Here is a 906,175-nt window from a genome sequence, read left to right as displayed (position 1 = left end):
CCACACACCGATACACAGGGGTTTTAGGCCAAAGGGTACAAAGAGAGCAATAGCAAAGAGGGAAAGCAGGGGAGGAGAAAAGGAGAAAGGACAAAAATGGAATCTTCATCCCTATCACAACACCTGGAAACATTGTCCTGGGAGCAATTGATAGGGGGGGCTGAGGATCCTGGAATGTGTTGACCCCCCCCTCTTAGTTGTGCAGATAAATAGCCTTAGCCTTTTACATGGAGCATGATCTTGATGAGGGCTTTCTTATTAAGACAATGGAATGTTCCGAGTTTTGTTGCTCTTTTTTGCCACTTTGGTAGCTGCTGGACCTTGGACCACAAGGACTCTTCTTTGCTCAGTCCCCTTGAAGTCGTCGAGCGAATGGAGATCTAAAAGAGCAGGAGGTGATGTTATGTGGGATTCGGCTTCTCCCGTATTCAGGGCCTAGGTTGCAGAAAATATTATGAGTTTGACTCGGGACTTTCAATTCTTTGTGTGATTGGGAGCCAGAAGATGATACATGGTCAAATATCTTTAGACTCTCACCCGAGTCTGATGAATCCAATTCCCTGCGAGGTGTCTTGTGGGATGCCTTCTTAATCTTTGCCTTGTCGCAGAGTTTGTCCTTGAAGAGATAGGGCCGGTACCGAACCCGCCGCCACTACGAGCCTCTGTATACCTTAAAAAAAGGGCAAAACGGCAGACAAGCAGGACTGTCAGGAATAAAGAGGTCAAAAGTCTATAGGCATAAAAACCCTCAATGCTGATGATTACTTGTTAATGCTGTGATATACTCCGTTATAGAGGAGAAATTCCAGTGATGAATTGTAGGAAATAAGGGATACCAAGACGCAAAGACTGATACCAGCTAGGCAATGCAGAAAAGGCAGTAGCGTTCAGCAAGGAAGTCCAGAGGAATGAAGGCCCAAGAAAGTATAGAGCTACTTCCAGAAGCGGAAGTGCACTCAGAACGAAAGCATCAGAGTAGCAACTTGAAAGAAAGCAGAGGTAGTCCTGAAGAACAGGGGAGCGTGGTACCAGGAGGTACAAAGAAAACTTCTCACCCAAAGATCCCAGCGATGAGGGTTGCAAAGAAGTGCGCGTTGGAGGCTCTCCAGTAAATGAAAGCCATGCAGAGGATCACCATCTTGTAAATAGTCTAGACCGCTACTTTCGGTTGCGGAAAGACATAATGGAACACTCAAGTTCCTTTCTTCCATCTGTGCCACAGTGACCAGGGGGTCGCTGTGACATAGACCAAAGATAGGTGTGGCTGCCCGGTTCAATATTAGGTAAATTACTTTGGTCTGTTCAGAGGATATGGTTTTAGGCAATGATAAAAATCTATTTGACAAGTTTGCAATCGCAAACACTTTTCAGGATCACCATAAAAGATTCAGGTAGTGGTATAGCATGACCTTAGGTTCCCATCCTTTCTAGTAATGACTTAAACGTATATCAGGGATATTATCATTTCTTTTGTCAAAGCTGTAACCAGTCTATTTGAAGATTCCTATACAAAACAAAAGTATAATCTCCTGTAGTTATTTTCATTTAAGTGACTAAAATGTGAATTGCTTTTTATACTTCTTCCCTGAAAAAAGGTTAAATCTGTACTCCAATCATTCATAGATTTCTCAGTCTGAATGACTTTCAAAAGGTTCCACCAGCTCAGGTTTCCGACTGTTTTGATCATGCAGTACGGAGTGTTGATGCTTAGGCACACAAAAGCAGATGAGACATCCTACAAAATGAACCACAGCATTCCACCAGAATAAAAACACTTCTGTCATGTAGTGACTTGTTGCTGGCTAGTAGAAAGGTACCTTTACATCTCTACAAAAAAAGCGGCCACTGTTTGGTACAACCACAGCCAACAACTACATCACTGCATGAACCCATTTTCAGGCCACCAACGCCAATCTCGCCCCCTACTCAATCTCTGTGTGAGGGCGTATCAGTCCACTGATGGTTTTCATCATGGCAGAATTAAAAACAATTCCAATTGTAAAATGCAAACTATTCATTGTTTGAAAAACGCTCTCAACATTGTTAATTTATGGAGAACTGAGGACAAATAAAGATTAACATCAGTCAATGCAAGATAGGTAAAGGTGTGGTGCGCATTTTTCATTTATTTGATTAGAAATTAGTCAAGGACATTGATAGATATATGCAGATAGATTTAATAGGTTTAAAAATAGACATCTTGGAAGATCCAACGATACCTTGAGGATTTTACAAAAGTTAGAGACAAGGACATGTATCGGGAGGGTTCTATGTTCTAGCATTCTGGGAAAAATATCATGGATGAAAATAAAGTGGTACAAATAAGGTAATTTATTCTGAAAGTAATCTAAAAAGTAAAAAAAGGAATTTCAAATAGAGAAAGCAAAAATAACTCAATTTATGGTTACTCGTATAAAAAAAAGTTGTGTACAAATTACTTTTCTTAGCATTTTGTTTTCATGCCGCCCTCCATTCTGCAGCAATTATTTTTGCACTTGCCTATTTCCACCTGTGAAGGTACAGCAAGAAATGGTGGCAAGCACCGGGCCCTTTACTCCCAAGCACCTTTGCACTCACTTCGGCTCCCGACCAGGAATTCTTTACTTTTTCTTTGGACATACTTTAATATTTCATTTATTAAGTATTCACATTTCAGTACTTTGCGTTTTCTCTTAATTATTTTCAGCGAGGGTGATTTTTACCCGTTTATTTTCAGTGTTCTTAATTTTTCCACTTTGAGCCTTCCGCAGGGCGTTGGGGGGCGTAGGATGTCAGACAAATGGTTCTTGTGTAACTATCAATCCGGCAGGGTCCAAGACAAGGCATCGGACAGCACAGGTCATTGGAATAGAAGATGTGCTCTTAATAAGCACATCTATAGAGCAGCGATCACCATAGTGGCAATTTGGCCTTAAGGTACATTTTTCGTTTATACAGCGGCCATCTCTAGATGGGGGTGGATAGTTTTGTAACAGCAACAAAGCCTCAGCTCTCAGACCTGCACCCCACAATGCTGGACTTATTATGCACAGAAGGAGGACACATTTTGCTAAGAGAGGCAGTTACATTCTGCGTCCAGCTTTCTTTATACTATTGCAGAACATGACCCTAGAAACAAATCTGATCAACAGATGTTCTATTCTTATGAAACAGTGTCAAACAAAAGTACAGCTACGAACGAGCACTTCATGATCAATATTACCATTCTCATCTAAAAATATATATTATTAATAATGGTCAGTAAAAAGTCTCAATAAGCATGTACAAAATACAATGTTATAGTCGCCATCGGCAGTTTTCGGTACTAGGTATCCCCATTTCTTTTTTCGATTGCATCAAAATTTGCAGTAAACATCATATTTCAACTTGTTTCCCAGGGCGGTTCCTGCTAGATACTGCTCAAATTTGGCATCAATTTCCTTGCTCTGAGCCTCGCTGAACAAATTCTTCCAGTCTCCAACTTCACCTAAGGAGAAAGAAATACAGTTATTCACCAATTAAAAGTCCCTGGCTTCAGATAGCGGCATAGTTACGTAGAACACCCCGTCAGGCTTGCAGCTTCATAGCTCTGTATATACCAGACGTTTTCATTAACCCTAAATCGGCTGTACCCCTTTTAAAAAACTCAGAACTGGTGAATAGCTAGCTGGACTAGCCAGGTGACATGCAATAGTTCTTTCTGATGGAAATTCAAGACGAGCAGACTCTCCCTTAGCACTTAAAGGGCTAGCAGAGATGTCAGTAGCAAGAATCTAGACGTAAATAACAAAACGCAGAAAGGTTCATTCCAACCCCTTAACGCGTAATAATGAATGCATCATACGCCAAACTTACTTTAGAGAATTTGTTACAGTTTGACTTATTGCATTTGTACACCGACGTATTTCTATAGCAACACTAGAGCTGGGGAACAGATGTGGGTCCCTGGGGAATGGGGGCCCTGATGGTCTCAACCCACACAGGGGCAATATTACAGAGATGTTCTGAACCAAGGCAGCATTGGCAGAGTTTGAAAAAGGACTTCTATTCCGAATTTCTAATGCTCATATCATAACGGACCTGCAATATTTGGACTGGTTTTCTTCAACCTAGGGAAATTCAGGAGGCAACGGGCCCAAGGAGTGCAGTCATTTCTCATACTGATGAGGTATTAGGGCCTCTAGGTCCAGGGGGTAGAAAATTGTGTGCACACTTAGGGTAACCGCCCAGTCTAGCAGTCTACGCTGACAGAAATCGGGCGCAAATGATGAGCGCGTCTGGCATCCAACTGTTTCATTGGTAGCTGGTTCTTGGGCAGGACACCATATGAGGCAAAGCAACCAACTGGAAATAATGGTTCCATGTCTTTATAACGAAACCCTAAACAATGGCATAACTTTGAAACGACACCTGAATAACGATAAAAGTTGAATTTAGGATAATTTTTTAAATTTGGATGTCCCCCCTCAAGCCCTCCATTTCTACAGCCTTTTTACCCTCTCCCAACTATCCCCACCCCTTTTAATCCTTACCCCACCCCCCATATATACTTTTGCTAAAAGAAATAAAAAAAAATGTCGTTATTCAGGTGTTGTTTAAAATGTTTGTCGTTATTTTATTTTTTTTGTTCGTTATTAACACTGCATACCGAAACAAACTGCAGTATCCACAGTCATGTCTCTATGTTCTGGTGCCAAAAGGGCAGCAAGGTTATTCAAAATTCCACAATAAAAGAGGGACTTTTTACAGACTGCTTAAACCTGGGGCTCCAGAGACATGTCTGCATCCATAATAATCTCCATATTGTTCTACCTATGGGGGGCGTTGTGGGAGGGGAGGGGGGTACTACCACATTGCAGGATGATCAAGGGATTGATTGAAAAATCGAAGCAGGATTTACACTCAAGCAGTATCACCTCTCTTTCCCTCAATAAAGTGTGAGCACACTCCCCAAAATCATTTCTTAAATGAATTATCCACACGGAGATTACAAATCTTTCGGGTGTTAGGGAAGGGGAAATGTGAAAAGAAAACTGTGCATTGTTGGTTTAAAGGGGCGCCAAGACAGTCATTCACAGTAAAAAAAAAAAAAAAGATTGGGGCATATAGATCTTGTGTATAACTGGGGTGAGCAGCAGTGGATATCCACAAGGACGCCTCCACCCTCACTATTAGGTCCTCTGGCTGGGAAGGGGCGCCAGATTTACTGTGATCAGACGCTAAAATAGGGGGACAAAGTCCAACAAGTCTCAGGCTCTCTGAATAGGTTTGAGATCTATTCTAACAGAATTGCCTCTTGCAGAAATCATTATTGCAGCATGTTGTAATTCTTTGGTTCTGCCCGATTAAAAGAAATTGGCCGAGTTGATGGAAAAAGGCAGTTTCAGAAATACTGCGTTTATTTATCTTTTAAACTGTTTGTACCTTGATTTTGGGGTTGCCAATAGACTATTTTTATTTATTTTAATGTTAATTTGTAATGCGCCTATACACGTATGTGTCTCAAGGTGCAACAAGGCAAGGGGTGGGGCGGGGACGATCCTACTAGGCCTTTGCACATTCGGATCGTGCAAGTGCAGGTAGTTATAACGTGCACTTGCATCGAGGTCGATTTTCTTTTTAAGTGCGGATCCGGGATTCGACTCAGTGTTGCTCAGCATGGTCTTTCTTGGGAATCCTACAAAAATGTCACCTGGGAATTGCATCGGCTGAAAATGCAGACTTTCTTTTTTTTTTAACCCCCCCCTTACACCACATATATATGTGGGGGTTTTAGAGTATAATATTAATATGGGGGCCACAGGGGTCTCCCCCCGCAAATATATGTGACATAAAGGGTTAAAAAAAAAAGTTGGCATTTTCGGCCATCGCAATAATCACATAGATCATCTTGCTTCCAAGACCCGTGCGTTGCCATTACTGTACAGTTTTCGAAGACTACTGAGAAGGGTTATTTTTTACTATTCCTTGCAGTACATTGGAAAGGGGGAGTGAAATTGGGTATCACAGATCCCCTCATGCGTTTGTCCCTATTGTGACTGGGTCAGGCTAGGGTCATGGCCCTATCAAAGGAGGTGGTGGCCCAGTCCCTGAAAAGCCCTCATGTGTCGCAAATGTCAATAATGGTACCACCCGTTATCACCCAATGCCTCCCAGTACCTCTGCTGGACATCATTCTCGATTTCTGTTGCTGAACCCCAACTCCCATAGTGCAACTCGGAGCAGCAAAGAAACCCCAAGCCAGAACCAATCAAGCACAGCCCAGGAATGGGCTGTTAATTACAGTGACAAACAGAAATGAGACACCCAACACCAGACGGGTCACAAGCGAATGCCATCGCAACAGAAAACAAGCTGGGAGTGAGGTGAGACTACAGGGGGACATGAGAGGCACAGAACCATACCCCCCCAGCCCAAAGGTTTTTTGCAACAAACCTCACCAGCACCTGAGGAAAGCCATTAGGAGAAAGAGCAGCCCGACCTCCTGGCTGCTACCACACCATCGGAGACTTTCCAAAACCGTATTGGGAAAGGGGGAGGGGCTTAGAAGGTTTCTTTAAGCCGCTTGCCTGTGTAACCCAGCCCTTGGTGAGAATACAGGTATAGTTTAGATCCTAGAGTCAGGTGAGCAGCTGTCAATGGAAGGGGGGGGAGACAGATACAGTATAAAAGGAGGCAGAAGGAGAGGCAGGATGTGGGTAGAAGAGGTGAGGTAAGGAGATGTGAAGGTGTACCAATAGACTAGACAGAGGAGTGGAATGCTAGGGAGTTGGTGGCAGAATTGGAGCAGAGTGCAGGTGAGGTATTTGTAAGAAAGAGTGGTACCAGATGTGTGTATAGTGTAGTGGGAGGACAGGCTCGGTGTATAATGTGAGTGAGAAACAGATAGTGAGGGAGCAGTGTCGGGGCATTAGAGAGAGAGACAAAGTAGAGAGTGAAGGTGGATGGTGTGGGTGAAGACCGTGCAAGATGGTAGTGGGAGTAGTGGTGAGGGAGGGGTGTAGCGATTGGTGAGAGGCATATAGTGCTCAGTGAGAGGGTTATACCGAGAGATGTGAGGGGTACAGGGAGAGGTGAGGACAGTGGTGTAGTCAGTGGCGAGTGGGAGGAGAAAGGTCAGAGAAGGAGGATAGAATGTATAGGAAGACCAAAAGGAGTATGAAGGGAGAGGAGACGGTAGGAGAAAAAAAAAAGGAAGGAGGTAGTAAGATTATGGCGAGGAGTGAAAGGGAGCTCTTGAGAGAGACTGAAACAGAACATCTGAGAGCACATTTTCCCCATCAAGCCACATTGACAGTCCTGGGGAGTGTTCGAATAGATCGTCTCTAGAAAATACCTGGAAGGAGCCAGATAAATAAGGCTATTGCCTTTAAGCCCTCATTACCAACTAAACATACAGTTGTGCATCAAGTTATTTACCAAACACTATTGATATTATGGTAGGTTTAAAAAATGTGAGGAAAAAAATCCCTTCTTCCACATAACGGCAACATTAATCATTTCAGTTACCAAGCCACATGTCACAGCACCACCTCATAGCCATCTCTGGAGGTTCAGCTCTTGTTCAGAGCTGCAGCGAAAAAGCACTATGAGTGTGCAGCCATTAAATGAAAAGCTACCTCTAAAATAGCACTACCCCAGAAGGTAGGCCTCATTACAGGTTTGGTGGTAATTCAGAGGTAAATCTGCCAAATCACTGTCAAACGCAATTACAGTTACCGCAACTTGGGGGTTTACCACGGAATTACAAGTTGTGGTAACTCCCCATTTTTGGAGTTCAGGACTCCACGGGGAGGATTTGTGGATGATTTACCACCGCAACAATTACCACTGAGTAAATCCTCAGATTTTTTAAGGTAAAGTGGAGGATTTACAGCAAGCTAGTTGCTATGTGCAAATCCTGTATTTTATCTGTAAAGTTATAATTCCACAGTGCAGGAAAAAAGCGGCAATTCCGTTATCGCCATAAAAAGTGGAAGTAATGGAATTACTTTTGCCCGTAGGGCTGAACTTGTAATGAGGCCTTCATATTGATCGGAAATGAAACACAACACTTCGGAGGTGTTAGAATTCACTAGAACAGGATGAATGAGATCAACACCCATCAGGCCTAGAGGAATCAATCAAGAAAAGAGATCAGGCGCATTACGTTCTGCAGTGTTGAAATAAATTACGGTAAAATAGAGGAAACCGATTCAACGCTAGTTTATCACCAAGAATCACCAAATTCTGACTTTAGAGGTACAGGGTAGAATTTACCTTCAGCGCATTGCTGGAGGTTAATTATCCACTTTGCCTCCAAAAAGGGGTCGATTTACTGCAGGTTGAATTACCAATATGTACTCCAAAAATGTAGATTAACACCAACATATCCTCACTGGCAGTAATTCAGTCAAACCAAGTGAAAGTAACGATAACAAGTATGGCACCCTCTCTGCAGCAAACAAAACAGAGGAATGCCACCAAACTTGAAAGGAGGCCCAATACATGACACTAGTAGTAATGTTTTCAGGCTGGGTTAAATGAGTGAATCAAGGTCCTATCTTTAGAAATAGGAGTCTTGCTTTATAATCAAAGTGTTTGGTAAACATACCCCAAAACCCCAAGCATGCTGATGATCCCTAGCAGGGGTTTGGTGTATTCCCACGAAGCAGTCACTTTGATCAAATCTTTGAGAGGTTCTGTTATGTCACCAATATTTAGGATAAAATACCAACAATACTATCCCATGCCCAGGAAGCTGCATAGTTAGGGTACTGGGTGGGAACTGGGGCTACCTTAATGCCATTTATCTTCTCAGGTCTGGAGGTATGCCCTATTGAATGAAAGTGTAGCCAAAGAATACCAGCATAGTACTTTTTTTCTATGTAGTGTGAGTCCTGTTTCCTGAAGACGCTGGAACACGGCTTGGAGATGTTGAAGGTAATCTTCTTCACAGACTGAGTACATAAATATATCATCAACGATGTTGAGGATCTGCAAGTCTGCTTCATATGGCATTTTGGAAGACCGCTGAGGCCGATGAGATACTGAAACTCAGACTCTTGTATCTCCCGAGACCCACATGCTTAAAGAATGTGGTGATTGGTTTTCACTGTTTTTCCAATTTCAACTGGTGAAACCCAGAATTGAGATAGGATTTCGAGAAAAATCTGGCACCACTCAGGTGTGTGAAAACCTCATAATTCTGCATGCATCACTATCAGCAAATTGCATTGTTCGGTAGGTGCCTATCCATGCATGATTTACTGTGATATGACTGAGAAAAAAAAAACGAATCCCAAAAGACCGATTTCTTTTCTCCCCCTTTCACTGCATATATAGGTGGGGAGACCCCCAACAGATTCCACTTACCCCTCCACATTTTTATTAACTTGACCCCCCTGCCCCACTATATATATATATATATAGTCAAGTTGTGCATCCCAAATTTAGTCTTTTAGGATTCAGTCTTTTCTTCCTCGTTCTTTTTGTGCATTATCTCCACAGATATCTTGGCCAATCCCTTTTTTTGAGCCTATGGGCGATGATGATTGGGTAAAACCAAGCTTTGGGTCCCGAGACCTTCTTGAGGATTTTGGCTCTCTCTATCTATCTTGGCTAGCTCTTCTTTGACCATTGGCCTCATGTGAAAAGAGATGCCGAGGCTTTTCTGGCAGACTGGTTCATTCGTGATATCCACGTGTAGATTTAGGGGTTTACCCTTCAGGTATCCTATCCTAGAGAATAAAGATGTATACTTTGTAAGCATACCTTCCAAGCTGGATTTTTGCAACTGGAACATGAATTGGATTAGGTCTAGTGATTCTGCCTCTTTGCAGCTGTGGTGTGAATTACAATTCATGAGTTACCCCTGAGATACACTCTGTACCAGGGACAACACATATTCTGCACCAAATAGCTAGATGAAACGATGTTATCTTAATTTCTGGCCCTGCATGCACTCTTATGGAATTAAAAAAAAGAATCCATCTGGGTCATCAAACTGGGAGTCCTACAGTAAATGATGCAGGACTGAATGTATTGACCTTTCTGACAAACTGTGATTCAACAAAGTACTTGGGCTACTTTAATCACAGCTTTTCTAAAAACTGCTACAAACATATTCAAAGAGGAAAATGCAACACATCATAATACATGTCACAACACTAACATTTCAATAATTATAATACAAACATATACAACATCAGTACGGGTGTCTGCTTATTTTACCTCACATTGTGGCCTCATGCATTTGCCCATTATGCCAGTTGAGTCTTCGTAATTTTGCCTTGTATTCCTGCCTCCTATTTTTGCACTCATATGTTGCCTCATCTTCTTGCCAACTAGTGATTACAGCGAGTACTCTCACAGCTATTAACCAAGAGGCCTCGTCTTCATTGGAGCGATACACAAACTGGCCAAACAGACCACAAATCCATTAATCTCTCTCATGAATCGTAAAATTGCCCTAGTGCAAAAAATACGATTTCAATACATGTTGCCACCAGGGCAAAGGACCATGACGAGAGCAAAGTGCCGATGGCACTTGCACGGGTGCACATTTTCTGTCACAACACCTCAAATGCCTCCATTACCATTTTACAAACACCTTCTCTTCTTGGAGTGTGGCACTATTAAAGCTTTATTCCAGGCAGCCTGGTTAGGCAAGAAACTTACCCTAATAATATGCAAATCAGGAGTTTAGAGGACTGGAGGATTAGAGGTTATCCCCAATTTTACAGCACGTGGTAACCTTTCCCTGGCTTGTATGCTTGAATCCCATAAGGCACAGGAAACGTGACTTCTAGATTGTACAATGGATGCTTAACTTCACTTTAAGTACCTGCCATTAGGGATCACCTGGATGCTTAACTTCACTTTAACTACCTGCCATTAGGGATCACCTATCTGGGAATGTTGTCCGTCTTTCCAAAGTGGCCGACCTACCCCTCCCATCCTGCCCATTGGTCCTACCATTGTTTTGCACTTACACATACTTAAATACATTCAGTAGAACATATTGGCCCTCATTACGACCCTGGCGGAAAGTAACTGACATGACCGCCATAGCGTAAATAGCGTTTCCGCCATTGCACGATGGAGCAAAGTGCGGCCAATTCCGACCCATCGGGCACGAGCACTACGCCATGGCGGAAGTGTAAAGTCCGCGATGGCGGAAATGACCCCAAAACGGCCCATACCGCCGTCGTACGGCGCCCTAGGTGCAATTCCGCCACCCATCTTAGCGGTCACCGTAATGAGCGGTCAGCGCAAATTACGGTCACCGTAAATATACGGAACGGAAGTAAAAACATGGGGCCGGAACGGGAAACAGGACGCCGTACACCTATAAAATCAGAATCCCAACACAACCATTAAAAACCGACCCTGAGACACATCCCAACCCGTTAGCCACCCCATAATAAAAAAGAAAAATGGGAAAAGTTGCTAAAAAAGCGTGCGATCGCAAGCGGCAGATCCACTTCTCCCATGAGGAACTCACCGTTCTCACAGAGACCCTCCAGGAGAACGCTGCCGTCGTCTTCTCCACGCAAATGACCAGGACGGCACTTGCGAACAAGAAGGCCATATGGGCCCTGGTGGCACAGCGGGTAAGTGCGGTGGGGACCGCACCCCGCAAAACACAGAAATGCAGGAAGCGATGGGACGACTTGCGGATACGCGTCCGGAGCATACTTTCAGCCAACCGCAACATTGCCACAGCTACCGGGGGAGGATCTGATTCACCCATCAAGTTGACCCCCTGGGAAGAAATCTGTGCCTCCACCATTGGAATGGAGAGCATAGAGGGAGTCGGAGGGTTGGAGAAAGGAGTGCAGACATCCGAAGAATCAGGTAGGTGGGCCAAATTAAACAATGCTAAATCCACAAAGTCCAATCATGTGAAGCACCATGTGTCCCCATAGTGCAATAGAAACACATGTCCAGGAGAACGTCCACATACATTGCCATGATAGCGCCCTGTAAATGTCAGATTAAATACATAAATAAGTAAAAATCCTAAAAACACCCTCTGCATGTGCAGCATGCACACCCTAACTGCAGGCTGCAAAATAACTGCACCCTCAATCCACACGAAAATGAGACCTCCACCAAGGCCCTGACCCAAATCACCCTCAGGTACCACCCCAATGCATGTGATACATTGCCATTCCAATTACAACAGACCCATAAATAACGCTTGCCCTCCTTTACTCCACCACAGGGTCCGAATCAAACGACGAGCTTCAGGACACCCCTACCAGCACACCTGCAAAGAGGGCCAAGACCAACGGCCAAAGACCCTCCACCTCAGCTGCACGGATCAAGACACGTCAGCAGCACGAATCGAGTGGCAGCACACTGGAGGGGACATCAACAGGCACCCCAGCAGCCAGCATGTCCACAACAGCAGCACCACAGGTCCCCCCAATGGATGCCACAGAAGGCACTGCTTCTGGTGGCAGCAGCACCATAGGTGACACTGCTTTCATGCCAGCATGCTCCGACACAGAAAACGGTGCTGTAGATGTAGGATCCATCCATGACCTGTCCCAATCCCCCTGTATGTTTCATCCCGTACACCATGAGGAAACCACGCAGGGGCACCCACAAGACGACGACTGGCCAACCCCCACAAGGCCTGTGGCAAGGCAACATGAGGTGATCAGCCCCTCTGTGACACCACCGCAAATGGGCATGGCCCAGCAGAGGCAACAGTCCCTCGAGCAGATGATAGTGCAACAGCAGCAACTGGCCACGCTCCTCAAGGAGCATGCTGATGAATGTGGGGGTTCTAAGGCAGCCATTGAAACATCTACTGAGACACTTAGGGCAGAAATGGAGCGAAGTACAGAGACACTAAGGGCACAAATTGAGGGAAGCACCGAGATCCTGAGGGGACAAATGAAGAGAAGCACCGAGAGCCTGAGGGGGGAACTGCATGCGACGTCCAAAGATGTATGTGGTGAACTTGCCGCTGTGCGCCGTTTGCTCACTGAGCTCTCACAAACCCTTAGGGACATGCATGGACGTGAGCAGGCAGAGACATCATCCGTTGCAAGTTCCGTCCAGGGCAGCCCCCAACGCAGATCTGGGAGGAACCTGCGCTCCACAGGCAGGGGTGCCCCTGATACCCGGAGAGGGGGCTTGCAATAGCGTCTGACCAATGACAATGAGCATCTCTGGACACTGGTGTTCTGGGGGGAGGTAGGAGGGTGGAGGGGGTGTGTAGGGTTCTTCCGGGTGGCGGGTCGATTGGGTGTGTAATACCATTTCACATTTGCAATACATATATACACATTAATCCAATGAGATGTGTGGACATTGATCTTTGTGTACGAGGCCTTTCTTGGCGTACAGGCCACATTGAGCATGTTCCCGACACACACAGTGCCACAAGTCCCGTGTCCATGTAACAGCCACCAGGCGTGAGTGCTAGAAGCATGCATCTATGATATTCTGACGAATCTCACGGGCCTCCTGTGCCTCGCGGACTCCTTGAGGTGCTGCCACATCCCCACCCTCATCATGACCATCTTCAGGTGCTTGCAGTTCAGCGTCAGGGGGCATGGCCACATTTCTACGTACGCACATGTTGTGTAGCATGACACATGCCATGACCATCTTTGCAACCTTCTCATGGCGGTACAGGAGTGCCCCGCCAGACCTGCTGAGGCAGCGGAAACGAGCCTTCAGTAGGCCGAATGCCTGTTCTATGACTACACGGGTACGTGAGTGGGCATGGTTGTAGTCCTCCTCATGCTGGTTCTGTGGGTTCCGGACTGGTGTGAGGAGCCATCTCTTCAGTGGATACCCGGCATCACCTGTATGTGGACAAAGAAGGATGTTTGTGGAATAACATTGCTACGTACGCATCCCCCCCCTTCCTGCCACGTCATTGACGCATCACCTACCCCACATTCACGTGCATGAAATGAGACTCACCGAGTAGCCAGGATCGGTGCCCTGCGTGTCGCTCCATGTAGCGGGGTACTGTAGAGTTCCTCAAGACCATAGAGTCATGGGTTGATCCTGGAAATCGGGCACAACAATGTGTAAAGATCCTGTTGGAGTCACACACCATTTGTACATTGATAGAATGATATTGTTTCCGGTTGCGGTACTGGACCTCCATGGCATGTGGGACAACCAATTCCACATGGGTGCAGTCGATGGCACCAATGCAACCCGGTATGCCGCCAAGTGCATGGAATCCCACTTTTGCGTTTGTGAGCTCCTGCTCCGAGCGTGGTAAACAGATGTAGTCGTCTGCGTGCTTCAGGAGGGCATCAAGCACTTGGAAAAGTGTCCGTGACAATAGTGGCTGTGAAATGCCATGCAACTGTCCGACTGTGTGCTGGTAGGTGCCTGTGGCCAGGAAGTGGAGTACAGACACCACCTTCAGTAGGGGTGGGATGGCGGTTGGGCTATCTATCATGCTGACAAGGTCAGCGTGTGTCATGTCGACAATGGCGGTTATGGTGTCCTGGTCCAAACGGTAGAGGGTGTGGATCTGCTCAGCAGTGAGGTTGAACGGATTGGCACGGAGGCGTGGGATTGCGGGCTGCCTGCGTGGTGGTAGTGGCTGTGCTGGTGGGCCTTGCTGCCCCTGCCTTGCCCTCCTCCTCCTCCTCCTCCTGCGTCTCCTCTGTGCGGCCGGTTGTTGCAGTCGTTGGTGTTCATCTTCTTCTTGAAGTTGGAGTACTTGCAGTGCTATCAGGTCCCCCAGGCCCAACATCGCTAGTCCTGTCGGTAGCATTTGGGAGTGGGTGTGGTTGTGGGAGGGGTTTGGGTGTGCAATTTATGTGTTTTCAGGCTGTATAGCCTCCACCTGTGGTGATTCATTTCACCTGTGCCAGCTGCAATTACTTTTGGGCGAGCACGTCCCGCACACAACGCTGCTATTTGACGCATGGCATCTTGCAATTACAATCATGTATATGATCCCGATGGCAGTGAAATATTGGTTAATATGTTGATTCTGCTATGGTCCCATTGTTTCACATACTATTTCTGCAGTCGCGGACAAACTTGTGAAGGGTCAGTGGAATGTAGTACTCGATCAACGGTGGACCATCATGCAGCACTGTACCGACGTTCACCGACGGGCGGGGAGTCCCATTAGTGATTGAAGCCAGTTACCATTTTCACACACAGCCGCACTACATAGATGTATTTGTGAATCCAAGCGTTCACAGATGCCTTTTCGATGTGATTTTGCAAATGAGGAATTCGAAGGACAGCGCTTTTGCTTTTCAACTAGCGGCGAGGAGACGCCCACAGGTCTGACTGGAAATGTAACGTTCTATTGTTGAATGTCCTTGGGACAGGGCCCATGACGAGAATGCAATGATCGATGTGAATTGAATGGGATGCGCAATAGCGTAGTGGACGATGAGGCAGGACGTCCCCAAATACATGTTACTTCACTACACTAGTGAACCGGGCAGGAGCACAGTGGATTTTGCAGACTGCATTACGCACAGACTCAATGGAATTTTCAAATGTGATGTGAGTAAATATTCAGGCGTTTCTATTCCGGGATGAGGGAATGATGAATGGATGCATGGACAGATGATTTAATTGAGAGTTTGTCATGTGCATGGCTTTTTGATATCTATCCCCTTCCCCTGCGCTATGTGATGCAAAGCTGCCATAGTGGGTCCATCATCTGTCTGCCCTTGTTGAACCCTCCCTGTCTCAACGCGCCTTCAAACACTTGTGTCTGTGCACGTTACTAATCACATCTAATGGATTCTGTTTTGACAGACGCATGCACACATACACTCGTTAGTAATAGTGTATTGAGCTCGATTTATGTCGTTATGATTCGCAAGTGATTTTTTGGTGACATTAATCCTTTTGAGTGGGCTAGCATGCATATGGTTGTATATTCAGTGTGTTGAATGAAGTGAGTAATTCATATGAAGTTCGGATGCCCATGCTATTATTTTTTTCTTTTGGGTGACAGGTATCTCCTCCCCTTTTGCCGCTGCCATCTGTACGCCACTCCTGCAGATGGCTTTTTCACTCGACACCTGCAGCTTCGAGTTGATCAGTGGAGCACCATTACGATCTTATGGGACGATCGCCAATGGGCCACATGCCCTTACGCAGTACTAGTGGCTAGGAGCAACATATGTACCTTTCAGCTGGACTAGTGCCTACTTCATGGGACTGCCCTGCGGTTCTAGGCGCTTCCGTGTTGCCTTTTTGGTCGTAAATGTAGGCCCTGTGTACCATGAAGGAACAGGGCGTCACACGAGTAGAAGCTGGTCATTCATTGCGGATGCAGCCCACAGTGATGGAAATCATTTGGGAGTTAGTTTGCGAATAGCTGTATGGGCTTGGTGATTTGGATGTGCATTAAAAATATGTTCAGATATTGACCGTGTAGCCTTATTCTTTACTAGTGATGTAGCATATTCCGATTTGTGGCGCGATGTATTGTGAGATGATCTGCATTGGGTTCCGGCTTCTGAGTGTAGTTGTGTGGTACTGTACTGGCCGCGTTTGCCTACGAGGAGTTGTGCAATGTGGGCAGGGAGTGGAGTACAAGCACTCAGTAGGGCCATGTACGGTTGGTTCGCGATGCCGTAATTCTCACCATGGCGGAAAGGTACTTTCCGCCATGCTTGATGGCGTTGAGTACATGTCCGCTAGGGTCAGAATTCGCGTACCGTTGCGCCATGGCGGAAATTACGGTTTTGCAAGGCGCGCGTGCGCGTGCTTGGTGCAGTTAGCGTTGGCGTTCACTACGGTGTCGCTAATGGCATCGTACTTTACGGTGACGGGTCATGATCGCAACGAGCGGTATTCGATGGCGGTATTTCATTTCCGCCTTCGTTTTTGGAATTCCGCCAGGGTCGTAATGAGGGCCATTGACTTTATTGTTGAACATAATTCGGATTGTATTCAAGTTAAATGCACGACAACGTCTACCAAGTTAAGCTAAGCATAATGTTTGTATCGCTATGCAAACATTCTAAACAGAGTTGAAAATGTTGGCCCAAAAAAAAAAAAAAAACAAGCATTGGCAAATCCAACAGATCTTAGTGCAGATATGTAAAGTGCATCATTAAAAACACCAATAATGGCATACGATTCTTGGCACGGTCCCTATGAGGTAAGGCAAAATCACACATTCAGCAGCTGCCTTCATATGCCAGGTGCATCCTCAAATGCCCCAATAATGTTTTACATAAAATAAACAAATAGATAACTAAATACATATAGGGTGCAGTCATGCATGGAATCCTTGACTAAGTCACAAGTGCTCTTTTCTCTGAAATGTATCGTTACATTTTTGCCCGACTGATTTTTTGTATATAAAAAATATATATTATGCTTCATGACAGATTCCTCCCCCCTTTTAAGCGCAGTCATAATAGCTATAAGGTACTTCATTAAATGGTGTTCCATGAATTGACAATGGTAGGATGACTGCATAAGTAGGCCTTGCTGTGTTTCGAACTTGTGACATGCAGGCTTGCTATATGCCAGAGGCAAAAACATGTAAGCTATTCATCCAGTCCCCAGTAATAAGCTATTCGGTGGGAGTGTGGTGAGAGGGTTTCAGCGTCCAACATTGTATTCAGTGGCAGTCCTCAGTCCGGATCAGTCTTTCTACCATCTTTATTATTGGAGAAAGAACCTCGCTCTTAAATACATCCTGTGAATGTGAAAATGCATTTATTCAGGTTAGCCTTAAGCTCCTTCATTTTTTGTTTCATGCACTGCACTCACTCCATTTTGTGATCTCCTATTTGGAGCTGGAAGGACTATGTTCGCCGCTCAGAAATGCTGAGCCACACAGAAATGTTTTTTGCAAAGAATAATTAGGTCATTGCTTATACAGCCTTGAGTCTTGAACAGCCAGGACTCAGCACAATAAGATATACAGGGTGCCTTCTTGAACTGCAGCTGTTAATTGCGTGGGTCTCACAAATGCACACACTAGTAATTTATGTTCGATGTACCAGGAAAGGGTTACCCTAAATAAACTGTAAGACATCGATCCACAGTAACCCTCGGTCATGAAAAAAATAAATAATAGTGGTAGGAATTTCTTCTTTCAGTGGGAACAGTCTGTTGTCTTGTAAGGTCCGAAAGTTAGAATGTACAAGCATGAAATCACTGACGAATGTATGTTTTCATAGAAAACCCTATACGTAGCAGTAAGCTGTAAACTATCTGTGACATTGCACTCACAGCAGAACTCATGGGGTGCATAAAAGACGTGATTTCCTTTCTGTAAATTGCGCACTTCTCCATGACTATTGTTGTGTGGAACCTGGGCCCGCATGAAGTGAATAAACTCTGTTGTTTATACTTGCCTCTGTGTCTGATGGTCTTCTCTTAGTTGCAGTACCAGGTTTTGGTGTTACATGAAAGCGGAGTGTGGTGACAGTGTTTCAGCGTGCAACATTGTATTCAGTGGCATTCCTCAGTTCCGGATCAGTCTTTCTACCAACTTTATTATTGGTGGAAAAACCTTGCTCTTAAATGCATCCAGAGAAAGCAGAGCGTAGCGGGAGTGTGGCGAGAGTGTTTCAGCGTGCAACATTGTATTCAGTGGCAGTCCTCGGTCCAGATCAGTCTTTCTACCATCTTTATTATTGGAGGAAGAACTTCGCTCTTAAAAACATCCTGCAAAAGCATAGCAGGAGTGTGGCGAGAGTGTTTCAGCGGAACTGGGGAGTGTGCAGAGGACTGCTTATCTGGATATTAAGGTATCGTTCAGCATGTAATTTTGTGTAAGATGAACTGACTTTTCACTTAATAGCTCAACTCAAATTCCCGATCCGTGAATCAAAATAAGAAGCACGTGGTGGCAATAGACATCGGGTTGAGATCGGAACTGCATTTAGTGCTTGTTTCAAGAACAGTGGCTCAAAATCGGCAATAACTTGAGTGAGTGTGGTAGTTATCCCCGGCAGTTTGTCCACCAACTAGTCCACTGTAAATAACGGTGCTCCGTCCCTTACACCATTGCTATTTTTGCTGGTAATTGAGCGCTGAGGTCTGCGTGTTGAATCATGTGACCGTAAAGGAGAGACTACAAGCAGTCCATTCTTGGGCTCAGCTGAAAATACACCATCGTATGGTACTGTGCCATTGTGTGGAACTGGGTGCCAATTATGGCTTAACGCATCCCAACTTCATTCCAGAGTGGCTGCGGCTATCAGCCTTGGAGCTCTGTTGGGAATTAATTACTGCAAACAACCATCAGCTTTATCATAGAACGTACCACAATATTCTCACAGAGCGACTGCAGGCTTTTAGCCATTGAGCTCTGTAGGGAAATACATTATTGCAAATAACCGTCGGCTGACTATTGAAGAACGAATCACAATATTCTTACAAAGTGGCTGAAGGCTTTTAGCCTTTGAGCTCTGTATGGAACTATACTATCTGTTGCAATTCTGAACAAACCACTGTATAATAAAAAGACTTCTTACTACTGTATAATGTAAGACTTCATTCCCCCTAATTTGTCCGGGTTGTGAAGTGTGCCATTTGTGTTTTACCGGTCAAGTTGGAAAGAGGCAAAGAAGACATTCGAACCATGCGTAGTAAGAAACGCTACAATGTGAGGTCTGCAGATAAGACTCCGCTTGATATACGAAGTGGTGCAGAATATACACAGGAAAATATGAAGCAACAGCTTGATTGCAGGAAAATAACATCCTTTTATCCACGGGTGCTTGGCAAAACCTTTATTCAGGCTCTTACCGCTGGGCAATTTATCTCTGAGTCTGTGATGTTAGCTAATGGTAATGAGTGTGGCGATACTTGTGACTGCTCCGGCCGGCTTCTGAATGATGTAGAAAGACGTGCCAGTACTTCTTTTATGGACATATGTGTTTGTTTAGATTATGAAATTCACGCACTAGAAGTACCTCCCACTCAACTCAGTGTGTCACCCAGATAATAAGATTCTCCAGTAAATCAAGATATTGCTGAAATAAATGGTGCTGATTTAGCAAACTCCCCTTACCAGAGTGACGTTACCTATTCTCAGGGAAACATCACTCCTTTGAATCAGTTCAGTGTTGGGAGGACGTCTTGTCCCTCAGCTACAGGCAATGAGTTTTCCTTTAACAATGCATTGAAAGTGGGGAGCAGTCTCTCTGATTGCCTTGAATTTGGTCCTACAGCCGTTTATTAGACTGTACGACACTGTGGTCTTGGAGGTGAGATCAAACACAAAAACCCTAAATGAAATAAAAACACTTGTATTGACAAGAAACTCTTCCATCATTAGGAACAAGCCAGAGGTAGAATCTGACGAAGTCAAGACCCCCACGGTACCAGTCAGCATAATAGAGGAGATTGATGCTTAACTTTCCATGGTGGCAAAGAAACCATCTTCAGAAAATGAAAGGACAAACATAAAAATAGAGGATCGATAAAATTCCTGAGAAAATTACTGAATTCCTCTAGGCTCCGAGACACCCTCAACCACTCACACAACATGCACCTAATGCCTGGGGTAATTGTCATTAATGATGCTCCTAACCAGAAAGGTTTTCAGAGTAGTAATGAGGCAGGAAATTATAGTTTATGTGGACAAGATGAGAGGTCAAAACTTGTGAAGTATGAGGGCGTTAAAAAGACAATGTATAACCCACATAAGAAACAGTCCTACAGAAAAGAAGGGCTAAAAAGATGGTTCTGTAGAACTATCAGGGATGATGATAAAGATAGAGTAATTTAAGTAGTTGTTGAATTTGGGAGAAGGAGGAGAGGTGGCATCAGTAGCCCTGAACCAAGTTAATGATAAAAACGAGAAGACTGAAGTATGTGATACTGTTGTGAAACGTGTGTAGCCAAAGGGCAAAAATGAAGATCAGATTGAGAATGTGAGTCTTCCTTGTGTGAATACAAAGAAAAATAAAACAAGTGATAATGAAGTAAGGGAGACACGAACAATTATGCATAGTGAAACAAGCTTAAGCGGTGATCAGTTTATGGAGTCTTTATCCATTGTTTTTGAATCATTACTGACAAGTGAAAAGAAAATCCTGTTAAATAGGTCAAAATGTGTGTCCCTATTATCACTGCTACCAGAACTGTCAATTATCTTGTACAAAGATTTAAGATTTGTGCACCTGTTTGATCGAAAATTATTAGGTAAATGTAAAGAGCACTTTCACTCATAAGTGAAACAAATGGTTATCAGTTGTCATGCTGAGTTACGCTATGATTGTTATGAGAAAAAAAGTCAGTGATTAACGAGGAGGAATTGGAGACAAATAAGTATGATGTCATCACCGACAAATTGAATATAAAATGTTTAGAAAGTAAAGGAGGGGGTGAGGCAAGTCACCATTGATTTGGAACCGGCAGGTTGAGCCATGCTTACTTCACTGCTCAAAATCTTTCCATTCTAAAGTCCAGCATGAAAACACAAGTAGGTGCAAAATTATATCTTGGAACACAAGAGGCCATAACGCCTTGTAGCTTACCGGCAAAGTTGTTTCCGGACCGGCAAACTTGTAATGAGTCCCATTGTATTAGATGACTTTTCTAGTGTCCCTGAGAAGCGTTTAATAATCATTGAAGGTTACTTTAATAGCATTTGCCCTCATATAGATCTGGATGAAGTAAATCTAGACAAGTGGATCGATTTGTCGGCTGACCTTTGTCAGCAATTATATGAGGCAAAAAGCAGTAATGGACCTATCTGGTCTACCTTTCAGGCAAGGTGGGGATTCAGGCAACTAAATGCATTGTTTATGAAATCAGCTAAACTGTGACCAACCTGGTTTGGAATGGGCAGAGAATCCACAATTGATTATATTTTCATAGCAAATATTTAAGTTCCTCAAATAAGATCGTTCAAGGTAACAAAAGCTGATAGAAGTGTCCATGCCATTTTAACTGCTTCAGTTTTTATATCCAACAATGAGTTGGTTACTGCCAAATCTCAGTGCATCAATCCAGTCGCTAACGATGCCGGGAATAGGGTGTCGCAGTTTGCCAGAAATTGCACTCAAGTTAATAATTCTATATCTGCTTGGTGGGACTCTATCAATGTATTGGAGAAACATTTGAGGTGTACATCTTTTGAATTCTCCAATACATTGTCAATGCTTAAACAAATAACTCAACCTCCATCATGCTGGAAGAAATTTAATTTTGCTGAAAGAAAATATCTAGTGGTGGATCAAGAGATAAGCACCAAGAAATGCTTAATCAGATACAATCTGAGCAAGCAAATAAACCAAAAGTTACTTGGCAACTGAAAAAGGTGGATATTCGATCTCTAAATAAATATGTCCTGGTTTAGAAATCACAAGCTGATGAGCTACATCCCGACCAACCAAGAACTGCTCGTGGATATAATCAGGTGCAATTCTCGGCCGATCTGGTGCAAATTAAACTCTAAACAAAACAATCAGGTCTGTAAACAATCTTCAACTATATTGGAAAACAACTGGGTGGAGTACTTAAGACTATATTGTGGCAATAAGCCCTGAGCCGGCTGCCATTACCGCCTAAGGTAATGCCCCGGGGCCCATAGTTATAGGCCTGAGCATAGCGAGGGCCTTAACAGAGGCCCCGGGGGCATTACCATTAGGCGGTAATGGCCTGCCGGCGATGGTCTTCTTGCCATTAGTATTTTCTTTTTTTTTAGCCCTGGGATACTAATGGCGTTATTTTTTTCAAATCAGCTTTTGTTTTGACGTTTGAAAAAAAAGCAGCGCAGCAGTACGCGTTCGTTCTAGAAAGACTAGAACGCCTGTACTGCTTCATTACTATGGATCAAAAAGGCACCAGTTTGGGCCAAGTTGATCTGTTGTAATGAATGGAGAGGTGAGTATGTATGTATTTATATATTTATTACATTTGTATAGCGCACAAACAGCCCATGGGCATCGTGGCGCTGTTACTTGATGGGAACTTAGTTACAGGGAGGTACAAAATACAAATTATACATTTTACATATTTTACATTAGTAGCACATTAATGCAGTAAGCTGGTTGCAGGTACATTTGCAGGTTTATCAGGAGATGTGGCGAGAAGTCCTATAGGGACTGTGGTGTTGATCAGGCGAACAGTGTGGTTTTCATGACCTTGTGGAAGGCAATGAGTGAGGCTTCGGCACGAAGCGTCATAGGAAGGGCGTTCCAGTGTCGGGAGGCAAGGTAGGGGAAGCTAGCACCTCCTGCCATGGCTCTTTTTACTCTGAGCACAGTGAGCATATTTGCGTAAGGTGATCTGGTTGGCCTCGTACCTGTGGCGGGGTGGATTCTTTGTGAGAGGTAAGCTGGTGCAGAGAGGTGGATGCATTTATGGGTAAGAGTCAGGGTTTTGAATATAACCCTCTTCTTTATTGGGAGCCAGTGGGCTCTCTCGCGGCCGAGATGTGTTCTCTTTTAGAGATACCTTGGGCTGCACGCAGAGCACTGTTCTGGATTACTTGCAGTTTTTTCTAGATTTTTAGTGGAGGTCCCTAGGAAGAGTACGTTGCAGTGAGGAAGTATTCTGACCCAGCGCGTGTTGCACGCAAATGCGTACACGGGATTACACTGTGGTATGGCTCGGAAGGAACAAGTTACTTACCTGTAACTGTTGTTCTCCAGCATGGGTCTGGCATGGATTCACATGCTCATGAATATTCCCCGTCGTCAGGCTGGGAATCCTCGGTAAAGAAAAACCAGTATCAGTTTCATTTCTGATCTGTCTTTCGTAGTAGTAACCAATCACTGATCCCTGTGTCATACTGACCACAGCCAATGACTGCCCTCTCCCTAAGCCCCGCCCCTGGCAGCCATCCTCAGATTTGGTAGCACGTAAAGTGGCAGTATGACCAAGTGAAGAGCCGCAGAGGAGTAGGAGGGAGGGTTCCCATGTGAATCCATGCCAGACCCATGCTGGAGAACAACAGTTACAAGTAAGTAACTTGTTCCTTCTCCAGCATGGGGTCTGGCATGGATTCACATTCTCATGAATATAAGAATACATAGCAGTACACACATGCACAACCACGGGAGGTGGCAACAGGCTCAACATTAAGCAACGCAACAACTCAACATTAAGCATCTCTTACCTCCTCACCAGGCTCACCTTAAGCGAACAGGTTGCGCAGCACTGCTTGGCCGACCCTGGACTCCTCCCAGGAATCCCGGTCGACGCAGTAGAATTTCGTGAAGGTGTGCGTCGACCTCCACGTAGCCGCCCTGCAGATGTCCAGCAGGGGCACACCAGACAGGAACGCTGTGGTAGCTGTGATCGCTCTGGTGGAATGGGCTCTCGGACGGCCGGGCAGCGGTCGGTTTGCCAACCGGTGACAGTGCATGATGCAGCCGGAGAGCCATCTGGATATGGAAGCCTTCGAGAGGGCCTTCCCCCGATTTACAGGTCCAAAATTTACAAAAAGCTGTGATGTCTTCCGGAAGCCTTTCGTGCGGTCCACGTAGAACTTCAGCGCTCTAGCCACATCCAGCGAGTGCAAAGTCCTCTCTGCCGGCGACGAAGGAGACGGGAAGAACACTGGTAGCACCAAGGGCTCGTTAAGGTGAAAATCCGACGGTACCTTGGGCATGAAGGAGGGGTGCGTCCTAAGCACCACCCTCGTGGCCTGGAAAGTCAAATACGGGCTTTTGCAGGATAGGGCCTAGATCTCTCACACTCGTCGTGCGGAGGTGATGGCCACCAAAAATGCAGTTTTCCACGACACAAACTTCATCGGTGCGGAGTGCATCGGCTCGAATGGGGCCCCCATGAGCCTGGTCAGCACCACGTTAAGTTCCCACGCCGGGGCTGGGGCCTTCACCGGCGGGAACGACCAGAACAGTCCGTTCATAAATTCTTTCACCAGTCGATGGGACCATAGGGACATCCGTCCAGTGGTCCTGGTATATCTTGAAATCGCCGCTAGATGAATCTTAATAGATGCGTGGGCCAGCCCAGCCTTCGCCAGTGACAGTAGGTACGGCAGCACCTGAGGGGCCGTAATCCATAGAGGGTTAATCCGCTGCGTCCGACACCAGACAGAGAACCTCTTCCACTTGTGTCCGTAGCATTTGAGAGTCGAGGACGCCCTGGCCTTTGCAAGAACCTCTCTGCAGTCAGCCGGGGTATCATATCCACCAAACTCTAGAGCTGCAGGAGCCAGGCCTGCAAGTTCAGCGACTTCGGGTCGTGGTGAAGAATGGCGCCTCCTTCCCTGGAGAGAAGATCTGCCTCCGCCGGTAGCTTGACTGGTGGGGACGCTGATAAGTCCAGAAGGTCCGGGAACCAGATCTGCCTCGGCCACGACGGCGCGACGAGGATCATCCTGCACCGGGTCCTCTTGAGTTGGTTGATGAGTCGAAGCAGCAACGGCAGCGGAGGGAACGCATACAGGTATAGGCCGTCCCAGGGGAACGAGAACGCATCGCCCATGCTTCTCGGCTGGGGGAACCTGCTGGCGAACCTCTGACACTTTGAATTCGTCGCTGTCGCAAACAGGTCGATTTGGGGTCTGCCCCATCGTCGGAAGAGTCGATCCACCTGATCCTGGCGTAGTTCCCACTCGTGACACGCGCGCAGCTCCCTGCTGAGCGAGTCGGCAATGGCGTTTCTTTCCCCTGCCAGGTGGAAAGGAACCAAGAACATCCCCTGAGCGACCGCCCAGTGCCATAGATCCTGTGCCTCCTTGGAAAGGGCTGGGGATCTGGTGCCTCCCTGCTTCCGTATGTAAAACATCGTCGTGGTGTTGTCCATGAAGATCCTTACCACCTTGCCCTTGAGGGACGGGAGGAACGATTTGAGGGCCCAGAACACGGCTCGGAGCTCCAGGATGTTGATGTGCAGGAGCCTCTCCTCCGGGAGCCAGAGGCCTCTTGCGTGGAGATCTCCGGTGTGGGCGCCCCAGCTTTCCAGGGAGGCATCCGTCGTCACCGTCTCCTGGTACGCCGGCGTCTGGAAAACCGTGCCCGCCGAGAGGTGTGCTCGAGTGCCCCACCACTGAATCGCACGCCAGAACTCCTCATTGAGGGGGATCCTGTCTTCGAAGGAGCCCGTCACTTGCATCGAACGGGCGTCGAGGAATTCCTGAAGAGGGCGCATCCGCAGCCTGCATAGGTGCACCAGGTAGATGCAGGAGGACATCATCCCTAGGAGGGACTTGATGGACCTCACCCTGGCCACGTCCGTGGTTAACAGGCGCTGCACCTTCCCTAGAATGGCCTTCGTCCGTTCTTCCGATGGTGCCGCTAGGCACCTCACTGTATCGAGCTTTGCTCGCAGAAACAAGGCCACCTGCGATGGAACCAGGTGGGACTTCGGGTAATTTATGGCGAAACCCAGGTCTGTGAGCAGCCGGACGGTCCTTGCAGTGTGTTCGACGGCCAGTTCTCTTGTCCTTGCGTGGATGAGCCAGTCGTCCAGGTAGGGGTAGACGTGAATCCCCTGTAGGCGCAGCCTCGCCGCCACCGGTGCCAGACACTTGATAAAGACCCTGGGTGCCGACTTCAATCCGAATGGTAGAGCTTTGAATTGGTAGTGGCGCCCTCCTGTAGTATCTCCAGGGCCTCGGACCTCTTGTCGTCCGGTAGGAAGTCCACGACGGGGGCCAGTTTAAACCAAAGCTCCCTGTCGTAACGAGCCACTATAGCAAGGGCGTTGGCCGCTTTGATCGTCGTCGCCGCCGACGATATGACCCGTCGCCCCATGGTGTCCAATTTCTTTCCCTCGCCGTCCGGTGGGGAATTGGATGTTGAGGCTCCTGAGCCTGATGCCGTCTTCTTAGCCGCCGCCGAGACGACCGAGTCCGGTGTTGGCTGGGCCCTGAGGCACAGGGGGGCTGTGTCGGGGACCCGGTACTTTTTCTCGTACCTGTCCCGTTTGGCCGGTGCTGTGGAAGGGTTCTTCAGTACTGACAGACCCTCGTCCCAGATGTCATCGATCAGGGGGACCGTGATGACTGTCTTCCTCTTGGCCTCCCGGCATTGATATAGGAAACCTTCCTTCTTCCGTTCTTCTGGGCAGAGCTGGAATAACTCAGATGCCCTGGCGATCATAGCATGGAAGGAGCCAATCTCGTAGGGCGTGGAGGCCCGTGCGACGGGAGATCTGTTACATCGTCTGCGCCGTCGTCATCCGACCCCGTTGTTGTGCCCACAGCCTCGTCGTCTGCCGGCTCGGGGGAGGAGGAGGCGGGAACCGTTGGTCTTGCAGGGGCGTAGGGAGGAGAGGGGTGGATCTTCTGTCATTTGTTCGGCAGGCTTCCCGACTGGCCCGGTTCCGGGTCCTCTGGCCTGGGTCGTGGTAACCTACTCCTTATCTCCGAGCATAAGGACTGGATCGCAGACAAGATGGCCACCAAGCTATCCTTGGGGGCCGGGCACCGGTTGAGCTGGGAGAGAATGCCGCTCTTCCTCGCTCTCGTTGTCCTCCTCGACCAAATCTCGGGAATCCTCCTCGCGGGATCGAATCTTCTCGGGGCGTACCCCAAGGTTTCCCACGACCTCAGACAGTTCTTCCTCCGAAGCTGAGTCCGAGCTCGAGATGGCAACTGTGCCCCCCCCCCTTTTTCCGTGGGGGTCTTGACGATGGGCTGGAAAGATGATTCCCTTCTGGGTGGTAGGGAAACTCTAGTCCCAGAGGGAGCCTCCTTCAGCGGGGTCTCTGCCGGCTTGGCCAGAGTCGCTGCGATCGCCTCGATAGAGGCCTTAGCCTGATGGGAAGTGGTCGTCACTACCTTAGGCGTGTCCTGGGCCTTCTCCTCGTGGGGAGGGTCAAAGCCTCGTCCCCCTGCATCCGAGATCTGACTGGGCTTCTCCCGAAGCTTACCCGGGTTTTCGGCCTTCCTCTTACCCGCACCAGAGCGTTGGCTCGTGGTTGATGGTGTCAGGGAGGTTGCGCCCTGCCTGGCAGCCGAAGAGCCCAACCTTTCGGCGCTCCCGGAGCCCGCGGACTCGCGGTGCTTGGCCTGCTTTTGGGCCCCCGTCGCCGGGGCGCCCGCACAGGGCTTAGAAGCCCGCTCGGACCCTTTCTTATTCTCTCCAGCTGAGCCCTTCTCCAACCAGCTGGCGAGGCGGGATCGACGGTCCCTCATGGTCCGCTCCGACAGGTTCTTACAGAACTCACAGTCCTTCTCTACATGCGACTTATCCCGTGGAGGCAGTAGAGGCATCTCGAATGTTCGTCTTCCTTAAAAACATTCTGTAATCCGCATCGTGGACAGTTTCGAAAAAGCTTGGATCCGGGCAACAAACTCTTTTCCTGGGCCATGTCGAAGTAGGCTGCAAGTCTTCTGGAATCCTCCAAGAAGTTGCTCGATGAAATCTTCACCCTTGAGGGGCGTAGGAAAAAATTCTGCAACGGATCCCCGTTAACGGAATTAGGAACGGTGGAGCTTGAGGCTCGAAACCGAAAAAATTAGAAATATCCGAGGATGGCTGCCAGGCGCGGGGCTTAGGGAGAGGGCAGTCATTGGCTGTGGTCAGTATGACACAGGGATCAGTGATTGGTTACTACTACGAAAGACAGATCAGAAACAAAACTGATACTGGTTTTTCTTTACCGAGGATTCCCAGCCTGACGACGGGGAATATTCATGAGCATGTGAATCCATGCCAGACCCCATGCTGGAGAATTGAGCCAATCCATGTTCAGTGTATCCCGTGGCATTAGCGTGCTGGGTACTAATTTGGGATAATAGCTGCTAGGCTAGTAGCTATTGTAAAAAAGATGCAAATTAATCCATCTGGAATTTTGACTTTGACATAGAACAAATCACATTTGTAATTAATACGTTGAAAAATTCTAGGGCGTGTGGGCCAGATGGTGTGATGAACAATCTTCTGAAATTGAACCTATCACTATGATCTGAAATTGTTCACCAACTGTTTTCCCATATAGTAAAGACCAGTAGTATCCCTCTTTCATGGCGGACGCCCATTGTAGTTCCTATTTTTAAAAAGAGGGGTAAGGAATGACCCACTGAATTATACACCAATTTCCTTAATGGATGTATCTTCAAAGATCTTTTCCAATCTGCTTTTAAGGGAACTCACTAAATGGGCTGACACAGAGGGAATTCTAAGTCCCTTACAGATGAGCTATAGAAAATAACTGAGCACCGTCTTAAGTTGGCTCACACTATCATCCTGTATAGCTCAGGCGGCGAGAAAGACTGGGAGGACTCTATGTGTTGCAGTACTGATCTCTGCTCTGCATTTGACAATATAGATTGTGGTATTCTATGGAGTAAACTGGAGACACTTGGAATACATCATGACTTGTTGAACATGCTTCAGTTACTCCATTCTAATAATAGTGTAAAAATCTGATTAAATACAGAGGGTGATTTATCCAGAGATATACCAACGAATAAAGGAGTACAACAAAGCTGCATGTTAGCCCCGACTCTCTTCAATGTATATATGTGTGATTTATGGCACTGTAGTAATGATTGAATTATGTACCCCTCACCCCCTAGATGTGGTGGTCTAAGAATGAACTGTATAACATATCCAGACAATCTGCTTCAATTTTACTTTACATCTGCAGGTTTACAGCAGGATTTTAAAGTGCTTAGCAGTGAATAATCTGACACTCAATCCGCGTAAATCTAAGATCATGGTCATATTAAATAAAATGGTTAAAAAAAGTTGTGCGGAGAGTGAAAAACATAACAGTTCAGGACAGAGATGATTTTTGCTCCCTAGGTTTTCTGTTCACCACTAAGAGTCAATTTACACAGTGCAAAAAGAGACTAGAGGAAAAAACAAGAACGTGCACCTCTATGATTAGGATCATTTATAGGCAGTTCTGCGCTTATTCATTAGTACCCTTCTTCAAATTCTTTAAGTTAAAGGTGACCCCAATAGTTATTTATGGTATACAATTAATGCCCTTTAACAATAGAAAGTCTCTGGACATATTGGAGGGTCGACTCTTAAAGGAAGCCTTATGTATACCAGAATATGTTCCAATAAGCACAATTAGATTGGAGTTGGGACTCCCATCTCAGTGGTCCATATCTATTTATAAAAGAGTCGGTCTCTATATTTAAAAAAAAATGTGAAGCTGATGACTCTGGTATAACTTGCCTCCTAAAACAAATGATGGGTGCTGATAAAAATGATTTTAGTACATTTTTTAGAAAGAGGTGTCTACATTTTATGTTATCAATGGACTTAAACATGACAGTATCCCAGGTTGTCTTGAAAAATATTATTAAGAAATGGGATCAAAACGGGGACTCTGCAGATTTACAAAGACTGAAAAGATATAAAACCCAAAGTCTGATGTATGTCCCAAGTAGACATTTGAGATTATACTAGGAAAAATGTCCTTCTGCAGTTGTTCATCAATGGTACCTGAAATGTAGTCTGAACTGTCTCCCAACGTGTGAAATAGTAGGACCCCAGTTGAATATTCCTATGAACTCAGATCTTGCAGACTTTGCACAGAACAATGCACAGTCACTTTTTCACTTAGTAGTTGAGTGCACTAGATTCATCAAGTGTAGAATCATATATTTTAAATCGCATGGTATATCGATCATGAGTGTAAATGGAATTTATTTCTGGAACAGATTTATGACAACTACACAAATGCCCCGGCTTTTAGACCTTGCAAACATTTAAAACAAAATATCTGAAGAACCATCACAAGTGACAATTCAGGGAGAAACCCTTTTAAGTGGTGTTTTATGGAATTGTCTTTTCCTTTCCTTTTATAGTGAAATAGTGTCATACGTATTGCAACCTGTTGTGTGATATTCTAACTGTATTTATGAAATGTTAATTTGGTTGAAACTGTTGTGCAAGGTATTTTTTTTTTACCAGAAAAGCAACAATAAAAACAAAAAAACAAGGTACTTTACCCCAGTTAACCAGTGAAGGAAACATCGTCCACCATCATGCCAACTAAAGTGTGCATGTGTGTTTCATGATCTTGCTTTTATTGTTTTAAATGTCTATTCGTTCACAAAGTTCTACGGTGTTGTACCAGCCCCAGAGCAGAGTGTTACTGTTATATAAAATGATGAGCGAGGCAAACAAGGGTAGTGGGAAGTGAATAAAAGATGGAAAAGCAGTTAGGGAAAGAGTGGCTCTCGCAGGAAGCTGCCTGCAAACGTACAGACAGGGGAAAGAGGTGGTTGCAGCAGACCGGAGGGAGGGTGGGAGGTCATAAAACATTACTACCACTTTCTTCCTACCAGTTGAGGAGATTTCCAAAGACCTATATGTCAGCACGATGCAGTAGAAATCATCTTAAAATGCTTTGTATGGGATCCCGTTGTTGGCATACCTTTTTCTTTGACAATCCTGTAACCTATACAAAGGCCAGATTACTTCATTTACTTGTAGAATATAGCTATGGCATTTCAATGGTCAAAGCACTTCACAAACAACATGGAACCTGCCATATCAAAATGCCTGCGACCATAAAATCTACTAGGGTACCTCCCCTCTATGGGTCATGAGACCTAACCACGTATGTGGGTCCGTGGTCATCACCCTTGAGGCAGTCTAAAAAAACAGCAAAATAAACGTTACCCCTGCTGCACCCATGCACAGTAATCTCAAATTGTGCATATGTAACAAAGACACTGGCCCCAGTGAAAAACACTGATTAAGAGATGCACCACTGTACGGGTCCACACTTGGATACCTCCACCTGACAATGTCGATCCCAAATCCTGACCTTCAAGCACACTGCACTTGACTACTGACCATGGTCCACTTCATCCTCGTAAGACTCAACCCCTTACAGTGTACAAAAGAACTTGCGCGTCCTGTGGGCTTCGAAACCAGAACGTTTTGGACTCCCGCATCACTCTACATTTAACAAGAAAAATGAGGCTTCTCCTTCAGTACACACTCCTTGCATGCCTTATAAATAGGTTCAGAATGCCTTCTGTGATTAGAGGCTTCACTCAGAAAAGAGGAATAATCATTGATCCCACCATCTAAGTGTTGGAATCGTAACCATTACAATATTGTATTCCGTTCCACCCCATTCCAGAAATGAACTGGGAAAGCATCTCCATCTTGCTCTTCCTGATCTCTCCCCCCATTCATCATTCTATGATAAAGTGACCATAGTCTGTTGTAAAGACTACATCCAGATGGTCATGATCTCATAACCAATGCTGATTCAAAGCTCCACAGCCAATGAGGGAACTCCTCCAATGCACTGTGTAAACACCACTAGTGGGAGTCACCCATACCCCACGGTGTTGACAAGGGTGCTCATCTATAATGCCGCTCGGAACACACAAATCGCTAGAGGAAAGGCCAACTTCCAGCCCAATAGGTGCATCATGCCTCCAGCAGCCATTTCCACTTAATGCAGCAGGCCTCCAGTCAGCAGGTAATTAATATCCCAAGGCCGTCTGAAACTGTCATGGCTGTCACCACTGTGTACAACTGAGCCTCTTACCACCAGTCGGAACAATCTGCTTTGCACCAGTGATCGTAGGCACAGGGAGGGAAAGGGACCCTTCAAAGTGGACAAAAGACCTGCCACTGCTCTCAGAGGGGGCTGGAGGAGTGTGGGGCCCAGTCACCTTTGTTATGGGAGTTGGGTGAAAGGGAGCAGGGATGTCCAAGGCACCACTTTCACTCAACATCAACCCCCAACAAGGATCCAGGGTGCCGATCAAACTGCAGCTGTGGGAACACACCCCCGTCTTCCAAGAAAAAGAGAGCGGTATCCCAGGGCCAGGCTTCTGTGGCTGATCCCATCACCACTTGCTATCATAGCCTGCTTGAAGTGCGGCAATCTTCCACAACAGCAGGCCAAGCCCACGGATTACTTTTGAATTACTTTATATTACTTAACAATAAATACTTCATACTACTTTGGATTGCTATAGATCAGTAAGGAGTCCACTGGATTTCTTCAGACTACTGAAATATTTATTTTAGATAAGTTATTGTATTGAAACAGTACTCATGGGATAACTTGGGATATCTTGGGTCGACAAGGGATATCATGGGATAACATGACTGTTCTGCGGTTAAAAGGAAAATATTTCCCTGCCCATTTTCAAACCTAGCCCCATCCTAAAATAAAACATACCATACAGATGAAACAGGCATGCAATTGCCTCATTACGTGTTTGGCAGTGAATTGGTGGTAAATCCGGTGGTTTACAGCCAAACTCAGTTACCGTTATTGCCACTGGGTCCCATGTAATTACCATGGGATTAAGAGTGGTGGTATGGTCATTTAAATCCCTACTTCGAGTCCAGACATTTGCATGGTGAATATCAACTAATTTACTACAAGTGGTAATCGTGCATGATAAATCTGTTGAGTTTTTGGATAGAGAGGAAGCTTCACCTCCGGCAAAATGCTGGAGTTGACTCCTCAACTTTACCTCCAAACCTATAGTATAATGGTGCAGTAATGCATCAGTAAAGTGGTGATAACAGAATTACTGCCACTGTACTACCGTTTTTACTGCACAGCCGTACTTGGACAAGGCCCAATGTATGCAAATAGTTTCACCTAGGCCTGGGTGTGATGGCATTCTTTATTTCTTGGAAAGCAAGTCACTAAATGGCACATGTGATGAAAGTTTGTATTCATTTTACTATCCAGACATCTGGCTTTTTTCTAAATCACTACATGACACCGATTAAGATAAGGAGATGATTAAAGATTTGGAATAAACCCATCATCTATGGGACAGCTGATTTTGCAAGCTGAAATGGGGGTTATAAATCACCAACTTGACTGGAATGTTGATAACACCAAGGCTCAGCTACTGGTTGGGTTGTTGGACTGGTGTAGATGTATACCTTGCCAAATCCAACCAACCCCCCTGGATATAATAGGTTTTGGCTACATAAATGTTGCTGATGCGACATCTCAAAATATAGAAAGAGAAAATGATTAGTGAAATAGAAAGAAGAAATGCTAACAGTTTAAGAAAACATGTTTTTAACAAGAGAAGAATGCAAAGGGATAGTGTAGGAGAGGGAATGTTCTATTTGTCGGGGGAATCCCCCTTCTACATTGTATATAAGTACTTTAACATAAAACAAATATATATAGAGAATTATTTTCAAAAGGATCCGCTTTTGAAAGTCGGCCATTGCACTCATTCAATTGAAAAAAATAATATTTTGACCACCGTTAGATTAGCTTTAAACAGTCACATATTGGGGTGACTTGCAAATGGGTGTCAACCTTTATGCCTGGAACGAGCACATAGAATGAACTCCATTTTTCTAAGAGAAATAAGAAAATTGACACGGAACCAAAGAGTGTGGCCTGGCAAGTCCGAGATTAACTTTTTTTCTATTCTTAAAATAGAATCTTTCCACTGAAAAGAGTATCTTATTTCGTTCTTCTAAGCCAAGATTTCAACAGTAGTCTGCTAATGAGCAATCATTCAAGATACCATTTTGAGACCATCTATCCATATTTCAGAAGTAATTATTTTTTCTTCCATGATGAATATGTTGAAATTAAAAAGCATTTTGTGGAGTCCATGGCCACAAAGACGACGCCAATGCAAGGTAGGTTCATCCGTGGGACCCCACAGTTTATTAACAAGCAACTAACACAAATGCAAACACTCTAGAACACGCAGCCCATGCGCACTGTAACAAGATCACCAGACACTGTCCCCTCTTACCCCCCAACATATCCAAACAGAAAAGAAGGAAAGGGGCAAAGGGAAAGAGAGGAAGAGAAACGGAAAGGAAAACAAAAGATTCCTAGTGGGAACAAGACCATCCAGAATAGTGTCGCTCACAAATAATCCTGCAACCTTACTGGGTGGCTTGTGGGCCCTGGTGGAGACACGCGGCCCACAACACCCGGAACCATCACCAACCTCACGCCCACTACTCACACCCTCAAGGTAGGCCGGAATTCCTACACCAACTGGAACCACAGATGTTGATACGTCCCCGGCACCACCATGGCAGGATCCCGGTGGGTGGCATGCTGAGGACCCCTCCACACAGCCCCCACCAGGCCCCACTGGGCCATCGTCCATCCACCACACCCCAGAAACATCCTGCACAGCAATTCTGTTTTTAATCCACACAGTGTCGTCGCACAATTTCACATGACCCCTGCCCATGCTTATGACCTCCATGGGGGGGGGCAGGAATCCCTTCCTCACACACCATGGGTTCTTCACACTCACCATGCCCTCCCACCCCCACCTTGACAGCACATTCCTTGTGTTGTGCATTCACCCTTTCCGCTGCAATGCTCTGCCTCTCCCTCGCCCCTGCCACAACAGCCTGCAAATCCACTAAAGATTGCGCACCACCGCCCAACCACTCAGGTCTGTGCCTCCTACACACTTTTCTGCCCCTCATAAGCTCCAATGGCACACAGCCTGTTATCCTATTCAGTGTTTCCCTATGCGCAGCAATGGCATCCATCAACACAACACGCCAATACAGCCAATTGGCCAAAAACAACTGGATCACTTCCTTCACAAACCTGTTTGCACGCTCAACCAACCCATTGGCACTAGGGTTGTACAGTGCCATCCTGTGCTGCTGAATCCCACTCTACCTCAAGAACTTGGTCATCTCTCTCGAAACAATCTGCATGCCGTTAATGGGGATGATACTCTCTGGCGTGCCCTCCCTGCCAAAAACTTCCCTGAGGAACTTCAAAACCAACTCCGTCTTGACAAACCGCACAGTGGCAAACTCAATCCACCTAGATTTGTAGTCAACCAAGACACAAATGAACCTGTCATCCTCACCCAGCACATTGAACGCAACCTTGCTCCACACTTTGCCAGGAACAACACCCAGAAACACCAGCTGTGCCCTGACCCCCCTGGCTCTTATCACTGATGGCACATGGAATACAACCCTGAACGCCCTTTTCACCTCGCCATCCATACCGGGCCACCAGTGACAGTCTCTTAACCTCTTCTTCGTCAAAGTGCACCCAGGAGGCCCCTCATGGGCCAGAGCCACCAACCTGGCACGTACCTTGACCGGGGGCAACAATCCGTCACCTCTTTTGACGAGCTAAGGACTGTTCACAAACTCATCAGCTTCCAATGCATATTTCCTGCCAACCTCCATGTCCTTTACAACAGTCCAACATTCTCTCAGGTCCCTCCCAATCTCCTCCAGTTCAGGATCAATGGTACCCTCTACCCTCCACTCCTCCTCATGTATCCCTGGTATGACACACGCCATCTGCACACATTCTCATCCTTTAGACACTCTTCCCCTTCGTTACACCCTGGCAACAGGTACAGGCAATCAGCGAACGTGTTCCTCAGGCCCGGAACATATTGCACAAGAAAATGGTAGCCCTGCAGGCATACCATCCAAGGCGCAATCCTCAGTGGGACCGAACCCAACCCCTTAATGGTGAGCTCATGCACCAACAGCTTGTGATCGGTGCGTACAATGTACAGCAAACCCCAGAGAAGCATGCAAAAATGTTTAGATGCCCAGAGCACAGCTAGTGCCGCCTCCTTAATCACAGAGTATCCGTCTCAGGATCCCGCAAAACCTTGGATGCAAATGCCACGGGTCTGTACTCACCGCCCTTCAATTGTGTTAACAGAGCACCCAACCCCACCTCACTGGAGTCAACAATGTCTTATCCTGCACATCTAATGTTGACAAAAAAAAGGGCTTCATCAATACACCTTCTCACCATCTCAAACTCCTCCTGACAATCCTTGGTCCACTCAAATGTCACATTCTTTTTAAGCAGCTCCCTCATGCAAATAGTCTTCTCAGCATAACATGGGATACATCGAACATAGAACTCAGCCATCCCTAGGAACGACTTCAATTGTTCCTTGGAACAAAGGCACTCTTAAGCACATCCAGTAGACCCTTCTTTGACCTGAATCCATCCCCATCAATGGTGTGCCCTAAATAAGTGATAGACCACACTTTTATATGGCAGTTTGCAAGCTTCACAGTCAAATCCTACTCCTGTAACACTCTCATCACCTGGTGAACCCTCCGATCATGCTCATCCTCAGTCTCACCCCACACCAGGATATCGTCCTGGAAATAATTTATACCAGCCAAACCACCAAACAGTCCCTGCATCAGCCATTGGAACACTGCTGCCACGGAAACTAGTCCAAATGGCATCTGTCAGAACATATAGGCCCCAAATGGTGTTACAAGCTAGGTCAGATGGCACGACAATTTGTGCAGCTCGATCCGATGGTAGGCTGAAGACAAATCCAAAGTGGAAAACCACAAAGCCTGCCGAATCGTGGTCAACAGATTTTTAATGTTTGGGAGAGGGTGTCTATCCACCCAGATATTAGAGTTCAGGCCCCGCAAATACACACATTTGTAGGCCCCCATCCTGTTTCCTCGCCAGCACCACAGGCGACAACCATTCAGAGGATTCGATGGTCACGATAATCCTTTCTTCTGTCAATTTGTGCAGATCAAACTTCAGTCCTTCCTGAACCACCACTGCCACATTCCTCAACCTGTGTGGAACATGGGTCACTCTTCTCTTTAATTTGTGTGCAAAACCCTTCAACTTCTCCAACGTATCAGCAAAAACAGAAGGATACATGACCTTGAGGCCTTCCTTAGACATCTGCCCCTCAGCCTCCACACCAAAGACAGGCACAGCTCTTCCTGGGCATATCTGTATGTCCAAGGCTGCCTGTTCGTCCCTACCAAGGACATTAGCCCTCCTAAACGCTGTGTACAGCTTTGCTATTGTGCGTCTCCTGTTGAAGTGGATGTCAGCCCACTCGTACCCTAGAACGGAGATGGGAACTTGTTCACAGGCACTGGGATTATGTCGGATGGTGCCACAGACTCCACTGACATTTTGAAGGTGTCCTCATACAATTCTTGGAACACCATGGTGTAGGGGGAACACAAATCCACCATAATTTAAATGTCAGCAGCGTTCACCTTCACAACATCCTAAGGCCTGTACTTCTTTTCTCCTTGCACATGTAGCAAAACTCTCACCTCCACCACCATCGTGGTACAGTATTCCTGTTGCTCCTCGACTAGATTGACACTCCCTTTGGATGTACCAGGGTTGTCCCTGCCGGATCTGCACTGCATGGCATAGGGTTTCTCTCGTGCTGCAACACCTGCACTCCACAGCCTAGGCAAGGCACTCCATGGCCCCGTGGCCTGCCTATTCCACCTACACCTGCTGCAGTGGGGCCAAGACCTGATGTTGGGCTGCCCTTCCGTCTTGCGCTTGCTGGGCTTACCCGCATCCACTGTCTTTGTGGGGTACACTGCCTGCCCCCTGGGGGTCAGCATCCCCTCCTTCAGTGTCAATGCCCAGATTCTCTTGTCTTGGCCGACTCCTCGATGGCTCCAGCCAACTCAATAGCCTTCTCCAGGGATGGGTCTCTCTCGATCCACAATCTTTTTCTTATTTTGGCATTACTCGTGCCGATCATTAGGTGATCTCTTATGCATTCGTCTAGCACCAGAGTGAACTTGCAAGTCGCCAAAAGTGTCCTGAGGGCAGCTACATAACTGTCCATTGTTTCAATCCCACCCTGGATCCTAGAGAATAAATTGTACCTTTCCAGTACTACGGTGACAGTTTTCCCAAAACATTTCACGAGTTTCTGTAGGGCAGTTTCATAGGCACACATCACCCCATCTCCTCCTTCGGCCACCGCCATGACATCCTACCCTGGCAGGGGCCGAAGAATGCGCAGCACCTCAATGCCCATGCAGTTCAGCAAAACTGCTTCCTTCTGCTAGTCTGTATAACTGGCGCCGCTGGCTGCCCTGAGGTAGCCTTTGAAGGGGTCTAGCCATAACTTCCAAGGTATAGCTGGCTCCCCTGGGTTGGGCAGATAAGAGGGGGGGGGGCTTTGCATGGGTGCTCTGCATTCCTGGGACGAGTAAGATAAGGCTGAAGCTTCCACAACAGCCGACTTGAACTCCAAACCCAACATGAGCACTGGGACGAGGAGGTTGCGGATAATGCAAGAAGAACAGCCGAATTGTTTACTGGTTTCCTAGGCAACTCAAGGAGATGGCCACCACGCTGGGCCATGTTGATGGGTCCTTTACTTGAACCCTCTGACACAGTCCAAGTCTCACAGGGATGCCCGTGCAAGTGCCACGCCAGGCTCTTGAGCCAGTGCCCCCAACAGAGAGAGAGAGGCGGGTCAATACAGACTACAACCCTGGCGGTCCAGGTTCCTGCCAGTGCCACAGAGGCACGGCGCAACTGCAATCTGCAGGGTGTAACACTGCTCATCCCTCCAGCGCATGGATGAATGGCACGCAGCCCAACACCCCTGCCTCAAAGGAAGCAGGAAAGCCAACACGCTACCATTGGGGTGCCAAGCTGGTCAAACTAGACGGCAGAAATGTGGTGTCCACAGGCCACAAAGAAGGTGACAACAGCAAGGTAGGTTCATCTGTGAAACCCCACGGTCTATTAACGAGCAACTGACATGAATGTAAAACCCTCTAGAACACACTGAAGGTTCACGCAGCCCACGCGCACCGTAACAAGATCCACACATTTCTTCTCTCTTTTAAGGTCTTTTATTTGGGTGAATATAGCTTGCATGCATAGCTTACCGGATGCTTACCAGTGTTTGCTAAAAGCTTTTGCTTAAAAACCTCTACATTGCTTACAAAGATGTCCATCATCTTTCTGTTAAGAAAATTGCCATACTTTGTAGATGTAATACAGGATGGCAATGTGTCTTTACATTTTATGTGGAAATGATCCGAGACGTGGGTGTTTTCCTCTCATCTCTTCAGTAATCACATGGTTTCACATGATTGATCACACTGTCAGAAAGAGCCTTTTTAACGCTGGATTGTGAATTATTCTATTAATGGAGGTAGGTTCGGTGAACTATTTCAGTTGCCAGCATGGCGTTCATTTTTAAATGTTTTTATCAAATTCTACCTTATGAGAGTTTCTGTGATTCATAATAGCCCATTGCTACTCCACCGCAGTACATGCCACATATGGTTGAAGGTCTTCCCATCGCTGCATTTACCTCTACATGTCTTTATAACAGTGTAATTGCACATGTAAACTAGTTGCATGTTTTCCCTAAATGGAGAGAAAGCCCCATATCGCTCTCTCCCTTTTTTCAAATCTCTACCCTCTACAACAACTAAAACAACTAAGTCTTTCCTTCAGTGCACTTACATCTGTGCAATTGCCTTATTTTTTCATTAGAAAATGTCCAGCTCCCCTTTTTTTTTTTTATCTACCCTCGACCCTTTATTATCGCTATATCACTTGATCCCGGAAAACAGATCCAAACCAAATCAAGTAAGTGCACCACTGGAAAGACATGTACAAATAAATGCAGCAATGCAAAGACGTGAATCAAACAATTTCACAATTTTTATATAAAATCTCAAAATAGTCATTTAATCTGAATGTGTTAGAATAAGTGGATATAAAACCCTGCTCTGTATGAACGGTTCACAAGCTTATGAGAATTGAGATTTCCCAAGAGGAACCTGCAGGAATTTAACATATCTTGTAGTGACATAAATTAAACATGCTAGTGTTAAAAAACAATGACAACATGGCAGACCCGTTCTGCTGACACCGAGGAAGTCTGATGCCACAATACTATAGGTGTCAAAAGAAAGAAGACATTAAAGCAATGTACACCTTCTTATGCAAGACAAACTGTGGGCACACGCGGGATATACAGGGTAATTCATGGAAATTCGCACAAAAGTGGCGCAGACGGCTGGCGCACAGTGTTCCCGTGCGATAGACTGCGCCAGCCGCGTGCGATAAAATCCATTTCAGCGCACAGCGTATTCATGGATTTTAGCCTCCAAAACCAGCCATGGCGCAGAGTGTCGCAGCGACCCTGCAGCAGCGCCAGTTACGCCCCCAAGAACACCCTCGCGCAAGGAAAAGGCATCCAAATCCCCAATCCAGCGCAAAGGTCTGCGCCAACCCAAAACCAGTTTACCGGACTGCCAAACAGCAAACGCCAAGCGGGGAACGTGTATTACGGGTTTCGCGGTAACTTCCACACGGGAAAGGGCCTGTGCGAGCGGGGTACGTGTATAACTGGGGTTCGCGGGAAGTTTCACACGCGATTGGCCTGGGTACGTGTATTTCAGGGGTGCGCGGGTGGTTTCACACGCGATCGGGCCTGGGGAGGGGGGTACGTGTATTTCAGGGGCTCGCGGGTGGTTTCACATGCGATCGGGCCTGGGGGAGCGGGATACGTGTATTTCAGGGGTGCGCGGGAAGTTTTACACGCGATCGGGACTGGGGGAGCGGGGTACGTGTATTACAGGGGCGCGCGGGTGGTTTCACACGCGATCGGGCCTGGGGAGGGGGGTACGTGTATTTCAGGGTCTCGCGGGTGGTTTCACATGCGATCGGGCCTGGGGGAGCGGGATACGTGTATTTCAGGGGTGCGCGGAAAGTTTTACACGCGATCGGGACTGGGGGAGCGGGGTATGTGTATTACAGGGGCGCGCGGGTGGTTTCACACGCGATCGGCCTGGGGGAGGGGGGGTACGTGTATTTCATGGGCTCGCGGGTGGTTTCACACGCGATCGGGCCTGGGGGAGCGGGGTACGTGTATTTCAGGGGTGCGCGGGAAGTTTTACACGCGATCGGGCCTGGGGGAGGGAGGTACGTGTATTTCAGGGGCTCGCGGGTGGTTTCACAGGCGATCGGGCCTGGGGGAGGGGGGTACGTGTATTTCAGGGGTGCGCGGGTGGTTTCACACGCGATCGGGCCTGGGGGAGCGGGGTACGTGTATTTCAGGGGCGCGCGGGTGGTTTCACACGCGATCGGGCCTGGGGGAGCGGGGTACGTGTATTTCAGGAGTGCGCGGGGACTCCTACACGTGAATGGTCAGTGTGGGTCCTCCCAGGTGTCCCCTCTACCCCCTCGACGGCCCCTGCAGGCAGCCCACACCACAGGGGACTACCCTGCACCCCTGGTCATGCCCCGCAGGCAGCCCATCCACCATGTGCATGCCCCCCAGCCAAGCCACATGTCACCTTGCAATATGAACACCAACTCATGTCTCCCAGCACCCCCAGCATTGCGGGGCACCTGCCAGCAGGCCCCCACTCATGACCCACACATGTCCCCCAGCACCCCCACCCCCAGCAGTGCAGGGCACCCTCCACCAGGCCCCCACTCATGTCTCCCAGCACCCCACCCCCCAGCATCCAGGGGCACCCTCCACCAGGCCCCCACTCATGTCTACCACCACCCCACCCCCCAGCATCCAGGGGCACCCTCCACCAGGCCCCCACTCATGTCTCCCAGCACCCCCACCCCCCAGCAGTGCAGGGCACCCTCCACAAGGGCCCCACTCATGTCTCCCAGCACCCCCACCCCCCAACATCCAGGGGCACCCTCCACCAGGCCCCCACTCATGTCCAACTCATGTCTCCCATCACCCCCACCCCCCAGCAGTGCAGGGCACCCTCCACCAGGCCCCCACTCATGTCTCCCAGCACCCCCACCCCCCAGCAGTGCAGGGCACCCTCCACCAGGCCCCCACTCATGTCTCCCAGCACCCCCACCCCCCAGCAGTGCAGGGCACCCTCCACCAGGCCCCCACTCATGTCCAACTCATGTCTCCCAGCACCCCCACCCCCCGCATCCAGGGACAGCCTCCACCAGGCCCCCACACATGTCTCCCACCACCCCCACCCCCCAGCATCCAGGGGCACCCTCCACCAGGCCCCCACTCATGTCTCCCACCGCCCCCACCCCCCAGCAGTGCAGGGGCAGCCTCCACCAGGCTCCCACTCATGTCTCCCATCACCCCACCCCCAGCAGTGCAGGGCACCCTCCACCAGGCCCCCACTCATGTCCAACTCATGTCTCCCAGCACCCCCACCCCCCAGCATCCAGGGGCACCCTCCACCAGGCCTCACTCATGTCCAACTCATGTCTCCCTGCACCCCCACCCCCCAGCATCCAGGGGCAGCCTCCACCAGGTCCCCACTCATGTCTACCACCACCCCCACCCCCCAGCAGTGCAGGGCACCCTCCACCAGGCCCCCACTCATGTCTCCCACCACCCCCACCCCCCAGCAGTGCAGGGCACCCTCCACCAGGCCCCCACTCATGTCCAACTCATGTCTCCCAGCACCCCCACCCCCCAGCATCCAGGGGCACCCTCCACCAGGCCCCCACTCATGTCTCCCAGCACCCCAGAATCCAGGGGCACCCTCCACCAGGCCCCCACTCATGTCCAACTCATGTCTCCCAGCACCCCCACCCCTCCAGCATCCAGGGGCACCCTCTACCAGGCCCCCACTCATGTCTCCCAGCACCCCCACCCCCCAGCATCCAGGGACACCCTCCACCAGGCCCCCCACTCATGTCTCCCTGCACCCCCATCCCCCAGCATCCAGGGGCAGCCTCCACCAGGCCCCCACTCATGTCTACCACCACCCCAGCAGTGCAGGCACCCTCCACCAGGCCCCCACTCATGTCTCCCAGCACGCCCACCCCCCAGCATCCAGGGGCACCCTCCACCAGGCCCCCCACTCATGTCTCCCTGCACCCCCACCCCCCAGCATCCAGGGGCAGCCTCCACCAGGCCCCCACTCATGTCTACCTCTACCACCACCCCCACCCCCCAGCAGTGCAGGGCACCCTCCACCAGGCCCCCACTCCTGTCCCCCAGCCAACATGTCACCACAATCTAGATCCCTGGCCCTTATGGTCAGCCTCCAAATGCCAAACACCCACCTGAGTATTGCATCCACCCACTTAGAAATGGCAAAAACATGATAGAACCCCAATTGCAAGTTTGGAAATGAACACATGTCCCTCACATACACCCAATGGGTGTCAGTGAATGTCAAAACCCATATCATGATATGCATGAAACCAATGAGATGATACTACACATTGAAGTTAGAAGGAAAAATATGTATTAAAAGCAACATAAATTGAATCAAAAATAAACAAACAATAATGGAAATTAAAAAAAAAAAAAAACATTAGGTCCGTGAAATAATGCAAAACCACAAATCATAATGCAAAGGAAAGGTGTCCAAAGTCACAGTCCACAAAAGTAAATCCAATGGGAAAATAAAATCGAAAACCATTGCTCCATGGGGAAATCATAAAAAAAAATTGAAAATCCAAAAGTCAACTATATACAGATAAACAATCCAGGGTCCATGATCCCAATCGAAGAAATGAAACCTGGGTCCATGATCCCAACCGAAGAAATGAAACCTATCTAATAACACTACCTAAAAAAAAAAAAAGAACTATATACAAAAATGTGGCCCATTGTCCAAAAGGTCCAAAAAAAATGCAAAACCAAAGGAAACCTAACACTAACTACCGAACAATTTACAAGGGCAGCGGGCTAGTCCGACGGCTCACTTCGGGATGTTCCGGCCCAGGGCATCATCGAACTCCTGCTCAATGTCCCGGAGGCGGTCCTCCTCCATGACCCCGAGGGTCCGCAGGGCCGTCCACATGTTCACCCCAAACTCCCTGCGGATTGCCTCGAGGCACTCGGCCCGCCTCAGGGCCCTCCGCATGGAGTTCTCCGCCCTGACCATCGTGAGCCGTGCCTCTTCCGCCCGCTGCCGCTCCGCATCTATGGCGTGGCCCAACCGCTGCCACACGGAAGACACTTCCCGTCCTGGGTCCTCCTGCCCTCCGGCCGATGCCTGCCCCACCGATGTGGAAGGCCCCGAGCCATCATGGCTCCCACCACGTTGCTGCTGCTGCTGCTGCTGTGCCTCTGCCCGTGCACTGCCTCCTGCTCCCTGCACATCTTCCGCTGGCTGGGGTGCACTCGTTGATGTGGCCACCCCTGCTGGACGTCCGACTGCCGACTGTGGCAGGGATGCCTCCTCCACCAGCCTGGCCGCACCGTCAGAGGCAGCTCCACAGGGCACCCAGGTGACTGATGGGTGGGAAGATGGCACAGACGACGACTGGCGCATAGGGGGTTCAGTTGAGGAGGGGGTCGTAGCAAGCCCCATCAAACGGAGGAATCCGGCCTGGGTGACCTGTCCCAGTAGGCCGACGCGGTCAACGAGCCATTCGAGGTGACTTGCAGTCTCCTCATGAAAAGACCGCAGGTCACCTCGCATGGCCCGTTGACGCAACGCCACACCAGTCAGGACAGGCTCAACCCGGACCCGGATAGCCACGTCCGCAGGCAGAGGAAGGCCAGTTGTCGTGAGCTCATCCCCTGCCTGAAAACGGGTCTGGACGTAGGCATCCCTGCTGGTGCAAGATGATGCAGTGACAGGATCAAGGACAGGATTGCACACAGGCACCTCCGCGGCAACCTGTGCTGCCTCCTGTCCCTGGTCCTGCACTGCACCACTAGCACCAGTGGAATCCCCACCTCCAGACCCCGTCTGTTGCTTGCACGGCCTCCTCCTGCACCAAACCCCCCACCAACCTGGATGACTCTGTGCTATCTTCCCCCGTTGGGCCCTGTGGGGTCCCAGCTGCCCCTTCTGCTGCCGAGGAGTCCAACTCCGACCTCCGCCTCTTGGACCTCCCCCCGGCAGCTGCGGCCTGGGACGCGGCACCGGACTCCTCACTCCCCGACGAGATCACAACCTGGGAGGGGAGCCGGGCCTTGCGTCTCCGGCTGGCGTTGCCATCCCCGCCGCTGTGCTCCACAGCACCTTCTCCGCCCTCTTCATCAGTTGACGCTGCAGACAGGGAGAAATAAAACACAAGCATCAGGGCACTGTACAATGGACACATACACACATGACAGTTGCACATGAGTGGCATTGGCAAACCTCAGACATGGCATCACAATTGGCAACACACATGTCATTTCAACTTGCACACATGAGCCATACCACAGCCACATCACAACTGCCAGCACCATCCATACACATACAACAGCATGAGCAGGCAAATGTGAGCCAGACATCACATGCAACACAGGGAGTGCACTACACATGCACGCACACCACCACACTTGCATGCATGTGTACACCTCAGCCAACTGTCGCAGTGTTCAGATGGGCATCCATGTCACATCTGCCAATCAGGCTTCCACATCCGGCTGTCACATGCATCCATGTTGCATCACTGTTGCACCCTTGTCAAATACACACACATGCACAAGTACACAGTGCTGATACATGCAGCTGAAAACAACTTACATGCGTGACATCACGAACATGCCTACTTACATACACATTCATCCAAACATGTGTGCCCACACAACTGCATTTGGCATGCAAGCCTACACACACAAGCACCATCCATGTCTCACACATGACAGCCCTCGCATGTGTTAGCCTCACGGCCCTGTACACCCCCACCCATACTCGGCCCCATACAAACAGATGTGCAACCGGCACACTCCTGGCACATCACCACACGCACAGCTTACAATCATGATGCATGTACACTTACCGCTCGACTCCAGACGGGCCTGCCTCTCAAGGACCTGGACGTGGAGCGCTGGGGATATGCGTTCCAGGACCCTCATCCGATCTTCCGACAAGTGGCCCCGGCGCCCCTTACCATCCGCTGCCTTCAAGAGGCGCCGGGCCTTGTTCAGGGTCCTGAACCTGAAGTCATCCCAGCGCTTCTTGACATGTTGGAAGTCGCGGACTGCCACCCCCTCTGCGTTGATGGCAGTCACAATGTCCATCCAGATCCGAGTCCGTCCAGATCCGAGTCGGCGCGCACACTTCCGAAGAGGGCATCATACTGCCCCAGGACTTGCTCCACCAGGACACCAACTTCGGTGGCAGTGAAGCTGGTGCCCCTCTGCCTCTCTGGCCGGGGGTTGTCAGTGGTGCCAGATGTTGCAGTGCCCGACATGACAACCCCAGAGGCAGGAGTGGGTGGGCAACTGGGTCCTGGGGCTGGGCTGTGGAGCGATGGAATCCCAGTCGGGAGTCTTCGGTTCCATCAGGGGTGGTCACAGCAACAGCACCCCTGGCTGATGTGCAGGCAGCAAATGGCAGGGCACGTGGGCAGCAGGCAGTCAGGCAGCAGCAGATGGCAGGTGGGAGCGTGCTCGGGGCTCTGGGGGGCAGTAAATCGGCTTTCTGGGCAGGAGCGTGGTCTTCCGTGTGCTTACGCGTGGCCAGCTTGATACGGAGTGATTTGGCACGTGAAAATCCTGCACATCTGCGTGTAATTCGAGGAAAGGCCCTTAGCGCGTAAGCGCGTCTGCACGCATACGCGATTTCATTGGCCCAAAGGCCCCCATGCGCAGCTATGACGTCACGCGCATGGCCGTAGAGAATGGTGCGTGTAAAAAAAAAGATACACGTCCGAGTGTCAAAGCGTGTAATTGGTGGAAATGGCCTCATCGCGTATGCGCGTCTGTGACGTGTGTATAAAAGGTACGTGTAGAACGCCATTTCCTTGTACGTGCTTTTCGTGGAGAGCGAGTGGGTGAAATCTGTACTTCTTGTCGGTTCACACGCAATTTACTTCACAGCATTTCAAGTTCATACTCCCTGTTACCTCTGACAGCTTTTTCTCTTGTCCTCTTTTTCCTGGGCCTGTTTCCTCAAACAGCATTCCCTTCTACTGTTGACCTGTCTCCTCAGACAGCGTACAATTCTTCTTTTGGCGGGGGTGTTGCCAACGCGCACACGCGCATCTTTTTCACGCTTTACTTTCTGGCAGACGGTGAGTCGCGCACGTATTCAACATCTGTGCTTGCCCCGTGTGTCGCATACCCCTTCAGAGGTCATTCTAGGCTGCGTGTGACACGCATACGTTCATTCTTGTGTTTCTGGGTGCCACAGCATAGTGCAGGTTTATTTTTCCACACACGTGGTCTAGGAGGGGTTGCGTGCACCTTACTTCCCTTTTTTGGGGTGCCTGTGCGTTGCGTGACCCGTCATCTTTCCCCAGGGGTGACATACAGCCTTGCTAGAGCACTAGGGTACGATTACCATCTGGTACCCAACCCCTTTGACCCCCAATTGCCCAGGACAATAGTTCACATCGACTCCCATACGCACAATTACATCAGTGCCATGGCTGGGAGGCGAATAAGCCGTAAGGGTGGCAAAGGTGGCCGAGCCCCAAGTGGTGGCTGTGGTGGATCCGGTAGGGGACGTGGCCGTGACTTGCAGGGTGCCCCTAGCCCCCCATGTGAGGAGGAGCAGTCAGGGACACCCATGCCCCCCCCCCCTGGTTGAGGGTAACATGGCTGACACCATGCATGCTCAGCCCTTGTTGGACCAGCCCACTGTGGAACCAGACCTGGCACAGGGTGACTCCATGGCTGACTTCCAGGTCAGCAGGTCTAGGCCACGTGCGCCGGTGCACATTGGTGTCATCAGGCCACGTGGATCAGGGGCAGCTAGGTCAGCTGCTGCCCCGCGTAGGCAGGCTGTGGAGGCTGCAGGGGCAGCTGCGGCTCCATCCACCCCACCTCTCACACACCCAGCCAGGACAGTGTCGGTCCAAGTCCATCATGCTGACATTCACCCTGACACCATCACACTTGAGCTAATGCCTGCACCAACTCCCATGCTGAGTGTGCAATCCCACACTCCTAGTACAGAGTCCACCGGGGCTCCTGCCCCTAGTGTCCAGAGCGGCGTAGGACACTCAGGATCCCCACCACCTTCCAAGCGGAAGAGGAAGAGTGCTCGTCCAGTACAGGTTGATGCCCCAGACACAGCTACACAGTCCGGCCCGTCAAGGAAGCCCAGCTTCATTGAGGCCGAACTGAATGCACTTGTAGAGTATGTGTCCGCACATGACCGCGAAATGGTGATTGTTGCAGGATCCAAGACCACACCTGCACAACGTCAGGCACAGTGGCAGACCATCGCGGACATCATAAGTGCCCTTGGATTCGTGAGGCGCACAGCTACTGAATGCTACAAGCGCTGGAATGACCTGAAGGGCAGGGCAAAGAATAAGCTGGCCTCAAGTCATGCCGCAACTCTAGTGACTGGAGGTGGGTCTCCAGCAGAGGACATAGAACTCACTCCACATGAGCAGGTTGCTGGGACCTACGTCACGGAGGAACAGATCCAAGGCATGGGAGAACTGGCAGATTACGAGGCATTGTCCGGTGAGTGCACATGCATGTGTGTGTCATCCATGTGCATGTTGTGTGTGGGAGGGCTTCTGTTTGGGTGCCAGGTGAGGGTGTGTGTGCCTGAGTGGTTTGGGTCACCCATGTGCCTCATCCAATACATTCTGCGCACCAGCATTTGGGTATATCAGTATCCCTTCTGCCAACATTAGACATCCAGCCCAACACCACCCCAGTTGCCCTTGAAGTGTCATCTTGCCACAACATTGTTGCTTATTTTTCTCTGTTCATTCAGGCAGATTGTTTGCATACCACCACTTTTACTCGGCATTTCTCAGTCCTATTGTCACATGTCTCACATGGCTATGGTACAGTGGACTGGCTTTGTTTCCTGGACATGATTTGTGTAGACATGTCCCTGTGCTATAGGACCATTTTGGACTGCCAGCTCCAGGTTATACATTTGAACCATTTCAATGAAAAAATCAATTTCATGAGCAAACTGGACTGAATGAACAATTGGTGCCCTCCTCTCCCTCTTCACTTTATGGCTAGGGTACATGCCATCTGTGTGATGGCATGTGTATTTGACCTGCCAATCACTGGCCAATGTGTGATGCCACTGCTAGGCAGCATGCAGCAAATGTGTTCATCTTCCATCTTGGTGTCATCTATGTGTGCCATCTGCCTACCCTTCACACGCAGTGACGGTGCATGCATAGGAGGGTTTTAGTCATGTGGGACATGTGTCAATCAAGTACTGTTTCTGTAGCCTCTCAGCCCTAATTGTGTGCCATAGTGCTAATGCCTGTTTCCATTTGTTTTCTTTTATGCCTTTGCAGGGGATGACGCACTTGATACTGCTGGGGTTGTGGAGATGGTGCAGACCCAGGAGGGGTCTGAGGGCCGACCGACCCCCAGTGAGGGACGTGGTGTGGTGGTGGGTGAGAACCCACAACTGCTGCAGGTCGTGCTCTCAAGGGGTGTCTCTGGCTGCACCTCCCCAGAGCTGTATTCAGGTGTCGATTCGGATGATGAGACCTATGTGCCGTCGCAGGTGAGTGTTCCTGGGAGGGATTCTGTTCTGTCCGACCCACCTGCACCAGGGTTAGAACCCTCAATGGGGATGTCAGTGTTGGCAGGTACGCCTTTGGTGGTTACGGATGCAGGGTCACACTCCGCAACATCTGATCCTGTTCCTGGGCCAGCAGATCAGAGGGGGGGATGCAGTCCTGCAGCCTCAGGCAGTGCCGGCACAGCAAGGTGCAGTTCACCTTGCCCCAGACAGGTGTGGTGCCCGCCGACGTGGTGGCCGTCCGCCACCTGGCAATACCGCATGGGAGCAATCCATATATGGTATGGCAACCCAACAGGCAGCATCATCAGAGATGATGGCTCAGGCCATGGATAGGGTGGCCACTTCCATTATCCCTCCCGAAAGGCTGATGGAGCGACTACAGCAGGCAACAGACTCCATCTGCCAGTCACACAGGGAGGACATGTTGGCATCCGACAGGGACAGACGGGCGGCACTGGCGACTCTGCGGGAAGCCACTTCCGTAGAGTCCGCGGGCCACAGGGAAGCCCTGAGGGTGGAACTCCTTCACCTCAGGACGACTCTTGTTGAGCTTGAGGCTTCAACAAACAGAAGGACAGAACAGCAGCTGGAGCGTCTCACACGTACGCTCTCAGCTGAGATGCAGGCAACTAGGGCGGAGGTCCGGGCATCCCGTGAGTTGTTGCATGGGGACCTACGCACAATTATCCTCCAGAACGAGACCTACCACACCCGCATGCTTGCTGCCATGGAGGAACAGACTAGGGCTTTGCGTGGGCTGCCTCCCATAGTGCCACCACCTCCTGATGCAGCTGCAGAGGGTGAGGAGAGCGACAGCAGTGATTCTCTCACAATAGGGTAGCCGTGTAGGCCATGAGCCCATGAAGGTGTTTTTTTTTCGCAAGATCCACACAGGTGGGTTTTGGTGTGCACCCTGTCCTCGGACCTCCTGGGTGGCCTCCCCACCCCCCGGGCCCATCAATGGCCATTTTTGATTTTTTTTTTTTTCTATTTTTTTTTTGGACAGTGTGTTGCCTTGTGTGGCTCCCGTGGGCATACGCTGTATTGTGGCTGGGCACATGCAGGCTTGTCATGAATTTGGTTCAGATGCTTGGGTTTGTGTGACACACACCCCTCCTGCTTCCCGTTTCCATGGGCTTGCAAAGGGTGTGCCCAAGTGACATTGACGTACATTGTGACGTTGGACTCCCATTCGATGTGTGGGCAGTCTGTAGTCAATACTGTGTATACATTCATAGTGCATATTGTTGTTGTATTGTACACTGCATGGTGTATTGATATGTGCCTCTGCATCCATCTCATCCTCCTATTTTGCAGGTCCATTTCTCCATGTTGTTAGCAGTGTGTTGCGTGGCGCTAGAAGTGTTAGAAGTGCTGGCATCATCAGGTAGTGAGGCTACCGATTTTTTAAGTCTGTAATGTCATGTTTAAGGTAGGTTGGAGGTTGTGTAGGTGATTGGTATTCTTGGTAAGTATTTGGTAATGTGTGTTGTAGGTCCTGCATTACTGTGAGCATTTCATGTGTGGCCATGTTTCCATTAGGGACACTGTAGTTGGTGACACTTGGGGCATGTTGTGGGGATTAATTTGTTTGCTCTCACATTGCATGACATGCCATGGTGTGTTGTGTGGCCGTGCCGGGGAGGGGTTGGGTGACATGGCACTGTTCTCATGTAGTATTTTGCAAGTGGGTATTCATTTCTGCAGCATGGAAGTGTGTCTTTTGATGACAGTGCATTGGTGGTGTTTGTGTAGGTAGGGATGCACACATTGTGACACTTCCACATGAACAATCTCAGGCTGCTATGGTTCTGACAGTTGACTGTCCCTTTGTTCGTCATAATTGTCAGGTCGAGTCATCATTGCTTATCAGATGGTATGTGCCAGGGCTGTGTGCACTCAACAGGGGTGTGATTTCTATGTGAAGTAATTAGCCACCAGCTGCGTACGGGCTGCCTCACCCCGTGCCCTTTCCCCTCCCATGCGCAGCGGGCGTGCATGTGGTTGGGGATGTGGGGGCACCACCATGTCCACAGCCAGGCCCCGGCGTGTTGCAACATTGTGCAGGACACATGCTGCCACTATGATCCTGCACACTACTGGGGGCGCATATAACAGCTGCCCGCCAGAACGGTCAAGGGAGCGAAAGCGTGACTTGAGCACTCCGAATGTGCGCTCCACTATGCCCCGGGTTGCAATATGGGCTGTGTTGTATCTTACCTCGGGAGGCGTGATGGGGTTCCGAATTGGCGTCATCATGTGGGTGCTCAGAGGGTAGGCACTGTCCCCTGGTGAGGAGGTGATGGGTATCATTAGTGGGATAGTGACATAACTCTGCATCTGTGCATGCATGCATGTGCAGTGGCATTCATACTCACCAAGCAGCCATGTATCGCCATGCCGCCCAGCTTCTAGGTCCCGGCTTAGGGTAGACATTCGGTAAATGAAGCTGTCGTGGGTGGACCCTGGATAGTTGGCATATACTGAGGTGATGATTCCCTTGCCATTACATACTACCTGCACGTTGATGGAATGCCAGTGCTTGCGGTTCCTATAGACGTGCTCAGATGCCCTGGGGGGACGTAGTGCCACATGGGTGCAGTCAATGGCACCTAGCACTTTGGGGAATTGTGCCACACCGTAGAAATCGAGGGCGGCAGCCTGCCTTTCTGCAGGTGTCCTGGGCAGGTATATGTGCCTACGGACTGATGGGCGTGCAGTGATGATGTTCAAGACCTGGTGTAGGCAGCGTGACTGCGTGGCCTGTGACACCCCACCCACTATGGCACTTGTCTGCTGAAATTATCCTGTGGCCAAGAAGTGCAGTACATTCAGGACCTTCTCCAGGGGGCTGAGTGCTTGGGAGCACAGAGTGGGTGATGTGAGGTCATCCTCCCACTCACTGACCAGGTCCAGTATTATGTGTGGTGGAAACCTGTACCTCCCATACACCTGGTCATCAGGCATCCCAAAAAGGCTGGTTCTGGGAGTGAAAACTTGGGCCCTCACTATCCTCCTCCTCCGCCTTTGGTAACCCACGGCCACTGCTGCTAGGAACGGTATATTCATCCTGGCGTCTGAGCTTGTTTGTTGGTTGCGCGCACTTTTATGCTGCGCGGGTCGACGTACGCCTGCTTCATGCTGGTGTACGTGTTTCAGGATTGGACCATTTATTTTTCGGCGCGTTGTAGGCGAACATGAATCTTCCCGCCCACCCCACGAATACACGTACCCCACTCTCACAGGCCCAGTCGCGTGTGGAAGTTCACGCGCACCCCGAAATACACGTACCCAGGGGAATCGCGTGTGGAACTTCCCACGAACCCCGTATTACACGTAGCCTGCTGGTATCGTGTGTGGAAGTTCACGCGGACCCATAATACATGTACCCTGATGGTATTGCATGGGAGACTACCCGCGCACCCCAGGAATACACGTACCCAGGCAAATCGCATGGCCCAACACCACCCCAGTTGCCCTTGAAGTGTCATCTTGCCACAACATTGTTGCTTATTTTTCTCTGTTCATTCAGGCAGATTGTTTGCATACCACCACTTTTACTCGGCATTTCTCAGTCCTATTGTCACATGTCTCACATGGCTATGGTACAGTGGACTGGCTTTGTTTCCTGGACATGATTTGTGTAGACATGTCCCTGTGCTATAGGACCATTTTGGACTGCCAGCTCCAGGTTATACATTTGAACCATTTCAATGAAAAAATCAATTTCATGAGCAAACTGGACTGAATGAACAATTGGTGCCCTCCTCTCCCTCTTCACTTTATGGCTAGGGTACATGCCATCTGTGTGATGGCATGTGTATTTGACCTGCCAATCACTGGCCAATGTGTGATGCCACTGCTAGGCAGCATGCAGCAAATGTGTTCATCTTCCATCTTGGTGTCATCTATGTGTGCCATCTGCCTACCCTTCACACGCAGTGACGGTGCATGCATAGGAGGGTTTTAGTCATGTGGGACATGTGTCAATCAAGTACTGTTTCTGTAGCCTCTCAGCCCTAATTGTGTGCCATAGTGCTAATGCCTGTTTCCATTTGTTTTCTTTTATGCCTTTGCAGGGGATGACGCACTTGATACTGCTGGGGTTGTGGAGATGGTGCAGACCCAGGAGGGGTCTGAGGGCCGACCGACCCCCAGTGAGGGACGTGGTGTGGTGGTGGGTGAGAACCCACAACTGCTGCAGGTCGTGCTCTCAAGGGGTGTCTCTGGCTGCACCTCCCCAGAGCTGTATTCAGGTGTCGATTCGGATGATGAGACCTATGTGCCGTCGCAGGTGAGTGTTCCTGGGAGGGATTCTGTTCTGTCCGACCCACCTGCACCAGGGTTAGAACCCTCAATGGGGATGTCAGTGTTGGCAGGTACGCCTTTGGTGGTTACGGATGCAGGGTCACACTCCGCAACATCTGATCCTGTTCCTGGGCCAGCAGATCAGAGGGGGGGATGCAGTCCTGCAGCCTCAGGCAGTGCCGGCACAGCAAGGTGCAGTTCACCTTGCCCCAGACAGGTGTGGTGCCCGCCGACGTGGTGGCCGTCCGCCACCTGGCAATACCGCATGGGAGCAATCCATATATGGTATGGCAACCCAACAGGCAGCATCATCAGAGATGATGGCTCAGGCCATGGATAGGGTGGCCACTTCCATTATCCCTCCCGAAAGGCTGATGGAGCGACTACAGCAGGCAACAGACTCCATCTGCCAGTCACACAGGGAGGACATGTTGGCGTCCGACAGGGACAGACGGGCGGCACTGGCGACTCTGCGGGAAGCCACTTCCGTAGAGTCCGCGGGCCACAGGGAAGCCCTGAGGGTGGAACTCCTTCACCTCAGGACGACTCTTGTTGAGCTTGAGGCTTCAACAAACAGAAGGACAGAACAGCAGCTGGAGCGTCTCACACGTACGCTCTCAGCTGAGATGCAGGCAACTAGGGCGGAGGTCCGGGCATCCCGTGAGTTGTTGCATGGGGACCTACGCACAATTATCCTCCAGAACGAGACCTACCACACCCGCATGCTTGCTGCCATGGAGGAACAGACTAGGGCTTTGCGTGGGCTGCCTCCCATAGTGCCACCACCTCCTGATGCAGCTGCAGAGGGTGAGGAGAGCGACAGCAGTGATTCTCTCACAATAGGGTAGCCGTGTAGGCCATGAGCCCATGAAGGTGTTTTTTTTTCGCAAGATCCACACAGGTGGGTTTTGGTGTGCACCCTGTCCTCGGACCTCCTGGGTGGCCTCCCCACCCCCCGGGCCCATCAATGGCCATTTTTGATTTTTTTTTTTTTCTATTTTTTTTTTGGACAGTGTGTTGCCTTGTGTGGCTCCCGTGGGCATACGCTGTATTGTGGCTGGGCACATGCAGGCTTGTCATGAATTTGGTTCAGATGCTTGGGTTTGTGTGACACACACCCCTCCTGCTTCCCGTTTCCATGGGCTTGCAAAGGGTGTGCCCAAGTGACATTGACGTACATTGTGACGTTGGACTCCCATTCGATGTGTGGGCAGTCTGTAGTCAATACTGTGTATACATTCATAGTGCATATTGTTGTTGTATTGTACACTGCATGGTGTATTGATATGTGCCTCTGCATCCATCTCATCCTCCTATTTTGCAGGTCCATTTCTCCATGTTGTTAGCAGTGTGTTGCGTGGCGCTAGAAGTGTTAGAAGTGCTGGCATCATCAGGTAGTGAGGCTACCGATTTTTTAAGTCTGTAATGTCATGTTTAAGGTAGGTTGGAGGTTGTGTAGGTGATTGGTATTCTTGGTAAGTATTTGGTAATGTGTGTTGTAGGTCCTGCATTACTGTGAGCATTTCATGTGTGGCCATGTTTCCATTAGGGACACTGTAGTTGGTGACACTTGGGGCATGTTGTGGGGATTAATTTGTTTGCTCTCACATTGCATGACATGCCATGGTGTGTTGTGTGGCCGTGCCGGGGAGGGGTTGGGTGACATGGCACTGTTCTCATGTAGTATTTTGCAAGTGGGTATTCATTTCTGCAGCATGGAAGTGTGTCTTTTGATGACAGTGCATTGGTGGTGTTTGTGTAGGTAGGGATGCACACATTGTGACACTTCCACATGAACAATCTCAGGCTGCTATGGTTCTGACAGTTGACTGTCCCTTTGTTCGTCATAATTGTCAGGTCGAGTCATCATTGCTTATCAGATGGTATGTGCCAGGGCTGTGTGCACTCAACAGGGGTGTGATTTCTATGTGAAGTAATTAGTCACCAGCTGCGTACGGGCTGCCTCACCCCGTGCCCTTTCCCCTCCCATGCGCAGCGGGCGTGCATGTGGTTGGGGATGTGGGGGCACCACCATGTCCACAGCCAGGCCCCGGCGTGTTGCAACATTGTGCAGGACACATGCTGCCACTATGATCCTGCACACTACTGGGGGCGCATATAACAGCTGCCCGCCAGAACGGTCAAGGGAGCGAAAGCGTGACTTGAGCACTCCGAATGTGCGCTCCACTATGCCCCGGGTTGCAATATGGGCTGTGTTGTATCTTACCTCGGGAGGCGTGATGGGGTTCCGAATTGGCGTCATCATGTGGGTGCTCAGAGGGTAGGCACTGTCCCCTGGTGAGGAGGTGATGGGTATCATTAGTGGGATAGTGACATAACTCTGCATCTGTGCATGCATGCATGTGCAGTGGCATTCATACTCACCAAGCAGCCATGTATCGCCATGCCGCCCAGCTTCTAGGTCCCGGCTTAGGGTAGACATTCGGTAAATGAAGCTGTCGTGGGTGGACCCTGGATAGTTGGCATATACTGAGGTGATGATTCCCTTGCCATTACATACTACCTGCACGTTGATGGAATGCCAGTGCTTGCGGTTCCTATAGACGTGCTCAGATGCCCTGGGGGGACGTAGTGCCACATGGGTGCAGTCAATGGCACCTAGCACTTTGGGGAATTGTGCCACACCGTAGAAATCGAGGGCGGCAGCCTGCCTTTCTGCAGGTGTCCTGGGCAGGTATATGTGCCTACGGACTGATGGGCGTGCAGTGATGATGTTCAAGACCTGGTGTAGGCAGCGTGACTGCGTGGCCTGTGACACCCCACCCACTATGGCACTTGTCCGCTGAAATTATCCTGTGGCCAAGAAGTGCAGTACATTGAGGACCTTCTCCAGGGGGCTGAGTGCTTGGGAGCACAGAGTGGGTGATGTGAGGTCATCCTCCCACTCACTGACCAGGTTCAGTATTATGTGTGGTGGAAACCTGTACCTCCCATACACCTGGTCATCAGGCATCCCAAAAAGGCTGGTTCTGGGAGTGAAAACTTGGGCCCTCACTATCCTCCTCCTCCGCCTTTGGTAACCCACGGCCACTGCTGCTAGGAACGGTATATTCATCCTGGCGTCTGAGCTTGTTTGTTGGTTGCGCGCACTTTTATGCTGCGCGGGTCGACGTACGCCTGCTTCATGCTGGTGTACGTGTTTCAGGATTGGACCATTTATTTTTCGGCGCGTTGTAGGCGAACATGAATCTTCCCGCCCACCCCACGAATACACGTACCCCACTCTCACAGGCCCAGTCGCGTGTGGAAGTTCACGCGCACCCCGAAATACACGTACCCAGGGGAATCGCGTGTGGAACTTCCCACGAACCCCGTATTACACGTAGCCTGCTGGTATCGTGTGTGGAAGTTCACGCGGACCCATAATACATGTACCCTGATGGTATTGCATGGGAGACTACCCGCGCACCCCAGGAATACACGTACCCAGGCAAATCGCATGGCTGGGGGGTGGGGGGGTGGGAGACATGTGTGGGGGCCTGGTGGAGGGTGCTCCTGGATGCTGGGGGGTGGGGGTGGTGGGAGACATGTGTGGGGGCCTGGTGGAGGGTGCCCTGCACTGCTGGGGGGTGGGGGTGGTGGGAGACATGAGTTGGACATGAGTGGGGGCCTGTTGGAGGGTGCCCCTGGATGCTGTGGGGTGGGGTGCAGGGGGACATGTGTGGCGGCCTGGTGGAGGCTGCCCCTGGATGCTGTGGGGTGGGGGTGCAGGAGGGCATGAGTGGGGGCCTGGTGGAGGGTGCCCCTGGATGCTGGGGGGTGGGGGTGGTGGGAGACATGTGTGGGGGCCTGGTGGAGGGTGCCCTGCACTGCTGGGGGGTGGTGGGAGACGTGTGGGGGCCTGGTGGAGGGTGCCCTGCACTGCTGGGGGGTGGGGGCGGTGGGAGACATGAGTGGGGGCCTGGTGGAGGCTGCCCCTGGATGCTGGAGAGTGGGGGTGCAGGGAGACATGAGTTGGACATGAGTGGGGGCCTGGTGGAGGGTGCCCCTGGATGCTGGGGGGTGGGGGTGCTGGGAGACATGAGTGGGGGCCTGGTGGAGGGTGCCCTGCACTGCTGGGGGGTGGGGGTGATGGGAGACATGAGTGGGGGCCTGGTGGAGGCTGCCCCTGCACTGCTGGGGGGTGGGGGTGGTGGGAGACATGAGTGGGGGCCTGGTGGAGGGTGCCCCTGGATGCTGGGGGGTGAGGGTGCAGGGGGACATGTGTGGGGGCCTGGTGGAGGGTGCCCTGCACTGCTGGGGGGTGGGGGTGATGGGAGACATGTGTGGGGGCCTGGTGGAGGGTGCCCTGCACTGCTGGGGGGTGGGGGTGGTGGGAGACATGAGTTGGACATGAGTGGGGGCCTGGTGGAGGCTGCCCCTGGATGCTGGGGGGTGGGGGTAATGGGAGACATGAGTGGGGGCCTGGTGGAGGCTGCCCCTGGATGCTGGGGGGTGGGGGTGGTGGGAGACATGAGTTGGACATGAGTGGGGGCCTGGTGGAGGCTGCCCCTGGATGCTGTGGGGTGGGGGTGCAGGGGGACATGTGTGGGGGCCTGGTGGAGGCTGCCCCTGGATGCTGTGGGGTGGGGGTGCAGGGGGACATGAGTGGGGGCCTGGTGGAGGGTGCCTCTGGATGCTGGGGGGTGGGGGTGGTGGGAGACATGTGTGGGGGCCTGGTGGAGGGTGCCCTGCACTGCTGGGGGGTGAGGGAGGGTGGGAGACATGTGTGGGGGCCTGGTGGAGGGTGCCCTGCACTGCTGGGGGGTGGTGGGAGACATGGGTGGGGGCCTGGTGGAGGCTGCCCCTAGATGCTGGGGGGTGGGGGTGCAGGGGGATATGTGTGGGGGCCTGGTGGAGGGTGCCCTGCACTGCTGGGGGGTGGGGGTGATGGGAGACATGTGTGGGGGCCTGGTGGAGGGTGCCCCTGGATGCTGGGGGGTGGGGGTCCAGGGGGACATGAGTGGGGGCCTGGTGGAGGCTGCCCCTGGATGCTGGGGGGTGGGGGTGCTGGGAGACATGTGTTGGTGATCAGTAGTGCAAGTTGACATGTGGGTTGGCTGGGGGGCATGGCCATGGTGGATGGGTTGCCTGTGGGACATGAGCAGGGGTGCAGGGTAGTCTCCTGTGGTGTGGGCTGCCTGCAGGGGCCGTGGAGGGTGTAGAGGGAACACCTGGGAGGACCCACATGGCCAAATCACGTGTAGCATTCCCCGGCACCACCGAAATACACGTCCCCTGCTGGAATCGCGTGTGAATCTTCCCGCGCACCTCGGAATACACGTACCCAGGCCAATCGCGTGTGGAACTTCCCGCCTACACCGAAACACACGTACCCAGGCTAATCGCGTGTGGAACTTCCCGCGCACCCAGGAAAACACGCACACGCTATTTTTCACACAGCGGGTGTCCGTGTTTGTCGGTACCCCTTTGCACCTCATTTGTACTAGGGGGCCACTGTATGGACCATTCATCATGGCTGTATATGGGTGCTTTTTGTTAGCGCACATTTTGGCGCACATTTTTTTCAGGCGCAGGGACGCTACCGCCTGCTTTCTTGTGGCGTACTTGTTTGGCCCTGTGCGCGTCTTTCACCGTGCGCTGGTTTGCCCTATTCGATTCCATGAATACGGGTTGTAGGCGAGCTTGTGGGCGTTCCGCGCACTTGCCTCCTGTACTTCCCCCGTGACGCCCATGTTTTCACACGTTGTTCCCCATTCCGAGTGTTACGCCCCATGTTCCGCCTACTTTTGTGATGTGCGCCGCGCTATGTGCGATTTCGCAGTGGCCGTGGCGCACGCTGTTGGATGACCTGTGCGCCGGCGTGCGCGGCGCACTTTTTCAGCGCACATCCAATGTTTTTCTCGCGCACGGACTTCCACGAATCGATGTGCGCTGGTTTCCGTGCGATTTTCGCACTTGCACTGCGAATCGCACATTTTGGCACCTCTGCGCTGGAATTTTCGGCGCTAATTAATTCCATGAATCGGCCTCATAATGTTTTTGCTATGGTGTTTTTGCTGCTAATGACTTGCGACTCCCGAGTATCCACATGTTTTAGTCCCGTTAGTGCTACAAAATCTTCAATCTAATAACAGAGCTCTATTAGTTTAAGACAATCAGGGACAGGGCTAGCAAAGTATGTCCCTGCAGCAGAGGCAGATATTAACCCACTCACTCGCTGCAACTCGCGATTTTCTGGTTAGAAGAAGCCTTATATTATTTCTCAGCAATTTAATCTTGCATTAAACATTCACAAGGAAAGCAGATGGTATACCTTTTCTGAGCAGGATCTTGCCAAAATCAGGGTTTGCCGTTTTGTATTTTTCCTGCATTGCACTAAAGGTCCCCCCTTCTGCAACACATTGAATTTGTTCTTCTGTCAACGAATACTCAAGGAACTCGGAAATCTTCTTGATTCCAGCAGCCATGTCCTAAAAATACAAAATAAAAATAAGTCATAGATTGGCAAACCAGGAGTGAAAATCTATGATGGGTTTTACTTACTGAAAAAACCTTGATCACAGTAGATGTGAAAGCAAAAGGGGGAAACAGTCAGCCACTGAAACATGCCTTATAAATAAGGTGCATTCATAAGGTGATTGAGTCTTGCCAGTGCGACGTAGTTCATTCGCTTTGGGAGTAATGAATTTGGAGCGGTAGCGCATACCGTTGCTAAGCGATACTGTCAGCCACATAAAATCTCACTGAGAAACCAACGAAACATAGACCGACATTGACTCCCAGATACAATTCCCCCTACCACCTCCAATTGAGCCTATAAGGCTTGCTCTATGCGTTGCCTTCAAGAGGGGGAAATCATAAAATGAGTTGAAACGCTAATACCCCTTCAACGCATAGCTCCTCTACCATTGCCCATTATTCCTTATGGAAGACGATAATCTGTCTCTATACCTATTTAAGCTGTAGAACACATCCCTCAAACGTGGAGTTGCCCCTATGTCACTGAAAGAAGTAGCGATTACTCCCTTCCTAAAGAATCCAAACATAGACATCAGCAAATTACAAACCCTTTCTGGAGAAAGTCTTGAGAAGAGCAGACACTATGCAACGCCAAAATCACAGCAAGAGCTCTGATATACTGCATGTCAGACATTCACATTTGTCATTGGTTAGAAAAAAAAAATGGTTCTATGTTGTTTTACTGAAAAAAATCCATTGAATAAAATCAAATTGATTTTTATTTTTTTTATTTGGGGGGGTTGTGCCCCAACTGCCCCTATTTCCCTATGTTTTTAATCGCAAATACCCAACACCCTCCTCACCCTTTTAACCCTTACCACCATATGTACCCAAAAAAACAAAAGCCCTCTGATGTTTTATTACTGAGATATGGTTTACTGCCGACTGTAAAGCCATCATCTTTCACAGGACACTGGTAACTGTTTCATCAAGTTGCTCAATAGAGTAAAGCACAGAGGAGGAAGCATGCCTTTTATTTATAATAAATGCTTGTTGATAAAGGATCAGATTCCTTTATTTGGGGCAGTGCGTTATTAATTTGATAATCGTGCATATTTCCTTTCTGCGGGTGGTGTGAGAAACCTGAGGGTATTATCACTCCTACTCCCTCTGAATCCTCTTCTCAGGTGGCCAAAGAAAGGCCATCGCTCTTGCCTCCCAACCCTGGCGGTGGAGAAGTGAGGGAGGATCACCTGGGTGGATGGTCCTCGGGTATTGGGAGTGGGGTGCCCGCAAGGCATGGTATCCCCCTTTTCCTATTGAAGACTGACCTAACCCTCTCCCGGCTTTTATGGGCTATTGTAGGCCCTTTCCCCTCATTTCACCTCTTCGTACCTTTGATAGTACTGAGACAAGGAAGAGGGGACTAAGAGTAATGAACACTAAAACCTAATTTCACCACTTTTGTACTGGGACAAGGAAGATGCCTGCAGAGTACTTGCAAGGACAGGCATGTCCCTTTAATGACAGTCAGGCAAACCCAATTGAAAATCCACACTTGCAACCTGTCAAAGGGTTGCAGATGTATAAAGGGAGACCAAAAATGCAGCAAAGGGAGGCCTTTGTGGCAGAGACCGCCCCCAGCAGGGGACCCGTGTCGTGAGGAAGCAGCCGTGGTGGGACCTGAGAGGAAGCCAGGATGTTGGCTGGTATCCCAGAGATGTGTGGAAGCAAGGGCAAGGCGGGCTGTGGAGCCATCACAGGTGGCAGCCTCCGCGTTGGAGAAAGAGCAGCTGAAGCTGCAACCAACAATGGAAGAAGAAAGGACGCTGTCTGTGTCTGTGCCGGAGCAGCAGAGCCGCCATTGTGTCGAGAACCACCTCCAGAATGTGAGCGGGGCTCGCCGAGGCTGGTCCACCATCCAAAGAGGCAGAAGAGGAGAAGCATAGCCCTGGAGAGGAGCGCCAGGACTGGTGACTGTCGAGGAAAGTTGCTCAGCACTGGGGCGCTCCTAGCAGGCATAGGCAATTAAGTGCTGCATCCGTTTATTGAATACCAATCTGAATGAAACTTTGAAAGCAAAGCTAAATTATATATATTGACGTTTATTAAATGCTGAATTGAGTGAAACTTTGAAACAAAGATGAATCATGTGTATTGAATATCGAACTGAACGAAAACCTTGAAACTGAGCTAAAGTAAGCTTAATACATACGGATCTGAATAAAATATTATGGGCAAAGCTAACAACTGACAATCAACAGGGAAAGTGCCCATTTGTAAGCAACTTACTGAAAAGAGCGCAAGTGTGAAAGAAATGCTATAGAAAGGTGGAGCGTGAGAATGACCACCACAGAGTGAATCTTATGGATGAAAACAGTGCATCAAGGTCAAAGACGGACACATGGTGTGTAACACGTTGTGGCAAAGCCAAGAAGCTGACCTGGAGAAACCAAGTGGGTGTGAAAGTGCACACAGAACCAAGAGGCCGACAAAGGGCAACACATGGGGGTTCCTGGTTGCTCGACCTGTGATGGGTGGACCATGTTGTTCGACAACTGAGCCTAGACCAGTGAGCCCTAAATGGTGAAAGTAAAAGCAACTCTGAAATAAGGCAAGAAGGAGCACTGTGAATGAACTGAGAAAGCAAACCAGAAGGAGGGTCAAGTGGACCTAGTTTTGTGTACGATTTCTGAGATTCAATCTGAATTATGTCACAAAAGGTTGGTTTCCTCCCTATTATTATGCCTATTCTTGTTTCCATTTTAAGTTTCACGCCTGAGGAAGTGATCCATTTCATAGCTTCTTTAAAACCTACTCGTCAACCAGAAGTCTGTACCTGCCTTGGTTGCCCCTTCCTATGCTGCTGAATTAGGCCCATTTGTTGCAAACGTTGTAAAACATTTTTTTAGAACAGGTGTTAGCACAAAACAGCATTGAATGAAGCTATAATTAAACCCCTAACTTGATCCTTTAACTTCAGAATTACCACACTATAGCTGGCCTGTCTTTCTTGCTAAAATTTGAAAATATTTCAGCAGCTACAACACATGTAGAGTATTACTGAATGGTTTCCTCATTATGGAAATCAAACTGCTTAAGTCAGGGTTTGGGATGACATCCTGTCACACGCTGAAGATGGGGGCCACTGACGTTTGGTGATGCTGGACCTCTCCATGGCGTTTGATCACCAGATTGTTTTCTTCCTTTCTTAAGTGGGAGGGGTGTCTGAGCCTGCCCTCAAGTGGTTTTGTTCCTTTTTGACCGATAGGTATTCGAGAGTATGTTTAGGTACTTCAGGCTTTGAATAGATGTGTTGTACTCTTCATTATAATACATTTGGGTTGAGTTTTCATTCCTATGCTTACAACACCCAATTTTATCTTCAGATAACCTCCAACTCAGCCGATTTCCCTCAACTGATTAATGGCCTTGGTACAGTTAACACTTGGATGGTACAGAATGCACCCATCCAAAACCAAAGTTATGCTTATAGGTGGAAAACATTCTATCTGGCCCTATGACTCTCCCGGCCTCCTCCCAAACTTTGGGGGAGAGGGACAACGGTATTTGAAAAAACAGTAAAAAAAGAACTAAGGTAAATTGTTAACTGTGTTCAAGATATTGTCCTGGTGGTAAACAATTACAATGAATTTCTCTGAAATAGTGTTGCTTGTAGCTCCACAGATGGTCAAGTAAAGGCTACATACAGAATAAGGCTCATGTTGTGGAATTCCTATGACACAGAATGTGGCATTAATCCCCTGTTCCAGAGGCTGGAATGGGGGATGAAGGCCATTAGCACCCTGGGTTACCAACGTGGTAACCCGGGCTGATAAAAAAAAAAAAAAGAAATGTAAAAATGTTTTCCTTCCTACAACGGGACGCGTGCGGCATCCCGCTGTAGGAAGGAAAATCCTGCAGGAGGTGAAGGGAAGGAGCAGATGCGGCTCTGGCAATGGCCGCCGCTGAAATAGGGCAAGTAGGGGGGTGGGGAGATAGAAACAAATAATAATGTGATGGAGGGTGTGGGAAGATTGCAGCAGGGGAGCCGGCCGTCAGCAGCTTGGAACGCAGGCTTGTACCGGTAGTTCAAGCCTGCGTTCCTAGCCACCTGATTGGCTGGCTCCCCTGCCGAGGGTGCTACAGTTTATTGTTCATCTCGAACAAAGCTTACACAATAGTGTATTGAAGAGCTGAGACATGTTGCTGTATAATATCTTGTTTCTCTAGACACTGTGATTAAGTCAATGGGACCCAACCAGCAAAGAATTACTGGGGCACTCTTGGGGCTTAAGAGAGCCACTAGCTCTGTACTTTGACCCCTTGCAGACTGTAAATGGGTGATCTCACAGAACTCCCCCAAGCAAGCGATGAGTAAGGCGCACAGGCCCAGGGCCAAAGAAAATCCAGGAAGAAACACGACAGCCAATCATGATCATTATGTCCCAGTCACTGGATTATCTACACTATAAAAAGGTAGCCAGTCCACACTATTTTGGAGGGGTAAAGGATGCTGTGCCTGGGCGTTGATGTTAGCAAGAGTTGATTTTGAGAGAGTTTGAGGGAGCATTAAGAGGAGAGAGAAGGGGAGTTGGAGGAGGTGAAAGAAGAGCAGGAGGAAGTGGAGCAGGGGTGTGAGCAGTTGAAGGTGGAGGAGCAGGAGCGTGTGCAGGAGGAGGAGCAGAATATGAGCAGTGGGTGGAAAGCAATTGCAGGAGTGTAAAACCCAGGAGGGTCACCCGAGAGCCAAGGACAAGAATGAGATCAGATTCGTGAGATCATAGCGGTTCAGTACACAAGTTGGAAGTCCAGGATAAGGCAGGAGGCCAGTAGTGGACCTAGAGGCAGCATCTAGCAGCGACCAGTCAGAGAATATCAGGATGCCAGTCAGGACTGCAATATCCCCTTAAGCTTGCTGAGTGAGTCAAGGGAACTATATCCCCTAAAACTGGAGAACAGGCAAGGGCGCCATTTCGCAAAAGCTAGTAATAGCAGAAAATACAGGTTGTGGGCTTGATTAGGGTGGTAAGGAGGGGAACTGTGCACCTGCCCATTCCAGATCCCTGAGGACACAAGGGGTTCAACGACCCTGGAAGGCCACTGAACCATCCCAGGATGCAACACAGCCAAGACACAAACACTGATGACGAACCAGGGTCCCAAAAGACTGGACCCCAGCCAAGGCAACAAGTGCCTGGGACACTAAGACTCCTCAAGACTGTAAAAGACTTTGCTGAATCTTGTTCTGAGAGTGACCCTCAGGAGCCCTCTTCTCTATAAGAGGGTGTGGGCATTTGGACCTAAGGCAATAGGTTCTGCTAGAGGAGGGAACACACTTTAATGGTCCATTCTAAACACTTGGACTGTAGAAAGCACCCATATGTTCTTGTATAAAGAACAACTCGGTATCTTAGGCAGTCAACCGACCAATTTGATATCCGAGAAAGGGGAGCAGTGCTAGTACTCCGGTACCATGAGAGCGACAATCGCCATTGGAGGCAGGAGGCACAAAATGCAGGGAGGGGGCTTCCTTAATCGCTAGGTATCCGGACTTGCAGGCTGGTTACAGGTCGAACACAAATGGAAGACCGTGGGGGGAACGGAGTATATATTTGGTGTTTGTACCACCTCTTTACCTAGAGTTGTCTCTATTTTGTATTTCCTTCGGTTGGCAACCTTATACTTGTGAAAATAAGCCTGTGTGAAAACCAGAATTCTGGCCTCAAGTTTATATCTTTATCTCATCTTTGTGACAACACACAGCAAAGATAAATCAGCGAACTAACAGACACGTAAATTATATGCATGTTGGTACTGGCCATAGTGTGCTGGCTTCTCGTTTATATGTGTGTGTCACAGAATTGTTTGTATAATCATAAATTCAAGCATTCTCTTTAGCAATCATATTAATGTATCCACTGTCGACATATACATTTACGTGAAAGCATTAAACTAGCCGCAAAATTTCTGTAATCTAGCCCAGGGCGAACACAGGAGTGAGTCCCGACACTGTTGCTAGCACCTTGACGGAACATGTCCGGCAATGGATCAAACATGCTGTGCATGTGGCAAGGACAACCATTTTCAAAACATGTGTTGGTTGTCTAGGGACTAAGGATTCTCAAAGACTGCCAGTACAGAGATTACATTTAATCATCACCGACTACCACAAAGTATACTTCTCCAAGAGAAAATGTCAAACAGCTTCATGGAGATGGCTGCTTGAAAGTTGACTCCTGTTCACCCTCCCGTGATTGCCAGTCAAGCAGAAACATTTGTGCTGGGTGGTAAATCATAACCAGAAAGCAGTAACATCATGTTTGTATAGGTGAATGGGCACACAAACAAATTTCTCATTGATGCAGAAGCCACTGTAAATGTGATGTGTGTAGATGCAAGTCAAAATGCTGTCAAAAGCTGGGTGACCACTCGAAAGCCGAGCTAATCATGACCAGTCACATAAACGCATTAGCGTCGTCCACAGCTTACACATCTAGGCACATCTCGCTAAGGAGGCAATTTCTAACCAACAGCACTGCCTCACACTTGCAAGAGCATTCCTCAGAAAATTGGACTATTGTAATGTCCTGCTCATGGGCACCTCAGCCTCCAACCTGGACACACTTTTTGCGAGGCCTACACCGATCAGAGCTTACACTGACTTTAAAACTCTGTCTCTGGCCTACCGCTGCATCCACAAAGAGGCCCCCTGCTACCTCAACAACAGCGTCACCCAGAATTCCCTGGTACATTCCCTAAGATCCAGCACAAGCATCATCCTCTTCACCCCTCGTTTCAAAAACAAGAGCCGGAGGAGTCCGTATTTGTGTCACTGCACCCACTCTTTGGAACTCTCTGTCGGCTACATTGGAATTATCCATCATAAGCCTCCTTCAAAAAGTCTGTAAAAACCTGGCTCTACGACAAATGTTCTTACCTAATGTCTTTACCTGCTGTACATGCTTATCTGCAACCCTGTAACAAACGCTGTGATGCCCCAGGGTTTATATGTTGAGCCCAAACTGGAGTCACTCCTCAATGAAGACGACATTTAACTCATCTGTAGTCGCAACCCTTGGGTATAGTATCAGGGCCAAAAAGGGGCTCGAGTGGTCAAGGCGCACACTTGCATAGACAGGCACATGGTAAACCATGCCATATACATGGAACTATATTGAACTACCCAGATCACTGTCACAATAGATCACCTGAAAAGTGTTGTTTTTTCAGGACTTGATTTAAATAAAGCTTACCATCAACTTGAGCTTAATGTTGTTTCCCTCTACATTACTACATTTGTAACTCAAAGATCTCTACAGATGCAAGTGACTAAGCTTTGGAGTATAATCCACTGCAGAAGTCTTCCACGAAGAAATAAGACTAATCACTTAAACACACTTCTGACTACATAAGCAAGTTATTAAATTCAAAATGTTTGGTACCTTTAAGTCCCAGGACAACACACTCACAAGAGTGCCACTAGAAGGTGAGTGGGAAATAGGCAAGTTGGTAAGCTCTAGAGGCGCACCTTCTTGAAGGATAGCGCGTGATCCCATTCTACTAAGGTGGAAGCCCTCACTAGGAAAAGCTCTCACTAGGACACATGCTCCAGATCATCTTAGACATCTGTTCTCGGTCATGGAAGCTACTGCGCTGGCTATGTTCAAGATTTTGCATCCATCAATGCACCTCAACGACTTCACCAGTCTGGGGCGTGAGATGCACAATAACAAGGGCCTCATTCTACGTTTCACAGTGTGGGGGGGAAAAGTGGTGGTAATAGCGTTACCACCACTTTTTTGGGCAGTGACATAATTACCTCAATTTTTGTAAATCCTCCACTTTTCCACCCCAAAGAAATACTGCCAAAATCGGTTACCGTTTACGTGACAAAGTAGACCAAGAATCTCCAATGGAGTCCTATCTATAAATGGGGACTAACGCTGACTTAACAAAACCCATTGGATCAAGTGTCGGTAACAGTAACCGATTTTGGTGGTATTTCATCAGATTTACTGCCGAAATACCACCAAACTCGGAATGAGGCCCCAAGTATCATTTGAGACCGTCAAATATAAAAATAGAATGTGCTTTGCGGAGTGTACTTCAATACTGATCTGTACAAAGAACCAATAGTTAACACCTGTCAATTTGGTTTGAGTGTGATCCTGGCGCAACATAGGTCAGCAACTTAAATATGGAGGAAGCCCGGTATACAGTTGACTGACATAAGTTAGCAACGTATACTCTGTCTGTGTCCGGGGGGACAAAGATCTGTAGTTATGATGAAGACAGAGCTAAGGTGTAGATGCCACACATTTACAGGACTCCCAGAATCGGGAGACCACACAAGGACCAGTCGTTATTAAAAAGAGATAAACATCAAATTTAATAGGTTCAGAGTCTAAAAAGTGATTAAATAATGTGGTCCACAATACATACAATTCATAAACAGAGTAACAGAAAAACAAACAGGCGTTACGTGACAGGCTAAAATTTAGCTGATTTACAATGTATCAAACTGTAGACACATTCAATGTCTGTAGGTACATTTTAACAAATAGTGTACCATACCCTACACTGGTTAGGTTTAGTTAAGACAAACAATTAGTAACTCTGGTGGGAAATACAGAGTATTAGCTCGACATGTTTCAGTTCCTACAATTATTATGGAACATTCATCAGGAGGTATATGATTAACCACGTAACCAGGACAACAGTCAGTAGACAACTAATAACATTCGCGGAATTCGTAGCATCTATAAGATAAAAGACAAAACGCAAAACATAAACTTACAATTAGCAATTCATGTTGCAGGTTCAAAATTCATGAACTACGGAATCAAAAAAAGGAGGGGAATAAATACCTCCATTGATGCCGAGTGGGTGCTCTCTACTCGAGAAGTAGTAGGCGGTATGGGACCGAAAATCGTTCCTACCTAGAGTAAAAATACATACAAATGAGCGCTAAAAAGTAGCTCATTAACAAAAGCAGGAAACGTGCTAAAGCTTAGCAGCTAATGACATAAGTGTAGAGTGTGAACCATCTAGAGATGGAAGTATAGACAGAGAGAGTCTAATGTGGTAAAATAAACAAACATGTCCACAGGGTACCTCCTACGTAGCTCCGAGCTGTAGTGCATAGGGTAGCTCTAATCAAAGAAGATTCATCAAAGCGTGACACGGTGTCTCGTGCTACACCGTTAAAAGGCCCTGAAGTAAGGGAATAGGGCGACTAGAGTGGCAGAAAATTAGTAAATGCCGCCATTAGAAACCAAGCAAGTCATATATCAACGGCGGTCCCCACACAGGGAATTAGTGTGCATCTAGCCTTACCTATGAAATGTAAATAGCAGTGCCGGGCGAGAATGGATCTGGCAAACGGCTCCAGGAATAGACGCTGCAACCAGCGATAAGTGCTGCAAGGTTAGTACAGCGAGCACCGTGTTCTAGGGAGATAACAGGGTCATTAGGCTGGATGACCGGTGCTTGAACGGTAGTCATGGAGACGCAGTGGTCCTACAACTATGTCTAGCCAGGACGAGAGCAAGCAGACCAACGTGGTTCTGAACGGCCGCCATCTAGGAGTGGCAAAAGCCGGTCGCAGAGCGAAAACAGAACTCCTGAGTGCTAAAAAGATAGACATACGGGGAAGCTGTAGGGGAAAGTACCACAACTATAACAGTTCTTAAGGAGCTACTCCAAGAGCAAGAGGACCGTATAGAGATAATAGAATAAATTATCTGTAAATATACTCATTAGGGAGAATACAGCTAGTATGAAGAGAGATAAGGGTAAACAATTATCCTTATAGGTGTACAGTGCATGGTAAACAGTGTAACAAATAATACAGCTACCAATATTAGTCCTGAGAACTCTGAGGTACCTCGTACACACAATACAGAGATGGCAGAAAAAAGGATCAAAGAAATGGTCAAAAACACAGGCAATTAGATATTGTACCATTCGACAGAGTCATTGAGACCCCTGATATCACTCTGCAAAGTATAAATCATCTTTTGTTCCATAGTAAACAGTTTTTTCTCACGGGTGGCATAATTAGAACCTTTGAGTGATAACAGTATTGTCCATTTAAAGTCTTCATAGTGATGTTTCAGAAGATTGAAATGCTTCACCATTGGGGCATTTTCAGTCCTGTTTTTAAGACAGCTCCGGTGTTCCATGATCCGAACTTTGGCCTTGCGAGTTGTTTTCCCCACATAATGCAGTCCGCATTTACAAGTGATCAGATATACCACAAATTCTGTGTTACAGTTAGTTAAATTTTTTTGTGTCCAGAGCTTTGAGAGTCCAACATCAATATTTTTAGTTACAGAGGTCAATTTGCAGACCCCGCATGAACCACAAGGGTAATGACCGGTGGGTTCAGGTAGACCCCATAAAGTGGTCAATCTGGGTTCCTGGATAGGGATGGATTTAAGTTTGCTATTACTAACTCTGTTACCTATCGTTGTGCTTTTTTTATAAGCAAAAATTGGCATGTTCATAGTTGGAGAGGAGGATTGAAAGATTTTCCAATTCTTCTTAATGATGTTGGTAATCTCAAAGCTTTGGTTAGAAAAGGTACTCACACAAACAATCCGGTCATCTTTAGGTTTGACTGGTTTAGGTTCTAATAATGCCTCTCGATTGTTATTGAAAGCCCTTTTGGCTGCTTTTTGCACCAGTTTCTTAGGGTACCCTCTCTGTCTCAGTTTTTTTGCAAGGGTGTCGGCCTCCGCCTCATAAGTTTCTTTAGTAGAGCTATTCCTTTTCAGGCGTAGAAACTGCCCAAAGGGGAGGTTGTCACGAAGATGTTTAATGTGGTGACTGGAGTACTCTAGAAGGGAGTTTTTATCGGTAGGTTTATGATAGGGCTTAATTTTCAGGACTCCATTCGAAGCAAAAATGGTTAGATCCAGAAAGTTAGTGAGCTCGTTGCTAGACGTCATAGTAAACTGGAGGTGAGGGTTACGGTTATTAAGCCAGTTGAAAAAGTTGTTGGCTTCAGTCAGGGTGCCTCTCCATATGACCAGGATATCATCAATGTACCGACTCCATTTCACAATGTTATTATTGTAGGGATTAAGATTACTATAGATGTTACTTTTCTCGAAAGTCTCTACATATAAGTTCGCAACACTCGGGGCCATGGTAGCACCCATGGCAGTCCCTTCCGTTTGTTGAAAAATCCTACCGTTGAACTCAAAATAGTTGCGTTTCAACGCCAGTTCGACACACCACAAGATAAAGGACGTGGGAACCGGATCCTTGTCAGTACGGCCCAGAAGTATTTCTTCAATCGCCTCTAAAGATGCTTGCTGAGGAATATTGGTGTAAAGAGATATGATGTCAAAGCCAAGTAGCAACTGGGTATTGGGGTCGAAGGCCAGGTTTTCGTGACTGTTGATAACATCTCGAGAGTCTTTAAGGTAAGATGACATTTTTTGCACAAATCCCTTCAGATAGTGGTCTGCAAAAGTGGAAAGGGGTTTGAGAACCGAGTTAATCCCTGCCACAATGGGTCGTCCTGGAGGATTGACCAACGTTTTGTGTACCTTAGGTAAGATGTAAAACGTAGGGATGCTTGGTTTTTTGTTAATGAGGAAATCCGCCTCTTGCTTCGAGATCCATTCTCGGTCTTTAGCTTTGGACACTTTGTCAGAAACAAGTCCTATGAGTTCTGGGGTAGGGTCCATAGTAAGGGGACGATAATAATGAATATCACTCAGTTGTCTTTCGCATTCCGTGATATAATCAGTGCGATTAAGGACCACGATGCCTCCACCTTTATCCGCCTTCTTGATGACAATTTGAGAATTTTTAGACAAGGAGTCAAGTGCTTGGAGTTCTAAATTAGAAAGATTATGGAACAGTTTCGAAGGTTTGCTTTCCAAGGCTTTTATTTCCGCAATCACTCTCTTTTCAAAAACCAGTGATTCAGGCGAGAAACTCTGTGAAGGAGGATAGAAGGTAGAGGGTTTGCGGAGTCCCGTACAATTCGTGGGTCCTTCAGGACAGGACATACCACGAAAGATTGTATCATATGCAAACACCACGATCTCACACTCTCACACAGAGAAACAGCCTGGCAAGTGTCTGGGTGAGTGACTAAACAATACCTCTTCTTTTCTGGTAAAGCGTCAGGTCTATGTCTTAGGCCGGGAGGAGGCAGCAAAGGGACAGGGAGGGGGCGGGAATGGGGTGTGAGTTTAAGGGGCACACAGGAGGGGGCGGATGAGTTGCAGACAGGGTCAGAGACCAGGGGGGGGGGAGGAGGGCAGCAAAGAGGCAGCAGCAGGAAGTGAGTTGTGTGTGAAAGATGGACTGAATGGCAAAGGGGGAAACCCCATTCCATGACACAATGGCGGACAGAGGCAGGGGGTGAAGTGGTGAAGCTCCCTTTTTAAAAGCTGAAGCGTGGCACAAGAGCGGCACTTGTGAGATAGAAAAACGGTATCTGGTCAATCCAGTGAATACTAATGCATCTAACACCATACAATCGAATTATAAGCAACAAAATGCCAGGGTTGGGGCTAGGGTTAGATTAAGGTTTACATTGGGGTTAGGGTTGGGGCTAGGGTTAGATTAAGGTTTACATTAGGGTTAGGGTTTGGGTTAGTGTTAGGGTTAGATTGGAGTTTGGGTTAGGGTAAGGGGGGTTGGGCGTGGTGGTTAGGGGGTGTGGGGGGGAACCACCCCCCAATATACAAAAAAAATTAAAATGATACACGGAGCTGGCCAGTGCCGAAATTTCAGCACTGGACAGCTCCATGTAATGTTTTTACGTAACAAAAAAATGCTATCTTTTACATGTAAAAAGTGCATTTCCATTGAAACCAGTCCATTTATATTTTCGATAGGCTGGTTTAGATGGAAAGGCACTTTTACTTGTAAAAGATGGCCTGTTGACGCTTTTATAGTCGATGCATCTTTTTTGATGCGTTGGTATGTCGATGCATCGATTTCGATGCATTGACTATAAACCAGAAAAACAGGATGGGAAAGACATGGAGGCTTTTTGATGACTGGGCATCCCACGGGTGGTAGATATATGTGGAATTCAGTGTCACCTATGGTGCAGAAAACACCTAAGTCTCAAGGATGTTTAATGGGTTTGTATTCAAGTATTTGTAGGACCCATGGCCGTCCCCCTCTCTTACCTTCCATTGAACCTCCTCCCTAACTCAGGCGTCTGTAGACCCTGGTTAATGCTAGAGATTGTTGACCCCTCTTGTCCAATATCGGACTTAATCTACCTCCCTCAGGGACGACCAAACTTTCCCTACTCTCACCAGATGTTAATGTTCTGATGGGAAAGTAGGAGTGTGGTCTACAGCTGCTCTGTAAGCTTCACCCGATTCCAGTCACATCCACGCTTGCCTATTCTTTTTACTCTACCTACTCTTACCGGTCTCCTCCCTGCCAACTTAATGTCCCTCTGATGTTTCACTCCGCCTATCTTCTGCCTCCACCCTTCAATGTTGACTCATTCCTCGCCCCTGTTACTCTACCACTGCTACTACAACTCCCTTCTCACACTATCACTACTCCCCTACTACTACTGCTCTACCTCCCTTTAGTACCCTTCCTTCTCTCACTACTACTTTTACTCCTGTCCCTCTACTACCACTCTTCCTCCCACCACTACAACCACCACTCCTCCTCTCACTACTACTATTCAGTCCCCCTCCTTTCACTAGTACCAGTTTTCTCACATTCATACCTTACACTGTCCTTTCTACCCACACACACACTCACACTACAGAACCAGCAACACCCCTAAGCCAATACCTCACCTGCTCCACTCTTCTCAACAATCCGCTGCTCCGTCCTGATGGTCTCTTGGTTGGCGTCCACCTTCTCCTCTGACCTCACTAGATCACCAGAACTTCCTGTTTTCCTGTCTCCTACTTATATATCCCACCCTTGCTGAGGGTTGGTCAACTGTCTGCTTCCTTCCCCTCCCTGGACACGTATGTGTGAGTAGATTTTTAAAAGCATGTTTTAGCTCTGCCCACATTTTCTGTGTGAACTTGCCACCAGCCGGAAGATGAGTTCAAAGTTCGCTTTCAGGGTCGTACTCTCTGTGACCCCAAGAGTTAAGTCTGGGGACCTTTCCCCTTTTAAATCCCTTGTGATCTAGTGGAGTGGGACTAGCAGCAAGCACAGCCACTCATGTGTTTTCCAGCCGCTTGCCAATGGGCTATCCAGGATTGCGAGAGTGGGGGGGGGAGGCGAAAAATGTCCTGCTACCCCTACAACCCAATGCAGTGCACGCGATTCCATATGGTATTATTCGCCCCTGCCCAATAAACATTTTTGGTAACATTAGTGGCAGATGGCATTTTAACACATACACAAAATAAAACTGCAGGACCATTGCAGATGCAGGAAACTCATTTATTAGAGCTATGTGGGGCAAAACACATGCAAACCTCCTAATTTGCATATGGACTGCACCAACAGAAGTGGCTTCACAGAAAAGGGCATTGCAAGGAGCATCATCAGTCTTTGATACTGGGAGGCACCATGAAAGTGACTTTAGAATAAGTTGCCATAAGTAATCCAAGTGGCAAATAACTTTGTGCTGAAAAATACCTAAATTGAACTATTATTACATATGGCGCAACTCTATAGTCATTAGGCTTTTTTTATGTTAGCATGATATATTAACATAAGCTATGAAGTGAATCACTTACGGAGCTGCAGTTAAGACACAGTATTATTAAATGATTTACCCAGGATCACAAACTTTGGTTAACTGGTGCAATCAGGGTGTGGATTATTTAAGAAACTGAGCACATCTTACCAGGTTTAGTTGCTATAGATATTTATCAAGCCTTTGCTTTGTATTTCATGTGCTTAAATAATAATTTATTCATTGTAATGCCTTGGAAGCAAACCACATTACATTATAAACTAGCCTTTTATAATAAACTAACTTTACACTATGTACATCGTCATAGAAATATGTTGAGTAATACGAGTTTAGCTTTCGTTTTATTCTCCCCATCCTGCATGCAAAGTCACAATAGCACCATGCAGGTTAATGTAGCCTAACAAATCCCCCTTGGGTTTTAAAGCCATAGTATTGGTTGATTTGTGTTCAGCCTTTTTCTCGATACCCAGCTACTACCTGTTTGCATTTACCAATAAATCCAGTCAGTGCACGTTCACTCGCCTTCTAAAGGGGTATGTCGAGAGCCCCACTCAATTTTCTAAGATCCTAAAGAACAAATGAGAGGGTTCCCCGGGACGGTTAGTTACTGCAGGCTGTGTATCCCAGGGTATGTCACCATAGTTAAATCCCTCCAGACCATCACACATGATTCGACCCCTGAGTGCCTGTCTGGCCCCAGGAAGTGGAGGATGAATTTGGAACTATAAAGCAAGCACTCCCAACAGCACCGGCTTTAGGTTTGCCCGATGAATGTGGTGGATTTGCCCTTGGGGTATTGACACTTAAATGGTGATAAGCACCAGCCCGTATCATAGCTCAGTGTAGCCCTAGACCCAGTAGCAGCCAGACTCCCAGCCTGTCTGTGAGCCATCGTTGCTGCTGCCCTGCTGATAGAAAAAGACTGACTCCCTGTTGCAAGGCCACCCGGTCACAATCGCAGTTCCCCACACGTGCTGTCCCTGCTGCTCAGTTGGAAGACCCAGCATGTATCCAACTCTAGACTTACCCGGTATGACAAATTGCTTATTTCAACAGCCAATGTAACTTTGAACTGATGCCCTGTCTTGAACCCAGCCTCTCTGTTGCCTACCCCACAGAATGGGAAACTGCACAATTGCCTCACTGTTGATAAAACGCTTACATCTCCCTGCACGGATCGGTTGACATCCCTTGACAGAACCAAGATCTGATTCCGTTTGTTGACGGGCTGGGTCTCCGGGTACCAGAAACTGGATCACTGGTCTCAGGGTATTCTCAGGGTATTCTGTATGCGCCCCCCACAATGCCCTTGAAGCATACTGACTGCCTATGGGGGGGGGGAATCTGTCCGAGTTGCCGAACTCGTTGCCCTCACCGGGGCAAGTACCTTGGCTTGGGGTAGATCAACCACAATCTAAACCAACTTCCAGTATGCTCATGGTGCCGTACACGATTTTCAGAATCCTCTGGGTGCAAGAGGGATACCCGACATCCACAGGCACCCCTATATTGAATGGAAGATGTGTCTGCCCTACTACATGCATTATTGCTCCCTGATGCTCTAGCTATTGTCAAATGCAAAGGAGACGTTCCCTCTCAGTCTTTCACCACCCAAGGGAATGTCCTAGTGGATTGTGCAGCTCGTTCGGCAGTCTTAGAAGGGCCCCTGGCTCCTAATTAAATTCTTTGTTTGCGTTGCAGTCCCACAATCACTGATTGCCTCCCTTACCAGTCTGGCAGTACTCCAAGACCAAGCCCCTGAAGCAGAAAAGGTGACATGAGCTCTGCTAGGGTGTAAATTGCAAGTCGACTCCCTTTGGCTCTCCGCAGACGGCCTCATGGTGGCTCCCAAAGTACTCTTTCCCTACCTGGTCTGTGAGGGTCACAGCACTGCACACTCAGGTAAAAATGCGATCATTGTCACTGTCAACCAAGACTGGATTGCCCCGTCCCACCACCGTTGCTCAAAGTTACTGCGAAAGGTGCACTGTACGTTTGACTCACAATGTTGGGAGAGCGGTGCCCACATAGCTCTTCGCACGTCCAGTACCGGAGGGTCCCTTCTTAAACATCCCGAAAGCTTTTATGCAGCTCCCCACTTGCATGCAGTTCTCTTACTGCCTCGTCATAGTCTATCTGTTCTCTGGGTAGGTGGAAGCCTACCCATGTAGGAGGGCAGACGCAGTCACTGTGGCCAAAAGGCTAGTGGCAGAGTTCATACCCCAGTTCTGGCTGGTCATAGAAAGAGACTGAGGCACCCACCGTACTGGTCAGCTCATTAAGGAAGAGTGCAAAGCCCTGCCAAGCAGTTTCATTGTGCTTACCATCCCCAGTCAAGCGCTCACTTAGAACGCCACAATGGTGACCTAAAACTCCACCGGTGTGTCAAGGAACTGGGCTGAAATGGCCCCTGGCATTGTCTCTAGCCCTGTTTGCCTTGCATAATAATCCCCTACGCAAGCACAAACTATCCGCTCAAGAGATACTCACGGGTCGCCCCATGAGAGTGGAAACTACTCCCATGTGGCTTCACATCTCCTGAATTTACATTGAGTAGATGACACAGTGCTATAGTACTGTCGCATATAAAACTGTTCACTTTCTCTATACTCCGGTCTACTGAGCCCTGCCATCCTCTACAGCCAGGGGACTGGATACTGGTAAAGGTTCATCAGCAGAAGTGGGCACTCCAGCCTAGGTGGCGCACACCCTATCAGATCCTACTGACCACCCACACTGCCCGAAAGTGTGCTGAACTGATGGCATGGGTGCATGCAGCACACTGCCCAAGATCACTCCACCCCACCGCCCTTCCGAGGGCACCACCTCCATTGCGCCCGATCTTCCGCGGCCTGACACTGACCCCAGTGCGACCTCGGACACCTCCACCAGTGGCTCCGCCTCTAGCCCACCATCGTTGCAGACCCTGCAAGAGTGTTACCGGAACCACAGACCGCTACTCACAATCCCCCAGTACACTCAAGTGCTGGACCATGGCTCTGCCACTTGTTTCAGGTGGTGCGGTCCCTGTGGGAAATACTGATTAAACTCTTCCATCAAAGGCCCCGGAGGGAACAACCCTGATTCATATCCCACTCCTGGCACACCACCTACAGTGTCTGATCCCCTTGGATCCCACAATGCAGGCCCTGGAAGGTACGCCCTGCAGTCCTACAGGAGACCACCACTGTGCCAGTGACCCATGTCAGAGTGAAAACTGGTCAGCCCACATGCCCCTAAATCTTCCCCCCTCGTCCCGACGATGATGAATCCACTGGATGTGGTGGCACACCTGCAAAGATTGGAAGCTGCTACCACTGATATTTCAGTGTCTGCTGGTTTTGGTCCATGTTACTATGACCTCTTGATCATCCTCTTTGTCCCGATGACCACCATCAGCCTGTGGCTTTGGTATTAAGGATATTTGTAACAACGAGAGCACCACCATGAACAGTGAACGTTTGAACTTTGTGCAGTACCAGACCCCTCTGAGAACTTTGACTTTTGTCCACCGACAGAATTGCGGCCCTACACACCTCTGGACTACCGGGCTCTTAGTTGTGGGCATGCCACACCCCATTGATGCCCTGTGAACTGACCTGTATTCATCAACCCCAACGTAGAGGAGGGGGCGTGGCATTGGACCGGCTCTGTGAAACTCCACAGTTGAGCAGGAACTCCGGGTGTCTCTTATGTCGGGTTATGTGACTACTGTTGTTAAAATCAGTTCATTGGTTTGTTTCCATTTCGCTGCGACTGCTGCTTCCCAAACCACCTGTCCTGAGAACGATGGTCCCTCTGCTCATCCCTGGGTTTACAGTGAGAAAACCTACCTGCACCTCACCTGGCAGTATGCCTGCATCTTCAAGATTACCGTGGGTATGGGCCCACCTACTTCATGGCTTGCCCTCTAGGATTGCCATAGCCCACATTCCCCACCAATGGGTCGATGTTTGCCTAAACCTCAAGCTGGTTATCCGATCCCCTGGCCCCAGACCCTGCAGTGCTGCATTAGGATATACAGGTCCTCCTAATTTCACCACTCCAAACCAAGTGATCAAGAAGGCAGCCACCCTCCATCTCTCAGCTCAGGCAACTGACCTTGTGTGCTATGTCAACTGGGGTCTGCTGTTCATGGGGAATAGCAAGTGCCAATACTACCTGCCCACCAACACTAGTGTGATCATCAATAATGTTACCTTTGCTTTCGACGCAGATTTCTCCTTTGCGGTATGCCACTTATTCCAGAACCTACTTTATATGTGGGGACAAGGCTTACCCATGGCTGCCCATCAACTGGGGCAGGAGTTGTCACATGGGCTATGTCCTGCCTGCTGTACACCATACACGCTCCTTCCCAACTCAGCCACGCCCTAAGAAACATTTCACCTGGGAAGGATTTATCGCCAGGATTAGCTACCTCATACTGGCCCTTGGGATCAAGGTAAACCGAGAATGCCTGACTCGATTGGGCAAATATATCGCAAATGTCACTGCAGCCTCGCTCACACTGTTGTCCTGGGAACATATATCTATCTGCACCATGGTACTCCAAAACCGAACAGCACCGGACACCCTCCTAGCATCACAAGGGGGCGTATGCGTAATCGTGAAGAGCAAATGCTGCACTTTCACACCCAGCTACCCCAGCAACATCTCAATGTCCAGAGGCAAGATGGTCATTTGGGTCCTGGTTCCTAGACATCCTAAGGGCATCCATAGTTCAGATTCTGCTCATAATTGTGGTTTCTGATTCTAAGTCGGTCATTTCTAATAATGAGCTGTAAATGTCTCTACTATCAAGTTTGCGACCACTGCTCGGAGGTTCCCCAGACCACAACCGTGTTTTACTGCCACACAAGTGAAGAGGTTCAATGTTATGACATGCCTAAATATGAAGTTTGTTACCCCAAAAATGTAATAGGTGAAACTGGAGTGAAGGCCTCATAGGAGCGAATTGTGCGGAAAAGCCGGGGATTAGAACATTTTAATTAAATGACTCTGACTGCATTATAATTCTGTGCTGCTAATGCATACGTTATCCAGAGACTATCTCGGCAAGGAAAATGCTGATGGGTGTGACATTTCCCCAAATATGCACCCTCAGTAAAATCAAACACTTTCTCCAAATATTCTAGGATTGGATTTTATAATCATAAATGACACCCCACCTAGAAAATTTGGGAAAGTATTTTAGTGATCAAGAAAAGAAATTTGCCTCCCTGACAACATTATTCAGGCAGCATTCACATAGAACCATGCATACTGCCATGTCCCTATGTTCAATTGTGCATGTCTTAACCCAGATAGCCTCATTGCCTAGTGTGTAGCAGTGCTCACCCTCACAGCGTTCGCCTCGGACGCGTTTCCCTTTTGGCATTAGTAATCGTGTTTTGGGCTGCTGCTTTCCTAGGCAAGGTGGCTTTAGTGCACAGAAGTTACCATATAGTAAGCCAGCTTGCCCACCCAAACTGTGTGAGAACTGTAAAGGTAGCTTACCTTGCATGAATTACTGTATCATTATTATACGTCTTCCAGATTGTATTGTGAAAAACGTGAGAACACAGCCTTTGCCTTCGACTGGGCTACTGTCCTTCTGCTTGACACATTGTTTCTGCAAGAGAATTTGTCATGCCTACGCCTCCCTGAAAGGCATGTGTGCTCTGTTGAATAAAAGTCCACGCCTGGAGGAGTTCAAGGTTGTTGCGTCAAGTTTCATACTGCCGTTGGTTTGTTGCTGTCCAGTGGATTTGCTAATGCTAATAAAATCGTTCACCAATCCATCGGAATAATCTGTGGGTATTTTGCTACGACACATTATTTAGGATTAGACATTTTAGACACATTATTAATTGTGCTATTGTGTAACTGGATGCATGGATTATATTTAGCGAGATTGTCACAGGTAGGCCGGGTTTAATTATGCGAATAAACCCTTTTAATGTATCTGATGTTGGGTGGTGAGGACCACTTATGAAATAATTAAAATTCGAGTTTTGATCCCAAACAGCCTATTTCTTGTCCCAGAATTGTAGGGTGGAACGACATATTGGGCAACGTCAGATCTGGGAGGTCCGCTTAGTGAAAAGAATGACAGATCAAAATGTATCTCTACACATCCATACAAGTTTGAGGTTTCAATCAGCTCCCTGTTTAGGTTTTGCCCACAGAAATAAATATATTTCTTAGAACAGCTAGAAGTAACTGTACCCTGTTTTTTCCTCGACGTACCTTTTCAAACTTCATTTCAGAGACCAAGTATATTAACTTACCAGAGTCAACACTAGGCCCTCACTGGTCGCTTTCCAACTGTGCAATGAGATCAACGTTTGACATATGGGATGACAAGTTTCCAGTGAGATGTTCCCCAGAACCAATAGCTTCGAAGCAGAACTTTGCATTGCTAGACACACTCTGCTGAAATCACAGCTCTACAGTGGTTTTTTTTCCATTAAAACACATGTGCAACTCAAAATTATTTCGGCCAGACCACAAACTATTATTCGATGCAAACTATGTTTCCAGTTGACATAACCCAAACACCATTCAAGGGAGATTTTATTCAATCTCTCCTTGTGCAGTATTTAAAACACTGAATTAATGTTGGCATAACACACAGTAGATCGTATAAATGTTGTGCTTCTCACCTCCTTTAGCTCTTCAAAGGTCATCAGCAGAACAGTGGGGTCATCTATATGCTTGTTCCAAAGGACCGCATGGTCAAAATAAGAACCCCAAAGTACTGAAAAAGCAGAAAAACAAGAGTAATTTGATAATTTCCTTTAAATTATGCATAGCGATGGGTTCCATGTAATAATGTCGCTGTGAAAAAGTAGTCCGGTTCTGGCGACTTTTTCCTGGCTACCAAAATCCTTTCCCCAAATATTCTAGGAGGGATATAATTATATATTATCACCTCTAGTCCTAGAATCTTTGAGGAAAGTGATTCGAGGGTGCATCGACCTTTTTCATGGGGACATTATCAACTGATACCGTAGCTATGTCCATCATACTTAACATGGTTCACATGGACACAAGCAGTGATTAGAGACATTTCTGACATGAATGCATTGGGCTACTTTCTGTTCAGTGGAATTGTATGTGAGAAAGGCAACACACATGATATCTGTGCTGACAGACACTTTATTCATCCAACATATTTTTTCTAGTAGTCAAGCTTATGCTTCACAACTGAAAAGACTGACGGGGTCTGCTAAGTCTATTACGCTTTATACAGTTCCATAGATTTCTCACATAATTGACTGTTAACCACTCCAAGCATAAAATGAAAAACTTAAAAAGTCAAATCTAAAACCTAAAGAACATCTTGAATTTCAGAATGCAGAATGAACAAAGATTCATTTTAAAATAAACAGAAAGAGGCTGCATGAAGGAGAGAGTGGCGAGGAACAATAATACTGGAAAAGGAATTCGAGGTGGTAAGGAATGGTACGGGTCAAAGGGAACACTGGGGTCCAGGTTAAAACTCTGGTTACAAAAGAAGCTCAGGAACAGAAGCCCTCACTGGTCACTTTCCAACTCTGCAATGAGATCAAAGTTTGACATATGGGATGACGATTTCAGTGAGACGTTCCCCAGAATCAATAGCTTCGAAGCAGAATATTGCACTGCTAGGCACACTCTGCTGAAATCACAGCTCGTCAGTGGATTTTTTTCCATTAAAAAACATGTGCAACTCCAAATTATTTCGGCCAGACCACAAACTCTATTAGTCGATGCAAACTAGGTTTCAAGTTGACATAACCCAAACACCATTCAAGGGAGAGTTTATTCAATCTCTCCTTGTGCTGTATTTAAAACACTGAATTGAGGAGGCCACCAGGGGGCGCAGGCAAAATGGCCGCCTGAGCCGATAGCTCCGTACCCAGCCCCGGGAAATCAGCGGAGTCGGAACGGAAGAAGGGGCCCAACCCATACAAAGTTCCCAAATAAGGCTGTGCGAACCCGTGGCCCCCTGAAGGGTCCAAACCAGGAGTTTCTCTGACGCTCCTGTGCCGAGTTCGGCCGCCTGGAGCCCTTGCGGCAACTCACCCGTGGTCCCGAGCAACACGTTGGTGGAGTCCGCCGAGGCCGCAACCCGTGCGGGAACAAGGAGACACCAAAGAAGGAGGAAGTGTGGGCTGAGGAGCGCGGAGGTGCGGCACGCCGAGCTGGGGGCTTTGGAGCTGTGCCGAGGAGCGCCCCGCGACCCGGAATACCGCCCCAGATTTTCGAGAGCACATCGGAGTGGCCCCGCAAGCTGGGGGTGCAGCTCCTCCCCCCCGACTCGTGGCCCCACGAGCCACGCAGTGGAGGGCCGCCACAGAGCGGGACGATTATACCATCACTCCCAGGCATAGCAGAGCAGCATTGGGCCAACGTGGGAGCGCGCCCCCGCTGCGACCGGTGTTGAGTGGGGGCGCTTGGAGCGCCAGATACAGGCCCCCACCACACCAGGAAGACTCGAGGCACCCCAGCATACCATCCACCCACAAGTGGAGTCGGACAGGGCCCCCATTGCCTTGAAGACACCCCAGCACAAAATAGGAGCAGGAAGTCGTGGGGGCCCCACCTGATTCCACACCAGGGCTCCCCCAGTCTGGGCCGTCGCGGGAGCGTGCCCTCAACACAACTGACTGGGGGGGCACACGAGAATCCACGCTTCAGGTGAGGGGCCCCCAGGGCCAAGATCTTTCCAAACAGCCCCCACGAGCTGTGTCATGGGGGGGGAATGCCACCCAGATAGAGGACCTCCCTTGCGCCCCTCCGCAGAGGGCACTTTTTCTCCAATTCTCACAGACAGCTGTCTAACGGACTCCCCAACCCCGGGGGGGGCAAATCCATCCGGCCACTGACACCACAGTTCTAGAGTAACTCCGCTTGCGCACCCAAAGACTGCCACCCCGAGGGTGCCTGTCTGCCTCAAACAAACCCAGCTCACCCCTAGAGTCAGCACCCACGGATACCTCACCCCCCCCACACACAAGCTCCACCGCGGCTTCAGGTCATACAGTGGACAGTTGACACACCCAGCTGTAACAAGAACCCCATGAGCTGGAAGGAGGCCCTCTCCAAGTACCAATTTGTGGCCGGTGAGGATAAAATGGCTACCAGGGGTCCATCCACACCGCCCCCCGACCTGGGTGCCATCCAAAACAACATCCAGATGATCCTGGAGGAGATTCGGGGGATTCAGACCGACGTGGGCGCCAAGCTGGCTGACCTCACAACCAAAGTCACCACCCTGGAGGACCGTGTGGAGGGAGTCGAAAACAACCAGCTCTCCACGGTGCTCCTGAAAACTCAAATGGAAGCTAGGTTCCAAGAGGTGCAACGTCGCGAGGAGGAATTACGGTTCAAGGTGGATGACATGGAAAACAGGGAGAGGAGAAACAACCTGCGCATTTTTGGCCTAGTAGAATCGGAAGGGGAAAGCCCAGAGGGCCTGGAGGGCAAGGTACACAACATCATAAGAATCGTCATGGTGGCGGAGGCCGACAACGAGATCAAACTCCACAGGGTGCACCGCGCTGGAGGCAGGGCTCAAGTCGAGGGTACACATGGGTGGACGGCATCCACCCACTATTTTCAGAGGGTGGACGCCGTCCCCCCTTGGTATTTTTTAAGAGGCCATGAATGGATTTAAAACAATAAGAAACATCCATTATTCTTTTTTTATCTTCCGTTGCCCGGATTCGAACCACGCTCCCCAGGTTAGCAGGCCGCCATCTTCAGCACTGTACCATCTGCATCTGTTGAAATAGGCGCCGACAACCACAATCTTAAAGCAGACAGGCCAGGCCTGGATCCGCAGAGTAATGAAAGCTTACTTAATTTCATTGGCTGTTTATCAGCCAATGAAATTTGTTAACACTATTGAGTGGGTGCAGGGCACGAGAGCCGGCCGTGGAGTTCATTTGGCGCGCCTGCTCTGATTACTGTTTAGCAGTTTTATTTCCCTTTTTTCCGCACGCAGCAATATACAGACGGCAGGAAATGCAGTCTACTGTGGCCACATGTGTGCAGCAGCCCCTAGCAAGCACACAGTGCAACTGATGTCACTTCCGGCGAGGTCAGTTCCCGTTGCCTATGCTAATGAGTCCCCCCACTTCTAGTTTTAGGACTTGACCCCTTGCTGGAGGTGGGGGCAGGGGTCCACGTTTGGTGCTGGCCCGGCAGCACTACTACAAGGACAAAGCCAAGATCCTGGAGAAAGCGAGGAACCTTGGCAGTATACAATATGGAGTCACGGATGACTTGTTGGGCGACCGAGCCGGTTACTCCTGCGGGCAAGGAGGAGAGGCCAGGAACCCCCCGCGGGGCCTCGATAGACTGGGAAAGCTCAGTGGTAAGGCAAAGGTAAAGGGAGCTCGCAAGTACCAAAGAACCAGGCACCCATCATCGACTTCTGAGGACCAACCAAAGTGACAACACCACATGAGTATGAGACTCTCTGGTGATTAACGACACTAAGGGGGGACGACGGCGAAACAGGAGGGCCGGAGCCTGGAGGCAACACGGATGTGCGCCACGTTGGCGTCAAGTTGGGCCCGCAAGGTTCAGGGCTGGTTGTTGTTTTTCAAAATGTTAATTGATTTGTTCAAAGGTCCCACACAGGGGGTCCGAGTCTGAGGACACAGGCGGAGGTGGATGGTCTCGGATGTAAGGCCACTCCTCACACATTTGTTCCAAGGTTTAATACACCTACAATGAAAGAAAGAAATGGGTTACCCGAACATTTATACTACCCGGGGCTGGGGTAGAGTCCTTGGTGGTTTGTTGATCATCCCCGAAGGAAATCGGGCGACGTGGACGAACGCCTTAAAATGGAGGGGAGGGGGGGAGAACGGGGGAGGGGGAGGGAAAGGGACAGGGGGGAGGAGGGGAATGACCAACATAAATGACAAAACGGAGTCACCAAGAAGGGTCTATGGGGGGAGGGGAGATTAGCCAGATCGAACCAGAGTCTTTTATTCCACAGCGAGCCGCACATCAGCGCTACACCAAGGTGCAGAAAGAGAAAGACTCCCTAGACGACAATGGTTGAAGGCAAGATAGGCACATTTAATGTCCAGGGCCTAAACTCCCAAAACAAAAGATCATTGACTAGTAACATGTTCTGCAAACAACAACTAATGGTGCTCTTCCTCCAAGAAACCCACTATAGACAGGGCAAAGAATCACCCATCAGTGGGAAGGAAATCAGGTCCGACTTCTGGGCCTCCGACAGAAGCTCAAAGAAGGAGGGGGTGGGGATCCTCTTGAGTAAAACATTCCATCTCTCAAACAGTGAAACCAAAAGAGGCTTCGGGGGGAGGTTCCTGGGATCAAGGGTACCTATGAAGGTGAACGCATCACTCTGGCCACCCTTTATGCACCCAACTCAGGTCAGGTAAGGTTTCTCACCCAAATCCTGGGGGTAATGGATGAATGGGCAGAGAGAGCCATGATACTGGGGGGTGATTAAAACCTCATAATGGATCCCAAACTAGATTGGTGGACAGCAAGAGGGGTTGAGCTGAAGGGGATTGCTAAAGACAACCTAACGTTGCAGACCCTCCTAAGAGAACACTATTGGGAGGACGTCTGGCGAGCGGCACGTCCAGAGCCGGGGGGATGCACATTCTTCTCCCACCCACACCACACCACACCTACACCAGAATCAACTTGCTTCTATCCTCAAAGGAGGGGGTGGGGTGGCTACAACCCCAAATGTCGAGGCAATAACATGGTCCGACCACAAGCTCCTTGTGGCAAGTTGGTTGCTGCCCCTGTCCCCCAGATCATCCCGCTGGCGGTGCAACGACACACTCCTGAGGCATCCAGTCTTTAGAGACTTCCTGAGAAGCGAAATGGTGGCGTACTTTGAGACAAATGACAACGGGGAAACTATACATGGTGACAGTGTGGGAGGCGGCAAAGGCCACCTTTCGTGGTCTTCTCATAGCCGAGGGTGCCAGGCGCAAAATGGAAAGAGGGCTCATTGAGGCCAAGATACGAACGGAACTCAAGATCCTGCGGGTAGGCTCACCCAGGAGGGAGTTGACAGGGAGTCCCTCTTGTCGGAAATACGAGAGAAGCGACAAGCCCTACACGCAGTCCTCATAGGAGAGGTGGTCAAGAAATTGAGATATACACGACAGAGGTACTATGAAAGGGGAGACAGGGTGGGGACATTACTGGCGCGTAGAGCCAGGGGATGTAGACTGGAGAGGAGGGTCGGGACTATTAGGGGCAAGGAGGGCAACGTGCTCAATAAAAAGGTAGAGATAGTGGGCTCCTTTGCAGATTTCTACAGGGACCTGTATGCGAAACAGGGGTAGGTGGGGGGGAATAAAATTTTTTTTAAAAAACGCTGGAGGAGATCCGGGCATACCTGGAGGAACACCCGCTACCCCGCTTAACGGAGGCTGAATTGCAGGATCTTGAGGGGGACATAGTGGTGGAAGAGGTTGAGACAGCTATCAAGAGACTGAAAGTGGGGAAGGCCCCGGGGGGAGATGGGTATACGGCTGACTTCTACAAACAATTCCAGCCCACACTAATGGAGCCCCTAGCCAAACTGTTTAATCAAATCCGAAATAAAGATACAATCCCCCCCACCTTCCTGCAGACCCTCATTACGGTAATCCCCAAGCCAGGTAAAGATCTGACGGAGTGCGGCTCATACGGACCCATTTCCCTCCTGAACCTTGATGCCAAGATCTTTGCCAGGATCCTAGCAACACGCCTGGAGAAATGCCTGCCCCGCCTGGTTCACCCAGACCGGGCTTCATACTTAACAGGCAAGCCTCAGACAGCATGCGCAAAACCCTCCACGTGCTAAACTCAAGGGAAACCCGGGACGAAGGGGCTCTATTGCTATCCCTTGACGCAGAGAAGACCTTCGATAGGGTGAGCTGGGCATTCATGGGGGAGGTCCTATCGGCAGTAGGGATGGGCCAGAGGTGGTTGGGATGGATGGCTGCACTATATTCCGCCCCTATGGGCGGGGTTGCTGCCAATGGGATGGAATCGGAGGCCTTCCCCCTGGGGAGAGGAACAAGACAGGGTTGCCCACTATCCCCCTTGATATACGCCCTAGTCATGGAACCCTGGGCGATCTCGGTGCGCAACAATGAAGCTATCACCGGAGTTCGGATTGGCGACTCCCATTGCAAGATTAGCTTGTTTGCCGATGACACTCCTTTATGTCACCAAACCGTCACAACGGATCCCATGTGTTACGGGGCTTGGCGTGCTACGGGGACCTCTCAGGGTACAAGGTTAACCTAGGCAAGTCGGTGGCTTTCATAGGGGGTCAACTGCCGGAAACCGAGATAAAATATGTGGAGGATCTCCCCTTTCAGTTGCAGAGAGACAGGTTCCGACACCTGGGAATCCAAATCACATCCAACTCGGCTGACCTCTTTTTGAGTAACTTCACCCCACTATGGACAGTGGTCAAGAGAGATAGAGAGGTGGGCGGCCTCGGGGTTCTCATGGATGGCACGACTCAATCTGATCAAAATGGTAGTACTCCCCCAAATTCCTGTTTCTCTTCCAGATGCTCCCCACCCAGGTGCCCAAAACCACCTTACATTCAATGAAGCGCACCCTGTTCAGGTTTCTCTGGGCGGGAAAGAAACACAGGATCTCCTACGATGTCCTAATAAGATCCAAGGAAGATGGAGGGGTGGGGTTCCCGGACCTTGACACATACTACAAGCATCCCAGTTGAGGATCCTTGTTGAACACTTTAACCCTAGGACAGAAAAGCAGTGGGTGGCCCTGGACAATAGGTTACTCGCCCCAGTCACGCTCGACGAGTGGCTATGGGTTCCAAGAGCATGCATCCCCAGGCTGGTTCTGGATCACCCGGTACTGGGAGTCCTGTGGTCCATCTGGAAGGAAGGGAGTTACTATAGATGGCTCACAACCTGGCCCTCCCCGCTGAGCTGTATTTGGGCTCCGCCGTTCCTAGCTAAAGTGGCGGAACCAGCCGCCTACCAGAAGTGTTACGAGGTGGGCCTCGTCAGGGCTTGCCACCTGTGTGTGGGGGGGTCCTTCATGTCCCTTCTAGATCTTGAGGAGGCCCTCGGGTTGGGCAAAATATCATCATTCCACTACCTCCAACTCAAGGGAGTTCTCTCGGAACCCTCATGGGGCGACACCCTCAGGAGGGACCTAACGGACTTTGAGAAAATGATCATCTCCACCCGAGGTTCCAGGGGGTCATATCCCGTTTATATAAGCTCCTCTTGTTCTCGATACCAAGGGACCCCCCACCGTCACAGACACAATGGGAGAAAGACCTGGGAATGGCGATAGATGACAAAAGGTGGACAAAGATGTGCATCCGAGCCCACCGCTCAACGACCTCCCCTCAGTATAGACACCAAGTTCTAAAGGTCCTACACAGGTGGCACTACCCTCCACAGAGGATATACAGAATGAGCCCGGGCTACGACCCTCACTGCTGGAAATGCCGAAAAGCAAAAGGTGACTACATGCATATGTGGTGGTTGTGTCCTAGGGTGCAGTCATATTGGGGAGAGGTCCTGTCCTGGATCAGGGGGGTGGACGGAATCAGCAGACCCCTGTGCCCCTGGTTGCTTCTCTTTGGGATCGAGGTAGGAGATGATCAGGAGGACACCCAGGGTCACATGCCACAGGCCCAAAGATGGAAGAACCCACACATGCCCGAGGAGAAGGAAAGTTCCTAACGCATGTCCTAGACGAATCTAGATCCAACATTGAGGAACTCTGGCTCCCCTTCTTTGAAAAGTACGAGCGCCTGGCCTGAAGGATGAAACCTAAGCCCCCGGACCTGCCCACGCATTAGGGCACGACGAGGCTGGGACATCACAGGTACTAACCAAGCAAGGCACAATCCCCCTCATGGGGTACCATCAAGTTGAGCCCAATACACTGTGTGCACAAGACCACTCGATGGTCTGAGTCTGAAAATGCTCTTTGTGGGCCTGCAAGACAAATCTGAAATCGATGTTCGATCAGCGGCTATGGAGGTGCAGGGGGTGGGGGAAAAGGGTTATTGTTAAAATGTTCTTTAAGGAAATGCATTTGATTTGAAATGGCATGTTTGATGTAATAACCTAAAAATGACAATAAAATTATATTTTAAAAATAAAACCACTGAATTAATGTTGGCATAACACACGGTAGATCGTATAAATGTTGTGCTTCTCCAGGGTAGCCAGTATTATTTTTATTTGTGTTCTTATATAGCACTTCTTACCAGATTCCCCCAACATCTAAGTGATGCTGGGGGACTGAACTTGCACAATGCAGGCTGCACTCATCTCAGAGACCAGCGCTTTATGTTTGAGCTATCTGTCCCGTTAGACATTATGTTTTAAAAAAAACAATTGGATGACAAATCTTTTTCCAGTTTTATAAGCCATCCAATTTTAAAATTACGATTTTACTGCACTAAATGTACCATTATAGCAATGACAGCACCCCTTTTCATTTAAAATGTTCACTATTTTATCTATCAACATTTGTTACATAGAACTATTGCCCCACTACTGTACTCCCCATTTCTAGACTAGAGGTTAATATTGACTTGCAGACCCATCTCATAGCAACAGGAACATTTCCCAGCTCAATGTAACCACAGGACCTTCCAACTCATTAATGAAAGCATGAAACCACGTAATGCAAAAATAGTCTATAAAATCATCTTTCCTAAAAATGGCACAGACTATATGTGCTGTTAAAGCAAGCGATGAAAGTAGACTCTTGCGTTGTCTGGAAACTACCAACAGTAAACACGTTGTGGGGCTTGATGAAGTCCCGGGTGTTAGGCTGGGTGATGGGACTGGGGTAACCTTGAGGGCTTTGTGCTGCCACCTGCTCTGTAGGAGTGTCAGGTTTTCCCTTGCGTACCAGCAAGTATGGGGCATATCCAGCATTGGAGGGTGCTTTGGGGCATACGAGTATGGAGGGACTACACCTCCCAACAAGCCCTGCAGCAGCATGCGCCACAGTGCACGTCACGGCCATCACCTGACCACATAACCGACACTGCAACAAATCCACCGACCGATGAGGAAAGACAGGTCGGAACAAATGCTACGGCATATAAGAAGCCTCTAGAGCAGATTTTCGAGGTTATGCAATTAATCAAGTGAGCTTTTTTCCCAGTGTTCTTGATCTTGGAGTTCCTTGTTGTCGCCTATGCTCCTGTTTTCCTCTTGTTTCCCCGTTCCTGCTATTCCCTCTCTCACTCCGCCTCTCCCAAGGTTTTGTTGCTTTGTATGTCCTTCTCCCTCCTTCCCTTCCACTGTGTTCCTTCCAGTTTTTGTTGGTTCTCTGAAATAGTTGTCTTCAACTCCTACTCGGTATTGCCTCATTTTTTTGTTCGTGGTTGTCAATTTTTTTGGTTCTTACCTGTCCCTGTGGATTTTTACTGTTGGCCTATTTTGGCCTATTGCCCCCATTTGTATTACGCTGCCAGCGTGTCATCGGGTCAGGTCCACCGCTACAGTTTTCTTTTTGCATTTTTGTTTTGTCGTGCGGGTGCCTGGTCAATGAACTTAGAGCTCAAGGGAGACATCCTCTCATCAACAGGTTTATTGCTGACATTTGCAAAGACCCAAGGTAGGTCTTGCTCTGTTATTTTGATTATTGATGTGTTCACTCGCCTCTTCTCTCTAATCAATTTCTCATCTTGTCTCCATCTGCAGCCTGGGTTGGGGCTACCTGTGCCTGGAGAGTTTTTCCTCCCACCTTTTTGGTTCTCCTTGCGGCTCTCTGTTCTCTCATAGAGCACTAGGGGATAATAGAAAGGTGGGTAGGGCAATCCCTGCGGATGTTCGACACAAACGCCTGCCTGTTCAACCATCAAATCCGACAGGGAGGTACACAGATGATTACAAATGCTCCGCGCTCCATCATCAGCCTTAAGTCTTGTACCCCCCTGCCTAGACTGCAACAACTCCTGGTCATGTGTCTGAGAAGGTGAAGATACCCACACAGTGAGATAGTTTAATTACCCAAGCATGGATTAATACTTGCCATACTACTCTATGGGGTAAACTGGAGTTACTGGCCGGATCAGCAGGGGACCGCTAACCAAAATCACTTCTTCACAGTTTTCAAATAACTCCATGCAGTATAGGAAAGTTGGCTCCTCTATGAATCATGGACCATCAAAGATTTCCTTTAAGTTAGAGGGCCACAGGGAATGAAGGAAAAGACATTTGACAAATTATACTCCAAATGAATGTGACAAACACAGCCTGAGTAATCCCCAACAGGGATGGATGTTGTAGCTTTACCGGGCGCCTTACCTGTACCCCTGATCATCTGCAGTGCTCAGAAGCCAACAGTAGAGTCATTGTTTGACAGACGTCAGAAATTCACAAGCAACACTTCACTTGTGTGTCCACTCGTGAGCCTGCCTTCATAGGCCTCGCAGACCTGTGTGCAGATCGGGGACTCCCATTCTTAGGGGGAACAAATGCCAATCAGATTAATGCTGGGTGATGCCAAATGCAGCACCAACTGTCTGAATTACAGATGGCACCTGGGCTTGATAAACCCTTGGCAAGTGAACCCATGCAAGTTTCCACGCATGCATCAAACACAGGGGGCAAAGTGTAGTCTATCACAGCAAGCTCCAATCTAGCGCTCTCTCACATACCACACTCAGCGGTTAATCACTAATCACCTAAGCAACCGGCTAGCTTCTATGTGGCTGTATAAAAGGCAGCATGCACAACACTGGAGTGTGGGAGTCAGGAGTTCTGAGAAGATTGGCAGTGTGCAGCAGAGCAAAAAGGAGGAAAGTGATAGAAGGATGGGGTGGAAGAGTAGAGCAATTTGGAGGGGAGACGATTGAGTGAAGGAGGAGGAGAGCAGTTTCGGGGAGGTGGGAAGATCACTAGTACAGAGAAGAAGGGAGGGGGTAATTCAAGGGTGAAGAGCATTTTGGAGGGGTGGTGGAGATCATCAACCGAGGGAGGAGAAGAAGAGGGGACATAACGTAGAGAGGGAAGGACGGAGTGCCATGGTCCTATAAAGAAGCTTACTTTATTTCGGTTTTGTTCAATTCTTATTTGCCAACTTCAGCTATGCCGGAATACATCCAGTCTCTTTTGATACAATTAAGATCCTTTACCCTTGCATTCTGGCTCTGAGGAGTAGCCTGTTGATCCCCCGCTCGTGGCAGGGCGGTGGCTTCGAATCTGTCTATGAAGGAGTGCTTTTCCTGCTTCAGACATTTTATCATGGGATTTCTGACATAACGCTTTTATCATTGTCTCCTTATGTATCCTCAGCAGTCTCCTGTGCTGAATGTAGAATTCTCTCCACTGCAGTGCGATATCCATTAATGATATGTGCCCTGTTCTATGTTGTTCTCTGTTTAGACTTCACCTCTGTTGCAGCATTATAGCCAGTGGGTTACAGGACATTATTGTTACAGGCCTCTCTACGTGTACCATAATGTCATTATATTATGGTAAAATCGTAAAAAGATAAAAATGAAATATAAAAACCTTGAGAGTAACGCCATCTGGTAAAGGTGCTTGGCACCTTGAAGTGAGCATTCTGAATGTGGAATGTTGGCTGCGGGCGACCCACTCATTGAGAATGTTGGAAGGAAACTAGCAGGATTCCTTGTAACAGTGATTAAGGACCTCTTCCGACCTGTTGCTGATCATTTCCAGCCAACATTGCAATGTAAGCAATGCTGGCTGTTATGGGCCCAGAAATCCCAACTTAGCGGGATAAGCAAAGTGAGGGAAGATGATCAGGGATAAAGGACAAGGTGCTGTTTTTGTCCCCCAGATTAGGCGTAATCACTTTTGGCATCCAAGCCATGGGTGGCAGAGTCATGTTTGCACACCAGTGTGACATTCATGATTCGAACACAAAGCATTGAGTGTGCAAACATCAAAACAGATGTCCAAGAATGAGGACAAAAACACATTGCAGTATGGTTGCCATCAAACAGATGTGCAGCAGCAGAGTAGAGGCAGCAGTTCCCTTTCCAAGGAACATAGCCAAAGCTGGAGGAGGACCCGAGACCTACTGAGGAAGGACGCGGAGGCAAGACGTCATGAACAAAGTATATGTGGGTTTGTGGCAGGATAGACATGCCACAGGACTTCATATTGCCTACAGACTATTTGGACTTTTCAACAATACTGGGGATGATTGCTTGAAAGCAGAGACTGCTGATGGGCTACTTGAATCCCAACATAGCACGTCCTATTTTTATGGCTCTGGTTTCCTTCTTTAGCCTCTTAGGCTACTGATATGCTCAAAGTAGCTGCAAGGATTTTTGCTACCCTATTTGAAAGGACATTTTACCACACTACGCATTACCCACTTATCTCCGTAGTATTTCTCAAGCATGTCCATTTGACACGAGCCCATTAACAAGCTCTGTCGTTGCTACCATGTTTAAAAAAAAAAATTGTTCTATAACATGGAGTCTCATCATTCTCACTCAGACGAACATTGACCAGATCAGGCAAGATTAGAAAAGACAATTAACGGGCAGAATTAGGAAAAACCTTGTCAGATCAGGTAGCATTAGAAATAATGACCATCGGACACCCCAAAGCACAAACCCCTACACTCACTCTTTTGATGCTTCCAGTTAATCTGGCAGATCAGACTGCATCTGCATCCACAGTGCCGGGTTTTTATCTCATGCCGGCAGAGACTCTGCCGATTTCCCTGCATGCAGCGGGGAAACGAGTGGATAGGAGCCCCCTCATCATGCCCCATTCTGTTAATGAAAACCATTCCAAAATGGCTGAGGGGAGATTCTCTCTGCCGTTGGACTGCTGCCAGGCTTTTGGGACTCCAACTGAAAGGAGATCTTTAATATATAGGTAGCAGCCGCACAAGCTACTTAATACGCTGGCACGCACAGCTACATCACAGGAAGATTCCTTACATGGGAACAGGCAGGGTACGGCTAGTGTAAATGCCAATCAGTTTGTTTATTTGTATCGCGCACCAGACCAGAGGGTATCAGGGCGCAGAGGTTACAAAGAAGTTCACAGCTTAGTTACAGGAATAAATTATACATGGTAAATATGGCAGAAAGTCAGACGACAGGTGGCAATTACATATTACAAAACAGTGAGGGTAGTAGCAGTTACAAAAATTTCATAGCATGAGGGTGGCAGACCTAATGGTCAGTTGTCTTAAGCTAGTTAATGCAGTTATATCTAAAGTTCTGGTATGATTGCTCTGCACGGAGTGAGAGCAGTAGGGAATTCCAAAGCTGGGCCGCTTTGACAGGAAAGCTGCTGCCCCAACCTTGAAGGGTTTAAACCTTGGAATAGTGAGGCAGTTTGTTATTGATTAGTCTCGAGGGTCTAGTAGACCTGTGAATTCTCTCGGAGAGATAGCTAGGCGCAGCGTTATTCAAGAATTTGAGAATAAGCGATGCAGTTTTCAGTTGGATTTTGTCATAGGTGGAGAGTCAATTGTTTTGTCGACTAATCTCAGATTTGTGAACTCTCCTGGCTATGCTGAGGTTAGCTCCGAGGGCAATATTTTGGAGGGTTTGGATTCTCCTAATTATATATTTGTTAGAGCCGATGTAGAGGGGTTTACAGTAATCCAACCTGGACAGGATGAGTACTCTGGCATGGGTGATGCAGCTATTGTTGGAGAGAAAAGGTTTGCCGGTTCTGATAAGTTTACAAGTGTAAGCGGTGGAAGCCAATGCGTTAACTTGTTTGGTGAAGGTAAGAGTGGAGTCGAGGTAGAAACCTAGGGTTTTTACCTCATTGGCAACTTTGATGAGATTGCCATCGATGATAAAGGAGGTATATTCGTGGCCTAGTTTTTTAGGTGGTGGGGGTACCCAGGATGATGAGCTGTGTTTTGTCATCATTCAGGCATAGACCATGAGTTGCCATCCATGCCTGGATGATGAGGTAAACTCTATTGACCAAGGCCCAATCTTTACCATAATCCCCAGAAAGTGGGAGGAGAATCTGAGTATCATCTGCATAATTAGTGTAGGTGATACCAAGAAGGTCCAGATCGTTGGAAAGGAGCTTAGTGAATATGTTGTATAAGGTGGGAGAGAGGCAAGAGCCCTGGGGGACTACGCAGGTAATGGGGACAGGGTATGCCGCTGCTGACGGGGAGAAGACCCTCATGGTCCCATCACTTAGGAATGACTCAATCCATACTATGGCCTCCTTGAAGTGTGCGGCTGAGTCTAGATGGCTACATAGGACCTTGTGATCCACAAGGTCAAATGCAGCCGAGAGGCCAAGGGGGAGAAGGAGGGCTGATTTCCCCTTGTCCCTTAACTCATCAACTTGGGCTTTCAGGTCAATGAGGGTGGTTTCTGTTCCATGTTGGGGGCGGAAACCTGATCGGCAAGCTCCTAAAAGGTGGTGTAATTCCAGGAATTTCTGAATTTGTAAACAAGCAACCTTATCCAAAATTTTAAAAGAAAAAGAAAAGGTACTGTCGTGATAGGCCGGTAATTAGTTGGTATTGATGGGTCTAGAGTTTGTTTTTTAGTAAAGGGAGCACCCATGATTCTTTGAGGTTACTGGGAATAGTGCCAGAAACAAATGAGGCATTGTAAGCTTGGTTATGAAGGGAATTAAGTCCCTTGCTGCATCCTTGATAAGCTGGGCTGGGCAAAGGTCACCCTGACAATTGGAGGGTTTGAGTGAATGTATTACTTTTTTCACCTCAAGAATAGAGGTTTCGGAGAAGTTGAAGCAAATAGGTGGGATGTCAGAGGTGCTTGTTTGGGGGAGTCAACATGGTTAAAGATGCTTTTTTTGGGGCTATTTTGTTTTGGAGGGTGGTCACTTTATTGGTTAGCGCATGCTGCATGTCAGAGCACCAGGTTTTGTCTTTGATGCCAGAGTCTGGCATGTGGATAAGGGTCTCAAGTTCTTTTAGAATTGTGAATAATTCCTTTGTGCTGGAGTTAGCTTGTGAGATGCAGATATTATACGATTCTCGTTTGGCCAGGAAGATTTCTTTTTTGTAGTGGGATGAGATCTTTAGGAGTTTCATTCTATTTTCTTCAGAAGGAAGTAGTTTCCAAGAAGCCTCACTGCTTCACTTACAATCAGTAACTGCTTTAGGAAAGGCAAGGTCAGTGCAAGTTACCCTCACAAACTATTAAATTTGGACAGCATCAATAAAAAGCTTTCCTCGCAAGAAGAACTGGAATAGCTTGGATAGGGCCACTGAAAGATCCCCTTTGCGCAGAACAGTCCCAGCATAGATGCTGGCTCACGTGCAAATGTCATCTTCACATTTGCCCGGCATGCCACTTCCACATGCCTATGCTACCCCAACAGCTCCTGTCTGTAACCATGTGAGTCGTGATGTTGGGTGGAGTGCAGGAGATGCACTTCCCAGCCTGTTGTGGCCTCTTCCTGGATGTGGCCACTTCTATATGGTTTGAAGTTCCATGGACAGCCTGCCTCCGACTGTGGTGGACGAAGTTCCATGGTCATCCTGACTCTGACTGTGGTGATCCATTCCTGTGGTCATGGGGCACAATAGGGTCAATGGAGTTGTGCATTCGGGGGAGCCCTGTCTATGTGAAAACGGACAGGACTAATGGCAGAAGTGGAACTGACAATATTTTGACATTTGGGAGTGACATGTAGGACTCTGGAACCCTACAGTGTGTGAGGACATGGATTTAGGTAAGGGGAACCAAATATGTCCCAGGAATAAGATGTTGTTCTTTGCAAAACTCAGATGGCTTATTCCAAGTAGGGATTGGAGCCCCCAAAATACAAAATAGACTTCCAGCGGAATAGCTTGGCTTTTAGCTTTTCTGATTTGGCTAAAGAGATAAAAAATTGCAGTCGGACCGCAAAGCCTGCGCGTGATTTGGAGGACAAATAGTGGCAGTCGGCAGAAGCCACAGCACCTGGCAATAGCGGTTACTGCTTTATAAGCATCTGCCTTGTTTCCTTGGTGACACCGACCCTTTTTGCTCAAGAGGTACAAAATTGACGCATGCGCACAAATTGGTAGACAAGTAATGGCAGTCTCCGCTGTGGTGCCATGGTGTGACGTGCCGTCACCTGAAACAAGAATCCAGATAGGTGGGCTAAATGAAAGAGTACAGAAAATATCTAAGGCCAGAATTGGACAGGTCTCATGAAAGGGTGAGTGTCAGTTGTATATGGCAAATGAAAGAGTCATGGGCGACCTATCTTGTAACTACTCCTGGTCTTCCGGCAATAATTGCACTTCTTTTGATTTTTTAAAAAGAAAATTGTATCATTGGGCACTGATCATGGATTTAGCAATGACCCCACCTTGCCAAAACTTACTTCAAATGTAGGTAATCTCCATGTAGAACAGTAACACTGATGGGGTCCCTACTAATATGGGGACTAACAATAAAAAACAGACTTCACGTAATCTTGTGACAGACAGCCTCATCACAACCTTGACGGTATGCCGGCAGTAAATACGCCAGGGTACCGCCAAACCAAATTGCATTACTCCAACCGCTATTAGCACTGGATCCCGAGTTATGATAAGGCTGTTACTCCTCATTTTATGAAGAGTCCCTTGTACTTTATGTGGCAGTAAAAGCACTATTCCCGCCAGCGGTATTAAAGCTGTGGTAATAGCGTTGCAAATGGGTGGAAAGCAGCGAGTTTTAAACCTCCAACTTTGTGCCAAAACTCAGGATTGGGCGGAGCGGTAATGCAGCGGTAATAGCGTTACCGCTGCATTTTTGCCGCTCCGCCCAACCCCTTATGCGGCCCAATGACTAATTTGTTTTGCAATGAGGCTATGTCACCCAATGCCATTGTAGCCTGGATAATAAAGCATACAACCACTCGAATTTTCCAGAGCACTGGAAAACAAAAAGGAAATGTGTGGAGGAGAGTGCATACAATTACAAAGAAAGAACAAAATTCACTATTGCAATTGGCTGTTGAACGACACAAGGTTAATGTGCTTTTCTTACAGGACACTCATGCATTAGTCAGGAGGTGTGAAATGTTTGCCAGGTCATGGGGCTCCCAGCACTATCATACCACCTACTCCACCCAAAGCCATGGAGTTATGAGCCTTATCCATAAGTCCCTCAAATTCACCCACAAGGTCGCACCCAGATCCCCTTAGTTGGTATGTTTTACTGTTTGGCTCACTTCTTGGTCGGGAGATGGTTTTACTCAATGTATATGGTCCTAACATTGATGATTCTGATTTCTTCTCCCATCTCTCTTCCCTATTGTCTGGGTTCCCCCTCATTCCCATTATACTGTGGGGCAGTAATTTCAGCACCATACTGGACACCAATTTAGATAGGTCTGGCACGAAACCTTGCCAACTCTCCATAGCTGCTAAAACCATTATAGAGGTGCAGGCCTTGTTGGGGATAGTTGATGCATGGAGACTGATACACCCCAATTCCTGTGCCTTCTCTTTCTGTTCATCGGTACACAACACTCACTCTTGCATCAGGGTGATTTGTAAATCCATCAGGGAGAGCAAACTCCTACTGGCTAGACTACAATCCCAGCATGCCTCATCCCCAACACTGCTATACTCGGGGATATAGGGGTGACGCTGGATTCCTTCCGAGCCCAGGTGGACTGGGAATGCAAATTTGTGGACGTTCCCCCTGGTCGCCAGGAAGTACGGCAAGGCTGAACGTCCCAGACACCTATTAGTTAGACTGGTGCGGCACGAAAGAGGCCCCCCCCATATACCAGCCATTGAAAGATCCAGTGGTAGTCTTGCCCTTTCGGCTCAAGAAATTAATGACTAGTTTTGCTCCTTCTATGAAACACTCTATACCAGAGGTCTTCAAACTGTGCGGCGCATCTCCCTCCCCCCAACAGGGGGGCACGAGAGCTCAGCATGAAATGTGTCATTTAAAAAGAAAAAAAAACTTTTTGATTCGAGGAAATGGGCAGGGGCGGCTCACATGGTCGGACTGGACCAAAAAACTGTCTCAGGCACCAATGAAAAAATGGCCCGCAGTTGCAAATGGATATTAATTCCTTTAGTCACAGACTGTTTGAATAGTACCCAAGGGGGTGTTTTTTTGTTAAAATGTAAGCAAATTGTGATATTTAAAAAATATGTATTCAGCAACAATGCTCAAAACTACTAGCTGTATAGTGAAATAACTCATCAAACTTGCCCACATTGGCCAGAAAAGTGGCCCATTTTGACTGGCCTACACTAGCATTTTGAATTTATAGGGCAATACCCATAGCAAAGACAGTCTGAGCCGGGCGGCTCATCCATAATGGGAGAGGGGGCTTCCACCCAGTGGCCCCTTAGCTGCTTTTTCCAGCTGAGGGAATGCTCCTGGGCTGGCTGAACTGTCAAAGAGAAACACATTCTCACTTAACCATGCAGGTTGGCAGCGTTTTGCTTCACCAGCCTTGCATAGCATATTGGAAATGCTTGCTGGGGGACTGCATGTCTGTATGTGCGAGGGGGAGCGCCTCGCCTCCTCGCAGATACGAACAGAGCAACCTGGAGCATTTCAGAACCTATGCGTATGCCCCTGCAGAAGATATATGTTCATTTATTTTTTCATTTAAATATGTGTATGGATGCGTGTATGCTTGTGTGATGAGTGAGTGTATGGTGATGGGTGCTTGTATGAATGATAGAGGGGGGGGGGGTGGGGTTTACTGGATATCTATCATAGATGTCCATTCAAAAATACCATGCTTTCCCACTTGGCCCCGCAGTTCCAGTTGTAAACTGTTTGTTTTTTTTACCCATTTTCTTTTAAAGTATGCTCTAAAATGAAACATTTTAATGCATTATTTAAAAATAATTCACAGGGGAACACCCCCACCCGAACTCCACTTGATTGGTTCAGACTCCCTCACTGCGCTCGGTCGCCATGGCATTTTTGTGGAAAATATTTCTGCCCCTCCACTTAAAAAATTCACCAGCCCCCACTGGCCCTCAGACTGTGTAAAGGATGCGGGGACCCATTATACCATTTAATGGGAGTGGGGGACACCCCCACAGCCCCCACTCCCCTTAAATGGTATAATGGGGTATACCTTTACCGGCTCAAACCACAGCATTTTTGCCGTGATTTTATTTACCAGCGACATTTTTGCCACAATTTTATTACCCGATACCACTGGAAGTAGGTTGCGGTGACGGCGCGCAATAGTTCATAGCCATTTGTACATACTGTCCATTTGGCATTTTTGGCGGGGCCCGGCCTGCCTAAATTTTGCTCAGGGGGGGCCCAGGCCAAACATGTTTGTCCCCTGGCGCTCTGAAAGAGGAGGGGAGGTTGAGTTAGTGGGAAGAAGCAGGAAAAGTGCAAGAGAGCAGTGATGTGCTGTTGGCCGCCTCAGCCCGGTGGGTCTGTTGGCTCGGCCTGGGGTGTTTGCGGCCGGTAGTCGTCGTGTACTGCTGAGCAAGACTATGTGTGTTTTTGTTTTGTTGTTGCAATGTAGTGAAGTTTGTGCGGTTTTATCATGATGCCTACACCCGGGGACCAAGACCAGGTCCAGCAACCCCGGAAGCAGGCATCAAGTTATTTTGAGCAAGCCCAAAAACCCCTGCTAGGGGCTGTTTGGGTGCGGTCCTGGCGCCTATGGCGCCAGGCTCATATGGAGAGACAGTCCTGGCGCCATAGGCGCCAGGCTCAAAGTAGAACTTACCTGATGCAGACCATGCTGCAAACTTACCTGATGCAGCCCATGCTGAAAGAGCTCCAAGCCAAATGAGGCTTGGAAGGGACTATTTTACCTTGGGACTATTTTTTTTACTCGGGTGGGGCTGGGGAGGAATACTTACCTGGGACTACTTTGGAGGCTATTTAAACCACGCCCGAAGAGCAGCACATGCTTCGCGTTATTCTGCATCCAGCAGCGTAACGCTCACCGTGTCTGCAAGCCTGCATCCAGTCTTCTGCCACGCCCGCCTCGAGTCTGCAGCTCCTAGAAAAAGGGGGATAACAGAAGGAGAAAAGGTTAGAACAAGAGCAATACCTTCGATCCTTACCTGAATTCCGGATCCACCGCGCCTTCGAGCTGGAAGAAAGAAGTATTTCACGTGCGCCGCCTCGCCTGCTGCAGCGCCGCGCTGAACTCGCCGGCCTTCGCAGCATTCTCACGATCCACCGCATCCTTCTGCACGTTCCCGCCGCACTCCGGCACCTAAGGGGAACACAAGAACAGCAAAGGTGAGCCAAGGGAATAAACAGAGGCAATAGTAACTACCCCCATAGACTTACCTGATTTACCGCCAGGGGTACTATTCCTCTTCACGGGTCGGCGCAGTCTCCATAGCATCCTCGCCGTACCCCGGCCCCTAAGGGGAACAAAAGGACAACAAGGTGAGAAAAAGGGACAAACAAGGAGAATCCTTCTCACCACAATAGACTTACCTAATTTTACCGCCGGAGGCATTATTCCCCGAACTTCATATTTTCTCTCCGCACCTGAATAAGGGAGAAAGCAACAGGTTACATTCTGGCCTTATTTTATTGAACTGTGTTGGATAAGACAAATCCTTACCCGAACTTCGTCAGCTACCACGAGGAACTCTTCGCTGGGGTCAAGCTTCAAACTGCAAGGAATCGGACAAGAGTGAAAGTCAGACATTTGAACTCTTATGAACTACAATGTTCTGAAACTCACCAATTCCTTCTAACCAGTGAAGTAACTGGTTATCTACGCGCCCCTGTGCTCGATGCAGGATGGAGAGCTCATCCTTCCAAACCATCAGGTGAGACTTTAAAAAGAGACATTAGAGGCGATCAGTGGGGAGAACAGCAGGGGGAGGTGGGGGTTAACTCAACTCCACGGGTGGTTAATGCCCGTTCTCCATTTACAGAAGAATACTCCTACGGGTCAAGCAAACCAAGCTGGGTGGGCCAGTCCAGTCTGTCGTCTCGGCACTACACGTCACATTGGTGGAGACCGCAGCTGTCCAGTTCGGATCGACGCCCCTGTGGGAGCCAGGTGAGCGTAACAGGTTTGTTGTGCTGTAGGTTTTGGTTGGGTTTGGTTTGGAGTTTTTTTAGAGGTGTATGCAGAAAGGGAAATTGTTAGTAGGGTTGGTTAGTTTGCGTCTCTATCCTGAATTGAGGCGCTCGGCTTGCATAGTCTCCCCTGATGGTGCTCTGTCCTGATCTGGGTCCGACTGGTATACAAGGTTCCTTACTCCTCTGGCCCCCACCTCTAACAAGCTCTCTCATAGCTCCCCTTATCCTCCCTTCATACTCCTGTGGCCAGTGCACCTGCCTATGTCAACCTCTCAGGTAGTGGGGTGATTGCCAATATCTCGACAATTCCACACCACTGTGGTACCTGGCGGTAACTAAGGGGCGGGCGAAAGTGTTGGTGGGATTGTCTGGGGTAGTTGACTCAGTCTCCGTGCGTGGCGCCTGTGTTCCGGTCTATCCGGTTTCACCCGTCCAGGTGCCGTGGGGGTTACCCTCTCGGGTCGGGGGTGTCAGTGTCCTTTCCGGTTTAGTCATCCTTTTTCCGGTTTTGGTTTCAAGATTTAGTCTCTGGTGTTGAAGAGCCAGGTTTTTTGTGATTTCCTGAATTTTAGGTGATCTTCAGTGCTTCTTATTTCTTTTGGGATGTTGTTCCAGGTTTTTGCGGCTAAGTGGTAGAAGGAGGTGCCTCCAAGTTTTTTCTTAAGGTATCGTTTGAGTTCCAGGCGGATTTCGTTGCTTGATCGGAGGGGTCTCGTTGGTTGGTAATGTTGATAACACCCCTCGAATTCTTCCTCTTTCAGTGTTATCCGCGGAGACCAGAGAGGTCATGTTTATTTTTAGCATGCATTGATTAAATACTCATTGTATGCTTTTACTGTGTTTTGTTTATTTGTATATATGATTGGGAGGCCAACGGAAGACAAGCCGTTTTTCACACATTTCTGCCATCCCGTTTCTTTGAAAGTGTTCAAATTAATGGTGTCTTGTAAAAATAATTGGGCCAGTTTGGCTTGGGTAGTAGCCCAGACCAACACCCACAACAAAGCAGGTGCCACTTCTAAGATGACATCAATCGATATGGTATTCAATTCTAGATTCGCGGCCGGTGCGAAGGAACTGATGAAATAAACAGGTCATTGGGGACAGAATAATAAAGCAGTCAATTACAAAAGATACAGCCTTACAAACCTCTTCCCAGAATGGCGTGATCACTGGATGGGATCAAAGCATGTGTATATAATCAGCATTGTGTGTTTTGCATCTCCGGCATTCAGCAGGTCAATCCCCTGCCATGTGGTGTAACCAAGCCGGGGTATAGTGGTATCTGTGTAATACTTTCAATTGAATCAGTTTGAACCTGGAATTAAAGTAGACTTCCTGGGTACGGGAGCACATGGATTCCCATAGCTGGTTGGTTATGTCCATACTGAGATCCCTACTTCAAGCCCCACAGAGTTTATCTAATGGGCGACCCGCCCTTCCCTGAATAAGACCATACAACCTGACCACCCCCCCTCGTTGCAGAGCTGCTCATGATCACAGAAATTAACGTATCATCCGGAGGGATCGAGGGGGAATTCATGCCATCTGCCCTTGAGTGCCCAGCACAGACCAGCATATTGTAACCATCAGGATGGGCGACCTCTCGGGGACTCCGGCAGGTCACGCTATTCTGAGAAGGATCCCATAGTAAAACATCTTGGATAGCATCAAAGCTGGCTCTCGACCAGAGGCGAACCCTTGCACCATCTACAGAAGGAGAACCAGAGGAGATTTCACAGGGGGAAATCACTGTGAAATGGGCAAGGGGTATCTACCAGTTTCCAAAGTCTACTTCATGCAATTATTGTGATGCTGGTGGGGTCGGTGGATCCCAGTTTCAAACTAAAAGGGGGGAGAATCAGGGAGCGAACATCGAGATTCCCAGCTGCTAGATGTTCAAGTTTAATTTGAGGAGGGGACCCGTCGGGGTCAAACCAGACTGCTGCGAAGTGGGCCTTGGCAGCAATCCAGTATAGTTCAAAATTAGGGGCAGAAAATCCTCCATGCGCAAAAGGGATGGATAACGTGTCCAGTTTTAAGCAGATAGCACCGGAGTGCCATAAGAATGAGTTGATCATCCAGGTTAGTGTTTTGAAGAAGTGACTTCTGGGCCAAAGCGGGATGTTCAGAAATCTGTATTGGAGCTGTGGGAGCATCACCGTTTTGAGAACTGCCACCCGCACGGCTATTGCAATCGGCAGAGTGGCCCAGCCTTTGACTTTTTGCCTAGGAGGGTGAGGTCATTTCTATAATTGTGATCATATAATGAAGTCTGATGACGCGTGACCACCAGCCAAGGTATTTCATCTCTGATTGGGACCAAGTAAAACCACAAACGTCCCGGGGGCCGTGGTGGCGTCAGTTTGCGGGAACAGTGTGGATTTAGTGCAATTGACTTTTAACCTGGATAAAGTACCAAAGAGAATAACGTCCTCTGGTATTGGTGCCAGACTTTGCTCAGTGGAGCAGATGTAAAGCAGACTGTCATCTGCATAGAGTGAGATGATCTTTTGGTCACTGGAGAGTCTTATACCACTCTGGCCATGTCGCTGGTGAATCGCGTCTACCAGAGGTTCAATGACTAATGTAAATATTAGCAGTGAGAAGGGACAACCCTGTGTGGTACCTCCTGGCTATTTCAAATTGGGCAGAGCATCTGTCCTCCGTGCAGACCCCAGGAATTAATTGTAATTTCACCCAGGACATGGACCAGGCACCAAAATTGCTTCTTTCTAATTCCAACCAAAGAAATTTCCAGGAAACCGATCGAATGCCTTTTGCATGTCTAATGTGGCTGCTACGGCCTGCGCATTAGGGTAAATTCGACCAGGATGTCAAATAAGCGACGCAGGTTAAGAGGTGGAGAGCGCCCCGGATGAAACCTGACTGGTAGGGGTGTACGATAAGACATATATGGTGCTAACCGGAGGGCCAACACCATGGCAAATATTTTGACATCGCAACTGATGAGGCAAAGGGGCCGGTAGAAACCGCATTGCGTAGCTGGCTTGTCAGGATTCAGAAGCACTGAAATAACTGCCTCGCAGAGCGACGGAGGGGAGTTTACTGAGTAAGCATGCCTCCTCCCATACGGCCACCAGTGGGGGCACCAGACGCCCCTTGTAACATTTATAAAACTCTGTGGTAAGCCCATCGGCCCCGGGAGCCCTCCTGGTCGATAGTGAGTCTATTGCCACAAAGATCTCTTCTGCCGCCATTGGGCGGTCTACCTACAAGTAGATCTACTGTTGATTGCTATTGTACAAATGTTGTTCATATACCGCGTTAAGATACATATTTAAAATCTAGTGAGAAATGTAAGGGCAAGGAAGTTAATTGCAAGGGCTTGTTTCAACCAAATGCCATCTTATTTAGTCACAACTAGTCGGACCTATGAGCACAGTTCCAATAGTGATTGCCACGGAATAACAATTAGGTCTAGTCTGCACATTCTATTTTTCTGCTCGCCATATAAAAGGTCTAGGCAGAGGTTCATTGTCCCTGTTTTGAGGAACATAAACTAAACAAATTACAGATTGGGCTACAGTTTAATTATGGGAACTGAAGACCACCATATCATATTTAGCTTTGAGCAATTCCTTAACTGCGCTTTTAGATTAAATTAATATCATACGAATTACATTGACTAACATGCAACATGTTTTACCTTTATTTGTATTTGTTGCTTGATTTAATGCTATTATTTCTACATGTTATGTAGTTATACTGGTTTTGAGTGAAGGGTATGCCGAAGGTGAAATTTAGTACATCACCAAAGTCTATCACCTCCCTACGATGATGTTCCAATTTAGTGAAAACTTCTGCTTCTCCCTAATGTACTCTAAACCAGGAATGAATGCGATTTCATGCACTTTACATTTTAGATATCATAAGGGTAGTCAACTGAGTATTTAAAGCCCTATGAAGATTCTCCCCTGTGGTATTGTATCAAAATGTCGCCCTCATTTCTGCGCCCCCGCAGTCACTGCGACTTTGGAGGCGCACAAAATGAGGGCGACATTTACTGCGCCCAAGCAGAGTAGGGGTTGAGGAGGTGTCCCCCACTCTACTTGGGTGCAGTAACAGGGGTCGGGATTGCGTGGGTGTCCCCCGCTTACCATTTCAGAAGGCGGGAGACACGTAAGAAAAAAAAAGAAAGAAAAGCACCCTGCGGCGTCAGCTCCAACCCACGTTAGTGGGAGGAGATGACACAGCAGGGATCGCAGAGTGCGGGTAGCACACGCACAAGTGTGCCGCCCTAAGGGTGAGTGGAGTGGGGGCATTGGGAAAGGTAATGCAGGCAGGGGGAAGCGGGCACAGTGATCGATATGATCACTGCGCCACAACTGCTGTCGGCATATTCGGCCTTCGCAGTTCCGGGCGGCACAGTGATCACATAGATCCCTCCACTGTCAGTGTTTGGTATATGTAGTTTAGTTGATTTGTTATGTATTGTACAATGTTGCCTTTTTGTTTTAGAGTGTATGCAATGCCTACTATGTTGTTTTATGGAAATATCCAAAACAAACATAATGATGATGATGACTGAAAAAGATTGGACTGTACTTAGGAATTCGGTACGGTTGTGATCCATTTGTTACCCGATGACGATATGTATGAATTTAGTAATGTATAAATAATGATTTAATGTTTATTACAAACGTTTTTAACAGTGTCTAAAGCCAAAACGTAACTATCACACTCATAAAAATAAATAAATTTAAAGATACAGCTTTCACGACGGAGACAACTTGGGGTTAAGCCCACGTTTCTACTGACAAAGTTCTGGCACCAGTGAGTAAACAGTACGGGCATACAGTGACTTCAGCTGTGATTGTAAATTGAAAGAAAGCATGCATTAGAGGTCAAGAATTTTAAATCCATGATGGCCAAAGAGGCAGTGCACACTACTTAGTAAGTTTATAAAGGGTTTGTATTGGTCAGAACCCCAAAGCATCCATTATATTCTTACACTGTAATTCAGGGTAATGTGTAGCCGCTCTGTAAAATATCTATTTATTCCGTTGACTGGGTTTAGAATCAGGAATAATCTGGGGTATATGTAGAGTCAATGCCCCCTTCTTTCTATAAACTGGTATTGTTGGTATCCCACAGGATGCGGTTCATCAGTCATTCAGCATATGCTTACTTGCATGCAGGTGAATCAATGGTGGATGGTAATATTGTAAAGGTCCAGGTTCAACGCTGCCAAGGTTGTCGCATATACCAGTTTCGCAAGTAATTTTGTGACGTCAAGAGTGACGTGGTGGCCGACATCGGGGTGGGGACGTCATTGAACGCAGTGCTGCTTGCATTATGGGACACAGTAACAGGGACAGTGCAAGATGTCACATGGTGAAGGTTGGGGCTTGGAGTCTGATAAGGGGTAGCTGTATAGAGTGGGCACAGGATGGGTGTGCAAGGAGCTTTATGGGTTAATGTGGTAGGGGGGCTTTTGAGCAAAATGTAAACAGTAGAGAAGCCATTGTCTTGTAGGCCCATGAGAGGAAAGCATTTCTAGCAGACAGGTCATAATAAAACAGCTGCAGACCTTTGTGACTAGCACCATCAATGTCTTGAATATACAGCAGAAACAGTGTGCAAAAATGTTGCATGGCTGACGTTTCCCAGGAGAACCTAGCTCCAGCAAAGTCACTCAGAGATAATCGAGGGTAATGAGCTAGGCACCTGGGTGCATGAAGAGAATTGGCAGAAAATAGAAATTGAACACAGTTCATTTTAACTCCAGCCATGGTCTGGTATCGTTTTTTCAGACTACACTTGGCATTAAGGCATTAGATAGGAGCTGCGGCGCCAGAGCGTTGGGGTAGGGGTTATGGTGCGCTTGACAGGAAGCTAATCAGCGGAGAGAGGTTTTGGTGTCCCTAGGGTGCAACATTTTACGGTTGATGTCCGCGGGGCACATCATTGGTCGGACTCTGTGTGAATGTCTTGCACCTTGCCATCTCAAGCCATTATTGTATATTGGACATTGCCAAACAATGGCAAACACATGTTTTTGACTGATCAGCACAATCACGGAATTGAGGGGCGTTGTGGGAAGGTCTGGGACATCAAGGGGTGTTAATGTGACTTTTGCCAAAGAAACATTGAAATGCAAACCTTTTTCCTCCAGTAAATTGTCTTTGTCTAAGAGGGCAGTGCTACTTTATACATAGCTTAATCAACCCAAGCCAGACATTTGCAAGGCTGCCAGGACAACTACAAACCTGGTTTTGCCCTTATTATGGATCATCAGTGCAGTATAGTCCTCACATCCTTGTGGTTGGAGCATTTGGCCATGTTTTCATAACACCAAGAAAGTTATGGTGAGTTTAAAAAGGTTTGAGAAAACCATTTCACCTGAAATGTGAAAATAGGAAAGTCGCACAGCTATACCACACATTCCACAACGTCACCTAGTTGCACTGCCCTCTTAGACAAAGACAGTTTCCTGGAGAAAAAGGTTTGTATTTGAGCTAAATTGCATACCAACAATGCCTTGCTGTTGTGGCTCAGAACTGGAGGTGAACTTCCAGCGATGGTTACTAGGTGGCATTGTGGAATGTGTGGTATAGCTGTGTAGAGGAGGTCCCAAATACAGCCTGCACTCCAACCGTCCATTTTAAATTACCAGGAACATTCACGCCGAAATATGTGACGTATGAGGAGCAAATAAACCAGCAGAGAGCCGCAGTAGGGCTCTGCCCAGTACCTATCAAAAGAATAGCACCTGTTGAAGTACCGACACCTAAGAAAATCTGGACAGTAAGGTGCCCATTGAGAAAGGCATATCGACAAATGAAACAAAATGAAGAATGTCAGAGCACAGTCCCTGAGGAAGCTAAAAAGATACTGAAAGAAGACGAATGGTGACGTCACAAGAACCCAGACTGACTAACATATAGAAGATATGACGACCTACATATGACGACCTACGAATGACGAAAAGAGACGCAACATCATGAACCTAAAAGTGAACTAACGATGTCAAAATGTTAGAAGTTTATGCCATAAGCACAATGAAGATATTCAGTTAGTTTACGCGTGTATATATGCATGGAACCGCAAGAAGCAGAGGAATTGTGAGGCTTACTTATGCTTAGTAGTAAGATAGATTGCGGCAAGCACCACCTATACATATCTACCTCAATAGGAGCACTTTATAAGTATACTTCCACTATGCACAAGAGCAGAATCAACCAAAGGTTACTAAAGATCTCAACAGGAGAGCTTCATAGCTAACAAATCAAGAACAAAAAGGCAGAAGCGAAACTCAGACAGAGGCAAATTATGCAAGGAAACCAAGGTCGCATCGGCTGAAATAGACCAACAGTGGATAGAATTAATGAAGCAAAGAACAGAATATCCTGTTCACAAAGGTCAAAATAAGCCACAAGAGGCAGGTGGCTGACACAAATCAAATACGCAAATTGCATGAAGAATAAGACGATTTCACAGTGTCTGAATCATGTGACCAGACACACAGGAGGGATGAGGCTTTCACACCCGCAAATGGACCTTTGCCACAGACTGTACTCCTTAACTTTCCCAGACCGAGAAGCCGATTTGAGGCCAACTACAAAGAAATAATTAAGACATGGATACTGAGGTGATGATTAATTGCAGCAATAATAGACTGGGGTGCGGGCGAACTCCCTGCACCTGGCCGGCTGATCTGCATGCTGCTAGGCAAAGTGGAAAAGTATAAGTGGGGTTCATGCCAACCCAATCATAGTGGACCAAGTAAACCAGGGTCCTATAATTAGTAGAACCAATGAGACGTCGTACTTTTAGTGATGTCTACAGTAGCCATTTTTGAAGGTAGAGTTTAGATGCCCCACCTGACAATGTTTGTCCAATCCCCTCACCTCGTTACCTGTTACAGATATAGTACCTATATTAAAGTTACTTTCCTAGAACCAACAGAACTGCATGCAACATTTTAAGCATTACACGTCAGTGATGATGAGTTTTTAGTATAAAAGATGTGTTTTTTATGAAGTTCGTTGGAGTGTTGAAGCGAGAAGGAAGAACAAGCAACTGCTGATAATCATGAAACTCCCCATTTTTTTGTACTTGTCATTAAACAGACTCCCTTTGCCGAACCATTGAGTTGTCATTATTGATTTGATGCTAGAGTATTAATCTTCATCCCCATCCATCTCACGGGTGCTGCTACTCATCTTAAAGTGCTATTGGGCAACCCCCAACTTTATGGGCCGGTTGGGGTCCTAGTGCACACTTGGTAGCAGAGAGAGGATGGTTTATCGACTATCGATCAATTAAGACACCCATTGACCCTCAACATAAAGTAACTATAGGTTCTCGGCAATATCACAAGTCCTTTGCCATCCGGCTAAGTAGACCTAGAAGCTCCCCGTAGATAGTGGCTAGATTAAATTGTAAAACCTGCAGGTTGAGGTCTGAGGGAACCTTTTGTACTCCGGAGACCTCCGGCCGGCCCATAGAGCTGAGGTTTGATCCGAAGTACTTTAAGATGAGAGAGCTGCAACCTTGAGATGGATAGGGGTGCAGATTTATTACTCCAACACCAATCAATAAGGACAACTCAATGGATTGGCAAAGGGAGTCGGTTTAATGACAAGTACAAAAAACAGGGAGTCATGGAAATCAGCAGTGATGCGATCCTCCTTCTCGCTTCAACTCCAATGAACTTCATACAAGTTGCAACATTTATATTCAAAACGCGTCATAATTGACGTGTAACACTCAAAACTTAACATGCAATTCTATTGGTTAGAAAAAGGTAACTTTAATATAGGTGCTATATCTGTATATGGTAACGGAGTGAGGGGATAGGGTAAAACACTGTCAGTAGGGCAGCTAAACCCTTCCTTCACAATGACTATTGCAGACGTCACTAAAAGTACGACGTCCCATTGGTTCTATTAACTATAGTACCCTAAATTATTTGGTCCGTTGTGACTGGGCTGGCACCAACCCCATGCATAATTTTCCACTTTGCTTAGCAGCACGCAGAATGGTCAGTCAGGTGCGGGGTGCCCCCTAGTTACCTGGCCTTCCTCCTATTAAGGTTACAATCAATCATCACTTCAGCAACTATGCGTCAATTATTTTAATGTGGTTGGCCTTGAAACTGCATCTTCTGTCTGGAAATGTTCTGGTATCTCTGCCTGGGCGGATGCCAAGCGTAGGTGTGAACCCACACTTCTCCTCGCTTGGCTGGTCACGTGCTGCCTGCACCGTGAATTTGTCTGGGTTCTCTCAATTTGTGTATTTGATTCTTATTCAGCTTGCCACCTGCCTACGCCTCCTTATCCTGGCCTTTCAGAGACAGGATATTCTGTTCTTAAGTTTCAATTATGTGTAGCTACTGTTCGTTCCTTCTATTGGTATGACCTTGGCTCTCCTGGCACGAGTTGCATCTTCCGAGTTTCGATTCAGCCTTCTCTTCTCATTTTGCTAGAATACGAACCTCTGCTCATTCGGTCTTTAGTAACCGGAGATTATTCTGCTTTTCGTGCAAAGTGGAATCACACTTATAATACTGTGCTTCGTTTTGAGGTAGATTATCTATGGCGTTTGTCGCACTATTCATCTACTTAGCATAGCAAGCTGCACTGTTTTTTTAGATTTCTTGCGGTTCCAAGCATATTTACAGGTGTTAGCTGGTTGAATACCTTCATCCTGTTTACAGCTTCTTTCTCTTATATTTGGACATCATTTCTTATCTTAGGTTCACGATATCCTTACTCGTGGCATTTCATCTTTGTGTGTCATTCTCGGGTTGTCATTTCTTCCATCTGTGCCCGGATCCTCGTGACATCACCATTAGTCTTCCATTAAGGCCTTTTTGGTTTCTTCCGGGACAGTACTGAGGCAATCTTCATTTTGGCTCATTTGCTGGTAGGGTTTTCTTAATGGATACCTTACTGTCCATGGTTTTCTGGGTATTGGGACTTCAATAGATGTTGCTTTTCTGATAAGTACTTGGCAGAGCCCTACTGCGGCTCTCTGATGGTTTATTTGCTCATCATACGTCACATATCTCGGTGTGAACGTTCCTGGTACTTCAAAATGGATGACTGGAGTGCAGGCTTTATTTGAGACCTCCTCTACACTCCCACCTCTGGGTGATTCATCGACCGCTTTCACCTCCGTCTTTGGAATTATCTTACTCGATTCCTCTGTATTTATATTCACTCCATTGCCTGGGTTCATTCCTTCTTCCTCTTCTGCGTCTATACATGATGGTTTGAAGAAGTGTCTTTTCGGAGTTCATATTTTAATTACTCCTTTCAAGCTTCCTGCTGTTCTTACATGTCCGTCTTTATTCCATGTCATTAGTTGACGTTGTCTATTTGGGCTGCAGTAAACCCATCTTCCCACACAATTTCTGCGCTTCCGGGGATAGAGAAACTTTGTTCCTTCTGGTGCGTGAACGTTGGCCTTCACAAAGTCTCTTATTTCTTCATCAGTCAGGTTTTGGGCTTCCATCCTGCTTTGACATCAATCATGATCTTCATCCCTATGGCTTTTTTTCGCAGTTTTCTGGCACTGAGAGATTATTATCTTGATAACACAAAATCCTAGCAATATCATCACTAACAGGGCTCCCAAGAACTTGAATGCATCAGCCATCCATTGTGGGACCCATGAAAATAGTGATCCAAACCAGCTGTCATCATCAACTTCATCAGTTTCATTGATCACCAGGTTCTGCAAGTTTGTTAGCATACCTATGGATTCAGTTAAGGTTCCATTCTCCTCATCGTGAGAAGGTATGAATGTGCAACATGATTCTCCAATTTTTGCACAAACTCCTCCATCCATGGCTGTGATCATGTCAAGGACATATCTGTTCCGGAGAGTCATCAGTCGGATGGCTCTTAAGTCTTCCTTAATCGCACTGAATCCTTTTATGGTCGTGTTGATGGTCTGCAGTAACTCCCATCTGGTTATCTGCAACCATTTAGTATTTGCTCCAACTTGGAATCTTGGCATGAAGATTGTCGTGAACACTGATGAGGTGAGGCTGAACAGCCTACGTTCATATGGGATTGCATGAAAGGCTTCCTCTGTTTTAGCAGAGAAGTAATTCTCTCTCTTCATTCGAGTTATCAGTTCCACAGATCTCTTGTTCCTCAGGTGAGCGTCTGCTATCGGGAAACGGTCTATATTCAGGTCACTTTTCGGGATCACTATTGCTGGAATGTGGACGTTCACTATTGTGCATATATCTCCCCAGTCTTTTGGCAATCTGATGTATGCCTTGGATCCGCATGCCCAATAATGATCCATAATTACTGCAGTTCCATGAACCATTCCTGGAGCATCAAAAATTAGTCCACAATTCTGATTCTCTCCCAACTTTCTCGTGCCATTGTTCCTGAAGCATCGTTTCGGACTTTGCAATGGTACTATCTGCAAAGGTCCTCCTCTGTCTTCGACCCATGTCAGTAGTTTTGTGAGCTTTGGCCACAATGGCTTGCATAGCCTTTGTGAATTTTCAATTGCTGCTTTGCAGGCTCCCAGGACCATACAGGCTCTACAGATCACTACTCCTTTCTCCCATCTGTCTGGTGAAGGCACTGTTCCCCAAATCTACATTTGGCCTCTGTTTTTCCAACTTTGAGCCTCTTCTGGAGTTTTCCCTTGGACATTTAGTTTCGGGTTCACTTCTCATCTTATTTCTGCTCCTTTCACTCCAGGCTTCTCGAACCTGATCACATGATTCCTAGTATGAGCTCTGTTTCTTGTCTTAATGTCTTTAACATAATCATCTTCATGGGGATAGGCTGTTTCAGTTGCCCATATTAGGGAAGCGTCACTTCCCATGAACTGGCAACTGGTTTTGCACATGGCTAGGTATGAAAGACAGTGTGCTGTCTGGACATCAATTTCTACAGCTACGGAGATCTTGGATTTCCCCATGCTGTATGGTAGGAGTGCACAAACAAATCATTCCACTTCTGGACTTCGTTTTCCAACTTCCTTCATGTGCTGGTACCAAATGTTATTTCCCAGATGTGCTGTGCTATCTAGGTGGTCGTTTAGTTTGTTGTCATCTTCGTGTGTGCTTCTCTTGATTGTTAAGGTTTTCATGTAGTTTGCTATCACTACATCTCTGAATGCATCTGTATGGCCCTTTCTTGCTGGAGAATTCTCAGGTATCCCGGTCCATGGTGCAGGGCTCGTCATCTGCGCCATTTGAGTGGACAGAATTCTAGCAGTTCTCTCTTGTTCCTCATGTAGTTCCTTCTTTCTGGCTAGGAATGTTCGTATCCATACAGGCACTGGTCTAGTAAATGGTTGTACTGTGAAACTGGTACTTGTCCCTTGTGTTGGAATATATATGCTTGGCAGTACAGTCTGTGCGGTTTTGTTCTTCAGTTCCTCTTGTATTTTTCTTGCTTTGGCTATGAATGGCCATAATGAGTCTACTATCAGTTGTGTTCGTGCAGAGAGCTCCTCTGAGTTGGTTCTTGATTTCTTAAGGGTCTCTGATATGACTGCTTCTGTTGGGTTTCTCCCCATCTCTCCTTGTTTTTTCACAACATCTGCTGTGGAGTTTCTTATAGCAGGCAGTCTCTTCTTCTCTACTGTTTTGGCTTGTGGTTCTGCAGTCATTGACACTAGGCCTGTTTCATGTGCATTCAGTGTTTGCATGCATGTGGTTGTTGAAAATCTTTCTTCATTCACTCCTTGGCGACCCAGTCTCCGGCTTTTCCTTTTGTTTGTTACCACAAGTGTGTGTGTGTGTACCATTGCTAATCACTTCCATTTCAAGTTCATTCACTCCACCATCAGATCTTCTAGGGACTGGAATGACTATGTAAGGTCTGGGTGCTTTTGAGGGTTTCTTACGTACATCATTAGGTGGGTTTACTGAAATTGGAACGCTTTGTGCACCAATAAAAAATGCAGTTCTGATCATTAATGACAGTAAAACAATAATGAATATGATACATAGATACATTATGCCCCTGTATGTCAGGCGGCAGCATTTACTTGGAGAGAAATGTGGCCGTCTCTTCCTGCGGGAGGACCAGATTGCTGCTCTGGACCCCCATCTCGATCATTCGCCAAATGTCAATTTTATTGTATTCCCTTAACCAATATCGTCTTTCGAGTTCTGTGTTTAAGAGTGTCAGGTGCTTCACAAGTGTCCCCCCTCTTGTGGATGAGTTGTCTCTTATCTCAGGATACTGTTCCTTTGCTAGACTATGGTAAAAATCAAATCAACTGACACCTCAATAAGTCTTTTTACTGTGCATGTTCAAAGTAAGTAAGCTCCCAGTCCACTCCTCGGATTTGCTTCAGTCCTGAGGACATATTGTATGCTGTCAATATGAAGGGCAAGGACAGAAAAATAACAAATGAAATATGTGAAGTTCTTGACACTGTTTTCTCGATCTGTCCCTCAGCGGAAAGCTTTTTAGAATCTCCTCAGATAGTTCTATTGAGGGTTCGAGAGCTCTATTTGTAACACGATTCCATGCAAGAGCATGTCCATCTGTGCAACATTAGCTGGATCTCTGATGAATGTGAGGACGTCAACATCGATTGGTCTACCCACTAGCTCTGGAAAGTCGGCAACTAGATGAAAGAGGATATTGTGAGCCAACCTGCTGTCTTCTAGTGACAGGGATATCCGTCCCGTCTTGCTGAGGTTCAGGATTGTATACTCTCTTCAATGCAAACAATGTCTGCACTGTCCATTCGCGTGGAGTGCAACTAGAATTACGATTTTATTTAGGAGATGGCTTAGGTGTTCTGTATTTGCTGGATCTCGAAGTAACGTGAGTGTTTCTGTTGTTCTTCTGACAAGAATTGGACAGTCTTCGATTATACGAAAGAACAAGGTGTTGATAAGCTCATTTTTTTCCGTCTGTGTTTGAGACATTTGGTTCCTTCTCACTGTACTCGGGAAGTAAGAGAAATTGTTCGGCTATAACAGCAAGCAATCTCTTTATTGTCTTTTCGTTTTCAGGATCTTGAGGAAAGTCAGAGACATTGGTGAGCCTCCCTACCAATGACGGGTATGATCTTAGCACTAGATCAAAATAGGTGACCACATCCTTGGCGATGTCGCTATTGCGGGACAACATAAGTGATTCCAAATAGGGGCTCAGTATGGAACGAGTCGGGATACTGTATTTGCTTCCAATGCAAGTGTCCTCGGTCAAAATTTGGCATTTTCTTTTCTCGTCAAGGCTGAAGTGTGCCTCAGTCCAAAGTTCAAAGTTCAAAGGCTATGTGGTGGCTTATGCGTGCAATTTTTCTTCTTCACCCCGCAACTAAGATGCACAGAGTGTTCGTTTTTTCTTTTTATGTTCTTTTCCACTTTTTTGCTTAGAGGAAGTATCCAATTTTAAGCCACACTTTGTAAAAGTTCTTTGTCTGGCTGGTCATGCATCCTTCTTCCTCGCCATGGATCTCGTCTGCACGTGCTGTAGTTCTTCCCTCGTCGACTCCTCTCGTTGGGGTACAGGCAGGGGGCCTTCTCTGATGTATAGTTTGATATCGCTGAGAAAAATCCAAGCTCTCCTGCCTTGTAGTTTCACTGCGGATGGAGTGCAGTCCTCCACTGTGAAGGGACTTAAATCTTGGCTCAACCCACTTTTTCTTCGTATGATTCCTTACATGGACGGTGTCTCCAGGGAAAACGGATGGTACACAAAGTTCTTGAGCTGTGCCTGTAGTAGTATCTCCTGTGTTCCGTGCTGCCCTGCACCCCCTTCGTCATCGCTGCAGCTGGTCTGAAATTACAGTAAGGCAAGATGTCATGCAGTTCACATAGTTTTGCATTTCAGACCCTAAAATTTCTCCTGTTGACTGGGCATCACATCTAGCTCTCCGGGTGTCAAGGGAGTTCTCATTCTTCTTCCTGGGGCTATCTCATGTGGCGTAAGATGATGGTCAGAACCGGGTTGGTTCCGAAGTGCATACAGTGCCAAAGGAAGGCAGTGCAGCCGTCCCTTTCTTAGAGTCAGCTTCAGCTTGGCTATCCTTTTCTTTAACAAGCCGTTGAGCTTCTCACAGATTCTGTTACCTTGTGGATGATACGCCAACGAGAACTTGTGCTTTATACCAAGCAGCAAGCTAATCTGTTCGAATATTGCATTAACAAATTGAGGGCCATTATCTGATCTCATGACTTCGCACACCCCCCACCTGAAGAACACCTCTCTCACTAAAAATGTGGCCACACAGGTAGAGTCTGGGTGTGTACATGGACCTGCCTGAATCCATCTAGAGAATGGACACACCACAACAATTAAGTATTTGTACCCGTTACATACTTGAATCATGTCGACGTAATCGACATGCAAGTGCTAAAAAGACCCATTTGGCCTGGGGATGACTCCTCATTACTTTTAATGTATGCCCAGCTGTGAATTGTTGGCAAATTATACAGTTTACTATAAAAAATGCAATGTGCTTGGTCAAATTCGGTATGAACCAGTCTTCAGCGAGCGTTGCTGCTAGATTCTCTTTTGTCATATGTGCTGGATAATGTAACTGATCCAGTGCTATCTTTAATAGGGCTACAGGCATTACTGGTTTACCAGTGCGGTCTTGTCACCACAAGCTGTCATAGGGGTTTAAAGAACACCCTCAACATCTCCAAATATTCTTCTCTTCTTGCAGTGCCTCCCATTGGAGTTCCATCAGCTGTGTTTGCCCCAAATTACTGTAACTTTCAGGTGCAGTTAGTGTAATCATCATTCGCTCGTTGGCATGGATAACTTCCACTTCCATGATCGTTTCACTTTTGGATGCCATATGCTTGGCCTCCGAATGTGCTGCTTGAATTCCGCTTGAGATAAAATCTGTCCCTTTTCTGTGGGCAGCAAATTTCACTACCGCTATGCCAACTGGGAGCTGTAGTGCCTTGATCAGCCTGTCCAATAAGGCTGCGTGCAGCACTGGCGTGCCGTCCGCTCGGAGGTAGCCCCTCCTTTTCCAGCGTGCTAGGCCTGCATGCACTGTTGACGTCACATAGGCGGAGTCGCTTTACACCGTTACTTCCTGGTCTGCGTGATTCTCAATGACGAGTATCAACGCCAATAATTCTGCAGCCTGTGCTGAATAATGAGATGGTATTCGTGCACTAATAAGTACTCTAAAGTCTCCGTTTGCTGTGTGCTTCATCACAGCAACGCCTGTATAACTTTGTCTGTCACTTTGATCGATCTTTTGATCCCTCCTCCTGCCAAGGCATTTTCTTTCACCCTGGGGATTTCATCATAGAATTCTTCATAATTTGCACAGTCATGTATTGGCTTTCCCTCAGTGACTGGCTCTGCTATAAACATAGCTGGGTTCATTATCTTACATCGGACTACCTTAATCAATGGATTTGATATGATCACTTCATAAGCAGAAGCTCTCTGAGATGTCAATGTGCTTTTTGGTTTCTCTAGAATGGCAAATAGTGAGTGCTCGACGTACACCGTCATGGAGCATCCCATCACAATGGTTGTAGCCTTCTCTATGGTGAACGCTGCTGCAGCTCAACTTTGTTTGTATGGGAAATGGCCTCTCATTACTGGGTCCAAATTTCCACTATAGTATGCCAGGGGCTTGTACCCCATTGTGGTTCTTTGTGCGAGTACAGCCGTCATAACGCTTCCATTCGTGTGTGTAAACAGGTAAAATTCCTCTACATAATTGGGGACCCCTAGAACTGGTGCTGTGCAAATAGCTCTTTTGAGTTCAGCAAATCCTTTCTCCATGGTCTCAGACCATTCAGTCTTTTCTTTCGTCACTTGGGCCTCCTTTAGGGCCTGAAGTAAAGGCTTAGTGTAAGTGCTATAGTCGAAGACCCATGTCCTAACATAGTTGCACAGGCCTAAAAAGCTTTGCATTTGTTTTATCGTGTGCGGTTTAGCCGTGTTCAGTATGGCTTCAGCTCTTTCTGGGGTCACTCTCTTTCCCTCATGTGAGATTAGCTGGCCTATGTACAGCTCTTCTTGTTTACAAAATTGTAGCTTTTCCTTGTCAACCCTATATCCTTTCTCAGCAAGTATAGTCAATAGCTGGACAGAATCGTGCCTGCATTTCTCTTCTGTCGTGCTGCAAATTATGATGTCATCCACATATTGCAAGACAGCACTTTTCAAAGCATATTGCTTAGGTCCATCTGCAGGACTCCATTAAAAATAGAAGGAGACTCACAGTACCCCTGGGGTAGCCTCGTGCTTTTCAGAAGCATCTGCCTGAATGTGATGTCAGATCTTGTGAGTCACGATGCAACAGGATCTAAAAAAATGCATTTTTCAAGTCAATCACCGTGAAATATTTTGCCTCAATGGGTATATTATATAGAATAGCAGACGGGTTAGGGACTAGAGGGAACTCGACCTCAACAATATCATTTATTGGCCTTAGATCTTGAATTAGCCTCCAAGACCCTCCCTTTCATTTTTTTATCAGATAAGCCGAAGTATTGCATGACGATTCTGACGTCACTAAGATGCCCTGCTCCATCATAGCCGAAATGGTCTTAAAAATCCCTTTGTCTGCCTCTCTGGATGGGATTATTGTCATGCTCTTGGGAGAATTGCTCCTGGTTTCAGTTTAATCTTTACTTCTCCCACCCCTTTCATAGGGGCCTGTGGTCCATACTGAGACAGGCACCTGGGCTATGTCGCCATCAAAATATTCAGGACGGTTTCGTGCCAACATCATTCTCTGAGGTACTTCTCTTTTCATCATTTTTACCCAAAAGGTGAGACTTACCGCCACCATTGTCTCTCCCATATCTGCTTGTTCTTCAAACAGATAGTCATCAGTGACGTCAGTCAATCGATATCCTTCAATGGCAATTACTGAGCACCATTGTCGGCTTTCGTCGTCATAACCGCCAATCAAGACCACTCTCCCTCGTACTGCAGCTGTGAGCATTATCAAGGGAAATACTTGTCCCTTCTCCTCGTGCATGGGTATTCTTGGTCTAAATAGGAACTCATCAGGGGTACTCATGATTCTGTCTGCAAGGCCTGGCAATCCTGCCATAAGCACACGCATGCCATATGCGAATATTTCTGGCTCTAATGGTATATCCCTCATCACTGTGTGTCCTGCGTATGCTCGGATTATATCGCATACATTTGAATAGTGCATTCCTGGAGTTGAACATACTATGCCCTGCTCTGTGAACGAGATTGTCATGTTTAATTTCGTCATTAAATCTCTACCCAAAATGTTTACCGGTGTCTGACGTGAATATAGTAAAGGCACATTCATTTCACATTCTCCTATAGAGACTGGAAGTGCATTTGTGAAGGGAACATGACTCGTAACTCCTGTAAAATGCTGTATTTATGGCCTCGCCGGATAAGGAAAACTTGCCTTCACGTATGCAGGAGCATGTTGCACCCGTGTCAACTAAGAAGGAATATTCTTTATCCCCTATAACGACAAACACCCTAGGTTCCCTATGAGGGTCTGGTGTCACTGATAGGATAGAACACATCAGGGTTCCCAGTGAGCTGTCCTAGTCTATATACAATTTTGGCCCACTGTGTGCTGGTGGATTTCCCCCATTCCCATTGTTACTTCCCATTCCAGGGTTTGTGGTCTGCCCTGTGCTCATCGTCTGCGATAGTTGCAACGGTGCCTGTTGGGATTGTCCTTGTGGAAATGTCCCCATATTCTGAGACTGCACTCCTTGTTGTGCTCCTGGCGCTTGTTGTTGCACCGTGTGATTTTGTGGAATACCTTGCTGTAAAACTGCAGGTGGATTTGCCATGCCTGTTCTTGTCCCTTGGCCGTTCTGCATCATGCCTTGGTTTCTGCATGTGCATGCTAAGTGCCCTGTCATTCCACACAACCAACATTCTGGCGGTGGTCGGATCATTTGCCCATTTGACATATCTTGATTGCCATTTTGCATATTCTGGAAACCTCCTTGGTTATTCTGAAAACCTCCCCGATTACTCTGCCATCCTCTTCCCCTAAATCCTCTTCCCCTGGGGTAAAACCCTGTATTGCCCTGACTATTCTGCTGTTGATTAGTCACCTGTTGCATGCTTGACTCAGCTGTGCTAGTTATCATGGCTCCCTCACCCTTTCGAGCAGCTTCCTTTTTGCGATTCTTTTCTTGCAGTAGTCTCCAATAGTGTGCGATGGTCAGCTGTATTTCTGCCCAAGGTTTAGCCTCAATTCCTACCAATTTCTTGAGCTGTTTCTGTACCGGCTCTGGCAGCCCTTGGCACAATATATGGTAGAACACAGGTATAGATTTCATCCAATATTCATGAGTCTCGAGCACCCATGTGTCTTGAAAATTCTGTATATAAATTAACGGATCCTCAGACTTCATTTTTCATGTCATTTTAGCTCCCATATCAGAAGTGTCCAGATAAAGCACTCGTAGCGCTTTCCATACTGCGGCTCTGCAATTGTTAAATGGAGCGCCGTCATGTGCAGTGTTAATTGTGGTTACACCAGGGAAGCCTGCCCATGTCCACACATTGTCAGCTCTCTCACCAAGTATGGTGATTAGGAGACCTTTGATGTCCCCTATAGCTAACGTGTTCCCACGTGTCATTTTTTACTAACTCGTGTATGCACTTTCCGGCTCCCAATGTCAACATTGGAAGCTTGTTTCAAATTTTCTCAGTCCATGTGTGGCCATGGAATATATTGTGGTCTTACTCCCCCCTTCTCGTGTGGTGGAAATTGGGATGCATAGCCCGCTCTCTCTTCTCTCATTGTTCTCCTGTCTATTGCAGAGGTAATATTCCCACACCACCGTCTGCTTGGCAATGTCCTGAGCCTGTCTACATAGGGCGGTGAAGACACCCCCCTCTGACCGTGAGATACTTCTTCATGTCGGTCAGACTGCTTGGCTGACTCTGATGCCTTCGGTACAGATTCACTAGTCTCTAACCATCTTATTCCTTTTTCCCTTGGTAGTCATTTTTCACTCCGTCTCTCTTCCTCATTTTCCTCACACTCCTCCCTTTCTGAGTCGGACATTGAGCCCAACTAGTGCCACTTCTCGTGTCTTCTTTGTTCCTACTTATTTCTAGTCTATCCAGGGATAGCTCTCTATTCCCACTACTTCGGAGACATCCTCAGTGTCGTACAGTTGAGTGCTCGCCAGGCGCTCATCTTCCCTGTCCCCTTGTTCTAGCCCCATTTCATCATATATTCTATCGATCGTTTCTCCGATGCTTCTGGTATCGAAGTCATCTTCTATATTTGCCCTAGACGTGCCTGGTACTGAATCGTACGCAGGAAAGAATTCTTCGATGTCTTCCCAGTCTACTACTGGATCTGGTTTTTTAACCTCTCGCCCCAGATATTCAAGATCGCATGCTCTCTGTCTTCGCTTACTTGCTACATCGTCAAATTCTTTGCGTTTCCTCGCCTCTTCTCTGACTATCGTCTTCCTTTTTCCTTTTTATTTCTACGTTCATCTGCCCTTTGAATTTCCTCGTCTCTTCGTCTCTTTATTCTTCGTCTCACATATCCTTTGCTCTTCCTCTGATCTTTGCTGCTCCTGTCTTTCTTGATCATTGGCTGCTCTAGGTTTGCGATCGAGCTGTCTTTCTTGCTCTTCGCGATATAGCTGTTCTCACCTTTGTTCGTCTTTCTTTCTTATTCTTAAGTCTCTTAACTCCTTCTCTTTCCCTTTTCTCTGTACATCATCTAACCTCTCCTTTTGTTTCGCGTCATCAATGCCTTTGCCATCAAGTTTCAGTAAAATTTGCCCTCCCATCCATTACTTTTTTGAGAATGCCATCTCATCAGTTCTGTCTACGCTTCCTTTCCATCGCTTCCCTTCTCTCTGTCGAGAGATGCGCTGGTCTGTGCTTGATCCCTTCTTTCGTCATCGTGTCTCCCCTTGTCCCTTGGGACCGTGGAGGTAATATCCGTATTCTGATCTTTCCCTTGATTTTCGTCACTACTTTGCATAGGTGACTCATATGCAGGGTTGCTATGCCCCGTGGCTGCTTTAAGCTCTCTCAGCGGTTATAATCCCTCGTCTTTACTTTCTTCAACTTTCATTTCGGATGGGGCGGGTGGCGGGGTAGGCGTCTCACCCCCCATCTGTGCATATGTTAAGTATCCAATCTATCGGCGGCTCCTCTCCCTTCTCTTGTTCATACATCTTCCAAAGTTCTAAAATAGCAAGGCATTTGCCTAACTTTTTGCCCGTGTAGGTGGCATGCAAATATGTCGTCATATGTTGCAAGACAGCTTTAGATAAGGACGCACCTTGTGGCCATGGCATAAACATCCTGCGGGCAGTTCCTTTAACCCACTCTGTACTCCATTTCTTTAGCTTGGGTGCGTGTTTTGGCAACTGCTTGCGTAAGTGTGTCAATGGAGTTATATCCTCCATGCTCAAATCTGGTCCTTTTCCTCTTATATAACACTTGTCAACACTTTTGCGTGATTTAAACAGTTCCAACAATAAGAGAGTACCAAGCAAGCCCCAATCCAAATTTTTCACAACATTTTATACCTTCTAATTTATTCAAAAAACATCAATTCATATGTGATTTTATCTCAGCTATTCAATCGCGTAAAATTGAAATCAGTTTTCTCCAAGAACATTTTTTGATGTATGACGTCACAACAAAAAACATGTAAAACAGACGCTTAACAGACTAGACGAACACCAGCTGGTCACAGCTATTTCTGCCTCTAGATATTACCCCGACAGGGAGTCTAAACGTACCCCTTTCACGGCGTCTTTAATCGCTGTGGTAGTCTTTTTGTTCCCCATTATGTGGGATTCTGGGTAGACGTTTCTTCTAGCGCTTGTATTAAAAGCGTAGGAATAAGCTGAATCCTCTAACTTCTCGGGTGTCTTCCCAGGTAACCTCTCTTCTTGAGTGTCCTCCCCGGTAACCTTTATTTACTTTCTCGAGTCATTATCCCTATATATATATATATATATATATATATATATATATATATATATATATATATATATATATATATATATATACACACACATTCTTCTCTACTTCTAACTATATATTTTCCCCCCCGCCTCCCTCCGTAACCTTTTCCCTTTACTTGTTCTAAGGCATGCACTTTTGCCAAAAATCTTTTTTACTCACCGTTCTCATATTTCCTCTCCGGACCCTCGGGATCACCGCCTTCGTTACCGCCTTCTTCGGCTTTTCACCTGCTCAGCTGCCCGTAGGAATGGGAAGGAATAATGTGGGGAACACGGGTCTCTTCAGGCCCTGGTCTGCAGTATTTTCTTACACTACCACTGTCAACGGGGAGCTTCACGGTCTACTCGGCCGAATGGCAAAGGACTTGTGATATTGCTGAAGACCTAGAGTTACTTTTTTTCGGTCAATGGGTGTTTTATTCTAATCAATAATCAATCGATAAACCATCAATCTCTGCTACCAAGTGTACGCCGGAGACCCCTGGCCGGCCCATAGAGCCGAGGTTTGCTCTGAAGTACTTTAAGACAAGATAGCTGCACCCTTGAGATGGATGGGCGTGCAGATGTATTACTCCAACACCAATCAATAAGGACAACTCAATGGTTTGACAAAGGAAGTCCGTTTAATGACAAGTACAAAAAACAGGGAGTCATGGAAATCAGCAGTGATGTGATCCTCCTTCTCGCTTCAACTCCAATGAACTTCATACAAGTTGCAACATTTATACTCAAAACGCGTCATAATTGACGTGTAACACTCAAAAGTTAACATGGAATTCTATTGGTTAGGAAAAGGTAACTTTAACAAAGGTGCTATTTCTGTATATGGTAACGGAGTGAGGGGATTGGGTAAAACACTGTTAGGTGGGAATCTAAGCCTTTCCATCAAAATGACTATTGCAGACGTCACTAAAAGTACGACGTAACATTGGTTCTACTAACTAGGACCCCAGATTATTTGGTCCATTGTGATTGGGGTGGCACCAACCCCATGCATAATTTTCCACTTTGCTTAGCAGCACGCAGAATAGTCAGACAGGTGCGGGGTGCCCCCTAGTTACCCGGCCTTCCTCCAATTAAGGTTACAATCAATCATCACTTCAGCAACTATGAGTCAATTATTTTACTGTGGTTGGCCTTGAAACTGCATCTTCTGTCTGGAAAAGTTCTGATATCTCTGCCTGGGCAGATGCCAAGCGTAGGAGCGAACCCGCGCTTCTCCTCAGTCGGCTGGTCACGTGCAGCCCGCACTGTGAATTTGTCTGGTTTCTCTCAATTTGTGGATTTGATTCTTATTCAGCTTGCCACCTGGCTACCCCTCCTTATCCTGGCCTTTCAGTGACAGGATATTCTGTTCTTAAGTTTCAATTATGTGTAGCTATTGTTCGTTCCTCCTATTGGTATGACCTTGGCTCTCCTGGCACGAGTTGCATCTTCCGAGTTTTGATTAAGCCTTCTCTTCTCGTTTTGCTAGAATATGAACCTCTGCTCATTTGGCCTGTAGTAACCTGAGCTGATTCTGCTTTTCGTGCAAAGTGGAATCCCACTTATAATACTGTGCTTCGTTTTGAGGTAGATTATGTATAATGGTGCTTGTCACACTATTCATCTACTTAGCATAGCAAGCTGCAATGTTTTCTTAGTTTCTTGCTGTTCCAAGCAGATTTACAGGTGTTAGCTGGTTGAATATCTTCATCCTGTTTACAGCTTCATTCTCTTACATTTGGACATAATTTTTTATCTTAGGTTCACGATATCCTTACTCGTGGCGTTTCGTCTTTGTGTGTCATTCTCGGGTTGTCATTTCTTCTATCTGTGAGTCTGTCCGGGTCCTCTTGACGTCACCATTCGTCTTCCATTAAGGCCTTTTTTGGTACTGAGGCAATCTTCATTTCGTCTCATTTGCTGGTAGGGTTTTCTTAATGGATACCTTACTGTCCATAGTTTTCTGGCTATTGGGACTTCAATAGGTGTTGCTTTTCTGATAGGTACTGGGTAGAGCCCTACTGTGGCGCTATGCTGGTTTATTTGCTCATCATACGTCACATCTCGGTGTGAACGTTCCTGGTACTTCAAAATGGGAGACTGGAGTGCAGGTTTTATTTGAGACCTCCTCTATACTCTGTTTTCAACCACGAACCTCTTCCCACACTATGAGCAGCCGATCAAGCGAAAAGCAGGAGAGGCGGTGACGAAGGCGGTGATCCCGAGGATCCAGAGAGGAAAACATGCGAACGGTGAGTGAAAAAGACTGAACACTTCAGCAAAAAGTTGCATGCCTTAGAACAAGTAAGGGAAGGTAACAGAGGGAGGCGGGACAAAAATAAAATTAGAGGTAGAGTAGAATGAATATATATAAGGGGAAGGAAATAGTGACTCGAGGGAGACCGATCAATAGATAAGGATACCGGCGAGGACACACGAGCAGAGAGATACCGGGGAGGACACCCGAGAGATACGCCCAAATACCTACGCTTTAATATAGCGATTCGAAGAAGCCTGCATTCAAAGTCCTGAAAAAAAAAAGGGCGCAGTAGAAAAATCAGAATCGATTAAAGAAGCGATCTGAAAGGGATGGGCTTACATTCCATGTTGGAATATTAATAGGGGCAGGAGATTTGTGTAGCCGGCCGGAGTCCATCTAGTCAGTCTCGTCTGTCTTATGTTTTTTTCCCCCCTTTTCTCTGACGTCATAGAATAAGAAACATTTTTGGAAGGAATTAGCACAAAAATTACGCGATTGTTTACCTAAGATATTGTATAATATGAATTAATGGTTGTTGTTTGTAAAAGAAAAAAATAATTTTTTTGTGGAAAAATGGAGTTGGAGCTTGCGACGATTGGTGCTCGCTCATATTGTTGGTTTTGTTTAAGAAACGTAAAAGCATAACACAGTGTTGTGTGAAGAGAAGGTGAAAAGCATGGAAGACATTACACCATTAATACACTTGTGCAAACAGTTGCCAAAACATGCACCTAAGCTGAAAAAGTACAGTGCAGAATGGGTTAAAGAAACCGCAAACAAAATGTTTATGCCATAACCCCAGTGCGGATCACTATCTAAAATGGTCCTGCAACACATGACGACATATTTGCACGGCACATACATGGGTAAAAAGTTGGACAAACGCCTAGCGAGTTTAGAACTTTGGAAGATGTACCAAGCGGATAAGGAGGAGGAGCTGCCATTAGATTGGATACTTAACGTATACACAGATGGATTCTTTCTTGTTATTAATTTTCACTTGTAGGCCTGCCACTTTATTGGAGAGGGCATTTTGGATACTAGTACACCATTTTTTATTTTTCACACATGTGTCTGGGACTGAGATGGGCGTTTCCAGCTCTTTGAGGATAGTAAATAATTATTTTATACTGGAGGTAGCTTGCGATATTCTTAAGTTGTAGGTCTCTTGCTTGGCTAGTATGATTTCTTTTTTGTAGAGGGTGGTTATTTTGTTGAGGTTCATCTTATTATTGTCCGAGAGAGATTGTCTCCATTCCTGTTCGCTTTTGCATTTTTCGAGTCAGATATTTCAGGTAAGGGGAGAACCATGTGTTCAGATGTCTTTTAGACTTGCTTTTTCGAAGTTTCAGCAGAGCGATGGAATCCAGGGCTGATGTCATGATTTTGTTGTATTCATCTACAAGGATGTGGGGATTGGAGGTTTCAGTGAGTGAATTCAGTGGCGGGATAATAAGGGGGATGAGTTTTTCAGCTGTAATGTTTTTCTTATTTCTCGTGGGGATAGCTGGGACTAGTGAGTTATTGATGATGTTAGGGGTTGAGGCCTTCAGGGAGAAGGAGAGGAGATAGTGGTCAGACCAAGGCTGGGGGAGATGGCGGTAATGGAGGCAAAACAATTATAGTCCACCACCCAGTCAAGGGTCCTCCCTTTGTTGTGGGTGGGAAGGGTCACTCTTTGACAAATTCAGATAAGGTGTTGTCAATAAATGTAGCCGGGGGTCTTTAAAGCCTAGGTTAAAATCGCCTAGAAGCAGGCTCTGGGTTGCGTTTTTTAGGTTATTGGTGAGGATAGTTGTTAGGTCCTCTTCAAATGAGCCTAGGGGGCCCGGGGTCTGTAGAGAAGGTGGATGGTGAGGGTTTGGGAGTTGAAAATGGGCAGTTTAGCTATTATTGATTCGCAGGAAATGGAGTTGTCTGAGGGGGCAAGTCTCATGTTTAGGTGAGTCTTGGCAATAAAGGCAAGGCCTCCGCCTCTAGATTCAGTTCTGTCAACTCTGAGGATAGTGTAATCTTCCGGGATGGCTAACGTGAGGGCTGGGCCTGCGACTGCATGGAGCCAGGACTCAGTGATGGCTAAGAAGTCCAGTTTTTCAAGTAGTATGAGGTCTGCTATGTCTGTACCGTGGGCTAACTCTTGTCGGCGTATCATCCGCAAGGTAATGGAATATGTGAGAAGCTCAACGGCTTGTTAAAGGAAAAGATAGCCAAGTTGAAACTTACTCTAAAGAAGGGACTGCATGCTCTCATAACCTAGCCTGGTTCTGACAATCATCTTACGCCGCATGAAATAGCAACAGGCAGAAGGATGCACACTCCACTGACATCCCGAGATAGAGCTAGATGTGATGCCCAGCCAACAGGGGAAGTTTTAGGATCAGAAATGCAAAAGTACTTGAATTGCATGACATCTTGTCTTACTGTAATTTCAGGACAGCTGCAGCGACGACAGAAAGGGTGCAGGGCAGCACAGAACACAGAAGGACATACTGCTGCAAACTCAATTCAGAGTTTAGGTGTACCACCAATCTTCCCTGGAGACATGGTCCTGGTGAAAAATCACATGAGAAAAAAGTGGGACGAGCCAAGATTCAACGGACCATTTACTGTGGAAGACGTCACTCCCTCTGCAGTCAATTTACAAGGAAGAAGAGCTTGGATCTTTCTGGGTGACATCAAGCCATACATCAGAGAAGGCCCCCCAGCCCGCTCCCCAACACGTAGAGACTACAGACAGGGAAGAACAGCAACACGTGCAGACGAGATCCATGACGAGGAAGAAGGACGCATGACCAGCAAAGCAGAGGCAAAGAACTTTTGTGCAAGGTTGTGGCTTAATTTTGGACATATTGTCAGGATTAGTCCTGCGAATACTAAGGCAGCGAATATGGCAAGGGTAATGTGCACATAGGAACAACGACTCATGTATGCTAGAAGCCCGGAGTGCAAACAGAGTGTGATATTAAACCCAATATGTGAAAAGGGATGTGGGGTAAGCACCTGACCGCGAGGAAAGTCGGCAAGCGCCTTACCCCCAATTGCTGTTACAGGTACTGACAGCGCTAAACCCACGTAGAGGGCAAGCAATGACAGGATCTGTGAACTAACACTCTGATGGTATCAAATAAGGGAACTAAAGAACTGTACTCACAAGGACGAGAATAAACCTCTTGAACGTCAGCTAGCCCATGAATCCTGTTGATGAACTGGGACCCCGTGAGGCTAGAACAGCAATGGGAGAAGTAGGAAGGTCCAGAGGGCACGGGTTGTAGGTTGCCAGGGAGAGGTAAACTGTAGAACAGGGGGCCCAAGAGGACAAGGGTTGAAGGCAGCCGGAGCGAGGCAGGCTGCAGGGCAGGGAGCCCAGAGGACAAGGGCGGAGGCTGGAATGCAGCAGAGCGTGATCCGCTGTTATGTGGGGAGCCCGACAGGGCAAGGGTGAAGGCTGGAAGGCAGCCGAGAGTGATCCGCTGCAGAAAACTAAATACCTAAGTTGAAATAGTGATAACAAATAGTGAGGAAAACATAAGCATTCACACAGGAGCTAGCTAACAACCGCACACCACACCTAAAATCAAATGGGAATATAAATGCAGAAGTGCTAAGGAAAACCTGGAATGGATCCCAAAAGAAGTAAGGATCAGGAGCAGGGAAAAAGCTAAATAACCAATGCAAACTTCTCCCTATCCTTCCAAGGAAAAGACAGGAAGCTAAAGAGGAAGGCTAAGGCATACGGGTAAACAGCAGCAAAGGACAGAGTCAAAGAAATACCAACTGGTCTGCATTAGAAAAGGGAAAGCACTGAGAAATGCTGCCTGTAAACAGAGGAAGGAAAAAAGGGAAACAAAGGTGCAGAAATCAATTAGAGCATGAATCAGAGATTCAGGGCGGAGGGAACAAGAAAACAGGAACCAGGACCTAGGTAAAAGGGCAAGGAACAGTGAACAAGGGACTAGTCAAAAACAGGAACACTGCAAACGATGACCAGCGCTGGACTGAAGTGAGACTGTGGCTTTTAAAGCTGCTAAACGAGCACACGCCTCAGGTGTGCTAACTGCTGCACCTGCAGCCACAGGTGTTGCTTATCCTCCACCCAACCTAGTCCTGCAAGGGTGGAGGTGGAGCAGGGGGCCAGGCATTCTGGGAAACACAGTCATTTGGTTAAAGAAGCATGCTGGCTGCCAAAGACCTGGAATGGATCCGGAAGGGAAGTAGTTTGGAAAATAGGGATTTTGCGCTCCCAATTCATTACAGCACTGTGGCATTAGGTTCGGAGGAAATGTCCAGCAAGGAATAAGCCCCAAAACATGCCCCCAAGTGGCGGGAACGGGAGCGAAGGGAGCGAGTCGTGACAGTATACCCCCTCCTACGGCCCTCTTCGGGTGCCCGCCACCCGCACGAGACTTCTTCTTTCCATGATGGGAGTGCTTTTTCTTTGGAGGTGGCACTGATGGAAATGGTGGCTTGTGGGCAAAGGCAGATGGGCTTCCATGATAGGAGTGCTTTGTCTTTGGAAGTGATACTGCTGGAATCGATGGCTTCTGGTGAGGAAGAGACTCATGGTTTGAAGAAAGGCATGAAGGACTTGCAAGACCTGAAGCAAAGTTGAAAGGTCCAGGAAGCTCAGTCACTGGGAGTGGACCCTTGTAAGTCTTTGAGGAGGGAGGCAGGCTGGTGCAACTTGCCTTAGACAATGGTAGAAGTTCTGTTAGCCTTTCTTCCGAGAGCGCACATGCGGGAGGTAAGGAAGTTGCTGGCTTCAGGAAATGTTCATGTTCAGCCATTAGAGAAGGTGGCGGCTGAGGTAGAGGTTCAGATCTTTTTCTGTCATCCATCTGGGAAAAGGCTTGTGGTTGAAAATGATTAAGGTTTGATTGCACGTTGGATACAACAGCAGGGACGCTTGGCATACTGATAGGAGTGATAGACACAGTACTTGGTATTTCAGGCACACTTGCAGAAGGAGCAATAACAGACACATCTTGAACTGCAGCAGTCATTCCCTTCCTTTGGCTACTAGCACCCAACTGGTGCTTCTTGGCGGAATTCTGTTGCACAAGTTCTGTAGGTAATACGCCGGTCTGCACTACCCCCTGTGCACACCCAGGTGAGAGGTTCTGACTCACCACTTGGTCCAGCTTGATGACTCTGAAGCGGGAGCTGGCAAAAGTCTCAAAATCTGATGCTGCATCTTTTGGAGGCTCTGATGCTAAAGTGAAGCAGTTGGGAGAATAGTCTTGTGGAAAAGGCTGGCATTCTGATGCTCCTCCTGAAGCAAAAGAAAGGCATTCTAAACGTTCATCGACAGTAAATGTTTGGGATTCAGGAGGACTGTCTGGAGCAGTAGAAAATACAGCAGGATCTGATGGTGTAGACAGGTATACCTCTGATGTTGGAAGCGAAGCTAAGCAGGATACCGGTGTATCATGAACTGAAGGTAAACAAGCAATAGACTCTGGAACTGAAGACATGCACATATGATGGACTACCGGAGGCTCTCTGGCTGAAGGATGATCTTCTGGATGAGTCACTGTAGACAGGCAGGCCAGAGGAAGCTTTGAAGCGGAAGGCATGCAAGTTGGAGCCATCTCGGTAGCTGAATCCAAACATGTCAGGGTCTTTGGGACTAACCCCGTGCATGGTGGAGGCTCTTGATGAAATGTCAGACATGGCAGTGGTTCATTGGTTGAAGACACGTGTACCAAAGATGACTGCAGGGCTGTGGATTGGATCATCGAAGAGTCAATGGTTGTAGGAGGACACACAGAAGTCTCAGAAGTTGATAGACACATTGGTGTCTCAGGAATGGAGGGCACCTTTAGGGCATTAGACTCCTTGGCTCCAGTAACCAAGGACTGAACTGTACCCTTGCGGTCCTTTTCTTTAGTGGGTGACACAGAGTCTCTTTCTTTGTGGAAGTCAAAATCAACCAGTGGAATCACCATAGTAAAGTCTCTGTTAATCAGGATTTCGTCAATTGTCCATTCCTCTGTCTTAGCTTCTGAAAGAGGCAGATTAACAATCAACAGTTCAGGATTCGCCTGCTGGTCTTTTGGTTCTGTATACTGTGGAATGAGTTCATCAGAACATGCAATCCGTACAGTCTCTGACTGTTTGTATTGATCAGAATTGGCAGACGGAAGAGTGAACCCAGAGGTAAGATTGTCTTCCACATCAGCTTTAAACTCTACTTCAGTCTCAGCAGCTGTATCAAGAGCAGGACCTAAGCCTAGTGTAGTGACTGAATCTGTGTATGCCACCTTTGTGTATTGTGTTTGGAGATCAGAAGCTTGTATGTGTGCTAGCTCAGAATTATGACAGACTGCTACACAGGAAACTTTAGGTAAAGGAGTGGCTTGTAAATCTTCAGCTAACTGCAATCCCTGATAATCAGCAGAACAATTGTTAGAAACTGTGCCCAGGTTGAGCGCTGTACTAGAAGAAAGACTTTCACTTCCAATAGATCTAACATATTGGCAATTATCATGATTTACCAAAGTCTCTGCACTCAGGGGCTGAACTGTGTTCACTTCATCAACATCAATGGATAAAGTCTGAGGTGTATTCAGGAATGTGTGCAAGATCTTATTCTCCTCTTGTAAAGAAATGAATTCTTGTGTTAACTCCTCAAGCTTGGCTCTTAGTATGCCCTGCATTAACTGTACATCACTATCAGTAGGCACAGGGGGAGGCATAGTAGCATCAGGGCTGGATCCTGCACTAGCAATCTGGATGTGCACCGATTGTGCACTGTCCTCTACTGCTTTCAGGTTCTGAGATTTATACTTTCTCATACTAACTTGGTCTGTGTTACCCTTAAGCAAACTATTGACCTTAGACCTCTTGACATTAGGGACTACCGTATGTACTTGTGCAAAGAAGTATTTGGACTGAGGGTAGAAAACAGAAGTCATGCAAGGAACCCCTCCATTCTTTATGTTTGTACCATGAAACTGTTCTATCTGAGGTGAAGCACAACTGGAATCATGGGTTTCAACAACCGAGGTACTCTTGTCTAATAAGTCTGACAGTGTGTTGTTTTCTACGGTTAAGGCTTGCGCTGACATAGAATCGGGATCAGAACAAAAGATCGAACTAGGATCAGGCAATGTAGGATGAGCCATCCTATGGGAAAAGTACTCTGCTCGTAAATGCCCATTCGTGACAAGGAGTTCATTTAAACCAAGACTAGTGATTTGATTGTCACAGGTAAATGTAGGGGAAGCTTTCTGTACAAACTTGTTAGAGGCCTTGCTGCCTTTCTTTCTTAAACTTGCCATATTCAATGGGAATTTTTGGCTGGTCATTCTGTCAGGATTAGTCCTGCGAATACTAAGGCAGCGAATATGGCAAGGGTAATGTGCACATAGGAACAACGACTCATGTATGCTAGAAGCCCGGAGTGCAAACAGAGTGTGATATTAAACCCAATATGTGAAAAGGGATGTGGGGTAAGCACCTGACCGCGAGGAAAGTCGGCAAGCGCCTTACCCCCAATTGCTGTTACAGGTACTGACAGCGCTAAACCCACGTAGAGGGCAAGCAATGACAGGATCTGTGAACTAACACTCTGATGGTATCAAATAAGGGAACTAAAGAACTGTACTCACAAGGACGAGAATAAACCTCTTGAACGTCAGCTAGCCCATGAATCCTGTTGATGAACTGGGACCCCGTGAGGCTAGAACAGCAATGGGAGAAGTAGGAAGGTCCAGAGGGCACGGGTTGTAGGTTGCCAGGGAGAGGTAAACTGTAGAACAGGGGGCCCAAGAGGACAAGGGTTGAAGGCAGCCGGAGCGAGGCAGGCTGCAGGGCAGGGAGCCCAGAGGACAAGGGCGGAGGCTGGAATGCAGCAGAGCGTGATCCGCTGTTATGTGGGGAGCCCGACAGGGCAAGGGTGAAGGCTGGAAGGCAGCCGAGAGTGATCCGCTGCAGAAAACTAAATACCTAAGTTGAAATAGTGATAACAAATAGTGAGGAAAACATAAGCATTCACACAGGAGCTAGCTAACAACCGCACACCACACCTAAAATCAAATGGGAATATAAATGCAGAAGTGCTAAGGAAAACCTGGAATGGATCCCAAAAGAAGTAAGGATCAGGAGCAGGGAAAAAGCTAAATAACCAATGCAAACTTCTCCCTATCCTTCCAAGGAAAAGACAGGAAGCTAAAGAGGAAGGCTAAGGCATACGGGTAAACAGCAGCAAAGGACAGAGTCAAAGAAATACCAACTGGTCTGCATTAGAAAAGGGAAAGCACTGAGAAATGCTGCCTGTAAACAGAGGAAGGAAAAAAGGGAAACAAAGGTGCAGAAATCAATTAGAGCATGAATCAGAGATTCAGGGCGGAGGGAACAAGAAAACAGGAACCAGGACCTAGGTAAAAGGGCAAGGAACAGTGAACAAGGGACTAGTCAAAAACAGGAACACTGCAAACGATGACCAGCGCTGGACTGAAGTGAGACTGTGGCTTTTAAAGCTGCTAAACGAGCACACGCCTCAGGTGTGCTAACTGCTGCACCTGCAGCCACAGGTGTTGCTTATCCTCCACCCAACCTAGTCCTGCAAGGGTGGAGGTGGAGCAGGGGGCCAGGCATTCTGGGAAACACAGTCATTTGGTTAAAGAAGCATGCTGGCTGCCAAAGACCTGGAATGGATCCGGAAGGGAAGTAGTTTGGAAAATAGGGATTTTGCGCTCCCAATTCATTACAGCACTGTGGCATTAGGTTCGGAGGAAATGTCCAGCAAGGAATAAGCCCCAAAACATGCCCCCAAGTGGCGGGAACGGGAGCGAAGGGAGCGAGTCGTGACACATATCCTCTATACAAAAAAGGGGATAAGGAAATAAAAAACTGACACTCTGTGCATCCTAGTTGCAGGGTGAAGAAGAGAATTGCATGTATAAGCCACGACACAGGTTATTAACTTTGGACTGAGGCACACTGAAGCCTTGATAAGAAAAGGATATGCCACACTTTGATTGAGGACACACAAATTGGAAGAAAATACAGTATCCAGACTCATTTCAAGCAGGAGCATTGTTTGGACTCACTTATGGTGTCCCACAGCAGTGACATTACTAAGGATGTTCTAATCTACTTTGAATTAGTATGGAGATCATATCCGTCGTTAGTGGGAAGGCTCAATAACATCACTGAATTTCTTCAAGACACTGAAAACGAAAAGACAATAAGGAGGCTGGTCACCGTGATCGCCTGCTTCCGGAATACAGAGAGGAAAAAACTAATGTGCCAACCAGAAGAAGAAGCAAATAGGCTTGTCAGCGTGCTATTCTTTCGTTTAATTGAAGACTGCCCAGATCTTGTCGGGAGACACACTGACGTCTTGACATTTCTTCGAGATCCAGCAAACGCAGTACGTTTGAGTATAATCCTGAATGGAATCATAATCAGGTAGCTCTTCACACTCATCGAGATCACAGAAGCTGCTCACAGGGAGTGCTGAGCAGTTCCAAAATTCAGCAAGGACAGGACAAATGTCCCCGTCACCAGAAAACAGCAGATTGGCGAGCAATGTCTTCTTTCGCCTGATCGAGGACTTTCCAGAACTTGTGGGGAGACCTGCCTGTGTTGACGTCCTCACTTTCATCAGATATCCGGCTAATTCTACACAGATGAGCATGCTCCTGCATGGCATTGTGATGCAGGTGGGACTTTCTAACCATCAGCAGAATTATCGGAGAAGATTCTAAACTTTCCGCCGAGGGACAGATCAAGAAAGGGTTGCCAGAGACTTCACTCTTGTTTATACTGACAAGGATACGACATGTCGTCTGGAGTGAAACAGATAAGAGGCACCGATTGGGAGCTTGTGTATTTTGAACACGCACAGTAAAAAGACTTGCTGAACTTATTGTCTTATTTGATATTTTTATATTCAGACTAAGAGAAGTGTATCCAGAGACAATAGACACTCCATTGTCCAAGCCAAGAAGGACAAGTGTTTCAGTACTTGCAACCAACGAGCAAGGACGGCAGACATCCAGAGATATTTTTGCATAGAATGTATTAAAAGTTAGTCTTCTCTCCTTAGATGATAGAGATGGGAAACAAAGCAGCAGTATTGTCATCCCTCAGGAGGAGAGACAATCTTATTGTTCCAAAACTAAGTGCTGCCGCCTAACCTACTGAGGCATAATGTATCTATGCATTGTATCTTTTACTGTCACTGATGATTCTGACTGCATTTTTTATTGGTGCACAACGTGCCCAGATACCAGTGCACCCACCTAATGATGTACGCATACGACCCACAAAGGCGCCCAGACCCGTTATAGTCATTCCAGCCCCTAGAAGGTCTGACAGAAGAGTGAGTGAAATTGAAATGGTTGCGATTAGCAATGACACACATTTCGTAACAAGCGAGTTGAAAAGCAGGAGACAGGGTCGGCAAAGTAAGAATGAGAAAAGGTTACTGATAACCACACACAGGCAAACGATGAGTGCACATACACCAGGTCTAGTGTCAATAACTGCAGAACCACAATCCAAAGAATGGGAGAGGTTGGACAACCAACGATGAGAAGCTCTACTATAAGTGAAGTGAAAAGACAAATGGAAAAGGCTGAACATTTAAGGAAACAAAATGAGTTGGTGAAAAAACCATCAGAGACAGCATTGATAAGCACCCTTGATCCAGCACTGAAAGAGGCAAGTGCAAGCCCAGAGAAAATCTCACATGCACAACTGATAGCAGAATCATTATGACCGTTCATAGCTAGAGCGGAAAAGACAAGAAGACAAGGAAAGGATTGCCAGACTGTCCTCTACCCAATTGGTATATATGAAGAGGCCTGAACCATAGATGGAGATACCTGAGATCCTACAGAAAGAAGAAGCTACACGGACGTATTCAAAGATGTGGTTATAGCAAACTACATGAAAACTTTAAGAATCAAGAGAAGCATACAAGGAGATGGTAATGAACTAAATTACTACCTGGACAGCACAGCACACTTGGGGAATACAGCATGGGGAAATCAAAGATCTTTGTAGCTGTTGAAATAGTTGTGCATACGGCAATGTGCAAGACCAGAGGCCAGTTCATAGGAAGTGATGCCTCACTGGAATGGGCAACTGAAGCAACCGATCCAAATGAAGACGATTATGTCCAGCACATAAAGACAAGAAACAATGAAAAGACAAAACATATTGTGATCAGATATGAGAAGCCTGGAGTTAAAAGAGCAGAGATCAGAAGAGAGGCAAATCAAAAACTGAACGTTCAAGGAAAAATTCCAGAAGAAGCTCAGAGTTGGAAGAACAGAGGCCAAATGCAAATTTGGGGAACAATACTTTCACCAGACGAATGGGAAAAAGGAGTAGTGATTTGCAGAGCTTGGATGGTCATTGGAGCCTGCAAAGAAGCAACTGAAAATGCTCAAAAGATATGCAAGCCATTATAGCCGAAGCTTGCAAAACTAATGACATGGGTCGAGGATAGAGGAGGACCCTTACAGATAGTGTAATTGGAGAGTTCCAAATTGTGCTTTAGGAATAATGGCACAAGGAAAATGGGGGGAGAATCAAAATTGTGGACACATTTTTGATGCCCCAGGAATGGTACATGGTACTGCAGTAATCATGGGTCATTATTGGGCATGTGGATCCAAAGCATATATCAGACTGCCGAGAAACTGGGGAAGTATATGCACAATAGTGAATGCCCGTGTTCCAGCATTGGTGATTCCGAAAAGTGACCTGAATATGGACAGCTTCCCGAAGGCAGATGCTCACCTGAGGAAGAAGAGATCTGTGTAACTGATGAGCCGAATGAAGAGAGAGAATGACTTTTCTGCTAAAATCGGAAGAAGCTTTTCATGCAATCCCGTATGAACACAGACTGTTTAGCCTAACCTCATCAGTGTTCACGACCATTTTTATGCCCAGAGTACAGGTTGGAGCAAATACTAAATGGTTGCAGATAACCAGATGTGAGTTACTGCAGACCATCAACACGACCATAAAAGGATTCAACACAATCAAAGAAGAGTTGAGGGCAATCCAACTAATGACTCTCCAGAACAGATATGTCCTTGACATGATTACAGCTATGGATGGAGGGCTTTGTGCAAAAATCAGAGAATCATGTTGCACATTTATACCATCTCATGACGAAGAAAATGGAACCTTAACAGAGGCCGTAGGTATGCTGATACAACTACAGAATCAAATAATTTATGAAACTGACGAAGTGGACAACGACAGTGGGTTTGCATCACTATTCTCATGAGTTCCGCAATGGATGGCAGATGCATTCAAATTCCTAGGAGCCCTGCTAGTGATGATATTGCTCGGATTCTGTGTTATAAAGATAATAATCTCTCAGTGCCAGAAAACTGTGAAAAAAGCCATAGGGATGAAGATCATGATTGATGTCGAACCAGGATGGAAGCCCAAAGACCTGACTGATGAAGAAATAAGGGACTTTGTGAAAGCCAGCATTTATGCTCCAGAAGGAACAAAGTTTCGATATCCCAGGAAACAAAGAAATTATGTTGGAAAATGATTCTATTGTAGCCCAAATGGACAATGTCAACTAATGACTTGGAACAAAGATGAGCATGTGAGAACAGCAGGCAGCTTGAAGGGAGTAAGAAAGATATGGACCCCACAGATGTACTTCTTCAAACCTCTATATATGGATCCAGAGGAGAAAGTAAAAGTGGATTCAGAGAATGAAGTAAAGGTGGAATACCAAAGAAGAAGTGAAAGTGGTCGATGAATTGCCCAGAGGGGGCGGGGGAGTGTAGAGGAGGTCCCAAATACAGTCCACTCCAACCGTCCATTTTGAAGTACCAGGAACATTCACGCCGAAATATGTGATGTATGATGAGCAAATAAACCAGCAGAGAGCCGCAGTGGGGCTCTGCCCAGTACCTATCAAAAGAACAGCACCTGTTGAAGTACTGACACTTAAGAAAATCTGGACAGTAAGGTGCCCATTGAGAAAGTCATGTCGACAAATGAAACAAAATGAAGAATGTCAGAGCACAGTCCCTGAGGAAGCTAAAAAGATACTGAAAGAATACGAATGGTGATGTCACAAGAACCCGGACTGACTGAAGATAGGACGACCTACGAATGATGAAAAGAGACAAAACATCAGTGATAAATGACATCATGAACCAAAAGTGAAATAACGATGTCAAAATGTTAGAAGCTTTTGCCATAAGCACGATGAAGATATTCAGTTAGTTTACACATGTATATATGCCTGGAACCGCAAGAAACAAAGCAATCGTGAGGCTTGCTTATGCTTAGTAGTAAGATAGATTGCAGCAAGTGCCACCTATACATATCTACCTCAATAGGAGCACTTTATATAAGTATACTTCCACTATGCACAAGAGCAGAATCAACCAGAGGGTTACTAAAGGTCTCAAGAGGAGAGCTTCATAGCTAACAAAACGAGAAAAAGGGCAGAAGCAAAACTCAGACAGAGGCAAATCGTGCCAAGAAACCAAGGTCGTATCGGCTGAAATAGACCAACAGTGGATACAATTAATGAAGCAAAGAATAGAATATCCTATTCAGAAAGGTCAGGATTAAGCCACAGGAGGCAGGTGGCTGACACAATTAAATCAAATACTTAAATTTAACAGTGTCTGAATCACGTGACCAGGCACACAGGAGGGATGAGGCTTTCACACCCGCGCATCGACCTTTGCCATAGACTGTACTCCTTAACTTTCCCAGACTTTCCCAGACCGAGAAGCTGATTCGAGGCCAACTACAAAGAAATAATTTACACATGGTTACTGAGGTGATGGTTGATTGTAGCAATAATTGGAGGGAGACTGGGGGTGCGGGCGAACTCCCTGCAACTGGCCGGCTGATTTGCATGCTGCTAGGAAAAGTGGAAAAGATGATGTCAACCCAATCATAGTGGACCAAGTAATCTAGGGTCCTATAGTTAGTAGAACCAATGAGACGTCATACTTTTAGAGACGTCTACTGTAGCCATTTTTGAAGGTAGGGTTTAGATGCCCCACCTGACACTGTTTGTCCAATCCCCTCACCCAGTTACCATATACAGAAATAGTACCTATATTAAAGTTACTTTCCTAGAACCAATAGAATTGCATGCAACATTTTAAGCGTTGCACGTCAGTGATGAGTTTTTTGTATAAAAGATGTGTTTTTATGAAGTTCGTTGGAGTGTTGAAGCGAGAAGGAAGATCAAGCAACTGCTGATATTCATGAACTCCCCGTTTTTTGTACAAACCATTGAGTTGTCATTATTGATTTGATGCTAGAGTATTAATCTGCATCCCCATCCATCGCACGGGTGCTGCTACTCATCTTAAAGTGCTATTGGGCAACCCCCAGCTTTATGGGCCGGTTGGGGTCCTAGTGCACAGCTGTGTGTCATCTGCGTATTGGTGGATGTGGATGTTGTGTGTCGCTAGGAGGGCTCCCAGCGGCTCCATGCATGGATTGAAGATCACTGAGGAGAGGATGAATCCCTGAAGAACTCCACAAGTGACAGGTAGCAATGGTGATCTAGAAGAGTCCATCTGAAACTGCGGGCGGTTGGCGAGGAAGGACTTCAACCACCATCGAACAAGGTTGCTTATTACCATACGCTGATCTAGAGTGTCCGTAATCCTATTCGGGTCTGTGTCAAAAGCGGCCGAGAGGACAAGTAGCACAAGGAGGCAGTGGTGGCCATCGTCAAGGATGTTGGGGGTGTCGTCGACCACCTGTGTGGTTGCAGTCTCCTTGCTGCACCTGGGTCTGAACCTGAATTGGTAGTTTTGAAGGACATTTTTGGTGTCTATGTGTTGCTGCAGTTGTGCGGCTACCGCTTTCCCGATGATCTTATGTAAGAAGGGAAGATGGGAGATGGGTACGTAGGTTGTCAGGATCCAGAGTGGGTTTCTTTAGTTGAGGGAGGATTTGTCCCATTGTCAGGGTCGATAGGAAGGTGCCTCGAGTTAGGGAGCTGTTGATGATCTCCAGGTAGGGAAGGAGAGCTTCTTCAGGGCGGGTTTTGAGGATGGATTCTGGCAAGATGTGTGTATACGAGGTGGCCAGGGTTTCTACCTGGTCCTCTGTCAAGAGGGTCTTGAATATTGTCCAGGGTGAGAAGATTTTGCGAGGGGTGATGTGAGGCGAGTCTGTGGATGCAGAGCTTGTGCCTATGTGATGCAAATCTTGCTGATTTTGTTGAAGGTGTTGGTATGGCTGGGCCGGGTAGCGGATGGATGCAGTGCTTGACCGCTTTGAAGGTGCAGGGCCATGAGGTCTTGTGGATGACTGTGAGGGATCTGCCTGTCTTGTTCGGCCAGTCTCTGTGTTGGATGCTGTAGCCATCGGGGACAAGGACGTCTAGAATGTGGGTGGAGGCAGGTGTCAGCCATGTCTCGTGATGAAGATGGCGTCAAGGCTGTGTGTAGTGATGAGGTTGGCAATGTCTGCTGCATGGGCGATAGCTGAGCGGGCGTTGGTGAGCATCAACTTCCGTGCTGTGGATGGTGAGGGGGTGCTGATGGGCTTGGGGATGATGTGGGTGAGGTTGCTGCATTGCGGAGTTCATGCCTTAGTGGAGGGGCGATGTCATAGACATTGGCGTTGCCTGGTGATGGTGGGGATGGCCTGTGGGGACAGAGGGAGAAAACACATGTCAGCACGTGTTGTCCGAGTAGGGGTTCAGGCTGTCCTCCCAGTCTGAACAGGTCCAAACAGGAATAGACCTTTTCTTCATCTGTATTTCACTTCGGACGCATGGGCAAAAGACGCCCTTGATCTAAGATTTAAGAGCAGAAAGGCAGAGCTAAGAAGGTGGACGAGGCTTAGGCTACGTGGTTGTGTATGAATTGACCAAATGACAATTGACCTTCTGCACAATTGACCACATTTTAAAGGTCAATTAGTCCATATATGCAGGGCTGGGGGGCGGGGGGAGACTCCCTGCAACCCCCCCCACCCAACCCAAAACCCCCTGCAACGCCCCACCCAAACCCCTTGTATTATTTATAATACAAACCCAACCCATTATTACATGGCCTGCGGTAGCGGCCATGTAGTTATGGTTAAGTTGCTCGTCTCATAAGAAGAGCACTTTTTGGGTGGCTTATAACTTTGCTCCCCCTGGACGAATCCTCACCAAACTTCGCAAAAAAAGTATATGGCCCACTCTGAATTTTTTGCAAAGTTTGGTGAGGTTTGATCAAGGGGGGGGGGGGGGGGGAGTTATAGGGGTCCCAAAATTAATTTTTTTCTCATAGACAGCCCAAACCGCTGGATGGATTTTCAACAAATGTGGGGCAGGAGCGGCAGCTTGGTCCCGAAAGTGTGCTTTTGGTAATTATGTGCAAATCTGTCCAGTAGTTTCTTTTTAAATGTCCAAAACGTAAGGCAAAACAATTAGTGATATCCATGTCCGGTCCGTGGACTCACTTCCCTGTTTGGTCCGCGGACTGGCCTCTGATTGACCAGAAAAATTAGTTGACTTTTGCGTGGTCCGTGGACATCGGGACGCGGCCGCTGATTGGGTGGTGGGAGAATGTGAAATGCATTGGTTTTCCTAAAGTGCCCGCCATCTTGGATTTGCAGACTTTTTGGGGGTCCACGAACAGCGCGGTGAAAATATTAAAAAAAAACAGCATTTCACTTGTCAAACTCAACAAACAATCTCTGAGGATGTGGGGGTGGGATGAGGATTGGATTGGATATGGCCATAAGAAGCCAAAACACGTGTTATTTCACCCCCCAAAAGTCAGCGAACACTCCAGATGTCCTGGTGCAGTCCTGTGGTGTTCGCGGACACATCAGATGTCCTAGGACATCTGTTAGGACATCTGTACCTATTTCTGCATTACAGGGTTGGGGAAAAGCAGTTTTTGGATGGCTTATAACTTTTGCACCACTCAATGAAACTGCATGTACTTTTGCAATTTTATTCTAGAACTAATTCTGAATGGGTTTGCAAAGTTTTGTGGAATTCTGTCAAGAGGGGGCAAAATTAGAGGGGGGGTCCCAAAATAGTGTAAAGGTATAAATGTGGTGTCATTTGACAAATCTGCACAACATTTGGCAAAACGATTTTGGATCTAGATATAAATGGTTTTGTAAAGTTTGTTTGGGATTTCCTCAGGAGGGGGTGAAATTAGAGGGGGAGGTCTCAACATTTTTGATGGCTGGACAAAAGTTGGACAAAAGTTTTAAAAATGATTATAGACCCAACCTTCAATGTTTGTGTAAAGACTGAATGGATTTTGTCAAGTGGGGGGCTAAGTTATATGACTATTGTATGTACATACATTTTGACAATTTTTAAAAAATAAAAAATGGGCGGATTTTGAGCAAACTCGTGAGGAGCATTGGCAAGGACTTTAAAGCATGGTTTTGCAAATGTGCCCGCGTTTTATTTTTTGACAAGTGTAACAATGTAGGTACAAAAAATAGTCATATACCTTTGGTGACCGAGGTATAGCCTGTGGCCATGGGCAGTAGCCAGATTGTCTGGGTCATGGCATAAGGTCATGACTCGGACAATCTGGCTACTGGCCATTACCGCTAGGGACGGAAAATGGTGTTAAAGTGGCTATGTCTACCTGGGACCGGCTATTTGGTAAAGTTATTCGAAGGTAGGATAGGTTTGAAAGGGAAAAAAAGTGCTTGTGGTAATATGTTCATAGGGTTTTGCAGGCTGCCATGGCAAGGGAAAAGGGGCTGTGTATGGAGCCCCGCCTTCTCTTTCCATGTTGGCTGTCTTGGAAAAGGATTTTCCTTCCTTCTTACAGGATGTCATCAATGATATTTGTGATGTCATCTTTGATGTCCTGGGTGTTAGTCTTAGCAGTGCACAGTGGTGGCGCGAGTTATGGTTGCTTAGCTTACCATAACTGGCGAATTTTAGGGGGTTTTTGATTTTACTTGAAACCATAACGTCCTTTTAACAACGTTTTTTTACCGAATTTCATAAGTTTTTATTAGTGCAACTTAACCATGACATCCCTTTAACAAAGTTTTTTCATTGAATATATATATAAAAAATAAAAAGGTAAATTGTGCAAAAGGTCAATTAGGACCATTAAAATTCAACCAATTAGGTCATTCGGTCAATTGTCCCCGGTCAATTTGGGTAATACCACGTGACTTAGATCCACTTGCACCTGCTCACCAACTGCAAAGGAAAAGAGGCTGGAGGGCTGATTAATTAGGGAAAAAGAGCAGCAAAACAGGAAGGCACCAACAGTTTAAAGTGGTTAGCGGTATAATTGTGTAGGACATCATGATATAGCTGACAGGTAGTTGTTTGTCACTTCAGGTACCTATTAGGCAGTGTTTCAAACCAGTTTAAGGGCAACATTTCATGGAAAAGGAAATCTCGGCACCTGGTTGCCCCTGGAAAAATAACAGGAGCAAAGGGAGGCAGGAGGGGGTAGGAGATGGTTTGCGAGGAAGGGGATCCGGGAACTTGGGAAGACCAACACCACTTGGCCTGGGGTGCATCCAGGGGTAGAGGGAAATCTCAGCACAGCGCGAATCCTCCAGCCTCCTATGATAAGGAATGTATTGCTCGCAGTCTGGGAAGCTCAGTTGCTAACACTGGATTTTAAGAATACAATTTATCATTGAGCAATCTGTTTAATGAAATCAAGGTATTCGGAAAGTGGTAACAATACAATGGCGAAATTATTGCAAATAAGGATTTAATCTCAGTGTTTTGTGGAGTCAATGTTTCCCAAGCCTGTACTTCAACATAAAACTGCTTAATCTTACCTTCTCCTGACAAAAACTTTGGAAAAAAGTCGTCCCATGATTTAAAAGGTGCCAACAGAGGGTTCTTGTTGTAAAAATGGAAGTATGACACTGCTGTATCCTTTGGGTTTCTGAAGACGACGAGCATCTGTGAGGAATAATTGCAGACATTTCTTAAAGTCACGTCCATTGATGACTCCTAACAAAAGGGACTTGGGGGCAGGGTTTGAGAAGAGGCAGCCCGGTGAAATACAAAGTGTTAGCCGCCAACCCATTGCTTGGACATGCCTGGCTGAAAAGATATGCGGATCTTGATGTCACTAGTACTAGGCGTGCATGCACTGGACACACTACTTGCACACCGCTGATGGCAATGCGAAATACAGTTCACATCAAGCTCACTTCATCTCAGTGATGTCCTGGTCCTCATTCATTTGGGCATGTGCACAGAGAATAAACAAAAAACCCTTTCAGTTTGAGAAAATGCTTTAAGAGAACAGATGCCCTGAGGCTTGGAGTAAAATGTTCATGAATACTGCAATGCTGCCAGTGGGAAATGTAAGGGCGGGCAGTGCTCTTAAACAGTGCCTGCACATGTTTAATTTATTTTATTGTGCATTTGTAAGGCGCTTATACATCAAGTAAATTGTGTTTCAAGGCACCCACAGGGCAACAGGGAGGGAACATGGGAATGAAGAACAAATACAACGACGAAAGATAGAGGCGGACCTACTGGGCCTTGTGAGCATTCAGAAAGTTTAAGCGCAGAGAGAGCGAAGGGATGAGGGATTGGGGCATAAGTGCTAGGTGTATCAAGAGGGCAGTGCTTGGGCGTGAGCAGCTGTAGTGCCTAGGTGGAGTGGTCAGCCACCAATAAATAAGTAAGTGCAGGCCTGTGGTGACATAGGCCAGTGGGTGCTAAGGCAAAGTGCTGGGAGGGGTGGAGGTTGTAGGCAATTGGGTGTGGGAGGACAGGACCTGGGAGGACACATAAGGGCCCCCGTCACCAATCTCAGCAACCGTGAGATTTAACAGAGGAGGGAGGAAGGGAAGGAGGAGGTGAAAAGAAAAGTCTTGAGGAGCTTCCGGAATTTGAGGAGATATGGCTCAAGATAAAGAGGAAGGAGAAGGAGCATGCTACTCCATAAGCAGGAGCCTGCTGAGAAAAGAGATTGGCCACCAGCTTGCTGTTTTGTGAAGGGCTTGACACACAGAGAGTTGGTGCTGGAGGAATGTAAAGATCTGGAGGGAGTGTATTTAGTGAGAGCTAGTTGTAGATAGTGTGGTCCCTGGACCCAGACAGCCTTGTGGATGATGCAGAGGGGTTTGAATTTGTTTCTTGCAGCAACAGGGAGCCAGTGGAGAGATTAGGGGATGAAGAGATGCGGTCCCTGGGCTTGAGGCCAAGGATAAGTCTCCCAGCCCTATTCTGGATTAGCTTGAGGGGTCATAGAGAAGAGGAGGGTAGATTAAAGAAAAGGCTATTGCAGTAGTCTAGTCTAGAGAGAACCAGAGCTCTAGAAACATTGAGCTTCTGTGGGTAAGTGAGGAAAGGAAGAATTCCTTTGAGGAGGTGGAGTTGAAAGTGGGACTTCTTGGCAAAGTCCTGAATGTGAGGGATGAAGGAAAGAGAGGAGTCAAAGATGACTCCAAGGATTCTAGCTTCAGATGAAGAAGAAGGGGGGGGGGGGGAGCCCATGCAAGATGGCCAGAGTGAAGGACAGAAAGAGGGAGCAGGAGTCCCAATAGGAAGGATCTCAGTCTTGCTGGCGCTGAAGCAGAGATTATCAAGTACACCAGGACTGGATAGGCAGTCAGGAATGATGGCGGAAGAAAGAAAAAGATCAAAGGGAGGTTTGAAGAAGAGTTGTGTGTCATCTGCATAACACAGGGTGTTTGGGGAGAAGGTGGACATGAGGTGTGCAAGCAGAGCAAGGTTAAAGATCCAAGGAGAAAGACTGGAGCCGTGAGGGACGCCACAGGTGGAGATAAAGGTGTGGGAGAAGTAAGATCCCAGAATAACCTGGTATAGACGGTCACTGAGGAAGGAGGTCAGCCAGTCTAGTGCCCGCTCCACGATACCTAGGGTATCGATTAGCGATCAAGTAGAATGAGAACAGCTGGAGAGTTGGAATCAAGAGATGCAAGAAGTTCCTCACAGGTGTTCAGAAGAGCAGTTTCTGTGCCTCTGGATGCTCAGAATCCAGATTGATGGTTGTGGCGGCAGCCAACAAGTTCAGTGTGCTGGGTCAGTTGGATGAAGACCAGCTTCCCGAGGAGTTTTCCCAAAGGAAGGGGGTGATAGATATGGGTCGGTAGTTGGCTGGGCAATACTGGTCTGCAAATGTTTTTTCAGGAGGGGGCGCACAAGGGAGTGCTTGAGGGAGGAAGGGAAACATCCAGTAGCAAAAGAGTGGTTGCAGAAATCAGTGAGTGCAGAGTCAAGGGAGCCAATATTGTCCTTAATGGTTCTGGAGGAGCAGGGGGAAACCTGTTTGGAGGTGACCTTCATGGAGCGGACAATTCTGGTGCCCTCATCAGGTGTGATAGGAGAGGAGAAGAGAAAGGCAGAGGGAGGCCACAGGAGGAAAAGGGATGGGTGAAGGGGAAGGGGAGAGGGAAGTGAGGGTGTTCAGGATGTTCTGAGTTTTTGCAGTGAAGTGCGTGGCCATTGCATTGCAGAGGGCCTGGTGGGGTTGAGGAGAGGAGACTGCAGAGGGTTTGGCAAGTTCCCTGCAGATGTTAAAGAGTTCAGCTGTGTTGTTGGATGCACAAGAGACATGGGCCTGGATGTGGGCTCTTTTCTTGGTGTGGATGGAAAGTCTGTATTGCCTTTGGAGCAGGTGACAGGCCAGTTTATCAGAGGGTGAATCAGAGGTCTGCCACTTCCGTTCCACAGCTCTGCACTTGCGTTTCAGGGCTGCAAGTTCAGAGACGTACCTGGTGTTACACTTAGAGGCATGTTTCAGGTGGATTCTCATGACTGGGGAAGAATGTCAAGGGTATTAGTAATGGCAAGATGGAGGTTGCGGAGAACGGAGTCAGAGGTAAAGTCTGTAGTGGGGAGGGTGAGGTGGATGACTGTAGATGTGAAGGCAGCAACTGACACTCGTTTCATAGGACGGATGTGCGTAAACAAGTTTGGCATTGCTGGGGAGGTGTGGTCAAAGGGGCGAGAGGAGCCAGTGGAGATGAGAGAGTGGTCTGACCAGGAGTTTGGGGTGGTCAGTGGGGAGGAGAGTGAAACATTGGTGTGGATGAAGGCATCAAGAGTGTGTCCAACCGAGTGGGTAGGACCAGAAGGGAGAAGGGAGAGTGAGGTGCAGAGGTCATGGAAGAGAGTGCAAGCCGTGATTGAGGAGTCAAGGTGGAAGTTAAAATCGGCCATGAGAAGGAGTTTAGTGGTGGTAGTGAGGAGAGAGGAGAAGTCAGCCCATTCAGAGAGGAACAGGGTGGTAGAGCCAGGTGGCCTGTAGATGGTGGCAATGGTCAGTGAAGAGGTGAGAGATCACCAACTTGCAAACCAGGCTCTTGAAGGAAGGTTAATGCTGGGTGGATATGAGGGAAGAAGGTACCCACTCAGGGAAGATAAGAACAACCCCACTGCCTGCACGGTTAGGGCGAGGCTTGGAGATGATCTTCTAGCCATCAGGGATAAGGAAGTCAAAAGCAGTGACTGAGATGGCCTTGAACCACGTCTTGGTAAGAGCAAGGATATCGAGGTCAGGTTCTTTAAGAAGTAGGCAGAGTGTTTGATGGCAGAACAAGCATTAAGTGCGGCTAGATGCAAGAGATCTCCACCTTTGACGATTTTCCGAGGAGATGTATAGGGGTGTTGTACACCAGTTGGAGGGGGGGGGGCAGATAGGGAGGAAGAAGGAGTAGCAGGAGTGGGGAGGAAGTTAATGAGGAACGGCAGGTGCTGATCAAAGAGGAGGACGTTGGGTTGAGGACCCCAGACCAAGACAGGGCCAGTGTGATAGACATTAATGATACACCTGTATGATGCAAAGCCCGTCAAAAGGACTTCCCTTTTAGTGCCATCATTAATGGGTTTGGATGTAAGAGGAGAGAGAGTAGAGATGAGATCAGAAGTCCATAGATCTGGAGAGGGGACAGAGAAGAGGATATCAGTAAATATCTGTCTGGAAGTTCAGCTGACATAGGTGTCTGTGATAGGTAGGCCAGGGTTAGTGGTCAGAAAATCTTTTTAACTTTTTTCATCCAGACTTTGTGAGAGAGGGAGGATAGATGATAGTATAGCAGTTAGAAAAGATAGGGGAGATGTTTAGTGCCATAGTGGTGGAGGGAGGAGTAAGGAAGAGGAGCAGCTGGACAGCACAGTATGAGCACAAATTCACCGGACTGCCTAGTAGCCAAGGGAAGCAAGAAGCAGATGCACTGCAATAGCAATCAAGCACACAAAACATATGTCGGGCATAGGGCACCTAAATTCGGTTTTTGGTGCAAGGCACTATACACAAAAAATGTAATTGCCAGCACAGGTGGAGGGTGTATTTGAAGAAACGTGTTGGCTAGGCACGCATTCAGAGGCATGTGATACAAGGTGTTGATAACTTGTGCAATATGGGAGTAGGAGAGAGAAAGTTCATGAAGGAACACGCCAAAATGTCAGCAATGCAGCAGAGATGTTATAAACACACACCAGGCTTCGAATTTCCAAAGGACAAAATGTGATGTGGGAAGGAATGAGTGAGATTAAGTAAGGCAAGGAAATCAGAGTGGCGTAGGCAGACCTTTGTTCAATAGATGTAAGGGAATAACTCACTGGTAATTTGTAGGCTGTGTTGAGTTGCAGGGGTCCAAGTTCGTGTGGTGGGCTGTCCTCCTGGGGGCTGCTCCCTGCTTTCTGGGGCCGGTGGAGCGCTCCTAGCCCAGGCAAGCACGGACATGGGCCTTACTTGAGGGGCCTTGGGTGAAGGGGCCGACTTCTGTCTGCCGGCAACAGGATTGGATATTCAAGCAAAGGTCTGCCCAATCACAGAGGGGCAGCTGGCAGGCCTGATGCTGGCTCCTCTACAGGAGAATGTGTTGGCCATTTTTAAGTGGGGAGTCCCAATACATTTTGAAATAGCTAAGTGGCTTCAAATTCGGCTGTTCACCTTCATACACAAAAGCTAATCATATGCGCATCGAGTTATGGTGTTGAAAGGTTCCTCCGCACAAAAGGCGTGTGGGGAGCACTCGCCATGCTATTTTCGGTTTTTCTGTATTTTCCCCCCAGTTTACCTTCTGTCTTGTCCCTGGAATTCTGCCTTGGTGCTCCTGCAGCATATGACGGTGGAAACCAATGGCAACCAACATGGCACAACACAGGATGCAAAAGGTAAAATAACTATTACCTAAAACCCCATTCATAGCAAGTACAGGTAGAGAAGGACCAGGCCTGGAATGCTAATCTTAGCTCACACAAAGGCAAATTATACTTCATAAAACAAGCTAAAACCTGCAAAAAGAGCAGCGCTGATCGTGTCACTATGCCAAAATATTGCTTTACACTGCTGCTGCAAGGCAGTGGGGTCAGGCAGCCCGAACTTTGGGAAACTAGGGGCCCCTAATATGAGCCCTATTTAACAATGTCTTAAAATGTCCCCGCATCGGCCTACAGTCTTGTGCTATGTACTCGCAGTGACCTTGCTCAGGGTCAACAGACTAAGAGTATGGCGCAGGTAGTGGTATTTGCAAAGGGACAGGGGAGGCGAGTGTGAGCTGTCCCAATGTCAGAAGAAAGTGGCAGCCGAGAGAAAGCAGTGTTCGCCAGCCTATTGCTCTAGCAGACGGAGGAGTCTTAAGGATTACTAGCGTGAGGATAGAGTGAGGGAGCAAATAGGTGAGTGAACAGACAAGTGTGAGTAAAGGAATGCCTTGTTGGATTTGCAGAATGAACCGAATTGGGCAATTCCACAGGCTGAGGCAGTTTCCGTTTAGTCTAGTGCTCTGTGGAAGGTGGTGCGCTGCAGAGGTTTCCGGAAGGAATGTGCCAGCCCATTGCTCTCAGCATCAGTTGGGAGCACTTCCAAAGCTGATGTGACACAGCTGTCCTATAGCCTTCCAAATGAAGAGTGGGATTGTAGGAGTTAAAGGAGTCCCGAAATCTCATAAGTCTGGAAGGACTCTACACCCTGAAGAGACTAGAGTCGGTACATAAAATGCTGACAGGGCGGAAAAGAAATGGCTAAGCCACGTCTCCTTTCAGGTCTAACTAAGTTGCATGGTAGGTGGGGGGAAGCAATTGGAACCCTTGGTCATCAAATTAGGAAAGGAACGTTATACTCCTCTCCTTGTGCAGAAATGATGCTACCTGGAACTCCAAAAACTAAAATTAGAACCTATATATCAGATTCAAATAGAAGGCATTTCATTCTCCATCGAGGCGCTTTATTATGAGCCTTTGTTTTAATGCGATTTCCACACTTTCTCATACTGGCGCTTGGTATAACATGAAGCATTAATTTAGAATCTGCCGCTTTGTCAGATGGAATTAGAAACACCTCAGCATGTTTCATCTCTTTGCATTAAATTGGCAAAATATGACATGGGATATATGAAAATTGTCTGTAAACCATCTCAGATACAAACTGGCCAATTCTGGGTGTACAGGCTCTCGGCTAAGGCTTTGGTGGTATGATCACATATGCATACAAGTGGAGAGAGGACTTCTGGCGTCTCGCTTATCTACTCTCAGTTGGTTTAGGAGAACATAAATGTTGTAGTCAGTATGAATCAAATGCATATGACAGCTGCTTTTAGACATTCTGATAGAGGTAATATCTGATAACGTACTTCAATGAAATGATACTTTTTTGGGCTGATGGTTTATGTAACTTATTGTGATTTGACATGTAAAAGGTTTTTTTTTTAAACTATACACACTTTTCTTTATAACAAAAAAAATAAACAAACTCAAAATTCACATTATTAGCTTAATTGTATTTTTCTGCTTTTGCAGCAAGAATACTCGCATAACAAAATCTAACGACAAATCAAATGGTTTATTAACTGAATTAACCATGCTGTCCCTTTGGGGTAAACGATTCATCCAAAAATTAGAATTGTGTTTTTAACTGTTTGAACTTGGTAATTCATGTGTTGTGCAACCAGAAGGTAATAAACCCGTTTCTTTGTTGCTTTCATCAATGTGGTTTGTGTCATAAGGATGGTTGCTTTGAGAAAGCTCCAGAAAGTTAGGAAATACATGCTAGCAAATAATCATAAATTATACAAGACATTTGACTGAATAATAAGATGAAATAATGTATTCACCTTGTTAACTGGATGTCATAACAGACGGCATTCAATCAGAATCCAGAATTTAGTTTCCAACATTATTTTTGGGGTGTCCACAAATAAAATAATGTGTACACAAGAGAACTAAGGTGAATGGCAGTTTCTGATATTAGAGTAGGTATTTTAGGGCAAACCTACGTGTAGAGGCCAGAATCTTGCACTAAACCCAGGACTAGGAACTTTCCAATATGGCGGGCATGCTCTCTTCAACAGAATTTGGAGGGGAGATGAAGAGCGGAAACTTAAAGGCATGACGGTCCCTAATAAGCCCACACACCCCTCTCTCACACAGCCCCTTCTGAAAACTATCATAGTGAAGAACACACACAGAATATTGCGTCAAGAGAGGACCCATTTCTGCTGCATAACTGTGTATATGTCCAGGGACCATTGCATGAATTCTAAAAACAGAAATTATAGGTTGTTAAAATGCGGACGAACACGTGCTCCTGTGCAAAAAAGATTCATCTTTCACGCCAGCCCCGGAGGTCTATGCCAAGGAGTCAACACAGGCAGGGGTGTTGCTTGGTCTGGAAAAGATCAGGGGTAATCTAATGTCGGGACTGGTGGGACTCAGTGCTAGCTAGTATTTTAGCTGTAGCACCTGAGCTTCTATCCGGGGCTACAACCAAAAGACCTGGGGCTATAGCCCTCTCAGCTCCCACCCTAGCAACGCCTCTGAACATAGGACACACCTTTGCCATACGTTAGTGACATCAAAAATGGGGGAGACGCATCACAGGTCCCCAGAATTATGAGACTTGGGGCCCGATTCATAGAAGCATTTTATAATGGTGCAATCCCACAAAGAGGCCTAGACTGTTTAGGATAAGACTATCCCTAAAAAGCGTGCATTTTGAGCTGTGACGTCCCTGTCTAAACAAGTGAATGCATTGTGATTACCTGCTTTGGGGGCGAGGGGGGCAGGTCTGACTAAGCCCTTCGGGCGTATAGCTTAAGCTTGCCCCGAAAGCGAGGCCTAAAGGGTGTCTCGATTGGAGTGCTTGGTGTTGTGTAGTGGTTGGGCGGGGCCAACCCCAGTAGCTGCTATAGGTTCCCTAAAGAAAAGACAACATGGACCCCCAAGCATCACTTAAGGTTTCATACCCATCTTTTACTAGAGTAAAGAACCAGATTTTTTTGTATCCCCTTTTTTTATTCACGTTTTATACTGCAGATATGATGTAATGGCATTACCTTTGTTTTATTGACGAAGAAGCTCTGGGGGATGTCGTCATAAATTAAGTGGGTCCCATACACTCTTGGACCCGGCGATTCCTCCATGATCTGCGTTAAACAAAGCAGCAGGTTATTAAATGCGTGTAATATAAACTAAGCACAATACTGTCTTCATCAGCACCCAATAGAGTAGGGTCCTGGTAGGAATATATATATATATCGGAAACAGCTGATGAAACAAGATGACTGCAAGTGGTTTAGGGCGTGAGTGGCATGGGAAAATAACAAAACAAGCATTGGCAAAGCCAACAATTTTCGCTTTGTGTAGGCACTGGATAGGCATTTGACAGGCACTGCCACTGGGGTACTAAATTGTCATAAGATGGCACAGCTGGGACAGGATAGCAGGGCCTGGCCAATGCTTACCTAACGCCGATACCAAGGCACCACCGTGGGCTTTGTCAAAGGGTATTTTTAATGAGTCTTCAGTGCAAGGAACAGGGTTGAATCAACTGACTGAAGGCCCACTTGGTTAAAACATTTTTGTACACCAGTAGCGTATTTACTGCTGCAATTAAACAATTAACTCTCAGACTGCTGAGAAATAACACTCGAACATCAACATTTGATGTTACTGCTTAACAGAGCTAGCTCAAAGAGATCCCAGAAGAATGTGTTTTAGGCAGGGTCAGAGGGTGCAGGTAGTGAGTGGGAGTGGCCTAAGGATTAGCATGGCCACGGACCGTCAGTAGGTGAGTAAATAACCAAATACTCACAAGCTCTCCTGCTAGCAAGGGGATTGTGTGAATGTCCACCTGTATGACCAATGAGTTGCCAAATAGCACATGCTTTCATGGCCCTCTTCGTGATATTGTTTGCGGATGCAGTTCCACTGTGTAGGATCCACTCCACCCATCCCCATCACATTATTAGCCGGTCTCTCCATCACCTTCTAGCCCTGTGTGCTGGCCTCTGAGTGTGTCCACAAGGAAAGTCAATGCTCCTTTTGAAATTCCTTCAAAACCTAGACCTGCCTCAGTGTTTTGGATTCAAGTTAAGATAGGATCAACGTGTCTGTGCATTAGGGGGATGCTTCATGTATTCTCTGGCCAAACATCTTAAAAGTGTCCTTTGTGTTGGTTCGCAAGTGAAGTCAGCAAACATTTCATACAGCACGAATATGCGGTATCTTCTTCTGGAACCATGACTCTTCAGGGCAAGTTCATGGAGTACTTCAGTAGTTCAGGGCAAAGATTCGATAGCATGATTGTTGTGGTCGGTTTGGCCTCTCTTTCCTGGAACCCCAACCCTCTGGGCCCCGCACACCAATCCCATAAATACAGGGAGACAGGGAGAGAGCTAACCTCTCTTTATTTCGCTCTACAGGTTTTTCCCCGGGCTCTACTAGCCCCTCATCCTCCCCTCCTCCCCTTGTCCTGGACTTCCCTTCTCTGTCCTTGAGGTGGTTCTCTCCTTAAGGTGGGCTGGCCATGTGTCCTGTCAAAAGAATGATAAAACTTGCAAAGTACAATTTTAACTTTTTGATCCTAGCCCCCTCCCCCGGGTACAAGACTGGTATAGCCACAAATGGGTTGGTCATGGACAGTCGTATTTGGAAGAGGAAAGGAACACAGATCCATTCCACCCGCCTCGTGCACCCCATGTGGATCCCATATATACATTGCAGATGGATATTTACTTCCCAAGCGAAGTCGAAGGGCTAAAGGGAAGAATGGATGTGCAGGAAGTGTGAGAGAGTGGTGGAAAGAGACAGGTGAGAAAGAAGAGGAGAAAGGTGGGTTAGGAAAAGGAAGTACTGTGCTATGCATCGGTGAAACACTATAGTAAAATATCGCAGTATGTTAATGGTTCTGCGGCGAAAACCTGTGTGCTACTTTCAGTTCACAGATTCAAATCTGTGTAGTAACAGCCCAGCTTCATCCTCCCGAAGGCAAACAAATGAGGCCATTTTAAGTAGTTAATTTGGGGATCTAGTGTCGCACCTGCTTCTCTTTCAGCCTGCATAACACTTAATCTTGCGGCAGACATAGCAGTGTCTGATTTTCACCTATGGCATGTTGGTGAAAGTAGTGCCATTGACCTTGTGTAACACTGCAATAGGGATAGTCCATGGTAGGTATATCTGACAATGCCTGGCAGTCAGTCAAGCATGGTTGACCCATCTCAGGTTTCCTAAATTAGTATCATCGAGGAAGATATTACAAGGGAGACTTCAAGGATTGAGAACAATTACCTGATCTGGATAGCCACCCCTCTGAGTTCACTTTAATGAGTACGACTATAACAATTGTAGGAGTTCATCACAAGCATGCACCTATTTTAAGACTAATGCATCACTGAAGTGAATGATTTTTCTGATCGTTTTTTTCAGCATTCTGACAGCTAAGAGCTAGTTCATTTTTGCTTTTCTTTGGAGACAAAGTGCCACACCAGATGCAATCAAATGGCCATCAAAGAAACACGGTTTCAATTGAAGTTCTGCAACAGAAAATGGCCTGATCGGTTCACCTACCCCACCCCCACTTAATGAGATTGTCATGAATCTAGTCCAAATCTCACACCCAAACTTGAAATTCGTTTGCCAAATTTTCAATAGCCTGAAAATGCAGGTGATTCACAGTCCAGCCAAAACAAAATGGGTTATTTGGTATCACTGGCCACAACGTCATGATTAGGGCTGTGTGATTATTGTTCCATAATCCATAAACAGCCACAACTGGAATCATGGAGGTTGGAAAATACAGATATATAACTGAATCTTTTCTCAAACTTTTTTAGAAAACATTTCATTTTTAAGATATTTGTCACATTCATTCGCTTTCACAATTTTAGCAGAGACATTTTTGGGGTGAACTGACCCATTATTGATATTCGCAAATTTTAGCCAAAAATCACTGTATTTGATTTGTATCAAATAAAATTAACCCAGGTCTGCTCATGGTCTTGTTCCAATGGGTTTACTTTTTGCAGTGACATTGCTTTTCTAGTTGAAGTTCAACCTTCTCCTTCATTATAAATTATTAGATAAAATGGGCTGCATCTTAAGTTCCTTTTCACCAAACTGTATTAATTTTTCAAATTACATTGGCTAACTTCGAGTGCACCTGCTTAGTTTGGTTAACAGCATGGGTGTGGTGCAACTCACTGCACAGCACTTTAGAATTCACGGATTAAAACAAGGGGCAAGGGGTGTGTGTTGAGTGATACAGATTAAAACAAGGGGCAAGGGGTGTGTGTTGAGTGATACGGATTAAAACAAGGGGCAAGGGGTGTGTGTTGAGTGATATTGGGGATCTGATTGAAGATCTGTTATAGGAGATTTTTTTTTTCCCAAAATATATTTATTGGTTTTTGTACAAACAATGCATCAAGTGGTAGCGAATATATAAAGAGCGCTGCGAGCAGCGACGTTGAGCTTCGAGATGCAAGTAGTAAAACAACAAGGACTATGTCCTTTATAACAAAACAACAGTAATAACAGGTCAGGGGACAGTTCAAGGGGAGGGGCAAGCGGTTAATTTAGCCCTAGTGGGCTGAGATAGGTTACTAATGGGCGAGTGGGGATCCTTGAAAGTGCTTTAGGCGCTGGGTCATGAGTGGGTGGTAGCGAGCGTCAGTTTGTCCGGGCCTTGATGTGTTATTCCTGGATTTAATCGCCAACGGGGTCTTGGGCCAATCCGTACCTCTGCTACTGCGTTGTCCCTTCTGTATTTATTAGGTTTTGTCCATCCAACGTAGGGAGGAGGGTTGTCGTGCCAACCCTGGGAAATTCTGAGTGTAGTCCAAAAAGGGAGCCCATGTTTGGGAGAATTTGTCTCGGTTTCCGAACCGGAGGGCCGTTATCTTTTCAGCTGCAATTATGTCCCAGCATTTTGTCCACCACATTTGTATTGCTGGGCCCTCTGGGTTTTTCCACAGCCTAGCTATGGAGATTTTCGCGGCCGTCAACAGGTGGGAGCATAACTCTGCTCTGTGCCCGGAGAGGGGGAATTGGCCCTCCCCACTTGATCCCAATAAAGCGATGTCCGGGTCCCATGGGATGGAGAGACCTGTGATTTTCCCGATGTGATCCAGCACTGATTTCCAGAATTGAATAGCCTTGGGACATGACCAAAACAGATGGAAGAGAGTGCCTTTGTCTGGGCATCCTCTCCAGCAAGCCGGGGGAATCGTGGGGTTGCATTTGTTGAGTGTCTCTGGGGTCCGATACCACCTGAAGCATACCTTGAATGCTCCTTCCTTGTTGGAAACGCACTTCGAGCTTCTGTTTGCTCTTGTCCAGATGTGATTCCACTCCTCCAAATCGATTGGCCTCCCGATGTCATTTTCCCACTTCAGCATATATGGTTCTTTGCGGGGTGGGTCTGTTCTGTCCAAGAGCTTGTAGAGGGTGGAGATTCTGCCCTTTGGCGGGGAGCCTGTGAGGGTGAGTTCCAGGGCTGTGAGGGACCTGGTTCCGTGACGCTCTGCTCGAGAGCCAGTGGCGGAGCTGGGTGTATCTGAATCTTTCGCTCTCCGGCACGTCGAACTTTGCCTTGCAGGCCTCGAAGTCTAGGGGGATTCCTTCCTCGTAAAAATCTTGTATCCTCTCCAGTCCTCCAACTTTCCATCTCCTGAAGTTACTGGGGTTGCAGCCTGGGGTGAATTCTGGGTTTCCCCAGACCGGGGTGAGTGGGCCCGTCGCGCCGCGGATATTCCATAGACGCGCCGCTTTCCTCCAGCTCTTTACTGTGTTTTCAGTTGCCGATAGAGGACCCATTCCCTTGTTTGCGTTGGGGTCCTTCAGGTGTGGCAGTGAGGTTATAGGGCCTGGACTCCAGGCCTCCTCCAGCTCCAGCCAGCAGGGCTTGGAGGCGGCGGGGAGCCAAGCGAACGCCGATGAAAGCTGAGCGGCCAGAGCATATCTTGCAACATCGGGTGCTCCCAGTCCTCCCGTCTCCCGACCCCGGAGCATGATCTTTCGCGGGATGCGCGGCTGTTTCCCCTCCCAGATAAAGCTCATGATGTTCTTTTGCAACTTCTGGATCTCTTGCTTCGGGATTGTAGTGGGTATGGCCGCACACTGATACAGGAGTCTAGGTATGAGGTTCATCTTTAAGGCTGTGATTCTTCCCAACCAGGAGATCTCCTGTTTTTGCCAGCGTGAGAGATCGGCTTTGAGCTCTTTCAGGAGTGCCGGGAAGTTGGCTTTGTATAGTCTGCTTAGAGCAGCGGGGAGCTGGACCCCTAGATACGTGAGGTTCTTTCTGGCCCAGGGGATCTGATATTCTCTCTCCAGGTCCGTTAGTAGCTGGCTGGGAAGGTTGATGCTTAATGCTGAGGACTTGGTAAGGTAAGGTTAACCTTAAACCCCGAGGCTTCCCCGAAATCTAGCAGTTCCTTCCATAGGGCTTTCATGGAATCCTCTGGCTTGGTTAAGGTGAGGAGGACATCGTCGGCGTACAGGGCGGCTTTATATGTTTGGGACTTGATTGCCAGACCCTGGATCCCTGCATTGTGGCAAACCCTGATCGCGAATGGCTCCATGGAAAGGGCGAAAACCAGGGGGGACAGGGGGCACCCCTGCCTAGTGCCTCTTGAGATTTTGATCGGGTCAGACTTAGTTCCATTCATTCTGAGGCTGGTGGATGGATGTTGGTAATTTGCTAGTGTCCATTTTATGAAGTGTGGGCCGAAGCCAAAGTGTGTTAGTGTGTTTCGGATATAGCCCCAGTCAAGCATATCGAAGGCTTTGTGTGCATCCAGTGATAATACCATCAATGCCTGCCCCCTCCTATTGGCAGATTCGATGACATTGATGGTTCTTCTTATATTATCGTGGGTGCAGCGGCCGGGTATGAATCCCGTCTGATCCGGGTGGATAATTGACGGAAGCAGGGGGGCCAACCTGTTCGCTAGGGTTTTGGTGAAGATTTTTGCATCATAGTTCAGAAGGGTGATAGGTCTATAGGAGGCGCACTGGCTCCGATCCTTTCCAGGCTTCAGCAAGAGCACGGTTATGATTCTTCCATTGAGGGGGTGGTCGTGCCTGAGAGGAGGAATGAGTTAAATAAGGTAGCCAGGTGAGGAGATAGGATGTATGAAAATTTTTTGTAGAATTGAGCTGTAAGCCCATCTGGGCCAGGGGTTGAGTTTTTCAATTTAGCTATGGTTTCACTGACTTCTTCTGCCGAGAAGGGGTCTCCAGGGCTTTATGTTGTGGGGATGGGGCGGCAGTATATGCTTCTGCCAGATATTTGGCATGCGCTGTTTCGGCCGTGGGAGCACCCGACATGATCGTTCTGTGATGGGAAGCCATGATTTCCATTTTCTCTTTGGTGGAGTAGCGGAGGGTCCCTTGCGCATCTGCGAGGCTATGGATGAGGTTTCTCGTTCGTAGCTTTTTTAATTTGTGGACCAGGAGCCGGTTTGCCTTGTTACTGTGAACATAGTAAAACTGTTTAGTGTATATTAGCGCCCTGGCCGCTTTGTCGGCCAGGTGCATTTCTAAGGAGCGTTTCGCCCTTTGTAGCATGCGGCTCGCTTTCCTGTTCGGGCCTCGTTTAAGGATATTTTCCGCTTCTGCCACCTCCGCTTCGAGTGCGTCTTGTTGCAGCTTGCCAAATCGTCTGAGTCGAGCTGTGCAGTCGTTCGCCGTGCCCCTGATGACAGGTTTCATAGCGTCCCAAATCATTGCGAGCGAGGAGTCTTTGGTGGTGTTTTCCCTGAAATAATTTTTGAGGGCTTCTGCCATTTCTGTTCTGATTGCGATGTCAGATAGGATGTGGTCTTGTAGTTTCCATTGTCTCTGGGGAGGTTCCGGGAGGCCTGATACCCTCAGGTTCAGCAAGACTGGAGCATGATCTGAGAGGGCTCTGAGCCCGATTTGGATGGATTCGACGCAGGGTATGAGGATGCTTGAGATTAGAAGCAGATCGATCCGTGAGTGACCCAGGTGAACGTGGGAGAAGAAAGTGTAGTCCCTCTCTCCTTCGTTGGCCAGTCTCCATACATCTATAGTGTCAGTCTCCCTTAGGAATTCCGCCATGGCAATAGCTTTGCTGAAATCCTCTTTCGATGGAGGGAGCGATTTGTCCAGGTTTGGGTCGGGAGCCAGGTTGAAATCACCCCCTATAAACAAGCGACCCTCTATGAAGGCGGTAAGTGTTGGTAGGAGGTTCCGGAGGAAAGTGCTTTGCCCTGTATTCGGGCAGTATATAGCGGCTATCGTGATGGGAAGTTCCAACAGGAGGCCTTTTAACAGGAGATAACGACCCTCGGGGTCTCGCTTGGTGGTGATATTGGATAAGGGTAAGTCCCGGCTTAGCAGAATGGCCACCCCTCTCTTCTTGAGGTCCGCGGAGGCGAAGAATCTTTTGGTGTAGCGCTGAAAGGTTATGCGGCGTTCGTCGCTCCTGAGAAGATGAGTCTCTTGCAAGCAAATGATGTCGGGTGCCAGTCGGGAGAGCCAATGCTCCACAGCCTTCCTTTTCCTGGGGGAATTCAGACCCTGAACGTTCCAGGTCAGGAGCGAAAGTTCCCTATCCGGTTGAGACATTATTGGGTTGGATTGATAGAGGCTTTTACCCTGGGTATTTTGAATTGCGGAGCTGGGGACCCCTCAGATCCGGCTGGCCTCTTCGCTGCTGCCCTGGAGACGCCAGGCAGAGAGGAGCGCGCAACGTCAGCTTGCATTTTGACTGTCCTTTCCCTCTCGCCATCTGCTCGAGCTCCAGCCCATTTCCCCCTGACCAAGGAGAACCAAAACATAAACTAGAACAGAACCTAAAACAACAAACAGATAAAGGTATCCAGACCAGCCTTCTACCAACAGGGCTGTCGGCTGGGCCACAGATGCCATCCGTGTCGGAGACCAGGAGGTCTCATGCTATATTGGTGAAGATCTTGCAGATTGAGTGATCTTGCCGCCGGCTGCCCAGGCCCATCGGCTTGTGAAGTTGAAGGGTAATTTGGTAGCGACTCTGCTGGGCTAGGAGGTTGTAAGGCTCTAGGTTTGAAAACTAGGCTCCCAGGGGGGCGGTCAGGCGGTTGCTGTATGACTTTGATGAGGAACAGATAGGAACTGGGCCATTCGGGTTCTCAGTGAGGATCAGTGTTTTTCCCCCTTGCCAGAGGGCCGCGTATCCTGCGTCGACCGACCACCCGGGACCAGGGGCGGGGAGATCCCCCCCACAGCCCCCTCGGGGGAGCGGGCCGGACCCTTTGGGACCCCCTCCTCCATGTCCGGGTCCATAAATGCTGCCGCTTCACGTGGAGATGGGATTTGCTGAGGTTTTCCCTCCCAAGTGAAGGAGAGGCCCGAAGGGAAGCTCCAGCGGTAGGTGATCTTGCGTTCCCGTAGCCAGTCAGCCATGGGTTTCAGAGCTCTTCGCTTGGCTAGGGTAGATGCGGCTAAGTCTTGAAATAGGGATATCTCTGAGTCGCGGAAGTGGATTTGACCCATGGCCCTGGCCTCCTGCATAATCTCCTCCTTGAGTTTATAGAAATGGACCCTGACCAGGACATCGGATGCCCCGTTGGATCTCTGCCTGGGTCTAGCCCTGTGTACTCTGTCCAGCTCCAGGGGGGAGTCATCTGGGAGGGTGATGATGTGGCGGAGGAGATCGGAAACATAGGATGGGAGATCATTCTCCGAGACTGCCGACGGGATTCCCCGGATTCTGATGTTGTTCCGCCTCGAGCGATTTTTCGGCGTCCTCCTGTCTAGCTTCCAGCGCCTCACACCTACACTCCAGGGCCCTAATCCTGTCCGACCCCTCTCCGATCTCAAAGTTCTGCTCGCATAGTGTAGTCTCAATCTCCTCGGTCCTCGCCTCCACCTCCCCCACTCTCTTGTCCAGCTGGGCGATTTAGGTCTTGACTTCTTCAGTGCCCTTATGGAATTCCCTGGTGAGGGCCGATAGAAGGTTCTGGAGATCTGCCTTCGTGACCGCTTGTGATGCTTGGTCCTCAGGGTGGCCGCTCCCCGCCCCAGCCTCGTTACGCTCACCCTTCTTGCTTTTTTCCCCCCCAGCGGGCATGGCCAAAAGTGTGGAAATGTCAGACTGCTTGGCGGCTTTGCCCGATTTGGACATTTTGCCCTGGAGCTGCCCCTGCAGCTAGGACAGAGGCGAGAGGGGGCAACAAGCCAGGCCTGGGGGGCAGCGGAGCGTCCAGGTGGAATTGGATGCGGCAGGTGCCGCCTTACCTTGTGGCGGTAGTTTAGAAAGTCTGCCTCCCCCCTCCGGGAGTGGGCCAGAAGCGTATTTTTGCGAAAGAAAGTCCAGGAGCCCTGGGGTGCAGGGCAGGCGGTGATGGGTGCCCCGACGCGTGGAGAGTCCTTCGAGCGGTGGGACCCCAGGGCCTCGGGCCGAGTCTCCTGACTACGGTTTCAGTGCATTGAGGGGGGGAGCGACGAGGTCGTTGAGGGGCTCAAGGGCCACCGCATGGGCCGCACCGGGTGACAAAGGAGGGAGAGCCTTGGATGTGCTGCTGATACAGAAGGGGGGACGTCTCGTGAGAGGATCACCTTAGTTCCGGAGATGGGCCCCCTCCCTGGGAGCTATGTTGGAAGATGCGGACTCCGAGGGCCCCTGAGGCGGGTCGGCTCCGTCCACACCAGAGCGGGCGGCTCCAGGCGCCCCCAGCCAGCTGAAGGGTGTCGGGGAGAGGGTGGGGGTCGATGAGGGGGAGGATCAGGCCTCGGGCCCTCTCCCTCCGTTGAGGGGGGGTGCAGCTGAGGGGGGAGGGCTCGACGGGGAGCGTCCACGATGCAGCCCCTGGGCGGATGTTAAGTTAGGGCCCCCATCCGGGTACGGAACTGGAGGCTTCTCGGAGCGTCCCGCAGGGTTGCCGGCCTGGGGGCCGGGTCCACACTGACCCTCCGCGGCCGGCCCGACTCGCCGGTGGACGCGGGTGCCGCCCCCGCCGAGGACAGGGGGCAGACGGGAGACGCCGCTGAGCTTGTCAGGAGGGAGGGTGGCGAGGAGGCCCACGGCCGCGCAGCGGCCAAGCTCAGCGGGGAGGTGACAGCTCTGTCCGGGGCCGCTCCCGGCTCAGTCCGCGGCCGGCCCTGCTGAGGCAGCTCAGGGTTGAGGAGTCGGTGAAGGGATCAGCCCCAAGACCCCCGCAGGCGAGGCTCCGAGTGGGCAGGGCGAGGACCCCCCACAGGCTGGCAGCGGCGGAGCCGAAGTCAGATGAGGCTATCCCCTTTCTCCCGGCGCCGTCCCCGGGTCGGAGGCAGTGAAGGACAGCCGAGAGCAGGCAGGAGAAGGCACCGCAGCAGGACCCCAGACAGCTGCTATCCTCTGTTCGGAGCCTAGAGGCGCTCCATGCTGATCTGTGGGCGCGCGCTCGGCGGGTGGGCTCTGCTCCCCAGCCAGGCCCCGCGTCGGAGCCCCGGAAGAAACGCGGTGCTCGCGCCGATCAAGGCGTCCCACGCCCGGCGGAGCCCAGGAAAGCGGACGCCCCGCTCGCGGGCGGGCGGACGGGCCCCAGTCTGAGTCCGAGACCCGGGTTAGCCGCGGGCCGAGCCCGGGTCTCCCTCATCGACGGCGAGCCTCGGCTACAGTAGGGTCCGCCATTTTGAATCTGCTCCGTAGCGGGCTCCCCGTCGCCTCGAACCCAGGAAATCAATCGGATGCAGCGCCATAGTTGGACCAGAGCGCACCTAGAGCATGCCCCTGCTTCCGAGCATCGCAGCAATGATTTTTTAAGTTAGAGGACTCAGGATTCACCGGGCATTGTGGATGGCAGCGTGGCACCAGCCGGGAGCTCCTACAGAGCCGTTCCGACCGCCATGGCTCCAAGCCACGCCCCTGTTATAGGAGATTTACAGATCCACCTCTGTATCCACCAATCTCATTGTGAACAAAGAGTGAGAATCAATGAAATGTAGAAAACTGCTTTGAATCAGGGATTGGCAAATACAAGTGAATTTCGCGGATCCAAAAGCATGAAAAATGCAAAATAGCAGCAGCTCCACTGACAATCAAAATGAGAAAGTAAATATTCCAATGGGTCCACAAAAATACTTTTCTGGTATTTACATCTAAGCAAACTGGGTTATGCCAATTTACAAATCAATTTCAGACTACTCTTAGGAGTGAAACAATACAGTCCCATGGGATCCCCAGGAGGGGTGTGTGAGGGAGTTGTGGTTCACTGTCTTTGGGCCTCATTACGACCCAGGCGGTAAATTACCGCCTGGGTCGTACCTTTACCACCATGGCGTAAACTACGTTTACGCCATGGTGGTTGGCGGACTTACCGCCCCATTCCGAGGTCGGCGGGGCGGTAAGTCCCCAATCCCCATTTACCCTTCCCCATTCCCATTTTTGCCCCATAGGGCATAATGGGAGTGGGGAAGGCGTTAATTACGCCACCGTAAATTACGGTGGCGTAATTAACAACATGGTCCCTTAGCGCCATGGATTTTAACACCTGCTAAAAGCAGGTGTTAAATCCGCCATGGCGCTAAGGGACCTCGGAATCAGGCGGTAAGGGTCGGCGCTGTTTACGCTGCCGTAAACCCCTTACCGCCTGAGTCGTAATGAGGCCCTTTCTGTTGATCGGTCTTTCAGGGTGATCGGGATCAGACGTACCAAGCAAACTTGACAATCCACAAATCCTGATGTCGGGGAAAGAGGATGTAGACTATGACCAATGAAAGGATTATGTATGTACACCTGCATAGCATGAGATAGAATTCCAGAAGTGTGACATAAACCATGTTAAAACCTGTCATCACAGAAGCGGGAAACAGAGAATATTATATAAGCTTTGTATACCTGTTGTGACAAGGCCAAAGGCAAAACGCAAGCGGATGGGAATGGCATTTGCCAGGCAGGCAGGGATTGCCACTCAATCTGAGATGTGGGCCCCAAACTCATCCCTAGCCATGCATGGTGGCGTGTGGTGAGTCGCCTTGACAAAGTCATCATAACTAGCCATGAAATCCATGGTTACACTATTGATGTCTCCCATGACCCCAAGTGGAATGTAGCTGCTTGCAGACAAACTGAGGTGGGAGCCACAATATGCTCACATTACGGGAAACTCAAGAGGAGAGAGGGTTGTGAAAGCTGTCGGCCGAGTATGCCTCATCCCCTGCTCTTTGATCATCCGAACGAAGTCTAGAGTTGTGTTTTACAAAGACTATCAGGACAGGAGGGTGACCTTCACTTCGGCAAGGGTTGCAGAAGTCAGAATCACGGTCTTGATTTTAAAATGGCTACCAGACCATTTATAACATTGGGAAGGGAGCCAGTGGCAGTCCACTTCCCAATTTAAACACATAGAAAATTGATAGTTTGTGTAGGTGGGTACCATTCCTTGGGCACGCTTGTATCACCTGCAGACAATCATACAGCCCTATCCCACTCCCCATAACCCTGTGTAAGTGCATGCATGCAGAGACCTAGAGTGGGTGCTAGGAATCTGAGAATGGAGTGGAGTGTGTGGTGGACACTGAAGCAGAATGGAGTGTGGCAGAGAAGGGAGAGAGATAAGAAGAGAAAATGAAGGAGATAATGAGAGTGTGGCAGGGCGGCAAAGAAGTGGAAAAGAGAGAAAGAGAAGCAGAATGGGTGATTCAGGGGAGAAGAATATCAGGACAGAGCATGAGGAGGCAGAGATGAAGAGTGGTGGAACAAAAAGGCTGAAAGGGGGGAAAAGGGAGGACAGTACAAGGAAGGAGAAGGAGACACCGAAAGGAGAAGGTAGAAATAATGGAGAGGTCAGAAGTGGGAAATTAGGGGAAAACTAAAACTCCAGAGTCTGGTGGAGGGGAATGAGGTCATGACTAACGTCCTTGAAAGGCAACAGGCCCACTGACAAACTCCACCGGCAGTGGGGGAGGCCCGATAGACCCCAGGGTCCAATGTTTACAAACAGTCTGATGACCGGCCCTCATCCACACAAGCCTAAGCACCATAGGTGGTGGCACCAGATAATTAACAAGTATAGGAATAACACAAACACAATAAAAGCCAATAATTACTCTACAGAAAGTCGAGGAAGACTTGCAGACACTGAGTGACTATTTTGCTCTCACAAAGGTGGGTCTCAAAGAAAGTCCGACTGCTTTGGTAATCCTTAAACCCATCCGGTGGACCTGATAAAAACCCATTCCCTGTTATGTTGTATGTATGTATGTATGTAAATAACTATTCAAAATGTATTCATCAAAGACTAAAAACAGTTACGATCACAAATACAGCTAAATAATAAATATAAAACAAATTCTCATGTAGCTGACAGTAAAATTCATATCATAGCCTTCAATAGATATGAACCTGGTCAACAAAATGCTTTTATATAATTACTCAGCGCAATGAACACCCTGAATACCCAACAATAATTACAAGATAACAAAAACTTAAAAGCATAGAGGCACTTTCTTATGTTGGCCAATTTCAATATTCTGGTCAAATATTGGGCATGCATATTTGCATTTCTTTGTCAGATAAGAGTGTAATGTAAGCCTGATTCGATCTTATTGGTGCAGAAAGGACAGTCTCTGTTCAATACCATTTCCTAGTTTTTCCAACAGGAAGAACAAGAATTTATCGGAATCAAATTGAAACGTATCCTTATCACTGCCCAACATTCATGCTTATGAACTGTAAAATTTAGATATGGCTGAATACTTTCAATGGCAATTGAATAAAACTCTGAGGCTTACCTCAGTGTCCATACCATTCCCTGTGTGCTCTCTGGTAACAAAACCAAGTTTCTAAGTTATCTGTTTTATTTCCAACTTTCTGAGCAAAAGGCTAGTGCCCCACAAATTAGTGGCATGAACAGCGGACAAGGATTTCATAAGATGGGCACACCAGGGAATCTTTCACTCTAGGGTGACACATATTCGGATATAAAATAATGTTGTTTAGAATGGCTTTATTATTTGATCAAGAGGATAACCACATTTTAAGCGCCCCTCTGTCCCAAAGCTCAGAAAATGGACATATGCCAGGTTCAGAGTATAATTTAAGGCTAGGACCACAGTTGGGTACTCGCCAACTTCTCCTGCAGAATTGATGGTCTCTAACCTGTAATTTAAGTTATGATGCATGGCCCCGTACTGCTGCACTATTAGTAAATAATCATTATGGTTGATGCTGGTTGCAGTTTCAATGCAAGACCAAACTTATTAACAACCCCCATATATATAACAACCCCAGGGAGAGGGGTCTAACCTCTCTCCCTGGCTGTTCAGCCAATACCTGGCACTTCTTGCCCACTGCATTGCCACTCTGCCCCAACTTTCAGTGCTATGCGGATGACACTCGGCTCATTTTCGGGCTCCCTTCTGCCACCTCTTCTTCTCTCATCTCTGACTGTCTGTCCGCCATCCAGGAATGGTGTGCCGCCAATGATCTCTGCCTTCATGCCAGTAAGAAGGAGATTTTCCTCATTTGCACACCACCTCCCTTCTTTCCTGTTGCTCTCAAGCCGGCCCCTCTTGGCCCTCCTTCTGCTCCCACCTGTGAGGTTAAAGACCTCGGGTTCATCTTAAACTCCACACTCTCCTTCTCTCCTCACATCTCTGATGTATCTAAGTCACACTACCAGCTGCACCTCCTCAGAGGTATTCTGCCTTTCCTCTCCTTCCCCCAGAAGCTCACTGTCTCCAGAGCTCTGGTTCTCTCTAGGCTGGACTACTGCAACAGCCTCTTTCTAAATCTGCCTACTTCTACTCTCCGCCCTCTGCAACTCATCCAGAACAGGACTGCAAGACTTGTCCTTGGCCTCAAGCCCAGGGATCGTATCTCTCCAGGACTGAAATCTCTGCACTAGCTCCCAGTGGCAGTGAGGATTAAGTTCAAAATACTCTGCATTGTCCACAATGCCTTCTGGTGCCTGGGGCCTCAATACCTTCAACTCTCTCTTCCTAAATATCTTCCTTCTAGAGCTCTTCGCTCATCCCCCTCCAACTCCCTCAGGGTCAGTCGCTTCTCCAAGCAACGAGTTGGTGGTAGATCTCGATCTTCGGCTCCCTGTGGAACAGCCTCCCTGCCTCCCTGAAATGCACTGTCTCCCGGGCAACTGCTGCACTTGGGGGGTGGGGGGGCTGTTTCTGTATCCCTACAGTCCCCTGCCAGCTCTTGACACTTGATGTCTGCACTTACCCCTGCACTTACCACTAGCTGGCCACACTTTTTATCTATTGTTTATATTTACTTTTTTTTTTACTGTTGATCCTATGTATTGCACTGCTCCCTCCCCCCTCTCCCCTGCACTTTTTCCTTCCCCCCCTCCCCTGCACTTGTGCGATCTCAATGTCACCTGGCCTAGTAAGATCATTATCTTTGTCTTCCCTCTGTTCCCCCTCCCTTGCCTCGTCGCGCCTTGAAACACTTGTGTATAGGCGCGTTATAAATGCCATATCATATATATATTTAGCTTCAGTTCGCTGGATGCAATATTTAAATGCTCAAAGCCCATAAGTGGTTTTCCAAAAGTCACTCTCAGATAGGTAAAGCTGGTTTCTAAGGGATCCCGATGCTCTGCCCAGTATAACGCCCCTATACAACCAGCAACTTGGCTGCATTTACTTTTAGGTCCAGAGAGGCCTTGAAGCCCATATATCGATTGGCAAGGCTTGAATTGAACGTGGAGTTCTGGTGATCGGTCGTCTGCGTAGGCCAAAACTGGTATTTTTCTTGGGCCAAAGCAGGTAACATACACTTGACTTGCAAGCAAAATGGTTTACAAGTTGTTCGCCAAGAGGCACTCCTGCCAGTATCCCCATTTCATATTACACCATAGGGTATGAACCTGATAACACCCAAATAAGATGGTGGCCCTGACACCACTATGAAGTTCCATAAGAACCCTAATCAAGTAATCTGGTCTATCCTGCTGTAATAGGACCCAGAACAGCCTTGCTCCGTTAACGGAGTCAAAGGCAGAGGAAGGGCCATAAATGCAACATAGTATAAAGTGCAGGGATCCTGGCAATTCCCTGATCTGTCCAGGTAGATGAAATATAGATATGTGCAGTTGATCAGGGTGCCCCAAATGGACAAAGAACGCTCATGACTCGGGTGTTTTAATAAAATGCTTTACTCATACCAAGTTTTTTAATGATGGCATGTTATGTTGCCTATCATAAAAGAATGAACCTATTCACACAGGACAAAAACAAAACATTTTGTACATATGTTTTGATGGGGCAGGCGCAGACATCAATGTGCATACAAGGAAAAAACAGCATGGAACAACATTTTTACAATATATTTTCTATAGAAAAGAAGGGTCCCATTTTCTGTGCTGGGAGCCCAAAATCTCATGATATTTGCTGATTTCAACAGCTTTGAAATGACAGTGTTGGCATTTGACACTGCAGGGGGAATTGTCAACACTGGTGTGTACCGGCCACATTTAGCAGTATATGGTGATTAAAGTTCAGCGGCCTTCATCAGGACAGAGAAGGGGACTGAATGATGGCTCCTGTGTGTATCTTATTTTGCACGGTGTGTAGGTCCATCTCGTGTTAGTTGAAGAGGATCCTGGAAAGGTTGGGGATGAAACTCTCAGGCCTCAATGAAAAAACATACTTCATGGTAGCGTGCTGATGAATTGTAAAGTGATCAACTTGGATTCTGAATACATGTGGTCTCAGCCCTGTGTTTGAAGCCTTACACATCCGTTGGTCACGGCTGTCCCCACACATATACAGAATCCAAGTTGATCGCTTCATGAAGTATGCTTTTTCATTGAGGCCAGAGCGTTTCATCAGGAAAGACAACAGCCTAAAACCAGGGCCATTTACCTGACATGTCCCAACACGAGGGTCAGGCAGAGTCAGGCAATTGACAATAACTACACACACACGACGGTCATTTCCCTTCCCCACTGGGATAAAAGGTGGAGCATGAGAGCACACTGGCAGCAAGGCAAGACACACGAGGAGGTGGCCATTCCAGGATGGCAATTCAAAAGGAGGAGAAAAGCGGCAGAACCTGAAAGGACAACAAGGAGGGAAGTGCCCTTGCCCCTTTTGATCCAGACCCACAAAACCTCCGTAAAAGGAATCCTAAGACTGGGAACGACAGCAAGCGTGTGGTGCAACAGATGTCAATGGTGCACAGCGGCCTCCCACCCTGATAACCAAGACGGAGAAAGGCGCTTACTTCCGTGGTACTGTTCTTGACTCCAGAGACACGAAACGGCCGGGAGTTGAGCTCAGTCGGTGAGTCGGAGGGAGAGCCAATAGCAGACAGGGCTCCGTTGGGCGAAGATTGCAAATGGCAACATGATATGAAATGAAAGTGCTTGTGAACAAAGAACTTGTGTGTGTTTATGAACTTTTGAACCAGCGGAAGACCAGCTGGAGATCAGTCCAGGGGCACTATTATTCCCCTTTCATTGAACTACAGATACCAGGAGGCCCTGGGAGAGCCCGACGTAAGAGGTCAAAGTGGTCATACAAGGGTTGAGTAAAAATCCCTTGTACAATCGAAAGTCTTTGACCCGTAACCACCCGTGAACTTTGTGAGGACAAGCATGAACCCGACTGAGGGATGTCTGCAGTGAGTTGATGGTCTGAGCCCGATCGAGGGGGACTATCGCAAAGTAACGAGTGAAAGAGACCCAGAATAAATATAAAGCAACAAGTCCCAAGAGGCATTGGGGCGAAGGTGAAAACCTGTACCGCTTGAGCCCGATTGAAGGAAGCGTACAAAAGGAATAAAGAGAGCGAAAATACTGGTCAGAGTGGTCAGTCTGGGTTTCCCATAAAAGTCCTTGCCCACTCGAAAGTTTCTGACCCCCGCAAACAGTGAAAGGCCAAGCAGCTTGAGCCCAACAAAGGGAAGCCAAGGCGCAAGAGCCACTGAAGAAGGTTTGAACCCGACAGAGGGGAACTTAATGTGATAATCCAACTGTGTGAAGCCTGATTGGAGGCTTAAGAAAAAGCCTGACCGGGGGCTTTAGAGAAAGCCCGAATGGGAGCTTAAGAAAAAGCCTGACTGGGGTTTAAAGAACTGTAGCCTCGTGTTGAAGAAGCCCAAGAGTCTGCTGTGCTCAAGAGTCCCTCCTTGTCCCATGCTAATAACGTGGGGAAGGGAGAACCCGACCATAGTATCCTGAATTATCACTTTTGTGAACACTTCTTTCCTTTCTTATGAACACTATCCCACACTATTTTTGTAAACTTAGTGGTAAGGATTGGCAATTTCTTTTTTTGTATAGACCCTTTAATTGACAAGACACCACAAGGACTGCCTTATTTGATGGTCGTAGTTTGCTGCCATCTTAGATTTAGGTTTAGATTAGGCATTTTTCTCACCCCTTTATACAGTTTAATAAACACCTTTGAACTGTGATCACTTGTGTCTGTCTTTACTGTTGCCACCATGAGTTCCTTTCACAGCGCATTGAGACTATAATAATGGTAAAATGGCACTATACAAAAATGACAAGTACAATACAATACAACTATACAATGAATGAAAGCTTATGTACCTTGCGGTCGAAGAGGACAGACATATTACGGTCAAGTCGTGGCATAGGCAAAAGGCTGTGTAATAGTGCCACTTTGATTTGTATTCAAGTGGCCCAGATAATTATTTAACTTAAATCGTGATATTCCTCTATTAGCTGGGAGATACATAGCAAGTTTAGTTCATGCGGAGGACGTCGTCCTGATGGCTAGAACCTGCATAGTGCTTCAAAACAGCAAGTGGGATAGGAAACATTCATGACCACACGAAAAATGGCTGTCCACCCAAAGGATTCCATAGAAATGTGCATACAATGAGCTCCAAAGGTGTTACATTTCTATACAGGTCAAAAAAAACATCCAAGTGAGTTTGATTATTTGGGATTTAGGTTTTCAAACTCGAATAAATGGAAGAAGCATACTGACAGTCTTGCCACCAGAATGGAGCAATCAAAGGTTGGTATCATATCATTTGCTGGGATGTATGTCTGGCTTTACTTCTTTTGCATTCACTTGGCCACACAGCCACTTTGTCACATTTACCCCTTCATACCTTTACTTCTTCTGTCTTTCATTTCTTCGAGCAATCACACTTCCATTTCACCCCTGTTGATCCCAACCCTAACCTTACAGCTAACCTTACAATATCCATTACCCCCTTGACAATGTGTAGATGAAGATGAAGTAAAGGTAAGAAGAAGTAAGTGCATGAAGAAGTAAAAGGATGAAGAAGTAAACGTCTGAGGAAGTAAATGGAGAAGATGATTTTTAGTTGAAGTAACGGGGGAATGCCGATTTGCTGTTCACTATGGTGGAGGGTATATGCCGACTATAAAAAAAAAAGGTATATGAATCGAAGTCTAGAGGCATGACCAGGTAAGCTCAGGTGGTTGGGGCACTTCTGATCTGGAGGCCATTGCAAGAGTTGAGCGTAGGCTCCTGGAGTTGAGAGAATCTACTAGAAATTGCTTCTGTACCTAGAATTAGGCCTAAGACCCCTGGCCGCTACACTGGCCATTGCCTCTGATGTTGTATGGGTCTTTTTATGCTCGTCGACCGAGAAGGTGCTCTTAAATAGCTTGATACTTACAGAGTGTATGCCCCTTGATAATGCATTATTATCCAAGTGCTTTGCCCGAGTGAAAGAAATGTTTCCAACCTTTGGTTTGTCTGTAACCTTTTATCAGCCACTGATTTATTACTTTCATCACCACTTTTTGTTTTCTTTATTTTATTTTCTCCTTGCTCAGCACTTTCATCCTCCCCCCTTCCATGCACTTTCCCCATCTTCCTCTCCCATGCACTTGCGCATTCTCAATGTCACTGGGCCTAGTAAGATCATTGTTTTTGTTCTCCCTTGTTCCCCTTCCGTGACTTGTCGCGCTCTGAAACACTTGTGTACGAGTGCGATACAAATAAAATATCAATATCGATGAAGACATCCACTAAGAAAGGTATTTCTCAGCCCCCTTTCAGAAACAAGATAGCATTTCGGTTCAAGATACACTGATTCAATGTTATGTACCTCATGTAATACTGTATGGTGGTACCAGAGGGGAAATAATGGCATATGAGAAGGGACCCAGTGGTAGGGGTGCTTCGCTTATGGACGCAGCCATTAAACAGTGAAAACCACCACCCACACTAAACCCATCATGTATTTTTTTTGTGGAGGCACATCTATAAACAGTGTCTGTCACATACAACATTGGTCCGACACATACAACATTGTACTGAGTGACAGGACAGATGAAGGAAATCACAGTCTCTTTGAGCTCCACTGCACCTGCTAGCCTAAAATCGAGGACCAACACTTGGAAGAATCAGGGGCTGCTGCAAACAGAGAGGGAAGTGGAGGGGTGCGCCTCCTGATCACCCCTCAGACAAGCCCAGATGAAGAGAGAAGAGAACCCAAAAGAAAAAAACAGATCAGCATGCCGGTGGGAGCCCAGAGGCAAGGCAATCCATGCTTTAAGCTGGGAACATGTTCATAAGAGTGAAACGCATATTAAGTGTGAACACTAAGAAATGGGATGGTTTCACACACGTCCCCCCCAGGTCTGAACTGGATCTAGTAGAACCATGATATTGTGGATCTGCTTTTATCGAGTAAGGTTAGTGAAAATGTCATCTTTTTGCACATATGCACGTTATTATTCAGGTTAATCAAGAATGTGTCTCTTGGGGGGGGAGGGGGTAACGCAAGCCTCGTTATGCGCACTCTTGTGCGCACATCGTTTATTAGCCCATCCCCTTCATTGTTTATTGTCACAGATGGACTCAAGAATACACCAACTCCCAGATAGAGTTCAAGGGTCTTTATTTTGAAATCAGGAAAATGGCCTTGTGGCCATCCCTTTCCATCTAATTTAAGGATGGCCAGTGCCACCCTAACGCAGGTGTCTCTAAACCCAAGGCTGGTACTAGAGATCGGCAACCCCTACTATCGCCCTTCTCGTGATGACTGAAAGGCAAATGCCTTATCTATCTGGGAACAATCTAGGTCTATTGAGAGACGAAAGAGATTTTTGAAGGTATTACATCCGCAAATGCCCACCATCTGATTGGTTCATTCACAAAGTACCTTAGGTTTTATATTGACAATTATTTCCACTCCATTGTACTTAAATGACCCTCATTTATTCGAGACAGTCTTGATAAAACAGTTAAAACATTTGTTTGGGCTCACATTACTTTGTATTGTAAGCTTCCATTCAAGGGGGTTGGGGGGAATAAAACTAGAATCGTGCTCCTTTTTATTAACCTGTTCAACTATGCAGGGGCCAGAATTTCAAGTTGCAAGCTAGTAGTCAAACATAAAAATGTCACTCGCCACCTTAATTCTGCACATTCCCAGAGCACAGCATTTCTAACTCAGCAAGAGTTAAATGTCACTAGCCAATGGCGAGTGCACATTTTGCACCCCAACTATGTATTGCCATGTTAGTTTATTATTTTATTTCTGTACGTTCGAAAGCGGGTCAAAAACAGCATTATTTTAGCTCTTGAAACACAAACCATTAACAAACATTTGTAAAACGCACCAAGCTCGAGCCAAGCCAAGCCAAGCCAAGCCAAGCATACAAGTCATTCCTTATCAAAGACATCTCCATCCCAGTGGTGGGGAAAGTAAAAACTCTGGGGCTATTCCTAGAAGCATCTATGGGCGCAGAAGCCCGAGTAATGTATCTTAACAAAAACTGTAAATAGTACCTACGTCTCCTTAACTCCATCAGACCCTACTTGAGTGAGGGAAATAGTGCAACCATTGCAAGGGCCACTATACTGGTAATGCACTTTTGCTGGGCACAAGCAAGGGGTGCTTAATAAGGTGCCAGACTATTCAAAACAAAGCCGTCAGAATAGTAAAAAGAAAAACAAGGAGAGAGCACATCACAGCTGACAGAAAGGCCCCACTGTTTGGCCGTAGAGGACAGAATACACTTCAAGACCATGACTCTAGTCCACAGATGTTTATTCGGGCAGGCCCCGGCATACCTAAAGGAAATGATCACACAGTATGTACCAAGGCATCCGTTAAGATCAGACACACTGGGACAGATTACATGTCCTGCCTCTAAACGGTCAAACGGTCTGGGCCGGGCATTTCCAGTGAAAACGGCCCAGGAATGGAATAGTCTTCCGACGCAGCTAAGACTAGGAAAAAACTACAAAACATTCAGAAAAACCCTGAAAACAAACCTATTTAAGTGAAGGTATCCTGACCCAGAAGACCGGTCCCCACATTAGGCAGGCTATATTGTCCCGTTTATGTATGTAAGTCTGTGTCTTTATGTGTGTGTGCTCCGATGCCTGAGGGCTAAATAAACACATAAAAAAAGAAAAAAATTGAGAATTAGACTTCACATTTTTACTCACCAAAAAATCATTTTACTCAAACTTTAAAAAATAGGCAGTAAAATATTCCTCGTTCAACATATTATCTGGGGCACTGGTGTTGCCCATTATGCAATAATAGCGGCCATTATTATATTGCACATCGCAATGCTATTTGTTCCGCCCTTGGCTTGCTCAGGTCAACTTCTTGTAATATCACTTTCGATGATGCCCTTCGGTATCAAACACTAACGCTCCTTGTAATTTATTTTCTGTGAAATCACTTCTGATGAGGTCGGTGCATATGCAAGTTAGGGGGCCCGCTTGTCTTTTGGCCCACAGGGCTTCCGAAATCCTAGGTCTGGCCCTGCAGAAAAATCGAACCCATCAGGAGGACATTAGTAAATGAGAGTAGCTGATGTGTGTGGGTGCTCCTCAGAGGCATTCTGAGATCATCTGGAACAACCTTACACAATTTCCTCCAAGAAACACAAATAACTGGATGCTGGATCCACCCCGCTCCACCACCCTCTCACAATTTAAACTGTGTGTATGTTTTTCAACAGACTATTCTATTCAATATTTACACAGCCATTCTTTTGCCAGCTCGCCTCACCTTTGGATTACTGGCTTGGAACTGGCTTTGCTCTACCCATAAATTCAATGGCTCCTCCACCACTTCTTCCTTGACAAATGCTGGTGTGTGCAAGGCACGAAAAGGTAAAGCAGCCTGGCAGTACATTATCCCCGATTGATTTCAGCACAGCCCTGGCAGGAAGTAGAGCACCGTCACGCATGTTACTATGGTTACCCAATATCTGTGTTCGAGAAGGAATTCAGGTCACATTTTCCAAAGGACATTTCAGACACTAGGTTATGAAGGGCTCTGGTGCCAGCAACAGACGGTGTGTTTCTAGAACTATCCACCCCCTGTGCCGAAAACGTTGTGCGTGAGAAGTCCAAATAGACAAATCACAGAGCAATAAAAGCTTAACGCGACAGCGACTGCTCAGCCTTACGCAATCGCCCTACAACCCAGCCCATGTTCCCATGCTGTAGTGGGCCAGAGGGCACGACTGAGGAAGCGAGTTCAACATTAATTTCTCGGTTGGTGACTGCCCTTGTAACTGCTGCTGTTCTGCTTCATCAGCCTTCTTGTAATTAAGCAAGGTTATCCTGCGAAGGTAACACACCTAGGTGGGAATGATGTAGGCTCCTTGACTCTCTTCTTTGCCTCCCCAACCCCAGGGAGCATTGTAATTTCTCTCGTAAATCAGCTTCTATAATAGGAAAACGTCAGTTTATGTACTTCAGACATGGTCCAGGGATGTGGTGGATGTGGTCTAGGGATGTGGGTTCAGTAGGAGCTTCCCATCTGCACGATATAGACGACCAATTTGGGATCGAAATCGTGTGGCAGGTCTTTTCAATGGTTCTGATAAAAGTCAATATTTGTTTTTATTTTTATTAGTACTTGGTTTTAAAGAAAAACCTTTTACCAGTTACAAAAGTAATCAAATCATCAAAATATTTTGTTTTCCGTTTCTTACGATTTCCTAACAAAGGAAAAGAAGACGTTAGGCACCCATTATTAGTCTTTACAGTTTGTGCGCTTTCAATTGAACATTTCTTTTAAAAAGTTTATCAAAGCCAGACAGAGTTAGCGACAGTCTATCCCCCTCAATCTTTTGGATCCACCGCTGGTCGGCCGAGAACGATGGTCTGTCGTTAATGTATTTGCCCAACCCTTTAGTCCTCAATTCTGTCATTGCTAAGTGCTGGAGAGTTTCCTTGGCATCTTTGCAGGAGCACAATCTGCAACTGAAGTCAACTTCATTCCCTGCCACCCGGGCACCCAAGATCTCTCTGGTAGGAAAGAGTTTTAGTCGAAACCACATAAACTGTGCACAATGGCAACTGCGTGAACATTTTAGTAGGCACTTTGGAAGAGAGTTGAGCGAGCGTGCTTCAAAGAGGGCTTTCCCATAGCACTTGAAACACAGTCTGTCCTGCTGTGTTTTGATCCAATCATGAGCCCATAATTTGTGTTGTCACCCCAGTGGGATTAGTTAACATTTCCACAGAAGAATCGATGCCCCCTAGAATCGCGGTGCAAATGTTCTTCCATTCTCGTAAAGTGCCTTCTGACCTTTCCAAAAGAGTTTGAAATCCACTGGCAGCGTTGGTAGTATGCATTTACGGAGCAAGACCAAGGACTTCCAAACCACCATCGCGTACATGGAGGTTAGGTCAAGCTCCATTCTTATAGCCGGGATAGGGGTCATTTTCGGGAGATTGAGGACCTTTCTCCAAAATAGGCCCTCCCAGTCAATATACAATGGGCTCCATGGAGAAAATGTGAGTGGATTTCCTCATTGCAGCAGTGGGTCATGTAACAGTGGACCAGTTTGGCTACTTTGACGAAAAGACTACTGCTCTGCAAGGAATACCTGGATCAGTGGACAAAACTCCTACTCTGCCGCAACTTAGTACTAAACCAGCAGTGATCCTAATCATAAAAATGAAACAGGCTCAGCCCCAAAGGTATATCGCCTTCACCTCTTTAATGTAACCTGGGCTAAGGGCAGGCTTGTCTACTCAGGAAGGATGTGAGGTACCACAGAAGCAGTACAAGCACGAATAGTACTCTGGTAGCAACATAAAACGTGTCCAACCAAGGTTCTATGAAAATGGGATACTTTAATTACCGAACTAATAAAAACAATAATGACTTACCCCTTTAAGGGGAAACGAGAGAACACATATTTTGGAATAAAGGGGCACACATGGTTTGAAGACAGGCGTAGCAAGGCAAACGGTTTCTGCAGAAAATGTTCTAAAAGTCAATAGGGCCTACTAAAGCCAGCCGATGGCACAGAACCTCGATCAGTTCCCTTACTCTTGTTTTGCAGGCTTGTCGGCGGCAAGTCAAGTCTGTACGCTTTTAGTGCCAAGTCGGTGTTGAGTCATATAGCGGCTACGGGATCCAATTACACAGTGCAGATCGGCAGTGGTTACTGCTTGCAGGTCGAAGGCATTAGGAAATGGGGTGCAGTGCCAGGTCGGCAGCACTGAACGGTATGACGGACTTGGATGAAGGGAAGCAAAGACTTGGCTTCACCGGTCAGCGATGTGATGCCATCTGGTGAGGGTGGGAAAGGCTGCTTTTTTGGTTTTGATCAAATACAATTATGCATGTAATTCTGTTTCTGAAAGGGTAGTATGCTAATCAGACCCACCTTTCACGAAGCTCCATGCCAAAAGTATAGTGCATACATGTGTCCTTGCTGCACCAGTCACCTGACAACTGCGGCCCCTGCTCTTCAGGGGTACAGGGAAGGTTCAAAGGTCACATGTGCATTTCTGGCAGAAGCTTCCTTTACACATCTGACTCAACATGTAATAACTGCTGCTTTATCGGTCTGGTGGTAGGCTCATTTCTAAGACTAAGCCATACCTGGTTACTGTATGGTGACTGATTAGAGCATATAATTATTAAAATTGTGTCAACATGATATGATATAAGTGTCCGCTCTGTGAACCCAGACCAGATATGTGAGGGCAATGTCTATTAATGGTAGCCCAGTTGTATATACTGCTCAGTGAGACCATTGCCAGAATGCGGACTTCCTTTGATTCCCCAGGAGGAAGGGTACAACACCCCTCAAGCCACAGGAGCTCTCACTAGTAGATCTCCTGGGAACCCTGCTTCAAAGGGGTGCTCACATAACAAAGGCCAGACTCACACCAGTGTGTTGCACAACAAAGGGTCTTTGAAGCCTACAGGCTTGGGAAGAGGGCAGAGTTAGAATAGCCAAAGAGAGAAATTGTATCTGAGATGGTTTCCACCATTTTGCTTTTCTGTGGGCCTCTCATTACTTCCTGCCGCCTGCATTTCTTGCAGAACAAGACCCTCAGAGTATGATGCAAGAAAGCAAGGGTCACTTTACAGTGACAGGTATTGGGCCGATTACTGCAGGATTACTCTTGTCCAATCCCCAGTGACAACTTGCCTTAATTAGGAAGGGTTATTCAACTCCTTCCTGGATTCATTTTGATTTTCAAGAAGAATTACTGTAAACTCTCTTGGCGGTGCAGTCAATTCAAAGTCCTTCAACAGTGAAGTGAAGATAAAAGGCTTCCAAAGCTCAGGAGAGGTCTGTCTCCTAGACATTCCGAGCAGGGTCGGACTGGGGCATAAAATGATCTCGGGTACCAGCGAAAAAGTGTCCCACAGCTGCAAATGGGAATTCATTCCTTTTATGACACTGTTTAAATAGTACCCAACAGGGAGTTTTTTGATCAAATGTGATGCAAATTGTGCATTTTAAAGAATATTTATTCAGCAAGATTGGTCAAAACTATTAGCTGCATATTGATGTAATTCATCAAACTGGCCCACATTGGCCCAAAAAAGTGGCCCACTTTGACCCAAAAAACTGACCCACACAGGCTTTTTGCGTTTTTGGTTTGGCCATGAGCCTATTGCCCTATAGGCCAGTCCGAGCCCGATTCCCAGGGAATGGGAAAAGGGGGTGACTGCTGTTTGTAACAAGGTCAGTCCTTTTTCCAGCTGCACTGGAACCAGGCTCTTTACTGGAAGTGAAGGATCCTATGTAGGTGCCACCAACCTCCCTGGATTGGAAGTGCCGAATTAAAGGACTTTCCCTTACCTGGAGGCCATAGATGGGGACTTCCAGTAACCACAAAGCCCAAGAGTAGCTCGAATCACGTTAGCACAGCTTTGAACTGCCTCTGGCCCGTGTTTGTCACCCTTCAAACTGACAGGACGTGTGATGTTGCTTTTGGCACTCAACGACTGTAAACTGTTCATCTGCATCTTCAAATCAGCTTGCCGACAATCACACGGGCAGTGTTTATAATTGCCTTGGTTCGAACTCCTATTCACCAGTGCAGAAGCCTTCGACTCGCCACTTCAAGCACTGCATCGGAACAACAGATTGTAAAGCGATCTTTCTTCCTGCACTCCATACCCCAATAATAATAATAATAAACTCAAACTGCTGGAAGCCATTATGTCACGCATCGATTCGATACAGCGATAACATCATCTCAAATTGAGTTGACCACCGAACTGAACCTGTTGGACCCCTTGAACCACACTGCATCAAACTTCAACTTAAACCACACAGAGCCCTGTCTTGATGCCAACCAGCTGCCTGGATCATCGTGACTTGATGCATCTCTAACCCGGTTTGACCACAAGGAAAGCATCGAGAAGCCCAGTTCAACAGGGTCAAACCATCTAAGACCAAGAACAAGATATTGTCCAAATTTGGGACCATAGTGACATATTGGCATCATTGCAATTCCTTGCCAGAATGTTTTACTGGCGTGAAAGGCAAAGGCAACATGAAGAGTATTGTTACAAGCATTTGTGCCGCAGCAATGACATGTTTTCTTCCTGTGGCAGGAGATTTTTACTGATATTAAGGGCAAATCCAACAAAAGAACATTCATACATGGGGATACTGCCATACCCTGACAGAGCCAACATGAACATGTTTTCTTATGGTATCATTGCTGTGCTTAAACATACTGACCATGCACAGAGTTGGCATATTTGGGTGCCAGGACTCAGGAGCCAGACACAGCCCTCTTATTTCTATGCTAGGTGAACTATTTAAGGTTTGATTTAAAATGCATAATTACATCTTTCAGTGTGGCATGCCCCTATAGCAGCATGAACAGCTTGGGCGTGCAGGGGGTGTCCTCAGCATGGCTTACAGAGGTTCCCCACATTTTGTGTTAGGCCACTGGTAAGGTTGTGGGAGTAGAGTAGTACTAAAGAGGATAGTTTTAGTGGTGTGGGAGGAGAGTAGTATTGGTTTGGGAGAAGGAAAGTAGTAGTGGTAAGAGGGGAGTAGTAGGAGGGGTAGAGTAGCAATGGGAGGAGGAGAGGAGTGGTGAGAAGGAGTAGAGTAGAAGCGGAGAAGAGTAGTAGTAAAGAGTAGTGGGAGAAGTAACATCAAAGGGTGGAGGTGAGGACTAGGCAGAGTGAAACATCTAAGAAAATGAAGTAAGAGTTGAAAAGAAGAGGTAAGGATGGGTATGATTGAACTAGCCCGAATACAAAAGTGCAATGCACTATCCCAATTCCCATTAGAAGAGTAACCTTTGGATAGAGTAGGGGCAGTTAGGAAGTCCCTGATTTTAGGAAGACGCCACTAAACAAAAACAGAGTTTAGACAGTAGGGGTCAACATTTGCTAGTACTAATCAGGTGTACAGGCACCTAGGTTAGCTAGGAAGGTCATAACAAGATAAGAGGGACGGACGGCCCTAGGGCCCACAAAGAGAACAATAAAAACCCTTGGACCACCTCACAGACAGTGTGATTTTTTTGCCATGTGATTTCTGTGCCAGCTGTGACATAGTAATATCCCAATCCTGGACCACTTGTACTTTTGCCTGAAGTGGCTCCTTCTTACCACAACCCACTTGGTGTGGTAGGGAAGTAACATCCCCTGTGCTATTGGGTCTCTGAAGCATAGTCTTGTCAGTCAAGCCAGCATTCTGCATTGCTTGTAGTATCTGCTTCATATCGGATAGATGGCCTACCAATGCGTGGCAGAACACTGCAAAATCAACTAAATGGGCAATGCTGAATTCTTGTAATGCAGATAGAACCTGGTTTACCAACTTATGAAAGGTTGCAGAGGCAGTTCTTACCCAAAAGGGCATAACAGTGATCTGGTAGGGCCCATCTGGAGTGGAACATGAAGACCTCACCTTTGCCTTTTTATTTTATGTTATTTCTTTGTTAAGCGCCAACAGCCTGCTGTCTGTCAGGCCAACCTGCCAGTACCCAGTCATGAGGTCAAAGATGCTCATGAACTTGGCATCGCATAACAGGTCAATATGTTCATCTAGACGCAGTATGGGGTGTGCATCTGTTTTAGTCACAGAGTTGAGCCCTCTGCAGTCCACACAAAAGCAAACTTTAGTTTTCACATTACTGGACTTTTTAGGAACCAGCACCCCACGGCTAACCCATGGACTATGGTTGGCTCATTGACCCCGAGGGCCAACATCTTAGATAGTTCATCCTTGATGGCGTCCCTTAACTTGCCAGACATCCACTGAATTCTGTTATTCACTGGCTTAGTGTCTCCTGGGTCAAAGCCATGGACACACCAGTCGGTGCATCCCCAAGTCAATGAGTATAGACCGGCAAACTGGCACACCATCCAGGCACACCATCCGCTGGCAGTCTCACAATTGCTGTTCTGTCAGGTTAACAGGAGATTTCCACCACTTCTATTTACCCATCTTGGGTGTCTTTGTGCAGCAAGTCCTCGAGCAGTCTTCTCTTCAGACTTACCACCAATCATCAGATACAACACCAAGTCATCCTTGTTGTAATGAGGTTTCAGCCAGTTGACATTGTAGGCTCTGTGCTTCTGTCCAAATTTCATGATGTGAACTCAGTTGCTGTGGCCATCTGGTCATGGCAGTGACTTTAATCAACTTCTGGCTAGCGTTACGATTCTTGGTATACCATCTATGTGCGGAGACATTCTGCATCTTAACCCAAGAAGATAAAGGGTTACCGTCCCGTGCTTCTTGCACCAGACATAAGAGGATGGCCAAACAGAAGCTCAAAGAGACTAAGCCCGACTCCATTCTGTGGCACCTATAGCTGAACAGAAGGCATGGCAGGAGAACATCCTATTTTCCCCTAAGGTGCTCTTCAAGCCACCTATCATGCATTTCAGAGTCTTGTTGAATGTCTCCACAAGCCCATTGGTTTGGCAATGGAAAGCTATTATGAACATAGAAGTAATGTCAAACTATCATAGCCATCACCACCAACACAACTACAGGGGGCTCGATACTCTTCAAGGGGCCTGGTTCAAGGTCCCTGTGACATGGTCTACCACTACCAAAATTGACCAGTTCCTTGAATCGGTTTGGGGATCCAAGGACCCAAAATGTCCATTCCTATCTTATTGAAAGACCACCCAGCCATTGGTAGCGGCATTAAGGGGCCTTTGTTGCCCCGCCTGACTTACCAGAGGTTTGGCAGCTCTGACCGGAGCGCAAAAATTCCTTGATTTTTACACCCATAGGAGGTCAGTAAAAAATGGGCAGACAACTTGTCAGCTGCCTTGGTCACTCCTAAGTGACCTGCCAAGGGAATGTCATAAGTCTGGTCCAGTTTGAAACACCTCTGGCACTGGAGAACAACCTATCTCTGGCTTCCCTCAGCCTCGGAATTCTTGGGCTCACTGTCAGGGATCACAGGCTGCAATGGCCTGTGTGGCGCTGCTGGAAGCGGATTTGTGCTACATTTACCCCCAAGATGGCGGTTCCTAACAGCAGTAGCGTTCCAGTTGCTGGCTACATTATCAAGAGGCTGACCCGGCACCCCTGTGGCTGACAGAGGATTTCAGGAAGCACGTACAGAGTCACTATGCGTTGCTACTCTTCTTAGCAAAACGCTCCAAGCTTTGTTTCCAGCCCGTGTCCCTCTCGTGTCAAGTCTCTCCTTCCCGGTGGCTCCGCCCACCTCAATCCCGACACGCAAGCGACTTCCAGTCCTTAGCCACGGCGATCTCTGAATCGGCAGACACTCGCTATTCTACTTACTGGGAACTGCAGGTGTACGCAGGCAGTGTACAGACCTGCCCCCCCACCATTGCATACTCAATGCTGACAAACACAGCCTCGGCTTATATAGACTTGCAAGCTTCTACTCCTGTCAGCCGATCTACATCTATTCTGCTGAACAAAACACTACAGTCCTATAACCTGGGTGGAATCTAAAAGGCACAGTCTGACTTCCATCTTGGGTGCACTATACAACTCCAGCCCATCTCGTCAAGAATGAACAAGTACGAGAGAAGACACAGGGTGTTCTTCCCCAGAGGGTTTCCCTGGAAACTCTACTCTCTCAGTTTCACTAAGAGAGAGTAGGGTGACCAGGAGGACTCCTTGTCCTCACTCTGCCACCTCGGATCCAAGTTAGCTAAACTTCATGTTCATCCTGGTAAAATTCTTGGTGAGCATCACACTCACTGTACAGGTAACAGTTCTCACAGTACACCTTGAACAACACAGGGGCATCACTCAGACTGTTCATCTGACTGCTTTCACAGACCTGCCAGAGTGGTGTAGTCTCTCTGCACCTTGCGAAAGTTAGCCTGACTTGGGCCTCCAACTGAGGCCGACTCACTTGGTTCTGGCAGGCTCCTGAGGTTTGAAGCCATCATGTCCTCCATCTCGGGTTCCTTTTCTATGTTAGTAGACAACCCTGAGATCACTGAATCCCTCGCTACCTGTGACAAGAGGGCATGGGGACCCCGATCAGCCTGCAGCGTGAGGCCTACCAGGGTTTTCACTAGAGCCAGTCCTGCCCCACAGGTGGGCCTGGGAGTTCTGAGGGCAGCAGTCCCTGTTCCTACTTCATGTGCCTGCATGCTTGAAATGAGTACCACTACTTCTTGCCCCATACCTGTTGAGTCCACTGCTTGCCATATTGTTTCTGTTTACGCAAGTAAACTACATTTCCCAGAAGATCCGTTGATGGAAGATCAAGAGAGAAACCTGCCTGGGAGAGAGACCGGGGAGAGCTTCCGGACCTCGGAGCAATCCACACTGAACCTGCATCTCAGACCAGAAAAACGGAGGCACTATGCGATGGGGATTAATGTGATGGCTCCAGCATCAGTGATTACGTAGTTGTAGAGCGATTTCGTTAGTACATCAGCAATCGCAGTGCACTCAAAAGGGCAATGCTCTTACCTGCAATCTTGCTGTGTAGCAGTCCCCTGTGAAACCTGTATCCCCCACACGCCAGAAAGCCCTCACACTGGGACATTGAATCGATTCTCACTGATGCGTGCTGCCATTGACTAAAGTCGATAGACCCAGGCATGATAAAGCGATGCGGATTAAGATCCATTTTGTGCGTTCTCATTTGTAACACTTCCCCAGGGGAAAGGAAAGCCAGTGGTTAGCACTGGGAACTCTTACCTGCAATCTTGCTGTGTAGCAGTCCCCTGTGAAACCTGTATCCCCCACACGCCAGAAAGCCCTCACACTGGGACATTGAATCGATTCTCACTGATGCGTGCTGCCATTGACTAAAGTCGATAGACCCAGGCATGATAAAGCGATGCGGATTAAGATCCATTTTGTGCGTTCTCATTTGTAACACTTCCCCAGGGGAAAGGAAAGCCAGTGGTTAGCACTGGGAACCAGGTGAGGGAGAGAGCCAACGGGGCCTGATGGGGGAAGATAGAGAAAGGGACAGGAAACAGAAAGGGACAGGAAATTATTCAGGTGATGTCAAGGAAGAAGGAGGACCAACAGATCAAGTGGAAGGACAGTGTAGAAGTGCATGGAGGAGGATGGCTGATTAAGTCTGCAAGGTGAGGTATTGGTTATTTGGAGAAGTGATACTTGGGATTGAGTGGGTGTGCAAGGTGACTGGGGAAATGAAGAGTAAATGTGAGGGAAGGTGTGGGTTAAGAGTAGTACTAGTGTGGGGAGGAGTGAGTAGTACAGTGAAGAGGAATGAGTAGTATTAGTGGAAAGAGGGGAGAGTAGAATTGGTGTGTGTGGAGGACTGAGGAAATCAGAGAGTAAGATTAGAGGGTGGAGGTAGGAAATAGAAAGAGGAACATAGGAGGGATAGAGGAGGAAGAGTGAGGGGAAGAGTGGAGACTGTGAGCGAAGCAGGAGAAAGGAGAGGAGGAGGAAAGGGACAGACATAAAGGAGAGGAACAGCCATTAGTCAGGCCTTTTCAATTCTAAAAACATCCCCTTAACTGGCTAAGAGAGTTTGTGTGTTCTTGAGCCCATCTGCGACCTCCCGTAGTAGGCACTAGGCGTTCTCCCGCAGGAGCGGATGCCTCAGTGGACATAGGATCTGGACTAAGCGCTACCAGCGTCTCTGGTCTCTCGCACTCTCTAGCTGCAATAACCTTGGAGCCCATGGCCTCAAGTGCTTCTTCTCTGGCTGCATCCTTAGTCCTAGTGAGAATGTGCATATCCACTCCCCTTTGTTCCTCATGACAACAAGTACAAGAGTGGTACTTTCATGATACACGGCACTCATGAAAATCTCCTTGCATTTGGCTACTTGCTTCCAGCGCTCACTTCCTCCCTTACCTCTCATCCCTATGATACTACCTCTTCTTCCACCCATCTTGAAATTACCAACACCCCATACCCACTGTGCCTGCTTCCAACAACCCCAACATGTGCCTGCCTCAGAATCTTGGTCTGTGAACCATTCTCCTTTTCTTATTAACCACCCACCTCCTTCCTGTCAGAAAAGGGTTCTAGACCCATCCTTTCCATCAGCCCAGTCTGCACTTGAACACGGCCCCAGTATTCACAACTTCATTGAAGATCTTTAGAAGGACTTATGTTTAACAGAAACCTTTCTGAAATGTGTACCTCTGTAATTGACACTCCTCCCACCCAATCATAAAATCTCGACAAACCTCTGACAAAACAAACATGGGGGTAGGGCTGATCGGATTTATCCAGTTCACGTCCCCACTACCTTGATGCCAATTCCCAACACCTCTTCCGTTGAAGTGCATCATCAGCCCTAACAATTGCCTGATGATAGCCACCATCTAGAGATCTTGGGCATGCTACTAGGTTTTCAAATAGTCAGATTACGTCTCAGAATCTGGAACTATTAGCTCGTTTTACCATCACACCAGCCAATCCCAATCTTTGGTTGGTTTGTCCAACCAACAAGAGTCTTAAAGCATTCCCTTCCCTTGAGACTCCTTAGCCAGGGGTGTTGCTAGGTTTGTAAAAGATCTGGGGCTACGTGACTGTCAGGACTCAAGGCTAGCTAGCCTTTTGGTTGTAACCCCTGAGCTTCTATCCGGGGCTACGCCAAATGACCCGGGCCTATAGCCATCCAAGCCCTTCCCTAGCGGCACCTCTTTCCTTACTCCGATAGTCTGGTAAACCACCTCTACACATGTAGAAGGTCACAAAATGAACATCAACAAATCCCCTACAAACATCTAGCATTGAAGAAAGCCACCAAGCATGGGGTGATAACTCCCCGCTAATCACAAACCTTCCTAAACCTAGAAAAGCCTGCAACTAATCCTCCCAACATACCTTTGGCACCATCCTAGTATTACCCATAAAAAGGGCACTTCTGATCACGTTTCTGACACTTTCAGTGACCCTATAATCCCAGACAGTCACCAGGAGGTCCCACCATCTGCAAAAAATGCAAACCTGCATCCCAAACCATTTTTTTGGTCTGATCCACAACTGGCCCATCTAAAAAAAAAAAATAAGGCTTGAGCAACACAATTGAAAAACCATGGACCCCAAATGATAAGAAATAAAGTCTCAGTCAGTGGAAAGACTACAATGCAGTAATCATCCTTAAAAAAGGCCTTTATACAGGACCACATCTCTTAGGACAAAAATCCTGTCTCTGAACTTTTCAGGATAGATAATGAACTTTGATCCTCTGAACAGTGTGCTTAATTACCTGCAGTTCTAGAGCTTTCGCCAATCGTCTGACAGTTTTCTTTAATAAAAAATTGAAGGCCTCCAACACTAGCTGTAGTTCAAACAGATAGGCCGCCCAACTTAGTGAGGAAAATGTATGTGCTGTTTCCTTTGCAATAAGACATCGATCAACAAGTCTGATGTCAAAGGAAATTAAATCACCCTCTGAACACAGTCCATTCATGCCCTGCAAAAAGCATGAACAAGAACATGTGCATGATCGTTCCGGCACTATCCTCTGATTTACAGCTTCATCTCAGCGGGTGCTTTCTCTGCCTTGTGACAACTCAAGTAACTTAACCTCTGCCCAATTGCAATATCTTAGAAAAAGCAACCCCATTCAATTGCTGACAGAGTACGGAGAATCAAACATCTAGGTACATGAGTGTAAGCAAACATTGGCCGCAACTGCATAAAGCCTACAGAGGGTTGCTGGTTTGGTACAGATGAAAATAATGAAATGAAGTCCATACAGGCAAAGTCCATAATCAAAGGTGATAGGTGCACGCACATACCGAACATTAATATTTGGAACCTGATATCCCTAATCATAAAACTAAAACACTGGCTTTGATAATATGATCTTTCTGCTAAGAGGTAACATTACTGTTAATAGACAATAGATCAACCACAAACAGGATTAGTGTTCTTCATCCTAAAATGGTGGGATCCTAAGACTAGAAGGAACTCAAGCCATCTTCTCTTTTTACAGCACTAAGATACAAATAGAAATAAAATGGTCAATGCATCAAGACAGAACACATGGTCAATCGGGCCAACAGGGCTCTCTCCACACAAAGAGCCCAGGCATCTAACTAATGATAGAAGACTGTACATGAACGGGTGACTCAACATAGTGAAAGCCAACATTACAAAATACAAGTCAAGATTGAAGCAGATTCATATATGGTTGCTGTTTTACCTATCCGCAGAGAGTCCATTCAGTCCAAAATAACAAATATACAGTACAGCCAACACTAAGTGGGATAAGCAGACTACAACACACCAATACAGGGCCCGAGTAAGAGTGCAGTTGCATTTCCTATGCAAAGCATGTCAGCATACAGTAACTTTTTTGGGTCCACAGGATTACAAATCATGCAGACCCAAACAGGACTACTAATTTTGGAGACCCATTGGACTCCAGGGGGATTTTTTTTTATTATCGTGCAAGGACGGTAAATGCTACCGGGTAAAAACCGGGCGTAAAAGAGGAGTTTCATGTTTGGAACAGTGGGTGTTTTATCACTACTGCCAAACTTGTAATGAGGCCCTCAGAGTCTTATGATGAATGCACTTTTAACTGATATTCAACTACGGTAAGGGGCCGGCACAAGCGGATGCTGAATTTTGCCAGTAGTTATGTAAAAGAGAAGCACTGAACTACTACACCATTGATCGTAAAGGTAATTCTGCTGGTACGTCACTGCCAATAATGATCTGGATTGGAAATCCTACACTGCCTTCCGCAAACTGCTGAAAACCACTCTGTTCAACTAAGTCTTCTTTCCACCCTTCCGATATATGCTGCCTAAATGTAACTTAGTGAACCTACATAGCATGTCCAACACTGGCGTTCCATGTACTATTCCACCTTTTCTCAATGTATTCCTGTACCAAGTGAGCATACTGTAACAGCGCCACGATGCACCTGGGCCAATGTGCGCTATACAAATTCAAATAAATAAATCTAAGAGAGCAGGTCAGTTTCAGGCGGGCAGAGGATAGGCTGTGTAACCAGTGCACATATTATAGTGACAAGTAACATGTGGGGCAACCAGTAACTAAAAGTAAAATGCAGCAATGATTTAGGTGCCCAGTGTGACAACAAATACAGCCTAATAAAATAAATTAATACAAACAGAATCCACAAAAGCACTGACCCGCAAAATTGGTGTGCCAGAACAGTTTTGAGAATTTCAGCCAATAATAAAGAGTGTGATGCTCACCAAGAATTTTACCAGGTTGAACAAGATTGAGTTTGATCATAAATTTTGTAGATTATTTAGCAACTTGATGGAAGAAACCCTAAGTCATCTGATAATTGTATGTGAAAGCCTAAATGAATTGCGTATCCAATATTTTAAATTGTATAGTAATGTTGTGAATATGTGTGATATGCTTGACCTATGGTCAAAATTTTTACAAGGTGATGATATTAATGTGATTTATTACACTGTTAAATTTTATCTTCATATAGTTGAGATTTTTAATTGTTTTCGTGAGTAAGTTGTAATAACTGAATGAAATTAATTTAATCTGTATCAATCAATGTTATATAAAGCCTTGTGCTATATGTATAATACAAATAAAATAAAATAAATAAAGCAAAAACGCACCTTTGAACAAAATTATCTTAAATTGGGAATGATAAAGTTAGCAGCACATAGCATGAAAGTGCTGCACAAGTGTTAGCCGTGGGCTAGACAAGGGAACATGTGACAAATGCCATCAATCTCCTTATTTTATGATTTGCACTGACTCTTGTGCGTTTAATATGGAGTTACATTTTCATTAGGGTGCTCACTTCTTGTTTATTCTTTATTTTGTTTGTAGTGATGTGCCACCTTCCATTACTTATTTTATTTTTTATTATTTTTATTTTTTACATGCACATAGGTGAACTTCTACATTAAGATTGGTTTACAATTGAAAGACTGGAATGTTGTTTATGAAATGTTGATCATTATAATACATTTTTGAACTGTATGAACAGTATGCTAGTGACTAATTGCCCATTATATATCCCTGAAGAAGCGCTGTATGCAAAACAGATGGAATTTTAGGCACAATAAGCAGGCATTACACACACACACACACATCATTTGTGTAAATAAAGACCTATAGGTGAAATGTAGCTATATAACTGGGACATAACAGTGGTTTAAAAATAAACTGCAGAACAAAGGCTAGAAATGTTCTTGAGCAAATGGAGTATTTGTTTAGAAGGCAAAATAATTAGGCTCACAGAGTCAGCAAGTAAGAGCTTCCGCAAAACCAGGTTAAAAGGGGTGCAGAGAATTAGGGATCGATCACATGCATCCATGATCATCAGTCGGGGTCCCGACCCTTGGAATCAGCCCTCCCATTCATGAGGGACGAGTCCTTGGCCGCTCTGGACGAGAATGCCCCTGCTGTAGCCATCCTACTGGATGGGCCCGCTGCCTTCTGCAGCTTCAACCATGCCACCCCCCAATCACCTAAAATACACTTTCAGCATCAACGGTGCAAACCTCTGCTGAACTGCCCGTTCCCTAACTGACAGAATCATGTGCTCCTGTAAGCCCCTTCCTCTCTGATCAAGCAACCCTGAAGTTGCAGCGTCATCCTTTTACCCCAAGTTATTCAATGTCTACCTCAACCCCCCCGGCACATCACTTCTAGTTTCTTTGATAGCTTCCAAACATGCATGGACAATTAGCAGATTGTGTTCAAACTCACAAAGTCATCCATGGACTCGTGGGCCATTGCCCCTTGCCCCCTAAAGATCCAGGACTGTACGACTGACCGCAACTTCTTATACCAAAATTCTACACTTAATATCTCTCCATCCAACCTCCTTCCCTTTCTCATGGCCCGCCTCCATAGAAGACCACTCTCCTTTCCAGTTCGGCCAAACATCTGTGAATTGTCTTGGATGGGCTGCTATCATTCACACAAAAAAGCCTTGCGAGCACAAAGAAATCTGATCACCAAATGCATGCTTGAAGCTGCATCTGGCCTCGCCTGAGCATGCCCCGGAGAGAACAGTCACCTCGGTATTAACATTTCTCAATGATACTATTGTAGGAGCCTGTACTTGTGTCTACCCAAAGTATACATCCAGCATCTCCATCTGATGCAACATAAGCTGCCAGACTGCCCCTTGGCCTAAAACCGTGTGACCACATCGCCCAAGCTCTCATTGCCTTACTCTGGCCCCCAGTAGTGGAGTGCATCACATGTCCAACTCTTTATCGTGCGCAGAGCCTTTTGGACCTCTTGTCCAACATAACACATATAGAAGACCAAACAATACCAACCATCACTTCTAAGATCATCCAGCTCCAAGTGCCCATTGGTGGCCTTAGTAAAGAAAAGTAGCAGAAAAATGTGTGTGCATGTGTCACCACATGCAATGCCCTTCCACAGGACCTGACAACAAATAAAATGACCTGCACTACAAGAAAAGCTTTTTCCTCCTCTCCTCATGAGGTCACGGTCCCCCAAACTCACTCCCACCCATTTCCAGCCTGGACTTACCTGTGTCCCTTCCTGCTCTGCCCGCCCCGTTTTGTATTATCATAATGCGATGCACTGTGTCCAGTGCGATACCTGCTAAGCAGTCCTATGTACGAATGCCTGCACTGCATTGTAGTTCTACTGCACTTGCCTGATCTGAATATTCTCATAAACATGTGAATGATCAGCTGTCCCTGTACCCTTCTGCCCACTGCCCAGGGGGCCCCAGGAAATGACTCGCTCGCAGTCGATGCCTTAGAAACCTCCAATGAATAAATAAATGCAGCATGTGGGACCGGTACTAAAGGACAAGTACTTCTGTTAAATATAAACATTGATCTTAACTTCATAATGCAAAGTTAAAGGCAGCCATGGATTGCATTCCAGGCAGTCCCTGGCACAGCTCGAGACACTGGGCTGGATTCTTTCAAATAGCACTGGGCCTCATTACGACTTCGGCTGTGCAGTAAAAAAAAAAAGTGTCAGCAATTGCATGACCGTTCCTTTTTTTGTGGAAGTAATGAAGTACTGCTGTTTTTACCACACTGCAGAATTTCAAGTTTGGAGGATTAACCTCCAGTAAAAACTGGTGGTGGGGGTCAATTGGGACTACATGTTCCAATCTCTTCGGTGGCATGGATGTGGAGAGCATTTTATCTCCCTGGTCAAGCTTCTATATGCATCCATATCAATCAACGGCCAATCTTCACCCTTCTTACCCTTAAGCAGAGGTACTAGAAAAGGTTGCCCCTTATCCCCCATTCTCTATATTCCTTCTCTGGAACCCTTAATTGAACTCATCAGATCTGACAAACTTATCCCAGGTATCCCCAGTGGGAATTCCAATTTTAAAACTGCTGCTTATGCCGCTGATATTCCTATCCTAATCAAAAATCCTAAAATCCACCTTCCACACGTGCTCTATAGGCTGCTTACATTTTCTTAAGTATCAGATTATAAACTTAATAAAGAAAAATCTGAGATCTTACCACTAAATTCCTTTTGTATCAAACATGACCTAGACGCCTTCAGTTTCAAATGGTGCAACAAATCACTCAAATATTTAGGCATTCACCTTGCATGTTCTACAAGCGACACTATCAAACGAAATAAGCAAATATTGTTAGATAGACTCAGTGAACTCACCTCATCATGCTCTCCCCTTTACCTTTCCTGGTGGGGTCGACTTGATACCATTAAAATGATGCTTTCCCCCATAGTTTTAGATAATTTACAACTCCTGCCAATTCCTCTATCTACGCCATTTTTTAAATCCACCTGCTCTATTCTTCTTAATTTCTTATGGGGCCCCGGTAAAAGTAAACGGATCACTATAGCCAAACTAAAACCCTGTATGAGATGGGAGGAGTCAGATTGCCGGATCTCAAAGCATATCATTCTGTGTTCTTACTTAAGCAATCCCGTGGTTGGTTTGCCCCCAATAATTCCCTCGACATTCCCTCCTGGTGCGTCTTAGAAAAACCCCTATGAGGTAGCAGATCTCATCTATGCCTTTGGTCATCTTTCTTCAGCCCAGTCTGACCCTGTGAAAGCCACCATCTCTGCTCTCATGTTATTTCTCTTTCCACACACATGTGCCCCTGCCAAAAATCTCTCCTTTGATATGGCACAATAAAAATATCACTATTAACAATACAATTGTTTGTCACAAATCCTTGTTAAAATCTGGGATCAGATTAATTCAGCAAATTGTTCATGGTCCCTCCATCCCCCCATTCCAACAATTAAGCAATCTCTTTTCCATCCCTGTGTGGGACTTTAATTTTTATAATAATTTGGTTAATGCCTGCCTGGATGCACTTCATCATTTCTCAAACACCGTCCTTACACCAGATGCCTCAAGACTTTTGTTTTTAACCAAGATATTATCCTCCAATCATGTTGCATGGCCCGCTCGCTCAAAGTGGGAGGAGTACCGGAGCTGTTCTTTAAATGACGAAACATGGTCCCTTTTGTACTCTAGGATCAGGAGCATATCTGCATAAGCCAACATCACGCAACATCAGCTCTTATCAGTATCCTTCTTGGATTTGGATAGTTTGACAGGAGTTATACAAGCTTGATGATAAGTGTTGGCCCTGTGGTTGTGCTCCTGCTTCCTATAAACATATGTTCTTTGACTGATCTTATGTATTTATGTTTTGGCAAAAAGTCTGGAAATTCCTTACACGCATCTTTTTTGTGGACATCCCACTATCCTTTTTAAATATAGGTCTTGGTAGCCAAGTGGTCATTAACACGGAGTTGCATCCCTCTGCCAAACTATGCATTCATAGCCCTTGCTCTGAAGCTTATCACCTCCAACTGGAAAGATTTCCATAATCTTTCTATCAAAGGGTGGTGGAACAATATTTGTCACATACAAAGAATTGAGTCATGTATGGCCTCTTGTTTAGATAACATTCCCAAATTCAATGCCAAATGGATTCTTTTTTACTCGTTATTGAGAGTGCTTTAAATCATCTTCACATGGTTCGTGAACATCAGCTCTGGATCTTTCCTCCTGCTGGATATTGCTGGATCATTAATGCCTGTTCATATGTCTGTTTTAATACTTTATTGCATAAATAATCTGAATATTACATCATTACATTGTGATTGACACCTCCCTTCTCCGTCCCTCCCTCTTATTTCCCTCACAATCTCGTGTTTGTTTGTTGTCGACTCTCTTGTATGTCTCCCCCGTATGTTTTAGGCTTATTAACTAATAGTCGAATGCAGATTTCATTATTGTTGAACCTCCCTTCTTAATGATCACTTCTAGATCATGTTTATATTTCTGCTAGTTGTTTAACCATATCTTCAAATTTCTAGTGTTTAACATGTTGTCTAGGTTATCCTTCATATATTTCTGTAATTGTTTCATTATGTACTGTTCTTATATGCTAAAACCTAATAAAGATTATTAAACTTAAAAAAAAAAAAAAAGATGGTGGCAAATCCTCCACTTTTCCTCAAAAACCATGGCAGAATTATTGCTCGCAGCAATTCTGCCAAAATGCCCCAAGGAGTCCCATGCCCCCCCCCCCCCAAAAAGGGGGATTTACACTGCCGTAATGCCGCTGTAAACCACAAGACCGAGTGGCAGCAACGTAAACTTGTTAGGCGATAATCTGGCAAATTTACTGCCGTATTACCACCAAATTGGTAAGGAGGAGCAGTGTGTTTAATAAACAGATCATGCATGATTTGAGTCACTCTGCAGAACAGAAATACACGGAAAGCAGGCCACGAAACCTGCGCATGTGCTTGTAAACGGCACATTCGGAGGCTCTGGCTACAGTGGATGCCATTTTGTGTCACGGTCATCCAAACACACTGTACATGCTAATTGCATTTTAAACTAAACAGCACTTTCGAATCCGGACTTATATGTATATTTGCAAACAGCCATAGTGTGTACAACATATGTAAAACCCAACACTATCAAGGGTTTTAGCTTAGTGTGAAGCAGATCTCATGCAGTGTTCAAATCATATCCTTTACAATATAGAACACAAGCACACCGCTGTACAACTCATTATAGACGATTAAAGCATGCAACTACCTGCATTTGCGTGAATCCTTTCCTATTAACAGCACAATCTCGCCTGTTGCATGCCGATTATCCTGTTTACAATGCTTGGTTAGCATTTCTCCATGCTAGGGATTTTTATAGCACACACCTAGGTCAGAAGCAGTGGAAGGCTGTGCAGTGGGGGCACTTGCAGGGTAACCGGGGGGAGTGGGCAATCACAGGACTGGGTCGTACAGGCACGCATGGTAATCTGCAGCATATGTTGGAAGAGCAGGGTCTTGTGCAATAACCCAATCACCACCTCAGGAAACAACATTAACATCACAACATAAACCTCCTCATGGTACCTGCACAGTGAACATGAGGGAAATCATCCCCCAAGAATGATTTGGATGGTTTGCATCATTTATGCTAATGTGCGCACCCATGGCTATACACACGATATCTGAACGATTATCATTGAGGCCAAAAAGTAATGCTTCCATTATCCGATTAACTCCTATACCTCAAAACTCCAACAACCATAGTGGAACTAAACTAACACCTGGGTCCACACACCCTCCACTCCCCGACTAACCTCAGACTGGGTGATCTGTGCCCCCCAGTTTCCTGCCCTAGTTGCTAGTAGATCGCTTGCTGCCAAATTGCCTGGCCTCCCCCGCTGTTACCTCCCCTCTCAGGGGTGGACTGGCATGCAGATAGGCCTCGTGCACCCTGGGCCTCTTGTGTGGTAACCTATTTTATTTCGACAATTACTCATAGGAAAGGGGTTGGGCTGGCTGGAAATGCAATATGGGGCCACTTGTAAAATTATTGCCAAGGTCTCTTTTGGTTCCCAGTCCACCACTGCTTCCCTCACTGTGGCCGTCTCCTATGACTTGTAAAGTGCTCTGTTGCTTACCAAAGCTATGTCCACGCTCAATAAATACCCTAATAATAAAAATAATATGTATTAACTAGAAAGGACACACGCAGGACAAATGTCACACTAGCAGCTGTGGTGAGTAGGAACAGGTTGGAAGAATGTGGTTTAAAGCATGGGTGCAGGGATGTTTTGCCCTACAGCTCCTATGGTACTTCACCACAGACTATCATGGCGAGGGCAGATGGGAGTTGTAGTCCAAAACGTCTGCAGAACCAAAGGGTGCAGAGCCCTTGTATAGGGGTAATACCGAAGAGCGTAAAAGAAAGGAACCCCTCAACTCACTGTAGTGACTTCGAAGTGTGATTGGAGGGCATTGCTGATGTCATTTCTGTGAATTATTGCACAATAGTCACTGCTGTTTCACATGCAAAGGAATCGGAGTTGATCATATTACTGTAGGACTACTCAACGATTCACTTACCGCCTGTAACAAACGCAGTGATACCCCAGGGTTAGCTCGTTACACAATTACCATAGATTAGTACATAAAAATAAAACAGTGTATGCAAAGGGACACTCGGACATGCAGAGGGCTTCCTTTCCATGTAGGTACAATGGCCAGGTGGTGTGTGGTCATGTAATTCACCAGTGACCATACGAGTCGGTCAGTACAAACCTTGAATTTATCGGGCTTCCCAAATTCCAGGATGGGTATCACTTTGTCTTGGTGCGCTTTCACGTCGTTGTTGATCAGGGCAGCCATGCTGTTGAGGAGCTGCATGGCCCAGTTGAAACCTAGAGTAAGAGAAGCAACAGAACCAGTCAAACGCATGTAACCCAAAATGGTTGTATCTTGAAGCCAAGGGACAGTCATCGGGGCCCATGGAATTCATTGGGGGGGGGGTGTGAGGGAGCTGCCTCTATGTTGCCGTTTGCTCCCTCTGATTTAATCAGATCTGACAACTGATCTATTAAAAAGCACGAATGGCTTCAGTTCGTGCTGATTTTAGGGAAGTTCTAAGTGCCTACTATTAATCTCCATTTAACATGCTTTTAGCCACATTTCTTCAATAAAGATGATTTGGAAATACGACGGCTCCATCATGATCCGGTTCAAAGACCATGTGATGCTGCTTTCTATGATGTCATAGAAATCAAACGTTGTGCGATCACTCTTCTGTTACCCCTATGAACCAATGCCATTGCAAGGATGCTAAACAGGAAAGAAGACTGGATGTTTATCCGGAATTTACTTTGCAGGAGGGCTGACTGAATAGCTTTTCACATTGAATGGCTTCTTGTAGCTCACAAGCTTGAAGTCCTTACCAGCTTAGAGGAATGATCACACATCCTGAAGAACTCACTCTCTCAAGCATTCTTCCCCACATAGTTCTGATAGTACCACATGTGCACACCGTACTTTAGCTCCACCAAGCAGCTCCCACTGCCCCCCCCCCTCTTCTCTTTTCCACTCCTCCCCACATATGGTGTCCTCTCAGTGACATAACAGCCGCCTTGCAAATTACACATCTCATTAGCCCAGGAACAGCAACAATTCAAACTAGAACAAGCACTATTTGGACTACAACCTACTGACGTTCATGGAAAAGACTATGGGCCTCATTACGACCCTGGCGGAGTGGGTTTACGCCAGCGGTATTCGCGGCGGACCCGTCCGCCCTACTACGAGTTCCCGTAGCGCCATGGAGCGTTTTCCGCCTGGTTTTTCCGGGCGGAGAAATCCATGGCGCTACGGGACCTTGTTGTTAATTACGCCACCGTATCTTACGGTGGCGTAATTAACGCCTTCCCCACTCCCATTATGCCCTATGGGGCAAAAATGGGAATGGGGAAGGGTAAAATGGGGAATGGGGATTTACCGCCCCGCCAAGGTCGGAATGGGGCGGTAAATCCGCCAACCCCCATGGCGGTATCGGCAGCTTTCCGCCGTGCTCCATGGTGCATATTGCACCACGATTTCCGCCAGGGTCGTAATGAGGCCCTATGAAAGGACGGGTGAGTGGGAAACAATTTATTCCAACAAAACTCACACAGTGCAGCTGCCTCATATACAGCTGAACGTGCACTTCCATGGTGAAAATACTCATGTGCACACTGCTGCTCACAAGTCTAGCCCAGGTTTTATTTGACCTGGCCTGGTGGGTTGTGCACACTCCTACCCCCAAGGCCAGGGAGGGACCACGCACCCCTACTTCCCACAGATCAGCTGCAACGATAAAAGGCACTAGGCAACCTTCAAGCTAGAAAAGAGGTTACTCACTATCCTATACAACAGGAGTTGGGCTACCTCCTCTTCTCGTCTGCCCTGCTATTACCCTTGCCTAATGACACCAGACACCTGGGTAAAGTTTTATAATAGGATTTTTTTTTTTTTTTAAACAACAACCCTGATAAACTGTAAACATTCTTAATTCCTAAATACTCCTCAACAGTTCTCCCTCCTAACCCAGCTCTGGTGTCTATCCTTAGGATCTCTCTGACCCATAGTCACAGAAGCCTCAAAGGGAATCTGAGTAAGTACTTCCAAAAACGTTATCAGGCATGGCGCCTGTACCCAAAATGGTGCTTTGCTCGTTGAAGGACAGGCAGCCAACATTGACGCAAACCCGGAAGTAGAGAATTACTACTTTCAGGCTCACAGATTAAAGAACACCACGAATTGCCGGTGCAGCATCTTTGCCATGCTAAATGCCACATAAAGAACTATGCAGCCGAACCAGCTAATCCACCCTCCGCCCCCACACAAGGGAGTATGCTTCCCCCCCACTTGTTGTACAAACCACTCTCCTACTAACTATTCCCCATTTTAACAATAACCCATCTCCAACAGTATCACATACCCCTATATACACACAAATAAATACATACATATGTACACACATTAAATACAGGGTTGTAGCTGCTGCAGACCCAATGACCCTCCAGTTTTTCTGGGGTTCATAAAACAGTACCTCGAGTTGATGCGGTGTGTGGGTGAAGACCAGCCCCTCCCCCCCACTGCTGTCTGAAGTGTTGGCCCACCTGAGACACTGTTCTTTATTGATGCAGCACTGCATTCCTTTTGAGGCACTGCCATCACCGCCGTGGGCATTATTATATTGTTTTGCCATGCAATGCCCCATACCTTGGTGGGGCAACACACTGTTCCTGCTACAACTCAGTCACCATAATTCACTCCAGATTGGTGTTGATGGGCGGCGCCCTAGACCTTCCTTCTTTTCAGTGCACCAGGCAGGTGTCTTCACCCAGGCCGCAACGAGGCCATGGCCATGAAATGCTCTCTTCACTGCCCCACCCACTTAGCTGCGGGAGGTTGGCAGCAGCAGCGATGCTCAGCCCAGGGCTTCTTTTCTTCGCCGTCCTGCTTGCCGGCCTCCAGGTGGGCCAGCAACAGCAGCTGCATTTTTGGCCTCCCAAGCCGCTCCAGACATGTGCGGCCCAGCAATATTTTCTGGGCCCACCCAGTCTATTCCCAAAGCGGGCAGTGCTCACATCGTGCTGCCTGGTCCTGGCCACCTCACTCAGATTGGGCGGCCCCGATCTTCACCTTGGCCGCACTCCACAAACAGCCCGAAGCTTCCAGCTTCTGGGTCTGCCCAGCATAGCCCCCAGGTGGGCCTTGGGTTCCCATCCAGCTTTGAGGTTATAATATCCCAGGGGGGGCTGTTTGTGGCTGCATCACCCCAAGGAGTTCTGTCCACCACTCCCTGCTCTCTCTGACACTGTTTTTTCTCTTTCATATATCCTCTCCCCTTCCCAGTCCACACATAGGACAACAGAGGTCTGTCCGTTATCCTTTTTCCTCAATGTGCCATCCAGCCCCAGTGCGATACAGGATGGTGCAGTCTAGATCCATGGAGAAACCAGGTAAATTCTATCCTACAGTGAAACACATGTACACATATCTAATAAACTACTTTCATCACCCTGGTGTCTGAGTCCTTTATTTATCTACATCCTTTCCTTATATTCCTTCAGGGGGAGAGCAGAAAAGCGACAAAATAATGTTAGGTATTAAATCAATGGCAATAATTCTTTTATGCAGGACTGTGGTGGTCCATGTATCTTAGTATAACAAAGCAAAACAAAAGAGGTGATGGCTGGGAGGTTTAGAATTAATCCTAACCTCTGGTGCTGCTCTGGGCAACCCTCCAAACCATCGCTCTTGGGCCTTCCAAGCCATTGCAGAAAGGGGAAAGTTCATATGCAAATCAGGCTTCGTGACACCTCAAAAGAGGCAGTGCAGCCCAAAAGTAGGTATGCATGAGACCACAAGCAACCTGACTCCCCTAAAATCCATCTACCACTCCTCCATCCGCACTCTGTCTTCTTGGCCCTCCAGGCTCTATTACTACCTCACTTTCTCAACTCGGCTGGCTCCCCTTCCTCTCACAATTGAAATTCCAATTCCTCTGCCTTGTCTACAAATCTCTCCACGACCTCGCCCTCCCCTATCTTGCCTCCCTCCTCTCATTTTACTCTCCCTCCCGCTCTCTCCGCTCAGCTGATCTCCACCTTCTCGCTGTACCCCCAGCCCCTTGTGCCTCCTCGCGATTCCGCTCCTTCCAACTCTTGGCCTGTCATGATCTCTGCTTCCAAAGGGTCAGGACTTACCCAACTCCCTTGGAAGCAGACCCATAACCCCGGTTCTGGGTGCCGGCCAGTCCCAATTGGGACCTTTTGGACCCTGTCCTGGCGCCAGTGGCACCAGGCTCATAAATATGCCCAGTCCCAGCGCTGGAAGCGCCGGGCTCATAATGCTTGGGTGGACTTACCTGCAGCAGACCATGCTGCTTACTTACCTGCCAGTTGAGCCCCTGATCCTCTTCTGTTTGGGACTACTTTTCCTGTTGGGTGGGGCAGGAGCCACTCCCTAGGTTCAGAACACTGGAACTCTTCTGGAAAGCAGGAACTCTTTTCTTACCTAGGCGAGGCCGTGGAAGGAGACACCTAAGCACTACAGGAGGCTATTTAAACCACACCCGATGGATGAATCTTGCTTTGCGTTATTCTGCATTCTCTGCAGCAGAACGCTCACCGTGTCTTCTGATCCTGTGCCTAAGGGAACAAAGGCTTACCATCCTGGAATCCAGTCTTCAGCAGCACCTATAAAGACAAAGAAAGAACAGGTTAGCACTACGGTCTTCAGTGGCAGCGCATCTCTTACCTGGTCCAGCGGCTGTCACCAACGCCTCGCGCTGCATACCTGCATCTAAAAAAGACAAAGGCTTACCGACTCTTCGCACGCTCCGGAGGTCTTCGCGCTGCATTCCGGCATCTGAAAGACAAAAGCTTACCGGCTCTTCGCACGCTCCGGAGGCCTTCAAAGCTGCATCCGGCATCTGAAAGGCAAAAGAAGGTGCGTTTAGAGACATTGGGCAACTTTACTACTCACGCCGAAATCAGCGGGTATCCCATCACCCTTCAGCTTCTCTAAAGCTCCGAACTTGTACCTGCAAGGTAAAAGAGACAGTTAGTGCGCATCGTGAAGCAGGCAACAAGCGCTCACTTACGTGCTTCCAAGCGCTTCTATTCCTCATGCGGGTTCGATCCTCAACTCTCTTCAGCCCCCCATCCGCCATCGCCGGAACCCTGCAAAACAAGAGGTATCATTACAAAAGAACTTTACATAAGTCAAAAGCCATACTCACGTGCTCCTCGCCAACGCTCCACAGCAGCTACGCCTTACGCACTTAAAGACTTTTAAGACATTTGAAGTGCCCAGAACTTACCGTTCGTGCAGTAAACGACGGACAGCAGTCCTCTGAGGTCAAGAGGCCTGCACCCTTATCCAGTGAAGAAACTGGTTACGGCACCCTGCCCCCGAGGCAGATGGAGAGCTTGGCGTTCACCTACCTAAGGTGAGATTGTTAACCTTTGGGGTCCTACAGGAGAAGAGGAAGGGAAGAGGAGAGAGGCACCCAATACCCCCAGTTCATTAATCCCATATTTTCTATCTGCAGACATCTTACTCTCCGAGTCAGACACACAGTGCACAGAGGTCCAGCCCGAGGAACCAACCGTGTGTTACACATCACCTTTGAAGACACGGCATTCACCCAGTCAAGACCGGCGCCTCTGCGGGAATCAGGTGAGCGTTACATGGCCCCCCTCCATTGGAACTTCCTACCTCTCTCTATCCGCTCCTCCCCTACCTACCCATCTTTCCGCTCCTCCCTCAAAGCCCTTCTTCTTCACTCCCCCCTGACTCTCCTTCCCTACCTCTCTCCCCCCTCCCACGCCTGCCCCTCTTCCCCACCCCTTCCCCCCTCTCCCCCGTTAACCCTAATTTGGATATTGCAACCACTTTAGTGCGTTGGAGGTCACCCCGGCCCCCCCTTTCTCCCCTCCTTCCCCCTCCCTCCTCTGTGTAAATTGTTCTAAATACTGAATCACTGGTTTGTTTCGTGTTTTGTAAATTATGCTTCATTCATTACTGTACCTGTTATTCTGGAAAGGGCTTTGGTGTAAAGCGCTATATAAACTCAATAAACAAACAAACATAATTTGGCCTGATTGGCATTATCAGTGAGGTTTAGCTTGGGTCTTTAAGCCTTTACTGTGGTCATTCTGAGTGGGGCGGTATGCCCAGACATAGGCAAAGCCTGCTGAGCATAGAGAATCAAGCTACACCTCACTGATAACGCCCACTGAGGCCATACTTGTCTGGGGTTGCTTGTGGTCTCATGCAGAAGGGGTGTGACCAAGCAAATAGTTCCTTTGCGCTGGAACTGGCTAACTCGATCCTTTCATCATAGGTTTCTTGTTTGGTCCCGATGATCTCAGCTTTGTAGTAGGTGGTTATTTCAGTCACCTTATCTTTGTTCTCTTTTGAGGGTAAATGTTTCCAAATGGCTTCAATTTTACTTTTTTCAAGCCTGAGGGCTTTTAGCTGGGGGGTAAACCAAGTTTTGAGGTGTGCTTTGGGTTTACTATTTCGAAGTTTGAGTGGGGCAATAGCGTCTAAGGCTGGAGTCATAGTATTATTGTAAAGGTCTACAAGTTCTGCTGGGTCTTGCGAGTTGGATAAGTTTAAGGTCAGGAGCAGGAGGGGCAGCACCTTGACAGTAGTAATGTTTCATTTATTTCTAGTCGGAAGATGTGGGGGCCATTGTTTTAGGTTTGTTAGTTGGTCTATTGGCGCAGATGGTGAAGGAGATTAAGAAATGATCTGTCCATGGCTGGGGTTCGATAGTTGTGATAGAGGTTTTGCAATTGAAGTCAGCCACCTAGTCAAGTGTTCTCCCTTTCTCATGGGAAGGTTGGGCGACTCTTTGTGTGAAGTCTATTTGAACTAAAGAATCAGCAAGAAGTTTAGTTGAGTGGTCGTTGGGATCCTGGAATCCTATATTGAAGTCACGTTACAATAATATTTGAGATGTAGGTTTAGTTTTGTCTCAGAGTAAGGCGATGATGTCCTCCTCGAAGGACCCAGTGGGGCCGGGAGGTCTGCATTTTAGATGGATGGTTAAGGAGCTAGTTTTATTTATTTGTATTTCTAGAGCACACTAACAGCCCAAAGGCATTCAAGCGCTGTTACAGGAAATTGTACGTAAGCTTGATTCAAGCGTTACACAGGAAAACAGTAGGGTCTCTTGGTTGCAGATACATTGGTAATAACAGAAGTGAGAAGACAGGTTTCATTGTTAGCACATGATACATTAATGGGAAAGATCGTTCTTGAATGGTGCTAGCATCCGGCCACAATACGGCGAGATGTGCAGATAAGAGCCGGTACAGAGTCAAACAATCTGACAAATAGCTTTACGGAAGGCTAAATGAGAGTCAATCATCCTAAGGTGTGTGGGAAGAGCATTCCAGTGTGAGGCAGCAATAGTAGGGAAGCTGGTGCCGCCTGCACGGACTCTCCGTGTCTTGGGAGTGGCGATCATGTTAGTGTAGACCTTTCTTACAGACCTGCAGGTGGTATGCTTGGCACCAAGTAGGGGGGGTGCCAGATCATGGAGGCATTTATGCATGAGGGAGAGGGTTTTAAAAACAATCCTCTCTTTAACGGGAAACCAATGAACCTGCCTCCTCACCTCAGGGATGTGGTCCTTCCTCAAGATCCCTGTGGCGGCCCTAAGGGCGTTGTTCTGAATAAGTTGGAGTTTAGCCAGGAGGGCATTGCAGTAGTCCAGTCTTGATCCAATTATTGCCCTAGCAATGGTGAGGCAGTTCTGTCGAGATAAGATGGGTCTAGCTGCATTGAGTAATTTGGAGTAGTAGGCTGAGGTGGAGGCAATGGTATTAACCTGTCTATTCATAGTCAGATTGGAGTCAAGGAAGATGCCCACAGTCTTGACTGTTTGGGATACAGCGATAGGTATATTATCAATGGTGAAAGAACTGTATTGTTTGTCCAAATTACCCAAAGTGGTGGGTGATCCAATTAACAGAAGTTTGGTTTTCTCTCTGTTAAGGCATAATCAATTTTCTGCCATCCAGGATTGGAACGTGGAGTAGATGAAGTTGAGGGTGTTCAAGTCGGCCTCGTAATCACCCGTAAGGGGGATAAGCACCTGTGTGTCAACAGCATAGTTAGTGTATGAGATGCACTGGGCATCCATAATTTTGAACAGGGGCCTCGTGAACAGGTTATAGAGAGTGGGCGCAATGCAGGAGCCCTGCGAGACTCCGCATTTGATGTGACTTGGAGTGGCACAGGCTGAGTCGGAAAAGACTTTCATGGCCCTTTCCTGTAGAAAGGAGGAGATCCAAGCACATGCCTTCGGGGAGAAATGAGCCGCAATGGAGAGATGGTGGCAAAGTGTGTTGTGATCCACCAGGTCAAATGCAGCAGCTAAATCAAGGAGCATAAGGAGCACTGGTTTTCCTGCGTCTCTAAGGTCATCCATTTGATTTTTCAGGTATAGGAGTGCCGCCTCGGTGCCGTGTCGTGGACGGAAACCAGACTGCCGAAGGCTGAGAAGACAGTTGTCTTCAAGGAATTTTTGGACTTGCTGCTAAGCTGCTTTGTCCAGAATTTTTTGTAAAACAGGAACAGTGGTAATGGGCCTGTAATTCCCCGGTACCGTTGGGTCAAGGGAAAGTTTTTCAAGGAGCGGGCGTTCCCAGGATTCCTCGAGTCCAGTTGGGACATGACCAGACTGCAAGGATGCATTAATGAATACCGTTAGAAAGGGGGCAAAGATAGGGCAGAATTTAATAAGCTGGGCCGGACAGACATCCCCCTTGCAATTGGATGGTTTAATAGATGGAGCAGGGCAATGACTTCTGGTTCACTCATACCTTTAAAGTCGTAAGATGTGGAGGAATTAGAATTGGTAGCCGCAGGCGAGTTGCTGTGCATGTTGGCTATTAAGTGCGTCAGCACCTTCTGATGGGCTAGGATTTTAGTTTGCAGGGTATTCAGCTTATCGAGCATGGCAGATTGAATGTTGTTGCACCACTTTTCATCCTTCAATAGAGTAGAAGGTGGAGTGGACGGATTTTCCAACTCTCTAAAGATGGTGAAGATTTTATCGACCCTGATTTAGCATGGTGTATCCTAGAATTGCATGAGGCGGCTTTAGCCTCGATTATGCTTGATTTGTAGTCTTTGGAGATAAGGCCCTCCTAGTGGCGTCATTGGGGTTCATTTTTCAGGCTGAGATTGCAAGCCTCTTCTTGGAACATAGTTCCAGCAGCTCCTGAGAGAACCAGGCATTGGAGTGTTTAGCTTTCTTGGCTTTCCTTAGGGTAAGAGGAGCAATGGCATCCACAGCTTGGGTGATGTCAAGCTTAAAAGCACTAGCGAGAGTGTCCGGGTCGTTGGAAACGGGGGCTGGAGAGCAGGCACCATAAGGAAGGGTGCAATCTTCTCAGAGGTAAGTTGGCGTGAACTTCTAGCGAGTGCCACAGGAAGCGGCATCAGAGGCTTAAGAGGCACTTTATTAGTATTAAAGTCAAATTGAATATAGTGGTGGTCAGACCATGGAATAGGAGTATTTCCAGTGATTCAAACAGAACAGTTGTGGTGGCTGACCCAATCCAATGTGTGACCTTTAATATGTGTAGGCTCAGAAAGGACGAGAGAACCCTAAAGTGGATAGGGCTTTATTCAAGGCGATAGCATGGGCATCCTTAGGTCATTGAGGCCAAGATTTAAATCACCCAGGAGCAAGACTTGCGAGGTCTTTTTCAAGTTGTCAGACCGAGAAGGGATGAGGGCCTCATGGAGTTCTGAGATGGGACCCAGGGGTCGATAGACAATATGGACTGCAATGGCGCAGTTATGGGAGGAATTCATTTTGAGTAGAAGGTATTCACAATTATGGCCGTGCTCCCCATCAATCTCCCTATTAGCAAAGGTTTCTTTGGCGATGAGGGCTACTCCACCACCTCGCTGGTGGGTACGGTCTTGCCTGAAGATCGTGTACCCATCTGGGATGGCGAGGGTGAGGGCTGGGCCAGAGGCTTCATTCAACCATGTTTCCGTAATTATAAGGATGTCAATGTTATCCTTAATAATGAGGTCATGGACTTTTAGAGGTGGCTATTTTGACTGTTAAAAGTTTGCATGATTTAGGTGTAGGTGTGGTTATTACTCTAAGCGCTAGGCTTGCCTTGGCGATGAAGGCAATTCCTCCACCTTTTGTTGATTCTCCGTCTGCTCTTATAATGGTGTAGGAGTCAGCTAATGGCCAAGAGGAGTGATGGTCCTGCAGAAGCATGCAACCAAGTCTCAGAGATGGCTAAGAAGTCTAGATCTCCCTTGTTAATGATATCCGCTATATCTGTAGCATGCGCGATGATGGATCTCGCATTGATTAAAGCACCCTTAATGTGCTGGTTGATATCTTGGGGTAGGGTCGAGAGGACTTCATCTAAGCACTCAATAGATTTTTTTGATCGGAGGAGTGTTGGAAGTGGGAGGAGGAGATAGCATTGACAAGGTGTGTTTTGGTGCAGCTTTCTTGGAACGAGGTAATGTGCGAGCTTTCTCTTGGGGTGAGACAGCTGGCACTGCATGTTTGGTAGGTTTATAGCCAAGTCTTGGTGAAAAGGATTGTCTGGATAGTCTAGAGATCCTAGTCTATTGTTTCTAAGTTCACCACGGCAGGGTTGATTCACAGTTGGTTTAATCCAATGGGTAGGAGCAGGAGTGTCTGTTATGATAGTTTGTCTGGATTGGTAGCTAAATGGCTACTAAGGTGTGGTTCAAGACTTGGGAGGAATGCAGTTGGTTTAATCTGTGGTTCAGGATGGTTAAATTTTAAAGGAGGGAGAAATTTGGTTGGTTTAATCTCTGCAGACAGGCAGGGATTCATGTTCAGAGAGGGCTGTATCGCCTCTGGCTGGCGGCAGCTAGTCTCTGTTGTGTAGAAGAGGCTTAGAATAAATAGAGACCAAAGGCCAACAGTAATGAACTTCATAGTATGCATGCTATGTTATAAGGTGTGACTGGTGAACCTCTGGTAGTTTACTGTTGGGAGAGTAGTGCACTAGATGGATTCTAAGTGCCTGGTATCTAATTGAGCAATTTGTGAATATTACGATAGGTCATTATTGGCGCTGACTAATTACAGGGAGTACATAATAAGGGTAAGTGAAAAAAATAGAGGATGAAGTCACAATACGAGCCAGGTAACGTCAACAAATATGTGGTAGCAGTAGCTATGATAATTATTGCAACAGTCATGGTAAATCTGAACATGTAAGGCATAGATGAACCTCAATCGATGTAGCAAGGTGTGGAATAATCAGAGCATCATCTGTCTTACACATTTGAAAACAGAGTATCGACATTTAGGCTTAATCATTAACTGGCGGGCCTAAAGGGCTGAACGGTATAACAGACTATATAGTGATAACGTAGTTAAGCATATAGAGCATGAGAAATCTAACACAATGTAGCAAGGCATACAGTAATCAAGGCAGCATCTAATTTAAAGCGGTTAGGAGCATTGAATATCAGCAAAGAGACTAGCTGTTTGAATGGCACCTTAAGAGTTAGAGCAATGCAATCAACGATGAGTGGTAATTGCGTCATTTAACAGGACTAGTGACTTAGTAGTGCAGAGCTAGCGAAGGTTCATCAAAGCATAGGGGCCAGGATGATGGCAGTAGGCCACAATCAATATAGTGCCTGTTTAAAGGTTTATGACGCGTAGAATGGCGAAAGTGTCAGCATAAGGTATAGATCCTGTGTTGAGAGCATTAATAACGATATTACAGTCTGGGTCGTTATAACAGGGTCTAGCGAGGCTAGATGGGGTGGTCAGGAGCTAATACATATGCCGAAAAGGTAAGTAAACATATATAAGTGTACACAAGCGATGGAGAGATTGTCGAACAGCTGTAGGAGAAGCGCGGACATTAGAGTTCGGCTCAGCTTACGTAGAATCAGTGAGTCCCAAAAGCATCAGGTCTCGATGTCGACAGGGGTAAGTAAGATAGACGAGATGAAAGGCTTACCAGGTTATATGGACACACATCATGGTAGGATGTAGGCAAAGAGCAGGGACTCTACATGCCGTTACGGGTCAGACAGGGTCAGACAGGATAAAAGCCTTCGTTGCAGGCCTTAGTTGCGACGGCCGGCTTTGCCTACCGGCAATTTGTGATTGGCTCTAGTAGATGGATTAACCAATCGGCGTTGGCTGGCCAGTAGCATGTAGCTGTCGAGCTACAGAGCACACAGAGCAGCCATTTTAAAGGGATATCAACCTTTGTGGGTAGCTAGAGGCGCCAAATTTGAAGACAGATTTCAAAGTCGGAATAGCGCAACTAAGCGCTGATCGAGTATGTCGTGGCGTTGTATACCAAAACATCGGCCCAGATGTGGTTAGGAGATCAAGGCCTGCTATCAGAGCAGATGAGAATTAGCAGGGGGGTGAGGCAGGGTTGTATGCTGACTCCCCTGCTCTTCAATATTTACATTGCTGACCTGTTGGGTCGTCCGACGGGTCGCACTGGTTGCTTTCCCAAAATTAGCAACTACCCGGTTCCGGGGCTGTTGTATGCAGACTTCGCCATATTCGATCACATGTTGTCTGAACTGAAGGCTGTGCTAAATGAACTAGGATTGTATGCAAATGAAAACCAGCTATTGATAAATCTGACTAGATCAAGGGTCTCTGCAAATAAAAACGGATGATGTAAAATTATAGTTAATGTCGGTACAATTGAATATACTGACTCAAATATCTTGGTATTGAGATGTAGGTTTTACCAGGGTATGGGTATACAATTGAAGCCAAGGTCAGAAGGGCAAGACAAATCTTTTGTCAGGTATACGTAATCATGAGAACTCCTTTTTGTAAAAATCTAATATAGATTATATACAAAATAAAAAATAAAAAAAAAATTTAAAAAAAAATCACTTACATGACAAGAAAACCTTCTATTTAACACTGGTTTTTCATTAAATGGAGTATTGACTTTGTATAAACAGTGGTTTTCCCTGTGATTCTCGATGGGTTAGAGGCCCCGGAGTTGAGAGATTTAAAGTGGTTAGATGTTGGAGGATCGCTTTTGGAGATCCGTATTGGGGTTTATAGAGGTCTGCCTCAATTGAATATCTGCGACTCGAGTTTGGATTTCTTTCGATGAAAGCACAGTTAATGTCCCGAGCGGCGTCCTGATGCTAAAGGCAAAGACGGCACCAAGCTGTCCTTTGCGTAGTAATTTGGGGGAGAGCTAGGACCTCAACCATGCTAGGGATGACCTTGCCCCTTATGCTAAAGCTTTTAGGGAGCTGTGCAATAAAATTGATTGGTTCCCTAATTTTAGTCGATGTTCAGTCTTTGCGATGTTAAAAGGTGCGTTTGGTCGTCGTCTAGCAAAATGAGATTGGCAGTGCAACTATGACCATCTTTCTAAATTAAAGGAATATAGGGCTGTAGCACTAGTAGTACATTGATTTATGAAACCAGAACTATTTCTGTCGTGCTGCTCTGATCCCGAGGTACGTAGATTTTGCTTAGAATTTGCCAGTACAGGCTGTATGTGGAGCCAAACGGAACCTAGATTTTGTAGAGTCAGTAAGGTAAAAGTAAACCTGGAGACTACCAAACATGTGCTTATGGAGTGCACATGTATGGGATGGGACCCCTATATGTGGTCAACTTGGGAACCTTTCTCCATGATTATAATTCGATCAAATCTCACGAGTTCTCAATGTTCTGCTTAAATACAGATTCAAATAGAGTTCATCTAGCACATTATATGGTCTGTAGAGGGGTTATCTCTGTGTGTGACTGCAAGGGGTTAACCAGTTATATATTCGATTGAAATTGTTGGGTAAGTTATGCATATAAGATGAAATGGGCTTTTTAGTAAAATGAAATTGTAAGATGAAATTGTTTTAGTATGATGAAATTGTTATGTGTTTTTTGATTGAGTATATGAATAAGTGTATGACTAACACTGTGCAAATTGGAATCGCATTATGTATTTATTGCAAGTAAGTTCATTGGTTTGAGTTGTAAATTATTTTTCTTATGTAAGTAATGTTGATTGTAAAAGTTCTTGTTAGAACTATGTACAATTGAACAAATAAATACATTATAGCTCACAGGAATCGGCCTCACTAACGTCAGTCAGTTCAATTACACCTTCTTGTGTACATCAAACTTTAAGAGAACTGGAAGGGAAGGAAAAGCTACCAACCCCGTCCATCTCAGCGCTTAACATAGTTTTAAGATCTTTTGAGAGTCTTTATAACAACATCAGTATGAAAATGAAGTCACATTTTTTGGCTTTAAGCAAAATAAAGCTCAAACTGGAACTACTTTAAACTAATATTGGATCCATTGATTCGAAATTGGGCCCAAAACAGTTAATAACGGCTTGTGAACCACAAATGCCACACGCTTTGGAGGTAGGTGGTGGTGCCGATGACGAGAAAAACACTGATAATGTTTACCTACTGAATCTCTTCTAAAAATGGGAACAAGCTAAGTAGAGCTCAAGCAAATTTCTTAGAAATCTACATCTTACCAAAGAGGCAGCAATTAAGGTGTCAACTGACAAGGAGGTTATTAAGACTGACGGTCTTCTAGGTGAATTGGCCCCTAGTAAGAAGCAATACAGTAATATAGGAACATCCAAATGTAGTAAACTAAAGGACAGGAACATGCTAGATGAGGTGCATTGGAATATACCTGCACAGAATGCTATAGGTGCAGAGTCACTTCTCCAGCATTGGAACTTTCATATAGATTCCCATGCTGTGAATATTCCCCGTCGTACGCCCCGGAATTTTTGATAACAGAGCAGTTTAACCTTAAACTGAAACTTTCAGTCACTTTTGTGCTCTAGCACAGTCATTTTTGGGTCATACTGCCCACAGCTAATAGGAACAGCTCTCTTAGCTCCTCCCCTGTTGGCAATCTTCAGATTATTTACTGCACATTCGTGTTGGGAGTCCTCAAAATTTCGCTCTACATATTATCTACTAAAAATAGACTTCTATATCATTTGAAAAAAAAAAGAAAATCACCCTTTTTCAATGACCTATCGACAACCGTCACAGACGGTGAGGGCGTGGAGTTCATGCACCGTTTCCAGACGCCAGTAATTTTCGTTGTCTGCCAGTTGGGCCTACCTCATGGCTGAATCTTTGCGGAGGAAAAGCCCGTTTAAGGCATGTGCCCGTTGTGGGCTGAAGAATGTCTACATTGAAGACCACCACAACGACTGTCTCTACTGTTTGCACCCACATGATGTCATACAGGACTGCGAGATCTGTCAGTACTTTTCCAACAAGACGCTGCATGATCATCACCGGCGGCTTGTCGCGTGGCTGGAGGATGTTGGTGGGGCCTCTGACTGCTTCTGTACGGAGCCATACCTTTCTACGGCAGGGCAGGACGGCCCAGTGAACCCCCTACAGTAAGAGGTCTAGGTCGAATGAAGACCACACCAGCAGCAGAAGGAGACCACAGAGAGGCGTCCAACAACGAGCTGAGGTTGTCTCACAAGGGCCAGGCCTCACCACATAAGGTCAGTGCCCAAGGGGTTTCGAAGGACAAGAGCAGCCAAGGCCTTTTTTCCCACCCAGCGGAGGCAACCCCATCCAGCAAATCCACTTCTAAATCTGGTCACCACTCTTCCTCGTCAACAGTTATATCTACCCAGTCGACGTCATTGTCAAATTCAGCACTGACTGAGTCTTGGTCGACGGCCAAGTCTTCCTCCAGCCCAAGGCCATCGACCCGGTCCACAAGTTCCCTGAGTCGATGAGCATGCAAGCTACCCAGTCGATGAAAACCTTGACGACGACAACTATGTCAACAACATTGGTTCCTCCGTCGACGACACTATAGATGAGCCCGTTGATGACAAAAACTGTCTTCTCGCATAGTCACAACCAATGCACCATTAACTGTCATGACCACTTGAGCCCCTTTCCCCCCCCACCCCCACCAACACAAGGTTGGTGCTGGCAGCGCACACACGACCATCATACCCCAATCTCAAAGTGGGGTTACTCCCAGAGGGAACCATTATCGTGGAGCCAAGTCGCTCTTCTTCTGATGACATAGAAGAGAGGGATGTGGAGGCTGTCAGGTCTCCTCCCTCTTCCCCTCAGCGCAGGTCACCACCTTCCAAAGGTCAACCTATGTCACCACATGGGAAAGCTAGCCTGATAAGGCTACCAGTATTGCCACCCTTGCATCCAACCCCTTCAGGGGCGAATGACCTCCAGTGCAGCCAGCTCCACAGCTGCCTCCACAAAAGAACATATCGATGGACATATTACCGGCCTTCACTAAACTGGTAGCTACGTTGCAGCAGAGGCTTCTGGGACTGGCACCGACACTGGTACCACCACATCAGCCTCCTGCAGTTGCCCCTGGTCCTTCCAGGGATGGAGATGTTCCACCACCACCTAGGGTTGAACGCCAGGTAAGACCCCAACAACTGTCTGAGACAGGAACAGGCACAGACCCAGACCACCTGGAGGATGTGGCATCAACGCACATGTCCCACACGGACGAGTTGGAGGATTTCATCCCAGTCAATGGGGAACCAGATGAAGCACCAATTAGAGACTCTCCACACCCCGGAGGAGAAACGCAAGGAAAGTCTCTTGTACCAACAAAGGGAGCAGCGGAGGAAATCCATCATGTCCATCCCACTTTTGGAGGATGTCTGGGAGGATGGCCTTGTCACAATGGCACACCCCGCAATGGCTCTGGCAAGAAAGGACCAGTTTGATAAAAATTAAAGGACCCCAGACAGTGCCGCCTCCGGTCTCCTCACACAGCCTACGCCAGACTCGGTATACAGACTTTCCATCGATGGTATTTCCAACAAAATTATTTCCCTCGAATTTTTTCCAAAGAAAGAATATGCATCGAATGCACATTTTTGGGGGGTAAAGGGTTAATTTTGTTTTGGGGGCTGGGAGGGGACCCCCAAAAAATAAAAACCATGCATTCGATGCATATTTTTTTAGTTGGAAAGGATTCGATGGCATTTACCTTTGATGGAAATAATTTGATGGAAAGACCATAAACCGCCAGACTCTGATGTCTCTGCTGAGGCCAGAAAAAGAAAAAAAAAAAAAAAAAAAAAAGAAAAAAGAATCAGACAACCCATCTTCCTGCTCCGTTCCCCCAGACAAGGAGGGAAAACGCCTGGATGCTTTTGGCAAGGAAATTATAACCACTGCAGCCACTACCATCAGTGTTGCTAATGCGATCATATCTGGCGAGAATGGCCATTGCGAGTTGAGGTACAAACTGGGCGCCATCCTAGAGTTTCTGCCTGGTGAAAAAAAAAGTAGGAGCCAATGGATATTTTTCATCAAGGCGAGATGGCATCAGACCATGCCATTACAGTATCGTTAGATATTGCCAGCTTAGTTAAGGAGCAGTCCTTCGCCGACAAGGTTGGGCCAAGGCTACAGATTTTCGTCCGGATGTGCAATCAAGGGTAGTCCACATGCCATTCGACGGCATAGAATTCTTCGGAAAGAAGGTCGACAAAGCCTTGCTCTCCATAAAATCTGACACTAACACTGCTCGCTCCCTGAGCACTCCAAAACAAAGTCTCTCGGGAAAAGGATGCTTCAATAGAACTTCACGGGACAGCCGTTCCTCGTACCATTCCTCTTCCTTGTACAAGATGCCATACTCCTGCAGGGAGCAACACAGGAAGAAGTCGGTCCTACAAAGGCACGCAGCACCACCGTGGCTACTCCCAATCAAGGGGCCAGTCCGGCAAGCAACCATGTCCAGTCCAGAGCCCAGCCTTCCCGCTTCAGCACCCCGGTCGGAGGAAGGCTGACACGATTCGCCAGGGAATGTAGAACCATCATATCTGATGAATGGGTGCTTTCCCTTCTCCAGCAGGGCCCCTCACTGGAGTTAATCACCGGACACTTCACCCACACGCAAACCAGAGACGTTACGCCACCTCCTGCTACAAGAAATGCATACGTTTGCTGAAAAAAAGGGCAGTGGAGGTGCTAAAAGCAGGAAAGGTCTACTCCTGCCACATCCTGGTAAGAAAAAAAGCACTACACAACAAGTCAGGGGGTTGGAGACAAATAGTAGATCTAAGGGCGCTCAACAAATTCCTAGAAGTACAAACGTTCCACATGGTGATGCTGCAGCAGGTCCTGTCCCATCTGCAACAAGGAGACTTCCTGGCATCCCTCGATCTTAGGGATGCTTATTTTCACATCCCTATTCGCCGCTCAAACCGGCATGACCCGTGTTTTGTGGTGGCAGGAATACACTACCAGTTCAAGGCCCTACACCCTTCGGCCTTTGATCAGCTCCACGGGTGTTTACCAAGTGCCTCACACTGGTGGGGGCACACCTGCATCAGAGGGGAATCCATATATACCCGTACTTGACTGGCTGGTAAGGGCCCCCTCCTACTCACTGGCAGAAGACAGCACAGCACCCGCCATTCAGTGTCTGCAAAATCTTCAATTCTCCATCGATTTTGAAAAGTCACGCATAGTGCCATCAAGACAGGCACTCTTGGATTCAAGCATCAGGGTCTTGGGAGGATCGCATTTCTGACACAGGACGTCAGGCAAAGCCTTCACTGGTCAGTAAGGACACATCTAGTGAAGGGTGCCCCATTCAGGCTGCCACGACACCAGGCCACTGTCACAGCAGAGGCCTCGTTGGAGAGCACATTGTCAGGACCAACACAGGACAGGTCTCTGGTCAACAGAAGAGAAGGGCCTGCACATCAATCTGCTGGAGTTGTGGGTGATTTTCTGGGCCCTAAAGTTCTTCTCCCCTTCTTTCCCCTACTAGCGGAGAAGGTGGTGCGAGCCTACATCGACAATACAACATCAATGTTTAATGTCCGCAAACCAGGGGGGGGGGCAGTTCCCCAAAGCTGTCCAAGGAGGCCCAGGCCCTCTGGCACTGGGCATTGCAGCATCACATGTTCCCCGATTCCTCTCCACCTACAAGGGATTCAGAATAGCCTCAGCAGGGAGTTGCACTCTTGCCACAAGTGGGAACTGCACAAGCACCAACTTCACCTGTTGTTCCAGACTTGGGGCACACAAGAGATTGACCTTTTCGCCATCTACGAGAACAGTCGGCCCACGAGTAGCCCCATCCAGAGAGTTGGGGGGACGCCTTTGTGTTGCCATGGGAGGGGAAGTTCCTTTATGCATTCCCTCCGATCCTGCTGGTGGCGCGGGTCATCAGCACGTTAAGACTATATCAGTGCAAACTGATGTTAGTGGCCCCTGTGTGGCCGAGATAATTCTGGTTCTCGGACCTCCTCACTCTCTTGTCGGCTTCTCCCCTCAAGTTCAATCCGCACCAGGCTCTGCTGTTCAGGAACCAAGGGGCGGTGCTGCACCATGGCCCAGCCTCACTCAATCTTACAGCCTGGCTCCTGTGTCTTAGAGTTCGGGTCATTGTCTCTTCCACAAGAATGGCAACAGGTTCTGGCCCGGGATAGAGCACCGTCCACTTGTGTGTTACAAGAGTAAATGGAGACGCTTTCCAGCGTGGTGCAGAAGTCACCAGTTGCGGCCTCATGCCGTCTGGCCACAACACATTTAGCCTCATCTGTTATCCTCGTCTCTGGCTGGGTTGGCACACTCTTCAATCAAGGTGCACTTAGCTGCCATTTCCAGGTACAACCGGCAGGCGTGCCATCCCTGTGGTCCCACTGACTGGTGGAGGAGTTACTGTGTGGTCCGTTTAGGTCTTTCCCGGCCATCCGACATCCAGCTCCTCAATGGGAATTGAATGTGCTGCTGTTAAGGCTCACGAAACCTCCAATTGAACCCCTGCACAGGGCATTCATCAAGCATATGTCCTGGAAGACCGCTTTCATGGTGGCCATAACATCGGCATGGTGAGTTGGTGAAATTCAGGCATTTTCAACTACCTTATGTGACATTTCACAAGGAGAAGGTCATTTACTATGTTGCACGTACTAAGTCACTCCGTCTCACGGACCAATTGTTTGTGTCATTTGGCCCAAATGGACCAGGGAAAGCTTTGTCGAAGTCTTCCATATCAAGGTGGATTGCGGCCTGCATTTCCGTCTGCTATCAACAGGCTGGCAGGCCCCTTCTGGGCAGGTCATGGGCTCACTCCACCAGAGCAGTGGCTGCTACCACTGCCTTCCTCTTCCGGATCACCTGCTGCCTGACATCTGCCATGCAGCTAACTGATGATTGGTGCACACATTCAGCAAGTTCTACTGTGTCGACAGGGATTCAGCAGAAGAAGCTAGAGTTGGCCACTCGGTTCTGAGGAACCTTTTTGCGCGAGGTTAGTAGCTCCCCAGTGGTAAGTAATGCTGGGAGCTTGCCTCTGCCCAAATATATTGTTTTATTAAAGGAATAGTGTGCTCTAAAATATTATTGCTTCAAAAGATTGGCAATAGTCTAAAACATACTTTAAACATATTTTTAATGAAAGTTCCTATGTAAACGCTTTGAGCAAACGAGGCTTAAAGCGTTTACATGGGAGCATCCATTTTGACATTTCAGGCAGCCTCCTCAGCTCTGCCCCTACTGGGAGCTTTTTCTTACTGCAGTCAGAGCAGAGCTGAGGAGGCTGCCTTCAATTTCATTGTACGTTTCCGGTGCTACCCAACCCCCGGGAAGTACAGAAAATGTAAAATGAAGGCAAAAAGCAAACGGGCGCCAATTACAAATACAACATTGTTGTATTTGTGATTGCCGTGGTTGGAAAAGCACAGAAATCATAAATACAAGAACATTGTATTTCTTATTTCCATTTGCGGCGGCTTCCGCATGGAGTCTCCTGCACTCTCCCAACACAGGGGAGCGCAGGAGACTCCAAGTGTAGGCCGCCGCAGTCAGAATAACAACGTTATTGTATTTGTAAATGCTGCGGTATTTACAAATACAACAACGTATTTCTCACTGCGGGGCGGCTTTCGCTTGGAGTCTCCTGGGCTCCCTCAGGGTTGGGGGAGCCCAGGAGACTCCATGCGAAAGCCGCCGTAGAGAGAAACACTGCGGCATTTCAAAACACACCCATGTTGTGTTTTTGCCTGAAGCGGCTTTCACTTTCCAGCCTCCTGGACTCCCCAGTGGGGAGCCGAGGAGACTCAAAATGAAAGCCACGGCAGGCAGAAACACAACGCGGTTGTCTTAAAAAATGCTGCGGTTTTTCTTTCTAAGTTTCTCAGGCTCCCCCAGCTCGGAGGAGCGTGAGAAACTTAGAAAGAAAACCACAGGGTTTTTAAATACAACAACGTTGTATTTATGCTTGTGGTGGCTTCAGCTTGGAGCCCTAGGGGCTGCAAGCTGAAGCCACAGCAAACATGAATACAACGTTTTAAAAGCTGCGGTTTTCTTTCCAAGTTTTCCGGGCTCCTCCAACCTGCAGCTAGTGCTTAAGAAATTAAGAAATAAGCACTTACCCAGATGCAGCTTTCCTGCCTGCAGTCTCTGGTCTCCGGCCTCCGGCACCAATGAAGTAAAAGCCACCCAGTGGTAGCTTTTGTTTATTATAGATGGCTGGCTTTTGCTTCATTAGTGCCACAAGGGCAAGCACAGGAGGCATCCATTTCACAAAATGGATGCAATGGATGCCTCCTAGTGCTTCACATTTTTCAGTTTGAGGTACATTTGCTCAATACTTTACATAGGGACTTTGTTTAAAAATATTTTTTAGATATATTTTTGATTATGGGCCATCTTTTTAGCCAATAATATTTTAGAGCGCACTATTCCTTTAATACTGCTTTGTAATCTAGTCACATCATGTGAACTCCAGTTCTCCAGCATTGGTATCTTTCATAGGTTCACATGCAACCCTCCCTCCTACCCCGCATGGCTCATCTTTTGGCTCTTACTGCCACTCACGCGCGCTTGCCAAATCTGAAGATGGCTGACAGGGGAGGGGCTAAGGGAGATGTTTCTATTGGCTCTAGGCAGTATAACCCAAAAATTGCTAGTGGAGCACAAAAGTGACTGAAAGTTTCAGTTTAATTTTAAACTTTTCTCTGTTACTGAGGATTTCCAGCCGGACAATGGGGAATATTCACAGCATGTGAATCTATGAAAGATACCAATGCTGGAGAGCTGGAGTTACAGGTAACATATTCCTTAAAGTGGTTCCCTTAGAGAGATGTTCCTATTGACACCTAAAAGACACCAGAAAAGATATGCTGTTCGGTGGAATGTCAAACTGGTCAACATGCTGATAAACAGTAATTGAAAGCTCCATTCACCTACGAAAATCTAAGTATTAGCAACTTCCCTGTGCATATAACAGCAGCAGCAGGGATTTTACTACGAGTATTCCTGCGAGTACCGCTGTAACGCACCAATCATATCAACTGCTCTTAGAATTCGTTTTGCAATCTAGTAATACCATGGTACTAAAACGCTCAAATGGACTCAAACTGTTTCACAAAGTCCCATGTCTTTGTCATTCAACATCCAAAGATATTGAACTAGTCTATTTTATTGATTTCATTCAGACAGATCTGGTTATATTACACATCCCATCCAAAGTAGGATTTAGATGCTCTTAGATAAAATACAACCGTTTAGACAAATGGGCTATGATCTAACATGATCTGTACAACGTTACAAAATGAATCAGAAACACTCGACAAGTATCATACATGACTGTACCAGCTAGCCCTGTCATGTGATTTCGAAGACACCTATAAGGAGAGCAGGTGCCAAATCATCAATGGCATGCAGTTAGAGAAGCTACGAAGAATAATACTGAGCGAAAAAAGGCACCTCACTGCTGCGCATACTTGAATATGGTCGGCAAAGAGCTCTCCCACGCCAGGGCAGCCCACATGAGTACAACCCTGCAGAAACTCCAACTCACACCAGCACCCATGATTGTGATCACCAACCGCCCACAACCCAGAGGGGACGACAGAGACAAACCATACCGCACTGTGGCATCCAAGGCTACCAGGCCCGAGTGACTGCAGTTGGTGCGGAGGGGCAACACCATGGCAAATGGAACTGCCCAGCACAACGCATGTGGCCACCTCGATCATTATGTCAAGGTATGCCGATCATCAGGAACACAGGTGACTCAACGCCCACGAGCCCCGAGGCCAGCATCAAGGAAAAAGAAACAGGCCAAAGCACAGCAAATCGAGGCCGCGAATAACTCATCATCAGATGAAACTGAAGACGAGGATGACAGAACGGCGGTGGCCATCGTAGCTCAGCGACCAGAGAGAAGGAAAGGTATGGTCCACCCGATATCTGTGGTAGATCAAGGAGGGAGAAAAAAGAAAATAGAAGACCCAGATGCCCCGTACAGGTTAATGAGCAAGGCATAACAATGACCATCGACACCGGAGCCTCGGTAAACGTCATGCCACTCAAGACACTACAACGGATGAACCTCCAACCGACACTGAAAAATGCCACATTAGTTGTTACATTCGTTTTTCCCCGTTATGGAGACACAGCCTTGCGAGATCACATCGGTCGGCACGACCTTGCGAGACTGCAGTGCGCATGTTCCTGGCGCGCAGAACCGGAGAGTGGACCGAAGGAGCTGTGAAGCAGATGCTCCATGTCGCTCCTCCTAAATGAAATAACATATTGACTTTGAGTGCATACAGGCAAAAGGGACTGCTGGTCCTGAGCCATTGATAGATTACTATAACAATGAAGTAACTGCTGATGGTGTGTGTGCCTAGAAAGACATCGATAGCAAGGAAGTAATTGCTACACTGTATCCAGGGCTTAAATCCACTACATCAATCATCGTGCTGAGTCTTGTGTAAGCTACTCTGCCCGTATTGGGAATAACGCGCCTCAAACATGTTGGATGCCTGATTTTCTTGGTTTCCCTATCCATGCCTGTTACGTATCTCCATAGCGCCAACCGCCCTGATACAGCGTCCTTAGTTACCACGTTGTACGTCACGTCATTACGTCCCCTTATCCTTTATTTGGTCCTCTATGTACCTCCTTGTTTGATCATTTTTTCGGGCACATATGCATGGGGAAGTCTGCTTCCTATTCACTGTCTACCCTAGCTGGTTGCTTAATATGCTTTTATCCAGGGTCGGACTGCGACATAAAAATGGTCTCGTCGCCAATGAAAATGTGGCCCACCGTTTCAAATGGCAATTCCTTCTTTTTGTGACAGACTGTTTGAGTAGTACCGAAGGGGGAGTTTTTTGATGAAATGTGATCAAAATTGTGCATTTTGAAGAGTATTTATTCAGTAACATTGGTCAAATCTACTAGCCGCATGGTGAAGTGACTTATCAAACTGGCCAACGGGGGCCAAAAAAGTGGGCCCACACTAGCATTTTGTCTTTTTGGTCCGGGCATTGCCCTGTTGCCCTATAGGCCAGTCCGAGAACCTGCTCTTATCTTGGATTCCTTCTCTTCTTGTCTTTCAGCATTTCAGTTTGCTTCCCTATTTCCGGGGTATTTTGGTAATCTTGTTACGCTCCAGGTGGGCTTCCGTCCTTTGGTTTTTTGAGACATGTTGTCCCTCACAGTTTTTTGTCTGGCCTACTTGCCCCATTGTCCTTTTTTTCTCCTGTACCAGCTTTACCGTATGTAAGCATGTGAGGCCAGCGTATGTAAGCATGCGAGGCCAGCTTTATCGTATGTAAGCATGTGAGGCCAGCGTATGTAAGCATGTGAGGCCAGGAGTGTGTGTTTTCCATTTTTGAGGAACAGCTGTTAGTGTTCACCCTGCTTAGTTCATTTCTCGTGTATTAGGTTTTTTCTATGGGTGATGACCCAGCATGCATTATGTTAACCTCCCTTTTATTGTTGTTCTTCCTTTCCTGTGTTATTTGTTTATCGCGGGCACCTGTTGCTATTCTGTGATTGCATCTTTTTAATTGCTATATCAGGTTTGATTTTCATGCAGATTTATATATTTGTGGCGTTTCCGACAGTTTGGGGATAATGCATCTCAAATGTATATTTTATTTTTGCCGTTAGAGACTCCCTGACGAAGGACACATTTACCCAAAATGCACTGGCCATGTACTCCGTTAGTCCTCTGAATGCACGTTTTTATGATTTGTAAGCACTAACTCGATGCTTGATTTGTGATTAGTTGTCACAAGACATCTTATGTTGTGAACTCTCTTGAATTACAGTATTTATGGTGCATGATGGTACCTTTCCTGTGGGTACGTGGCATTACGCCTGATTTGCCTTACTCCTTTGCTGCGTCCTACTTCGCCTAGTCAGTGTGGGCAGGGTTGCCACAGTGCTCCTCTTGACTTGTGTGTACTTCGTTTCTCACATGTATAACCTTATCAGCAGCGCCCACTCACCCCGCTCTTGTTTGCCATCACAATCACAGCAACAGTCAGAATCTCTTGCCCTGGCACACGCTGACCCCTGCCCTCTGCAGACACGACTGCAGGTCTGTGGAGTGCAGACAAGGACACCGCTTACTCGGTTTCCAGTTTGTTTGCCGTTGCGTGTAGTGTTGCGTGCACAGGTCGCACCCACTGCTGTTATCTGCCGCAAAACAATATCGTTGCTGATTAGCTGCGACCCTTCGTCCACTGGGAACAGAATGTGCAGTGCAGAAAAGAACGCGCCCACACAAAACGTTTTTGCCAAAGTGACCCGCCGAAGGTAATCCACATATGATGCCAATTTTGTTTCAACAAACGATTAACACTTTCAGGACCGGTGGGTGAAGATACGGAGGGTCTAATTTGAAATGTATGCGTGGGCACTGGGCCTCTACTTTCCTGCAGCTGGGAAACGCCACTTCCATAGGTTAGGGAAAAGAAATCACCGATGTGTGCGGTTTTCAACACTACGTTACATACGTTTTGTGGAGCAAACGCAGTTTCAATTGGTGCAATTCTGTATCCACAGTGCACTAGATTGATCACGCAATTAATGTACTAACAGAATCTAGCGAATTCTTGGAAAACGTTCTGTCTTGTTTCCGATACTTCACAGCATGTGTATCGCCTTGCTGACCGCAATACAGGTTTCTATGATCAAGGGAAGGTTAAGAATGTGGCTTCCTTAGTGGTTGTGTGCATGCCCAGTCTCAGCCAGTGCCTTGATTCTGTGGAGCAATCCTAAATAACGCACTGTGAGGCTTAGTGAATATAAGGGGAGAATTAACCGTTCTTAGAGCCAAAGAGGGCCCTACAAGGTATGGTAGATCATTTCAATTGAAAATCTTGAAAGGCCCCGACGCCCGCTCAGGCAACCAGCTTGTATTTGTAGTCTGCAGATCCAACATCCTAGGTCACACACTTCCTTTCAGGTCATCCTTTCGATAGTAGGGCTAGCAGTTTGCAGGCAACATCTTGCCCACTGACAAACACAGTAAGCCTCTGACATCGGGGACAGTTTCCAATAAACTGAAAGCAGAGGCACCAACTTTGTAATGGTTTATTGAGAAGCCACCCTCAACACGGGGAGTTCCTTCCCTCCCCACTTAAGGGGTTATGCAACAAATAGTTTTTTTTTAGCGCTATCTCAGACACATATCATGCCCCTGGGATCCCTCTCCCCTGAGCTATCAATGAGCCAAGAACCAGGCGGTGTACGGGAAATATATTGGTATTTATTTAAATTAAAAGTAATAGAAATTAGCAGGAAAAGGTCAAACCACCGCTTTATGCATGGCACAACACAATCAACTTCTATCACCATAAACAAATCACAAAAGTGAGTTTAAAAAACACAATCACAATTGTACACATTCGGGCAATTTCACTTCACGAAATATTACACAGATCAGTAATATCATTTTGCCCAAACCTTTGGTTTAAAACAAGCACAAAGTGATGTATTGCTTTGTTTTTCAGACCCCCCGCCCCCCACACCCCTTGCTTTGATCTATGTTGGGAAGTCAGACAGAAAAATTAGAATGCTTTGGGGTATTTTGGATTTCAGACTCCCCTTACTGAAAGGCCTGTGTTGGGGAAGTGGGATAAAAAGATTGGACTGATTTAAGAGACACCCTCTTCCTCAAAGAAGTCAAGGTCAGTTGGACAACAAGGATTACCCAATTAAATTGTAGGCTATAGTTTTCAGCGCACACTGGGAAGTGAGTGTTAATTTCGAACTTTAACAAAATTCACTCCGTAGTGTTCTGCTAAATGGGTAATTAAATTAATATATTTGCTTATATAGGCTAAGGATCTACACAGTTTTGCCCCACCCACCCACTATAAAGGAAAAGGATTCAAGGGAAGCAGACTCCCCCCACCTTTTGGTTTTCCAGGGCTTAGTTCTACTTACATAGCAAGCCTCTGTTTAAGGTTCAGGAAAGCCAGCTGCATCTCAGGACACTCTGGAAAGATAGGGCAGGGGTCTGGTCACTCCACTCTCAAAGAGGGCCTCTCGCTCTCCACCAAAGGACCCAGTCAGCTTTGAGGCCTTACTAGAAATAGACAGCTACACCCAGATGCACTCTCAGACATCTCCTTTGATGTCTCCTTACAGCTGTCAGATGGTAAGTTTCAGCAGCCTTCCTGATGGTCTGTCTCTTCTCTGTCCTCCTGTCTTTCTCCTTTTTCTGTCTCCCCAATTTCTGTGTGTCCCTGTAGTAGTGCAGCCCCCCTTATATAGCAGCAATGACATCCTCAAGTTGGGAAGTACCATGCAATAATTCCTGCCACTATGATTGGACAGTTACCCCTGTCCTCCCAACGCAGCTTCCAAGGCAGGATTGGTTTGGGGGTCTGGAGTACCATATGGCAATTCCAATTTCTAATTGCCCCCTTCTTCTCCTTTCAACCTTTTGGCAAAAGCTAGTTATGTATCACAACTTCCTAATTTTACTAGAAACTGCCATACTTTTCTGATTTAGCTAATCATGGATAATTAGATAAGTCTACCACCAAATCCGTACGATGTAGCATGGTCATGTGGCACATTTCTGCCGTTTCCATAAAAAGCACAACAGTTATGAAGATGTAAGTTATTAAGCATATCCCTAATTTCATTTTCCACCCGGTCACCAACTCTCACAGTTGGAACATGTTCAGATCAGCCAAAAACCTAGTCCAACTGACCATTATAGTTGCCAGAGTCACAGGTGGATGCATTTTACACCCCCAAAATCGGCCGGAAATTACATTAAAAAAAATGGTACAAAAAATGAAATCAATCCACATTAGGATTGGCAAGAAAAAGGCCGAAATGATAATAGTCCTTTTTAAATTAATTGTGAGTGTTCATGTGGGACAAATGGCAGTTTCTGCTTTCCAGCCATTTGTTTTCACTGGGTCAGCCTGTCCCTTAATCAGTCTCCGTTGTGTTGGAAGCTTGCTCTTTGAAGAGGTTGTCCCCATTTTCACACATATTAGTCGTGCTCCAGCCAAGGACGACTTTCCTTGAAGTCCCTGTTTTCAGAGCCAGCAGGTCTGGAGACCACTGAATTTCGACATCTTTGGAAGCACATTTTTTATTGCGGGTGGTCATTAGATGAAAGCTGTGACATCCAATCTGGAGTGGGAGTTTTCCTTTGTGAAGTTTTGCCCACAGCCAGAAACAGGGTCTGCCATGGGCTGACATTGTCCATGAAGACAAACAAGCTCTTCAAATGTCAATGGAGTTTTGTAGGTGAAACATACAATGCTTTTGTCAACCCACACATGATGATTTTTTTTCCTGTGAGCAGTGATATGTTGTTCAGTCTTATTTATTTTTCAAACTGTTTTTATTTGCACACACACATGCAGGCCATTTTTGTTTTCAATGTTTAAAAATCCTGTTTTCCATGTGACAGGGATCTTTAATTCCTGCTTCTTTTGTAAATTAAAATGCTGCTCGTCGATTGGTAAGGACCCTTTCCACATGGCTCTTTAAATTTACTTGAAAAACAAAAACGAATGCCAGGCCGTTTTTGGTTCGGTGTTAACATCTTGCTATTCATGTGAAAGGGACTTCTGTTTGGGGCCTTTAAAATGCACCCCACAGATTACAACACACAGAACGTTCACCTTCAGCAAATCACAAAGTCAGACAAACACAAAAGGAGGGTATAATGGCACTATGATCTGGATGTTTTCCCGCTTTCTCTCCCTCAACACTGACAAGACTGAAGTCGTATCTTTCCCCTCCAACTCTCTTCCCCCTCCCTCTCCTCCTCCTTTCATTCACTTCCCTCCCACTAATCTTCCTATCTCTCTACATGCTCGTAACTTAGGCATTCACTTTGACTCCTCTCTTTCTTTCTCCCACCATATCGACCTCACTGCTCGCGCCTGTCGCTAACACCTCTTCAATATTCGCAAAGTCTGCCACTCTCTCACCTTTCATGCCACTAAACTTTTAATCTCCTCCCTTATCTTCCCTCCCCTCTTCTACTGCTCCTCCTAACTCTTTATACTACCTACTTCTCATCTCATCCCCCTCAAATCTATCTACCATTCTTCTGTTCGTACCCTCTGTCTCCTTACCTCCCGTGACTCCATCTCGTCTTCCCTCTTCTCCCTTGGCTTGCTTCCATTTCACTCTCAACTTAAATTTCACTTTCTCTGCCTTGTCTTCAAATCTCTCCATGATCTTGCTCCTCCTTACCTCTCCCCCCTCCTCTCTTTCTACACTCTTTCCCGCTCCCTTCGTTCAGCTGACCACTTCCTTCTCACTGTACCTCTGTCCCCTTGTGCCCCCTCCCGTTTCTGCTCCTTCCAGCTCCTAGCGCCCCTGCACTGGAACTCCCTACCTCTCTCAATCCATTCTATTCCTACCTTCTCCTCATTCCGCACCTCCCTTAAATCTCTCCTTCTCCAGCCCCCGCCTTGAAACCTCTCCCCTTTCTTACTCCCCTTCCTTCCTTTATCTCCTCCCCTCGATCATCTCCCTCCACTCCCAGCCCTCCCCACTCTCATCCTTCCCCTTCTGTCCTTCTCCTCCCCACCTCTCCCTCTTCCTCCCAGTCCCACTGTGCTACACCCCCGATTCCCTTCAGTTCAATTGCTCTTTTTACTGTTTTGTTGACTGATTCATAACTGTAATTTGCTTCTACCGTTACATTGTTTTATGTTTTATGTATCAAGTTGTTCAATTGTACAGCGTTTTGGTGTAAAGCGCTAAATAAAGAAATAAATACAAATACACATTTGCCGGCCATCACCATCCATTACAACTGTTTTTGCTGTCCTGAACTGTGTCTTGTTCTTTGGCAAAGTCATAGGCACCTTGGCAAACAAACTAGGTGACATTGTGGCGGTTGCTGTAAAGAAATGTCCGCATTACGAGTTGGGTGGTATTCCGGTGGTAAAACTGCCGGAATACCGCCCAACAGGATTACTGTTACTGCCACTTGGTCCAGCAGATTTTCCGCAGGATTACAAGTGGGGGTGGCGGTGTTCGTCCCCATTGATTTGTAGTCCATAGGGGAATCCGGCAGAATTATCGCTGCAGTAATTCCGCCGATTTTACCACGGAAAGTGAGTCAAGTTACCTCCAGCAAGATGCTGGAGGTAAATCCCCCACTCCAGTGCCATACTCATAGTATGGTGGAGCGGGAAAAGTGGCGGTTATTCCGTTACTGCCACTTTTTTCACGCAACCCCATACTCGTAATGAGCCCCATAGCAATGTAATCTAAGTGCTGGATTAAGCAGGCTTCGTGATAAACTTAAGAAAATGGACACGCTGAAGTGGTGTGCCAAGCATGCGAGAAGAACACAAACCTACTTTTCTTAAAAGCAGGCTGAGCGGTACTCCAGCCCCCCTTCAGAATTCAAGGGGCTCTGAACGCCACAAGAAAGTTCAGCACAGATGACTGCGCTAGAGGCACACCATTAGCGTGAAACTTGGCCATAGGTCTCCATCGAAATGCATGTGTCACAAATACCGTAACTGATGCTACACACACCAAGCACGCACATAGGTGTGAGCAGCGTCGGACTGGGCCATAAAATTGTCTCGTGCACCCATGAAAAAGTGGCTCACAGTTACAAATGGCTATTTTTATGACACTGTTTGAATAGTAACCAATGGGGAGTTTTTTGATAAAGTGTCATGCAAATTTTGCATTTTAAAGAAAATGTAGTCACCAACATTAGTCAGAACAATTCGCAGCATAGTTAAGCAGCTCATAAAACTGGCCCACTTTGGCCAAAAAAAACTGGTCCACACAAGCATTTTGCGTTTTTGGTTCGTCCATGGGCCTATTGCCCTATAGGCCAGTCCCAGCCTGGGTATGAGATTCTCACAGCATTAGAGGATATTGACTGGCAAGCAGGCCGCCACACCAAAACTGGTGAGAATTTCGTTACAACCGCAAATTCACTGCACCACCGAGCTCGCAGTGATGCCGGTCAACCTGTAATTTTTGGAATCAACTTGCTACCCTGCTGCAACTCGGCTGAGGTTGTAAATAACGGGCAACTCGGCTGAGGCTGTAAATAACGGGCATAAACTAAAGGTAGGCACATTTAAATCAACTTTCAGCATGGAGCAAAATTAACTCAAGGCCAAAGCATTACACAGAAGGGTTTGCCCATGGACACTTCGGACCTAGATGGTCTGGAGGCATTTCAGAGCGTGACATAGTAAGCGCCACTCCTTTTGCAAGGCAGTAACAGGAAGGGCCCTCGGAGATTGTTTGATGGTAACTGTAAGCAAGTCAATGTGGCAAGACCAGTAATCGGACCTTGTCGAGGTGGGGCAAGAACCCCTCTCAGCCGGGGGTGAGAGGCCTACCAGGAAGAGATCGAGAGCCAGTCTGACTGCCGGAAGTAGACGGCAGCAGCAGAGAGAGTCCCAATTCCTGTCCACCCCTTGTGCCGAAGTGTTTCTTTGCAGACCACTCAGCACTCCCGTATCTCGACAAATGACTCGCCAGTCTTCTCTTGTCTTTTACAGGAACATCACGTCTGAACGAGAAGACGCGGGGGCCGAACAAACCGAAGGATGAGCATGCATGAGAGAAATCTCCAGAGGTGAAGCTACTCCTCGGCAGACACGCTACAGCCAACCCGGCGAAGAGTAAGAGAATGCTTCCCAATACTGGAAAGATTGGGAGGGACAGCTCCCGAATCGCACAAACCAGCTTGCAAAACCCCCAAAAGACCTCCTAGAACAACGAGACCAGAAAGGGAGAAAGGCCCATCCTACCTCCAAAGACTTACCGGAAGACCCCATAAAACGGGGCACTGAAACACACATGGGCCATCCCAATCCGCCAGCCTCGATACACGCCAAGCCTGTGAGGAGAAAGTGGGTGGGGCTTAGCCCCCTAGTTACTACTTTTTGTCAGACATATACGCCCTGGGTGGGGAAAGAGAGGGCAAGAATAGCCAGGTGGAGTTACCCACTCTCAGCAGAGGAGGGGGGGGGGTTTAAGCAGGGGAGTGGAAGCAGTAGGTGACGCTCTTTTAGGTAAGGTGAAAGGTGGGGTTGTAATAGTTTGGAGGGTGGATGAGGGGGCAGAAATGTGGAAGAGGGAGCAGTGGTATAAAAGTAAGGAGTAGTGATGTGGAGGAGTGTGTAGTAGTGATGTGGAGGAGGGAGCAGTGGTATAAAAGGAGTAGTGATGTGGAGGAGTGTGTAGTAGTGATGTGGAGGAGGGAGCAGTGGTATAAAATGAAGGAGTAGTGATGTGGAGGAGTGTGTAGTAGTGATGTGGAAGAGGGAGCAGTGGTATAAAATGAAGGAGTAGTGATTTGGAGGAGGGAGCAGTGGTATAAAAAGGAAGGAGTAGTGATGTGGAGGAGTGTGTAGTGGTATAAAAGGAAGGAGTAGTGATGTGGAGGAGTGTGTAGTAGTGATGTGGAGGAGGGAGCAGTGGTATAAAAGGAGTAGTGATGTGGAGGAGTGTGTAGTTGTGATGTGGAGGAGTGTGTAGTAGTGATGTGGAGGAGTGTGTAGTGGTATAAAAGGAAGGAGTAGTGATGTGGAGGAGTGTGTAGTAGTGATGTGGAGGAGTGTGTAGTAGTGATGTGGAGGAGTGTGTAGTAGTGATGTGGAGGAGTGTGTAGTAGTGATGTGGAGGAGGGAGCAGTGGTATAAAATGAAGGAGTAGTGATGTGGAGGAGGGAGCAGTGGTATAAAAGGAAGGAGTAGTGATGTGGAGGAGTGTGTAGTAGTGATGTGGAGGAGTGTGTAGTAGTGTTGCCGAGGGGGCAGCAGAGCAGTGGAAGGAGGAGGAACATCAAAGGGTGGAGTCAGGATATGGGAGGATTGGAAACAGTGGAGGGACAGAAGAGAGGTGAGAGGAGTGGGGCACAGTGGAAAAGAAGAAAGAGTAGAGGCGCCAGTGGGCATATGAGATGAAGCCTGAATTTAACCAGCTCTCGGCCCATAACACCTTAAAGGAGATGTACTATTCATGCTGTCCCCGGTTCACCTCCATGATTGAGATCACTGCTGCTTTAATAGTAGTGTAGGGCGGGGTAGGAGTTTCATGTCACTACTCCTCCTCATGCGCCTGTACGGGGTCATCATTTTGGATTGGGGTTGGAAGCCTGTGGCTGAAATGTTCGAGGGAGAAAAGACAGAAAATTACTTTTTCCGAAAACTTTTGGTCTTTTCTCCCCTGAACATTGTAGCCACAGGCTAGACAAGGGTCCAAACTGTTGGCTAGGCCAATGCTTGTTATATGTAAAAACCTTTTTTTTTTTAAATAAAAACGTCCACTGAGATATGCATGTACACATATGCACACACTTAAAATACATTTGCCTTTGAACGCAATATATAATGAGGTTCACTTTTGTGTTAGATGACCAAAGAGCTTTTCATGTATATTACTCATTTGTGCGGTACAATCCATATCACAAATGGCTTGTTGGTGCTATAATTTGACTATAGTGTACCTAAATCATGTATGAGTGCAAGTGTTTCTCCGTGCACACTCGTGATCCACATGTTGCCAGTAAAGGAACATATGGCACATTGCCAAGGAGCATATCGTGGTCATGCATACACACCAGGATTTTAGTCTAGATTTGCTGAGTTTCTCAGTCTACAATTCACTCTCTAAAGGGTCAGTAGCACCACAGACAATGTCCCTTTACACAATCATTTGAAGTCACTGTGTGAATGAATAAATGAAACTGTGATGTTGTGCAAAGCACAATGTGCAATGCATGGAAGGGAGGCTAGGGTGTATGTTAAAATCAGTGAATCCAATCATATACTAATATAACGGTTTGCAAAGTTAACCAACTTGTTCAAATAGTTCCTGGTCCAAAATATTAGTAGAAAGTTAAATGTTATACTAACAAAACAATGAGCCTACTCTAGAGTTGCACATTGAAGATCTGGGAAGTTTAGCTGTGGGTGGACGCTCTTGGCAAGTTTCACATTAAAGCACTGCGTGTGACCCCATTGTGACCTGGACGCCCCATTTTGTGCATGATGCAGTCTTACCACTCAGAAGAGGGAATAGCTTTCAATGACTCCTGGATGGCTTATTCACGTTGACCTCAATGCATGAACTCCCCCTGAATATAGGTGCCTCTTGGGTCAGTGTTTTAAGCTAAAATCATGCCAGGAATAAGTCATTTGTGTATTGTGGCACTGGAGCCACTGGCAGCCTATCTAAGAGTCGAAGTTACCGTTACAGGGGTAGCTGGGCGGTGTCATTTGATATCACTGTATGCAGACGATACATTGCTATATCTACATGAACCTACCCATAATTGGCAGCTCGTGATGGAAGTCGTGGATAACTTCAACTACAATCTCGGGAATCACGCTGAACAGAGACAAGTCCTGTATTTTCCCATTGGCCTCGCTCTCCGCTAGAAATGCAGGAGAATTGCAAGGGCTGGGTAGTAAATGGGTTCAGGAGATTCTTGTGGGGAAATGGGAGACCCTTTGTAGGAGCTGGGACGGTGGTCGGGTGCAACTCCATTGGTTTGAGTTATATTATCTGGCTGCCCAGCTGCAATACTTGACGCGGTGGCTGTCTGATGAGATGACTCTGGATGTACCATGCTGACTGTGCTGAAGGAGGCGCTATGGATCCCCAAGAATTGCCTGCCTTGTACCTCAACTCTGAGACTGGGTAGAGAGACGTGGGACAGGGTGCTAAAGACGCTGGGGATTCGAGACCCCTATTGCACACATGTCCCGCTGACGGCGGTCATGAATAAAAACAGAGGATGTCCGTGGCATTAAAGCCTGGGAGACTATGGATTGACCACCTGTGGGGATGTCTTCAAGGACGGCATGGTGATGGAGTTTCCTGTGGTAATGGAGGTCTGGGGGCTGCATAGAGGGCAGTTTCTGTTATACATGAGACTGACAGTGGTTTTTAGATGGAAATGGCAAAGTGTACCAGAGGAGACGAAAAGAGACAAGGTATTGACGCTGATGTAGGAGTTAGAAGATGGTTGGAAATGAGCGTGGAGATGTATGATGATTGATTGATTTTTATATAGCGTCTACCCACAATGTGTTTCAAAGCGCTTCAAGGAAGGGAGAAGGCATGGGAGAATCCAGTGACATTCTTAAGTCCTTGATACATTTAGAATGTGAAAAATAACTATTATAATCAGCCTGATGACATTTCAGATACTGCAAGTGGTGCAGAAAATAATGAGGAGAAGAGGGGGTCAGAGGAAGAATGAGACAGACAAGCAGCTACATTACTATGCCGGACCACAATTGAGGTAGTGCCGGAATTTAACAAGAGGAGGGAGGGGGGGTGTTGGAGTAAGGGGGAAGAAGAACAACAAAACAAGCGACTAACATATACGGCCATACAGCGGACAGGGAGCAGACAGGGGCCTTATTGGAGAAGGGCTGGCTAAGCCTGCCGCCTTACCCATTGGCTACAATGAAAGGGGCCAAAGCCAATCGGTGTAAAGCACCTGTCACTCCAGTACTCGGAGTTGCAGGCCGCCATCTTTGAATGGCAGCTCGCTGGTCAGGGAAAAAGAGGAAGAGACAGAAGTAGCAGGCGCAACGCTGATGGTAACAGTGGAAGTCATTCAATCCATAGCAAGATGTTTTCCGACAGTCAGCCAGGGAGTGTGCAGATGAAATGAAAAGAATGAGCCGCCATGTGCATCACTGCAGAGGCCGGGGGTGGGCTTACCTGCAATCCCATAATGATGCGAGGAGCACCAAAAGCACCGGATGTGCAGGTTAGGGGCACAGGATCATCCCGCTGCTGCTGCCGCCTTGCAGAGGCGTGGTGGGAGGAAAAGGACTGTTGGTGTGTATGAGTGGCATACCACTGCGGGTAATATCACTATGGGAGACTGACTTACATAGAACCATTGAAGATCAAGAATGGGAACATGCAATGGTATATGTAAAGAGGGGCTCTAGGAATGCCAGGCACACATGGTTGCAATGTCCTGCACACGACATGCATGACTCCATATAGACTGATGACATTTGCCAAACAGGAGCCATGTACTTGCCCGTGCAGTGGATCCGATGTGGTGACCTTATGAATAGGTCATGGCAATGCAACGTCATTTCAAGTTTTTGAGGATTAATCAACCAATCGCTATAGATGGATGGGGTCACTAGATTTAAATAGACACCTGACGGATGCCTGCTTGGCATGTACCCTAGACTACGGAAAGCAGCGCATGTGGATAAGTTAACGGACTGGTTTGTATATTGGCTTAAACGCAGGATAGTTATGTCCTGGAAGTCGAAGGTTGGCCCCCTGTTTTGGGTGTGGCGGGAGCACCTGCGGCGATGGTCTGAAGCTGAAACTGCAGTATGGTAGAGAGCTTTGCAGAGGGGACCTCGAGAGACCACAGACAATATAGATGCCAGGAATGCTCTTATAGTTGCTATGGTTGGCGCGTCGGACGACAAGCCCCCCTGAATACACTGCTACTCTAGACTATCCGACGCGCCCCCCTGAATACACTGCTACTCTAGTCTATCTTTCATGCTGGAACCAGTTACATTCCCCCGACAGAGACATTGGCAATGTAAAATGTGCTATACCCCTATTGGTGCTAATGTTGGACCATATGAGGTCTGTGAAACCCTGAAATGTCAAGTGAACACCACCACACAATCAAATATGTAAGGAAAGTACAAGACATGCTACCTTTGTTTTTTGTTATGTTTGTGTTTGTGTATACGACTTTCTTGGCTCAATATGCACCTATACTGATTTAGATTGTATACAAGATGTTGCCTGTTTTTAAATAAAAAATATATATTTTTAAAGGAATAAGCAATTTGTGGTCATAGTGAGTGGTGGTGGGCGGCTTCTCTCCGTGTGGTCACGGTGAATGGAGGTGGGCGGATTCTCTCTGTGTGGTCACGGTGAGTGGAGGTGGGCGGATTCTCTCTGCAGAACATGAGTGTTACTTTAGGCTTAGCCCAAGGGTAAGAATCAAGGTCGCCATTCTGGCAATGCGCAGGTGCCCATAATCACCACTTTTTCCATTGAGACGCCAGAAGTATAATGTCTATCATGAAACTATACAGTGTTTGATCTTTTGTTTCTGCTGGGAAAGCACACTAAGTGGCGTTGATTGCCACAAAAGCCTAGTCGCAGAAAGGGTGGGGAGATGGAGTGCTCCATAGGTTGGGCTGAGATCATCGACCAACGAAATAGCCAAATTCTGTCGGCCGTAACTATGACCATTAAACTATGTAAATATTCTCCAACGGTAATAAATACATGTAAATTGCTAGCATAGCTAACCACTGCGGATATCCAAGGAACTGAACTGGATTTAAAGGCCAGCACAACTTCTAGGCAAGGTCCGAAAGAGCTACTCACAGGATTTAAACTCTGGCATATTACGGCTTCCTGAAGGTGGACGGATCTGAAACAGGCACGTTCACATAACTCCAGCCGATATTAGGAGTTCTCAATATCTAGGCAGATCGGAAAACTTCCCATCTCAATATCTACGGAAATCAGAAATCTTCCTTTCTATGTTGCAAACACAAAAAAAATACTCATAGGTCGAGTAAGCGGCCGCATAGTGTATGCCTGCAGGGTTTGCCGAAAATATTGAATTAGCATATCTGCAACAGCTTATTGATTTGTTCAATGTTACAAAAAAAAATCATGCCATAATTACAGCTCTGGCTCGCAGTGAATCACCTATGATCTAACACCTTGCACTGATGTTCTGCAGTCTGTCTACTCTTTCCATTAGCATGGGACCGCAACTGCGGTGCTGCACACTAAAAGAATAACAGCAGGAAGGAGTCAGTGGCCCAGATTCTCCAAACTTTTTGGGATGCAAGCGATGAGCTTTCGCACCTGTGCACAGGTGCTCATTCAGATACCTTTGTCACCCCCTTTTGCATTTGCGCAAACGCAGCATTCCTGCGCATTTCAATGCACACGCCGACTTCACAAAAGGGATGCGTATTGAAATTAGACATTCTCCTGTGCCTGTTGCCCGTGATGCATTTTTCTTTAAGTGTGACAGTGCAAGTTTGAACTGCTGCAATCACACTTGCATTTCTATCCCCAGAAAATGGGTTCTGCAAAAGAAAAAAACATTAATTGCGCTTTTTTTAAACTTGCTCCTACTTTGAGACTTTGGAACAATGTGTTAAAGGTTGAAATTAGACGTTTGGTGGAAAGAAAGAGGACACCCTACAACCGGTGGACCACTATTCTGGGAAATACAGAGTCCCGGCAGCAACCCCCGAGGATAGAATCTTGGGACCAAGACAGAGAGGAAAGTTAAGCTGAAGAGAGAAGGCAACTAAGTGGAGTTTGAGCATGGCTGTACTGCCGCAGAATCAGGCAAGGAAAGGACTGCCGCAGGGGAAACCGCTAGGTCCTGGACAAGAAAATATTCAAGGTGACTTATTTGTTGCATTCTGAGACTTGAAGTCTCATACCCAGATCAAATCTAGCAAAGACTGAGAGAATGACTTCTCCCAACTTGCCCTTAGCAAACTTGAAACCTTCTACCCAGCTCCTCATTCTTGGTGACCACAACCTCGTCTACAATGACCCTCCAGACTCAGACACCACCACAGTGGAAAATTCTATGTCAGCCTTAAACTACACTTAACTAATCTCTGAACCCACCCATGCCCAGGGCCGCACGCTAGACTGGTTCCTGGACCACAAAAGCAATGCCAGCATCCGATCCAAATGCCCCTGCCCATGGTCCGACCACAATCCTATCTTCTTCTCCATCCCAAAACTATCCAGCACCCCCACCCCCCATCCAACCCAAACCAGCCACCATCCTGGCCTACAGCACCTGCAACTTTACTAGCAACCGCATCACCTCTCTCCTCATGCAGCCCCTCCTTAATTTCAAGGACACCACCACCCTGGCGCAACACTACAACAACCTGCTTTGCAACACCCCTCGACCATCTGCCCCCCTCAAAACTAGGAAGCAAAAGAACGTCCAACACCTCAACTCCTGGTTTACACCAGAGCTTAATGCCCTGCGAGCAGCAGAAACGACTTGGCACAAAGAACCTAGCACAGCTTCTCTTTGTAAACATCTCCTACAGACAATCCATTCACAAGGCCAAGACATCCACCTACAATGAAAGAATCTCCAAAGCGTCCTGCAGTTCTCGTGAACTCTTTGCCATCCTCCATGAGCTCGAGACCCCCTCTCTGCCCTCCACCACCATCCACAAAGATAAAGCATGGTGCAATATCATCAAAGACACGCGCACCAACAAAATCGCCCGTCTACAACAAAAGATTGCAGCCAAACAACTCAACACCACGTCACCCTCCACCACACCATTTGCAGAAAGAACCTAGGAACTTTCCTCCCTTCGAGTTCCAGCTCATTAGCGAATACACCCTTGGAAACATCATCAAAGTCCTCAAACCCTCCCTCATCTCCGCCATCATCAACTCCTCCTTCGCCTCCTGCTCTGTCCCACTGACTCCCAAAGAATCTTCGGTATCCCCTCTCCTCAAGAAACCATGCCTCGATCCCACCATCTCCACCAACTACTGTCTCATCACCACAGTCCCTTTCTTGCTAAAGTTCGTTGACAGAGTGGCTTACCTGCAAATCCAGGACTTCCTAGAGTCTCATCACATTCTAGGCTCCCGACAGTCCGGGTTACGGCCCAAACATGGAACGGAGACAGCACTACTAGACCTCAAAATTCAGCTTGAGGACACCAATGACCAAGGCAACATATCTCTACACCTACTCCTGGACCTATCTGCCGCATTTGACCTGGTCAACCAGAGCAGACTATGCCACCACCTCACGTCCTCAGCACACTTCTCGCCTGATGCAGCCAAATGGGTCACCTTGTCCCCGCTGACAGGATCGCCAGAGTGTAACATACCACAAGGCTCCAGTGTATCCACAACATTATATAACATACATACCAAAATCTCTCTTCGACCACTGCAACTCGCTAGGTGTCTCATACACCATCTATGCGGACGACACCCAGATCCTCATCATCCCCCTCTCAGGCACAGGACTCACTCAAGGTCAACCACCTCTGAGACAATCCAAGCCTGGATGGACACACAGATTCATCAGGATTATAAATCTTTCTCCACCAGTGGCCACATCATCCCTGTCGCCGCTGCTGTAAAAACCCTCTGCGTCTACCTGGATTCTGCACTCAATGTGACACTTCCAACCAACCACATTGCCTCAACATCAGGTTACGCAACCAGGCTCATCACCGCCAGTAGACCTCATCTATGCACAAACATACGGCTCGAAGATGCTCGTGCCCTCATTTGCTCAAAACGTGACTATTGTAACTCTCAGTTTTGTGGCACCTCCACCAAAAACCTATGAAAACTTTCATCAATCCAAAACAATGTGTTGAACGCAGCACTTGACATCGGAAAGCACGACCACATATGGGAAGCTAGGAGATCTGCTCACTGGCTCCCGGTTAAAGGTAGAATCAACTTCAAGATCTTATCCATCACAGACCGCTGCCTCTCAAACAACGTCCCCTCATACCTGGTAACACAAATCTGAAGACACTCACCAGCAAGGTCGCAACGGCGGCCTACAAACACTGCCTCACCACCCCCAGATTCAACCGCAAACGGGCAGCTTCCCAGTCCATGCGCCCACACTCTGGAATGAGCTCCCCGACCACCTCTGTGACGAACCATCCCGTGGCAGCTTCCGAAAGTAACTCAAAACATACCTCGTCAACTCAGACTCTTGCCCCTACCCCAATGTGCCCACTCCCCATCTTTGTTCTCCTGTCTGACTGTAACCAGCGCCTAGATGCCCTCGGGCTTGGTGCGCTCATACAAATGTCTAAATAAATAAAAGTCAAAAAAGAAGGATCATTCGTTGTTGCTGGGAAATGTAGTCTTGTACCCAACCCAAGTGTATGCTGGCAAACAGCGTTTTGGAAAATAAAGTCTTAACCCCCGATGCAAGCCTATGAGGAGCTGAAAGAGAAGCGGAATCGTCTGCTCTGGGTTAGAAAATGAAGTCGTGCGCCAGTCCAGGGCGATTGAGAAAGACCCGAGTCATTGGTTGCAACTTAGATCGAAAATGAAGTTCCACGTCACCAAGGCAGAAAGTGGAGTGGAAGTATGTGTTACTGGCTGCAAAGTGTCTTTTTCGGCTTAGCCCAAGCGTGTATGGAAAAAAGAATAAAAAAGAGAAAAGAGGTTTGGGGTAGAGACACAGGGAAAGAGAGAAAGACTGAACTATTTAATGCATGCTGGGAGAAGATACCCTGCACCATGCCCAAATCTAAGATCGACTGTTTGACACAGGCAGAATGCATCACATGCCCCAATGGACTACGCAGAGAGAGGCATGTCTTCCAATGTCAAGACATGGGACTGCACGGTGCACTTCCAGGGTCAGGATTCGGGGAATCCGAACCTAAACCTTAACCAGGCACTCATTAACTCCCGTCCCCGTACAGGGGCGTAACAAAGCCCGACTCAGCAGTGCGAAGTTCACTCTACAAAGAAAGCCGAATCACGGCAGCCCTGCAGCGCAATTGCAAACAATACTCCGCACTGGAATGGGGCGTGTCCAGCCACCTGCCAATACGGCGCTCCCTTTTGTCGAGCTGCAAGGCCATCAGCGTTTCATGCAGATTAAAATATTCCAGTGGCTTTATAAGTGCACACCTGTGTTTGGTGTAAGGTCAAATGTGTATGTTTTCATGGCGAACCCAGCCAGTTCTGATATGTGTCGATCTTGAAACGTAGAACTGGGCACAAGCTTGTGTCACTTTTGCCAAAGCGCTGTACATAGACCATGTGTACATACAATTACTATTACCCAACCTAAGTTGCTACTCATGTGTCAACCACGGAAGGATGAAAGGCTGAGTTGGCCTTGCCACCAGGATTTGAACCTGCACATCACGCACACATATCCCCGCAGCGAGCACTTAACCCACTGTGCTATTTTACCAGCAAACAACCTTGAGCTTAATCCTCGCCCGATTATTCTAAATGACCTCAATCGACAAAACGCTTAACATATTGGCTATAAAAACGCATAATTAGAGCCAGGACTGTGGCCAAACAACTAATTGCAAATAGGGGTCAAGTCCTAAAAGAAAGGTGGGGGGGACTCATTAACATACCAACATGAATGTGGCATCACCAGAAATTAGCATATCAAGTTGACCTCTGAAAAAATGGGGGGACTCCTGAAATAAATGGGGGGGGGGGACTCCGCCCACCTGCGTGTACCCTCGGCTTGATTGCAAAGCACTGGACCAGCATTGAAGTAAGGATGGAGGAAATGACTCAACGCGCATCTGTACAGGGGGCGTTCCCTAGCTAGCCCCCAAGAGCCAATCCGACAGCGTGTCAGAGGCTGACCGGCCCCCGCAGGGGGCGCTAGAGGGACAGCCTACATAGCGGGCTGTCCCTTCCGGCCACCCCCTTCCGGTCGTGGTCAAGCCTCTCTCCTCTTCCTCTCCTCCCTGAGGGGGAAGGGGCGTCCCCAGGTGGACCTGGCTTCCGGTCAGATCCCCCTGCGGACGCTTATAAGGGCGGGAGCTGCTGGCCATCAGTCTATTTGCCCAGCAGCTCCCGCCCAGTGAGAAGTAATCAAGTGCTGCCTTTTTTCGCCTATTGCCTGTAAATCCAGCCAGTTTCCATTTGTTGGGGTTCCATTGGAAGGAGGGTTTCTTTGTGGATAAGTGCATGCCCATGGGGTGCTCAGTGTCTTGTGCCTTTTTCGAAACATTCAGCACATTCCTTGAATGGGCGGCGCGCAGAAGAGAGCAGCGGGGGGCAATGGTCCATTACCTGGACGATTTTCTATTTACTGGCAAGGTGGGGTCCGATGACTGTTCAAGTGCAATGTCTGCCTTTCAGCAATTGATGGGAGAGATGGGGGTTCCTTTGGCACCTGGGAAAATAGAGGGTCCATGTAAGGTTTTAACATTTCTTGGCATTGAGATTGACACTGTTAAAGGGACCTGCAGGTTACCAGAGGACAAGGTCGTGGGCCTACATGCTGAGATTAGGAATAATTTGTCAAAGGACAGGACCACCCTGGAGAAGATGCAGCAACTCCTGGGGAAGCTGAATTTTGCAGCAAAAGTCATCCCAGCAGGGAGGGTTTTTGCACGGAGGCTAGCCAGGGCAACAGCTGGTGTGGCTCAGAAGCAGCACCACATTAGATTAAGCGCTGCCCTCAAAGAGGACTTGAAGATGTGGTGCAGATTCTTAGATAACTTCAATGGGGTTCAGTTATGGCGGACCCCGTGGGAAACCAGCGCTGAGCTACAGATGTTTTCGGATGCTGCGGGAAGCGAAGGTTTCGGTGTGATTCTAGGGCCCGAGTGGTGTGCTCAGAAGTGGCCGCAGCAGTGGCACAAGAAAGGCAGAACAAAAAACATAATGGTCCTAGAGATGTTCCCCATTGTAGTCGCATTGTTGTTGTGGCCTATGACTCTGGCCAACAAGAGGGTTCGTTTTTGGTCCGACAACAATGCGGTAGTCCAAGCCATTAACTTACAGTCTGCTTCTTGCCCAGCAATGTTGAGCTTGCTCAGAAAACTAGTGGATGTATGTTTACATCATAACATTGAATTTAGGGCTCGTCATGTGCCCGGCACTGCAAATGTTGCTGCTGACGCTCTTTCTTGCTTTCAGTGGTCCAAGTTCCGGAAGGCCCACCCGGAGGGCAAGCTGGAGGGAGCACAGTTCAAAAAGGAATGGTGGCAGTTGGTAGTGTGGACTGGGCACTCGCAGAGTTGAGTGAGCGCTCACTCACGCCCGGAGTAAGATCCAGATACCAGCAAGGTTATGGTAAGTTCAAGAGCGTGATTTCTTATCTACAGTGTGATAAACAGACCGCGGAGGAACAGGTACGTTCTTTTGTGGTTTGGGCGCACTCAGAAGGATTGTCAAAAAGTTGGGCGGCGTCGCACCTGGCGGCGGTTGCCTTCCACTCCAAGTTGGAGGGGAGGTGTGATCCCACAAAGGGTTTTTTGGTGCGCTCAGCATTGAAAGGCTGGGCCTGTACAGAGCCTAGGTCTTGTGACGTGCGCAAACCAATTGACTTTGGGTTATTGGTAAAGTTGTTGGCCATATTACCTAGCATATGCTTCGGGGAATACGAGACGGCACTATTCAGGTTGGCGTTCGCATGGGCCTTTTTTGGGGCCTTCAGGATTAGTGAGCTAGTTTCTGCATCCAAGAAAGACACATCGGGGAGGGCCATTGCTTTGGGTGATGTATCCCTGTTCCACAAAGACTCAGGTGAAGGGGTCAGTATATGGTTGAGGAAAAGCAAGACAGATCAGCAGGGAAAAGGTTTTCGCATATGCCTACATGGGTCCCCCCGGGCGGAGTGCTGCCCAGTGCACCTTTTTAAGCGGTTTTTACAAATAAGAGCAACATGCGCTGGCCCCCTGCTAATCCACGCCGACACTTCTCCCCTCTCTGTATTTCAATTTCGCAAAGTGCTGACAATGGCCTTGAAGGGCTTGGGAATGCAGGGTGAGGGTTGGTCTACCCATAGTTTCAGGATAGGCGCAGCTACCACTGCCTTTCAGCAGGGCATGTCTCCACGGGCAATCATGAAGGTGGGGAGGTGGGAGTCTGGCCGTTATCGACTGTATGTCCGCCCCCAGCTTACTGCATCGCCCGAAGAATACTAGATACAGAGGGCAAACACGGTCGGGGTGGGGTAGTGTTTGTAGGTCCCGGGCTGATCAGAGGATTGATGGTATGGTATGTTTTTTCCCATTAGATGATGCAGTATGGCTGATCGGCCACTCATTTGTGACACGCGCTGAAAAAAGGGCCAGGCAATGGACGATCGGCCACAACCTGGGTTTCAAGGCTACCGAATGTGTGTGGCTGGGCACTCCGGGCATGAGGTGGCATTCCTTGCTGCCGGCAATTCACTGGCGACTCCAGTGGCGGCGGGCACCAAGGTGGTTAGTTATTCATTTGGGGGGCAACGATCTGGCCAAGCTGGGTCGCGGACGCTTGCTCGCACAAATTCAGGTTACGTTGCGGATAATGGCACACGAGTTGCCAGCCACAGAAATATTCTGGTCAGAAGTTGTGCAAAGGCAAGTATGGAGAGACGCCATTTCTGTGGCCGGCATGGAGAAGTCTAGAAAGCGCCTCAACAGAAGTGTTGCAAAATTCACCAAGGCAGAGGGCCTGGGGTATGTGGGGCACTGCTGTTTGAGCTCCTTGCCTTCCCATTTTGAAGCAGACGGGGTCCACCTATCTGATAAAGGCAACAATGTTTTCCTAACGGCTTTATTGTGCGAGCTAAAGAGGGCAGGTTGCAGATGAATTCAGTGGTGAGTAAAGCAGGTTGTAATTGTCTACTAAACTTGAAAGAGAAGCAAGGGCCTAAAGTTTGGGGGCATTGATGGCAGCGTCAGCCACCATCAAAGCGTGGCGGAGTATCGGGGCGGTCCTAGCCAATGAGGTACTCCACGCTGCAGCTGCAGTGGCTCGGGATTGGCCGGGCTCGAGCCGATCCCTCGACGGGCACTGACTCCCTTCCTTAGGGCTTTGGCCAACAATCATCCTGGTTAGTGCCCCTGGTTCCTGCTGGCTGTGCCAGTGTAGCTGGAAGTACCAGCAGTTTGTCAGTTTGGCCAGTGGCTAAAGTGGTGACATGGTTCACCCGTATCTGACTGTTTGTAATGTGGCTGGGACCGTCCCAAGTTGTCTTGCTCCAAAATAAACTGTGACCTTGTGTTTTTCCAAAGAACTTAATACAGTTGTCTGTGTATTCATTTATTCATATTCATCGTGTTATGATGAGGGCCTAAGGAGGTGGGGGTGTCCAGCGGGGATCTCCCCGCTAAGAGGCTGACCGGCCCCCGCAGGGGGTGCTAGAGGGACAGCCTACATAGCGGGCTGCCCCTTCCGGCCACCCCCTTCCGGTCGTGGTCAAGCCTCTCTCCTCTTCCTCTCCTCCCTGAGGGGGAAGGGGCGTCCCCAGGTTGACCTGGCTTCCGGTCAGGTCCCCCTGCGGACGCTTATAAGGGCGGGAGCTGCTGGCCATCAGTCTATTTGCCCAGCAGCTCCCGCCCAGTGAGAAGTAATAAACACCCACCCACCCACCGCAGTGAGCATAATGCCAAGGTTAAAAAGGTTGAAGATTGGTAAGTTGTTAAACTGGAGTGATAGGTGCAGGCTAGTGAGAGGAGTGTGGTGACGCTTTCGCATCATCAGTAGAATTAGTAGAGTGCCAGAGTAGAATTAGCGACAAAATAAGTAGTGTGTTGTTTGAATTGTTCCTAATATTTTCGTTTCTTGTTACAGGCGGAGTATCGGGGCGGTCCTAGCCAATGAGGTACTCCACGCTGCAGCTGCAGCGGCTCGGGATTGGCCGGGCTCGAGCCGATCCCTCGACGGGCACTGACTCCCTTCCTTAGGGCTTTGGCCAACAATCATCCTGGTCAGTGCCCCTGGTTCCTGCTGGCTGTGCTAGTGTAGCTGGAAGTACCAGCAGTTTGTCAGTTTGGCCAGTGGCTAAAGTGGTGACATGGTTCACCCGTATCTGACTGTTTGTAATGTGGCTGGGACCGTCCCAAGTTGTCTTGCTCCAAAATAAACTGTGACCTTGTGTTTTTCCAAAGAACTTAATACAGTTGTCTGTGTATTCATTTATTCATATTCATCGTGTTATGATGAGGGCCTAAGGAGGTGGGGGTGTCCAGTGGGGATCTCCCCGCTAAGTGACTGTTGACTTCTTACCTGAAACTCTATCATGACTCGGCAATATCAATATAGGAAGGGATGCCAGTGATGTGGTTGCATAGGTTATCTGCCTTGAACTGGATGGAGTGCAGGGTAATCCTCTAACGCCACTCAGACATAGGTGGGGGGGGGGGATATCGTCAGAGACAAATAAGAGTGGTACACAAACACGAGGAAAGGTGTATAGAGGGAGACAATCGGGAACACACATTGAGGATGAGGGTGTGTGATCCTGACAGTGTAAGGGAGAAGGGACAGATGCAGGAGGGGGCGTGTGAGAGTATGCAAGAGTACACAGAGGTGGCGGGACAGACCAAGAGAGAAAAAAAAAAAGAGTCTCCATGAATGGAGTGGGAGTACGAGGGACCTACAAAGGAGGGGAATGGGGAGGAAGCGGAAATGAGAGAGGAAACGAGCGATCTGGAGCGAGAGGGCGTGGAGTATCGAAGCCACAGAGAGAAAGACAATGAGGGGAGGTGGGTGAGGCAGGCAATACAAAGCAGAAAATAAAAGCCAAAAAGACATGTCAAAGCTCAACGTTTTGGCTTTTGTGTAGACATGGGACGGGCATTTGGCAGGGGCACTAACGTGATATCAGCACCAAGCCATAAGATGGCAACAGCTGGCAAAGTGCGCGAGTGCCTGCCTGGGCATATGACAGCAGTGCCTGGCAAAGCCTATTTGATACACATGAAAAAGCCAAACTGTTGGCTTTGGCAATGCCTGTTTTTGGCAGGACTTCAGTCCCACTGTGGATCAAGTGGGCAAAGGCACACTGGCTTAAGATAGTTTTATTACACCAGATGCGCATTTTCGCCACGCTTAGAAAGAACGCTGACTGGGCAAAGTTTGATGTCACTGCTTGATATAGCTAGCTCAAAGAGGTCAAAGCAGAATGTGTTTTGGAAGGAGAGGGGGCAGGCTTGGCCATATGGATCATCATGGCCAAAAACAGTCAACGGGTGGGTAAAAACACAAACAACACCCAGTATACCCCTTTAAAAAAAATTCTGAAGTAACTTAAAAATAGACCGCCGGGAAGAGCGGTAACTACATCTGATGAAATCAGAGCATTTGTCAAGCAGAGATATTGCATGAGTGGGTACTGTACAGCCTCTAGGACAGCGCAGCGAGTTGTGGGCTCCCTTTCGGCAACTGCGTACAAAGTTCCATCAAGTGGCGGAATCAGGGTAGGGTCTACTCGGCCGTTGATCCTTACTGGATCGATATATTAAATTCCGCATAGGCATAGCGCACGATGCAGCGCGTAATATTATTAAGGCCATCTACAAGACCTGAAACTACTTACCGCATTTGGGGTAGGCGACGAGCATGGCATCGTCCGGGCGGGGCCGAAAGGTGTCCTCCAGGGCCTGGAAGGTCTGCAGGCTGCACAGCAGGGTCGGGTACAGGAGCCCCTTGTGTTTAAACACCAGCTCTTCGGGGGTCATGGAGGCCGCCTTCTTAGCGAAGCTGTCGAACATCGGCCTCTTATCGTCAGCCATTAGAATGACTCGATGCGCCCCGATTAGTATTACTAGGGACGTGTCTCCGCAGACTGCGCAGCGCCGCTGAGAGCCCCTGTGCCTCGAGTAACTAGAACCGGGCCGGTCCACCTCCTCCTCCACACTTCTGCTCACTCTCTGCCAAGAGGACCACCCACTCAAGGCGTATCGTGCAATCCCTAACCCCGCCTCCCATTCAGTAAGGGATTCGCAGCCCAGCCTCAAAGTCGTCACGCACTCTCCAATCCCGCCCCAATCCAGATCTGGCTCGGTGTGCGAACTTGTCGTGCAGAACGTTTGTTGAAATATTGTAGTTCAGTGGGTTAGTGCGCGAGCTGCAGAGCTCTTTGTAGGAATGTTGGGATGACATTACTGCTGCAGCACAAGGACGAGTAGTGGTTTCCAGCCTATATCCTACTTACCAGTCACAACATGAATGTTGCAACTCCAGTACTTTAAATGGGGAGGTACTCGTAGGCAATTGTTTTTTTGTCTTTTAATTGTGCATTTAGTTTAATTTACAAAACACGTTAAGCACATACAAATACAATTATTACTTGTTTTATTTGATAGATATAGCATAGATATAGCAATACGTTAAGTAAAGCAGCACCAGCACTCCTCAGCAATGAACAGGCACTCTGGAACAGGAAGTGCCTACACTTCTGTGTTTTCATTTCAAGCGCTGCACACCTGCTGCTCCTCTTTAAATTAGCCTGGCTTTACATTTCAAGGGGTGTGAGCCAGCAAAGAAGCAATCCAAAGCAGCCATAATATGGTATGTACCAAAAGAAATGTCCAATCAACGTTCTATGAAAATGCTATTTTAATTAAAATAAAGGCAATGTCAATCTAGTCAAAACACTTTTCATAAAAGGTAGCAGGCGCCCCTCTCCAGAAAGAACATGGCATGATAACCTGTTCTGTGGTTTTTACCCCACTTTGGGAGTCCTTGCAGCCATCGCTTTTTGCTCACTGTACCTTTCACAGATGGGAAATATCCATTTGCATATCAGTCTTTGTCCCGCCCACATGGGCAGTCCAGCACCGAAATGCTATGGCAATTCCCTTCTGAACAAGAGTACCAACAGAAACTACATACACGTGTTTCGGCCTGGTTGGGCCTCGCCAGTGAGGTGGAGCTGTGCCTCTGAGCACAGTGAGCATGAAGGTGACGAGGGGGAGAGCAGCGAGTGGAGGAGGCACCCCGATAACCGGGGCAGGGGCCTTACTCCTTTTCGCGCTCTTACCCCTCCCCCCCCGGGAGGAGGGCGAAAGAGCGAAGGAAAAGGGCGCCAAGAGCCCCCGAAAGCCCGCGAAGGGGAACAATGAAAGAGGGCGTGGCTTGGCGCTTAAGTACGACGGGCGCCCGGCTGGGGAGCACTTGCAGCTCATCCAGCAGCCGGGCGTCCGCCAAGAGAGGAGGATTTCGTTTCGTTGTGTTGGTGGGGAGAGAACTTCGTTGGAGCGACCATCGTTGAGCGGGAGCCTTCTTATCTGCAGGCGCGCGGTGCTTGGAGGCGGCTTCGACGGAGAGCGGAGGTCCCCGAGGCGTGCTTCCTCCGAGACGGCAGCGCCTGGGAAAAAGCGGCGGCAGAAGCAGCGGCACCGACGAAGGTGGGCCGACATCCTGAGGCAGCGGAGAAGGTCCGGAAGCAGGCGGGGCCATCCATCGGGCCGAAAGTCAGCGGAGAGCGACGGAGAGCACCCGGCTGGAGAAGAGGGACGTTGCCTTCGGCGGCAGAAGGTGCGGAAGCAGGCGGGGCCATCCATCGGGCCGAAAGCCAGCGGAGAGCGACGGAGAGCACCCGGCTGGAGAAGAGGGACGTTGCCTTCGGCGGCAGAAGGTGCGGAAGCAGGCGGGGCCATCCATCGGGCCGAAAGCCAGCGGAGAGCGACGGAGAGCACCCGGCTGGAGAAGAGGGACGTTGCCTTCGGCGGCAGAAGGTGCGGAAGCAGGCGGGGCCATCCATCGGGCCGAAAGCCAGCGGAGAGCTGCACGCTCGCAGCCGGCGGGAGGCAGCGCGTCAGTCTCATAATCTGAAGGTCACGAGTTCGAGCCTCAAGGAGGGCACAAGTTTGCCAAGGCAGGCAACAGGAGCGCTAAACCCCACAGCAGGGGGACATTCAAGTATTACGGCTCCCGGCGGCAGGGCATTTCAGGGGCAATATTAAGCAGTCACGTGCCCAATATTAAGCAATCCGTGGCCCAAACGAAAAGTACTTGGCCTGGCAAGGCAGGTGACTCGAGTTCTAATCCCACAGTAGGTGGGTCATTCATTTTTGGCAAGGTCGGTGCTTAAAGGGAAAAGATGCAGATGCAAGGAAAAAGTCAAGAGGACCAGCAGAAAGAAGAGCTGGAGGCTTTTTTAATGATGGCAAGAAGAGCAGGGGACAAGTATGGCACCAACTGGATGCAGTTAATGGCAACACAGATGGGAGCTGAGGTGGCGGGGCGCAGCCAGAGGGCAGGGTCACCACTCTTGTTCCCACCTACACCCATTGATGAGGCATGGGTGGAAGTGCATTCGCAGGAAGAGAAAGAGCCGGACATCGAGGAGCTCGAGGACGAGGCTGAGCCGGTCACCAAAAGAAAACGAGTGATGACCAAGAAAGCGAGGGACAGCCAGCAGCAAGCGGCGGCAACACAGAAAAGAAAAACCAACCCCAAGGGAAAGGGGAGGGCGCAGGAGGTTGAGGCCATCCCGGCACCTGTCCCTGCTGAGGCTCCAAGACCAGTGGGAGGTCCACGCAGCACACCTGTAGCCACACCGGCGGTAGCAGCGGAGGAGCCAACCACCTTGGAGATGGTGAAAGGTATGTTCAAAGAATGCATGGAAGCTTGGGTGACGGGTGCAAATTGTCAGTTGCCTGTTAATAAGAATGCTTTGAACATAGGGGGTAAAGGAATACAAAGGGAGAATGGGAACACGGAGCAACTTGGCTCGGGGACGAGTCAGCCAATGACAGGTGCAGGACAGCCAGTAGCGGGGGGGAACCCGGTGCAGATGGCGACACAGGGGGCAAACACCATTTACACGCCACAAATTGGGGGGACACCTTGGTGGGGGGCACAGGCCTCCGCACAGGTACAGGGGCAGGAACTGGCCAGTAGCAACACAATATACGGGAGGCCCATGCCAGGGTTTGCACCAGCCAGAGTGGCGATCAATGCATTGGCATGGCATATCCCGTTGGCATACAAAGAGAGAGTTTGGAGGAAGGAATTTATGGACATTATGGAATTATTGGGGATGGCCCCCTCGGGACAAGGCTTCAGCGAACCCACAGAGAGGGAAAGGGAGAAGAAGGAGAGGGAGAGGCCAAAGATAGAACTCAACATACATACTTGGTTGAGGGCGTTCAGGGTTTATGCCACGATCATGTTAGAAAAATTCCCACAAGATGGCGTGGCAATGATGGCTTATGAGCAGTATATTCACGAGCAATACTTGAAGCATGGGGGGGATACATGGAGCAACTACGACAAAGGTTTTAGACTTAAGATGCAGGTATGGCCGGGAATGACATGGGATGAAGTAGACGTGGGGGGCCGCATAGATACGAAATCAGTCCCAGACAGGCCAGTGGAGGAGAGCGTTGCAAGGGAAAAAACTGCGCATAGCAGGGGCAGGGGGTCATATGTGAAAGGGAGGGGGTCCTTTCGTGGGAACTCCTCTTGGACCAACCGGCCCAGTTACCAAGGGGAGTTGCCAGAATGTTGGTTGTTTGCCGAAGGGAGGTGCACGTATGGTAATGCGTGTAGGTTCAAACACACAAAGTCAGCAAGCACAGGGAGACACAGCCCCTACAGCCGAGAGGGCAAGGCAAGGGGCAGCGCGAAGGGCAAAGAGAAAAGCAAACATGAGTGAGACAGAGCTGCCCACACCCATACGCTTACAGGCCATGATTCCTTTTTTGAATGCATACAGCGAGAGGGGTGACGCAAAACTGTTATGGGAGGGTTTCAGGTGGGGATTTAAGATTCCCTTCCAGGGGCAGTTAGGAACTAAGGAGGCTTGCAATTTAAAATCAGCGCTAGCCATGCCTGAAATATTGGCGCAAAAAGTGGGGAAAGAGGTACAATTGGGGAGGGTGGCGGGCCCCTTCCGCACCCCCCCACTGGGAAACCTGGTGGTTTCACCATTGGGCTTGGTACCTAAAAAGGATAAGGGGCAGTACAGACTGATCCAACATTTGTCCTTCCCTGAAGGGGAGTCGGTGAACGATGGCATTTCAGGGGAAGACTGCAGGGTGCATTATGCAACATTTGAAGACGCAGTGGACTTGGTAAAGGCAGCGGGGGTGGGGGCCCTCATGGGGAAGGCGGATATTGAATCAGCCTTCCGGTTGCTACCAATCCACAAAGACAGCCATCATTTGCTGGGGTTCAAGGTGTTGCAGGATTACTTCTACGACAAATGTTTACCGATGGGGTGTGCAATTTCATGTGCGTATTTTGAAAGGTTTAGCAGATTCCTGGAATTTGCAGTCAGGCGTAGAAGCAAGGTTGGGGGGATGGTGCATTACCTTGATGATTTCATGTTTGTGGGGGGCCGAGGGACCCAGGATTGCAAGAACCTCATGGCGGTATTTCAGGGGTTAATGAAAGAATTTGGAGTACCTCTGGCAGAGGAAAAAACGATGGGTCCGGTGACATCACTTGTGTTTTTGGGGATTGAAATTGATTCTGTAGCGGGGGTGTGCAGGCTCCCGGTTGACAAGGTACGGAGGTTGAAGGAAGTGATTGCGGGATTGTTGGGCAAGGAGAAAGCCACTTTGAAAGAACTCCAGTCCTTAGCAGGCAGTTTGAATTTTGCAGGCAAAGTGATCCCTCCTGGTAAAGCATTCGCTAGAAGCATAGAGTTGAAGACAGTGGGCTTGAAGCACGCAGGCCAACACGTGCGCCTAGGGAGAGAAGTGAAGAAAGATCTAGAAATGTGGGGCACCTTCCTGGAGCATTTTAACGGGGTATTGTTGTGGAAGGAACCCCTGGGGAGGGGAGAGGGACCGAACCTGATTACCGATTCATCAGGGGCCCTAGGTTTTGGTGCAATCTTGGGCTCTAGGTGGTGCGGGCAGGCTTGGCCGGCTGAATGGCGGTCCAGGGAGATCACTAGGGACATTACGGTACTGGAGCTGTTCCCGATAGTGGTAGCATTCAAGCTCTGGCCAGGACAGATGCAAGACAAGAAGGTGCTAGTTTGGTCAGACAATCTGGCAGTGGTCCAGATTATTAACCAGGGAACAAGCAAGAACGAGAGAGCACTGGGGCTGCTCAGGGAATTGACTAGGTGCTTGCTGCAACTGAATGCGGAAGTCAGGGTACGTCATATACCTGGGGTTAAGAATGTGGCCGCTGATTCTCTTTCTCGTTTGCAGTGGGGAAAATTCCGGGAACACCATCCGGAGGCGAGCGCGAGGATGACACCCTTCCAGTCACAGTGGTGGGGACTGGTTGGGGAGATCTGAGCGCACTGATCAACACGGCTCTCGCACCAGGCACCATGCGGAGATACAAGGCTTGCTGGGAACGGTTCAGGGCCTTTCAGAGTAATATTCTGCCCGAGAGCGAAAAGGGCCGGCCGGTGCGCGCCTTTGTGGGCTGGTGCTGGAGCCAAGGACGGTCCAGGACGTGGGTGGCATATCACTTGGCGGCGATTGCTCAATTCTACAAATTAAGGGGCATGCCGGACCCCACGAGGGAGCATTATATTGTCATGGCAATGAAAGGTTGGGCTAAACAGGTATTGCCAAAGCCCGACGAGAGACGGCCCATAGATGTGGGGAAATTGCACAAACTGATCAGGAGCTTGTGGGCGGTGTACATGGACGAGTACGAGACAAGATTGTTCACAGCAGCCTTCTCTCTTGCATTTTTTGGGGCGTTGAGGGTAAGTGAGCTGGTGCCTGCCAACAAAAAAGGGAAAGGTTCGAGTTTCTTGAGGAGCTGTGATGTAAGGGTACAGGGGGAGCAGTTATGCTTATATCTGAGGAGGTCCAAGACCGATCAGACGGGAAAAGGCAGAATGATCACATTGGGGAGGGTGCAAGACAGCCCGGTCTGCCCAGTAGGATGCACGAACAGGTACCTGACCCACAGGTGCCTCACGGGGGAAGAGGCCCCCTTCCTGATGCACAACGATGGAACAGCGCTAAGCCTGTTTCAGTTCAAAAGGGTGTTGGACAGATCCTTGGGGGAGGCAGGGTTCCCCAGTGGGAGTTTCGGGACACACTCCTTTAGGATTGGGGCCGCCACAACCGCGGCAGGGATGGGCCTGGGTGCGGAAACAATCAAACAGATTGGGGGCTGGAGGTCAGACTGTTTTAAGCGGTATGTCAGGCCTGAAAAAATGCAAGACTAACAGTTCCTCCCTCCTGTCTCCCCGCAGTAGCACCAAGGCTGGGAAGGCGGCGGTCCGCCTGGGTGGTGGGCCATTCATTTGTGGCAAGGGCCAAAAGAAGCTGGTCAGCCAAACAGGAGGTGCTGACCGCCGGGGAGTACCGAGTGCAGTGGCATGGAGTGCCGGGCATGAAATGGGCACAGCTGCAAGGGCACATACGCAGTCTCCTGAGGCGCCATCAGAGGCCTGACGTATTGGTGGTACACCTCGGCGGCAATGATTTGGCTGAGTTGGGAAGAGGGATCTTGCTCAGAGAAATGATGTCATCATTGCAGGAACTGGCGGCGCAATTGGGGGACACGGAAATCATATGGTCTGAAATCATCTCGAGGCGCGAATGGAGGGGCGCCGAGAGTCAGGCAGCCGTGGAAAACTCAAGGAGGAAGTTGAACTGGGCCATGGCTAAGTTCTGCAAAGGGAGAGGCATGCAACACATCAGGCACGGTCTGATCAATCTGAAAAACACGGAGTACTATCTAAAGGACGGTGTGCATTTGTCGGAGCAGGGAATGGAGTTGTTTTTCTGGAACATCTGCACAAAGCTACTGGAGTTATAAGCTAGGAAAGGGGGGAGCCACGGTGGGCGATAACCCACCTTTGGCGTGGCGGGTTGTGGCAACCCAGGATAAGACTAAGACTCCGAATGAGCCATTGCTAAACCAGAAGGGGCTTCGCCCATTCTAGACAGCGCCTCCTGGGAGCCTAAACGGCGGGGGTGTCTGGCGGTAGCAATTGGGGCTCAACTTCCCCCCAACAAACGGCGCTCTCCCAGTCCGCAAAGACCTGCAGGGGCAGGCGGTTTCTCAGACTCGAAGGCCTTGGGGGAGTTATGCCTGCAATCGGTATGGAGAAAAAGGGGGAAGCAGGACAAGGAGCAGGCGCCACACCTATTGGATCAAAAGTTTAATATCTGTTTGCAGTGGTTTTTGTATATGTTAAAAATAAATCTGCGGCCTTGTTATGCCAAACAAAGGAAAACGTCTCATGCAGCACCTTACTAGAGGGGAAACGGAAGGGGCTGATATAATGAGTAAGGTTGGAGACAAATGGCATAACTATTGGACAAATGCCCAGGTTATGAAGGTGACGAGGGGGAGAGCAGCGAGTGGAGGAGGCACCCCGATAACCGGGGCAGGGGCCTTACTCCTTTTCGCGCTCTTACCCCTCCCCCCCCGGGAGGAGGGCGAAAGAGCGAAGGAAAAGGGCGCCAAGAGCCCCCGAAAGCCCGCGAAGGGGAACAATGAAAGAGGGCGTGGCTTGGCGCTTAAGTACGACGGGCGCCCGGCTGGGGAGCACTTGCAGCTCATCCAGCAGCCGGGCGTCCGCCAAGAGAGGAGGATTTCGTTTCCCACCCACCCACCCCTACAGCTATGGAGGAGCCTGGACGTCGTTGTCGCAGGATGGACAGGCGGGTTGTGGCAACCCAGGATAAGACTAAGACTCCGAATGAGCCATTGCTAAACCAGAAGGGGCTTCGCCCATTCTAGACAGCGCCTCCTGGGAGCCTAAACGGCGGGGGTGTCTGGCGGTAGCAATTGGGGCTCAACTTCCCCCCAACAAACGGCGCTCTCCCAGTCCGCAAAGACCTGCAGGGGCAGGCGGTTTCTCAGACTCGAAGGCCTTGGGGGAGTTATGCCTGCAATCGGTATGGAGAAAAAGGGGGAAGCAGGACAAGGAGCAGGCGCCACACCTATTGGATCAAAAGTTTAATATCTGTTTGCAGTGGTTTTTGTATATGTTAAAAATAAATCTGCGGCCTTGTTATGCCAAACAAAGGAAAACGTCTCATGCAGCACCTTACTAGAGGGGAAACGGAAGGGGCTGATATAATGAGTAAGGTTGGAGACAAATGGCATAACTATTGGACAAATGCCCAGGTTATGGAGGCCACGTCTGGGTTCCCGCAGGCAACTCAGGGTGACCAACTCCAATTTCCTTGCAAACATTTTTCAAAAAATGTAGCAGGCCCCCTCTCCAGAAAGAACACTATCAACCCACCTCAGTAATGTGATGCACAGGGAATACAGACTCTGGGAAGAAAGAGCACTCTACGTATTGACGAACAAGGGTCTGGAGGGTAATAGTCTTGTGCGAATCTCAAAGAAGTTCAAGAATACAGTTGTCATGGCGATGTTTAATTTCGGTTGATATTTCGCTCCCACCGTGACCCTGGATGAGTGAAGTGGCCCCTGGCTGAATTATTTCTATTTTCCTATCACCGCTGCACCTGTGGAGGAAATAAATGCATGCGCTTGCCCTCTCTGTCGTGTGCAAGGGGCTGCTTTCCTTGACTTGCAAGCCAATGAATACTTAATGCCTCTCTTTACCATCAGCGAAATTGATGTGTGAGATGAGTTACTCCGACAGTAACTCCGACCTGTCGCACAATGTGGGTGCACTGCCAAGCTTGCAGGTGGCCTCCTCCAGACCACCCCAGTTCACAATAGAGATGAGAGGTACGGATCCCGATTAAAAACTCGGAAGAGCTGTTAGGAGAAGGTTCTCTGTAAGCCAGCATGGGCTGCTCAGGGGAGCGGAGGGTTTGCAAGATGGTTGACAAGATGCAGACTTGTTTCAGGGTTATCTTAACATGGGTTGGAAGTTCTAGGGAGGGTCCTTAGTTTGACATTTTGTCTTTGATTGGGTAATCATGATTCTGGGAATAATATATGTCCTGTGTCGTGGTATAAATCTGGCAAAATACTGGCAACTCTAGCGTTAGGTAACTCTGGTCTGGTTAGAGCCAATGACGCTCTCTGGTAAAGCCTAGTTTCCAGTGTGATCAAAGTTTGTGGCTCCCAAACGTTTACTGGTGTTCTGATTCAGTGTTGAATAAGCTGGCAAAAGCCAAAATGGCGCACGATGCACGGGGTACAGGGCAAATAGCCTGGCCCAAATGAATAGATGCTGTGCGTGTCCTCTTGTAGACCTTTCAGGACCATTTAACAAAGTCTCAGGAAAAACCTTTCCCTTCTCAGGACCTTATATAAGTGGGACAGTCATGGGCAAAGGACTGTCAAAACGGGTAGAAGGGCCACCAAAAGGCATGCCTGCTCACTTTATGTATACTAATTACAATAGCGCTACATGTGAGTCTCTCAATATCTGGCATCTGGCAAAGCAGGATAATCGACATGCTCAGTTTCGGTAGCTTAGAGGGTACTTTTAGCTGAGAAACAATTGTGGTTTTAAGAACCGGTCGACGAAGTGGCTCAATACCGTTCTGTGGGAAAATTGGTGGACCCCAGGCAATATTCTCCAGATCTGACAATGTCACCTGCAGAGAGGAATTGATAGCCTGTGTCCTTTTCCCACCGAACATTTGGTTTTTCCAAATTTCGGTTTTTAAAAAAACTAAATTTCAGGTGTTTTGCCCCCTTAAATTTCTTTTTTTTCCCCGCAATGTCATTTGGTGTGTGTTTTGGGCACCAGAAAAAAACATTTTTGGGGGAAATGAAATTTCTGCAACAAAAAAAGTCAAAAGATGTGAAATACGTGGAAGAATGCCCAGCTGGCGGAATGGAAGTGTTAATGGATTTCACCAATTCTGTTTTGACCACCGCTAGTTTTAAGACCATCCCTGGAGGGGCAAAATGGCAAAGTGAAACACAGGAATGGGGGGCTTATGCCACATGGCTAGAGGAGGCCACAACTAGGCAGAATGCATCAAAGATCAGGGGACTGAAGGATTCCAATGAATGACTAAAAGGGCAGATTACATTTCAAAGGAGCAAAGGGGGAATTGATATGGCTACATTGCCCACTGCCATATGTCCCCAAATGACAGATGAGAAACAGCACTATAGACAGGAAGAGCAGACAGCGAAAACATCACTGATTTCTTTACTAATGTGTCTTCGACTGCACGGGCGACAGCACTTGCACGGGCATCTACTCCGCAGGTCCTGATACCAACTGAAGTGAGGCAGCTGGGAATGAGAATTCAAGGCCCTTTTCCTAGGGTAAGAGCTGGGCTGACAGGTCCTAGGTTTGTGCCGATATCTATCTTACCTACCGCCCAACACCCAGTCTGTGACGAGGGGTGGTACTTCATATGGGTTAGATACTAAATCCCCACTGTAAATCAGTGATCCTAACCTGACTAGGGGGATGTGAATCGGCTCATAAAAAGGATTATTACTAATACTAATACAGAGCCAAGATGCTTTGGCAAGCGTGCCTTTATAAAATAAATTAACTTAATATAACATAACAGCATGCTTGTTCCTCGGCCGCAGACAGAAACACGGAGATGCCCAATAACAGGCGAGGTATAGGTTGATCAATGCCATCCCCGAAGTGTGCCCCCGAAAAACCAATGGGGGCAAGATATGGAATTGGAAGAAAAATAAAGGAGAATCTTTGGCAGATTAGTTAGACCGCTTAAAGATATTCAGCCCTCAACATTCAGGAGGCGATAGCAAACTGCCTGCAACTGAAGATGCAAGCAGCACTGAAAACAATTTGTATGGGATGGCAAAAAAAAAACACTGTTGGAACTGGTGGCAGTAGCAAATGATTGTTTGGCATGCCATGAACAAAAGAAATAGAATATTTTAAAAAGCGTATGGTCCTGCAACTGCAAAACTTGCAAGGGCAAAGGCAGGCACCATCTGAGGTTTTGGAGTTCAGGCTAGGGGAAGGGGCAGAGGAGAGCCAAATCCAAACCAACTGGGATTACAGGGTCGGCAGGGACAGTATGTTTAGCCTAAGACACATCATTATTGCCTTAGGATGGAGCACTGGGAGAATGAGTGTCCTTACCAACCACAAAGGTGTATTTTCACTCAAATGCAGAAGCAGAGTACCTTCCAGAGCCTCAATGCTAATGTGCCAGATTCCTTCCGGAACCGTAGCAGTAGTTCACCAGGTCCCTGCCCAAACTCTAGTCCACGAAGATTCCTTCCAAGCAAATCTTTGCAGCCCAAAAATGAACAAGATTCCTTCTGACTCAGCCTGGGAGATAGACAAGGGAACAAGAGAGAGTCAAAAACTACCCCTGTTTCAGAGATGCATTGAAGCTAGGTGTGGGGCGCAGCACAAGCTAGGTTTAGCAAATACTAGCTAAGGAAGGTCACGATATCGGGATAGTGAATCCAAAACAAGAGCTTTAATTAATAATGGACACACATCTAGAAAATGTAGGTCTATAACACAACATATGGCCTTAAAAACATAAACAAAAACTGTACATGACACAATTAGCTCCACATTTTTTTTTTTGTGAGGGTTAGTAGAAAGATTATTTGTGCAATTTCAAGTACTACTCGTTAGTAGTTGTACGCAGTTGTTGTCGACACAATAAACAGTTAGTGTTTCTGGTTCGGAATGTAGATAACCAACAGGAGAATCTATGGTGGGGCCGGTTGACTGAAGGAACCGAACTGTCATTAGGACAAACTTGGTGGAAAGCAGGTAGTTTAAGGTACCTGTAGAAGAAAAGATGACATAGTGTGTGTCAGAGAGGGGTGACCTAGGGTGCATAAATGTATTAGAAAGGCTGCAGGTCCAGGACCCACCTTAGTAATGTTGTCTCGTGAATCTAAATGAATAGGCAGGCACTGTCTATTGTACTGGTGGAGACTTAAGTATCCTGCTGTGGCTAGGATCTACATGAAAAAGAATTCATGGTTACCTAATGGTGTAGTATGGGTGAATCGTAGTAGGATAAGTCAAGAGCAAACATACCTGGGCAAGAAGATGGGACCCAGGTTGGTATGTACTGGCAGCTAATGCTTCTGTGGTTTGAGTCGCTTGGCTATGCAGTTTAATTTGATAGTAGGGCGATGCTGGTTGCACCTAAGATTGCATTAAAGATAATATGGTTATTCACTTTGCTGGGGCGTGGCTTGGAAGCCATGTGAAAAGACGTGCCTGTACGGGGGCTCCCGCTGATCCGTGCATTATCCGACTGATACCGCGCAAGGACCGCTGCGATTTGGCGAAGATTGGGATGACTGTGTACATAAAGTTCGGCTGCACGCGAGGATACATTTTTACACGGGCTCGCATTGCGTACGTGTACTTAGGAGCCGAGTGAAGCGCTGGTGGCGAGACCTCGACGGACGACAAAATGGCCGCCGCCGCTTGACGAGGGGACAAAGAAGCGGTGGGCCGGGACCACAGCATACGTGCGCCCTCTCGGCGTTACGAAGGGGGCAGCGCGACCCGGCCCATCTGGGGGGAGCGCCGGACAACAGCGGTGCCTGAGATTGTTGGGCGAGCTGTGACCTTCAAACTGAGTTGTGGTGTATGGGCATAGTGCCTCCCTGCCTTGGACCTGAGCGCGGCCAGAAGGACGCTCCTGACTGGAGATATGTCGAACAAGCCTTTGAGAGCGAAGAATAAACAGCCCACGCTCGACGAATACGCCAAGACACCGCCCGGCCCGGAAGGAGCCAAGAGCAAGGATAAGGCTCAGACCAAGGAGATGGCCGCTGGTGGCGCGAACCAGGAGGTCCTCGCGGCGATCGCGGACCTGAAGGCGACGTGGGAGACCAAGCTCCAACTTGCTGTGGCCGAATTGAAAACTGCGATGGAACTACAGGTTGGGGCGGTGCAGGAGGACGTGAACCTCCTGAGGCAGGATGTGCGAGCCCTGGCTGAGCGCACGGAATCTCTGGAAAAGGAGATGGGCCCTACTGTGGCGGACTGCACTGCACATAAGCGCGATATCCATGCCCTGGTGCAGCGGGTGGGCAACTTGGAAAGTAGGGCTGAAGAGGCGGAAGGACGTGCCCGGAGAAACAACGTTCGCATCGTGGGCCTGCCGGAGGGGGCTGAAGGCCAGAATCCCACAGAGTTTATTGAGAACTTGCTGCTGCAGGAGATCACTGGGGGAGCCCTGTCGCAGGGGTTTGCGGTGGAGAGGGCGCACAGGGCCTTGATCAGGAGACCACCGCCGGGGAACCCGCCTAGGCCTGTGATTGCCAAGATCCTCAATTATCAGGATCGGGAAAGGATCCTTGAACACTTTCGTAAGGGGGGCACCATACGGCGAGGAGAGGCGACCATTACTGCTTACCCCGATTACACCTTGCAAGTGCAGCGCAGTCGCATGAACTTTGGGGCGGTTAAGCGGCAATTGCGGGCAGCTGGGTACAAGTATATGTTGCTCTACCCGGCCAGACTGAAGGTTTTCGTCAAGACTAAGATGCTGTTCTTTGACACTCCGGAGGAGGCCATGGAGTGGCTCGATGCACAAAACTGTCCTCAGGAGCCAGATGAGCGGACGGCGGACGGAATGGGAAGAGATAAGTGACGCTGCGGGCCCGGTTGGGCTATGAACATTGGGACTGGAATATAGTCTTTGTGACTTTGTTGTGGAAGTGTATGCGTTGGGAGTTTGGAACACGGTCCGTGTGCGCGGATACGGATACGAGGGAGAGGAGCCTCCAGGGGCTGTTCTTTGTACCGCAGTTTGAATTTAGGTTAGTCACTGTGTGTGGGGTGACACCCTGTCGGGTTCTCTACTTGGGCTCCAGAGAGAACCGAACACGGGGATGCCTGAGATCCAGGGATGGAGCTGGGCAGTTGGTTGGGTTAGGGGGGTGGGGTGTGTTAGTTTTTGTATGAGCCTAGGAGAGAAACTGGAAATAGGGGTCTTTGAGGTGGGGGGGAGGCGAGCAGACCTGGGAGGGAGGAGGGAGCTACTGATACATCATGGGGGACCTTAGGATACTAACGTGGAACGTTAGAGGGCTTAACAGCTACCTTAAGCGTAACAAGGTCATGTTGTACCTAAAAAGGCAAAAGATAGATGTCGCCTTGTTACAGGAGACGCATCTGACAAGGGATAAACTGGAACTGGTGGGGAGGAAGTGGAGAGGGACAGTAGTGGGATCTACATTTTCGGCCTATGCTAGAGGTGTGCTGGTTTGGATTGCACCACATGTCCCGTTTAAGCTACTTGGGGAGGTTGTGGAGTCTGATGGGAGGCTGGTCATGGTAAGGGGGCTTGTGGAAAATAAAGTAGTGTGTATTATAAATACTTATGCTCCCAACCAGGACACGGCGACGTACTTTAGGACGCTGATCACTAGACTTGGTGAAGGGATGGGGGGTCCGGTGATTTGGGGTGGGGACTTTAATTGTGTACTAAACCCCAGGGAGGACAGGTCGGATGACAGGGTGGTCAGGCCCAGCCCGGCGGCTAGGGTACTGCAGACGCTGCTGGTAGACCTTGGCCTGGCAGACGTGTGGAGGACGAGACACCCTGGCGTGAGGCAATATTCGCATTATTCGGCCCCGCACCAGCTACACACAAGGCTGGATTACTTTTTCACCACTCCGGACGTTGTCGCGGAGTGCGACCAGATAGACTACAGGGCGAGAGTCCTTTCGGACCACTCGCCCCTGGTCATGCGATGGCAGCTTTGTCCCCCACGTGCGCGAATTCCAACATGGCGCCTTAGGGCGGAAGCGCTCAAGGATCCAGCCTTCAGGGAGGACATGAGGGAGGAGATAGTTGCGTACTTTGAGGCGAATACAGGTAGTGTCAAGTCGGCTGGTACTTTGTGGGAGGCCTTTAAGGTTGTAATGAGGGGAGTTGCCATTGCGAAGTCCAAGGGATTAATGGGTGGAGTCCTGGCTGATCTGCGTAAGGCCGAGATTGAGTTGGAGAAAGAGCTGGGGGAGGGTGGGATTGATACGGAAGCGGTCACTAATCTGCAGCAGAGGTGCGCAGAACACTGGGACAGGCTCTGTAACCTGAATTACAGGAAGTACATTGAGAGGTTGCATGCGGGTGGGGACAAGACGGGCAGGCTTCTTGCTTGGCTGTATAAGAGCGAGACCCCGAGATCCCCGATCCGATCAGTTATCACTGAAAAGGGCGTGGAGGAGGACACCCAGGAAGGGGTGAACGGGGCATTCGCGGATTATAATCAAGCATTATATGAGGATCGAGAAGGGGGAAGCCGGGAGGAGATAGAGGTAGTACTTGAAGACATAGGCCTGCCCAGGATAAGTGACGAAGAGCGAGAGGAGATGGATGCTCCGATCACTCTGGAGGAGCTGCAGGAGATTGTGCGGCAGCTGCCCACTTGCAAGGCCCCAGGAGCGGATGGGTTCCCCAGTGAATTTTATAAAGCGTATGGAGAGGAGGTGCTCCCGCCCATGCTGGAGATGCTTAATGAAGCGTTCGAGGTGGGGCGGCTGCCGGAATCGCTCAGGGAGGCGATTATAGTACCGCTCCCCAAACCCAATAAACCGGGACATGATTGTGGCTCCTACCGGCCCCTATCGATGCTGAACCAGGATAGCAAGATCCTAACAGCTGTCCTGGCGGCCAGAATGCGGAGGGTGATAGGCAAACTGATCCATCCTGACCAGACGGGCTATGTCCCGAATCGGAATATTACTCAGAATCATAGACGCCTTCACAGGGTAGTTGAATGGGGGTGCAATGAGGACAGCGAAATGGCGATAGTGGCGTTGGATTCGGTTAAAGCGTTCAACTCTGTTCGATGGCCGTGGCTGCTGGCGACTTTGGGGCGGTTTGGACTGGGACCAGGCTACATGAGGTGGGCCGAGCTAGTATATAGTGCGCCCCTGGCTAGGGTCCGTACGGGCGCAGTGGTGTCAGACAGATGGCAGTTAGGCAGAGGCACTAGGCAGGGGTGTCCTTGGTCCCCAATGTTGTACATACTGGCCCTCGAACCCTTGGCAATTTACCTCCGGCAGCAGTATGATCCGGTGGGCATAGAGGTGGGAGGGGAGTGCCATCTTATATCCCTGTATGCAGACGACATGCTGTTATACCTGAAACATCCGGAAGAGAATTTGCAGTATATCTTGGAGATATTGGAGAGGTACGCCTGGCTGTCCGGCATAGCGGTCAACCCTCAGAAATCCGCACTATTCCCGCTAGGCAGTTATGTGGGGATACCGGTGGAGAGGCTGCCAGTGCTGCGGATCCCGTGGGCGACGAGCTCCTTCCGGTACCTGGGCATTGACGTGTATCACACTACCGAGGAAGAACACAGGCATAATACCGAACTAGCTGTGGGAAAGATTGAGAAGTGTATGAGGTTCTGGGAAAGATTGCCTTTAGCGATGATGGGTCGGGGAGCTATGCTTAAAATGGTGGTGCTGCCCAGGCTCCTGCATTACTTTAATAACATCCCGTATATGATACCTAGGAAGTTTTTTGCTAGGTTACATAGTGTATGTAGGAATTTCCTATGGCACGGCACGCGCAACAGGGTCGCATTGTGGAAATTGCAGAACTCTTATGAGAAAGGTGGCGTGAAGCTGCCAAACTTTGAGGCCTATTATATGGCGGCGCAACTGCAATATGTGGCCAGGTGGCTCTCGGATGAAGAGACCTCCGAACACAGGCTGCTAGGGAAAGACTGTTCCCCCTTCTATCTGCGGGAGGTGATCTGGGTGACCGGTTCATGGATGAGGGAGCGTCCTGAGATGCTAGCCCTTGGCAGGAACATATGGCGGCGTGCCTGTCGGATGATGGGTGACCCCTGGCCGTGTATGCCGCAGTTACCTCTGGTTGCCCTAGCGAAAGAAGACGGGCAGCTGAGAGCTATTCTCCGGACATACTGGGAGTCAGTGGGGTTGATCACTATGGGCGACATCTGGCAGGATGGGACCCTGATGGAGTTCGATGAACTGGAGGCAGGGTCGGGGCTACACAGGGTTCAATATGTGACATATCATAGGGTGGTCCGGGAGGTCCGGAGCACGTGGCCCGAAACTACCTTGGCCGGTGAACCGGATGCCACGCTGGAAATAATGTATGACGCATCAGAGGGTGGGCATGAGGTCTCTAGGTTGTACGAGATGTTGATGACAAAGGTTGGGAAGGATTTGGGGCACCTGAGACTGGAATGGGAAGCGGAGATGGGGGCCCCGATGGCGGATGGGATGTGGGAGCGCGCCCTGGGGTACCACAAAAAGGTATTGAGGAACGCCAGGTTTAAGCAGATACAGCTCTATATTACGCACAGGGCATATATGACCCCCCTCAGAATTTCCAAATTTCTGGATAATGGGCGCCAGGCGTGCCCCAAGTGTAACGAAGAGAATGCGGACATGATACACATGTTCTGGGCGTGCCCAGTGATTGCAACCTACTGGGGTGAAGTGGCGCGGAGGCTGGCAGGGAGGGGTGTCACACTTGAGGTGGATTCGGCTTGGGCCTGTCTGCTGGGAGGGTATCCCAGGGCGCGTAAGCTTCGACATGTTGAGAAACTTAAAGATCTGGCCTATGTGCTTGCCAAACGTAGGATAGCCATGGGGTGGAAAAAATGTCATAAGCCACGAGTGGAGGTCTGGTGGCGAGATCTCCAGAAATGGGCTGATGCCGAAACGGCAGCGTGGCAGGATGGCAGTATGACAGGGGAGGAGGAAGAAACAGGCTCTCTCACGGCATGGAAGTTATTGTTAGCTGAGCTGTTATGTATGGGGTCGGCCTCGGCTGGACTTGAGAGCGATGAGGCCCCACTGCATGGAACGGACACTGATGGCGGACACTCTACAGGCTCATAGGGGGGAGGGATGGGGATTGCAGTGCCTTATTTTTTGTTTGTTTGGTTTTATTTGTTTGAGGTGTTTTATTTATGTTTCGTTGTAATGTTGTTTGGTTGAGATAAAATAAAAATATATTTAAAAAAAAAAAAATGGTTATTCACTTTGCTCGGTAGTGATTAACTAGTCAGGAGTACTATTGCCATAAACAGGTATGCGAGTGGTTGCAGTGCTCCTTTGTGGCTGTATGATAAAAGGATGTCGTAACAGTGACTGAGAACAGGCATGCAGGTTCTATGTGTGGGACCAATTAGCAGTGTACGGTTCCCTGGTGGGGAATGATGTCAAGTGATGCCACCAAAAATGAGAGTGCTTCGTTGTTGCTGAATTTAATAATGGCGAGTGAAATTAATGCCACATTAAATGATTACAAAATTGTGGTGGCTCGAAGGAATGGTTAACAGGAGCCACCCAAATGTGCAGATTCTAGCAAAAAATGCAGATTCAAGCAGAAAAATAAATAATAAAATTGTGCATGGAGGGAGCCCGGCTACAGTAATGCAGAATGATGATTGCGATCGCCATGCTTAATGGCGGAGGCACGCGAGAGGCGAAAAACTGTGTGCAATTCCGCGCTGAAGCACCAGTAACCTGTGTTGGGGGGACTGCCCGAGTGTGGAACAGAAGGTGCGCGGGGAGAGACCTTGCGCTGCTTACCTCGTAAAGAGGGGCTTCGGAGCTGTGGCTGTGTCAGCGCGCAGGTAGTGTAATACTTCCGCGCATGCGTATTGCGAGGATGCTTCTTCTTCTTCTTCTTCTAAATTACTGAATGTGTGGGCGGACCCACGCAGGCACTTCCCCATCCAATGGGATGATGTGCACCTACCCCCACCGTTCATACACATTGCCCTCACAATCTCATAACTCCTCCCACCGCCCCGTCTGCCTCACAAAATCCAACAACACACTGCTCCTCCTCCTGCCTCTCACCCCGTCACCTCCCAGCAAAGCCTTCCCACTCAGCTCAGCCACACCCAGCGCAGACATCCGAACTCTCATCAATTCTCTCTCCTCAACATGTCTCTCACACCTAAGCAGAAAATGTCCCACAGTCTCAGGCACCCCACATACTGCACAATCCCTCTCGCTTCCCCACTCGATATAGACAGTCATTCAACCCCACATGTCCTATTCTCAACCGATTCAGCATCACCTCCTCCCCCCTCCTCCATTCCAGACTCCCCGCATCCACTTTCACCGACACTTTCCTACAGACACCAAACATCCACCTGCCCTTCACCCCACTCCCCCACCTCTCCTGCCACTCATCCATGACCCGTCTCACCACCTTCACCTCATCCACACTCAAAGGCAACCTCACATCAACCGCTCCCCTCCTCATACCTTCACCGGCCGCCAGATCCACCAACTCATTACCCAAAATGCCACTGTGACTGGGGACCCACGCCAACTCCAAATCCATTCCCCCACGCACACACCGATCAATCTTCCTCCTGATGTCCAAAATCACATCCTTCCTATCACCATCCCCTGCCACAATCGCCTGCAACCCACTCAATGAATCTGAGAACACCACCACTTTCACATACCCCAACTCGCACACCCTATCAATCGCCAATGCAATCGCCACCAACTCAGCCGTACAAATAGACACATCATTCGTCAGTCGCCCCACTTTATACTCCCCAGTGCTTTCCAGATAATATGCCATACCCACTCTCCCAGACACAGGATCTTTTGAACCATCCGTGAACACCTTACATCCTTCCTTCCCTGCCACATACGCCTGACCCAAAACCTTGATCTCACCCCGCAAACCACGCTTCTTCGATACCACATTCGCCAACTCCAAACACACCTTTGGAGACCCCATCATCCACTTCGGCCATCTCATCAAATCCGTGCCCACACCCCACTGCACCCCCTTCTCCCACATGTGAAACCCCAAAGTGCCCCCCTTCCTCGTCCACCGGTCCCTGTAGTAGTCAAACCTCCAATTATACTTCAAACATTCACGCACCGGATGAGCCACACTCTTCGCACTGCACTTCACCCACCACCTCATATTCAACGCATCCCTCCTCAACCCCAACGGCATCTCCCCCACAAGCACCTGTACCGCATTCACTGGAGAGGACCTCATCACACCCGAACACACCCTCAATGCCCTCGCCTGCACCCTATCCAACCGCAACTTCTGACTCGATGTGAAACCCACTGCCACCTGACATCCAAAATCCATCACACTCAAAATCAACCCCTTATACAACATTCGTAAACACTTCTGCTCGCACCCCATTCTTTCCCAGACACCGCCCGCAACAAATTCAACCTACATTTACACTTATCCACCACACCATCCACCTGCAAATTCCAGTTCAACTTCCTATCCAAAATCACCCCCAAGTACCGAAACCCTTCTACGCTCTTCATCCTCACACCTTTCCAAACCAATTCCAACTCCTGCTGCACCCTTTTCCTCGAGAAAACCATACTCACACTTTTATCCACAGACACCGAAAAGCCCCATTTCCCACACCACTCCTCCATACGCCCAATTGCAGCTTGCAGCCGACTCTGCACCAACAACAAACTCCGCCCTCTTACCCATACCACACCATCATGTGCGAAGAAATCCACCTGACATCCGATTCCTGCCAAAGCCCGAATCAACCCATCCACCATCACATTAAACAGCATTGCACTAATCACACTCCCCTGCGGCGTCCCATTCTCCATCTTCCAAACCTCAGACAGCACCCTCCTCACTCTCACCTGAAAGGTCCTATCAGCCAAAAACGCCCTAATCCACCGAAACATCCTCCCTTTCACACCCATCTCCAACAGTCTCACCAACAACCCATTCTTCCACACCATATCATATGCCTTCTCCAAATCCAAAAATAATGCTCCCACCAACTCCCCATCACACAATGCCTCCTCCACACCAGTCACCAACCTCACTAGCGGGTCAGCCACTGACCGATTCCTCCTGAACCCACTCTGAAAATCACTCAAACACCCATTCGACTCCAAATAAAACCCCAATCTCTCAACCACCATCCGTTCCATAACCTTACACAGCACAACAGTCAACGCAATCGGCCTATACGACTTACACTCCATAGGAACCTTGCCACCCTTCAAAATTGCCACCACAATCGCTCTCTTCCACAACTTCGGCAAAACTCCACTCTTCCAGATCTCATTAAACAGTGCCAATACCTCCAACTTACATTCCACTGGCATCTTCTCCAAAAATACATACATGACCCCATCCACCCCTGGGCTAGACCACTTCCCCTTTCGAATCGCCCCATCCAACTCTACCATAGAAAACGGAACCTCATACCGCTCCTCCCAAGGCCCAACATCCGCCAACAACTCTCGCATCTCCTCCTCAACCACACCCATACCTAGCCTCACCGCTTCTGGGAAGTTCCCTGAACTGTGCACTCCCGCAAAATACTCCCCCAACAAATTTGCCTTCTCCCCATCCTCACTGACCACCTCTTCCCCTTTCAACAACACGGACATACTACCCTGTGGCCTCATCAATCCGGACATCCGCTTGAACTGTTTCCAAACCTCACCCACACCAGAATCACTCCCCAGGGACCCACAGTAGCCCCTCCAATACCCACGCTTCCTTTCCCTAATCACCCTCTGCACCACCGCCTTAGCCTTCTTATATGCCACCAAATCCACCAACATTCACAATCTCACCGCCCTGGCCCTAGCCTTCTTACGCGCCGCCACAGCCCTCGAACATTCCACTGACCACCAAGGAACCTCGACCTTCCCACTCTTCCACTTCTCAATCTCCGGAACAGCTGCCACAGACGCTGCTCTCATTCCCTGCACCAGATGCTCATTCCATTCATCCACCCCCCATCCCTACCCCGAGGAACAATCGATTCCCGACACACTCCCTTATACACCTCCCAATCAGCCTTCCTAAAATTCAACCGACTCCCAGACATCCGTGGCCTGATCCCTGTCTCTCCCCTCACAGTCACCAAAATACCAGAGTGGTCGCTCCCCATATCCCCATCCTCACGCACCCCCCAATCACATTCACCCGCAATCGCAGCAGACACCCAGGTTAAATCCAAACACGACAACTTCCCAGTCCTCACATCCAACCGTGTACCTGAACCATCATTCATCAAAAACAGACTCAATTCATCCGCCATGTCCTCCAACAGTTCACCATTCGCATCTGTCCGGTCACTACCCCACAACGTATTGGCACTATTAAAATTGCCACACAAAACACAAGGTCCCACATGTCCCCCAATCACTCCAGACAACACACCCACCTCCACCACCTCACACAGATTCTAATAATTCAATACCAATACTTCCGACCCTCCTACCCGAATCCCCGCCCCGGTTGCTTCTACTTCTCCATCCGCCACAATCTCCCTCACAATCAACCCCTTCCGAACTGCCAAAGCCACACCCCCCCCTCCCCACTAGCCTATCCTTACGAAACAACTCAAAACCCGGAATCACAAACCTCAGATCATCTCTCAGCCATGTCTCCTGTATACAAACCACATCAACACTCAATTGTCCACACAACACCGCTTTCAACTCCTGACCATTCCTCAACAAACTCCTCGCATTCCACTGCAAAATCCTCATGCCGGTACCCCACTCTGCTTCTGCACTTTAGCAACCATCCTAAACACATCCTGTTCCGCCACATCCACAACACTCAAAAACCTCCTCCCCGCTTCCACCACTCCTTTCGTAAGATCCGACACACTGATAGACACATTCCCCTGGACCAGCTCCAGCACACTCACTATGAAGCAGATAAACTCAGTTTTCGGGACAATCACCATTTCTACGCCTTTCACCTCACCCACCACTTTCTTCCTTCCCACAGCCTCATCCACCACCGGCTCTTTCGCACTCACCTCACTCACTACCCGTGCCGGTTTCACCCTTGCTACAGCCTCCACATAAGACAAACCTTCCGCCGCCCTCATCTGCACTACCTCTCTCTCCACCCTGTGACTCTCACACCCCCTATACGCGGTAGAATGCCCCCCCCCACAATTCACACACTTCTCCGGGGTCTCCACCTTGCATTCCTTAATATCATGATCTCCACCACACCTCCCACAGTGTCTCTCATTCCTGCATACTCTCGCCACATGTCCATACTGTTGACAGTTATAACATCTCAAGGGCAATGCTACATAAACTTTCACACGGAACCTCTGATATCCCAACTCCACCACTTCTGGACACTCCGTCCTCGCAAACCTCACTGCCACAGTTGTAGATACCACATCCCCAAGTGCATCTCTCCTCCCCAACCTCCATGCTTCCACCACCCCCACATCCGCCAATTCCTTTTCCTCCTCAGACATATTCACAGACACTGGCACTCCATACAGCACCCCCTTACACGACACACCACTTTGATCAATCACTCGCACCGCTTGCCTACCCAGACAACGAACCTCCAGAATCTTAGCCTTGCTACCAGCATCCGTCCCCTCCACCAACAACCGGCCCCCAGCCACCACTAACATCCGAGTAACATTCCCCACAGCCGCCTCCACCCATCTAGCAATTTCCAACTGATTCACCCCCAGAAACGTCTTCTCTCGACTCTCAGGCTTCAACACCACCTTCCACACACTGTCACCCTGCATCTTCTCCTCCCCAGTCCCACCGCTCTCTGAGGCTTCCAGCCCTTTCAAAACGTGCTTTTCCTGGATTACCAACCCAGTGTTGTTCCGGGCCAGCCCCCCTTCATCATCCCTCGGGGATCTGCTGCAATCCTGTCCCCCTCGCTCCTCCATCCCTCTTTCCACAGATGTAGATTTTATAGTCACCGTCCTCCCCCTCTTCACCCCCTCCTCCACCTCCTTTTTCTTTCCTTTCTCCTTACCCATCCTTACCTCCTCCTTAGAGCTCATTCACCCCCAGCCCCAGCCTTGAGAGTCCGCTCCACCTCCTCGAGCCCAGCACCCTCCACCCAGTCACCGCTCCGCCCTGCCTGAGTCCACCCACTGTTCTCATCTGCAGCCTGACTCTGTTCGCATGTTGATGACGTGGATGCCGGAAGTGAGTCCACCCACACTGCTCCTCCTCGGCCCTACACACTGAACCGCCTCCTCCGTGATTCTCTTCCTAAGCACGTATTGCGAGGAAGCTACAGCACTCCTGTAGTTAGCAGAGGCTGGTTGAATCGGGAAAGCTTTATTGAGCCCCGAAGTGGAGCGGTTGTTCAAGGTCCAGTGTCACGTAGGAAGGATTTGAGGGGCCTGTAGAGTAATGCACTGTAATGATTGCAGCAAGTATCAGAGCGTAGTTGGATACACGCAGAGCATGTTAGAGAGTGTTATGAAATGTAGAAAAAGAGCGTGAAAAATCACTGATTGTTGTATTTGGCCTGAGGTAAAAAATGCTTAGTAATCAAGTAACGTAAAGATGGAACATATTTGGCTGTACATCAGTTGGTGTAACACTCAGCACAAAAAACCTTGTGCTGGACATTGTTTATCATAATGATTCAACGATGGGCGCGTGGTGAAACGCTTTTTTGTGGTGGTGTAGCGCTTATGCAGTAGTTTTCAATATCTTAATTAACACAGAGCTTACTATGTTTGACATTTTTACAGTTTGACAAAATATATACAGAGGAGATTGCTTAGGTGTACCAACGCATAATAGACAAGGCTTGTAGTTAAATGATTTAAGCAGAAAGTAGTACCAGACATGTATTACCACAAGTGATTTTGTTAAAGCTGGCAAGAGTTACCTGGCGCATGGTGATAACTAAAACAGTGATGGAAGTATCGCTTAGTGTTGTAATCACTTGAAGAAAAGATTCCACTCTATTGACACATTAAGGCCTTGTCGTGCAGACCAAGAGAACAAGGACAAGCCCAATAAGAAAACGACAATGGACGCCACCAGTGAAACAAACTTGGTAATACCTATTTAAGCAACCATAACCTTTCCATCGATGAGACCAACGTCCTGAGCAAAGGCCTGAGCTTCATTCCAACAACTCCAGCAGACAGATTCAACACAGAAGTTGAACTTCGAAAATTCCTCCGTACCATCAGACTAAAGTATTTCTTCAGAGATAGTCCAGAAAAAGACCCCCCCCAACATCCACTGGTCTAAAACCACCTTCACTGTCACTCCCTGGTATGCCCCGAAATCTTGGCATACGAAAATCGCATCCTCCTTTTTGACAAAAATAAATCAGATACCCTGACAATCTGAGCAAAAACTAATACCTAGCCCAGAAGTCACTAGAAAGTAATCATGAATTCCTCATAAAACCAGCCAACAAAGGCGGGGGCATAGTGCTATGGAGTAAGACCCTCTACGACGCCGAAATTCATAGACAACTATCTGACACCAAATTTTCCATCTTTACGTTACTTGATTACTAAGCATTTTTTACCTCAGGCCAAATACAACAGTCAGTGATTTTTCAAGCTCTGTTTCTACATTTCATAACACTCTCTAACTGTTACGCTCACCTGGTCTCCATTGGGGCACCGAACCGACTGGCAGGTCTGCTGTTAGATGGCTCACGAGTCTTCTCTGTATCTGTGCCCCCACGATGGTGCGCCTAAAGGGTTAAATGAAGCGTTACCCAACTGTGAGGCAGAAGACCCACACCCGCCTCCCGTGGTCTTCTGAAAGCCCCTCTGCTATGTCTCACCTTTGCTTTAAGGATGGCAGGCCCTCCGTCCTGCAGCTGTATGCAGGGGCGCGTAGAGTTCTAGCATCCAATTACTTCACTGATCCTGTCGAGTCTCAGACAACGTTGACTCAATGAGTAAGTCTTTACCATTAAAATGGTTAGCTCAAGAGTTCAAATTGTTCAGGTTTTCCCTTTGTTGTCTTTCCCTTGTAGGTTTCTTACTGATGCGAAGGTTCGTAGAACGTAAAGTTGTTTTTCCAAGAAAAGGTAAGTTCGCACCAGCGTTCTGTGATAAGTCTGTATATGCGCTATGACTCTTCTGTGCGACTGACCTACTGCTCTCTTATTTTGCAGGTGCTGTATGACCGCGTGACGAAAATCAGCGAATCGCTAGTAGGAGCAGCCTTCAGGTGAGTATGTCGCTGAGTTAACTGTTTGTTCGAATGGTGTTTTTCCCAATTTGCGCTAACCTGATGTTTCTTCTTTTTGTCCGACAGGTGCGGCGACTCCGGTGTGATGGGCGAACGATGGAGCGGTCGCGGGATAGAGGTTTGTTGGTTCGCCGGGAAGAGCACCTCTCAGGTAGGTACCAACGAGGCGCTGGGTAGGGAGGTGGACCCTTGGTCAGCACGGCTAACCTGATGCCTTTTCTTCCTTTGCAGGTTGCTCGAGGAGGAACTGGACTGGAGTTGTAGCTGAAGGTAACAGACACGGTGAGCGTTACGCTGCAGGAGTGCAGAATAACGCGAAGCTGTTCTGTACTAAAGGCGTGGTTTATATAGCTTCAGAAAAGTAGTCCCCAGGTAAAGTAGTCCCAGCAACCACACCCAGTAAATAGTTCCCTAGGCAAGTAGTCCCTTCAGCCTGCCTCAGATTGGCCCACACGTGCTTTACCTTGTTTGAAACTTGCCATGTTGGTAATGGCAGCATGAGCCTGGCGCCAACGGTGCCAGGACCAAGTCCAGGACGCCCCTGAGAGAGTCTTTGGGGCCTTCAAGGCCCTCATGGAAGTCGAAGTCCAGGGCAGGTTGGTCTGCATCTGATGTATGGGGAAATGGACCGTGACAGCACTCCCCCTCAAGGCTCCTCCCAAGGTGGTTTGTTTTGCTGGTCCGGGTTTGGTCGGGTAATTGCGATGGAACCGGTTTACTAGTCGAGGTGCATGAACGTGGTCACTGGGCTCCCATGACCTTTCTTGGGGACCATAGCCTCTCCAGTCAATTAGATAGAAAAGTTTTGATTTGACCCACTTTGAGTCCAGAATGTCTTTTACCTCGAATTCCGGTTCACCCTCTACCAAAATAGGTCTTGGTGGTTTTGTTATCCGAGTTCCTGGTTGTACAGGTTTCAACAGGGAAACGTGGAATACTGGGTTGTCATGATGCCTACCCCCGGGCATCCGGATCAAGCCCATCAGCCCCGGGAGCAGGCATCCAGACATTTACAAAAACCCTAGCAGCCCCAGCTAGGGGCTGTCTGGGTTCAGTCCTGGCGCCGTAGGCACCAGGCTCATAATAAAAATCAGTCCTGGAGCCATAGGCGCCAGGCTCATAGACATTACTTACGTCATGCAGACCATGCTGCAAATAAATCCAAGCCAACGTGAGGCCTGGATGGGACTATTTTAGTACAGGGACTATTTTTTACTCGGGTGTGGTCCTGGGGAACTTCTTTCCTGGGACTACGTTGGAGGCTATTTAAACCACGCCCGAACAGTAGCACATGCTTCGTGTTATTCTGCATCCAGCAGCGTGACTCTCACCGTGCCTGCAGCCAGCATCCAGTCTTCTGCCACGCCCGCGTGCCTACAGCCAGCATCCAGTCTTCTGCCACGCCCGCCTCGAATCCGGAGCTCCTAGAATAAAGAGGAAGAAAAGGACAAGGTTAGAAAATGAACTTATTTCAAATTCCTCTCCTGATTCCGGATCCATTTCATCTCCCAACCTGGAAAGTACATCAGTCCTGCACGCGTCGCTTCACCAGCTCCAGCAGGGCGCCATACTCACCAGTTCTCACAGCATCTTTCGATCCGGCACTGTCTCCATCATTTCTTCGCCGTACTCCGGCACCAGGGGCACAAGAATAACAAGGTGAGCCAAGGGAATCAACTAATACCTCTTACCACCATAGACTTACCTGATTTACCACCGGCAGTATTATTCTCCATATCTTCATATGTCGCATCTGAAAAGAGGGAGAAAAACAACACGTTAACGCATGCAATAGTTACCAGACAGCATTGGGTAACACAGACTCTTACCTGAACCCCAGCAGCAGCTACGAGACCTTCTTCTCACGAATTCAGTTGCAACTTAAGGAAGGAAGGGGACAAGAGTGAACATCGGGCGCATTGAACTCTTTGAACTTGATACTTACCAATCCCGCCTGGGACTTCAGAGTCAATGCTTACTGGAACTCTCCCAACGCCTTCAAACCAGTGAAGTAACTGGTATCTACGCGTCCCTGCAAGACACGCAGGATGGAGAGCTCATCTTTTACAAACATAAGGTGAGGTTACTAAGGGGATATCGGAGGTGATTAGTGGGGGAGAGCGAGAACAGTTGGGAGGCCATCACTAAAACCCACAGGTGGCTAATCCCTGTCTCCACTTGCAGGAAAATACTTCTTCGGGTCCAGCAGACAAGACTAGACGGGCCAGTCCAGACAGTCATCTCTGCACTACGCATCACGTTGACGGAGACCGCAGCTGTCCGGGTTCCGATCGACACCCCTGTGGGGTCCAGGTGAGCGTAACACGGGTGGACTCTCATGTTTGGAGGTAACTCCAGTTTAACTGCTACTGGGTTGATGATGGCCTTGATGGTGTACGATCCCAAATACCTGAGGTTGAATGTGTGGGTTCCTTTTAGTGTTATATGTCGGGAGGCTAACCAAACCTTGTCTCCAATCTGGTATTTAGGAGCTTCACTCCTAAATCAGTCACTTGCACTATCTGAAATGTCACTAGGCCGAGTACGATAGTTAATTTCACATTCTTGTTGTCCATGGCCTGCATGAATGTTATTGTATTTTCCCTTGTTCCCTCCCTTGCCTTGAAGTGCTTTGAAACACGTTGGGGGTCATTACAAGTTTGCCGGTCTGGGAACTACGGTACCGGTAAGCTTGCCGGTACCATGGTTCCCAGACCGGCAAACTCTGAGTTCTGCTTGCGGGTGCCATTACTGCTGCCAGGTGTGACCTGGCAGCCGTACCGGCACCCACGAGCAGAGCACGTCAGATGCACCGGCATCATAATGAATGGTGCCGGTGCATCCGATTTCCCCATTCCCATTGAGCCCTATGGGGCACAAATGGGAATGAGGAGCATTCCATTCAGGGGCGTAGGGGACCCATAAAATCTGAGGGGTGGCAGAGGACACCTTGGGACTTTGCTTTTTAAATGTATTTATTTATTGTGTTTTAGTCAAAGAACTCGACTTTTCACAAAATGAAAATAGCAGTACGTATATTGGGGATCATACCGAAATACCTCAGCCCATCACTGGGAAGCCCAAAATAGCGAATTTCGAGAGCCCCATTTCCCCATATATATGTGGGGGGTGGGTTAAGTTAATAAAAAAGGTGGAGGGGTATGTTGCGGGAGTTGCGGGGGGGTCCCCCAGCCCCACCGCAGATATATGTGGTGAAATGGGGTAAAATTATTTTTAAAATTCGGTATTTTGGGCTTCAAATTTGTTTTTCAACATGTTCCCATAGATCTCTCTAATGGTATGAATTTAAAAGGCATGGAACGGTGCTTAGTTGGTTTAAATGTGCTAATCACTAGCAATCAAAAATCATCAGCACATAATTTCATTGGACAAAATCTCATCCCTGTTGACATTTAAAATTATACTTTGTCAAGTAAAGTAATGCTGTACACCAGTGACGTAATGCAGGACACCTAGCCCATTTTTAAACCTACAACAAAATAAGTGAAACACCCTCAACCCATGCATCTGCAAATCTCAGATAGTTCCCCCACTTCCCCTGTGTTCTCTGTGACTCAAGGAAGGAAGTAAGTAGTCTCCTTCTCCAAATGAGATGGCATAGAGCCAGGTCACATACCACATATGCAACTATTTTTTGCTGTGCTGGAAGACCATAGAAAAAGGGATCCTATTAGATGGGACTCTGTGTGATCTTGCGCAAGCAGCTGTAGATGGCAACTGCTTGTCGGGTAGGTTTTTCTGTAAGGGCCCCTCTCTGTGATATGTGATCCCAGGAACCATGCGGTTGCTGGGAGCTTGTCATCCACTAATGTTTGCGCCTCTATCAAGCCCCTCCTGAAACGTGCAGGTCACCTTTGAGAATAAAGTGACCTGCTCATTTCAGCAATGAGCACAAATGAAAAGAATGCATCCACTGCCTTTAATTAATTTGGCCTCATTTTTGGGAATCTGGCCCTTTAAGCAGATCAGGCCTCTAAGATGCATTCATTCAGATGCCTTTTGTGAATTGGGCATCTCCTTACTTGCACCAAAAACGCTTTGGAATCTGGCCCAGTGTGTCCACACACGAAAGGACAGTATATAAATGATGTGCCAGAAATGGCCCCTTTTGAACATCTTCACCTTTTATGAAATGTATCATTCATTTTTAAATATGAGGGTTTAACTCCCTCTTCCCTATCGCTTTTCAATAGCTGTTCCCTTTTTTTTAAATTCCTCTGTCCTCTTTGCTTGTTTTCCTATTTGGTAACTGTTTCTACTTACCTATCTGACTATGTTCATCCCGCCATTCCGCCTAAAAAACGCTCATTAAAGGATTCTGCATGTTTCCATCAAACTGATTGAGCAGGGATAGACGCCATGCTACTCAAGATCCGGAAGGGACTAAAGGCATAGCAAAAAGGAGTCATTCGCCTCTTCCAACACAGATCTTGTCCGGCATAGGTGACCCCCGTGAGGGTGGACGATACCTTGGCATGATTGAGTCATTGAAATGCCCATGCCAGCCAGCCAATTTGCAACACGGCTTGTGTAGAGTATAGGGGTGTGGATAACTTGACACATGGGTGTCTGAACCAAAGATCTGAATCCCGGTCCGACATGCTTTCCCACAAAGAATTAAACATTAACAAGCAAAACAATTAAAATGGCCTTCAACATTTCTCTTGTCACTGTCACATTGCTCTCTCCAGTTCCTTCAGGCTTTCCCATGGTGCGCATGCTATAATGATGTGTGGAGAATAGAAACCCTCTGGCATTCTTTTATGTGGGAATGCTCTAGTCACCTCTGTACTGCAAAATGACCTGACTCCTACTCTTCTTGAAGACACCTGTGATGATTCTTCTTACACCCATGGTCTTGCCTCTCTGTGAGGTTAAGGGTTCACCGAGCAGTGAGCCAATATTGGGGTACTGAGTAAAGACCACTTATGGGGCAATCTCTAGGGTTATACACCCCCAGAAAGATACTCTTACAATTTGAGCTTTACTGTAACCCACCCACTCGTAAGGACGTAACCCTCTTGGGCCCCGCAAACACATGACGGGTGGAAGGTGCTCTTTATTGGATGTCCTGCACAGTTCCTCAGGCTGTTCAGTGTTGCTGTAGCTCACTATGGAGACCAGTAGCCTCAACACCCTTGGTCTGAGTCCCTCTGCACTGGAAACACAAAACCCACTGATGGTTAATTGGGTCAGCAGCCTTCCACATACCTAGCGCTTGTGTTGCCTGGCCATCATGGCATGTTACCAGGGCTAGCTCCTTTGAAACTCACCATCACATCATAGCGCCCAGGGCTGGCCTCCCTGCAATAGCTAAATCCCCCTTGGTCTCCTAGGAGCTGGCCACTCAGGATAAAGTGACACAGACTTCAACATTTGGCAGCAGGAACCAAATATTGGGGTATTTCTATTTAATTACAACAGAGATAGGTAGTTCTAAACTTACAGAATGCCACTGCTGATGTCACTATTGAGCGCTTCAGATTAAAAACAAGCTCTACTGAGAAAGTGCATTTATTTAAATCCTGTCTACTTTTTAAGGGCACTGGCATTTTGGGTATCAAATATCTGAATCTACTACATGGTGATTAGGCGACCTCAGCTGTTAAATGGTGTGATTAACTAGGCATATGATGGCAGCGTTGGATAAATGCCTACCCAATTCCTTTACAAAAGGCAAAGTGTTGGCTTGCCAATGCTTATGTTGAAGAAGAATTCAGTACAAGAAACAGATGGGAAGGCACATATACTATAGCCCCCTAAAGTAGAGTGGTAAAGCACAAATAAGGCTACCTACACACATTGTTTTCCCCAGAAATTAGGGGTTTCAGGTGGCCCAACTGTGTGTGATTAACTGTTATTCAAGTCACTATTATTCAAGCAAAGAAAGTGCATTCTATCCACCACTTGCATGTACCACAAGATGCACAAGATCTTTGGGAGCACACAGATCTCCACTCTGTGTGCATTAACTCACTGTAGGTGCATACAACTGCTAACGAGGACAACAACACTGCAACTCCCAGAACGGGAAGAGCTTTTGGCTCAAAGGTAGCAGCCACGTGTATTATTTACATAAGATGCCCACCCTGTGACTCCCTTCCACGTATTCCACCACCAGGGTGTGCAGGCACAATTGCAAGACCCTCAGAATGCCGAAGGGACTGGCCTGCACAAAGGAGAGCGTCACTGCCACGCGGTAACAGCATGTGGCGTGATGCTCTCAGGCAAAAACAAAATGCATGCTTTCCACCGGAGATAACAAGGGCGGTAATGAGGGTATTTATGGGGCATCGCCAGTGACTGCGTGATCGATGGTGAAAGGAAAAACTGCAGCATGAGTGGCGTTCATGCTAACTGCATGGGCCTGGGTGACCCTGACATTTAAACAACAGGAATATGACTAGACGTTGCAACTTAATAACAAGTATGCATCAGTGATATTAAACAATGTCTGGCTTAATTTAGTTTAGTTTATTAACAAGGTCATTAATAAAGGAGTTAACAGGAGAATTACCTTACCTACAGTACTAACGAGAGATTCACACTGTAAAACAATGCTATTGGAAGGGACTGTGTCTCCCTCGATAAGTTAACACACAGTGTCAGACAGTGACTCACTCACTGGAGCATGCGTCGCTGCCTGGCTTGCCTTCTCCTTCGTACTGAAAGAAGGCTGAGGCTGCGCAGCAATGCACTGCGCAGGCAGGGCACGTGCAGTTGTTTGTTCCCGGGCCTGGGCTGCACACGTTTATTATGCGCATGCGTGGGCAGTGGCGTAACACAAAATGTGGGGGCCCCCCTGTGAGCCATGCTGTGGGGGACCCCCCCAACTCAGCAACAAATCACAGGTCCCGCCACACTCTGCGCCGGCCTAGATGATCACGCTTGTGCAATACGCACGAATGTGCTGTTGAAGGGATATGACACACACTGCACTAGGAGAAAGATATAAATATGTGTTTTAATGCAACATACAGCACACTTTCTGAGAAAAATTGGCTTAAAAGCCAGAGTGTTTGCAATGGTTTTGTAGGGTAACACCAATCCAATACATGCAAGCCACCAACAGTGCACAGGAACATGAATGCTTTGCTATTAAAAATGCCATGCCACAATGAAAACATGTCCAACGGGCTGCACAATGTAGACCAGTGTAATAACATTACAGTAAAGCGTGCCAGGCCACATTTGGACATACCTAGACTTGTTGCACCAAAATGCCAGTTGAAGCAATAACACTCATCAAGAAGTGTCACCCGCAGGCGTTCCGCTTGGCGGCTTCTCCCGCGTTGGAACTTAGGACACAGGTATGCAGGGCACTAGTCTCTCCTTTGTGTCCATCACGCTTCCTCCTCACGACGCGGGGCCGCTGGGAGTATAATTACCTTCCCGGCCCAGCGGTCCCTGCGTTGCAACTGTCCAGTGGAAGCCCTCGTTGCTTCCTGGTTCTTCGCTCCTACCCCGTTTCAGCTTCCGTCTACTCTGCTCTGCTCTGCTCTGCTCTCGCGCCCCTTCACGGCGTACGTTTTTTCTCTTTTCTCTCTCTCCTCCAGTTTTCCCTGTAGTCACCGTGCCTCGGCGACTTTTGTTTCAGTTCTCTGCGGTTCCGTCCTCGCGGATAGGCTCCGCCCCTTTTTTCCTTCGTTCCTCTGCTTTCTCTCTGGACTGCCTTGCCGGTGCCTTGCCGGTGTTTTTTTTCCTGACCTCCTCCCATTCCTGGTCCTCGCCCCGCTAGTTGCTTGGCTGGCAGGGGTTTCGGGGATTCTTCCACTCAGTAGGACCCTCCTGCTGCTTTGCTGTTCCTGCAACCAACACGGATCCTGCTTATTACTTTCTCCTGCTCACCGGCACGGCCACGTACAATACTACCTTGCTGACAACCCGAGGAGTCCCAGGGTTTTTTCCCCATCAGGGGTTTTTTCCCCTATTTTCGGCTTAGTCCCGGAAGGGAGGTCCCCGGCCAGCTGTTCCCAGCAGCAGTCAAGGTGGCCTCCCTCCGTGACAAGCAGGCACTTCGAAAAAAGGAGAAGGACTATCTTACTCGACGGCGGCTACAGGATCCCAGCAGTAATTCCGGCAGTTCAGGTGAGGAGAGCTGGACAGAAGGGGGAGAAAAGGGAAATCAGGCACCTAAACCATCACAGATTGCAACGCCAAGTAAAGACACGATGTCCGCTGAGGGACAAGTGCAAGAGCTTTGGAAGGCGATCCAAGCTATGTCTCAAGAACTCCAGGGAGTCAAGGCGGAGAACGCCCTCCTTAGACAAATGGTTTCCGCCAGGGAACCCCCTCCTCCAGAACTACCACCTACGATACTATCCTCGGGAAAGTTTGACGGTGCCCCCAAGAAGGTGAAGGAATTCCTAGAGGCATGTACTGTCTACTTTACTTTCCGACCCCGCACTTTCTCTACGGATCAAGCTAAAGTCGGCTTCCTAATCTCGAATATGACCGGCAATGCTTTGACTTGGGCTACTCCCCTAGTCATAAGCAACAATGCCATACTTCAAGACTACTCAGCATTTCAGAATTCTCTGAGACAGACATTCGAACGCCCAGAATTATCATTCACTGCTTCTGAAGAATTGTTGGACGTCAAGCAGGGTTCCTTGGATGTCCTGTCATACATTTCGGCCTTTAAGACAGTAGCTTCTGGCGCTGGCTGGCCAGAACCTGCACAGTATGCCATTTTCAGGAGGGGTCTCAAAGAGGAAATTAAGGACGAGTTAGCCAGGTCTACTCGCTCGCCTACTTTTTCGGACCTACTAACGGCTGCACTGCATATCGAGTATCGTCTACAAGAAAGGAAGACAGAAAGACGCAGACAACGTGGCTCAGGATTCCCCCTGGATGTTCGGGCATGCTCTCCCCCTCGTCGCTCTTCCACTGCCGCGTCAGAAGAACCCATGCAGATAGGTGCCACAAGAGCACCTTTGACTGCTGCCGAAAGACGGCGAAGAAGGGAAAAGGGACTTTGTGCCTATTGTGGGTCAGACCAACACCTTCTTAAGGATTGTTCTGAATTGCCTAGCAAGAGGCAGGGAAACGAGCACCCTCGGCATCAATAGGGACTAGTGTCCGGGGGTTTCCAGTTCTCTCTACTCGTCCCTATGTTTCGCTTACAGTTTCTTCTTCTGAACCCAAGGAAGATACCAGACTCATGGTAGTTACTGCCACTCTTACGGTAAAAGGCGAGAAGGTGGAGACTCTCGCGTTACTGGACTGCGGAGCAGCCGGCAACTTTGTTGATACCCTGTGGGCAGACCAGGTCGGTCTACGCAGGATACCCCGGAAGGAAGGACAGAAGATAGAAGGAGTCGACGGCTCTCCCTTATCATCCGGACTCATCACCCATACCACTGAAGATCTGTCCTTAACAGTTTTTCATCATTCAGAAGTGGTAAGATTCGACATTATCCGGGCTGCACACTTCCCGATCATACTGGGAATCACATGGCTTCGCAAACACAATCCCCAGATCGATTGGACTAAGAACCAGCTGAGCTTTGGTTCTTCATACTGCACCGAACATTGTCTTTCTCCGAAGAGCCAGAAGGGCCCTGAATCCGTTACGGCCTATACCTCGGACTGTGTGAGAGTGTTTGCATTGCCCAACTATTGTTCAGAATACTCTGAGGTGTTCCGGGAGAACCTTCACTCCATACTGCCACCTCACCGGCCCGAAGACTGTACTATAGATCTGGTACCCAATGCCCTAGTTCCCTTTGGCAGAATGTTCTCCCTTACTCTGGCCGAGAAACTTGTGTTACGACACTATCTGGACACTAATATGAAGAACGGGTTGATTCAGCCTTCAAAATCCCCAGCAGGGGCTCCTCTGTTTTTCATAAAAAAAAGAGACTCTACTGATCTGAGACCCTGTATCGATTACAGAGGTCTCAACAAGGTGACGATCCGTGATCGTTATCCTATGCCACTTATCTCCGACATCATCGAGGCGGTACAAGGGGCCAGAATATTTACAAAACTTGACCTCAGAAACGCTTATCATCTGCTCAGAATCTCCCAGGGTGACGAATGGAAGACGGCATTCCGCACTCCATTCGGTCTATATGAGTATAAGGTGATGCCATTCGGGCTAGTTAACGCCCCGGCTGTGTTCCAAAGATTTATGGACAGAATGTTTTCTGACATGCTCTCTACTTCCGTCATCATCTATTTGGATGATATCCTTATCTACTCCTCCAACCTACAAGAACATATCGGGCATGTCACTCAAGTCCTGGAACGTCTACAAAAGAACGAGCTGTTAGTGAAGGCTGAGAAGTGTAAATTCGCGGTCCCTTCCGTGCAGTATCTGGGCTATCAGCTGTCCGAAGAGGGTATAGATATGGATCAGAGGAAGGTTCAGGCCATCCTCGAATGGCCCGCACCCACATCTGTCCGGGAGGTGCAAAGGTTTCTGGGACTTTCCAATTATTACAGAAGATTCATCCCCAACTTCTCTGAAGTAGTATATCCCATCACTCGCCTACTCAAGAAAGAGGCCTCTCCGTTCTACTGGTCGCCCGATACCGAAAACAGTTTCAGACTACTCAAACATCTTTTCTGCTCGGCTCCGATCCTCCACCACCCAGATCAGACTTTGCCCTTCATCCTGGAGACTGACGCTTCTGCAATCGCGATTGGAGCGGTTCTACTTCAGACTGTCAACGGTGTGGAGCATCCAGTAGCCTACTTATCCAAGACTCTCTCACCTAGCCAATTGAATTATTCGGTCCTAGAAAAGGAGTTGTTGGCTATGAAATTGGCTTGTGACGAATGGCGCCATTTACTCATGGGGGCCAGGCATCCATTCCTCATCAGGACTGACCACAAAAACCTGAAAGCCCTCCAAGAAATGGAGTGCTCAAATTCCAGGCAAGCTCGTTGGGCCTATCTTTTCTCACAATATGATTTTCAGATCTCTTACATTCCCGGTTCGCTTAACCGTCTGGCAGACGCTCTATCTCGCAAGGACTCCAGCAAGGAAAGGGCTTCACTAGACACTGAACCCATGTTTCATCACAATCGGATATTGGCCCAGGTCAGTACTTTCCTACAAGGGGTTAAGACCGCCGTGAGTCAAGAGCTTCCTCGAATTGCGTTGCACCCCACTTCTCCTTATCAAGAGAAAGACGGCTGGCTGTTCTTCAAGAAACGTCTATACATTCCGGAAGGCCCGCTGCGGAAGAAGATTCTGGATTGGTGTCACACATCCCGCCTTGCGGGTCATCGCGGGGGAATCAACACTCTGGAGCTCATCTCGAGAACCTTTTCCTGGCCCACCGTGAGGAGAGACACCCTAGACTTTGTGAAGACCTGTCCTATTTGTGCCCGATCAAAATATCCGACGGGGAAACCGTTGGGATTACTTACCCAAGTTGAAATGCCTACTCGCCCTTGGGGGTTGGTTTCTACGGATTTCATTGTAGACCTCCCGGAATCTGGATCATGTACCTGCATCATGGTCACGGTAGATGCTTTCTCCAAGATGGCACACTTCTCCCCTCTTTCTGGGGTTCCCACAGCCACCAAAATGGCTGAAGTGTTTGCACGAGACATTTTCAGGCTACACGGTCTACCCGACAAGATCATCTCGGACCGGGGAAGCCAATACACTTCGAGATTCTGGACAGCCCTGTGTACCCGTTTAGGAATTGAGAGAGCACTCTCTTCGGGTTTTCATCCCCAGTCCAACGGGATGACGGAACGACTTAATGCCACTCTCGAACTATATCTGAGATGTTACGTCACTCAACACCAGGAGAATTGGGTTTCCCTACTCCCTACTGCAGAATTCTCGTATAACAATGCCAAACACTCTGCCATAGGTCTTTCACCTTTCTTTTGTACCTATGGGGTTCACCCTAAGTCCTTTCTCCCTGAAATTCCCAGTTTCACCAATTCCCCGACGGCCGAAGAGGTGTTAGATCAGATCAAGGATGCCCATGACACAGCATTACAGAGTTTGGAGAACAGCAGGAGACGATCTAAGATGGGAGTGGATAAACATCGCAAAGAATGTCCGGACTGGAAGCCAGGCGACAAGGTGTGGCTGTCCACCCGGTTTCTACCCAAATGGACAAGACCCTCTAAACTGTCCCCTCGTTATCTGGGTCCTTTTCCCATTCTTCTCAAAATCAATCCTGTGGCTTACCGTCTTCGGCTGCCGCCTTCTCTAAGTCGCATTCACCCAGTCTTTCATTCCTCTCTCCTTAAAGACTTCTATTTCGATTCCCATCACAGACCAGTGCCCAGACTTGCTCCATCACAGACCCCCACTCAAGCAGAATATGAAGTCTCCAACATTAGGGACTCTAGGTTCTATCGAGGCAGGTTGGAATACCTTTTGTCCTGGAAGGGTTATCCGGAGTCGGAGGACTCTTGGGAACCGGCTTCTCAGGTGCATGCGCCTCGTTTGCTTGCTAGATTTCACCGCCTGCACCCAGGGAAGCCGGGGGTGATACGGTCTGGAAGGGGGCATACTGTCACCCGCAGGCGTTCCGCTTGGCGGCTTCTCCCGCGTTGGAACTTAGGACACAGGTATGCAGGGCACTAGTCTCTCCTTTGTGTCCATCACGCTTCCTCCTCACGACGCGGGGCCGCTGGGAGTATAATTACCTTCCCGGCCCAGCGGTCCCTGCGTTGCAACTGTCCAGTGGAAGCCCTCGTTGCTTCCTGGTTCTTCGCTCCTACCCCGTTTCAGCTTCCGTCTACTCTGCTCTGCTCTGCTCTGCTCTCGCGCCCCTTCACGGCGTACGTTTTTTCTCTTTTCTCTCTCTCCTCCAGTTTTCCCTGTAGTCACCGTGCCTCGGCGACTTTTGTTTCAGTTCTCTGCGGTTCCGTCCTCGCGGATAGGCTCCGCCCCTTTTTTCCTTCGTTCCTCTGCTTTCTCTCTGGACTGCCTTGCCGGTGCCTTGCCGGTGTTTTTTTTCCTGACCTCCTCCCATTCCTGGTCCTCGCCCCGCTAGTTGCTTGGCTGGCAGGGGTTTCGGGGATTCTTCCACTCAGTAGGACCCTCCTGCTGCTTTGCTGTTCCTGCAACCAACACGGATCCTGCTTATTACTTTCTCCTGCTCACCGGCACGGCCACGTACAATACTACCTTGCTGACAACCCGAGGAGTCCCAGGGTTTTTTCCCCATCAGGGGTTTTTTCCCCTATTTTCGGCTTAGTCCCGGAAGGGAGGTCCCCGGCCAGCTGTTCCCAGCAGCAGTCAAGGTGGCCTCCCTCCGTGACAAGCAGGCACTTCGAAAAAAGGAGAAGGACTATCTTACTCGACGGCGGCTACAGGATCCCAGCAGTAATTCCGGCAGTTCAGGTGAGGAGAGCTGGACAGAAGGGGGAGAAAAGGGAAATCAGGCACCTAAACCATCACAAGAAGAGAACACACATTCAAGCCTGCGTCTCTGTGGTCTCTAACAACATGGCCAAACTCTTTAAAATCTGTAAGTAACTGGTCCATCCTGTTGCGGTCTTTACCTCTCCTATTCCCTCCCAGGCCCTCTCTATGGCTCTGTTCTCTCATTTCTCTGCTAAAACTCAGGACATCCAGTCCCCCATCTCCTCTTCCTCTCCCGCTTCCTCTCTTGGGCCCCCATTGGCCAGCTCTACTTCTCTTCCTCCTTTCTCCTCTTTCTCTCTGACAATACCTGATGAGGTTTCTGGACAAGTCCGAGCTATTAAGTTTTGTCCAAACAGGTGCTACCCTGCTCCTCTAGAACCAGGAAGAACCATATTGACACCCTTGCTCTAGCCTTGGCCGATTTCTGTAATCCCTCTTTCACCACTGGAATGTTCCCCTCTCCCCTTAAGCACTCCCTTGTGCACCCACTCCTCAAGAAGCCGCCTGCCTTTTCTGCCTGCCTGGCAAACTATCGCCCAATATCCAGCACTCCTTTCCTGGGAAAACTGTTGGAAAAAAAGCCATCTTCCAGCTTACTCTCCACACTGAATCTGTTGGTTGACTCCATGACCATCAGTCTGGCTTCAGAGCTGCCAGAGGCATGGAAACTGTACTCCTGAACACCTTTGAAGATCTGCTCTCTAACCTTGATTACAGCATTCCTTCTGTCCTCATCCTCCTTGATATTTCCTCTGCTTTCGACACGGTCAACCACGCCATTCTGATTGATCGATTCCATGAGAACTTGGGCATCACGGATCAGGCCCTTGAGTGGCTGACCTCCTTCCTCTTGGACTGCCCCTCCCAGGTGCAACTTGGTCCCTTTCTCTCCACCACATCTCTCTATACCTGTAGCATTCCCAAAGGCTCCATCCTCTCGCCCTGGTTTTTCAACCTCTTCTTGGCCCCTTTGGCCCACCTGATCTCTACCTTCTCCTCTTATGCAGATGACACTCAGCTTTCCTTCAGGCTCCCCTCAGACTCCTCTCCTCTCTCTCTCTCATTCCTGACTATCCACGATTCAGGATGGATGCGCATCCACCGATCTCTCCCTTAATGCCAGTAAGATGGAGATTCTTCTCATTGGGGCCACTGCCCCTGCTTTCCCTCTCGCACTCTCTCCACCCACCTTGGGCCCTCTTCCTTCGCCTTCCTGAGAGGCAAAAAACTTGGTTGACATCTTTGACTCCACTCTCTCTTTCTCTCCTCACATCTCAGACATCGCCAAGACGTCCCACTACCAGCTGCTCTTCCTCAAAGGGACTCTTCCCTTTCTCACTTTCCCCCAGAAACTCACTTTCTCCAGAGCCCTGGTTCTCTCTAGGCTGGACTACTGCAACAGCCTCTTTCTCAACCTTCCTTCCTCTACTCTCTGCCCTCTGCAACTAATCCACAACAGGAATGTGAGACTTATCCTTGGCCTCAAGCCCAGGGATCATATATCACCAGCACTGAAATCTCCCCACTGGCTCCCGTTTGCTGCAAGGATCAAGTTCAAGACCCTTTGCATTGTCCACAAAGCTTTCTGGGCCCGGACCCACCCTACATCTATCACTCTCTTCCAAAATACCTTCCTTCTGAAGCCCTTCGCTCAGCTACCTCCAACTCTCTAAGGGTTAGACACTTCCCCAGGCAGAGAGTTGGGGGGGGGGGTGGATCTCTCGCCTATGCAGGTGCCTCCCTCTAGAAAGGCCTCCCTGCCCCTCTCAAACTTGAGCCGGACCACCTGAAGATCCGGAAACAGCTCAAAACTTTCCTCTTCTCCTCTGCTTTCTCTCTCCCTCCCCTCCTGGCCTACCTGACCTACCTGTCTGCTGTACTGACTGGTTGCTGGGCTACCCTCAGAGTCTCACTATGTTCAGACTCTTTCTTGATCAGTCACCCCTGCACTGCCTCTGGGCCTACCACGCACTTAGGAGCTGTAACTGTAATGCTACAGTCCCTTGTTCTACTTGCACTACCCAGAGCTGCACTGCCCTGGCTGCACTTAAGAAGAGAATTGCTGCCCTGTTTTTCCCTCCCCTCTCCCTTGCACTTTCCGCCTCCCTTTCCCCTTGCACTTCTCGTTCTCACAGCTGCACAATGTGAATGACACAAGGCCTAGTAAGATCATTTGTCTTGTCCTCCCTCTATCTTCCCTTGCGTGTCTTGTCGCGCCTAGAAACACTTGTGTAGAGGCGTGTTATAAATGACTTATATCATATCATTTTATCACAGATGCCCAGAAAAATATACAATGCCCCAGTAAGAAATGACTAGTCTGGCAGCACCCAAATGTCAGTCTAGCCAGGTAATTACACATAGCAGGACTGCTTTATCAGAAATGCCCAGTTATTAAAAAAAGTCATACCAAACTGAGGAATGACTAGACTGGCTGCACCAAAATGCCTCTCTAGCCACTAATACCACATATCATGCCTGCTTAGACTGGACATGGACGACCATTATGATTTGTCAGACAATCCCGCCCACCCACAAACACCCCATCTCCCTCCCACCCCCACCTCCAAAATCAGCTCCTTGGCCCAGAATTACCTCCATGTCCCTCTTCCTTGTCCCAGAGCTTACATATGAGGCTCCTTCACTCATAGGTAAGTCCTGGGATGAGGAAGAGTGGGACTAGGAGTAATGAAGATTACAGGTAGCTAAGTGAGGCATTACCTCCATGTACATTTACCTCATCCCAGTATTTGTGTATGAAGCAAAGTGCCTCATACACATGTAGTGGGACGAGGAAGAATTTGGCTAGGAGTACTGAAGATTACCAATAAGTAATCAAAGCATTAAACACAAGTAGTGGTGCAACACCATTGAGTTGACTGGGCTCAGCACTCCTCCCCCCAGAAATGTTGGGCTATGTTGACTCGACCTTCAGAGCAGTTGCCGGACAGAACAGGACAAAGATGTTAAACGGCACCTGGGTTTTGCTGTTAACAAGAGCCCAGCAATTACTAACATAAAGCATTTCTCTGTTAGTACCTGCATTCAAATGCCAAATGTTTTAGCCAATTGAAATCCTGATGTGGGTTTAGTACTTGCATGCCAGGGGAGTGATTGGAAGGGTAGAGAGGGAACAGGAGACCACTCAATTCTCGCAGCAGTCCATAAATGGGAACTTTAAACCTTAAAGGAGAGAGTTAACTGTTTGTAACATTGGAGCTGCACTAGAATAGTCTCATTAAAATGCATAAAGAAATTGGATGCCCCCACACAAATAAGTTTGTCCCTCCCCCACCACCCGTGAAGCTAGCGCCTCTCCCAACATTTGAAGGGTTAGCCCCCGAAATGTAGATTTTGTTGCACCCCTGAACACAGGCACACACACCATTCACCATATACAAACATGCACACTCAGCCATCCATACATTTAAGTGTGCTCTCTTTCACCATACAGGCACACCCAGGCAGCCACCCGTAGATTTAAGTGTGCACCCTTTCACCATACAGGCACACACACCCAGGCACCCACCCATACATTTAAGTGTACACCCTTTCACCATACACTCACACAGGCAACCACCTATACATTTAAGTGTGCACCCTTTCACCATGCAGGCACACCCAGGCAGTCACCCGTACATTTAAGTGTGAACCCTTTCACCATACACTCACACACGCACCCGTCATGGGGTTAAGGGGAGCCCTATTACTTCAAAAAGAAATTGTTTCTTTTTGAAGTCACGTTGACTTCATAAAGAAATGATTTCCTTTAAGGACTGAACCGTAACGGAAATAATTTCTTTATGAATGCAGAGTGACTTACAAAAGATACTGGGGGTCATTATGACCCTAGCGGTAGCCGTGCCGGTAATGGGCAATTACCGGTGCATTACAGCCCCGGCGGACCCGGTAATGGCCCATTCCCAGGCGCCGGAAAATATTACTACCCATTCTCATTTGAGTCCCTTTGGACTCAATGGGAATGGGGAGGCCGGATGCACTTGCACCATTCAGGAATGATGCTGGTACATCCGTTGAGTTCTACACGCCGGTGCTGTTCCGCCCGCCAGGTCAGACCTGGTGGGCTGAAAGGCACCCGCTTGCAGAACTCGTAGTTGGCCGGTCCGGAAATAACGGTACCGGCAAGCTTACTGGTACCGTTGTTTCCGGACCGGCAAACTCATAATGAGGCCCACTGTTTCTTTTTGAAGTCATAGGTCTTCCCCACGCCATGACATGGAGGCCTCGAGCCTAGACTCTTCCATTGCATGGGGTGGGAGGATCCCTCAGTTTTCAAAAATAAAGTTTCTTTTTGTAGTCACTCTGCCTTCATAAAGACATTATTTCTGTTATAGAAATAATTTCTTTATGAATGCAAAGCGAAATCAACATTTTTTTTTTTGTTGAAAAAAATTATTTTATCCCCTCCCAGGATATGTGCTGGTGCCCCCCACACCACAGGGGCTGCGGGGGCCCCTGTTACTCCCGTGGCGCGGGGCAGCATTAACTTTTGCAAGCAAGCTTACAGTTACATGACAACTGCAGCCTGCAGTGCAGACTGCAGTCATATTTAACACGCTGCGAGCAGCATAATCTGGAGGGGATAAAAGCTATTACATCCCCCCACTTAAAATTGTGGGGGGATTTGTCCCCGCCGCCCCCCCCATGTCCTACACCCATGATTCCATTCCGGCGCCCGCGAATGGGAAATTACCGGGTCCGGCAGGGCCGTAATGACCCGATAATTGACCATTCGCAGGTGCCGGAAAAAATTGCAAGTTTGGCGGCGGCCTGATGGTTTTACCAGCAAACCGCCAAACTTGTAATGAGGCCCATTGTGTATAGGCCCAATATAAATAAACTATCACATCATATCATATCACCTCCTCTCAAAACCAGGCGTCCCTGAATGGGTTACCATTCGACTATAGTGAATGGTAATCACTATCGACTAATCTATGGCTTGCCCTAAATGTGAAGACTTAAAGGTAGGGTACCTTTTCTAACTAGACTCCCGTAGAGACTTCCTAAGGCTGTCCCTACTCTAGCTAGTGGTTAGTGTTCTACAGGAGTAGGGTGTGCCTTGCAGACACCCTGCTTAATGTGATATTTCTTCTACCATGTTCCCATTCTCCTTTCCCTCTCTTTAGCTCTAACTACTCTTCTCCAACTGTTTCCACCTCTAGTCTCGTCCCCTCTCTTCTCTGTCCCACTGCTATTTCTCACTCCTTCTAGGCTTAGCCTCCACCCTTTGAAGTTTACTCTTCTCTCATTTCACCACTACTCCCTCCTCCACAAGCCTACTACCTCCTTCACACTACTACCCCATCTACCACACTACTACTTACTCTGCCACGCTACTACTCCCTCCTTCCCACCACTACTCCCTCCTCTACTTTCCTACTCCCTCCTCCACTCCACCACTCCCTCCTCGACTCTACTGCTCCATCCTCCATACTGCTAATCCCTCCTCTACACTACTAATTTCTCCTATACTCTTCTACTCCCTTCTGTACACTACTAATCCCTACACTACACTACTTCCTCCTCACCACTACTACTCCAACTTTGTCCACCTACTCAGCCACCCTGCTTTCACTCTGTGGCATACACCTCAGTCACTCCTTAAACTATCTCAGCTATCCACACTTGCCACACTATCACGCACACTCACACCACAGTACCACATGCACTCACAGCCCAATACCTCACCTTCCCCATACTCCACTGCTCCTTTCTTCCTACTGCTGGTCTCTTGGTCTGCCACCTTCCCCTCCTTTGAACTCACCCGAACAGCCCGCACCTCTATGCTTCTGGTCCTTGCTTTTATGTTCCCCCATTCCTGCCACTGGTTTACTTTCCCTGTCCAATCAATTTAAACCTGCATGGGATGTGAAAAACCAGCAGAGTAAATAGTGGGTTAAGGCCTGCCTCTTTTCTCTGCACAAGCCCATCGCAGAACCATGATGGTGGCCCCAAGTTTTCAATGTCCATGTTTGTATCTAGGGGCTTGGTTGTGGGGCTGTGAGGAACCTGAGGGCGTCCTCACTACTTTCTCCAATATATCCTCGCCCCAGGTGGCCAGGGAAAGGTGGTCACTTTCGGATACTGACCCTGAAGGAGGATATGCGAGGGAGGATCACCTGGGTGGAGGAGACTTGTGTAGTGGGGATGAGGCACCCTTAGGTGAGACATGGTATCTCACATTTCCCTTTTCCAATGAGCCTTACATTCCCAAGGTCTTTGTAGGGTATTATCAATCCCTTCCCTGTTTTCCTAGACAACCTTCTCCCAACTCACACCACTTAGGTACTGATATGAGGAAGCCTCCATTGAAACAGAGGAAAGACTGGACGAAGAAATATGAGCGGTCTAGTTGTTGGGCTCATTACCTGGGACCCGGGAACTTTTAAGGGTATACACTCATTTTGCCGCAGGATTTTTCATCGCAGGACTTTTCATCGCCTATTTTTCATCGAAAAAAGTCATAATTTTTTTTTGTTTTTTTGGGGGGGGGTTAAGTTAAATAAATATTTCTATAGGGGTAAGGGTATAATTATTAAATAAAGGGGGGGCTTGGGTGGGGGAACCCCCCCCAAAAAAAAGAGTTTTTCGATGAAAAAAACGGCGATGAAAAGTCCCGCAAAGAAAAATCCTGGGGCAAAATAACGTAGAACCCTTTTAAGACAGGTTCGCCTGAAAGGTATGAGGGGAAGCACGGCAAGTGCAAAGGAGAGTTCCAGGGCAGAAGCTGGGGTGGCAAGCAGGCTTCTTCCCGAGATGCTGAGAGTTTTATGGAGCGTGATACGGTGCAACAAGCGAAAGGGGCTCGTTGGCAGTCTGAGGCAGAGCACAGAAAGCAGTGCAGTACAGTGCGAATATACATATATATATATAGTGTTGGAGAAACACCTGAGCGCTCGCTGCTGCAAAACGGCTGTGTGCAGCTTACCGGAGCTCTGCAGTAAGCAATTGGGAAGCGAGGAAGCTGTGGAGAATTCCGAACACCAGAAGGAACCAGTGCAAGCAGACCATGAATGGAGATGAGACTCCGGAAACCGCCGAAAGGGGAAATCTAAACGTAAGAAAGCCGTTGAGTCTGCCTGGGTTAGAAAGGGGACCCTGGACACGGTGGATGGGTGGTTGTGAAGCCAGGGACATTTGGTTTTGAATATAAGGAAAAGTGAATGGAAATAAAGAGACAGTAGATTTTGGATATCTGAATTGAATTTATGGAAAAAGTGATTAGAAATCAAGAGATAGTTCTGAATTGAAGATGAAGAAAAACATGAATGAAAAACAAGCATTGCCAAAAGTCAAATAATCCAGCATTACTAAAAGTCAAGTAATCTAACATTGTTAAGAGTTCAATGATCAAGCATTGCTAAGAGCCAAGAATAATTAAGCAAGAGAACTAAAATAGTAGCAAAACCGGTATGCAAGAGAATACGTTTCCTAGCAGGCAAGTGTACTGGGAGGCCTATGCTGGATTGTGCAACCTGAACATATAACTGCAGCCGTGTTTCCTAGCAGGAGACTGTACTGGCAAACCTATGTTGGTGTTTGTTGCAAGTACAAGCTAGTGAAAAAGTGAATGTTAACAAAATCTGTGATTATAAAGCTTCAAAGCCAGGTGCAAGGATACTGGGTCAAGCCTCACTGTGAAGCTGAAACTATGGCAAGAAACAGAAATATAACAGCAACCGTGTTTCCAGCCCTACAGATAAGGGATATATCGGCCACTTTTACTCACTATAGATAGGCAAATACTCCCAAAAAATATTCATAAGGAGTAAAAATACTCCCCAAAGTAAAATAGGAAAGAGATACGTAGGACCAATTTCCCCTGCTTTCACCCAAACCGCTCCATGGATATTTTTGGACCATTTCTGCATGTAGTACAAGAGGCAACAATTACTATTACTTCCTGATCAGGTGAAGTAAACATGTATCTTCAAATGTACATGAATAACTAAGGGCAAAGAAATAATTATTACAAAAACATTTCAGCTTTCCTGTTAAAACATTTTTACTCGCTTAAAAAATACTCCCATTGAGAAATGGATTTACATTTTTCCTCACCAAAAAATCATTTTACTCACAATTTTACAAAATAGGGAGTAAAATACCGCCACTTCAAAATCTTATCTGGAGCACTGTGTGTTTCCTAGCAGGAGAATGTACTGGGAAGCCTATGTTGGTTTTGCAAGCGAAAGCTACTCGAAAAGTGAATGTTAATGAAATCTGTGAGAATAAAGCTTCAAAGGCAGTTGAAAGGACATCAAGTCCAGCCTTATCGCGGAGCTACAACTATGGCAAGAAACCTATGAAACAGAACCAAGCAAGGTGTGTCGGTTGCATGACCTGTAATGGGTGGACCGTGTGGTCTGATAACTGCACCTAGACCGAATACACCCACCTAAGGAAAAGCCACATTGTGATTAAATAAATTAAGCCTATGTGAAATGAGACTGATTGAATAAAGGAAGCCTAGGTGAACTGGGATCGATGAGCTGAACTTTATAAATTGGTGACAATTAAGCAAACTCGAAGATCTGGGGAAATATCCCAAGGAACTATGCTATGTTGGAACCTTGAATATCACAAGGAATTGTTTTGCTTTGAAACATTGGAAGACATGAAAGCCTGGGGAAGGGAACCCCTTTGTTGTAAAGTGAACTATTTGAATTATGGGGAATGGAAAACCCTTTTCCACTTAAGAGCTGGAAGAAGCTCTGAACTATTATTTGGAATACTTATCTTTTGATGCTGACATCCCTACACATTGTATTCAGTTATAAGTGAGGGCAAGTATAGGTTTTGGACACAGACATACATTTGATTTGGACTTACTGACACAGACTATCATTAGTTTCATTTAGGTAGGGGAATCCCACCTTAGCTTAGGGTAAGTTAGGCATTTTCTCAACCCCCCTTTTTAGTTAATTAAGGTTTATATGTTAAACGTCTATATCGTTATCTGTGTCTATTCATGATGCCTTCACAGAGCCCCGATGGTAAGTACAGTCGATTTGGGAGTTAAGATCCCATTGGCCCCTATTGGTCTAGGGAAGGAACCGCCGACTGCAGTGAGTCACAGATGGGACTGGAGAGTGTTGTGTGGCTTCTCCCACAGCTGCAGTATTGCTGCTGCCTCTCTGCTTGTGGTGGGGTGGGCGCCGGCAGCGCTGAATGGTGGAGGGTTTCATTCACATATTTCGATTTAGGCCTCAGATGATGGGTCACAGACAGCATGGATCCAGTGGTCTTAAGAGACTTTGGGTCTAGCAGCACAGTAGTGTGCGAGACTCCAGCATGCAGACTATCTACCCATGGAGATTCCGCTCTTCAGACTAGCTGGTGTGCCTCACAGAAAATTCCCTTTTGTCCAAGTACCTGCAGAGCTGGGTGGATTATCTGCTTCTAATCCGGTGAGTGTCCAGGAACATGCCCCTAAAACGGTGCTGTTGGGGAATTACCCCGAAGAACCTGGCATAAAGTAATCCAAAAGGAAAAAGGAGAAGGAGTTCACAAAATCGTCTAACAGAAGAGGCTTACTCCCGGTGAGAAATCTGCCATGGCCTGCAAGAGTATTGACCAGTAAATGATAACTCTTGCTCAGCAAGCAGTTAGGACTCACTGCTGCAGTACCTTATGCCTGTATGGAGTGTTTCCTTCCTTGCTTCTCTCGACCTGCTACCCTTGTGGTAACTATAACTGCCCTACTCACTGCCATATACCTGTACTTATCTCCGCCCACCCGGTTAAATGTATAAACACCTCAAACCTTGTATATATTGCTTCTGTAAGATATCTTTATCATTTGTATGTACCTTGCTTGTATCCTACGCCTGCAAATAGGTACCATCTGTATATACCTTCTTGTAATTAATGACTTGTATGTAGATTCTATACCTTTTCTGTTGTAATCAAGCCTTGCATATACTTGTAACTGCTGCGCCCTGTTACCCCCCAGGTATGATGCGCATTATAAATAATAAACAAACAAACAAACAAACAAACAAGAATCTCCTACTTTGGAATGTTTTAAAACAGGCTGATTTCCATTCCAAAGAGGCAGCCCCAAAGAAACACCAAATCCTCTGGCAGAATGGGTTCCTTTACAGTGAGCCTGTTAGGCATGAGCCTGGTGCCCACAAGTGTTTGTTCGTGCCAAGGCCTACAAGCCCTACAAGCCCTTCCTACTTCAGTTAGCCCACAAGGTGCCTCTGGCTGAGCATCTTCGATTGAAGCAAACCAAAGAAAGATTGACTCTTTCATTCTATTGGCCCAAGATGAGAGATGAAATAGAGAGCTACTGGAGATCTTGTCACACATGCCACACTTCAGGCAAGGTGGGTGTCAAGTGCCAAGAGCCCCTTCACCCACTTCCAATAACTGGGGATACTTTTGAGAGGGTGGGAATCATCGTACGTGGCAAATTCATTTTGTGATGGCCAATGAGAAGTGTCACTGCCAAAATAGGCCAGGAGGTCTAGCACAGAATTTCCCCAGAGGTGGGGTGTGGGAGTTGGGAGGGTCTCTGTCTCTGTCCCCTATACATATGCCTATCTAAGTGCCTATCTAAGTATACATGCACATTAGACATTATGCGTCGCTAGTGCTCGACCAACACAAATGGTCCAAGGAAGTAGCCATCCCCCTGGAGGCACTGTAAGAAACTTTAAGGTGTCTCATCTGCTGGTCCCCCGGGGACACCGGACGGCGAGACGCAGTATCCCCTTCCCTGTAACACCTTTCCCGATCCTAACAGGTAGGAAACTTAGGAACTCAGCCCCCCACCCTTTCCCGACACTAACACGTTCTCATGGACAGCTCAATGTGAAAGAAAATGGACTAACACCCAAGCCATATACCTGACATGTCCCAACACAATGGCAGGCAGAGTCCGGCAATTACTGATCATTACACACACATGACTTCCACCACACTTCCCCACACAGATAAAAGGCGCAGCATGAAAGCACACTCTGAGCAAGGCAAGGCGCATAAGGAATCAGCAGTTCCAACATGTCAGTTTAACATGAGGAGAAAGACGGCAAGACCGGAAAGGGTCACAAGAAGAGAAATGCCCTTGACCTTTTCAGAGAAAGACCATTACTTTCATGAGCCTTTGAGAATAAAAAACATAAGACTTGAAATTAAAGATGAAGAAACCTTCATTGTGTGTCGGAGTTACCCGGGGCTCCTCCGCATCGATAGCCAAGGCGGGGAGGAGCATTTGCCGCTGTGGTACTGTCCTTGGCCTCTACAATTAAGCAGCACCAGTAAAGTTAGCACAGCCAATGAGTCGGGGAGACTGATACCAGACCAGTCTGTGTTTTAGAGCTAAGGTTGCAAGCAGCAACATTGTATGGAGACATCTGAAGAGAACAGTGTGTGAAGCGTATATAACGAGCGACGCAAATATAATTGAACAGCAGATGAGTGACTGAACTTTTGAAGCCAATACAGATACCGTGGTCAGGTGCCACGTGGGTGCTCATTCGAAGATCTCTATTAGGTATCCAAATGAGAGGAGGCAAATGTAAAAAGGAATTGTGAAATCGAATTGGTCCTGCAACAGGTCAAGCTAAACCCTCTGCACATTCGTAAGTCTTCCTATAGTTAATATTAACTGAAATTGGCCCGAACCCAGCTAAGGGAGACTAATTGTGTAAAAGAAGGATCTGAGCCTGGATGAGGGGGATCCGGGGTGAACCATGAGTCACCCAAGAAAGAATATTCTCTGAACATTGTAAAAGAGGATCTGACCCCAGAAGAGGGGGATCCAAAGTAACGATTGTTGTATAAAAAGGATCTGAGCCCGGCTGAGGAGGATCCAGGGTGAAGAGTGAATCACCTGAATTGAGTACTTGTAAGAGGAAAATAACTTTTTGTTTGTTTTGGTACATCAGGCCATCAGGCCCTCTGAATCAAGAGACTTTGATAAGTAAAGAGACTTGGGCACAGAAGGCCCTGATGCTAGTAATCAAACTGTATCTGCAAACTGAAGAAGCCAGAGATTGTGCTACGCTCAAGTAAACTGCCTTGTCCCTTGCTGAAAACGTGGAGAAGGGAGGCCAACGGGCTGAACAACCTGACATATCATTTTTGTGAACACTTCTTTCTTTTTCATAAACACTACCCGACAATATTTGTATTTAGAGGTAAGGATTAGCAATCGTTTTTCTTAGTATAGGCCCTTTTCTTTTGACGAGACGCCATTAGGACTGCATTATCATAATTTCATAGTCATATCTTGCTCCCATCTGCAGATTTGGTATTAGATAGGTGTTTATCATACCCTTGTTGAAGTTCAATAAACACCCTTGAGCTGTGGTCACTTGACTGTCTTACTGTTGATACCAGGCCTTCCTAGCACCCTGTACAGTGTCTTGAACTTGAATTGCCTGGGAGCGGCCCAGTGGTTCTTGGAAAATGTGTTCCATCCGTTCCAGCTGTGCCAAACTGTGTGGATGAGGGTGTGGAGAGGGGAGGAGATTGGGGATAAGGATGTGGGGAGGATAGGGTGTTGGGGATGGGGTGTGGGGAGGAAAGGGTTTTGGGAATGAGGTTGAGGTTGTGGGAGGAAAGGTTGTTGGGGATGAAGGTATGGGGATGGTGTTGGAGAGGAAGATGTGGGGAGCATAGGGTGTTGGGGATCAAGGTGTGGGGGTGTTGGGGATGAAGGGGTGGTGAGGATAGGGGTGTGTACATGTTAAATAAATCACCTATGTAGACAATGAATCTGTGATTGTTTACTTTAAGTGATACATTTACATTTAGTGCAAGGTAACAGTACAGTGATAGGTGAATATGTGTGCAATCAAAATTGTCACCTGCACCTTCTCCATCCTCAGAGGAGGTGCATTGTCCTCATCTGGAGGCATTTGAATATTCTGCCGTATACACATGTTGCGCAGCATTGCACATGATGAACATTTTTCTTACATTTACTCGGCTGTACAGGAGTACCCCACCTGTCTGGTGGAAGCACCTGAATCTTCCATTTTGCAATCCAGATGTACACCCAATGCATGTTCTGGTCCTCTTGTGGGCCTAATTATAGGCCACCACCTGCGCTGTACAAGTGTTTGTCACAGGTGTCATCAACCAGGGTAACTGCAGATAGCCTGAGTCACCTAAAACAGGTAGAAAGGACAATGCTGTGCATGCCTCTGCTTGTCAAGGGGCACATTACTATTACTATTGTGCCAATGGCCTTTGTGTGGTGATGTGTGCATGTGGATGACACTCCTTACTTCACTTGGGGGTTGTGAGGAGCCAGGAATGAGACGCAGACACAGAGAACTCTTAGTTTTGGCTATAATCCTTTATTCAAAATCAAAAGGTTTGGGGAAATGCCTTACTATCCCTATCCTAGGAGGAATTTCCACACCTCACCCAAAAACTAAGGGGTCTGTCCATTGTCAACATGTTCAAATTAAAAATACGTCCTGTGTCCGAAATTCTATTCTGGCCCTCACACGCTAAAAATTAACCCTAAGGTGCAAAGGATATTCTCTATGGATCTCAAGGCGCACAAATGTTCCAATTCAACAAAAAAATATAACGCCAACCAAACAATTCTCCAGGTTCCTGTTACCAATACACAAGCTTCTTGTAGCCCAAATAGTTCAAGATCCTAGGGTATGTGATTGCCTAAGGGTTCTCTTGTAATTTAATACACACTTGATTCAGCCTGGTATAATCCCCTGCCAGGGCTTCCTTACAGTCTTTTACACATTTGACCTTCACCTGGTATTCTCTACTACCAGGACTTCCATCCAATAATTCTCTTCACCTGGTGTACTCCCTTGCCAGGACTTTCATGCCATAACTTTTATTACAATTCTCTTCACTCGGTGTACTTTCCTGCTAGGACTTTCATATCATATCTTTATTGCAATTCTCTTTTACCCATGAAACAATACCAGCCCAATGTTGGCGTGTCATTTCTTGAATGATGCTCTCTTTCATATTTTGGGCTGTTGCCTCTCTCTCAAGTTTGTTCACCTTTGCTCGGTTTTCTCTCTCTGTCCCTTTAAGATGCGGGCTAAATGACCCATTTGTGGAATAGCGTATGGGTCTTTTAGCTTCTTCATATACTTCACTTTGCTCACTCATGGTATAGCTTTTAGATTTATTAGCTTCTTCACATACTTCACTTTGCTCATGGATAGCTACTTCGAAGCAGCGCACACTTTTCATGCAACCCCATAACCCTTTCTCCTTCCCTGGGCTTAATGGGGGCTCCAAATGTCCCTTACATCTCTATGTTTCTGTTCTCTTCAGATTGTGGGCTCAGTGTGCGACTTGTCATCGCTGCAACTTTTCATGTCAGTCTTCAGTTTCTGCTGCATTTTATCTCTCGGGCAGTGCATCCGGTTCCTCCTCCCGCTGGGCGGATTAGTTTCGGTAGCGTTTCCCACTGTGTCTTTACCCCCAACGTTCCGGCTGGTGCTCCTGCAGGTAATCGCATAGCTCAGTGTCTGCAGCGCTCTCTCATTGCTGTCAGCTGTGTGTGTTTTAAACTTCCCGATCTGATTAAAGAGTTTCCAAAGACTAGACCGCAACGTAGGTTTCCCGGCCTTAATGATCTTTACTGTTCTTTGTCTCTTTCTCATCTCCGTAGTTGATGGATGATTCTTGCAGGAGTAATCATTACTGCTACCTGCCTCTTCCTCATCTCAGCAATTAATGTATAACTCTGGTTATAATGTTGGTTAATATTAATACTGGATTCAGTACATTGATGAGGGTGAGTGGTGCAATAGGCCCTTAAGGATTGAGCAATGGGGGAAACATCACCAAGAGGTAATGTGGGGTATGGGACTTTTCCCAATGGTGTCCTCCCTTCTCCCCGAAGGTCGCCTCCCCACAGGTGGTCCTCCCTCATATAGCCACCCCCATGGTCAGAATCAGGTAGCGGCTGCTGTCCCCTGGCCATATAGGGAGAGATTACCTCAGGGAAAGGAGTGAGGACATCATTAGATTCATCACAGGGCCCTGTGGAATGCGTCCATGCAGAAGCGTGCAGTGTATCCTACAACATTGTTCATGGTTTATGTCTGTTTGGGTATCACCGTTAAAGGTGATGCTATGGTCATGGGGCTGTGCCTTTTCCAGGCCTATTCCCATGCTTTGGTTGGGAATGGATTGTAGGATTTGACAGAGACCTTAATTGATGAATGGATAGAAGTGTGTGCCTGCTTTCATGCATACCAGGATAGCCTGCTATATATTTTGCTCAGGTCACACTGTTCCCAGAGGAAGGTGGGTTATAGGCCATGGCCTATTTCATACTCCTGAAGTAGGAATGATGGGACGTCTAGTTTGATCACATTTGTTCTCGTACTTGTCGCCATGTGGGCCTCTGTGTTGATTCCTTATCAGTTTGACTACTTACCCAAAAGCTAGGTCCACTGTTCCCTTTGTGTGTTCATGTAAGGTGGGAGGGTGCTGTTCCTCAAGACCATGGCATCGTGGGTGGAACATGGAAACCGGGCACCATAGTGGCTGATGGTGAGATCTGCATCACATGTCATCTGAATGTTCATGGAATTACTCAATTTTTAGTTCTGATATACTGGCTCCAATGCCTGTGGGGTGGGGGTCACTAATGCCACATGTGTAAAGTGCAGGGCTGATCCAACATTGAAGAACTTGGTGATGGCCTAGAACCGTGCCTTTGCAGCATGTGCCTAGGCCTAGGTGGTTAGAAATGTGCTGATGGGCATACCTCATGAGCATCTCCAACACTTGCTCCAGCCCCTTGGAGAATGTTGGCTGGGACATGCAATACAGCATCCCAACAGTTATATGGCTTGCGCCCGTGGCAAAGAACTGTAGGTGATGGCGCTCTGAAGGTTTATCTCAATCAGGGTCAGCAGGTCTGCAATGGTGTGCCTGATCAGGTAATACAGTGTAACTCTTTTTTTGTCAATCCGTGACCGGAAGAAGGATGAACACAAGGTATGAGTGGCCTCCACAACGCACATCTCCACCGTCTTTGTAGTACCTGTATACTTCCTTGCTGTGACCTTGCATGCTGCTGGAGTTCAATTAACAGTAGCAGATTGTGGATACCTTAGCTCATGCCTGCTTGTAGCTACTGTGAGGGTTCAGAAATGTGAGACAGACACAAAGGTATAGTTTTCTTAATGTTTGCCATTTTATTAAAATAAAAGGGGTGAGAGAAATGCCTATCTTTCCCTATCCTAATGACAATAGCCCTACCTAGCAAACTAGACTAAACAAAGTTGACCTAATGTCCAATAGTTTCTGGCCCTCACACTGATACAAATAACACACATGTATAAGGAATATTTGGCTGATTTCAGTTCAACAAAATCTGACAAGAATCCAAACTGATCATTTTTAGAAAGTACTCCTTGTGACTTGTTGAACTCCCTTCCCCTGGATCAACTCAGGAATGCCCTTGAGCAAGTTTTGATTCAACAAAGATCTGTACAGTTCAACACAAAATGCCTTTACTCACTACTCGCAGGGATACAAAAGCAGTCCCAAGGGCACCAGTTCCAGAGAGAATACAAGCAGCAGCAAAGAAGATCCACCAGCTCCCAAAGGGGCAGGGCAAAGGCTCAAGCCTGACTGCGCAACCAAACCAACACCAGTGGGGGGAAAACTGTCACATCACTTACATCAGTGACACAAGGTAAAAAGTGACAAATGGGTATTGCAGGTGCTCCAGTACAGCCATCTTATCTTATCTTAATAAAACTTGTAGAGCACTACATAAGCCCTAACTCTTCTAGAGTTCAACAATCAACCACCAAATATCCTCTGCTAAAAGGCTCCATCCCACACCGAAACATGCTAAAACAAGAAATACAGCAAACGTTGGCAAGGAATGGCATACAACAAGTACCAAAGTAACGAAGGGGTAAGGGGGCTTACTCCTGATATTTTGTAGTACAGAAACCCAACCGAAGCTGGCGCCCCATTATCGATCTGTGCAAGCTAAACAAGGTTATCAAAAAGCAACAGTTCAAAATGGTGACCTTGCAACATGTTATACGAGTGGCGCAACCGCTCGATTTCCTAGCATCCTTAGATCTAAAAGATGAGTACTTCTACGTACCAATACACCAGAAACATTGAAAATCCCTGGCCTTTGTAGTAGGAAGACTTCACTTTCAGTGGAAGGGGCTCCCATTCGGGCTAAAATCAGCACTACGGATGTTCACCAAGTGACTGGCACAAGTTGCAGCAGCCCTCCAAAAGAAGGGCCACCATGTCTACCCATATGTAGATGATTGGCTGGTACGGGCACCAAACATCGCAGCAGCACACACATACATCTCAGAAACAAAGTGGTTGCTGCAGCAGCTCGGATTCAAGATAAATTTCGACAAGTCTTCTCTGCGTCCATCCAAAAGCCTTGTTTTCCTGGTGGCTCATTTCTCAACGACCGAAGCTTAAGTTCGCCCCTCCCAGGACAGAGCACACACGCTCTAATTGCTGATGCCTCTGTTCAGGCCAAGAGTGTGGTTATCAGTCAGGAAATCTATAGGGCTGCTGGGGACAATGTCCTCCTACATTCCACTCATACCTCATTGCAGGCTCAACATGCGCCCTCTGCAGGTGTTCCTCGCCAGCAATTGTTCACTGGTCACAGTATCATGGGAGGGCAGATTAAAGATCACGCAAACAGTGCAAGCTGCTTGCAGTGGTTGTCGAAACGGCAAAACATTACCCATCCTGCACAACACTCTGATAACGGATGCCTCCCTGTCCGGCTGGTGAGCACACGTGGGCAATGGGAAAATGGACAGCCGTAGAGGCCAGACTCCACATAAATATCCTGGAGCTCAGAGCAGTGTGCTGGGCCCTGAAGTCTTTCCTGCCAGTGCTGAAGCACTCCACCATCCGGATCCTCTCTGGCAATACCATGACCATGTACTACCTCAGGGGGAAACAAAGTTGCTATCCCTTTCCCAGGAGACACAAAGAATTTGGCACTGGGCCATCGCCAACAGGATAATGCTGCAAGCATTTCACCTTCCAGGAGTAAACAACGAGATTGCGGACAGCTCAGTAGGACAGCTAATCCAACGAGTGGGAGCTGTGCAACAGCCAACTGAAGAACATATTTGCCTGGTGGGGTCATCCAAAAATCTGCGACAAAACACAACGCAAAATGCGCACAGTTTGCCAGCAGGATGCACCAGTGGGGATCAATGGAAAATGTGTTCTCGTTCCCTTTGCCTATGCCTTCCCACCTTTCACCATCATCCGCAAAGTAATACAGATGATAGCGATGTACCCATGTACTGTGATACTGATACTCAAACCTTTTGCAAATGTCCAAGTTCAATCAAATCCGTCGGCCCAACATCATCTCTCAAAACCACTGGAAAGTGCTGCACCACAACCCGCAGTCACTCAGATTAACCACGTGGCTCCTGACTTCAGAGAATTTGGTCACTTAAATTTATCTCCGGAGTGCGCAGACATTTTAACGGCGGCACAGGCTCTGTCCACTAATTGCTCCTATCAGAGCAAGTGGAAAAGGTTCTGTAGCTGGTTGCGCAGCAAACGGATATTCAGCCCCTCTCAGCGAGTCCAGAGGCTATCCTCCCATATCTGCTATCTTTGGCATGGGGAGGGCTCTCCCATGCATCAATAAAGTGTCCCTTGCAGCCATCTCCAAGTGAACCAGGGAAAGAAGGAAAAACAAACTTTTTAAGTGAACTAAAAGTAAAACTGTTATAAAGTGACTTCCAGGCTTCTTGGGATTACTTATATGTGTATTACAAGTACTTAAGTCTCAGTTACATGAAGTTATATACATAAGTGGACAGGACATAACACTGGCTCCCATCACCCAGGCTGGGGAGCTCTAACTGGCTGGGTGTGGAATGCTTGGGTAAACATTCCGACATTCACAAGGCAACACTCCACATGACATCACCAGCTTTCACATGCAGAGACAAGCACATCACAACACATCTCCTTCCTTTACTGATAAACACTACAAACACACTCAGGCACGATATAACACATCTCCTTCCTTTACTGATTCACACTGCACTGACAAAGATACATCAAATAGACACAATATATCTCCCTTCTTCTCAAACGTCAACACACACGGACAAACACACAACAGCATATTCCCCTCCTTTCCACATCCATCACCAGCATGGGGAATATCAATTCTGAGGGACACTCTCCCTACTTCTGTAGGCCACTAACCCTACACACCCACCTACACCCTCATGCATCTGGGGTGATATCTCCAATCGCACTGGTGGATACGCTACCTCCAAATACTCTAGCGGAGGCGCTACACGCTACCTCCAATCACACTGGCAGAGGCGCTACCTCCAATCATACTAGCAGAGGCGCTACCTCCAATTACTCAGGTGGAGGCACTGCCTCCAAGTATTCTGGCAGAGGCGCTACCTCCAAATACTCTGGCAGGGCGCTACCAAATTACACAAGCGGAAGCGCTACCTACACATACTTTGGCGGGGCCCTACCCCCAAGTACACAGGCGGAGGCGCTACCTCCAATTATTCAGGCAGAGGTGCTACCTCCAACTACACTGGGACCCTGGCGGGGTGCTACCCAATTACACTGGTGGAGGTCCTACCTCTAAATACTCTGGAGGGGCGCTAGCTCCAATTACACTGGCGGAGGCGCTACCTCCAAATACTTTGGCGGAGGCGCTACTTCCAATTACACTGGTGGAGGGGCTACCTCCAAATACACTGGTGGAGGTGCTACCTCCAAATACTCAGGTGGAGGTGCCACCTCCAATTACACTGGCGGAGGCGCTACCTCCAAATACTTTGGCGGAGACCCTACCTCCAACTACTCTGGTGGAGGCGCTACCTCCACCTACTCTGGCGGAGGTGCTACCTCCTATTAGACTGGCAGAGGCGCTACCTCCAAATACACTGGCGCAAGCGCCACCTCCAATTACACTGGCGGAAGCACTATCTCCTCACTTCATTGTGGCACATCCACAGGCTAGACACACTGTGGGCGCTACCCCATTTCACATCTTCTCTGCCTAACTTTCACAGCTTCTTTGACTCACTCTCGCTCACACCTTACTTCACCCATTACACTATTTCATAAAATCCCAAACCTCGCATCTCTCAAAAACCTCCCTTTTAATGGAGAATGATACTCCGAAGGAATCTCCTAATCTACACACATAAAGCCACACTGGAACAAGGAGAGAACATGAATGCATCTTATTATGGAGAAATGAAAACTTACATAAATCCTCACTGTTATGTTTGGAAACGCAACCTCCCAACTCACATACATTCTCACTGCTATGCTTGAGAGGGAAGTAGAGTATGCTTGGAGGCACACCCTGCCAGCAGCAACTGTGGTATTCCTAACCACACACACCTCTAACATACCCAAATGGTCACGCAGGCTCTCCACCTTTACCCTGCACAACTGGATGCACTACCGTCCAGACCGCTGTGGCACACTCACCACATTTTTCTAGTTTAATGGCGGTGCTACCACCCATACAGCTGTGGCTTCTTTCAACCACACTCATACTTACATATATACTGGAGTCGCTACCGCCAAACCCGTGTGGCACTTTCACCCACATACATATTCTGGGCGCTAACAATCGACCTCTTTGACTCTTATCAAAACACATGTTTTACCATTCTGGGCGCTACCCAACACTCGACCTCTTTGACTCTTAGCAAAACACATGTTTTACCCATGTGCACCCATTTCATCATGAGTCACATAAAACAACATTTTGCATTACCATTTTGCAGAAATTACCATCCTAATAATCCATGTTGCACAATATATATTCTTCTTTTATCACCATTAAAGCAATAGCAAACTATATAATTACATTTCCTAAAATCCATGGCCAGTTTATGTACCACTCTTCATCTTTGTGGCACTCACCCACAATCACTCTGATACACTACGTCCCTGCACCTCTGTGGCATTCACCCACAAACACTCGTGTCTACACTGCCTAAGAACTCAACTTCATAGTGACATTTGCGTACACAGCCCTTATGGCGTAACAAAGAAATATACACATTAATTCCTACATGTCCATGCTGCGCTGCAGCCTACCCTGCAATCCCTCAAAGCTTACTCTAACCTCTCTCACACCCTGCTACTGACTCTCACACATCTACGCATAGTGTGCATGTTCAGAATGTCCAAATGAGTCCTTTTGAACCTAAAATTCCTCAAATGTGTTAAATCTAATACATTTTAGCTTTTAACCTCACTTCCTGCACACATATATCCACACACAAACTTCTCGTGCACCTCCCATGCTTGTCAATCCTTAATCTGTTACAAAACTCGGTTGGTAACACAAACTTAATGCATACGCATATTGTGCATGTTCAGAATGTCCAAATGAGTCCGTTTGAACCTAAAATTCGTCAAATGCGTTAAATCCAATACATTTTAGATTTTAACCTCAATTCCTGCACGCAAATATCCACACACAAACTTCTCGTGCACCTCCCATGCTTAACAATCCTTAATCTGTTACAAAACCCAGTTGGTAACAAAAACATTTGCTGAGAGGAATGTTCAGATCGTTTCCCCCCACAAGGAAGTTTCTACCACAACAGAGTCTCAATGTGGTTCTCACCAGACTCATGAAAGCGCCATTTGAGCCATTGGCAACTGCTCAAAATTCTAACCCAAAACGTCCCAATGAGAAAGTTATTTGCGTCTGAAAATGAATCACTGTTATTTTAATAAAAGGCCTGGTGGTATTGGGCTTCTTTTCTATTTGATGCCTATCTGACAAGACCCAGTAAGCTATAAATGCCACTGTCTGATTTAAAGATTTGTGAACCTTTTAATTTTTTTTTACCAATCGCAAATTTTATTATTCATTTGATTAGGTGTATATTTTAATTATATTTATCCAAGAAAAAACATACAAGTGTTTCAAAAGTTCTATTATTAAGAAATAGATACATTAAAACGTTTGAAAACTCATAAAAATGTGCAACAACAAGAGGAGCAAACAAGGCTTAAATACATTTTAATTAGCTGTCAAAGTGCCTCTCTATCTAGCTAATAGGTAATAAGACGAAACAAATCCTGGCCATTAAACAATTTCTGGGCTCACAGGTCTACGTAGATCTCGGATTTTGAATGCTAGAAACGAGTAGCCTATAAATGTTTGTGTCAGCTGTCCACGTTAGGCTAAAAACGTTTCGGCGGTAGTGACCAGAATGACCAGAATGGTTCTGCCTTCCTCAGGACCAAAAAATACATTTGGTGCGACCCCTGAGGAACAAAATGAAGAGAATTACTTTTGAGTGAGCTCTTCTAAGTCACATCCAATTTCACTATTGTAAGTTTATGTGATGCCCACTGAGAGATAAAATGTTTTTTTTTTTTAAAAATGGATTTAAGGCTTCCAGACTATGGGCCTCATTATAAGTTTGCCAGTCCGGGAACTATGGTACCGGTAAGCATGCCTGTAGTGTAGTTCCCGGACCAGCAAACTAGGAGTTCTGCTCGCGGGTGCCATTGCAGTCACCAGGTCTGACCTGGCACCCGCGAGCAGAGCATGTCGGATGCACCGGCACCGCTGATAACTGTGTAGGTGCATCTGACTTCCCCATTCTCAATGGGAATGTGGAAGAATCTTTTCTGGCACTCAGGGATGGCCAAATACCGGATCCGGCAAGGCCATAATGACCCGGTAATTGCCCATTTCTGGGCACCAGAAAAAGAAATACAGGCGGCAGCCATGCCTGTATTACAGGCACGGCTACCGCCAGCCTCGTAATGAGGCCCTATGTCTACCTACAATACATACCACACCTAAAGTGCCCTACAAGTAAAAAGAAAGTGAGGGAGGGATAGGAAAGCTCACCCAGAATTGGCGTTGTGTAGTTGCAGGAAAGGGAACATTTCTCTGCGAAGGATGGTAAAGTCAGAGTACACTGAATCTCACTTACCCACTGTGTTTGAACATTGTGTGGGCAGGCTCAGCGTAGTAGCAAGATTGAACGTTGGCTTATCAACTTATCAACTAACAAAAATGGGAGACAGTCAGGAAGAAATGAGTCCTATGTCACTCTTGTGGCAAGGGTATAAGCAGTGCACGTGAAAGAATGGAAAGATACGAATGTATGCGTCATAGCAAGCATAGTTTGGTCTAACCTGAATGCCGTGTGGAGAATTGAACCAAATGGATCACTTCTAGGTGCATTGAGACGCTCTACTATCGGGCTTCTTGAATCACGGGTACACGCTCCATGTAAACATGTGGTGTAACCTGCTGTGTGGTAAATAAAAGTATAGGTATGGCTTTGGGCCAGCTTGAGAGAAACAACTGAGGAGGGTAGGCACTGAATACTTGCTGTGGATAGACCTATGACTTATATCTGTCCACTTGATAATCCTAATTCCAAGGTTGGAGGGCACTGTTAATGTATCTCTCCATCGTTCCTGCTGTCAAGTGCAGTCCGTAGTAGTCCGTAGCTACCCAAAATATGGAGTTGTCTGGGGAGAGAAAGAATCCCGATTTATCAGCGATAAAGCGGTCAGTGATATTACTGATGGCAAACTCAGCTTTTCCGTGCTCACTTGTCCTCGCACTGTGCCTACCTTGCTGTTTGGTATCTAGACAGTCAGCGTGTTACTCTCTGTCTCACTTTGAAGAGTGAGCCGTGTACGGGGCTCACATTGTCACATGGTCATCTGACACTCAGCGGCTGGTTCGTGTTTCTCTTGTGTATAAGGTCGGAAATTTGTAGCAGCCATCTTGAGCGCGTATTCCACTCACTAGTCACACTGGCGGGCTCCCAGAAGCAGGGCACCTGCAGGCACACCTGATAGATGAGAGAACTGGGAGTGCTCCTCTCATCATACTAAAAAATATCATGGTAATATACAGGCCCCCCAATATGTCCGAGGTTTTTCTTACCGGCCTCTCTAGCTTTCTACTCCCATTGGTAAAACCCAACTCGAGCTTCCTTATAATGGGGGATATCAATTTGTGGTTGGGACATAAGGATGATGCTGCAGCCCTAGAATTACAATCTGCCTTGACAGATCTTGGCTTTGAGCACTTGATACATGTTCCCACTCATCATCTAGGGCATACACTAGACAGGGTCACCTGTCACACGGTCAAGACCACGGATGTATCTGTATCTCTGTGTCCCTGGTCAGACCATTTTTTTGTGGAATTTACAGTGCTAACAAACTTTCCTAGGAAAGTGGAAGATAAGCACAGGACGGGAGTTCTGATTAGAAACCTTAAACATATCTCGATAGATAGAGTTGAATCCATATTAGCCTCTCAAAACCTATCCATGGATATAGCCTCCCCGGAGGGCATGGCTGATTCCATCCTCTCTTGCCTTAAGGTGGTTGCGGACCTTCTAGCACCCCTAAAGAGAAAGATGCATAAGTAGGATATAAAACATAATCCATGGTTTACTACTGAGCTTAAGTCACTTAATAGTGTAATACTTAACCTCTTCTATAAATGGAAATCCAGCATGACTGCCTCATCACTGTGTGCTTATAAAGCTTCGGCCAAAACCTATAAAGCAGCAATTATTGAAGCAACACATAGTTATTTAAAATCCTGGGAGAACAAGAATCAGCAAACCGCACGTATGAGACCTGGTGTACAGGGATCTAGCAGGTCATGCAACTTAAGCTTGATAACATCCAAACGGCTATTGCTAAGAAAGAAGCAAACTTAGAAAGATCAAACTTTCAGAATCCAGATTGGGTTTTCAAGAGAAGAGATGTCCATCCATTCCTCTTTTTAATTTTACTCCTATATCAAGGGTAGAATTAGAAGTAATTATTAACCAGATAAAGGCCACTAATGCAAAAATCGGCTACTATGATCATTAAAACCTGCTCTCCGGCAATATTAGTGTCAATTTGCAAGTTTATTAATGCATCTTTGGAAACAGGGGTGTCCCTCAGGACCTAAAAAAAGCGTGGGTCAATCCCATACTAAAAAAGCCTGGATTGCCCATTGAGATTCCTAATAATTGTAGGCCAATTACAAACACACCATTTCTGTTGAAAATGTTGTATCAGGTAGCCTACAGAAAAATAGCGACACATTTGTATGATCACCCTATTTTGAATGATTTTCAGCCTGGCTTTAGGGTCAGTTTTAGCACTGAGACAGCGTTATTAGAACTCAAATCCAAGCTTGGATAACAACAAAGCCTCACTACTAATGTTGCTGGATTTATCGTCCGCCTTCAACCTGGTGGACCATCATATTCTGGCCACCAGGTTGGGAGAGGTTGCTAACTTTTCATCCAGAGCAACACAATAGATTTCCTCCTTTCTCAACAACCGAGAAAGTAAGGTTTTTTTCTCAGGAAGCTGAATCTGCTCCTACAATGGTTAACTTTGGGGTGCCTCAGGATTCTTGTACTTCGCCCTGCTTGTGCAATCTTTTCACAGTGCCATTTTCTGCCATGCTAGCACATGAGGGGGTGATCTTTATGAATTATGCGGATGATACGCAGTGTCCTCACAGGCAACCATGACATGGACCAAGCCTTGATTAATAAAATACATCTACTAATTGTGACCTGGATGGTACGAAGTAAATTAGCACCAAATAAAGAAAAAAACGATCTTTTGGTGGTTGGATCGCCTAATATGATACGCAAACTGGGTGAAGCCTACGAATGCTTTCATATAGGATCTGTTAAAATAAGCCCGCTCGGGAAAGTCAAAACGTTGGGCGTCCTACTGGACAAACACCTCAGTATGAAATCTCATGTGGGGATTGTAGTTTCATCCTGAGCTTATTAAATTAAACTCCTGGCTCATCTAAGACCCCTTATATCCCAGACTAACGCAGAGATGATAGCAAGGGCAATAGTAGGAGCTAAGATCGACTACTGCTCGAGCCTCTTGGTTGGCATCAACAAAACTATTTGCAGGAGACTGCAGGTTATTCAAAATGGAGGGTGGTATTGCGTCGCTCTCGTAGAGATCATGTATCTACAGCAACGCATACTCTGAACTGGCTACCGGTAGAATCTAGAATTCTGTTTCGAGTCCTAGTTATTACACAAAAGTGTAGACAGGGTAAGATGCCTATGTATCTACAATCCCTGCTCTCAAACAATTGTCTTGGAAGGACACTGAGGTCTAACACACAGGATCGCTTCATGATCCCAAGTTGTAGAACCAAAAAGGCCTTGAAGGGAGCCTTTTATGCCATCACCCCTAGGGCCTGGAATGACTTGCCGTTGGACCTTAGAGGCACTGAGTCAACGGATGTCTTTAAGAAGAAGATGAAGACATTGCTGTTTGCCTAGGCTATGGATCTCTTAACCGCCTGACTCTTGCCATTCTTCATATTCATGATAGATGGTCTATTCTCCCTATTTATTTTCTCTATTGTATGTCTGTCTGAGCAATAAAGCATAAGGGTCCATGCGCGCGCATTATACATTTATTAAAGTAAAGTAAAAGTAATGTAATGGTTAGTGCGCAAGGCTAGATTTAGCAATCCTGGTAAGTTCCAGTGAAGATCCACATAATTACAGAAGTGTAGTGGGCTGTAGCCAACATGGGTTCCCTCTGCTTTGCATGGCCTGTAGTATGAAGCGGTCAAGTTTAAAATGTCATATAAATGACTAGCTTATCTCATTGAACAGAGTGTGTAAGCTGAATTGGAGGGGGTTGAGAATCTTCGTAATAACGCTTCCTTGGAGGAGGGACTGAGGTTGTGGTCCTGAGTCCCAAGCGCTCGCTTTCATATTTGTCGTATCACTAGAGTATGGACATTGCTTGCTTATGTCTCAAATGTAGGATACTTATGTCAGCAGTGCATGTGAAGTCTAAACAGATGCACAGATGGTGCAGCTGGGTTACTACATCCCATCATTATGAGTAAGTTAGCGTGTGGGTCTGTATTAAGCATATCTGGATTGATGGAGTGATCTAAACCTGTCCTGTTCTCACTATGCTCCTTTCCAATTAGTATCTCACTGGAATATAGGCATCTCTTTATTTAGGCCATGAGCTGTTCAAATGATGAATCCAGCGTGCCTCTTTGTTTAGTAGTTCCCTTTGTGTGTTAGATGTATGTTTCACTATATCCAACACCCACCCACCAAATGACATCATCTGCTTTGTGTTGTTTTTCCAGAAAGAAATGATACTAGAGGTTTAGACGTGTTCTTGCAGCAAATTCTTGATCTATGTTCATTTATACTCAGATGGATCGCCCTTGAGGTTTGTCCAATGTATTTTAAGCCACCCGGGCATTGTATGCAGTACACAACATTAGGTGTTTTGCAGTTGGAAAAGAATCTTAGCTCCCATTCTTTACCATTAACCAAAAAATATGTTGTTTTGGTGGTATATTTGCATGCTTGGCATGTCCCACATGGAAAATGGCCTTTTAACGGATGTAAGTTCCATGTGGAAGAGGTTGCCCTGGATTCTTTTGTTTTTGAATGGACTAATTTGTCCCTCAGGTTCTTTGATTGCTTAAATGCAAAGGCATGCATGTCTTGACCATTGCCCAGTATTTACGAATCATCTTTTTAATTTGGATCGAGTTGGTGTTGTATGTCATAACACGTGTAAGTCTCTCTTCCTGATCTCCCTTATTTTTGGGCTCCAAGAGTGTTTCCCTTGGTACAAATCTGGCTCTTTTAAGGGCGTGGGATACTAGTTTCTTTGTGTAACCTCTGTCTTTTAGGTTAGCCCCCAGATTTTCTGCGTGTTCATAGTAATCCTCAATAGAAGAACAATTTCATCTAAGTCGTGAAAAATGACTAAAGGGTAAATTGTCCTTTAGTGACCTTGGGTGGAAACTGTCATGATGCCTACCCCCGGGCATCAGGACCAAGCCCATCAGCTCCAGGAGCAGGCATCCAGATACTTTTTAAAACCTCAACAGCCTCGGCTGGGGGCTGTTTGGGTTCAGTCCTGGTGCCTTAGGCGCCATGGTCATCATAGGAATCAGTCCTGGCGCCAAAGGCGCCAGGCTCATAGACTTTACTTACCTGATGCAGACCATGCTGCCAGTGAGTCCAAGCCAACGTGAGGCCTGGATGGGACTATTTTTTTACAGGGACTATTTTTTACTCGGGCGTGGTTCTGGGGAACTTCTTACCTGGAACTACTTTGGAGGCTATTTAAACCACGCCCGAACAGCAGCACATGCTTCGTGTTATTCTGCATCCAGCAGCGTAACGCTCACCGTGCCTGCAGTCAGCATCCAGTCTTCTGCCACGCCCGCCTCGAATCCGGAGCTCCTAAAACAAAGAGGAAAGAAAAGGACAAGGTTAGAAAACAAACTTATTTCGAATTCCTCACCTGATTCCGGATCCATCTCGCCTTCGGACCTGGAAAGAACATCATTTCTGTACGCGTCGCATCTCCAGCTGCAGTGCCGCGCCATACTCACTGGTCCTCACAGCATCTTTCGATTCGGCGCTGCCTCCATCATTTCTTCGCCGAACTCCGGCACTTGGGGGACAAAAGAAAACAACAAGGTGAGCCGAGAAAACCAACAAATATAACTCTTACCAGCATAGACTTACCTGACTTACCACCGGAGGCATTATTCTATAACTCTCCACATCTTCATGTGCCGCACCTGCAAGATTGAGAAAACAACACGTTAAACATGTACAACATTTACCGGACAGCACTGGGTAATACAGACTCTTACCTGAGCGCCACCAGCTGCCACAAGAGCATCTTCTTACGAATTCAGCTGCAAGACAAGGAAGGAAGGGGGGGCAAGAGTGAACATCGGACATATTGAACTCTATGAACTTGGTACTTACTGGTCCTCGCCAGGAACCTCAGAGTCAATACTCTCCGGAACTCTCCCATGCCTTCAAACCAGTGAAGTAACTGGCATCAACGCGCCCCTGCAATCCACGCAGGATGGGGAGCTCATCTTTCAAGAATATAAGGTGAGATTGCGGAGAGGGCACTTCGGTGGTGATTAGTGGGGAGGACAGTGGAGGTGTCATCACTTGAGTCCACGGGTGGCTAAATCCATCTCTCCACTTGCAGGAGAATACTTCTACGGGTCAATCAGACAAGATTAGGAGAGCCAGTCCAGTCAGTCATCTCTGCACTACGCATCACGTTGGTGGAGACCGCAGCCCTCCGGGTCCGACCGACACCCCTGTGGGAGCCAGGTGAGCGTAACAGAAACTGTCATAATGGAGCGTGGTGTTTCTATCTGTAGTTATTTTGATTAGAGAGCATTTCAGTTGGCCATTTACCCCTTTAATGATTAAATCCAAGAAATGTATCTGTTCCTTATCTGCCTCCATGGTGTATTTGATGGTTGGGTGGCATCCACTCAGCCAGGCGAGATAGTCGTTCAGCAAGTTCCATGGGCCTTTTCAGATGAAGATGATGTCCGCTATATACCTGTACCAGTGAGTGATATATAGGTTATGGGGATTCCTTTCACTGAGTAAATACTCGTCCTCAAATGCTGTCATGTGCAGGATCCCGAAACTCGGGCGAATGTTGCCCCCATCACTGTCCCTTGTGTCTGTAGATAGTTCTTCTTCAAGGCGATACTCATTAAACCTATAATGAATTCTGCTGGAAATCTTTGTTGGGTAGCTCCATGTGTAAGTGCTATTCTGATCTTTTCTACTGCTTCTTCCTGTGGAATATTTGTATACAGCGATTGTATATCCATTGTTACTAGGAGGTTCTCATTAGGATCATATGGTAAATCCTCAAAAAGCTTGATGGTGGTCATGGTGTCTCTCGAATATGTTGTATTATTCAGCTGATTGGTTGTAGAAAAATGTTCACAAACTCACACAGTGGTTCAAGTATAGAACCACATCCTGACACTATAGGTCTCCCAGGTGGTTTCTCAGAATTCTTTGGTAATGCATAAACAGAGGGGAACCTTTTTTCCGAGTTGTTAAGATATTGAAACTCTTTTTTTGATATCCAAACTCTATCTTCTCCAAATTGGGTGGTTTCCAAGATTTCTTGTTGTATTTCCCCAGAGGGATCCTTACAAAGTGGCCTATAGCTTTGTAGATCCTGTAGTAGATTCATTACCATAGGGTTGTATTGTTCTTTCTTGAAGACTGCTATTCCTCCTCCTGTATCAGCAGGTTTTATTAATAACTTCTGGTCCATCATTAGTGTTTAAAGTGCCTCCCGTTCTCCATTAGATAAATTATATCTAATTTTTTGTTTCTGGTTACTCAATCTCTTCAAGTCACCTGAGATGCATGCCTCAAATAATAGTAGTTCCTAAGGTACTTGGTGATCCTTTGGTGTAAATGTGGAAATGATCCAAACTCCTGTGTCCTCCCTCTCATGTCTGGTATCATCATCCATGAAGAAGCACTGTTGTCTTACTTTCCTACAGACATTTATTAGTCCCGTTTCCGAAGTGAACCAATCCATTGGATTTGTAGGTACAAAGGATAATCCTTTGGATAACACTTTCAAATGGTATGGAGTTAGTTCAATTCCTGAGAGGATAAACACTGGGGGTAGCTTTTTTAGTCCAGTGTGCTCCAGTCTTGGATGGTTGCCCCTTGTAGGTTGTATCTCCTACTGTTTGACCTCTTCCATGTTCTGCCTCCCCCATGTTTGGAATTCCTGATTGTAACTGTCTTCTGGGTGGCCTCGAAAGTTACCTCTGCCTAAAGCGCCAAGGAGAGTCTCAGAGCTGCAAGCAATCACAGTAACCGAACCATACCTACCTTTACAGGCACAAAGTGCTCTTTACAGCCAATCCACATTTTCTACCTAAGGTACCACCCAAATTCCATAAACATGTGTCTTATTACGTTGCCAATGTTCTTCCAAGAGTCAAAAACACATGCAGAAATTGTGCTACACTCTTTGGACATTAAAGGAACGCTGAAATACTACCTCCACAGAACAAAGTGCTCAAGGAACTCTGCTCAGTTGTTTCTTGCTTACGGACCTCCAAACAAAGGAAAAGCAATCTCTAAACAGGGAATCGCAAGGTGGATATCCTCCATCATCTCTATTTGTCATGCAAAAGCAAACAAACTGTTGTCGGGAACTGCTCAGGACCACTCAGCAAGAGCTTCGGCAGCATCTGCAGCAATGTGGTCGGGGGTGCAACTAAAAGACATTTGTCAGGCAGTCACCTAGATCGCTTCGCACACGTTTACTAGGCATTACTGCCACCCGAAGCAGCATGCTGATGATGCAAGGACGCGAAGAGCAGTCCTGCAGCACCTGGTTAAGTAAGATAGGTTTTTTTCCTGTTATCTACCACCATTCAAGGATTGCACTTCTTTGAAATCTGTTCATAGCATGTGAATCTATGAAAGATCCAATGCTGGAGAAGGGGTAGTTTCTTACGTGTAACTCAATTTCTCCAGCATTCGTATCTTTTATAGATTCACATGCAACCTCTGGCCATCCCCTATAGTAAAAAGTCTCCCTCGGATATGTCAAAATCCAGCATGTACTGGGTAGAATCTGAAGGGGAGGGTCTACATACCTGATGTCTTATTGGTGGGGACCGAAAGCACCCAAAGGGTGGCCAATGGGCTAGAAAATAGAGAAATGGAGTTACACGAAAGGCACTTACCCCTTCCATGCTACTCCTTTTTCCTTCCTAATTTTTCCAGCTCTTCAATCCAGCAGCAAGCATGGAATGGATGCTCTATACACCTATAAAGATTGTATTCCATGCTTCTCTTTGTAATGTGTACAGACCACTGTGTTCTAATGAAGATCTAGAGGGCCAACATTCCACAAGAAACAATATCAGCCCTGGACGCCATCCTGGTGGGAAAAACACACAATTTTCCAAGCAGCCTAATGCTCCTTATCCATCATCATGGTGTTCATGGCTGCCAACTGGCTGACAAACAGCAGCCTCACCTTCTACTGTCCTTAAGTTTGAATGTTAGCCCTCTAGTTCATTATCAGAATATGTAGTACAGCAAGGAGAAATAGGCAAGGTCTGTCACAGGAGGCTTCCATTTTGTCCCACTCCATAAGCGCGTGTTGCTTTGGAGCTCTTGCAATTGGTTTGATTGAGTGTTAGGTGACATGTGCCCTTGGCTGAGGACCACTAACTTGATAGTGGCTGTCACTTACCATATAATAGAGCCATCAGGTGCACACTCTACTGCTTCAGTAGAAGCAATTATTCATCCAAATGGATAGAACTACAATTTGAGCAAGAAATTTCTACAACCACTACCACACATACACAGTGGTGTATTTCCAAGTAAGCCAAGGCCTAGAGCAGCAGATTGCCAATGTAGCAGCAAATTACCATTTTTCATTTTTTTAAATGATAGAAAATGTAGTTTTTCTAAGTCGGGCAACGCATCATGTCACTCGCACTTAACCCCACTCACTCACCATACACATCCTTTGAGGCCCTCTGTTTCAATTGCTCTAGTCAATCACACCCACACCCTACATTCATCCACCATGTTTACCGCCCCCAACACGCAATCCCAACTTCCACGCTGAATGGTCTGACTTCACCAGTAACAGCCACAGCTCCCCCTGCTCCAACATCAACATTGGTGATTTGAACGTTGGTAGTTCCCATCCAGACAGCATCCCCATACTGAAAAGTACCCTCACTCCACTCACCCCTACGACCTTACCAAATACATTCCCTACCCTACACTCATTACTGGCAACACCCTGGCCCTTGTGATTACAATCCAATGTCTTCACAAAATCGAATCTGGCATCATAATATGACCACTTTGAGATCCCCTCACACATACTCTGCCACACAAGATCCCCCCACATTCCACACCTCCCACAAACCTCAACCAGACAAGTCAAACACATTACAGAGACCAACCTAGAGCCTCTCATATCACACCTCCCTCACCTTACACACACCCCTCCAGACTCCTCAACAATTACAACATCCCCATCACCCAGGCGCTCGACAAAATAGCCAGCTTCAAAATGCAAAAACCTCACAAAAACCAGAAAGCATGTTCGAACAACGTCTTCCTCGCCATCAAACAGAAATCCAGACGCCTTGAAAGATCCTGGCAACGTAACACATTTCTCTAGAGCATTGCCTTTCCAAATACAAAAAGGCCATACGCAACACCAAAGCTGCCCAAAACTCTAAGAACTCCAATCCACCAACAATCACACACAGAAATGTTTCAACATCATCAAGTCACTCTCCAATTGACCATGCACCACTGCAATGTCCCCGCTAACCTCAGTGCGCAACTCCCTCATGAACTACTTCAACTGTAAAATCAAACATCAGAAAAGCCTTCCCCTTTTCAGTCCCAATTCCAACCCCCTACTACAAAACCTTCCAACACATGAGACCATTCCACCTCATGTACCGAGACACCTTCTTCACGCTCACACCCATAACAAAACCAGCACAATTCCTGGATGATGCATGCCCACCTCACACTGCATCAAACTGCATCACCACCCTGGCTGCACAGTGGCTCAACATCATCAACTCCTGTCTCTCACATGTTACAATCCCCCCTGCATTCAAAACAAGACACATCTCTCTGCTATGCTTCATCACAAGCCAACTCCATCAGCAAATTACCACAAACAACCTCCTCAAATCCTTCCAATCAGGCTTTCAATAAGGCCACAGCACGAAGACTGCAACACTTCACATCCTGGATGACATCCACAACTTCACTGGCAAAGGACACAGAGCACTTCTTGTACTCCTTGACCACTCTGTAGCCTTCAATACCATTTACCAGACCATTCTTCTAAACATCCTATTCCACTGGATGAACCTCTCTGGCACTGTTATCTACAGGTTCACCTCTTACCTCACCTGCAGGACGCACTTTGTCTCCATGTCCCCCTACCGATCCAATCCCACTTCTTCAACCTGCGTGTTGAGTTCCTTGGACAGACCCGTAGTAACCACAACGTAAATTTGAACCAATACATAGATGACACACAAATATTCTTCTAAATCTCCTCACCTTCAGAACTCCACACCCTCAAAAGCTGTCTGTTCTCCACCACCACCTGTGTGGCCTCCCACTTGCTCAAACTCAATCCATCCAAAACAGATTACCTCCTCATCTGCTCCCTCAGGCACAAACTCAACCTCAACACTTGGATCGAAGAACTTCCTGCAGACAACCAACACATATCCCTCTTTACACCTGTCAAATTCAAATCCTCATCTTAGCTTCATTCACCACATAGCTGTCATCATCAACACATGCAACCTACAACTGCACAACCTACACAAGACAAAATATCCTTACCCCTCACAACTTCTGCACTGACGTAAAATCACTACTTCTGTCCAAGCTGGACTACGGGAATGCTCTCCGGTATCTAATCTAAATATAAGTGATTAGCAGTTGTACACTCCCACATCCGATTCCTTTGCTGTCCGAATGTGTTTGTATGGTTCATATTTACAAAAGCTTTATTGCTAAGGTAACTTTTGTAAAAAGGGAAACGAGCACAAAACCCATTGTGCATATGCATTTAGTCAGTCATACAAGCCTTTTATCGCGGATATATTTGTCAGATTTAAATATCTGTGGTAATTCTTATGTTCCCAAAAGGCTCCTTGTTATGTTATGATATGATATATGATGTGGCATTTATAACGCTCCTGTACAAAAGTGTTTCTAGGCGCGACAAGACAACGAGGGGGAAACAAAGGGAGGACAAAATAATGATTTTACTAGTCCTTGTGTCATTCACATTGCGCAAGTGCCGGTAAGGGGGAAGGGGAGAAGTGCCATGGGGTAGTCCGGCAGCCATTGTCAATGTCAACTAAACCTGGCAGCACCATTTAGGGACTGTCTCCCCTTTTCTGGTGACGCGTTGCTAGAACGGTGTCTTTGAACTAGGAAACATAGGCAGCCGAGAGCGGGGATTCGCATTAAAAATCATGAGCCCTTTGCTACACTGTGAAGAGCTGGTAACAGAACACTGGAGTTAGTCTAATCCCGGCTCCCCCACTTCACCCTGTGCGCCGTGTGAGTCTCTGTAACTCTCCCTAGGTCCCTGTGCCCGAGGACATGTATCTGCCGCCCATGCGGTCCTTCGAAGTGGGCTGGACATCGTGTTGTCCTTTGATGAAATCATGACATTTGTCAAGCAGATACCCTGCAGGAGAGACACAGCCCTGCCGCTCCTCTTACCCCAGTTTGTTTCTTGGCCCACGGGGTCACAGAGATTGCAGGCAGCGGGCCCGATTCATGGATTGATTTGCGCTGCCAACACACACCATGATTCATGGAACTGTGCAAAGTGTATTTGCTCAGGGCAAAGTCAGTGCAAAGTTCAGTTTGTACTGCAAAAATGACTTTGCACTGTCTTTGAACTGAAAAAAAACACTTTGCACAGTTCCATGAATCAGGGTTTGTGTCGGTAGTTGAACAGTGCAAATCACGTTGAACAGTGCAAATATTCCATGAATATCCCAGCGTATTTAAGCTATCCCACGCAACGTTTCTCTAGTCCAGATACCTATTATTTCCCATTCTTTTCCGGCACTTCTTGCAATCCGGCTTTTATGTTGACAAAAGAAGCACTGTGCAACTTTTAGGATAGCTCAGCGAGTAAAGAGCTAACAACGGTGTACACATTTTCGAAAAGGTATCGAATCAGCCCTTCATTCTTCAAAAATCGATACAGTATACCAGTCAGTTAGGTAATATTGACGCCCACTTCGTCAGCGCTTAGAAGCAGGGAGAAGCTTGCATGAAGCGCTATATACAACATGTAACATTATTATTATAAAAAAGGGGACTCTGCAAGATGGCCTCCAGGTCATTGAATGCCACTTACCACATTTGGGATACGTGACGAGCATGGCATCGTCCGGGCGGGGTCGGAAGGTGTCCTCCAGTGCCTGGAAGGTCAGCTGGTTGCACAGCAAGGACGGGTACAGCACCCCCTTGTAGGAAAATGCCAGCTCTTCGGGGGTCATGGAGGCCGCCAGTTTATACATTTCCTCAAACAACTTCTTTCTACCCTCATCCATGGCTAGGCGACTAGTACGTGTAGGAGACTGCACCGGAATGGACCAGTCTACCCTTTAGGGGCTTCTCTCTTTCCCTCTCTCTGCATAATCAAACACTTCTGCTCATTGGCCACCTGTTCCACCCCCTCAAACCGTATCGTACACCAATAACCACCTCCAGGTCAGTTACGCAAGGCATAGCCCTGCCCCAAGTGCTTTACGCAATGTGTATTCCGTCTCCCATCCACCTGGGCTCACTGTCAGGGCCGTTTCTAGCCAATTCCGTGCGCAGGACGAAGCACTAGAATGCGCCCCAGACCGCCACGCACCGCCGGAACACGCCTCTATGTGGAGTGACACAACCGCCATACCCAGCAAATGTGACATCAGCAACATGTTTTCTGCTTCACAATACTGCAAGAACTGCCAAATGCAGGCATACACTTACAGCATTGGACTCTAAGCCTTTCTGACTAGTCATTCTACTGCCCAGGTCTGCAATGCAATTAGCCAACACTACCTACGCATGCACATCTGTCAGCACTCTGGTTATCCCAAATGTGCATGTGCACGTTTTTCTATTTGTTTCGTTTTAAACAAGCATTGGCAATGCCAAGAGTTTGAGATTTTTTGTAGACATGGGAAAATCACTTGCCAGGCACTGCCGTAGTGGTATTAACTCACCATTGAGCCTAGCAGTGGCTGGCATATGCCTAATACTTATACCAAGGCAAATCTGTTGCCTTTGCCAATGCTTGTTTAAAACGAAACAAATAGAAACACGTGCTTTTTTTTGGCAATGCCAACAGTTTGAGATTTTGTGTAGACATGGGAAAGTCACTTGCCAGGCACTGCCGTAGTGGTATTAACTCACCATTGAGCATAGCAGTGCCTGGCATATGCCTAATACTTATACCAAGGCAAATCTGTTGCCTTTGCCAATGCTTGTTTCTAACAGGACTTCAGTGCAAAGGATACTGGTAAAACTTTATTGAAGCAAGCTCAAAGAATTCCCATGAGGAGGTGTTTTGGGCGGGGAGGGGCAGGAACTGGGTGGGAATGGCCATTGGGATCTCATTGACATTATACAATCTATCTCCAACTATATTTTTGTTCTGGACCTTAATATCTGGCCGGACACATCATCGAACAAAACCACTGCACCCTTCCTTGACTCCTGCTAGGTGTGGTATCATGTGAACCGTGTGATGACATGTGACATCAGCATGCAGAGAAGGAACTAAAGAGACCGACTTTGCGCCTTTTCAAGCAGTCCAAAGTGGGGCCCGTGAAGTAACAGAACTGCGCCTGTCATACTTTCTGCGCGGCTCTGCACCACAGAGGCCCGTACTCCGAGCCCCATAACATTGGCGATGAGGGAAGTCCAGGACGTGCAACTGCTGGTCAGGCAGATCAGAGGCATCAGGGCTATGGATCCACACGGCATGCTGTCCCTCAGCCCGCCACAGGATTGCCACGTGCTCCGTGCATGCAGGTAAGGAATCCTGTGCAATAACAATCCTCACACCAGTAATAACTGGCGGTTGCCAGAATTTTTGGACGCCCCAGGCGTCATATAGCCATCCACCCCGCAGGAGCGCGGGTCACACATATTCAGGAGTTGGTGCGGCTCTCTCCGGAGGGTGCTCGTGCACTGCCCCTCTCCCGACACGCCAAGCAGGGTGTGGCTCCATATACAAGGAGTGCCTGTGCACCTGCTGTGCTGTTGTGGGCAATCCCAGTGTGTAAAGGGGCAGAAGCTCCTCCTGGAGTGCCTGTGCACCCCCAGCTAGTGTCTATGTAGACCGACAAGCCTAAGGGGAGATGTCAGCAGAGGACGCTGCCGCACCTGTTCCACCACGTCACCAAGGGGGGGGGGGGGTCATCCCAACAACGTGGATCGCTTGCACCCCTGTGTGAGTTTGATATCAACGGGGCACCAACCTCCCTAGGCCCAAGGTGGGCACTATGGTGGGAACACCTGGATATGTACTTTAATGCCAAGGCGGAGAAAGATGACATGACAAAAAAATGCACGCTAATCTATTCAGCAGGGCCTGCAGTCCACAAGCTGTTCAAGATCCTGCGCCTCAAGGATGATTCATACAATGCCGCTGTCAAGGCGCTGACAGATCACTTTGCTCCAATGTTGAACACGGACTACGAGAAATTCGTCATGCGCACCGCCATGCAACAAAGTGAGGAAATCCTGGACAAGTACCACAGTCCCTTCAGACAATTAGCTACAAGTTGTGGGTGGGAGAACAAAGAGGAAGAGGTGAGACTCCAAATCATTCTTGGCTGCCACTCAGTAAAACTACGAAAGCAAATCTTGCGTGAACCAGGAATTACACTACCCAGGATCCATGAGCTGGGACACTCCCACGAACTGGCAGAAGTCAGAGCCTCCAAGATGGAGTTGGCCCGGCACTGAAGCCGGTCAAACGTGAAGAAGTGTGCTCAGTGGGGAGACATATCCGGAAAACCCAAGGAACAAGGAGCACCTGGCAACAGAAGAAGCAGCGGAACCCCTCGACCCCAGCTCCCTGCCCACAGTGCGGGTATGATCTCCCCCATGAGAAAGACTGCCCTGCAAAAGGGTACACCTGCACAGGGTGTTGAATTCCAAATCACTTCGCCAGGGTATGCAGAGCCTCTACGACTGCCAGTGTACCAAAAGGAAAGAAACGTCCCATAGGGTTCCCACAAGACAAGACGGCCCAGTCTGCCAACACTACGTCCACTGAGTCGCAGATGAACCCTCCAGGTGCCAGCATAGGGGATGAAGAGGAAGATGTTTTCAGCATATCAGCTGTACTCACAGTCGGTGGCCAGGGAAACACCAATCCCGATGCACAGTAACCATTCTGAAAACCAGGGCCATCTTAAGCACTTTTGGGGCCTGGGGCATGGACACCTTTGGGGCCCCCCTCCACCAGACCAAAGGATTTAAGGGATATAGAATATCTAGTGCACCCACCCCCACGTCACAATCACAACCCAGAGCTTGATATGCTGCCTTGCAGTGATCAAAATAGGCATGGATACTCCTTTTCAGTCTCCTTACCCTCTTCATTCTTGTAATCAAAATAATAAACAAGTAGCATTTAAAGGGCAACATTAGCAGCCTACGACGAGAGTACTTGGGCGCTAGCATAGACAGGGCACTTTTCATCAATAGCAGCCACAAGGAAGGTACACCGGCCATAGTATATATGCAGGATACAGATCGTAGGAAAAAAAGTGCACTCAGATTAGCTGCCTCGCAGAATGCAAAAAGTGCTCAAGCGTGGATACCGAGGACCAATCGGAAGCAAGGAGAAAGCTACACATAGAATACATAGTGGATGAAGATTAGACACTACCAGGAATGTGTCCGTATTCAGAAAGACTGAGATTAGTAGAGGGACATGGTTTTCAAGCAGTATTGCCATTGGAGAGCAAATAAAGAAGTGGTTGTGGTGTGCAATATATCAATGCTCACTATTATAGAGTAAGCAACACTATAGCAAGTGAAACTATGAGCACGTCTTTTTTAACGAAATCACTTTGAAGGGCTGACAATTTTGAAAGATTTAGGGACTTGCAATTTTGACAGGTGGGGGAATGCAAGATTAAATTAGAGACCCAGAATCACACATTGGTTAGGAGGTGAAGCTGGGATTCGCACCCACTCTGCAATTTCTGCACTTTACGACTTTCTTTTCTAGTTCTTACCCCAAACTAAAATAATCCCATTTTCCAGAAATGACTTGGCAAATATACAAATCACATAACCCAAAATAAACATTTTTAAAAGCAAAATGTTATAGAAGCATATTATACAAAATGGGAATGATTCTAGCTTCAATGCCTTCATCATCAAGGGAAGTATACAAGTACCAGCATACTAACTGATGTGACGTTAAAAGATTTCATATAGGTTCTCTTTTGTATTTTAAAGGTTTAAATACACATCAAACACAGGATTGTGCAATGGAATTTAAAAACGTGCAGAAAAACCTTGTGCAATGGTATTTAAAAATATGCAGAACAACCTTGAAATTGTACAAAAAAGCAAACCGTTTTGTTATCACATAAGCAGACCTTAAAATATGCTTGCTAGAAGCCTGCCATATCAAGTCTGCTCTCTTCTGTCTAGAACTCCTTCCACTCAAATGGCCTACATAATAGGAAAGATCAGGTATTTGGTAAACAATGCCACCAGTATGTGAGAAGGAAAACCTTTCCATAGAAGGCAGCACAGTAATGTCAGTGATATAAGATTTGTTTCGGATCACTGTATCGTCTGCTGGCAAAGCCAGGATCCAAGCATGAATGCTTTGGTTCCACAGTCTGGAATTTGGATAGATAAACACCTTTCTGGAACAACACTTTATTGTCATCATTGGAGGTGCCTGTGTAGGTTTTACAACTCCCCATCTGAACAAACTAATTTCTAGACTTTCACCATATTGACGCTATGTTCGTTTCTATAGCACCCGCTATCTGCTGCAGGTACATTGGTGATGAGAAAACCTGGAGTGCTAAAAAACAAAGTACATATACAAGCAGGAATAACAACTTCATACATTGGAAATCCTGAGTCGTCCTTGTTGGAATTTGGTATTGTAATCTTGCATATGAACGCAGATCTCTGCAGTGAGTGCTTAACACACTGAGCTATCCTCTGAACCATGGGGGCACTCATATTTAACAATATCCATTCCAAATATGGCTATTGCACATGATCAATATAATCCCCACAGAAAATTGAGAATGCTACAGGTGTTGTACCACACAAACTTTGTATATACCACAGTGAGCATTAGAGAATGAAAAGATCAGCGCAGAATGTACTTTTTAACAGAAGATTGGCAATAGGTTTAGAGCATCTCAGCAGCACACCATAAAAATCCTGAGGTGTGATAGTTAAATGTGGTGACTAATGGGAACTGACTTTTATTTAATAAGCCAGCCTCCTGGGGGCCCCGTCCAAGCTAGGGGCCCGGGGCAAGTGCCCCTCTTGCCCTCCCATAAAGACGTTTCTGCTGAAAACTCCCTTCCATGTGCTCCTCGTCACGGGTGCCTCGGCCGACGAGCAGTACCGGACGCTACTTGGGCCTCCATCACTTCAAGAAACGACACTATGCATATTCACTTTCGAGGGCAACACCCCATTACCACTAGAAATCACCTTCATTACCGCTGTTCAACACCATGGGGTCTCCATACGAGCCAGATTCTACGTGACCAAGGTAGCAACCCAAGCACTACTTGGTTGTGCAGCAGCAGAAGCCCTGGGACTCGTTCATTTTGTCCATGGAGTGTTTGTCGAAGACATACAGATGCTGCTACAGAAAATCCAAAATATATTCACAGGAATAGGGCAAATGGAAGGCAAACCAATCTGGCTCCACATTGACGACACAGTTCAGCCAGTGGCATTGAAACACCGAAGAGTGCCCTTCCACCTTCACGATAAAGTCAAGAAGGTGATAAAAAACCTAGTCGACCTCAATATCATTGAGCAAGTTGAGGGGCCCACACACTGGGTGCCATTGCCCACAAACCTAAACAATCGGACAAAGTCTGTATTTGCGTGGACATGGGACTGCCCAACAAGGCAAGTAGAAGAGGAAGACACTTGACCCCCACATTGGACGACATTCTCGCAGAACTAAAAGGCTCAACTGTCTTTTCCCCCCGCTCAGGTTACCACCAGCTTCTCCTCCACCAGGACAGTTGATACATCATGACATTCACAACCCACATCGGCCTCTACAGGTATAAAAGGCTGAACTTTGGCATCTTGTCAGCTGCGGAAGTGTTTCAGAACGCCATACGCGGAGCACCGGTGGAGCTGCCGGGAACCTTGAATGTGAGCGACGACATCCTGGAACACGTCAAATCAGAAAGTGAACACCTGGAGCAGCTAGAGAGAGTCCTGTCGAGGATCCAGTCCTTAGGCCTAACTCTTCATCGGGAAAAATGCGAGTTTCTCAAGAACAAAATTGAGTTTTTCGGGGTTCATTTTCCAGGAAGGAGGACTATCCGCCGACCCAGCAAAGGTCAGAGATATCCAGGAAGCAAAGGCCCCAGAATCCGTCTCAGAGGTCAGGGGTTTCCTGGGGATGGTCACCTACTGTGGCCGTTTTATCGAAAACCTGGCCACCCTGAGAAACCTCACAAAGCAATCCACAGCATGGAGGTGGACAGCCCTGGAACAAACCTCGTTCGAGAACATCAAGAATGCACTGTCAGATGAATGCATCCTAGCATTTATTGACCCCCAAAAAGACACAAAGATCATTGTTGATGCAAGCCCTTTTGGACCTGGTGCCATCCTCACACAGACTAATAGCAATGGCTAACCATGCACTGTGGCATATGCCAGCCGAGCACTCTCTCCAACCAAGCAGAGGTATGCCCAGATTGAGCGCGAAGCTCTGGCCGTGCTGTGGGCATGCCGCCATTTCCATGTATATACCTATGGGAAACCTGTGAAAGGGGTCACGGACACAAACCCCTTTTACCCATTATGATGGGTGGGTCAGCCAACTCCCCGCCACATATTGAAAAATGGTTGCTCGCACTCCAAGAGTACAATGTCGACCTCAAACACAGACCTGGACAGAACAACGCTGCAGATTACCTATTCCGCCACCCCAAAGCAACAAACACAGCCCCCCCCGAAGAGGTCGCTGAGGTACAACAACTACGGCACATCAGTAAACTCAATCCCCAACTGAATGTATATCACCGAACTCAAGGCATCATCGTGGCACAATAGGTGTTTCCAAATCCTGTGCGACGCCATGGAGTCGGGACAGTGGAAATCTGCTCTTGAGGACATGGGTTCCAGTACATAGGAAGCAAAACATACTCTAGAACAACTATGGAAAGTACAAAGTGAACAAACATTTACAGATGATGACCTCCTCCTGAGAGGGGGCCACATAGTCATCCCTACAGAACTAACTGACAGAGTGATTGCCCTCGCCCATCACGGTCACCAAGACGCTGTCAAAACGAAAAACCACCTCAGGCTCAAAGTCTGGTTCCCGGCACTTGAATCGAAAGTAGAGGAATTCATCCGTGCATGCAAGTGGTGTGTCGGGGTGATTTCCTGGGGGCCGACACAGCCGTCCGCGAACCTCCGGGGCTGGGGAGGCCCCAACTCCTCCCGCGTCCCAAAAGGAGTATAAGGCACACACAAGAGCAAAGTAATTACTGCTGTTTATTATAGTAACGGCAGGGATTGTTCTCGGCCCGTATGCATCTGGGGAGATGCTCTCACTGTTAGTGGGCTTGCAGGCCCTTTTTACCGTAGTATGACGCGCTACTCGCGTCACCTGGGGAAAAATCATCACAAAACCTATCGCCACTTCGGGTTGGCTCCCGAGTGGTAGGGTTAGTATAGTTACCTATATGAAGGAATATTAGTGGATAAGGATGGGTCAGGTGGCACGCTTGGGCTGTCCCTAACAATTGCTACAACAAATTGGTTACAAGAGGACACTTGGTGATTGGCTAGCTGAGATGGCGTCAGTGAGGTGTCCCTCATACTCTTATTGGTTCCCTCGCGAGCCCCCAAGCCTGGGACCATCGCCGTTCCCAGCTTGCAATGTACCTGGTGCTGGCAACAATGTATAACTATGTGTTAATGGTGGACAATGGACAGGCCTTGCTAGTGGCTGATGATCACGCCTTTCTCATCGGTGTAGGTGTCCAACTTGTCGCTTCGTTGCTGCAACCTGTGTCCCAGACGTGGGACCCCGGCGACTTTCTGTCTCATGAGCTTGGCATTTTGTCAGTTTGGCTTGATCACGTGTGGAGAGACCATAGCTGCAGCAGAATTATGAGCATTTGATTTGTATTTCGGCTGTGAGGGGTGCTTGGCGGTGGCAAGTGTAACTTTGGCTTTGAGAACACGGCATGTGGGTTGCAACATTGCAGCCTTGGCTGTGGGCTCACGTTGGGGCTTGTTCTGTGAGTCAGCGCTTTGCTTTTTTGTCTTAGGAGGATTTTCGTCTGAGAGGCTCCTGCCTGGGGACTCTTGCGTGCGGCCTACTCGGGCCCTGTTCTGGGTGGTGGTGTGTAATCCATAATATGAAGTCACGAGGCGACAGAGTGCCACAAGCAGTAGTAGATATATGAGATGGAGTCTCTATGGGAATACGTAGCAAAAAAGCATCTGCAGGCATGTATACACGAGCTCTTCAGGCATCTTGCGTTTCTGCGGTGCTGTAGGAGGCCTATGTGAAAAATAACAAAGGTGCATGTCCGTGGGTGTGTCAGTCCGCCACGTCATAGCACTGAGTATGTTCTTCGTGTAGGTTGGTGCGTGAGTAACCAGTGTGCATGGTGGCACGTATGTTCTTGTCTTTTGGCTATGTCGTCATGGCATCTCTAACGATTTTGATGTTTTGTGGTTGTTATTTTAGCCAAGCTGGTCCATGCCGCAGGCGTCGGCTTGACCAGGACGTGGTATTGGGCATGCTCCTCGTGTATGTTGGCCATAAACACATGGTACCTTGTCGTCTGGTAAGGAAGTGAATGGGTCTAACTCCTCTCGCGGGGGGTGTTTGGGCCGTGATCCTCTAGGCCAGGCTCTGGATGCAAATGGGGGGAGGGTATTTTCCCATTTTCCCACTTGAGGTGCCAAGCAGCTGCTCCAAAGAACAGAGAACCAACCATCCAGTGCATGCCTCGAAGCAAAGAGCAGTGGGAAACCATTCACATGGATTTTAGCTCCACACAAAGAGACTCACACTTCTTGGTAATGATAGACCAATGGTCCCAGTACCCTGAAGTAGAGAGTGTCCCATCCCAGGCTCTACAAGAAGTAATACCAGTGATGGAGAAAATGTTTGCTACCCACGGATTCCCCAAAACAATATGCTCGGACAACTGCTCCCCATTCCAAAGTGCGGGCCTAGAAGAATTCCTAGCAAAGAGAATAATTGTACACCGAAAAATCACACCCGTATGGACACACGCGAATGGTGAGGCAGAACGCTTCATTCGCAAACTCAACAAATGTTTTTGTGTAGCACATGGACAAGGGACATGTGAGAGATGAGCCATGGTTCAATGTTTACTTGAGTAAAGAACCACTTCACAGGAGTTGCCCGGCAGCAGCCCTATTTCTGAGGTGCCCCCGCACATTTCAACCCAAACTGGAGGGGAGAACTCCAGGAACAAAAGACAATTAATGCATGCATGCCTGGAGGGGAAATCGTGATCCAAAAGGAGAACATCATGCGAGGACTACGAGAACATGATAAAGCAGTAGGCGACACAGTCCTGGTGAGAGCTCGCCACCCAGAAGGAAAATTGTCTCTCCTACATGAGCCCTCACCTCTCAAGGTAGTGCGAGTGCAAGGATCGCAAATAACGGTGGCAGATGATTATGGACTAGTGACACAGAACTCCAGTTTCTTTAGAAAGCTCTCAGGCCCTCCCCGGCTGCAAACAGACTGACATGGACAGAGAGTGGACAACACATTCCAACCCTCTGAATAAGGGACACAGAAGACAACAACCTAAGGGATCCTTATCCAGAAAGAGTGACGGAGCCAACAACACATGGAGAAGGACATCGCCCAGAACCCGCCCCAACCAGTGAGGCTGAAAGACGATACGCCGCCTGAGAACTGTGAGGGCCCCTGGTGCGACTGAAGGACTATGATCTGAGCACTTGAGTGGTGGACACAAAGCCTGGGGTAACCGTGACTTATAATATAATAATAACAATAAAGTTCCTTAACATGTTGTGTTTTTCTGTTATGTATTCTTTAAACATGTGCCTTACTGTTGTTCATGACATGTTCTGCAAGTCAAAGTTTTGTTATAAAAATGGGGAGGAGTGTGGTATCACGTGAACCACGTACGTCATCACGCGGAGAAGGAAATAAAGAGGCTGGCTTCACGCCTTTTCAGGCAGACTGAAGCGGGCCCGTGAAGTAACGGAACTGTGTATGTCATACTTTATGCGTGGCACTGCGCCACAGAGGCCCGTGCTCTGAGCCCCATAAGATTTTGTGTTCAGAGTCTGGCTGTTCTGCCATGCTTAGGCAGGCATAGCGTGGACGCCTTCCTTTCTACTCAGTTACAGCTCACATACATCTCCACCATAGCTCTGCATTGGATGGACCCCTCTCTATTGACCGTGCACATGACCAGACCAGCAAGGGTGCTGCTTCCTGCATCTCCTGCAGAGGTGGAGTTCCTTTCACTTGGACCAATGAAGAGGGTACACGCTGCTGCGTTTGCTACCACTTCTATTCCTCCTACCCTGCTATCGGACACGCTTACTGCTGCCCCAGACATCCAGCTCGCCAGCTTCTACAGTGCTCTTTCCAACACACTGCATATCCTTACACCCATCGACGGTGGGGGAAAAGAACCCCCCAGAAATGTAACATCTGGTTTATTGGTGACCATGCCATCATCCAAAGGAAGACTAGTGTCCTTGACTATTTCTGGAGCAAATACAAATCCAGGGAGAACATGCTGGCTCGCTTATGCAACATAAAAAGCTCCTGCACCCTCACACCATAAAGCACAAGAAAAGGGAGCATTGACCTGGCCACCAACAAATCTAGTGTGGTTGAGGCCTGGGTGCTGCCCCCCTCACAATGCGCAGGCGCAGCCACAGACGACACGGGTAGATGCAGGCAGCCACGTTCGTGTGTTCGTTCCCATTTAATGTATTGATTACATTAAATGGGATCTAATCTTGTTCACGAACGTTGCTGCCTGCAACGAATCTACCCGTTACGGTGTCCCTGCAGTGCGCAGTGGGCAAGTGAGCGAGTCCAGGCATGTTCGGGGGTAGCCTTTGGTTGTAGCCCCCTGATTTCCATCCAGGGCTACAACCAAAGGATCCGGAACTATACCCCCCACCCCACACCCAGTACCCCCTAGCAACGCCTCTGGGCCCTGTGCCCCATGCTAGCGACGCGACTGCGCCAAACTCATCCAGTCTGTGTGTTTCCTTGCCTGCTGCACCGTAGTCTCCAACAGCTTTGCTCCCACGTTGTGAAGGCCGCTATTCTGTTTGTAACCCGTATCCCAAGTAAGGTCTTTGAATGGTAGAGCAGATCGCCTACCAAGTGGTATTATCAGACTTTTAATATGCCTCATGGATATGCTCAGTTAATGGGCTAAGTCTTGCATCCACAGTCTAGCTCCAGGAAGGCTGGGGTGTGATGAGCCAGACTTTTCAGGCTAGCCTGGTTGCGGTAGGCAATAATTAAAGGCCCTCTAAAACCAAGGGTTTCGTAAGGAAAATATTCAGCACTTACCCAAGGGCAAATCATTGAATTCTCTTGCTTGTACATTTAGGCATGCTCTTCCCTGTTGCTTTAATGGAATCAGAACATGTCATGTCTGTATGTCAGAGGTTGTAACAGTTTCTGTATGGTTTTCTTATAGATCATAGAAGATAGGGCACAGTGTAGCTTTATATATCGCACTTGTTCCCATGGGCTTCTAATCAGGCTGGGAGCAAACAGAATATCTCCCCCCAAGAGGAAGGCATAAGTCTGAAGGGAGAGTGATAAAGGTATGGTGAGAACAGCAAGAGGCGACAGGCAGGTATTAAAGAACTGGACCTTTGGGGAACCCCCATTTGGAGATAGTGGGCTGAGAGAGGAAAGGGGCTGGCCCTACCTGGACCCGTCTCTCCAGGGGGAAGGAAGAGATCCACGTGAGGATCACAGTCTTTAATGCTGAAGGGATTTTCCAGACAAATTTGTTCTGGGTAGTTGAGGGGCAGGGTGCTAGGTATGGGGCTTCCAATCATGGTGATGGGGGAATGAATCCAGGTAAAGAGCTTGTTTTCTGGGCGGTAGGCAAGCTGGATGCAGGGTATGGGTCTTGTGCTTTCGGTTGTAGGTGGCAGGATGCCAGGTATGGGCCTTGCAGTCTTGGTGGTAGAGGACAGGATGCCAGGTATGGGGCTTGAGGTCTTGGTGGTAGAGGACAGGATGTCAGGTATGGGGCTTGGAGTCTTGGTGGTAGAGGACAGGATGCCAGGTATGGGGCTTGCAGTCTTGGTGGTAGAGGACAGGATGCCAGGTATGAGGCTTGCAGTCTTGGTGGTAGAGGACAGGATGCCAGGTATGGGGCTTGCAGTCTTGGTGGTAGAGGACAGGATGCCAGGTATGGGGCTTGCAGTCTTGGTGGTAGAGGACAGGATGCCAGGTATGTGGCTTGCAGTCTTGGTGGTAGAGGACAGGATGCCAGGTATGTGGCTTGCAGTCTTGGTGGTAGAGGACAGGATGCCAGGTATGGGGCTTGCAGTCTTGGTGGTAGAGGACAGGATGTCAGGTATGGGACTTGCAGTCTTGGTGGTAGAGGACAGGATGCCAGGTATGGGGCTTGCAGTCTTGGTGGTAGAGGACAGGATGTCAGGTATGGGGCTTGCAGTCTTGGTGGTAGAGGACAGGATGCCAGGTATGGGGCTTGCAGTCTTGGTGGTAGAGGACAGGATGCCAGGTATGGGGCTTGCAGTCTTGGTGGTAGAGGACAGGATGCCAGGTATGGGGCTTGCAGTCTTGGTGGTAGAGGACAGGATGCCAGGTATGGGGCTTGCAGTCTTGGTGGTAGAGGACAGGATGCCAGGTATGGGGCTTGCAGTCTTGGTGGTAGAGGACAGGATGCCAGGTATGGGGCTTGCAGTCTTGGTGGTAGAGGACAGGATGCCAGGTATGGGGCTTGCAGTCTTGGTGGTAGAGGACAGGATGCCAGGTATGGGGCTTGCAGTCTTGGTGGTAGAGGACAGGATGCCAGGTATATGGGGCTTGCAGTCTTGGTTGTGGTTGAGCATGATGCCAGGCATAGGGCTTGTGCTCTGGCTGATGGAAGGTCAGAATATCAGGTATAAGACTTGTGCTCTGGGTGGTGGAGGGCAGGATACCAGGCATGGGGCTTGCAATCGCTGTGATGGGAGACAGGATGCCAGGTATGGGGCTAGCAATTCTGCTGGTGGTGGGCATGGTGCCGGAGAATGGGGCTTTGACTCTGCAAAGTGAAGGGTAGGATGACAGATATAGGGCTTGTACTCTGGGTGGTGAGGGGAGAATACCAGGTATGGGTCTTGTTCTCTGCCCGGTAGGGGGCAGAATACCAGGTGTGGGTCTTGTAGTGTTGGTGGTAGGGGGTTGTCGGGGGCATAATGCCAGGTATGGGGTGTGTGGTCTCAGTTGTGGTGGAGAATGATGAATGATGCCAGGTATCAGACTTGTGTTTGGGTGGTGGATGGTCAGGATGCCAGGCATGGGTCTTGTGCTCTGGTTGGTAGCAGGGGTGGTGGGGTAGGATGGCAGGTATGGAGCTTGTGGTCTCGGTTGTGGTGGAGAACGATGCCAGGTAGGGGGCTTTTGCTCTGGGTGGTGGGGGCAGGATGCCATCCAGGTATGGGGCTTGTTTTCCTGGTGGAGGGAGCAGGATGGCAGGTATTGGGCTTGTGCTCTGGTGGTGGCAGCGTTGGGTAATTGTAGTTTGCTGCACTTTACTGTAAATTATTGCAGCATTTGAAGCTGCACTTGGCATATTATTGCAGCCCCTGAAAGGCTACACATTACATATAGTGGCTAACCAGGCATATGGTGGAATTATTTGTGAATTTGAGGCTTTTCTTACATCAGAACATGTAATACTTGGGCAAGGTTGGGCCAGGATGGCATGGCACTGTTGGAACTGGCATTATGTGGACTGCGATGAAGTCGAGTTGTTTGAAACTGGCAAGGCCATGCTTAACTGGCAGGCTGGCCCATGGCACTGAACAGTGTAAGTTTTAAGAGAACCATGGTGTATTTATGCATTACCCCAGGCAGGTTGCCACTGTTATTAGCAACTCTCTGTAATAGAGCAACACAGGTCACCCTGAATTAACAGCACCCTGCAGCATTTGAGGAACACTAAGGTATACTTTGAAGTAACCTGGCATTTTGGTGGTAACACCTTGCAACTAGTTCTGCTATATGTTGGCACTTCCGATCCCAATGCTGGGCACTGCATGATCTCTTGGCACAATATGAAAAATGGTGTCATTTATACTGACCTATGATGCCTAATTGGCATTGTGCTTACAGTTGAAGCCCTCGCATCAAAAGTATTAGAATTTCAAAATGTTCCTACCAAATTGCTTGGAAATGTCTTTTTATCCAACTTTCCCCCAACATTGTGCTGTAGAAATGCACCATATTTACCTCCCCAGGTTCACTTTGGGCTGCTCTGCCCAGGGGTGTTGCTAGATCTGGAAAAGACCCGGGGCTCCGCTGATGTCCGAACTGTTGGGACTGGGGGCTAGCTAACCTTTTGGTTGTAGCTCCTGAGATTCTATCCAGGGCTACAACCAAAAGACCAGGGGCTATAACCCCCTGACCCCCCCCCCCCACCCCACAGCAACGCTCCCAATTTGGGAAAAACATTCACATTGTCAATTTTGAGGTGGCCCGCCTACTTTGCCTATGAATCTCTCTGTGCCCCCCTCCCCCACGCCCCCAAAATGTGATTCCCGGAGACGGCACTGCCCACTGTTCTGCCGATCTTTGCTACCACTAACTGTGCAGAACTGTTTTTGCGAATCGCTTACTTATTTTAGTGGCTAGGAGCCCCCAAAAAAGACTATGTATGAACCTTAACGGATTTGGGGAAACGTGTTTGCTTGCGATTGACCTGTCTGGGTTGTGTTCTTTGCATACATCTTCTGGCTGTGCTGCTTTTGTACTTTTCGGTACCCTAGGCTTTTACTTTTGGTTCCGCTTGTGTTTATATAGGGATGCCGTGGGTATTGTTCGTATATGGCGTCCTTACGTATGCATTTTCAAGGGAGACATGCGCAGGCTTGAATGAAGAAATGAAATGGTATTCGTGTCTATACCGAGGACTGGTGATATATTCATCAGTGCCAGGCGCATGCGCATGCAGAATAGAAAGTGCCGTTCCAAGAAAGAACAGCCGGTTCCAGATCTCCTAGCAACGAGGCCTGCGGAATGAGGCACTGAGTGTAGTGTTCTAGAAGAGGCGGCGGAACTGAATGGTTTCAGCTGGGTGTTCTTGCCCCCTAGGAGCACATGAGGTGTCTCAGTGGATTCCGGCGTATCCCACGAATTAGAAAATGGCCGTTTCCTGCTGTCTTTGATGTCTCTGAGAAACAAACACTTGCTACCAACCGAACATGGAAGCCCAGTGCGTTATCATCTTCTGCTGGGATCTGTCTATACCTGAAGTTACACGTTCACACGCCTGCTCGACTTTTGCCCTCCACAGGCAGAAGAGAAGCAGTGAGTTAGCATAATAATATGGCCTATTGTTTATAGCGCCTCCAAACTGCACCATGTCTGCTACCTCCGTTGGAAACTGCATCACCGTGTACTCTTGATGTGCCTCAGTGGCATTCAGAGAGTGTAGGCCTTGGTAGGTAGAGGCCGTGATGGGAGTTCATTTCCTGGGTGAACTGCGAGCATGTGCTAATGTGTGTAATATATGCGTGCGTGTTGGTTGGCGGGTGGTCTCCCAATACTATCTGGGCGCTGGGGACCTGTTTCTAATTGTGCACTTCTTTTTGTTCCTATGGAGCTGTTTTATGCCAATTCACTGGAAATTCTCAGCTTGTGTTCTATTCCAGTGGAGGGCTGCTAGCTGTTAACTGCTATGGGTTTGGGGCGCCCTGTGCGCCCCTGACAGTTGGGCTAGATATCAAAGTCTGACTTTAGCATTGTGTCTGTCACCTCCTCACATAACAATGCTGCTGTACTTGGGGTGCAGGAGGGGGCCCTCAGCACATGTGCACTGGCCCCTCACTTGGCTGACACTATGTCCAGGACTATTGACTGGAGCAACTTCCCTAGCAAGGCTAACCAGAGGCTGCGGAAGAGGGAGAAGGGGTTCATCCTGGATGCCATCGCGGTGGACACCATTGGCAGTGGCTATGAAAAGATGCTGCCCAAAGTCTGGTCTGTCATCCCACCCTACAACAGTCAGCGGGATCCCTTCCTTGGGGATTACTTCAGGAAACCATTTGTGAGGGATCTGCTCAAAAAGACAGAGCAGGTAATGTGGCGAGTGCACTAATGTTGGGGGAAATGGGATAAAAGGAAAAGCAAGGGAATGGGGCCAGGGACATCTACAGGTGTCTGGAGTGCTTACCAGTCTTTAGGGTAGAGTAAGGTTGGGTCGAGTGCCAGTCAGGTTCTGATGTAGGCAAACAAGGATCTGTATGTTATGTTATGCTTATTTATACCGTGCACCGCTGCCATGGTCTCCATCACTCACGTGGCTCTGTAAGAAAATGGGTGGGGTTGGTTAGTGAGGGAAGTTGTGCTCTTCTGTTGATGCTCACAGAACCAGGAGAAACTGGCATCTGTGCGTGTCAGCTTTCTGCGTGTGCTTTGTTGTGTGCCCTGGGCTTTTTGTGTCTGGAGGGGTAGCGTCCAGTGTCTAGGGTGTTTGTTGTTTGCAACTGTTTGGTCTTGTTGTGCGATTAGAGGTGGGTGGGTGGTTTGTGTGTAGATTTGCTGGCCCTTTTTGGCATGTCTGGTACATGAGAGGTATGCGGGTGTGGAAAAGAGAAGGGTGGTGGTTAGTTGGTTTCTGTTTGCTCTGTGTGTGTGGTTCTTTTATTGTTGGTTCTTCAGTCCGTATTGTCCCATGTTTGCTTCAGTCCCAGAGTATGGTTTGTGCGGCTGCACGTCTTTATGCTTGTCTCTGTGAGTTGAATAGCCAAGTTTTCAGTACATTTCTGAAAGTTAGGTGGTCTTCCGTCGTTCTTATTTACTTCGGTAGCAAGTTCCACAGTTTGGCTATCAAATAGGAGAATGATGTTCCTCCGCTCTGTAAACAGTGCTTTGCTCACCCATTGGTAGCTAAAACATATCCAACCTCCCAGCATTGCAGTGGGGTGGGCGAGATACTGGGCAGCAGAAATGTGGTTCTCTTTATGTTTCATACAGAAGATTCAGGGAGATTTGTTATATACAGTAAAAAGGAGTGTACGTTGGTGGAACCCCTAAGTCTCAACTTGAAAGGGCCAAAAACATATTAACTGCTAACGGCCTGCCTTCTAAGTTGCAGATGGTACCTCATGTCCAATATTCGAAGCCGGGCTCTTGCACCCACTGTTAAAAGGTCAATCTCTTTGGCCGATCCCATCCAGGACTTGTGAAATACATAGCTCTATTAGGGCCAGGGACTGTTGCCTCGTGTTCTACGGGACCCTGGGGTGCTTGTGGCATCAACACTGGATGCAGACAGTGTCCTCAGGTGTTTAGGCATCAGACGGGTCACTGGTTGTGTTACGGTGTAGACCTTCAAATAAGGTTAGGACACAGTTCGGGTGATCATAGAAATAGACAAGTTGCACGTGTACCCCAGTAATGGAAAACAGGTCCTGAAGCACTCCTGGAATAATGCAGGCATCCCAGGAAAGGTGGCCCGGGATTAGGTGGTTCATTGTGGCTTTGCAGCTGCAGATGTCGGACTCTCTCAGCTATGGGTTGTGTCAGTTCTCATCGGACCTCTAAGCTGCAGGATTCCTTCCTTGACCAGTGTTGTGAGTTGTGAGGTGCAAAGTGCACACTGGTTGAGGCTTTGTTGTCACGGGTCCAGCCTTACTCTCACTCTGAAGCGGAAGTCCAGCGCTCCAAGGCACAGGGCAAGGTTTGGCCATCATGATATCTTGGAATGCCTTGCATGTTAGCGCTACTGTCCCAAACTCCAATCACAAGGTAGCATCCATGCAAACATTGCAGGGGCCAGCCAATCAGTGGTAGCTGCTACATTTAAATTTTCAGTGCTTCCTTCCTGGTAAACCCTCAGGATCTGAGTTCACTGTTGACTCCAGACATCCCAGTAACACTGGTCATATCTGGGCTTGGCCTCTTGGCCCCTGTTGCCTCGTCATGAAGAGTGCTGCAGAGCCTCAGCTTGGAACTTTTGATTCACAGAGAAAATCCAACTTTTTGGTAAATGAGCCGACAAACCTTCACAGAACAGTAGCTGGTGCGTCATGTGAGGCCAGGGATCAATTTATTTGGGATACTTTGGGCATTGCCTCTAATGGAAACAAGCCGCAATGGGCCCAGTTCCTACATTGGGGGTGTAACTACAATGAGGGGGACCTTGATTAGAAGAAGAATAAAGGGTCCAGAGTACTCGGCCCGGGTGGCACATGCAATGCCCCTATGAAACTCAGTCCTGAAATGTGGGGATTCTGGGATTGATTTAATGTCTGTTTTTAATGTTAGTAGGACCAACACGTTACCAGATTCTTGGCAGAAGTGTATTTTGGTTCCAGTTTACAAACGTGGAATGGTACATAACCCCACAGCGAGCGCACCCTTGCTATGCTGGATACCCCGGCCAAACGGTTTGCAAGGCTGCTATTAGCTAATTTGACTACTTGGGTTAAACAAAACCAAATCCTGCTGTTTAACCAGACAGGTTTTCGCAAGATCTTTTCGACTATTGATAATGTTGCTGCATTAATTACGATCATTTGAAGGATCATGGACCATGGAGCAGGATATCTATGTTACCTTTATCGATTTTAGCGCAGCATTTGACACAGTAGATCGGAATATGTTATGGAATAAATTGGGTGGTTGTTAAACATGATCATGTTACAGTATCAAAACACGTGTAAGGGTCAGGATAGATAAACGGGGGGCATTGACGGTAGCAATTTCAACTTCTACTGGTCTGAAACCTGAAATTGAATGGGATCTTAATATGAAATTGGGTTACTAGTAAAAATAGGTTAACGCTTCTGATTCTTAATGATGTTAAGGATTTTAGCTTTTAATATGAAATTGGGTAACCTATGAAAATAGGGTTACTTTGTTCAATTTCTTTTATTTTTTAACTGTGCTCTTTTTTGACATTTCATTATGTTGCTTACAACAAACCACAAATCTTCATAAACTCAAAAACCATGTTTAAATCCCCCCAACCAATCACACCCATCCACCATTAAACAACGTCTCATAGCGCTGGTTACAATAAACACTATCATATTTAGGTTGAACTGACAAGAGATCTTCATCCATTTCGTACCCTGTGGACAATTGAGGACTCAAAGAAACCCACTGCCAACACCTCTAGTGTGTCCCTCGCGGGCATTACCCCCGACTGCATCTAAGTCGTCCCGTGTTACTTTTCACACATCTCCCTCCCATCTTCCACCTCCCATCTGGCCATCCATTCTCCCCAATCCTCCTGAAATACCCCCAACCGATCATTTACAATGGCTCTCAGCTTTTCCATGTTTACCATGTCCTGAAGTTTCTTTTCCCAGTCTGGTCTTGTTGGAGTGGACTCCCCCTTCCATCTCTGAGCCACCGTAACTCGAGCCGCTCTCAGCATTGTCAATAGAGGCCTGGTCAAGCTGAATTCTGACCTGACAGCGGTTGTGAGCCCCTGAAGTTTCTAAAGGGGGTCCAACTCTAAACATTCCCCAGAAACCTCTTTGATCCAGCTCAGGACCACTGCCCAAAACACTTTTTCTCTCGGACATCCCCGTCACATGTGTGAGAAAGACCCCACCTGGCCACACCTTCTAGGACATTTGGGAGAAGTCGGGGAACATCTTTGACAATTTAAGGGGATCTCTATACCACCCATGGAGAAGCTTGAAGTTACGTTCCATCGTGACTCGTGAACAGGTTCCTGTGAAAGCTATCTTGTATATCCAATCCCATGCCCCCCCCTATTTCCCTTTCCGCAAGTTCTTCTCAACATCTTTTAAATTTCTCTCCCCTCCAGATCCGCTGTGATTAGCACCTTATAGAACCGTGATACTTGTGGCTGATTTCATTGCGCTCTAAAAAGACGTAAGATCCCTAGAAAGTAGTTCCATCCACTTGGGATCCGTAAGTATCTCCTTAAGTCTCAGGTAATCAAAGATCGGGATACTTACCCCCGGCATGTCATCTTGCAGTTCACCTATGAAAGAGACTCTCATGCAAAAGCTGTCCCACACGCTCCAAACCCCCCATCCGACCATTGATGTGAGAATTAAAGATTCTGCCCGTCATGGCCTATTTGTGGGCCCTAGACCGAAGTCAGCGGCGAGGGCAATGTAGTCGGGGCTTCCGTTACATTCCCCTTCCGCCATGTTGTCCAAAGGGCTCCCAGGGTCGGGTGGTTTCACAGACTAAGTGGGATTTCTTTTGGTGGCACCCAGAGATAATCTCTCACCTTCCTAGGGTGCACCTCTAGGTCTTCCGGGAATGTCCAGTAAGTCCTTTGATCCTCCCTCATGTGTTCAAACATAACCCTCAGCTAAGAAACCCAGTAATATCCCTGGAGGTCAGGGAGCTCAAATCTGCACGCGTTCCTTGGAAGAGTCAATAGTTTAATTCTCACTTTTTTGTTTCCCCAAATGAACCTACCTGGACACTGCTGCATTGAGCTCACTAAAGAATCCCTCTGGGAGGACGACCAAGAGAGACATAAAGATGTGAAGAAGGCTGGGTAAGACATTCATTTTTATCGAGGTCATTCGACCATACCACGACAGGACTGAAGGCTCCCACCATTTCAAATATGCCTTGATTACTTCCAGCATGGGGGTGAAGTTGAATTTGAATAAGCTCGACAGATCTTTAGTCAAGTGTACCCCCAAATACTTAATGCTTCTTCCTTCCACTTTCATCCCACACATCCTCACCTCCAAATCTAGACTTGACCGCCTCTTGCAAACCGGCATCACCTTGGATTTATCTGTGTTGATTTTAAGCCCCAAAAATACTCTAAAGTGGGAGATCTCAGAGACTTGTTCAGGTAGGGAGGTATGTATGTCCAAGAGGTAGGCAAAAATATAATCTGTGAAGAGTGATAATTTGAATTCCGTTCCCCCTCGAATGATCCCTTTAATCTTCAAGTTAGACCTAATAGAGATGGCCAATGGTTTCATGGCAAAGCATAAATCAATGGGCAGAGGGGGCAGCCCTGGCAAGTACCCCTAAACAATTGGAATGATTCCGTCAGCATCCCTTTAACTGGTATGAAAGCCGAGGGGGCCTTATATAGGGCAGCCTCCCAATTTCTAATGTTCGCTACAAGTCCCATTTTTCTTAACACCTCCATCATATACCAACACTCAACCAGGTCAAAGGCTTTCTCAGAGTCAATGGTAACGAGGCCCAGCTCACCACTGGCCTGACCCACATAATGCATTAGATCTATGGTTTTCCTGATGTTATTCGTGCCTTGTCTACCTTTAATAAAGCCCACTTGATCCCCGTGAACTAAGGTCGAAACACCCCTTCTAATCTGTTCCCCAGTAGTTTGGATAAGACTTTTACATCCACATTTAAAAGGAATAGTGGCCTGTACCAGGCGCCTAGTCCTGGATTCCTGCCTTCCTTAGGGAGAACAAATATAATTCCCCCCGTTATTGTCTCCGAAAGGGAGCCACCTGCCACGACCATGTTAAATACTCTCGCCAGGTACGGGGCCAGAACTGATCTATATTGTTTATGGAATCGGACTGAGAATCCGTTGCTTCCTGGGGTTGTAACCCCCTTCATTCCCTTGATCATTTTCACCACCTCTTCTTCATCTACCAGGTCCTCTAAAGTTATTGCTGTCTCCCCTGGGAGGCTTGGGATGGGTAGTTGGCTCAGGAACTCCGTTATACAACAGCCATCTCCTTGGTATCTCGAGGCATATATGGATTAAAAAAAGAGTTTAACTGTTCCCCAATCACTTCTGCGTCGTACAACCTCCGCTCCCCATTGGTCTCAATATTGGTCACCAGTCTACTCTTCTGTTCCTCACGTACTTTCCAGGTTAAGATTTTATCGTCTTTATCCCCTTTCTCATAATATTTCTGTTTGAGAACCAGTAATTTCCTTTCAGTATCTTGGACCAGTAGTGTTTTCAATAGGGCTTCATACCTTCTAAGCTACTTCACCTCCCCCCGGTGTAGGCTGGTGCCCTCCCCTGAGACTACATGAATTCCTGCTATCTTCTCCCTTAGTTCCTGTTCTTGTCAGGAGTGTTCCTTCTTCTTACCAGAGCCCATTTTTATTAGTTCCCCACATATAGTGGATTTGAATCTGTCCCATTTGTTTGTTTATTTATTTATAATGTGCGCCAGACTCAGTGGTATCAGGGCGCAACAGTTAAAGCAAATGCACAGCTTAGGTTACAGTGTTACAGAAAATAAGCATAAATAGAAAAAATAAAGATATACTAATACAGGTATATATATAAATATACAACAATCATGTGAAGAGGTACTAGGGAGAAGGTATAGATACAATACTGAGGTGTGACACAAAGCATAACAGACAGGCCTACAAGTCAGATGATTTGAGCAAGTTAATGTAGTTCCGTCTGAAGGTCAGGTAAGGTAGGTCCTCTCTGAGCTGGTGTGGGAGAGAGTTCCAGAGTTGAGCAGCTTTCACAGGAAAACTGCTGCCGCCTGCCTTAGCGAGCTTGAATCTAGGGATGGTAAGGCAATTGGCATTACCAAGTCTCGTAGGTCTGGTGGAAGTTCTCCTATGGAATCTATCCATGAGATAGCTCGGGGCAGCATTGTTGAGTGCTTTGTGGGTGAGGGATGCGGTTTTTAAAAGGATTTTACTGTGGGTAGAGAGCCAGTTGTGTTGGCGCCTAGTCACAGAGATATGTGATCTTTTGGTAACACCGAGTGCACCTCTTATGGCATTGTTTTGGAGGATTTGTATCCTCTGAGTAATAGATTTGTTTGCGCCCAAGTAGAGGGCGTTACAATAATCTAACCTGGAGAGAATTAGAGCTCTGGCCAGAATCATGCAGTTGTCATTGGACAGAAAGGGTTTGCCAGTCCTAATAAGCCTACAGGTGTAGGCAGTAGCGACAGTAGCCATTATCGTTGTATTCAAAATAGTTCTTGACTTCGGAGAGCAGGGCTTGCAGTATTTCTGTATCTTTATGGAGTACGCCTTTGCACATACACTTGCCGCTTGGTTTCCCAGCCGCCCAGTCCCAATCACCACTTTCACTAGCTTGTGGTCCGACCATGGAACCGTTTCAACATGCGAGCTTGAGACCTGACCTTTAAGAGTAACATCAATCAACACTAAATCAATTCATGAATAGGAATTATAAATTGGGGAGTAGTATGTGAACGGACTTAGCCCCCCTCCATTTCCATTAGAGAGTTGGACAACCGAAGCTGCTGATTCACTCTCTGGAATCTTTCCGAGACACTCTCACCCGTCCGGATCCCCTCCACCATCCGTGACCTGAAGCGGTCCCTAATTGGGTCAAAGTCCACATTGAAGTCCCCACCGCCCACCAAGGAACCCTCCACAAAGTTCTTCAGTTTATCTCTGAGTCCCTTCCAGAGCTGTATTTGTCACACATTTGGGCAGTATTCCGAACCCACCGTCAGCGGGATATCAGCAAGAGTGCCCTTAAAAAATACATATCTCCATTCCACATCAATCACCTGTGGCACTACCTCGAAGTTAAGGCGGCTGGAAAAAATAATCGCTACCACCTTTTTTTTAACAGTGGTCGATACTCTGTAGACCTTACCCACAACTTTTGCTTTCAAAGCCGGTTCCTCCCCCAATACCCAGTGCATCTCCTGAATCATCATGTCATCTAACTGGGACCTACGAAATTCCCTCAACAAGAGGGATCTCTTTGTCAGGGAATTGCCCCCCCTACATTAAGGGAGCCGATTGTTATGTTAGTACCCATAACTCCTCCCTTGTATGTCCTCATGTGGTAATCGGTAACTCCCCTCATCATGCCTCATTAACAGTGCCTTGTAATCAAACTTCGCAGTTATATGACCCCACGGACTCCTCTTCAGTGTTTGAGACTTTCAAGAATAACATCCCTGAACTTTTAACACTCCACACTCCCCCCTTCCTCCTCCCACCCACTCTAAGCGTCCAGGCTAGGTCAACCAACAAAATGACCTCTGACTCGACCACCAGCAATGCTCCTGGCGTCCACCCTTTTACAACGACACCTCTCAACTTCTGTGCCCCCTACCTATAACTAAGATCCACACATTTCTATTACCAAAACAATTATAAACCAATCCCTGTGTTAACAACATAACCCTTCCCCCTCTCAAACTCAAAGTGTCCCCCCTTCCAAACCTTCCCTTGTTTATTAGGGTACCACATCACCACCCCCTGGCTCCCACCCTCTTTTCCCCCACCCCTTATTGATATTGGTAATCGCCCTCAGTGGAACAACATCGTCTTTACTGAAGCCCCCATCCACCAGGGCCAGGCAACATTGACTCTCGCCCCATGGTGGGATGGACCCTGTTGTGGGGTCACTGCCCTCCCCTCACAAAGGATCGAGGTCACTGTAGGCTATGTACAAGAAAACAGATACAACAAATCCCCTCAGTAATCAGGAAGTTCCTTTCAGAGGGGCGATGAGCTTCCTGAACTTGCATGAGCCTGGCATGTGACACTTGTTGGATTGTTTTATGTGCCACTGCTCTTCCTTGGTTTGATATTCCCTCTCACTGGGCCTCTTATCTTGGACCCCCACCAATTCCTCTGTGACTCTTTGTATGTCATCTTCAGTGATCAACTGGTACTTATACCCATCGTTCTCAAATGAAATCGAAAAAAAAGGAAAGCCCCATCTATAGAGAATACCCTTCTCGTTTAGCCATTTAGTCAGTGGGCTGCACAGCCTGCGGCTTGCCAGAGTATAAGATGATAAGTCCTGGAAGACTGTGATCCTCGCCTCTCCCTGAGTCACCACCTCTTTCTGTCGTGCCTTGTCCAGGATTTTCATTTTCTCAGAGTAATGGCAAAAGCGCACCTGCACTGACCTTGGGCCCCTGAGCTCTATGGGCTCTGTCTATTCTGGGTTTGTCTATTGAGTCATCCTCAAACAGGGTTTTTGCCACTTCATGTCTCTCTCTGTCTCACCCTCCTTTTCCGGCATCCTGAAGAAGCATGGATTGTTTCTCCTTTCTGTTTTCAAAATCGGCCATCTTCAAAGTTATTTCTGACTCTCCTTTCCAATTCCACTATTCCCATGTCCATCTGTGTCTCTAGAGTGTCCAAGAACGATTGATTGTTCTCCACTTATTGTAACCTCTCGTCCATATTGTCCACCCTTTGGTTCAATTTGTCCAACTTCCCCCTATGTCCACTCTCATTCCCCTTATTTCCTCCATCAAGGAATTTATGTCTCTTTTGCAGGACATTTGGTGGCTGGCGTCCGTCGCTATGGTTCTATCGTAGATGTGCGGCATTGAGGGTGGAGTCTGCAAGTAGTGAAACTGCTGTACGGAGGACCTCCAGTCCATGTGTGGCCATGTGCTCCCCGTTCCACCCGGGGGAGCTGGGCTGATCAGAAGGCACAGAGTCCAGTCCGGCTTCAACATGCCCCAAGTACCAAAAGTAGTATGTGCCCTGACGCTGTGCTGTCACCCCATGCGCAGAATATTATGTGAAGTCCTTGTTCCCTATCGCGTCCCCCAGTGGGACACCAGTCTTTCCTTTGTGTCCTTGTTTCCCACTTAACGCCCTCCAGGGCAATGTACCATTACCAGGCCCCTGGCCGATGGAGGGCCACAGAAAGCGCCAGATGCTGGTGCGTAGCGGCCTCCATGAGAGTTCTTTATGCTTGGGGCAGGAGTGATGCACTCACCAGGGGGTTATTTGGGGGTCTGTCAGGGGCTCTCTCTGTTACTCCTCCAGTCCCTGAGCGGCTTATTCACTCGGGCCGGATCTCCTCGCATGGTAAGTCAGGGCCCAGGTGGTGGCCTCCGGTGCGCCAGCAATCAGGAGCTGATGGAGCTCCACTTCGGGGCACACCACAAATTCTTTTCCGCTCTGTGTCTCTCACCTTTTTGTGACCATTTGCCATGGCCAATTTACACAAAAGTGGCCACCAGGTGCCTCACCCGGGGACAGTGAGCCCTGGAGTCAATTTGCGTCGGGGGAGTGCAAAAGGGGGCCCCAAGACCCTTTTACTCGAGGGTGGACCAGAGCTTAATTTCAAGGTGCACTCATCCACGCCCCCTGTGGTGGCTCCTCTGTTGTTCAATTTTAATGCTGTATTGGATGAATTGTATATGCAGGTATTGTAATGATTTCGTTTCATTAAAAGCCAATTTATAATAAATGAAAAGAAAGAAAAGAAAATGCATGCAAAATATTCCTTTTGCTTACTATTTACTGTCACAGATGGCTCAAAGAACGTACCAAGTCTAGGGGACAGTTCAAGAGTGTTTTCTAAAATACTGCAGACGTTAGATATGTCCCTCTCTCTCAAGTTACCCACAACCCTCCTCCCTAACCCAGGCATCCATAACAAATAAGAAAATAACCCCTTGTTAGTCCTACAAAAGGTTGACCCCTACTGTCTAAAGCGCTGTGGTCTGCTAATGATGGTTCCGTAAATACAGGCAATCTATACTCCCTCATGGACATCCTAATCTGTTGGATTCAGCTAAATTCACACATGCTTTCCACTTCCGTTCTACAATTTCTTCCTACCCCTCTGCTTACTCCTCCAACCTCTCGCATCCACCCTTTGATGTTACCACCCCCACTCCACTTCACTACCCTTGTCTCACAAATATTCTCCCATTACTATTCACCTTCTCCCACTACTCCTCTCCTCCTCCCACTATTACTCTTCCACTCCTGCTCTACCACACTACTGTTACTCTCCACTCCACACTACTACAGCTGCCCTCTCCACACTTCTATAACTCCCCAAATGACTTATCAAACACCCTCCTTTCCTCAGTACCATTCGCTTCACAAACACTCTTTGCAATGACCCTCTCACCACACAAACACGCAAACACGCACACTCACACTGCAGCACCTGTGCACTCAATTTGCCAATACTTTGCATTTTTCCAATAAACGCCTCTGCACTGTGCTGCTCCTTCCATCCTCCTGCTGGTCTCCCTGTCCACCTTCACTGCTGACCTCGCCCGAAAAACCCACACTTCCTGTTTCCTCTGAACCTCTTTTACTTTTATGTTCCGCCTCTGCTGGGGATTGGTTCTCTGCTCCTGTCCAACCCTGACCTTTCTTTCATCCCAGAGAAGTGTATCGATTACGAAAAGTCATAAATAGAGGGCTAAGCCCCTCCCACTTACTCCACACAAAGCCACTGTACAATTGCAGTACCACTGCAGAAAGTTCGATACTCAAGTTCCTACTGGGTGGCATGATGTCAGTCTTCCTCAAGGCAAGTGTTTCAAACAGGGTGGCTATGTGTCCCTTGTGTGAGTCTCGGGTGGCCTTCCGCGTTTCCTTTCACCCAAGGCTGCTGTTGGCTACTGCCCGAGAGCAGAGTGCGTTCTTTCTTGTGGCTGTGAAGCGGTGGTCTCCCAATTTCTTCCCCTGCCGGATTCCTCTCAGCTTGTGTATGTCTGCCAATTGTTGTGCCGCTTGTGGGACAGTTGTCCTCTGATGAAGGTGTGCAGATCTCCTGATGCACTGTTGTAGTTCTCAGGGGCGCTGCATGATCTTTCTTGCTCTGAATGTTTACATGTTGGGAGATTCTAGAAAAGACAGAGAAACTCTGGAGAGGATGCTGGTTTTGAGGCAAGGCTGGAGAGAATGGTCTGCAAAGACACATACCTGCACATGACAGCGGTGGGGGGGGGGTGATGGGGAATGGGGTCTTCTCAGCAGATTCAGTCCTCAGAGTTGAGGATAGCTCTGGCTTTCTCAATGAACCATCCCGCTCTGATTCACCTCTTGACAAGACAAGGGCAATGTACTGCCATGTCACATTTCACAATGTATTATCTTATAAATATACTCAATTACAAATGAAGTTACACAATTTATTTTAAATGTGATACTTCATATCATGATGTCTCTAATATGACGTAGGTTTTCTAACTCTGCAGCTATGCTGTTGGTCACGAACCTCTACTTAAATATATACTTTTTTATAAATGTTGGGCCTGGTTCACGAAGATTTGCATTGGACCAAATCTGTTGTCTTGATTTGCACCTGCTGCCTTACGCCTGATTCTAGTCCAAAATTGCAAATGGAATTTAGACACCTTGCACTCCTAGTGTTTGGAAAGAGTTTTTGTAAAAAAGGATAATTTTTTGTCGGTTAAATAGAATATTTTTGTAATTAAAGGTGCAGGGGAGAAAAGGAACAGCCCTGGCATATGGGTTGTGAATACAATAGAAACAAAATAAGTTCCCTGTACTCATTTAACATCCTTATGGGACAGAATTTAACTGACACATATGTCTAAATGTCTTTTTGCATTAATAGATTTTGAAGGTTGAATGAATTAACAGCCCCTGATGAAGAGAATCTATCTTGAAACGCGTTGGGCATACCTGTATGGAATAATAAATCATTTTGAGAAAAATTGAAAACCTTTTGTGAAGTTTAACTAATGTCTTTTCTTAATGTCATTTCCACTTAAAAGTGTATTCGCTTATATAGAATGTCATGGGACCACTATATTACCATTGAGACTCTATTGAGATCCTTAAACTACTGGGCTTGTCTAGCCATAGATAGTGTGCAGGGGACGGGAGTTCCCAAATAGGGAACTTATTTTGTTTCTATTCTAGTCCAAAATTGAGCAAGTCTGCAGATAACTGGAGCACCGTTGAGATGCTCATGCACAGACATGGTTCACAAAGATTTGCTCTCAACATATCAAACATGCTCTATACAGTCACATATTTGCTCCAGTTTTAAGGTGTGGGAACCATGTCTCAGATAGCAGGTTGAAACCAGAGCTGCTCATATGCATCTCTGATTTGCTCCAGTGCATATATTTTTTAATCAGGCCCTTTTGGTCACTCATACTTTCACTGACATGACACCATTTTAATTTAATAACCCAAGCACTCCAATTGTATAATGAACCCCAATACCTGAATCCAACTTATTACTAAATTGGTTGTGCATTATTGGTTGATTGGTGCCAACTGGTGACTCCATCACATCCTTCTGCTGACATCTTCCTCCCATGTTCCCCAACCCCCATCTGGATCAAAAGACAACAAACAGAGACCCCAGAAATGCTATAAGGACTTGACTGGGCTGCAGTTGTAAATATCTGTCCTTTTCAACACGCAGCACAACGGTTTGGGGTGACTGTCCCAGTGTCTGTCGTGTGTGAGATACTCTATCCTGAGGACTACAGATGATACTAAGAAAATCTCCTTTTTAATTTTGACTTGATAGAGCGCTTAAGCGCCACCTATATACCTAAAGTATTTTAGGAAAAACACACAGTGTTTAGGTAATTTATCCACCTATTAACTTCCCATGGCAATGAATCCATGTGGACATTTAAACCCACTGCCTGGCCCTTCCCACACATAGCACATCCTCCTGGGATCTCTTTGGCTAGCTTTTCTATTACACCAGTAGCAATTTACAGCTTCAATTAAGCCATTAGACTGCTTAAAAATAACACTGGCAGGCCAACGTTTCATGGTACTGCCTGATAGAGCTATCTATCGTACCATGAACCGTTGGCCTGCCAGTGTCATCAGGAAGAATTCATTTGGACCTCTTTTGGGAAGGCAGACTTTTCCAAAATCCTCCACCATTGAGGTTAAGATAGGGTGTTCCACGGAAGAGACAAGCTCTGCTCTCGACCCACCCCTAGCGCACATAAAAGGTGGACTACTGTTGGAGCAAAACTTGCATCTCTGCAAGCTATATTGGTACCCAGGACTCACGGGTGTGAAGGTTTCCTGCAGGTGTTCGCCAGCCTTCCCTGGGTTTGAGAATGAGAACAAGGACCCATCTTGTCCCTGAGCCCCTGTATTGGGACTCCAGGTGCTAGATGAAGCAAAGCAGTGGGTCTCCTACATTCTACTTGATCTAACCTCTGTGGAATCATTGTCAACTGCGTTCAAACACATGCGAACCAACAAGACCCACAGTGCTCCCTTTGGTACTTTTTCGAATTGCTTTTGCTGCTGCTTGAACCAGTTTGCTTGACCTCTGCCAAGTTGAACGCATCGATTGCCCCTCAAGAAGCTTGCCAATGCAGAAGCCTTTGAGCCGCCACATCTTCAACTGTATCTCGAACCACCAGCATCTTGGTCATCGACCCCAGCTGAACGCAGAACTGAACCTCATTGATTCGTATCTTTCCAATGCTGTATCGAACCACAGCAAGCTCATCACAAACCTCACTCAATGCCTGCTCCTTGTCTGAATCACTGTGACTTGCCACATCTGAACCTGCTGCAACCCACTTGCAGGATGTTAAGACGCCTGGTTTGACGCTTTCGAACAGCCAACAACGGACACAGCTACTTTGGGAAGGCCCTGGTCCATTTGTTGGGACCTTATAGAGATATCCTTCTTGACAACATTTTAGTGACATATTGCCTTTTCCTCCCTGCTAAGGTGCCAGAATGATTGTATTATTACATTCTGTATCTCTCGGTCTTCCTTTACAGGGGTGGGTTTTTGACATCGTTTTCTAGTACAGTTTTAATTTGACATTGGTGTGTTTAATTGAAGTATAAATATATTTTCAGACCTTTAATTGAACATTTCTGTACTATTTCGGTAGGTACTGTAACCCCATTAACACACCTCACAGGCCCACAATACCACAAAAGGCAAAGCAGGTATATCGCTTATCTCTGCCGGTTTCACCTTTATGATTGTGATCACTGTTGTTTTGTAGAAGAGTGAGTGCGGGCTGAGTAGGTGGTATGGCCACTACTCATCCTTATACTCCTGCTGGGTAGAAGTGATTTCATCATACTGGTGGGCATCGGTTGTGATTTGCTACAGTCTGTGCCTATAGCCTAGCCATCCAAAATAACATAAGGGTGCAATTAATGTTAGACGCACTGACAGGCATTTTTTAATTGCTACAATGTAATTTGGCATGAGCTCTGCACCTGGATTGAAAGAAAGCAAACTGCAAGAGCTGTGTCAGGAAAGGGGAGTCCCCTGTGCCAGTAAGGTTAGAAAGCCGGAGCTGCTCAAGAGCCTCCAAGTTGTTGAGGGAGCTAGGGATAATGCAAGATTCCCAGGGACCAGTAGTGATCTGGAGCCCCCAACCCATGAATGCATTTCTCTGCTGGGCGTGAAAGTGGATGGGGAGAATGACAGCAATATATCGCTTCCCACAATTCCTCTCAGATAGAGGAGAGTGTGATTTCCTAGAGGTCCCACTGGTCTCAGGCTTTAGTTATGTCCCACGCTTCTGTAAGGTCTTGTGATATGTCTAGAATGACAAAGACAGGTACATAAGTTACTTTTAAGGCCTTTTACTAGCACACATTTCATTTCTGGTATGGAAGACAATTTACAACATTGCCCCTTTCACTTTTTTCCATCAAGCTTTTCCCAGGACCTTTTTTTTCCTCAGGCCTAGGTCTTTATCCCAGCAGTCTTTCCCAGGATCTTATTTACTCAGGTATGGGTCTGTGTTGAATGTGTGGTGCCTTTGTGCTTCACTCCTAACTGTAGGCTCTGTAAGACAGAATAAACACACCTGACTACTGGCAGTTTGTTCCTTATAGCCCCCTTCCTCATGATTGGCTCTGGCGATTCTCTGGGTTTCCTGACTACTCCCCTTCCCTGCTTCCATCCTCATTCAACTATGTCCACTCAGAGAGGTTGGTGGCGCCATTTCTTTTTGCCACACCCCCTCCCTCAAGACTGAACATGGCTTTCCATTTCCTGGTGCTGTCACCTCAGGTCTACCCCTTCCCCTTGTGAGGATTGTGAGAAACCAGAAGGTATCTCAACCGCTAGTCCCCAGGGATCTGTCATCCAGGTGGCCAGGACACGGCCATCACTTTTGGATCCAGCTCCTGGGGTTGGACCAGTGTGGGAGGATCACCTGTATGAGGGGTCTTCGGGGAGTGGGCCACCGAATGGTGAGATGCGGTATCCCCTTCCCTGTAACACCTTTTCCCCATCCTACCAGGTAGGATACTTAGGAACTCAACCCCCCAACCCTTCCCGACACAAATACTTTTCATGGACAGCGCACTTTGAGCAAAAACGGACTAACACCTGAGCTGTTTACCTGACATGTCCCAATACAATGTTCAGGCAAGGTCAGGCAATTACTGATCGTTACACAGACATGTCTTCCATCACACTTCCCCACACGAATAAAAGGCGAAGTAGGAATGCACACTGTGAGCAAGACAAAGCACACGAGGAAGCAGCGCTTCCAAGAAAGCAATTTAATACGAAGAGAAAGACGCCGACACCAGAAAGGGTTACAAAGATGGAAGTGCCCTTGACCTTTTCAGACCGTTGCTTTCGTGAAACTTGGAAAATAAGATACCTCAGACCTGTGACTAAAGCTGAAGAAACCGGCATTTTGTATCAGAGGTACCCCGGGCTGTCCTGCACCGATAACCAAGGCAGGAGGAGCATTTGCCGCTGTGGTACTGTCCTAGGCTCCTACAACAAAATAGCACCAGTAAAGAGAGCGCAGCCGGTGAGTTGGAGAGACTGATACCAGACCAGCCTGTGTTAAGATAAAGGTTGCAAGCAGCAACAATGTATGAAGAAATCTAAAGCGAACAGTGTGTGAAACGTATGTGATAAGCAACGCTATGTTTCTGTGTTTCTCTCTTGCTGGTCTCACTCTCATTCTGGGCTCCTGCCCTGTGGCTTTCTCGTACTGGGGTTGTGCTGTGGCTTCAGTGTCCCAGTCTCTCACATTGGGATCCTGCCCTGTGGCTTTCCCTATTGCTCTCTCGTGCTTGGGCTATGCAGTGACTTAGGCGTTCCAGCCTGCAATACCGGGCGAGTACCAGACTTGCAGGTTTAATCAGTTGTGCATTCTCCACCCCCTCTCGACCTTATGCTGGGCCCTCTCTAGCCTGTGTATGCATTCCTCTCCCTCTCTCTCTCTCTCTCTCTCTCTCTCTCTCTCTTTCTCTCTCTCTCCCGGATACGTTATTTAACGTACTCATCTCAGTGCATTGCATATTTGGATTTAAAGAAACATGTTAATTTCCAATAAGATAATGGCATCTCTGAGGAGTTTCTTCATCACGGTCCTGATATAGAAAGTCCTTGGGTACTTGTGAGGAGTAAGAGATGCGAGACAGACACGAAGGTAGAGTTTTCTCACAAGCCAAAAGGGGTGAGATAAATGGCTATCTTTCTCTAACCTAACAAGGATATCCCTGCCTAACAAACTAAGACTAAAGAAAAATGACTTAGTGTCCAAAAAGTATCTGACCCTCACACTTAAATACACATCAAAATGATATATGCAAACATATGTGAAGAAGAGCTCATTATGCATCCCCAACATGCCAAAAAGAAGCTAGCCGCGTGGGATTGGATTTTAACATACAATAACAGGCTAGCCCTCAAATCCACCCTGCCCTCTTCTAAAAGTTTGGTAAAACTGCATCACCAACCAAAATACCTTATGAACTGTCATCACGCCATCACAGGAAGCAGTTCTTGAGATTTCGTCTGAATGCCTTAAACACAAATGAAAAATGACACTTGTCGGTTCTGCAAATCATCGGAAGTTGAGTCCTCAAAACATCTAGTAACTGCGTGTCCAATGTTGACTGACCAACGCGAACTGCATCTGAATGAATTTAAACCTCAAATGTATGACCCTGATGAATAGTGGGATCGTGTTGCAGCAGGCCAAAACATCAAGCTTTCCTGCAGCCTGATTGATTTTCTCGATCCAATTTTGCAACATGCCTCAACTTGAGCTACAAATTTTGTCCAAAGGAAATTGACGATTTGGTTTCTTATGAGCTTATCGAACTTTGACTGTTTTTTGGGAATTGTGAGGTGGATTGGATTTAATTTAATTTAATGTTACAAAAGTTTGATATTGTATATTGAACTGAAGCTTTACAATAAAATAAAAATACATTTTAAAAAAATGATATATGTTGTGTTTGGCTGTCTTAGATTCCACTAGATAACATATCAATTCAAACTCAAAAGCTTTAGAAAATACTCATTGTGAGCAAGGTTGAACTCCCTTCCCCTGGTTCAAGTCAGAAATACTTTGAGCAAAGTTCAAGTTCAAGGAAGTTCTGTAAAATAACAAAGTTACATTCAACGTAGAACCAAAGGTCTTTTCCATGCAATAGATCCCTCTACTTGGCAGAATGAATATCTTTTTTCCAAATGCTTATTCACAACTCACAACCACTATGAATCTTCTACAGTTTCTTGCTTGGCAATGCAAAAGTATTTTCCTCAAAACACAAGTTCACAACATAGGATAAATGTTCTTTTCTACAATGGTCAAGCCATTATTAGCACATCATCTCTCCTCTTCAAAAGAAACACTTCAGTCAGGATAGCGTAATCATCATACTTCTTCTTTAAAGAAAACACTTTTCTGAAATGCAACATTTCAACAAGACAAGGTGATGGATTTAACACTTTTTGTCCAACACACCTATTTACTACAACCACAGTACTTTAAATCATCTTCTTCATTCCTACCAGGACTTACTACTAATGGTCCATTTCCTGGTTTACTCGCCTACCAGGATAAAACTCCTACGACTACAATTGTGCTCTGTGGTAATGCTTGTTTCACAATTCTCCACATCAGGATTGGAGAGGTTTGAACAACAACTGCTTCTCTTTTGACTCTTAACAAAATGGGATGCAGCTCTTTCCAAATTGGTATTGTTTCCGTATTATTCTTTCATCACCTCTTGGCTTTAGGAAAAAGGTTACAGGTCTCTCCCCCGTAGTCTCTCATACAAGAAGGGATTTTCTCCTGCAGGCTTTGTTTTATTTTTGTGCACCATCTTGGCTGCTGGCAGTGCGTGTTGCAATCACCCCCCAAGTGGTATCCCTGCTCAGGAGAGTTGCTCCCCTATCACTCTTCTGTGGCTTTGGCAATGCTGATTACAACCACTCCCCAAGTGGTATCCCTCATCAGGAGGGTTGCGTGCAGTTTTCCTTAATGTCACTATTCTGCGACTTTGGCAAGGCAGGTTTCAATTGTCCCCTAATTGAAATCCCTGGTTAGGAGAGTTGCGCCCAATTTGCCTCACTACATTTGTTCGGTATTCAAAATGATCAATGTCACCCAGCGGTCTCCTTTGGAGCGCCCCAGGTCACCTGCTTCAGGCCAACTAACCTGTTTCATCGGCGTCTCCTTCTAACTCACTGGTGTTGCTGCAGGTCTCTACGGGTACTTCTGCACCTCTGCCAGCTCTGCTTCCACTTCTACAGTCCGTGCAGTCATTCCAAGGAGCTTGGACAGCTCTGTGTGTCCTCCGGTGCGCCTTCCGTACTGGAGCAGTCTACGGCGTGTCTACAGTGTGTTGGGAGCTCATTTCCCACACAGCATAGCTTCTTTCAAAGCTGCTTTCCGCTGCCCATTGCCTGCAGAGCCATGCTTCCTCTTCATCTACAACGTCTCCCGCAGAGCATCCTGGCAGTAGCCACTACTACCCCATCAGCTTCTCCCCTCTCCTGCACCTGGTACCCATTTATATATTTAAAGGTCCTGCTATGGTGCTTTCTATCACAACCACTATACCACTCATGATACTTCCTCAACTCCGAGCCCCTCTTCCTCATCCCAGTACTGCAAGCATAATGGGACTTGAAGTCCATAATGTTTTTGTTCTTTTTATGATCAGTTAACTTAAGCTGATTTGTTAACTGAGAGTGGCCAGATGTATGTGAGGTTGTTAAAGTAGTGAGTGGTTTATTCTTGGGTTTTAAACCTCTACATAAAGGCAGAATCATATTGAACCCCCAATATACCACTTCTATGCTGGTTAAAAGTGTTTTCATGTTCTGCACTTTGGGTAGTTCTAGGAGAGGGAACCATAAATTGACAGCATGCCATTAGATATTTCGGCATTAGGGTAATCACATCCTCAGAAGAGGATAAATACCACGTCCCCCTGACAGCCGACTCCTCCCATGTGATCCTCCCTCATGTTACCATCCCCGGGGTTAGGATCAGGTAGCAGCTGCCTTCCTCTGGCCACATGCAAGGAGACTTTAGGCTGGCGTGTAGTAATGACTCCGCAGGATTCATCACCTAGAGTAGAGTCTGTCATTTAGGCCATCGTGTGCACAACTGTAGGGAGTTCCTCAGGGGAATGGGAGTCCTTGCCCTCTAAGGGGAGTCTCTCCCAGCGAGGTCCCACTTGCCTCAACCCCTAGGGTGGGTCTTGCGAAGTGGGCTCACCTCCCTAGCCTCACAGGAACGGGCTTCCCTTAGGGGAGAAGGGATGAATTCCATCAATTCGTCACATAGCCTTCCCCTTATCTCTGTGGCTTTCCCTTCTTAACTGATGGGGAAACAACTCAAAAAAATCAAAATGTCCCTGTTCTTGTCCTTTTCAATATTCCACTGTTAAACTGGAAGGTTGTGAGTCCGGGAACCATCTCATTACTCTGGCGTTGGTATCTTTTTGCAAACTCATCCAGGTCAGGGGCGAGTGATCAATAATTAACCCAACTCTTCTGCCAGTTAAGTAATATCTTAAGTGGGTGACAGCCCATTTTATGGCTAAGGCTCCCAGTTCCACAGTGACATAGGACTGTTGCCTGGGGAAAAGCTTCCGGCCTGTGTACAATATGGGATGTTCACTTCCCTCGTATTCTTGTGAAAGTACAGCTCCTAGCCCAACTTTCGAGGCATCTGTCTTTAGTAAGAACTACTTGTTAAAGTCTGCCATCTTGAGGACGGGTTCACAACAGAGGATGTTCTCTAGCCCATTGAACGTTTCCTGATCTTTTTTAATCCAGACCAATTTCTGTGGTTGGACATTTGTCTGTGAAGTTGGCGGCAAGGATTGGATAGTTAGGAATTATTCTCCTGTCATAACCGATCATCTCCAAAATGGCACAAAGTTACCTCTTGTTCTTGGGAATAAGTGTTTGGAGGACTGCCTTTACCTTCTCAGCTTGGGGTAGAATTAGGCTATTCCCAACAAAGGACCCTAGATATTTGACTGCAAATTGTCCAGGAGGACATTTTCGGGGGTTGGCTGTGAAGCAAGCTTTTCTCAGGGCCCTGGTGATCTCATACAGATGGTGCATGTGTTCAGGCCAACTATGACTATGAACCATAATATCATCTAGGTAAGCTCCACAGAAGGTCGAATAGGGTTTTAGTGCTTTGTCCATCAACCATTGGAATGTGGCTGGGGCCCCATGAAGGCCGGAAGGAAAGACCTTGCAATGAAACAGGCGCTGTGGTGTTGAAAAGGCAGTTTTTTCTCGGTCCACTGAATTCCGAGGCACCTGCCAATATCGCTTTGTGAGATCTAAATCTGGTCTCACTACCACCTTCTTCTGGGTTTCTCTCTTGCTAGCCTCTCTCGTTTTGGACTCCTGCCCTACGGCTTTCTTGTACTGGGGTTGTGCTCTGGCTCTGGCGTCCCAGTCTCTTGTATTGGGCTGTGGCCCTGTGGCTTTTGCTGTTGCTTACTCATGCTATGACTAAGCTGTGACTTTGGCATTCAAGCCTCTCGTGTTGGACTTTTTCCCTGTTACTCTCTTGTGACCTTGGTTTTCCAGTCTCCCATACCTGGCTTCTTCCCTGTCGCTCTCTCGTGCTGGGGCTATGCAGTGACTTTGGAGGTCAGGGCAAGTACCAAACTCGCAGGTTTCCTCAGTCATGCGTACTCTGCCTCCTCTCGACCATACACTGCACGGGGTCCTCTCTAGCCCACATATGAATTCCTCCCTCTCTCTCTCTCTTTCTCTTTCTCTCTCACACTCTCTCTCTCTCCAGGATACATTATTTAACATACTCGTCTGTGTGTCTAAAACATTTATACGAGGGGTAGATCTCTTTCCCTGGCAGGAGCCTCCCTCTGCAATGGCCTCCCTTCCCTTCTCAGACTTGAGCCAGACTTCCTTAAATTCTGGAAACTTCTCAAGACCATCCTCTTCTCCACCTTCTCTCTCCCCTCCCCTGCTAATTCCCCCTTCTGCTATGACTGGCTGCCTGGTCCTACTATGTCCTACAGGGGTCAGGCCCTCCTCTTACCACTCTCTGGAATACCCCATTACCAGCACTTGGCTTGGGCATCCCTTCCCTGACTAACCTACCGAGTCTGGTCCATACCCGTTCCTCACACTCTACCCTTACCCCTTCTCCATGAGCCCTTGCCCTTCAAGGGCTCCCTTAGCACTTACCATGCCTCAGCCCTGACCCCCTTGCACTTGTTTACTGCACTTGCACGATCTGAATGTCACAAGGCCTAGTAGGACCGTTTCTTGTTGTTTATCCTCCCTTGTCGCCCCCCTCTTTTTTTGTCTTATGGCGCCTCGAAGCACTTTCTGCTGTATAGGCACCATACACATGTCCAATAAATACAATTAAATAAATATTGGGATTTAAAGGAACATGTTAATTTCCAATACGATAATGGGTGTTGCAGAGCTGGCTCACCTCCCTAGCTTCACATGAAGGGGCTCCCCCTTGGGGAGAAGGAACACATTCCCTCAATTCATCATAAGGCTCAATGTGTGGGTGACCATTTCAACTGTAAAAGGTGTAGAGCATAAAAGATCTCTGTTTACGTTACCTGCCTGTGCTGCCAGACACCTAGCTCAGAATATGGCCCCTTTTATGACCACTTTTGTCAGCAAATCGTTGGCCCAGTGCACGGTTCAAAGCGAGCAAAGAAATGCCATCATTACACCCCTACTAAAGAAAACTAATTTAGATCTGGACAGCTTGAAGAACTATCAGCCGTTTGCAGGCATATCGTGGCCCAGAAAAATACTGGAGAAAGTGGTTACCTCCCAACTCCAAATATTTGTCGAGAAAGAGGCACTGCTGGACAGTCTTCAATCAGGATTTCGGCTTAGGCATGGGACTTGCTATCTGTGTGTGATGAGTTGTTGGAGATCGCAGACAAAGGGGACAAAGGGGGGCTTGAACTTTTTGTGATGCTGGACTTGTTTGTGGCCTTTGATACAGTCGATCATGATATCATACTCGATTGCCTGAGAATGCCGGGGAACGTCTTTGAACAGGCCATTAAATGGCTTGGGTCATTTTTGGCAAATAGATATCAGCGGGTGAATTTAGGGGTTTTACCTCGGATCCTATTGCAATGAGCTGTGGAGTCCCGCAAGGATCTTCGCTGTCTCACCTGCTATTCAACTTGTATATGCGACCAGTGTTGAATATTGTGAAAAATCATGGTCTGAGTTATCACTCGTGCACTGACGATACACACATTTATATGAAATTTCACAACGTTGAGGATGCTTTCGTTAAAGCTAACCACTGCATGGAAGAGATAAACAACTGGATGGCACAAAATCAGCTTGAGCTGAATGCGGCCAAAACTGAGTTTATCCTATTTGAGCCCGGGCAGCTGGTTATCCCCAGCGAGGAGCTTCAATTTGCCGCTAGAATTAAGAATTTAGGCTGCCTTTGGCAGGAGGACGTGGACAGCGAAGCACAGGTTGGGGCCAAGGTAAGGCAGTCTATTATTCTTTGTGCATGCTCCATCGGGTGCTACCATTTATCCCTGAGGAGGATCACACAGCAGTGGTAGGAGCCCTGACAAACACCCACTTAGACTATTGCAACAGTCTTTTGGTGGGCATCCCTGCCAAACAAATGCACAGGCTTCAGAAAGCCCAAAATGCAGCGGTCAGACTGGTTGGCCGACTTGGTAGATTGGCTCATGTCTCTCATCTTCGCAGAACACTGCACTGGCTGTCAGTGGAGGATTGCATTAAATTCAAGGTGGCATGCCTGATTTTTAAGTGTGGAAATGGGTTGGCCCCAGAGTATTTAAGCACTCAAATCTACTGCTACATTCCCCTAAGGTTGCTTCGTTCAAGCAACCAGACCAACTGCTACTGAGTGTCCCCCGCTCGGCATGTGTTTCCAGAGGAGACAGAAGATTTGCTGTCTATTGCCCTAGAACCTGGAATAATTTACCCTTGGAGATTAGGGGTTGTGAAACACTTGCTCAGTTTCAGAAGGCTCTCAAAACCTTCCTGTTTGAATAGTGCCAGGGTGGCTTTTCTGGTGGTTTGTTTATCCTTCATTACAACATTGCTATTGGTTTTCTTTTAGGGTCCAACTGCGCCTTTATACGGTTAAGTCCGTCCTGAGAACGCTATAAATACTCAAAATCAAAATCAAAGATCTTTTTTCTGTGTTTTTTGCATGATGTCTGCTTTCCCAGTAATTATCTGAAATGGATGACATTATTTCAGAAGTGGTGTTTTTTTCAGCCATGTAATAGCTCATGGAACAGTCCTGTTTTGGGTCATACTTGGGTCTTTCCTCTCTTCTATCTCTCTTTCTACTTGTGGTGTTCCCCAGGGGTCTAACCTCTCTCCCAGGCTTTTCAGCCACCATCTGTCACTTCTTGCCCTCTTCATCTCTATCTTCTGCTCTAACTTTCAGTGTTATGCTGATGACACCCAGCTCTGCTTCAGGCTCCTCTCAGGCACTTCTGCTCCTTCTCTCATACCAGACTGCCTTTCTGCAATTCTGGAATGGTGTGCCTCCAACGATCTCTGCCTTAATGCCAGTAATACTGAGATCCCCCTCGTTGGAACACAAGCTCCCTCCTTTTCTCTCTCACTCTGGCTGCCCACCCTGGGCCTCCTACCTGTTCCTTCCAGTGAGGCTAAGAACCTTGGTGTCATCTTCGGCTCCACCATCTCCTTCTCTCCACATCTCTGACGCCTCTGTGAAGTCACACTACCAGCTGCACCTCCTCAGAGGTATTCTTCCTTTTTCCACTTTCCCCAAGAAGCTCACTGTCTCCGGAGCCCTGATCCTCTCTAGGCTGGACTACTGTAACAGCCTCTTTCTAGATCTACCTGCCTCTACTCTTCGACCTTTACAACTTATCCAGAACAAGGCTGTGAGACATGTCCTTGGCCTCAAGCCAAGGCATCGTATCTCTCCAGCACTGAAATCTCTCCACTGGCTCCCTGTGGCTGCAAGGATAAAGTTCAAGACCCTTTGCATCGTCCATAGAGCTTTCAGGGGCCAGGGACCGCACTACCTCCAACATTCTCTTCCTAAGCATCTTCCTTCTCGAGCCCTCTGCTCATCCACCTCCAACTCTCTGAAGGTCATACACTTCTCCAGACAGAGAGTGGGGGGTAGATCTCTTTCCTCTACTGGGGCCTCCCTTTGAAACTGCCTCCCTGCCTCTCTCTAACTTGAGCAGGACCGCCTCTGGTTCCGGAAGCAACTCAAGACATTGCTTTTCTCTTCCGCTTTCTCTCTCCCTCTCCCTTGCAGATGTCCTTGACTGCTCCGCACACTGGTCTCCTGGCCACCCACTGAACTCGGGTCCAGAGACTCCTGCATGTCCAGTTGCCCTTGCACTACCTCTGGGCCTCTCTTGCACTTACGGGTCTGCATCTGCAACCCTACAGTCCCCTGATTCTCTGCACTTATGAGCCACTTGCCGGCAGCACTTATGAGCTACCTGCACTCCCTTCCACCCCCCTGGAACTTCTCCCCTTCCGTCTCCACCGCACTTGTGCGTTCTGAATGGCACAAGGCCTAGTAAGATCGTTGTTTTGTCCTCCCTCTGACCTCCATTCCTTGTCTTGTCGCGCCTAGAAACACTTGTGTACAGGCACGTTATGAATGACTTATCATATTATATATTGCGAACTATGGTCATGCATGACCATTTATGGTTTAAACCACACATTGCTGACAACCACAGGCAAAATGAACTAGGTAAATGTCATTGGTGCTAGGCATACATGGTAGGCCATGTAAATGTACATGTTTATTCAATTCGTTTTTTGGTTTACAAAAAAGCATATACTTGTATAAAAAGAAAAATAAATAATTAGGTGAACACAACCTATAAAACACAACTAATACATTTCAACTAATTATAGACTTGACCAAATATGCTCATTATTTCTGATACTAGAAAATACAACATGGTCTCTGGAGGTACAAAGGACAGGGAAACTAACAAGGAAATATACATAGGGGACATTGTATTGTGGTTCAATGTATACATCAAAAACATAATTTTAACCTAATCGAATAAGTGGCACCACAAGTACCTACAAAATAAGCAATTTCCTGGAGATGAGTGTCCAAACTACATTCTTCATTATTACAAACATTAAAACTCACAAAGAAACATGAACAAATATACAGAAACAATAAAATCAAGAAATGATTCAAAAAGTGAAATAAATACACATAATGTCTATACTAGTTGTACATAATTCAACAATGCCAGTCATATACATCTAGGCTGTGTCTGCTACCGGACAAAGTTGGATTGCATTACTGTGCACAGCTCTAGAGCAACTATCACCAGAAAAATGTTGTATCTGTCTAGGGGAAGGTCCTAGTTTCGACATAGAAATCCTGATTGTGGCACTGTCTTCATCTGGGCGGTAATTCAGACAAACTGAAAAATGACAAAAACACAAATATATCAGTGTTAAAGGGAAGAGCACTCAATCTCAACTGAAAAAAATGGTAATCCATTTCATTCAATATAGTACCTGGGCAGCGCCCACTCAATTACACTGGAACTGTTCATCAACTATTTTTTCAGGCAGCTATTGCCTCACTGAGAAATAAGCAACAATTATTTTACCGTTTAATAATCGCTATCAATGTTCTGAGGGTAGAGTAAAACAACAGAAGGTGGAGAAGATAGACATTGCTGCAAAATTGTGTACGATCTGCAAAACATGGAACAGTCACAGAATAGATGACCCAGTGTAGACAAGTATTCAGCGCTACAACAAAAAATATACAAAGGTGGGGTTGAAGGCTTATGTTGCTGATGCTGGGGTCAACAGGGTGTATGTACATAGCTAAGGTTACTAGTCTACATATATTCAAGTACCTGAAGTTGTCATGCTATGTCGTGAGCAGTTGTTTCAATCTGTGTAAGAAAAAAGGCAGAGAACAGAGAAGAAACGTACAGTGTTCTCTTAAGTCTCATCGCGCCCCCTTGTGCATGGCTGAATGTCATGGAGATTAAAGAAAGACTTTCAGAAAAAGGAAAGAAGGCTACGTGACATAAGTGCGGCCATCTTAGCACAATAGTAACTGCCTACACCTTATATGGCTCTAGTTAGATGTAGATCAACTATAATATTTAAACATAATGACAGTCAATGTTAGCAGACTAGTGACTTGAGTATTGGTGTAGCACTATAACCTGCATAACTTTAGCTGTTAGTAGAGAGAAGACAAAAGTAAAACAAAAGGGACTCACAGCATTCTATTGAGCCTCATCGCATCCCCCTGTATGAGGCTGAATCATCATGAAAATAGTAAAAAGGCCTGCCAAAGAGGCAAGAGAAGGATACACAACATGGGTACAGCCATCTTGGCACCATCAAGAATACCTGCACCTAATGTAGCTGTGATTAGGTATTTGTCTGCTGTAATGTGAAGCAACGATGGCAGCAGATCTTAACACAGAGTGTGCATAAATAGCCCATGGTGATCCAAGACAATATACAAACACTTCCCATTCAAACAATGCTATATCATGTTGTCATTCAAATTGATGTTTATCATAAAAAAGTGACTAGGCTGTGCTTTCAGGCCTCAAAAGCTATCAAGTGGAACTGAAATACCATAGAATAAAGTGAATAGCTTTAAAAAGAGATTATAATGCCCAATGTGGTACTCACAGATCCAAATGCTGCATAATTCAACATAAAAAGGATTAAAAAAATAAACCTCATAACAATGCATTCCAATCTAATTGGTCATTAAGCCCAAGGGTATGCGTTTGTAATGTATAAATCAATATTGCTCCTGTCTGGGTGATTCACACAGTCAGATAGAATTTCCTGATAGGCCAAAGGAAGATTATTTTTTTAAATCAATATTCTACCATTTCAGCCTTCTCCTGTTATTAATGGTGCGAACCGCATATGTAGTTTGTGTAGTAATTGAATAACTGGCAATACCCTTTATAGATTGTTAGGATTGCTGACCCCACTGATAATCAGCCATCAGCATGTTTTGTTTTACTGAATTTTTAAATGCACAAAGATTCGAGAAGGTGCCTAAATTAAGCTTCACATTGCACAACGTCTACCAGGATACATTTAATTCACATTCAGAATAAGCAAAGGACCCTTTACCCATGTAAAACTAGTAAAATGATGACCTTTGCAGAACATCGTTAACATGGGAAAAAGCCAACCACTATTTCTCTATTATTTTAATGAGTACGATGAAAGTATGTTAGATGACATTTGTATATATATGAAACATAGATTCATTTCACATGTTAGTTGTTCTTTATAAGTTCATAGCGGACATTTTAATGTATTTTAAAATACTGTTGTTTATATTCATTTATACATCCACATGGGTGAATAAGTATGACCTATATTGCTGCTTAATACATAAATAATGGAGTAATATTATTTGCATGGCAACAGTGTTCTGCATATATTACTTTGCAAAAACTCATTGAAAATATCCTGTCGAAGGATGGCAAGGGTAGGCTTAGCTGCTGATACATAGGCTCAGGTACAGCCACGTATGGCCATGTTACCATTAGGCTATGGTTATCCACGGTCTACCCCTGTGCAATTTACCATCCATTCCTTGTCAGTGGTTAACTGTGGTCGAAATCATTTGCAAACTATGGTTATCATGGAATTCTTCTGTGCTTTTGCATGGTAAAATCAGGGACATACATGGTTTGCCCTGATTGTAAAAATTGGGTTGAGTTCTATCCGTTTTCTAACCGTTTTCTAACCATTTTAAATTGTTTTGTTTTGACTGTTGCCCGAAGCCCAAGTCGACGGTTGATCCCCCGGTTTCTCGCAGTAGCCACTTAGTGAAAGTTTGAACAGAAAAAACATGCAGGGCATCTCTTCTACATTAAAAATAATCTTTGGTGTAGGAAATACACCAATGCCTGGAGAGTATGCATGGAATGTGAGACGGCCACCTCATCACCAGAGCATGTTAGCTTATAGACACGTAATGGTACTGACTTACACCAGTGTGCAGTTGTAGCTTTGTTGGTGGTGGCATGTTAAAAAAGACCATGTTTCTCACAGATGTCACTACTGCATCGATTATTGCTGGTTTCAAGTTCCCCGTAAATTGGCCAGATGGCACGGCATGCGCATGTATTTCCGTCAGGGTTGTTGCTAGGTCTGGAACATGTCTGGGGCTACGCTAATGTTGAGACTGTTGGGACTCGGGGCTAGCTAGCCTTTTGCTTGTAGCTCCTGGGCTTCTATCCGGGGCTACAACCAAAAGACCCGGGGCTGTAGCCCCCTCAGCCCCCCCCCCACAGCAACGCCTCTGATTTCCGTGCATGCAGCCCACCCTTGTCAAGTATGAGCTGTTTTTGTTTAGGGCTACCATTAAATCTGGGCTGATGCATGTTTCTGTGTTGCACTTACTCAAATATCAAAATGTATTGTAAATGTCTACCACTGTGTACATGAATTGAGGGAGTAATTTATATGGTTTGCGTAGTAATTTCCGGCAGCATCGGAATCGAGGGCGGCAGAATCAAAAATTACAATCGTTACCCACACTCTGCCATAGGAATAATTGAAAATCTGATGGTTGGAAATGACCCCCATTATGTTCCCCAACATCCCCATTATGTTCCCCAACATAAAGAAATTCAAAAGTGGGGAGCACGTTCAAAAAAGCTTGATATACATAGGGGGCTCACTCGGGCAGGGGGCTGGGCTGGCCCCATGTTTGTTCAACTTGTACAACTCAGACATGGGCGCGGTCTTGGAGAGTGCCTGTATGGCATCTCCCAGGCTTGGTAATACTCAACTCCACTGGCTTTCTTATGCAGACGATATTCTCATATTAGATGAATAGGCCTTTTGAGAATGTTTAACGCATTGCACGGATATACAGAGCTAAATACTTTAAAAGTGAACAGAGTTAAAACTCAAGAGATTTTCACATGATCTAAAGAGAGAGGGATTCAAATGGTTTCTAGATAATAAGCCCCTGATGGTTGCAAAACATTTTGTACCCATTTTGAGGAGGAGACTAAGGGAGCAATTATGAGTAGTCTGCGGGCATAAGGGGACAGTTTTGTACCTAAAATGAGGAAGATTGGCAGCAAATATGGTAGTTCAGTCATTAAATTATACAAATCCCAGGTTGTCTCCAAGCTAATTCATGGAATGGAAACTAAATTGGAAACCGGGATATGTTTGATGTCATTGAGACTAGTCTATGACGGAAAGTGTTGCGTTTGCCTCAATGTCCTCCGGCTGTAGCTATACGTTTTGAGTTGGGATTATTATCACTCAAGAGCATATTGCTATTGAGGAAAGTAAGATTTCTGCCACTGGATTACTTATTTTGTGATCTAAAGACATTATTGTCTAGAAATGGTTATGAATATCTTAGGAGTTAGGCCGGCAAGTGTGACTTGATTTTAGGAGAATTCGACTATAGAATCATTGGAGCTGAATATGCATGTGATTACTTTGACAGTGGCAATCCAACTGGGTTGGCAGTTGTTCTGCGTTAAATAAATACAAACTGATTGCAGAACTGGTGCAAGAACATAGAAAATGGGGCACATTACTGAAATATTTAGTGAAATCCCTTAACTCTAAACTAAGAGGTCAGTTAATGAGATTTAGGTTGAATTTGCTGGAAACAAGAGAAATCTTGAATAATAGGAACAAGAAGGATTTCCCCTCTGCTGGATGCCACTACTGTAATAATAAAGAGATAAAAGAAACTCGTAAGCATGTGATGGTTGAATGCCCTGCTTTGTATGATACCCATGTCAATTTTCTGGGGGATATCATGTATAGGAACAAATGGCTGGGTGCTGTTGGGTATTTTGTGTAGATTTGGGGCTTAGCAGTATTTATAAAATCTGCATTTCTGACACAACCTCATCTTTATCTTGTCTAATGTGGTCCACCCATGGTTTTAAGTATACCAATTCTTATTCACTGTCCTCAAACTGTTTCTTGCTTTTGGACAATTGAACATCAAAATCTCTGCATTTTAACTGCATGTCTTTTTGGCATACATCCAATTTTGCTCTTAACATTTCCTCTTTCTTACTTGCCCCATCTAAGTCAGTCTTTAACCTGTTAATTAGCTGGGTGTCATTTTCTTGCATTCGCAGGGACCTATTCAAAATAAACAATATTTTGGCGCATAGCCGTATCAAACCATCTTTCTATGCATTTTTATCGGCTGCATTTAATAACCTTAGAAGGCAGACCTGATTTATGCTGCTTCTGCAAAAATATTGTCTAGTTTTTCTTTCTGCACCTCACCATGAATGCGGTCATGCCATTCTGAGATACTATTCGATGACCACGTCCCATGTGCAAATAACTTTGCCTCCAAATATTGCACTAGGCCTGAGAATGTGGTTTCCCTTTGAGACATTCGGAAATTCGTTTTTAGTGACACACTGCTATTATGAAATGGGTTCCCTTTAATGTACTGATGGCAGTGTGAGACACACTTCCCACGCCCAGTAGGTGCTCCATGATCACTTTCCCGGCCTCAAACACACCATAAATATGTTGGGTATTTTGTGTAGATTTGGGGCTTGGCGGTATTTTCTTACCACCAAAAACAAAAATAGTTTAGTAATAACCACTCCTTGGATTTAGATTGGGTTTGGTATTATAGTGGTATGGTAGCTATGCATTATATCAGTAAACAGATACATTCAGTTGGTATACATTTCGTTGTGGTATAGTGATGAGCATAATTTCTTTGTTTTATTTGTGGCCCCAAAATACAAAACCTCTTTCTTTTGTTTAGACTGTTCTTGTGATCTCTAGAGGCCTCAGGCTTCTACATTATTCAATAACACCACATTTTCATATGGAGTGCCACTTATGGCTGTTATCACTGATTTATCTACACCAGTGAGCTATGCTTCCATAAAGTAGTCACAATAACATGTGGTATTATCACTAATTTATTTACATTAGTGAGATTATGTTTCCATGTAGTATTCACAATAACATGTGGTATTATCACTAATTTATTTACATTAGTCAAACTATTTCCAGAGGCCTTTCTCTCTGCTGATTCATGTACGCCCAGCAGACTATCAGATTTTGTTCCACTCAGAAGCCACACACACATATACACTGAGAGGAACCACGCACACCGCTACTTATAATTACTCATAACATAAATTTTTCCACATGGATGCTTGGCATATATTACCTAATAACCTTCCCTTTTATCATGTGATATGGGCTAACTGCACCAGAGAAAAACAGAAGCAAAAAGTAGCCTTTACACAGGTTGTGATTTACATCAGTTTCATTTCAAAAATCATACATTACCAGCTTTGCGAGGCAGTCTTTTCTAAAATAAACATAAGAGAAACAATTGCAACATATACATGGCATTTCATTAGATTCTTTGCAACAATAAAGAAAACAATGCATCAGTGGACTTGCATTTAGATGGCAACATTAGAGTGTAGCATTTAAATACAGTGATTCTTCAATAGAAGCTATCGCTATGCTACCTGCCTGAAATAGATTTCATTCACACCGCACTCTCACTTTGTATAAGATAATTACCAGCAATTTGTAGCTGTTCAGCATGCAAAATCTCTGGGCTGGTCACTTTCTTTAAATGGCTCAGGGCTTTCTTTTATAGCACCCCAGCGAGAACATGCAGTTCTGATCTGCAATCTTCTAGTCTCAAGCCGGTGCTAATCGACTAGAATCCCCAGCCTGTGAAGGTCAACAGTGCACTGGAACGACGCCTCTCAGCCAGGCACCCCACAGCCACTTCAGCTAAGTCCTCACCGAAGCTATGAAAAATGGACACTGCATTTCTCCCTCCCCAAGGTGCACCAAGAAACCTCTGCTACAGCCCCTAACGTGACGCCTGTCCAATAAAAATCCATGATGTCATACCCTCCTTCTTCAAACAATAGCTCACTTGTACAGTAAGCAACTGTAACAAAATTGATTTCCTGCTTATTCGAGTTTTGTTTCCTGAGCAAGGACCGTGAAAAGCACAGAGAAAAAGAGAGAAAAAAATCTGAATGCACGTTTAAAGTGAGCCTCAGCCTGCCTCATTTTGCACTGGAGAACACATTATAGTGTTAATAAGTTGAAATCATGTTAGTACTTCTTAATTATATTAGTTCATTAATTATCTAATGTGTCTCCTGCAATAGAGGCATTTCAGGTGAGAAGAAAAAAAAATGGTGTGCTTTTAAATGAGAAAATGGTTTGTTTTTGACCTGTGCGCTTGTCTTCATTTACATGTCCATATGTCACACCATTAAAAATGATGTGCTTTTACAATGTGTAACCTGTCTTCATTTGCATGTCCATATGTTACACTGGCAACACATGGCTTGCTGTGTTATTGATACATTGATGGGAGGAATACATTGATCCCATGCAGTGGCGCTGCACTCCAAAAACAAGCTATACATTGAACTTGTGCAGTGGCGCTGCACTCCAAAAACACACTAAATAATCCTACATATCCCCTCCTTTTTCTGAGAATTTGGCCATGGTCCAAGAAACAATTGGAAGAAATCCAACGTGCCCCCTTTCTTCTTTTAAAATGTGGTAATCCAACAAAATGAATATTCACATGTGAAAAATGAAAATTGAAAAATCACTGTTCAATCATCATAATATCAAAATTCATCTCTGAGTCCATCAGTTTTTATCAAATATTTTACATATTTCTTCCCAATGGAAGTGTCCATAGTCCAGTGTTTTAATTTTATACTTGGTTAATCACAAAACAATAAAATAAAACAAATAGTTAAAATGAATAATTAACATAACAGATTAAAATAATTAATTAAAATAATAAATACGTGGAACTCCATACTCCAGGACACTTGTCTGCCTCTGATATGTCTCGACTGGCGACATCACATCATTTGGTTCATTCGGGTGCTCTTTCATCTTCGCACTCTTGGATCCTTTTTCCATAGAAGTCATCTCTTCTTTGGCATTCAGGTTATTTTGTCTTCACCTCCACCCGGAGGCAGTCATCATTTGATCTTCATCCAGGGGACTCCAGGACTCCATCGTCTCCCGTGGCCTCCGGTCCCGGAACCTCCGACTAAATGTATGTTAATATTCTAAATCAAATAGAAAATAAACAAATTAAGTACATAGCACAATACTAACTTCACCCTTTTGCCAAAAATAAAACATGCTTTTTAAAACATTTCACCCTTTTTCTCTCGCCTTCTGAAATTAAGCACAGGTTAAAGAGAAAACAAACATACATAAAACAACATTCAATATTTAATACATTTTCATTTTGCAAACCAATTCCATTAATTTCAGCTTCCATTTTTTTGAAAAAAATGTTTTATATATATATATACATATATCACAGAGTTTATGTTCCATTATAATCAACCATCTTTATTTAACTTCTCTGTCGCTGCTTTCTGACTAGACCCATTTACCTTACCTTTTTATGTTCAAGGGACTTTATCTGTTTCTACACGCTCAAGTTGTTTAAGCTCATGTCTGGGTTGGCATGGTTTAGTTTGATTCACATGAACAAACTGTTCTATTGCTGTTTCACCTTCAGTCTTCAAAATTTTATAAACCACATGAGAGACCTTATCTATAATTCGAAATGGCACCTGCCAGGCTGCTAGAAATTTAGAATTTTTCTGTTTACCTTTTCCAAAATTAAATGTATACACCTGATCGCCCACACAATATTCCTTTACTGATGTCTTTTTTATCATAATATGACTTTGCACTGTCAGCAGCTCTTTCTAGATTTCTCTGTACAAAAGCAAATGCATGTTGTAAATGCTTCCTCAGTTCATCAATGTATTCATGAACTGTGGATGCACTCACAAGTGTCTGTTCATGTGTTCTGTATAGCAGGTGTTGTGGTAACACCATTTTCCTACCTGGTAAAACCTCATGGAGACTAATACCTGTTGCTTTGGCAGGAGTTGATCTGATTGCCATCAAATACAAAGGTAAACGTAAATCCCAGCTGGAACCTGCTTCTGCCACAAATTTCTTTAATATGTCCACAACAGACCTATTACTGCGTTCAACTCCACCCAAAGAAGCCGCCCGATATGCAATATGTGGTTTTCTTTTCACACCCAGTATTTCCCATACCTTACTCATTAGAGCACTTGTGAAATGACTCCCTCTGTCTGATACTATTCTTTGTGGCAACCCAAACCTTGAAAACACATGATTCACCAGTAATGTGGCTGCCGTTTGTGCACTACAATCTGGTGCAGGAATACACTCAATCCATTTCGACATCAAACACACCACACTTAAAATATAACGGTTCCCCCTGCTCGACCTCTTTACAGGCCCTACATAGTCTATTTGCAAATCTGACCATGGAAGAGATAGGCCTCTTTTCATTAATGGAGCTCTATGCATTGGTGAAGCAGGTTTAAATTGGGCGCATACTAGACATCCTCTAGTATATAATTCCACATCTTGGGACATATGTGGTCAGTAAGCATAATCCTTTAGTATTTCCAATGTTTTTTGTGAACCTCTGTGGCCTGCAGTTATTGCATCATGTGCATGGTGTAGCATTAGCCCTCTGAATGAAAGGGGTATCACCCACTGTATCTGTCCTGTTATGGACTCTCTAGTCATGAGTCCATCCTGTAGTCTAATTCGTTTTTTATTCTTTAATAGCACCTCAACTTTTCTTTTCCTATACAATCACTTTCTGTTAAAGGTTTTGGTCAGGATCTATCAAATGATTATAATATATTCCCAAAATTAGATCATCCTTTTGTGCCTCGATCAGATCTTGGTCTGGTGGTGTATCATAACTCCATTGTGTTACTGGTTGATCTACCTCCTTTGGTGCTTTAGAACGTGTTACTGCATCAATTTGTATTTCACCAAGTAAATGTTCAATAGGTAGCAATTCTCCCATCACAGCCCCAATTTTAGCCAGGTAATCTGCCTTATCATTCCCCTCCTTATCCTCTCCTGGTGTTTTTAGATGCCCACGAATTTTTCTCCTGACACCAATTTCTCTATGGCTTGTATCATTTTTCCATGTTTAAGTGGCTTTTTGTTGTATGTAATCATGCCTCTCGCTTTCCAGCCAGGTAAATATTCCACAAACCTATTTCGTGCATAGTCAGAATCAGTCACCAGGACAATTTCACTGAATTTATTATGAACCGCAGTAGCAATTGCTTTATAAATGGCTCCAATTCCGCTACTTGACTGCTACTAGCTCCAATTCTCATCCCTATACTAGGGACGCCTTCACATTTCAACCAGGCATTTCCTACTCCTGACACTTAGGGGGTAATTCATAGAATTCAGCGCACAAGTGGCGCACGCGGCTGGCGCACAGTGTGCGCGTGCGAATCCCTGCGCCAGCCGCGTGCGCCAAAACCCATTTCAGCGTACAGCGTATTCATGGATACCAGCCACCAAAACCAGCCGTGGCGCAGCGACCCTGCAGCAGCGCCAGTTACGCCCCCAAGAACGCCTCTCGCGCAGGGAAAAGCCATCAAAATCCCCAATCCAGTGCAAAGGGCTGCGCTAACCCTGTACCAGCACGGCAAGCGGGCTACGTGTATCACTGGGGTGCGCGGGAAGTACCTCACGTCATTTCAGCTGGGTACGTGCATTTCAGGGGTGCGCGGGAAGTTCCACACGCGAATGTCCTGGCTACGTGCATTTCGGGGTGCGCGGGAAGTTTCACACGCGATATCAGCAGGGTACGTGTATTACAGGGGTGCGCGGGTAGTTCCACACGCGAATGTCCTGGCTACGTGTATTTCAGGGTGCGGGGGAAGTTTCACACGCGATATCAGCAGGGTATGTGTATTCTAGGGGTGCGCGGGAAGTTTAACACGCGATATCAGCAGGGTACGTGTATTCCAGGGGTGTGCGGGAAGTTCCACACGCGAATGTCCTGGCTACGTGTTTTTCGGAGTGCGGGGGAAGTTTTACACGCGATATCAGCAGGGTACGTGTATTCCAGGGGTGCGCGGGAAGTTCCACACACGATATCAGCAGGGTACGTGTATTTCGGAGTGCGGGGGAAGTTTTACACGCAATATCAGCAGGGTACGTGTATTCCAGGGGTGCGCGGGAAGTTCCACACACGATATCAGCAGGGTACGTGTATTCCAGGGGTGCGCGGGAAGTTTCACACGCGATATCAGCAGGGTACGTGTATTCCAGGGGTGCGCGGGAAGTTCCACACGCGAATGTCCTGGCTACGTGTATTTCAGGGTGCGGGGGAAGTTTCACACGCGACTCCATTAGGGTACATGTACATCAGGGGTGCGCGGGAATTTTCACATGTGAATTCAGCAGGGTACGTGTATCTCAGGGGTGCGCGGGAAGTTCCACACGCGATATCAGCAGGGTACGTGTATTCCAGGGGTGCGCGGGAAGTTCCACACGCGAATGTCCATGCCACTTGTATTTCGGGGTGCGCGGGAAGTTTCACGCGCGATATCAGCAGGGTACGTGTATTCCAGGGGTGCGCGGGAAGTTCCACACGCGATTTCAGCAGGGTACGTATATTACAGGGGTGCGCTTGAAGTTCCACACGCAATTCCATCAGGGTACGTGTACATCAGGGGTGCGCGGGAATTTTCACACGTGAATTCAGCAGGGTACATGTATCTCGGGAGTGCGCGGGAAGTTCCACACGCGAATGTCCTGGCTACGTGTATTTTGGGGTGTGGGGGAAGTTTCACACGCGATATTAGCAGGGTACGTGTATTCCAGGGGTGCGTGGGAAATCACTGACGCGAAGTCAGCAGGGTACGTGTATTCCAGGGGTGCGCGGGAAGTTCCACACGCGATTTCAGCAGGGTACGTGTATCACAGGGGTGCGCTTGAAGTTCCACATGCGATTCAATCAGGGTACGTGTATTACAGGGGTGCGCGGGGAGCACCACACGTGAATTGCACGTGTGGGTCCTCCCAGGTGTTCCCTCTACACCCTCCACGGCCCCTGCAGGTGGCTCACACCACAGGGGCCTACCCTGCACATGTCCTGCAGGCACCCCATCCACCATGGCCATGCCCCCCAGCCAACCCACATGTCAACTTGCACTACTGCCCACAAATGCATGTCCCCCTGTACCCCCAGCCACCAGGGGCACCCTCCACCAGGCCCCCACCCTTGTCTCCCACCACCCCCACCCCCCAGCACTGTGGGGCACCTGCCACTAGGCCCTCACCCATGTCTCCCACCACCCCCACCCCCCAGCACTGTGGGGCACCTGCCACCAGGCCCCCACCCATGTCCAACTCATGTTCCCAACCACCCCCACCCCCCAGCAGTGCAGGGGCAGCCTCCACCAGGCCCCCACCCATGTCTCCCACCACCCCCACCCCCCAGCAGTGCAGGGGCAGCCTCCACCAGGCCCCCACCCATGTCTCCCACACCCCCCACCCCCCAGCAGTGCAGGGTCACCCTCCACCAGGCCCTCACCCATGTCTCCCACCACCCCCACCCCCCAGCAGTGCAGGGTCACCCTCCACCAGGCACCCACCCATGTCTCCCACCACCCCCACCCCCCAGCAGTGCAGGGGCAGCCTCCACCAGGCCCCCACCCATGTCCAACTCATGTTCCCCACCACCCCCACCCCCCAGCACTGTGGGGCACCTGCCACCAGGCCCCCACCCATGTCCAACTCATGTTCCCCACCACCCCCACCCCCCAGCACTTTGGGGCACCTGCCAGCAGGCCCCCACCCATGTCCAACTCATGTTCCCCACCACCCCCACCCCCCAGCAGTGCAGGGGCAGCCTCCACCAGGCCCCCACCCATGTCTCCCACCACCCCCACCCCCCAGCACTGTGTGGCACCTGCCACCAGGCCCACACCCATGTCTCCCACCACCGCCACCCCCGAGCACTGTGGGGCACCTGCCACCAGGCCCCCACCCATGTCCAACTCATGTTCCCCACCACCCCCACCCCCCAGCAGTGCAGGGGCAGCCTCCACCAGGCCCCCACCCATGTCTCCCACCACCCCCACCCCCAGCAGTGCAGGGGCAGCCTCCACCAGGCCCCCACCCATGTCTCCCACCACCCCCACCCCCCAGCAGTGCAGGGTCACCCTCCACCAGGCCCCCACCCATGTCTCCCACCACCCCCACCCCCCAGCAGTGCAGGGTCACCCTCGACCAGGCCCCCACCCATGTCTCCCACCACCCCCACCCCCCAGAAGTGCAGGGTCACCCTCCACCAGGCCCCCACCCATGTCTCCCACCACCCCTACCCCCCAGCACTGTGGGGCACCTGCCAGCAGGCCCCCACCCATGTCCAACTCATGTTCCCCAGCCAACATGTCATCACAATCTAGAACCCTGGTCCCTATGGTCAGCCTCCAAATGCAAAACACCCACCCGAGTATTGCATCCAGCCACTCATAATTGGCAATTACATGACAGAACACCAATTGCAAGTTCCGAAACTAACACATTTCCCTCACATACACCCAATGGGTGTCAGTGAATCTCAAAACCCATATCATGATATGCATGAAACCAATGAGATACTACACATTGAAGTTCAATAAAAAATATGTATTAAAGGAAACATAAATAGAATCCAAAATAAAGAAACAGAAATGGGAATGTACAAAAATGAAAAGAAGCATGTCCGTGAAAAAAAGCAAAACCAAAAATCATAATCCAAAGTAATGGTGTCCAAAGTCACTGTCCACAAAAGAAAATCCAATGGGAAATAATAATTGAAAGCCATTGCTCCATGGTCAAATTGTGAAAGAAAAATACAATCCAACAGTGAACTATGTACATACGAACAAGCCAGGGTCCATTATCCCAACAAAAGAAATGAAACCTATCTAACTACACTAACTAATAAAATAAACTATATACAAAAATGTGGCCAATGTCCAAAAGGTCCAAAATAAATCCAAAAAAAAGGAAACCTAACACTACCTACATAACTATGTACAAGGGCAGCGGGCTAGTTTGACGGCTCACTTTTGGATGTCCCGGGCCAGGGCATCATCGAACTCCTGCTCAATGTCCCGGAGGCGATCCTCCTCCATGGCCCCGAGGGTCCGCAGGGCAGTCGACGTGTCCACCTCCAAACCCCTGCGGATTGCCTCGAGGCACTCGGCCCGCCTCAGGGCCCTCCGCATGGAGTTCTCCGCCCTGACCATTGTGAGCCGTGCCTCTTCCGCCCGCTGCCGCTCCGCATCTATGGCGTGGCCCAACCGCTGTCACACGGAAGACACTCTCTGTCCTGGGTCCTCCTGCCCTCCGGCCGATGCCTGCCCCTCCGATGTTGAAGGCCCCGAGCCTTCATGGCTCCCACCATGTTGCTGCTGCTGCTGTGCCTCTGTCCGTGCACTTCCTCCTGCTGCCTGCACATCCTCCGCCGGCTGTGGTGCAGTCGTTGATGTGGCCACCCCTGCTGGACGTCCGACTCCCGACTGTGGCAGGGATGCCTCCTCCACCAGCCTGGCCGCACCGTCAGAGGCAGCTCCACAGGGCACCCAGGTGACTGATGGGTGGGAAGATGGCACGGAGGACGACTGGCGCGTAGGCGGTTCAGTTGAGGAGGGGGTCGTAGCAATCCCAGCAAACGGAGGAATCCGGACTGGGTGACCTGTCCCAGGAGGCTGACGTGGTCAACGAGCCATTCGAGATGACGTGCAGTCTCCTCATGAAAAGACTGCAGGTCACCTCGCATGGCCCGTTGACGCAACGCCACACCAATCAGGACAGGCTCAACCCGGACCCGGATAGCCACGTCTGCAGGCAGAGGAAGGCCAGTTGTCGTTTGCTCATCCCCTGCCTGAAAACGGGTCTGGACGTAGGCATCCCTGCTGGTGCAAGATGATGCAGGGACAGGATCAGGGACAGGATTGCACACAGGCACCTCCGCGGCGGCCTGTGCTGCCTCCTGTCCCTGGTCCTGCACTGCACCACTAGCACCAGTGGGATCCCCACCTCCAGACCCCGTCTCTGTTGCTTGCACGGCCTCCTCCTCCACCAAACCCCCCGCCAACCTGGATGACTCCGTGCCATCTTCCCCCGTTGGGCCCTGTGGGGTCCCAGCTGCCCCTTCTGCTGCCGAGGAGTCCAACTCCAACCTCCGCCTCTTGGACCTCCACCCGGCAGCTGCGGCCTGGGACGCGGCACCGGACTCCTCACTCCTCGACGAGATGACAACATGGGAGGGGAGCCGGGTCTTGCGTCTCCGGCTGGCGGTGGGATCCCCGCCGCTGTGCTCCACAGCACCTTCTCCGCCCTCTTCATCAGTTGACGCTGCAGACAGGGAGAAATAAAACACAGGCATCAGGGCACTGTACAGTGGACACACACACATGACAGTTGTACATGAGTGGCATTGGCAAACCTCAGACATGCCATCACAATCCCCAACACACATGTCATTTCAACTCGCACACATGAGCCATACCACAGCCATATCGCAACTGCCAGCACCATCCATACCCATACAACAGCATGAGCAGGCAAAGCTGAGCCAGACATCACATGCAACACAGGAACTGCACCACACATGTACACACACCACCACACTTGCATGCATGTGTACACCTCTGCCAAGTGTCGCAGTGTTCAGATGGGCATCCATGTCACATCTGCCTATCAGGCTTCCATATCCCGCTGTCACATGCATCCATGTTGCATCACTGTTGCACCCTTGTCAAATACACACAAATGCACATGTACACAGTGCTGATACATGCAGCTGAAAACAACATACATGCGTGACATCACGGACATGTCTACATACACATTCATCCAAACGTGTGCCCACACAACTGCATTTGGCATGCAAGCCTACACACACACAAGCACCATCCATGTCTCACACATTCCAGCCCTCGCATGTGTTAGCCCCACGGCCCTGTACACCCCCACCCATACTCGACCCCATACAAACAGATGTGCAACCTGCACACTACTGAAACATCACCACACGCATAGCTCACAATCAGGATGCATGTACACTTACCGCTCGACTCGAGACGGGTCTGCCTCTCAAGGACCTGGACGTGGAGCGCTGGGGATATGCGTTCCAGGACCCTCATCTGATCTTCTGACAAGTGGCCCCGGTGCTCCTTGGCATCCGCTGCCTTCAAGAGGCGCCGGGCCTTGTTCAGGGTCCTGGACCTGAAGTCCTCCCAGCGCTTCTTGACATGTTGGAAGTCGCGGACTGCCACCCCCTCCGCGTTGATGGCAGTCACGATGTCAGTCCAGATCCGAGTCCGGCCTTCCTTGTCGGCGCGGGAACTTCCGAAGAGGGCAACATACTGCCCCAGGACTTGCTCCACCAGGACACCAACTTCGGTGGCACTGAAGCTGGTACCCCTCTGCCTCTCTGGCCGGGGGTTGTCAGTGGTCTCAGATGGTGTTTGCCCCGACATGACAATCCCAGAGGCAGGAGTGGGTGGGCAACTGGGTCCTGGGGCTGGGCTGTGGAGCGATGGAATCCCAGTCGGGAGTCTTCGGTTCCAGCAGGGGCGGTCACAGCAACAGCACCCCTGGCTGATGTGCAGGCAGCAAATGGCAGGGCACGTGGGCAGCAGGCAGCAGCAGATGGCAGGTGGGAGCGTGCTCGTGGCTCTGGGGGGCAGTAGTTCGGCCTTCTGGGCAGGAGCGTGGTCTTCCGTGTGCTTACGCGTGGCCAGCTTGATACGGAGTGATTTGGCACGTGAAAATTCGGCACATCAGCGTGTAATTCGAGGAAAGGCCCTTAGCGCGTAAGCGCGTCTGCACGCATACGCAATTTCATTGGACAGAAGGCCCCTGAAGCGCAAGCGCCCCTGTGATGTGACGCGCACAGGTGTGCATGGGCATTTCAGCACGCGTGAAAAACTGCACATCCGCGTGTAATACGAGGAAAGGGCCCATGCACGTAAGTGAAGTGACGCGCGCGTGCGTTTCCCTCAGCACGGGTTAATGGTGAGCGGGCCCAGCAGTTCGCTGTACGTGCCTTTCGTGGAGACCGACATGTGTTGCTGCTTCCTGTTGTTTCGCGCGCCATCACAACTTCACAGCTATGAAGGACGTATCTCTTCTTTTGGCGGGGGTATTGGCTATGCGTGTTTTTCTGCATCGCGCTAGTCAGACGGTGAGTTGCACACACTCTTTTTCCCACTGCGGGTGCCCCTGTGTATCGCACCCATTTTTGATGTCATAGTAGCCTGCGTGTCCCACGCGTACGCGTTATTCGTGTTACTGGGTGCCACCGCGTACTGCGGGAGGTTGAATCCAGCACGTAGGCTGCAGGGTTGCGTGCACGGTTTTACTGCAGTTTTGGGGTGCCTGAGCGTTGCGTGACCCATCACTACATCACCGGGGTCACATACAGCCTTGCAGGTGCAGGGGGGCTGTTCACATCTTGCTTCCCACCCCCTTCACCCCAATTGCCCAGGTCAATTGTGGTGTACACCTCCCATTGGCACCACTCCATCTGTGCCAGCACTACTACATCTGTGCCATGGTTGGGAGGGCACCAAAGGTGAGGGGTGCCTCAGCTGGGCATCCTCCTCGTGGCGGGCGTGGTCGGGGACGTGGCCGTGGTGACCAGGGAGTAGGGCGACTCCAGGGTGTCCAGGGCGGCCACAGAGGGGGAAGAGGCAGGGGTGCGCCACTTGAGCACAATGTTGTGCCATGTGTCGGTGCAGTCATGCCACCACCCCCTGTGTTTCCGGGGGATGCAGCTTCTGCATCTGGCACTGGCGCCTGTGTGACCCGGCAGTCCGTTCCATCGACTGCCACAGGCCCAAGGGTAGTGGTAGCTGCAGGTGCAGCTGTGGACACCGCCACCCAGGCTCGGGGTCTGCCAGCGCAGGCTGCGTTGGCACTTGAAGAGCCCTTGGTACATCTCCAACAGGCCAGGGGGGAAACCATAGGGGCAGGCCGGGCTGCTCAGACCAAGACACGTGTCCCTGGGGCAGTCATGTCATCTGCTGCCCCGAACAGCCAGGTGTTGGCAAGTGCAGGCGCAGATGCACCCAACAGCACCCCGGTTGTGAGTCTGCCAACCAGGACCGTTGCGGTCAATGACCCTGCCACAGCTGATGTTGCTGCGCAGGGTCCATTAGTGGGCACCCAGCTGCCACTGACACAAGTCAGGCCTTTGGTCATCCCTCCACCTGCCACTCCCTTGGCTCAATCCACCGAACCCACTGGCCATACTGGTCAGGGCGGCATTAGCCAGCCAGGGTCTGCGCCACAGTCCAAGAGGAGGAAGGTTGCACCTGCAGCACAGGCTGGGACCCCACACACAGCCACGACCTCCTGCACGTCGAGGAAGAAGCCTTTCTGTAAGCAGGAACTGGACTTCCTCGTGGACTACGTGCAGGGCCACAGCCGTGACATGCTAGTGGGTGCCAATAGTCAGACTACGGCTGCCCAACGTGACACCCACTGGAAGCATGTTGCGGAACATGTCAGTTCATTCGCCCATGAGGTGCGCACGGCGCAAGAGTGCAAAAAGCATTGGAATGACATCAAACGCAGCACTAAGGCTAAGCGTGCCTCTAATTACAACTTGACTCTGGTGACTGGCGGTGGGCCTGCACCAGAGGAGGAAGAGCTCACTCCGCATGAGGCACTCGTTGCGGAGTTCATACCACCTGAATTGGTCGAAGGAGTGGGAGAGATGCTGGACTTTGATGCCCAGTCCAGTGAGTGTTGATGCGTGTTTGTTGAGGACGTGTGTGTTTCACTTGTGGGATGTGTTGTGCATGATTGCCGCTACATGTGACGTGTACATGGTTCTGATGTGTAAGTAATGCAATGCTTCCGTCATGCATGTCTCCTCTGCCTGCATGCGGGGACTCCATGTAGGCATGCTCCCTTGCCCCTCCTCCGCCACTCTGCACCCCAGTTCCACCTTTGCACTGGTGTTCTTCAATCTTGCCAATGTGTACTTTCTTGTTCATGCGTCCTGTGTAGATGCTAACTTCCAGCGTAGAATCTGCCAAACATATGCCGTGTGGTACAGCCTTAGTACTTGATGCAGGGTATCTCACTTGTACTGTGCATAGGTCAGATCTCCCGCAGGGACATGAGTGCCCATTCATGCTCCATGTGCATTGCACGCAAGCCCCTATGTGTCCTTGACTGGATGATCACTGTAATACAAGTCCTTGGTTACATACATTGCCTTCCATCTCATCAGCCCCTTCCCATGTCAACTATGGCTCAGTCCTGCGTTGCACACATGTTTAGGGTCTGACAATCTGTGTGGCTCACAGGCCTCAGCCTGTTCAATGGCCAATGACTCTGTCCAACTGTTGTTGTGTCTTCTTCACACATGGGCGGAATCCAGAGTTTTCATCATGTGTCCTGCTTACTGTCCCTGCATCATTTGCAGTGTTGTCACTTGAATCACATTCAGCTGTTGATGCCAGTCAACACTGCCTGTCAATACACAGGTGTATGGTCAGCCTTTTGATACCATGCTAGGCATCCCTGCTTTGGTACTGGGGTGGAGGGGTGCTTGGCTTCTAGATATGGTACACATTGAATGCACAATGCACGTGATGTCTGAATTTGACATTGCACTGCCTTCACATTTCCTGGCACACACCATGGAGTCCTTGTACATGTAGGTAGTGAGTGGCGTACACATTTTCTGCACTGCATAGACCCACTTCCATGGAAACTGCCACCTTTCAACAGGTCTGATATCAGAAGCAATTCATAGTTGACCCAGCATGCATGGCAGGTCATATGTTGTGTGTCACATGTCTGCCTGATGCGTTTGCTGTCGGTGTGTGTGTGTTGTGTGCTTCTGACATGTGTAGTGACCTTTGTTCTCTCTATTTTTCAGGTGATGACGCAATGGAGGCGGAGGACGGTGTTGTCATGCCAGACACAGGGTTGGTACCGCTATATCAACCCGGCCCTAGTGGGGGTCGTGGGGTGGTAGGCCACGAAACCCCCAAGTGCTACAGTCCATCTTGTCTCTGGCTGCCTATGAGTCCAGCCTTGATGACGACTCTGACGTCCATGTTGAGTTGGATGAGCATCAAGTCCATGTGTCAGGGGTGAGTGATTCTGATGTGGACACTCCTCTGTCTGCGACACCTGCACTGAGGGATCAGACAGTCTTGGTTCCTCCGCCCGTGGCGGATCGGGACGCAGGGTCACCCTCCACACCAGTCACTGATGTGCCTGGGACATCACGTCGACGGGGGCATGTAGTCGTGCAGCCGCGGGCGGTGCCAACACAGCGAGGACCCCCGGTCCTTGGGTCCCGCAGGGGTCAAGCCCGGCAACGCAGTCGCCGCACGCAACCGCAGTATACTGAGTGGGAGCAAGACATGACTGCCAATTCAGAACGGCAGGGGGCAGCAATGGAGAACATCGCTGAGAGCATGGAGAGTGTGGCCCGATCTGTGCTCCCCCCTGCTAGGCAGGTGCTTCTCCAGCAGCAGGCGGCACGGTCCACGGCCCGCTCGCTCAGGCTGGGCATGGCGGCCTCAGACAGGGCACGCCAGGCTGAAATGTCGTCTCTGCGTCAAGCAATTGCTGCTCACGCAGAGGCGCACATGGATGCCCTGAGGGAGGAGTATGCTTCCCTCAGATCCACTCTGGGTGTCCTTATGATGTCCCAGAGGCAGCAGGCAGAGGAGAGGTTTGCACAGCTTGAGCGTACCAAATCTCGGCTGCGCTACAGGCTTGCCGGGAGTTGCAGCGGTTGTCCAGCCAGGTCTTGCAGGAGGAACTCCGTGTTACACGTGCTACCTTACAAGAGGAAGCACGTGTATCACGTGAGGTTCTGCATGCAGACCTAAATCACATCGCCACACAGAACCAGGCTCACCCGTCCGGCAGACTTGCTGCCGACGAGGGGCAAGCTGCGGCTAGGCATGGCCAGGCTACTGTGCCACATCCTCCTTTCCAGGATGAGCCAGACTCGGACGACCATCTATCTCCCACATAGGTCGGGCTGTGCAGGCTTTGAGCCCATGGAGGTTTTTTTTTTGGCTCAGCATCATCGCATGTGGATGTTGAGCAGCACCCTGTACCTCCCCCCTCCTGGGTGCCTCCCCTCCCCCCCAGGTCGTATGTGGCCATTTTTGATTTTTCTTTTAGTTTAGTTAGTTAAGTTTCTGTTTGATAGTTAGTTTAATTAGGTAATGTAGGTTTTCCATAGTTAGTGTAATTAGTTAATAGTTACTATAGTTTAAAATTGCCCGCCTATTGTGCTTTCATGTGACGGTGCAGTGCTTTGTGGCTTTTGAAGGCATCCACTGTCTGTTCCAGCTGGGCCCTTCAGGCTTGTCTTGTGTATGTGTTTGCTGCTTGGGGTCCTTGACTCACATATGCCACTCCTGCCTCCCTTATCCATGGGCTCGCAAGGATGGTTCGGTGTTACAAAGTTTTACACAAGGGCCTTGGACTGTCATATCTGTGGCATGTCTGGTGCTGTGTGACTTGTGTTTACACCCCTAGTGGGGATGATTTTGGTGTTATTGTCCACTGTTCAGCTTTTGCTAGATGGGGTGTTTCATGATTAATGTGTACATTCATTGCTATGCATTGTGTAGTATGTTTCTTATCTTTACTGTACACGTGCTTGTTGCAATTCATGCTGTAGATAGTGTTACACCCTTTGGATGTGAAAGAATGACTGATGGTGTGATTTATGCTGTGACTCTCTGACATGGTCAAGTAATGAGATGCCTGAAGAGACACACACAGATGACTTTGAAGCATTAATCATGTGTTTCATGCCCTTTCTGCAGGGGGATGAGCCTCCAGAGCACCTTAGGCAGCAGACATGGCCCATTGGACGACGGAATTCTGGACACGTTTGTTGGTGCCCACATGCACATGTGTGCACAAGCAGAGGCACAGGGATTGCAGACCTACATCCTAGAACTGCTGACGTGTTCCAAGGAACTCCAGGCAAGGTGAGCAGCACAGGGGGGCCACTACACAGCAAAGCTTGCACCAGGCGAGTTGCACATGCAGGCTTAGTCACAGCACTGAGGGTGAGCTTGGACGAATATTGGTGTTGAAGCACACAATGCAGCTCAGATGTGTTGGTGGACTGATGGCTGTTGATTGTAGGGTTGTCTGGGACACCTGCAGGGGCAGTGGCACATGCCCTCCGGTACACCAAGGTCCATTGAGGCACTTGTATCAACCATGTAGCCTTCTGAGACATGGAAAGGGGCAGCTCACAGGGACATACAGCAAGGGACATACTTGGGTGCAGTGCATTTCATTTCCATGTACTTTATGATAAATGCACTGCCAACTTTGTTTCGATCATGGTGGTACGCAACTTGCTCTGAAGTCAGGCTTGCTATATGGGTCTGTCTGCTTACCCAGGGAACATTGCATGTTGTGTGAATTGTGACACATTGGTGTTCCATTTGCCACGCACCCACCAGCGGCTGACTTACTGCATTGACTGTGTATGACCCGTCACAGGGGTACTGTTATATATGGGTACGAAGCATCTACACCAGATTGTCTGTTTGTAGAGTAGTTTGTTGCTATGGGGCATGTTTGGTGGTGTGTTTTTGTGTAATTGGCACATACAGGTTGTTGACTGTGGCTCTCTTTGCAGCATTGCAGTGCTCCTGTAACCGGACCTGAGAGTGCGCAGGCAGGAGGCCAGCACTCAAAACCAGAGCTAAGTGTCTTGTTGTTTTTCTTTCAAACTGCTCTGCATAGGCTTGCTGGGGGGTGCACTAATGCATGGATGTATGTGTGATTCAATTTGGTATGTTTTTTTCCCCCCTAATCACCCGGAATCCTATGCAATTTTGAACCCTGTACCCTCTACCCGGTGTTCCTGCTTCCCGTACCTGTCCAAGCAACGTTCCCTAACCCTCTTTCCCCGCTGGGGTTGCGGATGCCTGTGTAAGCCCCGAACTTGCAGGCGCCAAAACCCTAGAGGTGGTGGTTGGTTCGTACCACTCCTAAGCCTGGACTACAGAAGGCCATGACAATGATGTCCAAGTTTGTTTGGATTGTGTATGTGTTCATGCAGGTAGTACATTTTCGTGCATTCCCTACTTTCATGTGTCATTCCTCCTCCCCTCTCCTGCCACTCATTCCAGTTATCCAGTGTGCCAACACCTGTCCCGACTGCATATCCCTGAACCTCCTTCCCCACCAGGGTCTCAGGGGCCTGTGTGAGTTTGACCTTGCAGGCACCCGGGACACGGTGGGGGTGGTTGTTTCGTGACACTCCCGCGCCTGTACACGGAACCTGTGACAATACACATCCGTTCATGATGCATCATCCTATGTTATGTACCACACATGGTTCACATCCTTTTGTGACATTGTTTTACTGTGCTACCTTGGTTGTTGCATCATTGTGGTAGTACTTGGCCTTTGTGAGGTACTGCTACGTCAAGTCATCTACTGGAGGGTGTTTGGGTTCGTTTTTATGCCTTGGATTTTGTGATTTTGGAAATGAGTGTGGATTCTGAGGGTGCAGGCATCTTTTTACACACAAGGTGGGAGATGGTGACGAAGGGTAAAGGTGATCCTGTGGCCAGGTGGAATTGAGGGTTGAAGGCTCCATGACCCAGGTGCAGTTGTTCAGTGGGTCATGGTCATTTGTGAGGGAGGGGGGGGTTGTTGTTGATAGTTGCCTTGCCCTGCAGTGTGATGGGAACTCTGACATTGTAATGGTGGTATCCTATGTACATGTTGTGTTCTGCTGATCAATGCCTGTTCATGTGTTGTGTTTAGCTTTCAGGTGCGAGGGGATAGTTGTGGTTTGACTCATGTGACACATCACATGGTGAATGTTCACATGTGATGTGTAGAGTACACTGATGGTCACTTGAGTGCACATGCATATGTTGAGTGCATGTCCCTGCAGACCCACACACTTGCAGTCTGATGCACTACATGTATTCCCACCCTTGCATATCCACGTGTACACTGTTTGCCTTCTGGTGGCCACTGTGTCCCTGCAGCACATGTTCTGTGACCAATTATGGATCCTGTACATGCCTAATTTGCTTTTTGATGTGGTCTGTCGCTTAGATGTGATGCTCAGGGTGTGCATCACACACAATGGCTGTTCACTGTGCTGTGCGCTGAGCAGTGTGTTGCAGGAGTAGGACACAGCACACAGAAGATGCAGTGTTGATTTTGCAATGCACAATGTGCATGTAGACGGGCATTAATTGTTAAGTTACGTGTACAACTCTTGTAATGCATTTGGAAATTACTTATTTTGGGTGGGAGGTTGTTGGTCTGTCATTTCATCTGATTCCTGGTCAGGCATCATTGTCTGATGCCACTGTACATTTTGGACATCGCAATGTGTACCTTATTGTTGCTGTGTTGGTGTATGGGTATTGCTTGCCATGTCATGTTGTGGTTTGGGAGGGTTTGAGTGACATAACAGTGATGGCCATGGCCTGTTGTGCAGGTGTGTGTGATGCACACCTTGCATGTCAGGGTCATCCGCTTCTCAGAGCAACTAGCTGGGGGTAGATCTCTCTCCGTGGCAGGGCCCTCCCTCTGGAACAGCCTTCCTGCCTCACTTGAACTTGAGGGGAACCATCTCCGGTTCGGGAAGCACCTCAAGACCTTCCTCTTTGCTTCTGCTTTCTCTCTGCCTCTCCCTTGCGGAATTCTTCACTGGAACTGCACTGGATCTGAAACTGGGCCACTCTCACCGACCTCGGTCCCTGGCCCAGCCACTCTCCACTTGCACTGGCTCCCTGGCAACCCCTGCACTGCGGTACTGTCTCTCTATCCCTACAGCCCCCCCTTTCCAGCACTTGTCTGCAGTTACCTTTGCAGTTGCCACCAGCTGACCTGTGCATTTGTTTTTTGGTCTACTTCCCCTGTACTGCACTCCCCCCCTCCCCTTCCCCTTGCACTTTTCCCTGCCCCCTACCCCTGCACTTGCACAATCTGAATGACACCTGGCCTAGTTGTACCGTTGTCTGTCTTCCATTGTTCCCCCCTCCCTGCCTCATCGCACCTTGAAATACTTGTGTATAGGCCATATCATGTCATATGTCATATGTGTGCCTTTTGGTCACACAGGATAGCTTGTGTTTAAGTAGCTAGGGATGCAGACGATGTGGCACTTCCATGGCAACATTCTCAGGGTGGTAGGGTTGTGACAGTTGGTTGTCTCTTTGTCATCATCGATTGTCACCTGGTATGTGCCAGGCCTGTGTGCACTCCGCAGGGGTGGGAGTTTAGGTGAAAAATGTGGCCACAAGCTGGGTCCGGGCTTCCTCGCCACGTGCCCTGTCCCCTCCCATGGGCAGCGCCTGTGCCTGTGGTTGGGGATGTGGGGGCACCACCATGTCCACCGGTACGCCCTGCCGTGTTGCAACATTGTGCAGGACACATGCTGCCACAATGATCCTGCACACTACTGGTGGTGCATAGAGTAGTTGCCCGCCAGAGCGGTCAAGGGAGCGGAAACGTGACTTGAGCACTCCGAATGTGCGCTCCACTATGGCCCTGGTTGCAATATGGGCGGCGTTGTATCTTACCTGGGGTGGTGTGGTGGGGTTCCGGATTGGCGTCATCATGTGGTTGCTCAGAGGGTAGGCACTGTCCCCTGGGGAGGTGATAATAGTTGAGATTGTTAGGGTTTGGGTATTTGTCTGTGTGTGACTTGCATGCATGTGCAAGGGCATTTGTACTCACCTAGGAGCCATGTGTCGCCATGCTGCCCAGCTTCCAGGGCCCGGCTCAAGGCAGACATTCTGTATATGAAACTGTCATGGGTGGAGCCAGGGTAGTTTGCATAGACAGAGGTGATGATTCCCTTTGCATCGCATACCACCTGTACATTGATGGAATGCCAGTGCTTGCGGTTTCGGTAGATGTGCTCAGTGGCCCTAGGTGGACGTAGGGCCACATGGGTGCAATCTATGGCACCGAGCACTTTGGGGAAGTGTGCCACCCTGAAAAAATCCAGGATAACGGCCTGCCTTTCTGCGGGTGTTCTGGGCATGTATATGTGCCTGCGGACTGAGGGGCGCGCTGTCATGATTGCCAGTACCTAGTGTAGGCAGCGTGACTGCGTGGCCTGTGAGAACCCCCCCACTATGGCAGTAGTCCGCTGAAATGACCCAGTGGCCAAAAAATGCAGGACATTGAGCACCTTCTCCAAGGGGCTCAATGCTTGGGAGCAAAGGGTGGGGGATGTAAGGTCATCTTCCCACTCCCTGACCAGGTCTAGGATGATGTGGGGTGGAAACCTATACCTGCCATAGACCTGGTCGTCAGGCATCCCAAAAAGGCTTGTCCGTGGTGCGAAAATGTGTGCCCTGGCTATTCTCCTCCTCCTGCGGCGTCCCAGGATCAGTGCTGCGACAAATGGGGCATTCATCGTAGCTGTATATACGTGTTTGTTGTTTGCGCGCACTTTTGTACTGTGCGCGGGGACGCTTCTGCCTGCCTTCGTGTGGCGGACGCGTTGACGCCTGTGTGCGTCTTTTGCCGTGCGCGGGTTTCCCGTATTCAGATCCATGAATACGGGTTGTTCACGTGCGTGTGGGCGTTCCGTGACGTTCCCTGCAGTACGTCCCCCAGTTACGCCTTCATTTTCACGCGTTGTTCCCCATTCCGCGTGTTACGCCCACTGTTCCGCCCACTTTGGTTGTGTGCGCCGCGCTATGTGCGCTTTTGCTGTGCGCGTAGCGCACGCCGTGTATGCCTGCGTGCGCCATGGCTGGATTGGGCGCACAGACAGCGGGAAACACGCGCAGCGTCTTCCTTGAATCGCACGCGTGCCCGTGCGCTGCGTTTCTCACGCTTGCGCTCCCTTGCGCCTGCTTGCGCATGGATTTTCTGCACACGTTTGTTCCATGAATCGGCCCCTAATTGTTTATTACTGTCATTTTCAATGTGAAAAGCACAACCATCAACATATACAGTTGGCAAGTCCTTGCATGTTTTTTCATCAAAAGCTTTGTGTGGTGATTGTTCAAATTCCTGCAGATTAGGTTCCACTTCCATTTCGTTTGATACTTGTTCAGCTGCACAGTCATGTAAATCTGCTAAACCTTGAGCAATTGGGCTTCTTTTATTTTGGCCATATCTCACTTCTACAGGAAAGCCTTGTAATGCCAGCGTCCATGAAGTGATTCTGGATTGTGCTAGATTACCTGACCTAATTCTTTTGCTCTCTAAAAACTGCAAAGGTTGATGATTTGTCTCAATAATCACCTTTTCTCCCTGAACAATGGGGCGGAAATGTTGTAGCGCCCACACAGTGGTTAATAGGGCCTTTTCACATTCATTGAATTTCATTTCAACTTGGGAAAACGCCTTACTTGCATAGGCAATGGTTTTGTGATTCAAATCATGTTTTTGTGATAACACTGCTGACATACAATGTTCAGAGAAACCTATTTATAAAGAAATCCCTGTCCTTTATGGGATATGCTAAACATGGGGCCTCATTACGAATCAGGCGTTAAGGGGTTAACGGCGCCGACCCTTAACGCCTGATTACAAGGTCCGTTAGCGCCATGGTGATATTAACGCCTGCTTTTTGCAAGCGTTAAAATCCATGGAGCTAAGGGACCATGGTGCTAATTACGCCACCGTAATTTACGGTGGCGTAATTAGCGCCTTCCCCACTCCCATTATGCCCTATGGGGCAAAAATGGGAATGGGGAAGGGTAAAATGGGAAATGGGGATTTACCGCCCCACTCACCTTGGGATGGGGCGGTAAATCCGCCATCCACCATGGTGTAAACATAGTTTACACCATGGTGGTAAGGGTACGACCCAGGCGGTAACTTACCGCCTGGGTCGTAATGAGGCCCATGGTGCCTTTACAAGACATTTCTTTAATTTAGCCACTGCCTCAGACTGCTCTTTTTCCCATTTCCAGGGTGTATTCAGTTTAAGCAGTTTAGTCAATGGTTGAGTGATTTCAGCATAATTTTCAATGAACTTTCTGTTATAGCCTGTCATTCCTAATAAACTTTTTACCCCTTTCAAATTTTTAGGGTCTTTTAGTTTTTGTATAGCCTCTATTTTTTTCTTTTGTGGATTCAGTCCATGTTCAGTCACTTCATGGCCTAGAAAGTTCACTTTTTTCTTGCACCATTGTGCTTTTTGTAAAGACACTTTGGCGCCTGCTTTCTGCAATTGGCCAAGCACATGTCTTATTTCATCAAAATGGCTTTTCAAGCTTTCATTTTTTATCAGCACATCATCCACATAAACTATGGTTCCTCTTTCTGCTGCATCAGGCATAGCTTTTCTCAAAAATATGCCAAATTCACTCCCACTATTGACGTTCCTGAATGGAGTTCTAACCCATGCGTATTGAGTCTTATCAAATGAAATGGAAATTAAATTCTGTATCTCCTCTGCCAATGGCACGCACCAAAAGCCAGAGGTGAGATCTAATGTGGTAAATACTTTTGAACCATGTATCTGAGCTAATCCCTGATCAATGAATGGCATTGGCCATCTGGATACTGGCACTCTTTTATTTAGCTCCCTCAAATCTGCAAACAGTCGCCATTGACCATTTGGCTTGAACACACCTTAAATAGGTGTATTAGATGTGCCATGAATGGGCCTGATGATTCCCCGTGACTCCACAGTTTTAATAATCTCTGCCAATGACTCTAAACACGCCAATGGTAGTCTATCCTGGCACGCAAATATTGGACTTCTGTTACACCCTTCCAGTAGCGTGGCCACATGTAAATCAGTTAGACCGCAATCATAAGCATCTTTTGCAAATACATCTTTAAACTCCATAAATATCTTCCTCAGTTCATTTTTATCCTCATCGTTGTCACATGCATCCGCTGATAAAATCTGCTCCTCTACCATTTTGGAGAATTCTGGAGAATGTTCTGGCATGGGAATCTCAGCGCTTTCCTCTAATTGTGTGGCTGTGTCTCTTTGTAAAGCTGCCACTTTTAAATGTTTTGGCATATCAGCTTCCACTTCAATGGGCTGATTTTCTATTTCATTTCCATTTAAGTTAAATGTTATGCAATCCTCTTGATGACAGCACACTGTCTCGCTTGAATCATAAGGGTACACAGAATGAATTTTAAATATCCCTTTGGGCTGAGAGTCCAGGTATTCTGGCAATTCACCCTTAGCATCTACATAGTTTTCAGGGATATTTCCAATCACCATGTTATTTAGATCTGCTGTGTAATGTGATTTTTGTATGGCTATTCCTACTGGGGAGTTTTCCTCTAAATGAATATCCTGTCAACCTTTATTATTCACCATAGTTTTTACAGACCCTTCACCCACATCTACCAATGGAATGTATTCATAATCCAGGCCTTGCCGTTTTATGGATTCATTCAGACACACAAATGCATCAGAATCTTTCATCTGCTGGCCATTTTTGCATTTCAGTGTTATTACAAACTGCTTTGTAAATGCAGGGATAATAGCATCTTTCCTCATTTGTAATTCAATTGCATAAGGGACCAGCTGTGCGCAATTATAAGCCATTCTTTTGTCTTCAAATTCAGGTGCCGGCCCACCTATGCATGACCATATCTTTTGATTAAGGAAATCTAAAACCATGCACATTCTGTGCATGATGTCATTGCCCATGTAAAAGTAATTTTGTGTTCCACTCACTAACCAAACATTATGGTAAATTGTTTTTTGTCCAATGCTAATTTTCAGCATGCATCTACCTGCAATTCGGTTTTCAAAGTATGGATCGTCCAAACCAGAGACATACTGGTTTTTAATCCTAAATTTCGGGATCTCCTCCCTTTGCATTATTTTTTGCAACAATTTCTCATTAATGAAGCTCCTTTCCTGTTCAAGCGCTAAAGTGGCTTTTATTGTTTTAGAATAGTCATTTATCCCAACATGAACCCCTGGTTGTTCATCTTCCATGTGTATTTCAGCAAGAGTGGTAATGTGTTTTTCTGAACCTGCTCTAGGAGAAGTATTCTGTTTGCATGTCTTCTCTTTTAAATAAAAACGTAAGGTGTGCTCATCCATGGCAGTTTGCCATTCTTTCCTTGGGTCTAAGTATATTTGTACAGGTAATTTTTCATTTTCACTCTGCATTTTGTCTTGACACATTAATATAACAGTGACGCTAGGTATGCAACTATTCTGGAGATACTCCTCCACTGCATCATTTGTTTTTGCAACAGTGTGACATTCATTTATATTGCTGTTTTGTGATTTTAGTTTCTTAGGTCTCAATGGTTTTTTAGTTAAGGACCACAGTACTCCATTCACCCCATCTATTAGAGGAGACAATCTTTTTAGGCAATCTGTTCCCATCAGAAATGGTATTTCACAAATGGATGTGACCAATACCTCCTGTTTCATTCTGTGTTTACCTATCTTTATGTCAACCTCGGTGACGCCTATAATAGGCACCTCCTCCCCGTTAAAATTATGCACTGGACCTTGATTTTCCTTCATTGTGATCTGATTCTGCGGGGATCTCTCTTCATTGATACTCTTTACTAATTCTTTAGACATAATTGTGGCCTGTGCGCCAGTGTCAATCATTGCAAATGTATGGCATTTTTCTTCCACAATGATGGGAGCATAATACCTGTCTTCAACTTCCTGTAACACACATAAGAAATGCGAATTCTTACTGATTTCAGGGCTCACCTTTCTCAGGCCTTTTTCACTTTTGGCTAAGCACATTGGTAAATGGAAAGACATTTTTCCCTCCTTTTTGCTCATTCCTGTGTGAGAGACTTTATTCATTTCCCCATGTTCAGAGGTTTTTTGGTGTGGCCACCATTGGCCCATCCATCCAGGTATCATCAGAGGTCACACTACAACCCTCCAACTGAACATGTGTAACAACATCACTTGGCAATTTGTCATTGTCTAATTCTGTGCATTTGTGATTATTCAGTATGGTACCAGCACTTTTAACCTCTTCAAAAATATGTGGTTCAAAGAATTCTTCAGATGATTGACCTGTACCCTCCTTTTCAGCATTTCTTTTTCCTGCCTGCGTTTGGTCATTGTTTTGATTGCCCAGGGAAGGAGTTATAGCATCGCCACTTACTCCCGGTTCACCGGTATTCCCCATGCATGAGTCATTTTTCTTAAACCTGTCTCTTTGTTCTTTTGGATTTTCAGGTTTTCCTATTTCATTCGTACAGATCACCAATGTTTGATTTAGCTCTAGGTTAAACCGTACCTCTCTTTTAGAAGTATTTGCATTTTCTGTTACATGTTCATGTACTGGTATTTTCACTTTTAAATCATTAGGTATCTCAGAGTCATTATGCAAAATTACATCAGAGCAAACTGTCTTTTTGGCGCTGCAGGTATCATAAGTATTTAGTCACTTTTCAGAAGCCCCCCGGTCATTGCTATGGCCTTCTGCCCCCTCCTTTGATGACTGTTTTTGTGCTGTACAGAGCTTTCCCATTTGCTCAGCTAACATTTTCACTTGGGCCTCGAGGCACTGGAATCTTTCCATCTCTCTAGAATCCTCTCTCTGTGGCCTAGATCGATATTGGTTGTTTTCTTCCTGATTGGATCTATTCTGATACCTCTCAGGAGAATGATTTCTATTGGGATGGTTCCTGAACTCTTGATTAATTTGCGGAGGGGAGCGGGGTGCACCCATCCTTCGGTTGTAGTCCCCTGGTGGGGAATCATTGTACTCACGTGAAGTGTAGTTCATGTTCTGCCTCATGTCCTGTCTCTCAGGTTGTGGGTACGGGCCCCTATGTTGATTCCCATTATCAGCAAATCGATCCACATATCGGGGTCTATCCTGATTACCATATATCATGGTATTGGGATCAAATCTGCTTTGTGTCCCCAATGTCTGATAAGGACCATCATTTCTTTGATCCTGATTTTGTCTCTGGTTATTGTTCATACCTGACATATCAGGTCGATAGCCTGCCCGGGGCCTATCTCCTAAGTACCTGGGGCTGATGTAGCTCTCCCTATTACTAGGATCATTTGATTGGAATATTGGTGCAGGGTGTGATGACCTTTGTTGATTACCCCTCTGTTCAGGTGCCACATTATTTTTACTTGGACTTTGAGCAGACTCAAGGGACATTTTGGCTGACCTGATTTCCATCACTGTTGCTGAGGGTTCTTTAGATTTAGGTCTAATATCTTTCATTTTATCACTTTCTCTACCCTGACAATAGAGTACCTCATATAGTTTTGTGCTTTGGTGTACAATCCATTCCAGGGACTTGTCACGGTTATTATTATTATTATTATTATTATTATTATTATTATTATTATTAAATTCACAGACCAATTGGGATATGATGTCTTTCTGTAGCCCATAGAAGTAGGCAGTTTTAAACTCATTGGAATTGGGGTCAAAAGATACATCAAAGCGAGAAAATGCTCTTTTTAAGTCCTGTAAAAACTGGTGAGGGGATGTATTAGGCACAACAGTGATTGTGTAAGCGACTTTCTTTGCCTCCTGCATTGACTGGAAAGGAGAAAAATGATGCCTAATCTCTTTATCGAACTCCGCCCATGTCATATTCTGCTGCTTATTCAATCCTCTTATAATACTGGGCGTCGGGGCATCTAAAGTTAAATGAAAATACTGCCTGTACTGTTCCTTAGGTATCTGGAGTGCTTTAAAAATGTCATGAACCGCTTCTAAGTGATCCTCAATGCAGCATTCCCCTCCTTTTTTAAATGGTTTGATCAGGGCTTTAATAGACTTCATTATCTTTATGGGGCTACGTGTTGCTATGCATGGAATTGCACTACTTGGTGACTCAACCCTGGTTCCAGGTGTATGGGATTGGTGGCGGCCCCCAATGGTAGTATCAAAACCCCCAAGGGCGCTGCAACCAAGTTCAGTCACCGGCCCAGTCACTGGTGCACTAGTCCTTTGGGTAGAAATAGAATTCACCTCAACTCCATTGAATGTGGTACCTTGCCTCCTCTCCTGGGACCTGGGTTTCCACATTTGCTGTTCTAAGTCCTTACATTTTTTAAGGAGCCTGTCTGCTTCGTTTTGCAAATAGTTGTTGTTAGGCAGAAACCTGTGCAGTTCCCTCTGGGACCACTGCAAAAGATTTAAGACTACAGGTGTTTGGCAGTAAACCCACTTGGTAGCAGTCTGTACCACACAGATTCACTTGGTAGCTGTGGCTGAGCAGTCAGACTTCCCTCAAGAAGAGTTAGGCAGTATACAGAGTATTCGCAATAGGTCAAGAGAACACAATAGAACAAGTAAACACTGACAGGGCTTGGTGTAAAAGAGATATAATTATCTATTTAAAACCACATCTAGAAAAACACACAGGCACCAATAGTAAGCAATTCAAAAACACGGTCACTAAAAGATATACACTCCCTTAAAAGAATATTAGACAAGTCTTAAGTAAAGCCCCACTTATTTTCAGGCAGCGGTGAGTGCTTAATGTAGATGGCACTCTAATAGTTCGTTTTTAAAAGGGAGAGAAAAGCAGAGAACAAGTTGAAACAGATCCCAACACATTTACAAGAACATAACAAGGGAGGAAGGCAAAGTAAAACCGTGAAGTTTCAGGGGATCAAACGAAATGTGTCCAAGGTCACACGGTTGCAGTGCACAAAAGTCTTGTAATGGTTCAAACAGGAGTTGGACCAAAGAAAGGGACCAGTTAGAGGGTCAAGGCGGCCAGCCCAGTCCAGAAGGTTAAGGAGTTATTATTACCTTGTGGCAATCTTTAGAAAGGGAGGCCTGGCGGACACGGTACCTTAAAGTGGTGAGAACATTTCAGCGGGGGCAGTTGCTCCTGGCAGCGGATGCAAGTCGGTGCTCTGTCCGGGGGAAGAGAGGATCTCGTCGGGGAGGAAGACAGGAGTCCGTTGCACTGCCAGGGAAGTAACCAGCCGCGAAGTTTCTCAGGTACAAGGAGCGGTTTGTTGATTCGCGGTTCAGTGGTGAGTGGCTATCTGGCCCCGGGGTGCTTGGCACGGGCAGTTCGACCACAAACCGATCTGGGGTGCGAAGAAGGAAGGTAAAACTGGTTGTGCCCACCAGTCAGGGGAAGAAGCCTCTCCAGCCGGGAGATCTTCTCTGTCATCGGTAAGTGGTGAGTCGGTTCCGCAGGGCTCCACCGGTGGTGTCGTCGTGGTAGGTGGGCTCAGCTTCTCCCTCGTCGGATTCCCAGGTCCTGTGGCGACTTCTGACTTTCCAGTCCCCAAAGCCCTGCTTTTATGCAGCATACCCCCATTCACTCAGCCTAGCTGCCAATCAAACATGCTAAGTGGTGACCAAGGTAACTCAGTCCAGGGTGCCTAAACCCTCTCCCACACCCCCTGTGGTACCCAGACAGAGTGGCACCACTTTTGGAGGCTTCTGTGAAGAAGCCCGCCAAAAAGTGGAACAAAGGGCTCGACTTGGGTTGGAGTCACAAAAGAGAACACAGACGCCATTTTAGAATCAAGTCCTAGCAAAAAATACGAACCGGCGAATTAATATTAAATAAATAAACCGGCGGTATGTTCGAGGCTATGATAATTAAATAATTAAAGTTGGTAGCCTCGAACAATGGGAAAATCCCATAGGAAAATATTCGCGGTCGAATATAAAAAGTAGTTTCCATTGCCACCAGCCAAAACACGATCAGGGGGGACGGAGACGTGCCTCCTCGACTAACAGACCCTGGGGCAATCGAATTGCCCCGACCAGTACGTCCACAATATGATGGTTTGTTCTGGTTTCTGTGAATAATTTGGGACTAGTGAAGCCAATGGTGACTTTACATGCCCTGGGAGATAGTAGTCAGTCCCAGGGTATGGAGTCTATGGTGGGGGGTCACTATGACACCCCTGTGTTATTGCACGGAGGGTGCTGTGTAACACACATAATAAAAACACATGAGACCCTGTGGAGTAAAGGACCCCATAGCCCATAAAATACATTAACAGTCAAAGGAACACCAAAACATGTCCAAGAGTGGGAGAAAAAGAGTCTCACTCTTGGCAGGAGGAAAAAACAAACTCCAGAAATCCAGCAAAGCTGCAGGGGGACTCACTAGGTTAGGAAATTCAGCCAAAAGAGAGAATTCTCCCTAACACTCGTCCCCCCCAGACTAAGGGACAAGAGGATTTAATCCACTCCTGGATGAATCTCATACCTCTAGTCGATGACATACATCCTAGAGAGACCATCAGCATTTTGGTGATGACACCCTGACCTGTGCTCAATGGTGAAATCAAACACTTGCAGGCAGATTGACCATCTCAATAGTTTTGGGTTTTCCCCTTTCATTTGCATTAACCATCTCAAGGGTTGGTGGTCAGTCTGAATGACAAAAGTAGAACCATACAAGTATGGCCTAAACTTCTTCAGAGCCCACACAATAGCAAAACACTCTCGTTCAATGGTTGCCCGCCTTGTTTCAGGATCCTTCAGTTTTCTACTGATGAAGCAAATGGGGGTGCTCCCTACCTTTCCCATCCAGTTGACTGAGGACTGCACCTATTCCTACATTTGAAGCATCTGTTTGCACAATGAAAGTTTGGTGATAGTCAGGAGCTCTGAGTACTGGGGCTTGGCAAAGAGCCTTTTTTCAGGGTTTCAAAGGCCTGATTGCATTCCTCATTCCACCTAACCTTTTTAGGGAATTTAGGAGAGGAGATGACATTCAGTGGAGAAGCTATGGACCCATAGTTCTCAATGAAATTCCTGTAATACCCAGTGAGATCTGCTAAGGCTCTCACCTGGGTCTGAGTAGTAGGTGTTGTCCAATTTTGCACAGCTTCAATCTTACTGGGCAAAGGCCTTATTTCTCCACCTCCTACCTCATGTCCAAGGTATACCACTTTACTCTGTCCAATCTGGCATTTACTTGCCTTTATGGCCAGATTGGCCTTTCCAAGAGCCCGCAAAACATATCTCAGGTGGTCCACATGTTCTTCCCAGGAATTGCTGAACACTGCTATGTCATCCAAGTATGCCATGCAGAAGTCCTCCATCCCATTCAGAACCTGGTTTACCATCCTTTGAAACTTAGCAGGTGCATTTTTCAATTCAAAAGGCATAACCTTAAACTGGTATAAGCCAACTGGGGTAGAAAATGCAGCTTTCTCCTTGGCATGGTCTGTCAGGGCTATTTGCCAATAGCCTGGCATCAAGTCAAATGTGCTGAGGAACTTGGCTGCACCAAGTCTATCCACCAACTCATCTGTCCTTTGCAAAGGGTGGGCATCAGTCTTAGTGACTGCATTAAGAGCTCTGTAATCCACACAGAATCTAAGTTCTTTAGATCCTGCCTTTGGTACTAACACAACTGGGCTAGACCATGGACTAGTGGAGGGCTCTATTATCCCGAGATCAAGCATCTTGTTGACCTCACCTTTGATGTGGGTTCTTACATTCTCTGACATTCGATATCCTCTGCTTTTGACTGGCAGACAGTCACCAGTGAGTATGTCATGCTGTCCCCAAGAGGTCAAGCCTGGTGAAAGTGAGAATAGAGAGGCAAACTGATTTAACATAGATTTGCACTCTTCCTGTTGCTCAGGTGTCAGATTTGAAGAGAGATTGACTCGTTCAATCTTTTCGTCTAAAGGTAAGCCTCTGAGGAGATCAGGAAGAGCTTCACTCTCTTCTTCTTCCTCTGATGATGCTAGAAGCAAAGCTCCTACATAAGGTCTGGAGACATACGCTTTTAGTCTGTTGGTGTGTAAGACTGTTGGAGCCTCCTTGGGATTACCCAAGTCCACCAGATAGTTGAACTCTCCAAGTTTACCCACAACTTTGAAGGGTCCCATCCATTTGTCTTGCAAGGCCCTCTGCCTTGTTGGAATCGTAACGAAAACTAGCTGGTCCTGAGTAAACTCAACCATGTTAGCCTTTTGGTCATGCCAGTGCTTGACCAATGTTTGTCCAGCTTTCAAGTTATCACTTGCTTCTGCCATCATTTGTGACATTATCCTTCGGAGACCTATCACGTAGTCAGTCACTCTGACTCGCTTGGGGGAAGGAGCACTCTCCAACCCCTCCTTGATCAGGGCCAATGGACCTCTGACCGGATGACCATAGAGAAGTTCAAAGGGAGAATAACCTACTCCCTCCTGAGGGACTTCTCTATAAGCAAAGAGAAGGCATGGCAGTAGAAGGTCCCACTTTCTTTTAAAGGGGTCCTCTAAAGCACCTATCATGCTTTTCATGGTTCTGTTGAACCATGAAAAGCCCATTTGTCTGAGGGTGGTATGCGGTTGAGAACTTGTAAGTAACTCCGCAGGTTTTCCACATGGCTTTCATGTAGTGGGACATCAAATTTGACCCACTGTCAGAGATTACTTCCTTAGAAAACCCAAGCCTGGTAAAAATACCAAGGAGGGCCTTAGCCACAGCCGGAGCTGTAACAGTCCTCATAGGAATTGCCTCAAGGTACCTAGTAGCATGGTCTACTACAACAAGTATAAACCTGTTGCCTGAGGAAGTTGGAGAATCAAGGGGACCAACAATGTCACTCCCTACTCTCTCAAATGGGACTCCCACTACAGGGAGAGGCACTAAAGGTGCCACATTCTTGGAGCCAACCTTACCAGAAGTATGGCAGGTGTGGCAGCTCCTGCAGTATTTATCCACTTCAGCCCCCATCTTTGGCCAATAAAAGTAGAGTGAGAGCCTTTCCTTAGTCTTCTTGAAACTCAAGTGACCAGCCAAAGGAATCTCATGGGCTAACTGCAAGAACTGTGGTCTGTTCTCTTGGGGTACTACAAGTCGTTTGTTGTCCTCAGGTGCAGACTCTGTTGGTTCACTGTAGAAGAGGCCATCTTCCCAGTGTAACCTATATTTCCCAGGCTCTTGCCCTTCAGCCTGAGCATCTGCCTGGTGGCGAAGACCTTCCAGAGTTGGACATTCTCTCTGTCCCTTACTGAAGTCTGCCCTGTTGGGTCCACCTTCCGCCAGTAAAGACTGCAGTTCGGGATGGTCAACAGGATCCAGATCTCCAATGAGTTCCTGGCCTTCAACTAGCTCTTCTTCAGAGTCTAGTTCAACCATACAGGGTTGTACCTCCCTCTCAGCCTCAGCTGGAGGGGGAGTTACTGGTGTAACTTTGGATGACCTAGGGGAAGTCCTTGTTGGCTGCACTGGAGTGCTGGCTGTGAGGTTCTTTTTAGAAGTTTTAGGTTTCCCTTTTTCTTCTAGTTTCTTAGAGACAGCAGCTGACATCTCCAGTGGAGCAGGAGTGATCTCTTTCTTCATCATCTCCTTGGGAGTACCTCTCATGGTTCTCTCCCTTGCAGGTCTGGTGAGCTCCTGTAACTTTTTACTAGGAGGTCTGGGGGTGTGTGACACTACCCCAAGAGTTTTCAAGTCATTACCCAGCAGAACCTTTCCTGGCACCTCACTTTGTATGCTGACAGGTATCTTCACATTGGGGAAGCATCTGCACAGGCCCTCCAGCTAACTTGGTGAGGCGTTTGGGTGCCTTAGCAACATACTCAGCCTGAAAAGATGATTTGTCCACCACAGTTATGCTGGCCCCAGTGTCCCTAATGGCAGGAGTCTCCTGACCATTCACCTGGACACTGTCCTTATAATACTCTTTAGTATTATCCGGGATAGAATTATAGACATCTAAGTTCTGTTGCTCGCACAGATCCAGAGACACTAGAGAGACACTAGAGAAACACTGGCTGAGACTCCAATGGGTTCGTCAGCCAGTAATAGAAAGTTTCGACTTGCCATTTGGACTTCCTCCTCTGGAGCGAAGGCTAAGGAGACAAGTTGGACCCCTGAAGGTTTACCCTTACATCTGGGATCTACTTTCACATGGTCAGTAGAGCCACAATCAAAGCATTTACCAAATGCTTTCTGGAATGGTGGCTTGTTCTGACCTCCTTCTGGTTTGGCACCAGGAGGTACACTAGCCTGATTTGGTTTCCCTGGTGGCTTACCCTTTTGGTTTTGTTTGGGGCCCTCTTTGGAATTGGAATTATTAGAATTCTCTTTGGAGTCCTTTTTTGGCTGTTTTCCCTCATCCTTTTTCTGAGTAGCCCCAGAATCCTTGTGAGTGGCCCTGTTGGCAACCCACAAGTCAGCAGCCTTAGCTAACTTCCTGGAATCTAATTCCTTTGAATCAGCCAAGTGCTGTCTGAGCTCAGGAGAGCAGGCATCATAAATTGACTCCAACATTACAAGATTCTTCATTGCTTCATAAGTGTTAACTCTGTAACCCTTAATCCATCCCTCTAAGTTTTACAAACTTTCACTCAACCAGGTGGCCCAAGGGGTACCATCATGCTTTTTGAGGGTTCTAAACCTCTTAAGGTACTGGGAAGGGGGTCTTCCCAAATCTAGCTATCAAAGCTAGTTTCACACATTCATAATCCTTCTTATCCACCTCCCCCAACTCCATTATCACATCAGTTGCAACAGGAGGAAGCCTAGAGAATAACCAGGGAAGTAACTCATTCCCTGTGATGTCCTGGAGCCCATGATTATACTCAAACATTTTCAACCAATCCAACACATCCAATCTAGGTTCATACATACCCACTAATTCCTTAAGCATCCGGGGTCTTTTGGGACTGGAACTCCTAGAAGAACCAGAGGAGAGAGAAGCATTTTCCACAGACAACTTTTTCATTTCTAGTTCATGATTAAGCTCTATTTCTCTGAATCTTAATTCAGCTTGCTTCTGCTCAGCCTGGGAATTCATTCTTCTGAACTCTAGCTCTTGGTTTCTTTCAGATTGAGCAATAAAACGTTTGTACTCTAATTCAAGCTTCATTTTTTCAAGTTCAAAATAAGCAGCGTTACATGTAGGACCTGGTATATAGGCCCAGTAGGTACAGTAGGTAAGGCAGACAGAGGTTCAGAGTGGCTAACTTCATTAGGTTCACTTTCCTCTTCTGACTCATTATCAAGACTTTGATTCAGATCAATACCATCACTGTTTTCTCCATTTGCTGGGGGGGGGGGTAGATTCCTCTGTACCACCCAGACTTTGGTTTTCTAACAATCTTTCTATAAGTTCCATTTTCTTGCCCTTCTCAGAGAGATTCTTATGTCTACACAATACTTTTAACAAATCAGCAGTTTTGGCAGACAATGATTCTAGGGTATAACTCTCCATAGCAGACATAGTTAGAAAGTCAGCTCCTTAGTGCTAAACTCTGTGGTTAGTTGTCCTAAAGTGTTCAACAAGCACTCTAAAGTGTATACTCAATACAAATCCCACCGCTGTACACCAGTGTTAGGCAGAAACCTCTGCAGTTCCCTCTGGGACCACTGCAAAAGATTTAAGACTACAGGTGTTTGGCAGTAAACCCACTTGGTAGCAGTCTGTACCACACAGATTCACTTGGTAGCTGTGGCTGAGCAGTCAGACTTCCCACAAGAAGAGTTAGGCAGTATACAGAGTATTCGCAATAGGTCAAGAGAACACAATAGAACAAGTAAACACTGACCAGGGCTTGGTGTTAAACAGATATAATTATTTATTTAAAACCACATCTAGAAAAACACACAGGCACCAATAGTAAGCAATTCAAAAACACGGTCACTAAAAGATATACACTCCCTTAAAAAGAATATTAGACAAGTCTTAAGTAAAGCCCCACTTATTTTCAGACAGCGGTGAGCGCTTAACGTAGATGGCACTCTAATAGTTCGTTTTTAAAAGGGAGAGAAAAGCAGAGAACAAGTTGAAACAGATCCCAACACTTTTACAAGAACATAACAAGGGAGGAAGGCAAAGTAAAACCGTGAAGTTAGAGTTCAATAGGCCGGATCCACTTTCAGGGGATCAAACGAAATGTGCCCAAGGTCACACGGTTGCAGTGCACAAAAGTCTTGTAATGGTTCAAAAAGGAGTTGGACCAAAGAAAGGGACCAGTTGGAGGGTCAAGGCGGCCAGCCCAGCCAAGAAGGCTAAGGACTTATTATTACCTTGTAGCAATCTTTAGAAAGGGAGGCCTGGCGGACAAGGTTCCTTAAAGTGGTGAGAACACTCCAGCGGGAGCAGCTGTTCCTGGCAGCGGATGCAAGTCGGTGCTTCGTCCGGGGGAAGAGAGGATCTCGTCGGGGAGGAAGACAGGAGTCCGTTGCACTGCCAGGGTAGAAACCAGCCGCGGAATTTCTCAGGTACAAGGAGCGGTCCGTTGATTCGCGGTTCAGTGGTGAGAGGCTATCCGGCCGCCGGGGTGCTTGGCATTGGCAGTTCAACCACAAACCGGTCTGGGGTGCGAAGAAGGAAGGTAAAACTGGTTGTGCCCACCAGTTAGGGGAAGAAGCCTCTCCAGCCGGGAGATCTTCTCTGTCGTCGGGAAGTGGTGAGTCGGTTACGCAGGGCTCCACCGGTGGTGTCGTCATGGTAGGTCTCCCTCGTCGCATTCTCAGGTCCTGTGGCGACTTCTGAAGTTCCAGTCCCCAAAGCCCTGCTTTTATGCAGCATACCCCCATTCACTCAGTCTAGCTGTCAATCAAACATGCTAAGTGGTGAGCCGGCCGGCTCACCAATTGGGCCAATCACACAAGAGTGCGACTTGAGTTACCAAGGTAACTCAGTCCAGGGTGCCTAAACCTCCTCCCACACCCCCTGTGGTACCCAGACAGAGTGGCACCACTTTTGGAGGCTTCTGTGGAGTAGCCCGCCAAAAAAGTGGAACAAAGGGCTCGACTTGGGTTGGAGTCACAGAAGAGAACACAGACGCCATTTTAGAATCGAGTCCTGTCAAAAAATACCAACCGGCAAATTAATATTAAATAAATAAACCGGCGGTATGTTCGTGGATATGAGAATTAAATAATTAAAGTTGGTAGCCTCGAACAATGGGAAAATCCCATAGGAAAATATTTGCGGGCGAATATAAAAAGTAGATTCCACTGCCACCAGCCAAAACTCGATCAGGGGGGACGGAGACGTGCCCCCTCGACTAACAGACCCCGGGGCAATCGAATTGCCCCGACCAGTACGTCCACAATATGATGGTTTGTACTGGTTTCTGTGAATAATTTGGGACTAGTAAAGCCAATGGTGACTTTACATGCCCTGGGAGACAGTAGTCAGTCCCAGGGTATGGAGTCTATGGTGGGGGGTCACTATGACACCCCTGTGTTACTGCACGGAGGGTGCTGTGTAACACACATAATAAAAACACATGAGACCCTATGGAGTAAAGGACCCCATAGACCATAAAACACATTAACAGTCAAAGGAACACCATAAACATGTTCAAGAGTGGGAGAAAGAGTCTCACTCTTGGCAGGAGGAAAAAAAAACTCCAGAAATCCAGCAAAGCTGCTGGGGGGCTCACTAGGTTAGGAAATTCAGCCTAAAGAGAGAATTCTCCCTAACAGTTGTTTTCATCACTCATTTTATTAATTACCTCCTGCATGTCACACATTTGCATTTGCCATTCATTAAATTCTTTATTTCTCTTGTCTCTTTCGTGAGGCATTTTAACAATTTCTTGTTCCACATTTTGGAGGTCACTTTCTTTTTCATAGTGTTCTTTTTGTAAAATCTGCATTTCTGACACAACCTCATCTTTATCTTGTCTAATGTGGTCCACCAATGCTTTTAAGTGTACCAATTCTTGTTCACTGTCCTCAAACTGTTTCTTGCTTTTGGACAATTGAACATCAAAATCTCTGCATTTTAACTGCATGTCTTTTTGGCATACATCCAATTTTGCTCTTAACATTTCCTCTTTCTTACTTGCCCCATCTAAGTCAGTCTTTAACCTGTTAATTAGCTGGGTGTCATTTTCTTGCATTCGCAGGGACCTATTCAAAATAAACAATATTTTGGCGCATAGCCGTATCAAACCATCTTTCTCTGCATTTTTATCGGCTGCATTTAATAGGCTGCACCTTAGAAGGCAGACCTGAATTATGTTGCCTTCTGCAAAAATATTGTCTAGTTTTTCTTTCTGCACCTCACCATGAATGCGGTCATGCCATTCTGAGGTACTATTCGATGACCACGTCCCATGTGCAAATAACTTTGCCTCTAAATATTGCACTAGGCCTGAGAATGTGGTTTCCCTTTGAGACATTCTGAAATTCGTTTTTAGTGACACACTGCTATTATGAAATGGGTTCCCTTTAATGTACTGATGGCAGTGTGAGACACACTTGCCACGCCCAGTAGGTGCTCTGTGATCACTTTCCCGGCCTCAAACGCACCATAAATATTTTGGGTATTTTGTGTAGATTTGGGGCTTAGCGGTATTTTCTTACCACCAAAAACAAAAATAGTTTAGTAATAACCACTCCTTGTATTTAGATAGGGTTTGGTATTATAGTGGTATGGTATATATGCATTATATCAGTACACAGATACATTCAGTTGGTATATGTTTCGTTGTGGTATAGTGATGAGCATAATTTCTTTGTTTTTTTTGTGGCCCCAACATACAAAACCTCTTTCTTTTGTTTAAACTGTTCTTGTGATCTCTAGAGGCCTCAGGCTTCTACATTATTCAATAACACCACATTTTCATATGGAGTGCCACTTATGGCTGTTATCACTGATTTATCTACACCAGTGAGCTATGCTTCCATAAAGTATTCACAATAACATGTGGTAATTTCACTAATTTATTTACATTAGTGAGATTATGTTTCCATGTAGTATTCACAATAAAATGTGGTATTATCACTAATTTATTTACATTAGTGAAACTATTTCCTGAGGCCTCTCTCTCTGCTGATTCATGTACGCCCAGCAGACTATCGGATTGTGTTCCACTCAGAAGCCACACACACATATACACTGAGTGGAACCACGCACACAGCTATTTATAATTACTCATAACATAACTTTTTCCACATAGGATGCTTGGCATATATTACCTAATAACCTCCCCTTTTATCATGTGATATGGGCTAACTGAACCAGAGAAAAACAGAAGCAAAAAGAAGCCTTTACACAGGTTGTGATTTACATCAGTTAAATTTAAGAAATCATACATTACCAGCTTTGCAAGGCAGTCTTTTCTAAAATAAACATAAGAGAAACAATTGCAACATACATGGCATTTCATTAGATTATTTGCAACAATAAAGAAGACAATGCATCAGTGGACTTGCATTTAGATGGCAACATTAGAGTGTAGCATTTAAATACAGTGATTCTTCAATAGAAGCTATCGCTACGCTGCCTGCCTGAAATAGATTTCATTCAGACCGCACTCTCACTTTGTATAAGATAATTACCAGCAATTTGAAGCTGTTCAGCATGCAAAATCTCTGGGCTGGTCGCTTTCTTTAAATGGCTCAGGGCTTTCTTTTATAGCACCCCAGCGAGAACTTGCAGTTCCGATCTGCAATCTTATATTCTCAAGCCGGTGCTAATCGACTAGAATCCCGAGCCTGTGAAGGTCAACAGTGCACTGGAACGACGCCTCTCAGCCAGGCACCCCACAGCCACTTCAGCCAAGTTCTCACCGAAGCTATGCAAAATGGACACTGCATTTCTCCCTCCCCAAGGTGCACCAAGAAACCTCTGCTACAGCCCCTAACGTGACGCCTGTCCAATAAAAATCCATCATGTCATACCCTCCTTCTTCAAACAATAGCTCACTTTTACAGTAAGCAACTGTAACAAAATTGATTTCCTGCTTATTCGAGTTTTGTTTCCTGAGCAAGGACCTTGAAAAGCACAGAGAAAAAGAGAGAAAAAAATCTGAATGCATGTTTAAAGTGAGCCTCAGCCTGCCTCATTTTGCACTGAAGAACACATTATAGTGTTAATAAGTTAAAATCGTGTTAGTACTTGTTAATTGTATTAGTTCATTAATTATCTAATGTGTCTCCTGCAATAAAGGCATTTCAGGTGAGAAAAGAAAAAAAAATGGTGTGCTTTTAAATGAGAAAGTGGTTTGTTTTTGACCTGTGTAGCCTGTCTTCATTTACATGTCCATATGTTACACCATTAAAAATGATGTGCTCTTACAATGTGTAACCTGTCTTCATTTGCATGTCCATATGTTACACTGGCAACACATGGCTTGTTGTACTGCATTATAGCAATACATTGATCCCATGCAGTGGCGCTGCACTCCAAAAACACGCTATACATTGATCCCGTGCAGTGGCGCTACACTCCAAAAACACACTAAATAATGCTACAGTGCCTAGCATTTGTGGCAAATACGTTTTTTTTAAAAAGTATTTTTATTGGCATTTGCAACAATGTATAACATTTCCCACTCCTACCCTCCCCATGAACAGAAAGGACAGCTGATTTCGCCCTCAAAGCACCACCACTCCCAACTTCAAGCCAGTTCCACCACCAAAAGTCTTTGTGGGCAGAGGATTCCTCTCAAGTCATTGGGAAGAAAGGATAGGACAACATCCCAATCTGCCCCACATTTTTGCAGGTCTCCTTGCACAGAATATGTCACTTGCTCTAGGGCAACAACGTTCCAGATCTTGGATATCCTATCTTGTTCAGTGGGCACAGCCCTTCTGTTCAATTATCTTTGCCACAATTAATAATGCTGCTATATTAAGGACCATGTAGGCCTTCTTCTGAGCTTTAGTGGGTAAAGTCTCCAAAATGTCCCCCATCCCAATCATGGCCTCCCTAATACCTTTGTGAGCCTGTATACCAAATATTGCTGACATCGCAGTTCGTGCATAGTCCCAGAAAGTTAGCAGCCTCCCACATGGCCACGATATGTGGTCCCAGGTCCCTTGTGTGTCACACCCTCTCCAACATCTATCAGAAACCGCTGAATAGCATGTATGGAGTCTTACAGGGTCGAAGTGCCAGTGCACCATGGCCTTAATCCACATTTCCCTAACTTGTACCGCTCTGGTTAACTTGTGAATGTCCCCCCACAGGCGATCCCCTTGTTTCCCCTCTGTTTCATGTCCCAGGGTGTGCTCCCAGTATTTCCTGTAGGGCTACCTCACTGTCTCCCAAAGGGGTGGAAAATATCTTGTAGAGATCTGCTACCATTTGAGACTCTCCAGTGCTACTGGCTACATATTTTTCAAAGAGGGTGAGATCTCTGGTTGCAGCCCTCAAGACCTGGGGATTTTTTATCCACTGCTGAAGTTGAGAGTATCTAAACCTCTCTCCCTCCTCCAGATTAAAATGTTGTTTACACTGTTCATATGTTTTATCATCCTGTCTCTCAACCATGTCCCGCAGCATACGGCACCCTGCTGTCTCCCACTTTACAAAAGCTCCCGCCTCCCAGCCTGGGGTAAATTGTGGATTCCAAATTATTGGCAACAATGGAGATGGGAAGGTTGTCAGGCCCACCAGTCAAACCACTGAGACCCACACCTACCCCACCAGAGCTGTAATCTTACTCATATACATGTTCTTGCGTCTGTCCACCTTGGGGCACCAGAGTACTTTGTCTAGGGTCCTGCCCACCACCGCCCTGTTCATATTCCTCCATATCTTACCCAAGTCACCGTTAAACCATTCCCGAAACACTCTAATCTGTGCTGCCAAATAATAAAGGTAGCATTTCAGAACCCCCAGACCTCCTTTGTAAGGGTTATTAGTAACCTCATGTACAGTTGTGGTTGTTTGTTGTTCCAAATGAATCTACCCATGTTTCTGGAGATCTGTAAAAAAATAAAATGCGGGAAGAGTCTGAAAATAGTAGAGGACCATGGGTCAGATCATCATCTTCAGGGTGTTTATTCTGCCCAGCCATGATATTGATAGGTCCCCCATTTCCTCAAGAGTTGCTTGACCCTCTCCGGAGAGGCAGATAATTGGCCCTGTACAGCTCCCCCCTGTACAGCTCCCCCATGGACCCTGTGAGTTGTACTCTTAGGTAATGAACACTGCCTACAGCCCACACATGAGAGCATTTCTCTTTCATGCTGCTCACCCTTTCCCCTGGCACGGTCAGGTTGAGCAATTCCAACTTGTGGCCATTGATCTTCAGGCCAGCCACCCGGCCAAACTCCTCCAACTCCCTGCCAATCGCTGGCCATGTTAAATCAGGAGTCGTGATTGCTAGGAACATGTTGTCCGCGAAAGTGATCACCTTATGTTCCTCTCCTCCAAAACTAATACTCTTGACATCTAGTGCATCTGATATGGACGAGTAAGGGTTCCAGGTGAATTGCATAAAGAAGTAGAGAGAGCGGGCATCCCTGTTTCGTGCCCCGGGACACCTGCATCCCCTGAGATAGCTGGCCCTTGATAGCAAGATAGTGGGTTGGGTCCCGGTAATTTGCTCTTACCATCTGCATACATTTCTCCCCATTCCCATGGCCTCCATGGTGCGAATAAGAAAAGACCACTCCACACGGTCAAAGGCCTTTTATCCGTGTCCAAGGCCAGAATCACTTAAATTGGCTTTCTCAATGAGATGGCATACCCTGTGCATGTTATTGAGTCTGTCTATGTCTGATAAACCCGGACTGGTCCGGTCCAATCAGCTTGGGGAGCAACCTGTTGGGGCAGGACGCCAGGATCTTGGTGTATAGTTTTGTGTCTGCTAATTAAGACTATTGTCATGATTCCTGCCCCTCATGTCCCCAGCCCTCCAAGATGTCAGGCTAGAGCCAGGCCACAATCACCTACATGGCCCTCAAGGGCCTCTCCATCCCTTCAAAGACCCACTTGGAGTCAGACTTGGCGCTTGTGGCACCAAACTCACTCACTCCCATAGGATAACATTGGGGACTGGACTTGTAGTGCATTGATGGGGACAAGATGAATGCCCCCACATATTTCGGTTCCCAGAACTGCATGTACAGTCTAGTCTTTTGGGTGTGGTTCAGCCCAGAGACACCTGGGATACCCAGAGACTATTTAAGCCACGCCCAGGCTGAGAAACATGGTTGTGTGTTCTGCACCTGCAGACCTACTATGGATAGCTGAATATGCTTATAATTCCCTACACACCAGCACTGGGCAGACACCCTTTTATACCATGTATGGCAGGCACCCACGTACTTTGAGTTGGACGTTCCTACAACCCTAGAAATGCCAGCAGTCAAAACCTTGCACACGACCATTTCTCAAACCTTTAAAAGGGTAGCTGAACACCTACTTCAAGCTAAGAATCGCCAAAAGAAGTTTGCTGATCAACACTGAGCAAAGGCCCCCAACTACCAAGTTGGAGACAAAGACTGGCTGGCGTCTAAACACGTGTCCATTAAAGGAACCCGAACTTTCCGTCCAAGATACCTGGGTCCATTCACCGTCACCTCTGTGATAAATCTTGTGGCGGTCAGACTAGCTTTGCCGTCAAACATGCAGATTCATCCTGTGTTCCACGTGTCTCTCCTTAAACCTGTTCAACCTGGGACCCGGGTAGCAACGCCACCGCAGCCAGTAGTAATCGCCGGGGAGCCAGAATTCGAAGTCAAGGACATCCTGGATTCAAAGTAGGTCAGATCCAAATTATACTACTTGGTGGACTGGAAGGGGTATGGTCCACAAGACTGGACATGGGACCCTTGTGAGTACATCCATGCACCTCGCTTGCTTAGACGATTTCATCAAAACCATCCAAACAAACCAGGACCAGACAGAAGAGCAACCTTGCGAGGGGCCTTGGGGGGGAGTGCTGTCATGATTCCTGCCCCTCATGTCCCCAGCCCTCCAAGATGTCAGGCTGGAGCCAGGCCACACTAGCCTACATGGCCCTCAAGGGCCTCTCCATCCCTCCAAAGACCCACTTGGAGTCAGACTTGGCACTTGTGGCACCAAACTCACTCACTCACTCCCATAGGATAATATTGGGGATTGGACTTGTAGTGCATTGATGGGGACAAGATGGATGCCCCCACATATTTCGGTTCCCAGAACTGCATGTGCAGTCTAGTCTTCTGGGTGTGGTTCAGCCCAGAGACACCTGGGATACCCAGGGACTATTTAAGCCACGCCCAGGCTGAGAAACATGCTTTGTGTTTTCTGCACCTGCAGCGTGACACTCACTGTGTTCGGATCGGTCTCCAGTAGGCCCGGATCTTTCATCTGCGCTCAGCACCTTCTAGAACAAGAACACTGTTAGTAACAGCCTTACCTTGCGGTGCTTCAGCCCATCATTCATCGCTTCTTCTGTTCTGCGGGCATCTTCGGCGGTGTCATTCCCATCCCGGCACGCCGCTTCCTAAGGAAAAGGGAAAAGAACAGAAAAAGGCATTAGTAAGCATTCAGCAAATCTTCACTTATTTTTAAAGACTGTACGAGCTTCAAACGCTTACCTGAATCCCAGCCGCTCTGGGGGAACTCTGTCTCCAGAACTTCTCATCCATCTGCAAGATGGAAAAGACACTCCAGGTTAGCGTGGAAACATCTAGAGGCGCCGCATACCACGCTTACTCACCGCATTTCTTCTTCCTAACCGCCATCCACGCTGAAAACATTGCGGCACCTAAAAGGCACAGAAAAAAGAACTCAGTTCAATACAAATACGAAAGTGTCGCATCGCGCATCGCGCTCTCACTCCCCTTCAGCGCTACTCATCTCAGCAGCACGTCGCCATCCCCGGACGCCGGCCATCATCTAAGGAAGGAAAGGAACGAAGTTAGAGAACTGTTCAAAAGACTCATTATACTTACCTGTCAGACTGTTGCCAGAGAAGTAACTAGGCAGCAACAAGCCCGCATCAATCAACGCGCCCCTCCGCTGAAAGCAGGACGGAGAGCACACTTTCCAAGAAAACAAGGCCCAGTCTCCAGTCGAGTAGACTCCAGGGAAGGGTTCGAGGTCGTAAGAGGTCAGAACAGGCTGAGTGGTGTCCCCGTGGATACTAGGTGAGCGTTACACTATAGGCCGATCAGACCCACACAGCGTAGCATCTTTGTTGTGCTAAGGGAGCAGGACCACTTTAGACTCCTCCGTGGATGGGCCGATTCATCCATTGCTCCCGAAGGAGTTGAACAGAGTCACCAGAATCGGGATCAGGGCTTCCCTGAAGATTTTATAAAAGCTTCACAAATAGCCATCAGGCGCTGGGGCCGTTCTAGTCAGCAATGATAAGATCATGGCCCTCACTTCTTCTGGGGTGATATCCCCATCCAGTTCTTCCCTTTCCCTTGGTGTAATCTTCTGCAGGGGACATCTCACCAGATATTCCCCCCGGCAAAGAAGTTTTATGGGGAAGTCGATCACGCACATAATCTAGTTTTAAACATGTTTGAAATATATTGGTCTAATTGAATGATATGATATGATAGGTTATTTATAATGTGCTCAATACCCAGAGGTTTCTAAGCGCGGACCCGGGGATCAAACCCATGTTGCTCCATGTCGTCTTGCTTCCAGGGCGAGCACGTTGCACCTCAGCTATCCTCCCAAGACATGAGTATGTGTACAATGTTTATATTCTATGGAAAAAATGTAATTATGCGTGGAGGGTGTCTTGAAAAGGGGACAATCTTCCTCGGGACCAGCCCTTATTAGCATAAATCACCCAATTCAGCCCAAAATACAGGTCCTATCGTGCCACGCAGTGAACTCATGCTAGTGAAATGACACTATCAGTATAAATGTAGCATTTATTAGGCAAAAAGCATAACAGTAAATTTAGCAAGAAACTTGGGAAAACAATAATAATAATTAGAGTAACCAGAAAAACCACAAAGATAGAGAAACACAAAACTTAGAGAAACACAGTCTTGCGCCCCTTGAGATAGTATCATTAATCAGCACTGGAGACCCTGGTCATCTTAAGCTAACTGCTGCCAGCCCCGCTCAGATGACAGCGCTGCAGGGGGCCGCAGAAGCCTGTTCCGGGCACTCGCTCTTGCTTGAACCAAGTCCACGAATCGATCTCCCCCCAGTTCTGGGTGCGTGCACCTTTTGTGCTCTCGTGCCGTCAATCAACATGACTCACAGTTCCAGAACTTTCCCTGTGCAAAATATAGGTTTGCCCATGGAAAATCCCAGCTCTCTCTGAGATGCTCCGTGCTCGTACCCCTCCCTTGGAGTCCTGTCTGCGAAAGCACTGGAATGTGTTTTATCAGCGTGTGGGCAAGCCGTACCAGGCCTTCTCAGGGAAAAAGGATTTGTTTACGAAGCCATGCAGAGCTACAGTTGCAAGAAATAGAATATTCTAAGAGAAGCCGAAATTAATTAACCCCATGTGTGCAAGCTCTACCAGGCCTGCACTCATAGCTTAGTGTCCATAGCGCTTCAGAGATTGACTATCTAAGTGCTATGTAGGTGCTATAATGCTCCAAACGCTCCAATAATGTCTCTATTAGTTACTAAACTGGGGCCTTCGCCCTGCCTGTCTATGCACAAGGCATAATGTAACCTTCCACCCCTACTAGGCCTGCAAATTCCTTGTAGTTCACTAATGCGTAATGAAGGCGCTACCACATATTACTTTCAGCATTTAGCACATACTTTGAATAAACTATTGGCTTTCAGCTGCTAATGCTGTCATCTGAAGCCCTAATTGGTAAATTTGGCACTTTGTATTCCATGACAGAGCGTTCGACGGATGCTAGTTTTAAAAGTCATGAATTAATTAAGTGGATGTAGTACTTTCTCTTTTTGAATGAGTAAGATATATAAAGGTGATCGATGCCCTTAAAATCCTCGATGATGGCAGTCCTTGACCTATCAGCAGCATGTGACACAGTAGACCACCAGACAATGTCCTAATTCCACGTTAATCAGGGGATGCTGGATTGTGGCATTGGGAGGTGTTACAAGGGGATCCGGAGTTATCAACCCCTCAGTAATCTCTGTTTGGTAGTCCTCACAGTGCTATTCTAACAACAGCCGGATCACAAGGATCATGATCACCACTCTGCAGAACAAAAGGTCAAAAAACCAGGCATCCTTAGCGGGTCCCGCGAGGAGACCTTGTAATGAGGCAGTAGGGGGTTAACGGGGCCGGCAGCTCTACCGGCCCCGTTAATCCCCTACCGCCAGGGTCGTAATGACCCCCTAAGTCTTTGTTTGCTGCTTTCCTTCTTCCTCCTCCCTCACTCCCTTCCCTCACCTATTGTCTTATCCTTTTCACTATCAGAAATGTTGTCAGGCCTAGTACAATAAGTCTTTGTTTGCTCCTTTCCCCCCGCTCACCTATTGTTTTAGCCCTTGCACTATCAGAAATGTCGTCAGGCCTAGTACGATAAGTCTTTGTTTGCTCCTTTCCTCCCCCATCCCTCCCTTCCCTCTCCTATTGTCAATGCTCTTGCACTATCAGAAATGTTGTCAGGCCTAGCACTATAGTAAATTACCCATTCTTGTCTCAAGGACTGTAAGAATGTTATTGTATTATTCCCTTGCTCCCTCCCCTGCCTTGAAACGCTTTGAAATACATTGTGCATAGGCGCTATACAAATAAACTATCATTCAGTCAATCAATCTGTGAACAGTACCTTGTCAAAATCACTTGATACATTTAAATAAATACGTTGCAGAATATGGTGCAATGAGAAGGCTATGGACCAGCAGAGGGGTCATGGGAACCGACTGCTTTTGTTCATACGCTTAGGCTGGTGAAGAAATGTCACTACCGTTTTCCTCTCCGGCCTGGTCCTCATAGGTCTAAGTTCAGGAGGGCAGGGAGGGCAGTGGTGCTAGGTCTCTATTGTTGCATCTTCATAGGAGGTAATGGGACTATTGGCTTTGGCATTCAAAGATGGCACTCTCCATGGACCAGTACACCACTTCCAGATTAACCAAGGCAGTACTAAAATGGAAGGACTACAGAGCTTTGCCAAGAAACTCAGGTATTGCAAATGGCTCCTTCCAACATCTGCATGTCTAGTTACTCACTGGGGCCCTTGCCTCACATTTTTGGGTACCGTCTTTGGTCTGCAATGTGCTGACCTCTACAGATTGTCCTTGGCTGTACACTGCTCTCCTACGGCCCCCTAAAAGCACTTTTTCCACTGGACCCGCAACACTGTTGCTCATCTCGCCGGCATCCGTGGCAGTTTCCAGAGCCCCCCTGGAAGATCTCCTGGTGAGGAGGATGGATCTAAATCTGTAGGGGAGGTTTATTTGGTCAAAGGCACAGAGTTCTTAATACTTACCTTTGCCCTTTGTCTTACAGGACCGCTGCCGCCCATCACAACCTGTCCCTATGGTCCTTTGGCTTACAGATCCGCTGCAGCCCATCACAACCTGTCCCTATGGTCCTTTGGCTTACAGGACCGCTGCAGCCCATCACAACCTGTCCCTATGGTCCTTTGGCTTACAGGGCCGTTGCCGCCCATCACAACCTGTCCCTATGGTCCTTTGCCTTACAGGACCGCTGCCGCCCATCACAACCTGTCCCTATCGTACTTTGGCTTACAGGACCGTTGCAGCCCATCACAAATACTGATTTACTTTGATTGGAAAACCGTCATTGTAAAGGTCTTGTTCTCTTGAGACCTTTAAAATGAGGTTTCCCCCCCTTTTTTATATATTCAGGGGCTTTCACCCCCCCTCCAATGTTCTGCCCCTCCGTCCCCCCAGGTCGGCCCCAGCCCACTCCACCACCCCCACCCTCTCCTGCAGGATTTTAGTCCCAGCCCCTCCACCACTAAATCAAAACACATACATACAAGACACCTACACACACGCGCACACACACACACACTTACCCATTCTCCTCGCCCTCCGCTTCCTGGTCCCGCAGAGCCTAACAGCTCCTGCGCACACTCCTGTGCGGCAGGGATGTGACAGTTTGCTTTAGAAAGATCGCTCCGTGCGGTCATGGAGCAGTCTTTCAAAAGCGAGCTTTCAGTGACACGATGTTTTGAAAAAGATCTTTTCACTGGGAACGACATTCTGCTCTGATCAATTCATCCTGTAATGCTTTCGGTGTTCACTGTGATATATATGATTTGCGGGTTCCTTACAACACAACTCCTCTAGCAATCTCACCTTTCTGTGGGGATTATATTGTGCATTTCCAAAAGCCAAGTTGAAATGCATATTTATAAATGTAATTGCCGAGAAGGTTCAGAAGATAGCTCAATGTGTTAAGCACTCAATGCAGAGAGTTGTGTTCATATTCAAGGTTACAATACCATTTCCATCAAGGCCGACTCAGCCTTTCCTGTGTCTGAATCGATAAACCTGCATGTATATGTACTTTCTTTTGTAGCACAATCGGAGCTATTGTCATCAATCAGACAGTGGCTGCTAAGAAAACCAACACAGCATGTCAGTATGGTGAAGGTCTAGAAATCGGTTCCTTCAGACGAGGGCTTGTGAAACATACATTCAACAGGGGCAATCCCTCCATTGTATGTCTGCACCTTCGTAGTGAACACTACTAAATGCGTGATCTGAAGTATCAATATCACCCAGAATGTTGCAAATTCGTGTCTTTGGAATGTTCTCGTTATTTGGAATGCTCCTTATGTAATGATTCTGAGGGAGAAGATGTGGCCAATGCATTTCGGACCAGTTGTCCATCATCAGGGCCGATTCTACAAACAATAAAGGTAGATTCCCCCAGTTTTTTTCTGTGCATTGTTTTACTTGAATAGGTGCAATTCAGGAAGTTTAGCTAGCACCAAATAGCAGTGTTGCATGTTAGATGTTTATGAACAGTTAATTTAACATAAGGAGGTGCCCGCTCGCCCTCTGTTTTTGGGTTGTAAAACATTGGCAGCCAACACGAATAATGGGCATAAACTTTTAGTCCTGAGAGGTGATAATGTATCCAAATTCAAGGCTGTGGAACCAACACGTTCATGCTTGTATTCTGACTTGGGCAGCAGACAATACAGTGATCCTGAACAAGTCTTTTATATCACTGATAGTACTGTGCTGTCTTCTGTGGGAAGGGGTGCTTTTTCAAATGCTGGTGACATTGTTGATATCATTACCTGATCTTTCTTTGTGTGTAGGCCATTTGACTTGAAGGGGTCATAGAGAGAAGAGAGTGGAGCAGACGTGCCAGGCCTGTCACAAAGATATTTTAAGGTCTGGTGTATTTGGCATTAAAAACGATTTGCTTTCTTGTGCAAATCAAAGGTACTCCTGCACATCATAAATAACAATCCAAAAGCCTGTGTTCTGTATCTTTTCAAAGCTTTAAAATACGAATGAGAAACCCTGATGAAATCTTTTAAGATGACATCAGTTAGTATGCTGGTACTTATATGCTTCCTTGATGTGGGGAGACAAGGTAGAATAATTCCGATTTTGTATAATATGCTTTTCTAACGTTTTGGTTTTAAAACTTGTCATGGGGGATGATGTGATTTGATGAAATGGGATTGTTTTAGTTAATGGTACGAACTGGGAAAGAAAGTGGTAAAGTGCTAAAATTGCAGGTTGTGTGCAAATCCCAGCTTTACCTCTTGACCAATGTGTGACCCTGTGCACCTCATTTAATCTCGTGTTACCTAACCTGTGAAATTTGCAAGTCCCTAAACATTTCAAAATTGTCAGCCTTTCTCAAGTTATGATCTTCAAACAGCCTCCCTCATGGTTTCACTGGCTATCGTGTCACTTCATCTATAATAATAGTGAGCATTGATATATTACACTTGTTTCTTTGCTTTCATATGCTAAGACCACTTGAAAACCACGGCCCTTTTCTAATCTGTCTATCTGTACATGGACATCTTCCTAGTAGCTTCTAATCTTCATCCACTATTTATGCTATGTTATGTGTAGCTTTCTCTTTGTCTCCACTTGGTCTCCTGTGTCCATGCTTGAGCACTTTTGCATTCTCTGATGCAGCTAATCTGAGTTTGCTGTCTATTCTGGGTAAAGTGCACCTTTGTCATATACTACAGCCCGTATATCTTACACGTGGCTGCTAGTGATAAAAAAAGTGTCCTGTACATGTGCCCTTGAAACATGCCCGGCTCCAGGAATTTTCATCTGGGTGGGCCAAGTTTGTGATCAGAGGGGCCCAATTGCCATTGGGTGTAGTTGTAGGAGTACCATACACACATTGAGCCAGGATTCAAACCCAGGTTGTTAGAACCAAGGTCGAGATACTTACCGCTAAGGCTTAATGACTGATCAGGATGCTTGTTCATTCAGTGGCAGATTTAAGGCAATGGGCAGCATGGGTAAGATTGACAGAGGGCCCTGGGTAGGCTGGGCACAAGGATGGAGCTTAGGTTGGGAGTAGTTAATGGCTGTCACAAGTGTGACAAATGTTGAATTTTTTTTAAGTGAGTTTTCCTGACAAAGTGATTTTCCCATGATCACTCAATTTGTTCAAGTGGGAAATCTTCCCCCCGCTTCCATCTGCTCATCCCTTCCAAAATTACCTGCTCTCTAGTATCCCTTCCAAAGTCTTTTGCTTTCCTCTTCCATCCACGCCTTTGTTCCCTTTCATAAAATCCGACACTACTTTGACCTTCCATTCACTACTCACTTCACTTTCCATCCATTCCCCCTTCTCTGTTTGGAAAGCTATTGCCAAGAATGAAAACTAAAAACTGTATTCTACAGACCCCTGAAAAAGAGCTGGATAGGTGAATCCCAATGAATAATGCCCTAAGAACAAATGTTATGTATTGTAAGGGTGCAGAAGAAGGACTCTGACAAATGGCTGGCATATTTGGGGCTATAAACCTTTATTAGTCAAAATAAAGCAAGAGAAACCCTATCTTTCCCTATTTCTAAGAGGAGTTTCCCTGCCTCAACTGAAGATCTGAGGGGACTGTCAGGATATCTGTTAAAGTTAAAGTGCCCTCCGTCCTGTGTCTGGACCATACAATATAAACAAATAAATAACTAAGCACTGTGCTGATCCCAGGAGAATGCCTCCCTGCTCCTGGGTTATTGGGCATGTTCCACACAATGTCTTCTTGGTGGGCCAGGAGAATGCCTCCCTTCTCCTGGTGTTCACTCTCAAACAGCCTGGCGGAATGACTGCCTTCCCCAGGTCACAAAGCTCCAAATAAAGTTTCATATAATGGACATAGCGGGATGGTTGCCTTCCCCGGGTTGCAAAGTTCCTAAATAATAGTTACTTCATAAGCCAGGAGAATGCCTCCCTTCCCCTGGCATTTGATCTCAATCTCAAATTAGCCCGGGGGAAGGACTCCTTTCCCCAGGCTTGTTGGACCTTCCTCCCGGTCCACGTTACCAGGAGAATGACTCCCTTCTCCTGGCAGTTATGACACAGCCTCCTACAACCAGGGGGAATTACTCCCTTCTCCTCATTAGGTTTCACACTTACAGCACCCAACTGTGAGTGCTGTGAGGATCCAAGACCCTGGTTTCTCTCTTGTTCTTTGGTTTGGCCCACTTCCCTGTCAAGTACTGCCATGAGGAAGATGATTCGTATTACTCTGCTGGGTTGGGTCTTGGCCCCTTGTTTCTCCTTTGGCTTGGCCCACTTGATTCACTTCCCTGGCAAGTACTGCCACGAGGAAGATGACTCATACCATTCTCTTGGGTTGGGTTCTCGACCTTTGTTTCTCTTCTTCTTTGGCTTGGCACACTTGGTTCACTTCCCTGGCAAGTACTGCCATGAGGAAGATGACTTGTATCACTTTCTTGGGTGGTGTCCCCAAATCCAGTTTCTCTCCCCCTTTCTTTATGTCCCCTTGGCTGCCTCGCTTGCCAAGTAGTGACACGAGGAAGATAGTCCTGTTCATAATCTCAGTACAGGGTTTGTGTCTCCTGCACCTTCTGGCCCCTAACGGTCCCAGCTCCTCTCCCGTTTACTTGGCTGTACTCATGATTCGCAGCCGATCCTTCATGGGGGTCCTTCTCCTATTCGGACTGCTGCGTAAGCTTCTCCACGTCTCGGTTCCTTCACCTTGCAGATCTCCTGCCCAGCCCTTGGAAAGATGGTATGGATGCTCCTTATGCTCTTGTCACTGTCTGAAAGCCTCCCATTACCTTCACCTGGTCTTCTCCTCATTAGGTTTCACACCTAGAGCACCCAACTCTAAGTATTGTGAGGGTCCAAGACCCTGGTTTCTCTCTTCTTCTTTGGTTTGGCCCACTTGGTCCACTTCCCTGATGAGTACTACCACAAGGAAGATGACTCGTATTATTCTCTGGGGTTGGGTCCTCAACCCTTGTTTCTCTTCTTCTTTGGCTTGGCTCATTTGGTTCACTTCCCTGCCAAGTATTGCCACCAGGAAATGACTCGTATTACTCTACTGGGTTGGGCCCTCGACCCTTTTTTCTCTTCTTCTTTGGCTTGGCTCACTTGGTTCACTTCCCTGGCAAGTGCTGCCATGAGGAAGATGACTTGTATCACTCTCTTGGGTGGGGTCCCCAAACCCAGTTTCTCTCCCCCTCTCTTTATGTCCCCTTGGCTGCCTCGCTTGCCAAGTACTGCCACAAGGAAGATAGTCCTGTTCATAATCTCAGTACAGGGTTTGTGCCTCCTGCACCTTCTGGCCCTAACGGTCCCACCTCCTCTCCCTTTTCCTTGCCTGTACCCATGATGCGCAGCCGATCCTTCTTCGGGGTTCTTCTCCTGCTCGGCCCTTGGAGTGATGGTATGGATGCTCCTTATGCTCTTGTCACTGTCTGAAAGCCTCCCATTACCTTTACCTGGGTTTCTCCTTATTAGGTTTCACATTTACAGCACCCAACTCTGAGTATTGTGAGGGTCCAAGACCCTGGTTTCTCTCTTCTTCTTTGGTTTGGCCCACTTGGTCCACTTCCCTGACAAGCACTGCCACAAGGAAAATGACTCGTATTATTCTCTTGGGTTGGGTCTGCAACCCTTGTTTCTCTTCTTCTTTGGCTTGGCTCATTTGGTTCACTTCCCTGCCAAGTATTGCCACCAGGAAGATGACTCGTATTACTCTATTGGGTTGGATCTACCCTTGTTTCTCTTGTTCTTTGGCTTGGCTCACTTGGTTCACTTCCCTGCCAAGTACTGCACTAGACTAGGAAGATGACGCATATTACTCTCTTGGGTTGGGTGCTCGACCCTTGTTTCTCTACTTCTCTGGTTTAGCCCACTTGGTTCACTTCCCTGCCAAGTACTCCCACAAGGAAGATGACTCATACCACTCTCTTGGGTTGCGTCCTCGACCCTTGTTTCTCTTCTTCTTAGGCCTGGCCCACTTGGTTCACTTCCTTGCCAAGTACTACCACAAGGAAGATGACTTGTATCACTCTTTTGGATGGGTTCCCCAACCGCGGTTTCTCTCCCCCTCTCATGTCCCTTTGGCTGCCACACTTGCCAAGTACTGACACGAGGAAGATAGTCCTGCTCATAATCTCAGTACAGGGATTGTGCCTCCCGCACCTTCAGGCCCCTACCGTACCCAGCAACTCTCTTGTTACCTTGTTTGTACCCGTGATGCGCTATCAGGGTCGCCGTCGGGGAACGCCTCCTCCGACTCCTCACCTGTGTCGGCGGAGCTTGTAGTGGTCTTGCGTCTCCGACGATAGTCCTTATTGTCATGCAGATACGGTCTACCACGGGAGCTTGCCACCGTGAACACTTCTAGATAAGTACTCCGGTGGCGAGACTGCCGGAATAGACGAAAAGGGGAAAAAGCCGGAAAGGCATAAAAAACCCCTGAAGGTCTTCGCTGTGGATGGGAAGAGAAATTGGTCTTCGCCGTGGATGGAAGGAGGATTCCCGGACAGTTACAACAGTAGAGTGACCCCGATGACTGGCGACAAACCGATAAGGAGAGCAGGGTAGGCAGATCCAATGAGAAATGGTAGCAGCAAGGTGAGTGGTACACAACCAGGATACAAAGAATCCAACGAAAGAAAATCCGGGCACTGAAGAGCAGGGGGAAAAAGAGAAAGGGAACAGAAAAAGGGGGAGAGAGGCGGGAATCGCAGAGCGAGGAGAAAAGGGAGAGGGAGAGCAAACAAGAACATGACAAAGGTAAGTAGGAAGGAAGAGCTGGGAAACCAAACGGTAAGAAGGACAGGAGGGGCTCACCTGAGCCAAGAGGAAATGATACGGAGCACTACACCCAAAGCACAGAGTGGAAGGGGTGAAATGCGCCGAGCACCGGTTCCTACTGGAGATAACTCGGACTAGCGGCGGCCATGTTGGAAATGATCTAGACCGCAACTTCACGTTCATAAGTAACGTGGAGGGTCAACGATGGCGTCTCAAGTGAACTCTATTCCATAGTCGTCAAGACTGGTGAGTCGTGACAGTATGCCCCCTTCTATCTCCTGAAACACCAGGTTTTCCAGTGTGAGTGTGATGAAACTTCCGGACCAGATCTGGAGCATGAACTTTAGAGCTGGGTTTCCAGGAATCTTCAGTGGTAGGGTATCCCTTCCAATGGACCAGGTACTCCATCCGGCCTTTGCGAAAACGGGAGTCATGGATCTGGGAAACCTCATATTCGTCTAGATGGTTCTTTAGATTAAAGGACTTGACAGGCATAGGTCTAGGAGCAGTGTTGGAATTGGCCTGACTGAGTAATGACGAGTGGAAGACAGGATGAATCCGACTGAGGCTCGGAGGCAACTTAAGACGAAAAACCACTGGGTTGATACGTGAAGTGATCTTATAAGGACCTATGTATCTGGGAGAGAGTTTGGATGGATGTACCCATCTAGGTAAGTACTTAGGGTTTGGCTCTCCACCGTCTTCTTCTGCCAGAGGTGGACCAAGCAAACGTTTACGGTCTGCCTGCTTTTTTACGGAAAGTTGGGTGTCCTTGAGATTCTTCAGAGTCAGATGGTGCGCTTCTTAGATGGTGGTCAAAAGTGACTCAAGGCACGGTATATTAGAAGGAGTGGAATGAAAAGGCAGTAAACTGCGAGGGTGCAGTCCATAGGTACAAAAAAAGGACTTAACTTAGTGGCTGAGTGGACAGAGTTATTATACGAGAATTCCACCGTAGGCAGAAGGGTGACACAATTGTCTTGTTGGGAATTGACGTAACATCGAAGGTATTGTTCAAGAGTGCTGTTAAGCCGTTCCGTCTGACCATTGGTTTGAGGGTGGAACCCAGAGGATAAAGCTCTTTCTATCCCCAATCTGGCACACAGGGCGGACAAAAGCGGGACGTAAATTGGCTCCCTCGGTCCGAAACCACCTTGTCGGGTAATCCGTGTAGCTGATAAATGTCCCGTACAAAAATCTTGCCAGCTTCAGAGGTGGAAGGAAGACTTGCTAACGGGGAAAAATGGGCTAGCTTGGTAAAGTAGTTGAATGTGACCATTATGCAAGTGCAACCCTCGGAGATAGGCAGTTCCACAATAAAATCTGTGGGTATATGGCTCCACGGTCTGGAGGGAGGTGCAGCTTGTTCTAATAGTCCAATAGGTCGTTGGGTTTTTACTTGCTTCTGGCGCAGACAGTACAGGAGTCAATTTATCTCTTGATGTCAGCGACCATAGAGGTCCAAAAAAAAGAATGTGAAATCAATTCTGTGGTGCCCTTCATACCTCTGTGACCTGCCGAGATGTGTTCATGGCACCAGGAAAGGACTGTAGATCGAAGAGTATGAGTTGGAAGAAAAAGTCTTTTTTTTATAAATGTCAATCCCTTTCTTCTTTCCGTTTCAGAAAGCAGATGTTTCGGAATGACATCTCGGAAGGCTATAGTAGCCTCTTCCACCTCATTGAGAAAAGAAGATACATGTAGGATGATCCTGTTCCTGGGGAATAACGGATCTGGTAGATGGTCCGATGCAGATACAGGAGTATCCCTCCGTGAAAGAGCATCTGCCAACACATTCTGCGTACCCGGTAAGTAGGTGATTTCAAAGTCATATTGGGAAATAAATTTGCCCATCTGGCCTGTCTAGAGTTCACACAGTCCATTCGTTGTAAAGTCTTAAGGTTCTTAGGATCCGTGCGTATCACAAAAGGGTAGGGACTGCCCTGGAGAAGATGTCTCCATTCCTCACAGGCCTTCTTCATGGCCAGGAGTTCTCTCTCAATGACAGAGTAGTTGCATTCGCTAGAAGTGAGTGTCTTTGATAAGTAGCTTATTGGATGTTCCTTGCCTTCGAATTCTTTTAATAAAATGGCTCCAATAGCTCTGGCGGAAGCATCGGATTCAATGATAAACTTCTTTGTCTGATCAGGTTGACAGAGAATGGGGGCCGTTGTGAACATCTCCTTAAGGCGTATGAAAGCCTTATTTGCCTCGTCGGACCAATAGAAAAGACCACCAGATTTCGTCAGCAGTCCCGTCAACGGTAACATGATTTCAGAAAAGTGGGGTATGAACTTTCGATAAAAGTTAGCAAAACCCAGAAATCTCTGAATGTCCTTCGCTGAAGAAGGCGTTGGCCAGTTCACAACAGCCTCCACTTTGCGGGGGTCCATCATAATGCCTTCCCTGGAAAGAATGAATCCCAGGTAGGGAACAGTAGAGACTGCAAATTAAAAATTTTCAGGTTTTAGCAACAATTTGTTCTTTTGCAGGCATGTAAGTACAGCTCGAAGATGGTCCAAATGCTCCTGATTAGAGGCTGAGAAAACCAGGATATCGTCAAGATAGATGATAACTGAATGGAATAACAGGTCGGAAAACAGGCGATCAATGAAGCGCTGAAAAAAGGAGGGAGCGTTGGCCAACCCAAAAGGCATGACTCGGTATTCATAGTGGCCGAAAGGCGTATGGAAAGCTGTCTTCCATTCGTCTCCCTCTTTAATTCTTAGTAGGTGGTAGGCACTCCTTAAGTCGAGTTTGAAAAAAACAGCAGCCCCATGCACAGCTTCAAGGATGTCGGCGATGAGAGGCATGGGGTAGCGATCCCTGACGGTAACCTTGTTGAGCCCTCGGTACTCGATACAAGGTCTTAACTCGTGGGAGTCCCGTTTAGGAACAAAGAATAGCGAGGCCCCTGCTGGAGATCAAGAAGGCCGAATAAGACCATCCTCCAGATGAACGTCCAAATAACTTCAAAGGGAATCTTTCTCCACCAAAGATAAAGAGAACATTCTGCCGAAAGGAACCAGAGCATTGGGAACTAAGTCGATGGAACAGTCTTCCGGACGATGTGGAGGTAACTCAAAGATCTTGTGGTCAGCAAACACTGATCAGAACTCCTTCATCTCTGGGGGTAAACAATGTATAGTGAGGGATGAGAGTCCAGCCATAGTAGTGACCTTTTGATGTTTAGGCTCAGGCAGACAATGCTGTTTGCAGTATGAAGACTGGAAGTCGAGAACATTTCTGGACCAATTGATAGAAGGGTTGTGCTTTCGTAGCCACGAAATTCCTAGGATGATAGGAAAATGAGCCGCTCTGATAATGTCAAAAATGAGCTCTTCAGAATGTTGCATGATGTCAACTTGTAACGAAGTAGTGGTATGTGTAATTGGGCCAGAACTAAGGGGAGTACCGTCCACACCCTCCACCTTTTGATCTTCCTTCTTTTCCAGATGCTGAATACCAACCTTGTCAACCCATATGGTATCCATAAAATTGTCAGCAGCACCACAGTCAATCAAGGATAACGTGTCGATGCGTCTGTCCTTCAGCGGAATCTGTAAGGCTACAACCATGAGACGTTTGTCTTCTCTCTCTTCAGGTCTGGTTACGGTTGCTGAGACATAGGGACACTTCAACGAACCTCGGATACCCGTCCCTTCCAGGTTTGAGGCCGTTTGTTTCCCGCACGCCTCGGGGGTACATCTGGGCAGACCCTAAGTAGGTGAGCTGAAGAACCACAGTAGAGACAGAGACCTCCATCTCTTCTTCTTTTTCGTTCCTCTGGAGTGAGTGGTGCTCTTGTAGTACCGATTTTCATTGGCTCATCTTTGGAAGGCTTAGAACGGTAGGGGGTAGGAGTCACAGTGGGAGCCGAGAAAGAAAAGGAGGCCTTCCCTTTGTTTCTCTCCGATCGTCTTTCCCCCATGCTGAAGTCAATCTGTAGGGCTGCTGAAAATAGATCTAAAAGTGTGGAAGGACGAGGAATGCGGGCCAGTTCTCACAACCTTCGTCGGAAAATGCGAACTGAGCATGTTCAGGCCAGTCCGTCTCTGTTGCTAATCGTTTAAACTGAGTGATGTATGAAAGTAGATCCGATGTCCCCTGTTGAACATCCAACAGGTCTTCACAGGCACTATAACTTATCTCATGACGTTCAAAGGTCTGTTTCATCAAGGTAAGAAAGGCGGTGTAATCCTGCAAAACTGGGTCATTCAGATTCACAAAAGGTGTGGCCCATGCTAAAGCATTGCCAGAAAGATTTGAAACCAAAAACCCGACCCGAGCATGTCCAGTAGTGTAGGTATGAGGACGAAAGGTGAAATGAACTGAACATGCATCCAGGAATTCCTTCAATCTCCTGGGTGCTCCGTCATATTTGCCCACAGAAAGAGGCATAGGCGGTAATTCAGGTGGGGGAGTCACTCTTCCAATAGCCTGTTGACGGAAATTGTTGAATTCGGTCTTGGGATTCTGCACTTCCAAAGTCAGATTCGGGACAGCAGCTGCCACTTCTTGTAATTGTTCCAATGTCGCCATACTGAGAGTGGGAGTTTCTAGGCGTTTCAAACTATCAGGGTCGCCGTCGGGGAACGCCTCCCCCGACTCCTCACCTGTGTCGGCGGAGCTTGTAGTGGTCTTGCGTCTCCGACTATAGTCCTTCTTGTCATGAAGATACGGTCTACCACGGGAGCTCGTCACCATGAACACTTCTAGATAAGTACTCCGGTGGCGAGACTGCCGGAATAGACAAAAAGGGGAAAAAGCCGGAAAGGCATAAAAAACCCCTGAAGGTCTTCGCCGTGGATGGGAAGAGAAATTGGTCTTCGCCGTGGATGGAAGGAGGATTCCCGGACAGTTACAACAGTAGAGTGACCCCGATGACTGTCGACAAACCGATAAGGAGAGCAGGGTAGGCAGATCCAATGAGAAATGGTAGCAGCAAGGTGAGTGGTACACAACCAGGATACAAAGAATCCAGCGAAAGAAAATCCGGGCACTGAAGAGCAGGGGGAAAAAAGAGAACGGGAACAGAAAAAGGGGGAGAGAGTCGGGAATCGCCGAGCAAGGAGAAAAGGGAGAGGGAGAGCAAACAAGAACACAACGAAGGTAAGTAGGAAGGAAGAGCTGGGAAACCAAACAGTAAGAAGGATTGGCGGGGCTCACCTGAGCCAAGAGGAAATGATACGGAGCGTTACACGCAAAGCACAGAATGGAAGGGGTTGAAACGCGCCGAGCGCCGGTTCCGACTGGAGATAACTCGGACTAGCGGTGGCCATGTTGGAAATGATCTAGACTGCAACTTCACGTTCATAAGTAACGTGGAGGGTCAACAATGGCGTCTCAAGCGAACTCTATTCCATAGTCGCCAAGACTGGTGAGTCGTGACATGCGCGGTCGATCCTTCTTGGGGGTTCTTCTCCTGCTCTGAGTGCTGCATAGCCTTCTCCACATCTTGGCTCTTTCGCCTTGCAGATCTCCTGCCCGGCCCTTGGAGTGACGGTATGGACGCTGCTTCTTGCATTCATGTCACCGTCTGCGAGCCTCCTGTTACCGTCTGGATGCCGTCGGATGAAGGACTCCCATTGTCCTCTTGACTCCGGGAGCGGACTGCTCTCAGCTCCATCCTAGCCTTCTCTCTATCTCTTCTGTGCTTCTCGGGCTTCCCGATCTCTCGTCCTGGTTGGCTGTGTCTCTTTGATAGGCAGTCCTTCTTTGGTTCCTATGGCGTAAGCGGAAACATGCCTCAGCGGACCTCTAACACTGCAATTACTTCTTGGTATTGCTCTTTATGGCTCCTAAGGGCCACTTTGTCTCATTACTTGCATGCCTGGTGATCTTTCTGTTTGTTTTGTCATCAGTCTTTTTCATCTCAGTGTTACGCTCACCTGGCTCCCACAGAGGCGTCGATCTGAACTGGACAGCTGCAGTGTCCACCAATGTGACGCGTAGGGCCGAGATGACGGACTGGACTGGCCCACCTAGCTTCGTTTGCTTGGCAGTAGGAATATTCTTCTGCAAATGGAGAAAGGGAATTAACCACCCGTGGAGTTGAGCGTAAATCCCCCCACCCCTGCTGTTCTCCCCACAGATCACCTTTGATGTCCCCTCTTATAGTCTCACCTGATGGTTTGAAAAGATGAGCTCTCCATCCTGCATTGAGTGCAGGGGCGCATTGATAACCAGTTGCTTCACCGGCTCGAAGGAATTGGTGAGTTCCAGAACAATATTGACTCAGAAAGGTACGTAGTTCGTAAGAGTTCACATGTCTGACTTTCACTCTTGTCCGATTCCTTGCAGATTGCAGCTTGACCCCAGCGAAGAGTTCCTTGTGGTAGCTGACGAAGTTCAGGTAAGGATTTGGCTCCTCCTACACAGTTCAATAAAATAAGGCCAGAATGTAACCTGTTGTTTGCTCCCTTATTCAGGTGCGGAGAGAAAATATGAAGTTCGGGGAATAATGCCTCCGGCGGTAAAATTAGGTAAGTCTATTGTGATGAGAAGAGTTCCCCTTGTTTGTCCCTTTGTCTCACCTTGTTGTCCTTTTGTTCCACTTAGGGGCCAGGGTCCGGCGAGGTTGCAATAGAGACTGCGCCGACCCGTGAAGAGGAATAGTACCCCCAGAGGTAATCAGGTAAGTCTATGGGGTAGTTACTATTGCCTCTGTTTATTCCCTTGGCTCACCTCTGCTGTTCTTGTGTTCCCCTTAGGTGCCAGAGTGCGGTGGGAACGTGCAGAAGGATGCGGTGGATCGTGAGGATGCTGCAAAGGCCAGTGAGTTCAGCGCGGCGCTGCAGCAGGCGAGGCGCTGAAGCAGGCGAGGCTGGGAGCGTAAAATGCTTCTTTCTTCCAGCTCGAAGGCGCGGTGGATCCGGAATGCAGGTAAGGTTTTGCTCTTATTCTAACCTTTTCTCCTTCTGTTCCTCCCTTTTTCTAGGAGCTGCAGACTCGAGGCGGGCATGGCAGAAGACTGGATGCAGGCTTGCAGACACGGGGAGCGTTACGCTGCTGGATGCAGAATAACGTGAAGCGTGTGCTGCTCTTCGGGCGTGGTTTAAATAGCCTCCAAAGTAGTCCCAGGTAAGTATTCCTCCCCAGCCCCATCCGAGTAAAAAAATAGTCCCTAGTTAAATAGTCCCTTCCAAGCCTCATTTGGCTTGGAGCTCTGCAGCATGGTCTGCATCGGGTAAATTCTACTCTATGAGCCTGGCGCCATAGGCGCCAGGACTGACTCTTCCTATGAGCCTGGCGCCATAGGCTCCAGGACTGCACCCAAACAGCCCCTAGCAGGGGTTTTTGGGCTTACTCAAAATAACTTGATGCCTGCTTCCGGGGTTGCTGGACCTGGTCTGGTTCCCCGGCGGTAGGCATCATGACACTCAGTCCTGTTAAGGAAAAGGTTAGAATTAGCTCATTGGTCCAGTGTAGTCTTCTTTACATCATGACCAACAAACTTAGAAGAACTTATATCACAGTTGTACATACTAGTATTGCTAAAGGAGCTCTTTATAGACTTTGGGGTCTCCTCAGTGAAAGAATGGTTAGGCTCAGTCATGGGACGATAACTGTTTCCCTTAGAACAGCCTGGTGTTATTATTGGATTGTGGGGTTGAGGGTTAGCAAAGCCATGTCTCAGAGCCAGGTTCTTATTCCCAAGTAGAGGTGGTGTATGTGTCAGCTTCAGGGCTTGTGAGTTAAAGGGGCTGTATCTCAGACTCGCATCCTTATCTCCATGAGGTCCTCCCACATGTTAACACCCCGAGGAGGACTTTTGGGTAGCGGCCTCACCTCATTGGCCTCATGGCAAAGGTCTCTCCTCAGGGAGAAGTGGCGACATCTTGTAATGTGTCACGGTATCTTTTTTCAACATAATGTTGTAAATGAGCTATACACAGAGTACACAGAGCAAGAGAAGCAACCAAAACAGTGTGGCAACATCAATTTACCTATTTCCCTTTACCTTCCCATCTGCTCACCCCTTTCTATTCTATCCACTGCTCCATCACCTTTCACCCCTTCACCTTCCATCAGCTCTCCCTGACCATCATTGCCAACTACCACCACTCCCACATATCCCCCGCCCCCTTGCCTTCTTGGCCTGGCTGCAGACAATCGAGGATGATGCCTCTTCCTTTTTTGTGAGGGCTGAGAAATGAGGTTCCCAGTACTTATTCAATCTCAGATGGTGTACGGTCAGCAAAGCATGCCTGAACACAGCGGCTACTCCCAGTAGGCCACAGAGGAGGTCCTTGTGATCCCGCCATCTTGTTATGAAAGACAGATGCCCCCTTCCAGAATACTGAAGTAGGGACAAGGACAAGTGTTTTCACCTTTTTAAAGAGTATATTCTTACTTGTTACATATTTGTGATTTAATTAAAATGTATTGGCATTTGCTATGTTTGCCATGTCTGTACTAGCCATGGACTTATAAGAATGTTCTGCATAGCCAGCAGACTGGTAAATAACACAGCAATGTTTTGTTTTTTATCGGATCTTTTTGTATTTTTAAGTCAATTTGACTGTGGTTAAATGTTTTATATTGAAAACAAATGAAATTGTAATTGAACTTAAACTGATGTAGAACTATTTGGAAAGGTTTTATGTATATTAACCAATAACAAAACAAAAAAAGGACATTTTATTTCTTACAAAATGACATTTTGAAACATAACATTGTGTTTGTCTTGCATGTTTGCACATTTTAATTGAGTTGAGGGTTTGAGGGAGTGCTAGCATGCAGGAGAGCGAGCTGGGGTATGGGTGCTGGGGCAGGAGGCAGATGGTGCAGTTTGAGGGGTTTCTGGTCACCTGCCATAGCTCCAGGCGTTGTGTGGCACGGAGGAGGGGCCTGTATATCATTGTCTGGTACATACTGTTTATAATATGCAATTTTCCATGACGACTTCTTGTTTGACATGTTTGCTTTGATTTGCTGTTGAATTTCACAATTTTGTTCAATAAATGCAGCCGTACATTTTCCAATGAAAGATGTGTGTGTGTGCCTGTGTGTGTGAGCGCGTGCGTGCATGTGTGTGTCTGTGTGTGTGTGAGACCTTGGCGGCCCCTGAACCCTGCGCTGCCTATTAAACCATGAATGAGACTTTTCTGGAATTATGTTGTGAACCCTAAATTGCACAGTGGGGACCACTCCTAGTTGCAGATGTTCGCAAAAGGGCCCCATCATTCAATTTTAATTATTTCCACCAAGTATTGGAAAAGTAAATAGGAAAACAAAGGCAAAATCGCCTTTGCTCTTCACTTTTCCATTACATGTCTGAAAAAGTATATATCCCTCCACAATTAACGATTGTGGGAGTCATCTACAAATGGATTCCTTTGAAATCTGCCTGCTTTTACCTGGTGTGAAAGCCAGGCGTTTTTCATAGGAATCCCTTGGTTATCCACCAGCATAAAAATACATGCTGGTGGAAAACCAACTGGATTTGGCAGGGGAACCTATAAGAGCAGGCAAACGTGCTAAGACCCCTCTGCTCTCCAACTTCGCTTGCCAAATCATGCAAAATCCTGCAGCACAAAAAAGTGGCAGTAAATGCTTTTAGTGCCACTTTTTCTACTCAGCTTGACTTGGAAAGTACCCTGTATGATTGTAGTTTTATTTTCCCCATCCTGAATGGAAGTTTGCACATTCAAATATGCAAATTGATGAGAAAAAATCACATACAGACACAAAGTGAAATGAAATGTATGACAAGGTAATAGTTTCACGCAGTTTGTTCTGTACCCCATAATTTCTAATTACCCAACAATCACACTTAAATAGCTTAATAAAACCTTACATAATTTAATTATAAAAGTACACCAGCAATGATCACTGACAGTTACCTTTTCCCATCTCTAATCCCTTCCTGTTGTAAATAAATCTGCTGCTTAAACACATTAAACGATAAAACCTCACTGGGCGGCCCTGTGCAGCTCTCGCTGTTTCTCTTTATGGGGAGAGGGGCAGCGTGTGGGGCGAGGAGGTTCCCATGGGCATTTGTCCCTTGTCTGACGGTTAAATCCGCCTCTGATTGCACTCTGCAGGTAATATTGAAATACTGCTTCTTAAGTTTAAAAGCCCCTTTTATACTTTACCAGCAACATTGTAGGAAATGCTCCTCTCTTGTGTTATTTTCCAGGTATTCACGATTCTTCTTCTGAGAGGCAAATGTTTATTTATGGGTCAGAAAAATCCTACCATCCCACTCCTTCACCTCATGTCATTGGTGGGATCCCGCAGCAAATAATGTACTTTTCCGGCACTGCCTAAACAGCCAGCACCCAGCACATCATACATTCTAAACACGACCCACAATAAACATGATGAATTCGGTTTTCATACAAACTCTGTTAAAAACAATATGATGTACGAATCAAGTTCGGGCAGGGCAGGCTGGGCTTCCACACAGACAAAGATACACTCTATTATGGTCAGAGCCCCACTGGTATGCATGCATGAGAAGACGATCTGAGACTGGGACATACTTGTCATCCTCGCCTTGACATGTTCAGGTAGGGCGCACTTTGATTCACTAGGCATGGCAAGCAAGGGACCTATATCTGTTCATAAACACGTTCACTTACTGTAACCAACACTGTACTGCAAAGCCAACAGCTTGGGCTTTTCAGTAGGCATGGAATAGGCATTTGCTAGGCGCTGCCATAAGGGTACCACCTGATCAGGAGATGGGAACAGCTGGAAATTCGTGCAAGTACCTGAGCATATGTCATTGCCTGGTAAGCGTCTGTCTAATACCTATAGACAAGCCAAAATGGTTGGCAGTGCGATAGCTTGATTTAGAGAGGTATACAAAGATGTGGGAGCCCCTCTTCTGAGAAAGAACACAGCGAAATAGCATGTTCTTTGGGTATGTTCCCACTCAGGAGGGCCTACAACCACGTTTTAGCTCACTCTACCTTTCACAGAGGAGAAATATCCATTTGCATATCAGCCTGGTCCCACCCACCTAGGATGTCCAGCAACTAAATGCTAGGCAATTCTCCTTTGAACAAGAGTATCAACAGCAAGCCCAGACACGTGTTTCGGTCTAATCTGGCCTCATCAGGGATGTGAAGCTGTGCCTATCTAAGCACAGTAAGCAAGGGTTACACGTCTGGATAACCCAGGGTGAAACCCCAAGTGAGCTAAAACATGCCTATAGATCCTCCTGAGTGGGCATCTTCCCATAGAGCAGGTTATTTGGCCGTGTTTGTTCTCGGCAGAGGGGCTCTGTCAGGGTTCAGCAATGAGAGACAAACACAAAGTTGTAATATTGTCAACATTAGCCATTTTTAGTTAGGGCTGTTAGGTGGTGCTGAAAGCTCTACCTTTAAGCCGAAACTATTGTCAATAATATAAGAGCTCTAACATAGGAGCTTTAAATAGGGGCTTTCAATGAGGGTAACTAATGCTTTTCAGTGGAGACGACATTTGATGATGGATTTGTGTTGTTTGGCTATGTGTCCCACCCATTTAACACCCAATCTTTAAGTCAAATCTATATGATTTTCCGCCCATCCCCTACCATCTTCCCTCAAACCACACCCCTTTTTTCACTCATTACCGTGTTGAATTTGTCAGACATTTATTTTCCTACATAGCTCCCATCTTGAACTGTATTTGTTTACAGATTTATATTGGTATATCACATTCAAAATTAGAATGTGACGTTTTGATAAAAGTAACTTATAACACTGCACAATTTTTAGCATCATTTTTTAAAATGTAACATTTTTTCATTGAAAAACAAATTAAACTAAAAGGTATTAAGCAAATGTGGTATTTGCGCGCTACATTTTTGACCTCCTGTCCTCTGGCTATGTGTGTCACCAAATTAATCCTCTTCCTATATTCCATCAAATATTTATTTATTTTAGTAATTTATCTTTCATGTTTACTTTCTCAGGGTTCATGCAGGTGAAAGCTAGCGAGTCTGCTGTGTCTCCTGGCCTCCTTGAACGCGTCAGGCATGGAGTGATGGTGGGTTTGCTACTATCAATTAGCGATAGTGGACCCTTTGAATTGTCCAAAGGGGGCGTCTTAACCTCATCTAATATCGGGAAATCGCAGCAGGCTCCGAATTTATTTATGTGTAATTTTCCCTCCAGTTGTGTACCCCCCAACTTTTTGCTGCTGTTTAAACACCATAGTCTGACTTTTGCCAGTGAAGCACACCACTGGGCTTTCGCTCACTTTATGATGTGGAAACTGACATGCCCTTAAAGACAGTCAGTACTGGGAGACTTTGTTTCCCTTAGCCGTTTCCAATGTTGCAACTTTCAGTTCAGTTCGGTTCAGTGCGCCTGAGTCCCAAGGCCCTAGACTCCCTGAAAGGATTTTTTTAGGAGAAGTGCAGATGTGCCTTTTCAAAAGGCTGATGGCAGCTGGCAGCTTATCTTTTTGCTTATTTTTAACCCTTTCTTGCCATTCAAACCGTGTTTACCCCATGCCTCTCATGTATTCCAATTAGACATCACATTCTGCTGAATATAGTAATGCACACAATTCACAAACTGTTGCATCTAGATACTCTTATTACTGTGTTGGCTTCAGCTCTCCTTTGAAACAGTTCATGAATGGCGTAATTTCTTGTAGAACATATTGCACTGCCGTCAGTGTATGCTGTTTCTTGTGGGCCCTTGTTAGCTCAAACTTAGTGATTCTTACAATCCAGAGGTGCCTAGTTATACCGCTTTCACTGCAACACATATATCTACTAAACGTACCCACTAGTGTTTCATGTCCCGTAATGTTAACACTATAACCTGCCTTCTGTATACTGCATATGAGCGCTACCCTGCTCACTCAGCCTCTTGCTCCGATTAAATGTATATAGTGTTCAGCTTATTTAGGCCGGTGTTGTGTACTGCGCTCTTACCACACTCTAGCACCATGAGATTTGTGTGACTTTGTATGAATTGTCTCATCGTACCTGTCAATTCCCTTTGGGGCTAAGTACTCCCTATTGATCAAACGGTACATCATTCTAATGTTGAGAAGAACACGTCATTAGTATTGCTCAGATGTATCTCTCAGCCTGTGTCTAACAGCATTGCCTTTGTATCTTCTGTCTAAACTGTACTAGAGAACCCATGTTATTCAGGGCACTTTGCCAGTACTGTGTATGTACATTCCAGCCGGAGCATTAGATTACCACCCTCTGAAACTCACTGTACAATTGCCTATATTCTATAAGAGGAGCTCAGCAGTCTAGGCCTCTCTGTGAGCTCCGTTTGCAAGTATACTGCAACCTGCTAACTAATTTGTCCTTACTACCTCATTATAAACTTGCTGTTTGCCCTACTGGATGCTAGCCACTATGTCATACTTGTAGATCCCATACTTATAGAGTTTACGAGTATAACCATGCATACCCATATTGCACTATCACTGTGGATTAAACCCACCACTTTTCTTCCACCCCTGAAAGACAGTTTCCAGTCAATAACTATCAGACCTACTAAATTCTTACCTGAGTTAAATCTGAATATTAAATACCCTAGCACTGTCATCTGCGCAGGCCATGACTGCCTCCTAACACCAAGCCAATGGATCAAATTCTTTGCCACCAAACCAGTACCAAACAAACCTGGTTCCACCAGAGCTAGAAAGGACTGGCTTGGCACCAGACTCACCAGATCCTACTCGCCACAGACCAGCCTTTCAGCCAAACTCACCCCCTACCATATGCAATGACCCTACTTACAAACCTAACTACATAAATAAAAAGAGAGCTTGTCAGAGTAACCTTAGTCCTACTCCGTCCAACACTGATAGACCTTTAATCAAAGGCGCACTAATTAACGCAAGATCTTTGGTAGCACATGCCATAGACATAGCTGAATTGATTATTGCTGAAAAACTAGACTTCTTAGCAATAACAGAGTCGTGGCTTCATGCAGCAGCTAGTCCCTCTCTCTTACTCGCCATTCCTGACAACTACACTATCCTGAGATCCGATAGAGAAACTTCGAGAGGCAGTGGCATTGCCTTCAATGCTAAGTCTAATCTAGGTCTTAGAGTAGCTACCTCACCGCACATCACCTCTTGCGAACTGCTCACTGTTAAACTACCCATCACCAACTCACGCACCCTTGCTGCTCACCTGATCTATAGACATCCAGGTCCCATCGGCTCCTTTGAGGAAGATATCAACACCATATTATCTGCCAACAATAAATCTACCTCTCAAATTTTATTGCTAGGAGATCTTAACCTTGGCTTCAACGACCCTAATGACCAACATGCACTGGCATTGTCGAACACGCTCACAGAACTAGGTCTCACCCAAAGAGTCAATCAGCCTACTCATGATAAAGGTAGAACCTAAGATTGGGTCACTGATCTTAATTTTAAAGCAACAATCACTTCCATTGAACAGCAAACTTGGACAGATCACTACTTACTGTCCTTCGTCATATTAGCAAGTATACCAACTAGCAGGTCCATCTTAATAGCTCCTCCACTCCTCACCAGGAATAAACAGAATATCACAGTGGACAAGTTACTGCCACGTGTGATCCCTATTCTTAACCTTATGCCGGACACCTCTGACCCAGCTAGGCTAATAGACGTATACAATTTACTATCAAGCAAGCATTAGACTCTATTGCCCTGCCTAAAATGTGCAGAGGTAAACCCAGCACTCACTTGAACACATGGTTTACACCTCAACAAAAAGCCCTCCGGGCAGAAAAAAAGTAATGGGAAGTCCTTTGGAAACATCTCCCTACCAAGGAGAACAAAAGTAACCTGTCTAAAATATCAGCAAAATACAAAGCTGAAATACTACTCACTAAACGCGAGACCTATTATGACAGGATTAACGAAGCTAGTTCTAGCACTAAGGAACTCTTTGTTATCTTAAGGGAAATGGAAGCCCCTATCCCCCCAGTGGACACTTGCACAAAGGATAATCTCTGGTGCACTAATATCCAAAATGCACTGTCCAATAAAATTGCCTTCCTATAAAACAAAATTTCGGATAAAAGACTGAACCTTCTGAATATAGACACGCTCCAGAGCGCCCACAATCAGACTGCTAAACCCCCCCCAACAAGTTAAATTTGCCCAAGTTTCTACCCTAGAGGTAGAACATATTATTGCCTCACTTAAACCTTCAAGATGCCAGGGAGATATCTGCCCAACCCAGATAATCAAAGAAGCTGCCAGAAACCTGGCACTGTTTACCACAAAACTAGTCAATGCCTCATTCCCATCCTGTAGTTTCCCCACTAACCTATAGGATGCATGGGTCCGACCTCTTTTAAAAAAACATCCCTGGACCCCACGATCCCGACGAACTACAGGCCAATTACAACAGTCCTGTTTCTACTCAATAATAGACAAAGTAGCTTACCTTACGATCCAAGAGTAGCTGGACACTCACCACCTCCTGGGGCTTCGACAATCTGGTTTCAGACCACAACGTGGGACCGAAACGGCTCTGATAGATTTAAAGATTCAGATTGACGAACTTAAAGACAATAGGAAACTTGCTATCTTACTACTATTAGATCTATCAGCCGCCTTTGATCTGGTGGACCCCAAAGTGATTTGTAAACACTTGGCCACGGCGGCACATTTCTCCAAGGAAGCCATCGCATGGATCCAATCATTTCTGAACAATAGGACCATGAGAGTCTTCTCTCCCTATGCTTCAGCAGACCCTGTCCCAATAACATGCAGACTTCCGCAAGGCTCTTGTGTATCACCAACAATGTATAATGTCTTCACACAGCCATTGTTTGATGACCTTGTCCATCTGGGTATCACCTACACTAATTATGTAGATGACACCTAGATCCTCATACCTCTCACTGGAGACTATTATACCGACCTGGCCCTAGTGAACAAAATGTACCTAATCATTCAGGCATGGATGGCATCCCATGGCCTATGCCTGAATGACGATAAGACGGAGCTCCTGATCCTAGGAGCACCCGCTAAACTTAATAAACTCAGTAGTAAATTCACTTCCTTCAACATTGATGGTAATGACATTAAAGTGGCAAAAGAGGTAAAAACTGTGGGTTTATACCTAGATTCATCTCTTAATTTAGGCAAGCAAGTCAACGCCACTGCCTCTGCAACTGCATATACTTGCAAGTTGATACAGATTTGTAAAGCCTTCATCTCCAGAGAGAGTTGCATTACATTAGTGAGAGCCCTTATACTCTCTAAACTTGGTTCTAGCAATTACATTGTCAATAAACTCCAAATTCTCCAAAATAATGCACTCAGAACAGCCTTGAATATTCCTAGGAGACAACATATTGGAGGCCAAGAGAAAGAATAACTATCTTGCAATTAAAGACAGAATTCAGTTTAAAACAATGGGCCTCATTATGAGCTTGCCGGTCCGGATACAATGGTACCGGTAAGCGTGCCGGTACTGTTGTAACCGGACCGGCGAAACTCTTGAGTTGTGCTCGCGGGTGCCTTTCATTCCGCTTGGTCTGACCTGTCGGAATGAAAGGCACCCGCGAGCATAGCATGTCGGATGCACCGGCAACATTATAAAAGATGCCGGTGCATCCGACCTCCCAGTCCGATTGAGCCCTATGGGGCTCAAATGGGAATGGGGAAGAATTTTTTCCGGCGCGCAGGAATGGGCAAATACCGGGTCCGGTAATTGCCCATTTCTGGGGGCCGGAAAAAAATTAATACCGGCGGCAGCCGTGCCTGTATTACTCAGTAGCCGCCAGCCTCGTAATGAGGCCAAATGTCTTTAACCCATAAATGCCTGAATCACGCTGACCCACAATACCTAAGTGAGAAAATTGACAGAAAATCCTCTACACGTCCCACGAGGACTGTAAACTCAGCCTGCCTTGTAGTCACCAGATTCAAATTGAAAAAAGCAGGGGGGTGCAGTTTCCCCGTTATGGCTACCCAGCTTTGGAACTCCCTGCCTCTCTGAGATCAGACCAGTCCTTCCCTAGCTGTAATCAATACAATGTCCTCGCTATGTAACTGATGTTCTGCACCTTCAGTTTGTATTATATTGTATGTTCCCTGTTGTATATCCAATTTGAATAATGGGGCTAACTATTCACTGCACCTTCATCTTAACCTGCAGGTAATCCTCTTCGGAGGTGTTCCTGGGTCATCCAGTGAATTGACCAGCTTGCACAGGACCTTTGCCCTGATACTGCCACTGTTTCGAGTTGACACTTGAAACTTGGTAGATCATAAGCTCTGTGTTCACGGCAATCTCACACCAAATTTTTTCGTACACTTGGCATTCCCAGGTCTGGAATAAAGAGAGAGCGCCCGAACCAGAGTACACACATTTAAAGAACATTATACGCACAATTATCTCTGCTGGCACAATAATAATAATGTGTTATTAATGTAGCTCTTTCACTAGAGCGTTGCACATAACATATTTTAATTCATTATCCAACCGAAGTTGGTACCCATTTAACGACCTTGGAAGAATGAAAGGCTGAGTTGGCCTTTTCAAAGTTATGTGTTGCTAGTTACATGTTTATTTAAATACTAGCAAAAAGTACCCGTTCTCTGAACGGGTTCTGTAGACAGACATGAAAACACTCTCATCAGTTGTTGAAAATCAATGATCCTGTAGGTCACTGTTCCAATCCGCTTATCACTTGATGCTCTTTGCACCCGAAGTAAACTGCACTGAGAATGGGTGCGTGTGGGGCAGAGGGCGTGGCTAAAAGCCATGTGAAGCAGACGTGGTTACTGGAAGCTCTTGCAGATCCATTAATTGATAAGCTTTAAACAGCAGTTTGCTCAGAAAATAAAAGATTGCCAAAAAGAAGAACGTCAGCGAGGACTGTGAGTAAAATTGTGAGCCTGTGCGAGGCTAGAGGGCGAGATTCGCTAAGGAAACATCTTACGGAACGAGACAGCACAAAATAGCAGCGTGCAACGCGGTGGCTGGCTGAGAAGTAGGCAAAATTGACCTGTGAAGAGCAGGGAGACAGTCACGAAGGCAAGCAGGCCCGGCAGATCCCTCACATCAGAGGACGCACTGCGGCAAGGAAAGCTACCAATCTGGAACCATGGTCCCGCTGCCGACGCACAGAAGGCACGGACCGGCGAACTCGTGGAACAGGAGGAGCTGGGACGGCAGAGTGCAATTGCAGACCTGCTGGGGGCTGAATCGGCAGTCAGCACCGTGGGGAAGCAGCAGGCGGAAGCAGGAGATTTGTCGGGAGAGCCAGCCAACCTACCCGAACTGGACAATGAAGCAGAAGGTGATTGGATAGCAGATGTAGAAGATACGGATTGGGGAAGTGCTCACAGCAACAGACGTAGCAGGCTGCGGGCATTTGTAGAGCAACCTGAGTGAAATACATGACTCAAAGCTGAGGGCAGAAGGCGAGGAGAGCTGCCCACGACAGAGTGGTAAGGTGTGGGGGAGGCGGTGAGAACCTCTACGCATTCCCAAAGGAGTAAAAGCTGCCTGCTGTGCGCGGCTCACCGGGTCTGCTCTTTACACATAGAAGGAAGCGCAGGTGTTACGATAAGTCCACCAGAACACCAGATAAGATAATATGCCTCCCCCTCCATTGAGCCCCAGGGGGAAATGCAGGACACGGGAGTGAGTCGACGGGCTCTAGCATACCGCCTGAAGGAGCCTCATGGACGGCAATAAAGTCAGTTGACACTGAGTACCCTCCATAAGAGTGATAGATAAGAGGGGAAGCCAGACGGGCAGCCAGTGCCGCATCACACGAAACATTGGGCAAATACATACAGAGCCAACACTGCATATTCAAACAAGACAAACACGCCCACCCTGGGAAACAAAGAGGGAAATCACATGTAGCATTTGGCCAAACGCGAACAGGGTCCTCATAATATATTTAAACAGGAACTTAGAGGGATGAAAGGGTATCAACCCCCTCTCCCTAACCACAGAAGCCGAATAGATCGACCCTCCCACCGTGGTTGGCAAGGGTGCCTGGATATTGATAACACAGGTCATCCAAATATTCTCGTAAATGTTGATTTTCTGTTTCAGTTAGCGTGTATATCCTGCTACAAGGCAATTTGGCCCCGGGCTCTAATTCAATCACACAATCATACGATCGATGGGGAGGCAACCTCTCTTCTCCCCCTTTGTCAAAAACACTAGCAAAATCACTATACTGGTCTGGAATACCTGGCCCCACAGCTCCCACCACTTGTGGTTCTGGTGTCTGATCTGCCAAGAACAAGGCAGGACCCATTTCTTCCTCCATATGACTCACATACTCTTGACATTTCAGAAAGTACTTCCCGAGTGACCCAATCAATCCTAGGATTATGCTGTACTAACCAAGACATACCGAAAATGAGTCCAAACTGAGGTGCCGCTATTAGATCAAACACAATTTCTTCCACATGTCCCGACCCACACCTCATTTGAATTGGTTGAGTCTGTTGACAAATGGGACCAGAAATTAAGGGTGACCCATCTACCGACTGCACCCCTTCCACCTGTAATTTGTCCCTTGAAGGCAATCCTTTTGGCCAAACTGATATCAATTACATTTCCTGTGGCCCCTGAGTCCACCATAGCTGACACCATCTGTTTGGTGCATGCAAAGAATAACGTCACCAGGATGTACAAATGTGAATTCCTGTTTCCTTAGGTATTCGCTACCCAACTGGGGAACCTACCTTCAGCTGGGCCTGACACCTGAGTTCCCCCTAAGGCCGGCTCAATCCTTTTCCCGTCTCCCCCTTGCTTCCATCACCTCTTGCTACTTTCTTCGGAGTGTTTGGGCATGTCCGGATATAATGTCCTGGTTGCCCACAATACAAACACAGATTATTAGCCTTACGTTGCTCTTTCTCTGCTGCCGATAAGAGACCCCTCACTCCTCCAATCTGCATAGGCTCTCCTTCTACACTTCTGCCTCCCCTACCCTTATCCAATTGTGCAAAAGGTACCACCTCTGGTCTCTTCTTATCTCCCGTCCGTTAATTCATACGATGGTCCAATCTCAAGGCTAAGTCAATCATGGCCGTACAAGAACGAGGTTGAGGTTCTACTTGCACAATAGCATCCTTCAATTCCTCTCCCAACCCTTGATAAAACAAAATGGTCTATTTATTTTCTGGCCTATCTGTCTCAATGACCAGTCTATTAAACTGGGTCACATATGATACCAAATCGCATGTTCCTTGTCTTAAGGCCAACAATTCTTTATACCTTGACAAAGAAATTTCTCTACGGTCGAACAATCTTCCAAATTGTGCAAAAAACCATCTCAATTGTATAATAATGGATCATCTTTTTGCATCAGAGGCATCGCCTAAGCTGCAGCATCCCCGGTTAAGTATGAAATTACAAATGCTGTCCTGGCCTGGATTGTCTCAAAAGCAGTGGTTTTACACAACAAATGCAATCTACACTGCATCAAAAACATCATATATTTCTTTGGATCACCTGCAAACCTTTCTGGTGCCGCTAACGGCACACTACTAGGGGCTGCACAATCACTGTGGAAGGCCTTCCTGATGTGATCCCTGTAGATGGCCCAGCACCCTCCAAAGGGGTGCCTTGCGCTACTAACCCTTGCACCTGAGCCTTAAGTGTACCTGATTCCTGTCTTGCGTGTGCTAATTCAAGTTGAATCTCCTGCAAAGCTTTTAGCACTTATGCTAAAGAGGATTCAACTCCATTTGGCATGGGTGGTTCAAATACCCTGAAATCGGGGGCTGATAATTCTGTCAAAACCTAGAGGGATGAAAGGGTATCGACCCCCTTTCCCGAACCACAAAAGCTGAATAGATCGACCCCCCCCACCATGGTTGGTACGGGCACCTGGATACTGATAACGCAGGTAACCACGTGGCAGCCAATGGGGGGGGGGGAGAAGGATTTAAGGAAAGGGTGTGGACAGATAAGGGGAAGATGGGGGGAGAGAGAACATGCATGCACGTAGCAACCAAATCCTAATGAAACCCTGTACTCCTAAGCCTAACCTCCAAAGCCTGATCATTTGTACTCATACCTAACTCCTGCCTCTCTGCGTAACCTATGCATCATAGCATATGCTTAATCAGCCCAAACAAAACATGAATGCACATATAACAAGGTTTTAGCTAACAGCAAACATGATGTAACATAGCACCAGGCATAAAGCGTATGAGGATCAAAATGCAAGACAGGGTTTTGACAGCAAACTGTATGGCACAAACAAGGGAGTTTCCCTTTGGTGAAGAAACAAGACGCATGGCCCTTTGGGCTAGCAAACGCATCAAACAAACATTACATTTAGCAGCGCTCTTCTTAAGTTGAAAAGAGGAGCCACCCCTATCCAGCATGTAATATTCAGAATAACATGTCCTTAACGTCCATGTATCAGCACTAATGGTGTGCTGTTAACCTTATGGACATGTGTGCTACAAAAGGTGTTCCCCAGCATAAACCGTAAATGAACGGGTCCTTAACCTCTCTCATTTACACTTGAAGCTTGTTTGTAAACCCAGATGGCATGAGCACTACTGAAAGCATTCGCCAGCATAATATGCAGAAGCACGTGTCTTTCGCGTCCCTCAGTTTGTTTATCATATGCTGCAGGCGATAGCCTACACACGGCACTCGTATACATTTCCCTCCCCGCTTGGCGTATAGGGAGACGTGAACACTGGTATTCCCAACAATGTAATAAATGCTCTGCCACTTATCTGAGTGTGCGGGTGCCTCGCAAGGCCACCCAAACTCCGTAGGATGACGCAAGGTTGCCACCGGGCAATTGCTGCTCACTGCCGCGGCCCAGGCTCCTAAATCAGCATTACTCCGGCGTCCAGTCTTTGTCCAGATCTCCTTACCATCGAACGCGGTGGCTGCCCGTGCTGCACATTCTTAATTATCCGCACTGGAGCAGGGCGCTTTAGTAAGCCACATAATCACACCCAGCTGGCTCACCGCGCGAACACACTGAACTACACGTTGGCCCACAGGCAGCTGGGAAATGTAGTTCAGAGCATATTTTCTGCACTTTATGCGCCTTCTCTTGCCCCAAACCCAATTCCAGACACCCTAGTAATAAACAAAGGTCCTTGAGAGCAGATATATCCAACCACTGAAAAAAAATCAAGAGGAAATTGAGAGCATGCTGGGAAAGGCAGACAATTAACGTTGCACCTGCTGCTGAGAGGGAGAAGGAAAGGACACAAGACCGTAGGGCCTGGCCACATTAACAGGCTGATGACCAGGAGAAGTGAGAGACCTCTTATGGGAAATAGTAAGACAGATAATACTACGCAATATGCCAGGAGGCCCCAGCAATAGCACGAAGAGCGGCGAAGGAGCATCATCAAAGGATCCAAGTAAGGGCTCGGACTAAATGAGGTTTTGTGGTCGCATAGGGACAGTGATCTACAAGCTCTCTGGGCTAGGCAGGAGATATATGGTTGGAGACTAGAAGCTGGAAAAGATATTTCAGCTGAGTGAGAGCAGACTCGAAGATCCGAAGACGGCGAACAGGGAAAAGATGGCGACAAAAGGAAACAGGGGGAAAAATAAGCAGACCACGATGGAATCATTTGTAAAAGGACAAGAAAGACCTGCAATAAAGGATGACAGTGTCAAAGAGGGGGATACACCCCACTCCTTAGAGAATCAACAGACTCAGGGAATCAGCAGATATTGAATGCAATCGCAGAACTAAAGGCAACCCTGGAGCCTAAGATTGGCACAGTAGGAATCCATGTAGGCCTCTTGCTGCAAGATGTCAGAGCCTTGGTGGAACGCACAGGCAAATTAGAAGAACAGGTCAGAGAAAACACTACTGCAAGAGTGCAAACGACCAAAGATGTTGATATCCAGCTGCAGAAGTGAAATTACTAGAGGACAGAGCTGAAGACGCGGAGGGACGAGCGCGTCAGAACATCATCAGGATAGTGGGCCTGCCCGAGGGAATGGAGGGGTCAGACCCCACCACCTATATTGAAAATCTGCTATTGCAGGAAATAGGCGCTGGGGACCTAACACAGAGTTTCACTATTGAGCGAGCGCACCGTTCCCTGACCAGGAGGCTGGCACCAGGTGCTCCGCCCATGCCTATCATCGCCAACGTTTTAAATTACAAAAACAGGGAGAAGATCCCCGCCTTTTCCAGGACTGGGGGGACCATATTAAGAGCCTCAGCAAAGATATCAATTTTTCCACACTACACCTTTCAGGTGCAAAAGTGGAGGGCCCAATTTATTTCAACAAAAGTCTGACTCAAAAAAGCCGGTCTAAAATACATCTTAATATACCAGCTAAATTGAAGATTTTACACAATGGCAAGGCCTTCTTCTTTGGGGCACCATCTGAAGCGCAGGACTGGATGGATAGCGCGCAGATCCCGGAAGCTGGAGAGAAATGACTACGAACTCAGGCATATGTCGGATGATGCCAAGGAGATCCACAAGGTGAAGCTAGTACAGTAAAAACCATATCACACAGCAAAGGAAGACAGGTGCAAGTTACCCCGAGGTCAGGTGCCGCTAAAGCGCACTGATGCTGCTGTTGGAGCTGAATATGTAGCAGGAGTACGACAGTACAGTCACAGAAGCCTAGAAGAGTGAACACAACATGCAGACCCTTCTACTACCCCATGCCAGTTGGTTTATATAAGGGTACTGAATAGTGCCTGCCCGTTGGGCACCAGGAATCTAGTCCAGCGACTAGGTCTCATGGAGCGGGAGCAGGGAAGTCTTAGCGTGCGTAGCGCGACTGGAAAGTTACAGTTAGGGTGTGTTTTGTTATTAGTTGGGCGGAGGGTGTTACACAGAGGGGTGGGAGGGAAGCCTGGTATAATTGCATGTAGACTATACACGATCCCGGCCAAAGTACAAGGCAGGCCAGCGGCCCCGCCAGAGCTAATGAAATTAATATACAATGACTGAAGCAGTCAAAATAATGACCTAGAATATCAGGGGCCTGAATAATTATGTCAAACAACAAAGGGTGATTACGTACCTAAGAAGACATAAAGTGGGGATCATGCCATTACAAGACAAACACTTAGATGTACAGAAACAAAATAAGCTGGCTAGTACATGGGGCTGGGTGATGGTGGTTTCCACATATTCAACATACGCTAGAGGGATCCTTATCTGGGATTCCCCATCGGTCCCACTAAAAGTACTGAATACTAGAATCGATGAAAAAGGGAGGATGGCTATAATACATGGTATGCTAGAGAACCGGGAGGTATGCATAGTGAACACCTACGCACCCAATCATTACTGACGCCACCATATTTTTTAAGTCACTGAATGCAAGAATCGGACCCTATAGAAATGGAGTCATGATATGGGGCGGAGATTTCAAATGCACCCTATGTCCCGCATTGGATAGGTCTGATCCTAGGTACAAAAGACTGGCCCCACCTGCTAAAGTCCTAAATACCCTACTAAATAATTTGCAGTTAAAGGATATTTGGAGTTCACTACATAGGGATACCAGAGAATATTCCCATTATTCAGCTCCACATAAAGTTCACACAAGGCTCGATTATTTGTTCACAGTGGAGGAACATGTGAATAAATTCACAGAGACTGAACACCTAGCTAGGGTCCTGTCGGACCACACCCCAATATTTGCAAAATGGAGGATATTCTCCCAAGACAGCCCATCTTCCTGGAGACTCGGGAGTGAAGCATTATCGAATAAGGCATTCAATGAACACATCAGGAAAAGCACAGTAGATTTTATGTAAGTGAATGAGGGAAGTGTCAAAGAAGTAGGCACGATATGGGAAACATACAAGGTGGTAATTAGAGGAGAGATGATAGCCACAGTAGAGGGTGTCATGAAAACTATCACCAACGAACTGAGAAAGATAGAACGTAAACTCTTGGAAGTCGAAAGGAGGGTGGGCGCTGGGGAGGATCATGTAGAGGAGGAAATCAGATTAAGGAAGAGATGTCTAACACAACGGGAAAGACTAGGCAAGTTCAATTATGTGAAACATAGGGAAAGAAGCCATGCACAGGGAGATAAGCCAGGGAGAATGCTTACTTGGCTGTACAAAAGCAGGGACAAGACATCCCCAATATACTCCATCCAAACCGCTGAAGATAATGAGGTAAATACTCAAGTAGGCATTAACAAAGACTTTTCAGAATACTATAAGAGTTTATATACAGACCCTCAGATAGAATGAGAGTAAGAGCTACAAGATGCTCTGGATCCCATTACCCTGCCACAATTAGACAAACAGCCAATGACTATGCTAGAAGAGCCATGTTGTATGACCCTGTTGCCCCTTTGAGAATGGGAATTCCATCTTGCTGGCCTTGCAGTGGGCTGGCAGTAAAGACCCACACAGGCCCAAAACATAACACTTCATCAGAACCTGTGAAAGAAGGTTTAAAGTTATGGCCCCAAAGACCAAAATCACCTCCTACAATCATCCCCTCTGTTATTTTTTTTTATCAGAGTTAAGACAGTTTGAAACCATCTAGTTAGAGATGGCAGCCATACACTGTTAAAATTAGGAAGCAGTTAAGCTCATCTTTTCATCCATCCAGAAGAGGAACTGAACATCATCTGCAAACAAAAGAGGTGATGGCAGGGTGGATTATAATTAATCTTAACCTCTGGCACAGCTCTGGGCAACCCCCAATGCCATATCAGAAAGAGAAAGACCATGTGCAAATAAGAATTGGTCCCACCCCAAAAGGGGCAATCCAGCCTGACATGCTTTGTTGCATCCCTTCTGCACAAGATCCCAAGCAACCCCACACGTTTTGGCCTCATTGGACGTCATCGGTGAGGTTTAGCTTGGCACTCTAGTCCCTGCAGGCTCTGGACCCACGTCTGAGCATACCGTCCAACTCAGGGTGACTAAAGCAAACAAAAGAGGCGGTGACTGGAAGTTTTTGAATTAATCTTAACCTCTGGCATAGCTGTAGGCAATCGTCCATGGTTTTTCATCCTACAAAACCATTACAGAAGGGGGAACTAAGCATCATCAGTTTAGGTGTAGACAGGGAAACTGAACAACTGTACCAGGTATGTGAAAGAGAGAATGTAAACATTAACAAACAATGCCAAGTGTCAACAGTTTGTGATTTTGTGTAAGCGTGGGAAAGGCACTTGCCAGGCACAGCTGTAGTGGCTTTAACTGCCCATTGATGGTAGTAGGTGCAGAATGGTGCGAATACTTTGGCATCTCATCGTAGTGTCTGGCAAATGTCTCATACTTATACACAAGCCAAAACTGTTGGCTTTGCCAATGCTTGATTTTAACAGGACTTTAATGAAGGACACACATAGTGCTTATAAATCGAGTGGCTGAAGGCAGACCTGGTAAGAGATTTGTATTACACAAGTAGCGGGTTCACAACTCCAACTCTCAGAAGAAAGAGTTGAAAAATACTGGAAGCCACTTGTGTGCAAAGTTTGATAGTAGGGCTTGATTAAAGCAAACTGAAAGAGTTCCCATGAGGAGGTATTTTGGGCGGGAGGGGCAAGAACTGGGTTGGAATGGCCACAAGGCATTAGCATTTTCATGGGTGGGCACATAACCAAACAACACCTACAGGTTGTGTGTCCTTCCTCATATGCCATTCCCTCTACCTGTACCCTAAAGGAATAGTTTCGGCTTTAGGTGGCGCTAAACCGCGGCCGAATAGCCCAAACTAAAAAGACGAGGAGAAAGGAGAGATCCTTGGGGAATGCACAATGAAAGTGGGTGAAGATTCAGTGGGAAGGTAGACAGAGGTTCTGCATCCTTTTAGCCAAAAAAGAAGAAACGCTTTGTATTTTAAAGCAATGTTAAGGATGCAGGAGGGGAATGTCGTGGTGGACGTCAAGAAAAAGGAGGCAACAGGTCAAGCATGACTTAGCACATGCCCCACTTCACAAGCCGAAACCAACTCCATGCCTGAGATCATTTAAGACAGTAACCAATAATGGTTCTCACGTCGGCCCTAGGCGGAATGCTGACCTGCAAGAGGCAGAGAAAAAACATGTCTCCCACAAGCCCGTGCAGGTGAGAAGTAGCATAGACATTAACATTTTGACGGGAGCAAGAGCAAGGGAAATAGGTTGAAAATGTACAATGGATAGTGGGATCCGGAATTGGCTTCTTGAGTAGTGGGTAAACAGCCCTTTCAAAGCAATCAAACACTATTCCCAAAATAAGAAAATAATAAACAAATGAAAGATGGGGGTGGGGGTATCACATCGAGGACTCATTAAGTCGTGTAAAGCGACCAGCCCCCGGTCGATTGCCCAGACACCTCGCCGCCTTCATTCTGATGGTATGGAGGCCCCAGGGAAGCCTGCACAACCTGGAAAAGCCACTGCTGTGCACTGTCCGGGAAAACAGAAAAGAACAGAATGGATGATTGTCCTGGCTACAAACAGAACAACAAAAGTTAGCAAAGCATGCTTTATTTCAAAAAAGTGGTTTTAGCAAAAAAGACCTTGATTTACAACGAATTGGGAGTAACTCTCTTTGTCTGCATCGAAATACATTTTGCCCAAAAGCAAGTCGCCCATGAAAAAGTGCGGTGGGCATATCGTGCTATAAAGTCCATCTTGCCCAATATGAACCATTTGCAAGTTTTCAGTTAACAATATTGACCTACAAAGGCATGATGAGGCAATGCCAAGGCCTGACAAAGCATTGAATGTCACAGCTATGCATGCAAAGGCCTACCACGGCAAAGGGGCCTGACCTCCTCTCCACACTTCTACCACTTTGGCCCCTGCCGACTGCTTCCATTTCACTTTCTCACAAGACCACTGTCTCTCCCTCTCTGTCTCTCTCTTCTGTCTCTCTCTCTCTCTCTCTCCCTTCCTCTATCTCTCAGTCTTTCAAATAGACACGTTGTGTACTGTGTGCAATGGTGATCTGGGACATGGCAGATGAGGTTTCTCTCATTGCCATATGCAGAGTGATAGGGGAGTGATGGGAGGCACACACTTTAGGCTCAGAGAAATGGCTGCCTGAGATATGGAAACCCCAGACCCCCTTCACCTTCCGAGTATTTTGGTTGGCAGGCTGAGTGCCATCTTAAATAGCTAGTTCAGCTGCCTGCTGTGCTCAGTGGTCCCTGCTGGGACTTTTTCCCATCTGGCAGTGCCTGTCAGTGCTGGAGGTTTTGTCTTCCTTGTTCAGCGTAGAGAGTGTGCTGAAGGACCCTGCGTTCATCAAGAGCTTGGGGGTGGTGCAGTGGCGGGGAAGGGAGGAAAGATGCCCCCACCAGCTGTGTAATGCAGGTGTGGGCCTGCGGGCATTGTGGATGGGGTCCTGTGTTCTACACCAACCCCATCCGTGAACTGACGAAGACTTGTCACAGGATAGCACATTAAAGAAGGCGTAGGCTGTTGGTAGAGTTGCAGAAGAAGTACTCACAGGCACCCATCCAACAGGACCAGTGGAGTAACTTTTCTGAAAATGTTGGGGGGGACATGACATCTGAAGAAAAAGTGCCCAAGCCAAATGAATGGGGACAAAATGGTGCGCCATGAAAGTTGGGTGGGGGGGACAAACACCCCTGCCCCCCCTAAAATTACACCCATGCACCAGACAGAGATTCTCAAGTGCACAATGTCCCGGTGGTAGCACATGAGCCTGCACCCATATCAACTTGTACATGGGCATTAATACTTGCAAACCTAAAAGCTCTGTTCACCCATACATCACCACACGCTTCAGGAAGCAGCAGCTAAGAATGTTCAGGCCATGCACTCACTCTAGGTGCACATAGACTCTGAAGATCTAGGAGGTCGGGCCTCTGGAGAAAACATAGTCTGCGCGGATAGGCTTTACGAACTAGCAGGAAAAGCCACATAGTGGAAATGCGGACCAATTTAAGGTCCGTGGTCCAGACTTCAAACACCTGCAACCCATATTCCTGAAATCAATACCGGGAGTGGGGCTGGGAGAGTATGGGTACATAGAGAGAATAGGTGCTGGCAGAGTGTGTAGTGAGCAGATAGAGAGGAGCTGGAGTGTGCTGGGGGAGAAGGGAGACTTTGGAGGCGTCTGGAGAAGTGAGGAGGATGTGCCTGCGCTAGGTGACGCTGTGACTGGGAGAGGAGAGGAGGAGGTGGAGGAAAGTTGGAGGAGAGCAAAGAAGGTAGCTTGGGAGGCGCGTATGAACATCAGAAGAAGGTGGGGGAAAGGGAAGCTCCAAAGGTTGGGGAGAAACCTCCAAAGTTTAAGGAGAGAGATACCCTAGTAGCACTTTCCCCCCATGGGTAACATTACCTTTGTATGGCACTTGTTTATTATAATTTATTTATTTGCTTAGTCTGGTCCCTGGTCTATGTCCCACTTTGTTCACTCCCTCAGAAACCTGCTGACCGCTTGCCAATTGTTATCATCTTTGAGCTATTGCACAGGCACCCTTCTAGGGAATGACTCCACCATCTGTAAATGTGTTATTGTAAGGCATTCATGATCGAAACTGACATCTTTGTTCTTCAAATAAATACAAATACAAGGTGGTAGAAGAGAAACCCCTAAGGCTAGGGCTGGTCTCAGGGGAAGGAGGAGGATTGAGATAAAGTGGGAGAGGCGAGGAACAATCCACTTAGAGGAGGGGGAGGAGAGTGTATCAGAGCCAGAGGGAGCTGAAAAGACCCCCAAAAGCAAAGGTTCCCCACGAAGGGACATAGGATGAAAGAGGGGAGGAGGAACCAAGTTGAAAGACGCCACATAGATGAGAGAAGAAGCTCCGATAAGTAGTGCCTGAGAGGGAAGTTCCCGCTACTATGCCCTACATCTGGCAGACCATTGGGGTGGGAGGAGAGCTGAGCATCCTGTGGAGCTCTGGGGTGGCGCCAGGAGTTAAGCAGACAGAAGGCGAGAGCAGCAAGCAGAAAGAAGAGTGATTCCAGAAAGGGAGATTGGCAGCTACCCGGAAGAGGGCAGCCAGAAGGAGAGGCTAGTGAGCATCTAGCAAGCCCCAGAATGCAAGCTGGAAGTCCCAATCTGGGACAGCCCAGCAGGACAGAAACCGGCGAGACTGTCCTTGTCAACAATAGTGCTTTAAGCAGTGGGCACCCTAACCTGCAGAGTAGCCAGGACCATCACTCGGATCCCTCTCACCTGCAGGTGATAATAAGACTGCAAATAGGACAGGTGAGAAGGAGTGTTAAAACCACCTCCGACGGTGAGGAGAGAATCAGTACCGTTGGAATGCTGTGCTGGTCTTTGAGAATATTTAGTTAGAAAGAGAATGACTTATCACCTACATGCGAGCATTTGCTTTCCAACCCAAAGAGAAGACATCCTATGCTGTGCCTGAGTATATGCTGCTCCCTTTGTTGGTTATCTATAAAGCCCTGGTAAAAATTCACCTTAGTCAGTGTTGTTATTAATCCTCACTCTGCTATATGGCATAAGGCCGATGCATGGACACTGCTGATTCTCTGGGTCAATATGGTTCTCCCATAATGCACCACTCTTGAGTGGTGGTGGCCATATTGCAGCCAGGAGGATACCCCATTTTAAAGACTAGGAGAGGCTACGAAAATCAGAAGATGTCCATCCTATTCAGAGGATGCTTACGAATGTACCTGTTATACTCTGATCAACCACTGTGGCTCTCTCTGTTACATGTTAATTCTTCTGGATCTCATTCTGTTTCTTGCTGTTACTAGAATCTTGCCTCTAGCCTTTTAAATGAACGCATTGCCAAATACTCCTCCTCTCACTTTATTAGGTCTTCACAATTTTTTTGCCGTGTCCCCCCACTTGTACCACGGACTTGTCTATGGTTCTCCTTGTTTTTTTTTTAGCTACTCGTGATGGAATCTTTTCTGGAGTCTGGCCGACTTCTTACCTCTCGCTTCTCTATGCTCCTCACAACAGTTCCCAGAAACCTTTCGGTGCATGGACACATTTTATTTAACGCAACATATAATTATGTCACAACTAAAAAAACAAATGTAGATCTGAAAATCTTATTGAACTACAGATCTAGATGGGCCCTCACATGTATTGTTCAGTGCTGATCACTCAAATCATATGCTACCTGGAAAATAACGCCTACCTTAAGTCTACCAATCAAGTCTACCAATCAAGTTTTCAATCTCATGGAGGAACAGGGACAAGTCTACTAGGCAGTGATAAAGAGCTGAGACCGCTCATCACTCAAGATTGGGTACCAGGTAATAATGTCCCCATACATGATGTCCCCATACATAATGTCCCCATACACAATGTCGCTGGGAACAGCCATTGGCGACATTATATCGGGGGCTGAGGGGGTGTCCCCCACAAGTTCAATGTAATAATATCTCAGCAAAAAACAGCAACTTTTTTGTCAGGGGACATTTTTGCAGGGACATTATTGCCTGGAACCCAAGATTGCAACCACGTGAGTTCATCGATACATCGATCACCTTCGACGCTATCAACCCATTTGGTCTACTTCATCAGCTGTAGTGGTCATGTGATAGCCCTATTATGGTTTATGTCCTTCACACCCATCCGGTTAAATTGGTTTGCATGTAGTCCAAAGCTATAAGTGTCACCTGCAGAGTTCACAAGGATGGTTACTCTTGCAAAACATTGTCAACATCCATATCACCACTTTGGCATGCGCCATTGACACTCACAACATTGGCTCCCACATGTATGCGGATGCCACCTTAACCTTCAAGAGGGTCCTGAGGGCCGCCGAAAAATCTTACTGTCTGAAACAGGCACAAGCGAGAGCACCAACATTGACTCTGCCTCAATTGAGCAAATACAGCGGTCACTGTATTAAATGTAGACTTATCTCTACAACTTGTCAAGCCCTTGTCCTATAACCCTAACCCCAGCGTATCGTGAAACAGAGGGAAAGCAGGCAGATCCACAGTAATACAGCATTACACAAATAAACAAATAGGCATTGGGCCTCATTACACGGAAGGCGGTGATCCAGGGTGCTATTAGCACCCTGGACCATGCCGGTAAATTACCGGCACCGCCTTGGCGGTAAGGGGATTTACCGCCCCATTCCAAGGTCGGTGGGGCGGTAAATCGCCATTGCCCTTCCCCATTCCCATTTCTGCCCCATAGGGCTCTATGGGAATGGGGAAGGCGCTAATTACGGCACCGCAATTTTGCGGTGCCGTAATTAGCTCCGAGGTCCCTTAGCGGGTTGGTTTTTAACGCCTGCAAAAAGCAGGCGTTAGAGCACCAACCCGCTAAGGGACCTCGTAGTACGGCGGTAAGGGTTAACGGTCACCGTTGCCATTAACGGTGACCGTTAACCCTTACCGCCGTTCGTGTAATGAGGCCCATTGAGTCGTATCAAAGTTTAGAAACAAGAAAATAAAGCAAAGAATAGTGTTGGCTTAATAAAAGGAAAGATTTAAGATTAAAATAAAAAACCTCCCAAATATGATTTTGCTCTGAAAGAGAATCTGAATATGAATTCGGGTGACATGTCTTAGCAATGTTCCCAGACCATCGACATCTTTGCATCGGTACAAATTGAACGGTACACAATGAAGTGTATAAAATGCAGAAACTCACACAAAAAAAACTGATTGCAAAAGGAGGGCGGGTGGATGAAGAAAAAGCAGAGGTGATAAATGAGTCCCCCCAGCGTAAAAAACGAAAACACATTTGTACTGTTAGAAAGATTACTGACAGCCTGCCAAGAAATGGAAAGAAATGGGTCCGAAACAGGGTTACCTAAAAGCCTGGGCATTTGGGTCAGTTTGGCATTGGAGGCCCATTTTAGGCAGCGAGGTGAACGTTTAACAGGGTAATTGGCCTTGGAATCTGTGAGGAGGAGGCAATAGGTTGGCAAAAAAGGGCCTGCTAACAGAACCAAGGGGGTATGGGTGGTTGTGTGAGGTTGAGGACAGAGAATTTAGAGTAAGTTGAGCCCTTCCTACCAGGAAGGGTTCAGCAGAACGGTAGAACTTTGCTAGAGATACTGATTTATGGCCTTCTCGCCATGTCTCCCAGGTACTGGAGTGGGCTGTGGCTACGTTATGTAAATAGGCTTTTATATTGCAACAAGTCACCACCACCGAAGTTTGCCCAGGCTTGTCCATGGAGTGGTGTACCATGGCTGCGCCAGGTGTATCGAGAGCTTAAATTGCTGCTGGAAAGAAAATATGAAAGGGGAAGACATGAGGATACGAAGGCAGGAAGTGTATGCTACAAGCACAGCAGGGAGGGATGCAGTGGGGAGGAAGAAGGTCGCATGGGTGCATGCCAGTCCTGTGGCCGTTGTCTGCAGATAAAGAAGTGGAAGTGCAGCAAAGATACCCAGCGTGTTCCAGGCAGGTGAACCCCGAGACCTGGGGCCCTTTAAGACGAGGTAGCAGTACTTAGAGATGGATGGGAATGCAGAATTTACTCATACATCAATAATCAAACGGACTCAGGAAGTTGGCAAAACTCAGTACTGTTTTATACATGCCTCCCCACCCAATTAGCCCAACATCTATCATCACTCCTGCGGTCGGCCATTCAATTAGGCTTTAAACTTGGCCTTACAGAGGCTCACTGTGCCTGAGAATAAAAGGGGGTGTGGCATGGTCTTATCTTCTGGTTTCGATGTAGCTCGACCCAAAGTGTATTTCCATCTGACCGTGTGACTGGAGACAATGTTTTGCAAGCTTTTTGTTGCATAAAATACTATTAAATGATGAACTCCTGGCACTTTCAGTGTTTTTACATTTCTCCTCAAACAGAAGTTTGTTTCTTTGTCACGTTCATGTAGCTTCTTGACAGACAACCAGGCTCACAGTGGTCTCGACTGTTGGTGCTGGGCCAGCCAGCCTTTCTTGAATTCTCCTTCACCATAAGCCGTTTTCAACTGCACCACACTTCAAGCTCTTTCCATTGACTGGGTTCAAGTTTGCTAAAGTGCATTGTGGAACATCCAGATTATATACATTCTTATGTATATACATTGGCGCATAGCCGCAATCTATTCACTATGTAGCCAGCCTCAGGATTATTTTGTCTACTTGCATTACAGCATCTGTGAAATTATAAAATGACTTTGCATTTTCTTCAGTGCTTCTTCGCACGGGCAATCTTCATTTCAATCCCGAAATTTAGCTTTTCTTCGATACCTCATCTTTGGCTCCAATAGAATGTCTATATTCCTTCTTCATTTGTGTCTTTTCTGGGTGCGTCAGTCCTGCTTTGTATGACGTCACCAGTCTTCTTTCCCATTCATTCTCAGACTGCTTCCAGGACCTTCTCCAGAAGAGCATTACTTCTTCATGCATGCATATACGGTTTTCTCAATGGATACCTTGTTTCAAGAATTCTTCGTGGTATAGGAATCTTTACTGGTACTGCACATGTCCCAATTTCTGATTCCTAACATATAGGCAACATGGGGGAGGAGCCTCTGGTAGGGTTATTTGGCTTTTCCTCTACACAGGACTCAGCTCTTCAAGGAGAGATCAGGAACTGGTCGGCTCTAGAAGATCATTCAGCTAAATGGGATGGATTTAGGCATGTGAGAGTCATGGCAACTTCTGCGGAATGACCAGCTGCCATCTGTAAACCTCTGTCTCCTTTCAAACTTCTGCTACGCAAGCTGTGATTTGCAATAAGAGAACCTATGTATTGTCATTGCAGAAAATCCGAATCAGAGCAAAGATGTGCAAAAAGAACCTTGAGCACTCTGCATGCAAGTCATGCTCATTCAGCACAGGGGCAATGGTATCACTCGTTTACTGCAAGTGCAAAAATACCCAATGCAAACATGTCTCGGGGTTCTTTTTGCATTTCGGCCAGTTATATGTGGGGGGTCGGTAAGGGTAATTCATTATGTAGGGAGAATGGGGTGCGGGTGCTGCGAGAGGTCTCCCCTCACATATAACTGTGCGAATCGAGAAGAAAAGAAATCAACGTTTTTGTATTCGCTACTTCTTTTTTTATCAACTTTATTTAATTTTAAACCATGAACAACATTAATACATATTGGTGAGAGTAAAAAAAAGGAAAAACAAAGCAACAATATACATAACAGTTCCTTTGACAAAAATAACCGTCAGTCATCTCCCCTCACACTTCAATGTGAACTTTAACAACACAAACAACACTTATACACATACAAGACTAAAGACAAAGACATATTACATCAACCCCAACCCCACTCCCATAATCCACCAAACATATTAATTCTATACCTTACTCAAACAATTCATTAAAAGAATACCAATTGTCACAATATTCAGTCTCAATGAAGCCGAAATGCTCGAGACCTTTCATACTTTGAAAGCATGCACATATCTGCCACCCAATTATCAGTATGTGCCTTCTTGGGTGACTTCCACACTTTCATAATATGTTTTATTGCCATTAATAATGCCCTATCAATCCAATCAGAGGCATCACAAATTTCCCAACACCTACCCACCTTTGAAAGAAAAACTGCAGACATAAAAGTCTGAGGGAACGACTTACCTATCACTAGCTCTACCCGATCTATAACCTCCTTCCAAAATGAAAGAACCCTATCACACTCCCAAAGCATATGCAGATAAGTTCCTTTTGAATGAGAGCATCTCCAACATGAATACAAATCTAGCAAACCCTGCTCTTTCATTTTCATTGGTGTCCAATAAATACGCCCCAAGATTCGCTGATGAACATACCTCACGGTCAAATCCATTTTGGCTCTTACCGTTACCTTCCAAGCATTGGCCCATTCAGTATCCGATATATCTCTCCCCAACTCAATCACCCATTTATTCCGCAATTTCTCCAAACAATCCCGCACACACACCTGAACAGGTATAAGTCTGATAAACGTAGAGACTACATTGGGGTGGCAGTGTACAATGTACACACTTGGGGCTTGTCACCTAAAGGGTCACCTAACATTTGAAACCTCTCCAACAATAAGTTTATGTAACGCTCACATGGTATCCACGGGGGCGTCACCCAATCTGGACTGCTGCGCTCTTGGACCTTTCCCCCTTGACCCTCGTGTGGCTGAAGACCATGTCTTGCTTCTTGATTTGGAGCGCTCTCCGTCCTGCCTCTCCGAGCAGGGGTGCGTTGAGTTAGTTGTCGCTGCCTAGTTACTTCACTGGAGCAACACTGCGGGTCCAGGCCAGCTGCGACTCCGTTTCTTCAGGTAAGTCTGTCTTGTGAATGTGTTCTTCTTTTGTAATTGTCCCTTCTCTCCTTTCCCTAAATGGTAGGTGTGGATGCTGTTCTTATTTTGGAATTGTCCCCTTCTCTCTCTTCCTTATATTGTAGGTGTGGATGCTGTTCTTATGATGTCACGCAGATTTGTGCACTAGTTAGCGCGAAGCGCGGCGCTATGTGCTTCTTTGTGCTAACCTTTTTGTCTTTCTGCAGGTAGCAATGCTGTCCGGAATGTGTGTGCCGAGCAGATGAAGAGCGGTAAGTAGAAAAGAGTGGACCGCTTGCTGGTACTATGGATTCGGGACCAGGCCTTCCACTCAATGCAGGTAAGAGATGTTTTCTGAATGTCCAAGTAAATGCTTACTAAGTTGCTTTTCTTTGTCTTTTCCTTTCCAGAGTAGCGGCTTTCTGATGGACGAGATCTTCAGAGATGTTGTCTGTTCAAGATCCTGGAGCGGAATGCTGGGGCTGCTCCCAGGAGGTAAGCAAACTCTAATGATGTCTCCTTTTGTTCTCGCAGGTGATCAGGGCCGGCGTGTGGATAAAGATGCTAGCTGACCGCGGTGAACGTCATGCTGCCACAGGCAGAGCAACGCGAAGCGTGTGCTGGACTCAGGGCGTGACTTATATAGCCTGCAGGTATCCCAGGTATCCCTGGGCCTGCCACACCCAAAATGCTAGACCGCATGGTTCAGTTCAGGAACTGAGCCATGTGGAAGCTTCCATGTTGTTGCGCAATGCCCTATTGACCCAGATTACTGCCTTATCACATGAGCCTGGCGCCAAAGGCGCCAGGACTGACTCCAAGTGAGTCTGGGAGCAAATGTTAAGGCCGCTGAGGCTTTGACGGGGGTACTAGATGCAGCCCATCTGGTTAGGTAGTTCAGGCCAAGGGCTGTGGTCATGACAGCTTCCCAGCAACCTATATCTCTCAAACTCCCTATTGGTTAACCCATATTGATCCATCAGGTTTTCAAACGTAACCATCCTACCATCTTTCCACACATCACCAATTTTTAAAATACCTCTATTAGCCCATCCCCTCCAGTTCAACTCTCAATCTGTAAACCAGGATTCAACCAGAGAGAAGCAGAACTGTAAAAAAACTAATTTTGTCCACACCCTTGAATCAAGGAGACTAAAGCCGTTTTTGTTGCTGCTAACGGTTCTATCCTGAACCCAGAATTCGGTAATTTCCCATATGAATATAAGCAGTCCATAGGGAACGGACTCAACTTTTCCCTCTCCATCCGAAGCCAAAACAAATCAAAACCTCCATACTCCCCAAAGTAATAGGAAGCTTTTTTCAAAAGGAATCCTTTATAATAATTATCTAATATTGGATAACCAAAACCCCCTTCTCTAACACTACATATTAAAATAAATAGTGGAATTTGTGGTCTCTTACCCACCCCCCACAAAAAATCCATAAACATTCTATCAATGCGCTTCAACGCCTTCTTCGTGAACTTTAATGGAAGGGATTGAATGTAATACAAAACTTTCAGAAGCAATACCATTTTGACGGCATTGATTTTAGCCAAAGGTTTAAAGTCAACCTATCCCACCTACGAATATCCTTCAGGAGCGTTTCCTTCAATTTGTCAATATTAAAATCAACTATCCTTCTAGTATCCCACATCAAATAGACACCCAAATATTTTACTGAGACATCTGCCCACTGACAGTCCCAATCCAATAACCTTCTACTCGGCAGATTCACTATAGCCAGATAATCGACCCACTTCCTGCAACATTTCTCGAAGTAAATTTCCTCCTTCAACCAGATTAGTCAAAACCACTGTTAGGTCATCAGCATATGCCAATACTTTAATTTCACTATCTTTTCATTTCCATCCACAAATATTCCGTTCCTGTCCAATATATGCCAGCAACGGCTCAAGAGCCAAATTGAACAGAAAGGGGGAAAGTGGACAACCTTGTCTGGTTCCCCTAAACAGTTGAAAAGAGCCGGACATAACCTCATTCACCCAAATTTTAGCCGCAAGGTCATACTGTAAAGCACCAATCACATTCGAAAATTGTGGACCAAAATCCATTTTGATTAAAGTATAATTTAAAAATGACCAGTTAACACAATCAAACGCCTTCTCACCATCAAAAAATACAAGCAAACTCTCATCCACATCTTTACCTGACAACCCAATAATGTTCAATAAAGTTCTTATATTATCGTACCCATATCTCCTGTCCATAAAACCAACTTGTGAATAATCAATCAACTCCCCCATGTATTTTTGCAACCTAATAGCCATAATTTTCGAAAAAAAAATCATATCCTCATTCAAAAGAGATATAGGCCGATAATTACCACATTGGGTAGAGTCCTTCCCTTGTTTAGGAATTAGTGTAATGACTGCTTCTCGCATTGAAGGACACAACATTCCCTCTGAAAGAAACCAATTATACAGGCAACACAATTTTGGGATCAAAGTTGTGCCAAAAGTTTTATGAAACTCAACCGGCAACCCATCTAGCCCCGGAGATTTACCCACATTAAGATGACGGATAGCCTCCTCCACTTCAATTTCATAGATCTGGGCATCTAAACACTCCCTCACCTCCTCCGACAACTTGGGCATGTCAATTTTTGCAAACAAATTATCCAACATCGTAACTGAAACCAATGGCTTTGATGTACGTTGCTCTGGGGGGCGACGCCTTACCATCCCAGGAGTAAAAAATCGATAATCTATTTCAAAGAGAATGCCATAAATATAGGATCATGTAGAGAAAACACGGATGTCGCAGGTCACTGTATCCAGACGGTAGTAAAGCCTAACCGTCACCACAAACAGTGTAAAGCAAAAGTGATTCCAGGACTCAGCGCCATCAAATATATGCTTGTTTAATTGTGTTGATTGTCACACATTCAAAAGCGAAAAGAGCCCATAAACAATAACATGTTTTGGCTATGCTAAGCCTTTTTCAAATCTGGGCTACATAATATTGCACAACCAATCATCATATCCATGTAATAATGTTTGCCATAATTGTATCAAGTAAAGTTTGTAGAGAGGCATGATATCAGCATAAATGCAATGATGAAGTTACAAGAATTGTGACACAGACAGTATCGCGTCATTCCACAGTACAGATTATCACATCAAAGTATTAAATGAAAAGACAGATAAACAGGGGTTGGTTAAAGGGGAGGATACAAGGGTATAGAAATACATATCAAAAAATGAACAATGTTGCAAAAATCAACCAACGAAATAAACCAATGGGGAGACAACACAAAGGAGAGAACACCAGAAAAGTATAGTGATTAGTGAAATCAATAATAATAGAGCCAATATAGGGACAAGGTCAGCGTATTAACTAGTTATGTATGTGGTGTTAATGCTTACCCATAGTAGTATGAGACAAATCCACAAGACTATTGTCACTGTAGTAGTAACGGGGTAAGATCCCCAGAACAGAATCTGTAAACAAGTAAGTGTAATTTCAAGTATTGGTATCGCAAAGATGTTAATTAAGTTCTCATTCCAAAAGAAAATATTCATGCCAAAAATCCCCTATGTTTAGTGCAAGTAACGTGTTGTGATGTCCCTACTTAGTATTAATCACAATGGCCCTCATTACGACCCAGGCGTTGGACCATGGTGCTAATAGCACCATGGTCCATGCCGGTAACTTACCGACTCCGCCATGGCGGAATGGGGAATTACCGCCCCATTCCGAGGTTGGCGGGGCGGTAATTCCCCATGCCGCCATGGCCCTTCCCCATTCCCATTTTTGCCCCATAGGGCTCAATGGGACTGGGGAAGGCGCTAATTACGGCACCGTAAATTACGGCGCCGTAATTAGCTCCTAGGTCCCTTTGCGGGTTGGTTTTTTAACGCCTGCTAAAAGCAGGCGTTAAAGTGCCACCCGCAAAGGGACCTTGTAATCAGGCGTTAAGGGTTTAACGGTGCCGCCATCTTTTACAGCGCCGTTAACCCCTTAACGCCTGGGTTGTAATGAAGGCCAATATGTCCGAAAGTGTCCGTGGGCTAGGGTGTAATACGAATACAAGAAAGAACAAGAATCCCGTATGCTAAGGAATACTTCCCTCACGCCGCACCGTATTGTTAGAAGATTACATGCAAACTCATCCCAAAATGTCTTATTAAAAAACAGAAACACTATGGTTTATAGCTATCTGGCTATGTATCCGGATTCACGAGTCTACGTCTAACAAGACCCATTGAAAAACAGAGCATTCAAAGACCAGAGCTCACTCTGGCTTACCTTCACTCTGTGAACAGGCAGTCACACGCATCGGCGAAATCAGAGTGCCGACCACGGGCGGCATCTTGTTATCTCTACCATGTACGGTGTCCATGGCAATGCGTGTAACGTTGCCACAGAGATCTGCGTCTGACGGAACGTTTGGAAAACGTCCGCCGTGACCTCAAGTATCATTAACTTCCCACCATCTTGGAGGTGGCAGCCGCCATTACCAAGGCTGTCCCTGAGCCCACTACTAACTGTTGTCACCAGTTGACATTATGAAACTTTATCTACCTCATGCTGACTCAATCAAACGTGATAATTTGGAAGAGTACTATATGTAATACGAGAAAAAGAATTAATTACACGACATTATAGAGAAACATATATCACAGTAGGGGTACCAGCTTTGCACCTGCAATGTAAAACTCCAGGAAAATAAACACATTTCACATTCATTGAGATGTACAATACTGCAAGTCTAAATGTACTAAAGAGCTATGTTGCAATTTGCCAACACTACAGAAAGGAAACCATTTCGTTATCAATGTTAAGACCTGTGACAGTGGAATTGAAATAACATATTGTTCGCGCTTCATCTTTCCTCAGTGCTTTCAGTCTGTCACCACCCCTTTTATTCAGAGTCACTTGCTGTAGACCAATAAATTTGATCTCAGATTTATTGTGCAGTTGATGTACCTTCTGCCAATGTTCTGCTAGTGGAATCGTTGGGTCCTGGCTGCCAATCTTTGCCAGGTGCTCACGTATCCGGATTCTCAAAGCTCGCTTGGTGCTACCAATATATAATCTTTTACATACGCAAATGATACAATAAACAAAACATTTTGTTTTACAGTTAATTCCCTGTTTAATGGCCCAATGTTTGCCATTAATGTCTTCAAACTCCTTCGTAGGATCATGTGCATATTTACACTGCGGGCATGTGCCACATTTTCTGAAACCCAGATCTTTTCTATATAGCCATGTGCCTTGATTATCTTATATTTTATCTTATCTCTATATAGCCATGTGCCAAAGCAGTTTATCCGGAAATTATTTACAGGACAAAAATCAAGATGTGGACACGGTATATAGATGATATTTTCTGTATCATTGATGGAAGTACAGATGAGTTTCAGAATTTTGTGACAGCTCTGAACTTGAATTGCTTTGATATACAATTCACAGGGGTCTGTGATCCACACGAAATCAATTTCTTAAATTTGACAATACATACAGATGACGATAAGCTACAGACATGGACATTTAGGAAACCAAAAGAAGTGAACTCGACGTTGCATGCCAGCAGCTGTCACTCTCACTCAACCATCTTCAACATACCATCAGGTGAATATATTCGAGCAAGACGAAACTGCCAACATGAAGATAAATTTGAAGATGAGTGCACTCTTTTACAACAACGCTTTAGGAATAGGGGTTACTCGAATAAATCTGTGACAAGGGCATATAAGAAAACAAAACCAATGAAGCAACAAGACACTTTGGGATATCGACCAAAGAGGAACTCTGATTTGAATACAGTAATAAGTTTCATTACCCGATATTGCTCTGACCACCGGAGAATACAGAAAATACTCAAGAAACATTGGTACCTACTCAAATTGGATGATCACATTTGTAACTTCGTGGGTGAGCATCCACGTATAATCTACAAAAGAGCGAGCACACTTAAGTCCATACTTAGTCCATCCCTGCTGCCGGACGTTACGAAAGATAATTCTTCATACAGAATAAATAATACAGAATACGAGTGTGTTCATAATGTTATGACTCACGAACAAGCCTTCCATGCATTCAGATGAAGGTGAAGTGACCGCACATTGCAAAACTCCTCCCGTTGTGTTTCCACATCCACTACACAGCCCCAGGGCCGTATGAATTTCGCCAGGCCACTCAGATATCAAATGTACGCTTACCCAATCCACCGTAGTTCCGGCCAGAACTCTTATGTGCACAGATCTCGAAAACTTCCTGAGATCCATTTCCTCTTGCCAGCCATCGTCACCACGATGCCTTTAGCCACATTATAGGGCCCTTCCTCTAATGTACAGGAGGGACAGATTTAGATGGAAATAACAGAACGAAAAAAGAAACGACCGCCGTGCCATTGCCTTTTGAAGAAAAACATCAAGACAAAAGTCATGAAATACTAAAACACCAATTAATTAAAATTTTAATTTTTTTAAAAAGGAACAAAAGCAGTTATGAAGCCCTAGAAATAAAACTCTTTTCTTCTTTGGCAGTGTAGACCTCTTTGTTGTAGAAGTAGTAGAAGTAGTAGCCTCCATAGGCTCCTGGTCCCTTTCCAAATCATTAAGAAAAGCTTCAGCATTCTTGCTGTCACTAAAAGAAAACAGTCTTCCATCCATCACCACACAGAAAATTGCAGGGTAATCCATATGATATTTAAGATTTTTGGCTCTTGCTTTTTCCTTTGCAATACTGAACTCCTTTCTCTTGTCCAATACATCTCGGCTCAAATCACCAAATATCATTACCTTATGGCCACCCAGTGACAAGTCTTTTAACTCCTGCGCTTTCCTTAAGATTAACTCCTATATAGGACATCTGAGAAACTTTACCACAAAATGCATTGGTCTCTGACCCAATGTTGGCTTTGGTCCCAAGCTCCTGTGTGCTCTTTCTATATCCAAGTCAGTTTTAGGATCCAGCTTAAGCAAAGAGAGTAGTGTTTTTCCAATGAACTCCATGGGATTGCCTCTCTCAATATCCTCAGGATTGCCAGCAACCCTAATATTATTTCTCCTTGAAAAATGTTCCTGCTCAGAGAGTTTTGAAGACAGTTTCTCATTCCTGATTTGAAGTTCCCTTACTTGGTCCTCCAGCTTGAGTACCCTCTCATCCATTACATTTAAGTGAGTCTCCACCTTGTTGAAATTCGATGTAAGCTCAACATATCTTTCTTCTGCCTTAGTGACCTTCTCTTTAATTTCAGTAGTATCCGAGGTAAGCTTGCTCAGCAGATCCAAAATGTTGTCCTCTCTATCATCAGGGGGCTTCTCCCCATCCCCCTTCTGTCGTTTAGCTGGTTGTTTTGGATCAGGTGTATCAGCATCAGCCATTGTAGAGCAGTGATTCAGCTTAGGTGTAGGAGCTCAGCCTTCAGGCAGCCATCCCTGGAGCTGACAGTTCTATTATTATTATTATTCGCTATTTTTAAATCACAGTAATCACACAGATCCCTGTGACTTGTGCATGCGAGTAGAGGCATGGACAAGACAACCACGACATATGACTGATCAGGGCCGGGGGGGCGTGGCTAACCGCCATGTAGAGCGGACGTGTCTCCTGAGAGCTCCGCGCTGATGTGCCATGATAAGCTGTCTTTAAGTGACTTTAAAGTGCTCCGGAACCCTACAAGTTGCACCATCCACCGCAGAACCACCTCGGCAACGTTTTGCACCGTCTCCCAAGCGAAGCAGTGACGGCTAACACTTTTATCCGGCGAGCGAAGAGGGTCCCCGAGCGGATTCAAAATGGCGGCTCCCGCGCCCTGATCCCTTGAAAGGCCGGAGCGCACTAACATCACTGGCGAAACTGCCCGCCGGTGGGAGGAGAGGATCCTGAGTTGCCGACTTGCGCTGGACCCGGAGGAGGGGACCGAACAGCTACACATCGATCGAGAGGACCGATCCGGACGCCCTGATCGGACCGCGCCTTGCCCACGGCTCACGACCGGGCTTGGGTGTGCCCTGGACAGTCGAGGGGGCCCCTGGCGTGAGCGGTGGCCGACCGGTACTGCAGAGGTAAGCGGGGGCGGCGGAGGACCACCCCGGACACCTACATCGGAGGCAGGGTGATGGGGGCCTATTCCCCTGCGCCTGAACTTGGGCTGTCCTCCTCGAGGCGTTGTGACACCCGCCGTCTTCCTCCCCCCGCCTGCTGATCCTTCACCGGGGGGGAGGTGTGGGCAAAAACACCTGACCCCCGCCTGCAGACTGACTCTCCGGCGGACCGCGAGGCCCACTCCTAGGGCCCCCATCACTTCACAGCCGACGGCGGAGGGGGCCGACCGCGCCCGCCTGATCCGAGATTTCATTTTTGTTTCCCGAAATCGGCCTGCTACCCCACTGCTTCTTAACATCGCCCTGCGACGGGAACGAGACCTAGCGGCCTCTCAATTGCGCCCCTGGCATTTCCGGTGCAGGAAGGCCCTGTGTTGACGACATGTCCAGCAGGAGCAGCAGGCCCAAGCAGCAGCGCCAGACCATGATGGACACCTTCGCAGCCTGTGAATCCCCGAATCCTGAGGGCACAAACAAAGCGGCCCCGGACGCTCAATCTAACCCCACGGCGCCCGCGGCTTCAGAGCCTAGCAACACCCAGATACTCGAAGCCATCAAGCTTTTCCAGGCAACAATGCAAAACAAAATAGATGCCGTTGCCACAGACCTGGGCCTCCTGCGCCAAGATGTCCGCTCCCTGGCTGGCAGGACTGAGGCGCTTGAAACACAAGTCCGGGAAAACACTGAATCCAAAACTCACCTTCTTCGAGACATCGACGAGCTTCGGAAAAGGGTCAAAAACTTGGAGGACAGAGCCGAGGAGGCAGAAGCAAGGGCTCGCCGGGAACAATATACGCCTTCTCGGTTTGCCAGAGGGTTCCAAAGGCTCCGACCCCACTAACTTCATAGAGAACCTCCTGCTACAAGAGGTAGGAGCTGACAAACTCTCCCGGGGCTTTACCATCGAGAGGGCCCACAGATCCCTGGCCAAGAAACCACCGCCAGGGGCCCCACCCAGGCCGGTGATAGTGAGAGTTCTCAACTACAGGGACCGTGAGGTCATTCTGGCCTTTTCCCGAGCTGGCGGCCAAATCCAACAGGACTCTGCAAAAATCACCATATACCCTGATTATACCTTTCAGGTTCAAATGAACAGAGCGCAGTTCATACACACCAAGGCCAGATTGAAAGCCGCCGGGCTGCGTTATATGCTCCTGTATCCTTCCAGACTTAAAGTACTGCATAACAGCAAGGCGCACTTATTTGACACCCCGGCCCAGGCCAGGGACTGGATGGACGGATTACAGATCCCTGATATTGAGGAAAGGAAACGGAGACTGAGATAACGATCGTCCTGTCATTCAGGGGGGAACTATATTTGCTTGAATCGTTACACAGCTGAATGGATCCTCCCAGCGGAGACCCGGAGTCCTTGTTCACTCCACCCCCTGATTGTTTTCCCTCTTTTTTGGGTACATATACCCGCCCGTAGGGCACCTGGAGGCCGATGCACGGTCCAACGGAGCAGAAACGGGACAGTCATAACGAGGGCAACCTCGCTGGGCCAGTTCTATGTTTGGAGTTTTTTTCACAGATAAGTAGGGAGGGTGGGAATACGGGAGTTTTTGTACATGTTTTTGCACGAGTTGGGGACATGCACTGGGACACATCGAGACCACTGGAACAATTCACATGCAACGCAGCACCTCCTAGATCCCGAGCTCCACCCACTACACAGAATAAACCACACCACCCCTATGGCTGACACAATAAGGGTCGTTACCTGGAACGTCAGGGGCCTGAACAGCTTTGTTAAACAACGACGGGTACATACTTACCTGAAAAGATGCAGGGTCAGAATCGCCATGCTGCAGGAAAATCACTTAATACTCAAGAAACTGGAAGCCCTGGCAAAAACTTGGCAGGGTACCCTAATAGGTTCAACTTACTCCTCCTACGCCAGGGGGGTTCTGATTTGGATTGCCCCCACTGTTCCTTTCCAACTCACTAGCACTAAAACAGACAACGAGGGTAGGATGATGGTGGTGTGCGGCTCCATAGAGGGCAAAGAGGTTTGCTTGGTTAGTACTTACGCACCCAACCATGACGCGACTGCCTTCTTCCATTCCCTTCATGCGCGACTCAGCCCATATGCGGACAGAATTATGATATGGGGGGGTGACCACAACTGCACCCTTGATCCTCTACTTGACAGATCTGATAATAAACATGACCGACCCTCCCCCCCAGCCAAAATACTTTCCAAACTAATCCAACAGTTGCAACTCAGTGATCTATGGAGGGTCCAGCACCCTGAGCAGCGGGAGTACTCCTTCTACTCCCCACCCCACGCCGTACACACCAGGCTGGATTACATCTTTCTCAGCCTAACGCAACAGTCCATATTTGTTGATGTGCGCTACCTGCCTAGGATGCTGTCGGATCACTCTCCCCTTCTGGTAACCTGGGAGGTGTTTCCGCCCATACCCCCCATACCCACATGGAAGCTGAGGTCCGAGGCCCTACTTGACTCTGCATTCAAGGAACGCATTAAAGATAGCACTGAAGAATATTGGCAAAATAATCTGCATAGCGTTAGACACTTGAGCACCACTTGGGAAGCATATAAGGTGGTCATGAGGGGCGAGATGGTTGCAGCGGTTGGGGGAGCCCAGAGATCTCTTACATCCTCGCTTGAGCGCGCAGAAAGGGACCTAAGTACGCTTGAAGGTAAGGCTGACCCATCCCCTGACCACTTAAAAAAAGTGGCCGAACTTAGACAAACCTGCCTAACTCATTGGGAATCCCTTGGTAAACTGAGTTACGCCAAACACACAGAAAGAATCCATGCCCTGGGAGACAAGCCCGGGAAACTCTTAGCGTGGCTCTATAAAAGGGAGACCCCCAGGCCACCCATCTGCCATATACTCACCCCCGACGGCACGGCCGTACATACCCAACAAGAAATCAATTCGGTCTTTACTGACTTCTATCGTAACCTGTACTCCGAAGCCCTGCCCCCCTCTGATACCAGGATCGAGGACGCCCTTGACGCCATCGACCTACCTAAACTAGACTTGCAATTGGCTGAGACCCTTGATGAGCCTGTCACCCCGATGAGGTCAAGGTGGTAATCAGATCGCTACCAGTTGGGAAGACCCCGGGTTCGGATGGGCTCCCGGGGTAATTCTACAAGACCTATGAGGAAACTCTTGCCCCAATATTGGCCCAGGTCTTTAATGAGGCCTTTGAGCGTGGCATCCTCCCGGACTCCATGAACAAGGCCGTTATTATACCCTTGCTTAAACCGGGGAGGGACGGGGCTGATTGTGGTTCTTACAGGCCACTCTCTATGCTTAATGTTGACTGTAAGATACTCACCGCCCTGCTGGCGAATTGACTGCGCAGAGTTATCCCTCTGCTGATCCATCAGGACCAAACGGGATACATCCCAGGGCGCTCCATCACTGAGAACCTGCGCAGGCTGCATCATGTTATCTATAGCACTGAGGGAAGGCCGCAGAAACTTGCAGTGGCATCACTTGACGCCACCAAAGCCTTTGATTCGGTGAGGTGGGACTGGCTGTATGCCACTATGGCCAGAATGGGGATAGGCCCTGTGTTCCTTAAGTGGACCCGGCTGGTTTACGCCAGCCCCACTGCGAGGGTACGTACCAACAAAACCTATTCCACTAATTGGTCCCTACACAGAGGCACTGTAACGCTCACCTGACTTCCACGGGGGCGCTGGCCTGGTTCGCGCTGCTGTGATCTCGTCTAAGGTGATACGCAGGGTTCGGAAGACGGACTGGACCGGACCCCAGATCTGGCTTGTCTGACTCGCAGAAGTATCCTTCTGTAGGTGAGAATAGGGGGTTAACTGTCTGCGGGGTAATGCAATCGGCCTCCCACTTACCCCTCTCACCCTCCTCAAAACCCTTCTGTGCTTCCCCGTAGCGTCTCACCTTAGGGTCTGGAAGGACGAGCTCTCCATCCTGCTTCTGATGCAGGGGCGCGTTGGTATCCAGTTACGTCACTGGATTTTCGGATGGGTGAGAACCAAACTTGCTTGGCTTCCAGGTAAGTTTTTCTATAAGTGGTTCCCCTTGTGTCCATGCATTAATGTTCTAATGTTAGTGTATTTTTCCCCATAGGGGCCGGGGTACGGAATGCCGGGGAACAGGCACCGACCCGAGGTGAGCGGTGAAATCCTTGTAAGTCTTTAATGAGTGTTTTGGTAATGTCTTTTCATTCACTCATTAACGCTGATGTCTTTTTCTCCCTAGGCGCGGGGGCGCGACTGCGAATCCGGATGTTCGCTGCTGAACATGGAGGCGCCCTGTAAAGGTGAGTAGAATGCGGCGCTGCAGCGATCGATGCGATGTGCTTTTAAAAATAAATGTCTTAGTTTTCAGGATTGTCGGCGAAATGTCTCTGGGATGCAGATTTAGCAGGTGAGGCCTTTTCTGTTCTCTTGTTCCCTTCCTTTGCAGGTGATTCAGGATGCTGGCAGGTGTGGCAGAAGTCAAGATGCAGGAACAGACACGGTGAGCGTCCAGCTGCTAGATGCAGAACAACGCGAAGCACGTGTGGCTGATCGGTGTGGTTTAAATAGGCTTGGAAGAAGTTCCTAGAATGTGTCCTTCCTCCAATCAGGTATGTATCCTTCCCCGACCACGCCCGGGTGGTAAATGAGTCCCACAGGTAAAGTAGTTCCTTTCAGGCCTCAAGGAGGCCGGGGTTCTGCAGCATGGTCTGCATCAGGTAAGTGCACCCAAACACTTTCATAATGAGCCTGGCGCCATAGACTGATGTTTTCTATGAGCCTGGCGCCATAGGCGCCAGGACGCTGTCCAAAGAGCCCCTATAAGGGGTTGCTGGGACCTTCCCCGGGGACTTGATGTCTGCTTTCGGGGACGCAGGGCCTGAGCCGGCTCCCCGGGAGCGGGCATCGTGACAGCACTCCCCCCCAAGGCCCCTCCCAAGGTTGTTCCCTCCGGGGGTTTTGGTTTGTTTGGGAAGAGTCGGTGGAATTTCCTGACTAATCGAGGTGCATGCACATGGTCACTGGGTTCCCACGACCTCTCCTGAGGTCCGTACCCCTTCCAATCAATTAAGTAGAAAAGCTTTGACCTAAACATTTTTGAATCTAAAATGTTCTTCACTTCGAATTCGGGTTCCCCATCTATTTAAGAAGGTTCTGGAGGTTTGAGTAGTCTGGTTCCGGGTACTACTGGTTTCAGAAGTGACACATGAAAAACAGGGTGAATTTGCATATTAGCTGGTAAATCAAGTTTAACCGCTACTGGGTTAATTATTGCCGTAATAGAATAAGGTCCCAGATATTTTGGGTTAAAAGTTCGAGGCCCTTTGAGCGGTAAATGTCTGGTAGCTAACCACACTTGATCCCCAATCTGATACGGAGGTGCTTCACTCCGATGTAGGTCAGCATTCTCCTTGTATTTTCTCTTGGCTTGTTGTAAATGCGTGGTTGCCTCTTTGAAGGCTTGGCTAATGGTAGAATGCAGATGTTCTACTGCGGGCACTCCGAGGTTCTGAGGTGAGTCGAGGTTTGAGATTCGAGGGTGATGTCCAAACAAGGTATAAAAAGGACTATGGCCAGTTCCAGAGTGTACCGAATTATTATATGCGTATTCGGATATCCAAAGAATGTCTTTCCAGTTGCTTTCAGATTGCTGTAACATACACCGTAAGTACTGCTCAAGGGTCTGATTTGTCCTCTCGGTCTGTCCATCGGTCTGAGGGTGGTGACTGGTCGATAATCTTACGTCGATTTGTGCCATTTGACAACATTTGCGCCAGAAGTGGGAAATGAATTGGCTTCCCCGGTCAGAGATTAGTATAGATGGGAATCCATGTAGCCGAACAATATTTTCGAGGAATTCTTTGGCTAGGACAGAAGCTGAAGGTAAACCTTTCAAAGGAATGAAGTGGGCCATTTTGGAAAACAAATCCACAATTACCAGAATGGTATTGTATCCCGAACAAGGAGGCAAGTCCATAATAAAATCCATTGATAGGGTGTGCCAGGGTGCTGGCGGTATGTCTAGAGGTTGAAGGAGAACGGCTCGTCTTTTCTTTTGACCTTTATTTTGGGCGCAAACACCACAGGACATCACAAAAGATTTAACATCTTTTCGCCAAGAGGGCCACCAGAATTGTCATTTCACCTTTTCCATTGTCTTGGCAATACCGGGGTGTCCCTCTATTAATGTATCATGATAACCTGAAATAACAAGTTCGTGTAAATCCTTGTGCGGCAGGAATAAGCGTCCTTGGTAATAAGGTAAACCATTATCTATGGTAAAGTCTGATCCCTTTTGTATCCAATCCTGTAGGACTGTAGGGTCCAGGAGTTGTTTCACTCTGACTTGAATGTCTTCAAGCGTCTGTAACGAAGTCATGCCTAGAATTCTCTGTTCGGGAATTATTGGTACTGGTTCTGAGTTTGTATCAGATTCTCCCATTCCAATTCGGGATAAGGCGTCTGCTTTGCCATTCTTGCAGCCAGGTCGATAGGTAATCACGAAATCAAATTCAGCGAAAAACAAAGCCCATCGGAGCTGCCGTGATGACTGAGCCTTGCCGGTTTTCAAATACTGCAAATTCCGGTGATCAGTGATCACCGTGATGGTATGTCGAGCGCCAAGCAGGTAATGCCGCCAGGCTTTAAATGCGGACTTTATGGCTAACAGTTCTTTGTCAGTGATTGCATAATTAATCTCTGGTGCCGAGAATTTTCTGGACCAAAATGCTACGGGATGCAGTTGGTTGGTTTCAGGATCTCTTTGAGACAGAACTGCTCCCATGGCTAGGCTGGATGCGTCAGTTTCGACGACATACGGGAGATCTGGACGTGGGTGTTTCAATATAGGTGTGGAGGTAAACTTAACTTTTAAATCCTGGAAGGCCTGCTCGGCTTCTTCAGACCATTCAAAACGTTTATTTTTCCTCAAGAGTGCAGTAATGGGTTGTACTATGCGTGAAAATTCCGGGATAAACCTGCGATAGAAATTGGCAAAGCCGAGCATGCTTTGAACCCCTTTTACAGAGCTAGGTGATGGCCATTTGAGGATGGCATCCACTTTTCTTGAGTCCATTCGGACTCCTTTGGGTGTCAGGATGAAACCGAGAAACTCAACTTCTGTGGTATGGAAAACACATTTCTCCAGTTTAGCAAATAGTTTGTGTTGGCGCAGTTTTTCCAGAACTGCCCTAACGTGTTTTCTGTGATCAGATTCCGAAGAGGAGTACACTAGAATGTCATCGTTATAGACGACAACACAAACATTGATGAGTTCCCGAAGGACATCATTCATGAAGAATTGGAAGGCAGCAGGCGCATTGCACAACCCGAAAGGCATTACCTGGTATTCGAATAATCCATATTTTGTACGGAAGGCTGTTTTCCATTCGTCGCCTTCTTTTACTCGCACCAGATGATATGCCCCCCGGAGATCTAACTTGGTGTATATGCAAGCGTCCTTCACCTGGTAAAGGAGTTCAGGAATCAGAGGCAGAGGATAACGGTTTTTAACCGTTATCTGGTTCAATGCGCAGTAATCGATACAAGTTCTAAGGTCGCCTTCTTTTTTAGGCACGAAGAACAAAGCCGAGGATGCCGGGGACTTTGACAGGCGAATAAAACCATTGGCGAGGTATTGATCCAAATATTGTCTCAAATGCAGGTTCTCAGGTTCGGTAAGGGCATAAATCCTGCTACAAGGGGGTTGTGCACCGGGCACCAGATCGATTTGGCAATCGTACGATCGGTGAGAAGGTAACGGGTTGGCCTGTTCCTTTTGGAAGAAGTCCTGAAAGTCCTGGTATTCCGGAGGTAATTGCATGGAGGCAGAGGTTACAGATGCTAGATTAATCTTCAGGTTTTCTGGGTGCAGGTTTGTGCACAATCCGGGAAGGTTATTCTCTTAGCTCGCCAATCAATTCGAGGATTATGTGTCCCTAACCAAGGAATTCCAAGAATAACCTGAAACTGTGGAGCCTTGATTACATCAAACACAACTGCCTCCCGATGGCCGTCAGGACCAATAAGAGTCACCTCAGTAGTGGAATGTGTTGCCGGTCCAGAGGCAATTTCAGTTCCATCGACTGTGGTGATGACATCTTTGCTGGTTTTAGGACGGAGAGGGAGGTTAATCATAGAGACCAATTCACGATCCACATAGTTTCCAATAGCCCCACTATCGATGTATGCCTTTTTTGCATGCAACCACTTAGGCTTTTCTGGATCTACGAGAACCATTGGCACAATGAAATGCGAGGTCTGAGAGTTCGTTTTCAAGCTCGGCAAGCGGACCCCTACGCTTGTCGGGCTGAGTCGTTTCCTGAAACAGAGTCTTCATGGTTTTTATCAGCGGCTCCTACCGCTTTTCGGGGCGGTTTTGCCGCGCAATCACGTAGAAAGTGTCCAGAGTTCCCACAATAAAGACATCATTTTAACTGCCGCCTCCTTTCACGTTCCTTTTGAGTTAAGGGTTCTTTAACCCCTCCAATTTGCATAGGCTCAGAGACATCAACTCCCTTGGGGTTAGCGTGGGTCTTGACCAACACCCGGGTCTCAAACCTGGACCGATCTGTTTTTCTGTTTTGAAGTCTGTGATCCAATTGGACCACTAAGTCTATATATTCTGTGCATTCTTGGGGCGGATTTACAACTTGGGCCAAGACATCTTTAAGTTCTCCGCGTAGACCTCGATAAAATAACGTGACTCTTTTATCCTCTGGCCATCCCGTTTCCACAATTAGTCTATTAAAGGTTGCAATATAGGATAGGAGGTCCTGATTGCCCTGTCGCAGGGATAGAAGTTCGTCATCCAGAGCCTGCCCCTGAGAGTGTCGAGCAAATAACCTTTCCATGCTTGCTTGAAATCCTTGAAAATCACAGAGAATCGGGTCATCTTGAGTAACCAGTGGAACTGACCAATCGGCAGCGCAGCCGCTGAGATATGACAAAACAAAGGCTACTTTGGTCTGATCATTAGGGAAGGCCCCAGGTCTGCATAGAAAGTGCAAACGACACTGATTCATGAATACGGCGAATCGTTTGGGGTCCCCAGCAAAGCGTTCAGGTGGGGCCAGCGGCATGTTTCCAGGTAGATTAATCTGCACAGGGTTACTGGGAACCACAGGAGCGGGGTTCCCTCCGGAACAGGGTAGAGGAGTTTGTCCAGCTTGACCTTGCAAAAGCTGTCTGGCCAGGTCATCAGTTCTTTCCTTTGATATTATTAATTCCCTCTTGAGGGCATTAGTCTCTTGACGAGCGGCATGTACTTCGGCCCGTAATTCCCCCAGTAATTGGGCCAACTGATCAGTCTCAGAAGTTTCCATAGCGCCTGGGTGGGAATTTGTAGGAAGTCTTCGCGTTCTGTAACGCTCACCTGACTCCCACGGGGGCGCTGGCCTGGTTCGCGCTGCTGTGACCTCGTCTAAGGTGATGCGCAGGGTTCGGAAGACGGACTGGACCGGGCCCCAGATCTGACTTGTCTGACTCGCAGAAGTATCCCTCTGTAGGTGAGAATAGGGGGTTAACTGTCTGCGGGGTTATGCAATCGGCCTCCCACTTACCCCTCTCACCCTCCTCAAAACCCTTCTGTGCTTCCCTGTAGCGTCTCACCTTAGGGTCTGGAAGGACGAGCTCTCCATCCTGCTTCTGATGCAGGGGCGCGTTGGTATCCAGTTACGTCACTGGATTTTCGGATGGTGAGAACCAAACTTGCTTGGCTTCCAGGTAAGTTTTTCTATAAGTGGTTCCCCTTGTGTCCATGCATTAATGTTCTAATGTTAGTGTCTTTTTCCCCATAGGGGCCGGGGTACGGAATGCCGGGGAACAGGCACCGACCGGAGGTGAGCGGTGAAATCCTTGTAAGTCTTTAATGAGTGTTTTGGTAATGTCTTTTCATTCACTCATTAACGCTGATGTCTTTTTCTCCCTAGGCGCGGGGGCGCGACTGCGAATCCGGATGGTCGCTGCTGAACATGGAGGCGCCCTATAAAGGTGAGTAGAATGCGGCGCTGCAGCGATCGATGCGATGTGCTTTTAAAAATAAATGTCTTCCTTTTCAGGATTGTCGGCGAAATATCTCTGGGATGCAGATTTAGCAGGTGAGGCCTTTTCCTTCTTCTGTTCTCTTGTTCCCTTCCTTTGCAGGTGATTCAGGATGCTGGCAGGTGTGGCAGAAGTCAAGATGCAGGAGCAGACAATGTGAGCGTCCAGCTGCTAGATGCAGAACAACGCGAAGCACGTGTGGCTGATCGGGTGTGGTTTAAATAGGCTTGGAAGAAGTTCCTAGAATGTGTCCTTCCTCCAATCAGGTATGTATCCTTCCCCGACCACGCCCGGGTGGTAAATGAGTCCCACAGGTAAAGTAGTTCCTTTCAGGCCTCAAGGAGGCCGGGGTTCTGCAGCATGGTCTGCATCAGGTAAGTGCACCCAAACACTTTCATAATGAGCCTGGCGCCTATGGCGCCAGGACTGATGTTTTCTATGAGCCTGGCGCCATAGGCGCCAGGACGCTGTCCAAAGGGCCCCTATAAGGGGTTGCTGGGACCTTCCCCGGGGACTTGATGTCCGCTTTCGGGGACGCAGGGCCTGAGCCGGCTCCCCGGGAGCGGACATCGTGACAGGCACCCGCCAGGGGTGCCCTCTGTCCCCCATGTTATACATCCTCGCCGCTGAACCAGTGGCGGCCTACCTGAGACAGGAATATGGAGAGGGTGGTATTAAGATAGACGGGGTGACCCACCTCATCTCTATGTACGCAGACAACACCCTACTGTACCTACGGGACCCTGAGCACATCCTTCCCTACATCTTGGAAACCCTGGACTGTTTCCACAAGCTCACCGGTGTCCAGATCAATAGGAGCAAGTCTTGCCTTTATCCCCTCGCAGCTCTCTACACCGACGAATACAGGTCCCTCCCCCCTCTGGACCTCGAATGGCAGTATACTTCCTTCAAATACTTGGGGATAACTATACGCCGCAACCCAGCCACCGAACACATCCTTAATACCGTAAGGGCCAAAGACTCTCTCACAAAATCTATGGAGTTCTGGGGCCGGCTCCCGCTTTCGATGGCCGGGAGGGCGGGACTCCTCAAAATGGTCGCCCTTCCCGCCTATTACATAACTTCACTAACGTCCCCTTCAACATCCCCCCCTCTTTTTTCAAAGATCTCAGCAAACTCTGTAGGGGTTTCCTTTGGCAGGGAGGCAGGCACAGGGTGGCATTGGAGACTCTCCAAAGACCGTACGAGAGGGGTGGACTTAAGATCCCCAACTTTGAGCTGTACTTCCTCGCCAGCCAGCTGAGACATGTCACGCAGTGGATGGCGGACGAAAGCACGACAGACACCCGTCTCCTTCAGCCGGCCCTCCGCCGGTTGTTACTCAGAGACATACTGTGCTACGAGGGTGCTACGAGTCACTGCCCTTACCTCGCCAAGCTCGGGATCCGGCTTTGGAAAAGGGCCTGCAAACTGGTCGGGTCGGATGACCCGTTTTCCCCACAGATCCCTATCGCTGCACTCATGGTCACTCACTCTTGGGGGCATGTCAAAACACGTACACAACGGGAGCCCCTTGGGTGGCCACACTGGGGGACTTGATCCAAGAACAAGAAATACTAACTTTTTCGGAACTCTGTGAGACCACGGGCCTCCCGGCTGGACAGTTCCTGTTGCACAGGGTGGTTGTACAGGCCTTGTGCAGTAGATGGCCAGTCACAGCTGACCTGACCGAGGAGAACGAATGCATTGAAATGATATTGAACTCCGCTGAGGGGGGCCACAAAACCTCACGAATCTACGAAGCCCTGTTATGGGGTACGACCAGGGGAGACCTAAAATGTAGGAGTAGGTGGGAAACTGAACTGGGCCTCGTTTTTGAAGACAAAGATTGGGGTGACATAACCCACTATCATAAGAAGGTCTCCAGGAACGCCCGCTTACAGCTCATTCAACTGTATATCACCAATAAAGCGTACCTCACTCTGGAAGCCATATCGAGATTCACGGGAGCTGGAACCCAGTCATGCCCCAAATGCAATGAACCCAGGGCGGGAATGACTCATATGTTCTGGGGCTGCCCAGTAATCAGGGAGTTCTGGTCACAAGTGAAGACAGAGCGGCTGGCGCAGACATCGTAGTTGAGGTGGACGAGCCTACGGCCTGCATTCTTGGCAAACACAGGCGAAACAGGAAGAACAAACCCCTATCCAAGCTCACTGACCTTATTTACATCACAGCCAAAAGACGTATTGCCATGGGGTGGAAAAGCCCCAGAGGTCCACATATGCCCCTATGGTGGGGTGACCTCACGAAGTGGATCATAGCTGAAACCGCGGCATGGGAAACGGCTATTCATGTGCAAAGATTGGATTCCAGGGAGGAACTACACCGCTGGGTGGCCCTGACGGTGCCCTTGCTCCACCCTGATGCGGATGATACGGAGCGGAGTGGAGGGAGTTGCCCGGATACGGGCGCGAACTAGAGAGGAACAGTGAACTAACCGTGGTCTTGGGGGAGAGGGGGAGGGAGAGGGCGGGGTGGGGTTTTGGGTTGTTTTCTTGATATGCTTAACCATTCCCCAATGATGCTTTTTTGTATTTGTTGTTTATTTCTTGTTATGAAACCAATAAAAATATATTTTTTTTAAAAATGTCTGATCAGGGCCATGAGAGGGTTTAATGGTTTGCATGTGTTCCTGTTCTGAAAGCTCAGACAGGGGAAATGTCCTATGTGACTTTACTTAGACATGAATACTGGGGAAAAGAGTGTGGCGTATGCACGCCTAGGTTAAACCTCATGCTGCCTAGTTCCACAGCTACAATTCACAACCATGCCACTTTCACTTTTGATATATGAAGTTTGGATACCGAGGTGACGACGCTGAAAGATAATGATAGCTTCCTGACTCTGCCGTACTAAGACGTAAAGGTGCTCATTGTTAAAATCTCATGAGCGTATAAACTGGTGCAGAACGCAGGCGTAAAGTGTTACGCCTCTTTTAACACCACATTTTGCCAACTGAGGCCATTTCCTGTTTTTTGTAGGCAGAGCTGGGCCAGGGAATGGATGCACCATTTCCCCCTCTGCCCCATACACTCTCCTGCACAAACAGGATGTAAGTTATTTCCCTGCCAGTCGAAAGCCAATGGATTCCTTTGGAATCTGCCTGTTTTAGCACCTACTGAATGCAGGCAGACTCCATATGAATCCATTTTTAAAAGCCTTCCACAAGCATACATTGCAGGCTGCATGTACTCTTATTGCACTAAGAAGAAAGTGTAAACCTGTTTTCGTCAATTGCACGGTGGGGACCAAAGTGCACAGAGTGGACCAAAGTGCACGGAAGAGCAAACGTAGGCAGTCCCCTCCATGCAATTAACACTACTTCAAAATGAGCTTACTGGTGAGGGATAATGCTCTTGTTTCTGCAAGAATCTAAGGTCTCCCCTTTTCTTCCACAGAGCCATGGCGGCACCTCCTCCAGCGGCTGGGTGGTGGACTACTTTCACATCTACGGACCAGGACAGAAATACCTGAACAGGAGGAACTGGATAGGAGCAGGTAGGAGGCACTGTGGGTGAGGGGTGATTTGTGAAGGCCAGAGGGGAAAATAATCTGTCAAAATCATCCAAGCTCATTTTACAGAATGCAATGCTTCTCGCACCCGTCCAGGTGCACTCCAGGCACCAAGGCCTAGACCAGGCAGTGCAGACATTTTCCAGGCACAGGCATTTTTCACAGGCTTAGAATGTGCCTGCATGTTTTGTGGGGGCGGGGGGACTCTGGTTAAGTGTCTAGTTTCAGAGGCACGAGGCCAGGCTTCGATTCTCGTCCAGAGTTCCAAACCCAACTGAAACATGGAGGTATTCTTTCTTTCTTTTTAAATTTCTTAAAAACACACGGTGGTGGCTCCACCCTCTCAAAAATGTGGCGCGGACGCCGTCTACTCGCGTGGTCCCTCGACTTGATCAACCTAAGGTGAAGGTGGATCAGACCAGTCAGAAAGAACCTGACTCACTGGTTGAAGCATGTGTCAATCACTTTCACAGAGACAAACTCTGTGCTCTGGCTCAGAATTACAATGTATAACCAAATGGGTAGGTATGCTCCTGTTTTACAAGCACAGATATTGGGGCTAATCAACGTGATTGTTACACAAAAATATAACCGGGGTTGACACAAATTAAATAATTAACGCATTGTCTTTTTATCCAAAAGGCCAAGTAATTAGCCCATTCCCCGACAACACAAATTTTCATACGTGTTTCAATCAAATTTCAATACATGTTAAGTAACAATGGTCCCCATTTTAACAAAGACAATATACAAAAAAACATGTAAACATTCCTCTTCTCTCATCATATGGAAAACGACGAACAAAAACAAAGCAAGACAGTGATCAACTAGACTCTGGTTCTTATTGTGCCAGACTGAGAGTGATGGATATTTAGACAACAGAAATATATATATATATATCTGCAAATCCACAAATTGAATGCAAAAAGAAAAAGACGCAATTTTTGCATTCACACACAGTCTACTAGAAGAGACCATACATTATATTTGTCTCCAGAGTGGAACTCTGGCAGAGTCCTGCAGCTGAGGACCCTGCACTAGTTTCAACCTTGTCCCTAATGGGGACTGGTTTTCTTCAGGACTGGAAATCAAAGTTTCAGTTGGGCCCCACAGTGAATTTTCTTGTCGGAGAAAATAACTCCTAATAACTCTAGGCCAAAAACACACGAGGAAAATCAGTGTGTTAGGGAAATTAAAGCAATTTGTCAGCATCAACCAGAATTGAAAGGGATACTCACTATTTCAAGGCTGTTCGCGAAGAATAGTGCCTTGTGGGTACTGAAGAATACCTAAAACAAACCCCAACTGATACAGCAAGTGTCTTAAATTCAACATCTTGTGTAGTCTAATTAGTCATGGAAGAGTTAAAATAAGTGCTCCAGGAGTGGCTTCACTTACAGTGTGGAAGAGCCTGTGTCTACTATGAGCTGCGTTCATTATTTAATTTGTGTCTACTTCTTATATTTTTGTGTAACTATCAGAATGACAATGACCATCGTCCCTCTGATCTCCTGCTCCTAGTCAGAGGCACAATGAGCCCGCAATTTTGGGTGGGGCTAATGCGCCAGAGGGTAGGCGAGGAGCTGCCTTTAGACTCCTCATGTGGGGGCTGGTGGGCATATTTACTTGTATGGTGCCCGATTCCCATTTTCCCAAAGGAGTGCTTCTGGGAGCTACTGTCAAATCAGCAACTGATGGTGCAATTAACAGTGACATTGTCCAAAAACAGAATAGGTTTTAACTATAAAATGTATATTTTAATGGTAACTGCCAGCATGGTGTTGCTGTGGTCGTGTTGTGGCGCGTGGTTGGATTCGTCAGTTGGTAGTTCATGGTGCATATCCGGCTGCATTCTACCATATTCCCACTAAGACTGAGGGTCTTTGAGGTATCAGTGAGCAGTCAGAAGGGGAATCCCAGGAAACTGACTAGATACAGTCGTCCCTGATTTACTGTCATGGCATAGTGTCTCCTGACATAGCATCCCCTAGCCTAACTGGACATCTCGATACACAACTAAAACACCACACTAACCTACAACACACACACCAACACAGCTCTCTACAGTCCTCAAACAGCACTCTGACAGATAATACATTCAACCACACCATAAAAATGTCTTAAACGTACACACGACAGGCAGCAATATCTTTTCAGATCTGTACATATAAACATTGCAATCAGCCATCCTTACTTTGCTCTGTGTTAGTCTCCTAACCCACCACTTACAAGATCCTGGAGCTCTAAGAACCTGTGAAAAAGGGAGAAGGTGTTTTATGCAAAACTCAATAACATAGCATAACCGGATAAACCAAAAGATTCACACATTTTCATCCGTGGTAGCATGCTGAACGGCCCAGGCAACTTCAAAGACTGTCAGCGAAACGTCAGGAAATTAATGTCAGTCTGTTATGCTATAGTCGCTGGTGCAGTGACTGGCTGGTGAGACTGTATTTCTGCCTGTCAAATGTAATTATAGGGGAACTGAGGGACGGTCACTGTAACAATAATGCAATTCTAGATGGTGGCCCCAGGGGCCACTAATGAAGGTGCACACGAAGGCACCACGTTGTCCCTAAAATCATGAAATCTGCCCCACTGTAATTGTAATAGTGTGAACTTAATCACTTCTAAGGACTCCATTTTCTGAAATGTAGTCACAGTGAGATTACACTCTTTGTTCAAGCAGTGAACCTGGGATTTTGTTAACCCCTTCTGCAAGCTGGGCACTTGACCAAATATCTTCTCAGCATTACTTGGTGCAATATTTCGGTTTTGGCTGTCAAGGACTACAGTAATACTATATTGTAGCATTTACTTGAAAATGCACAAATCCCATAGTAAAGCACCCTGACAATATGCAAATAATTAGCGAAGCATGTTAAGGCAATGGAATATCACTTCACCTTTATTCCTCACATCCTGAATGGAAAACTACAGGTTCTTGAATGTAAAATAACAATAGTCTGAAAAATGTCCTATTGTACAGCACTGTGCTTTCAACGCTGTAAGAAATACAGGGTGTCCTTTTACTTAAAATGGAAACTGCATGGAGGGGACCTGTTACATTTGCCCTTACGTGCAAACAGGTCCCATGTATACAATTTTAGCTATTTGCACTATGAAATGCAAGACAAAGGTGTGAAAGCTGGCGCTCTCACATGTACACCTTAGTTTGTTCGCTTTGTAGTGCAGAGTGAGTAAATAGCACTTGCCATTTATGTATGGAAGGCAATGTTTGCAATGGATTCCTTTGGTATCCACCTGCTTATCCAAAGCATTTGCGCTATCATGAAAATGTCATAAGGGTATACATGCTTATGTCTTTATTTGACGGAGAGTATGGGGTTTGCGGAAAAGGCAATCCTGTTCCGTGAATGAAAATATGGCGCAGTGTACAAAGCATTTGTAAAACATGTAAATATACATTTTGCACATGCTATTTATGCTACTTATTATCCATAATAATAAAGATGTTCACACTCTTAAGAGAAATTGTGTAAAAAGGTCTCCTGCTTGATGTCACAAACTCACAGCAAGCCAAATGCATGATGCTAAGAACATTCCATATGCACATAAAAGCAAATCCTTTTTTGGCATGTCAAGCTAGTGGACATCATCGGTATGAAGTAATATTTTGAAAGGTCGTTTTGCTGATTTACACCCTTTGGGGATCATTAGAGGTTTGCCGGCAATAGCGGTAAGTTCCCATTCCATGGAGTGCCATAGGACTCCATGGAATGGGTTTGCCGCAATCCCCAGCACCGGTGACACCAGTGCCGGTGATTGCGGCAATTATTTGCCAGTAGGAGCCTGAACTCCCGGCAGGCCAGGGCTGCCAGTAGTTCACTCCCCCAACCGGCAAACTCGGAGCGTGCCGGTCCAGTAATAATTCCGGAGCCGGACTCTGTTCATCGTCTGGATTTCGTCCTACACATAACAGCTCAGAAAGCCAGCAAGCTTTGTGGCCTATGGCCCAGAATTTCGGGGAGTCTGGAGCCCAATGGTGTCGCACCCATCCTCTTAGTGCAGTGATAATCAGTCATACATTAATAAATCTCCTTATTTTTGATTGGGAATATTCCAGATTGTGTAATGCCAAAGTGTTTTCAAATGTTGGACTTCATAATTCCATGTACAGCACCCATGTCTCAGGAGGCCTGGCGCTCCTCTCTGCCACCATGTGTGGGAGTAGTTCGGGTGCATTGGCCTGGCTCTGGGCCTTATTTCCTTGTCTTTCTATAATGTGTTCCTGAGTAGGTCTGACCTGCGTTGATCGCTTTGCTCATCTTAATCTCAGACTTATGGCAAGAGACACATTCTCTACTAACGTATTGATGCCACAGGCCAGGGGCAATGCCAGCTACTAGGTGTCCAGAAGCCTGACTTCACGGGTCGTTAACGAGGGCTCCGGGCTCCTAATGGTCGCCATTATCCCTGGCCGAGGGTCGTAACGCTTTACTTTGGTGGTGGGCCATGATGTACTGAACACAAAAGCTGGGGAGAGAAAATGAGCAAACCTTGTGCCCAGCCGCATGCAAAAAAAGGTTTGTGGTAGAGCGAAATGGGGTGTGACAGTACTCTGGTCCAGTGCACCAAAGAGCTTGTGTGACTGGCACAACAGAAGTGCAAGTACGTCCAAACTGAGGCGAGGGACCACAGGCTCATGTGCTTTAGCAGCGGACACAGGAGGGGGAGAACCCTGTGCATGGACTGGCCCCACCGCACCTTACTCAATGCATTCGTTTGTACCAACCGCTCCTCTAATGCCTACTTACTCACTGACCCCATAGGTCGCTGCTCCACTCGAGGCGGCAGGTGCTTTTCTGTGCTCGGTCCTAACATTTGGAACCAGCTCCCTCTTTCACTCGCTCGTTGGATACTTTAGCTCCCTTTCAGAAAAAAAAAACACCTACCTTTTCTCCTAACGTATGCTGCTAGCAGGATTATCAGACTAGGCCTCAGCACCGCCATGAGAACGTTCTAGCAATTCCGTCTGCGCCCAGATGCAGATTTTCACGCCCGGTATAAACCCTTGTTATGCGCAATACAAATAAACTAAACTACAAGACTAGTGGGCTGGGGGGAGGGGGAAATGTAGCACAAACATAGCGTCTCAGCCATGAAGTTTAGAGGGATTCTGGGAAAATACTGGCTAGTAGTGCCAGGAATTCCTTCATCCTGATTGGCCGAGCCACCATCAACATTCTTAAAGGCGTGCTAATATGGAATCATTCTCTTAAGTAACCAACATCAGGAAAGTTTGCCATGTTTAACAAAAATACAGTTTCCATGACTTCATGGGGATAAAATAACTGATGAAGGTTAAGCTGCAGAGCCTCGCATTTCTGTGTGTGTGACTCTTCCTTTTACTAGCCGAGCAATATTCCCTGAAAAGTAGGCCGAATACCAAAATGAGGCACTGGGCGTTGCCCCAACAGTGACCTGCCACAGCAACCTGTTAGCCCCATGCCAGAATGCTTGACACCTCCGAGCCCCTCCTCCAGGAAGGTCAAAGGCTAAAAGGCGTCTTCTCCGAAGTGGATCTGTGTTCCCCTTTAACAAAAAGGGGTGTGCCTCACCCCTTGCTCCCACTCCATACCAAGCCCATACCCACCCTCATTCCCCCAACACATACCCCATGATTGGGCCCTGACTTTCCTCAATTCCTCCCCCTAACACTGAGTTTTACAACTATAATATCAAGACTGAAAAAAAAATATGAAAACAATACATCTTCAAACGACCACCATTACTTTCCGTCATTGCCCCCCCACATCATGCAGATTTACGTCATTGCCCCCTCCCACATCATGCAGATTTATGTACCTCCCCTCCCCAATCACCCACCATTCGTACCTCTAAAGGGATATGCCCAGGAATATAGCAACTCTCCTTCTCACCTATCACCTGCACAAACAGCTGTGCCTGCAGGAATTGCACCTAAATCTTGCTTAATTACAGAAGACAAACGATGATCACTGTAGTGCGAGGCTTTGTTGCGGCTCGGGCATGGGTGTCGTTCCCCAAGCAGGCCATTCAAATAAAAGGAAACCAGCAGTCAGACTACAGCGTTCCCAGCAGGACCCAGGTTCGAATCCCCAGAAGAGGGGCAGCAAAACTCAAAGGCGTCCTTCCTGGCTGTCCAAGAAAGGGAACTATGGCGGATTTTCACGAAAAGTAGAAGAACATTGTACCCGTTCTACCCTCCAAATAGCAGAAAATACTGCATCTTGGATTATATTTTCTTTAAAATGACCTGGCCATATTACACCTGTATTGGCTCCCAATAAAGAAACGCATCCAAATAAAGACTTAGCGCCTGGTCCAAATAGTCCTTTATGGTAAGGTGCTGAGTTGCCTCTCCGAGACCTTCAAGCCCTACCAGCCAATTAGAAGCCTTGCTTTCCAGCTAGATCCAAAAGGCATAGTGATGGAAGAGCCATCCCTTTGGATCTCCTTACGCTACTGTTGAGAGGTGAAACCGTATTCTTAAAGTTCCTCAAAGCTTGAATACCCCTCTCTTGCACAACTCTCACTGAATAATGTAGCCATTCCTCCAGCTCTGATCAGACTCTCACTCTGGCGCACACACACTTATTTTATTTATTTATTTATTACATTTATAGTACGCCCAAACCCTGAGGTATCACGGCGCAGTTACAGGTATCTTGATTGTCAAATAAAGCAGATGCAATACAAGTTACAGTGGGTTACATAGCGAGGAGGCATATTGCTGACCCAATACAGTCCTATTCGAGTGGCATTTCAGTAGGTAACATGGTTGGGGGGTGGGGTTGGGGGGGCAATGGATGAAGTTACAAAGGTCAAGTAGCTAATACATGATATGATAGTCATTTTAGTTTGAACGTGTCTGTCTAGAACGACCAGGGAATTGAGTAAATTGACTATTGTCTAAATAATCTATAGCTAAAAGGCTCCATACACCACCTGTCTTTCACTGGCGTCTGCTCCCCCATTTAATATGATAAGGAAGGACGTTCTCTGGACTCATCTCGGTTCTCCTCCCCCATTGGTCTCTGCTGGGCCGCATTGCCAGGTGTGGTGCAAACCCCCAAATAAAGGAATACAAATGCAAGGTGAGCTGGCAAAAAAAACGACAAGACATGGCACATACCCCTGCCAACACCAATTGCGAAAAGCCTGCATGTACGTCAGAGGGGCGCAGCAAAACAACAGACCAGAAGGCAGTCGGACGGTGAAATGATGCCCCCCCCCCCCGCGCGCCAGCCCTTCCACCACTCGCCTCACCACTGCCTGCCCTCATTGCATCCCGCCCCACCCTGAGTGCCACGGGTAGAGACCACAGAACTATTTAGCTTGCAGCATGTGTGTAACAAGCAGTAACAAACATAACCTTGTGTTTCCTCTTTCTAAAAAGTAAGAAAGTCCCCAGATGCCTCCGGGCTTGGTGTGCTATCTAAGCTTCAAAATAAATAAATAAATAATTTCCCTGTGGCTTCCTTCCATGTCTCCTGTCCTCTCTGGCTGCCCCCTCCTTGGCTCCTCTGTTCCCTGTGCTTTGAAGTGCCCCGTGGAGGTATAAGCACTACACAATGAAAGCAAGCAACATGACACAGCATCATGATCCCTCCATCCAACTTCTCATCTGTTTGCATTGCGGAGAGTAGCCCGAGATGCCATCGGTGTATGTATGTACATAGATAAATCTGAGGAAGAAAGGGTGCAGTTACGCTGCCACCATACAGCCAGTCACACATATTCCTGGATAACAGGAGTTTTGGTCGCAGCAGATTCCATCGAAGTAGATTTCATGTCATATCTTTTACCGGATGTTGCTGCAAATATATGTAGTGGGGTTCAGGCTAATAATTCATGTAGGGGCATTAAGGGGGCAGGGACTGCGGGGCTCTCCCCCTGCATATATTTGTGGCAAAATAAACCTTTTAGAAAAAAAACAAATTCGACAAAACCTACTGCGATAAAGTATTTTCGCCCAAATCACACAGAACCTATTCATGCACTACATACACCCATTAAAAAGAAACGGGGAGAGCATGGCGCCCAATGTGCAGAAAAAGTCCTGTGAAATGAGCGAGCAAAATCTAAACTGCAACTGCATGTGGAATGGCACATATATCTCATGCCATGAGTGTGGGGAGTGGGTGCAGACCAAGGGCAGAGGCCCCTGTCTACTGTTGCTATTAAAGGAGTCCTGGAATGCAGCCACCATAAAACAGGATTGAGGGAGAAAGAGAAAAATAGGGTAATATCTGTTCTGCAAAAAGGGCATCTGGGTCCATAGCACAAGGAAAGGGAAATGCTAGGTGTCACAGATTGCACATTTGGGACCAAGAAGTACACCAATACCAGGTATATTTTGTATTAGGGACTGAATACACAGTTCAGCCAACTTAAATAAAAATAGGATCTTTCCAAATAAATAACAGTGCGTAGAATGAACTTTCTCTACAAATGTGTCATGATGCCTGCTCCCGGGGAGCCGGTTCAAGCCCTGCGTCACCGAAAGTGGACATCCAGTCCCCAAGGAAGGGCCTAGCAACCCCATATAGGGGCCCTTTGGCCAGTGTCCTGGCGCCTATGGCGCCAGGCTCATAAAAGACATCAGTCCTGGCGCCATAGGCGCCAGGCTCATTATGGGAGTGCTTGGGTGCACTTACCTGATGCAGACCATGCTGCAGGATCCCGGCCTCCTTGAGGCCTGAAAGGAACTACTTTACCTGTGGGACTAATTTACCATCCGGGCGTGGTCGGGGAAGGATACATACCTGATTGGAGGAAGGATACATACCTGTAACTTCTTCCAAGGCTATTTAAACCCCACCCGAACAGCCACACGTGCTTCGCGTTGTTCTGCATCTAGCAGCTGGACGCTCACCGTGTCTGCTCCTGCATCCTGACTTCTGCCACACCTGCCAGCATCCTGGATCACCTGCAAAGGAAGAGAAGAAGAGAACAGAAGAAGGAAAAGTCCTTACCTGCTAAATCCGCATCCCAGAGACATCTCGCCGACAATCCTGAAAAGGAAGACTTTTATTTAAAAGCTCATCGCGTCGATCGCTGCAGCACCGCATTCCACTCACCTTTACAGGGCGCCTCCATGTTCAGCAGCGATCATCCGGATTCGCAGTCACGCCCCAGCGCCTAGGGAGAAAAAGACCAGAACAAAAGGTGAGAGAGAGAAGGGAATAAGGAAAGCTAAATCTCCATGTTAAGACTTACCTGTTGATTCATTCCCTCTTCATTTCGGGTCCGCGCCGCATCCTGGCATTTCCGGACCCCGGCCCCTAAGGGGAAAAAGAGACATCAGCGTTAATGAGCGAATGAAAAGACATTACCAAAAAAACGCTCATTAAAGACTAACCTGATTTCTACAAGGATTTCACCTCTCATCTCGGGTCGGTGCCTGTTCCCCGGCATTCCGTACCCCGGCCCCTATGGGGGAAAAAGACACTAGCATTAGTACATTAATGCATGGACACAAGGGGAACCTCTTATCAAAAAACTTACCTGGAAGCCAAGCAAGTTTGGTTCTCACCAATCCGAAAATCCAGTGAAGTAACTTGATACCAAGGCGCCCCTGCATCAGAAGCAGGATGGAGAGCTCGTCCTTCCAGACTCTAAGGTGAGACGCTACGAGGAATCACAGAAGGGTTTCGAGGAGGGTGAGAGGGGAAAGTGGGAGGCCGATTGCATTACCCCGCAGACAGTTAATCCCCTATTTTCGCCTACAGAAGGATACTTCTGCGAGCCATACAAGCCAGATTTGGGGGCCCGGTCCAGTCCGTCTTCCGAACCAGGCCAGCGCCTCCGTGGGAGTCAGGTGAGCGTTACAAAATGTCTCTTACGAAGGCTTTCCCAATCTCAGAGTGGGTGATCAGGCTTTTGAGTCTCAACCATCAAATGTCCCAAAGTCCGAGAGAAGTTACCTGACTCCTCCCTAATGGTAAATGCTTCAGGAGGCGGCTTTCTTCTGCTCCTTTGAGCCTAGCTGCGGGCCCAAGACTAAGCCAATCCTTGATGTTCTGTAGGCCCCACAGGGTTCTCTTACAGGTAGCATTGGGCACAGCCAGGGGACAGGCAGAAGGACCAATCCCTATTATCCTTCCTTCCTGACTTTGCTTTCCCCATCTCCTCTCTAAACTGGAACCTCCCACCTCTAGCTGACTAACCTGCTTCTCGCTCTTCACCACACTTTTCAATTCCTTAATAAAATCCTGAACTCTTTTCTCTAGCGATTTTTCTTTTCCATTCCTCCTCAACCATGTCACTCTCCTCATCTGAAGACGTATCATCCTCTTTCCCCTTTCTCTCACCTGCCACAATTCCTGCTCAGCTTTCGCTGTCTCCATACTACCACTTTGGTTTGTTGTCACAACCTTCCTCTTTCTGCCTTACTTCCTCCCACCAGTCCTCTAATTTTATTCCTTCCTTCAACTGCACTGCAGGGTTTAAGTCCTCCTCCTGTCCCTCTGCCCTTGTCTCATCCTGCCACACCACCCCTGGCATTAGTTACCGCCTTCCACTCCTGTTTTTTCTTCCTCCCTCTTTTTCCCCACTCCTAGTACCACCTTCCACTGCACTCCTGGTCATATGCCCTTACTTCTTTACTCTGTTCCTACTATCGCCTTCCACACTACTCCTGTTTTTTTATATATATTTTTTTATTTATTTGATATAGCTGATAATTCAACTCTACACATTTCTTTTTTATCAACAATAATTTATCTAAAACATTAAATGGTGTATGTCAATTAATGCAACCCTAAAATTCATCTCAAAATTACTAAAACCTAGAAAAATCTATTTCACTAAGAATTCATCTAAAATACATCTGTCTACATTAATTCAAGTGCATATAAATAATTTAAAACAGCAATTCGTATAGTTAATTTCTGGCCTACGAACCTGCAACCTGGTCATACATGGTGCACCACAATGTGTGTTTAATTACCATTACCCATGCTGTTTGAACTCGGTTTTTGTTCCTTTCTTTATTATTTCATCTCAATTATTTATCTTATTGGTATTCAAACATATGATGTTAATTTTACTTCATTATATTTTGTGACAACATCCCATCATGTATATATATGATTCGCTTCCTTTGATCACTCTAGATACTAATATTTGCCCTGATTTGACAAAGGCACCCAAAATGCCGAAACACATGTTATCATAAAGGGCCACCAATAAAAATCTAGTATTTCACAAGAAACAGTTCTCTGGATTCTAATTGTTATTGTGGCGCAGTAACTGGTGTGTACATGAATCACACTCGCACTTGTACAAACACTTGTACAAACGGAGTAGGGAGGCTCATTGTCTCCGTTCCTTGTACACATCAATGCGACACTTCAAAAATGTGTACCTACAACACGAGTCGCGGAGGTCTGATAGTGATATTACAGAAATGTTCCCTGCTCTTCTCAGTATAATAATGAACCCACTTTTCATTGGTGACTCCGTTTATTTGTACAGGTAACGGAGTGTTAAAGGTCGCCATATTAAGGTAACCCCAGGTCTGGACTGCGTTTTTCCCACAGGTTGCTTTAAGCATGGCTTCCCCATCTAGCTGATGTAAATATGCCCTTCTTAATCGTCGCCAGTTGTTATATCGGCATTTCAGTGTCTTGAGCAGGCCAGCTCGGTTCCATGTGTTAATATCCCCGCAAAGATATCACCATACAAAAATATCGCCATATTTTTGCGCCCATATTAAGGCATGGAACCGTCAGGGGACACCCCCGCAACTCCCGTATTATTTTTAAGGGAGCGGGGGACACCCCTGCAACCTCTGCTCCCAAAACCCTCAAAAATGATCCCCCCCAAAAACCATTCCAGACGATCATATATACGGCTATAGGTTTGGTGGCCATAATATGTAGTGATACCGTCAGCTCTTAGTTGCTGGGGGTATTTTAACAATAACATTCGCTGTCGACTAAATTCCCTTTTGCGTTCTCTAGTGACCAAATCAAACAAATGAGCTTGTGTATACTGATTTCCTGTGTATTAGGCCGGACTTTGAACATGTGGAGAACATTCACATAGTTACTACTCGACATGATTGAATAATTAATATTCCAGTTTAAGTTCTCAGTTATTATCTCATTCAGCTGATATAATGTCTGTGTGTTCCATTTAAAGCGAATTTTCGAATTGTTAACTTGCAATATACCCTGGTATTGTCTGTGCTTACTCAGATTGCTTGTTCCCTGTAATATCAAATGAAAAGATAGAAAATTATGGTCACTACTGTGTTGTTCGAGTACCTTGAATTCTTCTATTTGACAAATGTCTGTAAATCAACATAGAAATAATCTATCGTAGATTTACTAGACCCCCGAGACCATGTTATGGACAGCCAGAACTTCACCCTCAATAGATCCATTCAACATATACATTTGGTGCGCTTCCATAAGCGATGCCCACGTGATCAGAGTACCCTCCCTCTCCATCCCCCAACATAACCCCAACAACTTTCCCCTCCCTCTGGTGTAGACCATCCTTGCTGCTCTCTCCTCGGACTCCGTCTTCAGAGATGGCTCACCTCTAAACCCGGGATATGTGCTGGTTATCCTAAAACCCTCTGTATAAGTCTTTTATGGGTTCCAAGTTGAGCTTCTATTGTGCCCCAGTTTTACAAATATCTTTCCTAATCTGAGATAATGTACCTTATTTCGCCTAATCACTTCCATCCAAGTGGGTCAAGGTCTTCTTAGTCCTTCAGCGTGCTGGAGGTTGTTTCGCTGCCAAGGAAGATCCCTTTTGGACTTTTGCTCGAGTCCGTTGTACCGTTGTCCATTCCCAGTGTCGCGGGCCTCGGGGGCTTATGCCTGGGACGCAGTACTTTAATCCGCCTGTTCTTCCGGGTCCAGGCGCAGAATACGGCCCCCTCCTTCTTAGTTGTGATACGATACTGTTTGCCCTTCCAAGTAAATAGAAGGCCAAATGGGAAGGTCCATCTATATGGTATCTTCTGTATTTGCAAATGTTGCAGGATTATTTGCATGTCTCTTCTTTTTTGTAGTCTACGTGGAGAGAGATCCCAGTACAACTGAATTTCGTTCCCATTAAGTGTGACCTGCGTCGCTTTTCTGGCTTCCCTTAAGATTTGTTCCTTCTGGGGGTAACATGCCAATGCCACCAAGGTGTCTCTAGGTCAGGCGGCCGGGTCTTGACGCTTCGAACCTACCCTGTGGATCCTATTTATAGGAATTGCTAGCTCTGCTTCCGTGTTAGTACATTTTTGAAGACTCCTGTAACTTCCTCTCTCAGGGCCGAATCGTTCACTGACTATGAAATATTTTGTATGCAAATGTTGGATCTTCTCGATCTATTCTACAGATCCTCACACTGCAAATCCACATTATGTGTTGCTCTTGCCAACTGTTCGAGGAGCTCTTCCGACTTCGTGGATTCCTGGGTCAAGTCTTGTAATGCCTTCTCATTAATATCTGTTCTTTCTTCAAGAGATGCAATGTCTTTTCATATATCAACTAAGGCATATTTAAATTCTGTAGTAAAATTATAGAATTGCAGTTGTAAAGAAGAAGAAAGTTTGTCCTGAAATACTTGAGAGCATCATTCCATATCTTCATTTGAGGCTGCCATGTTGGTCTCTGTGTTGTCCCTCTCTTCCTCTGGCAATTCACTTGTGTGTTCTGCGTGTTTCTAGGTGCCACCCGACCTGAGCCAACTGGTTCTAATGGGATTCTCTTTGGGGGTGGGTGAGAGCATGGAAAGTCGCTCTTTTCTTTTCTCCTTGGGCCCTGGCATTGACCAAATGCACCCCGCAAAATGCACCCCGCAGTTGCGCCTACTGTTAGGTGATGGTTATACTTAGGTGCTTTCTTTATTTTTCAACTGCACTTCGGAGCTCGCGCCTTCCAGGAAGTATTGAATATGGCTAATATGAGAGGGAGTTCTTCCCTGTTATCTAATAGTGTCATAGCACATCAGACCGTAATATGCATCTTCCTCCAGCCATGCATTATCAGTGCCAATGAAATTCACTCACTAAAGTAGCAAAATGTCCCCTAATGTCTTGTGATGATTCCCTTGGCCTTGTTGGTTCTATGTGGAGGATACCAGTCACCCTCTGAGTTGCATGATTTCTTTCCAAAGATGTGTCTCATGCGTAATTGGTCTTTCCATGGGTCCACACTCAATTATGTCCCACCTGTGTCAATCATTAGCCCTCCTGTCAGGCCCACCAAAGATCTGAGTATGAATGCAGTCGTTAGCTACGGGACATGCCAATTGTGATTAAGTCAGTTGCTGCGTTAGATTACATTACCTTCACAACGTTGTTGGAGCGTATGATAGCCCAGAAGGGGCGCATCCACATTCCATCTCCCAGGCCTCCGCTTCTCCAAGCTCTCGTAGCGCCGAGCTTGGATAGGTCCCAATGGTGCAAAAAGTGGCGATCGTCTACGGCATGTGTTGTGGGAGCCTCAACCCATCTGCACGAAGCTTGCCAATCCCCTGGGGGGATCAGATACCGATGCGGACCGGGAGATCGGCAGAGTGAGGGACGCTCACTAAGACTACGCCGTGGGAACACACCCATTGCCAATGGGATCAGCAGATCTCGTCGGGGACTCTGCGAAGTATCAGGTGCTGCCCTGAGTGAGGTTCTCTTGTCTCGCTGCAAACCAAGCAAACCGGCTCCTAGAGGAGATGCCAAAATCTCTCCTAGCCGACTCTGAAACAGGGCGGGGACTGCTGCCTCTCCATCCGGCATTTGAGAGATCGATCTCAGTGCGGAGCTCGCCACAAGGCCCGTCCTCCTCAAATCTGTCCTGCAGATCCTTTACAGGGGCAATTCTCGCCTCCCATGTTGCCACTGGTGCCTAGTACAGGTTCCCTGTGCTTATTTATGCCTTAAGAGGCTTTCATTACAGATATGGGCTTCTGATGGGGGACGGGGCTCAGAGTGCTGTGCCTTCACTGCTTGGATGGCATCTTGGATCCTGCCTGTACAAGTTTGATGTTTGGGTCTTGAGACAGGTTTCCTGATGTCTTCCATGGATTAAATGACCGGACAGGGCATTTTTCCAGGTTTACCCTCAGCCCATCTTCCAAATTCCGCTCCTCTGATGTGTTTCATGCTTTGTTTCTGTTCCTGAGGGGAATTATGGGAATGCCTTTTACTCTCCCTGGCTCCCCGAGTGACCTGGCTCATCACTAGAGTGAGTAAGGATCTAGGCAGGGAACCTCGTCACACAGGTCACATGGCTAAAATGGGAAGTGTGACCTTAGACTGTGACAAGGTAAAGAGTACAAACGTAGAAAGGTATACAGTCAGAAGATGCTTTTTGTGTGTAAGCATTGAAGGAATGATAAGGTGGGTAGTACAAAAAAGAAATAGATAATAGTAGTGATAGAAAAAAAGAAAGAAAAAAACTGAAAAATATGGATGCAAGAAGGGGTCTGTGGGCTAAATAACAGACTGGATGGAGCAATGCATATGGAAAAGAGGCAAAAAGTTGGATCTAGAGAGGAGCTGGGCGAGTAGCTGGTGTTATGAGTCTGTAAAGATAGCAGAAGCTGATGTGGAAATTGGCTTGGTCTGTGAGATAGGTTAATGGTCTGCAGATGGATGTCACAATTAAAACAGGTATAGCCACCGACCCTCTCATGGTCTCACCAATGTGCAACATCATTGGGATATAGCTCTATCATAAGCTTACAGTAGTTAGGTGACACTAGGTAAAAAGAGACGCATTAGAACCCAATTTCGCAGATGATCTATCTATTTATCTATCTATCTATCTATCTCTAGACAGTTTTTATTCTGGGACTTATGTATGTAATGACTGTGTATGAGAAAAAGATGCAAGTACAAACCTTCAGCACTAGAGGGCAGCAAGGCTCAAACGATGACACCATGGGCATAACGGAATCTGCTAAATAATGGAATGTTTCAGGGAACAAGTAGAGGGAAAATCAGAGAGCAGACGCCTTCCCTGCTGTGTGTTTTCAAGGAATTAATACAAATAGTAATTTGCTTCACCCACTTGAAGTAAACAGTACAGCGACCGAGATTCATAACATTCTGCTATTGAGGACACATTTTATTACAGATTGTTAGGCATGCAAGGTGCCCAACTTTTGTACTTCGAGAGCAGTTTTACCGGAACTGCAATTCTCTTGGTAAATGCGCATTTGCCCTGTGCACTTCCTTCAATTGAGAAAGGCAAATTGAATGAAATATGCATAACTCACTTTAGGATATGTTCACTTGTGGCGCCACTTCCCATTGCATATGTGAAAAGTCCCCCCACTTTTGTTGTTTTACGACCTGAGTCCTGATACTACTAATTATCTGAATTTTCATAAGGGCAATGCATGTAGGGACCAAGGCCATGGAGGCAGTGGGGAAGGGGAAGGGGTGGGGTGGGGGAGAGGAATCAGGAGGAACAGTTTGTCGCGGGCCTCTCGCTCTAAGTGAGCAGAGAGAAGTGAGCATTTTTGTTTTGGCACTGGCACCACCTATATGGCAGAAATATTGCTTCAGGTAAAAGACAAAGAGGAAGGGGTCAAATGGAGCAGAATCTCTGACTGCCATGGCAACCAGCAACACTTGTGTCATGAAATGGCTACAGTTTCCTTCATGCACTGATTTGCTTCCTGTAGCTGGAGGAGCCCCCACAGAGCTGGCTTCTTATTACTCCCATGCAGCAAGAGCACATATTCGACCCACAACCCTTGTTACTGGCCACTACACCTTTAAGAGGTGGCCCCGCCTACTGAGGGGTTGGACTGGTGACGCGCGTTTGGGGGAAGTTCGGGGGAAGGCGCGCTTCACACCAGTTACTGTTTGTAAAGAATAAAGAAAGGCTGAATTGTTCCTCCGGCTGCGTGTCCTTATTAAAGACCCAATCCCGGGCAACATTGGTGACGAGGATCTCTCCCTCACGTGCCAAAGTCCTCCTTGCCTGCACTCCGCCGTGCTTCCAGGAACCTGGCAATCCGACAGGCCTTCTACTCCAGATCCAGTCGCGGTCCAAAAGCGTGACCGCGCCACGCTCCTCCCTGCTCCGGAGCTCAACATTCTCTGCTGCCCACGTGGCCGCGTTGAAGCAGCCACACACACGCGCCACCCACAAGAAGAGCGGCCGGCCCCTCCACTCCACACGAGGCATGAAGCCTCCACCTGACAGGAGGGGACATGCGCGCAACAACCGTGAGAGGCCCCTTTTCTCCTGCAAACGCCGTGCCTCAACCCAACCACCAGAAAACACCTGCCTTCCTAACAGAACGCACAGCCCTGAAGCCGAGGCCAAGTACGGCGGACCACGTGGCCTGGACACATCAGTCCATGTGCACTCACCCAACGGGCACACAGTGTGCACCAGGGCACTCACCCAGTCACACCAGCATCTTTGTCTCCATACAAACAAAGGAGAAGAAAAATTAGTCAACATCTCCTCACTAGCAAACCTTCAGCACCCGCATCCCATCTGCCAGTACTGCAAAAGGCACATCATCTCCACAAGATGAGCAGTCCTTCATCGCCCCAGTCGGCCAAATCTATTCAGTTGCGGATGCCACCACCATTCACCACGACGCCACAAGCCACAAAAGGTCCGAGGTGGACTAAGTTGATGGAAGTCTTCCAACACTTTGTAAGGTGTTCAGGATACAGCGATTCTCCCCACATTAGGGACATCTTCCTCAACCTGGTGGGGGGGGAGATAAAGACCATTGTAAAAACCATTCCAGCAGCAGGACAAAATGACTTAGCGGCACTAATCAAAGCCCTGGACAAACTACTCATAATTGAACCCAATCGCAACTACGAAAGGTATCTTTTCAACCAGTGCTCCCATAAACCACAAGAGACAGTGGACAAATAAATATCCCGCCTAAGAGTGAAAGGCGCATATTGTCAATTTGATGCATTCTCTTTAGATGAAGCAATATGCCTAAGAGTCATCGAAGGCTGCCTATCACCTGCACTCAAGAAGCAGCTGTTGAATAAAACCCTCACTATCCCCGAAGTCAGCGAACCTGCTCGCATTTTTGAGAGAGTTGACACTCAAGCCGCGTCCATGGCTGGTACCAGCAATCCAAAACAAGATACCACTGACCTCATAGCAGCGATCCAGCCACCCCACCAGGGCAACAAAGAACCATACCCATATATGTCACAAGCCCTACAAATCCCACGTCAACAAAGACAATGTTACCATTGCGGCATGGCATTCCCACACTTGTGGTCTTGCCCAGCACTATCACAAAGATGTACGAACTACGGAAGGGAAGGTCATTTCCAATCGGTGTGTAGAGAAGGAAAACCTTTTCCCACGTTACGACCTCAAGCACCTGTCAGGAAGCCGTTACGCCCGCCACTGCCCCAGTATGGACCACAAAGGTACTATCAACCAAACCAATGGCGATACGTGAGAGCTGTCGACGAATATCAGAGTTATGAATACCCACAGACACATGACTACACGGAACAATCACAATACCTCACGGATGAAAATGACAACCCACCGGAGGGATACGGAGAGGACACATTCTACCACGACCCCACAACAACTGCAACCACAATGTACTATGACCCGCATAACCAAGATGAGTATGTCAACCTCGTCCTCGACAGAGAAGAAGCCAGAGAAGCCCCAAAAATACCAATCAAAATGGGAAACACCTTATTTCACTTCATGGTGGACTCGGGCGCCACCGTGAACATTATGGGCGAGCAGGAATACTCTAGGATTTCAAATCCACCGGCACTCGAACCATCACGATCCAGAATTTTCCAGTGGGGGGCAGCCACACCCCTACAGACCATCGGACACTTTACGCGCCGCCTCCTCTTAAATGGACGACAAGTAGACACCACCATCCATGTGATACGAGCCCTCACCAAAGGGAGGTGCCTCCTCAGCTACTACACTGCCTCACGCATGGGCCTGATCGATATCCACGTAAGAGCAGGAGACAGAATCACCTCAACCACGATCCATCAGGATCCAAAGGATCAGATTGGGACGATCTTCCATGGACAATCCCAAAACATCATAACCAAAGCGGAGATTATGGAAAAGTTCCTCAAGTTGTGCACGGGCCTAGGTAAACTCAAAGGTCCCCCAATCAAATTACACATAGACCCCACAGTGAGACCTGTACCACAACACCCAAGGAGGGTTGGATTCCAATTCCAGGAGGCGGTCTCGAGAGAACTTGAACAACTATTCTCTGATGGCATTATCGAGCCCGCAACAGGACCAACTCCATGGGTCTCCCCCCCTAGTCATCGTACCCAAGGATGGTGGCAGACTACGCCTATGCGTCGACATGCGAGTATCTAACACCGCCATCCAACACGAAAGACACCCAGGCCCATGCATCGAGGACATGATAGTACAATTGAACAACGCTTGCATGTTCTCAAAACTTGATCTAATCCAGGGATACCACCAACTGGAGTTACACCCCGATTCCAGAGGAATAACAACCTTTGCAACACATGACGGGCTGTTCAGATACCCAAGACTAAACTTTGGCATTTCATCTGCCGCCGAAATTTTTCAGGAGGCGATGAGACAAATCATTAGACCGATTCGGGGAGCCTTAAATAACAGTGGCGATATTCTCGTCTTTGGCTTGTCGAAGGAAGCCCATGACGACGCACTCCTTGCCATGTGCAAAGTGATACAAGCCCGCTGGCCTCACTCTGAACATCGAAAAATGCCGGTTCAGCAAGTCGAAGCTCAAATTTTTCGGACACATCTTCTCGAGTGAAGGGATGATGCCTTGCTCTGAGAAGGTAGACACTATTACAAAGCTGAAAGAACCGCAACAGGCGGCCGACGTCCGCTCTTTCCTAGGCATAGCAGGATACTGCGCCAGGTACATACCACATTATGCCTCGCTCACAGAACTGCTTCGGAAACTCATACAGAAAGAAGCGACATTTGACTGGTCCCCAGCGTGCCAACGCGCATTTGATGCCATCAAACAAGCTCTCATGGAAGCCCACCGTCTTGCTTATTTCAACCCGACCTGGCACACGGAAGTAATACAGGACGCCAGTCCAGTTGGCCTGGGAGCGATTCTAGCACAAACGATCAGCACAGACGTCAAACCTAGACACGTTGTTGCATACACGAGCAGAGCACTGTCTGCCCCAGAAGCGGCCTACTCGCAGGCTGAGAAGGAAAACCTGACCGCAGTCTGTGCCTGTGAACACTTTCACAACTTCCTAATAGGAAAAAAGTTCACCTTGATTACAGACCACTAGGCACTGCTCTCACTATTCGGCAATCCACATACCAAGATGCCTCCAAGGATAGAGCGTTGGGGCATTCGCCTTCAAGAATATGATTATGACATCATATACTGACCCGTAGGCGACCTAAATCCCACCGACTACCTGTCGCAACACCCGGTAGGGGCCCCACTGACCCGAAGAGGCGATGTCCCCCACGTCAACTATGTAGTAGCAAACTCACTACCACCCACAATATCGATGGAGATGGTCGACGCGGCCTGAGCAGCGGATCCCACGACCTCACTCGCCATCAGCCTCACGTTGACCAACAAAGACCACCGACAAGCAATTCTAGCCCACCCGGGGGTGTGCAAAGAAGAAATTGAAAGACTAGCCATAGTATACAGCGAGCTGGCCGTAAAAGACCATAACATACTACTCAGAGGCTGGCGCATCGTCATCTCAGCCACCCAGAGAGCAGACGTTGTCCGCACCGCCCACGAAGGACACCGGGGGGCAGAAAACCCAAAAAAACAACTGCAACACCACATCTGGTTCCCATTCCTGGACATGGCAGTAGACGAATGGATAAAGAACTGCCATGCCTTCCAGTGCACGTCGCCAGCCGAACCTCCCGCTCTTCTACAACACACGCAAATACCAGACCACCCCTTTGAAAGAGTGGCCGTGGACTTTTACGGACCCATGGAATCAATCGATTATCTCCTTCTCCTGATTGACCAATACTCACGCTTCCCCATCGTCAAGAATGTAGCTACCACAGCTTTTCCCCAGGTAGCCGCAGTACTAGACGAAGTGCTCAGCAAATGGGGCAATCTGACAACGGTCCACCTTTCAGCGGATATGAGTTTGCGGCGCTGGCAAGACACCTAGGGTTTAAGCACATGAAAATCACACCTCGACATCCACAGGCAAATGGAATGGCAGAACGATTCATGGCGTCAATAAAGAAGACAATCCAGAGAGCTCGCGTTGAGGCAGTTAACCCACATCAAGCGCTATGCCGGCACCTCAGAAACTACCGAAATACACCCCATGAGGCCACAAACAAAACTCTGGCAGAACTCATGGTCCGGTACAAGGTGCATACTCACATCTTACAAAACCCATCGGCCACAGAGGACACGGACGCTGAGGTAACACAACGTGACGCCGAAGCGAAAGAAAAGGCGAAACAGGACACGGACGCAAGGCGCAAAGCAATGACGAAGGACTTTCAGATTGGGGATGAACTTCTTGTGCAACAGCCCATGAACAGAAAGACAGACTCACAGTTTGCTCCGAGCCCCATGAAAGTCACAGCTGTGAAAGGGACAATGGTGACAGCCCAAGATCACGACAAAGCCGTCACGAGGAACTGCCAACAATTCAAATACTACCTCAAAAGAGAAGAGAGTGAGTCTCCACCGAGGGCCTGCAGCCTAGTCCCACGAGAGACATGCAACGACGGGTGGATCCCACCTGAGGGAGCTGGCGGCAGATCAGAACACAGCGGAGATGCCCCAAGTGGGGAGGAAGCAGTGGCCCGACACGAGAGACCACAGCCTGTAATTAAGAGACCAGCTCGACTGGTCGAAGAATGTTAACCTGACGTTTGGACATTTGTCCGGGGGTGGTGTTACCGGCCATACTGCTGTAAGAGGTGGCCCCAGCCTACTGAGGGGTTGGACTGGTGACGCGCGGTTGGGGGAAGTTCGGGGGAAGGCGCGCTTCGTGCCAGTTACTGTTTGTAAAGAATGAAGAAAGGTTGAATTGTTCCTCCCGCTGCGTGTCCTTATTAAAGGCCCGATCCCGGGCAACACCCCTATCAACAGTGACATGGGCTCGGCCTTCTTGCAGCCTTTCCTCCCTCATCAAGGACGGGGTTCCCTCTGTCACCCATAAGCAGCCGATGCGATCTGCAGTCAGCTAAGCGGACTGGACATCAGGCTCCCTCCTCTGCACGAGAAGCCTCACACCCAACTGCTGAATGAAATGTTTATATCCGCCATGTGGTTTATAGGCATTTTGCTGCTAGAGTGTTATGAGCATGGAGTGTGCATTATATGCACAGAAAGGTTTCATGATTTGCTATCACAGACATATATCAAATATAAAAAGATGTGTTCATTTTTATGTTCGTAGAATGTCGTTTGATTTTATGCAAATCGTAGCTGGTGGAGAACAATCTGGTGCTGACAAGAGGCATATGGCCTGCTCTGTTTTTTTCCGGCAGTCTCCCTCTCAGCTTTCTCACCTCACCCTTCACCCCACACACCACTATCACTCCACCCCACCACCTTACCTGACACCACCACGTAAAAAAAACATATCCCCACACGGTTCTATGTTCATTCATCGGGCGTTTTTCTTTCGCTGCACTTTTTGTTGACAATTTTTTGCCGAAACAAATCTTTTAATTTTTTTTATTTGGGCCCCCCCCAACACCTCTCTCCCCTATTATTTATTATCTATACAACAACCCCACCCTACCACTTATATCCCCTCCCACCCCCCCCCTTATATTTACATCCCTTCCCGCCCCCCCTTATTTTTTGAAGATTTATTTCAACAAAAACATTTCGGCAAACAGTTTTGGAACAAAAAAACGGGCGATGAATGAACGTCGTACCTCTCACACCACTCCTCCAGACTGCCCCAGAACTCCACATCACCACAATACCACTCCAGCACACTCTATATTATTACACCACCACTCCACCCTCACCCCCATTTCACACATTTGCCACCATTCCACCCACTCTACCACCCTTTCACACTACACCACTACACACCACCACAACACTACTGTATTCCACCACTTCACACCAACAAACCACTCCACGCCATCACTGTGACGAATCAACTTCCGGGGTGCCAGTGGCCGAGGGATGAATATCGGTTTCTAAACCATCAATCCGCCTCACACCTCTAGTACACCATAAGGGATCTCAACAGATTGGAAACACAAGTCAATTTTAAAGCTCCTTGTCCAATTTTGGTAAGGTTTATCTCCGAAAGGTTGTGGATGGTTGGTTAGCTGCAACACAGCGAAAATACAATTATTACCCAATGATAACAGGGACTGTCCAGTCAAGGTGGTATCAAAAATATACCCTTTCTTTATATCACAACAGACAGTTCTAGCAACACTCTGAAATACAACCCATCCTGTAAGGAATGCAGAGGACAGACAGTTTTAAAGAAGGAAAAGTGATGCACTCTAGATACTGACATGAGGGTAGTCGGTACGGTTAATAATCACAACAGTTTAAGGTTTATTGGCTTCGGCACCAAGGGAGCAATGGGTCTTAATCTGTCTCTACGGGCCTTCTGGGAAGGACCAGCGGGAAAGAACCACAATGTGCCTTGTGTTGTAGATGTTCCTGGTGCCCGACTGGGTCGAGTTGGCTTCAGTGTGCTTTGCAGGCTTCTGTGACAGAGTTCAAGACGGGAGTCAAATGCAGGTGGCAGGGGGCAAACAGTTTGGCGAGTAAAGGTGGACGAACGGTTGCAGGCTGGTCTACACAGAAGCCAGGGGCCAGGAATCGTTCTCTCAGTGCTGGTCAGCAGTTCTGAAGCACTGGTTGAGATCTCTCGGATGTCTTGTTTAAGCCACTGCAGCATGAGAACGGTCAGCATTGCAGTTGGTTGCAGCTCGAGGAACTCGACTTTCTCGAAGATGTCTATTAAGGCAGACGTCGGTAGATTCTTGTCAAGGCACTTCTCCCAACTTCTTCACTGGGCTTGTGTCGTCCTTTAAGGTGGATGGCCCAAAGCTGAGAAGTGAGTTGCAAGCAGCTGCCTTGTCCTTGGTTTGAGTTCAGAGACCTTCTGTCACTTAACACGTAGGAATCTTGCTGCAGGGCCTAGCAGGGCATGCAGTGTGCTGGCTGGGTACCAGTTCTGGCGCTGCTGGAGGGTCTTCTGGATTCGGTATCTCCCTCTGTTCCCTGGGAGCTGTTTAAGGGAGAGGTCTTGCTTCTCTCTTTGGAGGTCCTGGCCTTTTGTCACTGACAGTAGATGCAAGGCACACTGTACCTTCAGCCGGGGTCCAATGATGAGTTCTTCTTGTTACTCCTTGCAAAGTCTTCAGATGATCTCCCAAAACCCTCTTTTAAAGTCAAATGGGTGAAAGGGATTTGTGTAGGATAAGCCTATAAGCCTACCTTAATGAACCAATCCTGAGTCCCCACCAACAGTCTACTGTATGCATGAGGTCATCACCAGATTGCTATGCAGCAGAAAATGTAAAGGGGTGAAAATATGTGATACTAAGTCCCACCCATCTTCCTGTCTGTTGTGGATCAAAGGGTTTCTCCAGTTAATGGAGCTCTCTGTGGTTCCTGATTAAAGCAAAAGGTATCCATTGAAGCTGTGGCAAGACCAGACTCTCTGGCTCCTGCAAATGACATTCTCATACCTTGTGGATGAGCTCCCCCTGCGGGGTGGACTGCTTTAAGCATGCAGTCCCAGAAATGACAGCTCACTGTCAATTGATACTGAGGATGGGAGCTGGCTTCAGGGTGTTAGGCAGGTTCATATGCAGTACCCTTTGGGAACACCAAACACAACTAAGACACTAAGTGTCAGTACAAATTCACCTTTGGTACAAGCCTGTACTACAAAGTAAAGTGGTAGTGATGGCATAGCAGCCAGACTTATCTCAAGAGTAAAATGAGCAGTACAAGAGATTACACAAAGGACAGCAATTACTATGATTCAAGCAAACACTGACTCAAGGTTTTTGAGTAAAAGAACATACATTTATTTACACCATCAATTATAAAACAGTTCACTATTATAAAGCAGCAGAAAATCACAATCTTAATATAGTACACAACACCCAATCAATCCTGGACAAGTTAAGCTCAAAATGAAATGTGAGCAAAATGGCACTCCAGCAATTTAAAAGGGGAGGAAAGACAAGGTTATCACAAATCAATAACACCAACCAGCAAATTATAGGCAGGGCAATATAGAAAAGGCTATTACAACTAGGATTCAAGTCAATAGGCCTGGGCCAGTGTTAATGGTCCAAAGTCTTTGCAGAGGATCACAAAGTTCAAAGTAGTTTGCGGTTAGGTCTTTGCCAAGAGTTCAAAAACGAAGTTGGGCGGAGGAAAATGTATTCAAAAGAGATGAAAAGGACAAGCCTTCGGAGAGTCGAAAGATTTCAAACATTTTCACCAAGGCCGGACGGAATGAACGACCACATTTTAAACAGTACCTTAAAGCAGAAGAATGCTGTAGCTGAGGCAGATGTTCCTGGCAGTTCCTGCAGGCTCATGGTTCCTGAATCTTCACTCGTGGTGACAAGAAGGACAGCTGGAGGGTCCTGCACTGCCTAGGGAAGAAGCCAGCAGCAGAGCAAAGCGACGAATAAAATGTGCACTCATTAAAAATGGACTCTCTCTCACTGTCTATCCGGTTTCCTGCAGCACAGCAAATTCGACCAGGTTGAAGAGGAGGTCTAGGGGCTTTGTGAGCTGGTTGGTCCCACCAGGCTCAAGGGGAGAAGACTCCTTGCGGATCTCCTCTGTCGACAAAGTTCAGGTGATTCGGACCTGCAGCAGGGCTTCACCGGGTGTCCAGTAGTTGCAGCAGTCATCTTCCTTCAGCTTCTCGTTGGCTCTCTCGATCAAGTGGCGACTCTGCCTTCCAGTCCCAGAGACTGGCTTTTTATGCACCAAATCCCCCATTCACACAGCCCGGCAGTCAATCACACAGCAGTGTGGCTATCCTGGCAGGACACTCACCTAGCCAATCAAACTAGAGTGCAACTTGGGTCTCCAAGGAGACCCTGTGCAGGGGGCCTCAAACCCCTCACTCACATCCTGTCCACCCCAGACACTTAGGCGCCTAAGGAGGTCTTCTGTGAAGAAGCCTGCCAAAGGACGGCGAACAAAGAAACCAAACCTGGTTTGGCACGCAGAGTAAAACACGAGAAGGACCTTTACAAAAAGAAATGGCGAAAAAACCCAAATGGAACCAGGTTAAAATCAACATGGGTTACCGGGTTGAGCTCAAGGTTACCACCATAGCCATCATAGCCCGCGGTAGAATGAAAAAGGTAGATACCACTGCCACCAGCCAAATCTTAGAGAAAGGGGAACAAAATAATGTTCCATGAGAATCAGACAAAAGGGGATAACTATTAACCCCTCCAGTACTCTATTGGAAGATAGGGTGTACTGGGTCTGTACATTTAAAAAGACTAGTAAAGTCAATGGCAACTTTACATGTTCGTGGAGACAGTAGTCAGCCCCAGAAAATGGAGTTTAAAGTGGGAAGTCTGAAAAAGACAACCCTGTGTCACTGCACTAAAGGTGCTGTGTGACACACAGTAAAATATGTTGCCTATGGAGATGGTGAGACTCCATATCCATGAACACATAAATGCACAACACACAGCAACACACAAGTGGAAAAAAGGCTCACACTCTTACCAGGTAAAAAAATGAAACCCTAGAAATCCAGCAAAGCTGCGGAGGGACTCAAAAGGTAAGGGAAATTAGCCATTCTGGATAATTCCTCCTAACACAGGTTGACACAGCTGCATATGAAAGGTTGTTGGGGTTTCCTGCCTACTTTCTTAACCTCTGCAGCCAGGCCCCATGTGGGCCTGTTTGAAGTACATCCTATTCGTGTGATAATCATTGTCACCAATTGCAGGGCCCAACAAAAGTGCAGGATGGATCCATGGGGCCTTTGTTAGTTAATCAGGATGGCCATAGCAGGAGGAAGGTTTGTTCCTCCCCTTTCTGGAGATGCACCGTGTACTCCTGTTGTCATATCACAACTAAATATGACAAGACGGACTGGGCCTGTAGGCTATATCCACCCAGAGTCATGGGTCTATGCATTTGTTGTCCTATGAGCATAGGAAAATGTGTGTGGATTAGCCCCACACATTTTCTGGCGTTTGGTCTACCATTATTCAATTTAATTAAAAAATTTTAAAAAGCCCAGGCACGCGTACGCCCACCGTGCAGATGGTCGATTTCCTCACAATCACTTCACACTAAGACCCCACCATTCTAAACACCACACCACCCCATCATTGCACACCACCACTCCACCCCAACCCACACCACCACACCCTACTATTTACGCTACCTGTACACCACCACATCATACCATACCACCTCTACATAAAAACACACCACTAATCCACATTTTTACATCACAACTCCACAATGCCTTGACACTTAACATCTTCTCACCACTCCACACCTCCACAATACCACCTCCACTCCCCACCACCACACCCCACTCCCCACCTGCACATCCCGACACCACCACACCTCCATTCCACACCTCCACACCCCTCTTCACAACTGAACACCCCACTCCATGCTACCATTCCACACTACCAGACCATTTCATACCACTACTCCACCACTCTTTCACGCCATCCAACTCCACCCCAACACATCACTCCACCGCACCACTTAATTCCAATGCCACCACTCTAGTAACTACCCCACGTTCATTCTCCCACTTTAACCCCATGACCCACTCTAACCCTGGCCTCCACTCTGCCATTTACCCCATTGGAACCTCCCTGTTCCACTCCACCCTACCCCCACTCCAACTCTACCCACTAACGACTCCCACTCTTCACCTGCCCCCACTCTAACCTCCCTGCCACCCCAATTCTAACCCCACCCACCCTTCCTCACCCCTCAAATCCTCTAGCCCATCTACCCACACGAACACACCCCTCTTTAACCCCACACACCCTTCCTCACCCCTCAAATCCTCTAGCCCATCTATCCACACGTACACACCCCTCTTTAACCCCACACACCCTTCCTCACACATCTCTAACCTCACCCTTCCTCATCCCTCTCCATCCCCACCCAGTCTTACTCCGCAACTCTCTAACCCCAACAACCCATAATTCAACACCCTTCTCTACCCCAACCCAGCAACCTTACACACCCCTCTCTACCACAACCACCCTTCCACTACCCTCTCTACTGCACACACCCTTCGACGCCCCTCTCTACGAGTGCACACTCCTCCTCAACCATTTATAACCCCACATTTCTTCACCCCTCTCTGAACACACCCACCATTCCTCACCCCTCTGTACCCCATCTACCCTTCCTCAATCCTTTCTAGTGCCACCCACCCTTCCATGCCCCTCTTTACCCTCACCCACCCTTCCCCACCTTTCCCTACTCCCACCCTACCTCACATCTCTATAGCACACAACTCTCTACCACATGCCTCTCAACTCAGAGTGCTACCTCAACCCACCACCACCTCTCCCCACTTTACACTACTCACTTCTCTCTACCGACACTTTCCCTGCTCAGCCACTCTACCCTCACGCCCCCTACCTTACCTCCACCTATTCCCAACAACCCAAGCACCCTAGCTCACCTCCTCCCAACTTTTAAATGCAGCAAGCAATCACCCATATTGCTTTGCAAAAGTATGTTTTGGTTTCATCAAGTTTGTGACATTCTCAAATCTCAATTCAAAACTCGTTTCCTTCTTTGCATTTGACATTCCACTTTGTAGACTAACACAGATGTCTTCCTAATGTGTTAATCCAGATTTTTTACTGCATTGCCCTTGGAAGATAGGTGTTCTCGGTTCTGCTAATTCCTCCTCAAAAAGCCCTATGCTTGTTCTGCCCAACATGTTGCTGTAACCTCTCATATACTGTCAGCTTCAGAAAAGTCAAACAAAAGATAGGCGGCAACGTTTGGTGGGAGGGGAGATTGTCTGGGGAATAGGCCTCCAAAGGTTATGCAGTATCTTGTGCCCAGATTAAACAATCAAAGTTATGCAAATCATTTCTTTCCCAATGCACAATACATATTTTGGTGGGAGCCTTGGTAAGTTTAATTTATATGACAATTCATATTTGTGTCCAACGGCAGAGGTGTATAATTTGGAAGTAGGAGAACTTGATTTACCAAAATTGTGTGAACCACGGCAGATCACCTTCTCTCCATGTGACTCAGTTCTCTTAAGTCTCAAAACTGGAACCATAAAAAAGAGTCACCACCTTAATTAGTGTTATACAATAAGTAAACAATCATTGGCAAGGCTGCTTGTTTTGGCTTTGGTATGTGCATGGCAACCAGGGTCTGTGAGGACTTGGCCAATGAAGAGCAGTAGGGAGTGAGGGAATAAGGGGGACCAGCGAAAGTGAGGGGTGAGGTAAAGAAGGGTGAAGAGGAGTGAAGGAAAGAGCAGAGCTTTCCTGCTGCTGTCTGCAGATGTACGGACTTGGACAGGATCCATGAATGGATGGACGGGCGGATGGACGGGTGGCTGCATGGTGCAGTCCCATTTAGGGATTGAGAAAATGTACCACTAATCTTCTTCAAAGCAGATCAGGAGATTTATAAAAACCTATACGTCAGCAACTGGATCCAATAGAAACTATTTGGAAATACTAAAGTGTCATTTCGAACAGGACACTCTACCTTTAAGTAAAGAACCTGAGACAGCAGAGGCTGGTTACGCAGCGGTGGAATATCACAAGTGATTCCATATCTCGTGTTAGTAAACTTGCAATTGACATTCAAGAAATTGTTTCTACTGGATCCAGCTGAAGCATATGGGTTATACTTATGCAATTAACCTGTTCTGATTACAAAGTAAAATCACCCATGGACCTTTCTTGATAGGAATTCAAGAGGTGAGCGGACACCCATCTCTGAGCACCTGGATCCATTATCAACCATTTGGAAATAGTTAACTGGGATTTACAGCAGGGCACCATGCTCTTAGGTGTAATGCGTAAGAGACCAGAGTCGATTTACAGCAAGTCTGGGATGTGTCAATTGGCTTCTACAGGATCCAGTTGCAAACGTATACGTTATTTGACAATTTATTTCCCTACACAGAATAATTTGTTTGCAATATGTAACATTCACACTTTAGTTAAATGGAGCACACGTATGGTCCTATCATTCAACATGCTTCCACATTTCCTATACCCAAAATAAGTAAGTTCTCTCAGTTTCCATGGACCTTCAAAAAGCATTTTTGGACAGGCTTAATATTTTACCTATTTGTGAACATCCTCGAAGTTTTGTTCCTGTTTTAATACATGCTTCTTGCTCGTGGTCTCTAAATTCATCTGAGTTTTGAAGGTATGTTTGTATAAAACACAGCACAGAGAGGCAAAGGCAAATAGGTTGTGTTTCAATGTTGCGTATAGATGTGTATAGTTGCTTTGGTTTGCAATATTTAGTTGGTAGAATTCTCCTTGCTTTTTTGTCTTGGTTCAATATCAAAACCCCATTTGCTGCAATAGAATGCAGTAGAACCCATTTGCAAGTGACCAACTAAAATGTCTGCCCATTTAGGGAGGTGCCTTTATGGACCAGTTGCAGAGTGACTAGGTCCATGTATTGCATTTCAGGGAAGTGTGGCTACAACACTCTGATCAGTGAGCTTGTTTAACACTCATTGTGGCTCGTTTGAATTATGAGAGGCTTGGATGACCTGCAGCAGAAAGTCTTCCATGATATGCTGTGCATCCCTTTGCAGGGTAGAAAGAGAATCCCTAATTCCATTTGAGTACAATTGTCTGGTCCCTTGCTCAGGAGTCTGCCATAAACCCTTGAATGGAGGGCCTGCCGAGAAGATGTATTTCTACAGGCTGTTGTTTGCAATACTTTCTCTCAATAGTTTATCTGTGAATGGCACACACCCCTATTTATTTATTTATTTATTTATTTATTTATTTATTTATTTATTTATTTATTTATTTATAAAGCGCCCACAGGCATCAGGCCGCTCAAGGCAAGGCACTAAAAGGCCAGAGGTGGTTATGTACACACAATACGTAAAGACATTTTCTGTGATGCTTGCTTTGTATGAAATTATTCTTTTCATTTAGAAATGTGACAGCCCACACCATATCCCAGGATTCCAACCATGCCAGTGATCTGCTGCGGCAGGAGCAAGAGTGCCACTGGTAGGGATCTGCCACTAACTGTGGGTCACTAATCCTTAACTATGCCGAAGAAGCTTGTGATCGACGGTCAATGTTTATGCATGTATAGGATTCATTGAGATCAAAACTAGATGGGCAAGAATGGAGCGGTGTACATAGGGTGCACAACCAGGCGGGTAAAGGGAGGTGGCAGAGGATCCAGAATGAGGAGGATGAGCAGGGGAAGTAGGAAATCCGGTGGCTTGAGAAGTAAGGTTGACTGGAGTGAGCAGTGATTGCCAAAGGTTCTTTGAAGAATAGCAGAGTTTTCAGGTCCTTCTTTAAAATGTAGCATGTAGGGGTCAAATCTTATTTTCATTGGTAAATTGTTCCAGAAATAGGATGCATCGCAGTATCATTTAATCATATTAGATCACAGTTTTGTATAGCACCAGAAAAGTCTTACAAATGAGAGCAGCTCCAGGGTTCTTTACAGTCCAAAGTGGAGACATGTTGGAGTCAGCATTGGGGATAGTTTAGCCCGATGAGATATTTGCCTCCTCTTAGGCAAGCAGTGGGATGTGCAGATGATAATTGGGACGCGCACAGTGAAGGAGGACACCTTGGGAATGGTGACTTATGTGGCAAAGTAGGGCCTGTACTCCATAGAGACGGGCGCGGCACTGCCGGTAGACAGTGAGGGAGCTGGTGGTATGCCCGCCACCCCATAGTGACTAGCCATGGCTCTCCAGTGAACCTCTATTGGAGATATTGATCCTCATTATTCATTTGTGGAAATTCCAGGCAACCTGCCTCAGACTTTTCCTGGATCCACTTGGTCATCTGCCCTATCATGGAGAGTTCATTCCAATTTCACCTTGGAATTGGGTATTTGGTTTTTAATGGTGTTTGGTGGTGTTAATTGATTGACAGTGCTTCGTAAGTAGCCGCTTGTCTATTAATTATTGGCTAGAACGCTGCTTTGCTTTCTTTTATTTGCAGTGAAAATAATAAGCCAAATTCTGGTTCCTCCACCCATCTTTTCAATGGATAATTCAAATCTTCCGCCGCCTGTTGGTGGTGCTGCTGTACCGCTGCTGGGTCAGTGCAAGACATAATACTGAGGCCTCGCCAAACGCAGCGACAGCCCTGGTGGGGACAAGACAGTCCTGGCAAAGGAACGAGATCTCGGTGTGGTATATAGAACATGGCAATGAGTGAACCTGGTTAGGGCTAAGGGCAACGATACTCATTTTACGGAAGTTAAGGGCCATTCATGCATTCTGGAGATTATAGGTAACAAGTACCTGTTTTCAAGATGTTTTAGTATATATGGTCAATTTTTGGAGATTTTGAAATTAGTTGAATCATTTTCTTTTTATTTTGAGCAAGTTTTAGACATTTTACTAAAGTCAAAATCACATTGTATAATTTCACCTTATTGGATTTCCTGTGCTTTAATGCACTTTTGAACAAAGAACTTGGAAATGTGCTACTCTGACCAGTATGAATATGCTAATTAGCATTTGCATCTCATTTATCATCTGGGCCTGCATTATAGATGGATCTGTGTGATCACTGCGCATGTTTTACTGCGCAAACGAAAATGTCAAATTGTTCATTTTTACCACATTTCAGCACATATCTACGGGGGGATCCCCAGTAGCCCGCCCCCACCCATAACCGCACTCATATTATTAACTTTACCCACCTGCCCACATGTATATGTGCAGCGAAATGGGGGTTGTCGAAATTGAACATTTTGCTTTAATGGGATGCGCAGTGATAACATGACTCCTTATAGATTCCACTTTACATGAACTTAACCGGAGCATGCCTGGTATATGATCATTGGCTCTCCCGCAGAATTACATCTATGTACTATGTTGTCTCATGTATTATGCACACTGGCTGTACTGCACCTTTCCCCTTCCCCACTCCTTTGCAAGGTAACTGTTCCTGAATCCCTCAGGGCTTGAACGTCCAGAACCCACCTCCCCTCGCCCCTCTTCCGTTTCCGCCCTCTTTTCATTTGGGGCACTACGAAGAAACTGCATTTGCAGAGTTGCTGCCTGACAGAACAATACAAAATACATAGCTGTGTAACCCTACACATTTATGTCTCCACAGGTCATTCCAGTGAGCAGGTGGGTGGGCACAGCAACTTTTTGTCAGAAGTTCACCCCATCGCTGGATACAATGGGAGATATGGGTATCGGAGGAACACCACACCCCTGAGACAGAAGCCTTCTTCATTCGGGGTGGTAACTCCATTCTCACTGTACTGAGCTGGGATATCCGCTGATTCTTCGAAAGACCAATATTTGAGAGCAGCCGATGAAAGGCTGCAAGGGTTGTCTTTCCCTTTGGCCCATTACACTATTTAGGCAGAAGTTACAAATAAAGCCTTCTTCCCATTTTTAAAAGGTTTACTTGTTTATCTGAAGGGCCAGTTAAACCTATATTCATTATGAAATGGTTTACTTGTTTTCTGAAAGGTACTGTCCAACTTCTTTTCATTCAAATGGTAATCTTTCATTCCTTTTTAGGTCCGGTTTAGAGAGAGATTCATCTCTCTCCCAGAGCTCTTGCATCAGTGTGCAGAGGGGCCCTGGTGTTAGTCAGATTCTGTGTGATCCAGAAAGACTGCATCAGTGTGAAAGCTCTGTTAAGAGTTCCGGCATTTTGTAAAAGCTAATGCTGCTGTGTACGTTGTGGGGAGCTTTCGAATGCTGATTCTTTTCCCACAGTCCACACTGATGTTTTGCACTTGTCTGGTGAAAGACTGTAGTAGCAAGACTCTCAATCCATAACTATCAGGTAGTCTGTGGGGAAGAGATTACCATTCATTTGGCCAATGCTTCTTAAATAAAGTAATAGTTTTATGTGCACCATCTTGTAGGACATTCCTGACAAACAATATGTGTGCTGCTGTGTGTTAGTTCTATGAAAATGTCTCTATTCAGTGTGTGTTATACGTGTGTGTGTTTTGTGCTGCAGCATGCAATGCCACACCACAATGCATTCATAATTGCTTTACAATATAGGAGAACATTATCAATGTGTGTTTTTCAACTTTGATCTGTGACATGTAAATGTAGCGATACACTCTAGCAAATGAATCTCTGCATTAGATCATAGAACACTTGTTCACTTACAAATTTGCATTTTTGTAACAAAGTGTAACTAAGTGGTCACAGCATGCACACCCTGGCCGGATGTAGACCTTCAGGGCATGCGTTATGGACATCCCAATCACTGGAGTTTACAAAGAAGGGATGTCTGCTTCTGGTTGTTTGATATGAAACTTTACAAAGGAAACCAATCAAGACCGCAATTAAAACAAGTGGACACGTTTGTATTCTCTACGTGTTTACTTTCTTACATGGAAGAGGAACAAAATCACTAAATATAAATATACAAAACATTGGGCCTCATTACGAGAATAGAGCTAATGAAAATAGGAAGGCGGAATGGTATTACCGGCATCGTTAACGGGTCCGGGCCATTACGACCCGACAACCCGCCAATACTGCCACCGCCCGTACCGTGCCCCTTCATACCAGCTTGCGCGCGTAAACGCGCCCCTTCGCAGAGTAAATACCGGGATGCCGGTAATAGGAGGACATCACAACTTACGCGGGCATGCAATTACTATTATTATTTTTCCTCTGCTGAGCCTCCCTTTTGAGGTTATGGGTATTTATGTCCTCAGCATGGGCAGCGAGGGTGTCCGCCAACATGTTTAGTTCTTCATCAGAAAAATGCTTCTTGCGCAGGCGGGGGTTAGATTTTCTGCTTGCCTTGGACATGTCGATTTGGAAGTCCCTGGTCTCTCCTGTGCAACACTGGTGGTTTGGGAGGATTGCAATGGATTGTGTTTTTAAAGATGTCCGCCGGTGCATTTCCCGTTCCGACGCAATGACGTTACTTCCGGGTCTGGTATTACGAGCCCGGTATTAGCATGATGTGATTACCGGGTCGGTATTAAGGGGTGCCTCCTAGGCGGAGACGGTATCGGTGGGTCCCATGATGGCGCTATCGGGGCGTTGGAGGGCCTTTAACGGCATGGCGGTATGGCCATTACCGGCATGGGGGTTCATGCGTGCTCGCGCACTCGTAATCAGCCGCTACTAGCTGCGTCAAACGAGCACGGACCCGCTAGTTCCTCCATGCCGGTAATGACCCCGTTTTTAGCGCACTTCTCGTAATGAGGCCCATTGCCTTTAAAGTAAGCAATAGTGCAATGTTACCATTAAAAAAGCAAAGCTGGCATCAATAAATCAGAGATGACGTTTGATGCTGTAGTTATGAAAGTGCATGACATGAGGTTGACACGGAACATGATATTGGTTAGGTCAAACTGAAATGTCATGACATCCTGATTTAATAACCCTCCCAAAAATATGAATACATTTCAATAATAGCAGTATCATACTGGAGAACAGTACTCCTTAGATTTGACAACATATTTTTTAAATTAAAGGGCCATTTTGTATTGCATTTAAAACATGCATGGCGTGCATTACAATAAGATGATGTTGGAGAGAGTGGTTGTGTATTAATTGTAGCACGTAGCACCTTGTGACCTTGAGCAATTTATACATTCAGAGCTCTTGCATTGTTGAGGAGGAAAGAGGAGCAACCCGCAGTTGGATTCATTGGAGTGCAGCCATCTAATCCTGGGCAACTTGCGCTTGTGTTCCATAAGGAAGGAAGGATAAATATGCAGTACTGAGAGACAGGCACTCGTTACAGTGTATCATTGTACTTTGTGGCAGGGAGTGTATTCTGAGCTCCTGTGATCCGTGGGAACAAAGGAAAAACAATCAGCACTCAATGATGGAAGGATTAATTGCATGGTAGCCTTGTGATCTTGGACAAGCAGTGTATTGTGAATTCTTGTTGTCTATGGGTAGAAAAGAAAAGTAATCAGCACATGAATGGAAATTCAATCAATGCAGTACCGCCTAGTGATCTATGTCAAACAGTATATTTTGAGTTCTTGTGTTCCACAGATAGAACTTTATGCAATTAGTAGAGCAGCCTTGCTAGCCTGGGCACATACTGCATCCATAGTTGCGACTCAGGCGAGGAAATGAAGCAATTTACACTGGCAAGTGAATGCATTATTGAAGAGAAGCCTTCTGCTCTTGGGCAAACACTGTATTTTGAACACTGCATTGTGACACACGACACAACGCCCTTTGCAGGAGCCTTTCTTTGTGAACCCCACGCAGGTTCGTCCTCAACTGCATCCGCTAGTCCAAGTAACCCATGCTGAAATGGGGCCCACCTTCTTTTAGCACTCCCTGTGTCATGAGAAAGGTATTGCCTGAGGGCAGACTCACCTGTTTTAATGATGGGCAGAGGCATGTTGCTGTCACCTAACCTGCGCCTGCTCTCATCTCTGCCTGTATCTTCAAATGGGCCAGACCACTCCTTAGCTATTCCTGCAACATTTCTGCAAATGAGCAGAAAGGATTTTGGGCTACTTGCCAGTGAGAAATCCTTGTCGTGGGGTCATTTCAATAGCATGTATATTCTTTATTAATCTAAATATTGCTATTGTTAGACAGACATGAGAAACAGCAGATAATATCAGTATGCTCAAAATTCAGACCCCACATTATATATCACTGCATCCCTCACTCTATATCTCTATAATGCATAACAATCTTATACACTGTAGCATGGTCACTGATCTGACCTTGTCAGGGGGGATAGGGACCCTTCCCAGCCTGGGACGGGGGAAGGGGGGACTACCACAGTGTTTCCCAGAGCCAGTCCTACCCTCGAGGCAGAGTGAGGTAGTTAGAAGGACCTCAGTCTCAGACCCCCGCCCCGTGTACCTGGTTGCAAGCAGGGGTGTTGCTAGGTCTGGAAAAGATCTGGGGCGACACTAATATCGTGATTGTCGGGACTCGGGGCTAGCTAGCCTTTTGGTTGTATACCCTGAGATTCTATCCAGGGCTACAACCAAAAGACCTGGGGCCATAGCCCCCTAAGCTCCCCCCCTAGCAACGCCTCGGGTTGCAAGCAGGGAGTACCACTCGCAATCACTCCATACCTACCTTACTCTCTGCTGGTCAGAGTTCTCGCCTTTCTTGTTCAGGGATACTGAATACAGCATCCATAGTGATGAATTTGCGAGACACCCGAACCACGGAAACGAGAGATACGAGTTCCAAATCCGCTGCAACAGTATTCATTGCGCACCGGTAGTGGAGGCACTTCTCTGCAGCAGGAGTAAAGATCGGAAGCTCTTTGTTTTCCTGTGAAGTTGGCAGAGAGACAGGCTAGTGGAACCATGCTGGAAAAGAAGGCAGGGCATAAGAGACTTTTTACAACCTCTTATGTGGGAGACCCATCCCGAGCGGAAAGCCAGAAAGTGATTTGGCCCGGAAACTAGGTGAACACAGCAGCCAATGGGAGGAGGTGGAAGTGACAGAACAGGATGCAGGGCCTATAGAAGGTACAACTAGAAGAGGGAAGTGTGGGGTGTTGGGGAGGTCAAGCAGAGAGGAAATGGACCAAGAGACCAGGCAGCAGAAGGACAGTGGAGGGAAATGCAGAGGACAGCAAGAGAGAGTGTGTTGAAGGGGATACATAGGTTGGTTGGAGAAAGTGGTACCTGGATGTGAGTGTGTATATGGCGAATAAGCTCAGTGAATGAGGGGGAGGATGTAGAATAGCTGAGTAGTGAGAGTGAGTCAGAAGAATGAATGGGAGAGTGAAAGGAGGGTAAATGCAAGAAGGCGAGGGGTGGAGATGAGAGAGTGACAGCGAGTAGAGCGGAGTGTAGTAGGTAGAGGGGAGTGTACAGTGGAGAGTGATAGAGAGCACAAGGGAGTGAAGAGTAGCGATCAGAGGAGGAGGGTGGAGAGTACAGAGAGTGCTGGGTGTAGATAGTATTCAGGCCACCCTGCACTCCTGATACTGTTAGATTTATCAGTAGTCTTTGATACTCTGGACCACACTATTCTCATATATCGCTCTCGAGTAATAGTTGGTGTGTCCGAGAACTAGGTTTCTTGGCTCATCCTTTTTTAAATAACAGAGTATTGTGATGAATCCTGCGGAGCCCTCCCCGATTCCCCAGTGGTGGTCTCTTCCCACATGGCCAGGGAAAGGCAGCCACTACCTGACCCTGGGGGTGGTGTCGGGAACGAGGATCATGTGGGGGGAGAAAACTGTCAGGGGAGGTCATGGCTCTGGCTGGGGAGACGCAGAATTCTTCCCTTGACTGTGAGGATGAAACCCTAATCCCAGAGTTTCTAATGGCCCACTGTCATTATTTAGAACCCTTTAATTGTGAAGTCTTAAAACCTACTTTTGTTTAACATCTTAAGCAGAACTTTATTTATCTTCACATGTACCTAACTACTCTAAAACTCGTTTAACATCTAATGTTCATGAGGATGGTGATGTAGATACACATTTACAACAACAGAATGTGAAACACTAAGGTAATCTTTTGGACTTTGAATCACAGAAGGTTTTAGGTACTAGGAGAAATAAGAGGAGTGAAGAGTCAATGAGGATCAACAGTACTGTCAATTGTAACATGCAGTCTAGTTGTTGTCCATTCATTCAACTTCACAGAACATTTAAATCAGAGAAACACCTGCGGACAGGGGAATGAGAAAGAGCAGGCGAAAGAGAAGTCAGATCGGGCTGCTGAGGGTGCAGAGCAGGAAGCAGAGCCGTGGAGAAAGGCAGACCTACAGGACTGACCCGGGCTGAAGTACCAGAGTGGCGGGAGACCCAAAGGAGTCGGACAGGCTCTGGGGAGATATGCAAAAAGAGCCGGTAACCACAGAGACGTTGTCCATGATGCTGTGGGACCGGAGCGCAGCACCCGTATCGGCGAGTTACCACAAAGCCAGCAGGGGACCTGAAAAGGGGTTTGACAAGCTGTGTAAGTCATACCCGAAGTGAAACTCTGCCGCTACACCAAGCTTCAAGTCGGAGATGCCAGGAGATACCGGTGAGCTAGCCCTTTGATGAAGGTGACCCTGGGTTATTCTGACAGGTGCGTGGACAATTAGGTAAACGTTTTGAATATAGACTAAATAGAATTAAAGAGGGAACAAAGAGGCAGAAGTTGTACGATTCTCCAGAAATTGGATGTCAGTTGGGGGAATCCTGGAGCAAGCATTTTCTAGATCCAAGAGATATTGTAAGAGAGGTTGACAGTAGAAGCTTGAACAAACCCTCTTATAGGGGGTACCACTATGTGGGGGATTGATGCAAGTGCTATCTGAAGGTTGTGCCACTGAAGAGGTGCAATTGTGAGAACATTGAAGAGAAAAGTGAATGTTGCATGGAAACCTGATAGTAGCATCAGGTTGTGGGACCTTTTTGAAAGAGATACCTGGCAGGAGAGTATACCAGGTGATCTGTGTGAGTCGAAATGGGTATACCAGTATATCCAGAGGTTTCAGTTGGACCTTCTTTGGAAAGAGACACCTGGAAGGAGGGTATACAAGAGGATCTGTTATAACAGAAGGGTAATATTCCTGGCATAACAGGAAATTGAATGTTGTGATGAAAAGGAGTTTTATTTTGTTGACTTTGTTGAAATTGGATATTTTAGTGGAGGGGTTTCTGCCAGGGGACACCTGGAAATCCAAGCTTTTGTTGAAAAATAACCTTTTATTATATCAAGACTTTGTTAAATTTAAATAAGTTAAAACTGAACATGTGTGCTTTGGCCATCCTAAAGAATATCAAAAATTGTCTTTCAACATATTTCAGCCCATATTGCAAAAAAAATACATTTGCTTTGTCATCTTAAGGAGAATACCCAGGAAAAGAGACCTTTTCTTTACCCTTAATGGAACTTTAGTGAAACAGAGTATTTCAAATATCTTTTCCTGAAACAGTTCAGGGGAAGGGTAACTAAATCCTGGAGAAAAGGGTTATTTTGTTAAAACTGTGTATATATTTTATTTTGCACAACTTGGTTGAAGTGATGATAGAAATTATATAGTACCTTTTGATTTTGTATGTTAGTGTGAGGGTCAGATGCGGTTTGGACACAAGGTCAGTTTATTTTTTTTTTTCTTCATATGTAGGGACATTCTCTTTGGTTAGGGCAAGATAGGTCTTTTTCCAAACCCCTTTTATTTGAATAAACATGGCGAATGTTGAGAAAACTTCAACTTTGTGTCTGTTTCTCATTGTTAACCGTTAACAGTTTCTAAAATTTAAAAAAGGGACTGTGTCTCCGGTCCAGTATGGTGTTCCACAAGGGGACTGTACCACTCCCATTTTGTGTAATTTTTATGTCGAACCACTACATGGATGTCTGACAACTGGCTTTATCTGAAAAATGTTCAGCTCTCTGGCCTCTATTAAGTTGTCTATTGAACTGTACCCATAATTCATTCTTTCATGCCATTCCATTGAACCTGGATCATCTGTAAAGACACTAGGATTCACTCTCGACTCCTCTCTATCTATGGTCCTTATGATTAATATGATCTTATGTTCTTCTAATTATCATATAATGATCTTTAGGCAATTCAGACCCTTTTTTAAATCTATTTCCCACTGCACCAATGTTGCTAGAGTAATAGTGGGTGCTAAACTGGATTATTGTAACACCTTGTACGTGGGAGGCCACAGGGGCATCAATCTCTCGTTTACAAATACAGTACTAATACAAATACAAATATGTATTGGAGGACCAATACAAAGAGTAGTCAAGAGTAGTAAGGAGCCAGTCGGAGGGAGAGAAAGAGCAGGAATTAGAGTAGGGTAGAGCTGTGTGACCATCAGATGGATAGAAGAAGAACTGGAGAGGGAGAGAGAAAGTGAGAGGAGGAGGGAAGGAAAAACATCAGGGATAGGAATATGAGATCGTGGAAGAGGAAGACTGAGTAAGAACTGAGCAGCTGGAAGGCACCATTTCCAATTGTGGGGAAAACGAGGATATTTCAACATACAGAAACCACCAACCCAAAAGGGTTGTCGCTGAAACAGCATGCCATGTCTTTGCAAAGGAAGAAAAACCAAGGACCACAGTAGACAGAAAGGTCTTAACATCCTACCTACATTTGAAAACGTGGGACTTGTTGCAGACCCTACGATCTTCTAACTTAATGGCCTGTTGATTCTCATGAACCACTTTCAATGGAATGCAGAAGCGGTTCTGACTCTTGGGCACATGATGGGGGTTTCCGACCCAGATAAAGTCCCTAGTGGTGATATTTTTAGGAACACACCCATATTTCAAGTCATTTGGAAATTTAATCTCCCACTACTTCAGCCCTACTTTTTTCCTCAGACTTAGATCATCCCAGTCTGATGCACCCACTCATCCCACCCTTCCCGGGCAAACCCTTGTATTGGGTCTCCTTCTACTCAGAATTTCAAAGGGAGATGTGAGATGGGAGACCTGTGAGTGTCATGATCCTGTTGCGGGCCCGGGGGTGGCAGGTCCATAGGAAGGGGGGATCCCCCTCTAGTACACTAGGGAGGCAGTGGACAATGATGCTGGCTGGCTGGCGCGAGTGTGGGCGCGACACTGTTACAGCCCGTGAAGAAGGGCTACGTGCAGGGAGGGCTCCGCCCAGCATGAACCAAGGAACAGTAAGCATGTGCGAGCCTGGCACGTGCAGCGAATTACCTGGCACATGCAAGAAGCCAACGCGCCTGCGCATCTAGCTCTAACAGGGTGTGACTCAGGGCTATAAAGCAGCGACCCCGGACCGCACCCTGTGCTTAGCGTTTTGTCTGCTCCTAGCAAGAGTAGTATCCCGCTTACCGCTCCTGTGCTCAGCATCTTCTACGTTGAGCTTGTTGGCCTGTAGCATCCTTCAGTATCCTGTTGGGACCCTTCGGTTCTTTTGCATCTTCAGCAACCTTCAGTATCCTGATCCTCCAATCCGTTCGGCAGCCTTCAGCATCCTGGCTGTCACAGTTCCACGGTGGTCTCTGGTTCATCCTTGCACCTCCGTTCGGACTCTGATCCTGTCTTTCTTCGCTGAGGCCAGTCCTGCTTTTTGTACCCAATGCCCTGTAACAAAGCAAGCAACAAGGTGAGCATCTGAATCCAGCCTCCTTCCCGTGCATCCTAAAACTCCTCTTGAGAACTCGAGAACTCACCTGTGTTTGGAGACCCAGTCCTCCTCTCTCTGTGCTTCGCCGCTGATTCAACGTCGTTCGCTCTGCTCCTGGTTTGAGAGAAGAACACAAGATCATTAGTGGCAAACCCACATCCAGAGATCCATCCTGCATCAGTGCCAGCACCTCTTGTGATCGGCAAAGAGACTTACTTGTTCGGCGCCTCACCCAATACGCCGTGGCAAACCCAGAGACACTTACCTGTTCTGAATTCTATGTTCACATCCATTCAACGAATAACCTGGGGAACGTCCATCTTAGAAGCCGAAGTCATCATTACAGAATCACAGTTGAGCGCGGCCACGCGCTCCAGCCAGCCGCTTTCATTAAGGGGATAGAAGGGAGGTGGGGAACCCCAGTTATTATTCTACAGTAGATATACCCTGTGTTCATCCCTAGATTGACCCGGCATTCCCCCAGAACATCACTACCAAGTGTCCCGAACACACCCAGGCCCCTCCCAACCTCACAATCTCTTGGAGGTTTCGCTCCATCTGGCTGGCGAGGGAAGGTGTGGCTGGGATATACGACCGGGCGAATGGGACCAGTGCGGGGGCCACATTGCAGTACAGTCTGGATCAGGCACTCCTGCAGGGCACCAGAGGTAAGCGTGACAAAATGCTAAGCCCACGTGGTAAGTTCCGCCCGAGTGCCATGGATCCAGGGGTGGACCAACTTTCCACCCTTTTGGGAGAATTGCGGGCCGAGGTGCATGGGGCCCACTCCGAGATGAACGCCATAAAAAGGGAAGTAGTGGTTAATCGAGAAAAGACAGAGTACTTGGCTAAGCGATTATTAGTCTCCCAGGCTGGCCAGGTTCCTCTTCCAGGACCCGTGGAAAGGGGTGCATAGAGAGTGCCCCCATCCAGGTCACTACACCCATTTTGGTCCCACTGGCCCCACCCGAACGATTCTTAGGAGACCCCCAGCGGTACGCTGTGTTTATGAATCAGTGCAGGCTGCATTTCTTATGTCGGCCAGGGGCCTTCCCCTCAGATCAAACAAAAGTAGCCTTTGTCCTGTCCTACTTGTTTGCAAAGTAAAAAGCACTTTACACCAAAGCATGACTAAACCATCCTAGGCACCACTAAGAATCCTTTACAAAGATAATGAAACAAGAGAGAAAATACCCCTACACTCTTACCAAAAGAGTGAATCGCTGTGAAAAAAACACCACCACCAAATTCTGCATCCAAAAAGGAAAATCACATGGAAAATACCACCAATATCACCCAAGAGATTGACTTCATACTAACTCAGCTACAGGAACTGGCAAACCTGCTACTGTGCCTTTGGGCATGGGAAGTTAGTAGATTATACAGAATAAAAACATCTCTCTAAATGGCACCATGTGTACAAAAACAGTGACTTTGTTTTGTGACCTAGTAACCAATAGAAAAAGAACCATCCTCCCAAACTTGGCACCCTTCTGAAACGGTACTAGTTGGCCACCCGTATGCTACATGCAGTCAACGACTGTGAGGAGATCACCTTCTACGCACATCAGCCCTAGCCACAGTGTTCAGTCAAGCCAACTCTCCCGGGCAAAAGTAAATTGTTACTGCTCTTCCCTAGACCACTGATCAAGCCAGTACTCTCCAAGAATCACCAATTAATATATCAAGGGGTGATTTCTACAATACCAGTAAGCAATCCAACTATCATATTATTCTACCTCATCAGGCAGCATCGGTGAGGTGAGTTGTAGCTTGGGCGACTTAGCACAGAAGGCCTGGGATCCATGTCTGGAAATACACATTCCACTTAGGATACCAAAATGCAACAGTGAAGGGTGATATGGGAAAAACGCCTTCACTAACCTCTGCCCCCCGAAAATGAAATCACATGGAAAATATGACCACTATCTCCCAAAAGGGCATCCCTGTACCCACTCAACAGCAGCTACTGGAAAACCGTCAACTGGGTGTGACAGAATGCCATCTAGTGGGATAGCCTGAGCTATTTTGATGATTATCAGCAATACAATTATGCAGGTAATTATGTTTCTTAATGTCGGATCTACTAATGAGATCCTGCTTTCATAATGCTTCATGCCAAAAAGCATTAAGCACACACGTACCTTGCTAGAACCATCTTCTGACATTCCCAGCAGCAAGGCCGGATCAAAGGTCACAGGTGAATTCCTGAACATAGGTGCTGGAACACAAAGTTCCAAAAGGCAGAAGTGACTTTCTAACTGTCTGCATATCTCGTTCAAAATATCATAATTCGGTAACCCAGACAACCTAGTGCCAGTTAATGATATGATATGGCATATATAACGTGCCTATTAATATCTAAATATAAGCCATATCACATTTAGACATGCAGTGCCGTCACGATTAGGGCAGTAGCCCTTAAATGCGGCGGTAACGCTATTATCGCCGCATTTAAGGACCCGCCCAATCACGAGTCTGGCGACATGTACGACCGGCTCCAAGCTGTGGGTAAACGCGCTGGAAAAATTACCATTTTCGGGCGCATTTAGCGCACACTAATTGCGCCAGAAATTCACTATTGGGTCAAATGGACCCAATGGGGAATGGGGAATTACAGTTACCGACCAACCCTTGATCCAGCGATAATAGCACCGGACCAGTTGGCAGTAACGCTATTATCGCGGGCCGTAACACTGGCGGTAATACCGCCCAACTCGTGATGAGGCCCATGATGGCTACTGAGATTACTGAATTATACAGCCGTATGCACTGGATGTCATATTTGTGCCAGCTTTTGACAAATCAGACAGCATTGTGTGTACGGCCAATAACAACCCTATAACTCACAAGGTGAGCCAAGTCATTCAATGGAGTTCGGGATAGTGCAAAGCATGTTTAGCACTTAAAAGGAGCAATCAAGCAATCCCTCAGTCAGGTATGTGGACTATCCCCCATCGGAGATCATGGCATGTAAAACCACAGAGATGTTACTGATATTTGCTAAACATGACTTTACCAAGGAATCCCTCCCCCATCCCCCGCCCCCAAAGAAAGTGGTTTTGCTAACTTTTCAGGGAGCTGTTACATTGTCAAATTTTGACTTCCGACATACAACCCTTTCCAAACGTTATTGGGGCCCTAGGGAAGTAAGCAGAAGGACTTTGCCAACAATGATTTCTTGATAGGGCTTCAACATGTCAATATTGAAGACTCAAATGTCTGACCAAAGTGGAGCTAATGACCTGCTTTGGGTCCTTTAATCACTCTGCTCAGAGGCACAAGCCTAGGGTTTGGTCAAGTAAACTAAATAAATAGGTACAATTAAAAATGAAACTCCCTTTATTGAAGATGCCAGTTGTTTCAAAGGATGAGCCATACCTCTCCCATCAAAAAGCACCCAAATGTTCCTCCCTCTGGCCAAGAGAGCTAACGCGTCTTCATCAAGGAGGAATGGCATGTCTTCATTAAAGGAAACAGCAATGTTCTCCAGGGCAGAGTGAAGGAAGGGTGTGAGGGGTGAAGCCCCTTGCCTTTGAAGCCCCAATGCTTTGGCCTACAAAAGAGCAATTATTTACATCATGAAATCCGACAACCCAACGACAACAGAAGACTATCAACCCAGAAACGGCCCTGTATTGAAGTGCTTGACTGAGTTAGGTTTGTTATGCTACACTGTACTATGTTATGCTATGCCATTTCATGTTTTAAGCTGTAGAAAGTTTTTTTTAAAACATCTGTTCATTGAGTTTAGTACAACCATCATGTTATCATCACATTAAAACAACTTGCAACCAGCTCTCCTCTTTCCTAGTACCCAACCAATAGACACCTTATCTATCCCTAAGCCAACAGCATTTAACTAATAACCTCCGTAACATATCTAGGGAAAGTCGGATCACAGGTCCTCCTCCTTAACACACTAAGCTACTCCATCCAAAGTTCCCTCCTGCTGGTCCCCCTGCCCACTACCCAAGCATCTGCCCACAGCACCCTGTTGTTATTTTCCCTCCTCTCCTGCATATTATCATATCTAAGGGGTTTTGTCATCGGGCGAGCTGAACATCTCCACCAACGCATTCCAGGCTTGCACATTATCACACTCTTCTGTCTGCCACTTTTGTGGCGCCCTATGCCACACCCTCGGCTCAGCTATTGCCCACTGCCTCAATTCGTTTCACCAGCAGTCTATATGCAGGCCCTTTGGGGACATGCAGGCCATGGCTATCCTTCTCTTTGCCAGTACGCATCCCAAGTCCAACAACCTTGTCTCTGGTTTTGCCCTCTTTGGTCTCGGGAACAGCCCGAGTAGACATACCTGCGGCTTCCTCCTGAATCTCATTGCTCCCTCCTCCCCCAAGAATCAGTGAATTACTGAGCACTCCCAGAACATGCGTATCATGCCAGCCCCCTCCGCAGCACGTCTAGGACACCCCATCTGTCGTGCCTGGAAACAGCGGTGCCAGATACGCCCTATGCAGGTCATATAACTGCATCAGCTTGAATCTGCCATTCCTAGACATCTTTTTAGGGTATGCTAGTATGCGCTCCCATTCGTGTTCCTCAAAACTCAAGTCCAAGACTGCCTCCCATTTTGATTTATCACTCAGTGGCCCTGGCTCACATCCCACCAGTAATATTTCATACAGCCTAGAAAGCCTACACGGCCCTTCCAAGTTATCAAACAATAACCCGAGAATTGCAGCCTATTCGGTAGCTTCCGGGAACCCGTGCCACCTACTCCTGGCTTGATCAATCAGTCTTATGTATGTTAGGAACTGCCCACTAGGTACTCCCATCTCTTCCACAAGTGCTTGGAACTACAAAAGCCACCCTCTACTAATAAGTCTTCCCAAACTGCCACTCATCTGCCTGCCCTCTGGTCTCTGATAATCCCAAGGCCATTCTCACCCCTCCACCACATGTGGCCACCAGCAGTATACAGCTGTTTAGCCCTCTTCCAAATTCTCTTCCCCAACATAACAACATGTGGGGCATCAGAGGTCCTCTTGTCATCCAACCAAAGTATCTCTTTGAGCAAATACAGGCTAATTGTGTGTTGCAATAACCCGGTTTCCAACGTGACCTCATCTGAGAGCCACTGCGCCACATGCAGAAACTGTCCTGCCAATAGTTCCATGTGTGGTAGTCTCACTCTGCCCTGTGGGTAATCCCTGCGCAGCGTACTCATGGCCAACCTACAACTCCCTGAGCCCCATATAAACCTGCACAGTGCCTAGCAAAGCTCTCTGAAGAAGGACCTTAGATGTAAAAAGGTGCATTCATAAAGTGGTACAATAGACACATGGGCGCTCTGAAACACAATTTCTTGATGTATAAGTGCCTTACAAATGCAAAATAAAATAAATAAATAAATAGGAGAACCACTATTTTTACAAATGCTGCCCACCCCATCACTGAGAGTGGTGGCTGTTTTCCAGAACCCTATCGAGTTCTCAATACCCTTCCTCGTCTCGACTGTATTTAATTCATGCAACAGCTTAACGTCATGACATTTTTGCACCCCATGGTTAACGAAAAGGTTCTTGTCACCCACTTCAACCCTAAATCTGGCAGCCGTGCCTCCTCCTTTACTGCCCATGCCGCCAGCGGAAACATGCAGGATTTTTCTCGGCTGACCGTTATCCCGAAGAGCACTGAGAAGTTGTCGAGGACCTCAAGTATATATTTCAAATTATCCTCAGGGTTCTGCACATACAAAAGCATGAGTTGTCCCATTTACCATTAGCCCTGCTTCACTGAACTCCGATCTCATAAAAGCTGTTCAGGGTTCAAGCCCCAACATGAAAAGTATGGAAGAAAGTGGGCATCCTTGCTTCATGTCCCTCTGTATGTCCCATCTCTTAGATGTGTGCCTGCAGGTCTTCTTTCGTGTGGTCGGCTTCGTATATTTCAGCTTTACCCACTTAAGTAATCCCTCCTCCACCCCAAATCGTTACAGCGTGGCGTAAAGTCAATCCCATCTAACTGAATCAAACGCCTTAATGGTGTCCAGTGAGGTCACTGCACAGTTGTCCTCCCGAAGTCTTGTCTGTTGAATAACCGTATGCAATCTCAGGTTTCAGGTTTCTGTGTATCAGCCCACTAATCACCTTCTTCAGCCTTTCTGCCAGAACAGCGGTAAGGATTTTACAATCCTGGTTAACCATAGACAATGGTCTATGCGATTCACATTTATCCTCCGCCTTGCATTGTTTCAACACCGGGATTATAATGGACTCCCTCATACTGGGTAGCAGTCCCTCCTGCTCATATTTGTGTTCTGTCTGCAACAACTGCAGAGCCAATTCCCCCATGAATTCCCTGTAAAACTCTGCAGCCAGGCCATCCCTCGCCAGCGTCTTCCCCATGGGCAGTGCAAGGAACTCATGGTGGCAACAGTAAAGACAGACACAAGTGATCACAGTTCAAGGGTCTTTATTGAACAATAAATGCAGGGTGGAAAAACAGCTAAGCTAAACCCAAATCTAAGATGGGAGCAAGCTTCGATCATCAAATGAAAAAGAAGGCAGTCCTAGTGGCGTTGTGTCAAAATAAAAGGGCCTATACTAAGAAAAACCTATTGCCAATTCCTTTCAACTAATTATAGAAAGAGTGTGTGATAGGGTTTCAATAAAGAAAAGAAGTGTTCCAAATAATAAGTCAGGATGTGATTGCCAGGGGTCTCCCTTCCCCACGTGTTCAGCACGGGACAAGGTGGGACCTTGGAGCACAGCACACACTCAAGCTTTCTCAGCATGAGCCAACAGTTCCGTTCCAGCTGTCAGGTTGTTCAACGGTATAGTCTCTTTTCCATAGAAAAGTCTCTTGCCTTCCATGAATAAACACAGACAAAAAGTTCCTTTCCACAGTTCACGTTGGTGAATGGCTTCGCCCCTGGGTCCCCCTCTTCCGGGCGGCGACCCCTCACGTACTGTATTCAATCAATCAGTTGCACAGTACCTTTCTCAATGAACTTTGGGTGTTGACTTTTTACCCCTGGATCCCCCTCGACCGGGCTCAGACCCACTTGCCAAGGGGGACAATTCACTTCCCCTCGTCTTCCAATGCCTCTTACTTTCAGGAGTCTAAATGTCTTTTTACACTGTACTTCAGACTTCGTCTCTGATTGTCAGCTTCCCTCTTCGGGGTTCACTCTCGCAACTTTTACCACTCTTCTTCTCTCCTCACATCTCTGACGTCTCTAAGAAGTCAGACTACCAGCTGCACCTCCACGGAGGTATTCTTCCTTTCCTCTCCTTCCCCCAGAAGCTCACTGTCTCCAGAGCTCTGGTTCTCTCTAGGCTGGACTACTGTAACAGCCTCCTCCTGAATCTGCCTGCTTCTACTATCCGCCCTCTGCAGAACATCCAGAACAGGACTGCACAACTTGTCCTTGGCCTCAAGCCCAGTGATCATATCTCTCCAGGACTGATCTCTCTGCACTGGCTCCCAGTGGCTGCGAGGATTAAGTTCAAAACCATGTGCATTGTCCACAAGGCCTTCTGGGGCCTGTGGCCTCAATACCTTCAACTGTCTCTTCCTAAATATCTTCTTCTCGAGCTCTTCGCTCATCCACCTCCAACTCCCTCAGGGTCAGTCGCTTCTCCAAGCAACTAGTTGGTGGTAGATCTCTTTCTTCGCCTGGTGCCTCCCTCTGGAAGAACCTCCCTGCCTCCCTGAAACTTGAGGAGAATCATCTCTGGTTCCGGAAGCACCTCAAAACCTTTCTCTTTGCTTCTGCATTTTCTCCTCCTCTGTCCTGCTGACTTCCTGGCTGAAAACTAATCTGCACTGGTTACCTGGCCGCCCTCTGATCTCGGGCCCAGGTGCCCCTCCCCCACCAGTCACACCCCTGCACTGCCTTCCTGGCAACCCGCGCACTTGGGGAATGTTTCTGTATCCCTACAGTCCCACTACCTGCACTTGACACCTGCTGTCTGCACTTACCCTTGCACTTACCACCTGCTGGTCGTACTTTTACTTATTGTTATTTATTATCCCATGTACTGCACTGTCCCCTCCCCCTTCCGCTGCACTCTCCCACATCCACCTTCCCATGCACTTGCGCAATCTGAATGTCATCTGGCCTAGTAGGATCATTATCTGTCTTCCCTCTGTTCCCCCTCCTTTGCCTCGTCGCGCCTTGAAACACTTGTGTATAGGCACGTTATAAATGCCATATCATATAATATCATACTGTACAGGCGCTTATTTTACCAAACAGGATTCATTTCCCTTAGCTTCACAATCATCTGTATGTCAAAGACCTTCGACGGTACAGAGGATTTTACCAGACTCTGTATGACCACTTTGACCTCTTTTCGCCTCTTCCAAAGGGATTCTGGTTCTGGTAGTTTCTACCATCAGGTAATCGCCCAGAGTTTCCTGCCTGAGCACCTATGTGGTGCCGGCCTCCTCTATTACTGGTTTTCCTCTTCGTTCCTCAATCGTATCTATAAAAGTTCAAATTAGCCGTTGGTTAATTTTTGTTCAACAGAGGTTGGTTTCTTATCGATTCTCCCCTCGACTCACTGGCTGTGATGAATCGCTTGCCTTTCTTTATCCCTGGGGTCAAGGTTGGTACTACCGAGACCAGCACCCTTCCCCGGCTTGGCTATCAACAGAGGAGGGTCTTGTGTACCGTAGACATCTGCTGCAGCACACGCTGGCTATTGTTCGCAGTCTTATATTTCCATCTGTGGAGGGTTCACGGGCCTTGATCGAAAAGGGCAAGGTTACTTCTCTCCTTTCCTCCCTCTCGGTATTCGCCGTCTTTCGCCTCCTCTTGAACTGTCGTGCTGAGTTAGCTCTCACGTTGTGCGGTCTGCCTTGCTCGTATTGTACTTTCGTGCTCCACTTTTATCGCTGTGGGGAAGGGAAAGGACCATCAGGTGTGTGTGATTCTGGTCAATCGCCTGACCCTTGTATTGGGACATGTCAGGTAAATGGCTCTGGTGTTAGTCCGTTGTCTTTCATGTTGTGCAAATGCGTTCATGTGGGAAAAGGGGGGGGCAGTGTTTTAGAATATCCTACTTGGTAGGATGGGGATAAGGTGTTAAAAGAAGGGGATACCATGTCTCACCCGTCGGTGTCCCACTCCCACTCCCCAAGGACCCCCCATCCAGGTGATCGTCCCTCACTGGTCCACCCCAAGGAACTGGATCCAATAGCGATGACCATGTCCTGGCTACCTGGATGACAGATCCCCGGGGACTAGACAGGGAGACACCGTCAGGTTTCTCGCAGCGGGCCAGCACTACTACCCGCAGCTCCTCTATCATGAGCGGTGCCCCCAAACCATCCTGCTGTCCTGCCCTAAACTGTAGAAACCTGTTGTTTAATGACTTGCTCTGCTGGGATCAATGTGATATTTTCCCATAGCTAAATACATGTTAGCAATAATCTACCTGAGTGCTATTGTATGTACTCCTTCACTCCTTTTGGGGGAGGAGGGAGAATATGATGTCAGTTCCCTTTTCTACCAGCTGGTTAGGTCATGTTAGATTATGTTGTGGCTTCATTATAATGTTTTTCTTTACATTTCTAATGATCAAGCATATTTGAACCAGCCATAAGACAGCAGGTACAAACCTTCTAAACAAGCAAAAGAAAAAAAAGCAGAAGGTAGACCTGGAAATCTAACCTGTTAAGCAGACCATAAACCCCAGTTTTGACGTAACATTCACATGAGGTCCTCTACTAACAGTACACAATAACTGTAGCCCAGGGTGAGAAGGCTAGTAAAAGCTGGATTATATAAATGAACTCCCATATGCATCCAGCCTCAGCCTCAGACTCAGGAACCGCTAGGAAGGCCCAATTGGGCTTTTACTCCCAAAGAAGCCATGGTTGAAACCCCACCCTCAGTTAATGGCACCCATATTTCCATCCAGCTTTTCCATATATGGAACCTGGCTATTCGTGGCCATTCGGGGTTTAGGGGAGTAAGAAGAGATGCTGTGCACACTGTGTTTCCTTGGGCGTGGTTTCTACATGCCTTGGCTCAAACATCTGGCCATAGAGAGGCTCTGTGTCCTTAAGCACTTTCGACACAAGCCTAGGGTTCTGGCGACCATGACATAAATGAGGAAATCTAAAATAAGTTAGTTGTTTGCTCGTTTTTCAGGGAGATTTGTAACTTGGCAAATTCGGATTTGAATGTTGTTGGGGGTCTAGAGAAGTAAGCAGAAGCTCTTTGCCATCTGTGTCTTCTTGGGCATTGCTTCAACATGCCCAGGCTCACCATACAGTGAGTAGATTCCAGACAGACCTCCCTGGAGCATCAAACACCTCTTCCCCAGCTCTCTCTCGCGTCTTGGTGCTGAATACGGTTGAGTCCCACAATACATTCGGTCTATTTGTACACATAGCTCCTCCACCTTTCATTCTCATGCCTTCCTGTGCACCTTATCTATCTCTCACTCTCATCTCAACCATCTACCCAACTTTGCTTCTCGCTGCTACTACTACTGAATCATCTATCATACTGCTCCTTTGCTGTCTAACAGGTAAAAAGCGCTTCAAAGCCATAAACTGACATGTCAGTAGGCGCTATACAAATGCAGGATAACATAAGAAAATGCAGTGGGAGAGATAACATGAAGAAACTGAATCTTCAAGAACCATAATAGAGAAGAATCAGATATAAAAATTGATGTTGTTCAACAATTACAAAACAGCAACATTATTGCATGGATATGACAAACTCTGTAACATTTGGGTTAAATTAAAGTTTCTAAGAAAACTCTAAATAGCGACTGAAAAAAGAACATATAATTGGACGTATCATTCCGCGGTGTGAGGAACACATGGGGGAATCTGGCATACAGAAGAATGCAGGAAAAAGCCTGACGCACAACTGTGTGCCGCACTTCCCCCAGGGGGAAGTCGGAGATGTGCGGCACCGTTATTTTATGTTAATTACTTTTATAAAGCGCCCGCACGCTGCAGCATCTTGGCGCTGGTACCGTGGAACCAGGAGTAAGCTAAGTGTGGTGAGAGGGAATGGAAAATGGTAGGATGGTGGAAAGGGGTGCCTGAAAGAGTTGCAGAGCAGAAAGGAGAGGTGCAGGTGAGGGACACTCAAAAGCAGATTGAAGGAAGGGGAGATAAAAATAGGTGCCTTGGAGGTGGCAGCCTTTTAAAAGCGAACTTCTGCAACATCACTTTTCAAACTGTGATATTCGGACTAGATCCAAGGTATCATACATTGGAAAACTAATGGGCCAGAGGTGAGTAGCATGTCTAGACACAATCATTGGGCCTCATTACAGGTATTTGCGGTGTCGGAAAAAAGTGGAGGTAATTCCGTTACCTCAATATTTCCTGCGCTGCCAAATTACAAGTTTTGGGGGGATTACCACCGGTGCAATTACCGAGTGGTAATTCCGCTGAGTTTTTGAGGAAGAGTGTAGGATTTACCTCCACTTGGTTTTACCACAGCACCAAGTGGTGATAATGGTAAATGATTTTGGTGTTATTTGGTAAAATTACCACTGATTTACCGCCAAACTTGTAATGAGGGCCAATGATCTTTTAGAACTACAAATCCCAGCTCACTCTGGTAAACTGAGGTAGAATTCTGGAGTTCTCTTGGAAAGTAATGGGGATACACAGTCGCTAGCATCATGGAGTTATGGTTCATCCAGCATTAGCAAGGACATGACAATATATTAGCACATCACAGCACTGTAAATACGCCAAGTATATAATAGTCACCATTTGTGTAGGATTCTGGCATTACAGGAAGATTTAGCAAGTGGTAAATCGGCATGTCAAATGGGCGGCATTCCAAGATGTGTACGTTTACACCATGTCGAACACAATCAATTCTGGGATGACTAGGAATTGAATCAAGGTCATGCAAGCATGCTGGGAACCTTCATAAGCCCCATCTAAGATGAAGGTCCAAGCACCACATGGATGAAATGGACGGAGATGCAACAAACAGCAGCTGCACTCCAGAATTAGGGGAAGCAAATAAACCAACAACCCTAATATATTGGGCTTCACTGGGTAAACACATATAAGACAAGTAAAAACATTATTGTTTCCAGGTACAGTCTGTTAAAAAAGGACACCTAAAAAATCATGGGTGACAGTGGAGAATAAGGAATAAAAAACAGTATGAATACAATTTAAAGGCACAGATAAAGTGCACCAATATTGGTAAGCATGCATTGAAATTAAATGTGTGAATTTTATTGAGTTTAGGGGTTTTGATCCCAGATGATCTCAATGGGCTCATTGAAGAGCGAGCAAAAACCTTCAAAAGGACCCATAACTTTAGGTGAAATTAATTGATTACTGGTCAAACAATAAATATTTGTCATACTTCAGCAGGTAAAGGAGCCACGAGTTGGTATCAGTTTTGAGGAAAATGTTTTTGAAGATATATAGGATACAGGATAACTGTATTTTCTCATTCAGCTTTAGGAAATTAGTTTCACTTTCAAGATGAGTCATAAAAGACTTGTGCAACCGGCAATCACTGCAGCTCACCTGGGTATACCGGCCCACCCCAGTTAAGGGCATACAATTAATAAATGGATGACTTATGATAGTTCAAATCAACATTTTATTAGCAAGCATATTTCAGAAAAGGTACATTGGCGCCTTTTAGGAGGATGGTGGTGTGCTTTAAAAGTGGCAATAATGGTGTTACTGTGCCATTTAGCGCACCCTATGCTATGAGTTTAGCTGTCATTTATTTTTTTTTATTTTTTTTTAGTTTAGAAAGCACACAAACAGCCCACGGGCACCGAGTAATGCGGAGGAGATAGCTTCTGGCTTGGCTGGAGGCATCTCCTTCGCATTAGGCCAAATCAAGCACTAAGGAACTTTTCAACATCTTGAAAGAGCTTGAATCTCCCGCCCCACCACCCGATACCTGTACCAAAGATATTTCGTGGTGTGCTGTCCTTCAGAATGCACTAAAAGATAAAATTACAATGCTTCAAAATAAAATAGAATCGGAAAAACTTCACATTTCCAACACCTCCTCCACGCCCTATTCCAATACTCTAGGCAGGAACAAACAACCAATTCAATTTCTTCCCCCTCTCCATCAAAGAGGTTGAGAACATCATTATGAAATTAAAACCTTGTAATTGCCAGGGAGACACCTGCCCCGCTCCCATCATTAAAAAGGCCGCAAAGGAACTTTCCCCCTTCATCACTGCCTTCATTAATGCTTCATTCAAATAACCTAAAAGATGGCTGGGTACTTCCACTTCCAAAAAAGCCATCCCTTGACCCAAATAATCCCTCTAATTATAGACACATCACTATGGTACCCTTTCTGTTAAAAATTCTGGACCAAGCAGCTTATCTGCAGATTCAACATCACCTGGAATCCAACAATCTTCTCGGTCTCAGACAATCAGGGTTTAGACCCAGTCACAGGACTGAAAAAGCACTGATTGACCTCAAAACCCAAATTCAAGCCCTCAAATACCAGGGCAAATTGGCCCTGTTCCTCCTACTTCACCTGCCGGCTGCATTTGACCTTGTGAACCATAAAGTCCTTTGTAACCATCTAACATCTGCTGCACACTTCTCAGATGAAGCCAACTCTTGGATCCAGTCATTCCTCAATAATAGATCTATGAGGGTCTTTGCCCCATCAGCCTCTGCAGAACCAACACCGGTCACATGCAGTGTTCCTCAAGGGTCTTGTGTTTCACCAACACTTTACAATGTGTTTGCCAGGTTCATGTTTGATGACCTTGACAATTTGGGTGTCACCTATAACAATTACGCTGATGACAACCAAATACTCATCCCTATCACAGGGGACTACGATACAGACAGTAATATATTTAACAATATCTGCCTCATTATACAAGCCTGGATGGCCAAGCATGGACTCTGTCTTAATGACGATAAGACAGAGTTGCTCCTCCTTGGGTCACCTGCTAAGCTAAATAAACTAGATGAACAATTCTCCTCCTTCAACATTGACGGCAACATTATCAAAATCTCTAAAGATGTAAAAACCCTAGGCATTTACATTGACTCAACTTTATCTCTAACAAGACAAACTAATGCTATTGCATCCTCCTCTGCCTACACCTGCAAACTCATCACTGCTTGCAGACCATTCATAACTCAGGCTAATTGCATCACTATAGGTAGAGCCTTAGTCCTCTCCAAACTCAACTATTGTCATGCACTTTATCAAGGCACCACATAACGGAATCTAAATAAGATGCAAGCCATACAAAATAACGTCATCAGGTCAGCTCTAAATATCCCCAGATCACAACATATCTCTGAAATCGGGGGCATCCTGAATTGGCTCGCTGTCAAGCAAAGAATCACACTCAAAACCTTGTCCATTACTCATAAGTGTCTCGCCAACTTGGCACCCCAATATAGTTTCACACACATTTTACCAGTACGTCCGACTAGAACTGCTCAGACCCACTGCATATAGATCCCCTGATTCAACTTACAAAGAGCAGGAGGAACTAGCTTCCCTGTCCTAGCAGCGAAAAGCTGGAACTCACTGCCCATAACAATAAGATCAGAACCCTCTTATCATATATTCAGAAAAAATGTCAAGCTTTGGCTACACGAGCAAGAACGTAGCCACTCCACATAACTTTGCCTACTTTGTATAGTTTCTCCACCGATTTTGTAACCATCATAAGTATTGTATGTATATACCATACCTCAACGGTAAACTCGTAATAGTGGTTCAAGCTCTCCTTGACCTTCATACTTCCTCACTACTATGCTAATGTTACATTTACTATATATATGTAATTTGTTATTATACTGGCAATTCAATTGTATATATGTAACTCTGAAATGCAATTACGCAACTTCTAAGCCAAGTTCCCAGATGTCTGAGGGCTTGCAGGGCTCTACAAATAAATAAACTAAACAAAACTAAAAAATGGAGGCATTACAACTCTCAAATCTCCATGGAGACCTATGGCCCCCAGAAATGGGAACTAACACTGCCATTCTACCATTTGAAGTCATGCAGATTTCGCTCAGTTACAAAGGGCATAAAGATAATCGAGTTTGGAGGTACGTCTTTACGAATGACCCCCATTGAATTTTGGTAGGTAACCTTCAAATTTGTATCCCCAATCATTCATATACATACATGTGTCCCTTAAAATGCTGATACTGATACCGGAATGTATGACTTTGGGTTCCCGGGTGCAACCCCCAAGGAGAGAGACTGCTGGAGAATGTGGGATTCTGTTTCCAAGGTAACCAAAGGACCTGGATGGAGTATGTCAGAGACCTAGTCAGATCCAGGGAATGAAGGGTGAGGCCCACAGCCTCTAAGCCCTATGCCTCTCGGGCCATTATGTAAATAATGATATATGGGGTGCTGCTATACCTTTCCCTTGTATCTCATTCATGTGCGACTTACTAAAGGCAGTCAGCCCATTCCTCCCTCAGATGGCTGCCTACAGCTGCGCCTGACCCTTGATATGATATGATCGTTTATTTATATAGCGCCTATGCACAATGTGTTTCAAAGCGCTTCAAGGCAAGGGAGGGAACAAGGGAAAATACAACCGCATTCTTACAGGCCATGAACAGTAAGGATGTGAAATTAACTGTCATACTCGGGCTGACGACATTTCAGATGGTGCAAGAGCTAAGACATAGATAAGGAAGGGAGGGGGAGAGTGGGAAGGAAATGGAAACAGACAGGAGACTACCGTACTAGGCCTGAAGACATTTCTGGTAGAGCTGGAGAAAAACAAAAGGTGAGGGAGAGGGGTGCAGAAAAGGAGGGGAGGAACAAAACAAGCGACTATCATACTAGGCCTGACGACATTTCAGATAGTGCTGGATGGGTGGTGGGGAGGAAAAAAACAGTAATGGGAGGGTGGAGGAAACAGACGAGGTTGCTAAAATATTAGGTCCAGGGACAATTCTGATAGAGTAAGTGCATAGAAGAAAGTAAGGGGAGGAGATAGGAAAAGGGAGAAGGGAAAGGAGGAGTGAACAGAGTGTAAGCAGTCAAAAAGAGTGGAGAAGCTAGAGTGGAGAGCAAATACAATTGCAGAAGTCAGTAGTAACACATAATGTTGCAAACCAGGATACAAGATGAAGATGGGAACAGCATGATTCAGGGCCACCATGAGTACAAGATGCAAAGGAAGTGCAGCATGAGATTTGAGAAAGAGTGACCCTCTAAGGCTAGTTCACTTAGTCCTAACATGGAGGTCTGCAAAACTCCTTCTGTTTTATGCTATCTTTTCAGCTAGAAATACTTACTGCAACCAAAATAAGACCACCTTTTTCATTCTAAGACATTTCATCCAATATTCCCTGATTTGCTGGAAGGGGTAAGAGTTAGTTACAAAGAGGAAAGCTCAGAGACTGGGAGAATCAGACAAAGAATAGCAAATGCAGGCTGAACATAGTCACAGATTCATTTCACAATTCAGTTTAAGCAAATTAACAAGGGGGGTCTTGGGAGTCCATCTACCAGACATTAGTCCTGGTTACGAGTGTCTTACCCAAATTCTTTAGCTCACTATCTTTCACAGAGGAGAAATATCCAAAACATATCAGTCTTTGTCCTGCCCTAAGGCAGTCCAGTACCGAAATGCTAGGCTATTCTGCCCTGAGCAAGAGTATCAAAAGCAACCCCAGACACGTGTTTCGGTCTGGATGGACCTCATCAGTAGGGTGGAGCTGTGGCTCTCTGAGAATAGTGAGCAAGGGGTCCACGTCTGGATTCCCCTAGTAACAATAGAGTTTAATACATGTTTCGAAATGCTCCTTAAATGTGTGCATACATTTGTGGGGTGGTTTGTTGGTGTGGATGAAACAGCAACTTAGAAAATGGCCAGTGATTGCATTAAATAAAAGACAGCAGGAATGCAGGCTATATGTGTTTTGTGGAAAGTGATTCAGCCTATTAATGTTGCTACCCATTAACTTTCAAACATATTTGGGTCCTATGTTCTGCAGGCACAACGAACAGCAACATACATTCTCTAATATTTTAAGTTAAAGCATCACTTTGTAGATATGGCAATGCTTCTACTTTTCCAAAAGTTTTTTTACAAAGTCATTAAGCCTTCCTGATGCATCTCTATATCTTTTTGTTTGTAATTGGATTTTTTTTTCTCGACACTGCCTGTGAAATTTTTGCTTCTTGGAATAACTGCACATATTTTGGTGATTTTCAGCAAGTTCCATAATGTGGGATTAAGTATTGCAAACGAATGACGCATGCTGTTGTGCCACCCTTCCAGGCTGTTATCTTGTTTTGGGTGCGCTTTCTAAAGTTGCGCTGTATCGGTTCCACTGATCTCTTGGGGATCTATGGGTGTCGTCTTTGGCCGCTTCGAGACAGGTGGCCTGTCAAAGTAATCAAGTAAAGGTGCACTCTGGGTGATGATATAATAGTGACGCTCCACTTCATCTATTGGTACGAAGGCTAAAGCACACAGTAATTTTACGATAATATTGAATTCTGGCTCATTTGCATAGTTCGTCTGAAGTGCAATCTTTTGTTACTTGCTCGATATCAATTTGGTGAAATGAAAGAAACATCCTTGTATTTTAGTGTAAGGTGTTGTTTTCTTTGACCACTTTCATTGCTTAAATCTCAAAATCTACCACTATTGTGTCTTGTCTCATTCGGATTACTTCAGATACAATAAAGGTGAAAAATTCCTTCCAGATCTCGTTTTTAATGGCAGAAGTGCGTAGATCAACATAATTCTCTTATCATTTAGTTCACAATTAATACAGTACAGCTGTAGAAAGGGAGATGGGCATACTTTAAAAGTACCAAATATGCAGCGTTACAGTGCACTCAGTTGTTATTGAATATAGGATAGTTTTAATAACACTAGGGTGCAGAGGAGGAATAACCGCCCTGACAAAAAGCAGTAAACGTATGAGCAAAAAATTAAAGAGCCCAATCTAGGAGCCCTCCCGTCCCCTGCACACCTTGATGCCAAAATACTGCCAGAAGAACGTATGAAAAAGACACATGTCACTTATAAAAAGAGTTTTGTGTATACATTTTAATATTGCAAGTATCATATGTCATACAATCTTTACAATTCGTATTGGATACTGTAGTTCAGTTGATGCACAACCCGTTTCAGAGATTGAATCCTCTTCTTCGGGGGCTTTAAGCTATTGAAATCAAATAAATAATTTCTACAATATAATATTGTGTACAATTGTTTTTATCGTTGTCACCACCTCTGCCATGGACAGTCAAACCAACATGCCGAGGGTTTACAGACTAATATTCCAAAACCTGGGTCATTCATGGGTTCACAATAAGTAGTAAATCATATATATCAATATACTCTTAGAAATATTCCAGTCTACGTATTCACTATCCACAATTAATGATTGTTGCCATTCCCAATGTGGGGTACATTTAAGGCCCTCAGCAAGAATCCCCTTTAAACCAAAAACTGCATTGAAATAATGCCACAAAAATGGCTGTGTTTTTCTTTTCCTGGCACATGTGTGGCGAGCATTGAATACTGTCACCCAAAGAATGGCTCTGCATTTGTTTTTATTTCAAGCTGAATTATAAGAAAATGGCCTGCATTCAGAACGGCACCACATTTACTGTTCTGTCCTCTGACTACTAAAGCTGTGCAAAGCATTCAAGATGGCCTTGCATTTTTCTTTCATTAAAACATCACAAGGTAGTGCCCTCCATGAAAACACACCCCTGCGCACTTTATTTCATCTGATTTCTGAAATGTTAGGAAATACCTCCCAAGAACGGCATTGTCTACTTATAAATCCCATGAGGGGCAGAGAGTTCTGCTTTTCACTTAACACAGCTTTTGTTTCCTTTTAAAGTGAACCATTGTGCTCAAATTGCAGTAAATGACAGAAATAATGTGGCATTTCTTTTCTTCATGTCAATACCAAAGAAATCCTGTTGAGCATCCTTTGGTGTCCATAAACCAACAGTATATGCAAAACCCCCAAAAGATTAATTGAAAAACCATCCTGTGGTCTGCAGAAACAGCATTTGTAAACTTGAAATGAAAGGAAATGAACACACGGGTGAATCTGCTCTTTTGAAAATAAAGGAAATGTTGTTTAAAAGCTAATATCAAATGGCAGCTTTTGCTTGCACAGAAATGTGATTGAATATGTGGGTGGGGGTTTTAGCTAAATAATGTACATTATATTTGTCACCACAAGACTTGGTTACATAGAAAGGACTCAGAAACCAGTAAATCTGGGTTTTTGGCAGAGGCACTGAATTCAATGACCAGCCCTGCCTCCCACAGAAAGAAAAGTTGCATCCATAAGTGAACACGGCCCACAATGACATATGAAAAGGCAGAGAGTGTGAGGATTCACTGCCCTGCTAGACTGTCAGGCAGCCCTGCCAGAAGGAACAATGGAAGCCCGTAGGGCTGGTGCATGACCGAGAGGTGCGATTTCCTCCAGCACCCCTTTGAAGGAGGAACTGTCAAACTTCAAAGGGCATCATAAAAGTCCTTTGTTGTAAACCGAGCATGGCAGAGGCAGTTTGCTGCAGGGGTCTGCAGCACCGCCCGCACATGTGACAAATCCACCCCATTGACATTAAAGGACTGAAGTATTTTAAGTCATTTCTCCAATCACCCTGAATAAGTAATGATTTTGTATGATGCCAGTTTTTCATGTGATTTTTGGACAAATGTAAAGAGACCAAGTGCATGTTTCTAGCACTTGGGGAACTGAAATGGCCATGAAAGACGCATTTCCGGGTGAATTATAAATGGAACAAATATGAAACTAGATGGAATGATGCAAATGCAATCCTTAAAAACAGCAAAAGTGTGCCAAAGGGCGATGCGACCTCACACAGAGTTGGCGATCAGATTGTCCATTTCCCTGCGACCTATTGAATCCGCATATCTACTTCTCATGGTGGTAACTAGTATAAGTTTGAAGTTTTGATCTATAACTCATTTTTGGTAAAAAGTAGGCTGGAGAGACAAAGAAAGGTCATTAATGCAAACACATAACTGAAGGAGAGGAGAGATGACCGGGAGGCTGTCCTATCCCAGGAGAGGAATAATTCCAGGGTACCTCCCCCCCCAGGTTGTACATTTGATGATGTCATTGTGGCTATATAAGGGGGAAACAGAGAAATACAAGGGACTCAAACTCAAGACTCACTAACTCAAGACGCAGAATTCATTCAAGATCCAGGCAGCCAGATACACCCATTGAGGCAGACCCATCCATTCATCCAGAACCAGGTACACCCAAAATATCCAGGGAGAAAGGAGAAGAGGCAGCTGATCCCATCGTAGAGAGTGCAGTGACCAGACCTGCCTAGCTTCCCATCATACCATCCAGGAGAGCCCAGTGACCAGATCCCTTGGCCCAGCTGTCCCAGTGACCAGATCCCTTGATCCAGCCATCCAGAATGACCAGATCCCTTGGCCTAGCTGTCCAGAGACCTCCCTGGCTGTCCAGAATCCCGAACTCAAGCTTACATTGTAAGTAGCACATAACCCCAGTTTCCCAAATTGCATTTCCCGCTCTTTTTAACCCTTGCACCCCATTGCAATCCCATCAAAGTCCCAAATTGACAGTATGATCCATTCCTCTTTCCATAGAAGAATCTGTATTAGCCTGTGTCTGTAGCGTATACCTTTTATTGTTCTTTCCGTTATCTGTGTAAGTCCTTAGTATCATTTTGAAGTAATTTAAGTAATTCCCCTATAAGAAAATTGACGGTGCGAGCTGGTTACAATTCGAAATTAACCCCTTTGCATTCAGTGTCTTCCTTTAAATAACTATAGTCATTATCAATGTCCTCCTCTTCAATTTCCCCTATCATTGTCAAATGGGCATGAGCTTGCCTCAATTTATGTTCGGCCAGAACAGAGCATAGTACAGGCTGTGGCATTTTATCACCCGGTAAATCAAATGATCATGTTCGCGTGTCTTAAGACAGACAGGCGGCCATTATCGTGGTGTCTGTAGGAGCACCATTCAAACTGCCTTCAAGATTTGTAGGACCTGATGTATTTGCCTGTAAGGAGTCAGAACTCATGCTACAAGGTGGTTGATCTACCAGACTAGCCACTACAGGGACAGCCTGTGCGGTATGTGACACAAGGTCAACATTGCCCTCATCCTCAAGAACTGCTCTCTCGCTTGAGCATAATCTAATGTCATCAGACACTGAGGCTGAACGCTTAGAAATGGTGTGACCAGCACTTGGTAATAAAGTTGTTAAACTACTCTGTAGGAGTGCTTTTCTAGATGTATTATCGCGACCTGGACCATCCAGTTTTGCTCGTAACTCTAAAATAGGTAGCATGCTAGTGGTCAGAGTGTAATGGGTTATTCTGCAGCTGGGCTAATACAATAATAAATTACAGTGAACAGCCAAATAAATTAGTGAGCAAATAAATAAATAAATCAATTACTCAATGCACAAATGTTTCAACTGTTGCTACTTCTCAAGTAGCATAAACCTGGATAAAAAAAAAGAGAGAAGAGGAAAAGAGGAAAAGAAAAGAAAAAGCAAAAGAAAAGAAAAGAAAAAGAAAAAGAAAAAAATAAATAAAAAATTGAACGCCGCCTTGCCCACCAACAGCAGGACAATAATAAATTATAATTAAATAAGGAAAATAAAATAACATGAAATACCGCCAAACCACTGAGAATGAAAAATGATAAAATGAGATATATATGAAATAAACAACAATACCCCACTTCCTCGGCAGTCAATGAGAGGGCAGCCCCCCAAAAAAAAAAAAAAACACACACACTTTCCCAGTACACTTTTTCAAATGCGCACAGGGGGAATCAAAGCTTAACCTACACGGCAAGTTGTAACCAGGCACCCGGCGACCCGCAAACAGCAAACAGTACTTGTCAGTACTTTGCTGGTGCGCAGTGCGGGTGTGCTGGGAAGTGAGATTATGTAGAGGCTGAAGGGGAGTCTCACTACAAGGGGGGGTGGGGCCTGCCTCGAGTAGATATCCTTAAAAAAAATAAAAAGAAAAATGAAAAGGGGAGTATTAGGCACACTACCTGCCGAATGACACTAGTTAGAACTGGCAATGGGGGCACATCACTTCAATGGGGGCAAAGAGTCACCTCCTTTTTCCGGCAGTTAAAGACAGGTAAGCTGGGTGTTGCAAGATCAAACGTCCTCCGGAGGAAAAAGCAGACATAGGTCAGCGAAGTAGCATTGCACAAAGCTTCTACAGCACGCTATTCGCAGGTCCAACAGCAGGATCAGGATGCAGAATGCAGTTCACAGCAAACAGTACTTGTCAGTACTTTGCTGGTGCGTGGCGCGGGTGCGCCGGGAAGTGAGATTATGTAGAGGCTGAAGGGGCGTCTCACTACAAGGGGGACGGGGCCTCCCTCAAGTAGATATCCTCCTTTTTTCGGCAGTTAAGGCCAGGAAAGCTGGGTGTTGCAAGATCAGACGTCCTCTGGAGGAAAAAGCAGACACAGGTCAGTGAAGTAGCGTTGCACAAAGCTTCTACAGCACGCTATTCGCAGGTCCAACAGCAGGATCAGTATGCAGAATGCAGTTCACAGCAAACAGTACTTGTCAGTACTTTGCTGGTGCGCGGCGCGGGTGCGCCGGGAAGTGAGATTATGTAGAAGCTGAAGGGGTGTCTCACTACAAGGGGGGGTGGGGCCTGCCTCGGGTAGATATCCTTAAAAAAAATAAAAAGAAAAATGAAAAGGGGAGTATTAGGCACACCACCTGCCGAATGACACTAGTTAGAACTGGCAATGGGGGCACATCACTTCAATGGGGGCAAAGAGTCACCTCCTTTTTCCGGCAGTTAAAGACAGGCAAGCTGGGTGTTGCAAGATCAAACGTCCGCCGGAGGAAAAAGCAGACATAGGTCAGCGAAGTAGCATTGCACAAAGCTTCTACAGCACGCTATTCGCAGGTCCAACAGCAGGATCAGGATGCAGAATGCAGTTCACAGCAAACAGTACTTGTCAGTACTTTGCTAGTGCGCGGCGCGGGTGCGCCGGGAAGTGAGATTATGTAGAGGCTGAAGGGGCGTCTCACTACAAGGGGGACGGGGCCTCCCTCAAGTAGATATCCTCATTTTTTCGGCAGTTAAGGCCAGGAAAGCTGGGTGTTGCAAGATCAGACGTCCTCCGGAGGAAAAAGCAGACACAGGTCAGCGAAGTAGCGTTGCACAAAGCTTCTACAGCACGCTATTCGCAGGTCCAACAGCAGGATCAGGATGCAGAATGCAGTTCACAGCAAACAGTACTTGTCAGTACTTTGCTGGTGCGCGGCGCGGGTGCGCCGGGAAGTGAGATTATGTAGAAGCTGAAGGGGCGTCTCACTACAAGGGGGGGTGGGGCCTGCCTCGAGTAGATATCCTTAAAAAAAATAAAAAGAAAAATGAAAAGGGGAGTATTAGGCACACCACCTGCCGAATGACACTAGTTAGAACTGGCAATTGGGGCACATCACTTCAATGGGGGCAAAGAGTCACCTCCTTTTTCCGGCAGTTAAAGACAGGCAAGCTGGGTGTTGCAAGATCAAACGTCCTCCGGAGGAAAAAGCAGACATAGGTCAGCGAAGTAGCGTTGCACAAAGCTTCTACAGCACGCTATTCGCATGTCCAACAGCAGGATCAGGATGCAGAATGCAGTTCACAGCAAACAGTACTTGTCAGTACTTTGCTGGTGCGCGGCGCGGGTGCGCCGGGAAGTGATATTATGTAGAGGCTGAAGGGGCGTCTCACTACAAGGGGGACGGGGCCTCCCTCAAGTAGATATCCTCCTTTTTTCGGCAGTTAAGGCCAGGCAAGCTGTGTGTTGCAAGATCAGACGTCCTCCAGAGGAAAAAGCAGACACAGGTCAGCGAAGTAGCATTGCACAAAGCTTCTACAGCACGCTATTCGCAGGTCCAACAGCAGGATCAGGATGCAGAATGTAGTTCACAGCAAACAGTACTTGTCAGTACTTTGCTGGTCTTCAGTCTTCAGTGTCTTCCTTTAAAAACTATAGTCATTATAATATAGCCTAAATAAAATTAGTCTCTTTGTAGAAACAAATCGAATTTGCCCTTGTGTCTGCTTTCCTACCATTTCCGATTTGCATTTATCCCATAGAATAACCCAAACTGTAGTCCCATTAAGAGTAATCCTTTTCTATCAGAATCCCATCTGTTATGTTCCTCTGTTCCTCATCCTTAAAACCGATTTTCGATTTTGACAGCCAAATCCTTTCCGTGGCTGCCTGTCATCCCAAGTCCTGTGTAGAAAAGAATTGCCATTCTGCGGCGTGTGTTTTCTTTTGCATTTGTTTTCATTCGCAAATCGATTTCCTTACCTGTGTTCACGTTGCCTTGGTGCCTTGCTAGTAGTCTGCCAGCTTCCTTATGTCTCAAGTGTAGCAACACGTATTTCGGTCCTAGCTATCCCACAGCGGTTGTAAACTGCTGTGCAGTGGTCGAAGTGAGCGGGAGCGGTCGGGAGCGGTGCTCCTATACTTTTTTTAATTAGCTTGCACAGCTCCTATACTTTTATTTTAAAAAGAAACCGTTCCGGAATGGTTTCGTTTTAAAATAAAAGTGTAGGAAGAAGTTAAAACCTTCACTTTCAGTGCACTGCACTCAACGTTCCCTTAAACAGCAGGCACAAATGTTTGGGGGCGTGTATTGTGTGTGGGAGGGGTTGTGGCAATGGGGTTTGTGGGGAGGAGGGGCAGGCAGCAGGGAACATAGCTCCACTACTTCTTTTCATACACTTAGACCACTGCTGCTGTGTGAGAAACAAGTGAAATCCGATTATGCCGTTTTGCTCCTACATATGGACTGAATTCAAAATCCGATGTTTGCTTCTTCATTCTGACTCCTTCCCACTGCCTTCCATTCACAAAGAATTTAGTTAGCAGGAGTTTGGGGGTTAGTGTGCAGGGGGAGTGCTGAACTTGAACGCCATCTGTTGGTTTTAAAAACGATTTCTCTTTTGCTTGCTATTAAAGGTTTCTGTATATTATGTTAGGAGTTTGAATCCACTGTGTTGTGGGGAATTTTGCATTTGTATTGCCACAACATTAGTGGTTGCTGCCCAACTGTTTGATTTTGCTTGATTTTTTATTTGACTATAAAATTAATAAATATCATGTTGTTACACACCAGCCTAGTTCCTGGTCCATTGTGACACAGGGTGTTTGTGAGGGGGGGTGTGAGATGGGTTGGGGACCTACTCAAATAAAGAACCTGTGGTTGATTAAAGATAAAAAGCATTTTTATAGTGCACCACATTCATTGTCAGTGGAAACATTCCTTGGCTGCAGTGTGTCATGTTATAAAACTGTTACATCAATAACTATAGTCTACAAAACTACGAGTGAGCCTTTTTCATTAAAAGTGCAAACTGCAAACTGATTACTTCTAAAGGTTCCTATTTTGTTATTTAAACCACATTAAGATTAAATGAGGCGACATGATTTGCCCAGGAACCCACGCTTTGGTTAAATAGTGAAGTTGAGATTTTAGCCCGATCTGTAATTTAGGCACTTAACCACATATCTTTCCAGCTCTAGTTTGTATAGATGGTTGTTAATGGGAGCCTAAATAAATCTTACCAGGATTTTACAGCTGTACGAAAGTCACACAGTGAAAGGAAAGCCACTAGATGGTCATCTGCTTGTAGTCATTCTTTTACACAGAATTGCACTTGTAATGCACTCCTTTCTTTTCTAATCACAGGACATTTGCACATCTTAAGGCACATCCCACTATCAATAGTGAATGCATCTAAAGTCATCTATTACTAATCGCACCACGTTTCAAATGCTCTGCTCACAACTAAGGCCATCTTTAAAACACAAGTGACATACTTTCTGTTTTGAAATGCAAGTGCAAAAAAATAAAATAAGCACAGTGCTCTTAAATTGGTCTTAGAGCACTACCTGCTACAGCTGGTCCTGCTTCACTCCGGTTAGCTGTCCGATTCAACCAGAAGAAACAGATCTGAGTGTCCGCTTGGTGACACCCATGTACAAAAACAGAACCCTGTAAGAACTCATTAGTCAATTGCATAGACACGTCATTTTCCCCTGGGCTTTGTTTTAGAGATTATTGTTCTGCGATGCCTCTACCTGGGTTCTTTGCAGCACTTCCTTAAAGCTACTGTCCACCATGGCTGATCATGCTCCCATACAAGTAGTTGCAAGCTCCAGAGGCACTAATGACAAGGAGGAATCAGGCATGTGTAGCCAAGGCTAGTGAATAGGAGTGATATCCACAGAGATAGCATGAATTTGACACTCTTCATTACAAAGACAGGAGCTCTGCACAGGTGAACTACTGGAGTCACTACTCATCTGCAAGTGTATCCTATTAGCTGCAACACCATATGACTACCAGTCTTCAGGGTTTTTTTTTGCTTGTTATCCCTATTACAATAAGTGTGATGTTTGTAAACTTCCCACAAGGCCCATATGTCAAACCTACTTCTTTTACTGGGTGGTAAAATGATTGTTGCCATTATGCAGGGAAATAGCACCTTTTATTTGTCAACCTAAGTGCTTCTATAAAGCGCAGAAAAGAATGCTGGTTAGCAATAGCCCTCCAGCCTTAGTAAAACATGGCGACTGTGCACTTTATACAAATACCCTACAGCAGGTGTCTGCAACCTTTGGCTCTCCAGATGTTTCCGACTACAATTCCCATTGCATCTGGCAACTGACTATGCTCGTTAGGGATGATGGGAGTGAGAGCCAAAGGTTGCAGACCCCTGCCCTATAGTAACCTGGTGAGATAGCTTATCAATTACAGATTCCAATCCCAGTAAGATTGTTCTGCATGTTAATGTGCCTGTTGCACAGATGTGTGTACCCAACTTGGTACATGATCCAATCCTAGTAAGATAACTTAGCTGGTTAATGAGGGTGCTGCAGAGCTGTTCTCACTGGGACCCCAAATATATTCACACCGGGCACCCCAGAAGCCTAATCCAGCCCTAGTTGGTGAAATTGATTCCAAGAAGTTTCAAAAATCTGCTGGAGGGTTGGAGGCAATGTGTGCATTACTTTTGGTAAAAGAGCTTATCCTATTTTTCATATGGCGAATTGAACTGCACAAACAGTTCTAACGTTAAAGCAATGTTTATATACATGTATAGCACTATGTATGAAAAACAACAAAGTTAGGGTCACCATACCACAGTGTACAGAAAGAAGGCAGCAGTGTCTATACCAAACAAAAGGGATTCATGGGTATTTGGACAGAGCCAGAGTCTTGGCCCTGTCAAGGGGAGGAGGGAGTCCAGCATCAACACCTCTGCAAGGTGCCAGCACGAGGACAGCCCCTCTCCCAACCCTTTTTGATTTGGCACTTTGGTGGTGTAAGCCACCTCATCACTAAAACATTGGTGCTGTAAATGTAAACAAAAAAAGTAGAAAGGGGAGTTTGGGAGCAGTGTATGGCCTTGTCATGGCAACCGTCAGCGCGTGGCGATGAAATGGTGAAAGCACCATCTGGGCCTTGACCCTCCCACTCATGTCTACCAGCCGGCTGCTCTTGCCGGGGAGCTGTGCATGCTCTGAAGTAGGAGAAAAATGACTGCACTAAACTTGCACTAAACTATATGCCACATATTATATTAATTTGTATGCACCAATGCTATTAGGCACTTGAACTCCTGTCAGACTACGTTTAGTCTGCTGCAGAGTGATCTGTTTTCGCCAGCACGCGCATGACGTTCATGAGTCTGTGCGGCTGTACACAGTACAAGATAAGCATCCTCCGCTCCTGGAAGCTGGGCACGTCTATGCCAATGCAGCAGCCTGCCCCCTCAGCTTAGCATAGTCTGGGACCCAACCTGCCCCTGTATACATAAGGAAAGGGAGCCGTGCCCCCCCTTAACATGACCCTTAGGAGCAACAGGAGGATGATGCCGGAATTCAAGGATTCAGGGTAGGTATACCCCCTCTCTGCACCCATATTTTGCCAGCAAGTTCTGGATCACATTGGCCGACGTGTGCTGGGATCCCCAACATGTGCATTTGTGTGTCAGTGCGTAACCACTGCCTCCTGCCACCCCCACACTCTGCCACCCAGATGACTACTAATCAAATGTAGCAGCAGGGGTGAGTCTCTGCCGGCGCTGCAGAGGCTGGAATGGCAGCTCTGCCTCTGTTAGAATACATAATACGGGCCCGGCAGTGCATTATCCTTTCTCAGCTGTTTTTATTGTTTAGAAGCCTCCGCCCGTCCGTAGATGGTTTGCTGTTCGCTTCTGACACTCGCTGAGTCTGGACTCAGCTTGTTTCAGCTGCACAAGCACGATGCCTACCGCGACCGCCAGGAAGCGTAAGTTTTGAAAACTGCCCTTCTACCCCCTTTGGATGTAAACTGAGCAGGTCTGCTGCGCATCGGTAACCAACAATTTGTTTTTTATTGTTTGACTGTACTAAAATAGTGAACCACTGCTTTCCTGTTTATAATATGAACTTTGTGAACATAAGCTAAAATGAGTTGTAAAACGGCACGTTATGTGCCCAAGTGCCGTCCGAAAAAGGCATACGTTGTTTTGTCTTGACCAGGACTCAGACTTGTGTTTCGCGTTTACTGTGATTTGTCTGTTCGATTTTTTTTTTAATTGTGCGATTTCAATAGATCCTTGTGGGCTACAGGGCAGCGGGGCTAAACCCTTGGTCACAGCACTGCGGGAGATTGCACAGTACGAAGACTGCTTAGTATTAAGAGTCTGAAAAAAAGTGATTGATCACAAGCATCAGGAATATTTCTGGAAAGGCAGTAAATTTACAAGGTAAACCATGTATTGAACACGTATAAGATTGGCGCTGAATGCGGTGATTGCTGTGTGGTTTATAATACTGCTTCCGGGTGCACACTATTCATGCTATTATTTACAATATTTAAATAATCGTTTGCACAAACCATTAGACAATCTGAATACAGCATGCATGTGAATACAGGATAGCAACACTTGAGACAGCTGATTGACAAAGCTGGCAGTCTTGCTATACAAGGCGATATCCAGGAGCATATGGAGGCTCTAGCTCAATGTCTTCCTTGTGATCCTCATCACGTTGTTGGCTGCAGCTTTAATGTTGATAAGACAGGAGTTAGGCCTTGCTCTGACTCCACCCATAACCAGAGCTGATAAGGCCACCTATTTAAGGATGTTAATGGCCGCCAATAATGAAACCCCCCTCACTCACCAAACAAGCATTAGCAAATCCACCACTTTAGGCTTGAGTGCAGGCATGTGATAGGCATTTTCCAGGTACTGCCATGATGCTCTATCCTGGCCATCAGATGGCAACAGCTGGCAGCTGGCAAATGGCGTTAGTGCCAGGATATATTGTGGCAGTGCCTGGAAAATGCTAATCTAATTCCTTTGTAAGAGCCTTAACTGTTGACTTTCCCAATTGTTGCTTTTACGCAGGAATTAAATTCAGCGCAAGCAACTAAACCAAGGACAAAAATATTGCTTATAAATCAAGTAGCTGCAGGCACACTTTCTAATGTCATTTTTATAACACTGTGAGCTGGTTTACAGCTTCATTTAAGCAACTTACTTTACAAAGACTGCTTACTGATAACATTGGCATCCACTTAAAAGCAAAGAGACCCTGGGGGCTGAGGAAGCGGCTGCTGGCAAAGGTAGGATCCCTGGAGTTGATGTATGGGGTACCCCCCCAGTTTCCCCTCTGGGGCCTGTAGTCCCACATTCTTGGAAAATGTCATTACTATAACCACCTAAGAAATGTATTTCACGAGAAAGGAGGAAAGTACCCAGAGCCGCCACAATCAGGGAAGCAGTGCTATGGGGAGAAACCCAGAGCAAGAGAGAAGAGGAGGGGGCTGTTGGGGTTGCATCTGGGCCTCGAATGGACGAGTGACGTGCATCAGTGCATTATGCCGTGTTTTAACCGAAACACGGGAAATAACGACGTATCTGTGTGAATTGAGGATTGAGGATGCTGTTTAGTGGCAGAGCCTGTCGTGTGGTGGAGTTGGGCCGGGTTAAGTGCTTTCCCGTGGCTTCCTGTGCTCTGTTGGTGTTTTGGGCCTGGTCTCCTGGAGACTAACCAGTATCCGTTTTTTTTTTTTACAGCCGCCTGCCTACCTGACTCTCATTATCTGGCGATTGCTCAAGTTCCCGTCATTTTCACCCCTGGGGTCTGTGCTGCAAGTACTGAAATCCCAAAGCTGAATGTTCTTTCAGATTACATAAATTCAAACCTGGAAATGCAATAGATGGATGGCTAAGTAAGGGACATTAGGGGGCAAGCAGAGTTATGGTGGTGAAGGCTGCCTGATAGTAAGCCACTTTTTGGTTGTGAGGTTCTGAAGCTACTCAGGCCCTGTTACGATGCCTGTATTCTACGGGAAGTGCTACTTAGTGGGCAGAAACATGCAGCGTTGCTCTGCTAGCCTGCTTCAGCCACATCCTATTGGTCATGGTTGCCTCTGGGGTGTGGGGGGTGTACACGTGTGTACACTTGCTGAGACCAGGTGCGGCTGTACATGTTGAGAGAGGACGGCTCTGCACTGTAGCTGCACGGGATAGTGTTAAAGGAAGCAGGTCCTGGGTCATAGAGGGTCGTGGGTGAAGGGCGGTTACGAGCATTTATTAAATTACATTCATTACAAAAATGGTTTTGCGGTTGAAATGCAGTGATGGGTGAGGGGGCGGGGTGAGGATGGCTGACAAGGCGACCTGTTTTCCATGTGTGCAGAACTTGGGTGGGGGGGGCATGTGTAGGGAGATCTGGACAGGTGGGCAGCTGACACACATGTGCCCTACACACATGAGCTTGGGGGACGAGGGGTGAAATGGCGTGACCAGCACTTGGTAATAAAGTTGTTAAACGACTCTGTAGGAGTGCTTTTCTAGATGTATTATCGCGACCTTGACCATCCAGTTTTGCTCGTAACTCTAAAATAGGTGGCATGCTAGTGGTCAGAGTGTAATGGGTTATTCTGCAGCTGGGCTATTACAATAATAAATTACAGTGAACAGCCAAATAAATTAGTGAGCAAATAAATAAATAAATAAATTACTCAATGCACAAATGTTTCAACTGTTGCTACTTCTCAAGTAGCATAAACCTGGATAAAAAAAAGAGAGAAGAGGAAAAGAAAAGAAAAAGCAAAAGAAAAGAAAAGAAAAAGAAAAAGAAAAAAATAAATAAAAAATTGAACGCCGCCTCGCCCACCAACAGCAGGACAATAATAAATTATAATTAAATAAGGAAAATAAAATAACATGAAATACCGCCAAACCACTGAGAATGAAAAATGATAAAATGAGATATATATGAAATAAACAACAATACCCCACTTCCTCAGCAGTCAATGAGAGGGCAGCCCCAAAAAAAAAAAAAACACACACACTTTCCCAGTACACTTTTTCAAATGCGCACAGGGGGAATCAAAGCTTAACCTACACGGCAAGTTGTAACCAGGCACCCGGCGACCCGCAAACAGTACTTGTCAGTACTTTGCTGGTGCGCAGTGCGGGTGTGCTGGGAAGTGAGATTATGTAGAGGCTGAAGGGGCGTCTCACTACAAGGGGGGGTGGGGTCTACCTCGAGTAGATATCATTAAAAAAAATAAAAAGAAAAATGAAAAGGGGAGTATTAGGCACACCACCTGCCGAATGACACTAGTTAGAACTGGCAATGGGGGCACATCACTTCAATGGGGGCAAAGAGTCACCTCCTTTTTCTGGCAGTTAAAGACAGGCAAGCTGGGTGTTGCAAGATCAGACGTCCTCCAGAGGAAAAAGCAGACACAGGTCAGCGAAGTAGCATTGCACAAAGCTTCTACTGCACGCTATTCGCAGGTCCAACAGCAGGATCAGGATGCAGAATGCAGTTCACAGCAAACAGTACTTGTCAGTACTTTGCTGGTCTTCAGTCTTCAGTGTCTTCCTTTAAAAACTATAGTCATTATAATATAGCCTAAATAAAATTAGTCTCTTTGTAGAAACAAACCGAATTTGCCCTTGTGTCTGCTTTCCTACTTCCATTTATCCCGTAGAATAACCCAAACTGTAGTCCCATTAAGAGTAATCCTTTTCTATCAGAATCCCATCTGTTATGTTCCTCTGTTCCTCATCCTTAAAACCGATTTTCGATTTTGACAGCCAAATCCTTTCCGTGGCTGCCTGTCATCCCAAGTCCTGTGTAGAAAAGAATTGCCATTCTGCGGCGTGTGTTTTCTTTTGCATTTGTTTTCATTCGCAAATCGATTTCCTTACCTGTGTTCACGTTGCCTTGGTGCCTTGCTAGTAGTCTGCCAGCTTCCTTATGTCTCAAGTGTAGCAACACGTATTTCGGTCCTAGCTATCCCACAGCGGTTGTAAACTGCTGTGCAGTGGTCGAAGTGAGCGGGAGCGGTCGGGAGCGGTGCTCCTATACTTTTTTTAATTAGCTTGCACAGCTCCTATACTTTTATTTTAAAAAGAAACCGTTCCGGAATGGTTTTGTTTTAAAATAAAAGTGTAGGAAGAAGTTAAAACCTTCACTTTCAGTGCACTGCACTCAACGTTCCCTTAAACAGCAGGCACAAATGTTTGGGGGCGTGTATTGTGTGTGGGAGGGGTTGTGGCAATGGGGTTTGTGGGGAGGAGGGGCAGGCAGCAGGGAACATAGCTCCACTACTTCTTTTCATACACTTAGACCACTGCTGCTGTGTGAGAAACAAGTGAAATCCGATTATGCCGTTTTGCTCCTACATATGGACTGAATTCAAAATCCGATGTTTGCTTCTTCATTCTGACTCCTTCCCACTGCCTTCCATTCACAAAGAATTTAGTTAGCAGGAGTTTGGGGGTTAGTGTGCAGGGGGAGTGCTGAACTTGAACGCCATCTGTTGGTTTTAAAAACGATTTCTCTTTTGCTTGCTATTAAAGGTTTCTGTATATTATGTTAGGAGTTTGAATCCACTGTGTTGTGGGGAATTTTGCATTTGTATTGCCACAACATTAGTGGTTGCTGCCCAACTGTTTGATTTTGCTTGATTTTTTATTTGACTATAAAATTAATAAATATCATGTTGTTACACACCAGCCTAGTTCCTGGTCCATTGTGACACAGGGTGTTTGTGAGGGGGGGTGTGAGATGGGTTGGGGACCTACTCAAATAAAGAACCTGTGGTTGATTAAAGATAAAAAGCATTTTTATAGTGCACCACATTCATTGTCAGTGGAAACATTCCTTGGCTGCAATGTGTCATGTTATAAAACTGTTACATCAATAACTATAGTCTACAAAACTACGAGTGAGCCTTTTTCATTAAAAGTGCAAACTGCAAACTGATTACTTCTAAAGGTTCCTATTTTGTTATTTAAACCACATTAAGATTAAATGAGGCGGCATGATTTGCCCAGGAACCCACGCTTTGGTTAAATAGTGAAGTTGAGATTTTAGCCCGATCTGTAATTTAGGCACTTAACCACATATCTTTCCAGCTCTAGTTTGTATAGATGGTTGTTAATGGGAGCCTAAATAAATCTTACCAGGATTTTACAGCTGTACGAAAGTCACACAGTGAAAGGAAAGCCATTAGATGGTCATCTGCTTGTAGTCATTCTTTTACACAGAATTGCACTTGTAATGCACTCCTCTCTTTTCTAATCACAGGATATTTGCACATCTTAAGGCACATCCCACTATCAATAGTGAATGCATCTAAAGTCATCTATTACTAATCGCACCACGTTTCAAATGCTCTGCTCACAACTAAGGCCATCTTTAAAACACAAGTGACATACTTTCTGTTTTGAAATGCAAGTGCAAAAAAATAAAATAAGAACAGTGCTCTTAAATTGGTCTTAGAGCACTACCTGGTACAGCTGGTCCTGCTTCACTCCGGTTAGCTGTCCGATTCAATCACCAGAAGAAACAGATCTGAGTGTCCGCTTGGTGACACCCATGTACAAAAACAGAAGCCTATAAGAACTCATTAGTCAATTGCATAGACACGTCATTTTCCCCTGGGCTTTGTTTTAGAGATTATTGTTCTGCGATGCCTCTGCCTGGGTTCTTTGCAGCACTTCCTTAAAGCTACTGTCCACCATGGCTGATCATGCTCCCATACAAGTAGTTGCAAGCTCCAGAGGCACTTATGACAAGGAGGAATCAGGCATGTGTAGCCAAGCCTAGTGAATAGGAGTGATATCCACAGAGATAGCATGAATTTGACACTCTTCATTACAAAGACAGGAGCTCTGCACAGGTGAACTACTGGAGTCACTACTCAACTGCAAGTGTATCCTATTAGCTGCAACACCATATGACTACCAGTCTTCAGGGTTTTTTTTGCTTGTTATCGCTATTACAATAAGTGTGATGTTTGTAAACTTCCCACAAGGCCCATATGTCAAACCTACTTCTTTTACTGGGTGGTAAAATGATTGTTGCCATTATGCAGGGAAATAGCACCTTTTATTTGTCTACCTAAGTGCTTCTATAAAGCGCAGAAAAGAATGCTGGTTAGCAATAGCCCTCCAGCCTTAGTAAAACATGGCGACTGTGCACTTTATACAAATACCCTACAGCAGGTGTCTGCAACCTTTGGCTCTCCAGATGTTTCCGACTACAATTCCCATTGCATCTGGCAACTGACTATGCTCGTTAGGGATGATGGGAGTGAGAGCCAAAGGTTGCAGACCCCTGCCCTATAGTAACCTGGTGAGATAGCTCATCAATTACAGATTCCAATCCCAGTAAGATTGTTCTGCATGTTAATGTGCTTGTTGCACAGATGTGTGTACCCAACTTGGTACATGATCCAATCCTAGTAAGATAACTTAGCTGGTTAATGAGGGTGCTGCAGAGCTGTTCTCACTGGGACCCCAAATATATTCACACCGGGCACCCCAGAAGCCTAATCCAGCCCTAGTTGGTGAAATTGATTCCAAGAAGTTTCAAAAATCTACTGGAGGGTTGGAGGCAATGTGTGCATCACTTTTGGTAAAAGAGCTTATCCTATTTTTCATATGGCGAATTGAACTGCACAAACAGTTCTAACGTTAAAGCAATGTTTATATACATGTATAGCACTATGTCTGAAAAACAACAAAGTTAGGGTCACCATACCACAGTGTACAGAAAGAAGGCAGCAGTGTCTATACCAAAGAAAAGGGATTCCTGGGTATTTGGACAGAGCCAGAGTCTTGGCCCTGTCAAGGGGAGGAGGGAGTCCAGCATCAACACCCCTGCAAGGTGCCAGCACGAGGACAGCCCCTCTCCCAACCCTTTTTGATTTGGCACTTTGGTGGTGTAAGCCACATCATCACTAAAACATTGGTGCTGTAAATGTAAACAAAAAAAGTAGAAAGGAGAGTTTGGGAGCAGTGTATGGCCTTGTCATGGCAACCTTCAGCGCGTGGCGATGAAATGGTGAAAGCACCATCTGAGCCTTGACCCTCCCACTCAGGGGAGTTGGTAGCTCTTGAAAAGACCAGGGGCTAAGCTGATGTCAGAACTGTTGGGACTGGGGGCTAGCTAGCCTTTTGGCTGTAGCTCCTGAGATTCTATCTGGGGCTACAACCAAAAGATCAGGGGCTATAGCTCCCTTAGCCCCCCCTAGCAACGCCCCTGCTCCCACTCACGTCTACCAGCCTGCTGCTCTTGCCGGGGAGCTGTGCATGCTCTGAAGTAGGAGAAAAATGACTGCACTAAACTTGCACTAAACTATATGCCACATATTATTTTAATTTGTATGCACCAATGCTATTAGGCACTTGAACTCCTGTCAGACTACGTTTAGTCTGCTGCAGAGTGATCTGTTTTCGCCAGCACGCGCATGACGTTCATGAGTCTGTGCGGCTGTACACAGTACAAGATAAGCATCCTCCGCTCCTGGAAGCTGGGCACGTCTATGCCAATGCAGCAGCCTGCCCCCTCAGCTTAGCATGGTCTGGGACCCCACCTGCCCCTGTATACATAAGGAAAGGGAGCCGTGCCCCCCCTTAACATGACCCTTAGGAGCAACAGGAGGATGATGCCGGAATTCAAGGATTCAGGGTAGGTATACCCCCTCTCTGCACCCATATTTTGCCAGCAAGTTCTGGATCACATTGGCCGACGTGTGCTGTGATCCCCAACATGTTAATGTGCATTTGTGTGTCAGTGCGTAACCACTGCCTCCTGCCACCCCCACACTCTGCCACCCAGATGACTACTAATCAAATGTAGCAGCAGGGGTGAGTCTCTGCCGGCGCTGCAGAGGCTGGAATGGCAGCTCTGCCTCTGTTAGAATAGATAATACGGGCCCGGCAGTGCATTATCCTTTCTCAGCTGTTTTTATTGTTTAGAAGCCTCCGCCTGTCCGTAGTTGGTTTGCTGTTCGCTTCTGACTGTCGCTGAGTCTGGACTCAGCTTGTTTCAGCTGCACAAGCACGATGCCTACCGCGACCGCCAGGAAGCGTAAGTTTTGAAAACTGCCCTTCTACCCCCTTTGGATGTAAACTGAGCAGGTCTGCTGCGCATCGGTAACCAACAATTTGTTTTTTATTGTTTGACTGTACTAAAATAGTGAACCACTGCTTTCCTGTTTATAATATGAACTTTGTGAACATAAGCTAAAATGAGTTGTAAAACGGCACGTTATGTGCCCAAGTGCCGTCCGAAAAAGGCATACGTTGTTTTGTCTTGACCAGGACTCAGACTTGTGTTTCGCGTTTACTGTGATTTGTCTGTTCGATGTTTTTTTTAATTGTGCGATTTCAATAGATCCTTGTGGGCTACAGGGCAGCGGGGCTAAACCCTTGGTCACAGCACTGTGGGAGATTGCACAGTACGAAGACTGCTTATTATTAAGAGTCTGAAAAAAAGTGATTGATCACATGCATCAGGAATATTTCTGGAAAGGCAGTAAATTTACAAGGTAAACCATGTATTGAACACACATAAGATTGGCGCTGAATGCGGTAATTGCTGTGTGGTTTATAATACTGCTTCCGGGTGCACACTATCCATGCTATTATTTACAATATTTAAATAATCGTTTGCACAAATCATTAGACAATCTGAATACAGCATGCATGTGAATACAGGATAGCAAAACTTGAGACAGCTGATTGACAAAGCTGGCAGTCTTGCTATACAAGGCGATATCCAGGAGCATATGGAGGCTCTAGCTCAATGTCTTCCTTGTGATCCTCATCACGTTGTTGGCTGCAGCTTTAATGTTGATAAGACAGGAGTTATGCCTTGCTCTGACTCCACCCATAACCAGAGCTGATAAGGTCAACTATTTAAGGATGTTAATGGCCGCCAATAATGAAACCCCCCTCACTCACCAAACAAGCATTAGCAAATCCACCACTTTAGGCTTGAGTGCAGGCATGTGATGGGCATTTTCCAGGTACTGCCATGATGCTCTATCCTGGCCATCAGATGGCAACAGCTGGCAGCTGGCAAATGGTGTTAGTGCCAGGATATATTGTGGCAGTGCCTGGAAAATGCTTATCTAATTCCTTTGTAAGAGCCTTAACTGTTGACTTTCCCAATTGTTGCTTTTACGCAGGAATTAAATTCAGCGCAAGCAACTAAACCAAAGACAAAAATATTGCTTATAAATCAAGTAGCTGCAGGCACACTTTCTAATGTCATTTTTATAACACTGTGAGCTGGTTTACAGCTTCATTTAAGCAACTTACTTTACAAAGACTGCTTACTGATAACATTGGCATCCACTTAAAAGCAAAGAGACCCTGGGGGCTGAGGAAGCGGCTGCTGGCAAAGGTAGGATCCCTGGAGTTGATGTATGGGGTACCCCCCCAGTTTCCCCTCTGGGGCCTCTAGTCCCACATTCTTGGAAAATGTCATTACTATCACCACCTAAGAAATGTATTTCACGAGAAAGGAGGAAAGTACCCAGAGCCGCCACAATCAGGGAAGCAGTGCTATGGGGAGAAACCCAGAGCAAGAGAGAAGAGGAGGGGGCTGTGGGGGTTGCATCTGGGCCTCGTATGGGCGAGTGACGTGCATCAGTGCATTATGCCGTGTTTTAACCGAAACACGGGAAATAACGACGTTTCTATGTGAATTGAGGATTGAGGATGCTGTTTAGTGGCAGAGCCTGTCGTGTGGTGGAGTTGGGCCGGGTTAAGTGCTTTCCCGTGGCTTCCTGTGCTCTGTTGCTGTTTTGGGCCTGGTCTCCTGGAGACTAACCAGTATCCGTTTTTTTTTACAGCCGCCTGCCTACCTGACTCTCACTTTCTGGCGATTGCTCAAGTTCCCGTCATTTTCACCCCTGGGGTCTGTGCTGCAAGTACTGAAATCCCAAAGCTGAATGTTCTTTCAGATTACATAAATTCACACCTGGAAATGCAATAGATGGATGGCTAAGTAAGGGACATTAGTGGGCAAGGAGAGTTATGGTGGTGAAGGCTGCCTGATAGTAAGCCACTTTTTGGTTGTGAGGTTCTGAAGCTACTCAGGCCCTGTTACGATGCCTGTATTCTACGGGAAGTGCTACTTAGTGGGCAGAAACATGCAGCGTTGCTCTGCTAGCCTGCTTCAGCCACATCCTATTGGTCATGGTTGCCTCTGGGGCGTGGGGGGTGTACACTTGTGTACACTTGCTGAGACCAGGTGCGGCTGTACATGTTGAGAGAGGACGGCTCTGCACTGTAGCTGCACGGGATAGTGTTAAAGGAAGCAGGTCCTGGGTCATAGAGGGTCGTGGGTGAAGGGCGGCTACGAGCATTTATTAAATTACGTTCATTACAAAAATGGTTTTGCGGTTGAAATGCAGTGATGGGTGAGGGGGCGGGGTGAGGATGGCTGACAAGGCGACCTGTTTTCCATGTGTGCAGAACTTGGGCGGGGGGGGCATGTGTAGGGAGATCTGGACAGGTGGGCAGCTGACACACATGTGCCCTACACACATGAGCTTGGGGGATGAGGGGTGGGCAGGGACATATAACTCACATTCCGTAGGATAACAATGTATACACACGCACATTTTAGAGCTCACTCTGTAGTACAGATATATCGATCACATGCAGGAAAAAAAAGTTGAAATGCCTGTTGATACATGAGCCCTGTCATGGTTCAGAAGTTAGCTCAGTGTGTGAAGCACTTGTTACACAAGTTCATATGGCACATCACATCAAGTTTCATTACAAAAGGTTGCCCTGATTAATCAAAGAGAAAACATTGTGTTGTGCAATATATGAATGTTTATGTCCTGTACGGTCCAATATCATGAGTTCGGCTTTTGTTTTTTTAAACAGCCTAGGGTGTGAACGCTATCACCTCTGGGAACTTCTAATTTTGTCAGCTGAGTCACAATGAGATTATGATATGATATGGCATTTGTAACGCGCCTATACACAAGTGTTTCAAGGAACGAAGCTCACACGTGATTTGCCAAAGCTCACATGCATCATCATGTCGTAGCTGGAACCAACTCCCTCTACGGGAAACCTGTGGGAAAAATTGGAGCTACCCCAGAAGTACGATTTTGTAGAATCTGTCAGGTAAGGTTTAATAATGAAACTATAAAGCACCTCCTCGCAGAATGCCCGCGGCTAAGCCCCACATACGAGGGGCCTAAAAATAAATATATATGTTAAGTAAAATTGAGCTTTATTTTCCATTTGACTTTTAATTCCTGACCGGAATTAACTGCAAGTCCAAGAGTGCAAAAGCATTTTCAGGCCGTATTTGAATTTTGTAAAAGTAATTTCGAGACGTGAAGACACACAACAAAACGTAGTTGGCCTGATGTACAGATGCATTTTTGAATGGGAAAACCCCATTTAAAAAGGCTTTGTAAATCAGGCCCAGTGTGGTAAGGTCACCTGGTTCACACGTAAGTATAGTGTACCACCATTAATATGTAAAACCAAATGCTTTTTTCATATTTCGGTGGGTTTTTTGGACAGTAAATTGCACATTTTGTAGGCCATTTTTCCAAAAATTTTGTGGGGGGAGAACCCCCCCCGCACCACCCTTGGGGGGGTGGGCTCGTGCAATGCATGCGCTCGCTGCTAAATTCACCCTGGAAAATGTACGCCCCACCAGCTTTCAAACTCACCAGCCACCACTGTGTTTCGGTGGGGAGTATCAGGTAGTGGGTGGGAATGGCCATATGGACTAGCATGCCACTAGGTGATCGATGGGTGGGAAAAAACCAAACAACACCAACAGGTTGTGTGTTCCCCTCATATACCATCTCTCTCCTGCCTTAACTTCCTAAACACGCCTGTGCCTCAGGAACCATGAATCAAAAGGAAAAATATCTCACACCCACTTAATCAAGGAAAGTATAAGTTTCAGTGTAACACATATAACTAACGTATTGAGTCTACAATTCCTTTTAATATCAGAATGCACCAGGTGTATTGAGCCAAGGACGGAAGTATGGTCCAATTTACAACGCTCAAGGAGCTATTGGCAACCTGGCTCTGCCCCCCAACCCATATGCGGTTTGTAGAAGCCGACCAAATAGGGATGGATATTTTTTTACACACCATAACTGTGCACTGTAATGTTCCAGGGCTACAGGTCGGCACATGCTGAATAGGTAGTACCCAAACTGATCGTTTCAAAACAATCGTATGGTAAATCTGGCCGAATTTGGCCAGTACCATTCGATCGTTTGGAAACTATCAGATTGGGTAATCACTACCAAACATGGGGAGCGGGGATTGCAGGGGCGTCCCCCACTTCCCATGTTTGGTAGTGATGGCCTTTGGGTGTAGCGGGGGTGACCCCGCTTCTGGAGGTTTAGAAGCGGGGGACGGGGAAAAAAAGCGAACCCTGCGGCGTCAGATCTGACCCACGTAAGAGGGATGTGTCTGACGCTGCAGGTTCAGATGAGAGGACGCAAGCAAGGTAAGCAGGGGGGTCGGTGGGGGAGTGTATGGGGGCAGTGGGGGGATTAGGGTTGTCTGGATTTGGCTGCTGCAAAATTGTTTTCATGCCGGATTGACCACAGTCAATTTGGCCGAAAACAAATGTGTCACGGCCAAATCGTATACATCTGCTTAAGATGCCAGTGCTAGACATGGCCTAGTAGCCAAAATGCAGTTCACAACTGATTACTCTTAAGTGGAACCCAAAAAAATCTTTCCCTGCACGTTAATTGTTCATAAATGTCCCATGCCACCCACGGGGGCACCCACGAGTAGTTTGCCCACTATTTTCCCTTTGCACGTTGGTACTTGGAGTATGCCACCCAACCTACTCTCTCGATTCCCCCATCCAACCACCTTACCTGCTCTCCCTATCCCCGCTCATCCTTCCTCTTACAGTCTCAATTTATTTGTTACCCTCTCACCTTTTCTCGCACATATTTACTCTTGCTCATCATCGGTACCCTCTATCAATGGCTTCCTCCATTACTCTATTCCCCATCTCATTATATTGCACACCTGCCCCCCTTATCACATCTTCGTTTCAAGCTTTGCACTCTCCTCCTTACACCCAGGCGCCTTTAAATGCATAATGCAAAGAACACTAGTAAACGCCCAAACTATTTGCATTGCCAATGCTTGTTTAACTTCGATGACCACCTTGCACAGCTGATGGGCTCCACTAAATCTCGTAGCAGACGGTGCAGCTGGAGCAGCAGGAAGGCAGGACGACGCCAGTGGGATCAACGCAGCTCACAGTCTTCCAGAGGGATGCGGCAGCCGGCACTACACTGGCTGCCAGAGGAAACAGTTGTGTCACGGTGAACTGGCCAATAGGGAACTGCTGTTTCCCCTCTACAGGGACTTTTAGTGGTAATTTCCCTTGTGGTTTAGTGGGTTCGTAATGGACCTTATGTGGGCCTTTATTTAAAAAAAACACAAATTCTTTGGTGGGCTAGTGGACTATAACCCTTTTGCCGCATTCAATTTTGGGACACTGTGACCATGTGCCTTAAAGATCCCTTATCAGACTGACAACCACTCTGTCATTTTGGAAGAAACACCCTTGGAACAGTACTGGAGCGCCAGAGTGGTTATTCAGGGTGGGGCACCCCATCACAGAAACCCCTGAAACCTACATGGTAGAAGCTGGATAGAGAACTTAAAACACAAATAAGGCTGCAGTGCCAACAGGAAGGTTGGTAGACCTCATTGGATCGCTTGTATTGACCCACCCGGAAGTGCCATACAGAGAGCAAAAACTAAAATTCGATGCATTCAATTTTCTGGGTCGTTGTAAATAGTTGAAATGAGTATGTGGGCAGAGGCAAGCTGGTTGACTGGGGCTAGAACATGGGGACGTGAAAAGGAGGCATCTGTTGACAGAGAGACATACATGAATATAGAGTACATTTGGACATTGGGCCAGTGGTTCCTAGAATACACATTAACATATTAGCATGTTAGCAGTTGTGATCATCAGGTGAGGGCAGCACAGAGTTCAGAGGGCAAGCCGGGGTCAAAGGCTAGGTTGCCCTTCACTGCTGGGATCCAAGAAACACAAGGTAGTCAGAATGGGAGTGAAATGTAGTGACGACATCACCAGGTAAAATTAAACTTAGGTAGTTATACAGCCGATGGCAGTAACATCCTCCCCCTTCAAGACCTCATCTTCAACTCCCACCAGTTCTGGTCCAGAAACCCCATGGCAGTTCTGAGGTTTGAGGACTAACATTCCAGCTGAAGCCATGCTTGTGATGTAGAATGATGTACAGAGGAAGCCATGACTGTAATCATGACTACATGATATAACACAGAGCTGGGGTGCACAGAGAGGTTGGAAAATCTGTCCCAGAAGGGAATTGCATGGAAAGGTAAGCAGGAGATCTAGAAGTTAAGTGCTCTTATAAGCAATGGGCAGGCTACTCATGTTCTTCCGTCACCGTTCTTAGGTGGTGCCCAGATTAGACAGAAAAGGGCCAGCCTACGCGAGGATCGGACTGGACTATAAATAATGGGACTAGCGTTAGAGAACTGCTTGGCAACATTCTTTCCCATGGTCCATTGCAGCCACTTGAAGGCTCCTTCACCCATTACTTATGGGCTTGTCGGGCAGTCCAGGCTGCATCCTTCTCCTGCTTTCAAGTCAGAGCCCTGTTTTGCTTTCTTTACCCTCTAAAGTTTGCTTGGATTTCCCTGTTCCTGCCCTTATTCTCCTCTCCTCATTTCCCCACTTTGTCCACTATCTCCCTGGTGTCCCGCATTCCTTGTTTTTCCCACTATAATGCTGCTCCCTCTCTCGCCTATCCCCAAAACGCCACTGGGGGTGCACTCTCCAGACTGTGTCACACTGCCATGCCTGGATAGCAGGTCTCCCCACCCAGGGCACCTTCCCTTTCTGCATATCTGGTCTCTGCTCACCCAGGAATGGATCATCCCAAACTCACTGTATGCTTCTTTATGGAGTGCTAACATTCCGCAATCCAATCCTCAGTATTTCTATGGAAATTGTTCCCTAGTCCTCCAGGTTTTTGTCTCTGCCATCCAGTTGGACTACGAGGGAGAGGAAGTTCCTTTACTGTTGGTCCTTGCTAATTGAAGCGAATTGATGCCTTCATCTAACTTTGCGCTCCACGGGATCCTCTGGAGAGCCTGTTCATGACCTTCCTTTGCTGTGTCTCTCCACCTTCCTCTGCGTAGTGGAGCTCCAGGTCACTATGGTCTAAAGTCCAGTAGGAAAGAACAGGATGGCCTCGGAGTCTTCAGAAACTATATCCCAATTGTGAAAGACTGCCAAGCATTTAATGAAAATGACGTTGGACAGCAACTCCTTGTTAGAAATGGCATAGGCCATTGAAGAGGTTCAGAAGGAGCTTAAGACAGCCTGAACGGAAGGAGGTATTGGGCTAGACAGGCTTAATAAACTCAAAGCCAGGTTGTTCCTTATCAGTCACGAGGCAAACAGTGATGCTGGGGAATCAGGGAGCAATAGGACCCCACTTCTAAGAACAGCTCCCCATACTTTCAACCAACAAAATATCATAGTTTTATCGTCCATTGTCAGCTACCTTTTCTGACCAAACCACAACAGTTTGCCACCAGTCAAACCAATTTTGCTCCCTTTCTGTATTTCTAATGCAAGTATGCGTTAGTTTGAGCCACGCCTATAATTAAAAAGAAGAGGCCATTGTTAGAAACAGTTGGTGTGTTTTTGTCACAGTTAAAAGATATGTTTGAACAAAATCTTATGATCTATTTGTGCTGGAGCAATAGAGTCAGGACTTCTTGTAACAGCATGAAGTTATGTTCGTGACACCTAAAGACACCCGCAATCTAGTGTTTTATGCACTCCCTAAGATCAGTGGAGAAACTTTGCTGAAAATGTTGGGGGGGACATGACCTCTGAAGAAAAGGTGCTCCATTCAAATGAATGGGGACAAAATAGTGTGCCATGAAAGTTGGGGGGGACAAACACCCCCGTCCCCCCCTAAAATTACACCCATGCCTAAGATCCACATAGTGAAAATACGCCTAGGCATTGTAAGGAAGGCATGGTTTAGTTTAGTTTATTTGCTTATATAGCGCACCTAACCCAGGGGTATCTAGCAACTTTTACTTATGCATACAAGTGTTACAAACATGAGGGTAGTAAAATACAAGTGTTAACATACATGATGGTATTACAATACGGTAGAAGGAGCTAGGCAGTTGACTTGTGTTACATAACAAGAGAGCATGCCTGGCCGGAGAAATACATACAGAAGTAGTTATAGTTGCAGTTAGAGTACGAATAGCAGGTACCTAGTGTTACATATCTAGGCAAAGACCTGCCAGTAAACAAGCTCAATGTGCTGAGGTATTTTGTAGACTAGTTTAGTTGGGAAGAGTCAGGTTTTAGCCTTATTTCTGAAGGACCCAAAAGAAGGATCGGCTCTTAGCGAAGAAGGCAGGGAGTTGCAGGTTTTAGATGCTAGGTCTATGAAGCTGGACCCGCCAGCTTTTTGAAGTTTGAAATTGGGAATCCTAAGGCAGTTAGAGTAGTTGGATCTCATAAGTCTGATAGATTGCGGTCTGGTAAATTTGTTGACCAGATATTTAGGGGCAGAGTTTGAGAGGCATTTATGGGTGATCGCTGGTGTTCTGAGTGTGATCCTATCTTGTATTGAGAGCCAGTTAGAGTTACGTCTTATTTGTGAGATGTGGTTATAGTGAGGGATATTTAGAGCAGTTCGAAGAGCATTGTTTTGCAACACGGATATCAACGCAAGACAGACCCAATTGATTATAGTTCATGGGTGTTTATTAAACTGTAAAAATGGATGAGATAAACGCCTAATCAAACCTAAATCTAAGATGGGACCAAGCTACGACCATCAAATAATAATAATGCAGTCCTAGTGCAGTCTATTCAAATAAAAAGGGCTTATACTAAAAAAAAACTATTTCCAATCCTTACCTCTAAATACAAAATAGTGTGGGATAATGTTCACAAAGAAAGAAAGGAGTGTTCTCAAATGATAGGTCTGGATGTTGTAGCTGGGGTCTCCCCTCCCCACGTTTGAAGGAGAAGGCAGGACTCTAGAGCACAGTACACTTCTGGGCTTCTTCAGCCCGAGTTTACAGTTCCTTTTTCTCCTATCAGGGCCTTCTGTGCCCAAGTCTCTTTATGCAAAGTCTCTTGCTTCAGAGGGCCTGTGCATCACAAACAACAAACAAAAGTTCCTTCACGTCGGGCGATTATTCTTCACCCAAAGAGCCCCCTCAGCCGGGCTCCAATCCCTTTCACAACGTCAGCCTCCCTCAATCAGGCTCAAACAAACAACTCACTGTGAACATCCGTCAGTCGGGTTCACATTTGTCATCACATTGTAGTTCCCTTAGCTTTTCAATTCATCATGGTCTTGCAATATTCAGGAATCTCAATGTCTTTTTAAACAATTCTATGGGATACTTTCTCCCCTTTACCTAGCCCTCCCTCATCTGGGCTCAGACCTCCTTGACCTGCTTTTCAAAACACTGTCACTTTACACCGAAACTTCCGAAGGGCGAGTACATCTCCCTGGTTCTCTCTGTGTTTCTATTACAAGTGTAGATTTCCCTTTCTCATATAGTATGCAGTGTTCCCCTTAGTAACACAGTTTACTTCACAATGTGTCAAAGACTTTCGGCTGTAAAAGGGGTTTTGGGTTGAGCCTTGTATGACCACTTTGAAATTTCACACCAGCCTTCCCTAGGGCCTCTTGGTTCTTATAGTTCTCTCAATTCACTATACCCTCCTTGTTCAGGAGCAGGGCATTCGTTCACAAAAGACTGTTGTCTATTATCTTTTCTTTATGCAAATGTTGCCACTGCAACCATGAGCTTCACACAGTCAGTCCACTATCAGTTTCCTCCGACTCACTGGCTGTGCTGAACTCATTGGCCTTCCTTCTACTGCAGTCAAGGACGGTACCACAGCGGCAAGCTCTTTCCCTGCCCTGGCTATCAGTGCGGGAGGGCCCTGTGTACCGTTGACATCTGCCACACCAATCGCCAGCTGCAATTAACGGTCTTACTGTTCCTTTGCAGAAGGCTTCACGGGTCAGGGTTGAAATGGGCAAATGCAATTCCCTTCTTGTTGCCCTTTTTGTTTCCTCTGCCTTTCTCATTCACCGGAATAGCTGCTTTCTCATACGTTCGGCTTTGCTCAAAGTGTTCTCTCGTGCTCTGCCTTTTATCCCTGTGGGGAAGAGAAAGGGCCGTCAGGTCTGTGTAGTTTTCGGCAATTGCCTGACTCTGTCTGACCCTTGTGTTGGGGCATTTCAGGTAAACGGCTCTGGTGTTAGTCTGTTGTCTTTCGCGGTGTGGGAAATTGTGTGTAGGAAAAGGAGCGGTTGGAGTTCCTACATATCCTATGGGCTAGGATGGGGAAAAGGTGTCATAAGGAAGGGGGTACGTGTCTCACCCGTCGGTGTCCCACCTCTACTCCCCGAAAACCCCACATCCAGGTGATCCTCCCACACTGGTCCACCCCAATGAACTGGATCCAATAGCGATGACCGTGTCCTGGCCACCTGGGTGACAGATCCCGGGGACGAGTAAGTGTAACGCTCACCTGATTCCCGTAGAGGCGCCGGTCTTGACTGGGCGTATACCGTATCTTCAAAGGTGATGTGTAACACACGGCTGGCTCTTTGGGCTGGACCTCTGTGCACTGTATGTCTGACTCGAAGGTTAAGATGTCTGCAGATAGAAAATATGGGATTAAGGAACTGGGTTATTGAATGTCTCTCTCTTCTTCCCTTTCTCTTCTCCTGTAGAACCCCAAAGGTTAACGCTCTCACCTTAGGTAAGTGAATACCGTGCTCTCCATCTGCCTCGGGGCAGGGTGCTGTAACCAGTTTCTTCACTGGATAAGGGGAGCAGGCCTCTTGACTTCAGAGGACTGCTGTCCGTCGTTTACTGCACGAACGGTAAGTTTCGAGTAATTCTAATGTCTTTAAAGTCTTTAGTAATGATGTTTCTTGTCTTGCAGGGTTCCGGCGATGGCGGATGATGGGCTGAAGTGAGTTGAAGATGGAGCCCGTGTGATGAATAGAAGCGCCTGGAAGCACGTAAGTAAGCGCTTGTTGCCTGCTTCACGATGCGCTCTAACTGTCTTTTTATTTTGCAGGTACAAGTTCGGAGCGGCTGCAGGGTGCCGGAATACCCACTGGGTTAGATGTGGAAAGGAGTAATGGCACGTGAGCATTAAAGTTCCCCAATGTCTTTAAACGCACCTTGTTTTGTCTTTCAGATGCGGGATGCAGCGCCGAAGGCCTCCGGAGCGTGCAAAGAGTTGGTAAGCTTTTGTCTTTCAGATGCCGGAATGCAGTGTGAAGACCTCCGGAGCGCACGAAGAGTAGGTAAGCCTTTGTCTTTCAGATGCCGGAATGCAGCGCGAGGCGTTGGTGACAGCCGATGGACCAGGTAAGTGAAGAGCTGTCACTGAAGACCGTAATGCTAACCTGTTCTTTCTTGTCTTTATAGGTGTTGCTGAAGACTGGATTCAGGATGGTAAGCCTTTTTCCTTAGGCCCAGGATCAGCTGCAGAAGACACGATGAGCGTTCTGCTGCAGAGGATGCAGAATAACGCAAAGCAAGATTCATCCATCGGGTGTGGTTTAAATAGCCTCCTGTAGTGCTTAGGTGTCTCCTTCCACAGCCACGCCTAGGTAAGAAAAGAGTTCCTGCTTTCCAGAAGAGTTCCAGTGTTCTGAATCTAGGGAGTGGCTCCTGCCCCACCCAACAGGAAAAGCAGTTCCAAACAGAAGAGGATCAGAGGCTCAACTGGCAGGCAAGTAAGCAGCATGGTCTGCTGCAGGTAAGTCCACCCAAGCATTATGAGCCCGGCGCTTCCAGCGCTGGGACTGGGCATATTTATGAGCCTGGTGCCACTGGCGCCAGGACTGGGTCCAAAAGGTCCCAATTGGGACGGGTTGGCACTCGGAACCTGGGTTATGGATCTGCTTCCAAGGGAGTTGGGAAAACCCTGACCTTTTGGAAGCAGAGATCATGACAGTACCCCCCCTCAAGGCCCCTCCCAAACCGGGCTTCTCCGGGGGTTTTGGCTTGTCAGGAAATGTTCGGTGAAATCTTTTGATTAGGCGAGGAGCGTGGACATATTCAGCAGGTTCCCAGGATCTCTCTTGGGGGCCGTAGCCTTTCCAGTCAATTAGGTAAAATAGTTTAGATTTGGAGATCTTGGAGTCCAGAATGCTTTTGACTTCAAACTCGAGTTCTCCATCAACTAGGATAGGTTTTGGAGATTTAGTTAGTCGGGTTTGAGGTTGCACGGGTTTTAATAGAGAGACGTGGAAGACCCGATGTATCTTCATGTGCGGGGGCAAGTCCAACTTGACCACTACTGGGTTTACTATGGTAGTGATGGAATAGGGACCAAGGTATCTTGGGTTGAATGTGCGTGGCCCTTTTAGAGGTAGATATTTGGTGGATAACCAGACTTGATCCCCTACTTGATATTGAGGGGCTTCCTTCCGATGTTGATCTGCTCCTTTCTTGTATTGTTCTTTAGCCCTTTGAAGGTGAGAAACAGCTTCCTTAAAGGCTTGGGTGATTGTAGAATGCAGGTAGTCTACTGCTGGTGTTTCAAGATTTTGGAGGGGATCCAACTCCGAGGTTCGAGGGTGACTGCCGTACAAAAGAAAAAATGGGGTTTTCCCAGTTCCCGAAAGGACAGAGTTATTGTAGGCATATTCGGCTATCCAAAGGATGTCTTTCCAAGTTTTTTCAGTTTGTTGCAGCATGCAGCGTAAATACTGTTCCAGAGTTTGATTGGTCCTCTCGGTTTGTCCGTCGGTCTGAGGGTGGTGACTGGTCGATAGTCTCACATCAATTTGAGCCGACCGACAGCAACTTCGCCAAAAATGAGAAATAAATTGACTACCTCGATCCGAAATTAGAACCGAAGGAAAACCGTGCAGTCGGACGATGTTTTCGAGAAATTCTCGGGCCAGAGTTGCTGCTGTTGGCAAGCCTTTGAGCGGAATGAAATGCGCCATCTTGGAGAATAAGTCCACGATTACTAGAATCGTATTGTATCCGGAGCATGGAGGTAGATTGGTGATGAAGTCCATAGAAAGCGTATGCCAAGGGCGAGGTGGGATGTCAATAGGGCGTAAGAGGCCTGCTGGTCTTTCCTTTTGACTCTTGTTTTGGGCGCATACTCCACAGGACATTATAAAGTCTCTGATATCTTTTTTCCAAGACGGCCACCAGAAGTAGCGCTTGATCTTTTCTGAGGTCTTGGCCATACCGGGATGTCCTTCCATTAAAGAATCGTGATAACAAGAGATTACTTTTTTCTGTAAATCTGTGCTGGGTAGGTATAATCGTTCTTGGAAATACAATAAGTTGTCCTTTACTGCAAAGTCTCCTTTCCCTGCAGATGCCAATTCTGTATGTCTGCTGGAGTTACAAGTTGCCTGGCTTTATCCTTAACTTCCTCTATGTATTCTGTGGCGATTACACCCAGAATTCTTTGTTCGGGAATGATTGGTACAGGTTTAGGGTTGATCAAGTGTTCTTCCACTCCCATCCGAGAAAGGGCATCAGCTTTACCGTTCTTTGTACCAGGTCGATAGGTAATTATGAAGTCAAACTCGGCAAAGAATAATGCCCAACGGAGTTGTCTAGAGGATTGGGCTTTTGCGGTTTTCAAATATTGCAGGTTTCGGTGATCCGTAATCACAGTAACTGTGTGTCGGGCCCCCAGCAGATAATGCCGCCAAGCCTTAAAGGCAGACTTGATAGCCAGAAGTTCCTTGTCAGTAATCGTGTAATTGATTTCAGGAGGCGAGAATTTGCGGGACCAAAATGCCACGGGATGCAACTGATTGGTTACCGGGTCCTTCTGTGATAGAACTGCCCCCATGGCAAGGATTGAAGCATCAGTTTCCACGATGTAGGGGAGTTCGGGGCGAGGGTGTTTTAAGATTGGTGCAGAGATAAATTTAGTCTTCAAATCCTGGAAAGCTTGTTCCGCCTCGGTAGACCATTCAAAACGTTTGTTTTTCTTTAACAAGGCAGTGATGGGCTGGACTATTCGAGAGAATTCGGGGATAAACCTGCGGTAAAAGTTAGCGAAGCCTAACATGCTTTGCACACCTTTTACGGAGGATGGTGATGGCCATTTGAGAACTGCATCGACCTTCTTTGAATCCATACGCACTCCGCCAGGTGATAATATGAATCCCAAGAATTCAACTTCAGTCACGTTGAAAACACATTTTTCCAACTTAGTGAAAAGTTTGTGTTGACGCAATCTTTCAAGGACCATTTTCACGTGTTTCCGATGTTCAGATTCCGATGAAGAATAAACGAGGATGTCGTCAATGTAAACAACAACACACACATCTATGAGCTCTCTGAGGACATCGTTCATAAAATATTGAAAGGCGGCCGGGGCATTGCAAAGTCCGAAGGGCATGACCTGATATTCAAATAGCCCATACTTGGTGCGGAAGGCCGTCTTCCATTCATCGCCCTCTTTTACTCGTACCAGGTGGTAAGCTCCTCTAAGATCCAGCTTTGTATATATGCATGCTTTTCTGACTTGGTCCAGGAGTTCAGGGATCAAAGGTAATGGATATTTATTCTTAACGGTGATCTGGTTCAGGGAGCGATAATCTATACAAGTTCTAAGGTCTCCTTCCTTTTTTGGAACGAAGAATAAAGCTGAAGAAGTAGGGGACTTGGAAGGACGAATAAACCCATTTGCCAGGTATTGATCCAGGTATTGTCGAAGGTGAAGGTTCTCAGGCTCGGTGAGGGCATAAATTCTACTACAAGGAGGAGTAGATCCAGGTATCAGGTCTATCTGGCAGTCATAAGACCTATGAGGAGGTAGAGAGTTAGCCTGATCCTTCCGGAAAACATCTTGGTATTCTAGGTATTCGGGAGGTAACTGGGGAGTCTCTGAAGAAATTACTGCCAGTGCAACACCAGGTGGAGGGTGACAAGTAGAGACACATTCTGGAAACTGGACCGTTCTTGCTCGCCAATCGATCAGAGGATTGTGTTTCTCTAACCAAGGTATTCCTAGAATAATCTGAAACTGAGGGGCCTTGATCACATCGAACACGATCTTCTCATGGTGTCCATCTTGACTTACTAGCGTCACCTCTTGAGTGGTATGCGTTACTGGCCCGGAGGCTATCTCCGTACCATCCACCGTAGTAATGACGTCCTTTACAGCCTTGGGACAAAGAGTTAGATTCATCCTCAAAACCATTTCATGATCCACATAATTGCCGATGGCACCGCTGTCGACGTAAGCTTCAATTGCATGTAATCGATCCGGATTATCAGGGCTAATGAGGACCATAGGTATCACGAAATGCGAGGTCACGGAACTGGTTTTCACGCTCGGCAAGAGGACCTCTATTCTTGTCGGGCGAGGTTGTTTCCCTGCTCAGAGTTTGTAACTTTGGTAACTGCAGCTCCTACTGCCGTCTTGGCAGGTTTCACCGGACAGTCTCGAAGAAAGTGCCCTGAGTTTCCGCAATAGAGGCATAATTGCAACTGTTTTCTCCTTTCCCGCTCCTTTTGTGTTAGAGGACCTTTCAGACCCCCTATTTGCATGGGTTCCCCGGAGTCTACTCCTTTGGAAGGAGTTGGCGGTTTGGAAAATACTCGAGCATCAAACTTGGAACGATCGGCCTTCCTGTTCTGCAGTCTGTGATCTATTTGAACGACTAAGTCTATATAGTCCGAACAATCTTGTGGGGGATTCACTACTTGGGCTAACACATCTTTGAGCTCTCCACGTAGACCTCTATAAAACAGCGTAATCCTTTTGTCCTCAGACCATTGAGTTTCCACTATCAGTCAGTTGAAAGACGCAATATAAGCCAAAAGGTCTTGATTACCTTGTCGCAACGAAAGAAGCTCATTGTCCAAGGCCTGCCCCTGTGAATGTCTTGTGAACAGTTTTTCCATACTGAGCTGAAAAGCTTGAAAATCATGGAGGACCGGATCATCTTGATTTACTAGAGGGATCGACCAGTCTGCCGCATTGCCACTAAGGTACAAAAGCAGGAAAGCTACTTTAGCTTGATCAGTTGGAAAGGCTGCTGGCCGGCATAAGAAATGCAACCGGCACTGATTGATAAATACTGCAAACCTCTTTGGGTCACCAGAAAATCGTTCGGGCGGAGCCAGAGGTACATTCCCAGGTAGGTTGATCTGCACTGGATTCATAGAGGATGTAGAAGGAAGATTTCCCCCAGATGCGGGTAACGGGGTCTGTCCGGCTTGTGACTGTAGCAATTGTCTAGCGAGATCATCTGTTCGCTCCTTGGAAATAATCAGTTCCCTTCTTAGAGCGTTCGTTTCCTGACGGGCTGCATGCACTTCTGCCCTTAGTTCCCCAAGTAACTGGGCTAGCTGGTCGGTATCCGAGGTTTCCATAGCACCTGGACGGGAGTTTTGTGGTAGGCTTTGCGTTCTGTAACGCTCACCTGATTCCCGTAGAGGCGCCGGTCTTGACTGGGCGTATACCGTATCTTCAAAGGTGATGTGTAACACACGGCTGGCTCTTTGGGCTGGACCTCTGTGCACTGTATGTCTGACTCGAAGGGTAAGATGTCTGCAGATAGAAAATATGGCATTAAGGAACTGGGTTATTGAATGTCTCTCTCTTCTTCCCTTTCTCTTCTCCTGTAGAACCCCAAAGGTTAACGCTCTCACCTTAGGTAAGTGAACGCCGTGCTCTCCATCTGCCTCGGGGCAGGGTGCTGTAACCAGTTTCTTCACTGGATAAGGGGAGCAGGCCTCTTGACTTCAGAGGACTGCTGTCCGTCGTTTACTGCACGAACGGTAAGTTTCGAGTAATTCTAATGTCTTTAAAGTCTTTAGTAATGATGTTTCTTGTTTTTCAGGGTTCTGGCGATGGCGGATGACGGGCTGAAGTGAGTTGAAGATGGAGCCCGTGTGATGAATAGAAGCGCCTGGAAGCACGTAAGTAAGCGCTTGTTTCCTGCTTCACGATGCGCTCTAACTGTCTTTTTATTTTGCAGGTACAAGTTCGGAGCGGCTGCAGGGTGCCGGAATACCCACTGGGTTAGATGTGGAAAGGAGTAATGGCACGTGAGCATTAAAGTTCCCCAATGTCCTTAAACGCACCTTGTTTTGTCTTTCAGATGCGGGATGCAGCGCCGAAGGCCTCCGGAGCGTGCGAAGAGTTGGTAAGCTTTTGTCTTTCAGATGCCGGAATGCAGTGTGAAGACCTCCGGAGCGCACGAAGAGTAGGTAAGCCTTTGTCTTTCAGATACCGGAATGCAGCGCGAGGCGTTGGTGACAGCCGATGGACCAGGTAAGTGAAGAGCTGTCACTGAAGACCGTAATGCTAACCTGTTCTTTCTTGTCTTTATAGGTGTTGCTGAAGACTGGATTCAGGATGGTAAGCCTTTTTCCTTAGGCCCAGGATCAGATGCAGAAAACACGATGAGCGTTCTGCTGCAGAGGATGCAGAATAACGCAAAGCAAGATTCATCCATCGGGTGTGGTTTAAATAGCCTCCTGTAGTGCTTAGGTGTCTCCTTCCACAGCCACGCCTAGGTAAGAAAAGAGTTCCTGCTTTCCAGAAGAGTTCCAGTGTTCTGAATCTAGGGAGTGGCTCCTGCCCCACCCAACAGGAAAAGTAGTTCCAAACAGAAGAGGATCAGAGGCTCAACTGGCAGGCAAGTAAGCAGCATGGTCTGCTGCAGGTAAGTCCACCCAAGCATTATGAGCCCGGCGCTTCCAGCGCTGGGACTGGGCATATTTATGAGCCTGGTGCCACTGGCGCCAGGACTGGGTCCAAAAGGTCCCAATTGGGACTGGTTGGCACTCGGAACCTGGGTTATGGATCTGCTTCCAAGGGAGTTGGGAAAACCCTGACCTTTTGGAAGCAGAGATCATGACAGTAAGTGAGACACCTTCAGGTTTCCCACAGCATCCCACCGTGTCACTTTGTTGCTTTGTTCCAGAAACTATTGGTAAGTACATTGATTCATTCCTTCAACCCCTGGCCATCTCTATCCATTGTTACCTCAAAGATCCAGTGGATATGATTAAAAGAATTAAGGGACTACTTTATTTAATTCCCATAACGGAAATGTACAATTTACCATGATGTCACATATGTATGCTCTCACATTCGTAGATTTAGTAATTGGATGCTCTGACAGACATCTATTTACCACTCCTTATCATTAACAAACAGATTGCAACTTGATGCTTTCTTCTGCATTCAGGATCCAAAAGCTCTAGAGAACAACTCCCATATAGGGCATTTTTAAGAATAAGAAGGAATTGCACCTATAAGGAAAAGTATGCTGCACCCGCCAACTCTCTCATCAAGGGATTACAAGCCACATGGTATCCCCAGAACCTACTGAAATGTTCAGCGAAACAGGCATGGCACTCCAAAAGAGATGATCTTTTAGTAGGGAGAAGTAAAAACAAATCTGATGACACTATAGTTTGTGTTGCAACTTTTTCTCCCTACAGATTAAATTAAAATACAGGTTAATAGATACTGGTACTTAGTTAAATCCATTTGTGACCTAAAGAAATCCTCTGTTTGCTCTTAAACAGGGATATAATATCCAAGATAAGTTGTCACATTCCAAATTCTGACACAAACGTAGAACTAGCACCATCCTTGACGGACAGAATCTTTCCCTTGAGCCAGCAATTGGAAATGTTCCAGGGGATAACTGTGAAGCATACCCTTACAGCAGTAAGAACACTGTTTTTGCACATAATGTATTCTTGTGAGAAATTGTTTTTTACAATTGTTCATTCTAAAAACGTGATATACACTATCCGGTGTCCTTGAAAAATTGTCTACGTAGGCATGACCACTAGAGCTGTATCTGTCCATTAGTGAACATCGCTCACAGATCAGGACTGGTAACATCCAAACTCAATAGGTGAAACAATTTTTAGAACATCACCACAAATAATATGAAATATCTTGGATAGCGATTAATGGTCTTAATCGTGATGAACATTGGATCGATCACCTCTCAACCCATTAAGTGGCCTGAATGAAGAAATCCATTGGCCCTCTCTAACCTGCGGTGTCTCTTTTTTAATCCATTACAGGGCCCAAGCTTTCATTAGGCTGTAGTATGTTAAGATGGGGTGACCAGATTTTCAAGACAACAAAAAACCAGGATAGCCAACAACATAAAAGAAGGACTAACCCACTCACCCCACTCTCCACCCCCACTTAACTCGACCTTCATGCCTCCACCCCATCCCAAAGTATCGGCATAACAATTGTGCAGTTTTCACTGTTGATAAAAGCATGTAAATAACAAGCATGATATATTTTAAGTAATACTGATAGAATTATGTCTTTTAATGGTATATGTATACAATGAACTTGATTGCTTTTGGTATTTAGTGTGAAAAGTTGAGCATCCCAACTATAATACACTTTAATTAAGAAAAAAGCATGTAAATAACAAAGGAGCTGTTGCTCTGTTTGACATTGCATGCCTTGCTATGAAGTAGCTTCTCAGCCTGTCTCTATGGCACAAACAGTTAATGCATACAGCTGGTACCAGGAAGGTTGGGGGATTGAGCCCTTGAGCCCATTCGCAGATGGCAGAATTCTGAAAATCTATTAATGAAAACCCGGGACTGTCACCCTAAAAAACCAGAACAGTGTTTTTAAATTTAAAAAAACTCTCGGGACAGAGGGATAGAGTGCCCAATACCGGGACAGTCCGGGTAAAACCGGGACATCTGGTCACTCTAGTTAAGAGTCGCTTTCTCATTTTTCAAGATGGCGCTAAGCTTTCTATCCACTTCTGGCCATACTCTTGATCCATCAGTAGCATCATGCAGTTTCCCCAAGATGGATGCATATTAAAGCAGGCTCTGTCTCAGCCTAGCGCATGGACGCTGACTAGCAAAATCGTTGATCCACTCTATTTATGCAAAATTAAGCACATAGCACACTCAGGATACTACCGTGAATATAATAGTCTAGGCCGCCGCATGATCCTGAGCTTTTAATGCTCTCTGTTGCAGCGCCTTACCTATGATTGGAAGAGATTTTTGGGTCGCATACCAGAAACACTCTTCGGTGTTAGCATCCTTGCCTCCCACACGACGCCCCATGTTAATAAAGCGCAGACAAGGCTGACATTTGGAACACATCTTTACTCCTTCATATGCAAACTATTAGTTCCCTCCCTTTCTGCCCACCCTGCTCCCTGTGCCTTCCGTCTCCCTCCCACTTCACATGACCAAGATCACGTGGTTCATACGACATCACAACCTCCCCCCTTTTAAACAAACAGTGAAACTTTCAATCCATTTCCTCAATGAGTCAATGAGGTCTATTCCTGGCTCTCTGGGGCTGACCAGGATGACTCAACTGGACCCTCTGTGGCTGGAGCCACCCATGGGGTCCCAGAGGTCGCTACTGGACCCTTCTCCATCTCCTTCATACAGATCTTCAGACTCCTCTGCATTCTCCTCCTCACACTCCGCTCTCAACTGCACAGTCTTAGGGAGCTTCTTAAAGTGCGAGGAATTCCATGTTACTTGCCAGTGTCAATCACCTGCAGTTACCAAAGACCCCTTAACTCTGGTGACAGTCAGTGGGGCACTGTTGAAAGCAGCAGTGTGCTTATGGGTGTGAAGCTGTCTCACTACTAGAGAGTCCCCCTCATGCAGGTTTGCTTCTCGAGCTTGTCTTTGGGCATCATCGTGACGCTTCATCCCTTCCCTGGCGTGAGAATCTCACTCTCTCAGGTGCTGATCCTCCGGTTAAGTTTCCTCGGGCAGCGTGACATACAGCAATCGTGTATGAGTGTTGCGCCCAAATATGATTTCTGATGGAGCCTTGCCTGCGGTACTATGGGGTGTATTTCTATAATGCCTCAAGAGCAGGTAGATAACCTTTTCCACTAATTCTCCAGTGAGATGAGTGATTTGGACCGTTCTTTTGATGTTGCGCATAAAGCACTCTCCACTGTTCCATTGGCTTGGGGCAATAAAGGGGTTATTTGTCTGTGTTTGAACTCCATATATTCAGCAAAGATCCCGAAGTCTTGTCCTATGAAAGGGGGCACATTGTCAGACTTCATTACTCGGGGAACCCCATATGCCTTGAACATCCTGTCGAGGGCTGGGATGGTGCGATAGACCGCCATGGAGGTCGCCAACTGTATCTCTGAATATCTGGAGTACTCGTCCATGGTTACGAGTACAGAGTAACCCCCATCCATGTGTCCAAAGAAGTCAATGGTGATTTCATACCATGCTTTCTCAGGAAGTTCTGTCATTTGCAGAGGTTCCGGTCTGGTGTGTGGATTGAGGACGGTGCACGTGGGACAATCTTTGAGCAGTGCTTCAACCTGGCCATCTTGGTGGGGAAACCAAATCTTCTGACGTTTTGCGAATAATATGCCCCTATGTCTCTAATGTGCAAGTTCTAATACCTTCCATTTCAGGGTTCAAGGAATTACTGTCTTGGGCCCCTTCAAAAGTAAACCTTCCTTTGTCCACGTTAGTTCCTCCTTGATAAGCAGTAACCTATCAATGACTTGCATGCACCTTCCCCAGCAGCTTAGCTTGTTCCACCTTCGTGAGCGCAAGCATTACAGGATGATCTGGATTGCCTGGTCGTTCTCAGACTCTTGAGCGATCTGTGTGATGTCATCCCCCTTTGTGGTGGCCGCCTGAACTACATAGCGGATGAACTGGTCGGCAATTGTAGAGCTTCTCTCTGCCGAGGTGATCAGGCGGCAAGATAGACAATCTGTGGGATTTTCCTCCTTCCCAAGCCTGTGTATGATTGTGAAAGTGATACTCCTGCAGTCGTAGGCCCCATCTCACGGTCAGGGGAGGCATCTCGGCCTGCGGGTTCCCAATTATAAACAGAAGAGCCTGGTGGTCTGTCACAATGGTAAATGGTTTTCCATATAAGAATACATTAAATTGTTCGCAGGCCCACACCATGGCCAACCTTTACTTCTCGGCCTGTGAATAAGCATGTACCGTTTGGGAGAGGCTCCTACTAGCGTATGAAATATGCCTCTTATCCAGCAATTCCAGGTCTACTTTAGCCAAGATGGCCCCTAGTCACACCGGGCTAGCGTCGACCGTGAGCTCAATGTCTCTGGCTGTGTTGAAATAGCCCATGTTTTCAACAATGAGATGCGCTGATCAATGGTTTCGAAAGCTTTCTAGCAGGCCTCTGACCATATAAATGCAACATGGTTCTTTGTGAGCATACGGAAGGGTTCACTCACTGACGCAAAATGTTGTATGTAGCGGGTGCAGTAACTGACTAACCCCAAGAATGAACGCAGATCAGATACATTGGCGGGTGGGTCATGGTGGTGGGTGCAGCCACAGACTCAGGGTCTGGGGTAATTCCCTGGACTGAGGACACATGCCCAAAGAGTTGCAGAGTTCCTTTACAAAATTCACATTTTTCCTTATTGAGGGTGAGGTGCGCAGCTTCTAGTGCCATGCTACCCTTGCCAATGTGTTGTCGTGCTGCTCCTGATCTTTCCCAAACACCAATATATCATCACTTTAATTCAGGCAGTTGGGAATGTGTTTGATTCATAATTTCCATGATTCTCGAGGCTTGGTGTCTTTGCCTCTTTGCCTCATGATCGCCTTTTTGGGCCTGTGCATTTTGACGCAGATCCTGATGTCATCAGAGCCTTTCTTTGGTGGGACCGGGACTATGGGTGAGACCCAGGGGGTGGGTCCTGTATCCGGCTCAATAATGTCCTGTGCAAGGAGCTTCCTCCACCTGCAGTTGGATGTTCACAGATATTCCCCTGTAGTGTTGTGCTACCGGGCGCACCTGCGTGTCAATGTGTAGCCTGATTTGTTTATTCTTACGTTTTCCAAGTTCTTTGAACAGTTTGGGGAACAACTGTTCCATCTTTTCAGCGGCATCTATCTACTTGTGAGCCATGAGGAGCTATAGAATGTGGATGAGTCTCATGACTAGAGCCACGTTGAAGATAAAGATACATCCACTTTCTGCCACTGCCTCTAGCACACGGTTTGGTTGTGTCTTGGCTTGCCCCTTGTATCTGCCTTCGGCCATGAAGTATCCTTTACAGGGCAGAGGTATCTTCGACCCGTAGGGGTAAATGTTCACTTCTGCCACTTTTGAGTCTGGAGCACATGGAATTTTTCTGTAAACCTCTACACTAATGATGTTGACAGTGGCCCCTGTGTCCACGAGAAATTCCGCTGACAGCCCCTTCACTTGGAGAAATACAATTGGGCTGTGTTCTTTGGCTGTAGGGTTCCCCAGAGCATACAAGTACCCCTTTCTCTTTGGTTCCTCTGCTGTTGAATGCTTAGAGCTGCTTCCTTTACTTGGTTATTCTGCTGATGAGAAGTTGGAGCCATTGTCTGAGGCAGACTGCTCCACCAGGTATTGAATATAGCATTTCTCCTCTGAGGCCGTGAGCAAGATGCGTGATCTGAGAGAGCACCATTCTGGTATGGTTTTTCCATGATAGCGCCTCTCCTCCTTACGTTCCTTGTGTCGTCTATGTGGGGGCTCATAGTTTACCGGCGTCCCCATCTGGAGTGAGGTTGTCCTTCCTTTTGGCCTTGGAATATAAGACTTCACTCCTTCCTTTCTAGCTTGGCTGCGGGACATGTGGCATACAGCTTTAAAAGGGTTCTCTCCTCCGCACAATGCACATTGTTGACCCAGGGCAGAGCATATGCCCTCATGCAGGAATTTATTTCTGCATCGATTGCAGAAAGGGTTGCTGTTGTGTTGATGCGTGCGGACACTTTGATGTTGTTCATTGCTTCGACTTGTAGCTCCATTGCCGTGTTGGACCTGGCTATTAGCCAGAAATATATGCAGTACCCTTTGGTAACACCACACACAATTAAGACTACAAGTGACAGTAAAAATTCACCTTTGGTACAAGCCTGAACTACACAATAAAGTGGTAGCGATGTCTGAGCAAATGAGCAGTATCAATAGTTACACAAAGGACAGCAATTACTATGATTCAAACGGACACTGACTCAAGGTTTCTGAGTAAAAGAATATACATTTATTTACACATTAGTTGTATAACATCTCACTAAAGTAAATCAGTTGAAAAATCACACTCTTAATACACCACACCACTCCCAATAGATTCTGGACAAGTTAAGTTCAAAAATGAAGTGTGAGGCAAATGGCACTCCAACAATCTAAAAAGGGAGGGAAAGACAAAGTTAGATACAAATTGAGCAGCACCATCAGGTAAGTAAGCAGGGCAATCTAGAAAGAGGAACTACAGTGATGGAATCAAATCAAAAAGGCTTAGGGCCAAAGTCAATAGGACAAAAGTCAAGATCACACAGTTCAGGGTAGTTCGCGGTTAAGTCTTTGCCAAGAGTTCCGGACGAAGTTGGTCGGCAGAAAAGTTAGTTTAAAGAGTAGAGAAGGACAAGCCCTCGGATTGGCGAAAGGTTTCACACACCTTCATCGTGGCTGGATGAAACAAACAACCAGATTTGCACAGTACCTTTAAATGGAGAAGAAGCTGTAGCTGAGGCGGACGTTTCTGGCAGGTCCTGCAGGTTCACGGTTCCTGAAGCGACTGTTGGACTGACATGAAGTAGGAAGACTGGAGGGTCCTGCATTGCCCAGGGAAGAAACCAGCAGCACAGCAAAGCAATGAATAAAAGGTTCGCTCCTTAAAACCCAAGCAGGGTCCGACCTTCCTCGCTATCCGGTTCACTGTAGCTATGTACAGCAAATTCGACCAGAGGAGGGAGTCCTGGCTTGCAGTTTGGGTGAACTCGTTGGTCCCACCAGCTCAGGGGAAGAAGATTCCTGGTAGATCTTCTCTGTCGTTGGAGTCTGAAGATTCAGACCTGCAGCAAGGCCTCACCGGGCAGTTCAGTCGTTGTAGGGGTCCTCTTCTGTCAGCTCCTCGTTGGTTCTTTCGTTCCTGTGGCGACTCTGCTTTTCCAATCCCAGAGACCTGCTTTTTATGCAGTTTTTCCCCCATTCACACAGCCTGGCTGTCAATCACACAACAGGGTGGCTGTCCTGGCAGGACAGTCACCTAGCCAATCAAACAGGAGTGTGACTTGGGTTACCAAGGGAACCCATGGCAGGGGTCCTAAAACCCCTCCCTCACATCCTGCCTACCCAGACTTTCAGGCGCCTAGGAGGTCTTCTGAGCCGAAGCCCGCGAAAAGACAGTGAACAAAGGAACCAAACCAAGTTTGGCGCGCAGAGTAAAACACGAGAAAGACATTTTCAAAAAGAAATGGTGAATAAACTCAACCGGAACCGTATAAAAATGTATATGGTCCAGCGGGTTTAAGTTCAAGGCTACCAAGATAGCCTAAAACAATACCAAGGTTATTTAAGATAACCGCAGTATGAAAAATAGGGTGGTTACCACTGCCACCAGCCAAGTCTTGATAAAAAGGGAGCGAAACAATGCTCCAAGAGAAACAGACAAAAGGGATAAGTATTAACCCTTTCCAGTACTCTATGTAAGATAGTTTGCACTGGGTCTGTGGATTTTTAAAGAGACTAATAAAGTATGGCAACTTTACATGTTCTGCGAGACAGTAGTCAGTCCCAGAAAATGGAGTCTGAGTTGGGAAGTCTAAAAGACAACCCTGTGTCACTGCACTGAAGGTGCTGTGTAACACATAATAAAAAGATGATGCCTATGGAATAGGTGAGGCTCCACAGTCTATGAACACAAGAATGTTAAAACACACAGCAAAACACATGTAAGAGTGGGAAAAAAGGCTCACACTCTTACCAGGTGAAAAAAATAAATCCTAGAAATCCAGCAAAGCTGCTGAGGGACTCAGTAGGTAAGGGAAATTAGCCATTCTGGAGAATTCTTCCTAACACTGGCCAGCCACAAAATCTCGTCCAACGACTGCTGTTTCTGAAGACGATGTTTGCGAAACACCGAGAATTCACATCCCGCGATGACCTCCGACCGCAGGCCTTCCTCGTTGGAGTAATTGTTGAAATCACAGTGCTTAAAGCAGACATGCAACCGCATCACAAATGTGTCCATGGATTCACCCTTATTCTGCTTTGTCATGTGGAACACATGGCGCTCATAGTCCACATTAGTGTGCGGGGTAAAGTGTTCTGTGAGTGCCGCCCTTATACTAACATGCGAGTTTGTGGCATCTGCCGGGAGATCATCGGCAATGTCTCCTATGTTTGGCCATATGGCCAGTGGCAGCAGACTGTGCTTCTTGTCATCATCCAAAGGGCATATGGCCCTAATGTATATGTCAAAGTCTCTGGCCCACCTGCTTCATCTCCGCCCTAGATTGCTGGTCTCCATGACATCGAAATGGCCAGGTGGCTGCATGGCCAAGTTATCCTGCGAACGCGATGGCAGGCCACCCTCTGGCGTAGCGGGTGGTGTAGTGGGCACCATAATGTTATCATAATCTCTGAGTGTTCTCGGCTGTCTGCGTAGATGAAAGCTCTATGACCTTTTTGCTTCTAAACTGCTGTGTTGGAGGTCTTTGCCTGGCTTCAACCTGCCTTGCATGACTGCTGCAGCGCCCAGATCCTTGAGGCAGTATTGAATAGGGTCTCAGCCTCTTCTTTCTTCACATAAATATATGTATGTATACATATGGTTGGTGGCATAGAGGCCTCAAAAATTCCTGCAACTCCCCAGGACTCCTGCAAGCTGTAGAGGTGCCTGTGGGTCGCTCTCTGCAGCTCTGTACCTTCTATTTATTTTCTTTCTTTCCTTGCCACTCCCAGCCGCATCAACTTCTCCTCGAGTGCTTGTGCGTGGTCTCCAGGGTTCGCGCCGGCCTGCTGGACAGCTGCGAACATCAGCATTGCATTGCTGTGGCAACCTCTGGTAGACGATGAGCGGGTCCTCTGCTCTTTTGTCGCCAGTGTCGGGTCTCTTACCAGATACACTGTTAGGTGTTAGCCTTCTCACTGTGATGTCACGTGCCCAGGAAAACCTGGTCACGTGTCAGGGGGCGGGTTTAGAAAATAAAGGTATCACCGGAACTGACGTCTGCGCGCCAGTCCGGGTTTATGCAGCCTACCGTGTGGTCCTGTCTTCCTTGCCACGCTGTGCGGCGCCATTAGGCCCAAGCAAGGCCTCATCACATTGCCGGGCCTCCGCCGTGCCGGAGTGCCCAACACAACACTCACCTCGCACAAAGAACCCCATATAAATAAAGCTTGGACAAAGTGGAGGAGTTAGAACATGTCTTTACTCCTTCATATGCAAACTATTAATCTCCTCCCTTTCCGCCTGCCCCACTCCCCGCACCTTCCGGCTCCCTCCCGCCCCATCACATAGATCAACCACTTCTTAGCCTATTCATCAGCTCACACATGTGTGATGGTAAGCGTACAATATTCTGTGATTCCTGAAATGAACTCTGTAACGCTTACAATAATTAGCGCACTTTTTACTTCTGCTATTTTAGAACTGTGCTACAGTTCCACTTTGCAGTGGCCCCTGATGGGGACTAGTAATGGCGGCAGCCTTTGCCAACTGAGGAACATGTGTATTAGTATAACCCCAGCAGTGCTCCTACTTGGTACAACCCTGCTTGGAAACTAGAAGAATAAGCTTACAAATCACCTTTGTTGTTCATTATTCCTCATTTATTCATAAAGTCCATTCATGTGATGTATTCTTATCTCACAAATCCACTTTGCAATATGGCACAATAAAATGGTTGGCGTCCTTGCCTGAGGACGGCTGAGCTCCTAATTACTATCTCTTGTAGCCGAAACGTGTCGGCCACACATGCCAGATTTGTTCACATATTGGAGTATGTTGGACGCAATTTGGCTGTGAAAGCAAAGCCGAATGCACTTTTGGATGAACTTTGGAGTCCCGTTCAACACCAGGGGGCTCGCCTTGCCTGTTCTGACACTGTTCAGATTATGTGGCTTTGCAATGTCTGTTTGTTTATATCCGTAGATGTCCACTTCTGTATGGTTTTGTCTCTTTTGGTGTTACACTAAGTGCTATATATATCAGTTTGAGTCAGTATTTATTGAAACTCAGTTACTCTATATGAAATTGCTTTTTTGTTGTTTTCGCTTTAATGTCGGACGCTGTTATCTTACAAAATAATGTGCCCTATTCATACTGTGTTTGAATAAACCAAAGTCATGTTTGCTATTTATAAATTCCTTTTTTGTATCTGAGGTCTGTTTAGTTGATGTTGTGTCTAAGTACACTTTGGACCTCAGCTTCAAAAATTGGCAGATTGCCCTTTTTCTTGTTTGTATTTTTAACAAAAGCTATTGACACAAACAGCACTTTTTGAATTATTTACATTGAGACTTGGCTGATTTGGCTGCTTGCAAGCAACAGTGGACCAACATATCAGCCAATAAGGCCTTTTGCACAGGGTGTAAAAGAAGATAGTGCTTAATCAACTCAGTACAGTGACCAAACAGATTAGTCTCACGCTACAAATCTATCAACAGGCTCCATCCAAGGGTCAAGGAAAGAATAGTAACCCTCAGGTAAGGCTAAAAGCAACTGAGAATCCCTCAATATGTGGAGATGGGGGTATGGGGAACCCAGGCAGATTGGGAGCTTTAGGAGAACCTAAAGCACAGCAGGAAAAAAGGTGGACAGAACGGAATTTGTGCATGTACTGTGGGAAGCCCTTCCTGTCACTCACTGTACAAATCTTAGCAGCAATTACCTTATTAGATGCACAGAAACACATGGAATGCCAACACTGCAAAAGACCTGGCCTAAACCCATCAGGGAAGTAAACGGAAGGCCCTTAACATTAGGGCATGTGCGTCTGAAGCCTAAACCGCTGATTATGGTGACTGAAGCTAGTCATCTGGAAAAGATTAGTTTTGATATCACGAATTCCCCAGCCTTCCCAGGCAAGTCATGCTTAAGGAAAAATATTACCTAACTTGAATGAGGAAAAGCAGACTGTAACCTTTCTCTTCGAATGGTACAGGGAACACTGTAGTCCCCACCCAGTTCGGATCTGAACAAGGTATCATACCAAAACATTGCATTACATTACTGCGAATCACAGAACATGATTTTCTTAACTTGCATTTTGGCGAAAATATACATGGGATTTTGGTTTGGGGTCTTCATTAAGGTGGGGTGGATGTGGGTGGGGAGTTGAGGTGAGTCTCACCTCACATATATTTTCTGTAAGGTGTGGTAAAGAAAAAAAATGATTTTCTGGGACTCGCAGTAATATTTTCGATGTTTTGAGGTAGATCCTCTTTGCACAAACTATGATAGGAATTATTAAAGAAGGAAAAGAAGAAGATAGCAAGAGGCCCATTCAATATTAGGAATTACGAGATATGGGCCCTCATTACAACTCAGGCGTCAAGGGTTAACGCCACCGTTAACCCTTAACGCCTGATTCCCACCTTAACGCCTGCTTTTTGCAGGCGTTAAGTTCCATGGTGCTAAGGCACCTTGCTGCTAATTACGGCACCGTAATTTACGGTGCCGTAATTAGCGCCTTCCCCACTCCCATTATGCCCTATTGGGCAAAAATGGGAATGGGGAAGGGAAAATGGGAAATGGGGATTTACCGCCCCACTCACCTTGTAATGGGGCGGTAAATCCGCCATCCACCATGGTGTAAACGTAGTTTACACCATGGTGGTAAAGTTGGTGCACTTAGCACCTCAGTTGTAATGAGGGCCATGGTGTCAGAAAAAGACACAGAACAATTAAGGGGACACAGGGAATATGATTGCCTGATTGAACTAGTACCAGCCTTCGTTAGCTGGATTTCTGATTTAATGGTCACGGGAGACACCAAGTTGATGAAAGACCCAGAGGAAATTATAGGAAAGGATTTATCAGTCAATTCACATCACTGGCATGGGCTCCCGTTTTTTTTCTCCAAAGACAGAAGGTACCTTAAGAACGTGTGTAGACTATCATGAATTTAACCTGATTACTGTGTTAATGGACCAGGTACATATGGCTGTTTCTTTTCCAAGTTGAACTTGCTGGGGCACAAAAATTGGTTTGAATCAAGGAAGATGTGGAATGGAAGACAGCCTTTAATATCAGGTAGGGTTTAATAGGTAATGCGTTTTAGCCTATTGTAAGGGTGCAGAAAGAGGAGAGTAACACACAGGTAGCATAGTGATTGCTATTGTCACGGTTCACCGCACAAGAGAGGGCAGGCGTGGCGATGGCTTCAACGCCCGGCTTCATTGCTGCAAAGGTGGCGGAATCTGTGGCGCCTACAACAGCTTCACAAATGCAGGCGATCCAGCTCACTTCAGGTAACTCGTTTGTTGCCATGGTTACCCCGACGTGAGGGACTGCCGTAATTACGATGAAGTTTCCAGCACTCCATAAAGAGATTCCCCTTCTGGTAAGCAGGCGCTTCTGATCAAAGTTGCTACACAACTTGCTCCCGGCTCGTTTCTTTTGAAACACCTTATGGAAATGTGTGCAACGCCAAGCGGATTCCTATCCTGGACTTACCTTCTTCCTGTTCCATTACTCAGGCAGAGATATTCTCCAACTTCTTACACAGATTTTCTTACCTGTTTCTTTCCTTGGCGTTCATAACTGAAATTGGGTCATTACATTCTGCCTCAGTTATTCTGCCAATCAGTCTGATTTGCTTTGTGGACGCCATAACCCTTGAACTGACCTCAGACCATTTATTCTGGATTGCTGTGGATTCCTTGGCTGTGGATTTGATTTGCTGATGCCCTCCTCCTTGAACTGGCCTCGGACTGTTTATTCTGGATTGTTGTGGATTCCCTTGGCATTGGATTGCCTTTTGTTTGTTTTATTTTATTTTCTTGACTTTTGGCGGACAGTCAAAATAAACTGAACGCAGCACCCAGGATAAGACACTTTGCAGTATTCCGGTGCCTGCTATAGAGCCATTAGAGCATCCTCGTTCCGCCTCGGTAGGTCCTTATTAATCTTCCTCTTTGTTATTTTTTCCTCCACGTTTTGAATTTGTTTTCTGTTTGTTCAATATACCTATTGGGATTCTGTTCTCTGCAAATCAAGAGGGATTCTCTTAGAGTATTACTTTCCACTAATAGGATATATGCTCAGTTTTCACACTATCAGGTTTGTCCAATTACTGCTACCTTATTATATTATCTTTACCTCTTTAAGATACTAAATGTTTTCTTACCCTTCTTTACAGCCTGGCGCTTACCAAGGCGGTATGAATTGCTCTTTTGCCTTAACCACAATTTTGTCTGTAATCTTAAACAGACACAGGGGTGTTTCGAGAAAAAGGTCACCCTGTTTCAGGAGACCCCGGTTCACAGGGTTTGCGGTTGAAGACGAATTAGGAATCCATTTTTGGAAGTTGCGTAAGAATCTGATTCAATAAGTGGTGTCACAACAGCTATACACTTTTATTTGATATGTAAATAAAGAAAAAAACCTATTGCTCCCTATATCTATGTGTGGTTTCTCTGCCTCAACTAAAGTGCTAATGGGTCTGTCAGGATGTTTTAGTAACTTTGTCTTAATAACTTAAAGAATCCACCGTCCTCTGTCAAAATGTCTCTATCTCTATCCCTTACACACTAAACTAAACAGTTGTACCAAAGTTCTTTGTCCAGGACAATGACTCCCTCCTCCTGGACTAGGTGTCACAGTTCTGGTTGCAAGTTGCTTACCAGGGGAAATGACTTCACAAACACACTGTCAGGCTGAAAGTATTCCTGCGTCCGCGGAAGCTGCTGGACCCCCGACAATCCCCCCGCAGTGTAGCACTCAGAACTAGATTATATTCAGCTCTGCTTACTACACCCCAAAGGGAAAGGGGGAAGTGGATAACATAAAAAACACCAGGTCGGCGACGTCAAGACTAGCTGATGCTGAACCTGCAGTAAATACATAAACAAACACAGATTCCCTTATTACTCACTTATTATCAATGTTAAGAGAGTTTTATCCTTAACTAAAGAATTAAAAAATCATACCTGGTTCTTCTCCTAAAACATCTCAGAGAAGACTGTAACAATTTGCTGAGAACAGGTTACTGAAATCTTTCTTGAGTCTCTTGAAATTATCAGTAACTTCTTAACTTTTCCAGCACTCCTTTTTAACCTTGACTCTTGCTTTTTAAACTGTACATAGTTTCAGTTAATGTTCAGCTTTTAGAATAGGATCCTTCGATACTTTGAACACCAAACACGTACATGCGCTGAAGGAAACATGTATCTTTTGCAGAACGCACGCACTCGCAGAAGAAAACACGTAGCAACAGTTACCATGCACACGTGCTGAAGAAAACACATAGTTTTTTGCTGCCGCACGCCCACGCAGTAGAATACACGTATCAACAGTTACCGCGCAAGCGCAAATCAGCACACATGCTGTGGAGCAGTCCGTACACACGAGTTGAAGAAAATACATCACAGAGAGGCCTTGCATGCGCAGAGTAAACGAACACAATCCTCACGCGCACTTAACCGAAGCAAATGAGCAAATACACGCTCTTTAAAACAATGCAGATAAATTGTCAAACAATACCAAAGTCTTAGTTTTCTTAAAATAACGATTCAAGGAAATCACTGACAAAGTTTTAAAAACCAAAAGCAAGTCACTTATCTTAGTATGATCTTCAAACGTAACTTCAGGATTTCCAATCTTCAGAGTTTTTTCTCCTGACAGTCCTGACACCTCTCCTGGAAACCCCCAAAGAGTAGCTGCTCGACTGCTAGGGACCTGACAGTTCAGATCCACAAGGCCCAAAGCTTCAGCAGGCGCACCTACAATACACGTCCTCTCAGCTGGGGCTACGAAGATGAAAGGCAGAGAGTGACAGTTTAGAATGTTCATTGTAGTCTTGCTGTCCTCTGTAGCCAATCAGAGCTCCTATTGAGAAACTCCATCTTGTCTTGGGCCAGTCTAAGTAGTCTGCATTACAAGGTTAAGGCCACACCAACCAAAAGTAGAACACTTCCCCTCACACCACTCACACCTACCAACCTCTATACTAAGAGTAAACAAGTGGGAACCTCCCTCCTAATGCCCAGTCCCTGGGCAAACCTTATGCAGATTTTTAGCGTGAAATTTAACAACTAACCTAGGAGCATGTATATCAGATGACCTTTCCCAAGTGCGTTCCTCAGGTCCATATCCCTCCCAGTCTACCAGATATTGCAACTCCCCCCTCACCTTCATGGAATCTAAGATTCTCTTCACCACAAACTCCTCGGATGAATCCTCCATAACCACAGGAGAAGGAGGTGTCCTCAATCTGGTGCCTTGATGAACTGGCTTCAAGAGACTAAGATGGAAGTAGGATGTACCTTCAAATGCTTGGGTAACTTCAACCGCACCGCCAACGGATTAATGATTTTCTCAACCTCAAAAGGGCCTACAAATCGAGGACTAAATGTATTCTTACCCTTAATCCTCTAAATGATAGAAAGCCAAACTAAATCATCTATCCCATATTTAGGACTGGCTTTCCTCCTCAAATCCGCACACCTTTTATATCTCTGCTTGCTTTCCCACAGCACCTTTTTAGCTTTTTCCACATTTTCTTTCATCACCAACACACGTTCATCTACTCCAGGACTCCCTGAATATTCCAGCACCTCAAAACTCAAAAAACCCACATCCCAGATAGAAAGGAGACATTGAAGTAGCATCCTTACCACAATTGTTGTAAGTAAACTCTGCCAACCACACCAAATCAACCCATTCTTCATCAGCTTGCAAATAACACCTTAAAAACTTCTCCAACTCCTGGTTGAAGGCCCTCCAAAATTTAGAGATAAATTGAGAACCTCTGTCAGAAATAACTTGACTAGGAGGACCATGCAGCCTAACCACTCCCTGAAAAAAAACTATGAGCCGGTCTGCAATAACCTCTCCCTCCATCGGTAAGAAATGTGCTTCCTTGGAAAGAAGATCCACCACAACCAGAATTGTTGTACATCCTTTGTCCTGAGGAAGATCACAGATGAAATCCAAGGAAATAGTGTTTCAAGGACAAGGAGGAACAGGGAGCGGCTCCAATAAACCATACGGCTTCCCAACTTGACTCTTAGCCTGTGCACAAACTGCACACATCTTGATGAAATTTAACGTATCTTAACGAATCTTCTCCCACCAAAAATTCCTTCCTCCAGTGTTTTTCTAAAACCCAGATGTCCCGACAAGATCGACTCATGACAGTTCTTCAATACGTTTTCTCTTAACTCTTCCGTGGACAAATAGAGTTTGTTATCAAAAAATGGTAAACCCTCCTTCACACTTTTAGCTGGATCCAAATTAGCCCACTCCCCCATCGTCTGAAATGACATTAACTAGCGAACCTCATTCAACACATCCATGCCTTTATAAACTCCAGCTAACAGGAAACGTTCTGGGGCAATAAGCGGCTCTGGCTCCTGAATCGCCCTCTTCTCACTGCCAGGAAACTGACGAGACAAGGCATCTGTTTTCCGTTTAAACTCCCTGATTTGAAAGTCACTACAAAATCATAATCTGCAAAGAAAAAGGACCAACAGATTTGCCGCGGAGACAAAGTCTTAGGAGATTTCAAAAATAACAAATTCCGATGATCAGATAGCACTGTTACTGTGTGTCTTGCTCCTTTAAGAAAGTGTCTCCATTCTTCAAAAGCGGACTTGATTGCAAGCAGCTCACGATCTGAAATAGTATAATTCACTTCCGCCGCCGAAAATGTCCTTGAAAAAAAAGCTACTGGATGTAACTGACCCATAGTCTCATGTCTCTGTGAAAACACTGCTCCCATGGCCAGATTTGAGGCATCTGCCTCCACAAAGAAAGGCTTAGAAAGATCAGGATGAATCAAAATCGAACTGGAAGTAACTCTCATCTTTAGTTTAGTTTAGTTTATTATTTGATAATGCGCTCCAAACCCAGGGGTAGCCGGGCGCAACAGTCACAAGAATACTTAAGCTTAGCTTACATACAGAGGATACATACAGAAGATGCAATACATGTGTTATTAACGTATTTGCGATACAAATATACAAAAAAATACAAGATGTGGGTCCCTCACATTACAAAGGGCAATGAGATAGTCTATTGTCTGGTTTCAGAAGTATCATGGTAACTATATGTGATAATTGATCCAGGCCTCGCGCAGGGGATCCGTTTGTAGGTCGTCATTAGTCCAGAGCCATCTTTTCATGTTATATCTAAATCTGGTGTAAGGTAGGTTGGCTCTCAGTGCAATAGGGAGTGCATTCCAGGCATGGGCAGCTCTAACAGGGAAGCTTGCTCCACCCGCTTTAGTAAGTCTGAATCTGGGAGTTTCAAGTAGGAGGTGGTTAGAGGCTCTAGTGTGGTGAGTAGAGGATTTTCTGGTCAGTCTGGTCGAGATATAAGGGGGCGCAGTATTGTTCAGTCCTTTATGGGTAAGAGATAGCGTCTTGAGGAGAACTCTGTCACTGATTTTTAACCAATGATGGTCTTTCCTAATGTTGGATATGTGTGCTCTGCGGGGTATGTCCAGGGCTGCTCTAAGAGCATTGTTCTGCAGTATTTGCATTTTGTTTATGACAGTTTTACTGGCGCCCGCATAAAGGGCGTTGCGGTAGTCCAGTTTAGACATTACTAAGGCATTGGCTAGTGTGATACAATTGGTTTTGGAAAGGTAGGGTCTGTAGGCCCTGATTAATTTGCAGGTGTAAGCTTCGGAGGAAGCTAGGGAATTGACTTGTTGTTTGAGAGATAATGTGGAGTCGAGGTAGAAACCTAGTGTTTTTACCTCAGTTGCCACTTTAATTATATTGCCATCTATGTTGAAGGCGAGATAATTAGGGCTATGTTTTTTGAGGTTAGAGTCGGAACCCAGGATCAGTATCTCTGTTTTGTCATCATTGAGGCAGAGGCCGTGGGAGGCCATCCATGCCTGAATGAGGAGGTAAATCTTGTTTACTAGAGCTGTGTCTTTGACAAAGTTGCCAGATAGTGGTATGAGGATCCGCGTGTCGTCCGCATAGTTAGTATAAGTTACTCCCAGTCTGTCCAGTTTGTCGAAGAGTGGCTTAGTGAAGATGTTATACATTGTGGGGGAGACACATGAATCTCGTGGGACGCCACAGGGGATTTGTATTGGGTCCGCTGAGGTTTAAGGGGAGAACACTCTCATCCTACGGTTGGCTAAGAAGGATTGTACCCAGGCTATAGCTTCACTTAAGAAATAGGCGGCAGACGCTAGGTGGTTGCATAACACTACATTGTCCACCAGGTCAAAGGCAGCCAATAAGTTAAGGAGGAGGAGCATAGCTGTTTTACCTTTATCCTTCAACTCGTCGATTTGTGTCTTAAGGTCGATTAGGACGTTTCAGTACCATGTAATGGTCTGAATCCAGATTGGCGTGATCCTAGTAGTTGGTTCGTCTCCAGACAGTTTTGGATCTCGAGGTAGGCTACTCTATCGATAATTATGAGGAGAAATGGGACCGTGGTGATGGGCCTGTAATTGGTAGGGATAGCTGGATCGAGGGACTGTTTTTAAGGAGGGGCAGTACCCAGGATTCTTTGAGGTTTGTGGATACAGTGCTGGATCTAAAGGAGGCATTCATTAGTTTCGAGATGAAGGGTGCTAAATCTCTTGCTGCGTCCTTAATGACTTGTGGTGGGCAGCTGTCACCTTGGCAGTTGGAAGGTTTCAGGGATGTGATATCACCTTCTCAGTTTCCAAAATGGATATGTTGGTAAATCTGAATGGTTTGCAGTTGCTTTGGGTGACTGTTCTGGGTGCCTCAGTCAAGTGGGTGGTATGGGTTCTTGTGGGGCTCAGGGATGCTTTCTTTTTAGAAATTTTGGTTTGTAGGGTTGAGATTTTATTAGCTAAGGCATTTTGGATGCTGGTGCACCATTGTTTGTCCTTGGGGACATTATCTGTGGGGGCAATTGGGTTTTCCATTTCCCGGAGGATGGAAAAGAGTTCTTTGGAATTAGAGTTAGCTTTGCTAATTCTCTCATTAAATGTGTTTTTTTTGGTTTGGATTATTTCCTTCTTATATTTTTTAGCAAGGTTGTCGAGTAGTGTTTTATTCTCAACTGAAGGTGTGTGCCTCCAGATAGCTTGGAGTTTACGTTTTTGGATTCGTAGTTCTTTGAGGTGAGGGGTGAACCATGAGTTGAGATGAGATTCTCGTTTACTTTTACGTAGTTTGATAGGGGCAATTATGTTCAAGGCGTTGGGCATAGCGTTGTTGAATGTCTCAACTAGCGTATTAGGGTCAGAGTTAATATCGCTGGCAGTGAGATCTGGTAGGAGAAGTGGGAGTAATTTTTCAGTCGTAATTTCTTTTTTGTTTCTGGTTGGCATAGGTGGTACTATTTCCGGATTATTTAGTTTAGGAGGCTCTATAGTTGATGAGAAGCAGATGAGGTGGTGGTCGGTCCAGATTTGTGGTAGAATATTAGAAATGGTAGTGGCACAGTTTCGGTTTGCTATCCAATCTAGCGTCCGTCCTTTTATATGTGTAGGGGCTAAAACTTTTTGCGTGAGGTCATGATCGACTAAGATTGATTGGATGGAGTGGGCCTGTTTGTCCTCATCATCATTAAATCCCAAGTTAAAGTCACCTAATAGAAGGAGCTGGGTGGAATCTTTGATGTTGTTAGTGAGGAGGCTGGATAGGTCTTCCTCTAAGTTACCTAGTGGGCCTGGAGGTCTATACACCAGGAGGACAGTAAGTGTACTTTTGTTAGAGATGGGTATTTTAGCAGAGAGAAGTTCGCAAGATGTAATCACTGGGTGAGGGGTAAGTCTTACAGCTAACTTGGTTTTGGCAATGATGGCCAGGCCACCTCCCCTAGAGTTGGGCCGATCGTCTCTTAGTATGTTGTAATTGTCTGGTATGGCAATCATAAGTGCAGGACCTGCGGCATCGTGGAGCCAGGTCTCAGTGATGGCGAGGAGATCTAGGTTATCCATGGCAAGTATGTCAGCAATTTCCGTATTGTGTGCTATGAGGGACCTTGCATTGATAAGGGCTCCTCATAAGGTAGGGGTTGTAGGTTTTCTTGTTGTTTAATTCTTGAAAAGCTTGTTCTGCCTCAAGGTCCGATTCAAATTTAACCCCCTTTTTCAGCAGTTTAGTTATAGGGGCAACTAACCGGGAAAATCCTTCAATAAACCTCCTATAGAAATTAGCAAACCCTAATAAACTCTGTATCTCTTTAACCCTTGTTGGTGTAGGCCATTCATGAACTGCTTGTACCTTCTTTGGGTTCATTTCCAATTCCTTAGGTGAAACTATAAAACCCAAAAATTCCACAGAGTCAGTATGAAATTGGCTTTTCTCTAACTTAGCGAACAAATGATTTTTGCACAATTTTTGCAAAACCAGGCGAACATGTCTCTGATGTTGATCCAAGTCTGAAGCAAATATTTAAATGTTGTCAATATACACGACAACAAGAACATCCAAGAATTCCCTAAAAACCTTGTCAATAAAAAATTGGAAAGCCGCTGGAGCATTGCATAGACCGAACGGCATCACTTGATATTCATACAGCCCAAACCTGGTCTTAAACGCGGTCTTCGGTTCGTCTCCTTCTTGCACACGCACCAGATGGTAAGCTCCCCGCAAGTCTAGTTCAGAAAAAATGGTGACTCCTTGGATTTGATTCAGCATTTCTGAGATGAGAGGAAGAGGATACCGGTTCTTAACAGTGACTCTGTTGACTGCTCGATAATATATGCAAGTTTGGAGGGCCCCATCAGGCTTTGGTACAAAAAATAGAGGAGAGGCTGCAGGTGACTTAGAATGACTGATAACACCTTTAGTCAAGTTCTCAGTTAAATACTCCTTTAAATAGTAATTTTCTTTCTCAGTCAGAGCATATACTCTACTACTCAGTAAGATTGCCCCAAGCTCCAACTCAATTTTACAATCGAAGGGCCTATGGGGTGGTAATTCCCCCGCCACCTTCTCATCAAACACATCCCAGAAATCTTGGCAACACTGTGGAAGTTGCCTTACAACTGTGCCCACATCATGACCTCCAGCCCCAAACTCTGCCAAAAAACTAGACACAGAATTAATCTGTTTAACATCTTCCTCTAGAACCCTTCCTGAGAAACAATTCTCCTGGCAAAAATTAGACTGCATGTCAATTGTCCAGGCATTCCAATCAATCAAAGGGTTATGAAGAGTAAGCCAAGGCATCCCCATGATAATCTTCAACAAAAGAGTATCAATTAGCTCAAAAGATATTCTCTCCCTGTGACCCCCTGACAACTCCAAGATCAGTAAACTAGTCTTGTGAGTAATAGGACCGGAAGAAAGTGAAGTTCCATCCACACCTCTAACTTGCTCAACCGTCTCCTTCTAAACAATTGGGATTCCCAGAGACTTTGCTAGATGCCAATCCATAAAATTCCCAGTGACTCCTGAGTCAACCATAACTGGGCCAATTCCCGTAAACTCTGTCTCCAAAAACAAGGATACATTCACCGTGATATGAGAAACAGCAGTTGAAGTGGAAGTTCTTCTGGGAGTGTAAGGGTAATTCCCTAAGAAATGACCGCTCCTACCACAATATAGGCATAGATGGTTATCTCTCCTCCTAGCCCTTTCTTCCTTGGTTAGAGGACCCCTGACCCTGGAAGGTGGATCATTCCCTTTTGTCTTCATCTCTACCTTAGGCCTATCCGCTTTAACTGGAGACTTAAAATCTCTCTGACTATGTCTCTGCTCCGCTTTCCTTTCACTCAAACGAAAATCCAGTTGCATAACTAAAGCTATCAGGGCATCACATGTAGAAGGGCGTTCAACAATTCCTGATAAAGCATCCTTTAACTCATCCCTAATTTTATTTTTAGATGTTTTTATTGGCATTTATATTGGCATAGAACAGTTAGACATGGATGCATGACAACATCCAGTTTGTCACGGTGAGTTGCCCGGTAAACATGCAAAACAATAACAGAAAGAAAACGATAAACAAACAGTAACTTGACCGTCCCGCCTCCCATCACTGCATGGGTACCTGCCGGCCCCTCTTCGGGCCCCGCTCCAGGCACCATCCGGTTGTCTCTTAAAGTCACAGAGTCAGAGTTGTTGTGGGTGTAGCTGTTAGTTCTGCTTCGAGTCTGCAGTTCGTGGCCGGGGATGCACTCAAGGTGGCTTAAAGTCCGTCAGAAAGATCATGTCTCTCAGGAGAGCCTTCCAGGACTCCAGTGTTGCAATTGTGTCCTCTCCTCCCCGGTTGCTCCCTTCCTCCCAGGCTTTGGTTTCAGCTCTAGTCCATCGCTCCATTTCCCTGATCCACGGTTCGTATCTGGGGCCACCTGGGGATTTCCAGACCATTGCTATCGTTCTCTTCGTTAAAATGCACGCCATGTCCATTAGTTTCACTATGTGCTTGATTTTACTCAATCTGGGGTATGTGCCCAAGAGGCACTCCTTGGGCGTCCACTCGTACCTTTCCAGCCCAGCTCTCCTGCAAGTCCTTTCAACAGCGGACCAGAGTTTCTTGGTTTTGGGGCAGGTCCAGAACATGTGGATTAGGTCTGCATGCTCGCTGGTGCACCATGGGCACATTGGTGGGGTTTTTCTGCTGAATGTGGATACCCTTAGTGGGGTCATGTAGGTCCTATATAGGACGTTCAGCTGGATGAGCCTGAACCTGGCATTGCGGGACACTTCCTTCGGGTACATCAGGGCCCTGCCCCACTCGCTCTCCGTGATGTCGGTCTCCAAGTCCGCCTCCCACCTTTCCTTCAGGGGTGCGCTCCTCGGGTTGCGCCCGTCGTTCAGTTGGGCATACAGTCTCGACGTGGGCTTCCAGCCGTCGCTTAGGTTATGCATCTCTTGCACAAGGGGGTGGGTTTCCGGTTCCTCTGGCCATGTACTCCATGTCTTCTTAGCAACCTGTTTCACCCTCTGGTACCATAAGAATTGTCCAGCAGCTAGCCCTTCTTTCACCTGTAGTGAGTCGAATTCTCTGAAGCTTCTGTCCTCGTACATGTCCCCCCAGGTGTATAGGCCAAAATTCTCCCATTTCCTCATTGCTGGCAGATCGGTGGGTGTCTTACAGACATCAGCAAGCATGGGGATTTCAGGCATGTATGGTTGGGCCAGGTCGAGCGATGTGCGTGCCTTGTTCCAGACTCGTCTCCCCAGCTTCACCAACATGGGTGGGTCAGGGGGCCCAACCTGTGAGTTCCAAACTACTTCTTTAGGGTGCATTGGGGCTACCAATGGGCGGATAAGGCCTGTCTCAGCTGTTGGTTCGTCGGATAACCACTTGACAACATGCGTCAGTTGCGCTGCAAGATAGTATTTTTGGAAGTCAGGCAGCTGGATTCCGCCCTCTTTTTACGGGAGAGTGAGGGTATGGAGCGAAAGCCTATGTCTGGCCGGGCCCCACAGGAAGTTTCTGAGGAGAGATTCCAATTTTCTGAAGAAGGGGGGGGGGTATATAGTGCGTTATGTTGGTGAAGTAGTACAAGAACCTTGGTAGTATTATCATCTTAGTGATGGCCGCTCTGCCCATCACAGAGAGTGGGAGTCGGGACCAAAATTTGGTGGATTTGCGTACACCTCGCATTGCTGATTCCGTATTGCTTTCGTGTGTGGAGGCGGGCGTGTGCGTGATGGTGAGCCCAAGATAGCGGAACGCTACCATCTGCCACTGAATCCCGATGTCTGGTAGCCCTTCTGTTTCCTTCCCTTGAAGCCCGGCCAGGGGGAAGGAGCACGATTTCTGCCGGCTAAACTTGATCCCGGAGTATTTCGCGAAGTTGTCTAGGATGTCTAGAGCTGTGGGTGCATTCCTCCGGGGGTTGCGCAGATAGAGGAGGACATCGTCTGCGTACAGCGAGATGATGTTGTCCGTCTCGCCCGTTCTGATCCCTGCGTCAAAAAGCTGTTTCCTGAAGTAGATCGCTACTGGTTCCAGACCGAGGACGTACAGCATTGGTGACAGTGGGCATCCCTGCCTTGTTCCTCTTTGGATGCCCCAGGATTCAGACACCACACCCCCTGTCTTTACCCTCGCCTTTGGGGTGTTGTAGAGCACCTTGATCCATCGTATGAAGTGCTCGCCTAGTCCGAACTCCCTCAGAGTCTCAATCAGCCATTCCCAATATATTGAGTCAAACGCCTTTATGGCGTCCAGTGAGAGCACCGCCAGGTCTTCCTTGCTCTCTGCGGATTGTGCTATAACATGCTGGAGTCTTCTCAGGTTGGCTGTGGTGTTGCGCCCCGGGACAAAGCCGTTCTGGTCCTCATGTATTATGGATCCGATCACCTTGGACAGCCTCTTAGCCAGTATAGTTGTAAGGATTTTGCTGTCGTAGTTCAGCATTGCCAGAGGGCGGTATGAGTCGCACTCATCGATGGGCTTGCCAGGTTTAAGCATTGGTATTATGAGCATCTCTCTCATACTGCCGGGTAATATGCCAGTCTCGTATGCCTCTGCATATACACCGTGTAGCACCGGGGCTAAGATCTCCTCATAGGCTTTGTAAAATTCTGGTGTGAGGCCATCGGTTCCAGGAGTCTTGCACGTAGAAAGGGACCTAATTGCCTCCGAGATGTCCTCCTGCGTGATGGCCTCTCCCAGCATTTCTTGCTGTTCCGAGCTCAGTTTGGGGAGACCCACTTCGTCCAATGTGTCGCGAATGTCTTGTGTTGGGACCAGTTCACCATGGGAGTAGAGCTTGGCGTAGAAGTTTGAGAAGACATCGTTAATTTCCTGTTGTGTCCTCTGGGGTGCTCCGTATTCGTCCTTGATTTCCTTGAGGGCTTGTCTTGGTTGCTCTTTCCTGCACAGCCAGGCCAATATCCTGCCCGGTTTATCCGCCTCCTTGTGTGCCTTAGCGGTGCGTGTGGAGAAGTCGAATTTGGACAGCCTGTCCCAGGCTAGTCGGCATTCGTCTCTGATTTCTGCCAGCTTGGGTTCCCTCTCGCTGGGTGAGGTGGGGCTATTTTCTAATCGCCTGATCTCCTCTTCCTTATCCTCAAGTTCCCTTTTCAGTTGCTTCCTAATTCCACCTGCTTCTGCTATCACCTCGCCTCTGGTTACTACCTTCATTGCCTCCCAGAACGTGCTCCATTTCTCGACTGACCCCTTGTTGATTCTTACGTATTCTTCCAGCTTTTCTCGTAGGGTGTCCTTGAAGGAAGGATCCGTCAGGGTCTCCGTGGGCATGCACCACATCGGGATGGGGGGTCTGGGGCCTCTCAGACCTAGTCGCATGAGTAGCGGGGAGTGGTCCGAGATCGACCTGCCTAGGTAATCTGCGGAGTGCACCCGTGGAGTGAGTTCGCCATTGATAAAGAAGTAATCTATCCTGGTGTGGAGGCCGTGTGGAGATGAGAAGAATGAGTAGGATCTATCGGCCGGGTGAAGGTCTCTCCAGATGTCGACTAGGTCCAAGTTTTCAACTGCTTTGCGAAGTGTTCGTGAGACGGAGTTATTGGTGGTTTGTGGCGTCCTGGACCTGTCCATCTCTTCATTCATGACGCAGTTGAAGTCGCCCCCCCACAGGAAGGTGTCATCTCTGTGGTGGGCAATTCTAGTGCATAGTTGTTTCAGGTGGGAGGGAATCCCGTGCTGGGGGAAGTATGAGTTTACGATGCATATCCGTGTGTTCTCTATAGTGCCCCACACCACTACATATCTTCCGTCCTTGTCTGCTTCGGTTCCCATTTGGTGGAATGGTGTGTCTGGGCTTATCCATGTATATACACCCCGTGCATATTTGGAGTAGTATGCGCCGCTGCCCTGCCCCCCCCAGTGGTCTGCTAGTTTGTGTGTGGATTCTGCCAGGAGGTGTGTCTCCTGGAGCAGTGCAATCGATACCTTCTTGCGCCTCAGGTAAGAGTGGACGCGGTTCCTCCTTACATAGGATCCCATCCCTCTGACGTTCCATGTGATTATGTTAAGTTGTGATGCCATCGCTTGGATGCGTTATCTGTCTTGGGTGGCTCCTAGTCTCTCCAGCGCTTGGTCTCGTGTTGCTGCACGCCGTTACTTGCACTAGTTCTGCTGGTCGACCCAATGTTCCTCTCGGTGTCAGGTGCGCATTCGTTACTTGGGTTTGTTTGGGTGGCGGGGCGGTCTTAACAATAACATATAAAAAATAACCATAACTGGTGCACCCAGCTCCTGCCGGTGAAATGCAGTGCTCGGGTGCTCTCGCGCTATCTGGCCCCATCAGGGTTTCGAGCGCGAGCAAAGTCGTGCTGGCAACAGGCCTGCACTGAACTTTCGGGGGCTGTCGTTGCTTGCTCATGTGCGGGAGGCCTGGCCGGCCCGTAATCTTTTTGCGTTCTCGTATCATGCTGGTGTCCAGCGTGCTCGTTGTATTGTTCTAGATCGAGGTTCAGTATGCGGGTCAGGGGAGAGGGGTTCTGGCTCCAGGCGATCATGCTTTGCGAGCTGCGACGCCGCCCTCGGGGATGGGCTCTTCAGGGACCTCGGCCAGGTTGTTGTGTTCCATCCACATGGTGGCCGCATCCGGGGTTTCAAGAAATATCGCTCTCCCCTTGTAGATCACCTTTAGTCTGGATGGGTACAGTAACATGTACTTCAGGTTTAGTTGCCGCAGTCTGGCCTTGATTGAAACAAAGGAGTTCCTTGCCCTCTGCACCGATTGTGTATAGTCCGGGTAGATGGTGATTTTGGAGTTGTTTCTGTCGATCGCCCTGCCTTCCCTGGAGAATCGCAGAATCACTTCCCTATCTCGGAAGTTGAGAACTTTCGCTATGATGGGTCGGGGGTAGGAGCCTGGGGGGGGCTTCTTCTGGAGTGATCTGTGGGCTCTCTCTATGGCGAAGCCCTGTGACAGCTTCCCAGCCCCAATCTCCTGCTGGATTAGGGATTCGACATATGCGGTTGGGTCGGGAGTCTCTGTCCCTTCAGGGACGCCAAGGATCCTGATGTTATTTCACCTGGCGCGTCCCTCTGCTTCCTCCGACCTTGCCTCCAGGATGCCCACCTTCCTTCTGAGATCTGCCACCTCGGCTTTAAGGTCTTTCGTGTCCTCCAAAGTGTCTCTCTGGGTGGATTCTATGTTGGTGACCCGCTCTGTCAGGTTGCGAGCGTCTTGGCGGATGAGCTGGATATCGGCTTTCACCTCTCCTATCTTAGTGTCTATGAATTCCTTTAGGGCCGCTATTGCTTCAAGCACTTGGGTGTTTGCGGGGCTCTCCCCCCGAGTATCCTGCGGCGCCGCCTCTTTTGGGGTAGATTGAGCGGCTAGGTGGGACTTGGTCGTGAGGAAGGGGTCCATTGTGGCCGATTTGGGCTTACTCCTCAGGGTGGACATTGTGGTGCTGCTAACGCGGTTGTTGCGCCTCTTTGAGCTGGGTCGCTGCGTGGGCCCCGCCAGTCTGTTTCGTCAATGGCCCCACCTGCTGCGTTGTCGTGGTGAGGAGTGTTTGTGGTTAGCTGCTCTGGGTTTGGCGGATGCGTGCCGGCTCAAGGTCACAGGCGGTCTGAGCTTGGTAGCGCCGAGGGCAGGGCCGTGTCCTGCTCGGTTTTGTAGGGCGTGATGGGGCCCCCAGGAGGGCCTCGCCCTGGGGTCTGTCCGCCTCTAGGATGCGGCGTCGCAGTGTGTCCGGGTGGACAGGGCACTCGAGGTGTCCCCCGCTGGTTGTTAGTGGTGGGGGGGCACTCGGCGCCTGCAGCTCCAGTATGCCAGTCGGCCGTGAGGCTTCGGGGCGGGGGGGGCAGCGATCCAGGGGGGCCCGCGGCTCTGGCAGGTGGCCGCGGTTGTTGGTGCGCATTCCGCGCCGTCCAGGGACTCGCGTCACTGCGCCCGGGGGCCAGCGCGCATCTCGGGCCCCAGGTCTCGTCCGCTCCTCCGGTTACCCTCCGCTGGAGGCTTCGCGGGGGGAATCCCGCACTCCACCGCGCGGCCCGGGTGAGCTGGGTTGCTGGGGGCCGGCGGCGTTAGGATGTGGTTCGCGCCGGGGGCTCCAGGAGGTCCGCTTCTGGTCTCGCCCCCTCCAATCCGCCGTACTCCTCCAGGCGGCAGGAGAGGAAGCGGCTGCTGCCGGCGCTCCTCCCCAGCCACTCGGGTTCGCGGCGTTAGTGCGCCGCGGCCGCCATCTTGCGCGTCTCGTCTGAGGCCAAGGGGGACGCCGGGCCAGGCCTCCTGCTCGGTCCCCGTCGTCCGATTTTTGTCGGACCAAGCTGCGGAGGGCGGGGGTCCGTCCCGACTTCAGCTGGATCGTCTTGGTTTTCGGCTTGGATAGTGTTTTGGCTCGCTAATCAGGATCGGATTACGGGCTCGGCCGGAGCTCGGAGTTTCAGCCTCCTCACTCCATGAGCACCAGGCCACGCCCCCTTAACTCATCCCTAAGGCCCCGATAAAACAATGAGGCCTGTTTTTCCTCGGGCCATCTGCTTTCTAACACTAGGGACTTGAATTGTGTAATGTAAGCTACCAAATCTCTATTACCTTGCTGCAACTCTAGAAGTTCCCCATCTACCTCCAAAGACACCTGCCTCCTGTCGAACATTTTCCTAAAAACCTCCAAAAAACTAGAATAATTCCCCAGAACTGCACTCTTTTGACTCACCAGCAACCCCGCCCAAGCAGAAGCCTCCCCAGTAAGATGGGACAACATGAAGGTTACCTTGGAGGCATCAGTAGGAAAGATCTCTGGTCTACTCAGAAAATGTAACTCACATTGAGTTAAAAACACCCTAAACCTCTTTGAGTCCCCCTGATAACGTTCAGGTGCTGCTATAGGAGCCGGCATAACTAAGCTCCTTATTGCTCCATCAGCCCCTTCACTAACTCGTGAGAACCGTAGTGTAGAGGGTAACTGGTCACCTCCCTCCCTTTCCAACTCCGGCGATGAACCCGCAACTCCAGATACCTCATCCTCCCTCCTACCTCCAATCTGTTGAATTTGTGTCACCTTTACTCTCAAATCATCCACTTTTTTGACTAAGCGAAGCATTCTCATTGCGGGCTATTCTCAACTCCTCCTGTTATTCCCTGATCAAAGATCCTAAAGCCTCCATGGAGGTCTTGTCAGGGTTCATGACAGCTCAGACGGACTAAAGTTATAGGCCTTTCATTCTTTCAGGCTGAGAGTATTCCTGCATCCGCGGAAGCTGCTGAACCCCCGACAATCCCCCCGAAGTGTAACACTCAGAACTAGATTATATTCAGCTCTGCTTACTACACCCCAAACGGAAAGAGGGAAGTGGATAAAATAAAAAACACCAGGTTGGCGACGTCAAGACTAGCTGATGCTGAACCTGCAGTAAATACATAAACAAACACAGATTCCCTCATTACTCACTTATTATCAAAATTAAGATAGTTTTATCCTTAACAAAAGAATTAAAAAATCGTACATTGGTTCTTCTCCTAAAACATCTCAAAGAATACTGTAACAATTTGCTGAGAACAGGTTACCGAAATCTTTCTACCTCTTTCTTGAGTCTCTTGAAATTATCAGTAACTTCTTAACTTTTCCAGCACTCCTTTTTAACCTTGACTCTTGCTTTTTAAACTGTACATAGTTCCAGTTAATGTTCAGCTTTTTGAATAGGATCTTTCTATACTTTGAACACCAAACATGCACATGCGCTGAAGAAAACACGCAGTTTTTGCAGATCGCGCGCACACACAGTAGAATACACGTAGCAACAGTTACCGCGCACACGCGCTAAAGAAAACGCATAGTTTTTTGCAGACTGCGCGCACACGCAGTAGAATGCACGTAGCAACAGTTATCACGCACACGCGCTGAAGAAAACACGTAGCTAAATTTCCACGCACACGCGCTGAAGAGTTCACGCAAGCGCAAATGTGCGCACAAGCTGCAGAGCAGTCCGTACGCACGCATTGAAGAAAACACGTCACAGCGAGGCCTCCTCCCGCGCACTTAACCAAAGCAAATGAGCAAATACACTCTCATTAAAACAATGCAGATAAATTGTCAAACAATACCAAAGTCTTAGTTTTCTTAAAATAACGATTCAAGGAAATCACTGACAAAGTTTTCAAAACCAAAAGCAAGTCACTTATCTTAGTATGACCTTCAAACGTAACTTCAGGATTTCGAATCGTCAGAGTTTTTTCTTCTGACATTCCTGACACCTCTCCTGGAAACCCCCAAAGAGTAGCTGCTCGACTGCTAGGTACCTGACAGTTCAGATCCACAAGGCTCAAAGCTTCAGCAGGAGCAACTAAAATACACCTCCTCTCAGCTGGGGCTACGACGATGAAAGGCAGAGAGAGACAGTTTAGAATGTTCAGTGTAGTCTTGCTGTCCTCGCTAGCCAATCAGAGCTCCTATTGTGAAACTCCATCTTGCCTTGGGCCAGTCTCAGTAGTCTGTATTACAAAGTTAAGGCCACACCAACCAAAAGTAGAAAACGTCCCACTCACACCAAGCACACCTACCAAACTCTATACTAAGAGGAAACAAGAGGAAACCTCACACACACAAAAGGGTTGCAGATCCTCTAACACTCTAACACTCTGCAGCAAAAAGGTACCTGTTTTGTATCCCAGGGGAATTACTCCCTTTCCCTGGATCAGTAGTTTGATCCTCCTTGCGGGTTCAATTACTAGGGGAATGAATCCCTTCTCCCTTCTCCTGGGTTTCCCTGCCTTTGTTCTCACATTTCCCAACACCAGAGGGAATGTCTCTCTTCATCTGGTCTTTCTCAAGCTTTATTTTGCAGTTCACAACACTAGGGGGAATGTATCCCTTCCCCTGGCCATTCTCAGTCTTTATTTCACAGTTCACAACACCAGGGGGAATGTCTCCCTTCCCCTGGCCTTTTTCAGGCTTTATTTCACAGTTCACAACACCAGGGGGAATGTCTCCCTTCCCCATGCCTACTTTCACTTTTGGGTTCACAATTTAACACTTTCAGTCTCTCAATTCGATGCCCCTGACCCAAACTTCCTCGTTTTCAAATTTGGACAGATTTGGTTCACTCGCCTACCAAGTACTGCCACAAGGAAGGTTACTTGTATTACTCTTTTCAAATGGATGCGGGCCCCAGGACCCTATTCCTCTAATGTTGGGATCTGGCTGACTTGGTTCACTCTCCTGCCAGGTACTGCCACTAATAAAATGGCTTTTGTTACTCTCTTCTCGTGGGGGCCGGTCCAAGACCTGTATTTCTCTATTTGGCTCTTCAAGAAGAATTGGTTTACCCAACTGCCAAGTACTGCCATGGGTATGGTAAGTGGCAACTCCTTCTTGTATTTGCTCTTTAAGATTGGGGTATATATTATCTTCCCAGTTTGGGAAACCCTTCCCTCCTGCATCCCCTCTTTCTCGTCTCCACTCAGGGGTTTTTCTCCTGAGCCTGTTACTTATATAGGGTATTGGGTTAATGCCTTCTGAGTCCCAAGACACTCTTGCGTCCCTACCAGCCTGCTTGTATATCCCTGTACCTTTTGGGATCTTGTCCATGGTCTGCTCTGCGGTTTCGTTTTGTATCGCTGGCTTCTACATCTGGTTCTCTCCATTTGGCAGCTCCACGACTTCAGACGCTCTTTTCTTCTTGTTTCTGCCTCGAACTGCGGGGTCTCCACTTTCCTGCCGGTCATTCTGCTGCTTCGCCCACCTTCGGTTAGGTCCTTTAGCATTGGGCCTTCTAATGTTGCATTTGTCCTCCTCACAGCATCCTGGTCTACAGCCTCTTTCTGTTCCTGTGCTGACTTGCCACACTGCTCTCGGCTCCTCTTGGGACAGCTGAACTTCTCGTTCCTCCTGGGAGGGCTCAACAATATTATAAGTCCTTTACTCCTTTTTGTTTTAAAAGAGCACATATGACTAGAATGCTCATTTAAGTTCTGGTTGGTGCTATTCATTGTTCCGCACCTCCCCCTCGTCTCAGTACTTGTATAATAGTTCTCCCTTAGGTAGTCCTTACTCTTCCTCCTCCCAGCAATTTTTAAGTCTACAGATTTACAGAGACACATGAAAGTGTTGGGAAAGGGGTTGGGGTCTACAGAGTAGGGAGGTGGGTGAGGGTTGTTATACTGTGTTCTCCCTAGATGGTCATCCTTATCACCAGAGAGGGAGTCTCTCCCCATGAGATCTTCCCCCTATGTACCACCCGAGGGGAACTATCGAGTAGCGGTACACCTCTCTGACATCATGGGTAGGGCCGCCCCCTCGGGGTGAAGTGACGACATCTACGGATTCATCACATACCCTTCCTTATGGATGGTGGCTTCCCCATCAAGAAGAAAGCAAGGAATATAGTGGCGGTACTATGGTACCAGATCATTTCGGAACCCTTCTTTTTCTACCCTGGTTTCTGGTCTCTTTTCCTCCGCCCTGGATCGTTTCTCATGGTCGACCGGGACCTTATACAACCCCATGGATCTTATTCGAAGGTCTATCTGGGCTATTTGTGATACCCATTGGGAAAACTGGGGCAGATTACTGCCTAGGATTATTTGTGCCAGTAGTTGTGGAATTACAGCTGCTGTCACCCAGATTTTCTTCCCAAAGATGGTTATAGGGTCTCTACAAAAAGGGTAACTTACTGTGTGTCCATGGACGCAGCAACTTTCTTCTTGAGGTATTAACTCGGTCTGATGGCACACTTTTAAGTCCCGCTATCGAATTGTGTCCAAAGCTGTTTTTGTTGGATGTTAACGGGTACCCGGTATTTGTTGTTACCTTTCACATATAGAAATCTGGGCTTATTTTTCTTACGTTTCTTTTACTTACCCCTAGCTAGAGATTTTCCCAGACTTTCTTCCCAATTTGCTATTATATCACTGGGCAAGGCATAGAGGATACTAGGGTAGGATAGTTCAGATCTCGATTCATTAACTCCCCCATCCTGGCTGTGTTCTTTTAATGATGGTATGATGGGGAAATCAACCCTATTGAAGGCGCAATACCTCACAAGATGACTTGACTCTTCACAAGAGAAACATGTCTTGCCTCGGGGAGGAGATGGGAGTATAGAGAATGGCATATCTCCATCTTTACCTCCGGGCAGAGGAGCATCCATGTACGGTTTGCTATCACTGGGTCTTTTGGGTGTCTCTGACTCCTTGGAATTAGCTAAGGGTCTTAGTAGAATAGATGGTTCTCCCTTCTCTTCCTCATCTATATGAAAGCTATGACGGTGTGAAGTTCTAGAAGGACGGATGTCAAGGGTCTCCTGTTTATCAGGGAGGAACGGACAGCTCTGAAATGCTAGCTTTGTCCAGGTGAGAAATATCATCCTTGTCTCCTCCAGATGTTATGGGGTTTTTGTCCCGGGAGGGGGACAGGAAGACTCTATCCTCAGAGGTTTCACAGTTTTCTATCTTTAGGCAGAATGACATTTCCCAAGAAGGTGGGAAATCGGGAGGGCTGCTATTTTCCCCACAGGTTTTACATTCAGGTTTTTCATGACCAGAATCACAGTTTATCTCAGTCTCCCCTTTCGGGCAATAGAATAAAATGTCTGGGGTCTCGTTCTCATAAAATTGGTTCTCTGGGTTATTTTCTTTTTTATAGGCCTGATTAGATGAAAACTCCTGTAGGTTCTCATATATCAAGTGTCCCATCAACTCACCCCTTTCAATCTTAACTGGGCTTGATGAGAAGTCGAAGAGGACAAACTTAATTTCCTCTTTAGAGGACAGGAGGAATAATCATTTTCGCTCTCTTTTTCAGCCACTTTCTCCAGGGGGCATAATATAGATGACAAAACCAGCAGGGAGGTTTACCAGTAGATCTAAAGAGATTATAACCTTTTCTCTGGCAGGATCAAGATACTCTCAGGGACAAAAAAGGTTATAACTGGTTCCCTCCACGTATTTCCACACTGGAAGAATGGCCTGGGAGGTTAATGGATGAAATATTATTGCCGTTCTAGGGCTGAGGGCTTAGTGGACTTCACTGGTCACTGCATAGATGGTAATATCCTGCCTACTGGATTGGTTGAATGCTATGGACTCCCGGGCCGTAGAGGGGCTGGCAGATCTCTTACTAAGTTTGGAAAATGCTAGGGTCCCCCAGTTTGTGGCAACTAGGCCAGATCCCACTCTGACACCAATTTAAAGGGATGACATATTAAGAATGACACACAGGTGGCATAGTGATTGCTATAGACTTTTATTTTCTCCCCCTATATCTATGAGGGGTTTCCCTGCCTCAACTAAACTGCTAATGGGTCTGTCTTAGTAACTTAAAGAGTCCACCATCCTGTGTCAAAATGTCCCTATCTCTGTACCAAAGTTCTTCATCCAGGAGAATGACTCCCCCCCCCCCCCCTCCTGAACTTGGTGGCACTGTTCTAGTTGCAAGTTGTCATAGGTTGTGCAGGGCACCCAGGTATGTTTTGGCTGGCTGTGCTGATGTAAGGGGCAGGTAAGTGCACACAGCAGGAAGCTAAACAAGAATGAAGAATAGGCAAGGTAATTCAGAACGATGGAACAGGAAGAAAGGACAGATATCAATGGTGAACAAAAAGGGATGGTAACCATGCAGTGGGCAAACAATGAGGAATCCCACTAGGGGTGTACACAGGTTGGACTAGAGACTGCCCACAGATATAAGGGAAGCTCAATGCCTCTGTGTAAGTTACTTTTAAAGGCTCCACTCCTTGCAAGCCCATGTAAAGGGGAAGCATGAGTGGCTTCTGTGTCTGGATGCTAGGGCACAAACAAGGTGAGTACTTACACGAGACAAGCCGGTATGGGTCCAGCCGGAACCTACAGTGGATGCCCTCTGAGAGAACGGAATGCAACACACTGTTACATTTAATTCACTATAGACTACAAGTAAAACATGACAAGGGAAGGGGCAGATATTGCCTGCTGGGAAGCCCAGCAGGCAAACTCTGAACAAAGGAATAACAGAAGCACAATTGAGGACAAGAACAGTAACATAAATAACTAGGGACAACTAGGCAGTCAAGTAAGCAAGGTTTAGAAGCGGAAACGCAAGTAGAAAATACTCTATTTGCAATGATACAGGAGACTGGAACTGCAGACTGATAATCAGGAACTGTAAATCTGGACTGGAATAACCAGGGCAGGACTGAAGAAGGATAACAGGGAAACTGTAGCTCTCAAGTGGGATAACAAGGGCAGGACAGATGACGGATAAACAAGGAAACTGTAGCTCGGAAGTGGGATAAGGAGGGCTGAACAGAAGTCAGATAAACAAGGAAACTGTAGCTCTGAAGTGGGATAACAAGTGCAGGACAGAAGACGGATACAAGGAAACCCAGAACTGGAACCTGGAAGCTAAAGCCAGGAAAAATAGACTGAAGGAAAGGAAGAAGGAACAGCAGGCAGGGAGACAGATAATAGGAGGTAGAGAGCAATGGGCAGCAGACAGGGAACAATGACTGCAACAGAGGAGCAGGGCTGCAATGCAGGAAGCTCAGAAGAGCAGGGCAGAGGAGAGTAGCAGGCTGCAAGGCAGGGAGCCCGGAGGAGCAGGGCAGAAGGCAGAGGAGAGTAGCAGGCTGCAAGGCAGGGATCCCACAGGAGCAGAGCAGAAGGAAGAGGAGAGTAGCAGGCTGCAAGGCAGGGAGCCCAGAGGAGCAGGGTAGAAGAGAGTGGCAGGGCTGCCTGGCAGAGAGCACCTGCCACTGGAACAGGAGCAGGATCTGACAGCAACAGGAAACAGCAGGATATCGTGGCTCAAGGCAAAAAGGGCTGGGAGCGAACTCTAAGCAAGAGACCTATGCTCCTGCAGGCAGCTGCTTAAATACTTCCCTACCGTGCTGAAGCAAGCTAATTAGCAGCACCTGGAGGAGCACACCTGAAGGTAATCTGCGAGAGAGAAATGCTGATGCTTAGCATTGATGTTGTTATTAGCTACTTTGTTATTAGCTGTGTTGTTATTAGGCTACAATGCATGTAGAATGGTATTAGGTTGCTTTGAAATAGGCCAGAAGAGCTGGCAATTGTAGATTGCATTGAATTTTAGTTAGAACCCATGCGTTTTGCTAGTAGTGTTTGCATCATGCAGTGTTATGCAAGAATAAAAGTGTTTTTATTGTTGAATCAATTCATGTGTTTTCTTTGTGTCTTATATTATTTCACCTTGTGTCTATTCTTAGTGGTTGTTTTGTGTGTGTGTCCCCAGCATAGCAGTAACACAGTGCACAGTGCACAACCGCCCTGAGATATCTTTGTGGAGGGGGCCAGAGTGGTCAACCCCTGCCGAGATGTTGCAGTTTCACAAAATGGCGCCCGTCCGCAAGGCATTTCACTGATGCTAGATCAAGGGTTGGAAAAGATGTGTAGTCTGCAGCTGGCATCTGATCCACATTGATTGAGCTGACGTCGAAGTTCGAACATCATTTGCAGCTGTGTTGTCTGTTCATTCGTGGGAATGTTTTGTTTTGTGTTTTGTCTTGGGATTCTTTTGAATTGGAGAGAGCATGCTTGTCCACAGCTTGGTTCGTCTGCACGACCCAGTTGTCTGACTTTGTTTTCAGAATTCCGGAATTTTGCATTGGAATTGACCAGAGCTTTATTTTTTGACTGCCGATTGTTTTGAAAATGTTTGTACAATCATTTAACCAGGCTAGTGATTTAGTTTTTCTTGACAATGCTTGAGGTATTTTGTTGAAAATCTGTGGAAACACTTTGTTTTGAAATCTGACCATTGTTTGGATTTCAATTGGCTTGAATATGTGCACATATTTAGCAAGTTGAAGACTATGGGCCTCATTACGACCCGGGGGGGTAAGTACTGGTCATTACCGGCATGGCGGAATTACTGTGTCCGTGCTGGCCATAGACCGCTAAAAGCACCCTATTACGAGTACGCGGGCACTAGCTTTGCACCATGCCGGTAATGACCCCACCGCCATGCCGTAAAAGGGCAAAAAATCCCCCTTTCTGGCATCGTCTGTAGTGCAAATCTCAACTCCGGCATCCAAGCCATCGGCATTAGTGGCGACCGCTAATAGCGGTCACCTCTAATAGCGGCAACCGCTATTAGCGGTGACCGCAAATAAGCGGAACCGGAAGTAGCGTCATCGCACAGGAACGGGAAAGAGCACAGCGGCCATCTTTAAAAACACAATGGCCCTCATTACAAGTCAGGCGTTAAGGGATTAACGGTGCCGTAAAGAGCGTTGGCGCCGTTAAACACTTAACGCCTGATTCACACTTTAACGCCTGCTTTTTGCAGGCGTTAAAGTCCAAGGCGCTAAGCGACCTTGGTGCTAATTACGGCACCGTAATTTACGGTGCCGTAATTAGCGCCTTCCCCATCCCCATTATGCCCTATGGGGCAAAAATGGGAATGGGGAAGGGCAAATGATGAATGGGGAATTACCGCCCCACTCACCTTGGAATGGGGCGGTAATTCCGCCATCCACCATGGCGGAATCCGGCATGGACCATGGTGCTAATAGCACCATGGTCCATCGCCTGACTTGTAATGAGGGCCAATCCATTGCCATCCACCACAACCAGGAGCCATCTGACCCCCAGGACTCTGCCACACCTCCAACACCACCTGCTGCATCTCACCATGCCGAAATCTGTCAACAAATCAACTGATCGCCTGCACAAGGAGCGCTTCTCCCGAGAGGAGTTAACCATGCTGGCATAGACACTGCAGGAACATGCAGATGTGGTGTTTTCCACAGACATGACACGTGCTGCAGTGCAGCGCAAAAAACAAATATGGGTGGAGGTCGCCAAAAAAGTCAGTGCCGTGGGCACCACACGCCGCACTCCCAAAGACTGCCGTAAGCGCTTGGATGATCTGCGCGTACGCGTGCGGAGCATCCTCTCCGCCAACCGCAACCTGGGGATGGCGACAGGCGGAGGTGCCGAGTCCCCCATCAAATTACAACCATGGGAGGAGATATGCACCACCACCATAGGGGCAGAGGCAATTCATGAAGTCGGGGACATGGAGCGAGGAGCCCCGTCATCAGCCGATGCAGGTTGGTGTCCCAAATGATACAATGCTAATACCACCACGATGATGTCCACCTGAACTGACAGTGTAATGATGTAGAGCAGGGTCCACCAGACACATGAGTACAAGACTGCCTACAGGCAGTGCAGAGCATCACCTTGTCCACATGCAGAATGCACCCCATATGTGTCGGGCCAGACGCCTCCATGCATCACCCACCCAAAAGCCAAGCAACCCACATGTCACTCCCCCAATGTCAATCATCTGCCATTCCATATGAATGCAGCCACCCCAATGCATGCCCGATGCCTGTAGACCCATCACTAACCCTCTCCCTCTATTGGTCCCCCACAGGCATGCATTCAGACAGTGTTGACGAGGACACCAGGGAGGAAGATGCCACACCACGTAAGAAGGCCAGGGCCGAGGAGGGAGAACACCGCCCCTCCACTTCAAGAGGTATAGGCCAACCTGGACCACAGCGGGAGGCCAAGGAAACTCCACAGGCCACAGCACCAATGTGCTCTACGACCCCCACTACAACACCCACAACAGCCACCAGCACCCAAGTGGCAGCGGCAGAAGGGACTGCATCGGCTGCCAGCAGCACATTGGGTGAGACAGCTGCCACAGCAGCAGTTTCTGATGATGAGGATGATCAGCTGCATGTTGCAACTCCCGCCACAGGCCCCCTGCATTCCCCACAACTGTCCCCATGCAGCATGCACGACAGCAGCATGCACGGGCTGTCTCTGGTTCATTCATGGCCTGCAACTCCCAGCACCACACCAACTGTGCCCGAGGAACATAGCATGTCGGTAACCCCTCCAACACCCACGCAGCCCCAACCACCCAAGAGGGGATCCGGAATATTCAGAGGCACCAGGAGGAGCTCACAGGCCTGTTGACGCAGCATATAACGGAATGTGGGAGGGCAAGGGATGAGATTCGGGAATGTGCTGCATCCTTGAAATCACTTTCAAAAATGGCCCCCCCCATTTTTCCGGATGAGTATCTGTGCCTGAAAGGAGTAGCCCCCAGCATACAGTGCCCGGATTGGCTGTATGAGCATTTACATACACCAATCCCCACGCCATCCAGGCACACGCCGGCCCCAGCACTAAGGCAAAGCACCAAGGCTTACACCCCTGTCCTGAGCCTGTCCCGTACTGCCCGTCGCCCTCGCCAGACCCCCTGCTCCACTTGTTGCCGAGCCAACAACATAGTCGTCTAGACTCCTTGTTCAATCATCCTGAGCACCTGACACCTGAAATCTGACACCTGTTCGCTTCATGGTAAGTGCCTTCTCCCCTCGAGACTGTTCGTGAGAGTGCACTGATTGACCCCTCGCTTAAACTCCACTCAAAGTTTCATGTAATGCTCACAATGCTAGCCAAACATGCCATAACTATATGCTGGATATTGTAACTTGTACAACGGCTGATACGATATCACCAGCTCTTTATGTTTCTACCAGTATTATCATCCAGTTACATGTGCCACCGTGATCATTTCATATTGCAAATGCCCCAAATGTTGCTCGCAACCGCTAGCCTATCAGAAGCTTCATAGAGCTGTCCCTTCCTCATATGCGCACCCTTTAATGTGCCAGACCGCATGCTCAGTTATTGTGCCGATATACCTTTCACGCAAAGTAGTTTTTTGGCATATGTCCCGTTTATAGAGAGATGCTTTCTGTTCAAATGTACCACATTTCATAGTGCCCGACCGCATGTTTATTCTGCTCAAGTTATCCTGCTATAAACCATCATACTAGGACCAACCTACTTCCCACCCACTATGAGGATGTCTTACTATGCTCCATAATGCACAGTAACTCCAGAACGTTTGCTAGCCCACTTCTGGCCTTTTTAGAAAATTAACAAAATGTACTTATGAAGCAATGCTGGCCTGTTCTGGTAAATTGCACTTAGATATCTGTTCTAGCATTTCTGGCTCCCACTGCTAATCTTAAATCTAGGTGTGCCCTGTTGATGCTTTTGAATTAGCGCCATTTTGGCTCCCATTGCTAAATTTGAATCTAGATGTGCCCTGTTGATGCTTTTGAATTAGCGCCATTCTGGCTACCACTGCTAAACTTGAACTTAGGTGTGCCCTGTTGATGCTTTTGAAATAGCACCATTTTGGCTCCCATTGCTAAATTTGAATCTAGGTGTGCCCTGTTTATGCTTTTGAATCAGCGCAATTTTGGCTCCCATTGCTAAATTTGAATCTAGGTGTGCCCTGTTTATGCTTTTGAATTAGTCCGAACTAATGTTCACTAAGCCTCAGCCAATTTCGCACCTACTCCGCATTTTAGCCTAGTCTAATCTAGCGGTATACCTGTGCTTAGCGCCCAACTGCTACCAATGGTAACAGCTGGCTGTATGTTGATTATGCCCTATCTGCTAAATTTCGAATCTAGGTTGCAGCATACTTGTGCCTTGCAAATTACCCAGTATCAGTAAGCTCAAGTTGCCCATTATCACAACAGAATGCAGGCATTGCTAACTCAAACTATGTTCCCATTCTGTATTATACCATTTGCCACCCCCTGCACTAGAGGCCATTACATGAAGTTTGATGAAGGGTTAGGTAAACTGAGATGTCCTCGTCACCACCCTATCCCATGCCCTACGCCATTCCTTCCCACATTACCCCCTTTTCCCACTCCAATCACAACCAAACTACATCCACCTCCTACTATGTGCACCACACATGATAAGTTGCCCCCTGTGCCCATAGCCTCATCCGCCTCCCCTCCTGACATCTCTAAGCGGAACGAGAGACTAACCAGTAGACTACAGTCCAGCAGGCACTCATCAGCAGAATATACTCATAAGCTCATACACTCTGATCGCCCTGGATGCACTGACATTAATCGCAGGCGCAAGAAGAATAGGTGTACAGCCCCACTACTGAACAACTAAAGGGACATTAGCCCCAGTCTACCAACAAAGGACCCACAAACATAGCCCACTAAGAGAGCATTATTGAATTTCAGGTAATTGGTAGCACACGCAACTGAGATTGCTGACATTATCATGAACAATAACCTTGATTTCCTTGTAATGACAGAAACCTGGCTGCATGAGGCAGCAGGCCCTTCTATTGCCCTAGCCGTCCCAGATAATTACCCCATTTTCCGTTTAGACAGACCCACGGCTCGCGGAGGAGGAATAGCCATTATCATTAAAGCCACTCTCAATATAAGACTAGCCACCCCTACGTTGCTGGCATCATGTGAACTCCTCTCAGTTAAGCTCCAAACCTCACCCAACAGTACTATCACACTACACATCATTTACAGGCCTCCAGGACCCCCTGGGCCCTTTGAAGAAGATATCTCAGCCCTAGCAGCCGACACCACCAAACCCACGGCGCAAAATATCATTTTAGGAGATTTCAACCTTGGTTATAAGGACACCAGCGACCCGCACGCCATCTCTCTAGCCTCTGCACTACTAGAACAAGGCTACACTCAAATTAGCACCAAACCCACCCACTAAAAAGGAAAGATACTTGACTGGGTTGCGGTTCTCAATTGAACCATCACCTTACTAGATCCGACTCCACTAGTATGGTCAGACCACCACCTTATCACCTTTAATTTGCATATCAACAACTTTGAAAAGAAAAAGCCCATTATTGCTCCTCCCTGCCGCACAAGGAATAAATGTAACATCAGAGCATATGCTCTAGTTCCTTTAGTAGCCCCCCTACTCAATGCTCTACCGGACACCAATGATCCTTACACTCTAATTAACATCTACAATGAGACCGTGACTAAAGCCATTGATGTTATTGCCCCGCTAAAACTACGAAAAAGCAAACCCAAAGCCCATCTTAACTCGTGGTTCACTCCAGAGCTAAAAACACTCCGTACTGAAAAAAGAAAATGGGAATCACGCTGGAAGTCATCCCCTACACCTTCAAACAAAACTAACCTGGCCATTATCACGGCTTCCTACAAAAATAAGATAATCCAAGCCAAAAAAGAAACTTATAATAACAGAATAGCCCAAGACAGTTCCAGTACTAAACAATTATTCAACATTCAACGGATTAACGAAGTCTACATCATCATTCAGGCATGGATGGCCACACATGGCCTCTGCCTCAATGATGATAAAACAGAATTACTCCTAGTCGGATCATCTAACAATCCTCTCAAACTAAGTCCTCACTACACAAATATCCTCATCGATGGGAACAGTATTCCCATTGCCAAACATGTAAAAACTTTAGGTTTCTACCTCGGTGCTAGGTCTAACCTAACTAAGCAGATTAACATGACCTCTCTGCCACTGCCTACACAGGCAAGTTGATTAGAGCCTGTAGACCTCTACTATCTCCCACCAGCTGCCTCACGCTGGCGAAAGCGCTCATACAATCTAAATTGGATTATTGCAATAGCCTCTATCTAGGAGCGAACAAAACCATCTTAAATAAACTCCAGATCTTGCAAAACAACGCGCTCAGAGCAGCGTTGAATATTCCCAAAAGGGAACACATCAGAAACTAGAAGCACTATAGGTGGCTCTCTATACATGACAAAATTGTCCTAAAAACTATCTGCCTCACTCACAAAGCGCTGAACTACCAAGCCCCCCCCTACCTCACAGACAAGTTCACATGGAAGGTATCCAACAGAATCACTAGATCATCTAACATACCATGTCTGGCGGTGCCAAGATACAATCTAAAAAGATTCCAGCTTCCCGGTATTAGCCGCCCAGCTTTGGAACACTCTCCCTCAGAATATTCAGACTATTCAAACCTTCAACGAATTCAGAAGCCATGTTATCACATGGATACTCAACAAAACGCAAAATAACAGCCCTTGATACCACTAACCGCTAGGTGGTCTGCACAACCAGCATGTGTCTATACTATTGCTATTACCTATGTATAATATATATAATGTTTAAAATATATATATGTACCATTGTAATTTTTTCCCTGAATGATCAAACTGTACTCATGTATACAACTGTCTATACTATTCCATGTAACCATTACCATCCTCTAGCGCCCAATTACCTCCGGGTCAGGTGCGCAATATAAATAAAATAAACAAACAAACAAGCTATTGAGTCATCCTCGAAGGACATTTGTGCCGAATTGGCAGCAGTGCGGCACGTCCTCTGAAATGGTGGCAGCAATGCAGGCCATGCGTCCACCACAGTTGCCAGAACAACCGGGAACATCTTCGACTGCTAATTCAACCAGGACCAGCCCCGTGCGTACGTCTGGCAGGAACCGGCGCAGATCGGACGGGGGGGCACCTGATGCTGGAAGAGGGGGAGGGCAGTAGGCACAGCCATGCATACTGGTGCCATGTGGACTACTGGTGCACGCTACTGCACACCATGTGTGGGAAGTCAAGGGGGGAGGGGGGAGAGGGTGTGTGGGGTGGAGGGATTGTTCACTTTGTTATAATTCTTTAATACACATTTTGGTAACTCATGATTCACATGTGTGGACATTGCTTATTGCATACGTGTGCTTTATTGGTGAACAGTCTACAGTGTCCATGTCCCTGACACACCCAGTGCCCCGAGTGCCACCTCCAAGTCACACTCCTCGTCCATGTGTGCTAGAAACATTGGTTGATCAGAGTCTGATGCATGGCACGTCCCTTCTGTGCATTGCTGCCTCCCTGAGGTGCTGCCCCATCCCCACCCTCCTCATCCTCATCGTCAGGTGGTTGCAGTTCAGCGTCAGGGGGCAGGGGCACATTCCGTCTGATGCACATATTGTGTAGCATGACACATGCCATGACGATCTTGGCCACCTTCTCATGGCGGTATAGGAGTGCCCCACCAGACCTGCTGAGGCAGCGAAACCATGCTTTCGGGAGGCCAAATGTCTGCTCAATCACCACACGGGTACGTGTATATGCACAATTGTAATCCTCCTCGTGCCTGTTCTGTGGGTTCCAGACTGGGGTAAGGAGCCACCTCTTCAAGGGATAGCCTGCATCACCTGCATGTGGGCAACAATGTATATGTGTAAGTCATCACATCATATGGGACCTCGATAAATGACACCATAGCATGCATTGATTTCCTGATTGCAACCACATTCCCATGCATGAATGGAGACACACGAGGTGACTGCTACGTGTGTATTCCTCTTATGGACTGGTGTGCGTGCCATCAACTAGTGGGCGCAGGGGGGTCCAGTTCCTTGTGAGTGCTCATGCACTGTGTTAGTCCACTCTGGTTGTTCCCATGATCTGGCTGATGTCCAGTAATTTGTATGCTTTCATCCTGGCACCGTTGATGTCAGCCTCATGATGATCTCACTATGCACAACAAGTGGTTACATGCAATATTGTTGGACCTCTGTGTCAGTGTAGTGTTGTATTAATGTATTTGGCCCTCATGTGACTCCTTTTTACGCAGTAATGGGGGACTGTCCTTTCAGTTGATTGTATTTGGTGCTGTGTATTGGCCATAGTAATTGCTTGAAGCTGCATTGTGTTGAGGGGGGTACGGTCTGATTAGGTACAGTGCACATGTAGATGGCTATGGCATAGTTGTGACACTGCATCTTTTACATGGTAGGGCAGGTTTCATCTTGCATTATGTGGTCAGGTGTCAGGTCCAGTCTGGGCTGCTTTGGGGTATGAGCATGGCCCATTCTCTCAGGCACGTGCAGCCAGGTGAAGTATGTATCTCCCCCCCGCATCCAAGCCAGGTGAAGTATGCATCTCTCCCCCCCATCTCAGCCAGGTGAAGTATGCATCTCCCCCCCATCTCAGCCAGGTGAAGTATGCATCTCTCCCCCCCCCATCTCAGCCAGGTGAAGTATGCATCTCTCCCCCCATCTCAGCCAGGTGAGGTATGCATCTCTACCCCAATCACCTCCCCACATCACATTTCCATGAGCCTAACATGCGACTCACCGAGAAGCCAGGATCTCGGCCCTGCATGTCGCTCCATGTAGCATGGTATCGTGGAGTTCCGCAGGACCATTGAATCATAGGTTGATCCGGGGTATCGGGCACAGCAATGTGTGATGATCTTGTTTGAGTCACATACCATTTGCACGTTGATTGAGTGGTATAGCTTACGGTTGCGGTACGCTACCTCCATGGCATGTGGGACCACCAATTCCACATGGGTGCAGTCGATGGCGCCAATGCAACCAGGGATGCCGGCCAGTGAATGGAAACCAACTTTGGTCTCCTGGGCAGACCCTGGTAAGGAAATGTGGTGCCTGTGTGCTTCAGGTGGGCATCAAGCACTTGGTTCAGCGTACGTGAGAATAATGGTTGTGATATGCCATGCATGTGCCCCACTGTGTGCTGGTAGGTGCCTGTGGCCAGGAAGTGGAGCACAGACACTACCTTCAGTAGGGGTGGGATGGCGGTGCGTGATTCAAACAGGCTGACAATGTCATCATGTACCATATCCACAATGGTGGTGATGGTGTCCCGGTCCAGACGGTACAGGGTGTGGATCTGCTCAGGGGTTAGGTTGAATGGACTGGCTCTGATGCTAGGGATTGGGGGCTGCCTGCGTGGTGCCACTGGCTGCACTGGCGGGGCATGATGGCCTTGCCTCTCCCTCCTTCTCCTCCTGCGTCTCCTCTGTGCTGCCTGTGGTTGTTGTTGTTGTTGTTGTTGTTGTTTTGTTGTTGTTGTTGCAGCAGTTCCACTGCAATCATGTCCTCCAGCCCCAGCATTGCTAGTAGTATTGGAATCATTGTGGAGTGTGACTGGGTGTGGGAATGGGCAGGGTGTGCTCCTTTTGTGCTGGCCCAGTCTGTATTGCCTCCACCTTTGCTGATTGTGTGCACCTGTGGCAGTTGGGAACACTGCACATGGCCGTTTACGGGTGGTCCGCGATGCCGGAATTAGCTCCATGCCGGTAAGGTACTTTTCGGGCTTCAGTAGGGCGGTATTTGCATGTCCGCCTGACTTGTGATGATCCCCTGTTTGCGCCATGCCGGTATTTGCGGCATGGATGGTCGCGTGCCCGCGCTCCTGGCGCTATTAATGGCACCGTTAATTACGGTGCCGCTAATAGCGGGTTATTGTGTCCTAATCGGCCGCAGCAGCAAGCAATGCCGGTAATCCTTTACCGGCATCGTTATTCACTTTCCGCCTGGGTCGCAATGAGGCCCATTGACAGTTTAGACCTAGGTATGTGCACTGAAGCACAATGAGAAATTTTATTTTGGTTTGAATAGACGATATGGTATATACTATTGTCATTGACATTATGTACTTAAGTAGATTATTCGTTATGCTCAACTGTATTTTTGCAATATATAGTATGGGTGTCACTTTGCCTTCTGTATATTTGTATGAACATATTGCAATTATGTCACAGAAATAAAATTGAAAAGATGTTGAAATTTCTTGAAAGGTAATACCATATCGTTGGATGGTGTTGTGGTATTCTATCTGGGGCAATGTACTGTACACTCTGGTTGCCGTGACAATAGTTACAACTACGGGCGCGTAAACATGTGACGTCATCGCGCTACGCATAACACGATGACATCCTCATGTTGCGCACATCCGCGCGTTTATTATGCCAAATGGACGCTTTTTCGGATCTCTTCTCCCTTAGAGAGGATTAGGACAGACGCTGTATTGAATCACGTTGTGTCACGAGTTAGAGGTAAGAGGAAGACTGGCACGAGTGGCTAAATCCAGCAGTGCTTGATATTTTGGTAACTTTTTCAACTTGTTTGGGCTAATGTGGAGTCTGTGTCGAACTATAGGTATGCAGGTGGCATTGGTGCCTTGGAGTTTTCTGGAATAGAGCAGAAGGCATCTTTTGAAGATAGTCGGTACCTGAATAAGTGTGGTCCACTTTCTTGATTGAGATCAATTAAACAACACTAACTAAGGTAAGGGGTGGATGTGAGCTTGAGTATATGTAGGCATATCAGTACAGGTATAAATTGTACTCATTGAGTCCGTTGTTTACCATACTTTTTTGACTGTAGAAATCAAAAGTTTGTCATGGAGCCATGGAAATTTATATTTGAAGACTTTTTGCCATATGATCCAAGAGCTGGTTAAATGACTTTCTCCATTAAGAAGAGCCCTGTCTCCATTTTCATGGGTGAGGTCAAAATGTGTGTCCACTGATAGTTGTGGTAATTGGGTTTAATTGGGTGGTGAATACTTACCATCGCTTGATATTGAAAGTAGTTGTTTTCAAATTGGTTATAGGTTTTGGTCCATGAGAGTGTACTTTCCATTCCACTAGAAAGGTGAAGAACAAGAATTGGAATTGTTTATGAACTTAAAGAGATTTATCTCCACAACTTCCTGGTTCAGGTATATTATTAATTGTATACTTGGCCACCCTATTGGTGATTAGGGTTTGGCTAGGTTTAATAATCAAACCCAAGATGCCCACCTAGTAATGTATCTTTCTTTTTCTTGTATGTACCCTTAGATATAGGAGTCTGATGTGTAGAGGAATGAAAAAAGATCTACCTACAGCACAAGTCACATTTCTGCCCCTGAAAAATATCCCGTTATTTACAACATTAAGGACCGAAACTTATATAAGTTGGGCTATGTCAACACAGTAGAAAGCAAGATAAATTGAGTTGCTACTGCGATTGGGTTTTCAAGCATTTTGTAAACTTGATTCTGTGAGGTGGAAGATTAATTTTTTATCATTGTATACTGCTATGTTATGTATATGTGTTTTTTTTAATGTTTTTTGATACTTGTGCTTGAATTTGTTTCATGAATTAAAAATGATATTTTAGGAACCATTGTATGAGCTATCAATTACACAGTTTGCAGCCTATATATTTATATTTGTTAAATGGCTGTGTTAAGACACCTGGTATCATAGGGTACAATATGTTGTGTTATTATTTATGCATTCCTTCCTTTGGTTGAACATACATAAAGATAGAGGGAAGGCCACATGCACAGACAGAGAGACAAGATATGCTTGTTCCATCCTGTTCCTTGAATGTCACAGTGACTTAGAAACATTTGCATGCGAAGGGAGACATTTCGGCGCTTGGCTGTCTGCTTTTACAGAAATGCTTGCTAAGAGAGTTTTGACATGTAACCTTAGTGATGACTTGCGTCATTGCACAGTATATCCAGGGGAAGGGTTTTGCCGTAGAATCAGAATCGGATGACTTTGGCAGAGATGCAGCAAGGGGAGAGCAGAATGGGAGAGCAGATGAGAGCAGAGTTCGAGATCTATCTGGCAGAGAGCAGTTGGCAGGATACCAGACCACTGAGGGGCCAAGAGAAAGAGGCCCGGTGCAAGGCTGTGCACACGTTAGGGCACAGAATATCAACCTTGCACGAAGATAAGAGATTCTATCTTCATGCCGACCAGAGGTAAGCGCTTCCGTCTATTGAGTTAAGCTCATTCGAAACACATGTTGCTACGCGCATTTATTTTGTACAATCAACTGCTATTTGACTAAGGTTCCACCACAGTATATGCTCTGATAGCTTAGACTTTTTCCCCTCTATCACACACATTACAGGGATCAAGAGGATAGTACCCTTGCCATATGAACAATAAACTCGGCTTCCACAGCTTTTCACATATGATAGGATGAATGGATAAAGGCCAAGGTAATAGATCCACCATTACATATTAGAATACAGAGTGTTGTTGCAAGTATTACTGGTATGTTTGGAGCAGAAAAGTGGGTCTGTGTTACAGAACTGCATAATGTTTCATTTTCAATAGGAAATATACACTGATGGATTTAAGATAAAGTGATGTGAGAATTGCTTTAAGGAAAGCAGATTTTATAAGTCTCAAGCAAGATTGATTATTTGACATGTATGCTTTAACATCTACTATGTTACTTTCTATTTTGTGAATTATAATACTGATCAGTATAATGTTAGTAGAAGTTGTTCTACAACTTTGTCTGTTATTTCTTTAGAGCCCGCCCTGAAGAAGGGCCCAGAGTCCGAAATGCATTGGCCAGGGCTTCTGCAAATCACTTTTTGAATAAAGAGAATCTAATCATTAAAGGGATGCTTCGCCCAAAATTTTTTCTAAATAATAATATTTAAAAAAAACGATTGGCATTTTTTTTCTTCCAAGTCCCTATGTAACATTTTGTGCAATTCAAGCTCAAAATGTGCAAAAGCAAGCACATGGGCGCATCCATTTTGTGAAATGGATGCCCGCCTGTGCTGGCTTTTGCTTTTGCGGCACTAATGAAGGAAAAGCCAGCCAGCTGCAGTAAACAAAAGCTACCACTGGGTGGGGTTTCCTTCATTGGTGCCGGGACTCGGAGGACGCGGACCGGAGATTACATCTGCATCTCGGTAAGGGCTATTTCTTTTTTTTTTAAAAATAAGCACTAGCTGCGGTTTTTTTTCTATGTTTTCCGGGCTGGAGGAGCCCGGAAAACTTAGAAATAAAACCGCAGATTTAAAAACGTTGTATTTATGTTTGCAGTCACTTTTGAAGCGACCGCAAACATAAATATAAACATTATTGTGTTTGAAAACGCTGCGGTTTTTCTTTCTAAGTTTCTCAGGCTCCTCCGAGCCTGAGAAACTTAGAAAGAAAAACCGCAGCGTTTTCAAACACAACTGCGTTGTGTTTCTGCCTAAATCTGATTCCCCACAGGGAGCCCTAGAGCCCCAAATGGGAAAGCAGATTTAGGCAGAAACACTGCAGCATTTAGCATTGCAGAAAACAACCGAGTAGTGTTTCTGCCTAAATCTGCTTTCCCATTTGGGGCTCTAGGGCTCCCCACGGGGAGCCCTAGAGCCCCAAATGGGAAAGCAGATAGCAGATTTAGGCAGAAACGCTGCAGCATTTAACATTTCCCATTTGGGGCTCTCGGGCCCCCCGTGGGGAGCCAGAGAGCCCCACATGGGAAATCAGCTGTAGGCAGAAACACTGCGGCATGTAAACACAACCGTGATAGCCACGACAGGCAGTAACACAACGCGGTTGTGTTTGAAAATGCTGCGGTTATTCTTTCTGAGTTTCTCAGGCTCCTCCGAGCCAGAGGAGACTGAGAAACTTAGAAAGAAAAACCGCAGCGTTTTCAAACACAATAACATTGTATTTATGTTTGCGGTCGCTTCAAAAGCTACCGCAAACATAAATACAACGTTTGTAAAGCTGCGGTTTTATTTCTAAGTTTTCCGGGCTCCTCCAGCCTGGAAAACTTAGAAAAAAAAACGCAGCTAGTGTTTATTTTTATTCAAAAAATAGCACTTACCAAGATGCAGCTGCAGCTTTTCTGCCTGTAGTCTCCTGTCCCCGTCCTCCGCGTACAGCACCAATGGAGGAAAAGCCACCCAGTAGTAGCTTTTGTTTACTACAGCTGGCTGGCTTTTCCGTCATTAGTGCCACAAAAGCCAAAGCGAGCACAGCGGCGGGCATCCATTTCACAAAATGGGTGCCCCCATGTGCTTTCTTTGAGCTTGATTTGCTCAAAATGTTACCTAGGGACTTGGAAAAAAAAAATGGCCAAACGATTTTTTTTAATATTGCCTATCTATTTTTGAAATAAAACATTTTGGGCGAACCATCCCTTTAACGATTCTGGATAGTTTGAACACTATTGCAGTTTAATTTCTTCAACTAAAAACCCAATTACTAACTATCGACCACTTTTGAAGTAGTATTCACTACGCATCCGGCGTCTCCATGCTCAGTGAGAGTTTCACTGAGCAACTTTTGCCTGTGACACCTACGGATTCGTCACACTATGCAATACTCCAGAAACATTTCAACATTTTATGAACAATGTGTTTCAGGCATATTGGATACCTTCATAATTGTCTACCTGGATGTCATCTTTATCTTCTCAGACTCCTTACAAGACCAAAAGGAACATGTGAGAAAGGTCTTTAATACAAATATATGTTATTTTCTACATTGTAGAAATATCAATTTTATGTAGATTCAGTGTTATTTGTACGTTTTATGATCTCGGCTAAAGGGATTGAAATGGATCGGTAAAAGGGGGAAGCAGTTCTCAAATGGCTAGCGCCCACATCTATGAAAGATGTATAAAGGTTTTGGGGATTGTGAAGGCATCATGTTGCAAGACACAGACAACATATTCTGAAATAAAATTAAATACTTTATTAACTTAAATGTCAGGCTGGAAAAAGGCCTAACATGCCCTATGCTAAGGTGGGATTTCCGTACCAAAATGAAACTAAGGAAAGTCTAATTCAAAGAGTTCAACTTAAGAATCTGTCTTTGTCCAAAACCTATACTTGCCCTCACAACTAATCTGTACATTGTGTAGAGATGTCAGCAACCAAAAGAAACAGTGTCCAGCATAACGTTCTCAGCTTCTTCCAGCTCGCAGCTTCCTTTCAGCTCCCTTCCCCAAGTATGAAACAGTTCCAGCAAAAGTCTCAAAATTACATTTCTTAAGTTCAGGATGATACAGTTTTAACCAATACTCACGGTTCCCTTCTCTAAGTCCCAAATAATGCAGTTCCAAACACAAAAGAACATTGAGATTCCACCCTCAAGTCAATAAATGGGTCAAGTCGGAGGGTTCAACCCGTTGTTTGATATTCCTTTAAATTGCTTTAGATGAAATGCCCAGCACTCTGAGACTTTTGAGAATGTGTTTCCTCGAACAGGCGACCACTCTGATGCAAGGTATTCCTAATAGGTAAAACATTAACAATGATTTGAATTGGAGACTTTCGAAAATATGTTTCCTCAAAAATGCGACCACTACAATGCAAAGTATTCCTCTATAATATGAACGTTCAAATGCCCACACACCTGGTTTATCAATTGCTCGAAACACACCAGTCACGTTCAGAGGTTTCCAGCAGCGCAGATCACTCAGCCTTCTGCTCTTCATGTCAGAGTCCCAGCTTCCGGCCCACAGGCACTCCCGTGTCGACCTCTGCACGCATGGGAACAAGCATCTTGAACACAAAGGACAGGGACAGACACTCCACACAGTTCCCTTCTCAACGTTTGATCTGCTCCACGGAAGCCCCAACTTCCATGCCACGCTTCCATAGACTGCCTCTCTCTGCAGACCTCAGCATCTCAGCATGCTTCTCAAAAAGAAATCTCTGCCGCTTGCTCTAGCCTCCCTGCTGCTGCTTCTGTCGCTCTTTACACAGGTGTCCTTGTTGCCCCCTTCCCTGCTGGACTGTGCTCCTTTAAAACACCTGCAGCCACTTAACATGTTGCAGGTGTGGATGTTTAATTAGCCCTGCCTGACCACAATCAAAGGGACATGCCTGACCCTCACAGCTCCTAGCAGGCATTTTCCTCATCCCAGTACTAGAGAGTGTAGTCTTCATTGCACTTAGTTGTTTCTTCTTCATCCCAGTCAATTGTCATATGTGGAGAAAGGAGGGGAACTGGCTTATAACAGCCCATAAAGGTTGGGGAAGGGTTGTGTTGGTCATTAAGAAGAAAATGGGGGATACCATGTCTTGCCTGTGGGCCCCTTATTCCTTCTCCCCCTCATTCTGGGTCTTGGAGGCTTGTCTTTTCTCTTGATGTTACTCTGACCAAAAGGAATGTGGTACCATTATCCCAAAAAGGCTTCTGGGATTACGGGTTCATCCTTGAAAGGAATGAGGGAATTCTGCGTCTCACTTGAGGACATTTAATTCCCCTTCCCCAAGAACCCTCCACCCAGGTGATCTCCCCTCGCTTCTCCACCCCTAGGGTCAGGATCCAAAAGCGATAGCCTTTCCCCGGCCACCTGCGCAGAGGATCCAAGGGAGTAAATGTGAGGACACCGTCAGGTTTCTCACGGGGCTTGCTAATTTGTATAGGATGTTTTTGTCATAATATTTCAACCATTGTGGAACCTGTTACCCTGTTGACTAAAAAGACCTCAATGTTTGTGTGGCGAATTGACCAAGAGCATGCATTCACATAGTTACAGAAGAGCTTCACCCCAGCATTAATCTGTCATTACACATCCTGGTTGCTGACCTGTTCCTAACCCCTTCACAGTTTGCACTGTTTGCCTTAGGTCAGTAGGGTTGTCTTATTCTGCACAAAGGTGCAACCTGACTCTTGCCCCTGTAGATACCGCAGGCTGAATTTCAAATGTGACAATTTTGTTTTGTGACCCTTTCTGTCTAGACTTGCTTAGCCGTACATTATTTACAGGCCTGCGTGTTCTCCCTTCTCTTTAAGAAGCATTAAATGTACCATTAGCCTCCTTACGACCATGCCGGTCTGGTAACAATGGTGCCGGTAAGCCTACCGGCACCGCTGATACCGGACCGGCATAGTACGACTCTGCGTGCGGCTGCCGTCCTGCCCGCCAGGGTCAGACCGGCGGGTGGAACGGCACCCGCGCACAGAGTTTCACAGAAGCACCGGCACCGTTATTAATGCCGGTGCTTCCGCTGTCCCCATTCCCATTAAGTCTACGGGACTCAAATGGGAATGGGGATTAACATTTACCAGCGCCTGACTTCCCGGAATGCCAAGCTCGTAATCCCCCGGTGTTTCCAGCAAGCCAGGCGCCGGACTTGTAATGAGGCCCCATGTCTTTTCATACGCGCATACATTCATTTCATTGGATAATAAGATCACGTGTAGAAACACTTATTGTGCAAATTCCAATTTGTCACTGTTTAAGTTAAAACTCCATACTGTGTTTTTAAAGATGTTTTATTAATACAATATAACATTTCTACAACACATTTGCTTTTCTGCATGTTTCTCATAATTTTAACACTTAATCATTTTACCTGTAAAACATGCATAGAACTATGCAATTTAAATATCCACCTTAATTTCTTCTACATCAAAACCATTCTTTAAAAACAGGTATTTGTCTCCTTGACAAACTAGCTCTCCATGACATGAGATAGCACATTGCTTGAGTCTTAAAAAAAATACATTTTATACTTCCACAGTGAAGCAAATTCTTCAATCGTCCTTGCCTTATGCATCCTGACGTCACAGTCTATCAAGCACGTAAAATCACGTTCATAGATTAGGCTTGATCAGCTAAAAGATGTTGGGGCCTAATTAAAGGCATACTTCGGCTTGCTGGCACACTCTATGGCAAAGTTGATGTCATGTGTCATGTGTATTCAATGCTGTATGCTTTTAAGAGTACCCAACGTGCAGCTAGTGTGCAATGTGCCAGAGCTTCTGTGTCGATTATAGGCTGCTTGGATGCACACCATAGAACCGACCGCCACCCCTGTGTTCGTTGAAAGGCTATGCACTGCACTCTGCAGGCTGGATTCATGGGTCATATCCCCCTCGTCAATGTAGCCTGCAGCTGGTGAAGGCTGTTCACCTACATCTGTGCTCTCTGTGTCCATGTGTGTGTCTCCTTCTGTGAGGGCTTTTGCATTCTGCATCCAGAAACAAACCTCTCATGGCTAAATGTATTGTTTATATTCCATTTCCGTGTAAGGATTTCACACCAAGGGCATACATCGGAATATGCCGGGTTTCCTTTCTTCTTGTGCGTGCCAGCTGGTTGAATGCCCAGTGTGACAAAGTCACAGGACCAAACCTTGTATCCTGCCCACTGTCTGTCTGAGAAAAAGAATGACACGACTCTGACATGCACCCCACCTGACCATGTAAGCATCCTAAGTGTTATCCGGTGCAAGGAGAAGAATTAATGCACACAGGATGTTGGGGGGGTTTACAGACTAGCCCCACAAGATTCTCCCTAAGGACCCTACCAGAGTGTCTCTCTAAAACAGACCCAGGATGATAGCCAGACCATTCCTGATCTATTCCTGAAACCTCTGAGCGAACACCTACCTTGTCATTACCAGGTGCCAAAGAAACAGTATGTTTAGGGCTGCATCTACCAGATGCATCATGTTTTGAGGGACAAAACCGGGAATGGATTCTGGAAGGTCTACCAGGGATTCAGAGGAAGACATGTTACGGGGAGCCACTAGCACATTCAGAGAGACCCTAAAGACAGATCCTTGAAAGGAAAAGCCTAACTCATTCCAACCACGGGTATTCCCCCCTTCCAGCAGCAGTGCTTGTAAAGGGGAATGCCGTTCCCTCTCCCCTGCAGCTGCATCATTTAAGAAGAGAAAGCTGCCCTTCCAACTTTTCAAAGGAAAAACAATTCTTCACAAGTGGAAAACTTACAATAGGTTTCCCTATCCCTAGTGTGGGCATTTAAAAGATCTGAAACCCACAAACACTTTTCCTAGCAGGGGAACAACCAGGAGGCAAGGGAGAAGCAGAGCAGCTGTCCAACACCAGCTTCTGCACTGAAGAAAGACTGAAAGAAATCCCAAAAAGCGGCAAGCCTTTTAAAGACTTCTTCAGCTAGCTTCGACTAGGAAACCAATTACCCAATCAATTTGAAAGTTGGATTCCGTCAATGAGAAGATAAGGTATTTAAACTAAGGCTAAGAATCACACAGAGTGTCTCTGGGCAAGGTGCTAAGGAGAGAAGTTTGTTGAGAAAGCTGGAAAGTACCAGAGAAGGGGACCCCTTGAGTACAGAAGAGGGGTATACTCCTCTGAGAGGGAAACGAGTCATTTGCGCCCAGAAGAGGGGTTGGAAAAGGAATGCTCCTGGATCCCCAGAAGTGTGGTGTGATCCAGTGAGGAGTAGACAAGCCCCTTTAGCCCAGGAGAGGTGCGTGTTCCAATCTTAGGGGAGGAGAGCCCTGTGAGCCCACCAGAAGGTTATTCTCTGGTGAGGGGAGGAGAGCCCCTTGAGACCGGAAGAGCTACCCCAGAGACCCTTGTTCAAAGAGAGAGGGGAATTAGTAAGCTAGGTATAACAGAAGAGGAGAGGCTCTTGAACCCCAGAGGAGCGGTGTGTTCCAGTGCGGGTTAGGAGAGCTTTGTGAGCCTAGAAGAAGTGTGTGCTACAGTGAAGAGCGAGAGAATGACTGTGATCAGTGAAAGAGGGGATGTGTAATAGAGGAGGAACGCCCTTTGCCCTGGAAGAGCGAAGTACGCTACAGAGAGGAGAGCGCCAGTGAAGAGGAGGATGTTTAGGGCACCTGCAGATGGGAGGATGCCCGTTGTCTAAAGAGAGGAACAAAGGAAAAGAGGACCCCACAAGAAGAGAGGAGGACTAAGCAGTAGAATTAAATAATTGGGAGACCTTACTATCTAGAATTTTCTGCATGCCTCTTTGGTTACTGACCTTCATATATAATCCTTAGTTTGAGGACTACATTGCAGCCATTGTGAATCAGTTTTCAAGCATTAGTTTTATGTTTTACTGTTGCCTGATATAACCCTTTAACAATTTTCCGGTGTCAGTATCTGTGTATAGCCTTGTCCATGTGGCACCAGGCATACCTTTAAAATGAGACATCTACTACAAAAGTTCTGGATCAGGTCTAAATGCTGCTTGAAGCCGATATTTGTTTTAATTTACAAATAGATAGAACATAATTCACTGTTTTGGTAAAGGGATAACGATGTCTCATAGCACTAAGTCAAATACTGCTCTTTAACAACTCAAGCAGATGCGTCATTTAATTCTGGAAATGGTGTCTCTCAAACTTTTAAAGCATGTGTTGAATACATGTGTGTCACATAATGTCAACACATGTTTGAAAACATGTGTACAAATCAGTCTTTGTCCTTCTACCATTGGAAGCATTCCAGCCTGAAATGCTAGGCCACGCCCTCTCTGTTCAGAAACATAAGGAACCCCAGACATTTATCAGCCCTTTTGGGCCTCATCAGTGAGGAGCAGCTTGGTTCCCTATGGCAAAGCAGGCAAGGACCCATCCTGGGTATACCCTCTTTCAATTAGGAAGACAAACTATAACCATGAAATGTGATGGGTGGTAAGTTAGTATTTAATTCCAAAAAATCAATGTTGCTAATGGGACCCCGAGTGGGATGAGTATACCCAAATGACATTCCAGAGCCTAGTGCACCTAAAGACCAAAGTCACACCTCACTGACGATGGCCCATGAGCGTGCAATATGCATGGGGATGCTTGTGGCCTTGTGCAGAAGGGAAAGGCTGTAGCAGTTCAGGCCGGACTGGCCCTTTTTTAAGATGGGACCAAGCCCCCAAGCCTCATTTGCATATGATATTTCCCCCTCTGTAATGGCATAACAGGCGGAAACAAAATGGTTATGGGGTTGCTCAGAGTATGCCAGTGGTTTGGATTGATTCAAAACCTTCCAGCCATCGGCCTTCAGTTTTCACTTTTCCCTTAATGCCACTGTAAGAAAACATACCCATGTTGGCTGTGACGATAAACCCCAATCTGTGGGGTATGAGTCCTTCTTGTCCCGTCGAATTTATACGACTGACGCTAGGTTTGACTTCCCTATGGGGAATGGCCCTTCGGGCAAGAGGTTTGACAAGCCTCAGATAGAATTGTGACCGGGAAGTTGTACTAAGGGGCATAAATTACGAAACACTGAACAACAACATTGTTGCAAAGATAGACTGGAACCAAATAGCATCAAGAAGCCATATATTGTGTTGAAAATGGCATTTGAAAAAAGATTTCAGAGGTGGGACTGGTATAGTAACTATTCCCACCTATCAAAGCTAAAGAGCTATGAGGCGGAGGCCTCTGTGGTACACTTGCATAGGAACACTCAGCCTTACTTATTGCTGTGTCCTAACTGGCAGTAAGACTTTTTATTTTGATGCTTCGTAATTGACCTACTGCCATTATTGGCAGTGCAATGTCCTCAATTATGACTTGCTCCAGAGGCTCGCTATTGCTGTATCTGTAAACTCTCACATAAAATTGAAACTACGAAACATGTTCTTACGGAATGTGTTAAGTTAGGCTATATATATTGTGCAATCTGGGTGGCTTAGTCCACAGCTACGAGGCAATTAAAACAAAAGCTTTCTGGGATTAGTGTTTTAACACGGAGTCCACTTCTTCTCGGGCAGCCCTGCACTGGGTATGGTCGCATGTTGAAAATCTGTTGAGTAATAATGGCGCCACTGAAAAGAAGCAGATCCCTCCCTCTGAAGGTAATCAATAACTGAACTTTTAGGTGATTTAGGGGCTCTTTAGTCGTATTGATGGTTAGGCATAATCTTGATTATGACTATCTCATTGTTTTTATGGCTAATGTATCGCCAAATATCACATTTTATTAAGAAATGTGATTCTGATTTCTATTAGGAAATGTGTTTTTGATATTTCTTGTTTTTGTGTTCATTTTTATTTTATATCTAATTTTTAAATGGTGTTTTTTCCATATGTATATGACTTATTTGTGTAAAGTTCAATTTGAGCTATAACACAATAAAGATTATTATTATTATAATAATTATTATTATTGTTATTATTATTATTAAACCCCAGTAGGTGCCATGTAAAACAAACTCAGGTTGGCCAAATTGTTCAGCAGTGCCACTGTAAGAAAAAGTGAGCCCGCCATGCCCATCTGAGTACAGTGCTGAGGACAGCAGCACAGTGTAAACCTAGTACAGAAGTGCTACGCTGCTCAACTCCCAACAGAAGGAGCTCAGGAGAGAACAACAGCCAGAGGGCACAGGGAAGTCTTATTAACCCCTAACTAAGTGAATTTGGACAAACATAAGAAGCCCGGCTGGGGAACCATATAGCAGCACTGCTAGCCGAGAGCCACATTAGGCCCAGGCCCTTTAGGAAGAATAAGAACACGGACAAGAACATAGGCATTTAGACCTTCCTGACACCATCTCACAAACAGCCCTCACAGTCTTTGACAATGGAAGGGGGTGGAGGAGGGGTGGGGGGGACAGACATGACCCCCAGTCAAGAAACCACAATGTACACCTGAATTGCTAATTCAATCCCTTAACGCCCACAGAAGGGATATAAAAGGACTCACTGCATTCGGAAATTGCAGACCTGCGCAAAGAGATGCTGGACTCTGCCACTGAATTCCAAAAGGATTTAGGGACATTTGGAGACAGGGTTGACCACAATGAGCACTCCCTGACTACACTAGAGTCTGAACTCAGAGACGTCCGGGCAATGATGGCCACCATGCAGGATGGCAACAGGCTTCTGAAGTCAAAGTGCGACAACCTGTAAAACAGTGCACGCAGGGACAACCTCAGGATACACTGTCTTGACGAAGCAGCAGAGGGTGGCGATTTTGAGGTCTGTGTTCGGCAGCTCTTTTCCCAGATCACAACGCAGACAAAGGTCACAGAGTTGGTCTGAGGAGGGAGGGGAAGAACCGTCCCCCAAGGGACATTGTTGTGAAGTTCCATGATTATAAAGTGAAAGAGGCAATCCTGGGGGCAGCGAGGAAGGTCAATAGGATACACTTTCGAGAATCATAATTTCAAGTGTTCCAAGACGTCTCCCAGCCGACATTGGCCAAACGTACAATGTTGAAACCTGTCATTGAGGAACTGCCCTCTCAGGATATCCGATACAAATGGACATACCCCTTTGGTCCCCAGTTCAAGGGGAAAGATGTCTGCATGATCTTCACAGTGGATGACGGGGCCCGCCTGTTGGGCCTCAATCTGGGTGAAGGGGGAACATCCCTGGGTGCGGCCCAAATGGTGGAGGCTGTTTCTGTGGACTCATGGCAAACAGTCAAGATGGGAAAGAAGAGGGCTGACTGATGACATGATTCTGCCAACTCCCTTTGCTCTACACACAGTTGCATCTTGAGGGGGGTCCGGACACATGAGTGTTGATGGATCTCGCACTGGGGGGAGACCTGCCTACTGCAAGAGACCCGTTGTCAGACCTCAGAGTCTCTGTTCTGTTTAGTTTCTATTCCACAGTTAAAATGTTACAAAGTTAGTTCACCAGTAATCACCCAAAGAGTAGTGGGCTGGGTCGAGTGGGAGGGAGAGGGGCTACATCTTCTGCTCCAAGGTTGGGGTGGATTGGAAGATGCACGTGGGAAATTACAGGAGTTCATATTGCACATGGGTATGCGGGGGAGTGATTATCTGCAGGGGGGGTCGGAAAAGGGGGGCATTTTTAGCACTACATTGCAACAGGACACCATATGAAATTATCAGGGGAAAGATGGGAAGTGTTGACAAAGGTGGACCGAAAGAGAGAAGGCGGACATCCTGGGGGGATGGTGATTAATGTAGGCACCATAAATGCTTGAGGTCTTAATACTCTGAGGAAGCGCACTCAGCTCTTCCGAGAACGTAAGCGTATGCACATAGTGGGTCTGCAGGAAGCACATCTGTTACTTAAAGATCAGGTTCAGCTTAAGAGCAGGAACTACTTACACCAATTCTTCTCTTCAGCGGACAGTAAGAGGTGGTGGTGATTCTTTTGCATAACGATTTGGGGTTTAAGCATGTCTTCACAAAAAGGAACACTGAAGGCAGATAAGTCATGGTTGGGGGCGAGATTCAAGGGAGTCCGGTAACAATACTTTTATTTAGGGCTTCAAATAAGAGGCAAGAGATTTTTATGCAGCAGGTTATAGATGACCTGGAGCTGAGCGGGCAAAGGGGATTTTATAGTGGTTGGGGACATGAATCTGGTCATGGACGGGACGAAGGATAGGTTGAGTCAATCGACATATTCCATAACTGGCGCGGCTTCAAAGTCGCTTAGGAATCAAATATCTGCTTGCGATCTCATTTATGTTTGGCATACTCATCACCCCCACAAGACTGCCATGTACAGATCTCAGCATGATGCATTGACGACGTTTTGTATCTCCTCAGGGCTACACCAAATGGCTGTATCCTAGGGTATTAAACCCATGACTATGATGGACCACCGCATGGTGCTGCTACACCTTAAGGGCTGGGCGGGATGTCGACAGCAGAATCAATGGAGGATGCCCCAGGCATTCTACGCGACCTGGTCTGCCTAGAAGAGTTGAAAGCGAACAGTGTGCGGCTACCTGAGAAACAATCTTGCAGGGGACACTAGTGAAAGGGTCCGATGGAATGCCTTAAAGGCGGTGGCTAAGGGGAACATTATGGCAAGCGCAGCAGCATTGAAACAAACTAGGGGCCTAGTCGAAAAGGAATTGATAGAGTAGGTAAAAAAGTTGGACAGTACCTATGCTACAGACCCGACCTACCACAATTTTAAACTGCTGAGCATGGGCAAACAGAAGCTGAAATTGTTGAGGGTACAGAGGACGGAGCGGATATTACTGGGGCAGAGGCATAGGTAGTTTGAGCAGCGTAATATTCCAGACAAGATGCTAGCACATCTCCTTAGACAGTAAACAATCTGTTCATTCGTTCATACGGTGAGGGACAAGGGAGGAAGGGAATGGGGAGAGGAAGATAAGAAAAGGTACATTTTCAGTGATTTTTACCACAAGCTCTGCCAAACGGGAGGACCAGATAGCTTATTTAAATGGGGTGTCATTGAATTTGACTATTTCAAAGGGACAGAGAGCTTTTGTAGGCCCTGGAAGTCCTCAGAGCCATTCAAATAAAGCACCGGCACAGGATGACCTGTCGGCTACGTTCTATAAAACACTAAGCCAGGAGCTGGCGAAGCCCCTGAGCGACTTATTTTACTCCATAAGGGAGGGGGTAACTGCCACAGTCGGTTCATAGTGAAAAAATCGAAAACAAAAAGGTCGAAAGTCAAAATGTCGAAAACAAAATGTTGAAAAAAAAATAGTCTAATTTTTTTTTAATACGTTTTTTATTCGAAATGGGGGGGTTCTCCCCAACCCCCTTTTTTTGTTTTTTTTTTGTTTTACCCATTTTTTTTTATTCTTGGACCCCAAAATAAATATATAATAAAAAAAAGGGAATTCGACTTTTTTTTCCGACCTTTTTTTTCGACATTTTGACTGCACACCGCCACAGTCTATGAGGGAGGCCACTTAAACCAGGTAACGATCCCATGCTATGCTCCTCATACAGACCAATTGCTCTTTTGAACCTGGATGGCAAGATATTCACTAAAATCCTGACAACTAGATTAGAGAAGCTCCTACCTGCCCTTATTAATAGAAACCAATCACGAATTGTGTGGGGAATGGGTAACATAAACAACATTGCAATTGTCCTCCATCTGGTCGATAAATCCGGTTGGAATGCAGCACACACTCTCCTATTGGCATTGGATGCGGAAAAAGTCGCTGACTGGGTTGAATGGGGATTCTTGTGGGAGGTACTTCATAAATTCAACCTTGGTACCATGATGTTCCACATGATTATGTGAAATTACTTGTCACCATCTTCCCGCTTGTTGGTTAATGGGGTACTGACTGAACCCAGGGGTTTGGGCAGGGGTACAAGGCAGGGGTGTCCGTTGTCATCGCTAATGTTCGCGTTGACAATGGAACATTTTGCTACAAGGATCTGGACGAATGACCACATAGCAGCATTACATTGAGGATGATGTCATCCTGTCTGTCACAGACCCCCTCACCTCCCTACAAGGGATAGCAGAGGAAATTCATTGCTATGGCTTGGTATCCGGGTTCCAAATGAACACCTCTAAATTGGAGATATTAGGCCTCAATATTCCCCCATGTTTGAGGACAAAATTGGAACAGTCCTTCACGTATTTATGGGCTTCTAAGTTGGTGAAATATCTTGGGGTTAACATTCCAGCTAAGATAGGGAAGCTCTTTGGGGCTAACTACCCGGCACTAATGAGAGACATTAAGAAGGACCTGGATCGATGGATTGGCCTCTTCTTATCCTGGTTTGGTAAAATAGTGGTCATAAAAATGAACGTCTTACCCAGATAGTTGTACTTCTTCCAGGCACTTCCCGTCCCTGGTCCCGAGCAGACCCTGTAACCATGGTACTCTACCCTAGTGCAATCTTTATAGAAGGGGGCGGATCTCCCAGAGTCCACAAGTGCACACTGTATGCTGCGAAGAATAAAGGGGGCCTGGTGTTTCCCAAACTATGGGATTACTATAGGGCCTCACAGATCAGGCCGATCGTTGACAGGTCCAAGGGGACACACATAAGATTTGAGTTACTATGGAACAGGCTGGAGCAGGGTGACATATTTGGACCCAACCCTGGGTACCCCGCCAGGCCCAAGCGCAGAGCTTATATGTTAACCCTATCACATGGGGATCGCTAGAGGCGTGGGACTGCATAAGCAAAATTAAGGTGTCCTTCGCCTTTCCCTCCTCTCCCACACCATACCCCCTGATTCATAATGAGGATTTCACATCCGGGCAACTGGACAGGAGATTCACCCAGTGGATGGAAAAGGGGATTGGAAAGATCGGAGACCTTTTTATTAATGAAAAGATCTGCAGTTTTGAGGATTGCACGGCTTCCCTGGGGCTGGGAGAGGCAGACAAGTATACATATCTGCAGGCCAGGGACTGGGTCTTACATCCGTCCAATTGGGCAGTAGCAACCATACAACTGACATATATGGAACTGGTGTTCCAGATGGCTGCAGACTCCAACAGACTTATCTCTCGACCCTATAAATGCATTAATTCACTGTACACCCCTGACCGTAGATCCTACTGCGAGGGCTGGGAGCGAGAGCTAGGACATATACTACCTACGGAAGATTGGGAAACCATTTATAAGGGGGCGATGACTTCATTAGGCCCTCCACTAGCCGAAACCCAGGCTAAGATATTGATGAGATGGTACAAAAACCTGTCTCGCTTGCATCACGGTCAACCAGCCAATCCCAAACTCTGCTGGAGAGGTTGTGAGGGAAGGGACACTGCTACATGTGCTGTAGGAATGCCCAATGATCAAAGATTATTGTCTGGAGGCGAGAGCTAAATTGAAGAACATCCTTAAGGTTGACATACCAAATGATCCGGTATTGTGCATCCTGGGCTTTCTTCATCCCTTGTCTCTGTCATGTACTTCTCCTGAAAGGAACTTGTTGCCCCATCTGCTTTTAGCAGCAAAATTGGAAATCCTCCAGCTGTGGAGGAAACCAGAGGCCCCCTCGAGGCATCTAGGGATGGACAAGGTGTAGACAATTATGGGAATGGTGCAACTCCCAGCAAACATTAGAAACTTCCAGCTTCCCTTATGTCGGTGTGGTCCCCCTTCTTGGTCTTTATGTGAAAAGATCTCAATGCCCTCTCATGTCCAAGAAGATTTAGAGCTCTGAACCTTATAGACATGCCTTTAAACTTATCCGAGATAACAAACAGGTTCACTCCCCGCATTACTCTGGTTATTGTATTGTACATTTGTTTATGGAATACTCCTGGGGGGAAGCGGTAGGGGGGAATGGGGTTAAATGGACTATGTAATGATGATGATATTTATTATAATTATTGGGCATCTGTTAGGCGCTTATATGTAAATTGTGTTTCAAAGCACCCAGAGGGCAGTAGGGAGGGAACATGGGATAGAAAACAATGAATACACTGGAGGATAAAGAGAAACCTGCTAGGCCTTGTGAACATTCAGAGCGTGCAAGTGCAGAGAGAGGAGAGGAGAAGTAGAGAAGGGGGGTAAGTGCTGGAGTGCCCATGCTCATGAGTGAGCAGCAGGTGCAAGTGCCCCAGTGTAGGAAGTGCTAGGGAACATTAAGCTGTAAAAAATATAAATATAAATGGGTAAGTGCAGGCCTACAGTGGTAAAGGCTAGTAAGTGCCAATGCAAGTGCTGTGTGTAGGCAGAGGCTGAAGGTGATTGGGTGTGGGAGGCCCAGAAAGACACATTAGGACCCTGATCACCAATCACAGCGACTGAGATTAACAGAGGAGGGAAGAAGGAATTTGAGGAGGTCCTGCTCAAGACAAAGAGGAAGGGGGAGGCTGTTCCATAAGAGGGAGCCAGCAGAGGGAAGAGGTCAGCCTCTGGCCCTCTGTTTAGCCCTCTGTTTAGCCTCTGTTTAGCCCTCTGTTTAGCGAAATGCTTGACACACAGAGAGATGGTGCCAGAAGAACATAGAGGTCTAGTGGGAGAGTATTTAGTAAGATAAATGTGCAGATAGCTTGGTTCCCAGCCCCAGACAGCCTTATGGATGATGCAGAGGGTTTTGAGCTTGATCCTTGCAGAAACCAGAGGACCAAGTGAAGAGTTTTTAGGGCAGGAGAGATGTCGTCCCTGGGCTTGAGGCCAAGGATAAGTCTTGCTGCCCTATTCTGGAATAGCTGGAGGGGTCGTAGAGAGAAAGAGGGTAGATTCAAGAGAAGGTTATTACAGTAGTGTAGCCTAGAGAGAACCAGAGCTCTGATAACATTGAACTTTTGGGCGAAGGTGAGAAAAGGGAGAATTCCTTTGAGAAGGAACAGTTGAAAGTTGGACTTCTTGGCAATGTCCTGAATGTGAGGGAGGAAGGAAAGAGAGGAGTTGAAGAAGATATGGCTTCAGATGAAGGAGAAGGGGGGAGAGCCCATAGAGGATGGCCAGAGTGAGGGGAAGAAGGAGCAAGCAGGGGTGCCAATAGGAGGGATATCAGTCTTGCTGGCATTGAGGCAGAGATCGTGGGAAATGCACCAGGACTCAATGGCAGATAGGCAGTCCGGGATGATAGAAGATGCAAGAGGGTCAGCAGGAAGTGTGAAAAAGAGTTGTGTGTCATCTGCGTAGCAGTGGAAGTTGGGGGAGGAGGAGATGAGGAGTGACAGCTGAGCAAGGTAAGTGTTAAAGAGCCAGGGGGAGAGATTGAAGACCTAGGGGACACCAAAGGTGGAGAAAGAGGTAGGTGAGGAGAAGGTGCCCAGAATAACCTGGGACAAACGGTCGGTTAGGAAGGAGGTCAGCCAGCCCAGTGCCTGCTCCGAGATACCCAGGGTATTGTGGAGCCGTTTTATGAGGATGGAGTGGTTGACTTTGTCAAAGCAGAGGAGAGATCAAGTAGAAGGAGGACAGCTGGAGAGTTAGGTTCCAGAGAAACAAGCAGTTCTTCACAGGTGTTTAGAAGAGCAGTTTCCTTGCCTCTGGATGCTCGGAATCCAGATTGATGATCGTGGAGACCGCCAACAAGTTCTGTGTGTGAGGAAAGTTGGCGGAAGGCCAGCTTCTCCAGGGGTTTCCCAAGGAACGGGGTGATAGAAATAGAGTGGTATTGGCTGGACAGGTAGGGTCCGCTGAAGGTTTTTTCAAGAGGGGGCACTCAAGGGAGTGCCTAAAGGAGGAGGGGAAAGAACCAGTAGCATAAGAGTGGTTGCAGAAATCAGTGAGTGCATGGGCAAGAGACCCAATGTTGTCCTTGATGGTTCTGGAGAAACAGGGGGAGACTTGTTTGGATGAGATCTTCATAGAGCGGACAACTCTGGTAACCTTGTCGGGTGTAACCGGAGAGGAGGAGGAGAGAGAGGAAGAAGGAGGTGGGAGGACATAGGAGGCAAGGGAGTGAGGGAGCAGTTGGGGGAGAGGGTAGCAAGGGTTACCAGGAAGTCCAGAGTTTTAGTGGTGAAGTGTTTGGCCAGTGTGTTGCAGAGGGCCTGGGATAGAAGAGGGGAGGAGGAGACTGAAAAAGGGTTGCCTATTCCCTGCAGATTTTAGCCATGTTGTTGGATCCCCCAGATACCAGTTCCTGGATGTGGGGCCTTTTTTGGCATGGTTGGAGTATCTGTATTGCCTTTGGAGCAGGCGGCAGGCCAGTTTGTCAGAGGGTGAGCCTGAGGTTTGCCACTTCCGTTCCGAAGCTCTGCACTTGCCTTTCAGGGCTGCAAGTTCTGAGTCGTACCAGGTATATGCTTGGAGGCAGGTATCAGGTGTATCCTCACGACTGGGGCTAGAATGTCCAAAGTGTTAGTAATGCAAAAAAGAAATTGCACACCCTATATTATAAATAAGTTGTTAGTCTCTGTTAAAGAAATTCAAAGCTCCAATGGCTTGTTCAGTCGTTAAATACTCTTTAGGGGTGCGGGGGAGAGAACCAACAACCTCGGTATCAAAGGTCAGTAATATAATGAAAAAACAAGGAATTCCTATTAATAATAGGAACTCCCGGCCCCTGCACACCTCTTGATATTGGAAACTAGATCCAACCAAAATTTAAATAAATGTCATCATTTTCACTAGTTTATGTTTTTGGAACAGCTAAATTCGTAAATCATTTTGTTTTGTAATTCTTAATTAGAAAGCAAGTTTCAATAGACACAGTATTATACAAAAAATATTCTTTTATCCACATGATATTTTTAGTGCTTATTTTCAACAAATATCAGAGTTCAGTTCACTCATGGTTACATACAATACTTGATAAGGAGCTCTACGCGTTCCGAGAGTATGCCTCGCTTCTTCAGGAGCAATAACTATTTCATTAAACACAGTATTTCCTAATAATGATAATTCAGCAATCCTCTAAATAAATATAAATTTCAACAAATAATTTCTCTTCCAAACACAAAACAACAGTGTTTTTCTTTTCTTTAGGACTTCAATTGTCCATTTCGATGTGGAATGATGGAAACGTCATCTTATGAAACAGTTCTCATATGTTCTGAAAATAATAATAGTGATATGTGTATTAGATAATGGTTAAATCAAATCGTCACTATGGTGTTAGAAGGATTAGTATCCTTGTTCCTACCTGAGTATTGTTGTCAAGTCCTGTGTGTTCCCAGATTCTGTAATACACTGTGTGTCGACGTGTTTATCCACCGTAATGCCTAGTCAGCTTACATTCTACATAAGGGATAATAATATGTGTCAGGCTATAAAAACGCTTTTCCAATTCTACAAATTTAGATTCAAAAGTCAGTGTGTTACCTGTGTGTTGCTGCAGTATCAGGTAATAGCGATGTTAACAATCTCAGCACAGAAGTCAATTCCCGTTGGTTCTCGAAAAATCTACACGAAGAATAACAAATAAGAATAAGTGTTTTGAATGATCAACTACGTATTACTCATTTATAGATGCTGGTCCATCCGCATTCTTACCTATGTCAGTGATTTCCTCGCCTCAAAAGATATATCAATGATTTCCTCGCCTCAAAAGATTTGTCCTACAGCTTTCTCGCGGGTAACACGGTTCGCTCGCTATCTATGATTATTTAAAATCATGTGACGTGTGATTTACTGTCATGTGACATATGATCTCTGTTACGTGATGTCCTAGATTTCTGGGAGTTGTAGTGCCCACGGACCTACAAAGACATTTCAATCTCTCACTTTGTCGCACACTTTGTCCCACATTAAACTCGTGTGGTTAAAAACATCTAGCTGTTGGGAATAATAATGTTCAATGAATGGATATGTCTACAAGCACTTGCGGGCATGAGTTTATTTGTAATCAAGAGGTATCTATATCTAATAGTGTATATAGAGGTATTCCATCTGATGGTGTGGAATTCTGGGAATTGTAGTCTTTTATACTGAACGGTATCTCAACACATATTAATTGTTCGTTTGTTTCAACAATGTGCAGTTTAATAAGCTGTCTTTCCATTATTCCGCATCATTTCACCTTGATTATTACTTATACAACAATATGAAAATGAATATAAAGGCAGGTATAAAAAACAAATATTGATAACAAGGGAAAGTTCAAGGGAACATCAATCAATGTGTTCCACAGCAATACGTGCTAGTCATCGCACTATTTCATTGTTGTTTTTCATAAGAATACAGTCAGAGAATACTCTTCGTTCATGCCTCTAGGTTCTAAGACATCTAATTTGTGTACCCAGAACATTTCTCTACGGGATAGGATTTGTTGTAGGTTCCCTCCTCTTGTTCGTCGTGTAATGATTTCAAGAACAACAAATTTGAGTTGTGAAATTGTATGTTTGTGATCTCTAAAATGTCTTGTAACCGGTGACTTCAAATTTCCTGTTCTTATGTTAGACTTATGTTGTGAGATGCGGTCTTTCACCCGTCTCAGTGTCTGGCCAACGTAATATTTGCCACATGGGCAAATTAGTCCATATATTACACATTTGTTCTCGCAGGTGGCAAAGTGTTTTAAGTTGGTCTGACCTGTGTATGGATGTCTGATTATTGGACCTTTTTGGACATTGTTACACAGGCTACAGGTTAAAAATGGAAATGTTCCTTTTTTTTGTTTCAACAATAGCCGTTGCTGTATTGTACTTGTTCTCTCTGCCTTTACCAATGAGTTCCGTAATTTTCTTTCTCTTGTATAAGCCATTAGTGGTGGTTTTGGGAACAAAGTAAAGAGTTGTGGGTCCAATCTAGTAATTTTCCAATTTTTATGCAATATCCTTTTAATTTGTGTACTTTTTGTGGAGTATTATGACAGGTAGATCAGTGGAGGATTATCCTGGTCTTGTTTAGTTTTTTGAATCGGAAGATCTGATCTGTTTTTTAATTGGCACTTCTCTTTAGCTTCTGTTAGAATTTTTTCTGGGAATCCTCTCTCTTCAAATTGTAGAATCAATTATCTCTCTGCTTCCGCATATGTATTTTCATTTGGGACAATCCGTTTGATTCTTTGCAATTGGCTTAGAGGTAAATTGTTTTTCAGGTGTTGAGGGTGATGACTCGTGAAGAATAGACTGTTATTCACATCAGTGGGTTTCCTGTAAACCGTTGTTTGCAATTTCCCATTTTCTGGGTAGATCTTTGTATCTAGGAAATGTACTGCCGGTGTTCCAATTTCAAGGGTAAACTTAATACGGCTGTTACATGAATTCAGGTATACAATGAAACTTCCCAATTCTTCTGTTGTGCCTCGCCATATTGCAGAAACGTCATCAATATAACGTCACCACATTATCAGTTTGTCTGACCATCTTGGATTTTCTAGAACATGCTGAGTTTCAAAATAAAACATAAAAGTATTTGCATATGCCGGGGCCATGACTGCTCCCATTGAAGTTCCTGATATCTGTAAATAATATTGACCTTGAAATCTAAAGTAATTGTTGTAAAGAATCATCTTGGCAAGTTGAATAGCAAAAGTTTTATTGGATGGAAAAAATTCTTGTTGAAGTAACAGCCATTCTAGAGCTTCCAGTCCTTTTTCATGTGGGAATGATGTGTACAAAGATTGTACGTCAAGTGTGAACAGTATCCAGTTCTCTTCAACTTGATCTAACGTGTTCAAAATATTCAATAGGTGAGTGGTATCTCTCAGATAAGTTGATGTTGCTTGAATAATTGGTTGAAGTAACTTATCCAGGTACCTAGACAGTGGATCAAAAACACTTTCGGTCGCTGCCACAATCGGCCTGAATGGAGGATTTGTTAGATTTTTGTGAACTTTAGGTAATCCGTGGAATACCGGAAGAATTTGTCTTCTGCTGCTTCATTCACCACTTCTTCAATCATACGTTGGATCTCTTTTGTTGGATCATGCTCAAGAATCATGTAGGTGTTACTATCTTCGAATAAGAACAGACAGCCTTGTTTATATAAATCAGCATCCATTATAACTATTGCGCCCCCCTTGTCAGCTGGTTTAATCTCGATCGTCCTGTCATTTGCTAATTCTTGAAGTATTCTGTGTTGATGTTTCCGAAGATTTTGTTGTCTAACTTCTGCAAATTTCATGGACCTCAGATCTTTCTTCATTTTTATCTCGAACAAATCTAGGGTCGAATTTCTAACATTAGGGATGAAATTACTTTTGGGCTTCATTTCTAATGTGTCAAATGATGTTGATCTCTCTTGCATTGGTGGTATAGAATCAAAAAATAATTTCAATTTCATTTTCCTTATTAGTTTAAATAAGTTCATTTCCTCAAACTTTGGTCGAAATATTTAAGATTAGGTTGATGTTTTCATTTTGCTCCTCAGCTTTCTTCCTTCCTCTTCGCGCTCGCCGTCTTCTAAAAAATTAGGAGCGTCTGGTTGGACTTCTTCAATTTGGGGTGTTGGAGTTGTTCCTGTCGGGGTGACTCCTGATGTTGATGGTAATGGTTGTGTAGATATTGGTTCTCTTCCCTCACTTGATATGTCACTTGATGGATCTGTGCTTTTACTTCCTCTTCTTGGTGTTTTGTGTGGAGGTGTTCTTTGTTTTGAATTTTGAAATTGCTGATTCTGCTGATGGTAATATTCTTGCCACGTGTATACTATGTCCCTTGAATAATACAATGTATCTGTGTGGTATTTTCGTATCTTCCTGTTCTAAGTCTTTCTTATACAAATCTAATTTCTCATTCGTAAAGGCCAAAACATTCTTCAATTCATCTACAGAGGTTAACGAAACTAGTTGATCTTTCAATTCTGCTATTTCTGTATCTAGTTTAGATAATGATGATGCTAGTTCTTCAATTGTAAGAAGAATTAGGTCCAGTGAGCATTTATTTAAAATGCATTCCCATCTAGATACCTCTTGATTACAAATAAACTCATGCCCGCAAGTGCTTGTAGACATATCCATTCGTTGAACATTATTATTCCCAACAGCTAGATGTTTTTAACCACACAAGTTTAATGTGGGACAAAGTGTGCGACAAAGTGAGAGATTGAAATGTCTTTGTAGGTCCGTGGGCACTACAACTCCCAGAAATCTAGGATATCACGTAACAGAGATCATGTCACATGACAGTAAATCACATGTCACATGACTTTAAATAATCATAGATAGCGAGTGAACCGTGTTACCCGTGAGAAAGCTGTAGGACAAATCTTTTGAGGCGAGGAAATCATTGATATATCTTTTGAGGCGAGGAAATCACCAACATAGGTAAGAATGCGGATGGACCAGCATCTAAAAATGAGTAATACGTAGTTGATCATTCAAAAAACGTACACTCGTTATGCTTCGTGTAGATTTTTCGAGAACCAACGGGAATTGACATCTGTGCTGGGATTGTTAACATCGCTATTACCCGATACTGCAGCAACACACAGGTAACACACTGACTTTTGAATCTAAATTTGTAGAATTGGAAAAGCGTTTTTTATAGCCTGACACATATTATTATACCTTATGTAGAATGTAAGCTGACTAGGCATTACGGTGGATAAACACGTCGAAACACGGTGTATTACAGAATCTGGAAACACACAGGACTTGACAACAATACTGAGGTAGGAACAAGGATACTAATCCTTCTAACACCATAGTGACAATTTGATTTAACCATTATCTAATACACATATCACTATTATTATTTTCAGAACATATGAGAACTGTTTCATAAGATGACGTTTCCATCATTCCACATCGAAATGGACAATTGAAGTCCTAAAGAAAAGAAAAACACTGTTGTTTTGTGTTTGGAAGAGAAGTTATTTGTTGAAATTTATATTTATTTAGAGGATTGCTGAGTTATCATTATTAGGAAATACTGTGTTTAATGAAATAGTTATTGCTCCTGAAGAAGAGAGGCATACTCTCGAAACGCGTAGAGTTCCTTATCAAGAATGTTTTGTATTTTATGTAACCATGACTGATCTCTGATTTTTGTTGAAAATAAGCACTGAAATAAATAATAATTTTTAATAATAAATAATAATTTTTGTATAATACTGTGTCTATTGAAACTTGCTTTCTAATTAAGAATTACAAAACAAAATGATTTACGAATTTAGCTGTTCCAAAAACATAAACTAGTGAAAATGATGACATTTATTTAAATTTTGGTTGGATCTTGTTTCCAATATCAAGAGGTGTGCAGGGGACGGGAGTTCCTATTATTAATAGGAATTCCATGTTTTTTCAAAGTGTTAGTAATGGCCAGATGGAGGTTTCTGAGAGCAGAGTCAGTGGTAGAGCCAGGGGTGCAGGGGAGTGGGGGGGGGGGGGTGAAGGTGGATGTGAAGGCAGCAGCTGACACTCATTTCATTGGACGTTTCATTGGACGGATGTCCCTGAATGAGGTTGGCTGAGCTGGAGGAGGTGTGGTCAGAGGGCCGAGGGGACCCAGGTAAGAGGAGAGGAGAGATTGATCTGACCAGGAAAGCGGTGTGATCAGTGGGAGGGAGAGTAAAAGATCAGAGTGGGTAAGGGTGTCAAAAGTGTGTCCTGCCATGTGGGTTGGACCAGAAGGGAGAATGGAGAGGGAAAGCGATGTGCATAGGTCAAGGAAGAGAGTGGATGCTGTGATAGAGAGGTCCAAGTAGATGTTGAAGTCGCCCAAGAAAAGGAATTTAGAAGAGGTTGAGAGGAGCAGAAATCAGTCCATTCAGAGAGGAACAGGGTGGTAGCGTCGGGGGGGGGGTGTAGATTGTGCCAATGGTCAGAGAGGAGGAGGGAGAAATGACCGGCATGCAAACCAGGCTCTCAAAGGAAGAGTAAGGATGGGTGGGTATGAGGGAGGAAGGAGCCCACTCAGGGAAGATTAAGGCGGTTAGCCCGGTTAGGCCTAAGCCTTAATCTTCTGATTCTTAGCCAAGCTCTGTTAAGACTGTCCAAAACAAATAACATTTTACCTTAAAAATATGCTGAAAGAAGGGTGGAAGAATTGAGTAAAGACAGGGCAGAACACTGTCCAATTTGTTCAGGACACGAGGGAACACCTGTTCCTGGTGCAAAACCTTGTTCAGCAAAATGTACAAGCCAGTCAAGAAATGCAAAAATACATGTACAAAGGTCCGGCTCACTGGAGGAAGTTCCAGGTGGGAGGCCAGGTTACATTGCTCCTTCCTATATGTATCGAGTACAGTAGAGGAACAGGCAAAAAAACAGAACATATCTGTGGAAGCGGGCAGGAGTGAAAAGAGACAGTATCTGGAAAATCTGAAAACACACCAGGTTTACAAGACTTTTTCAACCACTTCTTAGATGTTGATAAACTAGGGAGAGTGACTAGAATTGTACATTGCATTGAAATCACTTTGGGAAAATCTATCTGGATCTGTCCCTATAGATCACCAGTAAGCCAATCCAGTCCGAGTTACAAATGATGCTGGAACATGGTGTCATGAGTCATCTTAAAATCATTGGATTTTTCCCTTCATGCTGGTTGCTAATCCTGATGGCTGCTGGCACTTCTGAATCAACTTCAGAAAGGTAAACAAGATCTTCAAACTTGATTCCTATCCGCAGCCCCAACAGAATAAATGATCAAACTTTCACCTACATCTCTGTCCCTGATTTGGCCAAGCGGTATTGGAAGACCTCTCTGCACCGAACTTGGCTCTTAACACTACAAGGCAGGGGTTGTGGTGAAGCATCGGCTGGCAAACTCTTTCGCTGGAAAGATGGCCGGTCAATGAGAGAACAATGACAATTGACATTTAGAGGTGAAGGTTGAGGACAGAGAACCAACGTTTGTAACCCTCTGCATACACAGGTGGGCTGCATCTTATGTTGAAAACTGGGCATGTGCAGAGAAGCTTAGACGGAGTCAACCTCTGCAGTGCTTCCAGAGAACACAAATACCTTTTGGAGACCGTGACCAGGGAGAAACCCTGATCTGATACCTGACAATACCCCACAAAGGACACAGCTTTTCAGTGTAATGGGAGTGAAACTGTCAGTTTAACCAAAAGTCTGAGACAGAATAGGGAGAGCAGGTTCCCAAGATGTTCTTCAGGGCCTAGACTTCTCTAGTGGAGTAGTTACTCAAGCTTGCACCCTAGTATGCGGAAATCAGGAACATACTGATTGTCAGGAGCAGTAGACTTGACAAATGTAATGCCAGAGGAGATAGTGTGCGAATGTGCAGGCTTAAAGAGGGATACATAACAGATGGCATGTATATGCCATGTTTTGGAAGTTGCAATTTGGTAGCTATCATGGAATTTGTTTTTCAAAATTCTGAAAAGACCAACATTGCGTAGCTCGAGCTTGCAGTGACATTGTGGGAACAGGAGGTTTTTTGTGGATAGCCAAACTCGATGATGGACTGCAAAGGCAGGAGCTGGCAATCACTTAAGATTGGTTAGGCACATGGAAGGGACTTTTGTTGGTTGTAGTATATGCTGTGCTGTGTTGTGTACGGAGACAATCTTCTTAGCTAACTTTTGTGATGCTGGGATGGGACTGTTCTGGGCTACAGGACAGGGAACTTCCGAGGTGGTACCCTGTCAAGAAGTAGAAAGAAGACATACCCATGAATACATGATGATGGTTGTTGTAGGAAAATTAAGGTAGTGGAAGGAGTTTACTCCTGTTATCTTGGGTTTATAATATGAGACGGAGGAGCTATTGTTCTATAACCTAGTTAACCTGTTCCTTCTGGAGATTGGTTTGTGTGTGGAAAGCGGTGGAGGGGTTCACCTACAAAACCTAGTTGTTCCACGACAGCATGCCAGAGTTTAGCCATGAACGGTAATCCCCCTACTGATAACACAGCCCAGGAAGATGGACAACATGTTGCATAAACAGACAGGCCAGAGGTAGCTCTGTGAGTGGAATGAACTGTTCCATCTTGGCATAAGTATCAACTACTTTCCAAATGTCAGTATTCTTGCATGACAGAGGCAAGTGGTGAGGTCCAAATTTACAAGACCCATGGTCTGTCAGGAACCTCTAAACTCTGTAAGAGGCCAGCGGGTGGTTGTCGGCGTTCCATCTGCTGTGCACAGACTGTGTATTCCTGTACATACTTTTTAATATCCTTTGCCATGTTGGGCCGCCAAAGCTAACACTGAAACATCTTGTTTGTCTTGCTCTATCTGGGATGTGCACGCAGCTTTGAACCGTGACACCAATTAAGAAATTTGCAATGAGTTTCCAGCTGGAGTGCGTACAGTAAATCTTGCAGGTATACCGTGATTTCCTGGGTTTGTTCTATGTCCAGGAGTTGTTTGACAAGCTTGATTACATTAGGAGCTTATGATATTGCTCTGATTGCTTCTATAGCCCTGATAGAGTTCTTATGGTAGTTAGTTAAATGGGCTGCAGAACAAATAGGGGGGTCCACTGGTGTCACAGATTTGGAACTGGTATAGAACAAGGCATCAGCTGCCACTTGTGTCAAGCCGGGATGATAAGACAGTATTGTAATGGGCATGAAAGAATATCCAGTGGTGTGCCAAGGGCTCAGACATCAAGTTTCTGAAAGATTGCTATGTCAATACGGACTTCCGCAGGGTGCAAAGCTTCTTCCAGCAGATGGCGCTATTGTGTGAATCCTTTCTTGATAGATGGAAGCCCTTTAACATAACTGGCATAAGGCTTCCTGTGTGGGCATATCCCAAATGAAGGGAATATACTTTTGGGTTAGTTTATTAATAGGTTGTGCCAGCCATGAGAAATCTTATGCAAATCATCAGTAAAGGTTGGCAAAACCAAAGAATCATTGCAATTATGTGCCATTGGTAGGCCCAGACCACTCCAAGATGGTCTTTACCTTTTTTTGATCCATTTTCAACCAATTGGGGTGAGAAGATAGCCCAAGATAGCCCAAGAACATCACCTCCTGTCATTTCTCCAATTTAACATATAAACATTATTTTCGTAACTTATGAAGTACCTCCTGCACATGTTTCTAAGGTCTTGTCTACTGTGAGAGTAGATGATTCCATCGTCCAGATAGATAGCAACATAAATTCCACACAAATATTTCAGTACCTCAATGATACAAGTATTGAAAGGCGGCAGGAGCATTACAAAGGTCCAGATGCACAACAGTGCACTTGCAATGGCTGTAGTACGTCATCTTGAATGCAGACTTCCACTCGTCTCCTTCTCGGATCTGCACTAGATTGTATGCTCTCTGTAAATCCAGCTTGAAAAACCATGAGGCATCTCACGACTTCCTTGTTGAGATGACGAATGAGCAGCAGCGGATATTGATTTTGAATCCTGATCTAGGAGCTGGGCACATCTACGCAGCGGTTGCTGCTTTATATGAGGAGGCACACAAGGCACACAAGAGAGGGATAGATACATTTTAAGAGTTGTTCCCCGTTATCTCTGAGCTTTGGCATTTCCTTAACTTGATGAGGAGCAGGTCCTTATGAGGTGTCCTTTGATTGTACAATACATGCATAGACTAGCCATCTCTTATGCCTTTCTTCTAGCGGAAGAAAGGCATAAGGGACTGTATAGCTAACCAATCTCCCTAGGCATAGGTTCTTCCAAGAGTAGGGTCTTGGTGGGAGCTGGCAGACTGGGAGGAAAAAAGATGAGTGTTTAATGCTTTCAGTTATCTTGTGCTCAGACTGGTGGACCTGGATCTGATGGTCAGCTAGAAGTTCCATGTTGATAAATTCTTCGATGGTGTCAAGGAGAGGGTGCACATGTACTAGGGCAACTTGTATTTCATCCTGGAGTCAATGTTGGATAACAGTCCTCTGGCTGTCTTTGGACAAGTGGACCTCTGCAACCAGTTTTTGGAAATGCGCAATGTAGAGAAGAAAATCCCTGGCACCCTGTTTTGCAATCAGCATTTCCAGTCTCCTGGCATGTGACGAGTAACATCTAGAAAACATTTCCTTAGACCACTGAATCCTGTACCATCCCTATGAAAGAGGCCATCTGAACTGTTCAATCAGGTGCCCTAGGTTAATTGGTCCCACGTCAGATGCAGAAAATGAACATCACTTGACATAAACATATCACTTTGGACTGATTATTCGGAAACTGACAGGTTTTCATTAGAACATAAAGGAGACATTGGGGGTCATTATGACTTTGACGGTAGTCATGAATTTTCCGGTGCCCAGGAATGGGCAATTACCGGGGCATTACAGCCCCGGCAGACCCGGTAATTGCCCATTCCCAGGCGCTGGAAAATATTACTCCCCATTCCCATTTGTGTCCCATTGGACTCAATGGGAATGGGGAGGATGGATGCACCGGCACCATTCATGAATGGTGCCGGTGCATCCGTCAAGGTCTGTGAGCGGGTACCGTTACGCCGCCAGGTCAGACCTGGCACCTGGCGGGCTGAAAGGCACCCGCTCGCAGAACTCGTAGTTTGCCGGGCCGGAAACAACAGTATTGGCAAGCTTACCGGTACCGTTGTTTCCAGACCGGCAAACTTATAATGAGGCCCATTGGATTTGAGATAGTTTGTACTTATTTGGGTCACCACAGAAGAGCTCTGATATGGGTGTCATGCAAGTAGCATCTCCTTTGTCAGAGATAAGCCCTGGCATGGGGAAAGATGAGGCACTGGATCCCCCCAACCCCCCAGGTTTCTTAACTACCTTTTATGGCAAGTGTTGTGCATGGCTGCAGTTTCCGAATGCCTGACTGCTAACTCCACTTGAATTTGGGCAAGCTAGGCTGTTCATTGGTTTAATGCAATGGAAAGACCCATCAGACTGGGTGCAGAAGCATGTTTGGCTTGGACCAGAATGTTCGGCTTTGACCCACAGATAAAGCACTCCGCCACAAAATAATGTGGTGCATTGGAAAGATAAGTTGGTACGGACTATATACGCCGGTCTGGGAAGGCAACCATGCAGTGGATCACCAGTGGGGCTGGAGCCATTTAATGAACAATCAACAGCTGGGCTTGCTCAGTGTCCTCCCACCACCCAGGTACTCGGGCCGCTCAAAGATCTCAAATTTACCAAAGGTGGACAGTCCGGCAAGTTACAACACTGCTTCAAGGAGGCACTAGGGAAGGCAGGCAGGAACCAGAGTGAAAAGAGATGAACTCAGGGAGGGATTACTGAGGTGAAGCAGGAGCTGGCAAAGTTCTTCACTGGAATCTCGGCCGGCTGACCGGATACAGATGATGAATGGTATTGCAAGGCAAACAGTGCGGGTGGAAAGCCAGCTTTTTTTCCCCGAGCACTGAGACCTGCAAAGCCAGCGGTCTGATTAAAACCCTGATCTGGTTCCAGGCACAATGCTTCCCTGGTGGGGCTTGGTGCTTTCAGATCCTACATGCGCATTGGGTTTGAACATCCCCTATGATACATTAGAGCCTGGAATCTTTTCCCACAACAGAGGAATTATGCTGTTTTGGAGTTTGCATCCCTAGACTTCAAATGGGCCATATGCACCCTCAAATAATACCTTACTGAGCGGAAAATCAAATTGATTATGGATCATACATTGAAATGATTATTACGAACAAAGACATGAATGCTTTTGTAGTATCCCAATGGCCAACTGCAGGGTAACAGAAACGTCCTCATTAAAAAACCCATTAATGCCCCTTCGGGAGACTGCGTAGACAGGGGCGGTATGTGTCAACATCCTCTCCCTATCTCTGGGGGTGTTAGATGGGGGGGGTGTCACAGGGACTGGATGTCATAATTTCTGGGGTGATGCTGGCCCTGGGGGCGGCATATAGGGGATCACATCAACCACCCCACTATGCCCATCTCACTTCCATCCCACCATGCCCCAGCTCTCTGGCAAAGGACTGTCCCTGGGAGAGTGTCCTTGCTATGATGTTACTTAAAGGGATGCCCCAGAGTAACTTCTATCGCTGCTCTGATGCGCGGTATGCTAACATCATGACCTCTTTTGATCAGCTCAGTGGACCGTGTAAGACTGGCTTTAATGGGGGAAATGGCTGTGTCTGGTTCGGCAGCATATGCCTTATCAGCCTGGCTTCAGAAGGCTGTGCGAGGCCCCTCCCCAGGCATTGCACGAACAGTGGATGGCGAATTCAAGATGGCAGACATGCGTTATGGGCGTTTGACCCACATTATGCCACAGCTGCAGGCCTACTTTGCCATTAGTTGTACACAAACAGATCTAGTACAAACATCCAACCCGAATTCATCATTGCCTAAATGCGCAGTCACTCACAGTAAGCAAGGCCCAAAGGGAGGGGCTAGCACTCAAAAAACATCTCAAACAGGTGGTTTCAATATGGGTGTTAGGAGTTGGTGAGAAAGGGCACAGGGACTGCGGGTGAGAGGAGCTTGTGTTGGAAAGGAGAAAGGAGGGGGGAAGGAATGTAGGGAGAAGACAGTGGGTGGAGGAATGGAGAAGATGGAGAGATTCATAGGAGGAAGGTTGCAGCGAACACCAAACGGGAGGTTGTAGGAGTTGTGAACAAGAGGTTGGAAGGAGTTGTGAGCAAGGTGGTGGAAAGAATAATGGAGAGGAGAGAAGAATTGCAACATGGTAGTTGGAATGGAAGAGATTGGGGAGAGGCAGCTGAAGTGAGCATCAGAGCGGGGCTTAGCCGGAGTTCTGAGGAGGAAGTAGGTTGGATCTGTGAGGAGGAATGAGGGGAAAACCTCAAGGAGGTTGGAAGGAATATCAGGATTAATGGGGAAAGGAGAACAAAGGAGGGAGTTGAAGGAAATCATAATGAAGAAACTGGAGAGAACATGGGGGAGAAGGTTGAAAGGCAGTCTTCTTTCCACCAAAACTAAAATGTGATGTATGGAAGGTTTTTGAATGAACACTAGTCTTGCTCTGGGCAACATTACAACCCACGCAATGGTGGCAGGACCAGGACTGGTTTTCAATGAGCTGGTCCCCTTCTGCAATATGACAGACAGGCTAAAAATGTTGGCATGTAAGACTGCCCAAAGCAATGGGAGTGGTTATCAAGCGTTCAGTCCATCACTTTTGGAGTGAAAAGAGGCCACACAAATGGAAGATGCCATCTCTATAAAACCCATTTCCATGCCATTGCATTACCTTTTGACCTTTATCCTGGTTGTGCTGGAAATCCATGTAAGTATTCAGAGGCTGATACAATTCAGTTGACTCATGATATCCGGTCTGAGAAGGGGCAGGCAAGCAGCAAATAGATATGCTGTTCGGCTTAAGGCCTAGTGGAGCATTCCCCAGTCCCCCAGGGGGGAAATGTGGGAGCAGCAGGCGGCACCCACATGCCCTGGCTGGTAGGCGAGAGGGGAGAAAAAGTCAAGGTAGCAAACCTCACAATTAGAGAAGCAGCATGATGACTAAAATACGTTTCTTCTCCTCCAGCCTCCTGCTCCGACTCACAATCTGTATAAAATGTAGACCCCATGGCCATTGCCTTAAGGCTAATGGGAACTGCTAAGGGTTAAATCGGGCTGTCCGACTCCTACCCCAGTCATGGCTCGGCCAAGCTCCTTTGCCAACCGAACATTGCAGTACTTCATTTATTTGACTTTTCTTTCAGGAGGGTACGATTGCTCGTAAGTGATGGGCCCGTGAGCAATGATGGAGCTAAGTGATAATTCAGCTCGCAATGTGCACTATATCAATGATCAATACTATTATTATACGTAGAGCACTGTATTCTATTCATCTATATATGACTGAAGATTTTGGTGTAGTTCACACTTTGCAGAATCACTTTTAGAGGATCCCAATGTTGGCAGTAAAGAAAATAAGATCCACCTATGTAAAGTGATTTGCCCAGGATCACACAGATTGCTCACACGAGGACTACATGTGAGCCCAGGATTTCTGCTTGCAAAGTTTGAACATTTCAGCCCTTCACACTGCGCATTTTCCTGTTGCATATATTTAGTTGTCCTGGGTAAAGGATGGAAGCTCTGGCTTTTTTGTCCACATCTTTCAGTATTCTTATACAATATTTGTAAATTTATTTGTCCAGTATTACAAATAAGACTACATGTACCAGAATACGATAGGATTGGATCCTAAAAGCGAGGACTCACAGACCATCTCACCCGGAACAACTTGAGATGTCTTCAATACGCATGCGTGACCAACAACATCATCTACACTAAATCAGCATTTCACACAGCCATGCGTCCTATTGACATGCATGATGTGAATAGAAATTGTATTCCCACAAAAAAACATACAGTAAGTTAAATGTTCGGGTGGTTTTCAGTTTTAGAAAATCATCTTACTTTGTAACGTATTCTGTTTCTTTAGAGTACTTGGAATACTGTGTTTTAAGCATAAAAACAAAACAGGGCCTTACGAGATTACCGTACACACTTGCTCTTTGGCAGCAGAGGAGAATGTTGCACTGATAAGTATATGAACCTCCATAAACAGCTCATGACCCCCTGCTTTGCCTGCTCTCGGCCGAAATGAATCGCTGGGGACAGAGCAAACAAAGAAGAGTCTAAGGGGGTCTTCCCTGGCTGCTTTAGAGGTTGGGGTGCCGCAAGGGCTGAAAACCTCCACTCCACCCCCCATACTTGGCGCTACTAGACACAGAGAGGTTAGCCACAGTCTATACATGGCCTTGAGTGGGTGGTCCAGAGGCAGGGCACATACCTAGACAGGAAATTATCTTCTTTCAAGGAAGTGATTGAAGGTGATGATGGGATACTGAGCTCATAGCACTGGCACCAACCACTGGCTAATGCCTCAGTAGCAGGGCAGGGACCCTGATCACAGTAAACATTAGAGAACAGACAGCCTCTTTCAGATAAAAATGACTGTAATCCCATTCGTCTGTAATAAAATACATGATATCACAACAGAGTCTCCCCCGTCCAGAAAGTTCTAAAAGCTGGGACTTTAAGCTGCATCTGTCATTTGTTTCTGGTGACCGGCAGTAGCCGCAGGGGGCAGTCTAAGTCCAGTGTGCAGAAGTATGGCCGCAGGGTACACCTGAAACGCTGGGGAGGAAATCTGAAGAGCAACGCTCTCTCATCCACATTATAAAATGAGACCTGTCCTGCCTCGTAGTCCAGGAAGACCCCCACAGTGTGTGGGAGTAGTCTGAAGCCAAGTCGAGTCACGCTTGGGGAGGTGTGTGCCATGCACCTCTCTCCATCTACCAGCTTCATCACCCAATACCCCTGTCCGGGCGATGGTCTGATGAACCCCTTCCTGGGCGCAGCTTCATCGCACACTCCCACGGACCAGTTCCTTCCATTCTTCGCCATCACCTCCCAGTAATGCTTCCCTGAGGCGAGCTTCTCCTGCCCCAGGACACACAGAGATCTCTGGAACCTCTCTGGAGTGGGAGGCATGTGTTGCGATATCTTCGCCCCACTCACGCTTGTGCGATTTGCAGAAACAGTAAGGTGAGCATGTGCAGTATCAGGATCAAATGTGACATTGCCTGTAAAGAAAGGGCAAAGTAGAGCTCAGAGTATAGGCAGAGAACCAGCAAAAAAGGAACCATGGCAAAAGCAAGCCAATCACATGAGAAGGAACAGGTCACATGATAATCATAACATAAGGAACAGCTAACATGAAACTAACTGGTCAACCATAGCAGAAGGGATAACTCATGACAATAACCATCCCTCATGACTAGCTCTCCACAGGCCATGTGTCACGGAACCTTACTGCAATCTTTTTCCAAAGGGCTATATATCCCATCGGGCAACCAGGCAAAGGGTGGCTAGCAAAGGGTTCAACCTGTTTGCCTGGCTTGCCCTCCTCCACAATGGCTGTTCAATGCCTCCGAGTCACAAGTGTCCAAACTACGTGCCATTTCTGAACCGCCCCCACTCTCTTTTTCCAACCCCAGGTTGTTTGCCATTCCTCTATCAGGCTTAAGTGTAGCTCCATTGTTTTTAAAAAAATTTTTACCAACCCAGCTGCTACAAGGGCTTCTGCTCATCCCACCTTAAGAAGCCAAGACCAGCAATCGACACCCAGTTTAGCTCGCCCACCTTTGCGGCAGTTAACAAGAACACAATTTGGGTGTAAGGAGAAAGGGGCGGGGAGTTGGTGAGAGATAGAAGGGGAAACAGCAACAACTTATTTTTATATTGCACCATCTATTTATGCCTATACCTCTTGTGACGAAGTCCCCAGCCTGACTCTCGGGTACACAAGGGAGGTGACTTAGGGTGTGAGGTGCCTTAGTGAGCCAACTGGATGATGTGCCCAAGGGGGCTGTGGGGCGGATCCCCTGGTCACCGTCCCTTGGTCGCCATTGTTTAGCAGAGGACAGTCACTGGGATATCACAGACTCCTTTGTGAAAAGTGGAACTGTAAAACCCACTCCTTGATGTCTGAAGACACCAACATGTATTTCAGGGTGCATAAAAATAGAAATAAGGGCGTTTGAGTGACTTGTGTAGTCCTGCAGGTCCACAGACATGCTTTCCATTAAGTCACTGAAGTCCCTAAACAAAAGTACTCACCAGACATTTGCAAATGCTATGAGGAAGGTAAAAACAATATAACTAATGGATCTTACCCATAGAAATAAAGTTACCCGAGGAGGCAGATGACTCAGGGCTGTTTTGTTATAAAGCCTTCACAGCCCCACTTAGCTCACTTCGAATTTCCAAGATGGCCCCCAGGCCTTATACAGGTTTGTTTCGGCCCCATCAGCTGCAATTGGAGTCAAGCGAGTCTGGAAACCTTGGTCAACCACAGCCTGTAATAATTGAGAACCACATCTGCAGATCCTTGCCCAGAGAATATAAAAAAAGGCTACCACACATTCAGTCAGTATGGGACACTGGAGAAAGAAGTTGGAGTTGGCAGGAGAGTAGAGCAGTTTGAAGAATGCAGGAGCGGGACAATGACAAAGTGTGCAATGAGGAGGCTGGAGGAGTAGAAGAGAAGTGCGCAAGAAGAACTTGGTACGATTGAAGGGGGGCGGTGTTGCTTCAGCAAGAGGTGATAATAACTGTGTTAAGGAAGGGGGTGTTGTTACAGCACGAGATGGTAGTACCCATATTTAGGACAATGGTGTTGTGGTGAGAAGGAGGTAGCAAGACCACATGTGCTAGTAGTTGTCCAGTCGAGGATTGGGGCTTGAAGAGAGGTTTGACAGGAGAGAGGATCTGTTTGCAGATTTGGAAGAGGCATTTGAGGAATTTGGGGAAACAGATTATGCGGAATCTGGGGAAGAGGTTTGAGGAGGGTAAGAATTCATTTGGTGATAAGGCATTGTTCGGAGATTTGAAGGACGACAGTGACAAGTTAAAGCACAGGTCCGATGATAGTAAAGAAGAGTGTAGTTAAGAGAAATGTGGTGTCTGCAAGGAAGTTGGGTAAGGCATGGAAGAAATAGGAAAAGACTGAAGGTTAGACAATGTGGTTGGTGACAGTCTAGAGGGTGGTAATTCATCAGAGGTGGGTGAACAGTATAAGATGGTGACTGAAGCAGAATGTGAAAAGTCTGTTGAGCTAGTAAGCAGAAGCTGAAAGGTTTCTGAAGTAACAAGTAGGAGCTCTAAAGGATGAGGCAGGAGCTGATTTGGAGTTACCAGGAAGATGATGGAGAGGTTTTCAAATGTTGGCATGGTGAGTTTTGAAAGGAGACAGGAGACGAGAAGGAGAATCAGAGGTGTTTGAAGGAGTTGGGAGAGTGGTAGAAAAGTGCCAAGAGATAGCAGGAGGAGATAATGTAAACATCGTGGGAGTGTCCGAAATATACTGAGGAACCCAGAAGCCCATAAATTAGTCAGAATAGGACAATTTCAGGAAGCTCAGATTGTCTTAGACATGTGCTAGAGGCAGGAGGAGGAGTGAGTACAGGACAAGGAGGTGTGGGGGACCCATTTGCTTGAGTCCCAGAAGGCCATCACTCCGTGCCTCTCCCTACCACCCAAAGGGGAGCCAGCACTGGAACTCTGCATTCTGGAGGACCTGCTGGACAGGTGGAACTGCATGCCGCTCCCTTTGGAAGGCAGCCCAGGGAAATTATGAACCGGGCTATCCCTCGCGACCTTACTTAGGAAGGTTTCAGGAAAAACCTACAATGCCAGGCATCAGGGAAAACCCTGTAAATCTGCAGAACCAGGATTTTAGAATCTGGGAGCCTGTTACAACGTGCCAATACAAGGGCATGTCCATTTCAGCAACACTAAGTGGAGCAAATTGCCAGTACAACTGATACCTAACAGCTATTTCTGCTAGCAGAGGGGAAAGGGCATTATTGACCTGTTTTTTCTCTTTGGTTAACCACAGTCAAAACATTCATCCCATCCAGTGTCAGTTCCATTATTCTGCACAGTACATGAATGAAGGTGCTAAGCAACACAAATACATCACTAAATAAAGTATACATGTATATGGCAATGGAACTATCCAATTCAAGCTGCAGTTTAACACCTTCATGGCATTGGTGTTTGACAATATCTTTCCAACTCTCACTAAACTGATGTCTCGCTACCCTGTAATCAGCCCCAATAACAATCACACTACTTGGGAATTGACCCCTGTTTTTCAGAAATCGCTTGTACGGATCGATTAGGAAGATACTGCAGGTCTCACATACAAAATAAAATCAGCAAAGATGAGTTTAGACCTAACTTAAAACCCCAACTCTCCCAGAAGACCAAAATCCACCAGTTTCTCTAAACGCGTGCTTTGAAGAAATGAAATATATACATCTCCTAGCTGGATGTGACTGGATTAGGACAGTAGGAGTGTTTCATGGATATTCCTCATTGAACCATCTATGTTACGATCATAAGAAGACTGGCTCCCTATCTAGCTATATATCCTAGCAGGGGTGACGATGGAACCTAAAGAAACAAACGAAATCATGTTAAGATACAGGCAGCTAGCAAAAGAAAAACCCCTCTGTAGGTTCTGTTGGTCAGCGAATGAAGTAGAAACCTTAAAGCATATGTTCGTAAGCTGTCCCAGTCTTCCACCAAACAGGTTTGGATATTTGAATAAATGGTTTAATTTTTTGGCATTCATTGATCTGAACACCTTTTGACACAGATGTTTAAATGATTCTACTACATCCGATGTGACAGCAGTGGCTGGCTTACTTAAATCTCTGAAAATTGAGGACTTTTTAACAAATGAGATTAATTTTGATGAATTAGATGAAATTTTATGAAAAGTGGTGAAAACAATTGTTTTTTTTAATAACATTTGCATTTTGAATAATTGGGCTCTTTTTAACTTTTTATATGTACAATACTAAAATGTTTTAACAACTGTTAGAATGTATAGATTGTGCTTTTACGGAGATATAGTAATGTAATAGAAATTGTGCTCCTTTCTTTTCTTTTTATATATGTTTGCTTGTTAAAGGTTATATTTCTAAGCAGATAACAACAAAATAAATTATTTTTGTTGTTGTAAATATATATAAAGATATCCAAATCCCTCGAGTGATGAAAATATCAAAACCCATTGATAAATCGACATACAAATCGGATAACAAGGAACTGGAAATATTAAAAAGAGAAGGCAGAAATGGAAACAATGGAATTTCCCCTTCAACCGCATGTAACTGTAGCACCACTGGTCCACTGAAGAATACAATTAAGAAAAAAGATATTCCAAACTAATCGAGATCCTTGTGGTTAATTTTGTCATTGACTGGAAGCCATCAAGCAGCATCCAGTGCAGGAGAGATATGGTCTTTGAGTTTTAAGCTTGGGATCGGTTTTGTGACTCGATTTTGTGCTAACTGGACCTGTTGAAATTCTCACAGCTGAGAAGATTGCACAAAGGTCTATCATGAAAGTGCTGGCACCCCTTAAGTCCAACCCAGTTCCTGGGTGACAGAGCACCAGAGCTGTGCTCATCTGCTCCTTCTCCAGGTTCAAGATAGGGAGCAGACTGATGAAATTACAGGCAGCGGAAAACCCTAGATCAAACAGAAGTGCTGTGCCCTATATTCTCCCTGAGCAGCTGCTGCAAGATAAAGTACAGATCATTACTAGCTGGGTCTAACTTTTAGAATGGCAATAAACAATGTAAAGGTGTCAAATTTCCATCTTGCAAGTCAGAGTTTATAATAACTTCCCAACTTCTTTGAGAGCTTAAACTGGTCATGATCATTAGAATAGTGGTGGTACAGACTGAGCATGTGCCGTTGGGCTCCCAATCATCACATCAGCAATCTCCCAGGAATGCACCCATGTTCCTGTGCTAAGCTGCACATGGTTTGCTGCTCTCATAACAAGATTATTTGGCTCACTGCCCTTGATGCAGCCAGTCTAGCCACAAATTCACCAGTCAAGAAGATTCTGACACAGCCTCTATCTCTGAATGATAATACCCTAGTATTACTAGGAATGCCCTAGTTACTTACTGGTAATCTTCATTACCCAAGGTTCTACTTTCCCTTGCCACAGTACTTACTCATTGAAGACACTCTATAGTCCTGCCAGCTTCGTCCAATCATATACTTGTCTTTTCCCTAATAGGCTAACCTCCATCCTGGTACAATACCCGCTGCCAAGAACCACCAGTCTGTTACCATACCCACTACTGCAGATCCACCCCTCACACTGGAGGGAGAGGTGGACATCAGTACTGTGACGAAGAAAACATTACCGGTAAGTAATTATGACTATACCCCCACATCCCTCTTCCACATCCCAGCACTTACTCATTGAAGTGTATCGAAAACTGGATCAATCCAATCCTGAATACTCCACACATACACCTAAATGCTGCACCACCCGTGTGATGATGTAGTGACATGATTCATCCATTACAGCATATTGGTAAGGATGGACTGCCCAAAGTACAGTCTGTGCAAAGGCCTGTCCAGTGTCCCCTTTCAGATGTAGCCTGTAATGCGTCATGCGATGACAATATTTTGAGAAAGGTGGAAAGCGGAGGAGACCTTGGGTTGGCAAAACAAGGGTGCACCACACAAAAGATCCCCTACTTCCCCAATCCTCTTAGCCGAGGTAATTGCGACTGTTTTGGAAATAAGAAACCTATGGTCCGCTCCCTCAAGACATTTGTAAGGATGACCCTTCAAGGATTGAAGAACAAGGGGTAAATCCCAGGAAGGTACCAGAGACCTAACCTTAGGCCTAACCAACGAAAACGCATTAAGCATTCTGGCTACCATGGACAAATCTTGTTCTGTGCCAACCCAAGGTTGTCTGACTGCCTTAATGGCTGCACACAGAATCCTAAAAGACGCTGATGTAAGCCCTAGATCAAATCCATCCTGCAGGAATAATAGATATCTCAGGCTCCACACTGAAAAGGATGGCCCCTGAATGGAAGGTTATCACCTGTGGGAAAAACGTTGCCTGGCTAACCCTTCCCTTTTAAAGATCATGCCACCCAACTCCAGCTGCTGGTCTCCGGCAGGAAGAGGAGGCCACCTCTGGGTCGGCCACATTCGGGAAAATCAAAAGAGGTCTCAGTAGACAATCTGAGTAGAAGGGGAAACCAGTTGTGGTGGGCCAAAACAGGATAATCAGTAGGATCATGCAAAAGGGCCTCTGGATCTTGCTGAGGACCTTCAGAATGAGAGGAATTTAAGGAAATCATAGAACAACTCCTGGGACAGGGAAACAAAAGGGCACTTTTTATCCATGTCCAGGGGTCTGGTAATCTGGACACAAACCAGGGTAGCAAGACATTCCACCTGAGATACAAAGAGATCTATAGTTGGCAGGCCTAGCGTAAAAGTTAACTCAAGAAATACTGCTGGTTTCAGGCCAAGGTCTTTGGGTGATTGAAACCTCCTGCTCATGGCATCTGTTGCCACATTCTCCACCCCTGATGTGAGTTGATTCCAGGGAGAGGAGATTTTCCTCCGGCCACTCTACTAGATGAGAGACACCCATGCTAAGGAGACTGATTGTGTCCCTCCCTTACGGTGGAGATAGGCAATGTCTGTGGTGTTATCCACTCATATCAGCAGTGGGGTAATATCCTCGCCAAAGTGGTAAAAAAACAGTAAGGTTCTCCCCACAGCCTCCAACTTCTTCCAATTGGAACTGAATGATCTAGGTAACCCCAAAGGCTCTGGGCCAGCACATACCCCAGAAGAACGCCCAACACCATCTGAGTGAGAATAGCCAGGCCCTTTGGAGATAGAGGGAAACCCTTGAGAAAATTCCTCTGATCCAACCAGCACCTGAGGGGTTGCTTCACTGAAAGTGGGACTGGCACTGTAGTATGGAAGTCCAAGATTAAACACACTCAGGACCCACCAACAAAACAGAGCAACTAGGACTGTTTACATCACAAGACCCAGCCAGCCATTGTAGCAGGAAGGTCTCATGTGATAAGAGAAAGATAACACAATAAGTGATAGCTGTCCACACTAGTAGTAGGAAAATCACATACAATCAGCCATGCACATGTGCAAAAACCTGCATAATAATTGAGTATGTATTCATACAAATCTAACAGAGAAACGCCCTAATTTGTTTGAAAGGAGCTTGAAGATGAATAAAACAAGAGTGGAGAACTTGCTCGTCCAAGGTTGTTTTAAGGGAATTAATATAGTGAACAGGCCACACTTTCTAGCGAAAGAAAATGCACAGAACTAGAGTTTACTTATGAGACTGGAATGGGCGAGGATAAGATCAAATCTTTGATGCGTTCTCTTTTCACTGAGAAAGCAGTAAATGTACAGGACATCCTACAGTAGAAGGGTCAGTGACAACATCAGTAAACTCATGTAAAAATGCTTGAGTCAGACACGAAAAAGCAATGAGTCAGCATGGGTTAAGTTGGAGAGCGTAAGATTGGATGGCATGGCTCACTAGCTGACGAGAAATCATATGTATCCATGTACATTAACTATACTTACTAGCAAATGTTCTTAGTTGCACCGACTCTGAAATTAAAAAGGAAAAGGAAGAGTTCAGGAAAATGAACACAAGAAAACTACACAGACATTTTTTAAACTTCTTCAGTGGACGTACCTATCTCAGTGGGAACCTTTTCTGCAATAAGAAAGAAAATACATTGGAAATTAATATGATATGTTATACTCAAGTCACAATCACTTTTCCTCATAACATGACATTTAATTGCTGCTCCTCCTGAATGGGCGACATGGCACTGGTCAACCAGATTTGCCTCCCATTCTGGATGAGCCACGCCAGCACTGAGCGCTCCCTAAGCGGCTTGCTGCAGGTGAGGGAGCAATGCTGGGTTTGTTTTAACTGTCAAAGGGAAACTTGGTTTCTCTTTGGCAGTATCTGTTTTCTAGTGTGCATGTCTAATAGACCATGCAAGGCCAGGGGCATTTTGCTTCCCCAGCCTTGCATGACCCATTGGGGATGCAGTCTGGGGAACTGCACCTCTGAATGTGCACAAGGGGTGCTCCTGCACCTCCCCCCATTTACAAACAGCCTGGGGCATTGAATTTGGGGCGCTTTGGTTCAGGAGAGCTGACTTGTGATTTTCCATGGGGCTGCCGGTGGACAGAGGTTTTGTAAATTCCCTTGAAGTACAGGGACTTTAAGCCCAGATGGCTTTTTTCCCCGGGGGTTGCCCAGGCCGCAGAGCACCCACATACTCAGCGGCCAAGCTCTAAGTTTCTCTGCGCATGTGCAGAAACTAGGAAGTTCTCTTTGCTTCCTGTTCGTGCTGCCAGGGAGCCGGAGGGCTTTCGTGAGAGGCACTGGCGGAGAGGAGCAGAGTCTAGACCGGGGCTGAAGGTAAGAAGAACTTTTATCTATGCTATGTGTGTATGTATGCGCATATGTCATGTGTGTGGGAATGAGTGAGTGTATGATGCATAGGTGGATGGGTGGGTATCCGTAGAAAAAAATGAATCCGAAAAAATGGGGGAAGAAATGACCGGATTCTTTTGGATGATTCTTTTCGAAATGTTGGTACAGTTTTATTAAAATATAGGTGTGGGGTGGGGTAAAGGTATTAGTTAAGGTAGAGGGGTCAGGGGGGCTGTGGGGGTTCACTCCCCGCATTATTAAAAAAAAGTGCAAAAAGCAAGTAGGAATTTGGGTTTTTCGACCAAAATAATTTAGTCATTTCTCCATTGGTTTTTAAAATTAGTTTTTGTCATGGACAACCGATGGCTGCACATGTGAATGAGCAAGTCTATGGTGTGTTTGTGCATGTGTGAATGAGCAAGTGAATGCTGTGTGTAAATGTTCTGTGAATATGTGTGTGGTTGTGTTTGTACCAGATCGATTTGCTGATTTTGGCAGGGGGCAGTGTGGGGGTGGGATGATACTATGGCATGACATGTTTTACTGGCCATCTATGATAAAGCAAGCATGATAAATGTCATTACATGGTTAGACATGCATATTTTTGTGCAGCCAGTCTAGCTATGAGGTTTTAATGGATGTATGGTATTTTTTACCGGACAACTATTATAAAGCAAACATGGTAAGTGTTATTAAGTGGATAGACTGACCTATTTTGGTGTAGCAAGCTAGTCTGGCTATACTTTCTTGCTGTGGCATGGCACTGGGCATCAAGGATAAAGCCAACAAGATAAGTGTCATTACATTTATAGACTGGCCTTCATTGTTGCAGCCCATTTGTACATGTTGTCTTATTGTGCCATGGTATTTTAAATGGCAAAGCCTTATAGAGTATGTTTTGTTATATGGGCATACTGGCATATATTGGTGCAGCCAGCAAGGAAATGGATGAGCAGAGACAACGTGCAAATGTTTTATACTGGAATTTATTGTGGGCAAAGGCATCTTAAAAATGCATTGGACAATGCTCCTGTGCACTATTGGTGACTTGCATGAGATTTTCATGTCTTACCCTACAAAACCAATCGCAAATTGTCTCACTTTTTACCCAATTTTTACACAAAGTGTTCTCTTCAATACACCATTTTAACCCATTATTCAAAATAACCTTCTCGGGGAAGAACCCCATTTAACCACTCTTGGTTGATTCAGGCTACCTCACTAAAACCTAGGACTGCGTAACAGTAACGTGGGAATGATATCCCTGATTGCACAGGGCACTACATCCCTGAGTGGGTGAGGTGCAACCACAGCCATCAGAGCAAGCAATGAAACAGTCACTATACGGCTTGTTGGATTACAAACAGTGAGTTGGGTGCTATAGCCCGGTGACTGTGAATTAGGTGCAAAAGCAGGCTGGGTACTCTATCCCTGTGAGTTGAGCAAATAAGTGACCTGGCTGCTATATACCTGTGATTTGGGGAATGAAAAGGCTCTATATCCCTCTGACTGAGTGTGTGGTAAAGAAGAGTTCTGGGTGCTATACCCTGTGACTCTGTGACTCTTTAGGGTAGAATTCCAGAGGGAATCCAGTATCCCTTTTAGGGACAATAGAGAGAGCACCCTGATACTTTACAAAGCAATCAGTGTCCAGATAGGAAAACCTTTTTCTGCTGTAGATAAACCCCTAATACTCATGGACAATTATAAAACCCTGAACAAAACAAATGAACAAAGTGTTGAAATACAATCTTTTGAGTCACATGTTCTATCAGTCCACTATAGAATACAGCTACAGGGATCTGCCCCATGAACAAATTCTTATACATGCAGATTTGCAAATAGCTTTTCCTCCAGGATATTACAGCCAGTTTCTTCCCAGATCTGTGCTTTCTTCACAAATGTTAGTGTGAAAACAAAATCAAAATATCGAGGCTGAGTACCCCAAAAGGAAATACACCGAACACGGTTTACAAAGGAACATACAAAGTACTTTATTTTATACTGAATCCAGTTACGAAGAACAGAGCAAAATCAGATAGCGATCGGCCCTCAGTGCAACACAGCGAACTCCGGCATGGTTCAGTGTGTTCAGTGAGAGACGCTGTACATTAGAATTCATGACTCTTTTATACTATTTGCGAACACAATGTCCAACCCTTCTTCGGGTTAATATTCCTCTAATACATTCCTGATCTAGGGTTCATGCCTAGTTCACATATCCACATGTAACTGGTTTGATTTTAATACATATATCAACAAGCCTACACAGCAACTGTGTGTTCTTGGATTTCCCATGCAGATCTTCTCAAACATTAATACAATGTAGTTTAAACAAGTGTTCTATGTTCAGTATTTCAATACATTGTTCTCAACATATGCTCGCGGATTAGTTTCTTTGCAAGAGTAATCCTTTACACACAGGTCAACATAAGAAAAGGTCTCAGTTCACGACCTCAACAAGTGGCCTGCAGGCAAGTTACATATTAGCTACATGCAGAGGTCAAGAGGGCCATGTTGTATTCCAGAATGACATCGTCCACCATTTTAACTCACGGGGTGACTTTACAAAAGCGAACCTAAAATGGCAGATTGACCTAAAATGGTGGCTTACATTGAATTCATGACTCTTTTATACTATTTGCGAACACGATGTCCAACCCTTCTTTGGGTTAATATTCCTCTAATACATTACTGATCTAGGGTTCATGCCTAGTTCACATATCCACATGCAACTGGTTTGCTTTTAATACATATATCAACAAGCCTACATGGCAACTGTGTGTTCTTGGATTTCCCATGCAGATCTTCTCAAACATTAATACAATGTAGTTTAAACAAGTGTTCTATGTTCAGTATTTCAATACATTGTTCTCAACATATGCTCGCGGATTAGTTTCTTTGCACGAGTAATCCTTTACACACAGGTCAACGAAGGACAAGGTCTCAGTTCACGACCTCAACAAGTGGCCTGCAGGCAAGTTACATATTAGCTACATGCAGAGGTCAAGACGGCCATGTTGTATTCCAGAATGACATCGTCCACCATTTTAACTCATAGGGTGACTTTACAAAAGCGAACCTAAAATGGCGGATTGACCTAAAATTGCGGCTTACATTGATTTTAAGGTCAGGACCTTGCAACACGGATTTTCTTGCAAGCGACTTGTTAGCAGCTTGGAGTAGGCCAATATACATATATTTATTGTAATAGGAGGCACAATATACTTTCTCATTTGACAAACCCTCCTTTCGGCCTATGCCAAGTGCTAAACTACTTCTGATCTCCTTGCAAATAGCTCCATGCATCATCGTCCATGCACCCTGAATCACTGTCGGAAATATCTATTGCCACTAGGTCATTCGCTAGAATTTCATTCATCACATATTCTTTGGAAGTTTTATCTGGAGCATACACTTTATGTCCTCTCGTACCTATCACTTGTGCGCAACATCCCCCGAGCATCGAACATATACTAGGTAGACACTGAATACAGCAGCAAAGAAACAACAGAATTCCCAAAATAATCAGCAAGACCGAAAGTACCTTCCAACCCCAAGATCGCAAGAAGTCCCAGAACCAAGCGCTAAGATCCCAGTTTCCCTCAGGAACATGCACTTCTGAACTAAGGATGTGCAGATTCTGTATTGCCTTGAAGATAGTTGGGGAGGAATCTGGCACAAAAACACAGCAAGCGGACCCCACTAATTTACACACTCCACCATGTACAGCCAAAATGACATCTAATGCCACAGAAGGCGATACTAGTCTTATCGCCTTCTGTTCTAATGTCATATTATAGAGTATGTCCGTGGTCCGGTTGATGGTTCTCTCCAGTACTCTCGCTAGTCTCCTGATATCTTCGGAATTCGCTATCTGCCCACAGAATGGCCCAACTGATTTTGCTATATCTCCCAAGATTTATGCTGGAGTGTCACCATTCTCGTCCCGCCGTGGACGAGCCTTTGAAACTTCTTTCAAGCTATACTAGCTATAAAGACCCCAGGTAACAGGATCCCTAAATAACAGGTTCCCTGCCAATCCCTGAGCAACCATGGGAATGCTACATTACAGCAGATGAAGTAGACAGGTACGCCTGCATACCGAGGTCTGTTTTCACCAGTCAAATTTGCAACGTTGGCACAACCTAGAAAATCTCCCATTGACTGAGTTCCATTCCTCTGTATGAAAAAAGAAACTGAATCGGGTTATGGTTAACAGTATAAGAAGGAGGCATGGCATCCTTATTGCCTATCGGAGCCATCTTAAAGGAAATCAAAGATTAGAAAGGACGAGACAGTCTATCAGAAGGTGTTACGCTCACCTGGCTCCCACAGGGGCATCGGTCGGACCCGGACAGCTGCGGTCTCCACCCACGTGATGCGTAGTGCAGCGATGACTGGCTGGATCTGCCCTCCTAATCTTGTCTGCTTAACCCATAGAAATATTCTCCTGCAAGTGGAGAGATGGATTTAGCCACTTGTGGATTCAAGTGATGGCACCCCCACAGTCCTCCCCAACTAATCACCTCTGAAATGCCCTCACTGCAATCTCACCTTATATTCTTGAAAGATGAGCTCTCCATCCTGCGTGGATTTGCAGGGGCGCGTCGATTAAAGTGACTTCAATGGTTTGAAGGCTCGGGAGAGTTCTGGAGGGTATTGACTCTGAATTCCTAGTGAGGACCAGTAAGTATTAAGTTCATAGAGTTCAATATGTCCGATGTTCACTCTTGTTCCCCCCTTCCTTTCTTGTCTTGCAGCTGGCTCGTGAAAAGATGCTCTTGTGGCAGCTGGTGGCGCTCAGGTAAGAGTCTGTATTACCCGGCGCTGTCCGGTAAATGTTGCACGTGGAAAACGTGTTGTTTTGTCTCTCTTTACAGATGCGGCATGTGAAAATATGGAGAGTCACAAAAGTATGCCTCCGGTGGTAAATCAGGTAAGTCTATGGTGGTAAGAATTATATTTGTTGGTTCCCTCGGCACACCTTGTGGTTTTCTTTTGTCTCCTAGGTGCCGAAGCTCGGCGAAGAAATGGGAGCAGCACCGACTCGAAGGATGCTGTGAAGACTGGTGAGTATGGCGCGGCGCTGCAGCTGAAGGTGCGGCGCGTGCATAAATGATGTTCTTTACAGGTCCGGAGACGAGATGGATCCAGAATCAGGTGTGGAATAGAAATAAGTTCGTTTTCTAACCATGTCCCTTTCTTTCCTCTTTGTTTTAGGAGCTCCAGATTCGAGGCGGGCGTGGCAGAAGACTGCATGCAGGCTGCAGGCACGGTGAGCGTTACACTGCTGGATGCAGAATAACACAAAGCGTGTGTTGCTGGTCGGGCGTGGTTTAAATAGCCTCAAAAGTAGTCCCAGGTAAGAAGTCCCTAGAACCACACCCGAGTGAAAAATAGTCCCTGTAGAAAAATAGTCCCTTTCAGGCTTCATGTTGGATTGGAGTCATTTGCAGCATGGTCTGCCTGAGGTAAGTAATGAATATGAGCCTGGCGCCATAAGCGCCAGGACTGATTTCTACTATGAGCCTGGCGCCTAAGGTGCCAGAACTGAACCCAGATAGCCCCCAGCCGGGGCTGCTGAGGTTTTACTAAATGTCTAGATGCCTGCTCCCGGGGCTGATGGGCTTGGTCCGGATGCCTGGGGGTAGGCATCATGACAGAAGGCCTAATAGAAGCAACGTTAGGTTTACTCCTGTTTGCGGAAAGCGAGCATCCCAGGGGAGTCAAAACACGTTTCTCAAAACTATTCAAATTAGCGCCGTCAAAGTTCCCTGAGATGCTATCATTCCAACGGCCAAAGAACAGTGCTCTAAGAGAAGCATAACAAGCAGTTGTCAAAGGTAAAGGATGAATATACCAACCTAGTCCCTTATCCCCATGTTGCGGTAAATGTGAGTAGACCCAACAGTTAGACTTATTAAAAATGGCATGCGTAGCATTCATAATAAGTAGCAGAGTATTACTGTGGCACCTTTGCCTATGCTGAGAGTCCCTAGGGGACAGAGTATGCAAATGTACAAAGGGAGTAGGAACAGTAGGTACATTTTCAGTGGGCAACAAGGATTCTAAAGGATGCGTTTCCTCAAGGTACCACAATCCTAAGACAGTGACTATTAAAAACCCAAATATCGTTATAAAAACACAGCAATACTTTTTTCGGGGCCCAGGTATATTGTCCATTGTCCCGGTTGGTCACCCCATCATTTACAAGTCCCATACGAGCGGTAGCAGTGGCAGGCATCGTAGTCTTCAAATGGAAACCCCAATGTTCGTTGCTGGCGACCTCCCGGTCGCGCGACTTCTTAGTCCTTCCACAACCCTAGCCAACAGAATCCCCTTTCACACATTTGGGCAGAAACAAGCCCTCAATGATCCTTTCCTTCTCCGAATGCACAGCCGAACTGTGCCGTAAGTCTATCAGATGCACAGCAAAACCCTGCCGTAAGTCTATTTTCTTGGACGCAGATTGTACCTTTCTTTTCCCGGTACTGATTGATCCGGAAACAATGTGTCGTCACTTCCCGTTGGAAGCAACGTATCAGAGACAAGTGAAGATGCCGAATTTGAAACAACAGTTTCTGGATGCAAAACTTTTGGAGAGTGTGGAGACCAAATGGCTGTTTCCCCAAGCCTCACAAGCTCAGAAAGATTCTCCGACACACTCTTGGCGCTATTTACTGCTTTGGGATCGTTGGTTGCAGAGTAAGCGAGGGGTTCTGTTTCTTCTGTATCGTGTGGCACAGGGTGAGGAAGTTTCTTGACGTGGGACGCATGGATCCAATTCTTTCTTCCAGAAACCCGCACCGCTGTTTGGGTGACCAACAGGACTTGGAACGGGCCCCGCCAGCGAGGTGCAAGGCATGAACAGCACTCAAATGCCTTGATGAGCACCCAGCTCCCAGGTCGTATGCTGTGGCCTGGGCTCTCGTATCGCACAGGTAAAGCCTCTCGTACCTGGTGATAAATCAAATACAGGTTTTTAGTCAACTGGCTGCAATAATATGAAAGAAATACATTTTCAGCATTTCTTAACGAGCTACATTTAGGAAGGTTCCAGATATTGGCAGGTCTCCCCATTACCACCTCAAATGGAGAGAGCCCAGTCTTAGTTTGAGGGGTTGTACGCATGGATAATAACACGATCGGTAAGGCGTCCGGCCATTTTAATTTAGTGCCGGCACACGTCTTAGCAAGCTTGTTCTTGATGATTCTTCTAACGTGGCATCAGCTTGGATATCCCGTACAGACCCAACACCCTCATCCATTGCATAAGCATTTACAATCTCCCTTGAAACATACATCTCCGTAAGGGGATCGGTAGCAGTTTGTCTAGCTATCTGATCAGCGAAAGCATTCCCTTTCCCTATGTCATCTGTAATCTTTCGATGTGCTGCACATTTCAAAACAGCTAACTGAGTAGGGAGCGCAAGCGCTGAGAGTAATTGTACTATTAGGGAGCCATGTTGGATTTTAGTGCCATGTGAAGTTAAGAACCCTCTCTCTGACCAAAGTCTCCCAAAGTTGTGAACCACCCCAAAGGCATACTGACTATCAGTATATATGTTTACTGCAAGCCCTTCGGAAAGTTCACAAGCTCGGGTCAATGCTATAATCTCTGCGGCCTGCACAGAGTTATGCATGATTCTCTTGGTTTCCACGACCGTGCTTAAAGTGGCGATTGCATAAGCAGCTGTGGATGTACCATCTGGAAGTTTGAAGCAGGAGCCATCACAAAACAGCTCTCCTTGCGGATTATCCAAAGGTGTGTCTTTCAAATCAATTCTACCCTTTGTCTCTTGTTCGGTAGTATACAGTCATGTGACTCTTCATCGCCGTAAGTAGTGCCTTGCGGGAAAGGTAGGAGTTCAGCCAGATTAAGAACACAACACCTCTTAATTTGAATGTGAGGAGCAAACAAGATCAATTCATATCTCGTCGACCGTGCGGAAGTGAGGTGTTGCGTTTGGGTTCGGTTCAGTAGAACATCTACAGAGTGAGGCACCCTCAGGGTTAGATCATGGCCTAGGACCATTCCCTCACTTTGTTTTACAGACGCAGCAGCGACAGCTCGCAAACATCTTGGCAAAGCGCATGCTACAGGATCAAGGGCGGAAGAAAAGTAACCGCACGGCCTAGTCTTCCCTCCATGTTCCTGCGTTAATACAGCCAAAGCACATCCATCACATTCATGCACAAACAACACAAAGGCCTTTTCATAGTTTGGTGTGCCCAAAACCGGTACAGAGCATAATGCAGTCTTGAGCAAGTGAAACGATTGCTGGTGTTCTGCGTTCCACGGCAATGGCGAAGAAATGCCCTTCTTTGTCAAAGCCAACATCGGTTTGATCACTAGTGAAAAATTTGGGATCCACAACCCACAGTGAAAAGCCATACCTATCAAGGCTCTAACTTCCTTCTGTGTATTTTGGGACAGACATGCCAGAAATGTGTTTTATTCTTTCAGGTGTCAATCTTCTTCCCTCCTTTGACAGGAGATAGCCTAAATAGGAGACCTCCTGGCAACAATATTGAAACTTTTTAAGCAAAGCTTTGTGACCATGCTTAGCTAGATGAATAAGCAACAACACAGTGCTCTCCTTACAGGCGCTCTCAGAGTCAGCAGCTAAAAGCAAGTCATCAACATATTGAAGCAATGTACAAGTAGAGAGCAATTCAAGGGTATCAAGTTGTTCTTTCAAAGCCCTACTATAGATGCTAGGACTCTCTGTTTACCCTTGAGGTGCACGAGTAAATGTGAATGAGCGTCCCCCTAAGGTGAATGCGAACAAGTATCTACTATCCTTGTGCGTAGGAATACTAAAGAAAGCATTCTTTAGATCCACAACACTAAAGTAAGTAGCTGTAGCTGGAATCATGGTTAATATTGTCGTCACATCAGGCACAATTGGAAATAGTGGAGCGACGACTTTATTAATGGCACGTAGATCAATTATGAAACAGAATGGAATCGCATTATCGCCTTTCTTGTACACGGGTAAAATCGGACTATTACACAAACTTCCTGAAATTTCTTCAATCACTCCGCGATGCACAAAATCAGAAACAATGCATTTCAAAGCTCGCTCACCCTCAACTGAAATCTTATACTGGGGAATGTGCGGCAGCTCAATTCCATGTTTCAAAACTATCTTAACTGGCTCAATCTATAAAACACCGACATCATAGTCGTTAACAGCCCATAAACTCTCTGGTACATTAATGAATTCTGGCGGCAAAGGTCTAGTCAAGAATTGCGACACAGAAAATTGCTGTGGTGAAATTGTCACACGCACTCCATCAGAAGAACAATAAATCACTGCATTTAATTATTTTAACAGATTCAACCCCAGCAAGTTCTCTCCATAATTTGATGACAAGAGAAATGGACAGTGGTCCGTAAAGGGACCCAAAGAAATGGGTACCGGCGAATAAACCGGACAAACAACTGGCGTGCCAGAAAACCCTACAGAAACATTGGTTTGCCCTGACAGTTGAATGTTTGGACCCCGTGAATGATCAATGGAACACTTCTGTGCTCCAGTATCTATCAAAAACTGATGTTTCCTATTTCCCACCACCATTTCAACGTAGGGACCTTTCTGATTGACGGGAATAGGTGTAGGTTCCAAACCCTGCTTCGGGCAATCCTAACGAAACAGAATGTCATCAAAAGGAAGCTCTTCAGATAAATATGCAGCAGAAGGATGATCAAATTTGTTCCTAGTATCCACACTCGGAGTCTGATTATCCTGAGAAAAAGGTTGCTGAGGATCCTGTGTAAACTGACCTCTACCAGGGCCCCCTACACCCGGGCGACCTCTGGATCGTCTACCCATATTCCCAAACGTGTTGTTCGACCTTTGTCGAAGGACAGGGCATTGTGCACGCCAATGACCCTCTTGATGACAATAGGCGCTCTGGTTAATGTTCATAGGACCCAAGGGCACATTCCCCTGCGGGACATACTGACCTCTAATCTGCGAACTACCCCCTCTGGGGCCTCTAACAATTTGCTGTAATAGCACTTTAGTCTTTAAATCACCTTTTTGTTTCTCGACTCTATCTTTTTCATTATTGACACGATTCTCGTAGTACTGAGCCATATGCAGTACTTCTGATTGGGACTTCGCCTGCCAAGCGCTCTCAGAAGACATAATTTGTGACTGGATGTCAGGCAGCAATCCACGCACAAATTTGTCCACAAATAACCTTTTCCCAGATTCTGTGCCTAGGTCTTGTCCGCTGAAATCCGAGAATACCTGTTTGAACCGATTAAAGAACTCGGTAGCACCCTCAGACTTCCCTTGGACACAGGCCGTAAGTTTGTCCCAAATAATTATTTTCTCCGGCATTATGGTTTTTAATTTGGCAATGATTCTATCAGGCAAAGTTAGTATCACCTGGGGCGGTCTTTCACCAGCTGGCCTTTCTCCATTGAGTCTAGTTATATTCGTCCATGTATCTCCCAACCCTGGCACATCGTCTATAGTTCTAACTTGTTTCCACAAATCTACGGGCAGGAGTACAGGGAATAACAAATCGATATCGCCTAAGGTGAACACTGAGGACTGCAAGACGGACTCTATTTCTTTATAGAATCCTGTCGGATTTTTCCTAATATCAGTAATAGATTGCCTAATAGTATTCACTTCCTGTCTTGAGAACGGGACATGAAGGAACTGTGATACATAATGTGCAGGAATGTTTACAGTAACTATACCCTGTGCAGCATCGGCCGCAACCTCAACCTTCTGGACAAATGTCGGAGGAACCTCTCTCATAGGCAACTGAGAAGTAGGTGATTCCGAACGCTTACTAAGCAACAGAGCTAAGTCGAGCGCTAAAGCAGTCGAAGAAGTGTCAAGTGAAAAAGCTCTCTTATAAATACTCAATAACTCTGTGGGACAACTAATTTTTTCTTTTACACAATCATCCTGTAGGTACTCTATCATTACCTGTATCACTTTCCTCTGCATTTCTGGCATATACAGACTGTATGTGTCATATACTTCAACTGGAGTTATCGACATATCTGAAATCCATCTGAGTGCGTCCTTCGTACAAATTTGTGCTTCCTCAGATATCGATTTATGACAAGGGAGGAACCGTTTTACATACATACTTTCCCCCTCGTCATCCTCATTCTGTAACCTTTCCAACTCCTTTCTATACCCAAATAACCTCTCGACATGCTCATTTACTTTCTCCACAGTGTCTCTAGAAAACGCTAAAGTATTTAGATCCCTTAACCCTTGCGGGAAATCTGTATTATTTAATTTTCCCCACATTACACATAAATGAATCCCTAAAGCTTCAATAAAAATATTATTCTAAGGAAAATTATCCATATTACATAGTGTGGCAAAAACATTAGCTTGATCATCCCTCTCTATACAATGCTTAGCCCATGCAATCAAATCACGTTTCTTCTCTGGTTGTACAGTATTGCGAGTGACAACCTTCGACCCTGCACCTCGATCGACTACAAGTGGCTCAGGACCACTTGGAAGAGAGGGAGCAGGCAAATTCAATGGAGGTACTGTAACTGATGCGATAAGAAGAGGTGGAGGAGCTGGAGGAAGGGGAACATTAGGAGGAGCAGGAACAACGGGAACAGCAGCAGGTAGAGCAGGAATAGCAGGAGGAAGAGGCAAAGCAGCAGGAAGAGGAACATACGGGAGTGGCGCAGAGGCACCAGGCCTTCGTTCATTTAACAATTTGTCTATGAATTCATCGGAAGCATGGAGGTCTTTGGAAGGATAGATTTTCTGAATTCCAAGTGAGAAAGCCCTATCCATATTCCTAGTCGATTCAGAATGTTTATCTTGGTCATACAATAATGCTTTTTCGACGTTCGTCTTATGACGGCGCGCATGTTTTTCTCTACTTTTAAGTTGCTGTAACGCTTCTTTTTTCCAATTCTGCAAAACATCAAATGCTGCAGGTCTAGCCTTTTTCTTTAATAGAATTGACTCTAAATACTCAATATAAGGGATTTCAAAACTACCATTGATTGGCCACTGAAGTTCGGAGGCATTTCTGGTTTGTCTGTGCCAAATGTCATTAAATACTATACTTCCAATGCCATGCTTACAGTACATAGTACATGCCGGCGACCCCTCCTGTGGTGCCGGATGGCTAAATTCCAAAGATTGTCTCTCGCTGCGGAACAACGCCCTGAAGCACGTAGACAATTTCCCAGGCATATCAAATTATTGGTGTTACCTGGTCAATAATTGTGTCTGCAGATACAATACGCCAAAATCAAATTATCAGGGTTAAATTAAGAGTCGGGTCACGACTCACCTGATCAAGCCTAAGGAGGTCCAATCAGATTTCAAAGAATCTTACCTAACTAATCTTACCTCGTGAATGGTGATTTCGGCAAATCTGCCCGCCTCGATAAGTGGACCCTCATCAAGATGCCGTCTCAGACCACAAGCTAATCGTCCAGGGATCGGGTCGTGCAGCGCTGCTGAGGTTTCGCGTCTCATTCAGTGGGGCCCCTTTTTGTCACACCGTCCGATCCCGGTCCGATAGCCTGCGCCAACCTTCGACAATCCGGCATCAATCTTGAGGGTCCCTATTCGGGCACCAACTGTGAAAACAAAATCAAAATATCGAGGCTGAGTACCCCAAAAGGAAATACACCGAACACGGGTTACAAAGGAACATACAAAGTACTTTATTTTATCCCGAATCCAGTTACGAAGAACAGAGCAAAATCAGATAGCTATCGGCCCTCAGTGCAACACAGCGAACTCCAGCGTGGTTCAGTGTATTCAGTGAGAGACGCTGTACATTAGAATTCATGACTCTTTTATACTATTTGCGAACACGATGTCTAACCCTTCTTCGGGTTAATATTCCCCTAATACATTACTGATCTAGGGTTCATCCCTAGTTCGCATATCCACATGTAACTGGTTTGATTTTAATGCATATATCAACAAGCCTACACAGCAACTGTGTGTTCTTGGATTTCCCAGGCAGATCTTCTCAAACATTAATACAATGTAGTTTAAACAAGTGTTCTATGTTCAGTATTTCAATACATTGTTCTCAACATATGCTTGCGGATTAGTTTCTTTGCACGAGTAATCCTTTACACACAGGTCAACGAAGGACAAGCTCTCAGTTCACGACCTCAACAAGTGGCATGCAGGCAAGTTACATATTAGCTACATGCAGAGGTCAAGACGGCCATGTTGTATTTCAGAATGGCATCGTCCACCATTTTAACTCACAGGGTGACTTTACAAAAGCGAACCTAAAATGGCGGATTGACCTAAAATGGCGGCTTACATTGATTTTAAGGTCAGGACCTTGCAACACGGATTTCTTCGCAAGCGACTTGTTAGCAGCGTGGCATGGGCTAATATACATATATTCATTGTAATAGGAGGCACGATATACTTTCTCATTTGACATTAGTACATGTTGAAGATGGTGTAATTGATGATCGTTACAGAATAAATGTGGGAGTGAGGCAAATTTAAATCAATTTTTGCAAGTCTTGGTTTTTCCAGAGAAACTCAGGATGATTATACTCCCCTGAGTCTGTGCTAGCATCCCATTCAGGGTATGGATCCTTCTCACAGACTTACGATGTTGTATAAGATGGTTGATACAACTCATTTCCCTATTAGCTAAGCCAGAACGTTATTACAAAGAGATTCTCAAGGTTCATGTCTAGAGGAGCGAGGTATATTGGTGATGATAATGGAGCTCTTTGTTTGAATGTAATCAGCTAATCTTTCATCCAGTAATTTGGGTGTATCTTCTCTGTGTATTAAGATCTTTTTAGACTGATTCAGAGAGATAAGGGGGAATAAGGCTTCTGTGTTTGCAAGATGAGTTGTTACAATGCACCCTCAAACAAGTACAACGTTATGAGGAAGGGTTAAAGAAAATAAAAGTATTTTTCACAGAACATTGAGTATTGCTGTACCACGTAGACCACAATCCAGTAGAAGTTGGACAACATTTGCTCTAGTTCCTAAACACCTGCAGTAATCAGCACATGCATATTTAACTGTGGACATTTTGGTATGGCTAAGACCGCATCCTTATTGGCTGGAATTTACAACCCAATTAAGTGGTACTGCCAGACTTGCCTAATATTTCATAAGGCTAGTAGCTAACATATCGCAAAAGCCCCACAACTGCTCTGACCTGGTATAGAAATACTGTTTGAGAGGAATGATGAATAATTAGAGTCATCGATGTGTGGATGAAAATACATCCTAGCCATACTAGACAATGGAACTAGATACCCAGTACCCTTACTAATGAGGAGAAATATTTAGCAGATTCTGAAAGTATTTGTCTCATATTTCACTTATGTTCAGTTACCCCTAGAAACCTATGGGTGACATGCAAACGTTCCTAAGAATATTGGGCCAGCGGATCTCAATATTTTATCCTCAGACAGTCTTGTGAAAAGGTTTTAATAAGAACATGTAGGACAGGTTCTTATCATGGATTATTTTGGCTCTGTGGTAGATGACAGAAACTTGACTGGCTTCTCACATTTCGATTTAGTATGTTGCTAGAAAATGCAGAACAGTTCAAATGGGGAGACAACTTTCCAAAGAGACCAGAGCAAGAACAGTCCCAACAAATAGATACATTTAAAAAGAAGCTCAACTAAGGGCCTTCTAAGTAGGAATCCTAGACCTTCCACTGAATAACAACAAGTTTCCAATAAAATGAAATAAACCTTATCAAGTTTTAGGAAAAGGTAGCAGGTTCATTAGCCTCATAGGCAAAAGAAACACCAGATCTACCATATGAACCTCTTAAAAGCATTAAAAGAACAAGATCTTAAATAAGCCACTAGGATTCCCTTCATCAGTGATGTCAAAGAAGATCTGCAACCATTACAGACACCATAGAGAAGGTTTACTCACGATTCTGATAGAACGTTTCCCATCTCAGGACCGCGGCTTGACATTTTTCAAAAATTCCCAAAAAAATGTGACCACCAACCTGGTATATCTGGTACATTAAATACAGATATCTTCACTTTTTTATCAAAACCCTATAGGCTCACGAAGCCTGAAGATCAATCATCAAAAAGGAGGTTGAGACAATATTACTAATTGGGGTCATTGAGAGATTGTTCAATGAGTAGTTGTCCCCTCCTATATGGATACCTAAATCTGACAACTCATACATGCTCTGCCTCTACTTTGGGAAGTTTAACGCTGCGCTCCCAGTTTGATGCCTACCCCATGCCTCGGACAGGCAAACCTATTGAGTGACTGAGAATGTCCACCTAGATCTCCACCCAGTACTTAATGAAGAGTTACTGAAAGGTTTTCCCCCATCTTGCTGTTGAAGAGATGGTGGCCTTTGCCACAACTCAGGGCCCATTCCATTCCACTGTTCTGCCATTCAGATTACATAGAGAGCAGACTACCTTTAAGTGGTTTACGGATTGCTGCCTCATCCAACATGAAGATTATGCATGTGACTAGTATGATGACATCTGCATAGCCCGGGCTGATCACATGATACATCTTGGCTCAGTATGTGCAGCATTCAAAAACACAAGACTACAAGCCAATCGGCCACCCAGACCACAAAAAATGAAATACCCGGAACACAAAGTGGGCAATGGTGTTATCAAAGCTCACGTTCCAAAGCTGGCATCTTTGATACAACTACCAAAGACAAAGAAAGGGATTCAAGACTTCCTAGGCATAGTCAGATATTAGCAGCATTTAGAAATACAATTTTCATCCAGAACAAGCCTGTTAACTGACATGTTTTCCAATTACCATTCAGATACTTAAATATGGACATATTCCACCAGAACAGTATTTCAAGATCGCAAGCAAACTTTGTGTTCCACCCCTGTTCTGAATACCCCCGATTTTTCCCAACAGTTTATGTGCAGGCCGGCTCTCCTCAAATAGGAATAGGAGCATTCCTCCTTAATAAAGAAATGGGGTGGAAAGACCCATATTGAATATAGTAGGAAACGGTTCCCAAGAGAAAAGAAGAATTGTATCAGTGAACTTGAGTGGCAATTAAGTGGCAGATTCCAGCAATAAGGCATTACCTGAGTGGCATATGTTTACCTTAGTCACTGACCATGTACCACTGGTTGGGCTTATCATAAATAAGGTCACAAATGCTTACGTTCTCCTACAATAGCCATTCCATGTTTAAATCAAGCATTGCATCAGTAAACTTCATTTGAATGGCGATTACTTATCTTGACTCCTCACTCCATTTCCTGAGTCAAAGGAAAGGAAGGCATGTCCGATGAAGTCATCCCATTAACCAGCAAGCGAATATCTCTTTGATGTTCATCGTTATGTGACCCAGAGAGAGGAGGCAAAGGTCCAGGAAATAGAAGATAACCACAAAAGCAAAGGGAGAGTGGCAATTGAAAGCCAAAATGAGGTGGAGTATGTGCAGCCTTGAACAGGGCACTGGAGCTGTGGCAGTACAAGGTAGACTACAAGCAGCAGAACTGAGTCATGAAAGAAGAAAGACACAACTTAGCTGCTGAAAGAGCAACGCAACGGCACACGACCTACGGAGAGTAGTACAATGAGCCTAGTCACAGTGTGACCAACTGCAGTGATGGAGACAAAAGTGGGGAAAGATCAGAAGAATATACAAGCTTGCAAACCAGGCTGCAGTCAGACAGCCAAATCACAAGCATCTTTAGAAAAGTTGACTGAAGCTACGGGAGTGGCAAGACCAACAAGAGCCTGCACAACTAGGTAGCAGTGACAGAACCTCCTGAGAGGTCAAGGAGAAAAGTTGTTTCTTGGATCACCCCGACAAGTAGGATGTAACATACGGAGAGAATCCGAACCGAGAAGCCCAGTTGAAGGGGTGAATGAAGGCCATGTGACTGAGAGAGACATGAAAGGAGGTAAGGAAGGAAGAGCAAGAAACAGACAGGGATGCCAAAGAATTTTTGCATTGTGGTATTTGTTGTTCCCACTCTACAAACGCCACTGGCAATGGCGCTCATAAAGCCAAGAAAACCAAAGACATATTGCATTGTTGGAGAGGTGGTTCTGAAATTCAGAAAGACTTGTACAGTGGTGCTGATAAAGTCAAGAGAATCAAAGAAGTATTGCATTATGGGAGTTGTGGTTCTAATACTCCAAAGACCTAGCAAAGTAATACTGAGAAAACCAAGTAAAGCAAAGAAGTAGTGTACAACCGGTTTTCAGGTTCACCAGAAAACAATGATCTCTAGCTGTTCATGGATAGTGCATGCACACGTAACAGCCACAACAGGAGCACACGATGACTAATAAGAACACACTCTGAACAACAAGCACAAAATACAAAACGGCACAATGCACAACATACACAATGAGTGAAACGCATATGAATAATAAGGGAATACAATTGACAACAATCTGCCCAGAGCACATGCACTACCAATATGCACAGACATCACATACACGCTCACCATGAACCAACAAAAACCAAATTGAAACAAGAAGTGTGGAATACCATGGAATACAAGGGCAACAGGCACAACCAGAAGTGGTGTGTTCAGGGAGTACCCTGGGGTGCCACGTGTTACCTCTGGAATCCGATTGGCCACTCCAGGTGCCCCCTCATTATCCTAAACTCTGATCATGTTTGTGTATGTGTGCGCTCGTACCTCATGCCACCCCTGCATGTCAGTGCCCCACTTGGGCCACCCCAGTCAAAAGAGTCTGGACAGGCCACTGACGAACAGTACACTACATAACATGTGCTACCAATGGAGATACGATTTCTTCAGCCTACACTTCAGGAAGGACTTGGAGTCCCCATTTACCCCAATCACTGACTGCTCCACTCAATCCTATTTCTCCCACTCTGAAATCCCCCCTTTCCCAACTCCTCCTATACACCCCGGCTCCTCTGCTAACACTCTACCAGATTTGTAACCTCCTGAGTGTGTCCAATTTCCACAGCCTCTTGTGATGTTTATCTCCATTCAGTTTACCATTGCTCATATTTACCATGTTGGGATTACTATATGGGTTCAATTAGGCTTTCATTGTATAAGTTATGCATTCTCAGCTCTTGTGCATAGTTGCATCATCGGATTCTGTGACATCAGGATCTCAGCCAGATGGCACTGTTATGGCTTGTGTTCTCTGTGGTTCCAGGGGACAAAGTAAAAATATTGTTTGCAAGGAAGGGGAAGAAGTGTGATAGAAGGTTCTCTCATGATGTAATGTGGGAAAAAGAGTGTCACCATTACCATACATCCCTCTGTTGCTACCCAGCTAAGTCACACTTTATAAATCCCATGTATAGATAGATGTATAATGTGCTTGAAGGCCAAATACAATTTACTGCAATAACCCTGGTAACCACCAACAACGAATAAGCACACACAGCACAATTGCATGGCCACTCAACACAGTTGCCATGCACAAGAGGTGTGAACAGCATGCAAGTATCCCACATATACCAGTGAAAGAGAATGTACAACTAGTAGCTCAAGACTATTGTATGAAGATCATGCACATATCACAATCTTAGAACACAATTGACTACAATGGTCCGAAGGAACACACAATCAAAATGCACATCATGACCAACTACAGCACGCTCAGTAACAAGATCATTACTATACATAATATAATTCAGCACCAGGTATATAAAGCAAGTGTAAGATAACACACATCTTTGCAGAATACATTTGACCAGTATGTCTGCCGACAAGATGGACGCCAAATACAAACACACAACATGAACAAACAGAAAACAACTCTGGGGGAATACCATTGACAACAATAGGCATAGAGCAGGTTTGGGCTGGCTTATAGGGCAATAGGCCGAACCAAAAATGCAAAATGCTGGTGTGGGCCAGATTTTCGGGTTAGGGTGGGCCACTTTTTGGCCAATGTGAGCCAGTTTGATAAGTTACTTCACTATGCGGCTAGTCGTTTTGACCACTGTTGCTGAATAAATATTCTTTAAAGTGCATCACATCTTATCAAAAACCTCCCCTTTGTGTACTGTTCAAACAGAGTCACAAAAGGAATGAATAGCCATTTGCAACTGTGGGCCACTTTTTCATTGGGGCCCGAGACAATTTTATGGCCCAGTCGGACCCTGGCACCGAGTAAACATATGACCAGTATACAGAGATGACTCACATGCATGAACCACGACCACCAACAACACACTTAGAAGAAGATGAAATACCATTAAATTCAACAACAACTGGCACACACAACACACAGGGATCCAACACATAATGGCAGAATACAATTGAACACAGCTGGGGCAAAACAACATTGTGATTGACCAAAAATGGTCTAGATATCACGGATGGCAAAAACACAAACTATTCACACACACAAAACATAATGCACCACAATAGCGACAGAGACTATGAATATATACTTGACTTTTCATAGTATGTATGAACACACTTTCCCGTGCACGCTTGCATACACATACAGGGGTGGACCACGACTAACATACTCCGAGAAAACATTCACAGACAACATTCACAGATCCTGCATCTAACAGAGGAATGAAGTAACACGCTATAATGTATGGCGAGTGTGGACACAAGGCCACACCAGAACCACCAACACGTCGTATCATACACCTGAAGCTGAATTGTACCCAATTTGCATGGAACATCGATATGCCCATGAAAAACACACCAAAACAAATTACAGATTGCACATAGTGCTCTGAACAGACTAAGAACGTTATTTTTTAAAAAAGCAGAAAGTCTACAACCATTTATAACATAATGGTATGTAAATATATATATACACATGTTCTATATACAGCTCTTTGGTAAAAACGCTATATGGATGACAAATTATTATTATAATTGTTGGGAAGGCCAATATTAAGGAACAAATAGACCAAAGGTAACAAAAAGTAAAATGCACATAAATTGAGATTGCCAACGTTAAGATACAAATACTCTGTCCTATGGGAGTATTTACCTTAGCCAAACAACCTCTGTCAGTGAAATGCTTCATTTGGACAGTTTGTACATTTTCTTTGGCATTCCCAACTTTTTGCACACTTTACATATGTTTAACTTTGAACTCGTTGTTTGTCGCTTAATGTCGGTATTCCCATCGGTTTTAGACTTCACGTTTTTATGCTTAAACATTGTTTCATGAACGATGTTATGTTTTGACCTCAAAAATAGCACTTTCACCTTATTTTAGGACTGTTATCATGTATTAATCTCACAGCAGTCCTAAGATATATTTGGGGAAAGTGGCGGGTCAGCAAAGTGGTTAAACGTTCCTGAAAGGATGTTTTTGTAGGTGCATTATGTTCACATCTAATGGTTTTGATAGCCGATGTATTGCTATATGTACGTAGTTTTAATGCATACTGTACAGTTTTGTTATGTTGACTGCACACCATGCGTCTCCTAGGAGAAGCTCAGGCACTATTGATGCAGCTTGGAATTCGACAGCATTCGGGCCTCTATAAACATGTACTTTTACAAAGGTACAGTGAGCAAAAAGTGTGTGCTGCAAACTCTCATCTCAGAACAGGTTATCATGCCATGTTCTTTCTGGAGAGGAGCGCCTGCTACCTATTTTGAAATATTTGCAAGGAACTTGGGGTTGGTCACCTTGAGTTATCTGGGGGCAGCCACACCTGGACTCCCTGCTCACTGTGCTCAGAGAGGCACAGCTTCACCTCACTGATGAGGCCCAACAAGGCTAAAACACGTGGATTGGGTTGCTGTTGGTACTCTTGTTCAGAGAGGAATTGCCATAGCATTTCGGTGCGGGACTGCCCATGTGGGCAGGACAAAGACTGATATGCAAATGGATATTTCCCATCTGTGAAAGGTACAGTGAGCAAAAAGCGTGTGCTGCAAACTCTCATCTCAGAACAGGTTATCATGCCATATTCTTTCTGGAGAGGAGCGCCTGCTACCAGTTTGTTTGTGCATGTTGCCCAATTTACAGCCGATTTTAAACACAATTTCATGTTTCCTTCTTGTTATTTTCTATTGAAGACAGCACAAAAAAACCCTCCTGCAACCATTTCACGCTCTCATACATGGAGAGTATGACTAGCATGTGGGTGACTTGGGAGTTTTTATTACCTGAAGTCTGAATACAGCATTTGAAAGGGCATGATGGGCAGATCAATCTGCAAACCTTTTGAAGTCCAAAGACATCCCCACCTATGGCCCTTCAAGTGCCCTCCTCAATGCTAAGTGGATGTTAATTGGCAGAGCCCTATATGGATAACCTGGCATTCCAAAGTCTCTGGCAGTTTTCCTATTACTCTGGGACACCACTGGAGAAAAGGAAATTCCATTAGCCCCATGCCTCACCATTCCCATTCCCCCATTTACAAAAGTACAGAATATCCCCACACTGTAGAAAATGGGAGGGATGAGTCTCCACCAAATCCTCAGTTCCTACACTCCAACTCCATTTTTACCATTGATTTATGGCGGTGAGAGCTACACGGCCAATGAGGAACTACAGCTAAACCGATTTTTAAGTCAAGACAGTTCCTTAGAATCTTGTTGACAGGTGCAGCTCTAGCACAAGGACCTACTTCATTTTGTTCCTGACTGGTTAACTAGACTTTCCCCACTAACTCTTCAGCAAGGCCTCTCGATGGATGTTGTCTCGGGAGAATAGCTCAGGGGCAATGCACTCGCATTGGAAGCAAGCAAGATGGTGCGTTGTTACGAAGGTTCGATTCCCCGGGTCAGCATTATAAATAACCAATTACAATTATGTATGTGCCTCAGTGAGATTAGGGTGCCCACATTTTGCCCCGTTCCCTCTGTAAGTCTTCTTGCACAGATGAAACTGCGTGGGCTTCTCTTATTGGTAGCCGCTATTGCAAATTGTAGTGGCCGCAACCTATTGTACTCCAAGGGTGTCTCTTCCAGCAAGCCTTTTGTAAGTCCAATGGCAATCCTAACGTTGTGTCCTATATGACTGAGTAGGAAACGGTTCTCGGTGATTTCGTCTAGTTTTTTATTTTATTCAATTTGGCCGCAAATATATGTCGGGCGAGACCCCTGCAGCCCTCCCCTGACAACCCCCTATATTTACTTTTATGATTACCCCCCATGCCCTACAAGCACACATATATTTGTGGCCAAATTCCGCCCAGATAAACCGCCGAATTCTACTTTGACCAAACCTCCCATTCCCATGGGAAAAGAATGTTGCCGTATATGGTCTTGGCTGATGCCTGTCTCAGAGAGAAAAGACTGCAGTTAAAAGTTTCAGATATTACTGGATGCTTGAAAGGTGTCTATATTCAACTTAGGATGCACACTCTAGTGAAAGTCAGGGGAGATGCCTGGAAAGTTTAGATGTGGCGATGCTCATTGATTGGCCTGCTGCTAAAAATTTGAATGGAGGCAACCCAACGTTTGGTGAGCTGAGAGTCTCGGGCTCCCAAATTCCTATTTACCTGTGGTGGCTGCACCTGTAATGTGTCAACACTGGGGACATGTCCTGTAAAGAAGCCCAACGAAGATGGATAATGCAAAACCCCTTCCAAGTGGCATTCTTCAAGATCTCCACCTGGCAGTGAACTTCTGGCAGTGTTTGTGAACTCCACACTTCTCCAGCAGTGGCCAAAGAGATGGCACGTTGTGGTGCTCTCCTTCATGAACTGGTGGGCACAGTCGATGTGCCAACTCATGGATCCTTTTCTTTAACAGGGCCTTTATGCTTGTCCACTTGGGAACTTGCCACAATGGAAGAAGCAGGAACACTGGAAACCAGGAATGTTGGTAACAAGTGGACACGTGGCCTTTGTTTGCAAAATAACTCTTTCTGTCACTAAGTGTGGCATTTTGAACCTTGTGCCCTCCAGAAGCATTGCTTGCCTTGGTCCCCGAGATGGCCCTGATGATGAACACAGTGTTCTTACACAGGAACACTGGCAACTATTCAAGCCTGTGGACAGCCAGCACAGAGCCCACTCAGGATCAGATCAGTGAAGACAATAAGAGTGGTGTCGTCACCTTTCCTGCATCTTTGTAAGCTAACATTTGGGTAATCAGCAAATAACAATGCTGGTCTTCCAGAGACCTGTAATCGTGTGATTAATGTGATAAAGACACTCCAAGAAACTTTGAGTCCATCCTGAATTATTAGCAATCTAACAAACTTTTATTCTGTGTTGATCTTCAAGTTATTTAAACAATTTACAATAAAACAACCAGAGTGTAAAAATTCATTTAGCAGATTTCGTCAAGTTCTTAAAATATCAATTCATAAGGTTACGGATAAAGTCTAAAATTACAATACAATACAATAGCAGCAACTTCATACACGTAAAAAAAGAAAAAAAGAATACAAAACTAAATAATAGTCAGGGAGAGTCAATACTCGCAGCCCTGAATATTGGCTCTTCATTTCATTTGGTAATGAATCCCCTCTTTACTGCCCCAAATCGCTGCAACCAAGCCCTATGAATAAATCGAGCTGTTCCAAAGACTACATGTGGATCTAGGCGTTGTCTTGGGAATCTCATGGCAATGCCTACCTGCCCTATGCCCACATTATTTAAGATTGGTTTGATATACATACTTCTTAGCCCTTTGTTTTTTTTGCCCAACAATAGGAAGTGGGTGACATTTTCCTCAGCAATACCACACATTGGGCAGAGCCATACCAACAGCATCATTTTCCTGCAACAGTAGATACAGCATATATCTTCGTACTATCACTTTGCACCTATAGTGCAATAGGGCAATGCTAGGATAGTCTAGCCCCGTTTTTGTGGGCCAAACCTAGGCCATTTGGATGAATACAAGCCCTCTGAAATGGGTACTTATGGCCAACGTTAAAAAAAGAATGCTCTACTTGTCACAAACATGTCCATAAACGTGCCCTTAGATACTTGCCAAAACGTCTGTCAAGAAAAGTAGTGAATTCCAATGTATGTAGCACACATCACAAACCTTGTCACACATTAGTTGGGTGGTATTGCTACACAACTTGATCATACCTATAGTATTGATTCTGGTAGGATAAAAGAATAGGTAGGATGGTAGGACAAAAGACTGAAACGCTCCTAATGGGATCCCAATCTGCAACCTGCAGGTTGGACAGAGATCTACGTAGCAGGTACATTAACCAATGAGTTACCTTACCTTTCAGCTCTCTCATGGTTCTCTGCAGGATCTTGCAGTGCTGTGAGTACTTCATGAGTTTCTCTTCAATGACTGGAAAATTGATCTGTTCATTGGTTTTTATATTTTGACACCTAAGAAGAGACACTGGTTACTACATTATTCTTTTAGGCTCCTATGGTAAGAATGGGGCAAGGATGCTTTCCTGTGAGACAGGTCTGCTACCTGCGGCTCGCCAGTTGTTTTGTACTACGACTCCCATGATCCCGCACCATTGGCTATGCTGGATAAATCTGATGGGAGTTGTAGTGCAATAAATGGGTAGGGATGTGACATTCAGGTGAGGCTAATGGTGGGCTAGGCCTCTTCTCCTGTGAGATAAACAGGAGGGTTGTGTGTGATCAACTATGGGATAATGATAGAAAACAAAGGTACTGTGAACCCTCCTATGAATAAGGGTAGACTTTCTGCGATATGAATGAGGGCAGTCTTTAAACCCGCCTTTCATTGGCTAATGATGAAACAGGGCTCTTCTCCTGGGGGACAAATGATAGGAATACAAATGAGAAGAATACAAATTGCCCTTTGGAGCTTGCTTTGGAGATAAGATTAGGCAGGGAACCTCTTTGAGATAAATGGAAGAATTGCAAAGCCTACCAATGGCGCAAGGATGAGACAGGTATGGGCTTCTGTTGGTTAATAGGAGTAATGCAAGACCACCATGAGTTTCAGGATGGTGCAGGGTACCTCTGAAAAATAAATTTGAGGAATATGAGAAACTCAGTGTGCAAAGGGTGAGACAGTGAGCTTCTGTAAAATAAAGTAGTGGCACAAATGAGCTCCCATGGACTTATCAGAGAGGGCAGGGAGATTGTGTGAGATAAATTAGCAGATCTATTGCTCTGGAACATAAAACAAAGATTCTTCAGCCATGAGGTCCACGAGAGAAAGGACACCATCTGTTGCAAACTAGAAGAGAAGTAGAAGACAGACTCAAGGAGAACATTTCCAGGGTGTTTATTAAATTAAAAAGAAAAGGCTTATCTATCCCTGCTGCTAATAGGGATTTTCCTTACCTTCAAAACTTAGCTAAGGGTGCTCGCTCGTCATCAAAATCAAAAGCAGTCCTCAGTCCAAACCTACTCACTATCTGGCCCTAAACCTGTGGAAAAAACAACATAAAACATAAGCCCAAGCAATAGTCTCTCAGTTTAGGTTATGTCCGGCCAATTGTCTGTTGTATACTCTATGGCGATGATTATCAGTTTATACTAAAATAGTTAAGAAAAGAGGTGTTCTCGGCTCTCCTGTTGGCCTCTTCAGAAAGACTTGCTTATCTCTATAGAAGTCCAATGTCTCAAAATCTTTACTTGGAGGAATGTTTCCTTTGCTCCTTTTCCACCACCTTAACCACTTTCTCGATATTGGTTCTTTATCCTGAAGAGGTTAAATGAACCCTCCAGGTTCCCTTCCCCTCATGATTGTACCACTGTCTGTTATTTCTCAACGACTCTCCAGATCGCTCTGGCTTTCAAGTTTGTTTAACCTTTCTGTTTGTGTATGGGCTTCTTTCCAAGGTACAATATCCCGCTTTTCTACTGGTCCCGTAACCCTCCTTGTCACTTTCTTTCTCTTTATTGATATCAGCTTGTCTCCCTCCACCCTTGGCAACACTGGTACCTTCTATGCCTTCGGGTCTGGTCAAGCGGGATGGTGTTTTAGCAGGGATGTTGCTGTTCGGCCTTCTCCACAGCGTCACCGGCACATAAACTACACCTTCTCTTCTCCTGTTAGACTCTGTAGTCTCCACATTCCTTGCGTTCGAAGTGGAGGATTTGTGCCTCCATTCTGCCGTAGCCTCAGCATAGTTTTCCGGGTCCTGCATGCCTAATGGGAACACACACAGTCTTTCAGGACCCTTTGCACACTGGGGTCATCCAGGTTCTTTTCTCCTCTGTTCAAATCATTTGAAGTCTCTCTTGCTTGATCTTCCTTGCTTGATCTTCCTGCGTTTGCAGACTTCCAGCTCCTCTTCCCAGCCTCTTGCCCTCTGGCAGTTTGGCCCCACAGCCATGTCTCGCCAACAAGAGCAAGGTACAACAGATGTTTCTTCTTCAATCTGAGCATTAACTAGACAGGAACAAACTTTTTTTTTAAAGATTTTTATTTTGAAAGCAAATAAACAATACAAACCAAACTTGCAGCATTATTTACAACAGACTCGTGATCATCAATTAACACTCAATACTGCTCCCCAAATCCCCCCCCCCTCAAGAGCTTATTTGCGTTTCTCGTTCTGTATCCGCTGTGTGTGGCTGGGTATCGCTTCCTTCCGAAGCTGCAGAATCCACTACTGTGCCAAACAGTCCTGTTATTAACATTCTCCAAGCCATCAGGTTACCCACTTCTTCTTCCCCGCACTTGCTACATGCCTCCTGCCACACCACCGTTTCAGCCTCCGCCCATTTTTGCAAGTCCCGCCACCATACCTCAACCCGTGGCTTGTGGCATTGCTTCCAGCCCATGGCAATCCTTCTTTTAGCAAGCACATATGCCAGGTCCCTCAGTTTCCCAAGATGTTTAGTATTCCGTGGTCTGGGAAACCCTCCCAACAGGCAGGCCCATGCCGTATCTATGTTGAGCGTGACCCCTTTATCCGCTAGTTTGCGTGCCACTTCCCCCCAAAAAGCTTCAATCACTGGGCAAGACCAGAACATGTGTGTCATATCAGCATCTTCTTCATCGCATTTTGGGCATGCTTGTCTTCCTGCGTTTGCAAACTTAGATATTCTCTTCGGGGTCATATAGGCTCTATGCGTTATGTATAACTGTACCTGCTGCAATCTGGCGTTTCTGGACACCTTCTTGTGGTATCCTATAGCACGTTCCCATATTCCATCGGTCATCTGTGCCCCCACCTCCGCTTCCCAGTCCAGGCTCAAATGAGTCAAATCCTTCCCCACCCGGGTCATCACCATCTCATACAGTCTAGAGATCTTGTGCCCTCCTTCTGATATGTCATATATTGTTCCCATTAGGACGTCTGGCTCCTCCGCCAGTACAGTCTCTGGCCAGGTTTTGCGAATAGTCTGCACTAGCCTAAGATACGTGACATATTGGCCTCCATGCAAACCTGTCTCTTCTCTCAGTTCTTCGAAATCTTTAATAATCCCTTCTTGCCATACATCTCCCAATGTGACCAGCCCAACCGATTCCCAATAGGTCCTGATTATCATCCTGAGTTGGTTGTCTCCCCCAGCTAAGGCGACTAGTGACACCTGTGGGGAACACGGGCACGGGTTCTCCATCAGTTGGCATACTCTGTGCCACATCTTCCACCCAAGCAACAGCATACCCGGGCGTTCTTTAATTTCGAGTCTAGGCACCCAGATAATCTCCTTTAGGTAAAACGGGGTGCAGTCCTGCCCAAACAGCCTAGATTCAGGAGTTTCTTCATCAGAGAGCCATTTGGTTATATATTGCAACTGACTAGCTACATAATAGGCCTCACAATTCGGCAGTTTAAGCCCCCCTCTATCATGGAAGTTCTGTAGCTTCCATAGCGCCACTCTATTTCGAGTGCCGTGCCATAGGAAGTCCCAGCACATGCTGTTCAGTTTGACAAAAAACTTTTTGGGTATCAAGTATGGTATATTACTGAAGAAATGTAACAGCCTGGGCAGGACCACCATTTTGAGCATCGCCCCCCGTCCCATCATCGCCAGCGGCAGCTTCTCCCAAAACTTCATATTTGTTCGGATTTTTTTCACAGCCACCTCGGTATTATGCAAGTGTTCCCCCTCCACCGTATGATACACATCTATTCCGAGGTAGCGGAAGGAATCAGCCGCCCAAGGTACGGACAACACTGGCAACCGTTCCTGAGGGGCTCCTATGTAGCTCCCCAATGGGAACATGCTCGATTTTTGGGGGTTTACCGCTATGCCGGACAGTTCTGCATACTTTTCCAAGACCTCTAGAATATACTGAAGATTTTCTTCCGGATATTTCAAATACAGTAGTAAATCGTTAGCATACAAGGATATTAGGTGTTTCTCTCCCCCTGCCTCAATACCGACCATTTCATATTGTTGTCTGAGGTACACTGCCAGGGGCTCCAGGGCTAGAATGTATAACATCGGGGACCAGGGGCACCCTTGTCTGGTGCCTCTACTGAGTTGCCACCTCTCAGATATCACCGATCCTGTGCGTACTCTGGCCAGTGGTTCACTGTATAATAATTTTGCCCACCTAACATAACCCGGCCCCATCCCGTATTCTTCCAGGGCCGCCAGCAACCACCTCACTGCATCAAAAGCTTTGACTGCATCTAGGGACACCACCGCCATTTCCCCATCGCTCCTGTTTCCCTCTTCAATCACCCAGTGGAGTCGCCTGTGGTTGTGGGTTATATTTCTGTTGGGAACATAACCTGTCTGATCCTGGTGTATCAGTTTGCTAATAACCCTTTGCAGCCTATTGGCCAGGACCGCCGTCAAGATCTTGCTATCCTGGTTCAACATTGACAACGGCCTATAGGAGCCGCAGCTATGCCCTGGCTTGTTGGGCTTAGGGAGCGGCACAATTAGTGCTTCTCTGAGCGATTCCGGTAGCCAACCCTTCTCAAAAGACTCATTGAGCATCTCTAGCATAGGGGGGAGTACTTCCACTTTATATGTTTTGTAAAACTCGCCAGGGAATCCGTCCGCGCCCGGAGTCTTGCAGGTGGGCAGCTGCTTCACCACCTCCTCTAATTCCTCTAAGGTAATCGGTGTGTCCAGCTCCTCCCTTTCTTCATCACTAATCTTAGGTAATTCCATGTCTTTTAGTGTTTCTCTAATCTCCTCCCGATTGTCCCCTCCTCTGTCCTCATATAATGTTCTATAATAGTCCAAGAATGCCTCGTTGACTCCTTCCTGGGTGTCAACCACCTCCCCGTCTACTCTAGTTATTGTGCTAATCGGGGGCCTGGGGGTTTCGCTCTTATATAACCAGGCCAACAAGCGGCCAGTTTTATCCCCACCTGCATGTTGCCTCTCGACATACTTCTTGTAGTTAAGGTTGCAGAGCCTTTCCCAAAGCTCTGCACACCTTTGCTGCAACTCGAGTACAAGTTCCGCGTCCCCTCCCACCCTGTTGCTTTCGCGCTCCAGTTTCTCTTCCGCTTCCTCTAGTTCCATTAGGACCCCACCCTGTAGGCCTTTTGACTTAGCAATAGCAGCACCCCGCAATACCACCTTAAAGGCTTCCCAGAGCGTGCACGCTGAATCTACGCTGCCTGTGTTTACCTCAAAGTACTGTGAGATTGCATCCCTGATATCTTCCCTGAAGACTGGGTCTCGGAGCGCCTCCACCCGGAGGCGCCATGTCGGTATCCGCGCCCTGGGGCGGCAGTGCTGTCAGGTCAGCACCAGAGGCGAGTGGTCCGGCAGGACCCTCGCTCTATATTCTATTTGGGTGGTCTCTATCACCACATCTGGCGTGGCAAAAAAGTAATCCAGTCTCATGTGCAGGTGCTGCGGAGCTGAGTAGTGCGAGTACTGTGTCTCATTAGGGTGTTTCAGTCTCCAAACATCCGCCAGCCCAAAGTCATCTAGTAATGTCTGCAATACCCTGGCCGCTGTGGTGGGCCTATCAATCTTCCCATCAGATCTGTCTGCCTTTGGGTTGAGCACGCAGTTGAAATCCCCTCCCCAGATAACCGCTCTTCCCATACACGCGCCCAGATGAGTACACAGGGTTCTAAAATACGTCACAGTGTTTTGGTTGGGGGCATACGTATTTATAATGCACACCTCTCTATTCTCTACCAAAGCCTTTAATATGACCAACCTCCCCTCCGTGTCCACCACCTCTTGTGTAAGTTGGAGCGGAACGTGCGGTGCCACCCAGACCAGCACTCCCCTAGCGTAGGCAGAGTACGGAGAGCCTACTACAGTACCTCTCCACTTCTTCCCCACCAGTTCCAATTTTTGCTGGGTCAAATGTGTTTCCTGCAACAAAGCAATATCAATCTTCTGTCTTTTTAAGTACATCATGACTTTATTTCTTTTTAAGTAGCTGTTAAGTCCCCTGACATTCCATGTTACGATCTTAAGGTCTCCCATGGCTCATGAGTGTCTTCTTGCCTTCCGTGTAGCGACTCCCCTTTGCCCACGTGATACAGATACAGCCCTCCATCTTTGCTTGTAGCTTCTCGTACCAGCTCAAACTCCCCAGAACTATGTACACGGCAAATCCCCAACTTCCCTCCCCTCCCCCCGCCCGTCCCTTCCCCAACATCACACACCCCAACTGCTGCCCAGCTCCATTCTCGGAACTCAGGCACCCCCACATCTAGCCCTGCAAGCACCAAACAATGCACAGAGCTCAGTAGGGTGAAGTCGCCCTAATGGCCACTTAACTAAAATTGTTGTGGGGTAAAGAGAACCGCTCTGTAAGGCTCCCGTTAATTCAACATTAACTACAGTGCTTATAACATTTAGTGCAATAGTCTGACCTTCTCTACTGAAGGCTGCGCAAGCGACTATATTCAGGTCCCACGTGCCGCGCCATCTTGTGGCACCTTCTTCGTGCATTACTTATCTCTTCTGTGCTCTTCCTTCGTCCGAACTTCTGACTCCTGGGGACATCCTTGCGCATCGAGCCATCCCATGGCATCCTCCGGGGTCTCAAAAAACAAAGTTTTGTGTTTATGAATGACTTTCAATTTTGCCGGATACAGTAACATATATTTCTAGCCCGCCTCTCTCAATCTCCGCTTTACCGTCCCAAAGTTCATGCGGCTACGCTGCACAGACAGGGTATAGTCCGGGTAGGCCGTGATGTTTGCCGCTCCTCGTGTGATCGTTCCTCCCTTACGAAAGTGTTCCAATATCCTCTCACGATCTCGGTAGTTAAGAATTTTGGCTATCACCGGCCTAGGCGGGTTCCCCGGTGGCGGCCTCCTTGTTAGAGCTCTATGTGCCCTTGCCACTGCAAATCCTTGGGATAGGGCTCCTCCGGGTATCTCTTGCAGTAGCATGGATTCAATGAATTCCGTGGGATCGTGGCCCTCCAATCCCTCCGGCAGGCCCACAATACGGATGTTGTTTCGTCGGGCTCGTCCTTCCGCCTCCTCCGCTCTGCTCTCCAAGTTGCCCACACTTTGTATCAGGGCATGCAATTCGGCCTTATGGGAGGCACAATCCACAGTATTCGGGCTAACTTCCTTCTTAAGGGACTCCGTGCGCTCCGCCAAGGCCCTGACATCCTGTCGGAGTAGATTAACGTCCTCCTGCACCTCTCCGACCTTGAGGTCCAGTGCCGTTTTCAGTTCAGTGACGGCTAGTTCGAGTTTAGATTCCCAGGCCGCCCTTAGGTCCGCAATCGCAGCTAGGACTTCTTGGTTAGCGCCCGAAGTCGTCATGCCGCTTGCAGGCGGCTTGTCCCTGCTCTTGGTATTGTCTTGACCCGGGGACGTCTTAGCGAAGTCGTCTAAGGTGGGCTGTTTCGCCTTTGGCCTCACCGTTCTATTCGACATGACCCAGAGGACCTGTATTTTGCACAAATGACAAATGTGCACTCAGTACGCCCCTTTTGCTAGGTCACTGTGCGGCCTGCTTCTTCCTTTGTTCCGTAGATTGGTGGGCCATTTTGTGTCGTCTTTCGTCTCCGGCGCTCCTTATCTTTTCCGCACCGATCTCTGCCGCCGTTCCTCCTGCACCATCCAGAAGTTCACCACGCGTGGCCCAATCATTCACACACCGACATGTGTATTTTCAGCGGTCGTCAGCCCATCATTACACACTTTTTCGCCCGGATCATTACAGGATCTCGGGAGCTCCTCCAGATCACGTCCTCCTACATGGCCCTCGTAGCCACGCCCCCCTAGCCAGGAACAAACTTAGCACTTCCCAGGGATGTTCTCTGGGTCTCTGGTCACAGCCATGTCTCTGGGATCTTGACATTTGCACCCACCAGTCCACTGCCAGTTTCCTCCTCGATACCTCACCACATGTTCTTTCCTATGGGAACCTTTCCTAGTTTCTTTCTCGACCTTTCCTACTCTTGTGCCTCCTCAATACCTTGCCACATGCTCATTCCTGTACCAATCCGAGGCTTACCCCTTTTGGATTCAGGGTTGAACTCTAAATATGTATGTTTATCAGGGCCAGAGCTGCCCTCTCGAACAACATTCATCCTTTGACTTCTCACATTCTGTCTCTTGGTGGTTCTGACGGCAACCCCCTGATGTCTTAACCCCACCACTTCACCAATGTTAGTGGTGAGAATCCTTATTTCCTATTGACTCTCACCAACCACCTTCTTTGTCTTCTTGATGTTCCACCTCTCCTTCTCTTGGCTTTCCCCAACCACCTCCTTAATCTCCTTTGTGTTCCTTTGCTTCTCCTCTTGACTCCTCCCAACCTCTCCCTTCATCTTCTTGATATTGACATGGTAGGATAGCTCAGGGGCAACATGCTTTTCTTGCAAACAAGACTGCTCTGAGAAGCATGGGTTCAATACCTGGTCTTGCTCCTGCGCTTAGAGGCTGTAGACCGACATAAAGGATGTTATTAAAGAAATAAAATTATTTGTATTTTATATTCCTCCTCTTCTCCACATGACCCTTCCCACCCACTACCTTTGTACCACCTTCCACCTCTTCTTCTCCAGACGTTCATGTGTTGCTTCTCCAAATTCACACACTCCTGCTGGCTCTGTATTTTTATTTATTTGTATAGTGCATATGATCCTGCAGTATCAAAGGACTGACATACCACAGGAAGGGCAAATACACTAATAACAGAGTGTATCAAGTTCAGAAAAATGACCATACACAGTCATCAAGGACCAATAAATGCAAACAAGCTAAATAAAAGTGATAGAAAGATACATCTAGGTTTGTGTGCCGGATACTATTAAAAACATTACTAAGGTACATTTAGAAAATTGTTTAATAGAGTTCAGACTGCAAGTTTCTATTTTTTCCAGAGAAACCCCTGCAGATTCCTCTCATCGCATTCTATTAAAATGCAGTTGGTGGTAGAGTCCCTTTCAGGGATATTACTTCTTCTCAAAGACTTCAGGATTTTACATAACATGTCAGACACACCAAATTCCCCCCTTAGCCAAGCAAGCATCTTCTCACAAAGAGCCTCCGAAGATTCACGTCCAGAGTGCAGCAATGCCTTAGTGGTGACAATAGTGATCTTTTAAATATAATCAGCTAACTCGGCATCCACTAATTTGGGCATCACTCCTTGTGTATTAGGATCTTATTAGACTATTTCAGAAAGAAAACCAAAAGGAGGGGGTAAGGCCTCTTCATTTAGAGCATATTCTCTTTTGATGTCAAAGTCTGCGCAGGAAAAACGTTATGGCATCTATTTGATAAGCGGTAATGGTAAGTGCAGAGGAATGCACTGGAAAATCATTACATTTGGCAAGGGATGCATGCAATGGCGACATGGTTTGGTTTATGATAACTTCTAAGGGCCTAATTCATGGAATCTGGCGCTGAAATGGTGAAAGGGGCGCACTGCGAGAAGGACCCTGCTGAAGCCGTGGGTCAGAAAAAATATTGGGTGCCATGCGTATTCATGGATTTTAAGACGCACTACTAGCCGTCACGCAAGTAACAAGCTGCGCGAGGAACACCCACAACACACCCCTCGCACACCAAAACATAAGCTAAAGGACTAACATGGCGCAAGCCTGCGTGCCAACCCCTGTACCAGTACCCCAGCGAAATGGCGTGCCTCACCTAGCAATCCCAGTCCGTACCCCAGCGAAATCACGTGCCTCACCTCGCAATCCCGGGCCACACCCCATAGAAAACGCGTGCCCTCCCCTCGCAAGCCCAGCCCGTACCCCAGAGAAAACATGTGCCCTCCCTCGCAAGCCCAGGCCACACCCCAGTGAAATTGCGCACCTCACCTCGCAATCCCAGTCCGCACACCAGAGAAAACGCCTGCCCTCCCTCGCAAGCCCAGCCCGTACCCCATTGAAATTCCACACCTCACCTTGCAATACCAGGCCGCACCCCAGAGAAAACGCGTTCCCTCCCTCCCTCGCAAGCCCAGGCCACACCCCAGCAAAATCATGCGCCTCACCTCGCAATCCCAGGCCACACCGTAGAGAAAACGTGTGCCCTCCCTTGCAAGCCCAGGCCGCACCCCAGCGACATCGCGCCCCTCAGCTTGCAATCCCAGGCCTCAACCCAGAGAATATGCGTGCCCTCCCTCGCAAGGCCAGGCTGCTCCCCAGCGATAAGGCAGGCCCCCCTTGTAAGTGTAGGCTACACCCCCTACACCCTCATCACCCATCCTGTCCACATACCCCCCCTACTGCACATCAACCACTGTAGTCCACACACCACCCCCAGCCCTCTCACCTGTGACACCACCCACAAGCAGCCCCCTCCAGAATGGACACCACCCACAGGCAGCCCCCTCCAGGCTGGACACCACCCCAGCCCCCCTCACCTGTGACACCACCCACAGGCAGCCACCACCAGACTGGACACCCCCAACAGGCAGCACCCTCTGGACTGGACACCACCCCCAGCCCCCCTCACCTGTGACACCACCCACAGGCAGCCCCCACCAGACTGGACACACCCCACAGGCAGCACCCTCTGGACTGGACACCACCCCCACCCTCTCACCTGTGACACACCACACAGGCAGCCCCTCCAGACTGTACACCACCCCAGCTGCCCTCACCTGTGACACCTCCTACAGGCATCCCCCTCCAGACTGGACACCCCCACAAGCAGCCACCTCCAGCCTGGACACCCCCACAGGCAGCCCCCTCCAGACTGGACACCCCCCACAGGCAGACCCCTCCAGACTAGACACCCCCCACATGCAGCCACCTCCAGACTGGACACCACCCCTCAGCCCCCCCTCACCTGTGACACCATGCACAGTCGGCCCCATCCAGGCTGATCACCCCTCACAGGCAGCCCCCTCCAGACTGGACACCCCCCACAGGCAGCCCCCTCCAGACTGGAAACCACCCCCAGGCCCCCTCACCTGTGACACAACCCACAGGCAGCCCCTTCCAGACTGTACACCACCCCCAGTCCCCCTCACATGTGACACCCGCCACAGGCTGCCCCCTCCTGACTGGACACCACACCCCAGCCCCCTCTTCTGTGACACCACCCACAGGCCCCTCCAGACTGGACATCCCCCACATGCAGACCCCTTCAAACTGGACACCCCCCACAGGCAGCCCCCTCCAGACTAGACAACACCCCCCAGCCCCTGTCACCTGTGACACCACCCATAGGCAGCCCCCTCCAGACGTGACACCCCCCACGGGAAGCGCCCTCCAGACTGGACAGCCCCCACAGGCAGCCACTCCAGACTGGACACCAACCCCACAGCACCCCTCACCTGTGACAGTGCCCACAGGCAGCCCCCTCCAGACTGGACGCCACCCCGAGCCCCCCTCACCTGTGACACCACCCACAGGCATCCCCCTCCAGACTGGACACCATTCCACAGGCAGCCACTCCAGACTGGACACCAACCCTCAGCCCCCCTCACCTGTGATAACACCCACAGGCAGCCCCTCCAGACTGGACTTCCCCCACAGGTAGCCCTCTCTAGAATGGACACCACTCATCATCCCCCCTCACCTGTGACATCACCCACAGGCATCCCCCTCCAGACTGGGCAGCCCCCACAGGTAGCGCCATCCAGACTGGACACCATCCTCCAGCTCCCCTCACTGTGACACCACCCACAGGCAGCCACCTCCAGACTGAACACCACCCCCAGTCCCCCTCACCTGTGACACCACTCACAGGCAGACCCCTCCAGACTGGACATCCCCCACAGGCAGCCACCTCCAGACTGGACACCACCACTCAGCCCCCCCTCACCTGTGACACCATGCACAGGCAGCCCCCTCCAGACTGGACATCCCCCACAGGCAGCCCTCCCCAGAATGGACACCACCACTACATTGTAATCCGTCTGTATCATCCACAGTGCTATCTGGGTCTGGGGACCACTCTATCTTCGATGCTTCCTGATCTTTTTTTTTTAAAACTTTATTTAGAAAAAGAAGAAAAGGCAATAACATATTCACAAAAAATGACATACAAATTCACAGAAACACTAAAAACAAGAGTATTTTTAGAAACAAAACCCACCCTAACCCGCAGTTCAGATCTCATTACCTATAAAATCAAATTCAATACAGTTCCAAAAATTTCCCCCATATTTGTGCAAACAAACCATTCTTACCATGATGCTTCCTGATCAAATACTCGCCTTCTAGACTCCTGCGTTCCTCTGGCAACAACTCCCTGCGTGTGAAGCAGTTTGTTGTTCAAAGAGCTGGTGGTCGATCAGTTTCCTCGGCAGGTTTCCTTCTGTGTAATAGCCTCGCTCTCCCTATGCGTCTTTAGCAGGACCTCCTTAAGTTCCCAATAAGCCTCAAGTCCTTTCTCTTCTCCTCTTCCTTCTCCTCCTCTCTTCTCTGCTAATCATACTATAGCGTGACTGATGTGCAGGTCCCTTATGTATCCTCGGGGCACTGTCCCCCACATCTCTCATCCAAGCAGTTGTGTAATACTGCACTTGCTCACGCACAGCCTCACCACGGGAGTTTGCACTTACGTTTATCTTTTCTTTTCTTAGCACTTCACCCTGAGCACCTCTCCATGAACACCTCAGAACCTTTTCCCTTACCACCATCCCCTGTGCACTTGTACATTCTGAACACTCACAAGGCATAGTAGGTTTGTCTCCCCTCCCAGTTATTCTCATGATTTGTTTGTAATGTTGATTCTATTATTTATCTCTGTTGTAATTCATTGTCTATCTTCCCCTATCCCCATCCTGTTGCCCTGTGTGCACAGCCTCTCCACATGATTCTAAGTGATCCAACCGTGGCTGATTTTGCTGCGGCTGGATAGTTTGCACGAGAAAGGTGCGAACTAACAAATGTTTGCACCTTTCTCATGAGAACACACTTACATACTACGGGGGCTACAGGGGTTTCCCCCGCAACCCCTGCTCACTATACCACACAGTATAGTGAGCGGGATGTTGCGAGGGACACCCCCACAGCCCCTGCAATTTTTTTTTATTTTTATTACCTGCAATGCTACCACCAAAAGTTCGAACTTTTGGTGTTCGAACCTTTGGTGGTAGCATTTTTCGGTCGTATTGTACGGTCAGACCTTTTTTCGGTCCGATTGTACAATACCCTCCACGTGCCCTTTGCCCAGCCATACGGAAACAGTGGGCCTGTGGGTGTGGATGGGGTGTCGCCACCATGTCCACCGGGACGCCACGCTGTGTTGCAACATTGTGCAGGACACATGCTGCCACAATGATCCTGCAGACTACTGGTGGTGCATATAGCAACACACCACCAGAGTGGTCAAGGGAGCGGAATCGTGACTTTAGCACTCTGAAGCTGCGCTCCACTATGCCCCGAAGTTGCAATATGGGCAGTGTTGTATCTTACCTCGGCAGGTGCGTTAGGGTTGCGTATGGGCATCATCATGTATGTGCTCAGAGGGTAAGCACTGTCCCCTGTAGAGGTGATTATGGTTGTCATTTGTTGACAGTGTCTATGGGTCTGTGTGCAGCATCCATGCATGTGCATGGCCATTCATACTCACCAATCAGCCATGTGTTGCCATGCTTCCCAGCTTCCAGGGCCTGCTGTATATGGGACATCCTAAAGATGTAACTATCATGCGTGCTGCCAGGATAGTTGGCATACACTACAGTAAAGATGCCCTTGGCATGACACACAACCTGAACATTGATGGAGTGCCAGTGTTTCCGGTTGCAGTAGATGTGCTCTGTTGCGCGAGGTGGACGTGGAGCAACATGTGTACAATCAATGGCACCTGGCACTTTTGGGAAGTGTGCCACCCCCATAAAACTCCTGGACCACTGCTTGCCTTTCTGCAGGTGTTCTGGGCATATAGATATGCCGGTGGACAGAAGGATGTGCAGTTATTATTGCCAACACCTAGTGTTGGCAGCGTGACTGCGTGGCCTGCGAGATACCACCAACTATGGCGGTGGTCCATGGGAATGAGCCAGTGGCCAAAAAATCCAGAACAGTGAGCACCTTTTGCAAGGGGCTCAGTGGTTGGGAGCACATGGTGGGTGATGTGAGGTCATCTTCCCACTCTGTGGCCAGCTCTAGGATGATATGGGAGGGAACCTATACCTGCCATAGACCTGGTTGTCAGGCATCCCAGAAAGGCTGGTCCTTGGGTGGACGATCAGGACCCTGGCCATCCTCCTCCTCCTGCAGTGTCTCAGGATGATTGCTGCAGCAAATGGTGCTTTCATTGTGGCTGTATACGTGCGTTTGTTGATCGCTGGTGCTTTTTATACATTTGTTTGGGTGCGCGTTGACGTTTACGCCTGGTATCGCGTGGCGTAGGTGTTTCTGGATTTGCGCATGGATTTCCTGTGCCGATGTTCCCTGTTCAATTCCATGAATACATTTGTTTTGCGTCTATGGGCGTGCAATTGTTTGATGGTGGAACGCCCCTCGTAACGGCCACATTTTTGCTTGTTCTTCCTCATTCCCTGTGTTCCGCCCCCTTTTTAGGTGGCTGCGGAGGCCCGGCCATCCCTTCTCTTGGAGTCTCGCGCAAGGCGTTTGTTGGGTCGCCGTGAAGTGTGGCGCGGATTCCTCGCAAGTCCCGGGTAAGCCTTGCGCATTGTGTTCCATGAATCGACGAACGGAGACTTGCGCGCGATTTCGCAAGCAAGTTCCGTTTTTGCAGCGCAGATTATTCCATGAATCGGGCCCTGAGTATTTATTCCCCAGAAGACACAGTGGAGGGTAAGCTTAGTTAGTGCTCGATGAAGTGCAGGTTTTAGGGTTTCGATTTCTGCGTTCTGCCCCTCTACCAGTGCTTTTAGGGCAGGATAGGAGGGTAAAGAAGTGGGACTAGGTTAATCCAAAGTGATGGAGCCATAGGTAATCGTCCCAGCTGCTACAGGTATACACAAGGAGCTGTCAGGTATGCACATCAGTCACGCAGAGGAGTTTCAGGTGCATATTGGTGTTTTTCAACGCATGGCTTGCTCCCAGATAACTGTGGTCAGCCTGTGGAGTAGAAGGGTCTAGGAGAGAATTATGTACAGGTGGCGGTATAACCCTGCCCCAGATAGCTTTTGTTTCCTCAACATCTCTGCATTGAATTCTCTTTTCACTTCTGAAAAATAAATAGTAGAGCAAGTCTGGAATTTCCAAAAAGGTATGGACTTTACTCTATTTACTGTACTAGCCAATTTCTTGTGATGGAGGCAAAACGGTTCCGGCACTAAAGGCTGGGACTGCCTTCTTACAGCCGGTAAAAACTCTGCCTTACAAATCCGGTTGGTCGTAATGGTTGGGGCATGTCTCTCTAAGAGGGTGCCATGTAGTTTTAATCTTTGGCATTGCTCTTTCTCCTAAACTGGGGGTACTAGATTTTAGACCATATTTCTTTGATAATAAGGTAGAAAGAACAGAGGACGACCCTGCAAAGCACCTCTTGTCGTCTTCTGCATGCCGTTGGTTAGAAAACAAAGACATTCCCATAGTTCTGCCTGACATTACCAGAGGAACAGCACTGTGGTTTGAAAAAAGGGCTGTCTGTGGTTTAAAAAAAGGACAGTGGTATTCTGGGCTTCCTTTTATATGTTTCTCTACCCGGCCCATGGCCTTGAGGATCTGCCCCTGTGAGTAATTTACCCTATCGGTCCGGCATTGGTCAGATTCAAGCCTTTCAGACCACCGCTGTAAAGAGACAATCCGCCATGTTGCATTCTGTCTCACACATGTGCAAAAGCCACAAACATATGTGATGATTGAATTTCGATGGTGCTGTTCTGTCTGTGAGAATCGTGTATTGATTCACTGGTAATTGGTACTGTTGTTGGGGAACACTGACAGTATGTAGCAAGAAAAAAAATACATATCTCAGCTGCAGGGTTTTTATGGCATAGCCCTATATGACATATGCCATAGCTTGTATTACCCACAATACTGTCCCTACAAAGTGGGCATTTAAAGGGCCAATAGGCTTTCTATGGTACCTATCATGAGCCCCTTGCCAGTGGCCTGTGGAATGGTGGAGTGAGCCAGGGATCTTCTCCATTCTGCCACCAGCCCGTGAGTCACTCACGGATTTAGCACCAAGCACCATAGTCACCCCACAAGGCTTTTGGACCTAGTTGTTTTCCCTCTTGCAGCTCTTTGTTTCCAATCTGACAATGCTGTGGCATCTGGCAGTGTGTTAGCCTCAGAGATGGTGGTTGTCTGCCAGGTAGAGCGCTATTTTGGTTGTGACTGCTTTCCAGGTGGGGCAGGCCGCCCTTAACATGAGGCGTGCTTGAAGGTTTGAAACCACAGACCACAGTCCACAAACAATATGATGGATAGCAATGGGCAGATAAGACATACGTGTAATAAACATATGCACTCGCAATCCATACAGAATATCAGTGAGCACAATAGGCACAGAAATTCACAGAGACAATACACACTTATTGGCTATAAACGTACAGTGTGTAAATGGTTTACCAATTTGATTTGATATACTTAGTAAGTTAGGGTCGGATGAGGGCTACTAGGGTAAGGGAATATCCCAGAAACAAAACAGGGCGGCCTAACTGGCTTGGGCTGATCAAACAGTGTATAGAAAGGGAATACATATAAAGTGTCAGGGTTTCTTAATCTGATTAGGCCAATCAGGACTGGCCAGCCTCCCGGATGTAAAAGACAATGGGGGTCATTACAAGGTAGGAGGTAGCCATGCCGCTAAAAGCGGCATGGCTACCCCCTTACCGTGTACCGGGTCCGGGTTCCTCGAATGAGGAATTACCGGGCCATTCCGACCTTGGAGGGCCCGGTAATTCCTCATTCGAGGAACCCTTCCCATTCCCATTTGAGCCCCCATAGGCTCAATGGAAATGGGGAGGGTGCTAACAACGGGCCCGTTGTTCGCACCCTGGTCTGCTCGCGGGACCCATGAGCAGACTCGTAATGAGGCGGTAAGGGGTTGACGGCTGCGGCACCATTATCAGCGCCATTAACCCCTTACCACCTCACTCGGAATGACCCCCAATTTCTTTGTTGGAACCACTTTATTTACCCTTCTGATTCCACCTCTATGTTGTTTCATCCCCAGTTTTTTCGATGCTTTTTTTTTGCCAAACCCGTTTTACCGAATAAAACTGATTTTCTTTTAATATATATTTTGGGGGGGTTTCCCCAAATTCCCCTCCCCTATTATATAGTCCCTAATCCCCATTCCCCTACTCCTTATATCCCCTTACCCATTCCCCCCACTATATTTTTGAATGAGGCTGTTGTTTAAAAATCCATGGCAAAACACTCATCAAAAAATATACTGCTGATGAAACAACTGTATACCCCTAAAAGGGCTAGGGTTTCCACTACAGTTCAAAAAGAACAGTAACACTCAAAGCATCAGGGTGGAAAACTAAACAGGTGTAAGGGCCTATCTAAAGGGCCCAGTGTCCTTGTAAGAATTCATGCGTGAAATGCACACAGTCAGGGTCCACCTGGTTTACCTTACCAGCAAGGCATTTTCTCCCTGTTGCTAGGGTAATATAGTAAGCTTACTAGTCAGTATGCTGCCTTCGTTATCACTGAAATGCTTTTGATCCTGACAGTTAAAAAAAATACCCTTAATTCTAGCTTTCAATTCTTCCCTTAAACTCCTTTCTTTTAAGGAATCCTTTGCTCTCAACAATCCAATTGTCCCTAACCTCTAATCGCCTCTTTTCTATGCATCCACTGCATATATTTAGAGTCCCTCCCAAAAGCCAAACACGGGCAACACCTGACTTTAGCCTTGCAGGCTGGTATGTGAGGTTAACCTGTGTTAAATAGAAAGAGGTTCTGATTAGTTTTCAAATGGTGACATGGTAACAGAAAGTGGAACTTTACCTGTTCAGGATGTCCGTCATGGTCTACAGATAAAGGGAGAGAGAGCAAGAGGAGAGTCGAATGAGTGACAATGTCTTGAACTAGAACAGATGGGCACTTGTAAGGTGCCTTTATTCTGATGTCTCAATTTGTACACACCTATAGAATCATAACTTCTGAGAATTCATATGTACATACATTCATTCCTACAAGTATATTAATAATCAGACCTTAAAATAATTACATCCTGAATAGCGACTGCTGAAAGATGATTGGTTCCTGTATCACTTACGTGGAGAGATAAAGGGAGGACACCCAACAAAGTTCTAATTTCCTCCCCAAGCATTCAGTTGAGAACAAAGTGAACCAGGTGCCCTCCTTGTTGTGCAGTCTCAGGGCCCCCATGCAGGCCAATGCCCCAATGTGAAGCATGTGGACTCCCCCTCATGCTTGCTTTTCTTATAAACCTCCAAAGAATTCTAAGTTGTATCTGTAAACAGTTTGAACTGGGTCCAGTCTCAGTGATTTTAACCCCATGTTTGCAGTGCATTTCCCCCAAACCTCGTGTACTGCTAGTAATTGACGCCCTTCTGCCAAGGGTAGTATGAGGGTAGTATGTGGGCCTAGTCTGAGATAGCTTTGTTTATCCCAGGACCCAAAAGACTAGCTTTGGAATGGGGCATGTTTCAGAATTCGTTAAAGTGCCCCAGAAAGTGGTGTTCAACATTTTCATTAACACTTACATTGGGATCCATGTTTGAAAAACATATTGTATGTAATACAGTGCAACAATGTTTGTAATGTGAAGGGTAAAATATTATTCCCTCTCAGCATAATTTAACAAAATTCAGAGCCTGCCTATAGCCCTAGATCTTTTCTCAAGAAGGCTCTGGTAGCCTGGATAGATGAGACCATGTCTTAGCATAGGACCAAAGCCCCCCCAGTCCCCTGCGCACCCCATTGCCGATGTGATGCACGACTGCCTCCCACAGTCGTCTATTTCATATTGTACTATTTGCAATTTCAGGCTTTAGAGCTCCATTTGTAGTAATATCACAAAAACAACATGTTCCAAATGAGAAAGTGAAATAACTACACATTTCTATCATGGAAGAACTCTAGAGGTCTGCAGGGCCAGTTGTAAGGGGTCCTGGTATGATAGTCTAGCTCTGTCCTGGTCAAATAAGACACATTGGGTGAGCCTCATCCTTCACTCTTGCTGGACCTTGGTTTCCAAACTTCAGGCATGGCTAATTCGGGATCTGTTCTGACGAAACTACAGAAATGTTACAGCAATGTTGGCCACTCTCTCTATGTGAGTGTAAGAGTTATGATTGGATTCATAAAATAAATAATGTTTTATTTTTATTGATTTATCTTTTCTAATTCTCTTACATTGATTCCACCAAGTCGAAGATCCTAAAATATGCCTTTAGCTAACACCATTTTTGACTATTGCACTTCGTTTTTGGGTCTGGATAGGGCGAGCTTCATTTAGTACCATAGTTCATGAAGATACAAATTAGAGAGGGGGCCTGAGACCAGTCATCTGCTCCATTGTGCATAACCAGTGCATCCTGGAGAAAGCTCGGCTGCAGCCATTTTGTAAAGATCTGTTTCTTAATGCTGTTTGGGCCAATTATTTGGTATCCACTTTTCTGCTGCATTTAATTGTGCTTTCTTTTCTTTTTGTTTTTCCATGATCTGTTTTACCATATCTAATAGGCATAGTAAAACGCTTTCCATCTAGGTTGGACTGAAGCCACTTGTTTCACAATTCAGAAAGGAGCTCAAGACCCTTCTCTTCAAAGACTGGCTCACCCTTACGTCCAGGTCCACATACCCTCTACCCCCTGCCTAACCTGAGACGGGTCATCTGCTCTCCCGTTCCCTGCCTAGTTGCAAGCAGACCCCTTGCTGCCAATTGCCCACCCTCCCCTTGGCCTGTTGTTAGCTTCCAGCACGCTTGTATCTCTGCATCCCCATTGTGTACTTCACCATGACTTGTAAAGCTCTCCCAAAGCTAAGCCTATGCTCAATAACTGTTTTACATCTAACAGTCAGTTGTTGTGCACTGCTTCATATGGGTTTGCTTCGTTCCAGCGCTTGTGCGCAAGTTCCTCTTGCAGAAAGCATTTATTGATTGATTTATTTTATTAATTTGTATGGCGCCAGAGCCCGCAGTCAATTACAATAGAAGGCCACATTCATGAAGTTTATTCAAACAGTGTCGTTTTCAGCCACTTACTAAAAGATGTTAAATTACTGTCTGCTCACAGGTCCTTGGGGAGAGTGCTCCATATCACAGCTGCCTGTCCCGGGAAAGATCTACCTAGGCCTCTAGCCCGTTTACATTTTGGACCAATCAAGCGCATTGCATCGCTTGACCTAGTCGTCCTCTTAGGGCTAGAGACATTAATGGACTCTTTTAAGTACCTCGGTGCTTGCACATAGATACATTTGTGCACAATGGTGCAGACATTAAAGCAAATTCTGGCCTCAACTGGTAGCCAGTGCAGGTTTCTTCGGTGATTCGATATTGACACTTGCCTATGTATGCTTTTTAGGATACACACTGCGTCATTGGTTTGGGCACATCCCATTAGTTGACATCCATTTTTAAATAGCTCCATAGATCAAAGAGATCCTCTCGGAATCTTTATCATACTCTCCGCTAAGATCTATAATAAGCTGGGTGTCATCAGCGTAATTGGAAATATTTACCCCTAATTTAACTAACAGATTGCATAGCGGGCGGCAGAAAACATTGAAAAGAGCTGGGGACAGGCAAGTGTCATGCGGCACTCCAAATCCCAACTGCTTTGGTTTGGAGTGGGGTTCACCCCAAACAATTTTAGACCTTCTGTTATGGAGGAAGGATTTTATCCAAGAGACTGCTACATTAGAACAGTTCCTGATGTTCCTTAATCGGTCTGTGAGCAAGGCTGCTGAGAGATCTAATAACATCAGTTGCCCTGCCTTGCTATCATCCATGATTTTCAGCATCTCGGTTTGCAGGTCCAACGAGGCACTTTGTGTGCCATGGAATAACCTGAACCCAGACTGCCTTGGTTGGTACATTTAGGATTTTCCAGATGTTCTTGTAATTGAACGATAGCCACTTTATCCACAAGTTTCAACAAGAAGGGCACATTAGTAATAGGTCTATAGTTTGGATGAACTTTATAATCAAGTCCTGTTTTTTTTATTAGCGGGGTCACTGATACATTTTTTTGTGGGTCCGGGATATGATTTTTTTCTGAACGTTGTGTTGATGAAACGAACAAGAAATGGGAGGAAACACTGAATGTTTTCTAATATAATTCTTTAGGGAACAGCTTCCCCTTCTCATGTAGTAGGTCTCATTTTGTTTAAGACCTTGGCTAAGGCTTCTTCAGAGATAGCTTGAAATGAGAAAGTTAGGTTACGCTCCTTTTTTCTATCCTTATCTGCTTGCAATAGGACATCAGACTCAGGATTGGCCAAGTTATTCTTAATTTTGACATGGGCCGCGTCAATCTTCTGTGCAAATGTTTTATGCACTGCTTCGCAGTCTGCTTCTATTGGTGAGAACTGGTGGGCCAAAGCCTTAGGCCTTTACAAAACTCGGAGGATTTAAAAAAGCTTCCTAGAATCATTTTTGAATGCCACAATTTGGGAATCAAAATAATGTTATTTTGCTTACAAAATTTCAGCACGATAAAGCTTCTCCAGACACTGCCATGTGTCGCTGTTTACCTGTGTCTGATTCCTTTCCCAATTTCTCTCAGCTTTCCTTTTCTCCTGTTTCCGAGCCGCCAGGGCTGAGGAATACCACTTCCGATTATGTGCTTTTTCTCTAATAAGCTTCATTTTAGTTGGGGCACTCTATCTAACCAACTACTAAGTCCCTTCTCATATTCTGTAACCAGAAAATGCGGTGAGTCATCATCGGTGGTCAGGTCCATAAACCTAGTAAGGCAATGCTCTAGATCATCGCGATTATTTATGTAGTAGCTCCTTTTCGATTTCTGAATTGCAGGACGTGGCAAATTAAGGCTGAATATCACAAAGCAGTGATCAGACCAGATACATGGTTCCACGCACAATGGGCTAGGCAACACAACCCAGTCTAATACATTACCCATTTTGTGGGTTGGCCCCTTACTGCAAACCATAAAACTGTGTATTCCAAAGAGCTGTTTTAAGTGAGATGCTTCCGGATACTGAGGATTTCCAAGCCACCAATTAAAATCCCATAACACTAAGGTGGAGTTGTTAGGTTTGTTCAATGAAGCAAACTTTCCTGCAAATTCCTCATAAAAAGATGGCATATCGTTTGGCGGCCATAGATAAGAACAATGTTTATGCAATTATTTGGGGCTGGTGTAATTCTAAATAAAGTGATTTCGCATCCCATCCATGCAATAGGAGAGTGAAAAAATGTCAAATGTTCTTGTGCCAAACATGCCACTCCCCCCTATTAAGTCCTGTCTCAGCCGAGGCGTCGGCGGGAGACATGGATCAAAAGCCTGTGCAGGTTGGCCTCGCTTGCGCAGCCCCGGCTGGAGCAATTACCACACGGACACGCTTGGCTGGTCTCAATGCCCGGAACTGCCTCCGCGGAGCGGTGGCGGGGCTTTTATTGGACACCTTGCGTCACCGTGTAGCGGGACGCAAGGCGGACATAACATTCTTCCTTTATTTCAACTGAACCAAATAAACACAACATATACTTCTCAAAACCAAACGGGCTGCCCCCTTTTCTAGAGTCACTTGTGGGTATCTCTACCACTCATAGTGTCTGAGCCTGGCCGGAGGCTGGGTGGTGGTTGTTAACCCATATCTTCCACCCCTGGAACTAGGCCCCAGTGTCCCCTCGGCATTTCACCTTCAGTGTCCGGCTCGCCCGGTTCTGGTTCGCTCCGTAGTTCCTCGGCTCCTCCATCCATGCGGTCTGCGCCCTGCGGGTCCTCGGGTTTCTTGTCCCTCGGCGGATCCTCTTCTTCTTGGGGGCACTCACCGTCTGTCCATAGTTTCCTTGGCACTGCCTTAAAACATGATGCATTTCTCGCCACCTGCTTTTGACCTCTTTTTACAGTTCTCATTGTGTCTTGTCGTTTGCTGATTGTCAATGGGGCTGCCTCATAGCGGGTGTCCAGTTTAGATTTGGACGGATTTCTCATCATGACCACTTGATCGCCCACTCAGTGGTCGGACTGCTTGGCATGCCACTTGGCGCTCATGTGTGCGTTGGCTTCTGTCCTTCTTGATTCTGTTCGCTCATTGTCGAGTGTGTCCGGGCTCCTGCACGGGTGATGTGGTGTGGAGGAGTTTATGATGGTGCCAAACATCAGGTCTGCAGGCGGGATGCCTGTCGTGCTGTGCGGTGTGACCCTGTAGTTCTGCAGGAACCGATATAGGTCGACCTGCCAGGGGCTAGCGTTGACCCGTGACAGACGTAGTACCTTGTTAATTGTCCGCATGAAGCGTTCCACATCGCCGTTTGCCTGCAGCCATCTCGGCATGATGTGGTGATAGTGGATGTTGAGCTCTTTGAGATATTGTTTGAACTCTTCCCCTTGGAAGGGTGGGCCATTGTCGCTCCTGATTCTTGTTGGCAGTCCATACGTCGCAAACATTTTTTCAATCGCAGCAATGACGGCCTCCGCTGCCGTAGAGTTGACAATCTCGACCTCTGGGTACTGAGAGTGGTCGTCAATGGCCACCAGTAAGTAGATGCCTTCCTGTAGTTTGCAGAAGTCTATGCTTATCGCGTCCCATCTGCCAGACCCTCGCACTGCCGATTGGATGGGTTCCTGGTCTGGTGGAGGGCCTGTTATCTGGCATGGGAGTCAGGTGCTGATCAGCCGTTCAACTTTGTCGTCTATCTGGGGGAACCATACGCAGTGCCTGATCCGGGCTTTGGTTCGTACCAGTCCTTGGTGGCCCTTGTGTGCCAATGCCACAATCTTGTCTTGGAGGCTCAGAGGGATAATGATTCGAGTTCCCTGGAGTATCAGACCTTCTTCCGTGATGGAGAGGTCCTGCCGGATCGTGAAGACCCCCGTGAGGAAAATCTTCGCCTCTGCCGTCTTGTTGTGTATGTTCCGCAGGAACTACCTCCATTCCCCTGAAATAATCGTATCCTTTATCAGGTTGCAGCACGGGTCTCTTTGTGTAGCCTCCATGATGTTGTCCAGGCTGATAGCTCGAGGCCTCATGGTGTGTACCACCTGGCATATATGCTCTTCCGTCTCCTCTGCTACATGGATTTCCTTGGGTGTTGCCGCTCTCGGTGCCTTGACAGGAAGTCTGCCGGGTTTCCACTGCCAGGCTGATAGACCAGTTCAGAGTTTTATTGTTGGAGGTGTAGTAGCCATTTGGCGATCCTGGCCAGAGGGTGAGAGGACGTGCCAATGAATATGGGTAGCAGTGGTTTGTGGTCCGTGTACGTTGTAAATTTACGGCCATACAGATATAGGTGGAAGTGTCGGCACCCCCATAGCACGGCTATCGCCTCTTATTCGATGTGGGAGTATCGTTGCTCTGTCGGTGTTAGTGCCCTGGAGGCATAGGCAATCGGCCTCTGTTCACCCGTTTTTGTCACTTGTGTGAGGATGGCCCCTAGGCCCACAGGGCTTGCATCCACATACAGTTCAGTTGGGATTGCTGTGTCGTAATAGTTAATTGTGGTGTCGGCTGATAATGATGCTTTTATGTGCTTGAACCCCTCTTGGCAGGCAGGTGAGTTCACAAAGTGGCTCCGAGAGGGTGGCCAGATTTGGGATGAATCTCCCGCAGTAGGTAGCCATTCCTAAGAAACGGCGCACCTCAGTTGGCGTGGTGGGGGGTAGCGGCTTGGATGTCTGTGACTTTCTGTCGGTCCGCTGAGATGCCTGTGCTGTTAAACGTGTATCCAAAAAAAGATATCTCATTCTTTAGGAATTTACATTTTTCTTTGTGAATCGTCAGTCCTGCACATTCCGACCTGCTAAGGAGCATGTGAAGCCTTTTCATGTGTTCCTCTCTGTTGCTAGCATGAATTAGGATATCGTCGCTGACATTCAGGACCCCTGGTATGTTGCGGATCACCTACTGTATTGTTTGCTGGAAGACCTCGGCGGCCGAGGAGATTCCAAAACTCAGGCACTTGTACCTGCGTAGGCCAATGTGCGTCGAGAACGTTGTTATATACCGGGAGTCCCTGTGTAGCTTCAACTGATGATAGCCAGCATTCAGGTCTACCTTGGAAAATATTCTGGACCCGGTAAAGCCAGCCGCTATTTCGTCCAGTGTCGGGGTGATGTGGCGCTCCCGCTTGATAGCTACGTTTGGTAGGCGCATGTCTATGCAGATTTTGACTTTGCCAGGTTGCTTTGGCTTTTTGGTGACTACCATGGGGGAGACCCAAGGCGTGGGCCCGTCACTTCTTCGATTATGCCAGCTTTCTCCAGTGCCCTTAGTTCCTTCTCTACTTGGTCGCACATGTGGAACGGCGTTGTTCTGTGCCGTACTGCTCTTGGTTGGACTGATTCGTCGATGTGTAACCTGATTGATTTTCCTTTCAGGCATCCTATCCCTTTTAGTAGGTTGGGGTATTTTTCCAGGACACTATCGATCTCTCGTGAGTCTGTAACTTCACAGATGAAACTCACCAGCCCCAGGTCCTCAGCGGCGTCTCCACTCAGGAGGCATTCGATGCCCGCATTCACCACGTAGATTTTTGATTGTAGCACCATCTCGCCATGGTTGATGGTGGTGCAGAACCTGCCTTCTACGGGTAGTGGGGTCTTGCACCCGTAAGCAAATAGTAGTGTGTCTGTCGCTTTCAGGTCAGGTTGGGACTGGAGTGTCCTGAATGTGGTCATTGGCATTACGTTCACAGAGGTCCCGGTGTCTATTGTCATCAGTACCTGCTGGTTCTGGATCACCACTTGGCATCTTCGTCTTCTGAGCTTTTTCCTTAGCGTGGCGTTTCCACGATTGAGGGCTGACACCAGGTAGACTTGTCTTCCTTTCTTCCACTGGTCGTTCACTGAGTCTTGTTGGGCACATGCTGTGTCATCACCTTCTTACTCCGTGGAGGAGTTCGTGGTTTCGACACCCCGGGCGCTGGCCTGTTTCATTTTCTTTCCCCCACTCTTTTCTTGGGGTGCTTGTGGTGTTTGTTGTTGGGCGCCTGACAACCTGCATACCTTGGCATAATGGTCTTTCCTGCCACATGCGATGCATGTGGTCCCCTGGGCCGGGCAGTTGCGTCTTCCGTGGCGAGGCCCTCCACACCACCCACATTACGTGGGTCCCGGGGGTCGAGTCTGCCATCTGGAGTGCGTGTAGTTTCCGCCAGTCTCATCCCTCGTAGGTTGGCGATTTGTGATCTGGGCCACAGTGGCCGATGTGAGGGCTGGCTGCAGTTTCTGAAGGGTTGTGCCCATGTGTGCCGCTCTGGCGTGAGCTAGTTTCCTCTGGCGGCCCAGCTCAAGGATTCGGGTCAGCGAGATGCCCTTCTCACTCAGTACCATCCTTCTCAGTTTTTCTGATTGGGTCCGTTGATGAGCTGTCTTCGGATTTCCTTCTCAATGTCTGTGAATTCGCACGATATTGCCAGCTTCCAGAGTCTGGTATGGTAGGCATCTAATGTCTCCTCTTCGAGTTGAATTGTTGGACAGAATATGAATGTCTTGTAATCTGGATTGAGCTGTGGGAGAAAATGGGCCGTTAGGGCATCCTTCGCTTGCTGGTAGACATCCAGGCCGTCGTTGATTGTCAGAGAATTGAAGATACGTAGCACTTCATCCCCCACGTTCAACAATAGGTGCAATCTCATTTTTATTGCTGTGGTGATGTCCTTACACTCCATTGCCATCTCAAACTTTTGAATCCATAGTTTTCATCTTGGGCCAACCGATGATGGGTCAGTGTATGGGTCAAAAGGGTGGATCCTCACTGAAGAGCCACCTTGTGGGCGGGTTTGCGGTGTAGACACCGATAGGTCTGTTGCCTTCCTAGTGTGCGTTCACGTGTGGGGCGTGGACAGAGTACCTTCTCCCCCGGCAGGGTCCTGTTGCGCAGTGTTGATGGCTCCTGGTGTCGAGCGGCTGCGTGTTGGGGCTGATCCAGCATTGTGCTGCGTGTTGGGGCTGATCCAACGTTGTCAGAGGATCAGGAATGGTTTATGATGCCAGGCGGCAGAGAAAAAAAAATGTCCCCCCAAAAATATATATATTTTTTTGGGTGGGTGGGGGTTTGTGTGTCCAGCCAACGTGTTTCCCAAAATGTCACTGTTGCTGGGTGTGGCGATCAGCTGTTGTGCATTGGCACGCGTGTCGTGCGGATCACGTCTCTCGTCGCCAGTGTTAAGTCCTTTCTCAGCCGAGGCGTCGGCAGGAGACAGGGATCAAAAGCCCGCATGGGTAGGCCTCGCTTGCGCAGCTCTGGCTGGGGCAATTAACACACGGACATGCTTGGCTGGTCTCAATGCCCTGAGCTGCCTCCGCAGAGCGGGGCCGGGGCTTTTATTGGACGCCTTGCATCAAAAAAGACCTCACCACTCTTTTTTGTCTTACACCTACCTGCCTTAGCCCCCCCCCCAGTATCTCCATCCTCTCCTTACTTCCAACCCAATGGCGCTTTCTGTTTCTCCTATCTTCTCCAACTGCTTCTCCATTGGCTATCCTTCCCTTCTCACTAAGTCTGGTAGGAAGAAGTTCAAAAAGGATATCTTGGCCTCTAATCCTGGTCTTCTTATCACCGACACCTACTCCAATGCTTCCGCCAGACAGACCCTTACCGACATCCTCTTTGTCGTTCCTTCGCCAGATCTATGGACTCCTCATATGGTCTCTGTACTGTGCCCTATCTCCTCCTCTCCCATTAATGGTGGCACTCGCTGGGAAGTTCTCATGGCTTCCTTCGACTCCTCTAAAGTCATCATTAATGTCTACCTAAATGGCACTGTCATGGTCCAAGGCCATCAGGCCAATCTCCTCCTCTTTGATAGGCGCTTCCCTTGCCTCATCAATTTCCTCTCATCTCCTGCTGTTGCCTCCTCTCCCCCTTGGCTACCTTGCCCTCTCTCTCCTCCTCCTCTGCCCCTCCTAGGGCTCTTTCTCTTCCACAGGGCATACCTCTGATCTGTTCTCCTCCCAGGAAGGTCTTTAAGGCTGGCAACCTTCTTCATATTGCCACTCTCAACTCTCGCTCTGCCGTCAAACACTGCTCTGACATCTGCCACCTCCTTGAAGAACTAGACCTTGATGTCTACCGGCCTCCTGGTCAAATCAACTCATTTCTCTCTGAGTGGGCAGACCTCTCCTCCTCCCTCCTGGCCTCTACCCCTCAGCTCCTCCTTCTCGGTGACCTAAATATACATTTAGACTCTCCTTGCTCCTCCTCTGTACTCTTCCGTGACCTCTGCGACTCCCTCTCCCTGTCCATCCTCCCCTCTGGCCCGACTCACTCTGCAGGGCACACACTCGATGTCTTGATCTCCTCTGACCTCCCCCTCTCTATCCCTCTGACCACTCCTCTCTCCTGGAGTGATCACTCCCTCCTCTCATCTCATCTCTCCCTCTCTTCCCCCCAAGCCAAGCCTACCCCAACACTGCCACCTACCTTCTCGGGCATCCGGCCCATGAAGCATGTGTCAGTTGAGGCTTTTGGCACTACTTTCTCACCCCCCCTCCACCTTTGGCTGTCTCACATACTGATACAGCCCTGTCTCTGCTCTACCCTTCAATTTCTGATATGCTTGATGCTCTTGCCCCTGTCATGAGGATCCGTTTGAAGTCCAAAGCCAAGTGCAATTCCTGGTATGACTCTGGCCTAGCTACACTTAAACGTAAGTGTAGGGCAGCTGAGAGGAAATGGAGGACTTCCTGTTCATCCTCTGACAAACTGGCCTGTCGCCTGCTACAAAGGCAATACAGACTCTCTGTCCTCACCAAGAAGAGAGTCCACATTCAAGCTCTTGTCTCTGCGGCATCTAACAACTCGGCCGAACTCTTTAAAATCTGCAAGGAGCTGGCCAACCCTGCGGCAGTCTCTACCCCTCCTATTGCCTCCCAGGCTCTTTGCAATGCCCTTGCCTCTCACTTCATTAAAAAAAAACAGGACATCCTGTCCACCCTCTCCGCCCACACTCCTCCTCTTCCCTCTCCATCTGTGCTTGCTGACCCTCCTTTAGCCACCCTCCCACCATCCTTCTCGTCCTTTCCTCTTTTCACCCCTGACGAGGTTGCTAGACAAGTCTGATCTATGAAAGCCTCTTCAAAACAGGTTCATCCCTGTTCCTCTAAAACCATCAAGGACCACATTGACACCCTCGCTCCGGCCCTTGCTGATTTTTGCAACCACTCCTTTGCCTCTGGATCCTTCACCTCCCCTCTGAAGCACTCCTTTGTGCATCCTCTTCTCAAGAAACCCACAGTTGATCCTTCTTGTCCAGCTAACTATCGCCCAATTTCCATTACTCCCTTTCTTGGCAAACTCCTGGAAAAGTTGGCCATCTCTCAGCTTAACCTTCATTCCAATTCTGTTGGCTGTCTCCATGACCACCAGTCTGGCTTCAGAGCTGCCAGAAGCATGGAAACTGCTCTCCTAAACATCCGTGAAGATCTGCTCACCAACCTTGACTCTAACATTCCCACTGTCCTCATCCTCCTCGATCTCTCTTCTGCCTTCGACACGGTCAACTATACCATCCTGCTCAACCGTCTCCGTGAAAACCTGGGTATCACCGATCAGGCTCTGGCCTGGCTGACCTCTTTCCTCTCAGATTGACCCTCCCAGGTCCAACTTGGGTCCTTCCTTTCATCTATCTTCCTCTCTACCTGTGATGTTCCCCAGGGGTCTAACCTCTCGCCCTGGCTTTTCAACCAATACCTGGCAACTCTTGCCCACTGCATTGCCATTTTCTGCTCAGATTTCCAGTGCTACGCTGACAACACTCAACTCATTTTCAGGCTGCCCTCTGCCACCTCCTCTCCCTCTCTCATCTCTGATTGCCTAACTGCCATTCAAGATTGGTGTGCCACCAATGATCTTTGTCTGAATGCCAGCAAGACGCAGATCCTCCTCATCGGCACACCTTCACCATCCTTTCCCCTCACTCTCTGGCCGGTCTCCCTTTGGTTCTCCTCCTACCCCCACCTGCGAGGCTAAGAACGTCGGGGTCATCTTTGACTCCACCCTTTCCTTCTCCGCCCACATCTCTGCGGTCTCTAAAAAGTCAAATTTCCGACTGCACCTCCTCTCCTTCCCCCAGAAGCTCATGGTATCTCAAGCTCTGGTTCTCTCTAGCTTGGACTATTGTAACAGCCTCTTTCTAAATCTACCTGCCTCTACTCTCCGCCCTCTGCAACTAATCCAGAACAGGACTGCGAGACTTGTCCTTGGCCTCAAGCCCTGGGATCGTATCTCTCCAGCTCTGAAATCTCTCCACTGGCTCCCAGTGGATGCAAGGATTCAATTCAAAACCCTCTGCATTGTCCACAAGGCTTTCTGGGGACTGGGTCCAAAATACCTTCAGCTATCCGTCCACAAATACCTCCCCTCTCGAGCTCTTCGCTCCTCTACCTCCAACTCACTCAGGGTCAGTCGTTTTTCTAAGAAACGAGCTGGGGGTAGATCTCTGTTTTCAGCTGGGGCCTCCCTCTGGAACAGCCTCCCTGCCACTCTAAAACTTGAGGAGAACCATCTCCGGTTCCGGAAGCACCTCAAGACCTTCCTCTTTTCTTCTGCCTTTGCTCCCCCTCTCCCCTGCTGATCTGTTTTCTCTTGGCACCGTGCACCTGGCCACCCTCTGTCTTTTGGGCCCAGGTACCTTCTCATCCTGCCACCCCCCGCACTGCCTCCGGGCCACCCCTTGCACTGGGGACTGTATCTGTACCCATACAGCCCCCCCCCTTTTTCTTCCTGCACTTATCAGACCTACCCTGTCTGCTGCCTTAAACCTAGCACTAGCAAATTGCTGTCTGCATTACCACTGTTTGTTGCCTATATTATTTATTTGTTATTTATCTGTTTCTCCTCTGCTTCACACTTTCCACCTCTCCCCCCCTTCCATGCACTTTTCCCCTCCCCCCTCTCGCATGCACTTGCGCGTTCTCAATGTCACTGGTCCTAGTAAGATCGCTGTTTTGTTCTCCCCTGCTCCCCTCCCTTACCTTGTCGGGCTCTGAAACACTTGTGTACGAGCGCGATAGAAATAAAAAATCAATCAATCAACCGCGTAGTGGGACGCAAGGCGGACATAACACCCTCCTTCCCAACCTTTTTATTCTCCGTAAGGCACATGATGTCTATTTCGTGGTCCAGTATGTAGTCCATCTAGAGTGTTACGTGTCTCCCCTGTTGGGAGGCATGGTATCGCCCAAGGGTGTTTGACGTGGTCACGTGGGGAACCACGTGACCAACCTAATAAAGTAAACGAGCCGCTTCCGGCTCGTCAGTCGAGACTCAACTGACTCCGCGTGTGTGTGTGTCTTTGGGGGCACCATGCGGGTGCCCCACCAGGTGTGCTGGGCCCAAGGAAGGGGCCCAGCTCCAGGACGGTGCCCCTGCCAGGCAACGCCGTCCGGACGGTGCCCCTGCCGGGCAACGCCGTCCCTGTGTGTCGCCCTGGCCCCGTGAGGCGGGCCAGGACGGTGACCCCGGCCTGGGTGCCCCCAGAGCCGGGGCCGCGGTAAGCCGGTTGCCATCCGGCCCCTGTGCGGTGCTCCGGTGTCCCCAGAGCAGGTGGGATGAACCCCCAACCCTTGTGATCGCAGCGTGATCGCTGCCTACTGATGCCTGGTCGGCTGCCACCCGACCATAACATGGGGCTGCCCGGTGGACCGGAGCAGCCCCCAACAATGGCGACGAGGCGAGGGGCCCCGCGTGCCCCCAAGAAGTTTTGGTGCGGGCCCATCTCCAACGGGGCCCGCGCAGGAGACATGGCGTGGCGGGCCCGACACCAGCTGGGCCCGCGCAAAAGGAGGCTGGCAAGCTGCCTGCGTCGTCCCCGAGGGAGACGGAACAAGTCGGCGGCTGTGCCGCGTGGAGGGATGCGGGCCCATCTCCAACTGGGCCCGCCAAAGAGGATCTTCCCCCACCATCACCAGCAGGAGCGGGGATGAGGTGTTTTTCCCCGCGGGAGAGGGTGCCGGTGGCGTCGGCCACAACGAGGAGCGGCTAACATCACCGCAGGAGATGGATGCAGGCCCAACTCCAACTGGGCCCGCAAAAGAACGTCCCGTGCTGCAGTGGGGAGGCGCCTGCTCCTTCCCCGCCCGCGGAGCTGAGGGAACAGCGGCAACAGCCGCGTGAAGACATGGATGGAGGTGGGCTGCCCTGCCTCCGCCTGCGGCCCGCGTGGCCCAGGATACCTGGGCCAAGAAGAAAAATTTTTAAAAAAAAAAGGGGGAAAATGTTCCGGGCCGGAGCGAAGTGGAGGGGAAGGTGGGAGCCGCCGCACAGCAGAGGCGGCCCCGGTCCAGGAGTGAGGCAGACCCGGTCCAGGATCGGGTGCGCCCAACAGAGAGGTGCGTCCCCCCCCCAGAGAAGAGCCGGGGGGGCAGGGGCCGCGCATGTGGGAAGACGGAGCCTCTCCACCAGGGCCCATGTGCGCTAACATGGGCTGCCTGGTGCCCCCACCCCCACCCCATCGAGGAGACCGTGTCGGCTGCTGGGGCGGCAAGGAGGGCCGCCAGAAAATCTAAGGCCGAAGCCTCCTGCAACCCTGGAAGAGGGGGACGGGGGTGCCCAGGCGCACACCGCCAGGCCGCGGCTCTCATCACTGAGAGTGCTCGTGCGGCCAGGTCGGTGGGTGCCCGCCTCCGCTGCGGGCGGCGGTGAGAGATGCAGCGGCTGAGCTGTGACGAAGCACAGCTGCCTTCCCCCCCGCGGCGGCTGGGGACGCGGCATGTGCCGCAAGAAGAGGAGCTGCCCCTCCCGGGACAGCAGTGCGGCATGGACCGCGGATGGGGAGAGGCGGACATCCCGTTCCCCAACATGAGGCGGGCCCACCACCATCTGGGCCCGCGGTATGGAAAACAAAAGGCATGCACAGGGGGAGGGATGGCAATTTGACTGGGGTCTGGTGTGCTCCTCCCGGCCCGGCAGCTCAGGCACCATGTTACTGTTTGCCGGCCATCTGCCCCATGAAGGGGAAGAAGTGCAACAAGGGGTCTACTGCCAGGGTGCCGTAATGTCATCGCACGCGCCCCTAGACGATGGACCTAGCCGATGTGGCCCCTGGGCCTCCCCAGGTGCGGCTTTGCTGGCACTGTGTGACTTTGGCGAACGATGGCGAGGGCTCGGACCGCGCTGCTGCGGCGCCGCGGGTGTGGAAGAGGGACATCACCGTCGACATCCCAGACAAGGACTTTGCCTCAAGTGGCCCAGTATCTGGGCAACGTGATGTTGGGCATGCCTGGGCATGTACAATGATGCGTGTGGTGCCAGTGGCTAGCACTGGTGTGTGGGGTGATATGATTAGAGCCACTCACCCAAGTTAATAAAGGGTGTAAAATAGGAGAGTGGCTTAAGTAGTAATAGTAGGGGCGGTTATGGTGGGACTTTGGGGTTTTTGTTTTATTGATATGAAAAAGGAGGAGTGTTACGTGTCTCCCCTGTTGGGAGGCATGGTATCGCCCAAGGGTGTTTGACGTGGTCACGTGGGGAACCACGTGACCCAGCTAATAAAGTAAACGAGCCGCTTCTGGCTCGTCAGTCGAGACTCAACTGACTCCGCGTGTGTGTGTGTCTTTGGGGGCACCATGCGGGTGCCCCACCACGTGTGCTGGGCCCAAGGAAGGGGCCCAGCTCCAGGACGGTGCCCCTGCCGGGCAACGCCGTCCCTGTGTGTCGCCCTGGCCCCGTGAGGCGGGCCAGGATGGCGACCCCGGCCTGGGTGCCCCCAGAGCTGGAGCCGCGGTAAGCCGGTTGCCATCCGGCCCCTGTGCGGTGCTCCGGTGTCCCCGGAGCAGGTGGGATGAACCCCCACCCCTTGTGATCGCAGCGTGATCGCTGCCTACTGATGCCTGGTCGGCTGCCACCCGACCATAACATGGGGCTGCCCGGTGGACCGGAGCAGCCCCCAACAAAGAGCATGCTTTTCTAGAGACCTAGTGTTAAGTAAGGCAATTTTAACATGGTTCTGGCTTACCCCACTATGTATGGCATTACTTCATTCTAATAATATGAGCAAGAGGCTGAACAGGAGCCAGTGCTTGCACCTGGGAAAGCATGGCAATGCCCAGGTTTACCTGGACCCCACACTACCGTGGCGTATCGGAGCAGGCAAATCCGTGAAGAAACCGTAAGCGAGAGTCACCACTGGCCCGTCCGGCGCAGACTTGCACAGTCTTGCTAGACCCTGAGGCGCTGACGCTGACGTGCCTGACAAGTATTTAAGAATGCGCGTGAACTACAATTTCTCTGGGACTTGTAGTTTGTGACGCGAACAGCGTGGCCAAGGGTCTATACATTTTCAGTCACATTGGGAAAGTTTCAGGTGCAATATAAAAGGTACTTTACACACCAAAATACTCTTCCTTAAAACACTCAAAGCGGGCGAACTTTAAAATTCGAATCTAGATAAAATTGCATACGTTCAACTCGACTTTAGGTGGCCTGATCAATGCAATGTAGCAGCTACGTAAACCTGACAAATGAACAAATACAAAAGGCAAATGAACAAATACAAAAGGATGCTCTGAAGTACATGACACGTTCAACAATCTTTAACAGAAGATAACATGTCCACTCCCTTAAAGATCAGTGTACTGCAAATAAGTGTTTAGGGGACCCGACTTGCAAGGGAGCCTGCATTTGCTATTGAGTGTATGAAACAGAAAAACGTTCTCATAGGGACTATTGTAGGCACGACATGGATGCTTGCTGTGGGGAAGGAGGGCGTTGTGAGGACAAGCTTTTCATGTGCACAAGCGAGATGATTTCAACAGTGAAACTTTCTACTACAATGATTCAGAGAGCAGGCAACCTGCTTCAGTGGCTGGTAGCATGTGGGATGTTGGTCCGAGCCTGCCCAGGGACACACATTTTTGTATTCAGATTATTTGCCCTCTTTGTGCATTGCTTGTTAATGAATGTTCATGTTTTCTTCATCTCGCCAAAAATGAGCCTTCTGTAAAGCCTGTGGATAAACACACAATTGAGTGTTTCATTCTTTCTCTCCCTTTCAGTGTCAACTAATGGGATAAACAAGCTGATATTATCCAATAGAATACCGGCTAATAGCAAAGCAGGAGTACATAGCTGTACTTGTAACAACGTCGAAAACCACAGGGTCTGTTTAAGCGGCCTTGTTTTTTTTAAACTGCAATACAACTGCTCTGTGTGGGGGAAGGAACGAAAACAGCACCATTTTGCTAACAGTATGGCAACGTGTGCACATTTTGAGGGCATTTGTGTAGTATGCACAAATTCACAAGAAACAGCTGGGATGATATCAACAGTGACATTTTCTCCTACAGGGACACATTTCACTTATCCTGACAAAAGTAACTTCATGTTTTCTTCATTTTGCCAAAAGGAGTTGTTTATAAGACATTTCCACATATTGTCATGCTGCGGCCCTGGAAATGCTGGCAGCGTTGGAGAATGCAGCATGGGCCATTACGTAACCTTGTGCATCCGTGTTGAGCGGTCTAGCCCTCTTCCAAGATGGCCACCGCAACTATATCTACGTGCCATGTCATAGGCACGGTGCGTTGTATCCGCCATTCTAGGATCCGCTGCTGTTACTCCGTAAACTGTTTCCCCATCAGCCTTAGTTGCTTTCTGTCCGACTTTCTGGTTCTCTGTCGGATCCATTTCTGTCCTCCTTTTCGCTACTGTGCGCTTCGTGACTATTGTTCTGTCTCTCCACCGCACCCTGCATTGCTATACCGGCTGAAGTGTGGCGTTCGGCTGGTCTTCTCTTCCGCACCTTCGCGGGTAATTCTTCTTCCTTCCCAGGTTTCTGGCTATTTAGCATCCTTTCGATCTCTCTCTATTCCGCCCAGACCTTGAAGCTGGGGTTCTGACTGTTTTATACATATACTCCTCTCGATTCCTTGCGTTTCTCTGGCACACCTGTGCACCTTTCCCACTTACCTTTTCTTTGTTCAACTTCTCGCTCTACTTTCTCTATCTGTATTCTTTTCTCGCATCTACGAGGGGTTTCCTCACGCTGTTCTGTCTGTCTTCCTCCCGGCCGGCATAGCCAGGTTTACAGTTCCCAGCCTGACTTGCTTCCCAGCTGCAGTCTGGCTGTTCCCCAAGGCTATGCTAACGGATGCTGTTCAGAAGGGAAACCGCTTGTTACATTATCTTCTCTCCTTCCGAGGAGCAGCCATCTCCGCTGGGAGTTCTACTTGAATATCTACTGCATGATTCCAAGGACTCTCTGTTCTTCTGCATCATCCCCATTGTGTTGTATGGACCTGTAACTCCTCCTGCAGTTCAACAATAACTTGTAATCTGGAGTATCTTCCCAGTTGCACCCACAGAAGTCTTCAGTCTACCATCCCAAACAGGGTTTTTTTGTGCCAGAAGGCTTTTTCCCTGTTTCTGGGGGTTTGCTCCTCGGAGTTCCCTTAGGACTGGTTTTCATATCAGGTCATGGTGGCCTCCGGGGGAGCTCGCCCCTACCTCCACGACAAGAAGGAAAAGAAGGTCAAGGAAAAGAAGGGCAAGGATTCCAAGAAGCCTCGAAGGAAAAAGTATTCAGAAACCCACAACAGTTCTACTGAGGGCCAAGGCGAGGCAGAGGCGCAGGAGGGTTCACCAGTGCATGACAGCATACAATGCCAAATTGATCCCATGGCTTCCTTGGAGCAATACCAAGAGCTGATTGCTGCATTGCAAGGCTTGACTGTAGAAGTGCAGTCCCTCCATTCTGAGAATGTGGCACTATGCCAGCAGGTCGCTGCTCGTGAGGAGAGCAGGGGAGACCTTCCACCTTTACCATTCCCGTTCGGAAAGTACGATGGGAGTCCCAAGCAGTTAAAGGAGTTTTTGAATGCTTGCCTAGCCTACTTCACGTTCAGACCCAGCCTATGAAACCGACTGAGCCAGGACTGGGTTTCTGGTCTCCAACCTAGTCGGTAATGCCCTAGCATGGGCTACCCCTCTGGTTACCACCAATGATCCAGCACTTAACGACTTTGCTTTGCTTGTCCAGCACTTCAAAGCCAGGTTTGACAGACCGGAGGTACAATACACGTCTTATGAGGCCATGTTAGACCTCAGACAAGGGTCACTCGATGTACAGTCCTACGTTTCCAACTTTCAGAAGTTGGCAGTGAATGCTGAATGGTCCCACTCAGCACAACAGACACTGTTCAGAAGAGGACTCCAGGATGATATAAAGGACAAATTGGCGTGCATTGCTCGTCCAGCCACCTTTTAAGAACTGGTAACCTTGGCCCTGCAGATAGAATTCTGTCTGGTTGAACGCGACAGGAGAGAAGACGTAACCGGCTCTACCCACATTTGAGCACTCCTCTGCCTGTCCTGAAGGAAAGAGCACCCGCGGAAAACCTATACAGCTCAGAACTGCTCAAGGGCCCTTGACTCCGGAAGGACGGAAGAGGCGTCGTGAACTAGGTCTGTGAACTAGGTCTGTGCATGTACTGCGGTTCTTCCAAGCACATTTTGAGGAATTGCCCTGAAGTTCTGCCGCAACGTAAGGGAAACACTTCACCCCGCTATTATGCATGGGAGTTCTCGGGGGAAGCGGCTTCAATCCCACAACACTCAACCATTAGAAGAAGGGGAAGACAACCGACTAATGGTGTTCCAGGTGTACTTGAAGACCACGCCTGAGTCTTCTCTCGAGGTATTGGCAATGTTGGATTGCAGGGCAAGGGAAAACAATATACCCTCGCAAGAAAATAAGAAGCCTATTCCAGTAGACGGGGTTGGCGGATCCCCTCTTTCGTCTGGATAGTCTTGGAAACTAGACCTATACAGGTAGTTCTCGGGGGCCATCAGGAGATTCTGGTATTCGACATCATCAGGGCAGCCCACTTCACAGTGATACTGGGAATCCTTTGGCTGCGTCGGCATAATCCCTGGATAGACTGGAAGGCCAATGTTCTGAGTTTCGATTCCATGTACTGTTATCAGTGATGTCTAGGGCAGGTGGATTCCAGAGCACAAGAGGTAAAGGCAGTCTCGCTGTTCAAGTCTACGTTTTCTTCGGTTCCCATCCATTATCAAGAGTTTTCTGAAGGGTTTCGAAGACAGACTACTAAGACTGTTACCTCCACACTGACCGGAGGATTGCGCGATAGACCTGAAACCCGACGCTCCTGTGCCATTTGGTTGGATGCATCCACTTTCCCTGCCAGAGCAAAAGGCCCTAAAGGGCTATCTAGATGCCAACCTGCAGAATGGGCTAATTAGGAGTCCAGGTCACCTGGGGGGGCATCTCTTTTCTTTATCCCCAAGAAGGACACGCAAGAACTCCACCCTTGCATTGACTATCGCGGTCTCAATCAGCTCACTATTCGCAACCATTATCCAATGCCCCTGATTAAGGATGTATTGGAGGCAGTTCAAGGATCCATGGACTTCACACAGCTAGATCTCAGGGGTGCTTATCACCTCCTGAGAATCAAGAAGGGAGATGAATGGAAGACAGCATTTCGGACCCGAATGGGAGTATCCGAATACCAAGTAATGCCATTTGGTCTCATAAATGCCCCAGCTGTGTTCCAGCGATTCATCGACACAATTTTCTCGGACCTCTTATACATCTCAACAGTTGTCTATCTTGATGACATTCTGGTCTTTTCCCTTACATTGTCAGAACACTGCAGACACGTCAGAGAGGTGCTTCACCGTCTACAAGCAAACCAATTGTTCGCTAAGCCTGAAATGTGCCAGTTCGAAACTTCTTCCATATCGTATTTGGGATACATCTTGTCCAAGGAAGGTGTTTGTATGGACCCCGGAAAGGTGAAGGTGATCCTACATTGGCAGGAACCCCGGAATGTTAAGGACATACAGAGATTTTTGGGATTGGCAAACTTTTATAGGCGCTTTATCCCAGGGTTTTCCGACATAGTCTTGCCCATTACAGCTTTACTCAAAAAAGGGGTGATCTTTCGAAATGACCCAGGAGACTAGGGAAGCCTTTAAAAGACTCAAGACCCTCTTCAACACAGCTCCTATACTGCTTCAACCGGACAAGACTCAGTTCATTGTGGAAGCTGACACCTCCGGAGGCGCTTTAGGAGCTGTTCGCCTGCAAAATACATCAGATGGTATAGGGAACTGGGAGTTCCACTTTAATATCTCCTGCTTGATTCCAGGGACTCTCTGTTCTTCTGCATCATCTCCATTGTGTTGTATGGACCTGTAACTCCTCCTGCAGTTCAACAATAACTTGTAATCTGGAGTATCTTCCCAGTTGCACCCACAGAAGTCTTCAGTCTACCATCCCAAACAGGGTTTTTTTGTGCCAGAAGGCTTTTTCCCTGTTTCTGGGGGTTTGCTCCTCGGAGTTCCCTTAGGACTGGTTTTCATATCAGGTCATGGTGGCCTCCGGGGGAGCTCGCCCCTACCTCCACGACAAGAAGGAAAAGAAGGTCAAGGAAAAGAAGGGCAAGGATTCCAAGAAGCCTCGAAGGAAAAAGTATTCAGAAACCCACAACAGTTCTACTGAGGGCCAAGGCGAGGCAGAGGCGCAGGAGGGTTCACCAGTGCATGACAGCATACAATGCCAAATTGATCCCATGGCTTCCTTGGAGCAATACCAAGAGCTGATTGCTGCATTGCAAGGCTTGACTGTAGAAGTGCAGTCCCTCCATTCTGAGAATGTGGCACTATGCCAGCAGGTCGCTGCTCGTGAGGAGAGCAGGGGAGACCTTCCACCTTTACCATTCCCGTTCGGAAAGTACGATGGGAGTCCCAAGCAGTTAAAGGAGTTTTTGAATGCTTGCCTAGCCTACTTCACGTTCAGACCCAGCCTATGAAACCGACTGAGCCAGGACTGGGTTTCTGGTCTCCAACCTAGTCGGTAATGCCCTAGCATGGGCTACCCCTCTGGTTACCACCAATGATCCAGCACTTAACGACTTTGCTTTGCTTGTCCAGCACTTCAAAGCCAGGTTTGACAGACCGGAGGTACAATACACGTCTTATGAGGCCATGTTAGACCTCAGACAAGGGTCACTCGATGTACAGTCCTACGTTTCCAACTTTCAGAAGTTGGCAGTGAATGCTGAATGGTCCCACTCAGCACAACAGACACTGTTCAGAAGAGGACTCCAGGATGATATAAAGGACAAATTGGCGTGCATTGCTCGTCCAGCCACCTTTTAAGAACTGGTAACCTTGGCCCTGCAGATAGAATTCTGTCTGGTTGAACGCGACAGGAGAGAAGACGTAACCGGCTCTACCCACATTTGAGCACTCCTCTGCCTGTCCTAAAGGAAAGAGCACCCGCGGAAAACCTATACAGCTCAGAACTGCTCAAGGGCCCTTGACTCCGGAAGGACGGAAGAGGCGTCGTGAACTAGGTCTGTGAACTAGGTCTGTGAACTAGGTCTGTGCATGTACTGCGGTTCTTCCAAGCACATTTTGAGGAATTGCCCTGAAGTTCTGCCGCAACGTAAGGGAAACACTTCACCCCGCTATTATGCATGGGAGTTCTCGGGGGAAGCGGCTTCAATCCCACAACACTCAACCATTAGAAGAAGGGGAAGACAACCGACTAATGGTGTTCCAGGTGTACTTGAAGACCACGCCTGAGTCTTCTCTCGAGGTATTGGCAATGTTGGATTGCAGGGCAAGGGAAAACAATATACCCTCGCAAGAAAATAAGAAGCCTATTCCAGTAGACGGGGTTGGCGGATCCCCTCTTTCGTCTGGATAGTCTTGGAAACTAGACCTATACAGGTAGTTCTCGGGGGCCATCAGGAGATTCTGGTATTCGACATCATCAGGGCAGCCCACTTCACAGTGATACTGGGAATCCTTTGGCTGCGTCGGCATAATCCCTGGATAGACTGGAAGGCCAATGTTCTGAGTTTCGATTCCATGTACTGTTATCAGTGATGTCTAGGGCAGGTGGATTCCAGAGCACAAGAGGTAAAGGCAGTCTCGCTGTTCAAGTCTACGTTTTCTTCGGTTCCCATCCATTATCAAGAGTTTTCTGAAGGGTTTCGAAGACAGACTACTAAGACTGTTACCTCCACACTGACCGGAGGATTGCGCGATAGACCTGAAACCCGACGCTCCTGTGCCATTTGGTTGGATGCATCCACTTTCCCTGCCAGAGCAAAAGGCCCTAAAGGGCTATCTAGATGCCAACCTGCAGAATGGGCTAATTAGGAGTCCAGGTCACCTGGGGGGGCATCTCTTTTCTTTATCCCCAAGAAGGACACGCAAGAACTCCACCCTTGCATTGACTATCGCGGTCTCAATCAGCTCACTATTCGCAACCATTATCCAATGCCCCTGATTAAGGATGTATTGGAGGCAGTTCAAGGATCCATGGACTTCACACAGCTAGATCTCAGGGGTGCTTATCACCTCCTGAGAATCAAGAAGGGAGATGAATGGAAGACAGCATTTCGGACCCGAATGGGAGTATCCGAATACCAAGTAATGCCATTTGGTCTCATAAATGCCCCAGCTGTGTTCCAGCGATTCATCGACACAATTTTCTCGGACCTCTTATACATCTCAACAGTTGTCTATCTTGATGACATTCTGGTCTTTTCCCTTACATTGTCAGAACACTGCAGACACGTCAGAGAGGTGCTTCACCGTCTACAAGCAAACCAATTGTTCGCTAAGCCTGAAATGTGCCAGTTCGAAACTTCTTCCATATCGTATTTGGGATACATCTTGTCCAAGGAAGGTGTTTGTATGGACCCCGGAAAGGTGAAGGCGATCCTACATTGGCAGGAACCCCGGAATGTTAAGGACATACAGAGATTTTTGGGATTGGCAAACTTTTATAGGCGCTTTATCCCAGGGTTTTCCGACATAGTCTTGCCCATTACAGCTTTACTCAAAAAAGGGGTGATCTTTCGAAATGACCCAGGAGACTAGGGAAGCCTTTAAAAGACTCAAGACCCTCTTCAACACAGCTCCTATACTGCTTCAACCGGACAAGACTCAGTTCATTGTGGAAGCTGCCACCTCCGGAGGCGCTTTAGGAGCTGTTCGCCTGCAAAATACATCAGATGGTATAGGGAACTGGGAGTTCCGCTTTAATATCTCCTGCTTGATTCCAGGGACTCTCTGTTCTTCTGCATCATCTCCATTGTGTTGTATGGACCTGTAACTCCTCCTGCAGTTCAACAATAACTTGTAATCTGGAGTATCTTCCCAGTTGCACCCACAGAAGTCTTCAGTCTACCATCCCAAACAGGGTTTTTTTGTGCCAGAAGGCTTTTTCCCTGTTTCTGGGGGTTTGCTCCTCGGAGTTCCCTTAGGACTGGTTTTCATATCAGGTCATGGTGGCCTCCGGGGGAGCTCGCCCTACCTCCACGACAAGAAGGAAAAGAAGGTCAAGGAAAAGAAGGGCAAGGATTCCAAGAAGCCTCGAAGGAAAAAGTATTCAGAAACCCACAACAGTTCTACTGAGGGCCAAGGCGAGGCAGAGGCGCAGGAGGGTTCACCAGTGCATGACAGCATACAATGCCAAATTGATCCCATGGCTTCCTTGGAGCAATACCAAGAGCTGATTGCTGCATTGCAAGGCTTGACTGTAGAAGTGCAGTCCCTCCATTCTGAGAATGTGGCACTATGCCAGCAGGTCGCTGCTCGTGAGGAGAGCAGGGGAGACCTTCCACCTTTACCATTCCCGTTCGGAAAGTACGATGGGAGTCCCAAGCAGTTAAAGGAGTTTTTGAATGCTTGCCTAGCCTACTTCACGTTCAGACCCAGCCTATGAAACCGACTGAGCCAGGACTGGGTTTCTGGTCTCCAACCTAGTCGGTAATGCCCTAGCATGGGCTACCCCTCTGGTTACCACCAATGATCCAGCACTTAACGACTTTGCTTTGCTTGTCCAGCACTTCAAAGCCAGGTTTGACAGACCGGAGGTACAATACACGTCTTATGAGGCCATGTTAGACCTCAGACAAGGGTCACTCGATGTACAGTCCTACGTTTCCAACTTTCAGAAGTTGGCAGTGAATGCTGAATGGTCCCACTCAGCACAACAGACACTGTTCAGAAGAGGACTCCAGGATGATATAAAGGACAAATTGGCGTGCATTGCTCGTCCAGCCACCTTTTAAGAACTGGTAACCTTGGCCCTGCAGATAGAATTCTGTCTGGTTGAACGCGACAGGAGAGAAGACGTAACCGGCTCTACCCACATTTGAGCACTCCTCTGCCTGTCCTGAAGGAAAGAGCACCCGCGGAAAACCTATACAGCTCAGAACTGCTCAAGGGCCCTTGACTCCGGAAGGACGGAAGAGGCGTCGTGAACTAGGTCTGTGAACTAGGTCTGTGAACTAGGTCTGTGCATGTACTGCGGTTCTTCCAAGCACATTTTGAGGAATTGCCCTGAAGTTCTGCCGCAACGTAAGGGAAACACTTCACCCCGCTATTATGCATGGGAGTTCTCGGGGGAAGTGGCTTCAATCCCACAACACTCAACCATTAGAAGAAGGGGAAGACAACCGACTAATGGTGTTCCAGGTGTACTTGAAGACCACGCCTGAGTCTTCTCTCGAGGTATTGGCAATGTTGGATTGCAGGGCAAGGGAAAACAATATACCCTCGCAAGAAAATAAGAAGCCTATTCCAGTAGACGGGGTTGGCGGATCCCCTCTTTCGTCTGGATAGTCTTGGAAACTAGACCTATACAGGTAGTTCTCGGGGGCCATCAGGAGATTCTGGTATTCGACATCATCAGGGCAGCCCACTTCACAGTGATACTGGGAATCCTTTGGCTGCGTCGGCATAATCCCTGGATAGACTGGAAGGCCAATGTTCTGAGTTTCGATTCCATGTACTGTTATCAGTGATGTCTAGGGCAGGTGGATTCCAGAGCACAAGAGGTAAAGGCAGTCTCGCTGTTCAAGTCTACGTTTTCTTCGGTTCCCATCCATTATCAAGAGTTTTCTGAAGGGTTTCGAAGACAGACTACTAAGACTGTTACCTCCACACTGACCGGAGGATTGCGCGATAGACCTGAAACCCGACGCTCCTGTGCCATTTGGTTGGATGCATCCACTTTCCCTGCCAGAGCAAAAGGCCCTAAAGGGCTATCTAGATGCCAACCTGCAGAATGGGCTAATTAAGGAGTCCAGGTCACCTGGGGGGGCATCTCTTTTCTTTATCCCCAAGAAGGACACGCAAGAACTCCACCCTTGCATTGACTATCGCGGTCTCAATCAGCTCACTATTCGCAACCATTATCCAATGCCCCTGATTAAGGATGTATTGGAGGCAGTTCAAGGATCCATGGACTTCACACAGCTAGATCTCAGGGGTGCTTATCACCTCCTGAGAATCAAGAAGGGAGATGAATGGAAGACAGCATTTCGGACCCGAATGGGAGTATCCGAATACCAAGTAATGCCATTTGGTCTCCTAAATGCCCCAGCTGTGTTCCAGCGATTCATCGACACAATTTTCTCGGACCTCTTATACATCTCAACAGTTGTCTATCTTGATGACATTCTGGTCTTTTCCCTTACATTGTCAGAACACTGCAGACACGTCAGAGAGGTGCTTCACCGTCTACAAGCAAACCAATTGTTCGCTAAGCCTGAAATGTGCCAGTTCGAAACTTCTTCCATATCGTATTTGGGATACATCTTGTCCAAGGAAGGTGTTTGTATGGACCCCGGAAAGGTGAAGGCGATCCTACATTGGCAGGAACCCCGGAATGTTAAGGACATACAGAGATTTTTGGGATTGGCAAACTTTTATAGGCGCTTTATCCCAGGGTTTTCCGACATAGTCTTGCCCATTACAGCTTTACTCAAAAAAGGGGTGATCTTTCGAAATGACCCAGGAGACTAGGGAAGCCTTTAAAAGACTCAAGACCCTCTTCAACACAGCTCCTATACTGCTTCAACCGGACAAGACTCAGTTCATTGTGGAAGCTGACACCTCCGGAGGCGCTTTAGGAGCTGTTCGCCTGCAAAATACATCAGATGGTATAGGGAACTGGGAGTTCCACTTTAATATCTCCTGCTTGATTCCAGGGACTCTCTGTTCTTCTGCATCATCTCCATTGTGTTGTATGGACCTGTAACTCCTCCTGCAGTTCAACAATAACTTGTAATCTGGAGTATCTTCCCAGTTGCACCCACAGAAGTCTTCAGTCTACCATCCCAAACAGGGTTTTTTTGTGCCAGAAGGCTTTTTCCCTGTTTCTGGGGGTTTGCTCCTCGGAGTTCCCTTAGGACTGGTTTTCATATCAGGTCATGGTGGCCTCCGGGGGAGCTCGCCCCTACCTCCACGACAAGAAGGAAAAGAAGGTCAAGGAAAAGAAGGGCAAGGATTCCAAGAAGCCTCGAAGGAAAAAGTATTCAGAAACCCACAACAGTTCTACTGAGGGCCAAGGCGAGGCAGAGGCGCAGGAGGGTTCACCAGTGCATGACAGCATACAATGCCAAATTGATCCCATGGCTTCCTTGGAGCAATACCAAGAGCTGATTGCTGCATTGCAAGGCTTGACTGTAGAAGTGCAGTCCCTCCATTCTGAGAATGTGGCACTATGCCAGCAGGTCGCTGCTCGTGAGGAGAGCAGGGGAGACCTTCCACCTTTACCATTCCCGTTCGGAAAGTACGATGGGAGTCCCAAGCAGTTAAAGGAGTTTTTGAATGCTTGCCTAGCCTACTTCACGTTCAGACCCAGCCTATGAAACCGACTGAGCCAGGACTGGGTTTCTGGTCTCCAACCTAGTCAGTAATGCCCTAGCATGGGCTACCCCTCTGGTTACCACCAATGATCCAGCACTTAACGACTTTGCTTTGCTTGTCCAGCACTTCAAAGCCAGGTTTGACAGACCGGAGGTACAATACACGTCTTATGAGGCCATGTTAGACCTCAGACAAGGGTCACTCGATGTACAGTCCTACGTTTCCAACTTTCAGAAGTTGGCAGTGAATGCTGAATGGTCCCACTCAGCACAACAGACACTGTTCAGAAGAGGACTCCAGGATGATATAAAGGACAAATTGGCGTGCATTGCTCGTCCAGCCACCTTTTAAGAACTGGTAACCTTGGCCCTGCAGATAGAATTCTGTCTGGTTGAACGCGACAGGAGAGAAGACGTAACCGGCTCTACCCACATTTGAGCACTCCTCTGCCTGTCCTGAAGGAAAGAGCACCCGCGGAAAACCTATACAGCTCAGAACTGCTCAAGGGCCCTTGACTCCGGAAGGACGGAAGAGGCGTCGTGAACTAGGTCTGTGAACTAGGTCTGTGAACTAGGTCTGTGCATGTACTGCGGTTCTTCCAAGCACATTTTGAGGAATTGCCCTGAAGTTCTGCCGCAACGTAAGGGAAACACTTCACCCCGCTATTATGCATGGGAGTTCTCGGGGGAAGCGGCTTCAATCCCACAACACTCAACCATTAGAAGAAGGGGAAGACAACCGACTAATGGTGTTCCAGGTGTACTTGAAGACCACGCCTGAGTCTTCTCTCGAGGTATTGGCAATGTTGGATTGCAGGGCAAGGGAAAACAATATACCCTCGCAAGAAAATAAGAAGCCTATTCCAGTAGACGGGGTTGGCGGATCCCCTCTTTCGTCTGGATAGTCTTGGAAACTAGACATATACAGGTAGTTCTCGGGGGCCATCAGGAGATTCTGGTATTCGACATCATCAGGGCAGCCCACTTCACAGTGATACTGGGAATCCTTTGGCTGCGTCGGCATAATCCCTGGATAGACTGGAAGGCCAATGTTCTGAGTTTCGATTCCATGTACTGTTATCAGTGATGTCTAGGGCAGGTGGATTCCAGAGCACAAGAGGTAAAGGCAGTCTCGCTGTTCAAGTCTACGTTTTCTTCAGTTCCCATCCATTATCAAGAGTTTTCTGAAGGGTTTCGAAGACAGACTACTAAGACTGTTACCTCCACACTGAACGGAGGATTGCGCGATAGACCTGAAACCCGACGCTCCTGTGCCATTTGGTTGGATGCATCCACTTTCCCTGCCAGAGCAAAAGGCCCTAAAGGGCTATCTAGATGCCAACCTGCAGAATGGGCTAATTAAGGAGTCCAGGTCACCTGGGGGGGCATCTCTTTTCTTTATCCCCAAGAAGGACACGCAAGAACTCCACCCTTGCATTGACTATCGCGGTCTCAATCAGCTCACTATTCGCAACCATTATCCAATGCCCCTGATTAAGGATGTATTGGAGGCAGTTCAAGGATCCATGGACTTCACACAGCTAGATCTCAGGGGTGCTTATCACCTCCTGAGAATCAAGAAGGGAGATGAATGGAAGACAGCATTTCGGACCCGAATGGGAGTATCCGAATACCAAGTAATGCCATTTGGTCTCCTAAATGCCCCAGCTGTGTTCCAGCGATTCATCGACACAATTTTCTCGGACCTCTTATACATCTCAACAGTTGTCTATCTTGATGACATTCTGGTCTTTTCCCTTACATTGTCAGAACACTGCAGACACGTCAGAGAGGTGCTTCACCGTCTACAAGCAAACCAATTGTTCGCTAAGCCTGAAATGTGCCAGTTCGAAACTTCTTCCATATCGTATTTGGGATACATCTTGTCCAAGGAAGGTGTTTGTATGGACCCCGGAAAGGTGAAGGCGATCCTACATTGGCAGGAACCCCGGAATGTTAAGGACATACAGAGATTTTTGGGATTGGCAAACTTTTATAGGCGCTTTATCCCAGGGTTTTCCGACATAGTCTTGCCCATTACAGCTTTACTCAAAAAAGGGGTGATCTTTCGAAATGACCCAGGAGACTAGGGAAGCCTTTAAAAGACTCAAGACCCTCTTCAACACAGCTCCTATACTGCTTCAACCGGACAAGACTCAGTTCATTGTGGAAGCTGACACCTCCGGAGGCGCTTTAGGAGCTGTTCGCCTGCAAAATACATCAGATGGTATAGGGAACTGGGAGTTCCACTTTAATATCTCCTGCTTGATTCCAGGGACTCTCTGTTCTTCTGCATCATCTCCATTGTGTTGTATGGACCTTTAACTCCTCCTGCAGTTCAACAAGTATCTTCCCAGTTGCACCCACAGAAGTCTTCAGTCTACCATCCCAAACAGGGTTTTTTGTGTCAGAAGGCTTTTTCCCTGTTTTTGGTGGCTTGCTCCTCGGAGTTCCTTTAGGACTGGTTTTCGTATCAGGTCAAGGTGGCCTCTGGGGGAGCTTGGCCCTACCTCCACGACAAGAAGGAAAAGAAGGTCAAGGAAAAGAAGGGCAAGAATTCCAAGAAGCCTCAAAGGAAAAAGTGTTCAGAAACCTACAACAGTTCTATTGATGACCAAGGTGAGGCGGAGGCTCAGGAGGGTTCACCAGTGCATGACACAGATACACTATTAACTGGATGTATTCATGTACCAATTTTGTCTCTGCCTCTCAGTGTCCAATCACTGGGTAAACAAACCTCTAGTGTTCCAGCTGGGCCTAGTTAACATGTCTCTCAATATGGATCTCTTTTTTTAGATGCAGTATAGATTCTTTGATTACTCAAAGCAATCACATGTATTAGGACCGAGCAAGGCTCCTTGTCAATTGAGGGCATGCCTTCAGTGTCCAGCAGAAAGTGCCAACCATTGCATCATCTTAGAGGGACCCAATCGGTCTGGTCTCTGCGACTGGAGTTTAGATTGTCCAAGGAAAAAAGTAATAACACAGAGTGTGGGGTCATTAAATAGATGAGGTATGATTTGTGTATTAAGGACATGCAAATGGCATCTCCTACGTGGTAATGAAAGCCCCTTTGCACATCACAGTTGACCATCTTTCACTTCTCAAACATAGTTTATATGATTTCAATTCTTTGATTAGAAGAAATTTGGTACTACTTAAACTATATTGTTTTTTTAGAGGGAGTGTGGGCAACTCGGAGATATGGGACATGTGGTGCAGATGCCCTGTTGCACAGGCTCATGAATGAGTAACGCAGACCAGATAAAAGAGATTATGTGCACTCAACTTCCCATGGATCCCTCGATGATAGTCCTAGGAGACAGGGATGCAGAAAGTCCTTAACCTAGGTCAGGCACAACTGACATTTTACACACCTATTGAATGATGCCCGCTTGAAACTGGCACAGGCTTGGAAAGGCCTGAGGGTTCCATCTTGGCATGTTGGTTGGTTCATAAGTAAGGCTCCCGGCTTTATGGTATTTATTTTTTCTGCCATTTCCGTCTGTGTTCATCCATATTTATTTTGTGGCCTTTTTTCTGTATTTATCCACATTTATTTTTTGTCATATAAAAAGATAATTCGCAACCAGTATTTTACTGCATTTATTCTAATAATAAAATGCATTTATTAAAGCACGCATGCAGCCATATAGGAAAGAAATGCGAGCACCATTTTGTCCATAAAAACAAGTTGTTGATCCCGTGACTGCTGCTGCCTTAAAATATATGCTGTCAGCAAGTTGAAGAACGTTAATGCTATTTTTATACCACTTTCACACTCTCCATACTGCAATTATCCTACGATGTATGAGTGGCATCATAGAGAACCAGACAGAAAGACTGTTTTTTCCAGGTTTTTCCGTTTTTATAAATTAATATTAAAAAAACGGAAAACTGAAAGCCATATTCATAATTGGCGTGTCATGGCTATGGAAAAAATGCTTTGAAAAACAACATATTTGAATCATATCTGAATATGGAGTCTCCTATAATGGCTCATTCTAGAGATGAAGAAGCAAAGTATCATAGGTCACAGCTGTCGAGACTTCACCTGGTGTGTGTTGGACTCCTCATGCCAAAGCATTCTGGTAGCAACTGGAGATAAACCACTGTAAGCGCTTGAGGATGTCACCATCTATATTAAACAACTTTAATCGACTTGGTCCTTTTTTGCATGTTGTGTTTTATAGGTTGTATACTAATTGACCTTTTCACAATTGACCTCAGGACAATTGACCGCGGGAGAATTGACCTAATTTAGAAGGTCAATTAGGACATATATGCGGGAGGAAACCCCCCGCAACCCCTCACCCAATCCACAAACCCCTGCAACCCCCCCACCCAATCCCCTTGTATTATTTATAATCCAAAACCAACTCAATACATATATGCAATAACTAAAATAATATAAAGGTCAATTGTGCAGAAGGTGAATTAGGACCATTATAATTAGGTCAATTGTGCAAAAGGTCAATTGTAAAAGGGCAATTTGGGTACTACTGTTTTATAGGTGTTGAAAAATGAAAATGAAGCTTGTCAAAAGTATATTGTTTCTTTATTTGAAAGTCATTGGGGACTTGATTTTGTAAATGCTCAACAGGGAAGGTGAACCACTGTCCGCCCCATTGCTTTAAACACGTTTTCCAGATTCCATGTGAAAATGGAGAATGCCTCCTTATGGGGTTGCCCTACATTGTCCATTTAAAAGATACAGGAATTAAGTGTTTGCAACAGTGCAGCATTGGCTGTCTCCCCCTATACTGCCTGCTTAATCTTTCCAGACGCGTGTCTAGATCCAACTATCTCTGTATTTTGGTTGTTGTGAGAACAATGATACTGGTGTAATTCATTTGCTTTGTTCCATACCATTCCAGAATAGGCTCTGTTTGTTCTTTTTCCGCAGTTGAGTAACTACTGCTCACCTTCAGTATCTCAATGTCTGTCTGTTCGAACTTCGATTGTAGCTCGGAAATCAGGGTCCTCACCGAGTTGTCTCGGATCATCAGCATCTTCTTTATCTCTGGGATATGCTTTAGAATCTCTGCATTTTCCCCTTGCAGTTTCATGGCCAAATGGATTTTTCTAGTCTCCAGAATGGCATGTAGGTTCTCAAACCGCCTCTTGATCGCCTCTCTCTGCCATAGCAGGTGTGCCTTTATAAAAGATGAAGCCAAAAAAACAAGTTACAACTTCAAAAGTTCTTTTGTAAAGAGTCCAATATTTGGCGTAGAATCAGGAAGTCTGAGAAGGAGATATACCCCTTACCCTCTCCCAAACTCTACTCCCAGGATAAGTCCAGGCCTTACCTTTAAATCTGCATCTTTTGCCAATTTCCTGGAAGGTACACTCTTGAGATCTGCCAACTTCTGTTTCAGTTGCTTTAAGCGAGTTTCAAGAGCTTTCTAAAGAACATGAACAAGATTAAAAGTGGTATTACTGCAGGCAGTAGTTTACACGAGTCCTTTAAAACAAATAACAAAACACAACTCAATCATAAAGGTAAAACTGGGGCAGTTAAGAGATATACCACCTTCACCTTTTGTGGTAAAATGGTCCAAGGGAAGGCTATGCTCTTACGAGGGGTGTGAATGTGATCTGGTAGTGACACAACAACACAGTTACACTCTCCAAAATAAAGGCAGGATTCAATCAAGGTTCTATGAAAACTATATATACTTTGATTAAACACACCATCTGCAATAGAACAAAATATAAATACTGTACACAAACCCACCCCCGCGGAAGACAGAGCAGAAGCAACAGACTGGGAAAAGTAGCCTTCTGAGAGTGAGTACAGGGGTGATGGGCAAAGACCAAGCATGAAAGGAAATCTCTCAGGTGAAAGAAGGTGCTGAGGTGACCTAACCAGACTCTAGGGTTTCAGTGGCCTGAGGGGGCAGTTCATGGTCAATAGTAACTAGTTTTGTTTCTTGGTGAGTTTAAAGATGTCGAACCCAGTGTCAAACATAGCTGCAAGTGGATCAGGCTCAGTTTGGGCACCTTGGATCATGTGGGCCCAAGATAAAAGTGAGTGTCGCATAGGGGAAAATGCGGACACTCTGTGCATTGAAGGGGGGCTCTTGGGAATGTAGATCGGGGCAGTCTCAGAATGACTTTGCAGTTGGACAAGGCAGAGCCAGGCTTCTAGCCACTGGGAGGGGTTGATGCATGATGCTCCAGTGGTTCTAGTCTGTGGATGATGGTCACCGGAGGTGGTGATCTTAGGTGCATCAATGTCAACGAGGCAGTCACTCAAGGGCTAGCCAAGCCAAGCCATGGTTGTGACCTTAGGTCAGAGTCAGCATGTGACTCGTCAGTGATTCATGTTGGATCCTGGCATTGAGCAGTAGATTCGGCCTAGCAGGTGACGGGTGCAGCTAGCGTACCATGCATTGTCAAGCTGGTTGAAGTACAAGCAATATTTTGGATTGGTGGAGGAGCGCAAAATCCAGCGCATGCATCTTCCCCCTTGTTCAAGGTGCAGGGAACACAGAGCAACTGGTTCACTGTGGCAGAACAGGGAGCTTCAGCGAGTTTGGTCCTGAGGCTTCCGTAAAGCCCACTCAAAGAGGACTGTCGTGACTGGTAAGGTCTAGTGTAAGGTCAGGACCCCTCCTCACCTTTATCTTCAGATGAATTGCTTCTTGTCTCCGAGATCTCTCTTCTCCGGGTCTTCTTTTCCCTGGTGTTCTTCTTGATCTTGACCCTTTTATCGTGCAGATAAAGATGGGCTCCGCTGGAGGCCACTTTGGCAGGATATAGTTTCCTGACCAAAGGGAACCCCAGAAAGCCCGCCTTAAACAAAGGGAAAAAGCTTCTTTAGCACCAAAAAACCCAGTTGTGGTTTGACAATTGGCAGCAGTAGAAGGTGGTCCAAACTCTGTAGCTGAGAGTATACTGTGAGGAAGCCTGGAGGCTCCGTAAGTGTTTAAGCAATACTGCTTTGATAAGCAAGATGGATCCTGGAGTAAGTATTAAGAGAGGTAAGTAAAGAAACAGAAGTAAGAAATAAGTAGATGGAAATACCAGTAAAGAAATAAGAGGAAATGCCAGAACGGCGGCAGGGTGTGCAGAGGCACAGAACAGGGGAAAAGTCACGGAAAACCCGGAAGTAAACCGTTTGAAGTGCAGCGGTGTAAGTAGAACTGAGGAGACCGATGTGCTCGGAATAGAGTAGAGTGAGAGATGGTGACTGAAAACAGCCTCAGAGGAAATAGATGGATACCCAGAAGCGGGAAGAAGAAATGCAGGTAAGACGAACAGTAGCCCCGGTAAGGCTGGCAAGGGCACAGGGACAGGCAATCCAGAACGCAAGGAGAAGGCGAAAAGCAAGGAAGCCGAACGCCAAGCGGGTACCAGGTAGAAAGATACAACGCGCCGTGTGGAGGTCAGAGAGCGTCGTTAAAGCGACACCGTCAACAGGCGGCCATCTTGGTAGAAGACTAGACCGCATCTGTTGCTTCTAAGACGTTACTCAGTTACCCCACAGTTTATACCCGAAGCACTGAAACCCTTCCATCAATGCCACACTACAAGGACAGGAGGGTTCAATTCAGGGTCTGCTCTCCCATCCTTAGGAGATTCTGGTGCAGAGTGGCAGGTCCTGGTCCACAGCAAAGGCTCACCCCCAATGTTCCCTGGGAGTGGGTAGAGGGCAGATCTCTCTTCCACCTTGGATGGCTCCTTCTTCACAACAGGCTAAGGGCTTTAGAAAGTACAACTTTCCTGAAGATGATATCCATAACTTTCTTGGCATTTTAAGATATGTCAGCTCCCCTTCCTCTAATTCAACCTTATCAGCATTTAATGACCCAGCAAATAAAGGTGAGAAGTGGAATACTTTTCGTCGTCACCAGCCTATTTTGTCCAGATCAAGAGGAGACAGTAACCCTCAAAACAATTGTCAAAACAATTGTCTGGAGAGGCAGAAAGACTGACGAGCAAATAAAAATCGCCCATCAAGTCTCCTGCAAGAAAATGTTTGAACGACTGATTTTTGGCCACCATTGACATGTTTCATAATTCGAATTGGGTTGATTTGATTTAATTTGATTTATTGTTTGTTTGTTAGACACTTATACAGGAAATACATTCTGTTTCAAAGACCAACAGGGCAGCAGAGAGGGAACATGGGATAGCAGCACAAATAAATACAAAAACAAAACAAAAATACAGAGAGGGAAGGGACGGTCAAACTTACTATGCCTTGTGATTATTCAGAACGTGCAAGTGCATGAAGGAAGAAGGCAGTGGGGTGAGTACTGTGGTGTCCGTGCTCGAGGTGAGCCAGAGATGAAGAACAAGGTATGGTAAGTGCTATGCGGCCAGGAGCCACATTGGGTGGAAAGTGCAAATCTCCAATGCAGATGGTGCGCCGAGGCAAGTGCTGAGGAAGACAGATGCTGGGGAGACTGGGTGTGAATGATCAGATGCCCAGAGAGTGGATAAGGGTCCAAGACACCAATCACAGCAGCTGAGGGATTAACAGAGGAAGGAAGAAGGGAAGGAGGAGGAAAAGAGGAGAGTCATAACCACTCAATCTTTATTGGCCATTTTCTAAATTTCAGTATTTATGTCTAGGATGTGGGGTGGCTGGGCTTTTGGTTCCGTCTCCCATCCTCCAGTTGGAAGCTCGTAGCACCTTTTATTATCCTTATCTTTAAAGTGTCCTAGGGTTGGGTAAGCAATGAACTGGTGCACACATTTAAAACAATTTCCTCCCGACGTCACTTTACAAAATTGTTTATTTCTCTGTATATTTATCTCGGATTTGTTTTACTTTTTGATTTCATGTTCCCTGATTTGGCAAATAACCTCTTTTGGATTTAGTTATCGTGTGATACGTCAACATTTACAGCTGGTCCTCCCTTCTTTGAAGAAACTTTCTCCCAGCATAAATAATAATGTCAGAACTCAAAGTTGTCTCCCTTAAGGCAAGTGGGATAGTAATAATTATATTGAGCGTAGGAAAACATTTCATCCTAATGTGATGCTACTGCAAGAGACACATTTATAAGCTTAGACAAGATTGGGGTGTGTGAAGGCATCATGAAGCAAGACACAGACAACAGATTCAAAGTTCAAACATGAATAATGTATTAACTCAAATTTCAGGATGGTAGAAGTCCTAAATTGACCTATGTTAAGGTGGGATTTCCCTACCTGAATGAAACTAAGGAAAGTCTGACTTAAAGAGTTCTACTTAAAAGTCTGTCTGCATCCAAAACCTATCCTTGCCCTCACAACTAAAGCTGGTCTGTATGTAGGGATGTCAATAATAAAAGAAATGGTGATTAACACAACGTTCTGAACTTCTTCCAGCACTTAACTTCCTCGTCTGCTCCCCTTCTCCAAGCTCAAGAAAGTTCCATAAAAAGTCTAAAGATTACCTTTCCCAAGTTCAAGGCAATAGAGTGCCACACAATTCTCGTGGCTCCCTTCCCCAAGTTCAATGCAACACAGTTCCAATGAAAAGCTTCTTGAGGCTTCGTTCTCAAGACAGCATTTACAATTCACCAAGTCTCAGGGTTCCCTTCCCCAAGACTTCAACGTAGCAACCAATGGTTGTTTCAGTCTTTCAAAGTTCAACTTAGCTCCCGGTCAACCTGACCCTCTTTTTGGTTTGCATAACCAGCTCACTTACAGTGGTCCTTCTTGGTTTGTTTCACAATACAGAGCTAACTGGTCCACACGGTCCACCCACCACAAGTCGCGCAACCAGGACACCTAGGCTCTTCCGCCCACACAGGTTCTTCTGCATTTGCCTCTGCATATAGATTCCCATGCATTTAGTTCCTCTTTGTCGGCATCTTGACTTTATGTGCAGTTTTATAATCTTCTGACTTCTCCTAGTTAGCCTTGTGGCTCTGCCATAACATATTACACACCTCTTGATTCACTGCATCCATTTATAAGATTCACTTTGTGGTGGTCTTGTGTTCATATGCCACCTTTTGATGTATGCTTTCACACTTGCTCTTTTTCCCATAGGTTGCTTTTATGTGGGCACTTTCCCTTTTGACTTTCATTAGCTATTTGCTTTGCCTGTAAAGTTGCATTTCAATTCAGTGTTCAACATGTATAATTTCAGGTTTTCCGTCAGTTCGGTATTGAATATGCATAGTTTAGCGTTGTTTCATTCAGTTCGGTATTCAATATAGCTTTGTTTTAAACTTTCATTCAGTTCTGTATTCAATATAGCACTGTTTTAAACTTTCCTTCCGTTCAGTATTAAATATGCATAACTCATTTTGGTTTGAAGCTTTCATTCATCCGATGCCTCGTTATTCATGCACCGCTCGCATGGAACGCCTCGGCACACACCGGTCTTTGGCGTCCTGCTTTGGTGGCTCCTGCTGCTTCCTTTCGCGTCTCTGGCTGACGCTCCAACCTCTGAAAGCCCCGCTCGCACAGCAGTTGGAATCCTGCAGGCACCGGCAAGTTAGTTGCTTCTGTGTGGATGCGGACAGCGTCCTCTTTCTCTCTTGCTTGTTCTCAGCCCCAGCTGCTCGATCTCCGTTACCGAGGCTCCCACTCCTCGAGGATGTCGGCCCGGCATCCTGGCTCCACCTCAGGTCCCACCACGGTTGCCTACTCAAGGAAATGGTCCCCTGGTCTCTCCTGCACAGGCCTCCCTGTTGCTCCATCTGCTGTTTCACAGGTCACCCTTATTACACCTGCAACCACTTGACAGGTTACAGGTGTGGACTCATATTTAGACTGGCCTGACCATAGTTAAAGGGACATGCCTAAACCTTACAGCTCTCTGCAGGCATCTTCCTCGTTCTAGTACCGAAGTGGTGAAATTAAGTTTGAGTGTTCATTACTGTTAGCCGCCTCTTCCTCATCCCAGTACTTTCAGATGTTAAATGTGGGGAAATGAGGGGAGCTGTTTTATAGTAGCCTATAAAGGCAGGGGGGGGGGTTGTCATCAATGGGGAAATGGGGTTAGCATGTCTCACCTGTGGGCAACCCACTCCCAGTCATGAGGACCCTACGCCCAGGTGATCCATCCTCGCTTCTCCACACTCAGGGTTGGATCCAAAATCAATGGCCTTTCCCTGGCCACCTGAGCAAAGAATCCAGGGGGAGTAGGAGTGAGGATACCCTGAGGTTTCACACAGGTGGCAGGATCTTTCATAGCTGTAGATCCAATGGAAGAAATGTGGTGTGGCCATCCTGATAAAAAAATAAATACATTGTGCCTCATTACAAGTTTGACAGTCCAGTAACAACGGTGCCGGTAAGCTACCCGCACCGTTGTTACTGGACCGGCAAACTACGAGTCTGCGAGCGGGTGCCCTTCTGCCCGCCAGGTCTGACCTGCCGGGCGGAAAGGCACTCACTTGCAGAACTTGACGGATGCACCAGCATCATTCCTGAATGGTGCCGTTGCATCCGTAGTCCCCATTCCCATTAAGTCCAATGGGACTCAAATGGGAATGGGAAGTAATATTTTCCGGCGCCCGGGAATGGGCGAATACCGGGTCCGCCGGGGCTGTAATGCCCCAGTAATTGCCTATTCCCAGGTGCCGGAAAATTCATGACTCTAACCTTGTAATGACCCCATTGGTATGTATGAGTAGTAAAGTATTGAAAGATAAAGAGGGAAGGTATTTATTCAATAGATTATATATTGGGAAAAAACCGCTGGTGCTTAGGTTGTTTTTTCAGTCATAGCATGGATGGAGCCAAGTTTTTTAGTTATCTAAGTAGAATATTTTATGAAATAGGGCATAACCCAACAGCAATCGAAAAGCATTGGCACTTTGTCCTAGAGTTGTCTGTCACATATTGGGCCTCATTACGAGTCTGGCAGTAAAAATCTGGTGTTGCCGTGATGGCGGTCCTACCGTGTCCGCCACTGTGTGGTGCCGGAAACAAGGTAGGATTACGGCTTGGCGGCCGCACGCAACACCAATGCTCGGAACCAGTGCCACCGCCATCACAGTAACACCGGTGGTGACGGATGTACCGCCACAAATGTTGGTGGTGCGTCTGCCTCTGTCGCGTGCATGCCGGACATAAAAGCACTGCATACGCGGAGCCGGAAACACCAGTGTAGATGAGGAGCCAAGTACCCCCACCTCAACCACGTTACCCGTATTGCTTATATGTTGGGAGCCAGAGTGTGAAAACCATGCAGTGCCATTGAGAATACCGATACCTAGGAGAATCCTGGAAGCAAGGTTCCCATTAAGAAAACCATATCAGCATACAAGAAAATATGATGGCCATTTAAATGAGCTTCGAGAAGAAGCAGAGCAAATGAATGGCAAAGATGAATGGTGACGTCACACTGACGTATATAGAAGATGCAGGCATAAGATTATGAAGATAATCTATAAGGCACCAAGAAAGTATCAAAGATAAGTGACATCTTGGGATCAAGGTGTAAAAGCTTATGCTACAGAATTGATGAAGATATCAAGCCATTTTACACGTGCACAGATGGATAGAAACGCAAGTAGGCAAAGTAATCTTGAGGCTAGCTTTATAGTGAATAGATTGCGGCAAGCGCCAAAGTATATATATGTATATGGACCAATAAAGGATGGATGTTACCACTACGTATTATAGCAGTGCTGGACTTTAGAAAGAAGGCCTAATTTCTAAGTGTGTCACAGTTAAAAACAACTTGAATTACAAAGTGAATCTCAGAAGGCGAGGTTGGATGAGCGAAAGAAGCCAAGGTTTTATCAGACTGGAGCAAATTGACATTGGATACAAATCATGTGAAAAAAACTTGTGTTCAGAAGGCATGAACAAAACAAGGAAGACGTCAGAGGTCTATTAAAAAATTGTATTTTAAAGACACTAGAAGCTCGATTCCATGGTCTCCAGTCATGTATGATAGAATAAAGTTGGACGAACAAGATGATCACACCTATGCATAAGGGCAGAGCGTGCCTTCCCTCCCCTGAATTCTCCACAGCACAGAACAAACTCGAGGCCAATGTTCAAAGCCTAATTGACAGCAGTTCGTTGTACTCCCTGTTTTATATAATTGATATTAAAACAGTTCTCCTTTTTGCCAACTACCTGGGTCGCTTTGATTATTGATGTATGAATAAAATCTGCATCCCCATCCATCTCCAGGGTAATTGCTACTCACCTTAAAGGGCTGGGTTATCCAGTTCACATGGTAGCGGAGGGGATGGTTAAAAATCCATCGACATAAGTAAACTTTGGGGTCCCGGCAATATCGCACGACCTCTGCCATTTGGCTGAAAGGACGTAAATCTCCCCGTATAAAGTGGTTTCGTTTAATTTACAGCCTTGCAAGCAGGATGTGACGGGTCCCCCGATTTCAGACGGAATCCCCTCCCATGGTCTATGAGAAGCTGAACGAACAGAAAGTTGAAGAGGTGGTAAAAGAGGCATACGATCCCGAGAGTCGGAAGACGAAAATGCGAGTGGTGAGTAAAAACTGAGAAAGCTGGCAAAAGGTGTATAGGTAATGAGTGAAGAAAGGTGATAAAATAAGGGGAAAGTGAGTAACGGAGGGAGGTTGGGGTAAACATAAATTGAGAATAAGAGTGCTATATATTGAGTAGAAATTGACTTGTGAGAGGCCAAGCAATTAAGAGGTATCGTGAGGAGAGGCCATGATAAAAGAGTATGCCCTGTGCCTGCATTTTAAAGAACGTAACAGAAGAAATCTGAACCTAATATCCCATAGCGGTTGACGTAGAAAACTGATTTGGTTAAAGACGAATCTAAGGAGGTCGATTTAAGCTCTGTAGGAGTGTTTTAGAGGACAAGACAGATATTAAGAGAGAAGACTGTAGAGAAGAATATATGTGACCGGTCAAGTATGTCTGTTTGTCTGTTTGTTTATGTGATTGTGTGATGATGACATAATAGATGAAAGTGATTAATGAAAAAAGGAGAAACGCGAAGTTGAAAAAATGTATTGTTTGTTTAAATTGAAGTGGATGGTGTTTCTTTAGCAAGATTAAAGTAAAAGCATGATTTAAAGGGATTGGAGACTACGACGATTGGTGCACACTCATATTGTATTGTTTTTCTGAAACATACGTTTTTAAATCTGTGACAAGCGAAAGCGAGTATTGACAGTCAAAAGTGATGAGTCAAAAATTGAGGATGTTACTCCACTTGTGCACCTCTGCAAGCAATTGCCAAAACATGCACCCAAGCATAGACAGTATAGCGCGGAATGGGTTAAGGGAACCACAGACAAAATGTTTATGCTATGGCCGCAAGGAGGGTCACATTCGAAGGCATTTTTGCAGCAGCATAGACTAGCGAGCTTAGAGATTTGGAAAATGTACCAGGAGGAGAATGATGAGTAGCCTCCTGTAGATTGGATCCTCAATGTATGCAAAGAGGGGGGTGAGAAGCCCTCTGCTCCCCCCACCCCGTCTGAATTAGATGATGAAAGCAAGAAAGACAATGGGTTATACCCATTGAGGGAGCTTAAAGCAGCAGCAGGGTATAGCAACCCGGCGTATGAGTCACCCGCGCAAAGCAGCAACGAAGGTCTGGAGAAAAATACTGAGCAAGATGTGATCTCTAAGGTCCCAAGGGACAAGGAGAGACGCAACAAGGAGAGAAGTGGTCAACCAAGCACATTTCTAGATATAGGAAGAGAAATAAAGAGATGAAAGGGAGAAAGAGATAAAACTGACGAGTTAGCACTTCTACAGAATGAATGGATGTGTGGTGATATTTTGCTCAAACTCGATGGTAAAGGCATCAAGGACGTAAGGCAAAGAGAAGACCAAGATGAGCAAGATAAAAAGGTTAAAGAAAGGGAGGAATGATTGAAAGAAGAAGGGGCGAAAAGGAAAGATAGACAAAGACGGGAGCAGTTATATCAAGATGAGCAATTGAAAAAGCAGGAGAGAGCAAAACAGCAAAGAAAGCGTGATAACAGACAAAGAGCAATCGATGAGCAGGAAAGGCTAGAGAGAAAAAGAATGGAAGAGGAGGAACAAAAGCTAAGGGATAAGAGAATACAAAGACGAAAGAATGAGGAGATACAAAGGGCAAACGAGAGAAGAGATGCGAAGAAAAAAGAGGAAGATAGGGTGAGAGAGGAAGCAAGGAAGCAGAGAGAATTTGATGATGACGAAAAAGAAGGCAGAGAGCACACGATCTTGATCGCCTAGAGAAGGAGGTAAGGAATCCTGATCCAGAAGTAGCATGGAAGGACATAGAGGAGTTCTTCCCAGAATACGAGTCATTACCAGGCCCGTCTAGAGCAGTTCTAGAGGACGAGTTTGACTCTAGAAGCATTGGGGAAGCACTTGATAAAGTATATCATGAAATGAGAGCACAGAAAGAATGAAAGGGGAAGGGAAAAAATTATCGACTTTGAGTACACAGCTGTACGATACAGAGGGAGCCTCATGTAGTATGAGGCCTAAGGAGTTGTCTTTAGACTGACTCTGAACAGAGTTGAAGAGGAGAGAGGTTGCATGAGTTGGGCACAGGAAACGTCAGACGAAGATAGAGACACCTTCCGTGGGGAAGAGAGAAGTCACGTATGTGATCCTGAGGAAGGTTTTTCAATGGATAAGGAAGTAAGATGGTCAGATTTAGACGCACCTATACCTAGGGCATCAGAATCACTGACGCAGTTAGACGGACCTAGAGGGCAACTGCGTGGTGAGAGGGGGCATATGTGAGCAGATTAAGGTTGTTGCCAGGAAGAAGGCGGTACAGGAATATTGTCCCTGCGGTGGACAGACAGACGATGAGAAATGAGAGTGACTTTGGGGTTTCACAATTTCCCTTGCTAGAGAAAGGGGGGCCAGACCACAGTATATACCATGGCCCCAGATGTACAAGGATAATTTAATAATTTAAGGTGTAAACTCCAGTGTTTAACTTCTGGCGCTGGGAAATGGATACATAAATTAGAGAAGATGACAGGAGGGAATACATTGGCTATAGGGGACATCAAGGGTCTCCTAATTGCCATTCTTGCGGAGTGAGCTGATGACGTTTGGTCTAGAGTAGGACATACTGGTGTTACTACGGTTGACAATGCTTATGATGGAGCACCGTTCAATAACTGCAGAGCGGCAGTCTGGAAAGCGCTTAGAGTACTATATCCGGACACGCCCGATATGGGATCTATAATGCCGAAAAAGATGTAGGATGTGGATGATCTGCTTGTTTACATTCAAAATTTCTAAGAGCAGTGGGCCTTGGAGATATCTGAGGCTTGGGGGAAATCTATACCTGTGTTCTATCATACATTATGCCAAGGGCTGCCAGACCCAGTACAGAAGCAGCTCAAGAAGTTAGTGGGTATGGAAGTAAAACCATGGTCGGAGATTCAGCTGACCATCGTGCATTACTGCAGGCTCTTGCAAGAAAAGAATCGCAAAAAAGATGACATCAGGAAAGGCGAAGAGGCAAAGTTAGTGCAGAAGAACGCTATTGAAGGGGCAATGATAACTAGTGGAGACGGATCGAATTCACAACAAGTAGCAAACATACCACTGATGAATAATCAAAGGCAGTTTGACCAAGGCAATAATGAATTTACACCACGGACAAGGGGAGGATTTTGTGGAAGAGATTTTCAGAATAATCAAGTGAACTGGCAGAGTAATCACGGAAACTTCCAGAATAATCAGGGTGGGTTTCAAAACATTCAGAATGACAATCAAAACATGCAGGATCGGCAGGTTAGGAGACCTCCTCCTACATGTTGGGCATGTGGAATGACAGGGTATTTTGCTCATGTATGTAGAAGTCAAGGGTTCGTGCAGAATGGTCAATTTTCAAGAGGGGGACTTCAAACCCACCTGCGTATTCACAGCAGAATGGAGACGGGTTTGCTCAGAATCAATGCAACAGGCACAAGCGCAGAGAGTGCAGCAAGAATTGCAAACACAACAGGCAGCAGTAAATCCGCCACAAGGGCAGTCGCAACATTCACCCATGCAGATTCAGCAAAACTCAAATACACAATGGGGGAGTCACTGTCTATGGAGGGAATCCCTTTACAGGTACAGGAATGAGGCTGTATCCGCAATAGGACAGCTCACTGGGAGACTTGATGTGTTCGATACTATCCGTTTCGCCAAATCCTCATGAGGAACCGAGGGTACACGTCAGTATAGGAGGCAAATCTTTTTCATTTTTAGTAGACACAGGTGCAACATGCTCATGTATACGAGAGGGGAAATGTTCAATGCCTGGAAATGCCAAGAATACTCAAGGTTTCACAGAATCTACAAGCAGAGTTCCTTGCTCTGAAAAACTACCAGTCTCTATAGGAGAGTGTGACATGTCAGGCCATTTTTATATTCAAGGCAGACCCCTATCAATATATTGGGTCGAGATTTAATGACCAAGTTGAACATGACAATTTTGTTTACTGATGAAAGCATAGTGTGTTCAACACCAGGAATGCATTATTTAAACGTGAGTGAATTTATTATGGCATTTGCAGGACAAGTGGCCATTCGTGCAGTTCCGTTGGAACCTGAAGTCTTTCATTATGGAGTACGTACTCTGTTGACCTGGGTACCAGGCCTAGAAGCAGAACTATGAGAGTACCTGATGAGTTTTTATTTAGACCAAGGATACCTATGCTTGAAGAAGAGGGACAAGTCTTTCCCTTAGAATTACAAGCAGCCATATTGCGGGGTGAAATGTCTTTGCTTGATGGAGTTCACAATGAAGGAAGATGATTGTGTATAGTAATCGCCATTGGGGAGGGTTACAGATTAACTGATGTCACTGATGAGGATCTGTTTAGAGAGATCATCCATCTGATGACGAAGTGATGTTTGAAATGAGCATTATTTATTGGGTAAGAGCAATCAAATGAGAGGTTCCTCAGAAGATGATAGCACAAAAGCGTCCTGAGTATTTTGATGATGACATGGCGAAAGTACCAACTTCATTATGGACCACAGGCCCCTATGACGTAGGCCTATTGAAGGGGGTTGTAGAAGTGAAGATTAAATTGAAACCAGGAGCAATTTTACCTCAAGCACGACAGTATCCCATGCCTCGAGAGGCAGACAAAGGCATTTTTAAGACAATTTCCACCATGATTGACCAACGTATCTTAGTGACATCAGAGTTACCCTGCAATACGGCAAGCTATCCTGTGAAAAAGGGGAAAGGGAGGGTCATGGTGTTTAATTCAAGATTCAAGCCCAATTAACCAAATTGTAGAGGCTGAGTTCCCTCTAGTCCCTAATCCTGCTACAATCTTATACAATATACCTGTTGAAGCACAATATTTTACTGTGATTGATTTGATAAATGCGTTTTTCTCAGTCCCATTGCACAAAAACTCGCAGGATCTGACGTCATTTACCTTCAGACAAACTCGCCTGAAAAGTATTTGCTTGCCCCAGGGGTACTGTTAGTCTCCATCGATTTTATATAGAGTTCTCCAGGTGGACTTAAGCAATATTGATCTAGAAAGTGTTGTGTTGCAATGCGTAGATGACATTTTAGTTTGCAGCACCTCAGAAGAAGAGTGCAGACGCGATTCCATTCAGCTGATGAATACACTTGCTGACAAGGGATATAAAGTTGACCAAGAGAAGTTTTAGGTAGAATCCTGTGCAGTGCCCTTAGGGACCACTACACACAATTAAGACTACAAGTGGTAATACAAGTTCACCTTTGGTACAAGCCTGTACTACTATGTTGAAGTGGTAGCAGTAGCGGCGCAGCAAGGCTTATCTCAAGAGTATATGAGCAGTAGCAGAGATTACACAAAGGCACCACAATTACTGTGACTCAAGCAAACACTGACTCAAGGTTTCAGGTAAAAAATTATAAGTACATTTATTTTTAAACCATCTGTTATAAAACACATTTCAAAACCACACGTAAAATACACTACACACAACCAATTCACTTCGTACAGTATAACTCAACGTAAGTACCCTATGTTTTAACAGACCGGTGTTGTGAAACAAAAGACGTTACCGGGAATACACATGCAATCACTTTTTGACAGTAATGACAGTTCGGTCTTACTAAAGATACGCGTATCTGCGGTAAGAAATGTTACCGGGCCAAAAACACTCTTAGCACATGAGTTAACCATAGAGAGTTGGGGGCAAAAATCATAGGCAATACTTTTGTCAGGGCAGACAGAATCAGAGAACACTCGTTGACAGAAATACAAGAGTCAATAGGCCGGAGCCAGTGTCAAGTGGAACCGGATTCCTGTTGTCGAGGATCACACAGTCGGACAGTTCAAGATTCAACGTTGCCAGGAGTACTTGGATATTGTCAACAGAGGAAGCAAAAGTTATAAGAAGGAGGAAAGACAAGGGTAAGCCTTAGAGGAAGAGAAAGGGGATTCACCCTAACTCCTCGAAGCAGAACACAGTACCTTATTCAAGGAAGAAGCTGGTGCCACGGCAGTTGTTCCTGGTATTTTCCTGCAGACCCACATTCCTGGTGCTTCGGTCGTGGTGATGAGAAGGAGGACGTCTGGAGGGGTCTGCACTACGCAGGGATGAAGCCAGCAGCAGCGACGGTGAATAAAAGGTGCGCTCCTTTAAAACAGGAGAGGCTCTTCAGATGGTTATCCGACCACTACAGCAGTGTGCAGCGATTTCAACCATGAAGAGGATCCTCTGGCTGTGGAAGATGAGCTGGTTGACCCCACCAAGCTCAAGGGAAGAAGACTCCGGACTGGATCTTCTCTGGTTGTCGAAGTGTAGATAGCTCAGGACTGCAGCAGAGCTTCACCGGGACGGGGTAGTTGCAGCAGCCGTCTTCTTCTCCGCTTCTCTTCAGTTCCTTGTAGTTCCAGTGGCGACTCTGACTTCCAGCCCAAGAGTCCTGCCTTTTATGCGAACATCCCCCATTCACACAGCATGGCTGTCAATCACGCAGCAGGGGGGTTGTCCAGACCAGACATCCACCTCAGCCAATCATGGCAAAGTGCGACTTGGGTTTCCTAGGATACCCTGTGGAGGGAGTGACTACACCCCTCCCTCACATTCAGCCCACCTAGACACCCAGGCGCCTAGAGGAGGGCTTCTTGGCAGAAGCCCACCAAAAGACAGTGAACAAAGAAGGCAAATCTGGTTTGCCGCGCAAAGTAAAACACAAGAAGGACTTTAACAAAAAGAAATGGCGAATAAACCTGACCGGAGCCAAAAAAAAGAGTATTTGGTCAAGCGGGTTTATGTTCGAGGCTAATATAATAGCCTAAAACAGTATCACGTTTATATAGTATAAACGCGGTAGAAAAGTTAGGGTAGATACCACTGCCACCAGCCAAGTCTAAATGTTAAAAGAGCAAAACAAGGCTCTAGGAGGTACAGATAAAAAGGGCTAAGAAGTAACCCTTTCCAATACTCCGTATAAGATGGGGTGTACTGGATCTGTGGTTAAATGACTATGTAAAGTTAATGGCAACTTTACTCTTTTCTGGGGGACAGTAGTCAGCCCCAGAAATGGAGTCGGTGGGAAGTCTAAAAGACAACCCTGTATCACTGCACTGAAGGTGCTGTGTAACACACAAAAGTGTGGGGCTACTGAAGTGGTGTACTCCAGAGTCCACAAGCACAAACACAGATGAAATACACATGACAAAACATGGGTAACAGTGGGGGAAAAGCTCACACTCTTACCACGTGGAAAAATAAACTTCAGAAATCCAGCAAAGCTGCTGGGGGACTCACTAGGTAAGGGAAATTAGCCATTGAATGAGAATTCTCCCTAACAAGAAGTTACAGTACTGTCAACAAGAAGTGTTGTAAATAGGCCAATTGATTTCACATGAAGGAAAGAAGGTTACTCCTGAAAGAGCTGAGGCTATTTTGAAAACTACAAAGCCTCACACGATGAAACACATGCAAAGATTTCTGGGACTGTGCAACTATGTCAGAGCATGGGTCTTTGACTAAAGCTCATATATACAGGCCTTTATTACACGCAGGGGCTACCTCCGAGTGGATGGCACTCCATTGCAAAATGCCACCTTATTGGATAGGCTTATTAAGGCACTACAACTCCCAGTAGCCATTGCAGTCATTAAATGCGCAGCGCATACTAAACAGACTGACTTTATCTCACGCTGAAACCAAGCAGCGGACAATGAAGCCAAACTCGCTGCATGTTCAGAAGATATTATGCCATTTGATACGCCTGATGTAAATGAGAGCATGGTAGTAATGATGAGTGTATCTGAATGCTATAGTAATCTTTCAAAGACAATTAATAGAGGTCCAGGGAGAAGCACCTCAAGATGAGAAGGATTTATAGATGCAAACAGGGTGTTCTTTAAACCCCTCTGAAGCACCTTGGCGACAAGATAGCACTGGTAAACAGTTGATGCCTGTAGCCTTATTCAGGGTGGCGTTGGAACAGTTACACTACCCTGCGCACACAACTAGAGAGAACCTTGCTGCAACTATTGCAGAGGATAATAGCCTAAAACAGTATCACGTTTATATAGTATAAACGCGGTAGAAAAGTTAGGGTAGATACCACTGCCACCAGCCAAGTCTAAATGTTAAAAGAGCAAAACAAGGCTCTAGGAGGTACAGATAAAAAGGGCTAAGAAGTAACCCTTTCCAGTACTCCGTATAAAATGGGGTGTACTGAATCTGTGGTTAAATGACTATGTAAAGTTAATGACAACTTTACCCTTTTCTGGGGGACAGTAGTCAGCCCCAGAAATGGAGTCGGTGGGAAGTCTAAAAGACAACCCTGTGTCACTGCACTGAAGGTGCTGTGTAACACACAAAAGTGTGGGGCTACTGAAGTGGTGTACTCCAGAGTCCACAAGCACAAACACAGATGAAATACACATGACAAAACATGGGTAACAGTGGGGGAAAAGCTCACACTCTTACCACGTGGAAAAATAAACTTCAGAAATCCAGCAAAACTGCTGGGGGACTCACTAGGTAAGGGAAATTAGCCATTGAATGAGAATTCTCCCTAACAAGAAGTTACAGTACTGTCAACAAGAAGTGTTGTAAATAGGCCAATTGATTTCACATGAAGGAAAGAAGGTTACTCCTGAAAGAGCTGAGGCTATTTTGAAAACTACAAAGCCTCACACGATGAAACACATGCAAAGATTTCTGGGACTGTGCAACTATGTCAGAGCATGGGTCTTTGACTAAAGCTCATATATAAGGCCTTTATTACAGGCTTTAAAGAAAGCACAGGCGACACGAGAGAAAATTGTCTGGACTGAGGAAATGGAATTAGGGTTTGATGAATTGGAAAAAGCAATTTGCAAAGCTCCAGTTTTAGGGATTCCTAATTATGCTGAGGAATTATTTTTGTTCTCGCACACGGATGGTACTGTTATGACAGCAGTCCTCCCGCAGAGAACCACATTGGGGTACAAGCCCCTTGCATATTACAGTGGGATTCTAGACCAAGTAATGAGGGGTCATTTTCCTTGCCAACAATCTTTGGCAGCCACCGCGTTCACCATTGAGAAAGCTGCTAGCATAGTGACGGGATGCTCCATGACATTATTTGTTGAGCATGCATTATTTGCATTTCTGGAGAAACCAGAAGGTACGTTGACTTCTCAAAGGGCTTCTGCCTACGAGGTAGTCATATCGAATCCAGTGATTAAAATAGTCTGACACCCAATAGTGATTCCTGCCATGTTTGTAGCTGAACCACTGGCAGAAGATGAGCATGTTCATGATTGTTCAAACTATGAAGAGTTCTATGCAGTGGTCGAAGTGTACGAAAAGAAGTAGTGGAACTATGTTCCCTGCTGGTCTGCCCCCCCAAACACCTCATCGCCGCGTCCCCTCCCATACACAATCCAAATCCCCAAACAAACACACCTGCTATTTATGGGGATGTGCAGTGCAGTGCACTGAAGTACAAGCTTCAACTCCTTCCTACATGTTTATTTTAAAACAAAACCATTCCAGAATGGTTTCTTTATAAAAATAAAAGTATAGGAACAGTGAAACTTAAAAATAAAAAGTATAGGAGCACTGCTCCCGACCGCTCCTGCCCACTTTGACCACTGGTTCTATTACGAAATCCCTAGGATAAAAGATAATGCTTTGACAGGGGGAGAAATTGTTTTTATTGACGGTTCTTCAAGGATCGATCAAAATGATGAACAGATATATACTGGTGCTGCTGTGGTAAAGCACACAGCCAATAGGAAGTTTCAAAAATGGTAAGTGCATGACTACTGTCTCACTTTTCAGCACAGGCTGCAGAATTAGTGGTGCTGATAGTCACGCTCGAGAATCATGAAGACCAGGAAGTAACAGTGTACAGTGACTCAGCATATGTGACGTCGACAGTACACGTAGGGGCTACCTCCGAGCGGATGGCACTCCATTGCAAAATGCCACCTTATCGGATAGGCTTATTAAGGCACTACAACTCCCAGTAGCCATTGCAGTCATTAAATGCGCAGCTCATACTAAACAGACTGACTTTATCTCACGCTGAAACCAAGCAGCAGACAATGAAGCCAAACTCGCTGCATGTTCAGAAGATATTATGCCATTTGATACGCCTGATGTAAATGAGAGCATGGTAGTAATGATGAGTGTATCTGAATGCTATAGTAATCTTTCAAAGACAATTAATAGAGGTCCAGGGAGAAGCACCTCAAGATGAGAAGGATTTATAGATGCAAACACGGTGTTCTTTAAACCCCTCTGAAGCACCTTGGCGACAAGATAGCACTGGTAAACAGTTGATGCCTGTAGCCTTATTCAGGGTGGCGTTGGAACAGTTACACTACCCTGCGCACACAACTAGAGAGAACCTTGCTGCAACTATTGCAGAGGATTGGTTTGTGCCAAATTTATTAGAACACGTCGCATTTTATGTAGTGAACTGCATTGTATGTAAATGTTTACCGCTGGGCACACACTGCACACAGTTAGGGGAGTTATCCCGAGACCCAATGGCCCCTTTCAGCATTTGCATATAGACCATGACCATGATAAAGCTGCAAGTATGCAATGTATACAGATACATGATTGTAGTAGATTGTCCCTTTTCAAGGTGGTTTGAAGCTGGTCCATGTACACACTCAGACTCCATCTGTGCAGCAAAGTATTTAGTACGAGAAGTGCTTCCTGGATGGGGAATATGTGAAGTATTAAGATCAGATAATGGTCCTCATTTTGTAAATCAAACCTTTGAACAGACAAGCGTGTCGCTTGGTATAAAGCACAAGTTCTCCTCGGCTTATCATCTGGAAAGAAATGGGATCTGTGAGAGGCTCAATGGCTTGCTTAAAGAAAGGATAACCAAGCTGAAGCTTACCTTGAAGAAAGGGTGGTTGCATTGCCTACCACTGGCAATATATGCATTGAGAAACCAACAAGGTTCAGACCACCATCTTACCCCCATGAAATAGTGACAGGGAGGCAAATGAGGACACCCCTCACACCTCCATCCAGAGTTAGAAGTGATGCCCAGGCAACGTCAGAACAGTTAGGAATGGAGCTACTTGACTACCTTACTTGTATGACTTCAAGTATCTCTGTCATTTCAGGTCAGCTTCGGCGAAAAGGGTGTGGGGCAGTACAGAACACAGAAGGAGACAAGTGAATTTCAATGACATTGCGTTCCCAAATTATTCCCCGGGGATGCGGTCTTAATCCGCAGCTTCACGAGAAAGTGGTACGAACCTCGCTTTAACAGCCCTTTAATTGTGGAGGATGTACGCCATCTGCAGTCAAAGTTCAGGACAGACGTGCTTGGACTTTCCTAGGTGACGTAAGGATTTATGCTGGAGAGACTTCTTCACCCCTGCACCCTTCGGAGGAAAGCATCGGGGAAGAACCTCAGCACGTGCAGACTATGTCTATGACAAGGAAGAAGGACGCAGAGGCTGGTGAGTAAAGACAAGGAGTTCATTGGACTATGGCTTGTTTCAAATATTCTTTTCAGTCATTTAAGAGTTAAGGGAAGATAATCGAACACTCTTTGCAGTCATTTCAGGTTTAAGGTAAGATCTTTGTTCTTAAGCCACAGGAGTTTGTTGACTTTGGACTGAGGCATGCTTAAGTCATAACAAATGGGCGTGGCCTGGACCAGGCTATTTAAGCCTGCCCCACCTGCATGCAAGCGCTTCGTGTTAGTCTGCTTATAGCAGCGTAACGCTCACCGCCACCGCCGCTGAAGCACATCTTACCTGATTAACGCAATAACCATCGCCTGAAGCGCATCCTTACCTGATTCCAGCCGCAACCGCAGTCGGAGTGCATCCTTACCTGATTCCAGCAGCAACCACAGTCGGAGCACATCCTTACCTGATTCCAGCAGCAACCACAGTCGAAGCGCATCCTTACCTAATCCCGACTCCCAGCCCCAACACTTACTCGGGAGTCCATCTTCGGCCAGCATAATCGCGGATCCAGGCATCTTTCAACCACCGGCAGCTCTTCGGATAACAGCATTCCACTCTGACTCTGCCTTGCCATCCCTGCAAGAGAAAAGGACAAATAAGGTTAGAAAAACTATAAAGACTTTACGCTAAGGTCGTGCTCAAACCAATGCTCGCGCTTGACCTAAAAACCAAACTTACCACCTATTGGGACTCTGTGAACTCCCTTTTTCTTCATTGGGGCTTGCTTCTTGCACCGCAATACCGCTGGGCCTCATATCACCTATTGGGGGAGAAGGAAAGACATTACAAGAGATACAGAGAATAATCAAGGAATAAGACATTACAAAAGGATACAGACAATAATCATTATCGAAGGATACTTACTTTTGAAGTGGTACAGCCACAGCCAGTCTGGGCTGCCATGCACATGGACCAGTGAAGAAACTCGGTCCATCAAAAGCGCCCCTGCAGTGAGAAGCAGGACGGAGAGCTCGCCATCATAATTAAACAGGAGAAGGACCAACAACCAGCACAGTCCACAACACAGGAGCAGGGGAAGAAGCCTGACCAAGGGGAGCCAGTTCCAGGGAGGGCTGCAACTGTGCCCCAACGTCCCCACACAGACCAGGTGAGCGTAACAGCGATTTGAGGAATTCACTGGGAGATTGTTTTTATCATCCAGTAAGCAGACAGCTGGTCGAGGATAGTTACAGAGCCGAGTCAGCAGCTTCCAGAAAATGTATGCATAATGTGCCCTAAATAAAGATTGGTTTTTCCCTCCTTAAAAATAAAGATGGGCAGCATTAGTAACAACATCATCATGCAAGATCCTGAGAGACGTCCACGATGTATAAAAGTCATTGCTTTAAGTGGTTGTCTCTCTGCATCATTTATGCCTGCATTCTGTTCATAATAATACTGATCTCACTCACAGTGCACACATCATACTACATAGATGTAAATGGAGAAAAGACTCCTGTGAATCTTCCTGAGCAGAAGGAAGGTACAGACGTGGCAACTACTAGGCAGCCAAGATCCTATCTGGTCATACCCACCCCAATCAATGATGAAAAGTCACCTGAGTTTGAGGTAAATTTCACTAACCTTCATTCGCATGGAAAAAGTGTCATAGAAAGTATTTCTGGGCACCAGAAAAAGACTCAGCCGGAGGGACAAAGGAAAAAATGGTCTAGAAGTAAACCAACACAGATGACACATGTGCATATGTCCAGTTCTTTAATAAATGTCTCTATGATTAATCCAGTAAAAAGGAGTTATGCTGACACACTTCATAAAATGATCATAGAAGATTACAAGAGAAGAATGAGATCCAAGCGGGATGTCAGGGGAGAAGACTATGAGCTAAATGATTACATGGACAGCACAGCACACTTGGGAAACAACATATGATATCAACATATGAAGAATGTGGGAAGAAGAACCTCAAAGGAGGAATGCTTTGTGTGTGCACCCTTGCCTTATAGTATGGGTAAATGAAAGATCTTCATAGCCATTGAAGTAGATGTCCTGACAGCACATTGTCTTTCACACATAGCATTTTGTCGAACGAGAGGCCCATTTCTGGCCCGAGATGTCTATCTCAAATGGGCAACTGAATGGACAGGTGAAGATGATTATGTGCAAGACTCCAAGACAAGAGACAAAGAGCACACTAAGAATGTGATCAGATATGAGAAACCTGGAGTACAAGGAGCTGGAATCAGACAGAAAGTAAACAAGAAACTTGATAGTCCAGGCAAGACTAAAGAAAACATCCAGCATTGGAACTACAGAGGCCAGATGCAAATCTGGGGATCAGTGTTATCACCAGATGGATGGGAAGAAGGAGTGGTTATCTGTAGAGCATGGATGGTGTATGATCATCCTGAATCGACTGTTTGAAATGCACATGTACGATGCAAGCCTTTATGGAAAGGTATTGCCAGGTTACTGACCTGGGTTGAAGACAGAGGAGGACCCCTGCAGATAGTACCTTTGGAAAAAACAAAACTGTGCTTCAGAAACAATGGTACAAGAAAAGTTGGAGAGAATCAGAACTGTGACAGAATCTTTGATACACCCAGAATGAACATTGGTACTACAGTACTCATGGATCACTATTGGGCGTGTGGAGACAGAGCTTATACAAGATTGCCTGCAGATTGGCGAGGACTTTGCTCAATAGTGAACGTCCATGTTCCAGCGTTGGTGATTCCAAAAAGTTATCTGAATCTTGACAGTTTTCCAAAAGCAGATGCCCACCTGAGGAAGAAGAGATCTGTGGAACTGATGAGAAGAATGAAGAGAGAGAACTATTTCTCAGCAAAATCAATAGAAGCCTTTGATTCTGTTCCATATGAGCACAGATTGTTCAGCCAGACATTGACAATCTTCACAATTATCTTCATGCCGAGGATCCAGACGGCAGCAAATACCAAATGGCTGCAGATTACCAGATGGGAATTGCTACAGACAATCAACACGACCATAAAGGGATTCAATGCTATCAGAGAAGAGATGAGAGCAATACGACTGATGACTATTCAGAACAGATATTTCTTGGACATGATTACAGCTATGGATGGAGGTGTTTGTGCAAAAATCAGAGAATCATGTTGCACATTAATACTTTCTCATGATGACGAGAATGGAACTTTGACGGAGGCCATAGGTATGCTGACGAAGCTCCACAGCCAGATGATAGACGAAGTAGAAGACATTGCTAATGACAGCTGGTTTGGATCACTCTATTCTTGGGTTCCACAGTGGATGGCAGATATGTTCAAGTTCCCGATTGTGTTAGTGTTGCTGGGATTCTCTGTGATAATAATCTCACAGTGCAAGAAGACAGCAAAGAAAGCCATATGGATGAAGATCATGATCAATGTTGAATCAGGATGGAAGGCCAAGGATTTGACAGATGATGAAATCAGAGACTTTGTGAAGGCCGGTATCCATGCACCTCAGGGAATGAAGTGCCTGTTTCCAAGGAACCATAAGAAATAGGTGGGAAGATGGATCTACTGCAGTCCAGGTGGACAGTGCAGGCGTATGACATGGAACAAAGATGAGCATGTCAAATCAGCAGGATGCCTGAAGGGAGTCATAAAGATATGGATCCCAAAGAAGTTCTTCTTCAGACGAGGATGTCTGGATGAGAAGGATGATGAGAGAGTGGTTGATGAATCGCCCAGAGGGAGGGAGTGTAGAGGAGGAGCCAAGTACCCCCACCTCAACCACGTTACCCGTATTGCCTATATGTTGGGAGCCAGAGTGCGAAAACTGTGCAGTGCCATTGAGAATACCAATACCTAGGAGAATCCTGGAAGCAAGGTTCCCATTGAGAAAACCATATAAGCATACAAGAAAATATGATGGCCGTTTAAATGAGATTCCAGAAGAAGCAGAGCAAATAAATGGCAAAGATGAATGGTGACATCACACTGAGTCGAGCTGACATATATAGAAGATGCAGACATAAGAGAATGAAGATATCCTATAAGGCATCAAGAAAGTATCAAAGATAAGTGACATCTTGGGATCAAGGTGAAGAAGCTTATGCTACAGAATTGATGAAGATATCAAGTCATTTTATACGTGTACAGATGCAAAGAAACACAAGCAGATGAAGTAATCTTGAGGCTAGCTTTATAGTGAATAGATTGCAGCAAGCGCCAACGTATATATATATATATATATATATATATGGACAAATAAAGGATGGATGTTTCCACTATGTATTATAGCAGTGCTGGACTTTAGAAAGAAGGCCTCATTTCTAAGTGTGTCGCAGTTAAAAACAACTTGAAATACAAAGTGAATTTCAGAAGGCGAGGTTAGATGAGCCAAAGAAGCCAAGGTCTTATCAGACTAGATCAAATTGACATTGGATACAAATCATGTGAAAGAATAAAACTCCTGTTCAGAAGGCATGAACAAAACAAGGAAGATGTCAGAAGTCTAATAAAAAAGGCATGAACAAAACAAGGAAGATGTCAGAAGTCTATTAAAAAATAGTATTTTAAAGACACTAGAAGCTCGATTCCATGGTCTCCAGTCACGTGGAATAATAAAGTTGGACGAACAAGATGATCACACCTGCATGAGGGCAGAGCGTGCCTTCACTCCCCTGAATTCTCCACAGCACAGAACAAACTTGAGGCCAATGTTCAAATCTTAATTGACAGCAGACCACTGAGGTGATGATGGATTAATATGATAATTGGTGGGAAGCTATGGTTAAGACGAGCTCACCAGCACCTGGATGGCCAGCCTGCGTGCTGCTAGACGTAGGTGGAAAAGTACAGACAAAGGTTTGAATGCCAACCAATCGTAGGGGATCGCGTAGCTAAGGGTCCTATAGTTTGTGTAAACAATGGGACATTGTACATTTAGTAACGTTCATAGTGGTCATTTTAAGGGGAAGGCTTAGTTGCCCCACCTAATGTTAAGAAGCCAATTATCTTCGCTCACTGTCCCATACTAGTATGGATCGTATACTTAGACATCCTCATAGACCCAATCACTTTCTTCACTAGGTTTTTGTAGTTTGCCACGTAGGATGATGTTGGTAGTTTCGTAGGTCAATGTCATTGATGACGAGTTTTTAGTATATAAGCTCAGTGTTTTATGAAATGTAGCAAGTTCGTTGATGTTCGTTGTGCTCCCTGTTTTAGATTATTGATATTAAAACAGTTATCCTTTTTGCCAACTACCTGAGTCGTTTCGATTATTGATGCATGAATAAAATCTGCATCCCCATCCATCTCCAAGGTAATTGCTATCCATTTTAAAGGGCTGGGATATCCAGTTCCCCACAACTGGAAATAACATGATGGCCGGAAACAGAAAGAGATTGGTGGCCATTACAAAAATCACAATCCACTGCAATCGCCCTGTACCAGAAGGCATCCAGCATCAGTATGTGGGCCAACACACACAGGGACATGGCTGCAAGGATACCCCAAAACCGCATGCACAAGCCACGCTTCAGTGACGCCGAACTCACCATGCTGGTGGACAATATTGTGGCTAATGCAGGGGAGCTATTCTCTGCCGACCAGCGGCGCAGCATGCAGCAGAGGTGCAAGGCCATATCGGCTGAGGCTGCACAGAAGGTGACAGCTGTGGGTGTTACAGCCCGTAGCATAAAGGACTGCCACGCGGGTTGGGATGACCTCCGCTTAAGGGTGCAGAACCTTCTGGCAGCTTACAGGCGACAATGCACTGCAACAGGTGGCAGACCACACTCAGCCCTAAAGCTGCTCCCATGGGAGGACAAGTGCAGCAGTGTGCTGCAGCTCAAAGGCATCGAGGGAGTCAGTCCAGCGGAGGCAGGAGCTGAGACACCTGTGGAGGCTGGTGAGTACAGAAAGTGCACAAATAAGAAGCTGAGTCAAGCTAATCCTGCCCCCCCATCAATGCACATAAATGCCCATATCACAGTCCATATCACCCCGACCACTCCCAGTACTCCCATGCCCCCCTCATAAAATACAGTGCAAAAACAAATGCCCTGCCCCCACGTATGACCCATACACACCCATGTGACAATGCACCACACATGAATGCGTGTAACCTGACACTTTTGTGTAAGTAGACCACCACACATGTGACAGGTACAGCAAACACATGAGGATGGGCCATAAAAGTGGCTGCCATGGCTGCAGCAGCCAACCTGCACGTCTGTGGCGGGTGCTGTACTCCTGCTGTGTAATCACTGCCACTGTCAACAACGTTGATACTGCACATGCCTACCAACCCAAATGGGACTGTTTGGGACTCAACACAAATGTGAATCAAGAACATTCTGCAGCCTGATCTCCTGTTCCCTGTACTAGGTGCATCCGAGTTGAACTGTCAAGTCAGCATATGTACATTGGTAATGGCTCCAGTAGCAAGGTGCTGGTAGCACTGGCATGGTCAATAGACGACCCATAATGAGTGTCACCTGCACACTGGAACACACACCCCCATGTGGCACCCCCATATACAGCCACATGTACATCATGGCTATGTCGTAGGCCACGCACCCAGGCCCCCCCAATCCGCACATGCGCACACAGAAGAACACTCCAGCACGCCCAAATAGATATACCACAAAACCTAACCTACGAATGCAACTACGTGCATCCTGAACATGAGTATTGCATGTTTGTCTGCCATGCTGCCACTGCCAGCACATCACAATAGTGGTATGCCCTCACCTGCACGGAGACATGGGCACACACTGTTTGTGGAGTACATGTCACTCATATGAACCTGGCAGCCCTACCATGTACATACCACACACATCCTGCCCAGACAAGTAGGTCACACATTGACCCCAGGCATGCCCTCCCCCCCACATGGCCCATGGCACTACCCACAGCCAATCTGGGTTTACATGTGAGCATACCTAGCACAGCTGTGTCACATGTGCTGTCTTGCGCAGTGCCTGCAGTACACTCAAGGCAACCCATGCATGCGATAGACATGACATGCATCAATGACTGCAGCCACAATGTGATCTAGCACGATGACTGTGTTGCATGTAATTCTACTATACTCATCCTGCCTGTCCAATAACAGCATGCCTTTCATTCACCCACAGGAACATCATCTGACACCGATGGCGGCCAATCACGGATGTCGAGGGAGCACAGCACACCGTTCTCAACATCTGCTTCAGGCACCTCGGACATCCGGGAAGTCACAACAGCACAGGTACACCACACAGAGGAGAGCGACACCTCTGCTGCCCCTGGAACACAGAAGGCCCCTCAGGCCATCACCTCCGCTGCCCCTGGGACACAACAAGCCCCTCATGCCATCACCTCTGCTGCCCCTGGGGCATAGCAAGCCCCTCAGGCCATCACCTCTGCTTCCCCTGGGACACAGTAAGCCCCTCAGGCCATCACCTCTGATGCCCCTGGGACACAGCAAACCCCTCAGTCCATCACCTCTGCTGCATGTGCAATCCCACACGGATGTGCAGCACCACCACCCCACCAGGCCAAGTCTGGCTTTTCCACATTAATATACTCCACAATCTCAAGGGGGCAACTCTTCCCCTGAGTTTCCTTCTGTTCAAACAGTCTGTTATAACATTACACAATTTGATGGGGTATGAGCCTTCCCTTCAAGGTTTTACAATTCCACAGTTCACAGGCTCAAGGAGTGTGTCTCTGCCCATTGAGCTCTCTTAGCTTCTCTACAGTCCACACATTTCAAAGTTCCACAAGGAAAGGGGATGGAGACTCCCTTCCCCTAGATTCCACACATTTGAGGCACTGTTTATCCTTTTCTAAAGTTCAATGCTATTTATTGGGTGCAGGTCCCAGACTCACTGTATGCCTGGTTACTCTTCTGCCAGAGGTTTCTTATTCCATTACTTGGGTGCAAGTCCCAAACCCGCTGTATGCCTGGTTTACTCTACTGCCAGGACTTCCTTATCTCTTTACTTGGTTCGTGCAAGTCCCAGACTCGCTTTATGCCTGGTTTACTCTCCTGCCAGGACTTTCTTATTTGGATCAGTATTTGGGTGCAAGCCCCTGACTCACACTTCACATCAGCAATCCCCTTCTCTTTCATATTGTTCCAAGATTCTTAAACTATCCTTTTCATATATTGGGCAAGCGACCCATTTCCAGGAGTCTTAGTCTCTTTGCTCACTTTTCCCGGTATCCCAGCTCACTTGTTTAGGCTTGCCAGGTTTGTCAACGGTAGACAGCCTCTGCCATGAAGGGCACCGATGTCCCAATCTCTCTCTCTGGGCTTACCGGTCTCCCTCAGTGGCTTCGGTGGCCCTCGCGTCTGACTGTTTTCACTGCTGCTTGCTTGTCGGCTGAGCGAGTGTCCGTCGACTCTCTGGTTCCTGCTTCGCCTTCTTCGTCACTCGACAACTCCTGCAGTCTGTGGCACAAGTGCGGTGAACCTTCCACTGTCTGACTTCCCTGGATGACACATCCAGCAACTTCTCCGTTCCTTACTTCAGCCTGCTCTGCTACGGTGTCCTGACTGATGTCGGGAGAAGTGAGTCTCTATTCCTCTTCAGGTTTGTTGAATTTAAATGTCTCAGCACCTGTTAGCCTTTTCCAACAACTAGAATGCAGCGTTTGCTTACCGCTTCTGGTAATCTTCATCACTCCAGTCGCCTTCCTCGTCCGAGTGTTATCAAGCAAAGGAGAATGTAAATACTGTTGGTGTTAAGTAATGGCTGGAAGTTCTACATTCACATTACAATATGCCATACAGGAATGGGGAGGGGCCAAGTGGGTGTCACCAAAGGCTAACAAATTTGGGAAAGGTCTGTACTGACCCAGAGGGTTTACATCGCTTCCACGAGGGCTGTGCTCCCCCATGTCGTCCTCCCACAGATAGCCACCCCCAGGGTCAGAGTTAAGTAGCTTCTGCCATTCCCAGGCCACAAGAGGGAAGATTTCCCCCAGCGAAGTAGTGACGAGCTCACTAGACTAGTCACATCATTCAGCGTGAACATCAGAAATACATTGTACCTATCAAACACGGAGCAGACAGTGCATAGTGGGAGGAAAAGCAAACCTTGCTTATTGCAAGAACTCTGAAGACCACGGAATACTGCAGAACCGTAACCGCACACATTTGCAGTTGCAAAACAGCATTGATGGCCCAGAGAGAGAGCTACATAGAGAGCGGTTGAAGGAATATGCCGGTACGGCAGCGAAGAATAATCTAATAAAGAAATCAATCCTCCAGTTGGTGCCACAACCTTAGTAGCTAAGTTAAAGAAACTACAGAATCGAAATGCATTGTTGGCCCTGCGTGATTAGCAGGGTGTTGTCCCCTGGTGATGCTGATAAACTAAAGATATTTGAGGCCCATTTTGGGGATGTGTTTCAGGGTGAGGCTGAAGCTCAGGCCCAATATTTGAGAAACGCAGCGCTACCGAAGCCAACAGCTGCAGAGCGCAAGGCTTTGGAAACCCTGATTGTGGGTGGGGAAGTGGACTGGGCTATTAAAACGTTGAAGAACAAGAGCCCTGGCCCTGATGGGTTCACGGCTCCCTTCTACGGAATGTTTCCCTCTCTTCTGGTTCCCCCGCTAGCGGACCTCTTCAACTCATTTTTGGTGTCTTGGACAGTGACTCCTTGTATGGGTGCATCTACGAATGTAATGATCCCCAAACTGGGGAAAGACCTGACCTTATGTGATTCGTACTGCCCCATTGCTCTTATGAAGATAGATTCAAAGCTTTTCTCCAAGATTCTGGCCCGCCGCATGATGGTGGTCCTCCCTAAGATTATAGATAGCAACCAGACAGGATTCATTGTGGGACGCAGCACCCATGATAATGTGAGACAGGTTCTTGATCTACTGGAGGTGGGGCAACTCTCAGGGGCAGATATAGGGATCATCGCGCTGGACGCCCATAAAGCTTTTGACAGGGTGGGCTGGGGTTATCTCAGGGGGTGTTCTAGAACAATATGGGTTTGGTCTGGGATTTATTACATGGGTTATGGCTATCTATCAGAACAAATCTCTCTGTGTTAATGAGCGCTATCGCCCAACTTAACTAGGGGCACAAGATAGGGCTGCCCGCTACCCCCCTTGATGTTTGCACTGAGCATGGAGCTGCTTTCCTACCGTATTAGAGCCAATGGAGGTATAAAAGGGATTGAGCTTCAGGGAGTAAGGTATAAGGTCTCCCTCTACACGGACGACATCCTGCTTACTCTGCTAAACCCCCATGCCTCGCTGACTGAGCTGCTGTGGGAACTGGTGGATTTTGGCAGGGTCTATGGCTTCCAAATCAACTTTGACAAGTCACATGGGTTGGATGTCTCCTTGAGGCCCCAAGACAGATCTCGGATTGGAACACTGGCTCTGATACAATGGTCCCGGGACTCCATCCCCTACTTAGGTGTCCATCTCCACAGTAGGATTTCAGAGGTTTTTAATTGTAATTCCCCACCTTTGTTCCATGAGTTGTCTGACAATCTAGCTAGATGGGCCCGGCAGGAAATATCCTGGTTTGGCAGGATCAGTGCTGTTGAAATGAATCTCATAGCTCGATTTCGTTTTCTTTGCTTAGGGCTGCCTGTTGGGATACCAGACTCAGAGCTTCGCACATTGCTGGGGTGGAGTCTCAAATTCATTCAATAAACGGGCTAGGATTTCCAAGAGGGTGTCAATGAAGCCTATGGGGGTAGGTGGCCTAAGAGTCCCTGGCTTCTTCCGCTATAACTTAGCGGTGCAGGTTTCTCATGTGGCCACCTGGGGGGAGGACAGTATGCAACCGAAATGGAAAGTAAGTGAGCAAGCCAACTGGGCAGTGAGACTGAGCAATCACCCGTAAGTAGAGAAAAGAGACCTGACATTGAACTGCGGATTTTCACTCTTGACCACGACTAGGAACACACTCTGCCCGAAACAGAGAGATTTCGATATGTGTAATTGAGACACTGGGCCGCTCACCCACCCACTCGGGTGGGGGTCACTAGGCCACTTAATGATCTGGAGTTGGTTGTTCATGGGGGGGTTCTCTTTGAGCTGGGTCTCGCAACTACATAAGCTGTTAGATGCAGGAGATCCGGTGGTGCCCTAGCCATATATGATGAAGTGGGAGGATTTGGCAGGGCCAATAGAAGAGGAAGCGTGGTTGCGGATGTGGGCGAGAATGCATTAATCAATGTGTCACGGATAGAGAATGCTCCTATACATTCTGTCACAGATGGTAACTCACACCGGAGAGACTTCATCGCATACAGCTGATTATTCAGAGAATTGCTGGTGGGGTTGCGCAGCAGTTGGTTTGCTCGTTCACATGACATGAACCAAAATGAAGGATGTCACAGGGTTGTCTCTTCCCATGGATCCTCGGGTGGTGCTACTAGATGATACGGGTGATGGGATTTTCCCCATGACAGGACCAATGGCAGCCCTGATGTGAAGGTATCATGACGTAGACACAGACAACAGAATAAAGTTTGGGCTATAATCTTTTATTAAATAAAAGGAGGGTTGGAAAAAGGCCTAACTTGCCCTATGCTAAGGTGGGAATTCCCTACCTAAATGAAACTAATGATAGTTTGTGTGTCCAAAACCTATACCTGCCCTCACATTTAATAGAATGTTTAGGGATGTCAGCATCAAAATGAGAAGTATTCAAAGAAGAGTTCAGACCTTCTTCTAGCTCTTGGTTGGAAAAGGGGTTTCCCTTCCCCAAGATTCAAATAGTTCAGGTTACAAAAGAGGAGTTACCTTCCCCAAGCTTTCAAGTGTCCCAACTTTCCAAAACAACACAATTCCTTGGGATTTTTCCCAGCTCTTCTGGCTTGGTTACCTCTCACCAATTTCATATAGTTCCGTTCCTTAATGTCAGATCACAAAAGTTTTCCTTTATATTCAATGTACAAGCTTGTGGGTAATTTAATTGGCTTTTCCTTAGGTGGATGTACTCAGTTTAGGCACAGTTGTCAAACCACAAAGTCCACCATTACAGTTCATGTAACTTACACACCTTACTTGTTTCTTCCTTATGTGATATGATAAGAGAAGTAATTTATAACGCGCCTGTACACAGGTGTTTATATGCACGTTGCCACTATTTCAGCTCCACAGCGGCACTTGACCTATTCTCATTTCACATCTTCTTGATGCTTTATCAATGCTTTTGCCGCTATTCACTTGTTGCACTTTCACATAGTTTCCTGGCTCTTGCCACTGCTTTTTCTCTCATGTTACGCCATTGCTTTTTTTATCAGAGAGTTGCACCATTCATTCAAATCAGTCACTTTGTATAAATCAACACAAGATCCCCAGTGTAGTTTCCTGCTGGGAACTTGTACACTTATTCATGGACGTAATCGCAAGTTCAAATGTTTAAGTTTTCTCTGGCCCTTTCATGGCCTTGAAAACGCTTGCTGAAACCCACACTTTCATTTAATTTACCCGGGGATTTTGCTGGGCTCCAGGTTGGCCTTTGTTTCATCTCTTTAACAGTTCGGTATTCACAAAACCTCTCACTAGGGTTTCTTTGCAGTTTCATGCCATCGTGATTATCAGAGTATTTAGCAATTTGTCTGAATTAAATTTTGACCGGCATGCATATCACCCAAATGGTCTCTCACTCACTCGCGAGCGACCCAACCTGCAGCAATCACGCTGTCGATTGTCCCGGCTCGGCATGTCTCTTCTCCAGAATCTCTGCCGCCTCGGCTGTATGGAGAGAGAGAGAGTCCCTTTTACTCTCAGAGGTATGCAGACCAGCTCTGCCGCCAGAGACCTCTCAAATGCTCCTGCCATGATCAGCTTCTGGTGCATCGACTCTGCAGCTTGTAGGCACTTTAGACATGCACATCTTTGGCTTCAACTCCAGCTTATCCCGCAAGCGTTGACGGATGAGTCTATTGGCCTCACCTGAGCGGGCCATTTATACTGCACCCTCGGCATCAAGTGCAGGCAATGTTCATTCATGACATCGCTCTTGGTACTCGGCATACCTCTTCCTCGTTCCAGTACCAGAGTGGTGACTGTGTCTACAAGAGTCAATAAAGAGAGGATGTAGGTCTCTGGTGTGTCTCTTCCGACTCCCAGTACCTAACTAGTGTTTTTTGCGAGATGATGTACTGGACAGATAGGGAAGAAACTGATAATACACTAACCATCTCCAGAAACTGAAAGTCTGCGGAGGGCCCATGGTCCCGATGTGGCTTGGCGAAAATCTGGGACATCCTGGTGGCAGACAAAATTACAACACTGTGTGAGGGAAGGTACAGCAAATATGTGTCTGTCTGGAAGCCCTTCATTGACTTTGCAGAAAAGTGTCCAGCGCTTGTGGCCAAGCCACCACTTATGCAATATTGTTCAATGTTGTGATTCCCCTGGTTTGTAAGGTGTTGCTAGGATCGAAGGACTCCAAGTTTTTTTTTTTAGGTTGTGGGGCTCCGTGTTATGGGATTTTTCATGATGCACTGAAAGTATGGTATTTTGTACCCCTGTAATGGCTTCACTTTGAAATCTAACCTTTGTATTCAGGCACATGTCATTTCCCACAGTATGTTTAATAAAGGTTTATTGAAAAGAAAAAGAAAAAGTGTAATTGGCCCATAACTATCAAAAAGAATGGAAAATGTTGGTGAGGGACGAATACTGGGAAAAAGGAGTCTTTCTTTCATCCACTCCCTAGATACACAAGGAGACTGCAATCTCGAAAGAGGGAGCATACTTACTGGGAACTGTGCAGCAGATGCCCTGGAAAGGTATGCCAAGGGTCTACCTCATGATTTGGTGATATGTGGCAGAGACGAGCAAGGGAGAGCTCCTGAGGTTGGGGTACTTCCTTGAATAATCCAAGAGGAAGAAAATCCCCAACAGGACAGCAAGAATATTGTTAACATGAAAAGGGACATGAATGAAGGTGGGGAGAAAATCTCATTATTGTCAGGAGTGTTTTTTGAGAGAACCAAAGGTTGTGTAGAGAAATATGTGCCATTTGAGAGAACCAGAGGTCATGGAGACAACTATTAGAAGCCTTAGAGAATCAGAGGCCATGTACAGACCTAAGATGATCGAGGTGATAAAAAAGACAGTCACGGCGAGGCCTAAAGAATTTGAGTTTACCAGAGAGCATGTAGAAGAAGGAAGTGTTTGCAGCCTCAGGGGTAGCATATGATGTCTGTTTGATTTCTAGACTAGAAATGGCCTGTAAAAGGATAGCTTTATGAAAACCCTTTTTGACCATTTTGAAGGACTCTTGAATTGTAGCTTAGGGTGTCACTGGAAGCTAAAGGAGGTATCATGAATAGGTTTTGAACTTTCTGTTGGGCATCACCTTTGGTTGTCAGAATGTAAGAGTAGATTTAAGGCTTTTATGTTAAAGGAATTCATCTGGAAGAAATTATCAGAATAAATGTAATGCTTTCGATTATATAATAAAAAATCAGTGACATTTTACCCTGAAAAAGCAAGTCACCAATGTCTAATAGACAAAACAAAAATGAAATTCACCAGTCATTTTCACCTAAGAAAACATACTATGTTTGTGGGCTTTAATGAAAAGAAAAACATAATGTACTTTAAATATGCTTCTTCATGTCTGCTGTCAAATAGCTTGCAGTGAGGTCAAACGTGCTGAGATATTTGGAGGGGCACCCAAGGTATCCACCAGCTCATCTGTTAGAGGCAAGGGGTGTGCATCTGTCTTGGTGACAGCATTCAGAGCCCTGTAATCCACGCAGAACCTCAATTCAGAAGTACCTGCCTTTGGAACCAAAACCACAGGGCTGAACCAAGGACTACTAGAGGGTTCAATCACCCCAAGATCTAAAATTTTGTTGACCTCTGTCTTAATGTAAGACCGTACTTGGTCTGTATCTTCTACTTTTGGTAGGTACGCTGTCTCCTGTGTCTATGTTATGTTTAAACAAGGGGACTGCGAAAACAGGGCGGAAAATTGCCTAAGCAAACTTTTCACCTCAGCCTGCTGATCAGAAGTCAGGTGAGGGGCCACGCGGACACCCTCAAAGGAGCTATCTGAAGGACCACTTTGGAACAGGTCGGGGAGAGGTTCAGACTCCTCCTCCTCAACATCTGAAGCCAGTAGCAGTGCTACGATTTCGACTCTTGGGACGAAAGCCTTCAGCCTATTTACATGGAACACTTTTGGAGCCTATCCAGGCCTTCCGAGGTCTACTAAATAGTTCACCTCACCCAGGGGCTCCACCACTGTGTAAGGGCCTGACCATTTATCCTGTAAAGCTCTAGGCATTATGGGATTCATGATCAGGACTTGCTGACCAGGTATGAAGTTGATGAGGGAAGCTTTCTGGTCATATCAATGTTTCACCAGGGCTTGTCCTGCCTTCAACTTGTCACTAGCCAGACCCATCAGGAGTACGATCCGTTTTCTGAGCCCTAACACATAGTCTATTACGTTGGTAGTAATAGGGGGAGTGGGCATCTCCCATCCCTCCTTGACTATGGCTAAGGGTCCCCGCACAGGGTGACCAAACAGAGGTTCGAAGGGGCTGAAGCCAACACCCTCCTGTGGCACCTCTCGGTAGGCAAACAGTAAGCATGGTAAAAGAAGATCCCATTTTCTTCTTTGGGGTTCTTCCAGAGCCCCAATCATACTCTTTAACGTTCTGTCGAACCGTTCCACCAGACCATTGGGGGTGGTATGCGGAAGAGAACTTGTAGGTGACCCCACATTCTTTCCACATAGCCTGCACATACTTCGACATAAAGTTGCTGCCTCGGTCAGACACAACTTCTTTAGGGAAGCCAACCCTAGTAAACATGCCAAGTAACTCTTTTGCAACTGACTTGGCAGTTACAGTTTTTAATGGGATGGCCTCAGGATACCTGGCAGCATGGTCGACCAGCACCAGGATAAACCTATTGCCTGAGGATGTTTGCGGATCAAGGGGACCAACAATGTCGATCCCTACCCTTTCGAATGGTATTCCCACAACTGGGAGTGGTACCAATGGAGCTTGGATTGTTGAGCCACTCTTACCAGATAACTGGCAGGAGGCACAACTCCTGCAGTAACTTTCTACTTGCACCCCCATCTTGGGCCAGTAGAAGTGCATGGATAACCTTTGCTTGGTCCTCTTAATACCAAGGTGACCAGCAAGGGGCACTTAATGCGCCAACTGCAGGAGGAAGGGTCTTGCAGCAAGGGGAACTACCAACCTCCTATGGTCTCCTTCTGTAGACTCTGTGGGCTCACTATACATGAGTCCACCTTCCCAATAAATCCAATGCTTCCCAGGAGGTTCACCCTCAAGCTGGGAGCAGGCCTGTCCCCTTAGGCCTTCCAGAGAGGGCACTCACGTTGGCCTTTACTGAATTCTTCCCTGTCAGGACCACATTCCACTAACAAGTCGTTTAGTTCAGGATGGTCCTTAGGGTCAAATACTTCAGGTATCGCCGCCTCCTCGTCAGGTCCGGGCGATTGACCAACTTCCTCCACCGCAGTGGTAGGTGAGTTCTGGGGAATATTTTCTTTCCCTCGTTTTGGTTTTCTGACTCCTTTAGCCTTGGGTTTCCCCTTTGGCTTGGGCAGCTCACTGATCTTGGTCAGTGCTGCCCTTGTCTGAGACCTTGTGCAGGGTCTGTCGGCAGGGCCTCCCCCGAGCCCTAAAGCTCTGAGATCGTTGCCCAACAAGACCTTTCCTGGGACGTTCCTCTGAATGCTCACTGGAATCCTGACTGCTGTACTATTGATAGTAAGATTTACAGGTATTACTGGAAACATGCGAGGTGGGCCGTCAGCCAACTTAGTGGGCATCAGAGTAGCTCTGGCAACTTCCTCTGAGTCTACCAAGGTAGAACCCACTACAGTTCGACTGCACCCACTATCGCTAAGAGCTGGAGTATCTACTCCATTGATCAGCACACTGTCTTTAAAGTAGTGCTTGGTATTATCTGGAATCCTAGCATAAGCCTCTGCGACTTTAGGCTTCCAGGAACCCAGGGAAACTAAAACTACCTCAGCTTCTATCCCACTGGGGAAGGAGTCTGAGGAGAAGGATGCTCCTGTAATCTCTTCTTCCTCGTAGGAGGAGAAGGCCAGATTAGCAGAGTGGACTCCCAAAGGTTTAACCTTACACCGCGGATCCCCCTTCACGTGGTCAGTTGCTCCACAAGCAAAACAAGATCCATTGGGTCTGTTTACATAGGGAGGCTTATTATAACCAGAGTTCTGTTTCGGAGGCTGACCTCCACTACCCTGCGATTTCTCTTGTGTCTTACCCTTATTTTTCTTTTTGTGGCCCTTATGGGAGGAAGATTTATCAGATTCCCCACCCTCCTTATCTTAGAAATGTTGCCGTTCCTCCTGCTTACCAGGCTGAGTCTTGTCCTTATGGGACACTCAATGTGACACCCACAAATCTGCTGCGATGGCAAGCTTCTTTGGATCTATCTCCTTAGAATCTGCCAAATGCTGCTTAAGCTTAGGGGAAGAAGATGCAAAAATATGTTCCAGCATGACAAGACTTATCATACCTTCAAAGGTAGAAACCTTATAACCTTCGACCCAGCCAGTCAAGTTTTTTAAGGATTCGGTTACATAAGATACCCAAGTACCATCTTCTTTTTTCTTATACTCTCGGAATTGTTTTAAATATTGGGTAGGAGTCTTTCCAAACTTTAAAATGAGAGTTTGCTTCAACATAGCAAAATCTGCTCGCTCAGCCTTCGACATTTCCATAATGGCACTGCAGCCAGAATGGGGCAGTCTGCTAAGTAACCAGGCAATTGTATCAGCATTGTCAACTTGTTGAACTTCACATGCCTACTCAAATGTATTCAGCCAGTCCATAATGTCATTCTTTTCCTCATACACACTGAGCAGATCTTTTGGAAACCGTGGATGAGAGGAGGCCCCAGACCCATGTCCAGGACCCTTGCATCCATTGGCAACTTGAAGCTTGGCCAGTTCCAACTGGTGATCCCTGTCTTTCTGCCTGTTCGATTTTTAGTTTGGCCATATTGAAATCAAGCTCCTTCTGCCTAAACAGCAGTTCTTGCTTCTTGAAGTCAATTATGGCCTCCCCATCAGCACTGGCAGAGGAAACATTAGACATTTCATCCTCCCTGTCTCATGGTCGCGGTGGACTAGTGCAGCGGCAGAACTGTCAGTTCTACCAGTGAGACCAGCCCCACCTCCTTCTGCACTGTCCTCGTAAAGCTATAGCGTCAAGCTGAGCTTCTTGCCACGCCATGAATCTTTGGATCATTTCAATTTTTGTGCCTTGCGAGGAGACACCGCTTTCAGCACACATCTTTTTCAATGTTTCGGATTTAGAAGCATTTAAAGTTAACAAGGTACCTGTTCCCATACTGTTTGATAGGACTATGGCCTTTAAAAAGTTATACTACGACAATTCACTACGTGTCCTGTTAGGAATAACTTGAAATGCCCTCACTCGTGCGCAACACTGGATACCTTCAGTCGTATCCCACCGCTGTACACCAATTTGTTAAGATGGATTTCTGAACTCTGTCCTGGAGGGGCAGAGGTTCAAAGGCCAGCCTAGTTTCTTGGAACAGGGTAACCTCTGGACAAGCCAGACCAATCAGGGTAGTGATGGTGGCGGTCAAGACTAGATCTCAAGAGGGGTGAGGGTGACTGAAAGCCCGCAATGAGCACACAAAGCAAGGACGCTTACAAATTACTCCAGACAGGTCTTATATTAAAAATATAGACACATTTGTTACAAGGCCTTTGTAACATCGACCATAGTAAAGAATCACAGTAAAACTCCAATACACCAACACATCACAAGCAATACAATATATATACAAGACCAAGGGGTCTAAAGAGTTAGAAGCACGAAATATGCAGACCACCTAGATGGGGAGGAAAACAGGCAGTGCAAGTAATCGTTAGACCCAGTTCGACATCAGAGGCCACCTAACTAGAAGGAAGTCCGAGCCCTACGAAGGGTGGAGCCTTGTGCTCAAAAGTACCTGCACACGTGGGTGCCAACGGGCAAAGGAGAGTCTCTTCAGGGAAATCAGGCAGTTCAGAGAGGTGAACAAAACGATGAAGACCAGTTCCCCGCTACTCAAGCGCGGCCTCCACTCATGGGCAGAAGCAGGCCGCGAGTGCGGAAAAGGGTTGCTCTTTGTGACAGCGATGGAAAGCCACAGGCTCCTGCGGGAGGGCGACCGGTTAGGGTATTGACTACTCACCGGTCGCCGATGCAGGCAGACCCAGGCTTCTCCGGTTCCGTTTCGGTACTGGCAGGTTCAGATGCGATCAGCAGGATGTCTCGACGCTGTGTAGATTCCGCGACAGCAGGAGTCAGGGTCAAGGGTGTCCCAAATGCAGCGAACACGCACAGGTTTGTTATCACAGCAGGGCAACTCGGCAACCACAGGTATTCCGGTCCCAAAGCACATGTCTCACTTCAGACCTGGGAATGCCAAGTGTACGAATCGTGTGAGAGTGCCGAGGACACGAGATTAGCAGTAAGCCAGACGGCGGTGAAAGAGCAAGGTTCCTGTGTAGGCTGGTCAGTCCACTGCATGGCCCAGGGACGCTTCCGAAGGCTTACGTACAGGATTTGGTGAAGATGCCGAGAATAGTTGTTCCCACTATTCTAAAGGGTTGAAGCGCCAGTACAGGCCTTGTCGTTCGATCAGAGGAAGAAGGGTCTCACAGGAGGACATCAGTGCAGGGTGCCAAACCTTCAGCGGGTCACCAGCAATTCCTCGATTTAGCTTCTTAGTTGCAGGATACTTGGCTCCTTATCCATTGTTCGTGAGAACTCAGGAGATCGACAAGGTAGTGGTGTTTCCAGCCTCCTCTTATCCAGAGTTCCCTTCGCGCCAAAACGGAGAGGACCAGGTGGGAGATCTGCTCACAAAACACTCACACCATACGTGGACCTATCACGGACCACAGTGGTCCCAGGCATTCAAGACACTCTAGACTTTCTGGCACCCAGGATGTGTATTGGGAACAGACATCCCAGCCCACATCCTGGAGGCACACACAAGACATGAAGAAGCCCGCAAAAGCGTTGTGTTTCGCGGGGAAGTGCATGACCAAATAAGGACTGCCCCAGGTCGGCTCGACCTGGGGGAATGTGAAGGGGCAAGACGGTCAGCAGACAGGACAAAGAACCTCGTGGCATGGCCATTTTGGAGGCCAGGCCACCCATTTGGGCCAAACGTGGGAAGCGCGGTTAACATGGCAAAAAGGGGTTCAAAATACAAAGAAACGATAGCTGCCACCAGTCCCGTCCGTGACACACTTGCACATTTCATGATAAGTCCAGCGAGAGTTTCTAGGGCCATTGGAATGACTAGAGACCCAAGAGCGCGGTAATGTAAGTTACGGTGCACTCTTGTTTCATGTTGCTCAAAAGCTGCAACATGAGGAAAGGACTAAGGGAAGCAAAGTCTCCCGGTACTGACTGTCTTAAGGGCATGTCAGTTTCCCCGTAAGAATGAAGCAAAAGCCCAGAGGAGTGCGGCGGAAGGCTGCGCTTCTCCGGCAAAATCTAGATCAGAGTGTAAAACAACAGCAAAAAGTTTGGGGGTTGCCACAAGGAAGGAACATTATCTACAATCTTGAAATCTTTCCTAACAACACCAGAGAAGCCAAAAACCAAGCGGTTCTTCACAGCCGGTGAGTGGAGGGGAGAACCAATAAGAACTGGGCTGTGATGACTGAGAATCGCAAAGTAGCAAGTTTTGAACCAAAGCTGATGAACTTTGAATGAACTGTTAAAAGTGTGAAGGGGAGACCAGCTGCAGAGGGAGAGCAGCACCACGTGTGTGCTAACTCGAGAGACTCTGGTCGAGCCCCATATCAGAGAAACTACAAGTACCAGAAGGCCGTAGAAAGGCCAGCAAAATATGTCAATGTGGCCATACAAGGGACAAGTAAAATCCCTGTACAATCAAAAGACTTTGGTCTACAAGCACTGGGAAAGAAAAGGGAAATGATTCCCACAGTTAAAGTGGACATTGAGAAAGCAAGGGAATTGAATCCGAGCCTGACCGAGGAAGATCCAGGGGTGAAATCATCACCCAAAAAGATAAAAAGGCAGGAGGCGTCCGAGCCCGACCAATGGAGATCTGGAGGTGAAGCCATCACTCAAGAAGATAAAAAGGCCAAAGGCGTCTGAACCCAACCAAGAGAGATCCAGGGATGAAGCCATCACTGAGAAGATCAAAAGAGAAGAGGGGTCAGAGCCCGACTGAGGGAGATCCAGGGGTGAAGCTGTCACCCAAAGTTGTTTGACAAAGGAACTGTGGTATATTGTGATAAACAATTGAGAAAGGTCCGCACCCACAAAAGGGGGACCCAGGAGTAAAGTTGTCATGGTACATGAAACTGTTATAAACGATTCAGAAGGGTCAGCGCCCAGAAAGGGGGGATCCAGGTGTGAACCCATCACCCAGTGAATATTGGACCGAAATTTCATTTCTTAAAGGAACTTTTGTCTTGTTGTTTGAACACATCAGGTCCTCGAAGGCAAGAGACTTTCAAGTGAAATGAGACTTGGCCATCGACTGCCCTGATAATTAAAAGCTCAAGGGTTAAAAGCTGAACTATCATCTAATTCTAGAAAAGCCAGAGATTGTGTCCTGAGAGCTGCCATTGGAACTGTTGTCTCATGCTGGGGAGGCCCAAGTCTGTACTGTGCTTCAAGCTCCCCTCTCACCCCAAGTCCAACATGTGGGTGGGAAGGGAAACCCAGGCTACTGCATCCTGACATATTATTTAAGAACACTTCTTCTATTTCTTGAGAGCTATCCCACACCCCTTTTTGTATTAGTTGTGAAGTTTGGCAATAGGATTCTTAGTAGAAGGCCCTTTTTGTTTTGACACAACGCCACAAAGACTGCCTTATTTTTCATTTGATGGTCAGCGTTTGCTCCCATCTTACATATGCCGTAGATTAGGTGTTTTTCCAACCTGCATAAAACATTCAATGTTCCATTAACACCCTTTAACTGTGATCACTTGTGTCTGTCTTGCTTGTTGTCACCATGAGTTCTTCACACAGACTGGCATATTGTTTGATTGACATTACAAATAAAAATGACCAACTACAACATTTTCCTTTTACATGTGATGTGTGTGCATTTAAAATGATCCAAAATGTACATGTCCATGCAAAGCACCATCAGATTAAGCTCCTTCGTAAAGCAAAAATGTCCAGACCTCAGTACCCATCGCTTTGATCAACAAAAGGAAGATTTAATGACTCAACTGTGATTACCAAAGACAATGGCCCTCATTATAAGTTTGCTGGTCCGCACAAAGGGCTGGTAACAAGGTTACCTTTACCTTTTCTGGACAGCAAACTACAAGTCTGCCGGTAGGGGCAATGAACTACTGGCAGGCCTGACCTGCGGTAGTTCAAGCCCCTACCGGCAGATGATATTTCACTGAAGCACCGGCACCATTACTAACGGTGCCAGAGCTTCAGTGTTCCCATTTCCATGGAGTCCTATGGGACTCTATGGAAATGGGAACTTACCGTTCCTCTTGAGGGCCAATAGACCCTAATTCCAAACTACAAAGAATACATTCAAATGTGAGTAGTGTGCCTGGGAAAGGCCCAATCTGATGGTATTTTTAGGTAATCTGAAAGACAAAAATTGCAGTATCTGGTGAACCATTAGAAGTTCTGAACCTATCACTTTAGAGAGTATTACACTTCACACAGAACTAACATATGTGCCTTTAGGCCCAAGTCATATAGAATAGATTAACAATTTGAGCTTTAGTTAAGTTAAATGACAAATTCAAAAATATGGTGTCTGTTGACAAAAGGGCAAATCACCCGCATGAAATTCAGCTAAAACGCATAGGAAATTGATTTCCAAATGATGCAGGACAAAAGGTAATGGGAAATACATTATTGTTATAATTTCAGAACCATTGAGTCACTGTAAAAATGTCTATTGTGATGAATCTGATGATGTCATCACTCCTTTCCCTGGGATAGTCTCTCCCCATGTGTCCAGGGGACAGCAGCCACTACCTGATCCTGACCCTGGGGGCTGATATATGAGGGAGGACCACATTGGAGGAGGCAACCCTCAGGTGGATGAAATGACATCATTGGAGAATGTCACATACCTCCCATTCCCTTTTTATGGATGTTTGTCGTGCCATGATGGCATATTGTAACACTCTCCCTCAACCACTTACTAGATCTACTTCAAGTATTCCCCAGCATCACATAAGGAACAGCCTGGTAACAACTGAGACAAAAAAGAGGAACCGAGCAATGAAGATGACTAAGACCAGGAAACCAACACAGCGGTCTAGTCTTTCAAGTTGTTCAATCATTCCAGGAAACTTAAATCTGCCACAGGTGACAGACAGCAGGGAGAGCTGCAGAGGCTAAGTTGTGATGCAACCTGTGCTAGGATTGGTCAAAATGCTGAGAGGAAGGAAGCACACCACGAAAAGTGGTGTGGATGTGAATCCAGGCAGAGGAAAGAGAAGCCCAAATGCAGTCATCAAACTGAAAGGAATAGAAGCAGAGAAACGCAAAATACACTTAAAGTACCCGGTAAGCACAGGGAAGATAGACAGGTTACCGGGTTGCCTGAAAGTGAAGCCGTTGCAGGAAGTAACATATTTGTGAACCATGCTACGCAGGAGAGAAAGCAAAGTAAATGTGAATCGTCTTTGAAAAGGGGCAGATACCCAATATGTGAGAGAAGAAATTAATAATGAAACAAACTTTAACAAGCAAGGCTCTATAAGCCAACATTGTGAAAATATCATTTCATGGATACAAGGATAAGGAAAAGTAACTGCATACAAGTCCTGGCAGGAAAGTATACCAGATTTAACAAGGGGGGTCCTGGGAGTCCCTCTGCCAGACATTAGTCCTGGTTACGAGAGACTTACCCAGAGTCTTTAGCTCACTATCTAATGTCTGGCAGAGAGACTCCCAGGACCCCCCTTGTTAATTTGCATATGCAAGTAACTTTGGGTCTCACCCTAAGTTACTAGGGGAATCCAGACGTGGACCCCTTGCTCACTATTCTTAGAGAGGCACAGCTCCTCCCTAGTGAGCTAAAGACTCTGGGTAAGTCTCTCGCAACCAGGACTAATGTCTGGCAGAGAGACTCCCAGGACCCCCCTTGTTAATTTGCATATGCAAGTAACTTTGGGTCTCACCCTAAGTTACTAGGGGAATCCAGACGTGGACCCCTTGCTCACTATTCTTAGAGAGGCACAGCTCCTCCCTACTGATGAGGTCCAACCAGACCGAAACATGTGTCTGGGGATGCTGTTGGTACTCTTGTTCAGAGGAGAATTGCCTAGCATTTCGGTGCTGGACTGCCCCAAGGCAGGACAAAGACTGATATGTTTAGGATATTTCTTCTCTGTGAAAGATAGTGAGCTAAAGACTCTGGGTAAGTCTCTCGCAACCAGGACTGATGTCTGGCAGAGAGACTCCCAGGACCCCCTTTGTTAATTAGGAAAGTATATCAGGCAAAGCTAAGTACTCAAATGTAATTGCATAAAAATCATGGCAGGAGAGTATAACAGACACAGACTAGCAGGCCTGCAGATAAGGTGTGTACTAGGCTTTTTTACGCTTGAAAATCTTGTATATACGACAGCTTTATTATTTTCCTGTGTACATTAACACACAGGTTTAGAGCAGAAGGCAGTGGAAAGGTCAGGTTACTTTACAGAAACCAGAAGGCTTCTTTTGGTTTTTATCTACATGGATGTAATTGCAAGCACCTCTGAAACAGATATAGTTCTCTGAAGTCTTTCAAAAAAGGAAACTGCACACTTTGATAGAAGGAATGGTTTCTTTCCATTCAGCTTCAGAAGCACTGTGCATATTTCCCTCGAATTTTAGGATTGTATAATTAATAAGATTATAAAAACAGTGTGTAAAATGATGACCATGCACAGTCTAGTTTAAATCCATTCAACCTTGCAGTCAATGGGGTACATTACTATAAATGGTCAGTAGAAGCAGAGTCTTTGCTCAAGGGTGAGTGATTGTCATTTCACCAGTCACAGGTGCTCTAGCCTCTAAAATCTTCAACACTACAATTAAAACTTCCAAAACCTGATGCTCCAGGAAGTGCAAGTGCTGTTCAGAAACAAACAAATGAAAGTTAGATTGGTAACTGAAATAGAAACTCAGCGAAACCTGTCCAGATATGTATTTAACTTTATGCAGCGTTTCATGAATGGTTTGTCATACATCTAGGTACTGTGATTATTATACCCCAGTCGATACTCAGTTAACCAACCTCTGAAGGATGTTAGCCAAAAAGATAGCTCAGCCCATTGAGCACTTGTTTCTGCAATATGTGCGTGATCTGTAGGTTGTGGGTTTGAATCCCGGTAAGTCCAACTCAGCCTTTCATCCTTTTGCGGTCGATAAAGGAGTACCGACTTTGGTTTGCTGATAATTGTGATAAATATGTTCTATGTACAGCGCTTTGCAAAAAGAGCTATATAAAAGACGATTCGACCATTAGATTAGATATAGAATTTAGCATGGAGTCCTTGCCTCTCTGCACTGCTGTATCATAACATTGGCGTACCATTAGATAGTAATAGCTCCAGGAAATGAGAACTTTCACTAAACATCAAAAGACAACTCTGCTATCGGACTTCAAAACTCACAATACAATTCATGTTTGCTTTACTATTGTCATGATTCCTGCCCCTCATGTCCCCAGCACTCCAAGATGTCAGGCTGGAGCCAGGCCACAATCACCTACATGGCCCTCAAGGGCCTCTCCATCCCTCCAAAGACCCACTTGGAGTCAGACCTGGCTCTTGTGGCACCAGACTCACTCACTCCCAGAGGATAACATTGGGATTGGACTTGCAGTGCATTGATGGGGACAAGATGGATGCCCCCACATATTTTGGTTCCCAGAACTGCATGTGCAGTCTAGTCTTTTGGGTGTGGTTCAGCCCATAGTCACCTGGGATACCCAGAGACTATTTAAGCCACGCCCAGCTGAGAAACATGCTTTGTGTTTTCTGCACCTGCAGCGTGACACTCACCGTGTTCGGATCGGTCTCCAGTAGGCCTGCATCTTTCTTCTGCGCTCAGCTCCTGCAAGAATAAGAACACTGTTAAGAACAGCCTTACCTTGCGGCGCTTCTGCCCATCATTCATCGCTCCTTCTGTTCTGCGGGCATCTTCGGCGGTGTCATTCCCATGCTGGCACGCCGCTTCCTGCGGAAAAGGGAAAAGAACAGAAAAAGGCATTAGTAAGCATTCAGCAAATCTTCGCTTATTTTTAAAGACTGTACGAGCTTCAAACGCTTACCTTAATCCCAGCCGCTCTGGGGGAACTCTGTCCCCAGAACTTCTCATCCATCTGCAAGAGGGAAAAGACACTCCAGGTTAGGGTGGAAACATCTAGAGGTGCCGCATACCATGCTTATTCACCGCATTTCTTCTTCATAACCGGCATCCACGCTGAAAACGTCGCGGTACCTAAAAGACACAGAAAAATAACTCAGTTCAATACAAATACGAAAGGGTCGCATCGCGCATCGTGCATCGCGCTCTCACTCACCATCAGCGCTACTCATCACAGCAGCACGTCGCCATCCCCGGACGGCGGCCATCATCTAAGGAAGGAAAGGAACAAAGTTAGAGAACTGTTCAAAAGACTCATTATACTTACCTGTCGGACTCTTGCCAGTGAAGTAACTAGGCATCAACGAGCCTGCATCGATCAATACGCCCATGCGCTGAAAGCAGGATGGAGAGCACACTTTCCAAGAAAACAAGGCCCAGTCTCCAGTCGAGTAGACTCCAGGGAAGGGTTTGAGGTTAAGAGTTGAGAACAGGCTGAGTGACGTCCCCGTGGATACCAGGTGAGCGTTACAACTATATAATAGGCTAGGTTTTTGTTAGTTTAAAATTTAAATATATACAGGAGAGATGAAATGACCGGACCTTAGAGAAATAATGAAAGGTGTATTCTGTCACAATGTAGAAAGCTGCTGCATAGTAATGATTTCCATACAGTTTTTGCACACATTGGCTGGATATCACATACATTTTACTTTCTTTCACAGGAGAAAAGTCATTTTTACTCTCTTAAAATCACATTTACTATCAAAGTTTAAAAATAGGGAGTAAAATACTACCACCTCAAAATCTTATCTGGAGCACTGCAGCCAAGTGTATGAAAGAAACCACAAGATAAGTGTTTGAAAGTCTGTATAGAAGACTGAGCAGGAGAGTATACCAGGCAAAGTTAAGTGTGTAACATGTCACCGTAAGAGAAGAACCTCAAGGAAGATTCATGCCCTTGAGGGTTTGAATTGTTGTAAATGTGCAAAAGAGCCTGTCAGGGGAGTATACCAGGTGACCTGCGAGTCTGGGACCCGTACCCAGATCTGAATACAGTGAAAATAGAATCCCAAGGAGGAGACATGCCCTTAGGATTTTGAACTGTCTTGAATGTGAAGAGAAACCTGAGGAAGGGAGCCATTTCCTCGAACTGTGCACAGTCCAGGAGGAGGGAGTTATCCTCTTGGGTTACAAAGCAAATTGGTTATTCTTTGTTTGAACTTTTCCTATTGATAAGAAAGTATTTGGGGAAGGGAGCAATCCCTGGAACTGTGAACATTGTCCACTTGGAACTTTTTGGATGGACTTATACTTTTGCGTTAGATGTGAACATTTGTGCACTTTGAAAACCATAGACCATATCCGGTGCACCTTACAGTTAGTTTTAGAGCGCGAGGGACAGGACAGGATGTTGACACAGGACATATTTTTACTTTGGACATCTTGACAAAGGTCAGACCTCCTAGTTTTGGTTGAGGTAGGGAAATACCTCCTAGATTAGGGTTAATGAGGCATTTCCCAACCGCCTTTTTGATTAAATAAAAGTTTGTAACCAAAAACCATGAGTCCTCTTTGTTTGCCTCTCATTCCTGGCTCCTCACAATATAGATTTAGATTTAGCAGAAAAGTGCAATCATATGCATATAAATATTATGCATTAAAATGTATGATGTATGCATATTTTTAATATTTTAAAAACTCCATCATGCATGAATTTGCAGAAACATAAAAGATATCTCCAGATTGAAAACATTTGATGCACCTGAATATGGTACGTTTACCAACATCACATGTCAATGTAGAGAATTGGAAAATAAATACTCTTGTTCAATATACTCCAAAGGAGTGGGCAAGTTTGTAGCTGATACAACCCCATATGACACATCATAGTTCAATGTGCCAGTTGAATTAAGTAGGAAGGCCCTGGTGGGTGTGCAAAAGTAAGGATCTTACCACAGGCTCTGTGCAACCCAAAATGCTATGTCAACTGATGCTGCCTGGGTGGAGTATGATGTGTGTTTACGCTCAAACACACAGGAAGAAGGGATTGTTTTCTGGGAAAACAGAGAAGCATGAAAGCCTGCCTGACAGGAGTGAAGCATATTGGATACCTACTGGATATAACTTATTGGGGAAATCTCCTTAAAAAGACCTTTTCCCACATTGGACTAAATGAAGAGGCATTTTCCAAGGCGGGACTAGATTACCTGAGCGGGATGTTGGGAGCAGATGCACAGACTAAAAAGAAGAGCTTATCTGATGGAGCCTGGGGATTCCAGTCGGAGACCCTACCTGTCCTGGTGTTTGTGGGGGGTAAACGGCGTCAAAGTAGGCCTTTGCCCCACAAGGCAAGATGGTGACCTCCCATTACTCTGGGTCCTTGGACAATAACATGTGGAATAGCCCAACATCTGAGCATACTGACTGGATGGTTGGCCCCCTGCAACCACCTTCAGGCTGCTAATTTATGTTATTCCATCCTTGAAGCTAATTTAGTAAGTATCTCTTTATTAGGTCTAGAATACCTTTCTTACTAACTATAGGCATTCATTCAGGTATGTTGTTAGCCTTAATTAAATGTGTTTAAAACATATTGTTGTTGTACATTGTCTCCTTGCTCAACATCCCCAGAGTGAGCATTAGCTATCTGTAAATAAAATAGCTGGGAGAAAAAATGAGACACAGATCAATTTTCAAAAATGATCTGTTTCCAGACAAAAATAGTCCAAAATCCATAAAAAAGCATAATAAATATTAACACACTGCAACCATCATTAACTTGAACAATTAACAGCTGCCGGTGGAGTGCTCAAGCCTGTATAAACAGGACAATAGTGACTTTATGGTGACAAAAATAAACTGTATGTTCGAGTGGGCATCCCAGAAGGAGGTGAGGAGTACATGCTCAAATATTAGTAAAAAGATTAGTATATTCTGTTATAGTTATAGTGCTATTGATTCCCATTAATGAGATATCACCAGTCATTTAATAATAAGCTTTTCTCTTAGGAAAATATTTTACTAATATCATTGAATTCAAGTGTTTGCATATCAGAAAGTTGCATAAGCATCACCCATAGAAGGATTTTCCTGGCTTTGAAATCCTAACATTGCATATTTGACATAAAGTAAGACGTGACAAAGAAAATATTTGATGCCTTGTTATATATAATTCACAGCATCATAAACAATGTATAGTTTGGTTCCAATCCATTAACAGCTTTCAATGCCGGTGATTAAAGGCATGATCCCACCAGAGCAAAGTGATATCATAAGAAGTTTTATGAGTGAATTAATAGGGAGCAGGCATCAGGGAGGGATATGTACTCTTACCCGTATCACATTGTGAGAGGGCTTCATTGCCAAAGTATTTGTAGGTGGCAAAGATTGGACATACAAAAAACGAATGTTGGGGGTACACACTTCTGTATAAATTATTAATGCGCTGGATCACTCTTCAGAGAATTACTTTAATGAATCCTCTGGTGCGTGTAGGATATGTCAGTAAGGCTTAACTGACACCAGTTGAAACAACCAAAAACGAATTCTTCTTTTATGACAAAAAGTATCCTAAACACACTCCTCTCAGGTTTGCATGCCCTTTGTAAACATTTCTCAATTACATTATGCCAAATTCATATGTATTTGAGCAATATTAGTTCAACATATATGCACTCTCAATGTTTCTTTCTTTATTCCCACTGTCAAAGTTACTTCACTTTGCTTTCAAATTGCATAAATCAGAATATATACAAAGAACAATTTCTTTGTTCTCAATATCTCTAATAAAACAAACAGCTTTGTACGTCACTTAAAAGAAAATAGTTCTATTGATATCACTTGTTTTCACATATTATAACCACAGTAATCAGAAGATTCCCTTTCTAAATGTTGCTCTTAAATGTCTTCATAGTAATTCAATAGTTGTTGTCAGAAACCTAGGGGTATTCTCCTATGTAGGCCCTGAGAATCCTCTATTCAGGTGGCCAGGGAAGGGCCATCGCTTTTGGATCCCAACCCTGGGGATGGACAAGCAAGGGAGGATCACCTGGTAGGGGAGATCGGTGATGCTCTCAGGAGCATACCCTAGGGGGGGATGCAGTATTCCAACGGGACAATAGGTGGAGAAATCCCAGAAGCCTTTGTGGGTTATGCAGGCTCCATTATCCCTAACCCAAGAATGAGACAGATTGTCCCGGAGCAACCCCAGGGAAAGGAGGAAGCAAGGTGAGACAAAAACAGAATCTCAAGTCCAACATCTCTTTTGTTTCCCCCATTCAGATCATAAGAGGGGTCATATGGGCCTGTGCTTGCATATCCGTGGGTAACATGGGGAATCATTTAGTACAAAGTGATTCATCTCTTGTTTACCAAAGTATGGCCAAGGGGTCTTCCCCTATTCTTTACCAATCACTTTGTAATAACCTAGCCCCCCAATGTCAAGTCCCATCTCACCACATCTCCCCCTCCCCATTTACAACAAATACTGACACGAGGAGGAGGCAACTAGGATCAATAAAGATTACCCATAGGAATAACATCAGGAAAGTAAGGGAAAACTACCATAGAAAGAACTGAAGTTGTCCCACTAATAGAGACAGGCAGGGTCAGGCATTCAATAGTAACCATTCATACCTTACTCCACTTGACTGGTCTTTTCACTATAAAATGTGTGGTCTGACATGAATGTATGAACGAGAAGGAGAGCAAGCCGGAGAACGCATTGGGAGGAGTGCCAAGACACCAGAGTTACCCAGGACCAGAGGCCAGAGACCGGGATGCTGAGACGCTGAGGGACTGCAGTGCGAAAGGGCAGAAGCATGGTGAGGGAGCCAAGAAGAGTCAAGTGTACGGGAGCAGATAGGCGTGCTGGTACTCGGCAGAACCTGTGTATGTGAATGCTCATTCCCCTGGGCAGATGAGTATCCGAGGGGCAGGTGGTGAGACCCTGACCTCGGAACGAAGAGCCAAAGTGAAGTGGCAGGGCAGAAGTCAGCCCGGTGAGTTTGAAAGCTTTGTAAAGCCGGGTTGTGAAGAGTGAGGTACAAGGTAACACTAAAAACACGTAAGGAGAACCACGTTAGAATGAACGTTTGTTTGAAGCTGATGGCAAATCTTCAACAAGATTCAAGTAACCGTGTTACAGTGTAAGCGCGAGACGTGCGTGTGTGTTGGACAATGAAACAATGTGAATGAAAGAGGGCCAGAAGCCTGTGGGAAAAGGTGCTAGAGGCATGAAAGGAAATGACACTATGAAAAGGGTGCAAGTGACCAGAAAAGAGAGAAGCAAATGCAAGAGCTACAATCAGGAATACAAGTCAGTGCAAGTATGCATGGAAAAGGCAAAGGAGCATAGGAAAATGGTACAGGAAGCACCTGAAGATAAAAAGTGCAAAATGAAGTGAAAGTAATGAACCAACAGAGGGGCAAAGGGTCGGAGTGGTCGCGCTGAGGAAAAGTAAAGAGCCTAGCGTTTTCGAAAGCCTCTGATTCTAATCCATAAGTGGATGATATTCAGGAAAGATTGTACACGAGAAAAGGCACATCCTGACCAGCTGATTTTGAGTTTTGCATTTTGATAGCTGGAACATGACTGAGCTTGGGGAAGGGAATCCTGAGAGGCCTATTGCAGAAACGGACTTTGCATTTTGTGTTTCTGTTTTGAAAGCTGGAATAGGCCTGAGCTTGGGAGGGAACCCTGAGAGCCCTATTGAGAAAATCAGACTTTCTGCCTCATCACGAGTTTGGCTGTAACCCTTAAATTGCACATCTTGGAAGCCATTTTTTCCAAAGTGCTTTGCAGAGGGAGAAGCCACCGGCACACTGAGTGGTGTGAGGTGGCCTAGCTCGCTCCCAAATTCCCACCAAGATATGTACGCCCCACCAACTTCCAAGTCACCAGCCACCACTGGGCTGAACTGACCCTAGCAGCAGCATCAGTTAAATATACCAGCGCTGTGTAAGACTTACATTTATGATTGAAAAAAAAGTAGCCATTCCTCCATGGATAGCCAGTGAGTAACTCATCTGGCGCAAAGTCATGTGTAGTCTTTCAAAGAATACTGAGAGTTGCGCACAGCAGCACTCCACGCTTTTAGAGCTTGTGAAGATTTTGTAAAATGCCTGCAAGAATGGCAGTGTAGTAATACAACTTAACACTGATAATGAGGTGGTGTAAGTATGGCAGGGAAAGGAAAGAGCTGGAGGCATTAGCAAATGAGATAGTGAAAGGGAAGTAATGACACAGGGACGTCACTCCACCAAAATGATAGAGGTAGCGGAAGTGACATCTGAATGACCCTTGACCTCTGATGATACCACTATAGGAAAATCTTAAAACATTTATTAATTCTTAGGGTAGCAAAGGGGACCGCGGGACAACAAGGGAAACCTCCGGGGGTGCAGCTACGACCTCTGGCGACCCCCAAATGACATCCCGGCAATGGCACTGTAACGATAAAGTGCAACAAACAGAGTGTAGCATGTAACCCGGCATGGCAAGAGCAAGGGTTATTTTACAGCTACAGAAGTAGTGTTTGGATTAAAGGAGGTAGTGATAAACTTCATGAGATGAGGAACAAGTGATTTCACATGGGGTTGTAAATCAACATGCAGGCAGGAGCAGGCACTGCCCTGTAGCTGAATGGTCCATTGCCATTCATGCATTCTATCATTTTTGACTAAGAATGCTCCCTGAAATTAAAGGAGGTTACTGGATCATCTGTGACCTGCTTTTGGGGAATTTTGGGGATAGCACACATGTAGTGAAGGGAGGGGGTTTTTGGGTGCTCCTAAAGGCTTTTTATAGGAGCTACACCATGACTGGTAGGACAGTCTGCATGGAGTCATACCAGGGGTGGTAGTTTACAATTTTGAGGCCTTGTCAGTCGGAGTGGAGAACATTTTTATTAAATGAGAAAAAAAACTTTCGGTTTGAGACAGGCGTTTGAGATTCTGGTATCGTAGGAATTAGATGAACAAAGAAAGACTTGAATGACAAAGCGTGAAAGCATGATGATAGTGTTGTGGTTACCAAGGAAAGCATGATTATTTAGGGCATGCCTTAGTTAAACACAAGCAATTTTGAAGGCATGAAAGCGGCAGAAGGCAAATGAGATTGGGTGAGTGAGAAGTAAAAGATTTAGTATGTGTGCAGCGTGATGAATGTAGCCAGCTGTACAACTTGGCGAAGAAAAAAAAGAGAAAAACGTAAGAATTCCGGGGGGCACCCGAGAGAAAAACGTAGGAATACTGGGGCACACCCGAGATAAAACATAAGAATTCCAGGGGGGCACCTGAGAGAAAAACGTAGGAATACCGGGGGACACCCGAGATAAAACCTAAGGAATACTGGGGGGCACCCGAGATAAAACATAAGGATTACCCGGGGGGGCACCTGAGAAAAAACGTAAGGATTGGCCTTGTTCCTGCGCTTTAAAGAGTGGTCAGAAGAAACGTGAACCCAGAGCCCACATAATAGGGGACGACTAGGCTACAGTGACGATTAAAGACGGCACTAATAGGTTTCGTTTACACCCCATGCCCGGGTATTGATTAGAAGGCAGGTATATGTATGTCCAGCTGGTGTTTGTCTAGTCTGTCAAATGTCTGTTATACATGTCCTGTTGTATGTCAAATGTAAGGAATTGTGTCTCCTTGTTGGTTGAAATCAAGTAAAAGTTTAATGCGATTCTACAGTTGAGAAGGAATCGCACATAGATTGATGTTCTTGAGTAAATTGGTGGTATGAATAATTTGGCGGGAAGGGACTGGATTGGAGCTTGCTGCATTTGATGCTCTCTCATTGTAATGGGAGTTTTGGACTCACATAAGGATATCAATAGAAACAGAGTTAAGCCCGGAAAACATTGCTCCAATTAGAGGAGTGGGTTAAGGGTACCGCCCACAAGATGTTTATGCCGCAGCCACAAATTGAGTCTTCATCTAAAGCCATTTTACAATGCATGGCAATTTACTTGCATGCTGCATAAAGAAAAAGAAAAGAGAGGTTAGAAAACGCTATGCTGTTCTCAAATTGTAAAAATATAAGAGCAAGGAAAGGAGGAAGAGCCTCCAGCAGCTTGGTTGAGAAAAAATATGCACGGAGGAGGGGTGAGATACCTGCAGCAATGCCTGCCCCGCTTGAAACAGGAACCGAGGGAAGAAAGACTGAAGGACTTTGCCCATTAAAGAGAGATAAAAGCAGCCACAGGTTATAGCAACCCCGCTTATGAGTCGCCTTCATACAGTAGTAGCAAAAATCAAGGGAAGGTTAAGGACAAGAATCTCACATCCCTAGCCAAGGGACAAGGGGAGATGCGATGATGCGTTAATAAAGGAGGGGATCAGGCACAGACTAGTGCATCTCTCGACAAGGGGAGAGAGGGAAAGAAGAGGAATTAAAGTGAAGACAGAACTGATGAGATAGCATTTACAAAGGACGAATGGATGGGAGGACAAATCTCATTGAAACCCAATGGGAAAGGCAGTGATGATGGGAGGCCTAAAGAGAAGTAGATGAGGCACAGAGGAGGAAGAAAGAGAAGGATTTAAGGGACGGAAGGATAAGAAGGAAAGTTAGGCTAAGGCAAGAACAGCTTTATCGCGAAGGGCAAGAAAATCAGCTCGATCGTAAACCAGAGAGCAGCCTATGAATGTGACAGACAGAAACAGCAAAGGTTAGAAGAAAAGCAAAAGGTACATGAAAGAAGGGATGAGGAACTTCAAAGGAAAAAATAACGTAGAGATAAAGAGAAAAGGAAGAAGATAGGGTCAGAGAAGAGGTGAGGGAGCGCAAAAGGATTAGTCACATAAATAAATAAATCAGGAAATACTGAAAATGAGTGGTTATCTTGAATAAAAAATGAATAAAAGGATAAGGGACACACTCAAAAGCATAATGAAAAAAGGAGCAAAAGGTGGAAAACAAATAGCACTTATGAGGTTTCCTGGCTAACAGAAAAAAGGAGCATTGGGCAATAAAAAACATCAGGAGACCATGAAGACCAAGAAAAGGAGTATGGCTGATAAAATTGGGTCAATTAAACTAAGGAAACTCACACAAGCCATTTTAAGTAAATATGGTGAAGTAAGCAAAACAACTTGTGAATGCCAGTAACAATTTTAATTTATTTTACAGACAATCTATGGACCTCTTGCGTGGAAGCACAAGAAACTGTCTGCATGGCCTTAAATTAGGGAGAAAAGAGAAAAAGGTAAGTACTAGATCATGCCAAAAGGGTGTGAACATGCAATTGATCAACACTAAAGGTAAAAGGATCCAGGTGAGTAACAGGAAAAGGTAGCAAGAGACACAAGGTCTTCACAAGTTAGTGGTTTTTCCCAAGATAGGTATAATCAGGTGCGGAAAGAGTAGAGAAATAGATAAACAGCATGGCCATTCCAGACACCACAGAAAGCTGAAGTAAAATCGAAGGTGAATAATTATTTTTATGTTCATAATGTCAAAAGGATTGCTATGATAGAGGTATGCAAGCATTAGAATAGGCAAAACATTAATGGGAACAATAAAGGTGGAGGCACGTAGTAAGAATTGGTGCCATAGTCTTAGAAGACAGGGGTAGGCTAGATCAAGTTAGACAGGGACGGTGTGCAGCGAAACACCTCTGTTTTATCTCCCTAGGATGAACACAAAGTACAAACATAGACCATGGTCCAACTAGAAAAAAAAATAATAGGAAGAATTTACTGCTAAGCTGAAGAAGTATGTGCAGCTAACCAGCAAGAATTTACTCCTAACCTGGAAGAATACAGCTAAGCTGAGCAAAGAACCCAGCCGAAACTAGATATCCCTGCTTGGTGGTTGGGAATTGGTTGTTTATGTGCACCAACGAATAGGGGAGAATGACCCAGAGAGTTTTTTTTGATAGCAGAAAGGGCAGAAGGGGGTTAAAGTCGGGAAGAAACCCTGACCCCTTGCAAATGCCCAAATGACTTTTGCCTTTATTTTGACTTTCTACAGATGACGGGGATCCCCAAGGACGTTTCTGTCATCTACTACGGACGTGCCTAGAAGACCAGGAAAGGAGAAGACATCCTTTTTTAATTGTTTTGTCTCCTTAGGATTGCATGTGGCACCAGGAAGGGAAAAATGTGTCCCATGATGGACGGGATGTATTGAGTGGTATTGAAAACAAAAATAATTTTCCAAGCCAGCTGACACAGAGCTAGGAATGGGGGGTATTTTAGTTATGGTGTGAAAATGACCCACAAAGGGAAATGTTTAAAAGGAAATGTTTTGTAGCTTGTCTAGGAGGCAGGGGTGTCAAATAAGAGGGAATGTCTCGATTTCTAGGGAATAGGGTAAAGAGCAAATGCGAAAAAGAGGTTTTAAGGAAATGGGTTGGTAGGAAATGTGTTAGATAAGTAGAGACCTGTTTATTTTACAAAAGAAACTCATTCTGTTTTATATTACAGGTATACGTTGAGGGACCTGTATGCCTTGGAAAATTGACGTTGAACCGTGTGAGGAGAGAGTGAGGTCGTAGAGAAACCCAGGGAGAGCCCGACGTTGAATTATGTCTGCAAAAGACTCCCCCCAATCCTGCATCCCCATGCTGAACCGTCCCCTCTTGTGGACTCATTGAACAATGAACCCTTTTGAAAGAGAGACACTCTGGAAAAAACACTGAACCTCATTTGGTAAGAAAAAAACAATGGACTTCTGGTCTAAGCATCAAAGAAACCTGGGAATCCGACTGTGAAAACAGCACAGTGGAAAGGAAAAGGCGACAGGACGCAGACCGTCCACTAACGCCAAACTCATGACAACTACGGAAGATACAGAAAAGGAAAGAGTGTGGACAAAAGGGAAGGACAAAGTGAAATAATATTCATGGGCAGGAGAAGATGCTCAGGAGAGATTGTACTTTGTTGGGGTGGGAGTTCCAGACAAGGTGTGACATACGAAGAGACAATGGGCTAATGGGTTACCTCAAAGCTTGACCAAACCTCTTGAGTCTCACAATGGCTGTGAATCGTCCAAGGCATACAGTTAGATTAAAGGCACACAATTACAGGAAGTAGGGCTTACATAGAAGGAGATGTCACACACATGTTTGTTTTAAGTATGATAATACGTTAGTATATGTCAAATTATAAGATCGTGTTAAGAAATGTTTAGATAAATGTTAAGGTGAATGGAAATAGAATATGGTTTAAAGTTGGTGTTTTACAAACAACTGAACCTTCAAGACGGGGGAGTGTAATGAAAGTCCCGACCTATATATATATTGAATCAACAGCTGAATGAAGTGAAGGCCCCCCCCACTTAAACCTAAACAGAGAAATTTTAAGGGATTTATGTGGTGTTGCAATTATGCGAAATTGGTATTTATAATGTACAATATACTAGTATTCAAAAGGCATTTTGTTTATAAAGTCGAAAATGGCATTACCGTGATGTAATAAGGTGGCGAGGCACAGAATGAACAATAAGATAATCTGTAACACAGACAGAAAATCGTCTGGCTAAAATGGCTTTAAAGAAAATACATGTAACCAAATTGTGACTAAAATGAGAAGAAACTGAGTAGTGCTCAAAGTGTGTAATGATGAGCTCATTTTAAAGTTGAGACGTTTGAGGACACCATGCTTTCAGAAACTTGACTAATGGACAGAAACCAGACATTAAATCGGGCCTGGTCAAAACCCTTATCTGAAGAATCAAGCTGTACAAAATTATAATTGAACAGTGCACCGAAAGAAGAGTCAGGAATGCATGCTAGAGCATATTTCATTTTGAAGGTTTTAGTCCAATTAAAATTAATTGCCCAATGAGCTAATGCTAACGATGAGGTTGTCTAAGACTGAGCAGGAGCGGTGGGGGCAGATTGCCTCCTCATATTTGGCTATAAAAATGAGCTCTGGGCAATGCTGAGGGGGGTTCTTTTGAGGCAGGGAACTTGACCACAGCAGATAGGGCTGCTCGGTGGCAGCAGGGAAATGAAATAAACCTTTATGAACTTAATAGTCTCTTTGCCACATATTTTGAGCTGTCCTTATTGAATTGTGTTGGAGTATGTGAATCCTGCTCCCCAACCTCCTCAAGGTGCAGCTATCTTGTTTTACAGGTACTAGAGGGTGTGATCTGACCTATGGGCCCATCAGAAGACTGTGTGCCCTCATGTACAATGGTCTACTACAACCAGGATAAACGTGTTTCCTGAAGATGTGGGAGGGTCAAGGGGACCAACAATGACGATGCCCACCCTCTCAAAAGGAACTCCCACCGCTGGGAGAGGCACCAGGGGTGCCACATTCTTGTCTCCACTCTTGCCAGAGGTTTGGCAAGTGTGACAGCTCCTACAGAATTTGTCAACTTCTGAACCCATTTTAGGCCAGTAGAAATATAAGGAGAGCCTTTCCTTGGTCTTTTTGAAACTCAAAGGTAGCTCATGGGCCAACTGTAGGAATTGGAGTCTGTTTGCTAGGGGCACTACAATTCTTTTGCAGTCCCCAGGGATAGGCTCAGTCAGTTCACTGTAGAAGAGGCCATCTTCCCAGCTCAACCTATGCTTTCCAACTTCTTGCCCATCAAGTTGAGAAGCTGCCTGTTGTCGAAGACCTTCGAGAGTAGGACACACTCTTTGTCCTCTGCTGAAGTCTGCCCTGTTGGATCCACCTTCTGCCAGTAAAGACTGCAGCTCGGGATGGTCAACAGGGTCAAGATCTCCAACCAAAACAGTGTTTTCCTCCAGATCTGACTCTTCAAAAACTGGATCAACCACACAGGGTTGTACCTCACACTCTGCCTCAGCAGGTGGAGGAGTCACAGGTGTGACCTTGGACAATCTTGGGGATGTCCTTGTTGGTAGCACAGGGGTGCCATCTGTCTTTTTCTTGGAGGTCTTGGGTTTCCCTTTTTCCTCTTTCTTTCCGGAAATAGCAGTGAGCAACTCCTTTGGAGTGGGAGTGATAGCTTCCTCTATCAACTCCTCTGGAGAGCCTCTCAAGGTCCTCTCCCTTCGAGGCCTAGTGAGCTCCTGTTTCCTTTTACTGGGAGGCTGGGTGGTACTGGACTCAACTACAAGAGTTTTGAGGTCGTTACCCAACAGGATTCTCCCAGGCACTTCACTCTGAACACTAACAGGTTTCTTGACAGTCATATCGTTATACTGGATGAGAGCTGGTAACCGGGGAAGCTTTTGCACAGGGCCTCCAGCTAACTTGGTGAGGCGTTTGGGTGCCTTAGCAACATCCTCCACCTTGAAAAATGATTCATCCACCACAGTTATGCTGGCTTCAGTGTCTCTGATGGCAGAAGTCTCCTGGCCATTCACAAGAACACTATCTTTATAATACCCCCTAGTATTATCTGGGATGCAATTAAAGACATCTAAATTCTGTTGTTTCCACAAGCCCAGGGACACTAAAGAAACAGTAGCTGAGACTCTCATGGGTTAATCAGCCAGTAGGTGAAATGTTCCACTTGCCATAGGTACTTCTTCCTCTGGGGAGAAGGCTAAGGAGACAGTGTGGACCCCTGAAGGTGTGAAAACAAAATCAAAATATCGAGACTGAGTACCCCAAAAGGAAATACACCGAACACGGTTACGAAGAACAGAGCAAAATCAGATAGCTATCAGCCCTCAGTGCAACACAACGAACTCCAGCGTGGTTCAGTGTGTTCAGTGAGAGACGCTGTACATTAGAATGCATTGGTCTTTTATACTCTTCGTGAGCATGATGTCCAGCCCTACTTCGGGTTAATATTCCGCTAATACATCACCGATCTAGGGTTCATGCCGAGTTTCGCACATCCAAATGTAACTGGTTTGCTTTTAATACATATATCAACAAGGCTATACGGCAACTGTGTATTCTGGGATTTTCCATGCAGGTCTTCTCAAACATTAATACAATGTAGTTAAACAAGTGTTCTACGTTCAGTATTTGAATACATTGTTCTTAACATATGCTCGCGGATTAGTTTCATTGCACAAGTAATCCTTTACACACAGGTCAACGAAGGACAAGGTCTCAGTTCACGACCTCAACAAGTGGCCTGCAGGCAAGTTACATATTAGCTACATACAGAGGTCAAGACAACCATGTTGTATTTCGGAATGACATCGTCCACCATTTGAACTCACAGGGTGACTTTACAAAGTGAACCTAAAATGGCGGATTGACCTAAAATGGCGGTTTACATTGATTTTAAGGTCAGGACCTTGCAACACGGATTTCTTCGCAAGCGACTTATAAGCAGCTTGGCGTAGGCCAATATACATATATTTATTGCAATAGGAGGCACGATATAATTTTTCATTTGACAAACCCTCCTTTTGGCCTATGCCAAGTGCTAAAACTACTTTGGATCTCCTTGCAAATAACTCCATGCATCATCGTCCATGCACCCTGAATCGCTGTCGGAAATATCTATTGCCATTAAGTCATTCGCTAAAATTTCTTTCAACACATATTCTTTGGAAGTTTTATCTGGGGCATACACTTTATGTCCTATCGTACCTATCGCTTGTGCGCAACATCCCCCTAGCATCGAACATATACTAGGTAGACACTGAATACAGCAACAAAGAAACAACAGGATTCCCAAAATAATCAGCAAGGCCGAAAGTACTTTCCAACCCCAAGATCGCAAGAAGTCCCAGAACCAAGTGCTAAGATCCCAGTTTCCCTCGGGAACATGCACTTCTGAACTAAGGACGTGCAGATTCTGTATTGCCTTGAAGATGGTTGGGGAGGAATCTGGCACAAAAACACACCAAGCAGACCCCACAAATGTACACACTCCACCACGCTCAGCCAGAATGACATCTAATGCCATCCGGTTTTGAAGTGCTACTAATCTTATCGCCTTCTGTTCTAATGTCATATTATAGAGTATGTCCGTGGTCCGGTTGATGGTTCTCTCCAGTACTCTCGCTAGTCTTCTGATATCTTCGGAATTCGCTATCTGCCCCCAAAATGGCACAACTGACTTTGCTATATCTCCCAGGATTTGTGCTGGGGTGTCACCATTCACGTCCCGCTGTGGACGAGCCTTTGAAACTTCTTTTGTACTAGCTATAAACACCCCAGGTAACAGGATCCCTTAATAACAGGTTCCCTGCCAATCCCTGGGAAACCATGGGAATGTTACATTACCGCAGACAAAGTAGACAGGTTCGCCTACATGCAAAGGTCTGTTTTCCCCAGTCAAATTTGCAACGTTGGCACAACCTAGAAAATCTCCCATTGACTGAGTTCCATTCCTCTGTATACAAAAAGAAACTGAATCGGGGCTATGGTTAACAGTGTAAGAAGGAGGCATGGCATCCTTATTGCCTATCAGAGCCATCTTAAAGGAAATCAAAGATTGAAAAGGACGAGACAGTCTATCAGAAGGCCTAATAGAAGCAACGTTAGGTTTACTCCTGTTTGCGAAAAGCGAGCATCCCAGAGGAGTCAAAACACATTTCTCAAAACTATTCAAATTAGTGCAGTCAAAGTTCCCTGAGATGCTATCATTCCAACGGCCAAAGAACAGTGCTCTAAGAGAAGCATAACAAGCGGTTGTCAAAGGTAAAGGATGAATATACCAACCTAGCCCCTTATCCCCGTGTTGCGGTAAATGTGAGCAGACCCAACAGTTAGACTTATTAAAAATGGCATGCGTAGCATTCATGATAAGTAGCAGAGTATTATTGTGGTACCTTTGTCTATGCTGAGAGTCACTAGGGGACAAAGTATGCAAATGTACAAAGGGAGTAGGAACAGCAGGTACATTTTCAGTGGGCAACAAGGATTCTAAAGGATGCATTTCCTCAAGGTACCACAATCCTAAGACAGCGACTATTAAAAACCCAAATATCATTATAAAAACACAGCAATACGTTTTCAGGGCCCAGGCATATTGTCCATTGTCCCGGTTGGTCAGCCCCTCATTTACAAGTCCCATACGAGCGGTAGCGGTGGCAGGCATTGTAGTCTTCAAATGGAAACCCCAATGTTCGTTGCTGGTGACCTCCCGGTCACGCGACTTCTTAGTCCTTCCACAACCCTAGCCAACAGAATCCCCTTATTCAAATTTGGGCAAAAACAAGCCCTCGATGATCCTTTCCTTCTTCGAATGCACAGCTGAACCGTGCCATAAGTCTATCAGATGCACAGCAAAACCGTGACGTAAGTCTATTTTCTTGGACGCAGATTGTACCTTGCTTTTCCTGGCACTGATTGATCTGGAAACAATGTGTCGTCACTTCCTGTTGGAAGCAACGTATCAGAGACAAGTGAAGATGCCGAATTTGGAACAGCAGTTTCCGGATACAAAACTTTTGGAGAGTGTGGAGACAAAATGGCGGCTTCCCCAAGCCTCACAGGCTCAGAAAGATTCTCCGACCCACTCTTGGCGCTATTTATTGCATTGGGATCATTGGTTGCAGCGTTAGCGAGGGGTTCTGTTTCTTCTGTAACGTGTGGCACAGGGTGAGGAAGTTTCTTGACGTGCAACGCGTGGTTCCAGTTCTTCCAGAGACCCGCACCGCTGTTTGGGTGACCAACAGGACCTGGAATGGCCCACGCCAGAGAGGTGCAAGGCAGGAAGAGCGCTCAAATGCCTTGATGAGCACCCAACTTCCAGGCCGTATACTGTGGCCCGGGCCCTCGTATCGCACAGCTAAAGCCTCTCGTACCTGGTGATGAATCAAACACAGGTTTTTAGTCAACTTGCTACAATAATTTGAAAGTAATACATTTTCAACGTTTCTCAACGAATTGCATTTAGGAAGGTTCCAGATATTGGCAGGTCTCCCCATTACCACCTCAAATGCAGAGAGCAAAGTCTTAGTTTGAGGGGTTGTACGCATGGATAATAACACAATCGGTAAGGCGTCCGGCCATTTTAATTTAGTGCTGGCACACGTCTTAGCGAGTTTGTTCAAATGAATTGGCGCTCTGAGCATGTCTGGCCGAATGGAACCGTTTGTCGATCTGTAATGCTGCACATATCTGAAGAATTACAGCAGCGACAAAATGTGGACCATTATCCGACCAGATAACTCTTGGTGGCCCGAACCGCGGGAAGTACTCCTTTAACATGGTTTTTGCGGTAGTCATGGCTGTAGCATCTTTAACGGGGAAAGCCTCAACCCATTTACTAAAACCACAGATGACCACCAGCACATATTTTTCATTGCCACATCATTCCATTTCAATAAAGTCAAAGTGGATAATTTCAAAGGGGACAGAGGGTGGCCCAAAACTTCCCCTTGGAGTTGCTGTCCCCTTTCCCACATTGTGTTGCAGGCAAATCATACAATCTCTGACATAGCGCTGGGCACATTTTGAAATTTTGTCATTTGCCCAAACTTTTTCTAACATCTTTGTCATCTTCTGGGCACATACATGCGTAGGACCATGGGCCATGATGACCATCATCATTATATACGCGTCAGGGAGTAGCCATTTCCCTTCAGCTATGTCCATCCAACACCTGTCTTCATCAAGTTTCCCCAAGCCTTCAGCCCACCTCTTGGATTCTTCTAACGTGGCATCAGCTTGGATATCCCGTACAGACCTAACACCCTCATCCATTGCATAAGCATTTACAGTCTCCCTTGAAACATACATCTCCGTAAGGGGATCGGTAGCAGTTTGTCTAGCTATCTGATCAGCAAAAGCATTCCCTTTCCCTATGTCATCTGTAATCTTTCGATGTGCTGCACATTTCAAAACAGCTAACTGAGTAGGGAGCGCAAGTGCTGAGAGTAGTTGTACTATTAGGGAGCCATGTTGGATTTTAGTGCCATGTGAAGTTAGGAACCCTCTCTCTGACCAAAGTCTCCCAAAGTTGTGAACCACCCCATAGGCATACTGACTATCAGTATATATGTTTACTGCAAGCCCTTCGGAAAGTTCACAAGCTCGGGTCAATGCTATAATATCGCAGCCTGCGCAGAGGTATGCGTGATTCTCTTGGTTTCCACGACCGTGCTTAATGTGGTGATTGCATAAGCAGCTGTGTATATACCATCCGGAAGTTTGAAGCAGGAGCCATCACAGAACAGCTCTCCTTGCGGATTATCCAAAGAAGTGTCTTTCAAATCAATTCTACCCTTTGTCTCTTGCTCGGTAGTATACAGACAGTTATGTGACTCTTCATCGACGCAAGTAGTATCTTGCGGGAAAGGTAGGAGTTCAGCCGGATTAAGAAAACAACACCTCTTAATTTGAATGTGAGGAGTAAACAAGATCAATTCATATCTTGTAAACTGTGCAGAAGTGAGTTGTTGCGTTTGGATTTGGTTCAGTAGAACATCTACAGAGTGAGGCCTATCAGGGTTAGATCATGGCCTAGGACCATTCCCTCACTCTGTTTTACAGACGCAGCAGCAGCAGCGACAGCTCGCAAACATCTTGGCAAAGCGCATGCTACAGGATCAAGGACAGAAGAAAAGTAACCGCACGGCCTATTCTTCCCTCCATGTTCCTGCGTTAATACAGCCAAAGCACATCCATCACATTCATGCACAAACAACACAAAGGCCTTTTCATAGTTTAGTGTGCCCAAAACTGGTGCAGAGCATAATGCAGTCTTAAGCAAGTCAAACCATTGCTGGTGTTCCGCGTTCCACGGCAATGACAAAGAAATGCCCTTCTTTGTCAAAGCCAACATCGGTTTGATCACTAGTGAAAAATTTGGGATCCACAACCTACAGTAAGAAGCCATACCTATCAAGGCTCTAACTTCCTTCTGTGTATTTGGGACAGACATGCCAGAAATGTGTTTTATTAGGCGACCTCCTGGCAACAATATTGAACATTTTTAAGCGAAGCTTTGTGACCATGCTTAGCTAGATGGATAAGCAATAACTCAGTGCCCTCCTTACAGGCGCTCTCAGAGTCAGCAGCTAAAAGCAAGTCATCAACGTACTGAAGCAATGTACAAGTAGAGGGCAATTCGAGGGTATCAAGTTGTTCTTTCAAAGCCCTAATATAGATGCTAGGACTCTCTGTGTACCCTTGAGGTGCACGAGTAAATGTGAACGAGCGTCCCCCCAAGGTGAATGCGAACAAGTATCTACTATCCTTGTGTATAGGAATACTAAAGAAAGCATTCTTTAGATCCACAACACTAAAGTAAGTAGCTGTAGCTGGAATCATGGTTAAGATTGTCGTCACATCAGACACAATTGGAAATTGTGGAGTGACGACTTTATTAATGGCACGTAAATCAATTATGAAACGGAATGGAATTGCATTATCACCTTTTTTGTACACGGGCAAAATCGGTCTATTGCACAAACTTCCTGAAATGTCTTCAATCACCCCGCGATGTACAAAATCGAAAACAATGCATTTCAAAGCTTGCTCGCCCTCAACTGAAATCTTATACTGGGGAATGTGTGGCAGCTCAATTCCATGTTTCAAAACTATCTTAACCCCTTAAGTGCCATGGGGATTTCTCCCCAGTGCCAGGGCCTTTTTTGGTGATTTCGGTATGTGGCCATTCAATGGCTTGTAACTTTTTTGTTATGCGAGGTATCTCGGCCAAATTTGGCTCCTTTTTTTCCCACATGTAGGCGGTCGTAAAACCACTCAGGAATCCTAGGTTGCTGTAGGGGGGTGAGAGAAAATAAGCAAAAAGGGCGAACATTTTGTTTTTTTTCATAAAATGCCAATACAATGATATACAAAGAAGCCTGTGTTTTTTTCCTTGTAAGAGCTAGGAACAAATGGTTTGCTGTGCTGAATTCCCCAATTTCCTGGCTTTTCAAGAACAGGTTGAGTGTGATGTGGTTATCAACCGTTTTGTAAGAGGTAGGCGATTCTGGCCATTTTTGCCAATTAGACATGCATGGACGGAATGGAAGAAAAGGGTAGGAAAGCCGAATAGGAGGACAGAAACGCAAGTATTTCTGAAAAGTAGACAAAGTTCCAAGTTTCGGAAGGGGTGATTTGCGTAGGTCAGGCAACAACTAGGTAGGGGAAACTGCCATAGATTGGGGGAAAAGCAGGAAAATGACCGAACAAGGCATGTGTTTGACATGGTTGGCTTGGTACAGCAATGGCTTCTATGAATTTTGAGAAAACCAATGCTCCGCTAAATTCCCCCGACTCTTGCAGTTAGGAGAGCACACATTTTTTGTAGTGTTTTACAAAACAAGCAATACCACCAAGCCAAACACTGAGCCATGGTACACAGGAGTTTTCCGCTCACGGCCTGAACAGACGCACTTAGCATGTGTAAATCAGGAAAACCAATGTGGTGAGGAATGGCAAGCATACATTTTTTGAAAGAGTACAGACCTTTTCAAGGGTAGGTGACTTGTGCAGGTTACAAAAGTGTATGGTGCCTAAAGCAGCAACTAAATGTAGGTCACATTTGGGAAATGAAAGGGTTGTGTGACAAAGACCACCAGCAAATGGGTCAAAACGTTATGAAAACCACACAAACACAACACATGGCCTGCTGTCCCGCGTTCCCACAGGTGTCCGGATGAAAACGGTACCTCACATGTGTGGGTGCACCTACCTGGCCGCCAAGAGGAAAGCCTAAAACACAAGTTACCCCAAGCCTGTTTTCTGACCGGAATTTGAGACGCTCTGCCGACCGGCACAACATACAGATATGGGCCTCGGGTGTCCAAGCCACTGGGGAAAACAGGGAACCCAATGCATTTCCAAAAAGAGGACACCCGTGGGAATCCGCAGAGGTATGATATGACCAAATCGCCCCAGGATTTATTACCCAGACACCCCTGCAAAGTCCGAAATGTGGGGAAAAAATGCATTTTCCGCACATTTCGTTCGGCTCACCCATCGAAACACGTCTCCAACAACACATGAACTACCGTCTCGTGTTCCCACAGGTGTCCCGATGAAAACGGTACCTCACATGTGTGGGTGCACCTACCTGGCTGCCAAGGGGAAAGCCTAAAACACAAGTAACCCCAAGTTTTTTTTCTGACTGGAATTTGAGACGCTCTGCCGACCGGCACAACATACAGATATGGGCCTTGGGTGTCCAAGCCACCGGGGAAAACAGAGAACCCCATGCATTTCCGAAAAGAGGACACCGGTGAGAATCGGCAGAGGTATGATATGCCCAAAGCGCCCTGGAATTTATTACCCAGACACCCCCGCAAATTCCGAAATGTGGGAGAAAAAAAACGCATTTCCCGCACATTTCGCTCGGCTCACCCATCGAAACACGCCCCCAACAGCACATGGCCTACCGTCCCGCGTTCCCACAGGTGTCCCGATGAAAACGGTACCTCACATGTGTGGGTACCCCAAGTCTGTTTTCTGACCGGAATTTGAGACGCTCTGCTGACCGGCACAACATACAGACATGGGCCTCGGGTGTCCAAGCCACCGGGGAAAACAGGGAACCCCATGCATTTCCGAAAAGAGGACACCCGTGGGAATCCGCGGAGGTATGATATGCCCAAATTGCCCCAGAATGTATTACCCAGACACCCCCGCAAAGTCCGAAATGTGGGAAGAAAAGCGCATTTTCCGCACATTTCGCTCGGCTCACCCATCCAAACCCGCCCCCAACAAAACATGGCCTACCGTCCCGCGTTCCCACAGGTGTCCTGATGAAAACGGTACCTCACATGTGTGGGTGCACCTACCTGGCCACCAAGGGGAAAGCCTAAAACATAAGTAACCCCAAGTCTGTTTTCTGACCGGAATTTGAGACGCTTTGCCGACCGGCGCAACATACAGATATGGGCCTTGGGTGTCCAAGCCACCGGGGAAAACAGGGAACCCCATGCATTTCCGAAAAGAGGACACCCGTGGGAATCCGCAGAGGTATGATATGCCCAAATCGCCCCAGAATTAATTACCCAGACACCCCCGCAAAATCCGAAATGTGGGGAAAAAAATGCATTTTGCGCACATTTCGCTCGGCTCACCCATCGAAACACGGCCCTAACAGCACATGGCCTACCGTCCCGCGTTCCAACAGGTGTCTCGATGAAAACGGTACCTCACATGTCTGGGTGCACCTACCTGGGCGCGAAGGAATAAGGCTAAACCACTGCTATCCCCCCCATAGGGTTTGGGGAGCCAACCTACAGATTTAGGCCTGGGGTGTTGCAGCCACCAAGAAAAACAGGGACCCCCATGCATTTCCGAAAAGAAGACACCCGTGGGAATCCGCAGAGGTATGATTTGCGCAAATCGCCCCAGAATTAATTACCCAGACACCCCCGCAAAATCCGAAATGTGGGGAAAAAAATGCATTTTCCGCACATTTTGCTCGGCTCACCCATCGAAACACGACCCTAACAGCACATGGCCTACCGTCCCGCGTTCCAACAGGTGTCCCGATGAAAATGGTACCTCACATGTGTGGGTGCACCTACCTGGGCGTGAAGGAATAAGGCTAAACCACTGCTATCCCCCCCATAGGGTTTGGGGAGCCAACCTACAGATTTAGGCCTGGGGTGTTGCAGCCACCAAGAAAAACAGGGACCCCCATGCATTTCTGAAAAGAAGACACCCGTGGGAATCCGCAGAGGTATGATTTGCGCAAATCGCCCCAGAATGTATTACCCAGACACCCCTGCAAAATCCGAAATGTGGGAAAATAAATGCATTTTCCGCACATTTCGCTCAGCTCACCCATCGAAACACGCCCCCAACAGCACATGGCCTACTGTCCCGCGTTCCCACAGGTGTCCCGATGAAAACGGTACCTCACATGTGTGGGTGCACTTACCTGGCCCCCAAGGGGAAAGCCTAAAACACAAGTAACCCCAAGTCTGTTTTCTGGCCGGAATTTGAGACGTTCTGCCGACCGGCGCAACATACAGATATGGGCCTCGGGTGTCCAAGCCACCGGGGAAAACAGGGAACCCCATGCATTTCCGAAAAGAGGACACCCGTGGGAATCCGCAGAGGTATGATATGCCCAAATCGCCCCAAAATGTATTACCCAGACACCGCCGCAAAGTCCGAAATGTGGGGAAAAAAATACATTTTCCGCACATTTCGCTCGGCTCACCCATCGAAACACGCCCCCAACAACACATGGCCTATCGTCCCGCATTCCCACAGGTGTCTCGATGAAAACGGTACCTCACATGTGTGGGTGCACCTACCTGGCCGCCAAGGGGAAAGCCTAAAACACAAATAACCCCAAGTCTGTTTTCTGACCGGAATTTGAGACGCTCTGCCGACCGGCACAACATACAGATATGGGCCTCGGGTGTCCAAGCCACTGGGGAAAACAGGGAACCCCATGCATTTCTGAAAAGAGGACAACCGTGGGAATCCGCAGAGGTATGATATGCCCAAATCGCCCCAGAATGTATTACCCAGACACCCCCGCAAATTCCAAAATGTGGGGGAAAAAACGCATTTTCCGCACATTTCGCTCAGCTCACCCATCGAAACATGCCCCCAACAGCACATGGCCTACCGTCCCACGTTCCGACAGGTGTCCCGATGAGAACGGTACCTCACATGTGTGGGTGCACCTACCTGGGCGTGAAGGAATAAGGCTAAACCACTGCTATCCCCCCCATAGGGTTTGGGGAGCCAACCTACAGATTTAGGGCTGGGGTGTAGCAGCCACCAAGAAAAACAGGGACCCCCCATGCATTTCCGAAAAGAAGACACCCATGGGAATCCGCAGAGGTATGATTTGCTCAAATCGCCCCAGAATGTATTACCCAGACACCCCTGCAAAATCCGAAATGTGGGAAAATAAATGCATTTTCCGCACATTTCGCTCAGCTCACCCATCGAAACATGCCCCCAACAGCACATGGCCTACCGTCCCGCGTTCCCACAGGTGTCCTGATGAAAACGGTACCTCACATGTGTCGGTACACTGACCTGGCCGCCAAGGGGAAAGCCTAAAACACAAGTAACCCCAAGTCTGTTTTCTGACCGGAATTTGAGACGTTCTGCCGGCCAGCGCAACATACAGATATGGGCCTCGGGTGTCCAAGCCACCGGGGAAAACAGGGAACCCCATGCATTTCCGAAAAGAGGACACCCGTGGGAATCCGCTGAGATATGATTTACGCAAATCGCCCCAGAATGTATTACCCAGACACCCCTGCAAAATCCGAAATGTGGGAAAATAAATGCATTTTCCGTACATTTCGCTCAGCTCACCCATCGAAACACGCCCCCAACAACACATGGCCTACTGTCCTGTGTTCCCACAGGTGTCCCGATGAAAACGGTACCTCACATGTGTGGGTGCACCTACCTGGCCGCCAAGGAGAAAGCCTAAAACACAAGTAACCTCAAGTCTGTTTTCTGACCGGAATTTGAGACGCTCTGCCGACCGGCACAACAAAGATATGGGCCTCGGGTGTCCAAGCCACCAGGGAAAACAGGGAACCCCATGCAGTTCCGAAAAGAGAACACCCCTGGGAATCCGCAGAGGTATGATTTGCGCACATCGCCCCAGAATTTATTACCCAGACACCCCTGCAAAGTACGAAATGTGGGGAAAAAAAGGCATTCTCCGCACATTTCGCTCGGCTCACCCATCGAAACACGCCCCCAACAACACATGGCCTACCGTCCCGCGTTCCCACAGGTGTCCCGATGAAAACGGTACCTCACATGTGTGGGTGCACCTACCGGGGGCGCAAAAGGAAAAGGGTGGCTATTGGGGACTATTGGGGGTCCTGGCCACCACAAAAGGTGGGGCAGGACCCCCAATAGATGGGGCACTAGGGTTTGGGCACCCTGGGGCCAGATTGGCACACTAATGTGGCCATCTGCGCCAAGCGAAGTTGGGTAAACAAAGAAAATAATACAAAATCATAGGCTGCTTTTTAGGGGGGCTGAGGGGCACCCTAAATTGGCTTTGAATGTTGTACTGCAACGGGGGGGTCACTCCCCCCCGCCCCAAATGGAGGTCCCCACCTCATGCATCCCTCCCTGGCGTCAGATAGGGGAGGCCCCACCTTATGCATCCCTCCCTGGGGTCAGATGCCCCTTCCTAGGAGCAGATATCTGCCCCCAGGGAGGGTCGCATAAGGTGGGCCCTCCATTTGGGGTGGGGGGGGTGAATGCCACCCCCCGTTGCAGTACAACATTCGCTGCCAATTTAGGGTGCCCCTCAGCCCCCCTTAAAATGCAGCCTACGATTTTGTATTTTTGCTTTTTTGTTTACCCAAGTTCGCTTGGTGCAGATGGCCACATTAGTGTGCCAATCTGGCCCCAGGGAGCCCAAATCCTACTGCCCCATCTATTGGGGGTCCTGCCCCACCTTTTGTGGTGGCCCTCTCCCCCCCACCCCAAAAGGCTGGGGAGGGACACCTCATGCAGCCCCCTCCCCCCAACTCACAAACAAATCAATGGTGGTCCAGTGGGTTGCTGGTCACGGATCAGCGCTCTGCAATGCGTTATATCAGTGGTGTCCTTGGAAAGGGGAGAACCTCCCCTTTCCAGGGACACCACTTTTTGTCATATCCCTGGTGGTCTAGTGGGCCCCAGGGCCCCAAACCGCCTCCCACCTCCCCACATCCCTCGATTTTTTTTGTTGTTTTTTTTTTTTGTTTTCACCCCTGGAGGCAGTGATCATCTGCCCCCAGGGGTCTCTGGCGCTGTGGCCCCATGCTTTGGGGCCACGGGGGGAAGGGAGCCGCTTACCTAGTAAGCAGTCGCCCCTCCCCCCGCGTCACAAACGGATCTGTACTGATCCAGTGGCATTGCTGCCCTCGGATCACGCGCCCTGCGCCCGATCCGCGGGCAGCAATTTCACACAATGGGTATCGTTGGAAAGGGGAGGATCTCCCCTTTCCAACGATACCCGCCTCGATCTCCGGCTTGAAATACAGCCGGAGATCGAGGCGGAACAAGAAGGTCTCTTAGCTTCTCTCTTCCCCGCAGCAGCCGAAAATGGCTGCTGTGGGGAATTTACTTTCAGTTTCACGCCGACATGCGTTACGCACGCCGATGTGAAACTGAAGGTAATCCAGCCCCCTGGCAGTGAGGGGAGACCTCCCCCTCATATAGCCCGGGGTTGGATTACAGTTTTGCTCGATCCCTGCGTTGCAGGGATCGAGCAAAACGTCGTGCCTAAACCGACGAGCCAGCTCGTCAGTGGCAACCTGCAGCGCTTGCCACCGACGAGCCGGCTCGTCGGTGGCACTTAAAGGGTGAACAGGTTGAATCTGTAATACACCAACATCATTGTCGTCAACAGCCCATAAGCTCTCTGGCACATTAATGAATTCTGGCGGCAAAGGTCTAGTCAAGAATTGCGAGACAGAAAATTGCTGTGGTGAAATCGTCAAGCGCACTCCATCAGAAGAACAATAAATCACTGCATTTAATTCTTTTAACAGATTGAACTCCAGCAAGTTCTCTCCACAATTCGAAGTTAACAGAAGCGGACAGTGGTCCGTAAAGGGACCCAAAGAAATGGGTACCGGCGAAGAAACCGGACAAACAACTAGTGTGCCAGAAAACCCTACAGAAACATTGGTTTACCCTGACAGTGGAAGGTTTGGAACCCGTGAATGACCAATGGAACACTTCTGTGCTCCAGTATCTATCAAAAACGGATGTTTTCTATTTCCCACCACCATTTCAACCTAGGGACCTTTCTGATTGACGGGAATAGGTGTAGGTTCCAAATCCTGCTTCGGGCAATCCTAACGAAACAGAATGTCATCAAAAGGAAGCTATTCAGATAAATATGCAGCAGAAGGATGATCAAATATGTTCCTCGTGTCCACACTCGAAGTCTGATTATCCTGTGAAAAAGGTAGCTGAGGATCCTGTGTAAACTGACCTCTACCAGGGCCCCCTACACCCGGGAGACCTCTGGATCGTCTACCCATATTCCCAAATGTGTTGTTCGACCTTTGTCAAAGGACGGGGCATTATGCACGCCAATGACCCTCTTGACGACAATAGGCGCACTGGTTAATGTTCACAGGACCCAAGGGCACATTCCATTGCGGGACATACTGACCTCTAATCTGAGAACTATCCCCTCTTGGGCCTCTAACAATTTGCTGTAATAGCACTTTAGTCTTCAAATCACCTTTTCGTTTTTCAACTCTATCTTTTTCATTATTGACACGATTCTCGTAGTAATGAGCCATGTGCAGTACTTCTGGTTGGGACTTCGCCTGCCAAGCGCTCTCAGAAGACATAATGTGTGACTGGATGTCAGGCAGCAATCCACGCACAAATTTGTCCACAAATAACCTTTTCCCAGACTCTGTGCCTAGGTCTTGTCCGCTGAAATCCGAGAATACCTGTTCGAACCGATTAAAGAACTCGGTAGCACCCTCAGACTTCCCTTGGACACAGGCCGCAAGTTTGTCCCAAATAATTCTTTTCTCTGGAATTATAGTTTTCAATTTTCCAATGATTCTATCAGGCAAAGTTAGTATCAACTGAGGCGTTCTTTCACCAGCTGGCCTTTCTCCATTGAGTCTAGTTATATTCACCCATGTATCTCCCAACCGTGGCACGTCGTCTATAGTTCTAACCAGTTTCCACAAATCTACGGGCAGGAGTACAGGAAATAACAAATCGATATTGCCTAAGGTGAACACTGAGGATTGCAAGACAGACTCTATTTCTTTATAGAATCCTGTCGGATTTTTTCTAATAACAGGAATAGATTGCCTAATAGTATTCAATTCCTGTCTTGAGAACGGGACGTGAACGAACTGTGATACATAATGTGCAGGAATGTTCACAGCGACTACATTTGTTGCAGGATCAGCCGCAATCTCAGCCTTTGGGACAAATGTCGGAGGAACCTCTCTCATAGGCAACTGAGAAGTAGGTGACTCCGAACGCTTACTAAGCAACAGAGCTAAGTCGAGTGCTAAAGCAGTCGAAGAAGTGTCAAGTGAAAAAGCTCTCTTATAAATACTCAATAACTCTGTGGGACAACTAATCTTTCTTTTTACACAATCATCCTGTAGGTACTCTATCATTACCTGTATCACTTTCCTCTGCATTTCTGGCGTATACTGACTATGTGTGTCATATACTTCAACTGGAGTTATCGACATATCTGAAATCCATCTAAGCGCGTCCTTCGTACAATTTCGTGCTTCCTCAGATATCGATTTACGACAAGGAAGGAACCGTTTCTGAACATACATAGTTTGCCCCTCACCATCCTCATTCTGCAACTTTTCTAACTCCTTTCTATACCCAAATAACCTCTCGACATGGCCATTTACTTTCTCCACAGTGTCTCTAGAAAATGCTAAAGTATTTAGATCCCTTAACCCTTGCGGGAGATCTGTATTATTTAATTGTCCCCACATTACACATAAATGAATCCCTAAACCTTCAATAAAAACATTTTTCTCAGGAAAATTATCCATATTACAAAGTGTGGCAAAAACATTAGCTTGACCATCTCTCTCCATACAATGCTTAGCCCATGCAATCAAATCACGTTTCTTCTCTGGTGGTACAGTATTGCGAGTGACAACCTTCGACCCTGCACCTCGATCGACTACAAGCGGCTCAGGACCACTTGGAAGAGAGGGAGCAGGCAAATTCAATGGAGGTACTGTAACTGGTGCGATACGCAGAGATGGAGGAGCTGGAGGAAGGGGAACATTAGGAGGAGCAGGAACAACGGGAACAACAGCAGGTAGAGCAGGAATAGCAGGAGGAAGGGCAAAGCAGCAGGAAGAGGAACATACGGAGGTGGCGCAGAGGCACCAGGCCTTCGTTCATTTAACAATTTGTCTATGAATTCATTGGAAGCATGGAGGTCTTTGGAAGGATAGATTTTCTGAATTCCAAGTGAGAAAGCCCTATCCATATTCCTAGTCGATTCAGAATGTTTATCTTGGTCATACAATAATGCTTTTTCGGCGTTCGTCTTATGACGGCGCACATGTTTTTCTCTACTTTTAAATTGCTGCAGCGCTTCTTTTTTCCAATTCTGCAAAACATCAAATGCTGCAGGTCTAGCCTTCTTCTTTAATAGAATTGACTCTAAATACTCAATACGAGGGATTTGAAAACTACCATTGATTGGCCACTGAAGTTCGGAGGCATGTCTGGTTTGTCTGTGCCAAATGTCATTAAATACTATACTTCCAATGCCATGCTTACAGTACATAGTACATGCCGGCGACCCCTCCTGTGGTGCAGGATGGCTAAATTCCAAAGATTGTCTATCGCTGCGGAACAACGCCCTGAAGCAGTTAGACAATTTCCCAGGCATATCAAATTATTGGTGTTACCTGGTCAATAATTGTGTCTGCAGATACAATGCGCCAAATTCAAATTATCAGGTTTGAATTAAGAGTCGGTTCACGACTCACCTGAACAAACCTAAGGAGGTCCGATCGGATTTCAAAGAATGTTACCTAACTAATTTTACCTCGTGTATGGTGATTTCGGCAAATCTGCCCGCCTCGATAAGCGGACCCTCGTCAAGGTGCCGTATTGGACCACAAGCTAATCGTCCAGGGATCGGGTCGTGCAGCACTGCTGAGGTGTTGGGTCTCGTTCAGAGGGGCCCCTTTTTGTCACACCGTCCAATCTCGGTCCGATAGTCTGCGTCAACATTCAACAATCCGGCATCAATCTTGAGGGTCCCTATTCGGGCGCCAACTGTGAAAACAAAATCAAAATATCGAGGCTGAGTACCCCAAAAGGAAATACACCGAACAGGGGTTACAAAGGAACATACAAAGTACTTTATTTTATACTGAATCCAGTTACGAAGAACAGAGCAAAATCAGATAGCTATCGGCCCTCAGTGCAACACAACAAACTCCAGCGTGGTTCAGTGTTTTCAGTGAGAGACGCTGCACATTAGAATGCATTGGTCTTTTATACTGTTCGTGAGCACGATGTCCAGCCCTACTTCAGGTTAATATTCTGCTAATACATCACCGATCTAGGGTTCATGCAGAGTTTCGCACATCCACATGTAACTGGTTTGCTTTTAATACATATATCAACAAGCCTATACGGCAACTGTGTATTCTGGGATTTTCTATGCAGGTCTTCTCAAACATTAATACAATGTAGTTAAACAAGTGTTCTACGTTCAGTATTTGAATACGTTTGTTCTTAACATATGCTTGCAGATTATTTTCATTGCACGAGTAATCCTTTACACACAGGTCAACGAAGGACAAGGTCTCAGTTCACGACCTCAACAAGTGGCCTGCAGGCAAGTTACATATTAGCTACATACAGAGGTCAAGACAACCATGTTGTATTTCGGAATGACATCGTCCACCATTTTAACTCACAGGGTGACTTTACAAAGTGAACCTAAAATGGCGGATTGACCTAAAATGGCGGTTTACATTGATTTTAAGGTCAGGACCTTGCAACACAGATTTCTTCGCAAGCGACTTATAAGCAGCTTGGCGTAGGCCAATATACATATATTTATTGTGATAGGAGGCACGATATAATTTTTCATTTGACAAAGGATTACCCTTACATCTGGGATCCCCTTTCACATGGTAGGTTGACCCACAAAAATAACATTTCCCAAATGTCTTGATGAATGGGGGTTTGTTCTGACCTCCATCTGGTTTGGGTCCAGATTCGGTTTCCCTTGTGGTTTATCCTTGTGTTGCTGTTTGGGGCCCTCTTTTGGATTGGAGATATTTGAATTCTCCTTGTTACCTTTCTTTGGCTGCTTTCCCTCATCCTTCTTCTGAGTTGCCCCAGAATCCTTGTGAGTAGCCCTGTAGGCAACCCACAAGTCAGCAGCCTTAGCTAACTTCTTTGGATCTATCTCCTTAGAATAAGCCAAGTGCTGTCTGAGCTCAGGAGAGCAGGCATCATAAATTGACTCCAACATAACAAGATTTCACATACCTTCATAAGTGTTCACTGTATAACCCTTAACCCAACCATCTAAGGTCTTCAAACATTCACATAGCCAGGCAGCCTAAGGGGTAGCATCATGTTTTTGAGGGTCCTAAACCTCCCATGGTACTGGGAAGGGGTCTTCCCAAATCTAGAAATTAAAGTTAGCTTCACACACTCATAATCCATTTTATCCACCTCCCCCAACTCCATCACAACCTCAGATGCAACAGTGGGTATCCTAGAGAAGAGCCAAGGAAGCAACTGTAATGCCTTGAATCCCATGGTTACATTCAAACATTGCCAACCAATCCAAAATATCAAGCTTAACCTCATACATACCCACTATTTCTTTAGGCATACAGGGTCTCTTAGGACTGGAAGACCTAGAAGACTCTGAGAGAGAAGCATTTTCCAAAGACAACTTTTTCATTTCTAAGGCATGGTTCATCTCCATTTCTCTGAGCTTAAGTTCTTGATGCTTTTGTTCAGTTTGAGCATTGAAACGTTTAAATTCCAATTCAAGCCTCATCCTTTCTAGAGCAATGAAGTCAGGACTGAGTGTAGGACCTGTAGGGGTCCCAGTGGACAAAGGTTGAAGTTGTAGAGCAGGTAAAAGAGCAGTGAGGCCTACATTGTGGGACACACCTGTTTCATCCAACTCATCAATAATAGACACATTATCATCCTCATCATTTTCCACATTTGCTGAGGGTTTAGGTATTTCAGACCCACCCTCCACACTTTGTTTCTCTAACAACATTTCAATCAATTCAGACTTTTTGCCTTAATTTTATTTTTAAGTGTTTTTATTGGCATTTGCAATCATATACATAGCAGTAGAGCACGAAGTGTGCTTTATATTATTGACCATGTGTCGTGTCTGCCAAGAGAACAACAAATAACAACAAACTAACAAACAAAATTAACAGTAATAACAACTTGACTGTGCACTCCCATGGAATCGTGGCGTGGTTTTTATTCTGCGTGTTTGGCCCAGGGCCGGAGCCTCCCCTCTCAGACTTTTTGCCTTAAACGAGATATTCCTTTCTCTACACAGATTCTTCAGATAATCCACAGTGTAACTAAGGAGGGTCTCCTGACTGTAGCTTTCCATATCAGACATGATTAATACTGCTTTTTAGTGACGTTTAGCCTTGTGGTTAGTTGATCCAAGGTAATAGCAGCACTCTTGATCCTCACCGCTGTACACCAGTGTTAGGCAGAATTATATGCCGTACCCTTTGGGAACACCACACACAATTAGGACTACAAGTGACAGTACAAATTCACCTTTGGTACAAGCTTGTACTACACAGTAAAGTGCTACCGATGGCTGAACAGCCAGACTTATTTCAAGAGTAAATTGAACAGTATGAATAGTTACACAAAGGACAACAATTACTATGATTCAAACAAACACTGACTCAAGGTTTCTGAGTAAAAGAATATACATTTATTTACACATCAGTTATAAAACATTCCACAAAAGTAAAGCAGCTGACAAATCACATTACCAATACACCACACCACTCCCAATAGATAATGGACAAGTTAAACTCAACATGAAGTAAGAGCAAAATGGCACTCGAGCAATTTAAAAAGGGAGGGAAAAACAAAGTTAGACTAATATTGAGCAGCACCAAAAGGTAAGTAAGCAGGGCAATCTAGAAAAAGGAACTACAGTGAGGAAATCAAATTCAAGGGGCCTGGCCCAAAGTCAATGGACCAAAGTCTTTGCAGAGCATCACACAGTTCAGAGTAGTTCGCGGTTAAGTCTTTGCCAAGATTTCAGAATGAAGTTGGTCGGAGGAAAAGTTACTTTACAGAATAAAGAAGGACAATTCCTCAGATTGGCGAAAGATTTCACAAACTTTCACTGCGGCTGGATGAAATGAACAACCGGGTTAGCACAGTACCTTTAAAGCAGAAGAATGCTGTAGCTGAGGCAGACGTTCCTGTCAGGTCCTGCAGGCTCACGGTTCCTGAAGCGACTGTCGGACGGACAAGAAGGAGGAAGACTGGAGGGTCCTGCACTGCCCAGGGAAGAAACCAGCAGCGGAGAAAAGCGACGAATAAAAGGTGCGCTCCTTAAAACCCAAGCAGGGTCCGATCCTCCTGGCTATCCGGTTCACTGTAGCTGTGCACAGCAAATTCGACCAGAGGAGGGAGGCCTGGCTTGCAGTTTGGCAAACTGGTTGTCCCCACCAGCTCAGGGGGAGAAGATTCCTTGCAGATCTTCCCTGTCGTCGACATTTGGAGATTCGGACCCGCAGCAGGGCTTCACCGGGAGGTTCTGTCGTGGTAGAGGTCCTCTTCTGTCAGCTTCTCTTCGGTTCTCTCGATCCAGTGCCGACTATGCCTTCTCAGTCCCAGAGACCTGCTTTTTATGCAGTTTTCCCCCATTCACACAACCTGGCTGTCAATCACACAGCAGGGTGGCTGTCCCGCCGGGACAGTAACCACAGCCAATCATACCAGGGTGAGACATGGTTCTCCAAGGAGACCCTGTGCAGGAAGTCTCAAACCCTTCCCTCACATCCTGTCCCCCTCAGACGACATTCAGGCGCCTAAGGAGGGCTTCTGTGCAGAAGCCCGCCAAAAGGTCGGTGAACAAAGGAATCAAACCTGGTTTGGCGTGCAGAGTAAAACACGAGAAAGACTTTTACAAAAAGAAATGGCGAATAAAACGAGCCGTAACTGTATAAAAGTAAATATGGTCCAGCGGGTTTAAGTTTGAGGCTACTAAGATAGCCTAAAACACTACCAAGGCTATTTCCCACAGTAGGAAAAATAGGGTAGTTACCACTGCCACCAGCCAAATCTTAATGAAAAGGGAATGAAACAATGTTCCATGAGAAACAGACAAAAAGGGATAAGTATTAACCCTTTCCAGAACTCTATGTAAGATAGTTTGTACTGGGTCTGTGAATTTAAAAAGACTAATAAAGTCAATGGCAACTTTACATGTTCTGGGAGACAGTAGTCGGTCCCAGAAAATGGAGTCGGAGTTGAGAAGTCTAAAAAAGATAATCCTGTGTCACTGCACTGAAGGTGCTGTGTAAACACAGTAAAAAGGTGATGCCTATGGAGTAGGTGAAGCTCCACAGTCTATGAACACATAAATGTTAAACACACACAGCAAAACATGTGTAAGAGTGAGAAAAAAGGCTCACACTCTTACCCGGAGAAAAAAATAAATCCTAGAAATCCAGCAAAGCTGCGGAGGGACTCAGTAGGTAAGGGAAATTAGCCATTTTGGAGAATTCTCCCTAACAGCACTTTCCTGACATTATATTGTATACAGAGGACTCCTGTTTTAGGAACCTTAAGTATCCAGCTGCATCAAAAAAACGACAATGCAAGTGTTGCGCAATTCCATGCTGTTTTTGAGGTAAGCTTTCACATCACTTATTGGTACAAATGGGTACAAGGGATACTGCGTACCTGGGGATAGTCCCCGGGTGCACTACAGTATATTTTTTATTAACTCTTCTCTCTAATGGGCAGCTAGTGACTCCACCACATTTCAGGGGACCCTTCCTCATTTGCATGGTTGCTCTGAAACTGGGAAAGTGTTACACAGACAATCTGTCAGACTTCAAATCAGGTCTTAAGTGTACCCTTCCTAAACACAAGAAACAGATACAGCACTAGCAGTGCAGGTTTCAATCACCGGAAATGCTGCGTATGCAGTTGCAGTCCACACTACTCACATGCACCGAAAAGGTACAACAAAGACGGCAGCAGTGCATGGAAAATGCACTGGAAAGCAGTCACAGTGCATGCTTCCATCAGAAGTAGAAGAGGTACAGAACTTGTTTCCCTCACAAACACAGACTAGGTAGAGAACAGTCCACAGCATTGCAAAATCACTCTGTGCACTAAATCGGTCTAGTGGAGGCAGCAACCACATATTTCCTCCTTACTTTATATGCAATGCACAACAAAGAACACATTCAGGTACAACATGAACAGTAGCTGTTCTGGTCCTTGTGAAGGAAGCAGTTGAATATGACGCTTGGGCAGCAGCAGAGCTCACACTTTGAAAACCTATAGCATGGGCAGCAGAGCAAAATTACCTCCAAAAAGAAACAGGCACAGCATGAAGAGCAGCATTGCAGCACACACTTGTCCTGACTTGTCCCGGGTGCATAGAGCACTGATCCGAAAATTCAGGTTTTGGGGATTTCTCCAATGTTTGTTGGGAAATTGCAATAGGGAGTGTGATGCAGCTGAGGATGTGTTCCTTTTTCCCTGGGGAGAGACCTTTTCCATCGGGCCAGGGTGGTGCGTTCACAGAACAATAATCTCCCAGGGGGTGGTGCACAGAGGCAGGGTCACATGATGGGAAGCCCCTTATGGGATTGGGGGCGATCATCACTAGAGATTGCGGTATCGCCCCACTTTGCCACATCCAACCCCTCTTCCAAGTAATCGTCTTTCTGCCCCCTCCCTGGATGCAGCTAATATAAATTGCTGACAAGTTAGCCAAACTAGCATTCCTGACACTGAATAACCAGATAATACAAACGATTATGCATATAGCCAAACTAACCTACCTGACAACACTGAAAAAATAGATAATACAAAGTATTATGCATATTGTATTGTGTATACATTTGCATTGCGCACCATTGACGCAAAGGCTTACAGGCGTCGACAAAAACACACACAAAAACTCAAACCAAAATTCTAGAGGGGACATTCTAATCAAGTCGTTTCAGAACAGAAGTGTTGATGAAGCAAGATACTAAAGAAAAAAACTTAACAAAAAAGAAGTGCCAAACTAACCTAAATGACAACCTTGAAAAACCAGATACTTTAAAGTATTATGCATGTAGCTTTGAGAATGGTACTGAGACAAAGGAGATAGCCAGGAGTACAGGGATTACTTGTGAGCAACCGAGCGAGCAGTCTAGTTTCCAAAGGCCAGTGATTGGCTCTAAGGAATATGTCACTTCGACGCGTGAGTTCCAAAAGCATTCAAGTTCACGCTCAAACGAAAGCATCAGAGAGATGCAAGAGAGGGAGAACTGTCCCGCAAAGAGGAATATTACGGAAGCTATAAACGGACGTGAGATGAAGGATGCAACCAGATAGAAGACCCTGAAGGGATGCCCAAACGTTAACAGAGCTTCCAGGAAGGATACAGCTGCCCGGGAACAAAGAAGGCAGCGAGCAGGCACGCGGGTTGCCCGGCAGCTCTTGGAGATCCGGGAAGCATCAGGGGGAGCTATGGAGCTGGAGACAAAGGGTCTGGGACCCTAAATCTAACAAAAGACAATTGTATACTTGGCAGGAGAGTGAACCAAGCGCATACAACACAATGATGCAAGTCTGGGACCCGCACCCAAGAGAAAGATGGTCACCCCATGCACTAAATCGGTCTAGTGGAGGCAGCAACCACATATTCCTTCCTTCCTTCCTTTATGGGTAATGCAGAACACAGAACACGTCGCAGGAACAGAATGAAGAGTAGCTGTTCCGGTCCTTGTGAAGGAAACAGGTGAATATGAAGCTTGGGGCAGCAGCAGAGCTCACACTTTGAAAACCTATAGCATGGGCAGCAGAGCAGAATGACCCCCAAAAAGAAACAGGCACAGCATGAAGAGCAGCATTGCAGCACACACCATTCCTGACTTGTCCAGGGTGCATACAGCACTGATTCGAAAATAAAGATTTTGGGGATTTCTCCAATGTTTGTTGGGAAATTGCAATAGGGAGTGTGATGAAGCTGAGGATGTTGTTCCTTTTTCCCTGGGGAGAGACCTTTTCCATCGGGCCAGGGTGGTGCGTCCACAGAACAATAATCTCCCTGGGGGTGGTGTATAGAGGGAGGGTCACATGATGGGAAGCTCCTTATGGGATTGGGGATAATCATCACCAGAGAATGCGGTATCACTCCGCTTTGCCACACCCAATCCCTCTTCCAAATCCAAGTCTTTCTGCCCCCTCCCTGGATGCAGCTAATATAAATTGCTGTCCAGTAAGCCAAACTAGCATACGTGACAACACTGAAAAACCAGATAATACAAACGATTATGCATATTGCCAAACTAACCTACCTGACAACACTGAAAAAACAGATAATACAAAGTATTATGCATATTGCCAAACTAACCTAAATGACAACATTAAAAAAACTAGATAATGCTAAGTATTAGTAGCTTTAAAGATGGCACTGGGACAAAGAAGATGGCCAGGAGTACAGGGATTACTTGCAAGCAACCGAGCGAGCAGTCTAGTTTCCAAAGGCCAGTGATTGGCTCTAAGGAATATGTCAGTCCGACGGGTCAGTTCCAAAAGCATTCAAGCTCAGGCTCAAACGAAAGCGCTGGAGAGAAGCAAGAGAGGAAGAGCCGTCCCCCAAAGAGGAATAACGGAAGCTGTAAACGGCCGTGAGATGAAGCGTGCAACCAGAGAGAAGCCTCAGCTTGTAGGGACTCTACAGACCCTGATGGGTGCCCAAATGTTGCCAGAGCCTCCAGGAAGGATACAGCTGCCCGAGAGCTGCTGATACCGCCAAGAAGCAAGCAAAAAGGTACGCAGGTTGCCTGGGAGCTGTGAGAGGTCCGGGGAAGCATCAGGCTGAGCTAAGGAGCTGGAGACAGAGGGTCTGGGACCCTTAATCAAATAAGAGACAGTTGTATACTTGGCAGGAGAGAGAAAGAGGTTCTGTGAACCTAATAAAAGAGAGGGTCTGTGACCCTGAAGTGAATACGATACAGTTGTATACTTGGCAGGAGAGTGAAACAAGCGGATACAACCCAAGGGTGCAAATCTGGGACCCGCTGCCAAGAGGAAGAGGGTCTGGGACGCTGATGCAAGAGGATCTGGGATCCTGATGAAAGAGTCTGGGACCCTGAAGCAAATGATAGAGAGTTCCATACTTGCCAGGGAAGCACACCAAGACGAGTAAAGTATTTCGAGTCTGGGACCCGCACCAACATGTGAAGACAAAGTTCAAAAGACCAGAGGGTCGAGGACCCTAAGAGAAGAATACAAGAGAAAATGCTTGCTTGGCAAGGGAACAAATCAAATCATATAAAGTAATATGAGTCTGTGACCCGCACCCACATGAGAGGTTACAAATAAGAGGGACAGGAACCCTAAGACTGGAAAACAAGGAATTTTAAGCTTGGTAGCCGAACGTGTCAATCTGATGGGATATAAGGACTGTGAAGCTAAAAAACAGTTCCTCTTGACTTGTATTGTGATTTAAATAAGAAGACGACTAGGGGAAAGGAGCATAATCTTAACATTGGAATAAGAAGCAGACTAGGGGAACGGAACTCAACCCTAATATTGGGACACTTTGCTTGGTAGCGAAGCATACCAAGCTGGTAGGTTACAAGGACTGTGAAAACAAACAACAGCTCCTCGTACGTTGTTCAGAGACTTAAGACAAGAAGAAGCATAGGGGAAAAAAGAGCAGAAACCTGGCATTTGGAATCTTGCATTTGAAACATTATTTTGCATCACTTTTTAGTACCAGTGAAATTGGAAACGTGTTAGTTGAAAGCACAATGGACACGTTTTACTTTGAGAAGAGACCGTCCTTGCACAGTTTTCTTAGATTATTAGTGTTAGGGACAGAGGTAGGTTTTGGGACACGACAGTGACAGACTTTTAGTTTCAGACTTCCTGATAATTTCATTAGTTTCCTTTGAGGTAGGGAAACCCCTCCTAGTTTTAGGGATAGCGAGGAATTTTTCCTACCCTCTTTTTATTATTAAAGGTCTATGTACATAAACATTACACCACTGTGTCCGAGCCTTACTTCTGTACCCTTACAGGAGCTATATATGTTCACCCTGGAGCAATGGAAGAAAGGGGCTAGTAGAGAACATCTAAAATCACATTTTGTTGGGGTGGGCGTGCTGGAATACTACCTCACATGCCGTTAAGCCTGCCCTTAACCTGAGAGAGCGTCACAATAAAGGAAAATCCTATTTCATTATTATTAGATATAGAAATTAACATAACATTGTGTAAAGCATATAGAGTGTCAAGATCCAATGTGGAAAATGCACCAATTCTATAACACAGTGCTTGCGAGATCAGTTTGCCAGGCAAACAGTACATCTTTGTGCAGTCTCCACACTGCCTCTATTCTTTTGCCTCTGGGGACTGCCAATATGTCTCTCCATAATATCTAGATTTTTTGTGTAACAGTCTGTCTTCTCTCCTTAGCACCAATCCAGACTAAACTAAGTGCCTAGAAGCCAGTTTTGCTCAAGTATGGTAGATTACATTATTTAAAGAAACAATTTCAAATTTCAGTTCCTAACTACAACATTCATGGCATTTCTTTCAGGTCTGAATGATCTAACTGAAAGTGATTTAGAGCTGTCAGCCTACCTCTGCTTCTTTTTCTACTTCGACAGGACAATATGCAAGCGCTTCATTTCTAGCTCATACCCCTTCAAACCGTCCTTCTCATACCTCCCTCTATTTCTACAACCACTCTTTTTTCTACCACACACTCCCCTTTCTTGTCCTCTATCTCCCGCTAGCCTTAACTCTGCCTTTCATCTTTTGGAAGTGGGAGTATTTTACACCCTATTTTTTAAAGTTGGGAGCAAAATGATTTTTTGGGGAGTAAAAAGTCCACTTCCCAATGAGAGTATTTTATAAGCGAGTAAAAATATGTTTTCACTGAAAAATTGAAATGTGTTTCTAATAATTATTTATTTGCACCTAGTTATTCATGCACATTAAAAGATATGTGCTTACTTCTTCCAATCAGGCAGTTAAAATAGTAGTTTCTTCCTTTGGTACTAAGTACACTACTGCTTCAAAAATATCCATGCAGCTGTAAGGTGTAAAAGCAGGACCGCAAGATCCTACATGTCTTTTTCCTAGTTTTTGTTTGGATGATTTTTACTCCCTACCTTTTATATTTGAGGAGTATTTGCTAATTTTTAGAAAGTTAAAGTTGCTGATACACCCCTATACTGTAGGGCTGAAGCCAACCAATTCTCCCCTAATTGTTCCACCTTCAGCCCCTCCTTTCCCCCTCACATTGTTGCAAAGTGTCTCTATATTGTGTGTATCACTTTCAGTCAGTGTAAGCTTTTCGGCCAATGGCAGTTAACATTCTGGAAGTCTTAGTTTAATTTTTCCATTATAAAATACGCTCTTCCTGTGTCTAAAACGGCAGGCCTGGCGGATGCTGTTACAAATTATATGGGACTGTTAGAAATATAGTCTCATCTTCCTTGAACCCTTCCTTTCTGTAGCGTTCTTTTCTAAGTTCTTCCACTCCCCTGTGCCTTCTCTCTTATACCCTTCCACAATCCTCTACCCATCTGTTCTTTTTCTCTCCTCATTCTGTACCCATCAGCAAATTCTTCCCCTCTTATTCGTTCCTAAACATTTTGTTCACTTTCCCTTTGCTGCAGCCTTTTTTCTTCACCACACCTTTGTCTCCTTCCATGAATGTATGTGATTTCACCGAATCCATTTCACCTAAAGAGGACATTTTCAAATTTTCTTTTCTTTGAATTGTATTTCTTATTATGCATGGGGAGAACCCCCACCTTATCCTATCCCCTTACCTCACCACATCTATTTTTATAAATTCAAAGAAAAAACATTTAGAAAATGTCCCATTATCCGAAAATGGGTTTGGTGAAATGTAGATATACGTCCTTCCACTCCTTTCATCACCTCACCTATCCCTCATACCTTCTCCATCCTTCTGCTTCCCATCTTTTCTTTACACCATTTCTTTTTACACTCACTTCTTCACCCTCCTTTGCCATTCTTTCAGAGAAGTCCTTCAGCCGAACCTGTGTATTCCCACGTCCCTGCTCTCTTGCACCACTCTCCTTCCCCTCATAACCTGGCTTGGAAGTTTAGATTTGGATTGGAGGAGAAAGGAATCAGAGGTGTGGGAAGGAGGGGGCTGACCTGGGCCAGCAACTTAATCAAACACAAGGTAGGTTATCCTTCAGCAAGCATACACAAATGTAATCATATAGACGGACAAAACAAGTTTATAGGTAGTGTGCAGATGTCCAGTCTGAGAAATGAAATCAATAAATGACCTGCCTTTCTGCTGTTTGGCCTTCTGGATTACCAAACTCTGTGACTTTCAGTTGACTGTTTGTATATCTGCATGGCTCAGGCTTGAGTGCGGCCTAGGCCTGGAGACAGCCCGGCACATACAAAGCCCAGGAAGGTGCTAGTGCTGCAGTTTCAATTCTTGCTAATTGTATGTCCTGTGAGGTTGGCATCATGGAAGGAGATACAGACAACAGATTCAAGGTTAACAATGCTTTATTAAAGTAAAAATCAGGATGGATAAAGGCCAAACTTACCCTGTACTCTGGGGGGATTTTCCTGCTAAAGAAACTAAGGAAAGTTGGTTTCACTATGTTTAACTTAAAAGTCAGTCTGTATCAAAATCCTATACTTGTCCTCACAACCTATACAAACACTGTGCTGGGATATCAACACAAATCTAAATAGGGATTCCAACATAAAGTTCTGAGCCATTTCCAGCTCTGACTTATTTCTTCAGCCTCTTTCCAAGAATGTTCATAAGTTCCTTCTAAAGTTCAGTTTATCGGTCTTCCAACACCAAATAGAAATATTGTTCTGTTGTCCTTCCCCAGGTTCAATACAGTTCGAGGACAACACAGCACCAATACACCAACACTTAGGGTTCCCTTCCCCCAGTTCAGTGTCACCTTGTAATGAAGCACTTTAATCACAACTCTGGGAAAATACAGTCTCAAATTGCCAAAGCTTAGGGTTCCCTTCCCCAAGCTGATTGTAAATTCTTAAAACAGAAAATATCTTGCAGCTTTGCTCTTCCCACTGATCTTTCATCACTCAGGACTCCTTTGCCCAAGTCTGGTAATATTTGATTTTCAGCTTTCACAACACAAGTTTCATGAATTCTCTGCCCTAGGTGCAGTTTCAGACCACAAGTCCACCTATTACAGGTCGCGCAGCCAAGAACTTTGCCTTCGCTTTTCCTTTGGTTCTTGATAACAGCTCCTTGGTCAAGGAGCAGTTTCAGACCACAGATCCACACATCACAGGTTGCGCAACCAAGAGCTTTCAGGCTTCTTTCAAAGTTCAGAGTAGCACATAATAAGCAGTTCATATAATACAGCACATAGTTTCAGTTTTTACTTCATTCATTCAGGTTTCCTTCAAAGTTCATATGCTCTTGTTTGATTCAAGTTAAGGGAACAATCAGTTCTGTTCTGTTCGTTCAGTTTCATTCATCTAATTCCATTCTCAACAAACTCCTTTGAAGGCATTTAGTAATTTATATTTTGCTCCCACTTCATGTCCGCGCACAGCTCCCCTTTTTCGGATGAAGCTTGCAGTTTTATACCAAGGCATTTCAAAAGAAGTTCTCATACACGCGATCATTCAGCGACTAAGTATCCCTTCATTGTTAGCCTGACAGAGTTTCGAATTTCAATGAGCGCATCTTTCTTCCTTTCGCGTGTACTTGGATACTTTGTATTTGCTCACGTGAAAACACACACTGGGTTGCTGTCTGCTTTACAATCACTGGTTGTGTTTTCTTGATTCCCCAGTGATTGGCTTCTTCTTCTGAGGTCACCTGACCCTGAGACCGCCCTGTGCTGTTGCTTCCAGCCAGGGTAATGAGCAGCCTTTAGCCTTATTAAAGGAACTGACTTCCCATGGCTTCCTTCGGGTTCTTTCACCAGCTCCCTGGACACACGGCTCCCTTACCAAGAGATTACAGCTGACTTTCTTCTACAATCCTCCAGCCTATCGGTGCTCCGCTCTCCATGGGACACTCACAAATTGAATTGGCTTCCCTGCTGTGACCTTCTCTCCATCTGCTTCTCTTTCTGGCTCTCCTCTTCCCCTCTCTAAGCTCCACCTTTTATAGACCTGAGCTTCCTTAAGGGTTTTCAGGTGTATTTGTATTTGTATTTTGTTTATTTGCAAAGTGCACCAGGCCCAGGGGCAACCGGGTGCATAACTTAATACAACATATTAATCATTTTACCAGAATAGTACAATACAGTAAATTACAATTATATACATATGATACAAATATGAAGGAATAGTCCAATACAGTATAGTTTACAGTTGTATCCATAAGGCCCAATCCACTTGCCTGGTTTGCCTGATCCCAATTAAGCCAATTATTGGAACATGCCTGACTTTTGGACCTCTTCTTTGTGTCAGTACTTGAATGGTAAAGGGAGGTAATCTTCATAGCTCCTAGTGGCATCTTCCTCGTCCCAGTACTCCTTTGCATTTCAATGGGGGAGGAAAGTAGAACACTTTTGTAATGACCCATGAAGGTCAGGGAAAGTTTAGGTGGTTCTTCTTGAGGATAAGGGGGATACCATGTCTCGCCCAATGGTGCCTCACTCCCAATCCCCAAGGGTCCTCCACCCAGGTGATCATCCCTCGCTTGTCTCCACCCCCAGGGTCAGGATCCAATAGCAATGGCCTTCCCCTCTACCTACATAGAGGATTCTGGGGGATTAGGAGTGAGAATACCCTCAGGTTTCTCACAGTCCACAAACACATTATTAGGCTGACAAGAGACCAGCAGTACAATGCATTCACAAGCATTGAGCCTGTCAGGGAGAATTCTCATTCTATGTCTAATTTCCCTTACCTATAGAGTCCCCCAGCAGCTTTGCTGGATTTGAAGTTTTTTTTTTTTAAACCTGCTAAGAGTGAGACTCTTTTTCCCACTCTTAGGCATTTTTGCTATGTGTGTTCTAGGCTATTTTTGTGTTTATTGCCTATGGGATTTTCTCGCCCCCATAGGAACCATCTTTATTCACATGTGTTACACAGCACCCTGAGTGCAGTGACACAGGCGTGTCATAGCGACCCCCAAACATAGACTCCATACCCTAAAGTCCCCATTGACTTTACTAGTCAATTTGTATGAACTTAACCAGTACAACCCATCGTACTATGGAGGTACTGGAAAGGGTTAATAGATTTTCCCTTAGGTTCATTTTCGAGGGGGTACCGTAAAGTCCCTCTCTCTAAAGTTTCTGGATGGTGGCAGTGGTTACTACCATAAATATTTGACCCAGGTCAGGGATCCTTTGTTAGTCCTTTTGGCGGGCTTCTGCCAAGAAGCCCTCCTTTCGGCGCCACTGAGTCTGGGGTAGGTCCTTTGTGTGGGAGGGGGAGTTGGACCCCTGGACAGGGTTGCCTCCGCAACCCATGTTGCACTCTGTCCTGATAGGCTGGAGGGTCTCCCGCCAAGATGATCACTCCACTGTGTGAGTGACAGCAAGGCTGTATGAATGGGATTCTTTTTGCATAAAAGCAGGGTCCTGAGGACTGGAAGAGCAAGACGTCGCCACTGGAACTACGGAACCAAACGGGAGAGAAGCCACGGATATATCCAGCAACTGCACCACCGGTGAAGCCCTGCTGCAGCGTCTCACCACTTTTCTTCCACACGACGAGAGGAGATCTTCTTGGAAAGAGCCTTCTTCCCTTGAGCTGGTGGGACCAACCAGTTCACCAATCGCTTCCTCGGACCTGCCTTGGTCGAATCGCCAGTGCCCAGCACTTGGAGGCCGGATAGCCAGGCAGCCATCCACCCGGACCGCGATTTAAAGGAGCGTACCTTTTTTTTTGTTTGGCAGCACCGTGGCTGGTTTCATCCCTGGGTAGTGCAGTAACTCGAACCTTCCTCCATGACGAGAACCTCTCTTCCTCTGCTGGATCCCCCGAACTGCAGGAACTACCAGGAACAACCACCACCGCAGGAGCCACTTCTTCATTTAAAGGTACTTTGTTCCGCCAGGCCTCCCTTTCTGCGTGGTAGTCCTAAAGGTGTTTTAAATCCTTTATCTACCTGTTGGGTTGGCCGCCCTTTCGTCTAACATTGTCTTTCGCCTTGTATCCACCTTTTCAATATTCGTTAACCAAAGACTTGACAGCAGCTACAAGAACATTTTTGCTCCTAAGCTCTTGGTCCTGTACCACTGACTCTGGCTCAGGCCTACTGACTCTGGCTGATTTGTTAGATCTGCTCTCACCAGATTGATTCTCAATGAAAAATGTGTTGATGCACCTGATTCTTCTAAACACCCCTTCCTTCCTCCTGTATTAACTTGTGAAGTGCCATTTTGCACAGTTTTCAATTACTTATCTTCTTGCTAAAGGACTACTGTGTCTTACTTTTTCACAAAACTTCAGGGAAGTACAGCTAGGGGGTGTCTGAAGATATTTCAGTTTAACTTGTGCTTTCCGTCCCTTTCACTAAATTGCCAGAGTGCCATTTGTAGTTGATTTTCACTGTGCCGTTTTGCTCAGTTTTCACTCTACCGCAAACTTGTCCACAATTGACTAAGGAGTTGTGTATACTTTCCTTGACTAAACTTAACTTGCATTACTAATGTGATTGATGTGTTGAACTAGATGTGTATAAAATAAATCTAAATATTCTCTTTTTCATACAAAGCTTTGGTCAGTGTTTCCTTGTGCCATAGTACTGTGATACCTATTGTGTAAACCCTGAATACTGCTCATCTCCCTCTTGAGATAAGTCTGACTGCTTAGCCACAGCAAACAACTAAATCTTTGTGGTACAGACTGATACCAAAGGGGATTTTTCTTGCTTGCTCATACCTGTAGTCTTAATCTTCTGTAGTGCTCCCTAAGGGAACTGCACAGGATTCTGCCTAACAGAGCCTGAGCAAAGAAATGAAAAGGGCAACATGACAATGTGTTGGGAAGTGAAGGGGCACAATATATCCTCTCCTTGTCCTCACCCCAAACCCTACTCAGCTCTCCTTCACAGATATGTCAATGCAAGGATACCTACAAGGACAATTGTGAAAACAAACTTCATAGACTGAATTCCTTTATCAACACTGAGTTACTTTGGAGGCAATCACAGGACTGCCCCTTCTTTCATATACTGGCGGCCCCTGATGAGTTTGCCATAGACGAGTGCCTATTTGGCCTAGTGGATATATATATATATAAAAAACTGCTCACTAAATTCTTTACTCATCTGTAGTTTGCCAATCTAAGAAGATCTTGACCGTAGGCAGTTGTAACGTTGTCTCAATCTATATATAATATAAATCGTAGAGAGTTACAACTGCAACATCTAAGTGGCAGCTAAGAAACATTCAACATTCGCCAACTAAAGGTAAATGGGAAGAACGTGGAACCAAAAAACCACGCTCCTCCACCCTTAATTTGAATTTCCCCTTGTGTTTGTTTTGACGGGATATTATCTAGTTCTAAAAATGAAGCTGATGTCTGTCCATCTTCCTCAGGACTTGAATGTACAAAAAATATACCTAATATACCTATTTTTGTTTACTCTGCACTTGTGATTGAAGACAGTGGCGCCCCCGCTATATGATCACTAATGAACATATGGTAAATGTTCCGATATTTATATAAAAAGAGGGAATACATGAGATAGTGTGAAAGGTTGCTTGCAGATAGTGCAGTTTTTCATTATGGCTTTATTTATGATATTTGTAGATATTATAGAGGCAACATAGAATGGTGTACGATAACCAGAAAATATGTAAAAGAGACAAAAGACGATATGCTACATTCAAGTCCTGAGGAAGACGGACATCAACTTCATTTTGCCGGTTCTGTGGTGAACTCGAACTGGAATCTTTTTGGCATCTTCTTTTTGAATGCTGTGCAATAACAGCACTGCGGACAAAAGCAACTAGAGATTCGGGACTTGATTTGTCTCCTAGTTCGGATGAACTCTAGGACACCTTCATGTCTGGTAACCATGAGGGATGCATCATTTTCTATACTAAACTATGAAAAGAGATATATGAAATCATAGTAGTTTTAGAGGCGTGAACTGCCCTTTTTAAGGATTGATGATAATTTAAAAATGTTATTTCTAGAATGATGACTAATGTATTAAAAGTTATTAATTTAACTGTGTAATACTAAATTTAAAAATGAGGACAGTTCTAGTTCTGATGCAATTCTCTTTAAAAAATGTGTTGAACAGTCAGTAGTTCATTGCAGAACAATCCAGGAAATCAAGGGAGCCTACCTGATGTGCACAAGCTGTTAAGCCTGCTCAAGTGAAAATAAGTGATTCGAAAGGCTAGAAAGAAGCTCTCCCCAAGCTAGGAAGCACTAGATTTGGCTAAAGGTGGTTAAAGCCAAAGCCCCACAGTACCTTAGAATTGAAGTAGATGTTCCAACTGACTTCCTTCTTGATAGAGTACTGCAGACCCTTGTTCCTGGACTTTGGTCGTGGTGACGAAAGGGAAGATGTCTGGCGGGCTCCTGTGGCAGAACTCTCAAGAGGGACTCTTCAGCAATGGATTTCACGTGTGTCAGCAGCTCTTTGTGGTTTTGGCGCATTTTTCTCAGCACCAAAGAGGAACAAATATCCCCGATTGGAATTTCCATGGTCCCTCGGTCCTGAACTCTAGTGAGGGGACTCTGGACAAAGATTTCTTGCTTCTGTAGACTCACGTGGATGCCTGCAAAGTTTCACCTGGATTAATTTTTCAGAAGATGTTGCACTCGTCGATGGTCTAGGTGCCCCGGGTATTGGGAAATTGCAGCCCAGGAAGGTTGCAAAAATACAGCGGTTGCCCCAGAAGGAAGCAGGTCTTAAGACTAGTTGGTCTCACTAGCCTAAGGGAGGAAGTCGTCCTTGGTGGAGCTTCTCTGTCGATGGGAAACCGGGGTCAGAACAGCTGCAAGGCTTCACTGGTGCTTTCACGGTCCTAGAAGGTGCTGCTTGCTTCTCTCTGCATCTTCTTCTTCAGATTTGATGTTCCAGTGGTCGACTCTGCCTGTACTCCCAAAACCCTTGCCTTATATGCAAAATCCCATTCATTCACAGCACTAAGCTGTCAATCACACAGAAGGGTGGTGTCCTCTAGGACTGCCTCCAACCTAGTTGGAACTGGCTTTGGTCAGGAATGCCTACTAACAAAGGACAGTGAAGTTTTGGGCTCCTCCCTCACTTCCTGCCTTCCGAGACACACTGGTCTCCGGGCGGGCTTCAGGGCTGAAGCCAGCCAAAAGCAAAATACACAATGGACTCAAACCTGATCTAAACAAAAGAGCAAAAGCCCAGAAGGAGCTAGCAAACAAGAAATGACAAAAAAAGACAGGCGTCATTTTGGTAAAATGGTCACCCTTGGGTGCTGTACTGCAGCTGAGAAATCAGCCTGCAGATACATTGCACAAAAGGTAGTAAAAAGAGACCACTGCCACCAGCCATTCAAGTTATTTAGTGTAACAAAATGTTACATGAGAAGTGGGAGTAACTATGTAACCCCCGAGCACTCCACATAAGGTGATGAGTGCTGGACCCACAAGGCTCTTGAGAATCTCCCTTCCCTTGAAACCCATTCTGTGCATCAGACATGTTCTGTTCCCTTCGATACTGGAAGAGGGGCTATGTACACATAGTCCTGAAAGCCAACTTTCCAAGTATCTCTGCACTTTCACTTTCTCCTGCGGTGGAATAGTGTACTCTCTTACTCCAAGTTCGCCACAAACTGTGACTCCCTGAGGACTCCTAATCCTCTTTTTACTTCAACCCTTTGGTGAAGAGAAGGACTTCCTTCTGGGTGTATCTCCTTCCTTCATGCTCTTCTAGGTATTTCAACTCCTTTATCACACTGGAGCACTGCAGCCTCATCGCACCCCCTGTGACTCTGACCTACCAGGTCTCACCACTCGGCAGTGAGGTTGGGCTTTATTGTGCTGCTTCCTGTGGCTCTGTGCTTCATTGGATGCTGCTATTCTGCTGTCAACACTGAGTGTCGTTAGGTTCTGATGACCTCCTGCTATGCAGCCAAGGAACTCTGGTCAATAAGCACACAGCGCTCTGCTTACCAGCAGATGCTCCGCTGAGCAGAGTTCCATTGCCCTGCTGCGATATGGCACGGGTAGTATAGCTCAATAGCAACGCGCTCATCTTGGAAGCAAGACGACGCAGAGCAACACAGGTTTCAATCCCGGGTCTGCGCTTAGAAACCTCTTTGGTATTAAGCACGTTATAGACAAATAATTATGAATTATAAAAATTAACTTCAGATGGTAGGAACATGGCATTCTGCTTACCACTGGCTGCTTTAATGCTCCCCCAACCTCCTTGCACTTCACCAATGGCCTTGCTGGATCGGAGGACTCCACATGTGGCTCCACTGCTCCCCTCTACAAGCAACGACTTTATGGGACTTTGTGTTTCACCTCTTTTGAGGAGGTGGGATGGGGCACTCACCCACTTGTTGCCAGTATAACACTGAAAAGTGTAGGACAAGAGGTATGTTTCTTTTCTTCTTTATTTTCAGTAACTAGCTATCGATTTGCATGGGCAGTGAAGCTCTCCTCCCGCCCCCTTCCCAAGAGGTTTATCAGTCACCATCAGCCTGCCTCAATTTATTCACTGGGAACCCTCCATGGCTTCCAGAAGCACCACAAAGCTTCTTGTAAGCCACTACTCCACAGTAAAACAAAGATATTTTATTTACATTCAACTCATAATAGATCCATAACTGCAATAAGATATTGGCATGGAGAGAACGATTTGTGTATATACTGGAGCAGGGGTCTGCTCCAGAATGTTCACGGCACATACACCCTCACCATTGACTAGACTGGCTTGGGCTAATTGGAGTTGTAGTCTAAAACATCTGATGAGTGAAAGGTTTCATACCTCTGTTCTAGAGGCATTGATCGAGATGCAGCTATCAATTAACAAGAGCCACCTTGCTATAGAGGCTATGCATGTTGATATGAAGCCACTATGGGCAACTACATTGAAGTCTTGATTAGCAGATATTCAGTGGTTACTTACAACCCACAAAACATGATTGCAGTGTTTGGAAGACTGCACTCCTCCAATTTGGCAAGCAATAAAAAAAGCTCATGGACAAGTCAAGTGTTTTGGTGTTGTGATGGAATATGTGCTTGCTATGTGCCAGAAAAGAATTAACGTTTTTGGAGGACTTGGTACTCTACATAGTTTAGCTGATGGAAACTGCTTTAGTAACACCTAGTCTTAAGATGCAACTTGCAATGATATCAAACAGATTCACTGTGTTCCCTCAGTGCTGAAACAAAAGCATGAGAAGCTCCATGCTATTCTGATACATTTTTAGACTTTACAAGTCACTGAATGGGAAAAATAACTATTAACACAGTTTTCTTATTCCTTACGCTCTCAGAATCCAAAGGCAGCTAAGCATCATTGGGAGCTTAGAGAGTACATACCCAAGTTGCTGGCTGTAGGTACCGATAGGGTGTTTTAAAAGTCTACCTGACACAGGGCTGGGTGGAAAAGGGAATTCAATATTGTTTAGGCACCCTCCAGAAGTTAATAAATGTCTAGAGGTTTTAGAGATGTTGACACAGGGGGTGGAGTTTATATGTAATGATTTACTGCATTATATTTCCTTTCACCCCCTTTCCAGGCCTCTGCCTCCATTTTCGCTCTTTTCTGCTTTTTGTTCTGCATTTTACCTCCTTTCACCCGCTTTCCAGGCCACTACCTCCATTTTCGCTCCTTTCTAACATTTATTCTGCATTTTCTCTCCTTTCATCCGCTTTCCAGGCCTCTGCCTCCACTGTCGCTCCTTTCTGCTATTTCTGCATTTTCTCTCCTTTCGCCCCCTTTCCAGGCCTCTGCCTCCATTTTCGCTCCTTATCCTGTGTTTCAGTCTTTTGTCGCCTTTCATTACACCTTCTTCGATCACCTTCCCAGGCCCCTCCTGTAACTGGATTTCTCTGGCGACCTCTACCCTGCCCTCCTTTCAACCCCCCGCCTGCCTCCCCTTCCCCTGATTGGGTTCTCCTCAGAGTGAGCAGCCTCTTAACAGTGTCCCCCAGGGCAGCTCTGCCCGGGCAGCCCTCGGTTAAGGGCCAGAAGCGAAAGGGCAGCTGCTACAGAAGCAGCTCCAGATGGTGTCTGCCGGAGAAGCAGGAAACAGGCAGCCATCAACCAGCAGCGACAGACAAAGTAAGTGTGGCGCAGACAGGGGACACAGCAATCACTGCGCCCCACTTAGCTGGCCCAGCTCTTTCATATCTTATCTTCCCCACCACCCAAGAGCTTGCAGCCTGCATGTACCCATTTCTATTTTGACACTCTTGCCCCATATAGACTCACCGAGTTGTGAACTGTGTTGCCTAGCCATGTCTCACATCTAGAAGAACTGTTAAAGTTAGAGATATCTCCATTCTAGATGTTCTGTATTGTAACTGTGCTTGCTAGTCCAGAGAGAATTGTGAATACTAGCTTACACCACATCTAGACAGAAATGTGAATATTGGCTTGCGTCATATCTAGACAGAACAGGACTGCAAGATGTATCCTTGGCCTCAAGCCCAGGAACCGCATCTCTCCAGCCCTGAAATCTCTCTACTGGCTCCCGGTGGCAGCAAGGATCAAGATCAAGACCCTCTGCATCGTCCACAAGGCTTTCTGGGGCTCGGTCCAGCACTAGATCCAACTCTCTCTTCCGAAATACCTTCCTTCTACAGCCCTTCGCACAGCTACCTCCAACTCTCTGAGGGTCAGATCACCTGATGTTCCAGAAGCAGCTGAAGACCCTCCTTTTCTCCTCTGCCTTCTCTCTCTCGCTCCCTTGCTAACATACCTGTCTGCTGCGCTGACTGATTGCTTGGTTCCCTCAGAGTCCAACTTGGTTTCCAGGCTCCTCCATGATCAGTCTTCCTTTGCACTGCCTCCTGGCCTACCTCGCACTTAGGGGCTATAACTGTAACCCCTACAGCCCCCCTGCCTCCTTCCACTTACTCAGAGCCGCGTTGCCCTGGCTGCACTCACTCAGAGCCACGCTGTCCTGATCACACTTCCCCTTGCACTACCTTGCATTTCCCCCCTGCTTCCCCCTGCACTTCTCGTTGTCGCACTTGCACAATCCAAATGACACAAGGCCTATTAAGATCGTTTGTCTTGTCCTCCCGATGACTTCCCGCCTTTGTCTTGTAGCACCTAGAAACACTTGTGTACAGGCACTTTATAAATGCCATATCATATCATACTACTTACACCTTCATAAACTCTCTCATTCACTAATTTACTCTCGCAAACTGGTAACGCTCTCTTTCACAAATACCTCACCTTGCACGCTGCCTAATTAATCTGCCTCCCCGCTCCTCTGCGTCTTTCTTCTTTCACCTGGTCTCTTGTTCTCCCTCTGCTGCCACAAAGAGAAATATGTTTGATGATGGTTGCCTGCAACATCACATGGATGGGGTTGGGGACACAAGACCCTTTTCTATTTAGGTCCAGACGGCAGCATAAGGAGACATTGCAGATGAAGACCCTGTTTTGTGAGATAGAGAACGCACAGCAGGAGTACAATAGCATTTAGGAGTAAATGCTGATGGAACCGGTGGGCAATCAAGGATACCAAGTGTTGGTGAGATGTGGCTCCGTGAGTCCTGGATACTAGATGCTGAATTTGTGTACACGATAGATATACTCAACACAGGATAGCATAGGCTTGAGCGTTGCCCAGATTCTGAGAAAAGGGCAGAACAGGAAATATATGCTGTCAGCCCAGTGAACGGAGGACATGTACAGTTGTTGTGACATGAATCCATGGACAATGATATTTTGAGGCTGAACAGCTGATTGTCTTGCCTACACGGAGTGAGTAATAACTCACATTTTCCATTGTGTGTACTTTGTTCTGAACCGTTGTAGGAGAAATGTGGTGTATTCCTTCTGAATTGCAATTAAAAAATTAAATTGCAATTCAGAAGGAATACACCACATTTCTCCTACAACGGTTCTTAGCCTGTTGCAATAAAGAACTGTGAATGGCATCAGTTTAACACCTATGGAGCTGGACATTAACTAAGAATAACCTCTATCATCCCGAGAGAAACAGAGATCAATGTTCCTGAAATAGTCGAATCAAGATCATCATTTTTTGGGGGGTTTATTTAAACCTTTTAAAAAAATTGAAATTTCATTTCAAGATAAGACTGAACAGAAAAGACAATTCAAGAAAAATAGATAATTTAGAGCTAAACTGAAGAAATCACATATAAGAAGATAATTGAATAGAATTGTATGTATACATTTCATCTAAATATAACCTATACGTTTAAAAACCTAAAATCTTTGGCTCACTATTGTCCATTATTCGATTATTTTTAAAAACTTTAGGAAAAGTAGCATTGCCAAGATTCAGGCAGTATGTGACAACATACCTGCCAATCTGTTTCAACAAAAACAAGACTGTGAACACATTTTCCAAAATAATTAATTCTCAGGCCCAGAATAGCAGTACACACTACAAAAAGATTTCAACTGGTTTGGTATCACAAATGTGGCAGTAAGGAGACAGGTATGCCATTTTGTCTATGATGTGGAGTATTTCATTATTTATCAATAGATTGAGGTGAAATCTCAAAAACTGTTGTCTCCACCTAGTCTCCGGAAGCTTATTATGGAAGATGGCCTCTTTTCTTATGTTCTAGTGCCATTTCGTAGTATAGCTTACATCTAACAATTTTATTCATAGTATGTTTCCAATCTCATTTCCAGGGCCGTTTTTTAATAACTTGTGGCGTAATCACTAACATTTCATTAGTGCACTCTAATTCTTTTCAAATTTGGGTACACTCATTAATCCATACACCATTAATGTTGCTATTGTGTAACCTATAGCAGTCATGAAGATCTTTATACAAAGAGTTCTCAGGAGGGGATCATATGTTTCTGTTCACAATGAACAGATTCCACTGAATTCTTGCTTTTAGCGAAAGTAGGCAAGTTCATAGCGGATCACAGCCACAGGCACACATGATGGGAGGTTTAGCACGCTTCTCCAAAATGTTCAGGTTGTTATAGTCAAAAATAAGTTTTGTTTCTATGCCATAGGTGATTTGACAATCAGTAGCGTTAAGAATTTGCTGAATTTATTTTTCAGTTTTGTGATTTTGGGTATTAGTTGTTCATCTTTAGAATGTAACACATCCATCAAGGCAACCTTGTTCTTACTAGTGAACAAAGGGATACAAAAATATGTGAATTGTGACACTTCTTACAGGGACACACCTTCCAAATACCACTCGAAGCTGTGCTTCTGGCGTAGTGCTGTAAATTTCAAACGTTTGTCTTGGCTTTGTTAATAATTAAATCATTCTTGTTTGCATAACAGGTCAAGGCTGCTAAATGCCTCCACAGTCAAATTGAGGAATGGCCCATTAGGACTACATCATCCGCATACGCCAGCAGCTTCAGGTGCAAATCATCAAATCATGGGATTGTGAATGATGCACATTCCATGGCATTACCAATATCTGAGATGTATATATTGAATAGGCACAGTGACAATTTGCACCCCTGCCCAAGTCAACGATGTGTTGGAATTCTGTCGGTAGTGTCACCATTTACATTTAATCGGATTGTGAAGTGTCAGCTCTTGGGGACAGTGGAGCTGCTAGATTCTTTATGGATATTAATTGAGCTCAAGAGCATCTAATCGTTTGAGAAGGCGACCTCACTCTTCATAGAAGAAGGAGACAACAGGCCCCTTTTGACTCTAAAGGTTAAGGAAAACACCACACTACTCTGCATGAATATTGCACCCCACACAGATATGCTGCATTTAATGTGATAAAGGAAGCATATTTACCATTCATTTTGGGTATCCCTTGGCTTTCCCAACATAACCCCTGCATGAATTGGTCTGGCAACACTTTGTTTTTGGGATTGTATTTCTGCTCTAGATAGTGTCTTTCTAATCCTGCCAACAGACCATCAAATATTATTCTAGCACAATCCGTATTGCCACTTATATGTGTTTTATGTTACATCCATTCAAAGTATCCGGAATTCCAAGATGTTTTTGCGAAACCAGGTAAGAAGTCCTTGAAGGAATGCCTGTCTGTCTGTGAACCTTATAAATTGTCTCATTACTGAATCCCGATTTCCCAGGATATGTGTCTTTATGTTTCATTCCAAAGTATGATACTTCTGAATGATATCCTTGTCTGGATTACAGAGAACTCCATAAGATTACTGGTGATGAAAAATATTCTTTGCCCGCCTTTCTGACATTTTAACAGCAGTGCAGATGGCATTAGTGTTTACAAAGGTTGACTTAAGGGGGGAATGTCACCCCATTAGAATAACGGAAGGGACGAATGGAAAATTCCGGCTGAAATTTGCTCATTACAAATTTTGTGGAATGCCCTTCGGTCAGCAGTTTATGGACCATATGTTCTCTGATCTCATTGGGCAAACCCATCTTGATTATATCCTTGTGCAAAAAGTATTGCAACCTTTGACAGAACATCGAATATTGTAGAAACCGGATGAGTGTGAGCTTGATGTGTCATCAGTCTTGTACTTGATATTTTGTGGTTCCTGAGACTAGCCAATTTCTACAGCAAGTTAATCCACCAATTATTCAGGATGGTTCTTCCCATCAGTAATATTTTGAGGAAAGGACGTTAAGAGCCAATGCAATCAACAATATGTTAAGACCTTAGATGACCTTAAAGAGGCGTTTACTACTGTGCCACTCCTCTGTCAGCTAAACCCCCTGAAGCCTTTTATCATGAAGACAGATGCCTCTGACGAGGAAGTTATAATAGCAGTGCTAAAACAAATACAAGACGATCTAAAAGGAACAACTTGCACATTTGCCACGCTCTATGTCGCATAGTCAAAGACATTACTCTATCATAGAAAGAGAGATATTAGCCATAAAGCAAGCTTCCGAGAACTGGAGACATTTTTGGTTTAAAGCAGTACATTGGCTGGAAAGACAATCTGACCATTGGAACCTTCAAGGCCTGCAACAATAATGCCACAATAGCAGACATGCAATGTGGGCATATTTCTTTTCATAATATGACTTTATTTTCAGATATACACCAGGTTCTGAAAACACAGTGCCCTGTGAACTTTCTTACTGTGATATGGCAATCCAGTTCAGATCATGGAAGGAAAGTCATTCATATTTACTAAATAGGTAAATGGGCTCAAGTAGGTTGTTCAGCCCTTTTTCCCAATTATGCTGTATGACAAGTCAAAGCATTGCCTTACCAAGGAACTAAATTATTAATTGCATTTCCAGAATTGCAACAACAGCTACCACTGACGTGTCATGACAGCTATATGACATGACACAACAGAATACAAGCCATCCATGACCTCCTCTTGAGAAACTTCTGGTTGCCTTCACTAAGAAACGATGTGCAAGAATATGTGAACATGTGTGTTGCGCGTGTTCATAGCAAGGTTCCCCGTTCCTTACCTATTATCAAACTACAAGAACCGTCCCTGACATCCATTCTTTGGCAAGATAGGTCTACTGATTGTATTGCGGTACTTCCTCATTCCAAAGGATCTATCTGCAGTGGCCCTTGTTACTATGATATGATCGAATGGTACAGTTCTCTGGATTCTGTCACATTTCAACAGCAGCTGACATGACCTTCATCTTCCTATAGCACGTATTTCAGATGCAAAGCCTACTGATAATTATCATCTCTGATTCGTGTGCACAGTATACTTTACACTTCATGGAAGCTTTATTCAAGGCATTGGGAATGCAGGGGGCTATGTCACATGCAAACTGATCAACAGAAAGACTGAACCAATCCTTAAAACAATACCTTCAATGTTTTGCGTCTGCCTCACAAGACAACTGGTATCATTTACTTCCAATAGTTGAATATGCTTACACTGTTTATACAGCCATCAAAAGCAGCCTATTCTTTTTCGCCTATGGGTTTTATCCTCAGAGTTTCCCTGCTTCAATAGGCCTTGAAATCCAGACTCCATCTGTGGACCAACAGATACCAATAATACAATAGGGACACAAAAAGGCCCTTGAGGTTCGGAAAGATACATACCAAAGAGGCAGTTGAGCACCACAGTAAGGAGGCACCAGCATTTCAAAAAGGGGGCAAGGTGTGGTTGGCCTCCAAACGCCTTCCTATTCATTTGAAACCTACTGGCACCAAAGTATCTCAGAGCTTTTACAATTGAGAAATAGATCAACCCAGTAGCCTGCAGAGTCAGATTACCTTCAGCATGAAAATGTATACATTCAATGTTCCATGCCTCCATCTTGACTAAGTTTATTCTGGGCCTTTTTCCCCATCCTCCAATTTTCCCTATCATCAGCAAACACCACAACCTCCAATGTGTATCAATGGCACTGATGAGATTGAGGTACCACACATTTGCGATTCTCAATATTGTCAGGGCAGTTTCCAAAATCTTGTAGATTGGAAGGTTTAATGGTCCTGTGACCGACTTGAAACTTGCAAGTCAGGTACATGCTCCTCAACTAGTACAAAGATTCCATCGACTGCATCCAGAAAAAACAGGGCACTTAGGGCATGGGACAGGGCTACAGTTATGACATCATCTCATACCCAGTTATGCAGGGCTCTTTATTCCAGATGGGGACTTCTGGGAAGAACAAACTGACCCTTCAAGATGGTTGTTCTGGAAGACATGACATGGATTGCATGGTTCAATATGGAAAATATAAGTTATTACCAACTTCATTGCTCCTGCAGGTGCGTCACAACACCCAGGTCAGTTTAACATAAGTTCTGATGTGTGTTCCCCTGTTCTGTCTATCGTTGTGTTCTGCGTTCTCCTCCTTGTGATTCTCCTTAATGTTCTATGGCCTTGGACCACTTGTCTACTCTCCACCTTTCCCTTACTCTGCCCTACCCTTTAGCTACCATCTCGCCTAAGCCTTCTCCTTTCTATGACGTTTCCAGCCATCTGATCCCACGTTCTGGATCTCACAAAGTGGTTCCTCAACCAGAACCTTCTTTAATTCAATTAACTCTGCCTACAAATGTGATTGTTTTGGCCTCTGGTTTTTCCCTCATTACCACGAGGCGTTTCCTGGCATTCACTGCACCCCAGGTAGTTCTACCAATATGAGAAGCAGTGACTGCTAGAAGAGACCAGCCTTACGTTTTCATATCATTGCATCGCTCGTCCTTCTCAGGTAAAGGGCAAGGAAAGAGAATCTAGATATAGGTCAGGGGTGACAGTTGAGGGAAAATGAGATTAAATAGTAGAAGGAATGAAAGCAAAAAAAGCAAAAGCAAAGCCCTATGCCATGCATGTAAAGGAACAGAATCCTTTACTAGCCTCTGGTTCATTATTCCCAGTTTGGTCTACGATACTTCTCTGGTGACAGTGGGTGGCTGCAGTGCTATTCCAGAGTGCTACTGGCACAGAAAGTTGCATGCTGAGCAATTACATCCATTGAGACACAGCTGCAATTTGGGTGATACTTTATCAGGTCAGTATCCTACACTTTGGCTTTGGCATTCCACCCGACTTCCAAGAGCAAATGTACATTTAACATTGGGGAGAGATTGTGAGTCAAGGGCTGTAGCTATCTCACTATGGATACTGTGCACAGGATGGTGGCCATCTCAGTTTTAGCAGATATACTACTGCCTTGAAAACCGGGTGTCCAAATGCTTCATTGTACAAAAAAAACACCACTCCACCAAGGAATTGATAAGGGAAGGGACCACTCTGAATTGGTGAATTTAAGTCTGCATGTATTCTGGGCCTGTAACCATCATAATGTATAATGGCGCAATGACCCCCACCCCCTGTGATGCAAAATGTGGGAGTGAAACAAGGGTGCGTTAGTGCGCCTACTCTTTATAATATTTTCATTTCCGATCATCCAGATTACCTAGCATTGATTAAAGCCTGTTCCCCTAAAATCGGTGATTCCTATTGTCGGGTCCTGGCATACGCTGATGACCTGGTCTTGTTAGACCATACATTTTATGGCATTTAGCGTATGGCCAGTGTCCTGTGGGAATATGCAGAGAAAAATTGTCTTGTCATTAATTAAACTAAAACCAATTAAACTAAAACCAAAATCATGCTATTTTCAGCTAGCAAATGGCAAGACCTTGATTGTATGCTCAGAATACTGAAATCTCTTATACTCCAATGTATAAATACTTGGGGATAGAGTTTGAAGCCAAAAAGGGCTACACAATCTGTATTGAGAGCCGCATAAGAAAGGCGACACAACTCACTGCATTGATTAATCAATTTGCTAGGAAAAGGGCAGGTTATTCCTTACTGGGCATCAGACAACTATATACACAATGTCTGACTCTGGCATGTAATCTATAGGCTGGAGAGCATTATGGAAATTGATCTTGAGTGGTTACAACTTATAAAGGCCAGATTCTGTAGAGGAATTGCCTCTCTTTTTAAGGAAATAGGGTGGACTCCTACTGGGGGAATAGATAGCCTTAATTTGCTCCATCGCCTAATCAAACATCTTGATTTGTGGGACTGGTGTGAAAATCTCAAGCACCTGGGTACACTAAAAAGTTACACTTTTGTAAAAGATAGATTATACACCTACAATAAGATGTAATTGTACCTTGCACTGCGCCCATCTAAGGAATTGAGGAGATTTATCCTATTATTGCAAATTAATAGGCTCCCAGTGCAGTGCGTAGTGGGACATGCTATGGCCCTGCCATTAGCTGAAGGTTCATGCCGGATCTGTGGCAAGAGCTCTGAACATGAGGCAATCAGACATGTTCTCACTAGGTGCGGGAACCTGAAAATGGTTTATCTGAGATACCTTACAAATGTTTCCACTACCAAGACTCAATAAAAAGTTAATTTTTTGGAAGACCTGTATAAATCCGCAAAATTGTATATTGCTCTGTTTACGGTAGGGAAGGTGGTAGAGTCTCACCTGAATAAGGTATAGAATAGCTACTCATAGTCTTGAATTTAGCTGAATATGACAGAATTAACTACCAACTGCTGGGTATAGCTGTATGTGATAAATAATACTTTAACATCACTAAAAATGCAAAGTCTGTGAAATGCATGTTTAAAGCTCTGATTGACTATGTCTACCATCAACCTTATGCAACTTGTGGGGCATTGAAGGTCACCTGGGTTGCCCTGATCCCTTAATTGAATTGAACTGAACTTAATTGAATTGCACTATATTATTATCTGGTATTACTTCTTGTATTTCTGGTATTTGTATTATCTCTTGTATTCTTATTGAGACTGATTGTGTGCCTGTCTGTCTGTAATATATATATATATATATATATATATATATATATATATATATATATATATATATACAATTGTACTTCTGAATTGAGTTGTGACACTATATCAATTGTGTAAGGATAATTATGTGGACATACAGTCAGTTATGAATTGTATGTATCTTATGATTTATTTATGAATTCTATGAATTGTATAAGTTGCTAGTATTTGGATGTTTAAAATGTTTTTTAAATATGTGTAAAGTTTTATTTTAAAACTAAAACACATTCAATAAATAGATAAATACATAAATAATGTAATTTTGCATGGAAACAACATCACCATTGTGTCAGACTATCACCCCCTTCTCACCATGTTTAGCCAACCTAAGCCCAAGATGCATAGAAAGTTTAAGGGTACAGGGCTTTACATTTAAAGTCACTCCCATGATTGGAAGAGAATACAGGCCTGCAGATAACCTTTCTAGACAATCTTACCCTCACATGGCAAAACACGCATTCATATTTGCAGAAACATCAACTAAGTTGTGGGAAAAGCAAGACTACTGTTAGTGAAGATAGAAGACAAGCACACACATAGTGATCCCATGTTATAATTTGTCATGGGCTGGCACATTCTCAGTGTTGGCAACAAGCACAAATCACCCAAAGTGGCCAATAAAACTGTTCAAATTGATACAGGCTGATTTATCAGTGACCAGTGACTTAAACAGCAAAACAATAAAATGACAATTCCTGCAAAAATGAGGCTGCTTAGTTTGACCTGGATCGTGAAGGATATATGGTGTGGTTGCCACCACGAGAATCACAAAAGTTACTGTTTCCCACATTGGAATACATGGTTGAGGTCACCGTAAACGACTGCCTGACATGTCAGAGACCAAATCGCACAACTACCCCATAGCCTTTACAAATTACACTAGGCCCCAAGGGCATTTTGAAAGAAGTTGCCATGGACTTTTTTGGTCCTCTCTCCACAGGTCTGCATTTACTAGTGGCCGAGGGTCACCACTCCAGATATCGTAAAATTCAAATAGTCATCCGCTTTGGCTACTGCTGTAATTCCTGCATTGAACAAAATATTCTTAGTATACACACTACTTTTGGGGATTAAAACTGCAAATGTCTCTCTGTTTAGTGGATGAGTAACTCTTTGCTGACGAACTAGGATTCTGACATTGAGAGATCACTCCTTTTGTGGCCTCAGGTGAATGGCTTGTTTTAGTGTTTTATGAGCAACATTAATATTACTGTTTAGTATTGCCATCTTAGAAAAGGTTATCCAGCTCAGGCCATGTGTCAACTACTTTGTGATTATCAGAAAGAAACCCTCACTCATCTGTGCCCACAGAAGAAATGTTTAGTTGCCTGATACGAACAGCGCCCCCCAGCTACCCACCCCCGAAGAGCTTTGAAGATATCACTGGGTTCTGGACAAATGAATGGGATGGAAATGGAGTCTGAACAAAATATGAAAATGTATGCAGACAGTACTATGGGAGGAAAGGCCAGCTCATTTGGGCTGAAGGACATTGCATTTTTCAAGCAACTAAAGGCCTTCAAGAATATACCCGCCTTTGATAGTAGTTGGGATGAAGGGCTCCATGATCACAGCAGACTGTAGGGACTGTAGGGAAAATCAATAATGTGGATTTTGTCATCAAACCTTGGAACTTTGCAGAATGTGAAGATGCAGGTATTGAAGTGAATCATACCTTGCTTGACAATGCTCCTTGGCCCACATAGCACACTATCACCAACAAGGGGATCCCTGTGTCATGAAAGGGAGAAGAAATAGGATTGATAGGAGTAGGAGGAAGTACGACAAGAAACAAAAGGAGATGGGAGCAAGAGCAGAGCATTGTAAAGGTAATAAGTAATAGAATCCACTACTTGCTTCCAGTGCATTACTCCTGGGTTAATTCAAGATACAACAACTTGTAAGAATACCGATTTCCGACCAAAACATAAACAATTAGTCAAACCGATTACCAAGTGACACAAAGATGTTTGTGGTATAAATATTCAGTATGTATGATGCACTACAGTGAATGCTCAGTCGGCATGAACTCAGATCTATAAGTATTGTTCCATACCTGTTGAGGTTTTGCAGCCATGCTTAAAATTAGTGAGCACTGGAGAAATATATGGTGTCTGAGTCACCACATTAAAGAACTACAGCCACATGAATAGGGAACCAACATCAAAGGATGGGCTTCAGCGTTGTCCTACCACACTATTGATATGTGTCACTATTTTTCTAATTCTATCCCCATGAAGGTGTCTCCCCAACTAGTCCCTGGGGATCTGTCATCCAGATGTCCAGGACACGCCCATAGCTATCGGGTCCAGTTCCTGGGGGTGGACCAGTGAGGGAGGATCACCTGAATTGGGGTCCTTAGGGAGTGGGATACCGATGGGTGAGACTCGGTATCCCCCTTCTTTCAAGACCTTTTCCCCATCCTACACTGCCCCCCACTTTTTCCGATACTAACATTTTCACACAACACAAAAGACAACGGACTAACACCAGACCCGTTTACCTGACATGTCCCAATACAAGGGTCAGGCAAAGTCAGGCAATTGACCAGAATCACTCACACCTGACAGCCCTTTCCCTTCCCCAGGGATAAAAGGTGGAGCACGAGAGCACAGGAAGAGCAAGGCAGACCAGACGATGTGAGAGCTAACTCAGCACGGCAGTTCAAAAGGAGGCGTAAGACAGCAACTACCAAGAGGGTGACAAGGAGAGAAGTGATCTTACCCTTTCCTATCAAGGCCCGTGAAACCTCAGCAGACGGAAACATAAGGCTGTGAACAAAGGCAAGAGTATGTTGCAGCAGATGTAAATGGTACACAAGACCCTCCTCCGCTGATAACCAAGCCAGGGAGACACCGTTGTCTCAGTGGTACCAACCTTGACTCGAAGGAGAAGAAAGCCAAGCAGCTCATCACAGCCAGTGAGTCGAGGAGGAGTCGATAAGAAAACGAGCTGTGTTGAACGAAAAGTAGCAAACCGATAATTGGAACCATGGAAAGCTTAAAGGAACAATTGAGATGGTGGTGGGAAAGCCTGCAAAAGAGGCATCCAGCACCACATGGGTGCTCACACAGAAAACGCTGGCCGATTACCCGAAGGTAGAGACTTCCATAACCAGAAGGCCTTGGGGAGAGGCGAAGAGAGAGAAAATCCTCTGTACCGTCGAAGGTCTTTGACCGACTGATGACTGTGAAAGAAAGGAAAATGAATCCTGCATGGTGAAAACTAGTACATTAACTATTTGTTAAAGTTGGCAAGACTGAACCCATTTTAGGGATGCTAATGAGAAGGGGGAAGTCTGAAGTCCCATAGTGAAATGTTTGGTAAAAGTTGGCAAAAGTGAACCCGGTCGAGAGAAGCCGACCACTGAGGGTAAAGCCTGATGAACTGTTTAAAATGGCTTTGAAGATTCGTGAATGCAAGACCTGGGGGAAGTGAATTGTCCCCCTTGTCAGTTGGGTTTGAGCCCGGCTGAAGGAGATCCAGGGTTGAAAAGTCATCACCCAAAGTTCATTAAGAAAAGGAACTGTTTATTTGTTTTGTGGAATACGACTGGTGAGGGGTCAGCGCCCGGAAGAGGGGGACCCAGGTGTGAAGCCGTCACCCAAACTATATGTAGAACAGAACTTTGTGTTTGTTTGTTGAAAGCATCAGGCCCTCGAAGGCAAGAGACGTTTATTGAAAGGAGACTTAACCATCGAAGAACCTGATAGCTGATACAGAATTGTTGGCTCGTGCTGAGAAGGCTCGAGTGTGGGCTGTGCTCCAAGGTCCCACCTTGTCCCGTGCTGAAAACGTGGGCAGGGGAGACCTCTGGCAATCACATCCTGACTTATTATTTGTGAACACTTCTTTCTTTATTGAAAACCCTACCCCACACTTTTTCTTTAATTAGTTGTAAGGAATTGGCAGTTGGTTTTTTAGTATAGGTCTTTTCATTTTGCCACGAGGACTGCTGTATTTTCATTGATGGTCGATGTTTGCTCGCATCTTAGATTTAGGTTAGGTTAGGCGTTTTTCCACCCTGCATTTACAGTTTAATAAACACCCTTGAACTGTGATCACTTGTGTCGATCTTTACTGTTGCCACCTTGAGTTCCTTACACCATAATTTGTTGTGAACTCACATTGAGTCAGGGCCCACTTGTCCAACATTTTCATTCTAACATCTAGTTCCTGTTTCCCATCCTTCCCTTATTGTGAAGAGTGGAGATTACCTTTATTAACAATCCCCTGAATGAAGACGCAAGCTAAATTGATCAACACCAATTATTTCAGGATTCCCTCTTTTATTCATTTTAAATTACAACAGGTTGCCAAGTTGTATTGACCTACAATGTCACTGCCATTGATAGCCGAAATGGAGGTAGCAGGGTAGGTGAAAGGGACAAACAGGGACGTAGAGAAATAGGTGTCAGGGATGAAGGGGGTAAGGAAAGTGACTCCCACTGGGAGTGGGTGGCAAATTTAATAGAGCATCGATGGCAGTGGTTTCCCTAATAATAATGCACTGACATCTTTTTTACTATTAACTGGAGCACACAAAGCCATCTACACCTGTTCGACCAGGAAGGATTAACAGTGCACATTGGCAATTTTAGTGTCATAATGCTTAAGGAGACCTGGCTCACTGACCTGTTACTAATCGATGGATGGCCTGTCCTCTCCTCCCTTGCATTGCAGGGACCCAGGGTCATCCTAAAAATGGACTTCTACTGGTGGTAAAGAACACATATGTCCTAATGGAAATTTCATGTGGTTCTGGATATGTTTTGGCAGGTAAAATAACTCCCAAGACAACAGTGCAGGAGTTGATTATACTTAACATCTGTGACCCTGCGTGTACTTAAAGCAGTAGAACTAATAATTAAAAATCTGTCAAGTAATCCTTTAATCCTGATTGGCAGACATTTTAATTCCAGGATCCCCACTGATACTGACTCTAGGGAATGCAATGGGGGCACAAGAGTCCTCGCCATTGCAGTCTAACGAATAACTGCAAGCGTGGGCTCAGATGGGCTAGACTACTATATTCGGCAGGATGCACCATGTCAAATGGGTCTTTCCCATCTGACAGTCCACCTCAATATACTAGATGTGGACCTCATAGCCCTAGCATAATTGACTATATTTTCTTTGTTAAATGCCAGTCACTAATTGAGGACACCTGTGTTGTCCCCCCCGAGAGGAGAATGGTCATATTCCCCATATAACCTCCCTAAACCTGTCGTACTGTTCCGTCAGTATCGTAACACGCAGACAAATGAGAACCAATTCTTTATCGTACCAGATCTCATGGAGTGATAGTAAGATCACGGAAGCCAGTGCCACAGCACAAGAACAACTGGCAACTATGCAAGGTTATGCAGGTCGACTGAAGCTATTACCACCCTAGATTTTGCTAAATCAGCTACCACAGCCTATGAGAACTGCATGGAGATCATGAAAAGCAGTGCCACTGTTAGTTCCCGATTAGGTCCCCATATTTGGTGTGCTCCAAAATGTATACATCTGCATTTATTTGATAGCCAAATTAAAGAAAAAAAGGAAGAATTCCGTAGAGAACTATGTGCCATCGGTAAAAAGAGTAATTTGTCCGTTTGAGTTAAGCTCTAAGGTCAAATGCACTAAAACTAACTATCACAAGTGGTTGAAACAGCATAAACATCAACTTGAATGTTCACGTTGGAGGGACCTGGTACATTCCTCTATCACTAATAACTATGCCAGGTTTTGAAAGATAATAAATGCCAAAAACCTCTGGCAAACTCTACAAATGGTGTGACTGAGAAGGCTTGGGTAACACATGTGAAAAGGGTATTTGGTCAAGATGGGCCCCATTGTGTGATGGGCCTCAACTAACAACTTATCTTAGATGGGTGGTTTAATAGGGACTAGCAGGTCTTCTAGGTCCCCGGACCAGATGGGATATGTAGTTCATTAATAAAGGTGAATCTGGACTTATGGGCCCAAATTTTATACTAGCTGTTCCACTGGATTGAGATGACACAGACCATTCCTCTCTCACTGAAGGGCAGTATAACTGATGCAGTATTCAAAAAGGGCAGTAAGGCTGATCCCTGAAATTATTGCCTGTTAGCAATGTCAGATCCCACTGCTAAGATCTTTGCCCAGGTATTATTAAAAGATCTTGAGGCATGGGTTGAAACATATAACATCATTCCCATTAACCAAACAGGATTCAGGAAAGGTTTAAAAACAACTGGAAATGGCCTGGCAATGGTTTGCAATCATTCAACAATCTTGGTTTATAAGAAAGAAATAACTTGTTATATGCAAGTTGGAGCAATGGAACATTCCCCTTGGCCTTTCGAAGATGATTATGGAACTACACGAGCATACCAGGGTTAAGGTCCGTCTGGACCAACTTGGCAGGACGAAAGACTGGATCCCCACTCGTAAAGGCTTAAAACAAGGCTGGATCCTCGCTCCTATACTCTTTAACATCTATTTGAGAGGCAATTAACAACAAACAGTCCATCCCACCAAAACTGGCACATATCCATGTGCAATAGATGGGCTATGTTGATGATCTTGTCTCCCTAGATCTTACCCGTGGCGGAATGCAAGCCTCTTTGGATATCCTGAAAGACTATTCAGAATTAACTTAACTGATGTGAACATAACAAAAACTAAGATTATGTTTTTTTCTCCAACTCTGAAAAAGGTGATAAGGGTGAGTTGGCATATGAGCGGGAAGGTACTCAAAGTGGTCTTGGACTATAAATATCTAGGGATCCATATAGACTCTAAACGTGGCACTTGGAGAAATTGAATATTCATACTGCCCAGATAATGTGGGCAAAAGCTCATTTGCAAAAAAGGGCAGGGACTAGTCTGTGGGAATACTGATCCAACTTTACCAGGTTAAAATTCTCCTGATAATATTATATGGTGCTGAGATTTGGCCTATACAAAATCTAACATATATGAATCAACTGGAGACATATATACTTAAGAGACTTATTCGACTTCCCTACTGTACTGCATCTAAATTTGTATATTTAGACTATGCCATTGTTCCGATAAATGTTAAACTTTGCCTTTCTTGTTTAAACTTGTATTGGAAGATGGAAAATGGCATTGGTACCAACATGTTCGGTTTGATTTTCGATGTGGTGTTGCTTAAATCTGAACTTATGCCTACAAGTACAATTGTGAAAATTAAGTCCTAAGCCGACAAGTGGTTTGCATTGGCTCTGGAGAATGCTATCAGTCTGCTGTTCAAAATCTATAAAAAGACTATGAAGACCATATTAGCTGGGATCAGCTGTGAAGAACTTTTTGGGGATTTGGCCACTAAGAATAACTCAACAGCATTTGTAGATTACATTGTGAACTGGGTGGTCCCCCCTAGCTACATTAAACACTTTGTAGGAAATGTGTTGATATGGGACTACATTAAAATAAAATTCAATGTAGCAAGGTCCTTTGAGGTAACTGGTGCTTGGATGAATATTCTGAAAGAGAATAGATTATGTCACCTTTGTGGTAACTTAGTGTTGGAATCTGCAAAGCATCTTTTGACCGAATGCTCCTCACGTGAGAATCTCAGACAGAATGTTTTAAATTCCATGGGAATTGAAGATGCTATATGCAGTGAGGAACCTTGGACTGAATGTATGTCTGGTAGCCACAAGGCATGCCTTACATACTTCACTTTCTTCAGGTGAAAGTTAGTGGAGATCGTGGCAATCTTGGCATCACATATTTGTATAAATGTAAGCTTTTATGTGGTTATTGACTGTTTTTTGATTGAATTTTATCCATTTTAACTTGCTTTTTTATCTTTTCTTCTTTTATATAGAGTTAAAGAAGTGAACTGTATAATACAATAAATACATCAATAAATACTAATAAATACAAAGCCACAATGTGCATGCTCAGTAGGTGGCCTACATGTCCTGACATTGCAAAGTATTGGTTATGCTGTAAACTATTTTACATAATCTTTGTGGTCAAGAAAACCTTCACTTTGGGACAAACCCTATGAAAGATGTGTGATTTTCACACTGGTCATATGGATGACTTACAGTAAGACATGTCATATTCATTCCTGCTTAGACTGTTTAGCCTTGTTAGGTGATCACCTGTGTTAAACATGCGATTGTGCAATTACCAGATGCAAGCCATATACTCTAGTGCATCCTCTTCTGTTGGAATCCCATTGTTAAAACAGTGATTTTCATAAATTCCTTTTATATACAATATCCTCTGTGGCAGTCTCTGCTAGGGGAACCTTGGTGTGAGAACTGTGATACTCATACCTGACATTTGACAACTAGTAATCTGAGGCTGTCTATTCATGTAACCCTTAAATCTATCGTTTTAGTACTGAATAGCCTCCTCCATGGATACTCCAATGTGAGATACCTAGGGTCCTCACACCTGCCATATTGGTGCTGTATCATCTTAGGCAGCCTCACACATGGGAAATATAGTGTGAGACGACTGGCCCTCAGACCTATCACACCTTGTATTGGTGGGCAGTTAATTGTGGTAGGCATACTTGTTAATCTCAGACCAGTCATATAGATTACGTGTACTCCAAGGCAGCCTCCTCCATGGGTTTGTGGTGGGTGAGAAGAACGCAGACTCCAGTGTTACATTTTAGGTTGGTTATTTTGTTAAATGAAAGGTGAAAACTCCTAACTTTCACTAAACTATGGGTGTTCCTTACCTAATAAAACTAACTAAGGTGCTCATCAGTTGTCAGTGGAAGTCCAAACCAAGTTCAGTTCACTGTCCAAACTAACCTGTTCTGAAACCTACACTGTTATAACAACAAAAGCACAGGAGAATGCCTCCCTTCTCATGTAAAGCAGTCTTCCACCATGTTCAGTTCAATAGCATATCCTCAAATATTTCTTGGCAATGGATCTTATCAGATCATACAGTTCACATACTGGGTTCTTCAGGATCTCAACAGTGTCTTTTATTATTTTTCTTCTTTCTTTTTTACTCTCTTTTCTCTTCATTTTGTTAGGGTTTACCCCATCTCTTCCACCTCTGTATGAATTGCTATCTTTCTCTTTATATTGATTCAATATTTCTCAATTTCCTTTCTTTTTCTTGGTTGGGACAAGTTTAAGCATCACAATTATAATTGTTACTCTCTTCAGACAATCTTATCACTTGACTTTGACTGGGACGAGTAGCACTGTGCCAGTAATGTTTCTCAGTCTCTTCACACTGTCTGAACACTTGACTTTGTCTGGGACGAGTGATTATTCCAGTAATGATTCTCACTCTCTTCGGACATTCTTAACACTTGATTTTGACTTGGATGAGTATGACGTTCCAGTTATCTCCTTCAGTCCCCTTCTTGTGTCTCCCACTTTCTCTGTTATCTGGACTATTCGAGGATAGCGTGACCGGGGCTTCAAGCACATTGGGACCTTCTTCTGTGGTCAAGTAGGCATCTCTCTCTTCCGTTCTTCGTTTGATCAGCTTGTTCTGTGATACTTTCTCAAAACGTGGTTTCAGTGTTACTCATGGACCTCCAGGTCTGCCGTAACTTGCTTATGGTTACGCCACCACCCTTCACATGCTTAGATTCAGGATGCTTTGCATCCAGCTTTGCTTCTTGCATCTTCTCCCATCTCCAACTCCCCACGTCAGAGGTTGTACACTGGTTTCTCTCCACGGTCAACGCAGCGTGACCCTGTTTCCACGGCTGGTTTGAAACTGCTGGGGTCTCTCTCTCTCAAAGCCCTTGCCTCTCATATTTATGACGCGGCCGTGGGACTTCCCCGGTGTAGTGTCAAAGCCCTTTTCTCTTTTTGACTTTAATTCTGTATTCTACATGTCAGTACTATGCGGATGTTTCTCTATAGACATCATCAGCATCATCAGAGTGTTCGGTTTAGAATAACAGATTCTAGTGCGTTCTTCATGTCTTCTTTCTTCAGATGTCACTGAAGGTGGGTTAATGATATGTGGTTTAAGAGTTTTTCATTAGAACGGGAGTCCTTGTCCCCAGAGGGGGAATCTCTCCCAGTGAGGTCCTGCTTGCCTCTATCGCTAGGGAGGGTATTGCATAGCAGGCTCACCTCCCTAGCCTCACAAGGAAAGGCTCCCCCTGGGGAGGAGTGATGGAATCCCGCGATTCGTCACATCACATATTGTGAAACCTGTGCTCCTCTGGCCTGTCATATGCAGACCTTGTATCCTAGCTTGGCTTCTTCCTTAAGTCACATGATGTGAGAGCTATAAACCTTATTACTGTCCTAAAGAAGGATACAGTTTCACTTCGATGAGTTAATTGATGAACAAAGTATGGTTAATCCAAAAGGAAACATTACAGACTCCCAAAACAAAGATAATAAGAGTTGAAAAAGGGGTAAGATTCATTACACTATATATTGCAGAAGGCCACAAGATATATCATATTCTAGCCACACACTGGCATATACTCAAACTGGAGACAGATCTTTCTTAATGTGTGTATAGTGATTAAACCTACCATTACATTTTCCAATGTCAAAACATTACATAATCTGTTGTGCCCAAGGCATCTTCATGTAATTGAAAGTGGAATTGGTGTACTTGTTGCCATTGAACCTTAAGGTGTTTTATTAATGCTGCATTTGAATGCACCAAAGAAATACACAATATGTCAATTTATCAATTGTAGACCTAAATTAGCAATCTATGTACCCTTGTGATAATGCAATTTTCACTAGACGGGGAGTACTATTATACACCTCAAGGATTGCATTCTTTAACACATATAAGAGAAATCAAGAACTGTGGCACACTCTACCAAGTAACAGTATATTGGAGATAAAAATAGGAACATGGAGATGTAAACAGAATTTCTTTTATTGGTATCACTACTCTTTACAAACACCCCCAAGGGGGAAATAAAATAATACAATTAGGGAAATCAGGGAGTTACTGGATCTACAATGTCCTAGTAACAACAGAGGAATTCAATTTAACCTATGGGTTTTATTGGACTAAAGACACCCTTAAGGAGATAGGTGGTTTATTAACTTTAGAAACTGTTAGGAATTAAAGTTAAGATGGCGGTACCACTGGAGTTCAGTGATATGGCTAAGCAATTTCTTTCACTTTTCATGAGTTGAAAATCCACCCCTTCCCCCTTGCACACACATGCATGCCATGTGGACAACACACACAGCATGATAAAATGACATTTTATTGTGAATTTTCCCATGAATCCCACACGCTCACCAGGGTTAATGGAGAGACCGCCGTAACGGCCTGCGGGTTCCGTGGCTAGGGAGCATGCTGAATACACACCTTCAGAATGCCTCATGATGGGGTGGACAGGCAGAGAGCTTCCAGATGAACAAGGAAGAAATGCAATCTACGATGGTGGCAGAAAAGAACATATTGGCAGAGCAAAGAATAAAAAAGCTAGAAAAAAGCCAATCATGGATGAAGAGATGGAAGGGGAAGAGTCCTAGCTATGCAAAGCCATACCAGGAGACAGAAGCTCATTTTGAGTACAAGGACCATTGCAGAGGACCCTGGAGCTACTGAGCCTAATGAAAGCCTTGGGAAAGATTCGAGAATGCTATATCTCACACTACAAAGAGCTTGTGAAGACAATGAAAGGAGCTCTGCAGACTGCTGCTGAGTCTCTTCCCTGCAAAGCGAGTGTGACAAAGCCTTGAGAATGCTAGAACCCCGCACCAACCCTGAAACCTGAGAAGGGCTGAAGAAAACGTGAGACTGCTGAAGTTTAACAATGCACTACCACCTGAGAAGTGCTTAGGAGCCATGAGATGCCTGTCGCCTCACACCTGTCCTGCATGCCGAGAAGGGATGAAAAAGCCATTTAGACTGCAGGGGTGTCTCATCCACCTTGAACCCTGAGGAGGGCTGAAGAAGCCATTGAGACGGTTGGATTCTCACACCTAGACAATGCGGTTACCTGTGAAAGACTGAAGAATTTGCAATTCTCCTGGGTTGCAGCTCAGCCTGAATTAATCATAGAGACACAGAAATCCCCTCATCATTCTATTTAGAGAAAAGGCTGACGTAAGTCTAGAGACACTAAAGTCACACGATCATTAGGAACTGGGAAATGCTGACGTAAGTCCAGAGAGACTGAAATCTCAGTGCCACTCCGAAATGAGAGAAGCTGATATAAGCACAAAGTCTAAGAAATAGTGTAACCTTTTTATACATTCGTCATAAAGATTTTAGCAAAAATCTTAACTTTTTGCATTCTTATTTGACCATCCGACACACATGGCAACGGTGACTGAAAAGAAATACATGGTTTGTATAATGATATACACTCCAGGTATAATTTTTTTAATTCACTAAAACTGACTGGCATTTTCTTGTATTTTGTCAGAAAAGGCACATACACTTGAAATTATACTTGTTTGTTTGTGATTATATCTAACACTAATCAACAAATTGCAACTTGCCCAGAAAAAGCACCAAGAATGTGCGAACGATGCATTTCAACATGAATAAGACTCGAGGAATGACATTGGGTGTTAAAGCTATGTTTGACAAAAAATGTATAAGATTAAACATTTCAGAAATCAGATACACAATAAGGATTGTAAACACAACAAAACAAAAAGGACCCTATGGGCCTCATTACGACCCTGGCGGAAATCGTGGCGCCAAATGCACCATGGAGCACGGCGGAAAGCTGCCGATAGCGCCATGGGGGTTGGCGGATTTACCGCCCCATTCCGACCTTGGCGGGGCGGTAAATCCCCATTCCCCATTTTACCCTTCCCCATTCCCATTTTTGCCCCATAGGGTATAATGGGAGTGGGGAAGGCGTTAATTACGCCACCGTAAAATACGGTGGCGTAATTAACAACAAGGTCCCGTAGCGCCATGGATTTCTCCGCCCGGAAAAACCAGGCGGAAAACGCTCCATGGCGCTACGGGAACTCGTAGTAGGGCGGACGGGTCCGCCGCGAATACCGCTGGCGTAAACCCACTCCGCCAGGGTCGTAATGAGGCCCTATGAGATTAACTTGTCCTTTACCAAATGTATTGAGCAGGTGCATTTTAGAGATATTGGGGCATATAGATATCTGATATTTTTGATCAATGCCCATTATGGGCCAAAGAGTGTGTCATATATGAACTTAATACTGTGAGGCAATGTCTTGTAAAGGCTATGCACAATGTAAGTGATGTAACCTACATTCCTGTAATATACATACCACGTACTTTGGAGCAGCATTTATTTTGAGACCTAAAATGTGAGACCTGTAATCCTAAAATCCGTCTTATAAATAAATTGGACTTTTATATCAAGCTGCATGACAGAGTCCAGCCTCTACGCCATAGGTCTGCAACCTTTGGCTCTCCAGATGTTTTGGACTCTCATTCCCTCTGGGCCTCCCAGAATAGTCAATGGCGAGCGGTAATGGGAGTTGTAATCCAAAACATCTGGAGAGCCACAGATTGCCTATCCCTGCTCTACACTATCTTTCCAGCCCTTATACATACTTTTACTCTGGTGCACACATATTAGTCATACCATGTACTCCAGGACAGCCCCAGACATGGCACTATCAGTTTGTGATTCAAAAACCTGCCATATTCAAACCATTTAATCTGGGACAGCGTCCTATACGTGTGAGGCCTCTGATCCTCAAGCATGACAGATGCATAGCTTTTCCTTTATGATATCCTCTTCAACGTAGCATGCAGTGTGAGATATATTATTTAAATGCTGGTCATACTATGTCCTCCTGCCAGCTTTATACATGGAGCATACAGTGTGTGATTCTCACACCTTTCATATTCATACAGTTGCATCTGGGGCAGTCCCCTCTATGGGGAAGGAACGGGTGCAATCTGTGATCGTCAGACATGCCATAAACCCAGCTTCTCCTCTCAGATAACCTCTTCAATAGAGCACACTGTGGATTATATGTATTATATACATACCCTATCCTCTGGGGAGCCTTCTCTATGGGCACACCGTGTCAGAGCAGTAGTTGTCAGAGACGTAATATACTTACCTTGTACTCCTGGGCAGCCTCATATATGTGGCACACATCATGGGACCTGTGATCTTCAGACTGGCTGCATAGCACACAGATTGCTTTTGTATCATCTCTGCAGAAAAGCGTGAGATCTTTTGTATGCTCCTTGCACCAATCGTCTTCGTTTCTCTTCCTCTTCTTTGTGTTCATTTTTTGGACAAAGGTTGCAATATTTCCCACCTGACTGTTGGGTTGCAGAGTTTTATTTTCAGATTTTGCTCTGCATAGAGGGCAAAGGTAGTCTTCATTTAACTGTCTCCAGCTCAGATGTATGCAAGATTTACAGAACGTGTGCCCACATGCTATAGTCACTGGATCCTTGAAATATTCACAGCAGATCAGACACGTGACCTCATTTGTAAGATGCAGTAGTTGACGTGCTGCAGCCATTGACCCTACAAATCAAAAGAGAGTTAAAATAATAGTTTAGCCACCAATTCTGGGCTTAGGAAATAAACATATATTTACATCAGCCTCTGCAGATGAAGACCCCCGTGCTCAAAACAGCAGATAAACAATCCCAGGCTCATTGACCCCAATTTGGCTCTTTGAGATTTCATTGAAACAAGTAATGTGCTTCACAAGGTACATAATGGTTTTAGATCAACGAGGAACACAGAATCAACATTGTGCTAAATATGGGACCTGCTAAACAACAATGCAGATGACAACTCCGAAAATGCTCTCAATCTGCTGGACATCTCAGCAGCTTTTGATACCATTCACCACAAGATTCGTCTAAAAAGGCTGCGAGATATTGGAATAAAAGGAGTGACAATATGCTGGATTACGATCTTCCTCACCAAAAGAACCAAAACCAAAAGAACCAGAACCAAAACCAGAACCAAAACCACTGTAATGGCCCCTCACAGATCCCAGCCACGCCATCGGGATTGTGGAGTACCCAAAGGTGTCAAACTGTCACTTCTCCTTTTGAACATGAACATGACTCCCCTACTGGAATTCATCAGCCCATCAAGCCTAACCTGCTATAACTATGTAGATGATACTAAAATGTTCTACAAATCTTCAGCTAACCCGCCAGATGCATGAATGACAACAATTAGACTAAATCTCAAACCCTTCAAAACATAACTCGAGTTTTGCAGTGCAGCCCCATCAAACACCTCTGGAGTTACCTGGCCCAATAAGTTGGGCATTTCCTGAGAAACATCAGTCACAATAAGAAACCTCGGAACAACAGTGGACAGTAGCCTGTGACTAGAACCAAGCAAGAGAAATAGTGTGACGCGTCCGATGTCCACACATGCTACAAAGCATAGCACCACACCTTTCGTTCACCCACGGGGCCGTGGTCATAATATTGTGGGCCCTACTTTTCATAATACCCGCCTGTGTCCATAAGCAGCTTAATGAGGCACCAGCACAGAAGATTTCAAAGGCTTCATAGCCATAATTTATTTATTTGCTTCAAGCGGGGCTCAGACGACCAGCAACTACTTTGTTTGTGCCTCTGAAACTATTATGAGAACAAACAGACTTTATACAGTTGGTGTTACATAGCTTTATGACAGGCAGTACATCTCCAGCTAAATGGGAACACTGGGCCAGGGTCTCAGCTTACTGCATGCAGCTGTCATCTGGCTATTTCTACTCCTGGAGCCTGTTTCAAGAATACATGAGTACATGCAGAGCAAAAAAGGGTTGTCTTACTGCTTCGGCAACCATTCTTTAACCGTGTGCACAGACCAGCTAATTAGAGAGCTATGCTCACTCATTTTACATAGTGCCTACAATTATTTTGTTCATAACTTTCCACAATATCACTGGCTTTTGTTCATAACTTTCCACAATATCACTTTCCGGATCAAGACTGGATTACTCAAACATCCTTTAACTAGGAGTCCTGGAATACCACATGGAAAACTACAAAGAGCATGCCCTGTGGCGGGTAGACTAATCCTTAGGAGTAAAGGTTTAGACACATCAGACCTCCCATGCTGCATTAAACCTTACTCTCAAGAAAGGAGAATTGCCTGCTGAAACAAAGCAAGCTGGCCACAAGCACACGTGAGGAAATCATTGCACATGTAACCCATTCCTTCTTCCCACCTGCAGACTTTACTAATTTCTCACTGATAAATATTATTATTATATTTTTTTTTTCATTTCCTCACTGATAAATATTTTAATGCTTTACACCAGATCCACACATCAGACTACCAACAAGGTCTAGCAGACTAAACGCAGACACTGAACCTGTCCTTCCCTATCAGCACCCACTCCACGCCAGTGCATCCACAGCTATCTGCTTAATCCTGCCTTTAAGATAACCACTCACCGGGATACCATCCCCGTCCAAACACAGTAGAACCCATATTCAGCATACAGAGAATGGGTGCTATCGACCTGCACTCATCAACACCACAGCCTTTCTGCTTCATGCCTGCCCCATTATACTACTAACAAAACTCCTGCCCCCTTTTGTTTACAGAGACACCTCAGCTAGGCCAACATTATTGGCAGAAGGGCCCTGTACAAGACCACTTAACTTTGCCTCACCATACCTCATTATAAGTGTGCAGGACTTTTCAATGGAAATGCAGTATGCAGTTATCACTTTAATGCATGTATTAATTCTCGATATCCTCCTCATTATGCAAAACAATTGAGTTAGTGGTAACAGATATTCACACCACGTGCAGTATTTCAGGAAATCTGTTTGCATTATAATTCCCATTTCTTTATTTTGTATCACTTTCTACACTCATGTTAAGATAAAATGGACTGATCATATTGCTTCTTAAGCATTTTTTTATGTGCAAAATGGTCAGAAATGAATGACACCATTTTGTGCATTATATTGTTTGTGGTGAAAATGTGGACATAAAGTAGGCATGAGCTAGACAGTTTGAGCAAAATTCATACCTCTCGAATTTTGAGTCATCCAACCAGGTCGCCATTTTTTCAGAGGCTCGAAATAAGTGGTACAGGCAGGCGGAGAAGTCTAAACAAGTGCGAATCTCATGAGTGGTTTGTAGGCAGAGGAGAATAGAACACGAGCACACGATTGCTTAGTAAGCGATAAGGACCAAAGCAGTGTTAGGCACACATGCATTTTGCAGGCAAGAGGAGAAGGCTGAAGTAGTGTTGGGATATCTGCTTATTATTGGGGGAAAGTGAATAAAATAATCATGTCTGAATCTGCTGCAGTACTCAGTCATGGTAGGGGAAGAGAGAAGGGATGTATCTGTTGGGCATTTGAGACCTGCTACAACAAAAGATAGAAAGAGAGGGTGCAGGGATTGACAAACCAATGCAATTGTCAAGTGCAAGCACTGTGCACAGGAAGAACACGTCAGACACTCCCTGTGCACAAGACAGCCAGTCTTGTTGGCAACTGGTCTCCCGTGCTAGTGGTAGTAGAGCGTTGCAGTCACATCAATACCACTCTGTCAAAAGACCCAAAGCGAAAGCACAGTGAGCAGATCTCAAAAAGAAGTAGCCATTAGGGCCTGTCTCAGACCTAAAATGAAACTGGGTTTTAAAACCTGCTGACCACTGGGGGTGATAATATTGAAGAACATGATATATTCTGTCTGCAGGAAACATGGTTAAGATCACTGCCATTGATAGAAGGCTCTTCGTTGCATCTTAATCCAGCGATTAAAGGAGAAAAAGGCCGGCCTATGTCAGGTCTACTCATATTGATCCAAAATTAACTTCAATTTACGGTACTCGAAGAGTTGCTACCGACCCAGCTAATGCAAATAGTGGTGGGAAAAATAAACTGGCAAAATCGCAAATAAGGGAAAATTCTGATTTTGCTTAACTTGTATCGGAATCCGGCAAATGTAGCAAGTATGAATTTCCCAACCCAAGTGGCTAATTGGATTGAAAAATGTAGGTTAAGTTGGAAAGATTCTTGGTATGCGATCTGTGGGGACCTGAATGCAGTCTGTGTGGACAATTTTGGATCCCCAATCTTACATACGCGGATAAGAGGCACAGTATGCGGAAAAAAGAGGGATTTTGTGGCAAGAAACTATTGAACCCCTAGACGTTGCAGTGTTGAACTGGAACACCATTGGGGATATCCCGGCAAAGATTACAAGAAAGGGAAGAAGTGGGGGTCAGGTACTTGATTATATATGCATCTCTGGAGAGATGTTGGACGCCACAAACAGATTGACGGTGGTACACATGGATGAAAGTTACCACAATTTACTGTCTGTGAGACTGATTTCTGTTCATTATAATCAGGGGACCTCATACCCCGTGGATGTGGAAGTAACAAGTGGGAGAAACAGAGTTGAAATCGCCCCAGAAAAAATTCCAGTGCTAACTGACCAACTGAGAAACGCGATCAATTGTGCCCAAACTAATGAAGAACTAAGACCCATAAACTACGTGGGCTTATTTAATCTGTTCGAGGTTAAATCAGGGAGATGCATGAAAGAAGGGATTAAACACCGGCACGCCTATGACGCAACAGATGTAAAAGAGAAAAAGATTATGAGGAAAAAGATTGTCTCTCTAAAAAAGGACAGTTCACTGATAGCAGACACCCAGCGGAAAAAGATAAGACAAGATTATTACAATTGGCTAAATCGTCATAAAAAAGTAATCATGAGGAATGGCGCAGAGAAAATGTTAACATTACTTAGTACAAAGAACACGGCTGAGATAGGAGAGTAATAAATCAACAGGATATCCCACAGGAAGCGGTAATCCTAAACCCAATTCCAGCAGCAACCTGGGTGAATTATTTTGGATCATTTTTTGAGATTGATCTAGACAGGATGCAGTGGAGTGTACCAAAAAATGAAAAATGGGACATGATTGAAACTGATCCTGAAATAATCGCGGAAATCATTTTCAAATCCTCCAACTCGGGCCCTGATGGTTTAAGCAACATTACCCTAAAACAAGACATAGACCAATGGGCAACTTTCTTGTCAATACTGTATAAATACATAATCAAATCTAGGAAGATCCCAATCTCCTGGAGGGAGTCAATCATCATCCCAATCCACAAGAAGGGAGCAAGGGCAGACCCCGTCAACTACCGCCCGATTGCCTTGCTAGATGTCCCAGGGAACATGTTTGCCTCCCTAATATTGAAGCCTTTGAGGAGATGGGCCATCACCTCGGGACACATTGACATCTGGCAGTCCAGCTTTGAAAAAGGTATGGGCACGAGCATCAACATCTTCTCAATAAACCTGTTAAAAGCCTGTATTGGAAACAGCAGAGACAAGAAACTGTACATCATATTTATAGACCTAACGCAAGCATTTGATCTTGTGAGCCGTCTGTTACTTTGGACTAAGTTACATCAGTGGAATTGCCCGCTCTCGCTGTTGACCCCAATTAAAGATCTGTACAGCGAGATGTCGATCAAAGTAAGATTGAATGCAGCAGGGTTATTGACCAAGGCAGTCGCAACAAATAAGGGGCTAAAGCAGGGGTGCACCTTGGCCCCTGACCTGTTCAAACTCTTCATCTCGGATGTCGACTCTGCATTTAATGAAATGATCTGTTTTCCTCCAAAAATAGCCAACATGGAAGTAGGGAGACTGTTATATGCTGATGACGTGGTTCTTATTGACCAAACCTCGGTTCGGTTACAGAGACAACTGGTTGATTTACAGTCATATATTGAAAAAAATGGACTAGTCATCCATTCAAAAAAAATATTTGTCCTTCCATTAGGACATCGACAAAGGAAACCAAAATACTACGCTTGGAACCTGAACGGAATAAAGATCCCAGTGGTGGCCTCTCTTACCTATTTGGGAGTCTGCTTAAATACCAGTACCATCGAAGCACCGAGACAGGAGAGCCTTGTAAGAAAAGCCCAGACTTTGGCAGGCCAAGCGAAGATCTTATTAAAAAAATACAGTGGTTTTCGATGATTCCACTGACCAGATTTTACCGCTCCAAAGTGTCGGCCATTCTAACTTATGGAGCGGAAGGCTACCTTAACTTCAACCCGGGGAATTGGGCAAAAATAGAGCGTGCCTTTTGGAAAAGGGCATTGAACATCCCCACAATTACCCCAATACAGGCGGTGAGGATGGAACTTGGTCTCACCTCATTAAGGGCAACAGTTGAATTTCTTAAGGAAATATATTCAAGAGGTGAAAGGTGGTGAAAGGGGTTTTCTATGCCTAAAGAAAGCCCTAGTAGAACAAAATGAGCCTGTGTAGCAAAAAATGGGAGAAGGAATGTAAGATGCTCTTAACCAGCATTAAGGAATCGCCGCAATCCCTTATCGACAAGCCAGACAAACTCAAGAAGAAACTGTTTATCCAGGATTGTATTCAGACACAGGCCGAAAGACAGAAATATAAAACTTACGGGAGACCATTAGACGAGTGCAGGAAATTAAACACCTTACCGAAATACCTGCAAGTTTTCCCAAACTGGTTTTTCAGAGATCAGTTCTTTCGATTCCGTTTGAACCTGTTTCAGAACAAGGTGACAAAAAACTGGGGCAAATTAGATGGCAAATCTGTAGATTGTGCAAGGCTGAAGATTCACAAGAATCTACTGAACATCTTGTAATGGACTGTAAAGCCCTGGACCAAAAAAGAAGAAAATTAATGGTGGAGGTGATCACCAAATATGGTCAGAGAACTTGAGATGTTTGGTGGAAAATGTTGCTTGCAGGAGAGAAGAAATAGATAACTCTGACCTTGGTTACATTTTTTATAGTGATCAAAAAGACACTCGAAGAGTAAAGAAAGAACCAGGAAAGCGGATTTTCCTTATAGCTTCGACCTGTACATTGTGTATGAAGTTACATGACTCGCTTCTCTTCTGACATATTCTTCTTTTTTTTTTATCTTGACTTGATATATGTTCTTTTTTCTTTTATCTTGGAGACCACGGTGGTCAAAGGTTGCCAAAAATGTATAACCAATATGAACCACTTTAAATAATAAATAAATAAATAAAACTTGTTTTAAGGAGTTATTTCACATCAACAAACGGATATCAGGCTGAGAGGTCCTGTGTCCGCGGAAGCTGCTGAACCCCCGACAATCCCCCTGAAATGTAATTCCCAGAACTAGATTTCAATTCAGCTCTGCAAACTACACCCCAAAGGGAAAGGGGGAAGTGGATAACAAAACAACACCAGGCTGACTGCATCAAGGCTAACCAAAGCTGAACCTGCATAGGATATAAGAAAAGCAGATACAATTCCTTTTATTACTTACTTAACCTTATGAATGGGAAAGACTTTAAATCCTTAACTAATAATTAAGAATCATACCTGGTTCTTCTCTTGACATTTCTTAGAGAAGCTTGTAAAGAAGCTGAAAATCTCTCTTACTTGAGACTCTTGAAATTCACAGCAACTTCTTAATTTGGGCAAATCTGGATAGTTTTGTTCTTTGCCTCTTTTCCAAAATTCACTAGATGTCCAGTTAAATTGTCTTTATTTATTCTTTCCTTTTCTTTCAAACTTTTCTTTTGTTTCCAAACTATATACAATTCAATAAAGTTTGTGAATTCTTGAAGAAACACGTGTTAAACACACACAGGGATTATCTCAATACAGATGAATTGCACGTTGAAACCTTCCTGCGTAGAAGAACATGCGCACGGTAAGCAAAGTCCACACGCAGAAAACACACGCGCTTGCCGAAACACGCCAAGTAGAATTCACGCGCAAACGAGAACACGCACAGAAAACACATGCGCTATTAAATTCCCGCGTTGAAGAACTTCCGCGCCTATTCACACGCGATCGAGTACACGCGTTAAAAAGGACACGCGCAAGAAACCACACGCGCAATTGAGTTCTCGCGCTGAAGCACACGCGCTTGAAAACACACGCGCTATAGAGTTCTCACGCGGCAAACAGATTATCGCGTCAGGAAGCATACGCCCTGGAAACACACACGCTTTAGAGTTCTCACGTGACGAACGATACTCGCGCTAGGAGCACCTGCGCTGGAAAACACACGTGCTATTGAGTTCTCGCGCGGCGAGCCGATTCTCGCGCCAGGAATCACACGCTCTGGAAAACACACGCGCTATAGAGTTCTCACGCAACAAACAGAATCTCGCGCTAGGGAGCACACGCGCTGGAAAACACACACGCAGTTGAATACTCTCGCACGCGCAAAGGTTCAACGATAGTTTCAGATTACACGTAGTACGCGTTTTTACAAATAGCGTTCAAGCGCACTCAGAGAGTTCAATAGTATAAATTCAAAGGTAACATTTTACGATTTCTCAAGTAAATGTCATAAAGATAAACAGAGCTGCAGTACAAACAAAGTCACTTATCTCCAGAACGATTTCTTAAGGATCTTCAGAGTTTCCTGTCTTCAAAACGAATTCCTGACAACTGATAGCTTCTCCAGAAACCCCCAAGAAAGTAGCCGCTCAACTGCTAACGCCTGAAGGATAAAATCCACCAGGCCCAAGTCTAAAGCAGGAGCAGCCGCTAAACACGTCCTCTCAGCTGGGGTTTTGATGATGAAAGGCAAAGAGTGACAGTTTAGAATGTTCATTGTTGTTCAGCAGTGTCTTCTAACCAATCAGAGCTGTCACTGTGAGACTCCATTTTGCCTTGGGTCAGAACCAGGATTCTGAATCAGCAAGTTAAGGCCAAACCAACTACAATAGAAAACTTCCCACCCACACAAGGCTAATCTAAAAAGGATAAATAAAGAGAAATAATGAGAAGGAAACTTGAATAAGGGAAAATAGCCTGAATAGGGGAAGGAAACCTGACAACGGACAAGCATATCTTGTCACCAGCCACATATGCAAAAGAAAGTCTCCCTAAAGGGAGAAGGGAAAGCAATCTTTTTCCTGTGGGCCCACATTAGATGGCATTATCCCCAAACTTGGCAAAAGACAATTGGTTATCCTCCCACCCTTTTATTGCACAATTAACACATTTACACCACAGATCAGCACCATTACACCAGAGGAACAAGCAGGTTAACAGATATTATCAGTCCCCGTTGGAACACAAGCTTTGCCTGCAGTTCCCAAGGTACCCCCCCACAAATACTCCAGCCCACCATTGCTGAGAGTTTTGATTGTGTCCAAAAACATCAGAAAAGGCACGCAAAGCTTTATCTCTATTTAATGTCAACCTCAGATATAGATGTATTGCCATGATCCTTTGTTGGAAAATGTAGCTTCAGATGGCTCCTTAGCCTCATTGATCCCCACTGAGAAATCCCAATTTAGCACTCCTTCACACACACAGTAATACACCTCTATTACCTTGTTCTGCAAGCATTGGGAAGGGCACCGGGCTACTGTGAGGGTAAGAAAGTCCAGCTGACAATGGACATATTCACCAGTTCTCAATGTACAGATCTCCTTCTCACCAGCAGACACTAAGCTCCATTCCCATTGCCACACATCAACAAAGGACATCACAACATCTACAGAATTTCCAGCAGATCACTGTTTGTAAGGAAGAGATTCACAGCAGGTCCTGCAAAGGAGGAGACAAGGTAAAGAAGCTTATATTGCATTGGCCTACCTCCCTTAAAACCAGCTAAAAAACAGAGACTCATTGAAATTCAACCCTCCTTATGCTGGAGAATCTAACCATGCAATGCAGAGAGCGACTATTGCAATGATCAGATCTTGCAACTGGAGGATGTCCACCTGGCATCTAACCAATGGCAAATAAGGACAATCTCTGGTCATTGCTGCAGCCTTTTGAAAAGGACACCCAGTGGGTTAACTTGTACCCTACATCACCCAGCACAGTACTGCCATGGGTGTATCTGTCCAACAACTGTCCAGCATAAAGTAGGAATGTGGCATACCTATTTTCTTGACCCACAGTTTAAAGTCAAGTTAGCAACGTTTAAACAACATATGTATGAGGGAGAAGAAACATGCTGGGGGTTGTCATTTACAAGACAATGTGCTAGCCATTTGTGTCATAATGACCTACAGCGATGTTTAAAAGTCTAGGTGGAACAAGAAGATAGAGCCAAAGGTCAATGATAGTCAACCCAGTGCGGGACTCCCACATTACAAATTAAGTTACAGGGCAGTGCACATTCATTCAGCTCAACTTCTGACACTAGTTCAGGGGGCACCACAAGGACCTTTCATACAGTAGAAATTGTAAAAGGCAGTGGGAAATGCCCTTAGCCTAGTCTGGCTTGCTGTATGCATTAGGGTTCACACAAGAATCCAGCGTGCCCACTGCAGATCAGATGGTTGATGCCTATGTTTTCGACACCTGTCAGTTGGGTAGTGAAAAATGCATGTCTGGCTTGGAAAGTGGTCACAGTGTTCTTATGTTATTACACAATTATGTGTGGATCTCTAGCCTGCCTCTGCACAGTGCGATCAGCTATTTAATGCTGCAGGGGCTTTTGTCTCAGACCACAGGCGACACCTCTCTAACATACACACGAGAGTGCTTATTTTCATTAAAAAAGACAGAGAATTATAAGGTCAAAGACTCCGGCAAGAATAAACCCCCATACCTATCAATTCGACATTACAGATAAAGATGATGAAGATTTGTGTGCACACCAACCAAACTTTGGATGGGGGCAGTCACTGGGAAGGATGGCAGTGACTCTTGCAGTAGTCATTGAAAGCATAGCGAAAGAATACGTTTTGTTTTTCCACCATGCTCAATTTGTTTAGCTCTACAATCTAGCAGAGTCCCATACCATTAGTAAAACATTCCCAACTGGAGATTTAAACGTGTGTCAACAAATATCACAAGCACCACAAACAATTAGCAAACTCCTCCAGAAATATGCAAAAACTCCTCCAAAAGCAAAAATTGTGTGTCCGTCCTGCCCACTTCCTCTATAGTCAAGTATAACATGCAAAAGGCCAAAAAAACACAGTTAGCTAGTTTTATGCCCCTGAGTAGCTGGTTGAATTCCCTTTCCAGGTTTCGAACCACCCGATTGAATCGTGGTACTCGAAAACCAACTCAAAATCTGAGGCTGGTTTGACCCACTGGAAATGCTCCTGTATTCCTGCAGAGAAGATCAAGCCCACCAAAAAAGGATTGGATTCCCCACGGTACTGTTTTAAAAAGGTTTTGTGGACCCCTATCATTAGAGATGTTCACTTCTTCTTGCCTTTTACTATCCCAATAGGTTATCTTTTTTGCTGTCTTTAAAGGCTGCCACGTACATTCAGTACAGGAAACAGTGTCAACTTCTACCTCCACCCTATAGGCTCTACGGTTGCTCCTTCACTAGACTTAATATTTTGAGAATGGTGAGGCACAGAGCCTTGGTGGGCACCACACAGCAGAGGAAGAGAAGCAGAGGTATGTCCAGCCCAAGTTACAGAAAAAGACAGTAAGATAGGATTGAAACCATTCAAAAAAAGTGGAGAGAGAAGAAATAAGAAGAGTGTGATCAACAGTGTTAAAAGCCGCAGAAAGATCAAAGACAATGAAAATAGAAGAAATCTTAGAGTGACAAGTAGACAGAAGAGAATTAGAGACATGCAAAAGAGCAGTCTCTTTGGAGTGAGCGGTTGGGAAACCAGATTGTATAGGTGGTAGAAGAGAGTGAAAGTTTAAGGAAGTAGCAACCTGAGCATATGCAGCACAAGCAAGGATTTTAGAGAAAAACGGAAGAAGGAAAATAGGGTGAAAATTAGCAGGAACAGAAGGATCGAGAGATGATTTTATTTTTAGAATCAGGAGAATGAGAGCATGCTTGAAAATATCAGGAAAGCAAGAATCTGAAAAGGAAGAGTTAATAAGTGAAGTAAGATAGCAAAAGAGGTGGCGATAGACCTGAGGGATAAGAGAGGTCAGAAGAGGATCAAAGGGGGAGGTGTAGGGTGAGCACGGGTAAAAAGAGCAGAAGAGTGTTTATCAGTAAGAAGATAAAAAGAAGCTAGAGTGCGAGGGTGGACTAGAAGGAGAGAAAGGGGAGAGGTAGCAGAAGAAGAAAAAGAAGAACGAAGATTAGCAACTTTAGTTGTGAAGTAGTTGGCAAAATCAGAGGAGGAAAGGGACGAGGAGGGACGGATCAGGATGTTTAGGAGACAAAATGTTGTCAAGAAGTTCAAAAAGGTGAAAATGATGGTGAGAAAGAGAAACAGTAAATAAAGCAAAACCAAAGGAGTAGTGTAAAGATGAAAGTGCAATAAAGATCAGAGGGCAACCAAGATTTTTTCCAGTGCCGTTCAGCTTTACGTAGACGGCAACAGAGGGAGATCAGATCAGGAGTAAGCCAAGACTCTGCAGTTTCACAAGAAGCATGAAGGAGCGAAGAGGGCAAAACAGAGTCAAGTACAGACAGCAAGATAGAATGTAAGATTCTTGTAGCCACATCAGGAGTAAAAAAGGAAAAAATAGGAACAGGTGGAAGAGATGAATGCAAAGAGGAAAGAAAGGATGCAGATTCAAAAGAACAAAGATTGCGTTGGTTAGAAGTAGGCAAGGAGGGAGAAGAAGTGAGTGGGGTGGGAGGAGAAAGCAAGAAAGAAAGTAAAAAGTGATCAAAAGCATAGAAAGGACCTGAAGACACAGAATCAGAGGGAGTAAGCGAGGGGAAGATTAGATCAAGACAAGAGCCCGACTGATAGGGGGATAATAGAGGGATGACTGATAGGAAGATGGAAAAAGATGTAGGTAATAAGAATCCGTAAGTGAAATCAACAAGGATTGGGAAGAATTAGAAGAAGGGAGGTTAGAATCACAAAGAAGAAAAAAAGGTGAAGAAGAAGGTAGAAGAGAGGATAAGAGAAGATCAAGATGATCAAGAAAATCAGCAGCTGTGCCAGGAGGAGGATAAACAACAGGAAGCGAAACAGGAAAAGCATTGACAAAAGAAAAAAATATATTCAAAAGAGGTAAAGGTGGGGAGACCAGAAGAGGGAGGTAAAAGAATCCAGAAAGAATTGAAAAGAACCCCAGTACCCCTGCTATGCCTAGGTGGGCGAGGGGTATGAGAAAACAGGGTGGAAGAAGTTTCAAATGGGTGTAAAAGAATTGTCAGGGGTAAGCCAAGTTAAAGGTAAGCAAAGAAAATGTAAATTACAGTGAAAATATTAATCAAGAATCGAGTGAGATTTATTACAGACTGAACGAGCATTAAGAAGGCCAACATGAAAAACAGACAAAGCAGCAGAGGCAATTGGAAGATAGCAGGTTGGAATACTTGTAGTTGCAGGCAGAGATTGGCTAGAAAAGTAGCTGTGGCTTATACTGGATGCAATGGGGCTAGGCATGAAAAGAAAAGAGAGTAAATAAAAGCACTAATAGATAGCAAATTGGCACATGATCAGGCACGAACAGGGGAAAAACAGAAGTAGTCAAAGCCCTTAGAAGGACGCCCTTTGAATGGAACGCCCAGGGCTCGTGGTGGCCCAGGGACTCTTCCTGAAATATCAGTCATATGATCGCTCCTGCACATCCACAGAGGGGAGCCCACGACAGTGGCAAAGACGGACTAGCCGGCAGATGAAATGTTCTCAGTCCAAGGTGACAGGGCAGGGGCCAACAGCAGCAAATGACAGGTATGCCGGCAGCACACACTGCAGGATGAGACGGCCTACCACTGCAAGAGGGAGCCTCTTCCATTGATCATGCCTTCTCTGACTTACACTATGCACTTATGACTCCATTTCACCAAGAATATCCTGATTGCACATTCACACTTTCCTGTCCCTGTCCTCAGCCTTGGATTAACACTGTAATTCAGACCCTCAAAACAAGCATGTGCCATGACCTATGACACCTTCCCTACTCAAACCATACAGATGTTCTCTTGCTGCCCTAACCTCTGGACTGGCCAAATCTTCCTACTTCACAGTCTCCTCCTTCATAATCACCCACTTTCATCTACTCTCTAAAATTTGCTCAGAGCTCCCAAGCCAATATCCATCGCCTCCCCCCTTACTGCAAATACCTTTGCTCACTACTTTTCCTCTAAAATCTCTAAAATGTGTGTCAGACCTCATCACTCCCACTCCCCAACTCTCCTTCTGTCCCCCACCTCACCCCACTGTCTCTGCTACGCACATCTACTTCTCCCCTACCTCTCCTAGTGAATTAGTACCCATCCTTTGCAGTGCCAGCCCATCCTGCGCTCCTATTGGCCCTTTTGCTCCTCATGTGGTCAAAAAATCCCAATCACTTGCCCTTATCTCTCTGAGCTATTTAGACTCTCTCTCTCTCTCTGCTGGACTCTTCTATGCTTCCTTCAAATCTGGAAGTGTCTTACCGTGCCTGAAGAAACCATCAGCTGACAAAAAGTCCCAGGAAACTATCGCCCAGTTTCTTTCCTTCCCCATTATTCAAGCGAGCAGGTGGTACTCAACCAGATTTCTATGTACCTTGAGGATAATGGCCTTGGAGATCCACTTCAATCTGGCTTCCGTAATGTTCATCGCACCAAACTCTCTTCTATACTCTGGACTTTGAGTTTCGCAAATCTGTTCTTGCCTGGATTGCCTTCTACCTGGAAGGTCGATACTTCTAAACTGCATGGAATACGCAAACCTCTGACCCCACTCCTCTTCCTGTCAATGTTTGCCAGATATCAGCCCTCAGACCTCTGCTCTTTACTCTCTATACCTCGTAGGAAGACTCATCTCATCCTTTGGCTTTCACTGTCACCTTTTTGCTTATGACACTCAAATATTTTCCTCCTTTCCCTCCTTCACCTCAGTCATCTTAGAACAGATTCCAAACTGTCGCACTTGCAATGCCAAGCCTCCCTTCTCCTCTCCTATCTCCTTCCCGTCTGAACTTCTTGCTCACTCAGCCAAGGCTTGCAATCTTCATGTTCTCTTTAATAACAACCTGCGATGAAACAATTCATCACTACCACTGCCTCAGCTGCTCATATTAACCTCCTCAACATTAGGAAAATATATCCGCTTCTTACTAACCACTTTACAAAAATATTTTTTTTTAAACTTTATTTATTCTTGCCGGACACAATTTAACAGTTGTCAAGTGACAGTCTTCACATTCATCGGAAACATATATTAAGAATCAACCCCATATAGAGCATGCAGGACTTAAAGCATACGAGAAAAAGATTACACAGCAGGCTTGGCATGGTAAACTATTCAGGCTCACTAACATCACAGTGAAGGAACATTTTAGGCAGGTCACAATTGACCTGGTATGCGCACCAAATTCTTTCAGCTTGGACATGCTAGGTGGCGTGTTTATAGAGTTCCTCACAATTCTCTGCCCAAGTTTAGTCAGACATCCAGTACTTATCTAGTGGCGGGCCGGCATCTTTCCACTTTTTTAATACACAATGTTTGTCTATTAGGCGCCCAATATTGAGAAAGGACCTATTTTTCCTCTCACGGACATTCCAACACACCCCAAACAGAGCACTCATGTGAGAGTATGGCAAAGTGTGATTAACAATTTCTGATGAGGTGTCTATTACATGCTTCCAAAACTCTTGCAGTTTATGGCAGCTACACAACACATGCAACTGGTCAGCCTCCTCACACAGGAGGCCCGTGCCATTCGCCTCTGGATAGATGATTTTAAGTCTGCTGGGGGTGTAATGTAATTTATTCAATATCCCTATACTGAATTAGTTTGAATCTAGAATGTAACGATACAGTTTTAGTCAAAGACTACATCTTACTCCACTGTTCATCAGAAACCTCCACCTCTAGTTCATCTGCCTACTTTAGCTTGGCAGAAGGCATCTGCCTTATCGATTTATCTACAATTATCTCGTACAGTGTAGCTAGTATTCTACAGCTCCCAGAGGAGTGTGAAATATATGTCAGAATCTCATTATCCGGGGGCTCAATAGGGGAACCGTCCTACATGTTGGACACTGCAGCCTATAGCCCATAGAATTTCAGAATTTCCGTTGTTCGGAAAAGCACGCGCATTCAGCCCATACATCTTTTCCGTACCGGACGGACTCGGCAGAGGTTATACGTGTGAGATCTCCTCTGCTGGCAGAGCTAAGCATTTTCTGAGCGCCTGTCTGCTGTGGACTACATTATAGCAGCAATCGGCGCTCGCAGACTCAGATCTGTTCCCTGAATTTTGTCAGATGGACACCTTTTCGGGCGTATTTTGATGCCACTAAGAGACTTCGCCTGCACTAGCAACACATGTGAAGATACAGTTGTTCCATTACGTTGATTTTGTACACCTGGCTACCATGTATAGGTAACCTCCGTCACCTCCACCTGTGGTTTGACTCTCGCCCCCACAGCACCTCCTCAACATCCTGACCACACCATCTTCCCTCCGTCCTGATGAAGGCCCTAGGAAGAAATGGCTCACTAAGCCCGGTTATAGGGCTGAAACACCTGGTGTAGACGCTTTTCACCAATTCACAACATTACCAATGTTAATCGTTTGTTCCCATGTAGATATGCACTACTGACTTGTTTGTTTATTTGTTCACTTTTTGTACAACGCCTGTTGTCTACTCTCAGTAAAGACAGTAGTGATTGCATTACGTTTGTTCAACAGTATTAGTATGCAAGAACAGTATCTTGCTTCTGTTTTGTTCTGACCATGCAAATTGTGTTTGCTTATGTGTGTGTTCTTTAACATAATGTTCAGAATGTATAATATAGAAACTTAAATTCCATCCAAATATAAAACTTTTTGTAAATTTCTCATATGATTCTTTACACATGTATGTGCTGTTTTCTTTGAAATGAAACAGAAGGGAGGAGGTTTCATAGCAAGATTGTTTTCCAACCCATTCTTTTTTGTTCTAGTATCAATGGCTAACGCATACAGTAATGGGGACGAGGGGCAAGCCTGGCGTGTCCCCCTTTCCAAGAGTAAAGGTTTGGACAGTTATGCGTTAACTAGGACCTTGGCAGTGGGTCGTGAATAGAGGAGTTTCATATTTTCCCGGAGCCCGCATTTATCTAGGATTGCAAACAGATACTCTCACAGGACCATATTGAAGGCCTTCTGCGCGTCCAGTGGGACAGCAACGGCAGAAACCTCTGTGAACAGGCCAGACATAATATTAAATAAATGGCGGACATTCAGTGCAATGGATCTTCCTGGAATAAATCCCGCCTGATCAACATGAACCAGGTAAGGCATCAGGGGGAGCAATTTTGCTATAATCTTAGCTAATATTTTGATGTCTACATTAATTAACGACAATATTCTATATGACCCATATTCATTGGAAGGTTTACCTGGCTTGCGTAGGATCCTGATGGTGGCCTCTCAGAGTGACTCAAGGAGGATGCAGTTGGACAATTCCTCTTCCCATACTCACGGTAGGTGAGTGGCCAGTATTGCTCCGTATGCTACGTAGAATTCAGCGGTCAGCCCATCTGGGCCAGGGGCTTTATCCCTGGGGAGGTCTTTGATAACTCCCATAACGTCTTCAATAGTGAATGGCAAAATGATCTGCTCCCTAGCACTCGCTGAGAGCCATGGGCATTTGTATGTCTTCCAATAAAGAGTATATTGCTACCTCCCCCCAAAGCGGGCTGGCCCGGTAGAGGGATCCATAAATGTGCCCGAACACCTCTAGCATCTCCTGATCCGTGTATTTACACTCTCCCCGCTCATCCAATATACTGTCTATTTGCAGCGGGCCATGTAAGATTTAGCAAAATATCTGGTTTCTCTCTGAGCATGTGTCTGAAAATGCTCAAGTCAAGTATAGTATAGTATGCATATCTGCCATAATGGCTGGCTCCTGTGCGGCAACATAACCGTTTTCCAAGTCTTAGATCTGCAACACTCCAAATCGCACCTAATGACTTTGAGGACCCAAAACTCTTTTGAGTTACCCATTCTTCTAACATACACTTTAAATACATGCCACACCATGCCATGCAATGTGGTCTCTGGAGTGTTATGTGGGAAATTGGTGCGTATTTTCCTCCTCTACATCTGCCCTGAATACTGTGTCTTCTAATGCCCTGGATTTAAACCTCCATGATGCCCAACTAGAAGCTGCACTGCCCATTCTTATCCACATGCTAACAGGAGAGTGGTCTGAGAATGTGTGGGGGAGAATATCCACAAATTGTACTTTCCCCACCAATTGTCATGAAATCAATACAAGGTCAATTTGGGATGCCATGTTGTGTACTGATGAGTAGAATGTTTACTGTCAGTCTTGTGGGTGCATGACTCTCCATATATCTCGCATCTCGAGCTTCTCTATCTGGCATTGCAAACTACGAGCAGATCTGGATGGTGGTCTAGGAGCCGTCCAAGTCCGGTCAACCCGCTAGTCAAGTATGCAGTTCATATGGCCCACCCAAATAACTGGAAATGGCGGGTACGAATTAGTAATATTCGCAATGTTTTAAAAGAATAGTGGGAATCCATATTCAGTCTGTACATATTAACTAACAGTACATCAACCCCCTCAATAATACAATGCACCACGGCATAACAACCCGGGTCGATGCTAGAACCCTTCTGTGTAAATTTGAGTGTTTTGTGGACAAGAGTTAGAACCCCCCTGCATTGGGTCAAAAAGGACATTAAATACCTGTTGTTACCACATGATGCAGCCATATTTTTGTTAGCTATCGCTGCAGTGTGCATGTCCTGAAGGAAAAACATATTAACTTTATGCCTGTTGACATAGGACATTATCTGCCTTGTTTTCGTATAGTTACCAAGTCCTATAACTTTCAAGCTTAGAAGATTAATAGCCATCCTTCCACCCACATATTAACGGTCTGGTGCACCCCATACTAGACAAATGGATATATTCCCAGTTTGCAGTGATCCGACCGCGGCTGAAATTACTGCGGCCAGAATGTTCGCATGAGAAAGGTGCGAACTACCAAAAGTTTGCCCCTTTCTCATGCGAACACACATGCATACTCACACCCACACACACAACACACCCATAAGACCTCCCCACCCACACCCTCAGCACACCCCCACTCACACCCCCAACATAAACAAACCCCACTTACCTTCATCTTCACGCTGGGTTTCTGCAGCGCCAGTTCGCTTTCACTTACGTGATCGGGAACCGGCGCCGCAGAGTCCTTTTCTTTTTTCTTTTTTTTGAAACGGAAGGCTGGGCCTTCAGGGGCAGTCGCCGTTTTTGTTTTTATTTAAACAGAAGGCTGCGGGGGTGTCCCCCGCAAACCCTATTCACTATACCATGAAGTATAGTGAGCGGGTGATGTGGGGGACATCCGCGCAGCCCCCGTTTTTTTTTTACAATGCTACCAAGAAAGGTTCGAACTTTTGGGATTTTTGAAGAGTCCTTTTTTCTTTTTTCTTTCAATTCTTAATTTTCCACCGCAATGATCTCCATGCATGGAGGGGACAGTCCTGCTGCCCACGATCCCATAATACCATACAGGGGGAGCGGGGGATAGCCCTGCAACCATCAGAATGTGTTCCCCATTATTTTATGGCAATACTCCAGAGACCACCAGAAGAAAGGTCATTGCCATTAGCCCACTGGGGGAAGGAGCCCAGGATCTGGCTAGAAAGAGAGGGGAAACTGTTACTAGCCAGCTGCAAGCCTTCACTGGAGATTCAGAGAAGGAGCGCACATGAGCCTGTAAATGAGCTCAAGCCCAGAGGGGTGATCCCTGGATGGTGGGGGAGAATACCTTCCGTCTGACAAGCACATGGGCAAGGGGGAGAAATTGCTGCTGGTAACCATTGTGTATCTTCTGCATCTCATAAGACAAGAGAGAATAGTAAGTTCTCGTTGGTATGGGTGTGGTACAATTACCTTGAAGGAGACCTTTAGGAGACCCGGAAATTATCAGAGGAAAATACAAGGGGATCAGGAAACCTGTTGGAGTTGGAGATGAGGTCTGAATAAGAATAGAGAAATTGGGACCTGAAGTATAGGAAACTGTGACTATCGACATTGGGATTTAGACCATAGAGTATTTGAGCATAGGCATTATAATAACACTGACACACCTGTTTCAATAATTCTCCCTCTGGATACCATTGTTTATAGAGCTGGTACTTTTCAAGTACAGAGAGCCAACTTGTTGAGAATCAGTCCCTTTGAGATTGTGAGAGGGAAGGGATAAGGGTCCTGTTTGTGGGAAATGCGCAAGACTGAGTAAGGCTCACCAAAAGCAAGTCTTAACACAACAGTTTTGTTCATGTCTTCCTCACCATGGGTGCTGTGTGTTCAGTAATGTCAGAGACACTACCCTATTTTGTTGAAACCACCCACCTTCACTTACAGGTATTTTCCAACATATCCCTGTGTGGAATTAACAATTGCCAACTTGAAACCTGTGTCTCAAGTGTTTTGTTGATTACACCTCTTAGCCCTGGGCAGCAGACACTCATTTAGAAACAATGCCAATCTTACCAAAAATGGACACAAATGATTGGACAACAGTCTCCCTTCCTTGAGGAGCAAAAAGAAGAAACCCAATGATTGATGCATTAAATCCTAGAATATCAGCCACCATACACGACTATTACTGGTAGTAAACTCTGTAGGTGGTGGGCATCCTTTTCTGATGACACCCGAAGATAGAAATTGGTGCCATTCATGTACAGACAAATGGATACACTAAATCCGTCCATCACATGCCCTAGCATCTCAATGTACAGAGTAAATAATATGTGTGGCAAAATGGACCGCTGAGGCACCACACACTACATGGGCAGAGAGGGAGACCTAGAAGTTCTTATCTTGACAGCTGAAGTCTGCCAGAGAGGAAAGATTGGACCCCTACCAAGAATGAAACCCCCACCCCATACACAATGATAGGGTAGATAGGCGTGTCCCATGGGCCACCATATCCAAAGACACTGAGAAATCCAGATGCACAAGTAGTCAAGTGTCCTCATCATCAGTTGCTGTGAGGATATCAACCAATTGGAGAGGTTTGTAACAGCACCCACCCATTTGCTTAAGGCATTATACAAATGCATAAATAAATAAAAGCTCTGGTGGGTTTAAAAGACTGATTGATACCAGAGTTATTGATTCCATCAATTTATAAGGACTAACAATTGCATTAAGACTCCTTTTCCAAAACATTGGCTGGGGCAGAGAGACTTGTGATGAGATTCAAGTTGTCAAGCACTGCTGGGTGAAGCGGAGTCCTTTTAAAGACATGAGATATTAAATATTGTCTTGAGACAAGTGGGGAAAATCCTTGGAGGTAGAGGCATCATAATCCATACTTAATCACTGTGAAGTGTGAGAAAATACATTTTTCAAGAATATTGTTGGAATGTCGTCATCGGCATATATTGTAAGTTTAAATGTACATTTTTATCAGAAAATCTAAATAATCTGGGGAGCCAAGGTAAAAAAAAAACATGCACAGGGAAATAGCTATAGGCAGAAAAATGTAATATGCACAAGTGTCATTTTTACTGTTTTTACTATTAATGCCTCTTGGATCGCTATGATCCTGTTGATAAAAAAGTTTGTATATTTTTACCCACTAAGTAAGAACAACTGGATGTTGGGCAGGGATAGCACTGAGCTTCCTACTTTGAGAGAGGGCTCTGCTCTGATTACCAGCTGCATACTAACATTAAAAAGAATTGTTGGGCAAATCTGTGACGAGACACTATAAGCACTTCCTAAACACCAGGACACAAAAGAGTGGCAACATCTTGTTTGTAAGTTAATGTAGGATTTAGCTAGCCAATTCCTTTATCATGGGAGGTTGAGAACGGAAAAATCTCTGGGGGTGAGCATGATGCACGAAGAAAGGGATCATGAATTAGCTGCAACAAGTCAAATAATCTTCAACATATTTTGCAATATGTTTGGAAATGTGACCCGTTAATACTGAAATGTTACGATACAAGTTCCACATATGTGTTAAAAACAAACACCGTCCTAGACGCAACTATGAAGACCTGCATCTTTATTCTGACAAGGAACTGATCTATCGACACACACTCCAATTGAGGCAGGTTGGTAAACGTCGTAAATGGCAAAAGTAGAAAAGCACCATGGAAGCAGGCACACATGAATAAGACAGGTCGCCACAAACAAATCCCAAATGGACATGCCCCTCCCCAAACATAGGAGTTCTTATATGTAGACACAGAGAATCCTCGGAAACGGTGTCCACGACAGTGCTCATTAAGATAATCGAAGGGAGTAAACTCACTGCTTCCTGCTAATCTTACAAACCTCAAAGAGGAACCCATAATTCTGTCATTCCTTAAACTCTTGTGTGGGGAGACCCATACGTGATATGCAGCTGTAGCTCATTACAATTGATATATATCAGCTTTGTCTAGCCTCTGCTACAGAGCAGTGTCTTCCAGCTAGAACTGGACCAATTATAAGAGTGCAAGTTCATAAAAAAATATCTGTAATTTGGCAAGAGAATTCTCGCTTTGGTGTGTCAAGTGGAAGTATGTGAACAGAGGGAGCATCTCACTGAAAACATGGAGTCGCCTCTCTTACCAGGCCAAAGTAACATTATAGGCCTGGCCTGACTACCATAGCAGCGTTTGCATGGGTTTTTTTATCTTAAAGCGGTTTTACTCATTCCATTTCACTTTGCTGCATACCATCTTATAACAGTATTTCTTTAAATGTTCTTCCTCCACAATGCTTAGAGTAAAGAGACACACTAAAGGTTAACAATTCCACAGAAGAGAATACTAGAGTAGGAAATTGCTTATAGACTGTTTACAGACTAAGCTATTCCTAAAATACATGCAACTCCTTCAAGTTTTGCATTTGATCACTCAACGTGGAGAAGGGAGAAGCCACCTGCAAGCAACTTATCAAAGTGTACACGCGTGGACTCCACTCCAGTGACTTAAAGTTCAACAATGTAATTGATTGAGCAAGTCTTGGAGGATTCTGCTGCTCTGCTCTGCCAGTGCCCACAGCCCACCAGCATTAATTACAGCTCTTACTTTACAGGCATTTTACGGCCACTTGATCACTCCCCTAGTGCCAGTGTGTCTGACTGGAACAAATTTGATGACAAGAAAAAAACTATTATTATTGATCAGTCTCCTGTTGTCCTGGCTCTGCCACTGTCCCACAACACATCAACTAATGAGGAATCAAAAGCCTGTTGCCATGCATGCAGCAGCTTCCATGAGCCAATGGTGTTTTAGTTCGATTCTAAATTGTCTTGTCCTCTTCAAGGCGCTCTTTCCATCTGCATTGTGAAGCTCGGCACAAGGCCCCATGTGCTGTTGCTGCTCTTAGGAGGCCCCCCCACCCCGAGGTTAATCATCCATACCTGGCCTAACCTGGGCTACCTCGGCCTCCAAGCCCCCTCCACCCAGTCTACTGAGGAAGTTCTGAATCTGGAGGCTCAGAACTGTGCTGCGCCGTGTGTACCAATGGTCCAATGTGTGGGTTTATTATTAATATGAATTATCATGGTGATGGTTGTTGGTATTTCTTATTTTTGAGCGTGGCATGCCAATATAGCAGGGCCAGGACACAGTCAGTGTATTGTACACGCTGGCCGCGCTGCGCTGGAGGTTGAGGTCTGGGGGCAGGTGACATGCTTGAAGCTCGGATTTGGTAAAAAAAAGGAACTTGTTTTCTGGTGCAAGTTATTAGAACTACCTGTGTGTTCAATGATTCTTGTTCCAGCAAGTGCACACACATTGTATTGTGTCGCATGCATTTAAACATAAAGCTCGACCCGAGAGCAGGTGCCCGGGTGACCTAGAGTTGAACTCTAGGTGAGCGGGTCTCGGGTGCAGCAAGCCTTTGCTATGATGTTTATTATTTAATAACGAGGGACGCACCCGTGCTGCTTTTGGCTGCTCAGAAGATATGCAGACACTTTGCATCCTGCATTCATGTGTAGTTTTAAAAGGATACAAGCCTTCATGCTTTACTGTACTTAAAAAGGGCAGATTTTGGGGCAACCGATTCACTCAAGGTATAAACTCGATGCCCTAGGGATCGCATACACCAACTATGCAGACGATACGCAAGTAGTACTACCTCTGTCCGGCTCTTACGACATAGACTCAGCAGCTCTAAAGCAAATCTATGCTACCATTCAAGCCTGGATGGCGGAGAATGGCCTCTGTCTCAATGGAGATAAGACGGAGATCCTCATCCTCAGTCAAAAGTCCACACTATCTAAACTTGACAACCTCTACTCAGACTTTAGCATTGACCACTTCACCATCCCCGTTCTATCTTCCGTAAAAACATTAGGGGTCCACATTGACGCCACGCTGTCCATGGATAAGCATGTCAATGCAATCGCCTCAGCATCAGCCCTAAGCATTAAACTTATCAACGCCATAAAACCCTAAGCCCAATTGCCTTTCAATGGCAAGAGCCACCATAGGTGCAAATCTGGACTACTGCAATGCTCTCCTAGCAGACACCTCTACCAAGAACCTAAACAAACTCCAAGTCATTCAAAACAACGCGCTTAGAGCAGCCTTAAGCATTCCACGGAGAGACCACATCTCTCAAGCACGACAGTCAGCTCACTGGCTCCCAGTCAAGGACCGCATCACATTTAAAATCCTCACTATGACTCACAAGTGCATCAACCGTACAGCACCCTCATACCTGTCAGAAACATTACTCAAACCCACCTCAGCCCGACCCACTAGATCGCTGTACATGAATCAACTCACTATCCCACACATAAACAGAACCAATGGAGGAAGGCTAGGCTTCCCCTACTTAGCCCCTAAGCTCTGGAACTCGCTCCACACTTCCCTTAGAGCGGAAACCTCACTCCCGGTTTTTCGGAGAAATCTGAAAACAGCACTCTTCAACTAACAATGAGCACAAATCATTACTCTCCGACTCATGTGTGAACGTTATTTAGGACTGTACTGTACTTATAACTAAGTTTTTCTTATTGTCTGTAACCAGCGCCACGCTGCCTAAGGGCTGTTGTGCGCTTAACAAATATGAATAAATAAATAAATAAATTCGCTAGTTGGGTAGTGTGGGCAGCACGGTGAAGGTGTTGAAGTACGTCATTATGTATAGGCCCCTGATTAAGGAGTATGCTGGAGGTTAGAAAAAGGGGCCAAACTGAGGGGCAAAGTCCAGAGTCAATTGCAAAGTTGCAGATTCAATCATAGGCGAAGCAGATGGGTTCCTGAGGAGAGAGCGCAGAGGGGTTGCCCCGGCCTGGCTGGGAGAGACTTCTTATAGAACAAGAAATTGTTCCCGGTGGAGACATACAATTTGTAGGAACCTTTATTATTTGGTGTCTGAATTAATTCAAGAGACACTGTTAACTGGGCACAAGAAGTTATGAGTGTTTTATTTTTATTCATAGGTAGTTTCCTTTATACCTTATTTGACAATATTTAGAAATACAGACATTTATCAATTTATTAACATCTGTTCACTTCTTCAAGGAAGCATTTTATCATGGCAATGAACTATAGCGTCATGATGTACATAGAAGAGGAAAGTATCCCGACTGCTCCCAGTGTACAGAGAAGGGGGGTAGGATATATAAGCATGAACGGGTGTTTTAGGTTAAATGAGAAATAGCAGCCTAAAGAAAGGAAATTGGGCCAGGGTGGCCCCAAATCAACGTGGATGCAAACAAGTTAAGGAACAAGCCTGAAGCACATGTAAAATAGATGCACTTCAGCTGAGTGTTTTGGCAATTTTAGTCATCGCCTTCCTCAGGGCCAAAAAGTCCCCTGGTGAGGTTTAAAAAGAAATTGGGAACATAAATTAAAATCAATGCAAAAACAAATAAGATCCAGTTAAAAAATATATAAGGCGAAGTGCTGCAACTCACCCTCAAGCAAGGGGTGCAAAGGAAGGGTGGGGGCTTTCCCAATGTGGTTAGTATTCCTTACTGTGGGGATTCAATCCGGATTCTTGTGATGTTTTCAAAAAATCAAGTTGATTGAATAGGCCTCAGTCTGAAATTAGGACCAAGGTGCATTTGTATTGTTTTGCTTGGCGGGATCAGGCAATACCTGTAAGGGAAATGCATGCTACAGGGAAGTCAGGCGTGCTGCAGGTATACTTTGCTGCATCGTCCGTGCTGCTATTTCAGGGCTTGGACGGATTGTTGGAGAGTGCAAGTGTCATCTGCATCTAGAAATGTAAATAAAAGGAAAATCGAATGTGTTATAGAGGGCCTTGTCAGGTGGGAGAGACTTCTAAGCTTTTTCTGGGGGGATGTGAAAGCAAATCACTGTGCCTGTGGATGCTTGCATTTTTCCCCTCCTCAGCACAAAAGCTGCTTGAACAGATGGGCGATGGGCGCCCTGGTACTGAATTTCGGGAGGCAATGTAGGCCATACAGAATTACACAATGGCCACACAGACATCACATTACAACTACTACCCCATGCTTAGTAACAAGAAAAGTGACAACATACACACATTAATGCTTTGGAAAAAACAAGCATTAACCAAGCCAAAAATTGTGGAACAATGAACACATTTTCCGAGTTCACGCACACAAACTAATAGTCCAGCTGGGATATGGAATTTGTTGCGTAGGGGACAGCAAACTGGAGCACTGCTCAGTTCACCCTGGGTCTCCAGCACCCCTTTAACTGTATATGTATGTTCTTCAAACCAGGCTCAGGAGTATGAGGGTGCACTGGAACATGGTACAGGGACCCATGAGGGAAGCAAGCCCCTTTTCCTCTCCTGACTCCATGACTCTAGCCGCACCATAAGATGGGCAAGGGCAGCTTCAGGGAAGAGGACAGGGCAAAACAAAACTGTGGCTAGGATGCTGACAGTTTTCGGGTCCTCTACAATTATGTATGCCTTCATATAAAAATCAGGCCCTTTCCAGCTTCGTTGAAGTCAGGAACTTTCCAAGTGTGCACACTGGATACAGTACAGGGTAGGAGAAGCTAGTGCATAACAAGGACATCTGCCCACTCTGCAGAGAAGTAATAATAATAATAATTTTGTATTTATATAGCGCTACAAACCCTCAGGTATCTGATCGCTGCTTATTATTACCCATGGTGTAAGGATGAATGGCTGAGTTTGGCCCTGCCGGGATTCCAAACTGGGTCAGTAGACTCTGCAGGGATGTCAAAGCAAGTGCTCTACTCGCTGTGCTATCGGACTGGCATGTGACCAATCTGGGGCAAGATCCTTCTAAACCTATCTCACCCATGGAAACTTGCTTCATAACTGTGCCTCCCTATTGCTCCCCATAGCTCAGACTAATTTCGACTAATTTCGACTAACTTATCTATGGGAAGTGCTGCATGGGGACTGATAAACACCCAGCTCTTCGACTGTGAAGTGGCCTGTGCTATTATGTGCAAACTATGTCAGCAAGTAAGTCTCCTGCTCGCCACAAGGCAGCTTGACTGTTGACAGCAGTAATTGCAGGAGGAGAAGCTCGCTGGATCATAAGCTATGTTAACAGATGTTATTTTGTGCACATTTTTTTCATAGGGAAAGCAACATTTCTGTATTGTGATAGAATTATAAAATCACCACATTTGAATTAATTCCTACTCTGACATTGTAGTGTGTGTGTCAGTGTGTGTGTGTGTACAACTCCAATTAAGTCATTAACTCTCAGAAGGCTGCTTGGAACAAACCCTGGTAGGCATTTTGAGTTTCCATGAGGAGGTGTTTTGGGCTGGCAGAGGCAGGAGTGGGTGGCAATGGCCATAGGGATTAGCATGGCCATGGCAGGCAATGGGTGGGCAAATAACCAAACAACACCTACAGAGACTGTTGTCCCTCCTCATTTGCAATTCCTCCCTGTGCGCCAGTGCAATATTTTCATCTTATAGGGGTCCAAACTAAAAAGGGCAGCACTTGAGTATCAAAGAGTGGTCTTTGTTTAAAGAGCGATTTGTGTCTGCGGCTTTGCCGCCCAAGCTAGGAACCAATTTGACATGTTCAATGTACAACTGAAGCTTAATATTAAGTGGGCTGTCAGTGCAGTCAGGCCGCAACCTAAATACGGAATGAAGTTATTATAACTAATTTGTTGTACCAGACTTATTGACCTTGAAAGATGAAGGGCTGATAAATGAAGGTTCTCCATCTATAAGTTGCTACGTATTATAAAAAATGTCCATTCATATGTATATCACAAAGTTATGAGTCTCTTGGCTTACTCAATACAACTTATTTTGATGTAATTTTCTATGACAAATAGACTTCAGTATCAAAGACTATTTTCACTCACTCCTGTGACACCATGTCCTTAATTGTCATTTATGGGGATGTCAATATATAATTGCAAAATTGATAATTATACCTGCACGTCTTTTGGCACAAAGGGCAAATCCTGTGACCATCCGTCCTTTAAGGATTCCTGGGTATTTAATAAACGTAAATGTTGTTACTTAGTGCGAAGGCATTCACAATTGTGCCTTTTTTATATGTAAGAAAAGCTATCAGCGCTGGGCGATTAATTTAATATAGCTTTATAGCCCTAGCCCGAGGGCCGTGATGGGAATTATGGGCCCTGAAGACCAAGTTAAAGGCCTGAGCACAGCAAGGGCTTTTAACGAGGTATGATGGCTCATAACAACGGGGAGAATGACAGGCTGCCGGAGGGAGAAGTCTAGAAGACAACACGTATTTTTGGGCTTCATTTATTGACCATGCTTAAGTGGGGCTCAGCCACCTAATGTGGTCTTCTCAGATATTGACGTTTGTTTTGCACTGACACTCCAAGAAGTGATTAACAGGCAAAGAAGAGGCAACTGGTAATTGCAGAGAGGTGTATAATCACCCTTACTGTCTCCAGGCCATCTTCATTTGAAAACATTGTCTTCTAATAATAATCCTTTAGAGTGTGAGCTAAGCAAACCTTAAGGATTATGCCCATTTTCATGTAGATCTATCACCACACTAGCCGGGATATGGAGGACCCTTACCTCCATATTCTAATTCATGGCATGTTTTGAACTTCAAAAGTACAGCATAGAACTAAGAGTATTCCATTTTACTCTGCCTTTTCATTTTCACAAGCCACGAGCACAAGATGCCACAAGCCAGCGGTTTTCAAGTCCGCTCTCTGAATGAAATGTTCAGCTCCTGCTAAGTTAAGAGTTAGCAAAGAAAGAAAAGCCCATCAATACACAATCTAACAATGATGTGTTCGTATAAAAGTGGAGCTGCAAAAAGGAATAAAGCAGAAAGAAAAGAGAAGCATGGTGATCAACAAAAAGTGTCTTCCTTTTTCTCTCTACAATCAAAATCATCTAGTAGTAATACTTCTTTTGAGGAGCAATCACAATGCGAAAGTGAGCACATTGAGGTGCATGATGAGGCCATAGAAGAGTCCACGAGGGGGTATTTGCTGTTCCCACTTCATCTAGCAGTGGTCATCTACAAATTGTGGCTGAGCAGCATTCCCCTGCACCAGGAGGAGAAGGAGATGACAACCAGCCTGAAGGAATATTGGAAACAACATCAGCAAGCAGCACATGTTCTTCCACAGGTCCTGCACTACGGGATCCTATAACAAACGATTTACAGTACTATTGGATGAAAAAGGATTCGGCAGCCTGTCAAAATCTCAACAGCAATTCTTCCGAGTCAGCCCGTGTTTATGATCTTGGTGACCAAGAAACAAAAAGATGCTTAACACAAGCAGTATTTAAATAGCAAATGCAGAACGGTGAACTTGCAAACAGCGTATGGTTGTTATACTCCCCATCACAAGGTTCCGTTTACTGATTTGTCTGCCGTTTGTTTTCTAGTACTGATTCTTCATTCAGTACAGCTGGTTTTAATGCCGGGAAGCAGGCATCTTCCCGCATTTATGAACATTGTTCTCGCATAGGGATGTGCTTAAAAGAGTTGTAGCAGTTGTAAAGTTCATGTCATCGCTGGGTCTAGCATTCCGAGGCTATAATCAGATTATGGGATCACAGTACAATGGGAATTATTTAGGGATTTTGGAGCTGATCATCCAATTTGTACCCTTACTGGACGAACAAATCAAAAATTATGAAAATGCTGGTACGGGAAATCCCTCTTATCTGTCAGCAAATATTTGTGAAGAATTCATCACACTGATGAGCAAAAAGATTTTCTCCGCAATTGTTTGAGAACCGAGAGAAGCAAAGTATTATTCACTTAGCGTGGACTCCACTCCAGATGTGTGTCACATCGATCAGTTGACTTTTATGGTGCAATATGCAAAGGATGATGCACCAAAGGAGAGATTTCTGGAGTTTCTCCCAATTCATGGCCATGAAGCAGAGTACCATGCAGATGTTGTCGTCCAGTTCTTGGAAGGGGCAGGTATCCCCATATCAGATTGTCATGGCCAGTCATATGATAATGCATCCAATATGGCAGGACACTAATAAGGCTTGCAGGCAAGGATAAAAGAGATCAACAAATGTGCTGTTTATGTTCCATGTGCAGGGCATGCCTTCAGTCTAGTTGGTGTCAAGGCTGTGGAATGCAGCATGCAGGTAGTTTCTTATTTTGACTGTGTTCAACATTTTTACACATTTGTTTCTGCTTCCACTCATTGCCGGAATGTGTTGGCATCTTCTGTAGGCGCAGTTAACACGATTGTGAAGTGCTTGTCTGACACTAGATGGTCAGCTAATTCTGATGCAGTCAATGCTCTGTGTGATGGCTATGAAAGAATTCAAGCTGCTCTTGATTCACTGAATAGTGACAACACAGAAAACAAAAGACACCACACATGATGCACTACGTCTTCTTAAAAAAAGAAACAAGCTGGAAACCATTTTTCTGACCATTGGAATTACATTCTGTTACGTTTCAATGAAACAAGCAAAACAGTTCAGAAAGAAGATATCAACCTCTCTGTTGCAGATAACACCATCCAGTCATTGAAGTTTTATGTACAAGAAATAAGAGACACATTTGATGAATATGAAGTCAAGGCAAAGGCAAAAGCTCCAGAGGCAGATTACAGTGACCAAGGTAAACATGTGAAACACCAAAGCTCTCAACTAACTAGCTTTGAAGTAGCTGCTAGTGACACTGTCCTTCAAGAACAGCAGACATTTTACATAGAAACATAATTTCCAATCACGGACTCAATAATTAAGGTTCCATGTGTTAATATCCCCGCAAAAATATCGCCATATTTTTCCGGCAATATTAAGCCATGGAATATGCGGTGGACACCCCCACAACCCCTGTAATGTTTTTCATGAAAAGGTGGACACCCCCGCCACCCTGATCCCAATAACCCCATACATTATCCTCACTAATAATATCGCCTATGGCCTTACCCCACGACCATATATATGGCGATATTATTGGTGGGGATAATATTACCTGATACCATAATTAATGGGTTAACCAAGACGGGGTGATGCATAAAAAGTTATCAGCAATAGATTTTGATTCCTCATGACCCTGAGAGACATGGATGCAAAAGAAATGTGTGAACATTGTATACAGCTGGCCTCTTACTACCACCAAGATCTTGAGAAATCTGACCTAATTTCTGACTGTCAGCATTTTAGGCATTATGCATTTGAAAAAGAAGAAATCCTGTCAATTTCATGTATTTACAAGAAAATAAAAAATGATAAGCGTGGCACTACTTTTCCAAATCTAGAAATTGTATTAAGAATGTTCCTCTCTATTATGGTGAAAAGTTTGCAGTGGGGAGCATTCATTGTTGATAAAAAGTGAGCTACAAAATTGTATTCTTTCAAGCCAGACTGAATTATTTGGCTCTGTTAAGCATTGAGTCTAAAATGGTTCAAGAGATAGATTTTTCTGATATAATTCATGATATTGCAATACGCAGATATAGAAGGAAAAATATAGTTTAATCTTGGTGGCCTTTCAGGCACATTAGCCTTGGGCAGTAGGACACATATCCTCACTGTGGGCATGCACTGAAATGCTAAGTGAATTCTGATGTTTGTTACATGCTTTTTTCATTTCTGTGCTGCCTTGTCATGTCATGTTTTTCCAAGTGCTTGTGCTTTGGACACATTCATACACATTCATACAGAAAACATGTTTCAAGTTGAACTGTTAGCTTATCATTTTGTTAAATAATGCTTGCTTAAATTCCTTTCTTTTCTTTCAAGATTAATATATGATTAAAGAAAAAACAAAGTGAAATGTCCTTAATATAGGATACTCTTGGGGAAACAGATCACAGAAATGTATTATGTTTATATTTTATTAACAACTAGATAATCTATTTAAAGCTTAGACGAGTATCTGTTGAATTTGTCTCAAGGTATGTAATCCCTTCTTTTTTCACATTGGGAGGGGGCATGGGTTTCGGGGGTGAGTGGTCAACATGGGTTTTGAGGGGAGTGGGAGTAGGACATGGATTTCTGAGGGGGGCCCCAAAGCTGTCTGTGCACCGAGCCCCAGAAACTGTTAAGATGGCCCTGACTGGAACCCAACCTTTTCATTATTTGATAGATCTGCTTCAGTGAAAGTAACAAGGTTCCAAAAGTTCTAACAAGGATTTCAGGATGTATGGGAAGAATTGTTCCTTTTTGACATATGACATAAGATATATAACCCACAAATCAGGGCTTTATTCATTACTCTCACAGGCACAAGCGTTAATTATGAATCAATGATTTCTGAGCCTCAATTAGGTCTCGAAATAGGGCCCACTCTATCGGCATTCACACCAGGTGCATATCTGACAATGCTGGCATGGCACATTCTGGCACAAAATGCTAGCCATTCGACTACTGTTTGATCTTAAATAAGACATTAATTGAAGAACTCATTTGGCACAGGCAAGAGTATTCTAAAGTCAACTTGCGAACTACCCACTTTCACATTGTCTGGAATACCTTTAAGGTCTTTTTGTGTGGTATATTGATTCAGTCAGTTGCCAGGCTCGGGCATACAGAAACTATGAAGGACATAAATTAAATACAGCTATACTGAAAGTATATTTAGACCTCTTCGATGGTAGAGCAAGCTTGGTTAATAGGTAAGATACAGGATGTTCAGGTTATTGGAGGCAAAATAAAAAATGAATATTTGTGTGCTAATATCTACCAGTAAGATGTACAAGTTCAGTGAGAAGTGTGGGAACATGCTCACCCTTCAAACATCTAAAAAAAACTCCAAAATAGAAAAAACCTGATCCGCTTGCCTTTTGAATACAGTGGCATGCTGCTCTCAAGAAAGATATCCCAATTCCCCAGAAACAAAGGCAACGCCTATACAAAACATGACATGCTAACCAAAGTGGCTTACAGCTGATAACTGCCCTACGTTGAGGGTAACCCAAAGCCCCATGTGATACTACACCAACTAAAAGTAACTACTACCATGAAACTACAATTGCCTTGCAAAAGCACGGTGTGCGAGAAACACATGTTGGCTTAAGTGAACTAACAATTAAAGCTCAGAATATCAAGAAAAAAGTCCACTCATAAATGAATTAGAAATACCAATTTCAGTCGTCTTAGTTACAACACAATAATGTTTCACACCCACCTGACTTTTTATGACATGCTGTGACGATACACAGTAGAAAAATCTCCAATGAGTGTGATGCAGTGTCCACCCTTACCAGATTCCCCCCTTTTTTGTATTATGTTGGTTGGTAGGCTGAGAGACACAACAAAGCACACTCCAAGATGCTCAGTTGCTGAGATCAGGGGCCTCCTGGGATGTTTACTGGTCGGGGGCGACGCCCATCTGGGGCAGCACATAGTATGGCATGTGTCAGGTCTTCATCACTTGATCAGGGCAGTGGCCAGAATGCCTGATTGTTTCCATCCCATTGTTCTTACCAGTGGTCTTACCTGCTGTCTGCCACAAGCTTCAACCTCCTCTCACACAGTGCACACAACCACACGCCAACATGAAATTCCCCACAAGCAACCTGTCACCAGGTGTGGCAGAACCAGAACATTTCCGTCAGAGTGATGCTTTAACCATAGGCATATGTTTTGACCGTATGGGCTCCCTCTGTTTGCTTGATCATTTTGTACCTTCTTATGAAGCCTGGCCTCGACAGTTTTGGTGGTACCTCTGCTATCTAAATATTGAGCCTCTAGGTTATAGTATCAAATTTAGTAGAATGCTCTGCCGTAATTTAGTGGAATTGCAGTACAGGCCATTAAGGGGCGTAGTTTTGCTGTCTAAAGTCTGACCATGATCAGTACAGTATGGACAACTTAGATGGATAGATGCCCTGTCTAACCATGACATTGTTCAATGCAGGATGTGCCATTTAGGGGAGAGCTCTGCTGTTTGAAGCCTAGCCATGTACTGTGCAGGATGTGCAAAATAGGGGACTAGCTCTGCTGTCCGAAGCCTTACCATGTATGCGTCCGTGGTTAGCAGTCTGAGTTCGAGAGCAAGTCTATACCTAGTCTCCAGGCAAGAATGAATGGCTCCCTGCTTTGAATTGGGCCTGTCTGTGCACCAGCTGTCAGGTCTTGGGGCCGCATTTGTTGTGTGGTTGTGTGGCTTGGGATCGTGTGATTGATGCAGAATCACTTGAAGCTTTGCGGTTTGCATTTGGATCACCTAGCACTTCAGTAATGTCCTCCCATTTTCCCCCCCATATCCCTTCCTCCTGTTTTATTCTCAGCCATTTTTAGAGGATACAGCGCGGCAATGAGAGACTAACTGGCCCTGCACCCTCCCCCTGTTTTGGTCTCCTTCCCTTTTTCTGTCAATTTGTCCTTTTCTGAAGTTCGTCCCTCAATATATTGATTTTTTTTAACATTTATTTTATTGGTTTTAACATATTCCAAACAACAACATGTCACTCTGAACAATATCAATGTCTGTCACATTTGTTCGTCCCTCAATTTATAAGTCATATTTTTCAAACCTCTCATTCATGATTCCCTAATGCGTTTTGTAGCCTCCAAAACTAATCAAAACATATTTTCCATTGTTCAGGAGCTACTTGCTTCTTGTTTTGTTGGAGCTCTTTTCGCAGCTCTGTACATTTAGAGGTTTGGACAAATTAAAGGTACCTTCCACAGGGAATTGCTTACAACTATCTTCATTTTTCAAGATAGTTACATGGATTGAGCTGATAGCAGGTGTAAATATAATGCAGCCGAGTGCCCCATTCTGGAAACCCACATTCTTTCGATTGTTCTTTTCTAATATTTTTTATATTCCTTTTCAGAGATTATCACAAGACATTTTATAGCATAAACGCAGCCTTATGCAGTTACACTAGGCATCCAAAATACAACCCTTTTGCTGTTTTTTGTCTTTAGTTAAACCCTCTAATTTCTTTAAAGGTTTCCTTTTTCAGTTACTCACTTGAATTTCCTATTTGGTATCTGCACTTTGCTCCCCTCCTACCTTTGGTTCCATCTTCAGCTACCCTCTATCTTTTCCCTCCCCTCTCATATTATTATTTCTCTTGTGTTCTCTAATTTTATAATTTCATCCCCTTCCAAATCAAAGTATCCCAAATTTCCCAATACGTCTGCTCTGCTGCCTTTTAGATTAAAAAAATAGGGCTTTCATGCATCCCAAGGAGAGAAAATAACCTTCACGCACGGCCCTCCGTAGAAACCCCTTAGAGGTTTCAATTAGGCCTATTCAAATTATTAATCCATTGCGTTGCTGAACCCATTGGGTAAGGTTTTTGCCTCTCTTCTTTTGCGAAAACTAACTCAGTGGGCAAAAATATCCGGAAGAATAGATCAGAGACAAACCGGATTTATAAAAGACATGGGCCTCAAGACGAGAGCACTTACCGAGATTCAGCTGCAGCTTTCCTGCTCTGGTCTCCGGTCCCCGTCCTCCGCGTACAGCACCAATGAAGGAAAAGCCACCCAGCGGTAGCTTTTGTTTACTACAGCTGGCTGGCTTTTCCTTCATTAGTGCCGCAAAAGCAAAAGCCAGCACAGGCGGGCATCCATTTCACAAAATGGATGCGCCCATGTGCTTTCTTTTGCAAATTTTGAGCTTGAATAGTTCAAAATTTTACATAGGAAGTTTTTTTTTAAAAAGTGCTAGTATTTTTTTTTTAATCTTGCCTATCTATTTTTTAAATAACATTTTTTGCTGGACTATCCCTTTAAGGGCATGGCTGCCTCCAAACTCGGGTCCGGGTCCGTGGCCCCTGAATGGGGAAATACCGGGCCATTTGTTAGCTCCCTGGTTCCCTTGCGGGATCCGCAAAGGACGTCTGGTCTGACCAGACGTCCAGTGCGGGTCCCGCAAGAGGACCTCGTAATAGGGCGGAATGGGTTTAACAGCACCGGCAGCTCTACCGGCGCCGTTAAACCCATTCCGCCAGGTCGTAATGAGGCCCATAGGCATAAACGTCAATTTAATTCTACCTAATCTATTGAAACATGAATCTAAAAACCAACCATGCTGCTTTTATCGACTTCTAACCTGCGTTTGATGCTGTCAATAGAGTAAAATTGTGGAAGAAATAGACCAAATGGAAATGCCCAAAAGACATCCCCGACCCAATTAAAGCTCTTTATACACATATGTCAATAAGATTTAGATTGGCTCAAGATGGATCACTATCATCAGAACTCTCAACGTGGAATGGACTCAAACAGGGTTGTCCCTTGGCTGCAACCATGCATAACTTATATACATCAGATTTTGCCGACAGCCAATGCCACATAATGATGAACCCGCCTAAGTTAAATAACATCCACATACCGTATTTAATGTACGCGGATGACTTGGTAATTTGTGACAAAACTCAGATCGGTTTACAAAGAAGAATGAAACAACTAGAATTGTATGCACTGAAAAATTATCTTAAAATAAATACTCAAAAAACACAAGTGATGTCACTAACCGAACAGGCATATAGGAAGAAGAAACATCTATCCATTTTTTTGGACGGGAAAAAACTAGAAACAACAACAGTTACATACTTGGGTGTTCTTCTTAATCAATCAGCAAGCGAAAATGAATGGGTACAACATCTAAAGACAAAAGCTGAATCACTAGCACGCCAGAGTAAGATTTTACATAATAAGTACGGCACTTATTCCATGAAACCAATCATCGCCTTTTACAGGCAAAAAATAGTAGCAATCTTAACTTACGGCTCTGAAGCTATGTTGAATGTTCCATGTGACCTATGGAATCAGCTAGAAGGCCTAATCTGGCGGAAAATATTGTCCTTGCCCCCTACATTTCCGGTAGCACGGATTAGATTTGAGTTGGCATTACAGTCCTTAGAGACCATAAGAAATTGGAAATTCCTAACACTGTTTAGGAAGACTCTGGTACAAGATGATATACCAGCAATAGCAATTCTGTGCCAACAACAAATTTCATAAAACCAGACTGCGTTAAACATATGGAAGAAAGCATGCAAACAAATAATGGAGAATGAAGAAATCTCCACAGAAATGCTGATATATTGACCATAAGTCACTAAGAAAAGACTCCAAAGAAATAATTGTCTCTATACCATTTACAAAAAAAAACAGATTACCAACTGGCACTGAATTGTGCCATCGATGTACGGGCGCTAAACCAACTGCCAAAATATCTCAGAAAATTTTGAAATAAAACTATGAGAGATATGTTTTTACGACTTTGCCTCAATCTGCTTCCAACTCGAGAAATATTAGCCAAAACTAAACAACTGCCTGATGAGCTGGCCTACTGTAGATTGTGTCTACTAGGAGACCAACCAGAGACAATTCGTCACATCATCATGGATTGTACAGCACTGAAAGAAAAAAAACTTTTGTTTAGAGATATGTTGCATCCAACAAAGATCCAAATGGACCCAGAACACCGATGGGCTACAATTCTGAGCGGAGAAGTCAAAGCCCTCACATTTAGAATTCTTCAATTTTGGGTTGACATAATAGCAACAAATGACAAAGGAGGAACTGCACGTGTATTAACAGAAGAATATTGATGTTAAAAACAATTTTTAGGAACTTGAATATTTTTGGAGAGGAAAGTATTTTGAACATTTTTGTATTGATAAAAGAATTAATGAACAGGGTTTGAAAAAAAACAAAACATTTTAATAAAAAAAAAACAATTGTGCCTATTACTCTTTTGTGTGCCATGGGGTTGGAAAGGGAGTAGTATGCTACTCTCGTTACCATATCAGCTGAGCATGGCAAATCTTAGGAGTGACGGCACCAAGTGTACAAACACACCAATAAATCCAATAAAGGAAATCGTGCAGCAGAGACAGGTTTATTTCTATAAATCAGTGCAGAAATAGACAGAAAAACCGGCAGGGTTTCCCACTCTGATCCAGGATGCAGCAGAGCACAGCATTTACTGGATTTATAGAGTTTTACACAATGGGGTTCATACGGAAAATCAGCTTGATACATTTATTTGGGTACATTAATAATGAGCTTCCTAACAGAACATCCATGGACCTTAAGCAGAACCATACTATGCCTGTACAATTACTCTTGGCCTATTCACGTGACAAACTCTGCCTGCAATGGATACTTCATAATACGTGAGGGGCCTGCAGGCATGACAACATTATTAAGCCCTTGAGAGGGAGATATCCCCACAGAAATCGGGAGAAGGTCCTTTTCCCATAAGATTACACTGACGATATAGTTATTTTATTTATTTATTTTCTTTTTATTTAAGTTCATGTGGTCAAAACAACCTTTCACACTACACTATTATAAAAACAGTATAATACCTTCGCATTTATATGAGGAAGAAACATATTATTAATTACATAGTGTAATTGTAGTTATTTATAACGCACTTAATACCAAGAGGTTTCTTTTTTTTATCTCTTTATTACATTTTCAGCCATTCATAACAACGTCACATAGATCCAATAAAATATTGCAATAAGCATTCAATACCAAAGTTTCCAAACATCTCACATCGTATACTTCATTAACTTAACCACTCTATGTGAAATATAAAATTATAAAGCATTACCAAAAGTACTCACTAACCCACACTAAACATCACAAAAGACAACACGAACAAATAAGAGAAAAAAAAGAAATAAATAAATAAATAAAAAAGGGGAGGGTGAGAGTAAACTTACATTTTCTCAAACCTCTTTACCCTTATTCTTCATTGAGACCTTATCATACTTTGATAGAACCTGTAATTCCACCAACCAATCTTCAATATTAGGTTTCTTCCTCGTCTTCCAAATCCTAAGGATTAGCTTAATAGCTACCATCACAGCCAATCCAGAAATTGTGTTTTCTAGTGTTCACATATCTAGCAAGATTATGTTTGCCGCAGATCTTTGCAAACTGATTCCAAAAATTAAATCAATTCTATCAACTACATCCTTCCAAAAGACTTGTACTCTTGGACAGTCCCATAATCCAGAGGTTTCTAAGCGTGGCCAAACCCTGTATTGCTCCGCATTGTCTTGTTTCCAATGCTCCAAGGCGAGTGTGTTGCCCCTGCGCTATCCTCCTGAGACAAATAAAAAGCACCTATTTCAGCTAAAACAATAAATTATTCATCAATGAGATAAAATGTGCTCTGTATCAATGCCTGTTCCAACTGCTGGCCTCGATATAAAGGAATGTAATTGGATGCAGTTTATACATGGTTGGAGGTAATCAATTTACCTTTCATAATCTGCCGAATATGAAATGCCGCAGCCACTATGACCAATGATTCTGCTGCAAATATGGGACTCCAGGATTGGTAAGATTCAGTACTGCGAAATCTGAAATAGCCCTTGTTGTACAGTGGGTCCAGAGTGGTACTTTGTGTAAGGACATGACGTGCCGTTTCTACTTTATTTGCACAGTATCTACATAATCACTGATTCCAACAAATGTCTCTCCACGCACTTGTGTTCCCCAACGCTGGTAAAATATCGAATCTTAGATATAATATAAATCGCATGAGCTCCAGTGATCAACTTTTTATTAGGTACTACAAGGGATCTCTTTAAACCGGCCTTGGTTTCGACACAGGTGCCTGAAGGTTTTACAAGCAAATCACATGAACAAGGTATTTGTAAAGCTGCTTAACAGACAAGAGGGATCCGCATTAAATACGTATTTGAACATGGAGAAAGCAGAGAATATAAGAGTAACAAACATGTAACTGCGTACAAAGAAAAATTACCACTCAGTGGTAGTTTGTGTGGATTTTGGTGTACTTGTTTACTAAACCCATGCTGCAAGGATTCTGTCATGTATACGTAGGGAGGTCATGTTCTTTCCCAAAGGGAATACGTTGAGACACTGATTATCAGTAACATACAATTTAGTCAGAGCAGGGCGGACTGGTAGGAGGATAAGTAAAATATCTGCCAGTGGGTATGGGCCATGCTCCAATCCTGATTGAAAATGAGGTAGTGCCAGACACACACAACAGGTGGGTAAACACACACACTCCCCACATGCCTCCTTCGCTTGCTATGTGGAAGGTGGAGCCTCATAGTTGATCCCTCATGACATGGAACAACATAATGTTCCCATCTCCTCACCCTTGCTCCCATCTGTTCTGCTGCCTCTCTTCACATGTTTCGCTTTGGGTTCCCCTCCACTCTCCCTTTTAGTACACTTACCTCCTTTCACTGTTGCATTTCCCACAGCTTTGGGTGGAAGCGCCATTTGGACAAAGAGCCTGGATCTGTGTGTCTCTGCTGCAGCTTGGCACTGCGTGACAAGCCCACTTTAAAAAAGCACATAGAGGTTTTATGACATCACACAGCTCAGTGTGACAGATCAGCCTCCCTCTTCAGCCAACCCCAAGCATTTTACCATCAAATCCAGAATGGCAAGTGGCCAGCAAGGGACCACTGGTCAAATAACAGGATCCTCCTTGTAGGTACTCATAGCCACTAAAATCACTGATTATGTTATTTTTATTTTATATGGTTACAAATTAACCTTTCACAATCATCAAATTCATATTTCCACTATACACATAAAAGAAAACAAAAATTTGACATCAATTCAGTTACAATTAAATGAGTACAAATGATTTTAAAAAAATCATTAAATCTATTGGAAATGATAGCTTAGAAGTGCTTAAAGTACTTAGAAGTGCTTACAGGGCCAAACAGTAGTAAAACTATATAAAAACTATACCTTCCATATTCCGGATCATACAATTTAGGGTTTACCAAAAAGAACAGTCTACCCCTTCTTTACATGGGCTTAAAGCCCTATCTTGCAGCTCTCCAGCATTTGTATCACTGCTATTGACTTCTGCTGAGACTGCCATCAATCAGTATTTCCCACAATTGATCTTGCACACAGTATGTTGTATCATGACCAAATTTACTAAAGAACTGTTGTCTAGCCCATCTAGTTCCTTCGCACTCCATCATCAGATGTTTGATGGATTGGTTTCTGGGCTTTTACAGTTCTGGCATAGGTTTGTAGCCAAATCCCCCATTCTTCTTCTTGCCAGCACTTCGCCAGTATGTAGAATATTCAGCCTCAGTCTTAGAAATTTGTTCCTGATTCTCCAGTCAGGAAACTTAGTTAGGTATTTGCTCAGGAAACCCAGTTTTCGATCTATTGTTTACTGAGGGTTTGGATTGGTTCCTGATCTTACTTTTTCAGTAGTATTGATCAAATCCATTTCCTCCCATTTTCTTTTTGCCTTTGTTGGATTTTATTGTAACAGTTTACTCTCTATAGCAGCACCTAAGAATAGTTCTTTCACCAGTAGATTTAGCTTTTCAAGGGATTTTGATCTCGCCCCCTAGGTGCATCCTCATATCTGTATAGAGCGAGTTATCCTGAGGTGTGATATTTCGTTTTTGCATTGATATCAATTTCCACCGTATTTTAAGGATCTGAGGACCAGCTCAAATCCAAGATTGTCGATAATCTCATTGGGAGTCCCAAAGCATGTTTTCTCAGTAGACCTTCACATTTTTGCCATGTAGAGTTCCACAGCTGAGGTTTAGCTTCCAGACCATATAACAAAACTGGGATTACCTTTGCCTGATAGAATTTCAATACTGGGATAATTGAAAATCCCCCATATTTCCACAGGATTTTCTTCATCTGAGCTGCCAGGGGTTTTATTTTTATTTCAATATCCAGCTCCACCTTACAAATTGCCGGGTTGGCATATATTTTATAGCCTAGCTAAACTAGATCCTCCACCCTTGTTATTACTTTGCCCCATTGACCAAAATCACCGATTATTCTGTCAAGAATAACATGGTGGGGGGGCTCATCAGGTGTTACAGTGTTTGTCAGGCAATGGCTCACCAACCCTGCTTACACATTGAAGAGAGCTACTACAGATGCTCTATCCAGGTGAATTGGGGTTGTCTGTCGATTTAACTGCATGAAATAGATCCCTGTACAATTTTAAATAGAGGTATACTCTTAACCTCCCACATGCAAGTCCATTAAGGAGGTTTCTCGTTTTAGAAGGCAGAAAGTCTTAAATGCTGTCAGGGTGGGGCGCACATTTCCACCACTGCCTGCATACTCTATCCCCGCTGCCACATGTGCCTTTCGTGGACTTCAGTCCCTTTGCCTTTCTCCATCCCAAGGGTAGGATACTGTGGGGAGCACGCCTGGGATCCCAGTGGAGCTAGCTGCCTTCAGTATTGAGCATGCAGAACATAAATCCC

General features: G+C 46.4%; 3 protein-coding genes across 5 annotated transcripts; 1 reads left to right on the top strand and 2 right to left on the bottom strand.

Annotated features, from left to right (window-relative positions):
* Positions 1–2,161: 2,161 nt before the first annotated feature.
* LOC138566967 (sulfotransferase 6B1-like) lies at positions 2,162–322,590 on the bottom strand. 3 transcript variants are annotated; one of them, XM_069644752.1, is made up of 8 exons: positions 322,359–322,590; positions 198,826–198,944; positions 154,735–154,824; positions 146,251–146,377; positions 82,011–82,105; positions 69,569–69,640; positions 60,553–60,709; positions 2,162–3,466 (listed from the first exon to the last, which is right to left on the bottom strand). In XM_069644752.1, exons 1-8 carry the CDS (start codon positions 322,552–322,554, stop codon positions 3,336–3,338), a joined length of 987 nt encoding a protein of 328 aa, XP_069500853.1. In that variant the 5' UTR covers positions 322,555–322,590; the 3' UTR covers positions 2,162–3,335. The 3 variants fall into 3 exon arrangements, with proteins under 3 accessions (XP_069500853.1, XP_069500852.1, XP_069500854.1); XM_069644751.1 differs by lacking the exon at positions 322,359–322,590 and adding an exon at positions 246,956–247,308; XM_069644753.1 differs by lacking the exons at positions 69,569–69,640; positions 322,359–322,590 and adding an exon at positions 246,956–247,307.
* Positions 322,591–338,331: 15,741 nt separating this feature from the next.
* SPMAP1 (sperm microtubule associated protein 1) lies at positions 338,332–515,312 on the top strand. The gene is made up of 3 exons (XM_069643060.1): positions 338,332–338,580; positions 481,665–481,764; positions 515,058–515,312. The coding sequence occupies exons 1-3, from the start codon at positions 338,344–338,346 to the stop codon at positions 515,213–515,215; spliced, it is 495 nt and encodes a 164-aa protein (XP_069499161.1). The 5' UTR covers positions 338,332–338,343; the 3' UTR covers positions 515,216–515,312.
* A 144,769-nt stretch (positions 515,313–660,081) lies between these two features.
* On the bottom strand, positions 660,082–904,213 carry LOC138565974 (E3 ubiquitin-protein ligase TRIM39-like). Its single transcript, XM_069643059.1, has 9 exons — positions 904,139–904,213; positions 863,831–864,249; positions 744,139–744,234; positions 743,755–743,985; positions 711,036–711,058; positions 693,114–693,226; positions 668,231–668,251; positions 668,116–668,142; positions 660,082–660,729 (listed from the first exon to the last, which is right to left on the bottom strand). Exons 1-9 carry the CDS (start codon positions 904,182–904,184, stop codon positions 660,194–660,196), a joined length of 1,512 nt encoding a protein of 503 aa, XP_069499160.1. The 5' UTR covers positions 904,185–904,213; the 3' UTR covers positions 660,082–660,193.
* Positions 904,214–906,175: the final 1,962 nt, after the last annotated feature.

This window comes from Ambystoma mexicanum, chromosome 2p, assembly GCF_040938575.1.
Source record: "Ambystoma mexicanum isolate Mex_15411 chromosome 2p, UKY_AmexF1_1, whole genome shotgun sequence".
NCBI classification, from domain to species: Eukaryota; Metazoa; Chordata; class Amphibia; order Caudata; family Ambystomatidae; genus Ambystoma; species Ambystoma mexicanum.
This window is presented reverse-complemented; position numbering and strand designations above follow the sequence as displayed.

Bases quoted from the DNA above. Each gene is read 5' to 3' on its own strand.
- LOC138566967 (XM_069644752.1), bottom strand. From the start codon at position 322,554: ATGGATGAGGGTAGAAAGAAGTTGTTTGAGGAAATGTATAAACTGGCG. The intron at 154,825-198,825 runs GTTTGTACTGAC...TGTTTAACGCAG, and splicing joins GGAAGCCCGATAAATTCAAG to ATCATGGAGGAATCGCCGGG. The intron at 60,710-69,568 runs GTATTTATTCCC...TTGTATTTTTAG, and splicing joins CCCACTCGGCATCAATGGAG to GACATGGCTGCTGGAATCAA.
- LOC138565974 (XM_069643059.1), bottom strand. From the start codon at position 904,184: ATGGCGCTTCCACCCAAAGCTGTGGGAAATGCAACAGTGAAAGGAG. The intron at 744,235-863,830 runs GTAAGTATATTA...CATGTTCTTTAG, and splicing joins AGGCTGCCCAGGAGTACAAG to AAAGCTCTTGAAACTCGCTT. The intron at 743,986-744,138 runs GTAAGGCCTGGA...TCTTTTATAAAG, and splicing joins CAAAAGATGCAGATTTAAAG to GCACACCTGCTATGGCAGAG.
- SPMAP1 (XM_069643060.1), top strand. From the start codon at position 338,344: ATGTCCAGGACTATTGACTGGAGCAACTTCCCTAGCAAGGCTAACCAG. The intron at 338,581-481,664 runs GTAATGTGGCGA...TTTCTTCCACAG, and splicing joins TGCTCAAAAAGACAGAGCAG to AGCCATGGCGGCACCTCCTC. The intron at 481,765-515,057 runs GTAGGAGGCACT...ATGTCTCCACAG, and splicing joins GAGGAACTGGATAGGAGCAG to GTCATTCCAGTGAGCAGGTG.